A 1,106,978-nucleotide genomic window follows, 5' to 3' on the forward strand; every position below is an offset into this window, starting at 1 on the left:
ACCAAGGATCTCCACCTAACACTTCTGACTGGAACAAGTCTCAGTTTATGGAAGAGAAGCAGGTGATGAACTTTTGTCTGGCCTCAAGGCAAGGGACAATGGGTGAGCTGAAAGGCTGAGGAGGCCACTATCCTGGGAATGGAGAGGGGATGGTGATACAGAGAGCAAAGACATCTGCTGAGAGACACATGGAGTGTGTGAGGCTTGTTTGGGGCCTGCCATCCACAGAGAAGAGAAGGAGACAGACCATGAGTGTGGAACATGAGATCACAGGGAGCAGGTGCTCCAGGTTATGTCCTGCACAGCAAAGGCCATACCAGTGCTGTTATGATATCTCTGGCTGGGTCTTTCTTCCTGAAGGGCACTGGAGATATTTTAGTGCCCTGTTCATCTGGTCAGATTGAGGAACAAGCTGTTCTTGCCCATGGTGAGCAGCTCTTCTGCTCAGCTGTCTGTTTATGCTCCTCTTGGCCTCTGGGGAGAAAGCTCCACCAGCAGGGCTGAAGTGAATGGAGTGGCAATGTTCCACCTGCTGATTAGCCCAGTTAAGAGATAAATGAGCTCCTGGGTGCAGAGGAAGCATGTGCACTGTCCAAATTGAGTCAGAGAAGTTATTCCTTGCTGAATGCCCTGGACTGCCTGGGTCTTCATTCTTCCCAGGGTTGCTCTTGCGGGACCCAGGGGCATTTTTCTCCTGATTCTTCATTACCTTGGATATCAACACCAGAACTGCTAGTGCACATTGACTGTGCCAAAACTTTCCTTTCCAAACTGAGACTTTTATTAGTAGTGCTGAAAGCGCACCTGTCTTGGGGAGGAAAGTGTGTTTGGTTTAGCAGTTGGCTGCTTAATGTGAAGTGGGAAATGTGGCAAAATCATTGTCGGACCACTGTTGAGTGAAGTTTCAACCTGTGAAGGTATCAAAGCAAACATCAAGAGGTGGTATGGAGGGAGCTAAGCATGAGCAGCCAATGCTCTTTAACAAACCTTACAGGATCACTAAGCAATAGCACGCTCAAGAACTAAGTTAACTCATGACTGTGATGGGCTCATGATGCACATTGACAAATGCCTTTGAGAATTTGGCTGAAAATCAGAGTAAAGCGTCTAATTTTCAAAGCAGCAAATTCTGGTAACAGAGAACAACAGAAGTTGGGCAACAATCATCTACCACTAAAATTCAGGGTGGCCAGGTCTCCAAAGTGCAGATATGGTGTGGCTGCTTGTGTCAGTAGGGGACAGTGTTTAGTGACCCCAGAGATCCTCGTCAGCCCTGCGGGTAAGTGAAACCCAGCAAGTATGGGCAGATTGCTGTTGGGAAACCAGCAGATATTTGCAATCCAGCCCTTGGCTGACTCACTTGGCTTGCACTTGCTCAAGATCATGTCTGGATGCAGGGAGAAGGGGCAGTCCAGCCCACCTGGCGGTCATGGGGGTGCATGTTGGAGCCCATCACTCTATGTCTGTGTGCAGACACTGGAGGGAAAGTACCAGTATCTAGCATGACTCAGGTTGGGCACCAGATGCTTATTTTAGGTGAGGAAGAATTGCCCTTTGGAGCTGCCTATTTTTCTCTGCTCATTATAAACTCAGGCACAGGCTCACACACTTTGTGTACTTGGAGAGCAGAGGTGCTCTGACCTACAAGTCCTTTGGAAAGGTGATGGTTTCATTATTTTTACAGTCCTTGAACACTAGCAGGTCACTTTAATGTCTCAAAATGGCCATCAGAATGTCAAAATTAAGGGATTCTTGCATTTTCAGCAGCCAACAGAGGAGTCCTTCAGAACACCTTAAGGGGAGAAATTAATGTCTCAGTGCCATCTTGTGGAACGACCTGTATAAAAGTACAAGCTCCTAGAAGCATGCTGGAATTTTGTAGAGTTTGATGGTAATATTGGGAATTATGCTGCAAATATTATCACCAAACCAAATATTCCTCTTGCAAACTGGGACTGTGTTTTTCCCTGAGGAGACTGCAAGTCCCTCAGAACCCAATGTTCCCAGAAATTGGCTGTCTGTTTTTCAGCCTGAATCAGAATATTGAGATGCCTACAACCAATGCCTGAATGCAGGAGCCAAAGCCTATCAGACACAGCAGCTTCACTGTTTGCCCACAGGGAAGGAATCCACTTGGAAGGCTCCCAGAGATGCAGGAGACAAAACAAAGTTGTAGGTCCAGTTGTGGGTGTCACTGACCCACTGACCTTGTCCATCAGAGAAAGGCTGTGAGATCTCCAGCATGTGGAGACACAAGGATTTCAGGTGACGTGTAAAGTCAGCTGGAAATCACCACGAGCAGAAGAAACTTGAGGGTCTTGTCCAGGACCCATGCTTTGTGTTCCATCAGTAAACATTTGCATGGGAGAGGATGAAGTGACCTAGAAAGGTTTAGTATGCTGCAGCACAGGCCACAGACCCACAGGACAGAAACCATCCCACCTAGAAATGTGCTGTAGAAACACCCTCGCAAACAACATGATTATCATCCATCATAATGAAATGATCCTCAGTATCAGAGACAGACCAGTAATTTACTGCATATTTAGCCAGGTGTTCACTAAGGTCAATAGCTAATCTGTCACTGGAGGAGGGATTACCCCAGTACATAAAACTCTCCCTGCAACAAGACATACAATGATCTATGGAGCAGAGAGGAGAATCAGCTTCCCAGGGTCTTCCATACAGCTGCTGAGTGCCCTGTGGGTGAAAGAAAAGCTCATGAACTTTTACCATGCAGTAGAGGAGAGGAAGGCAGGGCCAGGGGCAGCATGAGCAGAGCACCCTGTCCCTATCAGGGCAGCTGCTGACACTTGTGCAGAGCTGTCCCCTCCAGAGCCACACTGAGAAGCTGCAGCAGGTTGAGAGGAAGGCGAAGAAAACCAGCAAATAACCAGAAAAGGCTTGAGGGAAAAGGTCTTGAGTGTTCAGTGGATATGTTTTTCCGTGATTAAGCAAAGGTATTAAGACTTTTTCACCGTGGAAAGAGCACCTGGTGAGCAGGGAGATAGGCAGAGGGAATGAGGAGATGGAGGAGGAATCAGGAGAGCAATGGTTCTGCTGTGGCAGCCAGGTAAGACTGAAGATCTCTCGGGCCACCTCTCCTTGCTGAGGTTGGTTTCTCCTTGCCCTGTATGAGCGGATGGACAGGGTGGCTGGTGGCAAGGCTCTCTGTGAGTGCGAAGGCATCTGCAGAATGCACAGGTGCATTCAATGAGAGCAAATATTCCACCTGAAACAATGCACTGTGCTCTTCCCAGCTGCAGACAGCAGGGCACACCAGCTCCAGGCAGAGCATCCTTGCTGCAGAAGATGTACCCATTAGTCTTGCATGGGCAAACAGTCCCAATCCAATCTGCTTAAACAAACAGTCAATGGGTTACAATGCAGAGCAGAGCCAAAATTCCTGTTCAGTTCCTGTAGAAAAGGTTAAGGAGAAAGACAGGCATCAGGAGCACCTCAAGGCTTTTGACAGCTCCAGTGTTCTGGGGTTAGGCTCTCCTGGGCAGAGGCACGGTGTCACCAATGCCCTCATAACAGAAATATTGCATCCCTACTATAGAGCTTTCATAGGATGGCATACGAGGGAGGGCTGGGGGAAAGACTTTGAGGCTAGCTGCTGCTTTGTTGGCTTGTTCATGGTTAACCAAAGGGGAGAAGGTGTCTGTGGGGGAAGAGAGGGTGCCAAGTTTCAAAGGGTAACCTGGCTCAGTGCAGTGAAGTGTGCCATCACTACAGGAGCGCAGAGGCTGCTGCAACAAGACGATGGCGAAGGTCAAGAATGTGTTCAGGATTAATAACATTACCATAAGGCAGATGTTGGCAGAAGCACTATCAACATTCATCCTCATGGTAAGGAGGAGTCTGTGCATGTGCATGTGTGTCTCTGTATGTGTGTGTGTGTGTGTGTGTGTGCAGCCATTTAAGGCAGCAGTGTGTAAGGTCAGTGGTTTCCTGCCACATCCCCAGGGGTTGGTTGCTGCTGCTCACCCCTCTGCTTTGGTGGGGTGGCAGTTTCTCAGCAGGCAGACCATCTGCCAAAAACCTTCTGGAGCAAAAAAAGGAATGCAGGGAAAGGGAGGTGGGTGCTGGGAGTGAGGGAAGTGGGTGGGATAGAATTAAAATATCACAGAATTATTTAGGTTGGGAAAAACCTTCAAGAGTTCAAGCATTAACCTGGCACTGTGGAGGCCACCACTATACCATGTCCCTAAGTGCCCAACTACATGTCTTTTAAGTACCTCCAAGGTATTATATGTATTTAATATCTGTAAACCCACCACTTCCCTGGACAGCCTGTTCCAATGATTGACAACCCTTCTGGTGAACAGATTTTTCCTAATATCCAGTCTAATCTTCCCCTGGCACAAATTGAGACCATTTCCTTTTGCCCTGTTTCTTGTTGCATGGGAGAAGAGACCAGCCCTCCTGCCTACACCCTCCTGTCAGGGGGCTGGAGAGAGTGATCAGGTCCTCCCTGAGCCTCCTTTTCTCCAGACTGAACATCCCCAGCTCCTGCAGCTGCTCCTCATCAAACCTGTGCTCCTGAGGACCCTTTCCCACCTCCACTGTCCTTCCTGGACATGTTGCTCTTTCAGCTCTCTTCTAGGAGAAAATTGAGGAAGAGTTTGGGAATGAAACAAAAGAATAGTGTCCACAATGCTTGTAGAAGATCCCATAAAGTGAATGGACACTTTTCCTTCTGCTGTGCCAGAGGTGTGGTGTAGCTGGGGGGGAACTGAACTGGTCTGCAGAACAGACCCAGCCTCTTCTATCACTGACAGCTGCGGCAAAATGAAAATAGTGTTCATCCATCTTCCCCCTGGTGTTGCCAGGGTAATGAACTTTCCAGAGAAATTCTCCAGAACCACAATCCACCATTAGGAAATGTAATTACAGGGTGTGAAGCATGCCAGGATTTCACTTTTGATTTTCTTGCTGCCAATTGAACAGTGCTTATGTAAATCATAGATAAACTGCTCCCTTGCCTGAGGGATCTGTTTCACAAAGAAATAATTAAGTGGGTTTGAGCTTGTGGGCTGCTTCAGAAATGTTTGGGTAGAGGATTCGTAAGGTTTTGCAGTCACTGTAGGGGCTGGTGGGGGTGAAGTACCCATTGGGACCAGAGATCTTGAGTGTTTGATCAGCAGAGCAGAATGAGATCCTCCCTCTGAGAAGGGCCAGTATCTATCTGTGCCAATTTGCTACACCTGGACTTAGCCTGGGATGAGACACTTTAGACTGGACAGAGGCTGGCATGCAAAGGCTGGGCATAACCTAAATAACTTGCACTTGGAGATTTAAAGAGGAAGAAATTAAGATTTGGGTAAGCATAGGGACCTTCTGACACAGCTTTCTGTACCAAGAAAGGTGCTCATTTACAAGGACAAAAACTGCCTGTACTGAGCATGGTTGCTTTTATCATGTAATTTTGCACATCCAGCTGTTTGAATTTCACTCCCAGGTAGTTTTGCACCCATAGTAAGTCAGAGTACAGATATCTATGACTCCTCTGCAGCATTTTATCAAATTCTTTTGCCTTTTCCATTCTCTCTCTGTTATTTGATGGTAGAAGTTCCCAGGTGACAAAGAACAATTTCAGGGTTGTCCTGCCAGAGAAGCAGTATGAGGTGGAGAATTCACTCTGCACTCTGGCAGTTCAAGGCAGGTTTTGCAGCCTGCAGCTCACACTGGCTCTTCCTTCACTGATCCATGTGACGGAAGAGAGAAAAGGAAGGCACTGCCCATGGGCCCCATCAAGGGCTGAAGGCAAACAGCATCCAGCGTCAGAACAAAGTATAGAGCGCCCAACTCCTCAGCAGCACCCTGGCCCTCAGTGCAAGAGGCTGTGCTCTGGATGCACCTCCAGGATGCCTGAATGGCTGTTGTTTGGATGATAACACTCACCCCAGGGCCTCTCAGTTTAATGGACAGAAGTGTTGGTAAAAGGAACCAGGCAGCAGGACTAAGGACTAGGGAAGAAGAAATTGAAATAAATGGTGTTTTGGGGCTGTGAGGATGCAGGGAGAAAACAGAAGTTTGGGTCTGTGCTGAAAACCAGATTCTGTGTCCTCTCTTTGGGTTTTTTCAGGATATTGTTCTTTATGCACAGTCATGTCTCCTCCTCTGCAACCCTCTCTGCACCTGTGTGCTCTCCTGCAAAACTTGAGCCTTACACATTTGTTGTCTTTTGTATCTGGCTTTGGAAAAATCAGAGACGAAAAAGAGAGATGGAACAATCAGAGAGAGAATTTGTGTAATTTGCAGACGCTAAGGGGACATCACAAACTGTTTCTGGGGGCTTTTGCTGAGGCAGACTGAAAGGGCTCACACTGTGGGGGCTGTAGCTCTGTGCAGTGCACAGAGTGTGGTCTGTGTCTACAGGAGTGATAAGAAGAGGAGCCTCTCTGGGGAACAGAGAATTTGGGTGATGTCTGAAAGCAGTGAGGGGAAGCAGACACATGAGATAAAATTTGGATGCAGGCAGAGTAGCCAGAAAAAAATCACATCTAAATAGTACAAGCCAAATCAGAAGTTTATATGCTGGAGAACATATTGACTTTCGTGTCTTTGAAAGACATGTCACCTTGGATAAACATCAATGCAATCCAAGGAACAGGATACACTTTCCAAACCCTCAGTGGTTTATGAGGCAGAAACCTCAAGTGATGCCTTGTCCTTCTCTAGATTTCAGTGTAAGAGCATGCAAAGAACTGATTTTTCCACTCTTACCACATCAAAAGCATGAAATAGAATTCTCTCTTTCAGGGCAGAGCAATGTCTTGAATATGTGTTTTCCTGCTGAAGAGTGTTTACCTCTAGTTTATTTTCCCTTGGTTCTCCTTCAGTCACTAAAAAAACCCACTGAAACTTTGGCTGTTTCCAACCTTAAAATATATGTGTTGAACGGAAAAGTTAAACCAGAATTTCCTTTCTTGTCTTTGGCTTGAATGTTACCAAAATTAGAGTCGAGTTTGGCAAATAGCTGCGTGCTGCCCAAATGACATATTTAGTCAATAAATTGCACACCAGGAAAAGAAGGACAGTAAGAATTTGCACACCCTCCTTCAGTCCACCTTGGATGTTTTCTCCCAGTGGTCCACAGTGATGCTCCCCCAGTCCATGCCCCTGGTTTCAGGCAGAGACATCTGCAGTGTGGCTGTGTGAATGACCCCACTGAGCCCCAGCTCTTGGTGTGAGTGTTTGGGGTTTGTCTCCCCATACCCAACCATAATAAGAGTGCCTAGTTTGGTTTGATGGGCACTAATCACAGGTATCACTTCAGTTTTTGCGGGGCAAGGCTGTTCTTTGTCTTCTGATACCTCAGAGACTTCCTGTCTTTAGGAACTCATTACTTTTGCAGAAAAACTAGCAAAGAAGCTCAGTCTACCACAGCAACAAGAATACTTTTAACACTCCTTTCTCTCTTTTTACACAGGATTTTGGCTTGTCCTGTGTGGCACAAGTGGTACTGGGAAAAGGAAGCGTTGGTCAGTATCTGAGCATCAACATAGCATTTGGCATTGGCGTTACCTTGGGTATCTATGCGGCTGGAAAAATATCTGGTGAGCAGCACTGTCAAACATGGGACATATCCATGTCCCAAAAAGGCCATGTGTGCTGGGAACAGGAGGAGTGGGCTGTGGAGGGGTGTGTTATGGCATGGGCAGTGCCCTCCCCTAAAAAAAGCAATCCTAGAGTCCCCAGGCTTGAAAAGCAGGAGAGGCTGGGGACAAGGCATGCACAGCATACCCACAGAATACTGACCCCAGCTTGTGTTCTGAGCTGTGACAGGGCAAGTGGGACAGGGAGAGGGGAGGAGGTTTGGCCAGCCCCTTCTGTTGTGGACAGCAGAGCCAGGGTTCAGCAGCTCCCTCATTTGGGACATGCCAACACAGCCCATGGACAGGGAGCTCCCAAAATCTGCTGCTGATACAACCCACGGGGAAGTAAATAATTTATTGCGAAGGAGAGCTTACTGCTGATGTTGCAATAGAAATGCTATGCAAATTTTCTCCTTATCACGCACACCCATGCACAGATGCCTCACACGAACTTGGGGAGTGGTGTTTTGGTGCCATGAGGTGGCATCCATCACATGACAAGAGCATTACCTTTGCCTTCTGCAATTTCTGCATTCATTTGCACCAAGAGAAAAAAATTAAGGGCCCTAATGGGCAGAAGGTTAAAAGCAACTCCTTGCTCTTAAACTGTTGGAGTAGAACAGAGGTCCAAACCTGGGGTTGTCTTGGAAAGGAAAAATTTTCCATGTGAGCAGTCAGGAGCAGTCAGCTCTTGATTTTCTTACCCTTTTGGAGCTGGTGGAAACACTCTGGGGAAAGCAGACTGAGAAAAGTAGGTCCTACAGTCCCAAGTGACTCTTGAGAAGGAGCTGATCTGTTGAGGGCAGAGGGCAGTGCAGAAGGGATCTCAGCTCAGCCAGCAATAGTATGGTTACAAAACAAACTTCACACCTTCCTGACATAGTAATTTGGCTTCATCTGTGTCACAAGATGTTCCATCAAAACAAGGTCCTTATCTACCACTAGCTACATAAAATGTGCTGAAGTATGGTCTCTTTTTAAGCTCAGTAGGGAGAAGCTCATAGGGAAACTCATACCTTCCCAAGAGAGGTATATCTGACAGGTGAGGCAGCCTGTGGTCTACAGAATTCTTAGAAGACAAGCTAGGAGCTCTTTTACCTGCATGATTCAGCTGTAGAGAGAGAAAGGATCATTTTGTGTTTGTGCAGGAGCAATACCCTGACCTGAGTCTTGTTGTTCTGGCTTTTGTCTGGGTGATTACTGCGAGGCATGGGGCACAGAACCAACGAATAGTTTGGGTTGGAAGAGACCTTTTAATGTTCATCCAGTCCAATGCCCTGCAAAGAGCAGAAACATTGACTAGAGCAGGTTACTCAGAGCCCTGTCCAACTTGGCCTTAAATATTTCTAGGGATGGGGCATCCACCATGTGACATGTTCCAAAACAGCTGCATCAGTGTTGAGGCCTCTCTTTTCTGTGATTTTGCAGGAGCTCACATGAATGCTGCCATCACAATTACACAGTGTGTTTTAGGAAACATCTCTGCGAAAACGGCTGTAGCTTATGTGTTCGGCCAGTTCCTGGGCTCCTTTTTGGCAGCAGCTGCCGTCTTTGCTCTCTACTACGGTAGGGTCATGTCTTTTATCACAGAGGTTGCTGTAGGCATAATTTCAGTCAACCCACAGTGTTGTCAAAATATATCCTTTTGCAGTACCCAGCATGATTTCTGGGCGAGGAGGGCAAGCCCCTGGGTTGTGGGACAGACTGAAGCTCAGAGCAGGTCCCAGATACACCTCTGGGAAGGATACGCACAAACCAGAGAACACAGGTCCTTTTACTCAGGGCATTCCCACTTCCAAGACCTGTCTTCAGCAGAAGGGCAGTAGCTGCATTTTGTCAGCATTTTGTTTCCAGGTCTGCAGGGGTTTTATTTTCATGAACTACCCTGTATTAGGTGCTGCTGGAGCTCTGGGGGGACTCTACTGCTCTGTAGAGCTCCGGTTTGCAGCCATTTGGGGTTTTGAGCTGTGAGCAGAGGCCCACCACCCATTGTTTCTAGCATGTCTCTGAGGGGCAGAGGGTTGGAGACCTCCAGTGCATCCAGACCACCCAGGCCACCCCAGGCTCCTGGAGCAGGAATAGGGAGCTGATAGGTGTAAAGAAGTGAGTGCAGACCAAAGTCTGTAGGTAACATATTGGTGAGATCATGCTCTGCAAGGAGTGTGTCACCTCCATCACATCTTCCACTGCCTCCCTTCTCCCTAATGTCTGTGCTGGCTGCAACAGGTGCACTTGTGTGTGTGTCCTGTGGGATGAAATGCTGTGCTAACTTCCATAATTCCCATTTCTCCTAGATGCTCTTTATGACTACACCAATGGGAGCTTTACAGTGACAGGACCAACTGCCACAGCAATGATCTTCTCTACGTACCCTGCTTCCAATGTGTCCTTGCAGGGAGCCTTTTTCTCAGAGGTCAGTGGGGATGGCTGTGGTGTGCCAGGAGAAGGTGGGTGGTGCAGGGCTGCTACAGGTCCCCAGTGTCCTACATGCACAGACAACCACAACCTCTTTTCCCAAGGAGCCCAGCATACAGGCAGGCATCTGAAAGGTAAGATCCCAGAGCCTAATCCATGAAGGCTGCTCCACAGCTTAGTCCAGGGGCTCTCCAGACACATTCCCTGCATGCTGTTCAAGCACTGAGAAGTGAGAAGCTGAGCTGTATCACCAGTCATCTCCTCTGGGTTCTGGGCTGCACTTTCCTTTCTTTATTGGATCCTACACTCTCTCCATGCTCCTCAGCAGCTGTGCTGGCTGCCCCTCCCCAGCACAGAGTCTGGGACTGTCTCCTCATGAGCACAGCCTGGACTGAACTCTGTGTTTGAACAGATCCATTGAGACTGTGTGCAGTGGATTCTCAGCTTATGGTGCAGTGTCCAGATGCCCAGAAATAGGGAAGGGATTCTTCATGGGGATGTGGGGCACTGAGACATTAGGGAAGGAAGATTCACTTCCAGTGCAAATCTTTGGAAGCCTGAGTTTTATCTGAGCTGATAAAACTCCTGCCTGGGCATGATGAAGAGGATGGTGAAAGAGCCTAGAGGGGGGGAGTGGATCCTCTCAGCCTTCTGTGGACCAGTGTCCTTGATGCAAAAGAAAGAAAATAAGAGTGACAGTGCCTTGCCAAAAGCTACAGTTTCTGGTTTTCTGTTTTTGCTGGTGTCTGTGCAAGCAGTCCAAGTCTCTCCAGCTGCATTTTCTAAAGCAGAAAGAGGCAGGTGTCATCACCTCTATCAAAACCATGCTTCTTGATGTCCTGGCACTGCAAATCTACAAATGCCAGCTATGTAGTCACTGATGGGAAATTCAGTTTCCCAGGTGAGAATCTGATATCTGCATACAGGCTGTACAAAACATCACTTCCTCTAGAGGTGATCAGGTTTGTCTCGTGAGCAGTTTGTTATGGCTCTGCTCTTATTAGACAGAATGTACTTAAAATAAACCATCTCCCTGACTGGTTGATAGAGACAGATGACCTTGCTCAGAAGTTTGTAACAGTCTTGGTGATGAGGTTTTTGCTGAGAAAACAATTTTCTTCAGTCTACCTGTGAGGAAGGAGTATATTTGGATCCCTCCTGCCTTGATCAGACCATGAATCTCATCTGCTCCTTCATTCTGGGAAGTCTCTTCTCCTCTGCTGAGCAGGATCTTTCAATCATCCCCATCCTCTCTCCTGACATGTTCTTCTCCCTTTTCTGCTCCCACAGTTTACAGCAACAGTTATGCTGATGCTGGGTATTCTAGTAATCCATGATGAGAAAAACAACGCAGCTGTCAAAGGCGCTCAGCCCATGCTCACGGGTATCCTGGTCGTGGGCATAGGTCTGGGAATGGGGCTGAACACAGGCTATGCCATAAATCCCTCCAGGGACCTGCCCCCACGGATCTTCACGGCAATTGCTGGCTGGGGAATGGAAGTCTTCTCGTGAGTGACCTGTTTTGCTCTTACCCTTCTCAGCTTGCCAAGGGAGGAGATAAGCACAAGATAAAATGTGTCATGAAGCCTTTTTCTCTGGACCAAGTGATGGTAGCACTGCAGAGTGGGAGGGTTGTGCCTACAGGAGCCTTCTGTATTATGTACACAAAATTTGGAGTACACCAATTCTCCAGCATGGGATTCACCTTAACATGCAGATACCTCAGTCTGGGCACCAAATTGTCTGTCTGTTCACTGGAGATCCAGTTGTTTTTTTCAGTGAGCAGAGAGCCAGAATGTAGCTCACCGGAATGCAGGTGGATTGCTAAACAGGTCTCCTAAATTTAGAGTCTGAATTTGGACATGAAACCTTGCCTTCCTCTGTCTAGTAAGATGCTGTTATGTTATGGCTTTTCCTATGGGGAAATCATTACCAGAGTCTCCTGTCCTGGATGCCCACTTTCCTTAAAATCCCAGAAAATATATTCAAGAGCTCAGTAGAGGAGTCACAGATTTTATTGGAAAGAGGGAGGCAAAATGCCTGTGTGTGTCTGAGAGTCCCACTCATCAAGACCACACAGCCCATTTCTTTTGGAGAAAAAGAAACCTGCAGTGTGGAGCCGCCTTTCCATGCTGATGGGGAAAATTGCCTTCCTTCCAGCAGTTATGTGGGGGGAAAGCAGATTTGTCTAAGACAATTGTAGGCTTAGTGCCTGGAGTGGGACAGACTCCTCTGCTCACTCCTGCCCCAGCAGGATGTGGTGGCAGGGCAGTGGTTCCAGTCTGGCTCACCAGCTGCCTCTTCTGTGCTTCATTTTAGGGCTGATCATTGCTGGTGGTGGATCCCAGTCACAGCTCCAACTCTTGGAAGTCTTTTTGGTGTTCTACTCTACAAACTCTGCATTGAATTTCACATCCCGCCTGAAGCTGAACCTGAGAAAGATGAGGCAGGCACGGAGACTTCCCAACTGTGATGGCCATGTGCTGTGATGACATATGTGAAGGGCACATCTGTCTGTCCACCACGCTGGTGGGATGAGGGACTAGATTTCAGTAAACCTACTCTGCTTAAACAGACAAACTTGATATCTGAGATATTGACAAGACCTATGTAGGGCAAGACCTGGCTGTGACCTGAAGGAATTACTCAATTTCCCTGTGTAAAAATCTACAAAAAAAACCCTAACCAAAACCAAAAAAAACCCAAAACAAAAATCATCATATTCTCAATCATCATATTCTGAAGAAAAGCAAAGCAGAGCTACAAGTCTCCAGATACGCATATATTCATATAAATCAAAATACAGGCATCTGCAGTGGTAGATACAACATGATTAAGTCAATTAACACATAAATTTTGATCTGGAATATTGTTTGGTAAGACACAGATACTACAGGGATGGACCAGGGTCCTAGGCTTGCTTCATTTGCATATCTCTCACCCTAACAAACACCTAGTTTGGAAAAGCACAGAAGAGAGAAGAACAAGGACACTGTAAAATAGAAACACGAATCTGTTGGGTTGTTTGGGGTTTTTCTGTGCTTGTTTTTTATTTTGTTGGTTTTGATCTGAACATTCAGGAAGCATTGAAAAATTACTAAACTAAACTACAGGGTCTCCTGAATCCTGCCACAGTTCTGCTGGAACCTGCTGTCAGGAAAGAACCATGTGTGTACTGACACTCTAGACTTGAGCTACACCAACTACTACCACAGGAAAGAAGTCAGAGTACTTCTGTGACAGTGTCTCCAAAATCTTGAACAAACTGGCCCCCCCATACTTTTTTCCTGCTCTGAATGCATGAGAAATGTAAGAGCTTGCCCCGCCGCTGCAGTAATTCTGCTACCTCCATCTGAATGAGGAAGTGGGTCTGCAACAGCCTTACAAGTTTGAGGTGTCACTGGATTAGAGGCAGAACACTATCAGAAGCTGCCTGTTCCCAGGAGGGTGACAATGGTCTTAACTTTTCTAGAAAGTGCTCAAGCAAGTATGGTATGTATGCCAAGCACATAACTGCGGTCCCAGGGCTGGGTGCCATGAACAAACAACACAGAGTTCTCCAAGAGCAGGAAGTGACAGAACGTCACTACTGCACAGAATTCCAGAAAAGGGCATTTACTGGATTTAATGGTCATTCCCATCCCAATATTAAAAGCATAACTAAGGTATTGCTATGGTGTTGGGTGGGAAGACATGTGCTTTCTCATTAGAGCTCACTTTATGTCAGTGGAGCAGCTAGAAGACATTCACCTGTCTCCAGATGCACATGGGCTTCAGAGGGTGCACAGGAGGATTTCTTGTCATCTGGGGGTGGCAGACAGTGGCTGCCAGGCAATGCAGCAATGGCATTTGAAGGTGGGCCCTTGGCAGTGCTGGAAGCAGCAAAATACACCTGAGCAGGGGCTGGTGGCTGCAGAGACTTTGCACTTCTGCAGGGCAGAAGCAGAACAGCTGCCACAAAGTTCAGTCTTCTGGCCTCTATGAAATAAATTGGGAGTTTCTGAGTAGCTCAAGAGGGATAAGCTAAAAGCACTGTAACCTATCTTGTCTCAGGGAGAGATTCTCTACTGCATTGAAAAAGCACCCCAAACAATCCATCCTGAACACTGCTCTTGCATTTGCATCCCACGTCTCCATGTGCTCCCCAAAGCATCTTCAAATACCCAATCACCTTGGAGGAAAATATTCAAATATTTATTGAAATACTATTAAGCACTTACAGCATGGCTTCATCCCATACAAATACCCATGAAAGCCTCACAACATCCCTGTGAGGTAGATTTGTCTTGTGTAATTATGTGGTGGTTTTTCAAAAATTAGAGATGATGCTGTTTAAATAGTCAATGCTTACTTGAAGACAGTGATTTTGATTTCCATATTCAGGCACAAAATGTATTGGGTGCTACCATGATTCCAGTGTATTTGGAAGACAGAATAGCATAGAAAAGTAATGGAAACAAAGAGGGGTAACTGAAAACCAGCAGTGAATGGGTTACAGTGCAGTTCTAACATGAAAAATTACAGTATAGAAAACAGCATTGGAGCTTCTAAGGCTGTAGGATCTCAGCAGCCCCTGGTGAGATCCTGCCCAACTGAAAAATGTCTGTTTCAATGGTCAGCTTTGAAAATGAATGTGTGACAAACCAAGAGGTCCTCCTGGCTGATGGGACTCAACACCATTGACTCTGTGCTCAGCAATTCCCACAAAGGGAGGCAACAAAGGATTTTGCAGCTTCTCGCTTCAGGATTATTGCAAATCATGTCACCATCTGAAAAGATACAGCACTGTCTTGGTTTGAAAAGACAGGTGTCTGCTAAGGAAGGCAGGAGCCTCTCCTGAACAGTAAACTGTAAACCCCCTGCCTCTGAATTGTTATAAATTTGAAATTAAGGGGGGCTCTCAGGCAAAGATATGGGAGCAGGAGTAACAGTTCTTTATTACGGAAGAAAATAAAAATAAAATAAACAATGCAGTAATACAAAACAACACTGACAGAGTAAGAATATCACCTGACACCCTGTTGGTCAGGGTGTTGGCAGCAGTCCAATTGGAATGGTGGCTGCAGTCCTGGAGTGGCAGGTGTGGTTTTGTTGGAGCAGTGATCCTGTAGAAAGGTGTAGTCTTCCTCTGAAGATACAGTGGTGGTGTAGATGGGCCTGGTCTTCCTCTGCAGATCCAGTGGAAAAGGCACCTGCTCCTCTGGGAATACAGTGGAAACGCTGTTCTGGTGCCCCAAAATCTCAGATTATATCCAGGTAGGAATGCTTAGCTCCTCTCCCTGGGTGAAGCAGCTCACAATGGGATGCTGTAATTTTTATCAGCCATGCAGTGACACTCAACAATGGCCCGTTAACAGCGGATATCTCCCAGGAAGGAGGAGTGGTTTGTGGAAGAGATAAAGAAAACTGCCCAATTAACAGAAGACAACTGCCACACCTCTCACACATGGCAAATAGAATACACATATTGCCTTCCAATCTAGGACGAGCTTGAAGGCCAAAAAGTGGTCTGGGCTGCAGAGCAAGTGGCTAATGCAGAGACATGGAAGTCTCAAGTCCCATTGTACCATGAATCTCAGAGCAGAAGTTGGATGAAGCACAGGGTAGTGCAGAGTTTGATTCTATGTGGAGTGAAAGATAATTCTCTGTTCAGTGGGTTCCAGCCTGCTCCCACAGCATGCAAGGTCAGGATAGTTTTCTTTCAAAGGACATGGAAGAAACATCTTCACACTCTCTACTTCAGCATGGGTCTGGTTAAAGTTACAGTGAATTATATTTGCTTTCATTTCACTGCTGCAGTTGTACAGGAACAAATGCTTCCCTTTGGATCAGTGACATCAAAGGTTCCTTCATGCCCTCTGAAAAGTACATGCTGCAAGTAGCAGAAGGGAATAAAATTGATCTATCAATTTTTTTTAGGAGCCTCCAGGAACTACATCCACATTGCAGCTATATTTCATGCAAGCGCTGCAACGTGTTTTCCATGGGCACATCTATTCATGCACGAGGAACTTGGTCTGAACCACAGAGACTCTGCAGCAGCAAACATCAAAGCTTATTGCAAATGTTGTCCAGGGTCAGATCCAGCAGGCTCACTTCCTTGAAGAATTCCCTGCTAGTGAGGATGTCTTGGCAGAGGTCATGCTTGTGTGACTCTTTTGGGAGCCTGGTGGCTGTGGAGGCTGTTTTTTCTTGAGCACTGGAGTTTTGTTCTTGCTTTTAAATACCTTATTGGGGTCCAGCTTGTTCACAAAGGAATCTGCCTCTTCAGACAGGAGTGCTGTGTTGATGGTTATGGGTTTATACATGTTAAACCATTGCTGAAAGGCAGGATGGTGGGGAAGGAACAGGTTAAATTCAAACTGCAGTTAGACAATTCCACCTTGCTCCCCATCTTCCCCAAGACTTGATCTTAATCCTATGCCACTTATCAGTTTGCAGTTTACAGGACTTGGAAGAGTGCTTGTGATAAGGATACACAAGGCTTGACTACAGCCCCAGTCCTGGAACAGCATACCAGATAGGGAAGAGGAGAACCAGACACAATCCTAACACCACCTTTCCTGCAGTGTAACTCTTATGAAGAGTGAATCCTGGAGGATTCAGGAGGAATCAGGAGGAAACAGGAGGAAAAGCAAAAGGAGGGTATGAGACTAAATGACATTTATTTAGATTCCGATAAGCAGAAAGGATTAAAAAACCTTTGGAATTTATATGTGCTTATAAACTGAAAACAAACTAGTTGAACTTCTCAAAATGTAACATTCCTCCCTCTATTCACACATAAAATAATGAAGTTTTTAAACTCCTTACACAAAGAATTTTGTGTTTGTTTGTCTTATTGTTTCTGTTTCTGATTTTCTATTTTTTCCATTAACAAGGTCAGAAATAAAACTATAGTAGTTAAGGTATTACAAATCACAGTGAAACCATCAGCAAAGTGTTGAGCAGGACATACAGAAGTTCAATACAAAAATATAGATAATCATCTATTAATGTACTGCTTAGTGGAAAACAGCTTTAATATACCCCCTTTCAAGCTTTTAAAATGATAATGGTTAACAAACTAGGAGGATTTTAACCAAGAGGGGCTGCAAATGATTAGGGAATATACAAATGGTTCCTCTTAAGGTTTGGAAAGATACTGAACATAATAAAATATTTATAGCAGGAAAGTTACAGAAAGGCAGAGCACAGTGCCACAGCCTTGACTGATAAAGTCCAGTGCAGTATAACAGGGAAGGCATCAGGAATGAGAAGAACCAAATTCTACAGCCACTGTTTGATGGGAAGTCAGGAGTGATTTTAGTAATTCTGATGTGCACACAGGACCAGGGAATCTCATGCTGGTAAGACAGCTGCTGTGTCTGGCTGAAGTGCAGGACACTCCAGTCCCAGCAGACCTTGCCAAGGTGCACAGACACTGTGCTGGCTTATGAGCTGTGTTCAGTAGAATCATCAGCTCCAACCCCTGATCTCTCACAGGAGGAAGGATAGGGCTGAAGGCCCAGTCAAACACAGCAGAAGCCTCTAATAGCAGAATTTTGGCATGGCAGAATAGTAATTTTAATAATAATAAATGACTGGAATGCTCACAAGGGTTTATGTAGAGGTCTTCTGTAACTACCTCTAGGACTTGAAATTGCCATTTTTTGGTCATAATTTTTATCAAGGCTCAGCTTCTGAGAGAAAAGCAGGGTTAACACTATAGTAGTGAATTCAAACTACTGTGAAACAAATCATTGTTAACATGTTACTGGGAAAAAACTTGTGGTCCCTTCCATGGCTCAGCAGGGAGGCCCCCCTGAGCTGACAGACAGTTTGCCAAAAGGTGGGAAGATGTTTTTCCAGTCTATACTTATGCAGAGTTACTGACAGGCTGGACTCTGCTGTCCTACCTTGGCCTGGGGGCTGACCCCATAGCTGGTGAAGGCATACTGCCACTGTGGGAGACCCAGGTGCGTGATGAGCAGGCGGTAGTAGGCTGTGAAGGTTTTGGTGAGGAAATGCCAATACAGAGCTCTGTCCAGGAACCAGATCTCTGTGTCTGGGGAGACCACTAGAATAAAACAAGCACAAATTACACCGTTGCTTTGCCGTATTAAGTTTAACCCCTGGGCCATTGTCAGGTGGGAGACACAACACACTCATCAGTAGGGCTGTTTCATGTACCTCCAGGCTTGCTCCAGCCCAGGTGCAGAATCCAAAACATGGCTTTGTTAAACTTCATACAGTTGGTGGTTGCATATCTCTCTAATTTGCTGAGGTCACTTTGAAAGGCCTTTGAGGGAGACATCAACTCCTCCAAATTTAATATAATGGACAAACTAAGCACTCCTTCCAGTCCTGTGTCCAAGCTATTCATGAAGGCACTGAAGAGCCCAAGATGGACATTATCAGAACCCCACCAGTGACCAGCTATCAGCTTGATGTGATGACTATTTACTATTTAGCCCTATTTACTATAATCTTTTTGTCATACCCAGTGTTCACCCACTGCATGGGGTATTTGACTAGCTGTGTGCTGGACAATGAATGCAATGCTTGGACCATGAATGTGTTCCTTCACAACCTGGGAGTGACATGCTACATGGAACATTCTTGGACATCAGCAACTTTGTAGTATATGTTCAAAGTACAATTATGGCAAACATTTATCTGCCCCACAAAGTAAAAAGCAACTAGCTCAATTGTCAGTGATCTGGACTACTGAATAGAGTCCAGAGTCTGGAAGTCACAGTAGTATGGGCTGCCAACAAAAACACATTTTGCAAAATCTTTCCACAGCGATCAAATATTTCTCTGGTGGTGACATCCTTTGTAGCATAAAAAGAAGGATTTTTGTTGGGAGATTGAGATGCTTAACACTGTCATTTAAACAGACTGCCCCTCTGTTGACACTGACACCTGCAACCAATGCTCCCTTCCTTTGCCCGGTTATCAACTGTATGTGCTGAAATCACTAACATGGGGAAGGGCAAGAGGACAAGAACTTCTTGCCATGGCAGTTGTAGTCACACACAATGAAAAGTACAAGATAACAACTCAGGATTTTTCTTAAGAACCTGTATATTGCAATTGCCCAATCCTACACAGTAAACAGACATACATCTAGTGACTGTGTCAGATGACAACTATTTTACAAGTGCCTTAGGTGTTTCACTACTCTCTTACTGATAACAGCTATCTCTGTATCTGTCAAAAAAAACAGCTCAGCTCCCGTTTTTCACCTTCCCATTAACCCTTCCTATGACATTTTGGCCTAGTTAGTACCTCAAGACCCAGCATCTGTGCACAAGGTGGAAGACCCAGTCTAATTCTGTCGCAGCTTTTTTTATCATCTACACTTTATTTCTAAGTAGAGTTATACCCTTTCTCATCAAAATGTAATGGCTTTGTTCCAAGACATTCAAGTAACTGGATTACTGGAGCTTTGTGTTATTTCAACTCAATTGTCTGTAGGTCACATGTGAATACTTCCCTGTTTCTATGCACGCAGAAATCATAACTCAGACTCCAACACTAAAAGGAGTGAAAATGTTAGATTTAGTTAAGATTTAGCTCCTGACTTCAGTGGAGACAGGACATCCCAGTAAAAATTTCACTTACAAATAGCAAAGAAGACCAGAAATACAAGATAACTCTCCACATGTGACCTTCAGATACAATCCACAACAAGAGACAGCTAACTTTTCTTTTTTCAGTCTTACCTGGTTCAGCATGCTTATAAACAAGACAGACTTTCCCATTCCCATTGCACGGGTCTAATTCAAAGATAAGACTACGAGAATCAAAGTGTGGCTTCTCTGGCTTGTCTCCATTACCTGAAACAAAGGAAAAGAATGTATGAAACATGTTTGGAAAACTGACTGTGACTCAGTTGCAAAAAGCCTATCTGTCTTATACATTAATAAATCAGCTGATGAAGAACTGAATCAAACAATTACATTTATACTTCTTGGAAATTATTAAGTTCCCCATGTTTAAAAGAAAACCAAGCAAAAAAACCTGAAAAAGTGAGAAAAATTTTCATCTTTGTTAGGAAAACAAACCACAGAGTCAAAATTAGATGGCTGAAAACAGATAAGCTGACTTCTATTTCCTCCCTGGCATTAAGTGAGTCAAGGTTTACAGATGTCACCCCTGAGGTTTGTCTAATCTGTTCTTAAAGTTCTCCAGTGTTAGAGAAGGCACAGGCACAATCTCTAGGTACTCAATCCAAATCCATCATTTATCACTTAGAAGTTTTCCTCATGGATCCTGAATCTTCCTTGCTACAACTGAAGCCCATTATTTCTGTTGCATAAATGATTCCTTTTTTTGTCCTGATTTATTTTTTTTCTAAGGAGGACAGGGAGTCTTGGGACAAGACTTCAATGAAATTGCAGAGATATTTATTTCTCCATACATTCCAGAGTGACATCAGCATCCTTCTCCACAATCACATCTGACTCTTATTCAACTTGAGACCCTTAACCATCACTGAGCATTTCTAGAAGATCAGGACTGCAGCCAAACTGAATATCAAAACTACTTTCAGCCACATTTAGGAGCTGGAAGAGCTTACAGAGGTCTTGTCTATAAGAGACAAGACTGAAATCAAATAGCACTCCTTAAAAAAATTGGTGTGACACCTGGCTGTGTTCTTATCCTCTTGTTTTTTCCAGGTGGATGTGAGAGCTCTGACAAAATGAGTGGGCTTTCTTTTTCTTTTTTATTCTTTCCAAATAGCAGCATTCCCAGCATTTCTAGGCAGGGTAGCCTCATAGTTATATGTGCATACCAGTTACTTCTCCAATTCCAGCTGTCTTCACTACCAAAACAAAACCTGTTATCTTTTGTTCATTTAACACCTTAAGCACACAAAGATTTTGGAAGCTGAATCACTGGAGCAAGGCTCAGGTGAAAGTTTAAACAGGGAAAAGGCCTGTTAAAAGAGGATGCAGGTAACACTAATCCCCATGACATTCACAGCACACAGATGTACCTGCCAAGGCAGTAGGGAACTAATAAGATATGTAATAGATCCAGCCCAGGAGACAGAGAATTAGAGAATCACAGAATGGTTTGGGTTGGAAATGGACCTGGAAGATGATCTTGCTCCAACTGCCCTGACAGGGACAGGCACACCCTTCTCTAGACCAGGTTGCTAGACCAAGCAATCCCCATCTACCTGGAGTGATGTAGATTTATTGTAGAATGGAAGGGACACTAAAGACCATCTTGTTCCAATTTCCCTGCCATGGGGGATAGCTGAGGTGCTGAGAGAATTGGATTTATTCAGCATGGAAAAGAGAAGGCTTCAGGGTGATCTAATTGTGGCTTTCTAGTACGTGGAAGGGAGCCCACAAAAAAGATGCAGAGGGACTTTTTACAAGAATATGTAGTGACAGAATAAGGGGGAGTGGCTTCACACTGACAGAAGGCAGATTTACATTTGATACTGGAAAAATTCTTTTGTGTGAGGGTGATGAAGTGCTGGCATAGGCTGCCCAGAGAAATTGTGGATGCTCCAACCCTGGAAGTGCTTAAGGCTATGCTGGATGGAGCTCTGAGCAACCTGGTGGAAAAGTGTTTGGTCCACATATCTTGTGCTATATTCTAACATTAATAGAACAAAAGGGATGAGATAGAGCAGGTTTTCCAGCCTGTTAACTGTGCCTTACCTTCCTCATCTGTGTCATCTTCCAGGTCAGCAAGAGTTGGAGCGCTAGGCAGAGTGTACATAGAGGAACCACCAAGCCGGCACAGCTTTGAGATGCTGTTAATCACCATGGAGCCCAAGGGCATCGGGGTATCTGCAACGAAACCAAGCATTAATCACGTCCAGTGTCAGGAAGGCATGGCAGGCATTTATCTTCCTCCAGACATCAACCTCTGTGGGGTGAAGAATGGTTATACAAGAGCAAAAATGAGGCTTTTTCAAACACAGACTCCCACTTACATGTGATGCAACACCATCTCAGAGCTATAAAGGTATGGGAATTACACTGCTGGCAAGGACTGTGCTGCAGCTGTTAGCTCAGAGCTGTGAAAAACTAAAAATCCTGGCTACAGGATTTCAGCTACAGCCTCTTCCTCAAAGCTCTTTTCCCTCCTACTGCCCTTCCTATCAGAAACCAACCCACAAATTCACAGCTTACTGGCCAGCTTGTCCTCTTCCACTCCATGTATCTGTTTAGGGTGCATCCTCATGGTTCCTACTTCCACAGTGCCTTTTATTAGTGCATTAAATGTGGGTGCTCTTCAAAGAATCCTACAGGACCTGTCACTTGTCTGTGTTTCTGAGGACCCACACTGTTAGCAGACATCAAGGCAGCAAGTACCCTGTTCAGCCATGTGCCAGTATGATGGGTCTCAGAAGGCACTGCTGGATGTTTGCTCAAACAAGACAGAGAACAGCAGCCTTGGTCTCTGTACACTTGTGAGCCCTGAAAACAAGACAGTTGTACCAGCAGCCTTGGTCTCCATGCACTTGTGAGCCCTGAAAACAAGACTCCACAGAGGTCATTAGTCCCCCTGGAAACATGACGAGAGTCATGCAGGTGCTAAAGCACTGATGTGAACTGTCTCTGAAATGCCATTTCACTTCCTGAGGAAGACCCTGCATTTGACACCCATCTCCAGAAGTGAGCAGTGTCCATGGCCCAACTGGAGAACCCTGCCCGAAGGCAATGAGAGCCAGGAAAACAGCTGCAGAGTGAACAAACTACCTGATTCTTGCTGAACGAGGATGGAAAATGAAGCTTGGACTTCAGCTGGTGGAAAGCAGAATCAGGCTCCAACATGTACATACACATTTTAATGAGAAAGAAGCATTATCAGAGGGTGACTCTTCCTACTGATTTATGATGGGATAATGAGCTACAATTGTTTCTCTCTATATGAACTACAGAGGGAGTTAGGTATGAGGTTTAAATGACACATCTAAATCTGAGTGTCAACAGATGGCCAGTATATTACAGAACAGAATTTATGTCATGAATAATTAGTTTCTTGCCAGAAAGAAAGAGTGTCTGCACCTCTTTTGTGGGATGCCAGAATATACAAGCAATAGATTTTTTCCTGAGAGATGTGTATTGATTGTGCATGAACTAAGTTGGAAATTAAAGAGGTTCTGCAGAAGGAGGACTGGCTGCAATGAATTGAGCTTGTCAGTGGAGGGGGACACAGGGACTCACCATCAGTCTTCACACTCCAGGTCATCTCGAAGCCATCGGTCATCAGATAGAAGTTCTTTAAATCCTCAGGTAATACACAGGAGTTTTTCTGCAAATAACAATCAAAGTGTAATGGGAAAATGCAGAACATGCGCCAAACCCTAAGAACAATTGAAAATTGGTACAGAAATATTTGCCACGAAGTTCCCTGCTTAACTCCAAGGTGACTCAAATCAATTCAAATATCTCATTTTAAAGCCTCGAGGAAAAAACTGCGTATTTCTTGGAACTCTGCTAGTCTTAACAAAGGTAGCTTGGGAAAATTTCACAATGAGCAGTTAGTCACCACAAAATTATTACAGCATTGTTCCCAAACTGAGACATCGTGTTACCTTTTGAGATTAGCAGCCACTCCAAACTCACATAAATCAGAACAATTAGCTTTTTCATATATACGGCTTAAAATAATAGGGTTTTGCTTTAAGTGAAATCAGACTAAACTTACCTATTCCACTAAAGCACGTACAATATTAGCACAGCGACTCTCCTCTTCTGGGGGATTTCAGCTCCAAGTAGGTGTAAGAAGCATAGACTCAAAAGCTGCACATACTCAAGTAGATCTGACATTTCACTTAACAAAAAGTATGTGTGCAGGCACATGCAAAGCCAGACTCAGAAATCTGCTGGTCTGGCTTCATCCCTCCAAACTTCAGGGAATGGCTGTGGCTCCTAAGCCTGCTTCCTTTTGAGCCACCAGTGAAAGAAGCAATCCCAGTGAGTTTGAGTTTCTAGGAACCAGAAAACAACTCCTATACCTGTGCTGGTTGTGGAAGGAGTCATTCTTAACTTAGACTCTTCAGCTGAGCTGCAAATACAAGGATGGAAGGATAAAGGCTTAACCCTCGGAACAAAAAGAAGGCCAAAGAACCATAGGCATTTGCTAACCCTCCTCCTGGGGACAGGACTGGCTGCAGACCAGTGACCCTCTGCTCTTGCTGAAGTGTCAAGTACAAAAAATCAAACAGAATGGAAACCTGCCATTTTTAATAACACAAACAAGAAGCATGACTGAAAGAGTTACTTGCTGGTCTGTTTGTAACTTTCAGAGAAAAAACCAGATTGACTCCAGTGAGTTCAAATTTAAAATAGTCACATTCAGGGCTCCCAAAATATCAGACCTCAAAACTCACGAGAGTGTCCCGTGATCGAGGTTCCACAATCTGTGTATGCTGATTTGCCCAAGGGCTGCACCACTCTCCTTGTGGAAAAGTTTCATTAAATAAAGACAGAATATTCTATAACCAGTAGCTAAGGAAAAGGAAGATGCACATCCAGTTCAAATACCTCTGCTTCACTTGGGGCATGAATTTTTTAACATTTCAAGAGAAGAGAGATGTACCTATTCAGCAAGAGCAACCTGCCAGCTGTGAATCCAGCTGCAATGCTGGCCTCTAGTCATCAGCTGCTGGATGAGCAAGGGAAGGTGCTGGTCTCATCCTGTTCACATGTCCTCCCTCCCCTAGGACCAGAACAGCCTTTCTGCCTGTTAAAGCCTTATTCACTGACACTTTCTTTGGGTTATCACAGTTTCTGTCTCCTAAACTGGGGTGTACACACTATGTAGGAGCACCTAATCTGCCCACAGCCTTGTGCTTGTTAATTTACTTTTAAAGCACATCCATTAATGTTGATTGCCTGCTACTGAAGAGTCCCAGACACTAATGGCTTTGCAGCTTGCAATAGGGCAGGTCACTTCACTTGCTTCATCAAACAGCCTGGTCACTAGCTCAGAGCCCTCTTAATCCAGATAGAGAAAATCTTCAGGGTCCACAGATAACCTGACACTGCAGAGGCTGTTTTTAAAAGAATTTAACATCCTACGTCAAGAGTCTGCTGATGGCTGAGGACCTGGTAGTAAGTTTAAGGTGATTAATAAACCACATGGCCATATCTGAAGTTCTTCAAATGCTTTTCACAAACACACCTTCTTCTGTGGTTCTCTTCAGTCTTAAATATTTATAATTTCATGCTGTGCTTTCATCACTTCCAGTTTCAAGCTGTACCTGTAAGCACAGTGACTATGGCTAAAACTATGAAGAAAGAAAGTCTGACAGACCAGCTACAAAGCCTCAGCAGAGTACAAAAGTTAACAAAAGTTAACAAAAGTTGAATCCCCCGATTCAAACTAATTCATGGCAGCACTAAAAACACATATGTGAATCGGTCTCCTGGCTTCAGTGGGTGTTCTTCTCCAAGCAGGAGAACCAGATCCACTAGGATGACAAAATCCAAGGTTTAAAAACTTCCACTGCAGTATCCACATAAATCCTGCTACAACTCAGGCACAGCCCAATTTAGCAAACATAGCTAAGACAAGAGAAAAATCAAATCTGAATAGGTTTTATGCTCTGAATCCTCCTTTTGAAAAAGATCAACATGTGACTGTTCCTCCAGATGGCCACTGTCTGACTTTATTTCAGGATTCTCTAACCCACACTGGTGCAAAATATTCGGGTAGAAAATGCAGTACCAGAGCAGGTCTGGGGTCTACAGAAAAAGGCCTGTAAATAGAAAACTTCATTAGCATCCATTTCTCTCATCTGATGGAAAGTATTTATGGATCTGTCACATTGTGCTTAGTCACATGACCATATGACATCAGAACAGTAATCTGACAGAAGTCAGAGAAACAAGACACTATATACTAAAAATGGCTTATAAAATTCTATGTTCTTCTCACTCAACTGGTAGTTGTCAGGGTTGTGTTCTCCAGCCCCACAAAATACATTGTTTCTAAATAACATGTCAGACTTGGCTTAACCACAGCCCTGGCAAGCAGCTGTTTTCATTCCAGTTATCTGGTTACCCTCATCAGTTCATAAAACAAAATATCCCAAGTGCTTAATATGGTGTGAGAGGTCTATTCCTTTTCTTTGTTCTTTGGATTATCTCAAAATAGTCTCCCAAGAAAGCACAGTCTATTTAGTACAGAGAAAAATACGAGAATCTGATTTTTGTGGCGAGGACCTGATTAGAAATGGATCCAAAGCTAAGAACCCTGACATACGGCAATTCACTTGAAACGCTGTTGAAAGAATGTCTCTCAAGCACCTATACTAAAGAAACAGAAAGCAATCAAAACATATAGCTCTAGAGAGACTTCTCTAAAAGCATGAATAAGTTTTACCCAACTTTTGAGGAGAGAAGGAAGGCATTCATGTCACTTCTCAGGGCTTCCAAGAATTAGACCACATCAGCAGCCACCCTTCTCTCTCCTTAATGTCCTGCAGTTTTATGGTTGGTTTGTCCTAGCTGTCAGTGAATGTTGATGTTAATTTATGTAACATATTGAAATGTTCATGCACCTTTAATAAATCTGACCTGGGGAGCTCCCAGGACATCACCTTGATTTTCTGGGGCTGCAGGAGACTTGATCCCCTGCTGCAGAGAACAGGATTTCAAGTCCTCTTGGGGATATTGTGCAGCCAGTTTTTCAATATGTTATAAAGCTTAACTTAAAGAGGGGGAACACCATGTAAGAAACACTACTTACTTCCCAAAAGTCCTCCAGCCTGTTCCCCACCATGCAGCTTGAAGAAACATAGCTTACCTCATGCACTGGCCCTGCTGGATCCACTTCCCATCTCTCCCACAGTCACAGCCACAAGGCAAGCTCAAGGTGGGTAGATCCCAGGCTCATGGGGATCAGGGATGGGAGGCTTGGCTAATATTGAGGGTGGACATGAGGGATGCCAAGAAGGACTGTTGAAGGTGCACACCCTGCGTGCATACTTAGACTCAAAAAGATGCTGTAGAAGCAAGGGGGATGACATTCCACATGTGTGTTGGAAACACTATGCAGTAGAGAGGGAGCAGCTCAGGAGGTTCCTGGATTGTGTGTAAGGGTTCAAATGAGGAACCAGGAAACTACAGGTCTGTCAGCCTGAATTCAGTACTGGGGAAGCCATGGAGATCTTGAGTGCCCATCACATGGCACCTACAGGAGATCCAGGAGATCAGGCCCAGCCAGCATGGGTGTGTGAGAGGCATTACTGCCCAACCCAATCTTCTTTTATAACACAGTGACCCTCTTAGTGGATGAGGGAAAGTCCAGGGATGTTGACTTCCTGGGCTTTAGAAAAGTCTTTGACACTGAATCCCACAGAATTCTCCTGGAGGTACCAGCTGCTTGTGGCTTAGATGCTCTGTTCTCTGATTTAAAACTGGCTGCTGGCCTGGACCAGAGAGTGCTGGTGAATGGAATTACTTGCAGCAGGCAGCTGGTCACTAGTGGTGTCCCCCAGGGCTCTGTACTGTACTGTTTTTTATCTTTACTGATGATCTGAGTGAGGGAATCAAGAGCCCCTTTAGTCAGTTAGAGACAAGGCCCAGCTGGGTGTGAGTGCTGATCTGCTGGAGGGCAGGGGGGCTCTGCAGAGGGATCTGCACAGGCTGGATCCATGGGCCAGGCCAGTTGTGTGAGGTTCAACCAGGCCAAGTGCTGGCTCCTGTCCCTGGGTCACAGCAGCCCCTGCAGCTCCAGCTGGGACAGCGTGGCTGGGAAGCTGTTGAGTGGGAAAGGCCCTGGGGGTGCTGGTTTCCAGGGGCTGGACACGAGCTGGGGGTGCCCAGGGGGCCAAGGAAGCCAAAGGCCCCGGGCCTGCGTCAGCCATGGAGGGGCAGCAGGAGCAGGGCAGGGCCCATCCCCTGTGCTGGGGCACGGCTGAGGCCACGCCTGGAATCTGTGCTCAGCTTTGCTTGCTCACAGCAAGAAGGACACTGAGGGGGCTGGAGTGTGTCCAGAGAAGGAAACAGAGCTGGGGAAGGGTCTGGAGCACAGGCCTGAGAGGAGTGGCTGAGGCAGCTGGGGGTGCTCAGACTGGAGAAGAGGAGGCTGAGGGAGATCTTTTCACTTTCTACCACCTCAGAGATACTGAAAGTACCTGAAAGCCAGGTGTGGGTCAGGTTTTTCTCCCAAGTAATAAGTGAGAAGAACAAGGGAAAATGGTCTCAGGTACCTGTGTCCCTCTAACAAAAATGCAATTTCCTATTTTTTGAAAACCAAAACAAGGATGTAAGTGACTCATTTGGACACTGCACCAGTGTGCCTCCTAGCAGTATTTCAGTGTAACACCCATTTCTAGAAATTGCATGTGGACTGGAGTAGAGCCATTGCCAGCCTAATTTTAGGAGTGGGAAAGATTTCTTAGGATTATATAGTTATTACCACTGGTTTTCTGGTGACCAGGTAACTGTCTCTACTCCCTCTTTTACTTCTTGTTTTACCCATGTAAATACACTCGGCAATCATACACCTTAGGTATTTTTGTGTGTGTGATGATTTCCAATAAATTCTTCAGGAGCTATTTCCTGACATGTAACAATTAGCAGCTCTTTCTGCATTGGGAAAAATGTCTTCTTCTCTCCTACAGCATTACTGCACTAAGTGCTGTCATGAAGCTCAGGTCCCCTTGCAAAGCTCCATGGCAGCTAAGGGACATTCAACAAGCTTAAGATTTTAAAGATTATTTTAATCTCAACACGGTGAGATTTTAAAACACAGCAGTATCCAGTTACGTAGTAGCACAAACATGGCACAGCACAATTTAGAAAACACAGCTGGTGGAAAGAAAAAAAATGCATATATACCCAGCATGAATAAAATAATATGTTAATTAATAATTTTTAAAAGATTGATTTTCTTTTAAGAACTTCTGAACACCTGGATTTTTTTCTAAGTAAAGCAATCTTTCCTTGCAAAACTGAAATGGGACTGGAAAAATTTATTCCATTAAACAATAATCTAAAGAATAAACCTTTTATTTGGTGAGTCTGTGGAATGCCCCACAATATAAGTCTTAATAGAGAAGTTGTTGGGGGAAAAATAATGTAGTTTTGGGAACAGTTTCACCAGTTTTTCCTAAATCACAGAAAAATAGTTTCATAATTTCATAACGAAATATGTAGAGGGAAGTTAAAAATATACTCTGGCGAAATATTGTTAAAAATCTCAGCCATGGAAAAATGATTATGTGTATGAGTATTGCCACCTAGTGGCCGTAAATCCGATAAAAACAAACGTATTCAAATTCAAGAAAGGTAAGTTTCAGGAAAAATGAGGAACAAGCTCATCCTGGAACATCTTTGTGAATTGTTGAGTGCATTCCACCTAATCATCATGGCAGGACATTTTGTCCTGCAACTGTGTAGACTGGGTTAGATTTACACTTCATCCTCAGAGCTCGAGGGAAAAAAAAAGGAAAAAAAAATCCAGTTACCTTTTAATTTGAGAAGGGAGCTTTATTTTTTTTTAATTAAAAAAAAAAGTCAACTCAAAGGGAACCAAAACTGAAGAAACAGACAGCGAAGTCCTTCACTATTAGAAGTCCAACACAACTGTACTCATTTAATTTTCAACATTTACATCCACAATTGACTTAGTCCATTGCTGGGCAAGGGGGGAGGGTGGGAACTGAAATTTGTTTTGGCTTCTCTTGAACGAAGTGCTTCGGCTACAGCATTTGTTTGGCTTTACAAGAATAGCTCATTTGTGAAATAAACCCATTTTAGTTTAGAGGAGAAGCAGCACTTGAAAATGAGAGGAATGAGCACCATGTCCAGGAGAAGCAGTCCTCTCCACTCAACAGAAGAATGAGCAAATATTACTCCGTGTTCCCAGACCTGATCTGGCTTGGAGTCATGGTGCCTCAAACTTTCCAGCTCAGGTAACCCAATACCTGAACAACAGCTAGAGGAAACCAGGGATCGGCTTACACAAACCTGAAAAACAGGACATTTCTCCCTGACCACAGTTGCTGACTTCTGGACAAGTTTCAGTAAGTAATACACAGTTTTACACTACATATATTCTGACCTGGAATATATATATATATGTATTATATATATTCTTGATAAATGTCACTAATTGGAATAAGGCATTGCCAAAACCAGTGCAAGACTTTTCCTCACTGTTCAGGAAAAGCAGTAAATGGCTCGGTGTCAAAGGGGAAGGTATTTTATGCAGTGGTAAGAGCAGTGTCTGGGAGCAGCTGCTTTAGGCCACAGCCAGGGTTAGAGCAGAGGGAGGATGATTCACTCAACTCCATTCTCTGCCATGTCCCTTTCCAAGGGCCACAGTGCTTCTACTGTCCCATCCCTAAACAAACAACACCTACCAAGCAGTTATTCAACCATGGCCATGGGATTTATGAAGAAATGTATATTCCAAAAGGGGAATGAAAATGCCCTGAGTCACACAACAGTTTTCAGGAGCCCTCTGATCACACAGACCGATGCAGTAAGGTCAGATAATGCAGAATGAAGGTAGCACGTGTCCTTCAGAGTCTTCTACAACAGGCAACACGACATGCCCTAGGCAAGAGATTGGGTTGGGCAGCCAAAGATGTGAAAGAAAGGGATATGAGAAACTGAAGCGAATGGCTGAGACTAAAAATAGAAAAAGATAACTGGAACAAACTGGGTAGCTCAGTGTTATTTGCCAGCTTGAGGCCTTACCTTTAATGGACATGGATCATAAAGAACTGCTTCATTTTGTTTGAAAGGGAGTTGGAAAATGTTTTCGGACCTGAGTCAGAAAACTGTTTGCTCCCCACTGAGTCACCACTGTAGCTGCCTACTACAGTTATGTGGTTTCTTTTTAGAGCTGTCATGCTGAATGTACCCACAGTGGTGATGTTTCTCTAACAAATCAGGTACATGTGACAGCCTAAAACAGTGATACCTGATTAAGAAAAACCCAGCAACACCTGCTTAGGCTGCACTATACATCAAACTTGGTAACAAGCTGTCTCATAAACACAAAGTTGCCATTGCACTTGACATTCTCCATGGGCTGTTGCACATTCAAACTGACCTCACTGCAGTTTTACCAGGAAAATACTCACTTGCTCCCAAGAGACGATTGTGTGGCGTTCAGCTGGCTCCTTTTCCACAAAAGTCACTTCAGCAACTCCTGGGGAAGTCTCTGAAAGGAAAAGAGGAGCACGTTTGCAGCTGGCATGGGTGACAGCAACACTGTGAGACAGACAATTTTGCAAACTAATCTGAGCGACAGCCAGGGAAAAGGCATTAATGATTGCAAGCACTGTGCTGGTGACTGAGCAGTCACTTTCTTTCGTCTGTAATTGTACTTTGCATGTCTTGGCATGAGGATGTCTAATGCTGAAGAAAATGTTATCCTTCAATTTTTTTAATACATATATATATGTACATGTCATTGTATGTCTACACATACAACAATTAAGTGGGTGGCATTCCTGCCCAGGGTGGGAGGGTTTAGAACAAGATGATCTTTAAGGACCCTTCCAACTCAAACCATTCTATGATTCTATGATGTAATCACATCCAATTTGTCTTCAAGGTGTGATCTTTTGCAGAGGTTTTCATGGAAAAATGGAAAAAAAAAATCAGTGATGGGTTTTGAGGAAAACTCCTCCAGGGGGATGAATCTTTATTTGCAAGCATGCCCTGTGGTTTCTGTTGAGTAGGATATTATCACCTGGGCACAAGATGTAGTGCAGTGCTGCTGTGAACTGCTAACAACCCTGTTCCACAAGGGCAGGCTCATTTCAGCTCTGGTTTCAGTGCGTTTGGACAGACACAGAACCTGATCATGCTGAAGGGATCTGCATGAGCAAACATCAGTCCTCTGGAACCTCAGCTGGACACATGAAAATTTGTTACAAGCACTGAACTCCTATCAATCTATAGAAATCTTTTGAATATTTTATGGGAAAGAATGCTATATAAATGTAAGATACTAAGCCACATGGTGCTTGCAGGTGTGTGATGGCAGAATAGACTCCTTTACAATTACTATTTTATAATGTTTTATGTCATCCACAGCCAACTGAAATAATTCCCACTGACATAATTCTCTTTGGATCAAGTCCAGAAAGACTACTAAATTGTTGTGGGAACTGCAAGCCCAGCAGACAGGGCCATGGAATAGAAGTGATAACTATGCAAGGCTTTCAAGACTGGCTCTGCTGTGAAAGTATTGGCCCCTAAAGCAGTCACACACATTACAATTGCTTTTTGGTAAAACATACACAGTGCACCAGACAGGAAAAGCAGGCACTAGAGAGCTTTGGTTTGTTTTTTATCTTCAATGACAGGCTTTTAATTCTATCAATAGCATTGTTCTTGCCTGTTCTGTTGGTGGAACAGTGGCGCTCAGTTTCAGGAAGCCTCCACTTCAGTTGGAAATACTGATTGTTACATTGTCAGATAATTGAAAAGAAAAAACATGGAATCAGATAAATAAACTCCAAATTAAAGACATTAAAAAAATTTCATAGTCGGTCACACAGGTAAATTTGTCTGGCCAAAGGGGTCCTCCAACATACAGAAGACTCTGAGGTTTCACAAAGTTTCACTTCTTGTAGGTGGGTCCAAGGTGCGGTGATCTGTTCCTTGCTCAAATATAAGCTGTCTGAACAAGAGAGTGGAATCAATTACCTAACCAGCCTTTTCCATCTAAGCTATGCAAACCTTATGACAAGTGGAAGAGATTATAATAAGAGAGTAATTGTTATTTCTGTGATCAAAGAAAACAGCAGGGATGTTTAATTCATCATGTACAACATCTTGGCTGGGATGACAGAAGATTAAATATCGTATCAGTCAAAGAAGAAGTCTAGAAATGAGAGAATGCAACTTCTAAAGAAGTCTGAACCAAATCCAACATCAAAAGAAAGAGAAATTCCAACTTAAAAGCCCAAACATTATATTAAAAATATACTGTGGGTAAACTGAAGACCATGTTTAACAGATGCATGTAGGTATGGACAGGAGCACCACTGAACATTTGGGTAAATTTTGCAATGAGTTGTTTTTTCCTTCCAGATGGAAGAAATGAAGAAGCCACTTTAGTGTCACCTAGATACATGAAAAAGCTTAACTTCTTCAGACTACACCCTATAAATTAATCTGAATGAAGATCATAGTAAACTCTGCCCTATTTTTAGGACATTTCGTCTGGAAGCTCCCAAAACCACTTTGCAGTATTAATCAGAAACAGTCAATGTAATGGTGTGACACAAAGCTGAAGCAGGAAATCACAGGATTGTCAGTCTTTACAGTATTGCTAATACTGCCTGTAAGCTGGCTAAACTCTGAGGCTAATTTTAAATTTTTCAATAGTTACATTCTTATCTAATACAGAGCGCTAACAGCGAAGTATGGCTCCATCTTGGGCATTCCAGAAGAGCTAACATCTTCCATTCTTACTTAGTTATGAATAATAATCTTTCTGGAATTTTCTATTACTCACAGAACTTCACCAAAATGAGCATTGGCAATGGGAAAGATCTCTCCCTTTTTTCCCCTCAAGGTATAGCTTCCACAGTGCTTATGAGAAAAATCCCTTCTTGTAGGGACTTCCACAGAGACTAAAGTTAAAAAAAACCCAAACCAACAAAACAATGCCTGATTGTACTTTACCTTAGGCAAAAAATATCAAGTGACTTCATGAGACTTTCCGAAAGATTTACAGTAAGATAGTTTCTAGTAGTAATAAATGCAGAGTGAGGCGTCACTCTGAACGAGATACCCTTTGTTATTTGAAAGAAACAAGTACTGAACAGACTGGTTATGTTTTTCAATTAGCTAAGCAATTTTAATTAATTTGGTGGCACAGTTGAAATGCCTTGGACTACTTCACTGGAAAAAATGTGCCAAATTCCCAGAAGGTGTGGAGAGACAGAGAAAAGGAGTAAAACATCACTGAGATGGACATTGCTGTATTGCATAGTACAAGTTGTCAGCAACACAGAGAGAAAAAGAAAAAAACACAAACCAGGAAACACCTTCCATGTGAAAGGGACATTGCAGGACTTTCAGAGCCATACCTACATTGCCATGTCCTGCTGGTGTAGACATAACACCTACCCAAAACCATTTATATGGCAACACAACATTCGGACACAGCTCACATCTCACAGCTCTCACACACCTGAGGGTGGTGAAAACGTGGGCAGGGCTAGTAATTTTTTAAATAGCTACTTCAAAGAAGCTTTTGCCATGATGATCATCATCAGTTTCACTCACAGAGCAGAGATAACGTTATCCTGACCTCACAACTAACAAAACAAACAAACAGGAAAAAAATCCACCCACCACCTCCCTCAAGAAGTCTAATAATAAGTAAGTATGACAACACTGATCAGAGATTGAGGGTGAAATCCTGTCCTCACTGAAGCTCAGAGAAAGAATTTAACCCTGATCTTTTAATCTCATCTGTCTGAGCAGCTATCCAAACCCATGTGCAACTATAGATACACTGAGGTTATCAGGTGAAACTCAATGCCTCTTTGGGGTGGGATAATAACAGAGCTCACTTTTGGCTCTAAGATTCCCAGGAAGAAATTCCAGGACTGCAATTTGCAATCTTGTTGTACACATAGTTTGAGATAGATGTATGGCTTTTCAGCCTTAGAAATAAGACAGTCCTGTGCTCTGTGCTGCTGATGTATGAAAGGTCTAATGCTGAAATCCTTTGCACACACAAATACTTGCACAAATCCTTGTGATTCCACTGATATGAGTAAAGTTTTGTCTGAGAATACCTCCTTTGGATGCCTTGCATCCTGCTGAACTTCAGAGGGAGCTGAGGGGATGCAAGAAGGCTCAATATCTGAGCAAAACCTGGAAATGACAATCAGGGCATTTTGTGGAACAAGTTTCAATGTGGGAATGAACTGCAGGGCAACTATTTATGGGGATCTGATCCCAAGCAGATTGACAAATCGGCCTTTGACCAGAACACTGATGAACCATACCAAACTCCCCTTCATGGGGCACACTCTCCGCTGACCCTACCTTACCACAGAGGACCAAATTTAGGCACGATTTACATAGGAAGGTTGTGTGGAGACCTCATAGGAACATTGCAATATCTGGAGAGGGCCTACAGGGAAGCTGGACAGGGACTAGTCATTATGAACTTTAAGTGAGAGGACAAGGAGTGATGGATACAAACAGAAAGGGGGGAAATTTGGGTTGGGTATTACAGAGATTTTCACTTTGATGGTGGTGAGACACTGGCAGGTTTGCCCAGAGAAGCTGGGCATGTCCAGCCCTGGCAGTGTTCAAGGCCAGGCTGGATAAGGCCTTGAGTAACCTGCCCATGGCATCAGGGCTGGGACTGGATGATCTTTGAGGTCTCTTCCCCCCTTTTAACATTCAATGATTCCACGATTTTTCATAAAACACCACCTTCTCCTTCTCTGGTGTTTATGAAACTCCTAAAGTCGAGAGATTCGGGATTCCTGCCGTTGCTTTCAGAAACAAGGATGTGTCTGTGTGTGTGCATAGGCTGCTCAGCTGAGCAATTCACAGGAGGGGCTGTCACAAACGGGTGGCTCCCCCGCCCACGGCCTGCCCCCGGCCTCCCCCCGGCCCGTGGGCTGTAGCTCAACGCCACTCACCCAAGATCCTTGTGACGCCCAAGGTGAGCTTGTCCAGGTAGGGCTTGATGCCAGTGGGGAGTTTTTCCTCCATCCTCCGCGGGACCCTCCTGTCTCTACCCAGCCTGACAGAGAACAATGCCTTTCTGGCCTTTCTACTGCCCCGTAGCCGCAGGGTACGCTGGGAGTAATAGTTCTTCCGGGCGGTGCCCTGGTCGGCCCACGGCGGCCGCCGGCTCTCAGAGGACTACTATTCCCGGCAAGCCTCGCAACCCTCCGCGTTCCTCAGGCGCAGACAGCCAATGGGCGGCGAGAGCCGGGAGTACGGCGGGGGTATGCGGGGAGTGGCGGCTGTTTCAAGATGGCGGCGGCGGCCGCCGGTGTGGGTGGAGGTGCTCGCCGGGGCCGGAGCTGTATCCTTGCCTGGGGGTCGGTGTGAGGGGCCAGCGGCGGGAGGGGCCGCCGGGGGCATGCGGGGCGGCCTGTCGAGGGGTTTGGCGTGGAACCGGTGCGGCGCTGTGGGTCGGGTGGGGTTCTGTGGCCGTGGCAGAGGCTATGTGAGGGCTCCGCTGGCGAGTGTGGAGGGGGCTTAGCCTGGGGAGAGGGAGTGGGTATGTGCCGGTTTGTAGGGGTTACGCGTGATTTCATAGCAAAAGTGACCTGGGAGAGAAGGGAGGGTCGTAAGTCCTCTTCAGTGTGACCCAGCTGTGAAATCTCGGGGCGAGTAAATATATAGGAAATGGGGAAATTGCGTTCAGCTTATGGGGTCTTGTCAGGGAACCAATGGAGAGAATGAGGTTGAACAGCCTGGAGAAAAGGAGGCTCAGGAGTGACCCTATCGCACTTTACTACTGCCTGACAGGAATTGGTTGTGGCCGGGTGGCGGTCGGGCTCTTCTCACAGGTGACAAGTGACAGGACAAGAGGACACAGTCTTAAGCTGCTCCAGGAGAGGTTTAGGTTGGACATTAGAAAGCATTTGTTCACACAAAGGGTGATTGGGCACTGGAATGGACTGCCCAGGGAGGTGGAGGAGTCATCGTTCCTGGAGGTGTTTGAGGAAGGACTGGAGCTGGCACTCAGTGGTTGGCACGGGGCTGTCCAGTCACAGGTTGGGCTCGATGATCTCAGAGGTCTTTTCCACTCTCATTGATTCTGTGATTCTTTGAAACTGAGGCTAGAAGCTGAGTAGAGAAGTGTCTTTTGTGACTGGCACCTAAACTTGACTGCAAGCACAACATTTTGGGTGAGCCTCTGTGGGACTAGGAGGGCTCTGTCACTGAGGGGTGGGTGTGAGGGTGGGGTGGTTTCATCTGCAGACGACCTGCAGGCTCCTGTTGTGGGAGACTACGTGGGGCTGGACACGTAGATGGTGTGGGTGGTGGCTGTGGTGTTGGGAGCTCAGCCTGTACAAGCCTGGTTATGGAGAGATGATGTGCTTGTGCGGAACCAAGAGCTGCCATTGGTGTTTGGGCTTGTGTGGCTGAGTTGGAGGCTCAGTGACTTGAAGTCATTGGGCTAGAATTGATAGTCTGGCCTGGTGGAAATTTAGAAGGGGACAATTTAGTTCCAGTTATGAGGGGTTTGAAGCACTGCTGTTAGTCAGACTGAAAGTGGGATGTCAGCATCAACTGGAAGACATTGGAAAGAAGAATACGTGTCTGTGCTCTTTTATTTATGTCTGCACACTCCCTGGGACAATGTGAAAGGGCCAACCATCCCCTGGCCTGTTGAGGGAGCATGTTGTTATGATTTTTCATCTGTGTAAAGTAAAAAAGACTGTACAACTTTTTCTGTGCTGTGAATGGGATGAAGGTGTGTGGCACATGCTGGATTTATTGCCATTGTCACCACTCTGCTCACTTGTGGAAGTGTTGATGCAATTTCATTGACAGTCTATTTTTATCAGTCAACAGGTTGTTTCCTATAACTAAATATGTTTTAAAGTGCCCAGCAGTGGCCTCATGCATCATGATATTCCCAGGAATGAAGTTTTTTCTGACAACCATTTCCACTGTGCATGTTTTGGTGAATAGGCAGTGTTTCCTCTGACCTTGGAAAAGTTTTAAATTCTTAGAAAAGCATGTGGCACAATTTAAAAATAATGGATAATAGCAGCTATACTGTGCATCACTTTTGCTTTCAACAAAAGAGGAGAAATTTGGTAGATTGGTTTAATACATTTAATACATTTAATACATTTGGAAAATTTAAGTTCCCTCCACCCTTGTTGAATTGACTCAGCGCAGGAAGGCAGGTTGTATTGGTGAACTGTACCAGGTGCTGAGCTTCTCCAGTGCCTCTCTCTGCTGTTCACTGAACTTCAGCTGTGTGGTACACAGCCTTTAATACTACACCTGCCTCACTGGCAGTCTGGGAGGCACGTGGCCGTGGGTTAATGTTAGAAGGTTGACGCTGGTGCTGTCCCCAGTCTGTTACTCTGAGGCAAGGACGTTGCTTATGAATCAGCCTCTGAGTCATTATGATTTTCAGTCCAGCTGATTGAGGCAGCCTGCTCTAACTCTGAGTAGTTCTGATACACTGGGCTGCAAAGCTTCACCAGGAGGGTCGTCCTGGTAGCTGGGGGGAGTAATAGTGACAACTTCGACTAGTCTTTGTATGGTGCTACTAGGAAATTATCCACAGCAGCTGGCAGTACCAGAGGCACACTCTAAAAGCAGGATGTTGTTTAGGCAGATCGTTTTATTTCCTATAGCCATGTGTTGACACACAGATTAACCGTATGTCATTTGAGTAGGAACTGCCTGTGCTCAAGTTTGTTGTTTCCTGAAGCAGTGTGAGCTGAACATACACTTCTCAGTGCCCTGCAGCTTGCTGTTGTGGCTGTGCTGACACAGCTGTTTGGGCTGGGCTGTGATCCAGCCTTGGACTTTTGATCCATCTTGGTGCTTTTTGAAAAGAAGGTACGCACAGTGCCTTCCTCGTGGAGTTTGCTCAGCTTCCTCTCCCCCTGCTGTGCCCCCACAGTGTGTTCTGGCAGCTGGAGGTGGCAGGCTGCAGCTCACACGTGAGAGCAGAAATGCTCTCAGTGTTTGTAGAGAGAGCTGGCTTTGACTGCAGTACTCACTGAATGTGTTTTTAAACTGGTGTGAGGCTGATGAGTGATAATTGTGAGTGATAGAGTGCATCAACAAGATCATAAGTGAGCCTGTGATCAGGCCCTTCCAGTGTGACAAGTACCAGATGTGTGATGGACAGTGGGTGTTGATTGAAGTTGCTGTCCACAGGGGGAAACTCCTTTTCCTAATTTCCTCCACTCTGTGGTAATTTACTAAATTAAGTTTTTGACATGGTGCTCTCAGAATCAAATTTTAGTGAAGGCAAGAGTTTGTACCTTGTCACTGAAATATTTTTACAATTTTACTTTATTGCATGAATGCAGCTGCAGAACCTTAAATGCATTTATCTCTTTAACAGTAGAGAAATTAGATAATTGAGTAATTAGTAGAAATTCGAGTATTAGTAGAAATTTGACAATTGAGATAATTGGCCAACCACAGAAGGTTGAGGAAAGTAAAGGGGTATAAAAAGTTAGTGGAGGAGAATTTTGTGCCCTGTGCTTTTGTTTTCCACTTCAGTATTGCCCTGGTTTCAGCTGGAATAGGGTTAATTCTTTTCCTTGTACTTGGTATGCTGTGTTTTGTATTTAGCATGAGGATAATTCTGATAACACGCTGATGTTTTGGATGTTGCTCAGCAGTGCTTACCCAAAAACATGGACTTGAGTGACCCGTGCTCAGCCAGCGAGCAGATGCAGAAGGAGCTGGGAGGGATCATGTCCAGGAGCTGGCCAAAGGGAGATTCCATAACAGAACATCATGTCCAGTACATAAAGTGGGGGGTGCTGGCTGGGAGCTGCCAGTTCCTGCTGGGGAAAGGGTTGGGCATTGTTCAGTGAGCAGCTGTGCTGTGCATCACTTGTTTCTTTCAGGTTTTAATTCTCTCTCCCTTTTCCCCTATGTTGCAGTTATTATTATTGTCCTATTTTGTTTTGTTTCAGTTATTAAGCTTTTCTTATCTCTACCCATGAGGTTTACTGTTTCTCTCTGGTTTTCCTCCCCACGTGGGGCAGGGAGGTGGACAGGGAGTGACTGTGTGGTACTGAGTTTCTGGCTGGGATTAAGTCACAAGTATGTTAGTTATTCATGTGGGAATAACAATCTTTACCTTCAGCTAAATGAAAAACTGCTCTTTGAAGGAAGGCAGCATGATTTATATCCTTCCCTTAGTTATATTGAGTCCTATTTTTAGGCTTTCAGGAGGCAGGGATTCAAGTTCAGCAACTGCTAACAGTGACTGCTAATAGCACAAATAATATGGTGCCATGGTGTTTCTGATTTTGAAGTGTTTTCTGTGGTCAAGTAATTCCATATGGTGCCATGTTGTTTCTGATTTTAGTGTTTTCTGTGGTCAAGTAATTCAATAGTTAAACCTCTGGGATATTTGAAAGTTCTTGAAACCTAAAGAAAATCAGTCCTCAAAATTTTATGATTACTCATCATGTGATGATCAGATGAGAATGACCAGTTTGAAACCTTTTGCATTTGTCCTCATTTATGTTTTTTAGAATGTATTGCCCAAATAGATTTCATTACAATATCAATATACACTGTTTCAGAATTTGCTTTCCCTACACATCAAGATGTTCCATATAAACTGTTTAAATTTAAATTAATATTATTAGTTCATTATCTTAGTAATTGCTCTTGTAACTGGGGCTGGTCCCTGGGATCTTTTGCAAAGGTGACCTCTGAGGTAATCTTTACAGTTAATGCGCAGTGAAGAAGGAGTAAGGCCTTTTGTTTTAGCAATCTTTGTGGTGATTTTTTTTAACTAAATCTCCCTTGCTTTTCTTGCTCCCAGAATGTTGACTGTTTTCTTATCAACAGCTATGCTAAATTAAGAGACCAAATACTTCTTTTTACAGTCCTGTTTAAAGAGCTAAGCTTGCAGTCTTTCTGTTTCCTTTAACAAAGCCACATGCAGCTTCTGATGAAGAAGGTCCACAGGTACCTGTTTCAGGTATGACTTTCTAATAGACATAAACAAAGTTTTTTCCTGTGGCTGATAAAATTTGCAGTGTCTTTTCAGGTGTGTGGTTTGTGTACGTAAGTGTGTGTAAGGTAGAGAGTAATCATAAGTTGTAATGGGAGATACATGATTATAGCAGAGGATTTATCCTCTGCTGCTTAGATAAGCATACTGTATAAGATGAATAGTTCCAGGGGAGTTGTTTCTGATGCAGGTACAGTGTGGCTTTATCCAATTTATCAGGCAAGCTGAATTTTTAATATGGTCTCCAAGGAATGTGGAAGCATTAGAGGTGTTAGGTCTTTTGTAAATTTTGAAGATATCAATTGAAATGAAGATTCATTGTGTACAGATAAAGCAATTCTTTTTTTTTTATTAGTTCTTTTGACCTTAATTTACTGAGTGCATACTTGTGTACTTCGCTGGGGAAGAGATGAATGCTCTTAGTTCCCCTTCAGAATTCTCTTAATTGTTTTCAAACACAGCTCTTAAAGTGACACAAGATCCTGGAAACGTGTCTGGGGATGGTTAACTCTAGACTGAAACTGTGTGTGTGTCATCCAGCAGTTAAAGTTTTGAGGAATTGTACTCTTTAGGTTTGGGGTACCCTTCAAAACTACTGGCCAAACATCTCTGTTGAACTACAAAACACATGCAGAGATTTTTAAGCCAGGTTAGTTGGATTGTTTTTCTCTGGGCCCTGCAAAGAAAGCAGTGATCCTAAATGATGGAAATTTATTCACTGTGGGAAGTTTTCTACCACTTCTGTGGAAGAGAATTTCAGGACCATTGTTTTTGCTTGTGTGTGAGCATGGAGATATTAGAGTTTATAATTTAGTTCTTTCACTTGAATTCTGGTACACTTCTGAAATTAATTACCCAAATAATTGTAATTGATCTGCTAGTATGAAGTTAATATTTTTTGTTCAAAACTTTTTGCACTTCTGAATAGTCAAAAATTAAACCTTGAGGCACTACCAAGCAGCTATGGGCTTTAATCTGGTCCTGAGAGGTTTTAGCGTTAGTGTCAGTGTTGGCACTTTGTAATTGCAGCATCAGGATTTTCAGTGCTTTCATGTTCTTACCATTCGTGGTGTTGATCTAATTCTAATTATGGCAGGAAATGTTTGACAGATGAGCTGTGGAGTGTGCACTGCAGTGTTGCCTTACTCATTTGCCTGGTCCTGAAAGAAACAAACAGCCCGAGCATCAGTAGGTTGGCTGTGTAACAGAAGAAATGGTATTTTATTATATGAGTGGTGCTTTTAACAGCTTTACTGCTGGTTGGTTCTTTACTGTCTTTGGGTATCAAAGCAGAAGCTCAATTTTATGCTTTTGCATCTTACTCAAACACAGTTTATTTGCACTGAACTTCAGTCTGAAGACATAATGTGCATTTCAGAATTTACAAAATGTTCATTGTGGCTGGGTGTGCTTCAGTGCCATGCACCTCTTTTCCTGCTGATGTATTCATCTTACTGAAATTTTGTATGGAGTGAGAGGACAGGGGGACCTGCAGACCTATTCCTGAGGTGCTCATTCTTTTCAAAAAAAGAGCTGCTAAGGCAAGGTTGCCTTTGTGGAAGGCAAGAATAAGGCCCCTTTTCACTTTATAATCTGCATGTTCTGCTTGTCTTTCACTTACAGGAGTGTCTACAAAAGGAAATTTAAGAACAAGGTGTTTGCCAAAATATCAAACAGGTCAAACCGAGCTGAAGGTGCCGGTAGCTGTTGCTTCTGTTTCAATGGATCCTGATAGAGGTACAGGAGGTCTGACAGGGCAGCAGGTGAGTAAAAGCAAATTTTTCTTGCTCTTAAGAGTGCACATTATAGAAAAAAAGCTGAAGATGATCAGATTGAAAATGTTTAAACAGTTTTAGAGTATTATTTTTACAGTTTCTTACACTTTTTGCCAGCTTTTCATGGTGGCTTTCTAGCAGAAATTATCACCTGAAGAGAACAAAGGCCAAATGTGCTCATTTATGTAAGTGGTGTGTAACTGGGGCCATGTAAAACAGATTATTTATATTTCTATGTGTGTATTTGCATGGAGGCAGTGCATGTGGCCATGGGTAGTGCCTAGCCTATACTTTACTAGCTAAATATGCAAGAAGTTTTGTTCATTTTATTCATTTTCATTGCTCCAGTCATCTCATTTAGAAATTACATGAGCAAAACCTCATTTTAGGGACCTTTTTGCTATACCTGCTCATGTTAGAAGAGTAAAATCACTTTTTGTTTTTGATAGTAAAAGTTCAAAATGCATTTGAGCAGTAGAAGTAGCTTTGTCAGTTGATGTCAACTGCTTTGAATTTTGTGGTCTCCTGCTGTGAGACTAGGTGATGTGTTTCTACAGTTCCTTGCATTAGAAATTCCAAAGCAGCGGGGTTTCCTTTGGAAGGTTATTCTGTGTTGTGACAGATGCTGTGGTGTTTAGAAATCCACTGAGAGATGCCATTTTTCTAACATGGTTTGTGTAGTTCAACAACTGTGTAAGTCATTTGAGTACTGTTGAGTCTCTTGCCTAGCAGTTGTCTTGGGCCAGCCTGTAAATCACTGGGGTTGGCTTCTTGCCTCTTGCAGGCAGGATCTAAAACCTTTGACTGGTTCTGCATCACTGTTTTGTTATCATGCAGTTAGATCTTGTTCTTCATCTGAGATGTCCTTCTCTGCCTTCTGTGTGCTGTGTGTCAGACATGTGGGTTCAAAACTCTGATGTGAAGACAGATCACACAATTCTGGTTGCTTTGACAGTGTCATTGTCCTTTGAATCCTTCAGCATGACACATGACTAGTTATTAAACTAGTATTAATTTTTAGGGCTTTTCCTGGACATGTATATTTCCCTTTCTCTGTTTATCGGTACTTGCTTTTAGAGGCTGGTATGTACCTCTGCTTTGCAAATGATGCTGTTAAGTGGCATGCAGATAAATTCCACAAATAGCCCCCATTATGCAGAGTCTTTATGTAGAAGCATCTCTTCATAAGTATCTACAAGCCTGCTGCCTCACAGATGCCTTCATGTGCCACATTAAAATCTGTTTTGTTGAATGGTGCATTGATTGCGTTACTTGTTGTCTGGAGAGTTTTTACTCCTTTTTTGTGAAAGCCATTGTATAAATGGGTTTTGGTGTACTCTTATTTTAAATATAATGCCTGATATGTGAAATCTTAATTGGCGACTCGTGCTTTTGTATTGTTGACAACAAGATGTGTTCACAGCTATGTTTCATTTTTGTCTTTTTAAACCTTCTGTTTTTCGCTTGCCTTGCCAAATTCTCATGAAAACTTTGTACTCTGAAGATAAGCTCTGAATACTTGCAACAAACAGAACACATGTTTTTACTTGTTATTGAAGAAGAACTTCTTTTGCGTGGAATTCTCATCAAAAACACAACTCACTTTCTGCAAAGCGTTGTGTATGTGTGTCCAGGGAGAGCTGATGGCTTTACTATGGCTTAGAGTCATAGAAGGGTTTGGGTTGAATGGGGCCCTAAAGATCATCCAGTCCCCCCTCCCCGCCAAGGGCAGGGACACCTTCCACAAGTGGAGGCTGCTCAGGGTCTCATCCAGCCTGGCCTGGACATAATTCTGAGTAAAATGCTCTAGGCTGGAGTAGGTGAGCTGCTGTGGTCCTTTCTGTGATCCTGCATGATTTTGCCATGCGGTTATCACCCTCCAAGGTGTGGAGAATATTTTCCCAGTACCGAGTTCCAAAACTGTCTTCTATCCTGAGCTGTGTAGAAAGGACAGAAATCTGGGAAATGGAGAGAGTCTTGGCCTCTACCTCCTTTGTTGTCTTCTTTAGATGGTCAAGCTATTGCTGTGCATTATTCCACAGCTTCATTTTGATGTGTGTTATGGTACAAGTCTCCCTCTGATAATTTCCTGTGTGCCATCTTTGCATACTTGTGGGTGATAGGAAAAACTGATTTTTCCTCTTCATCCCAAAAAACTTTGTCTGACATCAGTTTGGGTAGTAGTTTTTGAGATCTTTTGTTAAAATCCCCTTCACTAATGTGATCAAGCTTCATTCTCTTTTTTGAGGACTGTAACTTTTCATTTTTCTTAAAGAAGTTTCATCATCTGTCTGCTAAAAAAAAACCAGTCACACATTTTTAGCATGTGAAGTGAAATTCCTTCAGCCATACGTTTAGTTGAATTCAGCCAAGTTAGATGTTCTCTAGTGTTCATTTGTGAGTGACATGTGTTTGGGAAGAAAATTGTGAAATCAAATGCCCCTTGAAAAGTGCTGAAATTTGCCTTGTGAAATTGCTTTCCCTCTTGCCCCTGAGAAGAATACACTGAGGTTAAAATGAAGTGTCAGAGAGGTACAACATGCGTCTGTGTGAAAACATCACCTCTCTTTGTAGTGGACATTATTCTTTAATTGTTTTTAAGATGCTGTTTAATTAGCTAAGAATGAAAGGGGTCACTTCCTCTCTGGTGTAGATCAGCTGCTTTTACTGACAATGAGAGAAGCCCAGTGTTGGCTTTGTTTTCTTTTGTGCATTGTTGTGTTGACTTGGCCAAACTTCAGGGCATCTGGTGGCATTCTTTTATCTGATCTAAAGCACTGCATGCACTTGGGGGGGTTTGTAAAAGTATAAACTGAATCTCCTTCAGATTGAGTGGAGGTACTGAAACTTGCCAAAATCCTGGACAGAACAGCATAGTGCTGCATTTATCTTCGGGTTCCTATTTCGTGCTTACCACTAGCGCTGCAGAACTGAATACCCGATCACAGGAATTTTGGGTGAATAAAACCAGTTTGGAGCCGTTTCCTGCGTGGAAACAGCCGAAGTCGGGAATGCCGGGCGGCAGAGTGCCCTCTGGTGGGCACACCTGGGAAGTGCAGCGGCTCGCTCTCCGCGTTCCCGGGAGCGCCTGAAAGATAGGAAGTGCTCAGCCCCGCTAGAGCCTTCTTTGATAAGTTTTATTTACGAAAGTAGCATAGTAGTATAGTACTTATCTAAGAAAAAAACCCCATAACTATATATATGTATTCATAAATACAGTATATATTCACAAAATAAGCAAATAAACCATTAAAATGAAACAGTAGCCGCATGTGAAGGTGTGTGTGTGCTTTCCTCTGTATTAGAAAAATGAAATAAGGATAACTTATTATCCTTATATATGAAATAAGGATAAGAATAACTCTCTGCTAACAATGTTTTGCTGTTTTGTATGCTTTGCTCAGAAATGCTAAGGCAGCATGTTTTTTTCCTTACTCCCTATATTATGATCCTAATACGATAAAGTTTGAAGTTGGATTTGGATATTGCTGCACTAGATTTCCATGAGAACCTACTCCTTTTTATCTAGTATGAGTCAAGGAATAGTGCATGTCTTAAAACTTTACCCAGCATGTTTTAGTATTGAAGCTAGCAGCTTGCATTTGAATTACAAATACCTTAAAATAATTCTTCACAATTTGGTAATTTGTTTCATTGAAATGTACTTACAATTTAAAAAATATGAATTTTATTCCCAGTTGGAATTGATCTACTTTCAGCTTCTAATTATTAGGTCTTGAAATGCTTTTAATAGCTTATGAAGTATTTGTTTTCTTTTAAACAGTACATTCTAAAATGAAACTTTAAATTTTCAGGGCACTAATGAAGGAGGAATGAAGAGTGCTTCTTTAAAGGATTTGTGTCCTGAGGACAAGAGACGCATTGCAAACTTAATTAAAGAACTTGCCAGGTAAGAAGAAGCATCACCTGAAAATGCATTAAGTTTAAAGAGAGTCATTTCTCTAATTAACATCAAGCAATGTAGAACTGCTTAAAAAACCTGAATATTTGCACAAGGTAATTTTTCTTGCTGGATAAAGTAAGCAGCCTGGTTGGTTTTTTCTTGCTTTCTGAACCCCTAAATATATATTTAAAATGGAGGTCAAAATTTCATGACCAGCAGTACTTCTGTAATAACCTAATGACAGGGCTAGGATTTTGTTTGTTGTGTGTATCAAGTGCTACAAATAAACACATCCTGCTTTTGGAAATGACAGACTTTGTTGGTCATGAAATGAAACTTTGTAGTTCCTATTATTTGGCAGAGGTCAGCTTTTGTATGAAAGGCTGTGTTAAAGGTGCATTGCTGATCTTGTGGCTGAAACATGTTGGTAGTGATTTGCCTGTGTAATTTTTACTTACCTAGCCAAACTTCTTCTTGCTTCCCTTAATTACTTGAGATTCTACCTATTCCTTGAAAGGAGAGGTAGAAATAGTGCAAGTTTTCAGCTTTAGGAGAAGTCTTTTTCTAAGTTCCATTCCAGCACTAGTAATATTCTCAAAGGTAAAGGAAGTAATAAAGAGGTAGAATTCAAGTGAGGAGATTTTTGTCCTACTCTTTATCCCTAACACCTCAGAATCTCTGGAAATCTATTTCTTACAGAGTGTCTCTAAAAATGAGGAGGAGCACATGGGCCTTTGGTAGGCTTTGCCATATCAGTGGGGGAAGCTCTTATGAGATGATCCCACGTCCTTTGGGCCAGAAGTTATTGTTAATAATTACTGTTAATAATTAAATGCTTTTTGACGTAGATCCTTTGTCTGTGCAATAATTGGCAAGCATTACTGTTCTTTTTACATTTTATATAGGAAAATATGGAAAATTAGAGAAATTAAGTGACTTGCTCAAGGTCATGCAATAACTCTCTGGTGTAGCCAGGAATATTTTCTCTCTGATTATCCTTATCCAGTGGACCATTTTACCTGCTAGTAATTTCTACTAATACAGGATTTCTTGCCATACAGTATTTTAGTAATTTCTGAAGTTCTTCATGCTTGCAACTCTATTTTATCATGCTTTGTGTTAGAAAATGTATAGTTAAGACTGTCATAAAGAGTAGATTGGTGGGATGCCTGGTTACAAATTGTCAGATGTTGGAGCTATTCGGACACTGTTGCCACTGTTGATATATAGAGGTATATTCTAATATTAAAAAAAGCCTTTTATTACATTGTTCCTCATAATACACTGCTCCCTAGTGAATAGTAGTACAGTAATTCATTCGAGCATGGGATTCTTCTTAAATCTCAGATGCTGTGATTTTTCCCTGAGGACAGTTTGATATTTCTGCCTGACATTTCTTTGAAGAAAAATAGAAAGTGCAGCAACATTAATTTTGAAAAGTAAAATTAGTGGAACACTATTATTTTATACTTAGTTCTCTTTTATTTTTAAACCTAATCATATTTTTATTGGATGTAATTAAAAGTCCTTTGCAGAGTAATAGGGAAGTTGAACTTTAATTCCGCTCACCTCGTCACTTTTTTAAAACTCTCCATAATTTTCATCCTTAGTTGTGCAATGATAGAGAGCTTTTACAAGCAGTAGAACATTCTTTGCTACTTTGGAGAAGAAAAAGGAGCAGCAGAATGTTGAAAGTTTTATAGGAACACTGTCCTGCAGTAAATACTTGGAATAATAAAGGTCTCACTGGGGTTGTACCTTGCTGTTCCTTATTTTGCTATAATTTATGAATGGTAGTTGAGGCTCATTCATGCACATTTGTTGCAGGATGGTAAAAAGATACAGATTGGTCAGTTAGCAGCTGCATGAAAGCTCTTTTAAAGTGGTAAAATTCTGTTTATGTGGAAACCAGTTGCAAAATGGGATTGACTCCTTTAATCATAGGCTTTGATTTCAGCCAGGTCTTGCTTGAGCAGTTCAGGGTAGTGGTTGGTCTTTCCCCAGCTTGTGACTGCTGAAGGAGAGAGCTCTCTTGTACTTTTCTTCCTATTTTTTACTTTTTTTCCTCCAACTTTCATTCCCACTGCACTTTTGAACATTGAGGTTGTGTGTGCCAGTGTGGTTGCTAATTTGCTGAAGTGTAAGACTTTGTATTGGTATGAGTAAATTTTGATACTACCTACATTAATATAATTTTCTTTGGGGTAAAAAAAGAAGAGCTTCTGGGCTGTAAAGATCTCCTGCTGGGGATTCCAGTGGCTGACATCACCTTAGCTGTTCGGAATTTTATGGAATTGGATTTTGAGACGGGGTCTAAAGAAAGGACTCAGCTGTATCCTTTCTAATCCTCCTTTCTAGGCTAAATAATCGTAGTTTTTGATCTGTGCTGCTGCCTGTAAATCTAACCATTATCTTGCCCTTCTTTGAATGTATCCTTTTAAGGTGAAATGAGAGTGGCAGAGTGGAGCCAGTTTAAAATACTAGAATGTAGCAAATTTGAGCTTTTTAATTTATTGTGTCAGCAGATTCTTTTAAAATTGCTTTTGTAGAGGAATTTCTGAGAAGAATGAGTCATGCCCATGAATGCCAAAGTGCTTTGTGAGTAAGTAGAGTATTCTTGAGTGTGATCAGTCATTATTTTCTGAGACAGCCAGTGTGGCACCTTCATGTTTTCAGCAAGGTCCTCCTGGTGTGGTGGTGAAAGTGGCACAGTAAAAGCAAATTTTCTCTCCCTGTCAGCAAAGTCCTTTCAAGAGAGGCAAAGAAGACTCTCTCTGAGTTTTTATTCCTGCAGGCTGCTCCTGAAGCAGTCATCAGCTTATGTAATGGAATGAGCAGTGGCATGGTGAAGACACAGAAAGATTCTTGTGCTCGTGCTCGCTGCCAGTGTCAGGACACATTAGCCTCCTCTGAGGAGGAGCAGCACGGGGCCTGCTGGGACGTAGCCAGCTGACTGTTGGACATCGAGGGCTTGCTAGACACCACACTGAGACTGATTATGAAGTATTCTAGGGTGAAATACTTTGAGTGACATGCAGATTTTGAGAGATCTCTCTTTCTTGGCCTTTGGTTAAATGGAGAGGGTCGTAACTCCTTCGCAGAGAGAGTGAATGTGTGTATGTTTGCAAGATTCACTTCACTCCTAACTGGTATAAAGCCATAGTTCTGTGACTTTGGGGCTCCTGGTATGGCAGGTACATCATAAATACTTTTCCCCTGATCACAAATGCCTGTACAGCTCAGATATGGAATTTGCCTTTTGAGTGAACGGAAGCATTCACTAAGTGATGTAGAGTTGTTCATGAAAGTTTAAATTTTGTTTTTAGTGGCAAAAATTGGTACCTAACTATTTTGCATTCTTTCTTTCTTTGAATAAAATAAACTTGGAGAAAACTGGCTTCCTGTTGTCATTGCAGACAAATCTTCAAAAGCAGTTTTGGTAGAAAGGTATCATAATGCCCTTCTGCACCCATGGGAGGGAGAGATTTCCCTTTCCAAATGAGATACAAGATGGTTTTTGCTATTATAGTAGTGTTCTGGCTAAGATCACTGGCATGCCCAGAATGACTTGTAACTGGCAGCTACTAAAACAGCCTTCAGACAGCCCCTTGTCCCTTACTGAGAAAATGCTTCCCTCATCCCAACTCTCTGGATTCCTAAGCCCTTTGTAGGGTTCTAGCAGTTTGGGATACTAGTCTTTTCTACTGTCTTTGATATGAAGCTGAAATTGACCAACTGAAATTGAAATTTTCTAACAAAAAGTGAAAATGGGTGTCAAAACAGAATATTAATTTGGTTACAGAACTGGAAACCATTGAAGAGGTTTCAGTAAAGCCATAATAGTGTATATTTGCTGGTTTTCTTCCAGTCCTTAAGATCTTTGAAGGAAAACTTGCCTGTGGTTTGTATTACAAATTTTGTGTGTTTGGCCTCTTGTGTTGCCTTTTCTCCTGGGTTACACTACTTAATATTTAACCAAATTGTTACCTGGCTTTAAAATCAAAATCTTTTATCTTTTTTTGTGTGTTACTTTAGGGGCAATTTTGTGCTGCAGTTTTCTTAATTGGTCAGGCAGTGAGACTGCAAATGAGATATCCCTAAGCTTGCCTGGAAATTACTTTGTGTTGATAGGTAAAGCATGCCCAGGATTATTGTATCACCAATCACACTTACTTTCTGTGCTTAAAAAGTCATTTGTAGCTAAAAATTCGTGCTGTGAAATCTAGTCTTGTATTTTGCAGGTTGCATATCGTAAAATTTATCCATTGTGTAGCAATTTCAATTAGGTTTTAGGCACATAGCAGTTTTTTTTTAATTATTTTTTTCTAATGTGTACAAACTGCATATGATGCTTGAGTAGAATGTATCAGATTTGTGAACCCTGATCCTTGGACAAAAATTCTGTTTTTTCTTTCCTTCCCCTCTCTCCCCAACCCTGCCCGCCATGGTGGTCTGCCCTGTTCCAGATGCCATTATTTGCCTGGAATTTAAAACCTGTAGTTTTCAAGAATGATCGCCAAACCTTTTTAATCTTTGCTAGCCAGTTGACAGACTAATACCAGATTGGTGTTTATTAGAAGATAAGTGCTCCCAAGGAGTGTAGGACTGATCAGTGAAGTTCCCAGTGTCTATATATCTGTTTTTTGTTCAGTTTTCCTTGTGTCTTAACTAGCTGAGCTGCAATGTTCTTACTGCATTTCAGATTTTTTTCGGTAAAAGCTCATTTTTTAAAATTTTAAAAAGCACAAGATACTGTTTTTAATTTGCTTTTCCAACTCTGCCTTCAGTCAGAAAGAGCTGAGTTCTGTCCCTAGTGTAGTGTTGATATGAGTATTATCATGGCTCTTTCTTGTGCATGTCAGTTTTTCATTAAACAAATAAAACTTGAAGTGCTGTTGACTTGTGCAGTGCTTCAAAAATTCCACCTGGAGAGCATCAGTCCTGCTTACTCAGTGGAATGAGTCAGTGTCATCCGCAAACTCCTTGATCAATTCCTTCTTTAGATTAGACAGAAATACTACTATCAGCAGTGGACCTGGGAGAACGCAGTAATAATTGGAACTGGTGAACTAGGAATTAATTTTGACACTAAGGCGGATGTCCTAGGAGGGCTTTTTGTCAATATATTTGCATTATGAGTTTTTCTAAAGAGGCTCCTGTAAAGTAAAATTATTTATTTAAACGCATTTAGAATTATATAGCCTTTGAACTGTTGAATTTAAAGCAAATCTTGAACAAAGATGGTGCACGTCCTATGGCACAAGGTAGGTGAATGTGAATGGAATGCAAGAAAATGTTGCAGACACTGAATGGAAGGAATAGAAGAATAGTTCCTCTGATTCATCATCTTTGCTCTCAGCTGTCAGTTGTCTTTTTGATCCTGGGAGCAAGAACAATGGAGCTGGATACCAGCATATTGCTCAGTGGAGCAGTTGAGCTCTTTGTAGTTGTGCCTTCATTCTTTCGCTGCTCTTTTCTGACCCAAGTGGGTGAACAGAGGGTGAAAATACTTTTGAGGAGCATTATATGAGCATTGTAACGTTTTTGTACAGCATCAGTGAAGTCTTCCATACTTCTGCTAAAAATCATATGTTCTGTACTGCCAGAAGGCAAAGAAATAAGTTTATTAAAAAACCCAGCAACTCACTGAGCTATTTATAGGAAGTGACATAAATCCAGCATAATCTGATGAGATTCTTGTATTCCTTTTCTCTAACTTCCTTTTGCCACCTCCTGTGAGTAACCGTCTTTTGTATCTCGCCTGCCCTTTATGGGCTGTCTCCTGCTTTGTGATACATAAACACTTACTGCCACATTTCTTCTGAGATCACTTACTGTTCTCAGTCATTTACTGCGTAAGATATGTGGCACAATATATGCATGTGTCTGGGAGTGTGACAGCTTGCTGTGATATGTGTTAAATACAAACACAGCACGTGAATGTGATGCACACTGATATAAGAAACAAATCACAGAATCTAGAGATGAGTAAAGCCTGCTACATTTAGTCTGATTTTTCTAGTGCTCTCTTCTTTCATGCCTTTTTTTCTTGTACTGTTGTTCAATTTTAGTGTTATTAGGTGCCAGCATTTGTTGCCCCAAACCCTTTTCTCTTGCAGCATCACTCCTGCAAGTTACTGACCAAGCTTCCTTCCTTGCATAGAATCCTGGAGATGGTACTTGTTCTCTCTTTCCAGTTGCTTGCCCTGCTCTTGTTCCATTCCTGTCTTTCATCCAGGTAGCCATTGTGTTCTTCATTGTGGTTTTCTAATTAACTTTGTTCTTGCATCTTTCACTGATAATGTGAAAAAAGGTCATTTGTGCTGTAGTTATTTAGGTGGTTGCACTGGACTCAGAGGAAGCAAATGGGCCACGGTTGGGTATGAGAATCTCTCTCTGCAGCTTGTGGCAAATGTGCTGTGGCTGTTACTGCAAGGAAGTGTGGTGGATATTGCTCAAAAGTTTGTTGCCTGCTTAGCTAAGGAGTGCAGAGGTGTTGGTGTGGGTCCAGAATTTATACAGGTAGTTCCTGTTACCACATTTCTTAAATGATATGTGCACAGCCATTTTGACAGCCTGTGAGTGGAGGGGAAGGGGCCAAGGAACAGGTTGAACTCATCACACCTTCCCAGACTGGGCCCAAGGTTGTAAGTGAGACCTTGTGCATTTGACTAGTGGAATGCTGTTAGGCTTAATCAGTGTCTTTTTCCCCCCCCCGTACATTAGAAACTGTACAATTAATAGTTTGATCCAAGCTTTCAAACTGCCCTAAGTTAAAGAATTTGATTATCCGGTATCTGTCGTCTGTCTCCCTCTAAGTTTGTAGAGAAAAAATGTGAGTTCCAGTATTATTATTTCCAACTTCACGCAGTCTGCTTGAGCTGATACAAGAGTGCTGTGGGTTGATCTTGAAGTTGGGGAATACTGCTTGCCTATAATTCACTCCAGGGGAGTGACCCACTTGTGGTATTTATGACTTCTCCACTGGAAGATCAAAACAAATCTGTGCCCTCTTAAGGGGAACAGTGATATGAAGTGTATGGCTCAGTCCTTGAATGAAACATTCGGTTCAGAATATTGGTCTAATGGAATGAGTATGAGTGCCAGAATTAGTTTTATACTTACATATATATATATCTATATATATATATATCTATGTATGTATATATATATATATATATATATATATATATATATATATATATACACACACACACACTTCATTTTCCCCCTCCTCTTTCCTCTTCCTATAAGATTGTTCCACTTTAAGGAAGTTAAAATTGGAGTTTTCTAAAAGTTGTATTGCTTTGGTCTCCTGTCACCTGTGTTGTGGCAGCTGTTTCATCATCATAAAAGACTGAACTTTAAGAGCCTTCAGCAACAGAAATTGCCTAAGTGCAGAGCAATAATATTTATTAGTCTAAGCTCATTACTTAATATTTTTGTGGAGCTTTTATGGAACCATGATTTCCAAGCCACGTTTTTTAGCATAGTTACAGGATCATCTGTGCATAATGATCTTCTTGCCTACGTGATACCAGAATAATTGTTTTTATAGCCTGCTCTTGAGGTGCAGAATAAATGATCATTGTAAGCCTTTCTCCCATTGTCATCCTTTAATCTTGATCCAATTATTTACACTGAGCAGCAAGATACAGGGTGCCATGCCCCAGACAGAAAGGAAAATTTACGCCTGCAGCTTGATATTTGAAAATCCTTAAGGAAAAGGACAAACAGTTTTGTTTGGAGAAAGCTAACAAGAAAAATGATTCTTTCCTGAACTTGTATTTGACCAGTAAAGGTGAAAGAAGGATTAGTTTATAGATTAAGAAAAGTTTTCCAGAATTTTCTTTCTGTCATGTCATCTAAGCTCTTCTGTCTGAGTTTTCTGTCTTCATGTCCTAGGTTTGAAAGTATCCCAGTGAATCTTCATTATGGCTGCAGAGAATCAGACTGGACAAACCTAATTGTGGGTTCAGGCCCTGACTTTGTTCCTCCATGCTGCCCATTAATGTGCATGTACTCTCCTGAGACCAGTGTTTCTGAAAAAAAAAAGAAGAGATGTATTGCATCAAGTCATACCTACCTTCCTGTATAATGTATTATAAGCATTGTGAGGAACTAACCTGCTTAAGGGTGGAGAGGATGTTATCCATTTACCTGCAAAGTGGTGGAGGAGTTGGAAGTCGGGTACTGTGGTTATGGGCATATATTTTATTTTTCTCAAATTCTTTTCAGGGTAAGTGAAGAAAAAGAGGTGACAGAAGAACGGCTGAAAGCTGAACAGGAATCGTTTGAGAAGAAGATCAGACAGCTAGAGGAGCAGAATGAACTTATCATCAAGGAAAGGGAAGATATCCTTTAAAAATATGGGCAATGGCCCACTGAAATAAAAAGTGAAGTACAGAGAAATAATTGTTCTAATTTATGGCATAGAATAAATCTGCATGTGCTGCCATTCAAAAGCAATCAGAGAGATGACTTGTCAGCATGTGACACTGGTTCATATGAGCTTAAACTGCCATCCAGCTGTTCCTATGATGTTGTTTTGCTATGAAAGAGATATTTGTCAACTAAAAAAATGACAATAAGGAATTTACACATTAAAATATTATTATAGATATTTTTTAAAATTCTGTTAGGTGGTCATAATTTAGGTCTAAAACTTGCATGGTATTCCATTTCTCTCCATGTCCAGAGAAGGGGAATCGACACTAAATGGATACAAATTAAATATATGTACTAGGGGGTTTAGCTAGCTTGGACTTTTTGTTTGGTGTAGGGTTTATATATTTGGTGTAGGTTTATATATTTGTTTGTATATAAAAAAGTTGGGAGATTCTCTTTTCTTGCTGACTGTGGCTTGCATTTCTTTAAGCTGCATATGCTTAGTCCCAGTCCTGGAATATCACATGCAAAGTCACTATTGCAGGAACTGATATTTTTCTTTCTGAGGTGTGACAGACCTTTACAAAATTCTCTTGTTCATTTTTCTTCCCAATCTCTGATATTGATGCTTTGTTGTTAAATTCCTCAGAGGGCTAAGGATTGGCTGCAGTGGGATAGGGAAGAGACAGGACTGCAACTACAGGAAAAGCAAATAGTGTGTGATTCATTGGGAGATGTATTGCTGATAGGGAGGGTAGTAATGTTGTTTTAAAAAGCATGATGGAGCCCAGTATGCAGTATTGTTTTCAGTCCTGAGCCATCCTTTGTTCAAGTTGAAAAGTTAGTGACAAAAAGAGGCTGTTCAAGCTATTGGCCAGTGTTGAAACAGAAACAGAGATAATTTAGAAATTTAAGCATGAATTTAGAGGAAGGTTCTTGAAAATTCTGGAAATCCTATTTCACAGTTTAGCACTGGAGGTGTAACAAAAACAGTGCTTCTTTATGATGGAACTTGCTTGGCTTAGAAAAGACAATCAGTGATGCGTGGTCTCTGTCAGGAGAGCATTGCCCTGATGACTTAGAGCATCCCTTGTAGCGCAGTGGCACTTACTTTGTCTGTTTGTCCTAAATGATATACACATCAACAAACTTAGCTGTTTGTGAACTGTTACTGGAAAATATTAGATCTGAGGTATTTCAAGAGCCATTAGATGTGATGACAACTCTTTGATAATGATTTCATTGAATCCAGTATTTTGTTGTATATTGAATCTTGTGTGTTCAGTTAGCTCATGAATGTGGGTGGGATGCATGTTTCTGACTTTTTGTTAATTATCCACACAAAGATTTCACTAATTCACATGAAGTTTATTTGGCTAGTGAAAAGTAGACATGCTTGCTTTTTTGTTTTGTTCTTTGGGATTTTTTCCCTTTCCTTTTGTTTCTTTACCAGAAATAGATTGCACAAGCATGAATACTTTTCCAGAAGTCTGGTAGACATGGCAGAAGGTTAATGCATGCAATTTTACACTTCATAAAACTCTGTAAAACCTAGATATATAAAACAAGTTTATAATTTAAAACAATGTAATTTTAACTGCTGCAATTCTTGCCTATCATACATGAATGATTCAAGATCTTCAGTGTAACTCTGATCACTTAATTTTTTAAAGCTTGTTGCAGAGACAAGGAATAGTACAAATGACTTGCTGAGGCTGAATACAGATTATGGCTGTTTCAAGTAAGGCAACTTGAAATTCCTTAATTTCTTCTGGACTATAGTGTCCACTTGCAAATAAGATATCAAGGATATAATACCATAAGAAAAAAACTTGAAGCCTGTTAAAATCAATTTTATATATATATATTTTTTTTTTTGCCCCACATAGCAAATTTATTCTCTATAAGATAACTTTCTTTACTGCAGTATTTAAAAGTACCCTGCAGTAATAAGTTGGTGCTTCTGATGTAAATGAAGCTATCCAGCAAAGTGCAATTTCAGCCTGGTAAGGGTTTAGTTCACTTAGCATGGGGACTGTGTGGGTTGTTTCCAGCTAGACATGTTTTTGTTGTTTTGTTTTTTCCCTTGAGATTCTTGGAGGAGAAATACTGTTTGGTGCTTGAAATCCCTATTTTGAGGAAAATTCATCCTTATTTTGTTGTGGTTGATTTTTTTATCACTGAGAAGTTGTGAAGACCCCTCTATTCAAATTTGCTGCTCATGAACTGTGAAGCTTTGGGGGAAGTGAGATGGGTGGGTATGCAAAGATCTCACTACAAAACTTTGAGTGACTTATCAGCATTTAGAAAACAGCGTCTGTCTGCAGCCCAAGCTCACATTTGCTGTGGAGCTGCCAGTGTTGTCTGGATAGGGAGCAACAAATAAAATTTCATGCAGATTTAGAAGTCAATTCTACCCTTCCTTGGCAGGTGAAACTTTGAAAATTGAGTACTTAGTACTAGGGTGTGCTGTTTATGGCGAACAATAGTGATGAGCATACTGTGAACCATAAATAGTCCAGTCTATTGCCAGGGTTGCCAAATACTTAGTATTGTATTACAATGCTAAGTATTTGGCAATTATAACAGCATTAAGGAAAATTAGGGATTTCAAGTAGTCAGTTGGTCTACCCTTTCTTCCTAGAGAAGTATTCAGGCCTATCATATTATTGTATAATTTGGTCAAAAGTAGCTGTTCTGGCTTGGCTTATCTCGTGACATTTACATTTCAGACTGACTTCTTTGAAAAGAAGTGTGATCTGAAGTGTTTAAAAAAAAACTTCCAAAACCAAAAGAGGATCAAAACTTTGTTTTGTTTGTATTAAACTCTTTTGCTTATAATAAACCAGAAAGTTCTAGTGCTGCTGTTAGAAGATGTGCCACTTAGTGGTGTTCAGGGACATGTGCTGGGATGACAGCTCTTGCTGTTCTTACTAAAATTTGCCCAGTTGGACTGACCTTGATAATCCAGTAACAGCTGCTCACACTCTCTTGATGCCCTCCCCAGTGAAAGCATTCTACAACTTTATCATCTTCAAAGTGGTGGGGAAAAATACCACTTTCTGAAAGTGAAGTTTACGTAAAAGATAAAGAGGCAAAATGTAAATAGCGTGTGTGTTGGGAAAGTGAGATCTAGAACATGAGATCTGGAAAGAAAGACTTGGAAAAGGAGGTTGAGCTGGAGGTGACTGATGTGAAAGCCTGTGACTGATGGGTTCAGAAGTGTTTGGGATAAGCAGTCAGGGTTAATAAGAGCCAAGGTGGTGCAGGTGACCTAGGATCAATCGGACAATTGTAAGACGGCTGATGCAAGCAGGGATGTGTCTGTTTAGGATGTTCAAGCACCCTCTGAACTTTTGAAATAGAATTTGGGACTAATCATGTGAGAATTGTCGTGTGCCACCACCTGTGGTGTCTTCTACAGCATCTACTCTTGGTATTGGTCTTCTCTTTGCTGCTGTATGGTGACTCAGCTGCTTCTAGTGGCAGTCTAGATTCTGGAATTGGCTTTGGAGTGTGTGACTTGCAACTTCCTTGTTCTTGTTTGTATTATTTCATTGGCATTTTTACAGTAAGGGATGAGAAGTGTGGACCATGTTATGCACTTAGACTACTTGTGCTGCATCTTTTTCCTCTTTTGGTAGGAGCTGCTAATGGAAAAGCTTTTGGCCTTCCTTTTTTTTTCCCCTGATGTATTTTCAGGCACCTATTATTAATTTAGGTCCAAAATATAATATAATTTAATTTAACAATCAGGAAAATATCCTTCGTAAGATGTCCCAATACTGTCATGATATATGTCTTAGGAAAAAATTATAATGAGATTATTAAGAAACAAATACTACTGATACCTTCATAGCTCAAAGAAATTATGTTGTGGTCTTTAGCTTTTTTGTTATCACCATTAGGGATCTTTTTCGTGCAAATTTGATGCGGTTGCATAAATGAAGAAGAAAAAGCAGCTATAACATTTCTGTCAAGACTTACTAATAGGTGAAGAGGAAACTTATTTAAAACCTTTTAAGAATTGGTTATTGAATTCTAAGCTCTAAATTGTTATTATATAGACAAGGAATAGGAAGATAAAGGAAAGAAGAGATTCTGTTTATTGCAAACTTTTTTTCTTTTTTGTAGATTTAAACTAGTCACCTGTACTATGCTACTGTTTTGGTTTATATTTAGAATGCACCTTTTTGTTGGAATTATTTTCTGACTGAACATAGACTTACAAAATGGTTTAACCTTGAAATATCATCTAGGTCCAACCCCTGGACAGGGACACCTCCCAGTAGACCACGTTCTGAAGACCCAGCCAAATTCACACAACAAATCCTGTGTGATTTACTTGGTTAGTCTTAAAATTAATCACAGACTCTGTTTACATATGTCCTTAATATTATAGAACTACTTAATTAGTTGGTTTTGCATGCAGTTAACATGAATATTAATTTAACTAAAACAGTTCATTTGCTTGTAGTGTTAGTGAGACATAGAATATTAATTTGCTGGAAGAATAATGAGCTTTATAACTATTATCTAGAGACTTTAATAAAATGCTTTTAGTTTTGCCATAGTACTGTTCATTACATAAGTCTTGCATACATAAATTAGGGCTGCTTACATATTTTCTCCTTTTCCTATCTTAATGTGTTAATGTAAAATTAGTAGTATTTTTCAGAAGAAAAAGAGTTACTGACTTGCTTAATGCAAAGAAAAAAATGGTGGAAAAAGGAGATATCAGAATATGGAATTTACTTGCTGGTTCTGCCTTATTTTCCCTGTAACGTTAAATCTGATCTTCTGAAAATATGAAAACTTATGCTTGCCTTTCTTTTTTAGTCAGACCCACCAAGTTGTCATCACAGATGAGGGAGCAAAGGGGATCTTGCACAGAAGGGCTTTGGCCATGTACTTTGTTTGATGTGTGGTCCCAGTGTCCTGTGTGGCAGATTCATGTGTGTGTGCGCCTCCCTGGGGCTGCTGTTGGCAAGGGGACAGTCTGCACTCAGAATGTCAGTCTGCACACAGTGTCAGGGTGAGGTGGGGCACAGATATTAGCACTGCATTTACCATCTATGTGAGAAAATGGGTCCCTGCCTTGCTGTGCCCCCACCCCTTCTCCTGAAAAAAAAAACAAGGTAAGAAGAAAATTTCTATAGAAAGGGAAATTTGCCATTTGCAGGAAACTTGTGCTTTTGAAAGTCAGGCTATTTATTTAAAACTCAGTAACAATTTTAGAGATTAACTTTGGCTGAGTCTGTTCCTGATGGTATAGTTTCTGACAAGTTATGAACTGAGGGTTTGGAATGACCGTCATTATTTTTCTTTTATTTCTTAACTTGGCTCCCTCAGCTTATCATTTAAAGTTTTTCCCTTTCTATTTTTCATATGTGAATGCATACTATATATCTTCTTGTGCATCATAATTTGTTTGAAGGTGTGTGAGGAGAATGGAGAATTAGTATTTTGCTCCTTTCTTCCATTTTATCCAAGTACTTTACTCTTTGAAGGTGTTTCTCTTACTGTTATTTCAGGTATCCTACTAGTAAATGTTCCTAAGCAACCATTGTGGTCTGTTGAAAAAAAGCTGCACTTATTAAAAAGTCCCTGAATATTTATATGCTATTCTGTAACTGCAGTATTGGTTAAATAATGTATGTATTTACGAACTGAAATGTAGAAGAATCAGTCAAGGACTATTGGGTAAATAAGATATTTTGAATTTTTCATGAACTTTTAAACTATAACAAGGTGAAACATATTGTAATGTTGAGTATTCAAATGGATCAATGGCTGGAGATTAATTTGAAGCTTTCTGTGCTTAATCCTAGTTAGTGCCTTGTAGCACAATCTAGCAACACTGTCCATGTTATGAAAATACCCAGAGTTAGCAGGCAGCATCTAAGCAGTCAGCAACAGCCTCTGTAGAATATGAGCTGGACAGGCTTTTTGCCCTAAACCTCTGCACTCAGTGGTGCATGATTGTCTGTGAGATGGTACTGTCAGCACAGAAATACAGCTGTGGAATGGGAGAAGCATATTTGCTATGTGTTTTATACAGAGAGTGGAATGGTGTTCTGTGTGTGTCTGACTGAAGTGGAGATGTTCCCACCCAACAGCTCTTGCATGGAATTTTGGAGCTCCTCTGAGGTGAGTGTTGAGGGCTAGCAGCATTCTCCCATCTCCCACGTTTCATGATGTTTTCACATTGTGGTGATCTGTATCTGTTATTCGAGACTTGATGATTTTGAAACTGAGTAGGAGCTGGAGTTCTGCCCTGCCACGTTGTGGATACCTATGGGTAGCTGTGTGCTTCCCTGCCAGCCTGTCTCCCAGCTCTGGGTATCTGAAGCACAGGTTTATGGTATTGTCTATATTAACTGTCTTGTGGGCTTGACAGAACTGGATATGATGATGGGCTGCCCTTGTCTAAACTGAACAGGAGAAACGTGTCATTGGAAATGCACCTTCAGCCATGGCAATCTCATAGATCAATATCAGGTATTTTAAGAAAAAAGGTGAAGTAGTTCAGGTAAAAAAAAAAAAAAAAATTCTCTGTAGGAGTCAGGCTGGTCAGTTTAAGTGTCTCAGGTCAAAGACAGGTCTTTCTGCTTTTTCCAGATACTTAAACTGACCAGGCTACTTACTTGACTGAATTTGACCACTGGTTTTGTGGTTATTGCTGAAACATTTGGCTTTAGGCATGTGAGCTTTCAAAGTGATGTTTGAGTTACATTTTTTCTTTATGACATTTTGCTCATTTGGAAACAAAGACTGAGTTCTTTTAAAAGGAGGCACAAATGGGAAAATGAGATCATTAATTGTTGAAGCTGGTACTGTAACAAATTGACTAGAAATGTGGATTCAGAGAAATTGATGTACTTTATCCTTCTAAACTAAATGAATTCTCCATCTGCTTCAGCTTCTCAACTATAATGAGGACGTAGGGCTGACTCTGCTATTGGTTTCTCTGTCTTCCTGCACTATTTTGGAAAGTTTAAACATTTCTTGCATAATTAAATACACTTTCAATAAATCAATCTCATAATAATTGTTGTTCAGGGGAGTTCATTATTCAGTTCAGTCTTTTAAATTACTGTTCTTCTTTAAAGGATTCTTCTGACGTTATGGCTTCTTCTAAATCCATTTGCCATGCTCTAGCTTGTAATTACTTTAGATTTGAAGAATAAAATGAATGGCTTTATTATTAATCAGCAGCAAATTTGTCTTACTGTTTTTAGAGTGGCCTTCACTCATGAAATAGTTTTAATGGTCTAGATAGCAAAACACTTCATACCTCTCTTTCAACAGAGATTTAGTGAAAGCAATCAGATAGTTTTGTGGGGGTTTTTTTCTTCCCTCTCTCTCCCATCAAACATTTGTCACAGTGACTGTCATCATGTGTTTGCTGTTGTATTCTGTGAGCTACTGGCCTTCTGAAAGCCTTATTTTGCTGCCTGCTTTTAAATTGGAAGTTTTTCAGGCTAGGCTAGACTTTATTTTTGCCTTATGCTGTGGGGAGTACGTTGCACTTAAGCCTAGCATTAATTTAATGTTGGCTTTTATGGTGGACGTTGGCCTGTAAGAACTTTGTCACTGTTCAAGCATGATGAAAACAGCTTCTGTTTCTTTGCCCCTTTCTATTGATGTGGGGTTTCATGGTCTTCAGTGACAGTACTTTTGTAGTCAGGAGTTGCAAGTTTGTGCCTTCCCTTAGCAAAATGCCATCTTGTTTTACAGCAGGTGAGACTGCACAGGTGACTGTCCTGCTTTAATCTTCTTCATTTGGCATCAGTTCTTTGTCCATAGTCTCTTGTAGGGTTGTTCAGATCCATCCTTAATTTTAAACTGTCAGTCAATGCAAACTAATATACTGCATTTTTAGCCTTGCTAAACTTCTTAGGATGTGGTGGATGTTAGACTAATATCTCATTTCCATAGACTTCTTAGAAAATGAAAGTGGGTTAGTTGTAGAGTTACAGACATTCAGTCAATCTCAGCTTTTAATTTCCTTTGGAATTCATTACTATAACAGCACTCTTGGTTTTGTTTCCTCTGTCAGTTGTGATGTTTAATGAGGGCTAAGAATTTTGAGTAATACTGAGGAGTTGGAAAAAACATCCAAAGAGGAATGAATAGCATCCTTTAAGTCTTAATTCCATGGCTCTCTAGGAGGTTATTAAAACTGGATGGAATTCATCTGGAGACAAGAACTTCATTGAAGATTTCCACCTATACCTTTTGTCCTTAGTTCTATTGGCATTACACCTTCTTTGGTCTAGTTTTAGGAGTTTATGGTAGTTTTTCATTTTGTATTTACAGTTTTCAGTTCAGATCCTTGTATGTATGTGTTTATTTCAATACATTTTTAACTGTGGAAATGGTAAGCTTTTGCTGATGGCAGTGTGGTCACTTTCATTGTGCATATGGCAAGAGATTTACATAAAGGTCATCCCCTTCTTGGGACACAAAATACCCCAGGGTTTATAGAGCAGGGAGTACAGTTGTGGTAATAAGGATTATGCTGCTGATAAGTTCCCCTCAAGGCCCAGTGATGGTAATACCCCTATATTTTGTCTTTAAAGAAAACTGCTGAGAGGCAATAATTTTTTTTTGTATGTGTCCCATTTTCATTAATGCATGGTAATTGATGGAGTTGCAGTGACTTGTAACAGTAATGAGTTCTAAACATAAGAATGCACTCCTTTCTAATAAGTGAGCACTGCTGGGGTTTAAAAGCGTACTAAATCAGTTGCTTTAGTATGAATTTATTAGTTTTTTTCAGCATTAGCTTTAATAGTAGTTATTTACATAAGCGTACATCCCATTAACCGCCATCAGGGCTGGAAAACATGCTGAACTGTTCATATTTTCATATAATTATTGAACATAATGGTATCATTTGCATTTCTAAACAGTGATGTTTCTGTCAGGCTTGGAAATAGTGTCTTTACGCAGTCCCTATTTCACATCCACTTATTTGACATCGTTAAATTTTATGCTAATGTGCTTCCCTAGAATGTCATCAGTAGGACAGATGCTTGCACTTTAATATACAAATCAGTGATGCTTTTCCCTCCCCCTCCCCTGAACTGCAAAAGAAATAAAGAAGCATATCTGCACTTTTTAGATATAGTTTGTTTCATTCTAAAGAATCTGTAAAAAATGAAACTTAGCTTTCACCCCCGTTAGTCACTTGCAAATGTTGCAATAACAGATACCGTCATTCTGAACAATGGGAGACTTTCCTCTGCCTGAAGGAGGAAGAATCTTCTAAAATTTAAGGCAATTATGTTAAAATAAAAATTGTAGCCTTGAGCTTGCCACCTGTGTAAGGTATGGAGTCTCATAGAGCAAGCTGCCTGGTCAGGCAGTGGTCCATGGATTGGCTTACCTGGCAGCAGGGCATGGCTGTAAAGAAGATTAAGGGAGGGAGCAGTTTCACCTCCTAGGCTCTCTCAGCTCTCTCAGAAGTGCATTTTGACTTTTACATTGTCAGGATTTTAGTCTTACACTGAAAATATTTTTTTCCTTTTGCAGACAGGTAGAGGTATATGAGCTCTTGGCCGCTAAGTGTGGATGGTAGTTATTGTATGAACAACTGGGGCTGACTTTTTTTTTATGTATGTAAGAGCTTTGATGCTTCTACTGAAGTCAACACTGAAAGCAGAGCATCAAAATCCTGAGCAACATACCAATAACTGCAGGTCTGAATGTGGAAACAGTGAAATAAAAATAAATAAATGTAATCAGCAGCACCACCAAAACAACACTGCTTTTCTTCCATTTAAAAATGAAATTAGTATGTTGCATTTGGTTCTGTATGAATTTATCTTGAGATGACTTGCTTACTATTGCAAGTAGAGTGCTAAAGGCAGAGCAGGTGTGTGCAGCCTGCAGTATGCAGACTGGTCACAGGAAAAAGTAACTGTTGAGATACAGAATGTGTTGCTTATGAACCCACCATGACCCGTGTTAATGAGCCTGGAAGTCCAGTGGATCTCCAGCTCAGTTCTCTGCTTTTCCTGACTTACCAGATGTGGCACCAGGCAGTTCTCCTGTTTTCTTTCCTACTTACCTGTGGTACTGCTTGCTGGCCTTTGTGTGACATGAAGGTTAAATGTAAGCATGTTGCTCAGTTATGGCATTTCACGGACACACTCTGAACTTTTTAAATAAAACAAAAAATTTTAGGGTCAAGGAAAAGACTGAGAGAAGTATATTACAGAGGGTTGTCGTTTTCATTGTTTTATACATAAAAAATACATGTTAAAGAATGCCTTTTTTAGTCATGTCTTAAAAAAAGGTTGGAAGGAGGCAGCCAAGTAGAAAAAGGTACTTGGAGTGAAACAAAAAGGCATATTTTATGCATAAAGGGCCACGTGAGTAAACTGGAGATATACTCTGATGGGTTCTGGGCTTATGGTGTCTTTAATTATAGATGATTAACAATTTGCTAGTTGCTTTGCAGACAAGTATGGAGACAAAAATCCCTGCTGGGAAATGCTTGCAGTCTAAGACCTCATTCTGGTGGTGTGTGTAGAGGTGTGTTTTAAGTCATGGGAAGTAACAATATTAAAACAACAAAAAATTTGCTTTCATTATGTCAGAGAGAGCCATAGGGGTTTTGAAAGATTTCTGTCAGAGTTTTGAGCTTGCAATAGGGCAACCATTTTATAGCAAACAGTTTGGAGCCAGCTGCTTTTTGGTACACCTTTTACTCAGAATTAAATATGGATACACCAATGTAGACTAGCAAATGGGTGAGATGTGCTAATTTCAGCTGTGAAGTATTGGGAAATTTAAAGAGAGCACCTCTGGCATGCAGAGCAGATTGTTGTACTGCAGAGAGTCTGAGCTGACCTCTTGTCAATGTCTCATTTAAATCCTGAAAAGAAGACTCTAGGTAATTGGCAAGAATTCTTATTTTAATATGTGGCCATAAAAAGGTAACATATGATGATTTTTAACATCAGAAGATTAACATTTTACCTTTAAATAAAATATGATTAACTGGTACAGAATTAAAAGGAATAGAACTGAAATATTCAAACTATGACTCTGTGGTGTCAGATTATGCGCCGAGTGTGACAGTTTAAGTACTGAAGTGATTTAAAAAATGAGTCAGCTGAAGGATGTATATCCCAAGTAGTGAGAATATAATGGAATAAAACAATTGTGGCTATCAAAACTTCCTCAAAATGTCCTGGCTGAATGACCCAGGAGACCGAAGTGTGGTGTTGTTTACAGTGACTGGGTCTTGCCCAGGTGACAGTGCAGATGCAGCAAGGGAATAGTGCATGCTGTAATAGCATCCTAATCTATAATTTTAACCCACCAAGTCATGATTATGCTTAAATTTAGTGCCCAGGCCAAGACTCTTTGTGTCTGCTGGGTTCATCTACCTTCAAGAAGGTTCAAATTTGATTGATTTAGCAATGCTTTTTTTCTTTCAGTAGTTTGCAGTCAGCCAGGCTTTTTCATTTTTGATGGATTGGCATATGTTTTAATACATGAAGCTACATGTTTGCCATCTGAATTTCTTGGTGTCACTGTTTGGAAATGTGAAAATGCCATTGTGAAGGTTTGTCATTTGACTTCTGCATATTTTAAGTCCTTGTTAGTAAAAATGCTTTTTTCCCCCACCTAGTAGTTCCGTAAACTCAGCTTGGAATTTGACAATAAAGTGGCATCTTGCTGTCTTCTGAAGTTCTGTAAATTGATTTTTAGAGTGCAATTTGGGCATTTAGTAATCTTCTTGTAGGGGTTGTTTTTGGCATGTTTGTGCACATTAAGCTCTGACACTTTGAAATTGTGTAGGAAGAATCAACGGGAGGATTGGAATATGTCTTATTCCAAAATGCAAAAATAAAAGAAGGGGTAAAGCAAATGTATTATGGTCACAAGGATTGGCAGGTCTAATTTTGTTTACATGCAGAGAACAGGATACTGAAGTAAATGTGTTGCTTTCAAGTAGTTTCTTCAGAGACTAGAATTTTTGTAATTATATAAAAATGCAAGCAAAGCATTTAACACCCTTTATAATACATTAACTCTTCCAGTGTGGATTTCTTAATATTTTATTAACTTCAGGGAGAAGTTTTGGGTTTCTGTAAATATTGCTGGACACATTAATGAAAGATCCTAGTATGATTTAAAAGATGCTACTCAACATCTCTTACTGGTGCAGAGTAAGACTTGAGTGAGCACAGCTTTTAATGTCCAGCTGTCACTTCAGGTAACTGGACGAGTCATGCATTGCTGCATTGTTGCTCTGTTTCAGTGCAAATAACCATATTTAACTTGCCATTGCTCTTTGCTTTAACCTGTTAATATATCTACTGCATGAATTTTTGCTATGAAAAGAGGGAAATTAAAAACGAGGAATATGTTTCTAATTATCTGCAGAGAGAAGTGATGGGAGCAAATGAAATGAACTTACCTTCAGGACCGAATTTGATTATGGGAAGGATTGCCTGGTGTTGTCTCTGATAGAGTGGGGCTAGATTTGGTAACTGAAGAAGGCTCGTGGTTTCCCCAGAAAGCCATCTGGGTACTTCCTGGGTCCATCTGCTCTGATGCCCACACAACCTGTGAATCCTAGTTGATTTTAATGAACTGTTTATATTGAACTTCTCTCGTGTTGGCATGGTTCATGTTACTGTGTTACACTTGTCCTTTTGGAAACAACCACAGGACAGTGCAAAGATTTCAACAACAATATAATTGCATTGTTCCGACCGGACATTGAATGCATTGGAGATTCTCTTGGCTCATCTGCAGGGAGCAGATGACTATCAGAAACCTTCTGGCTCTTTCAAACAATCCTCTTAACATATTTCTGTTCCTAAAACTGTAAATATCTGCCTTGGTTCATTTGTTAGTTCTCTTCTGTGTGCTGTTTTTTAAGGATCAGTGTTTTAGAAGAGCTTCTGTTTTTTTTTTATGACACCTCCTAATTTCCAGGCTAGACACAGTCACAGCTAGCTTAAACATGCTTGTTCTTGTGCCAGTGTTTTGCTTAAATAGATCTTCCTCACTTTCATGTTTATGTAGAAGGGATTAGAGCAATAGATGCCCTCTCTCTCTCAAAGGGAAAAGAGAGGACGAAGTGAGAGAAGTTTCACTTGTATGAATGATGGGAAGTCTTGGCTTCTGGATTAGAACAGACTAGAAATCTGAGTGAAATGGAACAAGGCTGAGAAGGATTGTATGACTGAAAGGTCAGAAAGCTTAGCAACATCAGAACAGCAGTGTGGACTAATTGGGATTTGTTTGCTTTTTCTTGCCTATAGAAGTTGTCTTGATGAAGTTCATCTTTGCAAAGCTACACAGAAAAACTTTTGATTGGTGTTATAGAAAGTCCCCAAAGGTGAGATTAAATGCACATGTATGTTGTGATTCAAGGTTGGTCCACTAAAGCAAATGAGATAACTGAGCAGACAAATTATAGTGTGACTTTAACTAGGCCTCTTGACTTTTCCCATGGCAAAGCTGTCTTCTCAATTCTTCCCGTTAGGAATTCGGTTCAGTCTTGCTTCATGGTCAGCCAGGGACACACCACTGTGGGTGTTCTTTTTGTTGGTCAAGGCCATTGAGCTGTTGTGAATGGTTTAAATTTTAGGAAAAAAGGCATCATGTAGCTGGATTTGCATTAACTGAGTAGCTGGTGGTGTCTCAGAACTGTGAATGGTGTTGCTCACAGTAAAGTCAGGGTTTGCTTCCCAGCATTATGACTTTTACCTTTTAAATAGCAATGATAAAGTAATCAGAGGTTTGGGACATAAATCTGCAACAGACTTATAGTTTATTTGCTTTTTGTGCTTTTTGTGAGTTTTCACTGTGCATGAGGAAATAAACATGACTGCAATAATTCTGACAGAAATTACAGGACAACTGATTATGAAATCAGAGTTGCTAAATTCTGTCCTTGAGTGTTTATTTGGGCTCCATCTTTGCCTTAATCTGTCCCTCTTTTGGATGATATGCTTCTTTTTACTATTGCCATATCTGTTGATCTTAGTAGACACTAAAATATATTCTTACCTCATATTTCATAGAAAACATTTGAAAGGAAAGCTCTGCAATTAATATCTTATTAAATGAGTCATTATTTTCAGCTGGTCCTTGAAATTAAGTGAAGTGTGGGTAACTTGAGTTGCAGGAGCTTTGCTCTGCAGCTTGTAGTTTTGACATAAAAGTACTATGGGCAAGCTGAATCAGTGGTATTTTGTCTCTTTTATATCTTTTGGCCTCAAGAGCAACCAAAAATGTGTTTGTGAACTGTAATAAAGACTGGCTTTTTCCCCTCGCTCTCCCCTCTGTCCAAACTGCATTGCTTAAGGTGTTCTTCTACTTCCTTTTTCTTTCAATGTCAGGAATTTTATTTTAATAGGACTTGTGAAATCTGGAGACTTATGGAAGATTACTAAATCTGCCAGAAGTTTACAAGGCTCATGAAAAGTATATGAGATTATACATAAACTCCTTTTCACTCTTTGGATCTGCTTGCTAGATGATGTGAATCTTCATTCCCTAGGAAGGAGACTTTCTGCTCAGTATATTCTCCAAAATTTTCTTGGAAGATAATTAGTCTAACTGTCTTTGAAGTGCGTTCCCTAATGTGAATCTGTTTTTCAGTGCTGTGTATTTTGAAAGGGTTATGTTGTGTATTTGCTGTAAGTTGATTCAGTTTGTGTTACTTTGTGTCGTATTTTGTATATTTTGGAATTTAACATTATTTTTTCATGTCTGCTTGTCACTGAAGATTGTTTTTAGTCAGGAGCAGTATGGATGTAGGAGCAGGTAGGAAGTTTCAATGGGAGGCACATAATGGTGTGAAGCACAAGGCTGTGTTGTTTCTTTGGGGTGCTGCACTGGAGGACAATGGACTCTCCCATGTGAACTCCAGTTATGCTGTTGCATCACTTGAAGAGAAGGGATGATATCTTGGATTTTCAGCTCTATGCATTCTGAAAACATCATGCTTCTGGATATGTTCTCTCTGGGACTTTCTGATATCCTTCCCAAATAATAAATATAAGTGATGACCTGCATGGTGCCCATGCAGTCTAAGCTGTAGTGAACTCCTTGGAGAGCTGTGCTGGAGGCCAGTTTGCTCAATCCTGCCTCTCATCCTTGGCAGTGTTTGCCTTGCCCACCTTGATCCCAGTGGCCTCTCTGATCCAATGCTTTGGGTGGGCCTGCAGCTGACGGCAGCGTTCAGAGAGCCCCTTGTGTGCCTGTGGCATGGGCACATCCAGAAAGGAGCGCAGTAGCCAGTCACAGCATAAATCCTCAGTGCACCTCATGGAATTGTCCTCTCCTGAGGAGACTCCGCTATACATTTTATGTGAATGCACACAGTATTTCTTTGCTATTTTTCTGCTCATCTCCTGTTTTTTTGTCAGTTGTATGGTAACGAATATACAAAGAATGGATAAACCGGGTTAGTAGTACTAGTTTATTGTATAAGATACATTTCCCTCAAATCTGTTAAAATTTGTTGTTTGATCTCAATTTTATCTCAAGCAGAGCCAGTCTTCTAAAGTCAGCTGGGTAATGGACAGTAGTTTTTCCATGCTTGTAAACTCGTACCAGAACAATCATCATCAAAACACTTTTCTTTGTTATGGACTATGGACATAACAGTTTCATGTTTACAAAGCCTATTTGAGAATCAAATGTAGTATTAAGCCTAGTGGCAAGATAAGTCTCTGGTAACAGTAGAATAATTCACTGTAACATTTTCCTACGTTAAGCTGTACTGAATGCACATTAATAAAACAGATACATAGAGGGATGGTGTCGCACTGCAGGATGTTTGTCAGGTTGTTTTCATTGGCCTGACAGAACTCCAGTATGAAAGGTACAGAGTGTGGACAGATTCAGTAATGAACTTGCATACCAAATCATCTGTCGGAGCCCTGGTCAGCTGGGAACAGACGTGCTGACAGACACGAGACTCCTAGTATAGCCATGTGGTGCTTTGTCTTATTTAAAACTCAGCTGGCCCCTTGCTCTGTAAGTTTAATAGAGATGTAGCCTCTATTGCCACAATGCCAATTTTCCTGCACTTTGGTCCTGCAGAATGTTGAATGCTATGTGCCTTGCTCTGTGAAAAGGATGCATTAGGAGTCTTGGAAAACACAGCGATGTTCGTAACAAATTTTGATTAAGATTCATTTACAAGAGAAGTCTCCCACGGTTTTTAGAGCCTTGAACAGACAAGGGTTTGGTGAAATAAACTGTTATATGCAAAAATTACATCAGAATTTATAGTGGTTAGACAGCCTTGGTGCAGTGCTAGGAAATTGTTGTTAATTGATCCTACCATTTTATTATGATGGATCTTGTCTACTAAAAAAAACAACTTCTAACATCTTATATATTTTATTCTTTCTTTTTTAGTTATTTCTTTAGATTAGGAATAGAAATCTCCTCCATCAGTTTTTGGCTTGTATAGTAGTTGTTCTTAAGCAGACATTGAAAATTAAGTGAATTAAAGGTAAGCAACAATTTTTTTCATGTAGAGCTGATCAGCATTTTAAATTTCTATTTTGCAGGCATTGTTAATACTTTGAGATGCAATTTTGTTTCACTAAAATGTATTTCAAACAAATTCAAAAATGCCATGTTTTGTTGTTATGTTCTTTCATGACATATTGAGAGACTCATGTTGTGATCCTGCTGTTCTGATGATTGTGCTCTGACATAATGGAAGTGATTTGTTTTTTGAAACTCTGTCAGTCTGTCATTGCTACATGCATGGTGTATCAATACTGAATCAGTCACACAATTAGACTTTCAGCTGCTGATGAAAAAATAATTTTTTTTTAATACTGAGCAAAACGTGACAATTTGTGATGAAACTTTGACAAGCAACCAAACATCTGATGCAAAATGAAAATATTGTTGTCTTTGAAAAAAGGGAGGATTTTCTTAAATTTCAACGTGTTTGTTTTCTTCTTCTGTTTGAAAAGTGATTTTGGTGGACAATTGGTGTTGTTAGCAGAATATATTAGAAAAAAAAACTGAAAGAGATCTCTAGGCATCATTTTCTTTTCCAGCAGAGGATGGATCATTATGTGTCTTCCTCTCTGGCTGCTAGTTCTTTGTACAGGTAACCTGAATTTAAGTTTAGATTTTCATTCTCATTTTGAGGCTTTGCCATAGTTGTAAGCCTTTGTCTAGAAATATGAATTGTTTCTCACTCAGCAAATTAAGCTCTGCAGTGTCCACTGCTGATAAACTTTTCAAGCTGTCACAGGTTTCCTCTGTCCTTAGTTGTGCTTTGTGAAATCACTGCAGTTTGGGTACCATCCCACACATTTGTGGTAGGGGTCTCAGAAATGGTGAAGTTGGGCAGATTTCAAAGGACCATGCGTATACTGGGGGAAGGTGATGGGTAGGTTCTTTGATCAGCATTAACTACAATGCCAGTAAACCTTTAACTTAGCTGCCATTAATTCACCCCGACTGAAATAGCATTTGGAGTTAATGAAACTAGTTTTAACAGGATCTGCAATGCTTTCTGTGTGTGAATGTGTGACATTTTACAAGTGCATTGCAAAGACTAAATTGATTCTTAGAAGAATACATTTCTCTAGTCCAGACAAGACCTAATAGATCTTTTTCCTAGATAGCAGACTTAACTTTTTCCTAATTTTCTCTCTTGATTAAAATCCTGAATGGGGGGAGGTTTCTACTAAATGTCTGCTCAAAACAAGCTTAGAGAAAATGGAATGTCAGCCTTAAAAATGTCACTTTAATAAGGTTTGACAGTGTAAGGTCCTAGAAGTCTCCTAATGATGTATATGCAAGTGTGGAGTATGTATGCTTGCTGTATTTGGAATCAGTGTGTGCAGGAATGTATATTCCAAAAATATTGATGACTCTGCTGGGTAGACTGCTAGGAATGGGGGGCACTGGCAAAGAAAAAGGACTGGCAAACCCAAGATACAGATGTGGATGAAAGGGAAAAGAATACTCAATACAGACAGTAAAAAAGAGGTATCAGGCTGTTGGGGCACAGAGGTAGATCCCCTATAAATGGGAGAAAACAGTTCTCATTAAAAAACCTGTGTATTAATAGTTAGATCTCATAAGGGAAATGGTATAGTGGTACAAAGGGATATTTATGCTTTTAGGCATGAAAATGGAAACAATTTCCTTTGTGTCTCTGTGTATGTGCACAAGCACTTGTATTATTCTAACATTTTTTTCATAGTGCTGACTATGTTTTTAACACAGAATATACTCTAGTTTTGGGAAGCTAATTTTTGTCTATCCATAAAATTCTGCTGACTTCTCTTTTGTGTCTAAATACTTGACTGATTATTGAATTCCATGCATTTATGCATACTTCAGAAGTCTTATTTAACAATTAGTGTCTGGAAAATCAAGGAAAGGCACATGTCATGCATGTGCCACATATTTAAATCACACTTTAAAAAAGCCATCTGCTCAGTGCTTCGTTTTTTGGGCGTTCTCTGCTCTACAGAGAAATGTATCATTAATAGGAGTTCAAAACCAACTTAGGTACCTATTAGGCATAGTTGAATTTTATTGCATGTGTGTTTCTGTGTGTATATTACTAGATGCCTACATTTCCAAACCAGTGACAATTTAACCTAAACTCCTGAGGGTGTCATTTTGCAGCTAGTAAGCTAGCTTATAGATTCTGGACAAAGACAATAGAGCTTTACATTGAGCTGTGGGGCAGTACCCACTCATAAAACTCAAATTTTTTTTTTGTGATTGTTTTTCTGCTCTTATATAATTTGAAATTGGGTAACAATTCTTTGAAATAAGCTATAACCATTTATGTGTTTTAATAATACAAGGTTTTGCAATATTGTCCAACAGTTGTTGAATTTTTTGTTATTCTCTTGGTTCAGAGCAGGAACATTACACTTATACTTTGTTTATCTGAAACTGTTATCTAAAACAATATTATGGCAACCAATTATTCTGTGTTTAATGTTGGTGGGCAAATTCCCCAGACTGTCTAAGCTTGTTTAATGTCCCCTTGCAGTGTTTGGACAATGGACTGATGTTATTAGAAACTATGAATCAAAGTTAAATTGAGGGTATGAATCATGTTTAAACTGCAGAACAAAATCGTGATGATGTGAAAGTGCAAGTAAGTAAAGGAAACCACAGGATAAAATAATTGCAGCTCCTTGCTTAAAGGAGGTGCAGATTGGTTAACTCCTTCAGATGGATGTGCAGCCTGCCCTGTGCTGTGTTTGGGCTGTGTTGATGTGACTCTGTTCTGGAAGCACGTGTTTGGCAGCCTGGCTGTTGGCTGAGCCAGGGTGGGGCTCCTTTCTCCTCCCTTACTTCTGAAAGAGGGGTGGAGATACTGCAGATGGTCCAGGTGTTCCTAACTGCTGCTGACCTACTGATGCTGTGGTCCCTTCTGTTAGCTTATGGTGCTGCCATTCCTGCCAGGACACCCTTGAGGATGGTGTGGAGAAGATGTAGGGGTTTGCAGGAGATGCAGTCACTTCTGTTTTTTAAATCAAGAGGATAAAAGGATTGAATAAGATTAAATTTACTTTTATTTTACTAAGATTTCTGTGAATTTAATCAGTGAGGCTTGGGTTAGAAGAACAGAAATGATTTTTTCTCAAGCTTACAAATTTCTGTGTTTGTTTTCTTCCAAGGTAGTGTAGGTGATTTGGAAGCATTTCTGTATGAGGCCAAAGTTTGCTTTTCCTGAAACATGCATTTTTGTTTTCTGCAGCTGTGGAATATTCTTGTTTTTCTGTTGGCTGCTAGTAAGTTATGTCTTTGTTCCTGCTCCTATTAGACTGAATATTCTTAGTGTCCCACTGTCTTCTTTGAGGAAGTGTTTTGGTAAGAGTTGGTTTGAGCTTATTTAATGTGAAAATGTGCATATTTGAATATGCACAGGTATGTGTTCAAATACTTAGCTAGCAGTCTCAGGCAGTAGAATATATGCATTTCTGAATCCTCTTGGATAGATCTATTTCTGCATCCAGTTATGGATGCCCAAAGTAGATGCTTATTGGTGTAATGAGTTCTCTTCTGAACAGCGCAGACCAGGTCCACACTTAACAATTTGTTGTATCTGGCAGCCACTAAACAGTGTGGTAAGTGTTTAATGCAATAGCATGGGAGTCTGTCTTGTACAATATTAAATTCAAGAAGTGCAAGGAAGAGCAGTAAGAAATTTAAAATAAGGATGTTAAGTGTAAGTCAAAGCCACATATCTCTTAAAACAGTAAAACTTCCCACGATCTGCGTGTTAACGGATTTTGTGATGTTCGGTTGAACTCCTGATGCATGCTTTCTGATCTCTATGCAGAATCTTTTCAGTAATCCATGCTGTTTCCAATGCGTTGGTTTTAAAAATGTTAGCTCTCTACAGCACTGAGCAACTGCATGGTAAACAAGCCTTTTTACTTATCCTTACCTTAGACTTTATGTGCAAACCTTAATACCTTATTCATATAAGGTCTGACCTTTCCTACAGTTGCAAACAAACCTCCAAATAAACCTTGAATTATTAAACTACCCTTTATGTGAATGTAATGCAGTTCTCATACGATTTTATATTTCTCTAGCTTCCATGCTTGTATTACAAAAGTGCATTCAAATGGCAGATGTGTCCTTCATAAGTAAAATAGGTTTATCTTTTCCTAATTAGGCAAAAAATTCAGCCTAAACATTTTGTTTGACCAGAACTGAGATCCTATAAAAAACATTATAGGCATAGAAGAGACTTCTATTTACTTGTTAATAGATGTATAGGGATCTGTTTCAAGTCATATTACAGGACTACCATAATAAACATTGAAGATTAATGCTACTAATTTAGAAGACAGTGACAGAAATTCATGTTCTAGTAACTATGTTGTTTCTGTTTAATTGTGTGCATGTGTGAACAAAATATTGTCAGGTTGCAGTGGTGTGTGTATTTTTATTTGCATTGTATTAGCAATTCATGATGGGAAGGTGAAACCAGCAGTCCTGGGCTGAGGAGCTGTTATGCCAAATACAACTTTTTCTTCCTTTAAAGGTGCCCTTTCTCTGGTAGTCAGCCTCATGAATTCCCAGTCTTGAATTTCTGGGGATCACTAATGAAATTCTGGGTTTTGTGATGGGAAGGGTAGAGATCAGTAAGTGGGAGTGAGTGTATGAGGACAGACACATTTTCTGTCTTAAAAAGTAAACTTGCTCAAGTTTTTGATTGGGGAAAAAGAAGAACTATATTTCTAGGTTTCCTTTAAATGCCAGTCTGAAGCATATTTGCAGCTGTTCCTGTTAAAAAGTGCAGAAGTTTTACTTGTATGGTTTTTGGCGATATTTGAAAGTTTTCTGTGCCCTCTGGAAGAGTGCTGTGCTGCATTCAGTTATGGGTATGGCACATGCACAGAAATGGAGATGGCTTTGATTTATACTGCTTCATTGCATGCATCTCCTTGTATAAGTCAAGGTTCCCAATTTAAGGAGCCAGCCTGTCTCCTGAATATAAAGGAAAAAAGGGCAGGGGAGGAATTATGGCTTATGTTTCCCAGGTTGCCATGACTTCTATTAGAGGAGTTAAAAATTTTTTTTAAGAGAACATATGACAGTTTGAGACAGGATACATGAAGTACAGATGTGTTAATTACAGCTAATGAGAGATGTGAGGAGGAGCACGAGTAGTTGCTTGTTCACCTTAAGATGCAGTAACATGAGCCAAAATACCCCAAGTGGGGGGGGGGTTGTTAGTGAAACCAGATTAGAAATTTTCTGGTAGGTTTTAGTGAGGTTTTTGCATATGTGGTTTTAATAAGTTCATTGCAGATTTTTGAAGTGTCGGTTTTTTCAGTTATACATGGTTTTGTTTTACTGGTTTTAGTAAATTGTGTTGCTAGTCATATAAGAATATGTGGTATGGCTGGAGTAATGTTTGTACTGAGCTCTGATTTTTTTTTGCATGCCTTGCTGCTTATTACTTTCTTCTTGTGAACTGTAATGAGGAGTTAAAATGGTTGCATTTATTTTTCCTTAGATTTTGATATATTTCAGTGAAGTTAACAACCCTTACATGATTGCCATAGGAGCCACTGAGAAGGTATTCAGTGTCCTGAAAGAGATCACTTTTGTGCATCTCACAGAAATGCTTGAGAATATAAAAGAATTTCTGTTCTAAAACTATAATTCTAGGCTTGTCATTATTGCTTGTCTAGGCAATAATTCTAGGCTTGTCAGCCAAGAAAGGCACCTTCACACATCTTTAATTTCTGTAACTAGTTTTATTAATTTCCATGGGACCATCCTGAAAATAGACCTTTTCTCAGCTCTGCCCTGGTTATGCAGGTCAAACTGATTTATTTTTTGCTATCACTTTATTTTTGTGATCTGGATAACATGCATAAACATGAAATTATGGATATTAAGCTGTACCTAGCATTTTATATTCTTTCCCATGCAATGTTTTCCTTTTTCAAAGGACAAACCAGGAAAACAACCTGATGAATGCTTTACTTTCTGGGCATAACAGTATGCAATCTACCTTGAGAGTACACAAACTTTGGCAATTCTAAGAATTGTTCAGCTTGTAACAGTATTGTTGAATTCTGCATGAACTGGGAAACTGTAGTGTGTCTTATGAATAGCAAAATTACTCTTATGTTTTCAAGGAAGAGGGATAGTGTTGTTGAGGACATGGGAAATTTCAGGTGGTTTTTGTACTTTTCAGTCAATTCTAAAAATAGCCTGAAACTTGGATGGCTTTTTTCTTTCAGTGTTCATAAAATTAAAAAGGTGACGTGTTGTATATGTCTCTCTATATAAATGTTTCAAGACTTTATGAGAACATACAGGGTTACTGAATTGAAATAATGAAGTTGGAACTTCATGGAATGATCATCTTCTTTTGCAATATAATTAGGAAATGCGGTAGCTTCCATTTTGTGTGTGAAAATAGAAAATGTGTTTATGGAGCCAATGGGTATATGTCTGTACTAAACTTTATATTTACTTAAACCTTTTGAATCTTCTTTTTTTCCCCCTGTAACTAATTTACATAATGCTGCTGCTCACTTAAAATCAGCTTGTTCTAAGGATTGATAAAATGTGTTGTGCTAATCTAGGTCCTTTCGTTCTGGGAGATCAGTGGTTTGCAAATGCTCTTAATTCTGTCCTCATTCTGTGAGTTAAAATGTATTGCAGCCATCTCATCTTCATAAAAATGAAGAAAATGAAATAGAAATATGAGAATTCGTTCAACATATTAAAGGAAGGTTGTAGTAGGACTATGTTTAAAATTCAGATGTCTTTATTCTGCCGCTTGTGTTTCCCTTTGATTTTTTTGGTCTTAATTTCTGAGGTTGCACAGTAAAACTCTGGGAGGAAACTTTTGCCTTCACTGAAGGCAGAAGGACTAGGACTTCCTTCAAAAACATGTGAAGATGAGATCTACTGCCAGTTAGGACAGCCTGCAGTATGCAAAAACACCCTTTTGCTCACAAAGGGAACTTCAGATTCCCCATCCAATATTGTTTTTGAAGTCCCTTTCCTTAAGATGTGGTATTAAACCTGCTTATGTCAAAGTGTGTCATTTTGTTGCTTGCAAGAACCCATCTGACAATGGGTCTTGCAAGTTACTGCTGCTTTTGTCTTCCTATATTTTCATTTCAGACTGAGCCTAATCTCCTCCTGGAACATTTAGGCATTTTCCATTTGTCTGCACACGGACATTAATTCCTTAGACAGCTTAAGGGTTTCTACAAAATCAAGTGGTGTAAATTGAAACAGTGCCTTTTGCCATTTCCATGTTAAGTATCTGTTTGGATGTGTGGCTGCTGATATTTTATCTTGTTCTTGAACAACTTTATACTGCAAACGTAATTTATTGTCTAGTGGAGATACAGTGAGTGCAATATGGTATCTGTCACCTTTGGCAACATGGTCCTTGAGTAGGTGGAGGGATTTACATCAGAGAAAATATCTTAATGCTTGTATGTTGAAACTTTCCTCTTCCAGGAGGAGTCATTTTAAAACACAGCGGAACCTGACGGATGGCTTTTCTGGTTTCTGTCTAGAGATCCTTGGTAACTTTCCTGAAATTAAGTTACTACTGAGTGTCCAAGAGCAGCTCTTCTTTTTGTTTTAATAATTGCATTTTTGTTCCCTCTGTTAAGAGGGTTTTTTGGTTGATTGGTGGCTGTCTCTATGAGGAATCTATGTATGTATGCATTCAGACCATGTCCAAAGACTTTTCTGGAGTGATGCACCCATCTTCAAAATATTTAGAGTATGCTTTTGTAACTTTTCTTTGTATGTACGGTTTTTGTATCCTTGCAATGATTAGGAAATATTGCTTCCTTCCCTCCTGCTCAGGGAAGGAAAGAAAAGACTTGTGGAGAGGTTTGTGACCCAGCCTGCGTGGTTAGTGGGGGGTGCAGAGATTTCTGTTCTAGCTGGAATTATGTAGGGGGAGAATTGATCAAATGCATAATGCCAGGGCACTTTTCCTTACTTACCTCTCAGGGGGGAACTGCCATTGGCAGACAGACATCCAGCTGGCGAGATCCAGGTGTAACAGAAGACCTAAATTTTAATTTAGGTGTCTCGTGGAACACTTCTAAAATGCAGAAGCCTCAGTTTGGCAGATGGAGAAATGTAGTGGTTTTGGGTACAGTGAAAGGTATGGGAAATGTGAATTCTCTTTCAAAATTGAATGCAAATTATCAGCAGGATTTCTTTATTATATCAAAACTTCAGAATGATTAAGTTGGTGTGACCCTCACATGAGCAGACAGACAGTTGTGGATAAAGAGTGATATGAACAAAATAGTCCTCTTTCCTTGACATCAGGAAATGGCCTTCTGCTAGCTAAAAACTTTTTGTGTAGAGAATGCAAATGAATTCCTCTTTATTTTTGCTTAAACCCAAGAGGATGAAATTTCTGGTGCAGAACTGGAGCTTTTTGAGGACATTTTAGAGTTCAAATGAAAATATGCCTGAATTCTCTCATTAGCAGCTCATCTGTGCAAATGCAGGGGACAATGGCATCCAACAGACTCCTTTCAAGTAATGGCAACCCTCTGGTTTTTAATGCCTAAGCTGTATCTTCCTACTTAAGACTTCGAAGTTGCTAAAATTACAACCAGTCTTGTTATGAAAGGGAATATGCAGCTGAATATGCAAAGAGTGGAAAGGATGAGGATGAAAGATTGTTCTCTGAGCAGTGAGAGATGCTAGAGAGTGGACAGCTACTGTGCTCTCAGCCTTTCTCTGTAGGTTATTCTTACAGAATTGGTAAAGCACCAGTGGTGAGGGATTACCTGGAGGGAAAAATGCTTCTGTTGGCGTGGTTAAAAGTACTGTTATTTTGCCAAAGTTATCATCTACTCTGATTGCACAAGAATGCTGTGTTCTATGCTAGAGGCAGGATGTTCTCTTCAAATGTACTGCTTTGCTCCTTTCTTGATTTTGTCTATAGTAGTCAGTTATGCTTAAATATTAGTTTTGAAATTAATACAGGATGATATCAGCTCTCTGGTGGTAAATGTTGAGAATAAACACTGAGTGGTATCTTACCCCTCTACAAAAATACATTCCATACTTTCCATCGTTACCTTTTCTTAGAGGATGATTATGCAGCAAATAAGTGAAGGTAGGAAATTTAAAACTTGTTCCTCCTGTAATTTTCACACAGCTCTTTACCAGAAAGTGATCTTTATGATTCTTTGTCTAATTATTAAAGATGAAGGTCATAGTTCAGGACCTTCTAGTAAGCTCTAGACTGCTGTACTTTAATTTGCATCCATGCTTACTTTGAGCCACATCTCAGTTAAAGCTTAATTGCCCATACTGTGTGTCCTGATTTCTGAAGGTGGCAGATTCTTTTCTGTATGAACAGCATCAGCATTATTGTTTTGTATAATGATATCGCTTAGAAAATCAAGAAAGAAAATTCTGCTGTTCATTCCACCCTGAGGTTGGGACCTTTCTGTACTTTATTCAGAGGTGCTGTCTTCAAAAGGGGTTCAGCTTTGTATTGCAGTAATCCCAACAAAGATGTGCAAGGCTTTTTTTCATGGTTGTCTTGTCAGACACACTTAGTTAAGATTATCCATGTTTTTCTACATCAGATAATACAAACATTAACCCCATGAGGCATTACCCTTATGAAACAGATATGCTCTTTTGGGAACCAAGACAGTAGAAGTAGATAAGCATATGGTATATTAAATTTGGCAAAAAACCAGAGTAATACAGTTGTGAAGAATAATTCAAGTTGTGTAGTACGGTGTAAAGTGTTAAACATTTCAGGCTTCTCGATTCTAAGTCGTTCAGGGTTATTGAACATACTGAAAGTGAAGTCTATGGACAGAAATGTGGCAAAATACCCCAAACTGGCTAATGATGTTTATGATAGATCTTACAAGTCAGTGTTGGAATTTCCTTTCATATCTCTGGTGTTTGTGAATGTCCCATTCTTAAGGGGAAGGGAGCATCCAAGATTTTTAGATGCTCATTGTTGAAAGGAACAACAGGAGTCAAAGGGTCTGCAAACAATCACAAAGTTGTATTAATAAATTACACACTTGGCATGAGAAGTGGTATGTCAGTCCTTGGCCTAATAAAAGCATGTGGCAGTGGATTAAGATAAAGGGGTAAGGTGAAGTGGAAGAGAGAGGGAGAGAGATAAGAATTAAAGAGGGGGAGGAAGAAAGAGAGATCACCAGAGAGATCCTGTCTCCATTGCTGATGCAGATGATGGGGTGTTCAGGGTCCTGGGGTGCACACACAGGGTCCTGGGCTTTGTGGGGGTACCTTTTTATAGATGAGTTTTCCTGCACTGGAGGTAAGTTTGTAATGTAATTTTGCAGTCGTGTGCAGTCAGTTCTTCCAGACCTGTCTGGAAATGGGTTGGAGGCTTCAGGGTATTTGGTGGTCTCCATTTCCTCCTACAGCCCATGGCTGCTTCTTGACCTCATTCCTGCACTTGTGCTGTGTTGTGTTGTGCTCAGCTCCAGCAGGACAAGGATGTCTGTCCTGGAATTGTGCTGCTCTATCCCTGCATGCCTCCTTCTCCAGCCACTTCCTGTTTTTTTTCTCATGGTGTGTTAATACCAGCTATCCTTGGTTATTACCAGCAATTCTTGTCTGTTATTACCAGCAATCCTTGGTTGGCTCCACAGCCATCTGGTTATTGGTGTTTGAGGCATTCACATTAGCTCACTTACCTTCTGGGATACTAGAGAGTTGCCTATCTTCACGGATTAGTTAAGTGTTGCAGAACTTGGGTGAAATTTGTATTTTAGGAGTAACTTGGAATGGGATGAGTATGCTTTGAAAGAAACAAACCAAAAACCATCAGAGGGGTGGGATTAACAGAATGCATGAAAATACTCAGTTGAATGGAGCGCAGGTTATAGAGAAGTAACACTAATAAGTGAGATTCATTAGTCATGGTTATTGACAGTCAACTTGGATGAAAGATGAGGCAAGACTATTTCCAAGGGCCTGTAGTGACAGGACGAGGGGAAATGGATTCAAACTGAAAGTACAGGTTTAATACATTAGGTATTAAATTCTTTACTTTGAGGTTGGCCAGGCATTGTCACAGGCTGCTCAGGGAAGCTATGGATGCCCCATCCTTGGAAGTGTTTAATGCCAGGTTCGATGTGGCTCTGGGCAATCTGATCAAGTGGAAAGGGTCCCTGCCCATGGTAGGGGGTTGGAGTTAGGTAATCTCTGGGGTCCCCTTCTAACCCAAACCATTCTATGAGTCTGTGACTGACCTGAGAATGCACAGTGTGTTACTTCCAGAAAGGGCAGGTTTTTGGAGCATCAAATGAAGCACTACATTCTGTGGGAAACATCTGGAAAAAGCTCTTCATTTTTCTATCCCTAAGGTTCCCATTTGTGGTGAAAAAACAGATAAAATAAAAGGCAGAGAAAAAGGGGGAGAGAGGAGATGGACTCACAAAAACAATAGGATGAGTAGGCGTTTTTATCCTGTCAGGATAGCAATTACAGCTCTGTGGGCTGTTGTTGGTTTGCAATTTACCGTATGCATTCAGGGAGAAGAGAATTTCTGATCTTTATAATTTAGAATCACGATGGTGATTAGCCACAGAAGAAATCAATACATTTCATGTTCAAATTGAGTTTACCAACTTGATTATTACACCCCCTACTTGAGATTTATTTTGAAAGCCGATTGGAATATTCTGCTGGAGCACTGCTTGCTGCTTATTGCAGCCGTGTGAGCCGTGCTGAACATGGCACACTGGAGACGTCTGCTCTACTCCCCTGTTTCAGCCAAAACTTATCTCAAAGTGCTGGTGTTCTGCTTTTGCAGCCTCATTTGTTTGGTTCAAATGTGACTTGCTCGGAGCTGTATTTATGCTTCTGTATTAGGCATGTGCATTTACAGTGTTTTTACTACCAAATATCTTGCAAGATAATTAAGAATGGAAACTTAGTGGATGAGACTGTAGGGTAAGCAGTAGTGATGAGGGCAATCTGATTTAATGCCTGTGCAGAAGATCTTTGAAAGCAGACACAGGTCCTCTTTGAAGTCCAGAGAACAATGGGAGTAAAGGCTGAAAACATTGTGGGTAGCAAGGTAGAGAAGTAAAGCACTGAATTGACAGGAAGAGGTGGTGAAGAAGAAATGACAGCTGAGACACGGACACAATCAAGATTAAGCATTAGTTCGAACTAAAATAATGAATTCCTATAGCTGAATGAATCGGAATATGTTTGGGGAATCTCATTCAGAGAAAATACAAACTCCAGCAGTTGTTTTATGATCACGATGAGGAAAGAAATAAGGTGCAAAGTCTACTGCAAAGATTGTATTCAAGTGTGAATTATTTGAGGTACAATCTTTCTGTTCTGCATCTGAATTTCTAAGGTAGTAGATACCTAGAGTGATGCAGGCAGTGGACAGTGATAAAAGTTCACCTGCATCTGACTTTCTAGTACAGATGTGGATAGGAAGGTAGAAATCTGAATGCAGAGACAAAAAAAAAAAAACATGGTGAAAATAGTTGCAATCAAACTGGCAGAGCCTATGGAGTAAAATGCTCAATAACAAGACGATAGTGGTATGAGGTTCCCAAGAGTTACAGAAATGGGAGAACAATTGCATGTCTTGTGGTTCCAATTAAAAATTTACAAATTGAAGAGGACATTACAGATTTAAAACAACAGAAAACACAGCAAGCTGAATGTGTTACGGAGACCTGCTGAGGGAAAAGTGATTTGATTTTGATTGTCCTCCTGACTTGTGACATTTTTGGAAACAAAGAGGCACCAGAATGAGGATGCAGGGAGTGTGTGCTGTATTTAAGGATGCAGCAAGTTCATAAGGAAAACGTGTTCTCTTTCACTTAACCAAAGGAAGACTTTCAGTAACCAAGGTCAGCCTATTATTGGAGAATTAGAAGAATAAATATCAAAATCAGCTTAATAATATTTTCTAGACAGAAGAAAAAGAAATCAGAATTAGAAAGGCCTGAGTTGTGCCAGTATGGCCATCCACAGTTGCAATATTTAAATTATTTAGAAATATCTGCATGTGCTTGCCCCATAAAATTAAAGAAAGAAAACTAACATAAGTCATCTTACTTATATTTTTTGAAGCTGGTACTAAATCACAGGGTCTCCATTTTCAGTATTTTTAAAAACTTATTTATTTATTTATTTATTTAATTCCAAGTGCTTCAGGCTTGCCGGGCCCTTTCACTTAAAATTGTAATGTAGAATAGTTGAAACTTAAAAAGTGATAGTTGCTGGAGCCAGGCTTCAAAGAGGATTTCATGCCTTCAAAGCTTTGTCATTCCTGACAATATATGTGCCTGTAGGACTGACTGCATCAGTGTTTTTTTCTAATTTGATACTTCAGCTATGGCATAGTTCTTACTACTTCTTTGGACTCATGTTCTAAAGTGTTACTCCCCGATGGCCAAAAGGATTTTTTAGCAAGTATCATACAGTTATGTTGTCTTTGACATGGGAAGGTGCTGTGCATAAAGTGGGAAGTTGGAGCTATGCATTGGCTGGAGAACAAGCCTGGGATGCTGCTTTGCTGTCTTTTAAGAGTCCTTGTTTCATGTCAGGCCTGTTGTACATTTTCCTAAACATTAACCTGCTGTGGGTTTTGTAGAGTTTTGTTTCTCACTCCCATGAGCTGGAAGGGTATGGAAGCTGTCAGTGTGTGAGAGTTGCACACCTGGGTTCTGGAATCGAGAGGAATGGTCCAGCTTTTCAGAAATGCCTTTGCTTGGTGTGTGAGGGGGTCCTCCCTGGTGCATGGAGAGATGTCGTGAGGAGCAAGAACTTTATTCAGGTTAGGAGCATGAGAGCATGTGGTGGGAAAGGACATTGATGTGGCTGGTTAAATGCCTTTGGGAGGCTGTGAAATGCAGAAGAAGGTAATGTCTGGGTGAGTGTGATGTGGTTAAATAATACCTCTCAGCTGAGCCTGCTCTTAAGCTGAGAGTCTCCCAAGGAGGAGCTGGGCCGTAGGGGTTACTGGGAGAGAGAATGGCAGTGTGTGACCTTTCTTTTAGGTAGGTTGAGAGTTGCTGTTCGTACATTTGCAGATTAAAGGCTGGGATCTAGCTCCTGACCTCTCCTCAATATGATTTTGAAGTGGTGTTCTGATGTGCACAGCTCTCTGTTGTTACTGTGAAATTCTTGTGCTCTCTCTGTCCTGTTCCCAAGGAAGTATCTATTTCCCTTGATTATTTTAGTCAGAAGAATTATTTAAGATATGATGTTTTTTTCTCTTGATTCAGATAGTTGTCTCATCCTGCTAAATGTCATGTGTGTCTGTCAGTAACACTTGTGTGTTTGCCCATGTTCTGTTTAAAAAGCTAGAAATTACACATAAATTCCTTGGTATGTATTTGGGTAAGTTTCCCTTTGTCTGAAATAATGGCCTGTGACTTTGAGGCATTTTTGTTAATTGATCTTGAAGCAGCCTTTAGTGGATTTAACTTGAATTAATTAAAAAATTGCTCTTTATCTACTCACTAAAAATCAAATGCACTACATTTAATTCCACTGCATATGTCTTCGTTTGAGATATTTCTTTTTTCCCTTGTGCTGGGAACAGTTTATTTAAAGCGTTCTGGTGAATCTAGTTTGGATTTTTATGCAGAAAGCGATAAGAACAAAGGGAGCGGGAAGCGGAGAGGGTTTTGTGAGGGGTTGGTGGCTGTGGCTGCAGGGGGACAGCGGCGGTGACGCTCCCGAGCCGCGGCCGTGTCGCCGCCCCGTGCGGCCACCAGGTGGCAGCGTTGGACAGCGAGTGCCGCGTCCAGGTCCGGGGGCTCGAGCGATGGCTTTGGGCTTTCTTTTGTTCTCCTTCTTCCCCTCTTTCCTTTTATTTCTTCATTATCCTCTGCAGCCTGGAGCTCCAAATTTGAACAAACTACAGGTTTCATCTGTCTCTTGCAGCGTTAATTTGTGAAAGGGTCTGTTTTTGACCACGGTGCAACGTGCTAAGAAATCGTTCTGAGGAGTCAGAGCAAAATTTCTTTGCAGGAGGGTGCAGAGTGAGGGGAGACACTGCTTTTTTGCTTGGCTCAAGAAGATTGTTTCTCGTTCCAAACCACATATATCTGTCCTTCCTATACCTACTTACAGTACAAAATGTCATGTGGAAAAAAAAAAAAAAATTAGTTATAATGTAGCGGCAAAACTGTTGCCTGGAGAGTGTGCCTGCTGAGAGCCAGGCGCAATTTGGAAACAGTAATAAGTTTCCCTTGATAAGATTATTTTCACTCTGCTTTCAGGGGGAGAGAGGATGGAGAAGTGTTTGTTCCTAATGGGAATGCCCTTGAAAGAACAAGTAGACGCAATCAAGGGAAAAATATACATATTCTGCAGTTAAGATTGTAGTTCTTGTACAGACTAGAATAGATTCTAGTTAAATTAGAGGAGAGGTGGATTATGTGCCTAAGTTCAGTGCAGCAGTACCAGCCCTGCAGCAAATGTCAGCATCTCAGCTCTGATGAGTGGTGTGTGGTGTTTGTGGCATGAAATTATCTTGGGGTTTTAGTCAATGACTTCATTTATGTAGCAGGAAATACAAGAAACTTGTACCAAATTCCTATTATCCTTAATGCAAAGAATGCATTAAGCACCTTTTTTTCTCGTCCCCAATCTTATCTCTTGTAAATAGGACCCCATCCATTTTTGGGATGAAAATAAAAAAGCATTAGCTATGTTGCATGTTCTACTCTGGATGTTGAAAGTCGTCTTTTGTTTTTGCTGCCTCCCCTGGCAGTTTTGCCTCCCCGCTACCTTAAGGAAGGGGGGGATGCAAAAACCAATTGTCCATTTGTGGTGGTCTATAACTAAATTGGCTACAAAACATAAGAAAATTCTTTTGGTGTTCTGGTGTTGTACAGTTATAACTATGGGTGAGCTTTTTGCGTGTATAAGGTAGTTGGGGTAGTTCCTTTTGTTCTTTGAAAATATATTGAGACCAAGGTGGTAGGCTTTGGAAATGGTTTAGAAACCATGAAATACCAGCTTCTCCCTTCAAAAAGGGTCCAGGTAGATTTGAAGAGAGGTGAAACTGGTGGGAATGGTCCTCCCTCAAGACACTGGAAGAAAATAAAAAAAGAGGAGGTACACAAAGTGATTTTTACGTATTTGTTATGTGTTCACATTATAAATACCCAGTGCTGCAGCTTTGACCCAGTCAGTGTTACACTGGGCCTGCTAGTAATGAGTGTTGTGACATTTATCTTTGCTTTTTGCCACTTAGTTTGTACCTTCTTTACTTTAAATAATTCCTCATGAGAGATCCCTGGTAAATCAGGGCTGCGTATTCCAAGTTCCCTATTACATTAGTACCAATCCGATGTATAATTCAAACAAATCACTAGTAAAAGATTTAAACTTTTGTCAGTTAGCTATAATGACTTTAGCCAAATTTCTAACTAGTTCACCCAAAGATGTGCTGATCTGTCTTGTACCTTCCTACAGTGCATGGAAGGTTTTTCCATTAAAAGTAGAATAAGAGGGAAATTTTCCCTGAGCAGTGAGGGAGGTGGCAGCAGTACAAGTGGCATCTGAATGGGGTCGCACCAGGTGTTTTCCAAAAGAAAGACTTTTCAGGCTATTTGAATTCCTGGCATGAGGCACCAGGTGGAGGAGATATGATCCATTTTAGTATTGATTAGCCTGATAGACATAAATCTGCTTCTGCTTGGACACCTGCTGCAGGAGTGGCAGTCCCTGCGTTTTCTGTGCTGTGGTGCTGTGGAGGCTCCCACACCTTTCCTGCCACACACCAGACCAGGATATTCTGGTAGACAGCTGATTCTCATCACTGCTCTTCTGGGGCTGAGGTTCAGAAGACTGCTCTGAAAAGCAGATTTTATTCTGTTTTTATTCTTTATTCTGTTTTTGCTATGCATTTTCTTCCAATTATTGTTTGCCCAGCTCTTACTTGTTGGATATGACAAATTTTAGGGCACTGTGACTGCCTGTGTATATTTATGCAGGAATTTTAACTATTGTATATTAAAACCAGTGTAAAGACACATTATCTAATATCAGTGTGAGGCTGATTGAATTAGTGCATGTTAAATTGAGTATTGCTGGTCATAATGGACTTGGAGAATGTGATTTCTTTTCTTCTTTTTTGTGCCATTTTCTTTCAATTTCAGTACCAGCTGCAAGAAACAAAGAATAATTTGTAAAATATTTTTTCAAAGTCAGATTTTGGTCAGCCAAGATGCTTTTTTAATATATTTTGTTCCGTGCTTATGGCTTTATTGTTTGTGAATCTGTTGTCTTGACCCTTGCTAGGAAAGAAAATATTATTATTATTAGTTCTAGACTCTTGCTAGGAGAGAGAAGATTTCTATTTCTATTGTGTTTGGGCCCAGACTTTTCTACAAATGGGATTGTGTTTTATCAGGGGTGGGGGGTTTATGAAGAACTGTGAGGATAATTATATAGTTTGGCTTAAAAATATTTGTCATTTAAATGAGAATGTATGTATCTGCCAGATTTGAGCATAATTTGATGAATTTGGTGTCTCAGTTGCATGTTACATGGAAAAGCTGCAAGGGCAGACATGCCATTGGCATCAGACAGGCTGGGCAAACATATGAAAAAAAAGCCTAAAACCCCAAATACTAATACTTTCCCAGTGCAGCAGTGTACAGATTCACCAGTGTCAATGAATATTGTTCTGCTAGTATATTTCTTATTTCATGCTTCATTTTCTCTTCTCCCAGAGCTAGAAGTGTCATAAAGTGTTTTGCATTCTAAGTACTAGGGATATAGTGTAGAGACAGTATTTGCCACGTTCTAAGAGACAGAAGGCACACAGTGAAATTTAAAAAATTGAATAGACAGTTACACCTCTCCCATTTTACAAAAGAAATTGGCAAGAAGTAAACATGGGGGCATGGGGGAGAAGCTTTGTCTGTATGGGGATGACTTCTTTTTTTCTTTTTCCCCCATGCATCAGAATTGAGAGAGGCACTCACCATAATCAGGTCTGTGCTTAGGCTTTGCATATTAGCCTTCACAGCAGTAAATGATATTTAGGTTCAGCCTAGCTATCAAGAGGCAGGGAGAAGAAAAAAATGCAATAAAGAAGTTGCTCAGCTTCTCTCAAATGGGCTTTAATTGAGCTTTTTGTGATGAAAAGCTAATGCTATCTGTTTCCTAGAGATGACTAATTCTGTGTTCCAGTTGTTAACTGAAGAGATAGGACTGTAGTTAGAGACAGCTTGTGCCAAAATATGGTAGCAGGCATTTGGTTGTTGACTAAAGATTTTAAATATATTAAGTTATGCTGGAGGGGGAGGAAGAAAAAACTATCTATTTTTGTTACAGGTTGTACACTTAGCTGTAACAAATAGGAACACTGTGGCTGGTGCTATACAAATATTTTTAACATGGCTGTTTCCTGCCCTAGTTCTTAGAACAGGAAGTAAACATCTGTATCAGAGAGGATTTGCTATTACCACTGATAATTGCAATGATTCTCTTCTATGAAAGCTACTTAACTCCAACAGCATATTTAACTACGTATTTTAACATATTTGTATGGCGTGCATACAAATAAGGTCTATTTTCAGTAGTATTCTATACCTCATTTCTGCATTTATCAGCTGTAATACATTCCAAGTACTTCTGTATATCATTGAAATGAAAGATTTTACTGCAACTTAAGAATGAACATTTATGCTTCCAGCTTCCTCTGGTTTTTTTGCCAAGGTTTCTTTGATTTAAATACAGTGAGGTGCAGAAAAAGGATAGTCCCAGAGATCAGTGGTGTTCAAAATACCAGTGTCTGAAAGTGTTGTCTCAGATTGGTGAGCTTATTCAGGCAGAGCACATGAGAACCAGAGAACCAAAAATGCAGATTCTGTCAATAAGTCTGTGCTTCATCTCTTGCTGAAGCAGGGAGCATTACTACATCTCATGTTGCTGTGTCTGATTAGTTTTTCTGGAAAAAGTGAGCCTTTTCTGCTGTTGAGTTAGATGTATCTGCTGTCACAGTCACAAAGGAAATGTGAAGAAGTCAGACATTTAAAATGGGTCATAATGTTTATTTGTGTATACCTTGTGCTTAGACTGGGGAATTCCTTTTCTCATGAGAGTTTCAGTACAGGAGGTGGCATATTGGCAGTAGTGTTCATTTATTTTTTATACTACAAGTTGGAAGATATTTAGCTTCCAGAGCACTACTTAAACTTAAGCGTGAGGGTTTTTTAACCCCTCTGTTTAACGGCCTTGAAAACTGTGGCATGTTATAGGCTCAAAAAGTCACACAAGAGTGGATTTCTCTCAGTGTAATGTAAATGGAAGGGGCTCTGTTAGTGAAAACGGAAAACACCGGGAAATCTTTGTATCAGTTCCTGCATGGCTGAGTCTGCAGTGAGCTTCAAAGGTCTTGCATCTGAGGAAAGTGATGACTTGAAGAAAGTGTTCTATGTGGAAGATCACGTAGAGATCAAGAGAATTGGAAACGAAGTCAGCAAAGCAATATTTCTAAAGAAAGCCTTGTGTAAGAGAGAAAATAGAAGATGAGTTGGAAACTATGTCTAATATGAAAGGTTTTAGGAACAGAAGGCATGAAGGTGCGAGCTGAAGGAGGAACCAAAAGGAACAGTTACGGCCATAAATATGTCATGATGACTGCAGCAGGACGTGAAGTGAAAGAGGAGCCGGGTTTTGTAGGACTGAGTGAGAAGTGGATCAGGAATTCCTGTGTGAGATACTGGGCACAGGGGTGTTCCCTCACTGTCAGGGTGAGACTGCATCTATCAGCTGTGAGATTCGAGGCACGTGCTTGTACTGGGGGCAGTTCTGCTGTTCCATTTAACACTTCCCTCAGCAGGGGCATGCACAACCCTTCTGATCTGGCCCTGATTCCAGCAGGGGCTGCGTGTCTGAGTGCAACTCTGCACCCACAGGCCTGCTGCAAGCACCAAGCCTCCCTGACAGAGCCATTTCTAGCTCTTCTAGTTGTGAAGAAGGTGGCCCTTCCTCTCCCAATCAGTATGCTGCTGAGTTGCATGGCCTATGGCTATGTGGACTGAAAAAATACTGAAGAAGTCTGAACTTCAGCATTTGTCTTTTAGAGGTGACTAAAACTCCTTGTCCCTGTCCATCCATTTCAACACCAGAACTTTCACTGAAAATAAAAATTTGTGCTAAACATAATTCAGAGCCTTATAATAAAACATGTCACGTGGTTAACCTTTGATACAATGTAGCATTTAAAGAATAGTTTGCATCTTTTGCTGGTAAATTACTACATAAATATTTAGATTAGGTGTGAATAGGAATGTGGCATTATTTATGGATCCATATTTCTCTGGCATTTCAGATGCATGGTTGTTTTGCTCCTTAATAAATGCAGACATTAAAAGAACAAGCATAGACAAAGTGCTAATTTTAAAGCTTTGCAGCTCAGGGGAGAAAAATCTCCCCATGTTCTGTTAGAACTGCTTGTTGTCTCCCTCCGCACAATAGAGAGAAATCTTAGACAACACTAGAAGTTGCATTAAGCTCCTTTATTTCTGATACTTGTCATGGAGTGACATGTCTCACCTGCTCGTGCAGATTGGTAGCAGAGCAACCTGTCAGATCTGAAGATGTTTTGGTGCTGTCTGTTCCTTCTTGCTTCAGAGGCAGATGTGTTGTGGTACAGTTACTGCTTTAATTTTTGTCTGTATTTTGCTTCAGTTCTTTCTCACCTTAATCCTTGGAAGAGGAAGGCAAGAATATATGAAATGTCTTACTCATGAAACTTGAAAAAGAGTGCAGATCCCTTTTTTTCTTGGTTTAACTGGGGATTGGACTGTTAGGGTGGCTGCCCAGAATGCCACATCAGCAGCATGGAGTGCAACAGCTCCAAGAATGGTGCTGGCAGAATGGCACTGCAGCCTGCTGTGGAGGCACTCTCAGGTCTGATGCATGTGGGTTTTCTTGCTTCTGTGAAGTCCTGTAAATCACATACCTTGTCTGTATCTCTGCTTCCCTCATATCAAATGTGACCTTCCCTGCAGAGTGAACATACAGGGATGATGACAATGAGTCTGTTGATACCCATGAGCTGTTGAGATACTGCAGTGATGAAGGTTTCTGGCTGTTAGTACAGGAATAATTTTCCATTAGAGATGGAAAAGGTATGGATGTTTCCTTGACCTGTTGAAATTAAGGAGAGGTACCGAGCAGCTTTGCTGCAGTTTTGGCTTCTAAATTGATCCTGCAGTAAAGAAGTCAAGTCTTAAATCTTTGGGGGCTCCATAGTCTCTATGATGTTTATCAATGAGAAAATCTGACTAAATGTTCAGTGCTTTTGTGCCCTTTATATGTCTTCTGTTTTGAACTTCTCAGAGGAGGGTAGCTGTCTATATTTATTTCTCTGTTTCTTTAATTTTATTGTGGTGTTTTTCCTGAAAACCAGTCATTCTAGTCCAGGGTCCTTGCAAAGTATTTACATACAGTAGTTTTCCTTTCCTCCTTGTTGGCAGGAAATAGGCATTCTCATATAGCGTGGTGTGCAGGTTACCTTGATCACTGGTTGTCTGGAAAATACCCCTAATTTCTCTGACTTTTCTAGGTCTCTGTTATGTAAAACATTTTAGTGTTTGATTTTTTTTTTCCCCATTTCCTTATGTTGTATTTGGTTTGGCTCAAAATTGTTTTTCTAACCATGGGAATGTATTTGACAAGAAGGCCTATTCTATTCTTGAGTTGACTAAGCCCTTCTAAGCATCCGTGGTGATCCCTGCATTATCAGCAGTTGCTGTATGCATGGAGTCATCTCACTGTGATTCTGACTGCATTGCAATAAGTAAAGAATTTGCCAAAGAACTATTTGCTTACTCAAATATTAATCCTGTGAGAGGGACTATATCTGAAAGTATCATTTTCTTGCTGCCAGTAACTGTCTTTATGCAAACTCTTTTCAGCTATTTTTTCTTCTGATGAGCACTTTTGAGTTTAGATTCAGGAATTCCTGTCTTCAGGAGTAACAGCCCTCTGGCACTGATACCCTCAAGGCTAACACATAGCAATGTTTTTCTAAGATGAGTGGAGAACTATAGTGGGAGGAAAAAGGAGTCATAGCTATGGGGAAAAGGTTTCCTCTCTTCCCCACCAATACCTCGGACTTCTGTGGTCCATGCACATCAGCTGTGTACCTTGGTATGCTCTTGGTAAGAAGCCAAGAAGACCTCCAGAATGTCAGCTATTCTTTAGTGGTAATAGATGTGAGGATTTAGAGATGAGTGTTTTTTCTTGCAGGAGGTAGCAACTTCCAATTCCTCATGACTGTTTTTACCTGAAATAGTGGACAGTTCCAAAAAGCCTGAAGTTCAGTGTAAATGCATCACTCTGTCCCAGCAAATTATCTTTTCTGATATGAAATTAATTAGCCAGAGTAAGCATCTTTACCTTCAAGAACAGTAGAAAAAGTCCTAGGAGCTATACATTTGGCCCATGGAAGTTAAGTCTTTGCTATCAGTACTTCTCAGGAGAATCATTCCAGGTCGTTCATTACCTTTCTCCTCAATATGTAATATCCATTTGATTTGAAAACCTTCTTGTTACCATAGGGTGGCTTCAGAAATTAAGTTTTTTTTTTCCTATAAACATTTGCAGCCTCCTGTGAAGAGCAGTTCCATAGCTTAGGGGAACACAGGAGGGCTTGTAGGCACCTGGACCTGCTCAGTTGCTGGACAAGTGCATTTTCTTTGTCCTGAGATGCTTGCAAACTCATAACAGTTCCTGCAGGAATAGGGGCCAACCTGCAGCCTTTGGTCTCCTGAGAACAGTGGATATGTTTTCCTCCCCTTCATGTAATTTTAAGGTACATTGTTCTGGCTTGCCCTGCTGTGTCTGTGGACACAAAGGAGTGTGATCTGGGGAAGTATTGTGGTGTTCTTACCTTACAGCTTCCTTTTCTTCTCTCATTGTCCAGATCTGAAGACTTTTAAAATGCCTCTTAATTTGAGGAGCTGTGGGTCACTTTACTACTTCTACATCTCAAATTGCCAGGAGGAAAGGATACCATTACTCATTAGGTTGGGAAAGCAGAAGTTTCCTGTCATATAATATTTGGATGGTCTGGTTGTTGATTTTGAACCAAAATCAAGAAATGAAATCCGGAGTGTTGGCAGAACAAATTATTTTTATTTTATGTTTCTCCCAGTTTTAGACAGCCCTGTTTACCTACCCACGTCTCTAATTTTATGAGGCTTATTTTTGAGTACTGTTATTGCAAAAAATGCCTATTACCAGGAAGAGCAGCAGAACACACCCTGTTTCAGACAGTAATATTTGATTCCTGAGTGCTGTAAATGATGTAGAAATGTGCATGTATTAATGAGGGGTATAATAGGTTTGAGTGAAAGTGGGAGATAAGATGTGTTAATCTTGTATATTAAATAGTCCTACAACAATGAACCTTATAATGAGGCTGTTATTAAATCTTTCCTTCCCTGGCCTCAGTTCAGTGAAACCAGTGCTTCTGAGTTTGGCATGTTTAAAGCCAGATTTCACAAGGAAGGACCAAGCATCTGGGTTCTGTCATTTTGAAGTCCTTACCACATTAGAGATGGGTACAGCACATGGTGGAAAAGATCTTTCCAGCACTCCATCATGTAATATTTTCCCCTTTTTAGGTTTGAGGACACCTTCCTTAATATTAGTGTGCTGGTATGGAGTCTGTTTTGACCTCAGCTGTATCTTAGGAAAAGAAGCAATGAGTTTTTCTCTACATCATGCAAACAGATTGTGTTCTAACAAGGTTAGAAAGACTGTCAAAATAGCAATAGTTTTAAAGGAAAAAAATTTATCTAGAATGATCTGTGATTTTTACATTTGGTGCTCTTCTAGCTATAGTGCTGAGGACAGTTCCATGAGAAGGGCAAGATTCCTTGGTTCACTGGTATTTATTTTTTTTCTATTTTTGTCCAGCAACATTTACAGATTTTCATCTTGCCTCTTGCACCATTTGCCAATAGTCAGATTAAAATCTGCATGGTGCTGTCTGATTATGTTCTGGTTTAAAAAGAGGAGATAAGAAAGTTTAAATACCCAAGCCTGATGCTTGCTGTGGAAGATACAGAGTGGCAACCATGCTAGGAAGCAGCAAATAAAAACTTTCCCTAGCATCCAGATTTCCTTTCCAGTAAGGACCCAAATGAGGACTTTCCCTTTCTGAAGGTAGTGGGAGCTGGGCTAAAGGAGACTGCCTTCCTCCATCAACATTATTCCTGTTTAAGGGTAAGGAAAAGGTTCAGTGAGAGACATAAATATATAAAATTAAAAGCGATGATTGTTTCCTGCAAGGAAGCAACAAGACAGACACCATTGTGTATTCTCAGGTGATCCCCATTCTGATAGTAACCAAGACCAAACCTGATTGGCTTAGTTATAAAACAAGTTGATGTTTTGTGATCTTACATTCTCATTCCCTGCAAAGCAGACACCTTTTTGATTTACTATGCATGTTCTTTAATTGAGATGGAGGTGCTGTAGCTCTGCTCTCAGTAAGTTCAGCTTTTACATTGCATTTCTCTTTTGCCTCTTCATCCCCTTTTCTCCATGCTTCTGACTCTGAGCTCACATTTATCCTGTTAAATAACTCCTCCTACTGTGTCTAAACATAAGAGGCTGAGCATCCTTTCTCAGATACCTCAATTCCCACCTTATCTCTCCTCAGGCTTCTGCCAGGAGCTTCATTGTCAAATTAGAGTAAGGAACATGTCTGTTTTAATATCGAGTAGTACTAAGATGACAAATGGCTTTGTGTAAACGGTAACAGTGGCTACTGCAAAATTTTTTTTTATTCTTACAAAGGCCTGCAACTAAAGCAGCAAACATTCCCAGCGATGGGTGTTTCACACAAAGGCGTGACTCCCTCTGCGGGTGGGGCAGAGTGCGGTTTGAGGACGAGGAGTAGCGGGAGGATTGCACGCCGCATTTTCAGCTTGCACGGCGATGCTTTCGGTGAGATTATGAACCCCGAGCGGCGGCAATACCCGGCGCGGGCACACGGTGGCGCCACAGCCCCACGTTTGGCGCGGCCGGGGCCGGTCAGCGCCGCTGCCGGCTCTGCAGATGCACATATGGCACAATATTATCATTTTATGGTTACAATTATGAGCAATTTGATACAAAATGAAAGCTAAATTATGCAGTGTTCCTTTTATTTGTTTAATTTTGCGCTCTAAATATGTAGAAGGAAAAATAGCGCCGGTTTTGTGTGGATGGTGATAGGTACAATGCCTCCTTTTGGCTTTGTGTTCTCACACAGTGCAGGTTGTGATTATTTTCTCTCGTACATGATGAAATGTGTGGAGTTGTTCTCAGGTGCTGGGACTGTTTCGCACAGAAAGTGTGTATGTCTGAATCTCCAGGCTCCTTTCTTCCATAAAAAATGCATGGTACATTTATTGGCTGGTAGACAAATACATAAGTAACAAGTTCCTTCACAGTTTCTAGTGGAAGAGGCTGGATAGCTGTGGCGTTTAAGCAAATGCCAAAGGAAGTCTTTAAATTCTGAAAGTCACTATAGTCATTGGCAGAGCTGTCTTGAAAGGAGCAAGTATGTTCTGAACAAATGCCTTCTTGCCAGTGAGGAAAATCTCCTGCCACTGCAGTTCTTATGCTAAAAAGAGAAATTTTCGTGGCCCATGCCAGGATCAGTATCTTGTTACAACGATCTGTGGGGTCTGTATTTTGTGTATTTAGGTTCTTAGTTTTTTCTCTCATTAGGTCTCCTATGTTCATTATTATGAAAATACATGTTTTTGTCAGTATATGTAGCAGCATTTGTTTTTTGTGTATTATGTTTTTCCTTCCTTTTCAGTAAACGAAAGTTGTTAGCAGAGCCAGTCTGTAAAATATATCTTCAATTTATTTTTTTTTCTTTGCTTGTAAGTATTCTTTTGTTTGTATTAATGAAGATAAGGTTGGAGATGTGCTTTCCACTTGGAATAGAAAATGCATGCTCTGAGATGGTATTTGCATTTATCGATCCAGGCACATCTGCTGGCATACAATGGTGTCTGATATTTTTGTCCTTACCCACCTTTGAACCAGAGAACATGGCAGATAAGCTGTCCAGTTTGATTGGCATATCCTGTGGAAAGGATTTTCAATACATAGGATCAAATCCTGTACCCTAAACTGCTTTTGCATTTTGAAAGTATGTTAGAGACTTCTCTGAGTTCATCTGCTATATCTGGAATTAGTTTTAGGTTTAAATACTTTCCTTGCTCTCATCAAATCATATGGGCTATCTTCTTCTTTGGCCAATTTTAGATGCACTATATTTGCATTGTGCATCTCAATATTTTCCAGAGTGTTAAAGCAAACTTGGGAGTTTCATCATCTGTGTAGAACAGAGTATCTTGGTAGATAATATAAAACTTAGACTGTCTATATAAAAGAAATTTCAAAATTACAAGTACTAGGATAAATTATAGTGGTGAATTAAACCAGGGTAGGAAATCTTGTATCTTTTATTGCTTTTTCATTGGGATCAATTTTAACAGTGGCTCTACAGGTGCTCTAGGTGGAAATGGAAAGCTTATTTTTTGAAAACAACTCTTCAGCTGTTTAGGAAACTTGTTTTTTATTTCTGTTCACACCTGGCATCTGGGAGTCCAGAGACTAGATTGGAATTGGATGGTTTTTGTGTGCTTCTTGAAAGCTTCAAAGGACTGCCCTGGCTTTGTCACTAACTTTTTTAACTCGGTAGCTTTTCTGTAGGTAGGTAACCATAACTTAAGTAATTTGTATGCACCATATGCAGTCTCGGCTCACTTCAAAGTGTAATCAAGTCATGAACTAATTACAATACCATATTCCCAAAGAATGTAAATTTAATTTCCCTTCAAACAGAATGGGAATGTATTAAGCAATTCCTTTATATGAGAACTGTGGCATTCAACAACATAATGCCGATGCTTCAAACAGAAGTGAAGTTCTTAACTTTTGTAGACCTTGTGACCTTTTTCCCTATGCATCTTCCCTTTTTATTCTTGCATCTTGAGTTAATTTACTGACTGGATAACAACATTAAAATATTCAAGTGTAAATTAAAATGTAACTGTTGGGCTTCAGATAGGAGATCACTCTGTCTTATTGTATGTGACTTGCTTCTTTATAGTGTTTTCAGAATTGTGCTTCCTAAGGCATTTGGATCAGAAGGAAATTGTGTTTTGAATTGAAGGCTCATAAGGTTCAGATTCTCACCAGATGATTTCTTTAATACATCGAAAAGTGGATATGCAGAAAGTTCCCTACAGGTTCTTAGCATCGCTGTGCCAGGGAGTCCACATAAACTCAGTTATATAAGAACGAGCAAAGGGAAGTTGTTCATAAAATATTTTATTACCTTCAGTCTTTGCAGCAACTTCAGAGTTTAGATAATAAACCTTCATAGAAGTTACTAGTTTCTACCCTTTCTCAGAACAATGATTCACATAGAATCAAACCACTTATTTTATTTCTCTTAATTATAAGGCAGAAGAAACATGTTAGGGTTGGCTTTGATCTGTGCCTGGATAGTCTGATTTCTAAAATGCAGTCTGTTGCTTTTCTGAGATGAAATTGTCAAAGCACAGGACTGTATGTGTTAAACCCAAGTAGTATTTTAAAATTAAATGTGGGTCAGCTTCCAATGAAATATGTAATTGTTAAATGCTAAAGGAAAGAGCTTAGAATATCTTAGTTTATATTTTAAAGTGTTCCTTTTAGATGTTAATTCATTAATACAGCAGTTTATTTTTATTCATATGACTTTTCATATGTAAGTAGTTGAAGCTGCATTATTTTAATCCTTTCTTTGGTTAGAGAGAAAAAAGCCTGCAGGTAGAAATCAGAATGACACACATATTGCTTCTTTCCCAAAAGGCACCGTATCTCTCTCCTATTGATATGCAAAATATTAAGGCAGAAAATAAACCCCATTGCTTTATGTGTCAAAATACTGTAAAAAAATATATGCTTGGGTGATGCATGAAAAAAACTGGGGGTCCACTTCAATCTGAATACACTTATAGTGGAATTTGCCATTAGTCTGGTGTGGATCTTTGGGGCTCTGCAGACTCTATAAGTTTGGTTCCCTTAGGAAGCATCAAGCTTAGATGTAGCTTGATCCTTAGTTGTAGTTACAGGGATTGCTCTGTTTGGAGACCCAGCTCCAAACACGGGTCTTAGCCTTTGCCTGAGTTTGGTGAAATGCTTTCTTACTCTTGCAGCATTTTTTAGAGTGATTTTTGGGCTGTGAGCTGTACAGTGAAATGTTGTAGCAGTACATGGTGCCGCAGTTATGGATGCAGTGGTGTGTCTGTTAAACAGCTGTGAGCTTGCTGTGACATTCTTCACGTGCCAGTCGCAGGCCAGAGGCATTTTGGAAGTGGTGTACTGTTGCTGTTGCTGCCAGAAAATAACCAACCCCCAGACAAACCCCACAAAAACATCAAAGGTAAGTTGGATCAGGCTTGTGGTGCTCGATGCTGTGCTGCTGGGACTGTGCACGGCTCCTTGAAATGGTCTGGCACACACACCTGCTTGGAGAGCATACAGGCAAGCTCAGGTCTGCCTGCAATTCATCTGAGGAGATTTTTCTTGGGAGACCAAAGACCTCTAGAGCTTAGTGTAGCTTCATCCACCCACTGTCAGTGGCATTTCCTCAGCATCTCCTTCCTTGTCTAGTTTTTCTCACAGCATTTGTTTTCAAGGGCCTACCTGAGGCAGTGAAAAGAGTTGAGTCTGCTGAAACTGGCAACATGGTGATAACTAGTCAGGTTTCTAGCTGCATGTCCTTAAGCGGGAATTTAAAAAGACCAGTGCTTTGTGGCTACTGGGTTGTGAGTGCACATGTCAAAAAACTTTCTTCATCACATCACAGAAAGTTTCTTGTGTCTCTACCACAGAGTTCAAGTTAATGCTGTCTGATTTAAATTCCAATCCAATTTGTGTGTGTTTGACTTTTTCTTTCCTTTGATTGCTTTATTCATCTTTGCATATCTTTGTAATAGCTCTGAATCTCTAGAGAGTCTTCCATTGGATATGGGGGCTGATGGGGCCGCATCATCTGGTGACTGAAGATGGAGATTCAGCTCCTGTGTTCTGTTCCGGCCATGGATCAGAGAATGCGGCCCTGAGTGAAAGGACAGTCCAAGCTGAAGCTACAGTCAGGGACTACAGGAATGAATCATCACTGGGCATCTTATTTGATGCTTGGGAGGTCTATTAGGGCTTTTCTGCATGGGTGAATGCAGTGAAACTCAGACTCTGAGCTAATCAGGTGCAAGATGAATCTGGTCTGTTAGTGCTGTGCCTGAGCTGTGCTAGTTTACCTGCAGCTGCAAGACACATGTCCTGGAGCTGCCTTGAGGAGTGTGGGGCTGCTGGGCTGCACCTGTGTGCTCAGACACACCCAAAGACTCCCTGTGACAGTTTTCCCATGTGTAAATAGGGAGCAATAGAGCTCCTGCCTGTCCCAGAAATGCTCTTGGCAAACCCGTGAGGAAAATGTCACTAGGTGGTGAGTTCTCACAAACATTCTGAAAAAACAGGAAGGCCTTTGTTATTATATTGATTGTGAAGAATCTCATTAGCTGTGTTCTCTGCTCTTGCTAGTAGCTTCTTGGAAAGTTTTTTCCAGACTCACTTTGCTGTGATTGGAAGCTGCTTTAATTTTCTTTTTCTATTAATAAAGTGAGATAAAATGAAAAATTTCTTCTTAAATCATAAAGCCCCCCCCCCCCCCCACCAAAGAGGGGGGGGGGAGATTCTCTGTCTTCTGGTTTAGTTGCCTTTTTCCCTCATGCAAAAAGTATATAAGATAGGCATTTTTTGATAAATAGTCCTCGTGGAAAAACCTGATGTTGGCTTCACTTGGAAACCTGGACCTGAAGAGACCAGTTTGAATTGCTGTAGCATGAACATAGCTTGCACAAGCATATGGAGGCTGATGTGTTGAATTCAAGAGCTTCTTAGGTAGATGCTGGATGCTCTGAACTAAAACATTTCAGATTTTAAGCTGGACTTCACTTCTGCTCAAAGTGCCAGTGGAAAGAGTGTACTGGGAACAGTGAAGGGAATCAGTGGGTGTGCTAGAGTCTGGCCCTTCTCTTCCCAGTTTCTGGGGAAGCAGGAGCTGTAGTTTTTGGATTTTTTTTTTTTTTTTTCTACTTCAGCCTGTGGGAGGCAGACAGTATTTCAGCAAGGAGTAAGCTGTGAGTAGTTGAGGTAGCCGTGGAGCAGACTTCACAGCCTGAGGATTTAAGAGTGGAACTGAAGGAAGGGGTTGGGATTTTGCAAGGTGGATAAACACACCCAGACAGGTGACCATTGCTGGAAGAGGTGTCCTCTGCTCCCAGCTCCACTCCCCCTGCTTGCGTCATGCCTGATCTTGTGCCTGGTTGTCTTTTTGCCTTGCTGGGACAGTTTGCTCAGGCCTGGAGTGAGGGATCTATGGGGCAGCAGAGCTGGTGTGGATGGAAGGAGTGAGTGGGAGAGTATCTTTGGAAGCAGTTGAACATTAGGTTGGCTGTGCCTTCTTGTGGAGCTTCACCCCAAGGAAAAGCTCTTTGTTCCCTGCCTGGCTCCCTGGACATCCATTCCTGGCTTCTGTAAGCTGTCACCACTGTGTGCTGGCAGCCCCTCCTCTCAAAGCCAGCTATCTCCACTGAGGTTATTATCTCATAAGAGCCATAAATGAGCTCTTAATTCTTTGACTTACATTTAGTGAAAAAATTAACTAATATATTCTATAAAATATGTAGTACTTGCAGTATTACATGTAAATGTGGCTATTGAAATTCTAACCTTTGCATTTCTAATTTTTTTTTGTTTCCCCCTCCTCCTCATACAACCTCAATACTTTACTAATAAACTGCATAAAAAGTATTACTCTAATACATTCAAATGCATATTTCTTGGACATAAAACTACCTTTCAGTTAAATGCCAAGTACCACTTCTCCCAGGTAACTAACATCTTGCAAATTCAATATTTGTGCTCCTGAACACATGAAGAATTATCAAATGTATCCATTTAGGTATATGACCTTTTTTAGAATGAAAATCTGTAGGATTTCTCCTATACTGTTTTTTCACTCTTCCTTTTTTTTTTTTAAAGCAGATTATGAAAATATTTATGACATGCATGTCTGTCCAAAGACTGTATTGCCTTAGTAGATGCATGATCTTGTTATATCTGAATGACTTAAATATTTTTGTGGCAGTGTTGTGTATTGTCTGGCTAATTTGCAGGAGAAAAAAGGAGATAATCTTGCTGCTTTTAGCAAAAAATTCAATAGAGTGAGAGAGTAAGATCTAATATTAAGGCTTTTTTTTAAAAGAAGATATTCTGCAGTAAATGTACCAGCACATCTTTGAGAATTGCCATACTTTCAGCTATTCTGCATGTGTCTCAAACAAATGAACTCTTTTTTCATATTAGAAGCTTCATGTTTACTTAAGTAAGCAAAGTAGGGCTTTAAACTCACACTGTGGTGGCTGTAACAATACTTTGCTTATTGTGTGAATGAACAAGGTTTTGATCTTCTAATACAGTGACTTTTACAGTGACTGACCAAATCTCACAAGAATTTCAGGGACATCTTGGCCACCATTCAAGCTCATGTGAGCCATTGCCCTTCCCACTCATGATCACATAACTGGCCTTTGGACAACCAGGATTTGCTTGCATACTTTGCCGATGTTAATTTTCCTTGTCCTGTTTGAAACCGTATTTTAAATTAATTTGGCAGCCACGTGCAGGAGGTGGTGGCATCATGTGTACCATGAGGGCTCTGTAGTCTGTAAAACACAAATGGGGCCTGGGAGTGCAGGCAGTCTTGCCTGGCTTTCCAGTGGACAGCACTGTGGCAAGAGTGAGGATGGCTGCTGGTGAATCTGGTGCTAACACTGTGGCAAGAGTGAGGATGGCTGGTGCAAACGCTCTGGCAAGAGTGAGGATGGTTGGCTCTCCAGTGGAGCTGGTGCTAACACTGTGGCAAGAGTGAGGATGGCTGCCTGGCCGTCCCTCAGGGCCCCAGGGCTGTTTAGGGTGCTCGTTTCTGGTGCCAGCAGTGTGCTCACTGGAGGGAGGAGGGGGCAAAATCTGTTTTGTGGGGAAGGGGTTGCTGGAAGCAAAGTGAATTAAGAGGGCTGTAAAAAATTGATAAAGATAGATAGGACTGTCTGTTTTTATATTCTGCCACATAACATGGGTTTAAATTAATTTCCCTATAATTTGTCTTCAAATACCGACATTTAACTCTTAGGCTGTATAAATGAACTGGGCTTTTGCTAGAGTAAAATTCATGCCCTGCGTCCAGGCTAATATGTTCACCTACTATAAACATTACTGCCTATGGTTACAACTGGAATAAAAAATTCCTTTTATATACATCATAGCTGGCAGAGACTCCTGAGACCACCACAAATCACTTCAGCCTTTTGGTGCTCTCTGACGAAATGAACTGAAATGTAAAACAGCTCCGGCTTCAGGCAGGCTGGCTCTGGAAAGCAATTAGCTTGTTAAGACCATTGTTTGTACCCTCCCATATTTCCAGGTGCTGAGCAAAGGTGTTATGAGAGCTCTCCTGATTGATTTCAGCATTGGGGTTTATTAACCTTCCATTCCTTCCTAAAATGTTTTGCTTATTCTCTCGGTAGCCTTTTATTTAAAGGGAAGAAAACCAACCAAACAACAACAAAAACGAAGCCCTGGCAAGGCCACCCCTCCTGCGAAAGAATAAGAAGAGAGGAGGAGGGGAGAGAGGGAAGGCAACAAAACCTAACCAAAAAAAAAACCCCTTAGGGTCATAACAGGGAATAACAAAGCAGTGAGTTATTTATGCAGCCATGATTGGCAAAAGTGATTGCAACATGAATTTGCCCAGAAGCAATGATTAGATCATAAAAATGTTAAGGAAATCTGTAACTCAACACCGTTTTAAAGATTGAAGAAGTTTTTGTTCCCTACCTTAATTGCAGTGACTTGTTATTAAAGTATTTATTCAGAGTAATCTCTTTGGACAGCGAGCCCTTATCCCATCTGCATGCATAATTAAAAGTGAGGGGGGAGAGAGGGGAGCATAAATGGTTTACCATGCTACATGAGCAAGGGAGGGAATTACACAATGACAGGTGAAGAGCAGATTTATCTCCTGTTGGAATTTCAATGCTGCAAGCAAGGCAGGACACTTGCTAATATCCTTGCAAACACCACAGTTGCTGCTTCTCCAGATTACCGTCCAAAAATTACTGCTGGTCTGTAAAAGGCCTGTAGCACTGCATCTGTGGCTGTGGGGTTTTGAGCCATTGGCGCTCAAGCAAAGAGATTGGATTTGGGTATGTGGGCTTGTGAATCAATGTCTGTGCTTAAAAATGGACTATTTACTTACTTGGCTGGCTATTTATTTATTTATAAATAAACATTGGTAATGGCTGGCTTTGCTGAATACGAATAAGAGGGTTGTAGTTGTTCCAGCTGAAACAATGTCATCACCTGCCTCCTGCTGCTGTCTCTTTTCCAATGGTGAAAGAATTTAGTGCAATTCTTCTTTTTCCACTCTGAGTAAGGAAGAAGGTTGTACTTGAACATTCATCTCTAGGCAGATTTATCATCATTAGGCGCTACTCAAACACATGGTATCTGTTTTTAAATGGAACTGTTATAGATCTAAATCACATTTACACAGAGTAAGTTGGTATATATTTGGCTATAACTGTTCGCTAAAGAGTGTTTTTCCCTTAACTTCTGATGTCTCACCTCTGCAGCAGCAGTACAGAGAATGCCAAGAACTTTTGAGCCTTTATCAGAAGTACCTAGCTGAGCAGCAAGAAAAACTATCACACTCCCTTTCTGAACTCAGTGCTGCCAAGGAAAAGGAGCAGAAGGTAAGCTCTTTTTTTACCATCTCTTTTTTATTTAAATTACCAAGTCAAAACGTCTTTTTGAGACTGTGAATGTATTATCTTACATCTTATGGTGTTGAATACTATTTTGTGATTGGTTTCCCATGAGTCCTTGCCTTAATACATGGATTGCAGGAAAACAAAGAGAAAAATCTTGACAAGTTTTGGGTCAGCAGAAGGGGTGAAGTTAATTGACCATACTGTAATGGAGTAAGAATCATGGTGACCCACACCTTTTCCAAGGAAAAAGTTAAGATGCTGTTATGTTTGCTATTCTGTTATTTAAACAGGAAAATAATTGCAGTCACTGTAGATATAGCCTTTCACATTTTCACTGTGGCTTTTGATGATTGAAAAGGGCATTACAGATGATGTATTTGGTCAATAAGAGCTTTCTAAAGTCTGTAAAGCAGCTCATCTGATTTGAGCTATTTATAGAAGACCTGTAGTTCTATATGCTGTTAAACCAGAAAATGTTGACTAGAGATATGTGTTAAATTAAGTTCTAAAATGTTTCTTGTAGGTAGGCACCCAAAGCCCTGAGAACATGGTTGCTTGAGATATTCCCCTGGTAGCCAGATGCTTTGTTTATCCTGTCTGATGACAGATTATACCCTGGAAGAGAAGACTGCCCATGCAAGTGCTCTACCCTGGGTTCTTGCTTGCTGTTCTCTGGTAGCAGCTTCCATCTGCTGGAGGTCTGATAGACCTCCAGAATGCATCCTTCCTAAGACCATGCCTTTTTCTAGAGGTTCTGCCCTCGATCTCCTCTTATTCTGGAACAGTCTTAAAGGCTTATTTATAACAGGGCTAGAAATAAAGTCATCAGCACAGAGGAGGTCTCAGTGGTTACCTGCTGTGAGAATTATACAGGCAGATCCTGCTTCTCAGGAGACTCGAGACTGTGCATGAAGGAGTCTTTTAATTCTCCCAGGAAGCATGTAGCAATACTCTTTGACTTAGTTGACATCAGGAATGGATTTCTTTTTGTCCTGATGATGTATTTTTTAGCTTTTTTTTTTTGGTCCAGCATTGTTGGACATGGAGCTGTTTGTCAGGCTTTTAACCTTTTATAAACATTTCATTTGCATTCTTTTGTGTTTATATCTGCCCTCCATTTTTGTGATGGCATTGAATTCAAAGCAAGAATATTCTCCCAGAAAGGATGATGTCTGTGTTGCTGCTTGTATGGCATGCAGCTTGCTGGGGATCTCCATGGAAAATAGTCCAGAGGAGTCCATGTAGTCCAAAAGCACTGTGGTAGTTGTGTTTTGGGTGATGCCAATCCTTCTTTCAGGTTATGCCTTGAATGTTTCATTTCTAGCCTTTCAACTTCAAATACACTTATCCTATATTAGGTTAGCCCTCAGTATGGAGGGATCCAGTGTCATCACATCTACAGGGCAAAGGCATGGAAGCAGATAATAGAAAACCTTCAGCCCACTGACTATCAAATCATTTCAACAATCCGTTCATCTCCTCTTGTTCTTCTGTCTTTCTAATCACTCTGTCAGTGTATACACAGAGACTTCTTTAAAATTGTTTTCTGATTTCATGTGCAAAGTTCTATCAAGCTCATCTTTGATTCCATTATTTCTTTTCTCTATGCTTACAGGTACTTTTGTCCACAAATGCAAATTCAGATATTATATCGAGGTTTGCCTTGACATTTCATTTATGGTTACATACTCTACAGCTCCAGCCTAGCAGGTCTGAAATTACCCTAGTCCTCTTGTTGTGTGCAAAGCAACGTAGGCATAGATAAAAACCTGTCAAAACATGCTTCAACTGTTTTTTCTTACAGCGTGCAAAGTGTTTCTGATGTTTCTAGCCTTCCTCTTCAATTTTCTCGTTCTTTGCATTTGGCTTTATAAATTGTTACCATTTTTCACCCAAACAAGCACTTTGTGCTGTGTTTCTCCTCACAGTTTAGAAACTGTGAAGACTCGAGCAGGACTGCTGCACTCTGTCTGTCCTTTCCTTTGTGCACTCTTTCACGGGATGGCTTTCCAAACCCAAGAAGGGTCACTGGGCTGCTCTTGATGGGACTCGGTGTTATTTTTGCACATCTTTTAATACCTGAACTGTGAACTCTTAGTGTCCTGATGGGTCTCTCTTTCAGTGTTTTTTGTTCTCTTTGAGTGTTGTCTTAACACAGTAGTTCAGGCCAGCATTGTTCTGTCTGCCTGATGGGGTCTGCTGAAGGGGAGCACAGCAGGGAGGGATTTTTGAGAGGAAAGAATTGGAAGAGGACAGACCCAGAACACTCTCCTCCTGCTCCAGGTACTGCCCATGCCAGTTTCTTCTGTCCCACTGAAGCTTTTGTGCTCTTCCTTTCTGTTTGAAGGTGGGCTTTGACAAGAGCAATTTTGTTGAAATGTTAGGATAATGGAAGGCTTTGTGATTTTTGTTTGAATCCAAATCCTTTTGAAATATTTTCCTTTTCACTTGATTTTCTCCAGGTTAAGGAAATCTTGGATATGTCTGGGTTTAAAGCAAGATAGCTAGTTTGTCATATAGTTTTCTCTTTGTAGAACTCTGTAGGAGACATAATCAGCATTTCCTATTACAGGACACTGCTGATCTTTCTGGGGTGTCTGTGTTTCGATGTACAATGTTCCAATTTTCCCATCTCGTGCAGAAACATTGGACTGTGCAGCTGCACTCCATAATGAAGCACTTCTTTGTTCTGCCTGTTTTGAGCTGGTCTTTCTTGTTTCTATTCATTTCCCTTTCTTTTTCTTACTTGTTAGTTCGGAGTAATTTCTAGCGCTACACCTGTATCTTAACGCCTCCTGCTTCTGCTTTTCACCTGCCTGTCTCCCTTGTTCTTACCTTATAGTAATTTGGATCACGAGCTGTCACTTTCCTCTGGGTTTAGATAGGTATTTGGAAACATCTCCTTTCAGTGTTTAAATGCTGGGTTTTCTGTCAGAATAAGACAATTAACAGGTCAAGAGAACAGCAGCTTACCAAACATCCATGGCATTGTTGTAAAAAGAGGTGGAGTTCTACAGGATGTAAATGACTGCAGCAGCCGTGTGCATGTGGCTGAAATGCAGCCCTGGTTTGTAGATGTACTGAACTAATGCAGATGCTCTGGTGTTAACTTTTATTTTTGTCCGTTTTACTATCACCAAATGATAGCAGTAACTCTGAAACCATGGTTTCCTCTTAGCTAATCTTGCCTCTTTGTAATGAAAGTCAGCCCTCAAAATGTAAAGAAGCATCCTGGTAGCAGTGAAATAAAATTGCTGGGAAGATGGTGGTAAGATGATTTAAGTCAGAACTCTTGTGGAGTCAATAATCAGTAACTGGAACATGGAACTTCCTTTTTTTTTGTGAGATAAAGTTAATTCCATTTGAAAAGATACTTAAGGTGACATGAATTGAATTATTCAAACTGGCCTTCTCAGCATTAACTCTAGGTTAATATCTCATGATGCCTCTGGTTTCATTATAGGAGTTTTAAGTACATAACTTTTTATAATAAATTCAATACCTAGAAGCCGAACTGAAATTGGTTTACCTTCTACCAACCCATAAAAAGAAGCATTAATTGTAAAGTGAATATTAAAAATGGTCACTAAAGTTGACTCAGATTCAGAGAGATAGTGCTTTGGTAAAGGGAGAGCTCTACTGAAAAATAGGCTTCTGCCTTGCTGTTAATAGAAAATATCATTCATAGTAAAATGTAGTTAAACTTTTCCATCAAAAATGATTTTTGGATATATTCTCTGCAGCACCCAAACATTCAGTCTTTGCCATTTTCATATGCTTTACACAGACATGTAAAGAAAATTGCCCTTATTCTAGGTAATCATGTCTGACCTAGTTTATATACTCACTACTTCACTGCCATCTTAAACAGTGTCCAGAATCCAGTTTGATTTGGCACATTTTGGATGATGAATCCATAGATGTTCTGCAGTGTAGGGTAGGACTTGAGGCACAAGAGTTGGACAGGCAGCTGAGTTTCTGCAGAACTGGGATTCTTGAGCTCTGTCACCTTAAGGAAAGATAATACCTGTAGTCTTAGCACTCTTTATTAATGTTAATCTTTGAATTTACAAGTACAGCTGGCAGCGTTTGTTTCTTATTTGTGGAAGATTACCAACACATCTGCTAATTCCCTTGGTTCACAAAGATTCTTGTGTGTGTGAGGCTTCAGTTCTTTCTTGTGCAGAAGAAGCCTGGGAATGGAGTGGGATTACGTACTGAAAGGAATATCAAGAATTTATTTTCAATGGTGTATCATCTCCCCTCTCCAGCAGTGTTCTGATGTCTGCCCCCTCTTTGAGGTTTGCCAGTGGCCCTCATCAGGAATGAGGTGTTTGTTCAATGCTAAGCACCAAGCAAGCATCCTGAAAGACATGGTCTGCTTTGGCCTATGGTAAAATCCTAACAAAGTTGACTTTCAGGAAGGCTTTTTTAAAAAAAAAAATTTTTATTATGTTGCTATTTCTCTTTAATCACTTCTTAAAAATTGTTGAATGTAGTTGTATCACTTCACAGTAAAATCCAAAAAAAAGCCTTTATCTGCAAAAATGAATAAGCCTTGCTTTCTTTTGATATTGGCAACTAATATTCTTGTCCTTTTTTTTTTGCCTTAATAAGGATGATTACATACTAAAGCTTCAAACATTACTTATTTGTTTTATTAATTTTTTCCTTTGAAAAAGATATTGAAACACGCCAATTTTCAGAAGCCTTTTCTTTGTGATTGTCCCCAGACTTCCCCAGTTCCATTTTTTTCAGCATAGGTCACCTTTAAACACATTCTTAGCCTGCTTAAGGAAAAAAAAATCCCACATATGCGAAGGGTTTTGAATGCTATAAGGTAAACCTTCAGCATGGAATTGACTTTGTCTGTTTACCCAGCTGTATGGGAACAATGAATGAGCCCATCTGAAAGATACTTGAAAACTGGGATAATAAATAAAGAACTAATTTGACTAGGTACTCAAGGGTATTGGAATAATTTTGCAAGGCCAGACAGAGACAGTTTTTGCATGAGTAACTGTCAGGAATAGCCTTGCCTTACCTGTGTTACTTTCTGCAAATCCTCTGATCTCTCTCTGTGCCTCTCTTATCTGTAAAAATGAGATAATGTTTTTATCCTCATTCTTTTTGGTTTTTTTTACTGAGAAAGTCAGATTTCAGGTGCTTTTTCATGGGTGTTCAAAGTGATTAGCAGTGATATTTGAAACATAGGATGGTCTGGAATAGACTACCCTGTAATAGCATGAAGAAAAATAATGTTTTTTTCCTTTTACCTCTAAGATACTAGGTCATAGTTAATTTACCTGTCTTTTCTAAAAATGTTAACACTGAACAGGAATGCAGATAGATATAAATATTTAAGCAAAAAGGAAATATCAGTGTTTCAATACCTGTGCTAGCATTCACAACTGAATTCCACTCATTCTTAATCTCCTGGAATGTGTGCCACAGTAGAACTGTTTGGTTTGCCCCGTCTATTTTCTCGGTGTGAATGACACTGTGTTCCTGGTGATAAGCACTTCACTCTCAGCTCACTCAGTTCACTGCTTAACTGAGATCTGTGCCAGTTCACCATCTCTTTGTTCTATAGTCTTTAATCAGGCTTGTCTCTAGTCTCTTCTAAAATATTTTCATTTTCCTTTTATTTTCTTTCTATATGCCTCTTTCAGTTTCATCCATTTAGCTTTAAAAACTGTCCCTCCTATGGAAATCTTTTCCTTGGGTGAACAGTCATGTCTGGTGTATAGTTTTCTGTTGTTGGAGGATAAATCTGGAAAGAAGACAGTGCCTTCATTTCCATTCTCCGAGATCAAAACATCCTCTTGGTTTTGTAGGCTTCTGATGATACTGTTACACTTGTGAAACATCATCTCTGGATTTACACGAGAATTCAAATTTGCAGCAGAGCTGCCTGTCCTTGAGAAGCACTTTGCAAACTCCTACATCTGATATTGCAGTTTCTCCAGTCTGACATTGTAGTGGCTCTCAGGAGAGTGAATTGTGGCCATACTCACCAGAATCCTCTCACTCTGAACTGGGAGTAAGGCTTTCTTCAGTGGATTCAAAGCTGCATATGAAGGCACTTGCTGTCAAAGATTTTGTGTTACTCTACAGGCCTTGAGGAAGGAAACTTCTGTTCTATCCATACTTTGTGGAGTTACCTGTTTACCTGGTAGTCTTTAGTAGTGTAAGCATACCAGCTACCTAGACATATACAGTCACTGCTGTTGTACAGTCCATTTGACCTATGCACGTGCCCTTTGATTCAGCGATATTTGGCCTTTTTCAAAACTTGAGACTCTTGAAAATCAGTTTCTTATGTACTTACATCCTTGATTCACCAGTTCCCAGTTCCTAGACTTGTCTGATTCCTCCAAGTGTGGCATGTCCTTCATGTTGTGATTAGCATTACATTCCTGAACCTGAGGGAAATCAACCCTGGCAGCTTTCAAAACCCGACTGAACCAAGGACCACATTGAAGCTTGCCTTGTTTTGGTGTGGTGTAGACCAGATAATAGCACAGTTCCCATCCAACTTGAATTTTTTTTTGACTCTTGTGTATTCTTTCTTCACCAGCCTTTCAAGAGGGATATCATCCTTGTGAGAACATATTTTGGTAAAAAGTGAAAGTGTTTCTGGGCCAATCCAATTTGTATTGGATTGGAATTTGCATCCTGTTTCTCAAAATGCAAACACTTTGAGTTGCTGTTTCTTGCTGTTGAAATGAATACAGTCAGTAACTCATCTAGGCTTTCCTAACCTAAATACCTTTATTCATCACTGTAGATTACAGATAGTGTGATATAAGTGATTACTATATTGAAAGATAAATTGCTTGCCATTTCTTGCCTGCAAAGCACACATTTTTGTGTGTTGATCAGGTTGTTTAATTAGAAGTGTCTTTATTTAATGAAAACCAGGTGATTATCAGTTCAGGGCACTAAAGGTTGGTCTTTGTATGGCAGAAAGATTTTTCATGAGAGCCGAGGGTGTAATTTTCTTTCAGCTAAGAAGGTGGGAATTCGTTATCTGTCTGTACCAGGATGATTGCCTGCAGAAATATCTCTTTGAGTTAGTTCTGAATACCCTAAGATTTAGCTTGAGTCTTTCATTTTGAGCTGCAAAAAAGTTTGAACTGATGCACAGTTTGCCATTTGAAGTTTGTAAGGAGCCTCCTTCCAGGATTTTATCCACCATAGGACAGATTTCTTGAGACAGCTGCACTCATCTCCTATGAGCAGAATGTAACTGGTGAGGTGGCATGAGCACAGAGCAGCCATCTACAGCATTTACTGCAAGTCTGCATGCACGTTGTGAGTGATTTTTGGTTTATAGCAGTGTGATTGCCTGTCTCTGATCCAGTGAATGCATTAAATATCATTACATTACAATTTTTGCTTGCTGTCTATGGCAAATTCTAGAAAATGTCTGGCACATTTCTCTAAGTTACAGGAACACACATATTTTGAAACTTTGCATAATTTCAGATTTTGGAACATGGATAGAAACAGATCATGTAGACATTCAGTGCCATCATGTGCCAAAGATGTTTCACAGTACCATCAACAGAAAAAGGCATACACGAGTTTCTCCTGTCTATGCAAGAAAATGGTCAATCTGAAACATAAGTGTTCAAAGCTACCCACACATATGCATGGACTCTCAGGCTGACTGAGTTACTTACTAAGATTTAGAGTACAGGAAAGCAAATTATGTCCTCTGACCTCTCTTGGAAGTCTGGATTACCTTGAAGTTGATCTCTGCCTTGAAATAAAGTAATTTCTCATTAATCTTTAATAGATGCATTTAATTCCATGTTAAATCTTTCCCCATCTGTTCTCCATAAGTGGTAGCAATTCTATTGACTGGAGCAGACCAGAAAAACACTCAGGATGTCTTCTGTTTTCTGGTGTGTAATTTCAAAAACTCCTTTTTACTCTCTGGAGCTGAGTCATGAACATCAGTACCTTACTTGTATGATGCATCTGATTAATGTCTCTGCTCTAAAACTTCAGAAGAGTTTTCATAAAGAAGACCTGCTTGGTGGATTAGGCTGGGGCTGGTGTCTGCCTGTAATTTAGTAAAGCTTTCGATTCTGTCTTCTGCAACATTCTCCTGGAGAAACTGGTTATTATAGCTTGGATGGGTGCAGTAGTGACTGGGGAAAAATAACTGGCTGCTGGCCTGGCCCAGAGAGTGCTGGTGAATGGAATTACTTGCAGCAGGCGGCTGGTCACTAGTGGCGTCCCCCAGGGCTCTGTACTGTACTGTTTTTTATCTTTACTGATGATCTGAGTGAGGGAATCAAGAGCCCCTTTAGTCAGTTTGAGACAAGGCCCAGCTGGGTGTGAGTGCCGATCTGCTGGAGGGCAGGGGGGCTCTGCAGAGGGATCTGCCCAGGCTGGATCCATGGGCCAGGCCAGTTGTGTGAGGTTCAACCAGGCCAAGTGCTGGCTCCTGTCCCTGGGTCACAGCAGCCCCTGCAGCTCCAGCTGGGACAGCGTGGCTGGGAAGCTGCTGAGTGGGAAAGGCCCTGGGGGTGCTGGTTTCCAGGGGCTGGACACGAGCTGGGGGTGCCCAGGGGGCCAAGGAAGCCAAAGGCCCCGGGCCTGCGTCAGCCATGGAGGGGCCGCAGGAGCAGGGCAGGGCCCATCCCCTGTGCTGGGGCACGGCTGAGGCCACGCCTGGAATCTGTGCTCAGCTTTGCTTGCTCACAGCAAGAAGGACACTGAGGGGGCTGGAGTGTGTCCAGAGAAGGAAACAGAGCTGGGGAAGGGTCTGGAGCACAGGCCTGAGAGAAGTGGCTGAGGCAGCTGCAGGCTGCCTGGGGAAAGGGAGACTCAGGGGGGACTTTCTCACACTCTGCAATGACCTGAAAGGAGGGTGCAGCCAGGTGTGGGTCACTCTTCTTCCAGGTAACAAGTGACAGGACAAGAGGATATTACTGCAAGTTGTGCCAGGAGAGGTTTAAGTTGGATATGAGAAAAAATTTCTTCACTGAGAGAGGGGTCAATTGTTAGAACAGGCTGCCCAGGGAAATGGTGGAGTCACCATTCCTGCAAGCATTTAGAAGATGTGTAGATATGGCAGCTGAAGACATGGTTTAGTGGTGAGCGTGGCAGTGCTGGATTAATGGTTGAACTTTGTGATCTTAGAAGTCTTTTCCAACCTAAATGGTTGTGTGATTCTAAGAACCTTGGTCTCGTCTGTGACTAGGTCAAGGACCGACTATTGCAGGCTGTCACTTTTAAACCTGAGCAGAAAAGCTTTAATTCACGGTCATATTGAGAACATAAATTTAGTCAGGAGTCATTTATGTTCATGGTTACAGAAAATGAGACTGAAAATTTTAATGGAGAACTTGTCTCATTAAGTGAGAGCACAGGACTGCAAAGGTAGTTGCCTGTGAGCAAGTGAAGTCACTCATCTAAATGTTAAGTGACAGTTGTGGAGACCATTTCTTTTCCAGAGGTCCTTTTACCCCTCATATGAAGTCCAACATTCTGCAGTTAATGTGGCTTCTTTTTCAGAACTTGTTCAGCTGTGGGACTCCGTGTCATCTGTGGTTTTGGTATATTTGAGTGCGTCCCTTGTAATGAGTGTGCATGTTTAGTTATGGGGTTGAAGGAGACAGAATGATTATTTTTAGCTGTAACTTCTGCATTAGGTGTGAGGACACTTTCCTGGATGTCCCTGGAGGTTTTGAGGTTGAGAGGGATGGAGGACATGGGGTGCATACTGGTGTTCTGGTATCAGCATGCATGTGGGAAGGACTTGCTTCTGACCAGCTTCCCAGTACAGAAGGCCACCTGTTCTGTGTTCCTGGGTGCATGTGCAAACAGCAAGTGAATGAATACACAGACTGACTTGTAAGTAACCTCCTTTTTAGCAAACCCATATTTAGCACCTGTTGAACACGAAAACCTGTGGCTGAGACATCAGGACAAGTTCAGCATTCCCAGTTGAACTGATGTATATGTAAGCAAGCTTTGAGTATAATAATCTGTCTGGTTGTGTAACTGTAGTATTTCCAATTTTTTCTAAATCTTAACACAAAAATAAGTCCTAGATTTATTTATTAATAACTTGAACATTTTAGTTAATCAGCTGATGTCAGCCTTTTGAAACATTGTCTTATGCCCTTACTGTAAATTCCAAGCTTGAGGTAAAATCAGAGCCAGGAGTAGGTCTAGAGGCGGTCCTTTTTACTTGCAGAAATGAGAGTTCACACACACATTAAAAAAGGTCTTTAAATATTTAGGCCCTTGTTTTTCATTTTTTTCCATGGGAATATCATTAAAGGGACATGAGAAATTTTGATTAATATTTTTCATTACTTGTGCTGACTGTGAAAATTCTACATGCAAGTGTGCAGCTGGGACTGCTACTGTGGTCTACCCGGGTAGGTGAGGGCTGGCAAAGAGATGAATTGGGATCTAATTCTGTTCTGTTACTATATCACCATCAAATGATTTAATTGTTTTCTGGATTAATTTGTTGCTCTTTAGATAGGAAATGATGCCCAGTGTTTGTTAAAGAACGTAAGCTCAGTGAATTTAAAATGCTGTGTAAATGGAAAGTTGAATTGTAGGTCCAGTTGTAAGATAATGGAAGGAGAGCTCAGTTAGCCTGGGACTTGTCCATGCACAATTTAATTCTTGGAGAAATGTAGTCTTTTTGCTTGTACTGGGTTAGGAAAAACAAGTACTCAACATAGGAAAAACTTCTCCCTCCCATGTTGATACAAGGCAGATACACATATATGATCCATTTCGTGGACGTGTTTATTCATCAGAAGTAAAAAGAATCACATCATCTGAAATTGACAGTATGTGCTTCTGTGAGTAAAATACAGGAAGAAGATACTGCAGTGCTCTATTAGGTAGACACACCCCTCTGCATTCTTAGTATCAATTTATTTAAGGATTAATTAAAACAGTTTATTAAAAACACTGTTGTTGTAATAGTGTGCTTATTTAAGGAGTAAATGTGAAGGATTTTCTTGATAAAAAGCATTTGAAAACTTGCAGCTTTTCCCTTTCAGTGCTTTCAGTCAGACCCTATAACTCAGTGGACACATGCATATTGGAAAGTTACTCCCTGATTCCTTCTTTCTAATTATGAGTGACAGCAATGTCAGTCACTCTTGGGTCCCTGTGTACATGGCAGGAGTGAAACTGTGAGGCACTTGCAGAAAGTTACTCAAATTCAGCAGATTATTCAGTTTAGATGAATCTGGGCATTTTCTTTCTGAAGTTCTTGTTATTTTTTATTAAATATGAAGATATTCCATTTACTTTTTCCTGAATGATTAGATATGATCATCACTAAGATGATCAACACTGCGTGTGAAATGCACAACCCTAAATAATATGGAGGAGCATGTTTTTTCCTGGTCTGGCTTGTTGATTTTCAGAGCCTATTAAGGCTCTTTACATGTTGAACTAATCCCTTCTCTTAAAATTAATAAGTATTTTGAGCATAACTTTTTAAAATTGTCTTACACCTTTTGGACCCTTAAGTCGGCACTTCTGTGTGGGAACAAATGGCTGTCAAAGAGATCTGGGCAAAACTAGAGATGTTCATTATTCCCTTCTAACCCTTTTTTTCCCAAGTAGAAGCAGGTTAAAAGGTAGAATTAAGAGATTAAAGCTTCTGTTAAAATAAACATGAAATAAAAAGTTTAAGGATATTATGAAAACACTTTGAAATGTCAGAAGCACTGTAAAGCAGAGAGCTGGTAATTTTTTAAGTTATCAGAAGCCTAGGAGAAATCTTTTCTTTGGATGTAATCAGCAATTTTTTTTCTCTCTGTGTTAGTGAGGAATGTTTCCATATCATGGTTTGATAGACAGGATGACTTGAGTGAGAGCTAACGTGGAACCTGCCAGCCATCACAGTAAGATGCACTGTTTCACAGTGGTAGGGGGCAGGAAAAAAGTTCCGGGGGCAACTGGGAGCAATAAGGCTCAGTTATTTGGGTGGCAGATGCTGTTTGAAGTAGGAAAGATCTCAATATGTGTGCTAGCAGATGTGAACTCTTGCAGGGCCAGTAAGTTGTGAGTACATGTGACAAGCCTCTGGGGCAGGAGGCCACTGTTCCCTTGGTGCCAGGTGCAGAGCTGGGAGCTGCTGCTGCCAACATAACCATCACTGTTGTGGGTCAGGAAAATTTCCTTTCTCTGATGGTCGTATTCAAGTAATGAAGACTTAGACACCTCTAGCAGAAAGCTGTTCCTCCCAGGAACTGGTCCTCACAGTTACAGTTTTCACATGTATTTATCTCTTTCCACAAAGGGGCAATTAAACTCCCATAAGTCTGCCAAATTTATTACATTCTGTCTACCTAAATATTTCCTGTCATTTCAGTTGAATGTGGCATTTTCCGGTTCTTTTTATCTTGCAACTGCTTAACTGTCACACGTTCTTTCCGAGCTGGCTAAATGTCGAGGGTGGAATAAATTATTACTTACATACTGTTATTTGTATAACTGTAGTATTTGGATAGGGGACCAATGTCCTCTTGTATGAGGTAGGCAACTGAATTTGAATCTGAATGATGGTCACTGTTCCAAAGAAGTCACAATGTTGATGTGTTGAAGCATTTTTTTTAAATCAGTTGGATATGAAAGCTGCTTTGAAGATAAATGCAGCATGATTAAATTAAGTATTACTTACTGATATATATTTCTTGCATAAATTTGATTTTCTATTTACATTGCTTCCTGAAAATGCCATTGTTAATAGAGTTCTGACATCTTATTTCCCTTATTGCTGTCTCAGTAGCATTTTATTTCTGATGCTTTAATAACTCAGTGTAGACTGAAAGGATAAAACTGAGGGAATTGACTGAACTAATTAGACCCTGATTTGTCTGGCTGTCCAGCGCCTGACAAACGTGTCTTTGACATAAACAGAATAAAACATTTCTGCTATTAGCCACTTACAAATATCTATTTTGGCAGAGCTTTGAAACTATTTAATTCTCAGGGCATATTGTGCTGGGTAAGGAACCAATTCAGGATTTTTCTTTTGCCATTGTGACTCCCCCTTCCTGTCTATGTTGAAATAGAGTCATATTTAGTATCTTCACAAAAACTCAAAAACAGTTAATGCACTTACCACCCTAACAAATTGAGTATTTCTGAGAAAGTGGAAATGTTCCCATTTCAATTTCTGGTTAATGACACACTTGAGTATGGGATCTGAAATGTCAGTCTTTGTATTTTCAAACCTGTAGAAACTTGAATAAAGCTTATACATAAGAGCAATCAACTCTGATAGCAGTAGGCTAAATATCAGTTTCTGAAAATAAATTTTATATGAATCTATTCTCCAGACAATTTGACTTTTAAATGTTTAAAAATGTGACATCTTTATATAAGTGAATATAGATTGAGGCAGGAGCTATAAAAACTTGAAGTTTCCATGCATCACCTACTTTTCACTATCACCTGTTAAACAGCACAACTGGATACAGTGTGGCTTTACTACTTTCCATTGCAATAATTTACTGCCCTTCTGACCTATAAACAGATAACCATTAGCATGACTTGATACTGTTAGAAGTTTGGATACATTCTCAGGTGTAATTCGCAGTTTTAAATATTGTATGTGTGAAAGGTTTTATAACCCAGCATTTGGGAGATGGCAGCATTACATTTCCTTGAGCAGTGTTCTGGGAGTAACGATTTGTCACTGCAGCCTTGTTACAGGGCTTCCAGAGTGAGCATCTCCTCACCTCCTCCTGGATTGCTGTATCCTTATGTAAGGACCATTGAAAAATTCATTAAGCACCTTCCCTTTTGTCATTGCTTTCTTTGAGAGTGACCTAACTGCAATCTGCATGCAGAAAGTTTTTGGTGACCTCAGTTATTGATTCACACTTATAACTTCCCTGCAGTGGAGGGAGGCAGGGGGGGAGGACAGAATTTGGAAGTGAATGTAAGTGGCTCCTTGTCCTGCATCTGCTACTGACTTGCTCTGTGACCTTTGGATAATTAGTTCAGCTTTCTGTGCCTAAGCTCACTATTTGTACAGTGAGGTCAACAGTGCTTCCCACCAGCACTTGTAAAGCTTTTCAAGTTCTGTGCCTGCAAACCACAAGAACCAAGCACTGCCATGATTCATAATGGCATTACTCTCTTTGTACCAAAATCCTCTACTGAAATAAGAACAGTTGGGCTGGTATAAGAATGTTGAATCAAATCCATTGCCAGTTGTCTATTTTTGAGATAAAATAGCCATAAGAAGGGTTCATGCAAGATGGCAAACCATTGAAATGCCAGCAGGGTTGTTTTAGACTCCTCAGGTTGCTGCTTCTGAGTGCTGCTTCTCATTTTGGTCCTAAGTAAGGCCCCGAACACCAGGTGACACACAGGTTTTCACATTTAATTAAAATGAGGGTGCAGTAATGTGCCTGAACTGTGCCTGTTCATGGAAACCAAAGGACTGGCACGAGGTACTGATGCTGGCTAGGAAGTGAGCTAATTATCAGTGAGCACTTGGTAAGGTCCATTTCATCATTGCTGCAGTCAGTTATTTCAAAAGGTTAGGGGCATGGGAAATAATCTTGAAGCATGTCAGCTGAACTGGGTGTATCCTTTGAAGAAGAATGCATGGAAGGATCTTGAGTGACTAGCTAAAGACTGTGTGTTTGTGAGACCTGAGGTGCTCAATCCTTATTTCTTTTATGAACTTAGTTTTTAAAGCTTCTTTTTGGACATAATTGATAAGAGGGCTCATAGTACTTGACAAATACTTTACTCGGTAAGCCAATATAGATTAAGAATGATTGAAGATAATCAGAAGACTTCTGATGTTTACATAATGTTTATCTAAAGCACGCATTGTAACTTGTTTGTTACAGAAGTTATTATCTGGAGATGAACAGTAAATGGGTGAAATGAGTGTGTAAGAGTGGAATGAGAAAAAGACAAAGGGTAGAAACAGGAAGATGACATAGCCATGCTCTGTTGATACTTGTGAACAGATAATACTATCTCAATAGATACTCCCAGAAGAAGAATTCATCCAGATTATTTTTTCTTGAGAGGGTAATCTTCTGAGATAGACATTGTGAAGAATATCTGTAAGTGCATGGTAAGAGAGCTTTGTGGATATCCAGAGTTGATATTTCTCCCAAACTTGGAAGAAACTCTGTAATTTACTCTATAAGTAAGAATAAGTATGTGCCTTTGCTACACAGCGGGTGTCTTCAGTTTGCCAAGTTCAGCTGCCCATCAAAGATGAGATCATTTAATTAAAAAAAGGCTTTTATGCTTTTGTGGTAAGCTGTAGAGAGAATGTGGGTAGGGAATAAAATGATTGGAAGAACAGTAGCAAGTACGCAGCACAGGTCAATGAGAGGTCCTCTGTAATGACAATAATTGTTGGGAACATTTTAAAATACACTTAATCAGTATTGAGGTTATAAAGATTTAATATCTGACAGGCAGAAATTTCAACATAGCCATGATTAGAGAGCTTGTTTACGCAGTGGAAGATCTCTGCTGAACTAGTGAAGATTGGGTTAGGTTCTGACTGTGGCCTAATTTTATATCTTTAAGATTTTGGAGGCATGTTGGGATTTGATGTTGCAGTTATGCTGCATTACTGAATTGAAATTAGTTTTTCATACATCAGAAGCAAGTACTACACACTTGCAGTTTTACTGAAATATTAATACAAAAAAGCCCTTTCATTCCTCAAATGCTCTTAAAATGTTCTTTCTAACAAGATAATAACTGTAACCTAACAATTTTATATGCATAACCTTTTGTAGGCCAGGCAGCATGTGCAAGCAGAAACAGCAGGTTATAAAGAATTAGTGTGGTTGTTTGTATTGTGTTAGTGTTTAGAAGCTCAAGCTCCATTCTTTTAGGTATAGCATGAATACTAAAGGAAGATACAGATTTCTGGCCCCTGCTGAAATTTTGCAGAAGCACAGCTTGGTGCTTACCATCTGTGTATGGGCTCTTTACTGGGCAGTCTGGTGGTGTTCTGGGCAACAGGGTCCTGAGCCTGGAAGTATATACTGGCAGCCAAGGGAGCTGTCAGGTTTTGGGTACTGCTGTAGTAAGGTAGAAACCAAATTTAGATTTTCTGCTTTATTTGTGTCACTGCAGAGATGCAGGAAAATGGAGGGGCCACAGTCATCAGTCTTGGAGTAATTTGGGAAGGCGCTGCACATGTAAATAAAACAGGATTCCTGTCCTGTCCAGTTTATGGTTTGGGGTGCAAGCAACATAGAAATGAAAGAAAGATATGTAGTGGTGATAGCAGCGATGGAAAGGCAAGGATATACACCAAGCATATTGCCCTGTGCTTGCTGGGAGCACAGTGGTGCTCTGTGCCCGCTTCACTGTTATCTTATAGCAGTAGTAACTAGCAGTTGTTGTTAGCTCTGGTGGGGCTTGCTATTCTGATTACAATCTTGCTTTTCCCCCCTCAGCTTGGATTCCCATGTAATTTTAGAAATATTCTTATGGAGAACTGTTAGAGCAAGATAGGAAGCGAATGTTTTATTGCAGCTCAAATTTGTGCTGGAAAATGGTTTAAAGTGTTCTCCTTTAACCTGAGCACTTAGTACAGTATTTGTGGCAGTCAAGAATGCAAGAAATGAGGATGCTTTGTAGCAGAGTTAATGAAGATGATTTCAGTGTGTGCAGACCCTTGGCTGCAGTTACGCTAGTGCTCAGAAGGTGCTTATTTTCCTGTCTTTCAGTAAGTCCTTCCCTGCTCAGGCAGTGTTGCAGGAGCATTTTCTTTATGTGGCAGATGAGGCACGGAGGAGAGGGCCTGTGGGAAATCACATGCTGGGTCACCAGTGAAGAAACAGGATCTTTATTTGTTGTTTGTTATCAGAAATGAATTACTTGAGGGCATGCTTGTGCCCTGCTTTGGTCAGGTACCCCCCGAACAGGCTGATATGTTGTACCACATAGTGGTATTAGCTCAGCTCCCAGAAGCAGTAGAGCTGCATCAGTAATTAGTTCTTCTCAGCAAGCTTAATTAGCAGGCTCAAGCAGATACTGCGCTGACATGGATACTTAACTTCTGGTTCCCGAGCCAGCTTAAGTATGTGTGCTGCAAGAGCCAGGCGCTGTGCAGTGTGAACTTAAAGTTTTGCCATCTTTGCTTTATTTCATTTACAAAACAGACCTTAAATCTCCTTTTAAACTTCTTTTCTCAAACTTTTGGTACAGCCAGTGCCTTTAGAGGTCCTTTTTATCTATGTGAATAAGGAGTAAGTACTGCTTTAAACAAGGCCCATACATATCTGATTAGAGAATATTATTTTTAATTAAAATCCATTGCTTAATTATTCAAACAATTTTTTGTTGCTTTTATTATTGTTTTTTAAATCAAATCCCATTTCAGTCATCTTTTTAGGCAGGAGAAGATATATATAAAATGATCTTAGTGTTTATTTGAACATCCAAATGCAATAAATCTGCTCCGTATTTCAATAGCATGCTTATTAATAGAACACATTATTCTGTTCAATATTGCATTGTCTTTAAAATTTAGCAGAGCATTAGTAGTAATGAGACTAGCTTAAATCAATATATCCCTGTTATGAGCCCATCTCTGTGAGGAAGAAAATTCAAAAATTTGCCTGTAGCACAATAACTAGGTGATAGTTGCACAAAGAGATCTAAAAGGAGGACTTTCAGCAAACTTATAATTTCTAATATAGAATGTATGCAGACCACAATATATTAGCATTAGTTTTAATAGAAATTTTCAGCATTAAAAAATTCCCCCGAAAAGACTTCAGCTGCTCAGAATTAAATTTTGTTCTCACTGTCAGTAATGAAAAAGCTCCAACTCACTAGAGTAGGCTTTGTAACTACACCACATGCAACGACTAAATTGAGTATTGTGAATGTAGTCCAGAAAATATCACAGATATTTTCCTATTCAGTTGCAGAAATTGTGTGAAAAAACAAGTGCGCAAAGAAAAACTAAAATTAGATTTAACATTCTCAGCTTGGCAATCGCACGCTTCCATTAAATGTATGGGCCAGAATTTTTATACTTAGATGTCTAAAATTAAACCCCCGAATAAAAGACCTGATTGTAGAAAGTGCTTAAGCACAGTGTTTGTAAAGAGATGCATGCCCCAGTTCTGATAGTTTCATTTTAGTTTTCTTGGTGGGTTACTGTCACTTCGTTTAACTCAGTGTTGCCCCAGAACAATGTCTTGTTCTCTTGACTTGGGCGGGTGAGTTGGATGGCATTGAGTGCAGGGATGTGCCCTGGCAGCGCATCGATCCAGGTGGGTTGGAACTGTGTCTTACCACCAAGTATTTGCAGGTAAGGAGGCAGAGAGAAAACCATTGAAAGTCAGACCACTCATTCCTTCTAGGAAACTTCTAAAATGTGAGGTAACTTGTTGTTGCTCCAGGGAAAAGCTGCCTGGATTCCACTTTTGAAAACCAAAGTTGACAAACGCACGTTGATTCTCCAGTTTCCAAAAGGCAACCGGGGGTTGTGTCTCAGTAGTGTTTGGTAAGAATGCTTCCATATTGACCACTTGGTTGTTTTTAATGTGCTTTTGTCGTGTAGTGCCTGCAATTTTTTTCATTGATTTCATCTTGCTTAATTCCTGCATAAATACCCACTACCCTCCAAAAATCAAATCAAAACAAAATAACCCAGACCAAAAACCCCAATAAAAACCTCAGAAAACTCTCTCCCAGTACTTCAGAGATACTGTGGAGGAAGCAGTTTGCTCCTCTTTTCTAACATCCTTGACCCATGGAGCTGAAGATCTTCAGCAAACATTGCCTCACAGTGCTTTTGTGAGGTCGGTAAGTAGTAAAGTGTTGCAGATGGGTATCTTGAGTCATGGATGGGTTGAGTGATTTACTGTTGAGATATCAGTGCGAGAGACAGATGAGTGACAGCATTCCTGCTCATGAACTTGCTAGCTCCTTCCCTTTCTTAAGATGTTGAAATGTAATGAAACTTAAACATTTTTAAACAACTTCCAGATTAAATTTTAATAGGAATGAAAAATGAACAATATTCTTACAAGTAAGAAATGGTCTTCATTATTTTTTAAAGTCCATATCATAAGGAACAGCACCATTAATAAGAGCTTTGAGTTTTTTTATATTATGTACACTGTTCAGATAGAAATTTAACAGGGAATTTTAATGAAATGATGGCAGAAATCACATTTTTATTACATCCCTTTGCAGAATATTTCCTGCGAGACCAAGATAGAGAGAGGCCAAAATTAATGGCTTTTCATAGGAACTCAGTGATAAGTTATGGAAAGCTTATAGAGATAATAATTTTAGGCTGCTGTTTGGATAGCTAAACAGCCTTATGGAGAATTGCTGCTTAATAGACATATCATGGGAATTAAAGACATTTGGATGTTAATTTGTATACTTATTTTTGGTATAGGACCACAAAGAGAAATTCATTTTACAGATACTTTGCCTGCTGCTCTGTAGAGAGAGGGAAAGAATTCACTTATCGGATAGTTCCTGTGACTCAACCACTTAAGAGAACACAGAGAGTTGTCAGGGGGCTGCCTCTCTTTTCCTTTTTCTCCCCTCTTGTGGTTTTTAATCTCAACGTAAGAGAGCATGATAAGATCTTGCCATGGTTTTGTTCTCATTAAAAATTAAAGAAATTGTTATTTTGGGAAATGAGAGTTATGTTTAGGGAAAATAAGCACCAAAAATATTTATGAAAATCTAAGCAATCTAGCATATTATGTTGACTTAGAGTTGAGCTTGTATTGCCCACTTGGCAAATATATTTTACCATATTGCTGTACAACTATAATAATAAATGAACATATACTAAAGCCCCCATCTACTATGGCAACTGGCGTTTTAAAAGCACTTCACGTGCTCAGTTTCCTGTATTTTAAATGCAGATTTCATCCAAGTTTTAATACCAATGGGAGGCCCTGTTCAAAACCTGCATTAGAGTGAAGCACAAGGTGGCAATAAACTTAATTCGGGCTTTTATCTTTCTTGGTTCCACCTCAAAGCTTTTAAATATTGCAGTTCTGAAGTGCGAATTTCTTTTGTGTTAGTCATTTCTGTGAACACCTGCGAGCGGCTGGGTTTAATTGGCCTGCAGCTGGCACTGACTGCGTGTGCAGGGGCTGGGAGAGGCACTCCTGATCCGCTGCCTTCGCGGAGGGCATCGTTATCTCCTCGCCTTCCTTTTCAGCTCCTTTTTGCTTTTTTTTTTGTCTTATACGCAGGTTAGAAAGGTTTAGGGATTAGGGACTGAAAATAGAAGGGGCTCCAGCGAGATTTGATGGCTCCTGGACGAAGTAATTTCGGCAAATATATCTGCATGCATCAACACCTTATTGAGCAAGTCAAGCGTGGATTTGCTAATCTTGTTAGTCAATTTGCAGTACTTCTGTGGTTTTCATAGAGGTGACTGTGCCAAGGGCCAGGCAGGCTGAAGTGCACAGCAGTGACAACAGGATAGAAGAAGGGAGATTTTAAAAGTCCCTTCTCCATGTCAGCTGTTAACAGTGTAGTGGAAGGTGTCACCTTACATATGGCTGAAACAAAACGAGTACAGTTTTGTGTATTGACATTTTTTGTGGGATGGCTTTGCTTTAGTAATAGATGGTCTCATTTTCATCAAGACTCTCTGTTTAAAGTAACAGACTTCTTGTTTCCCTGAGTGTCTTGTCCTTCAGCTTTGAAATAATTGTTGCTCTGCTCATAGTTGATTTTTGAGCTGGTTTCACAGTTAGGTACTGGCATAAAAAATCTTGTTTCGTAAGAAAAACTACTGCAGAGTGTTTGATTAAAAGTTAAGAGGAAGTAAAAAGTTCTTTACCAGTTGCTGCTTTGTAACAGATAATTTTTCTCTACCTATAGGCTTCCCTGGGCTTTACAGATGAAGTTGAATTATATTGAAATGGAAAGAGGGAAGAGAGAAATGCAGCCAAATCACTTGAACTAAGCCAAAATTTCCTAAAGGTCATATTTCCCAGTGCTAAGAAGGACAAAATAGTCTTTATATGGAATATCTTACTCACTGCAGGAGCAAAACTGGAGTTTTGAATCTAAATTGGAGGCTGAATCTAAATTGAAAGCTGTGAACAGCCACAAGCCTATAAATACAGCTTTTGGATTGTAGTAGACCTTGTAGTCTTTGCATGTCCCTTATAATTTGTAATTTGGAGAAGGGTGTAGTTCCTGAATCTTGTGGGTTTACTGCATCCTTTTTGCCAGATGTATTTCCATTAAGGATTCATTGTATGTGGACTTTAAGGGCCCTTCATGGCAGTGCATTGTGAATTCTCTGTGCTTTGTAGCCTAATGGTCTTCTGCCAGGTGAGACTTATTCTAGAACAAAAAGATTGCTTAAATAGGCATGAAAACGAAGGAAATACCTCTTCACTTTGATATTAAAGCAGCTTATATATTACTCTAGCTATATTTCTTCATTTACATGGGCCACAGTCTTGATGATTGACTTTGTTCCAGCAAAAGGCATGCAGGTATTATTTTTGAACAAATGGAGTTTCAAAAAATAAATGCACAGTGGGTGAAAAGTGAATACTGGAGAAATAAGGTCAATTGATAAACTCTCCCAACTTTAATCTTTGGTTTTTTCCTTGCTGCTCTTTTTCTGGGATCTTACTCCTACTCTTTATGTCAAGCTTGTTGCTTCCTTTTAAGATACTTTTCAGTGGAGATGGATACTTTAGGGAAATATCATGCTACAGAGAGCACCATTGCTAAGCAGAAAAGTGATGCATACTGGAAAGAAAGAAGTGGTAACTACAGTCTGAGTCTGTATGGGTTACTCTGTACAAATTCATGGACAATATTGGTGAGACTATTTAGGCTGGGGAGAGCTGAGTACGGGGATTTTTTTTCAACCTGACTTCTATATAATGTCTTTCATCCTCCAAGATTTCCATTAAACACTATCAGTGTGACTAACTGCATGCCCAAGAAAGTGTAGCAGCAGTCCCTAACTTCAATACAACTTGTTCAAGTTTCCTCTTTGTGTTACCCAATTGTGTTTAATTGGAATACATTAATATAGCAGACACCTTGTCTTCGTCTAACCAGATTTAGGGCTGAGAATGAGTAGAAAGGTCTTATCTTAATGAAAATGAATTTTCTTCTGTCTGAACAATAATGCAATAAAATGATCAACCTTCTTTTTTTTTAGCTGTTAATTGCCTGCATGTTTAATGCTACCTAGCGACATTTTTAGCAGTGCCTGGCGAGGGCCCTGCTGTTGGTCAGAGATTTTCAGAGAGGGCTGAAAGATAACATTATTAGTAACAATTAAGACAAATGCCTCTTTTGTGGCTTGAAGAAGGCTCATTTAGCAAAATCTCTCAAAGGCAAGGCACTGAGCATTTGCAAGGCCTTATTTATTTTGTAGGAAAGTAAATTGTTTGAGGGAGGGGAGTAACTGGAGTGTGGATTAGACCTTAGCAGCAAAGGCATTCCAGTAATGGCACCAACTGCAAGCCCAAGTGCAGGGCAGTGGGATTTCATATACAGTAAAGGAGAGAAACAGCTACCTTGAATATTCTTCTTACAGTAACTGAATACTTTAGTTCCTGAATTAATTAATCAAAGGCCCTAGACTGCAATGTCATTATGAATAGTCAGAACATTTTCAGCTTGGTGCTTGGCTCATCAGTCTGGCAGACACTGAACTCTGTCAATCCCTATTGAAGTTGTGCCAATCTTCTCAGATGAAGTTGATTGATGTGAGCCCTTTCCTCACCATTCATTTGGACAGCCAGACTGTGTGTGACTAAATTCTTGGCCATCACAGACATTCAGATGAATTCATTTTGATTAGTTCTAGTTGAGACTTTGGGGAAACGTGAAGAGTGAATTCCTGTTCTTTTCCTCCCTGGCCCTGTGTCATTCTTAAGCTCTTCCCTTGTCCATCCACAACCATTATGCTCATGCACGCGTGCAAGTGAATACACATGCACACATTTCTGTTGCTAGGCATTAATCCATGGGTCCAGGCAGAGTTCAAGAGGCTTTTTTATACTAATTGTCTTTTACCAAACTACTTCTCTTCTCTGTACAATGTGATATTGGAAAATCGTGCTGTTTTCTCAGTTGCAGCATTTTAATGCTTGCTCTGTCTTCAGTGAGTTGCTTTGCTTTTTTTTCAGCTATCTGGGACAAATTTAGTGTAAATTAAATGACCAGTACATTTTTTTGCGCTCCATAGGCTGCAGCAAGTAATAAACAGCTTATGTAATCTCCTAATCATCAACTCAGCCAAAAAATGTCATAAAACTCTGCAGTATACAGCACCTCGCAATGATTTTTGTAGCCTGCAGAAACCGTATATTATGAATATGGTTTTCTATGGGTTTTTTTATTTAAATTGTCATTATCCTCCATTTGCAGAAAAGAGAAAGACTTTCTTTTCTTATTAGATGTTCCATTTTGAACTCATATTTATTGCCTTTCTGTGTGCTTGTTAATTCTACTTGGAAATTGTTGCTTGCTTTCATTGCATTGGAAAAATGATGTAAATATCAGAAATATTAGGGACAAAGAACTTCTCTAGTCTTTCCTTCTCTGCCCCCCTCCCACCTAGAATGTTCTGGGCTTCTCTCAAATTTCCAGTGTTTGGTAATTCATCTTACCCTTGCATTCTCCATCTATGTGTGTAACCAAAATTTTCATCTTCGACTCCTTGCTCCCACTGTAGGATTTTTCTCCTTCTAGATCTTCTTTTAAACATTTTAGTCCAGTCTAAATAGCAGGAAAGTTGGTTTCCATTGCCTCCCATGGGAGGCTTCTTTTGTGGTTTGCTATCACAAGGTGTTTTTACAGCCCCTATTTCCCATTTCATCATTTCACACCCATTTTTAGCAGCCTGTATAACAGTTGCCCTGATATTTGGTATTAACCTGTTAGTGCATTATGTTTTGCTGTTTAAATGTTTGTTGTTTAACCCGATCACTGGTGTTATAAATTGCTGTCTGTATCTTAATATATCTTAATTTTTTCTTAATGGTAGTACTTTGAGAAAGCATTATAAACAACATGCTCTCTTTCAGACTCCGTGATATGAAATACAGTGTTGAGCATTTTCTTCTCAAACCCTTTTAGAGGTAATCTTTGAGTTTTCATGGTGCTGTCATTGATGCCAGCCGTATCTCAGCTTGTCTTCCTTTGTGCAATGCATTGAAGAGAATTGATTTGAACAGAATGATAAATCAGTCTAAAAGTTACTTTGGGAAAACTTTGTAGGGTGATCTTACAGTATCAGAAGGATTTGAAATAGGTTTGTGTGCCTTCAGTTGTAAGGGAATAGTGTCTTGGGGTTCTTCTGAAGGACGTTCCTCTTGGAAGGGTGATTTGCTACTCCCTTGCAGTTGATGCTCTGCCTTGGGAAGTTGGCCCTCTAAATTCTGTTCTGTGCAGTTTTTGGTTATATGTGTAGCTTACTTTACATATTTAAATATACGTTCAGATAAAGTGATTTGACATGGGCTTGAACTAATACTGCTGATGCTGTGTTCTTGACTCTTTGAAATTGTTGAAAGGTGGGAGCACTCAGCTCCTCAGCACCTTTCCAAACTACTACATTGCTCAAATGTCAGAAATGTATTTTGTATGGGCGGCAGAAACTGCCTTCTGGTGAACCTTCTTCTTTCTTTATAATTTGAGCTAAGCAATTGCTCAGTGCCATTTCATGAAATTGTAGTGAATTATGTTTTTTCAGGCCCAGCCATTTCATAAAGGAAAACAATCTTCTAAGGTGAGCTGATAGGAGTCTGAGATGCAGTACAACGTAGCTGGGATTCATCCAATAGAAGTAAATGCAACATGCATTGAGGAAGAAGTGTAATGGGAATTGTTTCTGAAAAGGAATTGCAAGTTCCTGCCTAGTGCAAGGAGGGAGGAGAGAATCCTGGCTCTCCTTTTGTGATGCTGTAGATACTAGCAGAGAAATTCACATACAGGTTTATGGGTCATCATTGCCTGTGGTGCTCTTGTTAAGTACCTTAATAGAACTGTGTTTGTGAAAGGATACAAATTTAAATGCTTTAGTAAACTACAGAAAGATTTAAAAGGGGGAAAAACGTGGGTGTTCTAACTACCTACTGCTTTGGCACCCTGTCTGCTTGTTTAATTACTGTAACACATTTGACACAGTTGAAAACTTTTGAGTTAAAATCTTTGTGTGTAATTTATATAAAATGATGTCTTTTATATTTTCTCCTCAGGATTGATCAGTCCTTTTTCTTTAGGCTTTATTGCTGCAATACAGCTGTTGGTTATTTTTCTTTTTAATGCTTAGCCCTTGCCCAAGGTGCTTTACGGGGAGGAGGAGTAGATCAAAATAATAATTTTTCTTCTCCTAACATTAAGATAGGAGCTTTTAAATGACTCAGGCCAATTTATTGCAGAGTAGATTCATTGCGGATACACTCAAAATCTATCGGATTGATTGACGATGCTGTTCTATCGACATGTCTGTTCCAAAAGAGAATGTGGGATAATAGGTTGAAGATTTGATGAATACCATTTTGTTTAGAGAAAATTATATTTTGGTGCATATAGTATATTTGTGATGTAGGAAAGACTTTGAAAGTTACCTTCAAAAAGCGTCTCTAGAAAGGTTTCCCCTGCTAATACCAAGCCTTGTGGTAATGGATGGTTCTGGCACTGCTCCAGTTCCAGGGAGATCCTACTGCTGGAAAAACACAAACAAAATACATTACTATGGATTTTGTAGACTGAACATTTAAAAAACCCCACAAAAAAAATCCAGAACTTTAGTTTGAACTTGACTTGTGTACAAGTTGTATATGTTCCTTTCAGATATTGGTGAATTAAAATTGTTGTAATGAAAATGTTTATAATTTTCTAGATCTTTCTTTTATAAGTGAGCAGTCTGGCTTGCTTATTGCCCTTGTGAATTGGAAGGTGATGCTTCTTTTAAAATTCTTCCAATCTATGTAATTATTTTTGTGGGTTTCATGAAATAATAAATTTTAAAATTAGCGCAATTCATGAAACCATGTGGTGTGGTCCCTAACAATGCATGTGAACTCCTAAGATTCATAGGGAAATAAGAAAATAGATCCTCTTACCATTGTTTTATTGAATTGATGCTTCCATCTTTACTTTGAAGGTGAAAAGAGTATTAGATTGCATGTTGAAAGTTCTTTTTCATCTTTTCCACATTAGTTTTACTTTCTGAAGCATGACATCCCCCCCCCAAGTTTAAATCTGAATTTAGAGCAGAGGCATATTCTGAGTGAAGCAAGTAAGACACACAGGAAGAAAAAGGTTTATTTCCAATTCTGTCTTCTTTATGCTTTATATATGGCAGAAATGAAAGGCTTCTCCCAAATGAGTTCTGCGTGAGATGTTTGTTTCAAGTGTTTTTTGACACAGCTTGCTGATTTCATGATTAAGCTTTCAATCCCACAAGTCTGTGGCCTGGCATTCCAGCCAGCTCTCTTAAATTATCTCCAGACTCTCACTTCTATATTGAGTTGAGGAGGAATAAGGACCAACAGTTGTTGGCCCTTCCCTGGCCATCTCTTGGGCCACTTCCACTGTACCCTTAATTTGAAGAGTCCCTGAGCTGTGACTTACTCCAGCATTCACACCTTGGTCACTGGTCAGCCTGAGGTGGGAAAAGGAAAGCCATGGAAGAAATGAGGTTGTGTTAGCAGGCAGAGGGCAAGACTCTTGCCCTATTTCTCAGGCACCTTCAATATTCATTCAGTAATACCCATGGCTTTTTCGCTTCTCCATGTGCACGGGAGAATGGAGATTTCAGGATGAAATAGGGCTCTCCAGGAGAGAACAGCATCAAAGTATTATTTAGCCCTGGTGCCACCCTTCCAGCAATTATCATAACCTGATATATTTTCCTTTCAGCTCTGATATGAGGACTGCAGTTTTCTGTGCTGAAAGAAATTATGACTATTACTTTGATTATTCTACTTGGGTAATGGCATGAGTACTGTACACACAGGTGCCAATTTTTTTTTCAGTTGGAGAATTGAGTTCAGAGGTTGATATTGATACAGTTGAACACCTACAAATTTCAGTACAAAATACGAGACTCTGAGAGTTCTAGTTAGTTGCTTTTGATGAATTAAAATAAATTCATTTTTCCTTATTAAAAGCCCAGAGAAGAAACCAAAATGCAACTCTGTATGCATGATTCTTTTTAAAAATGAAGGCTAAGAAAATCCCAATTGATCCATAGAAGACATAGCTTCTTAATTTATTGCTCAAGCATATGCAAAAAAGGCATTAATTTTCAGTAATATAAAATTCTTGATATGTAGTGCCTGGAGCTATGGTTTTGAACCTAAATTGCATGTATTTACTAAGCCATATAGCTCTGCAATGTGGAAAATGGAAGTGCGTTTCAAATGTGTGCAAGGATTGCTATTACTAAAACCAGTTGCAGTTTATAAGTGAGAAAAATAAAGCTTCAGATGGCAGATGAAGAGACACCTTTATTGACTCCATATGCTTGACTGCATTAGGTGCGTTCCTGAAAATGGGAAGCAAGTGCCATATTTTAAGGAATTTCAGAAGTCAAGCATCAAGGGGTAATAGAGTTGACCTCTAATTTCAGAAATCACAGGCTAATGTTTGAGAACATTTCACTTCCAAATTTTATTTAAAGCTCTGCTTAGCACTCAGTTTTATGACAGTAAGGATTTTTGGCAGGGAGGCACATCAGTTGTACTGTTACCTACCAGACTTTTTCACTTTAACAGCAAACACCAATGGCCTCTAGGAATGAAATGCTGCCCTTACAGACTGTGTAGAGGTGTGACTGGACTGGCCTTCAGTCCTTGGTTTCAGATGCATGGTTTTGCATCCTCTGTTCTTTTTGCCTTGAAAAAAAGTACGCTGCACTTGTTGATTTATTTCTAAGAAGAGATTTTTTTCATTCTGAAAGACTTGTTGTCTCCTTGCTGTTAAAATATTTTAACTGGCATTTTTCTGTCTGCTGCTTCCTAGAGTGTCCATTATCCATTGCTGCCATATGCTATCTAAAGACTGAGTCTTGGGATTCTCAGTAGGCGGTTCTCAGCACGGGTGCTGCTCATCTTACAAAGGTCTTAGGAAATACAGGGTTTGAATGTGTATTTAGTGTAGAATTGATTCCACCCTCAGCTCCCTCCACCTAGAAGTAAAGATTCAATATGAACACAGTGTTGCTCTTTCCAAGATGATTGAACTTTTGCTTTCAGTACATGTGTGTAAATTTTAAAAAAGTACTAATTTTCCCACTAGATGAGAAGCTTCAGTACAGTTTAGGTAAAGCTATGACTTTGACCTGCTCTTAACTTGACCATATTCTTGTATGTCTGCTTCCTTAGGTATGAATAGAAAAAGTTTAGTCAGTATGCCACCAGTAAGATACAGGAACATAGTGAAACATCCCCATGCATGTTCCAAGTGATTATTAGTGTAACAAACTACCCGTCATCCTTTATGAAAAATGAAGGGAGGAATTTAAATGTATTTTCTGTAAAGCAATTTTCTTTGAGTTATTCATAAATATCCATATCTGCTTTCTGAATATAGAATTTGAGCCTTATTAATACATAATACATAAATTTGTACAGGAGCAAAAGATTCTTTTTACTGTCTGGACTCTTAAAGTGACAGGTTTAAAGATGATTAGAATACTGTGGATAGCTTCTATTTAAAAAATACAGGATGGGTATAAAAGCAAATATGGGACAAAATTTTTAGATAGGCTTATTATTTTTTGTTAAACTAGACTGATAAGACTCGGGAAATTGATAAACTTACGGATAGTCTAACTTCTTCTGTGATCTGAAAAAGAAACAGCAGATGTTAAAGGTAAATACAACTTGAGAGCAATTAACAGTTGTTTAAAAGCTAGTTAGGATAGTTAAAGGTTTGTCCATCAAGTGTAAAATCCTAAGTGATCTTAGAGTTATTCAGCAACTCCTTTACTAGAAGTCATGGTTCGATTTCAAATATACTACTTAGGATTTTTTCCAAGTGCAATTGTCTTGTACAGATACCCAGAGTAGCCTGTGTTTTTAGTAGTCTGCTCTCATGCTTGATAGTGCCTAAAAGCTGGAATGCTGTTTACAGTCCTGCTTGCACTCATTTCAGATTTGGAGGAAAGAGGGAGTTAGCTCTAAAATACAAGGTTATTAGTGGCAAAGTCAAAAAGTTTTTTCTACTGAATTACTCCTTTGTCAAATGGCACTTCTGTTTACAGGCAGGCTATTTGGACAATTCAGATGAAGTTGAAGCAGTCCTGATGCTTCAGCACCACAAATTGGAGACTGGAAAATAAGAGGAGAGAAGGCATAGTTTTCATGCTGAGGTTCCTACTCTGCACTACTGCTGAGGGAATGAGCTGCCACATCTGCTGTGCTGTGACAAGATCCGGACAGGATATGTCCAGAAGACTCTCTGGGAATAGAATACAGGCAGATGATTCAATTGTTTGAGCTGTAGGCTATCTATGCTGTCACATTTAATGGCATATATGCAGCATCATCACAAGCAATAGTGAGGCAGAACACAAGAGTGTGAAGCTGTACTTTTTTTTTTTCCTTTTCGGGAATGAATTTCTTGTGTTTTTAATTAGACTGGTGCAGAAACACTGATTTTCTTGATAAGGGTATAGCAGCAGTGCTAAGAACATCGCAATTTAAGCATTTTTCAGTTTAGCACTGCTTACCCAAACGTGAATAAAAGAAGAAAATCAAAGCAGGATTATTCCTAGTAGATGTTTTTGCAGCAACCTTACAAAGTGTGCAATATTTGTGTAGCTGATTGGATTTCTCTTTACATATAAAGTTACTGCTGTTTTGGATCTGAATTGCAGTTTTGATTTAATTTTTTTTTCCAGTGACTTTATATTGGCATTCAGATTGATTCTAGCTATCAATTTCAGACAGATTAATTTATGAATGATTTTTTAAAATATAAAAATTGTTCATAATTCTTTTAACTCCTTGGAACTGGTAAACTAGAGTGGCCCTTCTGCAGCAGCCTTCCATTGGACTGCGACTGGAGCTATGGGTTTTCTGTTCCTCAAGAATTTGTGCCACTTCAGCTCTGAATTTTATAATACCTAATATCTTCAGCAATCTGTTTGTGACTGAGATTCAGAGAGGTCCTGTGTATTCTTTGACCTCAGTGTCTTCATCTATAGACCAAGGAGAAGAGTGCTTAGTTACTGCCAGGAATATATAAATACCTCTAAAGGTTCCAAGTTCTCTCAAAGTGCCTTGTATTTCTGCTGATTTCATGTCAAGTAGAAAACTGTGTGTATGTGTAGTGGGGGCAGTGGGGGGAATTCAATCATCAGATGTCAAGTTTTGTTTTATTTTTGTAATGATTTGTGCCATTGTTAATTGGCAGCTGACTCCTCAGAGGGAACTTCAGGGAGATATGTATTTAGAAACAATCTGGCTTCTTGTATTTTTCTCTCCATTGTAGCTTTCTCCCTTTGTTCTTTTGTTCTCTATTATGAAGGACATTTGCATGAAAACAAGATTTTTGTTTCTTAAGAGTTCAACTGCTCCTGCTGCTTATTCCCCACCTGGCCATAATCCTCCGTTTGTGACATCTCAATTGGTGGCTGTGCAAATGATTATGATGTCAAAGACAGGATTATGACTTCAGGTGAGAAACAAACAGCAGGAACTGGTGAACTCAGGAGAAATACACATCTAGATTTTTCTCTATCTATTTTTATGCTAAAGGCACAAAGAAAATGCAGGCAATAGATTATGTATGCATATATAAAATAACTGATGTATAAGCAAATTGTATCATACCAGTGAGTAAAATGACAAACCCATTTTTAAAATTGCTTTAAATGTTCTTATTTTCTACTTTCATCTACAGAAAATTACATAGCATCCAATAGAATAGTATCCAAAGGCAGTGTGATTAGGACATATTTATTTGGCTTTACCAGGTTGCAACTCTTGTGAGAAACTTGTTTTGTTGTAACATGAAGTCCTTAATTCCATAATAATAAGATTTGATGAAAAATGTAGCATCAGACCCAAACTGTGGACTATTAAGAATTTAACAAGGTGACAGTGTGGTTTTGGACCAGTTCGAGTTGATACAATGAATCAATTGTATTGTATTGTTGTTGAATTTGTCTGAGTCCTTAAGCTTGGCTTTTTTCCTCCTCTTTAATATTGTGTTCCTGAGGAACCCCACTGCCTCCAAAAATTAATTCCCTAAAGGATTTTTGCACAGCATCTCCCTTTGAAAGTTCTTGTCTGCAGTTTGAAGTCCTGTGACAGTAAATGGCATGTGTGGCTCTGCAATCATCTGCCAATGGGCGTTGGGGTAGTGGGAAGGAGGTATTTGCTATAAAAGCTTTGCAGGTATAAGAATTACAATGCAAGGAGAATGTGTGTGCACGTGTTACAATGCCAGTTAATGTAACTAACAACTGAGATTATCCCTTCAGTAGCTTGGTGGTGGGTTCTGAAGAGATTGCTCCGCAGAAACATTCTCCAGGGAATTAGCTCGTATGCTTCTGCTGCTGGAGTTGTTACAGGCAGGGTTGCCACTTCTGCTAGCTAATGCTAAAGTCATCACATTGACAATTTTTAGTTAGGAAAAATTTCCCCTTCTGCATTATTTCAAAAACACCTACTTATAGGTGCATTCTATTTTTCTTTTGAGGTGTTTGGCAATTTTTGATGTAGTTTGTGAAATTAAATGGAAGAAAGTGTTATCCTATAGGCATTTACTGTCCTGTGTCAGGGTGACTGGGTGAAAATAGAAGGGAAGAAAAGAGTTAATAGTTACAGAAATAAAGACATGGAAAATCATCAAATCCAGTTTTGGTATTTGAAGTACTCCCAGCTTCATAGAAAGCATGGGGAGTGTTTTTGTTGTGGGTTTTTTTTTTTTTTTTTCCCTTCAAACAGAATTGAAGTAGTTATCTTCACGAACCCAGTAATTAAAATTAGAAAGTTTGTAACATTTTTATTGCAGGCAATTCTAGTGGTGAGATTAACATTAGATAATCTTATCATGAAATAACCAGGCACCCTGTGATGATCTGACACATGAGAGGCTGCACAGAGTGCACAGAGCTTCTGGTTCCCCAAGGGCTGTGATTGTTTTATGGTTTTATCTTATGATAACTGTGCTTTGGTTTTGCCCTTTTCTGAGAGTTTCATACGGTACACATCCCCTCCCACCCCCCTGTAAATTTGTAATTTAACACTACTCTAGGAAATGGCAAATCAGCATGAAACTATTAATCTTATCTCGTATCATGAGACAGACACTGATCCAAGAGATCTGATTACTTTGCTTCTGGTCATTATCCAGACTGAAAGCTGGGCTTGGGCATTTTTATCATCAACCATTCTGCCATCAGAAAGCAAAAGATTTCAAAAACAAGGGGAAATTCTATAATCAATCCAGTTTAACATTTCATGCCAAAGATACAGTGTGGGACCAGACTCCCTTTGCTCATCACGTAGCAATCTGCTGTGGTATTAAAGCCCTCATTTCTGCCCTGTGTCTACAGCTTCTTTTCCTGGACATTTAAAGCATAATAAAGGACTTGAATGTCAGGCATGAAGACTTTAAATAATCTGTAGTGATTTAATGAGTTTAGTCACAATTGCCACAGGTTTGTCGTGCTTAATAAGTATTTCTGAGATGGAGCTTGCAGTCAGACTTTCTGCTGCCAAGTTGCTTTTTCGTCCTTTTGAGAAGGACGGAAACTGGCTTCTGTTCAGTCCTGCAGAACTGGACTAGATTGAACTGCTCTGGAAATAGCCAGCTGCATCCCCTCCCCTCCAATGAATATACTGTGAACAAGAAATTCAGTTTTAATTTGTATTACAGTTCGGTTAATTAAAGAAAATTCATTTTAAATACCTGACTGGACCAATGTGATTTGGGTTTCTTCTTGACTCTTTTCCTGTCTTCCTTTTTTTTTTCCCCTCCCACTCGGTTCTTTCGAATACTTGTGACTTCATGTCTTTTCCCCCATCAAGTTTGTGACACTTCAAAAGATGTATTTATTTAATATGTAATTATGAGGGATGCACAATCTCTGGGGTTTTTTTACTTCTCCAGTAGGATAGCACTTTCTGCTCTGCAACAAGCAGAAAGTTTGGATTTTTTTTTTTTTTTTTTTTTTACTATTTACAAATCCCAAGGGACTTTACAGATATGAAAACATGCGGTGAGAATTTCTTCTCTGCTCAAGTGGATGGTTCAAACTCTGTTCCTGGAGGGAGTGAATTTTACTGTTGACCTAATTCTGCTCCTGTTAAAGTTGGCACTGAGTGGTTTTAGAGATTTTCAGCCTCAAAGCGTTACTATTCTTTGTTGAATCCAGAGTTTAAGGAGGAGAGCTGAAGTGCAGCTCTTTCAAATGGAATAAGAAAGGCTTAAGCCTGGTAATCAGAATACATTTATTAACTAACTCTATCCAGAGAAGTGGCCTGGGAACCCAGATAGAGGATTCAACTTTGCATTAGAATTTTGTCAGAACTTCAAAAGTTTATACCTTTTGGCATCATGGCCTGTCTCTGCTTTCTGCATCGTAGGCTGTTTCTGCTTTCGGCATTTGTGCAGTCTTACTGTACAGATTGAGTTTACAAAGTGGGGAAGGATAAACCACAGGAAAGGTAAAATATAAAAACCACAAGCTTCTATGGTTTACCCTGGGAAAAAAAATTCCCATCAAAAATTGGTTCCCTGCTTGAGGATAATTAAGGTCAAATTTCAGGTGTCTTATATATGCTGCATTAATTGCTGTCATGTGGGAAATAGATTTTTCTTTTTTTTGTATGCATGTGTATTAGGATACTGGCTGGAAATGGCACAGAAGAGGTATGGATTACCTGCTTATCACAATAGAACTCTTAAATTGGTACAACACAACAAAATAATGGTTCTCTATTGAAAGGAAGGTCCACATCTGCAACTTGAAAGGATTATAATGTAGGGGTTCACAGCTGGAAACTGTCCTTCCATGTCCCTGTCCTGCAGCTTGTAAGCAGGGCACAGTGTTTTGCTAACTATTAATGTGGGACTATGTTAACATAGTTACATTGCATATTTTTGTGTGCCTGTGACCAAGGCCCGGCTTTGTGCAAGGATGTCCTGTTTCCTCTGGCTCTTGCAGTTGCTGAGACTTTGAGAGCTTTATAAAACTGAACTCACTTTAATAAACCTGTGGGAGGTTTTATTTGGTCTGTCTGTCCAGACCACAGTGCCATGGAGTGAAAGCGATTGCCTCACAAAGTCACTGCTGCCCTGGAGTAGTGAAGGGCCTTTCAATTTATTCTTAGTCATGCCTTTTTAACTTAATGTTCTTCTTCACACAAGCTGGTAGTGATGGATGTCCATTCAGACAACCTAATGGCCTATGGTTACTATAGAAGAGCCTTTATATCAATATTCTGCAGCTGAGACCCATTAGGCTGGACTGTCAAACTGCTCTACAACACATCTAGCACCATTTTATGCAAATAATAGCTGTGACAATATTGCTATACTTTATGGTGTTAAGCAGGACTGTAAAAGATCCATTTCCATAGGTCAAGAGGAAGTTGATCTTTGTAGCTTGATATATCAGAGGTCATTTCCCTCTGTCAGTGGTTGCCACCTCCAACAGTACTAAACCCTCTTCAGAATGCCCTCAGCTTTTAAGGAGTCTCAGCCATACATGGAATGTCTGCTGGGACATCCATTGTAGCATTTCAAGTGTAGGAATGTTGTGGAGTCAGCATGTTGGTGGTGAACTTCAAAAGACAATAGCTGGCTTACCCTAGGAATGAGAGATTGCTATTTTCTCCATGCCTGTTCCTATTCCTTGGTTCAACTTTGCATGCAGTCTTTTGTTAGTTAATTTATGTACCTGTTTGACATACTGCAAGCCTGCCAAAGAGAAAACATTTAATCTCTCACTGAAATCATAGCCTGTGTGCCAAGAGAACCTTGAATTTTTATGTTCAGCAAGCTGAGCCTTCCAGACTCCCATGAGATCATTTGCCTGTGTTGCTCAGAGGTCTCAGAGACTTGTGTCCAATGCAGAGTCTGTCAGATTAGGTAAGAGATCATGAAGTATCAGGCTTAGGTGTAACTTCTTCAGGACTTGTTGTAGTTTGCAAAAAGCTTCCAGTTACATGTGTCAAAAAAAAAATCAAATCCTTTCAATTTGCAGAGTGATTTTCTTACATAACTGTAAATTAGGATGTTGACTTCTTGCTGAGGCAAGAGAGTCTGACAAGAGCAGGGATATGAACAGTGGAAAGACTGAAACAGGAAGTGGAAGCATAATGTATGTGCAATATATATGCCCATGATAGAGTTGTGCCACCATTCAGGTACAACTTCGTGTTCTAAGCACTTTGGTGGCAGCTCTAATGCTCTATTGCTACTTGTTCATTTATCTCTCTGTTGCATTGTTGCAGTGTGCGTTGCATGTTTTTTCAGTATTACTCTAATACAGGAAATAGTGTGTGCTCCCATTTCTTTGGATTCCACCAGATTAATTTGTAGTTTCTTCACTCCCTTTTTTCAATCAATTAAGGGTTAGAATGGGGTAAAAAAACCACACAGGCTGGGATATCAAAACTCACAGCCTTGTGTGACTGATGAGATGTGAGCAGTCACTTAGACAACTGCTATCTTATAAATGGTATCTGTACTTTTTTGAAATGTGGAGAGGTCAAGTACTATGGTTTGGACTTGATTATTTTAGAAGACAGTCTTAATTTTCTGCTACCAAGACTGTTTACCACATAACTGTGTCTTGGACCAGCATTTGGCCAGTTAATGTAAAGCTCTGTACCAGTCAGGTCATGGTGCATTAGTCTTGTTCCAGTCTTTGTTCTGAAGAACAGCATCATTACAAAAATAAAATGATCCCTCTAAAAAGCTTTTATTTCTTGTGTGAAACTTCTTCTTTGACAAGATGAAGTCAGTCTGTCTTTAATGAGATTGCACTGAAATGTCTGCAACTCTTGTTGTCATTCCTTGGCATGATCGTTCCTTGAGGGGCAGATTAGAGGTCAATCAGCCAGAGCCACGAGGGCGCCCATGGCTAGCCTCAGGATACTCCCTACAAATGTAAGATCAAAAGGGCAGGCATATGAAAATTACTGTTTACTTTTTATGAATTATTTCCCAGAGATGGGATAATTAGCAGAATCTAAATGCTGTCTAGCTCTTAGTGCAAGGACACTCCTGACAGAAAGCGCTTGCTTAGGCACACCTTTCCACTCTTAAAATCAAAAGATTTTATGCTTTTGCATATGTGGGATTTCTTTATTATTTAAATAACTTTCTAGTTGTTTTGTGGGGGTTTTTTCCTTCTTTTCCCAAAACACTGTCCCTACTTCTGAACATGCTTTTAATTCCTAGATGTCATCTCTTCCTTTATTTGTGTTGCAAAAATATTTTAAAGCCTTTGTCCATACCCCAGGGACGCAGCTGGAGCCATGTGAAGGAAGTAAAACTTTCTGTAATTTTCAGAGTGAACAGTGGCTGTTGCTTAAAATTCATCCTTGCCCACTGGGTACCAGAATTATCCCTACTGCAAATACAGGGGAAGGGTGATATTGGCTGTCATGGTGAGGTGCATGTTGGCAAATGCTGATTCAATGTCTACTTCTGCAGTAATCTTCACACATCAAACTCTGAACCTTCTTCTCCACATCAGTATGTGGCTTCTGTTTGATCACAGCAATCGGGGCTATTTAGAAAGGTCACAATATATTTGCCCTTTTGTCTTGTGACTAGAACTATGAAAGCATGACTTTGGAGCAAATGTTGATTGAATTCTAAAGAGACTGGCAATAGCTGGGAACATGTGTAGCCTGTGATATGCTAAACTTGTGATTCCAAGTGGAAAACTATTTGCTTTTTAAAATAACTTTGAAAAAGTTACCTTGAAAAACCAAATACATGGTGGATATTACTCTTTAATGAAAACCAATATGAACTTCCCTCTTATCGTTCAACATGTTACTACCCTTAATGTGAAATAATCAAATGCTGCCCAGTGTAGCAATGAAGTTAAATCTGGCTGCCAACCAAAATAAAATCCCTTATAGCTATTTTTGTGTGTTCTTAAAATGTGTGCTGAGAGATTAGGCAGTTGTCTTTTCCCCCCCCCCTCTCTGCTATTTTTCTTAAAAAGTTTAAAAAGTTTATAAAACCACAGAGAACTCTGTTGCAGCACCCTCCTATGATAAGGTCAGGGAGCAGAAAATCCAATGTTGTGTGCTTTATCTAAATCCTTATTCTTGCTAATCTGGCTAGACATTTTGGATGTGTGTGTTTTTACTTATTTGGCATGATGTTTTCTCAACATCATTTTTTTGGCATTTATCTTGACAGCAGTAGCTAGAGAACTTCTTGCTATAGTGTTTAAATGGATAAGCTGAGCATCTCCCTTTCTATCTTTTCCTTTTGGTGTTGGATAGATCTCAGGAAACTTTTTAATCCTTGCAGAGCAGTGGGCAAAGGAAATGTGTGTGCAGATGAATGCAGTTGCTGGGTCCTCCAAGACAGGGGTCTGCATGTCACCATCTGGAGGTGTGGATCTGGGGTTTAGTTTAGCAGCCTTCAGAAAGCTGAGGCACAGGTGCTATAAAAATAAGTCTCTTGGTGCTAGGCAGGGTTTAGGCTTGTACTGAGCACCCCCAGTCTCAGAAGTTTTCTCCCATATGAGTTGGACTTCTCAGGGTGGGTCAGCAATGAATAGGGGGTGATGCTCCCAGGCTCATGAGATTTGGAGCCAGGACATGGCATGCTTGCCATGCATTTCCTGTGGACTTCACACTGAGGCACAATAAAATATCTAATAATGCTCTTCATCTCATCATCTTTGTTGTTGATGTCTTCTTGTTCTTCTTGTAGTCATCATGGAAAATGATGGTTTTAAGATATTTTTTATTGTGTCTGTGCTTTGGAGGCTGTTACATTCACTTTTTTTTTGTGATGTGGTGCAACCATAAACCACTCTGAAATGTGATGTCTTGAAGCAAGTACCCAAATCCTGATGGATTTCTACATCACAGGTGTGTCCAGTGCTATTGGGACAGAAGAATGGTGGAAGTCTTTTTGCCATCCAAATGTTGTGGAATACGAGATGCACCCCAACTGTGCACTGTCAACTGATAGCTATTAAATTAACATTTCCATTTTCCTCTGTGTAGCCTTATCTTTATAGGCAGGTGTATCTGTGTTGGGAGAGGGGCTATTTTTGGCTGTACTGTAGGAGAGCCTGAAGGTAATGAGTTGTGCATAGTAAATCTTGCTTACTCCATAATTTCCACTACATTTCAAATTAAGGGCCTAAATTAGGGTTAGTGTCAGACTTGCTCTTTTGCTATGTCCTAATTTTGTTTTGAAAGCACATAGCTAAGGACTTTAATATGTTTTAGATTCAGGGCTTGTAAGTTATACAAAAATCCCTAAGGGAGGCAAAATAACTTATTAAAACCTTGCAAATGTTTTTGACTGCTGCATTCTATTATTTTCTATTCCAGTGGTAGCATACAGCCTCTGCTGCTGATGGGTGGAGGAACGCAAACCTCCAGGGCCCATTAGACTTAACTTGTTTACTGCATTGATATCTATATGTTAAATGACAAGAGAGTTCAGGTTATTGAATAATTTAAAATTCAGCTCTAATTGGTGTCATATGACCTGGAAAAGGCCATGGATGACGCCAGGAGCATGCTGTGAAATTCTTATAAATAATTCATAAATTAGATCATTCATTTGCCTGGATGTCTTGTTAAATGCAGAAGTTTGTAAGTAATAACTGATGATATAACACCTGTAAGTATTTAGTTCATATGCTGGAAGGTAATCTACCTTGATGATCTTCTAGCACAACCTGCCAGAGTACAAGAGTTAATTGCACTAGGGAGAATGCACTACATTTATTTGGGATGGGCTTTGGCAAGGCGTACGGTGCAGATGTTGCATTACACATTCTCTATCAGCTAGACAACTATTCTGTATATGCCCATGTTAAAAATGCAGCTCATCACTCTTTTGCCCTTATTTCACATGAACTCCAAATGCACTGGGAAATGGTAGTGACCTACTCTGCTCACAAATAGTATAGTTTTTGAAATATTTATCTAGGTCTTGAACTACTGATTCTTCAGTAAAATAAAGGGCAGAAGTAAAAAATTGAAGTCAGAAGATTGGGATTTTTTTTATTATTATTTTTATAATGTTGGCAGCACATTGAATCTTAATAGTTGGACCTGGTACTGTCAAGATTAGTGTAGTGGCATGTTTCTATAGTGCAAACAGGAATGATACATTTTTGTTTTGAAAAGCAAACATGTTTGCTTAAATTTAGTGGCAGATATTGGACTGCCACATGTGGGTACTGTGTGGGTTTAATGGACATTTTGGTCACAATGACTTCCAAGACTTGGCACGCAGGCACCTCTCTTTAGTTTTCTTGGAGCACTGTATTATTAACCGCCTTATCAGGGAGCGTAAAACCAGTCTGCTGATCTGAAATGGGAGCCTTTGTTAGCAATTATCAACAGTGTTTGGGTAGCTGGAGAAGAAGGGTGGCATGTTTATGAATGCAAAATATACACTTAAAGCTGAGCGCCAGCAAATGCTCACAGGTTTTTTTGTGCACCTGGCATGTCAGCTCAAACCCTCTTAACAAAGAGGAGAAAAAATACTGAAGGCAGCACAAATATAGGAGGTGTTCCTCGGCTGTCAGCTAGCAGCTATAGATTCACTTTTTTTGTGATGTGATACTACGTTTTTTTTTTTAGCTACGCCTTTTCAGTATGTTGAGTTCAGTAGATTTCTACAGGAAAAATACAGGTTGGTGTCTGTCATTCACGGTATTTTTCATTTGAGACCACTTGTTTTATTCAGTGGAATATGGCAATCATAGCTATACATAATTTCTACAGAAAATAGTGCTTTGTTTCTTGCTTGAAAAATGGTCGGCTTACCTTAGGAGTTATCTACTGTATTTATCTTAGGTAATGACAGAGACAGTTGCTGTACTATTACATGGCACTTTGTAATAACTGATATTGGGTTATTTATGGTAAAGATTTTAACAAAGTATTATATGAGTTAGAGAAAAAAATTTATAGACTTCAGTAGATCCTACTGATATACTTTAAAATCTTTATGGTTTTTCATTCTCTCTATTAAATTCTTACAGAATCTTGGAAAGAATAGCTCCTTAATCACTGATAACGTTACTTCGAACAGTCCTATAATTTGATGTAATTGTTCTTAAAAACAGGATTTCTGTTGCCCCAATATCCTATTTGAGTTTATTTATAATAAGCTCATTTTGCCTCATTTTGCTGACAAAAGCAAGTGCTTATACTGTTGATAGACCTGAACCCCAAAGCCAAGCTTTATTCAGATGAGACCCATATATTAGGCATTCAGAGTGGTGACTGAGTTCCAGGTTTAGGTTGTATACCTTAGTGAGGGTGTCATCTGGGTCACTGATGGAATCACAGAATTGTTTAGGTTGGAAACCACCTCTGAGTCCAACCATTAACCCAGCACTGCCAAGTCCACCGCTAAAACTCGTCATCAAACATCACATTTGCATGTCTCATAAATACTTCCAGGGTTGGTGACTCCACCACTGCCCTGGGCAGCCTGTGCCAGGACTTGACAATGCTTCCAATGAACAAATTTTTCTTAATAAATTTTGCGGATCGTGTCCAAAGAGCAACTACACTGGTGAAGAGTATGTGCCATTAGGTATGTGCCCGTGGTGCTCTTGAGGGTGTTTCTGTGTGTCTCTGTGTCATCTTTAAATATCTTTACATCTCTGAATTTCTCCTCTGGTTGCTGCTTCTGTTCATTCTTCTGGGTTTCCTTCAGCGTCCCCACTTAGATCAGCAAAACAGACTAGTTCTGAATCAACATGTTCCTTCCACTCTTTCTACCCCACCAAAAGAAACTCCTGAGCTGAAAATCCAGATTAATGTCCTCAAGATACAACTGAGAATTATTTTACTTGATTGTCTCTTTTGCCAGTATTCAGACATAGTTTTTCGGCTAAAAACTACAGCCCCGGGTGCTATGAACTAAACTCCTAACGCTGTTAGCATCTCCAGCAATTTTGCTCTAACAGCATTGTATTTTACATTGTATTTACAAAAGCTGGGATGCCAGCTTTTGTCCCTCACAATGCAGGACTTCTCAAGGTAATGATTTTGGGCTATTTCTTAAACATGTTTGTACATGTGATGAAATCTGTCCAGACCTTGCCTGTGCTGGTATTGTAAAGATATGCTTCATTACTAGTTCATTCCTTGCAGTACAAAGCCCTTTGTGCTGGAGCCAGTCTGTAACTGTGCTTCCTTTGCCAGCGCTGTGAATTAGAACTGCAAAGCACACAAGTTGCATTTAGGAACAATTTGCAGAGATCATAATGCTGCGTGCATAAAACTGGTGTACTGTTTGTCTGTTCGTAGGAAGTTTTAAGGACTGGGTGTTTGTTTAAGCTCTGCGCTGAATCCCTGAGCAAAAATTACTGGGGTTGCAGTAAAGCCTTTGCAGACTTCCACACGTGTCTCCGTCTTTAAATCCTTCTAAAGATTATTAAAACCATTTTTAGTATCTCCTTGTTTCACAAGAGTTTCACATCTGATCAAGTCTTATTAAGTCCTTACCTTACAAGGAGCAGTCTGAGTTTGTTTAAGCCTCAGTTAGAGGGACTTGTATCTTTAAATGCGGCACAGCAAGCCTGGAAGAGCTCTGTGGAGGAGCGAGCACAGCTGTTCCCATGGCCCGTCATGGCTTCCAGGCCTCCCGCAGGCAATATCTTTCTTAAACTCATCTTGTAAAATTACCTCATTCCTTATGCTTGTGTGTCTTTAGACTCACAGAAGTAGGTGGGTCTTCACAATGTTTCTTTCCTCTACATTTCCCCTTTATCTGGCCTGCATTTTCCAGATCTGTCATGTCATGCACCAGTCTCTTTTCATCCCTCAAAAGTGTAAATGTCAGTCCATTTTCCTTGCAATGTCTACCATCCAGCTGTATTTTCAGTTATGGCTTTAGCAGAAAACCCACAAATTACTAAAAAAAAAGTTGTTTCTGACTAGATTCTGACTCCCAATAGTTAATTTTTCTTTGGAGTTAGACCCTGAAAAGTACTGAGTAGCCATCAAAGGCATGTTGGAACTCAGCCTTCTGCCTAACATGACCTCCTCCTTCTAAAGAAGTAAGAAAATCCCACTCACATTCAATGACATTAATGAGAATTTTCCCCCCTGCAAACATATTGTATCTGTGAAATAACATTAAAGTTTCTCTGCCTTGTTATGAAGTCTTTAAATGTCAATGCCATTTCTGAGACCATCAGGGCAGACTTAATGGCAGCCAAGGTCAACAAATGCTAACTGGTACCTCTCTTTTAGGGCCTTCAGGGACTCGTAATAGAGTCTCAGCCATGAAGTTAATTTGCAATGTGGACCTTTATTCTTAAACCTGATGATTATTTTGTAAAATCTTCATTCATGTGCTTAGATTTCTTAACATTCTCTTGTCTCTTCAGTCAGCAAACTGCTAAAATAAAGGTGGTGTTCTCAGACGTTTTTACCATTTGAGTTTCCTTTTTTTAAGTGTTCTTTTTAACTACTATTTATGGACTGCAGAAAGACAGGTGTTTGCTTTCTGTGACCACCCTATACTGCCAGCCCTGATAGGATGCTCTAAGACTATCTTCAGATCTAAGACCTTCTGCTGTCCATGGGGACTGGAGAACCCTCCACCTTGAAAGCCTCTTCCTGTAGGTACCCTAAATTCTCTATAACCAGAAACAGGTGATGAGGGAAATGAGAGACTGCATCGTCCTTTTCTGTATTGTCTAATTCAGATTAAAAGGGCTCTGTAGCCTTTATTTGTCTGGAAAATATTGCCAACAAGGATGGCATGCTGCAAATAATAAATAACAAAACTCCGTCTTTTTGGCAGCATGTTGCATTTCTGCTCAGTTGCCCTGCCAGCCCCTCTGACTTTAAAATATTTTAGTGTCCTGCACTTTTCACCCAGTCCAAGCACCAGACTTTCCTCAGACATTTAGCACTGACATTAATGCAAATGCCTCCAACTCACTGAGCCCTTTGGGGCAAAACATGACATCCTTGGCTTTCAATCACATGGGAGAGAGGATATATTTGTATGCACAAAACTGGAAATAATAAAATATCAGTATTCAGGTGCTAATCCACATTAATTTATATTCTGTGAAGTCTACAAGAAACTTGTAATTGGTTGTCTTGAAGGGCAGCAGAGTATATTTGGTATTTTGTTTATTTATTAAAGAAAGAATCTAAATTATACATATAAATGCTGCATAGATTTGTATTATATCTCTCTTCTAATCATTGCTAGATGCTTTCTTGCATTCCTAAATTCAAGTGGTTTGGATCTGGCTGACTTGTCTTGCACTCCATGTGCACAATACCTCTCTATTGTAAGCATTCCCAGGGGACAAAAAATACCTTTTTTTTCATAAATGGATTCCAGATTTCCTTGCTGAACCACTTACACTGCAGTGGTTTTGCTGTCTTTAACAAATCTGGCTTCTGTAATTAAAAAGTCCCATATCTTTGTGGAAGGTCCCAAAGGCTGGAGGAGCTTAAATTCAGTTTGTTATTGAAATTAATGCACAATTCTAGCAAAAGAAATGTGTGTGCCTGATACACTGCTGTTGTGACGTTCATAAAAGCTAAAATGCTTAACTGCCTAGATGAGCCTTAGTGCAAAGATACTCCAGGATGTACCTAGAATTGTGATGTCTATTACATAATATCCATGACTATAACAAAACCACTAGAATTTGCTTGTACTGGGTTGACAAATGTGAATTACAGTTGCTTGTTTTCTTCAGAGTTTTATCAGACTATAATCACTTGCCCAGCTTAATTGAAGAATCGCTTACGTTTATAGCTGTATTTAAACATGTTTTGTATTTAAATGACAGCTTTTGATGTACAACCATTTTTTACAGAAAGTAGTTGGTTTTTATCTGTGTTTCTGTAAAGATATTTCAAAAACTCTCATCAAATTTCCAGCGGTAAGTAATATACCATTCAGTGCAAGGTGAAATGTTTTACATCAAATCTCCTGCTGTGTAATAGCCAATCAAAGAGTATTTATAGTGGCTGAATGGATTTTTTGGCTCGGTATTCAAAATTAAACATTTTCAAACCTTAACATTTAATGTTTTTTGCCACTCTTCAAGTTGATTTTATGTAACCCTACATGCTTACAACTACTTGATACTCTGAAGTGACTCATTTTATGCTGAGGATCCTGCAGACAGTAGTTTTACATTTATTACAGTTGTGTAGATGGAATGAAATGTAGATTTGATAGCACATTTGTGTCCGTGTTCTGGTAAACATTTTGTGGGGTTTGGCTGCATGTCCATCAACATTGACCAGCAGCTCTGCTTTGAGGACAACACATTTACCGAGGGAAATTGATGAACAAAGATGAATTTTAGTGATTGACAGGAAATTGTTTCTCCCGTTGCAGGTATCCAGTGGGAAGAGCTTGTGCCAGCAGCACTCTTTGGGGCTGGACAGCTCCTGCTTGGGTGTTGGGGGACCTTGGACTCTTCATAAGAACAGCAGAGCACCGAAGGCTGTAAGCCCAGCCCGTGTTGTGTTGTCTCAGCCGTGCAGGAATAACCGCGATTACAGGACTGAGATGCATTACAACCATCAGGAATGTCTGAAGGAGTATCCGGTGGAGAACGACTTGCACAGAAAGCGCAACAATGTGATTTCCCCAGCCAAGCAGAGGAGCCCTCACCATGTAAAGCAAGCTCAGGAGGTGAACCAGAGGGCAAGTGAAATTCAGAGTGCATGCCCTCAGCAAGTGAGCCATGGCTGTGCCTGGAGGCATGTGGGGAGCTCAGGGAGCATGGAAGAGAGCTGCTATGTCAGCCAGGTACTTAGGAAACACTCGGGGACATTTCACAAGACCCATGATCATTCCAGGCACTGTCGAGATTCTAGGCTGAATCACAGCACAGACTCAGGCCCTAAGGAAACAGAGCTGGCTAAAAGATTGTATGAAGAAAGAAGGCAGAAGCTGCTTCTTCAAAAACTGGAGCTGGAAATTGAAAAGGAACGACTCCAACATTTATTGACTAAGCAAGAAGCAAAACTGCTCCTAAAACAACAGCAACTACACCAATCCCGTATGGATTATAACAGGTGATTTTGAGACTAACAATTTAAAAAAAATCTAAAATTTCTAATAAGCACATGGGCAATAGTTGATTTAAGTGGGAGAACAGAACAAGGCAACAATAAATAGAATGGAACAAGACAGGCAAGGCTTATGGCACAATTTCTAAGAGTGATTCAGAGGAGAGGAGACTTTAGTTTGTTAGTGTATACTGTTGGGAAGCAGCATGACAGCTGTGGAAAGCAGCAGAGGAAAACAGTATGTGGTAGAAAGAAAGGCAGAAGAAAAACACTGCTAAAAGACTAGGTTGGAAAAGAGAAGCAGTAGAAAAAAATGAGAAGTTGATCTTAGTGTAGGCACTTGAAAAGAATACAGACATTTGGCAAGAGAGCAGTGTGAGCATGGATGACATAAATGTGGCATTCTCGCTTCCTTGGAAAGGTCAGTTTTGAAGGGTTGCACTCTCCTGGGTTGGGACTGGAAGAGTCTATTTTATAGAAAAGATGAAGATCATTACATATGTACACAGACACATATATACATGTGTATATATATATATTTGCATATATGGAATATATAAAAATATATGGAGTTTTCCCCATATATTTATGGAAGAGGAAGGAAACGCAGTGTAGTGAAGACATTTTCTTTTCAGCAATGTTAGTGAAGAGGGAGAATGCCAAGACTGAGGCTCATTATTTGCTTAAAACTTGAAGGGAGATGGAACAGCCATAGAAATGTGAGATGAAGGCCTGTGAGTTTGTTGCAGAAGGCAACACTTTTCTGATAATCTAAATAGTCTTTGAGAAAGAGGGAACAACTGTTTTTTTGGTATGATGTTGTTAAAGTGAGCAGAGCAGTGAACGGAAGCAGGTTAAATTAGCCCTTGCAGCTCAGCTGAGTACTAGCATTTCAGCATTAGAAAGGAGAAACAATAGGAAAACTCTGCAGTCTTTTGGAAGAAGTGGTAGGAGTGTTTCACAGGGATGGATATTTCTATACTGTTTTAGTATGGCAGCTGCTAGCAGCACCCCATGAGAGTCTGCATTAGATGACCAACTTCCTACATCTGTGTGCTGTAACCACCATGGAGGGATGCATCACTTGCATCACTTGCCCTTCTTCATTTCAGCCCCCTGGTTACTTTTCAGACTGTAAAAGAGAGTACTGTAGAGTAGGTTGTCTTTTTGTCTTCTTGGATTGTTGTTTGCATTGAAAATAATGTGTTTATGTGGCTCTAAAAGTACCTGTCTTGGAGGAAATCACAAATGTGTGTGTTGAAAATGACTGAAGTTGCTAACAAAGGATTATGACTTCAGGTGAGAATTAAGTAGGAACAGATGGATTCTTAATCATCAAATACCTTAATTCTGTGCATGCATCCCTCTAATGAAAAACAAGTAGATATGAAGGACATACAAACTGAATTTTTTGGTGCATTTTTTTTCCTAATGGAAAATTTTCAGGTTTGGAGGTCTAAGTTCAGAAAAAAATGCACCTTAAATATTGGTAATGATGTGGTTGTTAGTACCATTATATCTATTGTAGCTACATTTTTTTTTCTGGAAAAAGTCCTTTATGATTTACAGAGCTTTAGCTACCTAAAAAGAATTCTATGAAAAGAACCATATATGAACAATCTGAAGACTTTGCACTTTTGTGATCTCTTTTCACAGGTGAAAAGTCAGATTTGCCGTATTCTCTCTAAGAAAACAACTGGAATATAATGTGTTTTCTCTTAAAAATATTTCAGTATCTTTAGAATTAAATGCTTGATATTTAGAGGTAAATCTCTTAGGCATCACAGTTCTGTTTCAGTTCCAAATATATAATTCATTTTGCACTTGGTAACAGAGTAATTTTATGTACTGCTAACAATAAAAATTTGTTTACCTAAGCTCAAATAACCTTTACTTCATTGTCAGGAGGTTCTAACTGAGTTAGAACATTATAACAGCATAAAAAACAATACAAGAAAACATTTATTCCAGATAATATTTATTTTTGTCTGTCCTTCTGCCTGAGTGGAGTGCTGGTTAAGGTCCATTCTCATTGAATGACAAATTGGCAAGAAACTTTTCTAATCTTTTAGTTAAAGTGTGAGTTGATAATTTTTTCTGCCACACTGCATCATAACTGCTTTTAATTTTCCACATTTCTCTACTTAGCCTCACATGGCAGTAGTAGTTTCAGTTTGCAGCTACTCTCCATGTGAAATAGTTGCTCAGCCATCAAAAATGGTGTGTATGTGCAGTTCAATGGCTTCTCCTGGTTCAAGCCTCACTGGAGCAGCCCAGTATAAACAAAGCTTGGGAACAGGAATTTTAGTCAAAAAAAGGAGAAATACCTCTATCTTGACTCTGTCTCTGTTGGAGAGAAAGGAGAAGGTGGAGTGATCTGTTAAGAATGGAGCATCATTTGTGGGCCCATAGTTTGAGGAGACATGAGCATCTTATACAAATTCTGTTCTACACCATTTACACATGATGCCTTTGAGCTCTGGTGCTGTAATCTGCAAATGAAACTTTTCTGTTTCTGTAATGAAAAGACTGCAGATTTTTCCCTGTTGTTTTCCCTTTCCAATGCTGAAAAGCTAATACTCAACTGGGTTACACTGGCTGGGGTTGCCCCTGTGGAAACCCTTAGAAGCAAAGCCACTGGGCCTGAACCAGACTTCCAGTACAAAAGTATATTTGAGAGTATGAAGGTAATTGCTAAAGCATTTAATGTGTAAAAGTGTCCCATTTGTAGACACATAGGTCACCTTTTAGTGGCAAGTTTCCTGGTGTGATTTGACCAGCTGCAGAAGCAACTAACTTGTCTTTTCCAGGGTTAAAGGCCCTGTACCTGGCTCAGAAGATGTGCCCATTGCTGAAGCACCCAGAGATCTTGCTCTGATGATGAATGGCAGCAGCATGGGGCTAAGGTAATTTCTCTCTTCACTTCTAAGTGCTTCACAGGGTCAGTATATCTTCTTGACAGTGTGCTGTTGCCTGCCAAGTGTATTTGTTCATGTGTTTGTTTCAGATTAAGAGCTTTTTTTCTGCAGGAAGGGTAAAATTCATTGGCTGCTGTGTTTTATGAGTCAACTCAATAGTTATGCTGACCTGTTATTACTCAAAGTTTAGGTGACTTCCTGAAGAGGCTTCAGGTTTTGTGGGCCGCCTCTTAGCCCAGTGCAAAATGGAGTTTTCACAAAACCTTAGTTTTAGTTCTTTGTTCTAGGTACTGCTTGTTACGTTTTAAATTAAGATCAGAATATCTCCTTAGTCTTTATTTGGACCTGATGTAAATAATACATTATCCTTTAACTCTCAGGTAGATCTTCCATGGTTGGTGATAGTTACTTGTTTTTTTAAATATCTCTCATTACACCTCTACTTCAGTGTGATCAGAGCAAACTACCACTGAAATAACTGGAAGCAGAGTTAAGCCAATATTTAGCTCTTTATCTCCATCCTGCTTGCTATTTAAAAGTTCAGTCAGTACACTATTTTACTTTCCTTCTGTCCTACCCTGTCGCATTCAAGTTAACACTGGAAAAAGATTCAGGCTTATTAGGAAAGCAACAAATAAAAACTGGCAAGGTTTTCTCCTTTTCTCAGAAATTAACAGCTTCTTGTTCTGTGCTGTAACTATAGGTGTTCTTTTGACCAAAGAATGGTGGACAAGATGAGCAGCTGTGCTTTGAGTGACTTCTTCTTTAGCAACGAGAGAATACCTCAAAGTAATAAACTTCTCTGTTCTGAGAATAGTGTAAGAACTGATAATTCATTTATAAACAAAGAGTCCAATACCTTATTTTTTCTTATTTTTTAACTTTGTTATACTAATTTTATTTTTCTTTCTGAGATCCTTTTCGATTGAAAAGGGATAAGCCTTTTTTTTTTCCCAGAACAGCAGGAGTTGTTAGTTTTCTTGGAATTCTTCACTGCTTAACCAGGTGTTTGGCTGCTGTGAGTTACTGGCATATCTTTGTTGTGTTCAGATGCTTTTTTCTTTCATTTTCACACAAACTGAAGTGATCAAAGTATTATCACTGTAGCAAAAAAGATGGAGAGTCATGACATGTTTAAGATGCAGCAGCATTAAGCCCCTTGGAGGAATAATGTAACCTAGAACATCTGCAGAGCTTCTTGGCAACCAAAAACCTGCAAATATCTACATATTCTAATAGGGAAAATGAAGAAAACCTGTGGTGTTAACAAAATGAGAGTCCCAGATTTCAAAAGGTTCCCCACCCTACCTTCATTCCCCTGGTTTAATTTACTGTAATTTTTCAAAGTTATTGTGTGTTTGAGCAGTCTCAAGGTGCCATGCCAGCTGGTTACAAAGTTTGGCAGCAAAACACTTGGAAGTTTTTCTTCTTATATGCCATCTTCAGTTTTGCAAAGGTTACCAGATGAATGGTCCCTAAATAATTTACTCTAATGTAAGGCTTAAAGAGGCCGTAGAAGACAAGTCCATTTATCTCTTTTATGCATTTGAATATGTAAGTGATGTTTTCTTCAGTACAGAGAGGGAGAGTGTGTGAGTGTGTGGCCATGTCTTAGAAAAGAGGAAGAGCTGGTAGACATACATTCTTTTTTTAACTGTCTCTTTTGGTGTTTTCTTTTTCTGCTATTTTATTTTTTAGTTTGTTTTGGGGTTTTTTTTTGATGATGTGGAACTCTTTTTTTTAATTATTATTTCTTTTTTTTTTTTTTTTTGTGGTGGTGGTGTTTAGTTTTTAATTGATGTATCAAACAATTCTTGTTACAGCAAATTCCAACAGAACACCAATGGAAAATCAGCCCTCTCTGACTTCCAGTGCATGCATGAGAGGTCTTCTAGCAAATCTCACAGCACAGAATTTGATTTCAGTCTTCAAATAAGCAAAACTTACTTTAAAAATATCCTGGTATTTTAAAGGAAATAGTGAAATACCTTTAAAATAGGAAACTTGCTGAAGTGAGAAGGAAAATAAATAATATAATCAAGAACTGAAAAAACATTAGTTTTTTTATATAATTAACAACTCATTTTGAGTTAATTATCTACAATTACAAAAATCTAATTGCAATTTATCCTTTACTATCTGTAGGAAGAATTGTAGACAAGGGAATGTGCATCACTGCCAGGCGTAAATGCTATAGGATGGGTACAAATAATAGAGGAACCCTTAATGAAAAAAAAAACCAAATAGGAGCATGCAGCTGTGCCAGACTATTGAGAGGTAATTTTAGTCAGAAATGAGGTATGTAGTTTAAAAGGCATCTTGTCATCTCCTGTAGGGATTAATTTTTTCCCTCATTGAAGAAAGCAAAAAAGATTCCACAAGCAAATACCGTGCAGAGTTTGATTTCTGATGCAGAATTTCCTCATAGTCTGTTAGTGAAAATGAAAACTTTGATCTCAGGGGCCACTTCAAACTATAGCCAGATTTTGAAAGGGTGCCTGTTTTGTTTTGTACGTGTGCTATTAAGGTACTTTTGTTGTCATTGTCAGCAAGCATTGTCCATGTCAGCCTGTTTGGATACCTATTCTGGTAGGAATTAGCAGTGTTGAATTTGTCCCTTCCCTGATGTTGAGAAGAAATGTGCCTGTCCCGTTGCCTAGCTGCAGCTGGGCCAGCATTTGGGACCTGAACTACCTTCAGATTCGGCATCTCCATTTCTCTAAGGTGCAGTAGTCAGAGCAGGTTTTACTGAGGATGGTTTTCAGCAGCTTGGAGTGCTCCTAAGTGAGCCCACAGACAATTTGCAGCTACGGAGTTGGTAGCTTGTGCAATTAATGGCAAGTTGTCTGTATAATTTCTTTTCAAGTCTGCCCCAATGTGCAAGATGCTTTAAAATATTCAAAATAAAAACATAACCTGATGCATTTGTTTAGCATAAAACAGCCTTTTACAAAGTGCTTTCCATCTCCCAGACACAGATGCTTGGTACATGCTCAAGTACCCACTCCATGCGTATTCAGTAGGATCAATACACCCAGCACCTGCTTTTGTGTGTGCTCCTGACATCTGCATCTGGGAAAGGAATTTTAAAACTCTTCCCTTCCTCGTTTAATCTTAACTTTGATCTGAATGGCATGGAAATAAGATGTATTTAATGGCACCAGCTTGAGGAGACACAGTTTTTCACTTTGCAAGCACCCGTCCCCAGAGTGCTGCTGTGTGCCTAAATCTTAACATTCAAGATTCCCTGCTTTTCCAAGTCTCAGATTTCCTATAAGGCTCTGCTAGTATGGCTCTTTATTGCCTCCCCTCTAACAGGCATCTTTGCCTTGGATTTCACACAATTCTGCCACTGAGCCTCTACACAAACCTGTGCAAAGCGTTCCAAATAGGAATTGTTGGACACAGCAGCTATCAGATGTGTTTACAGTTATCTGCAGGCACTCATTCAATGTATGCTACCTGGTGAAAGGATTTTTTTCTTGGGGTATTGAAGATTTGCAGGTGGAATTGCCACCTTTAATTTCATTGAAAGCTCTTTATGTTTGTGTGCCTCATTCTACATCACTCATGCATATTTTTGCCAGTTTGTATTTTTAGTTACTCGAAAATATCAAGCACAGGATTCAGTGATACTTCCCCCTGTACTTGGATGCTCATTGCTATGGTGATATTTCCAGGAGGGAGTGCTGTCAGGGGTCTTTTAAAAGATTTTTATGTTTATGATGTAAGTATTTTTATTGTCTAGTGAGAAAAGGTGACAATTATCTGTTGCTCCTTGTTTAATGCTTTGTTATGAACTCGCTTTTCTGAGGCTTGTTAGACATGCAGGCATCTTTCTGTGGTGATGTGCTTTTGTCCAAATATTCAATGCAATTAAATAGACCTGCAGAGGAATGCAGACTCGCAGCTCCCCCTGCTGTCCCAGGCATATCCAAGTTTGTTCACTCAGTTCCCCCTCGAAATAATTTAAATATAAAATAAAAATCACATGCAATCGCATGGCTCTGCTACTGCTGGTCTGACTTTTGCTGGCCCCATTACTCCTGTTTTTGAGGAGAATTGAAAAACAATGGTAGCAGCCATTTGGTTTCCTATGAAGAGTTTTCCTTTAAGTTCTTCATTCCACACACTTCCTGGGGTGTGTCGAGGTCCTGAGCCTCTAAAGGAGAAATTCTCACCAGGACTGCAATTGGCTCCTTGTGCAAGACTCCCAGGTCATCTCTGAGTTGTCCTTGGTCTCTTGAGGTGTATCTATAAAGGACTTGGCCAACTTTTGGAAATGTACTGAATATAGTTTGTTGGGATTTTTGTTTTTTTTTTTTCTGTTTGCTGTTTTGGCAGACTGGCACATTAAATTGGGATGAAATCAACTGTGCTTGCAAATGGCCCATAAAATCTGTGTATCTGGAAGCTGCTTTCCCACCTGTTAGTGCTCCTTTTAACAACCAAGTTACTTTCTTGTTCCAGATAATTTTACATTGAAGTTTGTATCATTTTTAGATAGGATATTTGTGGAGCGAACACTTGTTTGGCCGGTAAAAAAAAAGGGTGCTTGCAGACCTGCCAATAGTGCACACGCTGAATTAGGTGCAGATATGAGTTTTTTCTTTCTCTCGTGGTGGTGTCTGGCTATATATAGGCACAGCATCCTTCCAACAGATGGCTGCTGGAGTCTGCTGTGACGTATGGGAGAGTACAGTCAGACTTAGACACACATTTCTGCTTCATTAGTGCCACGTGCAGACTCTGGAGGTAGTAGGTTTTCTTGTTCAGGGTGAAGGTTTTTGTTCTGATGTGGTTACTAAAAGCATAAAGGGGAGTGTGTGGCAATTTTTTACATATACCAATGCATGCATTTAAAGTTGAGGGTTTTTTTTGTTAGGGTAGGCAGTGATCCTTATCGGACTGGAGAGAGTGGAGTTCATTTCTGCTGACCTGGTTCCTTCACTAATCTAATTTTCAGGTTTACTTTCAACTGCAACAGTGATTTCAAGCTGCCTATCTAACATTTACCTGAATTATGCTGATTCTGTTCTCATGATCACGTCTGCTGCACACAGCAGTATTACATCATTCCCATTGCAGTCCAAAGTAACCTTGAGCAGGAAGCCTGCTGAGTGACTGGAGGTGTAAGATGTAAGCAGAAAATGCCATAAGTGGTTTTCATAGGTAGATGAGGTCTTCAAAAAGCACCGGCACTCAGGTATTAGAAACACTGCTAACCTTAGGACGGCAGTTGGTGAAAACAGGCTTGTTAAAAAAAACCAGGCTTGTTAGAAAAAAAGTATTTTGGTATTTTCACAAAACTTGTGTTTGCTGCCAGTATTCTGCATGGGTTTGGTTTGGTAATATCCTACATCAAAACTGAAAATGCTTGGAAATTTTTTCTTTGAGTTGAAATATGTGAAATGCATGCCTCTCCTGAAGGAGTTTGTTCCTTGCCAACACTTGCAGACAGTGAGAGACATTTTTGCAAGTCATTTGCAGATGCCTCCTTTATGGGAAAATGTAGACACTGTTAGTTTACTGCCTGAATTGAATTTTGAAAACCTGAATTCTATTTTTATAAATTGGAATGGATTACTTTTTCAGACATACTGTTTTGTTACTTTTTATTTTTATGTGTAATCTTGGATGAAGAGAATATTTTGTTTAATCTAGACATTCATATGTCCCAGAAATTTATCAGTTGGAAAAGTTAAGAAAAACCTCATAAAACAAAATGTTCTGGAAGGTAGTTTTGAATCAGGAAATTTTAAACCCACCCGCACAACTTTCATGCCATTTAAAGCTTATATCAGAACTGATGGGGCAGGACTAAGAACAAAAGCTATTGGTATTACAAAGTTAAGCAAGAAATCCTCTGTACCCTGCTGTTCTGCCCATGATCACAGCTACACTAAGCTAAAACCCACTCCCCCACCCCTCCTGTGACCTTGGCTGCACTTCAGCACTCAGAGAATTGAAGCAAAAGGCAAACTTTAGTAAATATTAGGTTCTGCCACTTGTAGATTTTCAGACTACGTATAAAGATAACAACATATGTGCTCTCACTCACTTCCCAGCTCTTGCTCTCTCTGAAGTGGACTTTGTGTATTTGCCACTGAATTATTCTGGCATAAAACTTCCCAGACCATACTGATGTATTGAGTTGAACTCTGTGGCTTTGCATGGGTGCTGAGGCTTTGCAGACTACCCATTATATTTATAAAAGTGCTAATTTTTGAAAGCCACGCAGAGAAAATTTTAGATTCAGCCTAGCTGATTTGTTCTTCACACTGCTCCTGCAGCGAAGAGGATTGATTTTTGTGTTTCTTTCGATATTTGGCTTCATTTCCTCTGGTACCCAGTGCTTCAGGTCTTAATCCTTTAACCTTGAATTCGAGCATCAATGCTTCAGGAGGGATCAGGCCTTTTGATGGAGAGAGAACATCTTTTGTTGTACCAAATGGTTGGGAGTGGTATAAGGCAACACAGATCTCCAGGCAGTATGTATTTCACTGTTGTGTTAGAAGACTGTAAACAGAGGGTGGGTTTAGTGGGGATTATAAATAATCTGGAGGAAGGTGGGGTATTAAAAGCAATGGAAGAGAGTTAATGACGTTTTCTTTAACATTTGACCACTAACCAGTCTATCGTGACAGATGTGTACTGGGTTGCCAAATGCTATAGTCTGATTTGGGTAATGGTTCAAAGCTCAGCATGTCATGGAAATGGCACTGTGGTCCCTGATGGAACGCGGGGAAAAAAGCCTTTGAGCTTCTCAAAGGGCAGTATTTGTGGAAGCAGATGCTTGCTTGCCCTACCCAGCATAAAGAACAGTTCTGCGGGCAGCCAGGAGAGTTCGTACTGCTGGATTTTTATAGGATCATTAATTATATGTTATAAGGCAGCTAAGCATGGCATTCCTAACTCGATGAATTCCATTATGAATGGCCTTTTCATATTCCTCATCTCATTATATTAAATGCATGTGACCTGAAGTTTAGCTAAAGTTATTGTTCGGGTTAACTTTCATTTAGTGGTTGCCCTAGTTTTAGAAACAGTATGATCTTTAGATTTTATGGAAAGTCAGGTTTTTTATGCATGTTTTTGCAGCACTATTTAAGATAATTTCATTTGAAACTAGGTAAAAACCTCTATGAGGTGGCAGGGAAGGGATTTAGTCACTCCTTGATTTGACTGGAGATTTCTGTACCCACTGGATGACAACATCCTGTTACACGGATTTGGCTATCATCTCCCTGCCAATAACTCTTAAACCTTCTGCTCTGTTCCATCTAGTCTTGCATATCTGACTGCCTCCCTGACACATAATCCCAGTTGTTTTGCCTTCAGATCATTCCTAATCTGGCCAAAACAGAACTCCTTACTTTTTTCTACTGAATCTCTCTTCACTTCTGATTTTGATAATGCCACATCCTCCCTGCCACTCAGATTCATAACCTTAGGATCACTCTCCTTCTCTGCATGCATCTGGGCTGCTGACAGCTATTGCAGTTCCCTTCTCCTTGGCAGCCACAATACCCTTTTGCAGTGTCAACAGTTAAAACCACCCCTTGCTTTAGTCCTTCTTCTTGCACTTTGGCTACTCTAAAGTCTTCTTTAATTGCTCAGTATTCATTCGCCTACTTCAAAATAAGTTTTCCAGGTGGGTATCTTGGCTGCTTCTTCAGGTCTTGTCTGCTTTGCTTCTTTTAAACTCACCTTCAGGGGCCAATTGTCTGTTAAAAGTCATAAAGCTGTTTCTTATTTTATTTTCTCTGCCACCACCTCTTCTTTACTCTGTCAATTATGTGGCACTCAGAGTTTTTTTGTGTGTTGGATTAACTTTCAGCCATTTGCTGCTACTACATTCCCTAATTCTTTCTGTCTTTAAGAACCACTGGGTCATTTCATGGTGACTTCTACCTCCATCTGTGTGTTCTGACAATGCCTTTCTTGTTTTACATTTTATCTTTTCCTCCTTTTTTTTATCCTCAGCTTTTTAAGAGTGCTCTTTTCCCCTCCCTGCCTTCAATCCTAATTTGGTGAGTTTCAAACTAATGTGTTTCTTCACACTCATCACAAAGATGGTCTCTGCCTGGTAAACCTACCTAAAATCTAAACCATACTCAAAAGATTTCATTGGTGATCTGGAGAGAAAAGCATTAGAACTCCACTGCAGTGACAAGTCATCAGCTCTTCTTTATGGAAACCCTTTGTGTGGCTTCTAGCACTCAGAAGAGTTTGAAACAAAACAATTTACAAGTGTCTTCAGTCTTCTATCAATAGTGCCAGACTTCACCTCTTTGTATAACTACACGCCCTTTTGTTTGATCAATGCATAGTTAATCCTTCTTTTCTTTTTATCTCTGTGTTTCCTTAATCTCCATTTACATCTTTGCATCATTTTTGAGCAAACCATGTCTCTGAGAGATGTGCTAAGTTTATATACCAGCTGTGGACTCAGTAGGGCTGAGATGGTTTGGCAGCACAAATAATGCAAACCCCTGAACCCACATCACAGTGTCAGAGCAGCACTCGTGGCTTCTGCTGTGGACAGATGTTTCCACCAGGTTGTAACAAATGCATGCAAAGGTAGACTTTCATGCCCAAAAATCGATAGTGGTAGCTCTAAGATGGCAAAAATCACTTGTGTCTGGACTAAAAGGGTTTCCAGAGGCTGGGAACTGGCAGCCCAGAGCCCAGAGCTTCATGACAAACATCCTTGTCCCAAGATCTCTTCCCTTTGTTCTCCCCTTGATACTGGATATCAGAGCAATGCCAATACATATCTCAGTGGTAACTGCCTTTTAGTGAGGCAGTGATTTCCATCTGGTTTCAGTTCTGTTATATCTGAATATTTTCTAAATACAAGTGCAAAAATGTGTTAAATTTGTTCCCTAAACATCCTGGTTGAGTCAGTATTTGGTGATGCTGTCAAATTCCCATAAAATATATGCACTGAAGGGAAATGAAGGGAAATCTTTAGTATGTTGCCTTTTCTGTGGGGCCCAGGGCTATGGTTTTTATAGTTGTATGCCATTATTTAGGCATCTAAGTCTGTATTGCTCTTGCAATAAATACTTGATTTTACAGTCACTAGCCATCAAACATGCCCTGTGAAATATGTAACTTCAGTGAATTTAAGGCAACTGAAGTGGCTAAAATTGTTATTTTAAATCTTTACCAGGAGCTATCTTGTCAAATCTGCATCTGTTGGGTATGGTAGTCTACTAATCAGAGTAAAGTCCAAAGTCTCTACTTCTCTATTTGCTTCTTTTCAGGCTATAGGATTTTTTTTAAAGCAGATCAATAAACAATCTCAGTGTTTTCATTTTACTAAGCAATATAATATGGATGAGTACTAGTGTAGTGGTAAATCATTAATATACTCTTTAATCATAGAGTGACCATGTCCCACAGATGTGATTTAATCATGGAAAAAAGGCCAATGAAGTGTGAAGATGCATCAGGAAGGGTGTTTCTAACTGATCTGGGATAGTGTATGGCACCATTTTAAAAGATGCTGTAGTATGAGAATATTTAGGATGCTGTGTACATTTGTAGTTACAAACCTGGTAAAATTCTACTTGATTATTTTTATCAAAAATCAAAACCCATGTCAGTTTTGTATTTGGCAGAGGAACCAAATGGCTTTTTGGAATAAGTGAAGCACTGCAGCTTCCAGATTCAACAGTCCCGTGATTTGTAAGACTTTAACACTAACAGACTATAACCCTAAAAACCTGTAGTAACCTATGCTTAACATGATTCAATGCTAGATTCAATCATCCTGTGGTACAGATAAAGGTGATTAAAATAAGAGGACAGAAACTTCATGGAAAAATATGGGTCCTGCTGGGGTGCTTCTGTGTTGTTTTCAGCGGTAATGGTTCCTGGTTAGAGAAATCAGATTCTGCAGCCTCAGAAAAATAGACAGTATAAAAACTCTTAATTGCATTTATTATGGAATTTGATGCATTTATGAAAGACTTTCTCTGTGTGTGGCATGTTCCCTGATATTGAAGGAGCTGTCAGTGGCCCAGAAAGTCACCTCAGTATTGTTAGGGATATGTCTGTTTGCCCAGTTTAGTGGTTATTAATTTCCATTTCTATTGGTGGGAAAAATTTGAAATTTTGTTCCTTCATTTCATCACTTAGAAACCAGGTTTGAAAATTCATCCTACTGGTGTCTTGAACGTTGAAACTTAGCATCAATCAAGTGTAATTTTGTCAATGAACAGAAGCAACTGTAGTTGCTGTGTCTTTTTCAACTATTCTGATCCTCCTAAGCTCCATATTTTCTGTGCATGTGTAATGTAACTCCTAATACCTGCACAAAAAAAAGCAATCTGTTTCTCTAATTAGAAATTTCTTCAGAATATCTTACTAGTAGGGCATGCTGAAAACCCTGTATATACTGTTCAACTCTTAGTGTGTGCTTCCTCTGCTATATTGTCAGTTACCCTTAGGAAATGATTGCTCCATTATGTGATCCATGATCAGAAAAAGGGCTTTTGCAATTGCTGCTCATTTACTGAAAGCTGCTGTTATCAACACCTATCAGACTGTCTGGAAACTTCTGTAGAGGAGAGAGTGCTTGTGTACCAACAGCCTTAGCAAAGGAAGACATAAGGGGGTTACCTGCACACCCAGACCCATCTCTGCCACAGCCTGTTTTTGGAGTGCAGCCCATCCACTGTGAAGCCTTTTGCTCTGGGTGAGGCAAGTAGAGAAGAGATGATGTGTTGTTCTTCAATGCTTTTATCACAACCAAATTACAATCCAATCTGGGGCATGTTTGTTCAGGAGATAGCTTGCATATGGCATTTCGATGGGTATCTTGTGATTGGGGCTGGCTCTCAGCCAGACACTAGTGATGCTGGATAAGGCACTAAGACTGGCATTCACTTTGCTGAAGAGCATGAGATTCTCCTTCTGAAGGAGAGAGGGATGCTGTCTGATGTGCTGAAAAAGTTTAGATTTAGTTCAAAAACTTTGTCCTAAACAGGGTTTTGCATCATTCTTCGTGGTGCTTTAACTGGTGACAGCCAGGCAGGCTTTTCAGATATATAGACACTGTTTGGAAGGATTGTTTTTATACGTGTGACTTGACATTTACATGACTTCCTTTTGTGAAGGCTGACAGCAGAGTTTGCTGGAACGACAGCTGTTCTGCTCTGCTCTGTAAGAAAGGCCAAACAAACAGTCACAGAATTTTGCCCTGCTAAAGCCTGGCCAGTCTGTTTCCCGTGGCCATTTCTCTATGACTGACTGAAAACCTTTATGCTTGAATTTTCTTTGAATTCAAAAAAGATGGAAAAGTAATCACAGCTGTAATTTTGCTATTTATTAGAGAAACTCAGATATGTTGGAAAGGTGCTGGTAGGGAGTTGAAATGTAGTGAACTTAAACCAGAGGAAGGAGAGGGCTTCAAAGGGAAGGCACGAATATAATTCTAGGTTAAATTTAGCTTAATACTTGCTACAAATGGACCTCTAACCATGTAAATTAAGTGAAGTCCTGACTTCATTGAAAATAAAGACAGTGTTCTGATTGATTCAGTGGGGCTAGGGTTTCACCTATGGCTGGTATGATCTAATAGGTCATTGCTAATTAAGAGCATATGTGGCCTCAATTCTTGCTAGTGGAATTAAATGTCTGAGCATCAGCTACTGAGGGAATGGGGAAGGAACTGGTCCCTGAAAGAGTGGTCTGGGGAAGCTGTGCTGTGGATTGCTGTACCTTGGTACTGCTTCAGATAAGGAAAAAAATTTAGCATAGGTACAAGTGTATCTCCTCCAAGATGAGAGAAAAGTAAACCAAATGCAGTAGATTTGAGAGAGAGAGCTCAACAGGGGGGAAAAACCCAAAAAACAACAGAGAAACCTGACACAGCCATGGGCATTGCTGGATTCAAGGGCATTGAGCCTGAAGAGTGCTGTAAGAGATGAAATCGCTGCATGACAGCTCAGCAATATATTGTCTGCATAATAACATGTAGATTGTAGGCAATCACTGTCTATTTTCTGTGATGAAAAATCCTTTTATTACAAGCAGATTTGATAATATTTATATTTCAGCTCCAGAACTCTCACTGACTGTTGAAGTGTTTCCCTACCTGTTCCTGCCCTCCTGCCTTTTGCCTAAAAAATAAGTGGGAAGGGAGATGGATGTGGTCCTGAAGACAGCTGGAGGAGAGGTGTTGGGGAAACCTGACTGCACTTTTTCAATGGTTAAAATGGTCTCTTTTAAGAAAGATAGAGACAGACTTTGGAACAGGGTCTATAACTATAGGACAAGTGGTCTTGCTTTTCATCTTAATGCACAGATTCAAGTTAGATGTGATGAAGGAATGTTTCACTGAGAGTGGTGAAACAGTGGTGCAGGTTGCCCAGAATGGTGGAGGATGCCCCAGCCCTGGAAACATTCAAGGTCACTTTGGATAGGCTCTGAGCAATCTGTTCTAGTTGAAGATGTCCCTGCTCATTGCAGGATGATTGGACCAGGGGACCTTTAAAAGGTTCCTTCTAACCAAAAGTATTCTCTGATTCTGTTATCTCAAAGCTTTAAATGCACATGCTCTCTAGAAAGGAAAGCAGCTGTTTCTTATTGACATTCACTGGATCCCAGCAGTGCCATTAACATGCTGATGCATCTAACATAAGCCTCAAAATGCCAGATTTGATAATTGGCCCATGAAATCTCACTCTGGGCTTGAATATGGTCTTCAAGGAATGTATTAGAATAGGACTTTTTCCTGCTTCTTAAAGGGAGGAAAAAATGCTAAGCTAAAAAAGCATTTTTTAGGAAGGAAAGGGTGATGGCATTCAGGCATGAGAGACTGCCCTGAGGTTCACACTGTGTTTCTCCTCTTCACCTGCATCTCTCTTACGTCCCTTCCAGCTGTGCTCAGCTGCCCTGTGGATTTGTGCACCCTGCACAAAGCAGTAGCAAGAAGATCAATCTCCCTTCTCTTTCCCGTGTGCTGCTGTGCTGGTTCGTACATTCTGACGTGTTTCTCCTCAGCTCCACTTGAGGGGACAGGAAAGGTTGTAATTGTTCTGTAGACCACTGCCATTTGTTTTCAGATCCACTCATCCAAAATCTACAAAGTCCCCAGAAATATTTTTTTAATTTGCTATGCAGATAAACAACCTCCCAAACAGTCCCACTTTGGAACAGGTGGTTTTCAAAAGTGCTGTTTGATAACAAGCTTGATGTGAACTGATCTAAATTTGACCCCTACTGAAAAGAAGATCCTGGCATCTTCTCTTTTGTCCCAGTACTTGTAGTGCTGCTGCTTTATACTGAACTGACTCTGGAAACTGATCTGGCTGGAAAACACTCCCAGCCAAAGTGGCAGGGGAGGAAGCAATTTTCAGCCTGTTTGTCAAACTGTGTCTGAAATGGCAATTCAGGTTCCAGCTACAAAAACGTATTGCTTGGGTTGTCTACTTATCACCAGTTTTGCATCATTAAGTGTTATGCATTCTTGGCCTGATATAATTGCAGCAGATTGCACACATGAACTGTTAATTATTTTATTTTTAAAACAGAAATTACGGAACAGGAAAATAACATTCCAACATGTTTGCTTTTGGAGCTAACCTACCACGGCAATCTGTTAGTTTGATAATGGTTAAACTCGTAAGCCCTTGCCTCAGCAGAGTGCAGTAGGGTACCATCAAGGCAGCCATCTGTTGAACATACATAGCAGAGGCATGAATTGCCTCGCTTTTTGGGTTTCTGAGTAGTTACAACATAGTCTTGTTCTCTGAATGCCACTGAAAAACGCATGGAAAGATCAGAGTTCAGTGGAAGGTGAGCATCCAAATTTGGGATTGAAGGCTGGGAACCCAGTCAGCTGAATGCTGGGTGTGGAGCAAGGAAGAGAAGAAGCCTCGTGGGCGAGGTAAATCACATGCTGATAGTAAGCACGACTCTGGCAAGAGCCTGAGCTGCTTGGGTTGCTTAGCGATTCAACAGATCTGCAAAACTCCATTTGCAGAGCAAGGCTGCCATTATGTTGGATTGATTCATCAGGATCAGCAGCTAAAACAAGTTATATTCTATCAGAGTTTTCCTGCATTAGTTTAAAAATGAATTTAGTTGGCTCTAAGTGGACATTTATTTTAGTATCTTGAAGAACTGACTTTCCTCTATTAAAGCAGAATAATGTATCTATATGATGCCCTAACTTGAACAGTACATAAAGATTAGTAAATAAGACCCCATTAAAAATACTTATAATGTAAGTAACATGGGTCCCAATTGCCTTTCTAATGTCCATTAATGCTTATTGTGAGGATCAGAGCTCATTTTACTGAGCCATTTAGTCAAACCGTGTGATTATTTAGAAAGTTAATTCATGCATACTAAAATCTAGCTTAAGTAATGCAGAGGGTAGGAGGTAAAACTCTATGGAGACGATAGTCCTTTTTGTTATTTAATGATCAGCCATAATTAACTTGCAAATTTGAAATAATTAGAACAAATTAAAGGTATTTAACTTTGCCTCCCTAAAGAAAAATTCAAATTGCACCAAATGCAGCTTTAAATTATTCAAGTCTCAGAGGTCTGTGCTGAGTTTTTTTACAATGCCTTTTCTATGATGAGAATACCAATCTGCTTTTTGTCAGAAAGCATCCTATCAAGTAATTGTTCTTTGTGTCTAATAAATGACAGCTATTCTTCTTTGTAAAAGTATTTCAGTCTCTGAAGACTACATCAGCATTTCCATGGCATTTTAATTCAATAAAACAAAAGGTTAATGTTTTTCTACTTTTTAAGGAATGCAAATACTAGCAGTATTCAATGGGTCCTGAATGACATTTAAAATTTGCCATTCGCGCTCAGCGGGGATATCGCGATATGAGGCTCAGACGGGATGGAAGGAATGTTCAAGGTTTGTTTTCCTTTGGTGATGGTGTACTTGGATATTCATAATGAGGCAGCAGTGCTGAGACTCACTTCTTTCTTGGCCACACTACATCTCCTGCCCTGGTATGTAGGGTAGGTAGGTTAATAAGGTCTTTATTTAGGAAGTCTTCTCTGTTGGTTAGTTTCAAGCAGTGTCAAGAAAATTCATTGGATATTGTGGTGACCTGCAGGAATTCCTACTAACTGTGGTGCCTTTGAGTGACATGATGGGTAGTTGGATTTGAAAATAGACAAGAACCTCTTTTGCTGCTAAATCTCTCCAGACATAAATAGCTGATTCCCTTTGACCATATGTTGAGTTTAAATTTCCATGTTGCAATAGTCACATCATTTGTTTTACTAATTATTCCAGAGGTGAATGAGTAATTATGTTCTGAAACAGATTTTTTTGCCTTATGTTTTCTTTGTTTAATTGTGGTAGATAGTTAATTACTGAATTTTTTTATCTCTCTGCATCATCCCTTTCTCTCCTTGGTCTGCACACCTTTCAGATTGTCATTTTAAGATTTGAGACTCTATCCTTACTTAAGCAGAACTTTAGCATGAGCTGACTTCTATTATTTACTAAACAATGAGGCTCTAGTTGTTTATTTAAGTTATAAATGCAAATACACTTTCTTTTGCTATTTATTATACCTTAGCTTATGTAATTTATTATACCTTAGCTTATGCAATTTCTTCTTGGTGTCTGTTTCTGTTTGAACTGCATCTGCCATTCCGTATTTAGAACAGAACTCAGTATTATAGAGGTAAGTGCACCGTAGAAGATACTGCATTCAGATGAGAACAAATTGAGTAGTCACCTCTTTATCTGCTAGCCAAAGGTCACTGTATTCACATGAGGACTGTAGGTTGTAATCAAATGTGCTTTAAACAACTCAAAAAGAATCCAAATAATGACAGCCTCACTTTTTTTTTAAATGCTTTTAATCATCCCAGGTAGAGGCAAATGGAATATCAAGTCCTGTTTTATCAGGGAAATCTGGTCAATTATTACACCTTTAAGCCTCTTTAAGCAGTTGCTAGGATCCAAAACCACCTCTTGGTGCTCTTGTAGTTGCAGGAATTAGTAGGTTAATAATTTCATATGATTCAAATAAGATACTAATTTAGTCCACCATAAATTTTAAAAAACACTTTGCAGTATTATTAGTGGTCACACAGTTAGAAGCCCTAAAGTAAACGGAGGTTATTTGGAGAAGTTATATCCAACACTTCAGTCAGTTATTATAGGTCATAAGCCATTATATACTGTTCTGCATTAATAATACAGGAGTAATACTAATTGTCCAACAGGCTCAGTGGGCCCTATTAAACAATGTCTTATACAGCACATTGATGGGAAACTTTTAATTTAGCATCATTTCCTCCTTTTCCCTGAGATCTACAGTAACTTCAGTCAGTGCAAGCTTTTAGGTAAAAGATTCTTGTGATTCAGCCTCCATGAAGCTGTATCCTAACTAATAAAAGCTCAGTGACAGTCTTTGGGTTGCCAATATAAAATTGCTGCTTAAACAGGAAAAAGATTTATCATAGAAATATAGAATGGTTTAGGTTGGAAAAGACCTCTAGGTTCACAGAATCCAGCTGTTAAGATTTGTTTAATCTTCTAATAACTTAAGAAAGTTGTTTTTTGCTTCCATGGTTGCAAGTAGATCAATATAATCTTGGAATAAACAGTATTATTTCATGTGGATAATACAAAGATACTTTTTTATATTTTTAATTTCTTTTATAAGGGAGCCTTTTATGACAGGGAGTAATGACTTACGTATGTTGGGAATTGGAATTGTCATTTAAAGCAGTAGTTATTTCCCAGAGAGCAGAATTTGAAAGCAGTAGCTTTTCTTTACTGAGAGAAATGTGGGTCATCTTCCTGTCTGCCCAGAACATTTTGAGATGCCTGTGTCTGCAGAGCTTGAGGTCATGATTGCTCACCATCACTAGATTTGCCTCCTGCCTCTATCCATGCAGTGTTTATGATCGTGTGTTGAAGTTCATCTTGAACCGTAATGGTTCTGGTCAACTTTCTCTTTCCTTACTTTACTCAAAGTACTGCCCTTCTCCACCACATTCTCTCCCAGCAGTTTGCTCATACATTCTCTATCCTGTTTAAAAGTACCTCTGTCTCACCTCTTTGTCTCCTTTCTTCTCATCCATTTTCTTCTTGAATCAGCTTCTCACCATCTCTGTTTTTTAAAAAACATGTAGATGTGGCACTTGGCGGTGTGGTTTAGCAGTATCCTTGGCAGTTGTACTCAGATGATCTCAAAGGTCCTTTCCAATAAAAATTATTATGTGATTTTGTGATCTGCTTCCCTTTTGCAAACTAAAATTTCAGATTTCTCTTCACATAATCTTCTTTGTTTCCCCTTTATTCTAGCAAAATGAACATTTTTAAAATTATTCTTTCTTCCAATTTTGGCCCATTGTGCTGGACAAAGTCTGTCTTCATCTTCTCTTCCATGTCTTCATCCCACTGGTGCTGTTCTAACTACTTGAGAAATCCAGGACCTAATGCTTTAGGGAATGTACCCAATGCTGCAAAACCCCAAATACAGTTGTCAGGGTGCTGCTGGCTGCTGATAACCAAAGACTCCTGATAAAGTGTGTTGGTAACTCTTCAAGCCTTTGGCATTCTGCTTTCAGAAATTATAAATGTATTCAACGAGAGCTTAACCAGCAGCATGATGTTTATGCTTCTGGAGAGTAAAAGCTGGTAGAGAGCTGGGTGCAGTGTTAATGGGCCAAATACATCATGTAACAGCATGATCTTTTTTTCCTCCTAGTGTCCCTGTGTTGAAACATGAAGATTATTTACTGAGGACATCTCCCGTGAGCAAAAACTCCAGAAAACCAGGGAGCAGTCATGGGAGCAGTTCAGGGAAGAAGATGGTTGGCTTTGGTATAAACATGGATGATGGGCAAAGCCCTCAAATGCAGACCAAGAGGGAAGGCACCAAGTCCAGGAAAGGTAAGGGGGAGCATACTGTATTGCAGGGCCATGATTGTGCTGGTGTGTTCAAAAGGGTATTAGTAAAATACACAATTAAAGAAAGAAGTTTTAGAGGTGTTTAAACAACCTAAGAGAAAGTGTTAGCTCCATTAAAAAAATAATTAAATAACAAGTGGCGATCCTGTCTGGTATTTCTGATGAAAGAGAAAAAAGTAGTCCCTTAATCTCAGAAAACTCCTTCAACTATTTGTTTTTTAATTTTCCCATAAGGCAGTGAGAAGTGCAGTGGGGTTTGCTCTTCAAATGTAATCTTTGCATTCTTTTCCTCCTTGAGTGATGACTGCACCATCACAACCTGCTAGTTTGCCACACAGGGATGTCTCTACTGCTAAAACCTATCCTGCCCTTAGCTTAGTGCCTCCACTTAAGGACCAGAGATGCAATCTTTTCTCTCTTATGAAGAAAAAAGGTTGGGAACAAAAGCAGCTTGGATGTTTCACTGCTTAGCTTTGGACATAATCCTTGGTTCAATTATGAACTAGCTTTTATTTTTTAATTTTTTTATTTTAACTTGTCAGCCAGTTTGCTGTATATGTCAGCATAAAAATAAAGAAAATGGCAAAATGAGAAGAAATGTGGTGCAGTTCTCAAAGGAACAAATAACTTGTGTTATTGGTTAAGACCGTACCAACATTAAAAAGCAGTCCCTGTGAAGAAACTTTCAAAAGGGTATCATCAGCCTGGACCCAAACAGTGGCTGAGGTTAATCTCTTCCAAGGCACAGCTACAAAAGTTGGAAGCCTGTAAAGGGCTTGTGTCCAAAAAAATCAATTTCTAATTTGAAACAAAATCATTTTTGACTAACAGGGGTTCAGGACCCATTACTTTTGCTGTATAATCTGCTGACATTTCACACTTTCTGTTGTGCACAATGAATCCTAATAGTCATTTTATAACATTGCTACACCAATCAATTTAAGCAAGAGAAAGCCGTTACAATTCTGCAAAGTTTCAGGGGCAATTTTCACTGATGGTTTTCTTTTATGGTTTTTTTCAGCTATCATTTTTTTTTCTTCTCTTTTCCTCTTCCTTCTGCCCCTCCTCCTTCTCTTTGCTGCAGTGATGAAACAAGGATTTTTCACAGCTGGATGGTGGGTTTTGTTCCTTAGACTGGGCTAGTCCCCAAAAGTAACTTATTTTCCATAGATTCAGGGTTAAATATCCAACCTGGCCTCTTCTTCATTCATTCGCTTCATTTTGTAGGACTGAGAAGAAGTTACAAGCTGCATCTGGCTGTTGCACATTGCAACTGAGCTGCACCTATGCTGATTTAGTGATTGTAGCATTCAGCATGATCTCTGAAGATGGTGGGCATCTTTTGCAAGCACTTACTGGGATTGCTGGCTTTAATGGTGTAGAGCTGCATTGCCAAATTTGACTTACAAACATTGGCACTTGCTGTGATAGCTGATAAAATTCAGAGGAATGCTTTCAAGCTGTGGAACAACCTCAGGTCTATTACTGATTTGAATAGTTGTTTATCACAAGGCAAATTACCTAGCACTAATCACTGAAGTTGAAGTCTTCTGTATTTAGTACCTTTTTAATTGGCTTCCTTCTGTTATATATTTGGACTCCTTTAGCAAGCACACACACATACTTGTAAAGTGTTTTTTCCATCTTAGGAGATCACCAAGACACAATGTCAAGATTTTTAGTTCTAGCCTGCATAGCCTGGACTTAGTTGGCTCTGTCCTTGCTTTTACTGGATATTCCTAGATGCTGCTGACTTGGAATTTCTGATTTAGTGCAGTATGAGAAAGGGGAATGAAATCCACAAAGTGATATGTTGAGGCATGAAATTCATTTAGCCACATACCTGAAGGTGGCCTGTTGGTCGGAGCACAAGAGTGCTGTGTACAGAAACATGTTCAGGTGAAAACTTCTCAACCATCAGATACTGACCTATTGCTACAGAGGTTTATTTTTCTCCTGTTGGTATCAGTCTGGTCTATTTGTATGTTCTCCAGGATGGTGACTCTATCCAAGCACTCCTTAGTGCAGTGTGAATGCAGGTCTGAGCCCTTGGGCTTGCTGTGCCACTGGGAATCGTGGCTGTATCAGTAGTTGTGTCCCTCCAGAGCACCACAGGCACTTACATCAGATTTAAAATTATTAATCAGGAAGCTGTTCTCATCCTGGAATGGTTGTAGGCTTTCCTGCCTACAGGACTGGTCACTTGCTGTGACAGCGGTGGGTTTGAAAAGGGTGATTTCTTAACAAATACACGATTCCTTCTCCCAGATCATGGTTAGTAACAGGTAGAAGAGCATTGTTAATGTGGTCCCTTCACCTCTTGGAGTGGAAAGGGTCACTTCTGCTCTCTTTTCAGGGTAGAAGCTTACTGGATCAACTTAGGAAATCGATTTTTATTCCCTCACTGTTGATTTTGTCTTTTGTTTCTTCTTGCTCCTTAGTTTTTATTCCTGTGCTTTAGCAGGTGTTTGTGTCTTGTAGTCAAACTTTTTTAGTATTACCAGCAAAACTTTAGGCAGTTGAAGCAATCCTGAAGTCTTAGATCCTTTCAGCAGTAAATTGTTTTTATTGGTGTCACCACCAGCTATGTCAACGTGTACTAAAATCTAACAACTTGTCTAGTTAAAAAGTGCTGGAGTACAGGAATGTGTGGTTTTCTTCCTTTCTGCTCTTGAAAATTTTGCTGTGGGGCTGGGAAACATGCATCCATTGCACTGTGCAATATTGGGCAATTCTTTACATTTCTGTTTAAAGTATTCATCTTTACAAACACTTCCTGAAGTACCTCTGCATTGAAACTAAAGAAAGAACTATTTTCCCCTGTGCTTCTTCTTGTTGGACATAATGTCTGCATGATGTTGTATAGTGTGCACACTTTCCTTTTTCATATGCAAAAGAAAAAGCCAGAGAAAAAAAATTATTTTAGTTCATTTTAGCCTTGTACTTTTCCAGGGGCTGATTTCTCTAGATAGTGTTTGTTTTTCAGTAGTTTTTCTGATGTAGCTTCTTAGGGATTCAGGATCTGGAACTTCTTCCCTTGAGGGAATACTCTCCTCTACAATTGAATGGAGCAATTAGTTAATATTAGTGAAGTGCTTTGAAGATGTGAAGTACTATATAAATGTTAAGTCTTATGAATATTACTATTATTCAAGCCATAAAGATTTCTTTTATGATTATCAACCTAGATTTCCCATTGCTTACTTTCATTCCATTGCTGCTTGAACCAGCCTCATCCATTTTTCTTCATCCTTAATGTTTACACTTCTAAAATATACACTGCTGTATTTCCCCATTTTCTTAATGTTTTAGTTGTCTGTTTTTCAAACAGAAATATATAGCTATTTGAGTTTTCTCAAATGATTTTTTAATCTACTTTAAATCATTCTTGTACCAGGTTAGCCCAATTGAAAATACTATTCTTGACATTGCCATTTAGGAAACATTTATAATTGCTTTAGGAGTAGCTTGACTTGCAAGCTTATATCTAGGGGTTTTTTTTGTGATTCTTTGCTGCTCCAGGTTCTTTCCATTGGTGTCAGGATTTAAATTACCACACTATGGAAGAGCTTTTTCTTTTTTCCAGGGGTAAATGTGTCTATTCTTCTTCCACGTTTCTTGCTTCTCTAGATCATCTGCAATGTCTCCAGTCTCATACTGTCTTCTAACACCTGCAATCTAATTAATTTGCTGTCATTTGTATCACCCCAGTTCTCTATGACTTTTCATAAATAATTACCAGTCACTTCATAAATTCATTAACTAATTCCCTTTAGCCCTGAAATATATATCCTTCAGACTAAAGACTTTGTATCTTTTTTTTTCCCCTGGTAGTTTCTTTTCATCAGCTTTATATAGACAGGTATTATACATCAACAGGGTCTTCATAACCGTCTACTCGCCAATTTTCCCTTCCTTTATTTTTTCCTGATATTTTAAAATTAGTAGTAGCTTGGACATTTTTGGGAATGTTATTGATTTAATCATCCTTATATATTTGCTTGTTCATGAGTGTTTCTTTTTCCTCAAAAGACGTGCATGCTTTTTCCAAGATGTATTTTTTTAACTTTTTTTTTAATATGCATTTATTTGGGATTTCTTTATGCCTCTGCTTTATTTCTGTGCAGCCTAACAGCCTCAGTAAATTCCTGCTGAGTTCCTTTTCTTGTTTTCTGTTTCTAGCTCTGGTAATATTTTCAAACTTGGGTATTTGAACAGTCCCCTTGAGGCTGTGTTGGCCACTTCTGAGTCCATATATTGTCTTTTTTTGCAGAGATACATCTCATTTTCTGTGAGTGTAGTTTGCTGACGGTGTGCCAGCCTTGTCTTGTATTAACAACTGAATATTTTCTCCCATGTTAACAAGGTTTTTATTACTTTGGTATTAGTTTCTTAAAATCCAGCTGCCTCATTCCACTGTCATGTGAAATGATTTCTAAATATCTCTTATTCAGTCGTAAAGTCAAAACTCTAAACAAGAGCCTTCCAGTCTTTATATGCATACCCACTCTTCTCATCATGAATTGGCACACTATCAAGTTACCAGGGACACACAATCAGCATATATCCCCATGATATTTCCAGACTTCCTTTGCTGATAATTAACTCTTTCTTAGGCAAGATTTTTTTTTACTGAAAGGTGCTGAAACACAGTTCATTACAGCAGGGTGATAACATATTTTTTGTTAGTCTCTCTAAAATGCATCTTAAAACATGGATTTATTGAATTGTATATATTTGTATAAATATTAGATTCAATGCATGTTTTAAATAACCCCTTGAACATCTGTACATTTTACACTGAAGCTGGAATTACAACCTTGCGTTGCTTTGTGTTTCAAAATGGCTGATAGCTAATATTTCTGTTCACAGAGCTGAGAAATATTTGGCCATCACAGGGTTACATAAGGATCTAAACACTAGTTTGACTTCAGTTTTTGCTGATATGTTTGGTTTTCCCTATATTGACTCGAGTTAAGTAATGTTGGTTGTGCACCATTAATTAGGAGAGATTAAAAAAGCCCAAATCCACAGGTTTTTTATGTGGTAGATCAGATAGCTACTAATTTTCCTATTTCCCTTTACCTCTTTTTTACCTGTATGCTATTTGTCTTACTAAATCTGATCAATGAAACTCAGTTCTCAGGTGAGCAAATGAAAAGTTGGCTGAACCACCAGCCTTCAAGGGTTGTCTTCAGTCCAGCTGGCAGCCAGTTCATAGTGGTTAGCTGCTTAACATCAACAGCCTGAGCAGCAGGACAGGATGCACCTTCAGCAAGTTAGCAGGCTTAGGGAACCAGTCAGTGTGCTGGAGAACAGGGCACAGTAGTCAAGGGACCTTAACAGGTTGGGAAAAAGATTTGACAGAACCCTTTTTAGGTTCAGCAGAGGGCAATGCCAGTGTCCTTCAGCTGGATTGACCTGACACTGAAAAAATCCTGAAAGCAGTTGTGCCAGAAAAGAATGGGGTGTTCTGCTGAAGAGCAGTGAGTCAGTGATGTGCTTGTGTGATGGAGTAACTGGACCTCTTACTGGGCCATAATCATACAGCTGCAGCAATCAGAGTGCTGAAATTACACTTCCCCCCAGCTAGCTCAGTGAGACTGTGCCCAAAAATGCTGTGTCCACTCTGGGACTCCACAGTGCACAGACAACACTGACAAGCTGTAGGGAGTCTGGCAGAGGCAGCCAGGACAGCCATGGGGCTGAAGCAAGAGGCTGAGAAGGCTGGGTGCATTCAGCTACAGGTAGAGGTGACTCAGCATGGATCTTGCTTCTTGCTGCAGCTACCTTAGGAGAGGGTGTAGAGAGGAGGGAATGAGCCTTCTTGGAAGTCATCATCAGCCACACAGGAGACAACAGGGAAAAGTCACAACTCAGAAAATTCTGATTAGCTATACAGGATACATTTTTGACTATGAGGCTGGTCAAGCAGTGGAACCAGAGGAATTTCCCACAGAGGTTCTATCAGTGAGACATTCAGCACCTAATGTGATAAGTGTCTGAAACCTGTTGATGCTGTTTAAATGGAAGATTGAACTACATGACCTCCAAACTTCACCTTTAAACCTAGATTATTTTGTAATTCAAGAGTTATTTGGAGGTGGGAAGAAGGAATGGATTCTCAGTTCTATTTTATTTAAATGAAACTACTATTGAAGTGATATTTACACTCGGAGAACTAACATATTAAAGCATGTAATGAGAACTGCGTCTGTGAAACAAGCTGAATCCTGTGGGCCACTTAAAGAATAATAACCATGCAAGTCTGTCAAGCTCTGGGCAGTAAGATGGATGCTGGAGAGTGTGTCTTATTCTACAGATTTGATTCTGTATGGTCCTGAAAAGGATGCTGTGCACAGTACTATCAACTGATGAGCTCTGTGTATATTTCTCACTCAAAAACTGTTTCAGTTTTTCGTCACAATGTTCTGTAATAAGGCAGAATTGAGAAACGTCTATTCCAAAATCTCTAGCTTCTGATGCCTGATTTGTCTTCATTCCACAGGGACAACTTCAGGACTTAGGAAGGATGCAGCCATATCTCCTGGGTTGATGGGCAGCAGCAAAGTGCCTGCAACCACAGCCGTATCACCGATTCAGCATGACCCTTCATGGTAAGCTGCTGGGTAATCTCTGGTTTAAGATTCTGCAAACATAACCATCAAATTCTCCCAGATGCAGGGAAGTGACTGAATTTCTGTGATGTTTCATATTAGCACACGCTGAATAATATAAACTAAAACCTGCCATATCCTTTTGACATTTATAGTAAGCCTTAAGTTGCGTGTTAGAATAAAAAAAGCAAGAATATGCCAGGTTCTAACATTTTAATTTTACTTAGATTTTGAACAGAGAGTATTTTATGTTCCAAGTCCTGACACATTAAATACCTTTGTAAATAATTTTAATGGACAGTGTTAACCCTGTTAGGTTTTACATTCGCTTGAAGATTTTAATCCCTCGCCATTTGCCCGCCTCCTCCCCCCACTCCCATTTTTATCAAATGGCATTTCTTTTAAAATGTTTTGTATGAGAGTTATTTTATGTTTAATGACAAGCAACAAAATCACATTAAGTCAGCAATTCCTGATTATACTATATGTCTGCACTAAATGCACTGGAAAAGCAGCATTATCACTTCTGTTCCAGTGGAAAAACTGAAGGCAGCATTGTTGTTATGCTTAAAGGTCTGAAAACAACTTGCCTTCTTTAGGCAGGATTACATTTCTGGTGGTAACTGCCTAGAAGAACGGCATACAATCCCTGCTTTTCTTTATCATATCCCACATTTTCTCATAATAAAATCTTCAGTTAAGCAACAAAAAAGCAGATTGAAATATGAACTTTGCAGTATTTTATACCACTAGTTAGATAACAGTACAGTGGCATAACAGGAATGTGCAACTGTTCATGAGAAGAGTTAAGTGCTTCTTGGAGGATGAGAGGGTTAGAATCAGATTTAATCTTCCCTTGGCCCAGTGGACTTGGAAAATGTATGCTTCATATCAACCCTGTATTCTTGGCAGCAGCTGGCAGTTTATTTCTATCTTCTGAGAGAACTTGTGATATATAATAGGTGAAAACCCACTATCAATATTGACAAATTTGTACTTACTTGTTATGGAAACACTTTTTTTTTTTTTCTTCTGATGGAAGGGATGATAATTCTTGGAGGATTTAAGAACTGAGTTAAATTGGGCTGTTTCCCACAAGTAGCTGTATCTTTAACAGAAACCACAAGATTGCCTAACCGTTTCTCTTAGAAGCAATGGTTACCTTTGCAAGGCAGGCATAGCAGGTAAAGTGTGTGTAAAGATACTGCTTGATACTGTCTAATAGTGCTAGGTTGAGATTCCATTCAAGCACTGAGAAGTAGATATAATTATGCACATCATATGAAGACTGCTCAGAAAAAGAAATTTTATTCAAGAGGATTGATGGTCTATTCTTTTCCACAGAGGGGAGTAAAATATTTGTTGAAATATGCTGTTAGAAATCATACCAGGTAAAGTGATCAGTAAAAGGAGTCTGATTAGCTGTCATCTTTAAAGTATTATTTTACCAGTTGATGAAAAATCCTGTATTTCTGAGCTTTTTCCCCCATGCTTTCTCCCTTTCTTTCTCACCATTGGTGCTGTAGATATTATTAACTAGGTTAAACAGCCACGTTGTGCTTTCCCTTACTCCTGGCCTTCTCTAATTAAAAATGGCAAATGGACAAATATTTCTGGGGAAACCTAAAGCTGATTCTATCCTTCATCAAAAAACCTGCTTGGGCAGCAGGTCAGTCTCAATTTATCACTGAATGGTTATAAGCTTAGACTGCAGGTTTAACTAACTAAATTAATCAATATTGAGAATTATTGCTGCTTTTGTGCCACTAAAGTTAGGGTTTGTCAGCATGTTCATTATGATCTGTGATTTGGGGGGGTTAACAGCTTAACCACAACAGTTGGCACAGATCTGAAACTTGCAACACAAAGCCCTAGCCTAAGAGCAAATTTATTTATTCAGCAGTACATGTAAACCTAATTACTTTTGACTATTTAAATTTATAGGACTAGATTCAACTCGTGTTTGTGCCAGCTTTAACTAGCACAAGCCCTGGCACCCGGCAGCAGCAGCAATGCAGAGCCTGCCAGAGAGAAGGTGTTGGAAAGCGACAGAAGCTCCCTGGCAGCGAGAGGCACCAGGGTGCTAGCACGGCTTCTGGGGAGGGCTGGCTGGGGAAGCAGGCATGGCAGGTAGAAGATGTGTTGGCATGATAGCCTGCCTTGGCAGGGCTCAACTGGAGGCTTCAGTGTGTTACAGCTACCTCCTGCTTGGGAAAGAATTGCTGCAGTCCTGCTTCCTTCTCTGTCTCAGAATGAATCATGTCATGAACAAGAAATAAGTGTCCCTAGAAGGTAGATGTAAACCTCGGGGGCCTTAGTGCTAGACCTGTAGAAGGACCAGTCTTTCAAAGTGAGTGTGCACAAGGTTATTTCAGTGATACCTCTGAAAGAAAAAGAAAACCCCAGCATTTCCTTATCTGGCATCTGGAGCTGGGCTAGTAGTGAATTTGTTTACCTGTCAGGCTTCTGTGCATGCCTATCTCTGCCTTCATAACGTGGCCAAACACTGCAAGTTTGGTTATCCAGTGTTCTTAAGCCAAGTGTCTACACCTGCATGAGGCCCTTCAAATTATATTCACAGCAGGTCTGGAAAAGCTCTTCTACTCCATGTGCTTATTTATCTAGACCAAAGCCAATATATTTGGGAAAAATATTCACAGACAAGATTGGGGCTGGGCAAATTTGGAAGAGTAGATTAGTTCTTAAAGCATGGTTACTTTGATTGTGTTAAATGTTACCTTTTTGGTGACCAGTTACATTTTTTCATAACTGGTGTTTGCCTAGAAGAAAGTGTCTGTGTTTCTGCTGTACTGGAGGGGAGTTGCACAGGGAAGTACTGGCATATGGATGCTTTCATTTGGTAATGAAATTTTTACATATAAACTAGATGTTACCTATATTCAGGTACTGATACCAGCAAAACAAATGTTGTATTGCGTACAGAAGTGAAACTGCACTAAATTAAAATATTCAGCTATTTCTGGGGGAATAAAAAAAAAGGAAGTTATAAATTGTACATTCTGAAATACCATTTAATTTGATTACAGCTCTGTTGCAATTGTCAGGCTCTCCCCATGTAGCGTTGAGTTTGGCACAGTAAGTCCTATAATACTGCAGAAATTAAGCACTTAAAAAGACACAGGCAAAGTTTGTTCTGCTCACCATGGAAACAGATAATTCTCCTGTAGTGTTTTTCACTTTGGACAAAGCGAATTCAAGAACAGTTAGGTAAATTAAGGGACTGTGTGATAGTCAGGGATTTCAGCATTAAGTCGGTGGTTTTTGGTTGCAGTTTCAGATCAAAGCTTTCATACTTGCTGAATGCATTGTCTTAGAGGGAAGTTTCTTGTAGCCAATAAAAGAAGTGATTTAGAAGTTCCTGCAATATGAATGCTGCATTTGAGCTATATTATTATCTGTTAGACTACAGTGGCCTGTTGGATTTCTTATAAACAGATTGTATTGTGTAAATTTGTGTTTAGGGACATTTTAAAAACAAAACTATTTACCCAATTGCCCAGCACATCTCAGGTGAATGTGTAGTCAGGGACTTTTAAGCAAATTAATATCTGATGTAAAATATAATGTGCAGAATTGTATACTTAATAATGCACACTGGAATTGTCTAAAGTAGATCTGTTGTGCTGAGTGTTAGGAAATATGACAGTGATGAGATTCAAGCTTTTGTCTTATGTGGTAGTTGATTTTCATGTCTTTGCATTTTGGATGCTTAAATATGGATATCAACTTAAGACGATTTCTGAAGTTCCTTAGAACGTAGAATCTGAGCAAGCACTGCCAAAGAAATAGAATTGATTTTTTACCCTTAGGATCAGACACCACTCAAGATTCAAAAGGAGCAGAAAACTTTCATTCCAGATTTTACTTAGGAACATTTAAGGAGATTAAAAATATGTTTGGAGTAGGGTGGTGAGTTAGTTTCTGAAAGTGGTAGGGGACACAAGTTTTGCCTACTCCCTGAGAAAGCCAGCAGTGCAAAAAGTCCAATGTAGTTCCATATGCAAGTGATAAAACCAGACATTGGCAAATTAATCTCTCTTATTCACAGTGTAGGTTGTTAATTGTTCTCTCTGCTGGCTGTCGATATAATGTGAAATTTTCATTCCCCATTCAAGATGGAAAAAGTTGTGGCTGAAAATGTTAACATTTGCATTTTTATTTGTTGATTTATTTAAAGGACAGCCTCTCTTACAGCAATCCATCACTCAGTGACACCCCAAATATGAATAATGTATTGTAGACTTGCGGTTACAATGTGTAATAAGTGCCAGAGACAGTAGAAGAATGTTAACTATGTTGCAAATGTAATATTTATCGACTCATACTTTATTGCTTTCGAGGTTCAATAATACTGACCATAGGACATTAATATCACTTATCTTGATTTTAGTTGGGCACCTCTATATGTAGAAATAACCCATCTATCTCATACTTACAAAATAAATGTGAATTTTACAGCTCTTTGTAAGAAGTGCATTGTAGGTTTCTTGGCTTACTGCTCACAGTTCTCCTTTTCTACCTTCTCATTTACCTGTACTTGACACTGATCCCCCTCCAGTTGCCTGACCCGGGTGTTGAACACCTCAGCCATCTTCTAGAGGCTTCATTTACTGGCTGCATTGTGATCTTTGCCTCAGATAGGATTTGGGCTAGGTTCTTTTCCTATTAAAGATCACTGTGAAAAGAGTTTTCTATTGCTTCTCTTTGAAAAGACAACAGCTGAGAGGCTAAAACAGAAATACCTTTTCTTTTGGAAAGACACACATAGCAAATCTAAATCATCTCTTTGAAGATTACAGATATCAGAAAGAGAAGTGTTCAATAAGTTCAACATTTGCTATAGACATGGAACTTATTTTCAGAGAAATTTTTAATCAAGGAATGGAAATATGTTAACGCAATTTAGGAAGATTGATATTTAAAATTCAGTGGGTTTGTGAACCAAAATTTTTTTGATAACCTGCTTAAGGAAAGAATTTGCAATAAGGTTTTGCTACAGCTGCAAATCCTTCGGTAGTGATTATTCCTGTCTTTAGTAGTTGCTCCAGAGTTCTGCTGTGGAAGCTGATACCGACTGGGCAAATGCTCCTCCTTATCTGCTCTGTTTGGTTACAACCACTAAAAGCTTTGAAGTCTCAGGGGGAAATGCAGATGTGAACCCAGAGCTGGGATCTAAACCAAATTTAACAATGGGAGATTTCAAGCTTGTGTTGAAATCAGATTTCACCTGTGAAGCCTGGCTCTTGGGAAATCTGGAATTGGGTTCGGCCATGAAAATGATAAGCCTTGATTGTATTTTGTGTTGTAGACATCAAGTAAATTTTGAAGTGACATTCTGTATTTACATCTGAGGTTATCAAATTTAACACATCATTGGTTTCTTTCTTTACTGTGTGTAACAGGAACACCTATTTGTGTCAAAGCAGCCCACCTAATAGCTCCTTTGCAATAACAGTTTTGGTGTGTCCATTGCAGACAATGAAAATCATATTGGGAAATTCTGATTTGCAGTGCAAAAGGATTAATGTTAATTACCAACTGTTGGCTGTAATTGTCACCCTCATTAAAATGCAGAATTATGTATTTCTTAGTTATAAATAACCCTTCTAATTGTACTTGATGTATGCCAGTTTAATCAAAAAGTACACTTGCAAACAAGCAGATATTTGCATTAATCTAGCACTGGATCTTTGAGTCTTTTTTGATAGTCTTTTATTCCAAACCTGACTAGTTGGGGGAGGTCTATTACAGCTACATATCCCTTACACCTTTTTTTTCAGCTCCATGGATCTGTCAGGATTTTATATTAAAATGAGGGGAAATGTCTTCTGGGAATGCTCAGTGCAACAGAAAACGTGTCTGTTTTGAAGTAGTTGGCAAGGTTTCCATCATTCAGTGGTATGACAATAACTTGACTGTAGTTTGAAAGTAATAATAAGCAAAGGAAAATAGAGTACAAATCATGTTATGAAACTGAGTTAACTCGTTGCATCATTTTCATTGTTATTTTAATTACTATTTTTTAACAATTTTTCCCCGTGTGCATTTGCAGGTTCTCAAATACCACGTCAAATCTTAAGAGAATGTTGGTTCTTTGGATGTGATTCCTGTTTGCATTTGTAATCACAGCAATGAAAACAGCCTCAAAATATTTAAAATATTTTGAGATTCCTCTGTATTTTTCTCTACTTTTTTGTCAAAAACCAAAAAGTTACTGTCTCTTTTTCCTGCACTGATACCTTTAGTGTTCTGCCTTGTAGTTCTAAAAACTTTTTTAGAACTACTGTGATGGCAGTTTCTACAGAGCTTGGCAAGGTAAGATCAGTCTTGATTCCTGTCTTCATGGTTCTCTAAGCAACTGTTCTGTACCTAGTACTTTAGTAATTTCTCTTCTCATGTTTCTGAGACATTTCCTCTTGGTTTTTGGAAATTTGTTTTATTTTTGAGATGGGAGGAATAGATGAATAATATATACAGGATAATTGCATCTTACTTTAAGAAGCCTTTTTCCCAGAAGATGTCTCTGCCATCCTTCCACCATATTGCTTATGCTTAATAAATTGCCTTTTTCTTCTGTCCTTCACTTTCCTGGGCCTTTCAGGCTGTAAACTCCTCAGGGCAGGATCTTACCACAGCACATCTTTGTGCTTGGCTGGTCCATGCAGTAATGATCTTTAACTGTGATGATGGTATAGTTAGGGTGGAATTTATCTTGTTTATCTTGAGAAAACTGAGCTAGTTACCCTCACTATTTTATTTTAGAACCAGCTGAATATCCTTTTAGTCATACCTGTTATCCCATGAACTGTAAAATAAGTGTGGATTAACACACACTGACACCTTATCCCTCTTGTAGCTGAATATGTGGAATTAAAATAATTTGTCATTCATATTTTCATTATGGTTTGGAGGCAAATGCAGGGTTAATCTATGTGCTGCTGCATGGTCAGTGCCCTGATTATTAGTATACTTTTAATGCTTGCACTGTGAATTGAAGGGCTGGAGGCATCAAAGATGTAAAAGCCTTCCACTATGGGACAGGGTGTGTATATTCCTGATTTTGAGCATGCAGCATCTACTTCAGCAGTACACGAGCTTGTGATGTAGTGACATTTTCAGTAAAAATTGTGGTGATGGAAGTTTGGCTGCTTTGGAGAGTCCTGTTTTGAATTGTTGTGAGCTGCTGGCGCCCTGTAACTCGAACTCGGGCACTGTGGCACTGCAGTGATGTTTTGGTCTGAGCAGGGCCTGGCACCACAATTGTCCCATCCCTGCCCATCGGTTGTGCTGTGCACCAGGAGATGGTCTCAGCAGGCAGACACAGCTCTGTCAGGTGTTTGATAGTTATTTCCAGCTGATGAGTTTCCTGCTTCAAATATACACTCCTGTCTCTCTGTCACTTAAGGACAGTAACCAGTTCTTGCTTTATAGTCTCTGATTTGTCCCATTTCCAGTTCTTAATATACTTTTTTAAGCCTTTGTGATATTCTAGTTTTCTGTCTCTATGAAGCTCATTTAGCTTTTCTTTGAGCTACCATAAATAGCATAGTATTATCAGCAAATGTGTCCTCCTTATTTGTCCTTTCTCTATGCCACTTGTGAATGCATTAAAGAGTTCAGACCCTCACAAATTTCTGCGAGCTCCACTGATGACCTCTCTGGCCACTTTATAGCAGACCAGTTTTAATGTTTTTTCTTAATTTCCTGGGTTTTAGCCAGTTATCTATGCATTAATGAATTTTCCTCTTCGTTTATGTCAGCTTTTAAGTCTTTGGTAATAGATTTGCTGGAGGACTTTTGGAACTCCAGATAGACTACATAAACTATATTTTTCTAGTTTAGATGCATAATAATCTTAGGAATCTTGTAGAGGTCCCCAGTGAATGAAGACTTTATATTTAGTCTCTACCAATATGTCAAGTTTATTAATTCATTATTATAATTTCTATCAATCTGCTTGTTCTAAAGGTTAGACATCTTCATTTGTAGATTTCCGCATCTTTTCAGATCACTTTAAAAAAATCCAGCATTTGCTCAGAACTGAAGCAGTTTTAGGCAATTAGTTACAAGCTACAGTTGATAGTTCAACTGTTTCATACCTGAGCTCCTTCAGAAGTTTGAGTGAGTACCAGCTGATTCCAGCAATTCATTATTGCTCGTTCATGTTGATTTGTTCTGTAATTTATTAGCAAGACATTTCTAGCTTCAAACAGGTCTTCCACTATGTCCTGTGTAGCTTCTGAAACTTCCTAAGTTCCTACATGGTGAATGTATCTTCCATTTCATGGAGTTTTTCTGCTGTAGCTTTATCATCCCGTTCCTTTTGTAACTTCATTTCCTTCTAGCTTCAACTTAAACTTTCTATGTTTTATATACTTAAAACTGGGATTTGTTACTGGACCTAATGTTTTCAGCAGAATAACCCTTAGTCTTTGGCTGGAATTCTTGGTAGGGTTTGATTTTTGTAGGGTTTTTTGGTTGTGGGTTTCTGGTATTTTTTTTTCCTTCCCTTGAGCTAGCAGTTTGTACAATTTTCTTCATTTAGACTGCACTGGATGGCAGTTTACTTTTTAAACCTCAGACTGGTAAGGTTTCTTTTCATCCCTCTGAAGTCTTTCTCCATAGGTTGAATCTCCATTTTTGGAGTCCTAGTATGACTATTATTTTTAACAAGCTTTCTCATTTTTCTATTTTTTTCCGCTTCTGAAATAAAAGACTGCTGTAGCAAATTTTTGCTCAATAGTGGTTACTGTGTGTTGGTTGTCACATCTGGCTAGTGGAATGAATTGCTCCCAGGTGTGAAAGAGTTTTTATGGAATGAACAGTACAAGTAGGAATCTTCAGCTTGGAAAAGAGGTGGCTAAGTTTTGGATACTATGAGAATTTTATAAAATTAAAAGTGACATGTAGAAAATGATTAGGGCACAATTCTGTATTTTCTTGTCTACTGGAGAAACTGGTAGGCATCAGACAGAGTTGTGAGATGGCACATTCAGATGATATAAATGAAGACAGAAACTAGCAGTGAGCTTGTATCCTGACCTTTTATCATTATTGTGTTTCTAAATATCACATATTTCAAGATTTTTATTGTGATTTCTTCTAATTCATAAAGCTTTTTAAAGTAATTCTTGATATACGTATTATAATAATGATTTTTAAATAGTTATCTATTTTTAAATAGCTGTTATCTCTTATTATCCTTGTTGAAACATTTCTGATTGGGAAAAACCCAATACTTGGGTTTGTGTCTCAATCTTACCATGTTACAATCTGTCATGAGTTCAGTAGGACATCATAACAGAAGATTTGGGCCCTGATTTTTCCTGGGTAGAGTAATGAAAGAGCCAAGGTATCTTCCACATTTGTTTAGGGAGAGTAATGGGGATTTTTCAGTGTAAAGAATATTGAATTTTGAACTACTGAACTGAATATGTTTTTATTTTGTTGGCTTTACTTTGGGGAACGCTGAAGCAGGTAACATGCCTTTAGCTTTCTGATGCAAAGTTGAAGGAAATACAGAGCGATGTTATAGTCTCTGTTAAAGATCTTTATTCATGCTGAGTGCACCAGTTTCTACCGTAGGTGTGACTTTTTTCTCTTCCTAGGCCGTGTTTCCTGTTCAAAAACACATGCAGTTGATCATTATTAAGTTTGGCTTTGTGATGGGCTGTGATTAGAGCACTGAAGCTATCTCTTCAGCATTTAGATAATTGAGAAGGAAAACAGTATCTAGCTGGATTTTTTTCACCATTTATTTAATTATAGATACTGATTATATTTAATATTTAAATTGCTCCATGCAATGTGTTTCTATCTCCCCAGTAGCTTGGGGCCATGTTCATGTTTTGTGTTGTTTTTGGGATGGTACTTAGTTTATGGCCCTCTGAGGAGGGAAGAAACAAATTGTTTCTTTTGGTCTGAGTGTGTTGGGAGGGAAATAATTTGGGAATATGATGGAAATCTAAAACTTTTACTGAGAATAATATTGTATCTTTGTTTCTGCCCTGTACTAAGTTAGCACTCTCTCTTTTAATGGTGGTGACTTAAATGTTGTTTTTCACCTTTGTTTCTTCTCACCTGTATGTTTTGAAGTATTTTGCTTTGTTCCATACTGCTGGAGAACGTAGTGAAAATTACCTAGTTTAACATGTCCCTGCTTATTAAAAGGGATTGGACTGGATAACCTTTAAAAGTCCCTTCTGACCCAAACTATTCTATTATTCTATGAAAAAAAAAATTGTTGATACCGTTCTTTTTTTTCATGTAAAAAACAATCAAAGACATTCTAGAGTACTAATATATAATTTATGTATTTAACATCTTTTAAAGTATATTCTCAAAGCCTCTAATGCCATTGTACTTTTAACTTTCGTTTTTGCTTCATCTGCGTTGAATCATCTTTTACTACTTAAAACAGAAATTGAGTTTATTGAAACATTTCAGTTCTGATTATTTTATAATAAAGATGAAGAAGTCTAACCTAATGAAATCACTGGAATGAAATGAGAAAAATTAAAAAAAATAATAAGCTGAAGACTTGAAGTTTTTATTAAGTCACATTTGGCTGTATGTTTCTCTGTGTGTACTGTCTTGGATCAGTAGGATGAGAAACTTTTCTTGTAAGGAATGACCTTTGCACTGGTAGACTGACTTTCTCTGTTACATTTCCAGAAGGGTTACTGGAAATACATTGCCCGTAGTTCTTGCATGCATTAACTTCTGTGCCTGTGATCACAAAATTGTGGCTTGAAATGAGCAGTATTACTGAATTCCAATTCTTCCCCCACAGAATTCTGGCCTGTAAATGTATTTTATAGAATGCATGTCTGTCAGTCTGTTGGGTCTCTGTGTAACATCCTAATGTACAAGCAGCATTATGGTTTATGAGAGCCTTTTCCATACTCTTAGAAATGAAGCTTCCTGCTCCCTGCAGAGTATCTGGTGAATCCCTGTGGGACTGTGTTGGTGTATCTGCACTACAAAGGTAGCTTGCTTTGCAGGTGACCACTGTGATGTGGCACAGTCTTCTAAAGTGTCTGTGCCCCTGTGCCTGCGTCTGGCCAGAGCTTTTCCAGCTCCTCTCTTGTTCCAATGACCTTGTCCTTGCTTAGGAGCCAGTGTTCTTCCAGCACAGCCTTTTCTTTTTACTGTAGCAGGTGAAGCAATTCCTAGAAGGACTTTAACAGTGCTCCAGCTGCTGCTCATCCCAGCTTCTGCTTGACTCTGTTAATTGCTCTGTGCATCCCTCTTCTTATCCGTATGCTTGGAATTTTGAACCTATATATCTACCTCATTTGTAGCGAACAAACTGACCTCATAAGAGAGTTGTTTTCTCCCTCCCCCTTCCTTCCCAATCTTTTTTTTTTATCTCCTAATGGCCTCTCAGCATCTAGATTTCTAGACATGAAAGATAAGTGTGTTTTCTTAACTCAGCCTGCACTGACAGCCTGATTCGACTGTGATGAGCATCTTAAGGGATGTCTGGATCACTAGAATGTACAGGTCTGTTGTAATTAGCTGCACGATTTTCTTGCTTTTGCCTCTTCTGTTTTGTTATGAACTTTTTAGCAGCAGACTCTTTCTACCAGTGCACAAACCGTAACATCACATGACGTTGACTTTACTCAAACCAGAAGATTTTTGTGCCAAGGTTGTAACATTGTATCATTACTTCATTGTATCTGTGTGAAAATTTTAATTTCACGCCCTGCGGACTTCACTGTCTCTGTGCACTCTGATCGTGTTGTTGCATAGAAGGGTAAGTCCCTGGGTCACATTCATTTTGTAGTGTATTTTTTTGAGGCTTTTTTTTTTAAAGTTCTGTTTCCTTTGAGAGATCTTGCTGTAAAGTTAGCTCAGGACTTCTGCCAGGAAAATATTTGCAAGCTTAAAGGGAAGATACTAAAACTATTTTTGTTAAGTTTTTTACAGTGTGGCTATGACAATCTTATTAAAAAAGGAAAAAAAAAACTATGTACAGGGTGTGGGCTACACTGCAATATATTTGCATGTGAATAGTTGTAAGTGACTTGGTGAAGTATAAGTTGTCATTTGTTGTAGTGACTTGTTCAAATGTATGATCTGGTTTCCCATAATCCTGGTTTTCATGAGTTGCAGACTTTTCTGGGCAGAAGTCCTTGGCTCATGTTTTGATTTGTTTCTGGAGATTCCTGGTTTGCAGGCATTGATTGGTATTTTAAACTGCTGTGTTTGTATGATGCCTGCACTGCATGGGTGGTAGGTCAGCATCAAGTCCTTGGTAGTCAGTCTTTGCCCTTTTGGTCTGTGTTGATGAACAGCCTCTTTGGGCAGCGTGTGCCAATGTTCAACAACTGACACAGCGAGAAAACTTTTTTACTTCCATTTGAATGGAATTTCCTGTATTTCAATTTGTGCCCATTACCTCTTGTCCTTTCACTGGGCGCTCCAGGGAAGAGCCTGGCTCCAGCTTCTTTCCTTGCCATATCAAGTATTTATCCCCTTTGGTGAGATTATCCCGAGCTGCATTTGCTCCAGGTTGAACACTCCCAGCTTTCTCACATTTTACTTTTGTGTCAGATACATCAAAGCCATAATATTCTTCATTGGGTCCATGTCTCTTACACTGGAGAGTCCAGCACAGGGCACAGTACTCCAGCTGTGTCCCACTGGTGCTGAGTTGAGGAGGAAGATCAACTCCCTTGACCTTCCAGCAGTTCTGGCCTTTGCTGGCTTCTGTTCAGGGGTTTTTTGTGTGTCACCACAAGTATCCAGATCCTTCTGCAAAGCTGCCTTCCAGCCAGTCAAACCTGCCATGTGCTGGTGCCTGGGGTTACTCCTCTCCAAGTACAGGACCAGGCAATTCCTGTTGTTACAGGTTGTGAGATGCTTGTGAGCCCATTTCTCCTTCCTGTTGAGGTCCCTCTCTGTTCACTTTCTGGCCTCACTCAGCCTAGAGTATATTCTGAAGGATATGGGAATGAGAGACTTAGCATCAGTTTCTTGAGCTGTTAAGTGCCCTGCCTTATTTTGTAGTGTATTAATGACCTTATGTAGTTTCTAACAGAATCATGGGCTGTTCGCAGGTGTGTGGTTATCGAAAAGTAATCCTGCAGCAGCCGAGATCATCTTTGCTAGTTACTGCTGGGAATGAACAAACTAAAATTTCACTTCCCTGCCCATCTGTTCAGCAGCTGAAAGTAGGTAATTTATCTCAGTGGGACACCTACCACCTGTGTAAAGTTTTTGAAAGAGGTTGTTAGCGTGTGATGACTATAGCCAAGGGACACCGGGCCTGGGCGCCTTGTGCTCTGTGCCTCACTGCTGTTTTTTCCTGTAGGGTGCCTTGCAACCTGGTACTTGCACAGTGCCAGACCTGCTCGGTGGCCGTGTCCCTGTGAAGCTGACAGGGGCTGTGCCTGCTCTGCCACACGACCAGCTCGGTGCCGGCGGCGTGCGGCTCCTTGCCAGCAGTGGCCCCTCTTTGACATGCTAAACCAGGCGCCACCAACACACCGTATTTTTTACAGCTACTGTTTTATCTCAGTGGCTCCTCTTGAATTATGTATCCTCATCTTTGATGTATGAAATCTCAGCTGATTTAAATATTACCCCAGAGAGTTCAGCACACCTGGAAATGGAACAGAGTGACAGATAGTCCCAGTCTTTCCATGCTGGAGCACCGAGTGAGAAGTTTTACAGCAGTTGGGTACTGGAATACAATTTTTATGAGAGCATTGTTTTTTCACATATGGTCTGCACCCAAGCAGTCAGTGCGTTGGGATGCCAAGTATTTGAGCTCAGTTGCAATGTTTGTTCTCAGGCAAATTGGAGGGAATTAGTTCATATAAAGAGCTGGTGCACAGGGAGATCATGGGCTGTTGTTCTGTTAGGAGCTGGGCACCAAATGTTTCTCTAGATAAGGTGCCCAAAATTGTGTGTGCCTGTCACTGGGAGGTGAGTAGAACTGAGCAAGTAAATGCAAATCGGGCTGAAAAGCAGTTGCTATCTGATGTCAGGCTTCTGAGCATGGTATGAAGATAAAAAACCAACTGAGTATAAGCTACATATATAATGTCAGCAAGATACAGAAATCACTGTGTATATAAACCGTAAGCACTCCAGCCTATGAAGCATGCTTCAGTTTCTTTTGTGTGTTGTGGTCACTCTGCTCCCTGCAGGAATTAGACTTCGGATGAAGTGCAAGAACCTATTCACCTCACTCATGCTAGCATAGCTGACATAAAGATATGCCAGTTACTATGTCATAAACAAAGTGATACCAGTTAAAAGCTGAGAACAAAAAGCAGAGCTCATTTCTAGTGCAGTCTGGTCTGAATAATGGGCTTTTTGCAAGACAAGCTGTATTCAGTCTTTATATTTTGACTGTTAATATACCTTATATTTAAATTCCTTTTGGTTTCTACCCAATTTCAACTTATTAGCTCTCCACCACACCTCACTATGTGGTTACTTTTGCCCTTTCTCTTTTTCTGCCTGTTCCCTACCAAGGGGCTGCTAGCACAAGCACAGGGTCTATCATCATGGTCTTGCTTCCAGGGATCAGAGGCTTGGGAGATGTTTGCATTTACCTCTGGAGTGCAATTCTGACTGATGGGTTCTTATCAGGGTTGTGAAGTCCATCCATCCAGTTGTCTGTTTCTGTTTTGAAGACCAAGCAACCATAAAGTTGAAAACGGTGTTGTATTTTTGGAATCTGAAATTTCAGACAATGCGTTTATGAATTATTCATGAGGAATGTGTTTTCAGTAATGTGCAGCATAAAATGGAATGAATGCGTATCCATACTTGCCCTGAACTCTCCAAAGTGCATGCTAATAAACAGAATGATAACCTACCATCACTTCTGCTCTGTAAGATTTACAGTGCAAGCACTTTTTTCTGTGGTTTAATTCAAGTCAGTTTGTCGAGTTAAAGCTCTAGTGTTTTGTTTTAAAGTACAACTTGGTGAGTGATTTTCTATTACTTGAAGAAATCTAACTGCTTTTTTCCCCCTTCTTTCAACCAGAGTTACTGTCTAAATTTTTCTAGTCAAGTTGGCATACAGCCACCCTAAATTATACTTTAATTCACAATTAGAAATGAAGTGGTAACCGTGCAGAGCAGCAAACCTTTCATTTAAAATGGCCATTATATAAGATCATGATTCTCCCAGATGATTAAGATATTGAAGAATAATTTAGATATCCTTAGGTTTTTAGCCATTTAGAAGTGCTGGGCTTATTTAATTTTTTAAGCCTCCCTGAAACAGCTTTTTCCATAATGACAGTAATGCAGGACTCTATATTATCACAACTTGATGTTTACTTGTATTTGAATTGTCTAATGCCAACTTGTTTTCACTGATATAGCTGACAGGGCAGAGATAATTAAGAAACAGAGAATTTGAGTGCTGGATTTGCTATTACACACTCCATGCCACAGCAGAAGAAATTAAGCTGACAAGCAGGAGAGGAAGGATCATGCAGAACCACAAGAAGAATTGCTGTTTAGGTACAGCAATTGACTGTATGTAAAATATTTAACCGGGATGGGGAGGATAAAAAGGAAAATAGAATGGTAGAATAAACTATTTCCAAGCATTCTGAGCCATCTTTTTCCCAAGGTACAAAATAGACAGCTTGCAATACTTACTCACCCCAGCACAAGAAATGGCAGGGACAAAAGCTAACCCCAGTGAAATGGTGGCAGAACTTCCATTGGCTTCCACAGGGTCACAGTTCCACCCCAATATGTACTTAAAATTACTGCAGTCTGATTTTGCTCCTCTGCTCAGTGAGATTTTAAATCTTGCACAGCTTCTCGCAGTTCTTGCCACAATGGTTAGAAAGTCAATGAAAGCTCACAGTTCAGTAACTAAATGACAAGGTAAGAAACTTTGGAATCATAAAAAGGGTATAAATGCTTGACCTAAAACTATGCAGATCTCCCAAAGACTGTACAACTGAAGCAAAAAGTTGATTTATTATCTGGCAGGCTGGGAATTTGGACTGAGCTTGCAAAAAAGACAGAGTGCTAACCCATGTAAATGGTGGTAGACTTAGCAAGCTGTATGTGGTGGGGGTTCTTTTTCCCCTAAACCATGCCCCTTAAAATTGTTTTTTAGTTATTTAATACCCACAAAGCTGTAGGGTGAGGTAGTCCCAGGTTTGCTGAAAGTGTGCTGGGAAGAAGAGATGAAAAGTGGAAAAGAAATCAAAAGTGGGGAGCAGCACTGAGACTGGCAGAGAGGAGGTGCAGGACTATACCATGAGTTACATATGCAATCCTTTGTCAGAAGCTTTAGTATATTGTAAAAGAAAAGGCACAATTTTGAAGATGATTCATTGAATTAGAGTTGACTTTGAAGGGAAGGATGCTTGGGGACAAACTGGTAAGAGTAAAAAAATTGAAAAGAAAGGCTCTTAAGGCAAGAGGTGTAGAGGGATGAAGTATGGCAGAAAAGATGATGACAGCTTAGTTTTGGCCCAGAACAATAAAGGGTGAAGATCTTGCTGAAGATGTGCTGTGATGATAGAGTGTTTAAAAGGAATAAAAGCTAAGTGTGCTCTGAAGTGCAAAGTTGTTATGTAATATCACAGCAGAATCAGGGCCCCAGGTGCTGTGCATACACCAAGGTTCATTTTCTGATCTGAAGAGCTTTCAGACTTGATGACACAGAAACGGCTGTGTGGGAGGGGAGAGAAGGACAATACAAACAGAGTGATTGCAGAAGGTGGTTGTTAAACTCTGTGGTAGTTACCTGGTTCTGTAATTTCTCTCTTTTGTACAAAAAACTTCATTCTAAATTATTCTTCTGTCACTGGCAGATCTGATTTAAAAGGTTTCTTTACTTCCCAGCACTCATGTTGTAGTTCACCCTCCCCCTTCCAGAATTATTACAACCTCAGTTATGCCAATTCAGCTGCAGCCTGCAGCCATACCTTGAAATAAATGATCTGTGGTGTTTCTTATTCTTGGTCTTTAGTTAGTTAGTTAGTTAGTTAGTATTTAACTACTAAAACCACACAGAGACAAAAATAATGAAGCAGCACTTTGAATTTTATTTGTCAGGTTGATAACAGGGCAGCAGTGTCTGAGTCCAATGGGGAAATAACAAAGGCTGAGTTACCAGCAGCAAAGAGGTAGGATAACTGGATGGGGAGCATTGAGATGGCAATGTGGAAAGGTGAGGAAAGCAGGTGTTGGTCTCTGAGGAGCAAGTAAGTGAAAATGTCCTGCTGTGTAGCAAGGAGGAATGAGAGCAGCAGTAACTCTTTGTTTCAGTAATGACAGCTGCTTGGATGCTACCATAGGTGAAACCAGGATGAAAACTGGGGGGAAGAAAATGTCTTTATCAGCCCTGCCTTAGGGCTCAAGTCTTTTCAGATGCTGTTGCTGGATCTGGTGTCCTTTAGAGCACTGGCACTGATTGGTATGCCAACAGCCAGGGGCAAACCAGAGACGACAGCCTCTTTCAAGTCCTCTTTGGTTCTTGTGTACTATACTGGGAAGGGAGAACATCCCAGAACCCTGCCAAGTGCATCACATTTCAGTTAGCAGACGTGTGATGCTGTTACTCAAGTCTGCTGCTTCTCTTCACATTCTCCTGTGCAAGGGCTGTAATCTCTGATGCTACTTTCCACAGAATTTGGTGATAATTGTTAGTAACCCAAGAAAAGGAGGCATTGAGTTCACTGCTCTGCAAGACCTAGAAGTAAGGGAGGGACCTGTGGTGCAAGGAAGCAGCAGCAGAAGGGCTGAATGTGCACCGACAAGCATTGCGTGAGTGCTGGAGGGAGCTGATCTCTCTCTTTCTGTGCAGCCCCTCTAGGGGATATGGTGCTTATTTCTGGGTGATTGCTTACTGGAAAAAAAATTGTCAAATATGGAAGTAGAGTGGCAAAATCTGTTGCAATGCTAGAGGTATTGATTTATTAGAGAATATTAAAATACGTGTGGCTCAGGTAAATGTTGACTGAGACTAGAGCAGAATGAAAAAATGTAACATTGTTTAAATACTTAAGGTGTATTTGCATCAAAAAAAGAGGACTGATTTCTCTGTTCTATGCCAATCTTTAGCCATAACTAATAAGGTGAAGTTTGGAGGAAGAAAACCCTCTTTGTTTAGGTGACTATCAGAAAGATGTTCTTATTCGTGACACATACCTTTCCCTCCCATCAAACTCTGGAGCAAAATTCATTGGACATTTGTGACACTTCCCATACTATTCTGTTCTCCTTAATGGTATGTTATATGTTTCCCACTGGGCTTTGGCTTACCTCTTTTGACTGTGTGCTCTTTTGGAGAGAGGAGTGCTCTTACAAGTGGTACTGGAGTTGGTCCCCCTGATCCTGATCAAGGCCCTTTAGGTTATACCGTGGCCCATAAATAAGTAATAATGGTAATGATAGCATGAGATATATTTGGCTGTGGAATGGCTTCCCAAGGAGAGTAGAGAGAGGCTGATTGTTAGCAACAAATGTGAGGAAGCACACTGCAGGGAGCAGTTCTGTCAGCAGGGAGAGGGCTGGATGGTCTAATAAGTCTTTTCCTTCTCTAGGTTATGATTCTGTGAATACTGCCTCGGAGAGCTCTCTAAAAGTCTCTGATAGTGTAAGCTCTCTATTACGTGGGTGTGGGTTTTACAGCACTCCAGGAGGCTCTTGCTGAGGACACTGTATAAATATATTCTGTTTTACATTGTATGATATATTTTAAATAAAAGGCTCAGATATTTTTTTAATTGCTTTGAAATATTCTGCAGTCTGATCTTTTTCTTTAAGAACTAAGAAACTCTGAAATGCTTTTGGAAGATACAGACCTGTTGGAGGTGAGAAGTATGTCTCCACCTGGATTTGTTTTAAATACATATATAGTATTGCCTCCTCCTGTATCCCACAGTGAAGTATCTGCTCTGAGTTCCAGCCTGTTGGAAAGTAAAATGGGAATCTTAGGCTGTCACAGTCCCTTTGTCTCTTAATTCTCAGTTTAATCGTGTTCCTTCTCTTGATTTTTCAGCCTCATGAATTGTCCTTCACTGTGTTGTGGTTTCTTTCAGTTTTGGTGTCTTGACATTCAGTACAGGGGAATATCCCCTCAGGGTGTGTTTTGGTCACTGAAGGTGCAGTTCACACATGAAGGACAAGCTTCCTTATCCTGATGTGGGGCCTTTCAGGGAATGACTGCAAAACCAGGTTCTCTTTCTCAGTTTTCTTTTCCTACCCATCCAGCCTCTAATGTTCATTGACATATTCAGCTCAGGTTTCCTGGGCCAAATAGCCTGATGGCTAAGACTTGGATTATTCTCACAGAGCAGGGAGTGAGGAAGAAAGAATCTGAGGTATCAGCTCAGCTCAGCCCTATGGATTTTCAAAAGGCATTTGCCAAGGTTCCACACCAAAAATTGCTAAAGAAGTCAAATTTCTGTAGGATTAGAGGACAGTTCCTTCTAGGGATTTACTGGTGGTTAAATGATAGCAAGCAAAGTGACTTAATATTCATTTTTTAGAGTTAGCAGAGGGATTTCTCCAGGAACTCACTGGCCTGGTTCTTCATCAATGACTTGGAGTGAGAAGTGAACAGCAAAATGTCTTGGGTGACCTAATAAATTCATGTGTTTAGATATTAAGTTCTTTCAGGTAGCCCAATGATATGTCAGTAGCAAACAACTCCAAAAAGGCAAATTAAAACAGAGTGAATGAAACTTTAATTTACTTGGAGAAGAGTCATCAACACTGTGCCTACATGATATTGAACTCAGAGCATGTGTTTAGGATTTGTGCAGTTCAAACCTTTCTGGAGTTTCTCAACAGCTTGTGGATACATAGGTCTTGCTTTACCCACATTTTGATTCTGCTTGGTCTTTGCCTCTCAAGAAAGCTGTAGTGGAAGCTAGGAAAGGTGTACAGAACAATTAATTTGATCAGCAGGATGAACCAATTTAAGGAGAGACCAAGAAGCAATGACTTTGGATAGGAAAAGACTGAGAAAATTATCAGGGGTGCAAGATTGTGAAGGTGGTGGATAAATTGAATGTGCAGCTGTTTCTTACCAGATTCCACCACGTGAAAGAGGCTTAACTGCAGTCAGTCCTTAAGGCAAAACTAGCAAGGTATTAAAACAGAAAACAGAATTATGTCTGTCAACAGCAGTGAACTTCCTGAGCTTGCTGTCACAGAACATGTTGGAAACTGCAGGTTGAAAAAACAGTTAGGCAAATTTATGGACAGTGGGTTGGTACATGGATGTTGAAAGGACAAGCCACGGAGATAATTTCTCATCCCTTTTGCTGTAATTGTGGATGCCAGACTAAAGATGGCAAGAAGTGCTTAGGACCCTTTATTTTGGGTTGAGTTCTTCCCTTCACGTGTAGAGCTTGGGCTAGCTTGGGTGATTGGCTGTTTCTTCCATTTAACCCCAGGTTGTATCAGTAGTGTGGTGTCTTCATGTTTCAGGTAGTTTGACTGCTCAGGCCACTTCTTATGTGCATCTGTTTTTCCTCCGCTTTTATTTGTCCTGTTTGTTCCAGTCAAACAGTGATTTGATATTTGCTCTATCATAACAATAAACTGTTTAATTTTCTATAAAATGGGTCTGTTCCCTACCCCTTGAATGTGGTTTTAGCTGTATTTAGCATTTGTAAAGTGCTCGGGGGCAGGTGGTGTTTTATGAATACAAAATAGTGTTAGGCTTTGTACTTAGGCACAGTACTGTACCGTAATTCAAAGGCAATTCATGTAACATTAGTAAATCACTTTGAACTTTATGTTGAAAATATAAGCAGTAGTATAAAAATAAACCTTTTTATTTCCTCTGGTATATACAGTTAAATAAAGTAAGCCTATACAGCTACAAAACTGTATTGCCAGTATGCTTTGTTGAAATGCCATCACCTTGCAAAGAGACATTCCATGTGTTTCCTACATGTTTATGGTTGGAGAATAAATTTTCAGAGACTGTAAATGAAAAGATGTCTCTAAATACAGTGATCAAATATTATCTGACACTGCTTGTTTAAAGAAATATACATATATTTTACTGCCAGAGTATTTATGACTCTAATAAGTTTAGTTATTTTGTCTCATAAGGAGATTCTCGCTCCTCCAAATATCAAACTTGTTGAAGTTGTGCTATATTTTTTCAGGAAGGAACAAATGGTATTAATAGCTTGATGGGAGTGTATGATATGAAAATAGAATAGTGTAGTTTAAAAATTGGACAATGTGTAAGAAATACAATATATTTTACCAGCAGTGGGAAATAGATAAGTATTAAAGATCCATTGGCATATCCGAAATGTCTAAATAAATAAACATCACTGTTCAGCCAGTTGAGGCAAGCAGGTCTTCAAGAGTGCTGTTCTTTCTAATGTCCTGCACAGTTATGTGTTCTGTGCATCACTCTTGCATAACCTGACCATTTTTTAGGTACTGTACATTGTGGGACTGTCTGAGCTCTGATTGCCCTGTAGGTTTTATCAGGAGGAATACCAAGTAGTTTCAGGTGATTTCTTACCAACCATCCTGGACATAAGTGGTCTTATGGTTCCCAGAGCATCAGCAGTATTTGTGTGGTTGTCATAAAAATGTGAAAGCCTTCCTTCCCATTCAGTTTGGAAACATGGGACAAAGTAAGATTCACCTGTAGGCGTTCAGAGAGCTGTGTTCCTACTGCTTGAGCAGCGAAAAAGACACACTGTGGAAAGAGGGATTTGGGACTGTGCCATCTTGTGTTTATTTTTGTTTTCCTCTTTAAAATGTGAATGGTTAATGATCTCTTCTGAATCATAATGGTTTATGATGTTTCCTGTTATCTTAGTGATAGACTAAAAAACTCTTACATTAAGAGTTATAAACTCTACTAGATACTTATTTAATTAAGAGCCAATGCTGAGAGTTTCTAATAAAATTTGCAAAAGGGTTTTAGAGGCTGAGGAGACAAAATTCTAACAGCCTGTTTTAGTAATGCAGAGGAGATGAAGGGAATGCTTTCACTGCACTGTGCAATGCCTGACCAGGGTGGATTTTGCTACCCAGGTCACAGTTGTGCTCTGACCCAACTGGACCAGCTTGATCCCAGTTGTACCAGCCTCCTAGACTGAGCATTTCTGTGCTGCTCTGTGAGATGTATTTGGAGTTCTATGTTGTACAATAAAAGCAAAGGTAAAAGTTCTTCACTGAAAGAAGAGCTTCAAAGCTTTCTATGGTCTAGTCTTCCTACTTTTGGCTCTATTCTCTTGCCTATGGCCCTGCCTTCCTTCTACTTTGTACTCTAGTTCTTAGTGTTCTGTCACCTGATGAATTTTTTGGAGACTTTAGAAGATTGCTTTCACCAAACTTTATCTGTCTAAATAGTTAGACTTCTAATGCAAACTTGTAGACCTTAGAAATTTTCGTCTCCCATGATGAAACATGCAGACTTTCAAGCTCATTAAAGTTAGATGAAAAAGTATACATCGGAGAAGTGTCAAAAAAAGAGATTATTTTCCAGTCTGTTGCAGAGATGCTGTGAGAGACTGGACTATTAATGATTAATGACTCATAACATTTGCCCATTTGCGGAGGTGCCAGGGTGCTTTGCGGAGGACAGGTTCACATCTCTCGAGGGAGGACGTGAGTTTTTGGGTGTACATGTGCTAGTCTGCATGAGACAGAAGAGGTGAACTATCACAGCCTGGATCCTGCAAGGCGAGATGGTGCTTCTTGCTATGCTAATTGCTCTTCCTTACATAACTCCCTCAGTTGTTAAACTGCCCTCTTCCTCCCAGAGAAGATCTGATGGAGCATTATTGGCTCAAATGAGAGGCAATCCCTGAGAAGGGATCATAAATTATCAAAGACTCCCTAAGTGCCCCCAGACTCATTTCTGGGCCCTTCCACCAGAGGAATGAAAGTTCCCCCCCACTTAGGGGAGGTATCTGGGCATTCCCACTGAGCCTGAGTATATTTTAACCCATTGGACTATGTGACATTTCATTTTAATCCACTCCAAGAGATCCATTAACAAGAACCTGGGTTACTCTCCCCTTGCTCACTGACCTTCCAGCACACTGGCAAATGTACCAAAAAAGTGAGGACAGACTGAATTATTACCATCCTTAAAGGGACAGTTGCCCATGCCATTTTCCCTCTGTTGGGAGGGCAAAACCTATGAAAGAAAATGTGAGTAAGCACCAGCACAGATGGGACATTTGGTTGCTTGGTTGAACATCTATACGTGATGAATTTCTATATGTGGCTTAACGTACAGTGCTGGTACTTCTGCAGAATGTTGGGATTTTTTTCTCCTCTGGAAGCAGTAACAACACAAAGGAACCCTTGGCCATTAGTTTCTTTTAAAAGAGCATTCACTATTCACAAACCAAGTTTGCAAAATCATTTTTCCTGTTTGAAATGTTATGACTCTTGTGTGGGTGATCCTGTAACTTTGACTTCACTGAAGCCATTAAGCGTTATAGTAATAATAAAGCCTGTTTTTACTTCTTTTTTTTTTTTTTTATTCAAGTCATGCAATGAATGCATACCCTGGTTTTAGAGAAAGTTGGATTCAAGCATTCTGACTTTGTCTTTTTAAATATTGGATTACAAATAAATTGTGTGAGAAAATTGTCTTTGCAAGTTTCAAACCATTCTAGGTGTACTCTGTTGCCTCCAGCCAGATGCTGTCTGATGTTGCTTAGACGAACCCAGCAAACCATTATCCTGGGATTAAACACTAAATACCTGCAAGGAGCATTCTCTTTATCAGATAGTGCTCTGTTAGCAGAGTTCATTCACTTTATTGCATATATAACTATGGTGTCAAATAGACTGATTTACAACACCTGGTCTTTTACATAATCTTTGCTATTTGCTGCGCATGTAATCTGCCAAATCATTTAGGTTTCCTGATAGCAGAAATGCTGTAAAACTTAGATAAACTTGCAGAAGAAATGAACTGGAAGGTACTGCTAAAATCTGGGGCCTGCACATTTGCTGTAAATGCACTGGCTGGTTTGGTTTCCCCTGCCTAATCTGTGATTGCATGTGGCTGCTGGACAAATTGAAATTTTATGATAGCACTACCGTCAGAGGAGATAAGCATTTGTATGCTAGACTAGATTAATCTAAAAAGAAGTTTTAGGTGTGGCTAATGCAAGCAGTGTGTGTGTTAACTGGGTTTCTTTGGGGTTCAAACCATATGTGTGTATCTATATAGCGTTTAGTCTTAAACTTTCTCCATGTGAAAAATCTCATATATCTGTGCACTAGTTCTTGCTATCAGTGCAGCTCATTCCATTTTATGTTGGAAATATCTTTGAGGAGTTTCAGTTTTTAAAGGGTACTTCCTGAATGATAGTACAAACAACAGATTTCTCTAAAATTATCTGGTTTGGCTACCCAAAACTCCACATCCTTCTGAACTTTTTTGTTAGGGTAACTAAAAGACATCACGTTTGCTTAGGGTTAGCCATGAACAAGATCCAGTTGAAACAAAAGCTGTACTTTTTCATTTTGAGCCACTCATATTTTGCTACTTAGATAATAGAAAGAAAAGCTTAAAATGTGGAAAAGAAATTTGCAAATTAGCTTTTTGATTGTGAGTGAGATTAAATCTAACACATCTTCAGGAAAATAAAACAACCTGTAGTCAAACAGGAGAGAGCCCTGCTAGGCAGTAGTGTCAAGTCAGACTGTATTAGAAATGACACTGAACATCAGATTGGAAGAAACAATAAAAATTGAAAGAAATAGCTTTTATAGCATAACTTCAGTAGTCACTATTAGCATTGGTATTAACCCATCAGTGCCTCTGCTAACTCCTTTGAGCTGAGGGAGTTGTTCTGTGTCTCAGATACAACAATGAATTACCCTGTCATGTCAGGCACTGGAATGGGCTCCCTGGGAAGGCGGTGGAGTCACCATCCCTGGTGGCTTTCAGGAAATGAGCACGCACGGCACCCGGTGCTCTGGTCTGGTTGGCAGGGCAGTGACCAGTCAAATGTTGGACTCGATGGCCTTGGAGGCCTTTTCCAGTCTAAATGATTCTGTGATAGTGTTCTGGTGATGGATAGGATGTAGCACTTACTTGTGGAGATCAAGAAGGGTGTTTTTCATGGCATGGCTAGTTCAGGGTGGGAAAGCCTTTTACCTGCTGCTGCTGCTGCACAAGGCTGTTGGACAGCACAGGTGGGAGTCTGCCTTTAGGAGGTACATGGGCCACTGCTAATCTCTCACATCCATAAGCTGCTATAGATGTTTGTTCTTAAGGATTTTTCGTCCCATTTGAGTTGAGAAACCTACAGCTGTCTTAGTTGCTTAGTCTTTCTAGGTTCTTACAGTCACAAAAGTAAAAACAGAGGCTTTTCTCAAAGCAGAGACCAGTTTGACATGTTTCCTCATGCTATAGATGAACTATTTGCTTACAAGAGAGATACCCTATGGATCCAATCACCTGTGCTGATAATTTCATTTGGATGAATAATGTGAATAATGTTTTGTGCATGGAAGCCTTTGAGGGTTGGGAAGATCAGGCAGGTTGGTGCTAACAACAGCATGGAACAAAGGGACTTTTAGGTAAAACTCTGGTGTGATATCTCTTATATATCACTGAGAGATTGCTGGAGAACAGGCTCCCTAGGGAAGCAGTAGAAATGGTATTGTTTAAGACATTTAAAATTGGACAGGAGGAAATATATTGTAATGATCAATCCTGCGCTGGTATTTAGATCAAGTCTTGTCTCCTGTGAATATTAATAGAAAGTCTCTGTCTCAAGTACCTGCCATTATTCAGTGAGCATTGCCAGATCACATTGGCTTGCAACCTTCCCTCATGTCTGTACTTTTACTTAAAGGACAACCTGAGTGATGCTTAGCACCTTTGCCTTTTCTCTTGGTGTCTCAAGTGTTGATTCTGTATTGCCTTGCTTAGATTCTATTCCTTCACTGCTTCCACCAGACAGACTCCATATAGTACACAGAGATTTACAGGAAGCACATGTAGTTTGTGGTAATAATAATAATAATAAAGTCTCCTGCTGTTTTCAAATCCCTGAGAAACTAAATCAAGTGTAGAGGTCTATTCAAAAAAAAGAGTGCAGCATGTGTATAAGTCACTTTACCAGTGTGGGTCTGCCTTGTTTGGTGTATTTGGCTGTCATCTCTCTGAGGTCTGTGTTCAGTCTCCAGAGTGCAACTAAGACATTACACACCTCAAAAGGAAAAGCTGATGAAACAGCCTAAAATAACCTGAGCACCCATGCTTTGCTTGCCTCTTTTTCAGTAGCTCTGTGTTGTCATTACTGACAGGAGTCCATACAGCAAAATGCATTCTGTGCCAGTGGCCCCTGTCAAACAAATCTAGGACTGGTCTGATTTATGGAGGCTGGAAAACTGGATGCAATTCCTGCACGGTGCTGTGATCTTAACAGAGCTCTGTTTTCTTGGTGTGTTTCTGTAGGTACCAAGCCTCTCTTCTTGGCCTGGTGGAGTCTGTGAGCCCAGTATCAGCTCCAGGACAGCTCTGCTGGGAACCTTGTGACAGGAACAAACCGCACCTGCCCTGCTGCGTGAGCCACAGGCTGTCCTCCTCCTGGTGCCAGAGCCCCTGCAGCCCCAGGAGCAGAGCAGATGAGCTGGAGGAGAGTCGGCTCCTCGAGGAGATCTTCTTCATTTGACACTGCTCCTAGGTCTACACCTCCTCTGAAATTATTGGAGTGATCACCGCTTGTTTTCCCTCTTCTAAAACATAGCTAATTAGCATCCAGGTTCATTTTGGATTTAGTGATCATGATGCAAGTATATTGTTGGGGTATGCCAATCAGAAAGTGTTAACTTTTTTCCTAAACCTTTCATGTGCCAAGTAATCAATTTACAATAGCATTTTTTTAAAATCTACAACATTTTCTAATACATTGAAGTCACAGTTTTGCCAGCTTTATATCGGAAGTATATTTCATTATTGATTTTTTTTGTTCTAAAGCAGTTTGCAAGAACTGCCTAACATTCAACAACCAGCATGTTCAAAGTAGATTATTTTCTAATTAAACAAGTCTGTTTAAAACCTGGCATATTATAAAGGTACAAGCACTTTAGTACTTTTTCACTGATTTTATGATCTGCTTTTTCCTTCAACATTCTGATATTTAACACACTGAGTTTTTAGGGGATCTATCGTAAGCTCAACACTGTACAGTGTCTGATAATGTTAATAGATGATGTTGCAGGTTGATGTACTAGGCACAGGTTTGAATTATATTCCTGTTTAAATCAGTGCTATTTGACAGAGTTTATGTGCTGGGTAATGTAACCCTGAAACAGCAGAACAGAGTCAGACATCGTAGAGATCCAAAACCTATTTGATGTACTTTTCAAGATGAAATACATAGTAGTGCTAGCACAAGAGCAGTCTTAAGACATTTTCACTAACTTGCACTATTTTGATCCTGCATCCAGACTCCATTGTAAATAAGACAAATCAGTAATTATTTCCACTAGCAGCTCACAATACACACTTTCCTGCCAGCTTTAATTATTCATGCTGTATCTATTTCAGTTTATTTAAATGCATTTCCATCTACTGCATGTACTTGGTTATTTAAAGAAATGTGCCGAATTGGTAAAAATGACTGCACATTACAGGATTAATGGTCATTTTCTCCACAATGCAGTGTTCATATTTTATTGTAACAGTAGCCACCGGCATGTGTTCCTAGAAATATGAGACTAAAATACTCATTTTGCACAGTAAAATTGCAGCAAGGGAAAGGTAGAATTGATCTAGTACGGGCAAGTTCTAGGCCATTTGCTCCCAAACACCACTTCATGGGCCAGTACTGCTCCTCAGACAGTCTCTTTAGGCAACCCTGCTTATCGTAATGGCTGGGTTGAGTTGCTGTACTGATGCTTGGGGTATGGCTGCTGCCTGCCTCCCCATGCTGCTCCTGTGCAATGTGTGATGCTCTGCAGGGTGGATCTCAGACGAGAGCACCGCAGCCCCTGGCAGCACCATGCTCCATCAGTGAAACAAAAAGAGAGAGAAGGGGAAGAGGAACCTCAGGTTACTTTGGGCTGCTTCATTCAGGCCCAGTCTTAATCACAAATTAGGTGATATCCTTTCTGTGCATCCCAGCTGAATTTTAAAAGCTGCTTGGAGGAGTTTAAAGGAGGAAAGCAGCATTGCTGGACCAGAAAATTATTACTGTGGCAAGTCCCTGCGTGGTCTGTCCTGCTTTTAGTGAGGTGTTACAGTTTTATGGAATATGTCCATCTGCTTTTGAATGTCCCTCTTGTTCTACTCCCTGAGCCTGTGAAGGCCCAGGTATCTGCTAAGGGCCCCAAAGATGTATTCAGTGCCCTGAGTCAGGTAGAGCAGATAGGAACATAAGTTTTCTTATTCTGTTGGCTGAGTAGTGTGCTGCTTAAAGAGGGCAGGAAAAAGTAGGAGAAAGAAGAGAAAAATATACAAGGACCAGCAGGAAATTTGGGGATAACCGTCACACAGATCTTAGAGTTTGGTGTTGTTTCATGGTGTTTTTTTAGCTTTGCTGGTGTTTTTCTAAGTGTTGGCATTTATAGAGAAAGAGTTCTCTGATTTCACTCCAATTGCTTCTTGTCTCTTTTCCAGTTTGACTGAAACTTTAATTGCCTTTTCTGATAAATGCTAACTGACCTTTCAAAACAGCAAAAAACTACGTGTATATTTCTTGAAAGGTGCCTTTGTGTTGAGAACACTCCATGGGAGCATTCTGTTCTTTGATTCTTTTGTGGGTGCCAATATTTAATGCTTTGAGATTTCTTATGATCATTTAAAAAATTCTACTTCTCAAGGTGACTTTTGGCTTGAATCTATATTTTTTGGTTGTAGCTCTTTTTAAAAGGACATTGTCAGGGTTGTGGGCTCTATGCTGAAGGTGCTGTCTGTCAGTCAGACCTATACAGGGGGCACACCTTTGTGAATCAAAGTTTTCTAGTAAAAGATGGTTGAAATCCCTGATGGGTGAAGAGCTGTATGCTTTAACTCTCTATGAGATGTGGACAAAAGAAACAAAAGCTATTAATTTCATAGACCCTGTGGAAAGTAATTTTTTATAATGCTGGCTCTTGGTCTAGTTATCAGCAGTACATTAGGAATAGTGTTTAGCAGTCAGTGCAAGCAAAGATATTTTGCCATGAGGCACTACAAAGTTGAAGTTATTAAAATATTTATAGCCTTAGGAAAAAAAAATCAATGATTGTCAAATAGGAAAGGACAAAATCAGTAGCTGGTACTGGGAGGGGAATTGTTTTCCATCTGCTAAAACAGTAGAGGAAATGCAAAAATTAAACTAGCAAAAGCAATGACATGACAGTGTCCTTTTAAGTTTGAGCTTCTCTATTGGGAGCTGCTGCTGGGGAGTTGGTCCAGCATAGACTGTTTGTCCAGAGTGTTCCCAGTGAATATCCTTCAGGGGCACATCAGGCTGTGTTTTCCATGGGGCTTTGTGGAATAACACGACTGCTGCTAAGGCTCCTACCCACGCCTTCAGTTTGTGTCCTTCCCTTGTGGTTCATGCACACACACTTGCTGGCTGTTTGTGTAGTTATTGCTTTTGAGCACCTTGCACATCACAGACCTGTAATAATCACACCCTTTTCATTTCTAGCCTTTCCAGCTTGCTGTTGAATCTCATCTTGAGCACGTATTTATATGTGTATGTGAGGTCTTAATCTAATAAATTATCTGGGGGTTTAATTTATTCTTCCAGACTTTTATTTGGCTTATCTTCTGATTTTTGTCCAGCTCAGCTGTCAATACTGCCATTGACAATGTATTCCACCTCCCACAACATCACATCATACTATGTTCTGAGTCTCCAGTGTGCTAAGATACATGAAGAATTTGTTTTAAGCCTTCTCTTCCTCTCCAGGACATGGGTCTTACTGTGAGAAGGAGCAAAGGCTCCATTGGAGCATGAAGTAAGAGAGAGGTCTCAAAATACAAAGGAGAAGAGAATTGAAGAGCCAGCACCATGTTTTGGGACAAAAAAGTTAATTAAAGAGTAAGGAAGAAAGGATGGAGGTGAAGGCAAGAAAGGACAAAGATGCAAGGTAGATAACTGTACCAAAGGTGGAGATGAAGTGGGAGTGAGCCAGAGGGCAGGGACATATTCTAAAACTAGAATAAGCAGGTGAAGGACAATTGTGTGCTTGTATCTTAAAGTGAGAAATGTTTTCAAACACTTGTTCCCATAAGAGCCTTATGACTCCACACCCTTTTCCAAATCATGTTCCTGCATTTGAGGAGCTACTGTCCAAGGCATGCTTGGCAAATGAGGGAAAGAAGGAAATTACCTTGACCTAGCTTTAGCATCTCCCCTTTAGAGCAGCTGGGCAGGGAGGCCAGAGCACATGGAGAGCAACTGTGCAGAACCCAGGTATAACCCAGGACATGGACTGAACTTAAATGCTTGCAGGGGATGGGGACTTAGATGGGCGAAGAACAGGAGACTGGAGAGCAAGAATCAGAATAAACAAATAAAATTTGCAGTGATCCAATGAGCTGTGGAAGTTTGGTTTTAAGGAAGGAGAGAAATGAGCTTAGCTGCACTTCAGAGAGATTGAGCCTGAGATATCCAAAAGACAGCCCTTGAAAGTGCATGTGAGCCTGGGGTTAAACTCTAGAAGTTGCAGCAGAGATTTCTCAGATATGACCTCCAGGCTGTGTTTGAATTTGTACCATCTGTGGGGGAGAGAGCACAGCCTGGTTAGTTAGAAACCTTCTTTTTCACTGTTACTAAATTTATGAAATTGTGTGCTAATTAGTGTATGATTTATAAATTTACATAACTGCATGCTACATAAGACAACACAGAATATTGAATGAGGTGATTTAAACCAGCAAAAGCAATGTAGTCTGCTCTGACTGGGTGGCTTTCCTCTGGAAAATGCCTCCCCCATCTAGACCTGCTCCTGCATCACTGGAAGGCTTGTCTGCTCACAGTGACAATAAATGTTTTACAATATTGTGACTCCATGTAGCTGAGAGACATCTAGCTCAAGCATCTTTGGCATAGCTGTGCAGCAGAGCTTTCATGGGGATCCCTGACTAGGGTGTTTGAAAGCAGAATTCAGATAAAAAACAGCAAGAAACCCAACTTGGCCTGGCCAGAGTTGGTGCTTGAGGAGTCCTGCATTTGTTAATGGGGAGTGGAAGAGCATCCCAGCTGCAGGAAAGGGATGGGCTGGAGGGGAAACTGGATTTGTTTCCTAGCTCTGGGCAAGCCAATTTGCCTCCCTTCACAGGGTTCTGTGGGTTCTGTGCTGAACTGTGTTTAGCACCACATCTCAGAGGGGCTGTGGCCTATATCGGCACCCACAGCAGAAGGCACTGGAGGTATCCACCAAAATATGTCTGTGAACTGTAATCTGTAAGAGCAGAAATATATGGGGCACACATTCCTATTGAACAGAAGCTGAAGCTCTCAGGCTTCATGTATTCTGAGGCTTGAAGGAAGGCTTGAAGGCATTGGGGAGCTGAACTGGAGAAACTCAGATGTCTCTAAGAGGTGGGGTCCTGACATCTGTGAGGTGAGAGATGCCCAGGTGGTCCCAGCAGATGACCTAATCCATAAGCTGCAGTGAGAGCCAAGTTTCCTTGATTCAGGATTCATCCTGAGTATGTAAAACAAATTAATTTCCACTCAGAGCATGCAATAACCAGTGTGAGTTCATTTTTTTCTGGTCCACTATCTGCAGACAAGAGGAAAGTGAAAAGCTGAGAAAAGGTATATTTCCTGGTGCTTACTGGCAACTACAATAAAACCTTGAAGCATGGGTTTGATTAAAGCAGCTGCCCAAACACAGTGTTGAGTATTGTGAACATTAAGAACAGAGTGGGAACTTCTCCCCTCCACCTGATAATGAAGAAAAGGACAAGATGAATTCACAGACATAAAATCTAGTTCATTCTTGAATTAGAGATGACTATGAGACAGTTGCGTTGAAATTTTAGAAGTGCCTTGTCAAAATCTTCCAGCAATTACTCTTTCTGCTACAAAACTGCCTTATTCTGAGGCTGATGTTATCTCAAAACTGCCTTATTTTGAGGCTGAGGTTATCTACTTGAATTTTCAGCTGCTAGACTTTGTTGTGCCTCTAGAAGCAGGATTACAAAGTTGCCGTATAGCCAGACTGAGTACCTCAAAGGGAGTCATAAACTCCTGGTTGAGCCTTCTCTTTGTTGAGATGGCCTTGTGTCCTAATTTTTTTTTCAGCCTCTGGATGATTTGGAGGGCCTATTTCTGAACATTTATGCATCTTGAAAGGTTTACACTAGAGCAGGATGCCCAGTTCCAGTGCTGCTGATGGGACATGGTGACAGTGTGGCCTCATTTCTGTACAGCCTTTCCTCTTTGCCACTTTCAGAAGTTTTTTTGGGTTTTTTTGTTTGTTTTTTGGATGTCTTGGGCTGAGTACCAGGTCTGGTTGCATTTCAGATCATGGTTCTGTTTCCTGAAGCAGGAATTGTGGAATTGTGTAAGAAATGAAACCAGGAGGCCCTGCTAAATTTAGAAGAGTTGAGGAGGAAAGAATGACGTGAAGTGGAAATATCAAGCAGGAAAGAAAAAGATTGCAGGACTCAGTTTGGGACAGAGCATGAACTTGTGGGTGCAGTACCTGTGAACTCAGACACCTTGATAACAATCTGCCTGACACATTCTTGATGGGATGGGGGAGATCCAGACAACACAAACTCTCAGAAGGAGAAGAGTGAACAAAGCACAAGGCAGTGATAGCAACAAAAACAGACGAGAAGACTTTTGAGCTGCAGATGGGGAGGCAATGACATCTCTGAATTGCAGAGGAAATGGCTCCTTGTCAGTTGAGCTGGTGCCCCTCTATTTGCACTTGTGCCTTTAGCACAGGGATCTCATTACCAGAGAGCTTACTGGCAGATTGGAGAGATCGCAGTGAGGAGTAATAAAAATGATCAGGGACTGCTATAATTGACATAATGAGGAAACAAGATGAGAAGAGTCAGATATTTATAGCATGGGTGAGAGAGACAATTAAAAGGTGGGGTGGGAGATGGACTGGATGACCTGAAAGCCTTGTCTGCTTCTAATAACTCCTTGTCGTCTGCTGAACAGAGGACTTGAATTTACCGAGGCTGTCAATCTGACTCTTAACAGCCCTAACTTCCTGTGTTGAAAAGCTCAGGTGGGTGTACTCTGGCTGTATTGGCACTGTCAGGATGTCACTGGTGCTGTACTTTGCTTAAAAAAGTAGTCATCACCCATGTTGTGGAAAAAAATTGACATGCTGACAGTAAAGAAAAAAAATTAGGCCTTCATAAAGTAAAAAGCTATAGAAAACCTTGCTGAGGGAAAGGGCTGCCTGGTTGTTCAGCTGATGATGCCGAGCTCTTTCTGCTGCCTGGAGGGTGGCCTGGGGAGAAGGAAGGTCCATGGGGAGGGAGAAGATGTGAGAAATTTTCTCTGTGAGCTGGCACCCAGCTGTGCGTGCAGCTGAGCAACACCGCTGCTGCCCAGGATGCACAGATGTGCACAGGCTGTTGTCCCCAACAGCTGCTGAGCTCCACAGACAGCTCTTGAAGCAAGTTCTGGGCCAGGAAAAGCCTGCCAGTCCCACTGATGGCTACAGCCACGTGTGGGGTTCACTTCCCTTCCCAGTTTATCCATGTTCCTGCACTGGGGCCAGGGTCAGTGTCCAGGCAGTTTTTTATAACCCCGTGTTTGCTCTGGACTTGGGAGACTGCAGCAGGATTGGAGCAGCCAAGCTGGAGACATCTCAGCTCCTGGGTTGCAGTCAAATTAAAACACGGCTGTGGAAAGCAAGGAGGCTGTGTGTGTTGGAGGCACTTTGGGGAAATATCAGAGTGATGCTTGTTGAGTCTGGTGGCGGAGTAGCCGCTCTGTTTTAATGATACCTGTGTGCAAAGGCCACAGCTGCTGTCATCCGTTTCACATTAGTCTGACTTTCACAGAGCAGACATAGCCTAGGGTGGTGACCAAGAAAAGAAAAAAAAAACAAAAAGCCATTCATTTTTCACCGATTTTTCCATCCCTCTGAGCTGTGATACCAGTCTGTGGCTGAGCAACAGTAATCTTATCCAGCGTACTGTTGATTTAAGCCTCTTGGATTTATATAACTTTGGAAATGGTAAACTATATTAATTTGCTGTGTTTTCAAGGGAAAGTTATTTATTGAGAGACATTTTTAACTCAAGTGCCAGGAGCCTTAAATCATTATAATAAATTCATGCTATTCAGGGTTTCTTACATTGTAATAAATTTGTTTTAAACATGAATGAGGAGATCCATGATTTCTTTAATATACTGTTATGTATTTCCTTTCAAAATGACACAGCTCACTATATCAAGTGGGAGAATAATAGTGAGAGATTTACAGCACTTAAGAATAACACAGCCTGGGAATGTGACATGTGAACCAACATGGGGCAGGGGGGCTCGAAGCTGCAGGGAGCCCACCACTGCTCCCAGTGGCCCTGCTCGGGGTTAAACAGCAGCAGTGGGTCAAAATCAGTGAGTGAACCCACAGCTGGGTGGGAGGCTCCCTGCAGGGTGGGAATCACAACACGGCCTTGCATTTGCTTCCCATTTTAATGTGCAACAAACACCTGAAAGGTGACAAGGATCATCTGCCATGGCCTGGGAGGGTGTCTGCCCAACAGCCTGACTGGGATCAGGGCTGAGCCAGAGGTTTGCTTGCTGCCTTTCACCAGGCACTCATCCCTCTGGCTGTCCTGGTGTGTGGGGAGCAGACCCTCAGCGGTGGCCAGTGGCCCTGGAGTGTGGCGAGGAGGCACCAGGTAAGCACTCAGATAAATTCCAGTCTCTGTTCTTAATCCCTGACCCCCCATTAAACCCCTGCTGACCCTCTTGCTCACTGTTACACACATGGACAGCTGTGAGCACAGGACAATAAAACTTGCAGCTGGCTTTACATCAAGTCCTCCGAGCTTCACAGGGAGGAGGAGCTGGCACCGGCACAGCCTCGGTGGCGTCAGCATCCGAGGGCTGAGACAAACCCACTTTGGCAGCACAGTGCTGGCTTTTTTGGGAAGCAGAGCCCCTGTGCCTCATGTAACATCTGCTGAACTTGTGTCCCAGATTCATCTCATCAGGGAGTGCTGCAGAGATGTGTTGTTTGTGGTGACCTTGGGATTGGGGTGGACTGGGGCAAAGCATCACAGTGCCCAAACTACAAAGGCCAATTGGTTTCCTGGTGTCTGATGAGAGCAATTACCCTCCAAGATACCTAAAGGTATCTTTAGGTATCTCGGGGCTAATTGCTCCTCCAGGCACAGCGTTGCTGTAGAGACTTGAGGAGCTGTCCTGCCATGGTGTGAGAGTCTGCCCCTCTGGATGCCTGTGCATGGAGCCAGGAGCACTTTCCTGGATCTGAAGGGTTAATAGGTCTTTGCTGGGTGTGGCTGTAACAGAGGATAATTAAATTCTGCTAGTTCCTGGGGGAAGGGGAATGGTCCTGCTGCTGCTCCTCACCTGGCTGCAGGTGAGGTGTAGGACAGGGAGGACTTCAGCTGCCCAGGGAGGGGGCTGGTGGTGCACTGAGGGTTTCTGTGGGCTGCTGGCATCGAGGGCTTGGACAGCTCTGGAGAGGGGAGGAGGGGACGGGAGGGACTCTCGTGCTCAGAGAAGTGATGGCAGGACCTCATCTGTCAGCGCAGAAAAATGTCTGGCTAATAAACTTGCCAAACGTCCCTAATAAAGGGCTGGATGTGTTATCATGTAGAATGGTTTTATAGGGGACAGCCATAAAACGTGCACATTGCCCTTTAAAATGCCAGGACAAGGATTGATTCCAGCAGGGCGGAGGGAGAGGAGGAGGGGAAATGAGGCTAATTGGAAAAGGGGGATAAATCCAGGGGCTCATTTCTCTGCCGTGGGTCCCCAGGGTGTCAAGAAGTGGTAACAAAGTGGGATTCACTGCCTTATGGGCTGTGCCCGAGCCTGGCCTTCTCTGCTGTGTCCTCACCACCCTGTGCAGTGCTGGGGCATCATTCTGGCATCTGTTCCTGCTGCAGGACTCTTGCTCCTCCTGACAGCCAGCCCAAGGAAAGCTGTGGAGATGCCTCCATCAGCCTCCTCCTCATCTGTGCAACTCCTTTGGATCCCTGGAGTCCAACATCCGTTTCTTCCTCCACCCGCCAGTTCTGGTGCCCTCCCTGCCCAGTGGTCCCATCACAGCTCATCATTCCCTCTCCTTCCTGGTGATTTCAGCTCCCCTGTGTGTGGTGCTGAGAGGGGCTGGGCAGCAGTTTTGTGTCCCCTGTTCCAGGGACAGGGCACAGCCTGTCCTGGGGATGCAGGTGTGTGTCTGTGCTTCGAGCTCTGCTTGAATAAACAGCAGAGAGGAAGCTGGAGGGAGGCCCAGGGTGTGTTTAGTAGCAATCAATAAATATATTGTACTCCAGCTCACTTTTAATGCTGCAGAAAACAGGCAGTGATTTCACTTAATAAATGTAGACAGTATTGCAGAGCTACAAGAGCATCTATTGTGTAACACAGAATTTCTGCACCACAGGGCTGCATGTGGCCACTGCCTGGTACTATCCACAGCTGAGGCCCATCAGCTGCCATGGGCACAGGGGCCAGCCTCTGCTTTTTCATTTTCTTCTTTCAATTTCCATGGACACTGGGCAGCCAAACCTCTATGAGATCTGGTGGAGGGAGAAATAAAAAAACCCATTCTCCTCAAAGTCACTGAAAGCCTTGTGTATTTCACCACTGGGTAGAAGGTGGGCAGGTACTGGAGAGATGGACAAAGAAAGAGCCAGGAAAAATCAGATTGTTTTGTTGGCCAGGACTGCTTCAAAGAAGTTTGTCAGTGTGCATTTGTTGGTATGTGCCAGATCTCACTTGTCTGCCCACTCTGTGCATGTGGCACTGCCAGATTTCAAATTTGCTGAGTTCCTGGTAATCCCCATTGGAGCTGGAGGTGACACCCCTGGGAGGGAGGTGATGCAGGTGGGGTGCCCATGTCCCCTGGCTCTGAAAATTCTCTTTGGCTGCCCATGGTGATGGACAGGGATTTTGAATTCTCCAAGTTGAATAGTCCAGGTCTTTGATCCCTGTTCCACAGTTGTGAAGTTCAGAACAATGTCCAGGCTCCTGAGGTCTGGATTTGCTTCTTTGCTCCCTCTTGGCTCAGGCCCATCTCTACTGCACTCACCACAGTGAAATTTTCATTGAACACAGTTTTAGTTCTGGATTTGTAATTAAATTTAAGGGCTGGTAAATTTTGCTATGAACATTTTTCTGGCTCTCCTCCTAAGCATTTGGTCTGTTCAAATAGTACTTAGTGTTTTGCAGATGCTGTTGGATGTTACACTGCCAACCACAACTATGAAAAAAAAGCGTGATTTAGAAAAATACTAATGCATTTGAGGTCTTGTTTTTGCTTTTATTATTACGCTTCAAAGCTTTTTCCAATGTTTTTTCAGTTATAAACTTATGTGGCACGTGGGAATATCATCCTAGCACTTGACTTCAAGAGCTGTGACCTTTCCACTTCATCAAACCTATGATCAAAACATGGGCATGGCAGCACTGCCCATAATTGCTTTCTGAGTTAAAAAATTTCCTCCAATCTCCAGTAATAAGGAAAATGAAATCTTCAGGTGGGGTTTAGTGGTTCACCCTGAAAGAGTCCCATCTCATTCTAAATATTAAGCCATGCAGCGATTTCTGGGCACTTCTCTGCTTTGAGACCCGTGGGAGAATTAACTCAAATTCATTTTTAAAGGGGATTAATTAAACTGAATCAGGACTCTGTTTCAACACTCAGAATTAAGAAGAGTTGAAGTAAGACCCCTTCAATTAAGCAAAAGAGATGAGAGACCTCTTTGACACCAAATGGACGTGCCTGAGGAGCTGCTGGTGTGGTGTGACCAGTCCTGTTTTCATATATTTAATTCAGACTAAATGACCTAGTGCAGACAAACCCTGGGATGTTAAGACTGGCTATGATCACGCTGGGAATATCCATATGTTTTGTGAGGGGACGGGATGTGTGTAAGACACAGGTTGCTCTATAAAAGGCACACTCACTCTTGGTCTGTTCAGAGTCCAGTGACACCATGGAGCTTTCAGAGGTTTAGCAACTGACATACTCCTTAAAACACAATAAAAAAGCAAGTCATTAATCAAGGATGGGAAATCTCAATAGAGAAGGTAAACTGGAGATAAGAGCTCCAAAACTTTTGTTTGACCAAGTTTTGTACCATATCACTTTGACTGGGGTCTCTTTTTTAATTTATGGGGAGGAGAGGGGTTAAAGTTTAATCAGCTTTTGTGTACATTGGGAAAAATTTTGCTTTTGAGTAAAGACTCAGACTCCTTTAGCTAATTAGATACCAAGGTGATGTGTGCACTATGTACACTTCTGACAGTTTCTTTTTCTTATCTCTGCCATCAGTTACTTGGCTGTGAAGTCTGATGTCTGAAACTCTGCCAGGATTTCTGAACAGAGTCCTTCACATGGGATTTCTCCACCTTTTAGTTCCCATTTCAGGGTATAAGAAGTTTTCTGTTTACTTTTATCTTTTTCTTTCTCTCCTTTCTGATTTCTTCCAGCTGGGGATCTGACACATGATTTACTCTCAGTGCCTTGGAGACACTCTCTAAGTATCCCTGGCCACTTCTTTTTAAGGGAGGACTGGCCAACTCACTTTCCTGCAGCAGAGGGGTTCAGAGTGTAGTGAGAGCAGGGAAATTGTTCCTTCCAGCTTTGTGCCAGTGTGTATTCATATGGGATTTCCCCAGTATCCAAATAAAGCTGTTAAATTCTGGGTCTGAGGAGCATCCTGTGGCTCGGAGCTCAAGACCCACCCATGGCATGGATGTTCCAGCTGGGAAGGGACAGATCTCCACCGTGCCATGCCTAAACACCCTTGCATGTCTCCTGACCAATAACCCATCGTGCAGTGTAGGACACCAGATGTGCAGAACTGCCTAAGTACCCCCTAGAAAGTGCCAGGAAGAGTCTGGGCCAGCCCTTGTGGTCCTTGGGAGAGCCAGGGCAGCCAAGGTGGGAGATGCCAAGGCTGCTGTGCAGATGGTGGGGTCTGGCAGGGTCTGTGAAATCCCTGGGTGGGCAATGCTGCCCTGACAAGGTCTTTGAAGGGCTGGGGGTGCTAAGGACAGCCTAATGGGTTATCCAGAATGATTTGGTAAAGGTCCTTTATCAGGTCCTGTGGGAGGTTGGACAAGCCCCACAGCTTGCTGCCTGCTCTCAGAGAGTCCCGGGGATCACACAGCCCCTCCTGGGTCAGTGTTCCCCCACCACCACACTGAGCCTGGGACTGAAGGACACGTGAGGATATCCTGTGGGGAGGAAGAGGTGCAGGAGGAAACTTCCCAGGAACAGCCTGAGAATTTGTGCTTTTGCTGGTCAGGGCAGGGAGGCTGGGAACCTTCCTATCCCTTCACTAAAGGAGCAGCACAGAGTTTTCTGAGCTGGAAAATTAAACTCTTTACATCAGAGAAATCCAAAGCCAGGAATTAATTTTGGAAGAAGAGCTCCCTATTTTACAAACTCCAGCTGCATCTGAACAGGTTCAGTGTGGCTTTGCTAAATGCTTCTCTGAGCCCTGACAATCTTTGGAAAGGAATGTGGTCCTCCCCGCCAGCTCCCCAAGAAGGTGAGCGTCAGCATGGGATGTGATTTCTACAACTCCTGCACAAAGCAGCTTAGCAATGGGCTCACTGGCTGGTGCAAAAAGCTCCTGGTGCTCCACTTCATTGCTCTTTCCTGAATGTCAGCCATGGCTCTGCAGAGCATTGTTTGCAAAAAAGCAAATGAGTCCAAAGAGTGCATGATAAATGTGGCCCTGCATTATACTGGGATTTTTAGGGTGAATGTTCTCCTCTCCCCCTAATATTAGCACTGTCCTGGGCAAGCTGTGCTCTGGACTATATACTTCAGGGGCAAATTCATAATTTTCCCATTTCCCATCACCTACCCCTGAATACACAGGCTTGGCACATGGGGCTGTACCAAGATAAAGCATGGAATCCTACACGCAAACCCAATGTTCTCACAAATACAACTGGAGCCAAAATCTGTTGTTTTTAATGTTAAAAGCTGATGTTATTTTCCTTCCTTGCAGAAGCAGTTGATTTAACCAAAGGACGCTCACGTGGAGTTTGCTTTGAGATGAGGTTAGAAAAACAGAAAGCAAAGAGTTGAGAAGCAAGAAGAAATTTTCTCAGGTTTGCAGACTGGGATGTGAGTTACTAAAGATTTAAGGGGCCTTGCAGTCAAGGCCTTAGCTGAAAATGTTTCATTTTGACACAGAGCACACAGACTCATTATGGCCTGCTTTCCAATTCTGATTGTCACAGAAAATTCCTTGGAGGAAAGAGCCCTTCCCAGGAGTATTAGGATGCTGGAATAGACAGAGGTGTGCTGACATAGCAAGGGTGGTGAAGCTGGCTCTGTGGGCAGAGAGCAGAGGCACTGGTGTCTGATTTGGATGATTCAGGCTGGCAGGGACCTCAGGGGGTCTCTGGTGCAGCCTCCCAAAGGCAGGGCCAGCTGTGAGATGGGACCAGGCTGCTCTGGGCTTTACCCTGATGGTTCTTTAAACCTTCAGGAACGGGCATGCCATAGGCTCTGGCATGGATAAGCTGTCTGGGCAGCTTTGCCAGTGCTTGACTGTCTTCATGGGGAAGAATCTTTTTCTTATATCCACCCAAACTTGTCTTGTCTCCAAACACAGCTCAGAGTAGTCCCTTAATTCTGGCATCACTTGCAAATTCTCATCCTCTCTCCAAGCTGCTGTTGAAGGAGATCCAGACTGGTCCCAGAACAGACTACTCCAGTACTCCTGTTGTCTCTGGCATTTCAAAGATCTGCTTGAGAAATGGATTTTTTTCCCTCTTTCTGTGCCACATGCCATGGATTGTGGGGACACCCCAGATGTTCATCACATGGGCTTGACTCATCCAAACAAAGCCACAAAAATAGTTTTTTTGGTAGTGGTTAACATCTGTAAGAGCTGTCCATCCAGCCAAAGGTGAGGGCTATTTTCACCAAGTATTTGCCTCTCCTCCCTCACCCTCATTCCCTCTGCTCTCCCACCAGCAAACAGAGGGAGAAGAGCTGATCGTTGGAGTCCAGCTGGGGAAAGCCAGACTGAGCCATAACTAGGCGAGGCAGTCTTTATTGGGATCAGAGGGTTATGGAAAACAGAGTGCGGAAATGCTAAGAGGAAATTACAATTTCTCTCTTTTAATTTTTTTCTCTCCCTCTGCTGTCACTGGTTTTTCCTCCTAGGTGTTGGGGTCTTTCCAGAGGCAATCGCTACTGTTAATGATTTTAGCTTGTTGGCTATTATCACATTTGTGCCTGGGGACTGCAGCTGGCTATCTGGGCTCTGGCAGGCCTTGACAGCAATCAGCTCCTTCCAGCTTCACACTAATTTTCTCGGGGGATCTCAGAAGAAAATACTTTTTCATTCATTTTCCCCTCTCTTTCCGCATGTCCCTCCTGTCCCACTTTCCTGCCTCCCTTTCCTGGGAGCTCTGGCCCAGGATGGGGACACATGGGGGACTCTGGTGGAGAAACCCACAGTGAGGTGTGGGGCATTTGGATGTACCACGGGGGCAAACATCTCCAGGGAAGGAGCACCCCAGCTTTTGTTGCCCAGGCCATATTTGGGCCCAGGTTTGCCTCGCTGCTGATCCCCCAGCTGTTACAGAGACAAGGAGAGATCATTGCAGTTATTTCATGAAAGGTATACGTGGATCTTTTTCAGCGGCTCAGCCCTGAGAGCAGAGCTTTTACAGCCTTGAGTTTAATATTCTCTTTTTTCCCTCCATCATCATTTTATATTATTCAAAGCAAATCAGACAGCCTTTGAAGAACAGCTCAAAACCTTTTTCTTACCTTCTTTTCTTCTTCTTCTTCTTTTTTTTTTTTTTTAAGGCGGGAAAGAGTGAGAGCCACCTGGTACATTTTCTTTCTCAATTCAGTGATTTTATTCATTAGGGAAGAGATCGCTTTGCATCTTGTTCTTGAAAGGAGTGTAAAAGGCAGGTAAGATCTGTATTTCTAAAAGCCCCAAAAGAGAGTGCTTTTCTGTAAGGGTGACCAGCATCTTCCTTGCTCTGAAAGCAGGCTGCCTGGTGAAAATGTGACTGCTCATGTGGGGAAGGGCTCTGGTCTGGAACCACTGCTACACTCGGAGCTGCTCGGCAAAATCATTGCTCTGAGGCATTCCAGTGAGTGTGAGACCAATCTGGCAGGCTGGGAATCCCCAAAGACCACTGAATCTGGAAAAGTGACCATCAGGAAACACATTGCCCTTGTGTAAGTTGCCTTTTGGAGGGTTTTTTGGTGATGGGCACTGCGTTGGCAAGGAGATCTTTTCCAAGGAAAAGTGTTTTTCCCACTGGGGAAGTGGAAGCAGAACACAGAGGCTGCAGCTTGTCAGGTGTCAAGGTGTCTGCCTTCACAGCAGTCCTGGGACCCCCCAGGTTCCTGGTAAAACCATCCCCTTCACAGTGTGCCCCTGACAGCTCTTGTGCCTCTGGAACCTGGGCTCAGGAAGGCTGAGAGAGGATCTGCAACGGGATTTTACCCAGCTCCCTGTCAGAACTCAGTGCATCCCTCTGGGTGTCCAGAGTTGCCAGGACCCCTGCCAGGGGGCTCAGAGACCCTGGCACACAGCCCAGAACACCTGGGGGTTTGATTGTGACCCGTGGGGCAAATTACCAGCTTTGTATGAAGACCTGAAAGCCACAGAAGTTTAAGTAGTGTAATAATAAAATTATCACTGGGTGAAAAAGTAGATTTTGGGGTTATTAGAATAGGGGTTTTGGGGACAAGATGGAGGGACTTGGGTGTGTCCAGCCTTTCTTCTTCTCCTTCTTCTCTACCTCCATCTTCTGCTCTGATGTTGGCACTTTTGGATTGGTTTAGAGTAGAAGCTCACTGTCTAACATAGGTGATAGGTACTGGGAAATAATTGAAAACATGTTATACGTAGTTTGTAGTGTAAAGAGATAACACTGCCCTGAGGGCAGCCAGAGTGCCTGGAATTGTCCTGCTGGACAGACCTTGGCAGGGCAGGAGAAAAATTTTTATAGATAAGGTACAATAAACAACTCTGAGACCAAGAACTGAAGAGCTCTGACTCATTCTTCAAACGTGTGGGCCAAAACAGAGACTGTTCATGTGTCTCAGGACTGTAATAATCTGCAACCTCCTGAGAACCCCTCACTGAGACCACCAGACTCTGGTGCTCAGAGGCTATTTTACCCAAAGAACCATTTTCACCTCAGTCAGACTTAAAACACACTGTGAAATGTAACATTTTAATGAGTTTACAAAGACCATGCTGTCACATCCTCCCTCACCCCTCACAGGTGGTAAGGGCACTGGGTGGCATTGCCAGAGGATGTCCTGCATGATTTTGTCTAGTTACCCCCCTTCTTTTCTCCCAGTTTTGTAGAGCAGGAAAAATCCCTGTCCCAGAATCATGTTCTCCATCAGCTCTCTGCCTCATGCCAGGGCTCCTGCTTGGGGCTGTCCCAGTGACTCCACATGGGGCTGGGGGGCAGGCAGAGATCATCAGTGCACTGAAAATGTGGAGATGTGGAGTTCCCCTGGATCTTCCCTGTGCTGCTCAGGACCCTCCAGACCTGCTCTCACCACTGTGAGAGGTGCATAAAACAAGCCATCAACCCCAAAGGTAATGGCCTCTCTGGGCAGGCTGCCAGTCATTTAATGTGTTCCCTAATCATCCAGAAGTGGGAATAAACAACATGTAAATGAAATGTGTGGGTGAAGCTAAACTGGGAGGAGCTAGAGGGGCTGGTTTGGACAGTGGAAGTAAAACAAAAAGATTTGGGGAGGCTGGAAAGACAAGCAGGGAATGATAGCTTGAATGTTTGGCTTGGGAATAGTGTGAATGCAAGTGGGCAGGGAAGCAGAGATAAAAGGCCACGTGAGGACATTAAGAACCTGGGGGTGAAGAGCAAATGCAGCTTCTGTGTGTCACAGAGCTCTGCTGCACACTCCTGGAGGTGGGGACACAGCAGTGTGTGTCCATGGAGTGAGGGGCACAGCAGGAAACCTCTGGAACAGTGTGGTGCCTTTGGCCAGGAAGGTGTGGGGAAAACACACAGCAAGGTGGAGAAAGAGTGAAATCATAAAGAGTGACTGAAACCCTACAAAAAGGTCTGTGTCCCACATGAGTGGCCTTTGATGGAAAGCCTTTGAGTGAAAAACACTCTCAAATCTGTCTGAAATAGCAGCACACCAGGGGGAGGGAGTTACTTGAACAGAAAGGCGGCTCTTTACTCAAATTCATTAAGTCAGTTCCAGATGGCAGCATCTGCTGATCATGGGTTAGAAGAAGAATCACTTCAGGTAGAGAGAGTCCAAAGGGTTTGGGGTCCTTAACCCAGCTACCTGGGGCCAAGAGGGGACCCAGTGATTCCCCAAAGATTCCCCTGTGGGCAGAGTGGAGGAAAATGCTTTGTGGCAGTGCTAGAACAGGAACTAACTGGTGCAAGTGTGCCTTGGGTGAGCAATCCAGAGGTAGCTTTCCAGGATTTTGTGTTCATGGCTGGCAACAGCCTGATCTGGAAAAAGAGAAGGAGCAAAGAAGGAGCATGAGCATGTTCTGAAGATTTTCCTACTAGCACTGGAATTTTTTACAGTGCTAACAGCAGGCCCCTGCAATCCTCTGTGGACAGGGCAGGATTGATTGATTGATCCTCTGTCAGTCCAAGGAGGAGGTGGCCAACAGCCCAAGGGACCAGTGTGGAGACACTGGAAATATGAACAGAGATCAGTCAAAATTGTCTGAATTAGAATTTTCAAGTGACATTTCTGTTGACATGATATTGGAAGATTTTGAGTGTGCCAATTCCCTTTCACCCTTCCTTCCCTTCATCTTTCCCTGGCAGAAAAAGAAAAAAAAAAATCATCATATTAAAAAGCAAATGGATGAATATTTAATGAAAATGTGTAGCCAGTTCTCTTCTCTGTTCACTACAGAGTAGCTGTTGCAAGGCACCAAAGTGCCTTTGCTCTGGTCTGAGCTTCCTCCTGGCTTCATAGATTGCCTTGGGTTCATTTCATACTTGGTCTGGGTTACTAAAAGTATTCTCTGAGTTTCTGAGTTGAACGTAAAGTTTTCCCACACCTCTGCAAAGTTCCTTAGAGGAATTTTCTAAGGGAAATGTATGAGAACCTCAAGAGTCTGAGTGGTGGAGATGAGTTCTCCTCAAGGAGAAGGAGTTAAATCCCTGTGACAGAGCAAGATGACAGACTGAGATCAGTCAATAAGTTTGTTGGCTCATCTTTCAGTAGGAAAGCAGAAGGAATTTGTGATACAAGGGGCCTGAAATGAGACTTACCTAAGATTCAGTCCCAGATGTGGACTCATTAATTCCAAACGAAGTGATTTTAAGAGGTGCAAGGGATGGGAAAGGCTTATTTCAAGAAAATGGTCCAAATAGAAACATCAGAAGCATGTCCATAAGAGAAGGACCTACATGTGTGAAGAATTTAAAGGCAAAGCAGATTGGGAGATTTACTAGGAAAGGCAAAAAGCAGCCTCTCCCATCTCTGCTCCTGGCTCGGGCCTTTCCATGTCCACGCAACTCTGATGCTTTTGCTGCTCTCTCAGGGAGGGAAAATAAAACAAGCCATCAACCCCGGAGATCACAGCCTCCTGGGCAGGCTGCCAGTTGTTTAATATTGCTGCTAATGATCTACAAGCAGAAGTAAACAGCATGTTAATGAAATGAGTGAAGGAGGCTGAACTGGGGGAAGCTGCAAGAGCTGGTTTAGAGAGGAAATTAAACACAAAGGTTTGGGGAGGGCAGAAACTCACCAGGGAGAATCAGGACAGAATTGGTTTGGGGGTGTTTCAAGGGGATACAACAGTTGGAAGGGTGAGGAGGAGAAGGATAGAACAGTGCTGGGAATTTTGCACAAAGTGAGTGTCTGGCAAATGCCCCTCAGTGGGAATGAGGAGACAGCTCTGGGTGAGAGATCAGGAGTGGAGATTGCCCAGCCCAGATTGTGCAGCCCAGCCTGTTATCTCCTCTCCACCATGGTGACTGCCCATGGATTTACCTCTCATTGGAGAGGGCCTGACTCTGAGCAGGGCACAACATTGCTCTAGCCCAAAGCTCCTTTTTATAATACAACCAAAAGGAAATGTACTTGCCTTCCATGGTTACCTGGGATTGAATCAGAAAGTCTTGAGCCTAGCCCTGTGAGCCAGCTGTGAGGAGTGCAAGCTTTATATTAACATAGCAGATCTGGAACCCATTGGATTTATGGATCTTGCTTGTCTTGAGTATTGGGAGATGGAAGCTCTCACCAGTGCCACTCCCCTGAGCCAGCAGTGAGATAAATTTGTTAGCATCCAGTCCTTGTATGGCCTGCAGGGAGGGGAAAGTTGCTTTGGATAAATGGTCCCCCCCAACATTTCTTCTTCTTTTTATCCCTCCCTCCCCCTCATTTGAAATTCATTGGCTCTAATTGCAGAGGTAGTCAAACTTTGGCTGCTTCTGAACTGCAGGTCTTTGAGGGGACTCGCACGCTAGACAGTGAGATGAATGATTTATCATTATATTATTATTTATTCATTTAAATTCATGAATGCTTATCCAAATCCAAAATTGCCCAATTTCATCCAGATCTGAATTTATAGATTTTCAGGCCAGATGGGACTGCTCTGATCAGCAGCCTGACCTCCGGCATCATGCAGGCCAGGGAATGTCACCCGGCAATTCCTATGGTAAAGGGAAGCTGCACCACCATGTAAATCAGCATTATCAAGCTCAGTGCCTTCTCTGAAATGGTCTCCAGTGGAATCTGTGCAATTGCCTGGTGGTTTGCAGCTCTGCTTCCCAGGATGTGGCTCTGCATTGCAGTAAAAGCAGTTTCTGCTCTGTCCCCCTATCTGGGAGATGGCTGTGGAGAGGGACACCAGCAGCAGGTAAGGGCCAGGGGATCAGGCACTCTTCCCTACACTGTGGGATGGAGAAAAAGTGCACAAAACTGATCAAAATCCCTATAGCACTAACATGAAAAAAGTTGCTTTGGCTACAGAGGCTTCCAGGAGCCCACAAGAAGTGAAGTCCCCAGGCCAAGCATGGTGGCTGCTGGCTCTTCATGGACATCTGAGCGCAGAGAGCTGTGACCTTTACTGTTCCCCTTTCTTGTCTCCTCAGGAATATCCTTCTCAATTTCCTGAATTGCTTCACTGCCTGTGTTGAAGTCCCTGAGCAGGGACACACCATTGAAACCCCAAAGCCAGGTGGCAGTTTCTGTGGGTTGGCAGGGTTTTGAAAGGAGTTTGGGGTGTGTTTGGGGAAGAAATTGGGAAGTCTCACAGGAGACAAATGAGTGACTAAAGGCAGATGAATTTGATGTGGGGCAACCTCGTAATGGGATCCAGCCTACATTAAAGAGTGGGATAAGTACCCCATCTCCCAGAAGTTCATTAAAATGTATCTCTCTCTACCCCAAAGGAATGTTAGAAATCTGGCAGCAAGAACAAGATAAAGGAAATGTCACTGAGATTATCTTATTCTGTTTCCAAAGATTCTGTGGTTTTGATGTAAACCAGCTACTTGGATGGATTTCCCCCTCTCCAGACACTGAAACATTGATTCCCTTCCCTTCTTTGCAGAAGGCTCTGGGAAGAGACCATGTCTGCTCACCTCTAGTGCCACAACTCCTGCAACCCTGGGTAGCAACTTCAGCCTGTGGAGTGGGTGGGCAGTTTGAGCAGAGAGACCTGTTCTGCCTTCAGGCAATGGTCCCATCCTGCCAGAATTCTGGTTCATTCAGCTTTAATGAGAGGAAAACTCCGAGCTGGAGAGCTGGGTTTGCACACCAAAGTCGTCTTTTGTAAGACCGCATTTATCCTCCCGAGTCTGTTAGGTCTTCCTCATCCACTCAACTTGGGTTCTTTAAAAAGCACAAACTGGAAAAGGTTTTTGATATACAAATTTGTAGGTGGTTCTCCTGTCTCCCTCCTGGCTGAGATTTGTTGCCTGCCCCATGGCAATAATGATTGTGGTTGTTTGCTCTCTCTGGGCTCGTGGTGGCTTGGTGGGCTCAGCAAGGAAGACACGCCAGCCTTGCAGAATGAATAATTGCTTTGGATATTTTTGCACACATGAAACACGAGCAAGATAGAAAGAAGAGACCCTAGTGGTTTGTGCTGCAATCATATCTCATGTGGCCCTTCAAAGGAGCTCCAAAGACTTCATACACTCTAACTTTCAGAAATTCAAAGATCAACTTATCCAGGATCAAAAGACAGAACCATTTCAGTGGTCCACAGAAGCAATTAAAGATTAGAAGCATTGTGGCTTTCTTTTGCAATTCAGGCTGGTGAAATTGAAAGGAGGAGGGTGCAATCATCGTCTGGATGTTGTCCAGGACTCTGAGGCTGCATCTATACCTGTAAATTAACTGTAGCTAGGTCTGCTCTCTTGTGCAGAGGCCAGCTGGCACAGGATATCCTGCATCTGTACTATTGAATTCTCTCACCCTCCAAAAAAGGGGGATTGTATCCAAATTGCCTACTGAGAATGGGCACTAGTCTGTGCTAATTCCCAGGCTGTGTCTAGGCATCATTTGGGAGCATCCTAGCTAGACTGTGCCAAAAACATGCCAGGTAGTGTTTTAACAACTTACAATACAGAAGATCAAGTTCTAATGTCCAGGGACATTTTCACAACTGGTGATAAAGCTATAGTATAGGAGTTTATTTTAATGCTTTAGCTAGGGTATCTCTGGATTCTGTGAGTACTGCTGGTTGGTGTCTTGTCCTCAGGTCCCCTCTGAAGGTCAGTGCACTCCTGGGATCTTCTTTGTCCACAGGTTTCCTCTGGTCTCCTGGTTGTGGTGCTTTTGTTTTTGCCATGCTATGGGTAAAACAAAGGCAAAGGGGACTCTGGAGAGAATCTGGCATTGTAAAGTACTTCCAAATAGCATTGAGGCCACAGCAGTTATCAGACATTGGTCTTTCAGATCTTCAGTGTCTTTCCAGACTGGTTTGTGGAAGAGACCTGGGGAGTGCTGAAGCAATCCTGGGCCATGGAGATGTCATGGAGGAAATGAGATAGAAACTGTCACTGTCCACAGTAGTGTTCCTACCATAAAGCCATCCACTCCACAGATTTTGGTGACCATACCTGTATGTACTACCTCAGAAGTCTCTCTTCCAAGAGTGTTTCCCACCTTGTAGGAGAAGCTGGCATTATGGTGCAGGATCTGGACTGCAGCGTGCTGTGAGCTGATGGCATCTCCCTGGGGTCGAATGAGGGGAGGGTCACAGGTCTGGCTGTGAAAGCTGTGGCGGTGGCTGTCAAAGGCTTTTTGGGAAGGAGTAAGGGATGAACCGACCCTTCTCACCCGTGCTGACACCCTGCACCCTGCTAATGGCAGCCAGGATGACTTTCTGCTAATGCAAATGTTCACAGCTGTACGCTGGATGTTGCTGAGTGGATAATGGCTGATGAGTTTGCCTGTAGACAGTCACTCCACTACCAGTGTGTAATTAATTGCTATGTAAAGTGCTCTGAGATGCGGTGCTGCTGAAATGCTGGGTGTATAAATGCCATCCCCACACAAAAGGGAACAACATGCAAATTCTCTCAATATATTTTTAAATACGAGCATTTTTCAGCTGTTTGCTCTTTTGTAAAATTTATTAGGCCCCCTCCTGGGAGCAGGGAGGCAGCAAGGGCAGTGCGCATGGATGAGCTGGCTTCCAGGGGCTCTGACTGCTCGTGCTGCTCAGCCCCAGACTCCATGGGTTCATCTGGTTTTCTTCTCCTATTCCCTTAAGCACTGCTTAATTTTTGTTTCCCCTTTTGCGTGCTTGCTCGCACGGTGAGCTGTGCCTGCCTGCCCAGGGAGGGCAGCAAGGAAGGAGAATGCTTTTGGTGCAAAGGGGAGAAGCTTGCAAGGCTCCAGCCTCTGTTTCCTTGTGAACCAGAGAGGTTCATGCCCTGCTTCCTAAGGAAATGTGTTGTCCCGACTGGATGCCACCCGGACAGGGGTGGTTCAGGCCATGGGAGCTGCAGGGGCAGCGTGGTGTGAGGGCAGCAGAGGACAAAGCCCAGCCTGGCTTTCTGCAGACATGTAGCACCAGCTCCAAGGAGGGAGTGGGAATGATAGAACTTCTTCCCTGGAAATAAATCTGGCACAGTGAGGCTGATGATGTGGCCTGAATGGAAGGCTATGAAATCTTGAGTGCTGGAGATTACATGAAGAAGGCAAAATGAGTCACGGCTTCCCATGTGGCGTAAAGGAGAGAACATCCAGTGAAAATGCCGCACAAAAGTTTTAAACAGAAAAGGGGAAGTAGTTTTTCTTGGGGCATAAAATCATAAAATCAAATTCATTGTGACAGTGAACAGCTAACATGCAAACCACTTAAAAAGAAGTAGAGTAATTCAGGTCCACTGCTCACTGTAGGACCCCACAGTTTGGTTGCCATTGCTGCTCTTAAACACCCAGCTGCCAGAAGCGTGGAGAATGTGTGGGGGTGTGGATGTGTTGCAGTTCTGGCAGTCATTTCCTGGGTCTCTGTTGCTGTTAAATGGAGAGAAATAGGACATAAAGACTATATGGACTGGAAATCTGTGTTTCTTTTATGTGCTGATATTTGATGGATTGAGCAATGGGTTGCTGACAGATCTTGGACAGAAATTATGAGCAGGAAATCTGTTTAATGAGCACTTTCCTATGGCATTCCTGAGAAGGCAGTCATAACTTAGATGCAAATTAATGTTTCCATCAATGGTCTGGAAATACATAAAAACAACGCTGCTGGCTAAATTGTACAGATAACCTAAAGTTTGGAGGAGTGATTAATATGGCTTGAGGATGTGTGTAAAGGACATCAGCAGTCCAGGCATGTAGAACATATATTTTCACAGCATCAAAGGAGAGAGAATAGGAACCAGGAGGACAGGTGGAAATACGGGCTGGTGATCATCAGAATCACAGAACAGCTGAGACTGGAGATTTGGAAGGCATCCCTGGGGTTCATCTGCTCCAACCCCTTCTGCTCAGAATAGGGGCAGCCAGAGCAGGCTGCTCAGGACCACAGCCAGTTGTGTTTTGAATATGTCCAAAGAAGGAGACTCTACAACCTCTCTAGGAATTTGTTGCAGTGTTTTAGCATGATCATAGTTAAAAAGAGCTTTTTCATGTATTTAAATGGAATTTCTTGTATTTCAGTTTGCGCTCTTTGGCCTTTTCTCGGCACCATAGAGAAGATTCTGGATCTGTCTTCTTTACTTGTACCCACCATGTATTTATACTTATTGATAAGATCGTCTTAAGGTCCCCATCTCTTCAACACACTGGCCAATGCAACTCTCAGTTTTCCCCTCACACATCAGATGCCCCAATTCATTTGTAATTTTTGTGGCCCTTTGTGGGGCTTGTTCCGATATGCAGTTCACTGATAGTGGGGTATCAGAGAGCTGGACAGAGCACTCCAGGCCTGTCTGACCTGTGCTGGGCAGGGGAGGAGGATCTCCTCTCTCCATCTGCTGGCAGTGATCAGCCCAGGAGCCTGGTGGCCTTGTGTGTGACAGGAGCACATTGACGGCTCGTGCTCAGCTTGGTGTTCACCAGGACCCCCAGGTCCTTCTCTGCCAAGCTGCTTCCCAGCTGCCCAGCCCCAGGGTGCAGGAGGCAATGTCCCAGAAGGTGATTTAGAGGCCCCAAAGGAAGGTCCTTGGTCTGGACCTGTACTCTCAGTATGGTGGTGGGACCAGCTGGTGTCAGCTTGAAGGAAACTAGTGAAACTCATTTTACCTTTGGAAGGGGGTTGGACAACAGAAACAACAACCCATCTCCAGTCTGGGGACATGTGCTTTGTTAAGAAAAACAAGAAATTGGAGAGGATGCAGAAACCCACACAAATCTGGGCTGGAGAAAATGCTTCCAAGAGAGCAATTTGTTCAGCTCATCAGCGAGCTGGAGTGGCAGCTTGCTGTGTGTATGCACCTGCTGTAGAGGGCTCTTAAACCTCCAAGAGAAAGAAGGGCACAAGACAGGCCTGTGCCCACAAGCTGAACACAAATACAGGGATCCAGGCATTTGTTGTGTTGGTCATTGTCTCTAGGAACAAATTGCCAAAGGGTTTGGGAGAGATTTCCCCTGCAGAGGCCTTGAAGCGAGGCTGTGTGGCGGTAGTTGAGCCCAGCCTGTCAGGTGATGGCTCACTGGTGTGCAGTCTCAAGCTGCGCCAAGGAAGATACAGGCTAGAATTAAGGAGGAAGTTTTTCACAGAAAGAGTGGTCAAATACTGGAATCATCTGCCCAGGGAGGTGGTGGAGTCACCATCCCTAGATGTATTCAAAAAAAGACTGGGTGTGGCACTTGGTGCCATGATCTAGTTGAGGTGTTAGAACATGGGTTGGACTCGATGATCTTAAAAGTCTCTTCCAACCTAGAAATTCTGTGATTCTGTGATTCTGCGAAGCCCAAATTGAAGACTGGGCACCCCTTGCTGTGCTCTTTGGCTCTGACTTTAGTGTTCCCTGAGGGAGCAATGAGCACAACACATGATGTGTGGCCTTTGCCTCCTCTCCACCTATCTGCCAGGCCGTGTTTAGCCCCTTTGATGTGTCTTAGCCTGCACGGGCTGGGATTTCAGATGGTTTAGGGGGGGAATAGCCAGAGAGTTTGGTGCAGAGGGTGGATGTTGCTTGGGGATTGAGGAGATGCTGTCACTCACAGACCAGCAAGAACCCTTCAGAAGGTTTCTAGAGCAGCCAAGGGGACAGATGGCTGGAATCCTTCTGTCTCAGGGGACAGCAGACACCTGTAGCAAGAGGCTGTCATTATCTTTAGGCATTGATTGGGATACTGAACTTGAAGGGAAGAATCTGTGGAATCTTCACACGACATAAATGTCACAGTACTGCAATCCTGGTGGATTTCCCAATTCTGTCATTCCTTTTTCTTAGGTTTTCTTTGGGATCTCTGCTGCTGCTGACCATACCAGTATCTATGGCTACTAGTGGGTGTCCTGTGTAAGGAAGATCATTTACCCAATGATAAGAAGACCCAAAATTTTCAGCCAAGTGCATCTTTAGGCCAGCAAGGGCCACTACCCATAAGTACTGCTGTGGCTTCCTGCAAACAAAGCAGAAACAGAGTTGCAGGACTATGATGGGGAGAAATCTATAGGCACAAATGTCTTTTCCTTTTTCTGTGCTTTTACTCATCACCCACAACAGCTTCTATTTCTAACCCTGTTCTTAAAAAAACCAAAAACAAACCCCTGAAAGTCAATATTTATTTTTCAGTCTCCCTCTCCCCTGCTGTTCGTCTCTGAATTTAATGCTTTTGAAAGGTGAATGATTGACGATTTACTGAAAATGAAGTTAAAATATAAATAATTCCACGATTTCGCTGCTGTATTAAGCAGGCATATGAGAAAAGCCCAGAAGACCAAGGTTGGCTTTTATTATTAACAAGGAAAGAAATTAAATTTAAATAAATGTAATATTTATTAAAATTTCCTTTCACGCTGTTACCTGAGGTTCATAAAACTTTTGAGCTGTGTCAGCTTTGCACTCCCCAGTACATTGAACTCCAGGGAAAACTATAAGCAAATTCTTAAGATCAATGCAAAATACTTCTCCATTACTCAAAAAAGAGAATTTTAACTATTTTTGAAGGCCCCAGGACTCCACTAATCCAGATATAAAGACTTTTTTCACCTTCAAACTTCACAGTTCCAACTACCCTTTCACCTTCTCCCATGCCCACCCCGACACACGCAGCCCTTTATGCACTGAGGAGGGTGGCTGCACATCCTTTAACTCAGTTTCCATCCATGAGACACACACAGCCCTTTACTCACTGAGGAGGGTGGCTGCACATCCTTTAACTCAGTTTCCACCCTTCCCATGGCCAGTTGCCAAATGAAATTTGCCAAAAAGTGGAGAAAACCAATCTGAAGCTACCACTGTGCCCATGGCAGTGCCAGTGCGGAGGAGAAGAGATGTAAGGCTCTGCTGGGTGGGGATTGCCAGGTGATCCAGGTTTGGATTTTAAAGATCCTGTGGGATTGCCTTGGTGTTTTTAATGAAAGCAGACCTATGTGAAGTCATCTGGTCTGGAACGCAGTTGCAGACCAGTCTGGGCCTTGAAAATTTTCCCACCTATGCCATGTAGACACATTCACATTTCTAGAGCTTGACAGAACATGGCTGAGCTCTTCCTTAAAATGGAAGAAATCAGGGAGAGGAGGAGAAGGTTTAGCAGCTTTGAGGGTGTGGGGCTGGAGGCTTAGACCTGTTCTTGGGCCCAAATTTTCCTTCACATCAGCTGTGTAGATACAGCTAGAGTATCCTGAAGGGGCCTGAGGGCTACGTGGGGAGGGAACCCCAGGTTTCAGCATTTCAGCACTGCCCTATTGTGTGGGTAGGCTGGCTGAGCTGCCCAGGAAACTGCTCTGGAAGGACTTGGCAATTGCAGTGCAGGCAGGACCAAGCCTCCAGCATCTCTCTGGTGACAGCAGCACAGAGCAAAGCACTTGTTTGTCTGGGCTGAACATCCTGAATGCAGCCTATGAGGACAATGCAGCATGAACCTCTGGTTTGGTTTGGGAGGTAGGAGAAATTCAGAGGTGAGGTAGCCATCAAAATTTAGCTTAGGCACAGTGGAGTTTGCAGGAATATCAAATACAAACGCTCTGTCTCAGAGGAATTCACCTTTGTGTAAGGGATGTCAGTCCCTGCCTTGCGATCTCAATTCTGCCCAGATTTGAAGAAGATTTTGTGCACAGAGGCAAGTTTTGTTCCTGGTGAAGTCACTGGGTGTGGAGAGAAATAGTAGTTCGGATTTTGCAAAAGTGGATTCAGAAGAGAAAAACTGAGCTGTAAGAGAATGTACTTTGATGTTGATAAACGTGCCTTGTGAAGGCACTAAAAAAAAGTAAAAGCGAGAGAAAGAAGGATGTTGAAAAGGATAATAAAGCAAGAAAAAGATCCATGGGATTTGGAAGCATTTGAAGAAACCTTTTTATAAAGCTGTGCTAGGCACGTCCTGTCAAATCTCTCCTGCTGTGAGGAATTTTCATGTTACTTTGCAGATAAACTTGTTGAGAGCACGCTGTCTGCCTCCATGGTGACAGAACGGCATCGCGAAGGGAACGGCCCTGCATCATCATTTCTCCTTCAGCTCCAGGCAGCATCTGTCACTGCAGAGCTGGGCTGGGAGCTGGGAATTAGACCTGTGTCCTCTCTGGGCTGGGAGAGCTAAGCAAAACTGTGTTTGGTCCATTTCAGCCTGACTTTGCCAGGGTTTCCTTTGGATTTGGTTGGGCAAAGCATCACTTGTTCATGAGGGACTTGTTGCTTAGGTCTCTGTTCCAAAAAACCAGCTAATGATAATCTTTCTAAGTGCTGTTTTCTGTCTCAGGTTTGGTAGGAGGAAGGGAGAAAGAGGTGAGGGTGACATAGGATATAAAACAACCCAGGTCTAGGGATGGTCAGACAGCATGCATGAACTATCAGGCACAAGGAGCAGGGGAATATGTGTCACCAAGGTCTGGCTTCTGAAAGGTGGAAAAGTAAATGGAATTGTACTTGTGCCCTCCAGCTGGCTGGTCCCCCTCTAATGTTAACTTTTATCTCCGTTGAAGAGGATTTAGGTAGAAGAGAAAGAAATCTCAAAGTTCTTAAGCTCCAGTGTGTTTTGTGAAGAAAGGTGTAGAGGAAGGGTCTGTGGAACTGCCCCTGATGTTCATGGGTTATCCCTTCACAGGCCCTGGTGAGCACAGGATTCCAATAAAACAGAGACAAAACCACACACACACACATGCACACATACAAAAGGACTTGGCCTTGAGTCGTGTGAAATCAGTCTTGGTTCTTCAGCTCACAGAAATCTTGGGTGGCTCAGCTGAAAATGAGGAGGAGGAAAAGGAATAGCAAAAAATGAAAGTGAGAAGAAACAAACATATAATAGCAGAGAGTGAGGAGAATATTTTGGATATCAGAATAATTAAAGTTATTTCATTGGAAGGGACTGGCAGCTCTGGGCTTTTCCTGCATGTTCTCAGCTCAGACCTTTTCCTGGTGAGACTAGCAACCATGCCAGTTTTCCATGGCCTTGCATTGCAGGGCATAAGGATGCTTGTCTTTACCACAGAGCCATGTGAGCCAGCTGGACATGTGTGTTCAAGGAGGAGGCATTTCATACCCTATCTGCCTTTTTCCTGCTCCATCCTTGTTTCCCTCACTGTCACTGCAGTACCTTGGGAGGTCTGAGGCTCTTTCTCATATGAAGGTTTTGCTAAGGTCTGGTAGAAGACTGTGTTGGACATCTTTGTGTTCCTGCATGGAGCCAGGCAGGGCTCACCTGGCTGGGAGGGAGCTGTTTTCAGACATGCTCTGCCTTTGGGCTGTTCTCTCATGGTGACTTGTCTCTGTGTGATCTTGTTATTGCACCTTTACCCCACTAATTGCTACTCTCAGCTCTTCCCAAAATGACACCCCAGCTCTGTAAGACAAAGATTGCTTTGGTTTGGTCAGTGGTTGAAAGGCAAGTGACAGCTGACAGACCTGACTGAAATGTATCCCCTGAAAATACTTCTCATCAGAAAATTGACTTTTTTCATTAAATGGAATCTTTCTATAAAACAATATCAGCTCTGTAGAATTTTCCCAGACTTTTCTTTAACAAAAAGGTTTTCACCTTTTTGGTTTTCTTTTCTCTTTTTCTAATTTGAAAATTATTTTTGTTCAGTTTAAAACAGGAAAAGTCCTATGAAAATGTTTACCTGACAGAAGTTCTTCACTTTTCTGTTACTTTGGGTTGTAGAACAGTGAATAGGTCACAGCTGCTCCCAGTATAACACTGGCTAAAGAAGAATTCACCTTCACTTAGCCGCTCATGTGCTCCAAATAAATAAATGAGGCTATTAGTTTAGTAGAGCTCTGTGTGATTTTGGGGGACATTGCCTTTGAGTTTGTGGGTTAAAATTCTCATTTGGACTGCAAGACATTTGAGTTTTGCATTTCTTCTGAGTTTAAATCAGTACCCTGAAGAGGAGGAAGGCAAAGCAGGAAGGGAAGGGATATGGCAGAGAATGGGAGGATACAAGAAGAAGGTAAGGATGTGTGGGAACTCCAGTGTCAGTTTCACGATTCCTCCAGCTTGACTTTTAAGGGATCAAGTCTTCCAATTCTTACAGGATAGTCCCTGAGGCCATGTTAAGTCACCCTTGCAATTACTGTCTTTAAACAGAAAATTTGGAGCGCTTTAAGAGCATATTCCCTCATATTAAGAGACAGTACAGATATGAAGCAGTGTGCTCCAGTGAGCTGGAGTTAACTCCCCATTTTTCCACCTCTGTGACTCTGGTACCAATCTCTGGTAATTTTGCCTTAGCGGCTCGGCTGCGGCGCATTAACTCGTGCTCTGCGAGGTCAGAATTCGGGTATTGCTGCGGACCACGGCCCTCCCGCAGCTGTGCTGGGCTGGCAGGGGCTGCAGCTCCCCCCACGTGTCAGACACAAGTGTTTCAGGCTAAGCCTTTATGATAAATTAGGGAATGTGGTCAGCCAGAAACAGCCGGAGCACTGTTTTATTAATCTGCGGGTGGATAACAATAAAAATGATGAAAGATCTAATCAGCTACATTATTACCTGGAGGTTGGTGGGGCCAGGAGAGAAGAGGGGTGTGTGGGTGATGTTGGTGCTGGGGAGAGTTCAAAGACAGGGAGAGACAAGAGCATTGTCTTCAAGCACTGTCAGACAGCAAACAGAGGGGTGAAAACCCTGCTGGAGATGATACCTTCAGAATTTTAGCCTTCAGCACCCCTTTATTCTTTGCCATTTTATGGCTTTTTAAATCTGGGATATTTTTTAGCAGACAAGTTGCCCGTCAGTGCCTGCCTCAGTTACACCTTCCTCCAGTTCCTTGGGCAAGGCCATGCCAGGACATTCCCTTCCCATGTGGCACAAGGTGGGGGGATGCCCCTTTTCTGTAGTGCATTCTACTGGTGTGGCTTGAAATTTTTCTGCAATACTTAGGGGATTTTGGTGATAAGAAATTAGAGGAGTGGGCTATTCTGGCCCCTTTGTCTTCATTATTAGCTGGAGGGGTGTTGTACATGGTGAGTGGGATGCTTGTGGTGATGGATAAAGCCTTTTGTGTATTCTCTGTGTCCCTTTTCAAATTAGGTACTTTTTCTTTTGGTGTGGTAAGGTAAACGCAATACAGGGGAGTCCTGTCTAAGTACCTGAATAGGGCAGAACTGGAAGGCTCCAAGTCTCCATTAAAGCTTTGATTTGGCAGCATCACAAAGTCTTGCAGTCAACACATCTGTATGCAAATGCATTATGGGCAGATAAAGAGTCTCTGTTCTTCCCTCTCTGTCATATTTTGCGTATTATTTGCTTACAATTCATGTCTGTCTCATAGTCTCTGTGGTAAAAGCATATTGAGGAAAGTCATCTCCTTTCCCAGCAATTTTCTCAGCTTCTCTTGATCATTAACATGCTGGAAACCACTTGAAAGAAACACTGCAATTTTTTAAGGGATTTTATTCATTTATTCATCAAGGTTAAGGACCCTGAAAAACTGCTGTCTACATCTTTTAGCACTTACTTCTTTCAAATCTCATATACATTATAGTCCTCAATCTGGAGCTCTCTTTTGCTATGGGGTTTTCTCTGCCCGTATCTTCTGCTGCAGTCTGAATATACAATAAACCCCTTTAAAATTAGTTATACTGCTACTGTTGTCAGGAGAACTCAAGTAATCTGATGAATTTAGTAAGAATTCCAGGCTGTGAAACAGACACAATGAAATTCTCTCCTTCAGCCTTCTTGCCTCATTATTAAACCTTCAGTTTATAGTGTGCAGACAGTCGTGCACTATAATTGAGGTTGAATTGCCGTTCTCATTATAAATCCCCTTTTCTCGCGTGCTCATAACTTCCACCAACACATGGGCTGAAACTGTGTGCTCTCACTTTCAGCCCACAGCAGAATATTTAACTCTGTGATCTATGGGCTTCAGCTCCGCTGCCATGGTCTGCTGCCCCATATATTTCACCATAACAAGAGCTTCTCTTGAGGTTAAAATACAAAAGTGGAACATTAGCAGGTGTGCCTGGCTTAGGCACCAGGCTTGCAACTGTATTTTAGGTGGCTGGTGGCCTGGTAGGGGCAGTGGCATTTGCTAGCCAGCCATCTGAGAGGGTGCTTTATTTTCCAAGACCCTATCTGACAGGTTCAGCAAAAGTTGTCTCTCTCAAGACTTGAAATGCAGCTTCTGGACAGGAATTTAGGTGTTTCCTTCATCCACTGCCCAGAACGTAGATACAGGTGAGATCCAGCAAAACTGTCCTTCCTTCTTCTGTGAGGCTGAGTCTGCAAGCCTGGTCTGAACCTCAGTATCCAAAACTGCTGACTGGATCCATCTGGGTCTGAGAAACTCTGTCAAGCCCCCAAAGCCAGGAGCAAGGAGCTCCTTTCTCCTCTGTATCCTTGTGTGTTCTGGCTCCCCTCTGCTTTTCTGCCAACACTGGCATGGGGAGGGAAGCACCTGGATGCAGCTTCACACGCCTGGGTACCAAATCCTGTGAGAAAGGGTCAGTTCAGGTGCGCAGTTCAGTTCAGTGCTGCATCTCAGCCTGCAGCCAAGAAGAGCAGAAAGGAGCAGACTCATGGCTGCAGCACTCAAGGAGGGAGAGAAGGTTTGGGCTTTGGAGCTCGGTGCTGGTCTCTGTCCCAGGTTTTATGCATGCAATCTGATGATGCAGTCAGGTCTGATGGCTAGAGCTCTGCTGACCCAAACAGTGATGATCTCGGGCTCAGATGTTGGTATTGGCAGCTAGATGGGACCATTTCCACTATAACAACGACTGAAGTGATGCCTGCAATGAAATAAAACAGAATATCTACAGACAAGCCATGCTGCAGCATCCTGGACACATGCTCACTCCATGTCTTGTCCACTCTCCACAAGCAGAGGAACAGTTCCCTGCCCAGACTCTGCACATTGACTTTTCCCAAGGAGCTTCATGGAGAAGACTCTAGAGCTGAGCTTTGCCTGAAACTCTTGCTCAGAGTTTGTGGAGAAGAGTGAAATGTGAAGGATAAAGAAACACTAATATTTATCCAAAAAACTGAGCCAAAAGAGTTTATGTCAAGAGCTGGTTGTCTGGTTGTTGGTTAGTTTGTTTTTTCTCATGTATTTATAATGGGGGGAGGAGGTGGAGAAAAGACTTTTGCTTGAAAAGGAATTTGTCACGTTGGGAAGTATGAGGCAGAGCAGCAAAATGACATCCTACAGCCAGGGAATCCATGGAGCAGGACCAGTCCTGTGTGAGGACAGCTGGCACTGGAGATGTTTTTGATGCCTGCTGTCACAGAGGCTGTTCACTAAATCCCTCCCTCTGCCATGGCCCAGCACCTCGTCAGGGAGCACACAGAGGCAGTGAGGGGAGCTGCTGCCATTTATCCCCACAGTTTATTACCAGCCCTTCATTCCTGCAGCAGAGGGGGGAACCTCTGCCTGTCTCTGGAAGTCTGGCATCCCATCAATTTTCCTTGGTGTGTGCTCCAGACTCCCCTGCATCTCCCCCGTGTGTGAGGGTGCCCATGGCAGGGGCTGAGGATGCAGAAGCACGTGGCAGGACCTGAGCACACCGTGGCAGTGCCTGCAGAGCTCATCTGCCAGTGCCTGGATCCCTGTTCTCCTCCAGGCAGATGGCTCAGCTTTCTCACATCTCTCCCCCACTTTCCTTGCTCTCCAAGCGCTGCTTGTGGGAGTTGAAAGTGAAGTGACAGAGCCCAGGGGAAAGGGGAAAATACAGTCTGTGTCTCTGAAAATGTAAAAGAGACCCTTCTGTGTATCTTGTTCCACTCCTGATACTCATCCCTGTCCCCAGCTGCACTGCTGTGACCAACTGCACTGAGAATTTTGCTCCAAAAGTGCAGTGGAGATGAGAAAAAACTTAAGAGGGGTGGGGTCGGGTGTGGTGAGGTAGAAAATAAAGTGAGTCTTATGCTGTTGGCACGGGGAATTTTCTTTGAGATAAACTTTATTTTGGGTGACTGTCACAGGGCTTACGAGGTTTGCAGGGTGAAGAGAAAGATGAGAATGTTGACCTCATGTTCAGAAGGCTTGATTTATTATTTTATGATATATATATTACATTATAACTATACTAAAAAAAATAGAGAGAAAGTTCTCAGAAGCTAGCTAAGCTAAGAATAGAAAAGGAATGAATAACAAAGGGCTGTGTCTCAGCAGAGACAGACACCCAGATCTGCTGTGAGTGGTCAGTAAATCCAAACATCCACAGGAGACCAATCACGGATCCACCTGTTACATTCCACAGCAGCAGATAACCATTGTTTACATTTTGTTGCTGAGGCCACAGCTTCTCAGAAGGGGGAAAAATCCTAAAGAAAGGATTTTTCACAAAAGACGTCTGTGACAGGTGACAAGGGTCATTAACATCTTCCTTAATGCTGCTCCCTGCATTTCAGGTCCGCTTCTTGGAGGCTGCACTCTCTGGAAGCTGATGGTGTTCCCTTGTCTGGTACATGTGTGCTTTGTGATGGTGTCAGGCATCCTGAATTCAGGCAAAGCACTTCCTGGTGCTGGGCGGGAGCTCTCCAGGCTGTCCTGTCTCTCTGGGCTTAACCCCTTCTTTCAAATCCTTTCCCTAAGAAGTGCTGCTGGCAGTCACTGTCCACGTGTGCCCGGGCTGGACAGCATTTTGAGAAGTAGGTTGTGTGGAATAAGGTAGCTCTGAGTTTTGCTGACAGAGGTATCCCTAGGAGCCATGTGAAGGTTTTCTGCAGCCACCAGAGCTGTTGTGAATATTTAATGAATTTGAAAACCATGCCTCAAGCTCGGTCTGTTCCAGAGACAGTGTGAAACAAAGATTCACCTCCAGTGGACACCCAGCCTAAAAAATGAACATAGGGTGGTTTGGCTAAGTCCAAGTGTGTCTCTGTTCAAACACTGCTGCTAAGAAAATTCTGCTGCTCTCCAGTTTTGACCATCTGATGAAAGCTTATGTGCAAGACAACTGAGGGCACACATTTTAGGCTGAGTGGTTTGCTGGATTTGTGTGTAAGTTTTTAAGTGAGGGGATAGAAGAAATAGATCAAGGTATGTGTCAACATAAAAGACAAAAATTTCTGTGGAATTCTGCTCACCCATCTCCAGCTCATTATTATTTTCAGCCTTCCTCTGATGGGCTAAGCAACCTCTGTAGGACTGTGGTAGCAAACAGGAGGGCAGAACATTGTTTGTGTTGTCTGTCAGGCACTGTCACTGAGCTGACCTGAATAGTTGTCATGTATTGCTTTTGTTTTTGTTGCTGTTCCTCAGCTTGATTTTAAGCCTAGTGGGCAAAACCATTTTGTCTGTGTTCCTGCACGGAAGGGTTTTAAGCACACACAGAGTGTGACATGTCAGATTATGACCACTGGAGAAGGACAAATCTTTCCTGCTGAAATATTTTTCACAAAGGTCCATCCTGACTCCTTCTCTATCCTTCAACTCCTTTGTAATCACTAATAACAAAAAGCATTAAATTTTGAGCTTGATGGACTTAAAGGACTTCATTATTGGTTGGACTTCCATTAAGTCATTATTGGACTTCACATGTCAAGGTCCACGTGAATTGCTGCAGCACTTGACAAGACTCAGTTTGTGTAAGCAATTCTTCCATCCTCCCATCCTGTGCCATTGGTTCTTTTCCTTCACCAAGTGCCATCTCCCATGAAACACTGAAATATCTTGCTAGCCAGAAACTTTTCTGCCAACTTTTCCTGCTTTTGATTGAACGGTTTTCTCCATTAGAATTTTATATGTTTTCAATATTTTGCCCCTCTCTGAGCTGAAAAATGTAGATTTTGCAGGCTGGAATTATTCTTTTTTTTTTTTTTTTCCCCTTTCCCTCAGTGTGGTCTGCTGTAGAGGTGTGTGGGAGATTTGGCTCCTTCCTTCTTTCCTGGCAAAGTTCAAGTAGGTCAAATGCTACCAACGATGTTCTAACTTCATCTTCACTCCTTCAAATCCCCACCAGCCTCCTGGACTTGACTTTACAAGTCCTTTCATGTCACTTCAGGCTGTAGTAGGAGGAAGTGAAAATTACGGGCCACAGGCAGGGTTCCAAAAGCTCTCTCTCTCTCTCTCCCTCAGAAAGGGGCTGGCACCCTTCCACGGGCCTTCATTGTATTTTATGGCCATACTACAGTATTTAACAGCATAATTTAGTAAGTGTCGGTACTCCGTCGTGGAGTGTGGAGGAACTGTCTTATTCAACCGCTGGCGACGTGTGCTGGTTCAAATAATGCACTGTGAGGCAAAGTTAATGTTTTCTGGAAATGGAATTGGAGTCAGAAATGCCCTTTTTGGCCATCAGCATAAATACTGTTGTCATCCTGATCAAGCAAGCGGAATTCAAAACCTTTTGCCCTTAAAAAGTGACTCTCTCTCATGTTTTAATTAATCCCTCACCAACATATGAAATAATTAAAGAGAAACAAAGTCCTTGCCATGGATTAAAACTATATCCTGAAAGTATCTGAAGACCTGAAGTGCAACACAAAATCTTACTGAAGCTGTTTCTCACCCTTTTGACTATGGTGCCTCTTCATTCATTGTGTGCTTTTAATGCTTGGGGGAAGATGGGTCTGGCTGGGATCCTAGATTGCCATCTGATTTAGGGATGGGAAAACAATGACTCTTCTGGGCTGTCACAGAGACCATTTCATGTTTACCTCGGCTGTGCAGCCTCCATCTGTGTCTTACTTTGATTATCAGGGAGGTCAGCTGTCAAATGGAGTAGGAGGAGGCCACAGTTGCATAAGAAGCTGGTCAGATATCATCTCCTGAAGAGATTTTAATATGTTCCTCAGACCAGAAAGCTGCAATAGTCCGTCATAATTTCTATTTGCCTTACTAGACTGTATTCAGATTAAAAAACCCAACAACCTAAATAATATGAAATCCATGTAAAAATCATTCATCACACTTTCAGTCACAATGTCAGGCCTTTCCTGCAGAACTGGTGCAGTTTGGTTTATGCAGTATTGATTTCTGACTTGTAGCCAGGTTTAAGCTGAAGTTTCCTCTGCCTGTCAGCCACGGAGCAGCGGGATTTCCCTTAGCTTGGAGCTGAGGATTGTGTCTGGGATGTGTTGGTAGCTCACAGATGGTGGACCAGTCCTGGTGAGGAAAGGCAGTGATGGCTCATCCCAGGGAAACCAAATATTCTCCACTGGGTGGAACTGGAGCTGCTGCGTGGGGCAGAATAGTTCCTCATAATGTGTGCACTGAGGTCCTGGTCCCTCTGCATACCCCAATATTTCTCTGGATAATGACTGATTTTGTGCTCACCACTCACCCAACACACACTGGTTCTCCTCGAAGAGAAACCCAGCCCAGAAAGGAGATGCAGCAAACCCTGGTCCATCCACCAGGCTGGACAATGGTGTGCAGAGGGGCTGCACTGGTGCCAGTCCCCACAGCACAGGTGTGATTGTGGCCATACAAATTTACCTGTGTAGCCTTTAATAGCTTTATTCTGTGAGAATAACAAGGCACACACCCAGAAGGCCCAGCCTGATTTCAGTGGGAGGCTGGATGAGAACACCACAGAGGTCCTTCCCATCAGCACTGCCGTGATTTGGGGGCTACAGCTGCTCTCATGGGGAGGTTCAGAGGGTTGGAGTCTATCATGGTAACATACCCACACACCTGTGCACACCTGCAACAATCACAGGACCACAGAATCATGAAGCATCCATGTTGGAAGAGGCCTAGAAAGTTCACATGGCCCAAATTTTCTTGGGAAAGGGATCTTAGATGAGATTATCTAGCATCCAGTGGAATACAATGGCATGTTGAAAACCTCCAGTGATGGAGACTCTACAACATCACTGGGGAGGTTTTTCTAGTGATAGTTTTCACTGTAAAAAATGTCATTCCTATGTTGAGAACAAACTTCTCCTGGTGCACCTTGTACTTGTTCTCCTTTGTCTTCTCCTGAGGCTCCTTGTGAGGAGTGTCTGTCCTGAAATTTTCAAAGCAGGCAGGGTTGCATTGTAACAAGAATGAGCTGGGCAGTGGACTCTCTATTTTTAGAAGTGTCCTTTGTAAATCTCAAAACCAGTATGAGGCGAAGGCATATGCCATTTCACAAATGGGTAAAGTGAAGTGATGCAACCCAGAAACGGTGCTGAGCAGCACTGCCACAGGCTAAGCACTGGTCCATAACCTCCCCTCAAGATGGCATGTGGCTTGGTAACTGTCCAGCTCCACCATCTGCAGAGACTGAAACTCAATTGCTGTTAACGAGAATGAAATTATGGCGATATTAGCATAATTAAACTGAGAAGAATCCTAGTTCGGGGATGATTGATACCCCTGGAAAGCTGTGGATGGAGGCAGAAAAGGCAGGTCCAAGACTCTTGCCTCAGATGTTATTTACCTGCACGATTTCTCCAGGTATGGGGGGGAATGTCCTCCACAAAAAAAGGCAAAAAAAAAAAAAAAAGAAAGAAAAAACAGCAAAAAGCTTAATGTGGCTAGTGACTGGTATTAAATAAATGATGCATGTTGGCAGAGCGATAGATGAGAATAGCGGAAAACACATTGTGAAAGGAACCAGAAGAATTGCTGTCATAAATCTCCCCAAACTATTCCAGCCTGAGAGAGGCTTGAAACTAAGCAGGTTATTAGGAGCATAAGGAAAGGGGCTTTAGAAGAAGCCCATGGCCCTGTAGGTTCATTGACACAAGTTTTCCTGTGTGTCCACCCTCTTAGAAGAGGAGAAATTCGTGGCCAGGGAAAGGAAAGGGTTGTGGAAGTGTGACATTGCCACTTGGGTTGTTTGTCTCTTGGGTTTTATTTTTTATTTGAGGTAGGTTAAAAGAGCTCCAGGTGTTCTCTCTAGAAAGAAAAAGATTAGAAGGCAACATTAATCAAGTTTACAACATATTCAAACAAGTAGATAAAGAGGAAAGAAAAAAATACCCTGAAATGCTTTTGTAATGAATGCATATTTTAGCTGAAGAATTCACAGGGGTCGATATTTATATATGCAAAACTAGGGTTAGAAGACAAAGTGGGATTATTTTCAAAGCTCATAAATAATTTAACTGTTGGAAGAAAAATGCAGGGGTTTCTGTTGATCTTATTGCCAAGGAAATGACTTTAGGCCTGATAAGGCAAAGGGCTAAAGGTGTTTTTGCACAGAAGAATGACAGAGCATTGCTGTTTGTCTATTACAGCTTGTCACACCAGCCATGGATTTTATTGGGTAAAAGATGGGCATGTTGGGACATTTTGATATTCTGGCTCCTTTGACACACTAAAATTGCAGTTTCTTGTTGACTTTTGTAAGGTGTTCACTGAAAGCAGCTGTAAATGTCCCCATTAACTTATTTTGCTGCAGAAAGAGGCCATTGTTGAATGCTTTTCACAACCCCAGTTGGAATGACATGGGAGGAGCTTTATAAAAGATCAGCCACTGGAAGAATTTGTGGAGCAGTGTGCCTTTCTCATGGGTCTTTCCAGTCACCATGGCAATGGTGCCATTTTACAGGACCAGGGCAGGTCATGCAAGAACCCAGTGATCTGTTTAGCATGTGCAGTGCTGCATGCCACCCCCAGATTCACTCAGTCTCCACTCCAGTCACATTGTACATTACTCATGCAGTGAAATGGTTTAAGATCTGAAAGCCTCTGATCCATACCATTTCTGTTCTTGCCATGTGATGCTCGCCAACACCTGTCCCTCTGGCTCGAATTCCAGTTTTGTCCCTCTTCTATATTTCTCTTTGAATTTATATTTCCAGAGAGTGGGAGAGGCTGGATTGAAACCCCTTGAATCCCGCTTTCCTGTGAATCTCTCACCTCTTGGCCTTAACACACCTCCAGCCTGTTTGAGAGTCACTGCTGCTCAGCCCAGGGTGTCCAGGAGCACCAGCACTTCTCTCCTGCATGCAGTACCCAACCATGTGTGCCCTCTCTGAAGCTGTTTCAAATAGTGAGTGCAAGCCATGGCTGATCTGTTTCACTTCCTGCTTCACTTGGCTTCTCTCAGTCCCCACCTCCCAATGAGATTTGCTGGTTTCCATCTGCATGGGAGCTGTTTCCTAATTTATCCAGGTGTAATGCTCGGCCATCACCATTGGCTTGTCACCTCTGGGGCAGGCAAGGTGGCTCTGTGTGCTCAGGCCCTGGAGGAGCAACCACTGGGAAGTGACATCTCACTCTTTTCCTGGGTCCCCAGCTGAAAGTGCAACTAAAAAGCACCAGCTGGGCTTGTGAGCAGTGATAGGGACCCTGCTGATCCAGGACCACCAAAGACTTCACATGATCTGGGTAGAGGCAAAGCATTGTCCAGTCAGGCCAGGTTTGTCCTCTCACCCCATCTGCAGACCTTCACCTGCTGTTCTTCACTGTTTGTGGTTTGTGGGAAGGAAATGCTCCCTTAAATCTGGTGTGTGAAAACCTGTCCTAAAATTTGGCATTTAGTTGTATCCATCCCTCCATGGAAGGAAAAATTCCCCAGTCTCTGGTTAAACTGGATTTGAACTGTAATTCATTCAGGCAAACGTGTTGCTTTATGTGGATTCCTTGCTTCTAGAAAAAATAAAACACCTTAGATGTCCAGTATTTCACTCAAACTCAGCCCCCTCCCAGCACTGCAAAAGCTTGGTAATCAAAGAGAGAAAATACTTAGTAAAGCTTTAAGGTCAGGCTTTTAGGCTGGAAACTGATAGGTGTAAATAAGCCAGGTACAGGACAACTCCTGCTTAAGCTACAGAGCTTAATCTGCAGAGCCAGGTAGCTCTCTATCTCTTTATCCAGGTTTGGCTCAGGTTGCTCTCTACAACCAGAACAGAACAGGATTTTTGACTGAGTGGGATGCAGAGGCTGGGCAGAGGGGCCTGATGACTGTTCCCACACATAGGGTCAGCCTGCTCTCAGTTTTCAATGTCTCAGTCTAAACCTCATGTTTCATCTCTTACCCTACACTTGGCTGCTTGCTGCTTATCAGCTACCAGAGTTGTGAGCAAGGACTCAGACCGTCTTTGGCCTTTGGGCTCTGGAACACAATTAGAGGTGTTTGGGATTGCCGTCCCATGGAGTTAGGAGAGTTGGGTCTAGAAGGGAAAGTGTCTTATATCAGCTTCCTCCAAACAAATCAGCCTGTGCCCCAGAGCAGCCCAGGTCTGCTGCACTTGTGTGAGCTGTGGTGCAAAGTGCAGTGTGATGGTTATTGTGAGAAATCTGTGTGGTCCTGCGTGTGCTAGGATTGCTACAGGAAGCAGCAGCAGCAGAGCAGACCGAGTGGAAGGAGTTAAAACAAGGGTAAGTTGGGCTGACACTTTTCATCTGTGCCTGTGTGCCATTGTAACAGTGGCTGGGGGGCTTCTATTGGCTTGGCTTAAAAAAGACATTGCTAATGTCTAACGCTTGATGACAGATGGTTCACCAATGCTGCTAGGCCCATTGTCTCACTTAATAGCTCTTTGTTCTAGCTGAAAGAAGGTAATCGTTTCTTGTAGGAGTTGGTAGGAGGATCTGTGTACAATATGCATTCTGACAACCGCTCCAGTTTTGGAGCCTGCTCTGTAGCTCGCTGAAGCGGAATCATCTCTCATCCTCTGTAGGAGGGAATCACAAAGGAGGCATCACAGTCATGATGCCTAATTTGTGGGTGTTTTGCTATCTGGTAGGACTCACCACACTGAATTAGGCAATTGCACTCTCTGTGCTGTCTGTGGAAGAAAATATGTGATGGGATCTGCCTCAAAGGGTGAGGAGAAATTTAGGACCTCTCTCTCTGGGGAGCAGACAGGCACCCATTTTTGGGATGTCAGGCTGAAGTTCCCCACTGGGGAGAGTTTACCTACCCACTCACCAGCTGACTGCAACCTGCATGTTTGTACCTTTTCTTTGTGAGTGCTGAAAGCAATAGCTGCAAGCCAGCAATGAGCACACTCCAGGAAAATGCCATGAGGGGCAGGCTAAGGAGTACTGAGGTGAGAGCCAGTGTCCTGTACAATGTATATCATATTCAGAAGTAGTGTTAGGAGCCTGGTTCTCCTAGGAGAGGTTATAGAGTCACCCACTTCCTGATGCCATTTCTATTTCCACTTTTCTAAACAAGATGAGGTGGATTTCTAAACAGGAGAGGACTTGTGAACACCTCCCTGAACTGACCTACCATTTTATAATCAGGGCCATCTTCTGTGTCACAGGAGTCTCAGAGGCAAGCTTCATCTGGATAGGGAAGAATCTGAACCTTCTTGTGTCTCATATGAATGTGCTGTGCCCTGCAAGGCGGCTGCTTTCAGGGAGAGGGCATGTGCTTACCTACACCTGTGCAAGGAAACACCTCCCCTCATCTTGCTTGCTGGAGGAGGTCCATGCCAAGTTCAGAACTTAACAGACTGAGACCCAGAATTCAGGATAGCTCATGAATGCCATGTGAGAGGATGTTTGCTTTGAGGGTGTTTCTTCCCCCCAGCATTTGTTGTGTGTTTACCAGTGCTGATGTTACAGAGATTCCTCAGAGGAAATGTGGGGAAGGTTTCAAGTTGTGTGGGTGTTAACAGAAGCTTGCACAATGGTGAGGGTAAGTGTGCAGAGGGATGAAGTTCTGAGAAACCTGATACAGCCCCTGCTCATTGCAGGGTGGTTGGACTAGATGACCTTTAAATGTTCCTCCCAACTCAAACAATTCCATTGTCCTATGAGACACCAGAGGGACCTCATACCCTTAATAAATGAAACACGAGGATTCTGATTTAGAACCTTCTGAGTGTTTTTTTGGGGATGTGTTTGCTCTAATGTGATTGCTGTAGTGAGGGATAAGCTGCGGTATTGAAAACTGCTTTAAGAACTGATTTCCTCAACAAGTAGACAGCAATGCTATTCCAGAAGACATTTTCAGGCTCAGCAGGGGGCTGCCTTGAGTTTGCAGCCTATTCCCATTTCATTGGCTCTGGACTGGCAGGACAAGTCAGGCTGTTTCAGATGAGCTTTTCTAAGGGGCATTACTAAGGAAGAGCATCAGCAGCTCCCCTCACCAGGTGGTGCAGAACAAAATCTTGCACAGTGTTTCACTGAAGTCCCTGCTGATGAGTTTCCCCATCCGCCAATCCCCCTGGTTTGTGTGAGTTATTCCTGGGATCACAAACACCTTTCTTGGTTCTACACCTATGGGACAGTCGCTGCCCCCAGGTCATATTTGGGACTGGGAGAAATGTGCTGTTGGAAACTGAAATGTTGGAGGAGTCCTGACCTTGCTTTGCAAGGACATTTCCAGACATTATGTTGATATTTGTTATAGAAAGGGAAAACAGGCAGAACTCTGAAGCCTTGTTTGAAGTCCATATTATCCTTCAATAAAATAAAGTTTTCTAATGGACATCTGCCTGGAGTAGGAATGGGATGGAGGTGGGAGGAGGAATTGTTTCACCTTATGTGTGCAAAAAGTGAGTGGCTCTGTGCCTATGTCAAGAAATGCTGATAGGGAAAAGTGACTCCAGGAGGGTATGAACTGCTTTCTCAGGGATATGAAAATGGTTGGTTGAGGTGTCCTCAACCTAATTGGCTGAAGTGTCCTCATGGAACTCCCCAAAGTATGACAGCAAACCGTGTCCTGTTCTTGTACCAAAGATCGGCTTGAACTACTCATGGGTATAGGACTCAAGTTTACTATAATCACAGTGGTACCAAGGAGCACACTGGTGAAAGATGAATGTTTGACCTTTAAAAAACCCTTTATTTTAAAGTAATGTGACTTAGCAGCTACAAACTAGAGAGAGGAGCCAGCATCAGACATGCAGTGGCTTTTGAACCTCTGTAATGCAGTGTTTTGTGTGCTGGTGCACACAGACATGCAGCTACAGGCTTTCAGGTAGACCTGGTCTCTCTCTTCATTTTCATTGCTTCAGATTGGGATGTTTCTTTGGATAATTGCCTGCCCCAACAACAGAGCCCATGCTGAAGCAGGCTTGTGTTGCAATTTGTTTTGCTTTACAGCACCTGCAGTGTCAGTGGATGAACTTTTTCTGGAGAGAAGCATGGAGTCTCTCTCAGACAAACACTTCAATCAGGGCTGGTGTGTCTGCACAGCCTGGAGAAGGGTGTTTCAGCCAGCTGTTAGACTGTCCCTACATTTGTGCTTCAGCCCATGGTGTTCTAGTCTGTGCCTCTACCACAGCCAGAGAGCTGGGCATGGCAAGTACCCATCACTTGGTTTAGGCAGCAGGGTGGTGACAGCTGTGCTTTATTTCCCAACACACCAGTGCAAATGAACCTCTGGTGTAAATGAACCTCTGGTGTAAATGAACCTGTGGTGCAAATGAACCTCCAGCAGGCTGACAGGCTTGTGGTGTTTCCCTTCACTGGGGGCTGAACTTGGAGGTATGATCACATTTTGAGCTTGCAGTGTAATTCATGGGCTTGTCCTGGGAGAAAGGTCAGTACCAGGCATGGTCTCTCTTGTGTCACTGGTTGTCCCTGCTTGTCCTCACATCCAATTTCCCCAGTCCAGTAACACCAAAGGTTTCTCAGCAAAGTGCTACATTTTGGTGGTATTGACCTAAGTCATAGAGTCATGCTAACAGTGTTTTCTGGTCTCCCTTTGGGAGCTGATTGCCCTCCAACACTGGATATTTTATCTGCTGTGCATTGCAGGGTACCTGAAACAAGATGAAATCTTGTTTCACAATCACCAGTCAACAGCCCCCAGCTGTATCTCATTGGCCAGAAGTGCTCCCAGCTGGATGCCCCAGGGGTGCAACCCATCCTGCTTGGATGACAGGGATGTGTTCTTGCAGATCCCTCAGGATGTGACTCACACTGCAGAGACACAGCATCTACCCCGAGCAGGGTGGGGAAGAGCTCTGGGGACACTGAAGGTCACAGGGGAGGGTATAAAGGTGGCCTGAGAAGTGGGGAGACAGTCAGGCAGCACCTTTTAGTTCTCCTTTTGCTGTGCCAGTTTGGGAAATTGAGTCCTCCCTGTTTGTTGTGAGGTTTTCTTCCCTCAAGTAGTGATTTTCATCAGCCCTCCCCCACACTTTACTCTCAACCTGGCCGTGCTTTTGTCTGTTCATCCCTGCAGCTCAGGACAGGATGCTGAATAATCTTTGGAATGTAAACCTCTTCTTACTGGAAACTAGTCCTCATTTTCTCTCTCAGTGGCATCTGAGCCAGTTCCCACATTTCTAGCCTCTCTGTCCTCTGCAGAGCATCTTCTCTGCTGAAAAGCAGGGATAGGTTTGGTGTATGTGCATTTCTGTATTTGCCTTTACCTTTGGAAGAAAAGCAAATACAGACCGTGTTCCCTTCCTTGTATTCATAATCTTATTTATATTTCTTATTTCTACTGCCCTGAACAGACTTAAGTAACTGATAGTATTAATAATAGGAGTTTCTACTTACAGAACTCCTTCCTATGGAGTTCAAATTATGAACAAGCACATTGGTCTCATTTAGAGGTAGATTTAGCCTGTGCAACTTGTTCAAATGCAGATGTGGCTGCAATAATCAGGGAGAAAATGCGAAGGCTCCTGATCTCAGCCCCAACCTCAGCTCAGCTGATCTGGTACAGCCATTTCAGGGGAAAGGAAAATAACCATCAAACACGAGATGTGAGGGATGCTGAGGAAGAAATTGAGCCTCATCTCCGGAGACTCCTGAATTTCACAGGGTTTTCCCAAAGCAGCAAAAGGAGCAACGTCCCGAGCTTTGGCCTCTATAGTTATCAGCATGAAAAAACCATGAGCGTGAAATCAAACAACAGGCTTCAAATGGGAGCTACAATGACACTAATTTGTATGTACCATTATTTGATCTTCTAACCTACTAGGTTTAAGGTAAACCACTCTGGAATATCAAGCAGACATTAAATGAAACAGTGTCATTAATTCAATCCAATGAGATACGTTTTATATAACAAAGGGATTTGTTCTGATACTCAAACAATGTATATTAATGAAAGAGTCGAAATAGATTCATTTTGTTCTCAAAGCAAACACATTAAGAAAAGCCATCAAGAAGTAAAGAACACGGCTTTTTTTTTTTTTTTTTTTTTTTTAAACTGTGCTTTATTTAGGGCTAAGCTGGAAAGCGTCATTCAATAATTACAGAAGATTACAAGGAGTTTTAGGGAATTGAGAGTGAAAGAGCAGTTGTATGGAACTGCAGCTGCGTTACACATCTGTACTTCCTAGCTGTGGGCTCAGTTTGCTTCAGTCCTTACTCTGGCAAAATGCTCGTTATATCCCCATGAGAGTTTTGGAAGAGTAAGGACTGCACGGTCAGGCCCAATATGTAATCAAAATTAACATTAAAAAAAAAAAAAAGGAAAAGGAACCAAAAAGAAAAACAACAGAGAAAGAAAGTTTGAGATCGAGATAAAAAATACTGAGAAAAACAAACAAGAGCATTAACCAAACAGTAACCAAAACCAAGAGTATAACCAAATAATAATGAAAAACAATTATCACACTGCTCAATCGATGCAAACAAGTGTGAGAATTATGTAAATCAAGTTTTAAGACTGTGAAAATAAATTATAATAAATATGATATTCTTTAAAATATATGTGTTCTTAAATAATTAATTGTTTTTTCTGAGTCAGATTTTTTAAAGCAATGTCTTATTTTTAACTGCTCTAAAGTCATTTACCAAAGATAAATATCGTGCTTTCATTAAATAGTTTTCCTTGTTTTTTCTCTATCATTACAATTAAAAGTCCTACAAAATATGCAAATTTATTTACAGAAAACAGAGCCAGCATCTTTTTTTTTTTAAACATCCCCCTGTTTTTCAAAATTCCTTGTAAACAGTTTCAGAAATTCTTCAAAGAGATTGTTTCTTTAGTTTACTTTTTATGGTTTTTTTTTTAAGGTTTTTTAGGTTTTTAGGTTTTTTTTTTTTTTTTTTTTTTTTTTTTTTTTTTTTTTTAAGATTAAGGTACTAGGCTAATCCCTTGCCCTGAAGGTTTCTAGAGCAAATATGGAAGCTACTGAAGCATAGGATGATGGGAATTTTGCGGACAGCAGATCATGAAGACATGAAGCGTTTAGCTGTGTTTTGTTGTTCAAGTTAGAACTAACGTCTGATAAAAAGACAGCTGTTTTTTTTTTTTTTCTTTTTTTTTCCCATTTGCATTGTCTACAGAATTGAGTCTTGTCTTGTTTATTTTTTAATAGCTGGAATGCTTGCAGTTAAAAAAGCTGCCAAAATAGCCATTTTTCTCCTTTTTCTCCTCGATAAATAACAGCATCCAACAGCAATTGGCAGAGAGTAGGAATTTATGCTCAATCTAAACTCTACAAAATTACAGTTCTACAACATCTTTGTTTTTAGCATTAACGCTAACTTCTATGTAGTATTATTTTTTTTTGCTTTTTTGTTTTTTTTTTTATTTTTATGTTGTCTAATTTTTTTTCTATTATATAGGTATTTTAAACTTTCTTTTTTAAATTCTGTACAACTATTAGGATTTTAAATGGGGAGAGTTAGAAGCATTTACAAACCTTTTTGTTTTCCATTTAATATCAACCATCTTTCCTTTCTCTTTTCTATGCCTTTTTATGTACTTAATTATGTATTTATTTATTTACTTTTTTTTGCTTTTCATAGATATCCATCTTACCTGCCTTTAACAACGCAATCCTTGCGTATTATACAGAAAACCATATGAAAGCTTCATAGACTCTAATTAATGTATAACCAAAGAACCTCCCAAAGTATCAAAGAACTATTATCTTGCCGTTTTAAAAGCATTTAAGCATTTGTAATTTTTTTTTTGTGGTTTTATTTTTTTGGTGTTTTTGTGGTTTTTGTGGTTTTTTTTGTGTTTTTTTTAATTTTTTTTTTAGGTTTTACATATTTCATATAATCGCTCTCAAAAACTGTTTTAGGAACAGCTCAGAGAAAAGGAAAGAACTTCCATATTTTACATACAGCTACAAGTCTGCGGTAAAAAGTTTTGTCCTTTGGTCCCTATATAGCTAAGGAATGACAGATAAAGATGCTCAGTGACTGTTACCATGGGTCTCGCATGGTAACCGCATCCTTGGTGGCAAACAGGCACTCCTTTGCCAGAATCCAGGTTTGCATCTCCTGTTTGAAGAAAAGCCGCTGTGGTGATATCAGTGTCTCTTCAGAAATCCCGGTTCATCTTCCTCCTGCTCTGATTTTACTTTATGTGTTTGTTTGTTTTCAAGCGCATGTCCTTCGAAGTCAGCAGATGTGATACTTTTCTTGAAGAAATGTTACAGTCTAAACAATCAAAGAGAGAATAGGTCTGAAGTCTTCAGCTCGACTGATATTTGCTGATATGTCAAAGATGTAATCCAACAGTTCACTTTTTTTTTAATATATATATACTTTTTTTTTTTTTCTAAATGTGGCCCATTCAGCTGCTGCCCTAAAAAATGAAGAAGATCATTGCAAATTAAATCAAAAAGGGGAGGGGGAAGTAGGGAAGGTGTGGGGGGAATATTTGAGACAGGAGGGGGGGCAAAAAAGACCTAAAAATGAAAATGAAATTAAAATCAAGCCTGTTCTTTTGGGCCCAATCCTGCTCCCGTTGAAAGTAATGGATGCTTTCTTCTCCCTTCAATTGGGACAGGATGGGGCTTCTGCTTTGGTGTTTTTTGCTTTTGAAGGCCTTGGCTCTGATTCTGCTCCCACTTAACATCAACAGAAGGATTCCCCTTGACTTCAGTGGGAACCGGATCAAACCCAAAGTAAGCAAGGTAGTCACGATCATGATAAAGAAAAGCACAATTGTTCCTATTAGTAATAATAATAATATTAATAATAATAAATAAAAATAAATAAAAATAAAATTAGGGCGTGTCTATGTAAATCTGCATCACTACACATGTGAAGACAGCAGCATTTCAGTTATTTTTAAGTGCCGCTTTGCAACGCCAGGTCACAATCTTGCTTGTCAGGCTTTTGTAGGGTGAAAGGCATCAGGAGAGGGGAGTACTACATTTTAATGGGGTGCCATCTTTGACAGTGTATGAGCTTTCTGTGGAGACGTAGCTGCCAATAACATCTACTCCTTGGTGTGTCAGAAAGTAGGACTTTGAACAGGCAATTTACAGGAGGTTAAATAAAAAAAGACTGTTGGACTAAACTTTTTTTTGTGGGGGGGAAAAAAAAAGGTAAAGCTAACATTTCTTAAATAAAAAAAATTATTTAAAAAAATATAATCATGATCCGACTAGGCTTGACATTTAAGTAGGATGCTTAATCATTAAGGATTAGCTCTTATCTCCTTCTAGCAAGCAGGTTCTTCTTATACACTCGGTGATTTATTACATCAAGAAACTTAGAAACTGCAAAAGGTCCACTCTGGTGGAAAAGTGTCATGCGGAATATCAATCCATGCTGGCAGGTTTTCACACTGTTGGTTCAACAAACAGCAAACCGTACACAGCAGTCTAAACAATTACAACACCAAAAATAATAATATAATAAAAAAATAAAAAACACTCGTCAAGGACCCTTTTTCAGTTGTAAACAAAAAGATGCATTTTGCTTTTTGATCTGGATGGGCTTTTTTCCCACTCAATCCCTCCCTCCCTCTAAGCAATTAATTTTTGCTGGAGTTGCTGTAATACGGCACCTTAGAATTAGGAATTCTTGAAAAGACATACAATGAGGCTTTTCTTGGGGTTGCTTTTTTTGGTTTCTATAGTTTGCAAACTACCATTACTATCATTAGTCTTTTTAGTTTTGATTTGGTTTTTCCGTTTTTGTTTTTTATTTTTTAAAATTTTTAGAAAGTGATTTGAAATATCCTAAGGGGAAAAAAAAGGTGTCAATTGAAAAAGGCCCCAATTCTCCGGAAAAAAAAAATAATCACAAGATTTTCAGTGCAAAAAATTAACCACACATTTTTCTCTCTACTTTTTTTTTTCCAAATTATCTGTAGTTACAACAATCCCATTTTTTTTTCTAAAGAATTAGGAATCCATCTTTTTTTTTTCCTTCTATGTGACATCTAAAGAAGCATAAAACGCTGACGAGAAATCAAACGACAAATAAAGAAACCACTGCAAGCACCAAAAACAAAACGAAAATGAGCACAGCAAAAAATTGTGGCAGCACAAAGTCAAAAAAGGCACATGTGATCATGACTGGCCAATCATCAACTGATACAACATCCAAGAAAAATGCTTCAATCACGGCACCTGCACGAAACTTGACGGCATGTCATGCAACCAATTCTTAGCTTGTTACATGACGCCATCATGTCACACTTTCAACTTCGAGTTGATTTGAACTTACGGCCTGGGGAACTGTATTCTCCACTTTCATGTCATTACGAGAACTTTTTTCCTAGCTCAGCGCGAGACTGTGGTGGATTTGACTGGCTCTTGGTTGGAATTTGATTGAATGACAAAAGAAGAAAAGATTTTTTATATATATATATTTATATATAGTGTGGAAAAAGGGAAAGGTGGGGAAAGAAGATATATATAAAAATAATAATTAAAAAAATGTTACAAACACAGCATCAATCAAAAATAATTTCTAATGGAAATACTTGCCATTAAACTATAGAAAACGAAACAAGAATGAGAGCAAAACAAACCAACTGAACGGAAAGAAAAGAAAGGAAAAGAAGAAAAGAAAGAAAGGAAGAATTTAAAAAAAAAAAAAAAAGGATGGAGAAGGCCTAGCCAGAGACACACATAAAACACACACTTAAATGTGGACACACGGTCAACAGCGAACAGGAACAGAGCGTGATGCAGCGGCTGTTGAGGAGAGCATGCACTGAATGGATGAGCGCAGACACAGATCGGTTTGCGGAGTCTGGAAAATAAAAACATTCACTGCCAACCAGAATGCTTTCGTTAGCACCGGCCTTCCCCACACCACCCCCAGCCTCCTGGGCCTTGCTGGATGGATGGATGGCTGGCCAGAGTCCTCCGGGAGCCTCTCCCCTGCCTCGCACCGACTCCGGAGCAGGGACCGCTCTGATTTGGTTTGCATCCCGAGTTTAAAATCATGGGGGAGTAATAGGCCAAGAACTGCTTTGGCTACTGAGAATAAATAAATAAAAAAAAAAACAAAACCCAAAACCAAACGAAACAACAACAACAAAAAAAGAAAACCGAAAAGGAAAGCAGCTACTGCTGGCTGCTGCATGTCCATTTAGCAGTTCACAGGACGGCGGGCTCTGAAACAGCAATGCTGGTATGGTGTGGGAAGCAGACTTGTAGGAGGAGTCAGATGACACAATGGTTCCTAAATCAGCATCATTAAAAGAAGGACATTTGCTCCTTTGGCATTTAGCTCTGGCCTGAATTGAAAAGGTAATGGAAAAACAAAGGGTAAGAGAAAGAGGAGGAGAGGAGAGGAGAGGAGAGGAGAGGAGAGGAGAGGAGAGGAGAGGAGAGGAGAGGAGAGGAGAGGAGAGGAGAGGAGAGGAGAGGAGAGGAGAGGAGAGGAGAGGAGAGGAGAGGAGAGGAGAGGAGAGGAGAGGAGAGGAGAGGAGAGGAGAGGAGAGGAGAGGAGAGGAGAGGAGAGGAGAGGAGAGGAGAGAGAGAGAGAGAGAAGAGAAGAGAAGAGAAGAGAAGAGAAGAGAAGAGAAGAGAAGAGAAGAGAAGAGAAGAGAAGAGAAGAGAAGAGAAGAGAAGAGAAGAGAAGAGAAGAGAAGAGAAGAGAAGAGAAGAGAAGAGAAGAGAAGAGAAGAGAAGAGAAGAGAAGAGAAGAGAAGAGAAGAGAAGAGAAGAGAAGAGGAGAAGCATAAAAGAAAAGGAAAAAAAAAAAGAAAAAAACAAAAGGAAAAAGAAAAAGAAAAAAAAAAAAACAAAAGGAGAAAGGAAAAGAAAAAGCAAAAGGACAAAGCAAAAGGAAAAGGAGTAAAACCTGCCAGGGATTGGTTGCTACAACCTATATAAATGCCCTGTTCCTTTCCTGTGAAGGAAAAGGAAAATGTTCCAATGTTCCTTTACTGGCCCACAGAGTTTTGCCTCGGTAAACACCAAAAATCACTGCACACAACAATACACTTGTCTCAGTCAGCAGCTCTGCACCCTGCTCCTCAGGTATTGCCTTTCTGTCCCCTTGGCAGGGCTCATATCTCTCCTTGCAGCCTATTTCTGAAAAGTCACTGCACATGAATGAAATTTCACCTCGTGCTGGGGTGTCACAAGAATATTGTTGGCATTTCTTATCCTGAAGTCATGCACGCTGGCTAAGCGAAAATTCCTTCCCTAGCTTTCTGTTTGTTTGTCTTGGGTTTCTTCACTGTTTCTGCGAACTGAAACATGCTTTCTTGGCTGCAGCAGTTGTGCTTAGCTGACAAGAGATGATGCTGAACTAAGCCCCCGATCTGAGCTCTGGCTTCAGCTCCACACTTTTCCCACAGTTGGCTGCGGTCTTAGGTGGGGCTGACTACTTCCTGATGGCCTGGCCCCAAAGTTTTGCCCTTTGAGGATCTGGAAGTGTCAGCCTGAGCTTCCTGGGGCTTGACAAAGACAGTAGGCTTGGTACCCCCAAGGCAGATGCAAGATCTGTTTCTACAGTTATTTCACAATCCAAGATGGAGAAAACTGTCCTTTTGAAGATGGCCCAGAGAAGAATTGTTGTCTTTTGTGTCCCTAGGTGCCCAAGAGAAAATAGTGTCAGCTGTACAGCTCCTGGAAGAGGAAAAGATCTCTAGCATCCCTCGCACCTCTCTGGGCTTTCTGGCCATGTCATAGCACAGGAAAACAAGCAGCCGAGGAAGGAAGGAGAGCTGTGAGCACCATCACAGCAAGGCCTGTATCTTTCCTTACCTCAGCTGCACTAGCAGGAAAAGGAAGGGTTAACAGGCTTTGATTCAATGAATGGAGGACAAAGGAGGCAACAGGAATAGGAGAGATCTGGTGGAGCTGACAGTATCCTGCTCTATTCCTGGGAGGTAGCAACAACACACATCTCCTGTCTTGGATTGAAATACGGGATAGCACCAGCAGCAGGATCAGGAGTGGAGCTTAGTGGGCAGTGGGTTTACACATGGATGCTAGATCCAGGCTACTGTCAAGCTGGGGAGAGGTTCTTTGCTATAATGTTACTGAGGAAAATATTTAATGTGCAGGGTGGGAAGGATGGGACCGGTCAATCAGTGACCACTGCTTTGGAGGTGGTACTACCATCCCTCTGTCTGTGCTGCACAGACACCCTCAGACACTGCAGGTCACACACACACACACACGCACACACACACACACACATATATGTACAGGTGAAGGATTAGGACTTGCTGAGGCTAATAAAACAGCAAAAAAAAAAAAAAAAAAAAAAAAAAAGAAGCCACTTGAAAATATTGTTTCGGACCGAAGAGACGTGTGGTGATCCTGTCTGCCTAACTTGGGTCTGTATTTCAAGCATCAAATGAAGCTGCTCTTCTAAAGCAGGGGTCTGCATAAGCTACATAGTCTGTGGACAGGAGAAGACAGACTCCTGATAGTCTCTAGGGACATGCCCAAAATCTTGCTCCACTGAGCAAACCATAGCCAAATAAACCTGGTAAATGTCCAACTTCTTTTTGGAAGCAGCAAGTCCCATCCTGGGACTGTTCTCCTGCAACACTGGAGAGAAATAAGGGATTGGAGTCCTAATGATGGAATTCAAGATGCAGACATCCTCAGCTGAACAGATCACTCTAGGACAGCATTAGTGGAGACACACAGGGATTTTAGGTCCCAATTCACTCATGCTTAGGAACTGTTCCAGATAAGACTGTGAGTCATGGGCAAAAGGAACCAGTATCTCTTTCATGGTTATAATGAGGACCTTGACTGACTTGCTGTGAAGGGAATAGTTGCAGTCCTGGTCTATACCATCAGGAGAAATGAATCTCAGTTAAAGCCTTGGTTAGACAAACATAAATCTAGTCATGTCCTTGCAACCTGTGCTGTCAGCACAGTTGTTGTATTGCTACAAACACCTCTGTCACAATAAAACTTTTAGCAGCAGTTTCTGGCTGGACTGTGAGGGTAAGCTCTGCATTTTGGGAGATGGGAGGCATTCATAGTGTGGTTCTGGCTTCTGAGGGAGCTGGCAGAGGTGCTTACTAAGCAACTCATTTATCAGCAGTTTTGTTAACCAGAGAAGTCCCAGTTGGTGTAGGTTAGCCAGTGCCATGACCATCCAAAAGAAGGGCTGGAAGGAGGATCTGGGGAGCTACAGGGCTGCCAGACTGACCTCAGTGCTGGGGGAGCTTGTGGAGCACATCATCCTCAGTGCCATCATGAAGCACAAGCAGGACAACCAGGCCCAGCCAGCCTGAGTTAATGAAAGACAGGTCCTGCCTGGCCAGCTTGATCTCCTTCTGGGGCAAGGTGACCCACTTAGCTGATGAGGAAAATGCTGGGAATGTGTCCATGTGGAGTTCATAAAGCCTTTGACAGCATTTCCCACAGCATTTTCCAGGAGAAACCGACTGCTCGTGGCTTGGATGGGTGCACTGTTGCCTGGGTAAAAAATGGATGATGCTTGGGCCCAGAGGGTGTCGGTGAATGGAATGACATCCAGCTGGGGCTGGTCGGGAGTGGTGCTCCCCGGGGCTCAGTTCAGTAGGAGGCTGAGGGGAGACCTGATCACCCTCCCTCTGAAAGGAGGTTGCAGACTGGTGGGGGTCAGTCTCTTCCCCCCCAGGAACCAGTGACAGGGCAAGAGAAAGCAGCCTTGGGTTGCAATAGGAGAGGTTTAGATTGGATATTGGGAATAGATTCTTCACTGAAAGGCTTGTTGGGCACTGGAACTAGCTGCCTTGTGTGGTGTCACCAATCCTGGAGGTATATAGATGTGGTGCTTAGAGCCAGAATTTAGTAGTGGACTTGTCAGTGCTGGGTTAATGACTGAATTTAATACTTTTAAAGGTGTTTCTACAACCTAATCTGCACTATGGTTCCATCGTACCCTTACAGCAGGAAGATGACCTAAGAGGGGTGTGCAAGTGGCACAAGCCTAACACTCCCTGACTATCTGGTGGGTGCCACAGGAGCTGTCATTGTACATTTCCTGAGCTGCAAATGCAGCCAGCTGCAGGTACAAGTGGGCTGCCAGGCTGCAGGTACTGGTGGGCTGCCAGGCTGGGTTCTTCTTCCACTGCAGAAATCTACTGCCTCCAGTTCCACATAATTTCTACTGTGTCTCTCCCCTGAGTCCTTATTAGCCAAGTCTCCACTGGTCATCTCTAGACCCTTTTCATTGCCTTGGAGCTAAGAAACCTCTCCCTGATGAAACTCAAAGGCAACAACTTCTTCCAGCAGGAAAGTGGCAGCCTCCTGTTCTCACACTGATCATGGCATATGACAACTTCTACACCTTTACACAACATTTATTAATCTCCATTTATACACATGTGTGCATTGGCACCCAAAACTGCAGTCAGAGTCCTGTCCCTCTGTCTGCTGGGGTCTGTGGCCATGCACACCTGCTGGAAGGAACTGGAGATGTTTGTACTGCCTGTGACAGAACTTCACAGCTATTGCCTCGGAAGCTGATCAATATGATTAAAACTCCAGCCTGTGCTTTTCTCCCCTGCCTTTTGTACTGTTTCTACAGCAATTTCCCTCTCTGATTTTGCCCCCAGCGCTGCGGGATGGCTCTGCTTTCCTTATGCCTCAATCCTCCCACAGAGGTTTTCTTATGCTCCCCAATCCAACCCACAGAGGTTCCCCATCTCCTGCAGCTCCTGCCCAGACTGCCTGGCAGGGGGGGTAAAGGAGGCAGGGCTCTCCAAAACAGCCTCCATCCCTATGACAACGCTGCCAAAGACGTGTGGTGAGCCCAACACTCGGAGCCCAAATGTGCTAGGGTGGGAAGGGCAGCGTGCGGAAGGGGACTTTGCATCCATGCTGGGATTAAAAGAATCCTGATGATTTATACCAGACATCAACGCATTTACCTGGACTCTTGGGGTGCTATTTTTAGTGGGGGAAGGGAGGGAAGGGGTGGGGGGAAAGAGTATTTTTGTCAGATGCTTCAGTTCTGACATCTGAAGGTTAAAAAGCAGACAGATTGTATATATGAATCTTTATATAGATGAAAATGCACACCAACATATCCATATGTATATGTACAGAGGTATTACATGTACATATGTATCAACAGAGACAATTGCACACACACAGAGACAGAGAAGAGAAGCCAATGTGATCTAACAGGGAGATGGGAGTCCAGCATTTCTAATACTAATGTTTAATTTTTTATTTTTATTTTCTTTTTATTTTTGTTTGTTTTTTTTTTTCTTTTTCTTTTGTTTTGTTTTGTTCTTATATTCCCGATGACCCTGCCTCATTTTTCCCATTTATAAATTTAAGGTGATGATAAAAATTAGCTCTTAAATTGCGGTGCCCTTCTTTCAAATAATTGTATGACTTACTTGCTGTGCGGTGCTGTTACTAGGATTGCTCTCATTTAACTATGTTGCATTAAGAGCTAGTTGAAAAATGACAATTATTTTCTGGAGGAAAATTGTCATTATTTTGGCTTTCTTTCCTGTGAATATTTTAGTTAATAAACAAAACAAGTCTGGGATGGGGAGGTGGCCAGAGAAATAGATTAATTTTTGCCTTTTTTTAAATCAATTTGAAAACCAGTCCATTTTTAAAAGGAATTTAGTGTTTTGAAGACCAACATTTTTAATCAAGACAGTTATGCTTTTTGTGCTGTTTGCATTTCTTCTTTTTAATCTACCGGAATGAAAATTTGCGGCGGAAACATCCAGTTTGGTCAAAATGTCACTTTTTGGTCATCCCCTCCTCCCCCAGCTTGTTTGATGAAAAATTGTCAAGCAGCAATAGCTGTGTCACCTCTGATTTATCTATTTTTCTAGAGCCATTAGTCTCAAGCAGCGGATGAAAAAGCGCCACGACGGAGCAGCTGCTCCTGCAGGAGCCAGCCTGGGCAGTCAGAAAATGTCACTGGGCCCGTGGGCAGGGCTGCCTTTCCTCTCTCTGCCCTGAGCAGTGGTAAAGGAGGTGGCCACAGGGTGCTGGGGCTCACAGGGGTGGTGCAGGAGCCCTGGAGAAGGTGTGGAGGAGGAGTGTGGTGGGAGGAAGGGCTGTGCAGGGCTGGGGTTCAGGAGGGAGCTCTGCCCATCACCAGGGCTGCAGCTTGGATCTGAGTGGTCACAGCCCTGCCCACCCTCCTGGGCAGCACCCAGAATTCACCTGCCCATGCAAACGTAGCCATGGCTCTTTGCCTCTGTCAGCTCTGCTTTGCCAATCAAGAGCTTTGCAGGCGAAGATCAGCGCAATGAGCTCAGGTCATTTTGAGAAGCAGTGATGGGAAAGGTCAAATGAGTGTTAAATGGCTATTTTGCAGCAAAGGATGTAGCCTCTTTCCCTCTCAATGGCCAAATCAGTGGGTCCTGTGCCCTGAGGAGCATTTATCCTGCCTCATACAGAGTGCTCACCCCTGCTTCTGCTGCAGATGAAGATTAGGTGGGAGAGGAAATTAAGCTTGCCTTTCTGCATACAATGAAAGGTTCTTTATTACAAGAGGGCCTCAAGGAGTTTTCTATCTCCTGAGCATTGTTCCAACAGTTTAATTAAAAAAATGTGCATGGTTGAGAACTAAGTCTAATTGGGAAGCTGTAAGAGAGCCTCTGTGCCCAGTCTCTGCTGTTTCTGCCTTTTCCCTTTATAGATTGACTAGACCTTATCAAAATGCTGATCAAACCACTGCTACACTCTTCTGTTTCGGTTGCTGACATTAAGGTGGGGGTCCTGCTCCCCTCTCCTTTTCCTGAGCAGACCCCAGGATGGCCTCATGAAGTCCATCTCACAGGTCTCAGCAGGTTAATTGAGCTGCCTGTGCCCTCCCAGGGAGGTGTTGGATGCACCCCACCAGTGGCTCCAGAATCTGCCATGAGAAACGAGAGCCCTCAGCTGCCTGCTGGGCTGGAGGGGGAAGGATTTGGTCTCTAATTGCTCACCAGGTACAGGAAGGATGTGTTGGGGTGGTGTCTGTGTGGGCTTCGAAAAGGAGGAGACCTCAGCTCATCTCCCAGCCTGACATCCCTCATCTCTCCGCCTGACATCCTCATCTCCCATCAGCCACCCCATGTTCTGACCCTCCCAGAGCTGGTCCAGGGCTGCTGGCTCTGTGATGCACCCTGAGACTCTCCTCCAGAGCTGAGATTTCACTCTCCTTCTGCCAAGGCTGTCCAGCTCTCCATACCCTGTCTCCATACCCCTTTAAATCAGAATGCAGCCAGAAACACAAACTCCCAGCTTGCAGCACTCAATTACATCTTCTGATATTTTATTTTTTTTGCCTGCAGCTTCAAATTACCTTCAAGGTGCACAGTGCAATTAGCTAAAAATATTTCCTGCTTCATTTTAATTGCACTAAAGCTCTGATGTACCTCCAGTGAGGAGTAGTAAGGTGGAAATTGGTGCCCCAAATATTTCAAATTGATTAAAGTCCAGGATGACTCAATAAGCTTACATAGTTCTATTAATTATTAAATATTCATAATTTTTTATTAAAAACCCCACAAACATTCTTGAAGCCAAATTCTGTATGAAGCTTCTAAAAGAACATACTTTAGCTAAGGAGATGGTAACTCTTTCTGAGTTGGAGAAAGATGAGACAAGAATTCCACCATCTAGTTGGAGTGGTTTCCATATGAGGAATTCACATCTCTTGGTGAATTTTAGTGTCTCAGAATTTGATTCTGAAAACACTTTTGCATGTGACTTATGTCTGTGACTCATTTCACTGCTATAGCTGAGGTATTTATATGATTCTAATTTAGAACTGGATCACATTTTTGTTTAAAGCCTTTCTGGGCAGAAAATGCAGGTGATCAGTCAAACATTATTACTGCTTAAAAATAGTCAAAACTTTTTGTCTGAGAATTTAAAAAGAACTCCAAAACAAAACTTTTTTTTCTGAAAGCACTGAAAACCAATGTGCTGATTCCCATGATGTCTGGTTCACAAGATTATTTCAAAGTACTTTTAAAAGAGTATTGAAAATAAATCCCAAATTCCATTTGCATCTGGTTGAGTCTGATCAGCCTAGTCCTTTAGGTTTCTGGTTCACTGTCACCTCAGATAGCCTGTGCTTATGAAGCATGTCCCCTTGTGCCTGCAGCTGTGCTGGCCTGGGAGTGCTATCACTGCCTGATCCACAGAGCTGAACCGAGCAAATTCAGCAAGTTTCTCATCCGTCCCATACAAATGACAGGATCATGTTAACAACCTAAGCCTCTGTGCTCCTCCCTGTGCCAGGAAGCTCAGGATTAACCTGTGTTAATGGGAGTGGGTGAGAAGTGGGATTCAGTGCACATCCCACCCTCTTCCATGGCTGTGGAGGAGCCCTGATTGTTCTGCTGGAATCCAGGGCAAACATCAGAAAGATGCCCCTCTCTGCAACTCTCCCTCCCTCTTCTGTGCTCACCAGGATGAGAAAAACTCCCTCTGACCATCTCCAGAGCAGCTTGTGTTGGCTGCTGATTCTTACACAATTTTGAGGGAGATTGAAGGTGTTCAGCCTCTTGCCAAAGGGCACACTGAGAAGATGAATCTCAGAAAAAGCCCAAACCCACCAGCCCCTCGCTGCTGGTGTGCAAGTCTGTGCACTTGCTTCCTCTGAGGGAGAGCTCCAGGAAGGCAGGTATTGGCTCCTCATTCCCCTTGGGAATGCAGGAGACAGATTAAAGAGTAGGGGGAAAAAAAAGTTATTTCACAGTTAGTCTGCCCTGAACAAGAAAAGGTTCCTGACACCAACAAACTAATCAACGCTGAAAGCTCATGAGGTCAAGCTTTCCCTTCTCCTCCATTATTCTTTTGATTTTTTCTAACTGGCTAGGACTCGATAGCTCTGGCAAGTCTATAAATATAAAATCCCTTTTTGCCTTCCCCTGGAGCACACCAAGAGCCATTTGAATACCCGCAGGGACAAGTTAAAACTAAACAAAACCAGAGCAACTCGCAAGAAACAGGTTGTCCAGCCAATCTTCAAATGCTGACCATTCTGTAAGTCAGTCCCAAGAAGCTCTCCTCTGCTCAGCAGAAATTGGGAAAGGCAGCTCTCCCTCTTCAGAGCACTCCCTCTGGATTCAGTGCTTTGTGTGGAGACTTATGGCCAGGAATGCTAATGCCAGAGAGCCGAGCTGGCTGAGCTGGAGCAGGGTGAGAGCTGGGCCTGAAGGAGGCAGCCCCAGACCACCAGGGTTAAGCTGTGGATATGTGGGCTGCCTCCAACACCACAATGCCTGTGCCTGCTTCCCCGTGCTGGTTTGGACAGCCACCAGTGCACAGCTGCAGGAGTTTCCCTGACCTGACCACCAAGAAGAACCCAGCCTTTGCACAGTCTGAAAAGAGCAAAACATTTGCCAGTGGAAACATTAGCCCCTACCCTATAGAGTGCACAATGCTCCTGAAGTCAAGTGAGAAGTGTTTATACACCATCATTGTATGGGAGGGGAAATGGCAGAGGAGCTGGGGAGATTTATAGCTCCTTCTGCATTGGAAATGCCCAAAGCTCCTGTCCCAGAGCACTGCCCATGTTCTCTCCATTGCAGCACAGGGAACTTTACTCAGCAGTCTTCTCATGGCAAAGGAAAGGCTGCTCTCCCTCAGTCTTTCCTGTCCTTGTGCTCTCTGCTGGGATCTGTGCTCTGTCTGGTAGAAAAGGAGGAAAGAAAAATGCCACATTCCCTACCAAGGGCTGACAAACAGGAATCATAGCTGCAGCATAAGCTTCTCTGATGGATTCTGCCTCAGCAAAATGAAATTAAGATTTCAGCAAACAAGCTCCAATTCCGTAGTACCAGTAGAACAAATGACATCTGATAATTGCTAACTCCTTTTGCTTATTCTTTGCTCTGTTCACCCCATCAGTCTCTCCAGATTATATTTTCAGCTGAGTTTAATGAACGCCATTTATTAAACTAACACCAGGGTTCTGCTTTGGCCTCAGACAGATGTGCCTGCTAATATGAATCATTTTGTTCAATTGGATTATTCTGATGGAGAGCGGATCCCTGCCACTCTGAGGAGCACAAACAAACGGGGAACAGCTCGCCTCCAGTTGTGACCAGCCGCTCGCCTTCATTAGGAGGCAGCTCCAGGCTCTGCAGGCAGCTTGGCAGGATGGTGTCCCTACTGCTCCCATCAGCCAGCTCTTCTGCTCCTTTCCATGTCCCTCTCATGTGCAGGATGGTGTCCCTACTGCTCCCACAACTTCTGCTCCTTTCCATGTCCCTCTCACATGCAGGATGGTGTCCCTACTGCTCCCAGCACTTCTGCTCCTTTCCATGTCCCTCTCATGTGCAGGGAGAGCCCAGATCTCAGGGTGTCCCTGAGCCTGGCTGGTCAAGGGGACATGAGAATCACTGCCCCCTTTCCCGAGTTCACCAGCGGCATGGGCAACAGGATTCACCTCCTTTGTCCCAGTGAATGTTCCTTATCTGAATGCACATCAGACTTTTCTAACTGTGCATCCTTCCCTCCCCAGTATGGCATGTCTGACCTCCTTTACATTGACACCTGAGAAAATGTAGGCTACTTGTTTGCTATTGATCCTTCTTTACTCTGATCTTCTCCAAATATTTGGGCAAAGGGGCAGGGATGATATGCTTTTAAAGACTTGTATTAATCAGGAAAAAAAAAGATATAAAATCCATCTGAAATCTCCCAGACAGAGATTCCCTCAGTCTATTGTTTGGGATTTTAGTGTTGAAAATTTTGGGTCAATCTCTGTAATACATTGTGTGCAGGCACCAGACATCCATCTATCTGTCTATCTCAATACAAATCCTGCCTTCTGTGAACCATAAAACTCCTAGCAGAGTGACATTACCACTTCTCACATCGACAGAACACACTGAGCACACACAACTTGGGGAAAAAATTACAGAGGCAATTTGAAAGATTAGAAGAGAAAAAGCAGAAGATTTCTGCTCCCTGTCCAAATCCCACAGCAAGCCTTTAGCTGGCACAAATCATCATCACTCCTTTAAAGCCTACTTTCTTTCCTCAGATGAAGGACAGGCCCAGCACTCCTTCAGATACCTGTGAACCTCAGGACAACTCATTTATTCTAGAGCATTTCTGAAGAAAGAAATTATTTGCATTTTAATCCTAAGCAGTGTCCTGGAGTTACTTCCAGGAATCCCTGGTGAGCACCACAAGTCAGGCTGTCAGGAAGTGGGTCTGTGCTGAAAAGGAAAACACCCCAGAGATAACCATGGTGCCAGCCTGTGTGCCTTTCCTAATTACTAACAGCACGTCACATGCTCCTCAACAAAGCCATCAATGGACATGAATTCCTCCATTCAGGTTTAAGGAAAACTTCTCCAGGTATGAGCTATTCCTTTACTCCTGACGAGGATCTGTACACCTTTCTCTAAATTGCATCACACTGGTCTTCATGGGTAATGGGAACAAGACCTGTAGGAATTCCTCTTGGGATTTATGTAACAGAGTCTCTGTGGTCTGTACTAAACAATGCTCTTGTAACCTGAGCAGAAGACAAAAACCCCCCAAATAAAGCCCCCTCTGAAAACACCAAATCTCTTAAAACTGACTTATAGGAGCCCAGTTTCCTACAGCTGGCTTTGGGTTGCTTGTCTGGTTTCCTTTCCTAGTGTCCAACTTGCCATGATGGAGAAATATGTACCATGCAAGGAGAATGCACAGAGGAAAATAAAGAGCATGGAAAGCATTCACTTGTCATACATCACAGCAAATGGGATGCAACCTCTGCTCATGAGTGGAGATGCTTCAAGAGAGTAGAGAAAAGTAGAGAAAAATAGAGACTCTTATCCAGCAAAGACAAATTTTTAGCTGACTGCACAGCCCATGGATTTGATGGCCCAATTGTTTCCAAATTCTTAGAAATCAAGGTAGTGAAAACCTATTTTCTTTTGGAACAACCTGCTTTTAAGGGTTTACCATGACAACCATGGTCTACAGCACATCCAAATCAATCAAAAGATATCTTTGGCATCAAGGACTGGGCAACACAGAGACAGAAATTTCAGAGGTAGGCATCTTGTCACTGTGAGGATTTTAGAGTGTTATTGCTCTGCATAGAATAGATGCTTCAGGCAGCCCAGCTGCTGGATCTGTTTCACACAGGAAAAAGGGATCTGTGAAGAGCTGGGGAGGGAGAATGTGTCTTCCAACAAATGGGAGAAATCTGCTTTCTGAAGAGGATTACTAGAGTGTGGAGCTGCAGCGTTCCATGGGTACAAGAGATTTTCCTCTGTTTGCAAGTCATTATCCTAAAATGGCATTTTTAAAATGGACCATGGTGATATTTGGAGGTGGCCATGATCATTCCCTGGTGTCTCTGCTCTAAGAAGACCAAAGCAGCCAGAATGGAGACATTGCATCTCCCTCTGAATTGCAAATAATTGAAACATCTCTGCCAGAAGAACATTTAGAGTTAAATAAGTACTAGTGGGACTGAATCCTTGGCTGCCATAAATCAGTGTCACTTCACTAGCTTCAGAGGAGCTGGTGATTGACGCTGCCCGAGAACTTAGCCCCATCATGGCTGTGGTTAGTACTTTTCCAGACAGAGCACTGAGTTTTCATTTACTCTGCCTCTTGCTTGGGAAATGACTTGACTGCTGTTCTCCTTTCCCCTCCAGCTCAGCCTTCTACCCAATATTTCAAAAAGGTTGGATGAAGCTCAGCTAAGTGGAAAAATGAACCGTTTGAAATAAAAACTCTATTTATTTTTCCCTGACTGCAGTCACAGGGCTGGATGAAAGACACCTGAGAAGCAAGGCTTGTACCGTAAACCTTCAATTCTCTGCTACAGCTGAATCAAACACTTCAGAGACCAGAGTTTTGATATTCACTTGTATCTGGCCAAAGTTACCGTACCTATGAATTATTCAAATATGCAATTATTGCATTTGATATATCACTGGGTATAACCGTGGGAACGAGAAACAGTGTTCTAGTGCAGCTGATTGTATATGCCTTCCAAACCATAAGGACATCAATTTAAGGTGCTCACATTGATGGAGTGCTCTGCAACCCCTTATTAAGATTCTTGCCAACTCCTGTAGCAGTTTTCCCCTGCAGAGTAAATTTCATGGAGTTTTTTAGCCTCCCTTTTCTTTATCTCTACAGTGCAAGTGCCAAACACTATCCCACAGAGCTTCAATTCATGGTTCTGCAGTAGCTCTCAAAGGTCAGTGACAAAAACATCAGATCATTTTCAGCTTACTGATCAATGCTGCACAAGTGACCTGAGTCCTGTGTACATGTTGGGGCTAACCCATAACTCTGATTTCATTGTGAATTTTCAGTTTCCCTGGAAGAAGGTTTTAACCTTCTTCTTAGACGTAGAGGGCTGTGCCCAGCCTATTGTTCATATTGTCTTTGCCTGGGCAAAAAACCACATTAATGATGCTGATGTTTGCATTAACTCAACACACCAGAGACAGCTCCATCTGCCTTCAAATATGGGGCCATCTAAGCAGAACATCTCTGAGGTTCTAGACCTCTCTTTGCTCTCTCCCTAAGCGGCATTTGCAAATTGATAACATGCCTGTTTCCTGTTTGCTCACTAGTGACTACTCGTCTCTCTGTCAATGTCCCTGTATCAATGGATTTTGCTGACTTGTAACTTACTGGCAGGTTCTGTAGAAAAATGACTGTGCTTGTTTTCTAGGACTCATCCCATATTTTCACAATCCTCTTTCATTGTGGGTCTTTGCCTTCTCTCATTTGTTTTGTACATATTTTATTTAGCAGAGGATTCATTCTGTCAGTGTTTGCTGCTGCTGCTGCTGCTTGAACAAAAAAATTTGGCTATGGATGTCTCCTGTGTTTTTCCATCTCTTTGGCTCTTATTTCAAATCACTGCTGTTTCAAACGCCTACTCTCTCCCTTTCTTATATTTTCTGTTTTTTCTTCAATTTGCAGTCCCTCATGCACTGGCCCAGCAGATCTGTGTGCTGAATGAATCCAGTAGAAATGTTCCTTCAAAAGCTGCTGTTTCCAGGTTACTGCAGCTGCCCATTGACGGATGCAACTGAAGTTTACACTGAGCCCAGAAAAGCTCTAAAGTCTGACTTAGGTAATCTGTGTGACATTGTCCACATGATCTCCCACACAATCTTGGTCAAGTGGCTGAATATGAAATTGCCACCCTCCAGTGAACCCTGGAGCTTTGGGAGTTCTGCTGTTGGAAGCCTTTGAAGAGGGCACCACCATAACAAGCTCCTGGCCTTTTCACAGTGTTGAATATATGGGGAAAAACTCAGAAGGCTCTTTGCTGGCTGAGTCTTTGGCAAAAGTTCTCACAATTATCCAGAAGTTTACTTCAGAGCACCAGGGCCGAGAGTGTCACAGTGAGATGAGAAGTAGGAGGCTGCTTTAATATCTGTTATTTAATTCTGAAGTATTTACATTCTCTAACATTAAAAAAAAGGGGGAAAGACTTGGGTTTTAATGAAGAATTCCTGCTCTAAAGTGAGGGAAAGTGTTGTGGTATTGCCTTGTGCTGCTCTATCACTCCCATGACAAATAGTGCAGATCCATTACTGACCTACATGGACTCATTTAGATGCAAACACAGCAATACTCCTGAAAAGCTTCCCTGCTTTGAGGAAGAACAAGTTCCAAATATTGCTGAATGGAATTCGGTCTCAGAGCAGTAATTAGTGATTGTAATTTTGGAGTAAATGCAGTAATTAATTATTGTCGTTTTCCATCAGTGCATTGTATTGTGTGCCAATCTTAGAATAAAATAATTAGCAAATGGGATTTTGCATGCTCTGGTATCAAAACTGTGGTTTCTAGAACAGACACGAGAATTTTGCCATAATAAAGCTATCAGTAATTTAAATGGACAGACAGGTTAAAAATGATCAGACAGAAAAATAAAGGATTTCCTTGTCAGTCTTGCAAACACCTTCAGAGTTCCTGTTTTAGCCTCTCCCACTAAAATCCACTTCCATTCTCTCAGTACAACAAGCACAACAGCACAAAGTTTAGGTTGTAAACACGGTGAGTGATGCTTAATTTAATCACAGGTGTCAGTGGAAATGAAAAACAAAAGTAATCCAAAGAACAGAAAAAAATATTGGCTGAGGTGATGTTTTTCCAGTACCTGAACAGACTTTCCAAAATTAAGCTGTGCTGATTTTTTTTCTCTCTTTATTCACTCATATTAAAGCTTGTGCTGGAGTACTGTTTTGATGCAATTATTCTAGTGCAAATTTCCATAATGTAAGCAAGTCTTAAACGATCTAAGTGATGACTAAAAGAGAGAAACAACAATAATCTGTGCAGGTGGAAGAGAAGCTGGTTAGCGTGATTGTAGGAGGCATAACTACAAGAAATGGGATTTTATCTTGAAAAAGGGTATTTGGAATGAATCTCAAGATGAATAGCCTAATAGAAAACAGTGAGATCAATGCAGCTGCAGAATAGCCTCTCACTAGAGGTAATAGAAAGCTATCTGGGAGGCATAGGCAACAAAAATTTCAGTAAAAAATACACTTTCACTAGACTTTGCATTGAAGCCATCTGAAATGACAAGAGAAGACAGAAGTTCTCCTCTCACATATTTTTGTTTTGGCAATTTGAAATTTTGCTTTTTTGTTTTATTTTTGGCTGATAGTATAATCTTACTTTAAAACGGAGTTTGAGTTGCTTTTATTTTTTTTCCTCTTATTAGGGATCAAAAAGAGAAAAATGCAAAATTTTCCAGTTTAGTAAAATATACACTCCAATTAAAAAAGAAAAACCAACCAAAAAACCCCAACAAACAAACAAACAAACAAACAAACCCAAAACCCTCAATTCTCAGAGTAAAAATACCACCAATTCCAGATAGCTGCAAAAACATGTATTTCACACATTTCACAATAAACCAGACATCAGTCCATGTTCAAAAAGCAGCGAAGGACAACCTGAAAAATCTTTTTTTAATTTTCGTATTTGAGCTTTGGCCTATGTTATTTCCCCTGTTGTTTATAGAAGCAGGTTGCCTGGGCAGTGTATCCATTTAATGTTTTGTCTCTACTCCGGAGCACAGCTAAAAGAATCTTGCGGTTGATCTTATTTCTGCTTTGTCTTTCACTTTTCTGTTTCCCTTTTGCCTCACTCAGTTTGCCTCACTCAGTGCTCTGGGTTAGTCTCACCCAAATGTCTCTGCATCTTTGGCTTTAAATAAACTTCAGCAGCAGACTGTCTGTCTGTCTGTCTGTCTGAGGTGGAAAGCATCACTTTGCCAGTGACCAGCCACTGCAATGAAGCCACAGGAGGGGAATGGATGGGATTTCCAGGGCTGTTGTGCGCTGTGCCTTTTGTTGATCTGTCAGCTGGGTGCTCCTGGGCTGCTCTGTGCCCTGCCCTGGGCTCTGGAGAGGCTCTGAGCTGTGCAGATTTTGGGCAGTGCTGAGCTCACACACAGCCCCAGGCACAGCACAGGGCGTGGAAGGGCTCCCAGCAATGGGACCTAAGGGAGATGTGGGCTTCAGGTTGGCGTCTTCTTAATTATTTTGTGCATTTTCTATCTGAAAGACACATGAAGTGTCTCAGAGTCCTTGCTTCCTAGCCCCAAGGGGGGATTGGCAATAGAATATACTGATTTTGGCAGACTTGCCCCAAATGATCCTCCTCTCTTTTGCTTTCTCCCAGCCCATCATTCCTCCCATCCTTATTTCCCCCCTACAGACACCTCTTTAATTATAAAGAAAAAAGAGAACAGGGGCAGGCATTTTGCCATCTGAATTCTTCAGGGCTTTGCTTGCTGCAGCTTTGGACTTATCTGCCACATCACAGAAACCCTTTCAGTGTTTGACAGCAAGTTTAGAGCGCTTGCAAAGAAAACAAAGGACTTCAAATCACTGTGGCCTTGGCTTCTTGAGTCCCAAAAGGGAGATTTATAAGTTTTTTTTTAAAAAAAGAGCATCCAGAATTAAAATTCAGTGAGGTCCTTTCTTTCTCAGGAAAAAAACACTCTGGTGGCTTATATCAAACTGGGTGCTGATTTTTTTTTTGTTGTTGTCATTGGCAACTTCTTATTTTTTGAAAGCAATTCAATAGAAAAAAGCCCTTCCTTGAAAAAATACCAATTAAAAAGTTTCTTGAGCATCCTCTTGAAGCACATGAGTAATTACCCTGGTGTCAATACCATTACACACATGCTTCAAATTGGAATTAAAGACCCTGAAGAGCTGCATCCAAAGTAAAGACAGATAAAAAGCACGGTGGAGTTATTATCTTTCTATCAGTTAAAGGAAGTTGCAAATCCAGCCAGCAGTGGAGGTGCAGTAATACTGTGCTTAGCCAAGAGCAGCTGACCTGTCTCTGAGTTTATTCCTGGGGGCTCAGCCCTCTGTTGATCACTGCTGCCCAGCCCTGGTGGGAAATCTGCCCTGTGGCCTTGCTGTTCCAGAGGGCTGGCATCAGTGTTCCCAATCCCTGTGAGGAAGAGGAGCTGGAGAAAGACCTGGGTTTAGGACCACGTGACCTTCTGGGTGATCTGGCTGTCCCCAAGTGTCCTCTCCAGCCTACTGCACATGGTTCTCCCTGTGCTAACCCAAATGCTCCCCTGGGGAATGTTCCTGCAGTGTCCTCCAGGGACCACATGCACTCCTGTTCAATTCCTTCTATCAGGTGGAGTCCCACCAGATACACTCCTGCTCAATTCCTTCTATCAGGGGGAAAAACACATGTATAAAACTTTTTTTCCTGGAGAATTCATTTCTGCTAGGAGTTGGCTACAGCTCCTGCAACAGGCCCAGCAAGGCCAGAGAACAAGGACCTCTGAGATGCATTTTGGTAGGGTCTCTACACAAGTCTCTAAACAAGGTTCTCTAAGCCTAGGGTGGAAGTGATCTGGTGGTAAAACTGATTTTTTTGGACAGCAGAGTACTAAAGCTGAAATAAAAGCCAGGAAGGCTAAAGGACTTCCTACCTAGAGGCAACTCTTCAAGACTGTTCTGCCTATTAGAAGCAAAGGAAAGGAAAAAAATGCTTAAGAGCTACACATGGAATTATATTATTCTTTTACCTGCTGATTCCTTGTTATATAATTTTAATTAAATTTTTTGGGGTGAAGAAAAAACACCCAAACAACTAATCTTTGTCCGACTGGTGATTAATATTCTGTAGGAAACAAGCTGAGACCTCAGAGCACTTCATGGCGAGCCACGATGATAAAAACCACTGCAGACTCACACTGGTGAATCTCAAACAGCACAGATATCCACAGCCCTGCATCTTCTGACACCACCATGAGATACAAGCACATCCTCAGCCAGCACAGCTATGCTGGGACATGGAGCCTGGTGCCTCCCTAGGGACACCTCTGTGTCCCTGATCCCTGTGCAGGTGTCACAGAAAGCCTCCCTGACCAAGGCAGCCCCTGCTTTCACACAGCTGCACGCATGCACCCCCAGCCCTCCCCCAGCAAAGCCTGCAGAAAATAAAAAAGCCAGTGTGATGAAGCAAAAAGCATTTGGATATGGCAACATGTTTTGGTTTCAAGCTTCCAAGAGGCCTTTTCATAAGCAAGGAAAAGAAAAGAGGTTTTTGAAGGGGGAAAATGCATTGATGGTTATCTTCGTATAGTCACATATAAAGGAGGTTCTAAACTATGGAGCCTGCTTCCTGCACATGCACCTAATATGTTTATTGAAAGGTTTCTTAATCTCCTTTATGCTGTCTTCAGTGCAGCACCTCTTTCAAAGATATTTTGATCCCATTCCTGAATTCTCACTGGAAAGGATACTGCTCTGAAGACTGGAAAAATATGTATTTTCAGAGATATTTGGGATCCCAGTGAAAAATTAAAATACTCTGTTTTTCTTTGGGAAAGTTGAAGATAGGGATTTACTGCCTATGTTAGATAAATCAAAAGAGGCCTGAATAAAAATCACAGAATCTTAGACATTACAGCTAAAATGACATGGAAAGGTCACCTAACCAATCTCTTTATCACTAATTCAGGAGTACAAATTGCTTAGGGCCTCCCTAGGTGCTGAGTTTATTGGGGAATCTCTGGTGTGGAACAGTTTTAACAACAGGAGGACTTCCTGTCTCTGTAAACAAACACATAGGGGTTTATATTTCTGTTTCTCAAAGAATTACCTAATGAAAGAGCCAGCTAGTGGTGGAAAATATTTTGGTTTTTGGAAACATCTTCATTTTTGTTACTGGTGATGTGTTTGGATTTTTTTTCCAATGAAACAAGCTGTGGCTTCTGATATTTTTGGTGTTGTTACATGTATTAGAAGTTCCCTTGACACATCCAGCTGGCTTCTTTCCAGCAATACATGGCACATGAATCTAAAAACGAGACCCCAGGTCCTTACTGCAGCTAAGCTCCCTTGGCTTTGGTGGGGTTTTATCTACACACAGGAGTTTAAAATAACTGACCAAGAAGTGAACATGGATCCGTCTATTAATTTCTTGGGTTTGTGACGAAATAAATCTGGGGTTGTTTGGTTGTCAGGGAGACATATTTACATTAAGTTATTATGCTGAGATGGAATTGGATACAGACTGTACCGCATGGAGAATGAAGAATGCTTTGAAACGTTTGCAACACAGAGCTATTGAGACAGACACTGTCCCAGTCCAGTCACCTGGGATCACACCGCAGCCCAGTCCCACCTCTCAATTGCAGATACTCTTCAAGCACCAGAAATGCTCTCTTTCACTGAGCAGGGGGAATCAGGACAGCTGCTGACTCTCCTCTAGTGACCAGAAACACTTTCTAGAGATGCAGGATGCCCCTGGGATGAGGAAGTTGTCTTATCCCTTGTTAAGCATCCTTCCACCTCTCTTTCTAGAGAGACACACACACAAACAGTCCCTGGTTTATGCGCGGGTGCGTGTCTGAGCAGAGTGGCTCTAGCCAGAGTCAAAAAGGCAGAAGATAGAGAGTCACAGAGCTGAATCTCCTCGAGGGTCTACAACACAGAGAGACGCTACAGGTGTAGCTGACACCCCCTTCCCCATGCAGTTACCTGTGCTAGTGCTTTGTATCCAGTGGTTCCCACAACCCTTCAGTAGGGACGGTTAGCATCCTTTGGCCTCTTCAGCTGCACCTTCAGCCTCTTCATGCCAATCTGGAATCCATTCATGGCCTGGATAGCAGCTTGGGCACTGGCAGGATTGTCAAAACTCACAAAACCTGTCAAAACACGAGGCAAGGCATGGGATTTAACGAGCTGAAGGGTGCCAAGGCACGTACATGCAACGACCACTGAGAATGAACATGGGGAGGGGGTGAGGGCACTGAGAGGGGGGAAGTGAGCAGGAAGGAAGGTGGGCAGGTGGGCAGGAGAGTGAGGACAGGATGGTTGCCAATGTGGGACAAAGGATAGGAGGGGTTGTTACAGATCAGTGTCCCAGGACACAGTGCCTGGTCTGAGTGCCAGCCTGAACACTGGACTATGTGGAGCACAGGGATCCAGATGTTGGTGCCACAAGATTTGGGTCACCTTTGAGCTGGGAGTCAGCAGATGTAATGCATGGCCTCAAGGCACTCTGTCTTCCTCTATCTCCCTCCATTGTGACTTGGGTAATCCCCTAAACCTTCCTTAACTTCCTATCATTGCCTTTTCTTTGCCTTCCAATACTAATGATGAGGGGAACCTGACACACCTACTGCTACCTCCTTATTATGGCAATATAAGCAAAATGTGAATTTAATAAATTCTTCATTATTGTATTAATCAGCATGAATGGTTTGATTGCTGGCCAGCTGAGCAATATGAAGAGCTTTAATCACTGGCAATTTCTGCAAACTCCATGTTACTCTGCAGCTGAGAGATGAACACAAGTGCTTTCCTAACATGGTTTCCCTATGGAATTTCAAATTTTGCCAGCAAATCTCCCAATCAACCATGGAGCACATCCAGCACTAGAAACAACTGTAGTGACTGAATGTTGTATGTATGGGTCACCTAAGACATTCTTTGTCTCCATTTGCTCTCTAACAATCTGATGAAATAATATAGGTCAACCACACAGGATGCACTGAGCTAATGCATTCTAATGCATTCAGCTCTGGGGAGAGCTTTTGGTACTTTACTTTTTGTTCTGGTTTTGTTTCTAAAATTTATTTATATTTTTAATTTTTTTCTCATGTTAGATCCAAAAAAGGCCTTGTTTCCCCATGCTGTTTATGGCTGTAGCTGGAGCAGCCACGGGTCTGAGATATCAGTGAGGCAGGGGGCCATCACATTGTACAGGCATTGCCTCTGCTCCTCTTGCCAGAAATGTCCCTGTGTGCCAACAACATTTCTGAGCACAGACCTTGGGTGAGACTAGCTTGGACCAACCTGCTCTCCAGACAAAGCCATCTGTTTGCCCACCCCTGCAAGGCTCTGGCAGCACAAATCAACCCTAGGAGCCTGGTGCTGCTCAACAGACAGGCTGAAACGAAGAGATGGTTTTTTGCAAGCCCCTCAAAAAGCTAATGCTGAGCGTTTACTGCCAAGTATACACCTGCTCCTGAGAGCAGAACCAGGCCTGGCTTACAGCCTTGGGCTGTGCTGACGATTCAGTCTGCTGCCCCTGCTGCCTGGTCTGGCTCCTCCTCTGAAGTGATTCTCACAGGTGACAGAGGGTGTCTTGCATCTGAAAAAGACACAGAGCCGTGTGTGCAAAGGCACCTTCTCACCCCTGCATTAAGCTGTGCTCCCTGACTTTGGCTAATAGTGTAACTTCATGGCAGGCCATGAAACCCATGGTCTGTGTCCCTCAAAGTGAGACAACAGGTTTGCTGAGTGTGGCACATGAGGAAAAAAACCCATGGATTTTAAAAGGGAGGCAAATGGAATAAATAGGGAACCTTCTTTGTCCTCCCCTCTTGAAGCCAAGGCTCCAAGTAAAACTGGCTGTCCTCACAGTTTTCCTGGATGAGGAGGTACCAACACTGCAGCTCTGAAGGTGAACAGACAGAAAGTACTCCCAAGCCCCACAGCAATCATCAAAGAAAATTGGAGGGCTGTAGTGAATGATGAGCTGTGGTTTTATTCAATAGCAATGGATCTGCTCTTGTCCTCACTTTTTAGGCAGTAACTGCCTGGTGATGTTACCAGTTTGCATTTGACTACTAATCTATCAACAAAGTCCTATGATTCACTTTCAGCAATGGAATAAACCAAACACTTCCTGGTTTCATCCAGGTACATTCAGACTTAAAATACTTCTGGTAACTCCCCTGGGGATGCCTTACTTGAGCTTCAACCTTAAATAGGTTGTCTATATGACATAAGGTACGCTATCCTTGAATATAGGATGTAAACAAACCCATTTCTTTTCAAAAATCACATCTGGTTTGCTGATATTCCTGGCCAACACATTTTAGTTACACCTAAAACAGTAGACTAAAGCTGTTCCAGGGAAGTTCAGAGAAACTGGTACCTAATAATCTGTAGTGCTGAGGTTTTTTTTGACTAATGTTTAACACCAAACAATTCCTGGACAAAGTGTGAGTTTTAGTACAGAAGACAGGCTGTGTTCAGTGGTTAACTTGAATGTGTCCATGATGTTCTGTAAACTGAGAGAATTTAATAATTTGGGTGTAGGCCATTTTGTGCCAGCTGTCCCCAGTGCTAGGAAGTGCCAGGTATGTTTACTTTACTGATATATACACACCAATCCAATATCAAAGTTGAGTTGGCTGCAGCTGGATGGTTGTTTAGCTCATGCCTTTAGAGAACACACCTTGCCTGGGAACTTTGATTCCTACTCTTGCTACAGGCCTTTTGGGATATCCCTCCTGCTGCCTACACGTGCACATGTAGATTGTGCCTGCACACCCCCCCTTTTGTGAACAAGACACTTTAGGGCCCTACAGTAATCAGTGGAGGTCCTGCCAGTGCAGCCAGTGGAGGGTAGGGCAGGATTTCTCTCTTCTATCAGGACAGCCTTAGCTGTGCTCAAAGGAGTCACTGGTCAAGGAGCAGTGCTGGCTGCAGTGAAGGCAGGCACCCAGCTTAAATCAAGGAACCTCTGCTGTGGGATCTACCTGGTTCCACAAGTTAGGAGTGACATCTCAAGGTAGAATGTGAACTGTCTAAATGCTTGGGTGGGTCACTCCCCAGAGTGATGCTACTTGCTGAATCAAACCCCTCCAGAAATGCTGCCCACTATGACAGAAGATTGTTATTTCTCTACTTTTGCCAAGACTAGACTTTTGAGGGATGATAAGCCCTTGTGCTGGGGTGCTAATATAGTTGTGCCTCTGCAAAAACCTTGCTGTGAGATAAGCTCATGAAGCTATACCAGTTTTTATCATCACTTAGCTTTTGAGATGGAATTCTTAGCCCACTTCCTCATTCAGTGCAAAGCTGTAAATAATACAGCATTTTAACAAATGGGACTAATAAGAGAGATCAGAAGTGCATTTGCTCACTATATTTCATTTAGACCAGATAATGAAGCTGGGAGTTGTACTCTGATTCTGGTATTAGTTGCCTACAGATTTGGACAGGATTTTTTTCTCCTTAGTTGTCCTGGTATTCACTGATGCAATATAAAAATCTCCTCTGGCTGGATGCGGAGGGTAGAGGAACTGGAATTCGAAACTTGTGGAAAGAGATGGGCAAATGTCAATAACTGTGTGTTTTCTTTGTGATCGTATTCCAGGGACACAACAGCTAATTATTCTAGCTTCATTTCACTGTTTTGGTTTTTAGGGCCCTTGATGTGCTCAGAACTTGCTGGTGCATCCAAGTCTCCCCCTTTCCTATTGTTTATAAGTAGCTGTGTTTCATATTGTGGAAGGTATTTGGATGAACTCCAAAGAGAAGGAAAGCTATGGCTTATCCTGAGATTTGAGACTTTACAGTGGATAAAGGATAGGCAGAGAGAGAGGTATGTTGGGCTAACAACAGCAAATTCCTTTCTCTTCTCAGGTCAGATACCTACTGGCAGATTTGACTTTTTTTTGTGTTGTTACATGGAGTATTGGCAGTCAACAATCTCTGTTTCTCCTCATCTGTGTCAGCAGGATTCATGGTACTATGGCAGATTTGAACATGTATGACATGGGTTAGAATGTATGTACTGGGGATATAACTTAAATACTCAGATCCTAAATGGCTTTAGTATTTGAGCCCGTGGGCTCAAAACATGATGGCAGTATTACAGTTGCTTTCCGTGTTTTGAACACCACCCCTGCATTGTCATCTACATGCTTGAAGGACAAAAGAGAAAGGGAGAGGTTAAAAAGCTTGAAGCTCTTTCTGTGCATCAGTTAATTAATAATCAGAGAAATATATGTTCTGGTCTGAAGACAGTTGGTAGGAGGACAGCATTTCGTGATAAATATACTTTATGGGGGGATATTGGTGGGGTTTTTTTTCTTTTTCCCTTTTTTCCCCCCCCAGGGATTATGTAAAAACGCTGTTCTAATGAATGATTTATCAAAAGCTGCAGAGAATGGTGAAAGCTGCTAGGACAGCAACAGAGGGCATCTAATCTTTCTGATTCTGCACAGCATCTTCCAGGAAAGGAACTGCTGTTGGAGCCCACCACTACTTATGGCTTGCTCTTTTCCTACAGGACCGTGTTAACTATTAGTAGGCAGAAACTGGGGTACAATTTTGGAATTGCTTTATTTTCTCCCCTTTTCTTCCAGAGAAAGTTCTTGTGGAGTGATGTAGGGAGGGAGCTCTGTGCCTTTCCCATTACATGATCAGCACGATCACCAATGGCTTTATGTAACAGATATTACCTAAGGGCTGTTTTTCTCTTTTAATCAGCCAGGATGATAAAGAAGGGAATTCACAATTTATGTCAGAGTATATCTGAAGATTGTTTGGTAACTGTAAACTTTTTGTTTACATTTTCTCTGCATGTCCATGAATTACTCTGTGCACTAAGAGCAGTCCTGAATAGGAGCACACAGTTATGTTTCCATGGATCCTTAATTGATCCTTCTGAGTTGTCTGGTTTGCTTTGCATCCAGCAAGGAGAATTAGTGGTTAATGTGCAAAACAGCCTCTTGATGATCTGTTACCAGGTTGGAATAACACATTGTCTCTCTTGGGCAGGAGCTTCCCTCTGGATGGAGCCCCATGCATGGTAACTCTGCTCAACTTAAATCAGTCGAGACCACGAGGGAGGTCCAGATGCAAGCTTTCCATCCAGACTCCTCAACTGTGGGCAGCTGATCCTGCAGCAGGTCCACTCATGTAACTAGGTTGCCTTCAGGCAATAGGAAGGAAAAAAGGGACCTCAAAGAAATTAATATTAAACTTGTCTTAAAACTAAGAAAACTATTTTTATCTATGATCCGGATACTTGCTGCCATCTCAGAGATATACTTTGCAAGACACTGCAACAGAAGCAAGTAGAAATTGCTGCTTATTAGCTCATTTTAGACCAAACATTCTTTTTATTAGTTCTGGCCATCAGAACATTTGTCTGACTGCCATGAAGGATCTTTCCTGGTGCTTCTTGTTCCTTCAGTTATGAAAGTCACTAGCTAAGGAGAGCATCTCTGAATTTTTTCCTTTAGACATTCAACTCATATGCATTTTACTAGAGGGAAATGAGAGTAACAGAAGAACAAGAATCTGCTGCTCAGCCTCTGGGAGAGAAAGAGAAATGCCACACACATGGTTTAGGCACCAGCAAAGGAGAAGTCCATGCTTTGTCCTTCCCTTGTGTGTGCAGTGCTTCCCCCAGGCTGTAGGAGGGAAGCTTGGCCAGGCTAGAGCAGCAGAATCATGGAATATCCTCAGCTGGAAGGGACCCACAAGGATCATGGAAGTCCAGATCCTGGCCTTACACAGGACAGCTCCAAGAGTCACACCATGTGTCTGAGAATACTGAAATGGAGGGACCTGCAGAAAGTGCTGGTAACTGGTTAGACCAGAGATCTTCCTCCAAGAATCTGAGTCAGTAATTAAGGAATTAGATATTGATACAATTGGCTATTAATATAACTGTTCCCTCAGCTCATGGGTTCCTCGATTTTGTTACTGACCAGTGAAAGGTGGGATCTAGGGAGGCGTTTTTTTGCTGTGAAGGCAGCAGGAAGGTGCTCACATCAAACTAGCCTCCCTGTGGGAAGGGTGGTGCTCAGCAGCTCCTGTCCTTCTCCCCCAGGAGGACCTGCCCACCTGCTCCTCAGACCTTCCCTGCTACTTCAGTCTCTTTAATTCCTACCACTCCTCAGTTTCTTTTTCTCTGTGTTTATTAGTCTTATCAGAGAATGGAGGTTTTCCTTTAATTGCTTTGCAAGGTCTTTACCTTGCTGTGTTCTTTACACAATGTACTAGCTGCTGCCTCGCAATTTTTTAGTGCTGTAAAGAATTTCAGGATACAATCTGTATGTAAGTAGCTCTATAATGTATGTGTGCATTGGAAAGTATTGTATTATAAGGTGATTTATGGGTACTGGAATACTCAATAAAGGAGTGCGTCTGCAGAGCAAGGGCATAGCAGTTCAGCTGTTTTCCAGTGTCTAATAGGGTTGGATGACTTTTTGGATTATTTAACCTTCCACTGCTGTTTAATCATGTCCAAGAGAGGTCTGTCTACCCAGCTATCCATCCCATCCATCCATCCATTTATTTTTTTAATGTATGAACAGTCAGTAACAGACGACTGTGCTAAACAACTAGTATTAAATATTTCCCATCTGCGGGATGAGATAATTGGAAACTCAGAATATTCAAGGAATTGGCTCAGAAATCTGCTGAACCATTAATGTTCATTTTAGAAATTTATGGAATATTAGAAAACCTTCAAAGTGTTCCAGGAAAAGAAAAAAATTCTAATATTAATTTTTAAAGGTGTAAACTAGGTGACCTGATAAACTTAGTTAAACTTTCATAAGTGCCAGAAAAATTATGAAAATTTTGATATGAGATAATATGGCAAAGAATTTAAAGATACACAATTAGTACCAATCATCATGGTTTCATAGAACATAACATCTATCAAATGAAACTGATTGCATGAAATTGCAAGTTCGGTGAATAAAGTAAGTTATCATATAGTGTATTTAAACTTTGCTAGAGTATTTCAGACAGCATTTCTTTACAGAAAATGAAATCAGCCCAGAAATGAGACCACCAAAGAATCTGTCAGTTGTGACAAACAAAATTGCAGGGATTCTAGGAGACTCCTTCAGCGGTGTGCTGAAATCTCAGTGCTATTCAATTTCTCTTGCATTACTTGGAAGACATTTGAGGTAATTACTGGTAAAATTGGCCAATCATACAAAAATGGTGAAATAATGACAGAAGTAAGTGACCTGGGTCACTGCGTAGGCTGGACGCAGTTAAAGGGTGCTCATTTTAATCCAATCAAATGCAAAATTAAATATCTCCAGAAAAAAGCAAGTGGGTCACTCATAAAAAGAGGAAATCCTCATTAGAAAACAGTGCCTTTTAAGAAGAAGATGAGTGTCATAGTAACAGCCAAATATATGAGCTCTCAGGACAGTGTCAAAATTCTCAAAGCCCCAAGACTTAGTACAGTTTTGGGATGAAGTTACTTTTGCTGAATATCCTCTAGAAATAGCAAGGCAGTGTGACCTCTGAATATGGTTCAGGAAAGATCTTTACTGGAATTCTGCATTTAGTTCTACTGATTGCTCTAGAAAACAAATAAATTTAAATACTTATTTGGAAGTAGAAGAGTAATTGTAGGTCTGAAAGAGTAATGAGAGTGGCCACAGTTTATTGAAGAGAAAGTTAAACTTACTTCTGGCCATAGCCTATAAATAATAACTACTAAAACATGGGGTTCTTTTAGGATAGGGGGAAAAAGCAGAGCTTGCTGATTTCTTCTGTGCCCTCTGGAAGCAGGCATTTGTCAAATTTAAAATGGAAATAAGACACCAAGTCTGCATATTTGAAATGGTGAAGGTAATTAACTATTTTGGAAAACACCTTGTTTAGCAATAGGGGTGGAGTACCTATCACATGAAACCTTGATTAAGACATTTTCTAAAAGGGATGCTATGACTCAAGCAGAAGGTTTTAACCCGTCACATGAGCTGAGGCACCTGGCATAAGTTATTTCAGACTTCAGTCCAAAGGATCAGAAGAGTCTCTTCTGATACTGCGTATCTGTCTGTCTATTCTTCATTTTGCAGTTCAGTTATTTAGAGAATCAGTTCTTGCTTACTAATCTGGGATGGATTGAGGTAACAGTCATGATACAGGTGACAACTGATGTTAATGCCTTATAATAAATGGCCCCAAAGCGTGGGCTGCAGACCACTGAGAGGGCAGACTGGTACTCGTTCTTCATCCTGCTTCCAGCTGAGAGAGACTGAACAGATGGGAAGGGGAGATTAAATGAAGAGTGAAAGTAGATGGCATGATTAACTTTCTCTAAAGGTCAGAACACCCGGTGCAGAAGGTAGCTTGAAATACACAAGTATCTTCCTGATGTCGCCTTCCTGTCCTCCAGTGCATGAAACTGCCTCTCCACACTGCAGCAGTGTGAGCTGGAGTGTGCAGAGAAGTTGGTCCCTCTTTTTGTGCATTGCCTGTTGGATGATCTCCAGATGGAGAAATACCAAGGCAGAAGAAGCAGTGTCTCCTCTGAAATCAGAGGGCTGTAGATGCTGACCCTGAATACGGTCATTAAGACCAAGAAGGACTACTCTAGCTGCGAGTCTTCTCTTTCATAATCTGTATGGCGTTTGATTCTTTTTCATAGGAAAATTCTTGTAATGACTCATGTTGAAAGCACAAGGGCAAGACTCTAGATTAGACTAGGATTTTGACAACTTTAAAACTGCATGGTCAGATCCGATCTGAGGGTTCAAACTCAAAGAGGGGAAATTTAGATTACATATATATATATGAAAGAAATTCTTTACTGTGAGAGGGATGAGACTCTAGCACATATTGCCCAGAGAAGCTGTGGATGCCACATCCCTGCTCAAGGCCAGGTTGGATGAGGCTGGGAGCAATCTGGTCTAGTGGAAAGTGTAGGGGACTGGAAGGAGATGATCTTTAAGGTCCCTTCCAATCCAAATTATTCCATGATTCTGTGATCCATGGTTTTGGCTCATATATACATCTTGGCATATGATCAGAACTAACTTTTTCTAAAAAAGATAAAAGGGAGTAAAAAATTCATGGAGAAAACCACAACAACACTGGAGTAAAGATTAAAACTTCTTTTTTTTCCTGTAAACTGAGATTTTCTAAAGGATGAGCAAGTACTTGTCTAATGCTATGGACTGTGGTTCTACCCATTCTTATAAGAAGAATTGATGAATTGATGGAAGAAGTGAAGGATTGAGGCTTCAGCCATTTTTTGGAGAGCCCATGAAAGAGACACTGGACCAGTATGCATACATGTCTGCTGTGGACAAAAAGCGCTGTGTTTCTTCTATAAAAAAACATAATGTTAAAGCCCAGGTGATGATGATTATCTTCCTCACAAGAAACAAACAGCCAGTGATGAATCACATGTGGATGACTAAATAGTATTTGTCCTCTTTCTGAATGATGTGTAGGACTGAAGCTATTTCCTAAATGCTCTCAGAAATGGATGGAATTCTTCTTGACTTGTTTTCTGAGCCTTCCTTGAAAACATCTGATGTCATCATGTGCCAGAATAAGGTTTATGGGGGAAATCACATGGTTGAAAAAAGCAGGTGAACCTTTGAGGATATATGCTCTTCTCCAATGTGAAACTGGATATGAAGGATGAGTATAAAGTAGGTTTTGTAAAGATGTACAAAATAGATAGTAGATGCTGATGCTCAGTTAAGGATGCACTGAGATTGTTATTGAATCAAAATGAAGGCCATTTTTACATTTGTTTTGTTGAAGTTTGCAATATAAACCAGATGAAAATAATTATTGAACCTCCCACCAGCTATGTTACAATCTGTTTTTCATCTAAATCTAATTTCTTTGCTCCTTGATTCTCTCTTGGGTCGTGCTTCATTTGTGACTTTTTGATAAAAAAGCCATGTATGAACAAGGCAGCTGCTAAAATCACCAGTCATCCCTCTTGATCTATAAGAGACAAGTACCATAAAAAGTGACCTTGTTTGTGAAAATATTTTGTAGTAGGTAAGTAATAACACTCCTTCCTGGACTAATCAAGAAAAAGTATCCAAAACCCAAAACACCCAAACAAACCAGGAAATCCTGTCAGGAAGGTGAGCTGTGACCAGTACTAGTCACTATTTTTTAGCAGTTCTTTCATTATCCCAGGGAACCTCTGCAATAATTCCCTTTTTGGTGCAGCAATGCACAGAACCTTCCCATTTTGCTCTGCTGACCATTACTCAGATGGACAACTGCCCACCCCTTCCCTGCTGGTTGTTGAACACCTGATGCCTCATTATGGGCAGTTTGGGACAGCCCAAAGGAGGCAGAAAGGCCTGAAGCTTCTATTGTGCAGCAGCCTGGAAGTTTCTGTTCAGAAGCCAGAAGTGGTGATGAACGGTTTTTGGCCATGACTTTTGAAGGAATATCTTACTTTCTGTGGAAGCGACTGTGTGAAAAACAGCTAACCAAACTAAAAGTGAACTCAACAGGAAAACAAACCTCCTCATATGCAGTGAGTCATTGGGAAAGGAAAGGAAAAGAGAAAATCTCTCAACATCTAGACCAGGAGGCTGTGAACTGGCACTGACCTATGCTGGGTAGCAAGAGTAGAAAACAAAGAATTGTACACTTTTTAACTGGAAGATAACATCTCCAGTTTCAACCAGCTATTACATTTGTGGTAAAACCTCCATGTTTTCCACCACCCCCAAAGGGCAAGAAAATGATTGTCTGGCTTCTTTTCTCAAAAACAACGGAAAAGAAAAACTGTCTTATTACAACAGAAATGCTGATAAACTCCTGTGGATCTGCCAGCAGAATGTTCACCATTAGTTGCCTTCAAAGGTTTGAATTTTGGAGATCTCAGTGAAGAACAGTCTGCAGCTCCTCAGAATAGCTGCATTCAGTCTATGGGACCTGAATCATAACAGAGATTTACTAAATCCTGATCTGGTACTGGCTCTGGGGCCTCTGCCCAGTGACCCACCTGAGCTCTTGATCCACCCTTGGGTAGAAGACTGGAAAATAATACTGAACTAAGAGGAATAAAAATATGTTTTGAAACCATGGTTTTGAATATGGTTTTGAACAGAAAAATTAAAGACCTGAGAACAGCATGCTATGTTAGTGGTTTGTAGAGGGCTCTTAATTTGAATGGATGGGGTGAAAATATGAGCCACCCCTAAAACAACGTCTTTTGCATCAAATTCAAAAGCCCAGAATTAAAAATTCTCTCCTTAGAATTTTAAAAATCTTAGCAAAACAATAATCCTTCTGAAACCTATTCAGCCATGTCAGAAGATGCACAAAGACCTGGCTAAATCTTCACGATTTCTGAAGACCCTTCTAGAGAAGGATTTAAAGGGTCTGTAGAGACCTTTCCCTAAGAAAATCATTTAATTTCACCTTTAAATGGTCAGAACACAATCAGATTTTTAGGTCATGCTGTCCAAAAGGAAGAAAATCTGTTTCCTGTCAGAGTTCATGGAGCATCTGGATGATGCTCTCAGCCATGGAATTAGTTTTTGGTAGTTCTGGGAGGAGCAAGGGGTTGGACTCTGTGATTTTTATGGGTCCCTTCCAACTTGAGATATGATTCACAGAGGGAGAATGAGGGACAGGGAACATAAATTGGAACAGCAGAGGTTCAGACTGAACACAAGGAAATTTCTTCACCTTGAAGCCCAGCAAGCATTGGAGCAGGTGTCTAAAATTCAAACAAGTGCTCCGCAATTTTAATTGTTTTCATTAACAATTGTGTCTGCAAGTTTTTATATTTGTTACTGAACAAATGTATGTGTAGTACATGCATAATGTAAATAACTGTGCATATCTTATATATATATATATATCATGTAAATACTTATATATGTGTGTGACAGATCCACACTGGGGAGAGCAGAGCTGATGTTGAATTGTTTTTGGGGATTTGATACAGATGAAACCAAAAATTTCATCATTAAGAATGATGCACCTGTTTTTATGGAGATCTGCAAGTTGTTATGCTGATGACAGCTTTTAAATATGTCAATATATACTATTTGAAGATGCTAATCTTATCTGGGGAGTTTTTGATTTGGAGTTACTTACTTAAAAAGGGAAGATATCACATGCAACCATAAATTGAAACAACGATAAGGTTGCAAAATTAAGTACTCAATTTAGAAATGCAAGAAATTATGTTACCTATAAAATTTTAATTCTGTATTGCTTTGTATATGCATAAAGGCATTGCTTCTAACCACACATTTCTGTATTTTACTCTTTCATGGCATCCTTGTTTTAATTACTGTCGAGAATGAATAACATAACAGGGCAAGGAAAATGGCAATGTATCAGACTTGTTATTGTAAACGTTGGAATTTAGACAGTAAATAAGGCAGGGAAAGGATGGTTTTGTAGTTGTACAAGCAGATGTTGCCTTGGAAAACTGGAATTTCTCCCTATTTCTGCCATGACATCCCAGTTATGCTAAGTATATAATATATCACGGAATTCTTTTAGTAAGACCTCTAGGCTGTTTTTTTACTGTTAAATAAAATGGAGCAGGTTCTGAGTGCCAGTGGTACACCATGACTTGAATCTATGTCATTAAACTCTGCTCTCTCTCAAAAGTGGGTGCTCCTGGGTGCTCCCTTGCCATTGCTGAGTCCTGCCCAAGCAAGATCCAGCTGTGGCTTAATTGTCATGGCCCAAATTGAGACAATGGCATACAAATGTTGAAAATACATGTAAAATTGTGTCAGAGTGTTTTTGCAGATGTACAAAGCCTCTCTAGTTTTCAGTGAGGATGAATGTTTACTGGGTTTTCCTCTTCTTTTAGTGCATGGCCTGAGATTTCACTGGCAGAAAGGCTGCTGCCTATACCTGCGTCTGAAGCAGACAAAACATAGCAGGCTCTGCATTATGCTGAATTCTTAGACAAAGGAGGTAAACAGTCTGATCAGGCCTGTGGCAACTCAGATTAGGAATCCAAGATCAAGAAACAGTTTTGGCTAATTCTCTGCCTCATCATCCCCTTGGTGAAATGAGGACACCAGGAGCACCAGCAAAATGCCAATACTTAGCTCTGTGAACATCTCAAATGCTCTGCTGGGAAGGGTCTTAGGAAAACAGATGAAGAAATAAAAATAAATTCATATTCATGGCAGAGTTTGAGTATCATATAAAAGGAAGGCTTGGGGCCAAGCATGAAGGTGTGGGGATCTATTGAACAGCTGCTCAGTAACCAACCAGGCAATAGACTTCAAGATGGTGAAGAGCAGACCTGTGCAGTGGATGAGGCAGAATGGGTGGACAAAAGGAAGCTGAAGGATGGCTCATGGAGTGGTAGAGACTCCTCCACTCTACAGCTTGAATTGCCCTTGCATCAGAGATCTTGGGACCACAAAAATAAACCCAGATGCCATGTGTTGACAAAATGCTCTAGTGGGTCTGCAGTCCCACAAGAGTAGGACATGCAAAGTCTGCACTCTGTAAATCCATCACTTTGATGGATTGGGTCTGCCCTTTAGAGGGGTCATTATTCTGACTTCTGAACAGAAACTTCTGACTGGAATCAAAGTAGCACTAAAACTCCTCTTCTGGTCTTAACTCTTAACTCTGGTTATTTCTATTAGATAGTGACCATTTCCCTTTTGAAAGTCAATAAAGGAGGAGCCACAATGACCCTGCAGTAATGAGTTCCTCCATCTAATTACCCCAGGAGAAAAAGCATTTAAAATGGTGGTGTAAGTGTGCATGTGAGTAGGTATGCACACACATACCCATAACTTGAAAATAATAAATTCTGTGTAGACTTTATCTCTTGTGGGGGGAGATGGATTGAACAGTGATAGACACATGGACACCCAGATAAATAGAAGATAGATTCTGCTAACATATTCTTGTCTAATAAATTGTTGAGCTACAAAAGAAAGCAGAAGTCCCTTTGTACAATATATAGGTTTTCTGTAATGTAAGTTATTGGGAAAAGACAGAGCTGTCCCTTTAACTGGAGAGCTGCAAACAGCTGTTCCTTATGCATACATGCTTGCTTGGTCTGAAAGTTTTGGTAAGTCAGTGCATAACTGACAGTTAGATTTATCTCCCCAATAAGCAATCAACATTATAATAAAGGAAAAATGCTTTCAGTGCACCTTTGAGAGTGCATCAGAAATTAATCTAAACATCAAATTAATTATAGTTTGTAAATGAATAGTGGCTCACAGCCCTAATACTTCTCCCGCTCCTCCTCCTCCCCCTAAAGCCTCCCCCAGCCAACTGCAATGGCTGGAGGTGCTGTACAGCGAGTTTGATGAACAGCTCCTTCTCTTTCTTACTCACACAACTCTTTCCTTATCAGCTGGAAGAGCTCCATCCTCACTCTGCAGACCTGAAATCTCAGGGCCTGGCTGCTTTGGAATAAGCTAGCAGATATTGAACTTCTATGTCTCTTTCCCCTTCTCTCCGAGAGCTCAAAGCATCCCTCTGGGGTGTCCTCCTCCCCTTGGATTAGTTTCCAGCTGAGCTGGACACACCTTATGAGTCCCTCCTTGGCTCTCTGGCTGTGCCAGGTCCTTCAGAGTGGAGAGGACCACAACCAGTGCTGATCTGAACTGAAACATACCAGGGGTCAGACATGCTTAATGTGCCTGGAAAATAATTTCTGTTTTGTCTCAGCTGTGGCACTCAAGTGAGTGGCTTCTTCCATTGCTCTTTGAGCTGTGATCTGTAGGCTCTAGCCATATGGAAATCACAAACAGATTTTCCAGAAAATCTGAAACAAAATGTATTGCCACCAGATCATGTGAAATTAAGGACAGAGCCCAATTCTAAGGGCTACAGGGAGAAAGGATCAGAAAGAGACTTCCTTAAGAAATTTGAAATCAGGTTAATAGTAAAAAAAAAAAAAAAATAAATCAAACTTAATCATAGTACTGGTAATAGCAACAAACAGAGCTACACACCTGAAGTCCTTCCTAATAATGCACCTATTTGGTGGGAATTTCCTTTTTACCAAAAGAAGTCTCAGAAAAGAAGCCTCAAAAAACCTTTTATCTGATAAATAACTCTCCTTATCCATGAATCCTAAAGACCTGTGCAAAGGAGTCAGTGTACTTTTCCAAGAAGAGGAGTCCAATCCTAACAGCTAGGTTGACCTGAGATCACCCACACGGGCTATGAACATGCAACAAGAATTTCTTTCCTTTACAACACCTTACTTCTGCACCTGCTCATTTCCTGGATGAACCCAAGGAGAGTTGTTACCTTTTTTTAATTTTTTTTTTTTTTTATTATTAAATGAGGAACTGCCATATTTGGCAGTGCATATTGGAGGCACATTGTCAGCAGGTGCTGAACAATATTTTCCTAATGTACCTCAGGGTCCCTTGTTCCACTCCTATGTCTTGTGGAGTGCTGCCAATGCACTTTAGACCTAATGTGCAATGCCCCTTGTCCCAGGGCCCTGTACAGCTCTGCCAGTGTCCTATTCTCTTGACACATCTTCCTTCTTTCTATTTCAGCTTCCAGATTGAAACTCTGTGGATCATCACGACCTGCCTGCTGCCTTGCATCTCCCACTCCACCTTTTTTGCCACCCCACTGCAGCATTTAACTGCCACAGCATGTTTTTAATAACAGGATACAAGCTCTGCCCATCCCTCAGCCCTTCTCCCCAGCTTCACCCCCTCCTGTGCTCAGCTCTCATTCTTCACTGCTTTTCTCACTTTTAATCTCTCTCCTTTGTCTCCCCAGTTTCTTTTCATAACTAGGAGGAGTTTAGTAGGGAATAGAATTATTTAACAGCAAACTTAATTAACTATTATGACCCTCATCAAGTGATGTTATTTTCTCTATTTTGGCATCTTCGTATAAGGCTGGATGTTTTTCCAAATGAGGTGGCCCATTAGCAACTTTCAAATGCACTCCCTGCAGGAATCTGGAATGAAACAATCAATGATCATGTTGTACTAGGAGTCAAACAAGATATTTCCTTTAGGATATATAAGCCTATGGTCCTAAGAAGCCTTTGCAGTTTGTAAGCTGGAATGATCCTTGTTTTGTTTAATTGTGGGACACTTCAAAAAAGGTTGGGACATTTTACTGATGTGAAAGTTCCTCTGGAATGTGCAGAAAAGGAGAAAAACACATGCCACTTGAGTTTGCTTACACCTGTGGTGTCAGAGCATGTCAAGCTGAGTGGAGGGAAACCACAGCATCTCTCTGGGAATAAGACAGGTTGTTCACAGCCTTCTGGAGTCACTGTCCCATGGGGAGAAACTGAAACTGCTGCAGCAATAGGCATGAAGAGCAGGCACATGCCAAGGAGACAGGTAAGGGACAAAGCAGGGACGTGGAGCAGAACTGGCCTGACAGTGCCTGCTACTCAATGGTGTGCAAAAAGTTGGCAGATCCAGGTGCTTATTGCTCTCAGAAAGAGGTGACTGGAGCACACCAAGTGTTCCAGCAAAGCAATTCCTCCAGCTTTAATTTATCTACATCTTATTTGACACTTTGGGACAACCATTTGATCTCTGCTTCTCCATCCCTATTCTCTTTTTTCTAATTTCTGACATGTCTTCCTAATTATTGCTGCCCAAACCTGTCTTGCTCACTCTCTTCTCTGTTAAGACATTTTTCTAGAATATGTCTGTCTCTGTATTTCACTAACTTAATGCTTTCAAGTGCTTTCTTTGGATGTGTTTTACGAGACAGCAGCGAGTGTTGCTGGGCTGTGTTGCAGCGTCACCCTATGACAGAGGCAGAGTTAGCCACGTGTGGGCAGGGTGAAAAGTTGCCCTTCTCACATTGCCTACTTGCCTTAGCAGCCTCAGCAGCGTTGTTTTACCAGAGTTCACTTTTAGCCTTATACACAAACTGTTCACATTTAAACTATCTACATAACTGAGAGGGGAATTATCACCAGAACCACTGAGACCAGCACAAAGATGTAATCCATGTCCTCTGACATTCAGCACACCTACACACAGAATCACTGGCACACGGGTAGTGGGAATGTGAGAGACCCAGCGTGAATGCTGCCTTGTGCAGACACAGGCTCTGGGCTCCTGCAGATGTTGACATTCATGCTGCAGCACACTTCACCACCGGGCAAGTCTTCCTAGGGCAGCCCACTCCGAGAATGGGAGACTTCAAGGAGTGTCCAACTAAGTGTAATTTTGCTCTGAGTGAGAGGAGTCCTGCTGTGGCCCTGCCATTTCACTGGGAATTGACAGCACAGCCCAGCTGGCTGCAAAAGGAGTGTGTGGGCAGAGGCTACAGGGTCAGCTGGGCATTGAGTGAAGAACCAGTGAGAGAGGAGAGAGAAGGGCAGAATGGTGAAGAGCTGTGAAGGTGAAATCACTGAGTCTGAATGCAAGAATGGGGAGAGGACAGTGCCTGAGGAGAAACCCAAGGGGATGCAGATACGGTCAGTGATGGAGGCATAGGTGATGGGGATACATAGGGTGTTGGTGCATGGAAGGATGAGGATGGTTCTGCATTTGGCCATCTTACAGCTGCATCAGGACAGGGACAGGAGAAAAAAAAAAAGCCAGAAGTTTGAAAAATTGTAAGAGAAAATGAAGGATTTGGGTCTAGCCTGGATGTGTGCAGCAGAAGAAAAGCCACAGGCAAAGAATCCTCCCAGACTAAACTACTTTTTTCAGTAGGAAGTCAGGGCTGTATCTTAGGCAGCCTTACATGATCCCACTAGGGAAAACAACAGACACACTCTGAGCACTCTCACATTTTATATCTGATGTTGGTGTTTACTTTAGTGACATTCCTCACTATTCCTTGTCAGCCAGGAGGCAGTGCCTCTAAATTGAGAATGTCAAAGGCTTGCTGACCACACTATGGTTTCTTTAGCATGAGCAGGCGCTAGTGGCTCTCTGCAGGCTCATGGACGCCAGAAACCAGGAGAAAGTTTTGTTTTTGATCTCATTTTCTTCCTAACACTCCTGTAGCTGCCCCAACACTATCCTGCCAGTAGCGGCAAAAAGAGATAAATTTGTGTTCAAAATGCAGGCAAGAATTCAGATGCAAATAATAAGGGAAAAAATATAGAATGGTTTTGGTTGGAAGGCACCTTTGAGTTCATCAAGTTCTAGCTACCCTTGCCCTGTTCAGGAACACCTTCCACCAGGCCAGCTTGGTCCCAGCTTCATCCATCCACCTTGGACACTTCCACATCCACAGCCACAGCTTCTCTGGCCAGCCTGTCCCAGGCTTACCCTGCTCACAGTCAAGAATTTGTTCTTAATAGCTAAGCTGTATCTCCCCTCTTTCATTTTAAAGCCATTCCCCCTTGTGCTATCTGTGCACAGCTCTCTTGCTGCCCCTTTAAATACTGGAAGGTACTGTCAGGTTTCCCTTGGGCCTTCTCCAATTTGAACAATCACAGTTCTCTCAGCCCATTTCATAGGAATGGTGACCCAACCCCCTGATCATCCTTGTGGACCTCCACAATTCTATTTTGACATGCTGCTCTACTGACTTGTTCAGTTTGTGCCAGTTGTTTACAGATTGTTCAACAGCAAGACAAAGGCATCAAATAAAGATTTTTCTGTTCCTGTGGAAAAAAACATGGTGACATTTTTCTCCATAGAATTTTTAAAGTTTGTCTAAAGCAGGACTTCTTGACAATTTCTCGACAACCTGGGGCTAAACTCTGTTACAGCAATTTATTTGGGATCTGCTTAGCAGATATATTTTAAAAGGTCATATAATAGTGGAATATCTTTCTGGGGCCAGACAGAATTGTCCCCCCAGGCAAGCAGTTGGAGAGCTCTAGCCGCACTAAAAAAAGTGAAATAGAATGCAAATGCTGTGTTCTTACATTTTGAGTTTTGGGAAATGTTTTAGCAGCAAAGAAGGAATTTTCTTACTTTCAAAGTTAATAAAATCTCTCCTTTTCCTTTAGGAAAAAGTAATTTATTTTTTTATTTAAATTTATTTCCTCAACAAAAATACCAGCTTCAGTAGACTTAGCAAAACAATTGAAAAGCCTGATTTCCTCTTATAACTTTTACATTTTTACATTGCTTTAAACCTGATGGTCAGCAGGGTGGGAATTTTTGAAAAGCAACATAACCTACCTGTGATAGTTAGCTACCTGTGCCTCTGTTATTTCTATCCTTCTGGAGGTGGTGGATGTGGAAGCATAGTCAACATGTTTGTCTGAGACCAACAGTCACAGCAGGCACTCAGCTCTATAGAAAACTAGGAGAAATCCAGAGATTTGACACCTGGGATCCCAAACTGACTGGACCTGGGAATTTGTGTCTCAGAAGCAGATATAAGGCGATTAAGGTGACTGAGACCAGCAATCTCTAATTCCTTCTTTTGCTTGTCTGTGTGCTTGAGTCAACACTTCCAAAGGAACACCTTCCTATTCCAGCCTTCAATATCCCACACTTAATTTTGGAGTTCACTTCACCCAACAAGCTGATGTTAGTTTCTCCAAATAAAACTCAAGAAAATTTCTGCTAAGGCCCCTCAGCTCCTGCTAAAATCTTGGCCTTGACCTCTGAAGCAGTCCCAAATCCCTGCCCACAAATGGGATGCGTGTCGTGTCCTTGTGGGGCCTTGTAGCCATCAGCCTTTGAACTGAGTGGGATGAGGCTCACAGCTGTCCAGAAGGGCATCTCCATTTACTGCTCAGTATGTGGAGAACCAGGTCATCCTCTAAACAGAGGTGACAATTTCACTGCCAAAGGTCCATTTCTAATCTGTGGATCTCCTTTGAGCACCAGTTTCAGTGTCAGTTAGAGCTGTGCTGATCTGCTCAACTTGTTGTGAGATTTATATATATATATGTATAATTTGTATATAAAAAGCAGGTGGGCTCTGGATTCATTGGGGCTAATTCATAGTTTTGAGTTCTAATTCGAATTTGCCAACTCCCTCTGCATGCCAGACTCTTTGTCCTTCACTCCTCTAGTGCTGGAGAGCGCAGCAGCCCAGAGACTCCTGGTGACTGGGAGGGCTGTGTTCCTCTCATCAGGGGTCAGGGATCCCTCAAACAAAAGGGAAAATAGCCTGTTCAGACCCTCTGTGGATGGGCAGGAGAAACTGTGCATAGAGAAAGGGCACAAAACTCTTGGAGTACTCTCTGACATGCACTGTGGGTAGCAAGGGATGAGGGAAGAGATTTGGGAGGTGAGCTGTTCAGGAGGGGAAAGAGGAAGGCAGCATGGAAAGAAAGCACAATGTGGAGATTGAGAGTGGTTTTAAAATCAAATGAAAACTCCAATGAGTCTTAACTCTGGAAGTTTGCCTGAGAGACAGAATCCAGATTAGCTGCAAATAACAGGAAAAGAAAAGCAATAGTTTGTTCTGTTGCACTTCCCAGGGAGGGTATGCAAGAGGTGCAGGATGGCAGAGAATCAAAAATTACAGACCCCAGTGGTGGGCACATGGCTGTGAGAGATCCCCTGTCTACTAGGTGTGAGGGGATCAGATGTGGCAGGGTCCCCCTGCTGCCACACTGCCAAAAGGGACCCTTAAGAGCCCCAGCTTTGCAAAGGGTGGTATCCCAGTGAGAGCCCATGCATACATCACTCCATGGCTGCTGGCTGGCTGAGCTCTCCCACCGTGGGTGCAGCTCAGGGTGTCCCTGCCTGGGGCTCACAGGCAGCTCCAGGCTCTGCTCCTTCTCTGCTCCAGATGGTGAAGTGGAGCCAGCAGCGGGGCCAGAGCTGTGGGAGCCAGGTGCAGCTTTCAAACACAGCCCCTTAGCACAGGCTGGCAGCTGAAGCACAGGGTTATCTTGGCCCATCTCTATCTGCTGGGGTGCTGCCTCAGGTCCAGTAGGTCAGAACATGTCTGAATGTGATCTACCAAGCAGCCATCACCCCCTAGGAGAGCAGGCTCTCAGCAGATGCTTGGCCCTTACCCCTTTGCAGTCTAATGCATCACAGCTGCAGGAAAGCTGACCCTACAGCTCTGCCTTCCCTTCAACCCCAGGGCCTGTTTGTCCTTTGCCTTAGGTACAGAAATTCCCCTTCTGCAGCATGATCCCTCTGCTAATCTCATGATTTCCCCTATGCCCATTTGCTCCTTCTCCATTTTGCTCCAGTTGCTTTAGTCTTTTCTGCACCCTCCCCACCTCCCTTTACAAGTGGGGCATTTTCTGACCCCACCAGTGTCTGCAGCATCTTGCTGCTGGTGAGATGCCAAACCTTGACCTCTAAGCAGCACACACAACTCTGAGCATGAGACAATCAGGAGAGAAAGAAGGAAGGGGGAAAGTATTGACAGGAGTAAATTGAGAGAAATCATAAAGCTTAAGCAGAAAGAAAGCAGTTTGAAAGGTAAAGTATTCAGAGAAAGCCCTTTCCTGGATGAATCTAATTGTTTTGTTATCTTTACCCACCAAAGCATTTACTTTGGTTTGTCGCCCGATCCACAAACACTTTCGAGGAGATGACATTACCGAAAGGCAGGAACATCTGCATCAGCTCAGCATCCCCAAACTCCTGGGGCAGATGGTAGATAAACAGGTTACAGCCCTCTGGTCCTATCAAGAAAAAAAGAAGACCCATGAATGAAGAGAAATAGGACACGAGAAAGCACACGGTGGAGATTTACTTTGGCATCTTCTCTCTCTGGCTGGCGAGTGGTCACGCTAGGAAGCAGCCTGTAGACTCTCAGAGGAATGGACAAAGGAGAAGAGCATGAACTCAAAAAGCCACCTAGAGGCTATGGTAACTTCAATAGCTTTCCCAGGACACCAGGATAAAATCTAGAGAGAGAGGAATGCACCAGCACATGTGGCCATGGAAAGAACAGAACGGAGGAGTAAGAACACAGAGAATGAAAGAATATCGTTCATAGATTTTATTTGTTGTTCATAATCTTATTTAATCTGCAGAGTTTTGGATGACCCACACTATCCCTTGCCTCTTCCCAGTGTCTGCATGCAGAAGTTTCAATATCCCTCTTGAATCTGTGTGATGACAATAGCATCACACAAATGATGATAATGAGCAGAAAGATATGCACAAACCCACAGGCTCATCTTGTTCTGTAGAATTTTACATTCATCCCCCCAGCTCAAATGAGCCTGAAGACTCCCACAAATCTGGACAGTTAGGCCATGTCCTCCATTCTAGAGCATTCTGCAGGAGATATTTTAGGTGGATTTAAGTCCAAATTACTAGACAAGATGGATTGGCTTTTTTTGCCTCAATCCTGTAACATATACTCTTACCAGTTTCAGAGGGTGTTCTGGAAAACAACCAGAGAAATGTCTTTAGCTGGAATATGAAATTAAAGTAGAGACCCTCAAAAAATATTCTGTTGAAATTGTATTTTGGGGCAGAAGAGGGCAAACCTGCCTCTTGTCAAATAGCCTGTAATATAAATTTTCAACCTGACTTTTTATTTTTATGCATGGGGTCCTTGAGCAACAGTCAAAAAGGTGCGTCCAAATGGTTTTGTTAAAGAAAATTAAACATTTAAAACCTTTGCAGTGTTCAATAGCAGAAAACTGTATAGTTTGATGAGACAGAGATTGTTTTTTTCATCATTTTATTTCTAAAGGTACTTCCAGCTGCTGCCTAGCTCTGCACTGACCTCGACAGGTAACTCCAGCTCTGCTTGAGTCAGAGGGACCGAGATGAAGGGGATACATTGTGTGCCCTTTGCCAAAAGGGTTGGAGGTCAGAGAGAAGGAGGGTTTCCCCCCTTCCCTCTCGCCCATGTGCCTGCAACCCTGTGACCTGACTCAGTCAACTTTCCCCTTTTTACATCTGGGGCACAGTGTGGGGAAGTTAAGGGTTTTTAATGCTCTGATTTTCTTCATCAGGGCATAATTACAGTGTCATAACACAGCAAATTACAACTTTGCCTTTCCTGTTAGGGAGAGGAGTTCGTCTAGATGCTCCCACCTTTTATTACCCATTACTCATCCCCCCGGCTGGCAAGAGAAGTACAGCGAAGTCAGGATTCTGGCAGATGCCCATTTAAAGCTCATTAAAATTCCTGGGCCTCAGCATGATTGAAGTCACAGGCTCTCCACATTTCCTTTTGGATTAATGGAAAATGAAGCCCTAATGAATATTTGCTAAGCACAATTTTCCCCACTAATTTGCTAAAAGGACTGTCATGAAGGAACAGCTGATCCTTTGCATCTTGTGCATTTCCTAAAGGTCATGGGGATGGTAACAGGGTTTCTTCCAAATGGGGGAGATAGTGGTATAGTGGGATAATTAACTAATTAGGCACCCGGTCATCTGCTTAGCCAAATTACTTTTGAACCTCAGTGGCCCATAATCAGGCTCCCCTATTTCATGCCAAGCTTTTCCAGCTTCCCCCCACCTCCCGTATGCCTCTTCTTTAGTCTTCTCACTGGGCAAGTATCATTTTTCCAATCCTTGCTGCCATCCATTTCTGCACAATGCAGAGTTATTGACATAATAAGTTAGATATGAAACAGTCTGAAAGTGTTAAACAAACACTAACCCCCTTAGGTGTTAAAATTGAGAAAATTCTGCCCAGGAGCAGACCACAGTCCAGAATAGCAGAGAAAAAATTCATTCCTTCATCTGAACGTGCCCCAGAGCACTTCTGCTGTGGGATTTGAGATTCACATTATAATAAAATGGGTAAAATCTTGGCTTTGCTGCAGTCGGTGGCAAAATCCCCACTGACATCACCAGAGCCAGCAGTTTTCACTGTAAAACCGGCCAATTCTTTCAAAAATACCAGCTGCATTTCCTGCGGTCTTGGATGTGCTGTGCATGAGTAGAGATTCTGCCTGTGTGTGCTGAGAAACACCTACCAAGGCATAGGGCAGACCAGGAGGCACACAACTTTAACTACACCACCTTTAGCCTGGGCTCAAGGAGAGAACAACCCTTGGTTCACCTTGAAATCGACTTTTCCTCACATGACTCAGAGGCCGAAAGGAAGAGACCAGGGCGGGTGTGAAAAAGCAGGGACCATTCTCAAAGACCAGCTGGGTTCTAAAGTGTGCCTGAGGAACTTATGAGGTGGCTGTCCCTACTGACCCAGACATTCAGGGCTGAAATAATTTTGTTTACAGCTACAGAGGGGTTTTTCCTAACTTCCACTGCTGAAAACTTCACTTGCTTCTGAAGACAAAAAGAAAAAAACAAACCACAATTGGGTTGTTTGATTTGTTTTGACACCCTCACATAAGAAATTACAGTCTTAGAATTTAACAAGCGATTTTTTGTTAAATCTGTAAGTTACCTGTCTGTAATTTTTTGTTAAGTCTGTAAGTTACCTGTCACAGCCAGAGACCTTGGTAAAGTACTCACAAAACAAGATCTGTCTTCTTCAGTCCTCCTAGCTTTTTTTGGATATGTTTTTGCTTGTTTCAAGTTAATTTGGGCATTCCATAGAAGGCTGTGTGTTTGTGTGTATGTCTGTCTTGTACACTTAGGCATATTTTTAAGAAACCAAAGACAAGATCATAAAGAAGAAATTCTTTACTATGAAGGTGGTGAGGTTCTGGAACATGTTGCCCAGAGAAGTTGTGGATGCCCCATTCTTGACAATGTTCAAGGCCAGGGAGGATGGAGCTCTGAGCAGCCTGATCTAGTGGGAGGTATCCCTGCCCATGGTAGGGAACTTAAATGTCCCTTCCTACACAAACAATTTTATTATCCCATTTGCTCATCTCAGAATGCTCTAAAGATCTTAGTCAGTTCTCAGTGCACAAATGCAACGAGTTCTGAGGGGCTTGCTCAGGATACTGGAAAAACAGAAAAACCAAAGCTGGTATGGAAAAATCCTGATAAAGATTCCAACTCTCTTTTTGGAGAAAAAGTTCTTGTTTTGGACAGAGTTGATGGATTATTGGAGATCACTATACTTGGCAATTCACGGCTGAATACAATAATAAAATTATTTATGACAGGCTTTACTTTTGTTTTCAAAAGGGCTGTAGTATATCTTGAAATCTAACCCCCATGACACATCATAAGAAAAAAATGAAGTTTCATTTCAACACTGATGTCTGCCATGGCTCTTGGTTTTATGATATGTATACATTTTATGACATATATACATTTCTCTTCATTTATACACAAGAAGAACAGTTAGCCTTGATTTGGACAAAAGAGCAAGAAAAGCTTTAAGGACTGCACAGTTTATGGATGTTCTATAGATTACAGGCAAACTGTGCTGGATAATGGCAAAACCAGTGATCTAGGGCACAGAACCACACGGTGGGTTCAGCTTGGCTGGACCTGAACTGATCCATTGCTCTGCCCATGCTCCTCACACCTGAGCTCATTGTCAGTTTTTTAGCACAGGGGCAGCTGCAGACCCACCTTCAACACAAGTGAACTCCATATACCTGTTCTGACCTCAGCTACCCATCACTGCATCCCAGCACAGCGTAATGAGGAAAGGCTGTGATGAGGCTTGTTTTCCAACAGTAATTAAACTGGGCTAACCCACGAGGTTGTATAAAGTCAGGCTGCAGCACTTTGGTTAGCTGCACACCTCACCTCTACAGCAAACACCCAGAGGATGGAAATTCATTGCCTCTTCTGCTTGCCCAGAATGTTTGAACACAGCGCAGATAAGAGTCGCAAACTTGCACCAAGGAGTTGCACATCCTAGTTTCAGAAACTACACCAAGATGAGTAATACAGACTTAAAATTACCTCCAAGTTTTGTGTGCTTGACATGGCCTGAATCAAGATTTTATCTTAAGCTTTGATGGTTTTGGATCAGTTCCACCCTGTGCACCCTGTCAGCTGCCAGCAGCCTCAGCGCTCATGTGGCAGTAATGACTCATCTCTACAGGAATCTTGCAGCAGCAAAACGTCCCCAGGCTTGTTATCCAACTGGGATCCAGGAGGAGAGAGCTGAGATTATCATTAACAATGTGATCACTGGTGTTATAGTGGTGGTAGGGCTGGTTCACTAACGAATCAATGTTTGTGCACATCCGTGCAAACCTAAAATACTCCTCTCAGCACTGAGCATTGTTATTATTATTGAGTTCCCTCTCGCTGTGTTTTCCTGCTAAAGGTTAGAGATGCTTAAAGGTCTTGACCCTCTGCTAAAGGGGAGTGCTGTGCTTTACAGAATATTGCTCTAGCAAGAAGCAGAGAAAGACACAGCCTCTCAGCACTGCAGGAAAATGAGGAACACTGGGAATGGCAGCCTGCACTGGGCTGGTGGCTCACCCCATGTGGCTGTTCCCCAACCCATCCCCATTCTCAATGCCAGCTGCTTACGGGAAGGAGCAGAGTTATGAGACAGCTTGTCCACTGGGTGACACTCACTCCTAACCCACAGAGACACGCCATGCCTGGTGAACACAGGGGTCTGCAGGCTCTTCAAGGCGTGCACCACAGTTTCCCCCTGCCTCTGGTGGCTCCTGGCACAGCGCTGTGCTGAGCAAGGATCTGCTCGCCATTTTGTCCTGTGCTTAATCTAGCCCCAGTAAGTAATAAAAAGCAAAGTCCTTCAGCATGGGGGAAACATCTCTGTAATGATCCGATAGGTCTGTGCATCTGTTCTCACAGCAGGGACATGTACTAGAGCTAATCAGGAGCTGGAAGTTGTGTTCCCCAGGAAATTCTGACATAGGAAAAAAAATTAATTCCAAATTAGATGGAAATGACGACATTTCTAATTTTCTTACAAAATGAGATTTCTCCCCCAAAGTAGTTTTAGATCATCAGAATGTTTTAGTCTGATGGTGTAATCTAGATTAATTTCATTTTGACTCTTACACTGTATTAAAATATTAAATGTAATTACATACATATAATAACACATATAATATAGAATATGTCTGAATTAGTGATCTAATAGAGGATAAAATTTAAAATGTAACTATTTAAAATGAGAGTTGCTAAGCTGGAGCACCTGACTTTAATGTCTCACTCAGGCAGGCATGCCCCTCCTTCTTGACAAAAGGGAGCAGCTCTCCTTGGAGGACAACTGGAATGGAACCACCCAAGTGGGCTGCCTCTGAGGATTCCACAGCTCCCCACTGACTGTAAAGGAAATGTTACATGGCACAGTTTTCTCCCAAGGCGTTTACATGCGAAAATGGTAGATTCACCTCTCCTTACTCTTCATGTCTTCCGTGGAGCCATCCAGTCCTGTGGAGCAGATTACCCAGGCAACTCTCACAGTCATTGAAAAGAAATAGGAACTGTAACTAAAAGTTTGTTCTCATCCTGATATAGGGATTGTGCTCTGCAAGGTCTGAATGATGTTTCCACATTATCAGTGGAGGCTGAAAGGCTGAAAGGACTAGATCAGCTACTCTAAATAGCAAGTCCTTGTTCTCCAAACAGCAGGCATCTGAAATTATGTTACTGCCTTTTAATGAAGGGCCCCTCGTGCTTTGTGTCCCGTAAAGTTCTTTATTCCAATACAATTGCATTTTTATCTGCATTCTTGTTGCTTGTCTCAAACAGAGGCCCTCACTGGATGGCCATGGCTATGTTGCTAGCTGGTCTTTCCATGTCCCATGCACACCAGCATGCTTTCCTCCCAGGGCACTGAAGAGATCTCACCAGCAGTTCCCCACATGGGCAGCCCACCACAGTACTGCTGGTCACAGTGACACCATGCCACATATGGAAATGGAGAATAACTCAGTGGACCAGGCATTCAAAGCAATTGGGTATTTAATGGACGCTCTAGGTGCGTGAGGAGGGGAACCACTGAGATGGGGATGGCCTGCTGGGGTCACAGAGGAGGAGGACATCACTTTTACTCACCTTCTCTCTGCTGCTGTGGGATCATGGGAGGTGGCTGTGGGAACGCTTGGCTGATCTGGCCATAAGCAGCAGGATAAGCAGCTAAAGGGGAGAGAAAGGGGAAAAAAAAAGAAAGGACAGATTTCAGTGCTGGGAAGCAAGGGGCTTTCACTCCAAACCACCACACACACCAAGCCAGATGTGGGCTTTGCCCCTGTGTTTTGGCTTGTGAAGGGGCATCCGGTGCAGCCTGAGGTGTGGTGTAAGAGCCATGGTGGTGCTCCAGCAGGTGCCACAAGGCCTGAAGCTTCCTCCCTCCCCCCTGCCTCCCTCCAGCTCTATCAGCAGAGGCACCATACAGTGTAAACAGGGGGCTCTGCTGAGACCACTCCCAGCTGAGATGTGCAACCATTCCACGTGGTGACAGGAACACGTTCACTGACGAGCTCAGAGCAGAGCTGCCCATGCTGACACCTTTCCCCACCTCACCTCTGGCACCCTGATTAACTACCATGCTCACAAAACCAGCTCACACGTGTGTTTTCCCCTTCATGTGCTCACAGGCTGTACAGGCACAGTTGCACACACACTCTCAGATATACATTTTCTTTCATGCCCGTAGAGACTTCCTCTCTCTCACACAAACACAGTGGAAACAGTGAGCAGCAATTAAACAATTTTTCCCATCTCAGCTCCCCCACCAAGCAAACAAGGGGAGCCATTCACTACCACAGATGGTAGATGATGTGCCTTGCTGCTAAAAATACAGAGTATGGGTCGCCTGCAAGACCAGAGAGAAGAGGATAGGGGCCATGTGTGTGCAGAGGGGTTAATTAACAGCTCAAAGGGTTGAGTTGCTTCCCATCTATCAAACCTCACAAGCAATAAATGACAATAACTAAAACACCGGCAAATGAAGCCCTACATGGAGAATTAAATTAAGTTTCCAGATACAGCGCTGACACGAGATAATAGCCATTCCTCAGCAGGAACCCATGATTGCTCCAGTTACCACAGGAAATAATGACTTTGGGGTGGCAGCTTCCTCGCAACGCTGGCCATGGACACCTCGCGAGGGGAGGCTGAGCACGGCGGGGTCACGGTCTGCACCAGGTCACTTTGGCTGGTGTCAGTCCATCAGCTGCAAAGGAGCTGCTCAGCACACAGGGCAGCCAGAGGGGAGGCTGAGCCATGGGGAGCTCTGCTGGAATCTGCTGGGAGGCAGGGGGATGTCTGGGTGGCTCCTAAGTAAGGCTCAGAATGACTGAGTGGGGCATGGCCAGTAGACAGATCCTAAATAAACGGGCGTGTGCAGGCATTCCGTGCCCTGCCCAGCTCTGCAGGGTCTGGCCCATCTTCCTGCTGCAGCGCTCAGGAGACCTGGTTTAGAAATTGGCCTCCAAAGCAGTGGCCTGATTTTGCCCTTGTGCACTGTGCTAAGGCAGACCAGACTCAGTTCTACTGATGAAGCTTCACTGGGGTGCAGGTCAGTGGGAACCTTTCCATGGGAAAAGTAGGAGGCTGCCTCCTTTGATGCCCTGGATGTCTTGGTGTTTGTGCAAATTGAATCAGGGAGTCTGTGGCCCCCAGCTTGTCCTTGTATCAGTAAAAACCTCCCTTCCCTCAGCCCCCTGAGGTGTGTTCAGAGGGTAATGGCTTTAGAGAAGAGAAAGGTTTATTGGGAGAAAGTGTTAATACTAACGACCTGCGTACTGCTGCACTCCAGCGTAGGCTTGCTGCAAGGGGTCTGCTGCAGTGGGGCTCTGTGCTGTGGAGACACAAGAGAGACAAGGAATTAAGGGGTTAAAACATGATAGGCACTCTCCCCTTATCTTTTATCATCAACATGTGTTATGAAACAGACAGACCCAGGGGCTGAGGGTTGAAGAGGAGCAGCTCACTTGCGCTATGGACAGGAATGCAGAGAACCCCCCAGGATGGCTAAGGGGGTTCTGTCCCCCAGCCATCACCCTTTGAGACGTTGGAGCAGAGGACAAATAAACCTCTCTCCTCATTTCCCAAGCTTAAATTATGGATCTGCACTGATCATGCAGAGTTTTGGCACTAATCAACCCCAAAGAACCCTCATCTTAAGCCAGGACTAACACTGTGCTAGGTGCTGTGCAAACTCAGATCTCAGTGACAGCTACAGTCACATGAAACTTTCAATCAGAGCAGAAAACAACAGGGGCATAGCAGGAGGAAGGAGAAGAGAACAAAGCAATGGCTCCTGTCATCCCCACATCCCTTCGAAGGACTGTGTTGCTGCCAGGCAGCCCCCAGTGAGAGAGAAGAAGCTGCATGGAGGGGAGGGGGACACCACTTGTCTGCTCCAGGGAGGATGCTGTGAATCTCTGCATAAGGCATGCAGTCTCTTGCTGGCTTCAAAGTGTATTTTCTCTCTTTACAAGTGTGCATTCCTCCCCACTAAAACTGTTTATTTTTGTGAAACTTTGAAGTCTTGCTCAAATACAACCAAAGCTAGTTAAGAAATATTTTTTTTCTTTTTCTCCTTTGGTTGATAGGGAGAAAAAAGAGAAACGTGTTGGATAAGCTCTTTCTTTATCTGCATCAATAAAAAATTTAAAGCAAAGCTTGGCTAAACCTCCAGTCCAAATGTCACCTTGGCCCTAATATTTCACTTATTCTAATGAGTTTTATTTGTATTTATTGGGACTGCACAGTTCTACATTTATGCAGTCCCTCCAACCTATTCCTCGTAGGATGATCCCTTAGGGAACTGCCACTTTCCCACATCCATCCCACCTTTTTTCCTTCTTACCCGCACAGAGGTGTGGCTGGAGGCAAGGCTTGGAGGATGCAAAGGTGGGGGCCTCTTGGAAGGAAATCTGGTGCCATACACCTATCCAAGGAAAGACACTGACTGTATGGCAAAGTGTGGGGGAGGTTGTCATACGTGAGTATTACATACCCAAGGAACACGGATAAAGTGTTTTCTTACAAATAGAAATACCAGCTTGAAACTTAACTTTAAAGATCACCATTGGTCATGATGGAAACTTGCAAGGTCTTACACTTTTCTCCCAAAGTACAAGGAGGAATGGTGAAACGACCAAATTTGACGTGGCAAACCCAATTAGCTGGCTAAGGCTTGGAAGCTCCTGTTCATTATGGATATGACTGGATCATGTGGACTTTGAGGCTGGGGTAGTCATAGGAAGAAATAAGTGGGATTGCAGTCTTTGCTTGGAATGGTTTCCTAGCTGACTTTTGGCAAGTCCCTCAATATATGTGTATGTGAAATAGGAAAGTACTGTCTCACTGTAAAGATTTTCATTTTTTGCAAAACAGTGTGAAGAGAATACATTAAAACCTGTGGGAGGTCAGTGGCAGGCAGACTAGAGATTCTACACTACATTTTTAAAGAGCAGTTGTTCCAGGAAAATAATGGAGGTAATGTTTGGAAAATACAAATTTTTATTTCTTTTTTTACTTACTACTTTCTTCTTGAAGAAGAAACCAACTAAAGTCTATTCTTTTTAACTTCTGCTTAAAACTGTTTTCCTCAAAAACCAGAATATTGATCATATTGCTCCACAAGAAAACTGAACAGGTATGAAAAATTGAGTAATACATCAGTTCCCTCACCCCTTTAGGAGAATGGATCATAATAACTTAGACCCTTCAATTCCTGTCAGGTAGAAGATGTCTCCTGAGAAAGGTGAGGGAACCTTTGGTGAGACAAGCAAATCATTTTTAGCTATGGTGTTACAGACTGCAGTGAAGGAGAGGATCTGCCATCTCTGCCCCAAAGGCAACTGTGCTCCTTTCATTGCACAGAAGAGGAAATTGTCTCTGCTGTTCAGGAAATGTATTTACAGTATTTCCTTCCTCCCCAGGTGAGGCTGATTTGGACATGATTGTTCTGCTGGTAATTAGCAATGGCTGGCACTTCACTGACACAAGAGAACTCACTGAGCAGGACCTGTCCTATGGTCCTTTCCTTTATTCCTCGCCTTATCTGGGCACATGTGGGAGCTTCCTGACTTCCCAGCTATAGCTGAGTCTATCTCCTGGACACAACAACCTGGCTCACTGCAGACCTGCTTTGCTTATCCCACCTGTGGATATCTCACCTGCCTTAGGAACCACACTCTGACCATCAGAACTAAGGTACACTGCTTAGGAAATATATTATGAGAACCCCCAACCTTTAAGGTTAAATAAGAGCTGGGTAAATAATTTATTTAAAGTGTTTGGGATAACAGGCCATGAAATGCACCCTTTCTGCCTTCCACACTAAAGCTTTCACAGTTCATTATTTTCCCAAGTATTTATGACTTGCCACCAAGGGTAATATCCAACTGAGTGTTTCTCACAGGCTGCCTTGTGACCCAGGTCATGCATGGGGTTTTCTCCTGGCTTACAGCACATGCAAGTCAGTGGGAAAGTGACAGTTAGCTCTGCTCCAACCTGGGAATCCCTTCCTCATGGGAATAGAATATCTAACTACCTGTTCTAACACACAGGGCCCTGACTGACCTGACCAACCCTGGATGCTCTTGAGAGTTGGAAGCAGCTCTGGAGGGGCAGCAGCTCCTGGCTTATGGCTCTGTTTTACTGTAGTCTCATACCCTGCCTTGGCCATTTGGGAAGAGCCAAAGTTGTGGTGAGTCGCAACCAGCAGGAATTTAACTTGGTGCCTCTTAAAGTGATGACTTCTCTCACTGAAGGATGCGCCTTCCTTGGCTTGAAGCCTGTGTTTACCCAGCAAATGAAGGTGCAACTTCAGTATAGTGGACATGTCTGTGCTGGCCCATGAAGAGGCAGGGACACAGACTCCAGGGCTGGCTGGACACCCTTGCAGGAAGCCAAGGCATCCTGGGCAGCCACGAACACATCTCCATGCTGCTGCTCACCCTGCCACATGAGTCAGACCCAGCAAAGGGCATAACTGCCTGTGCTCCCAGCATGGATGAAGCCAACAGCTGGTATTGATCCAGGCATCTCAAGACACAGATTAGACATTTGGGAAAGTTGTGGCCATGCTGTGTTCTGTAAAGTGACAGCCCTCTTACTTATTAATGACCTATGAGGAGTTCATCAGGGGCTCAGTTATGTGAGGAGTTCACAACTCAGCGTCGACCTACCACAGGGGTTAGGTGTGGCTGTAGCCCACCACTTGCTAAAATTCAAAGTTATTGGGAGTTATGAGTATTTTCTGTATCTCAGCACAAGGAGACCATCAGGTGGGGTTGCTTTGCTCCTCCTAAGGTACACACAACTTCACGGGGTGGCCTTCACATAGATCATTAGTGGGAGACTTAACCTGCCTCAGTCACCCTTTCTCCCCATCCAGCTTACCAGCCTTCTTTGGTACTGAAAATATTGGTTGAACACAAACATAGAGGGCTGGCAAAGCACCTCGGCTGCTCTGTGTGCTGTCTGTGCCAGGGTGCACATAAGGTAAGTAGGTGTATAAGGGCTGATAAGAGATATAGATGGGACACATGGATATCACAGAGCACCTCACAGCAGCTTCTGGACTAGCACCAGTATGTCTCTAAGTTGTATCATCATCCAAAGACCTTGGATGTGCTGACTCTGTGCAAATGTGCCTAGGGAGAACATGTGAAACAGATTTCCTTGTGGCCAGACCCATGGAGGTGTCATGTCCAACACACGGACATTTCTGAGATTAAAGGTGTTGTAATGTAAATGCTGAGGATCAGCTGGTGGAGGGAAAAAAAAAAAAAAAAAAAAGCAGAGAGGCTCCTGAGAGGCCAGAGGAGAACCATCAATCACATCAGCCCCACTGCTGTCCCTGTGGCCTTGCTGCTTTCCAGGAGCTGAGGATCTGGCCTTGCCAGGGCAAAGTAAAGGTGTACCGTGAAAACAGATGCTAATAGTAACTTCATTTGGCAGCTCAGGGCAGGAGCCTTATCCCTGGACATCTCCTCTATATTAATTTGATCATTTCCATATCTCCATGGGAAAAATCCTGCTCAGATACAATTGTCTCTTTGCAAGACAGTTCTGGCCAAGATGCCACAAGGTGACCATGGCAGATAACCTTCCATAAACCTGGAGACATAAAACAAGCCAATGACCTACTATATGGCCATAAATATAAATTTAACGAAGGCAGCACTTATTCATTAGGCAGAAGTCAAGAAATAACTCCCAAGTCCTTCAAAGAAAGTAGATCCGTTAATGTCACTTTACAAATCCTCTGCCTGATGCCAAAAACCGAGGATGATTTCCCAAGTCAGCATGAAATACAAGTGCTTTAAAATTAACACCAGGAAACTTTCTTACTCCTGATATATCTCTAGATTGAAATCCAACTTTTTAAAGGGGCTTTCAGTTAGTGTTGGGCCTGACATTTAGCTTTTGTCAGAGAATGAATGAAAGGAGGTGGCAGAATGAAGCACGTTGTTAAAAATAAATAAAATTGGTTGAAGTGATATTCTATAAAGAATCCTCCCTGAGGTGTCAGTAGCCTGACTCCAGTGTCTGTCCAAGACAAGCTGCTATATGGGTGCCCCAAGGGAAATTGGTTGTAGGGGACAAAGGGCTGGAGTCCTCTGTAGTATTCAGGGGTGTAAATCAGGAGGATCTGCATAGAAGTGAGCGGGCTGATGAGGAAAAAGGATAATAGTTACATCCTGAGCCAGCCAAAGAGATCTTCAAATGCCCTCAGTGGACTATGGGACAGCCTCCTTGTCCCAGCTCAGGTAAGAGAAAGCCAAAGCAGTCTGCTCTCTGAAACCAGAGGAGTCCAGTGCTTCTCAAAGACAAAAGCAGAGCCTGGCACACTTTTGGCTCCTATGATGCTTTGTGATTTCACTTAGGCTGAAGGAGTGATCTTACTCCTATGTGATATTCTCTCCACTCCTTTCTTCTGATTATCTGTGCATTCCATTACTGACATTCTCAGTTCCATCTACTTCACTCTGTTTTGCACAGATGCTTCCTGTACAGGTCTGGAACAGCATGTTGTGAGCTGGGTGCTCAGCTCTGTGCTCTGCCCCACCTATTCATTCCTCTCACTGTCCTGGGGGTGTTCTACACCTCTCTCAGGAGCTGCAGCTTGGCCATGGCCCCCTTTGGGAAGGTGGATGGGGGAAGAGGGCAATCAAAGAGAGGCAGGGCTGTTCAGCCAGTGTTTGGGGGGTAATAACATAATGACAGGAAAAAAAAAAATCTATGTGAAGGCCAGGATTAAAATAAATAAATAACTGAGTGGGAGGGCTCTGTTCACCTTCTCCTTAAATCCAATTTAAATCACTCTCTACAGCCCTAATCTATATCCATAATTATATCATTTCGTACAACAAGCTTGCGAGAGGTCTTAAGAAATTTATGTAGATTAAAATTCATGGGTGCCATAGTACAGATTCCATATTATTAAGATTGATTAGGACAGCTGATGCTGTGATTAAAGAAGCCAGCGCTTACTGTTGTAATTAATTAGGTATTCAGACACAACAATAACTGCAATAACAGAAAGAATGTGCTGATCTGGCAGAAAACAGAGGCTGATCCTGTGTTTTATAGTCTCGTTTTGCCATTTAGGGGTGGACACCACTCAGTTAAAGACATGCTGTCCCTCTGTCTCTTCCCCTACGCATCAAAAGAGCACAGAAATCCAGGGGTTTTGTACCCTCTGCTTCACCCTGTTAGTAGGAAAAAGTCCTTTTGGTGGCATCCCCAGCTATTATATGTGCTTGTTTGGGACAACACATGGACCTTCTATAAAATACATAGAGTTCAATCATGGAAACCAGGATTATCTTTGTAATTTTCTTAATAGTCGCACCTCCAAGCCCCAGCCCTAATCAGATTCCCTCTGAGACAGATGCTGAGTGAAAACATGATAGGAGACATGTCTGGCAATGAGGAGCTTCCAGATAACACAGCAAGAAAGACACAGGTGACTCAAAAAGGCACACAGGTGGACATGGCTAGTCAAGGTGACAAGCACTCAACAGCAAAGCCAGGACCAGACTTCCCTCTCTTTGCCAAAGGCCATGATCGCATAAGTCAGGGTCAGGTTTTAAAAGCTCTTAAGGTGCTCTAAAGTCCATATTTTGGGGCTTAGTTTAAGTCAGTTTTAAAAATAAAACTCAAGGTCTTAACTCACATAGATGCTGCTGAGGACATGGAGTTTGATTTGTGTTTGAACCTTCTTCCAGATCAGAGGAGAAATCACTTTTGCTCTGGAAAGCTCACACAACTGCCTTAAACAACCTCATTCATTACAGCTGCAGCACGGTCATTGGAAGTACATGGCATCATTAAAGTGGTTTAGACTACAATTGAAGATGGCAACTTGTTATTATATTTTTAATGAGTGCATTCCTTCACTTGTTTATTTTACCAGTAAAGTGTGGTTTACGGCACATGGTAGATTGTTACAAATGGGTCAAATAAATGCTTCCTAGTCATAATGATGTCTCAGGTACTCACTGTTGCAGTTTTGGAACTGCTGATACAAAATATGAACAGGAAAGCTCTCACCTGGAGATTTAGGGCGGACAAACAATACAGAGCCAAAGATTTCCTGTAGTGAGGAGCTTTGCCTCAGGTAGCTGAGCCACGCACGTTTCTAGGCCACAGTGTATATCTGGACAAAGTGCTGTGGGGTTTGGTTTTCATCCTGGACCTTCTAAAGGTGCAGGCAGGTCACTCTTTCTCTCTTCTCCTGATTCACCTCCTCTCTAAACTCTCCTTGTCTAACACCTTTCAGGCCTGAAATACCGGGGCAGATACTGGGGAGTGGGAAGCCAGTCCTTTCCTCTCCCTGCACTGGTGAAGCCCTGCTCTTGCCCAGAGCCTCTGGATGGTGCCTGGAGTGGTCAGGACTGGCGCTGGACTCACTGCTCTGGAGCAGCAGCCTGTTCATCAGCTGCACTGTTCAATGACAGGCTGCAAAATTAACTTGGGTAATGATAATAGATGCAGATGGAGTCTGAATGCTGTTTCTGCTGGTAAAGGGTGACATTGGTTCCTGATACCTCTTTGTTGAACCAAGGAAAATGAATTGGTGGTCTTGGTTGAGTTACAAAGTCATGAGTTGCTACAGAGCAGGAATTCCCCTGTGGGGCACACCTTACTGCCTGTCTCAGTGGTGACTTGGAAAAATGTGGGCACAAAAGCTTGGCTGCCTGTTTGTACTGACATCTGGTCCTCACCAGAGAGGGCTGGACCCTGAGCAGGGTGTGAAATGGAGATTGCTGTCTTGCTAGCCCAGATGTACTGTGTGCTAAAGGGGAGTGCTGGTGGTGGTGGAGAAACTTGTGCTGGCTCTGCAGAGTGGAAAGATAGAGCCAGACCTGGAAGTGGTGAGCAGTCAGAAACAGAACCACTGTGTGCCTGAAAATAATAAATGAGGGGACACACTTTTAATGGATTACAAAGAACTGAGGGGACTTAGCTTTTTTTATCTCAGCAACCTAAATCCAGACCAAATGCACTTAACCAGAATCATAGAATATCCTGGTTAGGAAGGGATCCATAAGGCTCATGAAAATCCTGCATAGGGGATCCCCAAGAGTCAAACCATGTGCCTGCATTCCATGATGGGTTAGTCCAGTAACACCCTTTAACCACTGCTTAAATCTGTGTTGGTGCTTTAAGAAAACTGCTAGAGATGCATGACATATTTGAATATGTTCAGATTTGAGTAGCCCAAAACAAGGGCAATACTTCAGCTCATTGAGAGCATTGCCCAAATGCTTCTTGACCTTGTCAGGCTTGGTGCTCGGACTGTATTCTTAGGGAGCCTGTGCCAGTGCCCAGCCATCCTCTGGGTGAAGAACCTTTTGCTGATATCCAAATTTAATCTCCTCTGACACAACTTCAGACCATTCTCTCAGGTTCTGTTACTAGTCAACAGAGAAGCATTCCATATCTATGGTTCCACAAAGCTGCCAAACTGCAGGGTCATCCCTGGCTCTGGTCAAGTTACACATCCTTTGGCCCAGGAGCAGTAAGGGGGTGTGGGACGCTATGTGATGTATTTCCACTTCTTTCTGGGCACTGGACAGAGGGTTATGGAGCAGTCTTCAACTTTCTGAGAGATCTGCATTGTTCCTTCTTCCAGTTCTCTCATTTCACTGATTCTTTGACAGCCAGTCCCTTCTCTCTCTTGCTTGCTACCCTTTGGTCTCCTGATTTTCTCATCTCTATGTCCCCTTTCTCTTACCAAAGAGGCTTTATCTTTGGAGTGAGAATTTTGCCTAGTCCCTCACAATGCAATTCAGCAGGGCAGGACCTGTTAGCAGAGGGCAGAATTCTGATGATATGAGACACAGCAGAAGCCAGTGCAGATGGTGTCTACTGTTACTGTACATCACACATGGTTACAAGAGAGGCTCTGGGTGGCTAAGAAGCTTTGGCAGAAGAGTGCAATCCCTGCTACTGTGACTAATGTGGAAATGGCACACGCTCCTGCGCTGCTGCAAAGTGACTCACAAGATCATGGCACAGAAGATTATGCTCTTTGTCCCCACTATATATTGTGACACATTGCCACGTTCAATAGCTCTGCAAACTGAAAGATTAAAGGGCAGGAATTAATACACAAAAAGGTCAAATCTCCAAAGGGGCTCAGACTAGTGGAAGGGGGAATACTTATTGCCTTGTTATTCACTCTGTGGCAAAAAGTGCACTGAGGCATTATGTACTGTCTGATCTTGGAGAAGGTGAGACCCTGCCTTGCAAAGGTGATGACTGCTAGGAATGGTGTTTTAGTGCCACTGCATGGATCCATAGCCTGACCAGATTACAAGAGAAAGATAATTCCTGCAGGGACAGGGGCTGTGATCAAAGTCCTGGCGAGTAGGGGTGTTCAGAGTATTCATCCATTCGCCACGAAGGCATGGATGGTTTGGTAATCTGATTGAAATGACACCATGCACATCCCTTCTCCAGTCAAAGGGAATCTTGGAAAAACAGCACAGAAGACAGAAGGAAAAAAGAGTGGAATTACAGGCTAAATACAATTATCTTATATGGACTTGTTTTTATAAAGACTGGGAATCTGGAGTCCTTTGGATGCAGCATCAAAAATAGCACGGCTGGTCAGAAAGGTGAACATGTAGAGAAACTGCACAATTAATGGAATTTATTAGGGTCTGAGTGATATGGATGCCATGCCTCTAGAGACGTTCATTGTCCTGTTTTGCTATTTTCAGGCAACAAAGAATATTCTGCTACAGGCTGTAATGGTGTGAACCCACATTTAAAGGTTTTTTTGTGGAGTATGAAGGAGTATCTGAAAGCAATATTCAGGATTTAAGCAATATATGGCAAGTCATAATCATAGCAAGACTATGATTATGTACATAATACAGCAGCAGTCTTAGCCACTTTCAGAATGAGAGATACACCATAAAAGAAAGCTGTTTGGAAGATGCTGGCTTTGGATGGGGACTGTCATGATCTTCCCTTCTCTATAGTGTTAGTGCAATTGCCTGCTCAGCCGTAATATTTTATTTCTACCCTTGCATTTAGGGACAGAGCCATGCAGAACCACAGGGCAGTAAGAGATGCAATAGAGGAGAGTGAGAAAAATCCCATAATGATGGAACAAGCTGCCCAGTGATGAAAATTTCTTTCTAACCCCAAGCAATTAGTGGCTGGCTTATATCATAAAACATGAAGTTTTGTGTCCTATCTACATTTTTATCCAGTCTAATATGGCTGTGGATGTTCTCATTACCCATATAAATGTCTAATCCTTTTATTTTTCATGCTGCTAAGCTCCAGGACTGAATAAAGCCTGTGGCAAGGAGGAGAGGTTTGGAGAGTACATAAATGCTCATGAGAAGGAACACAATTAGATGGAGCAAACACGCGATGTAAGCTGTGTGGACTTGCTTTCAGCATTTCAGGGACAGACAAAAGCATAATGAGAGGTGGGTGCTTGACCTGGCACTGTTCCCTTTACACCTCTGGTATAACTTAAGGTGTCACCACATTATGGGGAAGCTGAGCAGTGAGAAAGACAAATGTATTGCTGAAGTTACCCTGAGATAAATCCAAACTTTACACAGCTCAGACTGTTTGGATGTCAGCTCTACTGGCAGAAGGGAGTCTGTCTGCCTGCAGCAAAGAGGGGCAGGATGACTGTCACCTTTCTGTGTGTCAGCCTCTTGGAGTTTGTGCAGGGACTTACTGGGCATTGCTGCCTGAGCAAGCCTCCCAGAAACTCAGAGAGAATCAGATTGAGGCCATTGACTTTTATATAACCATGGATGGAATATCTAACTGAGGTATTCTTTAATTATGGGGTAGTTGGGGATAGTAAGAAAAGCTCAAGCCATTAAGATTCACCTAGAAAGAACATATTTTCTCTGTACCCACAGTAATGGATCATCGAAATTGGCTAAAAGGATCTGAATAAACCAGAAAAAAAGGACAGACATACAGAGAAGTGGGTGAATAAACAGAGAAATGATTGACTGGCAAACAGGCAAACGGAAATAAATGGACAGAAGAACAGATGGCCATGTTTATATAACCTTAAAGACAGAATGCTTTCTCAGTGTTGGGGTTGAACTCACTGAACACACTAAGGGCTCTCTGCAGTCTTCTGATGACTCCAAAATCTCCCCTGTCCTTATGCTGCTACAACACATATATACATGCCTAATTTTGAGTACAGTAAGTCCCTTGATTTTAATTCTGCTTAGAGTTGCACTCAAAGTCCATGTTTGCAAAGTATTTGTTGGGAGGAGGATAATTATTTGTCAATACCTGGGTAAGGCTTTGGTATTTCTATACTATATGGTATTTTTCCTTGTAGCTCATAAATTCCCCTATGATGATGAATCTTCTGAGTTTTCAGGACTGGCTAAGATTGAAAGAATTATTTTTTCTTAGAGTTTTTGGGGCTTTTTGTCTGGAACATTGAACTCAGTATTTGATTTCCTAACAGACTAGATCAATCTATAAGTTCCCCAGGGTAAAATATTCCTTTGCCAGCTGGTGATTAGGATCAATTAGTAACATTTACTTGGATTTTTTATTGCTATGATTGTTACCATTAGTATGTGTGCAGAAATGGTGTAAAATTACTTTCTAGAGGAAGTGTATTGGAGGAGAGAGCTATCTCAAGTCTTGAGGATGCTGAAAAAATGTAGGTGCACATTAAGGAATGGTAATTGGTAAATTACAGATTTAGACTGTATGTGTATTTGTGAATACAGGTATAGGGGCAGGTATGGATCCTTTAACCTCCCTCATCCATCTCTGACTGCCAGTGCTTGCGAAATCACTCCTGTAGTGCTGGCATTTTCAAGCTAGGCACAGTGTGAATCCCAGCAGCAGTTCTCCTGCAGTGTGCCACCAACGGGTGACCCTGAGCCCATTCAGAGGCTATATCAATGCAGCTTCACTCCCCAGGCCTGGTAAGGCAGCAGGATTTGTGTGCAGTGGGCATTTCGGAGATCAACACCTGCTCCCTGCACACAGGAAGCCGCTTGGCTCTGGGGCACGTGGACCCTTTGGATCATCCTCCCGGAGTCATCTGGCTGCGGGGGAGTTCCAGCAGGAGATGCCAGTGCTGGGTGCAAACAGGCTTAGCACAGCTCCTTCAAGGCTAACCAGAAGCAAGACCCTTGGGAGTCCTGCAGGGGGTCTGCCAGCACGAGCTGCTCGGGACTCAGGTCAATGTTCAGCTGAAGCAAAACATGCTGGTTGTCCTGACTGTATTCACCAGACATGCTACCCAGCAGTTGAGCACTCAAATATTCAGTACACAGTTTTTCCACCTCCAACATGCCCTTGATGTTTATCATCCAGATTGAACTGTTTAACACTGTAGCTGCATAAGACACAATACACCAATACAGAGCCCTGGTTGTGTGGGGTGTAGCCCTTCTGAACCCGTGCCACAGGCTATTGCTGGGCAAAGCCTGAGGGTGTGGACAGTATCCCTAGGACTGAGGCAACAGGCTGTGGGCACAGGATGTGTCTGGCTTACCTGGATAAGGGTGAATGCCATTAGCAAACACGGCTTCAGCAGCTGGCTGCCCATTAGCCTGTGGCGGGAGGCCAGTGAAACCATTCACCCCAATGGGAGATGGGATGCTAGGCACAGCTGGTGCAGTTATGCCAGGAGGCGTGCTTCCACCTGAAAGTGAGGGAGACACAAGGGCAGAGCTGGTGAGAGCTGGGAACAACAACTTTGTGGAGAAAACTGCTGACACAACAGCTGTGACCACCACCCGCAAAACAAACACCTGAGGAATGAAAAAGCTCCCAAGCTGTTGAGCAAAAAAATGGACTGCTTGCAGTCGCTCCCCTGTTCAGAAAGCACTCAAGACAAGCTTGAAAAATCTCCAAAAACTCTCAGCCCCAGCTCCCTACAGCAGTTCCTATCAGATTCCCTTTGGATCTCTGTGGGTGCACTGATTTCCAGGACTGCTCTGTCTGCACTCTCTCATGAATACACCTTTCATGTGCAAACTCATTCTGAACTTTCTGAGCACTAGGGATCCTTAAAAGACTTGTCAGGTTTATTTGTAGCCTAAAGGTAGCCAGTGATACATTTTTTAATGTTCCTGTTTGGTCCAAACTTGACTTCATACTGTTTTAACAGATATCGCTCAATGAACTGGGGCAAATTTGGACCAAATTTTGTTCCTTTCATGGAATCTTTTCTTTCCTTCTTCCCAGATGCATCCTGTGGGGGACTGTAACGCTGCTATTTGAGAAGAACAAATTTGTCTTTATGTTCTGAGTGGGATCTTGTCACCCACTGGTAGAGAATTCTTGAATTTCTGGGAAGAGAATTAAATCCGTCTGCTACCTCACTGACTTACTCCCATGTAAGTGTAAAATGGCTGGACAGTCTGTTCTTCTTGCAACATGTTCAGGATGATTTCAGGGACCAAAAATGAGTTTTCAATGAGCCTGAAATCATATTTTTCTCTTGCTATGTGCATGGGATGTGAAACTATCTTAACTTCAACAATATCTTTCTCTATCAGGGTATGCTACTGATTGAAAGCACAAATTTTGCAGTAATCTCTCTTTTAAACCAATTGCAGATATTGTCTTCACCATTGCAGCATTCCATGATGGGTTAGTCCAATAACACACTTTAACCACTGCTTAAATCTGTGTTGGTGCTTTAAGAAAGCTGCTAGAGATGCATGAGATATTTTAATATGTTCAGATTTGAGTAGCCAAAAAAAAAAAAAGGCAGTACTTCAGCTCATTTCTTATACCCTGAGCAGACAAGCTGCTGCTTCCCCTTTTCTTATTTAAATGGTGTTGGCCTTTAAAAATGTCCTCTGTGGAGGTACAGGGAGCCAGCAGTGGCAACTGAAGTCCAAAGGCAATGCTCTTAGCATATGCCATCAGCTTCCAAATCACAAAGGCTACTTAAAATTTCAGTTGCTTTTCTGGATCTCTCCTTTATTTGCATAGAAAATGTAAATAATATTTTTTTTCTAAAATTGCAGCAAGGGATTTGTGCTTGCTATTTTGTGCATGTCTAAGGAAGTTTAGGCATATTTATTGGAATTCTTCAATTTTCTTCTTATAAAGAACCCCCCTGGAGAGGTCAGATCTGTAGCTGGAGTAAAACTGGCATAATGCCACCGTGGAGAACAAATGGTGGTGCATGCCAGTTGTGGATTTCATCCCTTGTTTGAGATCTCTTGCTGTAGCCACACCAGGTGCAGATTTACAACAAGGAGAGAGAGAGGGAGGGAGGGAGGCAGGGAGAGGAGGAAGAAGGAAGGAAGCCTAAATAAAATTTAATTTCTAGCTGCTCTCTGCAGGTAACAGAGCAGCAGACCCACTGCCAGACCCACTTTTCACCCAGATTGTTGCAGTGATGGGAGAAATGTAAAGCCTGAACCAAACTCTCAGAAATGTCAAATTAATTGCCTCACAATTATGGACTGTTGTCTGAGATAAACCTGACCCTTGATGGAAGACTGTTAAAATGACAGCAAACAGTGTTACAATTTTCTTGGTCTGAATTACCCATAGGGATTGCTTATTACACTCCACTGACTGCAGTTCAAATGAAATGTCTAAGTTTTTTATGGTTAAAGCCAGGTGAGATGGATGCTGTCTCTCGTCTATTAGATTTGCCTGGATCCAAAACTCTGAGCCCCTAGGTCCCATGGAAATGAATTAACCTATGGTCATATTCCCAGGAATCCACTCTCCTAGAGGTGGGATGCAGGGGAAACCAGCTGTATTAGGAGGGCTGAAAATTCCAGCACAGAGGCACTGTGCTGAGCCCATACCTCCAAAGCCTCTAGGACTTCTGGGTTACCAGAACCTTTTTTCCTAGCACAATTTTTCTTTTGCTTCAGGAAGATCAAAACACTTCCTTTCTATTTTTTTTCCAATGTTCCAAACACTTTTTCTAGTGCTTGGTTTTTTTTTTTTTTTTTTTTTTCTGAGAACTTTGAAATATTTCATTTTCCTTCCAAGGCAGAAAAAAGATATACTTCAATGACTAGAAATCCTGCTATGAAGCAGAATGATCATTTTCCATTTGGCTTTCTGAATGCTAACAAAAGCCAGCAGGAGAATTAATGTTAGGCTTCAGATATCTCCTGGCTACTCAGAAATTGCTGCTACTGTTGTAGGCTTGCTTGCTCAGACATTATGTGAAACATTTTCTATGCATCTTATCACATGCTTTGTGAGTGTTGTAGTAATACAAGGAGTAATTTCAAAGTCTAAACATTTCTCCCAAGGAATAATTGTCAATGGACATTTCCACAACCCACCACAGAGGTTTTTCATGAAGGAAGCTAGTCATTCAAGGTAAATCTGAAATAATGCCAAAGTGAATAGGCTCTGTGATTGAAAATATGTCATTAGGAGAGTGCGAAATCATCTGCCATGAAAGACATCAGGGGATCATCTAAACCAGCATCTTATTTTCAATAATGACCAGTCATGGGTAATCCAGAAAGCATGTAAAAAACATGAGTTTCCTCTCCTCTGTTCTGACAGTGAGAGTTTAGCAGTCCCCTCATCCTGTCAAACACTGGAACAGGCTGCCCAGGGAAATGGTGGAGCTGCCATCCCTGGGTGTATTTTAAAGACACAGGCACATGGTATTGAAGGATATGGTTTAGTGGTGAACTTGACAGTGCTGGGTTAATGGTTAGCCTTGATGATCCTAAAGACCCTTTACAACCTAAATTGCATGATTCTCTGTCTCTGAAAGGCACTGGCCATAGCAGAAGAGGAAATGATTACACCATAAAAGAGCTGGGATGTTTTTCATGGCACAGAACTTGGTGGGCACAGAACTTGGCTGTTTTACAGGTGTTCTCACAGCCATGATACAGAACATACTCTTTTCAAGAATTTGCTTATATATATTCCAAAGAACTTGTGCTCTTTTGTGGTGGGTCCATTGCACACTAATGCCTGGATTCAGCTGTCCAGACCCTGACAATATTTGAATTCCAGGCAGTCTTTGTTTGATGTTCTCTCTGCTCCCACCAACACAAAACAAATCTAGCTAATGCAAATATGATAATCTTGCCAGCAGCAGGTTTAAAGGGTGCACATATAATTAAGCCACTTTTTTATTTGGATTTGCAGTAGCTCCATCGACTTTTTGTTTATACATTTATCATTGTGTAAACATACATTTTGAAATGTGCAGTATAAGATTTTTGAGTCAAGTGCTTTTTCTTGGGTCTCCATAAAGTCTTGTGGAATGAGATCTGTCTTTCTTACTCTCCCTTCTCTCCCCATTCCCTTATGATATAGTTACAAATGGTCCTTTCAAGATGTGCCTTCGAGTCCTCTGCCGCCCCACCAGACTCTTGTGTATTGGCAAACTTCCCAAATCCTCACTTCTTTCAAGGTTTGGCCCCACTTTTCCTGCTTCCCTTCCCCCCGCTGTTAGGCCACATGTTATTCCAGAGTATCAGAGCTGATGATTGCTTTGACTTGTCCCTGCCCAAATGGGAATAATCATGTTCTTCAAGCCACAAGAAAGACAGTCCTGTTCCCATCTCAGCTTATTTCTCTACCTGCTGGACCATACTGCACCTCCTAGAATGGGCTTTTTACAGCCTAGCTAGATCCTGGGAGCCCTTCACAGGCTGCCTGTCTCTGTTGCTGCAGCCAAAAACCCTCTCCCTGCACATCCAGGTAGCACCAGATGTCTTCCTTGAGTGTCTTCTGTCCAATTTCACAACAGGGGAAATGATTATGTGTCCCAAGGGCAAAATTCATCTGTTGATGACATTGCATCTCACCACAACCCTATTTTTCTAGTCTGTGGGGCAGCCTGGCTGTGATAGCTCCAACACTGACACCCTGTTCATATATATGTCCCAATAAACCAGTGTAGGCCGCTGTGGGATGTTTTGTGACATTTGGAGGGTTCTTGGAGATAAAGAGAAGTTGTGTGTGGGATTAGACTGAGAAATGTCATAGAAGCACAGAATAGTGAATGTTCTTTCTAAGATCATTGTGTCCGACCATTAACCCAGCAGTGCCAAGCCTGCCACGAGGGCATGTCTCTAAATTCCACATCTACATGCCTTTTACATAACTCCAGGGACGGATGCTGGTTCACTGCCCTGGGCAGTCTGTTACAGTGTTTGACAACCATTTTGGGAAAGAAACCTTTCCTAATATCCAATCCAAACCTCCCCTGGTGCCACTTGAGGCCCTTTCCTTTGGCCCTCCGCTTGTTACCCGTGAGGAGACCCTGATGCTCAGAGGAGGATCCCAAAGAGCTAAAAAATCCTGCCAGCCATCCTGCGTGACCTGGCCTGGTTTCACTGCCCTCTGCCCCCTCCATCCCGCCGTGCCCGTACCTGAGGTTGGAGTCATGGGGGCGGCAGCCAGGCCGTTCATGTTCAGAGCCGCCATCTGCTGCATCTGGGCCGCGGCGAAGGCGGCCATGGGGTTCAGGTACCCGCCCTGCGCCACCGAGGCCATGATGGCCGCTTGCTGCTGCATCAGCTGGAACAAAGAGAGCAGGGAAAAAATATCACGCGGTCACTGGCGGGGCAGCCTGTGGCACCGGCTCCAGGAGGGCACCCGGGAAGGGCGGGATGCATCCCGATGTTTTGGGGTGTTGGCACGCCACCCCTGCGCACCCCCCAGGACTGGCCATTCTTCTCGCCACAGGGGCTGGAAGCAAAGGGTGCCTTGGCAAATTGTTTTTTTTTATGGTCCCCACCCCGCCATGTGGAGGTCTGCTGTGACCTGGACCTGTCCCACCAATTGAGAAAGGCAGAGAAAAGTCTTTGTACAGACAAAACACAATATACCTGAGCAGAGTGGTTTCGTGGCTTATGTTGCTTATGTCAAAATTCTGGAAAAGCTTGGAGGTTACTGATGGGAGTGTATGTAGGAAAAGGGGATTCTTTCTCCAAAGCAGAAATTTTGACTAGTTTTCTAGGGATAATCTGTTTTTTTCCTCACCTGTCAGTGACAAAAAACAACTTTTCCTGGTGCTGCTAGGAGGCTTCAGCTGGGTACTGAGGAAAACCACAACCAAAACTCCTAACCAGATCATAGCACCGACTTCCAACACTATCAGAAACCCTCAGAAGTGCTGTACTTCACTTCACTCCCTTCTCTTCCCCAAAGAGAAGGGAGCTCCCCTGTTTTAGCAAGATTAGATTTGTCTAATGAGAAAACCCCTTCCCTGTGGTTTTGATCTGGGTCGACCTTCTCAGTTAATTTTTTTCTAGGAAGTCACAATGTTGCTTCTTTCAGGGCACCTACAAAAGTCAGAAATAAGGAACCCAGGCAGCATTTTCAGGCATTTGGGGCTATAAATTTTGGAGCAGAATGCTGGTGAATGTTTATGAAGCCTGGGAATGCTTTTTTCATTAAAACAAGGCTTTGTAATCCTTATGTTACACTCAGAGCCCAGCACAGAGCTCGCGAGGTTCATGCGGACAGTAGGGCTGCAGAGAGATTTTAAAATGGTCCTGGTGTGAAGGATAAGACAGTTTTGTTGAAGCTGCTTCTTGTCTCCTTTCCTGATGCTGAACAAAGAGCCAGACAGGGCAGGAATGTCTGAGCATCCAACCCTCAGTAGTGACAATTTCTGGGTGCTTAGAGAAGGGGAGGGGGGGAAAAGAAAACGTACAGAAAGTTTGGGAAAACTGCACATTCCCCAGTCTCTGGTGATCTGTGACTTGATGATAATAGTGGAAAAGAGAAATGTTTTTCTGTGGTGATTTTGGAAGTGATTCATGTCTTTGCTGTCTCCAAAATTTGAGTAACTCTGTTTCACTGCTCTCTCTGATTTCACTCTCTCTCCCATCAGGAAATCACCCTCTGATGCTGTACTTTAAGCACATGGGACATGCTTCTCAGAATTAAACAGATCTCAGAAGTCATGGCAAGGAACAGACTGTTCCCTTCTGTTCGCTTTAATATTGAAATATCAGCTAAATTAGCCATTCTTACACATGTGCACTAAAACAAACCCTTGAAATCACTGCACTCATTCAAATGCTGAAACTTTCCCTGCCACCATCCATCAACAGTCCAAAGTAAGGGGTGCTCTGACAAAAACCTGCAGAATAACTATGCACAAGTTATGTGAACTTGCTTTGGTTTCTCCAGCAATTAAATGTAACAGAGGATACCTGACTCTACACATTGTCAGACTACAGGTGAAATGTGTTCTACTCGATTTGAGTATTGTTATTTTTTGAAGCCTAATAAAGATTGGTGGCAAAGTGGTGACTTTCCCTTTGATGGTCGATCACCCTGTTTTATTTTACCCTGCACAAGGCACTTTTACATTTTAATTAGTGATATTTTGCTCTTTGTAATTACTGGTGGAGTGATTAGACAATCTTTTTTATTATACACTATGATGATTCTCCTTTAAGAAGTACATTTGTTCCTAGGCATTATTTGAGTTAATTCTCCAGAGGAGGTACTGAGCAGGCAATATTAGAAATTATGCCAAGGAAGTCAAGGAGGAAGGGGAATCCATCCACCCATCTTTAACACTGGATTGACTCCAACACTATGTGTGCTGACTCACATCTCATTTTCTGTTCTAGGTATTTTTACCTGGGTGATACCTAAAGATTTGGGTTTGTTTTTAAAAATATATTTTTCACAGATTTGTGGCTTTGTAGGTTTTTAATAAATAGTTTTATAGCCTCTAGCACTTTCTTACCCCTTTTTACTTTGATGTGGTAAAAATCCTAACCTGTGACATGGGAAACTAGATCAGGTTCTTCTGCTACAAAGCAGAGGTGCTTCTGCAGGGAACATTCACCCAATATCTATTATTCTCAGTGCTCTGTGGATGAACTCTCAGAGATGATTTAGAGATATGGGAACCCCTCTGGATGTTGACATGAGCCCTTCACACCATGACCCAGAGGACACAGGCCTCTCTGCAGCCTTCAGACCGAGTCAATAGAGTAAAAGTGGGGTTGCTGGAGCTGGAAGGAACGAAGCATTCCCCACCTGAGCACAGCTGTACACCCAGCTGGTGGCTTTTCTTCCTTGCCTGGAGAGGTGGCCTCAACCAAGGCGCAGGAATGTCTGGACGTTCCAACCCTTGACAAATTTCCTGCTGAACTTCTGAGGTCACAGATCCCATTTGTGGCCGTGCCACTCTGTCTGGAGGGGCTCAGGGGCAGAGGTTGGGGGAGGAAGAGGGGGCTCCTGCCCAGCCCAGTGGTTGATGGTCAGAGCTTGGAGAGTGCAATGGCACCACAAGGGTGGGAGGACAGGAATTCAGTCACCTTGAAAGGAGCTGAGTGTGTAAGACTGACCTGCTTCCCCCCCACGGTGGCTCTAGGGAAATTTACAGCAGGAGAACAAGTCCTGTAAGGGTCACCAGTCTTCCTTCTAAAACCCCCAAGGCATTCCCAATGAAAGTCACCCCACTCCTTCCCCAGCTCCCCCTGAAGACAAATGTCCCATCCACTCTCCTTTCACTTTGAAAGAGACCCAGTGCATGGTCCCAGTTAATAAAGCTGTAGAAAGTGAGGCAGTGACCCCACCAGAGGCAAATCAATAGCAGCAGGGCCCCTGGGTATTGTGTACTTTAAAATATGCCATTTGAAATGCAGATTTTCCCTGCCTGGGCTGGGGCTACAGAGCACTAATCAGGAAGGCAGCAGCCTTATTATCTCAGGCTGATCCAAGGGGACAGAGAGGAGCTTTTCCCTCCCCTAGCTGAAAGGACGTACTTCCTTCTGCTTCTCTTACTTCCTTTGCATGACCTTTGCCTCAGCATTTAGAGATTTTCCCCATCCATTTTAGGGATTCGTTCCTTCTTTCCCGCTGTCTTTTCTGTTGCTCAAATATTTATCTTCTGAGGAGACCAGGAGGTGCTACCAGACCTGTTCCTGCCCTTGGAACCAGCACCCCAAGAGACAGGAGCCTGCAGTCACCATCCCAGTGCTGGGAACAGGTGGAGAGGCCCTGGAAAAGCCATCTAAAGCATGGGAAGGGGTGGCAGAGTTGTCTGATCAATACAGACACATGTAAGGGTTTGTCTCACTCATCTTTCTCCTACTGAAAGTTGCAATGATACTCAAGGGCAGGAGATAATGTCTTCTTACAGGAGGAACAATTGCGTGGAGGGTGGAGGAACCTCCTCAGAACAAAAAATCCTGCTAGAAATAGGAAAAGCAATGCCTTCCCCATGCCCCAAAAGAAATGTGTGTGAAACTGAAGAAGGGGAAGAGGAGAAAGGGGGATTATTTCTGACGAGCTCTTTCTGAAATAGCGTGATCATTGCCCTCTGGTCTTACTCTGAACAATGTGATGACCTTCTCCTTTTTTCCAGTGCTATTTTCTATCTTTCTGTCAGAACCACACAATGCTTTGTTTGACTTTTCATATTCTTCATTCAGCAGCAATAATAATAATAATAATAATAATAATAATAATAATAATAATAATAATAATAATAATAATAATAATAAATATTAATATTATTAATAATATTAATAATATTAATAATAATAAAGAAGTAGTAGTGGTAGTAGTAGTAGTAGTAGTAGTAGTAGTAGTAGTAGTAGTAGTAGTAACATCATTCCATACTTCCCTCCTCTAATGATCTATACAGACTTAGCAAATGAATCCTCATGGTATCCCTGTGATAGAAAGAGGTAAGTAAAGTAATCAATCAAACAGTAATACAACTCATATTTGGTAAAATTGTGTAATTGACAAATTCATGTCTGCTATACCTAACTGGCTATTGGGAGGTAAATCTAAAAATACTTTACAAGCCTTGAAACAAACAGAAGATAATTTGTAGAAAAATAAGAATTGTTCTTCATACTTGTTATGTTTTCTTGGAAATAGAAATTTCTGCTTTGAAAACAAATTTAAATATAATTAGGATATTAAAAAAACCTAAACAAATATGCAACACCCGGATTCATGTCTTAGTGTCTTTCCAAAGTCTGACACACAATAGCTTGGGTTCCTAACTTCCTGGGAACTTTGGAAAACTCCCCAAAAGACCTAAAAAATTTGTATGTAGAGCCCAAATCTTAGTGTTCATTATTTCCAGTGTTCATTATAACCTGGGAGCTGCTGGTCAGAAATATGGTATTATCCCTGCTAAAAAGTATTATGGCTTCAAAATAGCTTCCTCTTCTGGAACGGTTAAGTGCAAATAATTTGCATAACAGGTACTATTTACCAAATATACTGTCCCATTTTGGTAATTTAAATGTATTAACTGTTATATCCAGAAGGCAGCCTACAGTCAGTAATTTTTCCCTGATTTCATAGGGCTAGCTGATTTTTTTTTTTTTAACTATCTCTCCAAAATAATTTCACAGTCCAAATTGAAGAAATATTGGAAAAAGCAATTCTTCCTGTCAGCACTACCTCAGATCATTTAGCAGAAATATCCTTTCACCTCCATTGGAGCTGGACAGGGAGGCAGAGCAGGGCACCCAGGGTTTTGTGGTCAGCATGGTGGCAACTGCTGCCTTAACTTCCCAAGGAGACCACTTAAGGTGATGTCTGAGAGCTCGGCTGCGCTGGATAATCCAAATTATTGTCTGCAGTTCAGGAGCAGCAGCCATTTGTACCTTTTCAGAGTGAGGAGAGCTGGGATTTACTGAGAAAGGACTTGTTCCAGGCCAGAGAACAAATGTCAGCATTGCCTGTGCTGTCTCTGTCCCAGCCTGTCTGTTTTTACACACTGACTCTCTGCCTATCCCCTGCTGCAGGATGCAATCAGTCCCATGGCTGGAGTTTGGCCAGAAGACTGTGGCTAACAATCCCAACCCATTTTTTATGCAAACTTGATTTATGACTTTGATCTTATCTTAAATAATTTAAAAATTAAATAATTTATACAGAATCTGTCACTTTCCAAGGCTCTTTCCTTTGTTCTTGCTTTGCTCTTCTGCATTTTCCCATCTCCCTCACCCTTTTTTGATCTGTACACATTTCCTTTCTGCATGGTGAGGCATCACTGACATGAGACAGGCACTAAACACTCCTTGCCCCTTTCATTCAAAGAAAGACCTGCAGGAACTGTAGATTATTTGTACCAGGGCTGTACTACCACCATCCACAGGCAGTTTTGATTGTCACTGCTTGTGATTCTGGGCTTGGCTGCCCTGAGTGGGTGAGCTGTGCTCTGTGAAGTGGGGAGTGTGCCTGCAGGTTCTTCCTGGCTGGCAGCAAATCAAAGGTGGTGCCAGGCAGCATCACTCTCCTCCTCTCCAGGCTGAGCCCAGATCCATACCTCAGCCTGGCCTCAGTCTGCAGGAGCAGCTGTCAGTACCCAGCTGATGTAGATCCACAGTAACCCAACAATGAAAGGGGCTGGTGCCCAGTACCCTTGTGAAATAAAATAAATAATTGATCCATAAAAGGGGAAGTCAAATGAGTATGGGAAGGTATTGCTGAAGAGAAAAAACCTAAAACAATCAAAAAACCCACCCTGAAATAAATTAGAGTAGGGGCTCTGGGAGCTTTAGGAAGCTATGAAATCTGACTTGCCTTGAGCTGCATACAAAAGAGGTGAGGTGGGTCTGATGTGACTTTCTGTGCCACTGAAACAGCAGACAGAGTTGGTGCCAAGCTTTGTCTGGGCTGCTTGAAGGTGGCACAAGAGGAGGGGATAGAAAACCACACACAGTGGAGAACTCCCTTTGCTTCCTCATTTTTTTGCCTCTGTGTCTGAGGCCAGATGGCTGCTGAACCCCAGGACTGGTTGCTTGGCTGAGACCATGGCTGTTATCAAGGTTAAAGTTAAGTTGGGGCTGAGGGGGCTGGCAGCGTGCAGCAGCCTGAGAGCTGTGGCATGGCCATTTGCTGGGCTGTGAGGGAGGTAACCTGGGGTCCAAATCTGTCCTGATAGCAACAATAAAGTTTATCTGTCAAACTTTAATGGTCTGAGACCCTTGCTGCCTCTCCTCAGTGGTGCTGCTGCGTTGGCAAAGCCACGGCTCTGTCCACCAATCTATCAAACAGACACACCATGGGGTTCCTGCTGCACTGGCCACCTTGGTACATCGAGGCTTTTTGGAGATAATCCTGTCACAGTGATGTGCAAGATGCTTCTCTGGGGAAAATTCAGCCAGAAGCTGCAGAAATGGGGTCCTGAGCAACCTCCTCCACGGGGAAAGACCATTAGAAACTATAGAAAAACCACTGTCATGGGGTTGCTTGGGAATTGTTATACAGAGACATCAGTCAGGTTTGTTCTGCTGGGGGATAGCTGGGAGGACAGGCTAGGAATCAGAGAGCCTGATGTCTCAGGCTTGTGGTGGCCTCACTATGAAGCATTGAGGCAATTCTTACTCTTGTTACAGTCACACCACCCTGAGAAAGCTCATGGAGAGACAGCACAAGAGAGAGCCGCATCCCTGAGGGAGGAGAGAAAAAAATAAACCTGATCATCAGGCTTATTTGCACATGAAGAAACAAGATCAGAGAGTCAAACAATTCAACAAATGTCATGAGAGTTGCTGGTGGCAGTGGCATCACCAGTCATGACAATCATGATATTTCAGCTTCCCTCCTCTTGCCTTGCCTTAGCTCTTTGACTTCAGGCTGGGTAAAACTGCTGTCTCCCTCTCCCTCCGTGCTATCGATCCCTCCATCTCCTGCTGGCATTTGCTAGGTGCCAATCACCCTGATATCTGAGAGACAGCAGCCTGGGCTGGATTAATCGGGACCAAGGCAACGTCACAGAGCCCGGCTCTGCCTTCCCTCCCTTTCATGTGAGCCTGTGAGATGGAGCAGATAGGGAGGCTGATTGAGAGACAGCCTCTGAGCATGCTCTGGGTCCACAGGCGCCACACAGAAATGTGATCCCATCATTTAGACAGCTCCCAAGTCCCCAGGGTAATTGGTGTCACCAGCTTGTCATATCCAATGGGTCAAGATCTAAAACTTATTTTTTTTCCCCCTTATTAGCATTTTTATCAGAAAAATATAAAATAAAAGAGTATGGGTCCAATTCTGCTTTCACAGAAATCAACATGAAAAATATCCATTTGTTTCAAGTGGATGGGAGCAGACCAGAAATCGTTTTTCCTCTTCCTTCTGTCCTGATTCTTCACCTCCCCCCATAATGCACCTGTCTTATCTGGTGACAAACAAAGGAAACTTGTGGTGTAAAGGTGCAGACAACATCCTCTCATATCAGCATAAACCTTGTCTGGAAATTAGAAGAGTTACTCTAGATTAAAAATAATGCAAGAAGAGTTTATGGGCCAGGACATCAGGACAGTGGTGTCTTGGCCATCTCTCCAGCTGCCTGATCAATGTCTGCAGAGTGACACTGAAGACACTTCTCCTGCCTGACAACCTCAGCAAATGCTTGTCCCAAGCTGTCTGTGGATTGCCTCCTGCTAATTCTTCTGGTTCATGGGGGCAAAGGTGCTACATCCCTCTGAGAGTCTGCTGGCCATTGACCTAGGCTCATTTGGGATTTACTGTCTCTTTTCCTCTTCCTGCAGCTTTCTCTGGCCAGGGGGAGTGTTAAACACAGAGGAAGTAGCTCTTCTACAATGTGAGGAGGGGAGCAGAAGACAAGGAAAAGACAGAGACTGACTTTGACTAGGAATGAAAATGAAGATAACCAAATAGAAGTAAAAATAGAATTTTTCCAGAAAAGAGAGAATAAAAACTCCAGAGGTGCACCAAGAGGTGCAGCTGTAAGGAGAGAAAGAACTTCAGTGGAGCTCTACAGCACATCCTCACAAATCAGCATGGCTCACACAAGGGGTGGGCTGGATTGTAGACAACCTACTCCTTGTGTGAGGCACAGGGCTTTCAGAGAGGAAATGTCAAGAGCTTCAAATTAAAAAGGAAACGTTGTGATATAATGGGAAATACTTGGTGCCAACACATGAGAAAGAAACAGTCAGGGAAGAAAGGAAAACCTTGTGGTCATTGCTCTGGAAGGAGTGTTGGCACACCAAAGTGTTATTCCTGAGCTGGTCCTACATACCTAAGCAAGGTTTGGGTCTCCCATTCAGTAAGGTGCTACTCTGGACAATGTGCTCAACAGCACTTCCCTCCTGAGCACAAATTGTGCAGGGGGCCACATTTTGTCATCAAATAGAAGAAGTAGCTATGTACACTGTCACTGCCTGAAAACCTGCTTGAGAGAAAACAGCCAAAGTCACTGGGAAGTATTGTGTCTGCCTGCTGCAGGCACCACCTCCACCTTCCTCCAAAATATCTGGCAGAGAGCCCAAGTTACCTGATACTGGTCTTGTCTTGCAGATCCTTGTTAATTTTATCCTAATGAAAACAAGTAATTTCAGAGGCATCCATTTAATAACATCATAAAGACCCCAGCGCCTGTACAGTCACGTCTTCTCAGGTTTGGTATGCCCACAGGAAACCTGAAGTTAGCACAAGAGGATTTTTCCCCAGTCTGTTTCAATCATACTGTTTGGGCCAGCAGGATTTTGTGTGGGCATATGTCTGTGTGTACATTTCATTATCATCTACCATGCTTGTGAATCTAAAAGCATTTCTCTCAACAGCTGCTGTTTTGTCCTGTGGTCACTCCAAAGGTACCCATGGTGATGCAAGGCACAGCAGGGTATTGGTGATGTGAGGAAGAAAGCTGGGATAACTGGGATAATTGGGATAAAGTGAGCAGGCTTATTTTATCCAAATCCTCAAAGTGTAGTGTGTTTTCATTCCACAACAATGGCTTAGCCCCCCTAGTAAATGTTCTGCATAGGTCCACACATGTCCAAAAGTTACTGCTAGAGCTGTCTATGGCACCTAGGAGACACCTGGGAGATTCCCAGAGCCTACCCTGGAAGGCATGGCTAATTTTTACTCCCATCATGTAACCAGTTCAACAGATAAGCCACTGCTTCCTCTTCTGCTCAGGTTTTTTGTCCACTCCCACGAGTTTTTGTGCATTTCCAGGTGATATTCCCCCCTCCCATGAACACTCAGAGAACTGCTGTCTATACTTACTGCCTGTGCATAGGCTCCATAAGCTCCAAACTGGATGGCCATGGGGTTGAACATGCCCATTTGTCCTGCCATTTGCTGCATGCGCCTCATTGTACGCTCCTTGTCCGTGTCCGCAAACTTCACCACCAGGCTTGAAGAGGCTCCCTGCAGCACAGGAAACAAAAGGAGACACACAGGGAATCAGAGCCTGATGCACTCCAGCTCATCAGTCCATACACCTAACACAGATTTAGTAGAATGGGATTCAGGTGCTGATGTTTTCCGTGCAACCTATCAGGCTGGGAATTTTGGCTTTTGCAAGAGGGTGCGAGCATCAAGAGGCAAAGGACCCTGGAGGGTGAATGCCAGCAGCCTGGCTCCTAGTTTCCAAAATTCCAAAGCTTCTAGGATGTCATTTACATTTTCTCTGCAAAAGTTGTTGCCTTATTCTTTCAACTTTCAGGCCCAGAATGTTGAGTCAGAGGACAAAGATCTGGACATGGTGCAGGGAAACGTAGGAGGCTTTGCTGCATGAATGTGGTAGGATTTGTAGACTGATTTGTTTTGGTGGAATGGGTGAGGTCTCTGCATTCCAGACCCCTGAAGTGGATCACGCTTTCAATGCCATGTCCTGTAACCCCCAAGCCCAGTGGGAAATCCCTGTCCAGCCTTGGAGACAGGAGTCAATATGCTAGGCAGGGTCTATGTGCCATCATGAAACAGCATCTCTTCAGCACTGCCAGATTAAGGGACCAAAAATAATACTGGAGGGACCTGAGATCCCTCTCCACAAACAGTAGGAAATAGAGGCTACCAGGAAAGAGCCCACACATTCCCAGGAAAGATCTACAATATTAGGATTATATCTGTAGTCAACACCAGGGCAGAACTATGGATGATCATCAGAGCTGCCTGCAGAAATCTGTGAAAAATGCAGTGCTTTTGGGAATGAAAGGAATCCCTCTCCTTCCCACAGCTAGATGAAGGGTCAACAGCTGCAATCCTTAAATTTCTGATAGGGGGCAGAGATGAGAAGAAATAGATCTACCTAGGAGGACATTTTTTGGTCTTTCTCCAAGGAAGTCCTAACTTCATGGGTTGGTTGCTTCCCCACAGGGTAAGGAAGGGAAGGAGGAGGTGCAGGGGAGGGACAATCTGGCTGCAGCCCTGACAGCAGTGGGCATTGCCCTGGGAGCTGGGCTGCCCCCCAGCCTGGGGAGATGGGCAGGACATTGACAGTGAGCAGCTGAAATAATTGTGCTCCCATGGCTTCTGTTCTGACAAACTGGTGTTCACTGGTCAAAGTACTGTCAGTTCTGGCTGTGGCAGTAGAGGAAGACCAGCTCCATGCCAGAGGAGCTGAACTGTTGCAGGACCCTTGTTGTCCTAGCACAGGACGAATTTTCTGGAATTGCACAATAAAAATATTATTAACTGGCTTACACATGCCCCTATGTACCTGCAAAGAGAAAAAATAATCTCAGCAAAAGCAGAATTGCTCTGCTACAAATTGGGAGGAGTGTAGTAAACCACAGCTATAGACATATGTATATATAAGTCTAAGCTATACATATTCAATAGCCTCTTCAGATTCTCAGTTATGAATAAAGATTGAGGAATTAACCTGCTAAAAAAAGACCCCAACAATCTAACACCACACAATGAGTGATGCTCCCTTGGATTAGCAATCTGTACTGGGAGAAAGTGATTTTCATTGGCAAAGAATCTTTCTTTTTGACCTGCTAGTCTCTCTCTAATAAATCTATAACCCACTCACACAATGTGATGAAGAGCAAGGTTTTGAAAGAAGTGCTTCAGGAAAACAAAGGGATGCAGAGATGAATGCTCCATTCAAAGATGGAGAGCAATCTTCAGCAGTTATTATAAAACCTAAACAGAAGGGGGAGTGGAGGAGAAGAGAAAGAAAAAAAAACCTGTAGCCAAAATTCCCCTGCATATCTGTTGAAGGCTGGGTGACTTTTAATTTTTCTTCAGATCACATGATGCAGATATTGATCCTTCCCCAAATCACACTCTTAATTGCAGCTCATCGACAAATGAATATTTTAATGCATACATTTCCTGCTAATTATCACCTGGACCAGTTCTTAATTAGATTTCAACACTCATTTAATTAACCCTGATCCAAGAGACTGTTTGGTAACTTGCATCTAATGATTTAAACCTATTTGCAGCTGTATTGGAGGGAGGCACTGGTCCACAGCAGATTGGGCTGTTCAGAGCTGCTGTTGTGATTTGCAGAGCAGACCCTGCATCATGATGAGCACAATGCAGGATGGAGGATTTTGAAACTGAGTGAGAGTGTCTTCATTTTTGCAGAAGGCGTTTCTTCTGCTGTGACCTGCTCCTGTTAGCATGACAGGCAAGTGTAAATAAGTTGGTGTCTTCTTCCTTCTTCTTTTCTCTCACTCTCTATTTGCCCTGGAAGTCTTGGGGCCAGGGAACTGCCTCAGGCATTTGCTGATGCCTCACACTGTTGAAAACCGAGCTATTATTGTAGATGGCATCATGAAAACATGGGTAACTTCCACATGAAGTGCTCGCCCCTGGAGTGTTCTTCCCTTCTGATGTGAGTCATAGTGACTGCACAGCAGCTGTTTGACCCAATGGGATCTCATCTTGCCTCCTGAGAGATGTTTTTCTGGGCTGCCTGTCGCAGCACGACTTCAGGCCTCTTTGAACATTGCTATCATATACACGGGGCAGAAAGGCCATTGGCAAATAGATTCAAGCTAGACCACACACTACAAAGAAGGAAGAGAAAAAGAAGAGGTTTTCCTGAGAGTTCTCTGCAATGAGATGTGCATGTAAGCGGTTAAAGGTGTGTAGCCAGTAGAGATGCTGCACTGCTCTTGAATATGGAGACTGACCTTGGGATTGATGCTTTCAGTGTGTGGTTCCTCATGTGCAGCTCTTTGATGTGGCCCAAAGGAAATCAGGCAGTAAACTGTATCAGATCAGCCAGTGCGGGACTTTTAACAGTGGAGCCAAATATTGCTGTTCATATACAGCAGAACAGGGCTGCCTTCTACTCCAGTGACTGCTACTAATCCACTGGACAGCAATAGAAATGCCCCAGAATGGGCCATGTTTTCCATAGGGTAAAAATGCTGCAGCCCTTCATCTGGATTATTTATTGCTTCCGTGAGGAGTTAAACCATGGTGTAAATCAGCTGTTGTCTGCTGGCAAAGGCAATAGGTCCTGTCTGCTGTGTCATTTACTAGTAATACATAATCTCCAGTTCTCAGACTGGACCTCATATTTTGCCAAACCCCATGAGAGTTACACTGGGTAAGTCAATAACATTTGAAATGTACTTCTACATTTTTCAGAGGAAAGGACCTGTTCATTTCTCTACCCTGCCCACCCACAGTCAGAAGATACTATCATGAAAGTGAGCCTTCCTGCTGATGCCTCTGCAATAGGCTGCTTGCAATTGGAATTTATCTCTTTTCCCCTCAAATCAACCTCCTTTTTCAAGTGCTTTGATATCTACTGATGAAAAGAATGATAAGGGCTAAGTATTATTATGCTTCTCCTATTCTCTCTTGGGCCAGCAAGTCTACTTAATATGGCTATCTTTCTTCCCATCCCCCTGCCACGCATGGTAATGAATTGCTCCCCTTAGTCAGCAGAGTCAGGCACTCTCTAGGTTGGTGGGGTGAGGGAAAAGATGGAGGAAAAATCACTCTGCGCCACACTCACTTTGTAATCCCTAATCAGAGCCCTCTGTGAGAAAAACTAATTTCCCAGGCTGTCTTGACGTGTGAAATAAAGTCATTCTTGAAAACAGGAGCTTGACAGGTCGCTTGTGAAATTTTATATTCAGCTAAAAATAAAATATCCATCCATTGATATTTCATTTAAAGGCAAAGGAAAACAAATCTATTGCCTGGTTGTTGGAACTTTTTTGCATTAGATATGGTCTTCCAAATGGAGTGTATACACGGATTAAGTAAAAGCGTTTCAGGAGGCCAAACATTACTACCCAGGAGCAGGGAAAAATCACGGAATCACAGAATCAACTAGGATGGAAAACACCTTTGAGATAATTGAGTCCAACCTGTGACCAGACACCACTGTGTCAACCAGACCATGAGTGCCACATGCAGTCTTTCCTTAAACACCTCCAGGAACTGTGACTCCACCACCTCCCTGGGCAGTCCATTCCAATGCCCCATCACCTTTTCTGTGTAGAAATTCCTCCTAATGTCCAACCTAAACCTCACCTGGAACAGCTTAAGACTTTGTCCTCTTGTCCTATTGCCTGGGAGGAGAAACTGACCCTCACCTGGCTACAGCCCCATTTCAGAGAGTTGTGGAGAGAGATGTAGAGGATACCCCCTGAGCCTCCTCTTCTTTAGGCTAAACGACCCCAGATTCCTCAGACATTCTTGGCTATCTTGCAGGTGTGATGGCACCCAAGATGATCTGTTCCACAACCTTGCTGGGGACCAAGGTCAGGCTGACAGGTCTGTATTTTTCTAGACCCTTCTTCCAGCCTTTCTGATGGATGCATGTCACATTGGCACCTCCAGCCATCTGGGATCTCCCCAGTGGGCCAGGACTGATGGTAAATGATGGAGAGGGGCTTGGTGAGCTCCTCCACCAGCTCCCTCATCACTTTAGGATGGATCTCATCTGGTCTCATAGACTTGTGAGCCCCTAAGTGACTCAGCAGGTCTCTTTGTGCTTCTGCTTGGATTACAGGGGGGCTGTTTTGCTTCCCATCCCTGTCTACTAGCTCAGGTGTCCAGTTGCTTCTCCCTACAACAATATTCTTAGGAAAAGTTCTGTGAAGGTCTGGCCTTGCAGAATATATGCATGAATTTCCTTTTCCTGCCAGCCCTATAAATCTGCTCTGATTCCTTAGGTTACTAATCTCCACAGATGGTTAGACACCTTTTTCCTTCAAAACTGATGAATCTGGGCCTAATTTGCCAAAGTAATTATATTGCGTTTCACTTTAAGCTTAGTGAATCTCCTGCTGGAGGCAAGCATACATTTAAGTCCTTTAACACAAGAGTGTCTCGTGTAGGTGGACCTTTACATCTTTGTTAGCTCAAATGGAGCCAGATAAAAGTTCTAGGCCAAAAATATTTTTTAAAAAATTTGTTATATTAAAGTTCCAGTGTCTAAACTCTTGAGTATAAGAGATCTGAATATGCAGATCCTATAAAATACCTTCAGCCATCAACACAAAGATGCTTAAATGAGTAGGTGCTGCTGGACACTTGTCTTTTGGGCAATGACTGTATTCCTAAGTGTCACCACAGAAAGTGGTGGAAATTTTGCCTTAGCACTCCCTTTGTGACTACAAAACAGAGCTGGGAGGATGCTGACCTTCAGCAAGACAATCAGGGTAATATTTCCATGCAAGAATCCTTGATGTTAAGGCCCAAAAGCCAAAGGAAGATTTATTTGCTTTGGGCTCTGTTATCTCAGGCCATTTGGCATGATGTCCCCTAAGTCTGAAAACAAATTTGGAATTTTTTGGAAACGCCTATGCAGCTCTATTGAAGAGGGCTGGTGGATTCGACAGTGGGGTTGGACCCCAACCTGGGATTTTAGGCAAGTGAAAAAGAAACTACTGTCCAATTAAACTGCAGAGCAGTGGGAATTTCTGCTAGGCAGAAATGTAATTACCCAGGCTGGAAAGTGACCAAAAGACCAGGACTAACATCCCTCCCATCTTGTGAAATACGTTATTTTTCTGCACTCAGGGCTTCAATTTCATGTCTCATCTGAAAGATGAGTAGGACAGCAGTCACTAGGAGCTATTTCCACTTTACAGTCCTGAGAGCTGGTTTAGACACTCTTGAGAGTGACAGAGATGGAGAGGGGAAAGGAGGCATTCATCCAGGACCGTAGTGATGGACCCTTTGATAATGCTGCTCCCTCAGTAGAGAAGATTCTTCATGCAATGTCTAAGCAGAGAGAGTTGCTGCAGGTACTTCCCTTCACAGGTCTCCGGAGCTGTTAATTTATTTGGAGTGGAAGCTTGATTTAGGTTTTATTTGCCCATACACTACTTACCAGGTGTCTCTCAGAGCTGAAGTTATTGCTTTCCACAGGGCAACAGAATCATTGACTCCTGGTGTCACTGTACCCAATTCTAATTAGGAAGAACTCAATATATAACCCAAGTGTTAGTATGCCTCTCGAATCAAAGCCAGGTATCTGAAAAACCTAAACTTAAAAGCAGAGTTCTTCAAGCGCTTTTTTTCAAGCATTTTTCAGCTCAGTCTATGAATGATAAAAGTCCTCACAAAATCATTCACCTCCCTTAATGCATTATGAAGTGGGAGGTATTGTTGCATTACACCAACAGACTGGTGATTCTTTCCTGATATTTAGGACCGTGAAAGGAGTAAATGGTTTTTTTGCCTATTTGAAGAAAAACATAAAATTAAGAATCCAAAAGAAAATGTTGTATATTTCCCCTTTCCAATAAGAGCAACATGGTTTGAAAGATTAGGTATGTTTAGTTCCATATTAACTAAAAATATACTTCCCCATAAAATATACTTCCACCAAAAAAAAAAAAAAAAGCTTAAGTTTTTTTATAAATTATGATTACTATTAAAAACATGTTTGGAAGCTGCAGCATAGAGACCTATGAATGATCTTTCCATTCAGTTAAACAAGCAAGGATGAAAATAAGAGAAGTGGAATTATTCCAGGGTCATAATGTGAATTGACTGTTGTCAAAGCAAACTAGAATCTCAACCAGGTATGGAGATCCTGATGCTTCAGGACTCTGCCCACAAGAATTCCACACCTCTTTGGCACCTCAGGATGAGGACATGAACAGCCTATGATGACTTGGGGGGAAAAAAAGAGATGTTGAGGAAGGGCTGGCAAGCTGGGCAGATACATTTCAGATGTTCATATGACAAAAAAGAACATTTCCAAGGCACTGCATTGCACATGATTGTGCTTCCCAGATCCCTGTCATGCTGCAAGACTCCAGGCTATTGTGGTGTAAACCATGCTGCCCAATTGAGATAGTAAGTGATTTGAATTTTTGCAGCATGTTTAAACTGGAGATCTCCAGGCACTGTCCAGACATGGGCTGGACCAGATGGGCTTTAAAGGTTACTCCAAACCCAAAATTTTCTATGATTCTACAGTTAATTGAGAATATATTCTGCTTTCAGGGAGGTGTCACCCATGCTTTAATACAGAGAAACAGATGGTGAACTGAAGCAATGAAATGGTGTAAATTCAGTGCAGCTCTCCTGGGTTTTGGTGAAGAAAAGAGTTGGTTTATGTTGAAGGATCTGCCCTTGCTCTTTTCCACTCCATTAAGACTGAAATACGCCACCTTCACAACCACTATTCCTGTGGGCACCAACCAGACCATTTCCATTTGGAATGAGAAGTCAAACATGCTCTTTTATGTGATTTCACTTGCCAGTGGACATCTGAGGCAAAGACATTGGGGTCTGGTAGGATGCTTCACATTCATGACTTTGTGTGAGCTTCAGCTGAGAGTATTATTTGAAAGTCATTGTTCTGATTCTTTGTTTTGATTCTTGGAGGACATCTTTGTCCTCTAGAAATTAAATCTGAACTTTGCAAAACCCATTTGGATAATAGCTACTGCATCGCTAATGCTATGTTTTGCACAGGGATAGCATTCCACCATTTACTAAGATCTTTCTGTTTTCCTCACAAGAATGCATGCTATCAGTACTGAACACACACCAGAGCAAGGCTGGGAAGGGGTGAATTTAAGGAAAAAAATATGAGAAGAATCCAGAGTGATTTAATGCTGATCCAGAGCCTACTTAACTATGTGGGAAGCTCCCACTGATAGAAATGAGGCTTAGATCAAAAGATACAGGAAGAGAAAAGGAGGAAGAAAGAAATGCCCCCAAAGCAAGCAGAAGAGGTAAAGACAATGGTGACATCTTGAATCCTTATTACAGGAAGGTGGTGATGCCCAGTGGAGCTACCTCTAGCAGGCCAGGAACTCCCTTAGCAGGCAGGGACTCTTTCATTTCTCCCAGGCTGGAGGCTTCTCAATGACTCTGATATCCCACGAAGGTCCCTGCCTGTGAATTATTTTAGCCCCTCAAGCGCTAATCTCACACGGATTAGACAAGAGTTGAGTGGAGCAAGAATTGCAGGGGCTGCTGTTATCACCAGGACCTGGGCAATTCCCAGGAGTGGCACGATCCTGTTCCTGCCTCCCCACGGCCACCTCCACACTGCTGATTTAATGAGCAGCTCCCCTTGGACTTGTGAAGGGATGGGTGGGTGCCAACCAAGTATTTTTTTTTCCAGAAGGAGGCAATGTGGCTCACAAGCTTGTGTCCCATTTGGATGCAGTGAATGCTATGGGTCAGAGGGAGCAGGGAAGCCCAGGGAAGATGTCCAGTGACCCAGAAATATGATTAATTAGTTAATTTACAAAACTATGGAAGAGGCAGGCAACACAGTCTTACAATTTTACTTTTTGTTGGAAGAATTAAGGGAAATTATGGCAACACTGGGAACCTGCTGTCCCAAAGCTTGTAGAATCAGCAGTCTTGGTGGAAGTGCTGGGATGGGGTCTATGAGCATTTTTCCCTCTCCATCCAGAGCCCACTGCTCCATGGGAAGCAAAGGTGAGTTATCAGGTGTCGCTGGACTTTGGTAGAAATGGCTGCAAACTCACATGTAGGTATTACATGTCCTCTGCTTTTTTCATCCTAAAGGACAACACACCTTTATAAATGGTGTTTAAGTAGCATATTCAAAAAATCATTTATTACTGGAAAGAGGGCCAGGCCTGCTGCTGGTGACTTATAAATGGCTTTCTAAGTTATTACTAATTTTTTAATACAAGGAATGGATGTGCTGTGCTTTGCCCTGAGTTAAACAAAACAGCCTCTGTGTTGCACAAGGACATTGCAAAGAACGTGTGTTCTTTAGAGAGTTCAAGATCAACAGAAAAGAGAAAAACAGGGTCAGAGTCGACATCTCAATTTTCACCCATCAGTTTTTCTAATATCAATGGTGTAAAACCAGGCCTCAGCCTTCTGCATTAATTTAAACAGGCGGACTGGGAGTGATGGTACCTCACTCTGTGCTGGGCTTTTTCACTTTGGGCAATTAACTTTCAGCCAAACTCAGGTATGAGTCATGAAGGACACTTAGATGCTGGAGCTGCATCAACTTTCAGCCTGGATTACCTCTGAGAATCTCCTCTTTGAGTTTCTGTGGTCATGTAAAAGGAAAGTCTAATGGATTTTCCACTTCCTATTTTAGTTTCAAGAAGAGGAGGCTCAAGAGGAGAGCTTATGGCTCTCTGTGACTACCTGAAAGGAGATTACAAGGTGGGGACTGTTCTTTCCTACTGTGGCTGCAGTGGAAGGTCAGAGAAAATGGCCTTAAACTGAGACAAGAGACATCCTAGCTAGATATTAGAATGAAAACCATTGTTAGGGTTGTCAGGCTTTGGAATGTGTCACCCTGGTGGAGTCACCATCCCTGGAGGTGTTCTACAAGGCATCTGGATCTGGGTGATGTGGTTTAGGAGTTACAAAGGTGGTGCTGGGTTGATAGTCGGACTTAGGGATCTCTTCCAACTTCGATGGTTCTGTGATACCATTTACCCTGAGGGGCTCAGTGGCTCTGTCTCTACTGACTCTCACGATGTGGCTTTTACCAGTTGAGAATTTGATCCCACGCTGGAATCTCAATGAAAGTAAATTTTGTTGGTTAATTAATACTCTGAATTGTGGTCTGTTTAACTCTGTTTGTACTATGGGTTTGTCTGTGGTTCTGTTTATGTTACTGGGATGAAGACATTTTCAGTAAGCGAGGGGGTGAACTGAAAACTTAAACTTTGATATTCTTAATTCTGTGTTTCTCAGATATCAATAAATATTAAGATTTAGATTCTCAGGTGTTCACTGGTTATTACTTCTCTACTGGAACCAGGAACAAGAGCTGCTGTCACTTGGTTAAGAACAGCCTAAACAGATAGATTCATTATGTAAAAGACTTGCTCATTCCCATACATTGTATTATTTTTTCTTTTGCTTCTCTGTTGTGTCTTGTCTATTAAGGAGACCTTCAGATGATGTAGTTACTGGCATTTTGAGCATCAATCCTAAACCCTCAGCTACTCAAGACAGTCTCTCTTGGGTCCTAGACCCTCTCCTTCAACTGTAACAAAAGTGTAGATGACCTTGAAGTTTTGTACTTTGACTGACACTTTGAAGCAATTCATCCAGCCAAGTTAACCCTGGCCTTTAGTTAGCAAACTGCTGAGTGTAGGAGCTGTCCTGTCAGAGGTTTTTATGGTGTTTAGCACACAGCAATTTTCTCTAGGAACAACAGTAACCACATTTCCAGCAGCAGTAGTCTGAGAGGACGTCTACCAGAGTTTCTGGGAGGATGAGAAGAGTGTTCCAGTTAATGAGAGACCTGCAAACATGAAGATGTGGCTCCATGCACCTGGCTCACTAATCTGGGTGACACTTTCCCGAAGAAAGTGTCTTGCTGGAAATGGAATGCACTGCAGCTTTTAAACAGCAGCCCAACTACCCCAACTTTGTGGAAGTGACAAACCCTTCTGAGCACTAAAGGCTGCCATGAGCCTGAGGGGAGAAGGGAGCGTGCAGCTGGATGTGAGCGCGTATTTGCGAAGGAGGGAGGAGCGATGAGGAAAGTTTCTCCTATGAAAGAAATGATCTAATTTGAAGCAAGTCCCTCATGGGAAGAGCTGTGACAGAGGCTGCTCTGTTCCTGTTAATTTTCACAGTGCAGCTGTCAGCGGGTCTGTAAATAGTACTCTGCGAAGCCAACGCTTCCTATCCACACATCAACCATTCAATTAACAGAAGAACAGAAGAAGGAAATAAAGTGCACCACAGCCTTCTATCACGGCTTTGATGTTTTCCAGCAATTTATGAAAGTGTACACAAATCTAATTACAAGCCCCACTGCTTCCCATTTACATGGAGCTCCTCAAGTTCAGAGCTGTTTATATCAAAATAATTGTTAAAAATACCTCAGCTGATGTACGGCATTGTGGCCCCCCACTCACCGGAGCCACCAGGCTGCTCCTCCCAGGCAGTTCTTGCTGACTCAGTGCTTTAAAGGGTGCAGCCTGCTCCTGCAGAATCTGCCTCCCCTCCGCTTGTGAGCGCAGCACCCGGCCTGCAGCTCCATCGTGCCCACAAAGGCCCATTCTCCTCCTTTCCTCCACCTGCTCAGAACATCTTCTGCACACTCTGCACTGCTTTCCCCTCAGCCCCGAATCCACCTAAATATTTCTCTGCTGGGTTAGTGGGGGGTGAGCACAGCTGTTCAGCTGTTTCCACAGTGGGGCTGTGTCTGAAGGCAGCCTCACAGAGCTCTGCAAAGTCATAGCAGCACCACGGGAATGCACAGCAATAACAGCAGCAATCATTAGTGTGAGCTGGGGGTGGCTTCCTTGGTGGGGTGCCTGAGCATCCAAAGCCAGGAAGATGAGAACCAGTGCCCCGTCTGCCATTAGCTTGAAAGAGGCCACTGCGCAGGACAAAGCCACTTGTAAGCTGTGGTTTAGTGCCTGGCATCCCTGCCCATGCCAGGGCGCTGGAACTAGATGATCTCCAGGGTCCCTTCCTACCCAAATAATTCTGTGATTCTTGGGACAGTTTTTGATACTCTCATATTTAAATCACTGTTACCTGATAAACCAAAGAGGTGACAAATTCCTTTAGCTTAAATAATGGAAAAAAATATCTTATGGTATGAAGGGATGGACAGTACATTGTCTAAGGAAAGAAGACAATTTTTTCACCTGATTGTTACCCATGTTTGGCTGGAAATTTTTCTACTATGGGTGGACTTCCAAAGAACATGATGGACAGACACTCAAAATCAACCTCATTCAAGGTGTTATGCCATTCATATTTTCTTGCTTAATAAAAAGCGTAAAGTGCAACAAGCACTTTACAAAGTACCAAAAGATCTAATCTATATGTCATCTAACAACACTGAGTAATAATTGCATCATTTGATATTGGTGGTTCCTGGACACTGTTGATGAATTTGGTTTTGTCATTTGTGTTGATAAGAGCTGCATGGAAAAACATTTAAATGAAAGCCTCCAAGTTAATGAAGTTGTGCATTGCAACACTACCATTTTTTCAAAGTTCAGCTAAACTGAATCTTTCTCTGAAAGGCAGACGTCTGTTCAGTGCTTGTATCCAAGTCTCACATTTTCCCTTTTCACAAAACCAAGGAGTCCATCTGAAAAGTAATTTTCATGGAAAATGTTCAGCCAGCCATGGATAGACTTGGAATGCTATTGCCTGGATGCAGAGGAAATGTTGTGCTTTGACCAAGCTGCTGCAGGCTTGTGCAGTAAAACAAAGAGAGAATTTGGTCTGTGTGGTAGGAGAAGCCACCAGAAGCTTGAGGCCTTGAACCCCCATTAATTAAAGAAGGATATGGAATGAAGATAGTGCTGACAATTAGTGTGTTAAGCAAGTTCACAGCACATCTAATGGAACAGGAGTCAGGGGACTCTGCTGCAGGATGCCTGGTTTCTGAATCCCAAATTGCTTTATCTGGGCAACAAACATCCAGGACAGATTTCAGGTCTCCCAGCATTGAATGTGAAGTGTTCACTTTAAGCTGCACTGGCTTTGTCTTTAGTTTTTAAGCACTGGTGCTTTTTTGCATTCTGGTCCTTTTTTCATTCTAAGTTGCACTTTGGATGATGAACCACTATTTTGGAGCTGGAGTACCATAGCAAATTGATGCCTAAAATTAGCTAAAAAGCACACTTCTATTTGGGCTTGCCTATTAGTTTGACAGGTTTCAAAATCTATTTCTGTAAAATAAAATTTCTCCAGAGGTATCTATTTTCCTCTATTGATTATAAGAGAAACTTAGATGACAAACTTGGATGACAACCTCAGACATGAGTTTCTTAACTTCTGGATGTCTCAAATTAGGTTAGATGGGGCCCACCTCAGGTATTCAGTCTAAGCCTGTTATTGAGTTATCCATTATAATGGGACAGGCATGCCCAGAAGGTGATATTGCCCATCCTAGCACAGAAAAAGTGAAGAATGCACAAATCTCTGGAAATGTCGCTCTCTCTCCTTTCTGCAAGAATCCTAGAAGATATTTAGAATAGGTCACAAACTTTCAGATAGTTAAAGATAAGCCAAGAACATCACACTCTTCACTTCTCACCCTTGTGCAGGAAATGTAAACAGTAACATTACTGTTCTTCCCCTTCCAGGAATGAATTCATTACCAAAGAAATTCCGAGTTGCCTCAGTGGGCAACATGGTGAAAAGAGTGCAAAACCCTCTATTTTTTAACCCTGTGCAGCTTCTGGGGAGGATAGCTGCTGTGACTTAAATGTGTATGATTCTGCCCTCTACTCCACCCTCTTGAGATCCCTCCTGCAGTGCTGCATTCTGCTCTGGGGGCCCAAACATAAGAAGGACGTGGAGCTGTTGGATTGAGTCCAGAGGAGACCACAGAGATGCTCAGAGGGCTGGGGCACCTCTCCTCTGAAGACAGGCTGAGAGAGCAGGTGTTGATCAGGGTGGAGAAGAGAAGGCTCCAGGGACACTTTACAGCATCTTCCTGCCCCTGAAGGGCTACAAGAGAGCTGAAGAGGGGGTTTTAACAAGGGTCAGGAGGGAGGGGAATAGCTTCAGACTGAAAGAGGGCAGTCTTAGGTCAGCTGTTAGGAAAAGAATTGTTACTGTGAGGGTGGTGAGGCAGTGGAGCCTGCTGCCAGAGAAGAGCTGTGGGTGCTCCATCCCTGGCAGTCACCAAGGCCTGCTTAAATAAGGCCTTGACAAACCTGGCGCAGTTGGAAGTGTCTCTACTCCTGCTAATGGACATGTAGATGATCTTTAGGGTTCCCTTTCAATCCAAACCATTCTGTGATAGTTCAATGAAGTTTTGGGAAGAGTTTGCTTTGTGTGGGTGGACGGACAAGGCCACATCTTAGATTAGTAAGATGTGTTCTGCAGAATGACTCTTGTGCAATTTGGCTGTTTTCCAGGTATGAAGACATGGGGAGAAGGAGAAAACCAAGCTGAGGATGATGCCTAGGAAAAGCATGACTGACAGGTGGAATGATAATATTGTCCACAGTGATTGAAAATGAAGGTGGAGGATAGAAAAAACAGGTTTTGGGTGGAAAAGTTCAAGAGCTCAGTTTTATACATATTGAACTTGCTCTGACAGCTAAACATCCACCAGGAGATGGAAAGACAGACCAAGATTTTGGGTTGGACAGGAGTCAGTCCTGAAGCAGAGAAATTAGTTCTGCAAGCTGTCACTACAGCAATAGCAGCTGAATTTGTGTTGGTGGAAAAGGCTGTTAGGGACAAGACTTGGAACAGGAAGAGAAGAGAAGAGAACGATAGGAAGGGACCTGTTTATGTCCCCATATGGATAGGAAATAGAGACAGGAAGGAAGGAGTAATCAAAACTAAAAGTACAGGACATATAATTACTGTAAATATGTTATAAATACTAGCAAAAGTACATGAAGATTATGATCTCTTATAAAGGATGATATAGAATTCCAGTAAAACAGTCTCATAAAGTTGATGAGCGAATAGAAAATATGATCTAAAAAGACAAAAAGGAAGCTCTCTTGACAGGTAGGTAAAAAAGGATCTTTGTGCCTGCTCAAAATTAGGGGATTTTGGGTAGCTTATTTCTAAAGGAAATTGATTGTGTAAAAATTGGAAAGATTTAGACTTGATGGACCCTTAGGAGAAACAAGTGCCTTGCATTGTGAAATGGGTTTGTAATGGCTGATGGTCAGGCACTTGTCCAAGGTAAGGTTAATTAAAAAAAAAGAAAAAAAAAGAAAAAAAAAGAAAAAAAAGAAAAAAAAAGAAAGGAACTTTCATAAAAGAAAGTTGCCTTTTGAAACTATTAGGCAACATATGTTGTGTGAACAGGAAGTCACAGCAGAGCAATAATCCTGACAGCTGTGGAGAAACAGGAGTCTGCCGCAGGAGCGAGCGGCCCGAGACCTGACAGGAATGATGATGGATGCCCTGCTGGTGGTACACGAGGACAAACCAGGAGATGCTGAAATTGGCTGAGCCACAGCAACAGCGTTGAGTTGGCATCGCAGCCGGGCAGATGAGGCCAGTCCTGGTGGCGAGAGGAATGGAAGGGGGCTGAAGGAAGATGGCAGAGATGCCCCCCTCCTTCCCAACCACGATGGGCTGCGTCTGCATCTCACCACGAGGTGGCTGCATTTCCCTGTGAACATCCAAACAAGTCCTGAGCGCAGCTGCAGGCCCCAAAGTACCATGAAAACAAGAATGGGCACTGAGATCCTGGCAGGATTTGGCCTATCTCCTTCAAAGAGCCCTAGAAATTTTGAGCCACCATGGGGAAAAACCACAGAGGCTCCATGTCTTCACTGAATGTTGGTCACTCTGCAGGTCCTCACAGGTCTGCAAAGACATGGTGGCATTGTTGTGGTGGCTTGTAGCTCATGGGAGACACAAGGCAGTGCCATGTAACTTAGCTTATAATGAAATTAATTTCCTCCTTGCTTTTTCTGTGAACTATGTACTGTGAGGTTCAGCCAATCCATGGAAACTTGTGAAGCTGTGGGAGCTTGATTCTGAGTCTGGGATGGCCATCTAATAAAGGATAAATTGTGTTGTTTTTTCAGATGTCCAGCTCTGGTTATTATAGAATGTTTCTATAACAGGTGTTTGAGTCAGATAAGTCAAGAGGACAAATGGTCCCATAAAATTGATCCATGAAGTGACGAAATTCTCAGGTGTTTTGTATATCCTAAGCTCAGGTGATACCACCAGGATGGAGTCATAAATTGTTCCCAGGTGGCTGTGAGATGAGTATGTTCTTCTAATCCAAAGTATTGGGAAAGTAGGAAGGGAAAGGCCTGGGGAGGAATAATGATATTTTGGGTATACTATATCTAGACAAAATCTTTAACTCTCCTTGGGTTTTGTCTGTTTTTTCATGTCTGCCTTTTGCCTTTGTCACAGGAATTTGCAGGGTTTTTAGGATGAGGGCTGACTTTTTACTAAACCTTTTTGTGGTACCACACCCTTCTGAATTGAAATTCTTGATGTCAGCTTATAGACTATCACTTTGGGTCAAAGTTTAAAAGAATGTCACTAAAAGTTCCTCTTTAACCTGTCTCAGGAAAGACATCCATAATGTATCAGTATGGAATGTCATCATCAAACCCAATGTCTTTTTTTTTCTAGGAGAGCCTTTTAGGAAGAGACTCTTAAAAGTATTTAAGTACTTCGAAAAATGGAGACCCCATATTTGAGGAGACATTTTTGGTACCATCACTGATAAACATGTACCATTTTTAAACTGATTTGTCTAAGATGGGGTTCCAAAAAATGAGATCTTGATAGTTTGCTAGTTTTAGAAACCTTTTTGCTTGTAAAGAATTTTCCTTTTTCATCCCTGCACAGATCTAGAGAAAATCTGTCGGGCCCACTTTAAACTTATTTGGATAAATTCATGAATTTACATTAGAGTCTCTTACTGAAAGGGAGATTTTACACTCTCAAATATTTTTAATTGAGCTTTCTTGTATCCTTTCCAAGTTGTCAACATGCTTCTTAGCCTTCCATGATTTACACTGTGAATAATTAGTAATAAAAATAATACACTATTATAATAAACCAAAACAACTTGTTCCAGATTTTCTTCTCCTACCGACAGTGGAATGCCTTATATCCTTCTCTGTCTCATGGTGGTGCACGGATATCTATTTGCATAGAAATACAACCCCATTTCTGTTTTATTGAACAATCATTCTTGAAACCCCATATGATTAGAAATTTGTGCAAGTGGACTGATCCCTCAGATATTTCCTGGAAGATCCAGTAATTGGTCTGAAACCAAGGTCTGACACCTTTCAAGGGGCAGGTGAAGGGGACCAGGCTTATGCCCAGGTTGGTACATTTTGGTAACAGAGACAGGCACCCATCACTCTTATGATATTTCTCTAGCCCCTACTAAGCATGATGTGAACATGCTTGTCTCTGCTGAGAGCTGGCAAAAAGTTCTTTATCCTTTTCATCCCTCTGAAAATTGAGAGGTTGTGCCCATGGCAAGTCTGACCCAAACTTTTTGGCATGTGCGAACCATGTGTCTTTTTTTCAGGCCATCAAAACTGCTGGTGACAGAACACAGCACCCATTGGGGTTCTGTGCCAGTGAGGAATGACACTGCCATCCCAGCCTTTCCTCTGCTGAGTTAAGCACACCCAAGGCCCTGGGCCTGGATGATGAGTTGCAGAGCACAGGTAAATAATTTCTCCTCCTCAATCAGGCCCCAGGGCAGCCAGGGCTGGCCCAATTCTCACTTGCCCGTGTGACAGAGCTACTCACCGGCATTGTCTGGCTGCCATGCAAGGCGTTGATGGCAGCCTGGGCCTCTGCATGTGAAGAGTATTTCACAAATGCACACCCTGGAAGAGGAAAAAGAAAAGCGTAAGAAAGTTTGCGTGGGTACCATGAAATTCCATCTAGCTAAGTGTCCTGTCCTCAGAACTGACTGATAATGTGGTTGTGAAGAAGGTAAAACAAAAAAAAATGTGTCCTGTGTTGCAGACATCTTTTCATGAAAAAGCCCTTCCTGAGGATTTTTCCTCCCGAGAAGCTGAGAGGCCTCAGGAACAAAATGTAAACATTGATTATGTGCTGCTGTGGAATGTAACAGGTGCACCTGTGATTGGTCTCATGTGGTTGTTTGTAATTAATGGCCAATCACAGTCAGCTGGCTTGGACACAGAGCCCAAGCCACAAGCCTTTCTTATCACTCCTTTCTATTCTTAGCTTAGCTAGCCTTCTGATAACATCTTTTTCTTCTATTCTTTTAGAATAGTTTTAATGTAATGTATATTATAAAATAATAAATCAAGCCTTCTCAAACATAGAGTCAGATGCTCGTCTCTTCCCTCATCCAAGAACCCCTGTGAACACTGTCACAGTCCTGGTCCTTTTCCAGAGTCCAGACATCAGCAGCCTGAGGACCTCTTAAGGCTAAGCTGCTTCCAGAATTCCCACATTACTTGTAACAAGTACTGACAGACACAAACTTAGCAAGAACATCTTGAATCCAGTCATGTTTTGACATCCACAGCTTTCCATGGCAGAATCTTGCACAGCTTTACAATTTATTGAGCGAAAAAGCTGTTTCTTTTATTGATATTAGACCTAATGATGAGTGTTCCTCCCTCTGTGGTTGTGAGAAACAGCATGCAATCATGTGCAAGTCACTGGAAAGCTGCACATTCTTGACACAAGCAAGCACAGGACAAATGTACAGAAGGTATTTGAGTTACTCCAAGCCCACAAGGTACCTTATGATTTCACTGCTTGGTAGAGCTCTGTGACAGACTGCCCAGAGCCTTTCTTGGCTCCAAGCCACTTAGGTCTGGCAAAGCATGAGACACCTTCTGGTGAAGTAGCAGGGGTGGGAGAGGTACCCATGTGTTGATTACCATCCTGCCACCACTGAAACTTGAATCTTAAGTTTTTCATAGCTGCAAAGTCAGTGCCTGTGTAGGTGTTCTCTTCTGGACATTAGAGAAATGTGGGCAGTGTTTCTCTGGCCTGTATTGCTGTGTGGGCAATCTCACACCAAACTCTTACATAAGGTTTTAGGGCAGAAAGGTGCATTTATGGGTGTGCGCTAGAGTGCAGAAATGATCAACACTTCAAAGGGTTACATGCACTTCTAGGGTGGGGGAAAGTATTGCCAACACTCCCAGCTACAAGCAAACTGACTCAGAGATGGGAAGGGTAATTTCCATATGCTGAGGCAGTTTCTGGAACAGATTGGGAGAGATCTGAGAAGTTTTGGCTTCCATCCCCTTCTATTACTACCAAGGACTTTTGAGCTTTTAATCAATTTGCAAAGCCCTCTCGGTTTCCCTGAAGGGCTGCAGATTGCAGGGCACAGGATGCCAGTCCTGACAGTGGGATGGCTCTCCAGCCCCTTTGCAGCAAGTTTAGAAAGTCTTCACACCCCTTTGGATCCCTACAGCACATGGTGGAATTAGAAGAGATGCAAAGTAGAAAAATGAACCCCAAAGGTCCCTAAAATCATCACTGCAGGCTGATTGAAGTGAGATTGAAGAAAGCAGTGATAGCCTCTTCTAAAAATAATATACACATATAAAATATCTAACAGTTCACTTTGAGGGCTGTTCACTTTGCATCACCCTCCCAACACTGCACTCAGGCTGTATTTCAGGAAAAGCCCAATTATTATTGCTAATAGCTGGATCTAATTTATAAGGAGCTGAGAAGAGACAATCATGAGAAAATGAGATAGATAAACTTCAGCTGGAAACAATAGGGATCAATTATGACATAATCCCAGCCCAGCATTCCCAGGCTCCTGAGATACTGTGTCTTCCTCTTCATTAATCAGAGATAATCCAGAATTAGGGTGTTTAATTATTTGCAGAGATTCTTTTGTACTTTCTGCCTCTAAAAAGAAGATGCTGATTAGCAAATATACAAAAGCTTTCCTGTTCCAGTCACCAATTTAATTTAGAGCAGGATTTTTGGCTGTGATGCTGCTGTCATGTTGAAGGTTTCACTCTTGTCAGGTGAAATTCACCCCTGTGCTGAGGGTCCTGATGGATCAGTGGAGCTGGATAAAGGTGGGAATAAAGGGAGTAGCAGGCATTTATCTTGTTTAATGCTCAGGATGCTAATGGGATCCCTCCTACTGCTTTCTATTAACTGCTTCCAGTAGGTTTTGAGGTAGCAGGATGAGTGAAAACTCAGCTTTTACTGGTGTAAATGGCAAGGCAATAGCACAGATCCCAACATTTTGTCCTTTTTGTTTGTGCATTCAATCAGATGGCTTCTGTACACAGCACCAGAAGTGCACATAATCTTCCTTGCCATAGTCACCAGAGCTGCCTCCAGGAGCGGGTGAGCTGAGGATGTGAGTCATGTCACTCTCCTCAGAACAATGGTGTCCTTCTGACAGGAGCAGCTCTGGAGTGTGAAGGGATTTTGACACACACAGAGATATAACCTCTGCTGAACAGGGTGATACATGTGCTTAAGGTTTTCTTGCTCCTTTGCTTCCAGGCTAGGGCTGGAAGGGGCTGCCCTGATTGTTTTGTCAGCTTGGAGGAGGCTGCAGAATCAGGCCTTAGGATTGTAATTGCACAGGGTAAGGCTCTTCTTGTGGAAGGTGCTGGTGGAAGTTCTTACTTTTTGAGTTATTGAGGCAGGCTGCTGAATGGGGAAAAAAATAGGAAGGGAAAAAGAATAGCTGCACAGAGAGCAGCAGCAATTAAGACGCTGTGGGTCCTTCTGCATCCACTTCAGGTCCCTCACCTGAGTACTCCTGCCTGCACCCTCATGAGCTTCACCTGGAGTGGTGCAGAAGCACTCCATCCTCTCCCAGGGTGCTGCATTCCCCTTCAGGGTAAGAAATTCCTCAGTCCCAGCTCTTCTGCCACTTGCTTACCTGCTCCAGCCACCCTTCCTAGCACTGCAACTCATGCAGGAGGTGTTTATGCAGACCCTGAAGGCCCATGGCTCAGGAGAGGCTTCAGGAAAGGCTTGGGCAGCTTTTTGGCTATGCCTGGGCTGTGATGGGATTAAACTGGGGAGCTGCTACCCATCTTCTAGAGCAATGCTTGCACTGAGCTACCTGAAAGGTGTAGAGGCTCACCACAGGGATACCTGGTGGGCTGGGCAGGATTTAGGTGCATGGGATCTGACTGCTATCTGGAATTTAGACAATCTGCTTAAATCTCAATTTACGTAGAATTTAAGCCTTATGGGTTTTGCCCAAAATAAGTAGCTCACAAGCAATGTGTGTCACATATTGGTTTCTAGCAGATGGAAAACATTACAGACTGGGAATAACTTTGTGGGAGTTGTGGCTTGCCTGACTGTCTCCTAAGATAAGGGCACTAGCCTTAAGTTTTCCATTGGATTGACTGCTCTGTGTGCATGTGTGCATGCACGAAACCGTGTGTGTGTAAATTAGGAGCTTCACATTCTCAGTAAATAGCACCAGCAAATGGAAGCTGGTAATATTAACTCTGTCAAGGCTCAGTATTGATCCTGAACAGCTCAGTGAAACGTCAGCCTGAGACTGCAGTCTGCTAGCACTAATAATTAAACTGGTTAGCAATATGGAGCTGCCACTCAGATTCTGTCTTATAATGAAATTGTTTTAGAAGGAAAAAAAAAAAGATAGAGCAAGTATGAAGACAAGTCCATGGGTTGGATGTCCTCTGGAATTTGTTTCTCACAGAACTCAGACTTTATTGCCTTTATTATTACTCTGTTTAACTCCTTTTTCATTAAATTTCATTCCAGGTGGAAGCAGCCTGACATGGTTTTTTTTGCTTTTTCCCAGTTTACTGATTTGTTCAGTGAATGACATGCTTAACTGTCTGCTGTTATGATGGCTGGAGCTTCTCTAGGACATCCTAGCCTACTACTTCCCTGTGGGCCAGCCCCTGTCTTTGGGTGTGGTGGAAATGAAGTGAACCCAAAACTGAAAAAAGGTGCCCACAGCTTATTTTCAGCCATTTATATCAAGAAGGCTGATCTGTGCTGATGTGTGTTGAACAGCTATGAGGCTGGTGTAAAGTAATTTTTTTGGCCACCAGTGATTTTATGGAATAACAATGTCTTTCTCCAATGCATCACTGTGATGTGGATTTTTTTGCAAAAAATTTGGATTTTGCAAAAAATCCAAATCGCAGTGATGCACTGGAGAAAGACATAGTTGCAAAAATGTGCTGGTTGATGTTGTACCTTGTCAAAATATCCAGTGAGATAAGAACTGTGTGAAGACTGGCCTCTTCTCTGGTGTTGCACATACCCACACGTTTTATGCTATATTATATGCAGATCAATTTTTAATGGACACATTAATGGCCAGGAGGAGAGGGTTTCCTATTCAGATTGAAGTTACTTTGTCTAGAGACTTTTGGGGAAAAAGATAACCTTCCTGCACCAGAAAGAAGCCTCATGCTCATTCCTGGGCTGTAGCAGAAGATCTTTTGTGCCATTCAGGTAAAAAAGTGGCAGAAGGAGGAAAGGAACCTCAATGTTTTTCAATGAAATATTTGCATGTTTCAAACAGTAAATGAGTGTAATATTTAAACTGGCACCTGTACCCTTGCAGTTGCACTCACTGGCTGGTATGAGCCCATACAAAGAGCAGGTGAAGAAGGGAAAGACCTGGGGCTGGTGGATGAGAGACAAACAGAGGCGATGATGGAGACGGTGAGCCAAGATTTAAGGTATCAATATTGGCATTTTTAAAGAAAGAGCCATCCTGTTCAACAGGGTGGGGAGAGCACATCTGGAGTGAATGTAAAGGCCTTGTTCAGAGGGGAGGCATGAGTTTGCATGTGGTGACCCACAGCCCACTGGAGATGAGTGTTTCACAACGTGATCAGCGTTTTCCTCTGACGCACAAGCAGAGAGCGACCAGCAGAGTAAAAATGTGCCCCCTCCTAAAGTAAGAGGAGCTGTTCTGGGGGCTGCATGATACGGTTTGTCACACCAGAAAATGATATATACACGAAGAGCAGGGTACAGCACAAGGCATGCCTTACCTTTGCTGTTGCCATCGGGTCCCCGGAGGATCGTGCACTCCTCGATGTTGCCAAACGCCTCGAATAGCCTGCGCACATCGTCTTCCGACTGCTGCTTATTGAGCATGCCCACAAAGAGTTTTCTGTCTTCTGGAACAAAATAAAGAGATGCTTACCATATTTCAGGAGGGGTGTGAAAGCCAAGATGGCTCAGTACCACATGCAACACAAGCAGTCACTTCACCGAGGTGACACACCTCAGAAGCTGATAGTCTTTTCAGGTGACTGGCTCGAAAAAACTTAACAGCCTCTGACTTCACATGAGTACTTGGAAATAATCCAGCAAATTTTGGGAAAACCAAACCACCAAACAACAAACAAAAATGGTTTGGTTGTTTATGAAATCTTTATCTGCCTCTTAAAACCTAGGCACCAAAGTCTTCCAAATCAACTTCTTCTGATCAATTTTTGCAGTCAGTTTGCAGTAACTGAAATGACAACATTGCTCAGACTGCAATCCAAGAGGAATGTGATAAATATAGTATATTGGAACCAAGTCCAAATGAAAAATAACATAAGTTAGTAGCCCTCGCAATACTAAATAAGTTGCAGGAAAAAAATGTTAAACATAAGCTTTTTAAAATCAGGATATAACGGAAGTCACAGCCTGTAAACTGGAGATTTGTCATTCATGCCCACTCAGAGACATGTATCTACAAGTTTGGATGAGATTTTTAATATATTTATAAAGTTCATTTGAAATAAGCCCAAAGTTTTTGAAACTTAAATTGTTTTTTGAAATATAAAGTTAACTTATACAATTGTTAATATATGAGATAGCTCAGGCAGGTGGTATTTCATGCCAAAGCAGGATGTTTTATGCTAGTGGATAATTGTGTTTTGAACAAGGATGCTCAGGGTGACCCAGCACTGTGCACTCACAGGACCAAACGTGTCCTGGGCTGCACCCAGAGCCCCGTGGGCAGCAGGGCAGGGAGGGGATTCTGCCCCTCTGCTCTGCTCTGCTGAGACCCACCTGGAGCCCTGCATCCAGCCCTGGGCTCCCAGCACAGGAACCACAGGGACCTGCTGGAGCCAGCACAAAGCAGGAATTGGAACTGGATGATCTTCAGGGCCCCTCCCAACCCAAATGATTCTACGATTTATACTTGGCCTTAAACCAAGTTTGGGGATCTCCATGGGACACCTCCAGAAAATAATGGTGAAAAAAATAAGATTGTCAGAAGGATCTCAGAGGGGGCTGAATGATGCCTCTCGATCAGGTTTCTGTTCAAAGACTACTACCATTATACCAAGAAAAAAAAGGAAATTTACATAGTTTACATCGTGTATGTAAACAGGCCATTTGCACATGATTCATAAATGTCTTATTTATGATTCATTAAACACTATGTAAATGTGTGAACCAAGAGGGTTTTTTCAGAGCACGTTACTGAGCAGATGTAACTAATTTGAATAAATATATGTAAATATCGAAATAATTTTTTAAAATTTAATTTTTTTTTTTAGTGTACAGGTTAACCTAAAGCTAAACAAAACACTGGTTTGCAATAACCCTTTTCTGGCTGACTAATTGGGCAATTCATGTCACTTTTGTTCACTGAGAAATCACTGGAGTAGGCAATCTGTTCTGCTTCAAACCAGTGTTTGATCAAAATTCCCCTCTCCAAGATGCACCTGCACAGTGGCAAATTACTTTACAGCCTTGGATGTGAATAATTTTTCATGCAGTGGTTATTGAATGAGGATATTAGGAGCTTTCAACCCTGCAGTCGAGTTATCCACGACAATGAAAAGTGTACTGCCCACAGAAAAGCAGGAATTATGTTGCCTTCAGCTAGGTTGCTGAACTGGTAGGAAAAATAGGTTTAGGGAGATACAGGTACACCTCTGATAGGTGAGAAAAACAGAAATAGCCTTCTGATAGACCTGTTAAAGTAAAGAATATTCCTACTTTATGTTGGAATTTATTATGCAGAGAGGTGTTTGGAGGTCTTTGCTGGCAACAAAAAGTTCAGATTGTAGTGCACAGAGCCCCACCTAACACGACACAGTTTGTAGGTTGTCCCCACCTCACAAGAAGGTGGTTTGGACACGTGAAAGGCTTGTTTTCCCAATGGCCTAAGTGTCCTGCAAAAGAGACTCCAAGATGTGAGGTACAAGCCTCAGAGAAGAGGTGGTGAAGTTCATGGTGTGCACTGGGGAGCATCTTTCAGTCTAGGGCATTATAGAGCCTTAGGAAACGAGTCCAGTGCAAAGTCCAAAGGTTTCCCAGATGCTGGGAGAAAACCTGCCTAGCAAATGGGACCAGATTCCTGCAAGATATTTTAGGAAGGGGGCAGATGAGCTGGAAGGAGCTAGGAACATGATTGGCAAAAGGTTTTGTCTAGAAACTTGTGCCTGTTAAATGCTTCCAGCACAACAGAAGAGCCTTATATTGTACTTTGTACAGCTTCCCCTGTTTCAAATAAGCTGCATCAGCAAAAACACTCTTCTAGCTGTGTAACTGTTTTCACCAGACTTTTTGCTAATATAAATGTATCATTAAAAAAAAAAAAATCACATCCCTCCTCTGTCAGCAAAACTCTCTAGTGTGGAACTGGCCTGAAACTGCCTTGTCTGGTCTAGTTTATGCAAAGCTGAAACCAGGTGTTTTAGGAACTGCTCAAATTATTATTTTTACATCCCCCACCCCACATCTTTGCAGTGCACTGGATCTGCAGTGGCTGGCAGGTGATGTGGTGCTTTGGTGAGCTGCCCATGGGATGGGCATCTGACCATCAGGGGCAGGCTCTGTCAAAGGGGGGCATCACCTTCCCCAGGAGCTGCTGCTGCTCCAGGGGAGATGGTGTGAAGGGGATCCCCATGGACAGCCACTGCTTGGACATCACCTCCAGCCCCATCTCCAAACCAGCACCCTGTCTCCCTCCTGAAAAACATCACCCTGTGTAGTCAGGCGAATCGTTTGTTATATCTGCCATCCTAGAACTTTACACAATCACACTCTAGACTGATAAAAAAATGAGTTGATTTAACAAGTTTTTTTTACTTTCAGTAGTTTCTATAACAAAGTGCTGCATTTGCCTCTCACATCCCAACTCTTTCAGGGAACTCAACACTGTGTTTTAACAACACTGATCACATATCCTGAGTAGAAAAAGAGAGGGAAGAGTCCAGCAGAAGGGATCATTCAATGTGTTCCAGATCTTGGCTGATGAGTTTTTCCTCTAATGGTCTTTTATGAGCCTCTTACACCCTGGGCATCATCATACAATAGTCTTCCACATCCTGGACAAAATACTGGCATGCCAAGCTTCATGAAAACTTCTGTTTTTTAAATATGTCAAAAACGGCCATGAGTTTGCAACAATAAAATGAAGAGGTGTGACGGTGTTCACAGGATTTCTTGGATGAGGGAAGACACGAGGATCTGACTCCATGTTTCAGAAGGCTTGATTTTTATTTTATAATATACATTACATTAAAAGTATACTAAAAGAATAGAAGAAAGGATTTCATCAGAAGGGTAGCTAGCAAAACAATAAGAAGGAATGATAACAAAGGTTTGTGGCTCGGCTCCCTGTCCAAGCTAGCTAGGCTGTGATTGGCCATTAATTACAAACACTTAACATGGGCCAATCAAAGACCTACTTGCTGCATTTCACAGCAGCAGATAATCAATGTTTACATTTTGTTCCTGACGCCTCTCAGCTTCTCAGGAGAAAAAATCCTAAGAAAAAGATTTTTCATAAAATATGTCTGCGACTAAGAGGGGATGTGCTGATGTCATCAAGGTCTGTCTTGACCACATGTGCACACCACTGGTGCTCCTCACCAGGTGTTTCCAGTGTCCTCTAGTGAGATTTGAGGGTGCTACATCCTACAAAACTCTGAGTCTTCAGCTGCACACGAGCCTGGAGCAGCTCTAGATGATGCTGTCCCTAAGCTTTTCCTGCCTGTAGGGCCTGTCTCCACCAAAAATAATCCATATATATCACCATCCTGAGTCACATGCTTCCTCCTTTTTCAGTGAGACATTGTTCCCACAACACGTATCTCAGGCTCCACACCTAAATTTCAGAGCACTGGGCAGACTCAGTCCCCTATCTCCTCCACTGCCAGGCTCAGTGCTCAAGCCATTTCAGACTGCAGCATTGTGGGGCAAAAAATCTTCAGACCAGACTTCCTAAGACATGGGTCCCAGACCAAAGTGAACACTCAGTCAAGGAGAACAGAAGTATCACTGTCCAGGGCAGAAGGGAAAGACGAAAAGTAGCCAGGAATGAGCCCATGATCTGGGATGTCCCCAGCATGAGCTGTGGACATGACCTCGTGCTCCAACCTAAACTGGTTTGTGGCCACAGAAAGGCAGCTGTACCTTGCAGCACCACACAGCCTTGCTCAATGGAGATGGGCACCCAGGAGGAGCATCCTCCATCTCCTCCCCATGAGGGGAATGAAGACAGTGAGCTTACTCAGTGTGTCTAAGAACAGGTGTGATGAAAGAGGCCTATTCCATTTAGCCTCCCCAAGGCCACACATGTCTGTGCATCAAGTATTCATTCATATCTGAGCATCTTCCCTTTGGTTTTGTGAGGAACAACCTGTCCAAATTTCTGTCTAGTACATTCTCCCAAGTCACAATTTCAGTTTCTGTCTCATGTGATGACTCCCCACTAACCTTGCTGCAGCAACATCTCTAAATTGGTGCCACTATGAGCAGTGCAACATTGCAACTGAGTATGGTGTCCATGTGAGCCTCTTCTCCTCATGCTTTTGTCTTCCCTCATTATTGTACATTCCATTATCAGTCTTTTTCTACAAGCTGAGTCCATTGTGCCCCCTTTGCCATGGAAATGTCCAAACATGGCTAGATATTTATGTGTGTGCTGGCACAAAGGAGAGGTTTTTGCTGGTTAATTCTGATACTGAAAATTAGGATCTGCTCAAGGCTGCCCCATTTTGCCACAAATAAATCACAGCAGTGACAGAAGGTAGCACTTCAAGATCCTCGCAGGAGGACAAGAAGGGAGAGAAAGACCACTGCAATGGCAAATCAGGGTTCCCAGAGATGTCCCTTTGGTCACATTTCCAATTTGGTCACATTTCCATTTTCTCTGTGGAACCAGGCTTCCCTCTTCTTGACCACTCTGCCAGGAGTGGAGGCTCGTGCCTGTCAGGAAAATCTGGCTGAGAGGCATCGTGGTGGAGAAACGCAACTTGTCAAATAAACATACAACATCTACAGACTTCCCTGCAGTGTTTATATGCAGCCTTGGCACCTTCCCCGGTGCAAATAGGGGTTAAATTATTCCCTGTTCTATTTGTATTTAAACGTTATGTTTCCATGATGAGTGTAAGGCAGAGGTGTCAGATGGGCCCGGCGAAGGAGGTGGCGCACGTGAAAGGTGAAATAACAGAGTGCTGCAAACCAAGTGCTGAAAGGAGATGGGAAGGGGGGACACTGGAGCGAGGGGGAGAGGGGGGAGGACGGGCACTAATTAAAGAGACAGAAGGGACAATGAGATGCAGGATGTTTGACCCTCCGTGGAGCAAGAGGACAAGAACAAGAATCACAGCAATTGTGGAGGGACTGGGGGAAAATTAGGGTCACTCGCAGGGAGACACGACACAGGATTGTGTTTATCCAGATAGCTCTCGCTAATGTATGTGTGTGCGTGGGGGTACATTTAGATAAGAGTATATAAATACACTTGTGTTCTTGTATTCCTCATGCGAAACAAAGAGGTTGAATCCTTGTATCAGGAAAGCACAAACTGGCTTTACCATCTAGAACTTCCGAGCCCTCGGAAATAAAGAGGGACAGATTCACCATCTCTGTGTCCCAGGCTAATTTGTATAGATAACAACTATTTGTGCCTGCTGCTGTTCCTCTCCTTCCCAAACATGCTTGCACACACAGAGGGGGAGCAGCTGCAGTGCCTTGGTGCTGGCACCATGGGAAGGAGTTTAGTTTATCTCCTTGGCACCATGACACAACAAACAAGCAACTAGAGAAGTTTTCTATGCAGGTGTGGGTAAGAAGAAAAGCTGGTGCACAGGACCAAGTGGCACATTTAACAGAGAGAATGCAGAGCTGATATTGCTTGCCCACTCTCCTGATTTGTCCTTGGCAGAGAAGGAAGAGGAGATAGCACTGAGAGTGTTCCTGACATGCACAGAATCAGGGTGGTTTGGGTTGGGAGGGACCTTTAAAGGGTCCACTTGCCCCTGCAAGTGAGGAGGGATGTGCTCAGCTAGAGCAGGTTGCTCAGAGACTTGCCCAACAGATCTTGAAAGTTTTCAGGAACGAGAAACTCCCCTATGCCAGAGTTTCGCCAACTTCTTGGTGTACAAATATTCCTTGTATCTAGAGTGAATGTGCTCTTTTTTGTTTGATAAGCAGGAGCCCTTATCCTATTGGTACTGGCGATATTCAGAAGTCTGTCCCCACATCTCATAAGCATACTAAAGTATTTAAAGACCCCAATAAGGTCTGCCTGAAGTCTTCTGTTCTCTCAGCCTGTCCTCATAGCAGTGGTGCTCCAGCGCCCTGTGTGCAGCCTCCTCTGGATACTCCACAACAGCTCCACACCCTTATTATGGCAGGGGACCAGAGCTGGGTGTAGCAGTCTCAAAAATACAAAAACAGCCTCACAAAAAATGGAATAGAGGGACAGAACCACCTGCCTCAACTTTCCTTTGATGCAGCTCAGGACAAGGCTGGTTTTGGACTACAGGACCCCATTGCTGACTCATGTCCAGCCTTTCATCCCCTAGAACTCCCAACAGTGGAATCAGGCATTTGCCAAAGTCACAGTGGTGAAAAAGAGCTATAGACCTGGGTTTCTTTCAGATGGTCATGACCAAGGAACCCTCCACAGGTCCAAGAAGAAAGAAGGAGCTTGAAAGAAGAAGGGTAGGCTGCAGATGCCCCGAATGTTATGAAAGTTTGGTTTGGGTGCTGAACTCAAATCTGCAAGCTCAGACCTGTCATTCTCTTGAGCCAGAGTGCCCCAACACTCCCCTTAACCTGTGCTAATCAGGTGATCAATAGGCTAAAAGCAGGGCATTTCCCAGGGCCTGGGTTTCACACTCCTATTGCCATTTTCACAGCAGTCCTACAGTTACGTGATGATGATTACCACCCTTTCCACAGGGGAAGTGATTATGAATACTGTTGTAGCTAATTGTAAATTAGCTAATTATCTTCTCCATAGTACCTTGCTGGAAAATACATGAACCTTGTAAAATAGAGGTGCTTCAAAAATTAGGATGGGGGAAAAATCCAACAAGATTCAGAAACCCGAACAACAGAAGCATCGTGCTACCTAACTCCAAAGAATAGCAAACAAACCCTCCTTCCACCTGCAACTCCTATTTGGCCCCTTCTCCCTCCTCCTCCCCATATCAAACAACACCCTCAAGGGGCTAATTCTGCTGCAGGCTTTAAAATGTTTGCTGAGTTCACCTCTTCCTTGCAGCTGGGTGTTGTGGGGCATCCCTAATCACATCTTAGCAGGACTGATTTCTGTGTGCTGATCTCTCCCCCTCCTCCCTCCCTGGTTTGGTTTTACTTAACAGATCCTTTATATCCCATACGTTAGCAGATATGATTGCACAGCTGCTGGTCTCCAACTGCTGGAGACAGAGGCTTTGAGACACCCGGGCTAGAGAGAATAACACTAATCTGAACAGCTGTGTGATGGGGACAAGCGCAAATGAATATAAGCCCAGGTGTGGGAGCGTAATTCTCCCGTGCAAAGAAGGAAGCTTCATCCCACAGGTGCGCTACTCTCCACTGTTGCATGTCAAAAACTTAGTTTGAAGGATTTCTCTTACTTAATTGCTTGGCTGCACCCTGAGCCTTGACTTGGACATGGATCCTGTAAACAGAGTGAAAGAGCAGCTGAACAAGAAACACAGGGTCTGTCTGATTCTGTTTGCTGCCTCTGGCAACAGCCAGTTTGGATGCCTAGGGAAGAGTAAAAGAATGGGGAATTTTGTTGATCCCCCCAGATATTTTCCTAGAATTCAGTGCTCTGCAATTCAGGGAATTCTGGAGTCTGCAGTGTGGTGGTTTTGTTTTTGTTTGTTTGTTTTGGTTTGGTTTTTTGGTTTGGTTTTTTACTTTTGTTTTGTTTTGTTTTGGTTTTTTTTCATATGTTCATAGTAGTTTCTGAAGTGTCTCTCTTTGATGTAATTGTTCAGTGGACTTTTGAACCCGTGTGTGCTTGCGAGCATCCAGCACATCCTGCAGCAAGACATTCTCCAGCTTAAGCACGCACTGAGTCAGGAACTTCTTCCTTCTGCTTATTTTCAACATGCCACAAACAATTTTCAATAGATAGAACCTAGATCTTGCTTTGGGAAAGAGTGGAAATCATTCCTGATCCAGTTATGGAAGAGTGAATATCCATGAGGATATTCAAGAGCCTGACTGAAGCTCTTTTCTATATGTTTCATACTGGTTTTTGGGACTCCTGAGTCCCATCTTAAGCTGTGCTTTGGAAACTAGGGAAAGCAAAACCACTTTTCTGTTAGAGTGATTTATTATTCCTGGTACCAAAGAGATGGATGACTGTGCAGTTACTGTTATTAAATACTTATATCTCTGCCATGGACAGTGGCCTCAATGGAAATATGGGCTACGTAAGTTACCCAGTGAAAAAGGCAGCCTCAGTTTCCCCATCTGCAAAAAGAATAATTTGGTGTTTGCAGCTGGCAAAACTGGGCATTGGTGAGGTTTGCCATACTCCAGGAGCACAGGTAGCCTGACAGAAATAGTGAAATGTACCTGGCAGGCTGGGAGTCAGGACTACAGCTGAACCCTGCAATGGCTTCTATCAGATTTAAGTGGCTGGAGCTTTCCCTACTCCTTTTCACACAAGAGTGTGAGGGTAAGTCAAGGCAGGGTTTAGTCCTCAATAAAAGTCTACTTTGGTAAATTTCAATGACTGTGAATCTTGAAGTTATCTTACAGGGAGAGGTTTTCATGTCCTGCAGTAGTGTGACCCCTAAAGACAATGACACCCTGACCAAGGTGCTTGTGTCCAAGAGAACACAGGCGTTGGCTACTGTTGGCCCTGTGAGAAACTGGAAAGAAAATTAACTTGTTGCCAGATGTTGAACCTAATGTCTAAGATGATGTTTTTTTGATTAAACATGACTACACCTATTCTCTTCTTTCAGTGTCCTAGTCTATGTTACAGTCCTTCCTTCCTGAGAGAAGACCTGCTGTACAGGGAATTGGGAGAGGTCCTTGATGTGCAGCAGCTGTAAACCCTATCCAGGTGTTGTCTGGGAGAGCAAGGGTAGGAGCAGGATGGAAAAAATGCAGAGCCATGATAAACAATGGAAGGAGATGGAGGGTACTCTTCAGAGCAGGAGGGTGGGTGTAGTTTGGGTTTGGCTGGTCTGTGCTGCAGGAGCAACTCCCTCTGTGCACCAGCACTGAAGTGAAACCCAACCACAAATCGAGAGCCTCATCTGGGCAGCTGAGATGAAAACACACTCAGGCTTCCTCTGTGCACATGGAACTTTGGCCATGGGCCATGGGCTAAACAAACCCTGCCATGAAGACATAGCCTAAAAGATCCCAGCAGCAGACTCTTCTTGTACAGCTGCAAATATTATAACCCCAAGACAAATATCTGTAGTTCTGACTTGCTGAACAGCACCATCACAAGTGTCCATTGCCAAGATTGCCTGTGCAGATTCCCTGTGCAGATCTCAAGTGACGGGTTTTATGGTGTTTGATATTGAGCTGGGAAAACAACTTGAAAAGATCCATTTTATTTGTAGCCTTTGCTTTGGAAAGCTGCTGGTGAGAAAAGCCTGAAACCCCGTGCCAGGCAAAGCATAAAGCCTCTGCCTCTGAACTGTGCCTCACTGCTCATGATTCTTCTTAGTCGTTGTCTGAAACACACAACTGGAATATTTTTGAGAATTGTTCCTGAGGCAATGTCTTTTAGGAAAAGACTTGGGAGTCAGAATCTGGTCTTTCTAAACTCAACCTATAGCCTAAACACACATTTTCTTTTCACAATCCCGCCACAACAGGAAGAATATCTGAATTTAAATCAACCTTTCAATCATGAAAAAAAGGCAAAATTAGACCTCTTTCCATAGCTGTTGGCAGCCTGTCCTTACATTTCCCATTTCCCAGGAACAACCCTGGAAACATTCTTGGGAGAAAGCACCTAAGGAGACCCAGCATGGAAGAATGGATGTGCCCAGCTGTGCTATGACTAAACTTCACAGGAATTTGCATGACTGTTTAGGCTCCTTCCTCTTGTGAATCCACAAATATTATCTTGGCGCAGTTTGATGGATTTCCAGAAGGAAAAGGAGATAAAGGAGAAGACTGTCTTGTACTATCAAATGACACCTCAAATGAACATGGATTTATGCCTTTGCACTCATCTTTCAGAGGCAGCTCAGATTTGAATACCACTCCTATTGCCTTTGGTTCTGGGGAATTTAACAGATCTTAATTCCTATGTGTAACATCCCCTTTTCACTCTGTGGCCACACAAGGTTGAGGCTGAGCCTGAGGGGCCATTTGGTTTTCACACCCATTCAGAGCAAGGCTTAGAAGCTTCTTGACAAACTCCACAGGGTCAGTGGTGTCAAGACTGGTATGTCAGGAAAATAAGTTTCAGTTCCTAAACTCATCTCACTGGTGACCTGTCGAAGCTTTGAAACCCTTTCCAGAAGCCTAGAAGGCCAAGACATTAATCTGTGGTAGCACTCCAGCCTTGAGCACTGAGGACTATTGAAACAGCGTGGGCACGGGCAGGAAGGGGGGTGGGAAGGACATATTTTCTCTTGCAGGAGCTGGGACGACATTTCAGATCAAATTAAACTTCAGTTTTTAAAGACTTCAGTGGAGGTAATTGAAACACTTCCTCACAATTGCCTGAACCTAAGTGTTATCTCTCTTTTCCTCTGTATATCATCCCTTTTCCCCCAAGCCTGAGACAGCCCCGCACGGCCACAGCCTCCTTAATATTAAAGACGGTGATTAAATGGGATTCGCCAAAAGACAAAGGGCTGAAAACCTGCCAATTGTTAATCCCTCCTTTGCTGTGCTTAAAAATTCCATTTTCTTCATTTGAAGAAAGGAGGGGGGGAAGAAAAGAGAATTATATGTCTATGTCTAATTTAAATTCTGGTGTCGCGGGTCCTGTTCCCTTCTCCCTCTCTTGACGTCTGAATATATTCCTTTATTACCATTATTACAGCTTTCTGATTGCATTAAAATTCATCCACACGCTTCTCTCCACATTCCACTTTTCTTTTGCCAGTTTTTTTGCTAATTCCCTTTTTCTCTCTCCCCTTTTCTCCCCACTTTCAAATTATACAGAATGTCATTAAAGATCTCCACAAAACGCCTCAACTCCCTTCTCTATTGCTTTTATAAACTTCCTGGCTTTTTTTCCCTCTCCATGCCCTCATCTACAAACAAAGAAAATGAAGAAAAGGCAAAAGAAAACAATAATAATAAAGGAACCCAAGCAGCATATCTCAGAGGTCTCAATAACGCCTTTCCTACTTCATACAGCTCTTAGCCTAATGTTCACTTCAGTTATGAAGCTGTATTTCACACAGAAGTTTTGTGCATTACTTGTTTGATGCTGTACCTGGAATCCTTAGTTAAAATCAAAAGTGGAGTTTGCCAGGCTGTGTTTATGTGCATGTAAAGAGATAGTCTTTCCTGTAACTGCAAGCAGAAAAATAAGAAGGTTGGGAGGAAAAAAATAATTTTGTCCCGCTTTATGGAGCAAGAGCTGAAACCCTGTAAGGGCTTGCTTGTGGATGTGAGCAGCGGAGCTGAGCATGCAGTGCATGTGGCCAGGTGAAGGGTACAAGACCTGAACCCCAATAGGATCCACCCAGTTAATCCTGCAGACATCCCACTGACTGCTAGGACACCCTAAAAGTGTGACTTTTTTCCCCCACAAGGCAGGTCACCTAAAAAGACAGCATAACTTTTGTTAAACCAGTTCCGCTCTAACTGGGTGGAAGTCCCATATGTTAGATTTTATTGATAAAAATGAAGGTGAGAATGGGACTCTGCTTCTATATAGAACACACCTGCATGTGGGCAGCTGAACAATGAGGTGGAGGCACATGACATGGTGCCAGTGTGATTAGGCTGGGGTGGCTGATCCTCCCAACCTGTCCTTGTGACTCTCCTAGCCCAGCTGGCAGGGACAAGCTGCTATTATGAAACTTTAATGCATTCTTGCCAGTTCTTCCCAGGGTGCCTAAGTAGGTTTTTTGTTATTGTTGGTGGTTTTACGTTTGGTTGGTTTTGGGGTTTTTTTTTGCTATTTATTATTTTTGCTGCTGTCACCCTCAATTACACTGATATAATGAAATGACTGAAACTGGATGAAAAATGGAATTTTTTTCTATAAGAAATACTGATGTCTCAAAAAATGTACTTCCACTTTGAATTGGAGAGGCCAAAGTTCTTGTGAAACGGAAATTCTTCAGTTGTGAAATGTTACAGGGTATTGTCTCAGAGGAATAAAAAGGCTTTGTCTTAATAACCTCAAAACATAAAATATATAAAGCAGAATGGCTGTGGTTTTCAGCCAGACAAAAGAAAGTATATTTTCACACACTATATGAATAAATAAAAGACATTTCTGTCATGGGATGTTGCTGAATGCAAAAGTAATAAATTAGCTCTGAGGCGAATGAGACAGATAGTGGTGCTTATGTCCACTCAGTGCTATAAAACATCAATATCCAGATGCAAAATCTATCTTAGTCACTAAACCTCTGTCTGCTGGAAGCCAGAGGGTGTTAGGGGGAGGATCACTCTTCATAAAAGCCATGTTCCTACTGTTTCTAATGGGCACTGTTGGAACACAGGATGCTGGACTTGAGAAACCTTTGGTCTAACTCAGGATGGAAGCTACTGGTTTAATACAATACAGACTTGAAACAAAATTAAATCAAAAAGATCCCATTAAAATGATAGATTTGTACCTCCTGAAAAGAGAACTCAATGCATTAATTAAAAAAAAAAAAAGTCTCCTGGCAAAAATCTCACTGAAATGAATCTCTTCCAGGGGAATGCTTTGCCTGTTACAAAACTACACGTTGGGCTAGGCACCTGGCCTTTTGAAATACTTTGGCCAGCTTGACAAATGACCCAGGAAATGAATGGGTCTGCTTCAGGATGTCACCCAGCGGAATCTGGCTTGACTTATCCACATATTCATTTAAACTGTTACCCTAAGGTGTGTCTGAGGAGGAACATTATATTCCAGTGATGTTACACCAGTGCTTGAAATAAACATTGGGGATTCAGGGTTAGAGCTGAAGCTTATTGAAGTTAATGAAAAAGAGTACTACAGAGCCTTGCAGGCTTTGGATCAGAGTCCTGATTTGCTGAAGCACTGCTCAGATGTCTCTGCCACTGCTGGGTACTGCAGATTCTCCCTGATGCAGAGCAATGTCTAACACCCATGCCAGGAGAGATCTGGTGAGGACAGAGCAGAAGGACAGCAAGAGCCTGGACTACACCCATCACACCTTTTCTGTGCCAGGGTTTGGTAGTCTGCATGTGTTTCCCTGGTTCATCCTGTTTGCTTACACTCCTTTCACTATTCTGTTGCAGTAAGGAAAAGAAAACAAACCCCCTGTGAAATCTCCTGCACAGGCAAAACTCATCCTTCCTCTGAGCAGAAGACTTTCCTGCAGGTCTCATCCCAGGTTTTAAAACAGCACTGCAGAGAGGTGAAGGAATGCAGTAAAATTGGGATCAGACAGGATGCCCTGAAATGCCAGGTAGGGCTTGCAATAGAATTTATAATCAACACACTCACAGGGGAACTTTCCTTCAGTGACAGTAATATTCAGCACACACTTGTCACTAAGTAAGGCCAGCTAGACCCAAAAAGAAGTTATCCATAAAGGTGGGATGTCCAGAGCCCTTTCTAGACATCCTTCAGTCACTTTTTCTCTCTGCATTTCAGCTGGTTTCAAACTCAAGGGAGACCCATCCCACGGAGCACGCTGAAGCCAAAGATTATTCCTCTTGGGAAAAACAAGGCTGCTTTCTTTGATGTCACTTAGCATCTCCCTACAAACATTTTATTGAAGATTATTTCTTCCACCCACCTTCCCACCCCCCAGCTCTCAGCTCCGGCTGGCTTTAAATGCCACTGTCATTTCCATCTGCTGACAGAGCTCTTTAACTGCCGCGCCGAATGGCATTCGCTAAAACCAACTAATAGAAGGAAATGAGGTTAACCTTTAAGAAAGGTGAAAACGAGCCGGGTGCTATGCCAGCAGTAAAGAATTAGTTCATAAACAGCCTCCCGCTGCAGAGGCAGGCTAATGCAGGCACTGGTGCTGCTGGCAGGGCTGTGGACAGCTGGGTCTCAGGGTGAGCGTGGTCAGGATAAGGCTCAGCACCTCCCCATCCACACAGTTTAGTCAGCCCTTCCCTGGTGAGCCTGTGGGGACAGTCCCACAGTTCTGATCCTGGCTGCTGTGGTCTGAAATCACAGCAAACGGGTGTTGGTTGTAGTGGATGTCTATGAAATATTAGTGGCTTGCATCTCCAGATCTTTTCTCCAGTATCTTCTCTCACATGCAGGAAGATGGGAGTGCTCAGGGCCAAATCCTGCCTTGTCTTTCTCCTTGCTGAGTTCCTCCTTTCCATCAGTCTTGTTTAATCCTTCTCAGCTCAGCCCAATGCCACCTAGTAACTCTTACTGAATGAGGGCTCTGCTTCTGTAAAAGTAGCAGAGCTGGGTGCCCTTGACCTGTCTGAAGGACCATTATTGTCCCCATGTTTTCTTTCAGGATTAATGAATTTGTTGTCTTGCTCATCAAAAGTTAGATAAAAATCCTGGCTTTGAACCACACCTTGATCTTACATGTGCCACTCAAGCTCATACCTGAGACTCTGCTCATGGAGGAAAGCAAAAGGAAAGAGCTGGGGACAAAAGACTTCTATACACCTGCAAGAGATGGATCATCTCTTTGTCTACTCAGAAGACTCATGTCCAAGGCCAGGTTGGATTTGGATTTGGCTTTGAACAACCTTGTCTGGCAGAAGGGGGTCCCTGCAAGTGACAACTGTGTTGAATTGGATGATGTTTTTTCTTAACAGCAGGTGCGTCTTAATAGAGGGGAATTCAATCCCTTACCAGTGTGGGCATCAGAAGGAGATGCAGCACAGTGCCATGATGGGAGCAAGACAAATATTTGTCAAGTAGTTTTCTACTGACAGTGCTCTGCTTCATCTAATTTTAATTAGACCAGAGAGCCTGAAGGATGCATATACTACCAACTGTATCAACAACAACTGGCAGTATAAGATGGAGCCCATATGAAGTTTGTCTCCTGTTTTCAGTCAGTTTGTATAGATTCATCTCTGTTTTTTCACAGAAGTGCTCTGAAGTTGGTCTTTCATTTCAGCCCTGCACAGTGCTGCCCATACTATTGCTTTTCTCTTGCCATGGCACATTATCCATGTCAAAAGTGTTTGAAAGAGAAAGTGATACACCTGGACCAAACGATTAGTAAGCATAAATCTAGAAAGCTTCTTGGAACAAGATCTTACTAGGTATAAATCAAGATTACAGACATACACCATGCAGTGATAGAATTATTTGTCCCACCAACACAGCTAAGGCAAGATCAGCAAATATAAAAAACTGTTATCCCATTCCTACTAATGGGATAAATTAATTGATTAATTCAGAGTAAAGTCCAAGTCTCAGAAAGGTGTTTCTAACCACTAGAGCTTTACTGTCCATATAGTAAAAAATAACCCTCCACAGGCTGTTTCCACCTCAGATTTCATCATTACTAATGATGCTTTTTGGCTAATAATGTTTTTTGGGGTGTGTGGAGAAAGGAGGGCTGTGCAAGCCAGATCTGAACCTGGCTCTGGTCCCTATTACTGCAACAGTACTGTAACTATGCTAAGGGGAGTCATCTCTTCCCTTCATCAGCAGCCAGGACTCAGAGAAACACAGAGAGAGGCAGAGAGCAAAGGTGCTGTTTTATAGCAAGCCTTTTCTGAGCCTGAGAGCTCGCTGCGCTATTATTTTCCCTTTCCCCCTCATTTCAGGCCTTTTTTTTGTGTTTCATGTTTGGCCCTCGGCAGGCTGAGAGACGTGCTGACAAGTTGTAGCTCTCACTCGGCTTGGCGAGGGCTTTGTTCTCTGTGTGCGTGGCACAGCCTCGCTTCCTCTCTCGCAATGTGACAGCGAGCGATAACACTGACGCGGGGAGCCAGCGCCGCGCTCCCCGTGCTAAAGACCCTCTTCAGTGATCTGCACCATCAGTCAGCCAGCAGAGATGGCCATGGCACTGGGGAAAATACAGTGGTGGCAAACTCCTCCTTGCTCCCCAAACCCTGTTAACCCCCGGCTAGTCAGAGGCTCACACGCCTGATTGTTCAAAAGCGATTTTTAGGGGTTTGGTTTCTCCCCCTCCGTACCTGAGATGCCCACAGAGCTGCCCCAGGGGGCTGGACCACTGTGCTGAAGCCATCCTGCTGCTGCCCCGCAGCTATCCCCACAGGCTGTGTTTTGGCTAAAATGTGTGTCCTGGTGAGGGGCCAACTCTTACTACGAGGACAACAGGCAGAGCGAGTGACAGCATCATCGCTTGCTTTGATGTGCATCCTCTTGTGACAGGAGCCTGTCTCTGACTTCTCGCTTTAATGTGTTTGGCATTGTGTTCAAATTAGAAAAGTTTTGGAGAAAAGTGCAGTCTCTCTCCAGGTGATTAAAGTGCTCTTCCGTATATAGCCTATTTTTCCCAGAAAAGATACTTCCATAAAGGCTTAAGTCTCTTGGAGTTCTCTCAGGCAAGGATGGGCACAACTTTTCATACCTGGCACTTAGAGACATGTGTTTCATTTATACAGGTTTTTTAAAAAAACTATTACAGTTTTTAAAGGATGAATGCCAGGCTTGGATCAGTTTTCTGAAGTACTCTCTCCACCACTGTCATCTACCAAAAATCACCTTTGTCCTTCAGGTTCTTTGTTTATATAGCAAGAAGCCTGCTAGATGGTTTTGCCCACCACCATGCTGGGAGATGATGTTGTCTTCCCCACTTGTGCTAGCCACTTTTCTACACCTTTGCCTAGGTACTTTTCAAGGTTGCTGTCTCATGAAATGCAACCCCTCATTCTTTAGGCCTGTTTTGCAGCCCTATTCCACCCTGAGTCAACTTAGATTTGGCTCTGCAGAAACACGCACATAATGTCTCAGCCAGCCAAAGCTTGTTCAGAGTGACCTAAGTGACTTAGATGACTCTGTATCAGAGCTCTGTCCTTACAATTTTCCATTTTGTGTTATCCACAGATTTTATCAGCCGGGATATTTAATTCCACATCATTCATGACAATGCTGACTAGCGTCAGAGCTGGCTACTGATCCGTGTAGAGCCCTGCTGCAAATACCCTCACTCTATCATGGTTTCTCTTTGACAACTGCATTTTGAGATTTGTCCATTACCCACTTCTTAATCCATTTAATGTCCACCCTCTTGAACACTGTGCTCAGCAAGAACTACAAGGAAGTTCCAATTCTAGAGAACCTTTGCAGCTCAAGATAACTTATACTGATAAGGAAAACTCAATCAGTCAGTTTTGCCACGGGGGAAGATAGGATCTCAAAGACACATAGCCCCTCTCCTTCCTTCCCTTGCCTCTGGCATTGTTCCTTCTCCCAGCTTGAACAGCAGGACTTCACCTCGGCTGCAGCACCATCCTCTAACAACAGTATTTAAGTAATACTGCATTTTCCTTTCTCCAGATATTGCTATAGAAGTTGGGCACAAACCTCAGTTATTTCTGTTCTTTGCTCCTGGTTATTGCAGCATATTTTTAATGGCTGGTTCACTGGCAGGTTTTGTTTGCTATGCGGGTGTAGATGTTATCTTTGCAAATACAGTGACTCAACTACCCTAAGAAGGACCCTCTTCTTCTTTATTATATTCGTGCCACTACTGTGTCTGTGGCACCCTGGGATTAAATACCCCCTTGCAAGCTACTCCCACCAAGATTGTGAGAGCTGGAGAGACCAGCAAATAAAGGAAACCAAAGTCATAATTCCTAAGAGTGTTTCATATAACAAGAAACACAGGACAGTTTTTTCCTTTCTCAACCTCTATGTGTTTTTTTTCCTGGGAGCAAAAGTAATTGTACTGTATGCACTCAGAGACCTCCCTGCACAGTGGAGCAATGTAAAGGCAATAGGGTTCTTATCATTCAGCTTCCCTGAACTTTTCTCTGAGCTGGAAACCAAGCCCAGGTCCCAGTTGGGATGACATTTATTTAGCATATGTAATGTTAACCAAAATATGTCAGGGAACATGCATTGAGTTCTGCTTTGTCTTTTTCACTGTTTCATTATTGGCTTCCACTCTCTCTTTTTTTGACCTGTTCCAGCCACGTTTGTCCCAGACTTGGGAATATCTAGCCCTGGGTGGTTTGGTGGTCCTTGGTCTTACAGACAGATACTTGTCCTGTCTTTTTTTCAGGCAGTAGCTCACACCTTAACTAAGTGGCAGCTATGACCCAGAGAGCAGTAGCTTGAAGGATTTGGTGCAGGCTTTCCTGAATTTTAACAAAAACACTGAAAGTTTGCCCATCAATAACACACTCATGAGTAAGATACAACAGTTTGTCCCCAGGTCCCTAAGGATTCACCTCACATTCAAGAGACAGCCTTTTATCTCCCTGTTTTTGCTGTTAGATGTGAGAGTAGTTCTGGGCAAACCTCTTTGTTTTCATTTTTTTTTATCTCTTCACCTGCAATCCAAGGGAGTTTCGGGCTTGATTGTTTTGATACCCAATTCTGAAAAAACATGCTACCACAGCAATGATGGCAGACTTAATGAAGGTCTAACATAATCATTCAAACACTGCCTAAATATAGTAGTGGTGGTGTTGGCCCAGATTCAGGCTTGGGGTGACACAGAAGTTAAACAGACACACAACCTGGAATAGACTCTGGGGATTGTGAGCACTTGACTTGCAGCACAACCCCACAAAAATCATGATCCTTTCCTCTGGACTTTTCTACAGCATTTTTCAGAAGACTAGTCCATAATCCTGACTTCAGAGAGCTTTGCACAGGCTGCCTAAATTATATTAAAGTGCAAGATTTGTAGTTCAGTTCACCCAGAAAAATCGTGTGTCTGGGTGTTTGCATATGGATGCGTGCAGCGTGTGGGAGTGATTCTCTAAATAGGAGGCGAAGTGCCTATCACAGAGAATAGACGTTAAAAGGGTTTTCTGAGCTGTGAGTGAGAAACCAAAGCTGGGAAGAAAAAATAAAGCAAAAAGACAACCTTACCACTACCACCAGCAACTCAAATTAAAAAGCAATTGTGTGTGTAAGGAAAAGGAAGATTTGGAAATACAGGGATAAATGACATTTGTTGTGAAAGCCTCCCCCACTCCTGTCCCCAAGTGATAAGGAAATGAGCTGGATGCCAAGGGAACTTCAGGTTGGATTCAGGAGAAGGAAACATTTTCAGGTCAAACTTTGTTTATGATGTTAGCTTGGGTTCCAACATCAAATGACATTGGGCAAAGGTGCCACTGTCATCACTTCCCAAACCTGTGTCCCCACAACTTGACGGAGATGTGGACAGATATCCTTGGGCAGGTGACCCTTTCATGCCTTCCCCTCCACAAATACTACCACCAAAGTGCCACCCACCCTCTGGTTTTTGTGCTGTCCATCCCAAGATCCTACCACTGCCTTCCAAGGAGCAAACCTTCAGGAATGCTTAGAAAAGGGAGAAACTGCTCTTCTCCACGGGAGCATGGGCTACCCAGGATCCTGGCAGGAATCTCCACTGTCCTGATTCACTGTTTTGGAGGAGCAGGGAGCCTGGCAGTCAGTGCTGCCGACTTCTGGGCATCTGAGGGAGCTGGCACTTGTCAATCAGTGCTGATCAAAGTGAGAGGGACCCAACCAAAGGTGTGCCAGCAGGAGTGGTGGGTACCTAGAATGGGCACAGGCAAAGTGAAGTGTTTAAAATGCCAGAGACTTTGTGTGAGTTAATTTCCCTTGTCTGTGGTGGAGATGTGGTCATTGCCTACTCTCCACTCCCATCACCCAGTCTGAGATTCCTGAGTCCTCAGAAATCTCTGCGTGGCGCCAGACCCAGCCCAGCACCGAGCCCTGCCTCGGAGGTGTTGAAGGGCTGGCAGGATGGCACCACTGCTGATTTCCTTCCTCGCTGCTGTTTGGGCAAGCAGCAAGGTAGGAAAGGGGGGATGATTGAAAGGAGTGGGAGAGAAGACGAAAGGGGGAAGAAAAGATAATAAGAAAGCCCCCACTGCCCTCTGCTATTGTGCTGTTCACTAGAAGACTCCCTACAGAATTACGCTGTCGTCTTGCAGGAAAGCATGTAATAACTGAAAATACAGTGTCAAAAGGAATTTTTCAGTCTTTGACAGCTCATAAATTACAGTTCGTTGACTTCTTCCTGTGTCTAGATTTAAATTAATAGGCAAGCAGATATATATTTCTTTTGCTCCTTTCTCCTGAGCAGTAGCAGTTGTGGAAGTGACGAGGTTTCTTGTGCCTCTATCTCCCCTTTTCCTCCCTTCCTTCCTTCCATTCAGTCTCACCCTGGTGCAGGACAGACCCTTCTCTGGAACCCCAGGGTATGGCACAGCAGTCCTCCCAACACTGCCTCTCCCCAGCACACAAGTGGGACTGCAAAGGCAAAAAATGCTCTGTTCCCTGCAGCAAATGGTAACTTTTTAAAATCAAACCCCTTCAGAGGAGGTATTTGGTGGGAAATAGTCACAGGTGGTAAAGGTCAGAGATGCTCAAGTAAGTCAGTCATGGCTGTGGCATCCAAAGTGAAGACAAGCATAAAAGAATAGGCCTGTCTTCTAAATAAATCAAAGTGAGATGAGATGGCCATAGATGAAAAAAAAACTGCATTGCCCTTTCCATGGAAATGTAGGTGCTCACCTGTAGTGAGGATAATGGTGACTATGAGGATGGATGGGTGGATGGATGGATGGATGGATGGATGGATGGATGGATGGATGGATGGGAGGAATATCAAACAGGCTAGACAGGAGGTCATTGCTGCAGAAAGTACTCATGCTCTAAAGGGGTTGCATCCCACCTTCCTTGAATTTTTTGGATGCTCCATAGTAAGCCTGCTGGGTCTGAGCAGCCCCAGTATTTTGCTGCTGGGAGAAATGATCTGGGAAGTTGGAAGCTTGCACACCACTGACGATGCCCTGTGAACAGGAGTGCTCAGCAGTGGAGTTGTTTGGTGGCATATCAAAGCACGGTGGGGAGCTGCTATTGCTGCACAGGACCCCTTGTTCCTTTGAATGGTGACACATTTATGAGTTTCAGGCAGGACAGCCTGAGGTCTGCCTGTGATGTTGCTCTGCAGGTGCAAGGAGGTCAGCCCGCATCAGTGATGTCTGTGAAATTCCTTGGAGGGTGTGGATTGGCACCACGTAGGCAGTGAAATGCGTCAAGTGTTTTGGGTCCGGCGGTTTGAAAATGTCTCGTGTTAAAAAGAGGTTATTAATAGTATTAATGGTTCTGCTACAAGCTGTAGTCTGTAGCTGCCTAAGGAGTTGGGGTGAGTACTGGGATGTGCTTGGCAGCTCCTGGGAAAGAGCAGCCCAGGACAAGCATGTTTTTTGGGAGGGTGGCAATGACTCAGAGCTGGGGGCTGAATATTTTCCTTACTTGCCAAAGCAACACAAAGAAAGGGAGTGAAAAGTGCGGAGCCAGAAGGAACACAGGTCCTGTCTGCTCTGACAGGGGTGTGTGAAGGGACAAGTGTGACAATCACACATTTGAATCATCTGAAAGGTCCTGGTGCTTTCACCACTGGCTGTGTTCACACGGGCTCTGTGGTCACGTCCATCTGAGGAGGCAGCTCCTTGTGAAGCACTGGGTGTTCAGCCACCTCTTGGCTCATCATTCCCTGTGGGATGCCCTTTGCGGTGGGGCTTGGAGGGCTCAGAAGGTGGAAAGGAAACTGAGGGGCTCTGTGGGCACGAGCAGAGTGCAGGAATGGGAGAGTAGGAGAGCCAGCAGTCCCAGGTGTTTGCCCTGCAGGGAGCTCTCTCTGTGTGCAGTGGCACAGGGAGGTTTTTTATTGACCAGCTTCACCATGAAGTGACCACTCTTTGTGGTATTGGGAGAGATCTCCAGGTGCTCATGCTATCAGCTCGAGTGCAGTGACTACAGTGATGCAGGAGGGACAGAAACCCTATTTCAGCTCATGCAGGAGAGAAGTAACCTAATTAGTACTGAAGGTTTCTCATTCTGCAGTTACTTAAGGCCTGAGTTTGGCTCCTTAGAGGTGGATGGTGTTTGGGTATGCTGACGTCTTGAATGGGGATACTTCTGGCACTAGGTGCTTATTATCTGTGACTCAATTCAAGAAAACCTGTTCTGAGGAAGTCACTTATTTGTGATGCCTCATTCAAAGGGGTATGGAATACCCCAGGAATTGTGATCCTGCCTAGGGAGGTGTGGGGCGGGTGTGTGGGACAAGTGTTGCCATTTGCAGTTTAGGTGACAATTTGTGCAGCCATGGAGAGCCATCAGTCTCTCTCACAGTCTGACACATACCTGTATCAGCACTATTTCAACTGGAGTTGCTATAAAAAGAGTGTAAATTAGTCTCAAATGAGAAAATGAATTCTTCAACATATTTTCACAAACCCACAGAGGGCCCTTTTCCATGGCTCCCAGTCTGCCACAGACCAGTGTAACACTGGTTTCAGCCCATGGACACCACGACCAAAGGGACAGCCAGCCTATGCCAGTTTGTACTAATTTCAGCTCCTAAATGTTTCCCACAGCTTCTTGCTCCTTCCCCTCCCTTGGATAGCCTAACCTGTTCTTCTCCTGCAGATCTGCCTGCCATACTCTGATGAATACTTGTTGCAATCCCCATCTTTATGATTTGCAAAACAGCATTTTGCAGAGGACGCAAGGCAGAAGTGACAGAGAAATAAGGCAACCTTTCAATCCATTTATCAAAGTCCTTGAATTTCCCATTTCAAGGAAACAATCAGAAATAGGGAGCATAAAAATTGAATATGAAATCCAGGGCATTTTAAATAAATGGAAAGGTTAACAGCAAAGCCAGTTCTCCTTGATGATAATAAGATAAAATCAGTCCTGAGACCTGTTGATCCCGGATGGATCTTGTTTATTAGGAAGAAGTAATTGAATGTACTGATAGAGGAAAAACACAGAAATATAATGTTTATTAATTTCCTTTTTTTGCTGTGTTACCTGGATGTTTGGTTTTGCAAAGTGCAAAAAATGGGTCCAATATGCTGTAGCCAAGAGAGACCCACTTAACCACACTCAGTGGGTCACTCTACATTAAGCCATGGGCTGCATTGCCCTGGAAAAGGCATCATTAGGCATAAATGAACCACTCCAGCCTCACAAGGAGGTGGGAACAGGTACTGCAAGCACCAGGCAGGAACCTCACAACCAGGCTTGAGAGCCAAGAAGTCATGGTCACTGATTTACTGCTGCCCGTTTGGCTGTCTCCTGGCTAAGGAGAAGTTTTCGTGATAGTTGTCCAGCATAATTATTTTCAGGCATAGAAATATTTAAATAATGAAGCTCAGAGGTGTGATTTTTGAGCTGAGATCTCATCTATTTAGGTGTTTACAGCGCAAGTGTCAGAATGATGTCTCATCTTCAGGCTCAATGAACCAAAGAGACCTTTGGGAGGTCATATTCTCCCATGTCTGTGAAATCTGTGAGGTTTGCCTGTGTCTTAGTCCAGAAAGTTTGATGCAGTCTCTTCTAAGGAAAATGGTGCTGGACAACAAGGCCACGGGTCCAATCTCCTGCTCATTAAATGTTAAAGATCCAAGATAAAATTAGGAATAAATGGAATGAGCCCAGACTTCTTTGGGAGAGGGAACTGGTTAAATGCAAGGCATACAATTAATTTCCCCCCAGGGAATTTGCAAAGGAGCCTATGAGGAATGTGGTCTATTTCAGGAATAGTTGAGTAACAAACTTTTTTTGCTGTGCAGCAAATCTCAGGTGCTTTTTATTATTGTTTTTCTGTAATTTTAATCACTCAGAGCCAAATGTCACCACTTTTTTCACTGTCTCCAGCAATGATCTCCAGGAGCATCACAGTTACTTAGAATCATGTTTCTCTTTCTTTCCATTTGTCTATCCTTCTCCTAATTTCCCTTGCTAACTTGCACCATTAATGTGTTTCCTCTCCTTGCTGCCAGTGTTGGAGGTGGTCCTGGCTGTGCTCTGCTCCTTATGAGAGTGGATGATGATGCCTTCAGTGCCAAAACTGACTGTGCCTGCCTGTGACAGCCTTGGCCAGGCAGCTGGAAAAGGAAAGAGTGGAGGAGCCCATGCTCCTGTCTGTCCTTTGGTTTCAGGTCCTCTGGGTCAGGCCCACAGGAGGTTTTGGGGTGGATTGCCCTGCCTGTCTCATGGCTAAGCAGAGGACTGCCATGCCCAGGGTGCACAGTCTGACATCTCTCAACATCACGAAATGTACTAATTGGGTTTTTTTTTGGTGCATTTTAAATTTTTTTTTTTATTTAATGGTACTCTAGGACACTGAACCTGCATTTTGATCAGAGGCTGATGAGTTAAGGATATGGGGAATTAGGCTCAGCTGGGCTTCTCTGCCATGGGCTACAATAGCTTATTATAGTCTGTACAGTATTTCCAGCAAAATGCTTTGAAATCTCAGAGCACCTTCTGTGTGAGGGACAGGGAACTCTTTACCATCAAGGAGGCAATGTGGGAAAGAAAGCGGGAAGCTTTTAACCCCTGTCACTCATCTGTCTGCTTCTCAAACCAAGGCCCAGAAAATCTCCCCCTCTAGCTGATGGGATGCCTTTGCCATGACATCGTCCTGACAGCTCCACTCTCCCATCCCATCCCCTGCCCCCACACTGGAACACCCATTTTCATGTGCTTGTGAGTGTGTGCTTGTGTGTGCGCAGGGTATGGGTGCCTTTAAACACAAGCAATTCGAGTAAAATCTTACACCACCCACTCAGCATCCCTTGGATAATCAAGTAATAAAAACCCCAAACAAACAATGACCCAACAATCTCCCCCTCCCCAGCTTGTCCTGAGGTTTCAGCCTTAATTCCAACCCAATTCTGACCCCCTGCTTTCCTTGCCCTGCATTGCAGAACGAGTTGTCTGCCTTGGCATGCAGTGCAGAGGGGTTTTCAGTGCTGGAGTTTGTTCTGCAAGGACTAGGCTGTTCTGGGACTTGGGAAGAGACAAAATATCCATCACGCAGGATGAAAGCCAATGTCTAATTCAGGAAAACTGGCAAGGAACTGGTTTGGTGTGAGGCTATCTTAAAACTGCCTTCTGCTTCTACTAGAGCACCTGGTGCTTCTGAAAGCTTGATTGAAAACAGGCTAAAAAATTTAGTTTCTGTTTTCTTTATCCAGTGTTGCTCTAACTGTTTCACATAATTGCATGCATGTATTTCCCCTCTGAGATGTTCTACAACCTAACCATGCACACATGACCTGAAAAGGGGTCTGATTCTGTTGGGGGTGATGACTCTGGAGTTCATGCCCAGCAAAGGACAAGACAGCAATACCTGCATGCCAGGGAAATGCAAAGCCAGACACCTGTGCATGTCATTTGGCAGGAGATGCATAAAAGCACAGAGTGTAGTAAGGTGTGATTAAAGAAGGAAAAGGAGTCCTGGAAAGAAAGAGAGCAAGGAAGGGAAAAAGAAAAGAATGAATGTGATGAGGGAATGATTGCACCTCTCAGTCCTACCTTTCTCTTTCAGTACAGTGACAAGAGACATGAAGAAATGTCTTTGTGTCTGAAATGTGTCTGATGATGTGGACATACAGAGCCAGGTCAGAGAACAGCTGGGTCTTTCATCCTCCTTTTTTGTGTGCTGGTCCACTGGCTCAGGGTAGGGCTCTGCAGAGCTGAGGGCAAGTCTTGGGCAACAGAAGAAACTCCTGTGTTTCCCTGAATCTAGCACTCTGTTGGCTGTGCAAAAGAGGTGATACCTTCTATTAAGAAAGTATTAGGGAGAAATTCTTTATTGTGAGGCTGTTGAGACACTGGCACAGGTTGCCTGGAAAGGCTGGGGATGTCAGCTTGGATGGGGCCTGAAGCAACCTGATGTAGTGGAAGCTGTCTCTGCCCAGGGCAGTGGGGCTGAACTGGAGGATCTTTAAGGGCCATTCCAACCTGAAACATTCTATGATTCTAGTAAACCTCCTTTCTTTCAAGAAAGTAAAGAATAGGCAGGCTATTTTGAAACGCACTGATTTTCTATGTTTTCCCTCAATTTCAGAGACAGCTCCACTGTTTTGTGGGATCCCTGAAGAGAGAATCCAGGGTTTTTAGAGAGGTTCCTGGAGGGCACTGATGCAACACCTATGCAGCAGGGTCCAAGCACATGTTTTTATAACCCCACACAGGGCTGTGAGTGGGAACATGCTCCTTTACTTATGGGGAATAGTTCCAGGTGAGCTGATCCTGTACCTCTTGTGCCACATCCTCTCACCACAGGCACACGGGCAAAGGCTTCTGCCATCCTGTAAAGGCACTGGGGGGGTTTGTGCATGTTGCAGCAACGTGCTCTCCATCCAACAGACCCATCCCATTGCTCCAGGGTCTCGGAGGGTCAGAAGCAATTAGCATAGTCCTTCCCACCTGCCCCGGGGGCAGGATTGGGTGTAATGCAGCCCAGGCCTGATCTTGGCGCGGCATCATCGGGGCTGACACAGCTGGGCCCCTGACGAGATGCGGGCTGACATGTGTCAGGGAGCATCACGCCATGCTTCCCTAGGTGCCCAGCTGGATTGTGGGAATCTCAAAAGCAGGCAGGGGGCCTGTAAACATTTTCTAATGTGGCATTTAAGACAAAAAAAGAGTGAGTTGAGGCAGAGCAAGGCAAATTAATGTAGAGTGACAACTGCCTTAAGGAAGATCAGATGTCCAGAGGAAAATCAAAAGAATTCTTCTCTCAAGACTCCAATGTAAACCCAGATATCTCTATCTATCTAAACATACATATGTAGGTCTGTGTGTAAATGTGCATATTAAAGCAGGTGGCCAGATGGTGCTAAATAGTATAAGTCCACTGAATTAAGGAAAGAGCATGAAGATGCCTAAACACTCTTCACCTGTTTGCTTCCCTGGTTGAATGCTTTGACTTCTCTGTATATATGTGTGCATGTGCAAATATTCTTTTCACTTTCTTATAGATCTGGGGTACAGAATTTTTTCAAAGGTGACTAGAATGAGCAAAAATTAGGAAGAAAACTTATGTGTGTTTTGGATGTGGCATCTATCTGGAGATGTATATATAAGCATAGAGAGATGGAAGAAATTAATTATGTGGCCATGGGACTTTGACTGCATGTCAGAGAGAGAAATTAAGGAAAGAAACTTCCACTGAAAAGATTCTTGGCTTTGAGTTCCTAAAGCTGAAGAATTGCTTTAAAATAAAGGAGGTGGAAATGCCACAGTTTGAGAACCTTAGACACAATATGACTAACATGCACAATCCTGCAACAGCTGAAAAAGGCAGAGTTAAGAACTGCGGAGTGTATGGGAGTTTTTTATTATCAAAACCTTCTGTTATTTTAAGTTGATTTACAAACACTGAGATGCTTACAGGCTACACAGAGATGCAGAAGCCACTGTTGTTTAACTGTGAGAAATGTGTCAGTCTCAGCACATCTGCCTGCATCAAATAATTCAGTATTCATCCTCTTAATGAAGACATACTCTGAGGTGAAATTTCAGTGGCAGATTAAAATATCCACATTTTTAACCAACAGATAGTCTTTCTTTTTACATTGCCAAAGCAGTGGAGGGATTGTTGTAGAGTCAGGGGAGCTCAGTGCACTGCTCCATTTACCCTGCAGTGGACATTTGGCCAGCTGCACTGATCTTCTTACCTAAAAAAGGTCAGGCAAGCTGCTCTGAGCCAGTGCCCACCTCTTTCCAGTGAGTATGAAGTAACCTTAAACAACTACTTTTGACTTAACCATTAATACTCAGATGGCTAAATTTAGGGGACAACAATCCTGCCCATAGCACATAAAATAAACACATATAATCCTCAGTCCCTCACTGTGCCTTCCTGTATCTTCTTTCTGGATCATGTGCATTGTAGCTTATCTAACTGATCACAAACAACCAACACAGCTGGAATAGCCAATATCAAATAGACGCAAGGATTTTCTTTGTGATGAGATCTACAGAAGTAAAAAAATAAAAAAAAAGCTAAAAATATTTTTTCTAATAATTACCCAAAATGACTGTTGGATGAACCCATAATCTGCTAGCATATGGTGCATGATATAAGAACAAGTCAAAAGGAAATGGGAAAAACTATTATTTTCAAAGTATCACACCATTAACACAATATATTACTGCTATCTGCAAAACAACTTTCTTAGACAAAGAACAAAAGCACTATAAAATGTAGTGATACCTGGCAAGACACTACAGCTCCTGAGGCTTCAAGGTATTTTAGAAAATTAATATCTTACACATATGCAGCAGGTTTCACCTGAAGATCTCAAAGCACTTTGTAAATATATATGCATTAATTAATCTTCACAGCAGCTCTATGAAATAAGCACTGTAAATATAATTATCTTGATTTTACAGATGGTTAACTTGAGACTCAGAGCACTGAAATAACTCCCCCAAGTTCACACTATGAATCAGCAGCACCGTAGTGACTGGAATCCAGTGTTTCCACTGCCACTTCTCTTTGCTAACCCAAATGACAAAAGTTCCTTTGCTTAGGGTAGCAATAGGCTCCACACAGAGGAAAAAGCTGCTTTGGGACTTCACACTTTCTACTCGGTAAAGCATTTCCCACCCTTTGAATCAGGGACACGATAAATGCACACAGTGCTATTTATTATTAATACGCTCATTAGCATCTGCATCATGACCACAGGAGGAATGTTATCGATAGACAGGGCTGGTGAGCAGGTCAGATCCTGCCCCAGTATTGAACACGGCCACTTCTGGTGGCTCTTTGCTGCTTAAAAGGACGATTTCCTTAATAAGCAGCTCTTAAGAAGGCGCAGGCAGCAATCACACTTCCTGCACATCTTTCGTCTTCATTTACTGTGACATTCCCGTTGTAGCCTGTAAATAAACTGTGGTTTTCCCCACCGGGGAGAGGCACAGTTTGAAATAATGTCAGCCTGAGCTGAGGCTGAGGAAGCTGAGCCTGCTGAGAAGGGGAGGGTCTCTCAAGCGCCCACATGTGAAATCTGCAGCCTACTCTTACCTTATTAAAAAGTCAACCTGCCAGCATGCAAATGGCAGCGAACAAAAAAGGGATGACATATGGCAAACTCAGGCAGTAGTCAGGGGTAACACCTGTGTATGGAGGAGGCACTTGGGTTGTCAGAGCTGAGGGGCATCTGCAGGGGCACCTGGTGGTCCTCCTTCTCCTTAAAGTAGTGAAGGCCTTTCATAGGACAAGTGATGCATTTTGAAAGCATTTAAAAGTGGAAATTATTTACTGTTTTCATCTAAGCTAGATTCTTTAGTATCATTCCACTCTATTCTGTTCTATTTGGATTTGTTTACATAGAGCCCATCTCTTTGGGGTACCTTTGTTTATGGCAATCTGTTCTTCAACAGTGGGTCCTGATTTTTATTTTTGGTGAAAATAATCTGTGTTTATATATTATAACATTTTGTCCTACTACACTGGGATTTGGAAAGGTATTTTTACCCAGTAAGATCCCAGTTTTGTCCCTTCAAAAATGTGCTGGGTCTGGGTGTCTGTCTGGGAATCATGTAAGTTCATTCTTCTTTCTGACTCTTCCCAGTATATTCATGTCAAATGGTATCAGACCTCACCAGCTTCCCCTAGTAATGGTAGCTAAAGCTCCATTAGAATGCTTTAATATTCTCTTTTCTGATGTGACAGAGAACAAGATAAAAATCATACCCCCAAACTACAGAGACAGTAATTTGATCTGGGGAGGGTCATCACAGAGGAGCATTTTAGGCCGACATTAAAGGCCACAGACAGCTCCAGGGAGGCATCTCCCCTGCAGCTTACAGACAGCTGGACGTCAGATGTTCCCCAAGGTCACTTTTCCAGGGGTCTCTGGTCACCCTTGTCCCCACAAAGACACTTGGCCCTTCTTGGGGCAGTCAGTGGGGCAGAACCTGTCTGCCTACATTTCCTCCTGGGCATCCAAGCCTGATTGAGAAGACACTCAGTTTTGCTGTGAAGGTTAAGATGTGTCCTCCTTTCTTGCAAAATCTTGGCTGAGGAAATGAGCTGTATGGGTGGCAAGCCCAGAGGACACAAGATTGTGAGCATCATTCAAAGCCAAATCCTGCCTTGGGTCTGCATCACGCCGCACTCTTACTGTTTGCAGTCCCGGGCTCTCTGTTTCCCAGAGATGTCAGGCTTTCTATTTTATTTTATTTTAATAGAGGTTTAGTTTCAAATCCATTACTCAGCTGTGCCTGCAGGGAGTTCCCAGCTGAGGCCAGTAGCAGGTGTGTGGAGACATTTGGGAGCAGGACATGCCCCTGAGCTCCCCCTCACTCACCACTGCTCTGGGGATGGACCTCGACTACAAAGGGTCCCTGAAGACAGCTGATGCCAGTTTTACTCACTTGTCTTTATGAAAGCACACTGAGGTGAGAGGGGAAGAGGGAAGAGAGAGAGAAAAGTGAGGGGAGCCTCCAAAACCAGGGAGCAATACCCACCAACTGTCTGAAGCATCACACAATTCGTTCCCTGGCATTTTTTCCCCAAGTTTGAAAGATACCCTGAGGTGGATTGCCATATCTGCATAGATTCATTTATAAAGGGGAAGTTCTACTGCGCATATCCGTGTTGATTGCCACATTGTTACAGGCACCTGGGGAGTCCATAAAGGAATCAAAGAATGAAAAAAAGGTATAATGTAAAAAATTTACAAACAACAAAAGCCATAATGCATTTCCTGTGAAGTCCTGAAATAAGGATTTCTCACAAAGGAGGCCCAGGAACAAAGCTAACACATGAACACAGCTCTTGGTGCAATAGACAATCCCAGATCTACATACTAATCTAATTAGCATCTTTGTTTATGTGTGGGTCCTTCCAACCACCTTACCATCATTCCGTTTTATTGCAAACACTGATTATATAGAGAAGCTTGAAAATCAAACACAGGGCAAGAAACAGGGCTGAAAACCCACCTCATCTCCCCAAAAAGCTGTGACAACTGCAGACCTTTTCTTAAGAGCAGAGGAATTTCCTCACTGGGAGCTGAAATGCTGTTTGGCTCACACAGGCACAGCCTACCATCTCTAGAAGTGGCATTGTTTGCCAGCTGTCAAAAATGAGTTTTTTTCTGGACTGCCTGGCATATGGCAAAGGTGCCACAAACCATCTGAAAACCTGGTGCTTTTTGTCTCGTGACTGTCACTTGTGACTGGAGATGGCTTTACCTCTGAAATGTGGAACCAGTTCACCTATGCTTCTACCCAAATCTGAAATGTGGAACCTATGCTTCCACCCAAACTTGGAGATACTTTCCTGCTGCAGGGCTGTGCCAGAGCTGCTGAACTCCTGCTGCTCACAGCTTTCCTACAGAGCAGGATCCACCGTGAGTTTGGGATTCCACCTCAAGTGGTGACATCTGGAAAGCTTCATCGCCCCGCTCAGCCAGGCTTCCCTCCCTGAAACTGCCACGCCAGCTACATCCACGCTTTGCTGACAGCATTTGGGCAGGTGAAAAGAGACTTCAGCGCTTTGTTTTATGATTGTACAAGTTGTCAGCCTTCAGGTTCTTTGACTAACTTCTGCCTTCTCCAGGGACGAACGGTTCTGCTCAAACAATGAGGAATGCCAGTGATGCAAAACCAGAGTCTAAACATCCATGTGAACTCAAAAACAGCAGGACAACTCATGGAAGAAAAATCCATTGAAAACTACTGATACAAAGAATGTACCCCTGACTCTGGAAATCCCTGAGCTGCCAATTGCAGGAAGCCAGGAAAGAATATTGCTCTTGCAATTTTCCCTGTGCTTTATGACTGACTAGACTAGGAGATGGGATATGTGTCAGAATAAGTCTTGGTCTGATTGACTATAGTTGTTCTATGTTTTTTCCTGTTTTCCTTGGAAAAAGTGAATCCATGATGTTGGGATTCAAGCATGACTAGTTCCCAGGATGGCAGTGCTGTTTATTGAGACAGGGGGGAGAATTGGAAGAAAAGAAGGTTTTGTTTTTAACCTCTTTCTCCCAACAGTTGCCTAAAGTGCTTAAAGAATATTTGCAATATAATGCCCATCATTTAGAATACACAAAAGCTGTAGAAATATGGGCTTCCCAGAAAAAAATCTGGGCGTTATTTGGTTTTTTAAATTGTAAACTCAAAAGTCAAAGCTCTTTCCTGCTGGAAGTGGAAAAAAACCCCCCTGCTTTTAAAGGCTTTCTTTTGATAACAAAGTGCCCTGTTTTACAAGTGGGTCTATTTGCAGCATGTGCCTGTGAAAATGGAAGGTTGCTGCAGGTTTGAAAAAACACTGTTAAACCATTACAGTGTCAACATGCTAATCTGGATTTGGAACAAAATGTGCTTAAAAGACCATCAGACAGACAGAAATTGCTCTCTGTGATCACTTAACTCTATGAATCATTTACTAAACAGAAATTCAACTAGAGCTAGATAACAGCTCCCTCCAAACTCTAGAAAAACCCTTTTTTCTTTAAAATCCCTCAAAATGTTCAGTAAGTTCTTAAACACCAGCTCACAATTACTTTCTTTTAGATACACAAAGATGCTACCAAAACCAGGGAACTGAGCTATTCCCTTCTCTACCCCCACACTCCAGTCTTGATTGATTACAGAAAACTGAAAAGCAGCTATTGCAAAAAGAAAGGTGGTTTAAAGGAGGAAGGTGAGCTGAAAGATGAGCAGATAGAGCTCGAGGTGGTTGGACTGATGTTGGATCAGGGAACTGCACAGACTAAACCTGACTTTTGAAGTCAATAACTAGGTACAGCCTTAGCAGTGTAGACAATTACTAAGATAAGAAGCAGTTTTACCAATTGTACATCTGTATGTCAAGCAGAACAAATGAAATCCTTGACAGTGTCTTATAGGATACCAATCCAATTTTAAAGTGCATGGTACAGGGATGAGAGCAATAGACACAGGTTAAGATAAGTCTTTCTGTTTTGCTGTATTTTCCCAGATAATTTATTCAGTCGTTTTATTTATTTTTTCATCGTATGGAAATCTCTATGCATCCTCCTTCCATAATAAATTTGAGCAAACATTGCTGTAAGAATGGGGATTGACAGGTCAATTCTGTCTTTTGTGATTTTTTTTTCTCTAAGAAACAACATGCAGTTTACTGGTAGTCCAAACCTTTGCTAATTTTGTATTAATTCATATTAATTTGATATTAATTTCACTGAGGGTATACTCCCTTGAAAGATGCAAATATTAGAGCAGAAGTTTAACATTGCTGCACAGAATCACAGCAGAGATAAGATCCATGGCTGCAATGCATAGGGATGTTAGAAACAATGAGTTTGTTTCAATACTTTTTTGTTTCAAACTTTGCTTTTCTGCTGACTTTGAGTGGAGAGACCTGGGAAAAAAAAACTTGCTAGGCTTAGTATCAATAAAATCACTACAGATTTCATGTGGGAGAAAGTTGTTTTCTGGCTCTAAGTTTACTGTAGCACAAGATATGGTCTAAAAGAAATACCCTAACTTCTAGCCATCACTCCAAGGTCTTCATTAGACACAAACTTTGACAGTGCTGTCAAAACCTTAAATTAATCAGCTGGGATCATGACTCCACTGGTGTAAGGCAACATATTATTTTTTGAAATCTGTAGCTCTGCACCAGTTACTGCCACTACAAAAAAGACTGGATGTTACTGGTGCATAAAAGCTGCTGTGTTCTACCCCAAAGGAACAGTATTTAAAGAGCAATAAGGTGTCATTTTGCACTTTTGCCTCCTGTGACCATTATGTACATCTAAGGACTTGCTGTTTCACAGTGTCATTTTCTACTTTTTTTTTCTCTTAGTGCTTTGAAAAATAAAACAAAAAACAACTATGTAACTTCTTCCTGTTCTCTTCAGGAAAAAGTTAATAAGTCCAAAATATTTCAGTAGGAACACAACTGCCTTCCACTTGGATAGAAAACAAGTCCCATTTAGCTTCATCCAGATGAAATGAGTTTTCCTTTGGAATTTCCACTTCTCCCTCAACAACCATTAAGTGTCACAGTCATGGAAAACAGAATGGATGCAAGAGGAGACTGGAGCAATCAACTCAAAATCAGCCACCCTGCGCCAGCTGTGGTCATTTGAGTGACACCAAAGCCTTCTTCTAACATGCTCCTCAAGGAGCTGCACTGAGCAAAGGTAAGGGGATGGACCCTGCTGATTGCAACCATCAGCTGTGGGCTGGAAGCAGTGTCCCAAGTGCCCAATGCTGGAACCTCACTTTAATGTTTAATTTCGTGTTTAATTTTTAAAATTTGATTTGATCATTATCATAAACATTAAACAATATTTCCTGTTTAAATATGAATAGGCTGCATTATTTGATTGAAATGAGTGTTCAGATGGCTAATGCGTTTTATTATGGCCATAGAATTTTACTGTTATTTCCCCTCCAGCTGCTGCTGTTGCAGGGAACTCAAAGGGATTCAGTTTTCAATAAGATGGTCTCTATTGGATGGCATGGTGTGGTAAACAAGCTTGCCAAGAAGAGTCTTTCCCAGCCTGGGGATACTGCTGCTGGTAGTTTTATACAGCTGATGAGTGGCTGTTATGGTTCAATGTCCACACAGGGACCTCTGAAAGGCTCCTCACCGCCTATCGCCCCCCTACCTCACATCTCTAATTTGCTTTTGGAATGCCAGGTCCCATCTTTGGTTATCCTGCGATAACATCCTCTATCAGCCAGTAATTGAATTTTGCAGACAAGTGTCTCATTGGTTTCTCCCATGCTGGCCCTTTATGCATGGTAGGAGCTCCTTAAAGAGAGCTGCAATCCCATCTCAGTTTCCTGAAATTTCTCCAGAACTGGTCCCCCTGCACTCACATCTGACTTTGACAACACTGTGGCCATGTGTGTGTTGAAACTACTTCTCCTCATGCTATGAAACTTTTAGTTTTCTCACCTCCATTTTCTGGTTTTGTTTCTTCTTCTCTGTTACTCATCTTGCATTGTAAAAAGTTTGCAGTTGAGCGTGCCTCTGGATGGTCTCTGCAAAGAGTACAGTCCTTCCCCATGACAAGCACTTCTCAGCACTATCTTAATTAGGGTGAGGTGGGAAACAAGAATTCCATTTAGCGGAAAATGTCAAGTTTTCATACATAATTTTTGTTCCGCACCAATGACCTTTAAAATATGGTTGGACTGACATCATCACTCTTCCCCCTTGAACACCCATGAGCACAGACATCAGGATAACTCAGCCGCAAAGGTAATCTGTGCCAGCAGAGTATGGGTTACACACTGGAGCACTTGCTATTGCACTAAGTCCATCCTGGAACTCAGAAACCTGTCCAATAAAAATTTTATTGAATCCTCTGCTTTTGTCTCCAGAGCAGGAATCATGAAAAATTAGCATTTTTGCCTGAAAAATTACATCAGTCAGGGCTAATTATCATGTGGATAATAAGTATTTAAGAAAGTTGCTTTCTAGCACAATGCTTCAATACATCCAGGCCAAATGTTACTGGCAAAGCACAGTGGGTGATGGAACTGGAAATCGGTAGCAGTTCTCTTTGATTAAGAAAAGAAGCATTTACAACTTTGTTAAGATGAAGGTTTAGTCCAGTTAACCCTTCGGAACCATTATAATGAGGAAACAAGTACTTACTACAAGATCATTATGAAACTCCATCAGAAAAGATGAACCCACTTCTTGTGTTGGGGAGTAAAATTCTAAGCATTTACAGGTGGAAAAAAAATAGTTATAGGTCTTTGGATCCAACATTTCTGTTGAATGAAATTTCAGGTAGTTAAGGGAGGTATTCTTCTCAGACGTTTGCCATCCAGGAATTTACTTAAGCTAGCCACAAATCTACAGAAAATGTAGGTAGATAGAAATGAACTTCTACAAAGTGATTTATTCTCATCAGTTTGAGAAGTGAATGAGTGACTGTATTGGAAAATGTCTTTTCTTCCTTATTGATTGCTGGGTGTATCTCAAATGAAAAGCTGAGAATAAACACCTAATCTTCCAAAGACAGAAGGTGTTGCAGATGAACATACTCCACCCTCAAATGACTTGCCCTAAATATTACAGCAAGAGTGAGACCAACAGGAATAAACTATCCTTGTTTCCAGACCTGTGCTCTGCTGTCTGAAAAATGATGACCTCTGCAGTTGCAATAATGAGAAAAATCTACAATCTATAACATTTCCAATCAGGTATTTTTTCAGTATTTTGTCTTTGATACCACCATTTATGATTTCTGTGAGGCCTTATAAAATATATGTGTTTTGGTACATCTTTGTTTCTTTCAAAGACAGAAGCAAATTCAAAGTGTGCAGAATGAGGGCAGTAGTGTCAGACAACACAGTGGAGATAACTTACAGCAATCCAAAATGAAAAAGGCTTCCTAGGGTTTATGGGTCTCTGATACTGCAACACTTCTCCCCACTGAATATTCAAAAACATATTGCCTATTGTCATTTTTAGTGGTCTAAGTAACAAGTTACATCTGTTCTCCTTGGAGGCTGACCCACAGTCTGAGAAAATTCACAATGAGGACTTTTCTTCATTGGACTTTGTACACATTTTATAAATATTGTTGGACCTGAGGATCTTAAAGGTTTGTCCCAACCTAAATGATCCTATGTTTCTGCAAAATTCCCTTTATTTGAACTTTGCACAAAAATAGGGCTTCTCCTGCTTCCTTGGAGAGTTTAATTGCAGACCTCAAAACTGTCTTATTGCAGAAATTCAAGTGTGCACACACAAGTGTTTGACACCCGTGGAAATTACACATTGTCCTTATGCAACAGAAGATACTTTCAGCAAGAAGGACATGTCCTGCTGAGTCTCTGAAGGCACCAGATACTATTAATAAATAGATACGATCTATCACACAAAGGCAGATAGCAGAAAACTCAGAGCTGTGACCCTCTAAAGAAAATATCCACCCATGAATCTGTGTGCTCCCTGAACAAGACATGGTCTCTGTAACAGTGGTTGCAGCACTGAGATGGATTCCTTGCTGCAGCAGGCTGAACCAGAGAAAATCACTGCAAGTCCTCTCCAGCAGCAAGACAGAGTGTGCAGCCCACGTGATTGTGGTGTTCCTGTCTTCTATACAGATATTTACAATATGCACTTACATGGTGCTCCACGTTGGCAAAACCAGGCCCTAATTTTATTTGATAATCAAATCTGCTTCTCCACTCAGGTATTGTACAGCTGGCAATTCAGAATGAATATAACAAATAGGTTCAATTTTTATATATATATATATATATATATATATTATATATTTAGTGCTCTCCTTGATTTTCAGCTAAACCCAATGTAAAATACAGCAAGTATAAATGATCCAGGAGGCATTCCCAGAGTCAAGATGTTTATATTAATAAAAAATAATGAAAATGGGATTATGTTAATGGAAATCAGTCCCTCTTGCATTCTGAAAATATCTTGTGCTCCATCGTATGAGTATATTTGAAAAAGAGCTGTTTTCTCTCCCTCCTCCCTGCTTTCTCCCTGTGTCTATTACAAGGATTTTAATAGAAAGACATTCAAATTGCAACACTCACCAGCCCATGAGAATGAATTTTTTTTTTTTCAGTTGCTGGTTACCATATTATTTTGTATAATTGTTGATGTCTGTCATCTATATTATCTCACCCAAAAAGCGGTCGGTCTCTCTGTTTCTCTCCCTCTCTCACACCCACCCACCCCCCCCCCCAAAAAATAACAACAATTAAAAATTTTAACCCCCTCCCAATAAGACACAATCTTGATGGAAGAAAAACAAAACTGAAAAGAAATAATAATAATAATAATAATAATAATAATAATAATAATAATAATAATAATAATAATAATAATAATAATAATAATAATAATAATAATAATTTTTTTTTTTTTTTTTAAGAGAAGAGCCCATCTAGCTACTTCATCTGCCCAGTAAGTGCATGTGTGTGGTGGATCAGATAGGCTTGATGGCAGGTGATGGGGGTCGGGGCTTTGCACACACTCTGAAAGGGTTTTGATGATTGCAATTACTCGCCCACGCTTTGACACAGCACACAATGAAAGACTACAATTAGACAACTATTATTCCTAACTGCTGATACCAAAGATGTCCACACAAAGGCAGCTCACTTTGTCACCGCATTATTCACGCTGGAGGTGCATTTGTGTATGTGAATTTGTGAAAGGTGCCCGTTGCTGTTGGTATTTGTGGCACTGTATAAATTATCTAGATTAATGCACACTGTCTCTGTAAATCTCTCTTCGAGCACACAGTCATGCAGATTGTTCCTCTGCCCCTCTCTGCAGACTTTTGCACATGGAGAGGCAGCAGATCCCCTGGCCTGCACTCAGAGCCCAAATCAGCATTTCTGGGGTTTGGATAAGCCCTGGATGGGTATGTGGGAGACAGAAATGTGATTTTTGTCCTGAGCTCATGTCTTTTTCAGTCTCTCTGGTTCACATTTCCCTTGCAGCACTATGTGCTGAATGGTTGCTTCTGGATTTGGTCTTGTTACCAAGAGGTTTATTGCTTTACTGCAGAAGATTAAGACAGAAGATTTCTAAACTGATTTTAGAACAGAAACTTTTCCCTCTGATCAGCAGACACATCCCAGTGCTCTTGGCAAAAGCTTTAAGAGGGGAGTGTGGGGACTTCTGCTCAAGTGAGAGCATACTGGCCATTGTATGCCACTGGAGATTTTGGGATATAACTAAATGTGTTGAGTTATTCCAGAATCATCAGTTTCTAAGAACTAATATTAATAATTCTTAATAAGAGAAAGTGATTGTTAGCAAGAATATCCAAAGCCGATTAATCTAATTTGGGCTACAGTAGTCTGACTGGAAAAAAGCAACTAGACGGGGAATTAATTAAGAATAGCTATTCTTTGCTAAATGTACACTATACCCTAATCTGAATGAACATATCTGTGTAGAGAGCCCTTTCAAGAGCCCTTTTGATTTATTTTATCCTCTGGTGAAGGGAATTCTAGTCAAATGTTGCCAAAAGGAGTTAAATCACGAGTGGGACAAGGTTCTGTGCTCTGTGCAGGAGTAGAGCTGCAGGATATGCCAGGGGCCAGGTTTAGCCCTTGCTCTTGCCTTAGCTGTGTGCACAGCAGTCCTCACTGTGGATACCAGCAAGATGATCACTGCATGACTAATATATTGTTAGATTTATACTGACTAACTTAGGTCATGTGAAATCCCAAAGCAAAAGCAAGTTAGCCACAATTTTACAATCAATCATGTTTTTAATTGATTTACTGCTGCATCATCAGGATGAAAACATCCATTGAGCCCTGCAACACACTCATATCTCCTGACAGTAAACATTTATTCATGGAGGTTCTTGGACTGTGCTGAGAATTCCTTGCAGGAAAGTCAGTCACAATGAAATGAAATGCAAGTGTACCCATTAATGACCAAATCATAAGACATAAAAATAATAATAATAATAAAAAACATCTCTAGGGAATAGCCCCATTGTTAATGAAGCAAGTAGTCAATAGACTATTGTTTGAAAGTGATGCTTGTTGCATGACTGCTTAGATGGAGACTTGAATAACAGCAGCATCCGGAAAAATGCATCTTGAAAGTAGATGCTTTGCGAGAGTTGTTTGGAAATCTAGGAAATTTAGGAGGTTTTTTGCTGATGGCAAGGATTTGCAAGTCTACACATTTTGTCTCCTCAGAATACAGCAACCAACTTTTTCTAGCCCCTAAAATCCAGATTGTGATTTACCACCAGGAAATAGCAATTTGGGTACCAAAACCAGTGAAGCTGCAGGAAATGGAGACCCCAGGAAGGTGCTTAGATGATCATCTTGTGCTGATATCTGTGTTTCTGTCAGTCCTTGTTGTGCTTAGGAGACTGACCAGGGGAAAGCATGAAAATTGTTGAGCAGGGAGTCATAGACAGGGATGATGCAAAGAATTGCAGCAGCTTATGTCACTCCCAGAGTTGAGATGTTTCAGCCAGGGGTTTCTCCTCTCATGGGAAGAGAAGGGACAAGGAGGAGAGGTGGGGTGAAACACCAGTGCCATGTCTCTCCCTTTGTCTGCTTGCCTTGCTGCTGTCCTTTCATCGAGGCTGTTTCTCCCAGGGAGCCAGCTGTGGAGGTTTCCTAACACGAATGCGTTTGGCCTGAGTCAAGGCAGTTGCTAGTCAGAAGTCTCTGGGGCATTTTTTTGGGAAGCTGGAGTTGTTAGCAGCATGTCTGGCTTTCCCAGCTTGTGGAATGGTCGCACCAGGTAGCAGGTGACAGGCCTTGTCACTGTTTGTACATGTCAAGTGGGGAGCAAGGGAGACCGAGCCTCAGAGCTCAGGGCCGGGTGGGTGTACTTTGCCTCCTGCCATCTCATGAACTGCCCAGGCTTCCTTCATGTCCCCAGCGGGCTTTCCAGCCTCAGACATGCCCGAGACCTGACAGAGTGGTGACAGCCCTGCTGTGGGCCCGTGGACATGCAGCAGAGTGGGCAGGGGATCTGCAGGGGCTCTTGCAGAAGGACAAAATTCAAATAGGGCACTGGGGGCGCTTGTGCAGGTGAAGCACGCGGCATTCCAAAGGGTAGCACTCCACACCACTGGTCCTGCTTCCTACACTGGGTGTTTTCCAACAGCTCCCTGCTTTTACAGCACCAGGAGCAGAGCTCTGTAAATTGCCTGTCTACCCAACTAAAAAGTAGTGCACCATGTTTTTCAGTTTTACATGTGAAACACTTGCTCTGAGTGCCTGATCCATGAGAAGGAAGCTTTCCAGGGAAAATTCCCAGGACTCAAGAAATGAGCCTCTGCTGAGAGGAACTTCTCTAGCAAAAACACTCATCCTAAGAACACAGATCCCATCTTGGATTCACATCTGGGAGCCACATGTCAGCGAGGGCACTCATTCCTCAATCTGACTGTTCAGGACATTTGTTTTCCTGCCTTGGGGAAACCTTTTGGCTTTCCAAGACCTGAGCACAGAAGCTTTGCACAGGAAAAAAAGGAACAGGAACTTCCACATCTGCTTGTACCTTAGACCTGGAGCAGTTTATGGGCACAACAGCCTGTACCCCAGCATTATACACATTCTTTTAGAGATTATGTCCCAGAACTTAAGGCAGGTTAGTCTTAAACACAAAAGCAGCTCCACTGACTTTGGTGAGATGGCGCAGGACTTAAACTATGCATGTGTTTAAGCACCTGGCATATGAGACTTTCTCTCTAGTGCACTTCTCTCTCCCCTGGGCTTAATTTCAACTCCTTCCACTTTATAGTCTGTGGCCTCTGCTGTAAATTCAGAGAGCCAGGGAACTAATTTTTAAAAAATATTTTCTGCTTGAAATATTGCAAGTAAAGAAGTAAAGAGCAGATGAGAATATATATCAGTTAAATGCTTTTTTAAAGGCACATATGACACGACATGACACGACACTGGATTTTAAAATGAAGTACAGTAACAAGGAACCCCCAGCTGGAATTTCCTAAAATATGGCTTTCCTCTTCTGGAACCACTTTTAATTTTAAGTGCTGACTTTCCTGACCCAGAATAAAGTTACAGGCAATGTTTACTAGCCAGCATAGAAGGGAATTGCTCCCGTATTGCATTCCAAGCATTCAAGCCACTGAAAATCAATATAATGAAGGAGGAAAGAAAGAATAAGAGCATACCCCTCCTCTTCCCCCTGCACAGACACATCCATAGAGCTGTCTCTCTCCTCCCCACTATGACAGGTAGTGGCCCTCTCTAACCTTAGAGCCTGGCAGTGAAGAAAGATGAAGTTTGTCACATTGTTCCTGACCAGTAAGTTGTACAGCTAGGTCACCTCCAATTTTTAGCTAGTCAGTCAAGGCTACCTTTCCACGAGCAGTGCACAGCTGCCATTCCCCAACAAATAGTGAAATGATGAGCCCATGTCACGGTGGAGGACACCGTCTAAACTCCTGGTATCCCCTTCAGTTTGGAAACATGATGGGAGGTGACAGGGACACGAGGTGGGGCTGGTGTGAGGCAGGGATCTCCAGAACAGGTCTCCTTGTGGAGGCAGTGAGGGGCTGACCTCGGGACATTACAGAGACACAGGGAGCTGTGAAGGGGTGGAAGGTCATGTCTGAAAACTGCTACTTCAGGGCTGGAGGGAAGAAGCTGATCACTACTTGACACCAGAGCCTGAAGGCAGATGAGATGCTGCAGCAATGATCCAGAAGACATCTTCCTGACGTCTTGTTTTCTTAGTGCACTTTGGTGCCAAGATGGGAGGAAGAGGAGAAAAGAGAGGGAATGAGGAATGACTCACTTGTGGATTCTGCATCAATTGCTAAAGTTTCTGCAGAAAGGCTGCACTGCTCTGAAAAGATGCTGGATCTTCAGTAACAAGGATACTTTTGATTTCTCTGTGGCATTCAGACTTGTTCATGGCAGAAAGAAACCATTCTGTCTGCAGCTCTGTGTTTTATCTGAGTGCTGCTCTTTCAACACCAAAGCAGAGATCCAGAGCAGAAGTGATGCTCTCTCCTGTCTCCCCATGGCACGGACTGTGTGCTGTGCTCTTTAAGGCAAATTTTGATTGCTGGTGGGGGTCTGAAAGTGCTTTTGACCCTGGATGCAGTCAGAGCAGGTGCCTTGTGAGCCACAGGGTTTGCAACAGGGTTTGCAACTCCCCAAGTGCTGGAATTTGTCACCTGCGGGAAGGTAACATGAGTGGTTTGCCATCTCAGTTTTTTTGGGGTTTTTTTTTGTGCCACATAGAGCTTTTCTTCCCCTGGTAATGAAGATAAAAGAGAAGAAAAAAGCAAAACCCTGATTTTCCAGCACTATAAGCTGAAGGATGACCAAAGATGAAGCCTCTGCAAGATCAACAAACCCACCCTTACCCAGAGCATCTCCAATCTACCCTTAAAACACATCCTTGGGATGTATCTCTAAATGACACAGCCTCTGCCAGCCCTTGGAGGCCAGAGCCTACAGCCTGACAACTTTATCACCTCCCTCCCTCCTGCTCACTTTCACTCGTCTTTTGGTGCATGGGGTATTCAGGGTGATGGCTAGTGCCAGTGTTAATGGGAATAACACTTGGAGGCTGCCGGAAGGAATCAAGGCCTCTGTCTTCCCAAGCCATCACTGCTTTGCAAGCTCTGGCTCTCACCTTTAATGTGGAGTCAGCTTTCTTGGCACATGGAGGATTCACCCTGTGGGATATTTTGCTGACTTTTCTCTTCACCTTGACTCAGACATGCACAATAGAAATAGCAGCTGTGGACTCCTATGGTGTCAGACCCTGCCCTGTTTCAATTAGAGAGACACGTGGGCTTGCAGAGGAGGTTTTCAAGAAGGACGTGTGGGTTTCCTTTTGAGCCTTAACACGGAGAAAAAAAGAGTTGCACTGAGCTGCCTGTTTCTCCTGCGTATCCCCAGGTATCAGCAGTCAGTGTCCTGCTGCCCTCCTCGTCTGGTGGGGAGAGCACAGAGTGTGCCCAGAGTGTATCACCACCCCTCCCATCACACTGGTCACGCTGGCCTCAGCTTTGGGCCCCTCATGACAAGAAAGACTTTGAGGTGGTGGGGTGTATTCAGAGACAGGAATAGAGTTAGTGAGGGGTCTGATAAGCATCTAAAGGGAGCTGGGGGCAGGGGGGCCCAGCCTGGAGAGAAGGAGGCTCAGAGGGGGATGTTCTCACTCTCTACAACTCCCTGGCAGGAGAGTGCTGCTGAGTGGGCACCAGCCTCCTCTCCCAGATTACAAGTGACAGGGCAGGAGGGAATCAGGCTGAAGCTGCACCAGGGGAGGTCTAGATTGGATGTTGGAAAAATTCTTCACTGAAGTGGTGGTCAGGCATTCAAACAGGCTGTCCAGGGCAATGATGGAATCACCATCCCTAGAAGTGTTCAGAAGGTGTGTGGATGTGGCATTTGGGGACATGGTTTAATGGTGAACATGGTGGTGCTGGGTTAATTGTTTGACTCAATTACTCAGAGGTTTTCTTTCTAACCCTAATGATTCTGTAAAGAGTTACATACTCACAAAATCCTGTTCTCCCAGCAGAAGGACATGAGAACAACACCAAGGGGTGAAGGGCACTGCTGAGAGAAAGAGAGTTTGGGGAGGCAGAGTGGTTCTCATGTCACCCTCCCCTGGTCCCTGAGGGTCACTTGGTGCAGGCAGGAGCATGGTGGTGATCAGGTCAGCTCTGTGAACAGCTGAGTCCTGGGGCTGGACAGGAGGTGACCTCTCAGCAGTGGAGCAGAGTCTCCCAGGGCTGCAGGAAAGGAGCATTTCCCAATTATCGTTTCCCAGCACCAGAACTCCTGGTGTGGAACTGGGCAGAAGCTGATTTGGCCCCCAAGCACCTCCTGCAGCTGCAGGAGGAGGGAAATAGGTGGGAGAGCAAAAGATGATGCCTGAGCACTCCTTGATGGTCATGCTCACACCTGGAATACTCAGTTTTAGGGTATCCCTGTGTCCTGGACAGTCTCACAGAAGCACCCAGCAGGGTGAATGCACACTGTGACCTAAGGAATAAAACCATTTCCACTGCTTTTCAGAGGTTACTGAACAAGAGTCTTCTCCTGGCCCTGCTCCTCTATCTCCCTCACTAGGCTGGAGGGAAATACAATAGATCACCTTCAGTATCAGGCGTCATCCTTGCCCAGAGCAGGGAGGAAGAGAAAGAGATGATAACCAAAAAGTTGAGGAGCAAGGGTAAGCTAAAAAATAATCTGAAAAATAAAGAGAATTACATTTGGCTATTCTATTTCTTTTTGTCTTTGAAGGATCCATATGAAATTGTTCTAAAAAAAGTCAAGCTAACATCTTGCCTGAGACACTCACCTCCTGGCCCTGGGGAAAGGCTGCGTGCTCTGCAGCCTCCCATGAGGAACCTAACTGGCTACAAGAGTAGAGCCTGCTAGAGGCTTGCGACAATGATAGGGCTTAGAAACCCATCAGGATTTTTACAGCAATCTCAAGCTGTTTGAGGCCTTGCCCTCTGCTGTCATGTGCACACTTGAGGTCTTTTTTTCTTTCTTGTTCAATAAATCCCTGGTTTTCTAGACCTCAGGAGCATACCAAAGTTTGAAAGTGACCCAAGTTCAAGCTAAAGGCTCAGCAGGAGACAAATAAAGGAACCTAAACTCTATTATTAAACGAGTAAAACCTCACGACATCTTTAGGTCTGACTTATATTTTCTGAGTCCTTGAAATTGCTAATAAACACCAAGAAAATGTCTGGAGCTTTGATCCTCAGATAATATTTGGGAACATATTCAGAAATATACTTGTCAACACTTGAAGACTTTAGAAAATTCTCTGCATTTTCAAGTTGGGGCAGCTTGTATACAGGAAGGGTTTTGCAAAGTCAGGCTGTATTTGGTTTGAGTAGCAAGGCAGTGGGGAGTTGCAGGGCTGCATTCTGTGATAAGGGGCAGTGAACTGACCTCAGTCAGAAATAAGGAGTGAAGCGAAGGCCAGGAAGAAAGGAGGGGTGGGGTGAAGTTATTTTAAGATATGATTTTCATTTTGCATTGCCCTCCTCTGATTTGATTGGTAATAAATTAAATAAATTTCCCTGAGTTTAGTCTGTTTTGCCTGTGCTTGTAATGGGCGAGTGATCTCTAGCCATCCCTATCTGACCCAGGAGCTTGCTGGTATTTTTGGTGGTATTGTTGGTGGTATTTTTTCTCTCCTGTGCCCAGCTGAGGACTGGAATGATGGAGTGGCTTGGTTAGCACCTGGTGTCCAGCCCGGGTCAGCCCATGACACAGACTTTTAGACGCATGCATTGTTTTTTCATATGTCTGGCATGGAGTTAGTGAGAATGAGAAACAGATGAGTCTCAGGCAGAAAGCAGCATTGAAGTGAGTTTCCCCCAAGGCACAGCTCTCCTTATTGTTATTATTTCATCTGCTGACCAGTGATTAAAAAAGAAAATAATTCTACCACATAGCCTTCAACACAGTTTTGCCTTACAATCCATTTTTTGAAATGACCTAAATAAAATGCATAGTCATGGTCATGTATAACCTTGACCTACAGATATTCAAAATATAGCTCCTACTCAGAATATGCTCCCTGAAGGGTAGGATAAATTTAACCAAACAGTCCTCCTGACTGAATCTCAGCACAGACCAGCACCCTTTTCACTAAAGATATCATAAGGACCACGTTGCAAAATAAGCATGGCCAAACGTGAACCCTGAAAGTCCATGAAATGACTTTCAGCCTGCAGAAGTTTTGCACATAATAATTACACTTTAAATCACCTGGCTTAAATAGTAACAGCAGAACTACTTCAAAACTAACTTTGAAGTTTTCCTGCTGAGAGCAGGAGGCTAGACTCCTGCATGTTCTCCAGACTTTCATTCCAACCAAAATGACACAGTTTCATGAAAACTGAAAAAAGATGTTGAAACCCAGAGAGTGGATTGATGAGACACTGGAATTCTACAGCCACAGGTCATGTTATTCCTCCAGACCTAGAGGCTGAGTGCCGCAGTCCTGCCTCACTGTTGGCCATCCCCTCCCTCCAAATGCCACCCAGGATGTGCCTGGGGATGCAGGCTGTGTCTCTGCTGAGCAATTGCATCACTTTCAGGGGAAGCACAAGCATGAGGTGTTTGAAGGTGTCTCTGTCTAAGCAGATTTGCATGACCAGGTCCATCAGCAATCGCTGTCTCTGGCATGCCTGGGTAGTCAGGTGCTCTTCAAAGGCTTGTGGTGGGCAGTTTCAGCCGTGCATCTTTTCATCTTTTACAGCCACCCTCCTTATGCCGGGGCCATTAGCAATACCTCTGAACTCCCTTTCAATCATGTTTTACGGTGCCTGCTCCGAGCACTGAGGTACCTTTTATGGTTGAGATGACACTTTCATTATAAGCTGCTGTTTTCAGTGGTTTATAACTTTCCCCCAAAATTACCTTTGAGGGTTGAAATTTTCTTACGCTTTCTTATTAACAGGCCAGCAGTGAATTTATTTAGAAAGTTGGAAGATAATCTCCACAGCTCTTTTGGAGCTGTCATAACTTCAGGAAAAAAAAAAACAAAACAAACAAACCAACCAAACCAAAACTATTTTTGATCATTAAAAAGAAAATGTAGGCATGCACTTTGAACATCCTGTAACACAAAAAAATTGGTGACCACAGGGTCCGTGAGACACCACTTTATTATCATTAAATTTAGGCACCAAGAAAAAATTAAAAACAATGAGAAATTGTAAACCACTCAGATGCAGTGCAAGCCTAATAGTAAGAGATGGAAAATGTACTTATGTTTATTGGAGGTTGAAGGACCTTTTCTGCTGGCTTCAGCAGTTTGAGCTTCCTGAGCTTTGTGCAGTGGGCCTTTACTACAGCATCAATAAATGCCTTTTGAATTCACAAGCTAAATGGTCTTTTCCATACAACAAATATATAAGATATGCAACTAAGGTATTTATCCACTGCTCTGAAGGTATTTGCTCACTTTTCACTACATGTGTGTTCCAGATGGTCCTTGATAATGCTTATTGATGCCAATTACTTTCAGACTTTATTTTGGCTGAAGAACAGGAGTAACAGTCTGGGCATATGCTGCTTCTAAATGCGTCTACTTTTCTTTTGAGGGAAAGAAAATGGGTATTGTCTTCTTTCCTTCTCAATGTTTAAATCTGTTCTTGGGATATGTTTGTGTGACAGAGGCTTTCATCTGAAGACCTGAACAACAACAGGATGAGGCTGCTGGAGGAGATGGATACCTGCTTTGATGTATAATGTGAGATAATATAATGATGTGAGATAATCTTCACAACAAACAGGTAGATATTAAGGCTGCTGCAAATCTACCTGGGCTTCTTTTAGGTGTATATCAAGAAGAAAATAAATATGAAGACAGATTTGGTTTGAATTATTCTCTGTGGATCTGCTTCAGTGTTGGCCCCAGCCAGTGGGTCCCTTTCCATTGCTTTAATGGCTTTCCAGTCAGGCTCTAGGGTCTTGTTTTATGTTCAATGACCCAGTTGTTCATCATGAGGTTTCAGCAATTTCAAAGTAACTGGTGTTATATACAAATGGTTCACCTTTCTCATAAATTCTAGCAGCTCCACCTACAAGATCCACCAAATGAACAAGAGTCAAGCAACTCCTGCAAAAGGGGCGGCAAAGTCTTGCTTGAAATTTTTAAATTTGCATTAGCCTTCTGTTAGGACCCCCCTGTGCATTTTAACCTGTTCAGGACTGTCTTAACATCTCCTTCACAATTGCAATAGCCTCTCTCTCATATGGCTAAATGCAGAAATCACCACTGAGTCTAAAATTCTAATTCAGGGAACTCTTTAACTATACTCCTTTCGAGAAAAGAACTTAACCACTTTATTTTAATTTGCAAAGCAAGGAAACCTGAACAAACTCTCAAGGAAACACTCACTTAAACATTAGGTAGTTCTGCACGGTCTCAGCATGCCTGATCCAAACTGAATGAAGCAAAACCCCTTGCCCCCTTAATCAGAGGTCACAAAAAAGATAATGTTTTCTCCTTATAATGTGAGTTACTTCATCCTGCAGTATGACATGCTGTATTTAGCACTGCATTTTAAGCTGCATTGAGCTCAAATGAATACAAATACCCAATGGTCATTCTCTTTATTAAACTGGAGATACACAAAGGACTAATAATCTGGTTGTCTTGTTGTTCATTCTAATTATAGTTGAGAGTGTGAGGAATCCCATGTGACTCCTAACTTTGGATGAAAACAATTAATCTGCATCTTTCCTTTTTTGGCTTTTATTATTATCATTATTTCAATTAATAAACTTCATAATCCACTGCCACTGTCTACTAAAGTGCACGCTGCAGACCAGAAGAGAAAGGGAAAATGAGATATTCAGCTTTTACACATTATTTCTGCCCTGCTTTCTTGGATAAAACTTGCTTTTTATATTAAGGCAGTGAGCTCAAAATCCTGAAGAAGAATATTAGAACAAAATGCTCAAAAATATTTTGGTAATAGAGGCTGCTGTCAACATTTCTCAAGAGTAGGCCAAGCACAGACCTTGAAGAGGGACCCTAGGGAATGATTTATACTATGGACTGATACAGTAAATGCAATTTGTTTTAATTAAAGTGATGGCTTATTGCATAATTCACATTGTGCTGGCTGAAATGACCGCACCAGGTAGTTTTGGAGAATCACAAGCTGTTCTCATAAATTCCATTAACTGTAATGCAGCAAATGTTGCAGGAAAAAGAGTTTCATCAAGAAACATAAATGCAACATTGCTGCTTCTCACAAGTTTACACCAAAATTAACTCCACAGAATGTCCTCAGCTCATAGCACCTGTATACTTTGAAGTATAATTCTTTGTTCTCATTCTCTGATACACTTAGCAAAGCTGTAGGTAGGGTCAACATTTAAAACTCCCAGCCAAAGCAGCAGCTGACAGCCTCGTGCAAAGGAGGCAAACTTGACCCAAAGCCCACCCAGCTGATCATGGTCCCTAGAATAGCAGAGGTTGCTGCACTGATATACCACAGCCTTCAAGGTACCAATAGGAGTGTGATTTTAGAGTAAATTCTGTTTAATTTGGGAAAGGGTGTCCATCACAATCTAAGATGCCTGTGCTCTTGAGTGAACACAGCCAGCTGGTTCACTCCAGCTTTGGCTTTTGCACTCTCAGTTTTAGTAGCTCTCTCAAAAAACACAATGTAATTATCGAATCAAGAAGTGAGTAGTGAAATAATGAAATAGAAATATAACTGAGAAGAATTAAATTTGCCTGGGTTGGCCTCATTTGGTTAGACAATTGGTATTGTCTAACATTTTCAGAGACAATTTTATTATATTTATCTTCTTTTAATGTCATTTCATACTTGCAAGATGAATATCATAGGATTGTTAAGGTTGGAAAAAACCTCTAAGATCATGGAGTCTAACCATTAATCCAGCACTGCAAAGTCACCATGAAACCCTGTTTCTAAGCACCATATCCACCTTTTTTAAAAACATTTCCAGGGATAGTGGTTCCACCATGCTTTTGGCAGCCTGTTCCAATGCCTGGGCACCCTTTTTTTTTCCTAATAGCCAATCTAAACCTCCCTTGGAGCAACTTGAGCCCATTTCCTCTTAACCTGTCTCTTGTTGTCTGGAGGAGGAGACCAATTCCCACCTGGGTACACTCTCCTTTTAGGGGGTTGTCAAGGTCTTCCTTGAGCCTCTTTTTCCCCAAACTAAACACCCACAGCTCCCTGAGCTGCTCCTTATCAGACTTGTACTCCAGATCCTTCACCAACTTCATTGCCCTCCTTTGGATACACTCCAGCTCCTATTTATAGTATGAATAGAGCTAGAAAGAACATGGGGATCTGGAAAAAACAAGGTGCCATTTAGTAGTTAAATATTTACTCTTTCAAATGAATCACATTGCACTTCAGTTACTCCAGTCCCAGAAAACTGCAAAAAAATCAAGTACTTGAAATGAAAAAAACAACAACAATAAACATCTTACCACATTAGTGAGGTAATTAAAGAAAGAAGGGAAGGAAGGAAAGAGAAAAGATCTCAGATCAGCACTGGAATTCGTGATTAGATATAATCACTGTATGTATTTCCTCAGTGAAACAATGATTATTGAAGTAGATGTAAAAAGCTGATTTCTAATACCCTGTCATGGATTTAGTTTACTTAATACCAGCTACCTAAAACTAATATGTCTATTCTGTCTATGGGCAGCATCTATAGGTTTATATAGAAATCTATTTGCAGTCTGTGGATAGGATTTTAATACAAACAGGGTGAGCCATCAGGGAAGTGAATTTAGAAGGGACCTGCTTGCAGTTCACTGCACAGGTTTGTGGAAGAAAACCACTCTGGTGAAAGAAAACCAGAGTGGTGAAAGAAAACCAAGGTGGTGGAAGAAAACCAGGGTGGTGAAAGAAAACCAGAGTGGTGGAAGAAAACCCTAGCGGTAGACATTGTACTATCTGAGCAACTCTTGTTGAAACCAACCCTGCTGAAGCTTAGATTTTCACTTTGCAAGGGATGCAGTGGCACTGCCTGCCCAACACCCTCTGGCCATGGTGCTCTGTGGGCACAAGGATGCTCCTGCAGGCAGACAGACAGACAGACAGACAGCACTGATGGATGGACAGCTTGACTTGGACACGCCTTTGTGTCTGTGGGAGCAAGAGTGATAGGCTTGCCATGCTTTGTGCTCAGCTTCAGTTTCCTCACATCTGGCTAATGGAACAACCCTCCTCTCTCCTTTCGTGCCTGCCTTGTCTGTTTTGTTCTCTGCTGAGGGACACAGATCTCTCCTCTGTATCTGGGAAATGCCACAATCTTGGGCTGACAAGGGAGAAGAGGCAGATTCAGGTGCTGCCCAGCTACAGATGAATGTCAGCTTATCTTGCATTGGTGGCTGGGCTCTTTCCTTCCCCTCCCACTCCACTGCCCCTGACGTGGTGTTATCCTTTTGCCTCCTGCTCTTTATTGTGGAGCATCGTAAATATAACAGGGAGCCAAAGCTCAGCTTTGAGCAAAGTTCCTCGCTGCATTATACATGAGTTTGGAAACAAGAGGAGTTTGTTCCGAATCCCACTTAGCCTCATGAACTTTCACAGGTGAATTTCAGGCCTATTTGGCTGGCTAAAGCTGAAGTTTGAATTATTGAAACAACAGGGGGGCGCGTTGGAGCTCCTCTGCCAGGAAGGCTGAGGGAGACAGCATTTTATTTTCAGCCTTATTAGAACTTCTCTATAGAGAGGAAGTCGATCTTTTCAATTGCTCTTAATCTCCAGAGAAATCTCCCACTGATCCCTAAAATGCCGAACTTGCAATCTCGGAGCAGTTTTTAACCTGCAGTGCTGGAATGTTTCTAATGTTTCCAATACTGTTTAAATGCATCTCCCTTTGCCGATTATCCTGCTGTGGCTGGATGCTGCCAGACCCTACCATGGCGTTAATTTGCACAAGGACAATACTTGTTGTCCACAGACGCCTTGGGGACCACCTGTGACAAACTACACGAAGTTCTAGACCCTTAGATCGCGGGCCCTGGGGTAGGGATGCTGAAGCGCAAACCTGCACAGTTTTGGGTCTTTGGCTGTCAGAAATAAGTGTCTCACCTAACTCTGGGAGTGGGATTCAGCTCCAGGCTGCGCACATCTACTTTGGAAAAATATCTTTGTTTTTGTGCGGCTGTCCCCGTGTTTTGACAGACAGAGGAGCCACACGTCCTACAGCAAGGTGTCATGTTTGTCTGCAGAATGCTGTCTGGGCAGGACCCCCCCCTGCCTGGGCCCAGGCAGGCAAAGGGACAGGGGGACAAAGGAACCGCGCTCCTGGGGGATGCGAGGGAACTTTCCGTGATGTGGAATAGGATTTCTCTCCTGCCTGAGCGAGACACAGGCTCCACTGGGATGAGATGTTCCGCCTGAGGGGATGGAAGTGGGGGAGGAAAGCAAAGGGGGAAGAATTGTCAGCAGCTAGAGCAAAATGAGGTTTGCCAAGACAAAAGACAACATCCCCGTCCGGTAATCTGAAGGCATCGGCTGAGCCTTACCTGCTCCTTTAACGTGCCCTGTTTAAAGATGATGAGCGTGAGATTAACATCCTTTGTTTTCAGATTTTAGCTGCCTCCCTTCCTTAGCCTAGAGTGATTCTTTATCTCAATTGCCAGCTTTGCATGTCATTCAGTTCAACTTAATCGCAAGGATCCACAAATCAAGCGATTTCAGGCTGGGGGCTCTGCCTTACAAAGCCTCCGCACGTCAGCAAATAGGATTTTCGTGCACTTCCTCGTGGACTTAACAAAGACACTTGCTCTCAGTTTGAAGAATTACAGAGAGCAATTTGGGCGTTTCACAGTGCTGTTTGCATGAGGAGCCTTTTGAAGTCAGTGATCTCGTGTGGCCTATATGAGTGAATAGGCATTAGCACTGCATACACAATCGCATCGCGGTTGGAAAGCTCCTAATTTAATGACCAAGCAGTTAAACCAGATTCAGGCTCAAGATCTTCAGCTGATTTGAATAGGTGGAAAATTTTCGCTCTTAAAGGCTACGCGGAGAATTACAGCAACCGAAAATTACACCCTAATATTGGGTTATTAAACTGAGTTATTGTGAAGCATTCACCATGATTGCTGCGAATGTATCTTCAGACCTTCATGCGGAATAGCCAGCACACCTCAGTGGGCATGGTTTATCAGAATGTTCAAATGTGGGAGGAAATCTGAGCCTGAGAACATCCCGGAGTTGGACCCGATTGCCTCCCAGTAATCATCCTACAGTAAGAGTAAGATATGCGAGATATGCAAATTAGTAAGATAAGCAAACCCTAGGACATATGGCACATGGCTGGCTGAGAATTTGTGGGGCTTTTTTTGGTCCATTACTACATTCCATGGGGAGGAGAGTTTTGTGTCAAAATTAAAATAGTGCGATTTTGGATCAAGGAGCATTTAAAAACCCTAATATTGAAAATATTGCCCTTGGAGCAAATATTTGATCTGTACCAAAGCCCAAGAGTTGATGACTTCTTGTTTCAAAGTTATATTAAATAAAATTTGACCTGAATTCTGTAAGAGAACAAATTGCTTAAATAACCACCACATTAACTACATGTGTATATTTCATACAAAAAGTACGTTTTGGGTTGACCTGAAATGCAAATAAATAAATAAATAAATAAATAATTTTTTTTAAAAAAGAGAAAGACTCATTCTAGGGAATACTCTCTAGTGTTCAGGGGATTCATATAATTTTAGCTGAAATAAGGAGAGAGATGTAAACCACAAAGACTTTCAGCCTTTCTGATCCAGTATTATTACATATCCTGCAGAGAACAATGCCTCAAAGAAAAGTGTAAAATCCCCTGAAATACTCCATTAAAAGATACACATTTGACAATTATTAGTAGATGGCTGTCTGAGGTTCCACCTCTTCTCCTTGTTGGGAAAGTCAGCCCATCCTTGTTGGCAAAGGTAGCTCTGGCTCTTGGGATGCCCCCCATCTGGGCACCTGGGATCTCCTGAATTCCTACAGAATTGCACTGAAGGAAGGAGAAGAAGCAGAGAAGGTGTCTTATCAAAAAAATTGTAGGCTGCTTTGCTGTCTATACAGTGGATGCCCTGTTTGAGGATTAATCACTCTGGCCTCAAAACTCAAGTGCTTCTGCAGGAGTTGTGGCAATATTCTGCCACACCATAACCAAGTGTTTAGGGAAGGACGCAAGGAGGGATTTTGTACCCAGTTGCTTGGGTTGTGTGAGGCTGAATGGGTGTGTAGATAGGCATAATGGACCTTTCAAATTGGAATTTGGCTCTGGAAAATGTGTAAACTATTGCAGCTTTCCCAGAAGTGCCATGTTATCTGTAACAGCCACACGCTTATGGTTATAGGCTCTAGGCTGTGCCAAGGAATCAGGCACTGAGCTGTTTCACTGGAGCAGGGAAAACTGCTTCCCACAAAGTTGGAAGCTTCATTGTTTGTAATCATCTGAGATCAAAGACAGAGACGATGCATTTGTTGTTGCTTTGTCCTGTCTTGGAGGGTAATGCCATTTGATTCAGACAGTCTGATTTGTGTGTGTCTGCTGACATGTTAATAGCTCATCAGACCCAGTGCTGCACCACAAAGGAAGGAAGGGATGACACAGGGAGCTTCTCTCAGCATGAGAAAGGCCAGCATGTCTCAATATCACTATTCCAACCCCAGCACCTCTTTTATGAGTAATGGGTTGGGAATGGCAGAAGAGTTATACAACTGTTTATGTGGATCTGTGGGATCAAAATCTTTCTGCTCCATTCAAAGTTTTAAAAACCAGAGTGGTCTCAGATCCATAAAGAAGAATTTATTTGTTGTGAGAGCTATAAGGCTTTCAGGACTCCTTTCTGCAGGATCTATGCAAACACAAGGAAGGCAATCTCAGCCCAAGCTGACTAACCCCCCAAAACATAAGCACACAGGGGAAAAGGTTGGAATAGAAATCCTTTGCCATGTCCTCATTTCTGAACGCACATCCCATGTTCCCTCGGAGAAGGATGCCAATCCTTTTTTTTTTTCACTTTTTCCCTTGCTGAGCAATAATTTCCCTCCTAGTGCAATAAATGTGGATGCAATCACCTTTCATAACCAATCAAGTCTACAGGCTCTGTTTCATGGCTGTTGAAGTAAAAACAGTGGCATTTCTCTGCCTCACCCTCCCCACAGAGACATCTGAAGCCTCAGTGGTCCCATCACACCATCAGTCTTGTCAGTATAAACTTACATCCCTCAGAGGTTTCTGCTCACTCTCTGTCTGAAGTGAAGTGAGAAAAACTCATGTTTTCCAGTTCAAAGTGGGTTTGGCACACAACCTGAGTGTATTTGGGGTGAACTGTCCCAAAACCTTTTGCTTTAATGACACGGGTGCATTAATGGGCACTGCAGGAGGAGCTGCTGGCAGCTTTATCAAAGGTGCTGCCACAGGACAGACACCCCACTCTCAGAGCCACGGAGGGGCCAGCCACTGGACTTGCTTCTGTGTGTTTGCTTCTCCATGTCAGCTTTCAGGAAAGGCAGAATCAAACATTGCACAAGATGCAAACATACACACCGTTGTGTGCAAGGGTAACACACACACACACACACACACACACACACACACACACACACACACACACACACTCACAATCCCCCTTACCAAGGCTGGTAGCAAAGAGCATTTACTGGAGAGTGTGAACACCTCCTGGTGAGAAGCCTGTTTTTCCTTTGAGAAAAGTTGCTTTGCTTTCCTAAATAGGGTCTATTATTTTAAGCTAGGTTTTTATTATTTTTTTCCTTTTGTTTGGTTTTGTTTTTTTCTGAGATGTCAAATATAAAAATGGGATGAGATGTCAATCAGGGCCCAGGGAGCTGGGGAGGGGTAGACAGAGAGAGAGACCCTGAAAAATGCTTCCAACGTAGGCAGCTTGTTTAAGCACAGAGTGTGTTGCAGCCAGCTGGATCTTTGGAGAAAAAGATGAATTTCTACCCATTTAAGCACGAATAAGGTGAGATGAAGGGGGGGGGGGTGGGTGGGATCCATGAAGGTGAAAAGCCTTTTTTTCCCTTTCCCTAGTTGTGATGGATGATTTCAGCCTAAAGTACTGAGCCTCCAAGTGAAGAAAATATCTACAGTGATTTTGATAAATAAATGCTTAGACCTTGCATTTGCCACCTTGATGGTGGAAAGAAAGAAGTTTAGGCTTCATAGTGGGGGGTTTTTTTCTCAGTACTCAGAAGGCTGGGACAATCCTCCTGCCACTCCTGCATTAAGAGGAACTCAACTCTTGGGCATTATTTCCCAATGTTTGTTGTGTTTTTTAACTATGCAGGGAAAACTGGAACACTCTCAGGGGCTGGTCTGAGGATAACAGCAGGCAAACTGAGGATGGCATGGATGAGAATGCCAAGAGCTTGGAAGAGGAAGGAAATGGGCCACCCTGCCCTGCACACCTCCAGTGCTGGCTCTTTCCTCATATTTTTAGCATTGTGCTGTGTCCTGGGTGGCATGCAGGCTGCCTGCATGGAGGTGTTACTGACTACTTTTTGAGCAGGAATAAACTCCCAAACCTCAATTTTTTTATTTTTTTTTAGTGGAGACAGATGCACTTATTCTTTACATGGATGAAGCTTGCAGGGTTTCTGAGGTGCAAGACTTCCTCATGGCTGTGCTCACAAACTACATGCATTGAGGCATTCCCTTACTTTTCTTTCCTTCTTTTCTTTTCCTTCCTGTAGCTTCTTACTCAGAGGAGCTGTTTTACTACCTCTTGCAAAATGAGGTGCTTCCATGGCAAGGCATCAGGGGATACACAAAGAGGCATTGTAGTTCTCTATGTTTTTGCAGGAAAATAAAGAAAATTATTCAATACCATTGCACATACAATTGGCAAAACACAATAACACAATAACCCAAGCTGGAGTATAAGCTCATAAAGAATATGAAAAAAATGACTCCTTAAAGCACTACCTAGGACTTCTGTTTTACAACTCAGAAGTGTTCTGGAGAAGGGTGCTAGGGAAGTGCTGTGCAGTCATTGACCAACTCTGATTTCTACAGTAGCAATATTTCTCCCCCTGGAGCACTCCTTGTTCTGCCTTGGCTGGATTTAACACCACTCTGCTGATGAGATGTAAACAGATCAGAAGTGTCAGGCTATGTCTTGGAGAAACTAGACTCTGGCACTTCTGTTGGGCCTTGAATTAGAAACAAACATTGCTGTATTTCCAACCCAACCTTCATTTCAAAAAGAAAAACAAAAAAAAAAGAATACTGAAAAAAAAATTCCTTAGCTTTCAGCATACATCTTCTTGTTACACTTTTCTCCTAACTCCAGCTTCCAAAGCCATGGAGATGGTACCCCATCAGCACATGGCAAAGGGCACATGAAAGCAAAGTATTCAAGGAGTATGTACCCAATTCTTTTGTCCTCTACCCCATGGGGACTCCTGATGAGGATGGCTGTGTTCCTACAAAAGGCAGTTGAAATCCTTCTCCCTCGTTCCTGCCCAGCAATGAGGAGTTTGGCCCTGCTCAGAGTGAGTGTGGAGATACAGAAAACCTGATAAAAAAGACAAGAGCTAAATGGAGAACACAAACATATCTCAGAGCTACACTAATGAGAACATAACTAATATGTTGCATATTCTCAGCAGCATGAAGGAAACCTAAGGGAAGCACAGGCATTCTGAAGTATTATTTCATTAGCTCTGAGCTAGTTTTTTCACACAAAGGTACACCTTTCTGTGTATTTAAGTTCCTCTACTGGTTTCTTATACCTCCAAAATGCTCTAAATTTTGTATCTGAGCCTAAACTGCTTGGTTGTCTGTGCAAAGCTACATCTGTGCAAGGCACAGTGGGAGGGGTGAGTTAAGGTGTGGAGAGACTCCTGAAAACCTGCACAACTCTTTTTATTCCCTCTGAAGTTTTCTCAGTTCAGTTAGTAACCACAGAGCTTCTGAGAGGCTCCAGACGCACCCAAGCTGCAGGATGAAAGGAGGACTAAAAGGAAGGCTATAAACAAGATATCTGTGGGCTTTATTTCCTCTGCAGGAGACTGTGGCGGAGGTGGCAGCAGCCAAGGATGCAGATGTCCATATCATTTGCTCCCCAGTACATCAGGGGAATGACAGGTCAGCACTTGGGCTTGCATGATTTGCATTTCTGGGATGAGAAGGGTGACAATTTGAGGTGACATGGCAGCAGGAAGTGTTTGTAGCTCTGTTGGCCCTTAGGAAACCAGGGGCAGGACAGACAAAATGACATTTCTTATTTGGCCAAAGGGCAGGACCTTTAGGGGGGATCTTTCCAGAAGAGGATGCCCATCCTAACACCTGAATAAAGAGGTGAGGAAGATTTTCTGTTGGGCCTGTCACAAGGTTTCCTTTTCTGTAAGAGTGAGGATAGCCAGAGGAAGACAAGAAACTGAATTTAATTTTGTTCTTCCACCCACAGTGTCACATCCGTGCCAGTTCACTGTGCAGATGTGGATAAAGTACAGCCTGCCCTTCTTTCCAATTTGGTGCAGGGCCTGGGTGTGACAGGATGTGCCAAAAAGCAGCTGTCCTGCTAAAATGCACTGTGAAAGATCACTCTTTTGAGGCTTTTATTTTTTTTCACCCTCTCCACCTCAGTGAAGCTGATTTGCTCACAGGGGTCAACTATCTCTATCAGTGGTCTCTGCAGTAGCAATTAATTTGTGTTAAAAAAAAAAAAAGGGTTTTAATGAGAGGTGAGTGAAAGAAGGAGAGAGAGGTGTGAGACACTGGAGACATATAGGGAACAGGTGTCTTTTGGCACTGCTCTTGCCTGCTCCCCCTTGCAGAGCCTATTGATGCCTGACACTGCTCTGCAAACAACCCAGGGCTGCTCATCAGTCTTCCTGGGCTTTGCATTCTCTCCTTCGAGGACACTTGCCCTTAAACAGAGGGTCTTAGAGTGGCTGAGGGAAAGGGAAATACTGACACTCTTTCAGGCTGATCAAAAAAAGCAAGACAAGCTTACCATTTCAAGAACTTCTGCAAGAATATTTCTGCAATGTCTGCTTGGAAGACAAGCTTTTGAGAGAGGAGAATATTAATCAAAACTGTGAAAGTTTTCCCAGCAACTGAAGCCAAGGTGGAAGATATTGTCCAAATTGAATTACATAAATCCCCCCCAGGCCTTTTGGCAGGTCTGCTAGGCAGGTGGCTTGTTGGACAGGAGAGAAGAAAGTAACACAAAAAGCCCTTACTGTGCAGGCTGTAAAGATTCCCTGCCTTGTTTCTAGCATTGTGTTTAAGGGATTCCTCTGCTGCCCAGTGGAGCATCTCCATTGACTTACAGCAGCTGGAGAGCAGAGCCCTGGGCAGATATGTGGCTTTCCATTGCTGGAGCAGGTGATGTATTACATCCCACAGAAAATTGCCTCTCAGTACCATATAAAGCAAAAGTAGAGTGTACATAGGAGCATGGCTTGAAGTCTTAACTCAAGCAAAAGCCCATGGCAGAAGAGAAAGATTTAGCTGAATAAGAATAAAGAATCTGTGCTTTGGGGGTTGACAAGACATTTGGGATATGCTATGGGGAATGCTAGAGTGGAAAGGACTAGGCAAATATAGGATATCATAATCATTATTTGAAGAAATCGGTATCTAGAAACCCCAGCTCTGCCATTAACTAAGACATAAGCTCAGCTGAGTTTCACAGACCTTATCCCTGTCATAGATTGCGAAGACACAGTCTTTCTTAAGCAGTGCTCAGCACATTTACTTAGTTATTTTAAATCACACTATAAATGAATCTAATTTACCAAGTTCCCAAATAACTCAAAACATCTATTACAGAAAATAGCATTAATGACAGAAGGAAAGGAAGCCAAAGTAAAGAGCCCAGTTGAGGCCGGGTTTGCCTATTAATCTCCCTTATGGAAAGCAGGTCTGCCCCTGAAGAAGAACTGCAGTTGGGCAGTGGGGTGCAATTAATTAGTGCAAAGCTCTGTCAGAGAGAAGCGCTTCTCTTTTGGGTCCACATAAACCCAAATCAGTGGGGAGGGGAAGAAAAAAATCTTTTAGGTTATTTTGGATTTAAGTGACTGAGAAATCTCTCTTTGTGCTGAAAAGAAAGGCGGTGAGGTGAGCCACTGTCTACGTAGTGAAGCACTGGGCAATTCTGCAGCTTTGACTGAGGTTTCTTGTGAGTTTTTCACTATGTGGTTTTCAGAGAAGGAAAAACAAAAGTTTCATGCCAAATCTGATTTTCTGTGGGATAGAGAGTGGCTGCAGCAGAAGTCATGTCCTGCAAGCTGGGCAGAAGGGTTGTTTTTAGGAGGAAGCCATGCTCTGGTGTCCCCACAGAAAGCTGTATCAGACCTCTGCTCCCAGCTTTTACACTGCCCCAAAATCACTTGTCTCCATCACCTTTACTCATAAATACTTAGAACTGTCTAGCTCCTGTCAGGGAATTATAGAAAATGTGGTGATGAAATGAATCCCACAGATTCCCTCTGAAATAAATTTTTGTCCAGGTATTACAGGTAAGCAGTCACAGACAAACCTGTCAATCTGACCAAATCCATCCTTTCTAAGGCTTCCTGCACTACCCATACACCATTTGAATTTCATTTCTCATGACAGGACCATGTGCTGTTAAGGTGTAAATCTGGAACATTGCTGCTGATCTACACCAGCCCATAGAAATCCTGCAAGGAAGGATGCATATTTCATAGGCATTTCATAGTCTCTAAAAGGATATTTTCCATCACATTGTCTGGGAAATTAGACAAATGTAGCAGTTAAGGACACAAGGATCTCCCACGTTCTCAGGCTGCCTGAGTAGGGGAGTTCAGTGCACGTAAACTGGTGGAAAATGGTGCAGAGGAGACACTCTTTTACTGCTCATCAAATATGTTGGTGGTGGACACCAGTGTGCTGGGGCTGGCTGCTCTCAGCTTGGCTATTCCCCATGAAAAGGAAGTGAAATTTGGAGTATATTTTTTTCTGCTTTGGAGAATTAAATGGCACCTGTGGACATAGGCACATGTTTATGCTTGTTTTCTCTGTACATACACGCACACAAACACCCCCTGTTTAGCTTGGCAGAGCCCGAAGGTGTGTCTTTATTTCTGCATGTCTTTTTCTTCCACAATTGTGAATATTCAACAGGTATATTTTGGTCCATTCCAGCTGGAATGAAACTTACAGTCCAAAAGAAATAAAAAGAAGAGAGATGGAAAGAGTAAGTGAAAGAAATATGAAGAGCTGGCTGCCAGAGGCTGCCATCCAGATATTTTTTTTCACTCTCTTTTTTTAAGGAAATCAGAGTGAAGCAGTGCTGGGCATCAGATTTCCCTGGCATGGAAAGGCTGGCTGTTTGGGAGAGATGTCTAGGAAAGCCATGAAGATCTACACAGTCCATGTAATTTTCAGGGAAAGGGATTGATTTAGAGTAAGCAGGACTTTCTTCCTCCTCCTTCCCCCTGTGCTATCACAGAGTGGGATTTTTGGACATACTCAGTATTGATCAAACAGCACAAACCTTTCCTGTAGCTTTACATGTGCTTTTCAGCACTTATGGCAATATTTGGGACTTGGGAGGTTTGGAATTAGCTCTGGCTCTGACACAAATTTCTGGGGCAAACAACTTTTTTGCTTTTTGTGACCAGCTTTGCTTGCTATTCCTTGGATTTACTCTAGCCCTGAAGTGAAGCACGTGCATGTAGGCTTGTCTAGGCCAGGGAAGATTTACTCAACCTGAGCCTTGAAGCTGAGCTGGGAGCAGATGGAATTGTAGTGGGCTCCATTTGGGTATTTTCAGATGGAAGTTGTGCTGAGGCAGGTGCACAAAAGCATCTCATTGACGCCTCACAACAATTATTTTACTCATCTTGTTATCACTAAGCAGGCCAAGATTGCAAAACTGTTTCCTAAAATGAAGCTTGGGCCCAATGGGTGGTGATTTTCACAGATACCTAAAATCAGTATGAGACTTGCTTTTTACTGTAAAGTCAGATAGAGTGGTGTGCTTCATCACTCTTCCTTAGCTACTCATACAATGAGTACTCCTAAATTGGAGAGAAAATACTTCTCTGTCTATATTTTTCTCTATCCCAGAAAGAGGAAACGGAGAAGAGAACAGAAGGGACCCACATTTTTGGAGAGGCAAACAAAAAGAGAAAGTGGGCTGGTGAATCAAATAACAGAGGACTGTGTCAGAGATGATTTGCAGCACTGATGTGGATGACCACTGAAGGTCAAACTTGGCTGCTTGGTAGATGCAGACTAAGACTGCCCTTACAGACACCAAAAACCACTGGAGATATCATGGATGGGGAACCAAGAGCTGCTTCACCCCACTTCATACCAAGTCCATAAACTTTGCTTTTTATCAAGTTTTAAAAAGCTCCAGAACAGTCAGATTAGCAGACCAATAAAACTTTCTGCTTTACTTGATTTTATAGGTCATCTTTTACAAATATTCAGTGGGCCAATTCATGTAAGGGCCATCATTCATACAGATCTGTGCATATGTGTGTAAACACATAAACATACACTAAATGCACAATGATGTTTGTGCATGTTACATATATATATGTACTTGTGCACATACACAAACCTGCCTGTCTGTCTGGCTAATCTGTCTGAAACACTTCTCTTACAAGTATAGTTTTCTTCCTCACCCCTGATGGAAGTCCTTTTTTTAACCTCCTCTGAAAACACCTCCAGTGTCTCATTCTGGTGCCTAATTGGCCTTATCATTAAGATTTTTTTTAACTAATGTCTAAACTCAATGTTTCCTTTTTTAGGATTCAAGTCATTGCCCCTTGTTATGCCTGTTTCAATGATGTCTACATAATATGGATTGATATGCTAGTCAGGGATAGTTTCAAAAGAAGCAAATCCATTAAGGAATGGTAGTATAGGAATGAATAATATAAAATATCCATCTATCTGTATATACATTTCTCTCTGTTTGCAGATGGACACACAAACCATTTTAAATACACACACACACACAAATCAGACTGCTGCATTTCAAGGAATTACAACACTCAAAGACCCTTAACAGCACGTTATCTCAGTCCCTGGATATCCTTAATCTACATTCTTATTTCCTTTTAGGAGCCCAGGAAGTTGTGGCTGACAGGAAAACACCTTGTCAGCTGCTAACAGGACACTCATGCTCATTTTGCAACCTTGTGATCCCAGCTTTTAGGTAGTGAAAGGTGAGATAAATCCCACCCAAACTCTGTAAAGCTGTAGGTCTGAAATTAGTCATTGTTTTAAGCATCTATGTTTGTGTGATGCAGTGAAAGAGGCCTCCAGGCCCTGATTAAGATCTTTATTTGCTGCTCTAATGCAAAACAATATCACTAATAGTGTTAGTAATAAGCAGTTCAGAATGCAAATCCTGAGAACATAGGCTATCAAAGCCTGTGCAACTTTAACGTTGAATGTTTATAATGTACTTTTTGATCTTAAAATCATAATCTATAAATAAAGTGATTAACATTATTACTATTGCTCCTGTTTTACTAGCCATGTGTTTTTCCCTCACTTTTCTCATTATTTGCACATTAAGTGCTGGGCTGGTAAGGGCACCTGACTTTCCTCAGACAGGACATGACTGTGCTAGGGCTGAGGTTGAGCAGGAAGGGCTACTTTTAGATGGATCATGTAGGTTCTGAGATCAAAGTTCACTCTCCATTGCAGGTGGTTGGGGTGAAAAATGTGAAGGACAGAGGTAGGCTAATGCTGCTGACAGGAATTTTTCTTGGTGCTCAGAAACGTTCAAGTTTAATAATTAGACAGAAGTAGTTACTGTTTTAATGAACAATTTGCTGCACAGTGATGCCCAAACCAGAACTCTTTGATCATCACAGTAGACTCTTCCCTCCTTCTGTTCCCAAAGCCCATTAGAGTAACTTCCCTCACCTAAGTTTCAGCACAGCTTGTTGTTACGGGAAATTAGCTACTTTGTCCAATCCAATTTCAAATTAGGCAACATAATCAGAAGAGCCTCTGCCACTTCACTGGAAGGACCATACTTCCACTATCAAAAGAGAATCTTATAGTTTGCACACTCTGAGGCTTTCTTAATTTTCAGCCTTCTCCTAATTGCAATTTTTCTGGCAATCGCAAGAGTGCCATATCTTTAATTTTCCTCCTCCCATTGATAAAAAGTTGTCATGCCTTCTCTGCTTGAAATGATAAGTACTTTTCCTTGAAAACTTTTGCAGTGCCTTTCTCTATTTTGTCTGTTCAGTTACACCCCTTTTGTTTTGGCCCCCAGAAGAGGACAATCTATCCAGTGAGTAATGTCACACCTGCACCTTTGTTCTACATATGCCACATATTTACCATGGAGATGCTAAAATCTGGGGGCAGCTTTTTCAAAATCTTTTTACTGTGTGTTGTTCCCTGCCTATGTGTTTATAGAATGACTGAAGACAAACTGACCTCAAAGCCTGTACCAAATGAAAATGAAATGGAAATATGAGCAGTATCTTTTCCTTCTAATCTTAGGCTCTTACAGGAGTGGATACAAGGTGCTCCATCTCCCTCTTGCATCTGACATAAGAGGGATACAAAATGAACGTTCAGCAAATTTCATTTCTGAAGATTACCTCCTACAAATCGGAATATGAGATCTTAACTTTGCTGCTGTGAATTAATAAAAAAGCTCTGTAAGAGCAAATCATATGTGCTATAGTCCTCCAGTTACCACAGCTGTACTGTGAAAAAAGAAAAAAAAAAAAAGAAGAGAAAGAAACCCAAATAGCAAAAAAAACCCCAAACAAGTGAAAAGTGTCACAAAGGGACAGAACCCCATGGTGAACCTATCTCAGTTCTCAGTTCAGGCCAGAGAGATACAAACATTACCAGGACAATGAGGATTTTTATGGGTGTCTGCAAAAATGTGTAGAGCTGAGATACTGAAAATCAGCATTGCTTTCATAAGACTTTCTCACCCCATTGGTCAGACTACTATTAAATATTGCATTTGAATGTTCTTGGTTATATTATGTGGTTTCTTTTGTTTCTTTGTATCTGGATGGAGACTTCATTATCTAATATTGGAAAAAGGGGAAAGAAAAATAACCTGTTTCTACAGTAGATCTTATCGACATATTGGGATTTCATCTTGCATAGCTGAATCATTTGTATCTGACAGGTACAACTACATTGAAGATGTTAGACTTCACAGATAAATTAATTTTAAGAAATGTTTATAAATCTAGAGAGCTGCACCCATTGACTTCTGCTCCAAGCTGAGGCAAAGTAACCACATTTTCAGAAAATGACTTTCCTGTTGCTGTGACAGAAGAGTTTTTGGTGGAAGTCATTCATTTTTTATTGCTTGAAAAAGACACTGCCAGGGTGAAAAATTTCACAGTAATGTTCATGATGTTAATGAATATAAATCACAGGTCGATTTCACCCACAGCAGTGGCTCAGGGAAGGCTTTCATTAGCTAAGGGATGTGTGGTGGTGTGGGTATCGTTTGTTTCAGAGGACAAAGAAACAAGAATCAACTTTCTCCCTGACTGGTGTGCTCATAGGCAGGTGCATCTGGCCTTGGACAAAGTGGATGAGTGAGGGAAGAGTGTTGTAGGTAAGAAGATGCCAAATGAAGACTTTCATTCGTGGGTAGCTACCTAAAAAGTATGTCACTGAACCATTCATTCACTAAAGGGATAAAGATTCCCCATAGCTTAATACCATGGTACACATTGAGTAACAATGGAAATGTAATCCTTGAAATCATGTCTTTGCTCATCAGCTTGAGGATCAAGTGTTAACCACTTCTTAAAAGAAATGATAGGTACAAGAAAAGGGAAGGAGTGGGAAATAGCAACAGTAAATCATACTACACATATATATTATATATATATAAATATATATTATATAAATAGTATTTTTTTTAAATAACATAAAATTATGCTTTTTCCTGGTAGGCTAGAGCTGCAGCAGGATGCTTCTGATGCTTTTATTTCCATCTGAGTTATGCCTACTACATTAGTCCATGCATGCCCACGTAGATCCTTTACTCTACAGCCAACCATTCCTTCAGAGAGTCAATAATCACTTCTGTTCTAGTTCTACAAAATTTTCATGGCCTTAAAACAGTCAAAGCAAAGTTTTTGTCTAATTAAAACCTGTGGCTGAGAGAAGCAAGCTGAGTATGAAGAAAAAGAATGAAAGAATCGCTAAGTATTTTTTATGGTCTACTAGCTAAACTACAAGGACCCTGCAGCATTCTGGCAAAACCAATGCACAAATCGGCTCTTTTCTTATTTAATTTGCTGTGGATTGGGGGGGGGGGGGGGTGCTGCTGTGGTCACTGGCAGCTCTCCCAGAACTGAATTCTCTGAATAAGTCCTGTAGATGCAAAGAACGACCTAAGTATGTTTGAATTTTTGACCACAAAGGTAATATGTACTTCTATATGACAGACATATGCTTGAGACGTTCCCCTTTTTATCCTGTGGAAACTGTTTACATAACTAGATAGAGTTATGTAAAGGAGAGGGGTTTTTTCCCAGCAAAAGAAACTGAACATACCTAATATCTTCCTATCCCTATTCCCATGCTCTCCTGTCAGCAGAGAAGATCCTGTGTCAGCTGATACTCTCCACAAAGAAAATGAGATATCAGAATCCTGCTAGAGGTTTTCATGAGGTAGAGTAGGGGAAGGAGGGAGAAGGGGGAAAAATAGGTTAAAAAAAATTATTTATCTTAAGTCTTGTAGAAAAAAAAGTCAGAAAAGAGTGCAATGAGTGGCATTCAGCGAATGTGGCTGCAAGTGCCTCAGGTGCCTCTCGAGTAGGTGGGTTTTACTGAGTGCCAAGTTCCCTCTCTATCTAGAAAGTCACCTACAGGAAGCTCTTGGCTTCGACAGCATTTCTGCTGGGCAGACAGAAACCAGCAACGCTGAGAGGATGGTCCCACAGACTGATAATGAAATGTCTCGCTAATGAGAGATGAGTTGGGCTGGGTACAAAGATCATTGCAAGGTGCTGCTGTATATGAGGACATCTGTCAAGTGCAGCTGACCTGCCAGAAATGAGCTGTTTTAATTGGATGTGACTCAAACTTCCTCTGTCTCTACTTGATATTTGTATGCTTCATGGAATAAGTGCTTCTTGTTACCTTCGTTAGCATGTGTCATTGAATATATAATGTCCTGTCACTTTTACTAGTATGTTCTATTGACTATATTGCTCCTGCAAAGCTCATGTTGAGTTAATGTACCCGATTTATTTATACAATTCATTTTGCTTTATTTCCAGAGACATGCTGTGACCATACTGTGATGCAGATCCTGTGAGAGTGACTGTAATAAATAAACCCAGTGAACAATTATCTCCCAAACATAGCTTCACTGACACAAATCAGTGGAGTATAGTTCTTCACTTACATTTAAGAGCTGGTGGTCACATAACAAATGTGGAGTGTAACCAACAGGGAGTACAAGCAATGCATTTGTGATCAGAAATGGAGGTGCAGGAGGGAAAAAACCTACCAAACAGCTTCACTAGTAATAATTTGGAGAGAAAAAATGTTCTGTGGTGTGGGTGCACTGATAAAAGTAATTTTTTTGATTGTCTGTATTTTTTCCCAAGTTTTCTGGTAGATAGCTAGCTAGATAGATAGAGTAGGCTTTTTTTTTTTTTTAATGAGTTTTTTTGTCTTTTGATGCGGGCATTTGGAATTAAAAAGCATTTTGTCCTTCAGCAAGGGAACTACATTGTTTTTTCCCTTCTCTCTCCAAATCTTTTCTTTTTGACTGGCAAGCATTTGTCTCTCTCCAAATCTTTTCTTTTTGATTGGCAAGCATTTGCTTCTCTGTACATTTTTACCTGACTCCTCTTGCAGCAAAACTACTCTATATACCAGCTGAGAAGGCATCACTCTATTGTTGATGAAAAGTAGTAAGTCCTGTAGAAGCTGGAAGAAAGTTACAAGAGCAGAGTGCTTCAGAAACAAAAGGGATCCCACAATCACTGACTTGCCTTCTCTATGTGTCTCTGGGACTGTTTAAAGCTAGATGCTTCAGACCTGGAACAATCATGAAATGGATCCCAGCTAACAGCAGGTTTTAAAGTGTAGGTGTGCCCAGATGCCCTGACAGGAACTGAAATTTCATCAATACATTCCGTACTATGCAGGATAAAGTTCTTGTGACTGCATGATGGGGACTTTGAGCTGAAATAAACCTTATTCATACTCCACTGACCATATCTCTGTTCACTGTAGAGGCACCCAAGAGAGATGTGCTCTGGTACAGATGTGTACCCTGCAGATACGTACTCAGTCAAAGGAATCACTGCCTTGATTTTGAGGTAAACAAAAGAGAAGATGAAGCCCAGCACCGTGCAGGTTGTTGTTGTTATTATTATTAATATATAGCAATAATAATAGTAATAAATAACCGGCATATTGGAGAGTTTTTCTTATTCCATGACTTAGCAGTTGTGTTACATTATCCACACTGATGTTTGTAGTTCCTCAAGGCTTCATGGTGACAACACGGCATCAATGAGAAGACAGCAGTTTTGATTGCAAGATTGCTCCAAAGCCCTGAAAAGCTAACAAATGACTTATCCACTGTCATTCTTGTCACTTTGAGCTTTGAGCTCTGAGGTATTCAACTCGCACTATCCTGCTCTGCCTTTGAGGGAGATCTGCTGGGAGAATGGCAATATCTTCACGTGGGCAGTGCCTGCCACCCATGTGAGCCCCTGTGTCTCTCTTTCAGAGGGGATGGATTTCTCTCTCCAGGTGTGGCTCTGTTCATTAAGTCACGTCATTATAGAGAAAAACTAGAAAAGTAGGATTAAGCCATGTGAGCGGCACAGGAAGAGTTTCTTTGTGCTGGCACTTCTTTGGGAGATGGGAGATGAAGTCAGCCACTGAGAACTGAGACTTGTCCCTCCACCCTCTGACTTCACATACCCAGTGAGTGGCTCACAGCTCAGCCTGTCCATCAGTATCACAGTACTCAGAGCCATGGAACATCCTCACAACCAACTTAGCTAGGTCCTGGCCCTAACCAGTCTGGAAGGAATGGATATTGAATATCAGCCAAAGGAATACAAAGGTCTGTCCCTCAGGCTCCTGTTAGCAACCATGGCATGGTTTGCTGGTGCTAAAGCTCCTGGCAGGAACAAAAAGACTGCTTTGCCATGGCGGTCATGCACAGCCTGTCTCCTGAACAGCCAGTGCATGGCAGGGCAGAGGGAAGGTAGGATTTCAGCCTTCGCTCCAAGCTGCCTTGCTTTCTTGGGTTTATGTCAGGCCTGTAGCATTATTTGAACATAGTTTTTCTGGTTTAATTTGCATAATTGATGAGATGGAAAATTATCTCAATGATTGATGGATGTTCTGCATGCACCAGAGTTTGTCACAAAATATAATGCATCAGTAGGATGAGCCTGCTGCTCCTGCCATGTTATTTCCCAACAGGGCTATAAAATTCTAACTTAACCCCACAGGTTTTTAAGTTTCTTTTCTTTTTAATCTTTTACAAGACAATGTGCAACACAGTAAACAAGCACAAAGATGCAGCATCAACTAGAGTAACCATCTTTCTTCATTGTACTCCTAGGATGTTGAGTAATGAAAGTGAAGAAGCTGTATCACACTTGTGGAGTTGATCCAAGGCTTTCCTACATGAGGTGTTCTCACTCTCAGCAGACTTGCTTTATAGCTCTATATACATTTCCACCTGCTTTGGGAATGGTTTATCTCTTTCAGACATTTACATTGACAAAATTATCCTTTCATTTGCAGTGAGTCAACAGTGCATATACCACAATTCGTGGACTTTATTTTTGTAATTGCTTGTAGATATTTTTTATAATCAAAAGATGATGCCAAGTGCAAAAGTACTCTTTGGTAATTAGCAATGCTTCTTCTAAAAAAAAAAAAAAAAAAAAAGGGACCCTGGCTTGATTTATTCTTGTCCAGCAAAGCACTGATGACACACACACAGGTAACTTGAAGCCTGTCCTAAAATTGTGTGTGAAATTACATACATATAAGTCCAGCATGTGTCAGAGTTCCCCTCAGAGCAGAGTGTCCATGTGCATGGACACATGTAACTTTGCTGAACAGTGAATTTGGAGAGATGCAGCCTCCCTTTTCCTCTCTGCAATTTATGCACAGGCACAGCAGGTGTTTTTGCTGCCTTTTCATTCACTGGAGTGATGCAGTAGGTGGGGTGTGCCCTGCATTACCTGTCCCAGCTATCAGAAGAAGTAGCTAATGAGCTCTTGCCCACCTTAAATGGTGAACCAGTCCCTCTGGGAAGTCTCAGATGCCAGTTTGAAATTTGGCCTGACATCCCAGGACACAGTCCCTTAGGGAATCAGAAAGTGAAGCACCTTTTAGTCATACCTGGGCTATGCTCAGGGAGGGTTTATAAGGAAAACAGAGAGAGAAGGAGGGTAAGAAGAGAGTTTTCTTGATCCTCAAACCAATCATGCAGAAAGATGATGAACAAGACTTTCAGGGCACTTTCAAAGTTTTTCAGCAGACTGAAAGCATAGGTTAAGTCTGAGATTATCTCACTCTTAAGTCCAAAATTTTCACAGCACAATTTTGCAGTGTGAGATCAGTTTTCTAAACAACTCTAATTTTGGTATAAGGAGGACATAACTGCAGTGATATCAGTGAGGCTGGAAAGATGAACAACACTGGCAGTCCTCCAACCACTTAAGAAAAGGTACCAGAGTAAAGTATTTACCCCAAGAACTCATTACTGTGACAACTCATTGCACTGAATAAAAATTTTCTTCAATGGGAATTTGTTCTCCGGGCTACGTATGGATTCCTCCAAGCTGTGAATAGGTCTAATCTACTTTTCTCAGTGATTTGATTTAATACACTTTAGTTCACATTAACAAGAGGATAAAAAACATGTTTCCAGTATTAAGCCTGTATGCATTTTTTCCATCATACAGCATACTTCATTAATGTTACCTGCAGAAAAAGGATAGATCAGACCAAGAAAATAGAAAAAAAATAATATAAGAACTAGAGGAGAACATTAGCAAGATTGTCTATGCACCTAGAAAATTACTCAAAAGCTGAACTATTCAGCTTCTAAGCACTGAGGTAGAAAAATCTTATGGCAATGGCCACGGTCTTTTTCCAACAAGGAACTTTTCTACCAAGGAAAATGAACAGCATTCTCCCCATCCCTGGCCCAAGCATGATGCTGCTCCAGTCTGAAGTGACAAAGGGTTGATTAGTTATGATCAGCTGCTACAGCTGAGGCAATACAGAACTCCAATCAATTCCCCAGCAATCAATTCGTTACAGTGAACTCTGTTTCTCTCCATTTGCAGCTGCCTGACGTCCATCAGGGCCCCCTTCTCCTGCCTGCAAGTCGTGGTGAGCATCTGAAGATGGCTCAGTGGGCTGAAATGGAGATCAGTGGCTGGCAGTGCTCTTGGGCAGGCGGCGTTAACCCTCTGGAGCTGAGCAGCTCAGCTGTGCACTTCAAGTTTCCACTGTGATATTATATTTGACATTCAATTTGAAACCCTAAACTCCTTTAATGCAATATCTCAGCACAATGATAGTAATAAGGCAGCACCACTTGCTTTCGATTTAACTACCAAAGGCAAAGTGGAGAGGGGGAGAAAGCAGCCCCACTTATGTTAACCCCTTTGGCACTAGCTCAGCAGGTGACTTGTTTTATAAGTACAAAATTCTGTATCAAAATAAAGTTGAGCAGAGAAAAGGATTGCTTTTTCAGCTAGCAGTTAAAATGTTTTGTTTTGTTGTGTTTTGCTCCCTGAAAGTGCCAGAGGCTGCCATTTGCTCTGAAAATTTCGACAAAACTGTAGGTAGATGGGATTGCTTTCTGGTAGACCTGTCACCTTGCATATATGGCAAGAGATAAAGAGTTCATATAATATTGTTTTCTAAATGCAGGACCAGAGTTTTCTCTCTGATTCTTCATAACTCTACTTGCATGGTACTGTTATCATCCCACACCAGTCGAGATGCTAGCAATGGTTTCAAGTACTCCAAGTTCTTGTCCATCCACAGGAATATGTGGAAAACAGCGCACCAGTGGTGACTATTTCTATTTTACAAATGGGAAAATTGGGGTCCTGTTTTGATGGGACAAGGAAATTTTGTTTACTGTTCAAACTGAAATACTGACTCTAGGTGTTTTCAAGGCCCAGATATGGTGCTGTCAGCTCTGGAGAACACTGAAACACCATTTCTAGCCCAAATTTGCCATTAATCCTAAGGTACAGCAGGACTGTCAGCCAGAATTTAGTCAGCCTTCCATGATGAGAAAATACAAAGTATGGCTGAGCTACACCAAATTTGCTCAGCTCTTCTGTGGACATTCACCTTCCCTTAGACTCAATGGATTTGAGCCATCATTCATCAAAAGAGGGGCCAGTGTGAAAGAAAGGAGACACCAACCTAATGGATCAAATCTAAAGGCAGCTAATATTCATACTATGCATACTTTGCAGGATAAGGATTATTTCTTCTGATAACTTAATTTCCTTCCCTTCCAGTTCTTTCTAGCCTTTCTATCCCTTTGCTTCTTGACTGTGTACAGACTGATCTGTGCTGTAGAGGATGGAATAAAACTTCCTGTCTGCCTCTTCCCAGCTTGTCCTTAGACAGCAAGTGAATGTCAGAGATCTAGTCTCAAACTATTTAAAAATATTTAGCCAGCTTTACACAGCAACTCTCTGGTCAAACTTTCTCTGCTTTAGGAAAGGACATGTCGCCCCTCTTGGCAAATCAATTATTCAGACGCTGTGATAGTCCGAGGCATCGTATCAGTAATAAAGTAGTGAATTATTAATCACGGCTTGTGCCATTTCGATTAGATTTGGGAAATTCAGGATTAAATTTCTGGCACCCTGTGTCTCGGATTGAGCTCAGCCCAGCTGGCCTGACAGGCATGAGCTGGCTTTGTACTTCAGAGGAGGCTGGTGGATAAAAATTACTTGAAAAGCCTCAGAACTTCAATTATTATTATTATTAGTATTTTGGAAGGAACTGGAATGACTGAAAATAGATTTCCAATCTGCAGGGCAATTTTGGTTTCACACAAAACTTCTGCTGCAATAGCTCAGGCTTTTTTTTCTGTTCCTCTGAGCTCATCTGCTTGTTGCAAGAAAGGCTAACTCGGCTTGAAAGACGAGGCAGTCTTGTGAGTCTGTGTGTCTCTGTACAGTATTTACACTTTCTACATTTTATCTGGGCTCTGAGGACACTCTGAGAGATCGAAATCATATTAATTAGAAGAACAGGGCCAGCACTCCTACTGCTCTGGCACTAGCTGTTGAGGGAGGGAGAGCCTTAATGCAGGAATGTGAGCCTTGGCATCCTGAGAAGTCGCTTGCAGCCTGCTTAAGGCTAGCGTGAAAAGAGTTTTGGCTTTATCTGCCCTGTGCCCAGCAGACAACCATCCCCTGCAGTGCCTTGCCACATATATTCACCTGACTTCACTCAGCTGATATTGTTTAGCTCTTGCCTGTGCTTGGCGCCTGCTGTGGAGAGCATGCTCTGAAGAGCTGGTGAGTGCTCCTTTCACTGGAGAAGGGCTTTTTGAAAGTGTGTCTGCTACAGAAAGAGGAGCAAAGCCAGGAATGGCATAGGCAGCTGGGAGAGTTGGGGCTGTTGGGAGCATATGGGGAGCATCAGCTGCCCCAAACATGGCCAGGTGACCTGTGGAGAACTGCTGGGATGCCATGCCAAGATTGAGCTGCTACATCTGAGCATGGCATGGGGCAATGCTGTGTGTGGGACCTTGATATTGCAGGGTGTTGAAGGGATACCAGAGCTCAAACCACCTGGGAGAACTAAGAGGAGGTGTACCCCTAACCAGAGTGAAAAATGTGCCATAGAGCTGTGAAGAGAGAATTTCTTCTTAGGTGGCTTTTATCCATGGGTGAAATTTAATTTTTCCTTGTTGTCTATAGGCATAGTAGGTTTGCTATAGAAGTTAGTAATTTCTTCAGTAGTCAGGCTGAAAAGTTAAGTAAGTTTGTCCAGGCCTTAAGGAAATGAAAGGGAAAACTCTGGTGACCTGACCCTACACTCACATCCTTGTCAATGTGAACTGATAGCACAGGTCTGAAATGAAGACTGCTGGGTTTCTCTCTGTGAAGTTGGCCTTTTGCTAGACATACAACTGAGGGAGCAGCTTTTGCCACAAATGTAGTCCAATTCAAACCCTGAACAAGACTCAAAAGTGACCGAGTTGAAAACCCTTGACATGAAGGAAATAACATTTCACTCAGTGCAGTTTTAATTTCATCCCTCTGCCCTGGAGTCAGATGTTTCTGAGCAGAACAGGGACTGTGGAGTGCATGTGCATTGTGGGGAGGGAAGTGTGAGGGGAGATGCTGCATGTAGCTAGTTTCTTACTCTTAGAAACCTCCATGACTTTCGGGGAAAGGAAAAGCAAAAAAAAAAAAAAAGGTTTTAAAAGAGTTTTTTTGAAAGAGGAGCTGAAAAAGACATCAAAACAGATCAAAGAAACTCATGGAAGTGGGAAAAAAATGGAGAGAGGGAGAAAAAAAAAGAAGGAAAAGCTCCTGCAGTAACATTGGATGAAAATTAAGCTTCTCAGATCTGTTTAAAAGATATTCTGTTTGATCTTTTATATCTTCTGCTCTGATTATCCAGGTTCCTTTTGATGTTGCTGAGCCCTATAGAACTGATATGTAAAAATACACATACATATGTATTAGTGCAGTGGGTACACACGCACATGCAGGGACCCTCTCACTCTGTCACTGCTGCCCGTGACTGGGATGTGCAGAGCCAGCAGAGGTGAGCCCACGCAGGAGCAAGATCCAGTGATCTGACCCTGTCATGTGTGTCCCATGCCATGGTGCCCCTAGGGGACAGAAAACCCTTCCTGCTCTTCTCCTTGGCAGCAAGCACTGGAAGAAACTGAGCTCTGAGGCACAAAATTTAAAGGTAAGAAGGTGCAGCTTTTTGGTGACACACCACATTCTACCCCCTGTGCCTCCCAAACCCTTGGGAAGTCATGGTCTGACGGTCAGGATGAGAAGCAACCACGAGAAATACCTCTCAGAGACCGTGCAAAAAGACACCTACAGACAAAAGGGATCTACCTAGATGCTGGGATCTTGGAGCAGATTGTGCCACCCCACAATCCCCAACAGAGATGCCCAACATTGTCTCCTCCTGCCTCCTGTCCCCTCCCTGCCTTCTCACCAAGGCCAGCTCCAGACTCCTCAGCCCTTTAGGAAAAGCTGGTTTTGTTTCTGGCCTCCCCTCACCATATGGGAGCATGGCCAGCCTTAGGAGGGGTCGCTGATGCCATCAGGAAGATGGAAAGGGATTTTTCACAGAGCAGCAGAGAGCCCCATCATGCTAAACCAGCTGCTGCTGCTGCTGGGGTAAGAGGAGGGAGGTGGATAGAAGCTGCATTCAAATCCCTTGTTGACCAGGCAGTGAGCCTACTTTGCCTTATTGCCACCACCTGCGATGGCTTCTCACACTTGTGTGACACGTGAAGGCAGTAGGACCCAGCTCTGGTGGCTAAAATCAGCCCTGCATCCCCCCAGGCCCCGGCTGTGCCACGCTGGCCTCTGCTCCCCACTGCTGTGGTGCCCACATGCTCCCAAACCTTTAATCTGCTTACCCTCAGGAAGCCCTGGGAGGCAGGCAAAGTGGTCGTAAGCTCATTTTACAGCGGGAAACATGAGTGATTTCCATATAAATACTGTTCAGGTTGTCAGCAGAGGTGGGACCCACACTGCATCCACCAAGGCTCTCTCCCTGGGAAGGAGGGCAGCTCTCTGCCACCCACTTCCATCTTCATGTGCTTGGTTCTGCACTGCCAAGTGCCATCTCTGGCAAGGAGAGAACTCTATCCTCCATGTCCCACCCCCATGAGGACCATCATTTCCCACACTGCCTCCTCCCTCATCCCTCAGTTTTCCTCTGAGGGTGAGCACAATGAAGCACTCCAGTTAAATTTGGCCATGCTTTCCTGCAATTTTAATACATCAACATGCTTCTAACCGTTATGTTTGGAGAGGAGTGTAGGCAGCTTGGAACAGCAGGCAGAGTATTTTGGGTTTTCTGAGCTGAGGCTGGTACAGTTGGTTGCTTCAGCCCCTGGGCTCTGGCAACCTGATCCCTCCTTGCTAGATGCAGATTTGTGTATTTACTCTCATTTCTCCTCTCTTTGCACTCTCCCCCACCCTCATTCGGAGGTTTCCCAAGTAGATCTGTCTATTGCCACTCCCCTCTTTAAGCTCCCAATTTAAAGGAAAAAAGAAAATACATGGGAAAGTTATTTTTTTACAGAGAGCAGTAAAATGATCAAAGGCTTATTTGTAGCTAACAGCGGACGTACACCACTCATTGAACTAAGATGGAGCGGAAGCATTATCTTCATATCCCTACAAATGTGTTCCTTTAAAAAAAAATCAATGAAGGCAGATTTTTAATTAAAGCAGATGCTGATCCTTCCTGCCCCTGATGCTGCTACATGTTTTGTTGTTGTTGTGGCTGTTATCTTATCTGGGCCTTTATTTATTTATGTATTAGCCCCTGACAACAGGAGATTGAAGCTCTGATTCCTCAGCTAGAATTGGGGGAACGAAACAGAGGTGGGCCTGTTGGAGTAAAATGTTTTTGTCTCCAATTTCTTTGCTACTCAGGTGAGGGTCAAACACCCCCTTCCTTGGGCTTTCCCCTCCTCCAGCTCTGGCAATGTATACAAAGGCTAAGCCTTGCTGTCTCCTTCTCTCCGTCCTTTTTACAGATGCAAATCCCCTCTGCTCAAGCTCAAGAGTGTCTCTGGGAATAAAATGTGCTCTGTGGTAATGCCTTCATTTGAAAGTGTTATAGAGATCCGGAGCTGAACTGCTGAATGGTGAGCTTTCCTTTCTTTTATTTTATTATTTTTTTAAACACCTTTTAAATTTTTTTTCAGAAAACCCCATTAATTTAAGTGTCTGATAAAATGACCAAGGGAACATTTCCTAATACATTCACCCTATTTCCTCACCTAGCAGATCTGAATCTCTAACCTCTTTCCTCTGTAGGGACAGAGGATCCATGACTGGAGGGACATGGATCCATGATCCATGGACTCCATGATCCTCGTGGGTCCCATCCAACTCAGAAGATTCTATGGTTCTGTCTTCTTCAAACTTTCCCCAGCTGCTCCCATTCCTCACGAGATCGAGGGGTTCCTAACAAGGCTTTAATAATGAATATCCAAGATATTCTGAGGGTTCTGAGAACTGAGCACATGGCCCAGCTCCTTTCCCTCTCTGGTTCTTTGTCTGATGCCTACATAGGTCCCTGGCTCTTTTCTCTTCAAAATAGGTAAGTGCATAGAGACAGCTGGGGGTTCATTTGCTGGAAATGACTGGCAGTACCCAGATATTTCAATCATCCAAAAATACAAACCAGAGAGATAGTGCCTTAGACAATCTAAATCAATTAGGCTCATCCTCCATGTCAAGCTCTCCTGCTATGAATGATGACCAGGCCGTGGTGGAGGGAGATGTCCTGGGCCTGGGCTGTGCTCTGCTGCAGGCCCTTCCTGTTTCAGTCCCCACAGATGCCTTTTGTTCCTGGAACTCCCTGACTTCATGCATGTGCTGTACCCAGACATCCCCTCAGGGGCTGTCTTGACTCTGCAGGTGCCAAGATGACCTGCAGCAGCCCTGGGCTTGGACAGAGCATTTGTCTTTGTGCGTGTCAATAGTACACCAGGTCGGTGCTGCAGGGCCTGAGGAGAAATTTGTCCTTTTTGTCGAGCACTGTGCATTGGGCCAGGTGCTGCCAGGAGGGAGGGCTCCACACACACCAGGCACAGCCCACTGCTGCAGGCGCTGGGCCTGACAGGATGGATCACTCGTCCCATCTGCTGCGCAGGCCGCATCTTTGTGTGGGGAAGGAAAGTGAAAGATAAAACTGCCCAGGGAGTGGCTTTTCCTTTAATTTACAGCTACATAAATGAACGTAGGATCCATACAGGTTCATAGAATTATTTAGGTTGGAGAAGACCTCTCAGATTATCCAGTCCAGCTGTTAACTCATCACCACCAAGCCGTGTCCCCCAGAGGCCACATCCACACACCTTTTGAACACTTCCAAGGATGGTATTGTACCACTGCCCTGGGCTGGTTTTTCCAATGCCTGATCATGCTTTCAATGAAGACATTTTTCCTAATATCCAATCTAAATATAGTATCTAATTTATCTGTTTGATCCTGACTTCCCAGACCTCTCACACCCCTGACCTTCCCTCCCCTCAATGACTGCCCTGGGCAGCTCCTCCCCAGGTCTGTGGGTAGGTGCTGGCAGTCATTCATGCGGACTGAAATGTGTCTGAATACTGTTTACTGCCCAAAATGCACATAAAAAAAAAAAGTACAGTTTATGAGAGTGTCTCTCCTACCCAAAAGGTAACAACTTTTCATTTTGTTGCTTTGTTCCCTTTTCATTTAAAGCAAGTAGATTAATAAAGGAAATTGAGAAAAATGAAAAGAAATAGCTTTGTTTAAAAAATACCTCATCAGCAAAATTTTTCACATTTTCAATCAAGCAAACTGATTGTGGTATCTTATTATTTGATAGGAGCATGCATATATTTCCATTCCCCAGTTAATAAAGTATTTGTACAAAATCCTTCCTCACTTGTAATCTGGAATAGCATTTTCACTGTGTCTGAAAAGACAACTAAATATTGATTTCAATAATGTGCAGATTTAGAGTATTGTGTTTGAAAGGGTGGGATGCATTTGCAGAAATGTGTTTACTACAAGGCATGCCTCTGAGATAATCACCCTTTTCTGTCTTTTGTCATTTACAGGGTTCTGCTCTGCAAAGTTGAGGGCACAGCTCTCCTCATAATATAGTAATCTGCTTTCAGCCAAATCACTCTTCCCCTAAAAAAGCACTTTTCTCTCCATGTTCTATATTTCAAGTCTTGACTGATTTGGAAGGATCCTTGGAAAGATCTGCATTTTAATTAGATGTCTTAGATGTGGGTAAATTTAGGGAACATTAAACCTGATCAACTAGTTTAAAAGAGAGTTTGTTCCTTAAAGCTGTTCAGGATGCTAACAGGATTATGCAGAACCTAACAGGGCCATGGTTTCCCTAAAGCTGGCTGTGCAACAGCACATGAAAGTAAATACTTCTAATTTCAGATTGAATGCCTATGGGCAGAGAGGCACCAAATGTGCACAATAGTGCACGATTTATTTGAAATTGCAGATACCCACTCTGTAAAGGAAACACTATTAGCTGTGTCCCATCTCTGCTGAACTCATCTTCATTCTTTTAATATTATCAAGACTTTAAAATGCATAGAAAAATGAGGAGTGAGATATAAATTACTTCCCTTCTTCCTATCATACATACTTAGAGAAGAAAACACACTCAAAAGAGGTAAACTACATATATATACATGTATATGTATATGTATATATGTACATATTCAAGATAAATTCCACTTTAAAATGCAATCTGTAATCATGACCCAGTTTTATTTTTTTTAATCAGGTGGCAAGTTAAGGCTTTCACATCAATGGAGTGTGAATTCTGTTAGTGAATTCTGCTAGTAAATATCTTTGAAAGTGTGAGCCAATAAGATATTACACCTGAAAATTAACTTATATCAGCCCTCAGCAGAGCAGCAGGGAAAAACTTTTGGAGGACCTTGGTAAGGGCAAGGAGTTTTTAGGCATTTTTCTGGGCTTTTCACAGTGATCTGAAGCAGGACACTTCAATCACAGTGCCTTGGTGTAGATGTGCCTTTCACTGCAGCCTTGTATAACTATCCATGTTTGGGTGTTTCATGGGAGTACCTGCCTTGCTATATCCATCTTTTCCCAATTGCACGGTATCGATTGATGGTGTAGCAAAGTTTTTGAGTGATAGCTCAACAATGAAGAAGTTCCAGACTCCCTCTCTCTTTCCTCTGCTAGTGGAAGGGAAAATGTCTTATCCTCAGCATTAATTAAACTCTGTGAAACCTAATCCTGGCTATGTAAGACCTGTGTGTAGATTCATACTCTCTGACAACATCTTAAATTCACTGAGTGGCATTTACTTGGTAAATAAATAGGAGGATCAGACTAGTACTGCTTTACAGAGGTCAAGCAAAATCTTTGATCTGTTGGTGTAATGCATGGGCCAAATTATTTCATCTTGAAAACCACCAAAGCTGTCCCGAAACTTACTGATTTAAGCCCTGATGAGCTTCTGTAACAAATTTGCACATAAGGGAAAATGTGAGCCAGACAGTGACAGAGATTGAGATAACCAGAGGGACCTTCTGTCCGGGAATAATAAGGCTCTGGTTTATGCCTTGCCTTGGAAAGCACAGAGTGATCCCTAAAACTCCCAGGTCTGTTTTCTTTACTGCATCTTTTTTATTATATTCTTCCTCCTTGTGCTTGTAATGCACTGGTAAGTGTACAATGCTGCATGCTTAAATCTGCTTTCAAATCAGACTTTATCCTCAAATTGTCAGTTTTTGGTCTGTGTCCATGGCCCTGCCTAAAGGTCTGTTCGTGCTGTGGGGTTTTTGGAAGGGTGAGGAAGGAGTTCCCAGGACACCTAAAAGGATTACTAGCTATATGATTATTTAGGTTATCTCCGCAGTAAATTGGGTGAGAAAAGTGGGTTAAAGCAATAATAATAGTAATTATTAGAAATCTTTTTCTTTCCTTTGTTGTCCTTGCAGACAAAGCATTCCTGTTATTTCTTCTAACACTCCTACAGCCATATATACATTCCTGCTTAATCAGTCCCTTCCAACCACTGCATTTTTACCCCTTGAAAATCAAGGGTGACTTTCAGCTCCCAGCATGATTGGGAAAAAAAGTCTGGCAGAGATTAAAGAAAAGAGTTGCTTTTCCCTTCCAGAATATGTGTGGGATGATGAGATTGGCAAAAGCTGTTGGCCAAAATATCACTTAAAGAGAGGCAAAGCTCTTCCTAGGACAGTCTCTTTCACATCCCACTTACAATAACAACAATAGCCTCAGAATAATTTTAAAAGAGAGAGCAGAGAAGGTGTGGGGGTGGGCAGGACAGGAATTACAGCCCTTATACTAATCAGATAGAAAAGCTCTGTCTCCCACAATTCTTTCATTAGCTGGCGAGACAGGTGCCCTCCGACCTCCAGCATCACTTACTTCCTTGGTAACAACTACTGCTGGCAGATGATCCCTCTTGTAGACTTCATCCATATTCAAAGAGTTGTCACATCCAACTGATGCTAAGAAGCTAATCAAGTAGAATTTTCTTTCCCTTTTCTGTCTCTTTTTGTCCCCCCCACCCCTTATCCCTTCTCTCATGTTAGAAAGATATTTCCCCACCGTATATTCAAATTCTTTTGAACCCTGAGAAAGGACCAGATCCATAGGGAAAGGGAGGAAATCCCTTTTTGGTTGACACATGGAGCCTCTGGTGATTTTTACATTTTTGCACAGTCAAGCATAGGACTGTTTTGCATTGCCATTAACAGCTTTTAAGGATGACCAAGCACAACCAGGGAATTTGACTGGGACAACTGTAACTGTCCCAGTAACCACACTTACTGTTTCTGGGCAGGTTAAAGATTCCCCATCAAAACTATTTTGAGATTGGAAATTTAATTTCCAGTGCTGTCTAGGTTTTGGAAGAATGTGGCCTTATTAAAGGAGTTGATTTTACGACAGATAGAAGATGAGTTAAAATTACATTTTCTACAGAGAAGGGTAATATTTTCACTGACGTTTTCATTTTGTTTGCTTTTTCCCCTACGGTAAGCCCATCAGCTATACTGTGCTTCTTTCTTGTGTTCAGAAATAAACTTGCCAGCATGGTTCTAAAGTAGCTAGCAAGAGTTTACATGAGGATATTTTATTTGCATTTGCTGCGTTTTGTGCAAAAATATTTTCTAACTGGGATGGTCATCTCTAGTAACTACATGCAAAGACTAATGTGAAAGAATTTCAAACCTTGAGGATGAGAATGTTGAATCTGAAACAGCAACTACATATGAGAAACTGTCTCTTACATCCTTGATGAGAAAAAAGAACCCAAAGAATAATGAAGATGCCATTTCTGCACTTTTCCATTCTGAGATTTATAGATTTCTGATCATTTGAATAATATGAATCATCTAGAGGAACGTCTGAGGCCATTGAGTTCAAATAGACAGCAACACTTCATTCACAACAGTGTGTCAATGGTTGTCAGTCAAACATGAGGGAAAGGAAATCAAACTCAGGAATTTTTGCTCCAGAAAACATTGAGATTCATTTCAGCATGAAAATCCAGAACACCTGGCAGATAATATTTCCAACTTTTGAAAATGATGTATCATTAGATGGGAGAGAATTCCTAAATGGTCCCCAATTTTTCTGAAAAACATTTGTCAGCAACTGACCTTAAGAATCTCTAATAAAAAAAATCATCTATAAACAATAGCCCTGTTACAATGCCACTGATTTGTACAATTCAGAGGAAATGCTGACATCCTCCATTCAGGCGCTAGTTTCAAGCTACTGAAAACGCTGTTTTCAATCCTAACGGCATCTGTTCCTCTTCCACGAGTTAATTCAAGGGGAATAAATGTGCAAAACAAAGGAAAGAAGGAAGTCAAAGGCAGACTGGTCCCAGACAAACATCAGTCCTACAAATCTCCCTTATTTCCACCATCCGCTGCCAGGTTTCTTGTTGGAATGTGCAAAACATAATTTACTCCTCACGTCTTTCCTTCCGTCACAGTCACCCTGTGAGTACAGATTCCTCCTTGGTGTCCCCGCCGTTCCCGTCGCGGGTGCAAACTGAGGCTGCCTGGCGGGCTCAATCCCAGGGGAGTCTGCTCTCTGCGGGATTGCTGCTGCAACTTTTTAGCTGCCTCTGTCTTCCTGACACTATTTTTGGACCTCCCTCTTGCTCTCCCTTGTCTGGTAATGTCTCGTCTTGTGGAGACTGCAGAGCTAAGTTCATTAAAATGGAGTTTGGTGGGTTATTGCACAAAATTGCCTCTATTTACATCTGCTGCCTGTCACTTTCAATGCTCTATGTCTTCTATCACTTAATACTTCCACTACCTGTCCATGCCAACTTTCAGTGGGCAGCAGTTGTAAACCCAGGTTAGCATTGTTTGCTGCATGTGCTCCTTCCTACAGAAGCCCTTTAATGTTCTGTGAGAGCCCCTGTCCTGGCCAAGAATATTTGTTCATGGGTGAGATGGTGCTACAGCTGTGCTGATATCCAGAAATGCCAAGAATACCCACACATTATTTTCCTAGGCTGAATTATACTTCCTACACTGTGGTTAACTCTTTGTCTGCTGCAAAATGTCTTTGTTGAGATCAAAGCTGAGAAGAAAAGAGTAAAAATGAAAGTAAGCTTTTGGCTGGAGTGAGCGGTAAACCTGACTGTTTCTCATCTCAGTGGGGTTGGGCTGCAATATTTCAGCTGAAAGAGAAATGTGCATTTTTGCTTGTGGAAGACGGCTTAACTGTGAGTTCAATGAGTGACTGCATAACAAAATTTATGCCTGGGAGAAATTCAAGACCCATCTGAAACCCCAATGTCTTGAATTAAAAGGCCATACCTGGTACCTGCTCAGGCACAAGGCAGACTGTGCTGTCCTATGGTTGAGTCACAGACTCCAGGGAAGCGTGTTGCTCGAGTCTAGTGTGCATCCCTGGTTCTCCAGCACCACCTTAGGTACTAGAAAATCTTGAACACCAACCCATTTTCCTGTCTAACATGCCACATCCATCATCTTCACCTTTGTTTACTGGTGTGAGCGATTCAGCAGAGACGTTGGAAGGTTGAAGAGCAGCACAACACTTGATTTCCACAGACCTCAGCAGGCACTGGCTAATGTCCCACTTCTGCAGAAGCTCAAGCAATTACATTTTTCTTCTTGCTTGCTGGTAGTGTGACACCCAGAACCCTAAGTGACCACCACAGCAAAGCCAGGAAATTTGCCCCTGTGAAAATTAGGCACGTACCAGCAAGGTACAGCTCAGATCTGGATCAGAAATGATGGCTTTAATGTCTTCCTAACTCCCATTTTCTTCCTGCCCTTTTGTCAGTGAGTTAACATGGCATCAAAGAGTCTGCCACCCTGATCTCTGACCATGAGCCCATTAAAATTGCATTGGAAGTTAACAATAAGGATGGAAAACAAAGATCAAATGAATAATGCATAAACAAAGCACTTCAATTAGATATTGAAGAAAGTAATATAAATATATTAGATAGAAAAATATCTTGAATTATAAATTAGATGGGGAATTTCTTTTTCTTCCCCCAACGGGAGGAAAAAAATGAGAGGAAATAAAGAGATACATAGTCTTTTTTGGTTGATGGGAATAAACTGTGGGGTTATTTATACTTCTTTGCTGTTCAAGCTTAGTAATTTCATGTGTTTTTGCAAGATAACACTTGGGTCATGTGATTTCATCAACCAATCGAGCTGCCAGGCTCTTTGCTGACACTTGGTAATGAAGTGATATGGTAGGGTAGGACAAAGTCACCTTATCTTTTTATAAATGCATTGAGTGGCATTTGGGATGCCTTCCTACCTTTCTGGTTCATTTGCATTACACAAGAACCCTCTAAATGTTAAAGCTTTCCCTGGCAGTGAAAGTTTGACGCTTCCAGCGGCATTCAAGGATGTCTGTCTTGGAGTGGCATAAAAATAATGATGTGCAGCTGTGTGTGTGGGGACGGGGCTGTGTGTACGCCAGTGCGCAGCAGCCGGCTGAGAGGCTCCGGAGCTGTCTGCGGCACCAAAGCAACGCGTGTCGTCCATCCAAGCTGACAGGCCTACCCAACCTGAAATCATCTGAGTGCAGTTTCTGAAATCGTTTGAAAGTGGAGTGTCAGGAAGATGTTTGCATGGCGGCTGACATCTCCTCCCGGCGTGGTTTAATGACATCCCTCCCTTGTCATAACTCTCCTCACGCTTCACAAATAATAACAGCGGTGTGGAAGAACTTGGCAAGGCAGAGTTGGGAGAGGGAATGGGAATGTGGGGAAGGGCTGGGAGGCAGGAAAGTGCAAATCGCTGGAGACAAAACCACTTGAAAGGGCTTGAATCAGACTGAGCATTCGTACCTGGGAGGGCTGTGGGTGTTTCTTGCTTTCCATCATTTTCCCATCTTGTTAAACAAAGGGTAGGGATTTACCCGCCTTTGCCAATCAGCCCAATCTAGAGAAGCAGGCGAGGATGAAATCCCTGTTGGTATGGAGGCCTGTCTATGAAAGTACTGATTGTCTCTGCCTATTTATTGCAATATGCTTTCCAGGTGCAAGGAGGGAGAGGGGAGCAAATACACTGCTGCCTCGAGAGCTTCCTCCTACCCAAGCTGGGCTTTGGTTTTTTTTTTTTTTTGCCAAGCAGGTTACAGACTGAAAGAAACATGTGAGATCTTAGGGAACCAAAGTGCTGGACCAAGTTTGATCTCCTGACTTTTAAAACTAGCTCAGCCACCTTTTTGCTGGTCTAGCTTGGGCAATTTTCCCATTCCTCCATGCCTCAATCACCTGCTTTGTGCTAGGATTGAGGAATGAAGGTTAATCCTAGAGCACACCAAAACCAGCAAGATGACATGAAACATGTTAAAGTGCTGTCAATAGGGGATTAACATGGTTCTTTTAAAATGTCCCATGGGCACTTGTTACCCTTAATTAAATACAATTATAGCCAGCAAAAGTGATCAAGAGATAAATGACTATCAGTCTATACCAATTTCCAAAGAAAGAAGAACATTTAGCAAGTGTTTACTTGTTTAAAGTGTGAGAAACCTAACTTCTGGCTCCATTTGTGGCCAGTGCAGTGTGTGTGTGTGTGTGTGTGTGTGTGTGTGTGTGTGTGTGTGTGTATGTGTGTATGTGTAAGATGCTGCCTCTGGATTTCTGGCAGGGAATGTACTGAGCAGAACAAGGCATGTCACCCACAAAGTCTGTGTGCTGCCAGGCAGAGGAAAGACTTGTTTCTGTCAGGAATGGAGACAGTGAGAGGGCTGAGGAGCTGGAGAACCAGGTACGCTGCTTCCTGAGTCTCCAGATGGCTGTCTCAGCTGTCTTCTCAGCCATACAAGGGCGTTCAGGAACTGAAAGCCTGCACCTGCTGCTGAAAGAAACATGATTTTGTAGGTGCTTGGAGCCTGAGGGTTTCAGTGTGCAATAAAAAGATAATTTATAGTAATGATAACAATCATGGGTGAAGCCTTGACTCCTCCAAAGCCTGCTGTGGGGCAGAACGGCCACATAAGCTGGTGACAAGTTTGTGGTCTCAAGGACTCTGTAAATGACTGAGCTTCAGTCCAAGGACTATCTGAAGTAATAATATGGCAAAGGGAATGCAAAGACCCTCCTTGCTTTAGCTAATACATCTGAGCAAGTGCTTGTGTACTCCAGACCTTTAGCATGAAAGGTAATATGAACAGAAAGGGTGGGGTTTTTTCTTATTAATAATGCTACGAGATAGATATGACTGTACTTCATAGAAAACATAGCAGCTTGTTGAGCCAAATACTGACATCACACATTTGAGCCCCATGGAGGTAGGTGTCTGCTATCCTCTCTGTCCAGCTATGCAGGGGGCATCTGAGGCATGCCTACAGCTCCCCACTGCCCCTCGACCATCTCCACACACCAGACATGCACAGAAATCACCCAAATCTGTTTTTAAACATCTTTCCAGCTGATGTGCTGTGACCAGGGTCCTGCAAGGATGAGGACATCTCCTGTGAGAACAGAAACCTGCATTCCTTCCCTTTGGAAGGAAGGACTGATATATGTGCTCTGCCAGCCCTTTGGGAGTGTATTTACAAATTAAATAGAAAGAGATATCAGATGCTTTCACATTATTTCACAAGAACTGAATGATAAAGTCAAGGAAGAGGGAAGGTAGAAGAGAGCTTTGTCAATAGGAGTGTGCTGATGTTATCTTAAATGGGCTCACACCCCAGGCACTGGAGGGGTCCCTGAGCAAAGAGGAAGAGTTCCTTTGGGTGTGTTCTTCCTTTCCCATACTTCTCTTGGATTTTATAACAGAGTTAGGAGCTCAGTGTGTTTTACTTGTCCAAAGTACTTGGTCCTGCCTCTGTGACACCATTCCCTAACTCTGCAGGGCAGACTACCCTCTCCAAGACTGTGTGTCAGCAGCTGGATGGCACAAAGGGATTAACATTTCTCCCAGCCTACAGACTGCTCTCCCAGGTTTCAGACTTTGCAAGGAATGTGACAGGCAGTGAGCAGAGATGCAGAGCAAGGGATTCGCTCTTCTCTTGGAGCAGGTGCCTGTGCTTGCTGCAGGTACAAAATGCATCCCCTGAAAGTTCTGGGGGTGGCTATGGCTCCTTAGCTGTGCCATGGACATGGTTAAGGTTTGAGAAGGTGGTTGTGTAAGTGATGGACAACCTGAAGATGGAAATGTAAGCTTGATTTTGCTGAGGGGTTAGATGTAGACCCTAGAGGGAGTGTTTCCCTTATTCTCATTGGTTTTAAAGAGAAATCCAAACTTGTTGGATGAGAATCTCTGAAATTCATTTCACCTGGCAGCAAGTACCTAAAAATTTGGAGTAAAGCTAAATTGAACCATGAAACTCTTTCTATTACCAATGGAAAGATCTAGACTCCTCACCCCTGAGTGTGATTTCAGTTGCAGATGTGGATTTATTGTATGAACTTCATGTGAGAAATTTATTCATGTTACTGGAGCAAGTATAGGCAAACAAGAACAACACTGTGAGTCAATCAGAAACAGCAGATGCTGGAATTTCAGTTAAATCTTGAGGTGAGCTGCATAAACACAATGCTCAAATTGTATTTCTGCTAAGTGCAGAATGGATGTAAGGCTCAAGTGGAGATGCCTGTGATTTTCTTATACTTTATATGGCTTGGTTTCCCCAAATATCTACATGACCTCAGCTAAAGCTTTCTCTGCCATTCACCTCTCAATAGCAATGGGAAGAGTACAGTTCGCCTGTTATCTCCAGGGAGCATTTAAAGTAAATACCAAGCAATTCCCCACATTTAACTAAACTGAGAAGGGTTAGCACATCTATCTTTAGCAATATTTTTAACAGAGAGGATACCTAACTCCATTTGAGATATTCAGGATAAAGTTCCTAAGTGATTTAAGTAGGTGAGCATTGTGTGAATTTTGGTGGGATGTGTGCTCTATCTCTCTCTCTCTTGTTTGATTTCTTTATTGTATAAAAGCCACATATCTAAAGGGGGATTGCAAATGTGAGGATAGAGCAGCTCTGCATCAGAGGCATTGCACATGGGTGAGAAGAGCAGCTCATGTGGAGGTTCTCCATTCCCCTCATTCCCCCAGACCCAGGCAAGACTGCAGTCAATGTTTTGCATGGGCATACAGAATCTCAGCTTTACCTAGACCTTCATTCTTACCAGACATAACTCTGCTGTTTCTTTAAACAATTCTGCTTGTCTGCTGGAGGACTTTGGGAAGAGCTAACCAATGATTCTTCCATCTGCAGACCAGGCATGCTAAGACTTCCTGTGGGCTCATTTAATCTGCATCACATTCCGGGCAAGGGAAGGAACGTTCCCACTATTGCACCCTAAAGTGTGAATTATCAGATATTTCTTACTATTTTTTTTTTGTTTGGTTTGGTTTTTGGGGTTTTTTCCCCTCACTCTCTGCCCTGCCACCTCTGAAATTTCTAAAACTTTTTTTGTCTACGTTGAAAATTAAATAAACAAATAAATAAATCCCCAGAACTCAAAGATTTCTTATTAAAGTTCTGAACATATGCTACTTATGAAAAAAAAATCCAAGTGAAATTGGCTGATAAAGTAAGAATCCCACAAAGGGCTGTTCTTCCAATCATCCAGTATTTCTCCTGTAATTTCCTCAGAGATTGTGGAATGATTTTCCAGATGTCTCTGTTCCTTCCAGGTGGCGTGTTCAACATGATTTGGAACAAGGCCAATCTTAGGCTTCTTCCTATTCAGGGGAGATGATACTGTGCAAGGTACATATCTGTACATACTTCCACATTTTTTGGAAACACAAATGTGTGTTTCTTTCACTGTGCAAGTAAGGGACAGCCCCAAGGAAGGGTGACTTTCTTTGAAGCTGGCAAAACAGCCCTTTCTGAAGAAAAGTGGTTTTTTTTCTGATCAGAAATAAGAAGAAAACCAAGGACAGCTTTGGCTATGGGAACATTTTTAAGGGGTCAGTATGTGGTACAGTTTCCTACTGCTCTTTGAGTTGACTCACATATATCCTGCTTAGCCTCAAAGCTGCTTTGGTTCCCTCCCAAATTCTATAGCTCCTTGTTTGCCTGTTGAACATGAGCTAGCTGCAGAAATGGGCAGCCCTGGAATTAAGGCTGCAGGGAGAGGGGCTTTCTCTGGGGCAAATTAAACAGTAAGTTTGGCTCAGTACATGGGACAAAGCTAAAAACCTTCATCACATTCTAAAGAGAAGAAAGCCTATGGCAACCTGGATGATTCCTCAATGGCCAAATCTGCTCTGCTTTTCAACCCACACTCTTTTCACCCTGCAAATTTCACTGCTTCACTGTCAATGAGAACCAAACTAATTTTTGGGACTGACTCATCTGACTGCACTGTCAGAGAGATTAGGCAGATCAGCACTATCAGTGACTGATCCCTGCCATGGTTGGATGTGGCAGTGTAAATGCCATGGATGGATTAAGAGCCTGTGCTTTTTACATGACAAGGAAGATCCTTGCTGGGAGGGCACACAGAGCTGGATTTTGGCTGTGGCAGAGAGATCTGGGCACTTCCCTTGAACAAGGATTTTGTTTTGCCTCCTTCCAGCACTGAAGTCAGAATGACCAGTAATGACCTATTGGGTTTTGAGATGAAAGAAGAAGGAAAAGCATTTCCCCCCTCCATACTGGCCCCTGTGATATATTTAAATACCTCCAGCATGTCAGCGTGACAAGCTAAGCATAAATGAGGGACATTGGGTTTGCATTGCTTCAGCTCTGCAGTTTGCTGCTGCAATTCCCTCAGCTCAGACTCCGTGTACATGTTTCTGCCATTTTCACTCATGTTTTTTCAATCAAAATCCAGCCTTTTAATGGAGGAGTTTTTTTCCCAGCCAAGTGCCTCAATGTTGTCAGAGAGACATTTCCCTTCCTCCAGAAAATAAATGTGATTTTGAGAAAAACATCTTAATCTTATGCTGTCAAAAAGACCCTGCTTTAATTGAAAATTTGTATCACTTGTGGAAAGCGTAATACATATCATCTATCTGTGCTCACCTCAGCTCTTTCGCCAGAAGTGTCCTATAAGGCAGTTTGTCTGCTTCCATGTATGAACACAGGTAATTTTCAAAGAAAAACAGGAAAATTAGGAACGAGGTAAGTTTTAGGAATTCCTAATATTTTTCCTTTTACTGAATTGGGGTCAAGGTGCATTTTCTTTGCTAAACTGCTCTTCTAAGAACAAATCTGAAGAACAAGGAAGAACTTCTTCTTAGCTCAGGCTCACCAGACTTTCCCTCTCACTAACCATGTGAACATCACAATGATGTGCTATGATATTAACATTTTACATATTTTGCCCTTTTTATGATAACCCTTTCTTCTCTGCTTCCCTACAGCTTTGTCTGCATTTCACACATTTCTAACACATTTGTAGTGCAATAGTCAGTGCTTCCTTCAACAATCAAAGCAAATTCAAACATATACAGACATATTTCAACACTGTAAAAAGAAATTGGGATAATTTCCAGTCCTTTGCACTGGGAAAGATGTTGCAAGCAACATTTTTCCTTGAACTGCTTTCATTTGGACAATAGAATTTCCCAACAGAGTGTGGGATCCATCTTCTCTAGATGAGAATGTCTAAAAGGTGGATTTCTAAGCCCATCCTAAGGTCCTAAGTTTTTTGGTTTTTTGATTTTGTTTCTTTTTTGTTTGTTTGGTTGGTTTTTTAAATATATAAACACATCTGATATATAAACACATCCTGGGAGCAATTCATCTGGCATTTCTTACAAATTTTTCTTTGGCTGCAATGAAATTACCTCTGGAGGTGTATTCATTATAAAAAAGTCCTGGTATGCCTAGCCCAAATTAGATATCTGGCTTTTGGGACACCTAAGGCAAGGAAGATGAACTTTGTCCTAACTGGAATGGCAGAAAATGCCCTTGAGCCCTGTTACAGACAAATGATCATCCCTCTGTCTGGTGCCACGGTATCTGCTGTCTCCTGGACATTGTTCATGGGCAGCTGGGACCATGTCTTTAATCTGAGAGCAGCGGGGAGAGAAATCCCACAGGATGTCACTTGCATAACTCGCTTAAAAGTGCTGCTGAAGGGCCAGAAAGTTTGGAGAGTGGTTTCTAGCAAGCTATCAAAGAGAGCACTGGAAACCAAACTATATTTGTCGCTAAACACCTCTCTTTCATTTGCACCTCAGGTTTATTTCCCCAGAGCTCCCAGCAGCCAGGTTCTAATTTTGGATACGTGACTATCTTTTAGTGAGACGGTCACCAAGAACATGAGATTGACAATAAGTTTTTGGATGTGGGAATCAGTGACAAATTACTTTTTGAAAGTAATTTGAGCAGCTCTGAGTAGCTGATGGATTCAGGCCGCAAACATTTTCACCTAAATCAAGGCAACCTCCAAAACAAATACACCAGCCTGGAAGAAATGGAGGGATGGTTCTGGAGGGATGATTGGGTCACTTAACATAGCTATACTCCTTAGAGACAGAAAAACATAAGAAGAAGGATAAACAGGGAGACCTGATATGGTCCAGGGAGGAGAACGGTGTAGAGGGAGGTGCTGAGAACCCCTGAGATGCCCTAAGGTGTTGTGATCCTAATGTCAGGCCTTGTATGCAAACTCCTGTTTGCTGTGAAATATAAAGAAAGGACTCTTCATAGAAGTTCTTTTCACTTTGAGTAAAGTCCATTCATCTTAATATGGAACCTGATAAATGCTTATAGCGAGTTTTGCTCTTGACAATGTATCTTTCTGTAAAGACTGTGGGGTTCCTATCTACTGTATATGAATTTTATCTGTAGAAACATTGTGAGCATAAAAAGCCTGTGGAAAGTAATTGCCAAGTTTATAAGATTGAAGATGGTTTTGATTGAGGTTTTAGGAGAGCTTTCTATAGTTGCACAGTAGAAGACTGGCATTATATCCGGATTTGTCCCATTAGTTGTCCAAAAAAGAAAAGACATTCCTGAATAATTTGGAAACAGAACAATATGTAAATGAAATGTCTCTTTCCTATGGTCACTACAGGAACTTTCACTTAATCTGTAAAGAAATAACGATGTAAGTCAAATGGGTTTGATTTGCATTTCCCAGCTTGGATTGGGCTGGAGTCTGTTGAGTTAAAAGGGAGTCCAGAAAGATGAGGTAAGACAGAAGAAAGCTTGGTGAGTTTGGCATCTGTGATCTCAGCTGAGGCTGCTGTGGGTCTGGAAACAAGACTCGGACTGGAGAGTTTCACTGTGGCTCTAGTGCAGAGCTTCCCTTGTCCCCGTGGAGAAGGGCAGAAAGAGCAATGGCCAGCACTACCACCTTGGCATTCACTCCTCAAGAACCCCTCGAGCCTTCTGCCCCAAGACAGGAATAAAATCTGCTATTTTCCTCCTCCTTTCACAGAGAGGAGGAGCAACCTTGTGAAAGCAGACCCCTTCATGAGAGGATCCCATGTTTTGAGGGTTATGAGGCCATTTTCTCTCTCAAGGCACCCTGTGCTGCCCTGATCCTGCTCCCAGGCACAGGGTCCATGGCAAGCCCTCCCAAATGGAGCAAGGACAGACTGGGCAGTGCAGGATCTTTTTGGAAAGCACTGCTGATCTCATGTGCAGCTGCCTGGCAGGAGAGGGCTGTCTCTCGGCGGGACCTCTGTGGCTACATCTACATTACTCTGAAAGGGCACCATCTGGAGCAGCACGAAACATGGCACACTCCAGCTCCCGCTGCCTGCCTGCCTGTGGAGAGTTTGTTTGGGCCTGCCTGGTGACATGCTGGCCCACCAGGAGTCCCTGGGCAAGTGAGGTCTTGTGCAGTGGGAGTGGAGTGTACTTGACACACCTTGGGCCATTCCTGCAGGCTCATTATCTGCACAGAGGGTGATTCCTGGTCTCCAGCTCTCAGGGCCGCCCTGAACAGCCAGTGTAGACATTTGACACCGAGCGCGATTCAGTCCCACCTGTTCACAAGCAGTTCTTTCTGTCTCCTGGACAAGAAAGCATTTTACATCTCTGTCCACCTGGGTCATTCCTCCCTCCTCCCCTCCACCCAACTATGCAAAACAGCACACAACATCACAGAAGGAAAAGCTGATTTACCATAACCAAGCAGAGTGTGGGTACATTGCATAAAATATGCCGTTTGTGACAGAGGGAGCCATCCAGTCAATTTGATAGCTCTGCTCCCAGAGGATTAAAATACCTCCTTCATCTCAGCAGAGAGTCTGTGTATGGAAAGAACCTGAATTAAAATCTACCTTTTGCTCCAGTGCCTTCAAAACACTGCTGCCTCTCATGGGCAAAGCCAGACATAATCCTGGATTCAGTTCCCTCCCAGTATTGTTCAGTTATCTTGCCTTGCTTGTTTGCTCCACTTGTTGTGTACCCCTGGCACAAGGATAATCAGAATCTCTGGAGGAGGGGAGCATCTTCCCTGTTGTAATGAGCAGACCTCTGCCTGCACCCTGGAGCTCCCAGATAGTCACCAACCACTCTCATGGGTTTGTGGTGGTCCCCTGGCCATGGTACATGAACACATCCCCATCTTTAGCTAGCAGGGTAGCTCACAGTGAGAGCTTTCTTTTCAATAGACGCTGTTAGGTGAGGTAAATAAATCTCATCTTAATTTGCTGGATCAAGGTAACCCAGGTAGCCTGTGACAGAATAAGACACAGTTTATACCAGCAATCTGTGTCCTCCCCCACCATGTGTTCATGCCCCTAATGTGAAACTAAAATACATCAAGAGGTCCCAAAAAGGAGAACATCACCTTTGTGTCAGTGATCTTTTGTACTACAAATTGAAGGAGGTGGGATAAACGCTTTAGGGGAGAGTCACTGCCTGCTTGCCCTGATTTTACATTTTGTTTTAGACACATAGTCCTGGCCATTGTCAATGGTAGAGCATCAGGCAAGACTGATGTGCTTGCAATATGGTCATTCTTGTGTTCCTCCCTCTCCCTTGGATCATCCACTTAGGGACAGCTTTTTAGTAGAAACATTGTTCCCAACTTTCTTTATCAAGGTCACATTGGAAGTCTGTGAAAGGTCTGAGAATTAAATCCAAATTTCTGAAGTGAAATCTCTACACATTGTACTGTCCACTCCCTGATTCATGACTGCTACAACTACTTTCAATGCAGACTATCAAACTTTTTCAGGAGCTGTGTCTGATTAGTTGATAGTGTTTTTGAAAAAAAAAAAAAAAGAAAGGGGAACATGTCAAATAAATTCAAACAATAAATAAGCCAGCTGAAATTGAGGTCTGCTCATGGATATTCAGTAAGCTGCAAAAGAATCAAAATCAGTTGGATAAATTATTCATTGCAAATTATTTGTTAATCTTGACAGTCATAAAATTATGCAATCCATTAAAAATAAAATAAAAAAAAGTCCAGTCACAGTATTTGACTCTAGTCCTGTGCTACAGAGAAGATCCACTGTGTTGGCATTTTGGACAATGAGCCTGTGCCCCCACTGATGGGATCTGTGGGTGTCCAGCGCCCTTTAATTCAGCCTGGGAGATGGAGTCCCACAGAGACAGCCACTGACTGCTTCTGGGAGGGGTGGTTTTGTTTGCTTTTAGGGGATCTGAGGAAATTCCTTCATATTTCTCTCCGTACTTCAGTAGAAATGAGAAGGTGTGGAGATCACTCCTCTCACACTGCTCAAATCCCAAAGTTGTACAAACCCACTTCACTTTGTGCCAATGGCTGTGTTCAAAGTCAGCTGTGTTGCCACATCTCCTGCTTTGACCTCTCTGAGTCCCTTTCTGCTGCTGGGCATCACTGTCACCCTCAGTGGTCCTGTTTTATGGGGAATCCTTGGATGTGTGCTCCAAGAGACACAAGGAAGAGAGGACTGTGCTGCTGGACTTCCCCTGTTTCCATTCTCCTCTCTCAAGTACACACCAGGCCCCTTTTGCCTGCACATCACAATAAATCTGTCCCCACACAAGGGAGGGGCACGGAGCTGTTCTGATAACTCCTGGCTGGGCACTGTCCTTGTGCCCACTCTGCACTGCCAGGTGTGGAGGGATTGGACTCGGGCTGATAAGAACAGAGGCCATGTCAGCTGTCACTTGGCTGCTGTTCATCCTGCATCTTACAGCCCAAATCACTGAAAATACCCTTTATTTTCAAAATGAAAAATACAGCAGAGCCCTTATCAGCACGCAGCAAGGTGTGCCAGAGGAGCACTGGGTCCAGCGCAGCCAGTCCCACGTGGCTCTTATAGCCCACATATGGACTGAAACAAGTGGAGATGCCTTTGGTTACTTCTACACACATCAACATTCACATGAACACGTGTATATGTGTGTGTGAATATGTACAAGGACCAGTGTGGTCTGATTAGTATTAGAAGCAGTGGTAGACTTCAGAGAGTAAAAAGCCCTGGTTCAAAGGCAGAGAGAAAATAAGTTCTATCCAGCATCTTACACACCACCTTCATCACCATGGTATTTATTTTTCCCTCTGAATTTTTCTTCTTTTCAAGGTTTGATCTGAGGCCAGGTTTTCTAATGAGTTTAGTGAAGGGATCAAAGGATCTAACCATCTGCCTAAAGAAAACAATAGTATTTCCAATTGAATGATGGTATCTGGCAGGGAAAGCAGATTGCTGGGCTCCTTAGCTACATCACAGAAGAGAGATGGGAAGCGCAACAGAGAAGGAAACCTTATCTAACCAGATGCCTGAAAATTTTTAAGTCTTCCCAAAGCCTACCAATTACTTCATTTTGGCAGCAAAAAACAGAGAAAATGAGAGGAGAGGAGAGGAGAGGAGAGGAGAGGAGAGGAGAGGAGAGGAGAGGAGAGGAGAGGAGAGGAGAGGAGAGGAGAGGAGAGGAGAGGAGAGGAGAGGAGAGGAGAGGAGAGGAGAGGAGAGGAGAGGAGAGGAGAGGAGAGGAGAGGAGAGGAGAGGAGAGGAGAGGAGAGGAGAGGAGAGGAGAGGAGAGGAGAGGAGAGGAGAGGAGAGGAGAGGAGAGGAGAGGAGAGGAGAGGAGAGGAGAGGAGAGGAGAAAAGAAAGGAAAAGAAAAGAAAAGAAAGAAAAGAAAAGAAAAGAAAAGAAAAGAAAAGAAAAGAAAAGAAAAGAAAAGAAAAGAAAAGAAAAGAAAAGAAAAGAAAAGAAAAGAAAAGAAAAGAAAAGAAAAGAAAAAGAAAAGAAAAGAAAAGAAGAGAGAACTGTCATGTGAGAAAGAAGAAGTAGATGTATTTATCCTCTCCTGGAAGGAGACCCAGCAGTGCAGGAGGACAGGCACCATTCAGACAGACCAAGATTATTGGGATGAACTTGTGTATGTCCAAGGCAGATTCTCTCCTCCCCCATTTTTTTCATCTGTTGACAGATCCCATTAAATGAACAGTGAACTTACTGGTTTGCAGATCCCTCTTGCAAGGGAGTGGATGCTTACACAGCTCTGCTTTCCAGTGGCCCCTCCTTGGGCAGGGGGGTGTAGGAACAATTTAGTGCTTGCTCAGACTTAGCAGTTGGATATTTAAAAGAGGGAGAATAATTTCAAATTTGCAGCTTAAAACCCTGAAAATTGTTTGGACTTCCAAAAGTCACAGAACATACTCTTCTATCAGTGTTTAATATATCTGAGTATAAGCAGAAGGACTAAAAAATTACCAGTGTATTTCATTAGTCTTGGCATGTAAATGAATGTCCTCAAGACCATCAGTCCTAAGATAGGAAGAAGCATTTAAAATAGATTTAGATTGCTAAAGAGATGGCCATTCCTCTGTCATGGACTTCTGTACAACTGTGGAATTTTGCTGTTCACTTCAGCATTGATCCACAATCAGTGTGACCATATCAGAGAACGTGTCCAAAAAAAAAAAAGCACACAGAAATCTCAGACAAACGTACAGTAGTTCAGACTCAATCTCTACACAGAAACAAAGAAAGAAAGAAAGTCTCTAGGGGAAAATGTGGATGTGTGGTGATTCTGCCTAAAGAGACATGATGGTGTTTTTGCTGTCTCCTTTCTGGCTGCTTTTGAAAAGACCACCAGTCACAGATTCATCTAAGCCCTTTCTCCACAAGACACGGAGACAGAAGAGGTTGGGTCCCAACCCTAGACATTAGAGATGCAACCTTTACAACCACCTCTTTTTAAAAGGAGATTACTCCATGTTAGCAAAATATTTGCATTTTTTAATGTTGGTATTGTCCTCTTCCTCCTAGGCAATTCACAGGTATAGAAGGGCATATGAGCTAAGCAGGGACTGAGGAAAGGGGGAGATTCCAAATTCACAGCCCTAGAGAACAAGCTAAGCAAAGAGGGACTTCTCAAGGCTTTAATGCAGCATCCTCTTCCTGACTAGCTACTTGGCATTCCAGCAGGGTGGGTTAATCCTTTGCCTTTGATGAATCTTTAATCTTGGCACCTTGTGGCTGAAGCCGGCACTAACTAGCAGATCCTGGCGATCAAAGTCATACACTTAAATATTTCATTTATAAATAAAAAGTAATAAAATAAAAAATAAAGACTTGTCTTCATAATAGCAATAAGGCAACTCCAGAGGGGTTGTTAGTGCCAATTAATCACACTCTTGGGACTGAAGTGTAGCTCCACTGCTCCTTGTAACTCTAATTGCCCTATGGGTGCAATTATCCATACCCCCCCTCTTCCTCTCTCTGTCCAGTCAGACCTTATGGCTTAATTCCAGTGTAGGCATTCTAGTTTTTAACCTCTGTTGCTCTACTCCACCCTCCTGATGATCCAGGCTGGGAATGGAGAGTGATGAGAGTAATTCTTCTCCTCTTGTGCCAGTTGACTCTGGCCAGCTGCAATGCAGGTGCATTCATACCTGCTTCCCTGAGCACAGATCCTGTCTGCCTGTGGGGATCCTCAGGGGCAGCCTTGTGCTGCAGAAGGAAATTCATGAGCATTATCTTCGTGGACAGGCTCTGCAGCTCATGTCCATGAAGGCACATAATTCTCACTTCCTACTCAGTACCTCAGACTTCCCACCCACTGGTGGAACCTCTACTCAGATCTTGGGGGCTGGACCTGAGCCATGAAATTTTGAGCATGGAAAGGAGCCTCTTTCCACTGATATTTGTGCTACTTTGAACATTTGGAAAATGCTAGAACTAATCCTGTTAAAGATACTTACCCATTTTTTTTTTCATTATCTATTATTTAAGCATTTCCCAATTTGAGGCTTGGGCCTGACCCACAACACAACTGAACCTATGGAAAAATGGAGGCACATGCAACAGTGATGTGTAACTGGCAGGAACAGGGGCAAGGAGAACACAACTAGTGACTTTTTGGGACTATTTATATGTCCTGCAGAAAAGGTTTAGACCACATGACTGGATCCCATTAAAAATGAATTTCTCTGATTTCATTTTAAACATGCTAGCTGTTAATTTTTTTCGATGTCCCCCAGCTGTTACACTGGGAGAGGCAGTGAATAACTATTCTCTGTTCATCTTCCCTGAGACACTCAGTTTTACATACATCTGTCATAATCCAGTTTTATCGGGAGAGACTAAAGGTACCAGTTAGCCCCAGAAAATTAAAATTAAGCATTTATTTAATCACTGTCTGTGGACTAGAAATATGGGAATACAGGGCCCTTTATTTTAGCAGATGGGGAGGTAGAAAGCACCAAATCCTAGAAGACAAAGTCTGAGATGTAAAGAAGAAAGAAGTTGCCCCTTTTTAGAGTAATTAGCTATTAGAAACCTTTACCAAGGACTATAGAATATAACCTCTCACTAGCTATTTTAAAATGGGATTGGGTATTTTTCTGAAATATGTATTTTACTTTGAAAATAGCTCTTGGACTTGAAATGGAAATAATTCAGAGGAGTCTGAAGGCCTGTTATATGTAGCAGTGTAGCTCAGATTGTCACACAGTCTCTACTGGGCTTAAAATGCATGAATTATTGAAGTCTGATACTGAGTCTCCAAGGCAAAGGTTGCTTTTGCTGGAAGGTTGAAGCATTTTAAAGGTTCATTTGTAACTTCTTGTGATGTTCGTCACCTGCCAAAGTGGAAGACCAAAGCTTTGAATTCAGGTCTTACAGAAAAAAAAATTAAAAAATCAAGGACTGGATTCTTATTATATATACTTTGTGGGTGATCTGAAGTTTGCCACCCTGCTCTGCCTGACCATGTGAATTGAGAGTTGCAAAAGACCTGTCATACTGCAGGTCCAGAGCTCTGAATTCCTTAAAGAAACACGGTCTGCAGCAATAAAGTTTTCCTCATATTTTTGTTCACTAATATATACTCAGCTAGTATAAAGGAGCAGAGCTCCCTTTACTTCATCTGAGCTGTAGCAATTTTCCTCATCTGAGATTGTGTCTCATTTCACCTCTCCCTTCTCTGACACTGATGACATCACCTCTTGAGAACATAAGAATTCAAATTTAATTCCCATCACCAATTCATTCCTTACTTTCACTGCTAAGACATCTAAGAATTACTGCTGGCCACACACACATGCACAGAGAGACTTGCAGAGAATTGCTGCAGTTCTGCAGTGAAAATGCTCTAACTCTCATAAAAATCAGGGATCAAGCTGTTCCTATGCCTTGTCCTTCCCTCCAGCATTTAAGGCCTGGAAAGCTTGCTGCTTGTGTTGTAATCTTACCCAGCTACAGGGTGTGTAACTGCATTGCTTATTCCTCCCCTGTGGAATGTAGACCTCCATGCCTCACATGAGCCAGAGCCTTGTATGAGTTATACAGCTATTATGTTATAAGTGGGACTGATGTATTACAGAATGCTGCCACACATCCTATGAATGGCACTCGGGCTCCATTTTTTTCTCCTTGTAGTAAATTCTGCCCTTTTTTTTTTTTTTTTTTTTTTGGAAGTGGACAGCTTCACAAGGGTGCAAAAATCTGGCACCTGGGAGTGGCTGGGGTAGAGTCCAGGGCTTGCAGGGTCAGGTGCTGCTCACCTGAGCACCTCACTTCCCCTCAGTGGCAGGATTTGTGCTGACATGATGACCAGCCCCAGCTGAAAATCTTCTGTCTTGTCCAGCCAAGTGATTCTTCCATTCCCTCACACATTAGTCCACTGCCTGAACTGCTCTCACCATGATAATATTTTCCCTTGTTCTGAATTTACTCTTACCTCAGCCCCTCACTACCATTCATTCTTTTCTGCCCATTGACAGATTTGCAGGCATCTGCCCTTTTTGAAACACTCTCCTGCACAGAAGCAGGACACAGCGTGATGTTCACATACAGTGGCTTTTTTTTTACAGGGTGATTTTGATAAAAGAGATATTTTTCAGGATCAAACATTTCTGATCTTCACTAGATATGCATATTTCTGGGCTGCAATCCCATTTGCTCTCAGTTCTTTAGAACAGGAAGAAACACAAAGCCCAAGGTACCCCCAGGTAGGGACTTCAAATCTCTATCCGGATATGAGTTAGATTCTTCTCTTCTTTTAATAATCAAAATTGAAGCACAACACGATCCTTTCCATAACAATTTCATTCTCTTGGAACTGTTCTCATATGAAGTTTGGCGTTTTCTTGAGTTTACAGCTAAATACCAGGGTTGGAGTTGGAGTGGAGTTTGCAGATGTTAAAGGTAGTTAAATGCGCTTTTTCTCCTTTCCCAAATTTTGAAATTGGCACAAAGGCTTGGTACTGGACTTTGTCTGTCCAGTCCTTTCTGTCTGTCAGCTTAACCAAAAGAAGGCACAGAGCCAGACACTGTGCTGGGGCCATACAGATTGCTATGAGCCAGGCATCCTTTCCAGGGATGCCTGTTTCACTCTCTCTGTTCTGGGTGGGAGTTTAGATAACTGGATAAAAGCTGTACTATGTCTCATGTCCTGTGGGCCAGAAAATGGGCCTTGGCTGGTTTAATTTGCTAGAGTAGATATATGTTTTAAGATTGCAATCATGTGGTAATGATAACAGGACAGTGAGACATGAAAGTTTAAAGATAACAGTATCTTTCCTGCTAACAGCCTGATGTGGCTCTCCTGTATCTCACAGTTCACTTTCCTATTCCTTTGCTGTATCTTCCCTCCTTCCCAAAACCTGGTTAACGTGCACTGTGTGGCTTCTTATTGGATGCCTGGAAATGGATTTGGAAAAAGCTGGGTTCTTTCCTCAGAGGAACTGTGGGGCTTGGGTGTTTTTGGTGCTGCCTCTGTTCCAGCCCAACTAAACACCCAGCAGCACAGTGAGTGAGAGAATGAGCACTTGCAGAGCCATGATGCAATCCCTGCCTGTCATATCTCATCTAGGAAACTAAGTCAGATGGCTTAAAAAAAAAAAGAAAATAAAATAGCATAACCAGCGCTTCTGTGTTGGAACTGAAACATTAGCAATTAGAGGAGAATATTGAAGCAGCGCAGCCAGCGCATCCATCTCAGGCACATCAGACTGAATGCAAATCCATGTCCAATGTATACAAGGAGCCTAAATATCTCGATGTCAGTAGGATACACTTAGCCTGGTTACAGGGAGGCTGGTGAGGTGCAGAAATAGGGTCATAAGACTGATATGCAGAGTGTTATGAAGGCAGATTCTGACCAAGGACTGGCATCCAGGTCTGGCATAACTGTGTCAGGAGCAAGGGACTAGGGAATGCAAATTTTGAACATTTACTGAATTTTCCACTAAAAAAACCAAGATTTTTGTTGCTGTTTTTTTATTCTGTTTTATTTCCTTCCCCCTGCCCCCCAAACACCAATGCATCTCTTATCGCTAATGAAATAAACTGTAATAACCTGTGGATAGGGCTCACTGAAAGGAGAGGAAGTACAGGGAAATTATATTGAAAAGTATTTACATTTATCTGTCTCAAATCTTCAATTTGGCTTCTTTATTGACTCTATTGGCTTTATTGACAAATTTGACTTTATTGACTGGTGTTTGGGATAAAAGCAGCACTCCAAGTCTACAGTGAGTGTTACAAATGTGGCCTGAATTGGGGACAAGCAAAGGAGCACTGGCCTGTTTGTATCCACTTGCCCTGTATCCCATAAAAGTCTCACAAAATCTGATGTTGGGAAATTTTTGTCACTTTAGAGACAGATATATAAGATTTTGGTAAAACTTCTCAGAAGTAAATTTGCTAAGCTCTGGCTCGGCATTGACCCTGAGCTCTCCTGAATCTGGATATGCTTTTATTTCTAGCTATAGATTTTATATATGTTTTACCATAAACACAAAGACCTCCTTTTAATAAAGGGAGGAAAAGAAAGATATAACAGCGGAATTCATACACACGTTCATTCTGTGTTTGTCCCATTGAGTCCAGAAGCAGAAAATGCATGGTGGAGTAAAGAGAAGGTAGAAAAGAAAGAGCAAATCACAGCCATCTTGTCAAACTACCCTATTTCTCCATCCTACTATGATTTATTTTTTTCTCCCTTTGTTACTACGGCCCTGAAGAAGAAGGCTGTGTCCTTTCTGGGTTGCATTCCCACTACTCCTGCTTGTGGAGCATCTCTGAACCCCTTGCTGATACAACCTCACAAAGCTTCACAGCACCCTTGTGAGAGGAGTCAATATCATTAAGGACGGTTGTACCTTACGATACATTTCCTAACGCCCCATCTACGCCACAATTAATCTCCAGTTCCAATCCAGTATTTGGCCTTCCAAGGTACACATTTACTTTCCAAAGCATGTAGTAATGATTTTCTGTCCCTGGCTCCTACTTTCCAGTGGTGTAAATCTATACCGAGCCCGCTCTGGCTCATTTTACACCAGCCCATCATCTCAGAGGCTCTCTCTGGTATTTGTTGTCTGGTGGTGTTGTGGGTCATTAAGACAGATGCTTGTGGCTACCTCGGGACGGACGGATGTCAGTGCTGGGAAGATGTGTTTCCTTATGTATGGTTTGCTGCACTCAGTGGGATATTTCAAGGTGGGAAGAACTATCTGAATACAAAGAGGAATTGAGTTCACAGACTGTCACAACTGTTGGGCTTGGGGGCACCCAGAAAGAGCTCATTTTTCTTCCCAGAAGACAGGATCAGCCATATCTACATGGTTATAGACAAAAGTTTGCTTATTCTGCTCTTTTGGGTCTGTAGTCCTGAAGCGGCTGGGTGAACAAAGGATTGCAGATTTCTTGGACTTTGCTGTTTTACAGTGTGCTGTTAGTGTGAGTAAATTTTACCTTATCATGAATGTTACTTCTTCCAGCCAATTATTTTTTTTACACTAGCACCTGGAATCCTGAAATAAAGAGAATGTTGTATACTTACTGTTTGCATTAGATTTTGAAGCACCCTAATCACTGGACCTCCCTCTCACCCCACCTCTCAGCTCTTGGGGGAATGAAAAAAAAAACCAAAAAACATATAAGGTCAGACACAATGCACAGTCAAAGAATGCCTTATGTATCTGTTAAAAATCACTTTAAGAATTTAAGCAACTTTTGTGCTTCTCTAAAGCTTGACTCCTGATTTGGAATATTTGGGATCAGGGGTTCTACAGTGGGAGCCAGCAAGGAAAAGCGTGGGCCAATATACCTGCTTCATGCACATGGGCACTGAGTGTTACCCTGCCCAAACTGGAAGTGGGAAAGCTGAGCAAAGCCTCAGGTGACAGGGTGTGAATGCAGTGCCATTTGGATATGTGGGCACAGACTGGGAAGAGGACAGAAGTGTTCTCCAGCTTTTGGCTAAGTTTGTGATTCAAACCCATCCAGGGTCACACCTTGACCCTCTGAAAGAACATCCACAGCTCATAGTGAGATGCTGGGCAGTTCTTTGCCTGTGTCTGAGGGGCTAATTGGGCTCTTAATTGCCTAGCATGTCTGCACAAGAAAGGTGTATGGTAATAATAATGCAGTAAATGAGAACACTGGCTATTTGAATATCACTTCCTTTGTCAGCTTTATTTCACTTAATAATGTGACATAGCTTGGGGTGGGAAAAAAATTATTAACCTTGCCATTTTTAAGCCTGAATTGCTAGGAGTTTTTCTGCTGAAATTCATGTCCTTAACTTTCTTTGGTATTTAGGAAATTCTTAGTTTTATCTCCATGGAAGACTGTTTCAGGAGGAATAAGAGCTAAATATCTTTCAGGGGGAACGAGAACATAGAGCAAGCCATGATTTGGGAATTGCCTGTAAAGTTGCCTGGCATTGTTAAAAGAAAGTGGGAGGGGAAGTGTAGTGAAAATGAGTGAAAGAACGGTATTGTAATCTGCTTTATTGCATCCCGAGATGCTTGACTTAGCCTCATTGTCATAGCAAGATGATGTGTACCCTACGAGTGTATAAAAATATATGAACTCCTGGGACAATATAGTTCAATCTGCTCTGCTATTACCCATCAGGCTCATCTGAGCACACCACAGCTATTAGATCTGTTTGTGAAACAGCTGAGCCCATGGATGGATCTCCTGCCACGGGGCCAGAATGTACAGTTGAGACAGGGTCTGAATGTACAATACATGGAGGGAGAAACAATGGAAATGAATGTACAATGGGGATGACTGCACAATGGGAGGTGCAAGAGGAATGAATCTGCTCCTACTGTGGGTATGTAATGGTAAAATAGACAGATTGCCATCTATAATTCATGGTGTTTGCTTCCCCCTTCCCCTTGTCAGATAGCCCTCAATCAGTTTGACTTGCAGAAGCCATCCTTCATGACTGAAAGTTGTTAAAATGCTGTCGTGTTTAACCCCAGAGGTAGCTGCCTTTTAAACACAGGAAAGGAGTGATGCATGTGCAGAAAATCATCTCCTGTGCTCCTTCCTTTTCCAGATGGACCAAAGAAGGGCTACCCCTGGATGAGGAACAGCAAGGCCAAAGCAGCTCACTGCAATGAAAAAGGCAAAGCAGAGCAGCACGCAGGGAGCCAAGATCCCTACTGAAATTATTTTAAAGGTTAAGAATATATGCACCAGAATATAAGAACACATACATTCTTCTATGAACATTCTTCTATGAAACCTTACATTAATATTCTTAAAGGGCTGCAATCCCAATCCTAATAGCAATTAATTTTTAAGGCCCCTGAAGACAAGTATTGTGCTATACATGCTACTAATGCTGCTAACACTGATGCCTGGCTGTCAGTGGCACCATGAAGTAACTGAGTCACATTCTTCTAATTCCACATTACAACAGATTTTAGAGTGTTTCTCTAATAATCTTATTTCTGAATGGACTGAAAAATACGGTTTTCACACACCTGCATCTTTGTGTTTCTGTCTGTAAGTAAATTTCCTGCATTCGGCTCAGAAGAATTATAAATGTTCAAAATTCATTTTCTTGACTATTCCTGCAATAGTACTCTTCACCAAGAGAGGAAAAAGAGAGGGGAAAAAAAAGGCAAATAAAAAAAGCTTGTCTAGTTATTTCCTTCTCTGAGTAATTGCATTTTCCAAAACCCCCCCTTCAGAGGCATTTACAGTGAGTTCTGCCTTCCACTGCTTCTATTGATTTGCAGCTCTGCAGGGTGAAAGCCAGACCTTGGCAAAGCCAAAGGGAGTTTTGACTTCATTCTTTAGGAACAAATCCACCGGTGTGCTGAATCAATGCAAGGAGTCAGAGCACTGGCCTGTTAAACTGGATTTGTAACTGCTGCTCAGAGCTACAGCCATGCAAGGAGCCAAACTGTACTGCTGAATTTAGCATTTACTTTTTGGATGCCCTTTTAATGGCTGGGTGAGGCGTGTTAGAGGCAGGTGGAGGCCTGGGATGTCTCTTTCCACTCACACATTTTGTTTATGCATTGGGAATCACCTGCTTGGATTAACCCTACAAGCAGGAACCTGGTCCAGAGCTGTCCAGAGGGGTTTGGGACACCCTGCTGTGGGATGCCCAGCTGTGGGATGCTCTGCTGTGGAATGCTCTACTGTGGGATGCTCTGCTGTGGGCAGAGCTGAGGAGATGAAGCAGTGCTGCCCAGTGAGGTGCAAAGCCGTACAAAGCAACCAAAGCACAGCTGTCCAACCTGTTATGTTTTGTACAGCAAAAGGTAGATTTAATCCCCCCAAAAAGTCGTATCTCCCAGTACAGCCAGTAGAACCCCAGCAAGCAAATCCATGACAGAGGAAGGAATGGAGCATCACCTCTGAGAAAACATCAAACTCAAGAGCTGAATAAGCTGTTGACCTTGGCCTGTTTGTTGGCTATATCATCAGATCAATTATATACAATGGTTAATAGCATAGCCTAATTACTTCCTAATTTCTTCAAGAATACCCCAAGCATAAGAATTCAATTAACTGCAACCATACAGAAAGTTTGAAGTCTGAACTATTCTCTTATTGACATCATTTGGATGAAGAGTGTGAGGACAGATGATACATTTCTTAGAGAATCCAATTTTTAATTAATTTTAACTTATAATGTAATGAACAGGTTTCTCTTGTAAATTCTCTGAAAATTTCTTTCATCCTCCAAAAGTAAGAATGTTGAGTTTCAGAAGAATAAGCTGCTGTTTGCTTGCAAAACAATAAGACAGAATCCCTTCATTGTAAAGCAGAAAATGAATTTTTAAATAACCAGACCAAGGCTATATTACTAGTTTTATTAGACTTCCTTATGCTGTATGCCCTCTTGACAAATGAAAAATATGAAGTGGTCAGATGCTTCTAGAAAATATATTGTGGTATCTGGTAATGTTTTGTCAGATTCTCATTCTTCTCCTCTAAGTTTTGCTCCACTTACTAATGATTTGGTACTAGAGTTCAGCTTGTGTGATCTGTAAACCACTTGATGGGTACACAACACTGTCTTGATGTACTAGGGAAGAGATTTCACCCAATGTGTCCACTGGAGTTTACTTTTAGCCATTGAGTTTTCTGGATTTTGCAGGAAATCTGTGATGGTGAGCAAGATGCCCCAGTCACAGAAGCCCAGGGGTGAAATCCAGACCCAGTGCAGGTAACACCATCCCCTGGTGTCACTGCATGGGGAATCTGCTCACTGGAGCTCCTGACAGAGAGCACACGGGTGGCCCTGCCCTTGTGGGATCGCTTGGAGGAAAACCCCACTGCAGCCCATCTCCCCTGGACACTGCAGGGATTACACACACTCAGGGCTGTGCATGGGGCAGAGAGGTTACAAACAATTTATAAATAATGGTCACTTTGGGTGAGTCTGAGCCAGAGCTGCTGCTTCACGCCCTGTTTGGGTAAATGCACCAACACACTGAGGCTGCACACGCTGCAGTGACTGCTGCCATGAGCATCACAAGTGAATTATTGTCTCCCCTTAAGCCCTGGGATGCTGAGAAACAGCGAGGTCCTCCTTGTTTTGCAGTTTCATACATGGGCAGCTATTTGGGGAGGATTCTGCTTTTGTTTGCACTGCAACAACCATGATACAACACTTAAAAGGCTTAAAAGCGTTTTGTACTCCCACACGATGTGCTTGTTTAGGGTTGGGTGGTGTTAGTTTTCCTCATAGCAACTGTGTTTTGTGGGTTTTTGTGCTGGAGATGACAATGCCAATACAGGGATGTTTTGGTCATTGATGTGTGAGCACTGCACAGCACTGAGCCCCTTTCTGCTTCTCACCCCATCCCACCAGTGAGGGGCTGGGGATGCACAAGAAGCAGGGAGAGAACACAGCCAGGACAGCTGACCCCAGTGACCACAGGGATAATTCTTATAAATTAATTCTTATAAGCTGGGAGAAGAAGGAAAAGTGGTACATTTGCAGCGATGGTGGTTGTCTCCCCAAGTCAACATTATGCACAAGGGAGCCCTGTTCTTGGGGAGAAGATGGACCACCTGCCTGCCCGTGGGATGCTGGATTAATTCCTTGCTCTGCTTTATTTCTGTGTGCAGTGCTTGCTTTACTTATTAAACTATCCTAGCTCTTGAGTTTTCTCACTTTTACTCTTGTGATTCTCTCCTCCATCTCACTGGCAGGGAGTGAGTGAGCAGCTGTATAGGGATGAGTTGCTGGCTGGCTTAAGCCACAACATCCCAGCAGGAGGCTGAACTACTTGGATATGCTGGAAAATGAAGATAAAACAACTTTAATGCAGAGAGAATGCCCCAGGATCACAGGAGACATTACTATAGGTCTTAAATAAAAATTTAACTCACAAAGAAGAGTCTACATAGAAGACCTAGCTGTAAGCTTCCCACGTTGGGCATCAGCTGTTTAATTACAGGAGCATGAATGCCAGTGGAAAGTTGCAAAAAATCCCACTGAACTGCTGAAGGTGTTACCAGGTCTTAGGATGTCCTCAGCAGAGCTCAGCACCTGCCTCAACAGAGCTTCATAGCTGAAGGTTAATATTCATATTTATCTCTTTTCTCCTATTTTGCTAAAATTTGACCACAGTACTGTCAGCCATTTTTTTTTTTTTTTATCCTTGTAAAGGAGTGACAAAAGGACATTTTTCCTGTCTGGAAAACTGTGAAATGGGTTTGCTTTTAAGTTTTGTTACAGAAAGAGAAACCCAGCCGGCCTTTGAACCCTGACACAGAGGCAATTCTCACTGAAGATGGGTTGATTTCTTCACTAGATTGCAGAAAAAGGAGGAGACGAAGGCAGAGACAAGCATGTCAAGATGTGGTAATGAAAATGCTCACAGGAAATATGTTATACCAGTAAATACCCTCTAATGGCATTTGCACTTATTTAACATCTCTTTTACACATCCAGTATGGCTTAGGGAAGCCTTAATACAAATGTGAATTGGGGTCACAGCAAGAGAAGGAGATAGAAGGAAATGGGCACAAGCTCTGGATGATGTTCTCAAGTGGGATGCGTTGGCACAGCTCCCAATGTGTGGTGGGTGAAGTTTTGGCCGTGCAGTGCATTCCCACACACCGATGAAGACACACAGATGCGCGTACTTTTCCTCAAAAACAGCAAGCTTTCACTGGGCCCCACTTCCCATTAAAGAGGACTTACATCCTATGAAAATTCATAAACTCTGCAGGCGTTTCTACGGCGATTTGACGGAGTAATCTCCCGTCATCTCAGCTTCTTGGTGACAATGACAAGAGGAAGATGGATTTATCAAATACACAGTGACATGTTTATGACCCTGTTTTGCATAAGCAGGAACCTGAGCCAAAGGCTGTGCAGCTTGAGATAGCAAGAGGGTTTTTATAAATATTGTGACAAGCAGAAGTGATATTTGGAAGAACATGAAAAAAAAAATCTTACAGTTTTTTGGTTTTTATTTTTAATTTGAGGCAGACCGCATTGTGGTGAGGCGGGGGAAGAAAGCCTTTTCCCACACTTCTCCACAGTTCAATTTCTCGAGAGCATGAAGGCTTAGCTCTCTGCCTCACCTTGAAAAGTTTTTCTATTAACCCTTCTCCTTCCTCTGCACAGAAAGAACACCCTTTTAGCAAAAGTGTCATTGGGAAGGGGGCAGGGGGAAATTCTCTCCATCTTTCATCTATAGGAAGAAGCTATCGGAACACAGATGGCAACAATAACTCCATGCAAAGACATGTCAGTCCCAGCTCCAGATGCACTCTACCTTCCCCAGCATGGCTCTCTGATGGGGAGCACCTCTCAGAGGGACCACACAGCATTGGGAAGTGTTTTTGCCCTATAATTGCACAAAACTCCTTTCTGTTATGGTATTACTACAGCTCCTAATCAGCGGTCTAGGCAGCCCACAGGGCACATTTCACAGGGTGCCCCCTCATGGTACTTGAGGCTGTGTAAAGTTTTTTGTCTCTTGGAAGCAGGGCTGGACCTACAGAGCTATGAAAAGGCTTTAGAGCCCATGTTAAGCAGGGTCTTCAGCAGACACCAGGTCTTTGCCATCAAACTCGCCCATTCAATGCCTTAGGCTGAGCACTGAGAGATGGGCCCAGAGTCACCTTCTCAAACACAGGGATGGATGAACCCTTTTGCTGCACTGCCCCCTCAGCAGCCCTGCCTGCATGAGAAATAGAGCTGTCAAGGGCTGTCGAGACAGCTTCAGCCTGAGGAGCGTCCACCAGAGGCTGTGGAGGCGCTCCCAGCTCAGGGGTCCGTGCCGCGCTGAGGTTTGCACAGCTGTGCCGTGCCCGGCAGGATGCACAGCCAAGGAGGAGCAGCGAGGGAGCGATGCTGCACAGCCAAGGACTGAGTCCCACAGTTTTACACTCACAAGCCCCACTGCAGGGGGTACCCTGAGCACTGCTAGATACTCTTCTGGAGACTGGCAGGGAGATAATAAAATGCTTGAGCTGTCTTTCAACATCTCACAAAACCAGGAGGGCTGGTTGAAAGTGCAGTAAATGAATCACAAAGAGCTAAAGAAGGAAAAACATGAGTAAGAAATGTGCTGGGATGTGTTTTTCCTCTCTGGATTCCATAATTTTTGTTATAATTTATACACCAAATTAAAGGATGAAGCTAAGAGAGCAACCGTGTGGAAGAAAGGGTTGTGGGTACCCAGAGAGCTCATGTGCTAGACAGACTCAACCAAAACCTGCAATGCTCAATGTGAAATACAGTCTTTGTTTTAAGTTTGTTTTCCTCTCTCCCTTACCCTTCTTTATTTCTTCCTTCAGATAAATATATTAATTAAATGACCCTTCCTTAGAATTACACAGAAAAGGGAGTTCAGGAACCTTTATTGAACCGACCTGTAAAACTAGAGCAAAATCAGCTTCTCTGTTGTTTCCTCTAAATGATTTTTCCATTGCATTTCACATCTTATCAGGGACTTGTTTGGGCTTGAAACTCTGAAGCTTTTTCTGTAGGTCAGTTCAATAAGGCACTCAAAGCTGCTTTTCTCTCCATTGATTGGGGTGTTTGGTATGGTTTTTGTTTCTTTTTTTTTTTTTTTTGAGAGTAAAATAATAATCTGTGGGTTTGGGTTCTTTTTATTTTCTCTTTTTTTTTTTTTTTTTTTTTTTGTCTAGTATTTCTTTTATCTTTAAAGAAAAATAGACATTTTCTCATTCTTGGTTCATCATAAAAATTTTTTACAATGAAATGATCCTCTTTCCTTACCTGGCATCTAGAGAGGACTCTAGTTTTCTCCACTAACACTGCAGTGTTATAAAATTTGACTGATAGTTTCAGATTCAAACAGTTATTTCAACCAGACATGAGATAGGAGCAAAACAACAGCTTCACCAACCATTCTACCCAGGGTAAATTGTGCCTTTTGCACAAAGGCTGTAGGTTGCAAAAGTTCATTTGTTCTGACATGTATTTTTTTGGTGCCATCATATCTAAGAGAGAGATGGACACAGGTTGAGATTCAGGGGAATGGACGGCGTGTGAAGATTTTTAGAAATTAAATAATAATTGGGTGATAGGCAATATATGGAGAGATGAGGATGATCCATGGGTCCCTGGATCTTCTCAGGTGCTGGGAAGTAGTGAGTGTTAAGACAAATATGTACCCACAAGTATGAAATCATCCATCTTCTCCTCCCCTGCAGCTGCCTGGCTCCAGGAACAATAGTCTAGCACAAGGTTAGAGATGGGATTTGGGCTCTCATCTCTCCTTGATGCCATTTTCCAAGAGCCTTTCTTAATTTCATTCCTGATTAGTCCGGTTCTCAGAGAAGAGCCGCCAGAGCCTGTGGTTTCAGGCAGCCCCTGGCACATCCTCCAGCAGTTTCTGGGCCCGCAGCGATGAGCAGGGATACCTGAAACCCCAAAGAACCCAAAAAGGGACTTCCACAGGGATTGTCTGGGAGGATGAAATCCAAGAGCCTCTCTGATAAGAGCCCTGCACAAACACACATTACATCTCCTCCCCACAGCGTCTGCTCCAGCTTGAGGCAGCACCTCAAAATCCCAGGTGGCCAGATTTGAAATTTCTATTTAAAAAAGTCACCTTTCTCTTTGAGCATTAGTAAAAAGTTCCTACTTCCAGCTGACTGATTATGTACTTTATCTTTTGTGTTGGATTTCTTCTTCCTCCCCCCTCCAGCCTCTCTCCCCTCACAGCAAACAGTTTCATGCAAACCTTCTAAGATTTCTGTGGGGAGTGGTAGGCAATAGAACTCTGTTGTCTAATGGGATTTCCACCAGCATTTGGCATCCTTCCTGGCATTTCACCCTTCATATTATAATTTATAGTGTAATGTAATTTTTTTCATATCACGCTATAACATAAATTATTGCCAGTTTGTCCTTAACACTCAAGGAGACAGTCTAGGGCTTTTTGAAACAGGAAAAAGAATGAGAGAAAGAGAGAGAGTGAGAAAGAGATGGAAGGATGGAAGGGGTGGGAGGGAAGGGGGGCGATGAGCAAAGGAAGGGATGGGAGAGAGAGATGAAGAATGGAAGGAGGGAGAGAGGAAGGAAATTTATTTTTTAGAGGCAAAACTCCCAAAGCTAAACCAGCTTTCCTGAAGGCAAACTTAGTAAATAAAATTAAAGAAGAAACCTTTTTGTCTGAATAACTTATTATAATGTTCTGCTTCAGCCTAGGATATGTCAATGAGTCCTCAGTGGATCAGACAGGAGAGAGTCTGAGGAAAAGACCATCAGCCTGAAAAATAATGTATTTTTAAGTTTCCTTATCTTTCTCACTAGTATGTCCCTTAAATTATTAAAAGTGAAAGACATTTTAATATCATTTGGAGGCTGTTTGTTTGTTTCTGGTATCTCATTTCACCTGGAGAATAACATTACGGAAGACAGCTTTACTGTCTATTTACTTTATTATTGTAAGTTATTTCCATTATGCGCGCCGTGAGGAGCCCCACTTGGTTAGGTGCTGCACAGATATGTCCCAAGGCAAGAGCAGCCCATTTAGCTGAGGAGACTGCAGGGACTGTGGCCGCGTCCCCTCCTCTCCAGGCTGGCTCAGCTCCACGGGCACAGCCACGCTCCGCATGCGGCAGCGCTGGCAGAGTGCTGCTCCTGCCTCCTTCATTTGCATCACTTGGGGAAATCATCACACTCCACCGACTGAAAAATGCCCTCCCTCTGCTCACATATCCCCTGCCTTCCTTTGGAAGCTTCCCCAAAGCAGACAGAGAGAGCTTCAGAGGTGCCCTTGTGTGGTCAAGCCCTTGGGGACTCTCTGCGAGCAAGTCCCAAAGATTGCCACATTCCTCCATAATTAATGGCTCCCAATGAAGGAAAAAAAAAGAAAGTAAAATGGAAACAAAATGTTTTTAAACATACGTGTGATTGAGGCTTGAAACTATCAGGCCAGAAATAATCATTTGACTTCTCACTGTGGTTTCCTATGTCTGACAGGCTGGTCTGTGTCCCAGCATGGCAAGGCACAAGCTGGGCTCAGCCTGGTCTGTCTCAGCCGTGCTGCAGGCAAATGTGCTGCTGTGTGCCAGGTGGGCATGCTTGTGAGCTGGGACAGCTGGAGATAAACGCTGCAGCCAGCTCCTGCTGACAGCAACCTGGGCCATTGTACCAGCATTTGGTGCTGGATCACATCACACTTCATTTTCCTGCACACCCAGTACAGGAGGACATCATGAGAGGAGTTTTGGAAAAAGCATAGAACCACAGAATGGTTTGGGTTGGAATAGAACTAAAAATCATCTTGTTACACCCCCTGCCAGGCTTCTTCCACTATCCTAGGATGCTCAGAGCCCCATCCAGCCTGGCCTTGAACAGTTCCATGGATGGGGCAGCCACAGCTTCTCTGAGCAACCTGTGCCAATGCCTCAATACACTCACAGTCAAGAATTTCTTCCTAATGTCTAATCAAAACCTGTTGTCCTTTCGTTTAAAGACATCACCTCTTGTCCTCTCAGTACATGTCCTTTTAAAAGTCCCTCTCCTAATCTCTTTTAGACTCTTCAGTTACCAGAAGGTTCTAGAAGGTCACCCTGGATCCTTCTCCTCTCCTGGGTGAAAAGCCCCAAATGTCTCAGCCTGTCTCCATACCAGAGGTGCCCCAGCACTCTGATCATCTTTGTGGTCCTTCTCTGGACCTGCTCTAACAGGTCTTGCCTATGTTAAGGGTCCCAGAGTTGGATTCAGCACTTCAGGTGGAGTCTCACAAGAGCAGAGGGGGAGAACCACCTCTCTCTACCTGCTGGTCACACTGCTTTTGATGCAGCCCAGAAGCCAGTGCCTCCTTCCCCCTTTTGGACAGCATTCATGAGGCATTAAGTGCTGGGAAAATAGACGGGCTTTTGGATCAAGGTTTTTGCTAGAGCCCAGCTCTGCTCCTTCCTCTCACTTCCCTCCCTTTGCTCCTCTTCCCTCCTGGCTTTCAGCAGCTGAAGTGGAGCAGAGAGGTTACAAAACCACCCAGAGCCTCCAGCTGCAATAATCACTCAGGCTTGTGTAGGATTTACACTCTGCAGTTGTAGGATTACATCTATAAACAGCTCAGAGAAAGGAAATAAAAAGAAAAAATACTTTGCAACATCCTTATCCTTCTCTTCATGCCCTCAGTTCTAAACCTCCCTGGCCCAGGACCTGTGAATACCCATCTTTGATGGAGTCTCAGGGATTTTAACTCCTCTCTCCACCCTATTCTTCTCCCACAGCCCTGCTCAGTTACTTGAGCACAGTATTTTAGGGCAGCACCTTACATATGAACTCTCTTCCCATATGGTGTGTATTTGCCTTTTTCCCCACAGCTTGGGTGCCTGTGGTTTAGTAAAGACAAACAGTTCATCAGGTGATAATCAGCAAGATTCAGAGTTTGACACCTTTCTTCCTAATGGGCTTCTCCAAGAGCCATACAACATTTGCAGGATCTGTTTCCTAAATATCCTTGCAAATATGGGCAGCTGTGTTGGAAATGTAGATCCAGTTTGCTTTTCAGAGGAGGGAATATCAATACCCCCAAATGGAAATCAAAAGCAATGAAGGTGCAGAAGGGTTCTGTCACATCAGCCTCAAATTTCTTGGTGGAAGAACCCAAAATAATGACAGCACTCCTGAAAGACTCTCTCTGCTTCCTGGAAGTCTGAGGAATTCCTTACCAACTTGTGCACAAAATCTGCCTCCTGCTTTTTCCAAATGTAATTTTCCTGGACATATCTGGTCATCAAGCTTTGCTTGTGGCTGATCCAAGCCCCTCCCCTGTTTCACCACCAGGAGGGAATGCAGGTCCTGTTCCGCTTAATCTAAGGATTTATCTGGGTTTCACTTTCTGCCTGATTGTAAATGAAGTTTGTCCATCCTAATCTTCTCTAGGGGCAGCTTGTGAGAACCACAGATGTTTTCTGAGCCTGTAGAGACTCTCAAAGGAAGGATTGCAAGATGGAATTGCAGTATTGAGAAAGTCTATAGTAACAGACACACCTGTATTAATTAATTACTCTGCTGAAACGGCACACATGCCTTGACTGATGCTTACTGCATGAACCCAAAATGCATTTTTTTACCTTCTTTCATCTCCTTATTTCTTAGTAATATCTTTTCCACTCTCCAAGTCCAAGTTCATGTCCAGGCTTGTTTCCTTTTTCTCCTTTGTCTTCACACCCTGAGCAGAATTTAACTTAATATGTTTAGTTAGACATTTTTGTCAGCCAGCTGAGCAAAACCACTACACAATAGGAACATATGTCAGCCTCTCATGGACTTATCCCTGTGTTTTTGACATGATAAATTCAATCAATTGGTAAATGAGTAAATAGTGAGAGAAATTGCTTTCTCTCATTACTCTGCATGGCTGTGTCATTACCCTTTAATATTACATCATTATTGACTGATGCAGCCTGTCAAGATATGGCCAGCGGGATGTAATGCAGTTGTAGGAGATGTGCAAAATATTACATTCAAAGTCTACCTGTGGGTGTGTGGGTGAAAGAGAATGAAAGAGGGAGAGGAAGTAAGATGTGAAACCCCATCAACCAAAACAACCAAACCTGTTTCTCACTTTCTCTAGGACTCTTAATCTGTGATGAATGTTTTGGTGGAAATTTGCCCCACTCTTTATCAAAAAGATCAGATCCCATTTAAGCCGTGCCAAATTCATCCTGCTCCTGACATTCCTGTTCCTTACTGCAAAAACTCCACGACTTTTCACTTTAAATACTATTATGGCTTGATCTAACCAGTTAGATATGATCCAAGATTTATAACACAGAAGATCAAAATAGGTTTCTGGTGTTGCTGAAGTTCCTAGCTCAAGGAAGGGAAGGTTCCGGGAAGGTTCCGGGAAGGTTCCAGGAAGGTTCCCGGAAGGGAAGGTTTCGGGAAGGGAAGGGAAGGTTTCGGGAAGGGAAGGTTTCGGGAAGGGAAGGTTTCGGGAAGGTTTCGGGAAGGGAAGGGAAGGGAAGGGAAGGGAAGGGAAGGGAAGGGAAGGGTGGATTTAGTTTTTGGACATTGTATCAAATCTTTGCAATCTTTCTTGATTTCTTTATTTCATTTGATATTTCCAAAACCAATCTTCTGCTAAATACATTAGTAAACGGACAGAGAAATTTATTAGAAAGACATTTTAGCTTTCAGTTAAGAGGGAAAGAAACAAATATAAAAAGAAATATTGTCAAAGACTTCACTCTCTAGCCTACTGTTGTGTTTCCCCTTTCCCTTGCTCTCTCAGCCCTCCTTTGCGGAGGAAGACCCGTCAAATTAAAGATGAACAAAAACTCATTAAAAAACAACAGGCCTAGATGAAATTTCACTGGGGTTGCACTGATGGTGTGGTCTTCCCCCACCTTTACTTCCTTTCAAAGATTGCAAGTGTTTTTTCTCCACCGGGGCTCTTGCCTCCATCCTGGTCCTGACTAACCATTCCTGCATGAAACCCTGGGCTTGAAGGGCCCATGTGGAGAGAGAGTAGGAGAGAGAGGGATTTGCTTGTTATGCTTCCTTTTGTTGGTGTTTTCTTTGCCTAGAGACCAAATCCTCTCACCCTGATTTTTCACACATGCTTGCATGCAGACTGCAGAAAAGTGAGATCAAGAGAAAGAAAACCAGAAATTGTTAGGGGGAAAAGAAGCCTCTCTGTCAAAAGGAGGAGCATTATATAGAAAGGGAATTGCATTCTGTATAACCTTTACAGGCCAATCTTTCCTCATTTATTCTGATATGAAACAAACCCAAGAGGAGAAAACACACTCACAGACAGACATTGAGCTACCAGGCATCTGCAACTCAGGATTCCTGCAGCAAACTCTCATTCCAGAGGCTGACACAGGAACGTATGAGTTGGTCTTTGACACAGAGATGTGCAACATAGCCCTCCCTCTTGCTTTTTAGCCCACACACTTCTTAAAGATGCTGATGGTTTCATAAATACCAACCCTGAAATACCTGAACTTATCCAGCAGATCTAAGGTTATAGGGGAACTGCATAGGGGTACTTTTATCTTCCCTTGTGGATGGACCAATTAGAGGTCAAAAAACCCTATAAAATAGCAAACTTAAACAAGAAGACAAACAACATGGTTAACTTCTGCTCTGGTTGTGATAAGAGAAGCAAAATAAATATTTTACATATGTATTGTTGCAGAAATATAGGTGGGAGGCAGGACAGGAAGATTTTTGCTAAGCAGATTAACTCAGGCAAAACAAAAGGCTGGAGTAATAATCTACACTTAAACCCTTGTTCCACACAAATGTAGATTTAAGATATCTGCAGAAACTGGAGATGAGATTTTGATAAAATCCCCCTTCTGTGGATTTGTTTGACAACAACCCAGCATTGTGCTGTGGGGAGGTTTTGGTCACTTCAGCACCCTGAGCTGTTTCTGAGTGTGAGTGTCCTCATGTTTTTGGTCTCTTTTCTTTGCCAGCAGTGCTGTTACATAAAGGGGAGCACACCAAATAACAGCTTTCCTGTGAAAAGCGTTATCTTTCCCAGGGAGAGACAGACCAGCAAAAAGCTTTCTGTCATTTTCAATAGGAACTTTGGGCTAAAGTCTCAGCTCATGCAAATTAGTGTAGTTCCACTGAACTTCAAGTTGAAGAAGCAGTTTGAAACCACTTCACATCATCTTGGAGAATCCACAGCAAATGGTGGTGCATGAGTCATGGATTAAAATAGTAATGGTAATAATGACTATAACATAACTGGAATTTGCTGTGGGACTTGAACACCACCAGAAGCTGAAAACATGGACAGTGTAAAGAGGTGAGTATGAATTTCTTATTTTATAGACCAGAGCTGGGAATTCCATGCTTTGTGTATCTTCACCCAGTACATAATCATTATGCTACTGCCTTGAAAATAGTGAAATTTGGTAGTCAGATGATTTTTACAATAAAAATAAAATTATTTTGAATATTGTGTAGTTGAGTCCCTTACTCATTCACCATGTGTCCTAAATTTAAGTCAGGGAGTCACATATGTTCCTTATCACTCATGCATACATATATATATGTACACATAAATCACACTGAATACCCAAAGAAAATAATAATGAAGTGTTTAGATTTTCACTTCCACAAACCTGGATTTCTTTCTCTTGCTCTAAAAGAGAAGTCCAGTCACTGTTAATGGCAGCAGGATCCTTACTGTGAAAGAATTAGCCACCACACAACAAAGTTATTCATGCACAAGACAGTGCTGTACAGGTGGGCTGTGTGAAGCCTTATGGAAGCCTTAAATCTTGTGAAATTGAGCACACTTCTGAGTTTTATGATGCACTTATAAACTGTTCCTCCCTTTCAGCACTTAAGGACAATTCTGTGCCATCCCAACTTCTTTGCTATTTGGGTACCAAACAAACCCTGAGAGCTGTGAGGGTCTTCATAAAGCCTTGGGTATGCTGCCTTGGAAAGAAGGGCCAGAGCCAGAGGAAAGGTTTGGCAGGAACCTGGAGAAGCTCCCTAGCTCAATGGGCACAATGCAGGACCACATTCAAGCGTGTTTTTACTGATGGATGCATTTCTCCCATTTTTAACCAGCCTCCAGTGACAGAGAGCCTCAGTCTCCCCAGACCATGAGTTCTACCCATATAGTTTCTTTCCTCCCCATTAGAAAGGATTTCTCTTGGTCAGACACCTTCTCCATTCAATTCTCTGCCTCTTTCCAGTGGCAATAAAGAAGTGAATAGATCTTCAGACAGGTAACAGAAGCCCTGTTCTTTCATTAAAGATGTCTGTTGTAACATCCATTAAATGGCTGGTGCCACGAGATGCAGACATTGATACAGGGCAGCGAGTTATCCTGACAGGGACAAGGGGAAGGACATGTCCTTCCACTTTTTTTTTTAAATTTTATCAGAGCCAGTCTTTGAAAATTCAATATTCGTTCTAAGCTCCTGCTTAATAAACTTGGCAAACATGACATTTTTAAAACAAAACAAAACCATGCTGTTCACTTTCCCTTTTCATTCTTAATTGACCCATCTAAAAGCAATCAAGTGAACATTTAGCTGTGGTAGAAAGATCTGCAGGAGACCTCTCCTCCAAATGCCATTATTCAGGAGCGAGCAGGAGTGTGGATATATTTATAGAGAGTGGGAGGCACACTGAAAATTCTCTTTCAACAGTGACAGAGGAGCAGAAGCATAGCCAGGGCTGGGACCAGGAAGAAAAACAGACACACAGTGCCCTGTTGTTCAGGATTAGCTGTCCAGAGGAAGTCACGGCCTTCTCTGCCTGTGGATTAGGCTCCTTTGATAGCGTCGGGGGAAATTAGGCATTAAGAATAAACTATATAAACAGCACACTGAACTGGGAGCAGCCTAAACTTGGCAAAAGAAAGCACCATAGAGAAAGGGATCTCTTTCAATGGGTCTCACACTGCACCCTTTCCTAGGGGATTGGCTTGCTGGGATTTAGGTGTGTTAGTCCCTCCTGCCACAACACACCCACCCAGAGGAGGGTCCCCTCTCAATCAGCTGCTCAGTGAAAAGGAAGGTAAATTCCAGGAGAGGGTGAGGCGTGTGTAAAGCATGGCTGTCAGCCTGTCTCTCCCACAGCTGAAATGCAGACCTGCTGAAGCACTTAATCTGTTTCACCTGTTAATGGGTTTGGGGCTATGAAATCCTCTCTCGGCTGCTTGGGGTGCGTGATGAAAGACATCAGGTGTAGATCAAGCTAACTTTGCACAGCAGGTAATACAATTTCTAGAAATACACACACAAGTGTGTCTAGGGCAGGAATCAGGTTTCAACAGTGGAGCCATACAAAATGTATAATTATATTTTGCATTTTTAATAGACTTATTAGCATAATAATACATTAGTCTAATAGAATATTAATGCGATGCAGAAATATTAGCATATTATAGATCCTTATTCATTAATATATTAGACCCTTATTGTATTAGCGGCACAATCTACTAGAGAAAATGTTGCTTTGTTTCTGATATTGCAATCCCCAAAAAAATTGAGATTGGCAAATACAGAGCCACTCTGTGTCACAGGCATGCCTGAGTCTAGGTGTTAATCCAAGAGCTGAGAAGAAAATGCTTTTGCAGGCAGAAAGCAGTTGATATTTAAGTTGTTTCCCCACTTTTTCTGAATTCAACCTAAAAACTTTTAAAGCTGTTTCTATGAAAAAAATTCCTCTAAATCCTAAACTCTTAAAAATCTCAGAGGAGGAAGAAATAGATTCCATTTTCTGTCATTCAGATGCCCTCCTAAAATGTAGGGAAAAGGGTTCATATCATTGCTCTCCATTGTTTTAAATTCTGGGGAAAATCTGCTCTGGGCACCTGGTGACCAGCACCCCATTTCAGAATTTCCTTGTGTTGGACTCTTCCAAAAAGATTATCCCAGCAGCTCGTATCCTGATGCCCCACAGAACTGATGGGCAACCTCATTACTTGTTTGTGTGGCTTTCTGGCATTGGCCCCCTTTCCTAAACCACCCACCAGGATCGAGAGGACTATTCTGAAAAACACTTAAAGGAAAACGGTAGCGTCCCATGAAAAGACCTGACAAATCCTATTAAATTTGGCCTATTAAATTAGCACACCCCCCCCCCCCCCCTCCAAAATTCCTCTGTATCTTTGTCAAGATGCTGTCAGGTTGACAGCAGCCCTGGAGTCCCATCACTTATCTGCTCTCCCCATCCACTCCTGACCAGGAGTGAGGCCTTTTTGAGCCTGTGTTGCTGTGCATCCTTTTGTCCCAGGCAAACAGACTCCAAGGGCATTTTTAAGGCAGGCCCCTCAGACAACCAAAATGTCAAATCAGGGCTGCTTTCTCTGAGAGGGACTCGACTCCCCTCTGAATGGGGCTGCACACTGCAGTTGCCTGCTCAAGCTGCACATCAGACTGCGTGACCCCGATGTCCTTATGGCAACTGAATAAACATTCACTATAAGCTGCGGAAAACAAATATCATCTAGCGACTTAATCCCACATCTCTCATGCACAGACAGACTGACAAACAGGACTAATTCCCCTTATTAATACTTTGGGTATAGGCAGCAGCACTGACCAAGATGACTCATAGGTTAGATTACGTGCTTTTAGCAGAGCAGGAAAATGTGTGAAACAGAAAAATGAGGAATGTCAGTAGGGATGCAGAGTTTTGAAGTCTGTTACTTCTTTTCTTCTTTTGAGGAAATGCAGTGAAGCTCTTTCCAGAAGCAGATATTCCCCAAGATCCAGGTTACCCTCCCAACTAAGGAATACAAAGAGAAGGTGAAAATCACATTGCCTACCCTCCAGAAAGTGTTTGCTTCAACTTGGCATCTCTGTGGCATAGGATTGTTTGAAACTCCTTCTAAGGAGCCCAACGAAGTAAGAATTTTATTTTTAAAAATAATATACTAGATCCCCAATAAACAAAGCTCTTGAATTGTACTGACCATAGTGCATTTTTTTCTGTCTTATATTAGACCCAAGAGGCTGTTTTCCTAGGCTTTTTTTTTTTCCTTGATGCATTTAAACAGCAGCTTTCCTCTTTTCCTTGTGATCATGTTAAATGTTTAATTGCTCTTTGCATTTGCTGACGGCACAACATAAGCCCCTGCAGTAAAAGAGATTTGTGCTAAAACTCAAGTGCTTAAGAAATAAGGAAAGGGGTTATATTTTGGGTCAGTTCAATTATCTCTATTTTTTTGGAATTATATATTAATTTTAATATAAGCTGTAGCACAGAAGTGCAATTAGCATTCAGACAATGTGAGGAAGTCTTGCCTGAAGTTAAGTGATGTGTAGAATCCATGCAGGGAATTCAGGGAGGTTAGGCAGTGCAGCTCACTGCCATAACAGAGCTAAGCCAGGTCCTCAGATGGTGTAAATCAGCACCATCAGGGAAACCATCCTGATTTACACCACATAATTATGTCCCCTCACTGCTATTTGAGATGGGCTCAAGATGACAGAATTGGGATCATCCCTGGAATACAGACATTTTTAAAGTTCAAAATTACATTAGAGTGACCCAGTCAGACTGAGAGCAAACCTTTCATTAGCAGCTATCAGCCATTGAGAACCAATGCCAGATACTCCAAAATTCCCCTGATTTAAGTCATGAGAAGAAAACCTTGCTTCCCACTTCCACATCTGTCCAAAGCATATGCTTTTACATCCTCCATTTTAAGTTAAATTAAACCATTGTACTCCCTGCCTGGCCTAAAAGGAGTGCTGAGCACAGGAGGGCCAAACTATTCTGGTGGAACCATTCTCCTTCCAAATTAATGTTTTGGGTAGCAACAGGCAGATGTTTATCCTCCTTCCAATATCTGTCTCCTCACACCTAAATCTATTGTAATCCCTTAGCAGGGCTGACCTGAGAATTTTGCCAAGTTAGGACCTTTGTCTGTTCAACAACACAAGCAGACCAGCTCCCTGTGCTCCCAGTCCCAAAACTCCTGAGCAGCTCAAGCTGGGAGCTTCATTCAGTGGTTTTGCAAGTGAGTCTTTCCTGGCAGAATCTGTCTAAACTCAAAGAATAAATGAGCTTGTATTCTGCAAAAGGCAGTGAAAGGAAACCAGCCAGAGAGACCCTCGATAGGACCCTCAATGCTGCTTTGTTACTGCCCTTTGTTCAGCCCCCCAGCAGACTGAGAGGGGGCCCAGCTGATCCTGAAATGCAATTAATGCATAACAGCTTCAGCCCATCCGTCCAATTTAATGCCTGCATTTCTTCTGGGGTTGCTTTCCCCTTTATTTTACATCTCGTAATGAAGAGTGGCCCTCGTTAAAAAAAAAAAAAAAAAACAAAAAACCAAAAAAAACCAACAAAAAAAAAAAAAACCCAACAAGAGAAAAAGAAAGAAAGAATAGAGAGAAAATAGTGTGGTGAGGGTTTTATGTTTTGTTCTGTGGGGGGGGCTTTTTTTGTTTCTTTTTTTTTTTATTTGCTTGTTTTCCATGGATTCACCCTGCTTTTTCCCTTCCTGAATGCTGTTTTGGGTCTCTTTTTATTTAACAAAACAAGGTCAGCTCATGCAAAAAAGCTGAGACTTTCACAGGGTCCAAGACTGCTACCATCTACGGAATTACTTTTTAACACATTCTGAGTAAAAATTATCCCCTCTGAGCCAAATACAGATTGACAGCCAAACATAAAACAATCACATTTTGTTAATTCATTTACAGAGGTGCAAATGCCTAATCCAACACCACTTTGCTCTGCCACCACAGCAGTGTTTTCGGGCTGTCTTTTATTTTTTTATTTTTAACGAGATTTTTTGGATGGAGGTTCTTGTTACTGTTTAAGGGAGAAGACAGGATTCCTGTGAATCCCTGGGGCTGTGGGATTGCTCACCAACATCTCAAGTCCATTTTGCCTGTTTATAGTTCAGAATGCAGCTTTTGTGTCAAAAACTGAAGCCTTTAACATTTTCAAAGCCTGTCGTCCTCTCAGTTGTGGTGCACATGCTGATGGAGCAAAACAAGGGCACCCAGAGTTCACTAGCTCTTATAATTGGACCTAAACTGATTTCAGTCTAAGGTCAAATCAAAGAGGAGGCTTCAGGTGCCATTCAGAAATGACAGGAGAGCCCGATGTAAGCCCTAATATTGCAGGAATTATGTAGCACTGATCAGTTGGAAATCACTGCTGGAAAGTTCCTATTGGGATTGTCTTGCTTTCATATAAGCTATGGATCTAGATTATTTAGAGAGACAGATAGTCAGACAGACAGATATGGGTAAGGAGATGAAATTCCATCCTTGTCACTCTGTGATCCAATTTAACCTGATTTTCCTCTATTTAATTTTGTGTGCGTTACTACAAAGGTGTCTGTAACCTCATTATCTAAGTATGGGAGATGTGAAATTAGACTAATAGGTGAGGGAGATAAATAGTCATACCATTCAGCAGCTGTGTATTTTCCCTTACCTATCATTCTACTCATGCATGCATCTTTCAGTTTTCAGAGGTGTTGAAAAGGGAAACATTCAAGGCTTAATATTTGTCTGCATTTTTTTGAAGTGGTCGATACAAACACTGACAGACACACTCACAGCTCTGCAGCAATCTCAGTCCTCTCAAAAATGGTTCATTGAGCACCTCTGAAACATCAGTGTGAAGGCATTAGATCACACAAGAAACACTCGAAATCTATGCCAGTGTTGAAAATTCACCTTCCTTATTTTCTTCTGCCTCGTCCTGCATGTAGAAAAGCCACAACTCCATGACCTGACCTTTAGAAAATATCTGATTCCCACTGCAGTTTTAAAACATGGAGCCATGTGGCGGGCTATTGTTTTTGAGGATACACAGCAGGGCTGGAAATACAGAGGAAATTTATGACACGGCCCTTTTCCAAACTAACAGATGACTTGGTTGATATCAGGCAGGGTTACAGTGGTGGAGCTGAAAATTGTGCCACCTCTGGAGCAGAAGAACAAATTCCCACCTTCCACTTTATCTGTCTGTAAAGCATGAAAGGCTCACAGGGATCTGCTGCCCACCCACTGTCCCAAGGACTTGGGGGCTGAGTTAATCCCATCACACTAACAGAACCTAACAATGCGTTGGGAGTACTTACCACATTCCTTGAAATTGAAGAAAGTTGCCATGGTTATTAGTAGCTCCTAATGATATTTGCATAGATTAACACACTTTAATGCAATCATGAATGCTACAATCCCAGGGAAAATAATGAAGAAATCCATTATGAGGTAATAAAATAACTAAGTCAATACAGTAATAATTTGATCCCATATTAGTAATAATTTCATCTCCTGCTGCAAGGCAATTTTAATGCACATACCATTTCTGGACAGTTTTATAAATATCACCTTTGTTTGAGATAATTAATTAGCAAAACCAAAAAATATATTGCTGGTATTTTATACGATAAATTAGTCATTAGGTTTAAACTGGCAGGCTGTAATAAAACTTATTAAGATAAATATGCTGGGATTCTTAACACTTCAGAGAAGCTGCTCTCTGTCTTAAGGCTCTTCTGGTGCAAAGCTATCATCGCTGCTGGATGGTTTCTATGTATGTTAAAACCCAATTATGAAAATCATGTTTATAACCCCAGCTTGCTTAGCAATAGGAGCAGAATGCATTAGCCCATGTGTGCCCAGTGGACAGAGCTAAGGTGAGGGTGAGCTGCTGAGGGCCCTATTATCCCACTTCCCATCACCACTGAGAGCCCAGAGACTCCTGCAAGACTAACCCAAACTAACTTCACTTCACAGGAACCCAGGTCCAGGTCATTCTGCCAATAAAGGGGGGAGGTTTGCAGTCAGAGGTAGGGGAGAGGGAGAATATTAACTATTAGGTGAGTGCTTACCAATTTTAGTTTTCCAGTTCTTTTCTAATTTTGTGATTACTGAATTAATTTTTGCCTTCCAGAAGTGCCTGGAAATTACAAAAGAACTCAGCAACATCTGTGACAAAGTGGCCACTGGGGCCAAAAACTACTGTGCTTGACAGTGACCACTGTTTCCAGCGCTCTGAAATATTCCCTCCACGTGGCTGGGGCTCTGAGAAAGGCTTTGCTGTGTGTTTGGGGAGCTGTCCCAGGCAGATGGCACAGGTTGGCTGAGACTCTCAAAACTGGATGGGGACCAGCTTCTTGCAAGGAGTGCAGATCTTGCAGTCTAATGAGCTGATCTTGGCTCCCTGGAAGACTGTGCTGCGTGGCCAAAGCAAGGATTGCTGTTCTGGGCTTCATGGCACCTCTGTCCAGGAACAGGGGTATTAAATCATTAGATAGCCTTTGCATAGGTCACCGTTTGGGCCTTGCTTAAGCTTCCCCTGAGCCAGTTTACTGTCACCTTCTCAAGTCATTGCAATTTCCCAGCCTGGCCAAACTCAGCCCTTTCGCCACAGTTCCGCATCTAGCAGGGTTTCCAAATCCATGTCACTTTGAATTTGAAATGGTAGTAAGTGACACAAATTGATGATACATCAAACCCTAGTCATCGGTGCGGGCCAATTCTTTATGCAAAATAGGAATGTCCCCAAAACCTCATTCTCATTTATAAAGAACTCACAAGAGTTTCCTAGCTGGGAGTAGGCCATGAGTGCTGTTTGAAATTACTATTAAGCCAATTTTGTAGTAAGTAAATAGTCAAAAGACAGAGAAAGTGGCCAAAACCATTTCTCCTCCCATTCAGAAAGCCACATCTATTATAATACTATTGGGGTAGAAAAACACCTTAAAGATCTAAGGAACTCGCTCTACTGTGGACACACTCCTTATACACCATGGGCATCACTCTTAAAATAAAATTATGGAATCAATACTTTGTCATATTTGTTTAGCTTCTTTGGGGAGAACAAATGTTTTTTCCCCACCATGCAGCAATGCCATCACTTAGTGTATACTTTGTCATTGATGTACATAGTGCTTTATGTACAAGTTTGATTTAGGAATCCCATAAGCTCTGGAGTGCTGGAAGAGTAACTGGGACAAAAATAATTGTAGCAAGCACTTTGCTCTCAATTTTGCTTTTTTAAGCATACTTTGGTGGCCAGTGTTGGGGAAGGTTGTAGGACTACAGGGACCTTTTATGTGACACAGAATGGCTGCTATTACATAATCAAGTCACATCCCAGTACCAATTGGCATGGTCCATGGAATTCAGCTGGTGGGCTATATGCATTATTTTTTAATGAGACCTAGTTGGACCTGAATTTCCAGTCCTGATATTGGGTATGTTAATTGGAAAGCTGTTTAAAAGTGCTGTGACATGAAAAGGACCACAAGTCTAGGCAAGACCTTAGAGATTATTCAATTTGCTGTTATTTGTGGATGCACGTCAACCCCACTGATTCTATGTTCTATCATCTCTGCTTTGGTTTGTTGAACACACATTTGCTTTGACTGTTCAAAGGGGCAGGCAGGGTTCTTGAGGACCAGATTTTCAGGTGCAGGTTTCCCTAGAGTGGTCTGAGACTCTTAATTATCTATTGGAGCCATTTCTTTGGCTGATCTCCATCATGCCAGACACACTTGAGCAAGTTCTGCTCAGTGTCTGTGACCCACAAGTGATCTGGTGTCTCTAAAATTATGTTTCAATGATGTCTGTTAGATGGGTCCTCTGTTGGCCATTATGGTTCTCTCTGGGGTATGAACTGAGAAATGTAAGCACACGATTAAAAAAAGACTTTTTTTAAAATTACCACATGGAACCACTGAACTGCTTGGCAGTGTTGTGACTGATCCATGGCACCATCTTTCTCACTAAGACCTTGTGGCTCCACAGGCTGTGGCGAAAAACCATCTGAAGATGCTTAGGCCAGCCCTGGGGTGTCTACCCCATTTTGGTCAAGTTGGAAAAGTCCCTGCATAATTGGCCATTTTGGGATTGGCTGGATCCTGAGATCCAGCTGAGACCCAACTGAGATCCAACTGAGATCCAACCGAGCCTTGCAGCTCAGGTCTCTTTGGCACCAGGGATCCTCATCTTCACACACCTCCCAGCACCACTAAATCAAGAACTGTGAGGGGTGAGGGCAGTGAGGAAAAGGCCTTCAGCATCTCCTGTGGAAAAGTGACTTTAGCGACAGCATCTCACAACTGCCATCCCCACAATCGCTCCCCTTGTCAATACCGTGACCTTTCCAAGGAGGAAGCTCCTTTTTATTACTCTGTGCACTGGGGTAAACCAGGCCATGCTGTGTTATCTACCCAATTTATCAACACTATTTACAGCAGGTCCATTCCACTGTCTGGCTTAACTCAGTGCCCAGAGACTCTGCATTGAGAGAGGAGGCTGCTGCTGAAGAGAAAGAAATGTCAATTCCAGCCTAGTCCCCTAAAGTGAAATAAAAGAAACACAGCAAATAAGTAAAGAGAAGTAAATACAGTATCTCCAGGGTGATTACATCTATCTGCTCCAATACAGGCAAGCATGAAACCAATAGAAACACCATCTTATCCTCTTAGTTATCACCACACACAGAATGTCATCTCTTGGTGGTCAAAAAAAGAAAGAAGCACACCACATCCATCTTTAATGAATACAACATATCTCTCACCTGCTTGTATTTCAGCAACCCCAAACTGCTGAAAAATGAGATAGGAGAGTATGTTCTCCTTGCTTGCCCTGAATCATGAGAAGAGATTAAAATGGTTCCTGTTCTGCTTTGTTTTTCAATTATTTCTCTCAGTAGTTTTGGTTTTTTCTGCTCTTCTGTGCTCTAAGAGTTCAGGTTCTCCAGAACTTGTGATTGGGATGTAATCTTTTACTCTTTTTAAATTAAAGGCTTTTATGTGCACAAATACTTGTAAGAGCTGTGGGAAATTGGAAAGCCCTGAGTATCATGAGACTTACAGTCACAAGGGTGGCAGTGTGCTCTCCATCACACTCACATCATTTGAGCTTTGAGCCTCCTCTCTAGCAGGTTCAGATTCTCTGAAGTGGCAAAAAGGCCATTCCTCTCCTCTGTGGCTCTGCTGCCTGGTCTTTAGGGATGATCAAGCCATGCAGAGAGGGAATGATGCTCTGATACTTTACCACATGTCTCAGCAGATAGCTCTTTGCATCATCTCCTCCTGCAGTATGACCTGTACTGCTCTCTCACTTCAACAAGGATCATGCCATGCCCATCCTTATGTTCTTCAAATGATTTATATATTTATTATAAGTTTATCTGTTTCACTCCCCTCCAGCCTGGATTGATGTCAATCCTTGCTAGCTACACTAACTCAATACTAAACAGTCAGTCATCAATATCTTGGAATTTATCTTCTATTATTTACACCTGTATTGAACCATCACATGGATGGTCCATGGAGACTGTGATGAACAAAAGAATTTATTTGTTTTCCTGCAGCTAAAATATGGCCCCCACAAACCTCATGGTTGTGATGTATCGCAACGTCTGGACATTCTCAGAAATCTAACTCAACCGTGTCCTCACAGATTTACAAATCAATCAGAGCAAAATAAGGGACATACTGGAGGCTGCTTTCTTAAATCATATTTGAAATGTGAAATTAAGAAAATAGCAAGAACAAAAGAGGGAAGAGAAGACTGGTGTATAATGAGCAATTCAGACAGTTTCACTGAAACTAAGGGCTCTGCTCATGTTTCCTATTATAATTACACTTTATTGTTGCCTCTCTCTGATGGCTGCCTACAAACTAGCCCTTGACAGCCCTCCCTCTAAAGCAGTTTCTGTATTTATTGCCCTCCTGGAGCCAAGAGCCATGACTGCCTGCATGAAGCACCTAAACAGAGACCTGGCTGAGGCCCTCAAGAAACATGAGATTGCACATGCCTTCAAGTCAGAGCTTCATCCTAGACGCTGTGGACTTTGGCCATGAAGGTGATGCAAAAGCAGATGTCAGGAAAGGAGGCAGCTGAAGAGAACAAGGCCCCATTCCTTTGGTGCTTGCAAGTGCTTCACCAGGGGATAAGGGAGCCAGGTCAAGGTAATGTCTCCTAAGGGGAAAGGCCCTTAACATTGCACTAGATTTGCTCACAGCATAGCTGATGACAACCTCAGGCTCCCCACAGCAAGAGCCACAAGCCCTGGAGACACCCAAAGGCAAAGCAGAAAGAATTTAACAAGGTTGGATTGCCCCTATTCCCTTTGTAACTCCCTCCTTGCTTACACTGCAGAGCAGGATGCTGCCCATCACTGGCGGTGGGTTGTTCCAGGGTCACTGTCATTCTGCTTTTGGCAGCTGCCTCCTAGGAGTCTCATGGTCATTTAGGCATTGCCAGCATTGTGAGATGCCTTTAACACTCCTATCTGATTGGCAGTGAAGTGTGACACCACTAGCACTGAACTTCTCCAGTGCCTGTTAAAGATAAGGGGAGGGGGGAAAGAAACTTGAATAATTTATGTAGTTTGTTTAATTTAAATAATTTATATGCTAAGCATTGCAAACAGAGCTGAAGTTGATAATGAGTCCAAGTAGCACATTTTGAACTCAGTTGCAGATTCTACTGCATTGTAATTCTTGCAGGATACAGGATTTCCTAGCAGTATAAAGGCCTGGGAGTGTAAACAAGGTAGTTGCTTGAGGAAGACTCCATACAGATTCCTTCTTTGCCAATTACCACCAGATCTTCTTATGTTCTCTACAGTTTGAACCTCCTAAAACTATCAAAAGCTTCATGTGTTTTTCTGAGCCACAGAGAGAAGCCTGGCTGCACTGTTTGACAAATAATAGTTTGCAACTGGTGTAATCTGTAATCAGGAGTCAATTAAAGAGATATCAACAGGAAAGGAAAGATAAGGGAAAACCAGGAGAAAATCAATGAACAACATAAGGGAATTGATCATTCAAGGGTCTTTCTTAAGCCACTGGGTCCTCTCAGTGGAATCTTTGCTGCACATTGCACAGGTTTTGTCTTATCTGTCTCAATTTTTTGGTCCCTTTTACATGAGACAACCCTTGTATTTTGCTGTAAAGGTGGAAAAATATATACCCAAGACCCCCCCACCTGCCAGGTTCACTGAGTGGCCACTGCCTTTTATACTTAGAATGCAAGAGAAACACATCTGAGAGGTTGCTTAGAGCTAAAGAAAATTGATGCTAAACTTTGTGAATTCTTGCATGAATTCACAGGGAATATTTCCATGAACACTTTAAAAGATGTACATATCCTCCTCAGGGATGCAAGCATCAAAGACATCACTAGCACACACCTCATGAAAAAAAATTTCCCACAAAACTTTGCACAGTTTAAGAACCATCTTTGTCATAGCAGACCAGCTATTTGCTACTGGCTTCTTTTATCAAGGTTTTTTTTTCTGCTTGAATTTCTAACATGCTTAAAACCACACTTGCTAGTTTCAAAGAAGCCTCCAGAACAGTGGTAATGAACCCATATTACCAACACCAGCAACTGCTTTGAGTGTCAGAATATTTTGTGTTGATCCATGACTCCTCTCAGAGTTCTGCAGTTATGTGTACAAATCACAGGTTTTCAGTTAAAAAATAAATACCTTTCCAGACATGAATGGCTGTCAACAACAAAAGCTTGGAAATATGAACCAAGTCCGGAGCCCTGAAGACTTGAAAGCTACAAGAGAAATTATAAGAAGCCAAATATAACCCCTAAGGGAACAAAAATATCTTTTTAAGCTGATCATTGCTAGGATTTTTTGGGGGTCTTATTCATCACTTTTAAATATTTGTATATTGGCACAGTGGTGAAATCATGAAATGCTTTAGTGCTTTTTCTTGTAAAGTGCCAAAATTTGTGTCATTTTTTTTTGTTGTTGATTGTACCATAGTTAGGAAATTCATATGCCCAGTGAAAACAGCCCTGATGGTGAAGCATAGAACTGGTTTCAGGGTCTTTCCAGCACCCCAAGGGTGTCAAGGACAAAAATGTGAAGGAGTCAAGAGGACCATCAGGCTTCCAAGGAAGACAAAGGAGGTCCAGGCTCTTTTTGAGCCCCACAGGTGGGTTTGGGGAAGATCATACAAGGATCTTCCCCAAAGATCTTTGCAGAAGACATGTTTGTGGTAAGAGCTACCTCCAGTGAAGGACCTAGCTACGTTCCTAAAAGTAGGAAGGGCTTTGGGAAGCTGGGGTCATCACCTCTGGAAGCCGATTTAACTAACTGCTAAGATGAGCTTCTTCTTGTATCTCAGCAAAAGCCAAAATGAAGACTGTGTATTCAGATAAGAGCTCATGCACACCACACCTAAACTTTCTGTTTTAGCTCTCTATCCTTTGCTTGAAAAATCAAATACTTTAGTATCTGAGGCAATAATTCCACTGCTGTCTGCCACTGACTTTTACTATTCCACATTTAACAGGAGGCAGAAACTTTTTGGTAAAGCCAGCACTTTCCTTCTCTAAATGAAGTGTGGGATGTATGACAAGGAAACCTGCTCTTTACTAACCACAAATAAAAGCAGCAGAGTCTAGCTGGCTTCTCTTTGTTCTGGCAGTTTATCTCATAAATCAAAAATACCTCCAACCCCTCCTGGTGCTGACCTAGATGAACTCCAGAGATCATTCCCAACCCCAACTATTCTGTAATAAACTGAACCTGCTTGAACTATCTTTAGAAAACATGGGTGGGGAGCGGGGGGACAAGGAACTAGACAGCTGGGTATGTTTCACAGCACTTCAGCATATAAAAGTGGCTAGAAATAAAACTTATCCACTAAGTTATCCACTTAACTTATCCACTAAGTGAATTTCTTGTCCAAGTTGTCGGCAAGTTTTCTGAAGAAAAGGAATTTGGATTTACACCACTGGTCAGATTTCCTTCTAGCCAAGGATGAAATAAGCCATGGCAAACAGCAGTGGACTTATCTACTTTAGCATTGCACATTTTGGGTTTTGGTCTATGTCTCTCCAGGTGAAATACTGTGGATATTAAAGGAGACAACAGAATTTGCTACATTGGACTTTACAGTGTTGGTCCTTGTCTTCTGCCAGGTGGTGTTTGCTGCCTTGGAAGATGGTGTTCTCCCCATTTCACCCCCATAATTCACAAGGTCAATTATGCAAAGCTAAACAGAGAGAGCAGGAGAATTATTTCCTGACCCCATGCACAGTCAGTTGAAAGATTCCTTTATCTTTAGCTGGTGATGTCTTGATACCAACAGAAAACTATTGCAAATGCTAGTAAATAAAGGCATTTAAAATCCATTACAGCAAGATATGTAGTAAGTCTTCTTTCCCTCAAGATCTCTTTTTGTTGTACAAAACACAAGCAGGGATGAACCTTTCTCCTGGTGGTGGGTGGAAACAGCCAGAGCTCCTCTGACCTCTTTGCATCTGACAGCCTTTTCCCTCTGCTCTTTAGGGAGGGAAAGGCTGAAGGTCACCTCTGCCTTTCTTGCTTCCTTCCCTGATGCTCTCTGAGAAGAAAAGGCCTGAAATTCATATCGGTGACATCAAGCACAGGGTCTGCTGTGCTACTGCACTTTTAAATTAACAAAGCATCCAAAATTGCCTCTCCTGCTCTCTCTGCCTCTTGGCTTCTCTGTTCTTCATTCAAAGCTAAGCTGACCAAGCATTTTCTCTGCCTGATTCCCACCCAGGACTGAGCATCCCTGCTCTGCCCTCCCCACAGCAGGCCCATCTTTCTCCATTCCTCACTGATGATGGGACCTCAGCAGAACAGTGAGAGAAGAGGATGAAGAGCAAGCTGATCTCATGCATCTGTCTCTCTTGAAACACCCAATACGCCTCTCAGTTTCTTCCATAAATCTGTGTTTCCACACATCTGTATTCCTTCATATACTTTCCATTCCACCCAGTTCTTTGACATCACCCTTCCCATTCCCTTAAAACCCCTTAATACAATCCTTTTTTCTTTTTTCTCTTCATCTTTCTCCCTTGTCATAAAATCTCCTATCACCACTAGCACCTCCCTCACCACCAACCTGTGTGGAGTTGCAACTCTGTCTGACCCAACAGGGAGAAGAGAGAAGAGGGCAACACACAGCTCAAAGTCAGGATTTTTCATCACTTCCACTTATTGGAAATAGCAGTGAAAGAGCAATAGGGAAGGAATTAAAGAGGCATAGGGAAAGTTTCTCTACAGACAAGACAGGTGTTTAACTAGAGAGCTGCTGTAATCCACTTGCTACTACAGCTCCTTTGCTAGAATCAGGAACCTCACAGCCATGACATACAACTCCTTCCACACTCCTGAACTAATGCATAAAGACATGTAAAGCATGTAATTGTGCATGGTATACATCTACAGCTCTGAAACCTCTTACTTTGTGAAAAATTTTCATAATTTCCTTTTTTATGGTTTTTTGTTTGCTTTGTTTTGGTTTGCTGTTTTTATTGTTTTTTGAGAAAGTCTTGCTAAAAAAAAACAACCTGAATTGCTCAAGTCACTGAGTTTGCTCAGTCCTGAGGACTGCATTCATTACTATTATTGCATTTAATTAGTAATAACATTAAATTATGCAACAGAAAATAAGTTGTGATATCTGTCATAAATGTCTCGAAATCCAGTAAATTAGTGGATTCTTAATGAAGAGCATTGGTCAAACTCACTGGAGTCACAAACATCACATCAAATAACCATTTGTATATGTTGAGGGGGAGAGGAGAGTTTTTGTTTGGAGTTCTTTTGTGTTTTTTTTTCCCTTCTCCTTCAAAATTATGCACAGAACACTTAGTTCCACCTTTCAAGAATGTGTTTTAGGTCAAACATCCCCATTTCTCTAATAAACCCACAGATCATTTTCTCCTTTAAATGGGGATAATTGTCTGTTGTTTGAAAAAAAAAAAAAAGATAATTGAAGGACTTCTGATGAAAGCGGAATCTTCCCACAATTCAAATAATAGTACTGAAAGACATTTCTTGTGAGAGCAATGGTTTAGGTGTCTTACATCCCCACCCTTCACAGGGCTGGGATCCCCTGCCAGGCTGCAAACCCCACTGTGCCCTCCATCCACAGCATTTGCCTGAGGCACAGTGGCAGCTCAGGTCTGGCCACGTGGAAATTGAATTTCAATTTGAGAAAAGACTAAATGTTTTTCTTCAATCAAAGATGTCAGACTAAAAAAAGTTTCAGCGTTTCCAGAACTCCTCACCCCAATACAGGTTTTGATATTCTGCCTTTTCGTTCCGACCCAGAACAAAACCAAATGTTGACAAAACTGCAGTTGCTTAAGTCAGCTTTCCTGCTTGTGTTCATTTTGTTAGAGAAGGACAGAAGACTGTGAGGACATTTCCACTTTCACTTGGTTCACTCAGGAAGTTTTAAAATAAGGTGGAATCCATTGCCCTCTTAAAGGAATACTAGTGTTTGGTTTAACTATATTAAGTAAGGCCGTGGTTAAACGTTACCCAGGTACATGGAACCAGCTAAAGGATAACAAAAGCTTCGTGCACATGAAAAAAATGTGCTGATCTTAGATACTGCTGCTTCAAATGTCTTTGATGTTTTTGACGTTTTAACTGTGTTTCAAAAAGTTTCAGATTCAACCTTGGGTTCTGATAGAATCTGGGATTAATGCCCAGTTGCAGAAAATCTATTTTCTATTCTTCTACATAAAACTAAGGTTAAAACTTGAAGATTGTAGCAGAGCTAGGTGTTTCACTGATGCAATTTGACTGTATGCTCATACCTGATCTGGGCATATTAACACCACAATGTTTAACACAGAGCTCCTGTATTAGAGATTTCTCTGCTATACACAATTTATTGTCCTCTTCCTGTTGACCTGATGTAACTCACCAAATGTGTGTCCTTAGACCTGCCTCCCTTGCAGGCAGAAGAAGGCACAATGGGCCCAAAAACTGGATGGCCCGAAAACTGGATGGCAATTATCCAGCTTTGGTAGCTGGATCATTTTGGACTGTGTGGCCACACTTCCGTCCTGTGTGATTACACTAGTTCAAAGTTGTTGCAGGTTCATTCCTGATTTTAGAGCCACAGACAAAAGCAGCTGCAATATCAGGTACTTGTGAGATGGCACCAGTAATGTTTAGTCACCTCCACATTAAATATAGATTTTCTTAACTGCTAACCCTGCCTGATTCAATTGTGATTTGAGCACTAAAGAATCTGGCTCAGTTTTTGACATAACTGTAAAGAAATAAAGAAGCCATACTTTATAACCTGCAAATGGCTGCACAGGGAGGGCCTGTGGATCCAGGCAGCATGTCCTGTCTCTGACAAAGGCCAGCAGAGTGGGAAAACTCCATACGAGCAGGTGCTGGTGCTGCCTGGGGATGACTTCCTAGCCTTGGAACTTAAGTGATAAATTTATTGACAAGGCTCACGATGCAGGGTACCATCACCACACGTTTTTTTTTTCAGGGAGACTGACAAAGTGAAGCCATCACCCTCCTGCCCAGGGCGGGGCTTTGCAGCGCTCCCTCAGAGGCCGGCAGTCCGTCACTGGGCCTTCACGTGGCAGCAAGGGGAGAAAAGGAGTTTCAAAACATGTTTGTGAGACAACAGGAATCAGCAAAGGATGCTCAAGGACAAACATAGCACCTGGAACTACTTGTAATTCACATTTTGTTCCTGAGGAGGTGGAGCATGTTGGCAGTGTCCCTTTAACTGCTCTGACACCGCAGAGCCTGCAGCAGCAGACTCTCCCTGCCAGTAAGCAAGTCAGTGGCGACTCAAAGGCACACTGGGTTGGGGAAAAGGCAAGCATGTTGCTCCCAGAGCCTTCACTGAAACAGCTCACTTTTTAATGATATTACTCTTCAGTCCCTTGTTTCTCAGAACACCTTGTAACTGAACTCCCTCTCTTCACACAAAACCCCTCACAAGATCTAACCCATTTCCAATGAAAACAGAAGATCAAACGCCTGTCCTGAATGCACCTGAGACCCAGCAGCAGCAGGTGTGCACCTCTGGGATAACATGGGCTTGGATGACAGACATCCCTCTTTTTTTAATGCTTAAGAATAGCTACATGTATAATTGAAATATTTCTGCTGCGCATTATCATCGCTCAGTTGATCCTGACATATGACAGCTGCTAACTAAACAAGTAACACGGGCAGTAGCACAAATAATGTGTTTTAAAACCAATCTAGGAACTGAGCAGCTGAAGCAAGGCCTCGTTCTATGGACGATTATGCTGAGAAAGAGGGAGAAGCTGCCTGAACTGTACAGAGTTCAGTTGACTTGTGTTCTCAATCAAAACTCTTTAGAGAGTCTTTAAATACCTAAAGTTGATGAGGTTAAAATGCCTTTAGAGTTACACTTCTGAATTGTATAGAGAAACTATCTTGTGTTTCCAGTCTGTAACAAAAAGCAGGGCAGGCAAAATAAATCTTCCCATTTACTCTAGTGATTTTAGAAGATGCTCTGCCAGAACAGAAGTGACCTTTGCAGAGCTGCACAAAGTGACTGCCTGACAGTTCTGTTTTTGCACCTTAGGGGAGGCTCTTCTTGATTCTGTGTGGCATATATCCTCTGCTCTCTGCAGACCCCACTGAAATCACCTGAACTCATGCACAGTGTCATCTCCAGTCTTGTGTTCAGCACAGGGAGTGACTAAAAGAGACAATCTTCTGTCCTCAGCCAAGAAATAGCTACGATCTGAATCCTAGTGAAGGCTCTGGGATGAACATTAAGAGGGAGGATTTGGCTGTGTGTTAGCACCAAGGAGATTTTAGGGCAATTTACCTGTCTGTGCAGACAATTTCGTCTTAGAAATGCCAAGGACTGCATCACTTCACTACTGCTAAAAATATCTGTTAAAGGAAAGGATGGAGACTGATGGAGAAATGAAAAATGGTTATAAGCCATGTTCTGGCCATATACTGGCCATTAACACCAGTCTAAAAGAAGTCATGCTGTATTTGGGTGATATTTACCCTCTTCAATGGTCAGAACCCAAATGTATCACAGGCTGACAAAGCTGAATCTACTTATGGGCAACAGGGACTGTCAGCCTGAACCAGCCATGGGCACTTTGGGTGCTGAAAAGCCAATAAAAGCTTGCAGGAACAGTACCCCACCCTAGTGAGACCTAAACAGCTCCTTTAATGAAAGCAGGAGTGCTGTTTGAGAGCATCCTCAGCAGGGCACACCTATCAGGATGGACAAACAGCCAGAGTGACAACAGCCCTCAGTGGAGAGGGGGATCTTCACAGTCCAATTTAGATAACTGGGGTGGAAAGATGTTAACCCCAAATTAAATTGTTGCAGTCACTACAAGGGCCAAACTTCCTTCCGCTCTCTTTTAAAGTACAGGGTGGCTTGTGAGCACTGTGCTGTTTTCAGTGGGAAAATCAGTTTTCTGGCTGCATGAGAAAAAAAAAAAATATCTGAAACAAACCAACAGCAAAAAAAAAACCTCAGGGAGACAGAAGGGAAAGGAAAGGGTGAAGGGGTCCAACTGCCATGGTAAAATGTATGTCTGCCTCCCTAGACACAAAAACACCCTACCCTATCTTCTGAACCAAAATCCTGATGTGGGAAGGCTTGCAGACTCAGAGGAAAATAACTGTAATTTGTGTGAAGAAGGCATTTGCAGCAATTCATTATAATTCCTTGCTTGCTGTCACCCGTCTCTAAAGTCACTGGCAGTGCAGTACTTGTGTGAAGTTATTAAGGCCAAACTCTCTTTAGATTCATGGCAAGTGCCGAATGACAAGGCGAGAGCCCAGGCAGTGATAAAGTGAAGTGACATGCCATACCCCCTTCCTCTTCCCCACCCCATCACCACCATGCCAAGGATGAAAACACTGCAGATTTTGCAAATGAGAGCCACCTCTCCTCTCCCTGCCCTGGGCTGAGTTCTGCCTGACGTGCACACATCTCCTTGAAGCATGCATCCAGAGGAGGGAGCAGGAGGGAGTGGAGAAAGGCAAAGGAAAATGTGCTTTTCCTCACATTCCTTCCACAAAGATCACACAGGTTTCTCTCAGAGGTTCCCAGACAGATGGCATGTATGTGAGATACAGAGATAGGCAAGCTGTGCAGAGGAGAGATCCAGGTGGGAACTTTTCAGCTATATGAGATAAAGACACCTCTTAGAAAAAAAAAAAAATATATATATATACATCTATATATAGAAATTGATTGGTAACTTTTCTGTGCCTAGGTTTATCCCTCTATCTCTGTTTCACTGTTCATTTTAGTAACCCCTAGACTAGATAGGGAATGGATGAATTTCTTGCAGTTGTACAGACTTCCAGCAAAGAGAATGGGTAAGTAAAAGGTGATCACTCTGGAGATCAGGGCTCCTTTCAAACTGCTTTTCTCTGTCCCCTCCTGTTTTTTCCTTGCATCCTTGGCCTCTATGTTTTTTCTTTCCTCTGCCTTTCCCTTTTTTTCCTAAGCTGGGCAGAAAAATCAGCTTAAAGGATAATACCGCTCAGCTTTCAGTAGGATAACACAGCCAGCCCACAGGGAAGAGAAAACCTCAAACCCAACCAGAACGATGAAAACAAGCAGGTTATTAAAGGTCCTCCTAAAGCAACAGCTAAACCCATGTTTGCAGATACTCACAGGCTGTTGCTCAGCAGTGAGGATCTCTGGTTCAAATCCAAGTGCTTGCCAACAGCAGAGTTGTAGTGGGAAAATATCCTCTCCTCTCTGCTAGCCCCTTACTCTGGAAAAGCCATATGCTAGTTTAGCAGTATTGGGAGACTCTGAGCAGAATCTGTCAGAAGTCAAAGAGGAATCACCTTGCCCAAAAGATTTCTACAAGTTAAATTAGCCTGCCCGTGTTAGGTTTTAAAACTGCAGCAAAACCTAAATTGCAAAACTTCAAGCAGATGAGCAAAGCCATTAGCAGGCATCTGATGGGACTAGGGGAATAACCACAGTTCACTCTAATATCATGTGCTGGGTCCTGACCTAAAGATTTCCTTCCCCCTGTGGTGCTGATGACCCACCTCACCTTCCCTGAGGTTGGGGACAACATGTAGACCTTTTGAAGAATGTCTGAAAATTCAACCATTCAAAACCTTGGGAAAGCAGGCTTGCAAAATCTTCCAATATCAGCACCTGCAGCCAGGGAAAGGTCCATCAGCAGCTGCCCCTCACTGTTCTACCACGAGGAAACACCAATGCTCTCTGTTCTGATCTCAGCAGGGCAGAGAGGTTTTGCCCCTCAAACACCTGAGGTTTCAGATGAAGTCACCTGCTTGACTGGACCAGATAAGCATATGAGGCATGGATGGATGCTCCATGGCGAGAAAGAAGTGAGGCTCTGACTCCCCAAGGGATTGGGGAATATTTACTCCACTGAATTCAACAGGAGCTGGGTCTTGAAATGTACTGGGGAACCTGGGAGTGAGTTAACTCTGAGCCAAGATTTAAGGGTAGAACACAACATAAATGTGCCCACTTGTTTAAATTAAAATTGCCCATAACCCTTTTATTTCCTTGCATCTGATTCTTCCCTGGCAGATGACAAGAAATTGCTGGTCGTTTGTGGTTTTTCTTGCAGTGAAAAGCCACAATCAATCACACTTTCTTCTGACCCTGCAGTTATAGGGAAACAGAATGAATTTGAGCTATATTTTCAGACTCCACAGGTTGCTCTGACTCTGTATTTGGTGCTGCATCCTCCCTCCCTGCTTCCATGTTATAAAAGATCAGGACTCTCTTTTATAAAATAGTTCTGGCATTTCCATTATCACACATGCCTGAGAACAGGGATGCGATTGCACTGAATAGTGTGAAAAAAAGCAAGGAGAAGGGAAAAAAAGAAGAAAAATCAAAGCACAGCCGAGTTGATTATTTAAAGAGCTGGGTGAAATTTGCCATCCTTTTAAAGCATCCTGAGCTCTGGAATATCACTGTGTCACTTAATGTTTGCAGTTAAGTATTTACAGATCTGTTTCCATGGCAACCAATTCTTCAAAGTTACTTTTACAATTCTGTTTTCTAAAATGTGTTTCTTTGGTTGATTGCACAGGGATATTTGGAAAGCATCCAGGTCTAAATCATGATTTTTTTCCCATTAAGGAGAGGTCCTTTCTAATCATGTTTAGTTAGTTCTTTGATGGCTTTATCTTGATTCGAAAATGTATTTTGGTTTTTTTTTTTGTTAGCAGGTGGGAGAGGGAAAGGGGAAAAACATGAACAAGCAACGTGGGACTTTAGCAAAAAAAAAATAGTGTTGGAAATTAGGAATGTGAAATAACCTTGTCTGAGTTGATTTTATTTATCCTTCCCTTGTTTAGCAGAGTAGTCCTTTAACCGCAACAAAATAAATAAATAAATGTCCCACTGACAGCTTGAATGCATTTTGAGGCCACAGGAGAAGATGACTCACTTATTAATTAGTCAGGGAGATGGCAGCATGGGGCAGGATGATCAACATTGGAAGCAGTGCAGAGACTGAGGCAGGTGGAGCCCGTACGTGCGAGGTTTGGCTGCCCCCAGCTGCACCAAAATACCTGAAAGGAGCAGGTGAAGGTTGGCCCTCACCTCACCACCAGGAATGAGACAGCTCGAGAAACAAAGCAGGGAGACTGTCAAACCCTGCCACAGCTCCCTTTGCAACTGTGGGCAAGGGAGCTTGAAATGTGTCTTTGTGGAGATGTGAAGAAAGTCTCGAGCCCACTGCCCTGGGCTCTTCCCATCGGGGCAGCACCACATCCCCATCCCTCCATCCAGCCCCCAGCTCTACTCAAGCAAGCAAAGCGGAGCACAAGAGCTTAATCTAGAATGCAACATGTCAGGAGTGGGATAGATGGGAAAGGGATGTATATTTTACCTGTCTTAAGGTGTTGTCCCTACCTGAAGAGAAAGACAAATTTAGACTTGTCAAGGTGAATGATAAAGGAGTGTGCTTAGCAGTGCTTAAGGAAAGGTGTAAACTTTGGGCACGTGGTGGGGAAAAATCAGCCCAGATGTGCTTGTAAACCTCACCACAAATAAAGAGTCCTGCAATGCTCAGCAAACTGCCTCCTGGGAAACATTCAAGGTCAGGTTGGAGTAGGTTCTGAACAACCAGATCTAGCTGAAGATATCCCTGGTCATTGTAGGGGTGTTGGACTAAAAAACTTTTAAAGGTCCTTTACCAACCAAACTATTCAGTGATTCCATGATGATGTGATTCTATGTTCCTGCTGATGCAGAAAGGAAAAGTATTGCATTATTTGGCTGGATTCTCTGGTTTAGGGAGCTGGAGGTGATCCTTTGATATAATTGGTGCTAGAGCAGGTGAGGGGGGATATCTCAAAGGAAAGGTTAGGACCAGAAGACAGAGTATTATGGAGTAACCCAAGTATCCCAGGGCACAACCCAGAGCAGATTAGTGAGGTATTTGGCATTGATAAAGTAGATTAAATATGGACAGATAATTAGAATAAGATGAAGAGGGATGGGGAGAGAGATAGTCTGATCCATATTTTCCTATGCTTTATGTGAAACAACATCAGATGGTCAAATCAAGGCATGAGGAGTCAGGACTCCTGGGCTCCCTTCCTCACTCTGCCACTAATTAAGGACCTGAAGACTCAGGCATTCTGTGCCTCCAATCACCTAAACTTTTAGAATTGTTATCAGATTCAGTTAATTACTGTCTGCTAAGAGCTTAGAAACACACAGGAAAGATGTTAGACAGATATCCTGATTTTAATGTTAAAGTTCAAAATATTATAATTGGTTGGAGAACTGAACAGGGGTGTGCATCAGAAACTGAAGCAACAGAATTAAAGGAAAGCTTTAAAAGTGAAAAAGCAAAGGAAGAAAAATCTGGAAGAATAAAGAAAAGAAAATGAAGACTTCTAGGCAGGTGACAGGCCAGGTGAATTTTGGCTGACTGAGATAATAAGCCACTCTTTTTCAACTTTTTCACTTTTTCCTCTTGCTGCAGAAATGCTCCATTAACTCTCAGGAAGATGATTGACCATTTGCCCTTTCTAGACAGAGCTGAAATAGTGGAAACATCACAGCAAAACATATGACCCAGCTTTTGGCACACCCCGTGGCTCCAGACCTTTAACGCAAAACAGCCTTGGAGTCTGAAGGGAGATGACAAAGCGACACTGCCTTGCTATGATGTTTATTAAGTGGGAAACAGCAATGAACAGGACCAGACGAAGTTGCAGGGGCAAACTCCTTCCTTGAGGAGGATGGAGGGACTTGATTTCCCCTGCTTTTTTTACCCTTCAATGTACCGAGTGAAAAGAAATCTTCGTAGTGCATGACCTTGAGGAAAAGGAATAAACAAGAAGTGGGTACAGTCACCTCAATGAAAACATAGAAAGGAGGAGAAGAGGAAAAGAAAGTCAAAATTAAATGTAAAAATAATGGACTTTGGTAGTTACCTGCTATATTTTTAATTTTTTTCTGGCTGGTAGGTGTTCATATCCACATAAAATGGGATCCAAATAAAGAAAATAAGGGGTGATAATAGCAGGTCTTACACCTCTTCTTTCTTTCCCTGTTAATTTTTTGGCTTGTCTAGCTGAGTGGACTGTGAATAAACGCTGGTGTATGAAAAGGGAAAAGGGAAAGCCCTCACCAGATCACAGTAACTGGCTCTTGAGCTTCCAAGCTCAAGATCACAGCTGGAGAAGGGACAGAAAAGCTCATCAGTGCTCAAAGATATGGATTTTCTGCTGCTGAAAACTGTCCCTTCCCTCCCAAAAACAGCAGAGGCATGACTTTATGTCTAAATAAAACAGATCTAAGGGCCTTTCTCCAGCACCATGGCCAGCTGAAGTATGCTGACCACACTCACAATTAATAGGTCTGTTAATTTGGGTGGGTTCTGCTCAGAGTTGCAGGAAATAAACCCCACACAGCAAAGCAGTTTGCAAAGCTTGGAAATGAGAGCATGTGCTAATGCCCTGAGGTGTGGCATGAGGATCCATCAGCACTGTGGAAACACAGTGGAGGGCAGAGCAGGGCGAAAGGAGACAAACCTGACAGAAATTTATTCACATGGCTTTTAGGAATGGTCTTTGAAATGACGTGTGCCTTCATGTAGGGACCCATGGTCAGCTTGGATGGGCCAAAGCTGTCAAGGGATGTGCTAAACATTCAGGAATGTGGGAAACTGTGGGGCAGGGCACATACCAACATCCTGATTTATTCACAGGTGGAGATATAGGCACTGTTGACCATGAAGACAGCAACCTGTCTGCCTTCAGGTGGTCTTTGCTTTACACACTGTGGAGAAACTCAAAGACAAAAGTATGTAGGTTTTCTGGAGCTCTCTTTAACAGTATACTACGATTTCATTAGTATACAAGCACATATTTTTTTTCTCCGTGTTTATATGGGAAATATGTCAGAGAGGAGTCAAGACAAACTAGGTTTTCTCTCATAAGCTATGCTCTATAACACATTCATTATTTTTATGAAGACATCTTGGAAAGAAACTTTTCTAAGCCAGCAACTCTTTAAGACTTTCATATAGAGTGTAATAAGTCTTTGTCCAGTCCTTCTGGAATGAAACAAGTTGACTTCACTAATAGTCTAGCAAGTTCTCACATCTCTATTATAAATAATTTTAGTTGCAGACATTTAATTAATGTTGTAAATATACTATTTACGATGTGCTTTGGGAAATGAATAGTTCTCTCATTATACATCCCGTCCTGGTTTATTGTTTTACTCTGCTTTGCTGCAGTGGCCAGGTGCCTCACAGTTTCCACAGCAATCACAGCCCTTGCAGTGGGGGCTCTGCCTTCATATTCACTCTGTCACTGGAGAGATGGGAGCTTACCATATTCCTGGGGTCTTTTAGGCACTTAATTTAAATGCAAATGGAGTGAATAGCATGCAATTGAGGTTCATCTAAGGATTAAGTGACTAAGTGTTAGATGCCTACCCTGAGCTTGTCACTTATCCTCCCTTATGCACTGAGAGGAGAGCAGCAAAAACCTGGATACCCACCTGGAACTGGTTGGGTACACTTTCACTGCCTGCCAATTTTTCCTTACTGATTCTAAAAGAAAACCAGCTCAGACCTCATCCCCTGACTTGTAAATGCTAAAAAGGAAAGAAATAGGAATCCTACTCCTATATAATGAATAGGTGCACAGGGGCCTCAACATTTCTCAGGATTTTCTTCACATAGCGACAGCTAGAGGGTATGAGCACTCCCTTCTGTGCTCAGGCTTTGATCCACCCCTGTGGCTCATCTTAGAAGTGTGCTGTCAGGCTCGGATTTCCAAATAGAAGTTTTTCAGAGGACTGGAAAACTCTGTTGGGATGAAAGTGCACATCAGTACCAGTGAAAATTCAGGACTGAGTTTTCAGGACAATGCCATTCCTGGGGTGGTAGGATTGCGTCCAGCAGAGAGCAGTTTGTTACAAATAAGTTTGTTGGCTACACTGACTAAATCCTCACCATGTTTTATGCAGTGGTTTACATCAGAAGGTCTGAAACTTCTCACACAACTCACTCTAGCAGAGCTGAAAACTCATGTGATGTTTGGCATTGCCATGACTCAGAGGTTTCTTTTTTTGATCTAGTACACTAAGGCACATTAGGTTGTGAGACAGCGAGGAGCACACAATGAGCCAGTGGAGCACCTGACAAAATGTAAATCTGCATAGGTGATCATGTAGTTAAAGCACCCACCTGAGATTTACATATGTGCACACCGTACACCAGAATATTCCATTTTAGCTGATTAAATAATGAATTCCACCCTGTACAAAGTGTGGTGGTGTCTCCTGTGCCTGGGAGAGCTGCTCTGGTGTGTTGGTGGAGCCTGCAAGCTCCGGCACGTGCGACGTGCACACACGTATTCACACACTCACAAGATAGAGCCTTCTGCCACTTTTTATCCAGCAACATATTAATCTTGCATTTCGCATTCTCTAAAAGCTTCACCATTATAACATAATTACTGCTGAAATTGACCTTTAAAATATATTCCAAATTTCAAATGTCTTTAAACCCCTCAGTGAGCACCATTTTTCAATTTCACATATTGTTTTCTTTTTTAGGAGAAGTGGGACAAAAGATGGGAAAGAGCATTAGAAAATGAATGTCAGCATGTGACATATGCACGTAGTGATAAAGCAAAATCTTGCAAAAATTTACCTGGGCATTCTAATATCCAATCTTCAAGCAGTTACAATTTCCCTTAAGCTAAATGAAAATGTAATAAGACTAACTAAAATGTTGCATATGTGTCTCACCCTTCCCTAAAGTAATTCAATCAATCAGTTTAGCTTCACTAATATTCAAATGTTATCTGAAACTGGCAATATTAAAGTTCAAGTACTCCTCAGCCTCTAAATACATTTAAACTACCTTTATTAGAACATGCACTTTCCTAAATTAGTATTAGTACCTAAAATTGGTTGTGTTTCTAACTACCCTTAAAGGAAAACATAACCTTGCCTGCAAATGAGATACTGAACTGTGTGTGGAGGCAGATTCCTGTAACACAGCATCTAAGACTGAAAATGTGCATATTATAATGCACTGATGAACTTGTGTGCTCACATTACTGTGCAAATAAGAAAATATAAAAGCACATGGTGCAACTTCCACCCAGCAGCATTTGCATCCAGCTTTGTTCCTTCCATCTCCCTGTCCCAGGAAAGTGAGGACAGAGGACCTGGAGGAGAGGGGGAAAACTCCCACCACCCATGGAATATCCAGGGGAAGGACTGCTGAGGAAAGGCATTGTCCCTTTGGCCAGATAAATCTGACATGGGTTTATTAAGATGGGTTTTGTTTGTGGGGAAATCTGGGAAAAACTTGTCTGGAAAAGGGGGCTCATGGACCTCTCATCCAGTCTTCTGTCATGCAGTCAAGTGCATGGTCTTCACACAGGACCCCTTATGCAGATATGCCTCTGCTCACCCTTGGAAATGTACACTCAGAGGGGCTTTGCCACCTTGAGCTAACAAAGTCCACTTAGACTGGGGTGGGAGGGAGGCATGGAAAGCAAGAGGCAGCTGTACCCACAGAGGGCCTGTGAAGGTCTGTGAAGAGCTTGCTGCTCCTCAGAGGTTGTTTCAAGCACACAGTGGGGCCAAGTGTCTGAAGACAAGCACAGCTCTGGCTTTACACCCAGCTCTCAGGCCCTCTGCGTGGTCTCTTTGTCCTATTGACAACACTTCAATGGGATCTGCACTTTACCTGCAACCCTGAGCAAGCCCTGAACCACACCTGGCAGAGGGGACAAGGGTGTGTGCTCTACAAACCTTTGCAGAAACAGACAAAGTTTTGGGTCAGAAGGGATCTTAAAAAGCTTCTAGTTTCAACACCCCTGCTGTGGTAAGGGATACCTTCCACTATCCCAGGCTGTTCCAAGGCCTATCCAGCCCTTCCTTGAACTCTTCCAGGGACAGGGCAGCCACATCTTCTCTGGGCAACCTGTTCCAGTGCCTTAGCACTGTCATGTTTTGTGCAGGCCTTTTTCTACATGACTAAGAAGCTGCTGACAATGCCAAAGGGATGCACCTTCAGGGGACCAGCTCCAACCTTGGGAGCCATGCCGGCAATGATAGGCAGAGTCACACATGAGTTATGCAGCTCCGTGACAGACATAAAAGAGGAGAGCCTCACTGAGGAACACTGGGTTTGTGTCCATTTACCCCAGCTGAGGATCCAGTCCATTATTTCCAATTAGGTTTGATGGAGGATTAGTCCAATCTGGAGTGTCAGTGTTCTGCCCCCTGACAGCTGCTCACGGAGTGACGCGTGTGCTGTAACCTGCTGGCCCACCTTACCCCTCACTTTATGAAAAATGCCATGCAGAGCCAACCTTGGTAGAAATGAAGACAAATGAAAATCATTGGAAATCTCATTAGTGACCGTCCAACAGCTTTGGTGAAAGGTAGAAGGTTTTTGCTTTCCCTTGCACACACCTGGTTAGGTTTTGTGGTTTTGTTTGCATATCCCCCACACACACCCCCTTCTCCTTCATCCCTTCTACAGGATGGTGAGATAATGCAAATAAATTGCTCTGCCTACTTTGCACAAAGGTTTACATATTGTTCTGTTGATAACGTTTTTGGCATGCCTAAGAGATGTAAGGGGGAAATATCTGTCTGTAGCACTTCTAAAGTTTGTGTATTATCTAACTAGCTCATACTGCTTTAGAGGCTTTAAGCCCTCCATAAGAAGTCCTTTTGCCTGTGAATCTTTTATGTTACACCTAGGTGTCCTCATTATAAGGGCTCTACTATTTGACAAGCAACGCTTGTCTCTACAGTCGGTGATGAACACAGCATGACAGGCAATGTGTGCCTCTGTCCAAAGCACTGAATCACAATAAAATGGTAAATTACTGTCTGTCATAGCTAGAAACTTCAGTGAGTAATATTCAATTCCCTATTCTACATAAGATGAGGTGGTGGCGGGGGAAGTGTGCACTCATTTGGTGGTGGTGGGAAAAGCTTTTTTTTTTTTTAATCTTTGCAGTTGAAAATGTACCTGGGCACTGAGAAAGAAAGCAAACGGGGGGTTGTAGCAGGAGGAAAAGGATGAATTGCTGGCAAATGGAGTTATCACTAGAATATTTTTGGACAACTTAGAATTTGTTATTGTTTGGGAATCATCAGGATGGAGATATTTGCAAATGGGATTCACTCTTCTCACTCCCTGGCAGAAATACGGAATTCAGTTTCGATTAAAATGCAATAATAATTGTGAGTTGGACTGTGTGTCACTGATTCTCTGAAAGGCCCCCATTAGAGAAGTCTCTATTTTAAAACAAGCCATTCATCATTGGAGTATAATTTCCAGCAAATATATTGTTTGTTCAACTGTATTGCTAGAGATAATGTTTAAAATTCTCTCCTCATATCTCATTATGAAATAATTGATAGCAACATGGCCATTTCTTTTCATTCGTGAGGTTTTTTTTGCTGTTGTTTTTCTCCCCTTCTTCCTTTAAGGCAAACTCTTGAAACAATCAATATCAGCAGTTTCAAAAGTGTGATACAATAAATAAATCTCTCAGACAATGACAGAGAACATCCTTATAATAAATTTACCATAAATAAAACTGTGTGTGAAATTCCTAAGAGCCATTTTACATGAATGCCTTCAAATTTTGTGCAAGGAGAGAGAGGAAAGGAGGGGGATAGACGAGGACAAAGATGTGTATTCAACAAATTGCTTCATTCTCAAAATATCTTACATTTGGCTGGCTGTGTGGTGCATGAAAAGAAAACTCCTTCCCTCCTGCAGAAACACACTGCAGTGTTTGGACTTGTTTAATTAATATTGGCCTTGGTTCCCATGTATGAATCCTTTTTTGTAATAACACACATTGCTACAGCAGAGTTTGTAACTTAACTGCTGTCTCACAAAACACTTTTGGAGTCTTTATCTTGAAATATTGTAATAGACCAAAATCAATAATGGCTTTTGCCACCAAGGTCCAGTTTCCAAGTGACCTACCAAGAACACACCTAACACATTTAAATACCAACACAAATCTGAATTGTAATTTATACTCTTCATAGTAGAGTACAAAATTTCCTATTTTGCAGTCTTTTTTTTTTCTCATTTCATATGCCACAATCTGGAATTTCATGTGAGGTCGAATTTTCAGAGAAATGTTCTCCCTTCCCTCTCCTTCCCTTTCTCCCTGGCTTTCAGTAAAACTGGGGCTCCACCAAGAATCTGGCACCCAGCTTTCTCAAGCCTAAACCTGTGCTTTAGTTTAAGTATGTATTTAAGCAATTTGCTGAGGAGGAATCAAGCATATTGTTTACCTTCAGAGATGTGTTCCTAGAATTTGAACAAAGTGCTTTTTGAGCAAATCACAGTGCAAATGTGCCTACACAAAACAACAAAACACCAGAATAAGGACAGGCAGATTTTTGTGCCTTTTTGTGGTCTATTAGGATGTCATATTGGCACTGGGACACCATGGTACAGAGGTGGTAATATAGGCAGAGCCAAAGAAAATGGACTCTTCTGAATTCTGGATTCCTTAGATTGAAATGCTTTGCTGAAAATCTTATGCTTTCCTTCTGACTTGTGCTGGTGTAATCTGAACTTCAGAACTATTATTTTTTAGGGGGAAAAGAAGAAATAATACCTGGTAGGTGGTATATGTTTTGTTATTAATAGTAATACTTGGCACTCAGATGTCACTTTTCTTCTCCAAAGCACTTTACATAATTAACTAATTCATCTTCACCATCCCTGCATGAGATGGAGCTTTTCAACAGAGGCAGAACAGCAGCTCATGTGTTCAGGACTGACTCTGCTCACAAGGACCAATTTGGGGTGAAAAACAGCTGAGTTGTGCTAAGGACAGAGGTGTCTTAGGAGCTTGTGCAAGAATAAGTGCAAGTTTGAGACCATCTAAGGAACATGATGGTGCACAAGGCCATGGAACCTGATGAAGTGCACCTGTGGGTCCTGAGAGAACTGGTAGGTAAAGTAGCTAAGGCAGGGTGCATCGTTTTTGAAAAGCTGTGGCAGCCTGGTGAAATTCCCAGTGACTGGAGAAAGGTAAATATATCGTCCATTTAAAAAGGGAACAAAAGGAAGGCTCATCTCTGGGTCCAGGAAGATCGTGGAGCAGACGCTCCTGGAAACTATGCTAGGGGACATGGAAAATAATGAGGTGATAGACAACAGCCACCATGGCTTCACTAAGGGTAAATTGTGCCTGACTTTTTTCATGGCCTTCTACAGCTGGATGAGAGCCCTGGTGGATAAGGGGAGAGTGACTGACATCATCTCCCTGGACTTGCACAAAGCATTTGACCGTGACCCACAGAACCTCTTTGTCTTGGCTGCAGAGCCATGGGTTTGACAGATGGGTCACTCACTCAGTGGATTAGGATTGGGCTGAATGGTTGCACAGAAAGACCTGAGTCCTTTCAGTGTCCAGTTGAGGAGCAGCCATGGGTGGCATTCCTCTGGGATGAGTATTGGGACCACCACTGGTTGACTAAAGGAGCATTTTACATGAAAATATTGGCACGTGGTGTCCCAGGACACACCCCAAAGCTCTGCCTGCCCGTGTGGAGAGGGCTATTGTGCAGAGTTTGTTCTGGTGACTCCCCTTCCCAGGACTGTCCCTGTGTCCTGATGACTCCCTGTCCGTTTGGGTTGGGATGGGCTGCCAGTCTCATCAGTTCATCCATGCCTACAGGACCTACATGCCCACTCAGAGTCATGCTCTGTCATCAGTGGGAGCTGCTGGACAGAGGGTGCTGCTTGATTCAGGTCAGTTTTCAGAACCTACACATGAGGAAGACTCCTGTGAAATCTCCCTTTCCTTGTGTTTGAGTTGATACCAGCCTTTTTGAGCAAATCACAGTGACAAAGGGCAATCTGAAGACTCTGGAGGCTCCATGTATTTGCTGACATGATTATATTACCTTCTTCTATATTTTTCTTTTTCTTATGACAAAAGAGCTTTTCCATTAGGACTTAATCTAAAGCACCTTGAAGACTTCCTTTCAGCCCTTTTTGCAGTGGGCATACCTGTAGGCCAAATACCTCCATCCTCTCTGCATAGAGTTTGGGAGAATTGGTTTAATCCTGCCAATAGCTCAGACATGCAATAATGTCTTCAGTGGTCCTGGCCCTGCATTAAGGTTCATAACAGGCATCTCCCTGTGCTAAACTCTGGGGAGCAAACAGGCCAAAGCTGTAGAAACTAGTTTTCTACAACAGTAGAGGACAGAAATTTTATGTAGGTACCCTGCTGGATTCTCCTTTGTCCCCATTGACAAAGAAGACTCACAGACAAATGACTTTTGCCACAGGCTCCAGGGAGTGGCACCAAAAATTGGGCTGCACAATGTCCCCATGGGTTTAGTGCTCTGCTGACTGTGGGAAGTGATGAGTTTTTCCTGATGTGTGGCCGTCCACACGTGCGTGGGAGGACCTCTCTGCCAAAAGGCGATTTTTCAGAACTTGTAGTGAAAGTCAAACCCTGCAATTATAAGGAGTGGCTGTACTTAAAAGAGAGATGTAGAACACCCAAGCACGCACTCGGATTTATCATATTGAAGGAACATAGTCCTTTTTCTATGCAGTTACACTTTTTGATAAACGGCCTACATTAGGGTACCTCAAAGGTGCTCTGCATCATTAATTACTAGGGTATATGCTGAAGAGGAAGTTAATGAAACTTATCTCTTGCATGGAAGTGAGAAATCTTACTACCTGATGATTCCTGATGGAAGAAGATGTTTCTGAAACCACAGGTGCAACCTTGTACAGGTAATAATAACATAACACTCAGGGGAGTCTTTTATATCTGAGGATGTCATTTTTCTTTTTGATTTATAGGATACTAATGGCTTTTCTCCTTTTCTTCTTTTTTTTTTTTTTTTTTGAGCCAAGAGCTATGGTAAAAATCAACTGATGACGCTCAGATTCAGAGAGTAAAAAAGAAAAGAAAACAGAACAGAATAAAATGGGACAAATAAGAGTCCCTCTGGGAGAAATGCCAGCCGCTAGTTTTGCTATTATTATACTGGAGAATCTTATAAAACTCTAGCCATTAATAACGGGCTCTGCCAGAAATTGATAATTTATTCAAATTGTAGGTCTGGATTTGAGGGAGCAGATGTTCCTCATGCAGACACTTTCAGAAAACGAATTCCAAAGAAACAAAATAGCATTCTGTGCTATCAGTAGAGAAGAAAGGCAGTATTTTAGTGTGCAGTAAACATCTGGACTGCCTTCTATTTTTATTGCCTCTCTCGCCCCTGTTCTCTCCTACCCATATACCCTTACTGGTGGATGATTCTGTTGCTCTCCTTTTTAGATGTCAAATAAATAAATAAATGCTCTGCTTAGCCTCCTGCCTGTGTTAGAACAGATAATGACAGATTTCACTAGGAGTAATGGGACCTGACCAACCTCAAATCACTTTGAGCAGGAGCAAAGACTCCAAACAAGCCACGTATTAGGAAGAGTAAAAATTAATTTTGATTGAGAACAATTTTTTTTTTTCCTGGTCATTTCAGTGTTTTGATGATGTTCTACCCAATATGGAGCTTGGTTCTACCCTCCAGCAAATTCACAGCTGTTCCCACTTTCTTTCTCCCTCTCTCTTGCCTTGCTAGGTTGGAGGAAGGCTGAGTATTCATAACCCCAAAATCTCACTGTCACAGATGGTCCAAATTGAAGCAAGCTGTTCTATCACCTTCTCCAGTTGTTGGCTGCTCCATTTGAAACCACCCTCGACATGGTGCAACAGAATGTGCTGTGTTTCCAAAAACTGTTAAACATATTTCCTTGGGCACAGTGACAACAGTTGATGAACACTAAACTGCAATGCTTGCTACCAGTGGTCCTGTTCTCTCCAAAAAAGAAGCTAATCTCTAGGACCAAATCCAGAGGTTGTAGTGAGATCATGTTGGCCAGATCTTATCCCTGGGAGATCACTTTGCTTTCTGCAGATCTGTGTGGTTCTGCACTGTTTGGAAACATAAGTAGGTCCAAGACTGCCAGGGGAGCTAGGACGGTGGTCTAATTTTCAGCTCTTTGCAAATGACTGTACAGAATTACATTCCCAACCAGTTCCATTTTACAATTCCCATCCATTTCCAGCTAATCTCCTGCAATAACTTGTCTTCCAACTGGTTGCACGTTGCCATCTGTCTCTGCTCCTGACTGATCCCAAGTTGCCATCTGCCCCTGGCTGGCCTTTTTTTAGCTATACCCCATTTGGAGAGGTACAAAAGTGATGATGCTGAAGGATGTCAGTCCTTCAGACTGTCTGTCCAACCCTCTGATGGACACATGGCTTTTCACAGCCTGCAGAGACCGTGGCACAGCCCTCCCCACCACACGTGCAGCCTCCCTCTTTGCAGTAACAGCTACAAAGGAGTGTTTGCCAGCAAAGGGAATAAAAAAAAAAGATTAGCCCAGGGATCTACACAACAGGATGTGGGAAGGACGAGGAAAAGAATAGTCACAAGCAATTTCTTTGCAAAGGGTATGCAGATGTGGTTGTGGATCAATACACATGGAAAATAACCCTAAAACAAGCTGGGCCCCTCTGTTTGCTCCCTGCTTCTGTGCCCATTGTTTACGATGACAGGCATTGAGGGAAGGCTCTTGCATGGCAGGAGCCTAAAAGTGATCATATATAATTTCCCTTCAAAGGTTGTTATGGCTTTTGAGACCTTTTCATGAAAAACTCACACTGCTTCTGAGGCTGTCACTCTTGGAAGTATTTTCCTTTTGTGAGAGAAACAGAGCGTAGCTGTTGCAACATTCCTCTGGGGTAAATTGTCTCCTTTTTGTCTTCCCTATGTTTAGGTGACAGCAAAAACCTCCAAGTTTCACTCTGATGGTGACAGCACTTCACAGTTCAATAGTAGAAGGGGAATGGAGTCATCAGTTCACTTCCCATCCTTTGCAATGTTGCCTTGGCCTCTAGTGCTGCACTTCCCATGCGTGACGTACGGAAACGACTGGAAGAATCAGAGCCTAAAAAGTGTCCTCTAATTTTTCCTATGCCCAGTTACCAGCTGCCACTAACTTTGCAAACTTTATTGACTACTGCTGTGTCTGGTGCTAAGTATCTTCAGACTTCATTCCAAGTAATAGGAAAAAAAAAACCGAGGGGCAATCAGCTAGTTCCATGATGAATGAAGCCCATGTCACTCAGAGAAAATGAATATTTCTTTGCAATAATGACCAGATGGTAGCAAGACTCAGATCCAAATTAAAACATGCATGATAAATGCCAAGAAAACACAGAAAGACAAAAACCCAACCTGGAGTGAAATCTCTCTATAAATCTTTCCCCCCTACAACACAGGCACTTCTAATGGGAATTAAATTATTAAGAGATGTTGCAAGGAGAATACAAATGTGAGACTCTTCCTCCTTCTTGGAACTTTTTGAAAGAGTATTTCAGCACAGCCAGCTGGCTTTTCTTCTCCATATGAGAGAGCACTGGGCTGAATAGGATCTTTTCATGTAGAAGCACAGGCAAAATACTAATCCAGAAAATAAATTATACATTGGAGTTGGCATAGAAATAGCATATATTTTGCCTTCTCTAGAGTTGACCTATGGAACTCCTTGCTGCAAGAAATTATTGCAGCTGAAGGTCTTTAAGGACTTAGAAAGGGGGTAGTATTCATAACTACATGATCTTTAGGTCCCTTTCAACCCAAACCATTTTATGATTCTCTGATTCCCTGATTTGCAAATAGTAATAGCATTCAAAATTACACTTAACAGAGAAAATGCTGGGAATGGTTTTACAATATCTTATTTCCAGGTGGACAGTAAAAGTAAATTACTGATGTTAGAAAAAAATGTTGTTATGAAAAATGTAAAGTCTGCAATTCTTTTCTGATATTTTTCATGAGATATATGATATTTGAAAGTGCTATGATCATGACAAGGAACAACAAATATTGCTGAAGTTGAGCTAATATGGCATTTGCAGAGATATTTGAAGGAAGTCTGTGTTTTGGCATCCTCCTCTATGTGTTTTAGGTGAGCCAAGCCTAGCCCTTCACTGTCCAAAAAAAGCAATACCCTGAGAAGCTTTATTTTTTAACTTCCTGTTCCATGATCCCTTCTACGTCCCCTTCCTTCCATCCACAGATCTCATGGTGACACAAAATAGATGGTCTCTCAGGGGGCTGTCTGGCCTCTCCCTGTCGGCATTGACACCTTTTCCCAGCACTACGTTAATGAGAAATATTAAATTACAGAGGTGCACACACACTTTAGGAAGAAACATGGTGTTTGATCCCGCCAAACTGCCAAGCTCTACTTAAAACCGATAAAAAATGTTCTTCCCCAGCAAGATGTGATTAGCTTTTATACCTGTGCAGATTGTACAAACACACAGGAGGGAGCTTTTAAATATCATTGATTTGCCTATTTGAAATTATTAATTTCAAATTCGGCTGGAACAACCTTTGCTAAATTACACTGTGCCAGTGGGAGTTAGAGGACCCACAAGTCAAAACTTAACTTTAGAATAGAAGGAGGGAGGGCTAAAGAAGAAGGGGGAAAAAAAACTGAAACAACTAAAAGTCCATTTAAACTCAGTAGGTTTCCAGTTAATTACATTTTCACACCTATCTCAGTAGTTACAGATGTATTTATAATGTATGCCTGCCTCTGTGGTTACTGAATACTGCATTCTCCACGGACTCTAAGAGCCAGGATTTCATTCCTACATCTGAAAGACCTTCCATTTTAATTGCAGTCACATCCAAGTACTGTCTGGGTTCTATTGGAATGGCTCAAAGTAATTTTCTTCACTTCCCATTTCCCCCCTTCTTTCCCCCTCTCCTCTACTCCCCTCTCCCCACATAAAAGGAACAGCTGGATTTCCTGTGTGGAGACATCACTGGTGTCTGGAGAAGCATATATCCACCCTTTGACTGTGCAGTGGGAGAGATGGACTCAACTACTCACCACAAGAGTCCCTCCCCATCCTCAAACACACCTCAGCTCTTTTGGATGAGGATACACTAGTTCACCTCCCCCTCTCCAAAGAATTTCTCTTCTTAAACCTTGCCTGAGGTAGAACCTGGGACCTGCTCTCCAGGTTGTAGGTCCCACAAAAGGGTCCACAGATGAGGTTCAGCCTTTCACCTTCTAACCACAACTTGTGTCCCACTACTCTGCAGAGAGAAACATGTTCCTCCACAAGTCAATTGCTCTGTCTTTTTTCCAAGGAGATGAATTGCCACCTGGAGTAACTTCTCCTCTCTGCTGGCTTTTAAAGGAGCCACAGGTGACTAGCTCAGTCCCGAACAAACTTTCAGAATACAACAATTAAAGCAGAACATAAGAATCTTGTCACGGCCAATTGACAAAGCTCTCACTGAGGGAAAGACTCAATGTGAGCACATCTCGGTTTTACTGAGCCTTCTCTGTGCCTGCAAAGGGTTCCTATACTTTTGAGGTAGAGGAGCAAGGAGTGGAGACAGCTAGATATGCAGATTGTCTCAATTCCATTATTTCTTCCTGTGGAATGACCAATTTTTTGTGCTTGACCCTGAAGTCTCCAATTCTTCTGAGAAGCACTGGAAGTGAGCCCCATTATTGCACTCCTTAGCCTGTATTCTTTTCACTTCTCCAAATATCCTGCATATTCACCTGCACCTATATGAGCAACAAATTCCCACTGGAATAAGAGACCCTGAATGACAGTGTCAGGTCTGAAATGGTGCAGAAGTTTCTCAAGGGCTTTACAGAAGCAGCTCTCACAAAAAAACAAAGTTCATCACAGACTGCAGATATTCTTTAGTTGTAGAACTAGGGACACTTCCTCGTCTTGCCTTCTCTACTGCATACCCCAAGAGCAGACATAGAGACAGACTTCAAAAATAAAACCAGTGAAACAAAAGTGATTGTGCACTTAAATTTGTCCCCTTCAGAAGAAAATATCAGAAGAGGCTCACTGGAGAGAAACTGGTCATACTACTTAATGTGTGACTGGAGGGCTCTCTAGCATGCTGGTGCTGAGGATGGGATGAAAACCTATTTGGAACAGAACAGCACTCAGGAGATTATTCACAGCTGCAGCATAAACAGTGAAAATTTACTAAAGTATATAGACCACCCAAGCATGCAGTAAATGAACTTCACGGTAATGGAATTGCCATATCCCCCTGAATTGTACCTGTATGTAAGACTACCCTGCTGTTTCAAAAGCAAATTCAGACTGGACGGTAGTTGCCCAGGTGATTAGAATACAAGCCATAGTGAGAAGATAAACCATCTAAGTTGATAAGGATAGTGTAGACTGCTCTGACAGAGCAAAACCAGTGTGAGCATTCAAGGAGACAAATGGGTTGTAGAAGCATGGCAATAGCTAAGGTTTGCAGAAACACTCACTTGAAGTAATATCATACTATCTGGAAAATGAATCCATGATTGCTGTAAAAGGCAGCTTTTCATCTGGTGTCAATCAGTGTAGATCCATTGATGCCAGCCTCTTTCCTCAGTAGTGCAATGTGCTGTTTCTTTGCTAATATACCACAATATAATTCCAGACTTTTAAAAACTTCAATGGAGTTACATGACTTCCACAAAGTGAGGGTTAGGTTGACAGCCTTATGCTGCACATGCAGGGGGAGGCAGTGTAAAGATGACAGAAGCCACCTTAACCTCCTTCCCTGATGTCTGAGTGTTTTTCTGCAGAGCCACAGCACTGCTAAGGTGAGGTGCTCTCACAAAACACATCACCCCCTCCCAACCATTTCCACATGCAGTCCTCTCCCTGCATGTCTTGAAGAGCCTTGTGAGCACAGCTGAACCCAGCCTTCTTGCCCAGTTTTTGCACCTGATCAGCTGGTGGCAAAACTGACGCAGTAAGATGTTGGCTGGTTCACAGACATCACACAGGTTTACCTCTTTTTCTTACTGATTTTTCACTTTCTCCCTGATCACACTTTTATCAGCAGCAGTCAGCATGAAGCCAGAGCCAGCAGCTTGTTGTTCATAAGCTGAGGGAGGTCAAAACACCATGGCCATCTCTCTGTCCAAGGAGGCAATTTGGGCTCAGGTGTTTTGCTTTTGTCCTCCCTGTTGTTTTGTTACTGATGTAGGCTGGCCCACTGCCAGCCCTGACCAGCTAGCACTCACAGTCAATACCTGGGCATGGTTTGGGGTGTACCACAAGCCAGGAACCTTTCCCAGAAGAGAAAATGGATGATGCCCTCTGGCTTTAGGGAGAGGAATATTACTAGAAGTGTAGACATGAGTCATGCTGGTTCACTTGCCTGCCGAGCAAGTCTGTGGCAAGAGCAGACATCCCTCTCCTAGCCTGAACATCACTGTAGGGACTTCACCTTTTTTTAACCACAGTTGTTTAAGTGAAGCACCTCTACTAAGACATAGGGAAAAGTCCTGTACAGAGTGATTTGCAAGGGGGAGGTGCCAAGAGCATCCTGCTTCTGAGATGCTGCTCAACCAAGGGGTTGGATTTTGGTGTCTCTGCTGGGTGATGAGGCCAGGAGTGGCTGAGCAGGATGGGCTCCCCCTTGGAGGACAGGGCTCAGCCGCTGTCCTTGGCTTTGAGTGCTTACTCAGCAGAGGAGGGGAATGTGAGGTGGGAAAAGGCAGCAAGGAGGGAAAGCAAAAATAAACCCTACCAAACCAAACAAAAATGTTTTCAGTTCCAGTCAGGAAAAGAAAGATTGAAAATGACATGAAGTCAGCTCTCATTGATTCTCTTTTGTTATAACCATTATATAGAGCCTTCCAATCCCTTATATTCTCTGGGCTGGCAAACACTATCTGAGCATCTTAACCCAGAGTCTCAGGGCCACCCTCTCCATCTTCTCCTTTAAAATTATTATTATTACTATTATTATTTTTCCTCATTGTTTTTAAATCACTCTCCATATAACAGTTGCTTTTCACATTAAATAACATCAGATGAGAGCTCACCACAGTCAGAAGAATGAAACTGTCATCTCTAATTTGCCTGGCAGAAGCCGCGTTGACAAGAAGTTGTCTGTGGTTATTTAGAAATAAAATAATGCTCTGAGGAGAAGTGCAGAAACTTAATAGGACTTTAAAAACAACAGGAGCCATGGGGACTGCAGATGGTTCCTAGGCCTAAGGACTAAATAAACAATGATTTTATAGGCAAGAATGTAGCCTAGGGGAGATGGCCTCTAAAGAGATGTTCACACATATTGTGTCCAACATCATTAGACTGCCCGGTGGGAGCAAACATTCGGCAGTTAAAGACATTTTGAAAAGGAAAAATCAGCCTCAAAAGATGCTTTAAATGAACAGGAGGTGGAAGAGCAAGCCGTCTAAAGAACTTCGCGCAGCTAAATGACTCACCAAACATCTGTCTCAGGGACCAATAATTTGAAACTGATTGACTTACTGGGTATAAAATATATAGATAAATGTAGAGGAAAAAGAAAAGTAAAAAACATCCAAAGGGGAAGGTGGGATTTGCTGCAGGAAAACAAGAGGTGGAGGTTGGTGAGGAAGGGGGGATTGGGAGGGGGAGATGGGAGATTCATAAATAAGTAGCAATAAAGGCAGCAGGGATGAGCTCTTTCAAAGGTCCAGAACACGGCTCGTATTCTCTCTCTCTCTTCAGGTTTCATTTAAGCCTGGAACATGAGTGCAGAGAATATAAAAAAAAAAAAAAAAAGACAACCTGATATTCACTGATTGAAAAAGCAAACACAGGGACCAGCTTTGAAAGGGATCCAGTGCTGCGATTTTGAAAATAAGGGCCTTGAAACAGGAAGTGCAATCTTCTACCCAGGCTGCTAAACCCTTTCTGTCAAACCATTTACAATTATAAGGCCTTCAATCATGTAGTGGTTTTATTTTTTTCCCTTTTCCCCACTTCCCGCCTCCCACCCCACCTCCTTTCTCCCTCTCTTTTCTGCAGAACGCTCATTTCAGACTCGCTCTTTTGTTACACCTGTTTGCAAGTGGGTATTTTGCAGTTAACTTCAGCTGGCCTCTTCATATTTATGGCTTTCAAGAAAGGCAGAAGGTGGGTGAGGGAGTGAGCCAAGAAAGGCTTTTTGTGAAGAATGTGGTAAATTTTGCATCTAGCATTTTTTGGCTGGAGGGTTTGCTGCAAAGAAAGGGATGTTGATGTTGCAGCTGCTGCTGGAGAGACCTTTTTCTGCCACGGATTGAGAAGAACAGTGAAATCCATATTGTGTTAAAGCCAAATCCTTATTTTTGTATCTCAACAGCTGTATATACAAATCTGTTACATTCCACACATTTTCTTGTATTAATTACCTGGGAATAAGATTAAATTTCTGAAATAACACATCCTATGATAATGGGAAAGAACACATTTTTTTTCCTTTGGCATCAATGTCAAAATAAAACATTTTGACAATTTTCTGAGATTTTTCTCTGGATTTTTTTTCCCCCAGATGAAAGGCACTGTTTTCAATGATCTGGCATTTCCTAGCAAACTCAGTAACAACAGAAGCCAACCCAAGCCAAACAAAATACAATTTAATTGAAAATTCCCAACCGTCACACTGGACAAGGTCTGCTTTTGCTATCCAATCTTACTTTTCAGCCTTCTTTTGGAGTTGGCAGTTTAATTGATGTGAACCAGGTTGACCTGCTTTTTTTGCTCATCTGAGGATACTTGGATCGTATTCTGTGTCCCTTGAAGCAGTAGAAAAATAGCACCAGTGCTCTTGAAACTAACAGGATGCTCATCACCTTGGGTTTGTAAGACGAACACCAGATAAAGAGAATCAATAATCTATCTCAGTGCAGCAAAAACATCAGAGCAAGCCCTTCCACACAACCCTCAAAGGCTCACAGTGAGTCACCATCAGCAAATGCGGATCTTGTTTGTGCCTCTCGCTCTCAGGATAACACGCCAGAAATAACACTGCTATTTAGATCTTGCCTTGCATTTGTAGGAGGGAAACAAACCTCTCAAAGCTCTTGGCAAGTGTGGTTGAAGCATCACTATTCCCATTTTGCAGGCTGGGCAAAAGTGTGACCCTCAGAAAGGGTCTGTGAGTCAAGCTGGAGACCCCCCATGAGTAGCTCAGTGCCCCAGCACCCCAAAATCCCCTTGTCACCACAGCCATCAGTGAGGATGCCATCAGTGAAGATGCACTTAGGACAGTAATTTCAAACCCTCACCTCACCCATTTCTACAAATCCTCCATTCCCAGGGGCCAGCTTTAGCCATGCCAAGACAGAAAGGGTGATTCCTAACACCAAAGGTCCGAAACACCTCTGTAGAGGAAGCAAATAGTTGCTTCTGATTGAAATGGGCACTGAGGAGCAGGCTTGGCTCTGCCCCTACTACTCAGCCACCATCTCTGCATGTGACCTTCATCACTCCACCTAAACCAGTGTTTTCAAATGTGGGTCCCTGAAATCAAATGTCTGAATCCTTACTCAGACATCAGAATAGTTGGCCGTCATCTCAAAGTTGCTAAGCAACCATTGCTCGTATCAGAGCCGACGGGACACGCAAACACGCAGCGATACCACCTCTGGCAAGCATCCCTCTGGTCCCTAAATACTGCAGGCTTTTGCTCCTTTAAGCACCTGAGGGTGAACTTTCTGACCTTAAAGTCCTTGCACCTCAGTCCTCCCTTCTATGAAGCAGTGCTGCACTTCACTGAGCGTGGGCAGGCAGCTGAACCGCAGCTCATCTGCAAAACACCCGACTGCACGGGTGGAAGGAACTGCAGCAGGAAAGAGGCAAAACAGGAGGGCAAAGCAGGCAAGAGCAAGTGAAAGCCTTGACACACAACAATGCAACACTGGGGCAGTGCAGGGCACAAGCAGCTCTCTCTTTTTTTCTGTGGCTGTAATATGTAATTAAATCCTCGTATTGGTGACAGACACCTCAAAGACAAACCCTGCTAAATTCATGTGCTGATGCAGAGTCCTGTAACAGGTGTTTGGAAAGCCACATATGGGGGCTGGGGTGGGGATGTGGAGGCTCACAAGCAGCTATGAAATGGCAAAGAACTTCTGGTGTGAGGGTGACCACTCTGGGATCTGCCTAATAGGTTTGTTTGTGGCTGGGCAGGCAGACTGACAAAAATTCAGTTTGCTAAGGGAATTGGTATCAGAAGGGTGGCCCCCAGACTGCTTTTGGGTATGTATGAGGGTGTGTAAACAAGAATGCCCTGGTCTGTTACCCTAAATACCTGTGTGAGGATCAAAGTGGTTGTGGTCTAGACTTTGGTGACACAAAGTGCTCCGTGTTGGTTGGCCTCAGTGATTCTCACAGTGGGAGAGGTCCCAGCAGCAATTAATTTAACCAGAAAGTCAGGAATCTGGTCTCTTTTCATCTCCTGAAATTCAATCTCCTGAATGGAGTAAAATTAAATATTTCACCCATCAGCTTCTATGTGCAACTGTTTTGCCTCTCTTTAGGAGAATATTTAATGGCAAATTTTGTCCATAGCTCCTTCTGTTGTCCCCATGGCTTCCACAGAAATCAGTTAAGAGTATCTCACAGAACCAGCTATGAGATCAAATCCTCTCTTTATCAGTATTTCATTGGGTTAGGAGAGGGAAAATGCTCCATGGTTCAGATCAAGAAGAACCTCAGTTAAAAAGGGAGCAATGATGAGCAACAGGGATTTGGAGTCTGCTCCACATCTGCTGGGTGAGGCTGAGGATGGTGGTGTCTGGTGTGAAGAAGGAACATGGCATACAGTGCATAGCCTGATGCACCATGGTCAGTAGCAGGGAAGAAGACAAGGAAGTGTGACAAGAAATAAAATAGGATGAGGGACATAATTAGGGATATTATCATGGCCGAAAGAAGAATTGAAACGCTTGAATTTGGTCCAACCCAGATTTCCTAGATATTTCAGAGGGATTCCTTTTGCCTTGTTCATCAAGTAGTTTTTCATAAACTCATATATTCCTTCATTGTTATTAATATTTCCTGTCTACCTTTGCCATGTTGACCTTAAACAGAATTTAAGAGGTTTAAATAAATAAATTCACCACTATTTTGCAAACACCAGATGTAAGGGAAAAACTGAGTTTGGTGGCAGAAATTTGGGCCAATTCTTATTATTTGCAGATTCCAAGGCAGGAATGTTCAGTTGCTTTTTTGTGTGTGTATAGCTCTCTGGCCTGACCCCAGTCTCCCCCTCCCCTCTCTTCTAGAAAATAAATTAGGAGAGACTGTGATGAGCAGGGACAGGAGGAAGCTGTGACATGTAAAATGGCAGTCTCTGCCAGGCTGTGCTGCACAAACAACCCCCCTCCCTCCAGAGCTTGTGAAGGGGACAAAAGTGGGAAGAGAGAAAGCAGGAGCTATAAGCAGCCTGGCTATTTTGAGGTTCTGTTCCAGGCGAAACTGGTACTAAATTATTTACCAACCAATTGTGCGAAGGACTCAAATCCAGAGGCATCCACATGCGGCACTCATAACCTACTAACTGCATTAACTCAGCTGAGGATTAAGGGAGATTTGAATCAAAGTAATGGGAAAGATATCATGTGCTGGAGTATTTAGATGTAGTCACTTTTCATGCTGCCTTGATGCCTGGGGACTCATCTTCCCCCTTCCCTGGCAAGTGGCCTCAGCCAGCTACTAACCATTGGTGCTGACAGCTTCCAGCTCAGCCAAGCTTCCATTTTGGAGATGGAATTTGCAGAGATGCAGCTGGGTCCAGGAGGAAAAAAAAAAAAAAAAAATAAAACCAAAAAATTCAAGCCAGCAACAAAACCAAGAAAACAGACAAAGAGAAAGGAAACTGAAATAAACCCCCCAGTGCTTTGGGGACTATTTGAATTAGTAGCAGGGGCCTGGCAATGGGAAGGGGAAGTCTGTTAAGGGTCTCCCAACTTTTCCCAAATGATTCTGCTAACCAGCTGACATCTTTTACTGGATTACTGCCTGCTGGGATGGGGAAACGAGTATGAATAGTAATAAGGCAGAGAGCTGGAGCAGTTAATCTGCGAATGAGCAGCCAACTGCTGCAGTTCTGGGGACAGATACCCTTCCCCTGGACTGAGGGAGGAGGAGATCTTAGAATCTGAGAAAAAATAGGGGGATTTGTGCCTACTTTTCAGATGCCCTCCTGCCTTTTACCAGTACTAGAGAGATGCTACACAAAAGCAGGACTTAAAAGGTGTGAATTTAATAGTCTGCCTCCAGTAGTCATAGGCATACCAGCGCTGTGTGATGAAGGGAAGAACTGAGCATAGGCACTCCCTTAGCTTTGTTTTCTGCTCCAGAGCTCAGCCATGCTGAGGAAGAGCTATGGGAGTGAAGCAATGAGAAGTACAGGATGGAACAAATACAGTATACAGAAGCCACAGAGGTAAGGATCAGGATTTAGGCAAATGCTGAGTTAACTGGTAGACACCCTCAGCAAACTTTTTTTTTAATTATTGTGCGCAGGGGAAAGCCCAGCCCTTGTAATCAGGCAACATCTCAATGCAGATGCAATGCAGAGGATCCTCAAATGGGTGCCGGAGAGCATCTGGCTTTGAGAATGAGCTTCATGCTGTGGATCACCACTCAGACACTGCATGGAGTGGTGTTTGGTGGCAGTAGTGGTGGGCAGGAGGGATGTTTCTGCAGAGCCAGAACCCAGGACACGATCTGCTCCTGCATGGTTAAACCCTAGGAGTCATCAAATGCTCAGCTCACATCTGGGCCTTATGTTACAGCAAGAGGGGAGCTTTGGCAAAGACACTGAGGTCACACCTCTTCTGGGAATGTTACACTGGGAGATTTTTAAGCTCTTTTTGAGCAGCAGCCACCTGAGACAGGTAGCACAAGGGAGCTCTGGTCAACAGCTCATCTGAAGGACACCAGTGCTGAGGATGCAGACCTGCACTCTGGGGCAGTGAGGGGTTGAGGGATGGAACCTCTCACTGAGCCATCTTTGCTGCAGCCTGTTTAAAGCTGAGCCTGAAATCTTTATTCACTCCCAATGCCCTATGTAATGTAGAGTTTTTAAGTGTCAGTCTTCATGACAGTTTCAAAGGGCAGTGTTTACTCTTGCTAGTAAAGAGTGTCAGGATCAGACCTTAACGATGGCAGAGGAAGGAACCAAGAATTTCATGCTGGGGTTGAAAGCTCCAGACATAACTGGTCTGGGCTTCCCACAAACCCAATACTAAATGAAATCCAGTGGAACTTTCTATTAATTTTATCCAGCAAATGTTTCTTTTTCCTCTCTTGTTGGGCAACCCAACAAGACAGATCAATACATCATATCTCCTGTACTTTGCTTAGTTTAGGAAACTGAGGCATGGGCAGGAGGAAGAGGGGCACGACTTGCTCTGGAGAGGTTGGATTCAGATTGGCATTTTAACCTCAGCCCTAGCACAGGAAGGTGCCAGGACTGGCTACAGTCCCAGGGGCTGGCCAGGTTCAGCTGCAAACAGGGTTACCTGCGGGATGAGAAGGATACAATGCAATAATAGGGTGCAGGGAGAGCCACATCTGCACCTTTACCTCAATATACCTAGCACCAGCCTCAACAACACATCTTCCAAACTGCCCAACAACCCTCAGCAAATCTTGTTGGAAAACTACAGTCTGTTCCTGTCTGTGTGAATGATTAATGCTATGGACTTGCATGTGCAGACCAGGGCTCATCAGTATCTTTGAATGGTGATGGTTCTCAAATGCTTCACCTAATTTCAATGAATTTGCAGATCCCATTTTGTTTTACTTGAGCCTTGAGTCCCCCAAGGGCTTATGTTTTACAGTTTCTCTGAAAATGTGTTTTGCTTTAGATCTGTGCTTTGGAGCTGGTTAACCACCTACTTAGCCTGTCATTTGGGAAATTTGGGGTTTTTTAAAATAGTCTTAAGTCTTATCAAAACATGAGTCCTAAATAAAATTCCTTCTGCTAACTACCAGTCATGGAGTCATTATTGGAAAGGGCAGCTGGTGGAGGATAGCAAAGCTGAGCTCAATGTTCTTATTTGGAGTGGACAGCTTTGTACTCAGTAGAAAAAAAAAAAACAAACCAGAGCGTTTAAATGGTGTTTTCCTATATCTCAGCTTTCAGACTGATTAGAGTTTGACTTTCCAGTAGAGTGAAACAGTTAATTCAAAACCATACTGACCTTCTTTGTTTAATAATAATAATAATAATAATAATAATAAATAACACTGAAAAAAGAGTGATGTTCATGGGTTTCTCTTAAACAAAAGGAAGCATTTAAAAACCATGCCGGTGTCATTACACTCCTTTAAGCCAACACTTTAAGCAAGGTCTAAACAAAACCTCAGTACTTTTAAGTAGAATAGACTCCTCATATATTTTAACTTTTAATCATCCTATCAAGCTAATTAAATAAACAAAAAAGTGGTGATTTATTTGGCTAAGGGAGTAAGGTGACAGGGAAACTTTAAACACATTCAAGGATTGGATGCGATGAAAAACCAAAAATTAGGTAGAGAAGGAGGAACAGCTCTAAGTCAGTCTTCACTTTGGACTACCTTGCTTCTATCTGACCTGTAGTCCCTTATTGTGAACAGACCCCAAATCTGCAAATGAAACAAGATTTAATTCACACTGGAATTGAACTGTCTGTCTCTTCTCATTATTTGGGGTATTGGAGAGTGTGCAGAGGAAGGCATCAGAGCTGGGGAAGGGAAGGTTCATTTGGACATCACGAAGAATTTTTTCATGTAACAATTGTCAAGCATGTTTTCCTAGGAAAGCTCAGGAAAGTTCTGGAGTCACCATGCCTGGAGGTATTTAAAAGATGCATAGATGTGGTGCTCAGGGAAATGGTTTAATGGTTGAATTGGCTGTGCTGGGTTAACTGTTGGACTTTTTTTAAACTTAATTTAATTCTATGATTCTCTGAATCTTTTCTAGCACAATATCTGAAATACTGGACATAAACCCAGGGGAAAAAAACTAATCAGATCAGAATTCCTATCTCAATGTTTTTGTTATTTTTGGCCCAAGTCTAACCATCTCCAACACTGGTACAACTTGGAACAAGATCCAGTAAAAAACTACTCTTCATATTATCAAGTCTCCATCTGCTGTCAGATATCACTCTTTAATTTTGCTTTCACCCCTTGCACTTGAGAGTTACAATTTGGGTAACAAAAGCCATACAAAACAGGGATGAATCATACAGGGAGGTTAGGGCGAACAGCTCTTGTGTTAGTCTCAAAAGCCTGAAAAACGAGATGAATTATGTGCATACCAGTCGTTGGGAGAAGATTTATTGGACTGCTGGGCCTTGAGCATGGTTAAAATCATACCCTTTTAAATCAACCTCAGAGGTTTTCTGGCGCTGGAGATAATTCACCAGAGAGTGACTGAGAGCACTGGGGTCTAGCCAGGCTCTGACATGGTCAGCAATACGACCTTGGAAAAGTCATTTCCACCTCTGTGCCTTTGTTTCCCTTCTCATCTTCTCTGTACAGCCTGGCAGAATCTGCAGATCAAGAGCTACTGCCCTTTATCAGGTGTGAATACATTGCTCGGGACCCACAAACCACTTGCATAGAGCTCCTGGAATTGCTACCAGAAGGCAAATGATGGTGCTGAGCCCAGGCGTGCACAAAAAGTCACAGAAACCACAGTACCAGGGCAGGATTCCCACTGCAACAATCTTTCAGAGTGAAAATATAGTGAGGAAATTGCATTGGTCTTGTGAATCAAACTGGGGTTTAATTAATCATCCCAACACAAACTGAAGACAGGGAGGAAAAGGTGAGCTAAACCATGCAGAAATGGATGCTGGCCCAAAAGCTGCAGAAATTTTACAAAGCTTTCAAGGAGCAACAAATACATAAGCCAGAGGCTGCATGTAACCAGCAGGCAAGATGCAAGGAGCTTGTTAAATGTTAAGTATAAACAAATACAAAAAATGAAATTAAAGAGAGAAAAGAGCTCAGATCAATACTCTCTCAAATACCTGTCTTATCAAACCTGGCAAGTTGATTGCAGTCCAACCAAAATGACCTGCTGTGAATGATTCCCAATCTTTTTCTCCTTCATTTTATTTTTTCATTCCTGAACTCAGATAATCTTTTATTGATATGATACATGCTTGCAAGAACAATGCTGCAGAGATAGTGGGCTTGCATCATTTCACAGGCAATGTCATGTCCAGGACTTTTGCATCCTGCCCACTAAAAGTACAGAGAGGCACAGGTAGGATTTTCAAAGGACTCTAACCCCAAACTAAACAAGTAGGAAAGGTGGTTTTGTGCTCAGTGCTGTTAATCCACACTGGGGGATGATCTGGCTCTTTGTTTATTACTTCCACTTTAACAAAGGTAAATCTGAGGCTTGGAGAAACAAAATTCAGTAGGAAAAAAACCTTATAGTCACCCTGTTGTCACTGAAGAGAATTAGTGAGCATAATTAACCAGCAAGGGTAATTAAGCATTGAGGCTAGGGATGGGGAAACCTCTCCTTTGCCATAAGACTTTTTAAAGCAATTAAATACCTCTGGCTGAGCCATAGGCTGTGGGGCAGATGCAAGAGTCACTATGTGAAATTCAGCATTGTGTGTGAGGCCAGGAGGAAATGTCAAAGGTTACTGCTGCCTTCAAACCTCCAAGGAAAAAGTGCAAAAGTTGGAAGTGCTGTCACTACTTGTATTAGCCCCTTGCTTTGTGCTCCCAGTACAGGAGACCAGAGCTTATCCACACAATTGCAGCCCCATCTCTTTTCTGACTAAAGAGTTGCAGCTTCTATATAGAGCTGGATTTTCTGAATTTTCCATTCAAATTTTCTCCCTTGAAATAGAAAACAAAACCAAATAACTCATCCCTGCCTCACATTTGACTCTCCAACTCAAAGGAATTTGAGAAGGGAAGTCAAAGAAATCTATTTAAATGGCATTATTTGGACACAGTAACCAATCTGATTGAAACTGATTGCATGAAAGCTTTGCATGTATTCAACAACTCATGGGCAGTTGCACCCTCTTTTTGCACGAGTTTGATATGCTGGATGTTACGAGGCAACATCACTGGAAGCTCGAGAAGCTGCAGAAGGCAGAACCTGAGGTCTGAAATAGATCAGATCTAGAGGATGTTTTGATTTGACTCAAAATCATGTGTAGAAGTCATGGTCATGGAAAGCCTTGATCATCCATTAATTGCTTGGATGCAGGGAAGTTTAGGCAGAGATGGCAGAGCAGCAGCCTGTGGTCACTACTGTTGTCAATATCTTCCTCAACTGCTCTTTGTAAATAAAGTTCTTCCTCATATTATCATCTTCAAATTCATCATCATTTAAAATCCTCATCATGTTGCCAGCCCCTTATGCAAGCTCTTTTTACCCCTCCAACTCTCACCACTTATTCACCTTTAACTTTACTCTCTTAGCAATACTTTGCTTGCCAAATGTTGGGAAGTAAATGGAAAGTGAGTCCTCCTACACACGATTTGCCATCCCTAAAGGGAGCATTTTGCCCAAAACATGCTGAGATAAGCCAAAGGACAAAACAGTAGTCCTTCCTGAGAGGGCTACTGGACTAGGTGATCAGATTTCTCTTTTCAGTCCTCTCCTATCTTTTTAAATCCTTCTATCCTCCTTCATTTAGGATGAAAAAAGGAAGTGAGAAAGTCCACAGAAGTATCACAGAAGCTCGGAAAATAAAAGAAGCTCTAAGAGGAACCTGGTAAAGACGATGAAGTTATTCTAGGAACAGCACTTACCCAGAAAGAGGCCTGAATTAACGAAGAGACAGAGTGATGAGCTCCAAAAAAGATACCAAGTGGCATCAGTGCAGATTTTTATAAGAAAGGCAAATGCAGAACACTTGGGATCACACCTGATTCTATTGTAGGCAGTTATAGACATCCCTGCCACTGAACAGAGTTAAGATGATATTACCAATTTACACTATTGCCTAGTGGATTGGATAAGCTACCCAAGAGCAGGCCAACTTCAAAGGAATGTGGCGGGGCCCAGGAACACCTCCCAGTTCTCCAGTGCACACACAAAGGGTGAACACAAACACCAGTCTTTGAATCAGTTCAGACTGAGATTGTATCACCCTGCAGTTGTCATCCTTCCAAATTTAGAAGGGGATTCACTGACAAGCTCAACTTATCTCAGCTGCTGACCTTTACTGAGTTACACAATTGGTTTCCTGAACTGAAGAGGTCTCAGATTCACAGCTTACTATGCACCAGCTGTCTCCACTTTTATGGTTTGCACTTTTACTTTATTATCTTTAATTTTCTTCTTCCAACTCTTGAGTGGGTATTAGAAAGTCAATACAAAAGCTATTCCGGCCTTTTATTCTAAAATAACAGCACTAAGCTTGTTTATTTACACTGAGACAAGATGATATTTGTGACAGTCTTGTCAATAGTTCAATGGCATAATGCTAACTTTTTTCTTTAAACTCAAATGCGCTTTATTTATGTGTGTTTGTCTGTCTCTCCAGACAAACACTTGTTTTCCACAATCAATATCAATATTCTCCAAAGAGCTGAAAAACTTCTCAGACAACAGTTGGTGAGCAAGGCATTTGGCCTTTGAACGCCTCACCCTAGGGTAGGGACATGCTGATTCCCATGAATGAAGGGTTGGCTATTCTGAATTTGCAGTTTTCAACTTAGTTGAAGAGGATCCTTTGGCAGCTTTTACCAGCCATCAGAGATTCTTGCCTTTCAGTCTTATACCTCAGTCTAAATCCTATGTCTTTCTGTGCCTCAGTTTCCCACTTGTAAAAATGGATGGATGTAAAAAAAAAAGCATTGGTTGTTTATAGATATTAGCTGATAACACCATCCATATTTTCAAATTTTAAGTCTGAGTGTGAACAGAGGATCTACATATACCCATTTTTCACAAAATCAATGGAAAATGTCTTCTAGCAGAGGCAAAATCCCAAAGCATTAATAGTGTATGCAACAGTTTCCCTACAAAACTTAATGTTGGGGCTAAAGCCAGAAGAATGGTTGCTCATCTGAACTGTGCAAAACCCTCAAGCCTGAGGAATGGGTGATTCAATTGAGGATGCTCTGCCAACTCCCCTCTTCTTGGCTGATATAAAGAAAATACCCAGCATATTTTGTCTCAGAGCCCCAGACAGCTGTGATGAATACTGGGGTGCTTCTTTTGCTGTCTTTATCCTTTTTTAAGTGTAGGTTATCCATGCCTTGCAAATCCCAGACAGACAGACTCTTGGTTACTTATTCAGATCTGGCTAGTCCTTGAGTCACCAGTTATGACTTTGAATTTTATTTGAACACCTTGAAAAGAAATTAGAGTGTTGCTTAAATCCAGTCCTTTTTCATTCCATGTGAAATCTGTGGAAAAAATTAGCCCTATAACTCTAGATAACATTCATAATAAGTCATCTGACATTTGGGACATCTAACCCTGATATTCCAGAGTTAGAATAACATAAGAAATACTTTCCTAATCTCTCTTGTTCCTGCACACTTTTCCCTGTTCTACCCAGCACACACAAGGATTTTTGTCCCATCTGCTAGTCCCGGGCATCATTTTGCCTGAAGTTTGTCTTAGACCAGGGACTTGCTCTCAAAACTTGCTGGGTTTTCTGTCCTGTAGAACAATTGCTATGTTTTCTGTCCTGTAGGAAGCATTGCTCATTGTTCCTATGCCCTGCTCCAGAAGCAGCTGCCTTCTGGTATCAACTCCAAGCAGCTTTTTGCCAGCTTCTGCAAGGACACTGTGGAGAGAAGGTGTGCAACAAGGGCAGAGGTGGGGTTCTGAATTATTTTTTAACTCTGATTAGCAGTAAAGCGGTGCCTGGGAATAAATGCTAACTGTGGAACTCAGATGTGGCTGGATGATTATTTCCCATCTCCTGTTGACCCTAAAAGTCGATAAAGCTCCTGTACTGCCCTTCTTTGAGATTTGTCTTTCCTCTCTATAGCAGTGTGATTAAAATACCCTAGTTCAGGTCCAGCCTATTTGGATGGTGCCATGTGCCTCTTCCCCATGGATTTCTTCACCCTGGCTGCCGGCCAATCAAGGCTTCAGCAATCTGATCAGCTGCATGATTTAATGAACCCTGCTTTTGTGAGAAAGGGCACGTTCTTTTATAAAAACTGGTGAGCTATCACATTTCACAGGATGACCTCTAGTTTCATAAGATGATGGGAGAAAATTGGTTTTGGAAATCGAGGAGGATTGCATCTTGTGAAACAGAATCCAGAGAGTGACACAGAGACCACCTTTTCATTCCAGTCCATTTAATTTTCAGGTTTTGGTTTTGATGGGGAGCTAAATATAGTTTGGGTCACTAGACCAGAAGCACAAATAATTAACAATGAAAGAAACCCCTCTCCAACTACACTTCTTTACTCTGTGAAACTCTCACAGCAGATATACTATGCTCAAAAGTGAATACAGAAAAAGAGCTTGTCCTCCATGCTCCTACAAGAGCAATCTTTGAGGGCACAAGTGCGCTTCTATTAGCAATATTCTGCAATGTTGCTCTGTTGCTACTGGTCTTCACAAAAGGCAAATTTGAAGTTGCAGAATGCAACACAATCATTAAGACTTGGACACAGAGATTATGTCTGTGGTCCAAAGTCTAGGACCCATGCAATTTTCAGGGGGCTATCCCTAATTCTTGAGGGAAATGGCAAAAAATAGTTAACGACTAGAAGAAGTAGAGATTAACTTTGAGAGTTGTTTAGAGAATTTAAGAAAGATTCTCTTTCATGAGGTCATAAACTTGATGCTCTGGGCTAAATAGAGTCTGACAGGCATGTTTGTTCAGGATACATTTATTACTGAGCTATCCAGGGACATCCACAATTACTGTCAGGACTCGTCTGATGATTAAAGAGCAGAAAGAGCAAAACGGAAGATTAAAGGCACAGAACGAGGAGCAGTGATGTCTGTCTTCACTGAGAGTACCCAGCTGACAGGAGATTCTGAGCCATTCAGGAATCTCTGTGTGTGTGTGGGTGTGTGTACCCTGGAATTTGCTGTAAGTTTCTTAGACAGTGCCTGCCCAGCTTCTACAACCTTTTGTTCACATCCTGTCGTCTGCATCTTTGGTTCTTCAGAGATCCTGTTGTGAAGAATTTGGAAACTAGCAGAAGAAATGCTGCTCAAATATCAGATTTTCTGTGATGCCTTCTTTAATCTCTACAAAATTTCATACTCTTTTCACTTTTAATATTCCTGGAAGAAAACTGCAAGTGGCAGAAGTACCATTATTTTTTGCTACCTAGCATCTTTCCCCAGTATTTTCTGGCTTCCCGTTTAGTCTAATCCTTTTACTGTGATACAGGGTGGACACTTTTGCAGGGTTGTTGTGGTCCTACTTTCCTTATAGTGGGAGTGCATTGACTGGAATGGAAAGAACTTGCCAGATTTCATTTGAAATGGAGGAAAAAAGGTTTTCCTTGTGTGTGTCCATTCACTGTCCCTGCAAAGCCATACCTACCAGGACTCTGTTCTCCTGGGGAGCTCCCTGAAGATTAACTGTGATAAAAACTCCTCATTTGAAATGTGAAGTTCTTGAAATGTGTACAAGGGCCTGAAAGTATGGCAACCCCTATATAATCACAAGGATTCATTCTGAACAGGCAACCCCTATATAATCACAAGGATTCATTCTGAACAGCCAAGGTGAGAGGAAAAATTAAAGAAATAATGTTCAATCTGTAAACTGTGGAGGAAAATAGGTGTTCCAACAGTTTTACCTCTGGAAATAATGAGATGACAATGGAAGAGGAATGTTTTCTAGTACAGCCTGCAGCTAAGACAATTCACTACATCTTCACTTATTCCTTCAAAACTCCTTCTCTATCTCAATGGACATATTCATGTAAATACATCCTAGAAAAAGTGTTGGGATACAAATGAAATGGCCTATTATGGACATAGCATATGAAGGGCCGGATTATTTAATTGTCTGTTAAAATCTACCTATCAATTCTTCATTCCTCAAGGAATATTTTCTCTTTGTCCTTACCTAGAATGAGCCTGGCAAGCACCCTGCCTCTAAATGGGTTTGAAACAAACAGAAGAATAAAGAAAAAAGGAAATCCATGTCCCTGGAGTCTCTTCACCTGTGAACACTTTTCTTTCCGTGTATGCATGGCTACATGTACTACAACTTTATGACTGCACTGGGTTCCCCGGGGGAGCTTCAGACTCTCTTAATGCTTATGACCACCAGTCAATTTCCATCCAGAAATAACCTCCATAGAAAAGATGAGAAATAGGCAAGGAGAAAACAAATATTCATTACTTCAGGAGTTAAAGAAACATCCATTTGGATTGCACATCTGTAAAAGTCCAATAAATTGAAGGCAATGCACATAATTATATTACAGGCCAATCTGAAAAAAAAATAAATTATGCATTCCTCCAGAGCAATTTGCTATTGTTGGGGTTTAGAAAAATTCTCCCTTCCTGCTGCTGCCAAAAGAAAAAAAAAAAAAAAAAACAGAGAGAGAAAAAAGATACTTCTTTTTTTGGATGTTGATGATTAAATAAAAGAACGCTGAATGGCAATAGTCATTAGACCAGCAGGAGGAATAAATAAGGAACATCACTGGTAGTTGTAAATAATGGATGCCGTTTTGAGCACAAAGCAACACATCTGGTAATTATTCTCAATTCCACTCCAATTGCTTTGATTTGGCGGTGCAAGGTGCCACAATGAATTCTGCCTTTATTTATTTATTTATTTATTTGCAAATCAGTATTTAATTGTGAATTGTCTCAGAGGAATCAATGGGATTTATTGCTTCTGCCTTGTGAGGTGTGAAATGTTTGCTATTACTGAACAATGGACTAGTTTTTAATAATCTCTGCCTAATGTCCTTTTTGTTTGTAATGGGGTTGTTTTGGCATGGGCAGAAGTTGCTTTTGATCTTCCCCTTTCTCACTTACTTACACTTTTTTGTCTTAAAATTACACATGCTTATGACTGCTCATTTGATATCTTATTAACATTATTTCCTTTATTAAAACAGAGTTTTAACAAGACTACTCTGCTAAAGCCTCCTTATGTTACCATCTACAAATTATTCTTAGACAGAGGTTTTGGAGGGGCACATTTGGACTGAACCAAGACATATTTCATTAACCAAAAAATACAATTTTGGATGTCTGTTCTCAGTCCTGATTTTCTTTTGTTCTTAGTCCTGATTTTCTTTTTTCATTAGGATTTGTTTTTGTGTTTAGAAAGAGTCCTCTCTATCTATTCTTTCTTCTGGAATTCAAGATAACATTTCTTTTCTCCCAAACAAAGGATGAATGAAGAAGGAAGAGCTTTTCTTATCCTTTTCAGTCATTATTCAGAAACTTTAAAGAAAGAGTAATTTGGCAGAAATTTTCATTTTTAAATTAAAATGTCTTTTACTCCTAGCAGTTGTTGCTATCCCTTTCCCCTGTCAAGAATTTCAATTTAGTCTTGCACATAGTATAGGCAAAATGACACCAGAGGTGATGGTGACTTGGTGATGATAATACCTTTAAAATTTCTCTGGGCCTTGGCTTCTTATCTATGAGTAACAAACGACCTTTTTTTCTTTTTTTTTCCCTTTTGAGTTGTCTGCTGAGATTATAAGCATGCCAGGACTTCTCTTCTATTACAGTGCTTACAGTACTTAGCAGAACAGGGACACAGTCACAGTTGCTTTCTCCAGATGATACTGTAATTACCACATTAATTTGTATAACAACCTTCAATCCTCTGGCTGGGACACTCCTTCCCTTGAGCCACACTTATTCCTGTACTAAGCTGACACATCCTCCCTCCTAAGGATAGGACTCAGGTTCAGCCTGAAAACTCTTTTTTTAAATTCTTTTTGGAAAACAGTTGGGGGTGGGGGGGACAAGGATATTTTAGAGGAAACACTGATTTACTTGACATTAACCTTACTTTAAAATTAAACAAAGAAACAATTCCCCCTCCTCCAGGCCTGTAGCACAGGCCTATAGTCTGAAGCGGAACCAGAGCCCAGGTGGTCACAGGGATGAATTCCGAGACTGGACTGCATCTCCCAGGTTCCAGTGGAGACCAGCAAGTCCCAGGAACAGTGTCAGGAAATCCAAGGGGAGGGAAGGACCCTCCTGTTTGCCAGCAGTACAGACCCTGCTCCCCCAGGAATGATGGAAAGCTGCTCCGTTGGAAGCCGCCCCTGAGCAGATCAGCGCGGTCGCTGGCGCCGGGCCGCGGCGTCCCCTCTCCCTCAGGTGGCAATCGCTGCAGCTCAGCTCCAGTGTGAACAGAGCAGGCCAGCTAATTAACACAGTGAGTCATAAAGAGATGGTGCCAGTGGGGAAAATGGATTTGGGTGAGCTGTGTGTGTGTCTGTACCCTGCGCAGCCCTCTGTCACAAGACTGTGAGGGTATGATTAAGAGTGACAAGTGTTAACCTCTCCTGTCCTCGGGTCTCTTGGCTCTCTTGCTGCAATGCTCTCACTCCATTTTCTTTCTCAAAATTACAGCAATTAGCAACAGAAAAGACTTATTAATTCTTCTATCCCACACGCTCACTCTGCTCCCTGGATGGAGCAAAATGAATCCCCATATTCAAGCAGCTCATTGTCCAGCCAATTTTTAAAAGTCTTGAACAATGAGGATTTCTTCAGAAAGCTGTTTCATTGACTAATGCCTCTCTCTTAGACTGATTAACTCCCATACTTGAAAGAGTAAAATTTATTTGGGAAGAGGGTGAAACAAACATTCTTCTTGTAGAGCATTCACCAGATGGCTCCTTGGGACATGTGTGAACCCTCTTGTCAGCAATCATATGTGGACCAGCACTCTCTGTTTTGCCAATTGGTTTTGTTTTTGTGTCCAGTTGACATTTTCAGATCTGGCGTGCAATTTCTGATGAACTACAGAGGCAAAACTGGAATTTACACTGTTGAAAACCTGTTATGTGATAGCTGTTTTGTTTAAAACAAAAAGAAATTGGTTTTGGGAGTGTAAAGGGAGGTTAACCTCCAGAGAATTGAAATACAAAATCTTGATGATGTTCCCTCAGCATGATTAAGCTGGATTCAGGGATGAGTGTGGCTTGAAGCCCAGAGTCACACTTTCAATGGGTTTTTCTTATGTATTGCAGTACATGAGTGTGTGGGAGGGGAAGAAGGGAAATGAGCATTGGAGAATGGAGGGAGAAAGTATTCAGTCTATGGATCCAGATTAATCCAAACTCAATGGCTCTCAGACCCTTATTTCCCCCTTGGAGGAAATGAGGATAAAGACATTTCTTATGAACAGTAGAGCCAGAGGATCATCTTTGATATTATTTTTCTTGGAGCGAATGTCCCTGTTTAAATTCTACAAAATAATAATAATTGAAGACACATAGAAAAGCTAGATAAATTCCATGCACAGCAACCCATAGGGAATGAATGCCGTTTTCAAGTAATATTTGGTTTTGCATTTGCTTTACTTCTTTATAGCTAACATGCTTAAATATCCCCTGAAGGGAAAAAAATATTAAAACCTACAGCTGATATAAAGGAAAGGATTGAAAAGAACACCTGACTAAAGTGGTTATTATTATTCACCATGATACACACTCACACACACACATAGATATTAATCCTTAGCAAGGTCTGTACTAGCAACTTCTCTGACAGTTGAGAGAGTTACACTTCAGTAATAATAGTTTATTGCATTTTATCAATAACAAGATCAAAATTTCCCAGGATTGTCCTTTCAACTCCAACAGGCATGTGTGCGCCCAGACATTCTGTAAAACTTTGCAGGCCCGCTGATAGTCACAGTAGTGTTAACATGATCTGTACTGGGTGTCAGGTGAGACCTTCAGGTATGTTTTCCATCCTTGCCCAAGAGAAAAATTAAAAAGAATATTAAAATGAAAGCCTGATCCTGGCAAGAGAGACAAATCCACAGCCCACACAGATGGAGCATTTTTCTAGTGGATTATAGAAATTGAGCAATTTGGAGGAGGGAGATAACTATTTATATTACATACAAAAATAAGGAAGCAAAGAATTTCACTAGGATAGATAATTTCACATTTTTTTTATCTGTCTAGCTCATTGCTTACATTACCAGAAGACAAAATGCTATCCAAATCAAGGAATCTTGCCCATCCCAGATTCAGTGCTCACTGATTCCTGGCCTTATAAATAAGTCTGCAACAAAAGCCAAATGAGTAAAAGAATTTTTTCCAAGTCCCAGCTGAATTTCATCCTTAATAAATCAAGAGACTTGGAAATGAATACAACCTTCAACTGCAAAGATAACGGTTATAGGTCACCATGGAGGAGATTGTAGGGTCTGGGGCTGAAAGCTTGGACTTTAGCACTTCAGCACAGAGAACAAGCTACTTCTGCAGAACTACTGCCAGGAGTGAAAAATAGGAACTATTAAAAGTTGTTGAGACAATCTGAATAAAATTTATTGGAGGCTTAACACCACACTAAAGCCTGACCAATAAAAATCTAGTCTCAAAAACACTAAGGATAATTTAGGCTTGGGAAATAAGTATTCCCACTAAAAAAATGATGTGCTCCATCCAATATCGGGACAGGTACAGCCCAGCATGGCCTGAGGGATTGTGGTTGCTGTGGTATTGCTCCTGGTTTCCTGGCTCAGTGGTGTGTTCAAAGGCTCACTGTTAGACGGGGAACTGGGAAGAAGAACTTGCATGAAATGTGCAAGGAGGCCTACAAAACTTTCCCAAGGCTCCAAGCTCTTTATTTCCTCTCCCCCTGTTATTTCAGAGAGCTCTGCCAGGTTCTGGAGGGTGTAGGGAGTTCATCTGCTGTATGGACTCAATGCATTTATGGTTCTGTCCCTTTACCACAGAACATCTCACAGGGGTGGACACCAATAGTGGTGGGCAGCGACAGTGGTGGACACTACCCTCATGGCATATCAGAGAACAAGACCAGTAATATTATTGTTTTAACATCAGCTGAGTGAAAATGTGATTTCCCCTGGGCCTGGCTGTGCTGCCACATTGCAAAGGCCATAATCTGATCCTGCTTGGCTGGGACATTGCTCCCAGGTCATTCTGCCCACAGAGAGGCAAAGCTAAAAGGAGTCAAATGGCTCAGGCAATGCTGCAAACCTCTGTTGTCCTCTTGACTTGCTTCTTCAGGAAGTCAGGAAGCACAAGAGATACCTGAGACAGGTATTATGTGACTCCTCATGTGACTCCTAGCGTGATGTTTCACATGAGGAAAACAACATTATTAGGGGCAAATAATTACATTGTAAGGGCTGGGGTGAATAATGGTCACAGAAGGGGGTCCTACCTTCAGAAAATAAATTTCAGCTGCTGCATAAGACCAGGCTGGCAAACCTCCTGCTTCCAGGGTGCTCTCCCTGGTCTGGTTCCTCACTGGGCACACCTCCAGCTATACAGAGGGTGGTCCATGTCAGGAGAGAGCTCTGGGCAGAATCCTTGCAAGCAGAAATAACCTCCTGGTGGAACTGTCTCCTCCTCCTTGTCTCTTCTCTTCTCCTGTTTTCTGTTTCCACTCATTCAGGAGGGACAGAAACCAGCCTTTTTTCCAGCTTCATCCTATTGGTCTTCCATACATATAAACAACTTCTCTGGCAGGATAATGTATACCAGAGCCTGCTCTAATGTACCCCACAGTAAATCAAACTGACTTTTAAGAACTCATGTGGAGTTACTGCTTAGTCACCACCATTTAAAAAGAAGAAAGGCTGATCCTATTCTTTTGCCTGCTTGTTATAGCTTCTAGAAATTATGGTGATATTACCTAAGAGAGAGGCAGGCAGGCAGGTAGGTGAAAGAGGTAAAGAAAGAAAGAAAGCCAAAACCGAAAGAACATAAGAAAGAAAGAAAATAAGATTTTTTACTTTCAGCAAAGAGACTATAGAAATGAAGTCTAAGAAAAAAAAATCCAATACTTTGACAAATTGAAAATAAACCCAATAATTTTTCTGTAAAACTGCCACTGAATTTTAAAAAATCTAAAAGGGCATAGGACCTGAACAATGCATGTGCACACACATCCCACAGAGTACCTAGTTTTATGCATTTCACATATTCAAATTAGTGTGATTTTCTTTGAAAGGAGGAGTTAAACTGACTTTTCCTTTATCCAGAATGCTACAATGAGAACAAATAATGTAAGTACACATGTAAAAATTTTTTGATCTGCAGAAATAACAGGATGGAGAATTTTCTGGTGCTCATGAAAAGCAGTAGCTCTGACACGATGTTAATTTTAAGTTGCTTTTCTTTGAAACATAGGTTTCCATATGACTGATACCAGCTGGGGGTACATTTCAGTTGTTGTTCAATGTTGTTCTTGCCAAAAAAAGGTTTTTTATTTATTTACGCACACACACATATATGTGTATGTGTATGTGTATGTGTATGTGTATGTGTATATGTATATGTATATGTATATGTATATGTATATGTATATATTTTTAGTGCCATTTATTCCTTGTACTTTTTAGCCAAGTTATATCAAATCTTCCTCAAAATTATATCAAATCTACCTCAAATTCTTTGTCAGAGGCAGAGACCCATGGTTTGTCTGTAGTACATTACACTGTGTACTGTGAACACCTCCATCCACATCCCTCTGTCCACAGATATGCTTGGGTAATGGCCAGAGATTTGACATCAACCCAGGACAGCACAGAGATTTCAGAACTAAAGCTGAAGAACCATCTCTCCTGTTGCTACATGCACTACCACCTAACTGGAGCTTTTGAGGTCTGCTTCAGAGTGTGCTTTCCTGTTTTAAACCCAGATGCTTTGAGCAATAGCTCAGATTTCTTTATTCTGCAGAACAAAGAAAAAAAAAAAATCAACACTACTAATGCAAAAAGGTTTGGAAGAGGAATTGAGTCCATCTGAACAATGTTAAATGAAATTAAGATTTGTTCACACACCTTTCTTAATCTGAAGTCTGTTTTGGACAACCTGAAGATATGATTGAGATACCTGTTTATTTTTGAGTATTACTTTTTGTGATGCTATAGAGAAAAATTTCAAAAGACTGTACTGTTTTTCTTGTTTCCTTCAGGTACTCCTCATTGAAAAGCAGCCACCTCTGATGTTGTGCTACTTGTTAAACATTGTGCAGAAATTCTCCCCAGTGGCTCTGGCTGAGGAGGGAAGGGAAATGCAACCAGCAGGCTGACTTCTCTGCCATGTGAAGCATTGTTGAAATCAGCAGAAAGGAGCTAAGAAATCTGTCTGACATCCTGTTAAAACCAAGAAGCTGTTACTACAGGAGGCCTCTTGACAGGGTATCAGAGCTCACACACTGAAACAAGTTGCTTCATGGGCAGCCGAATGTGTAAACCCTCATCCAGTGCCCCTACCCCCATGAGTTCATTGATGTCTAATAAAAGATGGGCTTGTGAACACTAATGAGAACCCTCTGCTCTGCATGGCTGCCTATTTTCATGAAATTTATAGGAACACAGTAGCTTTGGGACTTCTTCCACCCCATCAACGACAGGTTAAATTACCCAGTGGGTTCAAACCTCAGAGGAGGAGCCCTTGACAGATTGACTGATAGATGGGCCCAGACAGGCACATACAAACAGCTTGACTGTACAAGTCTGACTTCCTTTGGCAAGAAGGAGCAGGGATTTTATTGGTCCTAGCCAATAGACTGGATAACTTATAGCAAATTGCTTCATATTGCCTTTTGAAGATGTTGCTTTAATATTAACTCAATGGCAAAACACTTTCTGAAATTCTAAGACATTACTTAAATGTCTCTCAGGGCTGAGTGTCCTCGCTGAACCTGAGAAGCTATGATACCATCACTGGCAAAGGTGGTACAGCTGAAAACATGCTGGAAACAAAGGTCTGGAGAAGAAGGAGAGTTTTTCAGAAGCACGTCCTTCATTTTAAAGGGCAAGACCGTGGCTTTGAGAAGCCGAACAATTTTTCTGAAGCATGATTTTTGTTTGTGCTGCAGGGGTATTTACTGTTCTAAGACTTCCTGGCATTTGTGTGGTGTAGGTAGAACAGATTTACATAAAAAGGGGGAAAAAATTGACACCTTCAAAGGAGATTTAAAAGGACAATATCCAGACTCACTGTCTGTTAGGGGGATTTTATTTGGTCAGAGCTGTTGCTGAGCCTTTTGTGACCAGATATTTGTACGTGTTATGCTGTGTGTTTGCACGGCTGCATGCAGGAGATAATATAACTGACAGGAGAGTGATGATGAATTCCTACAACACAGAGGGTGCAGGGAGGTCAGGAATGGGGCTACATCCTCTCCAGCATGATAGCACCACCTTTTCCTTTGTTTCCTGCAATGCCAGCAGCAAGGTGTTCCCCATCCATAGGAATGGATGGGTGCTGACAGGCTGGACCCACAGGGAATTCCCCTGAAACCTTCCCAATCCCATGCACTCCTGTGCCCTCTGATTCACTTTATAGCACTTTTACAGCACCCAGAAGACTCGTGAAAATCTGGGGGAAGGACGGAGGGCAAAATGAATGAAGAAGACCAGATTTAAGTAGGGCACTGAACAGGATTTAGAAGACTTGACTTCATCTCCAAGCTGTGTAGTGATGTGCTGTTCCCAACCACATTAGTCACAGTTCCTCAGTTTCCTTATTCATACACCGGGCAAGGTGAAGAGGCTGATTACATCTGAAGGAGGCTTTGAGAGTCACTGACAGAGATGCAGAAGTGCTAATATATCTACATCATCCAGCAGAGCAGCATCCATTTTAAATCCATCTTTCTGCCCTTCTTCACTACCTGACTAAAGACGAGGTGCTTTATGCTACTGCTACAGCAGTGGGGATGGGGAGGAACTGCAGTTTCACTTTGCATGCAACTCTCTTTTTGTCTAAGGTTAGAAGTGGGTATGTTCACAACTGGTAGAGTATTTAATAAATTTCCATAGGAAGAAATGTCTAACTGTGGAAACCTACAAGAAATGCAGGGCAGAAAAAAGAAGAAAAAAACAACCAGTTGGAAGCATACACACACAGGGAGAAATCCTTCTGTAAAATTTCTATGCCAGTTTCTACTACCCTCAACTTATTCTTCTTAACACCAGCTTGCCAAAATAAACGATAGTTTGCATTTTCAGTGGTTGCTTTTTTGGCTCTAACTTTCCCTATGCTCAATTTCAGCTCTAAATACATTTGCAGGAAGGGAAATGAATGTGTGCCCTTCCTGGTAGCAAATCCACTAACTGTCTCTGCACTTCATCAGGCTGTGAAAGGCAGACTTCACACCGTGAGAAACAGTCCAGGATAAATCAGCCCATTCACTCTCTTCATTCATCTTTTAATGTCTTTTGCCTGTGTTCAGATTGTATCATGGTGCAGATAATGCTGAAAGACTCTTCAATATTCACTTTTAATTATTGGCTGTTACAGTGCTCAGCTTTCAGCGAGGGAACATGATAGCTGACAAAAATTCAAATAAGCAAACACCAAAATGATGGTAGGAGGATGCCTAAGGCTCGGGTCCTCAGATTGCTCTGGAGGAACACTTCCATGGTGGTGTTGATCCAAAGCCTACTCAGACTCCAGAAGTCTCATTCTGAGAGGGTTTTGAATCAAAGCCCAAATAGTTTCATGAGTTCACCACGGTTTTAAAACTTATTTTTGTAAATCTGTAGACTTAGGAATTTTCCCAGAGTACAAAGAAAACCTTAAACCTATTCATGACCAGACTGCCTGCTCTGGTTGCAGATCATCCTGCTGAGAGGCAAAGCAGCTGCTTACAAGTAGAAGATGCTGTTGGGAGACTAGTTCATGCATCTAACTTGTCCTTTAATGTGTGAAAAAAGAGCCAAACACAGTCACAAAAGAGATGTATATCACAACTTGTTAAGAAACCCTACCAAATCTAAGCATTCATGACACGTTTCTGCAGGAGTAGCTGGTCATTTGGACTATGGACACCCAAACTGCCATTTTTCAAGGATACCCACAGGTGAATGTGAGGATTCCTGGATTCCCATCTTTACTCTGAAGGCCAAACATGTATGGTCTATTGGCCCTGCTGGCTCATGAAACAACAGTGGGTCCAACCAAAGACCATGTATTTGTTTATGAGGCAGTAAAGAGCTATCTCCTGATTTAAACTAGCAGAAGTGTGTCAGGCACCACTAGGGCTTTCTCTAATTCAAGGTGCAAGAGAAGGCCATTTCACAGCAATCTGCTTGTCCCAAGCTTAACCTGTGACAGAGAAGCCCATGGCATTGCTCTGAGGTGGAATCAGGAAGAGCCCTGCAATCCATTTGTTGTTTTTCCTGGATTTGAAGGCAGGATCTTGAAAACAGCTGCTAGGAACAATGGAAGCTTCAGGGTTGTATTAGGCTTCAGAATTTTCCTTTGAATACTTTGTAGGCAGGAGGACAAGCTTATCAAACAAGAGTCATGTGAAGTATAATTTTCTACCCTGGCACAGCTAAATAACAACACTTGTGATAACTCTTTCCCATTCTGCTGACTGAAATAGCAGCAGCAGGTACCTATATGCCCACTAATGTAATTCTTCCTCCTGTAGGCAATGGGAAAGGTCTCACACAGCACGCTGCCTTGCATGCTCAATCTTCACTGCACACTGAGCTACGGGGAGGTACAGATGTAGAAAGCAAGCAGTGATGTCCCAAGGGAGCCCAGAGATATGGCCAAGGTAACTCAGGCTCTTAGAGACAGAGCAGACACTTGAACAAAATGTTCAGGTTGGATCTTTAACTTCTTGGCTGTCCTTTCCTGCTGATAACAGAAGCAAGTGACAGAAAGAGCCCAGCAACATCCACCAGCTCAGTAACAAACATTACTATGCTGGGAGACCGGATGGATAATGCAGTCCCAAAGCATGGATGTGAACTAATGCCATCAGCATTGGTATAAATAGGGTGTCTGCATTTAATTAATAAATAATAGGCTGCAATGCTAATCTCCTTCTGCTAACTTTTTCTAAAGGTGCAATCTATTAATCACATGTCACTGCCAGCCTGGTCACTTCTTTTTTTAGATTCAAGACAGAATTAAAAAAAAAAAAGCCCTTCTAGAAATAAATGGATCCTAAGTACAGCAGGGCAATTGAATAGCACAGCCAGAATTATGATCCACTTCTGATTTCAATCCTTAGCTACAAGTTTTTCTCCCTAAGGATGGATATAATGCTTTAAAGAGAGAGTGAAAGCTTGCGATGTTGTTAAAGGTCACCATGTTACTGATGTCTGAAAATGGAGGATTTCTGTCTCCTGATAAGTTGCCTATGGAAATTCTGTCACTCCACAGTGTCTGCAGACATGCAAACAACCATTTCTGTGGTCACTGGATGAGGCAGATGAGACATTTCTTTTGAGTTGGGGACAGCATAACTTTCTGAAAAGCCCTGAACATGTCTCACCTCTTTGGCACATGGTCAGAATAGGAAGACAGAAACTGAAGCAGAAACATTTGTGTTGTTACAGACATGTGGCAAGAAGGAAATGACAGCACTGGGACCACACAGGAGGAGCCATGTGGATTGCATCCTCTGCAACGGAATATCTGTTTTCCAGGAGACTTCCCTTTTATTGCTCTGAATGAGCTCCATTGTCCATAAACATGAATATTTCCACCCATTCAGTTTTAGGAGAGTCACCCTGTTGTGTTTTTTCAAGGGTCTCTTTAGAAAAATCTGGAAAATTTTGCCCAAAGCAAAGATTGCCCCTTGTTTTTTTGTGAGGGAAACTGGAGAAAGCATACATATTTAGGTATTTGATGAAAAAATATATTCTACTTGTTACATGTAGTTGATCACCAAAATGTATCCTTACTAATTGAACTGAATTATTAAAAGCTTTTTAGAAGGTTCATATCAATTCCAACCTGTTTGATATCAAAGTTGTACTGAAGCCTCAAAAGAGTCATTCTCTGGCTAAATTTCTTTATTCTTCAGTCAAACACAAGCCAGAAGTCTCAGCAAAGATCATTTGGGTGAAATTTTACAGTCAGTTTATGCAGAAGGTTAAATGAGATCTAATGATTTCATCTAGATCTAAACCCTATTAGTTTCCTTTTTATCTGGAGAGAAACACCAGAATGGCTACTGCTCCAGTGCTTTGGCCTTTCCTCTCAAAGCCCAAACTTCAAATAGGAAACATCAGAGGCTCTAATGAAACCCCATTGCCTGTAATACCCGGGAAGACTGTGGGATCACACACTGAGATCAAGGAGAGGCAGGGATAAATTCAGTTCATTGCAGACCCTGGAATAGAATTTCTGTTGTGAACATGATTTTTTGACCTCTGTTTTGTTTTAGGTGCTCTTGGTCCTTTTGAAGAGCTCTCTGTAAAGATACAGTTGTTATTTTGGGGACATCTATAGCCTTGCACCCTTGTTTCTACCACGGTGCCCACTGAGCTGCCTCCTCTGTAGTGAGTGGCATGGTGGCATAACAGGCTCCTTCTTGTGTCCCTCAGATATCTGCTAAACCTGAGATAATTTTTTTTCAGCTGTCTGGCCTTTGGTGTGATCACATTCACCCACCCTGTGGTGTGAGAGTGTAAGAGAATGGTCCTGGTCAAGAAGGAGGCTGTGCTGCTTTGGCTTAGGCTCTTGTGTGTGCCATTCATGATGTCACTTGCTTTGTGTCAGAGGATGTGTCACCAAAAGGAGCTTTGCTTGAAGGCCATCCTACTGTTTTCTTGCCCTGGGCAGACCCTAAGTCCTCAGCCCCTGACTTGAACTGCTAATTTCACTCCTAACTGTGCAACCCAGCACAATTCCTTTTGTGTCACCTAGGGAGACATTGTCTGACACCTCTGTATCCAAACACTGCCTCTGGTTGTCTTTAGAGACTAATTTTTTAAGGAAGAGAAGACTTTTGTCTATTCTGTGTTGTACAGTGAGCCTGGTGTCATCATTCGTGGCTGGTTCTATAGGCACTACCACAAAAAAGATGATAAATAATTAGATTTCTGGTCTAGGGATTGGAGAGACTGTGTTGGTTTAGTCCAATCTCTAAAGTCATTAAAGTCACACAAACTTGATTCACCCTTTCCTGTGGTTCTGGCCCACTCTTCCACGCCTCTGTTTCATTAGCTATTCTTAATAATAATTATAGTCATAATCATTTTGGGCAAAAAAAAAAAACAACAAGAAAGCAATACATCCAATGTACCTCAGGTTGTGGCAATATAATTTCATGTTAATTGGCTGTCTGCTTGGAAGTGTTAGTATATTGTGGTTAGTAATCAATGCATCTGGCCATTTATCAGTGACTCTAGAGATGGATAAAATAAAGATTTTTGGGAATTAATTACCATGCATATGGCAGTTTATGGGCAGGAAGTATTTTATTAACTATCAATTCCTGCATTTAAAGTTTGATGCAAAAAAGAAAGCATTCCCTCACTAAGGGAACTCCTAAGATACTTAAGTTACTTTTCCCTTATTTTTAACACTCTTCCAGTCCTGTTCATTGGGCAGTCTCAACTTGTTTTATGAAACAAGCCTGCCCTGCCATGGAACATGTCCTCCTCACTTTCCACAAGCATCCATAGGCAGCTTCTCCTATGGGAGAAAGATGGAGCTGATTCCATTGTAAAAGTGTAAGGAATCAGCCCCACAAAGCTGGCTCCAACTATTTGGAAGAACATCATTATTTGGGGAGATTTTCAAAGGGAATATTTAGACACCCAAGGCCCATTGACTTTATGTGAGATTTGAGCAGTGAAACACATTTGACACTTTTGAACACCTCTATTTATCTAACCAAGTTATTTCTGTGGAACTAATGATTAGAGAACCTGAGCACCTAATAATCTTTAATGCATGTATCCTTGCAGCACCAATATTATTTTATAGAAGGAAACTGGAGTCAGAGCAAGATGTTCGGCCAATTTTACGTGTATATTCAGACAGTCAAAGGTAATAATAGTCACCAGATAGAAATGGAGTGAAAATAATAGCCTGATCCTAAGTAACCTCTTCAAGGTCAAGGAGAATATCTGTGGCAAGGCAAGAATTTAAGCCTCAGTCTTCCAAGCTGCAGTCTATTGCCCTGTGCAGAGATTTCTCTTCCTCTGTGCAGGATCAGGCTGCAAGACTGTCCTTAAAATTGAAAAGAAAGGAAACAGTCCCTCACTAATTGAAGCCAACTGTTTATCCTCCCTGGGGGAAAATGTTTCAGTGCAGTGCTGCCTTGAAAATTGCCTCTCTACAAATGATATTACAAGGGGCCATATTCATTTTCCATCACAGATTCCAAAGCAAGCTGGTTTTAAAGATAAAAATACTTTTCTTAATTATGAAAACACATTTTAAAGACACTGATGCTACACACCGCTACTTTTAATTTTAAGGTTTTGGGGAGGTTTTTTGGTTCACTTTCTGTCCTGAGCATATGAGTGGTAGCAAAATAAAATACAAAAAATGAAAATAGAAATTGACTTTAAAGAGGAATTAAAACTGATCAGATAATCTCTATTGCTCAGGCTGATAGGGATTCAATCCCTTCTATTCTTCCCCTGATATTATGACGCAAACACATTAATGAAAAAAGATACCTTTTCTTTTTAGGACAAACCCCAAACTTCTAAAATCCATAGTTTTTATATAGCAATTTTAATTCATAGATCTCGCCTAGGGTTTCAGAAAAGTCAAGTATCATCCTTCATATGATACAGATAGAAAACTGTGGCCTGAAAAGGTGAAAGTTGCGATTCATCTTACCTCTCTTTAGGTGTCTAAAAGTGAGATATCTAAATCTAAGTTAATTGCCATAGGTTCATTCCTGATTCAGTGAGGGGAGAGGGAAGGGAAACTTTGAAGTGCCATTTATCCAATCTGTCTTAGGACAGGATGAATCATAGTTTGGAAGCTCTTCTCTCTCTCCACTGTCCATAGGAGGAGACTAGATTACTAACTTAGACTGTATGCTTAATATTTTTGTGATAAAGCTAGAAAAAGTGAATTCTGCCTGCAGTAACATTCTAAGAACCATGGCATAGTTGCCCTATTTAAAATTTCTCCTGTCCCTAAGTCTAGGGCTCCTAAGAGGCCCAGAGATTCTGGGTAAAAGCAGTAGATACAGTTTACTCAGTGAGCTAAGTCATTTACATTGAGAGATGTTCTTCCTCCCAAGCTGATTTCATGTACATACTGCAAAATATATATAGCAAATTGGAAAATGCTGTGTATGTCACGAAGGAAAGTTTTCTTGAGCTCCAGTGTTTCCGGAGTCTTGAAACTTCTTGCAAGCTGTGACACTCCAATCTGAGATCTCAGCAGGCAAGAGGCAAAACCCTCCCCACTGAAACTCCCACTCAAAGAGAGTTTGTCTGTGTCAAAACCGGGTTGAGCCAATCTGGGTGCCAACAGCTCAGAGTCCTGCCCATGGTGCAGACATTTCCTAGCTCCTGCTTTCCAGAAATACCCTGAATTACTCTAGAGTCAAAGGGATTTGCGAGTCTACGATAAACAAGTGACAGTTGAGAAGAAGCAGACACATATCACAGAATCACAGAATATTCTGAGTTGGAAGGGACCCACCCAAAAGTCCAACTCTTAAGTGAATGGCTGGTATGAGGATCAAACCCACAACTTTGACATTATTAGTCCCATCCACTAATCAGCCGAGTTTATGACAAAAATCTACCACTGGTGGAATTTTAAAGATGAAGGATGGTGATCTTCATGTGCTGAACACTGGACTCAGTTTATACCATGGGCAGCAGTATAACTGTACCAGGTCTGAAAACAACAATCTTGTTTACCCAGATTTCAGAAGTGGTTAGGCACTTGATTTACATTTATCACACTTGGGGATAGTTGGACAAACAAATGCATGTTAATTAAATGTGTATGTCAGATTCACGCCACTCTAAGTTTCCAGAAAAATCTGAAATTTAGATCTGGAGTAATGGTGGCAGATATGAAGAAAACTCTGGGTACCTTAATGATTTTTTTTTTTTTTTTGCTAAATATAGAAATGCCTCTGTGAATCAAAGGAAAAGAGCCCATTCAACAGGAATAAGGGCAACACCAAGACCCTCATACCTAACAGATTTGTGACTTCATAGGGGTTGTTTGAATAGTACTGCTCCAAGAGCTGCATTTGGACTCAGTGTAAGAACATTTTGATTCTTTGTGAATGTCACATGAAATAGCCAAGGAAGAAGCTTGGAAAATCTCAACAAGCAAATGAAATCTCTAAGGTGTGAGCATCAGTCACCCTTACTTTATTCAACACAGGCAGAAAAATGGCCCATACATTTCTTTTCCCCAAAATGTTTTTTTGAAAGAACAGAAAAACATGCCTTTATTTTTTTTTAAAGGAATGGCTGCGTAACCGTAACTAGAAGTTCATCAGTGGAAAAAAATACATAATGAATGGCTTGTTATTTCGACTCTTTTGTGAGACAGGTCATTAGAAACTTCATTTGTCTACACAGATTGCACTTATTCAGCTGTATTCTAATAAAATGCACATTGCTTCCAATAAAGGGAATGCATTTGCTATTGATGTGCTATAAACTACTATACAGAGAGGTGTTATTATATTCCTGTGTAATAACAAGCCAATTACAGTGATCAGCAAAACCTTTACAATAAAGTCAATGCACGAGGAGTGATTATCATAATGCATTCTAACTGTTCAGTGCCATAAATGCCTTGCAATTAATTGTGGCGCGTATATATAAATGTATTATTAATTCCCTATAAAACCCCATTGACAAGCAACCTTTACATTAAGAAAAGGATACTGGGATTGTTATGTGTCCCTGAGTTCACCCAGGAGGCTGAACTGTATTTACAATGGTAGGATTTTTTATAGGATTATATTTTTTATTTCCTCCACTCTTCTCCTCCCACTGCTTCTTCCATTTTGTCCTTTTACTGAAGAAAACTCCAAATATCACACTGCAGTATGAGGGCTCTTGATTACCCACTGCAGCTGATTTTTGGCCCTGTACACATCCTCCTGTGTACAGCTACAGGCTTTCATTGGTGCCTTAACCCTTTGACACTGACAGCCTTTGCATGAATGCCAAAGGCACTATCTACAAGAAATGAGCAAATAAAAACATACCACAGCCCAGGCAGACAATAAAGGAAGGGTGTGAAGGAGAAGGGAATCAAAGTTACATAACTGATCAAAAGTTCTGTCATAGCAAGAAACAGAGCCAATATCAAAACCTCGAGGAGATGAGCTCCCCAGTCTCTCTCTCTCCTCCTTCTTGTCAGTAAATTGTTAGGTTACAGACATTTTTTGAAAAATGTGCAATGTGGTTTTTGATTTTTGGGTTTTTTCCCTTTTATTCCCCTAATACTTGATTTTAAAAGGTTGTCCTTAGGACATGTACTAGAACACAATGTCCTGTGGATCTTTTCCAGTTCCTATTGATGGGCACACTTCCATTGATTTCAATCACCATGGGAAGGGCAGATGTGAACAAAAGTTTGATGTCCCTTATATTCTTTCAACATTTGACTGCAGAATGGAGCACATCAGCCTTCAGCAGAGTCATCAAATATAAAACGCTACACGTGAGGATCTGCTGAAACCCTTTTTCTCACCCAGAATTAAGTTTTAACAGAGAATGGAGAGCAAGAACAGGGTCATCCAGGGCCACTTTGAATTAACTGATCCATTTGCATGCTGGTACACTCTCCCTGCTTGAAAATACAGCTTTCTGAGGACAGCAGAGTGTCAGCTGTCAGTAGGGTCACATAGTGCTGAAATTCCACAATAACCAAGAGATTTTGATTTTCCATTGACTGTAATCAGTCCCACAACCACTTACAGCTAGGAAGACAAGATTTCCATGAGCACTGAAAAGCTCTTTCTGGATCAGATTTATCTTAGAGCTGAAGGAAAAACACTGCAGGTCATAAGAGATGTTCAGATCTGAAATAAAATCCGACATGTCCTCAGAGTGATGCTCAAGTTTGTGGGATACCTTAAGAGCCTGTTCTGGTTCTGGACCCAGCTCTTTCCCCAGCCCTTGACAAGACAAACAGGCTTCAAAGGCATTGACATCTCTCCCAGTACTGCAGCATCTCCTACAGTAATTCCTCAGGAGCCTCTGATAATGACACCAGAGTTTGCTGCTGGTCCTGACACTTCCCCAGCCTCTAAGGCAAGAAAGCTGCCTCCCAATTTAATATCAAGATTTTTGCTGTGTTCTTGATTTTTCTTTTTATTTTTTCCCCTTCATTCATGAGCTCATCTTCACTTGTGATAGACTTTTTAACAGAATATTAGGTTTAAATTTAACCAGTCATTTGTTCTCTTTACTGTCCACACAGATATACTGCAATTCATCTCTAGTAGGTAATATTTGATATGTAATTGATGGAGAAAAAGATATTTATATTTGAATGTGGGAGTATTTTTTTCCAAATGCCTCCTGAAAGAAGTCAAAACCAGCTAACCATGTTGAGTACAAATCTCTGGAAGGGGAGATGTATGAGACTTAGGAGGAGGATTTGACGTGAAGCTGGGCAGGCCACATAAAGGCAGTATGTAAGGATTGCCACCTTGGAAGAAGATATTCCCTCCTGCTGCTCTTGGGTGGGAAGTCTTTTTAAGGTAAAAGGCTGGAAGCAGCTAGTAAAGTGTCTTCCAAAGAGCTGGATGTTGCAGGCAACACGTGTGGATCAGAGCTGAGGAAGAGATGAGAGCTGCAGAGATGCAGCTCTGGCACGTGCACGGCCCAGACCTCAGGCCTGCTCACACCAGGCACAGCCCAGCCTTCAGCAGGGCAGGAGAGAAGATGCTGAGCTCTGCCAAGGCTACCCTCTGCTTTCTCATCCTTAGATGTCTTCAGACTTTTCTGGTCTAAAGATCTGAGCAACTAATTTATTCTTTACAAAGGGCTTCCGAGGAGGAAGGAAATCATTCCACGTACGACTATTATACCAACATGAAGACAAACTAAGCTGAAGGAAACCAGTCTTGCATGACTGCAGCACCCAAATAGGCCCAGATCTGGCTGGTACCTCGATGGGAAGCTCCCTGAGAGGTTTTGGACATCTGCACAAGCTGTGTAATTCTGGTTGGTTAAATGGAAAACAACTGACTAACAAATAATTACTGGGACCTAGGACAGATTGCCCTGCCACCCACAGCAGAGAGCTAGCAAGCTAGAGACTACCTGCTTGAAGTAAGAATTAGACCCAGGCTTTTGTCCTAAATGAAAATTTAACTTAGAAAATGTGGAGAAGCTGTTCTGACCCCATCATCATTACCAAGCTGATGGAAAGGGTATAATAAGAAGCAGAAAATAATTTGTGAGCAAGGCACGTTTTGCTGTTAACTCTAATTCAGTACTTGAATATTTTGCTCTGAATCTGGAATAAACCCTGACCAAACAGATAGTTTCAGATTTTGCACCTCAAGAAACAGGTAGAGAAATACTGCAAGTTAGTTAAAATACAAAGTCTAAGCCTTCCAGCTGCCAAGCAACAAAAAATGACACAGTGTCAGGATCTTTAGCTAGTTGGAGTGACTCAGAGAAAAGTTAGAAAGTCTCTTTTCCCAAACCGGTGCTTGAAGAAGGAGTCAGAGCTCTTAATTTCTCAGTCTCAAGGTTGTTTATTGTGTCTTATCTATAAAAAATGTTCTCCTGCCCCGCCGAGGTCTGTCCAGCAGGACAGTTCCAGGCCCACTGCCTGCCCCCAGGGCAGTGTTATGTCTTTACACTAAAAACTACATGTATAATATTTACAATGACTTTCCAATACCTATCACCTATGTTAGAGAGTGAGCTTCTACTCTAAACCAATCTGTAAGTGCCAACATCACAGCAGAAGATGGAGGCCAAGAAGAAGGAGAAAGGCTGGACACACCCAGGTTCCTCCATCTTGCCTCCTGAACCCCGATACCAAAAATCCCAAAATCTACTTTCCACCCTGTGATAACTTCACTATTATTCTACTTAATTTGTCATAGCTTGCAAGTCTTCATCTGAAGTTAGTAACTTGCTCCACGAGTCGTAATCAAAACCACAAGCATTTTAAGCTCTGTGCCAGGGTCCTGAGACCCCTGGCAAAAGTCTTAGCTGCTCAAGACAGCCAGAGAAATGTCCTAAGTCCTGACAACACAGCACACACCTCCCTCAAACATGAACAAAAGATAACCTGCTTGAAAGCACAGACAGAAACTTTAGCAGGTTTCTTGCATGCAGAAATACTGCAGAAATACTGCAGTACAATGCACCACAGTCTTTCCTGTTAACCTCTTAACACTCTCTCTGCAGGACACTACACCCTTTCAATCCTAAACCACTCTCTACTTTTCCTTTCTTTACTCCAGGAGCCTTCTGTTTGAAGGCTGGAGGACCCCAAAACCACCACAAAACGCATTTTGGTAGTGACATTTACACTGAGCCAGGGTATAGCACACGGCATACATCTTTGCATGGTTTCCTTCTCGGACCTTCCTCTGTCCTTTGAGAGGAATGTGGGAGCAGTGGAGCATCTAAGCATCACTAACGGGCTGCAGCTGGAGCAGCAGGAGAGTCCTTTCCTTTTAAAAAATGTTACTGCCTGTACAACATAGTGGGACCTAGGGGCTGCGTTTATCATAGGTTAACCCTGCCAGCTGCAGTGAAAGCTGCCTAGTGAGGGCTGGAGATATTGTGGATGAAATAAGAAATGGCTCCAAACTTTTGCCCCAAACCACAAAACAGACTTGAGATCACTCTCTAAGTTTGAGAAACTTTAAGTGATAGATACCTGCAGGCTATTTTTAGAGCTTAATATCAGACAAGGAGCTGAGGAAAACCACCTCCACCAAGGCGAGAATAATAGTGAATTCTAACAGTTTAGTTGGGATTTTTTATGTTCGAAATTTTGATGTGGAGTTCTAGCTTACCTCCCTAAAACTGTATTAGACTAACTAGTCTCTGGCAAAGTAGTTTCTGTATAATCAAGATAAAATGGCCAAAACAAAGGCCAATGAAAGTTCCTAAGATATCCTTAGTAGAGCTGGACTCACAATCTGATTTTTCATGACAAAATATGGAATTGCTCATTTTCTATCATATTCCATCAATTATGTTAGTGTTAAAGTAAAAAGTCTCAATGGACTCTGATCTTCTGATCAGGTATTTGAAACTTTATGAAGCATTTTGTAAAAGGAATACCCCTATAGAATATTTTGTATCTTGACTATGCACATACATGCACAAACAAGCAGAAATGTAAAATGTAAAATTTTCCCAGTAATTGAGACTATTTCCCTAGAGGAATATATTGAGGACACATTAATTTCTATTTCCCATGGGATTGATTAGGCAAATGTAAATAATGCCAGTTTTTGTTTAAAAGGTTTTCACGCTTTGTTTTGCTCACAGTACAATATGGATATTAACAAAAAAATAATAAACCCAGAAAAATTATTAACGACACTCACCATATCCATTTTGGTGGGTTGACTGTAATTTTTGACAGCAATATACTGAACGCTTTCCCAAACTAAGACAGTCTAAATTCCAGCTCACACACACTGAATGCTAACACTCACTCTCATTTCAGCTGAGAATTAGGGCACAGGGAGGGTTAAAGACTGAAAAAAAAAATAAATCCAGACTCCCGAACAACAAGAAAAACTGAGCTTAATCTGGTTGAAGGCGAGAATAAATTTGTGACACTTATCACCTTTTACTTGTGGAAGAACTTGCTGAAAAATGCAAAGATTCCTGTTTCAGTAAAATGCAAGTACTTGTCTCCAAAGAAAACACAATCTCAGTTCCACAAGAATGCTGCTCACCTTTTTCAGTAAAAACTTGCCTGCAAGCTGCAGTTCCAGAAAACACTGCATTTTTTCATTAGCACTGTGGCACCAGAATTCCCCTTAATCCAGGGTGTCTATTCCCCATGATCCAGAGTGTGGATTTTGGGCAGAGCAAGGACTTGTGCTCCGTGGAAGAGCTGCTTCATCTCCCAAGCCCCTCTCCTCCCCTATGTCCCATACTGATAGAGGGACAGGGTATAATAAGCCACAATTTAAATTTCTTTATTGTTGAGGTTGACCTTTATCTTGCAGCCCTAATGAAGCTTTTTGATGCGCTCCTAAGGCACAGGGCCCCCTTTTTAGCATTCTGTTTGCCGTGCCTGCTCTAACCGGTGGGCTCTTGAAGAACGTAAGTTTTCACACAATGCCTCCCTTGGGTGCCAATTGTTCTTTTCTCCCACAGCTGCCCTTGAGTCACGCCGTCCTGGAGCATCCCCAGCCCAGAAGCAGCTTGTCAGTGGGGAATTAGGACAACGTGTCTTTCACATCAATGATGAGAGCACCCGCTTGGCCTCTGCATTATGATCACCACTGACAGGAGAAATATGGGAGCAGGCTGGATGAGAAAAGATGAGGTTTGTGTAAGATGAGGAGGTAATTAGCTAAAATACAATGGGGAGGGGGCCATGGGTGGGATAATGTGGAATCAAGCTGCTACTGGAGCCCTTTGCAGTTCAAACCACTGCTCCTGAAAGCAGCTGCTCTTAGCAAAGGAGTTTGAAAACCCTCCCCAGAAAGCCAGGCATGTGTTCTCTATTACTGATTTGCATTAGAAAAAAAAAAAAAAAAAAAAAAAAAGATTGGGAGCTACATACCCTGTAGGCGCACTAGGCAAATTGGCCAGCCTAATTATTATTTTTTGGTATGTCTAATTAAATGGACAAAAGGCCTTCTCTTCACTCTCGCTGTCGGCACGAACTCCACTGGAATGTGCTTAATGTCCCCTCATTTGCCCAGGCAGCTGAGCCTTTCCATTTTCCCCTAGGAGACTGGCATTGACAACTGCCCATGGCTTACCCAGTCCTACTCAGACACAGAGCCAGATCATCAGACAAGGATGGAAAGGGGAAGAAATTGACCTGGTTCTATAAAAAAACACTGGACAATGCTGGAGGATGTGACGCATCTTTGTTGCAAGTCAGAAATGTGCCCTGGCCCTTGAATGCAGAACTTGCCAGATCCCATCAGGTACTTTCCCCCTATATTGACCAAATTCCCCTAAATTTTCTTTATAGAGGTTCTGAAAGGGCAGTATTTGTCTCTGATGGAGATTTCTGGTGTTTTTTCAGCACTCATTTCTCCTGTTCTGCAGTTACACACCACCACAGCCAGTCCTTGCAGAACCCTTTTCAACCTGTAGTTTCACCAGCCTGTAACACCAACCCTTTAACTACAAGCTACATACCAATTCTCCCAACAGCTTGAGTCACTGGAGAGTTTCAGCCTCACACTGACACTGCCAAAGTCCCTGAAATCCACAGCTTCCAAATGAAATGAGAGAGAATGTGGTGCCTTTTCTCTGTGAGGCATTTTTCTCCTTTTAAGTAGTAGTTGCCGGAGATTTCCACTAATGCCAGCACAAAGATAGTCATCCCACAAATGAGGATGAGTTTATATTTATGGTGGAAATTGAAAAGTTTTCAGACATCTAAGAGCCACATCATTGCTAAATGACAAAATCTACTCCCACATTTATCAGATACATAAGCACTAGAGGTTTTTACTGAAAAGATGAGGAAAAGGCTCTCTATTTTTTTCCCAAAGAGATAGGGATAGAGAGGAAGAGTACATGTCATTATATATATATGCGTGTGTATATATATATAAATGTACAGACACAAGAAAAAAATAGCAGGATGGTAATTTATCCAGCATAACAGACCATCTCACACTCTCTCAGTGATCTGTGTGTTTGATCTGACAAACAGGCTCCTATTAGAAGAGTACGGTGAAGTATCACCACATCAGTTCAGGTAAAAAACCTTTTACAGGAAACACCTCATCACTGGTGATCTATTGAACAATCACTTAACAAAGCCTTCCAAATCCACTGTGTAGAATGGAAAAGCAAAATACCAGCTCCTGATTTCAGCTATACCTGTGCAAATCCTGAATAACTCCCAGGGTCTGGGAGAAGTCTTCAGTTTCCACAACAGGTTTATCCAGATAAGCTGATACAGGTGCAGAAAACTCTGCCAGCTCAGAATTTGCTTTTTCCAGAAGCAGAGTTACTTGAGTGCATGCAGAAACAACATGGTTAGAGGAACCATAGAATTTCTGCTTTATCCTAACCAAATTAAACACATCTACAGCTCAGCCTGACACAGGCTTGAAAAAACCCCCATTGCTGTCCACTGCTGTTAAACTTTGTTAAGTCACTGCCTGATGCTTCACTTCTTAACAAGGCAGTTATTTGTTTCTCAGGCAATCGCTGGCACCTGCCTGCCTTTTAAAATCAAATAATAATTGAATATGAGGAAAGTGAGACGAAGTAAAGGAGATTTAATAAAGAGAATCTTTGCTGTGGAGGGAATTTCTTTGGCAGTGATTACGTTACTAATTGATCAGCACATTGCCTGAGAGAAGCCAGAGACAACAATTATATTTAGCACTGTGGCTGAAAGCAATGCAGTCAACTACCTCCTCGGCTTTCGCTGTCCGCTGGCTTCACCTGGATCGGTCTGTTCATCTGCAAGGAAGAACAAAGACAGACATGTAATTAATGGAGGAGTCAGACATTCATATACAGAGGCTTGCTTTGCTTCTTTACTGCGCATCATAATTAGCACCAGAATTTACTCCACAAGGGGGAGGAAAAAAAGCAATTAGTAAACAAAGAACTAACCAGTGCAGGCTGCGGCTTGGTCTGAGGCAAATAAATCAGTGTCACTCCTGTTACCCGACAGTGGCTTTGTTGAATCACATTGGGAGAGGGATCTGACTTATTTCACACAGGTCATGAAATTTTAAACATAACTTTTAAAATTTCTAATAGTTTCCCCTAGAAACACTGGTGCATGACAGCAAAAATGCTTTGTCAGAACATCAGGACCAGTGAAACTTAAAGTGCAAAAATTTCTTGAGATTGGTGTGATGGGAAAGAAATTGAAAAGCTAATTCCACTTCTACTGTTAGCTCAGTAGGATAGTCATGTGTGAGACAGCAGCCTCCATTTCAAACCAGGATTTGGATCTAACTTGTCCACATGCTGCAGGAGTATTGGATACTGAGAATTTTCTGGTGGTAGAGGACCAGATGTTCCTTCTATTGCTTTTTCAGATATCTTTTTCCTTTCTCATATCACTATACGAGTAGGATTAAAAACCTTGCCCACTGTGTTGTGAATAGGTTTCTGTTATTCAAATCATCCCTCTCTCACTCAACAAAATCACTGGGGACCATCACTATCCCCAGAGCTGCTCACTCCCAGGAGAGAGGGCAACAGATGCTCACAATGTTCTTCACTGGCAGTGCCTAACATGATGTGGGAGCCTGAAGAACAGGGATGAGGGTAAACCCCTCCTGTCAATAGCCAGGAATGCAGACTGGATCAGAAACAGCTAAGAATTTAGTCTGAAAGCCCTTCCCTGCCTCATACTTCTTGCCACATAAAGCAATCAATACCCTGTGCAGATGGAGTATTCAAAATATCTTTCTATGTGTGACCACCTCTGAGCAGAATAAAAATATCTTTTTGATTTGTCAACCAACAAAGAAAGTACAAGTTCAAACAAGCATCACAAGGAGCATGAGGTCAGAAGGCAATAGGAATCTCCTAACATATGTCTTCCCAGTAAAGTCAGACCACAAATTGGCTGATGAATATCACAGAATGCCTTCAGGGAATCAATCCATCCCTTATTTGTAGCTAATCATAGTTGGGCAGCAAGGCCATTAGTTTCATTTTTCCTTTTTTTTTTTTTTCTCCTAATTTTCCCCCTTTTTTTTTTTTTTGAAAAGCGCTTCATAATAAGTTAGATTTATTCTAATTGCTCTGCACACATTTTTAGTAACAACAAGTTATCAAGCTGGCTGACAAGTAGGTTAAGATGATGAAGAGCCTAGCAGATCCTGCTGTATTGTTGTCTCTAGAGGAAAATGTACTTATCCATAAAATGACTACAGTTGGACTCACGCAAGAGGAGGATCCATGCCTACAGATGCTACTACTGAGCAGTTCCTGCTCTCCTCTATGCCTGTGCCATCCAACAAAACCCAGACAGCTGAAGTGCTGAAACCAACATAGAACTGGTAATAGCTAAACCTTGCATCAGCCCTTACTTCTGCAAAGTTGCTCACAGAGGTACTACAAGGTGTTAGCAGGGCAGGGGTGATGTATGAAGCAGCAGCAGGGTATTCTGCCACAGGGCTCCTTTATACCCACATGTGAGCAGCTGGCTGCTGCTCACACTCAATGATCTGACACCACACAGGCGAGGAGAGAACTCAAGGCCATGTAACGCCAAATGTGTGGAAAGTGTAACTCTGAGCCACTCTTGAACTTGGTGTTTGAGGCATAAACCGTGCATGGTCTTTTGCAGTGCCTGTTCCTCTCTACTGATCATGGAGGTTGTCTTTGCATTTAGGCTTAGCTGATGTGAACCCCACCTTGCTTCTCATGTGCAGGACAATGAAGGCAAATTCCCTGGTTGCTTCCCTGGGCTGCTCAGCCTCTGGCTGTTTGTGTTTGCAGCAGGCTGGTGTTGGCCATCCACGTGCCAAAATCTGACTTGAGACCTGGTTACTTTTAACATTTGCCCCCTTATTCCAGATTATGGGCTCCTGATGGGAACCTTATGTCTAATCCACCCCTATGGTCAGAAAAGGGGATTCAGAGGTCCCTGGTGCTCATTCCAAGACAGCCAGAACCTGCATCCCAAGCAGTCAGAGGAATGTCACAGTAACCAGGAATTTGCAGGAGGTGTGCAGGATACAGCATCAAGAGGCAAAGTCTGAAGCCCGAATGGACACAGCCTTGAGATACAGAACATCCCATAAATCCACCCACATAGGTGCTGATCTGCATTGTGCTAAAGTCCATGAAAATTTCCACTGAACTCAAATAACTTTTGGATCCAGCCTTGAGGAAAACTAGACAGATTTCATCCTTCTTTCTGAGTTGAATGAAGTCAGTTTGCACAAGGCAGAGGACATTATCAGACCCTTTGGCAAAAATGAAAGGATGCAAATATGTGTTTGGACTTTGGTTGTTTTTTTTTTTTTTTTTTGGTTTGTTTTGGTTTGGTTTTTTGTTTTTGTTTTTTTTCTTTCTGATATTGAGGAGTGAGAAAAAGCAGTCAGTTCTGAAGAAAATTTATAAAAAGAGTGAGACACTGAGCATCCAACAGAGGAAGAAAAAACTGAGGAAATTAATAAGTAAAAGGCTAGTGTAATTTAATGTACACTATGATTTATACACTTGACAATTTCTTTATAGACCAAAGAGAAAGTGCTGCCTGAACGGAGCCCATAATACAAATTGAGATCATCTTGACATGAAAGACACCAATTATAGGGAGAAACACTGAGAGGAAAATAATTAAGTTTCCTTTCTCCATCTATGGAAATTTTTTTTCATACAGACACTCTGGGAGCAAGGACCTGTCAGGGGGACCAGAAAAGGGCTAAGTGGGGAAATAAAATGGCAGAACAATGCAGCTTTCTAACCCTGGGGAGATGCCTTAGTGGGGATAAGGGTATTCAGATATTCAAGTTCCCTGCTTATTCTTCAGCTGGAAGTAGCCATAAGTTAAGTGGAATGAAACTGAAGTTTATATTCCAAAATGAAGCCTTCTGAAGAGTGTTTGGGGAAATAGTGATATGGACATCTTTAATATGTGTCCTGTCTTGGTGGGCCCTGAGTGTGTGACAGGAGAAAGAATATTTTCCAGACAGCAAATCTGATTAATACCACCAGGAAATCCACCTGGGATCTGTGGAATTACAGATGTGGCTGTAAGGTGTTATTAAACCCTGTCACTAGAAGGCTTCAAAAGGGATTTGGCTGCATGGGAAAGGACCTAGGGCAGGCTGACCCAACATCTGAACTGGTGGATGGAGTGAGTGCACTGTCAGGCTTTCCTCTAGGATGTGCTGTCCTTTCAGTGGTCCTTCTTTCCTCTGCTCATGGATGCTCTTTGTGCTCTCATCTGAAATATGATCATGCTTCCCTGTTCCATGTCACCCGTGCTGGGGTAACACTGAGAAAGGATTAAATTGTTTTACCATTTTTTAGTCCCAAAAACATTCATCTTCTCTTTAAATTCTCTACCGTCCTTTAAGACCTGACTAAAATTTTTTATTCCCTCCATAATATGGAGATATCTGACTTTATGGTACCAGAATGCTCTATAGTTATAAAACCATTATAAATCAGGACAATGTTTATCCTCATTCATGATTCAGAGTCCCATTTGGCCAAAAATTTACTTTGAAGTGCTTCACTCGACAACAATTTTGTAGCAAAGATGTGCTGAGGACCACTGAGGCACAGGGATTTAGGCAAGAGCCAAATAATTTAATCTGGATTACATATATAGGCAGAGTGTTCAGAGAGGTGGTGAGACAGTGTTATGCACAGCAGAGTTTTATGCACAACTGTGTTCCCAGTGTGGAGTCAGGAAAAGCCTGGGGCTCAGGTTCCCCATCTGTACTGGGAAGAGGAACCATGGCAGCTGTGAATGGGCCCATTTCAGGAAGAGGTGTTGCGTCCTTTTCCTAAAAATGCCATAAATATTTGTGTTGATGGTGGACTTAAAACTTCACGTGCATCACACTTCTCATTTTCCTGTGATTCTTTGCAGGTTCATCAATGATGAATACCACCCTTACCAGCACCTTTGCAAACCTTAGGCAAGGTGATCACACTTTCTACGCTTCATACCCTTCCTTCATTTTGGGTTGCCCTTTCTTCTTTTTTGCCAAAAAACAAACCCATCCAAATTATGCCAGATGCCACCATCTCACACCAAATTGCCACTGCCCCACCTACGCCCACCCCAATTCTCCCAGCAAGTAGAAACACAACATCATTTTTCATGTCCAATTATAGCCACTGTGGTGCCACTGTTAAAAGACAGCGCAGGTACCCCTGTCAAAAAGGGTTTGAGTTACAAGAAGCGATGAATTATAGCAAGCCCTTTTTCAATTCTCCACAGAAATGAAATGTCAGAGCTTGCTGCTGTATTTTTCTCAGCACCATCAGCTACAGGCCACTGCAGGAATTAGACAGGGGACAGACGCTTTTCTGTATCATGATTTTTCTTTTCCTAAGGTTGTCGTTTTTTTGCCCCACCAACCTTTTTCTGCTCCCTCTGGCTTTGATATTAATTTAGAGCAGGTAGAAGCATCACCTAGGAAAGAAGAGTAGGAAGCAGAGACAGCTGATTTCTCACTGTCTCCATCTTTCTTCCTCTCACTGTTCCTACCACCCTTTTCCTTCTTGTCTCACCCACTTTTTCATTGCTCATCAATGTACCTTCTGTTTTTAAGTAGGTCTAAAACTCTACTTGAGAATGGACAAACACAGAGATTAAAAAAAATCCCTCAAAAATATGGAGCTATTCTGAATATCTTAAAATGTGCTCTGAAACAGGAAAGAAAAGGGAAAAGATGAGGAGATTACTGAAGATGAATTAAATGCCACTAATAGGAAGATCATGACCAAGCAGAAGAGAGGCTGGAGATAATCTGCTGGTTGTGCTTAAGGGTGATGTCACTTCAGGAGACAAAAGGTTATTCTAGAGCTTGTGTGCTTTATAGAACCATGGAAGATTTTCCTGCCAATCATATGAATAATAATAATAATATTTCTACCATCCTTAGAGGTCTTAAAATAATTGAATACTCCTTGAGGACATATTGGGGGTTTTGGTTTGTATCAAGAACCATGATGAAAGGATTTCTGCTGCCCATATTTCTGGAATTTTCCAAAAATGTAAAAAAAGTAGAGGAGCTAACCTCTGTCAAGGCCTGTTTCCAGCTCTCTCCTGGGTTTCTGGGTGAGTTTGGACACATCATTACATCTGCCTCTTTCTCAACTTTTATTCTACTAATGAAGATAAAGATATCATCATGTAGTATTAAGGTGGTTGATGGAAAAAAAAAAGTGTCTAAATTCTGCTTTTAAACAAACAAAAAACTAATAAACAAACATCCTGTCATTTCTATGCTTGAATTATGTGGACACATATAACAGCAAATAACAAACTCTTCATTCTCACTGAGGTTGTGTTGTGTTTGGTATTGTTCAGGGATCAGCCCCCTAAACTGATGATGAAACTCAGCTGTGACCTGGTCATGAAGAATGCCAGCTAGCAGGTCTTAGCAAATGTTTATTGGGCACTCCTGCATCTCTGTAGCTGCTGGTTAGCTTAATGGAAAAAAAAAAATCCCCAAAATAATATGCTGTTCTTGATGGTTTTGTGACATAGCTCAGATGTTAATTTGAGCTAGGAATAGTTTAATACCTGCTCTGAAATTTTCAGAAAGTACGTTTACTATTTATTTCTTTGGTGAGTTTTTCTGTTTCTAATCTCTCCCCAAAATGCTTAGAGGAATTTCATTTTACAATTTCTGCCAACTGAGTCTGCCATGAGTCTTTTTTGAGTCTGCCACGTGCACAATAGTAATTTCTCCAAATTCAATACAGCTATTTATGTGAGCAAAGGTATTGGCAGGAACGTGTTTATGGGAGTGGGTCATAATTTTTAAAGCATTGAACAAAATCTGCCCTGATAGAGGGCCCTAAGGAAATGCAAAGTATATCAGTGTCAAAGTTGGAAAAGCCAAGAAAATCACCTACAATTGAATTGTGTATGTGTAATTGCAAAGTTCAAGTAAATCACTCTGTACCTGATTCTGAGTGACATAATTGAATTACAGTGATCTAAACTAGATAGCCATAAGCATGAATCCAAAGCAATCTCCTTTCTCTGAAGATAGAAAACAACAAAGTCAGGGCTCAGGTGCTCAGCTCAGGGAAATTTCTCCAAATGCTACAGAATCAGGAAAGTCTCTTCACCACAGGTTAGCTGCACAAGTAGACTCCTATATTTGTCTATTTCAGCTGCAATTCATAAAGCAAAAACCTGTCCCCAAGGTAATAGAGGTAAGTGCTATGTATGCATGGATTGATGTGTAATTACACATTATCCACATTTACTGTGGGCACTCCGAATTGATAAAATGTTGGGTTAACAAAAGAGTAAGGAGAGGAAGTATTTTAGAAAGTTTTTTAAAAATTACCCAAAAAACCCCAAACTAAATCACGTAGGTTTCCCTTGCTAGTAATGCATTGCCTCTGAAATGATTATCCCAAACCTCATCTTGGTAAAGGAGTCTTATTTCATCCCCACCACCCTCTTCCCCTCCTGTTGAGATGTGTGCCATAGGTATGTACACAAACAGATGACAAGACCTGAAATGGCAATGTGTGAAATATGAAAAAAACCCCACTGAAGGGTCTGACCTTTCCAAATCAGTCAATGCTCTGGTGCCTACCCCTGAGAATGATTGCTACCGGCCATCCCTGCTCTCTGAGACTATTTCTATATATCATATAGAACATATTATAACCCATCTGTCTAACTATTGATTCATCTTTCTCCTTTTCTCCCGTGTGTAGATGAATCCAGAGGGGCTCCAGTTCAGTTCATGCTCACGAGCACAAGCCTGTGGCTTCAAACTCAAAACTTCTTCCTCACTCAACGGTTTGGGCTTGAGTTTGAATAAACTGCTAATCTTGCTAATAGGCAACTACAGACTTTCCAATACAACAAGTAATTTTTTTTGTTCCTGGGGTAGCTGAGCATGTAGTGTTTAATCTTATGGTGTTTTTTGTTTTAAATGAAGTGTGGTAGGGTAAAGGGGGAGCTCAGTCTTCATCCTGTATTTGAGGACAAAACACAGGATGCTTGGAGTGAAGCCTCATTTTCCAAAATGAGATAATCAGAACTGCCTTTTTAGCTTTTATTTTTGTTTTTTGTTTGTTTGGTTTGCTTTGGTTGGCTCTTTTTAGTGTTTCTATCTTATAAATATTGTTTCATGTACAAATCTGTATGTGAAACAGACAGCAGGAGATTTCCTTAAAGCTTTGGGCAGTGACACTGTAAAAATGGTGTTTGGTAGCTCTATTTTCACTCCCTAGACTGTGCTGCCACGTGGTACCTTGGTGGCTAAGGACAGAAGATGATGCTCTGATCACCCAGATGGGTGTTTATTGCACTCATGGATCTTACTTGGCTCCTGCCCTTGACCTTTCTTTCCAGGAAAAGAAGGGTGTCTTGTGGACAGTGACTTTTGAAAAGGTGTCTGTAGCCCCAGACCCCTTACATAAGTGAGAAATCCCTGAGCATTTAGTGAGCACACTCAAGCATGTCAAGATTGGCCCTCTGGACAAGCTAAGCCACATAAAAGGGTCTATTTCTATGTGCATCCTTAAAGCAGAGGAATTACTCTTGAGTGAACATGCTGTTCATTAAATCTCGTTTTCTGCTGATATGATGAGCAACTACAATGTGAAATTCTGTTCATAAGCACATCAAATTCTAATATAAAACTAAGTCAGTCTTTTGCTGTCCTTTCCTCTTTTCTTCCCTAGTATTAGTAGGAAAAAATTTTCCATAATCCTATCTTTCTTCTAATTTCCTTCTCAAGTTTATTTCAAGATAATTTGCTTCCAATTTTAAAATATGCCCAAACACCTTCTATCAAAAATCTTCTCTATCCCTAACTTTTTCTATTAGCCAGCTTAGCATGTATTGAGTAAAAAGAGACCTCATTCTCTTTCACTTTGATCCCAAACTCCTTCAAGGCAGAGTAACAGTGTAGTCATAGAATGATGGAATAATTAATGCTGGAAAAGATCTCTAGGATCACCAAATCCAACTGTTAATACAACACTGACATGTCCAGCGCTACACCATGCCTCTCAAATGTCCATCTGTGAGCTTTTTGAACACTTCCAGGGTTGATGGCTCCATCACTTCCCTTGGCAGTCTGCCCCAGTGATTGACCACCCTTTTGGTAAAGAAATATTTCCTAATATCCAACTGCAACCTGCCCTAGCAGGTCTACAACTTAGACCATTTCCCCTTGTTATCTGAGAGAACAACCTCCACCTGGCAATGACCCCTTTCCAAGTAATTTTAGAGTGACAAGGTCTCCCCTGAGCCTCCTTTCTCTCAGGCTGAGCTCTCCATTTCCCCCAGCATGTGAAGGCAGTCCAAGTGGACACTACAAAGACAGCCTCACCCTAACACACACAGACCCTCACCCTGCAGATGGCTAATGCATGTATGAGGCATCACAGCATTTAAATGAGCAATGAGAACATGAGCTGAGGGTCCTGGATCAGTTTTGCAGTGCTCAGCTAAGGTGTTTTTGGTGGTGGATCTCTCTCTGTCTGCATCTCCCAGCTGAAGGCCTCCCCTCAGACCTCACATCCCAGTGGTCCCACAGGTGCTGTCTGTTGGGCAGGTGGGGTGTTCTCTGCATGTGGGGCACACCATGGTCACACAGAGCCCTGGGGACTCCTCAGCACGGACATGAGCAGGGATCAGCAGTCAGATCACAGAGACAGTTGTGTCCCTGAAGGCATTGTGGACATAACCCTTGCTCCCTCACGAGGAGATGAACATCTGCTCTTGTCTCTACCTTACCCTGGGCCCATGGCCTCTGGCTATTGGAACTTTCCTGCTGTGCTCTTCCCTCTCTGAGCTTTATCTCTTCTTCTGAAGCAAGACCCAAACGTTGCCTTTGCCACTAATGGTTGCTTGGCTTGACTCTGCAGACTTTAGGCAAGGCCAAGCTCCATTGACTTCAGTGCTTTGAGTGCAAAAAGACCTTGGCCACCGTCCATCCAAGAAGATTAGACCTTCTGTGCTTGTAGCTTTGTGTGCCTGGCCACAAAGATAAGAACCACAGCCAGCCCCTTTGCCTATGGAGAAATTATTTCCACGGCATTGCCATTCAACAAACAACTGAGTAAGCTGGGTAAATTAACTAGCTGCTTTCACCCACTGCCAGGACCATGAAATACAGGCTCTCTCACTGCTAAATGTGCAGGTAGCTTCAGAGCATGACTTTAAACACAGCCTCCCCAAGAACTGAAAGAGGCTCTCACCAGGTTAAGATTGCAAGCAGGGTTTTCCTTGGTACTGGGCTAGAAAGTGTTCTTCCCCCATCCCTGGTCCTGCTTCCAAGGTCAGTGTGTTCACTCTCTTCCTCCTACACTAATTTTCCTTTTTTAAAAGGTTAAAATCACCTGCTTGCTGTAGTATAATAGAGAGCAGACCATCACCTCAGTTCTGAGCAACAGGCCCAGACCCAAACCTATTCTAAGCAGAATGCTCTGATATTTCTGCACCACAAGAGTTTCCTTCTAAACATGTATCCCTATCCTCTGCAGGTGTTACAGTTGTACTCTCAGTTCTATTAACAAACAAATAAAATTTAGTCTTTTTTTTAGACAGCCTGAAACAAGTTCCATCTGAGCAGAAGAGCCCCCAGCAGCCATGCCACCTTATCCACTGACTTGTCTAAGCTGGTTTGAAGCCACATCTCAAATCAGATGTGTGAACACCTTGTTCTGATGATGAGCCCCTTTAGCTGTGCACTGGATCAGGGATCCTGAGCTGGCAAAAGGAAAATAAAAAATAATTTTACAAAAAAATAAAACAAACAAGGAAACACTCAGAGGAAGAATAAGATTATCTTAGTTTTGATAGTGCCCCTTTAGAGAAAATCTTCTGTGAAGGGACTTAGAGTATTAACTTTTTCTTCTGCCCTCCTTAACAGCTAGGAAATACATACAGGGTATGATTTTAAGCCCATTCAAATGCTCAAGTTAGTTCTCAGTTTATAACAGTAAATGAATAAGCACAAGCTGGAATCTTGCAAATTTTAGTAGAGACTTCAAAAAGGGGAAAACCAAAATCCATAGATTCCCAAATATTTCCTGAATTGGGAAAAGGATGGAAGGCTTGAAAAAACCTGAACATTGAAACAAAACCCCACAATCATGCCAGATTTCAGACCCTCAGTGCAATTCTCTGCACCAGTTTCAGCCTGTACCAGGCCCTCCAGTGCAAAAGGAGCTGTCTCTCACTCCCATCTATGTATACCTGGTATCATCTGGTCCTATGTTTTGACAATTATCTGTAACATAATTACCAGACTGATGAGTCTTGCTGATTAATTATGCCATCCTTCAAAGTTGATCTGGGTACTTAAAATAAACAAACACCCTGGTTGGGTAACAAAGGTGATTTTCTCTCTCTGTTCCAGGCAACAAAGGCTAGCAAGCTCATTCTGCTGTGTAGGGATGTGGTCAGAGACTCCCAGAGATTGGTTTCTGATCTGTCACTCATGTGGAGCTGCTTCTCTTCTGGTCCCTGATTGCACCCTGACTTCCACCCCTCCTGAATGATAAATATTTCCCCTCTGCTGAGAGCTATCCAACAAAATTGGTGTCTGATATTAATGCATCACTGATGCTTTCCTCCTCTAATTATGCCTAAATATTGCCTTTCTTTCTTTTCTGCCTTGAACAGCCACATTTTTTTTCTTTTTTTTTCTCTTTTTTTTTTTTTTTTGCATCAACATGTACCAAAGCATTAAACAAGACATTCCATTAATTTCTTCATCATCATAACTTAAGCCTGGGACATACCCTTTAAATATTCATTCAGCTATGAAAACTGGGCATTAAAATTTTAATAATGTCAAGCTCATTTGAACTGAGCTCCTGGGGGACTATTACGATACAATTAGAATAAATATGATGATTGATTTGGTGTAAAGGTTCACCTGTCCACATGTGTTAGTGGCTGGAAGCAGTGTGCCACCTCTGGCATCACAGCCAACAGCTCCAAGTTGTTTAAAGTTATTTACTACCTTCCCCATCACCCCCAGTCCCACTTGCTCACAAGCCTGACCCCCTCACTCGCTCTCACAGATTTTTGAATTGGATTAAGTTGGAAGAGGCAAAGCAGAGGGGCTTTACTAAGAGCTGCATCCAGCAGCACTCTCCTCCATCCTTCCCCTTCCTGGGCTGTGGATGAAGAGGGAGAATTGTTCAGAGACACAGAAAATTTCAGCTGTAAACTTTCTGGAGTCTGTGGCCATTAACTTTTTGCTAAGTGTGTGTCTGAGCTCCGGGGCCCTGCTGCTCCTGGGTAGGAGGGTGGCAAGCCCAAGCAACACTGACATGTCTGAACCAGCCTGGAGGAGAACAAGGCTTGTGTTTCCTAGCAGGATCCATCCTGATTTCTGGAGATGTGATGCTGACAGTAAAAAAGAAAAAAAAAAAAAAAAAAAGCAGAGGGGGAAACCGAGCAAGAAATCACACTACTTAAGGAGCCTTCTGTTTCAAACGCAGGATGTTCTCAAATGCACAGAGAGATAATTAAAAGATTTTGGTCCACTGGGTGCTGAGCATATTTGAAAATTTGGGCCAGATTGTACTTTCTCTCTCTGCAGTGTGAATTGGGTGCTACATGGTGTAAATATGAAAGGAGATAAAATGGAGCCATCACCACTGAGAACAATTGTTGGGCTTTTTTTTTTTTTTTAAATCATCTACTTTAAATAAACTATTCATTAATTCTTTGAATAAGGGTAAATTGCAAACCTCTCTGCATTTAAAGGTAACCCTTATCTAGCCCTGCTTACAAGCACTGCCAGAGATTCTAGCTTTTGGGGCTTTACCATCAGTCTCCTGACATATGGTGCTTTCCTTAAATCTTAAACTTCTGGACCTGAGTAACTTTTTAATGAGAATTTTAATTCCTGAATGAAAGAAAATTCTTAATGCTTAAAATATCACTTAAAGAAAACAAAAATGTGAAAATAAATTTTCTTTATTTATACTATTTTATCATACAGGATTGCTTGAGATAATTTATGCCTGATGCATTTTTATTGTTGGCAATGCTAATTATTAGAAACATTATTTGATTTTCACTGTTTTCAGCTTTTTTTTTCTCTCAATATTCTGTTAAAAGAATGTACTGATCCTAAATCTGTCACTTTCTTTCTCAAATTCAAATCAAGTCCTGCTGCTTTTCCAATTTATTGTCTCTATTTCCATATGATTTATTTTTAATATTAACTTTTAGTAATACTTTGGTGTTATTTACTTTTACACTCCTACCTCTACTCCTTCCAAAATATAAAAGATTCTTAAAAAATTAACTCAACCCATTACACATTACAGCATGGAGACAAGAAAGGGAGAAAATGGTCACCCGGGGTTGCTTTGCTCTGAAAGAAAGCAGCAGTTTGGTGAACCTTCTTACAGTGAATGCAGACCGTGAAAAGATACAGCCTTTTGTGCTGTTCCCAAGTCTATTACCTATCATCTCCTTCCCCACTAAGTTTCCTCCATGGAAAAGGGGTTAGACAGTAATCTTTACCTTCAGGGCCCATTGTGAGGATTAATTAGATATTATTCCTAAAAAATTGTAAAGTTTTAAGATGCTCTATGAGCTCTCACTGTTATTATAACGTGTCATACCTGCATAACGTCTACTCTGCAATATTACCCCTTGGTTGTTCAAGACTACAGAACTGCTGCTTCTAATTGAGTTAATGGCTTCATAGGTTGGTAATTTAATAAAACAGACTGCTTAAACCAGCAAGGTTTTGATTAAATGGGGTGTGTGCAAAGGGGAATTTATATTTGTTAGAAGCTCTGCGAATCCAAGGTATGAAGGCACAGATAATGCTGGTGTAGTACCTTACACAGAGAGGAAGGAAGGACAGAGCTGAAAACCATGGAATCAGGGAAAATCTTGAGTTATAAGGGCCCATAATGACGATTGTAGTGTACCTAACACTTGCCTATGTGACTTGGACAATGACAGGCTTAGTGCTCTTTTGAGTCTGTTCCAGTGACCAGACACCCAGTCAGTGAAGAATCTCTTCTCAATGTTTAGGCTGAACGTCCCCAGACACAGTTTTATTCCATGAGGGATCTAGGAGGTCAGCACCCCCATCTCTGCCCCCCTTGAAAGGGCTGTGTCTGGTTCACACCCTGCTGCAGCCAGGTGTTCTGGGCTGCTCTTGGGGGTATTCAGGGGTGTGTGATGGTGTGCACATACAGACAAGGCACTGTGCTGCTGCCCCTGCTCGCTGTGACAAGCACATCTGCTTTAGGATATCATGCGCCTTGCCTGACTTCAGGGAGAAATAGAGATTTTCCTTTCTACCTGGCCATGCCCCCTAGCTTAGCCCTAGTTCTAGAGGAAAAATTGGAAAATTCTGGGGAGATCCTGTTTGCTGAATGGGAAAACTTAGCTTGTGCTGAAACCACAGGTACATCTTGAAAACCTTTTCTGAAGCAAGCGCCCGGCCGTGCCCGTGCAGAGGAATGGGCTGCTTGGAGACCTCCAGAGGGAGCCCTTGGCTGCCTAAATTTAAACAACTAAATTATGCAAACCCAATTTCCTAGATGGAGAAATTAAGGATTTACTCCGGGAAGCCTGCTTCATTAGGTACTTAAAATGTACTCAAAAGTTAGTTACTTCAGTACACAGACTGGATCGCACCTCTGACTCCAGTGATTGCCTGTCTGCAGCGATTTTGGACTGTGGGAGCAGCTCCAGGAGCTTCCACTGCCTGCTGGAGCGAGTGGGAGAACACTGCCCTGATCTTGGAAAAGCAAGGCAAAGAATCCCTGCATCGTGACATTTTTCTGTGCTGAAAATGCCAATTCATAGCTACTTCCTCACCCCAGGTCAGCGCCATTGAGAGTTAAAATTTTTTTCTTGTATCCTCTCTCAAGAGCTCCCAGTCAGGCAAATCTGAAACCAAAGCAATTCTTCCTTTCATCCCTCTGAGCCTGAGAAAACAAAGAAAGCCAGGCACAGCGTCACGGCTATTTTGTGTATGAAGAACAGCACCCACAAAGCTAATGAAAAGCTTTTATGGCTGTTTGGAGAGCACCGATAGATAATCAGGAACAGGTCCAAGCTGCAGAGTTTCACCTGTCAAAAGCTGGGCAGGAACCTCCCAAAATAAGGGTCAGGCACAAAATTCAGATGCTGACACAGACATGGACATGTTAGGAGGGCATATGGCAACTGCGCAAGTGTCTGGGGTTGTAACACCTGGTTCAGAAATCTGGCTCAGCTAAACAGGCACTTGCTCACATCTCCGTCTGAGCCAGCCAAGCTCACCAGCTCAGATACCTGCACTTCCACAGGCTTCCATTCAGGCACAGGAGGGGGCTGGGGTCCCTTCAGGGTGGGTGGGGGGTAAAGCCTGACCTTGTGGATCCAGAGGGGCCCCTGAGGCCAGCCATGAACCCTGAGTATGCTTTCCAGAAGGGCGACCAACACTTTGTGACTCCAAAGGACCTGATGTCAGCACTTTGGAGGGGAACAGCTGGCTCAGCAGAAGGAAAAAAATAACAGGAAATTGGGAAGTCTGACATCAAAAGTGGATGTTTTTCCTTTTCCCTAAATGTTGTGCTCTGGTTTGGTGGTGGGTTAGTGGTCCTGGTAGTTAGTCTCTAAACTGTCTTATGGTGGAGGTCAAAACTGCTTAATGAAAATTGTCCTCTTCAGCCTTAAAATCTGTGAACTCTGCTGAAGTTCATGAAAGCTTTGTGCTCTCATGGAGCCTCAAGTAAAGACTCAGCACAGTCTGCTTTTGGCTGCAGATATTGTGCTTGTTCCCCACAAGAATCTTATTTGGAGGATCCTCAGAGATGTTTTGATTAACATTAATTTCATGCCAGGCCAAAATACCCCTTTGACAAGCTCCATTGAGCCAGTGCTGAACAGACGAAATTCAAAATTCAGCTCCTTCACGTGAGATGGTGTGCGTGCGTGTGTGTGTGTGTATGTGTGTGTGTGTGCACTTTAACTAAATCGTTTATGGTCAATAATGCCAGGTTATTATAGGTCAATAACTTTCCATTATTCACTAGCCTTGCTGTGCTCCCACTGTCAGCCAGCACAACGGCATGTTGGCTCTTGTGAAGCAAAAAGCTCCTGATGGGAGCTTTGGAAAAGCAAGCACGAACACAGCTTGAGCAGAGAAAAAGAAAACCGGGGAGGGAGAGAGTGTGAAAAGTTCTAGTTGCTCTCAGGAGTGTCTTGGGGAATGCGTGTGTGACATACTCTCTATTTCTCATACATGCATGCACACTCAGCCCCTAAATTCATTATTCCTGTGCTCCCAGCTGGTCAGACTTGAAGCAGCCCAGATCCCAAGGCTGCATGACCACAGAGCTGGTCCTGAGCAAACATTATCTCTCATTAAGGTCTACAAGCTCGGGCTTAATGCCACAGTAGCCTGCGGGTTGTCTGAGCTGTGTGTGTGGACAGTTCACGCTCACAGCTGCCTGCTTTGTACTGGATACCCTGGAGAGGAAGAGTACCATGTTGTTTTTCAAGTCAGGGTGCAAATGTCCGCAAAGAAACAAAAATGAAGAAATCAAAAATGCAGGACAACACGAAAATTATATTTGCCCCTGTCTCTGGTGCACGGGTAGTGATGCTCTCATGAGAAGGGTGGTCGGGAGCCTGGAAATGCAGGCATATGTAAATAATAGTCTGTCTCCGTGGAAACTGCAGGAGGCAAAAGCCAGCCCTGTGGTTTGGCAGAGACTCCTTGGTGCTCCTGCCGAGGGTCTGAGTGTGCTTCTCCCAAACAAACATTTTGAGATGACAATTGGAACTCATCCCTTGTAAAGGACAACCAGTGGAAAATGAACTTCTGTGTGGAAAGTTGAAGTGGTCAGTAACTAAAAGCCTGTGAGAGGAGACAAGGTAATGCTGATTTTTCTAAGAACAGGCTATCTAAGATTTTTCGCCTAAAAGACTTTTTGGCTCTTTGCTGGGCAGTGTATTGACCCTAATTCCAGCTAGCACTGAGATGGTGCTGCCTTCGTGAGACATCTTGTCACTGATCACCCTGCGCACGTGAGAGACGCAGCCTGGGGGAAGAATGTCAGCTTTTCCTGATGTTCCAGGTAGAGGCCACTGCTGGAGATAACGTCCCTGGCAGCCTTGGCTTCTTAAACTCCCACCTCTGCACAGCTGCCATGGGCAAGGAGGAGTTAACAGGAGCTCTGAAGAGCTGGTCCATTTTGAATGTGAATAATGGGAATACTCTCCTTCAATCGGTATTCAGCACAGGGATGTACAGAGGTATAAAGTTAATCACTAGCTGGGCCACCCCTATTTCCAGAAAAAGAACTTTAATGCCTTCTTTATCCAATGAAGTACCATTGTTATACCTGCATATTATGAAGGGTTTATTAAACCGGTGATAATCTATTCAAGATAAAGTGATCTGTATGGCCAACTGAGCACAGATCAGACAGAATGATGGGAGGTTATTGTTAAAATATGCAAATTCACATCCTATTGAAATGCAAACCCTCCAGATAAGATTTTTTAATAAATCTGGTCTTTTTTCACTGCATGAAGGTAACCTAATGTTTATTGACTTCAAGACCATATAATGGAACGTAATATCTATTAGTCAGATCCTTGCCTCTCTTTCGATTACTGGAGGTACATGTTCTGGCTCCCGAAGAATTTTTGTTTTATAGTTTGGTACAAAAGAAAAGAGATTAAAACCCCCAAAATTAATTAACTTCTTTTTTACACAAAGCCCCCCTTCCTCCTCAAATGCTGTCATTAGTTACTCAAGCAAAAGGAAGCAGTATCCATCAGCTGAGAAACTGTCCACTATTTTCAGCATTAGGAAAAGCAACCAAAAGGAAAAATGCTATTTGGGAACACCTTTGTACAGCATAAAACATAAATTAAAACTTTTGGATGCCTTCCCTGGGTTTTACTGTTACCACATTAGAGAAATTTGGGTGAAGCTTCATTTCAGTCTTCTGTAAAATAGGACTATGAAACAGCTTGACCTGAATTCTGTATATGTGTATAAGACTTAGTTAAGACATATATTCAGCCTGTATTTATGATTTGGGGTGTGGGGTAAGAGGAGGGGCAGGTGGTTACAAAATCAGACACAGTTTCAGATACCAAAGTGACGGATGAAATAAAGGCTTTTACTTTAGTGAAATGCCAACGCTGGGATAGCAAAAGTTGAGAACCCATTTCTGCTTAAAGGTCACTTCTCCTCAAACCCTGTAAAATTTACATGTTGATGTAGATTGATCTGAGATTTGGTGTGTCTGGTGAAGGTGGGAGGTTTGTTTCTGATTCCAAAATGAAGGTCAACAAAGTAAAACTATCCTGAAATAGGACCTTCCTAGCTCCTTGGAAAAGCTCTGCCCATCTCAAAGAGACTTTTTTCATGATGCTGTTAGGCTCTGCCAGGTTTTTGTGGTCAAATCAGGACTGTGATTGTGTCTAAAATGGTCTCACCCACTCAACATTTTATTCCAGCTGGTTCTTGGTGGGCGCTGGGTGGAAGTAGTGAGACAGGCAGGGCTGAGCAGGATTTCACTGAGGGGATGGGGCAGCTCAGCTGTGGGCACTGACAGGAGGAGCCCAATAGCCAACAGAAGATGTGTCAGTCAGGGTGTGTAAAAAGCTGCCTGCACTTGGTTATTTGAAGCATCTACCTGACCTTCTCTGTTCTGCCCACACAGGGCTGTACAACACCACAGGGATTGGCTTTTCAAGTACAGCCAGAAACCTTTACAGGTCTGGTCCTCTCTCCCACTGCAGACCTCTGGCTTGCATCTCAGCTGAAGAGCAACCCAAGCTAAACTTTTCTGGACACTTTGCCTATGAGGCTGATGGGGATGGGCTTAAAATGAGCTGCCTGCTTGAAACTGCAGTGGGAACAGCAGTTTCCATCCCCAGTCTGCACTGCTGCCAAAACACAGACTCTCAACCCAGGCACCCTTCTCATCAGTCACTTCATTGGGTATACCACCAGTTACAAATTAGCACTTAATCAAGATAAATCCCATAGGAAGGATACGGATAATATGCAATGCATTAAGCCTGCAAATTAAGATGGTCTGATTTAGCCCTGGCTTTAAAACTCCCAAGCTTGCATTAGGACTAATGATGAATGGATGCACGTCCCTGGTTGGACAGGAGCTCTGTCAGGACAAGGCTGCCCAGCAGCGACAAAGCCAGTGCTGAACAAGTGCTCTGCTTAATGTTCATTAGGCCTTCCACACTGTCCCTGCTTGGGAATGTGCTTTCCCTTGTCGTGGATGGTTGTAATAGTGACATTTCTCCAGGATCTATTGACTTATTGGTCCTGGAGTTCATAAATAAAACCTAACTGAGGGCAGTGGCTGCTGGCATAATTTGCACACTGATCAGAGAGGGGAAACTGAGGCACACAGCATCATATTTGGAAAGGCTGACCTGCACTGTACCCGTGGCTTTCCATTCACTTGCTCTAAGCAGGATCCTTCACATCACATTGCTCAGGCAGTCTCAATCAGGCTCGGGAGTCTCTTGTTCTTTAACTAGCTGCAGGGATAGAGGTGGCATTTCAGCTCTGAAAGTGTGGCCCAAGGTAGTTAAAGCTCAGTGGCCTGAATTCTCCTAGCAGATTAGTGGAGGAGCACAGCAAGGAAACTCTTTCCCATTCCATCTTGTGGGCTGCAGCATGGGTGATGCAGCAGGACTGCGCCTCCAGGTATGAATGCAGCAATAGCTAATGAGTGTCTCGCTCTGAGGTGCAGCACATTTTGCAAATGGAAAGTTGAAGTCTGCCTCCATCCCTCTGTGACTGGGAACTCTGGTTATCCTCTCTTCCTGCCTCAGCTCCTGCAGGACCTGGAACAAGCCTGTTATCGGGCCTCACATCTACTATATATAGTCCAGAAATTAATCTCTGCGTGAGATCAGAGAAGAAGAAAAACCCTTATCAGCTTGTTCACCCATCAAGGTCAGGGTCCACATGGGCTGGAGTACACCAAAGTGTGAGTCCTGCAAAATGCAGGGGAGCTGCTATTTTAAGGGAGGATGTCTGTGATGTTGGCTTCAAGAGGAACCAGTTTTAAGATTCACAGCTGGGGAGCAGAAAATGGCTGTGGTCTTCCAAAGGTTAAAGGGCTTTGTTCTGGCTGCAGGAGTAATTTAGGGAAGAAAAATCTTTTAAGAAAACAAGCATGACAACATCTGTGGTTTTAAAGGTACTTTTCTCCAGATTTGAACTAGTGTTCAAACTTGTCACAGTAGGGTATTTTTCCTGGATGTCATACTGCACTTATTACTGGGAATGACTACCTTCTACAGTGTGTCTCTACTTTATGGCTTTTTAAGATATGGATGCTGTCATCATATTCCCCAGAGATGTGTTCTGGTTCATGGAGAGGCTGTTTTATATAATCTCCCGTGAAAAATTAAAACAACAGCAGCAGGCACAACAATAATGCAACATACTACCTCCTGAGAAAAACCGTGGAGTGGTGGCACAGGCAACAAACTCTCCTCACCTACTGCAAAGTAGCAGGCTTAATTCACGTGGTCAAACTTTGCTTTCCACAGGAAGATTACACCACATTAATTCCCAAGAGAGACATGCTCTCACTCTATCCTGGGAAGAGCCTTCACCAAAGCTACCATTTCTCCACTGTCCTCATACCTTGCAGCATCTCCTCTCTCTTCTGTATTGACATCCCCCCCTGGTGTCTTTCCATGCAGCAGCTCAGACCAGGTACCACGAGTGGAGCTCTGCCAGCCAGTGCAGCTCCTGATCTGTTCTTTTTTCCTGGGCTAGAAAATGTCAAATCTCACATTTTATGCCTCTCTCTGCTCTTGGCAGAGGAAACGCCAAAACAAAAAGTCAAAACAAAACACAGAAGTGATGTCAGGAGAGAAACTTGGGGAGTAGGCCCAATATTAATTAAGAAAATGCTGCTAGGGAGTGAAAGGGATTACACTGGGGCAGCTCACTCTGTGATCCAGGGTGTCAGTTTTCCCCAGTCTAAGGCAAAATAAGAGAAGCTGTGTCCAGTCGGAGATGCGCAGTAATTTGCCAGGTATTGTCAAGGCCAGAGGTTATCTTACCAGAGTGACTTTTTCATTTCCAAACATCACTTTAAGCCACTTATCAATAACAAGAAGGTTGGTGTGAAGCTTATGCAAGAGTAGAAAGGTGTATTTTTTATTTTTCTTTGCCTTTCTTTTATTTACTTAGCCTCCAAGATAAGAAGTCACCAGCTGTGGATCCAGGTCTGCAGGAGAAAGAGGGCTTTGTGATGAGTGAGCAGGATTAAGGTGGCCTCTTGTTAATTTTGATAATGCTGAAGATAGAGCTGAAGGAACAGGATATGTCTGTGCCCTGGGGGTGTGTGCCCTGTGTTTGTGTGTCTTTCTCCAGCTTGCTGGCCAGACAAAAAAGAGGCCAAGAAGCAAAGGTCTGAGTGTATGCTTGCTCTGGACTGTAAGGTGCTTCTGGTCGTATTTCAAACCCAGATTAACCCTATGGATTTGAAAGTTTGACCATGAGCATATGAGTTAAATCCTGAAGGGAAACTGTTCAAGCCATACAAACATTGAAACGCCAGGCTGCTGAGGAAGGACAAGGGAAATTATGTAAAATGAAAGCTAAGAACCAAAGACCTGCAGTATAAAGGAACTGAAAGAGAAAGGTTGAAAAATTCTCATAAAAAAAGAAGTATAACAAGTGCTGTCATGGATGATTATAAGGGTTTGAACCTGTCACCCACAGCAACAAGAGCACTGGCCTTTCTCACTTGACCTGAGGAGATAATGCTGTTAGCTGAGGTTAGAGAGGGCAGGTGATGTGTCACTGTTCAAATACAAAGCAAAGATGTCCTTTCACTCCAGATAATTAAACCAAAACATAAGCAAACAAGGCCTGAAGTTCTGGAGTTGCCTGGCAAAGACCCCCAAATCCCTTAGGAAATGCTGCTAGACCTTCTCATCTTGACTCTCATCAGATTGTTGTCTGAACATATTCTCCAGCATCCACCCATCCTTAAGAAATGCTATTATCTTGAGGATATTCCATTCCCTGGTGTCTGTTTAAAAAATACCAGTCTAGACACAACCAAAGTACACCCACAACGACATCCCAAAATGTCCTGTGGTACTTTACAGTACACTAAATTCATAGGAAATTTGTGCATGGCATTGCTGAAATGCAGCCATTTATAGAAGATAACACAGCAAGAACTGTGTGAGAAGGTAAATTTCCTTTTCAGAAGACAGGACTGAGTTGCTTATAACATTTACTTTACCTGTTTTCTGTGCTTTCTGTGAACAGTGAAATGGGTCTCTATAGCAATGAATATTCAAGAAAACCCCAAATTTCCAAGAATATATTCAAATACTAAAGGAAGATGAGTACTCCATTTTCTCACAGATATGTTTTTGCTTATTGAATTGGGAAAATGAAACACATTCACCCTACGATTTTGCTGATCAATCATAACTCACCAAAACAGCCTGGAGAGTGAATATGCATAGATAACAATTCAAATATGCGAAAAGGGAGAGAAAATGCGATGTGCAGTTAAGAATAATTACAAAGAATAATTGAATTAACAATTAGCCACTCATTAATATAAATTCTTTGAGATGAGGAAATAGACTGACCAGTTATGAATATATTTAGCCCAGAAATTAGGACGAGAATTATCGCTCATCGACAATAAGCAGTCCTAGCCTAGCTGGAAAAGTGAGGAGCAAGATACAAGATCATGTTCAAGATGAACCTTGACAAGTTCATGCAGTGGTAAAGGATCAAAGTTGCTGATCCGGGAAGGTTTTTCACTACTATGTGTTTCTGTCGTTTTTATATTACTTTTTATTTTATGCCTATGCTTTAAAAGCAAGGGTGGCTCTTGCAACACTGTTGTCAGTGCTGAGGATTGGCTTAGAAATAGCTCAGATTCTGAATTCTTCTCCATTTGAAAGTGAATGTTTTTCAAGCTTTCAAATATGGGTTGATAGAAACATAAGTTACATTTAATTATTATTAAGGTGAATCAGTACCAATTCACATGCCTCCAAAGGCAGGGGGTTTAGGAAACCGATTAGCAAATGTTGTTTTTGTTTTTTTAATGATAAAAATATTGTGAGAACTGGCAGAATGGCTCAGGAGTTTCAGTTTTCAAAACCAGTTTCCAAAAACCTGAACAAAGATGTTTTGATTATCTCTTCATCTGTTCACGATACTTAGTTTTCTCATTTGAAAGTCAAATAAGCCAATGTCATTTGAAATGAGAGACGCTGCCTGACGCATATGAATAGGAGTCAAGGATTTCTGCTCACAGTGGTTCAGAAAACTGCCAATTTGTGAGCAGCAAAAGTAGTCACCACCCTCTTGACAAAGCCACTGAGTCTGAATCAGGGACCTCTGGAGCAGCGGGCTCCAGATCCGCAGCTTGTCTTGAAAGGCTGGTGGATGCCAGCTGGAAGCTTTACAAACTCACATCTCCTCAGAAGTGGAAAGGATGGGGCTCACAACACACTGGTTTCTCTGATGTTTTTAATTTTGTGCATATATTTTGGGAAGGGACTGGGAGGAGGCCTAGGATGGGAAAGATTCAACAGAAAACCTAAAACGTGCAAACTGTTTTTCCAGTTTCTGGCAAACATTTAGATTATTAATATTATCCATGGAGAATGATAACATTAGTAAATGCAAAGCCATTATCCTTTTAGTTAAAAGCTGATTTTCTTTCTTGAACTCACCTCCTCTGGTATTTCATCAACACCCAGAAAACTTCAGCTTAAATAAAACAGCAACAATAAAAGCATGGATTTAATAGAATTTATTGAGTATGAAAAGCTATACTTCATACCCATATATGCCCAATTTCAGTCAACACTTTTTCCAGTGATAATGCTGTGTTTATATCTCAATTCCAGTGTTGTCTTTTATACTTCTGTTTCGCTACAACGAGTATCTCAATCACCTTCCCCTTTCTCCAGTATTCAATTAATCACAACCTTTTTCAAAGATGAGGAACAGAGAGGCAACCTTGAACCCTAAATATTTACTGTGGTGTCTGGATATCAGTTTTGAAGTGTGGGGATTACATCAAATATTGTAACATTTAAAATCCAGGGGTAGGGATTTGTGGTGGAGAAATAACCTAATAATCAATACAATGAAAAAAATATAGCTGGATTGAGAGATAATTCCTAGACTAAGAATTCATAACACCTTAAAAAATAGGGAAAAAGAAAAAGAGGGCAATGTTAAAAAGGAAAAAAAGAAATACCACTGAGAGGTGTAACAGAACTGCCCCCAAGCTGAAGGCTGCTTTATGACTTCTCTGTAGGCATGATTATTCCTGGCTGGGAGAAAAGCCCCATTAAAAAGCTTTTCTGCTTCCTCCCCTGGCTATGGGATACCATCCTGAAGAGAAATCATTGACAAGCCTGTCTTTTTTCTGAAAGGGTTAGTCAAACAAATTGTCTCTCTCTCCAGAGCTCCTCTCCCTGCTTCTGCCCTTTTGTCTTTCTCTTTTCTTGTTGTAGTTAGAAGTGAACATTTTGGCACGTTAATTAAAAATAGTAATAGTTGCAAGAGAGGAAAGAAAAGGAGGGGTAAGGTGGGGGAAGCAGAAGGGGGATGGTATCTGCAGCCCTAATTAATAGAATTACTCTTAGTTGAAAGCCAGTCTGTTGAGGACTCTTGTCCTTGAGTAAACAACTCCCTGTGTCTGCGTAAGTATGTGCATATATATAGATAAATGTACATGTAAACACAGCTATTCTGTTGCTTAGCAGCCAGTAGTGCCCTTTCATGAGAAAACAAAATATATGACAAACAGTCTCAAAAACATGAAGTTCCATGAGCATATTTCTTTCCTTGTAGCTATTCAGATGAGGTGGAGAGTGGCCCTGAAATTAATGTCTCGTCCAACGGACAAAGGCAGAACTAAGCTAATTGGATTCCCATCTGTTCCAAACATAGTCTCAACATCACACAATAACAATAAATAATATGGTAATCATGGCTAACAATTAATCTTTTAGTTTGGATTTTTTACAGGGTGCTGGATGGATCTTAATATCACGCAAATGTAGATTGTTGTCTGAACATATCCTCCAGACTAAAGAGAAGAAAAAAATAAATCATAGTCTAACCAGTCACAATCATGTTGCTTTTTGGGTATATTTCAGGAGAGCAGAAGCTGCCTGATCTAAATGCCTCCTATAGCCAAATACAAACCAGAATTTAACAGAATATAATTTTGATCTAAAACCCAACTAATGTGAACAGACCTGTCAGAGGGATGTGTAAAGTGACTCATGTGCTCCTTGTTTAAACAATTTCTGGGATGAACAAGCACTGCATAAAACTTTCACACTTCACCTGGGAGAGAAGCAGTCCCCTGGGGCTCACAGGGACTTGCAGAACACCCCTCACTTCTCCCTCCCTAGTGGCATTACCTTCACCATCCCCTGGTTAGGTAATTTAACTGCAAACTGGTAGCCCCAAATACTGACTTCCAGTTCTATGTTGATAGTGCAATTGTAGTTTCAACTCAGGACTTTACAGCAATCCCTGTAGTAAAGAGCAATGGAAATCTGAGCAACTTCTTTCAATAAGCCAGTGAGAGATTTTAGAGCCAAAATTATCTGATGATGTCCAGCTGGGCATGTCACTGCCCAGAACAAGAAGCCCTGCTGTTGGGTCTTCTGTGTGGGCATTGTTATAGGAAAATTTACACAGATACCCCAAATCCAGCTGTGACCTTAGGGGGTCTGGGTCTGTCAACAGTAATCTCCCCAGAGACATTGCATATCTCTGTGGATATGGAACCAAGATTTTCCATGAGCTTGTGAGCTTCCCCACACATCTGTGTAAACTTTTAACATCTAAGCAGCTGCTGGCAATGAGGTGCCTTACTCTGCTTTACTACGCAAAAACCACCTTGTGTCTTTTTGACCCAATTCCTCGGGACCTTAATTTTCTGCTCTCTAGTTTCAATTAGTGCTGAAGTCAACAGAGCTATGGAGGAGAAGCAGGGCTAAGCCACAGAGCTGTTACTCAACAATGATGTGAGCTCTTAAACATCAGCTAAACCCCAAATCTGGAAATGCCACCCTTTAGTGGTGAAAGAAGTGCTCTCTGTAAGGCTATAGCTGTGAACAGATGGATGGATATAAGGTGACCTATGGAGCTGGAACAACCAGTTAGTAAAGTTTATAAAGTACTTTGGGAGTCCATCTGGATGGATGGTGCTTTATAAATGTAAGGCCATTATCAGTGCCTCCTAACAGCACCCGACCATCATTCAGCACTTTTTGGATGGACAGTTAAAGAAAACACATAAAATATATTCCTCGGCAGATATTTCACCCAGACTCTTTTAGTTGCAATAGCAGAGAGATCTGGGCTTTTATTTGTACAGACCATTCCCATTTGCAGTCACAGGGAAAAATCCACAATAGCTCAACTCATGAAGCTGTTGGATTTGTTATGTTTGAAGAATGAGGTTTCACAGCACAGCCCTGGAAATAAATGAGTGGTTTGGGAATTTGTTAATGGCAGGCCTCTTGCAGAAGTAGGGGACAGGATAACTAAAGGGACAGTAATGGGAGGGGCACAGGTTATTTTAGTGGTGGGTTTTAGTTTTTTTCCTCCCCTCAGGGGTACTACCCAGAATTAAATTGTTGTTGGTAACAAATGAAAAAAATAGATCACCATTCTGGTGGCAAGAGGGGATGCCATGTGTGAATATTGCACATGGGCAGCGCTTGTACAAAATGCTCATTTTCCTTGTGGTCGCCCTGACTGTCCTTGGGAGCGTGGCTGTGGAGGAAACTGGAAGCTATTGCTCCTGCATATGACTTGGAGCCAAGCAGGATGATCACAAGGATCTCATTGAGACTCCTCCACAAGGTCGTGACGATCTTATTCCTCACAGCACTTCTTTGGCTAAAGAAATCTGGGGACGGGTGGGTGGCTGCATTCTGGAGAAAGCCTCTCCTCTTGGGTCTTAATCACCACTTACTATGAAATCAAGCTGTTTCTTCAGAGAAATTTAGTGTTTGAGCTCTATGTTTTTTTCATGAAACAAATGTGGTGTCTACGGAGAATATTTCTTTCCCCCCCTGCCCCCCCCCCCCCCTTCAAATCCCAAACACACCAAAGATTTCAGTCTGGAGATACTGCCAGAGGAAGTGTATTTTCATTTCCTATGCTGCCATCGTGCTCTGCTGTGAGATGGCTTCCCCAGACATACTAAGCCTCTCAGGATACTTTGTAGGAAAAAGTTCCCTTGATGAACTCCCTTTTTCCACTAAGAGTAGAGACTATTATATGTACCATATCCATGGAGTCTAATTTGGGATTATGGGGTATGGAAGAAGATATAAGCATCAGTTACCCAAATTGCTATTCACAGCATGGTGGTCTTTCAAAGTATAAATAAATATTTATGCATTCAGTTATTATTTGTCCATGGAATCAAAATATTCCATGGATAAATTTTAAGGACCTCATATAATTGTTTTTGTCAACTTATTTTTTTTTGATGAGGAAAGGGAGCATAAATGAAATTGTTTACATTTTTACTACAGATCTAGTTTCTCTCTATTTGTGTAGCTTCTGACATGGTATTTAAACCCTTGTTAAGAAATAATGTTGCAATAAGCTGTTTCTATGCTCAAACTCAATTTCCAGCTGCAGTATCTTGGAGGACTGGTAACAGAATTTGCCACTACTAATAAAACCATCTTTTGGGGCTTAGGGATCAGTGCACTTGTATCTTCATTTCACTTTCAAACTTGGACAGTCTCATTGACTGTCAAGATGATGTCAGCTGAGATGAAGACAGTGACTTCTCAGGGAGGTCTGCCACAAGAGACCAGCTTGAACTTGTCTTTTGGCTTCTAAAAAAGCTGTCCATCTGCCTTTCATTAGCCCTGGCTTAGGGGTGGAAAGGGGAAAAGCAGACCTATTCTGGTAATAAGAGAGCTACACATGTGGTCTAGTCTTGACATTTTGGAACATTTTTGCATTTGACTGCTAGGGGACTTCATTGCACGAAAGTAGATGGGAATGCAGACAAACTAAGTGTTAATGAAGACATATATAATCAAGATAGTAAAGCATGAAGAAGGTATCACACATGATGGCCAAACTCTCACAGATGTAGGGCCGTGGTAGGAAATATCAGCATGAGAACATTCACAGAGCACCAACAGGAATATCAGTATTTAGGTGCTGAGTAAAGTCAGTGCACTATAAAGGAGCTTGAACACCCAGAAAAGCCACTTTGATCCCACACAGACTGCAGGAGGAAGAGTGACAGACTATATACAAGATAAACACTGTGTGAATGATTGCCTCCAAAGAGTACTAGGACAAAGAGAAGGAAGAGGATGTCAAGGTCAAAGAATTTTTTTTTTTTTTTTACTACAACAGCCAGACAGTTCTCAAATGGTTGATTTGAACAGCTCTAATAGAACAATGTAATTAAAACCCAACAGTCAGTGCTCAGGGAACAACATTGCTGAGTTGCTACCAATGTCTTGGCAGGTGAATATGAAGGTTCACACTGTTAATGACTAGCATTTGTAATGATTGCTTTATTTCTTTTCAGCAAATGTTCCGTTTCCTAAGGAACTCCAGGACAGAGATGGGAAATTGAATCAATGTGCATTTTGGGCTCATGCAAGGCAGTAGCCTTTAGCCTGGTCACAGGAAGATCAAGCAGGTATCTTTCTGCATTGACAGGCAGCACTGGACATTGCTGTTTCAAGATTTCACACCTGTGTCTATCAGACCCATTAGTACTCAAGAATTTGCACTGTGGAACGGATTCTGTCCCCCCTTGCAAAGGCACAATTGCCTGTTCACCATCAGTGTCACAGCCTAGGTCTCAGATTCAGCAGATTCAGGCTTCAGATTTTGCCTCATTTCAAGCACGGGCACGCACCTGAATCAGCTCAGCACGACCAGAGTGTGTGTTGGACGTGCAGTGTGGGGCAGAGAGGCAGCAGATGGGGAAACTGGCACACAGAGACTGACACAGCATGGCTGTGTCACAGACACAGCTACGTGGGTTTTGGGTTATTTTTACTTGTAGGGATGAGTGGGGAGAGAATGAGGGACATAGGAGGAAGCAGGCACAGAAATGACAGGAGAATGGAAAGAATGAAATCAACACATTAGATGTCAAGGCAGAAGGATTGAGAAAACTTCTCTAAAGATTTCCCAGTCAGATTTGGGTATTTTTTATTCAGTTTTTCTATTTATTTTTCATTATAGTGTCATTCAAGTAACACGATGGGATGCTGAGGCTGTTTGCTAATAGGCATGCAGAAATTTAGTCACTGGAAGAAGACACCAAGGAATGAAAAGGATGGAGAGGATGTCTTTTGGGATGACAGTGTTCTACCAAAATGAACTCTTATATGTGGAAAAAGCCCTGTTTCGTAACAAGAACCTGCTAGAGACAAGTGAGCTACTCAGACAAGGAATGTCTCCCAGAAAGCTGAGTGCATCCTACTGTGCACAAAACAGGTAGTGCCACACTCACCATCACTGGTCCTATCTGATTAAAGCATATTTATTAGCAAAACAGGACAGGAGCTGCAATCATCTGCCTCCTGATTCCACTCTGATTCCCACTGTGCACAGCTTCCTTAGGTCTAGGAGACAAACAAAGCCTTCAATGTTCTGTCTCTTCAAACTAAGTTCTCTCTTTCAGTTGAGAATAGATACTGACCTTGTGCCATGTTAAGGAAATAAATCAAATCAGTGAAAGCTGAATGTTGTCACCATCATTGGAAGTTCACCTAGCCATGGAACCAAAAGTTACTTCTTGCTCACTCAAGGTGAGCAGAGAAGATTGGTAGTGTAGGATTTAACTGAGACAAGTAGGGAGGACGCCTCTCTCAGGCTTAAGAAGGCAATGAGTATCCCACTGTGCATCTTGGAATCACAGACTTGTAAAATGGTTTGGGCTGGAGAGGACATTAGAGCTCATTTTATTCTAATACCGTTGATGTGGGCAGGGACACCTAGCACTAGATTGTGCTGCTCAGAGCCCTCTCCACCTAGCACTAGATTGTGCTGCTCAGAGCCCTCTCCAAATAGGCATTGAACACTTCCAGGGATGGGCATCCACAGCTTCTTTGGGTAACCTGTGCCAGTGCCTCACCACCCTCCAGCTCCTGCAGCCCCTGGCACATGCTGAGCACTCGCTTCTGCAGGGTTTCTCTGGTGGGGTTGAATCATGCTGGAAATAGGAGTGAACTACTTCTGATTTGCCCCAGAAACAAATTCCCACCAAGGTTGTATCTTCCCCTTGCCAAAAGAAGAGTGCCAAATATGAGAAACTAATATTGATGCAAAAAATTATACGCTCTACATAAAAAATTATATATTCTACATAGGTGACAGTAGGGAGAAGAGAGAGAAGCATGGGGAGCACAAGGGAGCCCTGCACATTCCTGTCCCTCATGGGGTGAAGAAAGGAACTGAACCAAGTGCAGCAATCCCCAATTTAACACTCCCCCTGCTAGATCAGGAGGGGCCTCTTTGGGACACCCATGCCAGCAGCTTGTTTGCAAGGTACTTCACCACTGACCCCAAAAGCTCCTGGGAGTGTGCTGCGTACACTTTGGAGAGCCCTGCTGATTCCTAATCTCTGCGTGAAACCAGCTCTGATAAAGAGTAACTCTGGTGGCCAAAAATGATGCAGCGATTTTCAAGCAGGCTACAAGCTAATCCCCAGGATCATGATTAACATGTTTATTTTGCTCAGTTAAACAATTCTAATGTCCAGGGCTGGGTGTAAGCATTTCTAAGAGCACAGTTCGTAAGCTGCCCGCTTTGGGTTGCCTTTGGTGATCTGGATGGCCTCACCTGACTCTCTAAAAACACTGAGATTATAGAGAGTGAGGAAGTGGGTTTCTTTACTTTTATTATATGTATTTATTCATTTATTTATTTGGTTTTCGAGCACTAAAATCTGCTCTGCTCTGTCATTCAGCAGTCTTCCTAAATATAAGACCACTGTTCTTTTTAACTAGTCAGCTACTGTCCTAGATTTAGGCAGCATATTTTGCCTCTCATTGCTCATTTAAACAAAATTTTACAGGCTGGGAAAAAAGCTTTCTTCTCAGTAAGAAGCAGAAGAAAGGAAATGGTGAAAGATGCAGAAAATAGCTGCTGTCTTCTTGTCCAGTTGCTGCCAGGTTCTGTAGTAAAGGTTACTCATAAATAGGAAGTAAAATGAGCTTGGCCTATTGAACATTTGTTTGCTTTTTTCTCTCACAAGAACAATTAAGCCACCTGACTTTTAAATAGTAAACAGTTCACTTAACAGACACTAATAATAGAGCACTCTTACCATCCCCACCAGGCATTTCCTGGCTGAGAGACGGGGTATTTGTTCTTATATATCTTGATCTGTGTGACTTACATGTCAGCCTACATGACTGGTTGGGGGGCTGGGTGTCCTTTATGCCCCCAGGCATGTGACAGAGAAGAGGCAATAAAGACTGAATCAGCTCTCAGGGAGAGCACAAAGTAGAGTGATATCAGGGCAATCAGACCTCATGTAAGGGTCACGAAGTGCAGAACAGGAAATGTTCTCTTGTGCTTTCTGCAAAACACCATCCTGCTTGTGACACAGTCCAGATACCCCTGAAGCTTTCTATGTCCTTTGGATACTTTCCCACTACCAACCATCAGAGTGTGCTGTGCACGAACAGTCACTAATCACATCAGAGGAAATCTGAGCATAATTCGAATTGCACACGCACTGGAAGGACCTTTCTCTTCTTATCTTTGGAGGTCTGGGCAAAACAGTATCTCTGCCTTCTCATGGCATCTGGCAGCCTCTGACATCCTCTGTGGTCCCTGATGCTCTGCACTGTCATCTGTGCTCTGCATTCCTCACCAGCCATTTCCCATCACCCATGGCCAAATGACTCAAGGGTTACAGGCCTTGATGACAAGGGATGACACAGGGATGACAAAGGCAGAGCTAATCCTGATTTGGGGCCTGAAGGTAGGTTAAACAACCTTTGTGTAGCTCCACATTTCATCATTTCATGCCTTATCTTCACAAGCAGAAATTAAGAAATATGTTCCAAATAAACAGTAAAGTAAATTGAAAATTAAGTTTTAGGGGGACTTGAATAAGTCAGAAATTTTGTCAGCATCCAGGAAAAATAAAGGTACAAAAGAGCTTTGGAAATAAAGAAAATAGATGGGATTTATCCTTGTTTCAAAATGGCATATTTTTCTTTTAAACTAAAGGGAAAGGACTGGACTAACCCCTGAAGAACATTTCTCTGAAATTCAGGAAAGTCTGGCAGTACTTTTCCCTTGGTATAACTGTTTGTTTCTTGAGGATTTTTTTTTCCCTTTTCATTTCCTGTCTTTCCTCAGACTATCCTCTCTCTTTCCATGACAGAATTTCTGGAGTGGGGAGCACACCATGTGTTCACACCATCCTCCACATTTTCAAACCTAGGAGTTCCTGAAAAATCTCTTTAAAGGGTTAGGACCCCAAGTTGATGTAAACAGAGAAACTGCAGAAGAAGACAGTTCCAAGGAATGCTAGGCTTCATCCCTGCTCTGTACAGATGTTTTTGTCAGATCACAGGCAGAAACTGTGCTTTGCTCTATAAGAGAACAGTGCTTTAGCGCATGACTTTTCAGCACAGCCAGGAATGTCCATGCTGTCCCCCTCTTATCCTTGGTGTTGAGTATGATCTGGGGGAGATCAAAGATCTTTGTGCCAGAGAAATTCCTACATGGACCAGAAGACTGGTCCATAACTGTAGTCCACTCAGCAAAGCTCAACAGGCTGAAGCTTGTACACTGAGATTTTGAGCCCAAACTCACAGGGTTCAAGTGCCCTAGCTCAGCAAGGGCAGCAGTCCCATGGAAGACTATGTCACACTCAAACCACAGTGTAAGTGGAATAAGAGGTAATAAGTCATTTAAATGAATATCTGAGTAGATAGGTTTCCATTAATCAGGCATATGACTTGGAGAACAAACAGCCATTGAAAACATCTAGACAAGCTTGGAAGAGTGCAGCTGTTAGCGTTGCACACTACATTATCACCATATATTTAGATTGTTATTAAGTGAACTTGAAGTAAGGCATTCTCCATTTGTCATTTTCCCCCTGGTGAATTCAGCTACCAACATTGATTATTTTCTTTTTTTTAATCTGAAAATTTGTCTATTAACTTCTCAAAACTTATTAATCTGTTTTCACTTCATTGGTAGCAGCTTCCCCCCACCCTCTACTTAGCTTCTTAAAACTCAGAGTTGATTAAATATGACACAAGAGTAAAATATTACATAAGCTCACAGGAAAATTTTTATTTCATTATCAGCACAAAGTGAGTCATCTTGAATATGACACTGGCTTTGGCTCCATTTTCTCTCAGTTTTTTCTCTGGTTTTATATTTAATTACAGCTTTTTTCTTCCTCTCTTTGCACTTACGATTTTGTTTTTCAAATCCACAGCAGAACGATCCAACTTTGTTCTTACACTATTAATTAACACCACGCTCTAGTTTCCCCCATACTTAAATGATGAATAAGGTTAAATTCCAGACAATGTTCTGTACATTGCCATCAATTAACAATTTTCGAGGCAGCGCTTCATTAATAAACACTGATCAGCAGAGCCCTTGTGTGGAGTGCACTGGAGCTCAGAAATTGTACCAGAGCTTCTTTAATATGTGAGCTGGCGTGTGTGGTGTGGCTGAGCGTGTGCACAAGTGTGTATGTGTGAAAAAAAAAATCAATGCAATATCCTAGGAAACTCATCAGCACATCATCTCCTTAAAGGTTAATTAAGAATTTGAGGAAGAACAGAGGGGCTGAAGCAGAGGTGATGGACATCCGTGTCTCTCCAGATCATTAAGTACTAATTAGGTTTGGAAAGTCTATTGAGCTTCCTTGGTCTCATCAAGCCATGTGATGGTCCCTGGATACCTCAGTGTGAAATGCCATCAGCACTATATCTCCCTTTATGAACAGGATGCACTTCAGTCTCAGGTGTGCCTGCTGTCTCTCACTCTGTGTGTGTGTCTGTATTCTGCTTTTGGTGTGCGTCTGATTAAGCTATTTATTTTATAAAATGCATAAAAATTGCATGGAGAATACAGACTCTTTCAGAGTCATGTGTAATGCTGCATTTTTCTGCTGGAAGGCTAATGAGGCAAAAAAAAAAGGGGGTTAAAAAAAAGGGCAAAAAAAGTTCTTGTTAGCTGCAAACTCAGAATGAGCAGAGGAAAGGCTTCCAAGTTCATATAAACCCTTTTTCTGTGCTAGAATATAATTTAGGCAGGAATTCCAAACTGGATTTCCTTCACTGATATTTCCTGAGCTCTGTATGGAGGTGGGTCAAGACAGGAGCTCTGCAGTGAAAGTTATTAGAGCAAGACCCCACCCTGAAGCTTCAAAGAGACCATAATATGTATTTTGTTAATTACCTCTTTTAAAACTCTTAGCCAGAAGTTCTGCACAGCTAAATCCCAGAAGTGGTGACAGGTTTTTCAGAAATGGTTTCCATGGAATGTGTGATGCTGCTTTTATCTTAATTTCCTGGCTTTTCAGTATTTTCCAGCCTACAGGTCTTACAAGGACAGATTTTTCTCAGGATGTTTCCTTTAAATTGGATTGGAAATACAAATTTAGATGCTCAGCTGTAGACAAGGATCTAGCAAGCAAACCAATCTGTGCCTGAAAGAGACCTTTGAGGTGCCCAGAGACTGAGTCTGCTCTCAGCGCTAATGTACAAAGTAATTCAAACCAGATGCCAGTGATCAGATAGATTCTTCTGGAAACCAGCCTTGATGGCATTATTAGTAAAACAACACAGCTGGCTCTGTTATGAGGGTTCCCTCATGGTAACTCAATAAAATTTGTTAATTCTAGTTTTTAGGCAGTCTTAAGCTAGCAGGACAGCACAAATATGCTGAAAGGTAAAGGAGGCCTGGAAGTACTTCTACACTGTCATTCCAAAGAGATCCTTATTCAGGAATATGCAAGAGGTGTCTTGTTCACATATAAAGAGCTAACCCACACACCTACTGCCTATCTCAGCATGGAGAGAAGAATAATGTGCTGTAGATATTAGCACTCATTTAATAAAATTACACCAGAAAAGGTTGTCCTTTGGGTTGGCATTTTCAAGGAACACTTGGTGTGAGGGAGGATGGTGACACTGGAGATGGTTACCATTGCCTTTTTGAGCCCCAATGAACTTTGACTTTGATTGCAAATGATGGAATGGAAGTTAATGGTTCACTGGCTCAAACTGTTGCCCTGCCAATACCGTGCTTTCAACATTTGGTTATTAAGAGCAAGTCTAGTTGCATTAGCGACATCACTGGGAACCACTGGGATGTGGGTTCTTTAGGATGCATCTGGAATTAAAAACAACTGCCTCCCACTCCCACCACTACCGCCACCCAGTTCTCAGCAGGAGATGGCTGAGTTGAAAAGCTGCTGATAATGTTGCAGCTTGCACGTCTGCTCCAGAATATCAAGGACCCCTTGATAAACCCACTGCAATGCCTGGAGCACTTCATCTGCAGGCGACTTGCTCTCTTCAATATGGAGAGGATTGCCACTAATCCTGGCGCATTACTGTTCACTTGACAGAAGTCGCCTGAAACAACTTGCGTCTGTTCTTGTCCTGATTTGCTGTCGGTATTTATTAAGAGCAGTGTGTTTAAAATGGCACACACTGTAGCCTGAAGATAACATCTTAAGCTTCCTGCCTATACCAACAAAAAAACCAAACACCCCCTCCCGAGAAAATCTTCTCTGAACACTGTCGTGCCCCTCTTTGCTCAGCCATGTTGATGCTGTTGCTTCATCCCCAAGAGATCCCTGCGAGAGCAGTGGTGGCAGCAAGAGGCACCTTATCTCTGGTTTTGCTGATCACCACTCCTGAGCTGCTCTGAAATGATTATCATGTGTAACTGAAGGGATGGAAAGCTCTCAAATCACCTCAATTTCCATGACTTCAGTAGACAAAAATGTTAAACTGACAAAGCCTCTGGTTCTCGGCTAACCAATGATGTAAAGATGTTATCCAATGATGTAAAGATGTAACAGCTTCTCTGAACCTTCAATCTTAACCACTGTGCTTAGAAGTAAACAAGACTCACTATTAAATGCTGATCATGGTGATGGTTTTATATGGTATGGGCTTTTATTTACTAAGCATGTGGTCTGATTTACTGCCACTGATCTGTCAAGTTGACTGGATTTACATAGTTTGACTTTTTTCATGGCAAAGATGGGGAAACTTCCCCCACTTACTCCTACTCTGATTCTGATTGGGGTCTGTACAAGAGTGTAGAAGTACAGTAAGATCTCAGAAGAAACAAACAATGACTAATAGTAAATTTTGCTCTGCAGCATGCCTTTCCCAGTTTGCAGCAAAGGCCCTACAGTATTTATTGATGAGGTGGTGACAGCTATTTCTCCTGGATTTTGAGATCTTGCTTTCAATATCATCTCAGACAAGGAAACATTATCAGCTTTAGTAGCAGAAGAGGGTTCTCAAGCACACCAGCAAATAGAATCTGTTTTTCTGTCTCCTACATAAAAACTGTGATTCTTCTGCCAATTCAACTGACATATCAGAAAAAAGGTCTGTGAGGAGATGGGTAATCAGATTTTCTTTAAATTAGGAATATACTAGAAAACAAAAATTATATTGCTCTGTGCTTACTCTAAAGGCTCTTGAAGATTTTCTCCTGCTAAACTGATTTTGTTAGGGTACAAAATGTTTGGACCTATCAGGTCCTTAAAGACTTATTCCTTCTATTCTTGGATGGTCAGTGTGCTCAAGAATTAAGTATCAAGCAAGCTTTTTATTGCTCTTTTTTTGCTCCCAGCACTGTGGTCTGATGAAAAATTTCATTGCTTATGTGTGTGAAGCATATGTGTGCATGTGTGAAGATATGCATATGCATAAGTCTAGCATATTTTAAATAATTTTATATGTGTATATATATGTATATATGTATATATATATATATATATATATATATATATATATATATATATATATATATATATATATATATGTATTTGTGAAGAGGAAATACTCTTGTACCTGGTCTGGATGTCGCTGTACTTCAGGCAGTGTGCAGATAGAAGGTGATATGAGTTAAAGAAGGTTTATTTTGAGGTAACATTCCTGAACAGCAAAAGGAGTTAATGTACAGTGTAAATCTCCTGATCTCATTAACGGACTCAAAGACAAACCGGTGCAATACCTTCTTTTCTGTCTTTAAAACAAAGGATAGATTTGCCAAGCAAGGCCCTGTACATCAACTTAGTCCATGCAGCATCTCAACATTTGTCTGGGACAAGCAACATTAGGTATGGCAGACAGTAAGGGCACTCTCAAATGAGGGACAGATGGCTGTCCAACACTGACACCGCAGGTGTTCAAGGCTTTTAATTCGGTTCCATTCAGCAGACCTTTTGCTCTCCAATCCCTTGCTGCTGCTGTCAAACTTTTCCAGAAGCAAGAAAGAGTGTGGGGGACAATGTGATAGAATTACAGAAGGTGGTAGAGTCATCTGTTAATCCATTGGGGAAATCAGGCCATCAGACAAGAACCTGCTTCACACGCAGATCTCTGTGAAACAGGTGTGTGCACTCTCTGTGTGTGGGTGTGTGGGGTGGTGGTGGAAAGCTGTGGATGCAAGGGGGGGAAAGGAAGAGGGCTAGCTAGTAAGATCTGGGCTGGGAGGTGACAGAAATGACAGCCAGATACTGATGGGGTATTACAGGGTATCTATAAGAGTAAGACATTCTGCTAAAAACCAGCCTCTTCTTGATTTCATTTGAAAAGCTCAGATCAGAGAGGGACACAAGTTCTCTGGCACCACAGAGGCTCATCTGTCAATGTCCTTGTGGAAGTGGATGAGATGGAGAAGAATAGACTAAAAGCTCCTTTGTACTTTCCTTTCTTTGTCCATTCCTGCAAAGTGCACAGTGCTTGAAAGCTTTAAGCATTTAAAGTCACAGATGGAGATGTCCCTGTCAGCACAAGGCAGAGTCCTTGGTAACCCTAGCTCTGGCCCTGGGAGTGGAAGGTGAACTGTATTACTTTTGTGCAGTGATGGTCTTTTCATTGTGATGGTCCTTCTGGGAATGCAAACCTGCCTGCAGCTGCATATTTCTGAAGGCCCCTGTGACACCAGGCACCCCTCAGCCTGGCTGATGAAAGTTCAGGTATGGAGTCACCCCAAGCAGCATTTCCTCTCAATTTGCTCCTGTCTATACAAACTTGTTCAAAGCTGGCCACTGCATAACTCCCACGGAGTTACTGAGAGCTGGAAAGGGACAGGGAGACTCTGCCTTCGCTGGCTACAGCAGTTACAAAAAAAAAATCTTCCTGTGAGCCCTGAAGACAAGGAAGCCTGCGTTCCTAGCAGTTTGTACTGCTAGTCATGACCTTTTTTGGATTTTCTGGTGTGCTCCAGCATGTCCCCTCTTTCTGTGTCAGTGTGGTGGTCACAGCATCACATTGCAATTTATTCCTCTGTAGTGGCTATAGATCCAAATCACTGCATGCATATCCTCTGCTTGAGGAGATGCAGAGGGAGGGAATCATAAATGACATCTGGAAACTTTGATTATTTTAAAGGAGGAATTCCCAAATTGTTTTTCTCCCAAGTTTTACAGGCAGAGATTTTTCAAGATATTAGGAAATATCAAAAGAATTGCAAAAGCATCTTACTAAAGACAGGTTTGTTTGGAAAGGTATTTTCCACTGAAAAATAATAATGCAAGTGCTTTCTTTTGACCATTTTTTGGACAGAGTTTGCATTGAATTGCAAGTCCTAGATATCATGTATTTCATCTTTGATGAAATTATATAAACGAATGAGCATTTTTCTTTACATTCCGAAAGAATAACTGTATTCCCTCATTCTGTCTGCTGGGGATGCTAAGCCCATTGCTTCTCCAGGGACAGGCAATGCTGCAAGGATATATTCCTACCCATACAACCAAAGTGCAGAACATCCTTCAAGAATTGTTCAGGGAAATTGCATATAACATTTTGAAAAGTCATGTTCCTTACACTATATATGAGCTAACCCATCAGCAAATTTGTCTGTGATCTGCAACTTTTATTTTATTTATGGGATGAAAGGAGTAATGATTTGGTCAAATTTAAAAGTTCAGATGCTTTTTACTTTTCTGCATTAGAAAGAAACCTCCCAGGCCTCATCACTTTTGTCTGTCTTTAGCTGAGGTGAACAGCCTGATTCAAATTTTTGTAAATATACTTCAGCTGGTCTCTGAGAGGTACTCCGCACTGCAGAGGAATGAGTCACGTTGTTGCTTTCACTTTTACACTGGGGATACTGCTCCTGCCAGATCTTGCCATTTACTTGGAAAACTAGTCAGCGCTCCTTTCATATTCCATATTGTCATCCTTGCCATCCCTTTCCCCCTTCCTCCAGCCTCTGGGAGCTGCAGGACAACATCTTTCTATTGTCCTGCAGAGATTGACCTCAGTTGAGTGAAGCTGCCTGATCCCTGGAGAGGGAAGGAAGGAAAACAAACCCCCAGCAAAACAAAACCTGTTCCAATTCACACCCCAAACCTTGAATATTATCCCTTTGTGCCAGCTGCACCATCATACTACTGCATTCTTTCTTGCCATGATTTTTTATTTGGTGGAGAGCTGCCTATCCAATCTGTGAGCACTGTTGGAACAGCCCAATTTTACAAGCATAAAGTATTATGATTGCATTGATTTCCATCATAAATCATATTTTCCATCCTCTGTCTCTCTTTCCTTGCACTGACTGAATTAAGCCTTGGTGTTTTCTTTAGCTGCTGCCAGAGCTGAGTCTTGAGATGATATTAGGGTAATGATGATAAATTTTAGCCTCAAGCCAAACCATTTCCACATTACAGATAATGTTTTTTTCCAAATAAGTTCTGTTATTGGAATCCAGGACCCACCACATCTGCAGGCTCAGAGGCTGCCTCGACACAGTCTCTTTGCTGTAATAGGTTTATAGATTTGAAAATTTGCTCTAAACAAATAAATGAGAGAAGAGAGGCAAAAAAAAAAAAAACCCACAAATGAAGGAATGGAGGAGAATCAACCAGAAGGAGGAGAAAGAGGGAAGAAGGTAAGAGGGGGAAAAATGAAAGACAAGGATAAGGAAAAGAAGAAATAGAACCATGAGGGGAAAAGGAACTAGGGGGAATTATATACACAGCAAAGTGCTAGCCAGACTGCCAATAGCTGTGTTTAGGAGCAGAGATGGTCCCACAGACAGGCGCAAATGCAAGCCTGCAGGCCCAGAGCTGTGTGTTTCAGATTTCACCCCTTCTTACAAGACCATTCCCTGTCATCTCATTTCTTCTCATTTCTTCTCATTTCTTCTCATCTCATCTCATAAAGGTCTCAGACAAACTTTTATAATATTCCTGCAGAATTTCAGCTGTCCCCACAATGGACCAGCTGCACTAAGCCTGACCCAATATTAGTATCTCTACTAAGGCTTCAGTCTCGGGTGGTGTCTTACTGGAATAAATGATCCTCATTTTTTGAAGCTACTACAAAGCAGGTCACCTTCCCACTTTTGTCTGAGGGGAATTCAGTCTGTGTAATCAGGCCTGAAGGAGAGTGTCCCATGCTCCGGAGAGTATGGATTCTGGGCACAGTGACCTTCAGGAGAGAAGCTGAGGGAGGCCAAATCCATTACTTGCTTGTTCTTCAGCTGCTGTAAAGGCAGGCAGTCCACCATTTCACTGTGGTGTCTTTCAGGAGCAGCCCTGTATAACCCCATATCCTGTGTCCCTCACTGGGGCTCCATCCCTGATTTGGAGCATGGATCAATAAATCTTGTGCTCCCTGTGTGGCTTGTGAGCACATAAGTTCCTCTCTGCTCTGGTCCTCCCATTAACCTTCTGGAGAGTTTTTTGCTTGTTAGTCTACTGAGCGAGGGAAGCCCCCACAGAGGAGCCCAGGCAGAGATGTCTGCTTCAGTAGCAGGCAGCCCCTGGAAATCAATCTGGCTCAAAGCAGGGCAGAAGTTCTGAGGAGTTCTGGTTTGGGAAATCACCTACACACAGGGACACTCCAGTGGGAAAAAAGCACACCTTGATTCCTTAGTCTGTTTTTCTCATGGCTTGCCCTGATGTGTGAGACTTGCTGAAGGAACTGCTTAGCACCTGCCACCAATTGCTCATGCAGGCAAACAACAGTTTCAGATTCTTTGTTCACCTTGAGCTGTAAAATTGCACCTCATTAGCTTACACTGTGATGGGGGATTCATCTGAAAGCAAGCAGGTATCTTCATGCCCCAGGTTCCAGAAAAGCAGAGGGATAACTGATGACCTGATTCATGCTCCTTCCTCTGGAGCTCAGCTCTTATTGCTTGTCTCATCCCTAAGTCAGAAGCCCTCACTGCAACAAGCCTGGGCAGTGCTGAAATACAACCTGATGCAGATGGTAGAGGCCAGCTCTGATTCTGACCAACATATTTACAGCCAGAAGAAGGAAAAAAATGGACCTGCAGATAGGTAGGCAGGTGGCAGGCAGTTTATTTCGCTGGCAGTGCCAGAGTGCCTACTTCACGGGATGCTAAATGCAGTAAGTGGGGACAAGAACAAATTTAAGAGGGAAGAAGGAGGCAGTGAAGCAGCCAGTGCTCTTCAGGGTATGAAGGGAACATCCTGCACTTCCAGAGGAGTCTCAAAAATAAAAACACCCTCAGGATGCTGTCTTTGCAGGGTCCATGTCTTTATTATTCATATCAGTCCCTAAAGAGGTGCTTTCTCTTGGGACATGAGTCATCTGGGAAACCCAGCAACCCTGATACGTCCCTGCTGTAAGTGTAGGTTTGCAAAGACAGTGTGTACTGTGCTAAGAGTGCCAAAAGATATGTCCTTAAAACTGGGCTAAATCATTCTATTACTCACCTTGTTTGTGTGAACCAAACTGTGATCAGATCCCCTTCACCAGACTAACTGGGGATCTTGCCACAAGCTCACCATGAAAATGTACCTGGTGCCCTGCTGCTGCAGCCAGAGCCACCCAAATTATGTCCTGTCCTCTGTAACTCTCAAGGTTAGTGCTGACTAACCAAATTGGGCCTCTATGCTCAGCCTGTACTCCTACTCCCAAGTCCAAAGCCCTCTGAGAATGCAGCAGGATGCCAATGCGTAGGGCACGGCTCAGAAATACATTTTACCCTCTGTGGTTCTTATCCCACACCGGAATAATTCAGGTAAGGCTTTACACGTGTCGCTTCACCCATGGATTGCCTCCCTCTTCACTGTGCTCACTGCAGAAAAGGAAGTACCACAGCAGAAATGTGGAATTTCTGTGCAGTAATGCAGAGCTTACAATGCAGGACTCGTTTCAGTGAATGGATTGACCGCAGGGGAGGTCAGCAAGGTGGGCAATGACAGCTGATGCTGTAGCTGTGCAAACTGAAGCAGACATAAAAGCAAGCAACACATGGGCCAAAAGAATAAAACTGTGTGCCTGCAGGTAGCAGGACCAACACCCTAAGACAAGCAAGAGGAGTGTGGAGGAAAATTTCTAGAAACTTCATGTCCCAAGAAGGGTTTCTACACAGTTCTCCCTCCCATGACTACAAATTTGGCCAGAACCAAAGGCACCATTTTTGCCTGGTAAGTCTGCAATAGCAAAGACAGGACTTGGATTGCCATTTCTAGGACTGCATGGACAAGGTATAGAAGAAGACAAAATCACTCTCATATTTACTAACAATGAGTACTGCTGCTGGCAGACACACCACGGGGAGAAGGGTTAGATAAAGCACAGAGAGCTGCCCCATCTTCCACCCTGTAAAGGAACATTTAAAATCCAGTGCAATGGAGTATTTATAGCTACTGTGGCTGTACCAGGTGGCTTCAGCCTGCTGGGCTGTGGTACTGACTCTGGCTTGGAATGAAAAGAAATACTAAAATATAGTCAGACTATTTCATGGGTGTTATCCTATTTTATTCCATTTGAACAGTGTTTTGGTTTATCTTGTGTTTAATTTGAAGGATTGAGCAGGTTCCCAATAAATCCCATAGTAAGATCTACATGAGAAAAACACTTTTAAAAAAACCCCAACCCAGCAACAACAAAACCCTTTCTTCTGCTGCTGCTGATAATAAGGCCTATTACTTCCCAGCCTGTGTTTGGTTTCAACACTGAATAATCTCTGAGTTGCAAACAAGAGACCAAGACAGCTCTGACTAGAGTTACCCTATAAAAGATTCTGTCCTCAGTGTTTGTTCTGACTGGAGAGGTGCCAAACTCCCTGCTCATGTGGTTAGGTACAGGTGGTGAATTGGCTTTTTGGCTGGTTCATGAGCAATTCACTGGTAGGTTGCTAGGGAAAGCCAGGTTTGCACCCAATGAGAAAACAAAACTCTAAAAAACTTGAGTCTTACGGTTAATGTTTCAGTTCATCATACTTTATCCCTATATAGACACAGCAGATGGTGGTTCCAACCTTGTGGGGGTTTTTGCTTGTTTTTTTTTTTTTTTTTTACCAAAACACCTAATCTGAGCAATAAAGATTCCATGAGGTTATATGGACATGGAGCACACAGGGAATCACACCTGTCCTTGGCCATTGCCTTTCCCAAACTCTTGATAACATTTCTCCCTTGACCTGCCCCAAAGGCTGACAGCAAACTGGAGCTCCTTGGCTGTCCAGAGTGAGGGAGAGCATCTCTGTTCAAACTGATGGGTTTGGACTGGCTGTAAATAAATTTAGTCTAGAAATGAAGAGGAGACAGAGATGTGGAAAGGCCTTCCAAACCAGAACAAATGCAGATGCCTATAACAGAGCCAGGCCCCTTCTATTCAATGGAGAGAATGAAGCATCGCTTATGAATCATCTCACCCTAATGAGGCATCCAAAATAGACCAGATGAATCACAGTCCAGAAACACCTATTTTTCTCCCTGTGCTTTGAGAGCCCAAGGTAACTGGTACAGAGACATTTACACGGTAGATGGTTAAAGTTAGGTGAGAAGAATAAAAAAAAAAAAAGAAGGAAAAATAATCAACAACAAATCCCTAAGAGTTTTTAGGTGCAACAGGACACTTTCACAAAGGTTATCTGACACAAAAGAATATAATTGAATGAGATGATGCAAGGAGTCCACTGCAGGTCAAATGCGACAACTCTTGCAACAATCTGTTAATAAAAAAACCTCCTTGATGCAAACTGCTTACAAATCCTGCTATAAAAATGCAGATACTTTCCTTTGAAACCAAACTAGCAGTTCTCAGTTTATGTTGAGGTGGTGAAGAATTGCATTTTCCCTGTTAATTTGATTTTAAAACCTAAACATGACAACATTTCTCTTCTGTCTTAATTAATCTATTTTTACCCAATATTCCTGTATTGAACAGAGGTGAGTCAAGGGTTTTGTTTAAATTAGGAAGAAGCAGACACTCATTCAAGAGTGACGGTTCTCTTTATACTCTTTTCCTCTAATTTGTCTCAAATATCACCTTCCAAAACTCCTTTCCCCTTGAATAAAACCAAGTTTCCACATGGTGACTCCTGCTACCATTGCTGCCTCAAATCTCATAAAAAACCCACTATTGCTTATGAGAGGCTTCACTTGCCAAAACTAATGGGAAACAGTGGTAGGTGATGCAGAGCAGAGATGAAGAAGCTTTTGTGTTCTGCATGGCTCTTTTTAGCAAAAGCTCAGTGACTGTTTTTACAAAAAAATCACCAGGACCTCTGGTACAGTTTGCAGACAGCAGTGGATCCCAGCAGTGGATCCCAACGCAGGTTCCAGTTAAGTGAGCCATAAAGGGAGCCAGCACACATTGTCCCAAAGGTATTGGTACCTTCTCCCGCCTAGGATGAAGTCCTGCTTGCCTGCTTTTGCCAGGAGCTGGCAGAATTAAATCCCACTTATGACAATAGTGGGGTTTTTTGTTTTGGTTTGATTTTTTTTTTTTTTTTTTTTTTTTTATTTTGTTTGTTTGTTTGTTGTTGTTTTTAGGGGTTTTTTTTTGGGTGAGGCAGCATCTCAGATCTGGCCTGTGTATTCTGCTCTTGGTGTCTCTGTGTTGAACCCAACTCTGGTTCTGAAGGGTGAATTTTTCAAACAGCTTGAGAATTGTATTTTTGGAGAATCTTTACCTCAATTCAAGAAACACCACATGGAGGACCACTGGGACAAACATCTGAAGCTCTCTAAGCTTGCACCTACAGCTGAGTGCTTTTGTTCAGAGTCTGGCATCATCACTAAGGTGAGCAGATCCTGAAACCAATGGCTGATTGATGTAATTTCTTGCTGTGTTCATTTCCCTACTCACATTTTTCCTCACCCTGCTGTGTATCTAGCTTTGACAAAGGAACCTGTGTGTGCTGCCTGGCTTGTCCAGCATTTCAGATTTCCTGCAAATCCCCCCACACCTCTTTCAGCTTTGACAATAGTGACCAGCATTCTCTGAGCCTAGTTCCTTTCTGACTCCACCTGTTCTGAAAGCCCCATGCTACCATCAGTCCTGCCACAAATGAGATAATTCAAACACCAGGTTTTCATAGCAAATGGGATCTCTCTACACTTCCATCAAAGTAAGGACCTGAATTATCTGAGCTTGGCCTTCTACTAAAATAATAATATATTTTTTAACATATCACCTGGTACTCCAAGATATATGAAAACAATTAAGAAGGAGTCTGTCAAGGTTTACTGAATGCACGTGGCTTCAGAGTATCAATTGGTACATTCAAAATTTAGATTATAGGATGACCTATAGCCCTTCACTCCCCTGATATATGGGTAGTTCCTCATAAATTGCTCCTTTTAGTTCCCTCTTTCGTTTTTTTCCCTGCCCATCGCTGTCTTCACAAGGTAATCACCTAATTTGGGGAAAACATAACAAAAAAAGGGCTTCATGACTGAAGAAGCCACAAGATGGCATTATAGAGCAACTAAACGAGAAATCCGTACTGGAATCCGCTTTCCCCCTCGCCTGCGCAGGAAGGATGAGGAGCAGGGAGCTGGGCTCGTTGTGAGAGGGGACAGGTGTTCCGAGCAGCCTCCAACACAGCCACTCTCCCTTCTGCTGACGGTCTCACCTGGTTAACTCTTATTAACATTTCCAAGATTTCAAATGGAAGCCCTTCAGGAAGCAGAGGAGAGCACATCCCTCTTCAGCTAGCCTTTGCTAGTGTTATTTTCCTATTAGTTCACTGCATTTTTTCGCTCTTTCCTCCCCTTATTCACAGGTGTGCATGGTCATGCTTGTGCTGTTCATTTTGGGGTGTGTGTGGCAGATCAACCTGCTGTCCCTCGACTCTGTGGGAGTCACATAAGCTGCCACAGAGTGTGCTAAAGGTGTAAATATGTGAAGAGAAGTTGTGGGCCTGATGGGCTGAAGGAACAGGGAAGCAAGGCTCTGGGTGTGCTGTGTGGGCATCGTGCACACAGACAACTCACACCCACGTCCAGAGGTCACCACACCTGTGCAGGTTGCGGTGCTGGGGCTGTCCTCTGGCTGCCTCTCTGTGAAACAGCAAGAAATCCCAGTGGGAAGGGATGCTGGGGAATGGTTCTAGGTGCAGGGTGTATGATTTTTGTTGTGCCAAGCTCTGCAGCCACCATGGCGAGCCTCTCGTGGTGGGCCTCTCATGGTAGGCCTGGTGGCGCGGAGTGGGCCTGTGCTGGGGTGGGGTGTGAATATTTAGGAAAGCTGGGATGTTAATCATTAGGAAAGCTGTGGCCGCTGGGCTGGGGTGTCAATATTAGGAAAGCTGTGGCTGCTGGGCTGGGGTGTTAACCTTTAGGAAAGCTGTGTCTGTGTGGCCACCCTGGGCAGGCTCTGCGGTGCAGCAGGCAGTGTGTGTGCAGCAGTACTCCCGTGTTCTGTGTCTCTGTGGAGTGGAGCCTGTGATTTACGCCTGCACGGACATGGTGCGGGGCACATGCAGCTGCTTTTGGGCAGTCACTGCCCACTGCAGCACTGGGGAGGGGGGAACAATGATGTTCAGCCTGATCCTGCAGCACTTGTCAGCGCTGAGGGGCAAAAACAGGGATGAAAAGAAGCCAAACCCCTTTGCTGACTTTCCTTGCATCTCAGCTGAGAGCACAGCACCTGCAGAAACATCTGCTCGCCAATACCTGACACAGACTAGCTTTCTTTCTGTAAATAATATAAAGTCCCCTTTATTTCACATCCTGCATTGTTACAGGCCAGGTCACTGAATGCGTTAGGGCTGATTCCTCAGAGTATCCTGCAAATGAGACAGACCTCAGGCTGCACATGCTCGAGAAATCAGCTATTCAAAATAAAAGCTGGGATCGACAGACCACTCCAGTGTTTCCTTTCTTTTTCTTATGGTCAGTGAGGTCAGGTACTTGGTGGCAGCTGGTGAACAAAGAGATGCAGTGGTACAAATATTGCTGTTTTACAAGCTGTACTATTTGAAAGAGCGTGTAAATAAACTGTTTTTATAGAAGTCATCTTAGTATTGTTATTTTTATTACTCCTACCACTATGTTTATAATTGTTACTATTATTAAATTACTTCATAGTCCAATAGACTAAGGGAATCTTAGATTTTTTCCTTTTTTTTTTTTTCTTTTTTTTTTTCCCAGAGCTATAAAGAGCTAATAATTTGCTGCATTGGTGCTCCAAGGAATTGATGAGAGATTATTCCCTTATGGATTACTCTCTCAGCGCTTTGTCCAGCTTAATTTTAATATTACTCATCATTGTTTCATATTTGCATTGTGCTCCAGCCAGAGTTCATTTCAGCTCTGCATTCCCTTAAACATAAAGCTTCCAAAAGCTTAAAGGCAGAAAAGTGCTCAGGGGTGAGGCTTTTGGTGTACTGAGATGTTATTTTTCATTGCAATCCGTGCCACAGCACTGTCCCTTTTGTGCCTGAACCCCTCTGTTTTGGAGTGCACCTGCACAGGGGGCTGCTCCTGGGTTTCAAATCCCTGCCTGGGTAAGGCCAGTCCCTGTCCCCTACCAAGCTGCTCCCTTGAGATTCTGCTTCCTTCATCTAAAACAGTTTTGGTGCTTGTAAGACACAAAGATGATTCAGCCTGTTAGTCCACTACAAAGCTAACACCTCTTTTTAGTTTTTTCCCTGCACTCATTCTTGTGGTTTCTGTCAGTTCAGTGAGTGGATTTTGTCCAGATGGGAGAGATAGAGTGGAACTAGCTTCCAAGGGGTTTGTTTCTGGAAAGATTCATGAGTAAAGGTGTCTGAGGTTGAGCCCTTGGAGTGCATCCATGTGCCATTAAGGGAAAGACAGAGAGATCTCCTGCCATGGGCACAAGGACACAAGGGCAGCAGAGAGTTAACACAGGATGGACCAGGGAAAAGCAATACTCAGATGTGGAGAAAGCATATTGCAGGTCAGTATAAAAACAAACTACAATGCAAAGGGCCATAGGGAGCTACTACAAATAGAGTGAGTTGTTTACTTTGTGACACCCTCATCCCAAATGTGGGAGGATCCAGGCTTCTGTGTGGAATTCCTGTACTGCTACTGCTATGGCTAGAGTATTGCTACTGCTGCTGCAAAACACAGATGTGATGTAGAGAAACAGAGCAAAAGGGAGCTGTCTGGGGAGCCGAGGTTCCAGTGAAATGATTCCTCGGCATAACTAAAAGAGGAAGGCATCTCTAGCTCTAAGAGCCCAATATCCCAGTTATTCATGTGATACGAAGAGACAGCTCTGCACAACGCCTTAGAGAAGAAATCCCCTCCCAGGAACACTCTGAGGTCCTGATTTAGCACAGACTTAAAAATGCATTTGAGTCTCACTATCTGGAGTGGCGCTCACTCGTGTGCGTACGCCATGGCTCTCAGAGGCTGCACCAGAGCACAGATACACCCGAGGAGAGAGCAGACGTAGGCACAACACAATTATTGAGGCTGCAGATGCTCTCAGGCTGCCTGAGAGCCTTCCCTTTAGCCACCATCCCTTTGCTACACACAGCATGGGGAGACCTTTCTGGTCGGGTATCATCTGCTTCAGGCTGAAAGAGCCTAGACATTAACAAGGATGAGATGATCACCTTCGTACAGGACATTTCTGCTGAGTCTCTTCCTTGGCTCTACTCCTGGGAAAATTCCTTTCCACCAGGCTATCAGCTACACTGTGAGAGAGGAGACAGTTGAACCCTCTGCCTCCTAATACTGTGAAATTGGTGAGAAAAGACAGAAAGAATACATATATATAGCTGAAGAAAGGGGAGTGACAGGGGTATATCTCCACAGCTCAGAGATTAGAGAGCACACCTTTGAGTGGGAAAGTTAATGCATTTGCCTTTTATCCAATGCTGATTTCATGCAAAATACATTCAGAGATTTATTTTTTTAAAGAAGAGGGAAAGAGAGTTTTGTCTATTCTTCAAGAACATACCCTATGTATATGGTTACAAAATAAGGGAGAAATGTTTTATGAAATTATTATAGAGGAGAGTATGATTAGACAGGCAGAGAAAGACAGAAAGAGGCATACATGCAGAAATATAAAAGAAAAAGCCAGGAAGCTTTCTAGCTCTTAGGAAAGCTGAGTATTATGAGAAATTATTGTGTAAAGTAGTAGTCGTGTAGAACAATAGATTAGGGAGAAAGAACCCTTAGCCTGTCACTGGGAAGGAAAAGCAGCGCAAGTTCAGGATGCAGCGATGCATCTAAAGGATGCTTGAGTGGGTTAATAATGACACAGTGACATAATCAAATTAGTAATGCTATCTTGGCGATGTGATCTAGTCTATCAAGGCATTTACCTGGTTACATTGTTCAAAACAATACCATTCTAGAGGCAGAGGAGCCCAGATGTCCTGTCCATCCTGCGCGGGCACACGCCGTCCCCTCTTACGTAAGTCCCCTCACTACAGGGAGAGGGGAGTTAATGGGGCAGAAATTGCTGCCCAGCTCACTCCTCTCTCTCCCTGCCTCCAAGCCCTGTGCCCTGGATGCCAGCTTCCAGCAGCCTGGCTGGGGCAGAGGCTTGGGGCCTCGCTGACACAGCAGCATGATGCCCTCCCTCAGACAGCTCTGCAAAACGGGGCTGGCAGCAGGGAAGGGGCACCAGCCTCTCCAGGCATGGGTAAAGCCAAGGTGAGGGGGATGAGTGTCCCTGAAGTCCCTCCTAGAAGAAAAAAATCTGCTTAGGAAAAGATTAGAAGTGTTATAAAATGCATTCTCCCCTCTGATTCATACCAAGCACACAGCCTCACCAGGGCTGCTCTCCCCCTCTTTTCTTTCCCCATCATTTTCTGGGATTCTCTGACTAACCACTGCCGTGTGGCTTCCAGACTGAAAGCAAAGTGAAGGAGCTAAGATGAATCTAACTAGTCAGAGGAATGAGATAGGAATAAGGGGATAAGGACTGATCTTAAATGGTGTGTCACACTCACGACACCCAAAAGATGAAGCAGAAGAAAAGGTCCAGGGACGAATGTGAGGGATGAATTAATTTCACAAGAATGGGTATGTCCAGGCTATAAATTCGTATTGGGAAGGGAGAAGGAAAGAGAGATCTTAAAAGGACAGTGACTGGTGAGAAGGGGAATATTTTTCAGTTTCAAAGAATACATTTGGGCTACTGCTTTATGAGAAGAAATTTCCATGTCTCACTTTGTTAGATTGAGGTTAAAATGTGTTTATATTTACATTGCTATCTTCCATAGAGACGTTTCATTCAAATACATATATGTGGTGTTTATATGTGTGTACAGGTATATGGAAAAAAGAGAATCAATAGGTGTGAGGGTCTTTTCTTCAAATTTCCACAAACTAGAAAGGACCATAAAAGCCACTGATATCTGGGTGAGAAAAGGCTGGCCCCAGCCCCCTCCATCTGCTCTTCTCTTCCAGGGCAGCAGGAGGAAAAGCAAAGAAATGCAATTCTCCCTGTTCCACTTCAGTGAGGAAGAAGCAGCACAAAAGAGTCCCTGTGTCTGTCAGCAGGATTCAGAGCTGGGCACGGGGCTCTTGGAGAAGGAAATAGAAAATAAAATCAAATGAGGCTTAATCTGAAAAGCAAACGTTTGCTGGGACAAAGCCACCACAGGGATTGTCATTTCACAAATTGTATTAATCTGGGCAAATAGTGCTTCAGAAACAGTAACCGTGGTGTTTATGTTTAGTTCCCCTTCCTGACCTTATCTTGCCTCCCTTGCTCTCCCTTAATATGGGCCAGACCCTTATCACTTTTCACCAAAGGCCTCTTCCTCAACAGGGTAATCATGCAAACCTGGAATTTGTGCATGAATCCGATAAGAAAAAGCAATGACTAAAATGTGAATTTTTTTTTCCCCTTTAATTTAACAAGTAAGGGTAGAGATTAGTGTCACAAGATGACAAAACGAGGCACCCAGATCCCTGTGGAGCAGTTCCTGCAGTTCGTAGGCGCCATGTGTTGGTAAGTAGGATTGTGTTATCACACATCCTAGGTCCAAATAAATATGCAGGGCTGAGCAGGTAGATGGAGGCACGGAAAACTAGACCATACGTAAGTGAAACACTGTAAGCAGGAAAGAGCAAGGAAATAATTATAACCAGGCTTGCAACACTTCCTACGCTCCTTTTTGGTCCAGCCAACACATTGGCCACCTGTTTGCCTTGCAAAGATGCTTTGCTATAGCTGTAGTCTTTCATTTCAGAAGGAAAATGAGAGGACAGTTTTTTAGATCTTTTTTTTTTTCTGGAAGATGATGGAATCTGTCTCAGTCTGCCTGCCTTGTTATCTCTCCTTTGGCATCTGGACACCTACAAATTCAAGTTTCTCGATACGGCTTTTACCATGAGGAAAAAGATACGGGAACTTCATTTCTATGGGTGGAGACTGCACAGGAACAATGAAAGAAAATCAGCAGTTTTTCCCTAATAGTCTCTCAAAATGATGCTGAGAAAATAACTTTTTGTCTTGTTATGATAAAAAAATCTACCGGACCTGCTAATGAGTTGGGGAGGTGGGGACAATTTTTTCTTAATTTTGAAGCCACTAAATATCATGGTTTCAACTCGATCTCTAAAGCTATTGAGTTCATGTTCTGAATAAGAGAAGCAGTGAACCAAAAGAGCAGACAGTGTGTGGGGGAAGGAGGCAAAAGAATAAAAACCAACACAGTAAAAAATCAGGCAGAGTGAAAAATATATTGAAACTGTGAAAAAAAAAAAAAAAAAGCTCCAGAAATGTGGAAAGAGCAAAAAGTTAGAGCACAGAAAAAAGCTACCAACTATGTCTACCCAACAGTTCCCCCTAATCTTATCTGTCATGATAATTACCAGATTTAGGTGCTTGTACCAGAGAGGAGGATGTGTGTGAATTGTGAGATCATGTGCAGGGCTTCTGACAGCTCACACACACAACCCGCTGATTTCCCCCCTTTAGCTAGAGTAAAGATTTCTTTCTTTCTTTCTTTTTTTTTTTTTTTTTTTTTTTTTTTTCAATTGAATCACCATCAGAATGAGCTGAATTACAGGAAAGACAAGGTTAGGCAGCTTTTGAGAAATCCAATAAAAAAATCCAAAGGAATCCCCAAACCCCAGAACTGCAGGAAATGTGCTAGTTCCTGTGTATTACATGGTTTCCTTCCCAACATATTAATGTCCAATACCCAGAAATATGCATTGGCGTGTGCTGCTTTACCTTTTCTTCCTAAGGATTTCACTCAGCTTGCAGTTCTGTACAGTCTTCTGCACCCCTCTGGAGTTGCACCGAGTTTTGCACCCACGTTTACCCCCTCTGCACCCCAGTAATTACTATTTTTGTTTAAATTACGCTTTAGGATGTAAATGGAGCTTAAGCCAGGGAAGGTGTGCAGAGGGCAGCTGATGCTGGTTTAGTAATGCGGTGAGGTAGCATCAGTTCCAATGACAACTACTCATTAGCAGCTAATCCAATCGCTCCTGCTAATCCAATCGACTGGAGGAGCTGGAGTCATTGTTTTCCAAGAGTGGTCATCTTGCTCTCTCAAAAATCCTGGGAAGTTAAGGGAGTGTTTAGGGCACACCGAGCTGGCTGAGTGCACCCAGCAAGTCCGGTCCCAGCACCGGGGATATCTCCTGTAAACTGGCCTTGAGTCTGTATGGCAAAACAGCAACAAGCCAAAAGTCAAGATGCCCCATACAGCCTCTGTGGAATATCACAAACAAGCCTCTCACTGGCTCACTCTGACTGCTAGGGATTGGAGCCTGGCTGGGAGCAGGAGGACAATGAGATGGAAAGGGTTAACACACCGTTATCCCCTCCCCGGGGCCCCCACTCCAGCAAATTGCAATCCAGCCCTGAAAATTTTCAGCAGCCGCATCGATATCATTCCACTGTGCCTTCATTACCTCCTGATCTCTAAATAAGGGCCAGCTGGGCTCAGAAAACATTATGTGGTGCTGTTACGACTGACATAAACCACCAAAGTGGCATTTTGCAGATGAGAAGAACGAGCAAAAGCCCCGCAAAATCCTCTGCAGTTGGGTTTAAACGAGGGCTGTAACTTCTTACACATGTCCTGCTCCCAGTCTACAGGAAGAGGCTGATTAATCCTGCATGTGTTAGGCTGGAATATTGCATTACTGGAAGCAAAGAAACCCCTTAATCATATTGCTGGTTATGCCAGAGGTCTGTTTTCTCTCAAATGCATCACATTAAGAGCCTTCCCTGGGCTACAGCACCATCCCAGGCTATTTTTCAGGTTGCTGCACTACATATAGGCTTTTTCATTCTGGCTTTGTTTTGGTTGACCTTGAGATAACCACAAGCAGGGAGGAAGTTTTGGAGAGAAGACAAAAATGGTGTTTTATCACTGCCTATCTCCAAGAGAAATACAAAGAATCTGTGAAGAAGAGCCTTGCTCCTAGTTTTCCTTTACTCCTTGCTCCAAATGCACGGGTGTGGAAGAGCTAACACCACATATAGGATGGGAAGAAGTGGTCTGTCCCTCTCCTCTTCTACTCTGTTTTTCCATGTGGACGTGAAGAAAGATTTTCACAGGGAGAATTGCTGTCTGCTCCTTCAGGCTCTTTTTGAGGGCACAGTTCAATCCTAGCTTACAGGACATCCCCACAACCTCATTCTTTCCCAATGTAAAGGCTGGTCATTAATGAGACAAAAACAAACTCTCCAAGACCATACTCACTTGGGAGATCTGGAGCTTTGGGAATCTGTAACTCTCCCCTAGGGCCATTGTGGGACTGTACAGGGAAAGAAGGAAGCTGTCTTGTTGACACAGTCCCTCCCTAGGAAGCCCAGGGGAGCACATGAGAAATACATGTCTCATGGGATGATGCACAGTGCACCTGATCTTAGTACCCTCTCCCAAAATACTTGTGGAAAAGACACCTCTCTGTGCCAAGGAAGAGAGGATTTGCTTCTGATACTACAGGAAAGTTCTTGTTCTTTGTTTACACCACAGTAGTTGAGTTTTATGCACATATGAATTATCTGTAAAAGCAGGATATGTGCACACCACCCCAAAAAATCCTGTCCTTTCCCAGATAGATCAGTTTCAGGGGTCCAACAACCAAATTAAAAAAACAACAAAACAAAACAACCGAAACATCTCCAGCATGGGAAGTCCTGGCAGCAGCTTCAACCCTTACAAACACAGATACAAGGTCTGTGACAACAAACGATGTCCCGCAAAGCATGATACCGAGCAGAAATGTCTTTGGGGATGGCTGGTTTTCATACTAACCCCAGGGAGGAGGAGGCGACAGAAGGAGAAGAGCCTCTGTTTGTACAAGCCACTTTGGACTTTCCCTTTGAACAGGGCACAGGGGCACTGAGTCTTACAGCCTTTTTAATAGGAGCATCTGCTCCTGTTCCCATCCCAGCTGGATGGCATCTATGAGTGTTTGCTGTTAGCGAATTGTGCCATGTGTCAGAGCAGGGGTGTATCCTGGGCAGGGAGCACTTGCACATCTTGGAGGCCTTTACACCATGGCAGCGGGTCCATTTGTTTGGCCTGGGCACTTGCTTGGGGGCAGCAGCTGCATTCTCCATCCACTCTGGAATTTCCAAATGGCAAAGGCCCCAAGGGTGGTTGTCATTAACAGGGTAAAGTGTGTGTAAGGGAGGGTGTGGAGGGAGAGGGCTTCATAGGTGACCTACACGTTATCTTATTTTATTTTACTTTACTTTATTTTATTTCTTCCACGGACATCTGGAAATGAGAGCTATCTCCCTCCCACAGACCCTCTGAACTCAGGCCATCTGTGGGACCATCTTTTCCTCCCCCTCAGTGATGACCTGCCCTGCAGGAGGTTGATGGTGATGGAGAGGGAGTATAGGAAAAGTCACAGGCATGTCCACATGGTCAGTAGCAAATTTGCCAAAATGGGATTTCATTCTATTTCATAGGCTAGTTATGCAGCCCTTAACACTCTGGTAGGTGTTCACAGGGACAGAAATGCCAAAACAACCCTATTTATTTGCACTGTGTTCTCCTTATTCCATCTATGCATTTTTCCTGCAGAAATGTCTGCTAGCAATTTGTAAAATGCTCGCAGTTATAGAGTGAGTGGAGGCAGATGAAGTAGTTCACCCTATCCTACCCCTTGTAAAGGATTCAGAAGCCCCATGGAGACCTGCAGCAGTCTCCTCTGCCCATCAGCAGCAAATTTAACTGCCCCATCTGCCACCCCAGCCCTCCAACAGAACAGAAAGTGGGCCAGCCCTTACAGCTGAAGGACAGATCATACACGAACTACCATGTGCAGTGGCTGTTGCAGGGTTTAGTCCAAATGCCTGGCATGCAAGAGCAGCCCCAGCATCCTCAGTCCCCAGACCCGAAGTAAGAGCTTGCACAGAACTCCGCTTAGTAAAGAAACCTTTTCCTGAGAGAGCTTACTATGAGGTTTGTGAAAGGAGGCTGCATTGATTCAAGCTGGCTGTTAATAATAAATCCTGGGAGCTGCAGCAGCACTGGCTCCCCGCCACCCACCTTGGCGAACCCGGCTGAACCGAGCAGACGCACATACAAGACAAACTCTGTGGGCTGGATACACAACAAGGTACTGTTGTCCCATCTGTGGCTGTGTACATGCCAGTGGATATCAGCCTAACACAAGGCGAGGAGATACACGGGGAAGCAGTTGCTTTCTTCCTTCCTTCCCACCTTTTTTTTCTGCTCTGAGCTAGGGAGGGAGTCTGGAAGCCAGTGCCGTGTCCGTGGCGCTCCCAATAGACTGGCTTTGTTACAGCAAACAGGAGAGGATGCTCAACATACGCTCTGTTTGTGCTGTGACACAGGGGCAGACGTTGTGGGACTGATGTAAGCCCTACCTGGGATGCCAACACCCCAAATTGCCCATGGTGCCTTGGCAAACTGGGCTCCCACTGCTCAAACACCGGGAGTGCACTCCTACGGGGAGCCACCAGCACCCACACCAGAGCCAGCACCCCTGCGAGGGCCGGTGAGGAATTTGCTGGACATGACCTGGTTAGTGTCTCGGAGGCCTAATTGGCATCCTCTGTGACCGGTCTGGCTCTGGCTGCCAGGAGAGAGTAAAGTGTCTCCTCCTTCCACAGATGGGCTGGGGGAAGGGGTGGCCAGCGCGTGTCTGTGCGTCGGTGTCAGGGGATGGCAACAAAGGATGTCAGGAACGTGGCTCTGCCAAGGGGCTTGCATATTTGGCTTATAACCTGATGAGTACAAGGCAGGTGGCAGAGTCTATGTCATGCCCTGTGGGGGGTGGAGAGGGAAGGGAAAGAAAGGAGGAAAAAATAGGACTGGTGCAGATGGGAAGTGCCATCTCCTCTCGCTGGAACAGGGCTGTTGGATTGGGAAACTCAGCCAGAGAAACTTAAAAGGACCAGGGTGGGAGAAAACAGAGCTGGTCAGCATCAGCAAGTGCCTCCTGATCCTTTCCTCCAACCCACCTCATTGCTATTTTAAAAACCTCATTTTTGATGGAAAATTAAATTAAAGCTCCCACAATTTTAAAAAATGGAGAGCAAGCTAGCTAAATCTCAGTGATTTTGAGTAAGTATGTGACTTGGGTGTGTGTGAAGGAAGGAAGGGAGAAAGGGAGAAACGGAGATTAAAACAAAAAAAAAAATACAACCTAGAAAAAACTTGGAACAAAACACACACTAGGTAATGCCAAAAACTTGAGAAGGAGAGTGGTTACACACTAATTTAATTCTCTAATCCCCCTACTCCTGTCACTGTTTACTCACTGATAAATGTGCAGTAGCTTCAGCAAGACAGCCACATTTGCAGAAACTGACAGCCTGACTCAGAGACTATTTACCTAAAGACCATGAATATTAAAACAGGTTTCCAAAAGGCCCCCGTCTTGAAGGAGAAGATTAGCATGGGGCCTCTTGCTGACAGACTCTTCCCTCTCCACCCCTCCTTCCCCCACTCCGTGATGCATCTCTTGTTCAAACACTCGAGAAGTATCACCTAGCTGAAGAACTGAAATATTGGAACAATGCCCCGGAGCTGTGCATTCGGCTTTAGCCTGACAGCAAAAACATCCATCCATCCATCCATCCATCCATCCATCCATCCATCCATCCATCCATCCATCCATCCATCCCTCCATCCATCCATCCAAGAAAAAAGTTGGGGTTAGATTTTTGGGGTGGGTTTCATTTTTGTTTGTTTGTTTTGTATTTGTATTTATTTTTGTTTTTTTTTTTCTTTTAAATAACTGTTTGAAAACAAAAATAAACCCATATATTTTTTTTGTTATCTCCCCCTCCGCCCTTTTGGAAGGTGAACTATGAGCACAGAGTCCTTTAATAGAATTAGAAAGGCAACAAAATTATATTCGAAAGTCATGATCTTTAAATGAGTTTGACTCTGTCTCCTATGATGGTGCACAGAATTCACCAGAAAGATAGAAAAAGAGTAAAGCAAAACTAGAAAGGGCAGAGAAAAAGATGGCTTTAAAGATCAGAGGAAAACACAGTTTCTATAGGATGGGGAAGATGAAATGGTCTAGATACCCCAGCATGAATGACAAAACAGAGTGGAAATCAAATTGATTTATATAAAAAAAATAAATGAAATGTCAAAAGGATTTTTAAACAGACAGTCAAGATTCACTTACTTGTAATATTAAGAAAGTAAAACTATATTTGAAATCAAAGAATTATTGCTTGTTTATGCCAGACATATTTCACTGGAGGAATTCTTTGCCACACAACCTTCTGGGGAATAAAATTATAACTAGATTCAAGAAAACCTTAAGAAATCTCTGAAAACTGTGCAAAAATTGCATTTAAAGACCATGAATTGTTAGAAGACTGTTAGAAGAAAAAGGCAAATTAGCCCTGTTCTATTTGGCAATGGAGCTGGAAGCACAATTTACTTACACTGATTTATATTTCTCTCTCTTGACTGTGTGTGAGGGACACTCCCTTTCCAGGGTGAAACACAGAGACAAAGATGTGCACATAGAGGCTGGGAGGGCATTGAGTGTGACTCCCACCCCCTGCTAACACGTTTCTAGTGTCTGACACACCCTGGGGAAAGCAGGGAGACCACATCTCTTACAGTGGGTGACAACACTGCACCGTGATGCGCTTGTCCTGATACAGACAGTGCTGCTTATCCCTGGAAACTGGTGAATATCCTGGCTCTGGAGACAATGACATCCAGTCTCCCTCTCGGGTCAGTGAACTATTCAGACAGAATTAAGAGTTCGTGATTTCCCAGCCTCTCAAGTGACTCTAAGGTCTCCTGATGTAGTTGCTCATCTGGCATGGAATGACACAGCCCTGTTGAAGTCAGTGGAATTATTCTGCTGGGGCTTTTTATCCCCACCTGAGGATCAGGTGTTTCACTGCAAGCCTCTGGGAGCACTACTGCATAATGGACAGTGCTAGCACAAGGACTAGCATATTTGGCTTTGAGGGAAAAGGGCAGCCAGCATCCCTGGATACCTTCCTAAGTGCAACCAGGCAGTCCATGCCTGGAAAACTACTGCCAGCGAGGCTGCCCCTCAGCTTTGCCTTCAGCAAGTAAACAGACTTCAGTAGAGCAGTGCCAGAGGCTGCCTGGTCAGAAGGGCTTTGCAGACACCTTGTGGCTGAGGGTGAGAAAGGGTTAAACCATGAGGCCACCTGGCACACAGCCCTTCTCTGACCAACATCAGGCTTCTGCCTCCACAGCAGCTCCAGAAACAACCACAGCCCCTTCAATATTCATGGTTCTCAATTGCCATGAGGCTAAAATTACATCTACCCAGAGGAAGATGAAGCCTCCTTGTGAGCATACTGAAAGCTTCCCAAAGACGTGTTCAGAGGGGGTGAGGTGAGGCAGGAGACAAAGTGAATGGAAATCTTTGCTAACACAGATGGAAATCGTTGATGAATATTTTTTGCAGGCTGGATTTGCTATCTTGTTTAAAAGAGGAGTTTAATTATAACCAGAGCTACTGTAACGAACAGGCAAAGGTGGGATATTAGGAGAGCCTCCTGGAATCAGAAATGCAACATGAGAGTGCAGATGAAATGCAAGTCACTCCAGCTGAAGAATCTGGCCCCAGGACAGAGTGGTTTCTTCAGCTTCACTTTAGAGCACCTGTCTCTAGAAAACTTCTTCCTATCACCTGAATTCACACCACTTTCTTTGGCAATCATAGGCTTCAAGTAGAAGCTTGGAAGCTGTATCATGACTCTAACATACACTTGCACAGGCAAAACAAGCCTACTTTAAAAGAAAGAAAATTTTTGTCTGTGCTCAAAGGTTAAACAAAAAATGCTATGAAGCTTAAAAGTGTTTCTTGATGACCTCACAAGAAAACATTTTACTTTCTGGTATACCTTAAACAGAAGAGGTTTTGGACACCCTGTGGTTTTGTGTTTCCAAGAACCTTGGAGTGGGTTAATGTAGGGAGGCGTTACTCCATGCTACATTTGTTCTTTAAATGCCTCTTCCAAACATTCACTTTTAGATCATTGAACAGATGGGTCTTGGGTATGTCTCTCCCAAGGAGGCTGAACAGGTATGATTTTCTGTATTGATTGATAGCTTATTGTGGACTTAATTATTTGGGAAGATCTTGTCTGTATGTTATTTTCTCTCCATTAGATACAAATGTGGGTATCTACACACATGGAATTACAGCATCCTGGAAGTATAGACAAGATCCCCTTGATTCGAGAGGGTCCTTGAGTTTTTATGAAGTAGAGACATGGACAGCCTGGATTCCCAAAGGCTGGAAAAATCCACTCCAAGTCCCTGACCAGGTGACTCATCCATCTCACTTGCAGTGAGTGCTCTCCTGTTGTATTCCACCTTTTGCCTGTACACTGAAGCGCCCCAAACCCATTTCTGCTCAGTGTGTCTGTGTGCTCTGCCACAGGCTGAGCTGCAGTGGGCTGAGGGATGTGTGCCTGTGCCTATGTCTGTGTGAGATGTCACAGAACCCCTGCAAGGGGGTGAATCCCCCAGCCTGACTCCTTGCTTGGAGGAGCTCCTGTGCTGGCCAGCAGTGATGCTGTGCACAGGCTGTTGCTCTTGTGATGTGCCTCAGCAGAACCATCACACATCCCTCTGTACATTTGTGTGCTCCTCTGGCACTTCTGTATCCCTGATCCATTATAAGACCCCCATGCACAAAAATTAACACGCTGGGAAAGGAGAAACTTAAGTGATCTGGAAACACATAAAGGATCCTGCCTTCCATTTAGATATTTTATGCCCAGTATAAGGAAAGAAGATTAGGGTCCTAAAGAAGAATTTAAATACATAAACATTTTCATGGGTGTAGGAGGCTGTCAAAGAACATACCACCAAGACTCTGAGGAAATAGTTTCTGCTTTAACACCCGCAACCACGCACTCATCACCCAGTAGACATGCAGACAGTCCTCCTCTTCCCTCTCCCTTACTTCATCTATGGCAAAACCACACTATTCAAACTTTTCCACTATCAGTAAGAGAAGCTGCCATTTACACATTTACAGAGCAGCAGACACAACACCAGTTTAATGATATAAGGAGGGAAAGAAATAAGGAGCAATCTGTGTATAATGTATACACATATATTTTAAATACCCGGCAGGAGAGACTGTGCTGTCAATTTAGTTTATTGAGAAATAGCTAAATATTAAAGAGAGATGGGGTTGATGGAATTGGATGGAAAGTTATATCTCTGAATCTGTTTGTAATCACCTGTGTCTCTGCTTCTCTTCTCATAATACCTGCAGAGACATGACATACTGCTAGCTACCCCCAGAGCATCTTATAAAGAATGCAAGGGTTTTTACAGCCTCTGGCACTCAGGTGGTGCTGGACTGGAGCACATGTCAGCCCTGATAAAGAGGAGAGAGTTCAGACCAGGCACTTCCAGTGTTTGCCCGGAGCAGGAATGTGTGATGGCTCCTGTACAGGAGGGATCACAGTGCCCATGGTCTGGCTGACCTGTGTGGCTCTCAGAAACCTTTAAATCTGTCTCCCTCTTGCCTGGTGATGCACGCTTGCTCCTCGCAGCTCCTGCACTGAGAGAAGCCCCAGAGTCCTGCGTCTCCCCAGCTCTCCACGTGCATCCACCGCGTGCGTTTCTTCATCCGCGCACGCCCGCCCGTCCGTCCCTCATCCTTTCATAACAGCTCCAGATGGGTGTGATTAAAAACACACAGGCCTTACACACCTTCTGTGGAAAGCAGTTTTCAGCAAATTTCCCCAAATTGCTTTAATTTTACAGGTAGGCAGAGGGAAAGTGAATAACACAAGCCGTGCAGCACCCCCAATGGGAAAAAAAAAAAAAAAAAGATGGGAACACAATGCAGATTTGCTTCTTTTTATATTTTTCTTCTAAGTAAGTGTCCTGTAAGACTGGTATTATAAGTATTACTGATATTCTAAAAATCAGTCACAGCAGGGGAGTTGAGAAAAAGACTGAGAGACTTTCTGAGATTTTTTTTTTCCTTTGTCTCATTGTCTCATACATAGGCTCTCTGGGAATTATTTTTTGAGTAGGTATTGGCTATTTTTTTTAAGAGCTATTCACATAGGTGCATGGGAGGGGCATTTCTTGGACTGCAGCCAAGTGGCAGCCATTTGTCATCAAGGCAAAACATTCAATACCCTGTTGCAGGGGAAGATTTTGATCAGAGAAGGAGTTTAGCTGCCAAGTTGGGTACAAGGTTTTAGACCTTAGATCAATTCCTAGCTCTGCCAAGTCTGCTTGTCCTGTCCCTTGTCTTGTCCCTGTCCCACCACTGGCCACAGAGTTAATATTTTCCTGATTCTCCACAGTTTTTGAGGCAGTAGGTCAAGTTATGATCAAGAGGCACTCCACAGCCTGGCACAGGGAATATGAGCACCTAGGCAGGCAGATAAATTGTTTGTGTTCTCTGCCTGGAAGAGCATAACTTTTGCAGTTGTGTGTTTCCAGGAGGAGCATTGGTAATTATGAATTCAGCCAGTCACTGCACTGTGCATATTCCAGAGCGGCTCATGGAGAAATCATTGTCTGTGAAAAATGATTCTTCTATGCAACAGGCATAAAAATTGAGTGCAAACTGGCCATGAACAGGCAGAACAAATTCAATTCAGGAGTCACAGGGCTATTGTGTCCTGCACAATGGTCTGTTGTCACAGAGCTCTGCAAAGGCACCAGGGACAGATATAGGAAACTTTAACATAATTTTAAAATTATTTTTAGCTTTGTTTCCTAAAGAAATGAAGAATTTAGTGAGTATTTCACATCTTAATGTCTATTTACATCTCTCTCTCTTTTCCTTTTCCCTCAATAGCTTTGAACCAATTGACACAGGAGGCTTCATTTGCAGCTTGACAGACATGACAGAAAGTAATCACAAGAAGCTGCAAGGAAATAGTTTCTGCTGGGCTTTTTTTTTAATTTATTTTCTGAGGAATTAATGTTTTTGCAAAACTTTCCTAGAAAAGTGGAGGTGTTTTTGAGTATTGACCCCCTCCCACCATAAAAAGCACAGTGAATAAATTGAGATTTTTATTTGAAGAGAGTTCTAAGCTAAGACAACTTTTATTTGTGATTTATCTAGTCCATGTAGGACAGAGCAGAGATCCTCCGGTCCTTGGCTGATTGGAAGATCAAGGTATGGAGCAAGTGTTGTGTGTAGTACCTGGTCTTAACAATTTACGCCTTTAGTCTCCCATCTCTCAGGCTGATGTTGAGGGGTCTCAAAGGCAAGAGACTCTGAGCTCAGGCTTAGGAATCATGGGCTTAAACTCATCAGAAAACCATCAGTTAGGTAGTCCTGTCTATTGTTCTATTGCTAGTTAGTGAAGTAATCTGCCTAGCTCTGCTAACTCATTGAGTAATTTAGGGACAATTTTGCTGTCATCCTCACGACAGACTTAGGTATCCCTGTGTTGTTTCAGTCCTTAAGGCTGGTATAAATAACACTGGCCTTCACACTGCTCTAAGTTCTGTGGAGGAGCAGCTTCAGTCAAAGCTCTGTGTAAAGGATTTACACAGCCTGTCTGCTCCCTCTCTCTGTGTACACTTCACTGGCAGACCAATCCTGACCTTGCAGCAGAACAGCCCAGTAGGTGAAGAGCCAGCATGGGACTGAGCTGTGGATAAGTCATCAGCCATTTTCAGATGCAAGCTCATTAATTTCCATAGGTGCCTAAAAATTTCCAAGATCTGGAGTTGTGTGCATCTGTGCTTTGGTTTGCCACCCACCAGACAGGAGGAAAACACACTGATCTGTTCACAGGATGGATTTCAGCAGTGAGCTCCCATCCTGTAGTGCCCAGACACTACAGAAACAGCAGCGCTGCTTAGCACTGGTAGCCTTGCATCTGCATCCTTGTAGATCCTCCCCTTGCACCACAGGGGAAAATAAAGCCAGGGCAGAGCAGGCCAGACTCAATTCTTAGCTGGAGTAAGTTGAGATAGTCGCATGAACTACCATTTTACACCTGCCTGGCTCTGGAGTACATGATGAACTGTTCAAGCTGGGTGTTCTTCCAGACTTCTAGGAAAAGCAGTGAAGCAAGAATTCAGATTAAGAGAAGTGTGCACAAATGTTTTCTTAATAATAATTAATACATGATTAATAGGAACAGATTTTGAAAATAAATGATTATAAGATGTCTCTATAGCATGCCACCAGGATGATGGGGATAAATGATGCCGAGACACCTGAAAGTTGAGAGCCCATTACTAAGCATTTATAAATGGGAATGCATAAAAATATTTATCCATGTCTTTCTGAAACATGCTCTAATGTGTCTGCAAGCAATTTATCAGCTAAAAAGTAATTTTCATTAATCACTTATTAATTATTAATAAAGTGTTTGTAAGTGTCACCTTAATTTAAAGTGCTTTTGAGTCAAGGTGCACTTCCCGACTTTCCTTTTCGAAGGAGATGTTTTCTCCTGGACCAAAGTCCTTCAGACTCAAGTGACCTTGGTTCATCCTTCTTCACCCAGCCCACTCTTGGCCTCCACAACTGCTAGGCTTGCAAATGGGACTAAGTCATGTTTCTGGAAACCACAATTTGTCATTTCAGAAGGAAAGTTGATCAGATCCTCTCTCCCCACTCATAAAGCTGGATGCCCAGACCTGGGAACGCAGCATTCAAATGTTTCAATTTATCATTACAGTGGAACCCTGAAGAGATCACATCTGCTAAGACCATAAATTGGACAAGATCCCACTTCAGAAGGAGCAGGCTCAGCTCGATATTCCCATTCTTGAACAAGGGACCAATTAGGCAGGCTTATTTACCTGCCATAAAATGAGATGTTAGCCAGTGGGAGAAGTCACTTAAGGACAACAACAACAAAAAGTCTTTCTGATCTCTCGGTTAGAAATGGCCAGCTTCAAAACCTGCATCTCTCTGCATTCTCACTTCAGCCTGTTTGTCCTCTGTTCCTTCTGTTTCTTCATTCCTCCTTTCAAGTTAGTCCCTGCCCTTCTGCAATTTCCCTTTTGTCTTATGTATTTTATCTTTTTCTGTCCCTTCTGTCTCTTTCCTTCTCTTCACTCTCCTTTTACTTAATTTTTCCTCCTCCTTTGTTCTCTCTCTCTTTTCTTTTTCCTTTACACATGCACACATCCAGATAAGATTTAATTTTGAGCTTTTCTACTGAACTAGCAATCAAAAAGGTCTTACATCTTGGAACAGAACCTGGGCTACAAAACAAGCAAATTGCTCACACCTCCTTCCCTTCATAAGATTTTACAGTGAGGATTGGATCTTCCTCTTGCCAAAAACTGGATTCTGGCCCCAAGAGACACTAAGGGGGAAATCTTCAGGCTTAAAAAGTGGTATTTTCTGCCTCTCCTCATAACTTTAAATCTGTTTCTTCTCTAGATGGATAATGGTGTGCAAGCATCCAGAGTGGAAGCAGAGAGAAGCAGACACACATCTGTCAGGGATGGTCTGTGCACATTTATCCTGCCTCCGTGCTAGGGGATGGATGAGATGACCTCTTGAGGTCCCTTCCAGATGTACTCGTCCATGAGTCCATGATTAATTGCCTTCATGATCTGCAGTTTATCTATCCAAAGAAATAAGCCTCAAAATCTCCTGCAAATGCATATCCTGTGGGCTAGGTGAGCATACTGCCCCTCCATGCTTGGAGTGCTGCACCCTGATTTAGACTCCACAGAGGAGACTCTGCTGCTCCCTGCAGAAAGGTGTGTCCTTTCACACCCAGGAAAGGAACGAAAGAAAAAATTATTTATCTCAATACAGAAAGGAAAGAAAATGGCTTTAAATAAGGAAGAAAATTTCTGCACTCTGCTTCCTCAGAAGACAAAGACAGGAAACAGGTAACTGAATCTTGGTGAGGACTGCTGATGTCTTATTCTGGTTTCCCAGTATTACTTCCCCACCAGTACAAGCAGGATTAATCTGTGTCTGCCTTCCTGGGGCAGTGAGATGTGGCATGGCAGAGAGCACCACCATCCCTGCCAGCAGGGACCCACAGCTGAGATAAATGCTACCCTTATATTTTTTCAGTCACAAGGTATGCTTTGCTGATGCTGAAGCAATGCTCATCCATGTGAGGATGATTTTCTCTAACATGTTCATCTGTATAAGGATAGACATGGGAAATGGCAGACATGTTTTGCCAAAGTGGGCCAAATGAAGAAGAAATGAAAATAGTGAAAAGGAAAGGAATGATAACAAGGAAGGAAGGGGCTGGAGAGAAAGCTAACATGAGTGTCTTAGGAAAGACAAATATGAAGGTGGGAACTTGTGCCTGTCTGGATCTACAAACCTGAGCACCTCTACCTGAACTACCAGATATCTCTATCTGGTTTTCCTCAGGTATTTATTTAACATGGAGATTTATTTAACCCTAAACTCATATTTTTCTCTTAACAGCCCATTGTGGATCAGCACAATAGAGACTGTTGTAAACACCAGTATAATCTGTCCAAAGAGAATTTAAGATGTTTTCACTATAGCAGGGGAAGTTTGTAAGTAGAAGTGTGGCACTTTCTGGAGAAGCTGGTCACGCAACACTAATTTACTGAAAAAGTTCCTGTTTAATCAACACTGTGCATAATAAAGGTATTCAAGACTTAATGTGGCATTTTTAGGTAGGTCAGATCTAGGATATGAGGAGTTTATATTATCCTACCTTTCCAAGAATCATGACAAAAATAATTGAGGAAGTTGGGTTAGTATCACACTTTCTGTCCCTTTTGAATCACCAGAAATCGAGCTGAGTTAAAAATCAGTAGGGATGAGATTCAACTCAGTAAATATAGATACCTGTACCTATGTATATCTCACCGAGACACCCTCAACTCCCTTGCTAGACAAACAAGAGAATTATACATTTCCATGCACTTCAGCAATTTATTTCTTCCTAACATATGCATCTAAAACAGAGATAAGGGAATTGTATTAAAAAAAAATTATTTCATACATTGGCAGTAATGGGAACTTATAGCAAACAGTTCAGATAGAGATTTCTAAAGCTAGATCAGGTTTCAAATTTAGAAGTCAGAAATAAAGAAAAACATATAGAAAGTATTCTCCTTTTCTACATAGTTTATCAGGAAAACAGTGTCATTTTTATGGTTCACTTTCTTTAAGAGCTATAGAGCAGAGGTATGTTTTTAAACTGAGTATTTCCCAGTCATATGCAAAACCTCACTATTTTAGCTTTCTATTTTTAAACTTATTTCTCCTGACCAATTTTTCATTACCTTTCTTATTCCTCTCGTTTTCCCTGTCTCCTTCCAACAATCTCACCACTTGTTTCGCTACTTCCTTTTAATCTTGAATACAAAGAGCAGGTTGATCCCAGCTCTGGCCCTGGAAATGTCAGGCTGAAAATGTTACTCTTGGAGTGATTTGCATGCATTACAAAGTGACAGGTGACAGGAGCGCACAACCTCGGCTAATAGATGATTAATGATGTGATGTTGGCCAGCACTGTTGACTCGTTTTCCTGCTCTTCGGGAAACTTCAAAGGCAGCTGGCATTTCTGTTGCCTTGTGACAGGCTCATAGGTGAGTGTAATTGTTTAGTCCATATGTGCACGGCGTAGAAGGAGCCATGGGCATGTTCATGGAGCACATTTTTCTCTGTGTGTGTGTGTGTGTGTGTGTGTGTGTGTGCATGAGGCAATTTGCAGGGCTGTATGCATGAGCTCCCGTGTGCTTCTGTGTGCATACGAGCTCCTCGTATACAAATTGCCTGGTTTCTGCAAGTTGCTGAGAGCATCATTATCCAGCTACTGTATTCTGAATAAAACACCATGGCCCATTTGGGGTTACAGTCTAAAGGAATGAGGGAAACTCACTGGAATTTTAATCTGGATGGAGAAAAAATCCGCCCTAAAGTAAACAGTATGTTTGGAAAGGAGCCCAGTAAATAGCAATCAGAACAGGATTAGAAATAGGTCAAGGCTGTAAAGTTGAATCTTTTTTTCACACCCATTTCTTTCTCTTTCTTTTTCTCAGCAAAATTTGGGAGAGTTGAGGTCATTAAGGAGATTAAGGCTACTTCAGATTTCAAGCCCACCCAGAATTCAAAGCATAGCCTCACTTCTGATGCATACATTATAAATCTGGAGTTCAGCTGAAGAAGTATTTGGAGTTTTCTAGAAGAATATTCTTAGGCAGGATCCTCTCAACACATATAGATGCCAATGTTTAGATTTAAAATCCTTGTACTCTGTAAAGGTGAAGGAAATCTCATTTCCTACTCCACACATGAACACCTCTGCCTTCTGCCCTGGGTTTCCTATTCCCCAGCCCACTGTGTTCATGAATCTCTTTCAAAGTTGCTCAGCATTTGTGGAAAAGAAAGGAAACAAACTGTAGATGAAGGTCAGGGTTTTCACTTGTGAACAATGATCAGCCAAATCAGCTTCTTCTTAAACAAAAATGAGTAGTTCTCTGAATCAAAACCCTGCATCAAAATGTGTGTGTTTTTTTCTTCAGATGGAAAAGTCTGAAATTTGAGTGTTCTTTAAACCAAGAAATTGCTCAATAGATAAATAAAGAATGAAGGTGCTGTAGCATAGAGCAAGGATGTAAGGAGAGTTTAAAACAAAAATTTTTTCCTTCCTTCTTCCAAAAGCTGTCATTTGGGAAAGCACAATGCAGATGTCAAAAGCTGGAAATGCATGTCCAGAGAGAAATGGCCAGAGGAGGCCCTGAAAGATTTGTATCTTCTGTTGATTAAAAGGGGAATGTGGAAGAGTTCCTGACTGAGATAAATCCTCCTGCAGAGAATCATGTTAAATTGTATTTGAAAGGTCCTCAAGAAATCAGCTAGGTTCTGGGCAAGAAGCCTGTCCTAAGCAATTGAAGGCCATGCCTGAGCTCTGGGTGAGCCACAGCATAGGATGCATTCAAAAAATCAGCTGGACCAGGACAGATTTAAGTCTGTGTCTGAGTGCCTGCCAGAGACCCATCCTGCAGTGGTTTCTCATCTCTTTGACACCATGGCAAGCAAAGGCTTCAGTGCTTCTGAAACCATCACTTTTTTGTTTTGTTTTGTTTTGTTTCCCTTGCCTCATGGATGGTTCAGTTTCTTAACTCAATCCAAAGACTTGCCATGTCCACTTCACGCTTCCCAGCCCTCAGTAACCCTCCAATTCACAGGACATCACCCACTCCAACTCTGACTGTGCTCCCGACAGGGCAAGACACTAAGTGCCAGGACACCAGAAAGCAGAGAGAAAGGAAAGAGCTCATAGCCTTTGATCTATTTCAGACCTGTCAGATTAAGTAGGTCTGGAGGTTTGGGTGATGAGGTTTGTGCTTCATGCTTGCTTAAGCTGAATTGCCTTGGAGAAAGCTGAACATTCCCTCTTGGTGAAGTCTGTGTCACCCTACCTTCCATCCACAAGCAGCAGCAAAAAGCATCTCAGCACTCTGGGCTTGTGAAAATACCAGTTTCTAATTTGCGACATTTGTGACATTTTGTTTTGCAGAATTACAGGTTGACCTGGGTACATGCTAAAGATGGGTGTTGTTTCTAATGCTCCTGGAAATGCACTTCATTGTGTCTCAGTCAAAGTCTGTTTAATAACACATCTCTACATGACTTTGGGTGTCGATGCGTTCAAAGGCAGTGCCAGAGTGACAGAAAAATGGCAACAGCCAACCCACAGAAATAATTTGTTTAACTTTTTAATATTGATATGGAACACAGATATGTAGGTGCTATCATGGTAGAGACATAGGTGCATATACACAAACAGGCTAAGAAAAAGACAAAGAGACCTGGCCATTCTACAATACTGTTTACATTTTATGTGATACAATAACTAGTTTCTTGTTACTTAGCACTTTGAAAAGCTGCTTTGAATACTTTTCCTTTGGTTATTGATAAGTGTTAACTTCACTGTACCATGCAGGTAACTTTAAAAGCTTGAAAATTTAAAATTATAAAAATCAGGATTCTTCTGAATGTGCTGTGTGAAGTCCAGTAATTTCCAAGAGCAGTTATGAAACAAGAAGAAAATCAAGATGGAAGTCTCTGGCTCACACTTGCTTTTTTCCATCAACACATTCAAGAATTTGCCTTTATTTTATCCTATTAATTTAAGGAAAATTAGAATGGCAACACTCTAGATGACTGCCTGGTTAGCTTATTTTATTTTCATTCCAGTGCTTGCCCTGAGCACAGGAGACAGCTCTGATTCCACACAACCTTGCTGGTTGCCATTAAGGATGGAAATTTGCTATTAAAGGTAAATTGTCTTAAGGACCTTTTTGGCAAGCATAAAAAAGAGAATTTGGGAAGTTGGTGACTGGTGATTGCTAGTGACACTTGCTGCAGTGCCAGAGTCACTGTTCATCCAGAGAGCTGTGGCCACCTCGGGGTGGAATGTACTGACAGCAGAAAGTCCCAGTCCTGCTGTTTAAGGCATAAGGGTCCTGGCATGCCTAAGTGGAATCAAGATTAACTATTCATACTGTACAGAAGCTGGGTACATAAGGAACAATAATTCTTTGAAAGTATTTCTAAGTCTGTTAGAATTAGAGAGAATTAGAATTTGTGTTGCGCTCTGAGACCAAAATGCTTATTTTCTGTATCCTGCTGCTGTGACTCCTGCAATTTCGAGAGTGGAAGTGGCAGCACTGAGAAACAATGGGTTGCAAATGGAAACTATCACAGAAAGAGAGGTGCGACATTCTGAAGTTTATCCTGTGATCTCAGTCACAACTTCATGTGTCTGCATCCCCCACAACCCAGCTCCAAAGGGCTGCCAAAACGCTGCTCATGCCTTCTAGACAGTGTGTGTATCTGATCAATCCATTTGATTTGTAGGTTAGGACTAAGCCTCAGTCAGACCCAATGATCTCATTGCTGCCAGCATGAATGCAAAATACTTTGAGCGAAAACAAGGGGATTGATCTAAAAGGACACAGGTAATTTAGAGCAGAAGTTGGGCTTTTGTGTATTAATTAAAAAGTTTGCTGTAACCTATGGGACACATCAACTCTCTTGCAAAGGTTGTCATCTCTGTGCAGCCAGCCATTTGTTTTGTTTGCTTCTGAGAGAAACTTGATTTTTGTGACGGGTTGTGCCTTTTGCTACTATATCCTCTGGGAGAGAGGTCTGGTCAGATGATTAACATTATCTTCTCTCTTAAACATTACATTATGAAAATTGGGCAGGTTTTTTTTTTTAATAGCAACTGACTAATTAGCCCCACGTCTCATCTCAGCTGTCAAAAATCTCTATTCATTGACAGTTTACTTTAAGTGGTTCAATTAGCATAACAAATGACTCACCAAAAGTTCTGTAGGCATCCTATTGATTAATGTCATTTATCTTGCAAACCAGCAGTAGATGCGTGAGTTGTTCCTAACAATTATTATATACATTTATACATGTATATAATAAGTGCCTCTCAGAGAAGCAATGCAATTTAGGAGTTATTTGCAGACATTTAATAGCAATAAAGGGCTTTCATCAGCAGCAATAAGATGGATGATTTCCCAGTTAAGAAGCAGGTAGAAGACAGGGCTGTGTTTCCTTGCGCATCACACATGCATCCAAGTGATATAAAGAACAGAAATTTCTGTGAGCAGACTGAGGAGGATAGAGACTGATAAGGAGCCACAGTGTCTGTATATTAGACTTTTTCCTACTGTTTGCACAAGCTTTTCACTACATTGATATATATTCTGTTAACAGTACATGATATAATTTTTTGTTCGTGCTTTTTGTGTTCATGTTTCATGTTTGGGCAATGCACAGAAAGAAAAGGTCTGGGTTCTTCCTTTCAGCTTCAAAGACTTGCCTCAGAATTTTTGCTCCTAAAACTCTTATGTGATTTTTGAAGGCCCAGTGTCCTCAGCCCCCATGGCCAGAATTGACAGCAGATTAAGATGCACAGCACAGCAACAGGGCAGCTAATTTTCTATTTTAACAGGACCCTTAACTAGTAACAGTACAGCAGTACTAGGCAGGTGGAGAAGAGGAAACATTTTCCCCTCAGCTCTGCCATTCACCTTTGGCACTCACTTTGGCCTTACTTAATCCCCTTTTCCATTTTTTTCCATCTACTTTGATTTTATCCATGCTGCTCATGAGGTCTATGCAATCCTTGCCACCAGGACAGTCCCTCACTGAATGTTCATGCAGTGCCTCACCCTACAAAAGGTCAGAGCCTCAGAAACCCCCATGATATAAAAATGCAACATTTCACCACAGAGCAAATTTGAGGTATTCACCACTGAGGGGGAAAATGGTCTCCCATCAGTTAGAGACACTGATCAAATGACAATGTCCTGAAATTTCTTCAGAAATATGTTTTCTGACAATGAAATCATAGATGGCCATAGAGAACACTGAAAGGAATTAGTATGGGTGCCTCTGTAATCACAGTGAAAAAGTATGTGTGTGTTTCAGTTGTTTCAAAGTACTTCTCCTAGAGGAAGAAGCTTTTATGACTGAACTCTTTAATAAGGGCTCTTCCTCCAGTCTCAAGAGGGACAGTGCAAGCTTTAAAGAAAGTACAGCAAGTGCTCTCACTACTGAAGCCACTAGGAGTATATTTTATAAAGCAATATTAAAGAAACACTGAAAGCAGAATAATTTAATCAGATTCATGAAATCAAATACCCCCAAGGCAGCGATGAAGATGCAGCTCAACAGGTGCTGGCATTTCATTCCATAGGAAGAGGAAAATTCCTCAGCTCCTTTTTTTTTATTTTCCTTTTTCCCCCCCCCCCCCCCTTTTCTCTTTATAGAAGTAAAACTTGACACTAAATAAAACTAAAGCCAAATAACCTTAGGACTTGAGGGTTAGTGCAAAGGCACCTTGGGCCTAGATTCAGTTACACTCTGTCTCTTCTTGTTTGGGAGCTGGAAACTAGTCATTGCTAGGGAGTTGGAGGGAATGCTGTCAAGTGTTTCTTTAAATTGCTTTTTTTTCCCCCTGATCACACGATCAGTAACTGGAAAAATGTTTCATCTTTTCTTTCTTTACTTGTGTTGTGTTGCCATGACTGCATTCTCTTTTGGAAAAGGGCAGCGCAGCAGATATTTATCCCAACCTAGGGTCTCCTCATGCTGCAGACAAGGAGATTAACAATAATCTAGGAAAATCATCTTGAAAAATTAGCACTGGAAGAACTCTCTAAAACTTGAAATTTAATGTTCCCATGTGTCCTAATTTTCAAAAATCTCCTGCAAATAAAGAGATTATGTATTTTGTTCTTTTTTGCTGTTACTCATACACTCAGCTGATGGCTGATGGTTTTCTTAGAGTTGTTGCAGAAGCAGTGTTTCTGTAATTACATAAGTGTAGGCTATGAAAGTGAGGACTAAACTGACTTTGATAGCAGTTTGTAATATTAACTAGGAGATCTTGGGGGAGTAAAAGGTACAAATCCTCAGCATCTACTGTGATCTCAATGAGCAACAACTCAGAGTGTACATCTCCTTCAAACATCTCTGGAGAAGTCAGACCATTCTCATTTGTCAGGTGCGTAACTGAGGGATAAATTCAGCTCTTTAACTTAAACTGAACCAGCAGAACTCAGACACCAGATTTGCTCCAGGCATCTCCACTAGCTGTATCATCAGCGGGGAGTCAGGTGCCCCATGCAGTGAATCATTCTGTGCTGCAAGAGGAGTCATCCACTGGCTTACAAGGGTGCCTGTGTCTCCCTACTGATGACTAAGAGATCTATGAATAGCAACCTAGACTGAGCACCTTCCCTTTTACTAGCGCTACAATTAGCTGAGAAGATTCCCATCTATCTCCAAAGTAACAGGAGAAAGTGGATATAGAGAAAATGATGCCTTCAGTTCACCAGGCACCAGATGTGCTGTGCAGAGGATCACCCTTCCATTTTATGTGGGCATCAAATCGACTCTGCAGTGAGGGAATGGAGTTGAAACACCAAATCTGTGTGCCTGAGGTCTGGTGAATGCATTTCACAAGGACTAAGGTAATCTGGAGCAGCTGAGCAAGTACAGAGGGACGAAACATTTTGGCAGTGCACGATTCTGACAAGTGGCAACAATATCCCTGAGACAGACTTTTGAAGAGTATGGAGAGAAGAGCGTTCCGTTTACGATGCATATTTAGCAGCTAAAATATAGCAGCAGCACTGTCCTCTCCTGCCTTGTGGCTTCTTCCGCCAACCAGACCATCATAAATTCTGCCTTGAGCAAAGCAGAACTGATTGGACTCAATTTATTCTTCTTTAAAATACACACACAAACACATTCACTAGGGAAGGATATAGAAGTTCCAGGAAAGAGCCGTAACTCAATTGCCATTATAGAACAGAAAGATAATTAAGTAAATGTTGGCAGGGGATAGCATTGAATAACTTTAGCAGAATGAGTTCTTCCTTGCTTTGCCCTTTGCAGAAATATACTGCATTCTCCAGAGACCCCACCCTAAATTGCTTTGGATAGCTTCCTTTTCCCTGAAGGAAATCAGAGAGAACAGGGCTGGAAGGGAGCTCCAAAGGTCGGTTTCCCTCAGTACAAAGCTGGATCAACTCAAGCTAAGCTGGTAAAGATGAATGTTTTCTCTGCTGAGGGGCAGGAGGTCAGCCTGTGTCCTGTATGGGTGTGCAGTTAACCCTTCCCATATTGCTACCTGGAGCTTGGGAGGATCCAGGTAACATCCAAATCACTTTGGTCTACAGTTTGGAACAAAGAGAAGCCTTTAGAGAGAAATTAATAATAAGTGAGACATAAGTAGGCACCCTGAAGTGTAACTGGGCTCTGTTTGTGCTTGAGTATCAAGAGTATAAGGGATCCAGGAGCTGCAGTTACTAATTAGTTCCAAGGGCAGATAAATAGCAGCTCTGCTTTTTATTCATCCCATGTGGTGATCCACTTGGTTTGTAGACTTTGGCACATTTTATGTCTGAAATTTATCATGAGTTTATAGCCAGACAATAAGTTAACAGAAAAAGAAAAACAAAAGATCCATCATTGTAAATCTTACAAGACTGTACTTTTAAAGCTAGAATATATGAAAGTACACATGTGATGAGAAAAGAAAGAAAATAGAACAGTAAAATGTTAAATTAGCATGTCAAAGTTCATTCTTGTTGAGGCAGGTAAGTTTCAAGTCAGTGAGCTTTTCTTTAATGTTGGTACGTTTTGGACAATGCATTTCTCCTTTTTGACTTCATTGAAAGAGAGAATCGTGTGCAAAATGCTATGTGTATAAAACACATGCAGCCACCTCTGAAATCTAATTATTTTAAATCAAAATATTTGAAATATTTTATCTTGCTGTCTATCATGGAAGGTTATTCGAGCTTCTTGGTAATGAATCTTTGTCTAAAACATATTTGGCAATCTTTGCATAATCATGTCACTATATGTCACAGACTACACCTTCAAGAATCACCACATGATGTGTGAAATGAAGCAAAAATAGCAGATATCCTTAGAGTGACTTTGGTAAAACAGTGCTAATTTCTCAACCTTCAGAAAGATCAATGTAATCTCAAAGTTCCAAACACATCAACAAAAATATCTTTGAAGGGGGAAACAGAGATGTGTAAGTGGGCTGTTTTCATTTAATAGGAAAGATAGCGCAGAAAAATTTTGGGCTGTCACCAGAACTGAAATGTGCAGTAAACTTGGGACGAGAAGAAATGCTTCATGATTGCACAATCACAGGCATTTCCAGCCTTACATGACATCTTTAGAGCTGCATTTTGTATCTTAGGGTCTGTTACAACAGCACTGTTTTAAAAACAATGCTGTCCTGTGCTTGAACGGGAAAGAGAAGACGATCAACAACAAAAATGCATCTGAATCAGAAAATATAAAAGCAGGAGTGTCGTGTTTATCCAGGACACTGGATAAAACACAGACACAACAAAAAGAGTGTGTATGTAGCATATGATTAATTTAATCTCTGTCAATTGGAATTTTAACAGTGTAGTATTTAGTTTAACCTAATCATTCCAACTCCTTCCATGATCAAATAAAGAGATGTACACACCTCTGAAGAGGCATTTCTTTTGTTCTTAGTCATAGTTTCATAACATATATAAGACAAACTTTATTCTGTGATGATCCTTTTTCTCCATTGTCTATAGAAAGGTTTAGATGACCAGATTAACCTTAGCACCTTACTTCCAGACATCTAAAGTTCGTATGTGTTGAATGTAATCCAGTAAGAGCTCTCATTTTAGCCTGAAAAGGGCAAGATAACAATGGTTGAAAAGCAGATGAAAAACCATATATGTTTTGTTTAAATATAATATTGGAGAAGAGAGATGACCTTAATATAATTTATGATTTATATTTTAGTGCTACCAGGAAGCTTAAGCTGCCTAAAGACTCCACAATGTAAGCAGAGATGATGGATAGGAAAGGATGGAAAGTTACAGGAACTCTAGTACTGAGATTAAGTGACTACATGAAGGTCACAATAGATGAACACTTTTTTTGCCTGTGTATTATAGAGGTACAGAGAGAGACAGGGCAACAATGGGCAGTTGAAGAGGAAAAAGGAGAGTGTTGCACACACCCTTATGTTTCCCTAAGGATTTGAATTTAACCACCAGTTAACCAGTTTTCACGAGCCAAAACTCCTGAATTAGTTGTATCTGGCTCCTTCTGCAGTTATCTCACAAAATAATGGCACTTCTCAAGAATAACTCAAATTACCAAGTGACTGATTTGCAACCTGAGTGAAACCTAATACTGACTCCAATTAGCAATACAGAGCCAATTTTGATGAGAAGAAAGTCTCTGTGAAGATTAGATTAATCAATAAACAAATGAATGAATGGGAATCTCCATAATTTGCGAATCATCCTGTGTATTAACAGGGTTTTGGCACAAATCAGAGCTTTGTCACTGATTTCAGCAGAACCTGAGTTTATTGGAGAGTCCCAGAGGAGGTTCTCTGGAGTTCACTGATAGGATTGCCACAGGTTGTCTGATCTTGGGACAGACGTCCAAAGGATGAACAGGACATCTACAGGTGGTCTAGGTTTAAAATGATCCTCTAGGAGAACCTAGCAGATGACATCTGTGTCTGAGACTCATCTGTCATAATTTCTTAGTAAAGAAGAAATGAGGGACAAGATCTGCCAAAAATACATAAGATGGATCAGCCAAATTGTTTCTAAATGGTACCTTAGTCACAAACCTCCACAGGGGGCCAGCAGCCAGCTGCACTATACACTAAATATTACTGTTTTGGAAAAGAGTCAGTGGCAAGTGATTTGCATTAACCAATTTTTTCCTTTTGTTGCCCTTGTTGTTGGTTTTGTTGCTATTTTTGGCTAACACAGAAATGCCTCAGCATGTGAAATTTACAGAGAAAGTGCCCAGTTGCTGATTTCCAGTACAATTTTTGTCTCCATGCTTAGAGATTTTGCTCCCAAAAGGCAGGGAGGAGGGGGAGAGCAGCAGGGCAGAAGTGGTGATAAGGAATCCTAAAACCCAAGTCAAACAGGGAGACAATCCAGAACCGCAAATGGTTTCAATTTTCCAACATTTTCTTTCTCATTCAAGAATGCAAAGAAATCTGTTAATTAAGAGTGCCTGTGGTTCTCTTGCCTTGGAAAGGAGGAGATGGAACAAAACCTGTGTTGAAAGCCATGAATATGAACAAGGGGCTGGAGGAAAATGAAGCCCAGGGATTCATGGATCTCATCAAGGTCTAGAGATGCTTTCAGCACATGTCTAGTGTGCAGCAGGGTCTGGCAATTTTCCTGGTATCTAGGCTGCTTTTGGGACTGCTGCTCTCCAGCACATGTTTGTCCTGGAGGATGGTTTTCACTGATATGGTGTGATGAAATTCCTATCTAAACACTTGCAGGTGTATGCAGGGATGGATCTGACCAGAAACCTGGTTGCTTGCCCAGAGAAGAACATTGCTGAGGGGCAGCAGAGTGGCTCTGCTCCTCAGCCTGGCTGCACTCATCTAGGCACAATTTTGGTGTGCTGGAAAAATGCTACACTAATTCTGCATCCATCACTCTTCCAGGACTGCAGAGGTAAAGAGGAAGATCAGTTTTTTCAAGGATCTGACCCCAGTTCTGTTCCTTCCCTCCTGTGACAGAAACAGCCTTGCCAAACCCACCTCTAATCCCTGGACTGGAAAACACTTGTATGCTTCCATGTGTTGTGTGTACAGATGTTTTTCACATACCCAGACACACACATGGATTTATGTGTAAGTGCAATTAGAAAACCATGTGGAATGGTTGCTACAAGGATAATTGTACAGGTAGTTATCTACATTAACATGCTTCACACATATGGGTGCATATGAATGTGTTAGAAAGAGAAGCAAGTACAATAGAAGATTAAAAAAAGTTAAAGCCAGAAAGGACCACAGGAACAATACAAGAGTTTTTCTGCTTCGCATTAGCCAGCCATTATTATCTAAAACAACCTCTGCTAGGCTGCACAAGAGCTGAAATCATACAGTATGATGAGAAAAGAAACAAGAGCAAACCATGAAATATTTAATATCTTCTAGCGGCAGTGATGCAGTCTTTAAGCACACTGCATTAACATTGTTCACTGTGCCTCCTAACTCGAGTGGCTGTAACTAGACCATGGGAGAAAAGAGGTGAGCAGTTTTTACAGTCCTTTTGTACTGAAAAAGCCCCAGCTGAACCAAGGTTTGGCACTCTCCTTGAAGAAATGTGTGGATTGATCAGTGAATTCAGAGAAGGGTGATTTAGAGGCTGAGAAAACACTGTCCACAATAAACAGCTGAAAGAATGGTTCCTGCTTAGAGTGCAGAAGTGAAGAAGGAATAAAGGTATGAAATTAGTATTAAAGCACATCACTGAGAAAAACTTTAGCTTAGTTATGAGGAAGTTTCAGTTAAGGCCTCAGATGATTTTGGCCAGGAAAATTACATGTCTTAGTGTAAGATAGCTCATATCTTCCTGAGATGCCACTTTCTCTCTGCTGTTTGTGGAACAAGTTTAGTCAACATCCCTAATTTTTGTATGATGATAAGAACAATTTCCAGGCTTGGCAGCACTGCCTGAAATGAAGAGGTTTAATGAATCACTGCCACTCACTGTTGGGCTACTTTCTTTTAGGTACCTTTCCCCTGAGTGTGTGCCACTTGCCAAAGTTAGATGCTCTGCTAGTCTATGAATCTCTAATTGGTCTCAACAGAATTGTACACTTGCTCTTATATAAAAAGTCCTGCCAGAATACCACTGGATTTATAGTGGACTGGTGTGTACAGCATGGACATGGATCTGTATTCTATTTGTGATCCTTTGCCCCACAGATAAGGTATAAGGATGAAACTCATATCCAAGAACCGGGAGCTACATTTTAAATATCCTGAAAATTACAAGGATTTCTGCACTCTTTTACCAAATTCATGAAAAGCTTGAGTTCTTGAATAAAATAATTGTTGCTCAGTTTGACATGTATTCATTTTCTACCCTTTAAAATGTTCCTACAATCATCCAAAGTTTTGATGCTTTACAGAGGAAATGCTGCTGGAAGAATTTGGTTGCCTTTTACACAATCATTTCTTTTTTGTTACTCCTTTTTTCCTTGCTGTAGGAGAAACACATTTACAAGTAATTAATACTGATTAAAGCTCCAGCAATGTGCAGGCCTTCATGACCTGCCTGAAACACACTGTTTGTGTACATGAAAAGGACGCATGTGGAGTGATTACCAGATCTGCTGTTCAAGCAGACCTTTTCTTTCTGGGTCTGCTGGTCCTGGGTCAGGGTAGTTTGTTTGTAACTCCACTTGAGGAAAAATCAGAACAGTATGGAATTCACTGCAGCAGAAAAATCAACTTAAAATTCAAACACCTCAGTCTCAGCTGACTAAAGACTTTTCCCCCCTGAGCACTTCTTGACCATCCAGCCACATCTCCAAGGTGTGTACCTCAAAAGCTGGCAGGAGCTCCCAGACACTCAGAGCAGATTTGGTAAATGAGATCCAGTGCTCAGACTGCAGGTGAGCTAATTCAGTGCCATTAGCTGCAGCCAGGACTCCATCTCCTCATTAGGAAAGAGATAAATTATGCAAAGTGTGCTCTCAGTACAAGCAGCAAGAGCCGGCAAAACCACAGAAAAGAGAGAGATGGAAGGAAAAATGGTCTGCAAAGCAGGGCAGAGCAAATGCAGCACTGCCCTGGAAATGCTGTGAGGGAACCTTCATCTTGGGTCAGCCCCTGGATGGAAGCAAAAGGCTTCACCATCTTTGACCTCCTGCCATCTGCAGTGACTGTCAAGCTGCAGCGAGGGCTCTCCCCTTCTGTGCTTGCCCATGCTCCAAAGGTCTCTTGCTCATTACTCCTATTGTGCCTTAATCTTTCATATGAAATAGATTTAGATAAAACTCCAGAGCCTAAGAAAGAAAATATTTATCTCTTATACCCAAGCAGACCCTCCACAAGGGATCTTCCTCCTTGACAACACTTTGCAGAACTCAGATTTTTTTCCTGATGGCTGTCACCTTGAAGCATGGCATCAATGAAAGCTCTTCTCTGTTACTGTGCTTATTTTATTTAAACAGAAAAACCATCCACAGCAGGGAAGTGACTGTGTAAAATATCCTACAACCACCGGAGCAAGATAAAATATCCCAGGTATAGGCAGGAAAAAATAGTTGACATTAGCTTAGATACCAGACCCCTCTCAATCCTGATCCCTGCAGGACTGTCAACATGGTGACCAACCATTCTGGCACCCTTCTGTGCGAGGGAAATCCTGCCAGGAGTTGGGCTGGACTCACATTAATTTTCTCCTGGCCAACAAAGACTGACCAGATTGCAAAGACTGTGAACTCACGACCTTGACTTGTTTCCCCTCCAACAGCTTCCTGGAATGCTGGGTTTCTCAGCCTCCTCTCTGTCTCCTCCTTCTCTTTGCCCAGGAGTCATCACAGGGGCAGAGACAGCCCTGATAGTCAAGCCCTGCTGTGAACCAGGAGGAGCAGAGGATGCTGGAGAAGCTGGAGTCCATCCCTCACCCCCTCAGAACAGGTAGGACTGGGCTGGAAGGATGGCATAACAAAGACAGACTGCATTTAGCTGGATACTTTCCCTCAATCACTGCATTAGCTTTTCCTGATCCTATAGTTAAAAACAGCTATTTATTCTGTCACTACACGCTGGCAAAGATATATTGCACCAAGTCAGTGCCTACAATTATTATAGTACAGAAAACCTTTGCTGTAGCACGTTTAGTGCTGCTATTTATCAGGCACAGCTATTACATCCTGGCTCCCAACAAAGCTATACAATTCTGGCACCCAGGAAGACAGCAGGTGCTCTGAATTAAACCAGGGCCCAAAGATGTTCCCTTCACCTTCCTCTGGCTTTCCTTAATAGCCTAGCAAGGATTGGGGGCTATCAGGAAGGAAAAGGGTGGCAAGAAAGCACTTTGCTTATCTGACACTATGTCTTAGTGTCACAAAATACCATGTGTAGTGTGGAAAGCATTGCTGTTTCATGAGGGAGGTGACAGGATCTCTAGAAATCAAAATAAATTAGGATCCAAGTAGGTTATGCAGTTCTTCAAGGTGCCAGAACCACAGTATTTAATTATAGAGGATATTTTGGCGAAATGCTTATCCAATACTAACTGATAACCAAAATGTTGCACATCATGGCCCACCTGCCTATCCAGCCATCAGAAAGCATAAAGATACCACTGCTACTGATACCTCTACTGCTCTATTCATACACAGTCTTAGGGCTCTGGGTATATTTTTCATATCTTTGCTTTATCATCAAAACCTTGTTCTATTATTGCCAGCAAAACTATCTTGCCAATGGTCTGCAAGATTAATTTGAATTCATGCCTTCCAATAGAATGGTATTTAAAAAGATGTTTCTTATAGAATCCTCTCCAATTTTCTAACTTGTTGTTAGCAAACTGAAAATTTGACTCACAAAGTACACAGATTCATTTCAATGATTTAAAAAAAAATAGAGAAGGGAATGCTAGAGAGTAACTGACTGATCAGCAAAAAAAGATTTTCTTTTGATAATTTACTGAAAGCCTGCTAATCCAGAGTCCTCTCTCTCCCACTGTCACTAATTTTCAAAAGAAATTCAAGCCTGGATCTAAGAGACTTCCCTGGTGATTTCTCTTGGAAGAAGAAAAAAAAAAGCTTTAAAAAAAAAAAAAAAAACCCACAAGATTTTCCAGTAGAAAAACATTGTCTAAGTTGCTTTGATCAGTCCTTTCCAAGATGTTTCCAGCGCAGAGTTGCCAGCAGCTGGGTGGAGTGGTGTGGGTGTGTCTTGGCGGAGAGCGCCGTGGCGATCGCGCGCGTTCGAAGCGCCAAAGGCACGCGGTGTCTGTCAGCCCTAAACGCTGGGGCAGAACCAAAGCTGCAGAACCAAAGCTGCAGAACTTCCAACTTCTACAAGAAGGCCCAAAGGCAGAGAGGCCTATCTAGGAATAGCTGAGTAGGGATCAACACTCAGCCAAGTTTGCAAGAGTAATAATGCAGAATATTTTGGGTCACTGCTGTCAAGGATATTTTCTTTAAGAGGTTTTTGGGGCACTTTGAGATACACAGATTTAGCTTTATTGCCACCAAAAGGCATCTTTTTGAATCTGCTTTTGAAAGTCTTAAGCTTTCAGGCCTCCTGTTGGCAGGAAACACATTGTCATCATATTATGGAGCTGCTACTGACCACAACTGCCTGATTACTTTGTATTTGCAACATGGGTAGAGGTGGTTCGTGGGATTTGGTGTGATTTATTTGTTTGGGTTTAATGTTCCAAGACAACAGGCTCATTTTTTTTTTTTTAGAAGGAATAAGCACAATAATCAGATTGTGTGCGAGAGGATCAAAGAGAAAACGAAATTAAAATATTCTCAATAATAATAGGAATATTAATCACTAATGCAAAAGGAACATTTTGCTCCTGGCCATTGTTGGTGATGTACAGGACATCCACACGGAGTGGATCTATTGTCCTGATATTCCTGCTTACTGTGCAAGTGGTACTAATGTTAGCAGGACTATATTTAAGAGACAGCAGCCCTTAAGAGGCATCTGCTGATGGAGCTGCAGACACCACCAAAGATTCATGCTACTAACTAGGAGAGGGATTCAGACAGTGGAAATAATTTGCTTAAAAGCATGTTGATTTGGACATCACTAATCTCAGCATTGATCTTTGCCGGCATTAACTTTGCTGTTAATGCAAATAACTGAACATAAGGATGCCATTAATTGTATTGATATAATGGAAGGCATTGCCCTTGACTTCAAGGCCCCCCTCTTTGATTTAGTGCTTGCCAACGACTCAACATTTTTGTCTCCTCTCCCCTTTTCTGCTTGTCCAAAATGATGTTTCATTCCTTTTTATGTCCCTGTTATGCTTGGAACATCCTGTCTCCACGTTCCGCTCCTTCAGATGCTCCTTTCTTCCTGAAGGTCCTGCATTCACCTTCCCTCCTTTCCCCAAGTGTAGCCTCACAACTACAACAGGAAGAAAGCAAGAGTGCATATATAACCAGAACACAAGGGCAGCAACACACATGAAGAATTCAGGTTGCACTGCCAGCATGGCAAATTCCCTCTGTGATTTCCTAGACCAAGAAGATTGCGAGTGCCAGGAGTAAAGGCTTAATGAGGAAAAGGCAACAAATGTGACTTATCCATAGGGCTTTAGTGAGGATGTTAAATCAAAACAGTGCATTTTTCAACTGCCTGTTCTACAAACTGGATACTGATAAAATGTGAAGGCACTGGAAGGGTTAAAAAAAAAAGAAAAAGAGGCTTGAAACGTTTTTTAAAAAAGGATTTAAGGATGCTGTATATGTAGCTTCTACAAAGGAAAGTCAGGGAAATTTGTTGTCCTTTATTATTACCTATCAGAAGAAAAAACGTCTGATGGCAGAGGGCATTTTAGTTTAGGATGTGAAAACACCACAGAATATCACATTAGACAAATAAGTCTAAAATTACAGCATGGTTTGTTTTGATTGAGTCAACTCTCTGAGTCTTAAAATCTTTAAATCAACTTTAATTTTCTACAAGGCATGTTCAAGATATGAAGAAAAAAATAATTATACATCAGGGAGCAAATTCTTGTTTTCCCAACAGAAATGTTAATTTAGACCAGAAACTTAACAAATACATATGAGAATCACTTTCTCTGACCCAAAGACTCAGCAGTGCCAAAAGGGAAGACGCAGGAAGAGAAATACTATTGCCGATCTATCATGGGCAACCACAATTTTCATTGAAGAATAGAACAAGCATCAATTAACTTTGCATTTTTCTCAGCCATTATTAATTGTTTGATTTCCCCAGGGCACTATCATGGCAGAAACTGGTATTGAGTCGATCTGAAGAAGTGATGGTATGGGGAAGATGTCATATGTGTAAGTGGCTTCCTGGATCAGGAGGCCTTCAGGCTGTCTTTTTCAACCAATCACCACAGCTTCCTTTATAACAGGGTTGCTGACTGCTTGAAATGCTGTCAACTTTGAGATAATCAGAGGCATAGCCTCTGGAAACTAGCACATTGTGGGACTGTAAAAGGAAGCCCCTGCAGGGGAAAGCAGGAATAGTGTACGTAGCAGCATTAAATTGGCATCTATTTGTCAAAAACATCCTTTGCCACCTCATTTCTCCAGCAAAAATATTCCACTGGAAAAAAAAAAAAAAAGAAAAACCAACCAAAAACCAAAAACAACAACCCACACTCATCCTCCAGTTCCTCAATTAACATCTGAATTGTAATCAACAACTTAGGAGTCAAGGAACCTCTGAAGAGATGAGAAATCAAATGTTGTTTTTCAAGCTGAACATGAAAACACTGTGATGATAGTGGGATTATTTTGGAAATACATGGCCAATAGAAACCTTGGAGGGACTTGATCTATTCCAAATCCAAATCCCTTTTGGTCCCTTAATCCATAAAGCTTACTAGAGAAGTATGCTAGTGCTAAATAGTTGTGTTTAAGATTTGCAGCTGGATTTTCATGAATAATTTTCTGTTATCATACATCTGTAAATTCATCTTTATAATTGTTTTGCACTTGCAAAGGGTTTTTCTCTGCAAATCACTTGTAAAAATGTTAATTTTGAATATCATTTCTGTAAATGGAGCTTGTTTATTAGCTCTCTCTTACAAATTGGAAAACTAAGGTACAGAGGGTTAATTGAGCCTAGTTTAAAAAAAAAATCTAAATTATTTTAATCAAAAGAGCACATAAAGATGAGGACACGAACCAAAGCCCACTTATAATCACAACCATAAAGAAAACAAAGAAAAGAGAATTGCTGTCTCAAGTGTCTTTCACCCTAATTACAAGACAATAATAGTGTGGACAGGTGGATTACCACGAAAAATAACATGAATAAAAGGTTGCTTTGTCCTTTCCCTTTCTTTTGACTGTATGGTATCCATATGGGTCTTAATGTCTCCTGATTTAGTGAAAAGGACAGGAGTTTCCTGGTAAACTGAGGAAATGGGTCAGTGCCCTCAATTTACCCTTGATTTACGTCCATGTGGCTCGTGCCACAGGTCCCATTTACCCTAAACTGTTATTCTATGAGGAATATAATCTGGAATGCTCCTGCCTGGTAAAGCAGCAGGATATTTGTAGCATCTGCCTTTTCATTATCACATGGAATACAACATGATCTGTCTGTCCTTTAAACTAAGAAGCAAGCCAAGCCACTCAGAAGGGACAAATTTTGTGCTGCTTCACTCCACCTCCACTTCAGCTCACTTCGTGCTGCTTTAGCTCCACTTCAATATCCAAGACCTGGGGACCCCAAACATGCCACAGATCAGTCAAATTTCAGTGGTTGCACAGTTCCTGAGGAGGAGGAACAGATGGACAGGAACACAAAGAGGCTGATTGCATAAATTCTGTTTCTTAAGAAACTAGCCTAAAGTTAGGTGTTTTAAAATCCAGATCGAGGGTTAATTTTGTTTGGAAGTAGGTGCCTGAATACTGACATATATGGTCAGGACAGTAGCTGTTTCTGTTGGTGTTGTCAAAACCATGTTCTGATATACCAGATCCAGTTCTGGTATGGTATTAGGGACTGTTACATCATGAGATATGTTTTATGGCCATTTCCACTTCAGCCATGCAACCTGCTAACAGTAACTTCTGGTTTCAGTCAATTACTTTATAATTATGTTTTAAAATGTCATGTCTGATTTGAGCCAAACACTTGGCTTTTAGCCTTCCCAAGAAAAAATGAAGACAGTGATATGAAATTGCAATATTAAAAGTAGAACCTGTGCCATCTATAGATGTATTCACAATCCAGGGCTATATTTCTATACATAACTTGGGGCATGGTTCCACAACAGATATCCCTCTACTCTGGAGTCCTTGTAAATGTCTCAATTTAAATGCTTGAGAAACTATCCATTGGCAAAATAAGCACCAAAGCAGGGAAAAAAAAAAAAACCAACATAGAAATCCACACTGCGAAACCCCCCAGTCTTAAGTAGGAATGTCCCCAGAAATGGATTAAATTTAAAGTTCATCCTAACAAGGATTTTTGTTTGTAGAGATGAGAAGGGCAATAACCCCTTGCAGAACAATGGTGAGGACAGGAGATGCTAAACCAGAAGATTAGTTATATTTGGTGGTTATGAATATAACCTCTTTCTGAAAGTTCAGAAAACAGTTTTCTCTTCTGACGCCCATTCCAGCACTCAAAATGCCAAAGACACTCCTTCTTGATTCCTTATCCAGAAAGGTTTTGCTCTGAGATGAATTTGCACAGAATATGGAGAGGGTGAGTTTCTCTAGCACTCTCCTGGAATATTCACATCATGCTACAGGTCCAGAAGCTGCTGCAAATCCCAATACAGCTGCCACCTTGCAGGGCTCCCACAAATCTTCCTCCCATCAATTCCCCCAACATCCCCCACTGCATGTCCTGATATGAATCATCTTTCACAGCAGGAAAAGAAGCTGAAATTCCCTGGCATTACCTAGATGTGCTGCTTTAAGGGCTGGAGCTGTATCTCTGAAAGTACCTATCCTTTCACAAGGCCAAAGCTCCCCTTGCAGGGTAATCTATTAGACCTGCCATTAACTGTGCATTCATGGCACTCACATGCAGCCCAAATCTCCACTCTGGCTTTGAAAAAATCTGCCCCCAGTGTTATTCCAACATGGTTGTTTGTCTCCTTGTGAACTTATAATGATAATAATGATAATAATGATAGTAATAATGATTGACACTTATATGGTACCTTTCATCCAGAAGGATCCCAAAGTGCTTTGCAAACTGACTTGCAAACAACTGCACACCCATATTAAACACTCCATACCTATGTTAATGCAATGTTAATGTTGCAAATGTGAAGTGGCAAAAAACAGGAAGTGCAAAGATTGCAGCTTCAGGAGCAAGATCCATACATGAGGTACCTTGCCTATGAGGATCTATCATTTACAACATCACCTGGAAAATGCTGCACAGCAAATAATGCTTCCCAAACTGAAGGAAAGGTGATCAAAACCTTGTGCATCTGGCCATGGAGGTAATTGGGTGGAAATTTTGCCCAGTCCCCTTCCTCAGGTGCTGATATGGAAAGCTGAGTTCTCTAATTTTCTATTTTTATTTGCTGCAATTGAGAGGGCAACATTAGATGTAGATGCCCAACAGTTAGAAGTAATGTGGCTAATGATGCTGCAATTGGAAAAGGGAGGGAATGGAAAGAATCCTGCTGACTTCAGTGAATGCTGGATCAAACATTTCTTGAAATGTGAACAGAAGCAAAATCTGAACAGTAACGAAATTCCACTCTCCTACCTTTTTTCTGCTTATTGTTGTTATTTTGGATTGCTTTGTGTTTTCGCGAAGGGGAAAACATTCTTTTCTTTTTGGTACCTTTTTTCTTTGAGACTGTGGGTAATTTGAAACCAGATCTCACATGACAAGTTTCAGCTGCAAGGGGTTTTGCATCAATTTGGGATGTGTTCCTCTGTTGATAGAACAGATCAGCCCAATGTTAATGGTGCAAATGGTGCTGTTTTCAATGCACAATTAACCAAGTCAACACCGTGATGAATAAAAATTAAAGCTGGCATCAGGGAAGAGCCCATAGAAGTTGAAGTCAGTTGTTCAGGTGCCTATGACTCTGAAAACATCCTTATCTTTCAACAGACACTTTTTGTCCTCCATGTAAGGTCAAATTTCCTGCACCAAAAGACTGAAATAGAAGAGTTTGAAGGAGAGGAATCTCTTTTTGTGAGTGAATGGATTAACAAAATCAACAGCTCTAACCTTTTTGACTCCAACCACCTGTGAGCTGCTTGTTTGGACCATCTGGACAGATAGGAATTTTTTATTTTCCTTTTATCTCTATTGGAGGATGACCTGCTTAAGAGGGCGAAAGTGCACACCAAAACACAATAGAAACTGACTATGCACAGGGCAAACACCCACCAACTCTTTGCTGCAGCTTGTTAAGAGGAAATCTTAAAATTAAATCATCTGTTAGGGCAGTCATTTCTCACATATTGCAAAGTAGATTCTGACCATGCAGATCATTTAGTGGTTCTGGCAGGAGTTTGGCATTAATCTGGACTTGTCTGTCTGAGCTTCTGGCATAACTTTTATTGCAGGATAAATCTCTCAGCAGAGTGGGGAAATATAAGTACAAATTTATCTATCAAGTTCCTTAAGGCTTTTTTTCCTCTGTTTTGAGAGGATATTTCCTGCCAGCTCTCTTTATCTTCACACTGAGATGGCACCCAGAGAAAAAAAGGGGAAAAGAAAAAGCACTCGCATTATATAGAATATAAATTATTTACTTTGGGAAGAACTTCAACTTGTGTTTGCCTCAACATCCATATCAGCCCAGAAGGGTTGAAATTCCTTCCCCTGTAGCTGTTGCTGTCAAGGCAGGTGGCAGACTGGCTTCCAAATATATTGAAGTTACCCTGGGGGTGAATTGAGCTTATCATTTCTGCACCATGAGGGTTTCATTCCACCTCAAGTGAGAATCTGTGGTGGCCGGCTTTGCTCAGCTCTGGGAAAATAATAGTTAATAATGTCATTTTGGAATTTCTTATTAACAGGCCAGCAAAACTGCAAGGTTGACAGCACTATTAAATATGACAAAGTCTTCTTCAAAACACTGACTGTTTGACTGGCTGGAGAAAAAAAAAAAAAGTCATGGCATGATTTATATCCAGGTGTACAAGTCACAGACAATCCTCTACATCTTGTGTCCACGGAATGATCGCTCATTTATAGCCAGCAGTGTCCTCCCAAAGCTCGTCACAGATGGCTCATCCTGACTCTGAAACTTTTTTGTGTGTCACCCTGCACGTTTCCAGGACAAACCAGACCCTTGTGGCCCCCAACCCACAGGAGGATTTCCTCCAAAATCAAAGTGTTTGCAATGGATCCTTACAGCGGACAGCTGTTTGTTCTGGGTGACAATGTCAGACCTGCAGTGGATGACTTCACCATTTGGGGTGAAGATTTCATAGGTTGATAAGGTGGGAGGGCATCTCGAACCAGAAGGCCACTTTCAATTGGAATTAGAGAATTTATTAAAAAAGATTTTAGGTATATACCTGGGAGTTTTTGAGGCGCACAAGAAAAATGCATTAGGATTAGATTGGATGAGATTAGATTAAAAGAGCACAGACATAGAGGACCAAATCAACAGTCAGCCTTAGTTCAATAGCCTGTCTCAGACAGTGGTCAATACCATCTGCTTCCCTGCAACAGGCAGGGCACCCTTCAGTGGGCAGCCATGGGGATAACATACTCATAAGGACAATGTCTTCCTAAACCCCATTAATTAGAAGTTGGTTTAGGCACTGAAGCAAGAAAGCTTTTAACCACTGTGAAGCTCTGGGATTTTATTTTTTTTTTTAAATCCTCACAATACTAAATCTGGATGTTCTTGCTACCTAATATAAGTCTAATCCCATTCTCCTCCTTCCCCTCCTCCTCCTAAACTGTCAAAATTTTGGTTCTCTAATAGTAGTTTGTGTATGTATTTTCTTCTTTAACTGAAGATGTTGCTTGAACAGGGGAGAGAAACTTGTCTAATAGCTCAGAGCAGCTCCCCCCATCTCAGAACAAACAAGGAAGAAGAATAACTTGAGAAGCATTACTGAAAACAGACATGACCAATATTTTTGTTATCTGGCTGTGATCGTTAAAACAGCCTGAAAATGCCCTTCCATGTATTTTCACTTCCCACACTTAGCACCCATTTCCTTTATGAAACAAGTCTAGTAACTAAACCAGCTTGGAAGGGATCCAGAGGACATGTTTAGCATTCTGTATTTCAGACATCTTAAGTGCATGTTTCTTGGCTGGTCCACTGTCTTTATACCCCATTTGAATAATACAAGGTTTTATTGAGAGGAAGAAGGGGTGTTATCCAAGAGAAAAAGGAGATACATCAGCTCTGATTCATTCCAAATGCCAGTCCACTGTCTCATTTTACTGGATGAGTTGCATAAGGTCAAGAATACAGCCACAGGACTCGGAGAGAGAGAATATTTGTAGAATTTCTCCACACTAAGGTTCAAAAAAAGTTTAAAAAAACAACAAAATATTTTTTAAGACAATATTGTATAATTGCCAGACAGTTGAGGTTTGGTTATTTTGGCCAATGTTTCCTGTTTGCATTTCACAGAAGCTTGAAGTGTTTGTGGAGGTTTTAGCATTGGTCTGGGGATCCCTAAAGAAATAGTATGAGGTACTGTTCTTTGAGGCAACACTTTTTTGGTTGGTTCACTTTGTTGCAATGGTATGTCCTTTATCTTATGCAACTGTTAATTTGGTCACCTGTAAAATCTTATAAAGAATAATTTGCCTCCTAAGGAAAATAGTTCTGGGGTTTTTTTGCCTTGCAGAGTTTTTACAGAAGTGCCCAAATATGTTGGTAAAGGTTTGTTCCAGTGAGTTAAAGGATAGTTGCCAGAGGTCTACTTTTTCATCTCTGAGAAGTGATCCCCAGGTGGACTTCATGTCTGGCAATGAATTGCCCCTTTTAAAGCAGAAGAGACAAGCAAAGCAACTTAAAGGTTTAACCCCACAGAGATAAATAAGAATATGAGTAATTTGAACTTCCACCTGGTGTTGCTCTGACATTCTTTAATAAAAAAAATTACTGCTTTCAAATGAAGCACCTTATTTTAAAAGTGTACTTGTACGTGACAGGTTTGTTTAATTTTGTTTGTTTCTTTTTGTTGCTCCTGTTTCCCTAGTGAAAAGGTAACATATTTTGAGCAGAAGCAGTTTTGGTATTTGACTGCTGAGTTCCAGCTTTGAAAGGCAGGACTTCCCATCCTGCCATTTAATCATTTGGAGGTAGACAGGATTTAACAGTTCAGATCCAGAGTGGCAGAGAGGTCCTGGAAGACACCTGAAAATCTATACCCAGAAAGCATCTGAAGAAAATGTCTCTGCTGATCTATTGCATGTATATGTGGGGTTTTGTTTTGTTTTATAACAAGATATATTGGCTAACTGGGAGCATTTTATTAAAGAGAAAAGTCTGGGTAAAGTGAGCAAACTATTCACTGCCAAAATTTACCCAGAAGTACCTGTGTAATTGAATTTGGCCAGCTCTAGCAAGATATTTGATTTTCTATAATTGGATTGGCTAATGGGGGGAAGAGGGTGGGGAGAGGGAGGAACTGGAAAGTTATCTATCTCCCTTGACAAAATGATCCAGTGAGTTGCGAAATTTCTCTGCCCTCAGGGAAAGAAAGGCCAGATAAAAACAAGAAAACAAAGCAAGTGATAGACTGAAGCAAGGGGTAGAGATGGAAAACAGGTCCATGGCTCTGCTACAGACTCCTGAGATGCTTGTGGGCAAGTCATTTAATCTTCCCGTGCTTAAATTCTCCACTCTCTACCTATCTAATTTCATATTTTGGGTTCTTTGGGTTGCAAGTGCCTCATGTGCTACATCACACAGCAAAATCTCTCACTGAATAACCAAAAGCCAGTAAGGGAATGAGGATGCAGAAAAGTGCTTTTGAAGGGCTATTATGTCTCCATCATGCACCAGTCTCTACCACATCATTGCAGACACGTTGGATTAGAGGACTGGGGTGATTTATTCTGGGCACTCAGCAATCCTGGACGTACCTGGAGTGTGCAGCTCTGCTCTGTGGGTGTGTATCTGGCATGAAGTGTCAGGAGGTTTCCTTTCAGATCATTTCCTGTGGGGATGGATGCCATGCTTCCATCACAGGACAGTCATGATAGTAAATATTTTTGAGGAATAAGACCAATTCTACTGCATCATACAACAGGTCCATCCAACTGAAGTTCCTCTCATCAGAGATGGAGCATAGGGCAGAAATAGGCAAGAAAGATTACATTTACCCTAAATAATCTCCTAAACTCCAATAATTTTCAGTTCAGAGGGTTCTTGAGAGGCAGCCTGTGTGCAGTCAGCAGCCTTCACTGCATTCCTACATCCATCCTGCACTCTGGATCGACGATAAACAGGGAAAGCAAGACAACCTCACCTTATCACACAGCCATGTGCCTGCCAAAAATGAGAATTTTAATACTGTGGAGCCCAAACTTGTCACCACAGCAAGACCAGATGGTGTGGGAGCAAAATTACACCAAGAGGATACAGATCTTACCTAAACCCTCCCCACCTGCTTAAACAAGTAATACTTTTATACTGGTGTTATGAATATATAAAGTTTGGCGGTATTGTGGCACTTTTGGATAACAGTATCTAGAAATACTCTATTGCCATCCTTACTCTTCATTAAAAATGCAACATTTTCATTTTAAGGGATTTTAAAATGTCTAATCAATCTTCTTTAAAACATCAGATAGATTTAAAGCCAAGACAGAATAAAATCTTTGGTTCTTGGACACAGCTGTAGATTGAAATGATTGCTAGAGTCTTTTTTAGTAAGTAGAGCTAGGTTTTCTAAAAAAATTAATATGATCAAGTTGTGTGTGTGTTAGCCTATGACTCTTTCCTGATTACATTATTGCATGATTCAGTTGAACAGAATAAATTCTATTTATTTTGCAGATAGATGAGCTATTACACTGAGGATTGTAAAACTTTTTGAAATTAAAATAGATGGAGGAGGAAGAAAGAAGAAGAACACATACCTAAATCTTTCTTTAAGATTTAATGACAATCTTCTTCTAAGAACAACCTGTTGGTAGGACTGGTTTTATAGCCCTACAAAACTGCATCCTGAGTTATCCTCCATACACCAAGCCTTGCCTGCCTGCTCTTTGTAGGAAATTGCACCCTCCAGTATCAATATACATGGAGTCAACTTCCTTAATCAGTTTAAAAACCTTTTGAAAATGTATTTTGTGGGTGTCTCACCAGCTGAATCTTTTATTTATGGTCTTGTACTGGGATGGTCATTTGAATTTTTGTTGTGAGTCTGTATTTTATTATGCATTTTATTTGTTTTTTATTGAAAGCTTTCTGAAGGACTGAGAAAGGTCCTGGGCAAGTGATTGAATAAAAGCAAACTCATTTCAAAACCCCTCCCTGATTTTTCATCCTCTTCCCACTGCAGATATGTGCACACCTCGATTTCTGCCCTCTATTTCATAGCATATGCTGCTACTTTATTTTCATCTTCTATGAAAACCTATCAATTTCTGTTATTTCTAAGAATAACCAGCTATCACAATGCTAATACATGTGATAGGAACTGTAGCAATTTTTTTTTTTTTTTAATTGAACTTGAAGAAACATAGGAGCCTCCTTATTTTCCTGAAAGTTTAGGATTGTTTTTCCTATCAGGCTTCTGTCTGTGAAAAAATTTAATAAAACTAAAGAAAACATAACTTAAATAATTATAAGGAACTTTCCAATTACAGAGAAGATATTGTAATTTTTATTATAATGTCTTATAAAAATAATTATATAATATTATAATGATAATATTATTATATTGAGATCATGTTTTCTTCTTTTTTTTGAAAATGAAACATTAATAAAATTATCAAAATTTTGTGTGGGACAAAAAATTTTTTCTTGAAAAGACAGTGGAAAACCAGTGTGTTCTGTTTTCTGATTTGCTTTGTATTTTTTTTTCTGCTGTTCCCTATATACTGGCAATTTTTCAAAATGGGCTATTCCACAGACAGATGAAGTTACAGTGTCCAAGTCCATAAAGATACTTCCCACTCAGACTTCTGGCCCACTCTCACTTTCCTTTGGAAACTGATGAAAGGTTAAATCTTAAAGGAAGCCAGTGATACGTTCCAAAGCTTTTTGCTACTGGCTGACCAAGCTACAGGAGTAAAATGCTGTCCTGGGTTCCAAAATGCCATCAGTTCTGAACAGATCATCTGCTGATAGAGTTACACACGCATACAGGAAGAAAGATGAAAGACATAGATGCCAAGGAGAATTTTTGTAAATGAAAAGTATATTAGGTTGTAACCACCCTGGGAAACAAAGAAAGCCCTTTTATTTAGGATCTTGAATACTCACTCAGACAGATGTAGGGGAAATACATAACAGGAAACAATTGGCGAAATTGCATTCTGATCCTGCATCACCTGATCCATTCTCCCAGCTCTTTTTTCACAGGAGTGTTGAGATTGTAGGTATCTTCTGAATATGGCTGTCCATAGCCATAATATTGGATATTTACTCACCATAAGCCTCACCACACAATTCCCCCTTTATTCCAAAGCATCCCACTTAGAGAGCCCTTTATTTTTCTATTTTACTTAAAAGACTATGTCAACATTCTTTACCATAGTAATCTATATTATCTATATCCAGCTTATAAAAAGCTAACTTTATAAAGGAACAACTTTTGCAGGTCCTCATGATGAAGAGCAGAACAGGTGATTAACTGCATTAACCAAACACCTTTGACCAGGTCACCTGCACTCTGTGCACTGATTTATCACCTCTGTGTCAGACAAACATGCCTAAGGTTTCAAGAAAACAGTAGAAATGCTGACAGATCTATCCCCAAAGTGCTCAAATACCAGCATTTTCTTCAGCACTTGCAACTAAGAGTCACTCATCTACTGAAAACAGGCAGATGAACTCTCATGTACTTTGACATCACATGGTCCAGCTGGACACAGATCAATATATAGTTCATGTTTTCTTCTTTTTATTACTATTTTTTTAACTATTACTATTTTTTAACTACTATTTTTTTATGGGGAAAAAAATCTATGGTTTAAAGACTGAGCACCTGTAAAGTAGTGATGCACTCTTTGTACAAAAATAAATGTTTCAATCTGACTGAGCTAAAAGTCTTGTAAGAACATATTTCTTCTAAGCCTTTTGCATAACACTTAGGTCAGGAGGAGCTTTTCATCATGCTACTACTTAAAGCCATGAATAAGATAGCTGCAGATTAAATATTCTTTGGAGAAAGCATCCTTGAACTGGCAGGGGGTGTGGACTGGAAAGCTAAAATGATGATCATGCTGTCACCACACAATCTGATTGATATCCTTACAAGATGAGGCCAAGCTCAAACAAAACATCTCCATCCCATCTTCATAGAGCAGAATGTAGGGTAGTATCTAGGAAATGTCTGCATGTTTGGGGTTTCTTTTTCACATATGGATGCAACTGCACCTTCACTAATTTTCAGGCATGTGAGAATCTTTGATATCATGCATATCACAATGCTACTATGCATGCTGCTCAGGAGTAGGAGATAATATTTTGGGTTTGGTACCTCAAGAACATTTCTCCTCCAGGAGGATGGAGTGAGTTTAAGTTTATACAGCCAGATATGGTCATTGAACACAGATTACTTCATCTGAGTGAGTCACATTTGATATTCTCTATAATCAACAAAGAGAAATGTGTTCTTTTGGGACACAATTCATTTGACTGATTTTAGATTTCAACATTAGCATGAGAGGAATCACATCATAAAAGAGTGTATTTCTCTCTACTGACCTCAGCAGAAGACCATGCTGATTAGCTCATGCATAGGTAAAAAAAAAAAATAAATCTCTGTAGCTAGAGATGATGCGTAGCGTGAGCATATAGACAGACTGTAATGGGAGTTCTAGCAAGAAAAGGTGGGACAAGGGAGTAATTAAATAAAATCTCATCTTTTCTTATTCAAAATTTAAATATAGAATATGGCAAAGTGTCTGAACAAGAATTAACTGACAGAGTTAATGAGATGGGGGGAAAAACACTTGAAACAGAACGAGCGCTAGGCTTGGTGTATCAAGATTCCTGTGTGTACCTTGCAAATTTACAATGTCAAATTGACATAATTTGAAGGAGATGGCGGGCATTATCCTAGGAAAAAAAAAAAAGAAAAAAAGCAGCCCATTTCTAATTTGCATATGCATATTTATTTATCTGATATAGCAGCAAATTCTGCTGTTCTCTGAGCGGCACCTTTGCATCTTACAAATTTTTCCCCATTTGCACAATTAGTGCTGGCAGATAAATGTGCTGGCTGGTGAAGCATTCCCTCCTATACTTTCCCCTGCCAACAGCACAGGCCTCAGATATTTTGTTGAAATGCAAAACAGGAGCACATCACTGATAGGTTAACCTTCAAATTTGTTGTGAAACTTCTCTGTGGGTGATGAAGGATGGAGACACCTCTAATGTGTACTCACCATCAAGGCATACTTATTGTTGGAAAACTTGGAATAAGTGCACCAGGAAAGTGATAGAGCAACCATCCCTAGAAATGTTCAAAAAATGAGCAGACATGGCACTTCATGATATGGTTTAGTGAGAATAGTGGTACTTGGTGAAAGGGTAGGCTATAAAGTCTTCAGGGGTGTTTTCAAACCTTCATAGTTCTGTGATTCTGTTTAGACTCTAACCTGCTCTGGCTACAAGAGATGAGCGAGATCCAACAAACACAGGTGATCTGAGCACATGGTGTGGATAGTGGTTAAGGCTGCAAAGTGTTTATGTCCTAAAACATCAACACCCTAAAAACTCAAGAGTCCAAAAACCAGAATTTCTGAGTTTGGCTTCCAGCTTGGATGCTTTTTTGGTTATTTGCTTGAGAAACTTGTATTTCTCAATAGCTTTCTTTATTCACTGGTACAGCAGTTGGGTGCTGTACTAAAAGTTGCAAAGCTTAATGGTTGTTCAACAACAAGTTGTTCCTTATTGCTCATTCCCAGAAGATTGAAACACAAAATATATATTTCCTCATAAAAGACAAGTTTATCCTGTATTTCTCTTTGTCCCACGGCAGAGCATGCTTGGAAGAACAAATAAAGGAGGAGTAAGCCAATGGAGATATCATCTGTAGGGGCAAAAATTACCCCATGTCTTTTTCTCCTAAGCCACATAGACCTCTCCAGATCAAGGAAGGGGTTTTCAATTAGACATCAAATTAATAAGACACTTCTGATGCTCCTTTCCTGCAGGAAGACATTAGTAATTTGTTTGTTCCAAAGGCACAACTCATATTCACACAAAATGGCATTTAAATGTTAATCGAGTCAGGGGATGGGGAGTGCTTGCCAATCACTACGTAACTTAAGGTCAAGGTTTTTGTCTTAAAGGAGGACTCAATGTTAATTTTAAATTTAAAATTCTTGACAGATAGCAGGTTTTCAAATGCCTGCTACAATCTGGCTTGTTTGATTCATTTTAATGAGTAAGTAACTCCTGGCAAAATGAAGGTTTTCCCATGTCTTCAAGGAAATGGAAGGGCAAAGAGGCACAGTGGACTAATCCTGCAACCACTACAGGGAACAGGAAGCAAAACCAATTTAGACTCCCATTCATCTCCTTGCTTCCCACATAGAGACCAAAAAGAGTAATTTACATTCCTAGGAACACTAGGCAATTATTGGAGGTTTCAGTTTAAATGGAAGAAAAAAAGTTCTCAGAATTAAATTCAGCTTTGACTCTGTGCTGGAGAAGCATTTTAGGCACATATCTGTGAACATGTTTGGTTTTGTTGTTTCTGTGCTTTTTTTTTTTTCTTTTCTTTGATAGCTTTGGATTTTTTGGTTGTGCTTTGGGTTTGTTTTTTTTTTTTTAACTTTTAGAATGTAATGGTCAAGTAGTATATGGAAACTGTGATCTCTTCCTTCCTTTTTTCCCCCAATGTGCCAGTCCCAGGAAAGAGCCAGAGAACTTGGCTGTATTTACCCCTGGCTGTTGCAAGCTGGATTTAGGACTGACATCTCCTTCAGGCAGTTCTCACCAGCACTACAAATGTGTGTGACAGACTGAAAAACCTCCCAGGCAGCCTTGCAGGAGGTGATGGATTCAGATCACCACTAGCTTGTGACCTCAGTCATGTAGGAAGATATAAGGACTACTTCTGATTAGAGATTGGAATAGAATGAGAGATTAGAATAGAATGAGAAGGGCTGCCAGTGATCAGTGCAACCACTGAGAGAACAAAAGCTGGGCAGTTGAGCAACCTGGTGCAGTAGCAGTAACATCCCTGCCCATGGAACAACATGATATTTAAGGTCCTTTCCAACTCAAACCATACTATGATTGTGTGCTTATAGAAAGGGTGTGAAATTAAACTTTGTGCTCAGGAGAGAAATAGTTTTTCAGGTACGGTGCCTGCAGTGTCAGATGAAGGAGGACATGGGGATCTCAAAAGTGAAAGAGGCTGTACGAATGTCACACAACCATTTCTCTCTGCTGATGACTTCTTACAAACATCCAACCCAAGGGCTGTCAAGTTAGCTGAAATGAACTTCATATCAACTTATTGTGAAAGAATTTTGATGTCTTCCTATATCAATGAGGCTGTGTTCTGTCCTTTCCTGTGTTTAAACTGGAGACCCACTGGCATGTGTTGCTGGTGTGCAGGTAGACAAAGCTCATGGTACTGGATGCTTGGCACTGTCTGAACCTTTCTGGACCAGTCCCTCCCTATTTTTTTGCCCTCCTCCCCAGTCCTCCTATGAATTAGAGGAATAGCATTTCCATGACTAACCAGAACACTTAATGGTGTGGAGCTGCTCAGACATCCAGCAACATCGCTGTTGTTTTAGGCAGAGGGTATTTGAAGAATGAAGAGGTTTGACTGCTTTTCTACCATCTGACTTCATCAAAAATGGAGAGAGATGGTGAGATTATGCCTCTCCATGGAGCTGTTCAGTCCAGGATCTGAAGCAACCTCCAAGAATATCAGACTCCTCTGTCAGATGGAATTAATCTGGACATTAAAATTGTACACTGCTAGAGCTGTCAATTATATAAATACATAATCCGTGATAAAGAGGCCTCTGAACTGTCATCTTGACCTCTACTTGTTTAGATAACATTTCACAACCCCTTAACACACATCTGTCTTGGTCATATGCCAGTATCTTAGGCACATGTCCTTTCTGTGGTTACATGAGAAAACATACTTTCTCTCACTAAACTGACATGAAACCTATTGATTTGACTTTTTAAAATATGATGGTCAGGAAAGCAGTAAACCCCAATAAAACTAAACAAAATCAAACACACAGAATCAGAAGAAATACCAGCAAAAAGAAATACCCATTTTACGAAGTCACATAGTCCAACTAATGCAGAAGTGTACCCTAAAAACATAATGCTGTTATTTCAAAGCAACCAAAATTCTTGAAGTTCCAGCTTTGACAGCCCCTGATCTGTGTGATTGTTCTTAGGGAGAAAATTCTATCGATATAGTCCCCATTTATTGGTTTTTATCTATGTATTTATTTATTACTATTTGTTTTATTTTCCCTTACTGTGCAATACACTCTAACTCTGTGCAATTTTACCTTCTCATACTAGTACTTTATGAAGTTACTAAGTTCTTAACATTTGTTCATAGAATGTGTAAGTTCAAAAACACAGAAATAAATTCCTGGTCCTGAATACTTTCATTTATATAAGACAGGTCACTTCTTCTGCAGAGTACGTACCAGTAAGATGGTAGGATACAGAAATATGGCACTAGTAAGTGTCACCATTGTTATCTGTTCTTCATTTCTCATTTAAGGAGACTAAAGGAATACCCCAGGAGGCCAAACTGACAAATAATGATATAAAACTCATTGTTTAAGGCAGTAGTAGAACAACTGTTTTGAATAAAATGAGATCAGTCTATGATTTTTCATTCCAAGGAAAAGGAAATCTATAGGCTCCATCAGGTCTGGTTAGTTGCAGAAGCAGTTAAATCATGTCAAGCTCTTAATGTAATTTGAAACCTAACCACTGTGAGTTACCTACAAGAATTTCTAATCGGCACCTTCCCCAGATAAGTGTTCACGTCATATTCATGTCTTTGAATAAGCCTGTGTTAATACTAGAACTAGACTGGAAATCAGGTCAACAAAGTTCTCTTCCAGTTTGTCGCTTATCCACTGTAATCTTGGGAAACAAATTTCTCCCACCTCCTTCATTTATTCCCTGTCTCAATCCTGGTGACATTTATCTGGAATTGTACTGTTTTTCAGTGGGGACTGTGCTGGAACACACACACACACAACAGTGGGACCTTCATCATCATGGTGACCATTGGATGCCACTGAGATTCAGATCAACAGTAAGAGCCAAAGAAACTCTCCTGCCTCCCTCATTCCATCTTCTCCGCTGTCAGAAAAAACAAGCAAATCAAGGAAACCAGGCTAAATAAGTGAATAAGTTAAAAACATAAGATTTTCCTTCAGTTTTTATACAATAAAAGGGATTAAAAAAATATGGGATATTAAGGTTGGAGAATTTAAAATTCAAAGAGAAATAATCCCATTTAGAAATTGCCCCATAGAAATTACCCTAAAAGAAGAAATTTCTGCATCTCATTATTTAAACTCTTCTTTGGGCTTTGGTTCCCCAACTTATTTCAGACATCCAAATCATATTTAGATGGCTTTCCACGGTCAAAGCATTCCCTCTTTTTTTTTTTTTTTAATTTTTTTAAATATATTTTAACATTTTTATACATTTTTAAAGTTTTTATACATTTTTTGGTTTTTTATATATATTTTAACACTTTTATACATTTAACATATGTAGTGTCCTGTATACTGGCACTTCTTAAGAAAAGGAAAATCTGGGGCATTTTATTTAGTATGTGAAAAAAAAAAAAATATTTTTGCTTTGTCTGGGGAAGCAAGAACTGAACACATGAATGCACTGTGCCCACTGGGGTCTGGCTGTACATTCATTATACAAGGTCAGGGTCTCACTTCCATTCCTCCTAGTGTAATTTAGGTGAAGCCACCACACAATGCATGACCTTTCCATGGGACAAGCTCCCCGTGTCCCTCCTGACATGCTGCAGTAAATTTGTGTGTAATTAAACATAGTGTTCCAACATGCTGGGTCTCCACGGCCATCTGGCCTCCCGTCTATGTCTGACCTTTCAGATTCAATCCAGCACAGACCCCCAAGGCCGGGGAGTGTTTGGTGTTGGAGAGTGGCACAGCAAAGGAGGGAATGCCTGCTCAGATTAAGGCATGATCCCTGATGATCCATGTGGAACCAGGAGCAGGAGTCATGGCTGAAGAGGAGGATTGCAGCTGAATTTCTACTCAGTGATGTTTCAGCTGCACTTTGGGCACAAATACATCCAGGTCTCAGGTATGATGAGAATCCAACTGGCAAAAGAAAAAGCAGGGAAGACCAGCTTCTCCTCTAAGGAGTTTGTGGTCCCAAAACCCACCTTTGGAAGGATCTCAGCCATGAAGGTGGGAGGAGAAGGGGAATGGCCAGACTGAGAATCCAGCTATAAGAACCTATTCTCTCTCACAGAACAATAGCTAAAATCAGAACTCTGTCTGTAGGAAGCTGTGAAAAAATATAGGGATATGGTGTGTTACCATGTTTAGAAATACAGCTGCTCTGGAAAACAAAAAACCAAAAAACCAAAAAAACCCCAACAACAACAACAACAACAACAACAACAACAAAAAAAAAACAAAAACAAAAACCAACAAACAATAAAAAAAACCCCCAAAATAAGACAAAACTAAATGGTAATACTAGGCATCTAAAGGTGTTCTCTGGAGGTTGTAGATATTGTTCTAGAAGAACAACAAGAGCAGGCAAATAATTTGCAGGACTTGGTTAAAAGACCGAGAGTAAACACACCTATTTTCATCCCTTTATGTCTGAATTTGAATTAATTCTCAAGTTTAGAATCAAAGACAAGAAACTGAAAATTTCACACATCTGACCAGTCCGGAACAGCTGTGCCAGGCAGAGGTTTCAACCATTCAGGTTTGTAATGAACTGTCAGAGAAATCCTACCCCAACTTCTTTATTTACCCACATACCGGTAAGCACCATTGTGATGATATGCAGAGATTTCAAAAGTCCTTAAGGGCCCTGCAAGTCAGGCTGTCTGCTCCCAGCTATAACAAACTCAGTATATTTAAGAGAAATGACCTCTATGTGCTTCATTTTTTCTAACAGGAAAAAAAAAAAAAGACCATGTACAAAATATGAAAAACTACGTTGCTCTAAATTACAGAAGGATATTACCACCACGTCTGACTAGCATTGTCCAGAATAATTCAAAGTGTGAGAAGCCTAAAAAATGAACAATTTTGAAATACCATTCCCTCAAACAAATAGTACTGCAAATCTGGATACATTCCTTGGAAGCATTTCTGTGCCATGACAGGCATTTAGGACTAAGATTAACTTCCTGTTAGTGGGAAACATCATTATCATGCTGTTTCTTTTCTGCATCAGGAATGAAGACGCCACAAGGGAAAAGGCACTGCAATGCACTTTCAGACCAGTCTCCATCATTAGAAACTCTGCTGTTTATCATCACCTTCTCTCACAGACAGCCTTAACAAGGAAGTGGTGGTATCCTAGGCATCTAAATGACCTTTTGGGTTCAAGATTTTCAGATGCACTCTATCAAACTTATTACTAAAATCTTATCACATAACCTTCCCTCTGCTTTGTCTTTACACTGATGTCATTAATTCTCAACCCCATCTTCCTTACAGCTCACGATCCCATTGTCCTCTAGAAGTTTCATGCTATTTTCTCTGTCTTTATATTCCATTATTTTAATGGGGAGAGAAGTTAGATTTATAGGACAGTAATTGCCAAAAGACTTATTTTTTTGTAGGTCATCCAGCCATTTCTATTGCCAGTGTCTGAATGTTCCTGTATATGTTACCCCATTTTGCTCAATGTACCTCTAGGTCTTCTCAACTTTGGGTTTTCCACCCTTTCCTTTGGGAGACCAGGGCTTGATATATTTCACTTGATACCTGTTGTGAGTTTTTATTTGCCTAATTTTATCCCATTATTCTTAGTTATGACCCCATGGATCATCTTAAATAACTCCTTCCTTCATGGACAACTTTTTTCTTCCATTTCTGAATTTATTTCTTGTCCTTTTAATCATCCTTTAAGAAAAATACAGTCTTTCAGTGCCTACATCCTTGAGATATAGAGATGTCTCTACTAGTTAGGGTAGTGCTTCCCTAAAATTATCAAGGTAATTTCCTTTTCCTGTAAACACAAAATACTTAAAATGGAAAAACTTTACCGCACAGTGTAAGGGTGAGAATGTTAGAAGAAAAAGCTGAAGGAAAAGGTTTGACAGTAAATTGACCTAATGCATTTAGGAAGCTTAAAACCATCACTGGGGAAGTTCTTTGCTATTGCTTCCTTCCAGGATCTTTGGAAAAGTGACCTCTGTTGAACTGGCCTCCTCAGTAACCTTCACTTGATCCTACATGGTGAATGACACGCTGCAACACTCTTCTAAAAGACAGAATAGAACCAAGCACCTGAAAAGAAAATTAAGCACTTCCGGACTATTGAAGCAAAATGCCCTCACTGAATCAAGCATTTGGGCTTTTTCTGTGCTGTCCCCTTCCTGCAAATTAGCTGTTTTGAAGCTTGTCTTATCAAGGCTCAGAAAGAAGCAAAGTTTTGCTGGATGAAAAATCTGTTTCCTGCCCACTTTGAGTTTTAAGTCAATATTTTGCAATTTCTAAGGATCAAAAATATAGGCTTTCAGCTCAATTATAGTGTGTAGATTTGACTACAGTTTGCAACTGAATCTTCAGTATCAATACCACCATCATATTTCTCATTATGTCACCGGGGTGCAGTGAGGATTTCTTAGTTAATGCCTCTAAAGGACCAAGAAATGCTGTTTAAATGTTATTCTTATGAGCTCTTTGGTTTTTTGGACTAGTTTAATTTCTGTTCAAACTGTCACTAATACTTCCTTGACCTTTTGATTCAGCTGCAGCACCTCTGGCAAGAGAACTCACTTTCGAGGCTGATGATATTTCATCCATTTGATTTACCCCTGACCCTGAAGCACAGTTATTTACAATCAGAATTAAAGCATTAGAAAAAAAGGGCTGTGGAGTTAGTTCTTCAGCCCTGGTCAAAAATCTGCAATAAAAAAAGAACTATAAAAAGAAGAGCCAGAAAACAGAGACAAAGTGCGTCCGTGTAGAGTCTTTCTTTCCAACATGTTCCTTTTTGCAGGTGGGAGGAAGAGATGTAAATCAAATCCAAAGGAGTGTTAGATAGAGTAGAACTGACATTTGAAGCTGCAATACCTTAAAGTCAATATCATTATCTCTGATATTTACTGTAGCACACAATGCTTGGATGAAATGGTAAAGTTCACCCATTCTTCCCGTACACACCGCATTGTCATATCTGCTGTTACAGACGTACACACACACACACACAGAGAAATTAGAAATAACTTCACCTAAACGTCCAGTGTAAACTTCCATCTAAGGACATCTGCTGCTCAGGCTCCTCAGAAATACTGTGTTGGTGGGTGAGACACTTTTTGAATATGATTTGTCTTTTATACATATAGGTTATCTCACTTAAATGCCATTTCAAAGCATAAATACTGGTACTATTTGGGATGAGTGGTTGGTGGAGAAGACATTTTAAAATACTAAAAGCATAGTATCTGAAGGGGTCAGGTTGTGGGGACTTCTCAGGTGCAAGATAACAAGGATTTCACTTTCACTAAGACATCTGCCTTCAGACAGTCTGGACTTTATGTTTTTAGTCAATGGAAAGAAACAGCAAGCCCCGGAAACACACAGTTGGGTTAACTGAGGTGTGTATCTCAGGATGTGATGGATCACTCTCAGGAGAGGATTATTTCTCTCCACTGACCATAAAGGGAGTCTAGCATAACTAGCCCAGACTTTGATGTCTCTCTTTTGGCCTTCAAGTTTAGGACAGATGGGTCTCATCCCAGATATTTTTTCTCTAGTGTGGAAATATTATACTTTTTAGTATGGGGAAAAAGGAGAGTATGGGACCAAGAACTCCTGCAATTTCTTCCTGGGTGTGTAATGAAGCTCTGGAGTGATCTTTTGCAAACTTAGGAACTGAAATCATTCAGTTATTTCTTAATATATCTATAATTTTTCTACTTTACCAGTGTGGTCTGATGATTGCCACTGAAGACTTCCAGAGGAAAAGCTGCATTCATTTAACCACTGGACCACTGCTGCCCATGCCACAAAACTGTGTTTCAGTCCTCCTTTCAGTGATGAATACTTCTTCCCACTTACTTTTTGTGTCTTTAGACAACACACTGTTATCTCTCATAGTGAATGCTGTCTCTTTTAATGCAAATCTCACCTCGACACCATTTGTGCCTACACTGAACCCAAAACTTGCTTCTGCAGATTTGCAAGTCACAAACCAAGATTTCAGAAAATCTGTGGTGTCTCGGCCACTCACATCATACTATTGCCACAATTTTCTCTCAGAAAATATCCCACCACATGGAATAGTCCAAACTTTTGGTATATTGCTACTGCTGCTGTCAACGGGTAAAGGCTATGAGGAAACTTGTGGACCATAGTAGGGACAGGGTTTCAATCTCCTGATTGATGCAGGCTGAGAGCAAATTATCCTGCTGATTAAAGGAAATTACTGGGACAAGAATTTATTTGAGCAGATAGGAATTTTATGGCTATTTCAAGGGATGCCAGTGTTTCTAGGTGCCAGAAGACTTCATGCTCCAGGTGATTTAGGTTGTTTCTTCCAAGAAATTAAAAAAAAAAGGGAAAAAAAAAATAAAAGCCACCCACAAAATGAGCCTTCTCTCTAGGTTCTCAGCTTCATTATTAATAAACTCAGAGTTGCCTCCCTGAGAAATGACCACCAAGATGACGTAAACTGTCTTGACTTCAAAAGGAATCCTGCTCATTTTCATGCCTTTGTAATTTTACATGAATTAAACACTTTAATGTGATCAAGAGGTGCATTCATCATATATGGCATTATCTTGGGAGATGAAGGTATTTCCTTTTTTTCCTGTTTTCTTGATGGAAATATTTCCCCTACTTTGCTGCTGGCTGAAGGTTTGGCCTTCAAGAATAATAATTTCTATTACTATAGCACAGGCAAAGTGGAAATAGCAAAACACACAGAGTAAAAAAAGAAGACAACATATATTTTGTTGGAATAAACAACAAAAAAAAATCCTGCAAAGCACCTTCAATTTTTTAGAGGGGATTTGAAAAGCTGTCAATTTTCTGCTGCTAGCTGACTAGTTCTCTGTACCTCCAGCCACAACAAGCAATAATAATGAAGCTTTCCACTTCCTATTTCTTTACCTGAGCTTCTCAAAAGTCTTGACTAAATCTGAACCTGGAAGCCTGGCATCTGGGAAAGCTAGATAGGCTTTGCTATGAATTCTTGGCTGTTTTCAGGATTCATTATTCAAAGACATTCTCTTGGATGACAGGAGTTGACTTTTTATAGGACAGAGGGCCAGGGCTGGAGTAGACTTGTTTTTCGTGACAGGGAGCATAACAAACTGTAGTGGAAAATGGTGTTACCTGCCTTAGACACATCAACTCCAATGAAAAGAAAATGGCCAGACCTCCTTTTCTTTTTTGGTGATACCAGTGCTTACACAGGTGCTCTTTTCCCACAGTCACAGGATCTCAGTTTTTAATTTAAGGATATTTGCTTGCTTAAAGCGTGTGCTAAAGGCTGGGCACCAGTTTACTCTGTCCTTGTTTTCTCTTATCTATTTATAAAACACTAAATGGTTTTCTCTACTGGTAAGAGTGCCTTTGACTCATCCTCTAAACAGCAGAATTTCTCCTACTTTCTGCATCACAGATTCCCTTCAAATCACACTTGAATTTTAATTTTTCTCTGCAAAAATGGAACTACACCTGGAGGTTCTGAGACTCAATTTATGTTTAATCTGTTAAGGATGCTCCACTTTCTCACTGCCCCCATCTTTAGGGAGCTGATATTTCATTCACCTGACGTGTGACAATTTTTAGCTATTCTGGGACACTCATTGCTTGGAAACTGCTCTGCAAACTGTTTTGTATTTTAAAGTTCAGATTAATGTATTCCTGTCAGGCCCCTTACATGATATCATTTTTACTTGTATGGAATGCAGTCGTGCTTTACTGAAATTAGTCCATCACTAAGTCCAACTGCTGACCATCCTGTCAACCCACTCTGGAAGTCTTAAATAATTCTGCAAAGGGTGGGAATTCCTGACTAAGAAGTCCATAGAAGGAGGAATGGAGTATGGCCATGCAGATCCTGATGGAGTTATGAAAAGCAGAACCCACAATGTTTCTCCAGGCTTGGCCAGGCACCCTCCAGCCTAATCCCAGCACTATGCTCCTGCTTCTTCAGGGTCTCTTTCCTAAAAATCAAGAACCAGGGCCTTCAATTTTTGTGCTGAGACTAAAGCCCACGGGTAATACCAAACCTTTTGGAATCACTTGTCTGAAATTCTGCTTTCCTCAGAAAACTCTGTTTTCTTCAGAGCTCTCCCAAATCCCCGTGTGTGCTCCAAACCAGAAAGGAGAAAGAATGGGTGAACATTCCAATAATCTCTCTTAGTTCATCCTGTAGCCCTTCCTGTATTGAGTCAAAGGTTTGAAGAAAGCTCTTCCCGTTTCTTTTTTTTTTTTTTTTTGGACAACATGTGTTACTTTGCCAAAGAAGAATGAGACACAACAAAAGAGAGCCACAGGAGGGCTCATTACTTTCTAAAGCCAGCGATGAGCTGAAGAGAGGAGACTGAGAGGGCCAGCTGGCTGATGTTTGGAGACAGGAGAGGGCAAGGAGTGCTAAAAGACTCACCAGTGAACAAAGATCTAGTTCACCAGGATGTGTGGTTTCCTTAATAGCATTTTAGGTGACCTTTGCATTCTGTGACTGGGTTGCCCTACCTAAGGAAAAAAGATCAAAGCAAAGATATTTACTGGGCAATATAACTGCCTCAAAACAGATCCTAGCCTTGAGGAGCATATTAACAGCATGATAGCTCCCAGTGCTATGAGGCTTTGATTCCAATTAAACACATATCCTATGGAATTTAGTGGGAATATCATTGGTGTGCCTTATATGGAATTCAATCAGGTTTATAGTTAATAAATCTGTGTGAAAAGGGGCTAATAAATAAACTACTGAAAGAAAAATCTGGCTTTCACAGCCAGAAAAGGGCCTCAAAACAATCCAGAATTTTAGTTATGAGAAATGCAAAAAAGGATTTTTTAGATAAAAGACAAAAATACACCTTTGGCAGCATTTTATTTACCCATTTAATTGATATTCACTCTCTAAGCTGATGCATTTTCGTATCAGCGTGGGATGATCTATTGCTTAGCAAACAAAAATGATCTAAAGTAGAGATAGAAGAGATCTACAGGGACAGATTTTCGAGCAATTTACATGCACTCTTATATATACAAAATATGAGCACCGTTGCCCACATAACTATACACGCAAGCCTCTATCAATGCATATGCAAATAAGGCTATTGTGCAGGGTATTATGCCCAATCAGCGATTCAATTGGTGCAATTAACCAATTTCTACACAGAACTCTTGTAACTGGGCAGGCAAATTAATGCAACTGCATGCAAAGCTTACACCAGCATTTGTGTACCTAAATGTTCTGTGTCTCTAGCCCATTAAATAAGGGTCTGTTTTAATTAGACTGTGTAATTCAATCCAGACCAGATCACAGTGTACTTGGGAGTCCAGTAAATAGAAACAGAATCATATTTTCTGCTGTGCTTTGTCATTCAAAGACACCATGGACACCCCCCCACCCTGTCCTGTCCTGCCTCCCCCCTTTCCCTGGGATTGTGAAATTGCAATCACAGCCTCTCAGACTTTAATACTGGAAAAACATTTCTCCTGATGTTCAGGCTTAATTTTCCCTCACTTAACTTAATCTTATATCCTCTAGTCATCCTCCCACTCTAAATACCATCTCCCACAGAACCACAAAGTGGCTGCTGTGTTTGCTTAATTCAATTACAATATTTCTAGGAAATTAATTATTCCTGTGTGAAGAAAACAGGAGGTGTAGAACGGGGTCCTCTTCCATGGGTCTAGTTGATGACAAGCTTCCTATCTTGACAAGTTTTGACAGGGTCCAGTTCAAGCCAAGTTAACCTTGAGTGGCACCCCTGAAATAATTATACCCTAAGATTTTCCTCAGCTCATCTCACAGCCAGGCTCCTTCCCTGTGGATGGGAAAAGTAAAGCACAGAAAAGGAAATTCCTTCCATGGAGTTTCATTGCAAACCAGTAACCAAGAAAGAACAAAGTCTAGATGCCCTGAGAACAAGGACAAAACCAAAATCCAGTTACTGAAAAGATTTTCCAAGAAATTATATCCAAAGCCCCTGTTCTTCAATTGGACCTACCCTGGGAGGTCACTGCAAGCTCAGACTGTGTGAATAAACAGTGGACTGACCCCTGAATTCATCATGGGAGTCCTTAAATTTGTACTGTTCTGCCCTCAGGGCTGCAAAAATCCCAGAGTTGCTTTGTTTGGAAAGGGAACATTTGATCCAAGCTCCACTTCAGCAGTGTCAGCTGGGATCAGGGTCCCTCCCTTAACTTACGTATACATATATAGATGATTTTTTTTAGTTTCAGTCCTTTGATAAATGTAAGTATGGGATGCTTATTTTGTTAATGCAACCGTGCCATGAAAAATGGGAGAAAAAATTAAAGCCTTCAAATTTAAAAAACTTGTCCAGCTGCAAATATGAGGTGTATCTATGGATTTTCCTTATATGGGTAATGGTGTTAAACCAGTATAAACTCAGTGGTACACCACTGAGTTAAACCCTTGTTGCTACAAAACCTGCTTTAGCTAATGGCTTAAAAACATTCTGCTTTATCAGGCTTATGTAATATTATGCTTTGCAGATCACATATCTTACAGCTGTACTAGAAACACTTATTCTATGTTCAAGGTCCCCTTTCCTATATATCAAAAAGCACAATAATGAAGAATTATACTGAGTTACTAAAATATTAGAGAGAGAGAAGGAGGGAGAAACACATTTTTGCAATGTTTTGAACTTAGTGTCACTGGGATTTTTTTAATGCCTAAGAGGCAGAGTAATTTTGCTCTAGTTCCACATTAATTCCTGCACAATATGCATTGGGGATATTATTTTTTTACAAGACATTTTAAAACCAGGCCTGAAAACAAGCAAAATCCATTACTGACTTACAGTAAATTCCTAAAGGATTCTCTGTACTTCTGTTCCTACTTCAAAATGGCTATACACACACACACACAAACAGATTCAGCAAACGTGGCAGTATATTTTAAGATTAACTACCCTGAAGAAAATAAGACAAGAAACAGTAGATCCCATTCAGTAAATTTATTGTACTTCCTTAATTTCCAAACCTCAAAAGAACAATGGGCACTTACAGTGCATGATCATTTTTAATTCCTAGAAAGTGATTTAAGATGGGAACATTCCTAATCATGACTTCCAACAAAGAATTCAAACGTGGCCCTGTTCCTAGATTTGAACACTCTGGTAAGACTTCTAGTTTTGTTGAGGCTCTGCATTTAATATGGAATAGAATTAAACTTGTAAAACTATTCTTTGCCATGAAGCCTGGAGACATTAGTAGCTGAACTGCATATCTGTGAAATACATATATATAGGCATATATATGAATAAATATATAAAAATATTAAAATATAAAAAATATGAATACATATATAAAATATATATATCCACACGTTGTATAATACTGCAGTAATGGTAAAGACAAGCAATAAAAAAAGGTTTCCCTTAAAGAAAAAAAGAAAAAGTGAAGGAAGAGGTACAGTGTTATATTTCCCAGTGTTATGCATGGAAAAAAAAAACCTGAAGAACTTTCTTAGATGTCTGCACAGAGTGTACAAACCATGCCTGTTGAGGCTTTTCCATGAGATTAAAGGGATTTGGATCAGATCCTAAGGAAAGCTGTGGCTGCAGAACTGGGAAACAAGTAGGAAGGCTGGTGAATGAACTTCAGACCTTCAAAAGTATGAGAATGAGGAGATGACTTTGCATACCTGATGGCCTGAATGCTAAAGAGCCCCACAACAAAACAACAACAAAAAAACAAGCTACAAATATCACAAAAGTTTTTATTATCTAGCAAAAACAGTTTTGCGCATGGTATTTGGAAGTGCTGTAAATTCTGCAAAGATGCATGCAGGTGAGAACAAAATGGCACAAATATTTAATGTCAGCACTGTCTAATTCTTATCCCATGTGATTTGGCTTAGGTTGAGGATTAATTACCCAGGTAGCTGCATTTGCAGTCAGACTGCCACAGCTCTTTGGTAGCTGTCAGGAGTCAGGATAGAGAGCAGCACACTTCCCCAGCGCTGCTCATCCTCACAGAATGAAAGGCATGGTAGATAACTGGGATTACAGATGGGAAGATCAGGCCAAGAGAGTTAGTTGTCCAAGTTCTGATTGCAGCTTTGGACACCCAGTCTGAGTGTTCTAAAGCCACTGCTTGTACTGACTTCCCTCTTGGCTCAGATTCCCGTTGTTTCTCAGAATCTCACACTCTCTTTTCTCTGCAGGTGTTTGCTCCCTTCATCTCAAGGGTCCCTTTTTAAAGTATGCAAAATCAGAACCCACCTCAACAGATATTGCTCAAATTTTTCATTCTGCCATTAGCACAGGGAAAATCTCCAGGGCTGGGACTTGGGAACCTGCCAGCTTTCTTTGCTCTCACATCCACAGATGGACCAAGAGGAGACCCTGTATGAGGGAAGGCTCCCTTGGATCCTTTGTCACACCACTCAGTGTGCATTCAAGGGACTGGGAGACACAACACATCCAAAAATATATGCACATACATAACCTCTCCCTATGTGCACATTTCACACTAAACCAAAGTTCTGGAGATTAGAAGACGCAGCAGTGAATTCAAGTGGCAACAGCAGAATAGAAAAGCATTTTGATGTCACAGGAAAGATTTTTGCTCTCTCTCCTACTACTTCCCTGTAATGTTTTATTAATGTACAAGCAAAATCTAAACAGCCACTGAGATTTCCCGATCAAAAACAGGGGAGGAGGAAGACTTCATCTCAGTTCTATTTTTAAAGCAAGGGAAGGGAGGGGGGATGTGATTTTATATTTAGACTTTTAGACAAAGAAAGGGAAGATGGAGCGAGTAAAATGGTACCTTCAGAGTACGTCCTAGGTTAACATGATGCTGATTGTGCTTCCCCTCAGTCTTACAAAAATAAAAGATCCCTGGCTTATTCTATAAATTGCTGAGTCGTTTACATATAAATGACTCCTCTCTATTTAGCCACCTTCTCTCTTTTTTTTTTTTTAAACTTTGGACTTTGTATCATCTCCATCTATTCTGCCAGACAATAAAACAGCTGAACTCATCACCAGAATGTATAGGCTAAGAATTTGCTCTGGTCACCAGCCCAGGGCAATGCAACACAAAGATATTCAGTTAGTGTAAAAAGAATGTACAGGAGTATGTGACAGGGCAAAATAATTATTTCCAGGGATAATTCTTCTATAATTACAACCAGACAGATAAATGCCTTGTATGTGCATGGCCTTTTACAAGCAGGTGAAGCTGGCTTTGTTGGCAGATCTTTTGATGTCCTGTGTCCAACTTTACTGGGGAGTTGTGACTGTGTTCACAGGGGTCTCAGGATGAGGGAAGAGACGAGAATGTTGACTCCATGTTTCAGAAGGCTTGATTTATTATTTTATTATATATATTACATTAAAACTATGCTAAAAGAATAGAAGAAAAGATTTCTTCAGAAGGCTAGCTAAGAATAGAATAAGAAGGAATGATAACAAAGGCTCATGTCTTGGACTTTTTGTCTGAGCCAGCTCACTGTGATTGACCATTGATTAGAAACAACCAACATGGGCCAATCAAAGATCTGCTTGTTGCATTCCACAGCAGCAGACAACCATTGTTTACAGGCCTCTGAGGCCTCTCAGTTTCTGAGGAGGAAAAATCCTAAGGAAGGGATTTTTCATAAAATATGTCTGCGACATGGAGTAGTGAATGTGCTTCTCTGTTGAAGCCAAGTTGAGTCTACAAACTGCATGGAGCTCCTGTGGGAGATGTGCTCCTGGGCTGCCTGTCCAGCAAAGTGCAGCAGAGTAGGGGGTTTAATTCTGGTGTCTGAGGTGTGTATTACAGCCACACATCCATCAGCATGCTCTGGCTCCCCAAAAGGCCTTTGAATACAAAGCCTACAGGCTTGTGAGAAAGTCTATATGGCCATCAGGGTGTGTGCCTGTGTGCTCAGGCACTGTGGGTACACACTGACTTGCACGTGGTTATGTCACACTGTTGGAGTGCGTTTTGCCTTGTTTGAAAGTCTCGGTGAGAGTGTATATATCTGCCTTTAAAAATTGCATTGCCGCAGCATATAAATATTTATATATGTAACTGTCATAAATCTGTCAGCTTGGCAAACGTATGAGTCGCCAAGGTAACTTTGGGAGATTTTTATTGAAGAACTCATAAGCTGGAGTTGAGGAATAGCTGAAAGAAATGAGAATTAATGGCTACTCAACATCACTATCATAAAGTTATTTATCCCAAGTTCCAGAAAATGAAACAGAGAGTATGTTAGTAACCACAGGCACAATTTAAATATGCCAGATTTGCAAAAAAGCATTTAGTATTTTGACTAAAACTAAATCAGGGCACTAGGTCAATATGCTGTGTGCTGCTGGGGAGCCCTGGGCAGGCAAACATGGAAACCAAAGGCTGTTGTCCTCCTGCACTACACTAGGAAGGCTTTTGGAAGAGCTAGCAGAACTCTCAGTTGGTTTTTGAGTGTGTGGCAACTTACCAAAAATCCTTCAAAGAGAAAATATCTCTTAATTGAAAACTCATTTGCATGTGGACAAGTAATTTCTTGTGATTGTACAGTTTTTTAGAGGCATTTGGTAATGAAGCTGGCTTTGCTGAGTTTTGAATAAAGTCAATGCAGTGGCATGATATCGCAGAGATGGTACCAGAAACTGAAAACACCTCTTCCTGAGGGCTTGTCTACACAGGAAAGTCTTTCCAGAGAAAGCTGGTGTCCAGCTGCCAGCTGGGGCAGAGTTAATTTTCTTTCCTGTGGTTGATATAGCTCGTCCTCTTGGACTTAGCATGAAAATAATATTGACAACACAGCAAGGTTTTAGCTGTTGCTTACTGGTGCTCACTCTGATCAAGAACATTTCAGAGAACTGAGCTCTGCCAGCAAACAGAGGCCTGAGAAGGTGGAAGGGAGCACAGGGTTTATTCATAGGCAATATATAAACATACAAACTGTGGGGAGAGCTGGATGGAGTGTCCAGCCAATCCTATGACTGGACATCAGTTGGTGAGGGGTGAGAATTCTTATTCTTTCTTATTCTTATTCTTATTCTTATTCTTATTCTTATTCTTATTCTTATTCTTATTCTTATTCTTATTCTTATTCTTTCTTTGTTACTATTATTATTATTTCGAGGAAGTTGTTAATTTTGTTTTGTTTGATTAAACTTTCTTTATCTCAAACCACAAGTTTTCTCACTTTTACTCTTCTGATCCTCTCCCCGCTGCTGCTGGGTTTTGGGAGTGTGTAAGAGGCTGTGTAGAGCTTATTGCTGACAGGGGTTATCCATGAGAGCTGGCCACTGTTTTTCACCTGTGGTCCACTGGCTCACATAAAAAGCATGTCATAAGGCTTGGTGTTCCTGAAAATTGATTGGATAAATAATAATAAAAACAAAAATCTTTCTACAATCGGTGGGAGGAAATAAGACAAGATACTATTAAAAAAATAATTAAAGTATGTGCTTCCATTTCCTGTACACTATCCCAAAAAGCTCACCTTTAAAATCTGCCAACATTGCTGGTGTTGGGTTGTTTTACAGCACTGAATACAACAACAAGCACAGGGTTATGAATACAACATTCAACCACAGGTCTTGTTTGCATAGGAGAGGTGTTGGTAAAATTTTGGAGCAAATCTTCTACGATTTGGAAATTAGCACAGTGATATGCAAAACTGACTGTTTGCACCCTGAGAGACTGTGCAGAGAGTCACCTCTCCAAAAACACTTCTGAGTCCTGAGGAGACCTCTTTAGTGGTGCAGATACAACTACATGGAGTCAATTAATTTCCCTTCTATTTTTTTTTTTAATTTTATAACGCATTCACTAGGATGCCTGTTCTGTATCTCAACACTAATCACTGCAATGTCTCACAGGTACCCTTCAGTTTTTGTTTCAAGAACCACCTCAATTTATTAATTTTAAGTACATGTTCTTCTTGGTGCCTTGACTTTGGGTAGTAAAAGGGAAATTAAGAAACTACATTGCTATGTCCCTATATATATATGTATGCATGTATATATGTATATATGTATGTATATATATGTGTATGTGTCTATATCTATAAGTATATGTACATGGATATATTATGTATGTATATGTATATGTATATATATATATATACACATACATACATAATATATACATATACACATACATATATATATATATATATATATTCCTACAGGAATTTTTGAGGATTTAAAGAGCACAATTGCCTGTCTCAAATACAGACAAGGCCGGTAGGAATGAAGTTGCCATAAGACAAGTCACCACAGCGGGAACTTGAGATAAGCACTGGAGGAAGGAATTTGTGACAGGAAGGTGTTAATTCCAGGCCTGGAGGAAGCAAGATCTGCTTTGCACAAAAGGGTTAACACACCTGAAAACAATTCATTCAGTGGCAAAGTGTAGGAAAGGAAGCAATGGTTCACACCTATGTCACACTCAGTAATAGGAACAGCAGCTGTGACCACCCTGTAGGTACTTGGAATTTTCACTGTGTAAAGGTGGTGCCCCCAAAAGAATGACTCCAGGACCCCATCACCAGGAAGTCTACAGTGAAGAAGAGTAGGGGAATGCTGAAGGATCTGTGGTTTGTGACTATATTCTGCCTTATCCCTCTTTCTCTCTCCCCCATCACCCCCTCCTCTTTTCTTCTTCCTTCTATCTCTCTACCTCACATTTATTGTTAAATAAAAACCATATGATTTGCTTTTGCATATGGCCTCATTTTCTCCTTAATTTTGGGCAGGGGCATCTTTCACTGATTGGATGGATCATGACAGTATTTTTCTGTACAGATGCATGGAGTTGTGTCTGTATGTACACCCATATTAATCCACTAGCACATTACACATCCACAAGCAGAAAGAGGTATATTTCTGCAAGTTTGAATCTAAGAAAAAAAGCTTTGATGGGCTGGAGAGTTGTTTGAAGCTGGTAAGAGCCTTCCCTGTGGTCGGGAGCAGGATAAGAAACCCAAGGATGCAGGAAATCTCCTTTGTTTTCTCCCAGCAGTTTCCTGAGCTGTGGACAGGTCTGCACTTGAGGCAGTGAGTTTGCCTCTGGTGACTGCTAAACCAAAACACAGCCATGAGGGACAGAGAGCAGGGAATTCCAGAAATCTCTGGGATCATGACCCTGTTCTCCACCTGGGCTTGCAGGGAACAAATACCTTTCCTGCTGGCCTGGTCTGTCTGAGCAGAGCCTGCCTCACTTGGGAACAGCTGGTCAGCAGGAGAGAAGAACTTCTAGATCTGAAAGCCCCTTTCATCTTGATTTCCATCAAGTCAGGCTTTCTTACTCTTTGTCAGACCTCTACCCCATGCTTGCCTTCCTCAGGAATGACTGGCCTGTCATTATTTATACATAACAGAGATTATCTTGCTAAATGGGGAGCACAGCAGAGTGGGGGGAAGCAAAGAGAAGATGCCTCCTGCCTGCCTTCTTTCCATCTCACAGAAAAAGAATTCCTATTTCTCTTTGATGGAAAACAAAACCAAACCCCAGACCCCACCACCAAAAAAAGCCAAGGATGCAAGGTTTCAGACAGCAACTGAGCAGTGCTGCATTATATCAAGACAGATTTATGGCATCCCAGAGTGCAGGACAATTCCTGAAAACACAGTCACAGTCAGGAAAAGTGACTCTATAATGCCATCTGGGCTTTCCATATTTTATTCTCCCTCTCTCTCTCATATAACATTGCCAGGTTGAGTTTGTTAAGTCAAAAATAATTTTTTTTTTCATTTCCAACTCAGCTCTGGCACATTCCCCCCTAAGGATGGGTCATGCATTATCTAACTCTTACATCACCTTAGAAGAGAAAGAGTCTGCCAAAAAAAAAAAAAAAAAAAGGCAGTTAAAGCAGTTTGATCGTTTTCATCCTTACACATTGTCTGTCACCTTGCAATCCTATGGAATTTCTTTCAGACAGCAATGGGAAGCTACATAAAATACTGCTTTGAACCTACTTCCACCAGAGGAAATTATTTTTTGTTAAAAGACACACAAAAACCATAAGAATTTGAATTTTTTGCAGATGTTTTACAGTTCAGTTGCATAGACTTGTTATTTTGATTTTTTTTAATATTATTAACAGCTCTCTATAGAGTATGTAAACATATGTAAACCTGAAAACTGCAAGATGGTATCAAAGGTGTACTGAAAAATTTATTTTACTGGGCTGAAACAACAAACAACTGTTATACTAGCAGTGCTAAAAGATACCATTTTGGTCAATGCAAAGATGTTAACATATTAGCCTAGTCACAAAAATTAAAAACAAGGAAAAAGAACTGAATTATTCCCTGCTACTTGTAATGCTCCAGTGTGGAACCATGAGAGGAATGAGAAGGAATCAACGTTGGAGCCCAGTAGGAAAAAAATAAAAGTAATTTCTTAATTAAAAATTATGACTGTAAGTTTTGTTGTCTAGAATTCCCTACAGAATAGCTCAGATCTTCTTCACTGTGACTTCCAACAGCTACTTAGAAAGCTGGCCTCGACATCAGTACAATTATGATCTTGCTGGCTAGCTAGAGTGAAGCAAGAGGCGTCTCTTTGTGCATTGAGCCTTTAATTAAGAAATAATAAATGAGATGTACCCCTAGTTCTGTGTGTCAGGCTTTGGCTTAGGAAATGTAAAGACTGAGGAGCTGTGATTCATGTTCAAATATAATGCATGGTTAGGTAACATCCAAAGTGATCAGAGAGGGGAGCCAAGGTCCTGATATAAGCCAACCATTCATCACTTATCAGCTCTAACCTCTGACAATCAGAGCACCCCTCCCTCCTCTGGTAATAGGTTAATTAATTACCAATTTAGAAGTAATCTTACAAATCAGCTGTTGCCCTTGATAAGAATTAATTGCAAATACTTTTTGGGGAGGAACATATTAAATGGACCTTTCTTTAACAGAAAATATCATCAGGAAGCAGATGAGGAGCAAGACTCCTTGAGTGGTTTCAGAGATAGGAGGATCTGAATCCTCTTCAGTGGGGATGTGGATGACAACAGAACTCATTAATTTTATTTATTGAGGAATTACCAAGATAGTGATAAAACTGTTCTAAGCTCATTTAGAAGCCTCCATAGCCCACCCAAATTCAAATCCCTCTGAAACAGACAGTTCACCCACCCCTTTTTCTGATGGGGGATTTAAGTGCAACCTAACTCACTTTCCACTGAAATTAGCTGAGATTTTTAATTACCAGAAGGATGTGGACCTGATGGAGTGAGTCCAGAGGAGGCAAAAAAGATGATCAGAAGGATGGAGAGCCTCTTGTGTGAAGGCAGACTGAGATCTGGGGTTGGTCACCCTGGAGACCAGAAGGCTTAAAGGGAGAATTTATAGAAATTTCCAATGCCTAAAGGGAGCCTACAAGAGACCTGGAGAGGAGACTTTTGACAAGTCATGGAGTGAGAGGATGAGGTGGAATGGCTGATAGAAGGCAAGTTAAGATTAGATATTGGATGATATTGGATGGAAGAAACTTTTCACTATGAGAGAAAAGGGACCCTGGAACAAGCTGCCCAGGGAAGCTGTGGATGCTCCATCCCTTGAAGCCTTCAAGGCCAGGCTGAATGAAAAGCCTGGTCTAGTAGAAAATGTCCCTGCCCGTGGCAATGGGGGTTGGAATGAGATGATCTTTGAGGTTCCTTCCAACCTAAATCATTCCAGGAGTCTATAATCTTGGGTAGGATTCCTGTCAACCAAGTTTGGGCATTTGGAAGATAGATGTCTAGGCTTTTCCTTTAATCAGTGGAAATCTCTTCTGCCTGTTCACACGATGGAATGTGAGTGTCCACTGTGGGGTGAGATGAATTGTGGTGTAAAATTCAGTAACTGGCCTGTTTATCTACCCACGGAATCTAAATCCACCTTGGGTCACATGAAGATATGTGAAGATTGTAGGCAGACTCTTTTTGGATAGCATTCAACCTGACCTTTTTACCAGATATAAACTTTTTCTGCTGTGCTGGTGACATTAGAGGCAACAGTGGAAAACAGGTACCTCCCAGGATGTCTGCTTTAGTATGGAAACCCTCTTGCAAGTGCTAATTTTCTCTGTGGAATGCAGAGGATGCTTACAGATATAGGTAATATGGTGTCTACACTTGACAAGATGAATCCCAAGCCTAGATATTCTGGCTGCCATCTGACCCAATGCCAAGTTTCTTCAAATAAATAACTTGGGCATTTAATGTGCTTGAAAAATATTTCTATTGGTTTATTTCACTGCGTTGAGACTGAGGTCTCATCATAAACGACCACAAGCTTAGACTGATCTTAGCACAAACATAAATGCAAGGTCATCAGGAGAGCAGCTGATGTCAGACTATAGTAGTGAGCTCCAGAGCCAGATCTTAAAAATATCAGCCTCTTCTAGCTTTCAGAGGCTTTGAAACTGGAGACCCAACCCATCAAAAAAGTGCAGGTAGCACCTATACAGACTTCAGTGGTCTAGGTCTAAACTGTTCCAGAGTTGGAAGGGCTTTTCACAAGTAGAGTAGTCTTCTCTAATAAGAATTCAAACTCCCTGGACCTCCTGATGTTTATCCATTACTAGAAAAATATATGCTTCATTTCCCATTCCCATTAACATGGATAGCTGTGGCAAAGGTGCCTGAGAACCAGCAGGTTTATAGATCTGTAGCCATATGAATTATCAGCAAGATGCTTCGAAGCCACTGGAGTCCGATATTTACATCTCCTGTGCAGAGCCATCGTGAAGTCTATGCATCACTTGAGTCCTACCTGAGCACTCAGCCAGGCTCTGCTCCCTCATATCCTCTGCTGCAATGAGATCAACCCAAACTCTTGTAGCCATCAGCAATGTCTGGCTCAAATTTTCAGGGAAAAAAAAAAAAATTAAAGTTGAGAGTTGGTTTATTTCTTTGGACAACTAAATAAACAAAAAGAGTGGCATATAGTCTTATACCTCAGTATTATATTCTGTCATAGGGTAATTATTTTCTGATTTTTTTCCTTCTGTGACATTTTGGTGTTTTGTTGGTCAGAAAGAACTGAAGCACTTGCGAGAAAAATTTGCTAACAAAGAAAATCCTTCAACTTTCACAGAGAAAATTGAAAGTGAAAACAACAACAACAAAATAATACCCCTCCCTTCTATAATCTGAAATTAATAATGATTCCATAATTTTAAAACATGACATATTTAGTGAATGTCACTAGAAAACTACTTTTTGCTTTGAAATTGTAGTCCATAAACTAAATGATGAATAAATGTAATATGATGAAGAGAAAACTAAGCAGTTTAAACTCATGATTTTAAAATATATTCACCTGACCCAATCTGATTTTTGAAAATGTTTATTTGCTACATTCCCCTAATTTCACTTTTCTTCACAATTGGAACAAAAATATCAAATCAAAAGTGATCTTAAAAACTCTTCTCCAGTGGGGGGAAAAAATCAATTCCCACCCAACTCTGACATGCCACTTCCCAGTTTCAGATATATAATTAGAGCAACATTATTTATCCATTCTGCTGCTAGTGAAGATTCTCCTTTAACTCAGTGGTAGGGGGTGGTATTTGTGCTGCAGGAAAACCTAGTTTTTGAGCCTCCCTGTCACCATGAATTTCTAAGTGGCCACAGAAAGAAGTGTAAGAAACACCAGGAAGTCTCAGACACCAACAGGTTTGTTACAAGAGCATTTGCTGCTATGAATATGAACAGCATTGTTTCCATTTCTGACACTTTGGCTCCCAAAATGTTCTCCCTGGAGCCATGCAAACCTGTTGTTACAAGAAAAATGAATGGAAACTAGGTTTCTTAGTTGGTGGTGTTTGCTTCTTTTTTAGCTCGATTAACACATTGGAATATGTTTAGAGATTTCTTAGAGTTTTGATAAATATACATGTAAGGGAAAAAAAAAAAGTAAAGTAGGTCTCAGATCCAAGAAAACCCTTTATTAGTTCTTGGGCGAGATTCAGAGTTTTTTCTCAAACTGGGAAAACTCTGCCGGTGAAAGCCAACATCTTTATGAATCTCAGAGCAAACAGGACTGTGAAATTAAAAAGATTTTTTTTTTTTTTATTTTTATCTATTAACCTGTCTGAAACAGGAACACAGCCTGCTCTGAGTGGAACCCCTAGAGATTCACAGTCCCTACTAACCCTTCAGCCCCGCGCATTCCTCACCAAATAGATGTCATACATCATTTCTGAAACTCAGGCTGCAAATGGGAGCGTTTCCTAGAGGCAGGAGCAAATGATTCCCCTGATATCTCTTTCTCATATATGGCATTCCACCACCTATTGTCCACTCCTTATGCTTCCTTCTTCCTGGTAATACCCCCAAGAGATGGCTGATGTCCCGCAAAATAACCAGAGAATGCATCTTTAATTGGGTCCAGAAGAAACTTTATTACCCTGTAGCTAGCTTCTTTGGTTTTTTCTATAACAAATTATCCTAATGATCTGACCCAGGACCAGATGTTAATTGCAATGGAAAGTAATCAATTTCCTTTACTGAGCGTGAACTCATTTGCAAGGTTAGTCAGTGAGCAGATATGGAGTTCTTAATGAGGCAAGAACCTAGCAGACCTTCTGGGTTCCTTGTGTCGATTCCAGGTTTACTGCATTGCACCCATTTTCACTCTACCCTTCTTTAGCCAGGCCACCCTATTAAAAAAAAAATAGAAAAAAACCCCCTGCAATCTGTCTGTGATCATTTGGTAAAGGATGGGAAAAAAATAATAATGCAACAACCAGAGCCATCTGAGAGCAGTAGATTCTGAGAGACAAAATCACCCTCTGTATATATAAAAATAAAAATAATAAATATGTAAATCACACGGGAAATTATGGCTAACGGCATGTTGTTTAATAGAGGGTATTATTATAAATATGGGAGATGCTCAAACAACAAATTAAGCCTGCAGTATTCCGAAAAGGAGCTCAGAGGATGCAACCTAAATTCTAACTTGGTTGCTGTCTTCAGTGCTTCTGTGCTTTTGTCTGGGTTTTATATTACCACTGAGCACAGCTTTAAGAGGGAAAGGTTGGGCCATCCAGAGTGATAAAAATATAAAGAGGGGAGGGCAATAGCAGAAGGAGGTATTTAATCTTCCAGTGAACTTCTCAGAAGATAGTTTAGCAAGAAAAAGAGCTTTTGGTGGGATTGGATGCAAAGAGTATTTTCTGTCCTGGGGAGGATAAGTGGCTGTGTGTTCAGCAGCCACCAGGATAGCTGTAACCATACAACCTCTGGTGTATTTGCACCAGTGGAGCTGAAAATTGGAGTAAACACCATTGTTGTGAAGAGCAATTTAGGCTGTCTACCTAGGGGTTGTAGTGGGGCAACTGCTGCTACTGCTGCTCATAGTAATTCTCTAGTCTGCCCTGGCTCTGTGAAACAACATTTTTAATTTTTTTTTTAATTTTTCAAAAAAGTATTTTATTTAGAGAGAGCTGTCCACCTCACTCTAAATTTCTAATTCTAAATCAAGCCCTCCTGCTTTTAAGGCAAATTTTTGGTGTTAAAATCCCATATCCACCATTTTATGTGTGAAAGTGGACCATAAATTTAAATCAAGGCCTCTTACAAGCAAACTTGGTTTTAAAATATTTAAGAATTAGCCCCACTGCACCAAGACTGAACCTTATATTTCTGTTAATCAGTAAACCTTAGCTCAGAAATCAAACAGTTTTTTCTCGCAGGGTAATGTTCTACAAAATACTCCAAGGCATACAAGCTATCAGAAAAATCTCTATCCCAAGGATATATGTGGACAAGAAAAAGAAAAGTGTGCTTCCAAGTGAGTAGTAACAATGCCTGGGACAATCATTCACTTGCAGAAGGAAGTGTCTCCCATCCACAGTCCCAGTCCAAATGATTCTTGGAATTCACATTTTTGGGACGGGCAGTATCACTCCTGGGAGATGATCAAGTGAAACCAGACATGAGGGCGATGTGCAATGGAAGCAGTGGAGGCAGGGGAGCAAGAGGAATCTAAGGAAAGAAGGATTAATCAAAGAGAAGGAAGGGGAGGTAAAAAAAAATCCAACTCCATAATATATTTTTATACATATCTGTGATAGCGTCTAATTGCAAAACTGAAATTTCAGTGGCCCCCAATGGAGTTACATAAAGCACTAGTAATTTTCAGTGCATTCAGCTAGAAAGGTGCATTCTGCACCTGTCTGCATTAATAAAGATTGGTTCCATAAGAGATTTTCTCAGTGATGAGGTCTCCCCCATATTGTGCCTATATTAAAGACCCTTCAAAGTGCACATGTGAGGTTGTTCTGCAACAACAAGGACAGGTTGTGACAAAGCCTGTAGCTTTCAAATTTGTTTGAGGTGAACACAGATCCTGGAGGTGAGGGGGTCTACCATGAGTGGGGAGGAAAACATGCTTCTCACATGTATTTTCAGGGACAAAATCTGAGCAGGCTATTTAACATGTGGTGTCTTTCCCAGCAAGTTGAGTTGATTGGGAAGGATGCTTAAAGAAGGAAATGTTTCACCATTCTGACTGAGAAGAGCAAATGTGCATCAGCTTTGCTCACAACTCTGTGTATGCCCTGGAGTCATCTCAACTCTTGCAACAGGAGCAAACTTACTCTATTAAAGTCCTTTCCTAGCAGGCATTCAGGTTCTCATCTGGTCTGTTGATACATTTGAAGTGTAAATCAGGGGATCAAGTGACTGTCACAGAATTTGTGAGAAGATGGGACTGATAACTACTTGTGGAGCTGGGCACTGAAGAATTTGGGCCATTGTGGTGAAGAGGCAGCCTTGGGCACAGCCAGATCCAGCCCTTGATTGCTCCATGCCCCTCTGTGGCTGTAACAGGGGACCAAAATTGCCCCTGGGGGTATCAGGGGCAGGTCTGCACTGGCCAAATTAATAACAGTGCAGGGAACATCTCAAACCCCTTCACCTGGAGTTTGACCTCCCCTGCTCACAGCTCTGCAAGCCCACAGCCCGTTCATCTGCCTGTCAGACGCCAGCACAGATATCTGCATGAGTAATCACTGCAGATCCAAAACACTGCATGTGACTTAAATGACACTTTCTCCCTCGCTTCTCCTTTCCCCATCTCACCCAAAATAACAATGACACGACTGCTATTTTCACCTGCTCCCCAGAAGAGATATCCAAAAGCACTTCCTTGTCTACTTATCACCTCTCCTTTCTCCTTAGAGTCTTTCTGTGCACCAAGAAAGAGATGCTGGGCTTTTTTTGTTTCGTTTTTTTTTTTTTTTTCTGGACATTCAGCTAATGCGCCTTCACTTTTTGCTTACAAAAAACTTTTCAGCAGAGGATGTTGAGCATTACCAGGGAATGCACTAAGTCATTAAAATATATCTGCAAAGAAACTATAGGAAATATCACAGGTTCATAACCTCTACCATGAACCCCAGACCCCACGCAAGCACATTTTCTTGTTCTGCAGAGGGTCAGCTTTGGACAGGGTCACACAAATGGAGCCAGGCTTATTAGCCTGGGCTCCCAGCCAGCGTGCTGGAGCTCGTGGCAGGGTGCAGAGGCAAGGTGTGGGTGGTGCAGGAGGTGGGAAAGAGCAGACAGCATGGAAGGAGGCAGTTGTAGGCAGCGAGAGGAACCTGGGGTGCAGAGTGAGAAAGCAGAGGATGCTCAGGAAACAAGGAGGAGGGGCACTCCAGGAGATGGGGTCAGAACCAAAACAGCAGGAGCACATGGAGGAAGAGGAGATGGCAGCAAAACATGGATGGGGACACTGCCATGCTGCTGGCTTTAGTCACCTTCTCCAGTGAGAGCCAGTGTGCTGGTGTAGCCCCTAGACAGAGCACTTAGCCAGCTGTGCAGTGCTGTATGTGGGGAAAAAGAAACTTCTTCCTGACCCCTGCAGGCAATCAGTTTATGCCCTGAAGCATGAGATTTGATTAGCCTCATTATCTCAGCTTACATAACTGTAAACGTTATTAATGGTAATAAAATTATCTAGCCTGTTTTAATAATACAGCCACAGTATTTGTCTCGATGACCTCCTGTGGCTGTAAATCCCACAGGGGACTGGCACATGGCATAGTGGTTCTTTTTATTTATTCTAAATTTACCAGCCATTAATTTCACCAAGTCACCCCTTGTTCTCCCATTATGGGATAGAGTTAGAAGAAGCCGATTATGTCTCAGTGCACTTTTCCTAATGCCAAACACAAGTAACTCCAAGTCTGACTAATAAGTTTGGGAATAGACACCACCAGGCCTTCACGACTTGGGATTAATCCTCTGTCCCTAGCTGTCAACTAATGTATTCCCATGATATCATGGGACTTGGCCCAGACTCCTTAGAACTCGCCATGCAATTAAGGAGATTTAGTATCCTGGATATGAACTCATCAATTACCTGAAGCCTGTGCTACAATTTCATCTTCCAAGCGTCCCAAAGTAGCAAAACTTCCCTGTTCTCTGCAGCGAGGTCTTTGCCAAGGCAGATGCAGCAGCCCCACTTTAGATTTCAGGCATAGTATCTTACTCCATCTCTGATGTTCTGCTTTCTGGCTCTGCAGAAACAACCAAACCACAGCACAAATCTCCCTCTCCCACAGGGTGATATTTCCCCCGGAGGTCTTCCTCAGCACAGTTTTTAAGGAGTGCTCACATGGGAGATGGCCACAAACTCTTTCTTATTTGATGCATGCTCGCTCCTTGCTATGAGAGGTGAAGGAAACTCCTGCTTTGTCTTGTCTCATGCTGAGAAATAGCTGGACAAATCAAATAAAGAATGAGAGAATCACGTATTCTTTGTCTTGCCTGCAGCAGATTGTACCTGTCTATATAATTTTTATGGAAATGCTGAGAATCTGTTCCTGCACTCACACTTTTAAATATAAAGAATGGTATTATGGGACAAAGTTAGGGATAATTTTGCGAAGAGGGGAGTAATAAAGAGTTACTATTCTATTGTGCTTCCATGTACAGTGCTGCACTGTGTTCTCACATAGGGTGTGGGGGGAAATCATAACTTCAGCATTATCCTTCAGGAGCAAAGATACAATGAGATAATTCATATTTTTTGTGTTTTTTTTTTTTTTTTTCCTTAAACTAGGCTTTGCCTGCTTGATAAAAATACCCAATGTAAACATTCCCTCATTGTCACAGATGAGGCTGTCCCTACGTGACTAAACCAAAATGAGCCTGGCTGAAAACAAACAGTGAGGTCAACAGGGAGGTTGTGCTGGAAGTTGGCCTAACATAATTCACATCTTAGGTTAAACCCTTCTTTTTTCTTGTTCCTCCATTTGGAGAAACCATTTGTAGAGCCCTGCTGATTCAAATGAGAAACCAGGGTGAAGAATTGCTGCAGCTTGTAAGAAATCCTTCAGAAACCATGCTGGGGGCAGGGGAGCAGCAGTGGGGTGAAGGATGAGTTTGCTCTGCCCGCCGTGACTGCAGCATTTGCACAGAGGGTGACATCCCAGGAGCTGCTTTGTGCTACTTTCTCCTGAGGACACTACTGGTTTTCTGCAACAAAAGGTGTGCTAGATCCAGACCTGTTGTAACTAAATGCCTCCTGTGACTTCTACATGCTCTTTTTAGGTTTGGGAGGGAGGGACTGTGGGCTCTTGCCTGAGGGCGCACTGCCAAAGGGTTGCCTCCCTTCATCTGTTTGACCAACAACTCTTCAATGCCAGGGCTGAGTCCAGCCAGGCAGAAGGGGAGGTCCCAGCTCCTCAGTAAAAGCAGAGAGGGACAGAACAATCTCCACAAACCCTGTCAGCTTTCAGAGCAAAGGCAGGTCCAGGTGAGCCTTTGGAGAGCCAGCATCCTCTGAGCCTTCCTTGTGCAGGTGCTGCTCCTCAGTACCACCATGGCAGCTCAGATCTGTGTGGATAAACTCTCCAGACTGAAGGCAGAGCTGAATTCCCAGTCCACAGCACTGACCTACTAGTTAAGCACTGCAGTGCCGTTTGCTGGATTCCCAGCATAAACATATGCTTTCAAACACAAATTGGGATTCTTCTAACAGATTAAAGCTGTTTTACTTCCCTGGAAAACAGCCCGTGAGGAAGGGAGCTAAAGGCTCGGCTGCCTCACCATGCTCCCTGGCTCAAGAGGATTTAATATTCAAGTCGCCAGATTTCCATCCCCCCTTCCCCTCTGCCCGCCCCTTCCCCTCCTCACCCCCTCCTGCAGACCAGCTCCACGTCTGTGCCTTCCTCCTACCGATTTCCCTCAGGTCAGAAGAACTCTGTCATCAATCCCCCACTGAGACTTATTTCCAAAGATCAGCACTGACCCAGAAGTCACTTGGCACCGCACCATCAGAACAGCATGTGCCGGCGCTGCTGAGAGGAGAATCTCACAGAGACCGGATTCAGGATGTCGGGCCGTCTGCTAAGCACTTGTCAGGTTCCCATATTTCACAAAGAAGTCTTTATGCGGCTGACCTGGTGACTGGAGGATGTATTTATAAAAAAACACACACAAGGGTCAGGCTGGTTGACCTTGTCCTAACGCTCTGCACTGCTGAGCAGGAGGGACGGGGCTGATTCCCTGAGCTCGCTGCTCACACCCAGGGGCAGGAGCAGGGCAGGAGATGGCTGCTTGGAGCTTGGAGATGGGGATGGGAAGGCCAAGACATCAGTGTTGGGGGTGTGCTGAGGGATGAAGGGCTGTTAGGACACTGGAGAGAGATGCATGTGAAGTACCAGAATGAATTCTGCTTGTGGACAGACGGCCCCAGGGCCACAGGAAGGCCATCCATGGTCTTTTTACCATGGATTATTTTACCAATAATCCTTATTTTTACCAGGATTATTTTACCAATAATCCTTATTTTTACCAAGATTTATTTTACCAATAATCCTTTTTACCACGTCCCTACCTCACATCAACGCCTGCATGTCAGGGTTGATGTGAGGCAGGGACCAGGTAAAAAGGATTAATCAGCTCAAGAGCTGTCACTAGAAACCTTACACGACACAGTGTTATCTTTCTAGTTTTGGGACTTCTATTGCTGCTCAGTGGACTGCAGGTCAAACAGACACCTCCATCTGATAGAAGGAAGCCCAAGGAAAAGGGAGAAGCAGCAGCACAGTGCTGTAAATTTATTCGGTCCAGGAAGCAGCAGGCCAGTACCTACATTAAAGATAAACCAAAAAAGTGGCTTAGATTTTGTGAAAAGAAGAATAGAGCTCTGTGCTACAGCTTAAAGAGGACTTTCCTAGAAAAATAGGTAATGCACAGGGATACCTTGGTGTGGAGAAACCAGTCCTTCTGCCTCTCACTTAGTGAGTGGTGACTGCACCCGGCTCATAATCCCAAGGCAATGCAATCCTTGCAAAGGAGGGAGTCTTTTCTACATAAGCATCAAGTACAATCAGCAAACATCACTCACACAGTCTCTGAGGCCAGAGCCTGAACAAACTGAAATATTTTTCATCAGCCTAAATACATCCCTTGGTGCTTGCCAGCCTAGGAAACACAGAGCTTTCCCAAATCTGGGGCCACTGGATTGCATGGTGGTGTGGGACAGCTGATGCCACAATCAGAGCAGGACAGGACAGAGAAAAGGGCTCTGCTTTGGAAAGACAGGTGCCAACCATAAAGGAAACTTGTGACAAGATGTGACTGCTCTGACTGTGCTATCTGAGACTGCCCCTTTTCACTGTATACAGGGAATTTGTGACACAGAGAGTCAGTGCTGACTTCATCAGGGTTTGCTGGTGTCCCTAAGCAGTCAAGCACCAAACAAAAGTGATGTTTATTCAACCATTATCATGGGTGCAGATCTGAAATTTGAATCACAGCTTTTCACTGTGGTTGGTCAGAGAATGACACATGCTGTTATGGCCCTATCTTCCAGGGTGAACTAAACACATTTTCGTGGTGATATTTCCAGTTGTCATGCTCACAATTCTGAATTTGGATCCTCTGAATACTGTTAAATCCTCAAGGGCTTAAGCATTCAGAAGAAGGGAAAAGGCCACTAATGGGAGATGGAGAAAGAATTAAAAAGAGACACAACATAATGCATAGCTAAACACAAGCACACACAAACACACAGACAATCAACTCAGTCCTACTTTGAATGAAATCACTCTGGGAAGAACAATTCCTTTCACTCCAGGAAATACTGGGTGAATTTCTCCAGCCCATGTTATGTAGGTCAAAGCAGATTATCGCAGTAGTCCCCAGGGCTTTAACATCTATGAATATACCCAGCTGATTGCTGAGCAGGCCTGTGGAGTGGCTTGGTGTAATGTGTGTTGATACTGTTCAGACACAGAGGATGGGTACATGCCTGAGCTAAGAGACTGCATTTTTTGGGTTATAATGCACAATTTTAGGTGCTGATATGCTGTATTCTCATGACAGTGTTTACTTACTTTCCCAGCTTTCACTTTGGTTTCTGTGCAGTCTGGGAAAGGGATCCAAGACTTCAGCATCACTGCAGATCCATGGGACAGCATTTCTTGGCAGCAGCATACAAATATTTCTTCCTGCCCTATTCTCAGGGTGGCACTGGTGCTTGTCTGACACTACGTGGGTCTCACCCCTGGCCTGGTCAGCTGCATGAGTTGGCTCACCTCAGGAGCTCTTCAGGAGCTGGGCTCAATGGTCCTTGTGGGTCCCTCCAAACTCTGGCTATTCTCTGATTCTGCGATTGTGATAAAACCCTCAAGCCTGATGGGTGCTGCGCTGGCGCAGCAGAGAGAGCACAAACATGCAGATAAGGGCAGGGGATGACATTGCCCCTGCTCATGGCAGCTGGCCATTGGAGCTATTTACTTATATTATCCAAACATGTCCTTCTCTGTCCTGTCTTAGGAGCTGTGGTGATTGATACGGGGCTGACTTCAGGCACGGCTCCCCTCTAACCCAGCTGAGTGCCTCAGCAGTGCCGGCAGAAGGGCTGAAGACGCTTCCTTTCCCAGTGTCTTGACAGAGAATGGCTCCAGCAGGAACCAGACCTGGCATCTGTTGCGTGTTGCGTTAGGACCCCGGGCTGTGAGCTGTAGCAGCATGGAGCAGACATGCCTTCTGCTCCACTGCCTCGTCTGTGGGGAGCAGCAGACGCTGGGGAGAGGGGGAGACAGGCACCGCCACAGATTCGCTATCACGAAACACCAGGAGCCTGGAGACAGGGCACGAGCCAGGTCTTGAGGCATTTTAGTCTGCACTATCCCGAGCATGCTTCCAGCTAATTTTCACTGTCCTTTTCTGCCTCTTCCCCCTGCACATAAGGGCTGAGTTATCAGATCCTCAGTATTCATCCCACAGTACATGTAAAACCAACATTAATTCTTTGCTCTCCCATCTCACGATTTCCATTTCAGCACCTCTCAGTATCTTGGGAGACAGCACTTATACTCTGAGCTTAGCCCACAGGTAAATCCTCAGAGGTGGCTGTTCCACTCTTCCTATGCCCATTGCTCTAAGGAAATATAATAAGAAAAAATAAAAATATGCCCGCATTAGTATACAGAGAGAGGCAATTTATACAGGGCATTAGGCATGCAGTACAAATGAGAGTACAGGAAAAGAGGAGTGAATGGTGAATGTTTATGGAGTAAGTTAACAACTGGGAATGATGTTGCATTTTCCATGCAAGCAGACAGACAGATATAACATGGTCCCAATAGGGAGGAATAAATCCCTGTAGTTTGTGGCCTACTTTCAGCTTCATTAATGGAATAAAGGCCAGGAGGCATGATGTCATGAAATTAGCTTCCTAATTAAACATTGCCTTTGCCTCTCTTCCCCTCCCTTCTCTGGATGAAGTCAGTGGCTTTTCTGGCTCAAAGTGCTTTCTATTTGTCAAAGATTGGTGCTCCTTCTGAGCAGGGTATTTAGATGTCTTTACCAACACCTCACAACTGCATGTTCTGCAGTTTGAAGCCTGGAGACTGGCACGCTGGCTTCTTTTCTTAGGACTCCTACAGTGCCCAGTTCAGAACTCAGACAGTTCTTTCATAGACCTGCCCATGCAACTTTCCCCAAGAACCTTTGAAGGAATGTGCCAGGCATAGCCATTAAGGACCCTAAAGTAAATTTGCTGGCTGGAACTGCTCAAGGAACTAGTGCTTGGTCTGAATTTGTTCTTTCATCTCAACTTTTCACATAAGGAAGGGTCAGAACACCCACCATGACTTTGGACTGTTCAGTCCAACTGGGTGATGAGCCTGTCTTGCTAGGTAGCAGGAGATTGGGTCTTTGTTGTCCTGTCCTCACCTTATTACCCCATGTCCATCACTAGTGAAGAACCAGCCTGATGGTGAGATGAAGGTTGTATACACCATCTCCAACCCTGTCTGAAAGAAGGGAAGAAGTACTCCAAGAACTTTGACTAAAAAAGGAAAGATTTAGCCTTCTTTACTTTTACAATTTTTACAATAAGTTAATTGGTAAAACTACCTCTATAGCTTGTTTTTAATGTTGGTGACTCATACACAGAGGAAAAAATAATCAGTATTTCCCCCCCTTCTATAATATAATAGTTTGCAATAGTAATTCCAGCAAAAGACCAAAATTCATTACTATCACATAAAGATTGGACACAGGCTTCCGAACTAATCCAAAGTTTGTGGCAGCCTAGTATGCCCTTGTAAGGTAATATTCTTAGACCAAATCTTTATCATAGCTGTAATCAAAAGCAAACCATACCTCTCCCAAGTTTCTCTGCATCCATCATCGGCCTGAACAACTTTTTTACTTTTTTTCTGAATCTACAATATGGGGAGTGCACTGACCTTTCTCCCAGAAAATGTCCATGGCCTTACTTTGTCCATTCAGCTAAAAATGCTGCAAATACAGCATGGCCATGAATAATAGAGAGCCCAAAAGTAGATGTTGCCAAGAGTGGGTGACTCAGGAAGTGGTTCAGACATATGCATGAGAACATTTAGCCCTCCAATTCATCAAACGTGGATGTGTTGCTCATATTTATCATTTTTATTCCAATACCAAAGCAGAACCTACCACATTTATTTAAGAAGTTACAGCTCCTGCAGTTCTAGCTCTTGAAGATGAGGACACCCCAGTGTGAGGCCATAGTCCCACTCTCCTTTCTTTTATCACCCAGGTGATATGACGGGAGCTGTACTGATATGTGTCTGTGTTAGGGCTCGTGGTGTGGGGCAGGAGTGGAGTGGAGTGCAGATTCAGGTGGGACAAGGCTCCAGTTGCTCATCTTCATCTCCATATACAGACCCCGCAGGCACTGGAACCACCCCAGTGTCCAATTTATCACCTACGGGCTCCCTCCTTCCCTTAGAATTCCACATGTAAATATGTGGGGATTCAGAAATGAACTGAACTCCCCATAAAAGATGCATCCTTAGAGTGTGGCTGATATTCAGGGACTCAAATTCCCTTAGGCCCAGCCATCCACCCTCACTTCATGAGCCACAGTGACGCTGACAAAGTGAGACACCGAGCAAGAGAGATGCACAAGGTCATGGAAGGAAGGGGTGATGGGGCTGCGTGGCAGTGACACAAAACCTGAGCTGCAGCCTTAACCCCCAAAGCAAACATCCCCTCCACTCTGCGCCTCTCCTCCCCTCTCCCTCTTGCTGCTCTGCCATGCAAGTCCCAGTGTGACAGTACTACGGGGCATCCCTGTAATGTATGTTAAGCGAGTGTGTGTCTCCGGTGCGCTTGTCTCCCATCGAGATGGAGTTATTTTCTCTCACTCGGCATCTTTTGTGCAGGTGCATGCTTTACAAACAGAAAAATCAGCACTCTGCAAAAGTGTTTCTGTTAACATTTATCACCCCTTCCCTTAGTCATCACCACAGCAGCCCTCCCGGGGGAATGGGAATGCTAATTCAAGGCAAGATGTAATGCCAGACCATTGGGAGCCCTGGATTAGCACAACAAGAGAAAGAGGGAAGGAGGAAAAAAGAGAGAGCCAGGAAGGGAGAAAGAGTCCTAAAGACAGAGGCAAAGAAAGAGTTGAAGTCTCATTCCCTTTTATTGCAGCTCCATGCTTTTTAATTGTTCCGCCTGAGTAAATTCTTACTCTGTGATCCTGTTGTTAATGAAAAAGTCCATTGCGGTCACTCTGATGGCTTTAAGCTTATGCTTGTACAATGGTTTCTTGAATCCCAGAGCTGTTAATATATCTGGAGTGGAGCAGCTGCAGGGCAATCTATTTCTATGATAATGTGTATACAGAGGTTTTTTATCTTTTTTTTCTTCTTTTTTTTTCTTTTTTTTTTCTTTTTGGGTACAGGGAAGGCAAAACAAGAGTGGTTCGTAAATGTTATCCTCTTTCATCTCCTTCACCTCTGATCTTTCTTCTAAATATTTCTAGATGGTCTACTCAGGGCCCCAGGTATTATTATACAACTTCAGTTTTGATAGGCCACTGTTTAGGGCTGAGATTTTATTTATAACTGAGGGGTATAAAGCTCAGTGTTGCCATTGCAAAATTATAAGTGTACAATGGTTAATCTCTATAAAGGACTCAGCTGGTAAAATGAAAATCCCAATATAGCCTAAAGTGCTTTTAAACTGCAGCAAAACCTCTGGTTCTGAAATCTAGGAGTAAAATTATTTCACCCTCCAAGAATTCCCATAGTACACAGGGATTAAAATTGAAATCTGGACCCTAAAATATTGTAAAATGTTATAATATGAAACCAAAAAATTTTTCACACTCTGTCCAAAACTCACAGCACTCATGTTTGAGGTTGTAGTACCACATGGAAATCTATTATAATTTATGCCAACGTAGATAAATTTAGTGTTTATTTCTCTGTCACACAAGTTGATCAAAAATTATGTTATCTTTTGCCCTCGATTCCTCTTTCTAATGAAAGCTTTGAAAATTGACATGAAATAAGAATTTGAAATCTCCTAAAACGTGTCAGCTACTCCTGAAAGGGCAACAATCTTGCAACTCCATCCCTCAACTTCCCCCTCTAAAAAGTCAAACACATTTTTGATGGAAAAAAAATAACTACTTTTTTCTAGCTTTCTAGTACATAATACTCCTATTTTTAGCAAGAAACGTAGTATAGTGAGGATTGCCCTACAAAGCTTAGCATGACATGTAAAAACACAACATTGAGACACAGAACTTTGTTGTGTTATTTGTAGAGATCCTTCAGATCTAATTTGTATAAAAAAGGAGAGAATCTCTTCAATTATGTGCAGCAAAAGCATATTCAAGTTGAAGACACACAATATCTTCTTAAAAATTTGTTGAAAATAGAGAGCCCTTTGCAGGCAATGAAGATGCCAACTCATCTTCTTTGTACTTTTTAATATTGTCCAAATCCAAATAATCCAAACTTCAAACCTTTATAAGTGTTGGCATCACAATCTCAACCTTGGTGAAAGGTGTGGCCAAAACACAGCAAAAAATCAAGTGGTTTCCTTTTTTTGTTCTTTGGCATACTATGAAACGGATGATTGCGCTAACTTTCCCCTACCCCCCTGTTATTATTTAGAAGAAACTGTCAAAGAAAGGTAACATTACAAAAAACTTGACTCAGTTTGTCACAGATGTACATTTGGGGCTAAAAAGGGCAATGGCACTTCACATATGTTCACGGAGGAGAAGAACATTTGGAGACCTTACTGGAATGGTTTTGTGATCCAAAAAATAAAAAGTTATATTCAGTATTAAACCAGAAGAGTCTAGCAATACATATATATATATATATATATATACACACGCATATATATATTTTCCCCTCTCTACTTCTGTATGATAAGGCAAATATCTATGCATTTTTTTCAATCTAAAGACAACACTGTGTCAGTGAAAGGTCTTGTTTGAGCAGCTGGAGACTTGAAGATTTACATTTTTAGACAATGTAAAATAGTTGGCCAATAAGAGCAACTCAGAAAATGAACGGAAAATTTAATCTGAAGCTTATTCAAATACTCGACCTCTATTTAATTGCAGCCCAGCTAAGATCCTTAAGGGTGCTCTACCTGTCCAGTTGTTTCAGGTTATACTCTACTAATCACTCCCCATATTGAATTAAGTTGACACTGTATCTGCAATTAAAAATAAATGTGACAGTGCAAGGAAGCAAGAGGATCTTATTCAACAAAAACAAGCAGTGATTCTTGTGTAATCTTTTGTATCAGGCACACCACCTCCTTTACTGTACTGATATGTGCTACTCAGTCAAGCTTCTGTTGACATGTTTTGACAAAATTTATTTCTTCAGGTTGTTTGCTTGATCCTAGAGAGCAAAAGATAGAGCCCTGCTGTTTTATACATTGTATGAGCTCCTAATAAGGAAGAGTGTCTTTTCCCTGGAGGACTTAAATTAAAAGAGACATGACAGAGAATAGGAGCAGCAATAAAGGCAAAGGCAAAAGTTGAAGGGCATCGTTTTCAGAGAATGTTTGGAAATATTGGAAACTTTCAGGGGTCAGTTCTTTTGGTTGTCTGGGAGAGGACAGTGGAGTGTGGTGCAAATATCAATTCTGGATAGGGAGACAGGACAGCTGGGTTTGCTGCTGTGTGGACATATCTCCTGGCTCCAAATGAGCTCAGGCATTTGTACCTCAGAGCCCCCTCTGGTGCAGACATTGCTTGGAATTCACTCCCAAGCTCTGAGGTCACTTTGTTGCTTTTGGAAGCCTTTATAAAAAAAAAAAAACCAATGCACAAGGTGTGGTGTGAATTCTTGTAAATGAAACCAGGGATGGCGAATGGTGTTTGGTAGGGCTGAGCTGCAACACACACTGCAGGCTTGGGGCTCTATTTGTAGCTCAGGCAGCTTTCTCCAGAGGTCAGGTTTTCTATTCTCTAACAAAAGTACAAAATTCTCTTCTAGAGTCACCATTGGTGACTGAAGAGTTTTGATTTAAAGGACAACATCAAACAAAATATAATAAAATCATCATGGATCAAACTGAGATTAATATATCTGGCTAGTTTAAGGGCCAGGTCTTGGCACCCTCGCTGGATCAGATGGTTTTGTGAAAAATATTTGTATTGTTAACCTACTTCTGTGTGGGCCTTGAGTGAAGTGGTGATGCTTCCAGGAAATATGCAGCTGTGTACAAGGAGAACAACCACTAACACAAGCCCAGATAGTGATATGCAGCCAACTCAGCCAGTCTGTTTCCTTCTCCAGAAAAAATGTGCAAAATGTGTTGACTTGATGTCTTGGGGAGAAAAGAAAAGCAAAGAAAAGAAAAAAAAAAGCGCAAAAAAAACCAACAAACCCAAACCCAACCAATAAAAACAACAACAAAAAAAAGCTGGACTCACACCAACTCAGCCTTTACAAAGTCTAGGCTTGGCCTCAACCTTGCTGCAAGACAGAGATGAATGGAACAACTGCCTCTCCAGAGAACCCTACCAGCACACATCACAATAGCACCAGCTGAACTGCAGATGCTTTGTAGCAAGTAGCCTTTAAGGACCTGGGAAACCAGCCCACTGCCTTATTGAGCTATTACCTCCTATACAAACATTACATTTACTATCCACATCCCTACCAGAGGCACTGCAGCTTCATTCTGGCTTACCAGGTACAATGACTGCTGCTCCCCTCTCGATCCTTTCCAATTTTTGTGCTCCCCTGTCTCACCCTTCCTGCTGTCCTCAGGAAAGATGGAATCATGCCGCTCCAAAACCCACTGCTGTCTAGGGATCAGCACAAAACTGTAGGCACACATTTCCATTTGTCCATTATTGTCTGTCCTAGATGAGTGAAACCAGATTATCTTTGCTCCTACAAGAAACTTTAGACTTTGAGAAAGCAAAAGCATTCCCGCCTTTAGTCTAAAATTACAGCGAATATAACTTTATATGCTCATTGCCAAGCTACACTAAACATCGTGCCTTTTTAGCTGCTGCAAGAACAGCAAATAAAAAATGCAGCTTGCATGTTATAATTTTCAATACAGTAGTTGCTGGCTCAGGCAAAGCAAGTTAAGGGGGGTGGGGGGGGGCAGAAAACCCTGAAGAATTCTGGGTATTTTTTTTCCCTTTTACCTCATTAAGCTTTGCTTCCAATTACATTTTAATGATGCTTGATGTCTTCTGTATGCTAGCATTTACTGCAGTCTCTTTAAATTTAATCGTCTTGATAATGGGTTACTCTGACACTGCAAATTAGGGGCTGAAAGAAACCTTTTGCCACATCCAGGAAAAGCTGTGTGTCCACTCTGCAGCCTGTTGCTACTCAGCAAGAAATAGCAGCCTGGCATTGTAGTGTTCCTTCTGCCTCATGGCTTCCTGCTTCCTAAATGGTGAATTAGGATGAGCTAATCACACGCAGGGGGTAGGGGGAAGAAAAAAAAGTTTATTTCTGGAATATTGTTCTCTAGCAGTGTGTTTGAGGCCACTTTGGGGCATGTGGCACCATTTTGAGCAGTTTGTTTTCCCCAGTGTTCTCCACCCTCATCGGGAGCTCTAATGGTTGGCTTCTTGCTGTAATGGGTAGCTAAGGGGAGTTTATGGATTTATTTTTGAAGATAGCCTTACCTTTTTCCAGCACCTCTCATCCTCATACAACAGGCATCTAGATAGTATCCACACAAGCTGTAAACTCACAGCCTCATGTGGAAAGATGAAGAGTGTAAAATTAGAGGCTCATCACCCACATATTTTCACACTTGCTTGTGCTGTATTTTGGATACTGCTTTTGCTATCGGTTTATGTGACTTCCCATCATCAAAACATCTAATCACCTAGCAACCACTGGGTCAGAACCCCTCCTAGGATTTGAACATTTTCAGATCCCTTCTTATTCTAGGAGCACAATAAACAGGAAAAAATCTGCAGGAAAAAAAAGAATAGAGACAACGAGAAAGAACACTCAGAAAGAAGTAACAAAACCAAGTGCCACCAGGCATAAGTAAATTCAGTGGTGTAGTGGGATTTAGGTCAGGTCCAGGTTCTGCTGAGATCTAGAGTCTCCCTTTCCTAAAGTTTAAAATATTTATTTAAAAACAACTCTGAGAGAAAAATAAGTGTTTCAAAGGTGCTTTCTAGATTTGGCCTTTAATTCAGGCATTGGTTACGTTTCCCAGCTTTCTTGTGGTACTAGTTCACTCTGCCTAACTGTTATTTCACTAGAAATTAACAGAGTCTCCAAACCACATGATATCTTTGAGTACATCAGTGGAATAGGTCCCTCTCCAGCCACAGAGACAAGCAGGGAAACAGGGCTTCATTAGCACATCCTGTTTGCCACTAGAAAAATGAACCTGCAGCTTCAGCTTGATCCCCACCTTCCGAGTGTCCCACAACACCCAAATCACAAACTGCACCGACAGTGGTGCAATAGACTCAAAAAAAAAGGGAAAAGTAGGGTGAAGACTCCAGTGTCTCTCCAGCTGTTGTCTTCCACTGTTAACGGAGCTCAGTAGCGGAATAGACAGAGTGGTGAAATCATTCCCATTCTCCATCTCACAACAGCATCTCTTCTGGAAAGAGTGGAATGTCACTGAGATGAGTACACAATTTTGGTTCAGAAGGTGGCAGGCTGGTGCAAAAAATGCAGATACTTCTCAATATGTTTACAGAAAGTAACTAGTTCGCTTAATGGCTGTCCCATTAAAGACAATAATTAAATAGATTATGGAAGCTGAACTAATCTAACAGCCTCTATGACAAAGACAAACATTTATGCTATAAGTCTGATGGATCTCTTTTTTTTTTTTTTAAACTTTTCCTTCCTGTCTTTTTTTTTTTTTTTCCTGAAGGAACTGTTTTATTGTATCAAGGGCCATAATTTCAGTCATCTCTGGAGGTCATGGTGGAAGAGATTACTCCAGATGTCCCTGTGGACACCCTGAAAAGGATCAGGCAGTTTTACCTACAGTATAATTCTCAATTAATAGCTGATTTTTCTAGTTGTGACTTTAATAAACTCTAATCTGTATAAAATTGTCCAAATTGCTTGCCTTATTTTCCCAAACTGGGAGAAGGTCTCTACTCTGATCTACCGTCCTCCCACCCCCACCTTGCCCTGCTTTCTTAAAGAACCATGAAAGCACAATGGGATAACAGTGAATAAAAATACATTTGTGAAAGTGTTTGAAATTTCTAAAATTAGTATGAATTTGTCTCTGAAAGTTGGCAATTTTTCAAGTGGCTTCATCCCTAGTTCTTTCCAGTGCATAATTTTTACCTCTATTGTTTTCCTTCCAACTCAACTCTTTTATGCTGAAATAAATTTAGAAAGGAGAAAAAAAAAATCCATCCAGAACTCACAAACCTTTTGATTTTAACCTTATAAATGAACTTGAAAGAAAATAATATACATTACTGCCAAGATGTCTCTCTTACAAGCAAGCACTACTATTTTAGGGAAGCAGAATGTGCGGAAGGAAAATCCTGGCTGTTCTTCTCAGTCCTAAAATAACCCTCTACATATTTTTATTTGGTTTTTTGCTCATTGGTTTTGGTTTTTATATTTTGTTTTTACTCAGGGTTGCTTTTGTTTGTTTTTAAGGATCTGATTTAGGTTAAGAACGGCATAAAAACCCAATCAATATCTCAAGGAAAATGTCTCACTTCAAACAACGCTCAGCCTAACACATCTCCATTTGTTCAGCTTCCTTTCCATTTCAGTGCTATTTTAATGGGGTCTCCTCCCTTTTGCTCTAAAATAATCCCCTTACATCTTTAGAATCAATTTCTCAGAGGCCCCAAATGCCATCCTGTTGCTTCTCCAAAAGCCTTGGAAATGGACTGGAAACCAGAGAGGGTAAGGCTCTTTCCCCAGAGGTTTCAAATGCCCACTGATTCAAGCAGGCATTTTCTTTCTTGAGCAAGGCTGTTCCGTGCATGTCTGTATTTCTGTGTGCTATGCCCAGAACTCACACAAAGGCATGAAATTAAAAAAAAAAAAAAAAAAAAAAATGGACTATGTTGCCCAGCTCAGAGCCCCCAACATGAGAAAGATGTTGATCTGTTGGAGTGAGCCCAGAGGAGAGTCACTAAATTGGCCAGAGGGTTGGGGCACCTCTCCTGTGAAGACAGGCTGAGAGAATTCAGGTTGCTTAGCCTGAAGAAGAGAAGACTCCTGGGAGACCTTATAGCATCTTCCAGTACCTAAAGGGACTGCAAGAAAGCTGGAGAGAGACTCTTCACAAGGATTTGTAGAGATAGCATGAGGGACAATGGCTTTGAGCTGAAGGAGGGTAGATTTAAATTAGATATTAGGAAGAAATTCTCTGTTGTGAAGGTGCTGAGGCATTGGCATAGGTTGCCTGAAGAAGCTATGGATGCATCCTGTAACACTTCTCTCCTGCCTCCAACATCAAAATTTACCTCTGGGTTACTTTTCTGGCTTTGGATGAACATGACTTTAATGAATGCAGATTTCACCTAGGCTCAGGATCAACACTGATATATGCAAGAAAAGTCTATCTGAATCCATGAAAGTTTTGCTTTTTCATCAGCTACAGAATTTGTGCTTACTTGTGCTATCCATTTCTATTTTGCAAAAAAACAGCTATCTCCTCCTATTCGCAAGTGGGAAGTTAAGGGATTTGGAAAAGCACATTAAATAAATCTGTGGCAAAATTATGATTAAACCTCCATCCTCTGTTCTGGTCTTTTTCCTCTGAGCCTTTCTAGGTGATAAACTGATCTCCTACGACCTGTTGATCTAGGGCCCGCATTCTCTTAATTATCATCTGGGCTGCTATTCCAGTCTAAAATAAATAAATAACTAATGAGGAAAAAGGATTCTTTCTACAGATTCCCACTACCTTGAGTCTTGTTTTCCTCTCCATCGGCCCATTTATCATTCAGGGAACATAAATAATTGAAAAGAATAGTACATAAAATTAATTGTAGAAAACACAGGCTTTTAAATTCTCATCTGCATTAAAAAATAAAACAGGGATGCTTGAGCACTCCATTTTGTAAAGTCACTTCCAGCAGACTTTCTGCATCTGCATAGAATTAGCCGCCAGACTTAGCAGCACCATTCAGCCTGTGAAGATGTTCTTATCTGGCACCCATAGATCTGTATCATAGGAAAGCATTAATTGAATATTTATTGACAAAAACCAGAGAGAGGCTGACTGAGGATGGAAAAAGACAGAGAGAGGGGGAAGTGGAGTCGGAAAAGAGGGAAGAGAAAGCTTATGCATTTTTTCAGGACATACTGAAATACTGCAAATTTCAGGACATAGAGGCATAAATTTCAGTCCGTCTGAAATGTTACAGCTCTATAAAAGGACCTGAAGACAAAGGGTACAGGACTTTGAGGGGTTGCTTTCAGCACATGCAGGCAGGATGAACCCATCCAGCACACCCAGTTACAATGATCATTTCCAAGGGAGTCCTGCCTCCTGAGTCCTGCCTCCACACAAGGAATCAGTAAGAGGCAGTGATCCAGCCCATCACAGGACTAGGCTGAATCCTGAACACCCTCTTTTACCCAGTTTTCCTAAGGAAACAGGATTTACAGAACCGTGCTATGTTTATTACCTATCTCCTTGTCCCATTATTTCTCTGCCAATATTTCTTATAGCAGCTGAGCAATTTTAACCAAATTTGACAGAGTGAGAGAAAGAAAATTCTTCAAGACAAAAAAAAGACATTACTTTCCGTGGATGTTTATGAGACTAGACAGCTGAGCGAAGGAAAGCTTTGTAAACCTCTTTTGAGAGAAAACTGAAGTACGTTCACCTTTTTATATTAGATGTAGGGGAATCTACAAAAAGGATGTGATGAGAGAAAGGAGGGAGATTGGATAACATGGGAAACTGGGCCCCATTCCTTCTGCTGCACAAAGATGTTATTTACATCTCCAGGCCTTAACTGCCTTCCAGCCTGTCAGAAATGTTTTGTGCCCTCTCTTTTCTACCTCCCCCACCCAAGGGAGAAGCCTGTGTGAAGAGCAAAGACTTGGCTCTGAAGATTTTGTGGTGCCTCATATGGGCTACTCTAGATGATGGGCTGATGAAGGGCAGCTGGGACAAAATGCTTCAGGATACTCTGAAAAGAGGGAAAGCGGAAAAGGGAGGTAGAAACTGGGATGGAGCAAGAAACAGGGAATAAAGAAGGGATAAGGTGAATAAAATAATCTGTGAATTCTGTTTGGGTCAAATGAATGGACTTAGGATCAATGAAATCAGGACTGCCATTGGCTGTCATCTAAACCTACAGTTGTGTCACAGGTTTGCATGGATGTGTGGAGAACAATTTTCTCATCTCTCAGGAGCTGGGTACATGTAACTTGTTTTCAGATAGCTGTAAAGGGATTTTGGGCTGGGGGAGAGCAGCACCAGGATGATTGAGCACAGCCATGGAAATGCCATCCAGAACCAGAACCAGAACCAGAACCAGAACCAGAACCAGAACCAGAACCAGAACCAGAACCAGAACCAGAACCAGAAAGTTCTGAAGTAATTTACACTAATGTTGATGTATTGCAAGGATTGATTGTGTGACACCATGGAGTGTAAAATAGAGGAAGACTCATGGAAATGAGATGGTGCACTAGGCTCCCAAGAGAAGCAGTAAAGGCTATTTGAGGTGTTAAAAACCAAGCCAAATAAAATACTCGAAAAGACAAATCAAGAGATACTCTGACTTTGTCTTCACTCCACTATGGCTCTTCTAGTGACTTTCTCAATGTTGGTATAGAAACCTTTCCCCACTTTTTTTTTTTTTTTTTTCTGGAAAAACTCCCAAACTTTCTTTCAGAAGACATTGAGATTCTCAGCTCACACGCTGCTATTGACAGAAGACCTCAGGTTTGTTTGCACCTTGACTGGGAGTCAGATAATCCTGACAAAAACATTGCAGAGACACGGCAGCTTTGCTCTCGCCAGCAAACTCACTGATGTGTGGCCCAAGGGTGTGTGTGCCACTGTTGTGCTTCTCTTAAATCTTTGTTTTTATAGTGGAGGCATAGCAAAAAGACAGATGATGCCGACTGCAGCATGGGGGGTACGTCCCTACCCCTCTCCACAAACCGCTTGGGGTTGTCTCTGTTCATGAGCCTCTGATAAAGGGACGCGTCCCTCTCCATGTTGTTGTCCATGGGCCCACTTTTGCTCAAAAAATTCCTAGGGGTTGCTAGGAGGAAGGATGGTTCAGTGGTTAAGGGCTGACCGAAGGCTCAAGAGATGTGGTCTTAATTCCCTCTGTGGTTTCAGGCAAGACACTTAGCCCGACATCCACACAGCAAAATGTCAAAACACTGCATTTCAATGCAGTCAGAGACAAAGTGCTTTATGGTGGAAATGCCAAAGGAAAAAACAAAACTTTTGTATTTGGAAATTGGGCTTTTCTTTTCAAAATGCCTTTGTTTTAAAAAAGGAAGGAAAAAAGGCCGCAAAATGGGGGCAATTAAGAGAAAAAAAAACCCCAAACAATAATTACATAACTTTCCAACATCTGTCTTGTATGAAGCAAGGCAAGAACAAAGTATTTCACATTTATCCTGAACGAGATTGCATTTTTTACCTTTGTTTCATACAGAAATTGTACATTTTGATTCAGTAAAATGTGAAGTTTGGTTTGTCCTCACTGCAAACTGTAATGTTGCCTTGACCAACTAGCACAAAATTCAAGCTCCAACTGGGAAAGGATAAAGAAAGTTGAGGAGAACAAAGAAAAGAGTTGACAATGAGATAATTTCAAGTTGTTTCTTGTTTTGATAAACATGTCATAGACAAACAAAAATAAGCCAGGGAGACAAATCTAATAGGGGTGAGAGTCTCTTTGAACATATGTTCTTGACTCAGAGATTTCTGAAAAAAAAATGTAGTCTGGCTATCAGCCAGTTTCTCTGCTTAAGACTGATGTGACAACTAATTAGCTGAAATGGGGAAATATATCTTTAATGCACCAGTTATGTACATGTAACTTGCTCTGTTTATCTGCCTGTTTGCCTGTTTGCTTTCTCCCCCTCTTTTTCTGACCCCCACAGACTACTCACATGAGACACTTTAAAGGCCCGTTGCTCAGTAAGATTTTGATCGCAACTTTCCTGTGGTGGAAGAACTCTGGGAGGGCATTCAACATTTCATCCACAAAGCATTTAAAGGAAGGGAGAGTGAAAGACAGAAAGGAGGACAGAAAGAGAGAACTAAGGAATTCAGAGGGATGCATTATTCAGCACGCTTGGAAATAACCCTTTTCACTGGCTTCACTAAGCCCAAATGCCCTGGAGGTTTTCACTATCTATCTTTTTCCAATGCAGCTCAGAAAAAAAGCTCACATCTGTCAAGATCACAGTTTCAAGAGTCCCAATTTATTCAGCTGAATGGGATAAAAGCGCCTGTTGGAAAAAGATTTGAAAGGGGGGTGGGGGAGGGACTGTCCAGTTCCTACATCTGTCTTTCTAACTCTGTGTGCGTGTGTATAAAACACACTCATTCAAATACACACACAGGCAAAGCTGCCTGCTCTCCTTCCAGCACAGAACTATTTTTCCAACTTCACGCAGGGCAGTTCTGCAAATCTCACATCTGTCAAGAGCTGGGCAGATTTACGTGCATTGACCTATAGATGTGCAACCTAAGCACATATGGATATGGTATAAGGAGATATAGATATATACAGGAGGCTGCGAGTGTAAGGAGAAGGGAATATAAAGGAAAAGCTTAAAAATCTTGTTGACTTTTTTTAATCTCTGCCCTTCTTGATCTGCTAAATGCTGTCACAAAAACATTTATTAATATGCAAATTCTAAGTAGCAATCTGGAGCCAGTCAGGTTGTGCTAATTTGCACATTAATATCCCTCTTCTGGTCTGCCTTTGCTCTCCAGCAGAGGAGAGGAGACAGAGGAATCTCGTGCTGTATCCTTTTAAAAGGCTGCCACGGCGGTGGTCTGAAGTTTCATTTGAAATGCTGATGCACATTTGAAGAGGAGAAATACAAACACAATCCAACTCAGATGCAGAGAGCAGTCAGAGGGAATAGAGAGCGTGCAAGAGAACCCACTGCCAGATGCTTCCTCCCCAGATCCCACAGCAGCAGGGAAGGCAGCACCACAGTAAAGTCGGCCTCAGAAACTGACTTTGGAGTTGTGATTGTTCTCTCCTGTGGAATGATCTGCGTTTTCTGTGGCCTGGCTTTCTTCTGAGCCTGGTTTTCCTGTAGTTCACACACTGAGGGGATGGGGAAGGGAAGTTCTGGGAAGGGAAGAGAAATTCTAGGAAGAGAAGTTCTGGAGAGTTCTGGGGAGTTCTGGGAAGTTCTGGGAAATTCTGGGAAGTTCTTGGAAGTTCTGGGAAACTGGGAAGGGAAGGGAAGGGAAGGGAAGGGAAGGGCATCTCTCTAAGGGGGAGAAGAAAAAGAGAGGGAAGATGTTCCATAAAAAATAGTACGGAATTTGGTTGTAGCAGAATTAGCATGTAGTATGCTCAAAATATAGAAAGGGAGTTGATTATATAGCACTTATACTTTTGAATCAACTTGTTCCTAGATACAGGTATGAAACACCTTCATATATCCAAAAGTTGTGGAGAATTCAAGAAAATAAAATCTACCCAACACTCCTAACTGCAAATGGGACACCTCAGAAAATGTCTGAGCTTGAACTTGCTGCAAGGGTGCTGAAACTAAGAGATAAAATGTTTTTGCTTTCCGCTTACACCTTTATTTGGACACTTTCTTACAGTCACTGTTGCAGAAGAAAATGCTGGACAAGGAGAAGTTTTGGTCTGAGTCAGTAAAGCTCTTAGGAAAGGTGGGGTTTTGCTTAGGTGAATAAATATATGACAAAGCCTATGAGTAATCATAAAAGCTCTACACTAGAGTAATAAAGTGGTTGACCCGGCACTTATGGGCACATTCCTGCAACTTGCTTAGGTATCCTGCTCCTATGTTGGGTGTATTTCTTCTTGGAGAAGGTGAGGCTGGGGAATAGAGTCTTGAATTAGTTATTATACTTTATTAAGGTAGCTGAAAGTTTTAGACTGTCAGTGTTGGGATATGTTTAGTTTAAAAAAAAATTGCTTTTACAGAGAAACTGAAACAATGAAGCAATAGACTGGCAGATTCTCTAATGGTCTTTCCGACTTTCTTCCAATCTTATGTCAAACTAAAAGATTAAATAACTGTGTTCTTATGCATTCAGGCCTAAAACCAAGAGAAGACTGGCCTTGTGATGTGAACCTAGTCAGTCACCCCTAGTATAACTTAAATTGATTGAGATCTCCATACCCTGGACTTATTTCTCCCGAGACTAGGTTGAGACCTTCAGCTTGCTCCTATCATTTGATAACAGCCACTTTTGCTCTTGACTGCCCTAAGTCAAATGTAGTCCAGAGACCCTGAGGTGAAAAGATCCCTCCCAACCAACTTGATCAATAGCCTGAGTCTGTTCTGCAAAATTGTCGGGCAGATTTGCCAGCGAGGTCACCAAGTGTATTTACCCAGACTTTCATTCATGGTGTTGATTGTAACCTCATGATATTTTATTCACACACTGCAAAAAGTAAGAGTTCAGTTATGGACTGAAGCCGCGAGGTCCCTGTTGGTACAAGTTCTTCAGTCCCCATTAACAACTCTAAGTTTCTGATAAACTGTTGTAACATTGTACGCCTTTATGATATGCTTAAAGATAAAAATTAGAGGTGAAGAAATGGATTTGCTTTTTTCATTTGTAAGTACAAGGCAGACATGATGAGGATGAAACACATCTTGCCTAATTTTAACTACCTTGAACACAAAATATCTACTTTAACTTCTGTAGTCCTCCTAGCCTAAATAAGGAAAACATCTCTCTTGGAAGAGATTTATCCTATTCTGGACAGTTATCTGCTTTGGGTGTCAGAGTAGAGGCATCTTTCTCATCAGGTGCTGCAGAAGGACCAGAAAATCTAGTTTGGATTACAAGCATTATTTTGGGCAGTCTGAAATTCAAAGGTATGATCCTCCCTCTTTCCAGGAGCTAAAATGCCTGTGATCTTATTCCTACCCTTTGGCGCATGAGGACCTACACCTTGTGCCAATGTTTATCCCAGTGCAAAGTCAGTGTAAAAATGCCAGCAAAATAGAAGGTTGCTGCTTTCTTTTCCTCAGAACTATGAAAATATCATGGGGAGGAATCAGCTGTTGCTACCATGGGGGCTGATGCAGAGATAGTTAGAGAGGGAGGTGCCTTTGGTGGAAGCTGGACTGACTGACAACAATCGCAGACAGGCAGGGGAAGGTGCAAGGTCAACCTGTAGATCACTGGAAACTAAGCACTTCCAATCCATTAATTAATTACACAGCTGGAAAGAGGGGACTGTAAAAAAAAAAAAAAAAAGGTGAACACAATGACATTGCTGACAACAGGAGCCCTCTATTTATCAGTCATAATGAGCTTCTTCCACCCCCCTGCATCCTCCCTCCCCCAGTGCTACAGCTGCACTGATGTGACTGAGCACTTGGGCTCCCTCCTCACTCCCCAGCCAGTCCCCTCCGTGCCAACGTGAAGGTGACTCAGTTATTCATATCGGCTAGGCCTGGGGTGTCTCAGTCTGTACCAGGCTTCTTGGAGAGTAAACACCACCCCACTGATGCCACACATCTGCCTGCTCTTTTCTTGGGATCCTTCGCCCATCAGCTCCTTCCCTCCCCTCTTGACATCTTGTGCAATAAGCCTCTGGCTGGAATTGAAGGGCTAAAGACAAAAGTGCTACCACCTGCTCTGAATACTTGAAGCTAATGAAATGAGAAGACAAGCACGTTGAAAGTAAAAGCTATTTTTTTCCCCCTGAAGTGGTACAGAATTTAAGCACTTGTTGCAGGAGATGCTGAGGCAACCAACAAAGTTCAGAAAAGTTCAAAAAGACAAACCAAACAGATTCACAGGTCAATTAGCATCTACTGAGCCAAATGATTTCAGAACAGGATGTCTTTACAACAAAAATTTCAGTAGAAATGTTATTGCCTACTCTTGTGTTATGTCCCCAGTCACTACAACTGCTTTTATAAACAGAATACTAGAATAGATGTGTTCTCACCTTAATCAGACCCTTAAGCTAGTGTGCTAACAAACACCCACAGCATGTGAGGCACAATTTAGACCTGAGACAACACCAACATTTGTTCAGACACAGAATTTTCCTTCTGCACTTGTCTAGCAGAATCCTCCGCAGTGCCCTGTTGCTGGGGAACAGCCTCATTATGTACAGGGAAACTGAGGCAGAGCCAAATGATGTATGAAGAGAGGAAAACCTACTTTTCTCAAGATGGGACTGAGAAACATCACTTTTTGAGAAGTATACTCCTTTCAGCTAACACAATATTTCTCTTCCATTGCTAACTTCATTAGGTAGCTTGGAGCTCATTCTGGAGAGGAGAAGCATGTAACATCAAATAAGATGGAATATTTCCAGGAAGGAAGCTGCAAACCCACAAATGTCACCTCTTATGAACAGAAGAGTGCAAAGGTGTGGACTTGTCATTTAGGACAGTGGAGCAGGGATGCAGGTGGTACAATTTTAATAATCTTCTCTCATTTGCAAAGGCTATGAAAAAGAACAATTCCTACTACTGTCTCCTGCTTTACCCCACACTAATGGATGCCTCTGAACTAGCAGAAGTCGTTCCCATTAAATTCCTGCATTATCAGGCCATTACTTGACAGGGCAAAGATTAATCACAAACTTTCAGGGGACCATTTATTCCATTTGCCAATCTATCTCTCCCCGTTACGCTGCTTTGGTTGTGTTGTCAATTTTTCAAGTGCCAAGGAGTTTGGACCGATCCAGTTTTCTGTCCATCCATCTGTCACACACCTGTCAATCTGGTTCGATCTGAATGCGCTGTTTGCTCTGGGAAAGTCACAGGGGGAGGGGAGGTGGGTGGGATGCTGAGTGGTGTAGGAGGCAGAAGGCCTGCGTTTGAAAAATAAACAGAACACAGATTAGCAGGCTGTATTAAACAGAGAAGGGAGGATTCGGAGAAACCATAGAGGTAAGAGTGAAAATTTAACAACGTAAATTTAACATCTCCCCTGGTGCTGCAGGCTGACTCATATAGTTAGTCTGAGAAACTATGAATGGGCTACCTCAAAACACCCGTGGATTTATGATTATAGTTCATTTTATTGTTCTGCTTGGTGGAGGGCAATGTGTGAAATGGATTGAATGGGAGAACAGATCTTTTAGGAAAATAAACTTTTAACTCAGTGGTCTAAGTCATTATTCAACGTCTTCAGAGCTAAGCACCAGGAGTGCTCAGGAAATGCAGCAGAGGGAAAGTGAATTGTACAAACACTTGAGAGAGGAGTTAATTACCCATCCTGATTTCCTTTTAATCGGTATGCATTAAGGCTCTGAGTTTGCTCGCCGTTAGTTTGGCTTTGAAGAGGACAACCTTTCCTTTCTAAGCTGTTCTACTTCACCTCCAGCGTATTTGTGCCATGACTGAAAGGCATTCTCACCTCACTGGTGGATATCACGGAATATCCTACTGCTCAGCTCAGCTCGGAAATTACACCTTGTGCTTTGCCATGCAGTTTGCACAGGTTTGTGATTTGAAAATGGTCTTGATTCTGAATAACAATCAGGGTGAAATCCATCTATGTTCAAGAGTGATTTGATGAGACACGGTGGCCCAGATCCTTCCATGTATTTAAATATGATACTAAAGCTTAGAGTGCAACCATCCTAAGCTATCACTGTAGTCAATGTAGAAAAAAATAACTATTCAAATAGTAAGTGGTTGTATTCCCTCTGGAAAATAACCCCTCCCCATGTTAAACAGATTTGATTATTATGAAACCAGTAGAAATTTTTCAAGTAACTGTCTAAAGCTAGATAAGTTGAGACTAAGCCATAACTCCCTCTAGGATCTACTTCTAGCTCAAATGATCTTGATCTCCAGAAAACAGGAAAGCCTAGATTTCAAAATCTGCAGCATCAGTTTTAATATTTGGGACTCTTTTGGCACTGCCTTTCATTCACTCCTCTCTCACATTCAAATTTTAGGAAGCACATGGCAGTGAATATCTTGTTCCTACTATGATAATTAACCACTTTGCAAACAGCTTGACTCCATTCCAGATGGGTTTTAGTCAATTTTATTTTTTAAAGTCTTTCTCTATCTGCACAGTATAGAAGTATAAGCATAGAAAAATAGACATATAGAAGAAAAATTCTGATTTTTAAAATTCCTGACAGTAAATGTCCTCCACAGAGTTTATGCTTTGGAAGACCACTGTTCAGAATTAGCCCTTGAGAATCTTACCCCTTCCTTTTTGCCTTTCCCCCATCGTTGGAGCTGAAGGTTAAAGATGAGATAGAGCGGAATGATGTTCTCAGACAAGTTTGAAAAATCAGAAAAAAACTGCCACCTTTATCCCATTGCTGTGGAGTGCCAGCTCCACTTTCATCAGCCCATATTAGAGGCTTCTCACCTTCAGTCCATTCAATCAAGGAAAACCAATGCAGGCAGATGGAATGGGACACTTGATCTAGCAACTACAGGAGCAGATTGGAACAATCCTTCCAGCAAACACTCGGTGGAGATGGAAAATAAAATTTAAAAAAAAAAATTCCTTTTTCATTCCTGCAAATAACCATTCCTCTCACATTTCATCACTGCTTTGGATGAAGCACCAGAGAACAGTGCCTCTGTTTCTGCCTTCTTGCATGAGGAAGCTCCTCTGTAAAATGGAGGAAAGCACAGTGGACCTTGGGATATTTCACACTTGTTAGGAAACTTGCAATCAAGAATTACTTGTTTGAATCCAGATTAAAGTGCCTAGCAGAGTCTATGGAATATTGAGGCAGCCTGACTGGACTCGAGTGGGCAGGAAGGTTCTAATGGAGAGCTGTGGAGCTGCCTCTCATCCTAACAATCCACATCACTTTGCACTCTTGCCAAAGCTCCAGGAGGGCTGTGGGAGAGAAGACAGCCAGATAATCAGAGTGTTAAAGACAGGTCCTTCAGGATGGGGCTGAGATAGCCTGAATGTGTCTGTCTGGAGAAACGCAGCCTGTTTCAAGCACCAGTCTCCAAAACTAATGGTCTCAAACCATTTATGAAAAAGTATATGCTTGGGTAGGATATTTAGGAAAGAAAAAGGTGGACAACAGCAAAATCTTCTTTAGAAATCCTGACAGAGACACTCTTGGTGCCAAATGAAGGTTGTACAGATGTAGAGCTGCCTCCTGTCAGGCCCTCCTCCTCTGCCTCCAGGCTAGAACCATGAAAGATACTGAAAGAGACTTTTTGAACACATCATAGCTACCTGTCACTGTTTCCTTTCAACTCTTCCTGTAACTGCAGGTCCCTTCCTCTCTTCTCCCTTCAGGAGCTGTTTTTGGTTTTTGTGGGTATTTGTTTGTTTGGGTGTGTGTGTGCTCAATGAATCACACTTCTGATCTTCCCGGTTTCCCCCTAACAGCCACTCCTCCTTTCCATTCAAAACTGACATTTTGTGCCTCTCAGGTTTCTTTTTAAGCACTCACTTCAATTCCAAGCTGATTGCTACCTTAGTTTCTAAAGCAGACTCATTTTCCCACTGATGACTCTAAGTTTTTTGTTATTAAGTATTTATTCATCAGAAATGACAGAACTTTAAACTCTAAAGCAATGCAATGGTGAAAGTTTCACATTTTTTCATGCTGAACAGGGAAAAAGACTACAAGAGAGATGTAGTATTCATCAGCAATTCAGAACAGGAGAGAACTTTGACTCCTCTATCCCAGCATTAACAAAAAGATTAAATGCAAAAGCCTGCCACACAGCTGAAACAGCAAATGGTGCACTAGTATTGCACACACAGGAGCAGCAAGGAGCAAAAGGTGTGTAGTTCCCTACTCTCTCACCAAAGCTGACTTATAGCACATTTATATTGTTCTGGTCAATATAACACCAAGAGTAAACTTGATTTCTGAGTCACTAGAAACCCACACAACAAATGTCCTAGTAGGTAGCCGCACCATTTTTGCTTAGAAAAAGTGATGGAAACTCAAGCCTTCTGTACAGCTCCAGGATTTAGACTGTCCATGTGCAGCATTTCAGGCAGTAAGACACAGCATCATAAAATGTCTCTCTGTTGCACCTCACTGTCTCTATGGCTTGATTTCAGTGCCAAGCCAGCGTCATTGAAAACAGAGGTCAACAACTGATTGTGCAGGTGCCAAAGACAGCACAGAATAAGCCAGGAGACTGGGGAGACGTGGCTTTTTGAAAGACACATTTGTGAGAGACAGGTGCCTCACACAGAACAAGATACTGCTGATCAGCTGCCTGTGTCTTTCACTAGCAGTCTCCTGGCTCCTGTTGGGTTTCTACTTGTACATGTAACCTCTAATTTTGGAAATAAAATGCCTTACACTGAAAAAAAAAAAAGATCAACATGTCGCTATTTAATGGTTGCTGATTCCATAGTTTAATTCATTATTGAAGTTTCACCTTGCTCTGAAACAATTAGGAGTGCTCATATGATCAGTTACCAAGTCTCAGTTGGGAGGTAACAATTTATGGCTGAGAAGCTGGAGGTGACAACTTCTGAAAGTGCCTTTCAACTGCATCTCCCCTCAGTTGTGATGGATGTGCATAATGGCACAAATAGGGAAGAGGAAGTTAGGAAGAGTGATGCCTCACAAGGATCACACCCGATGGTGCATGTTGATGTACAATGTGTGTGTGCGTGCGATGTGCAATGTTGCATGCTGCATTATGCACTGCATAATGAATACTTGTGTGTGTTCTCAGGGAAGGCAAGGGCTGATGGAGAAATCTAAATTAAGTCCAGCCCTCTATTTGAAGAAGTAGGATGTGGGATAAAGCCATTTATAAGCTGGCAGTCACTGCAGGCTTGAGGTACAGAGGGAAAACACCCCGTGATGACCAGACGTCAGTGAGAAAGAGGCAAGCAGCTAAACTAACAAGAGCCACAATGGGAACACACTCTGCCCCCATCCTTTTGGCTCATCAGAGAGAGTTAAAAGTGCTTCAGGGCGGCACCAATAACCTTGCCCAGCCGTTCTTGTGTGCTGAGCTCCCACTGGAAGTGTTAGAATAGGTTCCAGCAGGGTGGGGATGAGCAAAGGGGGAGCAGGTTTCTCGTCTTCAGCGATACGCTGTTTATCCAGCTTAGCCATAAAGCAACGTAAATCAAGCATGTCATCCTACCTAATTGCGTGTTCATATAGGACTTAATTGGTAATATTCCTGCAACCCAGCTCCTCAACCTTCATGTCGCATTGAGCTCCTCTCAGAGACTAATGAGCTTTATACAACAACAAACATTTAGGTCTGTTGTTCTAATTCATTAACATAATGGGCAATACAATGAGCAGTTATGATAATAAACACTAATAAGAGGCACTAGCGACACTTATTCCTCGCAATGCCAGGGCTGTATGGTGTGTTTGTGTGGTGGCAATGCCACGATAAAAAAGGGGGTGCAGTCCTACCTGGTCTAGTCTCAGTAACTACCCTGAGTATCAGTTCCACATCAGCCAGCTGAAAGTGACAGTGGTGCATAAATAATTTCTATCGTGATGAAGCAGGATTGAAACAACACTTTTATTTTTTTTTAAGTGAAAGAAATTGAGAAAAGAATATGGAAGACAAAGGGAACAATTTTAAAGGTAATTTTACAAAATACTCCAGATCATCCCAATAGCTATGGACTTGGCTGCTCCCTGAAGAAACTTAAGCTCCTCTCCTATTTGTAAATGTCCTTTAGTATGTGCAAGAAAATGAAACATCAACAGTATGGAAATGTCTTGGTTTATTTTTCCTTTTTTTTCCTTCTCACTCAAGTCAGCCATCCTTCACTAAATTATTTTTCCACAAGCACTGTAATTAACCACTGGCACCATCCAGTCCCAAAATGCACATGTATGTGCGCACACAGACTTGCAAAATATTTTTTTAAGACTTCGTTGGACATCATACTTGTTCCCTGCAGCTTAGTCCACTCTTTACCAAACTCTTTGACACTTGCATTTATATGTAGAACACAATTTGCCATGAGAAAAGCTCATTCCCCTTTTTACTTCTCAGATAAAACTATATAATAATGAGGACCTTGCTCAAAAGTGTACTCCCTGATCCTGACAACCTTCAGCACAAGTTCATACCCATCACTTTATTCCATTTTAAGCAATGGTCTAAACAAGTTCAGATGTTACACTATCTGGTCCCTAAATTTTGTTAACCTCTGTCTTCTTCCTCCCTTTTGAAGAATGGGAGAAAATATTTTACAGGTAAGACAGACCTATAGAATCACATTGTGCTCTTTGCCGTGTTAAAAAAAAACCACCTTGACTTAACAGTCTCATGCTTGGGAGCAAAGTGTCTTTTACCTTTTAACTTGATTCCTGAAAATGGTATCTCATTTACAGGACAGGCTTTTTTTCTTTTTTTTCTTTTTTTTTTTTTCCTCTCCTTTTGCACTTCTATGAAGAGAAAACTTTCATTTTTAAGAGTTATCCTCAGGTTCTCAGTGACAGACATTTCCTGAGCAAAGAAATATAAGGCTACAAAAATGTATGATTTCTGAAATTTATGGCCAGAACTTTATCACAATGGAAATATTTTTTTCTAATTGAAGTCTATGCTGCTGTTATGACACTAATTCAATTACTCCTTATATTACATTCATCATAATTTTATCTTCTTGTAAAAGAAGAATCACTTGTTTCCCTGACATTGGTAGAGTTGACTTAGGAAGAAAGGGGTGAATCTGCACTCTAATAATGTCCTTTTGCAATTAATCATAAGGGCAGTATTAAAATACAATCATAGAATCATTTAGGCTGGAAAAGACCTTAATATCATTGATTCTAACCATTAACAATAAAATAAAACAGAATAAATTCATGTGGAGTAAATATTAAATACCCAAAGACTTATAACAAAAGATTATGTAAAAAGCCTTCTAACAGTTTAATATAATATTCCTGAGAATTTGAATACTTCTTTGGAACAGTTTGGGTCAGAAATTCACTGGAATTCAGGGAAGACTGAAAATCTTTTTGCTGCAATGAACAAGAAAACCTTTGAAACAAGTCACAAATCATCATCAAAGATTTCTGGGTGATGCTGAGAACCTGTGATATGCAGTGCATGGTATAAAAAATGTCTTGTGCTGGAGGAGCATCATCTATTATAACCCTGCTATCCCTGATGGTCCCCACATATGTCAGGAGTGTGTAAAATGACTCAGATTTTCCATGTGCTTCCTGCCAATAAACAGTGTTTCTATACAGGCAATGACTTTAACTATGGTGGGAGTTAATATCTGTAGGGACATGAAATGACCACTCTGTTGACAGTCTCAGATATTTATCTTCCATGCCTGTGACTCACGCATAGCACAGTTTCACCCATATGCTTGGCCATGAAATACCCTTATTGAGTAACAAAATGCTGAAGGTACAGCTATTTTTCGCATAAAATCACCAATGACTCTCTTCCTATGAACCTCCTGGGGATTAAACAAGCTGAGGAGGTTGGTTTCCTGGCTTAAAAAGATTCAGGGAAGTGTATCTCATCTGAGGTATTCAGATTTTAAGCCTAACCTCTAAGCTAGTCATATTAGGCAACATTCTAATCAATAAATAGTGATCTATGCTTCCATTGAAGAACATTTATTCCATCCTAAAGTTGATGATATCTTAGAAATACAGGCAACTGGTTATATATGTCTTTCCTGGCCTCTTTAGTAAAGAGAAAACCTAGCCTAGTTCCATAGGAAGATAGGAGAGGCACCTACAGCAATGCTTTCCCTGAATCTCTCATTCTGCTGTCTGTGTTGTAGGCAACAAGCTCTTCCAGGCAGGAGAGGTTTTAATGTGATTTCACAATTTGCATGAAGAGCCTCTAACAGGCGTTGCCATCAAACCCTGCCATCAAAGACATCAGCTCATGTGCCACCCATTCAAAGGTCTGCTCATCTTTCTCACTGGATTGTGATGAACAGCAGCAAAGGAGAGGTGAGTGCATGCCACACTTGCCCTGGAAGGGATTTTTCCCCAACCCTCAGTCAGTGTTTTTTACTGACCTGCAACAGAAGCAAAGCTGTGATTCCAGGAGAGAACCTACTTCGATTAATGGGGTATGAGGATGGGGAAGGACACGTTCATTTGTAACCTGGAAATTCTGAGGGGTACCTCTGTCTCAGAATCAATATTGTGGGAGCCACAAATGTCTCTGCCACGCTGCCCTCCCCTCGGCAAAAACATGCATCATTTTTCTTTCCTTCAGGTCTCCTTTCTCCTCATCTCAGAAAGTTTTACAAATCTTACCCCTTCCTATCAAAGCAAACTACTAATGGAGTTTGGTCTTGGAGAAAGGGGAGTAGGGAGAGAAGTTGATTGTTTCAGAGAGGAAAATTATTCTCTGCTTTCTCCTACCACAGCCCTTTATTTTCCACCTGGAAAAAAAAAATACATTGTGCTTGAAGAAAATAATATTAAATAATATTATTTTTCAAAAAATCAAAGGATGAGGATAGAACTCATCAGTAACTTTGATTTCCATCTTTGACAATTTCACCATCCATTTATCTGCAGCTTGACTGTGAAAGATGTATTGGTGGCAGCTCACTTAATGATTTTAGAACTAGTACTGCTGGTGCCCCAAGCCAATTTGCCATTAAACAGCAGTGACTTGGAGCCTTTCCACTGTACAGTCTAATTTCTGGAGGGAGAGGAGATGGGAATTGGTTTCTCTGTGTGCAATGAAAAGTTGATTCTCACCAGTAAAGATTAGAAATCTTAACAGATCTACAGCTTTGTGATGTATATTTTAGAGGCATTTGACATTATTCAGAGTGCAGGTCCATGACACACAGAAATGGAAAGCTAAGCCTAGCCAAGAAATGTTAGCTGCCACAAGAGGAAGCAAGATATATTTATTTATTTATTTGCTTATTTATTTAGGCAAAGTGAACCCTAGAGTTAGTCCACAATACTGGCTGTAGCTAGAAATCAATCTTCCTAGACAACCATGCAACAGGGACACAAATGTAACTTAAACCTTCAGATAGGATGTCTCTGCTACAATTGCCAATTTGTGTGGAGGAGTGTTTTACAAATGTTGGCCTGCTGATAAAGCCTGGTGCTCTTACCACACCCTTCCAAAAGGACCCTGACCAAAACAGTGCAGTTATATTTCCAGAAAGTAAATGTGCTCATTCAGAAATGCATTTGCCTCTGAAGACCTCTAGGTCCTTCAACGGCAATTGAAAATTTTTCAGGTGCCTCTTGCCAAATTTGCTTAAAACATGGCAGTGGAGACCAGCTGGTGTCATTCCAGGCCTCCATCAGCGCCAGGCATAGCACCAACGCCAATAGTCCTCCATCACTCTTTTTGTCTGACCCTCTACATGTAACTGGACACTGATTTTCCTTATTACCTCTTTATTAAATGCAATGACTTTTTAAGTTGACATTTGTCTTCTGAAAGATCTCTGTTTTCTTTTTGGAGAAACTATTATAAAATACACCAGTTGTTTTTCAATAGGCAATTATACTCACTGCTTAAAAAAGGGAAAAAAAAATGCCTTTTATCTATTTTCAACTTCTGGCCTTTTTTTTTTCTTGAAATGCTTATTCCCTCAGATTGAAGGGTCTTTTATTACTGCATATTTTCTTCCTTCTGAGGGCTGGCCACAAGGTCATGAGCCGAGAAGTCAGTGCATTAGACATCAAGTCGCCATCACAGGGTTTCATATGTGCCTTCAGCTCAGACCTTTTATTGCTGTGGGATAATGGTATGGCTGGCTGTGTCTCACCAGGATAGTGGTGACTTCTTCAGAGGCAAAAATATTGTTTGTGAATCCTGTAATTGGGCTCAACTCCTTCCTCTCTGTCTTTGCTTCCCCTCCCACTCCTCATCTGTGCACTTGGACATGTTGCTCCCCACTTTTTTCTTTTTAGGATGGACCGCCCTGACCCCATCCTCTCCTCCTCCTCTTTTCTCTTGCTCCATGACTTTTCACTGCTCCCAAAACCTGCTTGTCTTGCAACACCACCTCCTCAGCTCCTGCTGGTGGGGCTGGCAGCTCTGTTTCTGTGAGGAGTTAATGTTAATAATGGCAGGGAATCTTATTATCTTGGAAGTTGTGACTTCATTTTAGTGCCAGTGAGCGACATTTCAGTATCAGTGGCCAGTGGTTTAGACGGAAACCTCTGTGAGTCTTTGGGCTTTGGTGTGCACAGTTATGGCATCTCCTCACCAGTGGTGGTTCTTGTGACTTCTGGGGTTCAGCAAGACATACAATAAGTGATTAAAATGATGATCTGCCCAAGTAATTAGGCAGTTTTGACTTCCCCTCATCTTCCCAGGGCATCTCTGCATGTGATCCCTGCAGCCTTTGTTTACCAAAATTGCCAGGGCCCTTCCTGACTCTCTGTGAACCTGGATTAATTCAGTCTGAGTATGCCTCATTTCCTCATGGGCTGAAAAATTATAATATTGATGCTTCAAGGCCGTGAGTGTTAATGTTACAGTAGTTGCATCACGGTTTAGGATCCTTCAGTACAAAGGTTCAGGATAAATGTAGTATTGTGTTGTTCCAGAATCAGAATATTGCACAATATTTAAATTTCATTTGTGTTTCTGATATTAGTGGATTTTTTTTCCATCTAAGGCCATATTATCTATGTCTTCAAGGAAAGATAGAAACTGGGAGGCCACTGAGTTTTACTGGAAGATAAGAAAGCCCTCAATTCCAGTTATTTTGGAAAGTTATTAAGTATTAATATTAAGTATTACAAAAAAATTGGTAAATCTGATAAAACTTTCTGGCAATAAATGAGTGATTCTACTTTCAGGTCAGAGAAAGAAAAATTCAACCAACAGTAAATGCCATAACCCTCTGTGAAAAGAAAAAAACCCACTGAATTTCACAACATTTTTGTCATTTATGTTTTACCATGACCACACTAGGAAATTCACTGGTATATTCAGTCCTAAGGAAGAGTTTATGTGTTGGAAACACTGGATCAGGCATCTTTAGGACAGTGATATTCAGCCATGATCACATTCTGGCATGTTGTGATTAGAACTCACTCAGATGCTCAGACAAATAATTTGTTCTTAAGACAAAGTACAAATTTCCAAAGATTTTTTTACTAGACATGAATAGGATTGTGAAAATCAGGAATTTCTGTGTGAACTTGAAAGGAAAATCCCTAGACCTGTGTTACTCTAACAGATTTAAGTTCTCAGGCTTTATTTGCTTTTCAAATCTCTTAGGATCTCCCCATTCCTTTCTTTTATATATTTTAGCTTTATGAGGAAATTAACCCTTAGAAATTAATAAAGGATTTTTTACTAGATAGAGGCCTATATCCTGTATATAACTGATTTTTGATGGGAACCTTTGGCACTCCTTGTCTAGTTTCTAGGATAATGAGATAGATGCAGTTTTTATATTGTTATTCCAATAATAAGAATTATCATAATAAATTTATATTCTGTTTGTGGTGTCATTCCATCACCTTCACCTGAACTCTTTGGTGCAGATCATTCTGTCTTTCTGAGGCTGGTCTAATTTAAGACTTGGGAAGTATCTGTTACAAATGACAACTAATTTTAGGATTAACAGACAAAAAACCCCTTGAAATGGCTGCCATGGACCAACAGCCTTAGCTCCCAAAGAAAAGTATGGCATATACTTTCAAGCGTAAGTGGGACCTGGATATTAGCATTAAACAAGCAAAAAGTCCAGAAAAATGTTTAAGAGAAATATGAACAGGTATGGGAACTGCCAGAGGAGGATTGGGTCATTTCCTCAATTCTAGTAACAGTTCAGTCTAATTTCTTAAACTTATGCAAGATACCTAATAAATGTGTAAGTTTCTTATCAGCAGTGTTACCCAGTTTCCCTTTGCTATCCATATCTGAATTCAATTATTTTAGCTACTTTTCAGAGAAAGAAAAATATTTATCTTCCACGTTGTCTTTCACCAAATAAGATTAAATCTTGTTTTGCTTGAGTAAGTGGTGGTTTCTGCTTGAGAGCAAATGTTGGAAAGCAGGAGGGCCTGGTGTATCATTGAGCAATGACAACTATAATAAATTCATTTAGTACACCATAAAGGTAATGTGCCTAATTGGACCATAAGAGTAGAAGAAAGAAAGGAAAAAAGAAATGCTTGTATTATCCTTTCTATTTCTTCTCCATTTCTTTTTAAGGGTAGCCTATCATTAGTCATCATGAAAGATCCTGGTGGCCAGTGAAACAGAGGAGGGACCTTTGACACAGCTTGATCAATCCTAATTGAATAGACCAGAGGGACAGAAGCCAAAAAGAGGGGACCCATTCTTTGCATTTGACATCCTCGTCCTTTTTAGTTTGTCAGCTGTCAGAAAACATTGGGGCACTCTCAGGGTGCACGAGAAAGCTTTAAGTTGTCATATAGTTTTTTGCTACATGAAGAAAATTCTTTTAGGCCTTGTAAGTGTCTGGTCTGCTCTGAGTATCTAAAATTGTAATGTTTGGAGACACCAGGTGTAGTCAGTGAAGTAAATGGGAACTTTACTAGGTAGGGACTCACAATGTTTCCTCAAATTAACAGAAGGTTTTGTTCCACTCCTCATCCCTGATACCCTAATCAAAGTAGCTCATCATTATACTTATATAATTTACTGTCTTTGTACAGGAGTAGGATATAAGTCAGAGAAGGTTAATGTCCCCTATTTTCTGTGACAAATCCCACCTAGAGATGTTTTTGGTACTCTTCTGTATTCCCCATGAAAAGTTAACAGCTGAAGAGAAGACCTGAACTCCTGAAGAACCTGCATGTATTGAGCAGTATCACTGTGTTTTTAGTGCTGCAAAGGGGTGACATTCTTTTGACATCTCAGAGGCTCTCTTACATAAACCTCAGTGTACTTATTGCTGGCCCTGAACAAATACTTCTAGGAATATTGAGGTGAGGGAAGAAAGGGGGTAGAAACAGTCTGCCCTCAGTCTCCCTGTGCTCTCATCCTTTTTTCCTCTGCTGTGCTGGTATGACATTACTGCAACCAGGAAAGTGGTTTGCTGTGAGATATTTCAAGCAGCAAGTAGGGGAGTACAGCAGGGAGATCTAGAGTTGGATGAAAAAAGAATGAAAAGTCTTAGATTAATGACCATCCATTGAGGCCTTTGCTTCACACTCACAACAAGCACTTTCATATTCAGATCTTTACTAGTGGCTCCTTTACTGGTGATGACTTCACAACCTGTTCTCTTGCCTTAAACTACAGGTAGATATTTGGGATTTTTGCCTCTTGTCAATGCTTTGAATCCCAGCACCAGACCACTACAGGAATTCACTGCTTTCTCATTACTTTTATCTTGATGAGGAGATTAAAATGCCGAAAATCTCCTCAGAAACTTCACCCTAAATGGGTCTCCATCTCAGCGGTAAAAACCCAGGCAATTACAATTGCTCGGAGGTGTTACTATCTTCTCATTCTGTGTTAGCCAAGGCTCAGACATAATTGCATCTCATTCCTTCTCTTGCCTTTGACAAGTGAGACAGGAGCTCAAGAAAGGTCCACTATTGTCACTTCCTGATCACCCCCCTCACTGCAGTGCTTGCAAACCACACTGTCTTTTCTGCTCTAAGGACTGCCTCAGTCGCGTATTTGGCAGAGGAAATGTGCACAAAGATCACAGCTCCTCTAGCCACCAGCTGCATCAAAAAGACACCTTCCCCATGAGTCGTAGGGGAAGTGAAAGTTGTCACATTGACAGTTCCTCGGGGCAAAGTTTGGAATTTTGTATCTATTTCTACAACAAAGGATCTGCTGCAAACTCTTGTTCTCGTACGGTTCTCTAAGAGACCCATCTCTAGGCAATCGATGCGCTGCACAACGTTAATATAATTAAACCAAAAGAGCAACCACTACAGAAAACTCAGAAAAAGGAAAGAAGAATGAATAACTTAAGAAAGGTCAAAATGGTCATCAGGACTGTCGTCACTGCAAAGGTCTTAAATAGAGCCTGCATGTCCATGGAGGGGGTTGGCAGACATCCACAGGGAATGTCTGAAGCCAGGCTGTGGTGGTGGAAGTTCCTGTCATATTCTAGGAAGTGTCTTAGCACTGAAAAGCCATGTGAACTCAGCTGCACTGAAAGCACCGTCTGAGCTTTGACAGGTCAGACCTAACTCTTAATGTAGAGAATTCTCAGGAATCTGCTCTCTCATTATTCAGCTTATTCTGGGGGAGATGAATTTCACTTTGCTGCATGGGTTACTCCTGTGACAGCTGAGTGGGTTATGTGTCCTGGAACAGAAAAACCTGTATTCCTATGCTGTATTTTCACTGACAAATGTCTTTCACTGTGGCAACTTCATAGGATTTTAATTTCCACCTACAGCCGCACAGGTACTGATGCTGGTCACCAAGTCCCTTTTAGTCTCAGAAAAGGAAGAGGCCATGAGGAAAGTAAGGTAAACTATTTCCAAACATGTCTCAGGCTGTAATTTAGAGTACTTGGGTCTCTGCTGAATTTAGTCCTCCAATAAATAAACAAAAATTATGTGGTTTCTTCACCTTGGTGTTTTCAACAGAAACTTTTGATTCTCCAGTTGCCCATGATTCACAAAGGTGTCTTGAAAACCAATTTAAGACCCAGCAGAACTGAGTAGGCCACCACATTCAGCCAGCTGTGGAGATTCATGTCAGTGTTTCTGCTACAGGACAGATGATGAATGGCTGTTGGTGTTTGGGAAGATTCTGCAGCCCAGAGCATATTGCCTTGATCTTCAATGTCAACGGATAGGTCATCATCCCTATTCGTCAGATAATCAGAATGCCTGGTTCTTTTACCCCTTCACTTTATCATAGGGAAGAATTTTAATATTGGGAAAAGCAGAAGGAAGGTGTAATGTTTGAAAGTGGGTGGCTCTGAAAAATTACTGGCATAAGTTGCTGGGGTTGCTGGCAATGTTTCCTTCCAGCTTAAGCAGGAAATTCAAAGGTGTAAGACAGCTCTGTCTATAAGTAACACATCTCACATTTTTGTTTTGAGGAAAGGACTTGTTTTACTCAGGATAGAGATACCTGATGGAGAGAGAAGAAAGTCATCTGTGACTGTTACCATTGATGGTCATTTTTAAGTGATGAAACTGTTTCTATATGTGCAGCCTGTTCCATGTGGATTGTCCACCTGCTTCAGGAACTTGGACATGAATCTCTACAGCCCATTGTGCACAGAAACTTAAATATGTAATATCCATTATCTCTACTGACCTCGACATTAATAAAGGACATATGGAGATATTTTCACATATGATGACATTTTCATTCTTGTCTGTGACCATATTGGATTTTCTCCCATCTTCCTTCACAAACCCATTTCTCAAGTACATGAGTGTAAGAGTCTTGGCTCATATATAAACGTCTCACGGTGCTTTGAAATCCCTCAGCAAGGAGAAAAGTTCCCAGTCCAGATTATCCAAAAGCACAAGAAAGAGAGAAACTCATACATATGGAAATACCATGGCAGGGAGCTGAGGGCAGGACAGAGAGAGAGTTAGAAACTGGATGAGCTCTCCAGAAAAGACACACACTGAGTGATGGATGGACAGAGACGGTCTACAAAAGGAAGAGACCCAAAACAGCTGCTTTAGAAAAGACAAAGATTTCAGGAAAACCAAAAGAAAGAACAAATATAACTTTTTTTTTTTCTTTTTTTCTTTAATACTCATAAATAAAAGTAGTGCCTATTTCATCATTACTCTCCTTGAACTTCCTATATTCCTCAACTGTTTTATCCAAGTCCAAACATATATGCAGCACTTCTTGCTAGTTGTTGTACACTTTCAAAATCATACATTAAAAAGATGACTTAGGAAGAAAAACCTTATAAAAAAAGAAAGTAGATGTATGCAGCAATTATCAGTTTACCATTGTGGGCAATTTGGATTTCATTGCCATGGATCTATGATGTTCTAGAAACAAGTCTAAGAACTTGGTAGAAAGTATTACTTACTCAAGTATTCATGGAGTAATTTGATACGGAAACTTTTATGAAACTGGTGAAGAATTACTGTAGATTTTATTGTGAGGAGAACCTTTGATAATGTTGAAGTTGCCATGTCTTTAAAAGTCAACTAAGAAGTAGTAAAATTTGGTGTAATTGAGAAACAGTTGCTTAGTGCGTTACAAAATCAGATGTCCTATTTTACAGAAATTAATGTGAAGACAAAGGAAAAAAAAAAGAGGAAAAAAAGGCAAGAGAATCACTATATGGCTCATTACAAGTAAATTTGATTCTGTTCAAACAACCCTGACTACAGAGACATTTGAATCAGCAAAATGAGACACTTAGGAAAGCACTGGTATATCTCTGTCTTGCTGGACTGTCCTAGCGCTTCATCCCTTTAGTAGTAATCAGTTGAGAAGACTCATTCATATTTCACATCTTATTACAGAGATGGTAAATCTGAAAGTCCTATTTCTAAAGCAGAAACAGAATAAGGAATGACATCCTTATCCTACAAAGCAAAAAAAAAAAACCACCCCGTGAGCAAATTCTTGCATGATATTCTACTGTAGTGAGAGAAGGGAATTTTTGTATATTTTTTGTTGTGTCCCTCCCCCTAGCTTTTGCACAACACAAAGCTATGTTGGTTTCACTCTATTTTAATGATAAAATCAGTGTTAGCTTTTAATTTCACTCATTAAAAAAAAAAAAATAGGGGAAGAGTAAAATGTCAGGCTTTTTACAAATGGAGGCACATTTTTCTCGCTGTGTTTCGGGGGCTAACTGTGCAAGAAAGTCCATGGGAGGAGATTCCTAACCTAGCTATCAAAACCAATACTGACAGGCTATAACTTCTAATCAAAGACTGACCTCACTGAGAGCGTATAGGACTCCAGGGAAAATCTTGGGAACTACAGACTGGTGAGACTGACTTCTATCCCTTGAAAGATGACAGAGTCTATAATAAACAATAAAATCATATAGTACGTGAACTATATTTTCTGTTGGGCAGCATGACTTCTGCAAAGGGAAAACTCACCTCAATAATCTGCTGAAGTTCTAACAGGGGGACTGTAAATGCATGGATGAAAGGCACGGAATATTAAAGAGAAGAGACTTTTCAAGAGACAAGTCAATAGGGATTGGTCCTGGAAGCAATTTTATTCAACATCTTTGTCCATGACCTGGAGAAAAAATAAGTAGAGGAATATCCAACTCTGTAGATATGAAAACCACTTTTCTGCTGACAAGGAGGTGCTGACAGATCCCATAAAAATTTACAAATGGCTGACAAATAAAGTCTGATGTGGATAAACCTAAAATAATGCAAGTAAGAAAAAGAACCAAAAAACCTAAACCATGAACCAGAAGGTTCATAAAGCTGGACATGAAAATGGCAGTTATAGTTCAGGTAAGAAATCTTGGTTTCATGATGTCAGGTGTTTGAAATCTTAGACTCAATGCACAGTGGCCGCTGAAAAAGCCAATGAGATTCTGGTCACCATCATGAAATTGTGGACAGCAAAATAGGATACATATTTTTGTGTCTAAAAGGTGTCGTGCACCCACATCTCGAACAGGTTTGTGCACTTTTCTGGCTTACACACCCCAAGACAGAAACGCTAAAGTTAAAGAAGGTGAAATGAAGGACAAGCATTATGGTCAGGGAGATGGGGTGGCTGCCTCTTGAAGAGAAACTGAAAGACTTAGACAATTCCGGAATCTGAGGTGTGAAACCATGAAGATTTACTAAAGGTGAAAGCACTGGGTGAGCTGAATGTGGAAATGTTGTTCAACACAGCACAACATGCAATAAAAGAAGCAAGGAAATAAGGAAAGGTTTTTTTAAGTTTTTTTTTTAACTGACAAAAGGAAAAGCTTCTTTATGCAGTAAGTAGTGAACCTCTGGAATTTGCTACCACAGGAGACTATGTGGAAGGACATTATTAGATGGTTTATAAAGGAACTAGTTGTTCACAGACAGTATGTCTGTAAAATGGAGACCAATAGGATGAGCTGTTGGACTGCAAAAGGAATAGTTTTCAGATAGAGGCTGGTTTTGTTTGCTTGCCTTGAAAAGGATCTCTGCCGAAGCCTGAACACTAGGACTGATGAAAAATTGGTAATTTCTTATTTTTCTTCCATCTGTGTACTAGTTTTTTAGTAGACATGATGTCCGTGGTCTGCTCTATGGAAGGCTCTACATGTACCAGTTCTGAAAAAAAGCCACGGAAGCAATGGCTGATTAAGATTTTACTACAAGCTCAATAGCTATAGTGAAAATTAGGGAATTTATAGTCAAGCTCAGAACCATGCTAAAACAGCTGCTTAGCAAGGACTAACTTGTGGTCTATAAAGAAAATATTTCATTGTTATTTGCCCCTAAAATATTATAATTCTAAAGACCTGCAATGACCTGCGACACTGAGTGAAATCACCTGTTCCCAGAAACACATTGATGGTCATTGTTAAGTGATGAAACTGTTTCTATATGTGCAGCCTGTTCCATGTGGATTGTCCACCTGCTTCAGGAACTTGGACATGAATCTCTACAGCCCGTTGTGCACAGAAACTTAAATATGTAATATCCATTATCTCTATTGACCTCGACATTAATAAAGGACATATGGAGATATTTTCACATGTGATGACATTTTCATTCTTGTCTGTGACCATATTGGGACCGAGGCGGGAGTAAGTTTAAGGAACTTATTTTTCTGGGACTTTGGAAGCAGTTGATGTGTTCCATTCTGTCTGGGGATATATTTTGTGAAACCTTAGCTCATTATTTACCTTCTGGATATTTTATACCCCAGGTGGGTCAGTATCATGAATATTTCAAAAGAGGCTTTGTTTATCACTATGAGCATAATATAAGAAGAAAAAAAAAATGGCAGTTCGCAGAGGCAGCTGCTTCTTCTGCTCCAAGAGTTTGGGATGTAGATGTCATTTTTATAAACCTAGTCAGCAAGGGCACTGGAGTCTAAATGATGCTGACGGATGCTATGAAAGTAGTTTGTCCTTTGTGAAGACATTTTATCATAGCACTCATAATTGGAAGAGTAAGCATATAGATCCAAAGCAGAGATTCACCAGGGAAGTCCTGATTAGGCTGTGATAAATGTCTTCTCTCTAAAAGGAGGGTAGAAGTTATGACCTATTTTTGGTACCCAGCACATGACTGGGAGTGAGAAATGGGTAAAATTCTAACCTCATCTAAGGTTTGTGAGTCCTCAAAGTAGTGAGCCAAATCCTTGTTCCATTGCAGGTGTGGAAAAGATCCTGGCTGGGATCTGCACAGAAATGGACACACTAAGTTAGGATCTATTAAAGAAATACTCTGAGATTGTGCTAGTCAAACTACAAGAAGATTCATTATCTTCATTCCCCTTTTCTTTAGGAGGAAACTTAATTTTAGGCTGCTATTAAGGATTTTGAACTGGTCACTGTGCTCCCTCTGTGCCTTGCATCTGTCTCTCCAGAAATGAAAGCCCCCTTCAGCTGGTACATATATCACCACCACACCTAAAGAAGGAGAATACCTGAAAGCCTCTTGTGGTCACATTCATTAGAAGTTGTGTATGAAAATGCATACTTAAAATGCTGGGTTCTACATTTTTTCCCGAGAAGATAGAAAAAAAAAAAAAACCCAAACCAAATTCACCTTAAACAAAAGCATGAAAGACGTTGAATAAAACAATTTGTTAGTTTTGCCATAGACCTCGATGGTCCCTCTTAAGAACAAATCAAAAATAGCATTGTGCAGGTAAATAGCAAAAGATGTTGTACTTGACGTTCCACGTGCAGTTTATGAATAATTTTTTTGGAATGGCCTGAAATGCAGAGAGTTTAAAAGGAACTTAGGGGACTGTCTTGCTACATGCTTCTGCTTTTCATACTTCAGACTGGGAGGCAGACCTGACTGTTAGGGATGCTGACTGGATGAACCAGAGCTGCATCCAGAAACTCCTTCAGCTCCAGCATAGCATGTTGCTAAACCTGCAGTGAAGATAAAGCTTGCTATGCACACCACAATGCTCGTCAATAGACAGCGCTAATGCTTATAGTAGAAGATATTTTTAAACTGGCCACGTTTTGATGCCTCCTCTCTTATATTCATTCCTCAGAACCTCAATAATGATCTGTGAGAACTCCTGTAAAACCCACCAGGCATAAAATCATTTGCAACAGAGTTCATCAGCAAAAGATATTCTGTCATAAATAGATAACTTCTGAGTCCCATTTTTGATGTATGATTTCTGAGATTGCCTCTCCATGCAATGATGATAAACATGCGAGCAAAATATGTCAGGTTGTAGGAAAAATTTGGGTTAATACTTTAACCCTTAAGAGGTATGGGTTATTTTATGCACATCTTAGACACATTATAATTTTTTGTTATGATAGCAATACTCCAGAGTCATTCATTTATCTGAAGACTTTTAGATTTATTCCAGTGAGATCAAAAGGAAGACAAATTAAACTGACATCCAACAAATAGCCTTCCAAATATGTAAATCAAGAGATATGAATCTGCAGTTATTGATAGGTACAAATTACCAGTAATTGGCCAGAAGAGGTAAGAGCTTTGTCCTGTTCCACTCACTCTTTCTCAAAATTCAGAGGAAAGAAATTCAATTAATCAAAAAACTTGAAAACACCTAAGTACTCATCAGTCTCTTTCATTTATTCTAAGCATTATTACAGACAAGTGTTATTATTCACTTTGATTAAAAAAAAAGCATATTACAACCATTAAATCTGTCTGAAAATGAATAAGAACAGTTAGCATTAAAAAATCTGGTTTAGACCACTTACCACCTTAGCTGTAAGGACTGTTAAGTTTTGAACAATTGATTCAGAGGAGTGTTCAACTTGTTTAGTGATTTATACTTGCAAGTGAACCAGTTGAGGTTTGATTACGTGATTAAAAAAAAAAAAAAGAAAAAAAATAGATATTCCTGCTTCTTGATTTCAAATATTGTTTTTCTTCCCAAAGGGTGAAATACAGGATGCATAGAGGAGTTGAATCATAATAAGTGTCAGAGAGATACAGCATCTTAAAGCCCTGGAGAAGTCCTAATTTGAATTCTATTCTGAACTTCCTGGCTTAGGCCTCTGTCTACATCCTCCTGCTTTTATTCTCTTTAGTTGTGCACTAACAACTTTAAGGCTCGTGCAGCGTGTAAGCTGATTGCTTTGAATATAAATGGGTAGACTATTAAAAGCAGAATTTAGGCTTCTACTCATAAATCATAAAAGGAAGCATAAATTCTGTGTTTTAGTGGAGATTTAAATTCCTAAATGGGTTTTATAGGTGCCACACAAGACCTATTGACAATACCCCTTTATGATAAAAAGTAAATAGAAGTGACAAAGTCAGAATTCAAAATGCCACTGCTTAGCTCCCACTAGCCTGAAGAAGACCAAAAAATGGCTGGAGGAAATCTCAGAGGGAAACAAATGATAACATGAAATTAAATGTGTAATATTCCTTTTTATGCTGTGTGGGGGGAAAAAAGCACTCAGAGAATGAGCTGGTACATTTGCATAACAAAGGAAATCAACAACAACAACAAATTGCCATCGTGTTCAAAGCTGATAATTGCACAGATGACAACAAGAAAGCACCTTTCTTCTCAGCTCTCTGGGGGACGAGCCTCATCGAGATTAGGAAAAAAGGTGGAAAGTGACCCCACTTGCTTTCATGAAAATTAGCAACCTCAGAAAATGTCTTTGGTGCAAGGGGGTGGCCAGGGAAGGGTGTGAATGCTAATGAACACAATGAGGGCAGAGGCTCAGCCAATGTTCCCATCAGACAATCAACAACTGGCAGCAGACTCTTCTTCAAACCACCCTCACCCAGATTACCAATGTCCAACTCACCTTGCCAAGAAAGTTTTTCTTGAGAGGCAGCTTCTGAGGGGTTCCTCGCTTTTGTGTGCTTGTTTGTTTTTTGTTTTTGTTTTTTTCTCTGACATTTTCCTTTAAATACGAACTGAATTTCAGTTCTTGGAGCCCTGTGAAATGTGGGAATCTCCAGTGTTTCTGTACAGTCCCAAGTAGTGCTCCTCAGTTTTTCCAAGCCAGTTTTTGGACCTTATCTCACCTTACTGAGTTCAAGGTTAAGGTATTTGCAATCATTTTCTCCTCTGAGTTTCCCAAGACCAAGAAGATTTCTCACTCTGGAGAAACAGGTGGCACTTTAGGCACCAGCAGATCACCAATTGTAACTGGTTTTGTCAGCATGAAAATATGTATTTGCTTCGTCTGCAAGATGAAACATAATCTGATTTACCCAATGACTTCCTAGAAGTACTGTGACTCCAGAAGTCTACTAAAAGTGCTGAATAGTGGTGGCTTTTTTTTTTAATAATTATCCAGTGGTAGAGTGTCCTTGAATAGATATCCAAAACTCTTTGAAAGTTTGTGACTGATGCTGAAAGTCCTAGACAGAAGGACAGGCTGCAAGAGACCAGGACCAACCGATATGTCCCTGTTTAACTCACCACTTCTTACTCTTTTCCATTCCTGCATCAATAATGCAGCAGGCAACAAAAATGAGCAAAAAGGTAACAGACACTTATTCTAGTCCTTCTTATTTTGGTCTGGCCCTAGTAGCACAAAAATAGCTCCCATTGGCAAGTCTCCACAGACCTGAGAGGTTTAAGCCCCTGAAATATGTCCTTTAGCTGTTTAGAAAATATCGATAAAACTTAAAAGAGTATGCACCATCTGATTTAAGAAAAATTCCTTTTAGACTTTTAAGAATTTAACATAAATAAAAACAGTGCTAGAGATATAAATTATTAAAGTCAGGCATTTTAAAGTCTTTGCTACAGAATTCAGCCACAGTTTTAATTTTCCTTCTATAGAATTGATTAAAAAACAAGCAGCTCCTCCATCAACAACCCCCCCACCCCCCAAATAACACAGAGAACAAAATGTCTAAAATCAGTCAGGTATTGTTTTGTTTTCAAATCCCCTGGGATTTTCATGTTTGGTGACTGATGTCTAGTTTGCTTTTATTCTTTCCAGAATAAATGGATGGCAGTCAGGGAGAACTTGAATAGACAGACAGTTAAGGTACCCACATGAGATCCCTGGGCTCAGCCCTGGATAGCAGAAAAGACAGAAACATTTGCCTGAGGCTTTAACATCCTACATACCTTAACCTGTCAGTCCTTACAGTGGGAGCAGTTTCATATTTTATAAATAATAAAACATTTGTAGGGAAAGGGGGTGCAGGCATGAAAGCCTTGTCATTGGGGGACTCATTTAGGAAGACTGAAGACAAAGATTCAAATCCTTCAGCATACGAAGAAAAAAGTAGGTAAAAGGCTTTCCTATCATCTAGACAAATATAATGAGCACTGGGCAGCACTCAATCTCTTTCATGTGGGTGGATTTACCTACCTCACCCTTCTCCTTGTGGACAGTAAATATGAGAGATCTTAACATTACTCTACATTATCATTAAAACATGCTAAATCCTAAAAAAATCTGTCATTGGGCAGATCTCTCTCATTGCAGGCAACACTTGGCTCCTAGAAGCAAAACTGAGCTGCTGCAGAAGTAGATGAAGACATGACCAGGAAGGGGATAAACATCCTTATGGGACTGTGGTGTCCCATAGATAATTCTGCTATATCCTGTAGCTATCTTCAGACTCTGCTCATATTTTTGTCACAGCATATTCAGTTTGAAAGCAGGTGAAGGAATTTGCTGCAGGACAAAATAAAGTTTTACATCTACCTGTTCCTTTTGAAGCCTGAGATATCATTCTCATGCTACAGAGCACGATAGCTTTGTTTCTGTCTCTTCCTCATCTCCAGACATCCAATGGAAGTGAAGTAGCTACTAGTTTCTCATGGAGCAGTCTGGGATTTTCACTGGTTGTACGGCTATGACAAAATGAAAATGTTAATCTGAATTTTCTGAAATTGTGTGAAGCTGAACACTTTCTGTGTGTGTTCACTTTGTTTTGGATGAGTTACAAGATTAAGGCATTCTTGTCTGAAGCTTGCAGGGCAGCTCATCAAGACCTAATCAGGTGAGTGAGTCCTCTCCTGGCTGATTTCCCTGCCTGCAGAGGCTGGAGCACCAAGTGGCGTTTCTCTGGGTGCAGGTTCCACCAGATGCATCTTTAACCCGTTACCCCTGCCAGATTTCAGTGGGAGCAGCACATCTAGGGCGTGCAGATGGATGAGTGTTTCCAACAGAGGACAGCAGGGGCACAAAGTGGACTGTGAGAACGAGGGGAATGGGACCTGCATCCATCTTGGCTGAGTGCAGCAATCTGAGCCATGGACAACTCTCTCTAATGGGCTGTGAGAACTGTGCTGAGAGGCACAAAGTGTGGGACAGGCAGAGGGAAAGCTGGAAATACTTTGATGTGAGAATCAGCCGAAATCCATCTCAATGCACAATCAAGTACATATGCAAACTGGTCTTGAGGCGCTGCCTGGAGGCTCATAAAATCAGTTGTCCATGCTGGTCATTAGTGAAAGGTTGATTGTTAAAGCTGTTAATTTTCTGTAGTGTACTTCAGTTTACTGAGAGACAGAGGTGGAAGGTGCTTCCTCAATATTTTTACCTAGTTCCTAAATAGGAACAAGTTATTTCAGACTTTGTGAAATTAATGAGGACTGTTTGCCAATGGCTTGCTTGTGACTGGATTCTCTGATGTCTAATAAAGGACAACATCAATTAGCTCTTTCTTCAGTGGAAGCAGTGGTAGTGCCTTTTCCTCACCATTTTACCTGTTTCCAAAATTCATATTAAAGCAGAATGTATCTTAGTCTTTTTACCTCCACTGCTTAATTTATCCAAAATCAGCTGAGTTCAAAAGTTGAAGGACAGACACAGACTGTATTCCTTCCCCTTGAAGCCAGATTTATAATTTTAGTCGGAGTTGCTTAGGGATCTCCATGGCAGTACTACATAATTTCTTCAGTGAACAGGTTGAGATAACAAAATTATCACGACCACTCTTCAGCTGAGCTGATTGGCCCGTGCCTCACCAACAACTGCCCCTCTCTGGGGGTCTGAACCCCTAGTTCAGTCAGACCCTGCCTGTGTGCATCAGGACCTACTCCCCTGTAATGTTCAGAAATGTCTGGCAGATGCTGAGAAACATCAGAATCTCACCAGGGAATTAACTGGGGTCCAACCCCAAGGGACAGATAGTGAAACGAGGAAAAAGGAAAAATTGGGTACATGAATTGTCCAAGGAATGAAGAGAGATTGTGGCACAAACCCACTTTTTCCTCCCAATTACCAACTTAGGACATTCAATAATATCCCATCTTTAAACACTAATGATTTGATATTTGGTACAACCCTGCAGTATTTGGAGTGTTATGTCTAGGTTTTCATTGAGTTTTGTTTCCCTTGAACCAAATTCAGATCTTTCAAGTGAAAGTTTACAGCAGGAGCAGGGCTATTACTTTTCTCTCATTAATTCATCCACATCACCAGACCAGACCACTTCCACTATTGAAGAAGAATTTTAACTCCTGCCATGTGTCCATCAGACAGGAATCTCATCCTGTGCCACCACCAGGTCAATTTCTAGGAGGAGAGTGAAGGCAATGCCCCCAGATCCCATGTCCATGTTCCTCCTTAACATTGGGTTTCTCTGCCCTTTGTTCATTTCATTTCCTGTGCTCACCATGCAATGAGCCTCCCCAGGTTCGTTCATTCATTTCACCTTGGCAGCATGTCACTATGCAGACAATCTATTGAGGATGAGATTGAAATAATATTACACCACCTAGCTGATAATTCCTGACTTTAATATCTCTTAGTAGCATCTCCATTGTGCTATGTCAGTGAAACAGATCAGACAGTCTAGTGTAAACCAAAGAGAGTGTGGGGGGAATACTTCTGCTATCAAAATTAAACTTCTAATACATCAGAAACAGAAGGTGAAGGGGCAAAAGAAATGCAAGGGAACAGATCCGTTACCTTTAAAGTAGCACCTCTGAGAAGGTAGCTAATAAACATTGATATTTAACTCCAAGCACTTTTCCTCCCTCTCTTTTCTCCCATCTCCTTGTCTTGTCTGCTCCCAATAATACACTAGGTAGATTATATATAGCTCATTTTAGTGACATCATAACCATTCCTTTGGTCATTATCATGTTACTTAAACAGATTTACGGTCGGTGCATTTGAATAAAAAAAAAAAAAAAAAAAAAAAAAAAAAAAAAAAAGATGAAGGGGGAATGTTCAAGGAGCCAGGAGGAAAAATATTAGAGAAGTGTGGTTGAGACAGCCTTAAGAAGCTCTGTGAGTCACTTTGATCTCTAAATCCAGTCAGTAACTCTGTCTTGTAGGTAAGAGACAGGGCACAGAGTTGGGACAACCTTAGTGTTGTTCTTGATCCCTCTGGTTTTTGGCTATCTGGCCTACAAGGATTGTTTAGCTTTCATCACAGTTTCTCCATCTCAAGTTTATGTGTGAAAGAATATCTTCTGTGCTTCAGCAGCTAAATGGACAGGCTCATGTTAAGAATATTCACTCCTCTGCTTCAGTTGGTATGGCAACAGGGGAGAATTTGGCTCAACAGTTGTCTCTAATAGACCCAGATCATGGGTCAGATCTGATCCTGAATGCTGATATCTCACCTGAGGAAGAGGATGGAGCTGGATAGAGGAGTAGTTCAAATTCATTAAATATCCTCTGCTGCCTCAGTAAGCAGCTTATCATGGGAATCATTAACAGCGTGAAATTTTTAAATGTGTGTTTACAAATGAGTCTATAAAGAGGGTGCCTGGAAGAGCCTTTCAGTTCTTCCAGGTGAATTTCAAAGGCCACATCAGCTACGGATAAAATGCAAGAAGTTGAAGAGGTCAAATGTGAAACAAATGGACTTCTGTTTAACTCTTCATCTCCTGGTGATGCTGGCTGACTTTCTTCTGCCTCTCTACCACTCAACCTGCCTTTCTGGCATTCCTTGTTGCATGCTGATATCACAGATTATCCCTCCTGCACCCTGTTGCTGGCTGATATTACCATTGCTGCCTATATCTAAGCTACAAGTGTGAAATCAGAGGACAAAGAAGAATTAAAACCCAGCATCTCTCTTCCTGATATTGCCTCACACCTGTTTCTAGAGGAGCAGCCAGATTGAGATGATCCTCCTGTCTGCATTGCAAGCCTGGTTAAAAGTGTATATGAGTGCCATGTTAAGGCTGAATAACTTACCAGAGAGGAAAAACCAAAAGAAAGAAAATAAAAAATAAAGTTTTTAATGGGTTTCTGAACTTCCTGAAAGGCTGCAGACACAGCATCCTAGTTTTTGAGATCTACACGCTGATGAGTTTTCTCCTTTTTCTTTTGCTGTTAAAGTTCCTCATGCAGCCAAAATACAAGTGGTCCCTCGGCACTGATTTATATTATTTTTAGAGATGTGCAGCCAGCAACAGTTTTAAGCCCTCAAAGCCTGATGATATTTTTTTTCCTTTAAAGAAGAAAGAGAAAGAGAAAGAAGTGATCCTCCACAGCAGATTGGAGCAGGAGGAGGTGACTGGTAAAAGTTGAGACTGGCAAATTGAGCACCATCCCTATTTAGGTGGGAACTTGGTATTTGCAGTGTGACTTCTGACCTGGTAAAGTTCTTCTCTGACCAGAGGAGGGAATAAATCCAACACCTTTTAGAGTCTTCATGGTCTAAGATTTGTTTAGCTCTATGAGGAACGTCAAATTTAAATGATTCTGTCTTCAAACTCTGAAAATAATGTTCTGAAAATAGTTAATTTTAAGCTTAAGGTACTGGAATAAGACTGAAGACACTTCAGTCTTATTACCAATTCTGTACCAAAATTTCAGAGTCACAGTGGGAAAGGTGCATAACTTCAGTCACATTTGTTGAAAAGTGATGTTCTTTTGCTTGTCTTGTTTGTGTAAAACAAAACAAAACAAAACAAAACAAAAACCCCCAAAACACAAAACAAAACACAAAGTCAACCAACTAAAAAAACAGCATTGGGAAGGGGTGTTCTCCTGGCACAAAAATCCTGATCTCAGGCTCCTCTAAAGCATAAACAGCAAGAAGCAATTCAGGACTGGCATATCTTCCTCAGAAGTACTTTCATTGGTACAGATTTAGTCATCTACAGTGCTGGCATTTACATCTGAGATAGTCATCTAGGTCACCTTCACAAGCCATGAGAAATGGTCAATTCTAGAGGACGATCCATTTAATTCAAATGTAGATGTCAGGAGATTCACTCTCTGGAATTGCCTATTTCTCTCCACCGACTGTGTACAGAGTTTAGGCAGTTAGGTCAGATGTCAGTTCATTACACACATTTATCAATGAATCCCAAGTTGTGACACCCTACAGAAGACACCTTCCTCAAAGCATCTAGTTTTCCTGATTGGGTTTGTGGTTAGTTCTCAAATGTGGGATCCTAGTGGCCTATGGAAACTCCCCTCAGGGCTCAGCTTTTGCCCTGATCTGCAATAGCTCAGAGGCTTAGAACAGGAATGTGTGCTGATGAAGGAAGTAGGAAACAACTTTTGATTTCGAACCTGGTATAAAGAAAAGCAGCACCCACTCATCCTCAAATGTGAGCAATTCGGTCTGCAAGGGAAGCAATGCACTTTGGCTTGTGAAATATTTTTTCATGTGTCGGCAGTGGTGGGCATTCTCCTCAGTCCACTAAGGCATCCTGTTTCATGAAGTTAAGGACAGCAAAAGAAACAGCATTTCCTTCATTTGGGAGCCTGATTCCACAGAGCTGGCGAGAACTTCACATTTAATTGGATCTGTCCAAAGAGTTCAAAGGTTAAAGCTGGGGACAAGGCAGGAAGGAAGACTAAAAGACACCGAGGAAAAGATGAACTGTAGGAAAAGGAAATAAAATTAAAGGTAAAAGAACATAATAAAGTGAACTAGCCAGCCTGGAAACCACCCCAGTGCCACAAAGGAAACCATTCATTTACATTCGCGAGAAACGCAACAGCAGCTGGAGGTGTCTGGGCACTGCCATTCCACAGATGATGTCAGGCCTGCAGAAGATTTTTCAATTAATTTATCTTGACCCTGTGCCTTGAACCCTCATTCCTATTTTTAACAGCCCCATTCTGTTGAATGACCTTGGGACCTAGTGACCAATAATGCCCATTTAAGTAACTGCGGGGGTGTTGGTAAGTATGCAAGGAGAATTTGCAAAGGGCTCATTATATAAAGAGTTAGTTACCACAAAGAAGGACTCTCTCTCTCTCATTCTTGCCTGTAGGCTAGTAGTTGGGGACCTTAAGCAGAGACTTGGTCACACTAAACACACAAAAAAGGCCATTCTGTATGTAGATGGCTGCAGAACTTGGAGGAAAAAAGAAAGGACATATGAACATACACCAATCAAACATGTCAACATCATGGAGAAACCATCAAAAACTTCATATTTCTTCTTTTCCACTAACATGTTAGATAGAAAAGAATTTCAACTGAAATGAGAAAAAGAGAAGTGCCAGATTGTGTTTCACATCACGGCGTGCAGCCTACACTAGTCCTGTTAATCATTTGGAAAGACTAACTCATAAAGGATTTGGCTTCAAGTTCATGTATGTACAGCAAATGCAGAGAACAAATTCTTTCTGTCACAAGAAAGTAAGATGCACTAAGCCTTTTTACCTCACCAGTGTTACAGAAGACAATTTTATGCCCACAAGATACACACTTCAAAACATCCTGGGAAAGGTGCAGCAATAAGCCTTGGTTGCAAACATAACATTTATTCCAGTATGAAAATACATGTTGCACTCTTGTAAGCATTGTAAGATCATGAACATGTTCTCTTTCCTGGTTTTGGTACATGTGTTTGGCAGGCTGAAAAGTAAGATGTTTATTTGTTTTCTGAAAAAAAAAAGAATAAAAAAAGAGGAAATTATCCTCTGTTGTATAGTGCAATGATGACCCACAGGAACAAAACCAGCAGGTACTGTGGTGTTATGCAAACCTCTCTGTGCTCCTCTGCTCGTGGAATGAGCACCATCTTGCCCTTAACTCTGGTTTTCAACCATCTTTCCTTTCACATAATGCTCTGGATCCAAGAGGGGCAATAACAGCAGATAAGGCAAGGCTTAAAAAAAAAAAAGAATTATAAACTCAGTAGACTGTGTTGGATTTAAAGCTGTATTCTGCTGCAAGGGAAAGGAACATTTTCTTTGTAGTGTTCCCACTCCTGGGGTTCTGGCAGGTAAGAGCCAAAAAAGAGGTAAGAGGATTTATAGGAGTTGTGGGTGATGTTGGATTAAGGCTATTAATCAGAACGTAAAAACTGTCATCCTGGGTCAGACTAAAAGTCTGTAACAAAATAACCTGTTCCTGACAGTGACCTGTAACAGATGTTTGGGGAAAGTGTATAAAAACCATGGCAATTACAGAGTGATCTTTCCCCTGGCGGTACTCTTGAGTCTGAAATCAGCAGTTTAGGAACTTCCCAGGTTTTTGTTTCGCAAACTTTCAGAAGGTTTGCATTAAAAAGTTGCAGAAATCCACCAGGAAGTCAGGCACTGCAGATGTGTACTGCTGAAAGCCTTTCTCTCTCAGGAATAAGCAGCTTTATAATATTACTCCAAACAGTTTTAGTCCCTTAACTAAAAACACCACTGGCATGTAAGTGAGAGTTTGGTTTTCCCTGTGATGCTACTTCAGTCCCACGCCCATCAGCTCTTGCCAAAATCCACAAACCTACCAAGATGTATGAACCTAAAAAATTCCATGGTGAAGGGCTGCACACAGGACAGGAGCAGGAAGATTTCAGGGCTCTCTTCTCTGCAAGTTCATTAATTATGATAAACCTGTTCATCCAGCGTCCCTTGAAAAACTCCTCTCCATGTAATGTCCTTGTACCACTCTTGCTGGGTCACCGACTAGCAAGGCGGCCAACACACTCTGCCCCAGCAGCTCTACAAAAAACTGATCCTAGGCAGTGATCAAAGGAAAGCAGAAGGGCAAAGCACCAGCAGAACAAAGAAGATAAGGACCACAGAAATCCATCAAATTTTAAAATGCATCGGATGCACTAACATCTCAGAGGAGACTCAGATAAGGACACAAGTAGCTCTTCTTACATATTCCTTCAAGGCTGAGCTCTGACACACAGTCTGACTTACTCTCCAACAACTTTGTTCACCTATTTGTTCGTTCAGACTTTCTCTTTAAATGGAGAGATTTTGTTTTTCTGACCTCCGTTGATTATTAATAAACAAGAACCAAAAATCAAAATGCTGCTCTGTCGGTTTCTCCACCAGTCACACAAATCTATTTGCATCTGTGAGCTCCTATCACTCTAGTTTCATCCAGGACAGAGACCTCTTGTGTGTGTCTTTAAAACAATCTTGTCACTGCTATGTTCAGACCTTGTTTCTGTGTTGTATATTTCCAGACATCAGGAAAAACTTCCCTTTTTTCTTGTCAATTCCAATTAGTTTCAATTATAACTTTTTTCTTTCCTTTCCTTATATCTTTTAATCCCCCCTTCTCTTTAATAAACTGTCTCTGTACTGGTGCTGCTTAACTCCCAGGAAGTGTTTTGGGACATGGTTGATTAAAAAGATAGAGGAGATTAAATTCAAGCAGTTCTGTATTTTTACTTGTGCACTTCCACTTTACCCTTTCAAAATAACATTTGTAAAAACTAAAGTATTTATATATTTGGTAATTTAATTTTTTTTGTCAGTCAAAATATTATAAATTCATTGTTGAGGTAGAAACATATGTGATGGATATAAAAAATATACTAAATTTTTCATTTTAAAACTTACTGTAGTGTTTTAACAATGGTGTTATTTATATAACAATCCTCATGTTTTCTAGACATTTGAAATAAATTCATGTTATAGTTATAACATTTTTCTGATGTCATGTGGAATGCCTAAAGCACTTTGGGTTTGAATTCCTTTCTTTTCAAGAAGAGTTTTAGGTACTAACGGATTGACTTATTTACAGTCATGGAGGTTTCAGGAGAAAAAATTAGATATGAGGCTTTGGTCATTACAAGTTTAAACCTCAGATAATCCTCATCCTCCTTACTCAAACTTAAACTCAAATTTAATGGATTTTATTTGAATTTCATTCTGTACATAGAAAGGTGGAGATTTTTTCCCCTCCTTAAAAAGCTATGCAACATGGCAGGATGTTGGAACTAGATGATCTGTAATGTCCTTTCCAACACAAATTATTATATCATTCTATGATAATCCCAAGGAAGAAAAAAAAATCAGCCTTCTGCCTGAAGTTTTGACACATATTCTCTTTCCTTCAAGCCTGACTTATTTATAAAAACTTCTAATAAACATGAATCTGACATTCAGCCTAATATGCCTGAATCAAAAGCTGTTATTGACTTTGCCATATTGATCAATGGTGGCCCAAGCCCCGTAATAGATTACGGTGTTTCTCTCTAAATGCAGCTGCTCAGCTGCTCCCTCTCTGCATTAAATGAATGCTCCTCTGACAGGAGCTGTTAAAATGACCTGGTTCAGAGCCTCTTGTCCTGGTGCACTTCCAGAACCATGCAAACACTGAAGCAGCAGGTTGCTGCTTCTGTTAGGATGTGCGTTTCACACATGGCTCTTTGCTACTCGCTCCCGCTTTATCCCTTCTCAGCAATGCCTCCATCCCCTTCCCCGTGGCACATCTCACCAGCACTTGTGCTTTGCTGCTCTGCTGTGCGCTGTGTTCTCACTGCACAGACTGGGAACAGAGCCACAGGGAGGCTAATTGCCTTGTCACACAGAGAGCTCGTGCCTGAGAGGGAGTTTGAAGCCATTTCTTTGATATCAGCACCGGGTATATGAAATGTTGACTAGCTCCTCTCTCATTATGCTCCTCAAACCAGCCTTCTGCACCCAGCTCTAAATTCCAGCCTCTAGGTGAGGATATCATCACCTGCTTGAAGAGTATGGTAGGACAGCTTCTCCATGACATCAGTCTGAGCTCACAGGAATACGGAGAAGGGTTATTTTAAGCCTACAGGTGAATTATCCTACAGCAGACTGTGTAGTCATGGTCTTTCCTGTGCTACCTGGAGGCGATCACCCCAAAAAAGTCTGGGAATAGCAGCAAATCCCTTCAATAAGCAACAGCAACAACCATCTGGAAGGCAGTCCCTGTGTTTTATGCTGTTCTGGGATGGGATTTGGGTCCATGATCAGTCCAGTTAAGGTCCTAGAGGAAGCGAGCTTTCATGAGGAGTACAAGAATTCAAAAACACAGGAAATGTTGCTATTTCTACAGCTGCCACTTCTCTTGAAGCCAGGGAAAAAAAAGGGCATCAACTACACATGCTTTGTGGAAATATGCAATTCAAATATGTTTAAATGCAGGGATTTCTAAGGGAAATTTCTTCTTCTCTTCTGAACAAAAAGATGTAATCTGTACTGAACAGCCAGTTGCAAAAAGTGTTTCAATATTATCTTTTCACAGGAAAAAATTATACATAATGCTGAAGAAAAGTGAGATGAACACATAAATGCTGTTTTCAGTGACACTTTTTATTTTTCTCAGATTGCTCTCCTGAGTTAGTATAGTTCCACTGGATTTAATCAGAAGAGAAACCAAAGATTAAAGAAAGGCAGAGAGGTTGAGTGATCTACTCAAGACAGGTCACGATTTTAAGTGAGACCCAAGAAGGTCAGGAGCAAGGTGTGTGCAGGAGCTAACCAGAGGAAAGCTATCATTGCTCTTTCCTGAGAGCAAGCCCAGAGCCAACATTTCCAGATCTATAAATAAACAGCATTTCGTCAAACCGAAAGAAAAACAGAACTGCGCTATGAAGCAAACAATGGACACTGGTATTGAAATGAAAGGGTATGGAGAACATGAGAGTTTTAGAGCAGGTGGCATCAAACCCTTCCTGAGCAAGTCAAGGGCTCGGTGTCCCCAAAGCAACTCAACAGAGAGATCCCCAAAGCAATCTCTCACAGAGTCTTCTGTAGTATGTAAATTTATTGAAATACAGTCCCCTTTGCCTACTGGGAGATGAGTACGCTGTGATCCGTCCTCTCAACCCACACTGACACAGGCAGCTGACATTGTGGTTTTGAAGATTTCCCTTTTGTTTTCACTGCCAGCTCGTGGGAGAGGGAGAGAAAGAGGAAGGGGAAAGAGGAGGGCGTACTGCGCCCGCGAGTGTGTGTGGGCAGGCCAAGAGAATCTGTGCCACCAAACACCCAGATGGCAGGAAAAATTCACCTTTTACTAACTGGATCCCTGGCAGATTTTTACAGCGTGTGGGTGGGAGAGAGGGCAGGGGCTGTGAGGAGGATGCAGGAAAGCAGAGCATGTAAATGCACATATGTTTGCACCAGAAAAAGGGAGAGAAGGGCATACAGTGAATTAAGAGGCTTTCATCTGCATGTGCAGAGTGACAGAGCTGCTCAGGAGAGAGGAGCTGAGTTATGGCTATGTCCTTCAGGAGCAAAAATCCAAACACCCAATAAACCTCTCCTCTGCCCTCCTCTGTGCAGAGGCACACAGGAGGCCTCTAGCTCCTGGTACCCTTGCAAAGTATGTTACAGGACAATTTCATTCTCTCAAGATCCTCTGAAATGGGCTTTGAAAACACAGAAAAGCTGCCTGTCTTGGGCTGAAGTTTATCTTCACCTTTGAGGTGACACAGCCCATACGCAAGTCAAGGTTGACATTCTATGGCTTCATGCTCCTGACCATGAGGCTGTGCCTCTATCCACACCTTGCTGCAATCTGAGTTTCTGACTTTCAGAAGAAATGAACCAGTAGAAATCTTCCAAAAGTACTTTTCTGACCTCTCACATGTGTGCTAAAAAAAACTAAACCAGGCCATGGGCTGGTTCTTGTGAGCATGAAAGCCTTGCTCACAAGTAGTTGAATTCCCTCCTTCTCTCAAAAACCGGCAGGACTCCAATTCACTTCCCCAGATGGGACTGCACCCACAGTTACCATTTACCTGAACTACCAGAGGTGCTCTATGACTTGTAGTTCTTGGCATACAAACACTACTCTGAGGGTCGAGAATTCTAGCTGGAGTAGATGAAGTCTGCTTTGGGAACAAACAAGATCCACATAAACAGCTCTGCAAAGTCTCAGTTAAATAATTAAAAATATCCCACATTATTTTCATGCCTGAATCAGTAGTGATGATCATCCTAAAGCTGTCTAGAGACCCTTGAAATTCTCTCCATGATAGGAGGTGTAATGAAATTCATGCAAGATAACTTAAGGCCATGACCATCTCAATTTGGGGGCGTTTCTCAAATATTTGTAATTGACTCAGATCTGTTAAAAGACTGACAAGTATTTCCAGGGAGATCTGACCATACTGGTAAGATTTTTAATGACTGAAAAAAAAAAAAAAAAAAGAAGAAAGAAAAGGAGAGAGAGCGCTTATTTTAAACTCATTTGGAGAAAGGATACAAAACCGTATAAATAAAATCTGATAATAAATGATCTCAAATCTTTAAGAGGGAATGCTGTGACCTAACATCTCTAATGCTCTAAAGCTATGGGTCCTGGGTGTTGTGTTTCAAGCCAGAATGACCATTTGTATTATCATTTTGAATCCCTAGTAGCAGAATTTAAGTCAGAAATTCCCAGAATGACTAAGTGTCCTCTGTATCCCTCACTCATCACAACAAAGAGAATCCTGTGCAAATAGAGGTATTTTGCCACAATCTATTTTCTGATAACCATGCAGGACAAGACTGGGCTCTTTATTCTTGATTTAGCCCCAAACACCAAAAAGATTCCCTGCATTGTGCTAACAGACAGGTAGGTAAAGACAACTGGCGTGTGCCATGGGGGAAATCACTGGAAATGCCTCAGCAGTGAGTATCAAGGCAAACCTTTTCTGATGCCTTCAAGAGAAACCAAGAAGCAAATGAAAATGGGGAAAGAAATCTCCTCACATCTCCCTCTCTGAATGCAGCAGATGCTTTGAAATTCACCAGACAAGGTCTGCCTTGTGGCAGACAGTGGGGTGGAGAGGGTGGCTGCTCCTCTGCACCCCGGGGCTGCTCCCAGGGATTGCATCTGCAAGTGCAATTTTGGCATTTCCTTGTATCTGTTCGATTCCCATGCAGATATTTGGCACAGGGAGCTGGTTTTGTTCCCTGGCTCACCCATTGTGAGGGAGGGAGCCTTGTGTGTGGCTGCACAGGCCATTTGTAACCTCCCAACTGGCCATTGACCACGAGCTGCTGCAAGCAGCATTCCCAGCTGACTCCAACACTTTTTGACGCGCATTTCTCTGTCTAGAGATTACAAACATGGGGCTGCCTCTCCATCCTCCCTCCAGCATTCCTTCCTTGACCCAGAGTGAGGTTATTGCCCCGGAGAGGAGGCACCCAACTGCAGAGTTTGCTGTAATGGCAGAGAGGGGCACCAGATGATCAGCGGCAGTAATCAAGGGCATGAACCTCAACCCTCTTCCCAGTAACCATGTGAAGCCAGAGCTGGGTATTTCCAGGTCTGCACCTTACAGAGGGCCTACAGGTCTGCACCTTACAGAGGGCCTGCTTCTAAGGCCCCTGAAGTCATCCCTCTGTCTTCAAGAGCTTCAGATCAAGCCTAAAAGGCAACATCATCTTTGTAGGCACTAGACTGATTATTAGATGGCGCAGATCAGTGCAGTGACACTTCTATGTGCCACCTCCATGAAGTTATGCAAAAGCACATTAATGGATAGCTGTTTCAGGAGCTCCATTAACAAAAGAACACAGTAGTTTTGGTGAAAACACAACAGCACCTGGACAGCAAACCAGTCAAGGCATTGCTGTGACTCCCAATACCTTCCATGAAGCTCTTTGCCCAATTTTGATCTCAAAAGGGATCGATCACTTAACATATACCTGAACTTCACTTGCAGAGTGCTTTTAGAAAATAACAAAAAACAAACAAACAAACAAACAAAAACCCAAAAAAACCAAAAAACCCCCAAAACCACCAATTTTTGTACTACTGTAACAAAAATATTACAGATTACTTGGTTCAGATGCACTTGTGTACATGTAGCAGTGTGCACAATCCACACCTGAAAATACTTATTTAAAGGATATATATATATATAAAAATATATATGTGTAATTAACTGCCCAGATATTCAAAGTGCTGCAAGTGTCAGTTACTGGGTCAGTTACTCTTGGGCCAAGACCTAAGTCCAATAGGGCATGAACAGTCCCTTATAACCATCCTTTCTCAGCACTTAAAGTGTTATCACAGACATGCCAAGTGGACCTTCAAGGAAGCCACATTCTGAGCAGATCTCTTCCTTCTCACTGTGTTCCCTGAACATTTGTTGTTTTACCAGCTCATACTCTTTGTCAAGGATGCATCACATAACACTGAATTCTGGCAATATAGAGCAGGTTTCATGAAAAATTTACTTTACACTTTACACTTCATCCCGAACCAGAAGGGAAAAGTCATTTTTTGTCCTAAATACAAGCATTGTGCCCTTCAGAGGTACTTTGTTCTTGACATCTAAACCTTTGACATCTGAATTTGATATACTTATCCAATTACAGATAAATCATTTTGAATGGATTGTCACTGGACCCAAGTGCTTAGTATGATTATTTTAAGTACAGAGAGGTTGTTCATTCTCTCCACTGACCACAGAAGGGGTGAAGTTAATAATCTCAGATGTAAATATCTATGTTTTAGACATTTAAACAAATCCCTTCCCTGAAGCTCAGCTTGAGTGGGCACATGGAAAAAGCTTGGTTTGTGCTGGAGAGTTCCATGGGCAACTCTACAAGTAAAGATCCCTGATCCTTGCCATGATGCAGATGAAGCCACTCCAGCCAGCTTGTTATCTCACTGAGCCCATATAGGGAGTTTTTGGCTCTCTCTGTGCTGTGAACAGATTTACTGTTGCATCTGGGTCTGCACCAGGAAAACTTATCCTAGTTTCTGAGATGTGCAAACACTTCTGTCATGGATAAGACTGAACTGGCATTCATAGAACTGAAGGGAAGCTATCACCGGAATATTTTAATACTTCTCTGGATGCACTGAATTGGTGTGCAGGTTGAAGCCAGACTCACCAATATCTGAGCTCAGATGCACAGGATGGGTTTGACAGAAAACTGTGTCCAGTTTCATGTGAAACCAGCCAAAAACGAAAAAAAACCAAATAAAAATCCTAAAACCAATGAACCAGGCCAACAACAGCAAAACCAACAAAAGCAAACCAACTACAAAGAGCTGACTTAAAAACTAAGAAGGGAAAGTATCAAGCAGAGCAAAACAGCTGTGCTGCAAATAACACTGGTTGTTTTTTGCTTCAATGCAGAGAGTTCCTTAAATGAAAAACAAAATAAAATGGTATCTGTCTGTATCCTTAGTCAGGATGAATTCCCAGATTCTCTGAGCATGTGGGCAATGGTCTTCATTTGGGGCTCAAAGCACAAGAACATCCCACAGTGGAAAAAGGCAGTGAGTGAGAAATCGTGCAGTACAGGAGCAACCTGAGTCCCACCTTACAGGTTTGCTATCCAGCAGATTTCCCCAGGCACTGATGCAAACATCTGGGCATTCATGAGCATGGTGACATTTATTTCTTTATTTTTTAATGCCGTGGAGAATTGAGGATTAGGTTTGTTATTTCCACTAAGCAGGCATTAAAATACCTTGAGCCCATCACACCCTCACTGAGCTTTGAATGAAAAGCTCTAGGCAGAGAGAGGATGACACAGTCCTAGGAAACACCAGGAGAGATGAATGCAAACCACAGCGGCAGCACAAACAGCGCCCAGATGCAATGCACCGAGTAAACAACTTTTCTTTTCCCTTCCCTTCACATCGTACTGGATGAGCCACCAGAGGGAGTCCAAGAGATCTCCAAGAAGTGCACGATAAACAGCTCTGCTTTCGGCAAAATAAAGGTAATTAAACATTTTCTACCAGGGGCTGCAGAGTTCAAACCAGTGTGTGCTTCTTTAGGTCACTGCATGAGCTTCATCACAGCAAGATTTCTCAGAAAACCTAAATCGGTATTAATTTAGAGTTTAACTTCTCCAAGAAAACAAAGGGAATAAAGAAGTGAGTTGTTTTTCTTAGTGTTATTGTTGATGTTACAAATTTCTCCGGTGTATTTCTAATTAAATATTATTATGTGTTTCTAGATCAATCAGATAGAAAAGAAGGTCAGTGACCAGAATCTAAAGGGCAAATGATGCCTTATCTGTGTCACTGTACACTTGCTCACGTGTACAGAAATACACAGATATTTAAGTACACTGCACACTGTTCAGTCTTGTTTGGTGGCAGAGGGTGAGATATGAGATTTCACACTGCCTTGCATCCTCTGTTCTGACTTCAGAGAAGGAGGAGGAACACAACTCTCCCAGGAGCTCAGCAAGGGGAAAACCTGCCACAGGCTGCTCTTTATGGCTGTGATGGGTTGATGGGTGAATATGGGGCTCAGGGACATGGGTTTGTGGTGGACCTGGAAGTGTTCTGCTAATGGAGCAGAGCACTACTAATGGTTGAAGTTGAAGGTCTTTTCGAACCTAAATGATCCTGCAATTCTGTGTTGGGTTAGAGAGACATCACCACACAAATCAAACCACCGTGCTCCTTGAGAGACAAGGCAAAGAGTAACAAAGCTGGGCCACAAGAACTGACATGCCAAACACCAGGGTTGTTCTCTGCTGTGGTGTTTTTGTGGAACCACGTAAATGTCAGGAAGAGCATCTTATTCAAATTCTACTACTCTCCTCTGGTCTAAGTTGGGACCATCAGGTTAATGCCAAAAAGCTGAGAATTTGTTTTCAACACAGAGCTACAAAATTGTCACCCTTACCTTCCCTCTAGAGCTTGCTGGCTGAAAAGCTAAAAAGTTCCTTTTTCCCCCTGTCTTTTGTCCTACAGTAATGAAATCTTACAAGACTGCTCTGAAAACAGATGGGTTTCTGCAGAATATTGACATTTTCAGCAGGAAATGCATGCATATGTGGAGGTGGAAGGGACTCCTACTATTCCTGGGTAATATGGGGCAGACTGTGTTTTCAGTATCATGATGGTAGTGGTAACTGAGCTATTCCATCCAAGAACATATAGTCAAAATAGATGAGGCAAAGGGAAGGTGAAACAGGAACTGAGAGATGTGACTTTGGGTGCAGAGTGGATTGGTGACAGAGCACACTCTTATCCACAACCCTAAATAGACTCTTCTGTTGCTATCTTTGAATTTTGCACCTGTTAATACCTAACCCATCATTGCATTGGGTTATGATATGATATTTCCACAGACCTCTGTACAAGAGTAAAGAGCTGAGATATAAAAGAATAAAAATAAAATTTATAAAAGAGATTTTCAGTGATTTGGGAGAACTTTGTCAAGGAGATCAGGCTGTGATTGGAGCCAAATGAGCGGCTCAAATAACACCAGCTGGACCAAAATGCATCCAAAGTCCATGAGGTGAGACTTGAAAAAGAAGCTTGACCTCTTCCTCCTACATTAGGAGTGTGAGATAACACTCCCTATCAACCTGTCTGTTCTCTAGATCAGCAGATTAGTTGGGGTGATTAGAAGAAAAGAAAGGATATTTTCCACTCAGTTATTTACAAATTGTACCTAATGAATTATTGATCAGGTGAATAGCCCTCTGCACAGCCCTCTAGGAATCTGTCCTTTCCAAGTAATGCTCGTGGCCCCCTGACCCACTAGGGCCAGTGGAGATGTTTGACCCCTATGCTAACAGGGTATTCAGACACTGAGGCCACTTTTGTTTTTCTACTGCTTTCTCAGTGAAAATCAAATCTCATTAATTTAGCTGGAAAGCAGTAGAAACAGAGAAAAATACCTGAACTATGCATAGACAAATGTAGAGGATACCCCCTACTCCAAACCAGAAAATATAATTCCCCCGTTGTTAAAGGAGGTGAAGGATGAGAACAAGATTCAAATTCAAGAGACCTGAGCCCCTTTCTTGTCTGTGCCACTGAAACACTGAGCAGGTCACTGGCTGTATCAGCCAATGTAATTACCTGTCAGCAATGAGAGTGCACAGCCTGTGCAGGGCTCATCCATGGCTCTCTTCACGGCCACTGGGGATGGAACCAAGGGCCCCACCAGTCTGGAGTGCAATTTATCCAGCTAAACACAGGTATCTGCTCAAGGCCAGCACCAGTCATGCCCTAAAACTCACCATCTGTCTTTCCTACCTCTCCATTAGCTATGAAGGGAACTGACAAATGGAAGCCTACACACAATGCACCTAAAGGTAGATCAAATGAACACCACCACTGATTTAGCTCTGTCCTAGTATTTCATGCTCTTGTCTATTTTGTCTCTGTGTAAACCCTGGACCTTATTGCCATCTCCACCCAGGTTAACACAATACAGTTTTATTTGCATCCTTTTGTTTCAATGCTTCTTTGAGAGAGAGATGAACTGAAAGGACAGGCATCACAATCTGGACCCTGGATAGAAGTGTGGTCTTGAATTCCGCTGTACAAATACAGAGAGGCCCTGTGGCTGTCTCTTAGTCTGCACTCTCAGGCAGGAACTTCTTGAGCAGTTCCATGCTACACCTTCCCCCAGCACAAGGCAGTATCATGGTCCTGAATTCAATGGCAGTACTTTAGGTTATATGGTTGAATATCTGTTTATAATCTATGCAGCAAATTTTTATGCTTCATGTAACTTCAGGCTTATTTTGGTTTTCGTTGGTTTTTTGGTTTTTTCCTTTTCCAAGGGAAAATAATAAGTTTTTATTTATTATTATTGGGCTTTTGCATAGCTGGCAAGAAGGGTAGAGTCAATCTCTTTCTCTCTCCTCCGCTCTGAGTACCAGCTGTTCTTCATGAGGGGATATATGAGCAGTTTTATACAGTTTTAATATCCACCAGAAATTACATCTCACTGCTTTGGGGATTGAACCTTTAAAATTCAATTTCAAATAAATATAATTATAAAATAAGGCTGGAGAAAAAAAAAAAAAAGGGCAAGAGAAGGAAAGAGAATATCAAAATTCAGCTCCTTGCTTTAAGAGCTTCAGGGCACAGCCAGCAGGGCTGTGTTCTTTAGCAACTGTAAGTAAAATGGCCTGGGGCTCTGAGATTAGCATGTTGATGTTTTGGTCACCACTCTCTATATGAACCCAGAGATGGAATATCCCATGCTGCAAAGAAGGAATGGGAGCAGGAGGTTTACAGGAAAGTTTTTGTATCTTCCTCAAATCTTTCATAATTGGTGAAATACTGAAAGAGGAGACATTGACAAAACAACCTGAAACTGCTGAGAGGAGGAAAGGAGGACTGCTGAAGTATCATACCAATGTTCATTCCCCTGAAAACAGACCTACCTCTGAACAAAGGAAGGCCTCAGAGAGTACTGGTGAAATTCCGGAAGGTATAAAACAAACCACAAGCGCTAAAAAAAACAACCATTCCAAGGCCGAAAGTTTTGCAGCTTTTTAATTTCCTTCAAAAATAACAGAATGGATGATCCTGTTAAAATCTAAGACCACTGTAACAGTGTGGACATGTTAGCCTTGTTAAGAGAGGCATTGAACCTTATGTACATGCGCAGTGTTTCTAACAGGCTATCATTTTTAACTAGAGAAGAATTCACATTAAATTAGGAAAGTCCTTGCCTACAGGTCTGAACAGACCTGAGCTAATAGGTGTTCCTTCTGCTTAGTGAAGCTAAGGAAAACAAAACATATTTAGCATTTTTCAGCAGTGGTCTGCTATTTACTGCTAATAATACAGAAGACTGTGCTGCAACACCTGTTGGGACCCCAGTAAATGCTCATCCTGAGCATTACGGCCAAGCAGGCAGTGCTGGCAGGGAAAACAGATGCACAGAGAGTGCAGGTAGCTGATGTAGGGCTCACGGGGAAGGGGGCTCTCAGGGGTTTGTTCCCTGTCCCTGAGATTGCCCTGAATCCAGGAAAGCACAGACATAATGGGAAAATAATTTGAAACCTGAGGATGGGCTGGTTACAGGTATGGCTGCCCAGTCTGGTTGGAAATATAACTGGTTCCATGGAATCTATGTGGAAATTCATGTCCACTGGCAAAAGCCTTGCCTCAAATAGATACACAGAAGAGACTTCTGAGAGGCAAGGAACTGCCTGCACCCTCCACACTGAAAACAGATGCTCAAGGCACTCAGCAATTTGCAAGTCAGCTTTTGCATGTAGGTGCCCAGTTCTGTGCCCAACTCTATGCCCAGAACCTCTGTGTACTTCCCTGCCTCGCTTCTTAGGAGGGATCTGCTCCATCCAAAAGGCAATGTCAATACTTCAGAAAAGATGTACAGAGTATAAGATGCATGGTCACAGCTACTGGGTCCCATACCATGTGTAAGTACGTGGCCCAGTAGCTCACTTCTGATTTTCTGAGCTAAATCTAAGAATGTATGTTCTCTGCAAATCAAGGTAGGAACAAATTTTGGGAAGGAACTTTTCCTTTCATAGAGAATTCTCAAATTTTAGAGCAACCAAATGACACAGCTGTGAAAAGCTAAGCATTCCTGAGGGTAGCTGAGAACACAAAAATCCCGTGAGAGGAGGGAATCACATTTCATGGTCACAAGCATAATCATTAAATGAGGAAATAAACTGAAAAAGGCCAAGCACTTCTTTGGATCAGACATCTTACAAAGCGACCCAGACCTTGACCAGGACAGATTTTGTTCTAAGAACTATTCTGGGACCCAGTGATTCCAGAAAAGCTTTCTCTTTTTCTCTGTCAGTTTTGTCAGTTGCTGCTGGGACTTCAGTGGAAATCCTTGGAAGCAGATTTCCTCTACAGCCTTTCCACATCATGCTCCAGTGACCAACTTTGCTCTCTGCAATCTGCCCAACCGCAGCAGGACACAGCCACAAATCAGTCGGCACTTAAGGAGCCCCTTCACTTTTATCTCACCTTGCTCTCCGTCTGCTCCCTTCCCAGGCCTTGTCCTTCCTTATACAACTCGTGTATCATCAGATAACCAAGTAAATATCATTTCGGAGAGCTGCCCCCTCTTGCCATGCATCTGAATGAGCACCAGGTTTGCAGTTATTTGTTTAGCCACTGAGCTGAACAAATTAGATTAACACAACACATGCAGTGAGGGGAGGAGGACACGAGGAGGGGGGCCCTTCTGACAGAGACTGGAAAGATGCTGGGGAAGTACTGTTGTCATGGCAATTAACCCTGTCTTGGCAATGGTGTTCTTGGTTCCCCTAGAAAATCTGCTAGGTGATTCCCCTTTCTTCTCTTTTCTGTGTGCTGCAGAACTGGGGCAGAGCTGCACAGGATCAAGGCTGTGCTTCAGAGCTCGGGAGGTTGTGACAGTTGCGGTTGTGTGAGGGGAGATGTGTGGGAGAAGCTTCCTTCTGCTAAATTTGGTGACACACTGTTAACAAGACAATACAACAGCAGGGTTGGTTGCTGTTTCCTCTCCCCTTCTCTCTTTATTTTACAGCCCAATAAGACCTTTCATTATATTTCAAATGTGTTTCCTTTAAAGCTGTTGTGAAGATTCCCTCCTACTGCTTACTCTGCTCTTCCTCTTCCCTCACTGCAGCTGATAAGCATATCACTCTCTCAGGTCCTGTTTTGTACACCAGACACACAGCATGGGGTTGTGGCAAAACAGCTTGCTCTCCCCCCTTTGAGAAGGACATCTCACAAGAACTCTGCTCTTACGCAGCCAACCAGTCACCCTCACCTTTAATTTCAAGCAAACCTTGTGTGTTCTTCACCCACAGAGCTGGAAAACAAGTCAAAAACTTTCAGAGGCAGAATTTCTGCTGGTTTAAATCAGTACAGCATCCCTGAAGTCAAAGAACTTACTGTCAAGAGGGACCAGATTAAAGCATGGAAACCTTGGGAACGTTGTTGCCCATGTTTTATGGATGGTACAGCAGACTCAGAAAAGGGTGATTCACATGGAATCACTGTCCTGGGAGCAGGCAGAAACCTCCTGCATCATAAACCAGCAACTCAAACACAGAACTTCTCTGGTGTGAAGCAGCAGTGACCACCTTCAAAACATTGTACCAGAAAGTCTGGTGCATTTTCCAAGTGGAAATTACCAAAAAGACCGTAGGGAAATAGGATTTGTCAAAAGGTAACTTTGACTGTGTTCTACAACTTTGACTTGGAGCCGGTATTTTTTTTCAACTCTGCCCCTCTCATTGAAAGGTCTGGAAGCAGTGACCTCTCACTGTTGGAAACACAGCACTGAATTGTGATTTTCTATTTCTGAGATAAACTCCTCTACAAAGGGGGAAAAAGTGCACCCAGCACACAAGAATATTTCAGTGATTCCTCTTTCACCACATAAAATACCAGGCAAGTGCTTAGGTAATTGGAAATAGGATGAATCTAATTGCAAGAAAAGCTTTACTAGATTAATCAATTTAATGTCACCTCTGATAATTCTTGAAGCAATTCCATGTAGATAATCAGGATGTATTGATAATCCAAACTAATCAAGAGGTGTGGAGTGATGGAAAAGCCTTTTCCCTCAGTGTAGCATTGTTACAAAAAGACACTTGAAAGACACAAACAAGAATTTATTTTTATTTTTCCCTTTTAATAAAATCTGTCTCCAGCAAGTTTTAGGCTGGTGGAAAAGGATTCAAATACCTTTGTTTATCTAACCAAGGAGGGTGTTAAATGGGGTGCCTGAGAACACAAAACCAAGAGTTAACCAGTTTGTCTGCTGTTTGCAGACTGAACAGTCCTTAGAGGCACTGGTATTTAAAAGGGTTTCCAGATCCTAAATGCCATTGCAGAGGGAGGTCCTAAACCTCTGTGATTATATAGATTGTTGTAGAATATAAAATTCCTGCCCAGAAAGATGCTGCATGGCTTCCTGCACTGGCTAGAGAAGAGAGTTGACAATGAGAAGGAAGACGCAAACTATGGGGCTGACATCTCTCTGCTTTTAACATTTAACAGCTGAAATCACAGATCCCTCAGAGAAGTGGGAAACAAACCTGATGTGGAACTTCTGGTCATGGATTTTCTTTATTTAAAAATATTTCTGGGGCAAAGCCTTCAGATTCTCAGATTTCTTTTTTTTTTCCCCAATATTTTTTTCACTCATTTTTCTACTGTCCCATCTCAACTTTCAAAGAAGCCAGTTTTCCTGGGGGGAAAAACAGTGATTTTAATTTCTTTGTTGTCAGCAGATATCATGGTCTCTAAAATGGGAGTGAAAAGACCTGCTTAATCCACTGGATTTCCCAAGATGTAATTTATCTTAGCCAAAATCAGCAGAAAACCCTTGCACTTTTCCATAACCCTGTAGGCTGCCATAATCATAATTATGTACCACAGCAGAGAAGAGAGAATGTAACTGATGTTTCAGGGAGGCATCTGGATAGCCAGACTCCCAGGTTTTGTGTCTGCTCCCATCACCAACCTGGCAGCACGGCTTTTGTCAAATCTCACAGGACAAAACTTTCAAAACCGGAGTGCTTAAACGGAAACACCTCCATAGGTCCTCTGAGATCTGCAAACATCAAACCTGAGGCCTTTGGGTGCCCTGTGAGTGTCAAACCATAAACAAGAGCATTTATACCACATCTCTGAGATCATCTCTAGGTACCTCTGTTGTCAGAAAAATGTACCAGAAAAAGATGTCAGAAGTCTGTACCCCCAAATGGCTACTGCAGAGGGATGAAAGGCTTCCAAGTGGCTTTGGAGGAAGGGAGCAAGAGGTCTGAAAAGCCACCCTCACCTCCTTGCTTTGTGTTCTCTGAGAGTAAAACAACCCCTGCAAAGAAAATGTCCAAAGGAAAAAAAAAATTTAGAGTCCTTAATTTGTGCTGGATACTCCTCAGCAAATGCTTTTCCAGATGCCAAAGGCCAGCTGCAAACTCCAGAGCAAGAGCTAAAATCAATTTGCAGCCAAAGTAAAAATGCCTGGATATCTGTCCCTGGCTCCTTCGCTTCCCAGCAAAGCCATGAAATGAGCTACTGCCTCTGGTTACATGGTTAATTTCAGAAATGAAAAGTCCAGCAGCAATAATGGCATCTCTGGCTAGGTATTGTGGAGCTGGAGAAAGAAGATGCCGGTAGCCTTTGCAATCCAAGCTGCCATATACCCTCCTGGAAGCAATTTCCTTCCAGTTTTTAGAGAAAATAGAATAAAGCTACTTCTGGGGAAGAAATTCAATCTTTGAAACATATATTCAGGTGTCTGAGGAAGGGCTTAGATGAACAATAGTCAATATTGCCAAGGGGCAAAGAAAGGGGACAGAGATTATAAAAACAATGTCAAAATTTGAGGCATCCAGAGAAGGATCGTCAAGATTAAAATATTTCCTGTAATGACATAAGTGAAGCTGCCCTTCAGTGTATCTGGAATACGGGCATTTTATTTTCCTCTCTCCTCAGATTTAGAGCAAAACAGAAAAAGGAAACTTTGTTTTCACAGTTGACTAGAACAGTCCAAATCCTCTGACTGTGCTAAATCCAGCAAAAGCACAGCCTGATCACCAGTGCCACATCTGCCATTTGACAGAGGCTTCTCAGAGACCTCGAACACCAGGAGCCTGCTCTCCTGCTAAGTGAACTGTTTCATTTCATGTTCACTGTTCCTGCCATTCTTCTGTCGCTTTAGGATGAAAAAAGGCTGGGCCCACGTACTTTAAGGAAGAAGGTGAAAATGTGAGAGATTTTTGGTATGTTTTTGTTTTTATTTAGCTGCTGTTGTTTTGTTGGTGTTGTTTTCTGGGCTTTTTTGTTTTTTTCTGTTTAGGTTTGTTTGTTTGATTAATTTTGATGAACCAGAGCTTTTTGAACAACAGGAAAGAAAAGATGAAGAAGTGAAATGCCTCGCATCCAGGAATATACTAAATTTAGGCACCTAATATTCCTCCAAGGTGAGTTCATGCTTGTGCTGAGCACCAGGGGAAGATCTGTAGACTGATCTTCCCATCATTTAGATGATGGGCAGGGCATGGCAAATTGTTTGCACCATTTCTGCACCAAGGCTGTACCTACCCACACTCCTCCTCAGGCAGGAACAAAAATATCATCCTCATCCCCCTGGCATGTTTCATACCCTGAAAAGTGACTGCTGCCCAGTACCATTGTGGTTCTTTAACAATAATTAAATTAAAATAGGATTTTTTTCCCCACATGGTCTTCCAGAGACTACAGCTTGCCTCGGTATTCCCTTTTCATGATTTTCCCTTGCTGTCCCTGCAGGAAATTACTCTTGAGCTGGTACTTTGTACCTCAAGAGAACAGTTTTGGAGACCTATAATCCTACCTGTCCAGCATGGAGACAAGAGAAAACACGAAACAGAGAAGCTTCCTGAGTTGCTGTATGGACTTCCATGGTTCAGGGAAACCTTGCTCTTTAGAGTATTAAAATCCAGATATGTCTGTTCTGAAACATCCCCTAATAGAAATGAAGCACAAAGGCAAAGAAAGGACTGTGATAAAGAGGGACCAGATCTCCCAAATCTCAGGCTTAAACACAAAACAATTTAAACCTATAGGATGTTTCAGCGTTTTCCTACTCAGTTCTCTCTGTGTAATTCATTAACTATTGCTTCTTCTTATGAGGGGTCAATGATTGTGTATTCCATATTCTCTTTTCCCCCACTAAAATAGCAAATAGATGTCCCAAACCTTAGGAAGAGAAAACTTATACATGAATGGAAGAGCTTAACATCTTGCATGCAAGAGATGTAAAAAATATTGCTCCAATCCAACCCCATTCACCCTTATCATCATCCTGGTTTGAAATGTGATGACAAATTAAACCAAGTGTGGTGGTTTGCCAAGAGACCAGAGACTCCAGGGTCCCAAAGAACTGGTGGATCTAGGCTGTGATTTCTCTGACATCTGAAGAGTTTCAGACAGCCGTGGATCATGCTGTTCACTGACCATCTTTGGCATGACTGTTTTTAAGATGGTCCCTCTCATTCATGCTGCAAGCACCAACTTGACCTCAAGTCTTGCCCATTGTACATCAACCTTCCATGTCAAAATGAAGCATTTCCAGCCTTCCCTGTTGAACATGAAAGCTGTTTAGGGCAGTTCTCAGCTCCTCCTAGATGTCTGAACATCCCTTCTGCACTGGGGCTCTGACAATTGGCACATTGTCTCCAAACCACCACATTACAATTGTGAATCGGTAGCTTTTCAAAAACATATCCTCAAGCAAACAGAAAAAAATACTCCTTTTTGGGATGTTTTCTACCATATTATGAAATAGTGAACAACTGAAATAAACCCCTGTGCTGACAGTCCTGAAGTTTTTCAAAGGAAAACACAAATGGCGGGGAAAGGAAAATGCACCTCTACTCACTTGCATTATTAATTTCTAGAAATACTTCTTTCCTTTTATGTTCTACTGGAGAAGAGGGAATGGTGAGAGAGGGGGGGAGAAAGTAATATAAATTGAGAGCTTTACTCCATCAGGACCTCTTTGTAATGCTTGCACAGCAAAGATTGTGGAGGCAGAAATAAAAATAATGAAAATCTTTGTCCCTTTTATAAAATGACACACTATGTTTTATAAGTATTTCAGATTTTTTCATTGAAAAAAGTTGTGTTTCAGTAAAAGAAAAGTACAAGACACCCCAACAAGGTTTACAACACTATCCTAACGACTTCATTTTTTTTTTTTTAACAATGGTTAGAAAGTTGCCTTGTGGCACTTTTTCTCTGCTTTTTAACAATGCTGGTGATTTTTACCTTTTTTTCAATTTTTCTTCACTCTCCCACTTTTGGGATAAGTCTTCCTATTCTGTTCCTCAACTGAGAATGAAATCATTGCCTTTGACAGAATGATTCCAGACTGGGACCAGTATTTGCAAGGCTTAAATGGTATTCAATAAATTTTCAAGTGCTTTAAATTTGAGGACAGCATCTCACCTTGACTAACATTTCTGAGTTTTTACTCTTCCCTACTTCCTCCTCCCTTTTCTTTTAATGCAGTTAATCTGTTCCTGGGTTTTACTACAATAAACTCTTTAGATTGGTATTATTAATAAAACCCTACCATCCTCCCCTTCATTCAATTAATCTATGCATCCTTTTTTTTGTGTGTGTGTGTGAAGGTGTCTGATGTCAACTTTGATGATTTAAAGGCCATAAAAAATAAAAATAAAATAATAAAATCACCCAATAAGCTCTTAAAAAATAAGGGTGTGGGGGGAGGAGTGAGGAGAAGGATGCCCTGTGGTACAAACTATAAAAGGTTAGATTAGACTTTAGCAGAAAAGTCTCTCTGATAATTACTGTTATCTGCTGATCCATAAACTCTTCACACAAACTGCAACAGTAAACCAAAAAACTGACACTTTAATAGCAATGTGCTTTGTAGCGCGGGGACATCTCTCCTCCTCCTTCCCACATCCCTGTGCCTCCCAATGCTTCATTTCCTCACAGCCCTGTGACAGGCGGAGCTGACAACCCGGATTCCCAGCAAGCCGCGAGCAGCTAGAGGTTGGCACTAATTATCGCTAAACTTCTGCAGGCTCACAGCGCGATCGAGCTGGGCAAGGAGGAGGAGGAGGAGGACAGGGTGAGGCAGACCATCACTCTGGTAGTTTGGGATAATTTTTGGTTGTGTTTTGTTTGTTTGTTTGTTTGTTTGTTTTTTTTTTAAATAAGGGTGTGCCAAGAAATTCAGGGAGAAAAGAGTGGAATGTGTCCAAAATGCGACCCCAACAAGGTGCTCCATTCCCTGATGACCCTCAGCTGGTGGAAAATGTCCCAGCCCCACCAGCTCGAGCTGGTTTCCATCACCAGCTCCGTGCCAGTCCCCAGCATCTGTGGTGCAGCCCTTTCATGGTTCACTGCGTGGAGAGGTCCATCCACCACACAGACGGAGAGGGAGAGTTCCAGAAGCATCAGGAAATCTTCCTGGACTTGGCTTCTGTGACACCAAATAAAGAGCTGATTTATCAATGCCAACTTAAGGATGCAGCTCCGGACAGGAAAATTGAACGCTATGCTTCTCATGTTTGAAAATCGTTTTATGAGTGGCAACTTTGCGCCGTTCCTGTAGCTTCACACAACGCCAGCCCCTTGCAGATACCAGGGCAGGAATCAGATAAGTGAGGGAAGAGCGCAGCTGGGAAAGGGCAAACTTTAAAGAGAGGACTGGAGTCAGAGAACTGCCCTACATGTAGCTGTGAAAAAGGTAGTCTGAAGATAATGATTCTATAAAACAATTAAGAGGAAATTGCAAATTTGAATTATAATTGAAGACGTCAGCTAGCATAAATCACTGAGGGCAAAAAGAACTCCACTTCCTTCCACAGTCTCCATCTTTGTCGCATTTCTCAACCTGTTAGAATTTAACAGTAATTTATCAGCCGTGCCTAAATATTTTGAGCCACATCATAACATTCAAGAGAGACTCACACCCAGTTTCTCAAGTCCTATAAGAATAGTGAAAACTCCCCCTGAAAAGATCTTGCTTTCTATTTTGTAGCATCAGATTTATTGACTCACTTCCTATAGAAAATTTAAAATCTGATAACATCCCACTCAGTTCAAGGGGAAGATATTCTGAACAACATCTTCTGCAACACTTTTAAATGACCAAAAATCCCTAACCAGCCAAAAAATTTGCAAGCCAATAACAACTGGGGGGAAAATGGCTCAACAACTTGGAAGTAGAGTTAAATTAATTAAAAACAATAAGCATAAATATTTCTTCTAGATTAAGACGCTGGAAGTACAAGGAGATGCTGTAGTTTTTAGTCTGACATGGTATATAAAGCACAAGCACTCTCATAGAATCTTACACTATAGTGTCTGCATCATGCCTCTCTATCTTGTCTGGTATATGGCTCATCTTAAAACACAATCTAATTTTCATGTGAACATCCCCTACTGATGGAAGAACCATCATGTTCCCAGATACTGCCCAGAAGCATCGACCTTTTTGCATATTCTTCAGATTATTTCAAATCCTTTTATTTTAATTTATTCACTTGCAAGTCCAGGATCATGTTACCTAAACTGAATGTGTAACTAAATCTACTTTTTCTCTTTTTTTATGGGGCGGTGATATTGAGGCAAGTGCATAGTCCCAAAATATGAAGACATAGGTGCCTGGAAAGAAATTAGTGAGATCAGAACAATCCTCATTCTTCAAAAAAACCATTATAATGATCAGCAGTCTTTCCGTGAAAAACCCTGCATAAAATATATATGCATATATTACCAGTTTGAGGGAGAGCCTCAGTAAGCTGAAAGGGAGAATGAATCTGAAGCCGAAAAAAGATTTTTATTTATTTTTTAACTACACTGCATAATTATCCTATGCAACAAATTGCCACAAGGTTCCATGAAATCCGAGACCTCACCGTAATTCCAAATAGGATTAGACGTTTATATGCATAATGAGAACATCCACAGTTGCACTGTCTCAGATAAGAAATGCTAGCAAAATCACCCTCATGCTTCCAGGCATAAGTCAGACAAAGTTGGGAAGAAATTTGGTTTATTCTGTACTTACCCTTGAAGTGGACTTTAGCACTTGTCCTGTACCACCAAAAATGGAGGTAGGAATGGATGGTGTGTTCAGTCCAGGAGTTCTAGCAAGATTAAATTACACAAGTGTAATTTTCAAGTAACTGATGACACGCAAGGCACCCTCCTCCCTTGGATGAATTTGTTTCACTTACATAGCTGTTTTGTGTATAACAGATATCCATGCTGTCTAGATACTGGAGAGAGGAAACCTGTCCACACATCTATAGGATTGAACTGAATATGATCCTAGAAAAATCTCTAGGATGTATTGAAATATCCAGAGCTATCTATCCGTGAGATCAAAACATTATCAAATGGATTATATGCCCTCTCAGAGTTGTTTCTATAAAATCCTGATGATTTCACTCCTATTGAGCGTTGCAGGACTGTGCCATAAGAAACTGATATGTCAAGAGTACTGTGGAATTGGTCTCATTATGCCTGCAGAGGGCAAAGACTATGTTTTCATCAATGGCTGATAATTCAATTAAAGGGCTATTTTGAAAAATTAAAGGATGTGTCGATTTGAAGGCTGCAATTTGATGACAACCATATAAGACAGGGCACTGGGCTTCCTTGCTGATTCAAACCCCTTTGGGCTTGAGCCCACTCCTGTTAAGGACATGAATCCGCCCCTGCTACCAAACAAGATTTATGTTTTAGTCAGAGAGATCTTAGGTTATGAGCCACACAGACTACAAAACTACTGACAGGCACATATCCTTTGTCAGGGACAGCAGCCCACATCTCTCCCACTGTTCTAAGCCTTGCTGTCTGCAATGTTCCACAAAGAGATCAGGCAGAAGGCTTTCCAGCAGCGTCTTTTCTACCCATCTTAAATGTCATGCTAGTCTTTGGTAAATATTCCTTTCTTTTCTTCTTGGGTCTTATAAGACTGACTTGCTTTTTCTGTATGGATTTAGGCTGTGCATGTGGCTTCCCTGAGCTCAGTGCACGTCATGAATAAGTGAACTATCACAGACAATGTGAGAGAAAGCAACGCAGAGCAATTTGCTATTCGACCAGTTCAGTTTTGTGCAGAGCCCAAGACTGCATTTAAAACCTCTCATTATCAGTATGCTGCTTGATTGTTTCTAAATGGTGAGGCTGTAACAAAAAACAGCCCTTAAAATCAGCCTCCCTTGCCCAGCTGGTACCCTACAATGCACACAAGCCCTGAGCACAATAGTCAAATCTATCTTTGCCTTTGCTCTGAGCTTTCCATCACACGAAAGTCTCATTAGCCCAGACTGAGATGCACACAAGAGCACCCAGCAACCAGCAGATCCCACTCAGAGATGAAGCAAAACAGCATCGGGGGGAGGAGTGAGGGGTTAAAAATATCTCAGAACATCAGTCTCTCTCCCAGGCAACTTTCAATCTCATTTATTTATTTATTAATTAAAATCATTTAAGCCACAGAAACAATCTCTGGAGACATGGAGTCTCATTTAGACTTTTTGTTTTGTTTTGGTTTTTTTTCCTGTTGTGTTTTGTTTTTTTTTTTTTTTTTCCTTCCTCCTTGCTTGGAGCATCCTGGAATGATCTCTGTGTGCCTCCTGAGGGAAGACATGGCACTAGCAAACCCAGAGGCAATTTCCAGGCTCTTGTTAGCCTGTGAAAGTCCCACTAGAGAGAGACTGTTTTTTCCAGCTTTTCTCTCTGACCAGTCTAGGAAATAAGCCCTGAAGTTCTGGCTCCACTGAAGTAAATTGCAAAATAGCTACAACTTTCCTGGAAAAACAAAACAAAAACAAACTCAAAAACAAACTATAGTCAAGACTCCTCAACTTTGAAGATGGCCTCAGAGGCAAGAGATAAACTCTGTCCACCTTCTGTTGCCCCTTGAAAAACAAACTTGAGGCATAACAGCGTTAGAGTAGTGGAACTACATCTTGCCTGAGAAATAAAATAGAAAATATAACACCCAGGTTCAAAATGCAGTGTGACTTTTTGAGATAGAGCTGGCCCAGCAGCCACTGACAGCGGAAACGAAGGAGCCAATAAAAAGCCAAATACCCCAGAAGTAGTGCAGTAAATGGCTTCATACATTTAGTTTGCAGCTTCCTAATTCAAAGCTATGACCCTTCTTCAAGCCAGCAAACGAGGCAGGAAAACACTGAAAGAATAGCTCTTGATTTGGAGGTTACAGTCACACACCTCAAAACTGCATATAGATGTGGCTCCAGTTAGCAGCAAGTCTCCAAGCGCCCCTTCCTGGGGAAAGCATGAAGTCTGGAAGGGCTGAGGAAGGGATTGTTTCAGTGCAAAGGCCCTGAGACAGGTGGGGAGCAGGGAAAGAGGAGTGGCTGCTAAATCCGCTCCTGATGAGTGTTTAAAGGGAAACTGAGGCATTGAAATATAGGCAGGTACTGGCCTGAAATCACTCAGAAACAAAAAACACCACCAGGAATGTAACCTCCTCTCTCCAATTCTTTGTTTAGTGTCAGGATGTCAAAATCTTCAATCTGCTTTCAAAAAAGACACATTTTATACCTTCCTAGAAACTACTTTATTTCTGCTTGAGCTTTATCCATCTACATGGAACCCTCTCCCAGCTACAGAGATCACTATACCCCTCTAACAAAAAGCTCTGCATTGCCAAAGTGCTTTATAAGGCCCTTCCTCTGCCTACATCTCATTCTTGTTTTTTCTTTCTCTTCTTTTTTCCTTTTTTTTTTCCCTCCACAGCCCCTCACATTATTCATCATAATCATAAAACATTCATTTGCGCTTCTGACCAATTGGAAGACCCTCACGGGAGGCCATAAAGGGGGGGTGTCAGGGTTATAATGAATGTAAATGCCAGGTGTTTAAGCTGGATAATGTGCAATTTGCAACTCAAGCAATCTGCACAATAAGCAAACCTAACGTTATGGTACCTGATAGGGGCACGATGGCCATTCTGAGAGAATGAAACATTTTACGACCTCTATGTTGCCCTGATCTCATGATCTAATAATAGTCCAGACAAAATTAGTTCCTGCTATAATGTCTTTGAATGTTTGGGGGGGGAGGTGGATGGGGAGGAGGGATTGCAAGGAGTTGGAGAGGGGGATGAAAATTATATCAGGTGGCTGAGCTGAAGTTTCAGAGGATCAAAGGGAATTGTGAGCTGGATGTGCTATTTAAGACAATAACCTTCTGCTGAAAGTGAGGAGGTCAAAGACAGGTCTTTCATAACTATCTCGCACACATATAGACATGTACACAGAGCTGTTCCCCAGGATTTGGCTGCTGATGAATTAAAAATGGGTTGATCATTGTGAAAGGACTGATTTTCTGGCAGTGCAGGGCTGGACAGCCGATTCCCCAGAGCCTAATGGAGTGCCATTGCTCAAAAATTAGCTAATCTCAGGCTGGAAATAACAGTAAAGAGGAGTTATTCCCATCTTCCTCCCCTGATCCCAAAAGCGAGTTTCATTTTCTTTCTTCCCTGCATGAGCAGGTTTGGCTTGGCAAGGGAAGGAGAAAAGCAGATCTCCATCCTTTCCTCTCACCCGTGCAAAGAAACAAGAGCAGTGTATGCTCTGCTCTGCTCTGGTGGAAGGGGCAGTCTGTGCAACGCTCTTTAAAATGCTCCCTCAGATTGTGAGGGACACATAAAGGAAAGACAAAGGGAAAAAAAATACCTTCCCAACAGATTGTGGAAAGCCTCAGAAAGTGCAGCTCCCTTTGGGGAATTCGATCAGGTTTGCTGCTCTAACCCACATGCTACAAACACTTTCCCTCTCATGGTACAGCAGCTCCAGTCAGTGCTCACTGCACGGAGCAGGAGGGGAGCGCAGAGGCTAACCTGATGCCTAGGGAGAGCTGTGGGAAGCTGCAGGAAATAATCCTGTTTATCCTTTCCTAGCTCCACTTCTGGGCCTCTCTTTGTCCTCCCCAGCCCAGCCACTGCTCCCTGGGGTGTCTGGGGACAGGCACACATCTTCGGGCACCGTGGTGCTCAGCCACAGCCACTTTACTCCATCTGACTTCAGCAGCCATGGAAACACTGCCAGACCTTCGGATATGACTGTTTCTGTCCACCCTGTACTGCAAATGCCACTTCATAAAGGCATCAAAAACATTTCAAATGTGGCCACATGTATTGTTTTCTCCTCTAAAGCAATGTCAAAGCTCAGCACAATCTTGTGAACACTGTCCAGCAAGCTGGATGTAGTCCAAGTGTCCACATCTATTTAAATTTCATTTCACAATGTGGCTTTTATATATTATCTCTTTTTTTATTTGAACCTAGAAGAGAAACACTAAAGCTTGTAGGTTTGTATTTGTTTCTTTTTTTTTTATTTTCCCTAAACACTTTATGATAGATTCTTCCTCTATGTCACTTATGTTTACTCTTGAGTAGAAACGTGTATCTGTGGCAGGTGGATAAATACCTGTCTGACAGAGCCAGAGAGCTGGGTTTGATTCTGATGTTGCAAAGCTGAGTTCACCACCATCACTCTTGAGGAAAACTGCCATTCTGCTCTCATGAGATTCCTGGTTTGCTTGTCACAGGGAACTCACTTTCAGGTAATTTCTACTGGATGAATCTAATTTTAAAGTTACAAGTTTTTGCACCAACCCTCATTAACATTTTTAGAGTTTTAGGAGAGAAATGATGATAATTTTGCCACAAACTCTCCCTGAGAAGTTCCCAGCAGAAATTTCACGCATACATGAATACAATAATTGCCAAACAAGCTGTGATCAAATTTGGCTGGGTGCAGTTTTGTGGCTGCATTTTTTTCCCTGGACCTCTGTTAAATCAAAGGAAGAAGCCAAATGCAAAGAAGGATTTGCCATGGGGCTGGTGTGTTTACCGGCATCATATTGCGTTTTCTACTCGAGGCCTCTCAGAGTTCCCCCAGCCACTTTTTCTTGCTGAATTTTTCTAAGCTGTGGATTCAGGCTCCCTTCCTTGCAAATTTCTTCTCCTCCTAAGTCTGTAGACTTAGTTCTGAACACAATTTTCCAGACTGTATATCAAAGTCTGCAGCCTGGCTTCCCTTTCTTCCATTCCCAACTCAGCTTCCCACAGGTCTTTCCCCTGACATTTGCCCACCCTTGTGCATTTAGCTCTCTCAAAACCTGGAAAAATCAGCTGCATGCCATTGCACTCGCACACTCACTTTAGATGTGGAAGGCAGAAGATCACCAGTTCCTTGGTTACAGACTGGCCCGTGCTGAGATCCCTGAACCTCAGGTTGTCCTAATCCTCAGCTCTTTACTACCTGAAACCCCTGAATGCTGAGTGCTCAGAAACCACTCAAGGCTGCAGCTGGCCTCTGTGAATTCATTACTTGCAGGTGACCTGCAAATAATAACATATTTGCACCCAGACATCTCTCCACAGTTCTAAAGAAATAAAATCCTGGAAGGGCCAGAATTACTGAAGCTGATTTACTAAAACTATTTTAAATTTGAAGGAGATATCCATTGCATGCAATACAAGATACAGGCTAAAGTTACTTCTTGTCCTTCAAGCTCCATGTCAGTGCTTGATATGGGGTCTCCTTGTCAGAGCAGCATCAGGTAACTAGCATATCTGCCAAAGGGATTCAGGCACTGAATAGCAGAACCTGGCAAAGCTAACAACTCCTTTCCTGTTGACCTGTGTTTTCAACAGCATAGCCCTAGGCAACTGACATTTTACCAGAACAGGGATAAAAGATAGCTTGCCTGATTTTTCTGTTATAATTTCCTGGTTTGGCTTTTTAATTGCATCTGTGTGGGAAAAAAATATATCAGATCTTGGCAGGGAAAAAGTGCCCCTTCAGAACCTGAATTTTGCAGATTTTATTTTCTGGAGCAGATGATGGTCTTTGTTTATAAGAAAAATTAGGCCAAATCCAACATTTTCACAGATGGAGGAGCCTGAATTATTGATCAGAGGTTCATGATTTTTCTCTCTTTTTTAATATTTTTTCCCCTAACTGGTAAATAATCAAGTCCAAAAAGGCTGATATTTATTTCAAGACTGGGATCAACTCCACACCAGCAAAGCTAAAGCAATTTTTCTTCATTTTACTCCCTCTCTTTTTCTCTCCCTCACTTCTCCTGGAGATATTCCACTTGTATAAATAATTAAACATTCATTGGCCAAGAAAGAAGAAGGAGGGAAAAAAAGAGACACTGACTTTTTGGTGTTGCAGTTGAAACACAGAAAGAAAAAGGTTTCATACAATTGAGAACAAACAAAATGGCATAATTTAGCTAGTTCCAGCTGTTTCAATCGAGGACACAAGGAACACTGAAGTAGAGACTGATGAGATAATATGTTCCCATGGAAACTTTCATCCTAATGCCTAATCAGTGAAAGGTTGGTTTAATCCATGCTTTTGAAAGCTTTGCATTACTCTGTCTTAAAATGTTTTCTTTTTTTTTTCTTTTAATTTACTAGTTTCTACATGCATTTTTCTCTTCTTTTCTGTATTTAAAGCCTACAAAAATTATTCTCGTTGACTGTACTTGTATAGTAATGAGCTCCTCTGGATCAGAGTCTGAGAGTCTGGAGATACAGAAATATCCCTGGAACCAGAATGGGAAACATGTTTACTCTAGGTGTAAAATGAGTTGCAAAAAGTTTTTATTTTATTTTTTAACCTCTACCCACTCCCAAAGCCAATGAAGTTGCAGAATACCTCAGGAAGTTTAAAGAAGTGTTACAGTAGAAGGAAAAAAAAAAATGAAAGAAAACTAGCAGGAACTGAGGCTACTATGAATTAAAAAGTAATTTGCACTGACACCTTACACTGGCATGGAGATGCAGGTTAGGTTATTTCAGATTACTCATGATGAATTCTGGATAAAACTCCATGGGAAAATGCAGTCCTAATCAGCTCGATATATCCATATCAGCAGATATGGCTATTCCAGTCCTGAGGTTCCCAAACCTTCTCCTTGGGTCCACATCTAAGTGTTAACTTTTCTCTACCAAAAAAAAGAGAAACCAATAAACCAACCAACCAACAAACCAACCACCCCTAACATATTACTGAAGCTCTCACACTCAGTCAAGACTGGATCCAGTTTCCAGCAAAGATTAGTTTCAAAGGTAAGAACTGCAACATGGAGCTAGCTATAAATTAATTAATTAATTAATTAATTAAATAAATAAAATCATTGCTGCATGTCAAACACCTTATTTAAATCTAGAATTTACTCTTTTATGAAAATGGAGATTCAATCCAGAAGAAAATACTTGGCGAAAATGTTGCCATTACAGTTGGTGATGCCTCTCCGGTTCTTGAGAAGAAATGCAGGATGTCCTGCAGTTTGAAGAGAGGTTAGATCCCTTATCCAGGCCACAGGAGTGTGACATGATAGTCCTCATACAAACATTTAAGTCCAGGCTTTGACAATGCCTCCTGAGAAATACCCAGTAACTTATTTTTAGCACAAACACAAAGTATAGGGACAGTTGTGAGAGATCATTTCTTGAAATTTAGCAAAGACTTGGCACAACAATCAGAAAAAAAACCCCTACTGATCAGTCTGCCCAAAGTCCTGCAGATGCACTCCGGTCAAAGCAGCTGAAGCTAAATTGGTTTTCTCTTTGATGGCCATTAAACCTCAGTTATGCTCCACTGATTAGTTGATCTAATGGAGAGGTCAATTTTCATGAAAAGTGGTGGATAGGAGAGCTAAGGAGATGGGTCATTTTTCATTCAAGTATCTGGCTCGGCTGTAAAAGAAATTGTCTTGCAAGAAGACTGAGATAAATACAGAAAAGTTTAATTAATGTTCTAACCTTTTTCCTTATAAACTTCAACTCTATCACACTATTATGCTTGGCTTAATCTCAAAGAAATAACCCCAGAAAAAAAAAATCCCAGGGTTATGTCTGGACTAATCACAATCACAGTACAACAAATAATATGCTGGCCAGTAATTTATCAAACATCCCACTTGAACTTCAGAAACTTTTCCCCAAGCTCATCTTCTTGCCAAGCTCTGGAGAATGGTTTCCAGGGATATGTGGCAAGGGGTCCTTTCCACCTAGATAATTGTGAGCTCTCTCACCCAGGGATTAGGTACAGGCTTTGCACACTGTTGCAGAAGAAGGAATTTGGCTATTCAAATGAATTTGAGAACACACTAGTCAAATAGTTCTTCCATGCCAATTTCACAAGTTTCTTTTTTAAAGATACAAATTCAAGCCAGGATATTTAATTTAGCAAAAAAAGCTAGACATATTTTCTGAGATCCAAGTAAATAGCAATTCCATGTTAAAAAAAAAAAAAAAAAAACCATAGATCTTTGAACTATCAAATAAATTAAAAGAGTATTTTAAAATTAAACATGTATTTGCCAAGGACAGAGTGACAGAACCAACTGAGTAGCACTCCTCTGCAAACATTTCTGCTCTAGATGACTGTATCTACAAAACTAAAACTTTGTGAGATTTTTTCTCTGAATGAAATGTCAGTGATAAACTAGGATAAAACTCAGTATGTAGCTAAAAGGCTCTTATTACATACCATTTAACTGTCATCACTCAGTAATTGCAATTACAAATTACTGTAGCTTTACAGTCACCAATCTGAGATTAAATACTTGGGAAAACTACTGAATGGACATCCCAAAGTAAATGGTCGCTGCCCTAGTTTCCTAATAATTTAGGCATTGAAATGCTGGGACAGAACAGAATGGGGTGGGTTGAGAAATCTGGTACAGGGAAAGAAGATGAATTTGCTAGGCAATATCAAATCACAAATTGTCACTTAATCATCAAAGGACACGTTGGGAAGCCCTCAAAGGCACAGACTATACATGTGGAAGTGTCCTAGTGCTGTACATTGTGGCCTGCATTTGACAGGCTTTGAAAGCTCGACAGACTTTTTCTCCATATGTGTTGCTTAACTGGGAACCATGATTTTCAAGACAAACACACTATTTCAGAACAAACACAGGAATGAAGGAGCATTCTGGACACATCAATTTCTCATAGCAAATTTAATCACCTCCTCCAAGTGTTCACGTGGAGCAGCACATGGGTTGCAGAGGCACAAACAAAAGAAACCCTGGCAGAACACTCCCCCACTCACTCTGCTGAGGAGGGGGTGATAAAGAATATTGGCTACAGGTGATGTAATGGCCCTGCTGTTTTGGACACTCTTGGGAAGTGTCTAGATACAGCCATGAGTACATAAGAAAGGTAGAATTGACAAGTACAGTATGACTAGTAAAAGCACGCCTAAAGAGGAATTTGAGATGGATAAAACAGAGGAGGTTTGGGAAAGGTGATACCAAAATAATCCAATCTGGCTCAGCATCCTTGGCGTTCAGGGGACACCCTGCTCCTGCCTGGAGAGGCTGTCACCACCCATCCACACTGCTCTGCTTTCCAAAAAAGTGTGAAATGAACTAAAGCCCCATTCCAAAGCACCTGGAATTTGTATCTGCAATTTTAATTGACTGAGAGACCCCTAAAGGTAGGGAGCTAAGCACAGCCTGCAGGTACACAATGCCCGACAGCCAGTGTTAACAAGGATATACTTAGCTTGCCTGGAGAAACAAACAAGGACAGAATTGATAACTATTTCATGAATGAGTTGTAACATGTTGCTTTAAAAAGATGCTGTCAGAAAAAAGATACAAACAAAACAACACATGTTATTGAAGGGCAGTTGCTATTATCTGGGCTATTAGCAAATGGAAAAAACTATTAAAGCAGAAACAGTGTTAGAAATCTAATTCACTTTTCAGCATTAACACTATTTACTGCTTCACTCTTCTCTTAAGTTGGAACAGAGAAAACGGACTAATCAATTTTCTGTCCTAGTGCTAACACAATTTCTTAGCAGGGCCTGAAACTGTGGTTTTGGACTGTATACACAGAACTTACAAAGTAGACAGATATGATCTCAGCAGAGAAAAGGGGTTATAATGGATGGGGGAAGTTCAGAAGAATGTTGACAACAATATGGAGTTAACGCAATAATTTATGGCAAAATTTTAAATTTTCCTGTAATTTACAGTATTTTTTTTTTATTTTCTACTTTCATTTAAAGTGTAAAAAATTGTAAGCAATGATCAGTGCTCCACTCTGTTCCCAGAACAAAGCATGTTCCCCCTTATTCATTCTATCATATAGGTAGACAAGATACCTAATCAATTTGTGAAACCAAATACCACACTTGTCCTTAATTCCTCCTTTTCATAATATTTTCATGTCCCACTCAAGGCTTCTAAAGCAACTCTGTGGCATAGACACAACCCACCTCCTGAATTCTATTCCTCTAGCTAAAATCCCATTTCTAATGGTCACAGCCAACTTTACCATCTGTGAACCCTTTGAATGGTGCTGACTGTATAAGGGAAACAAAAAAAAAAATAAGAAGCAACATGGCATTTGGGGGGAAAAAAAGGAGGGAAAAACCTTATAAATTAAAATATGGATTTGTAACATTACTGACTTTCTAAAGTTTGTAAATGTTTATGCTGAACTTAAGTTCGTGTAAAATCATGAGCATTTGAAGCACAGGATAAGCACTTTAAATGCAAGCCAAAGGAAAACAATATGCCCTTAGTACTATTTCCATTTAAACTGCTTAGCCACACACTTGCAGACATGAAACAATTCCGCTGAGGTCCTCCTGCACTCAGGAAATTCTTCCTGGGTCACTGACCATCATTTAAAGGGCACATCTCAGCCCAGTGTCCAGTGTGAATTTTTCAAATTAGCCTACAGTTGCTGCCTCTGCAGTACACAGTTGTGCTCAAAACCCCTGAGCTTTTCAGAAAGGCCCTGAAGCCCATTTAACATAGGAAAAAAACCCCAAAAAAATCAAACCCACAAATATATGCTTACTATATTTCACATGCTGTGCAAACACATACACAGGTCCTGCTTAAGTGAGGCACCATCTCCCTTCAAGGTTCTCTCTTAGGCTTGTACACCTTCCTGAGAGGGCTGCTGTGATTCAGGCCAAGTGATTGGGGCCTGGTGCAGGAGCCACTGTAATCCTGTTACATCCAGAAGGTCAGGGTAAATGATGTGCTCTGTCCTCAAAATCCTCTGAGTCCTTAATATTGAGATAGGCATGGGAGAGCCTTTTGTGACGGTTGGTTCAGATAAACATCCTAACAGCATGATAGTGTTGGCTTAACCCCAAAGCTATGTCAGCTGTTTCTACTGTCCAGAGACCTTTGTGTACCAGGGATGTGAAAGTCCTGCCAACATCAGAGGCATCTACTACAGAGCCCGCCTCGTCATCCCTCCTTGAAACTCACCTTTGCAGTGACACTTCCAAACCACTCAACACCCACGAGGCAGCCAGTGTGCTATCACTGCAACTTCCCAACCAAATCATAATCCGCTCTCTATTACATTGCTCTCCCTCCATCTGTTTGCTGTGGCCTCTCTCAGGCGTTCACATCTCCGAGCAGCTCAGGTCAAGGACCATCTTTTCATTTTGCATGTGGTAAGCACTTACTAGTCCAGGGCTTTTACCTTCAAACAGGAACTCCTGTGCCCATAACAAACCAACAACAGCAGCAGTCCTGAGGGCTGGCCCAGCTGGGAAGCACGACCAGAGCAGCTCATGCCAGCCTCAAATTTCTTCAGGTTATCCACTGACTGTTGCTCACAGCACAGCAGAGATGCTGCAGTGACACCAGAGCAGTTTCAGCCTCCAACTAGACTCATGACAGACACAGACACAGACAGAAAACCATCCCTCCTCCTGCACCGTGCCCTTGTCCTTGGTCCCTTTGGACACCACTTCCAGCAGCTCAGTGCAGTCAGGACTGGAATCCTTGGGTCTGTGCCAGGAGTGAGTGGAAAAATCCATCAAGATACTAATGTGGATTTAAAAATAACTTTACACTAATTTCCCACCTTAAAAACAACTGCAGCAATAAAAACCACTGCTTTCTTATTTCACTGCCAGATATCTGAAAACCTGCAGCACTAGCTTAAGACTCCATTTTTCTTCTTCCTTTAATTAAAACAAAACAAAGCCCTTCGGTCATCTATGATTAAAAAAAAAAAAATTAAAAAAAAGACTTGTGAAATTATATTGGAGAAGTTATTTTATCCTGTTCCAGTACACTGAAAGCTCCATTTTCTCCAGAGGAATAAATTAAATAAGACCTTATTCTTCTGTTTATTTTAGAAAGAATAAGTCATGGCTTAAATAAACCCTTAAGAGGAGGGTGTCATGTTCCCCCAAAGTGCTTTTGCAGGTATCCTGTCCCCTGGTCTATATCAGGCCAGCTCTGCTCACTTCAGAACAGGTAATATCTTCCTCCACTAATTCACTTGCCTACTTCCATATTAACCTTTACAGAGAAGGCTCTGACTCCTGCATAATTTTATTGTATCTACTTTCAGCAGGTCTATGGAAAATTTGGTGTTCCCAGATTTTTGCTGGTGCTTCCTGCAGGGATCACCACCATTAGACTCAAGGCATATTCCAATGGGGTTTTAAAACCTTTGTAAGATACCAAGGCAAAGGGTTGGATTGGGATCCAGTTCTACTTTTTGGGAAGCCCAGTCTACTTACTCCAGTAGACACCCCAAGAACTTGGTTTTGCACACAGAAGGTTTAGACCAAGGCTGCTCAGGAGTAAACCCTTCTCTTTTCAGGACCTTCAAGTGCATCCCTAGCTATCCATACAGCATGTGTTTCACTGATGTCCAAAAAAGGATTGATTTCCCAAGATAGTGCCACATTTTATAGGCAGGACTACGCTGTTCATGTAACTTTGATTTTCTTTTTTTTCTCCTAAATCCTTTGTTTTACTATCGCTCCATGTACACAGAAAGGCTTGCAAAGCAACCTTAAAATTATATAGGGCCTCTCCTATACATTTTGCAATTTCAATCCCACGATTTTTAAACCAGCCTGGTGATTTTGAGCTCACTGACATCGTTCTTGCTTTCCAAGCTGGGGATTCAAATACGCCACCTGGCAAACACAGCACCAACCCAGGTTTTGTGGCAGAGCTGCCAGCGAGTCGTTGGGTAACACTCTTAAATCAGCCACAAACCAGATGTCCCAGACAGTAAGGAAGCGTGCTGGGCTGCTGAAACTCTTCTCCTGAGCGGACATAAAATTGAGTCGTGTCCACTTGAGGGTAGGAATGCTGCAGGGTCTTTTGCACAAGCATGCCCCAGTGATTGGGAACAAATTCTTTCCTTTCAGTCTGTCCCTCCGGATTCTATGCACAGGGTTATGACTGTATAAATATTCTAGGGACCTGGGACTTGGGGGCTGAGTTTAGGAGTAGGAAGCCAAAGAAAATACATTTTAACTAGCAAGGACAGTTGCTTCTCCTCTTTCTGTCACCTTGTGGGCTTTAGCAATAGAAGGGATATTTTATTTGTATTTAATAAAGCCCAACAGTAGAGCTGCTTATGAATCAAGCTGCATCATGCATGGAGCTAGAAAAAATATATATTGGGATTTTCTAGCTCGCTAGAGTTATTAATCTGGCTCAAAGCCTGCAGTAGGATTTAATATATTAAGTGAAATTGCAGGCCTTTGCCCCTGTCTTTTCGCTAAGACAACAACATACATACGCCATATTAGATTCCATTTTTTGTACATTTCAGATAAGGAGTGGATTAAATAATGAATGAGATTCCCATTAGCTTGAAATTTTGCTTATTTCAGGCAACCTCCTCCTCCCCCCCCCCCTTTTTTTTTTAATCAAAATGACTCCACTGTGGAATATTTTTGCATTGATTTGAAGGGATTTTTTTACGCACTCATTAAATTTGCATTTACACATCTGACAATACCTTTTTTTTTTTGTGTCCCAGACACTGAACACTCCACTAGGAAAAAAAAAAAAAAAAAAGAAGAAACCCACTCTGCTTTTGCCTTGAATTGTGTGAAATCCTTTTCTGAAAGAGCGTGTGAGGTTCACTCGCACTGGAATCACTTTGGGATTCCCCTTTGCTCAATAAAGTCAAGTGAATGACTCCAGCGTGGCTTTGAGGGGCATCAGATGGGGGTCACTGTAATGGATGTGAGACAGAGAGACACTGCTTTCCATCCTGCACACTCTTTCCAGGTTTGCATGGCTCTGTCCCTTGCTAAGCACATTCTGGTATTCCTGCCTCCAGGTCCTCAAGTATTGGCTTTCCACCATCCCACTAAGAAGATATCTTTCCTTGGGCTGGTGCTGGAAAATTCCTGTTAAGTTCAGAAAGCACTAATACAGAGCTGTGAAATGAATTGATCACAGGCTGGAAGGCAAAGATTGTTTACTAAGTAAATGGCAAGTTTTCCAGTGTTTTTCTGAATATAAGCGCCTGTCATGAGAAGACAGCCACGTCTTCTGCTTGAGCTGCCCAGGAAAATGTTCAACCAATCTGTCTTTAGAAATACCAGCATTAGCTGACCAACAACTGGCTTGCTTGACCAGGCAAAATGGTCAAGATCTCTCCAAGTTACTTCTGCCAGAGAACCAAAGCCATTTATGGTTAGACAAGGATTTTAGCCATCTTGGCTTCACATATTGGAGGGAAAGCTTTCCCTTTCTGCACTAAGCCTTTTATCAAATAGCAGTAAGGATGGAAAGTGATCCCTCCCTATTGCCTTGAAACACTGGATGCAGGTATCATTGTGCCACCATTCTCCCCTTCTCACTATTGAAATGCTATATAAATATTTATCATCGTTATCATACCCTTAACAAAATTCTCCTGATATTCAGCTGAAAATTTCCTTTGCTTAATTTCCTACTACAACTTCTAATAAATCTTCCTTTGTACTATCATAAGCAATTCATCTCCTGCCTCAGAATTTACATCCTTGTATGTACATGGAGATAAATATCACATTCCCTTCCTCCCCCCTACCCCCAGTCATCCCTTAGCCAAGCTACACATATTTGGCTCTTTTTAGTCTCTCCTCATAAGTCAACACCTCACGGGCCCTTCATCATTTTTGCGGCTCTTGTCTGAACTTCCTTCAATTTGCGCACATCTTACTGGTGAGAAGATACCAAAAAGGAGAAAATAGGGTAAAGCCAGTTTCTGCTAATGTGCTGCAGACTTGCTACTGACACTGAGTAGGGATCTCTCCATGGCCCATGGGGCAGGGGCAGGTGCCCTGGGGGCTGGTTCCTCCATCATGACAGGAAATGGCATTCTGAAACTTCACATGAAAATAAACTTATCCTGGTCTTACACCAGTCATGGATATTTTTCTTCCTCCCAGTCACCGAAAAAAAAAAAAAAAAAAAAAACAACAAAACAAAACCCCAAAAAAAAAAAAAAAGGCAACCCAAAAAACCATCCCCTTCAAAAAACAAAACCATCAACCCAAAAATAAAATGTGATCTAATGTTACGCATAGGAATTAATGAGCAAACTATCTTAGGGAATAACCACACCTAGGCTCTGTTCCTGCCTTCTCCACTTAAATACCCTTCTGGTCCAGGACTGTGCAATTCAGTGACAAAGGAAAAGGTCCTGAGTGACTGCATTTCTCTTCATTTTAGGGAGCTGCAGGCTTGGTTCACTAGAGCAGATAAAGCACTGAGATCCTCAGCCAGGCGTGCAAATCCTTTCTTAGCTATTGGGATATACTGGCTTCTCTCAGGCTGCTTAAGGAACAAATGCAGTCAGCACAGTAATGACCTACCACCCAACACATAATTATGTATTTTCACCAATGCAACGTCCTCAAAATATTCTTTTTGAGTCAGAAAAATCTCCGTGTTGGGTGCTACACAGGCAAGGCACAGAGCAAACAGCCAGCTGCCTCTCCACACACACTCAAACTGTTTCGGCTCAGTGCCAGCAAATGGCAGAGGTGTACAAAGGGACAGTTTTGTTCAGCCTGAAAATCAGTGATTTCCACATGTTGCCAGCTGACTACAGTTACTGGAGTTTTATTTACAGCAGTACTAGAGCTTTTTAATTGTGCAGGAAATAAACTACCAAAGGGCTCCTCCCCTTTATCTCTTTTTTGCAGAAGAAAGATTTAGTTTACAAATCTGGCCCGTAACAGATCCTTTGCACTTTTATTTTCCACCCAAAGATATACTGATTATTTACAAACACAATTAAATGTGGAGAGGAGGGACTGTAAATTGAAGGTACTCATGAGAAAGGTCTACCAGCCCAAATTTAAAAGCTGTATTCAGGGAGTATAAAGTGCAGCAGTTCCCATGCACTTTAGTGCACAACCACTTTGCAGAGAGAGCAGGGTGAAAATCATAAAGAGTTGGAGAAGTCAAGTCACCTGGGTTCTTTCATATCTCAGTCACTGTGTGATAATATTAAGCCATTTAACATCCTTAGAATTCAGCAATTTTGCACATAAACGGGCAGATCTTCTCTTTGCAGAAAATATTTTTGGAGGTAAATCAAAAGTATTAGAGAGGGCAGGGTGAAAGGTAAACCAATGACCTGTGTTTCCAAGCCTTTCTCTATTCCTCCTTGGCTCACACGTGGATGATGAAGGGGCTCAAATACATTCATAAACAAGTGTCACAGGATAAGGAGAAGGTTTATTTCTGGAGTTAGGTTGAATTTCCCACTGATCAGGAGGGCTTGGAAGGTGCCTCCTTGGGCCCGTATATTTCTGCCCAGCTATCACCATGGCCTTGCACACAGAGTTCACACAGTTTTTCAGAACAGAATTTCCCATGCATTTCCACTGCTGTCCTCCCCAGCTGCAGTCCCTCAGACTCCCTTTTTGGGAACTGCATTTGTGTGGTGGTGGTGGTGAAAAGCCTCCGCACTACAACAGCCAGAGGAGAACCCACTGTGCGCCCAGGGCTGGCTCCACTAATGGGCACATCCAGGTCCTCTCAGGGCAGGCCAGCTGTCAGAAACAGACGTGTCAGGAACTCAAAACAAAACACAGAGCAATGGGGTTAATGTCTATTAGCCCGAGCCAGAGAGACTGTGGGTCTGGGCGAGGCATTCCTGAGGTGGCAGCTGCAGTAGCTGAAGCCAGTCCTTCTTAAGGTTAGATAAGCTTCAGCAGCAGCAGCAGTTTGGAAAACCAAATAGGTTATAATTATGCATCAATTAGATATGTCTGGCCCTGCCTTGCAGCTGAACAGAGGCACACTTTCCAGATCCCTACCAACAAGTGCACTGCAGGAGGATTTTCTTGATAATGATTATCTGCAATGTGAAGCTGATGTACAGAGCGAGAAGGGAATGGATAGATGGAAAAGGCTGATTTTAATTTGCATGAGTGTTGGAAAAAAGGTCAGTAAGAGCAACAAGGTGAGGGGAAGCTCTTTCCACTGCCAGATTTGAGCAAAGTCCTCCCTGTGTTTTTTGTTCCTTTCCTTGCAGAAAAGAGACCCCTCTGTAAATCTCAAAGGCAGCAGAACTCTTTTGTAAGAAATCAGGAAATGAGTAATAAATACAGCTCAAAAGCAAAGGAGCTGAGCTAGCAACTACTATCAGATTGTTCAAAAACTGCTATTCACCCAATAAAAAAGGATGAGAGGCGGGTGGGAATGGGTGAAGGGAGAATCCACTGAAATGAAGACAAATAGATAAAAGTAACTGTGGTTCGCTTTCATTTCGTGCTCATGATATGTTCCTGTTTCAGACTGCAGTGTCCTACACTACCACCTCTATTTTCATTTACACACCAGAGGAAGAGCTGTTGCAAAGGCCTGCTCTGCCCCAGCAGCATGGTGTTGCTGGAGCATCCTGCTCACCACGGATGTGCTGTGTTTGTATGGCCCCTCCGACGGGCTCTGGGGCAGCTCTGGGCAGTCCCTCTGTGCCTGGGCCTTTCACTGTCCCTGTGCACAAGTCCCAGCAGCTACATCAAAGGAACAAGGGAGAGCAAGGTAAAGAAAAGAAGCTGGAAGAGGCTTATTCTCTGCTGTTCTCTCCTTTTCGCCCACCACCTCTGCGGGAGGCTGTGGAAAGAGAGACATCCTACTGACTGATCAGCCATCCTGGGGAAAGCAGTTATCCATACTCCAAAACACTAATGGGGAAAATCATCCCTCCCGCACCTGTCAGCAAGGGCAAAGTGCACTTTTTGTCCCCTGGATGCTGAGCACTAGGTTCATTAAAGGGATGCTTTTGCTCAGAGGAGCAATGGAGAGAAGCCAGAGTCTATTCTTCCTATCAGACCTCATAACAGGTATATTTATTCTGGAAATAAGGAAAAAAAAAAAACCCTGTTCATATAAGGTCATACAATCAATGCTGCCCAGAACAGGTTTCATTATCCTTTATCTCTTCCAGGAAATATCTGCACTTTTCACACCAGTATTGTGTTCTGAAGGGTGGGATGAGGTATGCAGCGCCACAGGAACAAAAGTCATCTTGACTTCAAATGGTGCTTGGAAAAGCTGTGGGCTGGGACCATTGGACTTGAAGGGAGGCGTCAGTTCAAAGCTTATAGGGAATTGTGACCACCATTCTGCACAGAGATGACAAAATTGTTGGTGCCTTTTCTGTTAGTGATGTGAAGCCTCTCAAGACATTGCTGATCAACTACTTGGTAATTCCTCATCACTGTGCAGCAAGTTAAAAGCCAGTCCCACTGAGTTTTCATTAAAATAATTTTGTACTGAATTTGAAAAGTTTATTTAGCCACAACGCTGATATAGGAGACTCTAAACTCAGCAAAATTGCTTTTTTTCTCCCAGAATTTCAACATATATTGCTTTCAAGAGGTCCTTTCATCTCTCATTTCCTCAATATCCTTCCTCACATGCTGGGGAAGTAACAATTTTCACCCTCCCCCCAAAATCTTAGCAACTACAATTGCCACCAAATCCTATGGAATTCTGCTCCTATTGTCATCAAGTCGCCTTTCTTAAGCAAAATGCTTTGCATTTTCCCAAAACATTAATATTTCAGATAACTTTGGAGTACTGAAGCATTTTATAATGTGAGAAAATTGTATTATGATATTTTTCTTGTTTTCACAAAGAAATAACTGGGTGGAACCCCAGACAGACTAAATCAGTGAAAGTGTTGATGTCACTGCTGCAATAATCAGATTATTATACACAGGGAACACTTGGCCCCGTTAATCACTGCAGTCTTCTCTTAACCTGTCTCACTTTTGTTTTAAACACACCTTTACAGGTCCCACAGGGACACTGCTTGCTGGCTCCCTGGTGGAAAGTTGTCCTGCTTTTATGAAGTGTGAAAGTAGTTTCTTTCCCTGCACGCTTCGCTATTATTTGAAGCTTAGCCCCTGGGAGAATGCACAGCTTTTCAAATCAGACCCAAAGGAAAGTGTGTCATCAGAAGGAAAAATTTTGCATACTTAAAGTACCCCATGACATTATTTTTAATATCTGCAAAAGGGTTAATGGCTTCCTCCTTGAATTGAAGGTTCCATTGCCCATTTATGAAGGTCATAATAAATCTGCCACAATTACCAGTTTCTAATCCCAGGGCAGCTTTGTCAATCTGTCCATGGCTCCTTCCCAATGAATTCTGTTTCAAACTTCAATCCTTCAGTTACTAGGACCCAGAATATCCAACAAATGAGGATGAAATAATAAATATTGTGGTGCTAGAACCAGCTAATCACTTTTCAAGTCCAGCACCTATTTCAGACAGTAATTAGGAGATTTTTTGTGGATGAAGAAATAGAAAAAATAAAAGTGAATTCCCCCCAGCCAGAGCCTCTTATTCTCAGGAAAACAGCAATTATGGAAATTTCTCAGAAACTGGTTACATGGATAACCATGTTTAAGAATCACCATGGGTGCCTCCTCTGGAAATTTTCCTAAACCAAATTTGCCTAGTGCTTTTATTTATTAAATTATGTAAACCTTCCACTCCAGGAATACCTCTTGATCTTCACAGTGTCCTAAAACAATTGGTTCAACATTTTGCGTGTTTCATGGGGTGGGGAGGATTTCTTCTTTTCAACAGAGAAGCTTCCACATCTTAGATCTTAATGCCTCCACTCTAAGCTGTTCCAAAGGTGCCCAGTTAACTTCTTTTCTCTTTGTCTCAGGACTGACTGTGCACACCCTGGCTCTCTCAATGATACAGGTATTTCTCAAGGACGTGGCATTTTTCTAAGCTAAGCGGCGCATCCTCCGTGCGCTGTGGAAGCTTTGGAAATAATAATTGCTTCCTCAAAGTATGAAGCCAAGCTAATGAAGCTTGGCTTGCTACAGATTTGTATCTCAGGCCTCCCGTGCTCTCCCGTCTCGCTAAGCCAGCCTCCTCCATAAGTTCCACTTTGTCCAAAAGCCTGTGAGCTCTGTGGCTCGTGCCGGGGGTGACACATTCCAGCTGCACCAGCTGCTGCCCAGGTTAGACTCTGGCCATTACCTTCTCTGAAGGGAAATGCTTTGGTAACCCTTTCCTCTGCCTGTTTTTACTCAGCCACTGGAACCACAATTACCATCAAGAGTTTCAGGATATTTTAGATGTGGTTGAAACCCACTGATAGGTTAAAAAGGGTCTTGGGGGAGTGCAGATGGAAATGGGGATAGAAGGAAAGCAGGTGAGCAGATGTGGGTGGGTTGTGTGAATGAATAGGCTCTGTTTCCTTTGGAAACAAGACTAAAAACAGAGCTCACATCCAGGCAAAATGAAGGTTTTCTTCAATCCATTCTCCCCAACAGAACACTCCCCAGCTGGAGCCAGTCTGTTTACTGAATGCCCTTGCATCTGTGCAGCCCCCTGCAGCTGGGCAGGCAGGAGTGAGATGGGGCAGAGCTTTGCTCTAGCCTTTTCTGAAGTCTGGGTGAGCCCCTCTCTCAACAGGGAGCAAATCCTTCCTCCCTCTTATGTGTCTGGTGTGTCAGATGCCTTCTCTCTCCACACCCTCTGATGTTTCCTTCTGAAGATGAGGAACAGAGACGAAGCTCCAGTGGTAGTACACTTCTGTATCACAAAAGTCCTCCTAGAGTGATTAGGGAAAGGACACATCCCCTTCCAGCACTCCTAAATATAGAGAATTCTTCCCTCGCACATTTCCATTTTTAATTCTTTGAGTGGGTAAGTATTTGGGTGGGTCAGTGGGAAAAAGAAGAGGTATGAAGAATTTGATCCTGTCCAATTGCCAAAAAAGCACAAAAAATCTGTTCCAAACAGAAAAAGAATTATTAGAAAAATGAGGGAGAAGGAAAATAAAGAAGGCTTGGAATGGATATCTTTTCATAGCTACTACTAATTTTCAAATGGAAAGGACTCCAAGGGAAGAAAAAAAAAAAAAATCAGCACCAAGAATGAAGATTTCAAGCTAAGACAACGAGAGGTGTCAGCTCCCACCATGCCCAATGCTTGGATCCCACACCTTTTCTGTCTCTGAAATTCTGCTATTTGAGACATTTCTTCAGGGTCTAAGTATAAAAGCAATAAAAGCAGATGATTATGATGGCAGTAAAGAATCAGGAATGTCCTTTTCCTCTAACACTGAGCCTGACTATAGTAGGGAAAACTGTTTTATTCCAACAGTGAGTCTGTCTGTGCCTCAAAGGTTCTTGCCACATTTCCTGCTACAGGTTTAAAGCAGAAATTTGCACCTTTCACAGGTTTCTGTCTCCCTCTCCCACTTGCAAAATTACCACCTGAATCAGCAGGTCCTGCTTCAGATAATCTCTGCTTCTCCCTGCCTTCCTCTTAGTCTTTCTTATCCCCTCTATCAGAAAGTGTAAACCAATGGCTGTTTAGGTCAAAATCTTTTGTTTAAATCTCTGAAAGATGAGACTCAAAATGGATTTTAAAAAGGTCAGAGATCTAAGCTTCCAATTCTCTGTGAACATGAAAAGCCTGAATCCGGTCCAAGATTCCACCGAGCAGAAAGACAGGGATGGGTAAAAATTTACATGGAAGCAGAGTTCCTGAATCTGCTTCCCCATTTTCCCCATCTTCCCCACCTACAGCCTTCATACAGAAGCCACAGAAGCTTCCTTCTGCAAATCACAAAAATCAATAGTGAATGGGAAAATTTGTACTCTTCCTCTCCATGCCTCACTCTTTATTCTCTTTTTCTGTAGTGGCAATGCACAATATCCCACTGAGGTATCTGTCCTTAAAGACAGTTAAAGCTAAAGAAAAGGGGAGGAAGAAAGAAAGAAAAACAAAACAAAAAACAAAAAAAAAAACCCAAAACACCCCTGAAAATAAAAGATGGGGAAGAAGAAAAAGAAAAAAAAAGCTGGAATTATCCAACAGAGAACATATTTCACAGGCTTTAAGGGGTTCAAATCACAACTGTACCTGATTACCACGAAGTACATCACTCATTTTAGAACCAAATTTACCCACACAAACTTGGTGTTCTTTCCCTGTTTATTACTGTAAGTTATTGCTCTCTGAAATGCTGACTCATGAAACTCAGCTTATGGAAAACGTTCTGTATGTTAAGGCAGCAAATCCTCACACCATCTCAGCTGCTGCAGTTCATGTTTCTCCTACTACAAGTGTCAGCCAGGACATAAAGCAAGGGATTTGGTACTCTGGGTTTCTTATTCTTGCTCCTAACACTGATGATTTATATGATACCGGGCACAATGCTCTAAATTAGACTTCACCTTTATCTATCTAGTTCTCTATAAAATCAGAATTGAGCACCCAGGATTCTCAAAACTAAATGTTAAGACATATTGAACTGCTTCCCTCAAAATGTAAGATTTTTCTAAATTATATTTTTTCCAAAATTTTAAGTGTGTGCAGGTTAGAAATTTATTCCTAGAAAAAATGTGAAATAGAAATTCAGCTTCTTATACAAATATGTTATTAGCAGGAGTGGTTTTATGGAAGGTCCAAATATCATTATGCAAGTGAGAAATATAGGCAGACTCAGAGAGGGGAAGAAGGAGAAAGAGCAAATCTGAAATGCTGTCCCTCAGCAGAGGAGTTGTCAGGTCTCAACAGTTAATGTTGTCAAAAGTGCTTTGGAAGACCCTCAGGAGAAAGGTGCAAAAAACTTCACAATGGTTGTTATTTGCTTTCTGAAAGCTAAATATCACATTTTAAAGGCCACAAATGCACGAGTCCAGAAAGGTTTAGGCACCAAGAGGGAATCTCTCCCAGCCAAGCCCAAACAGAATAGAACTGGGGAGAACTACTATTTACATCTGCTCTGCAATTAAGCAACAGTACAAACATAATGCTACAGCTTCCCCCAGCTCAGGGCTAAAGCTCCTGGTCCCCATCCTGCGTGGGTCTCCTGCACATACTTAACTTGGGTTTCATTGAGTTCAAAAGGATTACTCATGCATGTAATGTTATTCATACGAGTGACTGCTCGCCAGATTCAGGGGGGGAAGAAAGCAACTATTTTCAAAGATTCAGAATATTCAGCAGCCTTTATTATTAATTATTACTCTGATTCACTTTTCATTTAATATCACGCTGCATTTTTCCTTCACATTTTGTAAACACGCACACACTCTCACAGATCAGCATCTGCTGCCGTGGGTTTCAGCAGGAGCAAACCCACTAAAGTACCATGAGAAAGGCTCTTCCTGATTTTAAGTCTGGATCAACAAAACCAAGGAAGGCCTACAAATCACACCTGACAGAAACCTCCTAAGTGATTTGAAATCACCAGGGGTCTGGATTAGGTCTGGGAAATGGATTTTTCTATATGCCCAGATAGAGAAAAAGAAAGATTGAAAAAAATAGCGTTTTAATTGGATTGAGTCTATGGGAAGCATCAATTTTGTATTGAAAATCAAAATTATTTATTTTTTCCAAAACTTGATTTTCTTCTCTACTTCCTCTTTTATTTTATTAATGCCAAATCACTATTTTCAGAGGGGAAAAAATCTTTTCATAAAATCTAAAGGTCAAATATCTAATTTCTCCCAAACACAGCTCTGATAAAATATTTGTGCTAATCCTAATTTAGAGACAAGTCACAAATAATTCTCTTCATTTTTGAGGTCCATTCCTCAGTCTTTCCAACGGATATCTTTTCTGATAGAAAGCTGGAAAAATCAGACCAACCTATCTTTTTTTATGTGTTATGCTATTCTCACTGCCTTGCTGTTCCTGCACATCTGCGGTGTTACACACCTTAAGAATAACAAAACATGGGTCTTGGAGCTGGTAAGAGGTTCTGTCTGTAACAGATGAAAAGACTGAAATGAGCCATCTTTCAGAAATATGGGAAAATGTCACTTCCAATGACAAATTTATTTGGTGGCAGAGCCAGGCTGAGGACTCTACAGTCCCGTAGCACCCAGAACACACGGGTAGGTTGGGCCATCTCACAACTGAGAGAAGGCTTTCCCTGTGGAAATGGAGTTAAGGTTGCTGTCCCTTCCCAGAGTGCAATCCTGACAGAGACTCCCAAATGTGCTTTATACAGACTAGGTTGGGAAAGTCATGTTCTCCACAGGAAATATCGCCAAGTTTGTGTGCTGGTAGCTGTCCCCAGGGAGAATGAGGCACTTTTCAGGGAAAGGAGAGACCTCCAACACCAGGATATGCAAACATTCCCTCCTGATCCTCCTTATAACACAGAGTGATCTGCCCGGGTCACACACTAGGCCAGTGGAAGTCTACATCCCTTGAGTCCCATCGCAATGCCTTCTCCACAGCTTTATGCTCTTCTCTTTGCTTTAGCTGATGCCCTCCAAACTGACAAGCCCAACTTCCAGAGCCCTCCTGGCCCCGTCTGTCATCCCAGCTGAAAGAAACTCCATTCAGGCTGTCCAACTTGGGCCAGCACGAGCCGGCAGAGCTCACAGATGGTTAAATGCATTTGACATTTCACTGCAGGGCCTGCAGCAGAAATCCTTGCCTGCTGTATCCAGAGCCCTGGATAGGAGCGAATCAAGGCTCGTGGCTCCGGCGCTGTGTGTGCACACTCTGCTGTGAGTTAATATTATTGGCTCGCCCCTCAATCATGCCTTTTCCAGCTAGCTGCTCCTGTCAAAGCACATCTCATTAGGCCTGAAGGCTCAATGAAATGGAAATTCATGTTTAAATTTAAAAACAACATATTGACCCTGGGAGCCAGTGATGTCTACATTTTTAATAACTTACTGAGAATAAAAGGAGTGTATGTGTGTGGAGGGAGGGGGAGGGCTGGGTGGCAGGGGGAAGAGGGAATGTGGAAGTGGAGGGAGGACAAGCAGACAGGGCAAACAGCCAGCCAAGGACTCCGCTCCTCTCCGCTTCCCTCCAGCCCCATTCTCACTTTTTTTTGTCCCTCTTGCTGCGTGGAGGAGAGCTCGGGCTTCACTTGAAGGGACCTCATAGCCCCAAGGGAAGAGCATGTCCCTAATCTGGTGCTAAAGCAGCAATGGAGGAGGAGAGGCCTGTCTCTGCGCACACACAGACACGTGCGCACACACGTGTGAACCCTGCTCCCTCAGCACCCCAGCGAGCAGCATTTCCCTTGCACAGGGGAGTAGTGTGCTGCAGAGTAAACACGGAGCCTTTCGGAGGAGGAGGATGTGAAGACAGCCACAGTGCATGTGACTCGCCATGTGGCACAGCCCCAGCCCCCTGCGCCTTGCTCTGACATCATTCCCAGGGAGGCACGTACAGCTCCTGCCACCACCAGGGGTTAGGAAACCCGGGGCGAAAGGCACACACAGCGTGTCTTATCCTCTGTGATTACAGGAGGAGTGATGCTCCTTTCTGCTGGGCTTTATTGTTCCCTGGTAGCACCCAGGGAGATGAGGATGGGGAGGCAGAGGTGGGAGGCCCTCTTGTTGTGTGATCACTGCAGCCCTCATGGCAGTGTTGGGTTTTTTAGAATTTTTTTCTTTTTTTTTTTTTTTTTTTTTTTGAAAACAAGAGATCTGACAATGTCATCTTGGCTGGCATCCAGCCTGGGGAATCACAGGCTGGATGGATAAACCTGCTCTGGCGGCTGCATCTCCAGACAGAAATGGGTTGCTGTGTTGCTGCACTATAGCAAGAATCTCCTGGTGGAAGCTACATCTTAACGGGAGGTTAAAGTCAAAATCTGAGGAGAGCACAGAAAGGTGAATTTACAGCAAGTTTTAGGAGGTTGTGTGTAATTGCTACAGATGAGAAAAGTATGCATATCAAACCAGGGAGAGCTGAGATCACCCTCTCCAAAGAGCTCGCTGATTTCTGCTGTGCTCCCCTCCCTTTCTCAGCTCAGTATTCCAAGGGTACTCTGGTGCTGTCTCTGGTCTCTGACTCAGCCCTACTCTTCTGTCTGGCTCAGAGGGATGTGCTTCTTTGTGTACCAGGAATATGAGCAGAGCAGGACTGAAGACTTCCTGACCTACATTCCTACAAAGCTGTCCACTGCAATTCAGACTGGCCCTAAATATTGTAGGCATGTGAATTCCCCATGTTTTCCTCACTTTTAAAATGAGATCTCCTATGTTCTACCACTTATCCCTCTGTTGTACTGAAAATTACTTTGTCCTTACTTCTAGACTGCTTGCCATTAGCCCTGAGTTCTGAACTATTTCCCATCTTTATTATTTTCCCTCTTTGAACACAATGATAATTTCTCCAGCATTCTTCATTTTTGCACTGATGGGGATTTTGTTTCATATTGTTGTCATTTTCCAGATGTATTTAAAGATTGTGTTCAAAGAGTTTAAGGCCAGATTTCTCTAATCTCACCTTGTTAACATGATGCACCACAATTTCCACTCACTTACTGAACACCTTGCCCTTGGCTAAAGCATCTTCTCTAGGAAGGGATCCAAATGTTGATTTGAAAACTTCAAGCAATGAAAAATTCACCCATTTGAAGTTATGACAAAGCTCAATTACACTCATTGATTACAAAAAAAAACCAAAAGCATACTTATTTGTCATTTTTTGTCTGTTTGGCTTTCACGAGTATTAGTCCTTGGTGTAATTTTCCTTGATAAACTAGAGATATTTTGTTGTTCACATCATCTAAGCTATGACATTCTTAAGCACTTCTCATCTTTTGAAAGTTTGCTCCATCGGCCTCACTTTCTCTTTAATTGCGGGCTGACTGATTCTCCATCCCCAACAGCTTTTTCCTCATGTTCCAAATACCACTACAAGCCCTCATTTCCTGTCATCCAGGACACCCTGCTGCCTTTGTGAATAGTGGTTCAAACACGTAAGGACCTGTGGTGGCATTTCAGACTGGTGTGGCAGGGGCTGTGGATCCTCTCTGCAGTCAAATACCAGGTACCCTGCAGCCTCTTCAGTCAGGACATCTCATCACCAAAGGGCTACAGAAGTCCTTGGAGTTCCTTCCATGAGCAGAAAAAGAGGGAGGGGGCAGAAAATCTGTAGGGCTCACATGAAAAAGCTATTAAATAGCCTTTGGGCTTCTATTTTATTTATTTATTAAGCTAGACGAGGAGCACAAAAAGGTATGGAGGCACTTTGTTTCTTAATTTGTGTCTATTATCTATTGAAATTTGACATAATGTCTCCACAGTTCTCCTTAATATCCCACTGTATATAGAATGTGACTAGCTCCACCATCTAATGTGACAGCTTAGGAAGATTAAAAAGAAAAGCTAAACTAGCAGTAGTTGGAGATGAGGAAAAGTAGCACATTTATGAATAATTTCAGCTGAATTCTAACAACATTGCATTCCCTGGACAGGACACATTTATTATCTTATTCACCATGACTACTGCAACATTAGTGATTTGTTACTGAATCAATTATTAATTCATATGAGTGAATAAGGCTCTGTCACTTAACTCTTCAGCTGACCGTGCCCACTACACACTGATTGCAATTTTTAACTGTTTTCTCTCCTCTTATCTTTACCCTTCCTGAACATCTTTATTAAAACAGATTGATGCTTTCCATTTCACAAATTTTTTTGCAAAAGTCACTTGTTTTCCTTGTACTTGTGAGACTGTACCCCTTTTGGTACATCAGCTTGGTACCCCAATTGCCAAGGAGTCAACTGGTTGGGTAACAACTTGATTTGTGAAAGAGACTTCTTAAAAAGACAGACAAATAAATACACCTTCCCTCAAAATCTTTTTGGGTTCCTACCATTCAGGAGCAAGATTTTTAATGGGTTGATGTGTTTGGTCACTGGGATATAACAGCTTTCTAGAAAAAGCATAGAGATATCAGACTTTATCCTCCAGTGGTGAGATACAGGAACAGACAACATCATGGACTCAATCAAGGCCACCAATCAGAGCAGGAGCAAAGATTCCATTAATACCCACCCCATCTGATCTCACACTTGCAGCTAATACCACTCTCTGTCAGCTAACTGGGGAACCAGGGAACAAATTTGAAGAGATGGACTGCAATCAAGGCTCCATCATGGATTTACTGCCATGGGCAGTGATGGTCACATTGACTTTTGTTATCCTCCCACCTTTGAGAAAAGACACTAGGAAGAAAAGAGAGCATGCTAAAATCTTCTCAGGATCTCTTACAAGCAATTGAAATTACAGTCATTAACTTTACCCCTTGCCATGTGCAGAGCACAGCCTACCTCTCAATGGCCATTAGGCAGAAGGTAAGAACAACCATTTTAACAGCATTGTCAATGAAATATATCGTGATTAGGCACTAAACTGTGCTTAAACCCTACGTGTATGGTCACAGAAGAAGGCAAGCTCCAGGCCAGGAGTATTTTTTATCTCAAATTCTTCTATAGTCCAGTGTAATCCAGTGGCTCGTTCTGCCTGACACAGGCAAGATGCACCCTTAGCTGCATTCCTGGTCCCCCCAAGCATACTGTGTCACCTCAGGGTGACCATCAATCTGTCCTGTGTTGACCAAAACAGTCACTGTTGTACGAGTGAGGGATGAATTATGTATCCACCTGTCCACTCCAACAAGCAGCAATGTCTTAACATAAGGAAATGAAAAAGTTGCAGCATCCCATGAGTGTTCTTGGACCTCTCAGAAAGCTTGAACCTATTCAAGTTTATCATTTAACATCACTAGAGAATGCCATAAAATTATGTGAGTAGGCACCAAGCACCAATGTGCTGAAACTTGATGGTTTTCTTAGATAGAAGAGTGCCTCTCACATTCCAACCCTTTGGAAAGGTTGAGGGCTTTTCTTTTCCTCCTTCACTCTGCCCTTCTCAGTCCCTTACCAAAAAAGTTTCAGCAGAAGTGATTAAATTTCAAGACAGCGAAAAATGATCTGGAGTTAAACCTTAGCCAAGACCTCTCAAAGGGACTGGTGTATGTTTACTGAGAAATTGTTTTGCAGAAGGTAGAAAAATGTTAGTTTCTGTGTCGTACCTTTGAAGCACGTTGACATAAGGACATCCTTCATATCTATTACAGAGGGACTGAGTCTCTAACAGTGACACCCTGGCATCCCTTGGATTATCAGAATTACCTGGGTAGCATAGGTCAGTGCATACAAAGCCAGGAAGATAATGCTGAAATCAAAAGAGATATTCCAGTTGACTTTACTGCTCCCTCAAATGAAGCTTTCAGGGCACATGACTCACACTCTTACTACCAAACTGCATTTCTCTCACTACAGTGTTCATTGAGGGTCAATACAAAACCTGAATAGCCAGGTTTTCCAGGATAGCACTTACATGAAAAATTTCCACGAATTGTGCTTTGTAGCTCTTTAATGAGAGACCAGAATAAGCAAAATAACATTTTTAGGGAGGTAATTGTACACTGTGCTTACTCACAGCTAATGTCAGGCTGTTCCTCTCAGTGTTATCACCTGATGTAAAGGCTTCCACTGCCATAAAAGAACTAAAGGCATCCAACTTATGCATAAAATCTCTCTTCTCCCATGCTTCTTTGAACCCACTGTCCAAGCTCTGAGCACCACAAGAACTAAAGTAAATAGCCTAAATGACGACAGGTCAATTAGAGGATTGAAATCATGTCCAATTTCATAATCTGAGGTGTTATAAGTAACACAGAAAGGATTTGTCTACAACCACAAGAGTAAATATTTGATTTTTATCTTGACATTGTCCTTTCAAGGAAAGTCAGAGAGGGGAACAGAGAGAGATTATAAAGAGGATACTAATGCATTGTAAAGGCAATGCTTTATGGATTACAGTGAGATAGCAGAGGGAGGATGACACCAAGTCCTTCTAATTGTTAGAGAATGGGACCAGTCTTTACCAAATGACCCATTCTGTCTAAGAGAGATGTAAAAGGCCTTGATCAATTACTCTGTGTGGCAGTCACAACCAGTATTTCTGCCCCACAGATGGTAAAGTCACACAAGGTAGGGCATGGATGGACATCCAAATACAAACACAAACACAGATTGCATTGCTTGATTTGGTCAGAGAAGGGGTGTATTTGAGATAGTCACATGAGAAGGCCAGTAGTAAAAGAAATAATACTCAGCCCTCTGCAGTCCTATTAGAGAAAACAGAGAGTGAGATCTGGATGCTTTTTTTTGGATAATTTTTTGTTGTTTGGTCCAATTTTGCCCCCACACCTGTCTCAATATTCTTCCATATACCAATTCTCTCTTGCTTTGATAAAGGAGATTTAAGTCTTAAAAGTTATTTGCATGAATTTTACTCCATGCTCCAGAAAGTGAAACTCATCTCTCAGTTTGCCACAATACTCACTGCAATTAAGGTGGCTGTGAAAGATGGGCAAGGTCTCAGCATCAGCTGAGCTGGGCTGACATGGAACTCAGGAAAACAAAGCAACTCATGGAAAACGTTTGTTTATAAAAGCCTAAAAGGACAAAAACAAACAAAAAAAAAATCCTCTATCATTTAAGCCTGTCCATAAATCCCAGTAAGACTGCAAAGTTGCAGCTTGCTTGGTATATTTTATGGACAGAGATCTTGCTGACTTGGCTGACACCAGCTAGGAGGCGGGGAAGGCAGGAAAGTTGAGATTTGGGGTGGGTAAACATTCCCATCCATCAAGTGATTGGATTTGCAACTAAAGCTGTGAAAGCCACATCAGATTAATGTTGTCAGGGCAGGAATGATGTGAAAATCATCCGTCTTTAATTCAAGTGACAGTATCAGGGAATACTCACTTGGGGCCAGGGCAGTTCTGGACCCTCAGTACACTCAGGCCAAGGTGCAGGTGAAAAAACTCCCACCTATGTACAACAGGAGCATCTTCTCAGCCCTTTGCACTTGGTGCAGAGAGCAGAGGGGAGGGTGGAGGACAGGGTCCAACAACCAGCCCTGCAATTTCCGTTCAGCTCCACATCTCCTTTGTTCAGAGCAAGATGCCCCAATTGTGCTGAACCACGTGGAAAAAAAAAAAAAAAACAACCAACCTACAGAGGCTTTTGTTCTCCGAAATCTCTCATCTAAAGAAAGAGCTGAGGCTGAGCAATTTAATTCACTTAGGACTTTTGTGTCTTAATCCATGGAGCAGGGTTTTCAATCAGCTGTGGGGTGACAGGGGAAGGCAGCTCTGCGTGGGCTCACCAGGGTGCAGGGCAGGGAGGGAGGCCGGGAGTTGAGCCCTGATCCATCCCAGAGCCCCAGCCGGCCCGAGAGGAGCCAGCCAGGCATTGCTCCACACCAGATTTAGGGAATGCAAAGCAGCTTACCCGTGTAGGTCATTTCAGGACACTAATGATAATTAAAACGAACCCTAAAACACACTCGCACACCAAATGACGGTGGGAAGAGGAGTCTGTGGGTGAAAAGAGAAAAGGTCCAACTCCTCTCTAAGGGGGCAGATGGGAGATGCTCAGGAAACAAATTAGCTTTAAGAAAACAGCATGTACAAGGAGAATCTGTGGGAAGGAGGAGACTAGGGGAAAAAAAAACAAACCCAAACAATGAAACTAAACAATCAAAGAAAAAAAAACAACCCCCACAACCAAACAAAAGAGGAATATCATTTGGACTGTGAGGGGAAGAAGACAAACAAAATGGGCTAACAGCCCTTATTGCAGAGCTTGGACACTACCTTCAGCATGTGTGGGAATCAACTGCTTTCCATCCCCAGTCCCCTCACTCTTATGTAGGGACCACGTAACACCCTGACACTGAAACAGGGAGAAGTTTACCAGGGTGTGGGAAGGACCTCCATTCTCATTCAGAATGGGATGTGCTTTGCTCCCTCCTCACCTACACCCCAACCCAGTGCTCCCAGCTACCAAAGCATCACTGCTTATCCTCCCCACTTACAGATTGTCTCTGCAGAAAAAATGACCTGAGACCAAGATTTCTACAGTACTTGGAAATCAGAAGTCATCTGAGGAAACAGCAAAATTTTCTTCATATGGGTCCCTATATATACACATAAACCCATCCACACACATACAAACCTGTTCCCCCTGCATCCCTGGCTTTATGAAAGGTTTGCTTCTACTTTAAGGACACAGTTCAGGAAGGGCAGCTGTTGAATCACATTTCTCCATAGAGCATGCAGCTCTGAAGCTAAATGTTATCATGAAAATCCCTGTGGGCTGAAGCTGGGAAGGAAAAACAGACTCCTGACCTGCAGTTGTTAAAAAAGGCTTTTTGCAGAAGAATGGTAATGTGAGGCGCTATCTTACAGCGGGTAGAAAAATAACACTGTGAATTCAACTTGTGCATGCTTTCGGTACCTTGAAAACCAAAATAAAAAAAAAAAAAAAAAAAAAAAAAAACCCAGCACTGCATTTAATTACTATCAGAAAGTAGTACTGGGACAGGTCTGTGGTGTGCTGAGAGCTATGCATCTGCTCTTCAGATAATCTGGTGTCATGGTTAGGAGCATATTGCTGCTCAAGTCAGGCTGGTCTCCACTGCATCATGCACATGCAGGTGTGAAGGAGAGAAGTCCAAGTAAGACACGGGCAGTGATGGTTACATCTGACTTTTGTTACCCTCTCTAAGGAAGGAACTCTCTACTCTGCTCCCACCCAGAGCACCGCGCCCAGCTCTGGGGTCCCCAGCATAGGAGGGACGTGGACATCTCAGAGGAACTCATTCTGAGTTCAGAGAAGGCCACAAAGATGAGCAGAGAGTGGAGCTGCTCTCCTATGGAGAGCGTCTGAGCTGTTGAGCTGTTTAGCATTGAGAACAGAAGGCAGTAAGGTGACTGTATTGGGGCCTTTCAGAACCTAAAGGGGATTTACAAGAAAGCTGGGGAGGGACTTTTTGCATGGGCATGTAATGGCAGGACAAGGGAAAATGGCTTTAATGTGAAAGGTAGCAAAAATATTCTTTCCTGTGGGGGTGGTGAGGCACTGGCACACAATGCCCAGAGAATAGAAGCCCCATCCCTGAAAATATTCAAGGCCAGGTTGGATGGGTCTCTGAGCAGCCTCATCTAGTGGAAGGGGTTCCTGCCCATGGCAGGGGCTTTTGGTGAGACAATCTTTAATGTCCCTTCAAGTCAAAACACATCTGTGTCCCTGTGGTTCTAGACCTGGATGATCCTCCCAAGCTCTGTCTGCTGTAGGGACACACGATTAACAAGGCTGGAGAGATCCAGGAGGGCTGCTGTGATGGTTTTGAAGCAGCTGAGCCCAAGACACCAGGATCTGGAATAGATCAACTAGATCAGCTAGTCAGTATGTTTGAAGGTCTCCAAGGCATGGATGCTGACACCAACACCTTGTGGCAGAGCTCTCTCTGCCTCCTGCCCCTACATGTGAACCATCAGCATCTTTCCTCCTTCTCACTGATCTCTTCTACCAGAAACTAATATAATATCTACAGATAGATCCTCTTTACTCAAGATCTTGTCAGGAAACTTGGTAAATAGTGAAGATTTCTGCAGAAAGAGAAAGCCAGCTCAGTGTTACTGAAATAATTAGAAATGAGTTGAATTCCGATGTTAGCAGCCGCATTTACAAATGTGAGGTGGAAACAGAAACGCTGCTTACACCATGTACACTGTACCTCTGACAGTCATATCAGCTCCTTCTTGACAGCTTGGGGAAGAGAAGTAACTGTCATCCATGGTTTTCAAAAAGAAATCAAGACCCCTGTGAGGCCAGACAGCTACTGAAAGTCTGATCTGAATTTACTGCTGCAGATGGAGGGGGAAGTAAATGGCACTTTATGAACTCCATCATTTATTGACTCACCAACATTGTTTGCTTTTGGGGAGGCTGGTGATGCTTTTAAAACCTATTTTTCTTCACTCTGTAAAGGGAGTTGCATTTGTTTGACTGACTGCACTGGCCTGATGGCAGCATCACCACCTCATGTGGCTAAGCAAGATCCTTCTATCTCATTTGAGCACTGAAAATGCTCCATTTCATAGCTGCTCTGCCTCAAGCCTCCTGACAACTGCTATAAAGACATCCCCTGGAAACTCCATGTTTCTGCTGGTCCAGGAGCATGCTGTTGCACATTAAGCAATAATAACTGGGAACACCCAGAGCTCTAGGGAGCCTCCAGAGAGAAGACAGTGTCCCTCTGCAGCCTGTGCCACACAGACCTGCAGCAGGCATCCACCTCAGTCCTTCCTACCTCAATACTGGTCTAGCAGAACAAATATGGTTTTAGGATCCTTGCATGCCTTCAGGAAAATTGACTTAACATGAGAATCACCTTCCCTAAGTGCAGCCAGAGCAGAAGCTGGGCCACAGTGGATTGACCCTGGCTGGACATCAGGCACACACCAAAGCTCTTTTGCTCCCCTCCTCAGCTGGACAGTGGAGAAAAAAATAATCCAAAAGTATCATGGGTCCAGATAAGGACAGGGAGAAATCACTCACCAGTTACTATCTCAGGCAAAATAGATTTGGCTTAGGGAAATTAGTTTAATTTATTTCAAATCAAATCAGTGTAATAAGGAGAAATTAAACCAAATCTTAAAACACCTTTCACCCACCCCTCCCTCCTTCCCAGGCTCAACTTCTGTCCTGATTTGCTCAGCCTCAGTGGTAGAGAGGGATGAGAAATGGGGGCTGTGGTCAGTTCATCACACGCTGTGTTTGCTGCTTCTTCTTCCGCAGGGATTGGGCTCCTCTCACCCTCCCCTGCTCCAGTGTGGAGTGCTTCCCACAGGAGGCAGTCCTGCATGAACTGCTCCTCCCTGGGTCCTGCCCGTGGGTTGCAGCTCTTCACAAGCACCCCCACTTTCCCATTCCATGCTTCCAGGAGCAGGCTGCTCCAGCTTGTTCCCCGTGGGATCACGAGTCCACCTGCAAACCTGCTCCAGCCTCCAGGACTCCTCTCTGCAGGGCCCACAGGTCCTGTCAGGAGCCAGGCTGAAACAATGAGGGGTTGTTTTATCCTCACGAAGCTAATTGATGGTCCTTCTCTCATGTCAAGATGAGAAGTGTAAGAACCAAATAATTTTTAATTGGAGTAAAACAAGTGCTGTCAAATTCATTTCAAACCCAGGGACAAGTTCAAAAGACACTTCATGGGAAAGGAGGTTGGGAAGAGATGGGAAGAGAAGAGAGGCAAAGAGAGACATATGCGCACCAGGGGTAGTTTAGATTTGATATTAGGAAAGATTCTTCATTGAAAATGTTGTCAAGCACTGGAGCATGCTGCCCAGGGCAGTGGTGGGGTAACCATTCCTGTAGGGATTTAAAAAACATGCAGGTGTGGCACTTGGATTAGTAGTGGGCTTGGCAGTGCTGGTTGGACTGGATGATCCTAAAGGTCCTTCCCAACCTTAATGATTCTGTGACAAGTAGAGCTGGAAAATGAGACGTTTATTAAGGAACATTTCTGTGCAACTGGCAATTTACACCAGCAAGAGCCAGGGGTGGGAGGATCACCAGAAGCAGCAGGAAGGGGGTGCACGGGCTCAGAGCCCCCGGGCAAGCCCTGTTCCCCCTAGGAATGCTGTGCCTCTGAGGAAGGCGTGGGAGCAGCCTGGCCCTCTCAGCGCTGAGGGACACATCTCTGCTCTGCTCTGCACATCCACTCCCACTTTAAGCTGCCACAGAATAACCTTGTGCTCCCCGCTGTGCCACTGTGCAAGGGCTGGCAGGGGAAGGGGCTCGGGGATAATGAATGAAGCTCTATATTAGCCACAAAAGCACAGGACAGTCAAATGAAAGGGTAAAAGTATGGTCATGAAAGACAAGCAGTCACTCCGACTGTGTGCTGGAGGTAATTACTGCTATATAAATAAACCAGAGGGAAAAAAAATCTTTTAAAAATCTAATTACCATGCAGCACTGTGGGTTTCAACCTTGGTCAAGTACAGGCAGACCTGATTTACGCTCCATCATAAAATCCTAAGCACGAGGCTGGTCTCCCTCTCTCTTTACAATATGAGTCAGGGAATCAGCACAGGACACTTCTCGGAGAGGAGCTGCCTGATAGATAGATGTGCCCATGTCTGGGTGGGTCAGCATCTCCAACAAGCCCAGGACTACACAAGTACACCACCTGCATGTCTATTTATCACCGTTTTCTGTCTGCAAGAGCAACATCTTTTTTTTTAAAAAAACAAAACCTAATTCTCTCAAACCTCTGTTTCACTTGGCTTTTTGTGTTTGTGATGACTAGTATTTCTCATGACCCTGAGTAAGGATATTTCCCACTTGCGCAAATCTGTCTTCTCTCTTTCAAGCATGTTGTGAGGTATTTCTATGAAATTCCTAATTGTGTAGGAAAGGGAAACTGAGGTCGAGGCTTAATTTATCACTGACACTTTTGTTTCCTACTCAAGCAAGAGTTTTATACTCTGTTTGGTGTTTTTTTTTTAAATCTCAATGTGAACGCCTAACCCATCATCCCAAGACAAATAATCACCCAAACTTAGATCTTTATTTCCTGTGTATTCGCTTGTTGCAAGACAGAAATCATCCAAGAAGAACAGTGGGTGAGTCAAGTGCAGCGGCTAACTTTAAATGCGTCACCATTTTGAACTTGCAGGATTGAGGCACATTCACTAGCAGAGCAAAGTAAATCCTAAAGCCCATCTGATTCCCCTCATGTGGAACCAAGTGCTACACTGCAGCTTCTTAACTGCAGAAACACTTCTGAGAGCAATCAAGTCCAGGCTGGATTTGCAGCTCCTCGTTCAGAGCTGTTGATATAAGTGGACAGGAAGCAGATTTCCCATCATGAGCAAACAAGAGACATGTTTTTCCCATTCCAAATTGAGAGAGAAAAATCAGAGCCTATTAAGTCAACAATTTTTGTCACTAGATAAGCGTTCACACACAAATATTAGGCTGGTGAAATATCTCTTATGAATTTCTAGCTGCAACACTTTAAAAACACTGCAACTTTGCTCAACAGATTCCAAATCTCAGTGTTGGTTAGATCTGAAAGCCAATCATGTTGCTTAAAGCCATATCAAAACAATATGCTTCAATAATTCCTAAACATAAGCACAGATCTGAAAGTGCTAGGACACCCGAGGGAAATAATAGCTCATTGTGTCATCTAATTGTTTTCAGCACTTTTGGAAAACAAACAGCGAAACCAGAGTAAGTATTAAGCAGTAACAAAAGTTAGGGAACAAACACCACGAGAGTTCAAAAGTAAGACAATTTCCCTATCATCGTTAATGAGATTTATTACCCAGCATCTGTTATCCTACCTTTAAAAAGTCAAAGCCCACTTTTAATAATTGCCTCTTGCTTTTATACAGTATCTGGCACTTGCACAGTTTCCTTGATTAAACCTCAAAGCAGGTAAGCACTGTGATTCAGAGAAAGGAGGATTCAAAGGTAAAACAAATTGCTCAGAGTTTCAGAGAAATCAGTGCCAGAGCAAAGAATTAGATGTTCAAGCTCACATCCTGTACACTAGACCACCCTGCATCTAAAGGCTTAGCTAATATTGCCTGCCCTCAGCATGTTTTTTAGGCAACCCTGGTGGCAATGAATCCTCTGTAGATGGAGAAGTTGCACCAATATAAACACCCTCATCAGAAGAGCCCCTGGATGTTTAAATGGACACAGTAAAGAACGTGGGTGCGGCTGTTCATGGGGCTGGTTGTGCATGGCACCATCTGGGCAAAACTAATTGGTGCAAACACGTCGCAAACATCTTTAGACCTGAAGGTTTGTGACCTGCAGATGAATAAAATTTTTGAAGAGCCTGTGTGAATTAATACACAGCTGTTCAAGGGCTGATGTGGCAGCAGTGGGGAGGACTGGGTAGCTGAGATGCCTCACTTGATCTTATGTTAAAGATGTTATGGTATCGTGAGTGGTGTGGTGAAATAACTCACACTATCTTGTACTCACTTCTGACAATCATCTTTTTTAGCTTTTAAAATTAGGATCTAACCTCATTTTGATGAATTTCTTATTGGGCAAAGCAAGCAAAAACATTTGAGATTACATTTTATTTGCTGTGAAAATCTCAGCTGTACCATTCCTGTAGCAGCAATTCTTGAAATGTATTTTATCAAAACTATGACCCATGCCTCTAAATTTTATCCTATCTTCCTGCAGCCCATTCAATCAGGGAAAATATAAGCAGAGAGTTTAAACTGTCACAGATCCACTTACATTATATTTAAAAGTAAAAAGAAGGGAACAAATATTAAAATTCTTCCACTCTAAGAGAAACACAGAGAGAACTCTAAAAGCAACTGGAATAGCTCTTGGGAAAAGCTCTTGTCTCTTGAATAAATACCTTACAGTTTACAGCTTCCAAAAAAAAAAAAAAAAGAAATGAATACTTTCTCTTTTCCATCTTTCTTCAAGCTATACAAGAGGTTTATGTTGTAAAAAAACAAGGCCTTTGTTAAACCCCAGAATGGGCCTCCTGTATGTGTGTCAGAATTTGTGCATTTTTAGAGTCGGTTCAAGAGAAATGCATGTACAGCATGTGCCACACACCGAGGCTGCTCCTGCTCCAAACACTTTGCTACGTGCCCACAATTCCAGGGGCGCATGAGTGGAATGACTTGGAGCTTCACAGATGAAAGACACCAGTGGAAGGCAGAGCTGCAGGGACATCAAGAGAAACTCAGATGGTTCTCATCATACTGGACTACCCGCTCTTCCTTCCTCCCTCTGTTCTCCATTCTCACATTCCTCTTTCTTCCCCATTTGACCATGGCCTTGGGTATCTGCAGCCCTTGCAGCATTCACAGTTTACTGAACTTTTCCCAGATAATATTTCTTGTTTGCCAATAGGACTTTATTTTACAATCTAAAAATAGGGGAAAAAAAATCATTCATGTTAGCAGTGCAGAAAAGGCTATTATTGCTCTAAAAAAAAATAAATTTACAGAGTCTGATTTTGAGGAAGACAGGCAGTTGTCAGCTCATAGCAGAAGAGCCTGGTGGTCACACATGGCTAATTCTCTTTTCGGGGTGATCCTCTCTCTGCCGACTAGACAAGGAATAGTTTTGCTTACTCCTGTCTGATTCAGCTGACCTTAGGCAACCTTCCCCCAACTTGTCACAGTGTAAGAGTCATCAAGCAAAGAAAGTGCAGTGTAAATTTTGCGGAAGTTCAAAAGCACATCAGAGATTTTGACTTGTTCCTTTAAAGAAATAGGATGTGCCACACTTAAAAATGGTCCTTTATGTTCCTGAAGTGCCTGAAAGTTATAGTAAGGAAGAAAAATGTTTCAAGTATTTAGCTCCTACTTTGCTATACTGAGTTAGTGACAAAGGCTTTAAGGCAGAATATCTGAACAATAGAGGCTGCTCAGTAAGAGACAATCTCTAGAAAGAAATGCACAGGGATTTTATCTAGGGCAAACAAGACTATGTATTTAATATCCAGGCTATTACTGTTACTCTGTTGTGTCATGTAACTTATCCTGTGATGCAGTTTTCCCATCCAGGAAAAAAGGGATAATATATTTACTGTTTGCTTTAATCTCACAGTTATGTGACACAATCCAACAGAATTGGCTATGAATTGTGGTTGAATTTCTGAACAAAAAAACAAACAAACAAAAAAAAACCCCAAATCCAAACACATCTTTAGTCTGTTTCTTAAATGTCATTAAATGTGTTAAATTAAATTAAATATGTTGAACTCGAAGATGAGGGGCATTCGTATTTCTTTTTTTACCACAATAATAAAAAAATTTAAAAGTATATTGAATTTTTCATAGTACTTCCTGCACTATAATATTGCAGAGGATTAATAATAGAAATTCTGAATTGCAGGCGAGAGAAATAAATTCTAGATAAAGGCATAATTTAAAATGTAAAAGGACAGAATTAGGCAATAAGAATTAAACTCTGAGAGCAAGAGAAGTGAGTCCAAATATGTGATGGAAACCTGACCACTGAGTCACAAGGCAAAACTCACATTTATCAAACCCTAAAATTAATGTATTTATTCCGGGCTTTACTGACTGCAACAGGGATCAGGACAACACATGCACTACTGATTCTGCCACAATTCCATAACAAAGGATGGGAGGAATGTCTTGAAACTGGCTCACTTGTGCAGTTGCAGAGGAAGGCACTGAGCTACAGCACTGACTTCAGGGGGGAGCTGTGCTCACAGGGCTTTTGGGATGCAGTGGAACCAGGTAATTTTACAGCAGTGTCTCAGAGGGACAAAAGCCTCACTCACTCCTACCTCGCTAAACTCACACTTCAAAACGAGCTTGCTCTTAAAAACTAGCTTAGCTGTGGTACAAGGCTTAAAATGTGCTCTCAAATTCCTTCTCTCTGGCAAGGGCCCCCCAAGCCCTGTGCTCATCCCAGTGTTGTGTCTGCAGCACACCCAGCCCATCACGGGAGATTTAGGGCTGTGTCAGGCTGGCAGAGGCTGGGTGAGGGTGGCCACACAGCAGTGTATTTATTGTGCATCACTTAGGGGATGCAGAATATTGCTTGGACACTTTAATAGATGCATCAGTGTTAACTGATTTGCTCTGAGGCACCATATGCTAATCAAACGGGGTGCGATGCATAATGTCTTATTAATGTCGTAATAAAGGAAATCTTGATGTGTTCCGTAATGTCTTTATGATTATCTTTAATTTTAGATAACTAGTGAAGGAATGTGTGTTCAATACCTGGATCTGCTCTCTAATTACCTAGGATATAACAAGATTCAAATGTACAATAAAAGGCCAGGGTTTTTACTGGAGATTGCTGGTGACAAAATAAACCATAAATAAGCCTTACAATCTGCACAAGCCTGAAACACCACATCCAGATTGGCACATGAGATTGTTTTAGGCATATTTTGATTTCTTTTTATCTTTAGTCACCAATCTGGAGAAAGAAAATGCATCGACTCAGAGGTATATAGCTTCAAAGCTGCTCCCAGGAGGTTTAAGTACACGGGCCCAACAGATGTTTTACATTTACTTCTACAAATAAACACGCACATAGTTCTGTCATTCAATTCAAGCCACCCCTTATGCTGACAAAAGTTTTTCAGGTAAATTTACCTTAAGCCTGTTCATTTTTTCATAAATGCTTTTACTGCATCCCTTCTTCTCTCTCTCACACACATACACACGCCACTACTACTACTCTGAATTACTTCTGAGAGTTTGAAGCAACATGGAAAATAAGCTCTTAACAGCATTTGGATTCAGATGTTTCCTTTTGTGTAATTTGCCCAATCCTCAATGTATTTTGAGTAGAAGAAAGGTAGCTGTTCTCCCTTTTATAACTGGGGAAACCGAGGCACAGAGTTCCAATAACCTGATATATGTGACAGCACTTTGAATTTGGGATTAGACATCAGGTTGCACAATCAGCTTCTGGGCAAATAAGTGCTTGGAATGGAACTCCTCACATCAAACAGCATTGCTAGAAAATTTTGGTTTTGTTGTGTCAGATAAGACAAGTTTCAGCAGTCTTGTACAAAAGAGGAATTTATTAAAAGTGGCATCCTTGATCTATCAAGATTCTCACCTAAAACCTGGTGCCTTTGCAGATATGCAAGTATCACCCTTTCACCCTTCTTTTGTAGAACAAATTTTTAAACACAGACCCCTGAGGAAAGATTTTGCATCTGAGGGAGTGAAATTGGAAACGGAACACACATGGAAATTTATGCATGACCCTTCGCAACCAGAGCTGCTTGGCAGTAACATCTGGTCCCCTTCATGCAGGCAGGCTCCAAGGTGGCTTGTCCCTAAACACATTCAAGAGGTGCACGCAAACAGAGTTATTTTTCAGGCAGGTGTTGATGAAACTAAGATCAGCATCAGGTTATTGTGTCTGAAATGGAGAGGAGGGATCGGAAAGAGTGAATTCTGGATATCTGAGTGAACTACGGGCTGCTACGTTAGCATGAATCAGAGAAAAGCCTCTGCAGGTCAGGGGAGTCATACCAGGGTAGAAGTAGTAAAAAGCTAAATGAAATCCAGGCCCAGGAATTAGAGCAGCAATGCTGCCTGGGCCCTGAGAGACAGCCAGAAACCCTTTGATAGTGTAAAATCCTCGTACGCTGCAAGAAACAACCTGCAAGAGAGTTCCCTGTCGGCATCATTAATGCATTCCCCAAAGCAGAAATCAGAAGGCTCTTTCCAGAGGAGGGATGCTGTAGAAAGAGGCTCCTTGTTTAATGATACCAGTGAATGTTTTGCCTAATGTGAAGACAAAGAAATTTGCCTTCTGGCTTGGTATCAACACAGGCCCAAAATTCATGGTCAGAATGGGTGCAAGGGAGGGTGACAAGTGGAAAGGAGAAGTCACCTCACCAGTGGGATAGCTAGAGAGTGGCTTTACAATTCATGATCCCTTCTAGCCCTTTAGCTTCCTGGATCATGGGATTTGCCTTCATTATGATCTGTTCCTCTGTCTTTTGGATTTATGAAAAATAGGGAATTGGTGTTCAGGATCAAGCAGAGCAAAATCAAACAGCCCTGGGGACAGCGCTGGCCCCAGGCGAGGAAGAGAATTCAACTGTGCAAGTAGGCTAAGAGTCACATTTTCAGTTTTTGCATGATTTTAAGTCTGGACCTGTGTTCCAGACCAGCTGAAAAAAAAATATTACAAGGTACATAATATTTCCTTCTCCATCTTCTTCAAAGTTCAGGTGTCAAATCAGTGTTGTTGTTTCTTAAGCTAGCGATCAGAGCTGTGAGGAATCCCAAAGGATCACCTGATCCAGAAGGAATTATAAATATCCAGTAGTTTGTGGATGCTTTTCTAATATCATCTTCACAGCTTCTATAGACTGAGACAGCATGACAGTCCTAAAGCAGCCCTCTTTTCCTATGTATTGAAATTTACTATTCCCTATGGAAGTTGTAAACATTGAACAGAGGAGTTACCAACCTCTATAGAAGCACATCTGCCTGACTTCCAGAAGACAGAGGCCAAATTTGCGGTGGTTTTTTTTTCCCTTTTTTTTTTTTTTTTTTTTTTTTTTTTTGTTTGTTAGTTTTCATTTAGTTTTTGTTTTTTTGTTTTTTTTTTTAATTTTTGTTTTAGTTTTTCTTGCTGTTTTTTTCCTGCTCCTACCTCTAACCTTATATTTAATTATTTTATTTTCCCTGATCTGATGAATGTAACTTTTACAACTTCTATGCCACAAGCTATGTTTATGTCTAGTTATGTCTAATTTGTATGGAGATGCCTTGGTTCTTGACCTCTGTGCACTGCCACTGTACTGGATACCAAAATATCAGTTTTCACTTCTTATTCAGATAGAAGGAATTTGCCACTCTGGTACACCTGGACTTCTCAACTTTAACATTGCCCAGGGTGATTCTGAAATAACCTGGAAACAGTAGAAAGGACAAATATTGGAAGAAATTAGAAACAGAAACAGACAAGGAAGAGGAATTATAAAATATTGAAGCGTTAAGTCTAGTTTACATTTTTCCCCCAAAGCAGCATTGAAAAACTCTGACCAATATAGATTTATCCTATGAATATTGCTGCACCAGAGTAAAAAAAAAAAAAATTAAGCATAGCACTTCAGACCAACTCCAGCTGAAACTTAGGATGAACCTGAATATCTCTGGGTTTGCCTAACCTGTATTCCTAATGCTGTTTGTTCTAAGTCAGCAAACCCTTGTTTCTACAGGGAATGTTTGAACTTAACTCCTAATCCATATGAACGATGGTAAGAACACATAAGAGCAGGAATCGTAAATCTAAAGCCTTTTATTTTATTTTTCATTCCCTGATAGTTCCATAGCTCTAAGCATTGTGGCTTCCGCAGAAGGCAGCAGCACGTTGCCAGCAGCATACCTAATTAATTCCTCCTCACTTGTTCCATGTGGCTTCCTTACCCCCCATCCAACTGACCTATTGCTTCTCTTCAAGATAGGCTAAATTAATGATGATAAAATTAAGAAAGAAGTGAATTATTTAATTCCAGAAAGTATCAAAGCTTACATGATCCCAGCACTGAGTAGGCCAGAAGGATCAGTCCATGCCCTGGGGACTGTTTTTCTGGGCTCCACCCAGAGTTCTCATAAAAATCAATGGGAATTTAGCCTGGTCTTCAGTGGGTGACCTTTTGATTCTCAAGAGGTTCATAACGCTTGGCATTTACTCTGTGCAGTGTCTTTCATGAGGAGGGCTCAAAATGTCTCTCTACACAAGTCTCACAATATCCTCAAGGGGAAAGTAAGCATTATCCTCATTTAATTAATGCATTGCCAAAGGCTAAAAAACGTACTAAAGGAGGCTGATCCTTCAAGGTGCACAGCTTGCTTAAACTCTGGTGAAGCTGGTGGGGAGATGAACACGCTGAGCACCAAACTGGATTAGCCTCCAAGACCAAGGTCAGTTCTTAGATCAGATATTCTTGCCCATCATGCTTCATCTCATCTTTATTCTCAGTACCTTCAGTCACTGCTGCATCAACATCCAAGTGATAGCAACAACAAGAAATATTTTAAACTGGTTGTTTGTGGTGGTATATGTCCATAATCTAGGCAATCCTGAAGCACACCAACCAATGTGGGCCCTATCTCCAGTGAATCAGCACAGAACAGCAAGCAGAAAGTCTCACTAGGAAGCCACCAACCTGAGCAGGACCTGGCTTTATTCCTGCACTGCTCAGGACTTGGCACATGGCCCTGAGCTAAGTCACCACTCTCAGATGATCTGTGCTACCCCTCTATTACCCTGACACTAATCATGAGTGTCTTGCTATCAGCAATGTGCTGCCTAAAAGCAAGTAAGCAAGAAGGGGAACTGAGCCATAGACAAGATAAGTAACTTCTAAAAGTCATGTAGGATGCCTACTGTAGCCAGGGAATTCAACAGAGTTGACTCAGGTCTTTGAGGAATTGAAATTCTGTCTATTGGACCATACGGAAAGAACAGAGATGTAAACTTCCCCTTGCTTATTCTCATCTGCCACCCACTCTTTCCCTCCTCCTTTATGGTCATAAAGCTGCTTATTTTCATTACATCCTAGGCACTTCCAGGCTTTCTGTACTTTTGAAGAAGACTTGATGGCTTGATTGAGACTCATAATAAACATGTAAGCAGGCAGATCCCTAAATAAGCCTGAAAATCCTGATAGATGCATTGTCATAAGAAAAGAAAGCAGCAGTTGGGCTAAAGAAAACTTTGCCATGATGCAGACCAAGAAACAAGTGCTCAGAGTTGGACTGAAACAGCCTTTTTAAATTTTTTTTTCTCTGTAAAGCAGCTGTAAAGCAGAATTAAGATAGCATGTCACTGAAAATAGGATCTCTCCTATGGAGGATAATGCCTACCATTATCTCAGAACCATTTGCTGCTCTATATTCAAAGAACTCCTGAGTCTCTACAATAGGCAGCCTAATTGCAAACATTTGGTGTTAACGTTTGATGACCAGGAGCAGAGCAAACCCAAGGTGTATTTCAGAGCAGTGCATGAATTTTTCTTTGCTCCAGGGGCTGTGCAAGGCATCCATTAGAAGGTGATGAGCTAACTGCAATCTTCTTGGAAGGTTTTATGGCTGTAGCAAGGTTTAAAGAGTTGCTGCTAAATGCACCTCAGATAGGCCCAGGTGTGAGACCAAGTCACATATAGGTACTCTGACAAAGTCACTTTGAACTGGAGAATGAGGATTTCAGGATCTGAAGCCAAATAAAAGGGGCACTGAAGAGGAGGGACAACTCGATAAGTCAACCTCCAGTTATAAAACTACTGAGCATGTGTGCTGGAGGTGATTGAGCACAGCCTTGAAAATGTTAGTGGTGGAGAAAGTGTATGAAAAAAGCATCCTAAAGATGTCAGCTTGATTAATGCCAAAAGGCTTCTTCAAAACTTGATTCTCCAGGTCTCTGTTTGTGTTCTCTTTGGCCACAAGTTCAGCCGCCAGTAAAATGCAGGTTTTGTTGCAACAAAATATCAGCTCTGAGAACGTGCAAGTTGTTCAGAAAAGTAATGAAATTTTAAAATTCAATGTTTCTGGAATGTTCATGGGTTACCTTTTTTTAATTATTTAAATTTGTATTTTATTTTAGTAATTCTCTGTAACCTTTTATGCTGGGTATGGAAAGATATTTAGACAAAGTACATTTTGACAAAAGTTTTCTATTTTTTTGAATCTGACATAATTTTCTATTCTTTTTTTTTTTGTTTGTTTTTTTTTTAATCTAACATTCCATGAACAGGCTACCATATTTGAACATGGTTAATACATAGAGTTTATAAAAGATAAGGACTCATGCAAATCTTCTGGCACAGTATTCTCTTTGGTTCTTAGTTAGGTTTTCCTTAGTGCGTGCTCCAACCAAGAGCACCGTTATAAGCCTATAAACAACATGACCCATAAAAATTCGACACTAGCTCCTAGTTATAGATTGTTACTTACTATTTTCTTTATTATATTAGACATCTCCCATGCTCCAGGTATTTTACAGCTCTTAGGATAGTTAATGCAATTTAAATATATATAGTGACTGTACTGAGTTCTCGTTTGGGAAAGGAACTATAATCTATCAGAAAAAAAGCTAATTACAGTTTATCCCATTGATTTATATCTCCTCAAGCCTCCCCTCCCAATTTTTTTCTGTAAGTATTAAAAACCTTAGGTTGTAATTTTGATATATGCTGCTAGATAGATTAAATACCAACTAATTCTCATATAAAACTGGTAGTTTGATCAATACAGCTAAAAGCTTCATTCCTCACGTATGTATTTCTCAGCTTTAGAACTATCAATTTTAATCTTGCATGTTGGGATTAGATAATAATCAGGCCAGAAATTCATCTCCACAGAATTATAAAAAACCCCTCCTGTTCAAATTCCACAGGAAAGAACAGTTGATCCCTCTGTGGAATAAGGAAGATATGCTGGATAACCTCACCAGATTCTTTCCAAGGTTTCTACCACCAGACCCTTGCTTCTCTCTCTCCCTCTATTCCTTCTCCAGTCAGTAACCTCGAGACAGATGTGAGAGAAAACATCCAAACCAAGTTAGAAAAAGTAATTTCAAAATTATTTTTTTCCCAGGCTCAAAACACAGGGAAAGAAACTGGAAAACCACCAAGAAGGTTTGCCCTCACATTCTGCAAGCAACTGAGCAAATCTGTTTTGCCCTTCCTGTACGATACAAATGGATTTCTCACTGAGTGAGTCATTTCATTTCCCAGATAGCCCCAATGTCCTTCTTATGAAGGAGGGCACAAGAGAGAAGGGAAGAAACAATAAATAAAATTCACTTCAGCAACAATGGGTGTGGTGTGGGAACCTGATTAGAATGTCATAATGTAGTCGTGATATAGGAAATTAAATAGGATAGGGACTAAGTAGCCTACAAATATTTTGGTTTCAAATTGCATTTACTGTCACACTGGAAAACAAAAAATGACAAAATCAGGAAAGCAACAGAGCTGGTGCTGGATATCCAAGTGGTTTTCTACAATAACTTTGAAGAAGGTCATGTGAGGAAGAGAGGAAACTGAAGCCCTTTCCTTCCACAGAGGAAAATTAATGGGTGATACTATGCTAATGAAGACAGTTCACTCCCAGAATGAGTCATTCAGCAGAAGCAGGGTCTCTGTCCTGCCTGTTGATTCATATTCTTTTCCCTCCAGCATCAAGAAGTTGTCCTAAAAGGGTTGGCTGTGTGACCTACCCACTAACAAGTTTGTGTTTAATTTTGTTATTTATTTTGGTATTAGCATAGTGTCACCCCCAGGAGATTTTCCCTTCAGGGCTTTCTCTGTCCTTCAGTCCGTGGGTTGTCATCTGTGAGGTGGGACAGAGGGAAGCTTGCAGCAAGACATGATGCCAGAAGAACTGCAGGAGAAATGAGCCATGGGCAGGCAGAGTTTCTTTGGGTCAGAAGGTCAGCTTGGCTTCCACTTCCCCAAAATTAAGGCTTTGGTTTTTGCCTTTTTTTTTTTTTTTTTTTTTTTTTTGCCTTGAAATCTCGTTGTCACTGTATGAATAATTCCTAATGGTTCTATTTCTCACCCCTGATTTGACACACAGGAGCCTTTAAACAGACCAGCCCTTTGGATGTGAGAGCTCAGATCTGAACCAGCACAGTGATGGAACAAAAGGTCCAATTATGCAAAGCTTCCTTGAGCAAAATTTTTTTAAAAATCAAAATATAATGAAGATGTCCAAAACATTGGTTGTAAAAGGAGTATCAGCTGTACAAGGACTGTACATCTGACCTGATCAAGTGCAGTAAAAAAATTATAAACTTGTCCTTCAGAACTAGAGCATATTATTTTCATTTAATGACAACCATGATGGTCTTTTTAAGAAGCAAGCAAAAATTAAAGTATTATTTTTAAGCATGTATTTTTTAAATGTATCACTTTATGGAGACATTACCAACCAGATAGCTGGTATAAACTGTCATATTTCTAGTGGCTGAAGACAGCTGAATCAATACTTCAAACTAGGCTCAATATTTGAATGCAGCAGTAAGGAAAGTGGTGTAATCCACTGTTATAGATTAGATGGCATGTCAATCTTAAATTGCACATTACAGAAGATCTAGTTAGAGAGACTTTACTCTAAATATAGCTGTTTTTTCCAAATGGTAAATATTCTTTGTGATAAGTTATTTAGCCCAAGTTTTTTTGCGGTGTCATACAATGCAGAATTTGTCTCCTGCATCTATCACATAGCCAAAACTACTCAATAAAACATCAAATTAATTCTCAAAAAGTATTTAAGATCAAAATCTTTGATTGCTTGTAATGAGATAACCAATTATGTTAATCACAGAAAAAGTGTCTTCTTAGAACTAACCATCAGAAACAGATTTCAGTGTGAAATAAGCAATGATCATTATGACAGGGATAATAAAAAAAATGAATCAATTGCACAAATATTAAGCAAGAGTTCTTGTATATTAAATATTCATTTTATGCAGGATATTCACACCTATAACTTTGTAAATAAATTTTAATGTTTATTGGGGATTTCTTAACTTTCAGCAGTGAATTTCTGAAAAGAAAACACAAATCTATTTAGAGAGCTCTTTGAAAGGTGACTTTCAGTGTCATAATTCAGACAAATAATTTTCCTCCATGCAGTAAGTACTTTTAAACTTTGATAGAAAGAAATCCACCTTCAGATTTTACTCCTTTTTTTTAAAAGGTTTTATTTCTGCTGACCATGGCCCTGACTTTGATCTCCACAAAATTAGAGACAAAACTCCCATTTGCTCCAACAAAAGCACAAGGCAGACTTGAATTCATGATATACTGTCTTTTTCAACAAGCCACAAAATCCTGCACCATATTCCCTGCCAGGCAGGCTGGTGCTGCATTGCTTGGGCAGACAGCTGAGGGACAGAGGCTTCCAGAATAACAAGAGCTATTTTCCCATCTTTGGCTGTACCTGTGAGTATTGCAAGTGAAAACTGAGCTGTGCTACACCAGGGTTACCAGGTCTCAGTGGCAGCAGTACCTGGCTCTGATATTGACAAAGAAGCCTGAAGCCAGGAGGAGAAAGATCATTTGTGATGGGCAAAGACTAGGTGAATTTTGGAAGCTTTCTTCCTCCCTCTTGCTCGAATAGCAGAGGTTGTGCTTGCCTGGAGCTGCTGCAGTGGCAACCCATGGATTGTACTCCCTTATATCATCATTAGCCTGAAAAAGCATGTGATCTGTGCTCCAATTTACCAGTAAGGATTGGATGGATGGCTCTGTTGAAGGCAGGAATATCCTGGCAGCCCTGCTGCAGTGAAGGGTACCTTGTACTCAGGTCACAGAGCTGCTGCCTGTGAAGGTTTGGGGTACAAAAGGACCCAGCAAAAGCTCCCAGAAAAAACCTAATTTGTTAGGATGGGGATAGGTTGAGAAGGACATATTTGGTGGATAGGACCACACTGGGCTGTGCTCAAGTTACACATACAGGTTTATCCCTTTCAAGGGTCTCCAAAAATCCCTGACCTGCAGTTTTGGGTGGGCTGCTGTCCCACAGCTCTGTTCAGAACTGCTGGGTGCTGCTCTCACAGCTGCCGTGCTCAGGTTCAGCTCCTGGGGGAGACACTTCAGCAGCACTCTCAGGTCAGTGACACCAATCCCCATTTGTTTGAAAAGAAGGAAATAATTTAATATGCAGCTCCAATAGTACTTTTCTGTGCCAGTAAATTGCTTGTCCCTCTCTCCATCCCATGGGCCCCAGGGAGTTTTGAGGAAAGTGCAATGATTTTCCCTAGAATAAATGCTTACAAAAAGCCCTGGTTTGGAACTGGTTTGTGATAACAGCTAGGCCATACAGGTGAAAAGTGTGATTTTTTTTTTGGTCCAAAATTATCATACAGTTATTTCACTAATACCTTTTTTTTCTTTTTCTTTTTAAAATTTAATTGTTTACTTAAATAATAAGTATCTGCTTCTGGAGGAGCAGATAGCCAGGAAATCTGCATGTAGGTGAACAAATGGTGGAACTGCTAAGCATTAATTTTTCCACTCTTCCTCCCAGTTTGGAATCTCTACTGTCAAAGCAATGTGCTTAATCTCAACTAAGGCTTTTCCCTCAGTGAGAATCAGGCTTTCCCTCCTCTATCCACAGCCTTATTTTCATTAGCTTTGTAGGAAATAAATGCATTTGAGAGGGCTTATTCCAGAAGAGGAAGGGGAGAGAGGAAGAGAGGGAAAGAGAGAGAGAACAAGAAAGAGACAGGAGGACTTGGCTAGTCAGTTGAACAGACTGAAAAATCACAAGAATAGAAAATAGAGCTACAGTAAAAAATATTTAAGACTCATGTTCTCAGAAACACAATCTTACGACAGAATCCAAAAAATATTTTGGTGATTTCAAAGATGTAGCTTCTTGACCTCTATCTACACTATAATAATATTTACTCTCATTTTACTCACTTGTTTAAAAAAATGAAAAATATAGAAAGGAAATAGATTAAAAATATGAGTAGGAGAAATTCAAATTCAATTCAAAACAAAATAACCGGTTACACTGCTCAGATGGTTAAGTTACATACATTGGGAGCTCCTGAATCCCAACACTGTACTCTTCTGACTCCTATACACCTGTGTATTTATCAAGTTGTTGTTGCACACACTGATCTGCTAGGTCTGGCACATTTTGTAAACACTTGTGAAGCTCTTGAGCCTCATTTGCACCCAGTGGCAGCATTATACACAACATTGGCTCTTCCTGGCTTGTCTGTGAGACATTTGAGGAGAGCAACAGGAAAACTCAAGGCATCACAAAAGCAAAGAGGGCTGAGTCCTGTCCAGGATGAAAAAGCCTCTGCAGTGCCTCAGATGGAAATACAGCTCCTTTCAAGGCAGAAGAGCCTAAGGCCATACACAGTGAGTTCAAAAGGCCACACTCAGACCTGCCATGACAAATGGAGTTTATCTTGTGGAGTTTATCTTCATCCCCAATTTCAGTGAGCTCACACTGGTGGGGGATTGAGCCTATAGGTGCAGCACCACACTGGAAGCAAAAAGTGCTGCTGCTAAGGAGCCTTTGGAGAAATAAAAAATTCTGTATCTCTCTTTTCTCTATGAAACTCTTCAAGTAAAACACTGTTTCCCTGTGCAGTGTAACAAAAATGACAGCAGCCTCAAAAGTTTTGTTTTGTCACTTTTTGTGACATCTCCTGTCTGCTCAATTATTCAGTGGCCAAGGGGACCAAACTTAGTCTGGTCTTGTTCAAAAGCTCATGGTGTGCTCTGCTGACCTGGAGTAGAATCTTTTATTCACAGGTAGCTGAATAGCAAAGTTTCTTTGAGACAGAGTCCTCCTAGGGCCAAAAAAGTGCAATATTTGGGAGAGAAAAAACATCCCAGTATGACATTTCGCATCCTATTATTATCCAGAATGTCCATAAAATCTAACTCCAATTAGTTTAGCCCACACTCTTGATAAGCCAAAAAATTAACTAAAATGCCCAATTCTGCTCTTAGATCACTGGGACACAGGAAAAACAGGTTTGAAATCTTGGCTTCATCACAGGTTTTCTGTAAAACCTGTAAATTATATGAGGAAATGTAATGTGCACCATGTGTTAGCTTGCACATCCCTCTGGATCATTCTGGAACCCCACCATGAAAACACACAGTTTGTTTTCAGTTACATGCCTTGCAGTTTGAACCCAAGGAGCAAAATCAGGAGAAGACAAACAAGAATGAAAAATGAGAAGAGTGCATTAAATATAAAACATCCCCACTCCCATGCTGCTAGATTTTGTCTCCATATTTTGAGAAACACCCAAAACATCAGAATAGAAATTGTGTATTACTGAATGCTTACAGAGTTACAAGCATAACAGATCATAACACCTAAGCAACACAGTTTCAACTCTTGCCAATAAGCCCTTTGAAAATATATGCCTGTTTCCAGATTTTAAAAATTTGAGAAAACACACAAAGCATTGTGCTATGGACGGCAACAACCAGTTTTCTCTACTCTACCATCCATTACATGCTGAAAAAGGGAGAAGCCCTCCTGTGTTGGACATCTAATTCTTGTGTTCTGCAAGTTCTGCAGGGACCCTGAGTTCTTCATCTCATCTCCCTGTCACACATAAGCCACGTTCCTGCAGTAGACAGCAGAAAACCATAAATATACACTTTAAAAAATACTTTTTTAAGGGAAAACTAAAGAACTTTACAATTTGACAGTGACCATATTGCTAGGTGACACAGAAGAGGTGAAGTTCAATAACTTGCTCAGGGCTAGGACAGCTGATGTACTTGACCATCTGTAGCAGCAGAGTAGGCAGTGGCCACCCCAATGTCCATGCATAGACAAAGAACCTCTAAATTCATACATCTGGTTTTTATATGGTAAATTACTTACCTAGAAAACTTCTGAACTCATTGCTCGCTTCTTAGTTACTCTATAATCTTGTAAGTATTTGATGGAAATGTAGTCAGAGTTCTTCTCAAAAGGCAGGTTTTGTTTTGGTTTTTTTTTCACCTGCAGATGACTTTTTGATCCATGCCACTGCTATCAGAGGTGAGCAGCAAATTTCTAATCAACACATTTAATCACTCTGTCTCTTCAGAGAGGCCACTGTAGTGATCATGTAATCTCCTTTGTCTGGGTTCCTGGAAATTACTTGGAAAAACAATGGTAGCAGCTGCAGAAGTGCTGCAGAGCGAATAGGGAAAAGAGGTGCTCCAGCCTCTTTCTCAGTTCCAGCATTTCTCCCTCAATTTAGAAAATGCAGAGGATCCAATTAGCAGCACTGAGTATGGTTCCAGAGCTATTGATGGGGCTCTGCATGGAGCACCTCTCCCAGCTAGAGAAATAGCATATCTAACCAAAAATACAACATATACTACTAACACTTTTATATTATATTGGCTAACTGGTGTTGGAGAGACTGAAGTCATCATTACTGTTGCTTGGGATTTGTCATGCTGCCAGACCAAATGCACGCTGGAGATTTCAATGGGCAGAAGTGACAGCAACTTAAAGGGGCACCAACTGTTCAATTTATCTCATTAACTTCAAGCTCTTAAGTAACCTGTCCTTCAGAAACGCTTCAAGAGATTTCATTGACTGCAGAGTGAACTGAAGGAGATTAGCTCCTAACTTGACACCTCAGCTGCAGTGAATCAGGGGCCAGCAGTCAAAGACACGGGGCTGAATCGCCAGTTCTCTTCACAGCTGTACTGCTGGCTGCTGGTGAACAAGCCTTCCTTATACTCCAATTCTCTGCCATCCCTCTCTGCTCCTTCCCCTCACTGGAAAACTCCCAAAGTCAAAGGACATCTCTGCACATTCATGAGACGCTTAACCCTGCAGGGTCCTGCCTCTCATGGAGCTCAACATGCAATTATTGATGCATAACTTTACAATCTGAATTACTTCATCACCAGCAGAACTCCTTTTGACAAGGCAACAGCTCACATTAAAAAAAAAAAAAAGCACCCTCTGAATTAGATGATTCTAATGGAAGTACAATCTTCCACATCTGAGTAGAATATTAATACAAAATTGGAAACAGCATCTTGGTATTAGGAGTCTAGTCCCTAAGTTCACTATGTATTGAATGAGCAGAGATTGGCATAGCCAGATGGCAATTCAGATCCTAGGTAGGCTGAACTGACCCCTGGAAGTGTCTGTGAATATTAACAATTCCCTTTAATGATTTGGAAAGCACATCTTAATTTATACTGAAGCCTCTAGCGTATTTCTTCCCTTTCCCACCCGCCTCACAAAATGTTGACATAGAAGACACCAAAGTAGAAAAACCCCCCCAAAGAACTCTAAAAAATTTACTTTCATCTTCTTCTATTTGAAGCTGTCTATGCAACAGATTGTTTTAACCCACTTAGTTGTATTTTCTGAACAAAATCATCATTAGAAACAGAAATTTTAGAATTCTGATTTTCAAGAAATAGATCAAAAAAACCTTAGCTGCCATAGAATGTAACAAAAATGATAAATTCTGAATCCATTGACATAAATGTCAAGGGTCTCATTCTTTTGCAGGTCTCAGCTTTAAGTGGTACCTGCTACCACATCAGTACTGTTGGAACTACTGTAAATGATGGAGGAGAGGAAAAAGAACATGAAATGAAATTGCCCTTGCACTGATATATCATTTTTCCCTGTTTCCACAGAGCATAGCTGTTGAAGAGGGGAAAGCTGGACATAGGCCTATTCATATGAACAGCTGCTCCTGCTAATTACCTGTCGGCTCCTAAACTCCTCATTGGAAGACGAGGGAACAGCATTCCCACCACTGAAACTATTAAAAGATCATCTGTTTCTATCATCAGACCAGAAATGGAGACTCATCTCACCAGGATGCTAGTAAGGGTATTTAGGAGGGAATTGTAGCAGACAAGGATTCATTTATCTCAAATTCTACCACTGAGTATCTGCCCAAGAGTTCTTCCATTCCTACCTGCTGAGGTGGGAAATTCTGTTTGAGGGTTACCAAGACCAAGCTCCAGTTTAGGGGCTGCACATTCACAGGTATGATAGGAAGGCAATGAGTCAGGAGTGTACGTAAATGGTCAGAGACATGAAAAAAATGAAGTGTGAGTAACACTTCTTAAGAGATTAACACTGTCCTCCGTTGGAAATTGACCCTGAGATGTTGTTTCCTAGTCCCTTTGTGTGGGTTTTAAGTGGGAAGGAAAATCTCAGGCTACTTGCTTTCATGGACCATTCACAATAGAGTTAAGGATTCCCAGTAAGGATTCCTGAGGTTTGGATCAGGCTGGCAGCTGCTCACCAGTCATTTTCACCAACAACTGATTGAGACCCTACTTTAGGCAACAATTTAAAATCAGAAGGGTTTTAGGGAGAAAAAATTAAGTCATCTTCTGGCTCAGACTTAAAAATATATCCAGTCTCATCCAGTTTATCTAAAGAGCAGGCATCATGAAAAATGAAAAACCCTAATCAGATCTGTGAAATCTTAGTATTAGCCACTGTTAAAAGCCCAGAATAATTTTCTCATTGTCAGTATTGGATATGGAATCCAACAGAGGAGAGGGTTGGTGGATATTGTGTACCGTATGGATTTTTCATGCCAACCATTAATTTATCCCACAAATTAAACACCTTTCACATTATTTTATTAGGGAGATACAAACTTGCCATCAGTAAGGTTATTTGGCAATGTAATTTATATTTTCTTTTTTATCCATCTGTTAACCCTAAGGCTTTCCATTGTTTTGGTGGTTCTTTTGGTTTGGTTTGTTTTTTTTTTTAATATCCTCTTCCAATTCTCCTTGAAAATTGAACGAGATTAGGTTAAGACGAGGTTATTTTTTAAAGTAAAAAGTCACAAAGATGGATGAAGATACCTTCAAAGAGATAATACACTGGGGATTCCTTGCTACCAATTTTTCCCCCATGGAAAGCTTTTTCCATATTTTTTTTCTTTTTAATTTCTGTATAGTTTATAATAATATTTTGCTTCTTCTGTCAAAGTAAACCAGCCAAGGTATCACTTAGCTTCATTTCCTGAGACCTGACCAAGGGTCAGAGATTACCTTGAACTGACGTCTGACATTAGCAAATAAACAATCTCCTCTTGTTTCCCACTTGGTGAATCAGCAGTCCCCATGCTAATGGTGTCGACAGGTTTCTGCTAAAGCAGGGGAAGGGGAATTCCAGGCTGACAAATAAGTCCCCCGAGAAATGCACCTGTCAGTCACGGGAGAGCCCACGCGGCACCGCGGAGTCAAGAGCGCCGGGACGGATCCGTGCCGCTGGAAGTGATATTCACAGGGTCACGGCAACAGTGGGCTGCCCTGGCGCACACAGGATACCAGGGCACCGCAAAAACTGTTGGTATTATCCACCACAGGCCCCAGGAAGGAAAGCCAAAGCAATGCATCATTTAAAAGCACAGCGGTGCAGACGCAGGAGATGCGCTGGTCAAATGACCTTTGGCTCCTTGTGTTGTTTCTTCCTGTGTTGCTATCCAACACCTAAGCAGCATCACATAACACCATTCCCTAGTTCCCTGCTGTCCAAAAACTTTCCTCCACCCAGTTGTCCCAGAGAAGAAATGCTAAATGGTCTGTAACTTTCTGTCCTTCTACATGGTTTCTTTCTTAAAAATTCCAGAAAAAAAATGCCCTCTATTTATTCTTCCCACACTTCCTCCACATAGAGTCATTACTTCCCCTGCCATAGTGAACACAAATTGACTGTTAGGCCAGATTCTGGACAAGAACCAAGCACGTGAGGATTTAGACTTCCAAGAAGGAAACCTAGAACCACTGCATTTTTAAATGCGGAAAGAAAAGGGCAGACGCAAGACCACTTTTGTGAGCTGTGGAAAATGTGATTTTAAAAAGAGTTAGATGAAGACACAGGCAATTGGGGATAGGAAGAAAGTGGCTGCATCATGGTTTGGTGTCTCCCTTTGCCTCTTCCTCCCTGCTCTCTGTACCCTCCTTTCTCTCTGTTGTACCAAGGCAATCTGGGGGCCTGGCTGGAATCTGACGCGATTCCATCCCACCCTGGGAGCTGCAATGTTGACCACCTCTCTTCACCCAGAAATCTCCGCCAACCCACCTCTCTTCACCCAGAAATCTCCACTGACTGCCCAGTTCTGTGGCAGCTCAGGTTACTGCAGGGAAAAAGAGCAGCACCCTGAGCTGGGGGGATCATCTGGCTGACAGGTCCCCACAGAGCAGGAGACAAGTCTGTTCTGTCCTAAAGCTGCAACATGGCAGGCCAAGGCAGAGTGAAACACAAAATTAATAGCACCAGTATAGCCATTATCACATTAGCACAGGCTCCAAATCCTTTTGGATTCAGCCTTCCAAAACAAGCCATGGAAAATCAGGGAATATACTTTCCCTAGCTATCAAATTGTGCTCTTCTCTCAAGAAAATGTAATTTTTGCTTTCAAAGAAGTGAAAAAGAAATTCCATGGGAAGGAAGAATTTTTGTTTTAATAACAAAATGTACATCAATCCAATTGTACTCATCAAGAACAGAGAGGCTTTAAGAGTGCCCTGAATTTCCAGTATTCAGGTGGCCACTGATGCTCAAATTAGCTCTGTTTCACAGCTGTTATTAGTAGTGCTTTGTGCCTGCTTCACAACTAACAAAACAGTTTTATATTAACACAGGGACCTAAATAGATTTGTCCATTAAATGCTAGTACATTAGACCCAAGGTGTCCCTTACAAGTATCCCAGTGGAGTTTTCTAAACAATCTTGGCTAGAGCAACCTTGGGAGGCAAGTTTACTGAGAAACATCACTATTAATAATAACCCTTCCAGGGCTGAATCCAGGGTCTAACATAGAGCTCTTTTGGAATTGTGACTAAAGCTACACCTCCCTAGTGGGAAGAGGATAAAATAAACTGTTGGAAGTAAGATAAGGAAAAGTAAAATCTCAGCAGAGAATGATGTGATCAAATATTTAGATTCAAAATCCGTTACATTGCATAGAATCTTACCCTCCCCCTGTCCCTGCACTGACAATGATATTGCAAAGGCAACAAAAGTATATTCCTGACAGATCTAAATAAGATTTTTATCTCTAGAGGGGAAGAGACTTGTTAATTTTTTGGTGGGCTGGGCAAAGCAATGAGATTCATATTGTTGTAATTATTAATTTCTTCAGCAAAGTACTAAATCTCCAGGTACTTTATATATTGGCTACATTCTTTTTTTTTTTTTTTTTTTTTGTATTTCCAGCAAAGCTATTAATTTAATACCATCTTCTCAAAGGAAAGAAATCTGAATGGAATTAAGGATGCATGATCACAGCTAGAAAAATGAGCAGAAGCAGGAAGAGGGACAGAGAGAAAAAATTAAAGCTCTGATAGTTTAGTCTGTTCAAGAACACTGGTGGAGAAGTGTTCTCTAGAATGTTAATTTGTCCTTATTCAGGTGGATTTTCTGTCATTATCAAAGCCATTTTTTGAACTTTGGTTGTGCCAATAAATGGATATTGGCTGGATCTGACCAAAAATATTCTCTAGAAAGGGATATTCTTAAAAGATACTATTTATCTAGAAATACCAGGCAAACACATCCAACGTAAATACAAATATGCATGTATATAATTTGTGCCTACAATTCTTTCCTGGAAGGCTTTGATTCCTGATAAGGCACACTAGGATCAAGAACTCAGTTTGGGCCGAGAAAGGAAAGCTGGGAAAGCTGGACAGAGCATCAGTGGCAGGAAGCCACCATCACCACCTTTCCCTGCTCTGCATCCCAGGGAACAAGGCTGATCCAGGTCCCCTTTTCCTTGGCTGTGATCTGCCCTGACCCCTTATGGGAGGATGGACCATTATGGGAGGTCTGGGACCAGTAGAGCCAGTTTGGGGGACCTGCTGGACAAGGGGACCACATTAAACAGTGCCTGTGCCCCACCATTAGCTGGGCACGTGCAGGAGAAGGAAAATCAGGGAGGAAAACCCAGACTCACTCCATTGAAAGAAGTGCCAGGCTTGAGAGGCTAAATGCATCACATTAGGGGATGCACTAACAGCAGTTTGACACTTCTGATAAATGTCTGAGAAAATCTTTAAGTCCCAATTAAAGGATTTGCTCAGCCCCAAATTTTTGTTTTTTTTTTTTTTAGTTTATTGAAAATACCAAGCTGATTGTGCTGGGGGACAAGCCAAAAGGTTTTGCTTTTAATCCTTTATTTTCCTGTTTCCTTTCTTCTTTTTTGCTTGCTCAGTGGTATTCATAAAGCATTACCACCTAGGGACAGGTTGCAAGGGGTTCAAATGTGATGATAGTTTCCATATCACTACCTGAGACTAGGAGAGGCCAAGGGGGAACGTGCTTCCTACTGAGCTTAATATTTTCAAGGAACAATGCCTGTTACAAACCCACAGTGCCGCTGGGCCCCAAATTCTCCTTTTATTAAGAATCAGTCAATGCAGCTCCACCTTGGGAAAATTCAGTCTCCAAGCCTCAGCCACGAGTCTTTCTCAGAAAAGGGGGCTCTTGCCATGCCTTTCTGGTTCCCTTCTTTGGCCTCACTGCAGCAGACCAGGATGTTAATTGGAAAAGCAAGGCTAATTAAAACCAGAGAGGCAAACGAAACTGTGGGGGGAGCAAAGGGAGGAGAGGGAAAAAAAAGTTAAATTCAAGCACATAATAAAGAACATTTCTGCCCTGCTGTTCCTAGGAGGGATCTCATAACAGTGGTGCAACAGCCCAGAGGCTACAAGGAAAAAAATTAAGCTACTGTGTATAACAATGAAAACATTAAGCCCTTTGTGTACCATCAAAATGGAAACCAAGAAATAAAGTTAAGATGCTAAACATGTGTTTGAAGAGCACTGAAGCATGAGGCATGTATTTGACTTCCACCTTCTGGGGAGTGCAGGGAGCCATGACTGAGATCTATTAAATCCAATGATGGCCAAATTCTCTGCAGGTGCATTTGGCTCCAGCCAGGGCACAAAGCCTGAAGACAGAGACACAGATTTTAGAGAGTGGTGCCACCAGGCAAACAGGCTGGACAGGGGTATCTGTCCTCTCTTGGGAGAAGGTTTCATCACCTTTTCTCACTGAGGATGCTTGGAGAGGCTGCAAATGCTCATCCTGTGATCTCTGTCACGCTGGGGCCAGCCTGGGACGCACCCACCATGGCAGGAGGAGCCTTTGCAGGCAGGGCACCTCAGGAAAAACCTCTGCTCACAAATGTGACATCCCACCCCTCACAGATGCCAGGCACCGGTGCACACAACAGCATGCTGCTGGGGGCAAGTCAAATCAGCAAGGCCCAGAGAAGGTAAGTAACAGGGTTTAAAAGATCAGAGATGCTTCCTTTCTCCTCTCCAGTTAAAGACCTTCTTAATGCTTAATGTCTCCAAGAATGACAAGACCAAACTAAATCTCAGGTGATGCAGAAAGTTTTCTCTTTTGTCTGGCAAGTCAAAGGGGTTGCAGAAGGAAATGGGAGGGCCAAGACTGACGTCCTCATTTCCCTCCTTGCACATCCCCTCCTCCTTTTCCTTCAGGAAAGTTTCACATCTTTTGCAGAGTCCCCAAGTGCCCTCAGAGTTGTTAACCACTTTGCTGGCTCCTCACAGAGCCTGTTTTCTGCAGCTCATTGGATGCTCCCCATCCCAACCTGCACACGTGGAGGAAAAGCTTGTGGCAGCAAATATGGACAAGGTCATATTCTTGACCATTTTTTTTTCCCAGCAACCCAGAGGTGATTGCCTCCTTCACAAATACAGCTTGAGACTTATTTTAAGGCCATTCAGACATAAGGAAAGTTAAACTTTCTCAAGTAAATCAAAAGCCTGTGATAGTATAATCAAGTTTCTCAATAAAGAGGTAGGAAAGACTGATTTTCCCCTAAAACACCACTTTAATTTCAGCTGAGAAAGAGACCTGATTATTTGAAACACACACAAAATACCAAAAAGAAAACACAGGGTACAATTCCCTTTTTTTTTCTTTTACTCTCAAGCTCACTTTTGTTATTACCTTAAAAATTTACCTCATTAATTGGCTCTAAGGAGGAACAGCATTCACATGACATTTAGCTACTGGGAGTAGGAAAAAAAAAAGAAGAAAGATAAAACAATATATATTGAGAGATTGAACACTACTTTGCATCACAAGAGGCTTTGTGGTGGGAGGGTACAATAACTTGAAGCATTTCTGTCCCCACACAGTGAAATTGCCCTTCCCCAACCTGCTTCATCAGCTTACAAAGAGTTCCTGTTTCTAAGCGATTTTGACCTCTCTCTCTTTGTTTCTTCACCAGGATCACAGTAAGTGTGATAGGACCTTAAGGACAAAGAGAGGAAAATAAATAAAAGAAGGCAAGGACAATTGCAGAGCGGCCAGTGTTAATGTCACCATATAAAGGGTCTGTCAGCATTTCCATTAGAAACTCCTATTTTCAAAGGTTTATAACTTGGCCATAAAAATTCACTCTGAGCAGCAGCTGGAAACTTGGCAAACAAAATCTCACTCAGCTTCAATTGATTTTTCTTTTTCTTTCTTTCCCCCTGTTCCCCATCCACCATCATCCTCTATCTCCTCCACTCCCACCTTCTTTTACCTTCCTCCTAGTCAGTAACTTTGAGTTGATTTAACCAAAGGATGCAAGAACAAGCATCCTGTTACAAGTTGTCAGATGCACTAACACTACTCATTTTTTGCCTTTTCTGGCCTCTAGTGTATTCTTTGTAAGTCCTGAAATCATTTGGGGCTTTTGCTTTGCTTCCTTTTTTTTTTTTTTTCTTTCAATAAAGCATTGTCTAAAATTTTCAAGACAGACCTCTACTTTGGATTGACAGCGAGTACCATGTATCAATATATCAAACCCCCCACAACTCCTTTGAAGAGAAATAATCAATTAAGAAGGAGCTCATCAGGAAAGTGTGTGTTGCAGTCAGTCCTCTGTGGCATGTGAAGTCTGGTCAGAAATGTCAGGATAGCTCAGCTAGGAATAGGAAATGCTGTGTCTCCTGGTTCGTGCTGGTTTTGACCCACCAAATCCCTTCTCCTGTCACACAAAGGGCTCATCTACATGGGATGTTTAAGTGACTATGACAGCAGCCATCTTGGCTGACACTTGAGAGCAAACTGGAGACTCTAAGCATGATGCTGTGAAACTTGAATTAAATTGCCAAGGCGGACGGACCAGGCACGGAGAGGGGATGCTTAACATATGCTGAACAGCAGGAAGGCAGCTCTGTAGGTGTAAGGAGTGACTTGAATTAAATGCAGCTTGCCCTGGTACAAGTCACTCCCCCAACAGCAGCTCTGAGTGTTCACAGATGAAGACAGTGAGAGGAAGGAGGAAAGGGAAGTAGGGGCATTGCTGTGGTTGGGTAGGGAGATTTCAAAAGAAGTCCCAGCTAAGGTAGGTTTTAATGTGATGCCAAGCAAACAAACAATGTGAAAGAAGAGCAAGGAGACTGAAAAGAGAGGCATGAAAGGCTGAGAGTTCAGGCTCAGAAACATCCCTGTTTAAGATGCTTCTTGAAATGCCTGAGTCAGCAAGAGGGAGAAGATGATGGGGAGGCACTGGCCTCTGTCATGAGATTTTCCATCCCAGTTTTCACTGGCAACAGCAAAAACTCATACACAAAATCAAAAATGTACAAGAGATTAACTAGGAGGGAAAAGAAGACAAAATATTGATGGTCTGAATTTTGGGACATGTAATTAATATCTGGGGGGGATTATATTCATGCCTGCACACTTGGTGTTGAATTCCACTGAGCAGTGTTTTTCTTTTCCACCACGTGTCACAACATAATTCAAGCCGGACGAAGTGAGATGACAAGACCAAAATATCCATGGTATGATTTATAGATCACCTGAAATATTCAGTGCACTCTTTCTATTTTTGCATTAATCTAAGAAAAATAAACAATTATATTAGAAGCCCATAAAGAAATTACATCAGTGCGGAAGTAGCCTCTTTATACCATGATCTCATTTTTCAGACTCTGCACAAAGAATTATCTTTACAGTGAGGCATCTCCCTCTGCTTTGTTTTGCACATACTAAACTGCCTAAGAAAAAATTTAGGGCAGTGTCTCCGTCTTTCTCCAAGTATTTTATATTTCTGTGTCAGTTAAACACGAGATGTGAGTTTAAATGCTAACAGTTCAAAACTGAATCCAAGCTCTGTCAAAATTAATGTTCAGGGTGTTTTATCTAAATTCCATACAATCATGTTTTGTCAATGTCCTAAGATATCAACCTACTTGCTCAGTGGTTTAGAATTTATCCAGTAGAACATATGACCTCATCTAATTCAAACTTGTGTGCCTTGAATACCCCACATGCAACTGAAATAACAGAACTTATCTATCCTTTGGAAGAAATGTTGCAAAAATTGGTACTTTAAAGGAAATTTTAAAAGTCAGCTTCAAATTAAATGAGAAGAAAAACTTATTTTAAAATCATATGCTTATATTTCTGCCAGAGTACGTAAACTCAGCAAATGCTTGTCTTCCCCTATTAGAGTAGTGGTGTCCCCTAGCAGCAAAAGAAAGGGCAAGCAAATAAAATGTTGGAAGAGAATTGGGGTTGCAAGAAAGCTCAGAGAGAAAGCAAGGAACACAGTAATTAGGAGAAGGACTCAGGGAAACAGTTACATCATCCCAAGGAGTAAGAGATCAAGTGGAAAGGAGAGGAACCAGGAGAGGCTTTGTTTTTGATGTTTTTAATTGATGCAATGCATGGCTGATGCCTGAAGATTTGCTACCACTTTTGTTATTCTAATTACCAAAGTGTACAGACAGGAGAGCCAACATCAAAACCCCGATCCATCGCCGCAGACCTCAGGCAGCTTCGGCAGCAGCTGAGGAGATGCGTAAAGGACCGTGACACCAAACACCTGCACTCTGAAGGAAAAGGGATTTATGGGCTACACGTGCCAGGCTGGCAGGGACACTGTCCCTGTCCCTCACTGTGGGATGCAGGCACCTCTGGTGAGCTGCAGCTCCAGCAGGAGCAAAGCAAGACTCAGCACAAGCGCACCTCTGCTGGCTTAATCCTGCACTTGTTGGGGAAGGGGGGTCGTTTATTTTCTTTTTTTTTCTTTTCCCTTTTTTTGACAGAGGTTCATGAATATGTTTGATATGTAGATGTAGATTTTTATCAGTTAGGGTAGGCTGAGTAAAGTTAGTGGATAAGAGAGGCTAAGGAGGTGTATGGTTAGGGATTAGAGTGTGGTGATAAATGGTAATATGCTTTTGTAATTAAAGCAAATCTTACATTTGAAAGGACTGGAGTCTGTTTGACTGGTAGATAGGGGTTTGGGTCTATTTACAGTCCAAAGGCACATTTAAACTGCTGAATCTCCCTGTTCCGAGTAGATCCTTTGACTGTGTGATAAGCGTGCTTTTCATTTTCTTACAGACTCCTCCTTATTCAGGGCACATCCTGGTTTCTGAAGGAATGAGTTTTTTCTTTGTGATTGCTATCCAGAAGTTGAGCTTGGAAAATGTGACCTAGTTCTGTAAATATTTGACCTCTCTATCCCTTGCACATCCCATCCTCACCTTCCTCCACTTCTCCATACAAACTGCCAGCAAAACACTTTCCTCACGGTGTCACCTCTCATGGGGTAGGAAAAGGGCAGCACAAACCCAAAAAATGGCACACAAAAAGTAGTGGTGCTGATGTTTTCCTCCGAGGGTATTCACTTTGTGCTTCACAAAATGGCTACCCAGCTATAAAATATCACTGGGGGATTTAAGTATGTCATAAATATAGATATAAAGACAAAATAATCTTGGATATAACTGGGTATATCACAGTCCCAAGAAAATTACTTGAGGCATTGCAGCTATGTAGGAAGCTAATCTTGGTATCATATTATCCCAATTACCAGTTTATTATTTCTTCCGCTTCCATTCAGAGATGGATTTTCCAGTCTGATAAAGCATATGCCAACTTGAAATTAAGAACTGGAGCTTTTCACATGTAAGAATTGGACCTGAAAATCATTCTTTGACATCTCGAGTTTGGAATTATTTCAGCAAAAATGAACAGTTTTCATAATCAGTTTTTCTTTGGTTTGGTGTTTTTTGTGGGGGGAAAGGGACTGGGTGCAGGTGGAGGGAGAATGTGTTTTGATCATTCACAGAATTCTTCAAATCAAAACCCATACAAAATCCTCAAGCAAAAAGATCCATACTCTGCAAAGGTCTCCTACTCCCTATCACCCCAATCTTCCTACCATTCCAACATTTTTCCCCTTTTAAATGTCTCCATGAAATTCCATTTATTTTGTTTGAAACTTCCATCTCACCCTTTTCCCTGAACAGCATTTCCCTCACATAAACACCACAAAATGTTGAATGTATTTTTTTTCTCCTGAGGAATCATTTAGACCATGCTAAAGGTACAGCAAGAAATTCAAGTTGTTTTAATTTCCCTGGATTCAGGCTAACTTGTAGCCCACCACTCCCACTTTATCTTGCAGCTGTAGCCAAACCTTTACCAGTGCCCAGTGCAGGATTCCTGCACCCAGGATGGGGCCATTTTTGTGTCCAAGCCTGAGCATATTCCAAGTTACACATGCCTCTGGGCATATGCACAAAAATGAAACACATTCTCAGTGGATTTTTAAGCATCTTTTAATCAAAATACCTAACTTACAATCATCTCCTATAGAAAAAAAAAAAAAAAAAAAGGACAAAATCACGTTCATTGGAAAGAAGAACACAATGACCAAGGAGACCAGAAGAGAGTGTAGGACTGAGACAAAGAATTTCAAGCTAAGTGATGCCAGGTGAGTTGCCTTTCTGCAAGCCAGACACTCAAAAACAGAGCTGCAAAGAGTTATCTGACCTCTGAGAACTGTGCCTTAGACACAGGACCTTATGGACATAATCACACACTGCTGGCTTCTCTGCCTGCAGCCTCCCCCTGCTTTGTCCCCCAGGCAAAAAGCATTCGGGGACATAACCCTGTTCACTTACTCAGGGGAAATTCTGCATTCCCAAAATGCAGATTGCAATGAGACTCCTTCCCAAAACAGAAAGTTCACACGATCCCTTGGCACCTATAATTTCTCACACACAAAGGGAAAGAGCAGGAGAACGCAGCTGTATTCACCAGCTCAGATTATTATAATTTAAAAAAAAAAACAAACCCAAAACAAAACCAAAAGGCCAGCCAAACACATTCTGGACATCCACATTTGTATAGTTTATAGCAGGTGCAAACCTAGAGAGCATTATGAAAAACAACAACAACAACAACAGCCGCATCTAGGTCTTAGAAGATGTGTCCAGAGTTTATTGTCTTTTGAACACCATCACTGCCTTCATTACACTGCATTTACTTTGTGAACCATCTTTCCTAAAAGCAGTTCTTAATTTTTTGTCTCCTCATCTTCCTTTTTCTTTTCACAAATGGTTCTCTTAAGCCTTTGACCATCAGTTCTTACTGAAACTGATGTAATCTCTGGCAATTTATATAGATATTAGAAAACAAAATTAATTAATTATGAAGTTCCCCATGCTTTACTGTATCCCTATGGGCTCCTTGAAGAGTTAAACTGCTCTGCTGGAAGGATGTGTATCTAAATTTGAGTGGGAGTCTAATATATTCACAGCCTCAGACAAGTTACGTGTGGCATCTCACAGAACCTCACATCCTTTACGAGCCACACTCACAGAATACATGTTTACCTTCAGCACAACCTACTGAAGCACTGTTTATCAGGTGACAATTCTGTAACCCACTGCGACACAATGAGAGATTTTTGCATCCTCCAAGCAGGCCCAGTGCAGCCTCCTGCACAGGCAGGGAAAGCCAGTGAGCTCAGGAGGGCGGTCTCACAGCTCACAGTGAACATTCCTGCTGTAGGTACCTCTCAAAAGGTTCTTGTCCCGGTTGGCTACCAAAGGAAATGGATCTGACACCTATTTTTGAGTGGTCTGAGCATCCATTCCTGCAGGTCCTATTCCTCTCCTGTTAGAGAGGTGCCTGTAGCAGCTCCTGACCTCTGCTGAGCGCTGCACAGGAGCAGCAGAGCAGCGCTGGCTGTGCCCTGGGATGCAGGGGGTCCGTCCCAGCCTGGAGACACAGCACTGTGTGCCAACACACGCCACAGCACACTCCATCCGGAGTGCAGAAACCGTGCACGGGAGAATGGCTTCCTGCAGGAAGGCAGGAAGAGCTACCTAAAGGTTAAGTGACTTATTTCAGAACTTGATGCATTTGCAAAAGACATTTAGTGGAAACAGCTCCTATTTCCTCCTTAATAGTAACAAAAATTGTAGTCTCTATGACCAACCTGAAAAGATGCAGGAAACTCTAACCCTGAAGCAAGGTTTCCTTTTTCTTGGCTATGAATATTTATTTTCCCACACTTCATTAAAAATGGGTGTCTGTATGAGGAAAGGCAATGGAGAAGCTCTGGTTCTTCAGCATCCTTAAGAACAGAAATGTCTTTGCAATTTTTTTTTTTTTTTTTTTTTAATTCAGCTCAGTTAATATGGTAGTACATAGGGGCAGCAATTTAGGTGTGGGTTTATGTACAGCTAGATAGATGCAGATATCCTCACAGTACACTTCCCATGTAGATATATATTTATCTGTGCGTGTGTGTGTGTGTATAATCTTCAAGACAGATAAAATGCACACAGCTGTTAGCAGCTGAAATGGGCCTTAATTACACTCAGGTTGTCATGGTAACATCTGACAAGCTTTGCCTTCCTGGATGGGAGCGTTTGCCCACTTGGAGTTTGAGCGTACCAAGAGAGAGGTTCTAAGGAAAATTAGAATAAATCACACAACTTTCCCTGGCCTTTGTGTCTTCCTGCCAAGGCAAGAGGACTAGGAAAGAATATTGCTCCACAGGCTTGACACATCAGAACAAAGCAAAAAAGCAAAACGGTACAGGAATATAAAGGATAATGGCACTTAAAATACTTTGTTTTGCTGAGAAGTAGCATCTAGCTTAAGATTTCACAGCATTATCATAATTTTTTTAACATTTGTAAGGCTTTATTAATGTCAATAACTTTGGTGCATGAAATCATTGGTAGTAACATGTGAGATTTTATCTATTTTATTCAAGTAAGATGACTAATGGAGAAGAATGTTACCCTTTTCAGCCATCATCTTGCATCAAACCAATTACACAGCCAGGAAGGGATTTTAGGTCAGTTTTTACTACAAGTCCATACTCTACTTAAGGGCAGCTGGTTTAATATGTATTCATTGATGTCTCATTGTCTCAGCTCTTGCCTTTCTCCTTGTAGAAATCAAATAATTCTTTGTTTTCCCTTCAAATGCCTTACAAAAGTAATTATTCCTATGAATAGGATGTTCAATCAGGTTCTCCCTCTTCATCCTTTCCATGTCAAAAAAAAAAACCAAAACCCAAAAAAACCTCACAAAGCAAACAGGAGAAGGCCTACTTAAATCACCACACATCAAGGCTACTTTTAGCCATCTGGCCCACATGCACGTTTTCCTGAATAGCTGGCAAAATAGCAGTCCTGTGATGCACAGCTTCAACAGAAAGCATCCATCTGGTGAGAGTGGTTCCAGCAAGTTAAGGAATCACAGAGTGGGAGTCAGTGATCTGAACTCCAAGTTTGAGTTATTCAACCTAGACTTCTTTTTATAGGCAATTCAGACCAACAGGCAAAGGTCAATGTGTCTCTGAAGGTTCTTGTCCCTTTCCTGGCTATAAAACGGGTCCAAGACAGCCCGATCATGCATGGACAGTTGGCTTTGAAACGCTGTAGATGGGGCAAGACGAATCTCCTCAAACAGCTCTGCAGAAGCAGAGACACAACAAGTGGCAGCTCCGCTTAAATCACGGAGATGTGGCTCAGCAGCTCTTGCACAAAGGGATGTTAGCAATGCAGAATTCATGTGTTTGTACAGCAGGCCTCCAAACACTGCTGTAATACATCTAAGAAAGAAGAACTGAAAATCCTAATGAAAGCAAATTTGCATACAAATGAAAGTTATTTTTGCACGCACTATTCCCCCACCTCCAGTTTCATTCTTTTCTCAGAACCTCAAGGATGCATAAGACACGAGGAATTACTGCTGGACAGAAACCTTGTTTCCATTTCCCACAAAGAGAAGAAACAGCAGAATTTCTCACAAAATATGCTTGGCTATTTCTATGCACTGATGCGTTTAAGGAATAGGAAGAGGGGGACAAAAAGACATCTTTTTTTGTAACTCAGAAAGGTGGAAGAATAGTGTTTCAAAGTGGAAAGTCAAAATGCTTCAATTCAGAAAGCTGAAGCAGGAATGAAAAAAGGGATAAGCCCTCTGGGCCTCCCCCAAAATTTCAGAGGGCACACTGCTCTAAAAGGTTTTATTGCAAAATGGCATTTTTACACTAAAACCTATCCTTAAAGCCAAAAAAACTTTTAATAAAAAAATTATTATTCTTTCTTACTGAGCATTGAATGTGTGTTATTTTGTCTCTGAAGGATTCTCATATATTAACTCAGAGCATTTTGCATCATCCTTTCCTAGGAACCTATGTTTCTAACTTTCACTCCTCTCTCTCTCTCTCACTCTCCTCCTCCCCCACTTTAATTTTATTATTATTTTTTTCTTTCATTTCATAAGCTCTTAGCTTTTTAATATGAGAGCCTTTTATTTCTATAAAACTGCAGCTGCTTTCATTTAGTTTTATGGATTTAATGTATTTAGAGGTTCCAAGAGAAGCTTGGAGCTGGCGGTATTATCCAGACATTTGCTGCTTAGTGCCTTTTCTAATGACAAGACTTATCTGATTCAGAACATTTCATATCTGTAGAAAAATTAATTCTCTCTCCCTTTGTCTTTAGGCCTCAAGATTTAATTTGTTCAGGGGATTCTTTCAAGCATTTTTTTTTTCCCTTTGCAGATACCCTGATGACTTACTTCCAATGCTGAAGTTGTTCTTCCTGCTGGGATTTTAGTCTGAAGTATTTGCAACTTGGTGCTTGTGTGCCTTCCCCTCACCACAGCATCTGAGCTGCTCTCAGCATTTAATGTATTTTGTCCTCCTGCTCTGTGAGGCAGAGGTTGCCCCTCTCACCATTTTACACACATGGAAATGAGGCCAAGAGGGAACCAGAGCTTGTATCTACAATGGACCCATATTGATTTCAATATGAGTCACCCATCTCAAATATTCTTCTGAGTGCAACACAAACTGGTTTAGTCTAAGCTGAACAGGAATTTTTCTGAAGGAGTGGAAGTGAATTTGGGCATGATATTAAGGTCACTACCCTTTCTATGGGTAACCCACACCAATCCATGGTACAATGTCCCTGGAAATGTTGTTTATGTCAAGCCAAAGAAACATATAAATCAGAGAAAGTCAGTCAATCAATGGCTGAAACTTTTTTGGACTTCAGTCTTCATACTGAGAACACAGGATGGCAAATTGAGTCATTTAAGATAGCTCTACAGGTGAAACTAGGTGAGCTACACCTGTCCTGTACTGCTTGCAGGTGAACAGCATGTGAGGCAGCATTCAAAAACCCCACGATCTTTCTGTGGGTTGGATCATTAGACAAGTATATTAATTTAAGACTACTTTGTCCTCTCATCAGAGTAGTCCAAGGACAGCAGCAGGATGCTAAGGCACGGACCAAGACTTTGCAATTACTGAAACACCAATTTAGTTATCACTTGCTATTACTCTGTCACCTCTGTTGCACAGGAGAAAACTGCACCTGTTCAGAAGTATGGTTATTATCCATATCTATTTCCTCTATTTCATCTCTCTGCTTTTTGTCCTCTGCAATAACTCCTGAGGACCTTTAGAAGGCCTCATACTAGCCTTCTTCTTCACCCCATCTATTAACCTGATCAGCAATGAAAAAGTTCATTGCAATATTCATACATCATTTTTAGGTTTCATTGTTAATATCCTTTAATACATTTATGGGGAATTTACACCTTACAGAAGCACCATTTCTAATCACTTAGGACAGTTCACTGTCCTTCTTAGAGTTAAACACTTCCTGCACTTTTCTTGCAATATTAAGGACTAGACCATGGATCCCTAATGTACCATTTTCACGTATTTATTTTCGTCTGTTTAAAAACAAACAAAAAACCCCAAAGACCATACATATATCTAAATATTATTGGTTTTTAAATCTAAGCCTGAAAGTGTGTATATTAAAAATTGACAATTAAATCAGTTGTAATTAGATCTGAATTTAATTTTTTTGAAGTTGTGAAATAACTGGAAGAACAATATTGAAGTAATAAGAAACAAACCTTCAAATCAGAAGACAAACTTTCTCCAAAGTCATCAAAACTTTAATGTTTGTCTTTCACGTCCTTTTCATAAAAATAGAAACCATACAGAAATCTGAATTTGAGGTGACTGGAAATTGGACTGGGTCTAGAGATCAGAACACAGAAAACAATTGCAACAGCAGAATAGAAGTCAGTACTTTCCCTACCCCCATGATGACTTCTGGAAAGTTAAAATTTAAAATATTGAGAACACAAGGCTGAGAAGAAAAGACATTCTCATGTTTTGCTTCCATTTGTTCAAAGATCTGGGGGGAAAAGCCAAACTCCCTATATGTCAAAAACCTGCCATCCCTATCCCTTTAAAAGCTCATGTTTGTGAGACATTTCAATGAAATGAAGATTTGCCGCTTTGCTAAAGAACAAAGCCACAAAAAATACCTTCATGTTTACATACCATAAGGCAGCTAAAGGGTACCCCTCAAACCCTACTAAATGCATTCCCATGCACCTACTTTCAAGAATTTTGATGGGAAAGCTCATAAAAAGCTTGTGTTTTATCAATTCATGGGGCAGGCTAGCTGTAACTGCATGTGGCACCATCTCTGAAATGGGGGAAAAGACAATGGGTAGGTATGAGACTGTCTCTGTATTCCCAATCTGAGACCCACAAGACTATTAAATATTAAATATGTGTGTTAGATGCCTCACTGACCACTGAAGAAAGATTGTGCTGGGCACTGCACAGGAGCATATAGCATCTTGAAGAGCTTACAACCCAAAAAGGTGAGACAGCAAATGGAGGTGAGAGCAAGCTGCTTTTCAAGGATCGCTGCAAAAAGATCAAGCAAATGATAAAGCAGAAGCAAAACCCAACTTTTCAGCCCAAAGCTGAGTAAGGTGCACAGAGAGATGATCCAGCTGCCACCTTTACTTATAGGCACCTTCCCTGCACACACAAGTTTGGAGAGAAGTTGTGGAGGGAAGTGCATCTCCAAGGATGCTGGAGACTTGGGCAGCAGAAAACACCTCAGGATGAGACACACAAGAGCCCACCCTGGAAACCCACACCTCAGACTGAGCCATGTCTCTTCAGGCCAGGGCTTCACAAGTTCCCATGCAGGGCTCAGAGGAAGAGGATTTTGTTATCTCAGGAGGAGGCAACACAGCTGGGATGTGGGGGGTCACAGCAGTGGATGTTTGTACACATCACAGACCCCCAGCTCTCCTAGGAACTCGTTCTCCCTGGTTTAATTCTCCAGCAGAGCCACAGACATAGCTGAACTCCATACGCTCCATTTCATATCCCTTCCCTTATAAACCTTTATTAAGGCTTTATGTTACACAACTATCACCGATACAAAACATTTAGGCTTCCAGGAGACCGAGTGCATTAAAACTCCTTGCGTGGAATGGCAGGAACCAATTCCTCATTTTTACTGGCTGGGAACTGAACCTTAATAGGCCACAGAGCACAAAACTCATAAACCATTGGAGTAAGGGGAGGAGGGGAGAGGGAGAATAAGGAGGGAGAAGGGGGAGAAGTTTGTTGCTGAGGTTATGAAATTAAAACAGAACAAAACAAAATATGTGAAGGAGGCCACAGCAAGGAATTCTCCCCACCCACGGCAGAGTTAACCTTGCCACTGATGTCCAGCAGCTGGAGAGGACACAAATAAAGCAGGACCATGCTCTTAACAAAATAAAGTGCTGTTCCTTGGCACTGGAATAGCAGCAACACTCATCTCCAGCTCTGGTGCTCCTCGGGAGGGTTTGGAGATTGCTGGCTCAGGCACGAGTTGCCTTTGCCTAGCAACCAGCATAAAGTTCGTCTGTCAGCCTGGTCTGCAGTCGCTTCATCCTGCCTTCCCCCTGCTCCAAGCACACAGCAGGGCCTCCAAGCTCATTTGTCAGACTTCAGCTCCACCCACCTCTAAGCCCATCTAAAGAGAGTGCTCTCCTGTACCAGCTGCAGGTAGCAAGATGGTTTGGGCCTTTGTGTATTTCATCCCCTTCTCCTTCATCTTATTCTGCTGTTGCAGCCCCTCATTGGGAAGCTCTCAGAGGAGGGACTACCTGCTCTGAGGAGATGTTAACCCAACAGACTAACCTAGGAGGAAGAATTAGGCAGTTCTGCAGCCACACATCTCTCTCTGCCTGGTTGTGATGTTAAAATACTTGTTTCTGCTGATTGGAACATTCTGGGTGTAAGGATGCTTTTAAAGCAGGATGTGGGATGCAGCAAAAAAAAAAAAAAAAAATAAAAAGCAAACAAAAAAAAAAAAAAAAACCAAAGCCCAAAAACCAGAAAACCAAAACCAACCAAGAACTCACAACTGGAAGCTTATTTCTAAGGGCTGCTTTCCTCAGCAAATATGAGGTTCTCTAAATGCAGACACAGTTCTGCAGACTGGAGAGGAAAAGTCAATTCTACAACTCAGAACACTTCCCAGATGAATTAAAATCTGCAACCATTTTTTTTGCTGCACAAAGTTACTGGTAGGATTCCCCCCCATGCTGTGTCCCTGTGACCTGAACTACCTGAGCCAGGAATGGCTTGACTTCCTGGAAGAGTGGGAAATCACTTTACTCCCTGCCCAAGAAGAGGAACTTATTAGGAAATTAAACAAGCTGAAATGTGCAAGACAAAACTGGTAAATGTAATTGTGGTCCCGTCAGAGTCAGAAGAAGTGGCTGCTCTCCAAAAGTTGGAGCAAGTTAGTCCCTGCATCAGGGCTTCTTCAAGTAAGATTAGAAGATAATCATCCATTCTGGGCACAAGAGGGATATTTACTTAATGCGTTCTGACTTTGGAAACGGAAAATTGTGAGATACATGGCAACAGTTACCTTCCAGAGCTTAAAGTTATCATAATGTCATTCTTCTAATTACAAATCAGACTCTTAATACCAAAGGCCAAAAGGAGCCTGATTCCAGAGGTAAGAGCAGTATCAGCTAAAATTACTTTGGAAGCTGCCTGGTATCACATTACAGCCATCCATCAGGAATCTTCTCCCCTCACCAATGGGCACCTCTTTTCTTGGGGAATTGCCACCACGACCCAGTCTAAACACAGGGCTACAAGATGCTGGATTCTGCCATGATAATCCTAGACCAGCAATGGCAAGGCTGAGACAGATGGTTGGTTATTCTCACTCTGCTGAGTTGCTAGGGCAGCACCAAAGTTTCTCATTGAAAAGCTTTTATCTAAAAAAAAGGTGGAAGAGGCAATAGTTTTTTTTAACATTTTTAATGACATCAAATTCAATTGAAACGAGCTACTTTGTCATCACAGCTTGTTATCGATTGCAAGCTGAACATTCTCGGCAAAACTGGGACAAGCAAGAGTAAATCTTACATAAAAAGCACAGTTCTATTGATCACAGCAGCCGCCACTGGCCCTCTACTGAAGCAACAACCAGCTACTTTAATAAAAATGTAATTCTCCAGTAGAGAGGAGCCCATCTGCCTTCTAAACCACTCTGCATCATACTCTTCCAAATGCTCTTGAGAGAGAAAGCAGACCAGTTCATCCCCCTGATAAAACACTATTACTATGCAGTGACACCATCACACTTGATTTAAATACATCTGGCATTTTCAGGTGTAATGCCTGAAGCAATAATACTAAAAAACCAGAACAACCTTAGTTACACCCTCAGGGAGTTGCACATGTGTGAACTAAGTAACTTATAGAGTTCCTATTTCCATAGTATCAATCTCTTTACATTCTGAAATGTATTTATCCTCCTACTGCTCAGGGGAAGGAGAGATCACTTCTGCTCCTATTGCTTTTCCAATGCCTTCTCAGATCTTCATTTCCCATGGCATGGGATTTGTAGGCCTGAATCTTGGTGTGGGCTTGAGGCCTGGTCATGGTCATGCAGGAAGACAGTGCTGTGTCAGAAATCTGGCTTTGACAGCAGTCACAGATCAGACCCCAGGCTCTGCTGGAAGCCATTTGGCCAAACTGACTGTGATAATTATGGCAGGTGTCCCTGAGGATGTACTGGGACTTCTTTCCCCATTTATACCACTAGGAAACCATATTTGCCTCCAAAGAGATTGTTGCACTTATTTCCCTTACTGCCGCCCACATCAAAATGTGCACTTTTAAGCTAGGCATGGGGAAAAGGAGGCCCAGAGCCCCCAGTTCTTTTACTGAGCCCCATGAGAAGTCCTTCCCCTCAGCCACAAGCTGGATCCTTGCACAATAAAGGACACGTAGCTCCTGTGTGGCCGTGTGATTCTGGGGACTACAGGGCCCCTGCTCAGCAAGCTGAGGAGTTAATAGAAGCAAAACAAATCCCCCTTATTTGCCTCAGGGTTAGGGGTCAGTGTAAGTAAATCATTAATTAACAGGCTGGCACCTCAGTGCTATTGACAGGGTTTTGTGTACACAGTGGGACTGTGGCACCCCCTGCAATTAAGCAGGCAGTGAACTTTCCTGCTCCTGCTGCCTCCCACTCGGCTTGAGCAGGCTCACTCTCCCCTGTCCTCAGCAGAGGCTCCTCTTTATTCCTCCTCTCAGCACAGGTTACCAGCTGCCCCTGTGCTTATGCTTTTGCCTGCCCAGCGCAGCTGCCTTCAGAAACCGCGTCCCCTTATTCTGTTGCTTTCCAACTTCATTCAACACCTTCTCCTTTAAAAAACCTCACTGGCTATGTATCCATCAACTTAGGCATTTATTTCAGCTCCTTGCTCAGGTAAAGATGCACCTACAGACTAAAAAGGGCTCATAGGTACATGGTGATAACTCTTCAGCCTTAGGACACTATATTGTCTCAGAGAAAAAAAAATATATATTCTTCAGCTCTCAGCCCTAGATTTAAATAAAAATTTGGGATCCTAATACGTTACTAATAACACCTGGAATTTTTCTTCATTTTTGGGGTTTTTTGGGGTTTTTGGGTTTGTTTTTGGGTTTTTTGGTTTTTGGTTTTTTTTTTTTTTTTGGTTTATGGAGTTTTTTGTTTTGGTTTGGTGGTTTTTTTTAGTTTGGTTTGGTTTGGTTTGGTTTTTTTTGGGTTTTTTTCCTTCTGATCAAAACAGGTCTGTTGACAACCTGATTTCTCTACCAGATGGGAAATTGCCATATAAAGAGAAGTCATTTCAGAAACTCCACAGTGACAGATCCTCTTAACAATCAGGCCTACAGTGTAAGAGGTGCTCCTAAGAAATTTGTTATACCATTTTCTTTGCAGGGGAGTCTGCTTTCTTTTGGTTGCTTTGGGATTCAGAAAGGCCTTGGCCCGCAGGCTGAAGGTCTGAGGTGGATAACAAAGACAGCTTTGCCTCTGAGCTACATCATGCTGAGATCAACACAGGCTTTGGCGCTGGCTTAGAGTCCCAGGGAACTTCAGCTGGAAACCCAAGATCAAGGTCCATCATTCTCAAACACAAAATTAAACTTCCCGTGGATGTGATGTGAGGGGACAGCCTGCAGTCTGCCCGTTCCCAAACTACAAACCAGACACTGCCCTGGCAGAAACTTAATGTATATTTATGGGGCTCGTAATCAAACCCAGTGACAGACGCTCTGATCTACTCAAACTTTTGACATAGAAGCATCTGAACAGCCAGCTTTCTCCACTCTTGAAGCACTGTATCAGTTCAATGTTGTCTTAAGATCTCTGGCATTATGTTTCATTTCAGACAGAAATGACATGAGAAACATGATTGTAACACAGTAGAAGCTGAGGCCATCCCCCTCCCCAAACACCTACAAATTGCTGTCACATTAATCTGATTCCCACAATGGCTTGCCTCCCCCAATTTTTTTTTTCTTAATTTATGAAATGTTGCAAGTGCTTCATTATACCATTGAGAAACTACTTTGGGAACGCAGTACAGTAAATGTCCTGTTGTACAAAGTTGATTAGCTTTCCACAGCACTTTCTAGATGCAGAACAAAAAACACAGTCTGCTTTTCTCTCTTTCAGTTGCAGTCACTGGAAGTTCTGATGAAAATTGGGAGGGTGAAAAATAGGACATTTACAGAAATTGTGCAAGGTCTTGCTCAGATTTTGAGGCACCTTTAGCTATGACACACTAACATATCCTCGAGAATTTAGACAAACTCACAAGTTTGTCTCATTTCAAAGCTTGCATGCCAAGACATTACTAAGTTTATTGGTACCTCCAAAGCAGTTGAGACAACTGGAAGTTCAAGTATGCTGATGGAAATAGCCTGTCCCAACCTAGGGCTCCCTGCCTTGCCTCTGTAACCTAAGTTCTTTCTCCTTGCACTTGTACATAGTTACAGAAAATGCTAATCTTCATTGTACAATCTATGTACATGAACAGAGCACATATATACTGGAAAAATTTCCCTGTACAGGAAAAATGTCTCTGCGCTAGAAAAATTTATTTGTGCTTGTGGATCATGCATCCTAGTATTTTTGGACAGCAAGACAAAAGAATCAGCACTTTCCTCCTCTTTGAGTGCTTCACTGGTACATGCTACCTTTGTCTTTCAGCATATAGTTCAGAGCCCTTGCACTAGTTACATGCAAATGCCACCCTGTATGGTTCCCAAATCAAATGTATGTTAAAAGAAGAAAGCTTCTAGCAGCCAAATTAACAGCACATAATTAGTCTCATGCATAAACCACTTAAAAAAGTACAGGGCACTCGGTGTCAAGATTAGACAATTAACTTTGTCAGAGCACAGGAGAATGCACTGAAACACATTTGCACCAGTGTATAAAGTCTGCAATTCTCACTGGAACTCGTGTGAGTAAATACTCTAGGTCAGAGCCTTGACAGCCTTATTTAGATTTTGCTCACTTAGTGCAGGCTCTGCTCAAGTAAAGACCACATATAATCCAAGGAAAGACTTTACTTTGGCTCTCTGTTTTGACAGCCCATAAAAGACCGTCTGGAGCACAAGCAGGATCAGCAAAAGTAAGACCTTCCTCATACACAACTCTGTCTGAAACCAGTGCTGTTTTACATGCTAGCCAAAACATGACTGTTCACTGCAGCACATTCTGCAGTGCCCCAGTCAGCCAAGATTTAAAAACACCCAAAATCAAGAAAGGGCTTCAGCCAATTCCCTTTATGGTGAGATGTGGCATCAATAAAATATCCATCAGCAACTCATATCTATGACCAAATGGGCTCTTTCCCTGGGGAGTGGCAGGCCCAGGGAGATTAGCACCTGTCTCTCTCCTGTTTATCACTGGCAGGTGCTTAACTGAAGCAAGATATCGGCTCTGCTGTAGCGAACAAAGCTCCCAAAAGATAAGATGGATGTGCTGGGCCACTAAGCTAATGCTTGGTCAGGAAACAGAGCAAATGAGTCTGTTTATCAAAGGTGGCTTTGTGAGCTGATAGGAGGAACATGGTAATTCATTAATATGGGGAGTATTCAGAGCCGATGAACAGTTACTAGGAGAAAGCCTTCTGCAGCACAAACAAAAGAAATCTACCGGTCCTGCAAAACCTGGGCACCTTGGTAACTGTACAACATAAGGAGCAGGCTGGCACAAGCTGGCTCTATTCAAGGTAATCCCTGGGCTGAAAGATTAGGGGATGCCAGGGCAGAGCCCTCTCTGGTCTGGAGGCTGTCTGGCCACATTCATGCAGCGCCTTTGCTGACAAGCTGCCCCTGATGGCACTACTTGTAGCTTGACTGCATCAGCTGGATGCAGCAAATGGTAAGTCAGCATTTGCAAGCAGAACATCTAGGTTTCATGTAAAAGCTAGAGGAGGATATGTCTAAGAGCAAAAGGAATGAAAGAGGAAAAAATATTCGCCTTCTTTCGATTTTGCTGAAATGTTATCTAGTCATCCATAGGAGCATGTTTCTTTTCTTTAAATTACTGGGCACCTAAACACAGAACACCTCAAAGGTTGCACTCATTCCACCTGAAGCAGAGGTTTAGAACTGTGGTGCTGATTCCCGTGCCACTGAAGTCTCCAAATCTTCCAGATTCAAAGACTTTGTGAAAATATTGACTCACAAACACTGAAAAAACTTGCGTGAATATGAGAATGGAAATGTATGTCTAAAGGCCTCACTCAAAATGTTGATGTCTAATATTTTTGTAGAAAATGTACAATCCTTTCACATAGTAAAAGTAGGTGCCATTTGTTCTTCCTAGTTAAGGAAAAAATAGTTCCTTATGAATTTGTTTAATGTAAATAAGCCCTCTATTTGTCTTTAATAAATTCATACATTATTAGAAAATCCTTTATACAAGAAGACCCACTGAGCTATATCATCTCATTTTAAAATATTTCCTGTTGGTGGAAAACAAAGCAGCCACCTGCAAGGGCCTTGTGCTCAAAAGGATTTAAATAAACACACACAGATAATTAGATCAGTTAACCTTGCAAATTAAAACAAGCACATTGCATTATCTCCAGTTTATCCTAAAAGAAAATATGAAGTTACCTCAGATAAATAGTTTAATAAAGACAGTGAAGAGCTTAAAACAAGCTGCATAATGCTAAATCTTCTAAGCATGTGGGTTAATAGGATGAAAACCTACTTTCTGACTAGCTTCATTTGGGAGACCTGGCTACTGATTTGCCTGGGTCCAGGGGATTAATTCACCAATCATGCTGTCAGAGCAGTTTCACCTGATGTCACTCGGGCAGCCTTAGCCTTTGAGTCACTCTCCATTAAGGGAAAAGGAAAGATGGGTTGACTGGCCACACTCAACTACTACTCTGCAATGGCTGTGAGAAGAAACCCGAATATTTTTACCTTCATTAGGCTGAAGCTAAGGAAGATGAAATATAACCATGATCACAAGGTACCACCAGGGCTGGCCAGAAAAACATTACTCCATTTAATGCCCACTTCAAGGCTGTGAAGCTTATTTCTCTCCTGTGAAGAGAGAACTGGTATTCTTAAGAGGAAAAATAACGCTGTGTATTATCCAGTGATTAGATGCAATTTTAGAGGAGAATTGTCTACCAATATCAGAGCAGGTTTACTTACTGTTTTGTAACTCCAGATGTCATCAAAACAGGATAAAGCAAACTTTTTGGTCAAATTACTGTTCTGAATCTGAGACACCATCCCAGTAAGAAATATCCTGAAAGCACTATTGTTACAGAGAACATTTCAGTGCTTTCCAGAAGAATGACTTTTGTGTGCTAATTTTTCCATCATCTCTGCTGATTAAATTTGGCTTTTTCTTGTGTTTTAAACAAGAGAGGATGCAGTCATCACAATTTTAACAGTGAACTTGACTGCACTACAGATCCTGCACACAGGTAGCTTCCCATCACAGACCAGTTGCTCCTCACTGCTGGAAGATGATGGGTGTTGGTCTTGCAGCCAGGAGCTGCTGCTGTTCTGGCAGTGCTGTCACTTCTGTGCATGGCACCTGTTTCCATAAGCAAAAATGCTAACTTCTCAAAAAATGTTTGGTGAAAATCTCTTCTTTTTAAAGAGATTTTAAGATTTTAAATTTTGAGGCTTTTCTGGTTTCGGTTTACATATATACATACATATATATATATATATATATATATATATATATAGAGTTGCAGTAAATGACATTCAAGCACCAGGGACAAACAGGTCTGTTGGCTAAAACAGTGCCAATTTTTTTGCCTCAGTTTTGACACCAAATCACAACTGTTGAAGATTCAGAAATAAGACCCTCTGCGAGGGAAGTTCAGAGGTATAGAGAGGTATAAGGTGGTGCCCCAAACAAAATAAATTAAAAAGTTTAGAGTGAGCACTTGCTGCTGTACCACCTAATCTGATGTGCTGTGTCATGTGGGTCACAGAGGTTTTTTAAAGATATTGCAAGCCCTAGCAGAAATTGGTACCTACAGAAGTAAACTTTATTGAAGTAAACTGAGAACTGAATGGACATAGGGATAAACTGATTTTTTTTTTGCTGTTGTGTTGTTCAGGGTGCATTTAGGTTGCATAAGCCAGAATGTCAGTTTTTTCTTCAGCCTCATTTCTGTACACATAATGAAATTTCTAAGTCAAGGCTTGATTACCCACTGCCCTTGGTTACCAAATCATTCTGGTTAGCCCAGAAAACAAGCCCAAATTTGCATCTGCTGCTCTGCAGACAAATCCCCTGGGCTAGCACAGGAGAAGGTCATGGCATTGGGAGTGCATCCCTTAATGCCACAGGCTGTACTATGCAGCCCTGTAAATAAACCCTGTAAGTAAACACAAGGTTTGGGTAGCAACACTATCGCTTCTGCACTTTGCACATCTTAACTTAAAGGTTATGAAGAAGAATAGAGAACAAAACTGAAAGCAAGAAAATTCAACATCAAGATAATTTAAAAAAAAAAACAAAAACAAAAACTCAAACAACAACACCGCCACCCAAAAAAAAAAAAAAAAAAAAAAAAACCAAGAAGAAAAAAACTCACAAACCAAAACAAATTAAAAAAAAAAGAAAAGAAACAACCCAAAAAAACTCCAACCCAAACCAAACAAAAAAGATGGAAAATGATTTGGCTGCTTCAATTCTACAGAATAGCTCTTCCCTCATCTATTTTACACCTCCAGCTTTCTGCTGCTGATCCAACACACTCGAGTTTCATTTCAGAAAGTGAAGCTGCTAAGCAGCTACCAAATGACCTTTGGCTCTTGGATGAGTATTTATGGCAGGCAACACATACATCAACAACAACAAAAAGTTTCCCCAGTAACAAAAATGTTTCTGCCAGCAATGAATCTTTTACAAGCTTGCAAGATGTATCAAGAGTCTAATAATCAGATTAAAATCACATCAAACTATGTTGGGAAGTCAAGGTGAAGGCCTTTGGATTGTTCTCATGAATAGCCCTATCCAGACCTACCAGGTGATGATAAATTCAGGTTTTTGCTTGGTTGGTGTTTTTCAAATTTATTTTAAGGGCTTACAGTTTTTAAAAGCCAAGAGGTGGGAAAACTGTTGGTGTTTTAGCAGTTCTTGCCAGCATCTGACAATAGTGAAATGGTTAAGAAAAAAAAAAGAAATTTCTCCTGTGCAGGGAGAGCAGGTGACTGGAGAATAAATACCCAATCTTTCTATGCTATTTTGCAAAATATTTCAGGAGCTTTGTCTTCCTTCTTTTGGGTGAAAGCCCAAGACTCAGAGAGGCAAAATGATTTGCCCAATATAATCTGTATTTCTAATAGTTAACTTGTTTGCAAATTTGAAACCTCACATCCCAGGCTTCTTCTCAGGATCACTAAGAAGCAAATTCATGGATGGGTTTTCTGTTTCTATCTAGTTCAGAACAAGAATGGCCAGCTTTATTTTGCCAAGCACAAGAAGAAATGCTGAAGTCCCATTGCTTTATTTCCATCTCCCATGGACTGCTTCCCTGGAAGTCTGGCTTGAATATTTCCTTTCCAGATACACAGCATCCTATGTATAAGTGCTCAAAATAAATACTACATCCACGTTGCTCCCTGACTTTTCCTCCCCACAGAAGGCCACCTGGAAAATACAGCCAGGCACTGACAAAAGAAACAATGTCATCTGTCAAGGTGAGCTATTAGGTGTAGGAACTGGAATCCAAACTGTTAATGACTGCTATGGAGATGTAAAGAACAGTGATCCAGGAAAGTGTGCTACCAAAGGCAAGCAGCTTCTAGCCATACTGGCTAAGATGAGCACCTGAGCTGTAAAACCCTTCTGAGCTCATGACAGCAGTGCCACAGTCACCTGGGCATCTCCCTGCACTACAGGGAGGCAGCAATCTTGCTTTCAGGCTCAGGTTAATCAGGTTTGTACAAATCAGCAATTCAAACAACTTCAACCACCCAGCTTGTTCTCAAAGACAGTTTGGGAACATTCAGGTGAGACTGAAGATGGGCAGTAATCTCCTTCAACCCATCCACTCTGTTTTCTAGGGGATGACTGACCATACCACGAAGGATCATGCATCAGGTCTCTCTACACTGTAAAACAAACAAATGGGAAAAAGACAGTAAGAACACACTTAGGAAATACCAGGATGGCCTTGAATGTCTATAAGGATGCCTACAGCTAATCTAAAATATCAAATTCCAGGGAGACAGTTTTTTTTAAATAGGGAAGGGTTAATATCTGGATAAAGGGGCTGGGATCAGTTAGCTCACAGAAAAACACTGCAATACCAGAATATTGCTCCCACTTTAGCTTCATCTAAAAGTCAAATCACATGACTGCGTTTTCCAGTTTAACTTGCACGTCTGCCACTACCAAGCCAGCCTCTGAGAATTGTATTCACCTACTCACTGCAGAACTCCCACCAGCTTCCCAGTATAAGAAAAACAACATTCTTGGAAATAAAAGAGCTCTACCATCAGCTTACTGAGCCCTGTTCCACCTCCTCCCACACATACTGGGAATGGACAAAATGGATAGCTCACATGAAAAGAGAGGTTTATCGTGTCCTTGACTTAGCTCTACTTTCTGGGAATCCAGATGAAGACTTTTCACTGGTTCCAACTGAGAGCAGAACAAAACAGATACTGAACACATATATAAGAAAAATCTACCCACATACTGACAGAAAATCCAATCAACTTCATCCCTTCCCCCAGTACTAACTTGGGTTCTCTGCACTGAAATGAATCATTTGTAATTGACTAATTCGCAGAGAGAGAGATCAAAACCAGCCTCAAACAAAGCCTGAAGAGCCTCCTCATTGTCTTCCCTTTGGAATAGTAAAACTGTGCTTTAATTCCAACTTCAGAAAGCCTCTGGTTTTTCCACACAACCTCTTAAAGCTGTGGACTCCCCAGGATGACATCAAACAAGCACCAGTGGGGCCTCACCACACTGAGGAGGGGAGAGATGAGGATGAGATGAGGATGAGGAATCTGAGATGAGATGAGGAATCTGACTCCATGTTCTCAGAAGGCTGATTTATTATTTTATGATATATTATATTAAAGAATACTATACTATTACTATACTAAAGAATAGTAGCAGAAAGGATACAGACAGAAGGCTTAACAAGAATGAATTATAAAATCTCGTGACTGACTCCTCAGAGTCCGACACAGCTGATAGTGGTTGGTCATTAAGTAAAAACAATTCACATGAAACCAATCAAACACTGAGAGTTGGTAAACAATCTCCAGACCACATTCCAAAGCAGCAAACACAGGAGAAGCAATCAGATAATTATCGTTTTCATTCTTCTCTGAGGCTTCTCGGCTTCCCAGGAGAAGAAATCCTGGCGAAGAGATTTTTCAGAAAATATGGCAGTGACAACAGGGTACAGCTCACACAGCCCAGCACCCTGAGCTTCATCAGGAAATTGGCAACTGGCAGGAAAGATGCTTCAGCAGCCTCAGTTGTGCAGAGAAGGTTTAGGCCTGGAAAGATTTGCCTGTGGTAATGAGTAAGGGTGTAGGGAAAGCTGAGAGTGCCTCCTGCCCTTTGAGTACTGTGCTAAACTGGTTCATTCTGGGTCATAATCTAGAGAGCTTAATGTAACCAGTCTCTTCCTTTTAGCGTCTTCCCCTTCCTCACTGAGAGTTTTTTCAGCCCCTCTTGATGTTTTCCAGTTTAGCAAGGGCCCCCCTTTTCTTTTAAATCACTTTAAGACCGTTCTTCGGGTTATCTTTCATAAATTTAAATCTTAATGAGAATTACACCAGTATTTTCATTTAAATGAAGCTGTTTTCATTACATGAAATTGCTTCAGTGTACTTTTGTATAATGCTCATTTTCACAGAGAATCTGAAAAACTATGAGTGCATTCCTTTAAAAAAAAAAGTAAAATTTTAACTCCATTTAACCATTCCATATTTCCCATAACACAGTTTTGTTACGTTTCCGTTTGAATTTATTTCTTTTAAGGTAGGTAAGTCAATGAAATTATCATCCAGAGGTGGAGAGTTGCACTTGGAATGGATTTAAATATTTGTTAGATTTTCAATGAACTTGTTGGATTTCACATCAAATCTCTCTGTGCCTCCCATGCATTACTCATATTTCCTCATATTAGAGTACATATGTACACACTATAATTTGGGTAACCATTTCCTGCCTTGTGGAGGCTTGAAATTTCACTTCAGTGTGTGAATTCATAATTATTTTGCCTATTATTATTATTATTATTTTATTTATTCTATGATGCTTCTCATACTACTGAGTTACCACATCAGTTATCTGTAGTGACCAGCAGGGATATTTCTTGGGAAGGAAAATTGAACATTACTTTACTTTGTGAGGAAAGAATTTGAAGGAATTAACAGTGGGAGAGAAAGGCACACTGCATCTTACTTGAGTGTGTGATGATTGGAGGACTTTCTCTCCTGATTTGGTGTCTCATCCAAACCAATACACAAAGAAACTCTTCAGGGGGAAAGGAGCACCTCCTCTCTTCAGACAAGACAGAAAATGCACTCATTGCAGCAAGGAAATTAGCACCTATTTACCCTGCATGCACTCCAGAAGAGAGGCCATTGAGGCCAGCCAGCGAGAGTGTGATCCCGTAATGGATAATCACAGATTGGTGCGCAATCCTGTTCTTGCTTCCTGACAAACAATTTTTCAGAGCATACGATCTACATTTTTCGGGTCTTCTGAGGACCTGTGAGCCAGCTACTTGTACCCTAGGAAGAGTGGATGTTCAAAATTAGAGAAGAAATATCAACTAGGAAAGAAACTAAGGCTCTCCTGGTAAATAAACAGACCCTGATGAAGTGAGCACCAAGGGAGAATTTCTAATTTTCTTCTTGAAAGCAATATGTTTCATCTGTATGCCACTTATAAGTAAGTGCTTTTTTTCCATCTCTGTGATTCATAATGAACCAGAACAGTTACAAACCCAGTAACATTATGAGTAAACAGTAACATTCCTGAACTTAATTATTAAGAAGAGCTTTCTACTGATTGATTTTTTAATAATAGAATGCAAATTATGAACTATGAAGATTATTTGCTCAGAAATATTAATCAACAATTATTTTCTCTAGCAAAAATATAGATTTTTCTTCCATTAATGTGGAGAGGAGTATTATTTATTGTTTACATTCTTTACTTTTCCATTTTTCTGACTGTATAGAAAGTGGCAAAGAAAATATGTTGTTGGGATTTTTTTTTTCCCAAGGTTCAAGCAGAACTGTCTTTTGAAAATAATTTAAAAGGGATTTTTATCAAATGGTCTGAAAAGTAAAACACAACAAAACCCTAAGTTGTGCAGTGAAGAGTGTTCTCAGAGTACTGGAAACTAAAGTGAACCTCTGCAAATGGGATTTGCAAAATTAGTATTTGCATTCAATTTTCAGCATCTACGTCATTTAAATTTTCAGAGAGCTTTTCAGAAGCCCCAAGAGATAGAATACAAAAGATACTAGCTAGTCAGAAAACTGTACATTAATACTTATATTTTCACTTCATCTCCTTTGAAGGTCTGCTTGAAGTTGTACAAAGACAGGACTCATAGGAAATAGTTGCCCATAGTAACTAGTATCCTGTATTGAAACCCATTTATCCAACTTTCAAAACATACTCTGGACCCACCTGTCACTTCAAACATCAAAGGTTGCATTGAAGGGATATTTGGACAGGAAAGACCTTATTGGGAAGTGAGGAACACAAGACATTAAAAAATACCATCAGAATGACGTAAGAAACACTCAGGCAAGTGTCTGAGCCCTCTCTCTTTCTTGCTTTTTACATTAGATACATCCATCCTTTGTTAAAGGTCTCTGTCTGCTATTGATACAACAAATCAAGCATACAGCATGGGAATATTAAATCTCTCCCGCAAAGTTTCAATAAAGCCCTTCTCCCTTTCCTTCCAGGCAAACTGAGTGGGGTTTTATTTTCCCCCTCCTCCTCTGCCTGAAGAACTGGGGGGAATGGCAGGAGAGATTTCCGTGTGAAATCAAAAGGTACCCTTGAATCAAGTCTGATAGCTGCTGAAAATTCAGCACAGAAACGTGTTTCTGTCAGTGGAAGACCTTGTTTGTTACCGTAAGGATTGTATGCAGCGCGTTGTTTGATCCTGAGAGGACTTTGATCTATGCTAGCACCTAAAATATAGCAAAAGATGTCACTAGGCTTTGGGAAAAGAAGGGAAAGGAGAAACAGGAAGGGAGGGAAAGTGCAGGTGTGTGGTGCCAAAGCAGGTGACACTGAATTATTGATGTGTTGGTCAAGTGAAAGTGGTTTTGTACAGGGGAGAGATGGGTATTGCACTTCTGGGGGGAACTAGATTTTGCTGCCTACCCCAGAAAACACTATTGAGGGACAGAAAAGGTCCAGCAGAGCAACTTTGGGCATTAAATTCAGAGCAAATAATTCCTTTACCTACATGACCTGTCTTCTAAGCCTTTTCTGAGGTATAGGTGAAATGAAATCAGTCTCCCTTCCTTCTTTTATCACCAGAACTGGAAGAGGTTTGATTGAGCATCAGTGTTGAAGGTATTCTTGACCAGAAATGCACTAAACAAGCAAAAAGATGGTTATACAAAGGTACTCCTGAGCCACTACACTGCTGTGGGTGCTGATCCAGAGCTGTCAGGGAGAGATGTATGAGCCATTTAAGGCCAAGGGCCATCTCTGGATGTGAACAGGTCAGAGGTGGGTGCAGGTCTCTGATAGCACATGAATTTTTCTGGTGTTGGTGGACAGTGAAGAGATATAGCATGAAATCTCATTGCTAAGACAAAGCAGGCTGAACACATATTAACACAATTACAACACATAGAGGTGTCTGATGTTTGTGTACCTGTGAGCAGCATGGGAGATCTTAAGCAAAAACCACTGAAAGGAAGTTTCCTAGGACCTTCTTTTTCATATGCCAATGTGTGATTCCCTCATCTGTCCCCAGGACACTGTTCATTCACAAAAACAACCCCAATGTACTCTTTGTGCTTAAAAATAACAAGATGATCCTGAAATTCAACTTGACAAAAGCAATGTTTTCCTGCGATTCTCACCCACGGAAGTGGAGAGGAGACATGATCAAGGAAGACAATGGATGCAGCATTTTCCCCTGTGCTTATTGATGCTGGAGCAACCTGGATGAGTTTTGCTCCCTGCTAGCCATCTCCCCTTTCTGTGCCCTTTGGTGAGATGTGGTGGAACATGATAGGCATCTTGTATTATGTCTTGGAGAGATGCAGAGAGGAGAGAAGTGAGGAATACTTAATACGATGCAGAGGTTCACTGCAGTGACAATAGTCTCTATTATTCTTGACATGACCCTAATGCAAGCACAGGGCTGTTTGTAGGATGCCTCTTTTTATCGACAAGTGTATCTGACCCAAATTTTATCACAGATGTCAAATACAGTATGGACAAGTGCAGCATGAGTCTAAGAGAAATTCTCCTTTCTTAAAATGAATATATAAAAATAAAGTACTAGTAAGAATGTCACTCTTTCCTTATTTATTTTCAGGTCAATCATGAGAAAGAGAAGAGAGGCAACCCCCTTCTGAAAGGAAAGAATCATCCTGAGCTATCAACTTATATTGGAAGAAAGCTTTTCCCTCCCAACAGTCATCATCCTTTGTCAGCATCACAGGAATGTCTAGGACACTGTAGTCAAAAGCTGGAGTTGTCACTCCTAAGCACTGTACACAAACACAGATGCATATGAAAGGAAAAATGCTTTTCTGGAGGAGTCTAAATGCTTACCAATCAAAGAGATAACACTAGGGAAAGGTTAATTAACTCCATTTCATAGTTAGAATATCAAGGCAAAGGTGGGTTTGTTGAATTCTGTTATGTAGGCAAGAGTTGAATCTAGAGTTGGAAATCCTGGTTTAGTTCAGCCCTCAAAACTGCTCTTTATCACCGGTATTTCTCTCTTAACTTTTCTACCTCAGGGAGGATCAAGGAGACCAGTTTGTACAGAGGCAGCTGAGGAGCTGCCAACATCTTAATGAAACCTGAGGTCACGTGCAGCAAACTCCATCTGTGGGCCTGGTCCCCTCTCGTCACTGCATGTCAAAAACATTAAAAGCATCTTAAAAAAACCTTAAATTCATCTTAAAATCATCCAGGTCTGGTACTGTGCCTCAACGAACCACACCAAATGTACTCAACCACACACATTCATGTACTCAAAAAAGTCCTTAACATTTCCAGAAAATTATGTCGCAATTTCTATAAAAATGGAGGGAGAGGAGGGGAAAATAAAGGAAGCATATGTGCAAATATCTTCAAATAGTCAAGGATCAAGAGGGTAGGAAATTTATTTGGGGAGAGCAGAGAAAAGCCAGTGCCTGTTCACTTTTTAGTTTGAATTAGGTAATGCAGGGATTTGTATCAGGGAAGCTACGTATGTCAAGCAAATGTCATGCCTGCCTGTTTGGGTTGATTTCTGCTTTTCTGGCCTTTTCATTTGAGCAAGAATTTTCTATCGGATCCAAAACTCAGTCTTCACATAAATGCATGATCAAATCCACTATGATCCCTCAAATGAAAAGGTCTTGAATTGACATTTTCTGGATAAAATACTTTCATTAAAAATAATTAAAAAAAGAAACCATACAAAAACTCTGCCCTACAAACAAACAAGCCCCTCCTCCAACCCTAAACCAACCAACCAAAAAAATACCCCCATAATGCTGTAGCAAAGGTCTTATGCATTATCAAGCATGCTGTCTAGGTGAAGACAAAAAATACAAAAGAAGAAAAAGAAAAGAGAAAAAAGGAGATGCCAAATCATGAGATGACAGAGACTAGTGTCCCTCTCAATCAATACAGCAGTGCTGATTTCCTCCAGATATGCAGAATTGGTATGTAAGCACAGCATTTGGGGATGAGATAGACTTCTTAAGGAGAAATCAGTGTTTTGAGTTTTATTTCTTTCAGTCAAAGGAGAAATGTTACAAAGTGTTCATTCTGGAAATTTGCCTGTTTTCACAGATTGAGAAACAATATTAGGATGGAAAAACATACATATATGGTAACTGACACTCCAGGTTCAAAGAGTAAATCCAGCTTTTAACAACTGGATGAATAGGTGATTTTAAATTTGCACGATAGATTCTATGGTCTCCATTGTTTTGGATTTCTGCTTGTGACTGACATGACTACTGCTTCAGAAACTAAGTCCACTCAGAGAAAACCAGTTTTCTTTAAGGGAGACAAGAAAAAACTTCTGCAAAGCTGGTAGTGGACACAAAGGAAAGAAATAAGCATGCAAGGAATAGGAAGTAGCTGCACACTGATGTGATCTGTGACTGGATGGTTGTGCAACCTCTAAGTGTTGAATGGTGTTAGTTGTTAACTGCTGTGTTAACGTTAATTTTATTGAACCAAAGACTCCATGACTAGATCCATTGGAGAAAAAGCTTCAACTACTTGGCTTTTAAACAAGTTTTTCTGGGGAATTGTTTTGTGTACACAGGATATCAGAAAGAGAGTGATGAAAACCTAGGGGAAAAAATTCTGTCGTGGAGTAAACACTTTCATTTTTAAAACTTTTTTTTTGTTTAACAATGTTGAGTCTATTTGGTACAGTTCTGATTTTATCCAAGTTGACTTAAGTGCTTTAAAAATGAAGTAAGGAAAAAGAATCATTCACTTCGATTAAAAGGGCATTAGGCTAGGTTTCAAAAAGCCACAAGGTAGCATATCATCTTAGTCAAAGTTCAAGGTTAGAGCTGATATTAAAAAGCAAGGCAAGTGAAATCAAGAGGGTTGCTGTTAAACTTGGCTCTTGTAATGGTGTCGGCTTCTGTTCAGAATTCTCTTGGCCTCTGGACAAGATACTGCAATTCAATAACAGCTAGCAGAGACTTTCTAGGACTCTCAAGGATGTTTTCTGAGTTTCAAATGGAGAGACCTCCAGTGGCTCTGATCTGCATCATCAGGCCACCTCAGATAGGTGCAAGACTTCAAGTGACATCTTAGGAGCAGTGCTGGCTGGCTGGATGGGCTATGAATAACCATAATAACAACGATTATAAAAAGAGTTTGCACATCAGAGCGAAAGAATGAGGAGCAAAGAGGATAAATGTGACTCTTAATCTTCAGCTATCTGCATGGGAAAGTATGATTAATAACTACAGAGGCTTAGCATAACCTCCTCAGATAATGAGTGAGGTGGCCTTCTCCAAGCCCTGATTATCCTCTTCTAATGGGCTTCATATATTGTGTAAACTAATAACCAAGGCCTAAGCAATGCACACTCCAGGGTCTGCAGGAAAAACACTGGGCCCAAATGTGATTAAGTTGGTGAAAATTGCCCAGCAGCACAGTGTGGTCTGCTTGAGCAGAGGGGGGAACAGGAGGAGACAATGAGAAGCAATGTATCCTGCAAAGAAATGAAGCAGAAACTAGCACAAATCTGCCTTTTAACGTCAATATGCTGGTATAAATCTCTTGGCTTTCAACCAGGATTGCTGTGAGTTTTCAGCTGGAATTGGTGGAAAGGCAGGGCACAGCCACAAGGTGTTTAATACCAAGAAAGAGAGGCACCTATAATGAGGAGATCTGATTGCAGTTCTACTCAGAAAGGCAGCAGCAATGCCAGATCTGAAGGGTAACTCAAGTTGTCAGTCAGTGTTCCAGAGCTGGAAAGTGAAGAGGCGCTCAGAGAAAGCTGGAGTCCCTAAAGTGAACAAGTTCAACAGCACAACCCTGGCCCAGGGAAAAAAATTTAAAAAAAATAAAATAGAAAAAAAATGACCTTCCAGCTCCCTTGGCTATATCTCTAAAGTGCAAGCACAGCTGAAGGGACTCAGCTGTATAGGGCATCTAAAGAAAGGGGACAAGATTCTCATTTGAGCTGCACTGATGTAAAGAAGCTTAAACTCTGCAAAAGCATATGGAGTTACTCTCAATTTACATCCAGCCAACAAGAGTACTGAATGACAGCCCCTCCTCACTGAAAAACATAATTCTTAGCTGCACAATGAATATCACATTAGATTATCCAAACTGAAATAATTGTAAATACTAGATTTATCTGGACTCATTTGTGCTGTCTGCTTAATTGTTGCACTTCACTCAACAAGGACAATGAAATTAATTTGGACAGGCTCACTTTAGAAGCATTATCGTTGTGCTGTGGCAGGTTGGATTCAGAGTACTGGTGGGAAAGGTTTAAGGCTTAACTGAACTAAAAATGAAAGAGGAATACACAGCAATATTCATAAATTTGGGGCCTCCACTGGGACATCATGAGACACTGTCTTTGAAGAGTGTCACATCTGTACTCTTTGTAGTGCATCCACATTTGTAGAACTGTAGCTTCCAAAAAAAAAAAAAAAAAAACAAAAAACCAAAAACATACAAAGCCCTGAAATATCAGCATTTTCTCAGGCTCCCCTCAGAAGCTCTGTGCTTGTTGAATGCTAGCAACACATGCCCAACTTGCCCAGGAGTGTCTCAGCCTCTCCTCTCCCAGGTGAAAGTGTGAGTCACGTCGAGCAATGTGAGGATGCGGTGGCAGAACAAACAACAAGGCGGGAGCAGCAGGCTGCTACCAACAGAACAGGTACCCTGAAAGGTTAGAAAGGCTCACCCTCTGTACATCCGACTCCCTTCCCCTGTACAGATAAACACAGGCAGAGAAATCAATCCCCAGTTGCTCTGAGGAAGAACAGACAAGAGAGCACAACATGTACAACCCTCTCCTGTGTGTCTTGTTCTCTTGGGCAGCATGAGTATGCACTGAAAAGCTCATACACACTATAATTTCAAGAGACACGAGGTTTAGGACAAGCCAACCCTGCAGTCTATATACATGTGGCATCACAAACCTGTGGAAATGCTCAGTAAGCTGAGACTCTCCCTTTGTCTGGAGGAAATACATGCTCTCCCAGGCAGATGCAGTTGGGAAGCACGATGCTCCTTCTCAGCAACTGTAATCTCAACTCATTTCACCAAGCAGGCTTTACGGGAACGCAGGGTAATGTTTCCAGCAAATCTACAAAGGAGATAAGAGATGGCAAGGACAGACGTGCTGGGATGGAGGAGAAAAGGAGAAAATGATGCTTGGCCAGACAGGAGACATTAGCGTGACTTCACTGGGAAAGGACACTACAAAACAGCCTAAAAGACAGAAGCAGCACCTCAAATGTTTACCAAGGAAGATCTCTACAGTAAGCTAGCCATAAATAAAAAGACCAAGAAAAACCAATTCCAGTTTTACCACCTTGAAAACAAAGTGCTCTTCCACTGATCAAAGCTGTAAATGAAATCAGAAACTCACGCCAGCATGTCTTATCAGTTACATATTTACCGTGCAAAGTCAATATAGTAGCATAGAAATTACTGAGCCATTCTAAGAACAAGAGAAAAATAAATTTTTTCCATCTGTTTGAAGGAACAACCTGAGCTTGGAATGGATTAGTTATAGCTGGACAGAACTTGCTCTGCCAAAACCTGCCTACAAAGCCAGTGATCAAAACACTCATTTTTTGCAACATGTCAAAGAAAATATGCACTAGAAAGAAACAGAGGATTTTAGGATGGTAGTATACCATACCTAAGGGGAAAGTAAAAGAACAACTTCATTCGAGCACCAGAAGATTCATTTAGTGCAGAAAATGAATGCATATCAAGATCAAAATATGTTACAGAAATCAAAGAAAGTTGAATGCATGTTTTTACAAGAAATTGTATTTTAACAAACTTTTTTTTTTTTAAGGAGTGGCATGGTGGGAAGGGGAGGGGAAAAAAAAGGTGTGGGACACAAGATAGAAGAAGTTCCCATTAAAGAGAAAAATGGGAAATGCACATTTCTTCTTTGAAAAATAGGTTAGGCTTAATTTTGTCCTTGTACTTACAGAAACTAATCAGAGAGATTTGACATTGCTGGGAACCTGCCAAGTGCAGCGGCTCGTACATGCGGGGCCACTGTGGGTCTCTCAGTGCCGCTTACTCAAAAGAGCAAAATTCCTTCAGATACCTGCTCGCCTCAGCTGATAGTGCAATCTCGTGGTCAGTCACTCCCCAGCACTTTCTCCCTGCCAGGGACAGAGCGCAGCAGAAGGGAAACACGGCAGCTAAATGGGTTACATCACGTCAAGTCCTATCAGGAGTTACCCGTGAGAGGAGAGATGGGACAGTTCCTGCCACTCCCAAAAGCATTCCAGCTCAGAGAGTTCTTTAAGCAGTGTCCTTAACCTAAAGAACAGTTTCAAGTTTAATGCACAAATCATGCTCTTAGATTATTTAACGTAGGGAACACGGCTTATTTTTTAAGGGATCTGCAGCCAGTGGATGGATTTCACATGGTAAGGCTGGCAGGCTATCTACTCTGCAACTGAAATGTTTTCAGCAAGCATAGATGTTCTTAACCTACATAGCATAAGTAGCACTACCAGAAATAATGTTTCAGGAAAGATTCAAGTCCTTACTGTAGAGCTGCCCACCAGGAATTACAGTCATGGAATGCAGTTACTCCACAGCATTCAAGTCCATGTTTTCGTGTTTTCATTGCTATTACATAGACTATTTAAATTAAATTAGATCAAGACACAGGTCTGTGTGTTTCAAAGATAAATATTTTGGTGGCAGAGATAAACATCTGATTCCTCATTCTTGTGCGTGGTCTTCAGCCTTTGCATTAAAAAAAAAAAAAAAAAAAAAAGGAATTATTGTATTGTAACTGAGTATCTGAAGGATTTTAAGGGATGTATACACTGCATGAAAAACATGAAACAGACAGTGCTCACACCAGCATAGGCTATGACTGGTACAGCTTGTAAAGCTATAGTATAGGTGGGCATATCTCCCCAGGAAGAAATCCAAACCACACAACTATACAGGATCTTATACTAAGTGCTTTACTAGAAACTTGGAGTGGCCTTGCAGATCATAAGCAGCACAGACTTTGTAGTGCAAATATGGGAAGTGGGTGTTTATGGGAAGGGTAGCCTAAGAACAATGACTCCTGGGCTGGGTAATGTCTCACACTATGGCTGAAAAAATGAAAAGGTAAAGGGTGCCTGTCCTCTTCCTCTGTTTCTCTGTGACTGGCAATGTGGCAGGAGGAAGGAAGGTTTACTGCTTGCAAGCTATTCCTGGGTGTATCCCATCATTGCCAAATCAGCAGGGTGATGCAACTGGCAATCCAAACTCTTAGGGTTCATTAGTATCTAATACTTAACACTGTTGAAACACCAAGACATCAACCATCCTTAATTCTTACAGTTTGGGGCTGGGACCTCTCTGTAGCAAGCGGGCTGAGGGTGCTGTTGAAGGGCCCAGCAGGTGTCAGGGATGCTCAGTGTTTTGTGAGATCATGCATTCGCATGCAAAGATTCTTGGTAAAAATATGTTTCCCCATTTAGAGCTACGGTACTTTTCACGATGACATCATTTCAGCAGTGACAAATATAGCTGAGTCTGCTCTTTCCTACGCCATATAAATCCCTTGACCTCAATCAGATCATTGCTGATTTACACTTGTGTAAATGCAGTCAGAATCCAGCCCGTGGTATTCACAAATGTAGGCCAGAGTAAGCATTACTCACAGACAAGAGACAACCCTTCAGAGGAAGGAAAAAAGATCATTTTCATGCAAATATCCTTAATAATAAGGAACAAGAGTTAGAAATAAGAGTATGAATGAAATGCAATCAAGAACTGCTCTGAGATCAGATTTGCTTCTAACTTTATGATGCTGCATCAGCTGCTCTTACAGCAGCTTAAGCCCAAAATTTGACCTACCTGAAACTTGTTATACATAATTTTTCATCAGGGATCTGTGAGCTGACTCAATCTCCAAGCTTGGCTTTGAAGGTAGCTGGAGGTGCTCAGCTATTCACAGGGTTTACAGAAATTTGTTCCCTGTGTTCTATGAAAATGGAAACTTTTTTTCCCTGATATCCAGCTTTGCCCTCAAATTGTTGCACATTATCTATTTATTTATGCATAAACAGTGGCATTATGGTTTGGAGAATAGGGGTCCTTTGATGGGAGGTAAGCTTGACTAGCCTATGGGAGTTTACTGCTATGCATGTAAATGAGGACATACATACAAATATGCAGAACAGACAAGTGAAAATATACAGCATCTCTTTAAAATGAAATACTTTGATTGCTCCAATCACAAGAAGTTGTAAAACTACCCTGAAGAATTAACAGCCTCAGTACATGCTAACTACATCCATCATAAATTCGTCTTTAGTTTCTGTTATCATATCACTGTCTCTTGGGACCCCCAGTCCTGTCATCATTTGCCCTTTATAATTTATTCAGCTTGTACTTGCCTGAATCCTTTCTACTTATCATTCATCTTTACAGTTGTACATAAAATTAGATTGATCCTCCTATGGCAGACACGTCAGAGAGAAAAGTTGTCATTGAATAACACATAAAGCAAATGAAGGTCCAGCAAAAGCTTTTGTTGAATAACTTGAAAATCATCCTCTGAGATACAAAAGGTGTCAAAACAAAAAGACAAGACAACGCTACCTTTATATTTTTTTTTCTTTTTTGCACATCATTTTTCAATTGCCACCAAATCTCCCAGGCACGACTGGGAAGCCTTTTTCCCATTTTGCATCTCAGGCTGAGTGTGGTTAGCCACCACAAAGGTGATGAATACACCAGTCTCAGCTGAGATAACAGTGTGCATCCAACACACTGGCTCTGTCAGGATGCTGGCACTGTGCTCTTTCTTTGCAAAGCTCTTTGGACTGGGGAGCAGGGAGAGAGTTTACTTTGTATTCTGGAGGCTGACTTGTAGGGATACAGAAGCCAATCTTTAACTAGTGAAATGGAACTTTAATGTTTACCAAGCAGATAGGACCCAGGTGTTTCATCTCATCTGGTGAACAGAGCAGCGCTGTCAAACAACAGGGGTTTTTAGCAAATGGAAAGTGCCTATAGCTTCCTCTTCCTCTGCCCTGCTTTATCCAAAGCAAGGTCCAAAAGGACTTTTTCTGCCTGGTCACTCAGAAGGAGGAAACAAGGGGGAAAAAAATAAAGATCACTTTAAGCATGACATTGACATCCAAAAATCTTAAAGGGAGAATTTCTGGACATTTTCTGAAGGATTGGGTTTTTGTTGTTATTTTGTTGTTTTTTTTTTTTTTTTTTCTCTTTTTCTTTTTTTTTTTTTTTTCCCCAAGTCTCTTACCTCAAATCTGGTTTTATTCCTTTTCATCTTCATTTTTAACTTCAGAAAACAGACATGTTTCTCCCAAGGGAACAATTAAATGTGTTTTCTTTCAAAATCTAAAGGGCATGGTGAGCAAGCTGTGTGTTCAGCAGGCTACTTTAATCAATGGAACCCATCCAGCCTACCGCTGCTGACCAAATTGCAATTTACATCAGTAGAGAAAAACTTTTGAAATGGGAAGTTGTGGGAATATAATACCATTTTTGACACAACACAGCATGCAGGGTGATATGTGGTTTAATGGTTTTCTAACAAGCTTTTGGAAAAAGCTTTGAAACGCTAAAAAAAAAAACCACCAAAAAGACAGTAAGATTTCAAGACCTGCTTAAACAGTGAAATCCATGCTATACGGGCAGGACTTCTGAAGTCTACATGATACTTATGTCTCATTTAAGCCTTATGACATGGATTTAAGAGAGGCCAGACCTTACAGGGTTTCCTCCGCCCTCCCCTCTATGTTCAGGTGTCTTTCCTCACATAAAAATTTAAGTCAGGTATGACCAGTAATGTTGGAAAAACCTTTTTTATTAAAACAAACAAACAAAAAAACAAACAACCCCCCCAACAAAACAAAACAAAGAAACAAAAACCCACAAAACAAAAATAAACAAAAAACCCCCCTAAATTGTGGGCAAGTGAAATTAGATGGAGAGTTTTTGTTTCTTTAAAAAATGGGTTTACTGTGAGTTTTATGAGCTCACCTGTCTTCTAGTGTTAAAGAGGCATATTTTTGCATATGATGAATAAAACAGAATGCATTTTTTCTAGATCGCAAGAAGAGACAAAGAACATCAGAACAGTTAGGGAGAAAACTAATTATGTTTCGCACTGAGAAATTTAGCATACCAGTAGTACCACTGTCTCTTTCAAGAGGAATAGATGCAGTGAGAAAACCCAGCCTATTTCCCAGACTGAACAAGCCCCGCAGATTGCTGAGGTTAACAGTTTCGTACATACTTAATTTCATAGTTATTCTTTGCAAGTCTTACAGGAAGGTTTTAACATTATGCAAAGAGACAGTGCCTCCAACCAAGTGTACATGGACTGTTCTCTCCCGTTGCCTGAGAGAGCCACAAAGAACTAGGGGAAGAAAAATGCTGCTGTGCTTATCATACAAGAGCTCAGTTTATTTGTGCTATAAATAAAAGCAGATCTTGATAGCATAATTACATTTCTCAGCATTATCCTCTGCCATTCACTTGAGAAAGAAAAAAGAAAGGGGAGAAAAAGTTCGCTTCACTATAATTTGTAATCAAAATGACTACACTTAAAACATAATTTTATTTCCCCGATTTCATTTCCTGTGGAGCTTTGTGGGGCAAATAGATAATATTATACAAAATCTGCAGGCAGATATAATTCTCCCATACATTGCACTGTCATTGTCTAGATCATTTTACCCCCCTGGCTTTCCTCAGGACCATGGCCTGTGGTTTGATATTGCATTTTATCATTGTGGGATATATCACCACCAGAAATCCCAGAGGTGAGACAACTTTTACTTTCTCTAATTTCTCTCTTCTGCTCCCCCAAATTACTCTCCCTTGCCTTAATTCGCTTTTTATAATGCGAGTTTAAAAAAAAAAAAAAAAAGGTGGTTTCCCACTATGAAGGATTAGCACAGATTATAGTGAACAGTGTTAATTATAGGTGAGGAAAAAGAATAGTGCATCTCTCCAATCTGTTCTTGATTTCCCCCGTGTCTGTCTGTCTGGTAATAAGCCTCCTTTAATCTGGCAGTCCCCTTGGTGAAATCAGCGCCATGGACAGCAGTATTGATTGCTTCTGAGAAACCATCACAGCTGCTCAACCAAATTACCTTTGATATGTGACCTTTAATGTAATTACTGCAACATCAAAGCATTTCTATAAATTATTAAAGAACTAATATACTTCATCATCCAGCCACTCTATTATATGTAAAATAAACAATCACAAGTAAACACTAGAATTTGAATTGTCCGACAATCACAAAGTGCTCTTTACACACTGTGCACATTAACCTTCCATTTTAGGCAAAACAATTTCAAACTCTCCAAATGAGCCTAATTTACTCATTCAGATGAAGAAGATTCAAATGATAGTCTTCTGTTTTACATTCCAATCCAGATGCTTCAAAATATGTATCATGTTTCCTTCCCACCCAAAACCAAAGTGCCATAAAGACTTTATTAATCAACACATACCTGCTTGGAAGTCTTTTGATTATTCCACAAGATGAGTTTATGTCCTACATATAACATAGAAATATGTGAAACATATTTCTGTCATTGTACAAACCACATCCAGAAAGTAATTACTGTAAAATATGTGCATGTAGCCACTCCACTAAAAACAAAGTGATACATAGCTAAGACGCAAGGCATCTGAATCTGGACAAAACCTCCTCATGCCTCACCATTTCCATACATTACCATTCATGTGCATGCTATTAAAAATTACTCAGTTCTGTGTTTTACAATGCAAAGAATACAAGCAGCAATATTGCAAGAGCAGGAAAGTGTACAGTTTACTGGAGAATGGGAAAGAATGTCTTAGTCTAGTATTATTTATTTTTTCCTATACCATGCCTGTTAATTGTTTTTGACGCCTCCTCAGTCGAGCTGTTTGTGTCACAGACAGTGGAGTGTCAAGAGAAGATGTTATATGCATCTCATTTTGAACTTATGTGAATAAGGACTTAGACCCCTGAACCTAAAAGTGCCTCTTATTTTATGGTGATGAACTATGGTTGATATTTTTGGCGCATGTTATCAAGAACAGTCAGGTAAGTCATAAATAATTCTCTGTTACTCAGATAGGAACCATAAAACAGTATCCAGGCATGATACTTTATCAAGAGACAAGACTGGTTTCCTTAAATAAACTACAGTGACATCATTCAGAGGATGAGTTCAGAAACTTGGCAGAAAGCTGCATGAAGAGGGTTTGCTGGTGGAAAGCAAACCTTTATCCTGAGACAAATAGAACTGGAAATGAAAGGGATGGGAAAATAAGTGTTCAGAACTCTAAGGAACCTGGTTGCTCTTTTAGACAGAGGATTCACTGCTCTCAGCTCAATGAGATCCTGATGTGTCTCCTGAAAGTGTGTAAAGAAATTAAAAAAAAAACAAAAGCCTCCTAGAGGCAGTGTGGCCAGTATGGAATATATGTAAGAGCAATTGCACAAACCAAGGAAGAAATTGTTTCCCTGTAGTCTAGAATTAGTTGGTGCAGCCTTTGAAGTCTCAATCCTAATGCAAAAGTTGGTTGAATTCTACCACTGTCCAAGAAAATAGTTTTGACTTTAAGACTTTTGTGATTTGAAGTATCTAACACAGAAATTGAGAATCGGAATGGTGAACATATAGGAAAAAAAATCCTAAATCATCACTTGCCCTCCCTCTCCAACACCTGAGTCCTCAATCTCACTGACCCACTGTGTTCTTGAAGATATTATCATCATACAATTTCAGGATAAGATTTTAAACTCATAGAGAAGATAGATTTCCATTTACAAGTGGATGATCTCTTCCCAATAAGAAATGCAAGGAGTCTCAGTGGAAAATCTGAAATTTCAATTATTCTTTTTTAAATACACAACACTCTATTCATCACATCTCTAGTATAGATAAATATGTATTTTATTTCAAGCATATTTCAGAAAATTTCAGTTAAAATGTTACCTGAAACATCCCTATTCAACATATTCTCTCTCTCTTTTTTTTTTTTCCTATCCAGTTTTATCATTCAGGAAAGAGAAGCCAAAAGAAAATATTGGAAGGGGGAGGAGGAAGAAAAACTGAAATCCCCTCCCAAGACTGAAGTTACTTTCAATCTGCTGCTAAGGAGGTTCTAGAAAAAAAATAATTCAGAGGGAGTTGTCAGCTGACAGAAATATTTTTAGGCAATGAAGTATGTATATATTTGCATAAGGTATGGCCTTTTAAGCAAAGATAGATGTAGATGAGCAAGTGCGTGGGCATCTCCATACTGGCAAGGTGGCTTAGAGATAGGTAAATAGACCCAGGATGATGGAAACAAGCAGAGCAGAATCAACACTTTCCTCAGAACACAGAGCAAGGGATGAGTCTTAGATCTGGTGGAAAGGTAGGTTATAGCTACACAGCAATCAATCATTCAGCACCAGCTAATAAAGACAGATTTTTGGATAGATTTCCTCTCAGTTTAGATGCAGCCTGGGGCCCTCAGAAGCCCACTTTTAGTTACGTGGTCACTGGCTCCTGGTTTTTGTGAAACCAGCTTCATTCCAGCTGTGGGAGCACTTGGCTGCTCCCGATCCACACACTCTGGCTGAATCTAAATAGTCTCTCCCTCCCCCGGGTAACCACTTAACTAGAAACCCATCCCAGCAGGGCAGGTCTTCCCCACATAATGCTGATTCTATTTTTAGTTCTGCTTGTGTTGTCTGAACCTTAGATCTTGCTCATGTGAATAATTTTCCTCATTATCTCGCGTGCGTCTTTCCTCTCTCTCTCTTTTCTCCTTGTCTCACCGCCTTTCCAATCTGCTACAGCTGCTTGAATACTAAAGTAACTGAGTCAAACCACTTTGTCATCAGGAATATATTTTCATTCTGTGATAACTCAATAATGTGATCTGTTTCTTGATTTCTTGCTGCCAAACCTTGCTTCAGAGAAGAAAAGGAGTGAGAGGAAGCACCTGGTGAGGACCACTAACATTCTGTAGTGGTCAGAATCCTAAAGCAGCTCCTCAGCTGAGTTAGGCTGGTGGAATCCAGTCCATAACCAGTTGATTTCTGTTTTCCTGACTCCCAATAAAGGCAAAAAGCTTTTAGTTTTGTGCATGGGAACCATTTGGGTGGGTTGGTGGTATCTTGATTTTATTAGCACAATGCAAATACTGAATCATCCAAACAAACGGAGACTTTCTGCTTCCAAATCTGAGAGGAGAACACCATATGTAACCCATTTTTTAGATTTAAAAGAAAAGAGAAAAAAAAAAGGAAATGTTATCAGTCTGGACTCACCCCCGGCAGTGTCTTCTGTTCATGCAGTGCGCTCTGGGCCTTTAGAGCAGACTCCCTTTCGCAGTATGTTAGGAAGGCACAGCCTGCAAAGAGCAAGAAAAACCTCTTGTAAGAGCACTATTTCAGAGAAGATCCTTCTGAAATTCAGACAGAGAACAAACCACTTTCCTGTCATCATCCCATTCCCAGTAAATCAATCATAAAATTCTCTCCTAAGTGTGTCAGTAGTGTCAGTAGTAAAAGTCAAGAAATGAAGCTATCATCTCTTCCTCTGAACCCTGGTGGACAGTGAGCAACAGTGTACATTTGAGTGCTTATTTTTCCTTCAAGACATGCTGATATTTCAGCTACAGGAGGCTGCACAGGATTAGGGATCCCAAAGGTTCCACAGGATGGCAAGGTGGGCCATGGGATCCCACTCCTGCTCCAGCAGCAGCGCTGGGAGCAATCCCCTTGCTGCCACATCCTGAAAGGTCTCACGCCTTTCTTTCCTGCCAGGTGCTTTAGGCAAAGGGCATGCAAGGACTTGTAGCTTCCTACTGCAGAGGAAAATTTCTGTTGTTCAGCCTGACCTGCACCAAAAACTCATTGCTCTTCTTGCATCACACCAGAAATCCATCTCCCCGCACTGGCCGCCACAAGGACTCACTGGCTTCCAGTTGTAAACACAACCATGCCAAAGCCCAAACGATCACTACAAAACATCCCTGACCCACAGATCACTTGAATGTCAGAGATACACTGATGGGTTACATCTTTGATTCTTCCAAAGATTAACTTATCAACTACAAAGCCTAAAGCCCTGTCAAAGCAGAGCCCTGCTATGTTTTCCTTCCCCACCTCTATGCTTCCCTTCTGGTAAAAATGTTGCAAAATCTTACTCCATTTGTGTGTCTGATGTGATCAAATTATTTCTTCTTACTGCAGTATACTGAAAACCTGCCAGTTCCTGCAGCAAAAAATATGCTTGTTATGCAGAAGACATTTTCTCTGAAATTACTACAGAATGTCTCCAGCTCCTTGAAATGGAGGTATCACAACTTTCAAGGTTCAGGCAGCATGTCCCTCAAACTGAGAATGTTCTTCTGGAGTAGCACAAGTATGGAGAGACTACCAAAGAAACAAACAGGTCCCACAACTTCGTTTTCAGCCACCCACCTTCTCCCCAAGAATGTATAAAGTACCTAACAGGTGAGTAAACAGTAAACTGTAAACTTCTTTTCAGCTTTGATTGCCACTTTGAACATTTTGTCCATGCAATGCTCACTTTTTTCCAAATTTTTTTCCTTAGAGAGTATCACTGAAGAAATGCACACTTTTACATGCTTTTAATAGATTAGTACATTAAAGAAAATAGGATTTTTTTTCTATAAATGAACATTTTTTTTATCAGAGATTGTCCTGTGGAAGTCACTGTACTCCTATCACAATGAAGCTATGATATGGCATGAAAAAGAAGAAAAATAACAATTTTTTTCACTATTTCTTATCCTGTATTAGTTTCTTCTTACTTTCTGTTTATTCAAACCAATCACATTTATTATGTCTCAATAACTGAGATTCAGATGCAAAAGGTAACAGTCAAAAGAGGAGACTGAACATCATCAAAAGTTTGCATACTTGGAATTATTTTGATTTGTTCCCCTCTAACTTTAAATGGATGAGGAAGAAACTGTGGCAAAGTGTTTACAGCTAGCAGAAATAATGGATTGGAAAGGATCCTTAAAAGTCACCCATAGCCTGATAATCAAATGGGAAACTATGCTTAAATTTAATTTCAATGCTAAATCACAGGCTGAGAGCTCTCTGTTTACTAGATACAATAAGAAAGTCTCCCTTTAGCAGCAGACGTGGAGCAGCTGATACAGTCTAATTAGGCACATCATAGCACACTGTTATAGAGATAAACTATGCAGTGTAAAGCTCTCATAATGATAGCTATATTTTTCTCCTCATTGTGATTGCCACGATGACAGTTCAGGGTAACAATGTCCTACTCCTATAGTACCACGACTGTAATTCAGGCTGAGTAAGCAAGAGACAACTCTTCTCTCAAAATGGGCATTTTCCACCCAAAATCCACCCTCTGTGTGTGTGTGGAGGCAAGTTCTCACCAGGAAGAAACCTCCACTAAGTTGTCTCCAAAGCTGTTTCAAAAGTGGTAAAAGTACCAAACTTCCCAAATCAGTACTCATAATGCATCCAATCATCACTGATATAACAAACACACTGCTATGAACTAAAAGACTTTGAAATTGAAAAGAAATCTACACTCTCATATGATCAGACAAAAAAAACCCTCCTGTTTTGCAGAGACAAAATATATCCTCTGTGGAAGTGCTTCTTTTTCCCTTTTCATTCATATATCATGCACATGAATTACAATCTATCCCACACATGTTGGGTAAAAAAGTAATATCTCTATGAAAAATAATATCTTGTTTATTTAAAGTAAGGCTTGGTTTCTTAGAGACCATAAGAAGTTCCATCCCAGCAGTGGCCAAATGAAATAGAGATTAATGTTCATAGCAGGCCTCAAACCTGAACTTGAAAAGGACAGCTCATGGGGAATTTTTGTCTTCCCTTTCCTTACCACAATATTGCTCTGTAAGGCACATATGCAGCATTAGCCATCAGCTAAAATAATGAATTTTTCCAAAAACACAAGAACTTTTATAAAACAATATTTATGTATTACTCCATTCTGCAAGAATTTCTTGTGCATTAGGATGAAAGGAAATGCCCTTTCTTGCACCATCCTGCCTGCCTCCCTGAAACCAAAACTGATCTCTGCTTTGTACTGTGGTGTTTAAAGGAATGAGAACCCCTTTCACGTGTTACTTTTCCTAGGCTACCACTTTCAGTGTGCCTCCATATGACCCCTCCAAAGGACTCTTCCTTCCTGGAGAATGTTGCTTAGGAAATACAACACTAGACACTCAGATTAACACTATGGAGTACAGCATCCTAAACAACTGAGTCTTGAAATATTTTCATATGGAGCAGCTATGTTGTTTTTTATTTTTTTCCAGAGAAAAGAAAATGGGGGAAAAAAAAAAAGTGGTTTTTTTTTTTTTTTTAATATGATATTTTTTCTTCTTTTCATTTTGATTTCCCAGATGGAAAAAAATTTTAGAACAATCAATTTTCCCAGCTGAACCTCACGATTGTGTACAGAATCACTTATTTCACTGGGGAAAAAAAAGATTTTTCATAGTAGACTCCTAAGTAGCTCAACTTAACTGCTCACTTGCCATCAGCAGTTTTGTCTGGGTGTGAACATGACTTCTGGGTGGAAGGCTTCATATTCTATTACAAAACATTTGCACCATCCATCCCCTTTGAATTGCCCATGTTCAGCAGTATAACGAACATTTCTCAACATACCTCTTAAGTAAAGGTGGTGTGAAAGCAATGCATTATTTCTATCCTCCACTTATATGGGACGTAATGACTCAGTCAGTGCAGAGTTTATGAATTATATCAGAATTTGAACAAAAAATTTTAATTGACTATTTGACAATGAAGGGCTTGGTCCAAACTGCTCCCAATTTCTATTCTATTTTTCTCATGCATTCCAGACATATGTCAATCAATTAAAAAAGGCTGTGTTTGGATTGTGTATTTCCAGCTGTTCATTTGCTACCAGCAAACAGCTTTTTGGGCAAGCACATAAACATCTGGAAAATCCCACCTGCCTGTTAACCTATTGAACTCCAGTCTCTTGGAAGCATGAGGACATATCAAGATGTCTCCTGGGAAACAGGATTGTTAAAGACATGCTGGGAAACAAAAACAAAAGCTTGAGATGGGAAAGAAATTACAAAGGCTCTACTTTATTTTTATCTCCAGAGAATTCAATAGTGCAAATAATAATTGTATGAGATACAGATGGAAAATGATTGTGGTTATGGCAACTTCAACTTCATAGCAAGTCTTCAGAAGATTCTGCACAAGCCTGGGAGGCAAAACTGTCAGAAGACACACTGTGAACTGAACAAAATAATACTGAAAACTGAAAGCCAGTCACACAGCCTGAGCTGAAGAAGGCAAATGCATGACCTGGGAGAATGGACAACAACCCACTTTAGCAGATCAGGTCTGAGACCATCTAAGGAACCTCAAAATGCACAGGTCCATGGAATCTGATGAGATGAATCCATGGGTCCAGAGGGAACTGGCAGGTGAAGTGGTTAAGCCACTGTTCCTCATCTCTGGGAGACCAACAGGGTACCACTAATTGGAAAAGAGGAAAAAATCCCTATTTTCAAAAGACAAACTAGAAAGAGCTAGAGAACTACAGACCATGTTGGGTAAGATCATGGAGCAGAGCCTAATGGAAAACATGCTACATGGAAAACAAGGATTGTACTTAGTGACAGTCAAAATGGCTTCCCAAATGGCAAATTGTTCCTGGCAAACTCGTGGGCCTTCTACAACCGGATTGTAACACTGGCGGAAAAGAGGAAAGCAACTGACACCATCTACCTGGACTTGTGAAAAGCATTTGACACTGTCTCACAAAACATCCTTGTCTCTAAAATAGATAAAAATCTATTTTGGGGATGGGCTAGTGGAATTGGCTGGATAGTCACACTCAAAGGGTTGCTGCCAATGGCTTGATGTCCAAGTGGAGAACAATGACAAGTAGTGCTTGTTTTTCAGGATTTGGTTTTTGAACTGGTGTTGCTATACATCTTTACTGGCAACACGGACACTGGGTTTCAGTGCACCTTCAATAGGTTTACCTTGAAACAGAAGCTTGTTTTGTGGAGCAGTCCATCCTCTGGAGGGAAGGGATACCATCCAGAGGGATCTTGACAGGCTTGGAAAGGGTCCCATGCAAACCTTGTGAAATTCAACAAGACCAAATGCAAAGTCTTTTACCCATTTTGGAACAAACTCAAGAACAAATACAGACCGGACAGAGAATGCGTTGACATAAGCCCTGCCAAGAAGGACTGGGGAATGTTGGTTGATCTCAGCATTGCACACTGACAGTCCAGAAAGACAACCATGTCCTGGGCTGCAGCAAAAGAACTGTGTCCATCAAGCTGAAGGAGGTGATTTCCCCCTCTAGTCTACTGTTGTGAGAGTCCACTTGGAGTGGACTCTCATTTCTGGAGTCACAAACTTATGAAGGATGTGAAGCTGTTGGAGAGAGTCCAGAAGAGACCACAGAGATGATCAGAGGGCCTGAGGCACCTTTCTTGTAAGGACAAGTTGAGAGAATTGAGTTTGTTGAGCTTGGGGAAAAGAAAGCTCTGGGGACATCTAACTTAAGGAGATGCAGGAGAGCTGGAGAGGGACTTTTTACAAGGCCACGAAGTGATAGAACAAGGGGAAAGATGGCTTAAAACTTGAAGAGGGTAGAGTTAGATCAGATATTAGGAAGAAATTTTTTTACTGTGAAGGTGCTGAGGCACTGTAGCAGGTTGCCCAAGGAGGTTGCAGATGCCTCATCCTTGGATATGCTCAAGGCTGTGTTGGATGAGGCTTGGTGCCTTGGTCTAGCAGAAGGTGGACAGGCAGGGAAGTTGAAACTAAGTAGTGATATTGCATTGGGGTTTAGAATCCTAATGCTTTGCCTCTCTTGGAGCAGTTCTTGTCCCAGATGCTCACCTCAGCCACAAAGCCACAATAATCCAGAACAGTTAGGATAACCCTAGGGATTGAGAAGGTTGGCTCGAGTGATCTAAGCCAATTTTTAATTCACAAACTTTTGTGACTATAGCATATGCACTCAACCAGTTATCACAGCTCGCCTGACAGGTGATAACTTCTGAAACTACAGCCTTTCCAATACTTGTGAGTGTAACTAAAATCAGAATCATTGCCCAAAAAAAGATAAAATTTCAACAAGGCTGTCAGTTGGTTTTTCTTCTTTGAGTCAAATACCTTCTTGCTTTTTAGTTACAAATATATTAGTTAATAGTGAGGATTTCCTTAATTGGCCTTCCTGTGTTGTGTTATGCTAGAATCCTTCACAGCACATGAACTAGTGAACAAGACAGCCTTCTGTAACAGAAGAAAGAACACAGATCAGCTGAGAGTGTCTACTTTTCCCCCTACCATCTTTAGTGTACCTCACACCCTAAAACCCCAAAGCAGAGAAACCAGCAGACCACTATGGACTTTCAGAAAGCAAACTGCAATCCAAACACAACTCTCTAAGTTCCTCATGTTGTGTATTGAAAATGGAGAAAGCAAGTAATTCTGCATACCTTGGGTCACAGGCTAATGGTCACGCTCCAGCTCAAGAAGAGGTATAATCTTCTAGAGAAACTGGTTTGAGACCAAAAAGTTTACATCACTGGGAAACAAATACAGGAACTCTTAACTGGTCACAGTTCTGAGCATCTCATTTAGTGATGCCTCAATTTCACTGTACCCTAATTGCCATTGAAAAAATTAGACCAAGATATACGAGTTATCTGTGGTGGACCAGAGACCTGTGCCCCATTTTCCAGACTAGGCTGGTGTTTTAAGAGAGCTACTTCTCTGAAAATAAAGAAGTTCATTGCTTCAAAATTCAGAGATCTGTTATATAGAGAAAGAGCATGATACTTAAGAAAACTCTTGCCTTAAAATCAACATCTCAGGTTACGTCTCCCAGCAAGGATTTCAAAGTGAAAAAGAAATCTTTTTTCGCTTTAACTATCCTAGCTCTACATGTCTGGGTTTGAAACAATTCTCATTTGCTCTGTCTACAGTGGACTGCCCAAAGTTTAATCACTTGAGGGTTTCAGAGATTGAGCTGAATTTTCTTGAGGGAGACACAATCAATAAAGACTTTTGGAACTGGAAATGTTTTATCCAATTTCTTCATCTGTTTCTCTCTCAGTGATTAACTACCTTCTGACAAAAGTTAACATCTTTGCTGGTAAAGAACATTCACTTGGCTAGAACTTTCTTTTTCTCCATCTCCCCTGCTGCACAACAACTGAACACTAACTGTTTAGAGAAAAAGATAGGAATAAAAATCTTCCCAGATATCAGCTTCCCTGTCAATTATATTGCAAGGTAGATTAACATCCGAAATGCCCTGCTGTGTGGAATGCTAATTTTCTTTTTCCTCTTATGCTATTTTCCATTAACTATTATGATGCTGTAATATTCCTGCTATAGATAACTTGATAGGGTTCTCTGTGTTAAAAGCATACAAAAGACCCACTCGTATACGTCCGTGAACCAATACTAAAAAGCAAATTAAGAGGCGCAATCTGCAAATGCAGAAGTTAACCATATTTACAGAATATTAGCTCACTTAAAATGCATTTATGATAGTTCAAAATGAGGCATTGATATGCACAGTCCAAATCAGAGTCAGTCCTCAGCGTAAGCAGCGTTTAATTATATTTAGCAGTGTACAGGCAGACAACAGAGACTTGAGCATCTGTTGGTATGTATTTCAACAACACAGACAATGGTTTTCTCCTGATTTTTCATAACAAGTAGTTTTTTAATGAAAGCATCAGTTTTTAAAAGTCAGAATTTCTCATAGAAATTTTTAACGAAATAGTTCACCGAGTCTCTCAGCCCTGTGATACCATTTCTGACAAGATCCTACAGCAAGAGTAATTTATTCCAGGACAGCCACTAGTCTGGGCTCTAATCTGGATCAGGCAAACAGGGTCTCGAGTGCAGAGCTTTGACACAGGAGAGCACATTGTCACTGGCAGACCCCTAAAGCTTCAGGTGTATTTTTTAAGTAACACCACAGTTACCTTGCCTCCACACCACTGCAAAAATGGAAGGCATTTGATCTGTCAGACTTTCTTCCCCAGGATGGGGGAACAGTTTCTGGCTGTGATTCACACATAAATGTTTTTTCCTGGGGTCTTGAAAGTTCCTTGCAAGGTTGCTTTGAGCAATCCTTTGCTGACTGGTACACTCAAAGCAAGGTGCAGAGTGAACCATTGATTTGACATACCATGCACCACGTCCTGTTCTCTTATAACTGCCAATGTTTCAGCTTTAAATTTCATCCTGAAACTCCAGAGATAAGTTTGATCATCCCAGCCAAGTCAAGAGAAGACTCACTGCTCAAGTTTCTGCAATTCTGACTATCCAGAACATTTCCTCCCCAGTACAGGTGTCCAATTTCCATACACACAAGAAATGGCCCATGAATAGGCTCACCATTAAAGAAATCAGAATGTAGATTACTGGTTAAGATAGTTGTCTACCACAGAGAGTTCTGGTGTGCCCAATAAGGCCTGGAAATATTTAATGCTTTGAGTTATGGTAGAAAACTTACTTTTAAACAGAACAGCCTCTTAAATTTCTCATTTGTTGCCTAATACCTGTGTACTTCTTGTTGTAAGGCAAAGTAGGGCCTTCAGGCCCTAATAAAGGGCATGCTTTTGATTTAAACTAAGGAAAGACAGATATTCAAGTGAAAATAATAGTCAAGTGCTCTTCTGGACCAAGCAAGAGTGTTTCCAGTGTTTCAGAGCTCTGTCATTGATGAAAAAGTCATGAACAAACTTTGGAGATCACTCACGTGCGAGTAAGCAGATTTCACCTTCTACTCCATAATGATGCATCAAATCTGAGTTAAAATCCTGATCATCTCTAAGCTTGACTCACTTCAACCTACCTATTGCTTCAAAGAAAATCCAACATAATTATGTTATCCATTTTACATTACAGACTCAGGAAAAAAAATATCTTGAAATCTCCAAGATTTCTTGTTTGCAGTGAGGTGATAAAGAAAAAATACAGAAATTTAGGGGGTTTTGTGTCCTGTGATTCATTTGTGAAAGACTGGAGAATATAATCCTGCTGTTGAAACAGAAACACTTAAATTCAGAATGTTATGGGTTAAACCTCCTTAGACTACATGCATTAATTAGACTTTGTACCTGCTGTTCTGGGTCCTGCCTTTTGAGTTCTTTCTATTGTTAGCAGCATATGAATAACTCAGTGGATTTTCTAAAACATTTAGCTCTTTCGGAAACTTTTCCTCCACTTCATTTTGTTTTGATTTTTGGATTCACTTCTTTTGGAGAGACTTCTTCAAGAATGCTCATCTAAGTCTCCAGAGGTTATGCTACTGTTAAACAACAATCACTTTGAATGCCTTGAATCTTAGCAAAATAAAGCTAAAGCAAAACATCTCTAAACTAATTAGACTGCTCTGCTACTTACAGCTTTGTCCAAGCCTTTCTTTTCTGCATCTATATAGAGTGGGTTTGATTTGGGTTTTATTTTCTCTTTTCCTTTTTTTTTTTTTTTTTACTGCTCATTAGCTTTCACAAGGATGAGGAACAGACATTTCTTGGAAAATAACATCAAGTCTATGTGCAGGAAATGTGTTTGTACTTTTGCATAAAAAAGTTGGTATTTTTGCCCTTAAAAAATGTCAGGCCTATGCAGCAAACATCTTGTTGATAGCATCATCAAATGATTAGTTATTTATGCTTTTGTCTCAGAAACATGTAAGTAGCTTGTTCTAAATACAGACATGTATGCTCTCTAAACAACCTCATATTCTTTATTCTCTCAGACAGGGCACAAGTGTCAATATAGATTTCTGACATTTCCAGCTCAAGGTTGAAAGAAAAAAGGCACTGAAAAAACTGCAGAAAAGAACTATTATTAGACAACTCCTAGCCCATTCAGAAACAAACTATTGTAATTATCTCTAGAGAGTTATTGCTCTTACCAAGTTTGCCAGCCCACACTTTTTTGATTCAGGAAATTCAGATTCAAAATGGAACCTTAGGATACCTCTCAAAATCAGCCTTATTACTCACAGTTACTGAGTTTTTCTCCACACCACATATGCAAGAGATGTAAACTGGACAACATCAGAACCTCTCTTCTAAGTTCCACAAGTTTCTGTAAAGTTTGAATTTAGGGAAGAGCATCCAAAGCCACCTTAGGATTTATTTTTTTTTTTTTTTTGTCACAAAAGCAAATCCAAACCCACACAAAATGTATTTCCTGATTCCAGCTGATATAGAAATGAAAATCTTTAAGCAGCAGCTGCTCCTACAAGATGATCACCCTGAGACTAGAAGCCTCCAGAAACTTGTAAGAGTCACAATATGAGCCAGAGAAAACTCTACAATACCAGCTGGCTTCATGAGATTTCTGGAGACAAATTTCAGCTGTCAGAACAATTAACATCCAAGCTCCCATAACCAGATGCTGTTTTCCATATGTTTTGACTTTGAATAGCTTCTTCTATCCTCTAAGAGATGTTGGAAGCAAATAAGTATTGTCTCTTATCACCTCTTTCTCTCTCTTTATCCTTCTTTCTCAATTTGGCTTGTTCTTTAAGTATAGGTAGCAGAATGGTGTGAAGTAGGACCAAGCTCTTCTGCAAGATTCCTGGGATGAAGTAATCTTCTAAATCAACAAACTTCTATCTGCTTAGGGCTGAGAACCACGAGGCACAGCCTGTGTGAGTGCATGAGAGAGAAAGGGAGGTGAGATGAGCTGCTCTGGGATCATGACAAGAAAATGTGAAAATGGGTTCTCAAAGGCCCTATCAATCAGTTATAACACAAAGGAAGAGAGGTCTGTCCCAAGGGCAAGGTCCTCCACTGCCTTTCTGGCAAAAAGCTCCAAGTTGAGCCATCTTTTTATGGTACAAGCTTCCTTAAAGAGCCTGGCTCATGCGTAAGGAGCTCAGGAACCTAGACAAGGCAAGCAGAGACTGAATGAAGATTTAACCACCTGTCCAAAGCCACACAAAGAGTTTGTAGAAAAGGTCAAACTTGAACCCAAAACCTCCCAAAACCCTACATAGAGCTACAAAAATCTATCAGTCTGTTTTTCTTGAGCGTATTCCTGAGCAGACTCACAAATATTATCCAGTATACAATCCAGTAAATAATTTATAAACATTTATTATAAATATAATCCAGTAGATTATCTCAAAATGGAAACCTGGGAGAACACTCTTGTCTCTTGTATCCAGCTGCATTTTCCCATCCACTACTGTGGGACAAAGTTCCTGGGTAGCAAGTTTAAGACAAACTGTGTGAATTTAAGTCTAAGACTTCAGATTTTTACAAAAGGTATAAGGATGTAATCTTTGAAGTGAAAAAGAAACAGTGAATTTAATTAAAACACAATCTGTGTAATTTAAAAAGCTTCAGTGCACTAGGTTTAAAAAGGGCTTTTGTCAGGCTGAAGTAAAGGAGGTACAATTTCCTGACACATAGAGAACAGAAGGAAAAGTGTGTAGCAGTCAACTACCAGAGATATATTTTGATCACATTTTTGTTGATCAACTTAAAAATTAGTGAACGCTGAGTATATAGTAAATTGTTTCTATCAAACATTTGAAACAGCTTATAGCAGAATTTTTTTTGCTGTGAGAACTGAACTCATGTTAGACGATGAACAGTGTAGACCACAAAACACTGAGGGCTGGCAGGAGGAACGTGCATGATAAATGTCAGTTGTAGAAGAACTATCTAGCAAAGCAGAAGTTCTGATATTAAATTTAAACAGCGCAGCAAGGAAGATTTCACACATCAAGAGGAATGGAGAATAAGTTGCAACAGATCCTAGAGGGTGCTGAGACCCTTAATGGCATGGTCAGTCACCTGAATCCCTGCTGGGGAGGATTGGCCATGCCTAGAACCATGCATGGTTCATCTCTGGAAATGCAGGTAAAGGATAGCCACAGGAGAAATGTTCAACAGGACCAACGAAGCTGAAAAGCAGTAATGTCAAAAGACATTTTCAGATGGCAGTGGGCAATATCATACACAATAGTGTGTGTGTCTCTTCCAGATCAGACGCCCCTTCCTTTGGTGCCATTTAGAAAACCCACATCTAAAATGGTCCTGTCAGCTCTAATAATCTAAAAGTGTTCAGAAACACATGGAAGGGAAAAAATGGAAAAGAAAAGATGAATTTCAGAGATGAGTAATAGAAATTCGTAATGGACTGGGAGGACTTAGTTATGAGAGAAGATTAACTAAACGTGTATGACTTGGATAAATGATGACTCAGGGGGATGGATGGTAACAGGCTGCAAATCTTGAAGGTATAAGCATGAAGATTGGAGAAAAGTTGTTCAGGGTGATACCAGGGAACAATAACTGGAGGTAATAGCATGAAATTCAACACTGGAACATTCTGTCTGAGCTTTAGGAATGCTTCCTAATTATTCAGAATATTGGTGTTTGTTCCTCCCTCTCAGCCTCAAAGTGGCTTTTGGATCTAAACAACCTGTTAGTCTGGAATATATTTAATTGAATTTTTATTGGCATTTATTTGTGTGAGGGTAGTGCATGACCACATAACCTGGGGTTTTCCAGATCATACAAGTTCAAGAGCAATAGTGGAATAATCTCTTAAGCATGATTGAGGGGTATCTATGCCTGTGTGTGTTGGAGAAAAGACAGGGAGGGAAAAGGTGGAAGAGTTAAATCAGCATAGAAGGGCAGAGGGTGCTTCTAGTGCAAACTTTTAACTCAGTAATTTTCCAACACCTTTCTTTGTCACTGTTCCATCTGACTGTTCTGTAAGGCTTTTGTCTCCTTAGTCTGCTAAAAGGCATAAGGAGAGAGAAATTCTTGCAACCCTGGAAGAGAATCACAGCCACAGATTCTTGTGCCATTTAGGACAATTGCAAGCTATAAGATGGAAGTTTATGACCCTACAGAAGGTAAAAGTAAACATTACTAACTGTCTCTCCCAGCCATTAGAACAAATCAGTCCTTCATGGAACTTTTATTACTTAAGTGACTTGAAACCATAAACAAAAGCTAATACTGATCCAAGAGCAAATGCATTCAGAGGGCCTTCATTTTCCCCCTTCTCCCTATTTCTGACTTTAATGATTCTATCCAGAAGTTTAATATATTGTCTAACCCAAGAAAAAGCCCATTTTTTAAGGAAACAGTTTCAATAGCCTTTCTTGGTAAAAAGAAATCAGAATGTCAACTGACTGTGATAAAATTTGCATTAAAACACCATTCCATCCATGGTCAGCTGGGCAATTGCCAGTAATTTCCAAGGGGTTGGACAGAGCTGTGCAGTCAGCCAGTCACCAAATTTTCCTGAGTGGTACAATTATTTTTTTATTTTGTAACTATTTATTTCAGGGAAAAAAAAAATGAAAATCAGTCTCTCTCTCACACATGCACACACATACACACACACCCTATTATAATTTTCCTAGATTTTTTTTTAAATAAAAGTTTAATATGACATCTCGCTTGATATTTTAGTTTAGATTGAGAAGCTCTAGGCCAGAAATGAACAGAAAGGCATGTCTGTAGCAACACAGTACCAACAAATAGGTCCCAGTGGGAAAGTATTCACACTGTAGAGCAGACTCCTCAAAAGAGACTGTTGGAAGCCATTTTGACCAAGACATTAAAAGACAGATGAAAGAAACTTTCTAGGCTACCTCATGAATACAGTGACCTACCAAATTTTTCCCTGTTACCAGTCAATGAATCAGTGGATAGTGGATGCCTGAAAGCAGACACACATCAAAGATGTGGTTACATTTTACTATTTTTTTTTTTTCTGTCAGGAAAGCTAAAAATAGTGAGCCAGCTGCTGAGCGTCTCTGGGAGGCTGAAACTCACTGGAGAATCCCTGCTGATGTCAGAAAGTAGGAGAGTAGAGTTTAATGAGCTTAAAAATCCCAAAGAACAGCTACTGTTGCCCTCAAAAGTAGTGGACTAGAACATTATATAAGGACAGTGATGCTAGGTGGACAAAGTCCACCTTATTCAATATCCTCATTCCAATGGGGGCCAGAAGCAGAGGCCCTGGCCTCTTATAAGCAGAGGATGTGCATCATCCTCCTCTGGGTAGTCTTCTCAGATTTCACCTTGTGGGTCAGGGTCTTGTGGTCCAAATATGATCTCTGCATATTCAGTAATCACTTGATGAAACTGAATCTCTCATTTTCCATAGCCATTTTTTAATATTTTTAATATATTTAATATTTCTATTTGTGTTGGGGGTTTTGTTTGTTTGGTTTTGGTTTGTTTTTTTTATTCCCCTGCAAACAAATTCAAGGGTGCTTGACTGTTTGTTTTTAGGTTTTCTTATCATTTATAGTAAGTTTTCCAGAAAAAGTAGTAGATACCTGACTAGCAAGCTTCAGTCTTAAAAGCAATAATTATAAGACTGTACTTCCAGAACTACCTATAATCTGATTTTATGGAGCAGTCCAAAAGGTGTATCAAGAGGTTATACATTTAGAAGTGCCCTACAGGGCTTCCAGTATCTTACCAACCCTTTTACAGACCCAAATATTCAAGATCCAGGTACAACAGCTGGCAGAAGCTTTGAGTTGAAGCATTTCTCAAATATTTTGGTTCCTGTAAAACAACATTGCTCAATAGGGAACTAATTTATCACAGAATTTCTTCTCTAATCTACCTCTGCTGATAAACCAAATTTCTCATGATAATACGTTCTGCATGATAATGGGATAATACCCACAGGAATGTTAAATAATATTTCTCCCACCCCCAGAAGAAAGAAGAAACCTTACAGACTCTCCTTTCACCTCTTCCCCACCTTCCCTCAGACAAGGACTATAAAATCTCTGCAAGGTCCTTACATTTTCAAATGTGAAAATACAAGATTTTGAGGTAACTTTTTTAAAATGGAAATTAGAAGCCAGGAAACAGCAGAATTTAAATTGCCTCTGTAGCAAAACTATGTTAATATATGTATGCTTTATAGAAGATATCACTTATATGATTGCACACTGTTTTTTTCTGTTCCTTGTTTTTTAGCTTCTCTCACTGGACTGTCTTTGTTCCACTCTTGTACAGATCCTAGCAGATCAGCATCCTCATAAAAATAAATCCATGCAGCCACTTTCTCCAGTACGACTGAAACAATTATTCATCTGAATTGAAACATGTCATATGATCGCCATATGATTTAATTGCAACAGATTAGGTTTGTCAGGATATGCAGAATGTTATGTTATAGCTAAAGCGGCAGGAATTCTCACCTTGATAAAGGGACAAAAGAGGCAAAACCAGAAAGTTTTTATCCAACTATTACTAAGTAGCAAAGGTGCTGGATGTCTCTGGAAGGCCCACTCTTCCTCCCAACCCCTGACACGCATGCAACACTTCTTCACACAACTCAGACCCTAGTCGTGCAGTACTTTGTTTTCTCCCTCTCCTCTCTCTACAAAAATATTTCAGAATTGCTTCTTGCCAGGATGCATGCCATAAGAATTCCATGCCCAAAGACGACGATGACATGTTTTGCAGATGCCTGCTGCGGTTTGAAGTTGCCTTACCAAGCTTAACAGCTAAACAGATAAAATTTAGCATCAACAGCTCAAGCAGGAGTTTAACATCGCAGTTTAACGTGGCATTTGATGACTCATGGTCAGCTCTGTCCAGCTGCTCAAAAACCCTCCTCAGTGACAACCTGCTGACACGCTGGGCTAGCTAATGGCTCCGTTACTCTACCTCTTGTCTTTGCCCTCCATGGAGCACTGCCAGGTATCCACAAAGTCTTTCGACCGCTCTGCATTTCCATGTCTAAGACTTTCACAGTTTTTGAGCGGATGCCCTGCAGCCATATCACTGCCCCTTTGGCTATGATTCCTGCAAACTCATGGAACTTTGTGTCCCCAGAAGAACTCCATTTGTGAGGGCTTTATTTGCTGCTCACGCACACACCAGGAGGAACTACACGACACCGGCCTTTCCCCAATGGTTCTGCATTGTATATAACATTGTGAATGGAAGGACAAAGACAGAGCAGCTTGCAGCTACTGTTTTTTCTGGTTTTGGTCAGCATTTGAGATTCTTGTAAGTCTTCACAAATTTGGAGACTGCTTGTAAAGCTGGTGGTCATCTAGTGGGCTTTGTGTGACAGGACGCATTGTGACGCTTTGAAATGCACACCCAGGGGTGTCCCTGTTCCCAGCTGTTTGCTTAAGGTGTGATTGCATCCCTTTCTTCATGTGAAAAAAGGAAAGGAGAGTGGTTAACCTCAGTGTGTTGCTCTAATGTTTTTTCCAGTAGTAAAACCAAAGAAGAACGCCAAGAAGAATGTTCAGAAATCAGGGAGAAGAGTACCATGGCCATTAGCAAAGCTGTTGGGAGGGCCCAGCATGAAGAGGGGGTACCATTCCCAACAGCTGTATTCCAAAAAGTGGAATACAATACCTGGAGCCAGAGAGAAATTCCTGTATTATGCAAGAAATAAGAGCTTGCTCTGTCTGGTTGGCAAAATGGAAAAAAGCTTCACACTGACAGGATTGCTAGCTACATCCCCTCAGTAAATATCAAGGAGAAAAGAAGCATTTAAAATAAAGGACAATGTTGCACAAGGACAAATAAGTATAAATTGACCATGAATAAATTTGATTTGGGAATTAGAAAAAGGTTTCCAACCATCAGAGGAGCGATGCTCTGGAACTGCTTTCCAACAAGGGTAGTGAGAGCAAACGACCTAATTAGTTTAAAGATGAGGCTCGATAAACTTATGAAAGGGATTATGTGATGTGGTTGTCTGCAATGCTAGGGAACAGATCCTGATGAGCCAGAATTTCCCCCCAGCCCTGTGTTCCAGGCTGCATTCTGTCAACCTAAATCCTCCTCTGCAGTGCAGTGATTTACCAGGCATCTCAGAGACCACCCTGTTCTAAAACAGGACCGGCTTCCTTTTTTCCAAAGATCATACATTTCAACTTACATTGAAAGGGAACTTCTACTACTGAAAATGTAAAGAAAAAAAGAGGAGGGGAAAAAAGGGGGAAAAAAGCCCCTAGAAATCTTTATAGATGGTGGGAAATGATGAACTTAGACATTTGTCATTGAAATAAAGTTGGGGGGAAGAAAGGAAAGATTATTTCTATTGGAAAATTGGGCAGACTACTCCATTATTTTGATAAATAAACATATACACAGGAAACCACTTTGATATTTAATAAAAATCAGTCCATGCATTTGAAAGTTTTGTTGCAGGAAGTAGCATCTAGATAAGCATATTAGTCATGCAAACCATATTTTCTGTTCAACTCTGAAAACTGAGAGCAGCACTCTTGGATACCTAGCAGTTTCAGGTGAATCACAGAACTGTCAATTCACACCAATTACTATGAAATGGAGCCTGCGAGGTCAGCTCATCCAACCAGCTACCAAAATGCACGGCATACATAAAGCATTTAACGTTTTTTGTCCAATCTTTTCCTAGAATCCTCCAGAAATAAGAAGAATCTGCATTTTGGAATCATAGTGCAATATAAACTGCCTCAGTCTGAATCCTATTAAGTATTAGGGTGGCAGGTGAAAAAGATTTAGAATATAACCACTCCTCCTTTTCCAATAAAAAAGCCTTCTGCAAAGTTAAAGCTGTCCCAGGATTACCCCAACAGCAGTCTTGATATTAGCCATTATTTTTTCCTTAAGATAACTGATAAAGTTCCCAGGAAAGATGAGTCTTGATATGCAAAGCAGTTTCACACTGCAAGGGAAATTATTTTCTGATAAGAATATAGAGCAAATACCTCTGGTGTCTTGAGAAATCTTAAGGGTGTCATAAACTCACCACACAATTCACAGCGTTCACAGGTTTCATGCCTGGCCACTCCAGCAAAGTTTCCCGTCCATGTTTCTCAAATTAGATCACTTCAGTCATGGCTATTGGAGCCATATGGACAAACCTCCCCATTTCTGTCATTTCCAAAAGAAAAATAGGCTGCACAGTCCAGAGTGTCAGTTGTCATCTCATCCTTCACCTAACACAAGTGTCCTCTACACAGAAGCACAATAGTTGATGGGTACAGAGTAATAAACTTCCTAAGCCATAGGGGTTTTTTAGCCATGTTGCATGATTCCTTTTCTGCACCAGCGCTACTGAAAAGAGATAAATTGCTATCCCTCTTCCACAGATGTTGAAAGACTGCCTAGAAATAAGCAGAAGAACTCTGTCTTCTTTTCTCATCTATGCATGGAGAGTACTTAGTAGGTCAGGGCTGTTTATCCTAGATACCAAGTTAAACCCAGTACTTTGCCTCTTTCAGCTTTTCCCAACTTGTCCATAGAGCATTTTACCTTCTCTCAACTGAGTCCATAAAGAGATTTGGGATCTTTTCTGAAATGGAAGATGTTCTACAGCTACAAGCTGTTATAGCAACCAGCCTGCCTACTGCTCTCCTGGGCACCTGCATTATGCAGAGCTTGGTGTTCTCACTCTTCACTTCAGGATTTGGTGTGACACTTCTGAAACACAGCAGACTAGAGATAGGATATTTAAAAGAGATAAAAATCCTTAAGATTAACTTCAAAAACTTAACTTTTTCCAGAGTTGCCAGGAAGAAAGGATTTGAATCCTAGAGAGATATGGAAAACTTGGAGAGAAGTGCAGAGATCAGGATGGATGTAAAGGATTCAGAATGATCCCATGGCAAACATTAATGTCTGCACACCTTGTCCCTCTTGCTATGGTTTTACATGTTAAGAAACAGAAATGGGTACCTCTGTAAAACCTGCCCTCCAACTCACTTTCAGGAGGCATGGCCAGCTCTCAGTCAACAGATTAACCAAATCTCCCTGATTTTGGACTGTAGAACAGGACCAGTATTTCCAAATGCCTAAACAGTTCTTGAAACTTTGAACTCCTCCACAAAGAGCAAACAGCTCCTTCCTTCCCTCCCTCCCACTACAATGTCAAACTCTTTTCCTAACTCCCTCTTACTTCTGCCACATGACATTCCCGAGTTTTACTTTAAAGATGAGCCTGTTCTGGAATCACACACACACATACACCCTCCCCATTCTTGCAGGAGCAGAATAACATATATTCTGTAGCACACTTTAAGATGCTTAAATGTGTATGTAATGGCTCATCATCCTGTATCTTTATGAGACAAAAAATGAATGTCAGAATCTTCTTTAAATTCTCTTAACTCACTTAGGAATCACTTTCTCAAATCACTCTGGAAACTTCACCCAATGTTTTATGCCTTTACTTATGCCCTTTTAAAAGCTGCCAAGCAGCATCTTTAAAGCTTGGGCTTTATTCCACCAATTTTGTGAAAACAAGCCGTTTGTGACTCAATTCCCTTAGGCACGCAAGAGACCAAGAATAAAAACACACTAACCCAGATGATTTCAAGGAGTTTACTTGAGAACACGGAAAGAGAGGGAAGAAGGTGCAAGGCCAAAACAATGACATTATTCCTGATAGAAGAGTCACATATCTGATGTTTGTAAGGAGCTTTGTTCTGAATCAAAAGACTGTGATGAATCTCTCTGTCCAAGGAAAGAGGCAAAGGGACCAAAAAATATCAAAACAAAGCTTCATTTTTTGTGCAAGTTATTTCTCTGCCTGTGTCAGTAACCTACTGCTGTATCTATAAGTCCACATTGTGGACGAAGAATAATTTCCATTTCCACCTCTGAGCTTGATTTGTTCTGAAATCTTAGTGTTAAGTTTTGAGCTGCAGAAGGACCATTTTAAGGAATCCCTGGAAAAGGAATAAGTGGAGTCCTATCCACCCCCAATCCTGCAATTTTATGTCAATGACACTAAACACCAAGTAAAGTCTTCCAAAATACTGAAGTCACTGTCAAGTGTCATTCTATTTAGCTCAATACTGTTTCTGAGAAAGGAGTTCATGGACTAAAGTTCAGGCATTTCAGACTAACTGCTGCTGAAGTCAGAGAAGATACAAGGATGGTCTAGCACTGAAACTACATGTTTGCCTGTATGATGCTTGGGTCAGCAGGAAGGTTGATGGCCAGCTCATTCCCTGCCCACTCTCCACCCTTCCATGTTCTGGCCTGAGGCTTTGATTCCTGATGTCTCCTGACAGAGAGTTGATTTAGGTTGCTTACAAATCCCATCTGCTTTGCAGCAGCAGATGTCGGGCTCTTTCAGGAAGGATTTGGCAGCATCTTCTCCACTATTTGGTGTGGATCAACCACCATGGCTGCAGGAAACATTAAATAACAGAAAGAGACAGGCTGAACACAGCTGACTGGTCCCTCCATGACATGGATAAATATACACTTTGAGCACAAAGCCTTTATTCCCTCTCTTTTCCCTCTGTCCCTTAGATGAAGCACACCATGGGCTTGCACATGCCCTGCGTTGATGGACAGCAGGTTGGAACTCAAATGCAGGCTTAGATCCAGGTTCCTTGCACAGTGCAGCTCTTCCCTGAGGCATTTGGGGAAGAGTTACAGTAGGAGAAATCCGCTTGTTTTCAGCACAGAATACAGACAAAGCCACAATGTGTCTGGATGGGGAGCAGTTGGCTGCGTTATAGAGTGCGGGGAGTGAGAACAAAACTAGGCTCTGGGCCTGACCAAAGCTTGGCTCTAGTCCTCCATGGCTTTATTCTGGTTTCATCCACAAATGTGTGAGTCTACAATTTAGTAATAACATACTTCTTGACTGACCTTTCCTGGCAAGTTAATGACAGGAGGGAGTAATAAGGACATGCTTTTTAATCTAACGTCAGTCAATAATAGTATACAATTAATAGACTTAGACATCATACATTCAATAATTGTTTTTACTTAAAGGCCTTACAGTTTGCCCACTGAGACACAGCATGTCAGCAGCAGTCGCTGCCTATTGATAGGCACTGGTGAGACATTTATTCAAACCTCCCTGGCTACTTTATCTTCTCCCAAAGCATCCATCACTCAAGCATCTAAGCACTGAGATATACATTCATTTATATACTCACACATTTTGGCTCAGACACCTCAGAAACTAGGATCATTATATGTTTCTCAACAGAAAGCTAGCTCTCATACAAGTGCACACATTTATTTCACTTCATTTCAAGAGGAGATTATTTATACCTTCTAATACCTGGAAATCTCAACCAGAATCAGTTTTCTTCATGTTAAGAGGCACATGCATACCTGGCACTGCATTCAGGTAGGCTGTACACAAAGCTTTTTCTTAAATCAGTGCATCTTAATTGCTCTTCAGAGGACTAAATAAAACACTGAAGAGGAAGAGAGTGGCTAAGAAGCACTCAGAACTCCAGGAGGATTGAATCAAGCAGGGTATGACCTCAGTCAATGGCCAAGATGATGAAGGATCCCGGCAACAAGTGCCATAATGCTATGACAAAAATATTTCCTTGCCCAAAATTACCTTTCTGGTAGCAGGATCAGAATGTTTTTGTCACCCAGAATTGGTCCAGGGTACTCTTGAGGTATAATTGCCACTCAAGCACCACTAATTAGAGAACATAGAATATATTACCAGGAGTTCAGTTAGAGCTGAGATATCTAGAATGACAACAATTAACTACTTTTTATTTTCATGTGAACATTATTCTTTTAATTCCTTTTGATAGGAGGCAGGGTAGGCACATTAATAGTTAGCTATTTAGATGGCAGTTGCCCTGGGGTTAAATTGCTAAAAACACCCGTCTTGCTTGTTATCCTTATTTTGTTGGAAAGATTAAGTTCACCTCATTTTACATGGGAAAGATGCATGACCCAGTTCACCAGCAAGGTCTAAATTGTAGCCCTTTACATGCTGAAGTCTTCCACCACTTACTCTTGTCACAAACAGCACCCTGAAATCCATTTAGTTTCATTTACAGCAGATTAATTTCTCTCTGACCTTTGGCTCTGCTGCCAAACAGGCCTGAGACAGACAAGAGCTTTGGAACTGTAACTGCATTTGATGATGTCAATCGCTGGACCTCTGGGATATTCTTAACTTCTCATGTGCCATAACACCACATAGGAAATCTTTCTCCTTCTGTTTCTGGATGTCTTTGTCCACACCAACAACGTTGTTGCCAAACAAACCCTAGACAGCCGCCACAGCTGCCCACAAATGAAGATGGAGTGAAAATTTTTAATTTATTTTACACTTATTTTCAAATCTCACTCCACACTTCCTCTGACAATTATGTTTATTTTATTTAGATGCAATTTATGGGCAAATTCCTTATCACAAGGGTCATACTGCTCAAATTGCTATGCCAGGATTTTATTGCCTTATTGCCATTTGCGTGCCATTACCCAGTGGGCCTTGAAGCATCATTAGCTTACTTTCAAGCCTCCACCTCTCAGAAAAAAGAACAAGTTATAGCCACTCTTCAGCAGGAAAAGAACAGCTAAATTTAATGTCTGTGTGCCCTGTTCTACACTAGAAAGGTCTCTCTTCCATTCACTTACACCAAGAGTGAAATCATCTGAATTGAATTCACACAGAATGAAAGGAATTCAGTTCACACTAAGTTCACACTGAATGAACAGAACTGATTCCAGAGCAGAGATTTTGTCCAGAAGAGAAGGAAGACAGTTTTCCTTCCCAGGCACCAGGACTGTGCGTGTGGTTGCAGCCTAGGAACCACTCACGCACACCTTCCTTCCAAAAGGGGAAGAAGCCATTCACATCCACTTCCAGAGTTCCACTCCTGTCTGGACTTCCCCAGGACAGAAAGCAAGGCTGAATGGGGAGGGAGGACAGCTAAATTACAAGGTTTGGTTGGGCTCCTCTGCAGTACTTCTCTTCCAGCTCAGCAGTGCTCAGGAGCATGACGGGGCTTGGACTCCTCGCTATTTCCAGGGCACCACCTGGCAGAGCCGCAGGACTTCTCATGTCACCGAGCCTCAGTGCCAGCCTCTTCCTGCAGCACTACGCAAGCCCTTCAGCCTTTTTTTTTTTTTTTTTTTTTTTTTTTTTTCTCTTCTCTCTATGCTCCATGAATTTTTCATGGGGACTTCAAGGTTTACTGCAGCAAGTTAGACATTTCCATTAAAGAGAACACCCTGAGTGGAATCAGAAGTGTCCTTTCCGTCTCTGTTCAGGAAATCCTTTTGCAGAGTTGGCAATTGCTTGTGGAAAATTATTTTCCAGAGCACATCCAAACCCTCTTCCTCTAGCCATATGCTAAGAAATCACGCTTCATAGTCTGAAAGGCCCAAAACGATTTGAAGGTCTGTCATTTTTTCTTTCTCACAGCTGTAAAAATTCTTAAAATAAGACTTCGATTTCCAAAAGAACATACATTAAAAAAAAAAAAAAACAAACCAAGAAAAATACAAGAAATAAGGGGAAATTTGCACAACTGAGTCATTTCTGTCAGCATGTCTCTTGTAATTAATATGTTCCTACTCCAGAAGATCCAATTCCTCTTCTTGAAAAAAGTGCATTCAAATTCTCACCTTAATTTTTAACTATTGCTTGTTACAATTGGGACTAAACACAAATGTGCAGCAAGTAGAGCAGTTCCTGCTATTTATCTGTTTCAATAAGCACTCCCACATGACTTTACACTTTGAGCAATGTCTCTGATTAGTTCTTCACTGCCTCTTCCATTTATCGGTATTTCAGAGTTCATTTTGTTTAGTAACTACAAGAATGGGTCCATTGATTTCAGGTACTGCACCACTACTTAAAAATGATATTTAAAAATGTTAATGAAATCTGAATATAAAAGGACATTTTCTCCAGTACTCACCTACATTTATTTGTGTATAGAACATCTGATTGCAAAGAGTTTCAAGAAACATTGCTAGCCTTCACTGGCCATGATTTCTTTAACTTGAAAGAAACTTTGCCAGAGATGGAATAGAGTTGCTTCAAACTCTGTCAACAATTTTCTAACTTCCTGTGTCAGGTTCTTAAGTGCATGACAGAAGCTCTAAGTGCATTTTTCTCCTTTATGAAAGGCCCTGAACAAATCTGCATAGTTATTATTAACAGTACTAGTATTAACAGTGTATTATTGCGTGACTGTAAATTTATATGCAAGACACTCCAAGCATATGAATCCATGAAGAGACATGGATACCCAATGTCATACCAAACCAGTAAATACTTAGCACTAAAGCAGTGACTTTTAATTAAAAGAAAAGATTGAAACACTCCCCATAGCTGATGGAAGATTCAGAACTCAACACAGAAAGAGGAGCCAGAAGTTCTGTGCTCAGTGCCAACTGCTAGGTCATACTCAGCAATCTGATGGGGTTTGGTTGTGTTGGTGCCGCCTTCTCCTCTAACCAGGAGTTTGTGTTTCTCATGCATTTGTGTGAAGAAGGGATCAGACAAGGCTGAGTTGGTTTTGAGTTCACCAAATACCTACCCAATTCATACTCTTCTGACTAACTGCTTAGGGAAAGTTATTTTGTTTTCAAATGTCTAGATACATTGAAGGGTAAAACCTTGCCTATACTACTGACACATGCCTTCCTCTCACATTTAGAAAGAGGTTTGTACAGCATATTTTATAGAAGCACTTCAGTTTTCACATGTGATTTGGAATTTTTTGGTTTCCCCTTGGTGGCTGCTCTCCAGATATGGACAGTCACTCATGCTGCAGAGCCTACAGAACAATTGTGGACATAGAACTTAAAAAAGAAAAAAAAAAAAAAATTAAGTGCCTTGATAGAAAAAGGCTTAGAGCTTTCTCAGTCTGATTGCTTGAAAAGTTGTCCCTCTTCTCGGCCCATCTGCAGCTGAAGAAAATGTCACAGACCTACTACCCATGTCAAAAGTACAAAAACTGTCTATCATATGTTAGACACAATACATACGTACAACAAGAGAAGACTTCCTCCATCATTACCATCTTGGAGTAAGAACTGGACATTTATCAGGAAGTTCTACTTTTCCCTGCAATGAGTAGCCTGGAAACCAATCCCAGGTCTCTTCATTCCCTCCCATCCCAAAAAAATTTCCAACATACAAGGGTAGAAACCTTGTTTCCATCTCAGAGGTGCATGGTTCACTTCTAGGCTTTTGAGGGGGCCAAGGACAGATGACTTGAAGGAAATTTGCAGGGAGCAAGGTAAGGATGAACCCTTCATTTCTCCAGGGGAGATCTGAAACCTCGCTGCAGTCTGTAGAAACAGTTTCCCAAAGCCTCTGCACTCACTGTTGCTTTCATAGTCTTTGCCACTATAAAACTATTTCAGGCCCAGAAAAACACTGATCTCTCAGCCTCACTGCATTGCTACAGCTGTTCAGGAGACTGGGCTTCATGTCCTGAGTAATGGTACCCCGTCTTGCTCCTAGATCTCTTCTGACTTATTTTGAAGATCTGACAGGTTTTGATTTCTGAACAGCAGCCGATTCTGTAATTACGTACATTTAAATATGAGGGGAGGAATCAAGAGCAATTTTAAGGGCATGTGGATTTGGTCTTCTGCCAAAGTGCTTTATTCTATAATGAACTCTTCCTTTTAAGCCACTTTGCAGACACTTTGGTCTGAACCCAATATCAATAATATAGGTTAAATTTCACATGTTTAACAATATTTAACCCTGGGGCCTCTTCTTGGGCTGTTAAACATCACACAGCACACCAGCCTGGGGTACTGGGACAGTAGGTGAAAGCTGGGAAGGCAGGCCACTGATGGGTAGCTAAAAAGAGAAAGGAACACCTTCACCTGTGCTGCATGAGTTCAGCACTGCAAACGGTAAAGCAGACCTTCTCTTTCAGACTGTTTGTAGTCACATTCAAATAGTCAATAATTCATCACTTACAGTGAGAATGTTAAATGCAGAAAGCAGCAGAATGTAAATTGAAATGGCTAATCCTTTTTAGCATGATCCATTAACATCAAAATATTAAAGGTGAATGAGAAGAGACTTCATAGGCAAGTGCATTGGCCTTTTGCCTCTGAGGAAAGGTCTGTACTCAAAGCTTCATTAGGTTACACGCATAAGTGGGTCACACTGGTCTAACAGACATTTGTCCATATCACAAAACCAGTGACAGCCTGCAAGTACAGCCCAGAGCCTCCTGTGAAGCCAAGGTTACAAGGGGACCCTGTTCAAGCCTGTGCATCCCCCAGGCTGTGTGTGGATCTGAGCACATCGCTTTGTTTCTTCAGCTCTGCCTCCCTCACACAACTGCTGTGTGTCTCCATAGTGCTGGAAGGGTTAGAAAGTTAAACCAATTGCTTGGGGATTGTCATCATAGGGGAAGGCAGAGGATATTAAAAGTGAAAATGACACTATCTAGAACAATGATGTCATTCTATATGAAAACTAGCATGGAGAAGCTGAGCTGGAGAGTAAAGTAGCAAGAGAAGATGGAGCTTAGGATGCAGTTTTACACTTTTACTGTGTTTTTGTTTAAATCCTACAGAAAAGATTAAAACTCTAACAGAATAGTGTGAAGTCAGAGACAAAGCAGCTTAACAAGTACTCCCTGTTGATTTGGCATGACAGCATCCATACCCTTAAAGCAAATCAAAAGATCAGCTGTCCCATTTTAACCAGGATGCTGAAAGACTAAAAAGCCAGCTCTGAAAGTAGGCATTGGAAACTTTCAGAGTTTGAGCTTAACCTATTCAAATTGAACACTGACATCACCTTAGATGTTCTCTGCACAGCCAGAGGTTTGGTGTCAGAGTAATGTTTTCAATTGTTTGTTGAGATATGAGAGTTCTAAAGAAATAGGAAATGTAACAAGAGGCGTATTTCAGAACTGAGCCCAAGGGGGCTTTTTTGGACTTTGTGTGTATTCATCTGGGACGTGCTCATTCATCTTCTCTCCAAGACAACTTATTTACTCCAAGATTTTTTTGGGTGCTCATGATTTGGGTACCTCCCACCACACCACCACTTCTGCTTGTGAAATCTGTGCTCTGAAACCATTTCTTTCCAGGCAGTGCTCCAGAACATAGCATTTCTACTGGGAAATGACGACGGCAAACAAACATAGCATCTACTTAGCAGCAGAGAGAAAAAGAAAGAGAAGTGGGTTTTCTTTTACTTTTTATAAAAGGCGCAATAATCTCTCGCCTGAAGAGTAGTATAAGTGCTTCTCATAAAACACCATAAAACAATACAGTCCTGTAAAACCAAACAACATGTCAAAGCCCTATTTATTCCTTTCATTAACCTGATCTAATCCCAAGAAGTTTCTAATGGAACATGCATTGAATTGATGAGTCTTCCTCTAGATCCTCAACTTACCCAAAAGAGGTGGAACAAATATAAATATATCTACACTTTACACTCAGTCTTAATTTGTTCTAAGCTTGGAAGAGCTTAAAAACCCACTAGTGCATCACAGAAAACTAACAAATATTCCATTTAGAGTGGTTTTGGCTGCTTATGCCCTTGTTTTTCTCTTCCTCAGTAGCAAGGACTCATTCACATTTAGGATATGAGATTTTTAGAGATATTTTAAGTGGAAGGGCCCTGCCACCCTGCCCAGACCACACCCACTAATGGGGAACTGTTGCCCATGGCCATCAGTTGTGGAATAAATAATCAGGTAAACTGCATTTCCCCCTTTCAACATCCCCACTCACTGTACAAAAAGAATATCAAAAACCCAAACCAAACCAGCCAGCAAAAGAACCTATTCAACAACAAGCAAACAAAAAACAACCACCACCAACAACAACAAAAAAAAAAAAAAAACAGCCAACAAACTGCCATGCTTTTTTTTGTCCCCAAGAGAAACATATTTATCAGATTTAATTAGTATGTTCTCCCTGACCTCTATAATGTTTCCCGCAGTGTTTCCGGCTGTTTAGTTTCATCCCCAGCTCTTCATGAGCTCCAGTACAGAACCCACCTCCCATCTAACTCTGTTTATTCAAAGGTCTTTCTGCATGAGAATAGGCTACAGAAAGGCAGGATGTCATCACTGGAAGGGAATAGTCCACTGAGGAAAGAACCCTCCAGATTTCAAGCAAGAAACTTTGTGTTGGAAAATAAATGGATGTGTTTGCTCTAGTTCAACCTGGGGAGAACAGGCAAACATGCTTCATCTCTACCAGAAAGCAAACGTTAGCAAGGGTGTTGCTCTGTGGAAGGCAGAAAAAGTATATAAGCAGATGGTGTTTGAGCATTTAACCACCGCAATCCAAGCATGACTTGGCAATGAGCATACTCGAGGCCCTGTTTACCCTAGAGCTTTGGACAGCACAGCTGCTACTCCAGTTCTGGTCGAAATTTTCAAGCACAGGTATGCTTGGTGAGGGACATGGATCACTATCCTGGATGGGCAAGAGGCACTGCCTCCAAGTCAGCGGCACACTCTGCACATATTCTCTTCAGGCTCTCCCCATGGCTGGTCTGCATCCTAATCTTAACTGAGATGGCTGTTTAATTAGTATTTAAGAAATAAGTGATATTTGGCCTATTCACACTGAGTCAACCAGTATTTAAGGAGCTGGCTGCTTTCTCAGAAATCAGAAATGGAAATGTGTTTTAACTGCCCAGCTGTAAAATTCATTTTATTCACACCCTTCTCACACATTTCCCCTCCACTATCTGCATGAGATTGAGAAGACAATCTTCAATGGAATACTGTCTTCTGCCCATGATGTAAATAGCAATGAATGTTTGAAGATGCTACTTACACATATCTAAAGATGGGAAGAAAGAGGATAGTCTGTAAAGGAATAAAAATTAGGGAAATAACCAATAACTCCACATGTTCAGGTAAGAACATTAATCTCTGAATGAATTGACAGTGATTTAGTCTAAACATATTTCAGCAAAAATCTTACTTGGACATAAAGGCCAACCTGATAGACTTCTTTTTCTCTACTGCAAAGTCACACCCTAACCTCCAAAATCAGATTCCAAGTATCTCCTATTTCTTCAGCAGCCAAATATAAACAAGTACAAAAACAAATCCAAATTGCCTTAACGTCACATTGCCTGCAGTGCAATGGTGAGGTGATCCCTTGCCTCCCATTACCCACCCCAATAATTCTTTTATATGGAGTGTGAAATAATTAGGAACAGCAAAAAATAATTTAGGAAACAAGAAGAAACTAATTGTATAAGCTTGTTTTGGGAAAACACAGAGGACAAAAGCAAACCTGGTAGAGATGCTGACAGATACAGTACCAGTATATTAAAGCCCACACATGTATTAATAATAAGCTAACTAATGGTCCCTTGCACAATACACAATGAATTTACTACACAGCAGCCTGCTGCTGTGCTGTGCTGTGGCTGCACGCCACAGAGAAGATCACGGTTTGTGAAGCAGGAAAGTTTAATATTGTGTCCAGCCCAATGACTTTACACTGTGTTTTGGGAGAGACCAAGGTTTCAGAGTGCAGCTCTGGGAACCCAGAAGTCTCAAAGCCAGAAATGTTGCTGATTACATCCTCTGGGTCTGGGCAACTTGCAATCTACCTCAATGCCCACCTCCCCAAAGTGTTGGATTCACGTACCAAGAAGCTGCACTACTCCACAGCAGCAGTGCTAAGGCCTTTTAACTAACACTGTGGCTAAACCTCCAGGGCTTAAATTAATCTTCCTACTTTCTCAACTGAGCTAAAGGATGCTCTCCATCAGTAATATGAGTCGTTGGAAACATACCTGAAGTCTGCTTCCTTTCCTCTGAGCATGCTGGTGAAAGAGGAGATTACTTTCACTTGTTAAATGCGGGAACTAAGGTATGGTGGTGACTGGAAAACACACTGAAAATCACAACTAACCAGCAGTTACTGCATCCATGTCTGACACTGACAGATCAAAGGTCTTCAAAAACCAAGGAGAAGAGACAGACAGCCCAAGGTCAGTGTTTGTCCCTGACTGCTAGGCATGACACTTGACTGAACCAGAAAACCCTGAACTCGGGCAACAAAAGCAGTTTACCAGTAGGCCAGGCCACATTATCACTTTAATACAGATATTTGCATTCTCTTTCACACTGTTTTGTACCATATCTACTTCTGATCAGAAAAATTAGATCCCAAGTGTGGATTTGCAGATGTGGACACTCTGAACTGCTCACAACCATTCTGAAAGCCTCTCTGTTCCAACATAAACAATCCCACAATGAAGAGGCTTAAAAGAGACTGCAAATTGGGCACTTGTTTCACTGAAAAAAAAAGGTCTGCTTAAACAATATCCTTTTGGGGGTCCAGTCATGTACACTTTATACTCAACCAATGCTAAAGTTGCTGTCTATACAGTCCAGCTTTGATCTGCTCGCAGGATGTTGTTTTCTCCATCAGCTCAACTTCACTGGCTGAGATTAGCCTGTATCCTGAGTTTTATCTGTTAGAAAAAGCCCTCTGTTCTTTGAGTCCCTCTCTCAAAGAAAATTGCCAAGTACACTTGATCCTCCAGAATTAATTTCTCCGATTGCAAGCTACCTAGCTCAACACATTGGTTTAGAAACAATGCACTAACATACTTTGAAAGATCCTTCCCTTTATTTTTTTTTTTTTTTTTGTTTTGAGCTAAATACATTCACTTGGGCCCTACCCAAGCTGCCTACCCAAAACTCTTCAACTGCTTCAGTGCTTCTTTCTTCAGCACCCAATGCAGCTGTAGCTGCTCTTTGTTTACCCACCTGCTGCAGATCACCCCAGCAGTGGCTGAATGTCAGTGCCAGCGTTAAAGGTCTCCTCTGAGCACATGCAGAATTTCGTAAAGCACTTCAGGATCAAGGGTGTCAGTGAAACATGAGGATGTTATAAAAGCCCAGAGTTTCCTCACAGCCAGCTTGTCAACTAATTACAGTTGTGTGCTTTGCTGAGAAGCTCAGAAAGGTATCAAGAGCAAAGCCCCATGGCATCCTCTGACACTGACAATACTGTAGCTGGGAGTGCTGCCATTTTTTATGCTTTCAGGACTGTCTTTGAACTGAACATGAACTTGCATAGATATGTGCCTGCTGCACAAGTCAAGTGCACCAGTGCAGTGATCCACCACACTTTCCATCACTTTGCACTTAACTGCATGCCCAGCCTCCATAAATTACACTTGCTGCTTTCCAGTCTGCCTCTGACAAGAGCACAGTTGACCTCCGTGTCACTTGTGCCAGCGGCACAGAGCGCAGGCACAGCTTGGATGGAGGAGCGCTCAGCAGAGCTATTCCTTCTGGAGGAGCCACCACAAACACACTTCCTTCTGCCTTGGCCTCTCTGGAAAACTGCAAGTCATCGGCAGCACCAATGGTCAGACAGCAAAGACCTTGTCAAAGAAATTGTTTGTCTGGGCTTGCTCCAGGACAAAGACAAGCAGAGCTTGGTCACATGAACCTCAGTGCAGCATCTGAAAACTCTAACACTGTCCTTCACTTCAGAGAGGACTGGTGTTTCAGCACCATCATTTCATTGGTCCTGTCTAGTCTAACACACATGGATGACACCTTCCAGCAGGTGACTGCATGGGTTAATTGGAAAAAAAAAAAAAAAAACAACCAAAAATGAAAGAGCCACATCTTCTTGCCTCTTATTCTGAGTGCTCTAATAACACATCTCCATTTCTTTGCCCTGTATACAAGAAACATCAGGGGATGAGGGTTTTTTCCCTCCCCCACCTCCCTCACAGTCACTTAAAAAGGGATTATTCTGGCTTTTAACAGGTAGTTTATGAAAGGAATTAAATTACGTGGTTGCCTGCTGCAATAGCAGGGGGGCAGACTCAGTGACCCAGGGGATCCTTTCTAGGACTGTGTCAGTCTATGACTAACGTCAATAAAAATTATTTCATCCCAGCTTTTACGTGTAGGCAGGAGAGCAAACAACAAATTAATGAGAACAAGAAGCTCAGAAAACCTGGAAGGAGGGGGATGGAAGGAAATGGCAAAGCACATGTGTAATATTAGGCAGGGAAAATCAAGCATTCAACTTGGACTAATATATGACTTATGAGGTTGTTGATTTCCACCCATACTCCCATGTACCTGATGGGAATAGAATTTAAGTGTCCCAGCCCTGGCTCTGTAAGTGATTTGACAAACTGTTTTCCGTGCTGCCGCCACAGTCACCCAAAATAGGTAAAATATTTCATTTTGGAAAGGAAAACATTTACATGAGGACTTGACCTTTAACTCAATGTCAGAAGCTCCCCAGGTGGGAGGCGAGACTGATGGGAGCTTCGGTGGAGTCTAGAAACCTCCTGGAGTAATTACTGTCTCCATGGCAACAAAACACTGACATGGGAAGAGAGGGAAGGGGAAGGAGGGGGTTATGAACCTAAAAACTGCATGGGTTCCCATCTCCCAGCAACTTCCAGCCATTAAAGGAGGCCTGCTCGCTCTTGTGGAGTGGAAAGGGCTTGGACAGCATGGTTGGGTTTCCCACTTGGTTGAGGGAATGAAATAGCAAGGATGCACCTTCCAAGTGCCACACGTGGGTCCCAGGAAAGGAACAGCTTCTACTCTTGGTCTTATCTCAGCTTACTGCTGAGAGCCTCAAACAAAGGTTGAAGAAGGACAAATTCAGAAAAGCTTCTACTCTAGAAGCCTCAGTTCACCCAGACGTGGAGGTACAAAGCAGCCAAATATCCTGGAGACAAATAAGTGCAAGTAAAAAGAAAAGAAAGAAAAAGAAAAAAAGAAAAAAAGAAAAAAAAAAAACCAAACAAAGAAACAAAAATAAACAACAAGGAAACTAAAGGCAAGCAGAAGAAAATGGTAGCAAAACATTAAAACAGTCAGCCTTTTGGGTACTATTGGCCTGTTCTCATCATTACTTTATAAACCAAGTGGACTAACTGATTTTTAAATTCTCCACCATGAAATTAGAGGTTCTGGCAAGGATTTTTGACATGCCAAGTCACCAGGACAGAAATCAAAACCTCTCTACACCAAGGGGGCATGCATGTTGCTGACCATCTTGGGCCACAGAACTGTGGATTCTGGGAGGAGATTCTGGAGATCGTGTTGCCCCAGATGACCAAGATCTTCCCTCTCCTTGGATTATACAAACTCACTCAAAGCATGGAGGAGTGATGTGGGAATGTTTGTGACTAGAAAGAGATTCTCTATTTAAGAAAATGCTGTCTGCCACAGGAGCAATGCTGTGTCCAGTCCTATGTGACCTTTTGTGCTCAAGTCTACCATCCCATATGCCTTGCTAGTGGCTGGAAATTCCCTAAAGGAGAAAGGAAGATGGAGGGGGAGGAACGAGAATTTTGCTTCTGGTTTTTTGTGGAGAGAATATGTTTTTCGTCTTGGTGCTAAGCAACAAATGTTTTCTCTCCTTCCATTCAAGGTTTGTGTTTTAAGCCATTTTGTTCTTTTTACTCTCCTTTTCCTCCCCCTCTCTCCATTTACTTACAAAAGCTGTTCCATTCAGTCTAATTGGAACAGATGGAAATATAGAAAGTTCTTTTTAAAAATATAAATAAATTATATACACATGCACTACTTATATTATGATCTGTAAAGGGAAAAAAAACCATCAAAATTTGAGAGCAAAGAATATGAAGAGCTAGTACTCATTGTTCTGATGCTGAAATCTAATTTTAGATGTGTTTACAAATGTGTGCCTAAAAAAAAAAAAAAGTTGCAGAAAGTGCTGCTCTGTAATATATGGTTTTGCTTCTCCAGCAGCTAATGCTTTTTGCTAGAAACTAGCATTTGGAATCTTGGTGCAATGCCATTCCATCCTTCAGAAGACGTGGTCTATGAAGTTCACCAAACACTTCCCCCCACACACGTACCTTCCCTCTCCACATAAACAACTTATCTCATTTTCCCACCACCCCCTTCTTTTGACCCTGGTACATTTAACTTTGTCTGCAATTATACATTTTGCATCTGAATTTAGTGCATCTGACAAGTGACAGCTACTGGATTGACAGCCTGAGAGAACGGTATCCTATTTACCCAGAAAAGGGTAAAGCTCTCAACCTACCATGTTAATCCCACCATGGTCTTAGAAATTATCTCGTCTGAGTAGGTCTCAAAGCACTTAAGGTCAGTGTCTTTATTCCATTTGCTGATGAGAAGACAGATACTTGGAGAAATACGAAATTACTTGGCCGAACTCAACCAGGAGAGGTGTAACAAAGCTGTGTGTGAAATCCACCTTCCTCAGGGCCAGCTCCCTGTCCAGCTGCACCCCTCAATCCCTTTTTTGGAGAAGGCAACACATTTCCTCCATCTCTTGCCCCTGCCAAAGTGCATTTTGAGGTCAGATAAACACACTGTGGACAACATGAGCCACAGAAACCACTGGAGCTGTCAAAGCCTTCTTCATGGTGTCCCTCTGCTCACCATAAATAGTAAGATACATACTCCCGCTCATTTCCTGCAGGCTATTAAGGCAGCAGTTAATGGTGTTACCGCCATCATGAATAACCCTGATTTTATATATTGCCTCTTTTTTAGGCACGAAGAGGATCAAATGTGCGGGCAAAATAGAAGTCTGAAAAGTCTACTTGCATATCTCCTCGCAGCAGCACTGAAGACCTCTGAGTAGGAGCATATCATCTGGGAGATGTTACCAGTCTGCTGAGGGACAGAAGGCTTGTGTTTATTTCACTTGCATTTTGTGGGGCACAAATTTTTCTTGTTTGCCTTCCAACTGTTTGCTGAAGGATAAAATTCAGCCTGGAATATGATTTTATGAGAAAATGTGTTTTTTAATGCAAAGGCTAAATATTGTCTTTTTGGGAAGTTCAGATGTGCAGAATTTATTTCACTATTTAATTCGATGATAAAAGCTTCACAATTAGCATTGCTCTTTGTTTATGAGTCTCTTGATTATCAAAGCTCTTTGTTCATATCATAACCACAGTTAAAACCTCACAATACAGCCAAAAAAGCAGAAAAATGAGAAATTAAGGGAGTGAGGGAGGGGAAATTAAGTCTAAATCTAAATTAGGTCTAAATCTAGTCTTGTTTGATGTGTTTTGTTCACCTGAATTTACTCGATGCCTTTCTATCTGCACTGTGCTGCAAAAGAATGTTGGATTTCCCAGGATCTGCTGCTGTGAGTCAGAAGTTGCTAGGGGTACACACTTAATACAGGTTAAAAGACATTTAAAAGGCTGAGCTTTCTTTTGTTACTAGCAGGTTCTCAGTGAACACTTTTCCAACTACAAACCTCCAAAAGGAAGAGAAAACCTGGGATGCAGATTAGCTAAGAGACATTCCACCAGCTGAGGCCAGCGAAACTCACATGCTGATCCTTGAGAGCTCTACAGAAGACCCAGAGAGTGTCCAGATGGGTCTCTGACTCATACTCAACTCTTATATTGAGACAGACACAGGAGACCAAGACCTGTGCTAGAATCTTGTTGAAGAAGGATCAGAAGTGATCTGGATGAGAAATGAAGCAGAGTTACTTGTTTCTTCTGAGGGTGCAAGGGGGAGAAAGAAAGACAGTGTACAAGCGCATGTGAGATGCAGACAGGCAGAAAGATCAGACTCCACTGTTCCACCAGGCATGTACCCCTGACTCAGATGAAAGAGCTTTTTCCCCCTGTCTCTCAAGCTGTTTCAACCACCACTATGGAAAACAGTACAAACAAGACAAAATACTCACAACAGGACTCAAGTCTCACCACCCTTCCTGTTCTTTATATAAAATTTTGAAATAGTAGTATAATTTCTGTACCTTTCCCTTGGGTTTTCTGTCACTTTCTGCAAGTTTGCATCATTAGGCAGTTCCCTGGCTCGGGAAGATGAGAGGAATCAATGTGAATTTGCATTCCCTTGATACAACCCTAAACTAAGCCTCTTCCTGCTTGAAGCTGTGCCAGGCATTCATGGCATCAACACCAGGTGCCTGCTGATGTGAAAGGTATAGGTCCAATTCCCAAATTCACCAAAAGCTTCCTAGGTGGCAGGTGGGATTTCTTCTCCCCTCTGTAAAAAGAAACACTCAATTTCACTGCCCCCCTGGGAATTCAAGAGGATAGAACCCCAGTGATGCTTCAGCAGCTCTAATTCAAAGCTGGTGGAAACTTCCTATTAGAAATACTTTGGAACTGAGTGATGTGAGCTATTTACCTGCCATGTTAGAGAGTAAAATCCTTCACAAGCTCATTTCTTAGTTTGCTGTAAAAAGGAAGAAGAAATTCCAGAAAAAGTTCCAGGGGAAGAAACTTCACCTGTGCATGTCCCTAGGGCTAATTTATTCAACAAAAATACCAAGAGCCATTTGAAGTGACACATGTCAATTTTTTAAGTAAAATTCTTGTCCCTTTTTAGAAAAACAGTATATCCTGGTCAATTCTCTAAGACAGGTAAGAGCCTTGCCCTCTTTAAGATATGTCAAGACAAGAATTCTTTTTTCTCCATGCTGACAAACAGCACTGTGGAGCTAATGGGTGAAGATCAGAGAACCTTTCCTCTAAGCATGAAGGACCCACAAAATCAGGAGTTACAAGGTACCAGTTGTACACCTAGATGAGACAGAAAGGAATGTAAATCCATACAGAGACAGATAATTTTAATCAGACAGACAATTTAAAGCTGCATTTTGTCTTTTCTTCTTAATTGCGGATGAACGTAAATCACAAAGTAAGAAAATCCTCAGTGGTCCCTTTCCCCCCAGTTACCTGCCCATGAGCTCTAAGGGAAGAGAAAACATGAAAGAAATGTTGGCATGTTTTATTTTGGACCATCAGGCAGCCGTTTGTACTGATAGATGTATTTTTGAGAGCATACAGCTGCCTTATTCACTAATTAAGGCTTCTGAGAGTGTAATGAAAAACTGTGTGATTTCACTGCATGGCAAACAGCCAGCACAATTTGTTTCAGATACACAGAAGATATTTGAGTTGCAGATTATCTGGGTTTCTGGTGGGGTAAGTTTCATGCAGGTGTGCAGCAAAGGCAAGGGAAAGGGCGTTGGCCCTATATTCCCAGCACATTTCCAAGTTTTACCATTGGAATTTCTTCCAGAGACACAAACAACTGGTGTAACAGCCCTGACCTGAGCAATGGCCATATGTACATATGCCTGATGACATTAATGGGAGTGTGTGGAAGAGGAGGAGGAGGAGGAAGAAGAACAATTATTGTAAATTTACAAACTATCATAACTTTTATAGTATGTAAAAAAGAATATTCAAGAAAAGGGCAGGATTCTGGCTTTCCAGACTTTATTATGGCCTTTCAGTATTTGAAAGAGGCCTATAAGAAAGATGTGCATAAATTGCTTTTTTCTCCTATTACAATAGGAGGAGTCATGGGTTTAAACTAAAAGTAGGAAGATTTAGATGAAGCATAAGGAGAAAGTTTATTAAAATGTTTTTTAAAACACTAGAATAGGTTGTCTTAAGAGGTGTCAGTTCCCTCCTCCCTGTAAACATGCAAGATGAGGTTGGACAGGGCTCTGAGCAAACTGATCCAGTTGAAGATGTCCCTGCTCATTGCAGAACTACTCGAACAGATGAACTTGAATCATTCGTCCCAACTCAAAATTTTCCATAATTCCAAGATTCCTTCTCTTGCTTTGTATCTGGTGTGAAAGTCCCAAAGTGTTAAAATTTTTTCTGTGCTTCCTACCAAAGTGGGGAGAAAAGCTTCTTTCATACTGTGAGAAAATTGAGCAGCCCTCACAAAACGCAGTTTGGGCAAAACAGTCTCCAGACAATGCCTGCTGTATGCACACATCTCTGAACAAAGTTGACAGCAAAAAGTTAAAAAGATGGAACTTAGGCAAGATGCCAAGACCAGGAACCCCAAGAACTGCTGGCAGGCTAGAAAACCACCAATTCCTCAGTAGCAGCAGAGCATCATCGCAGTCTGTCACCCTGACCACACTGGCAGCAGCCCTGAGCTAGCAGAGAGTGTGAAAGATGCACCCTATCAAATTTACATACATCAAGAAGACAATAATATGACCAAAATTAAAAAGCTACTAATACACAGCAATCTGCCAAGTCGAAATTCTGGACTCTTCCGACATCCAAGTCCATGTCTGTATCTATTATATTATGGACATAATCTCTATGAATGTCAGCAGCTGGAACATAATAGGTTTGCTTTCCTTGGTATTTGGAAGACAGCCTCACTCTTTATCCATAAACAACAGTTTTCCCACCATTTTCTCTTTTTATAATCAAGATTATATCCCAAACTTTCAGTCAGAAGCCATTGGCTTTTAGATATTAATGAGACCACTGATCCATGGAGAGAAAACTTGCTAGAGCGCTAGATCCCTCTCACTGATGGAGATGAACATATTTTTGGAGATAAACATTAGCTTTGGACGCAGTTTTCACAATCTGATCATTACGAGGAAAAGTTGTTAGTAAAAGCTCTCAGGATCTTTAAGGGAAGGCATTCCTAGAAGAAGAGGGAATAGCCAAATTCTTGAAGGTTCACTTAAGTTTAGGAGAGATAGCTGCCACAATCCACATCTTTAGCTACACAGTTTTAGAAGTCATTGGGAGTCACTGGAGGTTTTAGAAAGGATGTTGTACTTAAACTTGCTGACAATTCATTTTTGCTAAGGGGAGCTTGAAAAACAAAAACATTGTCAAGTACTGGCCACCCCTGTTTAAGCAGGTGCTTAAAGGCACCTTTTACCATTAACATAGCTGCAGGGAACAGCTGTGCTTCATTGGTAAGTTTGTTTATTATTTCTAAAACATAACAGATTTTTGTTTGCTTTTCAAAAACTTCCCTTTGTTTAGATGCTTTTCAAAGTAATTGCTTGCTACACAGGGAAAATTTCATTAGAACTTGCAATGGATTTTTTTCCTACTTTTTTCTGACCTCAGAATAAAATATACTATCTTTCTGCCTGCCCTTGCAAACAGTGATATCATTCAACTGTTCCATGTCTCAACAAATCACAGCAATTAGCAACAAACATCACCACAGCACAAACATTTCCAAAGACTGTCCACAAAACATGTCCAGAGACAATATTCAGAACACATGAATCAAGAAGCTCTTAACACACCAGTCATGGGAAACCTAATTAATCTGATTCAAAACAAACACTGCAGCTAAACACTAAGTGACATTAACCAGGCTGGAAAAGACTTCTACAGGAGCAGAGTGAACCTTTGACATGGTCAGTGAAGCAGTACTGCGATTTACAGAGGGAGGAGGCTTTGAGGGATGGGTTGGTGCAAACCACAGCGTGGCAAGAGTAAATCAAAGAGGACAGAAGCTCCTGTGCAAAGCACTGAGCTCCATATGATCCTGGTTAGGGATACCTTGCCTTGGTTAGGTATAGATTATGGGAGGAAGGAATCGTCACTCCCTCTGAAAATGTCATGGCATTATTTCAGAGCTCCTGAGCACAAAGATGCCTCCACTGATTTTGGTGGGATCCCCTGAGTGTTTGGTGTCTCTGAAAGCCAGGCTGCACACTTTGGTTCCTACACAGAGCGTTAAAAGTCTAACTTTAAGCAGTATTTAAAAATAAGCTACAGAGGTTTGAACGTCTATTCCTGCCTTTGGAACCCACAGGGGGACAACACTTTCACTGCCTTTACACATCCTACTGCCCTCCTCAAAAGAGTTCAATTCAACCTGTTGCTGCACCTGTAAAGACTGCAGGACAGCACCTGGGGCTTTTAGGCCCTGGTGTTTAGGCTCAACAAATGCATCAAGGGTGTGAAGGAATGAGGAAACAAAGGCACCTGCCTCTGACACTGAAAACTATGTCAACATCGGGACAGTGATCACCAACAAAGTTGTCAGCGCATCTTTGTGGTTAGGCCACAATGGCCGAGGAGCCCCTACCCAAGGAACAGTGCCCTAGCATGCTTAAACAGCTGTTATTCACCACCCCAGAGAGGATGCATTTCCCTTCTTAAATAAAAAAATAAATTAAAAATCCAGTTTATAGTGAGAATGGCAGGTGACCTTGAACACATCAGGAAAGAATATGGCACTTCCAGCTTTATGTGATTTAGAGATGTTAACTAGTGACTTAACCAGCCTGCACAGCTTCTGTAGTATGTTAGGTGCTTCAAAAAGTTTATGACATTGCCTGTTTTTAAGCATGATAATATATGAGGATATTACCTCTGAACAACCACTGTACTTCATTTAACAGAACAGGTCATAACGAGCCTTCACTTTGCACTTTTGAAGCTTTGAATCAATGCTAGGACTTTTGTCCATTTCTGTACGGAAGTTTCTAAAATCAAGGTCCCTTTCCTCTCCTTACTACAGAGCTTGTGGCTTTTTCCACAAGTCCTAAAACAAAAAATACTCTCAAAAAAAAGGGACATATGTTGTTCTAAACCCTAATATTAAGCTGTTACAACAGTAAAGTATGAAAGGTTCAAATATATCATTGCAGCTTCCCCACTGATGAACTAAGGGTTTACAAATGTTCATTTTCTTCAGAAAACTGTTTTTCATCACCAAAAGGAGGCAAAGCAAATATACTGCCTTGCCCAACATTGCTTCTGGGGTTTGGAGAGCATTTGTCATTCACGATTATTGTTTTAGTTTTTGCTCAACAAGAGTAGACCCGGAGACAGAGATTCCTTCCACTTCACTTTAGATACATGGCTGAGGCTCTCAGAACAGACTGTGATGGTTCAAAGTTATTTATGCAGCCAGTGAATGCAGAGAGAGGGGTCTCAGGAGGGCTGTTTGTAACCACAGCCTGCTGGGTCAGGCCCAATATCTATTTGTCCCAGTGTCTCTCCCATCTCTGGCTATGGTCAGTAATGGCTATTAAGTGAAAAAGCACAAGAAGCAGGGCAAATATGTACGCTCTTTTCCTTGTATGCTCTCTTAACCTCTGCGATCTACATCTCAAAGATTTGCTGACTCCAAAGTGGCAATCTTAGATTGAAAAAAAAATAAAAAAATAGCAAAACACTCAAGGGGAGTTATCTGAACATTTGCCTAGTCAGTTTGAGATGGGAAACTTCTGCCAACCACATCATGCTGCAAGGATAGGCAATGATGTAGAAACCAGTGCATAGGCAATGAGGTAGAAACCACTGCCATAATATCATTGCTTCAAAATCTTAGCAGGGTGCTTGTATCAGATGGCACGATATGAGTAGGTATCAGTGAAAAAAAACGCCAGCAACACTCTGGAAGCAGAGGTAAAAGTGCTACAGAGCCAAGATCAAACTACTCTTTGAGCATCCAGGTAAAATGCAGAGGCACTGTGGGCGCTTCTGATAAGATGAGCCAACTCTATTTGTCATGTTTTACTTGTGAGGGGCTGATAGGGTTTCTTGTTTCAAGGTGCAAAAGAGTTAGGAAAGAGTGAGACCCTGAGCTCAGCTGTGTAATCCCCAGCCCAGGCATCTCCTCTGATCTACAGCAACAATTTGCAAGGAGCAAAACCACTGCTGCATGCTGAAGAGGTTTCTGTGGGGCTTCCTGGGAAACACTGAGATGCTGAGCTGCTATTTTCAAAGATGGTTTCTAAGCGATATATTTAGATTTATCAAACTCAGTTCAAAGCCCCAAATTTATTATAGAGTTAAAAAAACCCCCTAGAAATAGACATAAAGTCTATTTTTTTTGAAAAATTGTTTTTATACAGGTTTTTTTTGTTGTTGTTGTTTATTTGTTGGTTGGTTGGATTTTTTTTTTTGTTTGTGGCTTTTTTTTTTTGGTTTGGGTTTTTTTGGGGTTTTTTTGGGTTTTCGTTTTTTGGGTTTTTTTTAGGTAGCAGCAAACATACGTGGCCTTCAAAAGGCCATGTGAATCACTCTCAATCCTGCTGCTTTTTGCTCCCAAACTGATCCAGTAATCAGATATCATGTTATCTGTTTAGTCTGTCCAGTCAATACATTGCTATTTAAGTTGCATTATCGCTGAGATATATTTGGTACAACATCTGCAGGGATCGTATTACAGAACACTTAATTGTTTTCATAGCCAAATGCAGGGCTATTCAATCAGCCCCCACAATAGTCAACAGCAGACCTCAAAACACGACCCTGCCTCACCCCTTATCTGCATTGCTTCCCCAGGCTGCTCCAGGGACAGGACCTGATCTATGCCCGCAGGACTCCACTCCTGGTTTCCACTGCAGTGGACTGCAGAAAACTTAGTGCCTGTACACACAGAGAGCTCTGCACGGTGCTGGAAAACAGCACGGAGCTGCTTCATGCTCTCTCCCTCAGTAAAAACAGAGGCTGGGGTGAAAATGAGCCAGTGGTGTCCAGTGTGATTCACAAGCAGAGCTTTAGGCCAGAGTGAGGGCGGAGGGCAGAGCAGACCCCTCTGGAACAGGGCTAAGGTTTAAAAGGCAGAGTTCAAAGGGGTGGGGGGGGAAACAGTGTTTTAAATTAGCTCTAGATAGCAGTGTCCAACTGAAGGAAAAAGGAAAAAAAAACACCCAGAGTCACAGGACTCACTACCTCCATATGGATCTGCTAGACAGGCCGTGGCATAAGGGGGAAAAAAAAATTATTACCTTTTTCTTTGCATGAGTTGCTTATTGCCACATTCCTTCAAAGTCTCCCATACAGGGGGAAAGCATCTCCTGCTGTTGGGAGTGACAGGGATGCTGGGAGACTCACAGCTGCAGGTACCTACTACAGAGAGGTAAAGAGACAAATCCCTTCTGCATGTGTGACCAAGGCTTGTGGCTCAACTACTTCCAGCTTGCTGCTGGCAGCCTGGATATTACCTCTAAGATAAATGAATAAGAGTTTAGGTCTTATTGGATTACTGTTTATTGAACTTTATAAATTCCAATTAACAGACCCCTGAGCAATACGAGACATGTAGTGTACTCTTCATTTTATAGTGCAATTATTACTGAGTTTATCCTCAGCTGAACAAGAGGTATTAATGGATAAAACATGGGAAAGTAGACATACTAATAGATAAAAGCAGATATTGGAGACACAGAGATAAACAGATACAACCAGGAGAAAATGCACAAGGCAAGAGAGAGCACACGTGTTTGGCTGATTAGGTTTATTTCATTGCTTATACTACTATGCAGGAGGCCTACAGGAAATAGATGAGACAGTTACACAGATGAGTAAGTGTCCTAAATATGCAAGCAGAAGACGAGAGTTGGGGAGGGGAATGGGGGGGAAGAAGAAGGAGAAGAAAAAAAAAGAGATAAAAAGCAGTCAAAATAGGACAGATTTTGGAATTTATCATTTTCACAGTTGCTCTAGAGGCATAAACATGTTGAGAAAGATCTCACAATTCAGCATTTTGCCAGCATGCAGAGAAAGTTGTACTAGTGAATCTTTGGTACTATTTAATACAAGAAAACATGTGCAGGGTGTTCACCCATTAATTTATACAATCAAGATACAATTCAATCTCTCCTTCCCCACCCAAATATGGGACAGAAACCAAGTTGCCAACACAAGATCTGTAGGAACTCAGCTCCACTAAAAACCGGGATGAAAGAAAGGTGTTTTTAAAGCTGTTACAGATATTTCAGGCTATCTCTGCCCCCTTCTCATTCCCACCTGCTTTTTTTTTTTCTTTTTTTTTTTTTTTTTTTTTTGATTTATTGAGCCTGTGCATACTGTCTTTTTCAGAGATAAGAGGAGTACGTATGTGTATAAACTCCAGGAGTAACTAACTACATCGACCCAGTCTGTGTTGCCAGAGCTTCATGCCACTTTCACATGCTAAATATAAGAGCTCCCCTGCCTCTTTTCTGCAGGTATTATGAAGTGGATAAAGGAAATAGATTCATGTTGCCTTCATTTCATGCTTGAACTTTCACATTATGATTCTCTGCTGGTGGGAATGTTATTAGGAAGGTGGTTTCCAGTTCCTTCTCCCCCATTCCACCACGGTGTCAGAGCCCAGGTGCTCCCCACAAATTTAAGTGTCTCCCAGAACTCACAGCTTTGAAGATAATACAAAAGGTGGGTATCAGGTGTTTTGCTTCCTAAAGTCCCAAGCAGTGTCAGCTACTTAATTTCAGGGAATGAATCAAAACAAATAATTTCTAAATTTGGGTGGCTTCTTCTTGGCCCATACAAAAAAATTGACCCAGAAACACTGCAGCAAGCTGAAGGCATGATTTCATCAGCAAGTTTAACACTCTCCTCCCTGGGAGCCAATGTCAAGGGAGATGAGGGCTGGGGAGGCAATCAGACATGATGCACCATTATTGGCAAATAATGCTGTGTGGCTACACCCGTGTGCTGTGTGTTCCTGTGATGGAAGCCCTGAACCAGCGCAGCTGCAGTCTGAACACAAGGCTTGCAAAGGCAGGGCAGGACAGCAGAGCTGCACACAAGAAGGATCACCATTTTGTTGGGGTGTTTAGATATCTTTCCCCACCTGTGACTGAGCTTGGAACTGATCCTGGTTCTGTTCACCCACAAAATGTTTCTTCTTGTCGCATAAGAGTTGCCAGGGAGAGTGTGAAATGGTCTTATTCTGTCCCCCTGCTCAAAAGAGCAGATCTAATTGTTGCAGCCTGGCCCAAGTTTTGTCTTCTCCTGAGGGTCCTGAACATGAGTTCCACTGGTGTGACATGCTGTAGGTAATGAACTACAGAAGCAGATACTGAAGTAAAAGATGAAAACCTCCAAATTCCTCTCTGAATTCTACCTGAAAGTCTCTGCCCATGCAAAGAAGGTGTAAGAATGTTGCTTTGGTAGTGCCTTAAATGAACGAGTCTCTTCCGATATGAGGAAGAAGATACCAAAAATAACCCAAACCAAGGCTTGTAGCAGCTTTTCAAAGCCTTCCTCTAAATATCAGGATGATTTTACCAGAATATCTGTGCAATCAAGTTTAAGAAACCTGTCAACCTCAACACTCTTCTTATAGGGACATCAATCACAGGAAAAACTTTGCTTCTCAACTTCTTCCCTGTATTCCCTTCCCCTTTAGATTCTTGGAAGCCGTAATGCCCATCCCCTTTAAAGATATTAAGTAGCGAGTGGAAGTGAAATATTTCTCCAAGAGCACCTCTTGCTGATGAAATACAGCCGCCTTATGCAGGCGCTGACCCAACACGGGGCCATCAGCAGAGCTGCAAGCTCTCCCTCAGGTTGCAGGTTGCACGGCTCCTCAGCAGCTGCATGAAAGACAGCAATTGAGTCCCAGGTCAGGCAGAGTTAATCTGCTCAAAGGGCTGAGCACAGCCAAGAGAGGAATGCAAACTCAGGATGGCCAGCCCCCTGCCTGCTCCCCGTGCCACCCCCTGCGCCCCCCGTCCCGCAATAGATCACACAGAATGGATCGCATTAATTTTCTATAAACTCTTATCAACTTGAGTGGCATGTCCTTAAGGGTTAGGTGATTGATATCCACAATGAAGTCTTATAATCTAAAATCATATTAATATTAATATTAAAGATTTTCTGTCCTTTATGTGCATCATTAAATTCTGAGTATAAGGTGAAATTGACAACATACATTTTGACAGCTTATCTATAATAAATATGCAAATCTTGATACCAGCATGTCATCACAGACTTTGCTGCTCCTTGAAATATCAGAGAGATCCTTTCTTTATATGACATTTACAGTGAAAGATCAGATATAAAGCATTTTGTATGACTGAGATTTTCATTGGTTTGGTCTTCAAGTGCAATGATAGGGGCTTCATATTCCATTGGCACCAGCATTATGCCTCCTCTTTGTGACATCATGGTGTGGTGGGGAAAACATTTAAGTGTTTCTGCTCTATCTCTGCACTACTTACAGAAAATTAAATTTAAAAATGTACTCTTACGGAATCTTGGAAATGTATTCTCGTAGGCTCACACGTACTACCAGAGAGGATAATTCAACACAGGAGAGTTGTATTTAGCCCAGGAGAAGTATTAAATGACTTAATAGCTGTCCTTAACCCTGAGAATCTACCTCAGACCTCTGCAGTGCCACCCCACTCCTGCAGAGAATTTAGAAGCCCAGACCTGATGAAGGCAGTATCTGATGAAGGCAGTTCCCTGCCTGTTTCAGCCCAATATTCACACAATCCTAACTCCCCACTCCACGATATCACCTCTTGCGCCTCATGCTTGTGTGTGCACTCACAGAAGTTCAGAAGGCTGGCAGCAAGACCTGAGTTTCCAGCCTGTTGCTTGTGGGATCCTGCATGTGTGGTGTGAAGGGATGTCACTCCTGGGCCACAACATTGGCAGTTTGGAGGTCCAAACCAACTGTCCTGTGCTGACTTTTATGCATTTTGGAGCCCTCCACCTTCTCCTACCTCAAATCATTCCTTATCAGACCACAACAGTGTCAGGAACATTGGGGGAAGAGGGGTGGGTATTGTGAAATTGCTGTCACTAGCAAAAAGCCCATCTAAATTTTGATGGGGAATTTGAAGCATGACTAATCTAAACAACTAATCACAAATTTTACACTACCTTTAGATGTGTACATGTGTTCCATGTGCACATGCAACAGCTCCCATCCTCTCCTTCCAAATTAGTCCTTGCATATTCTTGTAGAAAAAGAATTGAAAGGAAACATAAAGAGATTCTAAATGAGGACAATAATTCATAAGAAACCAACCCAAGGCTATGAAATTGGTTGTTTCAATGTCTGTTATAACCATTCATTTTTGGGGCAGAACACTAGAACAGGAACAAAAAGATCAAAAAATACTGAGCCACTTTAATTTCTTTTGTATTCTGGTCACAGCCTGATGCCAGCCATGAAAAGTGGAATATGAGCAGGGCAACGCATAACCCAGAAGTCTGTGATAGAGGCTTCAGTGCAGAGTCCATGTGTGTGTATGGAGAGTTGTGCTGAATGAGAATAATAGGGGATGGTAGTTTCCCCTACAGTCATTGAGGGATTCAACCCTGAACCTTTGCCATATGGCAAAAGCATGAACCCCAGCATTTTGAACAGAATAGGCCCCCAGCCCTCAGGGAAGACAGAAGTTTTGTAATTTGTTCAGGTGCTGAAACCTTCAGGGTCTTTCATTTAAAAGAAGAGTTCAATAGGGATTGGCCAGGGAAAACCAGCCCCCTTTTCCACCGTCTTTTCAATGTTGCCAAGTCACCCCTCATCTTTCCCCAAAGTCACAGGCCCCTGTATTTAATAGCAACCACCTTTACTCAACTGCACCCTCCCTCCCACAACAGGTTTGCATGAAGAGTTTTAACGCTTCAGAAATTTCCCCTTCCCAGTATGGCTGAAGTTGTGTGGAGCCTGTAAAGGAAATCCTCCTGCCAGAGACTGGAATCTGTGTCAAATCAGGCATCTCCCAATGCATCCTGTCAGCAGCCAGCCCCTGCTCACCGCCACATCACACAGCAGCTGCGAGCCACGAGATGGGGCTGAGGGCTGCCACCCTGCCTGCTGTGTGGGAGGCCAAGCAGGAGCTCCCTCATCTAAGAGATGCAGCTCCAAAACCTGGGCTATAAAGACAATGAGTTCCACAGGGAGGGATGCAACCTCTGCAAGCTACAGAGAGTCACATCAACGGCATGTGCTGTCAACACTGACCTCATGACAGGCTGTGTCGTCAGAGGGTGAATAAAGGAGGTTTCATTTCTTCTTTCCCCGCGCTGTTCTCACAATTAGCACGCAGGTCCCGTGTTGCATTCATCTTTGACTAATCCTCCCCTGCGTTATTTTTTATTTGTGTTGACTTGACACACCTTAATCCCTGAGTCAGCTCCTATTTCTTGCTAAACCAAAGGTAAATTATACCAAGTCTACCCAGCAAAGTTAAAGCCAGCAGGATTTATAATGTAAATGCTAAAAATACCCAGGCAAGCACATCAACTGCAAGAGCTTTCCACAGCACCACGAGACAAACATGTCACACCCAGCAGATGCAGAGCAAGATTGGGGTAAAGCAGTGTGGCTTGTACGGACCAGGTCTCTGTCCTGCACCAGGACCCGATGAGGCATCAAATGCAGCAGAATTTCCCTCTTGGCCCCTGCTCATGCTGTGATTTCTCAAACTCCCCTCTGCTGGAATCATGTCTGTGTCACGAGCATCACCCCTGTCACTCACTGTGCCATGCCTTCAGAGCAGGCAGCGCTCTCTTTCCTTCACACACTTATTTCTGCCCACTCTCAGGGACTCCTCACCCAGGGCACTGCCTGTGTGTACTCCCTCACCTCACTTCACACACGTCCCACCAGCACCACGCTGCTGTGCTTTATTTTTGCCTTTCTCCCCCTTCCCATTACCCTGCCTCAGCCTCTCCCACTTATCCCACTCTCTCTGCACCCATGTTCCAGGCACTGAGTGTCATCACTTGCTCCTTCTCTCCCTCCCTCCTGCTTCCTCCCTCCAGTCTCTCTTTCAAGCTTCCAAAGCCCATGTGCCAGGTGGGAAGACAGTTTTTTGATTCATCCACATTTTCAGCAAAGTGCATCCAGATTTGAACAGCCCTGTCAGCTCTTGAGAAATGAAACAATAGCAAATATCTGGTGAATTTCATGGTTATCAACACTCCTAATCAGGCAGATGAACTGTAAAAAAAAAAAAAAGCATTCATTACTTTGAACTAATGATTCCTTAACATCTCTGCTTTCTGAGACTTGACTCTCTTCAGTTTCCTATATTTATTTTTAATTGAATTTGAAATCCAGCTCTTTTTGCCCAGGAATTTCTGCAAAATCCTGGAGCCTGAGGTCTCTTTCCCTCCTCCCCCTCCTCCAGCTTGTGTTTGCAGAGCATCATTATCATTATGTAATGATGTTTCTGTCGAGCTAGCAGAATTGCATAGTAAAGCGCATTAACCTGGCGATAACGGATCACTTACATTTTTTATCATGATCTATTGCCGAGTTAGCACACCGGGCCACTTCCAATAGCACCACGAACTCGATAAATTAGTGTGCTGGCCTAGAACCTGTGATGGAATATTGTTTGGATTTCTGGTGGCTCTGCAACTAATTGTATTTTTCCCCATCTGTTTGCTATGCCTTGACTCAGGGCTGTCGAGGGGGGAGAGCGTAGGGGATGAGCGGATAAGAGAACTGTCTGTGTAAGATTTATCCCTTGGCACTAATTGTCTCACCCTCTGCTTCATTAGGACCTCTCCCATCAACTCGTTCCCTGTTGGTAGCCTCCAACTCTGCCTGATCCAGGCAAGGTGCTGATCCTGTGCTGTTTGTTGGGAGACAAGGTTTTCTCAAGGCTGTCAGCAGTTTTCTGTGCCCAGATCAGCTCAGAAGCCCTACAGCTCTGAAATTGTCTCAGACAAATCTGGACTAGGACTGGGAACTCCAAAGTTTTGGCTTAATACAATATTGGTCTCATTTACAAACCCACATGCCTCAGAAAAACCAACAAAAAAAAAAATCCAGCTGCTAAAGCATGCATCAAGCCATGGGAGAACTGAAGCTGCTTAAGCAACTAACAGCAAAGCCCATAAACCTTCTAGGAATTCACCCTAAGAAGAAATTATGTTTTTTGAATTCAGTAGGTTTTTTTGTGAGGTTAACAGTGGAGATTCTTCCCAGGGTTAATCAACAAGGTCCTTGTAGAGCTCCTTGTGCAGGAGCAAGAGATGGATGCCTGCAATCCTTGTAGTTTACCTGACAGGCCAAGGAGAGGAGGTACATATTGCTACATCCTCTTTGCTCATAGCTTCTGCAGTGGACACTCCAGACAAAGAAGGATCTCCTGTGTCCTTTCTCTTGCAACCCTCACTTCTTTTCCTCGCACTTCAACAATCAGGGCAAAAAATAAATCATATTGCCACTACTTACATCGGACCTACAAAGCCAGATTATGGCACCGGGTATCTCTGTGCATAGTCCTTTGAGAGCTGCCCTGTTATTGCTGCAAGCTAAGCAGGTCACTGGAGAGACCTAGAGGTCCCAATTCTGGAAACTTATGCATGTAATCCTTGTGCCACTGCTGACCACAACAAGTTTATTTGTGTACTTAAAGTTAAAAAACTTCATGAAGTGCTTGCAGGATCAGAGTCCTATTTCCCTGGATGGTAGTTCTGCTGCTGGTAAATAAGTGCCAGGAAATAGAGCAGAGACATGCTGGTTTGTGCATCCCCAGGCACACAGAAGACAGAAGCAAACTCTAATATTTACCAACCTGAAAAAACTGTAAAAACCTGGAGTTTCCAGCTTCCCTGACAGTAGTAGCAGCAGAAGAGTGAAATAAATTAAATAATCATGCCATAAATACTAATTAATTGCCATTAAAAAGTACTCAAATCGTTTAAAAGAAAAATGCAGCCATTAATCAGAATAGCTCAGGTACCTAAATAAATATTTACTATTATGCGTGCATATTTAATCTACCTACCCATCAAAGACTAATGCTCTCTTCCTTGCCAGTGAGGCTTATTAACATCCTAGAGGGATAAAACAGCATCCCAGAACTGTGCAGGAATGTGGCATAGGGATTTAGGAGTAAGGCATTGCACAGGCAGCAGCATAAGCCGGCAAAGGTGGTGCTATATTTAGCCTTACATCCAGGAATAACCTCATCTTATTACTTGTGTTTAAACTAACAGCTCTAGGCCCTAATACACAAACTCATTGTCCCAAGCAAGCCCTTCTTAATGGATAGATCCCATCCTGAACATCTCCTAAGCCTACACATCAAAGTCTCCTCGAGACTGGGATTTAACATATTGTATTAATGAGAATCACTTCCAAGGAGCTGTGCAAGAACGAGGCTATCCATAGCTTTCAGAAAATGAAAAAAAAGATAAAACCCCTTCCATGTCTGAAGGCTGCTTAGAGATGATTTTTTTAGGGAGGCAAGTTGGAACAATTTTCAGGAGAACAAAAATAATCTAGGAAAGGAAAATATAACTACTTAGCTTTAGGATGGGGGGGAAAGGTGTCAACAGTTTTGTTTGAGACACACAAACTAAAAGCTCGCAAACAAGAAATAAGGATGCTTACAACCCGAAACAAAGAGATTTAGCAGTCTACCACCTACTGCAAAACAGACTCTTCAGGGCCTTTACAATGGTTCTGCCCCTTGTGTTAAGAAGTCATCCCTCCAAAAAGTAGGCTAGGAAGTGTTCTCATAGAGGGGAAACCTTGACAAGATGCAGCTCATAGGAAGGAAATGATAAAAAGAGAGGACGTTGGGGCTTGTATATGATGCTTCTGGTTCAGTCCTGGACTTGTATCCTCCTGTATCCTCCTGCTTTTTTTAGTAAATTGTTTTTCCAAGTGTCTTGAGGGGAAATTAAATATAAAAAAACCAATAATAAGTATTAGAAAGACTATTTTAATTGTTCTCAGGAGCATTTGCTATGATTACTGTTATATATAATAAAATAAATGATTGGAAAGGTTTTGAGTTTTTTTCTGGCTTTGTTTCATTTTGTTTTTTTCCCTAGTTGGGCTTTGATAATTCTCCCCATGAAACACAAATAGACACTTCTGTAGTGACAAGACCAAGAAAGTCTCAAAGACCAAGCAAGTCAGTTAAGTTTATAATGAGGGCTTGCTGCAAAAATTTTTTGGTACAGTTTTCTAAAACCTCTCCTAACTACTTATTTAGAGACAGTCAAAGGGTTGTGAGCAAGGAGGAGACACTCTAGGAGCTCAGCTTTTCTGAACACAACTGCCTGTAGAATAACAAATACTTTTCTCACTTGCTAACTTTCCTCATGTAGTGTTTGCTTCTGTTGAAAGTCAATTTCAGAGCTTATAGCAGTTAAGGAATTACTGTCCTATGGCTATAACTCACCAAGTTCCATTCCTATTCTTCCTGAGAGAAAAGAATTAAACAACCACATTCTAGGTGGATAGCAAATGAATTTATACTCATAAATGAAGAAATAAGAAAGTATTTCCTTTTTAGTGACTATAAGGGCTTAATTCAAAACCAGAGTCAGGTCTATACCTTCAAATGGATTTCAGCAACTGGTCTGCTACGTAAATAACTTTTTAGATGCAACTCTATATCACCCTTTCTTTGGATGGATCATTAATTAACACAGAGTAGCTCTCAAAATGAAAAAAGTTAAAGAAAAAGTTCAGAAAAAAGAAAATGGCTTTACAGCCAACACTTGAGCTGCAGCTTTATTGACTCTGGCAAAGTAATGTGAATTTGTACCAGCTGGGAACCTTCATGACAAATGCAGTGAGTGGGAACCAGGTCTGATCTTACAAGGAGCTCCTGCCTCCATGTGAAATCACTTCAGGAGAGATGTCAGGAGCAGAGCTTTGCAGAGGAGCCTGCCAAAGTCCACCTTCATTTCTGAGCACAAAAAAAAAGTGTATCTCCTCTCTGAACTATGCGAAAGAACCCTTCTTTGTCCTAATCCTCTCTTGTTGCGCCTTCTCTAGAGAATCCTAATAGGAATAAGAGCAATTTTCAGGAACTAATTTGGTGAGCTTTAGGGGAAGCAGTAGAAAGTACTACGACATCATTTGCCAGTCTTATACTTTTTCAGAAACGAAGTGGGTTTGCCAGGAGAATAGAAAAAAGGAAGAGAGGAAAAAAAAAGAAAAAAAAAAAGGCAAAAAAAATTGCTTTTGACTCAAAAGCTTGGGTACACCTGCGCTAGAAATTATGTAATGTAGAGGCCTGTGAATGTATTTCGTGTTAAGGAGCACAGACATGAAATAAGTGTTGACAGCATGTGGACAGTGTCTTCTAAACCTGGTGTTTATTCTGCGACTGCATAAAACTGATGCGCCCTGTTCACAGGTTGCTGTGGTGGCAGCTGAGAGAACCAGCGTTGCTTTGGTATTTTCAGAGAAAGAAGAAGACTCTCTTATCACTCACCTTTCAGCGGTGCTGAAGGATCTCCTGCTTTTCACAGATGACACTGTGCTTTTTTTCCCCTTTGCTTTCTGAACAGCATATGTGCTGCTCTGCCCTGCCTTGTGGCAGAAAATGGAAGCGGCCCCGCGTGGTTCGGAGGCAGTGTGGGGCTGGCGTATGCAGGGATGGAGCAGGTGTGACTGTCACTGTGACTGCGTGGGGCCTCTTGCATGAGCAGTCCAGCGTGTGTGTCTGTCTCAAATCTACGTCAGCCTTCCAGCTGCGATGCTTTGCAAAGATGTTTGCAGGAGGGGGATAAGCTAACCTTGGTGACTCTGGCATCCCCTTGAGGAGAAAAGTCCTCCTAGGATGCTTCAGCAGGAAGACCTTTATGTGAGCAGTTTAGATTTACTATACAACTCCGTAAGTTTTGATATCTTGTGGGTTTTTTGCTGATTCTTTCTTAGGATTTATTGTCTTACTGTTTTGCTTTAAGTGTAAAGCAGGTTCAAATCAATGTTTTAGAAAACAGCAACTTGATTCTTTGTCCTTGGCCCCAGTCTGTTTTTCTCTGCAAAGAAGAAATGCTGGTATTTTGTTTCTGTTTTTGGTTTGGTTTTTTTTGGTGTTTTTTTTTTTTTTTTTTGTTAACTGTTAGAGAAACTTAGAAGCTTTGTGTTTCCATGACCCAGCCTGGTTTTTAGCGCCAAGGAGATTTTAACAGAAAATCCTCAGAAAAAACCCAGTGCCCTAAACATTTCAGATAAACATTTGTCTCGTATATTTGTGTGGAGAGAGAAGTTTTTACTGGGGATGTCGGGCAAAGAGGGGGCCAGGGGCTGCTCTGGGGGTGCTGAGCACAGCTGGGGGATGCTGGTGCTGGAGGTGGCTCTCTGGACCAGTGGAGGTGAGTGAGTGCCCCTCAAAGTACATGGCAGTGATTTGATGTGGCAGCTACTACTGTTCCCAAAACAAACAGCGTGCACCAAAAAGAATCAAGGTGGTGCTTTGGATGCTGCAATAGCAGGAGATAAAAATGTTTTGCTGCTTCTTGTGTCTTAATTCTGGACCAGAGATTTGAGAAAATGATGCTCTGGTAAGGGCATTTATGCGACTCAGAGGAGACCTCAGATCTGGGCCCTGTTCCAAGATATGGATTCATTAGAGAAGGAGTATTTATGCTGATGGAATAGGTGCTTTTGGGGTTGAGTAGAAACTGAGCAGGGCCTTTGAGGTTGGGACATAAGCACCACAAATTATAGTCTAGACATTATTTATTTATTTATTTATTTATTTATTTATTTATTTATGGCTCTAGCTCCAGGTTTTTTTTCCTATATCTCAATTTTTCTTACGTTACTGGGAACAGAAACAGCTTTTTCTTTCTTGGGGAAAAATAAGAATATAGGCTGTGAGGTGCTTTTGCATGGTGATGTTGTGAAGTGCGTAAATAAAACACCCTCTCTGACCTCACTGATGGCACGGGGAATGGTGCAGCATAAGGAACACTGGGCTGGTGGTCAAAAAACTTAAGTTCATTTTTTCCCTTGGCTGCCGAGTTGCTGCACGGCCTTGAGTGTATGACTTCCTCTCTTCTGTTTCTCTTGGCTTGTGTTTTTGTTAAAGAATGAACAGCACCTTGCACGGTGGGGCACTGATTGCAGTTGAGCTTTCCAAATGCAACCATATTGCATAAGGCAAACTTATGAATTATTTCTATTGGTTGTCTGATAGAAAACAAATTTATTCTTACTCTTGTAGTAGAATGTCATTACTATTTCAAGGAAATGGAGTTTCTCCCAGCTGTGCAGAGCTGGTGACAGAACTAGGCAGCTTTGAACTTCCCGTGAATTTGCTAATGCATGAATCGTCACTGACTGGCAAGTAAAAAATTTTCTTCATGTTGTTTGTGGGTGAAATTCATTCCTGTTTAGGCTTCTACAATCATTTAAGCTGAGGCTGACACAGAAAGCTTGAGGATTTCAGAGGTGTGAGATTGCTCTCTGCAGAGGAGTTCAAGCTTTTCATCTCCTATCTGTCCATAGCTGTCTGTTAAGACGGATTATGTGCTGTTAATGTTAATTTGGAGCTAGAATCAGAGTTGCTGTGAAGAGTCAAAGAGTTGGTGGGGAGAGTTAAACAACAATGATTTCAGTGGAGCGTCATCTATTTACAGTCGTGTTCTGAATCAGACACTGGGAATTTAGTTCAATGACTCGTGGTTTTGCATCGGTTGACTGGAAGTCACAAAAACTGTCTCCTGCCTGATGTAAGGCCAGAAAGAACAAAAGAGCTGCTTCCTGTTGCATCAGCTCCTTTTCTAATGCTAGGCAGAGACACTCATTTAAACCTGGATCTCATTAATCTTTTCTTAAACACAAAGGCTAGGTAAAGTCTGTGCTAGTGGAAAACTGAAAAAGGTTTCTGGGTTCCTCACAATAAATTCAGGGTATTCTTGCAGATTACCAGAAACTACAGAGAGGGCTCAAGACAGCTTGGGGGGCAAACTTCCTGCCATCTAATGTTACTTACCTATCTTGTCTCCTTGTAAAGAGAGTGTATTTTTAGATTAGTTTTCAGAACACAAGCCTATTGATGGTAATGTTACTGTTTCTGGCTCTCCCCACTCCACTCCAATTTCTTAAAACCTATTCAACCTCAGAAAACTTGACTAGGTCCAGAATCTGAGTGACTAAACTAAAAGAAATGTTAAGAAAATGAGTATTCGTGTAGAGAAGAAATGTTTAAATTAAAGGTGCCTTAGTGAGATGCCACAGAGATAGCTCAACTATGCTAGCTGAAAGAACCCAAGTTCTGTTTTGGCCACATAGAGCTCTTGTGTCTATGGACTTAGGATACTTTATCCCTCTGGACTAACTAACTTTTCACTGAAAAAAATAAAGGGAGCAGCTGGAATAGTGTATTCCTGCTCTGAGGCTGCTAAAATAATTGTACCTAACTTGGTCAAAGCTCATGAAGTTTCTTGAGTGCTTGATGATTCAACAGCCTGTGTGCCCTGCTATGAAACAAACACAGAACTCATTAGGAAAATGTGCAGGAGCTTGACTGTGCCTTCCTCATCAGGGATGCATCTGTGTGAGAACAAGTAAAAGATGACTTGCAGCAATTATGTCAGTGGCACTTTTAACCTGATTCCTTAGTGAAATGTCCTTTTTTCAAGCAACATGCTGTCTGCCTACCTAGGGCTGGCTCCGTCTGTCAGTCTGTCCTTCCAGTGTAACCCTGAGAATCACTGGGTGGATTTGACATGAGATGATAGAGAGCAGAGGTCTCAGTGACTGTTATAAACTTCATTAATGGGATGACTGATAGTGAAATCACCCAAGAAAAGGCTGCTAAGCTCACTCTTTAGCAGACATTAGGGAACCTGCGCGGAGAGCAAGACATCAAAAGTGAAACGTCACCAGCTTCCCCTGGTCTCCAAACAACTTGTTTTTAGCTGTGCTGGACCCGAGTGAGACAGGGAAAGGACGGATTTAATTCCCCCGCCCAGGCAAGGGAATATGCTTAGCCCCTGACATCATTATAGATGAATCCCTCCAGGGATATTAAAGATGGAGAGCATAGTTCAATCTTGGTGGCGTCATGTCCAGAGGGCCAGTGGGAGAAATCCTCCTTGCCTAGTTAGGCTTAAAGGGAAACTTAACATGAGGAGGATTACTAAAGTGCATTTAGAGCGAGTGATTTATGTAAAACTATAACCTTTATAAAAGAGGATTAAGTGCCAATGTGCTTACATTTGGATGGGGAACACTTGTTATTTGCCCTGCAAGAGTTATGGCCAATAGGTCTCCAAAGCAGGGACCGAGCAAGAGACAGAGAGTCTCAGCCACTTTTTCTTTTTCCCTTCCCTCCTGCCTGGCCCCCTCCTTGTTTCATTAAAGCTACACATCATGCGAAGTGGCACCAGCCTCAGAGAGTCTCTGACAAAACCACTGCATGGAGCCTCAGGACAGAACTTGCTGCAGTTCATGTTCTCTCCCCCTGCCCTTCCTCTCTCTGCCTTTTGCTTTCCAAGTGTACATCCAATAAGTCAGATGAAACTTAATCTTGTTTGCTCTGTTTCTAATTTTCTCTTCCTTTCTCTGTTCTCCCTTTCTCTTGCAGCTCTTCTTCCTTGTCTCTCCTCTGCCCTCCAGCTTCTAGAACAGCAAAGTTTTTTGGGCTTACCTTTATCCTTTACTGTTTCTGGCCTTCTCCCTGAGATGCAGATCAATAACTGCAAATACTGGGCATGGGAACATCAGTGGAATAAAAATGAATTTATACTATTTATTCCTTATTTTCTCTCTCTTAAATTGTTGAGTGGACTTATTTTACAGCAGAGGTATGCTTGGAGCAGAGAAGAAATCTGCTTTTTTATTCTGAGACCCGCAGAAATTGGGTTCCTCTGCCCAGAGACCCAGACACTGTCTGGAAGAAGAATCCCTTTCCCAAGGGGTGCAGGTGTCAAGTGAAGTGATGCTCTGATCTGTGTTGATTAGCTGGAAACTAATATCTGCTTCCCATCATCTCTGTTTTCCTCTCACACAAACCTGTCTGCTCTAGGACCTGCTTTGGTTTTGTTTGGGTTTTTTGTTTTGTCAATTTCTGGGTATCTGCAAAAATTTACCAACAAGGGATCTGATCTTGCAACATAGATTCAACTCTCTAACAAGATGAGCAACAGTTATCTATCATTTTTAGTAGTTTCTTTTTTTTTTTTTTGTTTTGTATTTTCCTTTTACTTTAATTTATGTACCCCATTATTTAATTAGCAGAAAAGATATGCAATAATCACTAAAGTGTGAACTCAGCTTGTATCTTTATTCCTGTTCAAAAATGTTCTCATTTTTAATGCCTTCCTCTGTAGAAAATGGGATGTATCCACCTGAAATGATGGAAGTGGGTAGCTCAAGCCACTTAAAAATATCCACTGTCCAATGAATCTAACTCCAGTAATTTCTTGAGTTTAGGAAAATCTTTCCCTTCTCATGCCGGGAGGAGAACAGAATTATTGGTAGTCTTTGCTTTTCACATCCGCTGCTGCTATCTCAGAAGGAAATTGTGAGTATAAATCAGTTGGGGGCTCTGGTCCAGTGATTCTTTTCTCTTTTTGAGTGCAGATTGCTATGTTTTCCTCCCTATGAAATGGGAATTAGACTCATGGAAATGCAAGGCCCGTAAAGCTGATTTTTATCATGCTCCAGTTTTCTGCTGATATTATTGCAGTGACTTCCGTGTTCTTTGCTCTTGGTATATATCAGGATTTATGAAGATAAGGATTGGTGCAATAAAGTTTCTTAATATTAGCGAGAAAATTAATTTCTAGTCTGTGCCCTAACATGACATGTGCCAGTTATTGATGGATGAATGGTAAAAGGGGCAGAGGCTTTGCTCAATTTGAATTCTTGCTCTTCCAAACCTTTTCAATATACTTTCAACTTTACCCAGGAGCTGTAATGTTACATTTCTGCAATAAGTCCTTTCTCAAATTTTTCATCTTGACTTAATACGACCTCTCTCTCAAATGGTTACTTGCAGCTGTCAGGATTAGGAGCGCTGATCTGTTCTCGAGACAAAACACGAAGACACTTTCAGGACCTGATTTTCTCAGATTTTCTCATTCTCATGGCTAAGCTGGCCATGCTCAAACAACAACTTTTCTTCCAGTGACTCTGCTTTAGTACTGGAGCTCTAAGCCCTGCATTGAGCAGGGAGCCAGGAGAGCACTGAGATCACTGAACTTTCCCCCTCCCAAAACCTAAAGCATTCCAAATCAGTTTGATTACAGCTTTGCTTGAAAGCTGCTGGGTCCCCTAGAGCCTGTCATATTTTATAGATGGATTGTTCCAAATCCTTAGGGAAGGGAAAAAAAAATTAACAAGGAGGATAAAGGAGAAAGCCACGGTTGCAACCATCTGACCAGCTCCAGCTCCCCGGCAGCCGCTGCTGTGAAACGCGATCCCCGCATGCGGTGCATTACTGATTTCCAATATGTGGTAATATTTACATTAACATTAGGACACCATCAAACCTTTACTTATCCACATAGTTAAAATTGTTATCTGTGTATGAACCCCAGAGATGATATATCTAATTGTCAGCAGTGACCTGATGATAATAGCAGTACAATTTAGTTACACTATACAATATCATTAATCATCCAAATGTAGCATAAACAGAATGGACCATTTGCTAAGGTCTTTCCAGGGGTGGGAGGAAGATCCCTCACTTTTAACAGCTGTATATGCCAGAGGCTTCCCTAAGGAAAGGGGCTGGCAGGATGGGGGGGAAGATTTCTCTATTGAAATCAGAATAACCTTCAAGGGTGGTACATGCCTCTATTTATTAGTGTTATGCTACATATGCTAATGGCAGACTGTACACTATTTCTGAGCATTAACATCTGCTCAAAGCAACAGACTTTCACTTACAGAAACTGATTTAAACTCAGTGAAGCAGATAAACACAGAAATCTAGGCAGGTGGCTGCAACCAAAGGAAGAATTCTCAATTCCTGCACTCAACCGATGAACTTCACTAAAACCATAATTAATATTCAGATAACTGTATTCCAACACATAGAATAAACAAGATCATTTAAAGGATGCAAATGTCTACCTGGGATGAGGGGAGGTGGGGGCTTGGGTTTGGAATACAGAGTGGTTTGAATAGAAATCCAAAGCTCGCCTGGGCCAGAAAACACAAAAAGCAAGAGGATGTTATTGCATTGTTCAGAGGCACAGAGTGGGAATTAAACTTTTAAACCAAGATTTTGTGTAAGGTGATGATAGAAATTGATCTTTCATTGTAGGATGTTGGATGGTCTAAAAGATCTTGTTACAGAAGTGCTGGTAAATTTGGTCACCCCTTTTAATATCCCAAACTTTCATTTGGGAAATGTTGTAAAGGCATGATAAAAATATGAACAAAATAAATCTTTTTCTGCTTTCTCAAGTCACACTTTTTCAAGGTTATTTTGAGCACTGATAGCTGGTTCCAAGTGAAAGGTTCACGAATGTTCCATCTACGTGATAATGTCGAAAAACAAAAGTCCCTCCTGTTTCTGTCAAACTTCAAGCTCATCTGAAATGTTGGACAGACTTTAATTTTAATCTAGCTGACCCTGAAACTTTGAGTGAAACATTAAATGCAAGTGAATTTTACTTGTATTCAGCTTTTACTGCAGACATTTGATCTGGTTCCAGAGGTACTGCTTCTCCAAGGAATTATGTGATCACTCTTTTTCTTATATCTGTGATGTATATTCCTAAAATGCCAGTCCTAAAAGGCAAACCTTGGCTACTCCAGGCAGATCTCTGGACTGGTATTTCCTCTTGGGTGCTTCCAGAAGACTCTGCTCAAGGTTTTATTGCACCCTCTGAATTACTTTTCTTCTCTTTTCTGACCAGATGCACTGACATAGATGGAATAATATCTCATGCCCCCATGGTACAAGGCCCTCAAGACTTTTGGGTTGGAGCTGCACAGGGATGAAATAGCTCATTATGGTTCACTACAGAAAGGTTCACTCAAAGCCTGAGCAGCATCAGGCTTTGGAAGTCCCTTGGGTTGAAAATGGGAGAATGTCTGAGGGAGGTGTTGCACACACTTGCCCTGTCCTTCGTTTTCTCTGTCTTTCTTTTCTTTCTATTTCTTTTTCCCATTGTATCCTTAGTGTTGAAAAAGTTTTCTAAGCAGCCCTCAAAGGTGTGAGCTTTGTTTACAAAGCTGATTCCATGTTCACTGGACTCCAGGAGATGAATGGGAATGAATAGCAAGCAAATAAAAATTTAAAGGGTATTTTTGAGATCTGACCCTGAAAATCACCAAATGCACCATGTACATACTCAAAGGAAAACATTCCTATTCTTATTTTGGGTTTGCTCTCTCTTCTAGCTCCTCCAAGTCTGGTGTGCTTTGCTCTACTTCCTCACAATCAGCTCCAGAATGTGTGAGAATATATGAGAATCTCAACTTTTTTTTTTAAGTGTACATTTTTCAGCCTGTGTGTTAACTGAGAAAATCCAAATCCTATAGACAGAAATACTGCAAAACAGAGTGCACTGATTCGAGCTGAAATTATTGAATATATTTTGGCTACAGATATTCAGTCCAGCATCGTAATTTTGGATGATCTCTTTCATTTTTCTGAATGCATGACAGCTGAAAATAAAACCCTATTAACTTTCAAACATCAATTTGTTTTCTTTGAAATCAAAAGTAACAAGTTCACGGCCTTCCAAACTCTGAGTAACTCCCTCTTCTGTGTACATCGGGAATCACAGGGAGCATCTGGGTTGCTCTGATCTCTTGGGAAGAGGCCTAGGATGTTGGATACCTAAGACACCTATATTACTGTGAGGATTTGTGATTTATTCCTGCTGATCCAACTTCTTTCACCTTTATTCCCCCAAATACAGGCCTCCCCATTGTCCCTCTATGATTTCTGGGTATTGGAGTGTGTTTAAAGGGGGGGTTTTATGTTACACATTATCAGAAATGTGGGGGAAAATTCTGCTACACCTGTGATGTCCATTTGATTTGAGGGAGGCTGCACCCCATCAGCTACTTTGTCAAAAGCTCAACAAAGTCAATAATGAAGCTCCTACCATCCTCAACTGTGTAGGATCAGGGGCAAACTGGGGGCAGAACATATGATATTATTCTAGATTTAAAATTACTATCTTTCATATTTTCCAACATTTGTTGGTACATAAAATGGTTGTTAGATATATGCATGAATTTTTGAAATTCTACTCAAAAAGGACTTGTTGCTTCAGAATATTAGCCAGCTGAAGGATTTTTTCAGATGAAATTATTGGCTGTTGTAGCTGTAGCTTTTTCCTGCTTTCACCCCCTCCCTTGTGCTTAATTGTATGCATGCAAATGGTTTCATTGACTGCTTTGGAGGGGTGCGAAAAGATCTGCCTGAAAAAGTGTTCTGTACAAAATCACAAGGGGGAAATTAAAAGAATGCCTACCAATCTGTTAAAAAAAATAAAATCGCCCAAGTGTGTGGTATCAATTTCCAGGGTGTTTTCAAGAGCCCCTAATGCAGTCCTAAGTAAGTCTTCACTGCCAGTTTAAAAGAAGAATTTGTCTGAGACAAAACAAAGCAAGAGAAACCACCAAAGATGGAGCAGGCCTGAAAATCCAAACTTTCTTCGAAAAGTGCACTTGCAGCTTCTGTCAGACCATGCTGCAAAATGTGACGCAGTTGCAGCCATATTTTCCCTCCTGAGTGCCCCTGCCTTTTTCTGCATCTGTATTAAATGCCTGGCTGTTATCCACTCAGCACAGTAGGGTCACTAAAGATCAGATGATGCTCTTTTAGTCAGCCATGACTGAGCGAAATCCAGCGTCTACATTTGGAGATGGAGCCCTGGTTCTGCACCACCAGGAAGCACAGACCCCTCAAAATGGGAACGGGACCAACCACGGGGTTAAAGTGAAAGCTGTGGAGATGTTTTCAGGACTCAGGCTGCTGCTACAGAGAGCAGGAAAACATGATGTGTAGACTGACTCTGCAGCTAAGCTGTCCTGCTGCCCCAAATTGTGAGTCTCTCTGTGCCAGGGTACCCCTTTGGGTGCTGGAAATGCTGTAGTTTTCCTCCTGTCTGCGAGTGAAAGAGAGGCACAAGGTTTGCATGGCAGTCAGAAATCTCCGTTTCAGCAGTAGGACAGCTGTACGAAGATGTATAGTTATTATAGACATATATATAGCAAATAAACCCGACTGGAATAAGGACATCAAAAGACTGATGCTCTCTCCCAAGTATTCATCCTTTAAGTACTGTGTCTTTCTTTCTTTCTTGTTTTGTTGCCTGCCTATTAGTGTGCTAATCTCTTGGGGGAGATTACTGAACAAATAGCTGTTGGACAAAAATAATGACAGGAAAGGAAAGCACACACACACACACACAAAGAAAAAAAAATCTAAGAAATGGAGGAGAGGCCAGTGATTGCAGAAGCAGAGATGTATGAAATCACACACCAGTTTCAGAGTGAAGGAGAGCAAAAATACTAATTTCCCTGTAGGCTAAAGAGAAAGAGAAACCAGCTCTGCGCAGAGGGAACTCAGCACTGCTGCAGGATCTGTGCATGTCTTCCCCAAAACCATGTGCAATCACATCCTATATGAGAGCAGCAGCTGCTGTTGTCCAATTCCCCTCCTCACTGTTCCTGAGAGGGTGATGGATCCCTGTGAATGCTTCAGGTTAAAGCAAAGACTTCTGAGCTAAAAGCCTGAGTGTGAGCTGGGACAGAACCACATCCTCCACGGGTCTGGTGTGGATGGGATGCAAGCAGCATGCCTCAACCCATGGGTGTCTCCAGCTCCCCTCTGGACCTCCACCAGCCCCGAGCCCAGCATCAACCAGCCCACAGCCCCCAGTCCTGGCCTCAGGGGAGGCACAGCTCAATGTGAGGCAGAGCCCTAACTGATTTTCCAGCTAACTCGTTCAGAAAACAAATCTATTGTCCACATTACGTCCCGCACAAATATCGTCGCTTCCTGGGAGAGGCTGTTTATCTGTATTTGCCTAGGATTGCTTTTGAACCGGACATTGAACCCATTTCCATGCAATGATTAACACTGGTGGTGGAGCAAACAAAGGGAAGCAGCTAGGAGTGAGCTGGTTTAAAAAGAAAATAAAAAGAAGCAAAAGAAAAAAAATCCCGGTGGACTGAAAATGCTACAGTCAAGGGAAGGCATTCTGTAATCTGGGAACAGTCCTATATATAGCAATATGCCTGAGTGCCTCTGGGGAGCTGAAGCACTTATAAATCTCACGTATTAGATGGAGGCAGAGTACAGCACTCTCTCTGTTCATATGGAGGTGGCTGTTTCTAGTGGTTCTTGTGCGTCTTGGAGTAATATCCCCGTACTCCAGGCTGATGCTTTAAGAGAATAAATCCTTTTTGCTTTTGTTCTGGTCTCTTTGGCTCTTTCCTAATTTCTTTTCTGTTTTGTATACTGTTTGCTTAGTTTGGAGAGACTGAGAGCAGACTGTTAGCTTGATGACTAGACTTGCACAGTTTTTTTTGTCAGCTGATATTTGTAGGGGAAAAATAGCTTAGCAAGAAGGAAATCTGTTCGCAGATTTGGAGGAAATTTGGCAAGTTGTTTCAAGCAGGACATAAAAAGGGATAAATTCAATACATTTTCATTTTTTATTCTCTTAAAAAAAAAGTTTATCTGTGGAAATAACTTTTTTTCTTAAATGGGGTGTGACCTGGTTTTGTTATTGTATTTTATGAAAAGTATAGAAGATGACCCAACATAGATGTGTTAAGAAATAAAATATCTGAGGGGTTTTTTAAATAGAAAAATAACAAATTAAATTTTGAGCTTAACCTAAACTTTTTTTTCCTTTTTCTTTTTTTTTTTTTTTTAATTTTTTAATGCCCATTGGTGAAAAATATCCCAAACCTCCCAAGCAAGACTTGATTAAGTGCGTGCAGTTCTGATTTCTCCCTGGAGCTGCAGTCCCTGGCTTTCATTGCAACCTCTGTCACTAATGTGCCCTATGTCCTTGGCCAAGTCACCAAATCTCTCACTAGAGGTTTCTTTCTCCACACGTGTGTGTGCAGTGCCTTGCACAGAGGGGACTGGTTTTGGTAGTAACCTGAAGGTGTCACTACTACACAATGAATCCTGGTACCCACCATGTCCTGCTTTTTAGCAGCAGGATGGCTGCACTGCAGCTACAATGAATATGCAAAAAAAAAAAAAAAAAAAAAAAAAAAAAGAAAAAAGAAAAAAGAAAAAATGCAATAGGTATCTCAAAGTACAGTTTTAGCACTTAAAAGACACCAATATATTGACCCACTTATGTCAATATTTATTCCTTAGCAGCTGCATTACTTGGGCTTATAAACCCCTAACTTCCATTAAAATCAGTGACAAACTCCCATTGACTTAAATGGTGCAGAATAGAGCCCTAAATCTTTAATGTAGTCATGTGCATTTCTCTGTTTTTTCTAGATAATGTAACCACTACAATGTAAAAATACATCTATTATATGCACTTTGCTCAATTATCTGTAAATGTGACAGTAATCACCCGCTCAAATTATATGCTGTATATCAACAAGTTATTTCTATTTAGTGATAAAGAAAAAAAAAAAGTTCATAAAAAGTTCTTTTCCAAGAATGCAAATGTACCTCTGTGTAGAAATTCCCAGCTAAGAGCTGAGATGGTCTATAAATATTAATTCTTCATAACATCTACCAAGACTGTCTCACACTAGAAATTTCACTCCGAAAGACTCAATCCCTGCGCAGTCACTGCATGCAAATTTTCCTCGGTGCCTTTACATCCTCTCATTAACAGCATCTACTGGGTTAAAATAAGGCTGGCACTCACACCAAATGCTGTCACCGAGGATGGCAGGTCCTTTTCAACCCCACTGCGGCCCGATCCTGCAGTTGGCATCAGGTTATGGACAGTTTTACCTCCCGCGATCTGCAGCTGCTCCTGGAGCGCTTTCCCCGCTGCTGCCCCGCACTGCTGCTCTCACCCGGCAGCAGTGAGGGCACCTTCTGGATTCCTGTGATTCCACAGGCTGGGTGGGCAAAAGATGGCACACTGGTGCCTAAATGTCCCTTCTGGCCACCCTCACGAGTCTCACCTTCACCAGTGGGTGACAAATCGAGAGACTGACCCTTGCAGCTGCCGAGGGTTTGGTCATCTCAAAGGAAAGAAATGGAGGAGAACATTTTCCCTGGCCGTGCTTGCAGTGTTTCTCACACATTGCCAGCTCCACCATTTTCCCTGCCCGCGTCTGGAACTCCTGATTCCATAAAGGCAGTGGTGAAGGGTGCAGAGGTGTCCACTCTGTGAAGATATATCAGCAAAGCAGACTCTGTCAGGCCAGGAATCAGCCCAGTACTGCTGTCAGAGCAAACAAGACCCAAGCACCTGGACTTTCTCAAGTTGGGGTAAGGAAGAGTTGGAAGGGCAAGAAGGGACCTGGTGGGAGACAACCTCAGATGGCTGTCACATATGCTGGGTTCATGAGCCAAGACCAAAACCCCCTCACCTGCTGCTGTGCCCCTTCTCACCTCTGGGTTCCTGCCTGGGAACCCAGAGTGGCTGGGTGGGTGAGACGGCTGCCAGCCACGTTGCTGAAAAACATCTCAGCCCCAACTCACGCTTGCCCTGTCTGCCAGTATCCATCTACTATCTCCTTTCTCCTGCCTGGCAAGCCAGCACCTTGAAGCTAGAGGTTCTGTTTGTCCCCCATCTGTGCAGCACCCAGCAGTGGGGCTCTCAGCCCCAGCAGAGGTGACAAACTCCAGGTCAATGCAACTCCAAGGTACAACCATGCCCTCTGCAGCAGAGGGTGCATTTAGTGCAGAGAGGAGTCTGAACTGCCCAGCATCTCTTTCCTATCTACAGACCATCATGTGGACTTTATTATACCCTAAAAGGAGACACAGACTCATCCCATGTGCCCCCCAAAATCTGTCTCACCAAACCCTCTAAGAAAAAAACACCCACACAGGAGCGGAGACAGCTCGGCCAGCAGTGGTGTTTTTAGGCTTGGTCTGCAGTCAGATTTGAAAGATGGGAATTAATATGTGTTAATCCTGCAGCCTTGTTGATGCAACGTCTAAATACCTTATACAAATTAAACACTCACAGTCCTGGCTGCCCGAGCCTATTACTGCCTTTCAGCTAATGCCTCTAGAGAAGATCCTAACCAGACACCAAGACAGAACACGAAATCAAACTTCAGACAGCCTGATCTTAAGCCAGGGTTTTTGGAGAGGGAGAACGAGGGACACAGATTGCATCTCAAGTGACCCTGATGCTCTTTTAACTGGCAGGTTTCCTGTCGTCCTGGCAGGTAAATGCACAGAAAAGCATAGCTACAGTGTAGTGACTCATGGTCCTCTAGAAAACTCTCCCTGTGTGCTCCAAATCCTCTCTTCAACCCTGCAGTATCAGAGCCAGCAGGCTTGTAGGAGATGAACTTAAATCAACGCCTTCAGCATAATTTTTTGGGTAGGCTTTAAACCTGTTCCGTGAATCAAAGGAGCTGTATCGGCATAAGGGCTCCCCCACCCCATTCCCCTATATAATTGCATCCAAACTAGCAGTCCATTCAGGCTGTGATCTTTTTGGAGACTGTAACATGTACATTCAGGTTGTGCAATGTCTTCTGGTCACAGTGACTTTGCAGTGGCTTTTGGAAGGTTTGGTCCTGGCCGCTCCTGTTGTTCTGTAGCTGCCTCTCCAATTATGTGAATTTTAGTGTCTGGGGACGGGAGATGAAAATGGTCCCCATCTGTCCTGGTTCTGAGAAACTGAAGCCTGATCCTTCCCTGAGTAACGCTGCCCTGCCAGCCCATCCCAGGCAATAGGGAATTATTTGTGGGGAGTAAAGGTGGAAGAGGAAAATGTCAGACAGCCCCTCCTGGAAAGATTTATAAATGCATCATAACCGACTTCACAGGCTTAGTGCCTTGGAGAGTAATTGAAAGAGATGTTCCATATTGATCTTTTCAGAAAGTTCAGTTTGTCTAATCCATCCCCTCCCTAGAGCAAAGTGAAAAATGCTTGAACTTGTAGTGCTGGGGTTGGATTCTGCTCTCTGTCACCTGGGTGTAAACCTAGGGAGGAAACTGAAGACCATAGAAGATTCTATGGTGTAAAGAAGAGCAGAAGCCAACCTCAAACACAGAAGAAATGTACTGGTGTGTGTCTGTAGCTGGGTTTGTTTTGAGGAAAGCAGTTTTTGGCACCACAGGTTTTCAGTTATTTGTTCGGGTGGACATTGTGTATCCATGCTGTGATGTGAATGCTGGGGATTTATTGCACAAAATATGGAGAGAAAAGATGATTTTGTGATTAAGAAATCAGACTGTAACTTGTATAATCTGTGTTTAATTCCCAACCCAGCTGTAGTTTGCTGCTCTGCCCTTGGATAAGTTATTTATGCTCAGATCCATAAAGCTATTTAGGCATCTAACACCCATTGATTTCAATGGGAGTTGGGCTCCAAGTGCCTTTAAGGATATGAGTTTTAATCTCAGCTCTGGGTTAGGAACCCAACATCTTTGATCACAATCTGGTACTTCTTTTCTCCTACTGGATGTGTGCTTGCTTGTGTCCATTTGGAGCATGGCAGCTCTGTGAATGCCTGTACAGCATCTAGCACAGTGCATTCTTGATCCCAGCTGTTGCTGGAAAAATATAATGCAAACATGATCACAGCTGTCAAATAAGCCCCCAACCCAAAAAGTTCAACACATACTGAGGATTAAACTGGAAAAAAAAAAAAAAAAAAACCAAAAAAAACCAAAAAAAAAAAACAAAGCTAAGGACCTTATTATTGTAGTCTATTTTATAATGTTCTCTTGTGCTTTAAAAATTATCAGCAAACATGTATTTTGCTGTGCATTGATCTCCTGTGGCCTTTTCAATTATTCAGCTCTTCTAGTGACCCTTCCTCAAAACATCTCAATTATTTTACAAGCATGAACTAGGCTTTGCATCCTGCCCTCCCAGACATGGGATTGTTATCTTGCTTACTTTGCAGTGCAGGAAACTGAGTCACAGAACTTTGCCCCAGACAAAGGATACATAAATAAGCACTTAGGTTCTTGAAACAGCAAAACATCCCCATAAATGCTGTGCTGGAACAGACACAACATTTCCCTTGCTCTGGTCAGATTTATAAATATTCCTATTTTAAACATGTCTCCTGGGATGAGAGCCACAGTTCCACTCCTCTGGCTACTAAACTACTCCTTTGTGACACCTGTGTCTGCACTTCACCAGGTTTGCTGTTTCCCTAAAAACAGCACTCAGCACCCTAAAGCTGTCCCTCTCCCTCAGTAAGAGCAGGCAGTGCGTGGCCCTTCATGCCAACAGGAACACAGAATGAAACCACCACAGAGAACACTGTGTTTTCTGGGTTTGCAGAGTGTGCAAATAAAAAACTGTTTGAACCTTGTGGCAGATAGATGACGGGGCATGTGGCAGTGTTTGCACAGCAGAGGGCTGCAGGTGTATCCTTTGGTGGCGGCCACCAGGGACAGATGGGGCAGGAGATTTTTCTCTGTTCTCACCCCCTTGGGCTGTGCAGGACGTGTGGGGAAATTCCCAGCCTCCAGGTGAAGGTTGGGGTTTGCTGGGACTCTGTCACAGCTGTTTCTTACTGCACTTGAACACGTTTCCAGGAAGTGTAAGACACGTCCATAGATGAACACTGGAATCTTCCTGTCTGGGGCACATCTTCCTCAGAAATAGTGACTATCCTTGATATACCTCCACTTTTTTGAAGTGCAAATTCCTAAGTTGTGGCAGTTCCCTCCTGCTCTTTGGATTTCAATATCTCCAAGGGCAGATCCTCTCTGAGGAAGCAAACTGGAAAGCACTGAGGATGAGCAGGGAGCCAGAGACATCCAGTGCTTCCTGGCTGTAATGTTCATATCCTCGTAAAAGAGAAAGAGGGATTTTTGAAGGAACTGCTATGGCCTTATTTTGAAACAACCTTTCGGTACAAAGGGATGGATTCATTTAAATTAAAAGGAGCCTTGGAATGCCTAGTGGTGTTGCAATACAGCTAGGGCTTGCTTAACCAGGATGATGTGGGGAGAATCTCGCCAGGAGGAAGCCATTATCCTTATCATATCCAGGAAAATGGGAGCAGTTCCACCTGGCGTTTCATTCATGTGAGTGTTGTTGGTGGGTTTAAAGCTCTTTTGGTTTTCTCATGTGTCTAGGGAAAAAGCAACAGCCAATGTCTGAGATCTCCAAATAAATTAAAGGACTTTTTTACCTCTGCTTAGTTACCCTCTCTGTCACATCCATTTGCTCTCACTCCTTCCTTTCTGCCCTATAAAAAATAATCAGTGCAAAACAAATGAGTGAAAAGTCAGCATCTTACCAAATCATCTTTCTGCAAAGGTTTAATTTCCTGTCCTGCTGTGGTTTTGTATGTATGTTTTTCTTTTCCTCAAAAGAAGGAAGGAAATAAGAAAAAAAGGAATGGTAATAAAAAATAAAGAGGATCAAGAACCTGACAGACAATAAAGAGAAAAGATGTTCAGGAAAAGAGTGGCCTGAGTACATTTTTCTTGCACCAAAATCATCAGACACCTCTATAAGGATCTGGAGAGGAGGGTAAAAACAGGTGGTGTCTATCTGAGGATTGAAGTTTGGCACCCTACACCCTCCCTTCCAGCTCAGAGGGTTTTAGTTTGAAACACTAGGTGCCACACAAGGGGCTTGCAATAGATGACCGCTGGCAGAGGGTTTTTTTTTGGTCTCAGCCTGTTGTGGAGGCAGGTAGGGGTGGATGGCACCCCTGACCAGGCAGTGTGAGAGTTGGAGTGTCACCAGCCCTCCCTGGAGAGAAAGCTGGGATGATCTCTGGCAGGACGAGAGCACTGGGGGAGTGTGTGCAGCAGAACAGAGAGGAAGGAACCACAAAGTGGCAGCATTGTATCTGGTGTGTGCAAGACACAGCCAGAGTCAAGCGAGCCTGACCTTGGTCCTGCCTGCATCAAATTCGACCTGACTTATTAGGAGAGGATCGGTACCAAAGGCAACATATGAGGAGTAAACTTTTTTCTCTGGTACTGGTGCCTCAGAACTGCCCCTCACTGGAGAAGAGGGGGAAAAAAGTGGGAAAAAAAAAAAAACACCAAAAAAAAAATTTGGGGTGGCTAGATTATTATGCACCAAAACAAGCTGGAATCCCTTAAGCAAGAATCTGGCAAAATATTCCTGTTAGGATATATCTGTTTATGCAGTATGTGCAAGACCAACAAGGTCTGATCCCTGATACTTCAAGTGACTGTCAATTGTTAACCCTTTGGAATACCTCAAAGTTCTTTAAAGGGAAATTTTATTTATCCAGTTTTGTAAAGCAAGAATCAGAAATTCAATGCCAACAAGTTCAGTATCTCGAAATTTTTAAATCAATCTTGAATTTAGTGTGCAGCTTGAAACACCAATTGTGCTAGGGACCCCCTTCCCCAAATCATGTACATAACAAGCACACAACAAGTAGGCACTAAAACCAGTGACAGACAGTTCTAATTTTTCTCTAGAAATTACTTGCTCAGCGTCTATGGAGTAAACCAACAGCTGAGCTAGGAAAAAAAAAAAAACAAACCAAAACAACTATGTCTCCCTAACACCCAGCATTCAACAACACTGTGTGTTAAAAGTTTAGAGAGGGCTATGAAACCCAGGCTGTGCCTTTGGAAGGACCTGGGTGAGGCGGGCGGCTTTTCTGGGTTCAGTCCAGCTGCTCACCTGGAACGGAGGGGGAATGAGCCACCAAAACAGCTCATGAGGTTCATTTAGTCTGCAGCTCCTCAGAAGGACTCCTGTGCCTCTCTTTCTCCACCCCTCAGAGAGAGAACGTGTCCCATCGGGGCGGAGGGGGGGGAAGGAAAATGCATTTGGGTTGTATAATTTGAGCACAAAGCTGACATAAAAATAAGGGCTTCATCATTTGGGCTTGGCGAGGGAGGGAAAGAGGGAAGATTTGGAGGAGGGGTAAGGAAATAACAACTTGCTGTCTCCTGAAGTATTGTTTAATGCTTTACTTAAAAACGCTGACAGCTTCTGCACAGCTGTATCCACGATAGAAGCAGCTTGCTGGCACATTGATAAAGTATTAAGACGAGCAAAGATCTGAGCACGATACAAAGATGAGAGCTCCTCGCAGCTGAATTAAGGCGACGTGCACAAAGTAACCATTACCTGGCAAGGGATCGTTTTGATGCTGGCGTCTTTTGTTTTGATTCCAGATCAAAGGGAGGAGGATAGGTGGTTTAGGGCTGGCACTCCGAGCTGCGTGGCTAACTTATCTGTGCCGTTAAAGCCGGCATCACATTGCCTGCCTGTAAGCAGAGAAAGATCTGAAACACATGAGGGAAGGATGGGAGACAAGGAGGGAAAGCTACACCAACCCCATACTGGGAAGGCGTGCTGCCTGGAGTCCTGCAGAAGAGTGTTTAAATATCTGTCTTTCTTTTTTAAAGAAAACCCTGGGTGCGAAGTCCTATTGTTGTTCTCAGTCTGGTTAGTCTCACTCCAAATCAAGATCTAAGGTTGCCTCTGCTCTAAGGGAGCCCTGGTTCCTGCGTTGGGACACCCTCTGGATCAGCAGAGCCAGTGTAACAACAACTGGTCACAGAAAATATTATCCCAGTAGAACAGCCACGGTCAGATTGGTTTAAAAAGGCCTAATGCCAGCTTGCTTTCACTTTCCTTTCACATTTTCTATATTCATGTGTACGTCTGTGTACTTATACGGGAGTGTGACCATTTCTATATAGGTACTACAACATCTCTAACACAGAAGTTTTGCCATCCTGATCACGCTGCTGCAGTTAAAAGTGCAGTTTTCTCCTTCCACAGACCTACAATCCTGTAAGATGGCAAGCCCTGTCAATTCCTGCTGGCTTCGAGGGAACCTCAAAGCTTCTGTTCTGAGGGTCTCAGCAATTCTGTCTGCACCCCAAAGGAGAACTGGGCCCCAGGTTAATAAAAAGTAGGGCAGCCTTATCCTATCAGCTGCCTGGGAGGGTGCCTGGCATTTTGAGGATGAGCGACAGAGAAAATTCAAGTTGCCAAGGCAATGGGAAACCTCAACATAGTGAAGACGGACGTAAAAAATACGTGCTGCATCCACACAGCTCCTCTGAGACAAATTCACTGCATGCCCTGCCTTGGTTTCCCATAGGAAAAAGCTACATTAAAACCCACTCTCTCTAAAGTGTGAGTGGGTATCTGGTTTGCGCTGCATCGAAGTCAAATAGATTGGCTTTTCTGCTGCCTCTGCTGGAGCTTCTGTGGAAATGAGTTGTACGGTGCGAGATCCCAGCTCAGCCCGTGCACACTTGGAAGGGAGAAAGAGAACTCGGACTCTTTCCCTTCTTTATTTCTCCCAGCAACTGGGCCAAATCTCAGTCTCATTTATATCACAGTGATCCTGGAAGAAATTCACGAGAGTCAGTTCCTCTAGATTTACACGGATATAACCAAGAGGAGAATTCATCACCATGTCTTCATCGATGGTTCATAAGCAAGGAAAATACTAAGGCCTCCTTTATCTTGACAGCACAAGATGGTTCAATAAATGTAAAGCACGTGTTACATAACAGTAGAATAATCTATGGTATTGAGGGCTCACAGATTCTGAAAGTCTTTTCCACTTTCAGTGGAGGGGGGGCAGGAATTAAATAGGGAGAAAAATATATATTGAATAAAGTGCTTGTTGCAGAATATTTTTTTAAATACAGAACTGTGAAACCTAAAGTAGGGCAATACCCTCCCTTTCAACAATACTTTGACTTCCTACAGTCAGCAGATGCAATATGCATAGGATTCAGAAAGATCCCATTAAAATTCATTAAACCGTGTTTCCAGCTATTTAGTAAATTTTGAAGAAAAGAAACCTATTGCCTCTTCTGCTCCATACGATGGCCTCTTTGAATGCAATTAACCCTTCATTCATGGGTCCTTCTATCCAACTAATCTCCCACCCCGTGCCTTCCGATACATTTTTAATACCGCAGCTAATACTGCCACCTAAAATCCTCCAGCAGACACCATGCAATAGAGCTCTTTGCGCAGGCAAGGAACTGTAAATCTCCATAAACAGTGCTTGAATGAACAGCAAATTCAGATAAGTGATGTGTTCTTTTTCATGGCTCCCAGTTCTAAATGGGGGGATGCTTTTCATCCTTCAAGGTAGACTTTTATTCAGCAATTATCGTGGGTATTTCATACCTGCCCAAGGGATTTAGCCACTGGGTTTGGGGAAGCTGGGTGAGAAAGGGTGTAAAAACATGCAAGGGAGGAAAAATAAATAGCGAAACAATAAAGAAAGACCTAGTGGTATGCATGCAAGTAAACATTCAAAATTTAAAAAAAGAAAAAAAAGAAAAAATAAGAAAAGAATAAAGGATAAAGATCCAGAAAAATCAGAAGACATTATATGAAGTGTCAGATCTATCTCTCTGAAGTGTTAAACTCTGTTTTCTTTATTAGATGACTGACAGAGACTCAGGACCCAATCTGGTCTCATCCTGAGTTCGATAAACTGTGACCAATTTCAGATTGGAACTCCTATTTACGGAGGTGCTAAGTGGAGAGGGGGATTATATCATGCAAAACAGAAGCAACCAAAAATATTCCTATTTCCCCCATCCTCTTTTCCCATCTGATAAATGAGCTGGTTTGTCAAAACAGGGAGTGGAACTGGAGGGCCCAGGGAGAAGGATTTGCTATAAAAAAGAAAACAGAAGATGAGGACTGAAAATATTCTGTGTTTCTGTTTGCTTGAAGCAAATCCCATTCCCAATCCAAATCAAATCAGAATCTGCCCATGAAGAAAGAATTCAGATAGGAAATATTTTGAAATATAGAGGTGGTCTCAGCCTGATCCACCCTGCAAGGTGTTCAAGGTACACAGTGCTTCTTTCATTATTTCACTGTTCTGTCACAGCTATGAAGGAGTGTTATTTCTGAGTCACAGAATTATGCTTTTCACTTGGCTTCTGTAACACCCCTACGCTTAATTATTTCATCTGAACTACAGATTTCCACAGATCCAGCAAAGCATTTAAGCACCTGCTCAACTTTAAGAACCTATTGCGTTCTGGGAGGCTTTCCACAATGTGAATTAAGCGCACACTTTGCTGGATGGACAGCTCTATACCATAACTACATTACACCTGGAAGAGAGCCATACTCTTTCCCAAAGGGTTCGCTGCTCTCCACTGTATCAGTCTAAAATTTTTCCATAAGTGTATGTGCCTTTTTTAATTGAAGATTTTGTCATATCTAATCGAACCCTCACGCGGTGCTTGCGAGGAGTCTTGGACAACTTGGGAAGGATTGATCCTGGCACTTTAGAGCGGGACAGAAGCGTTACAGTTTGTGTATCGGATGTGAGTATCACCCTAAGCCACTGGGAAGCCAATCTGAAATCTGCCTGCTTAACAGAGAGGCACTGCTACTGCCTTGCTCTGCCAAATCAGGGTATTTTAAAGAGATAGCAGAGTGGTTCTGTTTAAAATTCGCAATGCATCTATACAGAGGATGAGAATTTCAAAGTACGGCACAAGTCTTACTTTAGGGGGAGGTATTATTCTCATTGTTCTTCCAGAGCTGGAAAAGGAGGAGAAAAAAATGTATAGGAGCTCAGCTCTGCAAAATTTGCGGACCTGAGTGGCAGGCTAAGAGCTACACAGCAAGCTGTGGAAAAATATCAGCAATCAAAAGCCAAAAATCTGGTCTCCGAGCTTCCTGTTCAAAGACATGTACTATTCTCCCACCCAAGAAAGAGTGGCAAGCATTCACTAAAAGTTTAGAGGCTAAATGTCTATATAGGGGGATACTCTGGCTGCCTCACACTCCACTGGGACTGGGCATGTTGCCTGTAATGCCATGGAAGTGTTTGTACAATTAACAGCAAAGTTCAGTTGCTGCAGGAAGATGTGTATGGATTCATCCACTTTAATTTTTTCCATGATTTAAGCATTAGGCACCAGGAAATTAATCTGGGCAATAGTCAAGACAATCTGCAGAGAGCTGGGTCCAGTGTTGCTAAAACAAGCTGGCTGAAATGAAAAAGTGCAGCTGTGACTCTCTCGCTGATACCAACACACAAACACACGCACGCAGACAAAAACCGGCCCTTATCCTTATTATTTATGGACACAGATGAAAAGCCAAAGGGGGGCAAGGTAATGCACACAGATGCTGATTAGCTGGAGATTATATTGATGATGTAATAAAAATTCACTTTGTCTCTTAAGCTGCACCAGGACAATCAAAGAGAGATTAGATAAAAATCAGAGAGAATGAATAATAGAAGGGAGAGGTAACATTGTAAACCATAACTCCCTGCAAAATGTTCTACCTTTGACTGTCCTCAGTCAGAATAAATAAGAGCTGGAGGGTGTAAATACAGCCCAAATGCACAGAAGAAGGAGGCAGATGTGGCTTTGTAAGTGTATTATTTATCAATAAGCAGCCAGATACGCACATTTACCTGAACGGGTTTGCAAATACACACATACACATATCTACAAACACACACCTTTCTAACCCTGTTGAAGAGATTATGAGAGGGCGTGCAGGAGAGAAAACATGTTTGGAGAGGGACAGATGGACAGAGAAATGGACAGGGCGAACAGTTAAGAGCATATAGGAAATTATCTGAGTGAGAAAGAGATGAACTTGTTGGGAAAAATCAACTCTGTCTCTACTTGGCAGGGTAAAGGACACACATTTGGAGACCCACATGCACACCTATTTATCCAGACATACACCCATGTGGATCCCTGTCTGAAAAAAGAATCCCTCTAGCTGCAGAAGGTCTCCATCAGAGAAAGACAAGACAAAACTTTCCTCTCTTAAAGTGCTTGCTTGAAAAGGAACAGACCTCCTGCATGTCTAACGTTGGTTTAAGTTTACTGACCATGTTTAATATTTGATTAAACCTTTGGCACAGCTGACTATCCTGATCTGAATAGATGATCCAACGCTTTCCCTGGTAGTAAAGCCAAGCATAAGTAATAGCTGTCCTCTGACCACTGCTGCCTTATATGCGTACGAGTCAGATTTTGCTGTGTCTGAAAACCTGCTATCTGCTTCTGGATTCTTTTCTGCTGCTCAGTATTTTCAGCAACACTTTATGAAATCAAACAAACAAACAGGAAAAAAAAAAAAAAAACACCAAAATACTTCTCCCAGCCATGGAGGGGGCTGCAATTTATTCATAGCTGCGGAAAAAAATACCTTCCTTCTAAAGTTTTCCCTGGCTTAAGCATTTTACCTGTTGTCCTTGTTGTACTTTTTGCCTATGGTTTGCAATATTACTTGCTAAATACATTAGAAAATGCTCATCATCTTGCTCGGCAGCTTGGGGATGTTTGTGTGGTTGCCCACACACATACGCACACACACATACACACAGCAATTTTTTAAATAAATCACAGTCACAGGGGTGAGGAGAGGGCATGTGGCGCTTTGGAAGGGAGCAGCAGAGCAAAAAGGAAGGACATCTCCAGGATCAGAAAACAGGGGCTGTCAGAGTTTCTCTGCACCTCTGTGAGATGGCCACCGCTGCTGATCACAGAAAGTCAGGGACAGGGACACCAGCCCGGGGTGCTTTCCCCCCTGTCCACCTGGGTGAGGAAAAGTCTAATCCCTCAAGACAGACAAAAAACTGGCCTAAATTACCCGCCTACATGCTTTACACCTCAAATGAGACAAGCCTTGCTGGGAGAGGTAATATCTTTTATTAGACTGAGTGATACAATTGGAAAAAAATAGACAAGCTTTCAAGCACACAAGGAAGTCTTTTTTTTTTTTTTTTTTTTTTTTTCCCAGCTACATCAGCTGGACTAATAAAAGATATTACCTCTCCTTACAAATTTGGTCTCATTTATAACCTTAGACCATCACCGCTAAAGCTACAGCATGACTTCTGACTTAAATATACACAAAGCTGGATATCATAAATTCCTCTTTACACATAACAAACTAAGGAAGAACAAGGTCTAGGAATGGGATCAGGTAAGATATGGAAGGTTAGTAAGAGGACTGGGCTAGAAATAGGCTCTTAATCCCTTCCTACCTACCTCTGAATGAAGAAGACTCTGATGCAACACCACATCAAATGCTTATTTTGCCTTCTCACATTAATTTTAGATTGCTAGAGAGAGGTTCTGGAAGTGAAGTTCTGGTTTCTGAAGTTATGTTTCAAAACAGGAAGAAAAAATATTTTTTGCAAGAAGCTGAAGTGTAGTCCCAGAATGGACTGCCAGGGATTGTTAAGAACAATTTTTAGAATTCAAAGGAAAACATATGCAGGATCTTTGTTCAGGTGTGAGAAACCAGCTGCTTATTTAATGAAACAAGCAAAGTTAAAAAATAAAAAGGTGCAATTGTCTTGGTAAAATTAAATACTTACTGCACTATTTTTTTAATCTTTAAAAGAAGTCTTTGAGCATTGAACCCCAAAAAGGGGTAAAAGCCCTAAAAACAAAAATGTTTTTTTGTCTACTCTCTTAGTAGTTTACGTACAGAAATGTGTCTGTGTATCTGCATATTTAATGAGTGCGGTCTTTCAGCTACTACCTATGGCTGTTTTGCTTTCTGAAAATATGGACAGCATTGCTTCCATTTCCCAAAACCTGCTAGGGAAGGAGATGAGAAAAGAGAGGAGAGATATCTAGCATGGTCAGAGAGAACCCAGGTGGTGACTCGCGGCAGGAACCGGTGAAGTGTTTTCTGCAAGGGACGGTGCGAGGGCAGAACATCGGTGCAGAGCTGAGCCAAGGGAAGGGGAGTGTGAGCAGCGATGGTGAGAGCTGGGGGAAATGATCTGTAGCTTGGCTATGGAAAATAAACGACTCATGAGCACGGTAAGCTGGCAAGTGGGAATGGGCAGCGAGCCTGGAGCGGCACCTGGAGAAGGGACCTGATCTTGGAGGGGATCTAAGCCTGTGGTCCACACACCCACACCTGTACTTGCAACCAGGCGAGGAAGGCTGGGAAGCCAGGATGAAGAGCTGGTCTTGGATGCAAGCCCAGTGAGTGAAAGCCTGGGTGCTGCACTGGAACAGCAAAGGCAGGGGCCAAGGAGAGAGGCCCAAGCCGGGGGAGCGAGCTGCTCGCCTGGCACAGTCGGACCTGTATGCTTTGTCACAGCACCTGTATGCTTTGTCACAGCAGGGTCATCTGCTTTGCTGGTGGCTCAGCGATATCTTTTTGAATTAAGAAGCTGCTGCTAGAAGTCCTGTCCCTGGATCGGTGCAGAGGAAAAGACAGGGGAATGACACACCTATTGTGCAACTCCTTTTATGAATAAACTCGTGAAATCTAATTCTACCAGCACCTCTCTGGCCTTTTTCAATGAGCCGGTCAGTAACAAATGACCATTTAACAGCACAAAGCAGCTGTTATAAGGGAGAACAGATTGAGGCTAATACAATACATGTTCCCCTCCAAACAAGAACCCAACATTCCTTCTCCTTTTTTTTTTTCCTTTTTTTTCCCCCATCTGCAAACACTGTCAGTAAAGCTGAGTAAATATATAAATAATTAAACAAACAAATACTTTCTCTGCTGCCCCCAGGCCTTTGAAACTGAGACTTAGTTGGATTTCAGGCAATCAAACAGCATCGTGTTCACACACTCACACTGCACGCAGGTTTCCTCTCCACCTTTGACAGAATATCATTGACTTGAGCGCACTGTGATGATTTAAAATAGACTAGGGGTTAGATAATCGACTCTACACACACACACATAACTGCATGCACACTCCAGCTCCTTCATTTATTTCATAAAACACATGAGCACAGATGGGATGGAAACACCAAAAGAGACCCCAAACAGAAAAACAAAATAAGTCCCATGTACATAGCTACTGATGACCAAACTAAAACTACAACTGAAATAATGAAAAAAAAGAAACACAAGGAACCTTATTAATTTGTTTGTCAGATCTTTCCTGTAGGTGATCACCTGAAACCCTCCTCTTTGATGAAAATATCGCTAAATTAATTTTTTTGTGACTGGACACCTAAGGACATGGAGATGTTGTTTATTCCCCACAACCTACACCTTGGGTAGCAGCAGTGAAAATTCCCTTCTGGACTACCTTGCTCTCCCAAAGTCAGGGATGCTTGCATCCCTGCTTAAGGATTCACACAGTGTCTGTCTGCTGTTTGTGAGGCTGGGTCAGAGTCTAACTATTGACTTCAGAGAGTGCTGGGTCTGGGCTCGGCAAATGGGCGACGACTGCCAATTCCACCTGCCTGTACTGAGGGCGGGAGTACACTTGTCGGGAGGGAACTTGCTCTTTTTACTGACCCGGTGATCCAAACTTCAGCTTAATCCAAACTCTGCTGCAAACAATAGGTTTGGATCAGGCCCTCAAAGAAGAAAGGTGGGATGCAGCCCTTCGTCAAATCCTTGCTTTGCAGCTCCCTCAGTTGCCATAACAATGAAGAGTATGCATGTGATTCACTAAAAGAAGGGGGGAAAAGAAAAGTATAAATCAAGATCCTGAACCAGTGAATGATGACATTCTTGTAGACAGAGAAATTACAAAGGCTGAATCCTACTCACACAAAGAAAACTGGCAAAATTGCTGTTGACCCTTTCTTACCAAAGCAGGGACAAATATGCATTTACAAGTGAAATGAGCAAAGCTAATTTTACATGCCCCCACTGAGTGTTTTTTGAAAGCGTGTTTTCCGGATCTACGCTGAAAGGGGCTCTGATGTAATACATTTACCATCAGAGATACACCAAAACCTTTACACAGAAAAAAGTCAAATTTATGCCATTACCTTCTCCCTCATAAAAAAAAAAAATAAATAAATCCTGCTGGCCTAATATTGCAGTTGGGGAAATGAAAGATCAATAGCTCACTAGAGCCAATGGGAATCTTTCCATTGATTCAACAGGTTTCAGTTCAGGCCTGAAGGCACCGAGCTTAAGTGACTCCATCAGAGAGTGTTGGTGAGTAATTATCCACGCTGTGATTAGAACCTAGGCGTCCTCACTGCCCGCCCTCACCCACCAGATAATGCCCTTCCTTTGAATGAAGCTGCAGGCACAGGCAGCAATTTAAACGGAGCAACTCTGAGGTGTATTAGCCATTACAAATATTCAGAAGGAATGGCAATGCTTGTGTTCCTTGTTTTTTTTTATTTGTTTGTTTAATTCCCTGTTAACTTTTCAAATCCCTAGCAGAATGTAGAAACTAGCAACACTCTGGCATTCTTGTCTCCTGCAAGATATTTAGGTGCCTTTTCTGCCAGTGTTCCTATGGGTTGACTCACTTCTTTTTTTCCCTTTCTCTGTTAGTTACTAAACCTGGAGTTAAATAATTTCTAAGATACTCTTTTTTTGGTATCAAAATTGGCTGTATCCCTTCTTGCAAATAAACATGAGGCAATGGTATGCTTTTAAAGAGTTTGCCAAAGGATTTTTCTTGGTTGTCTTGCCCATTCCTCATTTCCACTCCTACTTTTCTCATTTATTGCCAGTATCTTGAATGAGATTTCTTTTTCTAAAAAGAAAAAAAAAATCCATATAAATAATAATAAAAAGAAGATAGGAAGAAGGAAAGCAATGCAAAAAAGTAACCAAGCTCCCTCTGAATGCACAAAACAGAACAAATACCACAGAATAGCATAATTGAATAACAATATATCTTTATAAAAGAGGGTGAAAAATTGCATCCTCATCCATGTATTATTGAAGATGGAATACAATCAAATAAATCGCTTTTAAAAGCAATTAAATGCTCACAAAAGAAAAACACTTGCCCCATAAACTGAAAAAAAAAATAAAAAAAGGGTGTAATGAAATGCAAACCTTCTTGAAAGTACCATATGGACACTGGAACGGGAACGGTCGAAGCTGAATGGTAGAGCAGAAGGAGTGAACTACCTTACCTAGATAAGGCAGCCTAGAGTTGCAGAGGGAGTAGTTAGGGAATTCGGATGGAGCTAGGTTTGTCTGGGCTTGGGTGAGTAACAACCTTAAGTCAGTCGCGTCGCGCGTGATCGGCCGCTCCTGCTTCAACCAGCGGCATCTTGCAGAGCTGCCCGTAACTTGGGGCCCAATCCAAACACTGCTGCAGGCAAGGCTGAGCTCTTCTTGAGCTTCAGCAGGCTTTGGGGCAGGTGTGTGGCTGCTCTGCAAAGTCCTTCCTTATCAATTATAGATTTCACGCAGTGTTGAATGTACGTTATTTCTGCCATGTTTTTCCCCCGTCCCTTAAATGCTGATAAAGGTGTGGGGGGGAAAAAAAATGAAACATTTTCATTGCAATTCTGTGCTGAAAAAGAACTCTCTAGGATTAATCCTATTTAGACGGGGGCTGAAGTTGCTGACCAAAATGCTCCTCGCTGCGACAAGTTCTCAGGTCTCTGGCTTTTTGTGCACCTGTCGGGCCAAGACCTGATCCTAGAGAAAAGCAAATCTGGTTTCTGTCTGTGTTCAGTGAAATAATGAGCAGGAAACAGAGCCTAGGTGAGAAAACTGAATTTTCTCTAGATTAACTTCCAGAGAAGTACAAACTAATTCAATCTGTTTGGCAAAGGTATCTCACTCTCCCCCTGCTTCCTCCATGCACCATTTCAAAGAAGTGCATCTTTACCTTATTATATTATTAGAATCAATCAATATTATTAATATTACATGTGGGCAGTTCTGTAAATTCTTCATAGTTCTCCTCCCCGCCTGTTAACAGCAGGTACATTATACAGTCTCTGGTTAGATTGGTCAACTAGGCTATCGATAGTCTTAATAAGCAATACCTATATTGTGACCTTTGCTCACAGAACTGAATCTCTCATACAGGGCTGTCAGATTCTTTAAAGAAGTATTGATAAGTTCATTACTGTATTGCTACATATAATTTTAGGTGTGATTTTCACTCACCCTGAAGCATCTAGTAACCTAATACTTTTTTTTTCCTCCTAAAGCATTGGCCCTTTTACAATTGATCAAATAGTGAATTAGAGCATTATAGAGAGGAAACATAATCAGGGGATTTTTACAAGCACACTGTGATATATCTTTTGATCTTCTGACAACCTTCATCCCTCTCGATCCTAGGAAGGAAACACTGTTTTATAGGGATATTATTAGGCTGATGCTGCGTTATACATCTACCTGCAAGAAGCTACCGAGTCCGACAAAGATATTTGTGTGCGTTTGCAGTGAGTGATGCATATTATGTGATGAGAATCTATCCTTAGGGACTGGGAAGGAGAGGAACTATGTGCAAATGCAAGTCTGCCCTTTCGATACATGCATGCATACACAGTCCCTGTGTAGGATATACACAGGCATTTGAATCAGAAACAGGCCAAATATGAAGTCAGATCTCATCAGACCAACTCTGTCTGCAAAGCTCTGTTTTTATTCTGTTTGAAGAAGCTTCATGTCCAGAGTTATCTGCCCTGGTGCACTGGGAAGGCAGCCTGGTAGCCTCTAAAATATTTTGGAGGCTCAGATGCAACGTACAAATAAAGCAGAGTTGAATTAATTAAGTGTGACTGTATCATTAAAATAGTATAATGAGTAAATGGTTACATATAATATCAAACTCTGCATATAACTCCAGGAATACCCTCTTAAGTCACCTGCCACTTTCACATAAGAGTACGTTCTCTTTACTGTCTTTCAGAAAGGAATTATTTAGAAACCTATATTATCCTGTCTGTACTGAATACATGTTTTCATTAGCATGCACATAAAATAAATAGTTGCATGTGTGTGATGTACAAACATCAGGCACACTTCTATCTCACTGCTTACGCAGTTTTCCCATAAAAGTTCATTTTCAGCAACACTGTTTATGTATGGGCTTTTTCAGGTTTTTATATTCTTTTTATTTTTTTGGGTTTAAACAAGGAAATTAAACACCTTCACCACGAAAAGGGGTAAGAACAGTCTGCACTGCAAACTGTGTCTGCACTACACCTTGGTCTACCAAACCATAAACAACTTTCCGTTTGCAAAATACTTTGAGAGACCTTACAGTGCGGGTCCCCATCACCACAACCATATATCCCTGGAGGCATTAAAATTGCCAGCAAATTCATCTATTAAATAGTTAATGTTAAACAATGACTTTACATGTTCAGCAAAGGAGGAAGAAATAAACAGATAAGGGTGAGGTAGATCGAAATCTGCATGCCTCATTGGCTGAACTGTCGGATATTTCTAATGCATCTGAAGGGTTTGTTACTAAGAACCTGTTAAGTATCTTTAAACCTTTGATCTGTAGCCAGTCTTAACAAAGGTGACAATTAATTACAGGAGAGTGCATTGCAATAAAGTTACATCGTGGTCAGTTTATATATACTGTCCAAAGCTGGTTCACAGAAGTCACTGTCAATTAAAGTCTTCTTGGAGTCCAGTTCATTATCAATTTTTCCCCCTTGCCTTGATCAATATTTTTGGCTGCTTCTGCTTGACAAACTTAACACAATGTCTATATCTATATGTCTTGCCATTCATTTACATGGAATAGATGGCCGTATATGATTTATTTTTAGCTACTACGTATGGTCAGGCACTTTATTTGAGAGGTTTAGAGCTCTCATCCATCTTTATTTTAAGGAGCGACAATAATAAGCCCGCTCTTCCTTCAAGGGGATGTCAGCTGGATATAATGAATGCACATTAAAAGCTGCATTCACCTGTAGGTGCATTCAGGCTGTGGCTCACAGTAACAAAAGCAAACAAATGCAATCTCTGTGGTGACATCCTGACTCCAGACCACACCAAGAGATGCAGCGCAGATAAAGTGACTCAGTAGATCCTGAGATCTCCAAAATGCGATGATGGCTCGCTGGGAGGTAGGGGGAAAGAGAGACCCTTGTAATATATACCCCAGCTCAGTAAGTGGAGCAATGGTGGAAGAAAACCATAACTTTTACTCACCACAGTTTACATTTTTCCCTTTTTCTGCAGCAGATTTTAATGCATAAGGGTCAGTCCACCATGGCAAACGCTGGCAACAGTCATACAAGTGTCGGTGGAGAGTTTAAGTGACTGAGAAATGTGGCAGAGATCAGGCTTTTGTCAGTTCCTTAGCTTTGTTTTAGTTTAAGTTTCACTTACAGAAGTAAAGCTAAGTTAAGGGACAAGCCAGCAAGGACAGAAATTAGTAGCATTAGCTCCAAGGGTTGAGGTTTGTTATTTAAACCCAAAATCCAGAATTTTAAAGGGAATGTGGAACACTGCATAAGGGCAAACCTGCAGCAGGATTTCCAAACATGAAGCCACCTAAGCGATGGCAGAAATCTCACTGTGCTCTTTCCAGCAAGCAGGTAAAGTCCTTTGCTCCTCAAGTAAAAGTGACACAGGGATTAATAAAGCACCAACTATTTGTTAAAGTCAGGATTAAACTTAGCTTCCTTAGCACCTCACTTGCTTAGTGCAAAACTCTTATGGGGCAGAAATCACACAGTGCTTGGTGGACAGGTCATGTTGAGCTCTGCAGCCCCCTGCTTTTTTGGAATATTACTTTGAGGCTTGAGCCAACACCTGCATGGGTCTTTGGGCATCTGATGCTTTCTCTCTATTTGAAATGCAGGTAAGCGGTCCAACAGCCTAGATCATCTCCCCCACTTTTTCTCCCTTGGAACCATTACTGCCTGTCACATACAACCACCTCAGTTCACACTTGATTGACGGGAGGGACAGTAACAGCTCCTTTAGTGTCGTTATGGTCTGTCGGGTCAGTGCGGCTGGCTGGTGTGCGTGCACACAGGGTGTGCATGATCAAAAAACACCCTGATGTCTTGCTGAAAAATGTGGCTGCGTACTCCCAGCTCTTAAGGCTGGAGGAGACCCTCCTTGACCACCCTTCTGTCCCTTGTTCTTGACCACCATGGACAGAGAATTCGCCGCCTGCCCTCCCTGACAGGTACAAACCGCTTTTCGGTTGAGCACAAGACACTTTCCACAATCTCGCTCACTCTTTGCCCAGACAAAATTTCCAGGTGCTTTCTGACAGTCTCCTTCAAAAGAATATTCCATCAGCTGCCTGGCTTTTATTATGCTGTGCAATTTGAATTCTCTGCTGAAGAAAGCCCTGCCGGTGGCACTGGCCACTAGCAGATGCGGGATACAGGACCAGATGAACCACGCTTCTCATGCAAGGTGACAAGGATCCTCAATTTTTTCCCTCTACTTCAGTGTTGAAATTTCAGATTTTTCTGGCTCGATATGGGAAAAAAAGACACAAAATTAACCAAGCTGCCCCCCATTCCTATTGTTTCTTGCAGAAATTAGTGAGTTTCTGATTCCAACCTTAATTAAAACCTTGGTAGGGACAAATGAATACTGAGAAATTTGGTTGTTCCTAATTTTTTTTTAAGGACAAAAAGTACCCTTTTTTATTCCATAAAATGCCTAAAGGCACCAGAATATGTAAGTATTGAGGGACAGAAGCAATTGTAATCTGTAAAAGTGTAAGAAGTGTAAGTCTAATCTGGAGAAATGTAAGAGAAGAAACAAAAGCTGTGGGCACACAAACTTTAATTTCTTTCCTTTTTTTGCATTAATGTAACTTTTAAACAAATCCATCTTGTAAGGATGATTAGTTCATATGGTAGTGGGACTAGCTGAGGAACAGCTTTCAGTGCAAAACTTGACAGGCAAGCAAGAGATCCCAGAAAATTAGAGTTTGTATTGGAAATGCTGACACAACCGTAACAACAGCATCATAACTGGCTGCAGCTGCTTTTAGAAACCAGAATCCATGTCCAGACCCCTGGAAAAAAAGAGTTAACGTGTACTCTTATAATTTATGGAACAATCTGGGCTATCTGTTTGACATTATCAAAACACTCAGATGCTCATAAATACAGGAGATTTTAATGAACAGGGTGTTGCTTTTTTCCTCTCTTCCATCAAACTATCAAATTGCATTGTGATTGTTTTAAGGGGTTGTTCTTTAGACCTAAGACTTGAAGTCTCCTCTGTTTTGTTCCAGTATATTTGTGCTTTACCTCCCTAAAACTTGTTTGGTTTACTACCATACTAAATGCTGCTTGTGTTGCTTTCAGACAGGCAAGTCTTATGTTTCAATTATGGAGGAGTTTATTCAGCACCTGTATTGCGTTGCGCTTCTTTTCAACTAAATTTCCATTTCCCAAAGGCTGTACACATGAATGTATACACATCTTTTTTTCTGTATGTATACACACACAAATCTATACATTTCTGCATATAAACATACACATCATCTTAACTGAATGCTCATTTTCGTTGTGCGTTTGAATTTCTGACATATCCAAAACCTTCATAAACATCCTTAAACTTAATAAGATTTTAATTTTTCTATCATCTATCTTTGTAATCAAATAGAATAGAATATAATGAACTGAAGCCTTGTTTTTCTACTCCAGAGGTGTCTTAAATTTCAAAATCATTTATACTTTTAAGATGGCAAAACTGTAAAAGAACTAAGCTATTCTTTTCATACTGCATTTTTCTATCTGCATTGAATGCTTACAGAGTGAGGTTTGGGTCAGGTAGGAAAAACACCCCAATGACGGGACTGCAGCAGTGGATTTCAAGAAAGTTTTGGGGGTTTGTGCTTGTCTCACCCCTAAATAAGGGTTGAAAGAGTGCTGTTGGTCTCAAGTCTATGCAAGACTCCTGCTTTTCCAGTGCACACTATCTCCGCACTTTAAGTGCATTCACCCGCATGTGTTTCAGTAAATCTCAGTTAAGTGTGGAATGCTGATTTCTTCCAACTTCCTAAACAGAATATTATGGAGACTTGTGTGTTTTAAATTAAAACATTTTCCAGGCCTTGGGTACAAGCAAGCTTCAGTAGAAAAGACTGTTTAAACCTATGGGGACAGTCCTATATTTAGATAACATTAATTCATAAATATTGTACTAAATACCACTTAAATTGGCCTTAAATGACTTCAAAGATAATGCATTATAATATGGCTGTCCTGAGAGCACTAACCTTTAATCTCCCAGTAACTCAGCCTTTAAGCATACTCCACAGCTAGATAAGATGGGGGGAAGTTATGAATGAATGTCTTGCTAAATTGTTAAAGTGTGATTAGTTAACTCAGTGCATGTGTGTGCGTGTATGTGTGAGAGCGTGGGTGGGTCAGCTCAGCCCCGGTAGATTTCTACCCGTAGATCTCAGCACACAGCCTCTTCCCAACCCTTCAGCAAAGTACCAGAGCAGGAGCCTGTTCCTGCCCCATGTGGAGAGAAGCAAGGATGGGGGAAATATGCAGCAGCTACGCTCAAGCTTATTTTCTCGGAGATCTGGCAAGCCTTTCCCGCCTTCCCCCACATGCTGCTTCCCCCGTACCCTTCCTCTCTTTGTGTATCTGCAAGAGAATCATAATCCCCTGCCTCTTTCCTGGTTTCTGTACTGGTATCATCCAGAGCTGCTGGTGAGAGAACCTGGGACTTCACTCTCCTTTTGTGATAGTTTTTCTTGGAGGAGGGCATAGTAATGTACTTTAGGTTCTTAATTTTCAATTTCCTCCTGCCATACAGGGGCACCGCAATAGGATATCTTCATAATATTTTCAAGAATACACATCCTTTGATCTTGTTTCAATGGATTTACACCTGAAATTACTCCGGTTGCTGTTTTTTCACTTTGAGCTAATTCCTCTCTCTTCCCTCCTCCCAGAACAGTCCCACCTTCTCCCCCTCTACACCCAAGGTTTGCTCTCCGCACACTTAAATAAACTACAGCCTACTATTAACCCTTCAGGGTGTACCACTGCCATAGCCTCTTCCCCTGAATTAGGAATGAAATCAACTGAGAGTGATGGATCAATTAATGTATAAGCATTATGCATCTCTTATGGAAAACATCTTGGGGTTTTGTATTGCCAACCTACCCCTGTGAGCCAAGTTGGACTATCTTTATGCAATTCTTCACCTACGCCTGCAAAGCAAAGCCAAAATAAGGACATCTGAGTGAATACAATGCTTCACATGACTGCATTTAGAGAAGGGAAGAGAGAAAAAATAGATTAGAAATGAAATAAAATGAATAAAATAATAATAAAAAAGCCAAACACAACCCTCATCCTTCAAAGCCCCATCACGCTTTTTGACTTAATAGTAATTAATCACTACTGGCAAGAAAGTAATTTTTTTCCAGGTAGCCAGAGGCACATTTTTATCAGGATTAGCTAATAAATCAGCGGCATCACTAGAAAGGAGTTCAAACTCTTCTCGGATGTACTAAATAAAACCGATCTCTGAAATGCTGGCAACTCGGTGTCTATTGAAGCTTCACTCAAACCTTAGCCCGCAAAACAACAATCATCATCATAAATTTTCTTTCCAAAGTCCAAAACTTATAGCATGTTAAAAATGACTGTTTGTTTTGAGATGAACTCATGCAGTGTGGTTTGATGAGGTGACAAGATTCCCCACCTGGCTTTTTTCCTAGGTTGCAGCTTTAGAACAGAAATGAAATGAAGGGAAATGAAGTTAGTATCTTGCTTAATTCAGGGATATGTGTTAAACACATCCAAGCAAGATAAATGATCCCTCTCTCTCTCTCCTTTCTCTCTCTCTCTCTCTCTCTCTCCTTCTCTCTCTCTCTCTCTCTGCCCCCCTTCCTGAGTTTGTCTCTGTGAATACAGGCATACAGTAAAAGCAAAACTGAACTGAAAGAGGGAGAACTCAAATCTATGAAGTAGAAATTGAAGTTGGTGCACAGAATGATTAATTTCAGGTTTAAGATAAAACATAGCAAAATAATAAAATCTCATCAACAAATCACAGTAACCTCCCACGACCAAAAATAAATATTTTATTGAAGTGTTAGCTCAAAGATTTCCTCTACACTATGTTGAGTGATTCTCTTCAGTGTAGCTTTTACTGCTGTTATTTTTATTTTATAGAAACCTTAGATAATTTTTGCAAACACATGCACACACACACAAGCTCAGTATCTACTCTCACTATTAGATGAAATCTCTCAGGACCTTTCCTTCCCTGCACTTCTTACTATTATTTTTATTGCTATTATTAAAAATTATTATAGTAGTACGGGTGTCATGTTTGAATAATGCCAATCGGACCTTGATGTGGCTTCTAGGAAGACAGTCTGAAAAGAAAGCAAGGTTCGAAAGAGCTACACTGATCATTTTAAAAATGAGAAGGGTGTTTGAAGCGACTGGCAAGTAAGGATGGGAGAAATATCCTGTAACTTAGACTGAGTCCCTAGTCCCCGAGCCCTGGACATTTTCTCCAGCCTGTGTAAAGCTGGTACTTTGCGCTGTCAGGGTATATTTTCATTCGCGTTTCCTGAGAGTGGAAGCAAGGAAGGGAGTGAGTGGGAAGGGGGAAGAGATGCTTGCTGAACATGCCGTTAAGTTCAAGATTTACAACTCGCCAAGGCATCTGGAAAGCTGGGAAGCCAGTAATGCCATTACTGGTGACTGTCACTGCCAGGAGTCTGCCAAGCTGGACTAGACACTGGTATGGAAGCTGTCCTGTAAAAGGTACAACTTCCACTCTCCCCGTGGCCCCGTGCAAAACGCTTTCTCCTCCTGCACTAAATCTGGAGTCACACCCCAATCACTTCTGACCCGGTCTTTTTCTTTTCCCTTTTCCTTTTAAAAAATAAATAAAATATAAACACACATACACATACACACAGAATCTGAGTTAATAAGGTGGCTTATATCACTTCTGCCTTTCTCCTGTTTCTAAGAGGGACTGCCATGCAAATTACCTTCAACTTCCTCCCTGCGAGTCCTACTTTCCTACCCGAGGATCTGAGCATCTCTCTCCCACTACACACACCCTCCCCCACCCCCAAAACGGAGCACCATCTAATCTGACAGGCACCTCCGGAGAGCCTGAGCTGAGCAGGGAAATGAGCGGGCAGAGATGGAGCAAGTGAGGCATCGTGTGAGGAGTACATCTCCACTACCTTTAGACAAAACCTAAAAAGTTCCCGGCATGGACTTCGGGCACATTAAAGTAGTGCTTGGAATATGCCTGGTCAGAGACTTCTTCCCTCTAGAATTAAGCTGCCACCTGTCCTTTCTGTCTTGCCTTCTCCCACAAGAGCACACATGCCGTGATTTTGTGCACACACCCCTGCCCCGCTTGAGATGGGCTTCTTTATTGTTGTTTATATCCCTGTTCCCGTGTTGAATAGAACCAAACTGAAACAGTCTCCCCCCGGAGCAACTCACTCTCCTCCACTTCTTGCTTTGTAGAGGACTACAAATAATAAGTGTGACAGCAGTAAAAATAAAAAAAACTACCAAAAAATTGAGGGGAAAAAAAGAAAAAAAAAAAAAAAAAAAGAAGAAAGAAAGAAAAGAAAAAGCCGCCGGTGCCAGATACGGAACAGTTGTAAAATCGGGGGTTGCCAGCAAACCCAGGGACAGACAGACGGGCGCGCACACCCCTGGGCTGACGGAGAGCGGCTCCCGAAGGTAAATACAGAGCACCCGCTCCGGCTTCAGCACCGCGGACAGCTGCCGCCGGCCCCGCGCCCGCGCCGCCGCTCGCCCGGCGCTCCCCGGGAGCTGCCTCTCACCCCCCAAAAAAGCGGGGAAAGAAATAAAAAATACTAACAAACGAGCCGAACGGAGCTGACTCCCTGCCCTGACTCTCGCTCTTCTCTTCCCAGGATGGGTCTATTATTTCTTTCCCTGCCCCCCCAGCCTGCCGCCTCCGCCCCCGGGCCAACCAAAAATGAAATAAAATGAAATGAAATCGAAAGGAAAGAGAGAGAGAGAAAGAGAGAGACGGGCAGAGAGAGGGAGCCTGCCTTTCTCTCCCGATCTCTCCCGGGAAAGTTCAGGAGGTAACTCACCTTTGTGCATGCCAGTGAACCTGTCCTTCAGCACCGTCAGTTCATAGATCTTCCCGAACTCCTCGAAGAGCGGTTTGAGGTCTTTCTCGTCCAGGTTACGGGGGATCTGCCCAATAAAGAGCTTAATGGCATCGTGGTCCTTCATTGGGATGGTGGATGGGTTTCCGGGACTATGGTTTAATCCGTTCATATGCCCGTTGGTGCTGGGGTTGCTGTGATTGCTACTCAGGCTGGTATTGTCTGGTTGTCCGTTTGCTAACGTGGCCATCTTTATATACATAGAGAAAATCTTCTTTCCTTTTTTTCCCCCTCTTCTTTTCTCTCTCCCTCCCTCTCTCTCCCTCTCTCTCTCCCTCTCTCTCGCTCTCTCGCTCCCTCTCCCTCTTTCACACACACACACACACACACACTCACACACACACACTCCTCCCTCTCTGTCTCTCTGTCTCTCTCTCTCTCTCTCTCTCTCTCTCTCTCTGGGTCTGATCTGATTTTTTTTTTACATTGAAGATCTGTGTCCTTTCCGTTTAAACAGGCTGGATCGGTTCAAATTCCCAGCCAGACTAGGGGGTGGGGTGTGAGTGTGTGGATGTGTGTGTGTACGGGGAAGGGAGGCTAGGGGTGGGGGATTGCTTTTGCCTCTACTCTGGCTAAACCCCCTCCTCCCATCCAACCACCCCCCTGTCTGTCTGCCCGGCAGAGGCTCAATGGTATCTTCCAACACAGCCCCTGGCTATAAATAGCACTAGGCGCATGGCTCTTTGAGAGACAGTCAATTTCTATTGTGCCAAGTGAGCAAAGGGGAACGGTTGCGTTTTTAGGACCAATGATGATGATTTTTTTTTTCCTTTTCCTTTGCAAGCCCTCCGATCAATCGCTGTCGTTATAATTTCAGTGATCATCGGGAAATCTGTCTTTTTATTTGAGAGGGGAAAAAAACCCAAACCCAAGGTGTTCTGACTTCTTTCTCTTATGATGATGCCTCTTACTTATTATTTACTCTTATTCTAATTTCGCAAATGATAATAAAAAGCAGTTCAGATACGGATGAAACCCCCGGCTCAGAGGTTGCTTTTGCTGTTGTTGTTGTGATTGTGATGTTACAAGCTCTCTTTACTATATCTGTTCATGTTGCATCTAAAAAAAATGCATGCTCTTTAAGCTCTCTCTTTTATTTTTAAATATAAATTTTGTTACTGATGATGACATCAAACTAGAAAAGCACAAACTATATTATTGTAGTGCTTTGAAGAGAGTAAAAAATATCGAAATGAGTGTTGTTAATTTTCGTGCTGCCGATATTTATGTCATGTACAGTCAGTGCGGGCGTTATCTCCTATACGGGCTCTGTGTGTGTATGTGTGTATGTGCGTGTGTATATTGGAAAGGGATTGATTAAGTAAGGTTTTCTTGCCTGACTTTCAAGCCATCAGGATATTTTGTCTGTCTCTGATGGAAACATAAATCGTATTTTGTAGTCATCAGTGATCGGGAGTTGCTTGTCCGAACAATGCTCTCTAGACAAAGTGCACTGTATGGTGGAGACGAAATCAGCTCTTCTTTCACAGCATCCGGGGGTGGGGAGGGCAGGGAGCCTCGGATTAAGGACACAACTCCCCCTTGTCCCCCAAATAATAACAACAGTAATCCGGACAGTAACGAAACACGGCTCTGCGTGCGCTCAGAGCGTTTCCCCCCCTTGTTCTTTTTTCCTCCCGCTTTCCCTTTTCTCCGCTTCTCCCGCTCGCCGGTGCGAGCCGCGCGGGGATGGAGGAGCAGCAGCAGGCGAGCTCGGAGCAGCCTGCGAGTTACCTGGCCTGAACCCCCCGTGCCGTGCCGTGCCGTGCCGTGCCGTGCCGTGCCGTGCCGTGCCGTGCCGGGCTGCCCCCGGGGGTGTCCGCAGCCCCCGCCGCCCCGGGCCCGGCCCGGCCATTGTTGGCGGCGCCGGCGGCAGCGCAGCCCCGCGGCGGGGGCGGCGAGGCCCCGGGGAGCTGGGCAGGGGGAGCGGCGCTGGCAGCGGGACCCCCCCGGCCGCCCGTCCCCCGGGAGCGCAGGTGACACGTGTGGCTGCCGACGGAAGGGGCAGCGGCGGGGGAAGGAGGTTGTTGGTTTAAAATTTCAACCCTTCTTCTGCCTGCTTTACTGAGCGGGATTTTATTTATTTATTTATTTATTTATTTATTTATTTATTTTTCATTTCGGTTTTAAAAACAAACAAACAAGCAAACAAACAAAAGAAAGGAGCGAGCTTTGCCGCCTTTCCACTTTATTTGGCTTTTGTTTTAATGACAGAGAAGGAAGGCAGTGTCCTGCCAAACCCCCCCCCCCACACACACACCGTCCTCCGTCCCCTCCGCCTCCCGTTAAAAACAAAACCAAAAACCTTTAAAAAAAATAAAATCACCCCATTGCAGGTGACTCGGCTATTCCAACTCCTCCTGCGCCTGAGAGCGCTCCTGTGTCCTGCCAGCAGAGGAGCGGGGGTGGATCGGGGGGCGGCAGGACTGCGCCCCTCTCCGGGGCCAGCGCCGGTCCCTGCGAGGGGAGCGCTGCGGGCGGGGGCGGGACGGGAGCGGCCCCGAGGAGCCTCCCCATGCCACCCTCCGGGGGCCCGCACCTGGGGGCACAGCCGAGCGGAGCCCCCGGCAGCCTGCGCTGCCTTTTACGGCTCTTTCAATATCTTGGGGCGCTGACGGGCAGCAGCGGCTGTCAGCCGCCTGGTGCCGGGCTGGTGGCAGGCACCGCGCATTGTCTGCCGTCTGACCAGCCGTGCTGTGTGCCGGGGTCCAAGCCGGCGGGCGAGGGGGCTGCTCTGCCCGTCTTCCCTTCCTGGGCACACTCCTGCAACCTTTAAAGGCTGCAAGCATGGAGATGTGACAGCCCAGGAGCGCGGGGAGAGTAAAACCCTCAGCCCCGCTCCCAAATTCCCAGCCCCGTGACTCACCTGTTTTCAAATCCTGCTTTGTGCCTTGGACTGTGATAAAAGAATGACAACAACAACAAAACCCACACCAAACAAAATCTTTCAGCCTTCCTTGCCCCCCTTCCCCCCCTCCTCACCCCTTAAAAATCCTAATATCCGCTCTTTCTGATGCTGAAACCACACCCGTGATAGAACTAGGAGGACTAAACCTTTTTTTTTTTTTTTTAAAGAAGAAATATCCACAACAGTGAAAAGTGAAACAACATCCCACTGATCCATCCCAGCGATAGCTCTGTTAACACCTTGTCCACGAGCAGGCCACTCTGCCTGCAATCACGGCTTATCCCAAATGAAAACCAATTAAAAAGACCAGGGCAGTAAAAAGAGTCATTTTGCCGCTCAGTGCGGGTGTCCCTTTTATAACAATCTCTATTTTTTAAAACTTTGAGCTGGTCCACGCCCCGTTTTTACAGAGCCGTAAGTATAGTCATTTAGAAATGGATGCTGTTCAAGTACAGCCCCCTGGTGCACAGGCACAGCTGTGAGGGGTGGCAGGATGAAATAATACGGACACAAATATTGCTACAAGGGCTCCAAGATGAACACAGCTGCTGCTGTGGGTGGAAATAAGCTATACCCCACAAGCACCTTTACACATGTACAAGGGGCTGTGGCAGATTTTAAACAGATACAGGCAAAGGAGGAGTGAAATTGTTATCTATAAACCAGCTTTTGCTGAACAGTTCCCCAGTGAGAAATGTTCCCGGTGTAATCACAGTGGGTCCAGTTCAGCAATCCAGAAGCAGAGAAGTCCGGAGGAATTTTGTAAGGATAAGGTCTTTTGTAACAGGCTTCAGTTTTCCCAGGACAATAAATATTATTTATCTGCTTGGGACCAAAATAAAGCACTTCACTTTTTTTTTTTTTTTTTTTTTTTCTGTACTTGCAGGGAAAAGCAGCCCCTTCCCACAGCCATTTGCAGACCCATTTTCTCCTGCTTCTCACTCCGATTAGTGTGTCTTTTTTTCTTTTATTTCCCCTCTTTTTCCTTTTCGGTTTTTTTTTTTTTTTTTTTTTTTTTTTTTTTAAGAACACAAGCACCATTTATTTTGGGGTTAGATGGCCATTAATTTTACCTCCTCAGAAGAAATGCTACCCCAAAATTCACACGGCTGGAAAAAGGCAGGGGCACGGCCGGGCCGGGAGCAGAAGGATGCGGCAGGACCAGCCACAGGTATACACACACCTCCTGCGAGAAAGGGCTTGCAGACCAGGCTTTGGCTTTTAATGTGCCTTTCAAAGGGCTTGATTGATTGCTGTTAATCCTGTGAACAACTTCGGTGTTGTTAACAGGACTGGCCGCATTAGCGAAGGTACTGGCATGCATTAGTATGCTCCTCGTCCCCATGACGTCAATAGACAGCTTTCCAATGACTTCCAGGAGGGCTGGATCAGGCCCTTGCTAGCAGCAAGTTTTTAATGAACACCGTGTGGTGCAGGCAAGGGGGACACAGCGATACATCAGCCCTGACTGTCTTCGTTCTCCAGGAAACGAGCAAGAGGAGAAGAAAGGCAAGGAACAGGCCAAAAGGTTGCTGGAGGGGGATTCTTCTGCTCAACTTCAAACCCCTGGACCCATAGCACACAAAACCACCAGTCGTTGCATGATGTGAAAAGAATTGCGGGCAGGTTTTTTATTCCAAATAAATAAGCAATAAATGTGAATTTTATTTTTAAACAGACAAGTTAAGTAGCAGGCAAGTTTTGCACCAAAGAAATAAAAATTCGTGTGACTTTTGTTTTTAAATAGCAATTTCTCTTTCTGTAGATTCAGTTGGCTTTATCAGCTCATATACCCACAGATTTTCTACTAGTTTTTTTTTTTTTAATTAAGATTATTTCTAAATGAAACATGAGACTGTTAGTATCAAAGACATTCTGATAACAAATCAGATACAGCTCACAACTGCTATTAAAGGGCCCAATCCTGCCAAGCCTTCTAACTCAGCTGGAACTGTTTACTTCAGCTTGTTAGGCTTTGCAGGGAGTGCTGACAGGATCAGGGCATATTAGCTATGTAATCAAATGAAATAATTGAGAGCTGCATGTGGGCCTCTAATAACATCTAACAAAAGAAGAGGGACCATCATCCACTAAACTTTGGGTGAGAACCCAAGCATCAGGGCATGGGCCCGATCCTGAAGACCTTAATCTGCATTGTTGTTAATCACTCTGTTGTGGTCAGAGGGATTACTCATCTGAGGAAGGATTACCCATGTGAACATTTGCAAGATTGGTCCCTGAATTAATGCATGAGTCAGTGTGGGTTAGTGGTTTTATGTTAGTTTTTTTTTTTTTTTTTTTTTTTTTTAACTCTTAGTTAGAATCAAGAAGGTTGATTGAGGAAAGAAATGAAAAATTATTTGTATCCAAAGGAGCTTAGCAGAGGATTGTAGTCAATGTAGGAAACAAAAGGTATCACTGTTATTAAAAGGAAAAAAAAGAGTTTGTTTATGGAGGCATTTTGTTATTAAAGTAGCACTGGTGAGTTTGAGGTGGCAAAGGAAAATAAATGTATGATTAATAGAGGACAGAAAAGTAGAAGAGAGCATGCAAACATGTATTTGCAGGTATGTTTAGACACAGGATTTGTGCAGACACATACATGCACATCATTACATTCCACACAATGGAATCTGCCATCTAAACAGAGCTCTCCAGAATATTCCTATTGCCTGTGCTGCACACACTGTAAACATCTTGGATTAGTCCTTTGAAAAGAATATCAAGTTTATTATCTCCACATCCCTTTTCATAATAGGTATGTCCCTGTACATAATGAGTAATGAAAGCAGGCAAGCCTGTATTGTAGGGACAATAATGTTTCATGTTAATGCAGTCCTTTTCATCATCAAATCATTGTGCAGTCATTAACAAATTAATGCTTACAGCGCCCCTGTGAGGAAGGGAGATTTCACTTTAATAGGATCTGGTAGCACCACCAATTAAAAAGGTTGCCTCAGTCTAATAAAATCCTGTTCAGCTTTGATAAACTGCACGTGTTTTGGCTGAAACTCCAAGTTGGGCACCAGCGTGCAGCTCAGATTCTTTAATTATTTCTCAAAAATTTTGTCTGGAGCTATTTGTCTGTCCCTGAGAACAACCCGTAGGAGAGCTGGGCTGGTTTGAACTGAGTCAAATGAGATGCTTTGAAAAGCTCTCCTGTCCCCATGCTTTACAGCATGACACTAAGAGCTGTCAGGAGGTGAAGCTCTTTCTTGAGATTTTTTTGCTATCTCTGGGAAAATCTGCCCCAAAGCGGCCAATTAAAAGCCTGGGGAAAATGGCAATTCTCAGATGCTCACTAGAGATGCAGATTTCCAAAACCAGATTCCCCAGTGACTCGCTCTCACCGGGTTTGCTACAGTGGAGAGAGTTATTCCTGTCATTGCAGCTCAGGGCCAGGACAGGCCAGGAAAAACTGGAGTCTGGATACCTAAGACAAAAGCAGGGAATGTATCTTCCCTTTGCTTTCAGGGGCTGACAGGGAGACCCAACAGTGAGACTAGAGCAGAAACTAAAAAGAAGCAGCTGGGGGGAAATTCAGGTAATTCTGGAAAGACAAGGAGGTTGAAGTATCATTGGGTTGGATTCAAAAGGGAGTTAAATGGGGAACAGACTGAGATTCAGATTCAAAAATAATATGTGTACCAGGAAATGAACGACCAAGTTCAGAGTATAAGTTTAAGAAAAGCATTTATTTCCTTAATCTTAGCACAGATTTTGACATGTTTGGTCCTCACCAGCCTCCCAGGTACCTTCTGGGTGCAGCTTGGAGGTCATCACTGACCAGTGTGGTCATTTCAATAGGCACTACAGACAGCATAATGTGGGTTTTTTTTTTTTTTTTTTTATGGAAAAGAACATTTATCCATATGGATAGTTGGTTCCATGTCATTTGGACCCAGGTTTAAAGAATTCTCTGGATATTTATTTGTATTGACCTAGTTAGCCACAAAGAGCTTTGGAGAAAAGGTTGTGCTGAGACACAGCAGTCTGCTTCTCAGTAAGAAGAAACTGGGAAAATAAATATGGGAGGGGAGATAAATCTAATGGGCAGCCACCTGTAGTACAAAATCAGGGAAAACTGAGGGGTTAATATGCAAAATATGATGTAAGTAAACATCAGAAAATAAATTCTGGTAAAGCACAGAGGACCAGAGATCTTTGGGGCTGGTAACTCACAGGCAAGGCACTTAAAGACTGAGGCAGCATAAAAGAGACAAATTGAGGAAGAGCCAAAAAGTGAAATGAGATACAGGACTGGAACAGGGAAAGGGAATACAGAGGGAAAGGGAATACAAAGTGAAAGGGAAGGATCTGAGATGGGGATGAGTTAAAAGAACAGGAAGACCTGCCTGAAAGAATACTTGCCCCTAGAAGTCCAGTCCTCTGTGTACTTGAAATGTGAGGCAGAGTCCCTCAGTCCTCTACAGTCTGCAAACAGCACTACACATGCCATCTACTCTGTGAATGATCATGTAATTAAAGTCTGAATTAGAATGCATCTGTACAACAAAGGAAAATCCAGGTTGTGCAAGTAACCTCAATTCTGGGAGCTCTTAATATTTAAGTGCTGTCTTTGCAACCAGAATAATTTCTTTTTAATTAGGGCTTGTGTGCAAGAAAAAAAAAAAAAAAAAACAACATTCAAAAAAAACCCCAAAAAACAAACTAAAACCCCTCTTCCTTTTTTTTTGTTTTTTGTATACTCAGTTTGGGATCTGGGGACTTTAACTCAATTTAACAAGGTTAAAGATGGATTATAAGCTAGCTTTTGGAGAGTGTTGTCCTCCAGAGCTGTAGTCACATTCAGTGTGTGTTCTTGAAAAACACGCCTAACTCTGAAAAAGGACTTAAAGCAGTTAATTCATATTTAGGCACCCAGCTGCTTGCTGAACTTTTGAGAGAATGAAGCATGGAGATTAGGTGTGTGACGTTAGTATCCCAAATCATGGTCCCTTCACACACGGACCTTTACAGCCTCAGGGGGGAAAAATGGCAAAGTCAGAGCTCAGATTCAGAGCACCCTGACATCCCGTGGCATGTTTTACTTCTGAAGCTGTGCCCGGCTTTGCCTTGAACGACACATGTTGTAGGCATAGTCTCAATGCTGTATTTATTTGCATGAGTGAATACTTGTTTTATAAAACCCATTCTTGCTCCTGTTTTATTCTCCAAGTGCCCAGAGGGAATGACAGCCAGGGTCCAGCATTAATGCTGCTGATTTCATGGATCTCATTCTAACGCAGATGCATGGCAGATGACCAAGTGCTGACTCTGTGTGTGTGTGTGTGTGTGTGTGTGTGTGTGTGTGTGTGTGTTTTTTGGGGGGGAGCCCATGTAGGAGTGCATCCACACATGCACATATGTAGAAATACTGCAGACAGAGAAGGAGGGTGCTCTACAGCCAAACATGCAAAAATACTCCTCATCAGATTTCTGCTACAATTTCATAGAGACTTTAAAGATTTTTTCCCTCTCTCTGCCAGTCTCTCTGCCTATTTCACTCCCTTCCTATCTGTTTGTCTACATATCTACAAATATATCAGTTCTTTGCTGTCTGATAGATGATATCTCTACCTGCATTATTTGTTACTGGTGTTGCAAATATGCTCAGTTTCCTTAATGGTCAAATTTATAAATCTGTCCTAGAATTTATGAATGTAATAAAATGTAGATCTGTTCTTATATGTCTTTAAACTCATATTGATTATTTCTTTTTTGTCTGTTTCTGTCCAGAATAGTAAATCACCTGTACAGTGAGCTATCTTCTGAAGGCCAGACATGTAGGTAGAGACAGTAATTTGAATAAGCAGGGGTGTTTGAATTGGTCATGGCTTCAACAGCAGTGGGAGAGAATACTCATGGTTCTAGTTAGCTCTGGGGCCAAGCCCACATTATTAAGTTTATGGAACAAATACAAGAGGTTTTCTGACTGCATGTGCACACTCAAGTGTGCATTCTCTAGGAAAGTGTAGGGTCTTGGTCACTTCAGAATGGCTTTTTCACCTGGAAGCTGTTTTTCTCTCAGCCAGCCTTCTAGCATCTCAGGAAAACTCTGTGTTGCACGTACCTCCCCATGATCTAAAAGTAATAGTTATAGTACAAGTGACAGCATAATACAAAGATTCAGACTCTGTTTGTTCCATTGACTGAAATAGGAGGGTGAAGAGGTCTTTTCCTGCATTTCCAGCTGGTGGGCCTGAAATTAGAACAGTCAGTTTTCATCCTTTGTGCTTTCTGCATGTATCCATTTAATTTAGGAGCCCCAGTTACATCTGCAGCTGATGTTAAAAGACAGGTGTTATTGAGGGCTGTTCATCTCTCCAGACCCTTAGCTGAAGAGGAAATGGTAGATTAGAATTCAGAAAGCAGAAATGCCAGATCTCTAGGAGGCAGCAGATGAGAAAAATGCTCAGAGAAGGTCAAAAGAGGGACTGGGAAAGGGAAGTAGAGAGGGAAAATTGAAAGGAAATTCAGGAATGAAGGAAACATTCTAAGTCATAGTACAGGCAGGAGAAGGTAAAGCAGCTACATTTCCTGGAAAAACTAGCAAAGTCTTGGTGAGGATATTAGTTGGGTCAAAAAAAGGAAGAGTTATTCAGAAAATTGGGTAGGTAAGGCTACTGAGGCCTTTCTGAGGAAGGTCTAAACACTTAATAAAACTAGGTGCAAGAGTTTGGAGGGATAAAACATAAAGTCAAAGAGGTCATGCATGGGGAGAAATGGCAGAAAACACATAGGAAATTCCAGAGTCCATAATGGAGTAACCTCTGAAACTGGCCATAATTCCACAGCTCTGAATTAATCTAAGTCTGAACAAAATGTTCCAGCTCCATCTACAGCAGTTCCTCAAGGAAACCTTCTATCACTACCTTCTATTGTGTTGTGACAGGAAATAATGGAATGAGAATAAAGATATCATGAACTTTATGAATTTATCTACACCAAAGAAGGACATGGGATGAGCAGAGCAGTTTGTACATGTATTTACATACATACTTTGACACTGAAACTTAGGATATGCCAGGACTAGCTTCACACACAGTTGGAAGCAAGCTTTTTTTGTGTGAAATAATGGGACAAGTTTAAATACAGGCTTAAACTTCCACCCACTGGCCTGGTTGGAAAGTCTGCTGTCAAAATAAACAGCAAGTCATCTCAAGCACATGAAACAAGTCAAACGAAGCACAGGTATCCAAAGTAGGATTAGTTGGAGACTCAGAGGCAAAATGGGAGAGTTTCTGTCCAGTAGTTCTGCTTCTGTGTGCTATTCATGCTCCTGCTGGCAAGCAGCCAGAGAAGCACTAAGAAGAGAAGGAGGAGAGCCCTGCTAGGTCCCAGACTGACAGAATCAGACCTTGCTTTCCAGGGGCAATTGATTTTGAATAGAAAATGCCTGGTGTTCTTCCCAGTCTGCACAGAGGAAAGGGAATACTGTATTTCTTGGTTTTAGCTGCAGGAAGTGTCCAACTAACTGGCCAAAGGAGAGCAAGGTGTCTGCTTGCTTGCAGTGCAACTTGAGCAGAACCAAGACTCCACAGAATGAGATATAAGGGTGGGGTTATACCAGTCTTTAACCAGAGATATCCAGCAAATGCCAGCCATGTGCATTATTACTCTTGTCTATGAAATCAGTGGGGAGAGAGGCTTTCTTAGTAATGCCTGTGAGAGAGAATTCTGATCCCTTGAAGATCTAGGAAATTGGCAACTTTGAAGAATTTTATATGGCTAATAAACATTATTTAATGAGATTACAACCCTGCACAGGGTAACAGATTAATTGTCTTTGGGGTTCAGTTGCTATAAAGTATTTTTAACAAAGGGTAGTCCATCTCTAGGTGATCTTTTTTAGCATCCACTCAACTGAATCAGTTGAATTTCTGTAACTCCGTACACCCTGTGAGCCCCAGGCCTGGGGAAGGTTGTCCTACTGACATGTGGTCAAATCAGGCTGTTAGAGCCTGAAAGCTTGGTTGCCTTCCACAGTTACCTCAAGGGGTCAAAGCAAGAGCCTTGCTGGTGGTTTTTGAGTTTCCATTACATAAAGTGGATTGGTCTAGGTTTCAGAACCCACAGTATTTTGTGCTTAACTGAAGATGTAGGATACAATTTTTTGTGACTGTATTCTGCAGGAAATTTTATTCCCAAGAGGGCAAATGTGGCTGCCCAAAGGACATCAGTTCCCTCTACCTTTACCTCTTCCAAGCTTTACAGAAAATTTAGATCAGATTTCACAGCCCATCCCAGAAAAAAACACAGCTTTTTCATCTAAAAGGAAGAGCTCTTTCATGCAAATGTGAGTTCTGTTTTAATGATTGGTATAAAATATTTTAGTCCATATCAAGTAAGAATCTGCTCTTTCATGCCAAACAATTAAATAAGAAACCTTGCTGCTGTTCAAATCCTCTTTTCTACTTTTTAAAATGAAAATAAGAACTGAGGGGTCAAATTTTCTGCTAAGCACATAAGACTCAAAGACACTGTATCCCTCACCATGTCCCTCAATTTCAAAGCACTAAAACTCAAGTGTTTCTAAGTGTTGAAAGCTTCAAAAAAAATCTTTATTATTACCTCTCAAATATATGCATCAAATGCATAAGTACACTTTTCAAAGAACTCTTTTAGCTGCCATATCCTCTTTCCTTTCTTTCAAAGCAGTCAACTTGGACAGCAGCAGATTAAATACCAAATCATCCCCAGTCATCACACCTCATTGATTTTGCTATACTTGCCATAGAATGTATTGAAGATTTGAAAATCACAGATTCTAATATAAAACTCAATAATGTCAGGTGGGCTTGGGAGAGAAATGTGCATTGATCAATGCATCAGCTGAACAATCTCATTGTGGACCCTAATATTGACCTTCATATTCTGGGACATTTATCCACATAGAGCTTTCACTAGTCATAATTACTGTTGGGGCATTAGTAGCACCATGTTCTTCTTGCACTTAAGCTTGTGTAAACTATGTGTGGGCTGAGTCAGGCTGAGCACTATTAGTCTCCAAACTTCACTGAGTACAGCACAGCTTGTAGACCCAACAGTGCTTTCGAGTCCCCAGGCTCATATCAGGATGAGTTTCAGGACTGAATCAAGGCTCCTCTGCCATGGTTGCCATGGAAAGAAATGTGAGACATGCAGTCTGGATGGGAACTATTGTATGGTTTTTCAAATCCCCCTGGTTTGAGCAATCAGTGAATTAGAACAATAGTGATTTAATAAAATGAACAAAATAAATAAGTATTTTCTATTCAGTTTGGATATAGCCTTCAAATATGCTGGCTTACACTGAAGCCTAAAGCACTCAGTAGACTTTCCAAAGTTCTGACACCAAGTTTGCATTGTGCTGGAAGTGAAGGATGTGAATGATAAGGACAGAATTTCATTCCTGGCTCTAATGCTGCTCACAGTAGGGACATCATCTATCTGTGCTGACCTCAGGCTTCCCACCAGAACTGAGTGACTGCATCAGTAAGACAGAGACACTCTGTTTTTTCAAAAGAGAGGAATTTAGATTTTTTTACCCCCACAAGACCCCAGAAAATAGGAGGTGAGCCTCCACCTGAATCTCTGGATGACATTTTGTTCTTGACTAATCAAAATTGGCAGCTTGAGATGCTTTTATCCATTCCATAAACACAGAGTGTGACACAAAGAGACCCACAACTAGTTACTATCTCGAGTGAATTCCTGAAACTAGGTGGGAAAATTTCAGTTCCAAGTTCATAAGTGGTGAATGAATGCATTCAAGAAAGGTTACTATGGTACATAAATACCATATAACAAATAGCAGTTCCCCTGGACTCAGTAATTTCCTGGGAGATAATTTGCATGATGGTGGATGGACTGAGATGCCTGGGAATCTTAGCAAGGATGAAACACTCTTTTGCAATATGACTCAATGCATACAATGAATGGAGAGGGCTGAGTGTAATGCTGCTGTTGGCCCTTATCCAGTCTTCTGATTGAATAACAGTCTGATATCCTCAGTCACACACACTCAATCAGACAAGGTCCAAGATGGAAGAAAGAAAAGACCAATACAGTTATAACTGTGCTGTGAAACGTGGGTTCTTGGAAGTGATAATAGCAGGGGTTTTTAAAGAGGCTGGAAACTGTGATGCTTTTCAAGCCATCCTCTCAGAGGCTGTCCAAGGAGAAGTTCAACATCCCTTGGCAATAAGGAAACAGATTAATATAGAGTTAATAATGTTCCCAAGACCATTCTCCTGCTGAAACAGATTCTAATATAGAAGGCTACATGTGAGCTATTTTTGTGCCTACAATGACTTCTGTGTTTGCCTCTACTCCCAGCATCACCCTCATTGTACTGTATGTAAAGCACTTTAGGACACATTGGCTGTGAAAGGAAGTTCAGTTTGTGAAACCAAATTCTATTTTACCCTCAGTCACTGCACACTGAGCCAGGTCAGCTCTGCATTCATTTAAATTTTCCTTTTTTTTTTTTTTCCCCAGGATTTCCAGCTCCTGCCTGCCTTCAGAGTTGCCAAGGAAGCACACACATGATTTTATATAAGTCATACAGATACTATGGTTTTGTGTGTAAAAATATATACACGCTTACACATGCACAGAGAGACTCTGTAGAAATGACTCATAATGACAAGCAAGAGACAGGGAAAAATAGCAGTTCATGCCTTTCTTTGCTTGAAATTTTCTGTTGCTTTTCTGCTGAATGATGTTCCTTTACTATCTACATAATGAATACCCTCTTTCTTCAGATAATTAAAGAGATGCTGCCCATATCCAGCCAAAATTATATATTTACACATGGTGACCTTCTATTAATAAACATGTGAGATTGCTGCTACTGAACAAAACCTCACAAGCCTTCATTATTTCCCTCCACTTAGAGTCTTTGTTATTCTTCTCCTTATGTGTTTAGCACTGGTGAGATTTGCCAGGGAAACAGTCTCAATAAAAGGACAAGGCAATATTGTCTTCTTTCTCACACCTGGAGTCTGATGATTTGGACTGACTCCTTGGTTCTGATCTCTGAGGTGGCTGTGGTCCACTTTGTTTTATGTTTCATGAGCTCTAAAATGGAAATAGCTTTATTTCTCCTTTACCTCACTCCCCTAGACACAGTCTTTCAAGGAAACAATATAAGCCCATTATCTTTTTTAAGGTCAAATACTCACACTTGGAATATCACTGTTCATCTCCTCACCGTGATCCTATGCCCACCACCCACAGCCTACAAAAACATCCCTCTGAAAGTATGTGGTGGCTCATTTTGGATCCCGGTTTTGTGGTCTTCCCTGTAACACTAGAAGCAGAGGAAGTTATATTAGACCAACAGGTAAAGCAGGAAAACCCCACACAAATCAACCACCAAAGCCCAAACCCAAAAATCTCAGCCACATGAGCTTGAAGAAGACCTTGGAGAGATCTGATGGGTGAGGAAGTATTTATTGTCGGGTTTTTCTCTTGTTTTGTTTTGCTTTGTTTTGTTTTCCTTATGTTTCCTTGGTTTTGTTTTCCTTACAGTATGTCTGGATTAAGAATAAGAATGAAATTCCTTCTAATCTAACTCACCTTTATCGTATGCCTAATTGTTTGTCACTACAAAACCAATGCCAACATCATGTATTGCACCTCTGAAAGGAAAAAAACCAGCTGTACTCACTTGTGTAAAACAGTCTACAAGGAAAGACACATTTCCCCACTTACAAAAGGCAAACATACAAAGCACACATTGCAGCCTGCCACCTTCCCCATGTGCTGAGGAACCTGAAATCAGCTCTTCTTTCTCCCTAACCAATGGACTCCAGCAACCTGCAAGATGAAGGGCTGAAGAAGGAAGATTGATTTTATTACTTGTATTTCCCATTAAACAAACACATAAACAATATTCTCATACACGTCTCTTACTTTCAGCATGACTGTGGTCAAGAAAAAATGCAGATAACGAAGCATGGCTAGTTCAAGTTTAAGAAAAATATTATTTACCTGTTTCTCACAGCCTGGCCTCAAGCCCAAGCAAAAGGATTTGCTCCACTCCCTTTCCTGCTCAGCATTCATCATTTCATCTCATCCTCCTGCTCCCCTGCTAAGGTGTGAGTTGGTTTTTGTTTGATTGCTTTATTTTTTTCTTTGTTAACATTCACTCCCTTTCTCCTCTCTTCTTTTACACTGGGCCCAGGAGTTTGATTTTCTGAAGGCCTAGTTTGGTGTCCTTTGTTTTATTGTTTTAACTCATTTGGTTGCCAAAAAACATTTCAATTCACGTTTGATTTCCCCAACAAATCCTGTTATCTCTGCCTGGTTGCCAGCATTCTCACTCACTGTCATTATCAGTTATATCCTATTTGCCCTAATCTAGTTATCCAGTCTTTTTATCAGCTTATTTTATCAGCCCACACACAAGCAAAACTCCTTTGAATGCAGTGGAAGGCAAAGGCAAAGGTGCTCCTCTCCTGTTTGGAGTGGATAATTCAAAAACTCACAGCATGTGACAAGGCAGTTCTGAAAGAAGACCTGGAACCAACATCCATGCAAAATAGCTCAGGACAGAGATTCTCCTCAGAGGCCAGGTAGGCTAAATGATTCCTCTCGTGCTGCAAGCAATAATCTGGGAGCAAGATCTGCAAGATTCTGCTTCACAACATCACACTGCACAGCCAACAAAACCCTTCACTTCTCTACAGCTGGCAGCTGTAAGTTTCTATGGTTGGCCACTTTCTAGCCTCTTGCAGACTCTTCCAGGTACTCACTGATGGAAAGCATGCTCCTGGTAAAGAACATTTTGGCAACCTACGCAGTGTGTCCCTATTTCATATTAATAACAGTAGTTCTCATCCACTGTTATGTGCATCTGAATCTGGGCTAAAATTTTTTACAATTATTACTTCTGATTGTCTACAAGGCATGCCTCAAAATTTTTGAATTTTGTATGTAAAGCACCACCTTTCACCTGTCAGATCCCTTGGAAAATCTCCTCCATAGTTCTCTGTGTTGAACCAATAGCCCAGAAGTGCAGAGCAATGGCCTTCACAGATGAGGTGTAAAATTGTGGTCCCAAGAGTACAGAGATTGTGAAGAAATATGTCTGTTTAACAGCAGAGAGCAACCAGACAGAGTTTTACATCTGTGATTCAAGGAAAAACTTCTCCTTGACTGATAATGAAGGATCAGTAAGTATATGGATGTAACTGTGATTATTCCTTTTGGACTTTGGGTAGGACAGGCTCTGAGACCTTCAATAACTGTCAGTAGTCAGGACTTGATTTGATATCTCATTTGAAAGAAGGCATCTGCAAGATCAGAATCTCCTTCACGGCCTCAGCAGAGCCCTACTTGGTAATTGGCATGAAGTGGAAAAGGAAAGATGTCTTATAGTCATTGTTTCCATTTCCTGAGCCACTTGGGTTTCACTTGCAAATCCCCAGCTAAATATTATTTTAAGCTTGCATTAGAGGCAATAGCACAGTTACAACTGAGTTGTGATACCTTACAATGCAAATTTCCCCTGCATTACACTTAAGTGATTTAATTGTTTCTTCAATCTTTTACTAAAATTAATCAGGAAAAATATGTTTCCAACACATTTTTTTCTCTTTGACATGGAGATACACTGATACTTTTGCTGAATTAGAAAGTCTTTAAAGCCTTTAAAAACAACTTATCTAGAAATGTGGATATTTTTTTTTTCCTTTTGCTATTTTTTTTTTGTCAGATATTTTTTCAGCACCCCCATTAATTTAAAACAATCTCTCCACACTTTCTATTTCACCCTCTGACTCATCTTTAGGATTTCTCAGTCATCTGCTGTGTAGTGGGAGTTAAAATAATCAGCAGAAAAGTTGGGATCTTGTCTCTCTTTTTTCCTAATACCATAATGGAATTGAGATACGTCAAATAAAAACGGACTTGACACGGATGCATTAAAAAAAGAGATACTAATAATCTACAGTGTTATACTAAATGAATGCAGCAGAATCTAATTAGTAGTAATATTGTGTTTTAAACCTTTGTCTGTTGTGCAGGCAATCAGTTTTAACTACATAAGAGGGAACAATTCAACAGCTACAATCGAGGAGATGGAGACTCAATTTCCTTCTTGAGCACAAACTCTCTGCGTGACTGTTTCTGTTGCCCATATGTCAGGGAGGAATTATAGCATCTCTTTCCTTCACAGGAACGTTGGTAGGATAAATACATTGAGGACTGGGAGACACACAGGTCCAGACTCATCCCACTTAGCTGTGACACTCGTCTGAGGAAACCAAGAAGAAGTTTGGTTATTCAAGGATGTATAAATTAGAGGAAGAAGGATGGACACCAACAGATGGGTTAGGAGCTGTTTATAATTTTCCATTACATTCACAACACCATGTACCTGGGGATGGGATGCATGTGTCTGAACACAGGTACCCAGTAATCTCCCAAATGCCCTACAAAAGCTAAGACATGTGCTTGGGGCAGACAGACATGACACAGGACTCCCAAGACAGAGTGTATGTCACACTGCTCCTTCTGTGACAGTGGATGTCTATGTTGAAAAAACTGAATTTTGCTCAAAGTGTTTAATATAGGTAAATAAAAGCCTCAAGCCTTAATAAATGACTAAATTTATTACTTTCCTGAGGTGCTGTGTCCATTAGCCAAGAACACTTCTGCACCCAGTCTAGGAACCCCAGCTAGCCACAGCTTTGCAGGACACAGTGGTTTAAAAAAGTCACATTTGGACAAATTCCTTCCTCAGAAAAATTCCTTCCACTCAGCAGAGGAGATACAACCCTGGTGCTTCATATCACTGGTTTCTTTTCCCATCTCTCAGCTCTAGAGACTTGCCTCTGATTTGCTGAGTGGGAAAGATTATAAACTCTTCTTTGTCCTCTTGATTATTCCTTCCAAACTTGCTAATAGCTGACCAGCTTTTCACTGTACTGTAGCACAGTATATAATAACCTGCAATTATTGTCCATTTAGGCTTTCCCCTGGGTCTGCTTTATTCCTGTCATCAGTGGACCCGTACACTGCTTTTCTGCTGATTTTACTACCAGATTCATTGCTGCTGAGAAGGAAAAAAAAAAAACCACTGATGATCTACAGCCTGTTATATAATTTTTCCGTCTGTTCTTATTTTTTTTTCTTTGCAGTTCCTTGGCCTACTCTAGACACTTTATGAAAATTGCTTTATAATAGGCCTTGCTCAGCTGTTGCATCCTGTTTTGTTCTGTAGGATAATTCCTAAAGTTTTTTGCTGCTGTTTTTTCTCTTCTGTACAGCAGTTAAAGTTTACAGGATATTTGGAGGTCAGTACACAAAACAGCTGTGTTGTCACTCTCTTTGACTTGGCTTCTTCACCCTCTTTTCTGATCTGGACAGCCAAGGAGGACAGAACATGGCTTGGATATTTTCTTGCTTTTTATTTTCAGCAGAAGGGAGAACTCTGAACAGGTCTCACCTGTTTCTTAGTATCTACACAGTATCTACATCTATTCTTACTCTATCTCCAGAGCTTCTGTCTCCTGTCTTTCTTCTCAGTCTTGGGGTATGCTTCAGGCTTGGAGTGTGTAGGCTAATAAACCTTTCATCCTTTGGACTGACATATAACAAATTTCTCAAGGCAAAACCAGGAGGCAGTGATGTGATTTATAAGCCAAAGGTTTATTAGCGGGAGCAAAATTTCTAAACAATTCAGAGAATTCAGGCTACTGTACATTTGAATTTACAGAGGCACACTGTCACTACTCTCACTTCTTTCATATGTTTTGGTTATTTTTTTTTTCAGTGTTACACTCATTAATTCTATCAACATTGAGTATATACAGTTTGTTCCTGTAAACATTACAATTAATGTCCTGTGCACTCTCGATCAGATCTAAATGAATGCTGCCCAAAGGGTTAAACACAAACATTTAAACAAAATCCCCATTTAAACAAAACCAACCTCTGCTGAAAATCATTAACATATATGCACCAGTACCCTTCTCTATCTCCCCAAAACCACGCCTAGGCTGGGCTAACAGGAATGATCCATATCTAGACCCACCTGGTTCAGGAGTGGCTTCAGTGCTGGGCTCAGCAGAGGCAAGGAGCTCTGCCCACATGCCCTGGCTGCTGCTTCACCACCCTGCTCCACCTCTCCGGTCCCCCCTGTCCTCCTGGGGGTCCCGGGACCTTCGCTCCAGGAGGCTGTTTGTGCTACCCTCTAGTGGCCAAAGCACAGAGAAAACTCACAAATTAGGAGCACAGGCAAAATTTTACGTGAAGGTGATCGCAGGTTTTCTTTTTAGCAGCGCGAAGTCAAAGCAAACAGTTTTGGAAAGTGGAAAGAGAAGGAAATAAAAAACAAAAAAAAAAAAAAAAAACTACCAAGCCACCCAACAAATAAATCTGCTTAAAGATGAAGGTTGGGAATGAATCGGAACATCTAAAATATGAGTGTCTTCTCACATTTGCATAATACAAAACCTTGATGAAATGGAAGGTGATTTTGTAGTCTAGGCAGGGAAGCAGAGTATTTTAAAACATCAGAGATTTCTTGTGTGAACAGAAGGCAATAGTTTGATGTTCCCACTCAACCTCAGAAAAAAATACGACAAAAAACTGTGTTTCCCTCACTATTTGTTTCTTTAGACTATAAATTTTTCAGCAACAGAAACTCTCCTACATCGTTCATAGAGCTCAGTGAAGTTCTTCTCTAGGCTGAACCCTACCCCAACAGTGAAATGAGTAAATAATGTTTGATCTTGTCAGTTACAAGACTGCAGAAGGAGACGAGATGGAACTCAATGGTGGAGAGCTCTTGGCCAAAGACAGATGTCTGAGAGCAGTGGGGGAGAAAAAGACAGGTTTTCCAAAGCTGCTGATCCATCTGAGGTTCTAGATTCCACTGCAGGACTCATGCAGGGCAAGGGGGAAATTCAGGCGAAGATAAGGAAGGTTAAAGGGGCAATTCAGCTATGACACCTCTGAAGAAAAATAAAGCAAAGATGTGAGGCTGAGTGCTGCAGCATCACAAACAGCACCAAGATTTAACATGTGTTACAAAGCAACTAAACACACCCAGTGTTCCATTCCTTTCTAGGCCTTACCAAGAATTATTTGAAACATTCAAATGGGTGCATTTTTTGCCTATTCTGAGTCTCTGAAAGTCATAGATTTTTGTAGAGGAAATAAGCTCAACAAAAAATATGTGAAATGCTGGGGGACAGAACCAGCAGAATTCATGTTCTTCCAGACTTGCTTTTCAAACCAGTGGAAATAATATTTGACAGAGGACCTGTTTCAATCCCAGACTTGAAATAGGGATTTTATGGCTATTTGTAAGGTTGCTGGGAGCTATGGTAGAGGTGTTCACACATATTACTGCTGGCCTTATGTCCTTTCAAAAAGCTGAAGGCCCTTTAGCAGAGTTTCAGACCTCTCAGAGGTCCCTCTTGTTTATCTACACTGAGGAAATTTAATTACTAGTTATCTGAATATTCAGATGGTTCCAAATGTTTTCAAAACACCGTGTTATGACTTCTGTGAGACTTGTGCTCTCACTTGAGATAATATCAAATTGCAATACAGATGACAGGGAAGCCACTTAGGTGAAAGCTTTTATCAGTAGTATAAGGTAAAAAAACAAAACAAAACAAAACAAGCCTTTTTAACTGGTTTAGGTAGAGTGAGGCATCATCTAATTTTATTACCTGGTAGCTCATAATTATCTTACAATGAAAATTGCCCAGGCAACTTTATTTCTCATACTAAGCAAGTAGAAGATGCTACCATTTTGTTTGTGCTGTGCTGCTGGAGACATGTGCCCAATGAGGCTATTTTAGTCTCATTAAATAGTAACCCTTAATTTGAGGGGCTCGACGCAGCAGGCAAAAAATCAAAGTAAGACTTACATTTATAAAAAACTCATGAGTTTGTCAAATAGAGGATAAGAGAGCAGCTGAGAGTTTTGAACGGTTGCTTAGTGTTTGTCTTGAAACACTCCTAGGGAAGGAGGGCAGGCAACCTAGATATAAATTGTAAGAACAGATTAACCCTGACATTTCTAGGTCAAGGGAAGAACTGAGGTCATGCCTTTCCCAGGCCTACCAAAGTCACATCTGCACTGATCAGGAGAGCTCATGGAAGTACTGATACAAAATTCAGGAGGGCAAATGGTGCCACTACTCTTCAAAATGCAACATGTTAACAATTACTTTTGTTTTCACTCACTACATCACTGTGCATGTTCTACCCTGTCTCTCTAAAGCAATTTTATAAATCATTGAAGAGAATGGTTCTATTTTTGCCTCAAATATCCTAGCCTTGAAATCTCATGAATATTTTCCAAATTAGGTCTTCAGTTTACTAGATCATATGCTTGTCTCCTGGTTCTGTATGTTACAGAGAGTTTCTGTTTAAGAAAAAATAAAAGTCAAATCTGGTTAGTAAGACATGGAAGACAACTCAGGGTTAGGATGCAGAATCATGAAATCATCTATTCCTTTGTCCTTCTAATGCTGATTTTCTGCCTGTTTGAGGCCTGACAGGTCTCCACTATGTTTTAAAGAACCCCAAGAAATGGAGATGCTGCAAGATTCCCAATCAGTTTACTCAGCTACTTAATTGTTCCACATCAGGAGAACATACTACTGCTGTCTGTTTTAAAACTTTGCTGTAATTTGAGTCCATGTCTTCTTTTACTCTTCATGGTGCCGCTGAAAAATAATTCACCTCACTTGCCTTGGCAGCTCTTGAACTGAGCAACCATTACTTTGCCTCCCACGTTTTTGGACAAACCACCCCAGTTCCTTTAACTTTCTTTTGGAGGTGCAACTTAATCATGTATCACCATATTTACGTCCATAATATTCCATTATTTCCTTTTTGCATTAAGATTTTTGTTGTTGTCACGCATCAATGTAAATAGAAATTATTTTCTATTTGGCCTTGATTGTCTGTAACTCAGTCTTTGCCCTCTGGCAGTAGTTTAGAGAAGGTGCTATGACACTGCAGCTCTGGTACTACCAGGTGCAAGGATTTCAGGGGCTGTGCTTCAGTCTGTATAAGAACTGTAAGTTTCACCACATTTTTTCCATCTAAGACTCCGAGCTTTGCCACCCAGTAAGTGAGGACACCCCTGAAAAATGCTGAGCCCTGCAAGTGGGCAAGAAATTTATTATAGGATTTATGTAGTGAGAGCAAATATTGTCCTCATTGCACATTACACAGAAAACCCTGTTCAGTTGTCTTATTGCTGCTGGCAGGACTGTGGGTAAATCATTAAGCTTTCTCTTGCCTAAGTTTTTTTCTCACTTTAAAATGGAGAAGGAGATTTCCAGACCTCATAAGGAGAAAAGAATTTAAAAGTGCATCATGGTACTAAAAAAATTATAAGATGCATAAGCATCATTATGGAAAGAACAACTGCTCTGTAACAAACTCTGAAGAACTGACACTCTTCAGATGAAGCACAAAGATCTAGGTACACAAAAGCCTTTTACTGATTAACTCATAAACAAATGCATTTGCTCCAGGAACAAATCATAATATGTATAAAAAATACATGCCAGTTTACCTCAAATGAGATTTCCCATACATATTAATTTTACAAAGAATTTATACTGTAGGCATTTCTTGTTTTGCAGGGTACCAAAATCAGGATGAGAAATAAATACAAAAATTGCTTTCTTAGTGTAACACCACTTTAAATGTCAGTTTCTTGATAACTTACATGACTGGTGCATTTGTCTATTTCGAGGGCAATGTGGAAGCCTCAGTGCTTTCAATAGGTAGGATTTTTAAACTGTCTAATTTGTAAACTATGCAAACGATGGCAATTTGCAACTGTAATTATTCCTTAAATGGAGAGTTTGGCATTTTGTAAAGCAGATAATAGTTCAGATAATGGATTCATGAGATGTTGTTGGGTCTTGTCACCTCGATAAAATTGGCCATTTTCTCTCTGATAAGCAGCTCTGGTTTTCCTGTTTCTTCTTAAGGTTGATGACACTACCCATTATTTGGCCCTAAATTCAGCTCCTTACAGCTCTGACATCTTAGGCACTTGCTTGTCTTCTTAGGGAGAGCAAAAAGAAAAAACAACCCCCCCACCCAAAAAAAAAACCCTAAAAAACCCAAAAAAACCCAAAAAAACAAACCAAAAAGAATCAACCAAGCAAAAGAAAAACAAACAACAATGAAAAGGAGGACTCAAACTCGTGTTCCCCCCACCTGCCCTAAAAACCCCAAACAAAAATAAACAAAAAAAATTTAACCCAATCCAACCTTCAAAAAAGTCCAAAATAACTAGCTTTTTTTATTTTTTTTTTCAGATAACAAGACTAGAGAAAAATATATTGCTTATCCTATCTAGAGATTTCTGGTACTATTTTGTTAATTAAGCTCTAGAGCTCTGATAAACTGTAGTAAAGGTTCAAGATCTCAATGGGTCACTTGCTGTGACCAGGATTTATTCTATGTACAGGCCTCTAAAATTGACAAGCTCCTTGAGTTCTTTGAGACATCTTAAATTCCAGCTGCTAAATTCAATTTCAGTTCCCATTGCAGTTTGGGTGGTGGGCTGTGAAACTCAGCATTTCAGTACCTGAATGCAATGACTCTCCTGTGCTTTCCTGGTATACATCCTTTCTCCTCTCCTCGAGTGAGTCTTTTTTGGAGAAGATTAGGAAATTGCTTGCTGCACACATGAGAAAGAGAAACCTGGCTTGAGAATGTTGGAAACAGCTCAGGACAAGAAATTTATATGGCAGGAAAAACAGAGGAGAAGGAGTGAAAAATAAATTGGAATTAGTTACTGTTGAGGAAGAAAGGAGGGAAACTAAAAATGGACTGTACAGTTGATTCATTTAATTAAAAATGAATAGGTGTGGGACAAGAAGACAAGAAGGATCTGAGGATGGATGCTGTTTCTGCTGTGGGCAGAAACCATTGTGGCCACACACTATATGCAAGAAAGGGCAATTATCCTAATTGATGAAAATGCTGTGTCTTCAGTGACAAATGAATTCAGTACAGCTGGATTTTGAACATGCAAAAGGGAATGTAAAGTGAATCACACTGGAAGGTCAGGAACTGCCCATTTTCATAGAGAATCTGTGATTTTAAACTTTAATATCTCAGTGCCTCAATTTCCCAGTATATAGGTTATGCCATCAAAACAATGAAGAACTGTAAAGGAATCCCTTGATCTATCCATACATTGAAAGAGAAGTCAATTTTTTTAAAAAAGCTTTTTAAAAAAACAAAAAGACCCTTTTAGAACTTTTCCTCCTCTCCCCACAATTAAGATGCATTATGACAATAGTGAACATTTTCCTTTGTTAATAAAACAACTTTTTCAATATAATGTTTTTTTTAAACTCCCTGGGAGCAAAATATCTGACTAAGTTAAAAATACACCTCTGTCCTTCACATGAGTATTTAATTAAATAAAAAACTTCAGTTTCCAGCTCTCCTCGTCTACTCTGCCTGTTTTCCTCAGAGTCATGTGAGAGGAGCTAGAAATAAAACATAAGTCTGTGAATCTTTCCTGTTGCAAGCCAGGAAGCTGCCAGCACAGTGCTCCTTGATGCAACGGGGAGTGGTGTTTTTTTTATCCGAGACGAACATTTGCAGCATCTAAACTCACTTCCCCAAGCAACCATCAGATGGTAGCAATGCTTGTTTGCTATCTACCATGGGCCTGATTCAAAATGGGATGCAGAAGCCCAGGCATTACTTGCAGCCCCAGCAGCCACCCAGTTGCCTTCTGAGAGTGCCCTGGTGTTAGCATTTCGGAGGACACGGAAAAAGCTGCAGACCTGAGTGTTAATGCTGAGCTAGACACTATGCAAAGCAACCTGATCTTATATGCACAGAGTTGTAGCCAATAGCCCCATGCATGAGGGAACAGATGAAACCCAAGGGAAATGCAGATGTCCTGTCCCTGGGTTTGTTCCCTGGGTTTTGGTTTGCTGCAAAGGAGGACTCAAAGGGGTGTGGAAATAAAAATACCACGAAAATTAACTTGGGACCTTGAAACTAGCTGTGGTAGAGACTCTCAGGGAAATCGATCCAATGTCGCAAAAGGGTGATAGAGCAGACTCCTGTAGCATGTAGGAGTCCTTGGTGAAGTGATAAAAAGCTTTCTTATTGAAGGCTTGGCCTAAGGTCACTGAAAAGGTCATGGAAAACAGCTGTCTCCTAGGGATACTGTTAGCCAAGCATCATCCTTGAGGCTGGGGACAGGAATCAGTGCCCCTGAATCTAAATGTCACACAGTAAGACACCTAAGCCTGACTTCCCATCTGTGTTCCCTGTACAGCCCACGGTGGGACCAAGACACAGAAAGAGAGAGAGGGGAAAAAACTTTTCCCAGTTTAGATTTCTGGCTTTAGGTGTGGAAAAGCATCCTATGAAGGTGTCTGTTTTTCTCCAGCAGACAGAAGTGGATCTTGTTTTTCTCACTGAGATTTTTATCCTGATTTTAAGTGTCTAAAGTGGCATAAAACAATGCCTGTGTTTTGAAAGGTGCAATTCCAAACATTTGTTCTGCTTTACTGTCCTAGGCAAAAAGAAAAGAAAAACCCAAACAAAACCAACTTTATAAAATTTAGGCAAAATACATCCTATCACAAATATCTGTAACCATCATATTTACTTCATTAACAATTTTAAATTAAATTAGGCCTTTCTAGTTTCTTAAATTACTGAGTTTCTCCTGAGGTATCAGTGGTACTGAGACTTTCATGAGTACTTAGAATCTGTTCACTCATGCTATTTTTGCTGGGACTGACTCCTTTAAAATATGCCATCGCTGCTCTGAAGTACCAGATCCAACTTTCCTGGGACAGCTATCTTTTTTGGGGTTTTTTCTTTGCTGTTTGGTGTTTGTGTGATGGTTTCTTTGGCAAAAAATGTCCCTTTATTTTCCCTCTGTTCCCTCTGCCAGCACATTGTCCTTTGCTTGGTGTTCCTGAGGTTGCTGAGGTGAGCAGCTCTGGCCCTGGCAGGACTGGCAGCAGAACACCCTGGTGCAGGGCACAGCAGAGTTTCCTGACCTGAGGAAAGCTCAAGAGTGTCATCGTGATATTTTCTGAAAAATCCCTTCGCCAGGATTCCTACTCCTGGGAAGATGAGAAGCCTCAGCTTCTCCATGTTTTGCTCCTCTGGAATGTGGTCTGGAGATTGCTTATCCAAACATGTGAATTGTTTTGAATTAATGTCCAATCACAACCAGCTGTGTGGGACTCTGAGCAGTCAGTCACGAGCTTTCATTATTATTCTTGTCTAGCCTTCTGATCTATCCCTTCTCTTTCTTTAGTATAGTTTTAGTATAAAATAATATAATATAGTTTTAGTATATAATAATAAATATGATATGATATGATATGATATGATATGATATGATATGATATGATATGATATGGTATGATATGATATGATATGATATGATATGATATAATATAATATAATATATCAATAATATAATAATAAATCAGCCTTCTGAGAACATGGAGTCAAATTCTCACCTCTCACTTCATCCTGGGGACGTCACAATACCACAAAAGAGGAGATGTGAGAGCTGCTGGAATCCCACAGATCATGAGGCTTTGGATGGCAGAAGCCACGTGGAACAATGGCAATGGTGACCAAGCCTCTGCACCTATGAAATGAGGCCTTAGGCAGCACTGGCAGCCACGAGTGACACCAGCCAGGTGGGAAAACAGGACACAACCATCAGGGCACAGCCTGGCAGTTTGGGCAGCAGTTCCTGCCGAAATGCACACAAGAAGGGCACTGAGGCCCTGTCAGCTCCATCAGGGAGCAGTGGCATCCTCAGGGCAGAAAGGCAGGGCCTCTGTGAGCTCCACAGCACCATGATGAGGCAGCCACCCCAGGAGGGCTGTGGGACAGAGCACCCAGCTGCAGGGTAGGCCCTGCTCCGATGCCAGTGGAGGGCACCCAGGAAGAGAGGCTCCTCTGCCTAGTGACAACTCCTCTCAGGAGGAGAAGAGTAGTCTGAGGAGTGTTAGGGAATGTGAGACAGGCTGGCATTGCGCCCTGACTTCCCTGAGACAGGCCTGACAGACGGACAGACAGACAGAGCACATGTCCATGTCCTCTCCCCACCTGATTGAACACACGGACTGAAGGGACAGAGGACAAGGGGGACGAGTTCTGGCCCAGCACAGGGGGTGTGTCTGTGGCTGCAGACCAGCCCCATTCCTCAGGGAACACTGCTGCTGCCCTTGGGCACGGTTACCAACATGAAGGCAAGGACCTTCTCTGGTAGGGCCCTGAGATCAGGGCCTTGTTCAGCATTGATTTTCCAGGTGGGCACTCATGAAGTTACAGGAAGTCTGACAACCAGCAGGAGAGACTTCAGGGCCTTGGAAGGAGTGGCTGAGGGCTCAGGAGCACATGCAGTGCTCTCCTCTGTCCTTCCAGCTGCAGGGAATAATGAGGGGATAAACAGGAAGAAACATGGTTTGGTTTCTTGAACAACTGGTGTGCTGAAAGAGATGGTTTTAACCTCACCAGAAGGCAAGGAAGGAGAGGTGGTGGCGTAGCCATGTATGTTAGGGAGTGTTTTGGTTGTCTAGAGCTTAATGAGAGTTGATGACTTATGGGTAAGGATTAAGGGGAAGGCCAAGGCAGGTAACAACTAGGGTTGATTAGCAATAACGTGATCTTTAAAATAAGGTAAATAAATGGACTGGGCTGGAAGGGACCTTAAAACCCTCTCAGTTCCGTGCCCCCTGCCATGAGTAGGGACACCTGCCAGCAGCCCAACTTGCACAGACCTTGAAGCAGTACTCCAGCGGGTGTCTCACCAGAGCAGAGTAGAGGGACAACTGGTACCTGGTCCTGCTCAAGGACTGGTGCAAGGTGAATGTGAGCTCCATACATTCCAGCTTGGCTGCAATGGAATGTGAGCTCCATACTTTCCAGCCCTTCCATTTCAGATAGTGCCACGCCTCCAGCTCTCCTGCCCTGCCTATCTCCCCTGTAATCCTCCAACAGGGCACTCCAATCTCAGAGGGTTTCATTTACACCTGTGATGCCAAATCTCTGGGACTGGGCCAAAGTTTTGAGCTCATCTTGGTGAATGGGACAACCATTAAACCAATTCTTTATCCATGTAGAAGTTCTCTTGCTGAATCCATCTTAGTTTGGAGAGAAGGATGTTGAGGGCCTCCATGTCAAAGGCTTTACAGAAGTCCAGATGAATGACATCTATGTCCCTTCCCTTGTCCACTGGTGTAGCCACCCATCATAGAAGGCCACTGATCTGGTCAGGCAGCCACAGCTGGTAAGTGATGTGATGGTCAGAGCCTGCCCCAGGCATAGTAATCATGGAATAACAGAGTTTTTGATTCTTAGAGAAGTAAGCAAGATGGGAGCAACAACACTAGCACCTTGGAATTCTGGGGGGTAGACTGCTCAGCTAAAGAGGCTGATTCCTCACAAAAATAAAGATATTTAAGTGCTAGAGAGTGTCCAGCAAAGGGCAACAGAGGGAAAGGATCTGGAGCATGAGTCTGATGTGCAGCAGCTGAAAGGACTGAGGTTGTTTCATTTGGAGTAAAGGCGACCCAATTGCTCTCTGAAAATATCCGAAAAGAAGTGGAATTTAGTCTCTCCTACCAAGACACAGTAAAAACACAAGAGGACCTCAAGTTGTGTCAGGGGAGGTTCAGATTGGATATTAGGAAAAATTTCTTTATGGAAAGGATTGTCAAGATTTGGAACAGGCTGCCCAGGGATGTGATTGAGTCATCATATCTCTAGCTTTTTAAAAGGCATGTAGATCGGGCTCTCAGGGACATGGTTTTGTGGTGGACATGACAGTACTGGGTTGATGATTGGACTCCATGTTCTTAAAAGTGCTTTTTTCAATACAAACAATTATATGATTTGATGGTCCTAAGGAGACAACTTCATTAAACCACATGATGGATGCTTGGGGCCTCTTTACTGCTTAATATATCTAATTCCCATCAGTAAATTACAAAACTGTAGCCCACTGTCAGACTTTCTGATCTCAGGTGTATGATGTTTAGCAAAAATAGATTTGGCATGGCTGATTACCTGTTTAGCCATAATGTCTCGTAGTAAGCTCTCAGAGAAGTTAGAATAATATTCTAGAGCAAGTACTTTATTTTCCTCTGTCAGCATAATCAGACCTATGTCAGCTTTGCTCCAGAGAGCCTTTTATTTTTTTTCTCCCTGAGTCAGTGACATTGAAGTTTTTTGACTTGGACTGGACTTATATTTGTGGCATACATAGCAAGTCTTGACAACTTCTTAAACGCCAATTTATATTTGTCCAGCTGTTTGGTTTTTTTGCTTTTTAATAGATGTTTTAGATTTTTCTTAGGCTTTTCAATACTTAATTGGCCCTAGTAGGTTCCCAGAATTAATCTGAGTGCATCCACGAAGTGGCAAGAATGGAAATGGTCTGAACAGATCACTTTCATCCTGCATACTCATCACCAGACAGCATAGTCAGCTTGGTTACCCTTGTGGTGTCTCACCACAACTGGGATATTATGTTTTAGCTCCCAAGATGTGCAACTTCTCCTTCAGAGTAGTTATTTAGCAAATACAATAGGATTTTTAAGGCTTTTGTTTGTGTTAAATCAAAGAATAACCTCAGAGGAAACCTCTGCACTGTGTTCCTTCACACTTCAGCAGATGTTCCAGAGAGAGGGACTGAAATTTCAGCTGTCTGGAGAGTCTAGTTTTATCTCACAAATAATATCAAAACCAAAAAAATGTATTTCTAGCATGACAATAGAAATTCATGAGATGGTTACACATGGTTTATGGCCAAAATGGAAAAATACCTCTTATTAAATAAGTACATGCTGCCTTTAGCGCTTGGAGCAACTTATGGCTGGGCCCTTGTAAATGAATGTTTTCTGTCTGCAGTTCTTTACTGAGACTTGATCACATTAACATCTAGGTGGCTTCTCTGCCTGTCACTTGTTTGGATAGTCAGCCTGGTGGTCAGTTTTCTGTATTGCTCAACTGTGCAATTTCCCTTTCTTTTGCCGCAGAGTGACTAGTGATGACTTAAGCAATTGACTTAAACACATCAAAGTAAATAATGTATTTGTTTTCATGCTCACAATTGTTTGAGGCTGCCCAAATCCATCCTTTTTGAAGTTCTAGTGTCCTATGATAGAGCCATCACAACTAGCTCAGCTCTCTGCTGTCCGCGGTGTGGCTTGTTTACAGGGACCTGGGTCAAGCGTTGAATGTGCAGAGATCTATGGCATTTGTAGAAGCACATCAAAGTCAAAGTTCTATCTCATTAAACAGGAAATATTTTGCATTAAACCTGACCTTTCTTTCGCCCATTTTCACTCCTATTTTTCTCTTTAAGGATGACAGGACACATTTTACTTTTGTTCAGTTTGGAAACACCTGTAAGTGGGAGATCCTTCTCCCCTTTACTCACTTGAGCAGTCTCATGGCAGCAAGACTATGTCAGATTTTCTTTTAGCCTCCTTTTTAACAAGAAGCTCTATTTCCTGACATTTGCAATGGACAAAAATTCACTTATGTCCTGAGAACATTTCTCTCTCTCTTACAGATTTCCAAAGTGGTTACAGTCCTCTAGGTTGTCCATTTTTTTGTTCGTTTTCAATGATGTGACAACTGCCACGCAGCAAACATTTCTGCTAAATGAAAAATCTTTTGCTTGTGTGACATCGTGGAGAGCAGAAACTTGGAAGAGAGGATGATGCAATAAATTGCTTTCAACTGCTTGTTGGTGACCTTACTGCATAGCCTGAAGGTGGAGAGTTTCTCCCCACAAATTCTCTCTGGTCCCAACACCTATGACTGAGCCACAGCACTACTTTCTGAGAGCTGAACCCATTTTGATCTTGTTGATGTCATCAAAGGGAAGGAAGTGGGTATGCATAATGCAGGTGCTGACGAGTGGAGCAATGTTTCTCCTCTGTGGCAGTGACAGGGCTTGTGCTTTGATGTGGCTTTGAAAACTCTAGCTGCATCTCTGAGCATGAGACTTCATGAGTCTAAGCAAATTTGTGGAAATTGTGTTCTCTTGACTTGCAGTAATAATAACAGCAACTGATATATATCAGACCTCTATTTTAGCCATTTTTTTCCTGTTGTTGTCAGAGTGATGACTAATGTTTCTTGCTTGATGGGCAACAAAATAGGGTGGATAGAACATAGTGAAAAGTTAAATCAAAGTCATCTCTCTTTACTAAAAATCACTATTTGGCAGAAGGGAAAGATCCAAAATTTAGGATGTCAGATTTTTGCCTTTGGTTTGAATATCAGTCATCAATATGAAATTTTTCTGAGTCTGTAAAATTTAGATTTTGAATCTTTAAAATAAGGTAAATAAAATTAAAATTGATTAAACTAAAATAAATTAAAATGAAATTTCTAAACCTTTCTGTTAACTGACCCTGTCAAGGGTCTCATTTAGCCCTCTCTCAGTTATCCAGTGTAAGTGAGAGAATATTCAATGACCTTAGTGTAGGATCAAATCATGCATGAAGAGCAAGACTTCTTCTCCCTTGAGACAATGTACCTGTCCAAGGAAACTGCAGAGATGTTGAAAGAGGTGATTCATGGTTTGAAGAAGCGGAAAGCTATTCAGGTACTTTTTCAAAATAATAATGGAAAGATTATAATGTACAAATTGAAAACCATACATAAATGACAGCCATCTGTTTTGTTTACAATTTAGAAACTCCCAGAACATTACCCCTCAAATAAAATAATTCAGCTGTTTACAAAGAAACACAGAAAGAGATTGCTGCTTCTTTGCTATTGGTAAGACTTATCCCTAACTTCAAAAGATAATGTATTTGGGGGGAAAAGAGGATCAGGGAAGCCCTAAGAGGGGAGAATGTGGTGGTCAATGAATATTCACTGGCATCTGTCAAACCAAGGCACTTTGCTGTCTGTCCTACAAGCTTATGAGTTATATCAAGTAAGATATCTTCATTATATTGGACATACTTTATTTTAACCAAGGAAAATTCTCAGATGCCTTGAACTGATTTTGTGGTAAACATAAGCAAACCTAAATAGCTGTTTTATTATAGCTTATTGTGCAAGTGTTGGTTTATAATAAATCATTGTACTCTTTAGAAACAAGCTTGAAACAAGTGCATAAATATTAAATGGCCCCAGGAATAAAGACATTTTTAGCAAAATTATTGAGTGTGGTTTGCCAAATCCATTGGGTAATCCAAACTCCCCATAGTCATTTAAGGACCAACGTGTACTACCATTTATAGTAATGTAAATCCACTGTAACTCTGTTGAAGTCAATAGAGTTATTTGAAATTCACATAAAAAATTAGTTTGGTCTCTAAAATATAAACAACATAATTGCCTGAAATTCTATCCGTTAGGATAAAAGAATAAAAATTCTATACCTCTCAGAAATGGAACTAAAGCTATCTGTATTATGCATGTAAATTTAGGCAAAAAAGATTATGCTGATTTCATTCATGCAATAAAGATCTTATACCCTAATCAGAAATATTGAAGCAGAAGTTATTAATTAAAAAAATAAAATGCTATTCTACATTTTAATAATTGCAGCAGAAAAAGAAGAGGATGAGATCTGTGGCTTTTATAAAGCAGAGATATTCAGATCAATATTGCTGCTTTTAGAAATAAATAATAGAAAAAAAGCACAGACAGTTTCTGATACTCCATATATCTCCCACATCAGTTAGGGATTGCTCCTTGGAGATAGTCATGTTGTGCCTCAGTTATCCAAATCTTAAATCACAGCTGCTCAGATTATCTCAGATTGTCTCCTCTCTTACACAGGCTTACAAGATCAAGTTTGCCTGCGAGATGGGTGGGCAGGAATGAGAGACAGCTCTAGTCCATGAGAGACATGAAACTTCAAGGTATCCATCAGCAGGAACACCAATTATGGTATAGCCCTGATAGCATAAAGGAAAGATTGAAGACCTGCAGCTCCCCAGTGTAGCACATTGCAGTGCTCCCTAAAATGCAAACTTGGAGGACTCCCTAAAATGCAAATTATTGCCTCAGACTTGGGGGACTCCCTAAAATGCAAACTATTGGCTCAGAGTGGCAAGGAGCTGACACTGAGCGTGAGAAAAGACCAGGCAGTGTGGCCTGATCCAGTAGGGAGCTGCTGGTCAGGAAGGTTGAACATCCTCCCATTTACTCCTGGGCAGCAAATGGATGTTCATTAGTGCTCTTCTGCCAGGGGATGCTCTTCTTGAGGAGATGTGAGAAACAACACAGAGGTGAAAGAAAGCACTTAGTCAGTGGTGGAATTACAGTTCCTGTTGGAAGGAACACCGAGCAGTATCACCTTCCCATTAGTGCATTTACTTGTGTATTGATAAGCAGTCACAGCCCATTTCAGCCCAGCAGGTCTGTGCTGCAGACAGTGTGCATCTGGGACGCTTTTACAAAAAAAACACACACTAAAGCATCTGGGATGCTCCTGCCCAGGATCATCGCCTGAGGTCCAAGCAGGGCCCCAAGGTGTGGTGTGCAGCCTCACAGAGCACAGCAGACAGCACTGCTGAGAGCTCCCCTGCTAGGACACGACCGCTGACTTACTCCCCACCCCCCCCATCCATCAGGAACAGACTCAGTCGCAACTACAGGGGACAGGGGATGACTTCAGGACATTGTGTCGTATATTTGAGTGCTTGATTTATGAAACATAGCAAAGGCAAAACAAAGCTGGAATGACTTGTCTGTAGGAAAGATCCCTGTGCTTCAGCTAGGAGACATGCCTTTTAATGCAACCTGAAAACATTTATTATAAAATGGAACAGTTTGTATTGTATTCAATAATGTTTTCAAAGGACTGTCAACCTCTGTCTGCAGGTGCCTTTTCTTACAACATATAATCTATAACACTCATTTCCCTCCCCCCCACCCCCAATAATCATATAACAGAGATATGCATTACAGAAATGTGTATAGGTTTACTTCTACTACAGTCATGATCAAAAGGCTATGATATATTGAAATATTTGCTTTGTACAAATACATCTGTTATCAGAGGGTTTCTTAACATAAATGGTGTATTTTCTATAATGTGCTCCTTCTAATGAATGGTTCAGTGAAGGCATGAGAACCGAGCTATGTGGGGAGAATGCAGTAATTTCTCTTACCGTGCACGAATTCTGAATACAAGTAAATGCATGCCAAATTTTATTGCTTCTAAATCTGAATAATTGTATTTCTGAGCTGTGCATCTGGGTAGATAATAAAGCCACAAAACAATTTAATGAAACATATAAAAAATCGAATGACATTACTAAATATTATAATATGCAGAAAATATATTTTGCATATTGTCACCTAATCTTTCATCCACCTACTAACAAATAATGCAACAATAATTGAAAGTCTTATTATCCATCTACGTAAATTGAGACCAAATTTACCTTGTTTCCTTTTCTTTTTGTGTGTGTGCGTGTGTGTGTGTGGACATAAAAGTGAGATTGATATTATGGCTTTATGTTTATGGTACATTTTTTTCACAATAACTAAGGTGACCAACATAAGTCTTTTCTCCATTCACATCAGTCCTCAGCTCATAGTGTGATTATGTTACCTACCCAAGTACTTATAAGAGGCAAATATTGAATACATGGACTTCATTGTTTCGTGCGTTTGACTCCGCAGGAATGAAATCTGGAATACCATAAAGAAAGTGGAAGTCCTCACATTAAATTCAGTGTCTGAAGTTTACAGGTATGGACTGCCCTCACCATCCATTGCAGTCAAAGGGCAAATATGGGTAATGCAGAGGGCAGTACTGCTGACTCATTCCCAAAGACTATTTTAGGACAAGGTGAACTGCCCTTTTGGAGGTTTGTGTTTCTTTCTGTTGACTCTTAAGGAATCATAAATGGCTAGCTTAGACTTAGATGTCTAACTTTCAGAGGACCATGCGAGGTAACAAGAATCTCATCTAAAGAGGTTAAAATACAGGCTCCAGGAGGGAGGGACCTCTTTTGTTCTTGCACTTTGTCACTGATTTATTCTGCTCTGTCATGGAAGAGGTCATTGCAGACTTCCAGCTGCTTGTAATGTCTGGATTTAAAGGACAGCGATCTGAACTGTCTGCCGCAAAATGTCTTTTGCAAAGGTGAACCCGTATCATCAAAGGCCACACAAGCAGTAGGAAAAGGACTGAATTTCCCGAAGACCAGAGCTTGGTAATGTTGTTCTGGCTTTACTCAAGACAGCTGTCTCCCCTTTCTTTCCTTGTGATGTGTTGGCTCAGATTCTGAGGGGCTTGTGCGGAGAGCTCTCCACTCAGAGGTCCCGTACCACTGAAGGCTCACTTGATGTCAGTGCAGGAAACTGTGCAAGGTGAAAAGTAGGTAAAAATTTGCCTTGTTTCAAGAATATATAATAAACTGATTTTTGATAGTTCCCATCTATATATACACCTATCTACACTCCCAATGAAAGGTTATCACCACCATCCTATCTATTCCTTTGCTCCCAGAAGGAAAACATTTATGTCCTCTCTTCTTTACTCTGCTTCCATACATCAAGTTCAGAGTCTTGAGCCTCACTTTATAAATTATGGAAAGGCAAACCTGGGGGTGATAAACACTCTGAGAATGTTAGTGCAGACTTCTTGTGAAAGAAGGAACTGTCTTCAGTTTTTCTGAAATAAGAAAGAACCATTGTATAAATTATAATGCTTTCTACTCTGGGTGTCAAGTGCACTTCTGCATTCCTTCTGCTGGTCTTTGAGACAGCTCACACTGCCTTGATATGAAAGAGTAATTGAAAAAATAACAATTTTCTTATCAGAAGAAGGAATAAGAAAGACCTGGACCTAACTAACCCTAGTGGCCACATTTGTTAAGGTGTTATTGGAATGAGCAAAAAAGCTTTTTTAAGAATATAAGAAAAAATATTCTGAAAAATAAAGATTAGCAATTGTCATATAGGGATTTTATACAGTGAAATGGTGAGCAGAATAATCAATGCATATAAAAATATTCTGCTTCCTTGATCTAAGAATCAAATGCCTGTAGACAAGTTTTCGTCTCACTCATACCATGGTAATTTATTGTGCTTCACAGAATGCAGAAGAAAACTTGGCCCTTAATCTGTGAAAGGAAGTTTTCAGGATGAGGAATTTGATTTGACTTCAAAGAATATGAATTGGTTCTTTCTGTTCTGTAGTCAATTATTCCTTTTCAATGCATCTCCCTTTGGGAATAAAGCTTTCTCTGATGAGGTTTTGCCTTATAGTCCACTGCAATATCCCTGGATTCATCCTTGCCTGAGACATTAGATCCTTCCTTCCTTCCTTCCTTCCTTCCTTCCTTCCTTCCTTCCTTCCTTCCTTCCTTCCTTCCTTCCTTCCTTCCTTCCTTCCTTCCTTCCTTCCTTCCTTCCTTCCTTCCTTCCTTCCTTCCTTCCTTCCTTCCTTCCTTCCTTCCTTCCTTCCTTCCTTCCTTCCTTCCTTCCTTCCTTCCTTCCTTCCTTCCTTCCTTCCTTCCTTCCTTCCTTCCTTCCTTCCTTCCTTCCTTCCTTCCTTCCTTCCTTCCTTCCTTCCTTCCTTCCTTCCTTCCTTCCTTCCGACACTTCCTTCCGACACTTCCTTCCGACACTTCCTTCCGACACTTCCTTCCGACACTTCCTTCCGACACTTCCTTCCGACACTTCCTTCCGACACTTCCTTCCGACACTTCCTTCCGACACTTCCTTCCTCTCCTTCCTTCCTTCCTTCCTTCCTTCCTTCCTTCCTTCCTTCCTTCCTTCCTTCCTTCCTTCCTTCCTTCCTTCCTTCCTTCCTTCCTTCCTTCCTTCCTTCCTTCCTTCCTTCCTTCCTTCCTTCCTTCCTTCCTTCCTTCCTTCCTTCCTTCCTTCCTTCCTTCCTTCCTTCCTTCCGACACTTCCTTCCGACACTTCCTTCCGACACTTCCTTCCGACACTTCCTTCCGACACTTCCTTCCGACACTTCCTTCCGACACTTCCTTCCGACACTTCCTTCCTTCCTTCCGACACTTCCTTCCTTCCGACACTTCCTTCTTCCTTCCTTCCTTCCTTCCTTCCTTCCTTCCTTCCTTCCTTCCTTCCTTCCTTCCTTCCTTCCTTCCTTCCTTCCTTCCTTCCTTCCTTCCTTCCTTCCTTCCTTCCTTCCTTCCTTCCTTCCTTCCTTCCTTCCTTCCTTCCTTCCTTCCTTCCTTCCTTCCTTCCTTCCTTCCTTCCTTCCTTCCTTCCTTCCTTCCTTCCTTCCTTCCTTCCTTCCTTCCTTCCTTCCTTCCTTCCTTCCTTCCTTCCTTCCTTCCTTCCTTCCTTCCTTCCTTCCTTCCTTCCTTCCTTCCTTCCTTCCTTCCTTCCTTCCTTCCTTCCTTCCTTCCTTCCTTCCTTCCTTCCTTCCTTCCTTCCTTCCTTCCTTCCTTCCTTCCTTCCTTCCTTCCTTCCTTCCTTCCTTCCTTCCTTCCTTCCTTCCTTCCTTCCTTCCTTCCTTCCTTCCTTCCTTCCTTCCTTCCTTCCTTCCTTCCTTCCTTCCTTCCTTCCTTCCTTCCTTCCTTCCTTCCTTCCTTCCTTCCTTCCTTCCTTCCTTCCTTCCTTCCTTCCTTCCTTCCTTCCTTCCTTCCTTCCTTCCTTCCTTCCTTCCTTCCTTCCTTCCTTCCTTCCTTCCTTCCTTCCTTCCTTCCTTCCTTCCTTCCTTCCTTCCTTCCTTCCTTCCTTCCTTCCTTCCTTCCTTCCTTCCTTCCTTCCTTCCTTCCTTCCTTCCTTCCTTCCTTCCTTCCTTCCTTCCTTCCTTCCTTCCTTCCTTCCTTCCTTCCTTCCTTCCTTCCTTCCTTCCTTCCTTCCTTCCTTCCTTCCTTCCTTCCTTCCTTCCTTCCTTCCTTCCTTCCTTCCTTCCTTCCTTCCTTCCTCCCTCCCTCCCTCCCTCCCTCCCTCCCTCCCTCCCTCCCTCCCTCCCTCCCTCCCTCCCTCCCTCCCTCCCTCCCTCCCTCCCTCCCTCCCTCCCTCCCTCCCTCCCTCCCTCCTTTTTTTCTTACACTCTTCCTCTTCTTCATTCCCTATTTTTCTACCTCCTTCAAACTAAGATTTCCCTACAATTTATGGGACATTTATTAGACAGCCACTACCTAAATCAGAACTAAAATTCAGGTAAAGAGTCATGATTAAATCTTTGAAGCTTAAATGAAGGAAATTACATTGTCCAGTGTGTCTAATGGGAGATTTATGCTTCAGATATTTGCTTTATATATGATTTATCATGTCAGATAATGCTGAAAAAATAAAACTCCAACAGGTCAAGATCTGGGATTGAAAAGCTGTCTGCTTCCTAAAACTGAACACAAAAAGAAAAAAATAAATAGTTAAAACCATCACAACTCATTAATTCTAAATCAAATTCTTAATTTGAAAAATAGTAATGATCTTTAATTTTTTCATATTTTTAAATATTAAAAATGTAATTATTAAAATAATATATTTTTCAGCCAGCATAAACATGGAAAATATGTTTCCAGAATAAATCTCCTTGTGGTTACCCTTTGTGATGGTACTGATGTGGTGACTGCTACTTCTTTGTTTTGTTTTTATTTTTTAATAATATTAATTAATTAATTTTGAATTAACTAATATAAGTTTTTTAATATGGATGAAATTACAGGGTTTTACAGAAAAAAAGTAAATTTGCAAGTGAACATAATTGTAACATATAATCCTAGATTCAAATTTATTTTAGTTTTTGGAAGGTCTGAAAGGTAAGATTATTCAACTAAATTTTAAAATAATTTAGTATTGATTACTGAGCTTTGCCTCCCATACTTTTCTCTGGCCAGATGTGACAACCTTTAGGAATTTAAATGGAAAGAGAACTATTTAGGAATTATTTCCTATTGCTGCAAACAGAGAGTTCATAGCTCAGTTAAATGGACACTCTATATTTAGTTGGGGATTAATAGATAGATTTGGTACATTTCTATTTTCTGTAATTTAGCTATATCTACTCCATCTTTCTCTCAGCCATAAAATTTCTAAAATATTTCTTTATATATACAGAAATATATGTAAACAAAGGCTATTTAAATGATCAGAATTTGTTAAGGAGATGTGATTCAAAGTTATGCATAAATGGTGTATGGGGCAGAAAAGCTGAAAAAAATGGAGTTATTTTTTTCTAGTTTTTATGTATTTCTAAACTTTCCTAGCAGTCAATTAAAATTGTCATTTAACCTACTATATATGAAGTGTTAAATATCTCCATATGATGCCTTAAACGCAAACAACAAAATATTCCAAAATTGTAATTGGAAACGAGGAAGTGAAATAGATTGTAAACCTGAACTTAAACTGATTTTTCAATTTCAGTGTCCCATTATGCAGGAGCATAAAACACAACAGAAAAAAAGGAGATCAGATTCTTCAGTAAAAAATTGAGAACCAAATTACTCACTCTGGAATCACTATCTGGAAAGGGGGAGGGCTGCAGACATTTTGGAGGATATGTATGGGTAGAAATTATGCCTCTTCCTTCCTTTTTTATAGGTGAGAGGGAAGGCCTGGTACTTTTTGTTCTTGCTATATGGCTTCAAGATATTGAAAAAAGGGTGATATTCTGTGATCTAAGGGGGAATTTATTCAGACAAGGAAACATCTCTTTTTTAGATACTCAGCTTTTCTTTCATGTTTTCCCCCTTTAATGTTAAATGGGTCACAGGACTCACAACCTACCCACCTTTTAAAACTATCCATGCTTCCCTCTCTTAACTTAACCAGCAGTGATTACAATTGCTTGATATTTCAGGCAGAGGTGTGCAGTGGAAATGCTCTAGCTTATTGGTAAGCAAAGTAGGCAGCTCTGGTCTCACTGGTAGCAGGAAGATAAGTGGTTTAGCATCAGACATTATATACTTGGAAGAAATAAAAAAATCACGAAAAATATAAATAAAAAAGAGTGCAAAGTTTTATTGTCAAGCGCGGCTGTCACTTCATGAAACCAGAGTCATATATAAGATATATGTGACATACTAATAGGAAGTAATTTACCCAAGGATGTTTTTGTGCCTTGAAGTGCCTTCAACATTTCTGCTTTGAAAACTTTGCAAGCGTGTATGCATCAGAGCAGTTACTGAGGTGCTGAAGTTCCCAATTTGTGCACAATGTGACTTTTATAATGCTATTAAACTCATCTCATGGAAAGTGGTGTGCACAAAACAATGATACATGAGATCTCAAGGAGGCTGCTGAGTGGGGGAGAAGGCTGGAGTGAGGAGAAAGCTTTTATAAAGTCACTTTGAGAATGCACCTCTGCTCCAGAAGCCCTCTGTTTATTCTCATTGGAAATTGTCTCCTCTGCTTTGGGTGGAGATTCATGCATGTGCTGGTTTTGTCTGGGGTAGAGTTAATTTGCTTCACAGTATCTACCACGGGGATGTGTTTTGAGTTTTTGCTGGAACAGTGTTGATGACAGAGAGATGTTGTCATTATCGCTGAGCAGGGCTTGCACAGGATCAAGCATTTTTCTTCTTCTCGTGTCATCTCAGCAGTGAGTGGGTGCACAGGGAATTGGGATGGGACAGAGGCAAGGCAGCTGACCCCAGGTGATCTCAGGGACATCATTGTAGGCATCACATAGGATACAAGAAGAAAGTGTGTGCAGGGAGTTTGGAGTGATAGCATTTGTCTTCCCAAGTCATCGTTGAGTGTGATGGATCCTCTGCTTTCCTGGCAACTTCTCAGCACCTGACTGCTGATGGGAAGCGCTGGATGCATTCCTTGTTTTGCTTTGCTTGTCAGTGTGGTTTTTCCTTTAGCTTTTAAATGCCTTCATGAAAAACCCTTGTGTTTCTTCACTTCTGATTCTCTCCCCAGGGTTGTGTGGGGCTGAATCGTATTCAAACCACGACAGTGCTGCTTGCATTCCTTATCCCTCAGTATAACAAATTGCATGCGTCTGTTTCTCTCATTAAAGTAAATTTATTATGATACTCATCTATTTAACTCTAGCATGGGGCAGAGACAGACCAAGATTCCCTCCTGTCACATGAGGTCTGACTTGAAGGGATGGCCTCAGAGGAATCTGTAGGATGTGTAGTCATGAAATCAGGAACAACAATTTTCCAGCTGAAGTATGGCTCGTTTCTGTTGTATCCTTGCTCCTGCCTTGCCACCTGCCCTGCTTTTTTCTCATCTGTCTCTTTCTGCATCCTAACTGTTAAATTTGGGAGAATATTTGTCATCTGTGTGAGCAGTAGCAGATCCACAGTGCCCAGTCCTGGGCACTGGGTTTTCAAGGAGTGCATTGGAACACAAATAATGCCCAAAATTTTGCAGCTGAAAATGCCCTCCCTCCTCCTTTTTTTTGTGTGCTGGGACAATTCTGAGCATTACTTTTGCCCCATGGGAGGCAAACTAAGGGCACAGATTAATTACCTTCAGAAAAGTGGTGAGATGGTGGTAGACCTGGGGAGATAGGACACACAGATTTCCCTGTATGATGGGAAAATGTCCATGATTTTTATTTGTTCGTTCATAAAATACAAAAAACCTCCTTGAGAATAAATAAATAAACATCTTGCTTCAAAATTAAATTCCCTAGAGGAAAAAAAAACTAAGGTAGTTGAAGGTCAGTCCAAATATTTTGCTGTACTAAATTCAGAGAATTTAATTCACAGTAAAACTATATATGATTTTTTAAATGCATTAAACCAATGTTTTTTTAAAGCGATTTTGAAATTAAAAAAAAACAAACATATCCCATGTGGAAGCTTTTGCCACAGTACAGTTTGTCACCATCACTGTGTTTCATTTGTTTTCCTCCTTCAAGAAATTTGCTTGAAAAAAATATTTTTTAAGGCATTTTGAAAGATATAATTTTCCTCACCAGGCAGGCACTCTGACAACATTGTTTTGAACAGTTTTAAATAGCAGTGGCTTTGGTTCTGGAATGCTCTGACCAGCTTAAGGCATCTAAAGGAGAAGTGCAGGCAGAAACTTCAGACTACCCAGTCTACAAGATGTGGCCTTTTAAAATCCTTATGAAGGCTTGGAGCACAGAGCCCCTAGTCATAGACTTAAATACGTTGGATTTACTCAGGCTTGGATTCAACAGCTAGAAACAAATAAAATGCAATATAGCTGGGTTTAGGTGTCGGAATATCTGTTTAGCTAGGAAAAAGAACAGGCTTGGCTCTGTCCTCTTTCTCCACTGGCCTTCAGAGCTGAGGTTGCTCTGCAGCAAATAAATGGCCTTTCATTAAAGCAAGGAAAAAGCAGTGGAAGATGAGCCAACTTAAGACCTAGTCCTGAGGTGGTCCAATTAATATATTTTCTTTTGTCCATGCTTCCTTCCACCTGAAGACTCAGCGTGAGTCTTTTTCTGGGGTGTGAATGTGAAAATATCTATATGTGAGCTCGTGTCCCTGATTCTCTCCCCTCCCCTTCAATTTTCTTAATGGTATTCAGGGAGAGTCATACTTTTATTTTTCAAATTACACCAAGGCATTGTATTAAATATAGGATTTGGGACTTGGCAAATCAACAAGCACATTGTACTCCTATGGAGACAAAAGGTGACTGAACAGTTTAGCCAGCCGACATACAGGAAAAAGTAATGCTCCACAGTAAGAGGATTGCTGGCTCTATTGTTGAGCCCACAACAGGAACCAACTTATTGCAACATTAATTTCCCATCTCACATGGAAGTTATTTAAGGGAGAAGACTAACAAGCAAGCAGTGCCCACAGTTTAATCCTATTGTCACCCTGATGGATTTATATTTGCTGCTGGGTTGTAGAGGTGGAATGAGACTGCTTTGTTATTATTTCAACTGCATTTGTTGGGGGAAAAAAACAACCCCAGGATTAGGAAAACATGGCTTCTGCTACCTTTAGATAGTCAGGAACTGCTGTTCTGTTAGTGTAGGTATAAGATGACTAAAATTATATCTTAGTGATGCAGAAATTCTTCACTCAGGAATGACAGAAATATTTTTAACTGCAATTAAGCCTTGTGAAATGTCTTTTTTTTTTTTTTTGTTTCTACATCTGTTCTTTGGACTTCATTTCTCACTTGCCTTTTTAAAATTTGTATAGCAGCAGCCACAGCAGTACATGGGGCCAAGTCTAGTAGTTACTGCATGTTTCCTGCTCTCTGCATCTTGGAAATATTTGTAGAAATTAATCTATAGATGTGTGTTTCCTCTCTAACCAGAAGGGGATTCTCTGGTTGGTTTTGCAGTTACAGGCAACTACTTTACTGACATGGAACAGCAGCAACAGATGTCTCCAATAGACCAGGCATTCAAATATTTACTTCATGTTTGGACTAGGTATCAGAACCTGTGGTGATCCTGTTCAGCACAAAGTTGTTTAACGTTACATACAAGGAAAGATGGTCACAACTTTGCACTACCACACAGGAATAGCTAAGATTCAGTTTAGTCAAATCTTCCACTGACGTTGATCATCAGAATTGCACTAAAGTCAGAAAGGGTTACAGTGGTTTGCATGAGAAAGATGACTACACCTGCAGCTTTTATGGCTTGGTTTGAAAGGCATTGCTGCTTTTCAAGGTATTCACAGTCAGAGTGAGTAATACAGGAGGAAATCAGGAGTTCTCGTTTCTTCTGCTGAAATCACAAATCTGGATCATTTACAGGTAGTCACCATTTCTTGTGCTTGGGAACTCCAAGGAAGTTTGATTTGAAAACATAGACAAAAAGTCTGAATTTGAAAACATAAAGAAAAACTCACAAATCTTTTGGAATGAAAATTACCCCCAAATTTTTCTTCCACAAATGCTTATGATTTCGTTAATTTTTTAGTTTTTTGTTAGTTCTTTTTTTCCCTTTCAATTTGCTGATACACATACCTGCAAGTGTAGACTCAACATTTTTATTTTGATTTTGAGGAAAAAAGTAGAAAATTAATCCACTCCCAACCTTTTTGATTGCTTGTGAACAGTGTTTACCTACTTTATTTCACCCAGAATTAACTGAAAATATATTTTTGCTGACAGGCAACTGGCCTAAAGCAGAATCTTTCTCCCCTGATGCACACGCAAATGTTGTCTTCCTCCCCACTTCATTTGACTGCATCAGTCTAGCATTCAGAATGGCACCATGGCTCTTCTTAATGCTCCTCATTATGTCATTTAGCTATGTATGTTTTTTTTCACTTGCGTATGCGTATTATATTTTTTGCTGCTCAGTACCCTATTCCATACGGATGGAACACATTCAAGAGCCTGTCAGCCTGACAGTCTTTCTCAGTCTTCTTTAAAAATAATCTCTTTAAGTATTTCTTGATCTAGATCTCTGCCTTATGCTCTTTGGTGCAAGGAACATATCTGATTTTTAAGTACAAAGAGTTCCTTTGTACAATTAGTAAACCATTTTCAAGGGTGGAAATCTGATACACAGTTCTCTAAAAGTACAAAACATATAAAATACCAACCAGCCCTCTCCATATAACCCCGGTGCTAGCATTAAGGTATCCCCAAATACCTTCCTTCAGATAGATTTGAGGCAAGTCTATTAGAAGTGTCTGTCTAGCACCATTTTAAGTCCTGTGTGAGGTCCCCAGTTTCCTCTTATAGCTTGTTCCTGAACTTTAGCAGCCGTCATCCTCCAGCCCAACTCTGAAATCCTTGATCAGAAATTACTGCAGATCCCTGCTCCGTGGCTCATTTGCATTTAATATAACTATAGCTATTTAAAAATTATGAATTTGGGATTCATTTCACCTAATTTTAGTTAACTGCAGGGTAAGTGTCTACATAAGAGCTGGTTTTCTGAGCTCCAGTTGCTAAAATTGTGTGGCTCCTCAGAGGGATTCCTCTGATTAAACGCCGTGCCTACTTCAGGCAGAGTTTGATTATTCACCAGAATGCATTGGCTCTCCCTTGAAAAGGATCCTAAGGATGAGGTTCATATTGCAAGAGGCACCTGGAAGGTCCTGAGTGCTGTCCTGCAGCCCAGCCTGGATGCCCTGGATCATCAGATGTCAGTGCATGCAAGTGAGCTGAGCCAAGAATGTCCAGGAATTTCTGAGCTGTCTTGGTTCCCTCTGCAGTCAGCAAGGAGAGAGAGCTGGGAGGAATTTGTTTTTGGGAGGTGGGTATTCCTCACTCTTTGATGAACAGGAAAATTATCTGCCTAAATTTTAAGTCAGCTGGAGTGATCCACAGTGAAGCTCCTCCTTGGACACTCATGGCAGATAATGTGGATCTTTTAATTGTGCTTTTAGAGAAACACATTGTTTTTTCATGCCTTGAAAGTGAATCTCAATCTTAATCTACTTTGGTTTGGAAGGTTGATTCTGCCCTTGATTTGCATAGGAGCCTAGGGCAGTTGTCTACTTACTTATTTCCATTTTTCTTTACCTGAGCAATGAATAATAATCTTACAGGGCTTTTATTATTTATTATTAATACTGATACAGCACTGATTATATACAGACATATTTAGTATCATGTTATGTTAGATGCTGTAAAAATAAATCAAATTATACAATTTCTACTCCACAGAATTTACAGCCTGAAAAAAATATGCAACAAAAGTGTCCTAATAAAGATGTGAGGTTGGTAAGGAGGAACAAAATTAATCATACATAATCCATAGTCCATCAGAAGTAGCAATTATAAGTCATTACCTGATATTTTTCAGTGCTTTTACATGTGTGGATGAAAGTCTCTAGACAGGCTAACGTCAGTATAAATGAATCGTATAGGGGATAAGTACTTGTAAGCAGACTCATTATATTTGGGAGAATAAATGTTTGAGTTATGCCAAAAAGAACAGAAAAAACCAAAAGACCCAATAGGACCAAAAAAAAAAAAATCTGAAAACTCCCCACCAAACATATTCACTTTGAAATATTTTTAATAGAATTCCATTTACATTTAGTAAAATTAATTGTTATGGAAATTAATTACTTTGCATTTAATGTGCAATACTTCAGCAAAAGATTATGAAAATTTAACTTTAATTTTTTTTCCTCAATAAGCATATTTTTACAGTGTTTATAGTAAGAGTAGTCAAGTGGATTGGATTGGGTTGGATTGGAGAAAAAAATATACCATGACAGGAGAAACAAATTACCTGTATAGGAGCGGGAACATAAATATATTGGACTAAAGCAAACAAGGCAAACATACACAGAAGTGCAGACCAATTTAACACACAAACCTCTCCCTAGAACAGTGTCATGCTGTCATGCACTAGGTGCTAAGGCACCCTTGTGTGGTTATCCTAGACAACATCCACAGCTACCAGAGAACAGCAGTCACATACTGAGATTTTTTTGGCAGTATAGCTGAATCTCAGCCAAAAGGTTTGGTGCTAAAAAGACCAAATTTTGGTGCTAAAAAGACCATCAGAAGCTGATGTAGCTAATTCAATTGTAAAATATGCTGTATTTTACTAGTTTGGATATTATTTAGATATATGCAGTCACCTATGCAGGAGTGTGACCTAAAGCTAAGACATAAACAAGCATGGTAGATTCCAGCACCCATCTAAGATCAGGTTCCTACTCTCATGCTGTCCTAACTGTTGAAGAGTCATCTTCCCTTCCCTGAAGTAAAAACTTCAGTTTGAATCTGACAGTCTGGGACTGAAGTACCCAGATAAAAGAAAATGTATACGATTGAATTAAAACAAAACAAAACAAAACCAATAAAAAAGCAAAAACAAAAAAACCCAACCAACCAAAAAATAAAAACCCCAAACCCAAATAATAGGATATATTATGGCAAAAGGCTGAGAGAACAGGGATTGTTCATCCTGGAATAGAAAAGCCTTTGGAGTGACCTAAATGCAGCCTCTCATCTTCCAAGAAAGCCTTCAAGAAAGATGGAGAGGAATTTTTTACAGGGGTATGTACTAACAGGCTGAGTGGGAATGGCTTCAGGCTGACAGAGAGGAGGTTTATTTTACATAACAGGAGGCAATCCTTTCCTGTGAAAGGGGTGAGGCACTGGCACAGGTAGCCCAGAGAAGCTGTTGGTGCCCCAACCCTGGAAGCGTACCAGGCCAGGCAGGATGGGGCTCGGAGCAACCTCGTTGGGATGAACACTGGTAAGGCTGCAACAAGATGATCTTTAAGGTCCATTCTAACCCTGGCTATCCTATGATTTTGGGATTCTGTGTGCAGAGCACAGCCTAACTTTTCCAGTTAGGATTGCTGAGTGGGTTCTTTCTTGCTGTTGCATAAAGATGCAGTCAATCCATGGCTCACTGTGCAAAGACAACTACACAAGTGTCAGCATAATGCAGGGATTGAAAATCTAACTTTTACCATTCTCCTTTTTTTTTTTTTTTACCATAACTACTCAATTTTCTTAGAAAATTGCTGAAAAGCAGCTATTCCTCAAAGTTTCCCAAAACTGCAGGATCAATTTGAAGTCTGCAAATCAGAATAAAATTTTCTTAATTTGTGTGTTATGTGTATTCTTCTCTCCTACCCCTAAAAGTATTCCCTGTTTAACTAATTAAAAATGAACCATTTAAATAGGCAAAGATGGGAATGAGTAGTGTCTCAGTCTTACCTATCACAACGGAATACTTCTGTTGGTTATTCTTTGGTTGTTAACATACTGTATCTAATAAATAGTAGTGACAAACTGCAAACACCATGGAAAGTTGCATTGATTATAATATTAATTCAAGAGCAAACAAGACAGATTTTTTTCTTTAATTCAGGGGGAACAAAACAAAGCATAGAAATTGAACATAAACAGAGTTGGGATCTGCAATTCATTTTTCTTGTTTACTGGGAAATTGGGCCTAGTTAAGTTTCAAAAATGCTAATGAGGAAATAAATTAGGTAGCAATTTTCCAAGGCAATATCTCATTGGATTTGTATTTGTTTACTTTTATCTATATTTGTCCTTGTTAACCCTTTTTTTCCCAGCCATTCAATTTCATTCACTCTGTCCTTTTCCTCTTTTTATATTTGCATGTTTGTTTGGTATGATAGCATTTATATATATTTCTGAGAAATTAAATGTCCCCACTTCACTGAAAAGAAAGAGGGACATAACCCACTTTGAGGGTCTTGTCCTCTCAGTGTCAACTGAATGACACAACACTCCTACTGGATTTCCAAAAAGCTCCTGACATTTGGCTATTCAAACTAAAGTTAACGGTAGTTCATTGAAACCAGTGAGATCAGACTTAGGCCAGCAGTAATTACTTTTGAAAACTCCATCCTTAATCCCCAATAGTTTCTATTGACCTTTGTGAGATGCTTCTCTGGAAGGAAACTTTAACTGTAATGAACCTTAAAAACAAGAAGAAAATTTTTTTTTTTTTTTCTTAAGGCTAAATTATATACTCATAAATTTAAATATAACCCTCCTGTAAGTATGCTTACTTTTTGGGTTTTTTTTTTTTTTTTTTTTGAGAACTCTTTCACCATCATAAGTAAAAATTTAAGAGTCAATTATTGCATGAGATTAAAGGTATATGGTTCATTGTAATGTCATTGCACTATAATTCCCTTAAGTTTTGCTCTGGGCAACATACTTAGTGCATGGGCATCAATCTGGGTAGAGAAAAGACAATGTACTTGCATCAGAAAATTCATCTGCAATGCAATTCCTTTCTGTTTCACAGGATTGTCACCATTAACTAGTCAATTTTCAAACCCCATATAGTGACTTTGAGAATGGCACTCGAGGACCTGCTGATATAAAACCTATCATTATCAGGTCAATCATTTCCCAAAGCCGTGACAGATATTCAACATTATTTTCAGAGATAAAGGAATAGTCTTCGTCGCAGCTCCTCTGCTTGTTGGCAATTTCAGTAAAGAGGCCAAGAGGTGAATAGCCTGCAGAACTGGCTCTCTTTTTTTCATGCCTTGGGTTGACTTTTTTAAGTTAAAGACCTTTTGGAGAAAGTTTGCCCCCTCACAGCCTTTTTTTTACAAAAAGTGGCCATGTATGTGAATTTCGGAGCAACCAGCAACACCCCTTGCTAAAGGGCAGGAGCTAACCAGGGAAAGGTCATTCCAATTCACAAAGGGCTTTGATATTTCAGAATAGCTGACTTTGTTATGAACTGAAGGAGAACCTCACATTTCAAATTCTTTGTGTAAAATAAAAAATGTCACTGTCTTCAGGAAACCCACCAGAAGAGCCATCCTGAAGGTAAGAACACTGGAAGCTCCTGGGAGGGTGGCTGTACAGAGGTTCCACAAGTTTTCTGTTTCTCTTATCCTACACATTCAAAATGGGAAGCCACTTCAGTAAGTAGCAAGATGAGGAGGCTTTTCAGGAACTGAAGATCCAATAGTTCCCAAGTTTTCATCTTCCCTTCCATATAGAGAGGCACTGTGGGATCCTGCAATCCCCATAGCCAACCAGTGGAAAAGATGGAGAGAGACAGTAACCAAAGAAAAGACATTTTTAATGGAACCCTGTCTTGGATTTCAATGCAGCTCTATCAAAATTCAACAGCTGTCATAAAATATTTATATTTTATAAATTATTACCTCCTGAGGGAATATTACTATTCAGGATGTTTCTACTAAACAGTAATGAGGATAAAGCACTTCTAGAAGTTTTGTTGTTGTTTGGTTGGTTTTTTTTCAATTTTACTGCTATTTTATGTTAACTGCCTATGCATAAATTTAGGGGGCACAATCCCAGCTTTAATAAAATTTTTCATACTCATTCATTCCTTAAATGTTTTTTTTCAAAATACTTTGCTATCATGTACTTCTATTAAGATATTAATTCAATGTCAAATATATGGTAGATTTGGAAAATAGTTTTTATTTGTTTGTTTGTTTGTTTGGGGTTCTTTATTTTTCAGAAAGGGGAAGTGAGGACTCTTCTGTCTTGGGAAAAGATGGAAAAAGTTTTCTGGAAATAAAGCTTTACAAAGTTTTCTTCAACAGACCTCTAAGACATGGAAGGAGAGAAAAAAATAACACTAACATGAAAAAACATAGTATTTGCTCAATATTATATTTCTGTTCTGATGGTAGCCTTTGGCATGCTCATCATCCCAGACATCAAATATTTTTTTAAGCAGACCTTTTCACCTTTTGCAAAGACTCATCCCTGTGAAATGAAATAGGTCAGTATAAGTTTCACATGTAAACGAGATCCATCACCAGCCTGAAACTTCCAGTAGAGGCCTCTTTGCATCCGGCAAATTCCTCTGACAAAGTCCAGATAGGCACAAACTGAGGATAGCCCATTTTTTATCCTCTGCTGGGGTTTTTCCCTACAAGCCCATGCCTTCCTCCTTTCCTTTTTTTGTACTCTCTAAACGCTGGCATCAAGACCTCATTCCTTGAAAGAAGACGCCTGTGCTAAGCACCTCTTTAACAAGCCTCGTTCTAAATAAACATCATCCATCACATAACTGTGTGATTTATACTTTTCATCTAGGAAGGTGTGCTGATCCAGGCACCAAATGCAGACTAAGCTCCCTTAGGGAATGAATTCATCCTTATGAAACTTCCTCTTCAAACTCCATTTCTCATTAGAATGAGTGTTTTCTTTTTCTTCTTCATTTTGTCCCACATTTTACTGTCTCCTGTCTTCCTCCCATGCATCAAACAGTTTTACATTACTCTTCCTACATTAAAAAAGTACTTTGTTACAGGCAACCTTTCAATTAAATTTCTAAGTAAAATGACTGTATTAGGCAAAAGTTTGTGTAGTAGCCAATAAAATGTCAGATAATATTGAACACAGGCTTGGACTAGCCTTGCAACCCAATAAGTTATTATGTGCAAATGTTACAACTTGATTTTGAAGAGAATACACATGCATGATGAAGCCATTTTATGGCTAAGCTGAGTGATTGATTACAGCATTGTGATCCATCTTGACAAGATAAACTCAGATAAAAGAATCTGATAATATTTAAGACTTGACAATTTATTATCCAAAGACTCCTGTAAAAATGATTTTATAATTCCCTTCATTTAACTGGGGTTTTTTGAAAGTAATAAAATGTATTTTTCAGAGTAACTGACAATGATCAGAAACTCTTTTTGCTCACTAGCAGCAAATTCCACTAAGAAATAAAAATGCGATGAGACAAAAACAAACACTACTGTTTGTCCCAGCTGCTCCTTGAAGCAGCTTTATCAAAGCTAGTCAAATGGGAGCTTGTTTGTCTGTTAAAGCTTAAGCTGTTTATTATGCTTAAAATCTTGTTATGTGCTAAAGGGAAATGCAGTGAATACATGAAGTCCAGAATTTATTATTAATAAAAATGAAATCTTAATGGTAAAGCTAGGCAAGTATTATTGGTTCAGATTTACAGGACAAGAAAATAAGGAATATTTGTACCAAGAAAAAAGTTTCAGCACTATAACAAAGCAATTATAGTTGTTATACACAAAATAGCACCTATCCCTTTCATGAACACCATAGTCACCCTGCCATTGTCCCTCTGGATCCTGTACCACACATCTTGCTCAAGCAGAGGAAGATTTGGATCAGGCCATCAGTGTTCCAAGCTCAAGAATGGAAAAAAATGCTGTGTTAATGGAGTTTCTTCATTATTCCTCCTTTCTAGGGGAATTGGCATGGGCTACTTTCCTATTTTTTAACATCCTTATACTTTTTGCTTTTTCTTCCTTGTTTGCATCCCTGCATTACATCCCAGTTTGCTACACATATTGTGTTCCATATAAGTCAGATATCTGGTCTTCTATGTCTTCACTGCCCTTAAACCTAGTTTCACCCTGCTCCAAGTCCTCACTTCTTTCACTACTGATGACCTGTTCATAGCTGCTCCAGAGCTAATCTGTAGAGCAGGATCATTTTCTCCTAACTGAACCTATTAAGTTGGTCCCAGTCTTTGATTGAGGAGAATGATAGAGCGCTTTAAAATGGCCAAAAAGGAGCCTAAAATGTATGGAATTAATTACACATTGGAGGCATTTGTTTTTCTTACACTCTCAGAGTTACATGCCCTTCTTTTGGCACCAGTAACAAGTGCTCTTTATTTCAGTGCAATATTTAGCATATAATGCCAAGATTCGTTTATCAATCCACTGTGCTTTTATTGTGGCAATGTAGACCACAGATTATTATGAAAATATGAGAACATCTTCTGAAAACCATTGAAGCTTACACAGTCTTTCCCTCATCTTCAGTACTGGCAAGTCTTTTTTGTTACACCCAGAGTCAACAACTTCAGTTTAGTTAAAGGGAAAGAAAACTCACCAAATTTCCAACCCAAAATAATTTTTGAAAGCTCCAGTTGACTTCTCTGAGAATTGGATATTCTGTATTTTTGGATGTATTCAGCCTTCTTGGATTTCAGACAAATATTTTCTAAACTGACTCTGTTGATGTGAAAATCAATAAGTTTTGGTGATATGGCTTCAGGAATAAGTCAGGTATCTACCACAGGGAGTTTTTTCATCTATCACTCTTAGTTCTTTTTGGCCTCAATAATACAATGAAACATATTGTTCTAGAAGCAATTAGAGCCAGAAGACTGTGAATGCCTGTTCCTACTCATTTTCTCTCCTTAACCTTGGGCAAGATTTTTAATTATTATTTCCTTCTATTTCTAATATATAGAGTGGGGAAACTGTTATAGCCTGATATCAAAGACAGCAAATATTAAGACTGTGGAACTGTCTAACTACTATATGAATAATATTCTGCATATATTCCCTACCTATACTAAAAATCATAATAAATGGTATAATAGATAATAATGCATTTGCTTGCTGTGCATATTCTTTCAAATAGAGTACAACCAGAAGAACAGCAATAATTGGTATGAATAATCAACCATTGCAACAATGAAAGTTTCAACTGATAATAAGTACCAGATGTTGAATGAAGAATAGTGTAATAAATAACCTAGAGGTGTGAAAAAGAAGCCAATTTCATTTCATCAACAATTTCTGAGTTGATGAAGTTATTTTTTCTGAACTGTATAAAATACACCAAACATCTTCATTAGAAAAAATAATATTTCAAAGCTTTTCCTTTAACAAAGTAATGAGGTTCTACCTTTAATTAAGTCATTAAAATCTTGTTAGATTGCATCTAAGATGAAACGTTATCATAATATAAAAATCATATTGTAACACAAATAGCAAGATTTTGTTCTACCAATACTGAAAAGAGACATTACAATGCCATTAAAAAGTTTCCTATATTACTTTAAATTAAACTGTAAATTAAATCAATCTTTCTCCCAAAGCTTAATTTTTTACAATTTGTCAACTTATAATCCAAACATAGGAAGAATGTGGACATATTGGAGTGGGCTCAGAGGAGACCAGAAAGATGAGGGAAGGGTTCCTCCTGAGAGAAAAAGCTGAATAAATTGGTATTTGTCAGCCTGGAGAAGAGAAGACTCTGGGCAGAGCTTATAACAGACTTACAGCACTCAAAAGAAGTTTACAGGAAAGATGGGGACAGACTTCTTAGCAGAACCTACAGCAAGAAGACAAGGGGTCATGTTTTTAAACTAAGATGGTAGATTTAGCTTGTAAGAAAAAAGATTTTTATATGTGTGGTAAAACGCTTTTACAAGTTACCCAAAGACATGGTGGATGCCTCATTCCTGGCAACGTGTAAGGTCGAGCTGGAGAGGGCTCTGAGCAACCTGATCCACATGAAGATGTTCCTGCTCACTATGGATTAGATGACCTTTAAAGGTCCCTCCCAACATTCCATGATTCTTTATTCACAACCAGTTTCAGTCATACGTAAATATATCCTGTTTCTGACAGCAACAGATGAGAGCAGATAGGATTGTTTTTCATCTGGTATTACTGCATGTGAATGATATGTCCCAAATTAGAGGCTCTGTCACACACCCCTGCCTTCCCACCAGACATGCTGTGACCATCATTCAGCAAAACACATGACACCCCTCTGGAGAGGGTGACATCCCCCTGTATTGGCTCCAGGAGGAGATTAGACAACCTTGTCTGAACTTGAGTTTATAGTATAAACTTTAATAAGAAGCATATCTCATGTTATAAAGATTTCCAGTGATTCATTTTGGTTTTGTACCAGTATTGGACATCACTCATCTAGCTGCAGAAACTATTGTGTTGTGTTGTGTTCTGGGTTACTTGAAAATTAGCAAGACTATACCCACATTCACTAAATAGATATAACCTGCCTTTGGAATTATCATTCAACCTTATCTAACTACTTTCTAGTGAATGTTTATTCTCCCACTAGTTGAGGAGATCTGAATATAGCTGACTTTCTTGTGAGCTTGGGACAAACAAGCAGGCACATTTACTCTCTTGAGAATTTTCTAATAGTTTCAAAACAATTGTTATATGATACATCTGTTTAGTTCAAATACATAATTGCATCTCATTACCATCTGGAAATGTGCAACTGTTTTGCCACATTTTCAGTTTATTTTGAGACAATACTTTTTCACAATCTCAGTTCACTGGATCTCTGTCTCTACCATTGTGAGCAAAGCTCAGTATTAAAGCTTTAAATTGTTATGAAGAAAATTGTCAACCCCAATTCATTTCACCCTGAAGCAGCTGTATCTTGAAGGAGTACACCATCCCCTGCATTGTCTTGACCCTGATCTGATGGATGTGCATTACTCATCAGGCTGACAGAAGTGCAGCCATTTCCTTTGCAGGATGTTTTTTTTGGCTTTTCTCTGTGGGGCCACTGAATGTGGTCAAGAGTGGAGTGGTTTTGTGCAGGTCAAGAACTTCTGCATTGTCCCACCAGCTGGCCTTGGAAATGGCTGTGCAGAAAAGAACTTGGGGAGCCCTGGTGGACACTGAGTTGAATTTGAGTCACAGTGCATCCTTACAGAGGTGATGGAAGTGATTACATTCAATTCAGCACTAGTGATACCAGACTTGGAGTATAACATCTCCCTTGCATCAGTGTCTTGGTTTGAAAAGAGAAGTGTCTGCTAAGGAGAGCAGGAGCCTCCTTTGAAATGGAAAATGTAAACCCCTGCCCTCCAAATTGTTATAATTTTGAAATTAAGGGGGACTCTCAGGCAAAGATATGGGAGTAGGAATAAAAGTTCTTCATTAGGGAAGAAAGGAAAAAAAAAAAAGTAGTAATATAAAAAAACACTGACAGAGTCAGAATGGCACCCTGTTGGTCAGGGTGTTGGCAGCAGTCCCATTAAATGGTGGCTGCAGTACTCCTGGAATGGCAGGTTGATGGTTCAACAGTGGTCCTGTTGAAGCAGTGATCATGGAAAACGGTTTAGTTTTCCTTTGAAGCTCCAGTGGTGGTGTAGATGAGCCTGGTCTTCCTCTGGGAATCCAGTGCAAAACGGCTGCTCTAGTGTTCCAGATCTCAGATTATATCTAGTTAGGAATGCTTGGCTCCTCCCCCTGGGTGGAGCATCTCCCAGTGGGATGATAGAATTTTATCAGCCATGCAGAGACATTCAATGGCTCATTAACAGCCGGTATTTCCTGGAGAGAGGATTGGATGTGGAAGAGATAAAGAAAACTGCGCAATTAACAGAAGATAACTGCCCCACCTCAAACAGATGGGAAAAAGAATACACAGCCCCAAACCCTATCTTACAACCCAGAACAATCTACAAGATACTCAAGCTTGGCCAACAGGCAGCTGCATGGTGCAAAAGGTGTGTGAGTGTCCAGAGTACCAGATATACTAAAAGAAACTGAGGCAGCTGGGTTTATTTATTCTTCAGAAAAGCATAATAAATAAACGTCTTTAAATATGAATAAGGCAGCTGGAGAGATAGTGGGGCCAGACTCTTTTTGGAGGTAGACACATAAAGGACAGGAGTCTATGGACACAGGTTACAGAGAGTGAAATTCCTATTAGAAATTAGGAAAAAAAAAATCATACCATAAGGTTGGTCAAGCATTAAGGCAGAGACCCAGAAAGAGGTGAAATATCCATTCTTGCACACAAAACTTGGCTGAATGAGGGCCTATGTCAAATGGTATAACTTTTAAATTGGCTCAGCACTGAGCCATCCTAACTCTTCAGGAGATCCTTACTACAGAAATGACTCTATGATTCTCTGATCTTAAACATGTGAGGCTAGAGTTCAGAAATCAGTACCTCATGGTTAGTGATTCAAAAGTCTAATTGTATATGCTTTACTGAAAACCATAATAACTGTAGAAATAAACATAATCTCATATGTTCAAAATCTGTCCATATAAAAATGAAATTAAAGTCCAATATATAATATGAAAAAAACCCAAAACTTTTAATTAAAAAAACACAACAAAACCAATGAATCTGCTTCTCAGGAAGCTTTAAAATTATTTACATTAAATAAACTTAAAAAAACAAATTCTTTTAATATCAGTTTAATCCTTACATGAGTTAATTTGTAAATAACCTAGTGGAACCTTTAGAAAAAAATCCTAGAAAATTCAAGTCTAAGACATAGATTTGGAAGGCAAATATTTTTTATTAATACCTAGATGACATATGAAAACAACAAAAGCAAGCTCAAATCACTAATGTTTCTCACTTCCTTAGCAGCAACCCTAGGAAGATAATATGTGTTTCTTTTCTGGGATTACATTCCCATTTCTTGTCCAACATTTAAACTTTTCTGAAATGTCTAACTTTAGAAATGTTCAGGACATGTCTCTCTACTGTTTGATAGTCATGAAGTCTGTAAAGGATGTTAAAACTGATCATTTACTTCTCAAGACAGACTGTAAAAGAAAAAAGGGACACAAATCAGAAGGCAGTTTTATTTTGCATATTTGATGTGGAAGAGGGGAACTGCAAGAATTTATAAGACCATGACCAGGGAAGAGCATTAAGTATTTTGTCTCAGAATTATTTGACATCTGTCAGATGACTTTGATTTGGTTTTGTACCTTCTAGTGGGCACTGGGTTCAGTGGATCAAGCTCTTCTCCTTGCATAATATTTGCTGACATAAATACACATTTCACCGGTTTAAAACTCTTCTGGGGTGGCCACACATATTCATGATAACAACCTGTATCTGATAAAACAGTGTGAAGTATGCTAAGTGAGAAATAACAACCCACTGTGACCAGCATTTTCTAGGTCTCACTGTCCAGTTTCCATTTAAGACTTGTGACACATCTCACTTTTTCGATTGTTATGCATTATAATTCTTCCCTGCTGTCTTTTGGACTATGAATTTGTGGTAAAACTTTGTGGAGGAAGGACATTGGATCTCAACAACAGAGTCCTGCTGATCTTCTTGACTGTTCTTCCATGTGACATCCCGTAGCTGAAGGAACATACAGGAGGACATACTAAAAAAGCCTCCTTCTAAGGATTTCAGAGCACACAGTTATGTGGACATATGTGAAGGTCAGTGCCTTGTGGCATGCTCTGAGTTTATATGTGCAGATGATGTAGGAAATAATATTTCCCTATCCATATTCTCAGCCTAGACAGAAAGACTCAAACTGGCAGGTGGTTTCTGAACTCATGCAAAACTTCAACCTTATCCATTTAAATGAGGCTTTTCCCTGGGATGAGGACTGCTTTTTCAACAGTTTCAGAGAATCCAGTTATTCTCCTGGAGTATCAGACTCCTTTGCATTGCAGGTGCCTGTTTTACCTTCCTCTGAGGGCCCAGAAAACCCCAGAATTTTATCTCCCCTGCCATGCAGTCACAGCCAGGAAAAAACTTGTTTTGAGTTGTAGTTTCCAGCCTCTCTGTTCCACCAGAACCATATTGGACATTCCAAATCTGATGTGCAGAATCCCTTGGCTCCTCTCAGATTCTCGTTAGGAAAGAGTGAACCTGTCATATAACTTCATGGACACTCACCACATCCATACTTCAACTAATATTGTCTTCCCTGTGAATGGTACCACTTCATCATGGCTGTCTGAAGATAGAACTTTTCACTTCCCAGGGAAGCAGTTAGAAAGACAGGCTCTTAGTCTTTTCTGGCCTGCAAGGGGAAGGACCAACAAATGTTGCATTTACTAAGAATACGAGACAGAATTTCTTCAAGGCAGTAAAGGCATTTAACATGCTCATCTGTCACTAGAATTTGACTGTCACAACAGGGGCAAATTTTTAAGTCTAGGCACTGTAGGAAAGCCATGTCTGTGGAGAAGTTTAATAAATGTCCCAGACTGGGTAAAGAAAGATGAGCCATGTTATTTTTTCTGATCAAAACAAAATGAAAAAAACACCCCTGAATATAATACTAATTCTATCCTGTAGCCCACATGGCACACTGGGAAAGGGAAACGTAAGCTGCAGGGAGGGAGCAAATGGATCCAGTGCAATCAGATGTCCTGTGGCAAAGAGCACAGGGTGTAAAAAGTCAGTGTCTCCAAGAGTGTGTCATAATAGAAATACTTTTCACAGCAGTTGTAAGCATTTGTAATATTAATCAATGCAGTGAATTGGAGTCACGAGGATCAACCAAAGGGTAAGCACCTTTATTCAAACCTATCACATTTGACTTCTTTTGTAATTAAGTGCAAGGGAGCAGTATATGCAAAGGATGGTTTATTTGATCCAAAACCAGCTAAGTTTAGGTCAGCTAGGTTACCAGCTGGACATGCCACCTTTTCTCCAATGACTGTCAGAGCCTAAATTGACCTCTACATCTAAGTTCAGGTGCCTAAATATAAGTGATAAAAATCACACCAATGTGACTTTCACAATAACACCAGTCATTTAATTTAATGATGGAGTGAAAGAGTCTAAGAGTGTAGTAGAACAGCCATAATGCTGGTAATTTCATGAAATATCTGAAAATTTCAGTTATTTCATGAAATGACTGCTTTCACCATCTGACTGTAACATACAGCTAGGATTAGAAATGAACAAGCTACAACCACATTCCTAGTTACTGCATTTGTATCTGAGCACAGTTCTCTCGCTGTGGCTAAATCCTTATGTAGGTTCTTATCAGGAAATTTTGCTATTGCAGTTCCTTTTTAGCAGATAACAATTTTTGCTGTTCTGTTCTTTTCTTCCCCCCTATTGTTACCAAAATAAAAATGATTATAAGCATCACTTTAAAAGCATGCCATGCTAGGGATGGCTGTGCTGCAATATATCATTCTGAACTCTACTGTATTCGTTTATGGTGAAGCATTTTATATTAATGTTTCCATTGCTTATCACAGACACTGGCATTATAAGTGCTTGAGTCAACTCAGCTTGGTTATTTATTAGGATGAGTTTCACTGCCATTTCCTTGAATTAAATCCTTTCTGTCCCTATTCAATGAAACTGGTTTATTCCTGCCAATCACTGATCCTTGACTATCTTTACCCATTACACAATTCAGTCCATCAGCATTAAATAAATTAATAAAACATTGAGTTTCTGGTAACTAGTAACTGTGTTTTTCAGAAATGCAGATTATGTGCGTAAAAACCTGCAAGATTTAAAGCAATTAGGAAACAATGCAGCATCTAAAAATCCAGCCATGTGAAATTTCGGGTGTTGGAAACCTCAGTCCTTGAATTCCAAGTTCAACACTTCTGGGCTGCATTGATTCTTGTTATTCTATACAATTCCCTGAAATAACCTTTCTGTTTAAGGCCTTGGCCTTTGCTGATGAATATTAGCTAGTCCAAGGCAGTGGACAAAAAGTTGTTCTTCCTTGTATTCCTTGTGAACTTTCCTGTACATCAGTTGTTATTTTTCCTTAGTGAACAGGTCAGATGACAGCAGAGAGATGGCTTTCTTTTTTCTTTCTTTTTATTTTTATTTTTTTTTTTTTTTTTTAATCTGATCCTTTGCCTGTAAACAGCCTTCCTGAGTCTACTTTTAAATAAGAATTTTATTCCCAGGTATCTCTTACTGAGTGCCTCCCTGTGGAGAAGATTTTGCACTGAGGTCTCTGTTTCAAACAGAAATTCTTGTGCTGAACCCAGTGGAACTGGACTGCTTCATAGCAGCTGATAGTTTGTCCCCATGTTATTACCTCTTCACCTGGCAAACTCAGGTGCTTAACTGGTCCTGATTACATATTTGGTGGTTATTTGAGCATATTGAAACTCAGATGTTTAATAGGCTGCAGCATAGAAATATTCTAGGAAAAAAAAAATTAGGTTTTGAGGAGGAATTTGTAGCTACTGGAAAGAGAGGAGCAGAGAAAGATCATACAGAATATTTGTGCAAGTCCAGTCTGAAGATAGTAGGGTATTCTTTAGCCTCCAAATAGTTTCTTAACAGGAAGGAAAAAAAAATTGTTCAACTAAGGTGTGAGAAGTTTAATTTGATGGTGACCAAACAGAATCTCACTAAATGATGTCGGGGGGGGGGTGTGGGGTGTGGGGTGTGTAAAATGAAGTCTCGCTTTAAGATTTTAAGATTTGAAATCTCACTTTAAGTAAAAAGACAGAGTGCTGAACATTCTAGGGCTATCTTTAAATCACCTTTTTTTTTTTTCCCCAGAGGCTACACATATATTTTTAAAATATAGATGGAATTGCTTCTCTTTCTCTTTTATTACATTTTTTTGTCTGCACCTTGAAGCATGGTGTTAAAAATGCTCCTTTATACAGATGTAAACAAAAATTCAATGCTATTGGGTCCGTGATATGTTCTATTATGGGGAAAAAATTACGAACAAAAAGCATGTCTTGTCTGATAGCTAATCCTTACAAATAGCCAGATCTCTGTAACTAATTGATTTTTCACTTGGCTGGTAGACCCAAAAAGATTTTTTTTCTTTATGTCACTGAAGAAAACCCCCAAAAACATCGGAGAGAAACAGAAGACAAATTTGGTTTGGTTTTCTATCTCTTAACTTTGAAATGACCAAAACAGCTTTAAAAAAAAAAGGTTGTGTTTGGGTTTGAAAATACAGAAAGGAAGCAAAGTGTCTTGGCCCACTTCTGGAGGCAGGAAATTAATTTTCCTTCATTATGACTCAGTGTGTAAATACTTCTTGTACTGCAACATCTCAGAGCATCGTCTGATGTCCCATCCTGTCCCCAGGGCTCTGCCTGGTAGTGCATTTATGTGATTGAAATTGAGAAGGGACTCAAATCATGGCTTGGTGAAGAATTTTGGGGGATCTAATTTACAAATTCTGTAAAAATGAAAATTATCTAGTAGCGTAATCTGCCAGTAATGGGGACGATGTGATAGAAAGTAATACTGAAAGTTCAGCAGAATAAGTTTCTGATGTATCAAGAGGCATGGTAGTTTAAGTTTTCTATTTCCTGGAGAAAGAAGTATTAGAAGAACAAATAAACACGAAGGACTGCTTTCAGAGCACAGAAAGAGCTACTAGTTCACAGGGCACATGTCATTACTTGTCAAGATCAGCAGTAATTGGTTTAATTTTATCCAAGAAAAATACTTCAGAAAAGTAACTGAAAATCTGGTGAGCTAACTGAAAGGGTGGAAAATTACTATAATAATGGTTTTTGAAAAAAAGGAAAGAAAGAAAGAAAGAAAGAAAGAAAGAAAGAAAGAAAGAAAGAAAGAAAGAAAGAAAGAAAGAAAGAAAGAAAGAAAGAAAGAAAGAAAGAAAGAAAGAAAGAAAGAAAGAAAGAAAGAAAGAAAGAAAGAAAGAAAGAAAGAAAGAAAGAAAGAAAGAAAGAAAGAAAGAAAGAAAGAAAGAAAGAAAGAAAGAAAGAAAGAAAGAAAGAAAGAAAGAAAGAAAGAAAGAAAGAAAGAAAGAAAGAAAGAAAGAAAGAAAGAAAGAAAGAAAGAAAAGAAAAAGATCATGATAGTTATCACCTTCTAGGCCCAGCAGAAAACTGCACTGATGTAATGGATTAAGTAGTGCAAAATAAAAAATGGAATTTCTGGATAATTTCATGACCACAATTAGCACTGTGAGTCTCAAACATTTTAATTTTATTAAATTAAAATGTTTGAGACTCATACCTTGACTCATCACTGCATCACACCGAATATATATTCCAGTATCTATGCAAAGACAGGGAAAAACAGATCTGTCCCACTAGTAAGAGAAGAGTTTTCCCTGAAATGCATATAAAGCCATTCACAGAAGGTATTCTGAAGCTGTGGGAAGAACCTACATCAAAATTCCTCTGCTATGCATTTTGATAAAGCTGTTGAAGCATTTATTTTCTTGAAACAGAGAACTGTATCATAATTTATGAGTTATATCATTGTTGAGATGCTAAAGAATAAAGTGTTGGCTTCCTGGTATGAAAACTGAGACCTTCTGAAATCCCTGACTATAGCCAGGAGATGGTAAGAATATGTCTTAGACTTTTAATTTCTGCCATTTTTTCTCTCACCACTAAACTGATTTGGAGTGCATCCTTTGTTTTGGACACTGTCATAGCTCTTGTAAAAATCTTGGATGCCACTGCAATAGAGAATGAGTCATTTTGCATGTGTATAACTGTATAGCAGCTAGATTTTGGAAAGAGTTTTGCTGTCTACCTTAGATGGGAATGTCATCAGTCAACTTGAGCCTTTGTCTGAAGGTGTAAACCCATGCTGGCAAAAATTACATAGAGATAACAAGTTCTTCCCCACCCCACCTCCAAATAAAAAATAACTAAACTGTAGCCAAATGGCATCAAACTATCACAGCTCTTCCATCATTAAAAAGGGTGCTAAATTATCTGCGTTGTCATAAGGCATGATGGGCTAAAAAAAGACCTTCATAAAGAAAAAAACAATCTTCACTTAAATGCCATGTTAAGCCTCAAGAATTGAAAATGTTGGCAGATATTAAATAAATCGTACTTATTCATGTAAACTTCTCAGCTGAGGCAGTTTCTACTGAGGTTTATAAAAACATTCTCAGGAGTAAATGCTACCTGATGAAGTAAAACTTGCCAGGACTGAACCTTCACTTTCATCACCCCTTTCTGAACTACAGAAATTATATTAAGGGTCATTATTAATCAAAACCTAACCAGTGGGGAAACTGACACAACAAGAATTGATTTATTAAAGGTCGTAGAATAAATCCTGATCGCGGGAGATAGATGAAAAGATTTCCAGCCCCTTCCTTAACATAAGATTAACATTTCCCACCACATGAAATTCATGTGCATGCACTGACTCTTAGATATTAAATAATAAGTAAGTGAATAAATAAATAACTGCATGTATAGGTATAGATGAGATCTTAGGGTTTCCAGAGCAGAAACATCTCTGTTGCTTTAACTCCATCCACACTAACTGGCTAACAGCATGAAATTGCTTGGCTATTAATTTTTGATTAAAATGTGCTCTGTGCCTATGTGTTTTTGTCTAAGAAGGAGAGAAGTAATAATCTATTTTTCAGGAAATTCTCAAGGTCATAAAAACTTCCACTTTGATGATTATCTACATTTCAGTGTGTGATAGGCCTATGGGGTTGTCCCATCTGAAACCATGTTATCCTAGGCAAAAACTGGGTACTGAAAATGCATTATGAGCTGTAAAGAAAATGAACAAAAACCAATAAACTTTTTGGTCTAAAACAGATTAAAAGCAAAAATTTCTCTCTCTGAACATAAATAGTCAGTCAGCTAAAAGATATGTCCACAAAGGGCTCAAAAGGAGGAGTCTATTAAGAGGAGGAGGCCTTTTAATTCTGGGTTTCCAACCTTCAGTCAAAATGGGTAAGAGTGGAAAGGCCTACAAAGAAACCCACTAAAAATCTTATTCCTTATTTCCAGGTGGGAATCAGGTATGATTGCTGTAAAGTATTTGGGACATTTATGGTTGCAGAGAAAAATAAGTAAGAACACATATGCTTCAGAAGACTTTGACCGGAGGTGTGTTATATCATATTTTTAGCTACAAAGCCATCTGTTTATTCTTGAGGAAAAAGAAAAGGAAAAGAAAAAAGAATGAAGAGAATTTCATTAAACAACCAACCGATGAACTTGTATCTCCCTCCACTCAAAACGAGAGAGAATAGAAAGCTTGAAAAAGTTTAACAAAGGACCAATTTTTGGTGTAAGTTGCTAACTCTGCTGAATTCACTAGTTGAAAGGTGCAGTTCAATACAAAGAAGAAGGAAAAAAATATCATTATAATGAGTTTTTACATAGATCTCAAAGCTACTTCCTAAGCTTTGTTCTTTGGGAAGCACCTGGCACAGGCTGGGGGCTGCAATAACCTAAAAAGAAATAAGAAAGGATCGGTTCTATGGAGGCACAATGACTTACTGTACAACATATGGAAGGATAGAGGAACCTTAGCTGAGATGCTGATTACTGGATGCTTAGGAGAGAAAATCAATAACATACCCCTAAGTCATATTACAATGTGCAAATGCTGATATTATTGTGAATCAACCCGTAATAGTGCAGCATTAAGTTATAGCTTGTAGTCTTCTTAAGGAAGCTTTAGTTTGTAAGCTCTTGGGACTTAAAGGGTAAGTTCCTTCTCTGTTCCAGGCACAAACCAGTGCTCCATAATTTGCCAAAAGCCTGGGGGTTTTCAGCAATAACATAGCACAAGCAGTTTAGTGGTGATATCTTTAACTCCATCCAAGACAATTATAAGTTTTGGGTGAGTCAGTTTTCATTGTCGGCTGCACTAATGCAGTCCCTCAGTCAGCAGTCAGAACACAATAATAAAATGCAATCAATGACTACAATATTATGCTCTGTTCTTGTGAGCAGAAATCCTGAGAGATGGTAGAGGAGCTGCCAGGAATCTCAAGGGATAGCAAAGTTGTTCTGGACTTTGCAGAATTCTGATTTCTGACTGGACTCTTATGCTGACTTTAACTTTGCTTTAAGAACGTTCTTGCCTTCCATTTTTTTTTTCTTCCACTGATTTTGACTCTGTCAGAGCAGCTGTATGGATCTAGGGATGCTGGAGGGAGTTAGGACAGATCCCCCACAGTTTTTCATTAACGTAGACAGAGACTACTCCTCCCTACCCTTAATTTTAAAAAATGATTAGTCTAAACTGTGAGCTGTTACAAGGTGACATTCAATGAAAGGTCAGCCTTTTCCCTGAATTCTGCATAAATTATGTCATGACAGAGTAAAACTACTCATGATATAAGTGTCTAACATCATGACCTCCTGTTTGGCTTATCCAAAAGAGAGCAGAATTTTTTTCTCCACAATACCAGCCCTCTCTGTACATATATTTGAATAGGAAAACAACATCGCAAAAAACTCTTTTTACTTGGGTCCAGCGGTTTGTTTTTTCTCTGAAGGACACTCAAATTTGACTTTGTCATTGTTAAATGGGAAGGACACAGGAAGGAAAAGAGGGAATTTGTAGAATCAGAATTACTTCTGCAAGTATAAAATTGAATAAAAATGTGGAGACAGTGAAACACACACAAATTTGAAATACAACTTCAGTGCATACCCAGTGGTCTTGAAAGCATCTCTCAGAGCCATAGGAATTTAGAGATGCCCCAGAAATATTGGCCCATGCTTCCTCCCTGCAAAGAATTACCAAATGTCGGTAAAATAGCTGAATTATTATTTTTACTATGTCCATGTGTAAGATCAGAATTACTAGGGAAGCATTAACTAGTTATTGCTGATTCAGAAAGAAAAGCAAGTGTGACATGATGTAAAACTACGAGTTGAAATCAGGGTGTACATGGATTTGCTTTTAAACTCAGCCTGCTTAGGGACTGTGCAGTTAGGGCAGAGTGAAATCCCTTGGGAATTATCAGCCACCATGACATCAGCCAAGCTTTCTTGAGTGACTGACTTTCTGCAGCTGAAACAGAGCAAACAACAGCATTTTCCTGTATTCTGATTTCCCCTTGCTGTTTCAATTGGATATGTGGGGTTGAGGACATGCATCCTAGTGATGCAAACCTCTTGGTGCCTAATAACAGATGTTTCTATATACAGGGAAGTGGTATCATATTATTCTCTACATCCTCTGTGCAGGGAGAGAGGAAAGATAGATTATCTGGAAAAAAGGGTTGTATTCATTATTGCTTGGCCTTAAGAAAATGTGCCTATCAATCCATCAAAAACAAATTTTATTCTGTAATATTAATGTTTAAGGCTATGCTCTTCTGGCGTATTGATTCTCCATAGGCAGAAGAACACTGAAATGGAAACAATTTTAGAAATGTAGTTTTCAGTTTCCTTAATATCATATGTTCTCGTTGCGAAAGAAAATGGCTTTTCCTTACCCTTTCTCTCTTTCTGTACTGTATATATTAGTCACAGGAAAGTGGGCCAAGTTTATCTCTTGCACAAGTCCAAGGACCTTACATCTCTGTGAAATTTCCACAACCAGTTTGTTTCTTAAATAATTAAATACCACCGTGTCTTTATTTATAAATATTTCAATAAAATCCTGGCCCAAAGTCAGGATTACAATTAGGATTTATTTTTTTATTTTCATTGAGTCCCCGCATGGAGGGCAACAACTGAGTCAGGATTCTGGTTAAACATATGTTTAACTTGGGCTGTGCCCTTTATGAATTTGAGTATTTACTACTTCTAAAAGATGGAGTTAAACATGTGCTGAACGTTTTACTTCACTTGTGTAATTGGGGAATGTTTGGGCAATGAGAAGTAGAATCTTCAAATGCTTTGGAACGAAAATCCTGTATTTGAATGAGCACTGGGGATAAGTGTTGGAGAGTGTCATGGAAATAAAAGGTGCAGTATTGGACAAAGTTCTGGGGAACTAAATTCTAGATCTCTAAAGTTGAGACTGGAATTGAGATGGTAACTGAAATCTCCTCACGTCTCTACATCTGGTGCCTCTATATCGTGGCTAACATACATGACTGTTTCCATTGCCAGTGCTTCTAGTATGTGACGTGGTTTGAAATCTGCTTTTTGCTGTAGGGGAACAGAAGGTTTAGGTCTGCAGTTCTGTCAGTTTGACACCTCTTGACAGCACAGACCTCCCACTTTGGCACTGTGCTTTTTAGCTTTTCTGTCAAACATCTCCTGCTTTTTGAAGAAAGAAATCACTTAATTCATTATGGCTGAAATGCAGTCCTCTACAGATAGCCAGCATATGATCTGTGTAACCCTGGGGCATTGTCTGCCAGGATCTAACACAATGCCTGTAAAGAGGGCTTTGGAGACATTTCAGAGGTGAATGGATCTGGTTCTGGGCCACTGCCTACAAGAGAACTTCAGTGTAAGGGAAGAAAATGCACATGAAATAATATCACAGATTTCATCCAATATGCTGTTATTTATGTAACAGCTACTGATAACCCACAGAAGGTCTCTAAGCATGGCTTACCAAAGGAGATCATGTAAACAGGAATGCTTGATAGACAGCTGTTCTCTTGAGCCAATAAAAAGAACAAATGTAGCTTGTTTATAAACTGTGCTAAAATGAGATCTATATGGCATTAAAAGAAAAAAGAGAAGTCCTATTTATAAACTCTGCTTCCACACTCAATAGAAGTCTGCAGGCTAAAAGTGTGAAAAGCCTTCCACCATACGAGTTTGCAAAACACATGGAAAAATAAAGATGTGTGTGTTTACAGAAAATATCCCAAACTCTCAGCGCCCCTGGTGATGATCACAGTTGACGAGTTCCATGGTGTTGCTGTGTGACTCATTATGTCAAGCATCCATCTTGGCTCAAAGATTTCCTACATTCCCTATCACATATCGCTGCTGAAATTAATTCTGCAACTCCCAGGAGGGAGAAGTGGCGTGCAGAGGAGGCAGCAAAAGTTGGAGGGAAAGGTGGAAGGAAAACTGGTTCCAGCCCTACTCCTGCAGTGCCATGGGGAAAAGTGAATCCTGACATCCATCTATCACTTGTGGTCAGCACTAAGTAGGTATTCATGAACAATTTCTCCAAGGTGTAATTGTGCCATTTTGAAGCACCACACAGTCTCACACAGCTTCCCAATTTGTCCAGCTCAGTCACCACATGGATCCTGGTACAAAGAAGCTCCTTAGAGTTGAGGCTTTTAGTTGTGTGAGCAGGATTAAACACTGAGTTATTCCCAGTCCATGCCAGTGTCCTTGCTCTGGAGCTTATAACACAATTTAGAGTGGCATCTGTTTCAATGATGTTTCCATATAATTTTTTTTAGTGTCTATGGTACGTACATTAGGCAGTATTTTAGAAGGTGGGCTGACCACATCTAAATTAGAGATGTAATTGGGAAAAGGAAGCAATGCCTGCTGGCTAATCAGGAGAGTAGTACAGGGGGGAAAACCAATGCAGCCGAGATGTGTCTTTAACTTGTGCCAAATGATTAAGTGGTGATTAACCAGGGGTTGAAATCCTGAGCTCTGGACTTTTAATAAAGTGTCAAATAAAGATTAAATGGAAGAAGAAAGAGTAGTCAAAGAAGAAACTCAGTAAGCTTCTATTTTATTACTGTCTTTTTATTCAGTGCAGATTGTTTTAAGGCCTATGTATTTGTACTCTCACATAAAATCCTGTAATAGTGATGGACATTTAGGATGCAATATTCAAATGCACTTAATGGATTTGAAAGCCTGTCTGTTATCAGGTTGTTTTTCATGTTACCTAACTTTGCAATGCATTAAATTGAATCCTATTTACAGTATCACTTTTAAATATAAATAGATATCTTTGTTACATCATTTGTCTTAGCTATATTAAAACTCCACTACAAAGCACTTAGTAGCTTCACAAACCACTGATCACACTCTGCAGATTTTACTCAGCTTGGATAACAATTACTTGGGAAAGCAATATTACTGAAGTCAATGGACAGAGGCATTGGGGCTACTGTGCTATGAATGTGGGTCATGGAATCAAAACCTGTGGTAGCCAAACTACCTTACAGACTACAGAAGACTTATTAACATGCATTAGAAGCTCTCAAGGTGCTTCTGCTCTCCAGAGCCAGTGATTCATGCCAGCTATTACCATCATGTTTAGGGGGCTGCTCGACTGCAGTCCATCTCATTACATAAAAATGAATTTAATTTCTGGAATTCACCACAGCAATTTTATTCCTATTTTGGATGGGGATATGTGGTAAATACCTAAAACCAACACATGGGAATAAAAGCTCTCCTTCAGGAGAGAAAAAAAAGGGAAAAGTAATAATTTACCTGCATGTTTTTTCTCAACTTCAGGACTGGGCCTTCATGGGACCTTGAAAAACCAGGCTCCAATTACTCCTGTGGTGTGAAGGTGTCAAATTGCTTCTTACCAGCCCATGTGCAGCTGCTTTGTGGCACTTCCCAAATATTTCACTGCAAAGGGAGACGAGGAATATTAAACATTTTCTCCTTGGTGAGAAATTCTAGCCTGGGAGCTGCTGTAGTAATGTTGCAAGTTTACCAGGAACTTACCATGCCAAATGGAATTTGAAAGACCATCCAAAAAATAAAATATCAGTTACAGCCATGCTGACTAAGAGACTAAAGTAGGAAGGCATTCTGTCTGGAAATTACATGGCTTTCACCATTGCAGCTGCAGTGAATCTTGTTAATTTTCATGAGTGTAAGGAATGAGTGAGTATAAACACTCTTATCATGCAGTGAAATAGGTACTTCTTGAAAGTGTGACACGGAGTCTCTACTTTCTTTGCTTTAGATGTTTGGAAAAAAGGGATGCTTTCTCAGACATGGAGAACCTTCTATTTATTTTACTTTTAGCACTTAATTTACCCATTGGGTTGGAGAAGGGCTCAACCTGCCCTCTGAAAAGAGGAAGCCTTATCCCTACAACATGTGAAAAGAAATGCCACAGTGAGGATTCAACACCTGCAGTTCAAGTCAACCATAAAAATTTTGTAGCAAGAGTGTTTTATGAAAAGCAATATTTATAATGATCTTGATGGAATCTTTTCCAATTTTGATCATCCACACCTCTCTATATCTCTTTTCTGTCACCATCTGGATTAAGAAGATTCTAACATCTGGTAACTGGAACTCACAGAAATCACTCCATTAAAGGGTTGGCTCTAATAAACCTGCTTTGCCTCTATTCCAAGCTCAGGTGGAAAGCTGATTAACACAGACATTGTCACCAAGTAAATGGTAATTGCCTATCCATAAGCTCTAGAAAACACATGGATTTTTTTCTCATTTTAGTAGCTAGATCAATTTATCTTTCCTTTGTGCTGCAACCCTGCAAACTTTCTTTGGATGAAAACTTGCTCAGCTTGTCCTCTACTGCTGGGAATATACACATAACACTGCTGTGAAGAAGTGCTGAAGTTAGAAAATAAAGTTTCTTGTACATAGCAAAGATATGAGGAACGTTTGCTACCTTTGCCTATTTTCATTGCTGATTCCTTATTCTTCTACGTTTCACTGCACTGCTCTCACAGGAACGTGACTTTTAACAGAAACAGCCATTGCCTCACTGATCTTAATTTTTGGACAGCTTGGGGGATTGCATTCATGCCGTCCTGTTGGAAATAGCTTTTTTTGAAAACAACTCTTTTGTGTTGAGTTGCTCATTGCATTCATGCCTGAGGTGAAACCTGTGACCACTGGCAGAGACAAACCCTTTGTTTCATCTCCCACTGCCACTTCCTGGCCTGCATTGCTGGGCACCATTATCAGGAGAGACTTGTTTGGATAAGCAGATGCTATAGTGTAACAGTCATAGCCCATTTACAAATCCAACACAGTTGGCTTAACATAATAATAATAATGAAAAAAAAAATCAAACATAAAATAATGGGAAAATATTGTGCATTGTTTGCTTTGTTTGACACCATAAAAAAGGTGCACACTTGGGATGCTTATGCCCCAGATTATTATTTTCTGATAATGTACCTGGTTAAAGTAAAGTTTTCCCTCTGGATGCATATATAACACTTAGATAAGAACAATTCACAAAATCCTATTATACTGCTGCTGTACACAAACACATTTTCGAATGCTTCAGATAATATCAGGTACATATATATACAAGAGGAAAAGGTATTTCTAGGAATATCATTATTGGTGGCATATCTGTTTAAGTTCCCATATGCACTGGGGGCTCTTTTTCTGAGTCAGACACTAAAAAACATTTAAAAAAAATACATTTGACTTTTTGAAATAGCAGACTTCTTTATACACACAAACAAAGAAACACAAAGTTTTAGTATTCTTCCTCCCCTCTAGCTACCTCTATTCTGTCTTTATACCCAGAAAGAAAATCATCACCTTTAGATCTCCAAGATATTCTATTCCTTTTAGTACATGTTTAATTCCATCCAAAGGGAGAATGCATGAAAATTTTCAACTGCCAGAAGACATAAAATGTAATTTTTTCCTTGTTTTTGAATAGATACCTAAATAAGTAAAATTACTAGATCTTTTACTCTGGGAGACACTGCTTTATTGCTGTAGCACTACCCTGAAGGGGAGCAGAATTCTAAAAGGGGCATGCAATCACTGCTGATCCTTGATAGCATTGGAACATATTATTAGCAGAATTTACTCTGGGTAGTTAGTAGCTTGCTGGAAAATTTTAAGATAGCTTTGTAATTGTTTTAAATCTCTTATGTTTAAAATAGGTTTAAAAGTATCTGGGTGTGTATTTTACTAAAATATCCAGGCTATTCAAATATTCAAGCTAATTAAAAATAGTCCATTCTGGTCCTATTTCTTTTATCCAAGAATCAGCTGTACATGTTAGAGGAGGATAATACCACAGGCTATAGAACAGCCAGTTATTATATGAAGTCTGAAAATCATCTTGTATAATTATAACATGTTTTAGTTTTCACTGTCTTCAGCTATTCTTGGCAATATATTTATAAACATTGAATATTTTATGGCACCTATAAAAAAAACTCGTTCAAAAAGAAAATCATTAACATCTTTTTAGTAGATTTAAACTGGATTTTAAACTAGAATTGATATAAGCATTACAATTTTTGCTTTGTAAAGGATATTAAATAAAAGCCCATAATTATAATGTTGCAAATGCAATACATTTGAAAAACTAGAAGCCATTTGGTCAAGAATCAAGTTACTAGCATGAATGTCTCCTCAAAGAACAAGACTCCTTGTACTAGACATCCAGCTGGTAGAGACATTATCATAATCTCACAAAAACAGATTTTTATAAAATATGCTTTAGAAAGAATCCTGACTTTCAAAAATGTAAAGAGCAAAGAGTAATGTAGGGATATGTTAACAGAATATATCATAAACAACTCTCATTCCACACTCTAAAAAAAACTTCTTGTTGAAATAAAATCATGTCTTCCTGATGATTTCTTATTGAACATGTTTTCTTCTAAAAATGCTTTCAACTTTTGAACCTTCAGAAGCATATTTATAACTCAAAAAGGCTTTGGAGGAGAAGGCAATTACTTCTATATTAAATGTGTTTTCTTTTATTCTTATAGATGCTTCTGTGTTTTGATCTCCTGATAACCATGAAATAGTAAAATTCTTCTGAGACCTCTAGCTATAAATATAATATGGTATGAGCCTAACCTGTATTATTGTATTATAAAAAATTATAAAATAAAATTGGACTAATTTTACCATGCTTTATTACCTAAGAGAAAGGAGTCTAATCTAAACTCGCAGGTTCCCCCTGTGATGTTTTTATCCCTTGTGACATTTGTCATTTATTTGACGTACGACATGAAGCCAAGCAAAGCAGCACAGTGTCCTGCAGCTGCCTATCTGGCACAGGGCACACCTTAACTGACCAGCCCAATGAGATGCTAAATCCACACAGATGAAGACAAGTGGGATGAACTTTCCTGCACATCAGTAAGGGAAGGTTGGTTTCTTTACAGGGCTCTTCCCAAGGGAAGATTGTGTCCAGATACATTAAACACCTAAACTTGCATAGACTTTATCTTTATTTAATGGCTTTCTAAGGCTTATTTATTTCCCTCAGAGAAATGAGAGACTGTTCAGTGTGGGAGGCAAACAATTTAGGACCACGAGAAGTTGCCTTACCTTGACTTGTGAAATTTACAGAAGCCTTATCCAGACTCATGGACAGAGAAGAACTGCACTTTGTGAAATGATTGTTTATTAACAGGAAGCCTTTCAAATATAAGACTTTGTGCTGTTCTGTAGTGTATACAACACCAGATTAATATTTCAATAAGACCATGTATTTGTTGTTTAGTACTGGATGTACTCATTAAGGTTGACCTATGCTGAAGATTAGGCTGAAAAAAAGAGAAAGCTTGTTATGGCCATTGTTCAGGCAGAGCAGAAGTGTTCTCTACTGAATAAAATGTGGTGTTCCTTCCTAGTTCTGCTTATTTATTTAGGCTTAGTGTGTTTTAACCAATTCTTTCATGTTCTGAACAACTTAGCAGAAAAGTTGAACCATTGTTCTTGCTAGCAACTGATGTCACAGCTATAGCCTTCCTTACCAAATGGGAAATCAAAGATAAAAAAAAAGGAAAAAGAGACCAAGCTTGTACACACAGGTTAATAAGTCAAACAGAAGTGGTTTTTCATGGTCATTCAGTTTGGAAAGCCCTCTTGAAAACCAAGTCTTAAAAGATTTTTATGAGAAATGTTAGACTGTTCCCTTATTCTTTTATGAAAGGGAAGTTAACTGCAAGTTAAATTGAAGCAGAATTTCAGATTGTACTGAGCCTCATGTAACTAAGTGGCTCAAGTAAATGCAAAAATGTAAAACCTTGCCTTGAAAGGAGCTCTGAGTCATTCTTTCCAGATACACATACATACAAAAGCCAGTTAGAAGTGTCCTATATATGTATTAAATTGACTGCATAGTCCTGAGCTATGTTTCTAAAGCCATGGAGGTGTTAAGGAGTAGATGAAAAGGGCTGATTTTGAATCCAGTGAAGCCTGAAAGAGATGCACATTTTTCCCCTGCCTAAAGTAAGAGAGAAGGTGATAAAATCCTCTGAAATAAAGAGGCAGCTCTCCTACTGCTCAGCTTTATGGTATGGCCAACAGCTTTTCCAATTCACTCCTGGGAGTTTTCAGCAACCAGAGGCCTGAGAAGAAGGACTGAGAACAAAAGACGGTACAACTCAAAATAAAGCAGCAGTATTCAATAACTCAGAGCATTATTTCTACCATGTGATGACATCACTGAGGTGACATTTGAAGAGGTGATGTGCAGCTGGAAAGTTTTGCCACAGAACTTAATTTAAATTTGTTTTGAACAGTTCTACCAGGATGTGGAAGTGCTGTTGCCATGTGCATGGCTGAGGGTTTTTTACTCTTGAATGCCAGCTTTTTTAGAATATATATTCCTGGAGAGGGCACTGAAGTTACAATTTGGTAAACAATGATAAGTAATGGGATTTAATACAGATTTAAGGTTCTTGATATTCATTGATTTACCTGCCTCAAGACAACTGCTTGACTGGCTTCTTTTGATTAACTGACTTAAAGGCTTTCTTTGGTTTCATAGGATTTATTTAAGCTTAGTCACATTTGCCCATTTATAAATTGCTTGGGTTGTCCATGATACACCAAATAGGATTCACCAAACCTTTAATGAATTTTGCCCATCTATAAATTATTTTAATTACCTGTGATACACTATTACTTGTCTGCTTCTAATTTTGATAATAGAGCACTAGATTCCCTCAAGAATCAGCTGAACCTCCAAGGTCTAAGATCTCCCAAAAACCCTTTATAAAGAAATATGCAGGAGACTGAGGGAATCACTGTTTATGTACTGTTTTGCTTTTAATGCAATTCCCTTTTTCTGAGTATGAAATGATCATAGCAAAGAGCCATCCATTTTCCCCTTTTTTTCTTTAATTATGACATGACAAACAACCCAGTTCAAGAGACTAAATGAAGGGAATCAACCCTGATTCACCATCCAGAGAGAGAGATATTAAGATTTAGTTTCTACCTTTAATGATTTCTGCAGATTATAAATAGCCCAAAAAATTTTAAGGAAAATGAAGTTATACTCAGTATCTTGAAACAACTCCTCCTCCTAAACTCAGAAGGGTTATTAGCAATCAAGAGTACTCCATGGTCATCTTTAATTTGATTATTAGCTCTTGCTCAAGAGGAAACCTTTTTATCAGAGATTCTTTTTTTTTTTTTTTTTCCCAGTTTGAGAAACAGGGAACTGCAAACCAGCAAGTGTGACACAGTCTCAAGCTAATTGGGAGGAACTGTAATCAAGAACAGAACTGGCAGGCAAGTAGATGAATATAATGTAATGTGAAAGAGGCAACACAACTTTTATAGGAGGTAGTTATCCCTTACAAAATTTATTATAGTGCTTTTAAGGAGTCAGCAAGCATATGGATAAAAGCACACTTGGATTTTTGAGAAGTCCCTTACCAAAGGCTTGTGAAGAAACCAGGGTATTGCAGAAAGTAGGAAATGCTTTTCTTGGGTTAATGACTGCCTAAAGAAGTAGATGTGAAGCGTCGTAATAAATGCTCAAATTTTATTGGAGGCAGGTGACCAAAGGAGTCCCACAGGAATCCTTTCTGTGGCAGTAGAGACAAAACTCTGTTGATGGGATTGAGATAGTTAGGGTAACTCCAATAAATCTGACAGCTAGAAGCACAGATCTCCTGATGTTGAATGATAGGGCAAAAAACAGGCAGGTGAAATTCAGTGCTGATAAATGTAAAGTAATTAAAAAGGGGGAGAAAATCCCTAACTATATAGGTATTGTGCTTGGCAGTGCTGAATTTATAGCTAGGCTTAATCTGAATGTTTTCCTCCCGCCCAAATGATTCTATGATTCTACAAAGACAAAAGAATGACAAAAGTATTGGACACGGAGAGCAAGATATTATATGATTAGGAAAGAGATTAAAACTTTTACTAAGTATTAGAAAGACAGATCAGTTAAGCAGTTGCTAGAGACTGTCACAGGTATCCTCAGAGCCCTTTTGTGCATTTAACTCAGGCAAACAGACAAGTAGATATAAAGCATGAGGGTGACTTATTTTCCTTTTCTGTACAAAGGTTCATAGCACATACATAAGAAATATGTATATCTATGAAATATTCACCTGCTGTGCTTCTCTTTATATGCATATATTTATGCAGGCCTAACAAGGAAAACTTCATCTCCTAACCTTCTGAGGTGCTTAAAGCAAGGATTTCACTGGGTAGAGAACTCCAGTTTTTGCTAGCGGGACAGAAGAGCTCTTCTTTGTTATTCTGCTTTAATTTTGGCTGATGTGCAGCAGAAAGATGCAGTGGGACAGACAGCAGCCTCCCTCCCACCGAGCAAGCCCAGAGCAGCCTCACCAAAGCCAGGCACATCACTCCCAGCGTGCAGCAGCTGAGCTGAGAGCACACCCTTGCCGCACAAAGTGTGATGAGAGCTTGCCACCGCAGAGCTTCTGGAATAAGAGATTACAGTCATATGGCTTAAACTCTGAAAGTTTATGACATTTAATATCAGTAATTAAGAGTTCAGGTTGGTGGCTGGATCAATAACCCCTCGCAGTTATTGATCAGGAGCTGCCACCCTGCCAATCAAGGAGCAGCGCTGACCTTATGAAAGCCGGTCTCTGCTTCCAGCGCTGTCCCCGCAACACCTCCTTATGGCCTGTGTGCCTCAGGAGTGCTTGAAAAGATGTGAGGATGCTCTCATCAAGATGTGCTCTGGCAGGAGGCTTCTGGGACACCCCGCAGCAGCTGCCTGCTGCAGCTCGCTCAGGTATGGAGAAACCCACACAGGCAGGGAGGGCAGGAGATGGGCTCCTTCCCCAGCTGCCTCCCAGTCTGCCACTCACCTGCTGCCAGCCCAGGGCAGCTGAGGCAGTGTCAGTTTCTCGGCTGTTTGGGTGACCTGGAAAGGCCCGGGGTGGCCTTGGACAGCCCGCGCTTCAAAGGACGAGAAGCGGCTCCAGGTCTTGTCTCGGTCTCGGTGTTTATTAATTGTTTATCTAAAAGATTTTCTCTCGGCCCGACAGAGGTCTGCACAGCAGCCAGCCATGAGCACACTGCGAGCCCCCGGGGCGGTCACCTATCTTTATACTCAAAGTTACGTATACAATATTTATCATTTTTCCCCAATACCTTTTACCCTTATTAACCAGTGCACTTTTAGTAATAACCAATCCCAAAGTGCCAACATCACCACAGAAGATGGAGGCCAAGAAGAAGAAGAAGAAGAACAGGACACGCCCCAATTCCTCCATCTTACTTCTTTAGACCCCCCTGTACAGAAATCCTAAACCCTGTGTTTTACACTCTAATTAACTTATCCCTTCACCATTTACCCCAGTGAAATCCTCCTATCCTCATTCAGGGGTCATCTCCCTTGTAGGATCAAAATCCAGCCACCAGACACTTCTGGCAACATTCCAGGACTCCCGAGCCCCCCAAGGGTGGTCTCGGTCACTCTGCACCTCAGCCCTGAGGTGCTGAGATCCCACAAGGCAGCACCATCCTTTCTTTGCCACGGGTTAACAAAAAAGTGCTCGAGGCACCACCCTCTGCAGTTAGGAAAACTTCCCAAACCACAGGGTGAAGCCTCCCTGCCATCCCTCCTTGCTACTTGCTGCTGCTGAGGCACCCCTGGGCTCCTCAGAGCTGCACCACATCCAGCCTGTGGATGAGGGAGCTTTGGTGTGCCAAGGGTGCACCCTTCTTCTCTACTTGGGTGGAGAAAACACCCACAAAAAAGTTTAGATGGGCATCCAAGTTATTTATTTCACCGTTGGATCTCTAATGTCTTCCATAAGATGTCCCACCTGAAATGCAGGAGCAGCAGCACGCTGCTGTCAATGGTTTAAAAAAGTATTATATGAATATACATATTAAATACATATACACATATATACACATATATATAATAATAATAAATTACTATTATTTATGCACAATGTGATATTTCGCAAATAAAGTCTTTTTTTGCAAATAAAACGTTGAATTTTTTCTCTTTCAGGAATAATAAATCTGTGGAACAACTCTTCTTCCCCCCCAATTATATGAGCAAACACAAATATCTTAATTCATGGATCTGCCTCTTGGAGTGTGTCTGTCTGGTTAGCTGTCCTCAGGAGCTATTTTACCTTAGTATCTACCCTTTTAACATGTAGAAGCTCTGAGGTGCAATGGGAAATGTAGTTTAACCAGACAATTAAGGGGAATGAACATACTAAATTCTCATAAAACCTTTGGAAACTGTGACTCCTATGAAACACCCAGGTGGCATTCTGAATAAAAACTTTTTAGATCTTTATTTTTAAAAATTTGTAAAAAAATTCAAGGAAAAAAAACCAAACCAAACCAAACAAACAGAAAAGAAACCCCACCAAAAAAGCCAACCAAACCTGCAAAGCCCAGCATGTAATCCATTTTTCTTACCAGCTTCAGCAGTACTAAGCAGATCCTGTCATCCCTGCCATTTCTTCCACTGTAGCCTGCCAAATGGGTCCTAGCCAATTAGCTTGGAGCTTTAAAAGATTCACAAGCCAGTGTTCTGATTCTTCCCATTACTAAATAGTACACTTTATCTTTGCCCTGTGCTGTGCCATGAGTGGCACGTGACAGTGTTTCACATCCTCCTTCACTCAATGCATCTCTGCAGCCTGGTTTAAAACCTGGCCCTGAAGGGGAATTAATAGTTATTTAACATTTTGGACTAACAGTGGATAAGTATTTTTAGGCTTGGAGATATCTATAGATCTGGATTTCAGTCTTTAGAGATATTAATGTCACATAAGGGCTTAGATGTTAAAAGAAAATTTGATTAAAGTTTAAATTAAGAAATATCTGAAGAAGCGGGCGTCTGTGGAAAGCAGGAGGGGAAGGCATGCAAAAGGAACATCTCTGGTTATCTTTCCTCTCTTGAGACAGCTCCCTCCTGAGCTGACCCTTCTGAGATGGGACCTGCGCTCCGTGCAGCTCCTTCAGCAGGCAGCTGGGAGCAGCAGGAGCTGGAGAATGCTGTGAGCCCGCTCAATTAGCTAATGAAAATTAGCTCTGCTGATCAGGTTCAGCGTGTTAGTGGCTGAGTGCAGAGAGACTTGGTTATGGATGAGGAAAAGTCGCTGTGTTTGTCTCCACTGTATGCTGCCCAATTAAGCCCAGTCATTATGTTTATCCTCGTTCAGCGCCGAGCTTCACCTTCTTCCCTTGGCAGAGGATGGCACGCAGCAGCAGCAGCAGCAGGGAGGAGAGAAGACAGGCTGAAAATGCTTTGAAACTCTGATTCATGGACCACACCTTGCTGCTGCATGGTTGAACAACGTGAAATTTGTGAGGGTCCTTCCAACACAAAACCTCTTGGTGATCCCATGAGCTCATCAGTCTGAACCAGAACCTCAGTGTTCACTGTCAGATACAGTCATTCACACAGAGGCTCTGCTTCACCCTAATGTGTTTTAAATGAGAGAAAGGCTGAAATTACGCTCAGGAGCTGAGACCTGGGCCCAGCCAGACAAACATAATCATTTGGGTGTTTCTATGTACCATAATGTGCAAATACTGAGAAGGAACCCCTGTCCGGACAACAACTTAATAATCAGGGAAGGAGTCTGCAGTGTAGTGTAAGGTTTCCATTTTTCTCAATGATTTTCTCAGTCTTTAAAATAGAATATTTAGAACAGAATATTTCCACCATGGGCACCAAGCATCACACCTGTCTCAAATTACCTTAGTCCAAACCTCAGGAAAGGAAAAGATGTTGCTTCAAACCACTTCAAAAAGGCTGATGTTTTAAAAGTTAGTTACCATATTCCTGTGTGAACACTTTCTTCTCTCTACTTCTGGATAAAAGAGAGCTTTTTTCTAGCAGAAGAATTTGTCAAATGCTTTCAAGATATTTATTGAATGTGACTTAGATGTGAAACACACACTCAACAGTTTAGTATGCCCAGGACTTCTTCATTTTTGGTCAAGTCTAGGAACACATATGGATATCCTGTGGCACTACAAACTAGCAAACAGGATTCTTTCAAGAGCTCTCTGCAGACAGAAGTGTACACAGAGCTAAATGTTTTCCCTTTTCTGTCAAAAATAGCAGTAGGTACTAATATAATCTCTGTCTGTTATGATCCTTTTTGTGCAGGGACCCATCTGGGACCGGGGATAAATGTCTCCTCCTGGAGCTTGCCTTGGTATAAGGGTGCTTTTGTCTTGGGTAGTAGCTGAGGTCTTCAATATACCATGGATGATGAAGACTTGGTCTTTCCCATGCCCTTGCTAATGCACCAAGAAAAAGGGTTGTCATGGCATACTTTAAAAGCTTTCCTATCGAAGTAGGAAATGGCACAAGAAAGATATGGCGAATTCATGCCTCTTTTTGGCTTCAGTCTTTGAATTGGATGCTTAAATCCCTGGCCAACTGCTATGGGGCATGCACAGCCTCATTATTGGTTCTTCTATTACTACCCTAGAAGCCTCCTGTCCCACAGTGGTGTCTGTGTGCTTTGGGAAGGTCTCTCAGCCAAACCAGGCTGTTCTCACGGTTTGCCTTGCTAAAGAAATTAGAACGGATTCCCAAACCGGAGGAGCTTTAACCAAAACGCACTGAGCAGGAGGCAAGTCTCAGGACCCAAAGGGTGATCCGGACTGCGAGTGGGCCATAAATACTTGCTGTCCATGATAACCCTTTGGCTGTCGTGTGCTCCTTGTTGCCATTACCTGTGCTCAGGAAACGCAGCCCTCAAGCGTGCGCCTCTCCTCATGCTGTGAATATACCTTAATTCTCTGCAAACACACACTCAGCTGTTCTGCTCCTCAGCACCCCATCTGCAGAGAAGGAGATGACAACACTTTCCCACCTCAGAGATCCTCATAGTGGAGGCTGTCGTGATTTCAACAGATGGTGCCTTTGAATTTAGGGGAGAAAATCAGCTGGTAATCTGGATTTAGAGAGCTACATGCACTTCATTTCATGCATCACATTGGGACAAACCTCCTGGAGTCTGTTCCTCAGGCTGGGAGCTTGCCCAGGGGAGGGCTGTGTGGATATTTCATTTCATACAGTGGCTATTTCAATTTTAGCCCCATTTCTGAGCAGGGACAAATGTCTTAATTTTGCAAATAATGGAGGAATGCGTCTAAGGCGAGACAATTTAGATGGATGGATTTTGGCTGATATTTAAGAACTATAATAAATAATCTCCTCCTCGCCCACGCCTCTCCTAGAAATCTACATATCTTTGTGCATATATTATAACAAACCCTAATAAAGAAGTAATCCAAAATGGCACGTGTTAAAAATAAAAAAGAGAATAACCCCAAAATGTAGGTTATTGAAATATGAGTGCAATATAGAAAAGATAGCAGTGCTGATATTAATGATCTGTCTCCTGGTACACTTAAAAAGTCTCTCATGTATTTTATTTTATTTTTTATTAGAAACTGTATCATTAGCTCTAAAGATCTTACTGGGAAGGGCGAAGAGAAAGATCTGACTTTTTAAAAGCCAAATTCATCTAGATTTTTTTCTCACTTAAAAAAAAAAAAAAGATTTTTTTCATAAATATTTTTCCCCTCTGGCTGGAATATTAGGACAGTATATTAAATTCCTGCCCCCAATTCCACAAAAGGAAGACCCAACTACATTTACATAATAATGTCCCTACTGTGCTTTTGACAGATGGGTTTCATCGACGCAGACATACTGTTAGGGGCCTAGCAATAGATTAAAAAAACAACAACAATAGATTGTAACATAATAAAAGTGTATTGTAATGTACATCATAACTTTTGGCCAAGGTTAAATATCCAGTTGGTGTATGAAAGTCGTATTCCATTAGACAAAATAGATGTCACACAGCAAAGCATTAAAGATGAGTTGACTGAACCATTTGTTTTTATTTATATTACATTATATTTTCTTTGATTCTATTTATGCAGCGAGTTTAAAAAAAAATAAAAAAAAAGGGATCCTCAACTCCTCCTTTCTCACCTACACTACCACAATGTTGTTGAGAGTGAATGCCTCCGTGTGAGGCTGCCCATGGCGCAGGGTGCTGCACAAAGCCACAGGATCCACTTGCTGAAGGGCCAGCACTCCTGTGTGGATACACCTGAGCAGCCTGAAAGCTCCTACAAGGTTGGCAAGCCAAACACAGCACCACCAAGCTCATCAACCACTCTTTCCTTGTGATTTCAGAGCCCATGCTGAAACTCACTTGCTGAGCTGTCATGAGGCAACTGCTGTCCCCAATCCTTGCTGCCTGCCCTGAAGGCTGAAAGAATTAACTGATTTGTAATATAGGGACTCTTGGAGTTATTATCCAGGTGAATTTATTGGGGTGGGATGTGTACTACTACTCCAGGGGTCCTGTCCATTGCAGTGCTCACGCTGGGTCAAATTACAGAAGGGTTGTGCGCACTATTCCCCCCTTACAACATCTCTGCAGCTGCCCTCGTCCTCAGGAGGCTCTCCCAAAACCTCTGAAGAGAAAAGAGAGCAGCATGTGTCTTATTTTTATTGTTGTTGGTTCTTTCTCCTTTCCTCCCCCCTCCAATCTCCCGCAAATTTGTGCCTTTCTTAGTAATGGCTTTGTGCAGCTTCACGATAAAAGTCATCCACCAAAGAGACAGGGCAGTTTTCTCTGCATGTCTCCCTGAAAGGTACTCTTGGTTGTGAGAGCTTCACAGCCTCTCTTTAATGTCAAGTTATATGGTTTTGGGGGCTTTCCCAACTCCATCAATCCCCCTGACGGCACAGACACTTTGAGTGGAGTGGTGAGGACAGAACTGATAAACTGCAGCCTCCTCCGGTACTGGACTCTCTCCAAGGAGACAATAATGCTCTCCCCAGGAAGTGGTTTGTGCTCCATATAAAAACATTTTCCCACCAGGAGGTGGTAGCCAAGATGCACACGGGGAGGGACTGCCGCCAGGCATCGAGTGAGGCTGACCTGGCTGGTGACTCCATCCTTCCCTCAGCGCCTGGCGTGGGAGCAGTGGACTTGCTCCTCACATTGTCATGGCTACACACAGCCAGAGGGTCCCAGCCTGCACTGGAGAAGCTTTTGTGGTGCCCAGAGCAGCCCAAGAACAGAGAACTGCTCTGGAGATCATTGAGAGAAGCCATTCACTAGAAAGGAAGGACGAAGAGAAGGAAATGCAGCCTCTAAAGATTTGGGAATTAAAAAGTCTGTCGCTCTGGATTTGTGGTGGTATGTGCCTACTCAGGCTACAGAGAGTATGGCACAGGTAAAGTGAGTTCTCATGGAAAGGAGCCCACGGCCTGAGGGAATGGAGCTGTGCTAGAAGAAAATAAATGTATTTTGCTTCTCTACACCAAGGAGGCTGAGATGGACTTGGTCCACTGTACTGTTTACACTTTATGTCTGCAGAAGGGAAAGAAAATTAGTTCCATGCAATCTGTAAACAGACTAAACATATTCTTGCTTTAATTCCACTGTCAGTGAACTCCAGAAGTGAGCCCTGGAGAGTAAGAGGTTGCCTGGGCAGGCAGGTAACCCCTTCCTCTTTTCTCTTTTGCTCCTGACAGTCAGAGAGAACGTAGGTACCTGTCCACCAAAGCAAGTCCTTGCTATGGATGTGCACCACACAAAGAGGTAGAGGCAGCAGGTTTTATTTTCTTTTCTTTACCCTGTGCTGTAATGTATGTGTTGTGGTCACACAACATTTTGGCCATTTCCAGACTCCAACTCCATGCTGTCATAACATCATGTCAGAACAACCCAAACTTGATTTATTTCCCATCCTGGAAAGAGACTCTTTTCCTGACATCACATTGCTGAACTTGATTTCTAAAATTAAAAACTAAATATACAGAAATTCATGTTTTGCAGTTGGTTAACATAGCACTAATCCAAGCTACTCTTTATTCATAAGTACATTACATTTACCAGAAGAAGGAAGGTTTTTGTTTGTTTTTATTTCTTAATCACATTCTGAAGAGGTCATATGTGAAACACAGCTTCAAGAAATTTTATTTTTCTTTGTTTTTTTCTCAGTCTTCCTCCTCATTTATTCTTATAAGATTATACGGCTATCTGCTTTTAATTTTCTGTTTAAAGCATATCTCCAGCTTGTAAATAAATATGCTTTTTCTAGCTCAGGTCAAGTTTTAGTCTCCAATTAATGAGGAAAATGCATTAGACATCAATGCCCTCTTCTAGGGTTGTTGGTAAAGTAAAATCTAATTATATTCTGGTCTTTGCACTTGCGTGAGATATTTATAATTTGTTTATATTCAGAGTCTTGACTGAAGGTAAACTGACACATCATGTTTGCATTTTGAAAACCTACATCTACCTTCCCTGGCTAAAGAATATTTTTGTGGTCTAGAATCTCTCTGCACAGGGATGCAGGTGTGGAAGAAGAGGGAGAAAGCCATTTTTGTGATGGGTTCAGTTTAACCAGGGAAAACTCCGACCAGCCATTTGAGATTAGTAGAAAACTTCCACATAAATCCATGTCCATAGGACACTGGGATAAAGACCAGTGAAGGACACAGCATTCTGATTAATTTGCGGTTCAAACTGGCAAGTAAATTTCTGGTGAAGGTAAGGGTAGTTCTTTCCAACAGGAGATGGGAAAAAAATCAGCAAGGTCTAGGAAGTACTCACTGTTGGCCCAGGACAGAAAACAGCTTTTGTTTCTGTACCTAAACTCTGATATGCATTGGGTAAAAAGAGAGACATCCAAGCAGATAAGATCCTCAGATGCTGCTGCAGGGCTAACTCAATTGCTTTCCTCCTGCGTTTGCTAAAATTGGTACCTCCTGTGCAAAAGCCATGATAAACAAATAGCAGTATCATTCCAAATGTACTGTCATCATCATCATCACAGGCCTCCTCCTGACCACTACAAGATGAAGACCTGACCTTAAAAATGGCACCCCTGGCTGGGACCAAATGTGACCACTTTTGTCCGTGCCATCTGTCCATTCATCTTGGTGACAGGCAGCCCTGGCTCTGCGCTCTGCCCAGCCACTATGAATAGGCAAGTGGCTGCAAATGAGCTTCACTTAAATGGAGAGAGTTGATACCAGCCTCGGGAAAGTATTTCACACATCACAGTGGGAAGGGGCCACTGCTTTTGTTCAGATTTGGGTTTTATCTCTTGCTGCGCATATAAGGAAGGAAATTTTGTTCCTTGGGGGTAATGCAGATGCTTGTATGGGTAGTTAGCCAAGGGACAATAGAGCAGTTTCAGGGATGTGCTCCAAGCAGAAGGGGCACCATGGGGCAAGAACTGAAGAGATCAGCTCGAAGAGCAAATGAGTGGATTTTTTTTTCCCTCCTGAGGTAAATACTCAGAAGTAAGACCATAGGGAAGGTGATAAGTCTCTAAAGGACACTGGGGATTTGTTTTGAAAATCATATGATTAAACCATGTTCCTCACCCAGCCAGTAAAGACACAGCTCTTTTTTTTCTCACAAAAAATTTTTACCTCCTAGGAATTAATGAAAATTTAGAGAGTAGAAATCACACTGAGAGAGGAAATAAAGAGCAGTGATCAAGATGCAAAAAGAACTGAATTAATGTTTCTGTTCTGCCATAAAGCGTCTTTTATAAATCTGGACAAAATAACCTCTCTACACCAAAGTTTCACAGGTGAAATAGGCATAAAACCACTTATTTACCTTTCCAGAGCTTGGAAAGAACACACAAATGTGAATAATCTAACATAGGGACATAGTTTTCTAGTGGCATCATTATCTTTTTATGCTGGGTCACTTTAGTAATAGGAGGTGCTCTTCGGCCACAGATTTTGCCAAAAGGTCACACTGGTTTTTCTTTCACAAAATCACAGAGGTGTTGTGGTTGGAAGGGACCTCTGGAAAACACCCAGTCCAACTCCCTGTCAAGGCAGGGCCACCTGGAGCAGGTAACACAGGAACACATACGGGTGGGGTTTGGATGTCTCCAGAGAGGACCCTCCAGACTCTATAAACCTCCCTGCTCAGCTGTTCTGGTGCTCTGCCACCCTCAATGCAAACAAGGTTTTCCCCATACTGAGGGGAAACTTTTTGTGCTTTAGTTTATGAACACTGCTCCTAATCCTGTCACTGGGCACCACAGAGAAAAGTATGTCACCATCCACTGACACCTGCCTCTGAGATGCTTATGTGCATAGATGAGATCCCCTCCCAGTGTTCTCTGCTCTGGATTAAACCAGCCCAGCTCTCACATTTCTTCTCACAAGAGAGAGGTTCCAGATTCCTCATGCTCCAGGTCTTTATGGCCTCTGCTGGACCCTCTCCAGAAGCTCCCTGTGTGAGGAACACAGAACTGAACAGAGCATTTCTTCCAGGACTGCAGACAGGCATGGTGTGCTCCTTGACAATACATGATAGTGATTTTGTAAATTTCTTTTTCTCTGGATGCACCGAGCAGTGCTTTATACAGTGGAGGACAGATAAGAAAATAGGACAGGTGTTAGGAAGGAAGTGCATGGAATATTTTTGGAGGGGTATGAGGAAACCAGGGGAAAACCATAAGTGAAATAGGAACAGGGAAGGAGAGAAGGCTGGATTACAGAGAATAGACTGGGGGAATGATGAAGTGACTGTGGCTCCTGGGTGGGAGTGAGGAGGGTGGCTCAGACAGCAGTGTCATTGTGTGCTGCTTGGTTGCTTCTCCAGATGGAGACTTCTGAAGCCAGGCATAAATGACAGTTTGCCCATAAGTGGAGTGCCAGTGACTGAGATATTTATTAAGCCAGGACTGTTAATTACTCACTTACACAAGCACTTAAGTTCACTGACAACTGTTTAAAAGTCGTTGATAGTGTTTAATAGTGGTAAGATGAGCAGCTTTTTGTTTTGCCTCTAAGCATCATTAATGTAGGGGACAAAGCCAGAGGAATACAAAACAGCCCTCACATTGGTACAAAAATGTTGACATTTTGTTTTCAATATGATTATTGTGATTACAGGCTACTACCATTTCTGAACAGTTCAGATCAGATGAAGGGTCCATTGGACATCAGTTTGGAACAAAACAGACTGTCCTGAAGAACTGGCCATATAAATGGGCACGTCAAAGGAAAGGTGGGAGGGGAAAAAATAAATAATAGAATGCTTTGGGTTGAAAGGGATCTTAAATATTATCTAGCTCCAATCTCCCTGCCATGAGCAGGGATGCCTTTCACAAATACAAAGAAGATATTTGTTCCAGGAGCCACAGCAAGAGAGAAAAAATCTTAAAAATCCCCTGATTACTGGAGTTCCCTTTAATCTACATCCACAGACTTCTGGACCAGTATGCAACATGACTGTCTAGTGTACTAGGATCCAAAACAGATGGCATCATATGAAGAAGACATCCTTGACTGCATTGTGCAGCTCTGCTCAGGCAGTTGGTCAGATTATTCAGGAAAGATTATGTGGGGAAGTACTCACTGTTTTTTTCCCCAGATCCCGCCATGAGGTTTTTCCACCACAACACAGTCAAGAAATCTTTCTTGTAGCAGTAATGTGGTGGAACAGATCTGGCTAATATGTACAGAGGAGAGAAAAAACATCCATGATGGTGTTTGATAGTTCAACCTACCTCTGTGCTGGCCTGAGAGTCTCCATGTAGTGCCTGGATCTAGAGGTCTGGCATTATGCATAATATTCACAGATAACATTTGTGTGCCTCTACTGCCCATTTGAGAGTTTGGAATTGTGTAGGCAGGAAGCTACATGTTTTACAATGAAAGCACAGGCCACAAGGGTGGTAAATCCAAGCCTAGAATTTGGATAGGAAGGGAAACATCACCTTAGCAAAGTGATCTTGCTGCAAGCAAGTGGACAGCATTTTAGCACGGCACATTGCCTAGATTTAGGTGGCAGCTTGTCACTGTGGGACCTTGTGCTGCCTCTCTGTTGTGACTAATGAGCCTGTGTAGCCAAGTGGGCTCCTTGCACGGCTACCAGAGAGGAAAGAGAAAGGTGATCTTGGAGTTTTTATGGAGTTTAATAAAGCCCTCGAGCACACAGCCTCTCTCTTTCCTCCTGTTGCCATTCCAGATTCCATTTTGCCTTATGAAGCGGAGAAAAGGACTGCAAAGAGAGGAAAATTATTAATATTTCTGGGTTGCACATGTGGAATAATGGTGAAAATTGGACAGATTGCCCCAGAGGTGAGCAAGCACGGAAATCTCATGGCCTTGGCAGAGGCTGGGAGCTCCAGGGGTGAGGTCTGGTCTTGGTGGGCACAACCTAAACAAGTTGCTTGAAGGACCAGCTTCCCTCTGCATGACTATCTGACATCTGATATCTCCATTGAAAAAGAAGAAAGGACGGGTTTCAAATCAAAGCTGGTCTCTAGAAATGCATATACTTGGCCCAGGGATTATCCTTGTGGTTGGGGGTTAGACTTTGAGACTCTGATTCAAACAACAAGTAGAAAACATTCATTTTATTGAGGGGGATGCTCAGTTCAGATGGGTTTTCTGTAATATTGTAGAAATTTGCTGTTAAATCCTTTTTTTTTTTTCTCTCTGCCTGTATAAAAAATTACTCTGAATGCAATAAGAACAAGGTGTTCTAATTAAATAGATTTGTTTACATCTTGTAGCATGAAAAACTAATTCAGTCTGATATACTGTAGGTTCTTGCACTATCTCTCTCCCACTTCATGTAAAATTACCGTTTTTAAGTAGTATTTTATTTAAGAATATTTAAAAAGTGGACTTGATTAAACAAAAACTGATTTAAGTTCCAAAATGTTTATTTCTAAAACAAAGATTTCAACATCAGAGTGCCAGAAGATGGGAGGGCGAGAGCAGAACCTGTGCTGTATCTCACAGTATTTCCTCCCTGTTTTTATTATATTGCAAAGGTCCCTACCTTTGCTAGTCATGAGAACTCGTAGCCTGTGGCTAGAACACATTTTTATTAAGTGAAGGTTAAAGTCAGGGCCCAAACAGATCCAGTGTAATATGATTACAAACATAATATCCTGACCCAGACCTATGCCACGGTATCAGCTCCAGAACAGAAGCAAAGGCAAAAGCTTTCTGACTGTGACTGTGTTCTTACCTGTGTAAGGAATTCTGCATGTTCTCCACCCAGCCAGAGCTGGATCACCCTTAAAGGTGCCACCACACAAATTGTGTGGAAGATAAAATACTGCAGTTAATGAAAGGTCCAGCTGCAAAACAAAAACAAACTTCAGCAACTCACAGGACAGGCCTGCCCATCAAGTAATTTTTGTAGATTTTACAGAAAGGCTGGATGAAACTGTTGCAGGGAAAAGTAATATCCCAATTCATTTTATTTCTCAGGTAGTCAAAATGAGATAAACAGGAAACTTTACTGCTACTTAGACAAAATTCACACTGGGGAAGGGGAGCTGAGAGGAGAACAGCCCAAACATCAAATCTGTCCTTGAACCAGAAAGGCAGCAAAGTCTGCAGGCAGTACCTATCAAACCACAGTTCTGTATGATATGTTTCCATCCATGTGGGCTGTAAGTGGTGAAGAAATGGCCTGCTTGAGAAGCAGGGCAAGTACCACACTGTCCAGTATTCTTTAAGATAGAAAAATAAGAATAGGACCCGTATCCTTCTATAGAAAGACAGGAATAGGACCATTTCCTGAGACCACCGCTGAGTGCCACAGCAGCAAGATAAGGAGACTCAGAACCCTGAATAAGTAATTGCTGCACCATCCTTTCATTCCTGGGACTGAATATGACCCCTGTAGGCAGCTGTGCTCACCCTGAAACAGAGCTTGGGAACTGGTGGCTGAGAGAGGCTTGGTCAGCTCTTGGCTGCAGCAAGAGGAGTGACTCAGTGTAAACCCAGCTGACAAAGGTGCAGTTTTTAAGACTTTGAAGCCACTTTTAATATAATAAGTTAATTAACGTGCATCAAAACAAAACAAAAGTTTGAAACATCTCTCTTTTTTTGTTAGATCCTTTTGCCTAAATGAAACAAAATTGTGCTAACTTGCAGAGCTCTTTTTTTTTTGAGGGCTAAGCAAATTGCTTTTGCAAGTTCTCACTCTGCTCCAGATCTCTGGCAGCCAGAGTTGCAGGAGATGTGGGGATGCTAAGTGACTTGGGTTTGTGCCTCTCTGGCAGCTGGAGCTGGGCAGGAGCTGGGTGCTCAGCCCCTGGCCCCCTGCCTGCTGCTTTCTCCAATCGCCTGTCTGCGCACAGAAAGCCAAAGTGACAGAAACCTTCCAGGGTGGAGGATAAAGGGAAACAGCCAGGCAAAATCGCATCCATCTCTCCAGAAGCAAGAGAGAGTTTTAAGACAGAAAAGAAAAGCCTCAACATTTTCACTGATTTGAGATTTTCCACAGGAGCATCATTTGATTGGAGAGGGAATGTTCCACCAGGAAATTGTTCCAGTGGGCAAGGGAAGGAGGTGAATTATGCAAAATTCTCCCAGGCTGCTGATGGTCTCACTGAAATGTGCCTGCCACCTTTCAGGAAAATGATCAGTACTTTCTAAGAGACACTTTGCGCCTTCTGAGGGTTTTGCCTTAAATTTGGTGTAACATGGAGATAAGGCACACAGAGGGTAAGAGCTTGAGGGAAGAGTAATTTTCACCTTTCTGGTGCTTACAGCATGATAAAAAACTTTCCTCCGTGCTTTTGAATTAATTCCTCAAAAGTTCCAATGCCTGCACACCCATTTGTTTCCTCATTGTTTTTATTAAACAAGAAAGGCGAGCTTTATTACTGCGCAAATGAAAGCATCACCAGAAGATAGATACTTCCCAGATTCTTATTAATCTCTAAGACTTATGAGGCTGCCTAAGTTCCACAGAAATTAACATACTCTACAGATTTCTTCCAGCAAGTCACTGAGTCCTTGCTACCCTGTGTGTGGAGTGAAGGGAAGCCAAAACAGAAAAACCAAAGGAGAATAAATCTGTATTATTAGGAGGTTGTTCCAAGTCAAAATGTGCATGTGCATGCATGTCTTTGTCTACAGATGTAGGGCAAGGCTCTGTGCTGTGGAACATCATCTCCAGCACCATTATAGTAATTTACCATAGGCTGTGGCCGCACAGGCTGAACTGTATGCCACAAAGTAGAGGTCATAATCATAATAAAAGTCCAATTGGATTTGCAATTCAAAATAATTTAAGACTAATCTCCCAAACTGCGACTGTGCAAATTAATATGGTAGGGCATTGAATTTATTCTTTTCCCCAGTTTCCTCTGTAAGATTACCTGTGCCTAACTGCAGGCACACTTAATGCCTGTGTGGTAGCAACATTTAATATCCCTGGCAGAGACCAAGGTCCCATAGAAGTGTCCATTATACACAAGACAGACCCAACTCTGAACACAACAGTCAAGGGAGAACACAGAGGAGTAACAGATAGGTGATATGACTTAATCATCCAGGTCGGTGCCTGAACAATTGAAAACCCAAACCAGGACATTCTGTGTCTAATGTATCAAAAAACAGAGTGAGAGGTAAAGAGAGAGAAGTACAAAGAGTCCAGAAAGCCTCGTTCTAGGGCAGGAATAACACATATGAAAAATTAGGGCAGAAGAGACTTACAACACTGGCAATATTCTTTGTATGGTTTGCTCTTTTGTAGTGACAAATTGCATATTTTGTAATTTTTGGTTTCTTGTGGTGCAGGGATCCATTCAACAGTGTAAGGATGTGCAATTCTGGGAAGATTTTTCTGGCTTTTTTTTTTTTTCTATGTGCAGTCTTTTTTTTCTTTTCTTTTTTTAAATTCTTGCCATGTAAGTGGCTAAAACAAGTTTTCCTGAGAGGAAACTGAAGTGTGTGTTCCTCTTGGTGTTCACATGACTTGTGCTGCCCAGTTACCAGGCTCTCTCTGACACTTCAATTTCCATAAGAAGGAAAACAAGTCAATACTGGTTAACCAGCGGGGGCAAAACAGAGAATGGGTGTGCTGGTTTTGGCTGGTGTAAGGAGAATTTTCCTCACAGTGGGGCTGTGCTTTGTATTTGTGCTGAACACAGGGCTGATAGCACAGAGATGTTTTTGTTATTGCTGAGCAGGGCTTGCACAGAGCCAAGGGCTTTTCTGCTTTTTACCCTGCCAGGCCGGGGAGGGGATGGGGGTGATTGGGAGGCTGGGAGGGGACACAGCCAGGACAGGAGACCCCAAGTGACCAAAGGGATGTTCCAGACCGTGTGAGATCATGCTCAGTATGTAAAGCTGGGGGAAGAAGGAGGAAAAGAGGGAATAATTTGGAGTTTGTCTTCCCAAGCCACCACGTGAGCCTATGTGAACCCTGTTCACCTGGAGATGGCCGAATACCTGCCTGACCATGGGTAGCAGTGAATTAATTCTTGGTTTGCTTTGCTTGTGTGCATGACTTTTTGCTTTCCCTATTAAAGTGTCTTTATCTCAGCCCATGAATCCTCCAGTTTTTACTCTTGCAGTCCTTTCCCCAGTCCTGCTGGTGTGGCTGTGAGTGAGTGCCAGTGTGTGGCTTGGTGGTCACCGTTGATGCACACAAAGCTCAGCTGCCCTCTGCCTGCCCCAGGATGTGGACAGTTACAAAAAAGAGCTGAACTACAATGACTTAGAATCAGCTAAACCTACATTTTCAGAGCAAAATGATCTCTTCCAGCTGATAATCTTAATCCTTGGTAGCTAATTTAAACTTCTTCCCAAAGAAACACAAGACACAATTGTTTGGCCGTATACTGTTTTGTGTGTTGCTTTGGAGGTTTTTTTTGGTGGGGGGAAAATTATTTTTTGGTTTTTCTTTTTCTTTCCTCCCCTTCCTGCTCTCTTTGATTTTGCTCTGCTGAGGTTAGCATTTGCAGTGTTCCTTCTTTAACAAAAAATTCCAATGTATACGCCTTGTGTTCCTCATTTATGCTTCCCCACTACCCAATTAATGTCACACTAAATTATATACCTGCAACAGATTTAATTCCAGACCACTGAGCTGTCGCTTTTTAACCCTCTGCATGTATCTCTACAATATTTATGAGAAAGCTGTAGTTACTTTAACAAGTAATGAGAGATTTCAATACGTATTTAGCAATTCAATTTGTTATAAGAAAGAATATATTCCTCCATTGAAATCTGTGGGATGATTCCAAATACATACAGAAGGATTTTGATATCTATTCAGTTCTCAAGGTTTTAGAGTAGTTTTCCAAATCCCTATTATGCTGCTATGGAATGAAAATGGATGGATCTATGGCTAGAGTTAAGCAGAGATCTGGGCTCATTTCCAAGATCCATTGAACTCCTCTCAGATGACCTTGAACAAAGCACTTGAGATGTGGTCCAGAGTGTTTATTTCAGTGTCCAAATGGGGCTTTGAATGAACTTAAAACCTTAAATTCCAGGAAGCTGTTTTCAAGGGATTGTCTAACCTTGGAGCCTCACAAATCTCGCTGCAGATTTCCATGATGCCTGACCTCAGAGAGAACAGGACAATTGTGAGTTGCCTGGCCTGAGGCATTAGAGTGCAGTTAGGCTCATCACGTACATGGACTGCCTTGAAAAATTTCTAAACATGAAATGCCTCCCACCACTCTGTTATTCAAGGCAAAACTTGAAAAGAATTTATTAGCCCATAACAAGGAAAAACAAAAGCAACCCCCAAAAAGTCCAGCAATATCAGGCCATCAGCTGATTGCTGCAGACTGATTTGTACCTATATTTTCTGTAGAGATAAAGGAGTGGCCTTAAAGTGAATGACTGGAATGAAATCCAGAGGGTTTATCATTATTCTGCAGTTAAGAACTGGAGCTGTGAATGTCTCATCCTCTCAGTAACATTTTTTGATGTATTGGAAAGGGAACTTTCATCTCTTTCCATGTAGTACCAAACTATTGTATAGGCAGTGTGATAAAGGCAGGTTTAATTTAGATATTAGCAAGAAATTCTTTACTGTGAGGGTGGTGAGGCCCAGAGAAGCTGTGGAAGCCCCTGGAAGTGCTCAAGGCCAGGTTGGATGGGGTCTTGAGTAACCTGGTCCAGTGGAAGGTGTCCCTGCCCTTGGCAGGAGGTGGAACAAGGCGGTCTTTCCAACCCAAATAATTCAATGGATGAGGAGCTCAGCCCCAATGCAAGGAGGGAGCCATTTCAACAGTGAAGGTGGATCCTCAAAAACATCTACAGGTGGTAGGTGACTCTTGAACAGTTCCCACAGAGCTTCTGACATGAGAACTGGGAGCTCTCCCTGTTCAACAGCCAGCACAGAATCAATGAAATTGATTTTCGGCCATTATGATGTGAAAGTGAGTACTCTGAATATTGCTTTTAAAGTTTATAGCTACATCTCCAAAGATATTGCTATATGATGATTTCAAAAGGAAGTAGGAGGTTAAATACCCTTCTGGTTTGGCCTTCTTTGTCTCACTTTCTTTCATGTAAAATTGAAACAAATGTACTCACTACCTTCCATTGCTGTTGAAATGGAAAATATATGCCACTTTAAAGAAATGAAATCATATGAATGTATTAATGTTATGCTGCCATTTCTGAGGAAAAAAAAAAAAACAACAACTTACATAAATAAAAACTGTTTGGTCTTGACACAACCAGTTTTCAGAGGACATTTTCTGTAGGGAGGCACAAACAACCTCTGATAAGGTAAGAATGAGCACTTTCAGCTCTTGTACAAGTTTTGAATATTTTTTGACATTTCTGTCCTATCCTGTCCCTGTTGATGTTCTGCTTTTGGAAAATTTCAATGTTGTGGCTACAGTGTTTTAACTTCACCAAACTTACCTGAAGTTGGTAGTCAAAATTTTGTATCTCTTTTATTTAACAAGAAAAAAAATATGTCTCCTGATATTTAATGAAAACAAAAGCAAATAAAACCACCCAACACAAACAAAAACAAACCTCTCAGCAACAACTATAAAACCCGACAAAACCAAAACTGCCCAAAATGCCAAAGTTTGAGTAAACACTTTCAACAAGGTCAAGTCTACACAGGCAGCTGCATAGCGCTGAAAGTTACTTTATTCACCCTAATGCCAGAGCAGCCAGAGCAAATCTGATTCAGATCTTAGTGCTCAAGCTTTAACAAGGCTTTTAAGTGTTGGCATGAAGCTCTGGTAGTAAGGTTGCCCAAATCCTCAGTCAGGTCTGGCCATGTGGAGAAAATAAGTCACTTCTGCAGCTATCCCTCAACAGAATCACAGAATCAGGGAATATCCTGAGTTGGAAGGGACCCACGAGGATCACAGAGTCCGACTCCTGGCCCTGCACAGGACAGACCAAAGAATCCCAGCCTGTGCCTGAAAGCATTGTCCAAATGCTTCTTGAGCTCTGCCAGGCTTGGTGCTGTGACCACTGCCCCAGGGAGCTGTTCCAGGGCACAACCACCCTCTGTGGGAAGAACTTTCTCCTAAAATCCAGCCAAAACCTTCCCTGACACACTTAGCTTGATGACAGAGCAATCCACATTTTGAAATTTTGATTGGTATTTAATGGCTATTCAGAATGAAGAAGCAAATCTCTGTGTACATGAAACTGTTTTTTTGTTCATAAGCACAGTTTCTGGGTTTCTTATTTTTTTCCAATTCCTGCAATTCATCGAAGGAGAAAGCAGTGTGGTCATCTACTCTTTCCAGCTAAGGGCAGATGAAAGCTCAAAGAAAGCTGAAAAATGGTGCAAAGGTCTTGTAGTTTTCAATTAATTTATCTTAATTAGTAATCTAAAAGTTAGTGGTGTGATTAGGCTCATGGATTAAGACATCTAATTTTAGATGTCCACATGCAAGATAAATGGCCAGGTACCCATTAAAGAGAATAGAGGTCTAGTCAATACAATTAGTGGTTTAGAAAGAGATGAAGCAAATGTCTATATCTGGTCAACCAATAGCTCTCCAAGCTTAGACACCTAGCTCATATGCAAACACCTAAATTTAGATATATAGTGGCTTGAGTCAGTTTCCTGAAAATAGAAGTCTGACAGCATTTTAAGTGCCCTTGCATTTTGGAGACACCAGCACAGAGCTGGCCTACATGGAGCAGGAATTTAGGGAGCCAGATGTGGTGCCCTGCCAGCTGCTTGTGTTCTGCTGGGAAGGTCCCTCAGCACTGAGACTTTCAGCTGCTCAAGCAGAAAGTGGTAACACTCAAAGTGCTCCAGTCAGACACAGCTAAAAGGAGTGGCAGGTACCACATGTTATCAAAGGGATGCTGCTTCCAGAAAATAGAGGTTGATCAGAGCAGGCAGGGCCTAAATTTTAAGAAATTGCATAGAGCTCCGGCATCATGTGGGTCTTGTTTTCATAGTCAGTAGAAAGGAATATAGAAAGAAGCTCATCCCATTCTAAGATAAGGTCAAAGTCAGGTCAGATAATTGCCCTCCAGATTTCACTCTGCTGACACTAAAGAGAAACCAGCATGGCTTGTCTTTATTTCCAGTTTGGGAGACAGAGCTGGTAAAAATTCAGGTTGCGCAGGAGTCCGTGTAGCATCCTAAGCAGCCAGGACCCATCATCCTTCCAACAAAACATTCAGATATACCATATGCATTTATACTGTCACTATATGCCTTTCAAACTCTATTACCAACAACTGACTGAAGAGACTGACACACGATGTGTATTACAAACATCTAGATTGGGATGGAATCCCTGGCAACAGTGCCCATCAGTATAAAACAAACCACCACGTCTTGCAGTCCTGAATAAGATCCAGTGCAGAGATAGCATATGACAAATTTGCAGACAGCTTGTTTATGACCAACAGGCCATTTTTTTCTGTTTGCTTTACAAGCTAATGTGGTTATACTGCATGGAGCTTTTCTCCCAGAATGATACGAAAGCATTTCAGAAATTGAAAAGATGCAAAGGAGCTGGGGGAAGAAGGAGGAGGAGGAGGAAGAAAAAAAGTTTCACTTCTGCTGGGAAAATGAAGCGGTTTTTTCCAGGTGAGGAGTCTGGCAGTTAAAATTGGTTAAAGGACGTTGGCAGCAGATATCATCTCTGAGCAACTTCAAAAGGGTAATTCTTCTGAGATGTAAGGCTGGATCTTTTAGTTATGTGATGTGGCACAGACTGGAGGGGTAGGGCCAGAAGCATTTGCTGGGTTTTATTTCCCCTTTGATTTCCCCCTAAGCAAAGGGTCGGATTCTCACTGCACCTTAGAACAAGTTCAGCTAGTGAAGGGAAAGAACGTCCCAGCAAACCTTTCATGCTTACTGCTAAGGCCATATGCAGAGGAAATCTTATGCCTTGTACTATTGACCAGAGGTTATTTCTCATTTTTATCTAGTGTACAATGCCTTACAGTTTATGTTTCACTATGCGAACTCCCATCTTCAGGCTAAAAATCTCTGTGTAAGCCCTACTTCTTCATACAAGCTAAACTGTCTTTCCAAGGGTTGTATCTGAGAATGTTTCAGTCCATGTTATAATTGGTTAACTAAATTTCACCTGCCTTTTTACTGTTTTTTACAAGTACTAAGCTTAATGATTGCTTGGAATCTGCAGATTCCCTTTTCACTTTTGGTCTGAGTGTTTTGTTCACTGGCATTGCTGCACCAAGGGCTCTTACATCTGCTCTCAGAACAGAGATAATCACCGAGTTCATTAAAGCCAGATACTGTGTTAGGCATGGTCTTTCAGATTCAGCAAATGAAGCAAGAAGACCTCTTTCTGCAACAAAAATAACAAGGGATTAGCAGTCTAGCATCCCAAGAGATGGATGCATGAGAGGCAAAAGGGATTTGCTGTCTGGCGCAGAGTGTGGTTCTTCAAACCCAGGACTGAAGGGTTGTGTGTGCAGCCCATGTGGTGGGAGGCTGGGCAGAACCAAACTGGATCCAGAGCAAAACCAAAACCCCAGTTTAAAGTTTAAATTCTGGAGGTGGAAGCAGGGATTTAGAAAGAAAGTAAATGCTGAAGATGGACTTCCTGCCTGTAGGAGAATGAGGTAGCTTACTCCACGTATTGTGTACAAGGCTTCTTGTAGGATGGTTGCATTCTGCCCAAGTGTTCTCATCCTATCATATGTGAACACCTCACGCAGAAGACAGAGGCGGGTGAACTTCTGGCTGTGTCCACTCTCTTTTGATTGAAATTTCCATCAGCTGTTGCAGAAAGAGGAACAGATCTAATGGAAGGAAAACTCTTCTGCTTCCTGGAAAGATGGTGTGGTGTCTGAATTAAAATAAGTATTACTCAAACGGGGCACTGATACCAGACTGATGCCACATTCCTCCATCCCAGAGCCTGCAGTCTGACCCAGCCTGACAGTCCCTCCCTCCATGGGCAGCTTTGGTCACCCTCTGGCAGCTCCTCCTGCTTTGTCCTGGGTGTCCCCAGGCTCCCGCCACTCACAGCCTCCAAAAGGCACCAGCTCCTCTCCCTGCTCTGCTCCCACCGCTGCTGCAGTGGGAAATGTTATTGCTCTGGTGACATTTCCTTGTGCAGGCTGACATTTCCCTTTGGAAGAAGCTACTCACTTTACAGTCCCTTTTATTTATTGTTGCTGTGGCTCGTGGGCCACTGTAGAGGTTATTTTAACATAGTTGTAATTAAGGATCTATGATGATAAAGTCCTTTGAGTAGGGGTCTGCTATTTTTATTCTACTGTAAAAATTACATACAACCAAAGGGATTGTGAAAACCATAAATATGGACATGGTTGTGATTCAGAACTCAGCAACAGTGGTGTAAATCATAGTAAAAAGCACTGTATTTGGGAGACTCATACTACTGTAAATTAGAAATAACTCTATATAGTATTAAGCATTCTAAATGTATAAATTTTGAAATACTGTGGTAGAAAAGTACCATCTTTATTTTTTTTTAAAGGTGGATACGAAGCTCTAGGGTCGCATTCCAAACCAACGTGGTAAATAAACTTTTAAAAAAAATATTTGGGGTAATAATTTTTGGTTTTGATTAACGCAGTAAGATTGGTAAAAAGTGTTAGAGTGCCGATTATTTTTTGGTTTTGCACTTTAATGTCGAAATAGAAAACTACAGACTTGGAAAGAAGGAAAATGCATCAATATGAAACAGTTTTCATTATTTTAATTTTTTTCTCTGAAATATGAATACACAAAATGAAAAGTACCACAAATGGATCACTGAAGAAAACATTCAAATAAAAAAGTTGAACTTCTTCTTTTATTTGAAGATGCAGCAGGAAGGAGAAAATTAATCTTTCAAGGGAATAACAGAAATGATATTTTGGAAATTGAAAGCTATAATGTTTCATTTTAAAATATGCCGAAATGTGGTATCATAACAAAATCGAAAATTGACACTAAAACTTTATTTTTATTCAGATGACTTTTTTTTTTTTTTCACAATAACAAAATAAAATAAAACAATCCCATTTAAAAGTAACAAGTAATAGGACAAGAGGAAATACCCACAAGTTGCATCAGGGGAGGTGTAGATTGGATGTTTTTTCATCAAAAGTGGTGACAAGCATGGGAACAGTGTGTCCAGGGTTGAGTCACCATCCAGTTGTGGGGCTCAGGGACATGTGAGTTTGGCAGTGCTGGGTCTGCTATTGGACTTGATGATCTTAAAAGTTGTTTCCAACTTAAATGACTCTATGATCCTGTAAAAGATTTTTTTATGTGTCTTAGAAATTCCTTCTGAATCCAGATGATTGAGTTACTGCTCATAAAAATACTTTTTTGCTTTCTAGAGGGCAACATAAGATGTGAAATACTGAATTAAGAGGTCTTAGAATATTTAATACAAAAATTATGGTGTACTTATGACTTATTTTGTACCACGTATTAGGCCTTGATTAACAAATTTAGTTTAAAAGAAGAAGTGATTCAATGCATGTCGCAATTATTTAGCTACTTATAGACTATATTGGTTGGAAGACATCTTTTGAAGCCTCTAGTCCAGCTGCCTATATCAAGTAGGAAAGCATTGTGTTGGGCCAGGCACGTTTTAACCTGCCTGGTCTTGAAAGCATCCAGGGATAGAATCTCCTTCAATTTCCTGTGTGATTTTCTCCAGGGCTGCACAGATAGCAGATATTTTCCCTCTGTCCAGTCTGGACTGATCAAGCTGCACTTCCAGGGGATCTGTTATTCATAATTTCTTTAATACTTTCTAATATTTTCAAAATAAAATTTAAAGTTAATGGAAGAAATTCCACATTCCCCTGCATTCCCCTGTGAAGACTGTTCTTTGATGCTTTTGTGCTCTGTACAGTGAATTATGTGTCAAGATGAAATAAAATAAAATTAAAAAATAATATACCACTATTAAAAAGTTCTCTTATTTGATTGGAAAACATGTAAAATAGAGAATTCTAGACAAATTTTGTATTGAACTTTGTAAGGATTCATCAGTTTCTCTTTGGGTCATTTCAGAGAGTTTTACATCAGGTTAGTTCAGGACTTGTAATCTCAGGCAGAAGTTCTCAGGCTTAAACCAGTTAAATTTTAGGAATATATGGAGTTTTCCTAAATCCTTGGAAAGTTGACTCCTTGAGTATGTATAAAGTGAAACAGGCTAGAAAAGGGGAACTGATGCAAGGGTTTTCTAGGAGATATTTGCACAAAATTAAATATAAAAAAGTGTTGGCAACCTCTATCACCTTTTACATGTTTTTCATCTCAGTCTAAGCTTCATTCTTTTGAAAATATATTCTCCACATGCCTTAAAGGCTTTTCACAAAAGTAAAGCTGGTAAATTCTCATTGAAATCCTGATCCATACCCTCTGAAATCAAAGATTTGTTCCTGTAGAAAATGCTGGCAAATTCTACCTCAGCTGTAAAGTCTTTGGTGTCACCATTGCATTGTGTGCTTGGTCTGGGTATAACTCAGAGGAGACTGAGACCTAATTGGGGACTCCAGCCATAACCATATTCCTGTCAGGATCTGATGTTTGCTGTTTCTTTATAACCTTGACACCAATTGTTTCAAATTACTTACCATGAATTCTGGAAAAAAAAAAAAAAAGGGGGGGAAATGCATTATTTATCTTAAAGGCCATTCTGAAATCAGAATCCTGTCTAACGTAGTGAGGAGGCAAAGAAGAGGCTGTACTTAATGACACTTGTCTTCAAAATAAAAATTTGAAATGTAATAAATACTAGCTTTCATTGAAATGGCAACCCTTAATAGTGAACACTTGTGAAAAAATAATTAAACAGCTGGACTAAATCTCATAGACGCTGAATGAATTTTAAAGCAAATTTTTGAACAGCAATATAGTTCTTTCAATGTGCACACAGAAATGAATGCAAAGTTGACATAGTTTGTTTTTTTTTTTATTTCTACTCTTTATGTTGTGCTTTGGAAAAAAAAAAATCAGAGCTGCTGGAAGACTCAATATAGTAGCCACTCTGAAAATATCAAATCTTGATACTAAGAAGGGACTTGTGAATAATCACAGGATCACAGAGTGGGTTTGGTTGGATGGGCCACAGTGGGTGATCCCAGAGTGCAAAGCACAGGATTGCATCCAGAATGGGATATCTGCAGTGAGGGAGACTCCTCGCCCTCTCTGGGAAGTCTGTCCCAGTGCTCAGTCACTGCACAGTGAAGAAGTTCATCCTCATGTAAGGGTGGAACCTCACGGACATCTGTTCCTGCCTCTTGTCCCGTTGCTGGGCCCCACTGAGCAGAGCCTGCTCCATCCTTGGTGCCCTCCCTGCAGGCCCTGACAGACAGGGATGAGGATCCCTCTCCATCATCTCTGGGCAGCCCCAGCTCCCTCAGCCTTTCCCTGCAGCAGGGATGCTCCAGTCCCCAGTCATCCTTGTGAGCTCTGCACTGCAATTGCTCTGAGAGCTCCACATCCCCCCTGTCCTGAGGAGCCAAGGGCTGGACACAGTGCTCCAGGTGGCACAGGAGGGGCAGGATCACCTCCCTGACCTGCTGGCAATGCTCCTCCCGAGGCACCCCAAAGATCCATCGTCCCTCCAGCAGGGAAATTGCTGTTTCAGGAGCAGGGGCACACATTCTTGTCCACCCCAATTTCCTTCTACACAGAGCTGCTTCCCCAGAGTGGACTGGGGCATGGAGTCCCATTATTCTTCCCCAGCACTGCACAGCGCTCCGGGGTTATCAGCAAACAAAACAAGAAAAAGAAAACGAGAAGATGAAAGGAAAAAAAAAAAAAAAAAAAAAACAAAGAAGAAGAAAGGGCTCATATTCTTAATAAATACATTTTGCAATGGCATTAAAATGACAACAAAGCAGACCCATCTGGAAATAATAGGAGGATACATAGTCTGTATAATCATCATCCCTGGTATCTGTTTGTCTGCTTGTAATGAGAAAAGTAGCAAGTGTCTAGCAGCATATTAAAACTCATGCCACACTTGTGCATGGTGCATAGGCTTCCTGGAATAACTGGTTGAGAAAATGGCAGCAGTCCCTTTATTTGAGACACTGTGGCTAACAAATTCAAAATTCTAGTATCACAGCTCACATTTTATCAATCTATTTGAGTTTAATTTTCTAGTTCCTTTGTGCATTGTTTCCCATTTTTTCTCTGCATTTCATTAAGAAGCAAAGAAACAAAAAAAAAAACCCCACAAAACACCCAAAGCAAACAAAAAGGCTCAGGAAGGAGATCTAGAGCTCAATTACTTAATGTTATTCACATATATATTTTTAATATTTATATTTAATTAACGTTATTCACAGATATAGATATTTAAAATAGAATATTGATCCTTAAAATTGGAAGACAGCTTTGTGAACTGTAAACCCTGAAATTAAAGTTCTGATGTTGTACCTGGACAAAGTTATGCTGCTATTGCATCTCTTTAGGGATATAAAACATATCCTTATTTACAAGAAAGGATATTTCTATAGGGTGCTTCTCATAAAGAAAAAAACAAGCTGCATTTCTTTGTTCCAGCTGGAAAGGATGAAAAACTCTTGAGACTGGGGCTTTAATATATGGGCCAGATTAGTTAGCTCAGCCTCATCCCTGAGCTAACTGCATTCATTTAGCTTTTTGTCATCTCAGTGCACATCAAGAGACCTCTCCCACCAACCTATATCATGTCAAGCTGCACAAACCTGGGCTGAGCTGTCTTTTTAGTAAGACATAAAGCTTCAGCCAAAACAGATCTGGAATAAAAAAAAAAAACAAAAAAAAACCAGACAAACAAAACTGTCTTTTCTGATTTTGAAGATATCAAGCAATGGAGAAAGCACTGTTTCCCTCAGTAGTTTGTGACTCTGGTTAATCATCTCCTCCGTTGTGCCTAATTTCTAATTTGAATTTGTCTGGCTTCAGCTCTCAGCCATTAGTTCTTGATGTGCCTTTCCCCACTAGATTAAAGAGCCCATTAATACCCAGCGTTCTTCCCCTGTGAAGGTGCTGATACGCTGTGCTGCAGCCACCTCTCAGTCTTCATTTTAATAGGCTGAACAGATTGAGCTCTTTAAGTCTCTCTCTGTGAAGCAGTTTCTCTGGACCTGAAATCACTTCCATGGCTCTTTCCTGCACCCAGCTCATTTTTTTTAATAAACTCTTTATTTTTATTCATGCAGATGCCACAATTGTATTCTAGTCTCAGTCCTGTGAATGCTGAAGGCTGAAATGGAATATTTTCTCCTCTCTTTCCTACTTCTTCCCTTTTTATGCAGCCTAGCTTCACACGAGCTTCTCTTCCATCAGTGCCTCACTTAAAATCATTGTTTACACTTAACCTTTTCAACATCTCCAGTTTCCAGTGTCCTGTGTCTGGATATGATTGCATTTAAAGAACCAAACACAGCAAAACAAAAAGAAAAATGGAAAAAAAAAAAAAACATTAAAAATCATGGATGGCAGAGACCAGTTTACCAAGCAACCCACATGCCTTTGTGTCTGCTTGGATATTGGTAATATTTATCCTTCAATCAGCTAAAGGAAGGATGAATATTGTGTCATCTGCACCTTTCACCAGTAATGACTTTACATCTCCTTCCAGTTCCCTTTTTAAAACGTTGATGAGCACAAAACTGTTTTCTAACCTTTTCATATTCACTGATGATTCTTTATTGATAAATTTTCTTTTTCACAGCTGTCAGTTAATCATCTGGCAGTAAAGCACAGAGAAGTGTGTGTGTTGATGATACTCTGAAGTACATGTTTTTAATCAAAATGGTGTGCTGAAACAAAGAATACTTTAATGTATAACATAGTAGCAGAATTATTCTTATCAAGCCACCTGTAAGCATCTCCAAACATTAAACCAGGTTTGCTTTATGGAACCTATTTTCGATAAAGCAGTATTATTGTTGTTGTTGTTAATTATTGATCATAATCTACCAATTTTGAACCTATTATATACTATTCAATTTTCAGAGTGTCTGGTAAAATTTTCCATTGTCTTACCCAGAACAGATATAGAATTATTTTTCCTATTCATATATAAACACAATAGTGCTATTTTTTAGAATCTGGTGAGGGCTTTGTGTTATTTTGTTTATTCCTTTTACAAAAAAAAAGAAAGAAAAATGCAAATTCACATTAACAGGAAGATGGGCACTTAGGGCACATGCTCATATTCCTGATATGAGAATTTCAGTCCCATGATCTGTAAATGTCCATGTCTAGAAATAATATTTCTCTATCTTTATTGGTTGCTGCTGGACTGAAAAGTGCTTAATTGACCTCATCTGCTACAAGTACTTCATATTGCCTGTTTCAAATATGAAAGCTAAATTCTCATATAAAATATATCTTTTTTCCCCATCCTTATTGTCTTTTTTTTTTTATTGCTACTTAGTAATGGAAATATTCCACTCTTCAAATCTTTTTTTCCTAGTATACCTGATAAATGATTATTTTGTTTGTTTTGTTTTTATTGTTCTGAGCCCTGCAAGAAACATAATTTTACTTGAGATCTTTATAAATTTTCTTTATATTTTAGTTTCTGTTCGAGACAAACCAGAATACTGGTGTACTTCAGTTTACATCAGGCACTGGGGATATCTCCAGGATTGAGCCAGTCCAGATAATAATTTTTCAAGCTTTTCAATTGTCAATATTGTAATATACGCAAGAGTTTTATGATTTTGATGTTTGTGTAGTGCAAAACACATTCTAAAATTTAAAAAGTAAGTGGATATCTATGGTGAACAAGCTTTTCTTTTTTTTTTTTAATTTATATTTTTGACCAAAATTATGTATTTGACCTTTTATCCTATTTTTTTCCTATTTAGAATGACAAAGCCAACAGATTTAGGGAATTAACATCTACTCATGGCATGTACTAGGGTTATTGGACACAGCCACTGATAAGGATACCTGGAAACCTAAAACTGACTCGCTCATGGCATTTTGCAGGAAGAAGTCTCAGTTTCTATTCCAGACAGGTGACAAGTCAGTTTGGCTGAATAGGGAACACCTCTCCACATTCCAGAGAAGTTGCGGATACCCCAGCACTGGAAGTGCTCGAGGCCACGTTGGACGGAGCTCTGAGCAGCCTGGTTTGGTGGAAGGTGCCCCTGTCCATGGCAGGGGTTTGGAGCTGGATGATCTCTAAGATCCCTTCCAACCTAATTCTATTATTCTGTGATCTCGTAATGATTCTTACTCATCACCAAGCAATATGATTCCCATGAGGGTCATGTATAAATATTTAAAAAAAAGGATTTGCATTAGCTAGCAGACAAAAGTCAGAAAGAACTCTGAACATCTCCTGAGACCTGTGTTGATAAACATGTTGAAGACATGGCTATTTTCACAAGAATTTGACCCGTATTGTTATCATCACAGTATTTTTCCCTTAAATTACAGCGTGGCAATATCCTGTGATACCAGCTCTTGGATACTCAAGAAGTTTAGGGTGGTTTTATTTTGTTGTGGTAATTCTTTATATTTTTTCCTTTGTTCCAACACAACTTTCATCTCTTTGATAGAGACAGAAACACATAAACATTGAAAAACCCTACCTGTAATGCTCAAAACCACAGAAATCCACATAATAGTAGTCTGAACAGGCATTTATTATAGCACTTTGAAATATCTACCTGGGATATATTTTTTTCCCTATGCATATACATATCTACATGTATCTGCATGCATTTTCAGATATACATGCAAAAAAATATGTACATGCATATAAATAATTTCAGATCAAATATGCATCAGCCTGATATCTCTCCCCTTCTCTCAGCTGCTCAGATAAGAGTAGAAACACATCTGTTTTCCTGAAGTTGTGCTTCTCAGATTGCTCAGGGAAGACTATAAAACCTGGGTTTCTTTCAAGCTGTCTGTGCGAAGGGCTGTCTGAGGGACTGCAGGAACACGGTCCACACTGACAAAGTAACAAGTGAAAGGGAATGAAATGACTGGTGAGAGAGCAGGTACAGGAGGTATCTGTCATTTCACCTCACAGAGTCTCTCTTGATATTTCTGCTTTTTATATTCTCAGCCTTAACATGTCTTGAACTTTTGAGGAAAAACCTATGCAAAGTGGGATCTTGCAGCACACACGTGATAAATGGGATGCCTCTCAGGAACATAAATCTGTGCTGGTGCATTCTGATGCAGAATTGGTGTTGATGCTAACATGTCATTTTCCCAAATGCTTCAGAGTCCTTTGGGCCTGCCATGAAGGTGAGGATTTATCTTCTAATCTCAAAACCACTTTTCTCTGTCTGGATTAGCCATGAGCAGGAAAGTCATTAACATTTATGAACTGGGGATTAATAACACTCCAGAGCATATTATGTGGTCTGTTTATGCCCTGGCCAGCTCCTTAACCTATGTCAGAGACAGGTAGGGAAAAAATTGCAACACAAACCCCTACTCACCTGGAAATTTAGCTCAATCACAAAATAGCTGAGGTTGACAAGGATCTCTAGAGATTGGCCAGACCAACTTCCTGATCAAATCAGAGTCCAGATTAAGTCCAGAGGGATTTTGAGTATCTCCATGGATAGAGAATAGGCAGCTTTAAACAATTTATTGCAATGTTTGATCACGCTCACAGTTAAGAAATTTTCTTTATGTTTAAATAGAATTTCCTGTATATCCTTTTGTGCCCATTGCTTGTCATGCAAACACACCAAGGGTTCATTTTCCCATCATTCAGTTTATTAATGCAGATTTTAAATAGTACTGGTCCTCATTAAAGACCCGTGGGATGTACCACTATTAAGAGGCCTCAATAGATTTTGCTGATCACCAACTCTTTCAGAACAGAAGTCAAGCTTATTTCTGACTACTTCACTATTTAACTGACCCACACTTAGTCAGTTTGTTAGTGGAAGAGTTTTTCATAAGTTTTGACATAATGAAGAAAAATGAAGATTCACAGCTGTTCTCTTTTTCACCAAACTATTCCTTTGGTTATGGTTATCAGGTTTGTCGGACATGATTTCCCCTTTTGTAGGTCTGAACTGACTATTCCAAATCACTTCTTTGTGCCTTATGTGTTTGCTTCCCTGAGTATTTTCTCCATCATCTCCTCAAGGATCAACACAACATTGAGCATTCCGTAATTCCTCAAGTCCCCCTGGTTGCTTTTCTTGCCTGCAAGGGTGCTGTTTGCTTCTTCATGAACCTCCCCCAAATGCCATGAAATTTCAAAAATTAGTTTAAAAGCGGCCTCGCAATGTCATTTACCAGGAACCTCAACATTTGCGAGTGTATTTCATCAGGTCCCAAGTTCTTGTGTATGTTCAGTTTATTAAAATGTACTTTAAGATGTTCCTCCTCCACCAAGAGCAAATCTTCATTCCTCAGACTTTTCCACTGCTCCTGGGGGAGCCCCAAGAGCCTTGGAATTCCTGATGTTAAATTTCATCATTATAAACCGAACCAAAAAAAGTGTTGAGCACCTCAGACTTCACCATATTGCAAATCTTCTACTCCATTCCGAAGCAAACTTAAACTTTTCTGTAAATTCTCCTTTTTCTCTTTGTGTCCTTCATGTCTCTTGCCAGGGTCTACTCCACTGAGTGACCTTTCTGAGCATCATTCATATGAAATCAGTCTCTGTATTCCTCCCAGGTCACCAGGTCATTCATCAACTTTTTCTACACTTACTTTCATATCTTGAGTTTTGTCAGGTTAGTGTCCACCCATGCAGGCTTTTTGATGCCTTCTCTTGGTTTCCTGTTAGTTGAGGTGAACTATTTTATTTCTCGGCCTTTGGAAAATCAACCAGCTGTACTGAATCTATTTTCACTTCAGGTCTGTATTTCATGGGATTCCTTCAAGCAGATCCCCAAGCAGATCAAATTTTGCTGACTCGAAATCCAGGCTTGTGATCCTGCTGTTAATTTTTTCTGACTTTCTCTCATGGTCCCAGACTCCACCATCTCATAGTCAGTCTCTGATTGAAGAGTCAGTCTTAGAAACAATGAATGAGAAGTATTGAGCTTTCTGTTGTATGCTGGTGCTGGACCTCTTCTGAGATACTCTAACAGAAATTATTATGAGCCCGATACAAAGGACATGGAGGTCAATAAGAAGATTTTCAGACTTTATGCTCTACAGATTACATTTGATGACCTTTTTTTCAACACAGAAAATAGAGGACATCAAATTCAATCATTAAAAAGCAAACACAAATCTAACAAATCAAGAGTGTTCTGATTGTAAAGACTAAAAGCCTGATGAGTTGTTGAACTCCCTGCTGCAGGAACATTTGAAGATTAAATATCTATATAGGTTCATAAAAAGCCCTTCATGAAAGAAAAAGCCATCAAGGCTAACATAAAAAGGCCATCCCTTATCTTCGAAATCTCTGCACTGCAAATTGCAGTTAGCATTGAAGACTGAAAAAGTATTCTGATAAAATGCCACTATATGTTTACCTTACCTGGTCATCCACCGATTGTCAGTATTAAAGAGGCTCCTTAATTTGATAAATTAGAATATTTCAAAATATTGTCACAGAATCCTGGTGGTGTAAACTTCTAAGCTGCTTAGAGCAAAGCATTTGAAATTACTGGGACATTTGCCACTGTTTTCAACTGAGCTGAGATTCAGCTCTCAACAATTCATTTTAGCAAATCTCTCATATTTTGATCTTAGCAAAAGACCTGATGGTCTCAATCCATTATGGCACTGTGGGCCAAATTTGCTAAGTGTTTTATAATTATTAAAAGGGCCTGCTTTTCTAAAAGGATGAAATTTGTGATGCTTTTTGGATACCTGTCTCATAACTAAAATCTGAACTTCTAAACAGAATGGGAAGAAAAATAGTGCTACTCCTTACAAAATATGTTGTAAGTAAATATAATGCAAGTGCTTAAAAGGTAAATATATTGCAAGTAAATATAATGCAAGTTCTTTAATCCTTGTATTTATGTATGTATAAAATGAATAAATAATCCCATTCTGAAGTGGTTGGCTGCTTTTCTTTTTAGTGCTTCTTTTATACAAGTAATTTTGTTGGTCCAGATTAATTTCTGGTGCAAGTCTATGAAAAGCTCTGCATCAACAGAAGGGATAGATTTGTTAGGTAATCTTTTTCCATTCCAGTCAATGATAAGCCCAGCACTTTACTCACTGTTTCTCTTTGTGAGTTAATACACAGTATTGAATTTCCTCTTTGTATTCTCATTCTTCCTTTGTGTAGGCATTTGTTTTTTTCTTTTCTTTTTCCGTTAGTTTCCTTGGGGGATGAGGCAAAGGCATCATTACCAAGAATGCCTTCAAAAACCTGCTTAAAAAAAAAGAAAAAAAAAAAAGACAGTCTGTTTGTCCTTGTTTTGAGCAACACTTTATAGCTAATAATTACTGTTTTATGGATGGATAGGATATTGGAATTATTAGTAGTCAGAAGACAACATATAATTATAATGTAGTAAATCACAACTGGATTGAAGAAAAGAAAGGGGAGACAGAAAGGACAGAACAGAGTAGAAAAGAGAGGGTAAGGACAAAGACAAAATGAGCAATGGACCATATCTTTCACTGTTGTGAATCACACATATGCTTTTATTAACAGACACAGACTAGTTTCTGGTCTCCTACTTGCCATTGTGTGAACCCAAAATCCTTACAGGAATTATTTGGTTTAATTGTTGTTTTATTGACGTTTTGTTACAGCAGGGGTCAGGATCAGGATCATGCGGGAGGAGTGAGCGGCACGTCCTGCTGCACACAGAGACGCTGTCCTGTCCTCTCTGCTCTGTTGGCTGAGGATAGCACTGGCAATTTCAGTTTCGTTTAACGTGTACTAAAATCTGATACTAAATCTAGCTGAGGTTTCTGAGATCGACCTGAGAATTCACACAGTTGTCACCCGGCATTGTATGCTTTTAGTGACTTCTGTTACATTGCACCAAGCAGGGCGTGGGGTCTGGTCCAGAACAGCAGAACTAGGGTGCTAAGGAATACAAATAACATAAACGTTCTTGAGTTTTGAGACAAATTATAGCAAGAAAAAGACCAGAATAAGGCTCACAGAACGCTTCCTGTCCTGTGTTCTTATTAAAACATTCTCACTATATTTTCTCTGCATTTATTTGCTGAAGAAACAAAATATATTACTATGGCTATATATCTGGCACGAGTGCTTCACACCATTATAACCTGCATGAGATAAATCCTGTGGTGACACCTGTTTTTGTCCATGGATCCCAGAGATGGTCTAGATACTTAGAACTATTCACATCTAACACTAGATGACATAAAACCCACTTCATGCATCTACAAAATTGCTCACTCATGGTTTGACCAATTTACTTTTAAAAGTAGAACCTGGCTGCAAATGCATTTTCTGTTTCACAGAAAATTACATTATTCCCATAATTTTCACTCTTTTTAGCTGGATAATAATAATAGGAGAAATGTGAAATTTACTCAGGAATGTGAGCCTGAAATAAAATAATAATGATTTTTATTTGAAACCTGCTTTTTCAAAGAAAGTGAAATGATTCATTGTAATGCTCATGTTTGATTTTATACACTATGAACAGCTTTAAAATGATATACAGAAAAGGCTGTACTGAAATGGAAACATCTGAACATTCTGTTCCATTACAAGCTCATCAGAACAATCTTCTCAGATTTCTTCATAATGGAATTTTATTAGAATTGATAGATTTTCACACAAGCATGCAGTTTTGACAAGCATTTTCTGCTAGGGAGGTTGGTAGAGGACATTCTGCCAGTTTTATTTTAAAATCTCTGTATTATATTGAAAGAAAAAAAAGGAACCCCCACCAAAAAAAAAAAAAAAAAATAGCTAGTCAGTTCTCTCTAGACACTTATCTACTATGGTTCCTCTAAAGAAAGATTTAATTACTTTGTACCTAAAAATATTTTTCAATTCAAGGAACCTTACCTCATATACATTTTATTCTCAAAAAGGCTCCAAAGGACTGGAGTCTAATATATTTGCACTTATCTTCTCACTAACATGCTAAGATATGAAGATTATAAATTATTTGGAAAAATGAAATTAATTTGATACAGAATCTGGACTGAGGCATCGAATAAGGCACCATTGTACACCCCTGTCTCTCTTTTTCAAAATGAAAGAAAATTCATCTTTTTTGGATAAATGTTACCGCTCAAACATGTTCAGTATAAAGGGAAAGCTATCATGTAGAAGAATAGAAGAAACACTTATGAGGAGAAAAAAAAAAAAATACTTGAACATCCCATTTTTGCTTCTCCTGCATAAATAATGCAACCCAAGGGCAATTAGCATCTGGAGAGTGGTTTCTTGTCATATCAAGCACCACTTCAGCAACGAAATGATACAGACAAGTCCCCATTACAATGGAAAACGCAGTGGGACAAAAGAAAATATTTCACTTCACTAAGTAAAATCCTTGATACAAAGGACAGCTACAAAAGAGACAATGATCTTTGCTCCTGGACACCTACTAGCCATTAATGGAAAAGTTCTTCTGAAAACATACACATGCACTTACAACTCGGGCTCTAATGAGGGCTTTGCTGTTTGATGACGACACATCTGGCATGCTTTCAGAACTCTGCAGTCCCAATTATAAAGCTGTCCAGCAGGAAGACCCATTACAGGTCTGAGCTGTCAGACCTCCAAAATGAGGTTGAAGAAAAAAAAAAAGAAAAAAAAAAAAAAAGAAAGAGGCAAAGGAAAGGGCTTAAAGATGACGAAAAAAAGAAAAAAGAAAGAAAGGAAGAAAAAGGAAGAAAAGAAAGGAAGCTAAGGCTTGATTACCTTGGCAAAAAAAAAAAAAAAAAAAAAAGAAAAAAAAAAGAAAAAGAAAAAGAAAAATAAAAAAAGAAAATAGTGAAGAGTAAAATGCCTTTAAAGAAAAGTTGTTCCTATAGCCCCCATAGTGTGACAGAGCTAATTTGTGCTTTTAAAGATCTAAAGAGCCTGCTAGCTGCAGGTGTAAAAAAGAGGTTACTTGTGGCCCGGACTGTGGGCATCAGATAACATAACACAGAAAACTTCTGTCCCCCATGGAAAAGTTAATGAGATCAACTCTTTCAGGATCCCCTAAAAGGGTTCCTTCAAGCTCACCCCATCCACATCTCGTTCTTGCAGGCAAACAAAAAGTGTCTGGTTGAGTTTAATTGGCCAGCCAATACTTTGATATCCAGGGATTTTTCCTTGTCCTTGGGGTTGCTAAGTGTAGCAGAATTAGGCCAACTTGCTGACATGTGAGAAACAGTTTTCATCCATTTTTTATTTGTTTGTTTGTGTGAATTTTCACTGCTGTGGAAAAATCTAGATTTGGTAGTGAATTTTAATTAATAGCAACTATTTTAAATCTCTTAATCTTTTCAATGTGAGGTCTTGTCATTTCATCATTTCTTGTGAGGTCTCCAGGGCATGTCTAAGCAAGGTAGACAAAAGAAGAAGAAAGGGCACACATGTTTCATGATGTGGTATAATCTAATTTATGTTTGTAAGAGGAACAATGTTATGGAACTCAGCTATTATGTCCAAAATGTATTAAACCTGCGCACCTTGGAGTCACAGCTCGGGGATGACTCCACCACATGGAGCTGTTCCACGACGTCCTGTTTGTTGCACATCCATCAAACAACATTCACAGCACAGAAAAACTGAACAAAACAACTCAGTAAAGTTATTCCACATTCCAGAAGCCACCATATTAGTCTCTCTTACAGAACAAATAGAGATCAGACGCATGAAGCAAGAAGAAGTCTATGTAGCCTTAAAGAGTTGTCTCACACAGGACTGCACATCCCACTGATCACTGGGATGGTTGGTCTTCCCACTTCCACTTTGTCTCAGTATCTCAAAGCACATAAACCCATTGAACAGGTCTGAACTCGGGACATGCACAAAAATGATGGACTGCAGGGCACTGAGTCCTGACTGGATATTTTCTGTTCAGCCAGTGTGTTTTCTAAGAGCTTGGTTGGAAAGAACAAAACATTCTTGGACGTTCCCCAGTGGGGGAGCTGCAGATCTTGGCCCCCATCCATGCCTGCCTGGAATATGTGTATAAAGCAGAAATTCTGGGTAGGAACTCATCAATCCTTTCCCAGCAGAGGACCATAGGTATCTTTGTGCGAGTCTCAGGGAGTGTAACAAGTTCTCTGATGTGCCAACCTCACAATGATGTTGTTTTTCCACCTATCTTGTCCAGCTAATCACTCCAGCTCAGCTGTCTAGTTTCTGCGCAGCTCCCTTCACAAACTCTGCTCTCCTCTGGCCTTCAAGCACCATGTCCTGCACATCTTCCAGACAGAGAGGAGCATGGTACGCTTTTACTCACCCCTATTGTCATTTATCCAGGCCATTCTCCCCTCTGTCAGTGGTGCTAAGGGAAATCACCCCTCAGTGTAAGAGGCCTGGCAGTTTAATCTCTCTTATTTTTCACCTCTTAGGATAATGTGAAAACATTTTCCTTCAGAAAACATGTTTATGCAGCATCAGCATCAAAAAGCCATTTTCTTGTTTTCCCTAATGACTTTATCAGACACACAGAAACACAATGAAAGATGTTGTTATTCCTTTTCCTTTCCTTGATCTTTATGTTTTCAAGGAAGCATCATTAGTGAGGATGATATTTGTGCCAGAATATATTCAACACATGGACCTGACACCCTCACTCTAATGTATCGCCAAGATTTGGGTTTTTTCTTGACTAAACTCCCCACCATTCATCAAAAGCCATTTCAGAAACAAACCCTGTGTTAACCTTCTGCCCTCATTTGGAGGAGAGAATGAGAGGATTTATGCAGAACTTATAGGGTCCATATAATCGGATTGATATATGCAGAGGCTGGTAGCATCTGAATTATCAGACTCGAACTCAAGACTTGAACTTTCTCCCTGGAGAAGGAGGGAAGTTGATCTTTGCCAGTTATACTGACCACCAGTACGATGGCATATGATCTTACTCCAGATGCTGGCAGAAACATCTACACAGGTACATAAACAAACATAAATTAGAAAATAAACCAACTCCCACAAAACTTAAACTCTATCCTGGGGGTTTTTTTGGGTTTTTTTTGGTTGTTGTTGTTGTTTTTTTTTTTTTGGGGGGGGGGGTTTGCTTGTTTGGTTTTTGTTTTTGTTTTGGGGTTTTTTTGGTTTTTTGTTTTTTTGGGTTTTTTTTTTTTGGTTTGGTTTTTTTTGGGTTTTTTTGTCCTTTTTAGCCTGGCACTGTTATTAGCAAAGCTTTTTGCACTCAGGGGTGGCTATTACAGGATGCCACTCTAAGTCCCAGCTTTTTTAAAGTGTCAAAATCTATCACTAGGTTGACTTTGCTGAAGGGTGCCACTGCCTTTCCTATGCCACTCGGCAGCTGCTGGATAAAGCATGACTTTAGTCTCACTGAGCAGTCAGTTTTTTTCTGAGAATTATATACCAGTTTTAACCTTCTGAATCTCCATTTTCCTGTGAGATATTAGCAAAAATCAATATCTAAAGAAGACAACAGTGCTCAGCTATGAGGCAGAGACATGTCCTCAAAAGTTTAGAGACCTGTTAGACAACGGAGACAAAGTGTAAATAAGGACAAAGTGTTACACACAGAGCAGTCCTGGGGAGAATTCACTTCCCTGACTCCCAGTGCAACACTGGTTTTGTGCACTCAGGACATGCCTTTGGAGAACAAATTTCCAAATTTCCAAGAAACTGCATATACCTAAACTTTGTATGGAAGAGTCCAAACAGATGAGCTTTACTTTCCAGGGCTTGCTAGCTTGCAGTCAGTGGGTTTATTCCTTTTTGGATTGTCACACGTGGAGCAAGCAGGTCCAAGTCTCTGCCATCAACTGGTTTATCATCTTCCCATCCACAGGGTCGCTCTGATCTCTGACAGCATCCGCCCAACCATGATCCTTGGCTGTATTCTGGTGAGTGTGTGTATGTGGAATGGGAATGGCTGGCTGCCACTTGAGTTTGCTGCAGGAGGTCTCTGTTTCCTTAACATTTCAGGCTAGTTTGCAGAGAATTATGGTGGGGGTTTTGTTTTAGGGGGTGTTATTTGCTCAGAGGAGAAGGCTAGAAATGCACATTTTATTTTTTTGAGCACTTTCTTGGCTGGTCTCTTAAGAAGATGCTCCTTCAAGTCTTCCCCTCAGCAGTGAGCTTTTCTCTCTGTATATCACCGGGTCCCCTGCTCACAGTTCATCTAGCAGCCTCACTTCATAGCTCTCAGGTCCCAGCTGAGATCTATTCATGAGAAACTCTACAGTACAAATCAAGGGACCCTTAGGGTGCCGTATAAATTCATAACAAGGAATAATCCATTCTCAGCATTGCGCGCAATAACACTTTAAACAAACCCCAACAAAACACTGCAGGAAACACCGGGGGAAGGCAGAGCAGCGGGGGAATTGCGGAGTGGTGTTGCAGAAACACCAAATCATCCTACCCCCAGTGTTGTCAGGGTCCCTGAGCACCAGGCAGCACAGAGAGGGGGATGCAGGCACTGTGGAGCAGCAGGTTGAGTACATCAGCTTTCGGGGGGTGCCCACACGAGGAGTGGGATTTTTCCTAGTTTTCTTCAGAGACAAGTCTAGGATTTGGGAGTCCGGTCAAGATCTGGACAATGTTCCTGACACTTCTCTCTGTCTGTTTGTTAGGTTTTCTTGAGAGGAGAAATAGAGTATTTATTCACCTAAAGAAGATAAATCTAAAAAATTAAACATCATTACATAGGCCCAAGACCATTAGCCAAAATTAAAAGGAAAAATTATGATAGCCCTCAAATTATGCCACAGTTTACCAAGCTCCAGAGCAGACTGCAATTAATTTCTCAGTTAAGAGACAATTGCCTCCTCCTGCATTTCTTGTCCTCTGATGTAACACAGAAATAAAACCTGGTAATATGACAGGATCTTGGGACATGACTAGGTGACCGGAAAGTTCTGTTGTGTAAAGGAATCCTGGAGCAGTTTAAAGCTTATGCCTTTTACAGAGATCCGTTTTTGATATGGGAAGCAACTGATTTTCATTGATGAGTGGTTAAGAAATGCTGTTTCTTCCACTGTGGGGCTCGTTAAACACTCCTTGTATACCGAATTTGCCTAGAATAAACAGGATTAGCTCAGAGGGACTTCTAGCCCGGCATGGCAGCCAAAACATTTTGTGATGGCCCACACAGCAGCTGAATCTCCCTGAGACAGAAAGCCTAGAGTTCTTTCACAAATACTTAGTGCAACACTTTCAATGTGTGCACTGTTAATTTGTGCACCTCTGACCACAGCAGGCAGGAAAGCTGCTCACGGGCTAAGACTGTGTGCTGCCAAGTGCTAGTCAGTATTTCAAAATATGGAAGATTTTTGTGTGCGTGCCTAAAATATCTCCCATCTTGGGTTTATTAAGCAGTCTATATTCAAACTTGATCAACTGTCTCTACCCAGACTCAATACAGACAGTTTAATGACAGCAGCATCTCAAGAGATTTCCAAGAGTTTTAAAATTTATCTGGGAATGTAAATGCTAAGAATTATTTCCTCTCCATATTACCATAATTTATCTTTCCAGAAGAAGCTCTGGGGGGAAAAACTGAAAATTTGACCCAACATTTTTAAACCACTCAAAAATCCCCAAATTAACTGGATTCATAAGAAAAAAAAACCCCCCCAAAAAAAAAAAAAACAACCCCCCCCAAAAAGAAAACAAAAAAAAAAACCCAAAAAAAACCACCCCAAAAACAGCAACAACAAAAAACCCCCCAAAAAAACCAAAACCACCCGCACATTAGTAAATATTGCCAGACACTAATCTTCAAATTATAAAGCTGAACTAAAAACAATACACTTTTTGTTCCTGTTTAACAAGAGAAATCCATAGAACTTTTACTTTTTGGACAAGTTAATAACAAAAAAACATAAGAGATTTTGCCCAGAATGCATGAGTTGTAGATTCGTCACATACTGAAAAAAAGGGGACAGCTGGGAATGGCGGTGAGGAACAGGCTTCGTTACCACTCTAAAAGGTGTCGTAGCTCCTAGGAATTAGGGAACTTCAAGAATAAGAGAACAGTTGTAGGGATTACTGGGAAAATAGTAGGTAGCACAGAAACATAGACTGGCCTGGGTTGGAAGGCACATAAAGATTACTAGTCCCAAATCCCCGGTTTTTAACAGGGTCACCTTGCACTAAACCAGGTTTCTCAGAGCTCCTCCCCTATGGCTTCAAACACTTTCAGGGCTGGGGTATCCACAACTTCTCTGATCAGCCTGTGATAGTGCCTCACCATCCTCATAGTAAAGAATTTCTTCCTGATAGCTAATCTAGTTCTGTCTTTTTTTGATGTGAAGCCATTTCCCCTTGTCCTGTCACTGCATGCCCTTGTATGTAGTCCCTCTCCATCTTTCTTGTAGGCTTCCTTCAAGTACTGGAAAGCGTTCTCTTTTCCAGGCTGAACAATCCCAATTATCTCAGAATTTCCACATGGGAGAGTTTCTCTATCCCTTTGATTATCTTAGTGGCTTCCTCTGGACCTTCTCCAGCAGGTCCCTGTGGTTCCTGTGCTGGGAGCCCAGGGCTGGATGCAGTGCTCCAGGTGGGTCTCAGCAGAGCAGAGCAGAGGGGCAGAATCCCCTCCCTGCCCTGCTGCCCACGGGGCTCTGGGTGCAGCCCAGGACACGTTTGGCTCTCTGGGCTGGGAGTGCCATGGCTGGGCCATGGGCAGCCTCTCACCCACAGCACCCCCAAGCCCTTCTGGGCACGGCTGCTCTGGGGCTGCTCATGCCCAGCCTGGGCTGACACGGAGCACGTCCCAGCTCAGGTTCATCACTTTGCACTTGGTCCTGTCAAACCTGATGAACTTCCCATGGGCCCACTCCTCAAGCTGGTCCCCATTCCTCTGAACCACTGAAGACCTCATCAAAAGTCCCCTTGAGTCAATGGGAAAACTGCTCTTAGCATTACTAGGCTTCAGCTGGCTTTGAATTAGGCTTTGAGTTCAACTACTTTGACAGGGCTGAAGGGAAAGGATGAAAAAGAGCAGAATAATAAAGAATGGAGCGGTAGCAGGGTGAAAGATGTAGTCTGCAATAGCAAGAAGCAGGAAGGAAGCTGGGCTGTAGCAGGCAGAGGGGTGGTGAGGGGACTGCAGAGTTCTGTGTGTGAATTCACACCACAGCCATTCACACAATTTCTCAGACACTCACTTTTCTGAGCAGTAAATTCCGTCAGCATTTTATTTTTTAAGATATATTAATTTATTTCTAGGAAAAGGAAAGCATGCTGTTGAATATTGGTGACTCCAGGATGCTGAGTGGGAAGGTAATGATTTATAATACATTATAGGAGTGGGCATGATAAAAGTCTAAAAAAAGATTCTATTGCTCTGCAGCCCCTGGTCTCTGCATAACTTAAGCAACAAGGTACCTCTTGCAGACTGCATGGTTTTAACCTGAAGCTATTGCCAGCATTTGAGATAACATATTGTTTAATCCTTCTAACTTCAACATGAATCACTCAGAGGAATGAGGGGGGGAGGGGAAAACTGAGGGGAGGGAAAGAGAAGAGCTCTAGTAGGAATTATTAGCAGTGTGAGGTGCAGGATCTGATGATAAGGCAGCCAGGGCTGCTGAGCTATCTGAGTAGGGAAGGTAGAATGCTACGTGACAGCTCTTGGGGATCTGTGAGCACATCCACCAGGCTGGGAAATGAGGAGCACGCAGAGGCTTTCCCCCAGGCTTTGCTCTCTGTCGAGGGCTATTTGAATCCCTGGCCAGTGATGTCTCTTTTAAAGCCACCTCTTTCCATTCAGCAGTGACCGCTGCTGGTGTCACTGGAGCCTTTTCCCCACGGTGGGTCTGTGTCCCATGGTGAATCTCTCAGTACTCACCATCTCTCAGGCAGGGCCGCAGCAGGGCTGAGCATGCACCTCACATCTCACACCCTTCCCATCAGCTTAGCCAGCCTTTGGGCTGTCCAAGGCTGGGCTGAGATCTCAGGGACCACGTCCAGGTAAAATCTTGGAGAAGATTTTGGACTGAAAATAAAGTCAGTTGCCTTAGTCAAGTCTATGTGTCCATCTCACTGGGACATTCTCTGTGCTAAAGGCCCTGTCCTTCTGTCTTTTCTTTGGATCACTCTCCCAGCCCCTTGGCTCACTCTCTCAGCCCCTTGGCTCACTCTCAAAGCCCCTTAGCTTATTTATTTCTGTTTTAAGAGGATTATAGAGTGCAACTTCTGGTACTTTCTTTACCTACGGGAAGCCTCCATTTTACTTGTCCCCAGCCTGTCAAGTACTTTAGTTTCAGGTCTTTGACACAATCCAGCTGTTATACTGCAAAGAACAGCTTGTTTCCTGTTTTTGCTGAGCCTGAAGGATATTTTTTGGCCAAAACATTAGCTTTAATACATCAATACATTTAATGAGATTTGTATCTGCATCCAAAATTCACCCATGGTGGCCTTTCAGCCTTTTAGTCAGCTGTTGGCAGCCTTGTGGTCTTGACTATTTGTTTGAAATTCAAGCTTGCAAAGAGTGTTTCTACCCATTAAGGTGACATGAATTAAATATTCCCTTGGAGTTTACTTATGCATAACCAAGAAAATGCATTTTTTTTTTTTCCTCAAGACAGGAGAAAAAAGCCACAGCAAGTAGCTGGGTATCAGTCACATAGACTCTCTTAGTCCTATGTATTGCTTCAGAACAGGAAAAGACCAGTATTTTTATTTTTCACCCTGGATCAAGGTGATTTTACTAAATTGACCCATTGATTTTAAATTGCAGCAAAGAACCAAGAGATCTCTATTTTATAAGTGACTTACATATATGGTGTTTCTGTTCATTTTGTAATACCAAAATCCATGTGTCTGAATACTAACTGGCATCTATACTTTCTTGTACTGAACAAAATATTACTTTGGGTAGCCAATTTCATGCAGATTTATTTTTTATATATTTTGCATTAGTAGAGTGAAGTACATCTTCCTTTCTGTCATTATTTCCCCTTCCATTTCAGTAATGATATTTTCAAGGAATAAAAAAAAAAAGAAGCATCAAAGTTTGGAACACAGGTTCATTTCAGCTCCATTATGATTGTTATTATTACTACCAGTAGTACTACTTAGCTCTTTACAGCTTTTTCTTATATATATCTTAGACAACTTCATAAAAAAAGGAAATGTTCTTATCCTTGCTTTCCTGAGGCACTGAAATAATGAAATAATTTGCTAACAGTTAAAATGGAGGTTAGTGAAATGGTTGGAAATAAACCATGGCTCAGACAAAGTTCAAGGGTCAACAGGGTAGAATAGCAGTTTCCAGTGAAAGTTTGTAAAATGTCTGGCAAAACATCCTGGTTCCTATTGGGATTTGTTTTTTAAGACAGAGAACTTTGCTTCAAATGAGAATAAAGAATACAGGGCAGTGGGTGAGGGGAAAGTGTCATAAGAACAGGTAAGAAAAGACTCTGTACTTAAGAGTGAGAAAAATATGGTTGGAAAAAGTCAGATATAAGCAAAAAATATGGGCAGACCCATTCTAGATGATGTTACACATTACCAGAAAGGGGGTTTTAGTCCCTTTTCAGGGAGGATGGACAAATAATCACACGTGATTCTTCAGCATCTTCATAAACTTATAAACACTACAATTGTGCTGCACCCAGGATTTCCTCTTGGCATATTTTGATCCTTTATACTTGAATCTCTGGCTCCTTTCTCAATGCCAGATATATGTAAAATAAAAAATAAAAAATAAAAAAAAAAGACAAAAAAAGCCCTCTACATACTGCCAGCTCCACTGGTATCAGTCACAAATGCTTACAAGGATTACAGCACAGTAATGAGCTTTTGTACTAATGGTACATCTTCTAATAACTGCTATCTGCACTTCCAGTTGTAAGTGATAAGTGAGGCTATATTGTTAATGACAAAATGCCTCACCTTTCTCCCACCCCCCTCCTGGTACTTCATCTTTCTCTGAATTCCTTGGCTGGAGGTTGGAGAGAAATTAGAGTTGATCCTGAAGCAGTTCTGTGTGGCTGGTGTGGTTCAGCTGATCCCAGGGCTGAGGCACCAGGAGCCTGGGGAGGATGGCCAAGTGGAAAACAGTGACGTGTTTCCAACCATAGCATAGGGACTGAAAAAGAAGGGCAGAAGGAAGAGTAAGAATAATAGTTGTGTTTCAGAGGCAGAGAGAGCAGTGGAAGAACAGCAGGAACAGAGTGTGGCACTCAGGCAGTGGCTTCAAGCTTTATGCTCTGTCTTCCTTTGTGATGTTGGCCAAAACATTTATTTTTTTCACTGTCTCCTCCAAAGCAAGGCTAACAGCATTTCCCCATCTCACATGAAGGATTGGAAAGGAGAGGGAATGGGATACAATCATTCAGTGAATGTCAGGCCATTACTTCTTGTGATGGAGATGCAATGTTGTGAGACTTTGTTGCTCGGGAGGTTTTTAAGAAGAGATTAGACAGTGTCAGTGCCAGACTGCATTGCTCATACTCCCTTGGGTGCAGATAGGCCTGTGCCCTGTGATTCTGTAGCTGCAGCTACATCTTTGTTTAAGCTTTGCCTTCGCTGTCTCTGCTCATGTGAAGCATCCCTCTCAGTGCTAAACCAGGCTCTCTGGGGCCTCAGCAGCTAACTGTGTCCCCTCTCCCAGCCCAATTTACAGCCTGTACCCATTTAATTTGCGATACCTTTGTTGCCAAACAATTTGTATTTCTTTAGAAGCGAATCTATGCAGCAGTGAGGGAAGATGTTGAAAAATTCGTTCAACTTTAGCACGTACTGAATGATCCCTATATTCGTGGTTAATGCTTAGGTTTGTACGTGGAGTGCTTAGTGCAAATGCCAGAGATTAATGTGGCCTTGTATTAACTTCCTACATCATGACTAATAAGTCTTGAGCCAGATAATGTTTCCTTATTTACTTATATCAGTGACTAATATGTACTAGTAGATGTCTTAGTTTTGAGTACAAGGATTGTGTGTCAGAACAAAGAATGATAAGGGAAGTACATTGTGACCTGACCTCCTATTTGAAATACTCTCAAGGAGAAAAAGATTAATCAGAAGATCCAGAACTATATCCAAATAAGTCCACTGAAATCATTAGCATATATGAATGCATTGAGAAAATGTGCTGAATATATATTAATTTCAGGAATATAACCTGGTCTCTTAGGTTACTGGGCATGCATGTTTTGATGAGAATTCTCCATGCATCTGACACTGCTAATTAAGTAATTTTGGCTTTCTAACCTAGAAAATTGTTTAGAGAGTTTATTTCCCAGTTTTTGGTGACCCTGGTTGGTGGGTTTTTTTCATGGTCTCTCTTGAGTGCATGAACATTTCTATTCGAGGCACAGAGGTCACAGAGATGCTTGACTGCTGTCTGGGAACCTGTTTGAGCAATATCCTCCAGCCTGGGTCCCTGGTCTGGCTCATCAGTTCCAGCAAGCCTGGTCCAAACCATGGCAAAATGTCTGAGGGGCAAAGCTGGAACAGACTGGCTTAGAAAGAATAAGAACAAAAGTAATAAATACAAATAAGAAAGGATTTGGCATCTTTACAGAGTTGATAATGATAAGGATAATGAAAGCTTTCACAAAGCATTTTTCATGGGTGGAGTTGCCCCCCGTACTTGTAACAATTGAGAAGCTCATCTTCTCATCATGGTTCGTTGTAAAAGAAGAAGAAAGCATTAGTAAATGCACTTTGTTCTTTAAGTGATACATAGAACTCACCTGAAAATAGGTTTTTCAGAAAGATTTCAACTCCTAAACACTTTCAATTTTATTTTTTTTTTAATTTTGTTTTAATTTAGAACAAAATGTAGTCTGGAATTTCATGTGAAAGAGAATATTTACTGAGGGAAATGTCAGAAGCACAGCAAACACAGATATCACTACTACCTGGAACTGTTTAAAAAAGTTTCCATGGAGAATTTTATCAAAATTAGCACATTCCAGAAACATTTCGGTTTTGCTTAAATGGCATTTTCAAGGGGGAAAAGAAAAGTTATACAAAAACAATAGTTTGAGTAGTTTTGTGGGTCATTTTTTTCCCAGTAAACTCATTTGCTTGGATTTTTAAAACTAGAGATAGAAGAAAATCACTAGACAATGTAAGTGCAGATAATAATCCTACCCTGGGAGAGAAATGGAATATTTTAATAATGTGAGGTCCTTATGATCTCTGCCTGCTAAGATTATATGGTAATAATATTTTTTTGATGCAGAAACAAGTGTAAATTCTTTACTGTACAAAATGTCATTGCTAAGAAACAGTGCCATATAATTCCAATACAAATCTGAAAGAAACTTTTTAAGAATTCTCCCCTAGAAATATATGTAAACATACTTGCTTCGAATTGTCAAAACATTTTTAAAAATATGTAATTCTGATTATCTGTGCATTTATGTATTCCATATAAAATAAGGTAATTTTTCTTGTTCAACTGTATTTTGAGATATTAAATTTAAATATCCCATTAAGATATTTGAACAGAAAATGTACTACTCAAAGTTTCTCCTAAGACACTTGAAGCAAAAATATTCATTTGACAGTATTTCATTTCACAGATGTACATGCATACACACATAGAATGATCCTACTGAAATAACATTTCTGATGGAATTCAATTTTAAAAATCTTTTTATGACCAGCTCCTCTGAAGAGCTATAGGGTGAGAAATGTGTGAGAGGAGGGAGCGATTTTTTTTTCCTAAATATCCTCCATCCTATTGTTTCAGAAATATTTCTTGTTCCTGTTCCAAGGGTAGTACCTTGGAGAATAATAACTATCAACAAATTTTCCACTCATTCTATCGGTTTTTCAATGCCACAAGAATTTTAGCATACCCAACAACCTGCTGTAAGGAATTCCAAGAAGTGCTTCCTTTTGTTAATTTCAAAATTCCAATCTGCTGGTTTCATTTCATGCTTTAGCTTGTATTTTGAAAGATCCCATAATCGTTGTTTTCACAGACCCTTATCATATCATCTGTCAGTCATCTCTTTATTTAGGCCTCAGAGTTTCATGGATGGATGCTATTTTATACCTATGATCTCTCTTGTTGCCTTTTTCTGTATCTTCTCTAGTTCTCTTACTTGCTCTAAGAGATGAGGAAAAGTAGAATTGCACACAGCATCATGTTAAGGGACTCTGCACACTTGCAGTGCTTTTCTCTCTCTTAAATTCCTAAATTTAGCTATTGGTGAGATGATACTTTCTTAGCACTATCTTTTATCCCCCCAAGACCTCATTTCCAAATAGCTCTGAGCCCATCATGGCATAAATAAAGTGAAGATTTCTGTTCCCAGGTTTGTCAGCAAAACCTGGGACTGAGTCCTTTGTGTGAGGAAAAGGAAAGTAAGGGACAAGAAGTTCTAGATACTCTAATACCTTCACATAATGATCCTAGGCAAGATGTTCAGAGTGAAAACGCTCACAAAAAGCTGTTATCTACAAGAAAGGCTGAGTGAGCTGAAAGATGATGAAGAGCCTGATGCCAAGGGTATAATTTGTCAGAGAATAAAAGATGGGGAAAGATTAAAAAAAGGAATTAAAGAAAGATTAGCATTGTTTGGAAGCTCTGTGTATAAAGCAGTCTGCTAAAGGAGAGCACTGTGGTGAAAAAGCATTCAACATAAAGTCTGCTTATCCAGGAAACTGAGGAATAAAGTGCCCAGTGCTAGACACTATCATCTCTGCTGCAGTACTGGCAGTTCATTTAATAACTTTCAATCCTGTGTATTGGTATTACAAGCTTTAAAAGCTCCAGCTGAAAACAATTGCTATTAATAACCCCCCTGCTTTGCAATATGAAAGCAGCAGGTACAACAGAGAGACACCTCTAATCCCCCCATGTTAGACAGCAGCAGAACAGCACTCAGCCAACCATGGAGGAGAATCCTATAAAAATACCCAAATCCATCTCTCCATGATGGATGGTCTTTGTACAAGCACTAAAGTGTATTCCCTTTAGTACCACTGTCTATTGATGCTGAGCCACTAAGTAATCTGAGGGAAACTAGGAAGCGATCGCCATGATAAAAAATAAAATGGATTGGGGATAAAGATGGAATTTCGTCAAAACCATCATGATCAGAACAATATTGCCTGAGAAATGGGGAGCTTTATATCTGTCAACATGTCAGTGTTTGGACAGGAAACCAAAGCCTTGGAGATTGGTGTCAGAAGAGCGATCTTTTTCTTCGATAAGCACCATGCATGTACCAACATGAAATACAAGTGCAATCTTGCTGACTGGAATTCATGACAAGTAGCTCCTGTGAGAACAGTCTGAAACCATAAGACTGCTCACATATTCCTGGATGACTTCTCATATTCACTAAGCATTTACTCAGACTTTACTCATGAAATACATCCTTTTAATTCATAGGACTTTTCTGAACCATTCAGGATTTTTTATCTGATTTTTTTGAATTATGCCAAGTCTTGCATACTTTATATGGACTAATGAGGAGAAATCATTAATGCTGACAAAATGACTCACAGGATTAAAGGCAACAGGTAGGATCAAGTTCTACAAAAGTACTAAGATTGAAATGCTGATATAATTAGTGGGATTGAAAGCTGACTTAAAGAACTAACAAAAAAATTAGGGAATATATGTTGACACTATGATTTGAGAAAGAAAAACTGTGAGAAAAGTCACACAGAAGAAAGTTACCTATTAGGATTTGACACCTAGGGGCCACTGTATTTCTGAACAGTATGGGCACAGAGGTGAATATCTAATGACAGAAGCAACTGTTCAGAGGGAATAACAACATGGTGCCAGGAAAGAAAAGCAGACTGAAACCTGTTTTTTCTCTGCATGTGTTGGGTGTTCACAGCAGCAAGCAATCATAAAGTCACACAATAGGTGAGAATGGAAGGTGCCTCTGCAGTTCCTCTGGTCTTACCCCCAGGTGATTAGGGTCCCCTCAACAGCTTACTCAGGACCATGTCCATTTGTGATTCCAGAATTTTCAAGAATGGAGATTCTCTAACCTCTCTTGAGGTTAGAGATGATGACTTGCTGCAGTGTTTGACGACCCTTAGAGTAGGAAATTTTCTTCTTGTGTTTGTTTGAATAGATTTTCCTGTGTTTTAATTTATGCCCACTGCCTCTTGTGCTGTTTACTGTGGCCTCTTTAATGTCTCCCCTGAAGTATTTATGCAGATTGATATAAGATCCCCCTGAGCCTTCCTTCCTCTAGGATGAACTGTTTCAGGCCTCTCAGATTCTCTTCATATTACAAATGCTCCATGTGCCCCACCATTATTATGGCCCTTTGCTGGACATGCTCTGGTATATTCATGCCTCTGTTTCAGGGAGCCCAGAAATTGACCCAGCAGAACAAATGGGAGCCTGATTCCTTTCTTTGAACTAGAACCACTTTATGTCTCTGAACAAAGGGAAAAGAAATAAGCAACAACCAACCTATGGAGTGAGCTTTCATAGCCTTTTATCAGGAGGATTTGAAATAATTCAATAGAACCACAGGAAAGAGATTGACAGAGAAGAAGAAAGTGAAAACCGTGTAAGCAACTCTTGCACCGACAAGGGAAAATAGTGTCCAATTTCCCTTAAAATGTTTTTGGAAAGAAATTGATTGAAAACACAAGGTTTCTGAGACTTCCAGGCTTTTGAAGTCTGCAGAGGGACATTCTGTGAGTAGTAAGGCTAGAAATGTTCAGCTGCTCTGAACTTGATCATTTGCTGCAGAGTTCCAGTGCCTCTCATGAGAGTATTGTCTGGTTTAACTCCAACTAAGACCCTTACAGGATTGCCTTAGCACCTTTACCAGTATGAAAAAAATCTTTTGGCATGGGACAAATTTCTCTAGGCTCAAACATTCTCACTTTCTGAGCTGAATAATTTGAGGCTTATTTTTTTTGTTCATAAAATGTTTTCAAATCTCATGGTTTGAGTTATCTGGGAATTGAAAGCATTTTTCGTGCCTGAAGACCATTTCAGATGCTTTGCTTGTGCACAAATAATTCAACATTTGGGAAAACAAAACCTTGGCATGGAGATTGTCTGCAGCAGATAACAAGAGAGTAGCCTCTTAAACAAGGAATAAGAGGACCAGAAATAAAAAAGAAAATTGGAAATATCAAGGCCATGGGGCTGAATAGCCTGTTTCTCCAAGGAGATGTCATGACTCAAAGGCTGAGACAGATACTCATATAAGATAAACACGAAGAATTATAATAAGTATTTAACAACTATCTTCTTTCAGGCTTTTAGAAAGAATTTTCCCGGGGACAGGTTATTCAATAGTCCATAACAGCCTTTTTAAATTTGAATGTTTGTTTATTTGTTTGTCTTTTTTATTCACGATTATTTTCTGCCTGGTGTTGATGCCTGTGATTTTCCTTTGAGTCAGGCAAGTCTTTTTTCATGGGAGACTCTTTTCATTAGCTCTTGTTCTGAGACAGCAGAATGGGCCCTGTGTTCCTCTATTATGCATTATCTGCTTTTGTTTATGATGATCATCCAAATAATGCCAAAGCATGGAAAAGAATCCAGAATCACCTGTGGGTTTGCAGGGAAATCAGGGCAGATTTTTCACTTAGGCTTTTCCCTCTTAAATGCCATATCTAAGATGGCTCACCTGGGTTCTCACAGGATTCCAGAGAGGGATGTGTGCAGTGATCTGCAGGTCTTCTCTTGGACAATGATGTCAATCTCTGTTGAATCATCGGCTGCTCTTGATGCTTCTTCCGTTGGTATCATCACTGCTTGAGCAATTTGCACAGATTAAATCACTAGCGATACGAAATCCATCCCAAAACTTGCATTAGTGTATAACCAACACTGATGTCATATTAGAAGATGAATAAGAAATGTGGATGCTTTTTGGAATGCCTGCGAATGAAGGGAAAGGGAAATAAACATGAGGGAGCCAGAAGAAACTATTATGTTAAAAGGCATTGTTGGCACAGGGTATATGGAGATAAACTGGCAATGCATAAATGTGAGATGAAAAGGGAAAGAAAATTCCTGGCCAAAAAAAAGTTAATTTTAAAATTTATCTTTAATTTGTGTGCATGACATGGATGTCCCAGCCTTGTAATATGAGGATCAGGAAATGAAAACCTAATTCTCTTTTAATTCAATAAATAATAAAAGCAATTTTCAGATTTAGTACCTGAATTTTGTGCACAGAAAGTCTCTACATTCCTGTGATATTGATTGTATGAGAAAAATTTAGTTCACATCCATTTGTTTCACAATATTTCACAAATTTTATGGGTATTAATAATTTTACTTCATTAATGTGAATATTTATTGCATATTTATTTTATTCCACTGCTTAAATATTAATATAATTGCAAAAAACTCAGGCAGAATACCATATTATGCAAAGGGAAGTAAAAATTTTGACTGAATTTTTAAAGTGTTTAAATTAAGTTAGTGAGAAGTTTAAAATTCATATTCAGAAGCCAGAGTATGCAGAAGCCATCAAGGCTGTCAAGGCAAGTGGAAGCTCCAACTTTCCCGGGGAAAGGATCTGGATAACTGTCCCCTCAATGGCATTTGACCATTGCCTCTCAGGGTCTCCAGGCATGCAGGGAGAAGAGCTAATGAAAATAAGAAAATTGTATTTCAGATGAATTTCTAAGAAATATTTGGGTTTTTAAGACTCAGAGGGTTATGGGTTGTGTTTTAATGACGCTCTTGAGAAATAAGTTCTGTCAGCAAATCTTTGCATTGAACTGTGAGGTATGATGAAGATAAGGTGAGGAGCTTCACATGCCTCAAATTGGCTAAGAATAAATTTTGTCTTGGTACTACATATCAGTGTAGAGATATTGCAAGATACAATCTGAAGAAATGAGATCAGCACAGTAAACCTGAGCAAACAATTTTGCTTTGTGATATGCATATAAAATTCACTGAGAAAAGCAAAATTCTTAATTCCCTGACTTTTATGCATATCAATTTTTCAGCTCTATAGCTTCATTGCTTTGAATTTATTTCATTTTGGAGGTTGATTTTTATAATATCTTCAACTGCTATTGTTTTTTGAACTGAGTTTGGATGCTCAGTACACAATCCCTTTTCACTGCGGAAACCATAGCAAGATCAATCTGTGTAACTAACGTGTACAGGAAATTAGGATAGAGTTTTCATAATTCGTGGGCTTGCATACAAATCTCCAATTTCTGAGACACAGACAGCACTTCCCTCCCTCAGAGCTGAGGATAAAAGCCTGTGAGTGATTCTGAGGTGCTAAAATATGATGGAGACGAGGAACAGATAAGAATCTTGGTAGATAGGACAGACAGATATAAACACTAACCCTGGATAAGATTTCAAGCATAAATCTAATCAATAAACATATGGGCAAATGAAAATGCAAATGAGCCACATAGGTATAAATGTTCAGGAGGAAAGAAAGATTTCTGTAATACTTACCCGTATTGCATTGACTTCAAGTAGCCCTTAAGTGGAACTGACGGTATTACAAACACAATAAGCACTTCTAGACAAACTGGAATAACAATCACTTCAGGAGCCTGGAAGCATTCACAATTCTGCTGTTGTCAACTCTTTCAGTGGCTTTAATTTTCAATGGTAAGCACAACTCCTATATAGTGTTGTCAAAACTGCAATGAAGTTATGTCATTGAATATTAAAGCACTGGCCTGTGGAATGCCAAACACAGAGATTTGAATTTCATGCTCTCTACTAAACATCAAGACAAATATGTCTAATTTCATAAAAAACCTCACCAGCCCAGAAAGGCTGACAATCAGGCCCAGCGTTGCCTCTTTTCCAACTGAAAACAGGAGTTTCTGCTGCAAAAAAAACCTCTTCCTATGAGGCCAGAGGAAGGAAGAAGCAGCATGGGGTTAGGATTCATGGATGTAGTATGAGATCAAGAACAAAGAGTCTGGGGTACTAAGGGGTACTGCTCATCACTGGACAGAAAATTCACATTTGTGTATGAAAATCCTTTTCTTGGGTTGTTCAGAAGAGTTTGGGAGGCAATTCAAGAACTGCGCATGGAAATTGAATTATACAACCAAAAGGATACGAGATTCATTCCCTGTGGAGTTTTCCCAGTTCCAGCCTTTATTTGTAAGCCTTGGTGGTGGCTTGTTGGATAGGATGAGTAAGACACTTGTGCTCTTCACCAAAATCCAGTAGGTTGCTGCCTCCCTTGTCCTTCCTGCCAATGTTGTTTGATGTTCCAAGACATTCTCAGGGTTTCTGTCTTTCCCTGTCTCTCCATGTCTTCACAAGACTGGAGGTAGCCAGTGGCAATCCTTTGAGACCTTGTAGTCTCTCTGTTAAATCTACTCAGGCCTGAAATGAGTTTTTTCCTCTGAGGCAGGTTTATTCTCAGTAGTGAAAGGCTCTGACCACTGTGGAATAAACAATAATTAGAAGCCATATGAAAATGAAATTCCTGCTAAACTTCAGCCTATAAAGGCAGTTTTCTTCTGGGATATTTTCCAAAAGTTCTTGGTTTGACCTTGAAAGTAAAATTTGGTACCTGCATTTATTGGATGAAACAGGTCTATTCATGGAATAGATACCCAAAGCTTACCAATTATATTCAGATGCTGAAAATAGTCTGGACACTGATATTCTGGACAGAATGAGTTTCATGCTGAAGTATTCCTGGCAGGCAACAAAAAGGAGAAAATTAATTGCTCAGTTTTATTTGGCCTACAGTTTATAGATAGCACTGTGAAAAGAAGTGTTCACTATTCTGTGTTTGTGCTCTGTGACCTCTCCAGTAAGAGACTGACTGAAATCCACCAGTCTTTTCACTTAGGTATCCTAAAGCCTTGAAAATTAAAAATCATTCATTAGCCTGACTGTATTTTTAGTGCCTAACAAATAATCAACAATTATAATAATTAATGGGGATTTTTTTTGTTGTTCCATAGAGAAACAAAAGCATATTAGAAACAGCACATTTCTCCCAAAGTTACATTGTTTTCAAAATATTTCCCTCTGATTACTTTATTTCCTTGGGGGGGCATTTCTGTGCTCACAGAAATCTTTTGGATGCTCTATTTTACCAGTGCTTATGCCCTCTGAGATCCTGCATTATTAATAACACTAATTATTGCAATTATTTATTATTAGATGAAGAATGAGTTTCCAGCAATTCAAAAAGCACAGAAGAGGATGTAAACCTTATCCTGTGGAGGTTGTGGTTGAACTTTTAGACCTCTGTGCCATGAGAAGTCCCTGAGAATGAGGAATTGTACTTAGCAAGAGCATCTGCTAAATGGACATGGAAAATAAATAAATATAAAGGCTTCACATGTCACTGGACTTCTTACTCAAAAGGTCCCACCGGAGGGTGCTGGTAAAAAAAAAAGTATCCAAGATTTTGTAATAATCCAGTGTACAGGTCATTATCTGAAGAGGTCGATTAACATATGATAATTTCATGAGGTACACTTTAAATTTCTGTATATGACCTTTATCGGTTCTGGAGAACAGAGAAATGCCTGGTCACGAAGAGGAAGGTGTTCTGAATGTTTAACCATAGCTCATAGCGTGCAGTGTTATGCAGGTTTTCTGAGCTGAAGCGAAGATAAGAGAGATGCTTTATCTGCAGATGCAGAAGCAGAGCTCCCAAGCCAGTCGGAGAGACCAAGTTCAGACACCAAACAGCTCAGAGCAATGACCCAGCATGGCACAAGGTCATCACACGCTCTGGCCAGCACAGCACTGCCCTAGTCAGAAAAGAAAATTTCACATCTTGAACTTGCAACAAGGACTTTTGTTGTTATGTATAGGCTACAGTGAGGCCTTGGGGGGCTGTGTCCAGCTCTGGGCTCCTCAAGACAGGAGAGATGTGCAGCCCTTGGGGCAGATCCAGTGGAGAGCTACAAGGATGATAAAGGGCTGGAGCACCTCTCTAATGAGGAAAGGATGGGGGAGCTGTGCCTGTTCATCCTGGAGAAGAGAGGGAAAATCACCAGTGTCTGTCAGTATCTGCAGGGAGATGTCTGAGGATGGACCAGACTCTGCACGGTGGTGAGACAAGAGCTTAAGCAGATCTAGACAAACTTTAACTTTTATATTTAGTCTTATAATCTTCTCTTCTATGTGCTAGGCAGATATTTGTTCATCACTGCAAAATTCTGATTAGATAATTTGAAAGAAAATGCATTGCCCTTCACACAGAACTGGAAAGCAAAAGGCAGCTGTAGATCAAATATTGTGTCTTCACCTTGGTCTAAAGATGGAGAAATGCTGCCTGCAGTATCCCTGAGCAAAGCACATGAAGAAACCAGTTGCAAAACACAGGCAAAATCATCTTTCCAACTATGGCTACAGAAGCTTTTAGGTATTGCTTCTCACTTCAAAAGATGGGCATGCTTCCCCTTTCTGACAGATGCCTTTCTACCCAAGCTCACAGCAAGTGATTTTTATATCTGAAACACACTCAATAGAATAAAGAACAATAGATGTACAGCTGGAAACATATCCAATCCAGCAATCCAAAAGGCTGCTTCTGAACAACATCTGACTCAGGAACTTAAAAAAAAAAAACATTAAAAATATGAAACTAATTCAGAAACAAAAATTTGTTTTGTTTTAGTTAGCTTTGTTTTTCAGATGGACTTACTCACACTTCCCTTTATGTAAAAGGAGGAGTCCTGTTTTAGATTCCAAATGCCTTAATGGCAGTGAAGTATGTATTAGATGCAATCACAGAAAAACAGCATTGCAAAGGGTCTTAAGAGAGTGTGTAATCCATGTAGTCCTTTCCCCAAGGCAGGATCAACTACTCTAAGCCATTTGCTAGAGAAGATTGTCTATCTCATGTTCTCAGTAATGACCAGTGATGTATTGCAAACCATGTACTTACATATATTACACCAGAATTTGGAGAATACAAGCCAGATTAAAGTCTTACCAGCTGACACTGTGCAAACCTGTAGAAAGAAGCAATTCCAGTTCCAAACGGCCTTTGGTCTCAGCAGAAAAAAGCAGCTAAGGGGGAGAGAAATAATGTGTCATCATGGTTATTTTGCGTGGAATTTCTAACCTTTTAGTACTAGCTTAATTCATCTTGGGTGTTTTACAACTAATAGCAAACCTCCAGCTGATCACAACTTGTATTAACAGTAAACACTACATACTGTACAAATAATATGCAGAAGAGAAAAAAAAATTCTGTATGAGACTCCTGTATAACCCACCTCTCCCACATACTCAAAATGGAAACAAAGACTTCTATACCTAGCAGGATGTTTTGGTTTTTGGGGTTTTTTTTGTTTGCTTTTGTTTGGGGTTTTTGTTTTTGTTTTTTTTGGAGGGTTTTTTTTTTGGTTGGTTTTTTTTTTTTTTTGACTGTACATTTACAGAAGAAAATGCTGCCTTTGAAAATAAATAATAATTAGAAAAGCCTAGCACATAATGGAGTTTTCCCAACACAGCAAGCAGCTGTGGAGCCAAACAAGCTTATCCACATTCCCTGAGTGATGGTTTATGTTTTGACATTGACTAACTCATCCATGCTCAGGGCACAAGCACTCAGACAATCTCCATCACCAGTTTCCCATTAGAAATCTTGATCTCTGCTGAAACAAGCTCAATTCCCTTCATTATTTCCCAGCTGACAGACAGCTTGAGAGGGAGGATATTACAAGTGTCAGTCTCTTTGCCTCCGGACAGGCCATGGATGACACAAGAAGGAGAGAAACAAACAAATAAAAAATATCTCTCTTTGTGTGGTAACTTTTAATGTGTTTGCTGTACCACTATGCCTCATTCATTCTCCCAAAACTAGTTTAGCAGGATTATTTTCTTGGAAATCCTTCAGAGAAGGTGCTTTCTATCCCCTTTTTCTCTGAATTTTTGTCAGGCTGTTGCTATTTCACACAAAGAAGGAAGTAATGGCAATCCATCTTGAAGAGCTATTTTGTTATTAGAAGGAGTTATAAAGCTCTTGAAAAATTAGTTGTTTAATAAAATATAGCAAATATTTTTGAGAAGGATGATGTTTTCTTATTGAACAAGACAAAGAAGGAGAAGATGAACATTAATGTAGGCTTTTCCATAAAAATCTTCAGAAGGATTGTTTTATTTGTATTAATAATTGCATTGTTTTGGCAATAAGAGTTGAAGATCAAGATCTGTAGGTTAATAACAATTGTCATAACTCCTTTAGCTATGATAGAGGTATGATGTTTTGTGCTAAGAATTTGTCATAAACATAGAGAAAAATAGCCCCTGACCTGAAAATCCTGCTGTTTGAAGGCAGAAAATAGACAAAATTGAGAAGGAGCATGGAGAACCAAATGAAAGTGTGTTTTCCACTCAGTGCATGTCATTTGAGAGCACAAACTGGTTCTAAACGTGCACACAACTCTTCCCTCATTCTCTGCCCTCACCTTAGTGTGTTTGTGGGTATATCCCATGGTTTTCTGTGTGCAGGTACTCTAGAACTGTCCTTAGATAATATAATTAGGTATAAATTAAGCATTTGTTGGTCCATTCTTTGATGACTGAATTTCATGAAATGACTCTCATCCACATTGCAACAATTTCTTAGCTTTTAAAGCATGACTTTCACAGTCATGCTTTAAGAACAGTCCCTAACCCACACTGGTTGCTTGCCAAGGAATATCTTGGGAGGTCGATAATTGTCATAATCCAAACCCACATCTAGAGCTTTTCTTCTTAGTAGTGTCAGTAATCATCTTCCAGTGTCCGTGGATGTTCCCAGGAAATGTTTTGCTCATTAAGGTAACCATTCCCTGTCTGTCCCCTCGGGTGAGTTCTGTGATGGCCAGAGAAAGAGCATCACCACATCTGAGTTTCATTAAATGCACATGAGTAATTCCATCTGAGAAGAAAGATAAAATAAGATTGGCAGTGTGGGGATGTCACAAGGGTAGTTATTGCCAAAGAGGCTCTGTAGCCTCTGGAATATGAAAATACAGGTATGGACCACATCAAAAATTAAAACAATTCCTCTTAAATGTTAACGCATAATTTTGAGGAAAATTCTCATTTAAAAGCTAGGGGTTTTTTGTTTGGTTAGTTGGTTGATTTTTTTTTTTTTTTTTGAATATAGAATAAAAGGCTCTAATCAAATAAAACAGAAGCAAAACATCAATATTTTGGCATTAAAAGATGTAAAAAAAAAAAACAAAAAAGAAATGCAAAAAGTAAGGTAAATGATGCAAAATAAAATAAGTCATGGAAAAACAAGGGAGGACGGGTATAATGTCTCAAGAAATCCAGTAATGACCTGCTAGAGGATGGAGGAGAAGGAGGTGCACTTTGCTTTATTGTGTATTTCTGTAGAGTGCAGTAAAAGAAAATTCTACCATCTGTCATCTTCAAGAATTTGGCATGCTATGACATTGGGCAGGTTTGTTCATACTTCCAATCTGCTGCTCGCTCATTTCTGCTGAACACTTTTGTTCTCCACTTCTCCCACATAGTTTTTATTTTTATCATTATTGTTATTATTTGGAAGTTGGATTATGTTTCATTATTCTTCTATAGCTTGAATTCTGTGAGCTAAAATAAAATAAAATTATAGTAATAAAAAAGAACAAGCTACCAAAAAAATAAAAAGCTATTCTGCCTCTATCACCTGGCTGAGTCTTTCTTTTTGATTTTTCCAGATGTCATTTATGTATATTTTTTATGGTGCTTAGGCTTTTCCAACTCAGTGTTTGGGATACAATATTAAATGAAATGTATCATAATGAACATTAATATAACACTAATTTTTACTTATATTAAAATCCGTAAGTAATATATAAGATATGAATGTAAGTAGGTTACATTTCCTATTAGGGAAAGTATATTTCTTCAGGATACAGCAGGGAAATGTCTCTGTCAGATGTTACAATTGCAAATTCAAAAGATGAAATTTCCTTGCTGTAAGTCACTGGATGTGGGATTTGTTTAACCCATCTGGGTGATAATGTGGATTTCAATTCTCAACTGATCTCCCATCTGGAGAGATTTCTGCCACCTCTGTATGCTCCAAACAGAGGCCACCAAGAGAGAAGGGCTTATTGTTTCTCACTGACAACCAAGAGGACTTAGACAACCATTTCAGGGTACAGGCTGACCCTTTCTGTAAATTCTAGACAAATAAATCTATTCCTAAATCACACCAGGAGAGCCGAGTTCCTAAATCTGCTGCATTAGGGCTTTGAAAAAATAAAACTTGTGGCCTTGTAGTCCAGGATACAGATTAAGTTTCCTTGATTTCATAACGTCCTGAAAAAAAAAAAAGAGATGGCTTTTAATTTGTTCAGCCACTTAAGATTGTGTTAGACTCCAGCTCCTATTTCATATTCCAGATATCCAAGATTGATACATCTTCCTATTTCAGTCACAATTTAACTAAAAAACAGACTTCAGGATTGTCCACATGGCTTTCAGGAGAAATTTTAGAATCAATATGTAGCTTCAAGAGGGAAGAGTTTGTTTTGTAGGAAAAAACACATAAGAGTAGAAAAAGATCCAAATTGTGAATTGTCAAATGAAGAATGTCAAAATACAATACATTTGAGGCAGATTACTGAAAGACTATTTCACAATAGTTCCAGCACAATATGTTTGCAATATTTTAAAATTTATTTTTGTGTAAGATTTCTTATTGGTATAAATTAGGACAATTAAAGCAACTTTGGTGAACTGAAATTATTACAATTATGTAATTGGGTGAAGATCAAAGTTTGAGGGAAATGGGTATTTGTTCAGATTAAGGAATACTTTGTGTTGTTTGATTTTAACCTGAAGGGAAAGAACGAGGGTTTGGGATTATCAGGAGAGGCAAAGAAAAGCTAGAAAATTATTCATTAGGCTAAGAAGCAGATAGACCTGCAGGGAAAAACTTGAGACTCGAAATGTTGAGAGCGGTGATGACTCAGGGGAGTTATACTCGACTTGGAGCAGTGAGTTTCATAGCACAGTTTGGCCCACGGCCTGGAAAGAGTTTTCTTGCTGTCTGTCAATGTTCAAAGGAATATTCTTCAAATTTAGCTCTCTCTTTATAGTGTCTTCCATCTGGGGATCTGTAACATCAAGGTGTAAGAGACATCAAAATTTGGCCAAGTAGTTTACAATTCAGGGGAAAGTGCTTCTAGCCACGGTGACACATGCTGCGTAATCAATAAATAACATTTACAGCATCTGTGTGAAGAATTGCCTTGATAATTAAGACATAAGTAGACACCTTTCTCATAAGTCAGGTTTAACAGATCAATTGAGCAATAATGATGGAATGCAGATTTTCTTTCGTTGGTTGGTTGCACTTTTTTAGCTTTTGCTTTGTTTTGTGGCTTGGGGGTTTTTGTTTGTTTCTTTGGTTTTTTGGGTTTTTTTTTGTTTGGTTTGGTGTTTTTATTTGGTTTTTTGTGGGGGGTTGGAGGGGGTGGGATGACTTGAAATTGAAGTTAGAAAATGGGATTTGGGGAATTTCCAGGAAAAATAACTGGCTTCTAGAAATTTAATCCGGTGAGAATTGATACAAGCAAAGCAGAGAAACTAAAAACAAACAAACAAACAAACAAACAAACCACAGTCTAAGGCAAGATGAGGGAAAGCACCTTGATTTTTCACAATCTCCCCTGTAAAGAGTCTTTCTCAACATCCTTTGCACAACACAGAGCAATATTTGACACAGCCCTAACAGCACAGAGGTCCTCCCTACTGTCTGTGTGAAACTTTATAAGCTCAAATGATCTGATCCACAAGTCATTGTGCATGAACCACTACTTCAAGGACTTCTACAACTCACCTCTCATTCTGTTCCCTTCCTCTAATTAGCCAAAAATCCAATGAGGACAATTGGCATAAGAGAAAAAAACGAGCAACACAAGTAGGACTATTTTGTGCTGGGTAACCATCCTAGGGATAGGTTCCTGTCTCCAGGCCTAGCTCTGGGTGTGACACCTATTTCATAAGAGTAAACCAGTCCAGAGGTACTTCAGCACCATTCTCAGGCTTTAAACAAATGGTCTCACATGTGATTTGTAGATGAAGTTCAGAGAAGGTGAACAAACAAAATTCATTAAAAGCAGGTGGAGAAAAAGGTGAAGAGAAAAATCTTTCCATGTCCATTCAGGTAGTGACAAGAACTCATGAAGCATGAGCTTAGCATATACCAGGAGACAACTGTCATACTTCATGCTGGTATCATTTTTCTCATCTAAAAACCTTGTTGTTCTGACTGTGACAATACTTGGTTGGCCTTTTGTTATGTTCTCATCTGCTTCTGGTTATCTAGTCATTACCCATCAAACTCTGCTGTCATGAGCCACTACTATGCAATTTTTTTGGTTCACTGTAGGTCAAGGATAACAAATATTTTTGATTGCATCTTATTTTCTTGGTGTCTTGGAGGGGGAAAAACAAACAGTTAATCTATTTCATTTTACTGATCACCATCAGGAGTTCTGGATGGGTAATTTTGTGTTGTTACTCTGTCCCCATCTCATAAAGTTTCATTTACTGCCTTTTTAAACAAATGATGACTCCAAATCTATTTGTCACACAATAGCTCTCAAACATGCCAAACAATAACTATTACTATTCTTGGCTTGTTTGATTCAAATGGCATTTGCAGACATTATTCCTCCCCTCTCCTTGATATGACTTCAATAGAAACCTTTAAATAAATAAAACAAAACCCAGAGCAAACCTCAAAAACAATAAACCAACACACAAGACCTGGAAAATAATTACAAAACAGTGGCTGTTACCATTATAAGTGGGGAAATCCAATTATGAGTTGTCAATATTGTTCTCTTTTCAATTGCTTCAGAAAGATTCAGATGTGTATAATTTTTAGGGTGATTTCATTGGCTTTGTCAAAAAGAAACAGAAATTATGTAGCTGAAAGTGGAGTTGACCCCCAAAATTCCTCTTGTACATAAACATGCAAATGCACACACATATATACAAAGACACAAACATAGAGGTGGTCGATATCAATTTTCAAATGTTCTATTGACTTCAGTAGTCCTTAATTTCAAGACAAACAATAGTTTCTTTTGTAATTTCCATGCTGCTGATATAACTGCCATCATTGCTGACCTGTATGTTGTCAAATAATATTGATTGGGCATGAAATGGAGCAAGGAGGGGCTGGCAGCAAAGTGTATGGTGGGAGGAGTGAAGACTATGGGTGCCTTCTCATTAATTAAAGGAATAAATGACAGGGATGCAACAACTTTAAAGAGGAGTAGCTGAGGGGCCTGGGTCCTCAGGCTGAACTTGGATCTCCATTATGAATTTGGGACTCTTCTCTGTACCCCTGTCCCCACCCTCTCCCATGCTGGATTCCTCTATCAGTTCAAGCTACAGATTCATGGCCGGTTTTTCTGCTTCAATTCTTTAAATGCACTTCTAAATAAAGCCAGGGAAGGATGCTTTTATGAGGAAACCGCTGGGGGCTCCAGAGCCACAGTTTTTCTCTCTGCTCTATCAATGGCTGGTGAATCCAGAATCATGCTTCCAAATTGCTAAAAGTTCTGCATGGTCCCTTTGAACCGTCTTCATTCTCAAAAGTGTGGTTTCTATTTCTTTGTCTGCCTTGTCCTTTAAATTGCACGGTTCCTATGAAAAGTGATTAAGTCACTTCACAGAGCTCTTACAGGGCCATGTCCTTGAGATTCTGGAAGCTGCTGGGCTACAGATGCATTTCTGGAAATGCTGGAATTGTGTCAAGTGCCATAGCTGAAGTTGCCCAACCTACGGACCAAGAGGGAAGCTTCAGGACTAGACTTTAAAACTCATTCTGGTGACTAGAGCCTTTACTTGGATTGTCAGCCCTGAGATTTACTTTGCAGGACTCCATCCAGTATCTCATGCTCTCTAAATCAATACTAAATCCAAAGTATCCTCATAATCATGTCCAAACTTGGAGTTATGGATATTTGAAAGAAGCCTCTGGCTCTCATGCAGAAAGGAGAATATTCATTCACTTGCCTAGACAACATGCTGACTGGTGTAATTATATTCTACCAGCTCAGATTTCTCCTGCAGTATCTGCTGGCTTTGAAATCATTCCTAACTTCCTGTCCTGAGCTGCTTTGTAGTGTGGCTGTGTGTTTTAAATCATCTGAATCAGCCATGTATCTGCAGTGATGATACCACAGCTGACTCATGCATTAGTGTACATACCTCAGCTCAATTAATCTTCCTCCAAGGAAACTGCATAAATAACACCTTATGACTACACATTACCCAGGATCTTTCATCCTAAAGCATTTTAGTATGTCTCACTAGGCTATATGTGCGTTCACATATATACACGTATGTATATGCACTCAGAGCAAGAAAGGGCAGTAATACAGCATCAGGATCCAAATTCGGATCATAGATGAAAAAAATCCAGCTTCAGGGTGTTCTGGTAGTCTGTGCACTTATTTACACTAACATTTTGCTTAGCTGACTTGATTAGGATTCAGGAGAATTTAGATGCAATATACCAGGTTAATCTATAGCATTGATATGAGCCTATGGGTAAAATAGTAGGCCCTTTTGGAATCATTATAGAAATTCCCAAAGGACTGAAAACTTCTTTTTGTCTAAGAATCATTCCCTCCAGCATGACAGTGCACCCCTCACTGGAGTGGGAAGCAGCTGCAAAGCTTTAATGAATGAAAAAGAATATAATATCCAGCTAAAACTAGAGTCGGAATTATAAGTAGGCAAATCAACCAACAGTTACTCAAATTTAAATCTATTGAGGATGCTGGGGTTAATGACTAGTTTATGCACTACATTTCCTTCCTTTAATATTATTTTAATATTGTTGTATTTTATTTTAATTACATTCAATCTTAGCTTTTCTGTTACTTTATAGAGGAAGCACATTTGTGCTCACTAGCTTGGAACAAAGCAAGAAGCAAATGTCAAACTTACACCATCACCATGGGATCTAAAGCTCAGTTTAATTCTGGTTAAGACAGATCTAAATTAAAAGTACTTCCCCTTCCCTGTGGACTCCTTATTTAAAGATGACAGGGACCCAAGTGTGTGTGTTTGTGAGACTAAATGTTGTACTGAAGGATCATGAGCAGAGCGCAAGAGAAAGATAGATAAAAGAAACAAATAAGTGTAATGCATTATTTCAGGTACTAAGACTTGTTTGAATTTCCCACCCTCTTAAAATGCATCTGTTCATCTTGCTCTGTGTGAAAAGGTCTTTTACCTATCAGTATGAGGAGTGCAAACTAACTATATGAATCACATGGCACATGGAGAATTTTGACATGCAAGGGGGAGAGTCTGCTGTAGAAGTAACTGGTCCCAAGCCGTCGAATTGTGTACTCTGCTGTCTGAGAAGAGAAATCTTGCACAATCTCGAAAAAATCACTACTAGGGTTCTCTAGGGTTGTACTTATTTAGTGATAGGGAAAGTTCAAAATATTCTGGAGATCCACCAAGATAAAAGTCTCAAGTATTAGATGTTGGTAGCTAACTGCTGAAAACAACTGTTCAAATTTTGCCGCATTTACAGGAATGTGTGCCAGTAAGGACAAAATGGTTGAACAAATAAAGATAAAGTAGATGTGAACACAAATGTGAGCACAAGGCTGTTCAAATCTCCAGAAACATCTGACAGCTTCGGAAATAAATTTCTATGGAGAAATTTTCCCTATTCCCCTAACTTCATGTGGTCAATGAGTGGCGTTCCTTCACAGTTTTATCAACAGAATGGAATTCTGGCCAGATCAGTCTGTCAACAAGGAGCAGCATCAAACCATTTTGTCCATATAAATAAATCACCTGCTCTTTACTGTTTTTTCTTTCTTTGTGGATGAAATGGGGCTATTAAAATGTCCACTGCATCCTAACATAAGAATGGGGGAAGATGCTTCAATGTAGACAAAGCACATAGCACAGGCAAAATTGCCACCATACAAAGAACCTGAGGATGCAAAAAATGCAATAAAATTAACACAAAGGAACCTTTGATTGCCCAGTGCCTGATTTATAAAATGGATCTGTGGTAAAAATGATGTTTTGTGGTTCAGATGTTGAGCTACCCAACACAAACACAGCAAGCACACACAACAAAATCATAGTGACTCTTTTACTCAAGGGCTTGAGAAATCATTGTCACCCCTAACTAATATGTAAGAAAGCTGTGAATGATCACTTCTGTGGATATTAGTTAAATGGTTTTTGCTTCTGATAGAAATTAGAAGTTTCTAATTTCTCATGAAAAAGATAATTATTGGGGAAATTCATAAGTGTAGGAGAGTGTGTGGGGTTTAATCAAACATCTTTTCTGTGTTGTTTCCTCAAAGTCAGCATTATAGAAAGACACTCCATCCCACTCCAGTCCTTTCTGCCTCTCAGAGGTTGCTAATTCCTTCCCCTTTCCACTATTTCTCAGCCACTCGTGGCCCCATCAAGAGAATCACAGAGGCTGGAGAACTTCTGCTAGTATTAACTCCTTAACAGTATAAGTTCTGTGCCACAAAGAAAAGAAATGGGGTAGAAGATTAAGAACTGGGATTTCTCCAAGTGATATTGTTCCTATCCAAAGCCTCCACTATTTTTGTTGATCCAAGTTTGTCTACTTCCATACAGCAATGGGAACATCTTTGTCGTGATCTGGCATTTCACACAGAGAGATGGGTGACTATAACTGTCTTTACATCTTTGCCGGTCCACAGATTTAGCCAGGACAACAAGCTGTGTCTTGTGTCAAACCCGGACAGGAGTATTGGAGGCCTGCTTTGCTAAACAATAAGCTATATGTAATATATATATATATATAAAAAGATATAACAAAAATAAACAAATAAAAACTAAACCAAAAAACAAAACAGAAAAAACACCAAGCCAAACAGAAAAAAAACCCAAAAAACCAAATCAAAACAAGCAAACAACAAACAAACAAACAAACAAACAAAACCAAAAAACCCCAAACCAAACTAAATCAAAACCAACCAGTAAATTCATAAAGACAATGACTTTCACATCCTTAGATAAGCCAGGACAAAGACTCACCAGGATACGTGGTAAATCACAGCAGAAAAAAAAATAGATATAACTGTCTGTAACTCAGGGTATTCACAGGTCTTTGGATGACACTTGTTCTCAGCACAAGGAGATCTCAGGCACTGGGATGCTTTGAAATGATTTTAACTCTCAACAGGACTGTAAAACTTCAATGAATACAATGGATAGAGTGATGAACACAACAGAATCAGCTTTTACATCAAGTTGCAGCAGGCATTGAGGATAAGGGGTTTAATAGATGTAAAAGAGCACATAAAAAAAGATGAATACTTGAGTTCATGCTCTCAGAGCAAAGCACATGCAAACTAGTGAGTTGACTTAAAGCTGCCTTTCTGAGGAAAACAGATTCCTAATTCTGGATAGCTTGAATGATTGTCCCCTTCTTCCATTCATGGCTACAAATGCTCTTTCAAGTTTAGCTTAGTTGGTAGTTGTAAATTTGCTGCATTCTCAGTAGCCAGATCACAGTCTGGTTTCCCTCTGTGCTTATAGTGATTTAAATTCAAACCTTCTCAGCTGTGGATGACTGTACTAGCTTCAAGACAGTACATAGTTTCATGCATGGAAATGTTAGGTTTGTGCCCAGAATTTTTCAGAGGTGCTCATAAATGAACTGAGAAAGTCCAAAGATGTGAGAAAGCTTCAGGCCAGTCTTTTCATTTCAGCCAGGCTCCCAAAGAAGAGGCTTTAATGACAGAAAGATAAAATAAGCTCATTGGTACCTTCTCAACCCCTTCAATATTAAAAAAAAAAAAAAAAAAAAAAAAAAAAAAAAAAAAAAAAAAAAAAAAATCTGTGCAAAATGAAACCATTTCTAGCAGAGAACTTGAGCTCAAGCCCATCCAGAGTGTCTATGCTGTTGAGCTACCATACCAGGAGATTGGTTTATGACAGATTCTTATGGGCCTAAATGCTGTAAAATGGAGAATCTGGACCCAGGCACTTCAGTGACAACTGGGCAAACACTAACCACAGACTGCTTCTGTTAATCTAACTCTGCACCAAGCAGCTGACCATGAACACTGGAGGCTCTTAACCTGAACCAGCTGCTGCCTTAGACAAGAGCAAATATATCAGTTGCCTGCAACCTGCTTGCTGCTCTGGAAAAGAGCCAGAGTGGGGTAGGGGAAGAGAAAATGATCCAGCCAGTAAGTCAGGCAGAGCACCTTTTGTTCTGGATGATTGGAGGGCTCTGCTCTCAGGGCAAAGACCCTAGGGAAGGATAATGGTTCCCTGTACCCCAGTATTCCTGCCTCTGTATTTCTTGGTTATATTCCCCTCATTTTCCACACTCCCCTATGTTTGTTGTGAGGTGTAGTTAATGTGAAAACAAATTGTAAATGCCTTAGAGTTTGTGTTTCTTTTTTTTTTTTTTTTCATTTTTGTTGTTGTTGTTTTGCTTTGTTTTGTTATTGCTTTTCTTCCTCACATCCCCAAAGAAACATCAAAGTACAAAGGAAAGAAGGCAATGCTAAGAACAAGAGTGAAAGCCAAACAAAAAGGCAGAGAGAGAAAAAAAAAATACAGAGAGAGAAGAATAAAATAATCTAGTGGTGGCCCTGCGGAACTTTCTTCAAGGGGGTTAGGCTTCCTTCAGAGAAAGTTTAGATATATGTTTGTTTGTTTGCATTTTCGAATTGGGGCCGTTGGTGCACATTCAGAGGAGAACAAAAGCAATGCAGATTTCAGGGGAGGTGATCATTGCAGCAGGCTGCTGACAAGGGCCACCTGGCTACTGCAAGCAGCCCATTGCCCGCTGTGCTCACCTGCTTAAATATTAACAACAAGGGGGAAGGCGGAAATGTATCAATTAAACATCAGGACTGTCTGAGCAGGAAGATGGATTGTTTTCAGGACACAATGCAGGCAGGTGCATCCCCTGACTTCTGATCTTGCCTGCCAAACCTTCTGAATGTTAACCTATGCTAACGTGCTTTATCTCCCTCCTCACCCTTCCCCACCAGGACGTGATCGTGACGCGTAAAGGGAGCAGCATTAATTTTCCAAAAGTGAGGAACAGAGATTCAATATTAGCCCAGAAGCAGATCTGCACTGACTGCAGCTCTAGACCATAACCTGGCACCTTTCTTCTATACATATCCCTATTACCACAAACACCTGGTTTTGAAACATCTGCTTATGGGAATTGTCTCCCATAATTTGTGGCACAATTGGTGAATGGGTTTAAAAAAAAGTTAATCTGAAAAGTCTAAGGAAAAGGAACCTCATGCACAGTGACCTTGTTGGGTGATGGCTTGCAGTTGTGTACAGTGCTACCCAGGCACTGGGAGTTCACCTGCAAGCTTGGTAGGCATTACAGCAGACGGTCTGAAAGAAGCTGAAACCTTTCAGCTCTTACCAGTACCTTAATTTCATACTGGCCTCACTTTGGCTTGAATTTCAAGAGACTTAAAACATTTTTACCTCTTCAGCTGCGCTATATAAAATACTTGCTGACAGTTCAAATCTGCAGATAATTTACTCTACTCGTATTTCTAAGAACTAATTACCTGTTTGTATTAAATGATGAAATCTCATTATATAAAAAAAAAGGCAAGAAAAAGCCCAAAACCACCATTCATTTCATTATGCTATCCAATTACTGCTGTGCTTGTACAGTATTATGTTACTGCCTGATCACAGGCTATATACTGTACAGATGTGTTACTTTAATTAAACAAAAGTAACTAGCCATACAAAGCAACAATAATTCAGAATGAAATTCTCAAGTATTAGCCATTGATCCTGAGTTTAGTTTAACCAGTGGAGGGTGAATGCAGGGTTTTGTCTTGCAGAAAGATTGGTCTTTTGGTTTCCATAATCTTTTTAAATGCAGTGATTGCTTATAGTTCCTTCAAATCAAAGCAGACAGTCTAAAGCTGGACAAAAGGCTTTTGTCCTGAGTCAAAACCCAGAATAATGTATTTTAAATTATTGTGATTATTTTTTCTATTTGTTGTGGTGAAATCAGATAAAGAAAGGATGAATGAGAACATGAGCAGAGATATCTGAGCAGAGATGATGAAAACAACTGAAAAGGAGAAGGGGAGCAAAGAATGACAAAATCACTTGGCCAAGTCACTTTACTGAATCAATTACACAGGAGATGAACCTCTGGTCTCAAGAGGCCCAGAATATTGTTGTATCCTCTTTACCCAGCTAGAAACTGACAATCATCACATATGATCAACACATCAACGGGGTAAAAAATACTGTTGACTTCCAAGAAGATTATCCATTTTAAAACAGATGACAAATTGGACTATAATAAATATTTGCAAATAAAACATATAAGAAGGCTTTTTTAAGAAATTGGGTAACATTGAACAGTGCTACTTCTCATTGCAGGCAGATATCTTGGTCTTGCACATGTCTTGGTCTTGCAGCTGAAGAAGGAATTCGTGACTCTATATAAGGGTTCAGCTTGATAATGTATTGATATTATATATGTTCCTTATTTAAGAGAACTTATAAAATCAGAGTTTGGACCATCCGGCTTTCAGGGACTTCAAACCACTTCCCAAAGTGCAATTCTGTGTTAAATCAGAAATGCTATGACAGAAAAAAAAAACCCTTCCTGAGCTGTTTGCCACAGCTTCCCACAAAGGAACTGCAGCAAAGATCTAAGAATGATGCAGCATTTCTAAAAAGAGAAAACTTTCCACTACTCCAGGGGCATTGGCACCTCCTGAGGCTGTGTGTGAGTGCCACCTGCTGACCCCTGCCATGGGGAGATGAGCCAGAGCTCACTGGTCACCCCACTGCTCCTTTGGGTCTGCAGGTGCTCCCCACACCATTGAGGGCAAACCTGTTACTCTCTTATAATATATATAAGGGAGGTGCTTTCCTGGCTTCTCCCACTTATTGCCTTTTCCTGAAGATCTCGCAACTGTACTATCACTCGCTCACTCTAAGATGCAATGATTTTTGAGCTAAAAGGCTTTTCCAACACCCAACCTTTACTTCCAGTCTTGACATGAGCCCAAAGTTTTCCTTAGGTCCTATGAACACAATGTGTACTAGAGATTCCCACAGCTAGGGCATGCCTTCATAGCATAATGCCTTCATAGTGCCACCTCCTTTTTCTTACGCCATACAGAAAAATTAGCACAGTGGGACACCAAAATCTATGTGTCCTATAATTTTTTGCTTATATAATACATTAAAGGTGTTGCAGCAATAAATCCTCAACCTGAAGTTGAGTCTGACATTGGACTTGTCACTGAATCATTCAGTGACTCAGGTCTCTATCTGTGAAAAGGGGAATGGGACAATTTCCTCTGTTTTCCTGATCTGGGTGGGCTGTGAGCTTGTTAAGGCAGGCACTTTTTCTTTTAATGCATTTCTTACAGAATCTGCCACAGCATGTTCCCTCTGGCATTGTGAGGACTGCACAGCTGCAGTACGTACAAAAATATGGTAACATTAATTTAAAACTCTTTGGAGGACTCACATAATGCTGTTTTTGGAATTTCTCCTTTTTTATTTTTTAAAGTCTTCTTCACAAGGGAAATCTCACTCAGAAAAAACAATAGATACTAAATTAAGCTATGAAACCATTGGGAGAGATTCAACCACTTCCAGTAACTGTATTGATATCTATAAGCATGATCTAGCTATTGTGGTCAAGGACTGGCAAATCAGGAAAAACAGAAAAATTGTCTCAATGTACAGAAGTGGCAGCATCTCACCTTGCTCACAGTCTTTTGCTTGTGAGAGTAAATATTCCTCATTCAGATTACCTTAATCTTTGGATCATCCAGGGCCTTCCCCGCACTGCCTAGGGTCTAAACCAGAGCAGGGATTTGCCATCCTTGTCCCATGTGCAGGAGTTAAAGGCCAGAGAGCTGAACGCACATGTCCAGGACCGCAAATACGGCCGCGCTGCCAAGAACAGGAATTGAACAGAGACCTTCCAGGGATTACACTGCAAAGAGTCACACACGCACCCTGAGCCAGCGGTATTTACATCTGCTGGTCCTCTAATACCCCGTGATGGTGTTTGCACAGAGCTGAGCCCAGGTGAGCAGGCTCTGCCTTTTGTGTGGGCTCAGAGTCTGGGGCGCGGTGGCACAGGCGCGTATTTGTCCAGGTTTAAGCTGGCCCAGAGCACGTGCAGCGAGTGTGCTGGCTGCAGCCCTCAGTGTACAGCATCACCACATCCCAGCCGTCTGCCTTTGGACTGAAAAGGCCGTTTTTTAAAAGAATTCCCTTCTTTAAGGCAGCGGTGGAAGTCAAATAATGAACTTCCTCCTAAAAGCCATAGAGCAAAACGAGAAAGAGTAAAGCTAACCCTCCGTCTCTCCCACCTCCAAGCAGCAAGGAACTCCCGCCCCTGTAGGCACCACACCTCCAGCCTTTAAATAAATAACGGCAGCAAGGCCAACCTTTCCATCTCCCCTATGTAAGAGGAGAAACATTCTGGCTTTGCCACATGTCCTGTAATTATGGGTCGAACCCCTGTTCACAGGGGTATCGATCTGCTGCTAGCTGAGTCTAACTCATTAGGTATTCCTTCATTGTTTCCTATGCAAATTAAGTTAATGAGAATTAGGAACATAATGGAGCCCATTCACCGTTCTAGTTGGTGGAAAATGGGTTTGACTACCAATTTTCCATTACAGCTGTTTTGTAATTACTCTGGAGCACTCTGCATTCTAATGGAGATCCTGAGCTGATCTGACAGTCGCTTAGCTTTTTTTTTTTTTTTCCTCCTCCTCTCCCCCATCTTCTCCTTCTTCCCAGGAAAAAAGAAAAAAAAAAAAAAAAAGTAAGATTTTTTCCATTAAAGCCCTGGTGTTTGATTGGTGTTTGATTTCTACTGCAGCCAAAATGAAAAAAAACAAAAAACAAAAAAAAAAACAAAAAAACCCCAAAAAACCAGAAAACTTTTCCCTTATTTATCCTCCACTGGAATAGCTTGCCCCTTTCTTTTTCCCTTAACTCTGATGTGAAGGTTGCTCTGCTTTTAGTGCTGGGGTTAGTTTGCCCTAGGAAAAAGAAGAAAAAATTAAAGAACACAATAAAAACAGAAAACCAAAATTAAACTGAAAGCATCGTGTATTTTATTCTTTCACCTGGGTTTCTGAGGGAAATGAGGCTTATCATGGTCAAAGAGCACACACATCTCTTCCTATTTGTCTGTCTGTCTCACTTTACAGACTGATTAGCTCATTTCAATCAAATTTAGCTGAGGGTTGAAGGTGTCAAGGATATTAAATTAGTACGAGGAGGCATCTGAGTAGCAGAGAAGCGCTCCTTGAGCATGGCCACTAAAGACAGGCTGCAGCATGAGCCTGCTCTCATTAAGACTCCAAAGAGCCCGCAAAGAAGGAATGCAGTTTTGAAGATCTCATCCCCTGGACTGGGGACACATGTGGTCTGGCCAGTGAAAATCAGATTTCATTAGTTCTTCTGGACACAGAACCAGTGGTTGTTAAGCCATCAAGTGCAAGGCTATATTTAAAGCCACAAAAGAAGTTCAAGGCTTCAAGCCTTGGAAGCTACTCTCAGCTATTTCTCTGCAGAACATGCATTATTAATCATCTTAATTACAACACTGGGCAAATCAGATATTGGGTTCCAGTGTGCATTTAGGGACTGAGTAAAAACCAAAGAACAGCTGGTCCTGTCCCTATTAGACAAGTCACACATGAGGGTGGGGAGGTTTTGGAAAGTGTGCTCATGGTGCCCCATCAAAGCTCTGTCTCATCTCCGCTGAGGGTGGGAGCAGCTACATTCAACTCAGATCTTTCTCTTCATCATGCAGGTCATTGTCACACTGGAAACATTCTGATGGTGGAGTTACTTTTGTTTTTTTCTACTTCAGAAGAGAATGGCTGTCATGTGATCCCGAAATAAAAATAATTCTGAAGGATGATATAGTAAAAAGGAGTCCTATAGTTTTCCCACTGAAAAGAGAAAATTGCCAACATCAAAAATATTTTTGCTATTAATAACAAATTTATATGGACGAAGATAATAAGAGACTTCAGCATGGTCTTGCACACTGCTGTGCTTAGAAAAAACAGAGGTGGTTTCTCTATACAATTCTTAAAAATTCTCTCTTTGGGCTCCACCTCAACTCTAGGGCTCTCCTGGTGATCAATAAGGAAACCTGAAGGAGTAACTGCTCCAGATCCAGGCCAGAACAAGTTCAGATTGTTGTGAGTGTTTACCAGTCCTTGCTCCTTTTTGAAAGCCAGGCACATCTGATCCCACATGGCTTCATTTCCAGCTAGTAGAAGACTGGTTTGAGAAAGCAGAAAAATCCCAATTTTTTCTTTATGGGAACAAATTGAGATTGAGAATTGAGAAAGGATGAAGGCAACAGGGAAGGAGGCACCAGGAATACAGCTGGATGCCAGTCTTCAAATGAGGACAAAGTATGTTCTACCATTTGGATTGCAAGAGAGGTTTAATTGAAATGCACAAACCAAAAGGCAAAATTATGTAAAATTAAAAGTCCATTTTTATTATTTGATATGGAACAAATTGTAACTTTATATTGCCTTTAGATGCAATTTCGTTCAATGAAATTAGATTAAGCTAAATTAAAATACACCCTTTAAAGTGTAAAGATGAAATATTAGGACTTATTATGGATAGAAAGAGATTTTGATTTCTCTAATAAATACTGAGGAAAATATTTGATGGAAAGTACAGCCACCTAATTTGCATTAATACAAATGAAAACTATTAGGTTTAGCTGATTAGCATATTCATATGTACTGTTGGCACCACATTTTCAAAATAGTCTCTGATTACTAACCTAAAGTACTACATTTAAAAGCAGAAGTTTTGAACCTCAGAATTCACCAGTCATTATGTTTGGAACATGATGCAAGAGCAAGAATATTACAATGAAAATAAAATCGAACACATAAATTTAAAAATGTCAAAAAGAGACATTATTGAGACAATGCTGATTCTTTTGGAAATATTTCACTTTTAATGGAATAACAAAATAAAAGAGAACATTGTCAAGTGAAAAGAAAATCACAAATACAATACAGATGTGATATCTTATCAACATGGCATCTGGAGTTTAGGAGATTTATCCTGGTAATATTTTAAGATTATAGGAAAATTATTATCCTAATTTTCATATAAGAGGCAGAGCAAATGGACATACACCACTTATTCTAGGAAACTACTGTGGTATATATTTTCAACTTTCTGAACTAGAATGATTATCTTAAAAGTTCTATTGGCTTCACTAAAACTAATTATGTTTAAGGATATCAGACATCCTAAATACTTTGATTTACTATCATATAAAATACTGGCAATTTCAATCCTTCAGATGCCATTCTAATCTGCCCTTTTGGACATGTACTCTTTGCACTCTTTGGATATTTTGGTTCAGGTTGTTTGAATTTATCTCATTGTTTCATTTACTTTTCTTCTGGAAGCAGGAGGGTTTAAAGAGCCCTTGTCCTGTCATGAAGAAATAGAGGGAGTAAGTTCCTCCTGTGATCTCTCCAGACCCCTAAGGAAAAGAACAGAGAGAAAAAATACCTTTTTTTCTTTATTTATTTTTTTCCTCCTCCAATCATATTTAATGATAGTGCTGAGCTGGGGTGGCTATTTAAAAAAAATACATGAAAATTCCTTGAAAAGTGAATTGCTTATGCTCTATTCTCTGCTTTACATTTTCCTTAGAAAGAACTGAATAACTACTGGACATTCATCAGTGAAAACATTTTATAAATTAGGAGGAAGCTTTAGGTTCCATGATGGACCTTATTAATTGAAGGCGTAGCATCCAAGAATAGAAAGCTCCTTTTAATTGTGAGCTTCTCACATTAGCACATCAGACAAAAACTGGAATTTCTTATCTGGTTGCCCTGACGAAATCCTAACATTGTTTTAAACTTGTAAATTTAATAGGAGATTGGGAGAATTTCCCCTTTCTTTTTTATTATTACTTTATAAGGCAATCATTTCAACATTCAATTCCCCATCATCACTGCCATTTGTCTGTTTGTTTTTTGATTAACAAGGAAAGTGAAACGGGGCTACTATGGGTGCATTCAGCCACTGAGATAAGATTCACCATAAGAGATTTAACCCTCAGATTTGTATTTTATCTCCCTCTTTACAATAGTTATATTCAGATCTGGCAGTTTCTATCCGAAAGATTATACCTCCAGCTGTCATAGCATATTTAACTCTAATAGAATCTTAGGCAAAAATAACAACAGCAACAGCAACAAATTGTCTACGAGGTAATTTTCATGGTTCCACTTCTCTGCCCAACATTTCTGGAAACTGGATAAATTTCTGATAGAAAATATGAGAGTGAATCACTGAAAAGTACTTCAGAGAAGTCCTTCTTGGCAAATCCTATCCCAGATAAGGGAATAAGAATTCACAGTAAGAGAATTTCAATGAAATCCATAACACCAAGATGTATCCAACACTGCAGTTGATGCTGAATCTCCCAATGGGGGGAAAAAAATAAAAGCCAAAGCCAAAACAATTGTTAAGTGCATATTAGATTTGGCTAAACTACAAAGATGCATATGATAAACACTTAGACAAACTAAAGAGATCTGAGTGTATACTGATCCTATTTTCATAACATATTTACACCTTTACACTCATCCTCACACCTCACAGGTATTACCATGCTTGCTTTGCATGCACCAAGTCACAAAAAAACATCTCTCACTCAGGCCTCAAGGTTTAAGCAGTACCTTCCTTCCTTTCAGCAGAATTCAAGCTGTTATGAGCAACACAAATTCCTCTAAAATAGAAGGAAATGTCCAAATCCTGCAAAGTAGAAGGAGCTAAGCATTTAGTAGGATAACTTTTTTTTTTTTTTCCTATGGAGACCTCAATGAGATTTGCAGGTGTGCAGCACCTTTGAGGATTTAACCTGTCACTTTCAAAACAGGCGGTGTGAAGTTTATTTTCTCCTGTCTTCACTCACCCAGACTCTGCTTTGTTAGGAACTGTATATTCAGAGCAAAGGATAGTTTTGGATTTTATAGTCAAAAGGTGTATCTTGAATTCCTGAGTTAATTGAACCAGATGAATGGTTTTCCCCTGCACCTCACTGGACCTTACTGGGATCAAAACTAGTAATTTTTCATTTCCATTAATGAGATACCAAAGATATACACTGGCAGCAATTCTGGCAAGAATGAAAGTGGAAAGGAGAGCAAATGGTCGGACTATCCTTTTTAAACTTAAACTCTGAAGGCTGTTAGGGAACTTTTCGTTCCCTGCCTTACTACTGTGGATTTTTTGACACTTTCTCTAAATAATCTACTGTTCATCAGAGAAGGAAAAGGCCAGATGGAAAAACACAGATCTATTAGAGCATCTCTTACAGAAGCTTCTACACTTCCTGTTTTCCAATTTTTTCTTTCACAGAATAATTCAGACCTAGGTGTGACCGTATTTAACAAAACTGAACTTAGAATTCCTCATTAATTTTCAGCACTTCCCCAGCACAGCAGAAAATTTCCCAGGAGAATCTAAAGGGGGCTAAATCTTCACGTCAAAGTCAATAAAACCTGTTTATGTTGGGGGTGATAGGGAAGTAAAAAAAAGTTCCCCTGGGAAAGAAAACAGGTTGGGAAGTTTATGTGTTCATTTTCTTATTTGTTTGTGAGCTTTTGTGGGGTTTTTCTCTGTTTTTATTTTTTAATTGGGTTGGTTTTGGGTTCTTTTGTGGTTTTTATGTATGGGGGCTTTGTTTGTTTGATTGGTGGCTTTTGTTTGTTTGCTTTTAAAATTTTAGGGTTTTTTAAAGGGAAAATTAATTATAATAGAGGACTTAGAATTATTTGGAGTATAACCCAAAGATATGCTGAAGGAACAGTTTGATTGTAAGAAATAAATTGGCAGTTTGAAGTAAATTGACACTAGACCAAGGATCTAGAAGAGTTTTTGCCCTACGTTTTGCACTAGCACAGACTGATCAGAAGTCCTTAGAATTGCCTTTAAAAGCCATGTTTGGAAGAATGTAATTTCCTGCTGTAGCAGAAGTGATGCCAGTGGACAAAATCACATGATTCTTCTAGGAAGCTCTCTAGTCTGAACCCATTGAAATATCTCAGTGGTTAAACATGGTCAGGCAGGGTTATAAGGGATTTGTCTTCCAAAGTTCTGTCTCACATGAGGGAAAAGGCAAGGTGAGGTTACTTGTCATTTCCACCAAGCTCTTGCTGCTGTTTTCTAAGAGAATTGATTGTGAAGAATGACAGTGTGTTTCAAGTATTGTTAAATGTTTTACTTCCCCTTCTCTATTCAAATTGCAGAAAGTAAAGTACTCTTGACACCATTAGGGCCTCCATTCCCTATTCCTCCAAGCTGAGTAAATGTTCCTCCAGCCATGATTAGTACTGCCTTGTGGTTAGAAACGTAAGACTGGTGCTTTAGTGGGAATTAGTCTTTAATTCAGAACTTAATCTAGTTGATAGCAATATTGCCCATTTTTGTCCCTTTAATGGGAACCACCTCTAGGACATGAGCTCTCCCTGTCTCTCTCACCCACTGTCAGGTATTCAACCATACAAAGTCAGGATGTGTCTATCACCACTGGCATGACCCAGTTCTGCTAGAGATTTTATTTTTTTCTATGGCCAGAAGCTTTCAAAGAAATCTCAAGCATTAATTTGTTTGTGGAACACCCTTAAGCAATGATAATGTTTGGACTTTGGGCTGAAATGAGTAACCCTCTTACTATAAAAAACACTGGAGACAAGATTAAGAGTGGGACTGTAAAAGCACAATGTGTAGCTACAGGGCAGGTTAGTGCCCCTCTCTTAGACTGAGGTTTATTCCCTGTCGCATTCCAGAGTACAAGTATATATTAAATGAAGCCAACCAGAAACTGGTGTAAATTGGTACTGTGTAGTCCTCTCTGAGCAGAAGACAAATGACAGCTGGGGACTGAATAGTCTGTCCCTAGGTCCATGAGATTCATGACTTTGAGAAATAACATGTAAAGCATATCACGCAATGTCCTCCAGGGAAACATTTAAGTGCCAAACTCTATTTTCTGCCCAGGGCTGCTTGGAAGCATTAAATAACATTCCTTCAGTTTTGGGGGCTTTGAAGAACTTCCAGTTTCTTATTTCTAAAACTCATCAAGACAGATGTACCAAACAGTTGTTTCATAACGGTATCCAACTCTCTTAGTCCTTTGGCAATAAATTCCTTCTTTCCTTCATCTCAAGCTAGTATTAACAACAGTATCTCCCATCCAGAAGCTGCACTGTCTACAGTCAGTAAGCTTTCCAATACAAGTTAGAGTTGGTTTTAGTATACTCAGTATGAACCTATCTTTAAGCTAAACAGGTAAGACAAGCTTTGGCAAGACAGAAAGAAAAATTATCTCATTCACTGGGAGGCTGCCACTTAGTTTTGGATCTTGTCAGCAATTATAAGTGGAGGTGCATCAGCATAACTGCAGAAATATTGATTCACTTTATATGTCTGTGAAACTTAAAAAAAGAAGACATATAGCACAAACCAGGCCAAATCTTCAGTTAAGAGGAACTGTCGCAAATGTACAGAAGAAAATAGAATTTCCCTTGTTCACGTTAGTGAAGGATATGGTTTATTATAAATGCAGAGAAAAATCAAAACAAGCATTTTAAATATTTACATTGTTTGCATACATATATATGTATACCTAGATGCTGCTTATGGAGTTTATAAGGCCAAGCACTCAGGAGCTGGTAAACACCAGAAATAGGGTTGCTAGTGATATTTGCCTTTTCTCCAGTTTCGTCTGTCAATAATGAAGGCACTTTTAATTACATGAAGACATGTTGTTCTCTCCATGGGTGTTCTGCCTCATTCAACACTCAGGTTGAATGGGCCTCATTTTGTACATAATGATCCTATATGTGCTTTCCTACTGTTGATTACCAACCATGGGATTCACCTCACCTCCTTGCAGAGATCCCACACATATATGTTTATATCTCAGCTAGCTGCTCCAGGCTTCCCCTCCAAACAGGGGGGGAGACAGAGGTGTTTTAAGAGGTGACCCATTTTAAATGTGTGTTTTAGAGTGAAATGAATCACCCCCTAAGGAGAAGCACTTCTATCCCTTGACTCTAAAGAGACTTTGACTGGTTCAGGTAGAGCCCTCTGCACTGTGGGTGCATCCCAGTGCCTGTGACCCCAGTCCCATCTAGCACATTGTCTTTAAACACCACTTCAAGCAGAGAGACGTTATCAGCCCTGTGAGTAGTCTGGTGGTCCCTGTAACAAGAGCTGGATCGTTCCTGTGGCACATCCAGTCTGTGAGAAAGAGGGTGCCCCTCACCCAGCTCCCTGCACTGGAGCTTGCTGCCGGAGTTATCAAGCCAGCGTATCCTCATCCCATCAAAAATCCATGGAAGGAGAGTCTTCCCCAGAAAAGAATTCCACACCAGCTCACGAGAGGGTACGTATTTGGTGCTTAAAGCTGGAACTGAATGAAACTTTCTCACCGAGGATTTTCCTTCCTCACATAACATTTTACATGCTGAGTGCACAGTCCCTCTCTCCTCACATCTGCTGCTCTGATCCAGCACACCCCATCACAAATCCTGAATCCAGGCACCAGAAAATGAGGAAGAACCCATTACCGACCACACCTGAGAAGTTCAAATATTCATTGGCAGCACACACAAGGTAGAATCCTGATCTCCAAAACAGGTCAGCATCTTGCCCTTTAGCTCCATATGTCCTTTTAAAACAGTTAAGAACGATATTTTATTTGAGTTTCACAGTGCTGTCTAAACACCATGATTAGGCCACCATTTTGAACAAAATGAAGCAGAGATTCTTAAGGCCTCGAACCATAGATAATTTCTCATCCTTTGCATTCTCATGACATCTATGTAGATATTTTAAGCTGGTAAAAAAGCAAAGCCAACAGGAATAATGCCAACTTCCTTCTTTGTCAGGTGTGGCATGAGCATAAGTAGACAGCTGAGGGTGAGAAACTATGTGAAGAATGGCCCCACAATGAATTCAGCAAAATTCAGACACAAGTAGAAATGGCAGTATATTTATATGCTCCATGTCCTTGAAGTGTATATATATATATAATTTTTTTTGGGTGGGCAGGAATTAGGCTCTCTTCTGTTTCTTTTTCCCCCTTGTAACTTCTTACTGCTCAGATCCCCTATAATCTGTTTTCTTTATTCATACTAAAACCCTAGTGGTCTTCATTTACCTCATTCCTGGTCCCTATCCATGCCAAGGGCTGCTATGCCCTTTCAGTTCCAACTCTCTATCCACTTAGTATTCAAAAGTTGGCTCAAGTTTATTTCACACATTCTATTGGACAAAATCTATCACCCAGTTCTGGGCTAGTTCACCCTGAATTCAACCAGAGACTTTTTATGATTAATGCTTATCAGAAAAAGAAAATTGTCAATGTATTTAGCAGCAGAAATATAGTGCCACGTAACCTGTACAAACAGATACTTTCAAATATATTTGATTTTGCCCTATTGGAGAAGTTTTTGCTATCTAGATGAAGATACATTGCTATGAGGGGAATGTTCTGTAATTACCAAATTTTAGCCAGTTTCACCAAAGCATGGAGATATTTAATCTTTTCCAAAACAGGTCAACTTTTCATTCAGGCAAAACAAAACAAAACAAAACAAAATAAAATAAAACAAAATAAAACAAAACAAAACAAAGACCATAAAAACCAAATCAACAAAACCAAAAATACCCAAACAAAACAAAAAAAAAAAAAAAAACCACAAAAAAAGCCAAGAAGAAACCAACCCAAACATGGTGGTTTTGTTTCCTTTTTTTTTCCCATGGAATAATGACCCTTGTTCCCTAAGTTCAAAAATTAGAAGGATAAAAAGTCAAGTCTTACCCACACCTGTAGCTAAACTCAGTGCTAGGACAAATTCAGTTACAGGGGTTTAAGTTTAGCTCTTATTGTTATGTTTTGTGACAGAAACTTATTTTCAGATCATCACACAGTAGCAGCTAGAGAACACAGCAAGTGGGGGAGTTAATGCACGTCCAGGTTACTTCATACCTGTCCCAGAGTCCATAAATCCATTAAATACCCATGCCCACCAACCCACAGGAACACAAGGGTACAATGCCAGACAGGGAACCAAATCAAGGACTTGTGTAAATGAATTCCGTCTTCCCTGACCCAAACTGCCCAATAAAGCTTTGCCCCACCATGCATGTGTGACACCCATCACCACAAGGCATCAGGGGCAGCTCTTGGCATGACCTTCCAAACAAAGGGTCCAAAAGTGTGGGACATGGTAAAGAGCACAGAGGAAAAGTGCTTTGGGAGTGCACCAGACCTGTTATGAGATACTGAGGAATTAGGTGGTTTAGGAAGGAAAAAAGGTCAGGAAGACAGAGGAGTTAAAGGCTAAGAAATGGTCAGTCTTGTATAAATAATTTGCTGATCAACACACTTTTCTGACTGCTCCCCTTGCCTGAAGCACAATCTGTCCTGTCTTAGAATCATAGGACAACAGAATCACTTAGGCTGGAAAAGACCATTAAGGTCATTGAGTCAAACCTTTAACCTAGCACTGTCAAGTCCAAAAAATCATTCCTGGATTAATTTAGGGCAGAATGCACCCCTGGAGAGACACTTGCCTGAAGTCTGAAGGCAGAAGCAGCAATCAATATAAATTAAAAAAGAGCTATAAGACAACCATACAAACATAAGAAGATGACCTACACCAATTCTTCACCAATATTACCTCGACATCAAGCTGCATGCAGAAATCCAAGGATCAATAATTCATATTCTGTACACACTGCGGCTCGTATGAGCCACAACCAAGTTGTGACTTTGTGTGATAGCCAGGAGGGCACGCTGATAACCCCTGGGAACACGCAGGATGCCTCTGCAAGACCTTTGCTTATGCAGTGTGGACCCTTATCTCTGAAGGGACCACTGATGCCTGCATTTACTCTTGTTAAATTCTTTTCTCCCTCCTGAGCAAGGTCTGCTATGCTGTGTGTCCATGTGTTGGCAAAGGTATAGAGTAGTTTGTTTCATGTTTCAGTCTCACACAGTTCAGATATGATCAATCAAGGTTTTTTTTTCTTTTTACAGATATCACTATTGAGTAAGCTAAGGAAGTCTTGGGATATTGTATTAAAATGGTAAAAACCACTAGATTGAAGCTGGAGTAATCTAGAAATTACAAAAAAAGAAATATATATATAAAATTGTCACTACTCATTCACAGGAAAGTGAAAGAGCAAAGATTTTTATCCATGTTAAAGGGCTGTTTGTTTAAAGATAAAGTGATGCTGTTTTTTCATCTGGAAGTGTCAGACTCTCCAACAGATCTGAGTCAGGAGGGAGATGGGAGAGATGATTAAATTATTAATAATATCTTGGCTAAATATACTTGGGAAGCTTTGGAAAGAAAACAATTTTTCATTATTTATCGAATCAGACAAATTGTTTTGTTTAGCCTGTTTGTTTCCCCATGGACTGGCTTTGCACTGTGATATTTGCTAGGATTTCCCACTGTGCAGCAGGCATTCTGTAGCCCTCATCATATCAATGTTTTGCTGCAGCTGTTGAAGACACCTCCATCTCAGGCTGGATGGTGCCTGGTTCAATCCACGACGCTGGAATCCGTAACCACCATCACACCCAACCCCATTTCTGACATGTCTCTTGTTGGAGTGCTAGGAGAGTTTAGTCACACCATGGTTTGGCATTCCTTAGGTCACCTGCATCCTGATGCTCTTCTGTTTGCAAGTACTTTTTTAGAGATGGACGGATAGTGAGAGCTCCCTTGTGCGCAGGAGGACAAGGATGAGCCATAAGCAGAAAATATTGAGTCATACTCAGCATGGTAAATTAAGAGGAAAAAATGGAAAAAAAAAACCTCCAGGCCTGTCATGTCAGGGCTGCAGCTTTAACCAGGACTGACTGATGGTCCCCGAGGTCGTGTTCTGCTCCATCTCAGATACCAACTGGGAATCAAGGAAATGAAGGCTTTCCAGGCAAGAGATGTCAAGTACCAGGGAAGAAGAGGACATGGAGAATGGTTCAAACTCTTCTCAACTGCTGTGAAGGAAATATGGATTTAACTGACCCAGGAAATCTGCAATGGGAAATTCAAGCCCACAATAATGAGTAGTTAATAAGGGCGAAAGAGAAAGAGTCAAAGACTTAAGTAAGTCATAGGTTCTACCTTTTCGCTGACCTGAATTTATTTAACAATAACTGGCAGATTGTGCTTACATACGTTCTTGTCATTTGTAAGGAAGGACATTTTCTTAGTCTTTAGAAAACAAGATAATCACCTTTCTTTTCTCTTTCTACCAGTTTTGTAGCAAAAGGCAAAGACTAACTCAAAGAAATGTAGCAAATATTTGGGGAATCTTGAAAATAATTTAAAGTTCTCCATGAACTGCAATTTTCTCTACTAACTCTTCATTGTCACCACCAACAAGAAGGTGGAGATTAGATGAGCAATTTTCCCCTTACTGTGCACTTTACAGACATTCATCATTATGAATGGCTTTCAGAAATGAATGGTTATCTCAAGAGACTTTATTCACCTATTTTTTCCCTGGTTAAGACCCTACTCCATTTGTTATGCTGTCTGTGGCACAAATACAAAAACAGAGCAAAGAGGAAGATTTCTAATGACACATTTCATAATTTGAAATAGCTAATCTTAAAAAAAAGAATTAAAAATCAGCATTCATTGAGGGGATCTGAGTACTTTCATTTAGCACACAGACTTGTTTCACCATCTGCTTTTCCCCAAGTTGCAAACTTAATTTTTTCCTCCTCCTTTAAAACAATTTTTGAAATATTTGGGAATTCACTGTCTTTTATCACTTGGTTAATTCTGTATTCAATGGTGTGTTTGATCATTTAAGGGACTACAGTCTAAGAAACTCATTATTGCTAGTAGTGATTGGATGTTACATCCTGATAAAGACATAGGCATTTTGATCTCTTAAACAAAATTAGTTTTGTTTGTCCAGGCATTTTTCAAGATCTTGTATGTACCAAGGGAAAGAGAGACAAAAAGGTATAAAGTGACCAACCAGTTCACTGAGTCCATCTGTCCACCACTGCTGACAAACACACGCATGACCATCACACCCTGTACAATCATCAGATTTCCTTTTTAATCTCTTGGGCTTCTTGAC

At 41.5% G+C, this 1,106,978-nt stretch overlaps 4 protein-coding genes across 10 annotated transcripts; 2 read left to right on the forward strand and 2 right to left on the reverse strand.

Moving 5' to 3' along the window:
• The first annotated feature begins 3,028 nt into the window (after nt 1-3,028).
• On the forward strand, nt 3,029-12,532 carry LOC132087088 (aquaporin-7-like). Its single transcript, XM_059493116.1, has 7 exons — nt 3,029-3,073; nt 3,739-3,852; nt 7,439-7,565; nt 9,033-9,170; nt 9,899-10,017; nt 11,310-11,527; nt 12,339-12,532. The coding sequence occupies exons 1-7, from the start codon at nt 3,029-3,031 to the stop codon at nt 12,490-12,492; spliced, it is 915 nt and encodes a 304-aa protein (XP_059349099.1). The 3' UTR covers nt 12,493-12,532.
• A 1,705-nt stretch (nt 12,533-14,237) lies between these two features.
• Nucleotides 14,238-35,828, reverse strand: TPGS2 (tubulin polyglutamylase complex subunit 2). Its single transcript, XM_059492311.1, has 7 exons — nt 35,629-35,828; nt 31,084-31,163; nt 23,201-23,288; nt 21,686-21,817; nt 19,730-19,843; nt 17,918-18,078; nt 14,238-16,339 (listed from the first exon to the last, which is right to left on the reverse strand). The coding sequence occupies exons 1-7, from the start codon at nt 35,699-35,701 to the stop codon at nt 16,112-16,114; spliced, it is 876 nt and encodes a 291-aa protein (XP_059348294.1). The 5' UTR covers nt 35,702-35,828; the 3' UTR covers nt 14,238-16,111.
• Nucleotides 35,829-35,960: 132 nt separating this feature from the next.
• On the forward strand, nt 35,961-208,113 carry KIAA1328 (KIAA1328 ortholog). Its single transcript, XM_059493161.1, has 11 exons — nt 35,961-36,020; nt 40,614-40,649; nt 42,306-42,445; nt 46,273-46,367; nt 54,600-54,715; nt 105,033-105,160; nt 149,747-150,432; nt 153,237-153,332; nt 171,065-171,249; nt 177,776-177,884; nt 204,328-208,113. Exons 1-11 carry the CDS (start codon nt 35,969-35,971, stop codon nt 204,542-204,544), a joined length of 1,860 nt encoding a protein of 619 aa, XP_059349144.1. The 5' UTR covers nt 35,961-35,968; the 3' UTR covers nt 204,545-208,113.
• Nucleotides 208,114-251,817: 43,704 nt separating this feature from the next.
• Nucleotides 251,818-946,340, reverse strand: CELF4 (CUGBP Elav-like family member 4). Of its 7 annotated transcripts, none has more exons than XR_009420407.1 (14): nt 946,013-946,340; nt 855,445-855,527; nt 553,317-553,365; nt 354,654-354,779; nt 349,429-349,508; nt 332,056-332,199; nt 322,449-322,596; nt 317,612-317,761; nt 305,360-305,425; nt 303,679-303,759; nt 297,390-297,473; nt 275,942-276,108; nt 255,262-255,349; nt 251,818-253,384 (listed from the first exon to the last, which is right to left on the reverse strand). XR_009420407.1 is itself a non-coding variant. In XM_059491868.1 (13 exons), the coding sequence occupies exons 1-12, from the start codon at nt 946,290-946,292 to the stop codon at nt 275,981-275,983; spliced, it is 1,422 nt and encodes a 473-aa protein (XP_059347851.1). In that variant the 5' UTR covers nt 946,293-946,340; the 3' UTR covers nt 251,818-253,384; nt 275,942-275,980. The 7 variants fall into 7 exon arrangements, 3 of the variants coding, with proteins under 3 accessions (XP_059347851.1, XP_059347849.1, XP_059347850.1); XR_009420405.1 differs by having other exon boundaries at nt 297,330-297,473; XR_009420406.1 differs by having other exon boundaries at nt 354,654-354,782.
• Nucleotides 946,341-1,106,978: the final 160,638 nt, after the last annotated feature.

The sequence above is a fragment of the Ammospiza nelsoni genome, chromosome Z, assembly GCF_027579445.1.
Source record: "Ammospiza nelsoni isolate bAmmNel1 chromosome Z, bAmmNel1.pri, whole genome shotgun sequence".
Lineage (NCBI taxonomy): Eukaryota > Metazoa > Chordata > Aves > Passeriformes > Passerellidae > Ammospiza > Ammospiza nelsoni.

Excerpts from the sequence above, each read along its gene's own strand:
- TPGS2 (XM_059492311.1), bottom strand. The coding sequence starts at position 35,701 with ATGGAGGAAAAACTCCCCACTGGCATCAAGCCCTACCTGGACAAGCTC. Across the intron at positions 18,079-19,729 it reads TTATAAGCATGCTGAACCAG|TGGTCTCCCCAGACACAGAG; the intron begins GTAAGACTGAAA and ends GTTTTATTCTAG. Across the intron at positions 16,340-17,917 it reads GGGTCAGCCCCCAGGCCAAG|CAATGGTTTAACATGTATAA; the intron begins GTAGGACAGCAG and ends CCTGCCTTTCAG.
- LOC132087088 (XM_059493116.1), top strand. The coding sequence starts at position 3,029 with ATGGAGGAGGAATCAGGAGAGCAATGGTTCTGCTGTGGCAGCCAG. Across the intron at positions 3,074-3,738 it reads GGTTCTGCTGTGGCAGCCAG|GAGCGCAGAGGCTGCTGCAA; the intron begins GTAAGACTGAAG and ends CCATCACTACAG. Across the intron at positions 10,018-11,309 it reads AGGGAGCCTTTTTCTCAGAG|TTTACAGCAACAGTTATGCT; the intron begins GTCAGTGGGGAT and ends CTGCTCCCACAG.
- CELF4 (XM_059491866.1), bottom strand. The coding sequence starts at position 946,292 with ATGTATATAAAGATGGCCACGTTAGCAAACGGACAACCAGACAATACC. Across the intron at positions 322,597-332,055 it reads ATGGAGCCTATGCACAGGCA|CTGATGCAGCAGCAAGCGGC; the intron begins GTAAGTATAGAC and ends TCTTTGTTCCAG. Across the intron at positions 317,762-322,448 it reads CCCCATGACTCCAACCTCAG|GTGGAAGCACGCCTCCTGGC; the intron begins GTACGGGCACGG and ends CCTCACTTTCAG.
- KIAA1328 (XM_059493161.1), top strand. The coding sequence starts at position 35,969 with ATGGCGGCGGCGGCCGCCGGTGTGGGTGGAGGTGCTCGCCGGGGCCGG. Across the intron at positions 42,446-46,272 it reads GAGGTCTGACAGGGCAGCAG|GGCACTAATGAAGGAGGAAT; the intron begins GTGAGTAAAAGC and ends TTAAATTTTCAG. Across the intron at positions 105,161-149,746 it reads CCAAGGAAAAGGAGCAGAAG|GTATCCAGTGGGAAGAGCTT; the intron begins GTAAGCTCTTTT and ends CTCCCGTTGCAG.